Source organism: Panthera leo, chromosome B3, assembly GCF_018350215.1.
Source record: "Panthera leo isolate Ple1 chromosome B3, P.leo_Ple1_pat1.1, whole genome shotgun sequence".
Taxonomy (NCBI): Eukaryota; Metazoa; Chordata; class Mammalia; order Carnivora; family Felidae; genus Panthera; species Panthera leo.
The window spans coordinates 85,416,004-86,380,574 of record NC_056684.1 but is presented as its reverse complement, the minus strand read 5'-3'; the positions used below and the strand labels follow the sequence as shown (position 1 = coordinate 86,380,574).

General features: G+C 37.4%; 5 protein-coding genes, 2 long non-coding RNA genes and 1 other non-coding gene across 19 annotated transcripts; 5 read left to right on the top strand and 3 right to left on the bottom strand.

Annotated features, from left to right (window-relative positions):
* The first annotated feature begins 7,995 nt into the window (after nucleotides 1-7,995).
* LOC122222479 lies at nucleotides 7,996-17,262 on the top strand. 2 transcript variants are annotated; one of them, XR_006203780.1, is made up of 4 exons: nucleotides 7,996-8,084; nucleotides 11,076-11,126; nucleotides 15,512-15,640; nucleotides 17,036-17,262. It is a non-coding gene; the product is annotated as an uncharacterized LOC122222479 (long non-coding RNA). The 2 variants fall into 2 exon arrangements; XR_006203781.1 differs by lacking the exon at nucleotides 11,076-11,126 and having other exon boundaries at nucleotides 8,008-8,084.
* Nucleotides 12,329-333,254, bottom strand: MIPOL1 (mirror-image polydactyly 1). Of its 8 annotated transcripts, XR_006203777.1 has the most exons (15): nucleotides 318,155-318,373; nucleotides 269,233-269,370; nucleotides 268,570-268,648; nucleotides 250,189-250,408; nucleotides 248,646-248,781; nucleotides 247,233-247,338; nucleotides 228,794-228,923; nucleotides 215,891-215,924; nucleotides 215,461-215,631; nucleotides 174,104-174,211; nucleotides 123,021-123,115; nucleotides 54,445-54,675; nucleotides 13,458-13,563; nucleotides 12,674-12,767; nucleotides 12,329-12,394 (listed from the first exon to the last, which is right to left on the bottom strand). XR_006203777.1 is itself a non-coding variant. In XM_042943012.1 (14 exons), exons 3-13 carry the CDS (start codon nucleotides 268,586-268,588, stop codon nucleotides 13,497-13,499), a joined length of 1,317 nt encoding a protein of 438 aa, XP_042798946.1. In that variant the 5' UTR covers nucleotides 268,589-268,648; nucleotides 269,233-269,370; nucleotides 318,155-318,373; the 3' UTR covers nucleotides 12,544-12,767; nucleotides 13,458-13,496. The 8 variants fall into 8 exon arrangements, 6 of the variants coding, with proteins under 6 accessions (XP_042798946.1, XP_042798945.1, XP_042798942.1 ...); XM_042943012.1 differs by lacking the exon at nucleotides 12,329-12,394 and having other exon boundaries at nucleotides 12,544-12,767; XR_006203778.1 differs by lacking the exons at nucleotides 12,329-12,394; nucleotides 12,674-12,767 and adding an exon at nucleotides 21,149-21,324 and having other exon boundaries at nucleotides 13,504-13,563; nucleotides 318,155-318,375.
* LOC122222477 (40S ribosomal protein S24-like) lies at nucleotides 179,528-180,067 on the top strand. 2 transcript variants are annotated; one of them, XM_042943015.1, is made up of 2 exons: nucleotides 179,528-179,954; nucleotides 179,995-180,067. In XM_042943015.1, exons 1-2 carry the CDS (start codon nucleotides 179,563-179,565, stop codon nucleotides 179,999-180,001), a joined length of 399 nt encoding a protein of 132 aa, XP_042798949.1. In that variant the 5' UTR covers nucleotides 179,528-179,562; the 3' UTR covers nucleotides 180,002-180,067. The 2 variants fall into 2 exon arrangements, with proteins under 2 accessions (XP_042798949.1, XP_042798948.1); XM_042943014.1 differs by having other exon boundaries at nucleotides 179,992-180,016.
* Nucleotides 261,035-261,182, bottom strand: LOC122223335. The gene has a single exon (XR_006204212.1). It is a non-coding gene; the product is annotated as a small nucleolar RNA SNORA62/SNORA6 family (small nucleolar RNA).
* Nucleotides 333,255-334,510: 1,256 nt separating the features above from the next.
* SLC25A21 (solute carrier family 25 member 21) lies at nucleotides 334,511-820,472 on the top strand. Its single transcript, XM_042943202.1, has 10 exons — nucleotides 334,511-334,580; nucleotides 628,230-628,278; nucleotides 687,893-687,976; nucleotides 763,315-763,381; nucleotides 770,137-770,196; nucleotides 773,998-774,105; nucleotides 786,330-786,494; nucleotides 814,796-814,977; nucleotides 815,864-815,916; nucleotides 819,233-820,472. The coding sequence occupies exons 1-10, from the start codon at nucleotides 334,511-334,513 to the stop codon at nucleotides 819,292-819,294; spliced, it is 900 nt and encodes a 299-aa protein (XP_042799136.1). The 3' UTR covers nucleotides 819,295-820,472.
* LOC122222473 lies at nucleotides 590,074-612,102 on the top strand. Of its 2 annotated transcripts, XR_006203774.1 has the most exons (4): nucleotides 590,075-590,115; nucleotides 592,184-592,207; nucleotides 607,743-607,801; nucleotides 612,064-612,102. It is a non-coding gene; the product is annotated as an uncharacterized LOC122222473 (long non-coding RNA). The 2 variants fall into 2 exon arrangements; XR_006203775.1 differs by lacking the exon at nucleotides 592,184-592,207 and having other exon boundaries at nucleotides 590,074-590,115.
* Nucleotides 820,473-821,806: 1,334 nt separating the features above from the next.
* On the bottom strand, nucleotides 821,807-837,476 carry PAX9 (paired box 9). 2 transcript variants are annotated; one of them, XM_042943006.1, is made up of 5 exons: nucleotides 837,299-837,476; nucleotides 835,905-836,531; nucleotides 832,754-832,896; nucleotides 823,388-823,610; nucleotides 821,807-823,186 (listed from the first exon to the last, which is right to left on the bottom strand). In XM_042943006.1, exons 1-5 carry the CDS (start codon nucleotides 837,300-837,302, stop codon nucleotides 823,173-823,175), a joined length of 1,011 nt encoding a protein of 336 aa, XP_042798940.1. In that variant the 5' UTR covers nucleotides 837,303-837,476; the 3' UTR covers nucleotides 821,807-823,172. The 2 variants fall into 2 exon arrangements, with proteins under 2 accessions (XP_042798940.1, XP_042798939.1); XM_042943005.1 differs by having other exon boundaries at nucleotides 821,807-823,610.
* A 74,531-nt stretch (nucleotides 837,477-912,007) lies between these two features.
* On the top strand, nucleotides 912,008-916,498 carry NKX2-8 (NK2 homeobox 8). The gene is made up of 3 exons (XM_042940626.1): nucleotides 912,008-912,050; nucleotides 914,842-915,103; nucleotides 915,768-916,498. Exons 2-3 carry the CDS (start codon nucleotides 914,947-914,949, stop codon nucleotides 916,331-916,333), a joined length of 723 nt encoding a protein of 240 aa, XP_042796560.1. The 5' UTR covers nucleotides 912,008-912,050; nucleotides 914,842-914,946; the 3' UTR covers nucleotides 916,334-916,498.
* Nucleotides 916,499-964,571: the final 48,073 nt, after the last annotated feature.

The following is a 964,571-nucleotide window of genomic DNA, read 5'->3' as shown; positions in this document are numbered from 1 at the left end:
TGGACAATCTCTGACCTGGAGAAGCTGCATTGTAATGGGAGATAGTACAGGAATACTATACAGGAATACTAATAACTGCCCTAATACAGATGAAGACAGAGCTATGAGGCATATAGAAGAGAGATTAACTGTGGCTTGGTGGTGAGGTTAGGGTGGGGAATTAGGGAAAGCTTCATGTCGGGGGTGGCACATAAGTATTCTTGAAGGATGAATTGGATTTAAACACACTAAGGTGGATTTGACTGAGTAGAGGCTTAAAAATGGTAAATGAATTCAATAATGAAAATATAGGGTAGGAACTGAAATGGAGAGTAGGCTTGGAGCACAGGTCAAAGGTATTAGTATGAAAGAAAGTCAATTCTATTAATTTTCTTGCCATCCATATGAAAACAAAATAATGTGCCCGAGTTTCCAGGTATGATTTGGTCAATTGGTTGTTTTTTTTTTAAATCTAATATGGAACCAGAAAACTTTCCTAAAAAATCTAAAAAACAAACAACCCAAACAAAACAGTACATATACGGTTCATTCTTTGATTCTTGAAATAATAAAACCACTGTTTGTCTTACCGCAACTGAAAGACAATAATATCTGCAACATTTAAAATTTCAGTCTGCGATATAGCTGTACTTCCTGAACAGCTGTTGCATTTTTTATAAACACAGAAATGAAATGATTATTTTGATATGACTGAAGTTTTAATTGAAACTGCTGATTTCAAAGGTGTTTCTTTGCTTCTATTTGACAAACAAGATTAGGTATTAACTTAAATGAAAAGATGTCTTCATGTCACCTAAATGAAAGTATACAACTGTGCTTTATAATATGACTGCAGTTGAAGAAAATAAGATGCAAAAAGCAAATCTAATTTTGTAACATGAAAAGATTGTGACGTAAAACATCAGAAATCAGTGTGTATGTTCAAGTGGATAGTAATTCTTCAAAGTAATTCTTCAAATTCTGAGACATTTTATGTCAAATTACATATCATTATTCAAACTGTATTTAAATTTTCTCAGCCAGAATCATCTTCAGAAGTGGTTGATGAGTGGGAGAAAAATTGAGTCTTCTCTCGTCTATTCACCTGCTTTTTGTTTCAAACAGTATGCTTAGAAACAAACTGAAGCTTAGAGACTTAAAATCAAAACTTGTCTTTAGCAAGCCGACGTGTACACAATCTATATGGGTCTGAGAAACATTCTTTGTGACATTATCAGGAGGATCTCCCTAGGCAACAAAAACTGTTGGCCTGGAAGAAAAGGGCCACATGAGACAAAGTATACTTGACCGGTATGTTTAGTAATACTCACCTTTCCAAATGTTACATAAGTTTGTTTCCTTTATTGTAGGCAAAGTTCCTAAGTTTTAATACAGGTATGCATGTTGGAGTTTCTGTTATAGGAGGTATGATTTTTGAAATGTAAGTCATTTCTTAATTTCAGCTTTCTTAGATGCACCTTGGTTTATTTATTTTTCACACATATTAGGAAGGTTACTTTTGGGGGAACAGCTGGACTCCACAGGCATGAGCATCTTACTTCTTAAAGACACAGAAATCATATAGTTTTTAATTATAAAACCAGAAATGTTGATGGGGGCTATTTTCTCAGTCTTGCTTTACATCAAGCCAGTGTTAAAAGTTCGTTAGCTAGAGCTTAACAACACAATGGCTGAAGGAATGGAGTTACCACACAAGTGTTTAAATTCCACGCCGGATCCCTAGCTACAACGGAGAAGAAAGTTCAAACAACAAAAACAGAGTTGCAAGGTCTGAACTTGTGTGTCACGAATACCTCTTACTCATCACCAGGCAGCTCTTATTCAGGGCAACCAGGCCCTCCCAAGCAACATGGTTAATTGAATAAGGATTCTAAACCTTTTGGCTGCAGATAAACCAAAGTGGCACATGGCTCATAACTCAAACATTTCATTTTAAGCAGCTGTTAGTTTTCTTGCCCAGGCTAATTTGGATTATTCAATCATTTTCTTTTCTTTAATGAAAAACTGCTTGTAGTTACTGGTGGGGACAAAGAGCTGCAATTATGGATCTTGGAAAGTAAATTTATTATCTACTCATTTTAATCATGTATACAAGTGATACTAAATTTGGAACTAAATTCAGAAAATTTTATTAGTAGTGCAATTATATCTGTGTGTGTGTGTGTGTGTGTGTGTGTGTGTGTGTGGGTGTGTATGTGTACACATTTAATAACATTCAGTCCTGACTACTGTTTCCTGCTATGATGAACCTGGAACCTCTCTCAGTAAGCAACTAAAAATGCTGGATAGAAAACGACAGATATCTTCGCAAATCCATCAGTGTATTGGCTAGTTGGTGAGGAATACACAGAGGCCTAAACCTAAGGAAAACTGGGAACCCTCAATGGTAAGCAGTTTTTACTTTGAAAGCATTTGCCCTATGATGGGGGTGAATTTGAGCTTTGGTTTTCATGTATTTCTTAGTGGCACAGGGGATAGGGGACAAAGTCCAGGGTCCACTCAAGGAAAAAATCTTAAACTTGGGCTATGAATGGAGAATAAAAAAATATCTCCCTCTATGAACACTTTTTAAGATTCCACATAGGAGTGAGACCATACAGTATTTGTCTTTGTCTGTCTTATTTCACTTAGCATAATGCCCTCAAGTTTCATCCACGTTGTTGCAATGACAGCATTTCCTTTTTTATGACTGAATAATATTCCATTGTGTATATAGACCACAGCTTCTTTATCTATTTGTCTGTTGGTGGACACTTAGGTTGTTTCTATGTCTTAGCTATTGTAAATAATGGTTCTAGAAACATGAGGGTGCAGACATCCTTTTGAGTTAGTGTTTTCATGTATTCTGGACATATTTCCAGAAGTGGAATTGCTGGATCATATGGTAATTCTATTTTTAAATTTTTGAGGATCTTCCATACTGTTTTCCATAGTGGCTGTGCCAGTTTATAATCCGAACAATATACAAGGGTTCCCTCACCAGCATTTATTTATTATCTTTTTTGATGATGGCCACTTTAACAGGTATGAAGTGATATCCCTGTGTGGTTTTGATCTGCTTCTACCTAATGCCTAGTAATGTTGAGTATCTTTTCATATACCTGTTGGCCCTTTATATATCTTCTTTGGAAAAAATGCCTAATTAGGTCTTTTGTTCATTTTTAATTGGACTGTTTTTATGCTAATGAGTTATATGTTTTGGATATTAATCCCTTATCAGATATACGGTTGCAAATATTTTTTCCCATTCTGCAGGTTGTCTTTTCACTTTGTCAATGGTTTTGTTTGTTGTGCAGCTTTTTAGTTTGATGTAATCCCACTTATTTATTTTTGATTTTGTTGCTTGTGTTTTAGGTGTCATATCCAAAAAACCAATGCCAAGACCCATGTCAAGGAGCTTTGTTCCTATGTTTTCTTCTAAGAGTTTCATGGTTTCAGGTGTTATATTTAAGCCTTTAATTGATTTCAAGCTAATTTTTGTGAGTGGTGCCGGACAGGGTCTAGTTTCATTTTTTTTTTTTTTTTTTTACATGTGAATATCCAGTTTTCCCAGCACCATTATTTATTTATTTTGTTTACTTATTTATTTTGAGAGAGAGTGGGAGGAGGGGCAGAAAGACAGGAGAGAGAATTCCAAGCAGGCTCCGTGCTGTCAGTGCAAAGCCCAACATGGGGCTAAAAACCATGAATCATGAAGTCATGACCTGAGCCAAAATCAAGAGTTAGATGCTTCACTGACTTAACTATCCAAGTACCCCCCACCCCCAGCACCATTATTGAACAAACTGTCTTTTCTCGAGTATTCTTGGCTCCCTTGTCAAATATTAGTTGATAAACTCAATTCTCTTCCATTGGTCTGTTTGTCTCTTTTTCTGCTAGTACCGTTCTCAGCTTTATAGTATAGCTTGAAATCAGAAGTGTGATGCCTCCTACTTTGTTCTCTCAGAATTGCTTTGGCTATTTGAGGTCTTTTGTGTCCCATTTAAATTTTAGGATTGTTTTCTATACTTCTGTGAAAAATGCCACTGGAACCTTGATAGGGATTGCATTGAATCTGTGGATTACTTTTGGTAGTAGGGACATTTTAGCAATATTAATTCCTCCAATCCATAAACATGGGAACTGTCATGAATTTTATAACCATAAGCTAGCCCTCATGTGGGTTTTCAACCCAAATTATCATCATTTAAGTGGTCCAGTAAAATTCCAATTAAGTTTCTAAAGTGCTCTAAAGCCTGTATGTGTTCCCAGGTGATTAACAGAAGCAAATGTGAAGCCTTTATGGAGGAACCGACCTTCAACCCAGGCCCTGAAAAGTCCCACGGAGGATAATTCTAAGAAATATAGGCTCATATTCATGAATCACCAAACATCCAAAGAAATATGGCAGCAAAAATGTAGCTAGTGGAAAATACCGCAAAATTGGAGCAGTGAATACTTCAGATATTAAAATGATCAGAAATCAAATACCGAATAAGCATGTTTAAAATGTGTAAGATAAAAAGGAATTGAAAATATGAGGTAGGAACAAGGGACCATAAAAATGACCAACTGGATTTGGGGAATGATCAGAATATAACCTTCAGAAATGAAAAAATGTAATAACAGAAATGAAAAACTCACTGACATTTTGCTTCCAGAAGAGAGTGGTTTGTGGCAGACCAATGTCCCTGCTAAGAATAAGAAAAGTTGGAAAACTTACAAAAAGTAAGCTGGATAACTTACTAAAAGTATCAGAGAGGGGCTGAAACAAAGAAGAGGGGGACTAAGATTCTAGAGAGGAAAGAACAGAGAGGTAAACTCTGCAGCCGCTCTCCCCTGGAGGTCTTTGCTGGTTTTGGGTGAAGGTGAGAGAGTGATAATCTGGGCTTTGTCCTGGAAGAAGACTGCTGCTAGAGACAGAGAAAATAGCTTTCAGCAATCTGGCAAGGCTGTAGTGACAGACCTGGAGAGCCAAAGGGCCTGAAACACACACCTAGTTTTCCCTTCAAAATACTTGGCAAATTCTGAGCTGTGCTAAGTTGAGGTTAAAAAAGCTCAGATGAGACTATCTCAATGGGCCCCAGTGAAGCTATCACTTGTACCGTTGAAAGCTTGAGTGAGCTAGGCCATCAGAGGAGAGGCAAACCAGAGAAAACTGAGCCTTACTCAGAATGTACCTTACTCAGGTACAACTCAGCATAGTACCTGACTGGATTAAGGTGATTAGCTTCCACGCAATCTTCCCAATAGAGGAAAGGTTAAGCCCTCTCTGGAGGAAGACAGAATCTTCCAGAGGGTCAGGATGTCTTGCATTTAGTCAACCATTAATTAATAGGCATGCCAAGAGACAGGACCATGCATCTAGAAAGCAAAAAACAAAAACAGACCATGGATGATTCAGAAAGTGGAGTTAGTAGACATGTACACATAGTCTTTTAAGTAACTATGACTAGTATATTCAAGAAAACAGAAGCAAAGGGGGAGACAATATATTTGGAAAGGTGAGTATTTTACCAGAGAATTGGAATGTACAAAAAAAAAAATCAAGAGGAAACTGTAGAATTGAAAAGTACAGAATCTGAAATTAAGACCTGAATAGACAGCTTTAACATCAGTAGACAGGATTAGTGAAATAAAAGGCAATTTTGAAGATTCAAAACTAATGTACATAAAGGAAAAAAAAAAAGGAAAATACAGGACAGGGTGACAGCAATATGGGAAAACACAGTGAATAAATATAAAATATATATAATTGGAATTTTAGAAGGAGGAGAAAGAGATATTGACCAAAGTTTCCTAAAGATGGCAAAAAATATCAAGTTTGAGATTTAATAAGATGGATGAAATCAAGCAAGAAATATACAAAGACCACATCTAGGCACAAAACTGTCAAAAACAAAGAAAAAGATAAAAACAAGAAACAATCAGAGAAAACAGAGACTTTACCTCCAGGAGAAAAACATTAAGACCGACAGGTAATTTCTCAACAGGGAAGAAGGCAGTTAGACATCAAGAGGATGATATTTTAAAACAGTTATAGAAGGACTTATACTTTTGGGCATGATGGAGTAACCAGGACATTTACCCTCTGACTTAAAAAAAAAAAAAGAACAAAAAAACTCATCAACCAACAGCAACAACAGCAAACAACAGTGAAAATCCATGGATCAATGTTTTTGGACTTTGGACAACAGGCAGCCCAGCACAGTGATCCCTGAGGGAAGGGAAGCGTATGAAGTGAGCTTGAGGATTGACCCAGCTTACTATCTGGAGAAGTTAGAGAGCAGAGAGCAGGAAAGGGTAACGAAACAGCCTGGCAGCCTCCCTGAGTCAAGAACACAGAGGTGAGAATATGGTTAGAGTTTGCAGGTCAGACTACTGAAGAAGAGAGATTCTGCATGTAGTGAGGAGTGCTCCACAGGGAGAGCACAAGAGAGCAGTGGACTCTGCAGAACTGCAGTGCATTCCCGGACTCTTCCTCTGAGTGTTGACCAGCATGTGTGACAGTAAACTACTGAGTGAGGGTAAAAATTACCAAAAAAAAAAAAAAAAAAAAAAAGGAGTTGGCAAGATAATAATCAAAATTCATACAAAGCTGTGATCAGTCAAGGTAGAGAAACCCCATTGTACATAAGTAGTGTATTCAGAGAGGTATTGCCTAAACTGGGGGGTGGGGTGGGGGAGGGGTGGGGTGGATCAGCCTGACATTAAAGGTTCTCTGATCCTGCCTAATAAGCTCAAAAGAGCATTATAATGAGGATCTAACTGTTTCCAAGTAGTGTAACTGTATCTCCAAAGTTCCAAAAGCATTAATGAAAAACAAAAATACCCAACACTCAACAAATTAAAATTCACAATGACTGGCATCTAAAAAAAAAGTCAGCAGGCATGCAAAGCAGGAAAATGCAACTCGTGATAAGAAAACAACAACAACAACAAAAAACAAAGAGACCTGGAAATAGAATAGATAATAGAATTAACAGATAAGGACATTAAAATAGTCCTTATAACTATATTTTGTGTATTCCAGAAGATAACATAAGGCATAAATAAATTTAGGAGAGAGATAAAAGAAATTAAAATACCCAACTTTAACTTTTAGAGATGAAAAATACGCCTGCAAAGAATAATGCTCTGCATGGAATTATGAACACATTAGATACTGCAAAAGAAAAGATTAATAAATTTGAAAATAAAGTAATGGAAACTAAAATAAAGCACACAGGAAAAACAGTCTGGAAAAAGGAATTAAATGAAACATGAATGAGCTGTAGGACAGCTTAAAACAGTCTAAAATATGTAAAGTAATAGTTCCAGAGGGAGGGGAAAAAGATCTGGGGGATAGAAAACTATTAGAAAAATAATGGTTGAAATTTTAAAATTTATTTATTTAAATTCAAGTTAGTTAAAATACAGTGTAGTGTTGGTGTCAGGAGTAGAACCCCGTGACTCATCACTTCCACGTGACGCCCAGCGCTCATCCCAAGTGCCCTCCTTAATGCCCATCACTCATTTAGCCCATCTCCCCACCCACCTCCCCTCTAGCAACCCTCAGTTTGTTCTAAGAGTCTCTAATGGTTTGTCTCCCTCTCCGTTTTTATCTTATTTTTCCTTCCTTTCCCCTATGTTCATCTGTAATGGTTGAAATTAAAAAAAAATTCATAGATTACAAACCTATAGTCCAAGAAATTCAACAAACCATGAGCACAGAAACATGCAGAAATCTATATCATAATAAATCCTAATCTCGTTGGTTGAAACAAATGACAAAGAGAAAAATCTTTAAAGCAGCCATAGGACGTTTTTATATAGAGAACAAAAATTAAAATGAGAGCAGGGACAAAGCAAGCCAGACAATAAAGCAACATCTTGAAAATACTGAAAAAAAAAATTATCCGAAAATACTATATCCAGCAAAAAAGCCTTTTTCCACAAAATAAAGGCAAAGAAAAGAAAAGAATCCAGACATTTTCAGGCATACAAAAGTTGGAAGAATTCGTCACTCACTGCCCTGCTTTACTATAAATGATAAATGCTTCAGGAAGAAGGAATATGGTGATGGGTGGAAACCTGGATCTACACAAAGAAGAGCACTGGAAATGGTAAATACGTGGGTAAATATAAAATAGTGGTGTTCTTACTTTTAAAAATCTCCTTAAAAACTGTTATTTAAAGCAAAAAATAATAACAATGTTATTATTGTGTGCATATATAGAAGTACAACGTATGGTAACAATATCACAAAGACCAGACACAGTAACTCAACAATTTTTATCAACAGTGATGTGACACTTTAGACATGACAAGTTTATAGAATCTTTGTCCCAAAGATTCCTTACATTTTTTTATGTTTTATTTATTTTTGAGGGAGAGAGAGAGAGAGAGAGAGCGAGCGCAGGTGAGGGACAGAGAGAGGGAGGCACAGAATTCGAAGACAGGCTCACACTCTGAGCTATCAGCACGGAGCCTGATGCGGGGCTCAAACTCAACAAACCGCGAGATCATGACCGGAGCCAAAGTTGGTCGCTTAACCAACTGAGCTACCCAAGCGCCACTGCCCCCAAAATTTTTATTGGCCACCACACCCTGGTTCTCTTCTAGCCATATACTTTAAGCTTTAAATTCTAAGTTCACTGCAGGTGATAGAGTATTTGGTAGCGTATTTACATTACCTTACCTTGATTGAATGAACAGAACAGAAGCAGTATTTTTAGATTTCAGCTATTGGTTACAGCAAAATTCCACATACGAATTCCAAAGTTAGTAGAGGTGCTTTGCAGTGGACTTGAATCAGTCTACTGTTTTTTCATGAAGAGACGTGATCTCCTTTTCTAGGTTCTTTCTAACTGTATTTACCAAAAGTAATGTTTCTCTTTAATATTTATTGCTATGATTTTATTTTGTATCTAAATAGTTATTAAAGGTTCCTAAGGTATCTAAAAAAATTTGTTCATACCAACTCTTGTCGTTTTCTTAATTAAGTAATCTCTATGCCCAACGTGGGGCTCGAGCTCATGACCAGATCAACAGTCACATGCTCCACCCACTGAGCCAGCCAGGTGCCCCTCAACTTTTATCTTCATTAAACTTGTCAAACACAGTTTGATGGTGAACTTAATCTGTTTTCTTACTGTAGTATATTTTATAGGCATATCCAGTGCAGTGTCTTCAGGATTGTATCATTATAAATTTGATTAAGATCAATGTCTCAGAATTGCATTGAAATGTGTAGGATTTGCAGTAGGGGATTTTATGTGAATAAAAAGTAAATATATATTTTAGATATTTGAGTTTGTGCATTAAAATGCACCTTTATTGGGCGCCTGGGTAGCTCAGTTGGTTGAAAGTCTGACTTTGGCTAGGTCATGCTCTTGTAGTTCGTGAGTTTGAGCCCTGCATCGGGCTTTGTGCTGACAGCTCAGAGCCTGGAGCCTGCTTCGGATTTGGTATCCCCTTCTCTCTCTGCCCCCACCCCACTCACGCTCTGTCTCTTTCTCAAAAATAAATAAAACTTTTTAAAAAATTCACCTTTGTTAATAACCAGATAGTCAAGAAACTGGTGACTTCAAAAGTACCAGTGTATTCCAAAACTTTTTAGATGACAATAAAATTAAAAATAAGTATATTAAAGTTTTTGCAAAGAAATATCAACAGTATAGAGTATTTTGATGATTCTCAAAAATACACATTCATCACTGTCCAATTCTATCTATGAAATCCTACATTAAAATAATAACTCTAACCTCTATAAATTAAAGTACTTAAAAAAAGAACAGAAAAACCTTTCAATAGAGGTTATTCTAGTAAACGGATTACAGAAAGTTTGGTAACTTGAGAAACTATTCTGGAACGTATGCTACTGGTTCAAATGTGCAAGCTCCAACTTAACAAATGTTTAAAATATTTGAGTTTTTAAAACAGTGCCAAAACAAACCACATCTTTTCTAGAGATGACATATTTAGCTAAGCATGAGCAATATAAATCTTTCAACCATTCCATGTATTTGTTTAAAAGCCTCAGAAACCACGTGCATTTCTAATAAAACATGAACAAAATGCTGAAGTCACTGGAGCCTAACAGTGGACTTATAAATCACATTTTTAAAAAGGCAAATGTATTTGTGTGTTGTCTGCTCTAAGTATCCAGATATACACATGTATATAGACATGAATAGGTTAATAGATAGGTTAGTTGTAAATAACAGTTATCAATAACAAAATGATGTTTGGGAAAAATCCGGGTTCCACACAAACCTTACTTATGTGAGGAGATAAAATGTGTAAGTCATGTGTAAAATGTTTTATCATTGTAATGACTCATTAATCATGAGTATTTGAAAAGAGAAACTTCAAAAATAACCATAATCTTTAAAAATGCTACATATAAAAATGCTTTTCTATGCAACTATATCTAATATTCAAACTATAAGTTTTGAATATTCTAACATTTTTTGAAATAAATTCTGTCAGTAAATGACTGACAAGATTCTTCAGTTTATTTGAAATAAGGATAGATACAGAGGATCAGCTTTCTCATTGAAAAGGGAAAATGTTTTATTAGATATCATATTTTGAGTATTTTAAATTATTTTAACATAATGGCTTATTTATAAAAGTAGAATTAAAGTTTCTCATATATTAATAATTAACTAATAACTTTGCTATAACTGCTTATCCCTTGCTTATAACCAATAACCTTGCTTATAACTTGCTTATAACCAGTTCCACTTCTAATAGTTGCTGTAGGAGATAAAGTAAGCCTTGAAGTTCAGACCACCATTCAATAAAACTACACTGTCAGGTTTTGGCATCAGGCACAAAGCAACTCAAGGTTATTTATTATTAACAATGAATTGTCACAGTATTCCCAATGAGTGTAGCCTAAGGCAAAGCATGCTGCTACTGTAACACTGTAGAGAGATAGTAAAAATGTGATGCTATTTAAACATGTTCACATTATTGTACTTCACTAAAAGAAATGCATACAATCTCAATTGTTGGTGAATTCATATGTATTGGTAGAAAAGAAATGGCATAATAATAAAAATTGCAAGAGTTAAAATCTTCAGTTTTTTTTTTTTTTTTCCTTACAGAAAGGTTTAGAGAACTACTGCTACATGGAGTTTAGTCCTAAGACCTCAGCGGTAAGTCCTCGCCAGTCCCTGGCAAATTCCTAGGATTCTGACTCTACTTCTTCAATTGTACAATGTAATAATAATAACAACAGCACTAAAACCATCATCATCATATTACTGAGTATTTAGAGAACCGATCTCAGAAGCTAGGTAACTCCTTCGTATGAACAAAAGTGAAGACGGTTTGAAACATTGTTGGTGGACTTTTTTAAGTATAAGAAATCAATTAATGATAATATTTGGCTGAAATACTTAGCATTTGTAATTTTGTAGACAACTCATTTTCAAGGGGATGTGGTATTTTGGCGGAGGTTACCTACACTGATAATAGTAAATGTTAGAATTGTTTTATAAATTTAACTTTATACTATCAGATTCTTTCAAAGTTCTGGATATTGATTACAGGAATTGGTTGCTCTAATCTAATCATTTCAGTACACAAAGAGATGTTTGGAAGCTGTAAAATGTCTTCATGCTTACTGTGTGTTTTATAAAACCCCAAGCAAAATAACTCAGGGAAGATTTGTCTGTACTTTAGGACTAACCTGAAAATTCAGGTTTACTTGTGGTTTACTTGAAGAGGTTTCAGGAATGGACTATTTTGTGACAAGAACTGTTCCTCTTTACTTACCTGCATGATTTGCAAGGCACTATTCCTTCACATAGGGGCTCCCACATGTTCCATGACAGCCCAGAGGGGAGACTCCATGCACGACCACATTATTTCAAATTTCTCTATTTATATAGTCACTGGCCTATGAAAGGCTATAATCTCTTTGGGACTGTAGAAGAAATCCAGTTAGCTTATTTACTAGCCCTTGTTGCTCCTTATTTTCTAATTCTAATAGTTTAAAAAAATAATTAAAAGCAGGTGACATGAGTAAATTCTAAATTTGAACTTAATGGAATGGTTCTAATGGCCAGGGAGTTTAAAAAATTCCATGAGAAGGAAATCGAGTTTGTTAACATTATGATTCTTTTGTGGCCCTATGATAAAGCTCCTTATGTTTTCCTGCAAGAGTAAAAAAAAAAAAAAAAATCACATGAATAATCTCCACTAGTGTATCCAAAGCATGGTGCAATAAACTATTCTGTTCTTGTCCTGAAAATAAGCAATGGTAGAGAATCTACCTCGGTCTTAAAGCTAAATTAAAATATTGTATGGACTTGGAAAAATTTTCACTTTCCCACAAAATTCTCACGAATTCAATCTCTACTTGCCTATTTCATCCTGTTGCGGCCACAGTCATCTTCTATTGGCCTCTCATCTATTCAATCTAAAAAAAAAAGAAGGTATTTTTTTCTGTAGCCAAATACATAAATCTTGGTTTTATTCATAATTTCATATGACTAGAAGTGATTGTTATGCTTTACTATTTCAATTTTTTAAATAAAAGGAAAAGCAGGTAATCAAGCCAAACTGCCAGTTTTCTTTTTTCCACATCCTTATATTTTTACATTACAATTTTACTGTATATCGTATCTTGGATTCCCCTCCTTCACAACAAAAATTCAAATGATAATCTAAATAAAGATAATCAAAAAGAATACTTAACGTTTTTGATGGCCTCTTGCCTTTGAGAGTCATGCTGGCACATGCTAATTTTCAAGCCAGAGGTGTCCCAGCCTATTAGACAGACTTGGCAATTTCTACAGTTTAAATAGAGTTTAGATCATTATTCAGACACAACATTAAAAACATCGACAATATGAATCCATAAGTACACATGAACAATATCCTCTTTTTTATTGAAAACAGTTTGTATTATTTGTAGTGAAACAAAAATCATTCCTTGATTAATGTAATTTTAATGTACCAAACTATTGGAACAAATTATACATTTAATTCTTGGTATTTATATTTAATATTCTTTAATATTAACAAAGCTCATGTGTATGCATTGGAGGAAGACTATACATTCTCATGTCTGGGCTGCTCTCATCAGTTAAGAAATAAACTCTATATTGAAAAATGCACGTATTTGAAGTTCTGACCTAACACAATGGATTAAGGTTTAGACAATATTTACTTTGCTGCATTTTGATTCAGAAAGGGCCGTATGTGAAGATATGACCTATAATGGCCTCTCAGTAAAAAGATTTATATCAAATAGAGTGATATAAAATAGTTACAAAATAAGCTACAACTTTATAGCTACTCATTGGTAAAAGTCTGTAGTTAATACATTTGGATAAATAAGTCAGCAGCAAAGTGGTTAAACATTTGTGATCTGATTTTATCTCAGCTTGGAATGTGGTTGGAGTGTCCCACTTCTAACAACTGTTTGCTAAGTTAAGGCTTTAGTGTTTACACAGTGTTGAATGAAGCAGCCTGGTCACCAGATGTGATTGCTTCCCCAGACTGTCGTTTTTTTTCAGTCAGATCACTGTCCTCATGGTCCCTGTTCCAACCTTCTTCCTCAGGACGTCCACCAGCCTTTCCAGCCTAGGTTGGGGGCAGGTGGGGGAGGGGGAAAAAAAGGATACAAAAAGTACAATTATTGTCAGGAATGTTTTGGCTGAAAAAGAACAGTATTTGCCTGTGACCAAGCAGTCTTGGTAGTCGTGTTAAGAGACAAAGCATTACTGTCAGCAAGAGACACTGGTGCAGAGTGCCACGTATCTGAGGTTAAAAAAAAACAGTAACAACACAAACTTTAACCCACATCTTCAGATTATGTCAGTTTTAGACGCTACATGAAAAAATATAACATACTCATTTCACTACATTTACCTGCTTGCATGAAGGCTGTGAATGAATCATTTATTATGCAATGTGAAGATGGCACATTAAATGCAGAGCAGTTCCAAACTGATTTTTACCTAAGAAGTACATATTTTAATTCAGAAATACTATCAACCTCACACCTGTTACTTAGGTAAATAAGTAACACATTATTATGTTGTACAATTCATATGCATTAAATTTCTTCCTTTTTCAAAGAGTCAGCTGATGAAAATAATTAGGAATTAGGTAGCTAGCTGGAAAAAACTCATGCTTTAGTGGCATGAAAATAATTTAAGTATACACAAATGGTTTGATGCTAATAAAACCAGACTTTTGGTACTACATTTAAAAAGAAGTTTCTATTCTGAGTAATGTAAATAGGCTAGCAACGACTCTATAGTTTCTAATCAAGGATATGTGATTTTTTTTAGTTGATTAAAAACTCACCACTTAAAGTCAAAAGTTTAAAAATGGTTTTTAAAAATAAGTTTAAAAATAGTTAAAAATACGTTTGAAAATAAAGTCAAAAGTTCAAAAGTCTATTCTGTAGTGTTCTTAGGCTACTCTACGGGAGGGAGATCACATTCATGTGGATCAGTGAGATTTTGCTTGAGAAGAGATGATGGAATCAGACCATTAATTTTTCTCCTGTTACGTTTTTTTACTGAAAGCATAAAACCTCAACAAAAAATCATGTTTGATGTTACACACACAGAAATCTTCCAGTTTTCATATATACACAATCTTCTTCCTCAAAGACTGGTGAGCGACATAGTCTAGTCTGCTCCAGCTTGCCTCATTTATATGGATCCATGCATGAGGGTCCTTTGCAAATAAACATAGCACAGAGCTAGACCCTAAAGGAATGAGGGTATTCTTAGTGTCACATACTCTGGTTTACATGCAACACTGAAAGTTAGCTCAAGTTTATTGGATGATTGTGCATATATGGAGTTCTGTTAACAGAAAACAAGAATATGATGATTTATATAGGATTACATAAATTCTTTAAGACAAAGTTTCACTAACCTAATTTTGGAGAAGGGGCAAGAAAAATGTCAGGATGAAATTTTAAATGTATTGTTAAAGTATGATAGTAACCTCAATTAACTTAAAAAATGACTCCAGTGGAAACATTGACAGGCCATTAATAGCATTTTTTGGCATATATTGTAAAAAAGGCAGATAATATTACTTTCATGTTGGTTAGTTATATCCTTCCCCTACAATCTGATTTACACTACCATTAAAAAAATTCCTCATAATGGAAAAGTTGTACTCTGTATAGTTATCATTATTACTATGAATTCAGAATCAATGGCATTCCAAATTACTGAGATGAATTTGTGTTGTGCCTCTTTTGACTTTTCCTTTGCTAATAGGCTCATCTTACTTTAGTTTCCTTTTTATAGATTAGGACATATTTCCATTTAGAACTCTTATGCCTTGCTAAGGTAAGAGGTTAGGAGGAAATACTTAAATATCACATCTTGCACTGCCCTTTACTATGTTTCAACAATTACTAGATCAACCACATTCTCAGTTTATCCAGGTTGAATGATTTATGAAAATTTGATCTCAGAAATGAGAAAAATGTCAATGACTTCGTTCTGTAAAAGCGTACTGACTTCTGAAACACAATGAAGCACCTATTCCTTCTTGTAAGGAATGGAATTCACCTGCCAGACGTGGACCGTGCCAACAGGAAGGTAGCTGCATACGTCTGTCGAAGCACCTTGTGGATTCGCCTGCAGGCTATTCTTTACTGTCCAAATCAACAATATCCTTTCAAAAAGTATGTAGCTTATTAAATTAGGTTCCAACTGCTTCAGATGTTACTCAACAGTAGTTTCCCAAGGGCTTCATGAAATAGGAAAAGGGTTAGAGCTAGGATTAGGAGTTCTCCATTAGGAGAACTCCATTAGGAGTTCTTCAAATATGAAGAAACTGAAGCACAGACAAGTAAACCCTTATACAAGGACTGTAGTAAAACAGTAACAAATCTGGGCCTGGTTTCCTTGTTCTTAGTTCAAAGTTACTTCCACTAGGGCTTGGTTACTAGAGAGCGACAGATTTCAGATTTAATGGATTATTTAGCTTCATGAAAAATTTTCCTTAAGTTCTTAGTTAAGTTAAATTGGGAAAGTATTTGTGGGTATATTTCACCTGCGATTTTAGTAACACATTAACAAAGTAAATCGATGACATTGCACGTAATTAGGAAATAATAGTTACAAACTACTGTTTACTATAGTAAATTTGAAAAATATACTTACAGATATATTTTAGACAGAAATCTTATTTTTTCAATTAACATGATTTTTATATTTTCTATGTATTTAGATAACATGTATATACTACAATGGAATACATAATTTTCCAACATAGTTATTTACCAATTTTCCTAATCAGTTTACTTTTATTTTTCACTTTTTAAAAAAGTTTATTTATTTTTGAGAGAGAGAGAGAGAGACAGAGCACGAGCGGGGGAGGAGCAGAGAGAGAGGGAGACACAGAATCCAAAATAGGCTCCAGGCTCTGAGCTGTCAGCACAGAGCCTGACGTGGGGCTGGAAATCACAAACCGTGAGATCATGACCTGAGCCAAAACCATATGCTCAACCGACTGAGCCACCCAGACGCCTCTATTTTTCACTCTTAATGAATATTATGAGATATGTTAAACAGTAAATAATTCTTAATAAACACTGATTATGTGCTATGAATTATGAGAAGCAAATTATGCACGTATTTAATTTTCATGATAACCATAGAGTAGACATTATCATTGGTTGACAAAACCAAAACATATAGAGGGTAATTTGATCACAGCCCTATTGCTAGTGAGTTTGGAGCTAGGATGTGATGGTAAGTCTAATTACCACCCCCCTGATCTCTCTGGTATACTATACTGCTCCCAAAAGTACTACCAACTTTTAAGGCATATTTCTGAGTTTTCGTGGGCTTGAATTACTCTCACTCCCTTCTGAGTTTCAGACTCACCTACCCAACTGCCTTTAAGACATCTCCTTTTGCTTTTTCTACAGGCATATGACACTTAGCATATCTAAAGCAAAATTGACTTTGCCTCCATGCATGTTTCAGTATTTATGTTGATTAATGTCATTCATTAAGTTGAAAAAATTTAGGAAAACTTGGTACATTTTATTTATTTAGTTTTCTCATTTCAGCTTGGACCTGTGAAAACTTTGTGAAGAAACCACTAATGGTGACAGTGGGAAGCAGTGAGTGGGTTTTAACACATCGAGTAACACCATTTGCATTATGGAAAGATTATAGTGGCAAAGATGTAGGAATGGGATGGAGACAGGTTAGCCTATAGGTAGGAAGTCCAGATAGCTCCTGATTAAAATAATCTTTGTGAGCACAATAACATGAATGTGTTTAAGGCCATATAACTGTACACTGTAAAATGGTTAAGATGGTAAACTTTGTTATGAAGATTTACTATAATAAAAAAACAATATCCTAATGAGACTTAAAGACTTGAACTAAAACTACAGCAGTGCAGACGGAAAGAAGGGGACAAGTTTGAAAGATATCTAGGTATAGGATCCCAAGGACTTAGTGACTTCTGAGGGCAGGATGGGGAGAGATGGGGTGGGCAAGAAGGATGACTACTGGGTGTCTGATTTTGGTGACTAGATGGATAGTGATATACTAACCAAGACAGTGCAGAGGAAGAACAGAAGAATTTATTGGGGAGCATGTGTGTGTGAAGATGAGTTCAGCTTGGTACACATGAATTTGAGGTGTTGGTGGGACATATAAGTGGGATGTTAAGTAGATACTTGGATATAAGAGTTTGTCTTAAAGAGAGAATTCTAGGTTTATGATATAGATTTCAGTTCATCAATAAGCATTTGTTTGGTAATTCCTATGTACCAGGTGCTGTTCTAGGCATTGATTATTCAAAAAGCAGGACATGGTCCCAGCTTATAAGGAACAGTAGGGTGGGGAAATAGATCTTTATATGGATAACTTCAACAACAAGTTACTGATAAATGCTGTAATAAAAGGATATGCAGATATTAAGCAGAACCTAGTTTGGGTAGAGGAGGAGAGGAAAGGCATATAAAGTCTTCCTGGGATTTTGCCTGAGTTAAGTATTGAAGGATAAGAAGGAAATAGTCATCTTAAGAAGGGAGGGGATGGAGAGGGGCAGGATGGGCATTTCAGACAAAGGAAATAATATCTGTGAAGGCACAGAGGCATGAAAAGCATGATATGTGTCAAGTGCTATTGATAGCATTTATTTTCTCAGGATCACAAAGTTAGAGGTGGAGAATGGTAGAAAGTGAGTCTGAAGAGTTGGGTCATGACTAGGTTGCTCTAGGTTGTAACTAAAGCCACAGGAGTAGATGGAAATGCTTAGAAAGAGAAATTAAGAAGAAGAAGAGATGTGGGAATAGGATAGAAATCCAAAGAAAACAAATAAAGTAAAGAGACTGGCAAAAGAATTTGAGGATATAGGGATGTAAAAGATGGATCAAGACTAGGTGCTGTCACAGAATTCAGAGAAGAGCAGTTCAAGAAGGCAGCTATCAACAGTTTAAGTACTTAAACAATATCAAAGTGAGAAGTGCCCATGTGATTTGGCAATTGGGAAATGACCATCTTCTCAGTGCAGTTTTAATGGCATGATGGAAGTAGGAGGAAGCCTGAGAGGAATGTGAAAATTGAAGGCTAAGTACAGGCTGTTTTATAAGAGCTTGGCTAGAAAGTAAAGAGGATTATAGTTATAGGGGAATGTATGGCTGAAGAAGTTTTTTAAGAAACTGATGGCATGTGAATATATTTGTGAACTACGGGAGAGAAGACTAGAGGAAGACACAAAGGTATAAGGCAGGAAGATGATACCTTTTTAAGTAGGGTCTAGATGACGGGATCATAAGCATGATTTACAGCATTATCTTAAAAAATATATACAATTTTTCCTTGGAGATTAAGGGGAAAGAGGTAGGAAGAATACAGCTGTGGATAATTTAGGCATGGAGGATGTTAATTGACAGAACTTATGTCCGCTATAGGAGACAAAGTTCTCTGATGAAAACATAGGGTACAGAAAAAGGCTAGAGGAAAATGCTGAATGTTTAATGTGACAAGGAAGGGAGGTGCCTTGGAATATGCAAAAGAAATATTAGGTGAGACTGATGATCCAGCTATAGCTAGAGACTGCAAATTTGTAGAGATACTGATCATCACAGTAGTATGACTTCTAGTTTTCACATCAGGTCTATCCTTTGGGGATAGATATGGGGAGGGAAAATAATAAAAGTAATTGAGAGTTTATGACTTATAGTATAAGACAAAGGTACAAGAAGGCTGTGTCCTTGAGAAAAAGTGATTAAACCTAGAATTCAGATTGGGTAGGGAAGAAAGCAAGTCTAAAAGGGCTGTCAGTTCAGAAAAAGAATGAAAGGAGCAAGAGACTGGATGTCTTAATTTGTGGTGAAGCTAAAAAGCAAGAGTAGTTGGGAGTAAGGCTGTGGTTATTGTTGGAGAGGCAAGTGTGATCTTAGGATTTCATATTTAGAGAAGTTCTGCCAACATCTATTGTAGTTGAAGTGGATAAGAGGTAAAAGTCATTAGCATTCAAGGGACAAAGGAACAGACACATTACTGACATTGACACTGAAGTTTCTTAGTATGAATGCAGGAGTTGGGGTAGATAGAAAGGAAGACATTGAATCAGATGCCTGAAATACATTTAAAGGAAACGGCACTGATCAGGAGATCAGTAGATATCACTGAAAAGATGAGACAGAGAGTGAGAAAGCTGGATGTTGTAAATCTCAAAGGAGCGAGTGTTTTTACATTGATGTAGAAGGTATGAAAGAAGCAAAGCGGAACGAGAAGAACTCTCCTTCCTGGTATATGGGTACAGGAAAAAGGCTGCTGTCCTAGTATATGGGTATGGGGAAGAGACTGGGCTGCTAGGAAACAAGTGTCCTTGGTAAGTTTGTTTCAGGTAGAATGTGTGTGTGAAACATTCAGCGTAGAAGTTGTGGATAGATGCAAGGTAGTAACAATGGAAAGAAGGTGCCACAAAGCAGACTGAAAAGAGCTGAGATCAGGGGAATAAAGAGAAGGAGAGAAAGATGGGGAAGGAGGAAGCACAGAGCTGTATGAAAGTGAATAGCCAATGGATTAGCCAATGGATAGAGTGCACCCATTCTCCCATGCATAAATTGTAATCAATGTGGTAAGAAGTTCTTGCTCCATTTTAGCCACAAAATGTAACTGAAAAGGTACACAGATGCCTATAAAAATGGGCATATCCACATATACTTGTGAATAGAGACACGGCCATATAAATATGAACACACATATATGCTCACAAAAAGAACACATAAGAAATAAGTAAATACCACATGAGGAAAGAATGAAGCTGAGAAAAGAAGAAAGACTATTTACATTTGAAACAAAATGAAGAAAGAGTTTGTAAGTGAAAAAGTGAGTGTAGGAGTAGATGGGAGAGTGGGTTGAAAAGTCATGGTGAAGAAGGTGGAAACAAGAATTGGTAGAAAGTGAAAAGAATGGGGAACCAAATAATAATTACATGGCCAAAAATTATTCCTTGTATTATTATTATTATTTTTTTTTTTGAGAGAGTGCGAGCAGGGGAGGGGCAGAGAGAGAGAGGGAGAAAGAGAACACTAAGCAGCCTCCACGCCCAGCACAGAGCCCCACATAGGGCTCCAACCCACAACAGTGAGACCATGATTTGAGCTGAAATCAAGAGTCAGATCCTCGGCCAAGTGAACTATCCAGGCGCCCCTATTCCTTATTTCAACATACTTCCTTGGATCTCCCACTCATCCCTGTAGACATACCTTTTAAATCATTACCTTACTTGATTTCTCATATGAGGTGTTATCAAAATGTTAAGAAAGCAGTCTTTACTGGTTTTTATTGTTTACACTTCCAGTCTTCAAATGGCTGGTACATTCAAGTTAGTAGACTGCTCACCATTATTGGTACTCTTTGCGGATATTCTCTGGTATGTCTAGTGTCTTTAAAAATATTGGCCCCTATATAATAGTCCAGTTTAATCATTATAAAGAAACATGGGCCTGATACCTTCATTGATTTAGACTTTTACTTCTCTTTCAATGCTGCCATGTTTCACTACTGACAACCTTAAAACGCTAGCCTGCTTTGACTATCAGGCCAAGCCAAGTCTGTTCTATTTCATATATGATTAATATTTCTTTTCCATTTATTGCTGCACAATAAACCACCCGAAACGTAGTGGCTTAAAAAGGCAGCTATTTACTCACGTCCATTCGGGCTTGGGGCAGTCAGGCGGTTCTGCTAGCCTTGCCCGTGTTCACTCATTCAGCTGCAGTCAGTTGGGGCGGGGTGGTCATGTGCCTGACAGGTATGCTGACTTCTGCTGGGACTCTTTCTTTCTGTGGTATCTCATTCTCAACCAGATGAGCCCAGACTTATTTACCTGGTGAACACATCAGCAAGAGGGTAATACTGAACTCAGGAAGGTCTCTTGAGGCCTTGCTTAAAAGTTGTACAACATCACTTGGTTAAAGGGAGTCACAGGACAGCCCAGATTCGAAGGGCAGGGAAATAAATTCCACATTTTGACAGGCACAGTTGCAAAAAAAAAAATCATGGCCATTTTTATTCCATAATATTGATATTAAAAGCAAGATTTTACCTTTATCTAAGCTAGATTTCAGTTTGGTAAATTTGGCCCATTTTTCCAGCAAATTAGTATCTTTTGGCATCTAGAGTTTATCACTTCTTGTAGTTACGATAAACTCACCTTGTATGTTTTTAACTTAGGTAATCGAAATATGTTGAACAAAAAAAGTACTGAGAAAAACTCTTACAGACATTCCTATTCAATTAGCTATGAATTACCAGAACTGTGCAATCCCTTCTTGATCTTGTCCACAAAGGTATTTTGAGATAGTCTGCCAAATGACTGTTAAAATCAAGATATATTAGAGTTCTTCCTCCTTACCTACCAGTTATAGAGGTTAATTTCTGAGTTGCAGCTAGACTTGCAAGACCAAGTATGGGTAACTGGGAACAGCCTGGCTGCCAGAGATAATCAGTCCTTAGTGGCTACATCAGTGAGTAGGTCTGCAACTAACATAACTGGACTGGCTGTAGGGTGCCATCTAAAAGCACTCAACTATTTCAATTAGAGTACCTAAAGAGCTTAATTTGGGCTTTTACAAATATCCAGATAGGTCTAATCTGATCGTCTGTGGCATGGAAACAAGAGTTTCTGGGCTGTGATGGTATTTGGTAAATATGATGAATTTGTAGACCATTGCTTGCTTAAGTTGATATCATGCCTGGTATGGTTCACAGCACATAGCATTTACTCTATTTTTAAATTTAATTTTAAGGGTTGGTCTACCTGTGTTTCAACATTCAAGATATATTTACTGAAACGCTTCACTGGAAAGTCCACGAGTCATTCTTTATTAAAAGCAAATAATAAATTCCAAAATATTACCAACTTAACAATACTATGATGGTATTATGCATTTTGCCTTACCGAAAAAGATATCATTTTTTAAATGGATATGGACTTACAAATGTATCTTGTTTTTTTAATAAAATTTAAAGCCTAATACATTTTTATATTCTTGTTAGCAAACTCAGTGTTAATAATAAATTGTGGCTAATCTGGAAATGGGCATAATTTACTTATCTGGAACAGGACATTGTAATATTAATAGCAAAAATAAGATTTCCAATGTAATTATACTAGAGATAATGAGGAAAAAATTGATACTGGCAAGAATACAGAAAGTCAATCACCAGGCCAATTTACTGAAGGAAAGAAGATATAGGACAATTGTTTACTATATAAATCCATAAAAAATATTTTGAAAAGAACTTCACAAATATTTCATTATAAGTAGATAATAAACAGGAATTCTAGATGAGCACCACTTTTAAGATTTTTATAATAAAGCAGATTTAAAAGGTATTTGTTAATTTCTTAGAAAAATATTACCAAAGCAAATGTCTAGGGAAACTTTTAAAAAGTCTTGACAAAGGACTGTGTTACAAATCTTAGCCTGGTTAACATGTCAGTGATAAATTTACATGGATATAATAATTAGTATCAAGCATTTGTCTCCCGTTAATCCTTGTAAAATATTTGAGATTATGTAGATACCAAAGAGTGCATTTAAAAAGACCCTCTTACTACCTCCTTGGTTTGCTGTGTTGAGGTCTCTCCAATACTTTATGATTGCCATGAGATTTAAGAATTCCCACAAGTACTGAAATGTTGGTAAACCTACAGTCTTCATAGGCTGAAGCAAAGCACATGCCTAGGTTTTGTTTAGATACATTCAGTTGAAAAGGCTGCATTCAGCAAAAGTGGTGCATTCTCAGCCCTAGTTTTGACCTAAAAATAACTTTCAAATCAGTAATGTAAATTAAGTATAATAGTTTTCACAACCTCTACTATCCCTAACACAAGATGATACTCAGGAAATAAAAGTTTACAAGGGCACCTGGGTAGCTCAGTTGGTGGGGTGTCCGACTTTGGCTCAGGTCATGATCTCATGGTTCGTGGCTTTGAGCCCCACGTTGGGCTCTGTGCTGACAGCTCGGAGCCTGGAGCCTGCTTTAGATTCTTTGTCTTCCTCTCTCTCTGTCCCTCCCCCGCTCACGCTGTCTCCCTCTCTCTCAAAAAATGAATAAATATTAAAAAAAATTTTTTTTTAAGTTTACAAAATTATTATGGTTTTCATAATGATTTTGGGTCATGCCTTCCCTACACCTCTTACAAAGTAGTCCAAGTAACCTTTGTTCTGTTTGGGACAATCATGGGGCAGCACTGTGAGAGTGGTCAAGTTTGTCTTTATTTCTCAAAGAGCCTAAAATAATTTGGTAGTGATAACTGCTGAAACAGAATTCCACCAGTAATAAAGACATCTAGAGAGAGAGAAAACCACAACCAAAAACCAAAAGTTAAAACCGATGCTGCGCAGAAGTTGATCCAATGGTACTTCTCTTGCTTCCCATTAAGAGTCTAATCCTCTCGCATTCTCCTCCCTTTGATTCTTAACACTGGCTTAAAAAAAATGTTTTCTGAGAACAATGTTATATGATTGATAAAAAGGCTACTAAGAGTTTCTGCATTCTATTATGAAACAAAGCATAACCTAAATCTGTTTATTTCTGATACTGAAATTTTAAGTATCAATTGATAGGTATGAAAATAGATATATCTTGCAGATTGCATTATCTCTTAAATGAAACCAGGAATGTGACTATCATCTCTGTCTGCATATAAAATTGTCCCTATTTGTTGTCAACTCATATTTTTGGCTGCATCTACACTATTAAAAGAAAAATAAGAAAAACAACAAATTGGGTACATACAGTCAACAATATTTAGTTTTAATGCATTATGACTAACCATTTACTAATTAGCTTGTTGATTTCTAGCATAAATTTCATGTCAAATCCAATTCAATCATTTCCCCAAAACCATTTTGCGGTATAAAAAAATATTTCAAGTAACTATAATAAAGGGTAAAATAATATGGATAGATTAATTTAGCTCCTCTGATGTCATTATATGAAGCATTATCACTTAGAAGATATCATTATCTTTAAAGAATTATCATTCCTTCAGAAATTAAGCAGTAAACTTGGATTTATCTCTGAGATTAAATAGAACTTAAAAAAATCCTAGTACATGCACACTCAACTCTGCTTAGATTAGATACACACATTCCTTATTCAATGTGTAGACAAGCACTGAAAACTTAACTCTATTTTATTTTTTTAAGCGTATTTATTTTGAGAGAGAGAGTGAGCGAGAGGTGTGTGTGTGTGTGTGTGTGAGTGTGGGGGAGGGAGGAGAGAGAGAGAGACAGAGAGAGAGAGATAGAGAGAGAATCCTAAGCAGGCTCCATACTGCCAGTACAGAGCCTGATGCGGGGCTTGAACCCAGGAACTGTGAGATCATGACCCGAGCCAAGATCAAGAGTCAGATGCTCAACAGACTGAGCCACCCAGGAGCCAACTTGCCTTTATTTTAAATGTAGACTAACATTTGCCACCTTCCATGTAACGTTGAAAAATCAGGCTTGTCAATCAATCATAATGTCATTAGTATCAATTTACGTGACTAGTAAAAATAAAAGTTAAACATTTAATAATCAAAATTTAATGTAAAACTTGGCATTCTTTACATTTATTTCATCTCATTTTACAATTAGAACATGGAAAAAGAGTAAAGCTGTATTTCCTTTGTTACTGTATCTCTAAGGTAATTTTATTTCAAGTTTTGGATTTTAAAATAATAACTTTGGTATCATTTTACCCAGAGATTAAGATTTTGTAAATCTTCGTAAATGTTTTTTGTAAATGTTAGTAAATTAGATGTCTACATAGTCTGGTGGATTCCAATTAGTCTATGGCAGCACTAGAAAAGGACTTATAGAAGATAATAGAGTTATTTTGCTTAAGCCCCTAATTTAACATCAGAAAGTGATTGAGATCATAGGATGAATTAAGATCAAGTGACAATTTTATTGGACTCTCACTTTGTCTATGAAAGGATATTCAAATCATATGTAAGTTTCCCAAGAAAACTCAACACCAGTAAAAGGCCCATGAAGCTCCATGAGAGCAAGTACAATGTGTATTTTGTTCATAAAGTAACTGGTACTTGGTAACTAGCATAACAGGCTCTCAAACATCAACAGGATATTATTTAGTTGTTTCTGAATAGATATTATACACACATGCACACACACACAGGGAATAAAGAGTAAAGGAATTTCATTTACATTCTCGATTCTAAAAAATAGATTTAAATTTTGATGATGACCCTTAAAAGGAGGTTTCAAAAATAAAGAAAGCAAGTTACTCCATGTGAAGATCTGTAGTAGTTTGTTTACTTATATATTTAAATATTTTTTTTTAACATTTATTTATTTCTGAGAGACAGAGCATGAGCGGGGGAGGGGCAGAGAGAGGGGGAGACACAGAATCCAAAGCAGGCTCCAGGCTCTGAGCTGTCAGCACAGACCCCAGCGCAGGGCTCAAACTCATGAGCAGTGAGAACATGACCTGAGCTAAAGTCGGACACTTAACTGACTGAGCCACCTGGGCGCCCCTGAAGTAAACAGTTTATTTAGTCAAGGGCCCTTCCAGAAGAAGATTATATAATAAGCAGTTATCTGAATAGATTCTTGTCATTTTGTTATTTTTTTTAGTTTATTTATTTATTTTTAGAGAGAGAGAGAGAGAGAGAGAGAGAGAGAGAGAGAGAGAGAGTATGAGAGTGCCAGTGAGGTAGGGACAGAGAGACAAAGAGAAAGAGAATCCCAAGCAGGCTCCGCATTCAGTGCAGAGGCCCACACAGGGCTCGATCCCTCGACCTTGAGATCATGACCTAGGCTAAGCTGGTATCAAGAATTGGTTGCTCAACTGAGTTACCCATGGACCCCAAGATTCCTCTCTTTTAAATGGAGGGAGTTTGGGAGCTTGGTGGGAAAGATCTTAAATGAAACTTCACCCTAAGTGAGAACTAAGTTAAGGTTATCCTTTTTGCTTCAGGAGGGATTTAGTTAATGTGATAACATTAATGAATTACTGATTCTGAAAATTTGTCTCTTCTTTTTGATTTCATAACTTGCAAGGAGAAAAAAATGAAGCACACAAAGGAATGAAGTTGCCATGGATGTGGATTACTGATAAGCAGGCACATGACAAAATATGGGAAAGACAAGCTGATAACAGGGTCAACTATTTAAATTATTTCATTTAAAACTCTTGATTTCTAAGAACTGAACCAGGGTATGATACTGGTATATTCAAAAAGGATGCAGATTTGTGGGAAGATTCCTCCTCCTTTTCTTATTCTGGTTTTTGTGTTCTGCCCCTGCTTCCCAGCTTTTAGGACAATCCATATGAACACTTGCTTAAATTACATCTGAAAGCATATAGAAATCCTTTATTTCTTTTAGACTAAAATGGATTCTTTGTTGGTTGTATCACTGTCCTATTTAACATATTAGTTTCAGTATTTTCAGAGTGTCTTTTGTTGAAAATTAAGACTAATAAGTCATTGCTTTCTAAGTGTTTTTGAAACTGTTCAATTATATTGTCAAAGTTTTTTTTCCTATGGCGAACTGATCCTTGGTTTCAAGATAAGGATATAGTAAATAGAAGTTTGAAGTTTAATCGCATTCATGATATTATGAAACTGCTAGGTAGTCACTGCTTATTTCTGGCAGTTTAAAACTATATGTTATCAGACTCAGATATTGTATATGGAGTCCTAAATTCTTTATATAAATAAAAGAAATTAATCTTTCTAAAACATAAATATTTAGCAAAGTAATATAGCCATGAAAAGGCAGAGTTCTTTGAAAAGTTTGACACATAATAGTCATAGAACATACATTATTATTATTTTCTTAAATTTTTAAATGTTTATTTATTTTTGAGAGCGAGATAGAGTGCAAACGGGGAGGGGCAGAGAGAGGAGACATAGAATCCAAAGCAGGTTCTAGGCTCTGAGCTATCAGTTGGATGTGGGACTTGAACTCATGAACTCATGAACCACGAGATAATGACCTGAGCTACTGAACTACCCAGGCGCCCGTAGAACATACATTATTTAATTAAAATTGCCATTAAACAACATATAAAAGGGAAGATGCTATAAAGATTAATACTACATATGTAAAAGAAGTTTGTATTTTCATCTCAAAAACAGTGTCTATTCCAAATATATATATATAGAGAGAGATATCTATGTATTTATATATCTATATCTATAGATACATATATTCTTTATAGATAAAGAATTCTGGAGGCATAGAAAGATGAGCATTTCTGACTGAGTTTCATTTCTTTCTGATTTTTATATGCCACTTGTAAATGTAATTTCCATTCTTTAATATCCATTCACTTCACAGTTAATACTTTTCAAGCACCATAAAAGACTTGAAATTAAATCACATACATCTTTCTTATATGTGTTAAAGTGTTAGTATTAGGGATTAATGGGCTTTATTCTCAGTATCTAGATTATTCATTGGTAGTATGTTAGTGACATAGGGACACAGCTGACAGGACATTAGCAAACTGCTTCAGGGACTGAGTTACAAAGGTCTTAAATGTGAATTATACTTATGTTCTAATTTATTTACAGTGAGTAATCACCAAGATAGATTTTTCATATGATTTCCTTTAGATTTACAGTATTTGCACTGTTAACAATACATAGATTTTTGTATTCTAGAAACTACCATACATTTGGCAGCAAAGATAATAAATAAGGACTTATAATTATGATTAACTAAGTACCCGAGAGCCACTTGTAAAGCCAATGAAAACTATTCTTCTATCTTAATTGGAGAGCAATTCTCATCTGACTGTGAAGAAAAGAGCCTCAAACCTGCCTTCTGATAAAATCCTAAAGGTTTTTCAGATATTCTATAAGGCATGATACATGAATTATAATTTGTTATTTTTCCTCAGTTTAGTTTAGGTTTGGACAATATGGTAGTGTTTACATCTTCTGGTATGTATTTTGTTACCTAAATTTGGTAGAAATATTTCTTTGAATAAATAACCTAGATGATAGGAATGAATTACTGCTGTAAATCTTTGCTAATAGCTATCCTCATCATGTGCCTTTTTAAATAAAATAATTCTAAAAATTCTTTCTATATGCTGCTCTCAGCTGCTTATATCTGGACTTTTAAGTATTCACCCACCAGCCTGCTTCAGATAATTCAGATATCACCAATGATATCACCTCAGGAAATAATCTGCTGTTTGCCCAGTAGAGGAGTTACCTATTGCCTTTTGAAGAATGACGCCTCAAACCACAGCCTTGACATTTGGCCTCTCTTTGAATGGCTTGAGATACAGCTCTTCAGAATAATCTTTATCATTCAGAATAACTTTGGACATTCTGACTTTTAGCACTAAACTCCACAGAAAGAGTTTAATTACCTGGGAAATAGAGTTATATAATCTAAATAGCTATCATTCCAAAGACATTCTCATGGGTATTTCTATTATTCCTTGAGAAGAATCCTTAGAAGCCTTCCCTTCTTTTGCTCTTCAGTTTCTGGAAGCCAATTTTGATGAGTTTTATATCTGCCATCTGACAGTAGTGTTCTCAAACTCAACTTAATATTTTTTCTCATAAGTTTATAAGTTAGGGTTATACAAAAAGAAAATGAAATTAGTTCTTAGCATTGAACTAAAAGACATCCTATTGATGGCACTGTGTTGTTCCTATCTCTTAGGCAGAAAATCTTAAAATACCGACTACTTCTTTACCCTTCACATCTCTTTAGTCACCAGATCACAGTTTTTCTCTATAGTGTTTCTGATATGAATGAATCTTTTTCTCCTATTCTCATTGCTACCAGCCTATACCAGCACATCAGTTGTCTGTTATTATATTATTACCATTGCTCCTTAACTGGTACTCTGACTTCTAAAACCATACTGCTTCAATTAATCTTCCCCAGTGCTAAGTGAGCCTGATATTCCTAAAATGCTATTTCTTTCAAGTGACCTTTGCTGCTTTCAAAACTCCACGTTAGTTTCTTATTCCCTAACCCCTGAAATCTGCCTTTGCATAGTAATTCAACTCACCTCGCCTATCCGATATAATCCCACAGGATGGGGCATTCCTGCCAGGCTGACTTCTAAACTATCTCCTCTTATATAATACATTCACAGGTGTACCTTTGCTTCATTTGTGCTGTTTCTCCTCTTCTACACTCTCTTTCTTCTCTACTTATTCATACGCCACCCATTCTAGAGGCCAAGTTCAATTTCCTTGAGGCCTTCCCTCTCCCTGTACTACCTGCCCTGAACAATTAATAGGTTATTTAGTTCCATTCTATACTATAAAATAATTTAAAAAAACAAGGCAATATATACATATATATATTTTTAAATATATTACTAGCATTATATACAGATACAAGATGTCATATACTCTTGAACCCCACAATGCCGCTTCCAGGAATTTGTGCCTAAAGTTTTTAGCTAGAAGTGTGTTCACTGCAACAGTATTTGGAAACAAGCAAACAACAATGCCCTAAACTTCTTATGGGCAAGAGCCTTATGGCATACTGTTTATTTATTCCATCAAATTTAAAAGAGTGCTAAGTACATGATACACTGGTGTGTGTGTGTGTGTGTGTGTGTGTGTGTGTGTGTGTGAGTTTTTACAGTCTTTCTCTGTATCTTGTAATAAAAGTAACAAATGAAAATAAAATCCAAATTTGTCCCCCCCCCCCCATTTATACCTAAAATCCTGTATCTTTTCAAGAAGAGAGAATATATCTTTAATTCCAGGTACTATGTAGTCAGACCATGGAATTTTTCTATTCGTGCTTACAATGAAATAAATGGAGAGGTGAAAAGGTATTGCCAGCTGTAAAGCAACAGTTGAAAAGAGTTCATCTTACTCATAATTGTTACCTTTTTGCCAAAAAATTTTCATAGGCAGTGTGCTTCTAATGCTATATACATACACCCAAAGTCTTAAATCATTTATATTAACCTGTCACAAGTGCTGGTCCACTATTTTGACATGCTTACTGAGAACAGTAGATGACTTACTATCCTCAAAACAAGCTATTAACTCCTGTCTAAACTTTCTCAATCTGAACTACTGTAAGGCAGCTCTTTGATGGGACACACACTCTGCCTTTTATGGCTTCACATCATTCTGCTCTATTATGTGCCAGTGTCTTTGACAGCTATGAAAAAAGCCGTTATTAAAAAAGGCTAGAAAGTTTGAAAAAATTGGCTCGGTTCTTGTACCATAAGTAATACATTCAAGTTAAATTCCTGCTATCACTGTATATACTTTTAATATACAGCTTTTACAAGTTAGGTCATTCTTTTTTTTAAATTTTTTTTTTAATGTTTTTATTTATTTTTGAGACAGAGCGAGACAGAGCATGAATGGGGGAGGGTCAGAGAGAGAGGGAGACACAGAATCTGAAGCAGGCTCCAGGCTCTGAGCTGTCAGCACAGAGCCCGACGCGGGGCTCGAACTCACAGACGGCGAGATCATGACCTGAGCTGAAGTCGGACGCTTAACCGACTGAGCCACCCAGGAGCCCCAAAGTTAGGTCATTCTTACAACAGAAAGTATTTATGGTAATGTATTTTATAATTAGAGGACAAGATGAAACGTTATCTATCCACTATGAAACACTCAGCACCATATTTCTCTTTTTTCCACATACCCGAAGAGATTTAAAATCTGCAGTTCTTCAGATGGCACTTCTATAGTCTAATTGTTTTTCTAATTAATTAAAACCTTTTCTAGCAATTCTAAGTATTTTTTAACTCATAATTCCACTTCCAGGAATCTGTGTCCCACGCAGTAATTGCAGATATGTGCAAATATTTAGCTGCAAATCTGTCCACTGCAGCAGTATTTTAAAGCAACTCAACAGTAACAGTAATGGGTTAAATAAATTATGATACAATCATACAATAGATTTAAAGCCATTTTAACTACATAGTAAAAGATTATAATGACATAAAGTTATTCATCATATATTAAGTGAATTAGATTATAAAATTGTATGTGATATACGAAAACATTTTGTAAGAATGCCAAGTTGCCTGGTGATATTTAAAAGGCAAAATGTTTTTATGATCTGAAGAGAAACCAGAGTGCTTAGTGATATTTAAAATTTTTTCAGGAATTAATGTAAATTGTTTCAGTAATTTGAAAAACATATTCGTGATTAAAAAGCGTTTTTAAAATATTTGGCCTATCAAAACAATGTTAATTAATACATCTCTTGGTAAAGATGAACACATGTACATAACTACTAAAGTGAACAAGAGGGCATTTAAAAGACAGAAATATAACCTCTTTCTCTCTCTTCCCATTCTCACTAATTTTTTGCTGAACTCTCCCCAGATGTAGGAATTCCATGAGACTGACAGAGAACTTAAAAGTTCTATGTGGCTGTAAAGTATTTATATTCAGTATGTATATTATTCAAGTTTTATCATTGTATTTCTCATAGCAAGAAATTGCCCAGAAAAATAAATTAAGGGGACATATGCTATACAAACATGGAAGAATTATTTATTCTGTTGTTTTTTTAACATCATACATCAAGGCTATACAACTTTAAGTATTCACAATATTTAAAACAATGATTTGAATTGAAAGAGACAGATTTCCTTACACAGTAAAGGCTCTCTCAGGTACTTTCCTTTCATCTCCCACACACAAATGAAGCCAATCCAGCACCTAAGCATTCAAGCTTTCTATTGTGTTTTGATCCTGTTTGTTCTATCTATGCAGGATATTTACTTTGGAAGGGGAGATTTATGGCTGAAGAACATGACTAAATAGCTTATTTGTGAAGATAAACCAACCTGAATTAGTATTAAGGTATAAAAACCCATTGGGCTGCCAATTAATAAAAACAACCTTTTGTTTAGAAGAAAAAAAAAAGAACACAAAGATCACGTTTATAAATATTTCTAGGGGCGCCTGGCTGGCTGAGTTGGTTGGGCAGCTGACTTCAGCTCAGGTCACGATCTCACGGGTCCGTGAGTTCGAGCCTGGTGTCAGGCTCTGGGTTGACAGCTCGGAGCCTGGAGCCAGCTTCAGTTCTGTGTCTCCTTCTCTCTCTGCACCTCCCCTACTCACACACTGTCTCTCTCTCTCTCTCCCTCTCTCTCAGAAATAAACATTAAAAAAAATTTATAAATATTTCTAGTACTTTTTCTAGTCAGATAATAAGTAATAATAATAAAAAAACCTCAAATAAGCAACTCAAGAGAAGGCAAGCTGCCTTAGTTATCAGATGATACCACAATTTAACAAACCTGACACTGTCAGTAAAACAAACCAAAACATAACTTTTCTCTTGAAAAATATAATGTAAGCAAAGTCTGAAATGGGGAAAAATGTTTACAGTACATTTAATAAAAAGCTGATTTATTTACTATCTTAAGAGGTCTTAAAAATCAATAAATAATACAATACAAAAATGGGAAAAGTCTAAAACAGGCAGTTCAAATAAAAATATATTGTAAATAAAAATATAAAAAGCTGCTTAACTTTATTCATCATCAAAGTACACATTGAAATGAGATGTAATTTTTCATCTTTCAGATTGGAAGATTAAAAACCTTAATAATACAAAATAGTAGTGAAAATTGTGGAATCAGCATTCTTATAAATTATGAGTTGTTGATTTAACTTTTTAAAAGAACAATTTGGCAATACTTAGAATTAAAATGGCACACTTTCTTGAAACTTAAGTTTTTCATTTTTTAGGAATTTTGTTAAAATTGAAAAACTATATAAATATGTTTAAAGAAGGCTGCTCATTTGTAACATTGTTTGTTAACAGATTTAAACAAACAAACAAACAAACAAATAAGCAAACCCAGATTCTCTTCTCACAGAATTTGCACTCTAGTTGGTAAAAGATGTATACATAGAGCAATTTTTTAAAGATTAAAATTGTAATTTTATAATGTTTTGCACTGGCCAAAAATTAACCATCAGTGCTTATATATTTGAAAGTATGTAAGGAAGTGAGAATGTTTTAGAGACTATGATTTCATAGTTATTTTTTTTAGCACTGAAACTATACAAATTTGACTTCATTTTCTTGCATACATCAGTATAGGTTTTTATTTATGACAGGCAAAATGCTTTGCTTAAAACAGTGATCACATTCACAGGAATTGTGAGGAAAAAAGTCTTTAGGGAGAAGGTCAAAACAGCTTGTATTTGGGCTTCAATGAAAACCTGATGCTCTAAAAATAGTTTTAATTGTTTCTAGTTTGTCCTCTCCTTTAGTGGCCCATCCCTCAAAAGCTGGCTGGAGCCTGTAATAAAAGGACATCTTTTCCAAATAAAACCACAAATCCCTCTTTCAAAAAATCTTTTAATGTGTGGTATTTGATTTTTTTCTTTTTATTTAACCCAACTAATAGGTGGTTATGCATCTCGCTAAACATGGAACTTAACTGACTTATGAAAGTCTGGAAAAAAACGTTATAATGAAATAAAGTTTTGGAGAAAATGTTGAAATATAAAAAGTTCCCCTATGAAAAGTTCCTCAAAATAAACTCAGACTAATCCATTAAGTTATTATATCTACTGGTATTATAAAGCAGCATATATGCAACACTACCCTGACCAGAGCCTTGGCATAAATATTAGTTTGGAGAGGCTAATATTCAATAAAGTTATCAAAATTCCTACTTAAAGTAGTTCTCATTCTTTTGTGATTCCTTTGTCCCTAAAACTTAAACAGCTTTTGATGTGCCATAATCTCTTAGACATACTGTGGTAAAGAAACCATATGAATATCGTCTACTTTTTCCCGTTGATGCTCCCCACTACTGAGAGACAGTCAATATACCATCAATGAGGAGTGGGTGAGATCTTTCCCCTTAATTTCAATGAATGACTGGTATCATAGGCATAACAATAGTGTAAAATTTTCACCAGGCATCCTTATTGTTAATTTACCAAGTCCAACTACCTTTTTATGGAAAAGGAGGCTGTTAATCCTTTAATGTACAATTCCAAAATTCATAAAGCTCTTAAAAGCCAAAATACTTTTATAAGTTTTCTGCAAACTCAGGTAGCAGGAAAACCTGATCGAGAGTGACAATTCATATACTTCACTGCAGAAATATTCATGTGTTTGCTTACATTGTGCATCTCTAGAACAGTTGGTGTTACATATACATCATATTGCCTTTATGATTTTTGAGAAATTCTCAATTCCGAAACACACATATTCCCAAGGGCTTTAAATGACGGATGTGGATCCAATTAGGTACTGTGTTATTTCTTTAGTAGGTGAATATTGTACATATACGATAGCATATTTGATATTTCCCAATCATATTTTAGGGAAGAGGTTGAATCTTCAATTTGATACCATTTTCTATGGCACATTCTTCTAACTGGTAATCAAGACTCCTAGAAACATAACCCACAGAGTTAACAGAATATGCATACTTTTTTTACAAGTATAAAACCTTCCCTGATTGACCCGAGTTTTCCTAGTGTCCCTCCAGTACCATACATTTTTCCTATTATAATTAATGTTTACTTGTCAATATTCTTTTCTAGATTGTAAACTCAGTGATAGCAGGTGCTGCTGTCTTTAATCTTATTTACCAGTGATTTCCACTGGGTAGATACCCAGTGTCTACCTCAATGCTTGATGAGCAGTACATACTTGATTGAAATGACATTTGAACTGCAGAACAGAAGAAATACAGTTTCAAAACATTTTCTAAGTACCTTCAGACAACTCAAGGTACATAGAAAAGTGCAGGCACTACTCTCATTCATTATTTCAAACCCTTTTTAGTCTTCTATTACCAAAAATATTTTGTCCATTCACTAACATTTCTTATGTGGTAATAATCATGCTTATTATTATCTGAACTTATTTTTGGTACTCTTTCATGTTAATTATTACGTTTAATTTACACATAAGCTTCCGTGTTTAAACACGTATTTGCTAACTTATTTTTTTGCTGAATTTCCATTGGCTATTGAATTTTTAAACTATGCTTATCATCATTAATAGCATCAATACAGATTTGAAGTGCCAATAAAACTGCTACAGTTCAACATACATTCAAATAATATTGACTGGTTTGCTACATTTACCACAGCTGAGCGCTTCCCCCGAGCCTTGGCCCATTATTTTATTCTTCTCACTTTTACTAGTAGGGCTGGCTTAAATCTTGACTCAGATTCTCTGTATTCATATTCATCTAAAAGAAGTAAAACACTAATTCCTCCTTCCTTGTTTCTTACATTAGCTAGCTGCACTTAGAGTTTTAAAACTGAAATTTGTAAGTGGGAAGCTATCCAGAACTGAGAGCACCACAGACGGATCCTACTGACTACCCTGTTCATGATCTATTAGTTTCTGAATATGCATGATTCTTGGTACTTAATTTTGGCTCAGGCTTTGGTTTCTTTAGAAGTTTTGACCCCATCATGACCTTTGGTTTCTTTAGACAGGATCTTGTAGATTTTCAGAGGATTGTGATGGTATCCTAAGGTCAGATTGTGGTTGTGCATTTTCCCACAACTGTCACTGCTCATGAAGTAATATGATTAACTGGATGTCTTACAGGCCACCCATTTTCAGCTACTTAAGACCCTATAAAAGTAACTTAACTTTTAAAAAACTTTGTGAGAGGCAGCTTCTGACATGACTCCCAATGATCCCTGCCTCCTGGTATTCACACCACTGTGTAATCCCCTCCCCAGTAGTGTGGACTGGACCTACTGACTTGCTTTTAATGAACAGAATATGGCGAAAATGATGGGATATTACTTCAGTGACTAGGTAACAAAAAGTCTGTGAGTTCCATTCAGCTAACTTACTCTCTTTCCCTCTCGTCCCCTTGCTTGTTCATTTGGATAAAGCTGCCTGCTATGTAGTGAGATGCTATATGGAGAGGCCCACATAGCAAGGAACCAAAGGCCTTGATGTCTTGAGTGTGAGAGGAACTGACACCATAGTCTAGTAGTTTAAAAGTTTGTGAGAACTTAATCCTGACAATAGCCATATGAGTCATCCAGAAAGTAGATCTTTATCAGTCAGGCCTTAAGATGATGCAGCCTTGTGAGAGACCCAGAGTCAGAGGACCCAGCAAAGCTGCACTGAGATTCCTGACCCACAGAAACTGTGAAATAACTGTTTTAAGCCACTAAGTTTTGGGGTAATTTGTTACCAGCAACAGATAACTAATATAAATCTCAAAAGCAAAACATTTTTTGTTCTGAATCAAAATGTAACATAAAATTATGGTTTCCAATTATATACCTGTCTGGTTAATGTGTATCCATTATATCTTTTAATATGATACAAGTTCATTATTAGCAGGAAATGCATATAGCAAAGATTTCTGGCACAAAAATACTGATACATACATGTGAATGACAGAATTTTAAAACCTAAACTAATTCTTGGCAAGATGGTTCAATGCAAACTTTCAGATAAAAATGATCTATTCTACTGGAAGGAAAAATATACTAATTCATGTTCTTGGATCATGCCTGGTATTGTAGACATCAAACACATCACAGGATGGTGTATCTGGCCTCATATAGCTTAATGGTATGATTATCATAAAAGAGAACATGAGAGGTTATCCTCTTTTCATTAGAATTTTTAATAATATAACTAATATAAATCTCAAATATTTAGTCAAATGGACATACTAACAATTTGAAGTTCTGTTATAACTGTTAAATCCTTCTTTGAGAAATAAAGTTATCAATATAAATATCTACTTGGTGTCTCACATACTACTCAAATTAAACTTGTTAAAAATGTCTTTCCACTTCAACTCTGTTCTTCCTCTAGTTTTTCCAATTCTAGTAAATAGTATTTCCATCTATCAGGTTGCTCAAGACAAAAATTTGGGAGTTTTCCTTGACACCCTGCATCCCATCCAGAAAGTCTACTGCCTACAGGGCATGTAGCTCTCAAGTCCCTCTTCTCTCTATCTCCAAGGACACTCCTCTGGTCCAAGTCACTACAATTTCTCATTCTTTCCTAATGAGTCTCCTTACTTATACACCTGTCCTATTACAGATTATCCTTCACACAGCAGCCTTTCAATCTTGTAAAAATGCAAATGAGAACATGTCCCCTGATTATAATCTATCAAGTTTAAAAATGGAAACTGCTTGGAAAAGAAAGTTTAAAAATGGAAACTAACAGAAAAAACCTTAACAAGGGTGCCAACGTTCTTTAAGATCTGACTCTACATACTACTCTATCCTCCTTTTATGGTCCAAGCTATCATCCGGCTGCAAAGATCTTCCTTCAGTGTATCAAAGGTGCCAAGTTCTTTGCTTTGCTTCCACATGGAAGGTTTTCCCCTGGCCAGTGTCCATTTATACTTTTGGTCCCAGCTTCTTCCTCTAACAGTGTCACTGTGTGACACATAGTAATTGTTTAAAAAATATTTGTTGAATAAATACCTGAATAAAATTGTTCAAGATCCTGATGTTATAATTATAATTGGGAAAATATTTAAATCATGGCCTTTCATCCATTAGGAATGTTCTCCTCTTTCACCTTTTTTATTTAGAATGAAACACATTAGATTTTGAGATCTGAAAAAAGTTTAATATTTATATTTGGCATGGCTATCATAACTCATCTATTTACCTCCTCAACCAACCCAACCATAAAGGTTTATATCTAGGTTTTCACTTTATAATAACTAATTAGGACCTCTACATCAATTAAATCAATGATAAATACAAACAACTGCTAGTAGTCAAAGGGCTACTTCTGAATGTGATAAAATCTATCAGGAAAACAGTACCAAAGCTATGTTTGATCATGGAAGTACAATCTTAAGACTTGATCAAATTTCACTGAGTAATGAAACATTACATTAAGCAGGAATTATTTAAAAATGAGCAAGATGACATGACTGCTACATAAATTCTTCAATGCTTTCATCTTATTCCCTTCTACACACACTTACCTAGTCAACATAGATTTTCTTGTATTTAAATTGTTGCTTAAATGTTATTTAAAAATTTTTTATTTGAAGTTTTTAATGCAGAGGCACCTGGGTGGCTCAGTCAGTTGAGCGTCCGACTTTGGCTCTGGTCACAATCTCATGCCTCGCGGGTTGGAGCCCCGCATTGGGCTCTGTGCTGCCAGCTCAGAGCCTGGAGCCTGCTTCGATTCTGTCTCCCTCTCTCTCTGCCCACCCCCTTATCATGCATGAACTCTCTCTCTCTCTCAAGAATAAACATTAAAAAAAAAAGTATTTAATGCATTTTTGCTATCATAATATGATACAGAAAATGTATGAAGCCAATATAAAATTCAATTACTAAGGATAAAAATTTTATTAACAGGTCTCAGTTTCAGTCTCTAAATAAGAAATATGATTCATATTTATTAATTTGTTCAAAGATACCACTAACATGTAGCTCTTCAGAGTAATTAAAATGTATTCTTATGATATAAACATTTTTATTGTTTTACTACCCACTGGATTTATTATTCAAAAAATTATGAGCAACACTATGATCAATTTATACCTAACAATAAATGTTGTATTCTATGAAAAACAAATGTTTTCAGAGTCAATATAATCACAACATACCTTTCTTGGACTCAAGTGTTCATTTACAGTTTGCTTATAATTGCTTCATAGAGATAGGAGTTTGTATATTACAAAAGGTTTTATTGATTTATTAGTTACAGAATATACTAAGCATACTCAGAAAACTGGAAAAGCTAGCTCTCTGGCTAATATCATATAACAGCAAGTTGTAGAATACTTCAGAGCAAAATCAGAGTGTTGGCACAGGAAAGATAAAAGGTAGAAGCTGGACTAGCAAAGATTAATGTTTATTAAGTCAGCCAACATAAGCACATCAGGTCTTAGAGTTATATGCTTTGCTCATGATGAGAAAAATATTTACTTAATTTTTTTTTAACGTTTATTTATTTTTGAGACAGAGAGAGACAGAGCATGAACGGGGGAGGGGCAGAGAGAGAGGGAGACACAGAATCGGAAGCAGGCTCCAGGCTCTGAGCCATCAGCCCAGAGCCTGACGTGGGGCTCGAACTCATGGACCGTGAGATCGTGACCTGAGCTGAAGTCGCTTAACCGACTGAGCCACCCAGGCGCCCCTTTACTTAATTTTTAAAAACATACAGTTTCTATAACAAACTATTAAATTTCCTTTTTTGAAAAATGTTCTCTTATTTGAAAATATGTAAAGAAACCATTAACATTTATTTAATATGCTCGAACACACACTTTTTCCAGGAAATGATTTTTTTCTTTCAATAATTTATATCCTAATTTAACTCATTCAGGTAATTTATTTCACTTTATATGTGTTGGGGGGGTGGTTAACAAATGAAGTATTTTAAAATGTATTTTTGAAAGGGGCGCCTGGGTGGCTCAGTCAGTTAAGTGTCTGACTTCCTCACAGGTCATGATCTTAGGGTTTGTGAGTTTGAGCCCCATGTGGGGCTCTGTGCTGACAGCTCAGAGCCTGGAGCTTGCTTCAGATTCTGTGTCTCCCCTTCTCTCTGCCCCTCCCCCACTCATGCTCTGTGTCTCTTCCTCAAAAATGAACATTAAAAAATGTATTTTTGAGAAAATAAATGTCCTTTGAACAATATAAAGTGTGTTAAAATTGATGAGTAAAAAAGGTGTGCAAAACTATATAACAAAATTCTCTAAAGCATCATTTTTTCCTTTTGTAATTTAAAAATTCATAGGAGATCATGTAGTCAAAGGTGGTAATGTCTGTTCTGACTTCCATTTTTGAAGTAAAAGCATAAAATTATTATTAAACATTTTTTGCTCATTGTTATTTTATTTTGGCTTTTACTTTTTTTTTTTAAAATTTTTTTTTTCCAACATTTTTTATTTATTTTTGGGACAGAGAGAGACAGAGCATGAACGGGGGAGGGGCAGAGAGAGAGGGAGACACAGAATCGGAAACAGGCTCCAGGCTCCGAGCCATCAGCCCAGAGCCTGACGCGGGGCTCGAACTCACGGACCGCGAGATCGTGACCTGGCTGAAGTCGGACGCTTAACCGACTGCGCCACCCAGGCGCCCCTATTTTGGCTTTTAAGATGGATTACTTTGATAACTTGTGACTGGATATGAATGAGCAAGGTGGAGGTTAAGCAAAAATCAGCATAGCATGTTCACAACTCAATATCTTAGGTGGTTAATCATTCAGTTGAACACAGCTGGTCAACATGTTGTTTTTTACTATATTTTTCTTTCTCACTTGTAAATTGTTTAATTTCCACCATTAATGGACCTCTAAATACTCAGAGGACGCAGAAAGTACATTGATGCTGAAACACAAATTAATGTGGATATAATGAGAAATCTGTAAGATTTATCTATTCTCTTCGCCAGCTCTTGAAATTGTGTTCTCATATCACCTTATTTAGTAGCTGTTACTAAAAAAAAAAAAGGACAAGAAATATTGGAATAATTAAACTTAATTAATCTTTAGCTGTATTGAAGTAAAGACCAAAATATCTATAATGTGCTATTTGTGGATATATTCCAGCAAACAGAGGCTAAGAGGCTAAGAAACTCTATTACTTCCTTTTTAAAAGTAAAATGTTAAAAAAAATAAATAAAAGTAAAATGTTACGAATTCCAAATATAATCTCACAAGCAGTTATTTAATGTTACTAAATTTTAATTTACTTTTTAATATGTATTTATAGTGTCTAAACCAAACAATACACCACAAAAAAACTTAATAAATTATGTTTTTTCTTATATGGTTGAAGTAAGTCAAATACCATGTGGTGTTACATATTATGAATATTAAAGATTGCACTTAAATAAAATTATAAATCAATGCAAATTAACTTCTTTTTCTTCTATCAACCAAAAGGGATGCTCACAATTCTACCTAGAGAATGTCTATTACTACCAAAGGGATTCAAGAGTCAAGAAAGGCTAGGAAACACTGCTGTAACACTGCTGAGGTTTTTCATCATTTTAAACCCAGAAAAGTTTCAATTAATGATGGAGGAAGCGAGTCACTGATTTTCATACTGCCAAGTGAAACACAGCAAGCTAGAATAACTGGTTAGTTTTATTAAGGCATCTTATTAAGATGGCTTATTAAGCTACTCACTATTGTTTTCACAGGGCTTTAGACTGATACTAAACTTTAAAATGTAGGATTCTTTCCTTCCTAACTTTCATAAAAGTCATATATAATTAGCACTGAATGAAATTTTCTAATGTCAACATTTCAAATTTTGATTAACAGGGAATACAAATCAACCTTATTCAAGTTTTAATTCAAAAGACTGGCAACATCCTTTGGGAGTCTAGTAGAGATAATATTCAATGCACCTTCAAACTTCAGACTAAGCCAGGGGCCTACAAAGTAAAAGTAATATTCAACTTATTAAGCTAGCATCGTCACAGTAATTTTCTCTACCCGCTTTATGTCTGATTCATAAAAACCATACATTCTCAAATTGAAATCAACATTTAGGGTCTAGAATGTAATCCGGACCACCTTACTGTTGATAGGTATGATGACTGATCTACACAGACGATCGAAATGAAGACAAAGTTAACGGTTGACAGAGGTGGTATGGGTAATGACCATGATGTAAAAAACATAAAGTCAGACAGTGGTAGACACTCTGGAGAGTGCACAATTAAAAATGTGGTGAAATTCCCAAGGGTGGAAGAGCCATAGTTGTTCAGCTCCACGATACAACTGTCATTTCTGAACATGAAACACCAGTCAGCAGAAATCACACAAGCTAAGGTAACTTAGTAGGTTTTCATTATTATTTTTTTGAATAAGGGTAAACCAGGAGTGTTTTCTTTTTTTCCTCCAGCAGTGTCTTTTTCATCTTTTATAGAGTATTCAGGGCTAGAACTAGGGTGAGATGAGGGAGGCACTCAATTCAGGTGAAAAATTTAAGGGAGTATTAAAAAAAACCCTCAGTCATCAAGGTAAATAATATTTCAATCAGTATTTAAAAAAATCAAAGTTAACATAAAAATTTTATTATAAACAAAATACCAAAATTTAAATGAAGAAATGATTAGTACCTACTATAATATGGATAAAATTCCTAAGGCAAAACAACTTTATATTGTAGTGAATTTCTTTAAATGATGAGTTTTGATAAAAGGTTGAATGGTTTAGGTCTATCTGCTATCACTTACATAAGCATGGAATATTTGAGTAAGAGAAATTTCTAAAGTGAATTTCAATACAAATCCCTAAATATTGTTTGAAGAAGGTACCTGACATCCTAAATCCCCATGTTTAAGCTTTTCCTGATTTTTAAGGTCTCCTTCGCATATGCTAAGTAAGTTTCCCCAAACTAGACTGCCTGATTCTAGTGCTAAAGTAGCTACTTTTAACTCTTTGTATGACTGATGGATGGCCTTTGCTTGAATTAATCAGCCTGGGGGTTATAAGGTGATGACTTTCTAACATTTTATCTACATTTATGGACTGTCATTCTTTTGTAAAAAAAGAACTTCTTCAGGGGCACCTGGGTGGCTCAGTCAGTCTGACTTCAGCTCAGGTCATGATCTCACGGTTTGTGGGTTCAAGCCCCACATGGGGCTCTGTGCTGACAGCTCAGAGCCTAGAGCCTGCTTTGGATTCTGTGTCTCCCTCTCCCTCTGCACCTCACCCGCTCATGCTCTGTTTCTGTCTCTCAAAAATAAATAAACATTAAAAAAAAAAACCTTCTCCCTTTTCATCTTCCATCTTTTTTTATGTGTATCTATAGACTTTAAAATGTGAAAAATATTCAGGGGCACCTGGGTGGTTCAGTTGGTTAAGTGTCCGACTTTGGCTCAGGTCATGATCTTACAGTTCATGAGTTTGAGCCCCATGTCAAGCTCTGTGATGACAGCTCAGAGCCTGGAGCCTGCTTCAGATTCTGTGTATCCCTTTCTCTCTCCTTCCTCTCTCTCTCTCGATCAAAAATAAACATTAAAAGACATTTTTTTAAAAATGTGAAAAATATTCTGTAATCAAATACAGTTTTCTCCTGATGCATAAATTGTGCCAAATTTGGTCAGTGGAAACCTTTCCAATCTACCTCCAAAGGTTAACAACTTTCATTAGTTTCTGGTTTATCCTTCCTATTCCTTTTATTCCTATTTTTCACACAAAAGGTAGAATATTATAAGTACTTGATTTTTTTCAGTTAGTAATATGCCCTGAAATCACTCAGTAGCAGTTTATAGACATCTTCCTTTCTCTCTCTCTACAGCTGCATTGTATTCCACTATGTAACTATGTCATAGTTTATTCAACTACTCTATCTGGATTACTTCTGTTTGCTGTTAGAAAGAATCCTGTAATCCCTATGTTGTTTCATATTCATAGAGATATATATTCAGGATAGATTCTGAGAAGCAATTTTCCTTAGTCAAAGAGTAAGTGCATATGTAATTTTGTTAGACATTATCAAATTCTCCTTCACAGGGTTTTTACCATTTTGCATTCTACCCAGTAATGTATGAGAATGCATAGAATCCTTTTTACTTCCAGTTTCTAAGATCTATGTGAAGAATCTCTTCTTCCAAAGTTACATGGTATTTACTTTCTGTCTCTGAGGCTAAAATTTATTATTTTTCTCACTATTTCCAGTTCCAAAAAGGTGATTATAACTTTTTATTTGAAATGCGTAATGAGTAGAAGATATTTTTCAGTCAATGGCTTACATTTATAGAGTGCATTATACTTTTCAAAATACTTTTATGCACATGCATCATATTTGATCCTCACAGCCACATTTGGAAGTGTATCAGTTCTACCTTCCAGATGGGGATTCTGAGAAGGAACACAATTTAATGACTTCTACATACCCAGTTAATGACAACCAAGGGTCCTGTTAGTTCACTGATACTTCTGCAAGATACTAAGGTGCCTCCCCTCTAACTTTCAATTCTAGTGCTTTCATTTATTATATGTTAGTGTCACTTATTAGATAAAAATATTAGGCATAGAGAGTTACTAATTATATTTATTTCACAAGTAGTAGAAATATGAAAGCTATTAATGAGTTATTTAAATTCATATGTTAAGCTTATTTTGGATAATAAAGCTTAAATTTTATAAACTATAAAGGGTTAACCAAATCTAAGAATGCAATTTATTCTAAAAAATATACCATCTTTTAATTCAGAGTAAGATTCACTTATGGAAGCATAAGTAACCAGTTAGAATATAATGAATTACCTTTTAATATATAAGCAATTATTAGGAATTTGTAAAATCTTAGAAAATCAGACACAAAGTAGCAAAAGTGTAATTTTAGACAACATCAAAGTTCAAAGGCTTCCTTTGTACTAAAAATGTCTCTTTGCATTCTCTGAAAAGGGTGGGAAAAAAGTTCTATTTCAAGTATAAAATATTTTGGCCTAAATTTTTAATTAGATCGATTCATCCTTGAGAATGGTAATATATGTTTATCCTATCAAGTGAGCTTCAAGAAAATATTACAGGATGACATTAACAGACATTATAAATTGAAAATCCTCAAACAGAAGCAATGAAATCAGTAAGTGTAAATATAAACCCTGATTTTGGTCTCTTTTTCACAATGTAAACTCTTTTCCATGAACACAATCTGTATGTTAAAGATGTCATTTATTTTTGAAGTTGAAAAATAACAAAAAGACTTTAGACCCACATATAAAAGGTACTCTTTTTATCCTTTTCTGAGACATTGACCTGTATACTCATTTAAAAATGAACACCACATCTTTACGTTATTAAATCTTTGTTTTGATCTATTAGTATTCACCAAAGTGCCATTTTATAAAACCTCACACTGAATAGACAAGGCTGGAGGTGACCATCTGCAGCTTTAGAGTCTGCGTTTGAATTGATGAAAAGAGCTTTGTGTTTTCATTGCCAAGTTTGATTCTTCCAGTCATTAGGCATTCCCCTCAGATCGCATCAATGAAGCCGTGCTCTCTTACACCCATGTGTTAAATTCTCTTCTCCTCATGGTTTCCTTTGCCAGCTCTACTCAAGAATGACTATTGGGTCTTAGCCACATTCTTCTCACAGCTGTGTTAAAAAAGAGCATCAGAAAGTCTTCCTAAAACCCATATGTGTATCTGGTCAGTTCTCTGTCTTAGGGTCACCTCACATTGTGGTGTGATTATACAGAGATTCATTCTTGTTCTTGAACTGTGCTACTCCACCACTCTGGGAAAGATTAGGCCCTCCAGTCAGTAGGGGAGAACTTCTTGGAAGACTGATGTGAAATATACACAGCTCAGAAGGCAAATTAAGGAAGAAGGCATTTCAAGATTTTAAATATTTATATATATTTTCACCATTGTGTAGCTTGTGAAATGGCAAATGGTAACATAAAGAGAAATAATTAATATATGCTTTCATATGCCTTTAGGATGCTGTTGTGTGCAGCAAAAGAAAACATCAAATGATGATGATGTTCCAAGGACTATTAGTCTGAATGGTATAAATGCCCAAGCAATTAAAAAAAAATAAAATTCTTAAGTTTAGTAAGTTCCAAAATACTGCTGTTCACTATGTAATTTTTGGAGCTTTATTTTTCACTTTTAGTCTTTTTGCAGAAACATCTGAAAAATAATCTATAGTAGTATAACTATTATTTTCTTATACTCAGGTTAAGAACAACAGAAAAAAACTGTTTGTTGAGTTGCCCAAGAATATATAACAATATGAAGAAGAAAGATCACTTCAGCTACTACTACATATTGTATTGTTACAGAATGATTTTTTTCTTTTTAACTATAAATGATCAAGAATGAAGTTTATGTATGGACAATGTTTGTGACTTTACCACTAGTTAAAGCTACACTGAAATAAGCAAGAGATTCTTTTATTCTATATTTTTCGAGGGCCAAGGTGCACATGTGCAAATTCCTGACTTATTGGGGAGAAATAACTAAACATGGAATGGTAGAATCCAAGTGAAATCAGTATTTCTACTTGTTTTCGGGTTCAATTTAGTCTTATGTAATTATATTTTGGGAATAAAACCTATACCTAGTAAGGAAGTATACATCAGATTTTAGGTGGGTATACTAAGGATTTATTAAAAGAAAATCAGACCTTGATTTATGTAACAATGTAGACTTTTCTATACTAACAGAGAGATATATCATATTAAATTTTCTATGTGTTTAAGAAAAAAAAGAAGAATAGGGAAAGCAAAGGACAAAGTTGTGAATGAGCTGGCAAGTATAATGAGGTTGAGCAACACCCAAGCAGGAATGATGAAAACTTCTTAAAATTTCATTTTTACAACAGCTTCCCTTTTCCTTTTTTACTACAAAATTATTCTAAAGTACACTAGTGGTTAGTATTATTAAGTAAGAAAGTTAAAATCACCTTACATATCTTATTTTTATCAGTTCTAAAACTATTCTCAGGTAAGATGGATGGATGACTTCTGCTGTCTTCACAGAAGTACCTGGGAGCTGTGTAGCTTGTCAAGGGTTAAACAGTAAGAAGGCTTTAACTGGGGCTAAGAACAGAACCAAGGAAAAGGATACTTGTCAGATCATATGGCCACTCTAAGGAAATTACATTTCATATAAACGTGTGAAAATCACATTTGAATGCTTCTGAGGCATAAGAACTCCTGTTTTGTTTTGTTTTTTAGTCTGTCAAGTTCTAGTTAAAAAGTATATGATTTTCATCATTAAGTGGATCCTATAATTTCCCTAAAATGACAGTAACTTTATTTCTGACTTTTAATTACTATAACATTGGATTAATGAAAAACAACAAAAATTACTGCATTTTATTTAGTCTTAAACGGAAACAGCATGGATCTCTCTCATATTTTACTCCTTTGTTCTTCTTCTCTCATTTTTTTTCCATTGTACTCATCTGAAACATGTTTTATCTACCTTAGTAGGCAGAAATGTGTATTAGCCCAACTCTAGATCACCTATTTGAAGACAGGTTCTGAAATGAAGAAGCAGATGAAATATAAGCAGTCACGTTGTAATTTTACTTTTTTAGTCCCTACTCTCAATCTCTTTATGATTCATTCCATAAAGTTAACTCTACAAGGGAATTTATCAGGGAAAGTGAAGATTCTTAGATTTAGAGAATTTCTTTTCTTTAGCCTCCACCCTTTAATTTACACTTCATTAGAATTTTTCAAGTTCTGGGTTAGGCTTCAATTTTAATAATCCTACATTAATCCTTCCCTGGTAGAGAGGAATGCCATAGACAATTAACACTATGTTTCTTTTTCATGTCAAAGTGAGACATTCTCTAAAGATAAAGGTGTAAGCCCAACTCTAATTTTTATAAAAAATATAATTACATATCTATCAAACTTGGTATCTCTGTGTGTGTATATATACATAAGTAGCTCTAAAGAAATTTACTTTATGTACGTGTAATCAATGGATGAGAAAGGTGATCCATTATACGAATGTATGATAAAATAAAACTTTTTATAAAATACATACTTATTTGATAGTGTATAAGGTTTGTCTTTCATAAGTTAAATATATATTTAATTTAAAAATGTGTTATCATTTACTGAAATCCAGAATATTAAACTCTTAAAAAGCATAAAAATGACAATACCTAATTGGATTTAGATTCAGAAGGTGCTCCCAGAGCTGATTGGGAAGTTTATCTGCACATAGATTATCACAAATAAATTGACTTATTATTTGCTGAAGTATACGTATCATATCTCACAGAGCTTTTAAATCTCAAACACAAAATACATTTTGAAGAGCAATCTTCAGAAGTTTTAAATCCTCCCATTTATTGATAATAGTCAAAATCAACTTTCAACCTTATATTAAATAATTTGCTGATTTAAACCTTATGCTGAGTTGAGAATTTATGAGACTTATTCTTTGATTCAATCAACAAGTATTTACAGTGTTCAGACATGTGTACTATTGCCTTGCAACTTACAGTCCAACTGAGAATTTATTAAAAAAAGAAAACATCACAGGTATAGTTGGCAAGAAGCAGAGTAATTTTAATGAAAACAATACAACTGTATTAATCTATGTAAAGACATATTACCACAATTAGTTTTTATTGTGATTAAAATCAAAATCTGGAGCCAGCAACAAAACTGAAAAATTTAGTGATGTATTTTGATGAAAATCATAGGCTTCTTAAAAAAAATAAGAATACAGGCTTTTTTTTTGCTTTTTTTTCCCCCTTTAAGCCAAGAAACTGTAGAAATGCTCTGTTCCCCTTCCCAGCACTCAGAGTCATCTACCCTGTTTTATAATTCAACCTGCAAACAGATTAAGCAGCTGAGTTTGTGGAAAGTATGTTTGCTCTACGCTAAGAACCCTTGTGTGACACTATGGCGACTCCCCTGACACCTCGAAGAGAACTACAGACAGTTCTTACCCATCAGCAGGGAAACCGGGCTGAGAATTCACAATTTCTTTGTAACCTCAACTTCTTCACAGAAATCAGTATTTGACCAAGAGGCAGGAAAGACTTTTTGTTAGCTTACATGTTCTTCTTCTTCTTTTTTTCTGTCAATACCACTCAAAAGCTTAGGATGCCCTATATTTCAAAAGGAAATGTTTTATGCTGATCTTTTATACTTTAATTATGCAATTGGAAACTAGAACACATGTAAATAGTAAGTACTTGTTTTTTTTTAAGTATGGAAAGAAAGAAAATTTTAAACAGTGACATTTTTTCTTGAAAACACATTTAAAAGTTTACAACTTTTGTCCTACATCTGTTTGTCTGATCTATTTCTTATATAGTTACAGTTTATGAGGGATTTCAATCATATCAGTGTAAATCTGGTCCATAGTAAAGATGATATGTGATAAAAGTTACTTCACTGTAAAATCTAGAAGCTTCTGAGATCTTCTACCCTTATAAGCCTGGTTGTAAATACTTTTAAGTAATTATGTGTAGCTTAGGTATGTTAAGTATAGTCAAATATGTTTTTAAAATCCTTTGGAAAACTCCTGTGCTAGGCCACAAGAACCATATCTATAGACAGAAAGACAGATGGGAAATAAAATATAGCATAAAGAATAATAGAGTCTTAAATCTCTAATGATGATAAAAACATCACTTAATGGACTGGTGTGTCAGTTTTCTCTTTAATAAATGAGGATTATGAGTGGTCCTTGGCAGAATCATTAAGAGAAGCTTTTCTTACAAAGTTCCTGTGGTGGTAACCTGCTCTTAGTTCTCTCCTACTTCCACACAGCTCACCAAAATAAGTGTATCCAGGATTAGCCAAAGAGCAACTTAAAAGCTAAATGATAATGTGCTCTTCTTCCACAATCATACACATTTTTAAAAAAGAAGTACCTGAAGACAGTAATGCTTAACCCAAGGGAATGGAAACTTTAGGCTTTATGACACCTGGGCCAAGAAGTTTTTTGTTTTTTATTTAAGATTTTATTTTTGGGTAATCCCTACAACCAACGTGGGGCTCAAACTCATGACCCCAAGATCACGAGCTGCATGGTTTCTGAGTCTGCCAGGCGCCCCCCCCCCCCCAAGAAGCTCTTGGACAATAATGTCTGATATTCACTATACTTTTCCCTATCAGTGTTTCTGCCTACAAATATTGGCTAGTTTCTAGATGGTAATTCTGTACCGCTTTCTTCTTCAGGAATATTCCTATAGGTCAAAAAAATTAAGAAATTCTTTTGACTCTAAAAGAAAATATAAATTTAAAATTCTACAATTATTAGAAATAGTATATAGTCTCTCTCCACTATTACTGAAGATTTCAGGTCTTTTAAATGTAATTAAACTTGATGGAAGTTGGTGGTTAGGACAAGGGCTAAAAGGGCTAAAAGCTGATCACTAGAAAGTCCCATATCCTGACTTTGAGAAGAGTGCTAAGAGTGGCAGTGCCAGTGAGGGAGGCAGTCAGGACTCACTGCAAAGCTCACACTTTTCCAGGAAACTCTTCTACTAGCACTGGGTACTGGGTTGGTTGAAAACTTTTTTTATCTAGGGCTTAAAGTAGATGAGTGCACATTTGAAATTTTCCTGTGTATTCCCGATCTGAACTGCTTTTACTTTATTCTGTCATCTCATCAACCTATTAAATTGTTCTGGTTCATTTATTCAGAAGTGTTTACAGAGTACCAACTTTATATCAGGCATCTGATGAATATGTGGAAGGAAAGTGGATACAAAGATGAAGAGAATAGCGTCCATGTCTTGGGAATGCTCGATGGTGGGTAATTTTGCAGGGAGTCAGGTAGACAGGAAAAATATAAACAAAGCAGTTATAACACCCAGATGATTAAGACCTCTAACAAAGGTATGGACTAAGTACTATGAAAACAATAAGGGGCACCTGGGTGGCTCAGTCAGTTAAACACCCAACTCTGGATTTTGGCTTAGGTCATGATCTCATGGTTGGGGAGTTCAAGCCCCGCATCAGGCTCTGTGCTGACAGTGTGGAGGTTGCTTTGGATTCTCTGTCTCCCTCTCTCTCTGACCCTCCCTGCTCTCTCTCTTTCTCTCTCTCTCAAAATAAACAAATAACATAAACTTAAAAAAATAAAAAGATAAAGAAACATCACAGAGGTAACTTAAATTAACATCTGACTAAAGAGTAACAAAAATTTGACCAGGTACTAGAAGGGAGGAATATGCTTTAAGAAGAAGAAATAACATGTGCAAAGATATTGTGGTTGGGGTCGTGGGAGGAAATGATACCAGAAAAATGTGATAGGCCTCATATGCCATGCTAAGTTGTTTATGCAATAGTGTGCAGGGGATGAAAGGACCCTAAACATTTTAAATAGGGAAGTAATATAACCTGATTTAAGTTTTAGAAAAATTAACTCTGATGGCAGTGAGGAAGGTAAACTTGCGAGCTAGAGGCAGGTAAACTAGTTTCATGATTATTTCAATAGTCAAGATGAGGGATGATGAGGGCCTGAAGTTATGCAAGTAACAAGTTAGCATGGAATAGAGGGTATCAGGTGATTCTTAGGTAGGAAACAAAATAGAGATTGACAGCAAAGTGGATGTGAAAAGTAAGAAACAGTGAAGGAATCAGGACAGTGCTGAAATTGCTGAAGACCATTAGTGAGACAGGAAATACAGGAGAATGGAGAGGGCTTTATTTTCAAGGGAGGAATTTTTAACAAAAATACTATGGCAACACACAAAAGAGAGTGATTTAACTTTCTAGAAAGTTGAAGAAGACTTTGTAGAGAAGAGATACTTGAACTAGTTGTGTTATTTTGATAAGCATGATTATACTAATAATTTATAGAATGTTTATAATAATAAAGTAACTGGCACTGAACTAGGTATTTTAGGTGGTATCCAGGTTATTACTCATATCAAACCTGCCTGTGAAGGCAGTATTACCATTTGAATTTTTCATCTGAGGAACTTTTGCTTCCAGGGGTTATGCAATTTGCCCCAAATCTCACAGGTAATAAGTAGGAAAGCAGGGATTGAAATATAGGTCTGTCTGACTTGACTACAAAGGCTGCCTCTATCCTCTATGCTGTACTGAATCTTCCTGGATGAGTAAGTTTTTCATGGGGGAAAAGGGTAAAAGGTGACAAGCAGAGGAACCCATGTATATAAAGGTATTTAGTCTTGAAAGACAGAGCCCTTCTGAAGAATGAGATATTGCAGTGTGGAGTGAAATGGCAAAAGAAGGAGAAACTATGCAACATGCATTATTCTAAAGGCATTACGTGTTTATCTCATCTAATTCTTACCACATTATGAGGTGGCAGTATTATTATCCATATATTATGATCTACATCAGCACAAATTTTTAAAATAAAATGTCCAGGTTCACATACCTACACATTTTGAATCCAGATCCTGAGCTTTTAAACCACTATGCTATATTACCAAAGATATAGGAGTATCTTATTGTTTAGGATGATTATATATTAGTTTTATAATAAAAATATAATTAGAAATGGGCCATTGAATTTTTTAGTTAGGAAATTACTGGTAATCTTAAAAAGAACAATTTCAGCATAAAAGTTAGCCAGTGTATTGAGTAGCACAACAGTGAATAGGAATTGAAAAATACGATAGTGAACATAGATCAGTCATTCAAGAAATTTGGTTGTGAAAGAAAAGGGGAAATGTGGATCTTTTTAGTTTACATTGTAATTACTACCTAGAACACTGACATATTTACAAAGGACCTTCAAAAATAATTACTAGTAACAGTAATTTCAGATTATATGGAGAATATTAATACCATCTAACAAAGTCTTATAAGTTGGCTTCCTGGGAGGTTATCCTTTTAAACGCAATTACATAGGTTGATGCCCACATTAACTGTAATGAAGATATACTGCCCAATGGAGGGAAATTAAAAATAAAATACAGTAGGTTGAATATGAACAGGAAAGCCTCGTAATATTTTATCTAAGTCTTACTGCTGGAAATCAGAATAAAAGATTTAACATTTACATCGAAATTTAACATTTAAATTACATAACTCTTTCATTTAAACTCTATCCACTGGTATCATTCCATTAAAACCTTTTGATCTGTCTGTTGTTAAATATGACGAATAGGACAATATAGTAATTTTTCAAAAGGTTAAACCTGTTCAACTTAAAGCATTATCTGAGATGATGTTATTTCTACTTCTTGGTATACAAAGTTTTTTTTTTTTCACAAAATAATAATAATAGTTGAGGAGATGTAAAAAATAAGAGGTTGATGAAGTTTCCAAAGATTTTATAGAAATCTAATTGGTCTCTGGGAAACCGTGTTTAAGGGAATTTTAATCATGAATACAAATTAAAGATTATATGTAAAGAAAACTTTGAAATTTGTAATTATTTGTAGACTTTAAGAGCTAAATTAGATTCTGACTGTCAAAAGTTATTGATTTGTAATTTACAATGAAATGAGATCTACTTATGTATCTTAGTGTTTTCAGAATGTTAATGTACATTGTGACTAACTGGGTAACAGTTTCTGACTGAACATAAACCTAATCTTTAAACCTACAAAAAATATAATACTTACCATAAATCACAAATTTCAAGATAACCTGATTATAAAGATTTTAATAAGCATGAATAACTCCTAATCTGTTTTAAAAATTGGTCTTAACTACAGATTTACCTGACTTTGGGTTACTATTCAAAGCATAATTTCCAGGATGTTGGGGAAATTTTTGAGATGACTTACTTTCAAATAAGAAGTGTAAGAAGAAAATTTGAAGTTAGCACTACTTCATACTGTGAGACTGAAAAAAATAATTAAGGAAAAAGGTATGTCTTAGAAATTAAAGACAAGTGTTGTAATGACATAATGCTATTAACAATACTTAAAGATGGGCTCAGTTAAAATGACAAGTTCTATTACATTAAAGCTGTCTTAGGAAATTCTGCTACAATGTTCAAGTCCCATAAATTAACAAGTGATTTCTTTGTATGATATATGTTAACATTTTGCTAGCTATCATAAGGCTGACTTGTTTTGTAGCTTTATTTAAATTTTAATAAAAATGCAAAGATCATCAGAAATAAACAAATGTAATTATGCACTGTGAAAAGCTGTATTGAATACTTCAGAAGGACAAAACGTGAAAATTAATTCCACTGTAACTATTCTATGTGCCTAGAGGTCTCAGATTACAAAGTCACTCACAGATGATCTCAACTCAAGCAGGATTATCACGAAGCTAAAGAAGTAAAGTTGATTACGTGACTACCTCTTCCCCTTGCCAATAACTTTACTTATTACCTATGAGAGGAGTTTCTCATGTATGGCCTTCATGAACTGATGAAGACCAGTTATTAAGTACAGGTGGTTTGCCCTAAATAGTGGCCATGATTTTCAAGTAAATGACCCCAAATATGGATATGATAGGCAATCTAAAAAATAACAAAATTCATTCGTCTCAATCTCCTTTGTCTGAAACCACCAACAGTATGAATAATAAGTACTATATTATTTTAGTTGTCAAAAGAAAGTGTTCTGGTTTTGTTTTGTTCCAGGCTTTTGAAATAATGCAAGATCATTTTACTTACTTCTGAACTTTGTCATTGGCCGCTTGGGAGGCCTCCATGGCATGCTGAAGCTCTAATTCCATGTTTGCTCGATCTGTCAGAGCTTGCTGCAGTTGGATAGCCAGTTCCTCATTCTGCTGTTGAGTGATGGAAACAATGTTTTCTCTATTTTTTAAAGCTTCTTCATAAGTACCAAGGGTATGGTTAAACTGATCCTTCAGACTTTCTTCTTGGGATAAAGATTTATGTAAGCTGAGAAAAATATAAAAATAAATAATTTCAACATAAACATGCAGTCTTACTGACCAATAATCTACTTAACAAAAATCTCCAGTTAGATATACCCATTTCTAAAAGTCAATTGAGACATACTTAAAAGGGTAAATAAAAATAATTTTTATATCACAATATTACCCTTGATAATTATTATATTTCTCTGCTTCTAGGCTGAAAGCTACCCAGACAAATGATTATTGATGTTACCAGAGCATACAAGAAGATGCTGCAAGATGTTAATTTAATTACATCAGTGTAAATATTACATTCAATTTTCTTTAAAAGGAATAGCAGAGAATTAGAAAATAAAGCACCTCTAGGTAAATAAAAGAATATAATAAGCTGACTTCAAAGAAGTGAGAAGTAAGAGAATGGGCATCAGTTTAGTAGATCCAGGGTTTCTTCTGCTGAGCACTTAACGAGAATGAATGAGGTTTGTACAAATACTGATCAGCCCATACACAGATAGAAATGAAGTTAAAATCATTAGTCTGACTGCACAAAAATAATATGTATTCAGATATACTTTCTTTTTGTTAATGAATCTCATGCCAAATATATCCACTCATTAAGTCATACAGAGAAATAGCATATAAATTAAGACTAAATGAATGCAGAAGAAAATGCAGACAAATAGAACCCTAAAATGCTAAAGGTCAAATCTTTGATATGTCATTACACCTACCACCTGAGGTTATTTTGAAATGGCACCAAGCACCTCACTCAATTAAATAAAGACATTTTGAAAATATAAATATTTAATAAGGGAAATTTAAAATCCACACAGGAGATGTTCTTTTTTTATTAAATAAAATCATTTCAGTATATGCATACAAAAGAAATGTCGATGGGAGACTTGAAGTAAAACAACCTAACTATATAATACAGATTGATGATGTGAAAAAAAGTAATATAAATCTTAAAGCTTCAAAAAGCTAGTCAGGGAACTTTAGCACTGGCCAAATATCTAGTCTGATACTTTATTTAAAACTGTTCAAACTAAAGTAATTATAAATTTCTTCTTTTGTTTAAGTAACCTATAAATCTCTCCAGTGTGCTCACTTTGTAGGTGTCACATAGAAATAAGGACATACAACAGGGACAGTTAGCATACCGAAATAAATTATCTCAAGATTCAACTTAGTTCCTAAGAAGAAAGACTGCTATTAAACTGTGGCCAATTGATTACTACATAAAAATAAGAATGGTGTTTAGTGCCGTATTTGTAGAGTGCAAAGAAGTATCTTTATGATTCTCACACCTTGTTATTTATCTAACCCTGATTTCAATTCTCAGTTCTTTCTACCAATCCATATTCCTGTCTCTTGCCTATTTCCCTATTCTTTCTATGTTCTTTCACACTTTGATTCCTCTTATTCCATGCTCCAGTTTCCTTCAATCCACCCTCTTTGTCTACTTAAGAGATCCAAGAAAGACAGAAACTACAAACAAAATCAAAACCTTTAAGAAGACAAGTTTATTTATGTTCTTTACATTTAAAAGATTATAACTTACATTTTAATTGTGAATTATATTTTAAATTACATAAAGTGCACAAATCTAAAGTATTCAGCTTGACAAAATGTAAAGAACAAAATATATAACAAACCCAGAAGATTCTCCCGTATTCCCTCCCAGTTAATTCCCCTCTCCCAAAGTAATCACTTACCAACATCTATTAAGATTAGTATTGCCTGCTTTTGAACTGTTTGTTTGACTTATTTTACTTAATAAGGCTTATGAGATTTGTCCTATTGTTGCATGCACTTCATTGTTTTTACTGCTATGAAGTATTGTTGTATAATGGAAACCAATAAATTTCATATATTGAAGAAAAAAAGTACTGTTGTATAAATAGAAAACAATATATTTAATAATTTCACTATTATGTTGCTATTAATATTTTTTTATTTTTGATTAAAAAATTTTTTAAAGTTTTTCATTTTATTTATTTAGAGATGGAAAGAGAGAGAGGGAGAGAGACAGAGAATCCCAAGCAGGCTCCGCACTGGCAGCGTGGAGCCCAATGTGGGGCTGGAACTCACAAACCACTGTTAGATTATGACCTGAGACAAAACCAAGAGTCTGATGCTCAACCAGCTGAAGACACCCAGGCACCCCAAAGTTTTTAAAATTAAAAAAAAAAAAAATTTTTTTAATTTGAGAGAGAGCATGAGCAGAGGAGAGGGGCAAAGGAGGAGAGAGAAAGAATCCCAAGCAGGCTCAACGCTCCGCACAGAGGCCAACATGGGGCTCAATCCCACAACTCTGGGATCATAACCTGAGCTGAAACCAAGAGTTGGACGCTCAACTGACTGAGCCACCCAAGGCACCCAAGGCACCCTGCTATTATAATATTCTTGTACATTACCTTTTGAAGGACCTAAGCACCCAAACCCCACTTTCTTGAGATATAATTGACATAAGTACTCATTTCTGAAGTAGAATTGCTCCATAGGGTGTATGTATGCTCAGATTTAGTACATGATGCATAGAGTGCATAGAGTTTCCCCAAATGGTTCAACCAATTTACACTCCCACCAGCAATGTATGGGAGTTCTAATTGCTCTATATTCTCCCTTAGAGTAGGATTGCTAGTCTTCTTCACTATAGCCATTCTAGTAGGGGTACAGTGCAATTTCATTCTCTTCATACTGTCTTTTGATGAATGTAAGTTCTTAATTTGAATAAAGCCCAATTAATCATTGTTTATTTAATGGATGTGTGCTTTTTGCCCTTTTTAAAAAAACTGTAGCCTAACCATTCCTATATATTTCACATACATGGTCTCATTTAAAATTCACAGTGAGCAGCTTCGTTTGAAAATTCTGCATTTGTCTATGATGTCCATGACACTACTCAGTATACTCTAGCCAATTAAATATTAAGAATCAATGTTTCAGGGGGACGTGGCTCAGTGAGTTAAGTGTCCGACTCTTGATTTCAGCTCAGGTCATGATCTGACTGTGAGAGGGAGCTCCATGCTGAAAGCACGGGGTCTGCTTGGGATTCCCCTCTCTCCCCTTCTCTCTGCCCTCCCCTACTCACACTCTTTCTCTCACTCAAGTAAATAAACATAAGGAAAAAAATCAATGATTTTTAAAAATTTCATCTTTATTAAAATCTTGGTATCCTGACTTAATTCTCTAATCATTTATCACTTACTAGTCTTCTATCATTTAATTTTTTTTTTTCAAATTTACATCTCATTTTTCTATTGGATGGACCTATGACTGGGATCCTTTACTCTCAAGTTCAACAAGCTACTCATCATTCAAAATGCCTCGGAGACCTTTAAATTCCCATCAAGACTTTCTCAAACAGAAGCAACCACTGGAGTGATCTTTTAAAACAATAAATCAGGGGCGCCTGGGTGGCTCAGTCGGTTAAGCGTCGGACTTCGGCTCAGGTCATGATCTCTCGGTTCGTGAGTTCAAGCCCTGCGTTGGGCTCTGTGCTGACAACTCAGAGCCTGGAGCCTGTTTCAGATTCTGTGTCTCCTTCTCTCTCTCTGACCCTCCCCCGTTCATGCTCTGTCTCTGTCTCAAAAATAAATAAACGTTAAAAAAAATTTTAAAAAAACCCAATAAATCAGATGATGTTTAAAATCCTGCAGTGGCATCTCATTGCACTCAATAAATCTCTCAAAATAAAACAACAAATTGCCTATTTAAACTCACTAAACCTCACAACAACTTATGAGAGAAGTCCTATCAATATTAGATTTTTATAGAGAAAGAAATTGAAACAATCAGAGGGAAGTAATTTAATTATCTCACACATTAAACAGAATCAGAATCTGAACCCACAGTCTTCCTCCCTGAGCTGAAATACTCCTCCCCACAGGCCACGGAGCCACAAAGTCTTGTATCATCTGTTCTCTCTTCCTCCTCATCTTTTAGTCTGACATTCTGTTTTTCAGGTATATCAAGCTTTTTCCTGTTTGAAGATTTGTTTGTGATGCTGTCTCCTCTCTCTGACAAACTTCCTTTTTCATTTGGTCTCAGCATGAATACTGCTTTCTCAGATAAACCTTTCATGATTCCCCAATCTAAATTTTGGTGTTCCTTCTTCGTTATTCTGTTTCAGTGACCTTACTCTTTATCTTCTTAGAACTTTGAATAATTTGTAATTTTTTTTCAGTTTCATCTTATGATCTACTTCCTAATTCCAACATATTAATACTCTATTTATAAAGGGCAATTTTTAAAAATGGGAACACAGGTGTTAAGAACATGGATAAATCAAGATGCTTGTATTCCTAAGGAAATTTTTTTATAGGAATAAAGATGAAATAGAGGGGAAAGATTCCCAGAATATATAAATCTATACCATTGAAGCATATTTTTGTTTTAGTGCTGGTTTTTCCCTCACAGTGCTTTTCCCTAGTGCCACATTGTTTAGCTTTCTTCATAGAATCAAATCACACTTAATCTCTTTTCAATGTTATTGATTTTCAGATGCATTCTCAGCATGGCAGTAGCATTACAATTTTTTGGTCTTAAATGATGTTGTATTGGAAAATATTTTAAGCCATAGTAGAATAAATTATAAAACAATGGCAGAAGAGCCATTAAATCACTCTCAGAAATTCCAAGGCATGTGGCTTACACAATTCTGATTGACAAAGAACGGGAACTATTTCTGTTTATCATGAGTTTTAATGAGGTAATATCATACACCAAGTTTCAATTCACTCTTCCAGTTTTCAAGTTATGTAATTCTTTAATTTTTGTAATTTGTATAGAATGTGAGAGGTCTTCTTTTTCCTTATATATGATTTCTTTTTTTTTCCTTTCTATCATTTATTTATTTTTTATAATTTACATCCAAGTTAACTCCCACATGGTGCAACAATGATTTCAGGAGTAGATTCCATAAGCCCCTTACCCATTTAGCCCATTCCCCCTCCACAACCCTCTGTTTCTTCTCCATTTAAGACTCTCTTATGTTTTGTCCCCCTCTCTGTTTTTATATTATTTTTGCTTCCCTTCCCTTCCCTTAGGTTCATCTGTTTTGTCTCTTAAATTCCTCATATGAGTGAAACATATATTTGTCTTTCTCTGACTAATTTTGCTTAGCATGATACCTTCCAGTTCCATCCATGTAGTTGCAAATGGTAGGATTTCATTCTTTTTGATTGCCAAGTAATACTCCATTGTAGATTTATACCACATCTTCTTTATCCATTCATCCATTCATCCACCTGGGTGGCTCAGTCAGTTAAGTGTCAGACTTTGGCTCAGGTCATGATCTCACAGTTCATGGGTTTGAGCCCCCTGTCAGGCTCTGTGCTGACAGCTCAGAGCCTGGAGCTTGCTTCAGATTCTGACTGCCTCCCTCTCTGCCCCTCCCCCACTTGTGCTCTGCATACTTATGAAAAATAAACATTAAAAAAATTTAATACATTCATCCATTCATCCATTGATGGACATTTCAGCTCTTCCCATACTTGGCTATCGTCAACAGCACTGCTATAAACATTGGGGTGCAGGTGCCCCTTTGATACAGCACACCTGTATCGCTCAGATAAATACCTAGTAGTGCAATTGCTGGGTCGTAGGGCAGTTCTATTTTTAATTTCTTGAGGAACCTCCATACTGTTTTCCAGAGTGGCTGTACCAGTTTGCCTTCCCACCAGCAGTGCAAAAGAGATCCTCTTTCTCTGCATCCTCGCCAACATCTGTTGTTGCCTGAGTTGTTAATGTTAGCCATTCTAACAGGTGTGAGGTGGTATCTCATTGTGGTTTGGATTTGTATTTCCCTGATGATGAGTGATGTTGAGCATTTTTTAATGTGTCTATTCGCCATCTGGATGTCTTCTTTGGAGAAGTGACTGTTCATGTCTTTTGCCCATTTCTTCAATGGATTATGTGTTTTTTGGATGTTGAGTTTAGAAAGTGAGATTTTGAAAATATTTACTTAGTAATCTTTCATACTATAATTCTAATCCATGTCAAATGATACCATACATGGTCTCCTGTGCTGTTCACTGCACTGAGTCCAATAGGGAGGGGGAGTCCAATAGTCCAAGGGGAGAATATACGTTTCCATGGGCATAGTACTAGTAAGTAGCATGTAACAGATTTCCTTTCTGGAGTGGTTTCTGTCTCAGTTTCAATGTCTCCTGGTCTATTCCTGAAGTCTGCGGTTCTGTTTTCCTAGTCCCCGACTCTCTGTACTGCCTCAGCTTAAAACATCTTGGAATTATCAAGTTTATGACCCACTTCTACATTCTGCTTGCAGATATTTATGTTCTCCTCAGCTTATCTGCTTACCTGCTTGTTGAACTCTTTTTCTCCCAACTGTAATGTCATACATGGATTCAGCTTATTCTTACAACTAGTACTTTTCCATTTATATCGAGTGTTGATGCTATTTTTCCCTGCTTCCTCTCTTGTCTCCATGATTAGGTATTACTTACGTCCTTGAGTCACTTTACTCATCATCCTATGGTATGCACTTACTCTTCTGGTTTCATTTGTTTACAGTAATTGCTCAATCAATCAAGTGTTCTATATATGTTACTTTAATTGAATCAGTATTTTCAAATTAAAAATTTAGAGGTGAGGGGGCACCTGGGTGGCTCAGTTGGTTAAGCGTCTGACTTCAGCTCAGGTCATGATCTCACGGTTCATGAGTTTGAGCCCTGCATCAGGCTCTGTGCTGACAGCTCAGAGCCTGGAGCCTGCTTCAGATTCTGTGTCTCCCTCTCTCTCTGCCCCTCCCTGCTCATGTTCTCTCTCTCAACAATAAATAAAACATTAAAAAATAAATTAAAAAAAAATTTAGAGGTGAGATACCACAGTATAAACCAACAGTTTCATAAAGAGAAGTAACTTTGTCCCCCAGGACATTCTGCAACATCTGGAGGCATTTTTGGTTGTCATAACTTGAGAAGGGGGGTACTACTGGCATTTCATGGGTAGAGGCCAGAGATGCTGCTAAACATCCCCCACTGCAGAGACAGAACCTACAATAAAGAATTATCCAATCTTATGTGTCAAAAATGCCAAACTTGGTGTACATGCAAAGATGTTGGGTTTGGACTCTGAAGAAGTATATTCAAATTTCAGTCCTGTCATTTGACCTCAGGAAAATAGTTTACCCCTTAGGAAAATAGTTTACCCCTTTGTATGACCTTAGGAAAATAGTTTACCCCTTTGAGTATTAATTTTATCAACTCAAGAACAATGAGAAAAATCTCATGGAGTTCACAGGAGAACAAAATGTGGAGATCTAGCTATGTGAAAATATCTAGCACAATACCTGGCAAAGAATGGGTATTCATCCATGTATACTTTTTAAAATAAATTATTCATTTATAATTAACTTTATATAAAATCTTGTAATACCCAGACCTTTTATAAATACTTTAAAAAACAACTGCCTGTTTCTACAGGTTTTTCAGGAATTGGGGGAAGTAAACTAGTTTTCCTAACCTTTATCACTTACTGATAACATTCTTAAATCATTCTGGGAAAAAAAAAAGGCAGGTTTGGCTTGTTTTACTGAATTAAAATAAATAAAGATAAAGCAAGTATGAAAGGCAGAAGTATGTGCTACCTTGTCTTAAGTCTACATTTTCGGAGAGGATAGTGACTATGTTTACTTCCTGGTTTACTACATCAATTACTTTGATCTTAATTTCTGACCTATGTGATTTGCCTTCTCTCTGAAGAACTTCTTTTAACATTTCCTGCAAAACAGGTGTTCTGGTGACAAATTCCCTCAGTTTTTGTTTATCTGACAAAGTCTTTATTTCTCCTTTAATTTTGAAGGATAACTTCATGGAATATAGAATTCTGGGCTGATGTCCCAAGTTTTAGTCTGACATTCAAGGTGCTCCAAAATTCTGTTCTACTTTTCTTTTCAGGCTTCTTCCTACCTACTCTATCAAAATTTTTTATTCTAGTCAAATGGAAATGCAAACTCTTCTTTGAAAATGCCTTCATACTTTTCATTTTGGATTACTGCTCGTGCTATTGGCCTTTACTTGGAATGCTCTGTTTCTGTCCCTCCACATGTCCTATCACTACACTTCAAGATCTAGACAACTTGCAACAACTGTCACAAAGTCACACTTCATACCCTCCTTGTCTAAGGAGACACTTCTTCCTCTAAGTTCCCATACCCTCTCCATATCCTTTATATTATATTCATCATATTCATCACTTTCTACTATCCTTTATAGCCATTGTATCCTGTTTTATCTTTCCTACTAGATTATAATATTATTTAAAGAAGGAACCATGTTTTACTCTTCTTTGCTTCCTTCTAGGGTCTAACATCGTGGCTACTCTTCAGGACGCAGACAAAAACTTATTTATTGAACATTGTTGTTTAAATGCTCTATTTGAGGGGCACCTGGGTGGCTCAGTCAGTTAAGTGTCAGACTTTGGCTCAGGTCATGATCTCACAGTTCATGGGTTTGAGCCCCCTGTCAGGCTCTGTGCTGACAGCTCAGAGCCTGGAGCTTGCTTCAGATTCTGACTGCCTCTCTCTCTGCCCCTCCCCCACTTGTGCTCTGCATACTTATGAAAAATAAACATTAAAAAAATTTAAAAATAAATAAACAAATGCTCTCTATTTGAACAAGTGGCTTCCAGTATTATAGAAGGATTACATCAATTTTATTTCACTTCCTTTTCTCCTTATCTTAATATACAGCCCCATATGCTCCATAATTTACCTTTACCCACACTTCACTCCATCACCTTTTTTGGGGAATATTTTAAAGATAAACCTTCTGTTTTGAGATCATTGTAGATGCACATGCAGTTGCAAGACATAGTACAGACAAATTTGGTGTCCTTTGTCCACTTTCCTGTGATGGTAACATTTTATAAAATTATAGTATAAAAGCACCACCAAGATATTGACATTGTTATAGTTCAGATAAAAAACAGTTATATCACCATAAGGATGCCTCATGTTTTCCCATCACTCCTTCCCCTCCTTAAGCCCCCAAAACCATTAATCTGTTCCCCAACCCCATAATGTCGTTTCAAGAACATTTTATAAATGAAAAGGTTGCTTTTGGGATTTTCTTTTTTTCATTCAGCATAATTCTCTAGGGATTCATCCAGGTTGCTGCATGTATCAATAATTTGTATGTTTTTTTTTTTTTTTTTTGAGAAGATGGTACATTGCTTCTAAGTTGCCATTTTTGTGTGTGTAGAGTTGTTAACAGTAATCCCTTATTTTTATATCTGTAAAGTCTATAGTACTATTCTCTGTTCCATTTCTGATATTGGTAAAGTGTTTTCTTTCTCTTCTTATCGTTATAATTTTCTTCCTTCTGCCTGCTTTTTTTTTTTTTTTTTTTGTTTTTGTTCTCTTTCTGGATTCTTCAGGTAGGAGCTTAGATTGTTGATTTGATATACTTCCAGTTTTCTTTATGTATTCATTTTAGTGTTATAGATTTACTTTAAGAACTGTTTTAGCTGTGTCCCACAAATTTTGGTATGTTGTATTTTTATTTTCAATCACTTCCATGTAGTTTATACAACTTCCCTTGAGACTTCTTCTTTGACTCATGGGTTATTTAGAAATGTGTGGTTTAGTTTTCAAGTGTTTGGAGATTTGTCTGTTATCTTTCTGTTACTAATATTTGTTCTGATTCTTTTGTGGTCGAAGAGCATGCACTATATGATTTCAGTTCTTTTAAGTTAATTGAGGTTTATTTTATGACTTAGAATATTATCTATCTTGGTATGTATTTTGTGGGCATTTATAAAAATAAAAAACACCAATCCTGCTATTGTGTGGGATGTCTAAAACTGTTGATTAGATCCTGGTAGTTGATGGTCATGTTGAATTCTATATCACTGGATTTTCTTCTGTCTAGTGAGAGAAAGGTGTCAAAATCTCTAATTGTAATTGTGGATTTGTCCATTTCTCTTTTTAGTTCTATCATTTTTTGCTTAATATACTTTTATTTCTCTTGTTTGGTGCAAACACAGTTAAAATTGTTATGCCTTTTTTGTGGACTCCTTTTTAAAAAACTTTTTTTTTAACATGTATTTATTTTTGAGACAGAGAGACAGAGCATGAACGGGGGAGGGTCAGAGAGAGAGGGAGACACTGAATCTGAAACAGGCTCCAGGCTCTGAGCTGTCAGCACAGAGCCTGACGCGGGGCTCGAACTCATGGACCACAAGATCATGACCTGAGCCGAAGTCAGACACTTAACTGACTGAGCCACCCAGGCGCCCCCATGGACTCCTTTTTTTATGATTTAATGCCCCTCTCTGGTAAGTTTTCTTGCTTTAAGGTTTACTTTATAAGATACTAGTATAGCCATTCTTGCTTGTCTTTGATTCATGTTTCTATGGTTTATCTTCTGTTCCCTTGTTTAATAATTTTATTTGCTGTGTTTCTTGTAGCCTGTATGGAATTGGGCCATAATTTTTAATCCACTTTGTCAATCTCTGTTGTTATATTTAGACCATTAACATTTAAGTTGGGGCTTAAGCCTGCCATTTTATTTTGTTTGTTGTCCCTGAGGTTTTATTGTTGTTCTTTGTTTTTTCTATTTTCTTTTTTCAATTTCCCTGTAGGTTACTTGAACATATTTTGAAATTTCATTTTTATAGATCTAGAATGTTTTTTTTTTTTTTTTGAGAGAGAGGGAGAGAGAGAGTGCACATGTGTAAGGGGGGGGGGGGCGGCAGGGGCAGAAGGAGAAGAGAGAGAAACTCCATGCTAAGCATGGAGCCTGATGAGGGGCTCAATCCCCTGACCCTGGGATCATGACCTGAACTGAAATCCAGAGTTGGATGCTTAACCGACTAAGTCACTCAGGCACCCTACAATGTCTTTTAGTGCATCTCTAGGTATAACATTATATGTACATAAGTTACTGTGGTCTATTGATGTTATTATTTTATCAGCTCCACTTTACCTCTGTTTACATTCCTCTACCCTCCCTTATTTATAATTATTTTAAATATATCCTCTACATACATATAGAACGAAATCAGAGAGGGTTATAGGTTTTCCTTCAACCATCAAACATAACTTAAAAACTCAAAGAGCCTATTATATTTCTCCATATTTGCTCAGTGTTCTTCTTTCTTTCCCGACATTCCAAAGTTTGTTTTTCTATCATGTTTTTTTCTTTTGAGCTAACTTCCATTAGCCATTTTTGTAGGATAGATCTCATGACAAAGTCTCTTAGTTTTCCTTCTTCTGAGAATATCTTGATTTCTGCCTTTATTCTTGAACTATATTTCACTGGGTCTATAATTTTGCCTTGACAGTTTTTTTCTTCCAGTCCTTGAAAAATATTGTGCCACTTTTTTCTGGCCTCTATAGTTTCTGATTAGAAGCCTGTTGTAATGTGAATGGTATTTCCCCTTAGGCAAGGTGTTCTTCTCCAGCTGCTTTCAACGTTCTGTCTTTCTCTTTAGTTTCCAGAAGTTTAATTATGGTGTGTCTTAGTGTATATTTATTTGAGTTTCTCTGTTTAAAGTTCTCTCAACTTCTTGTAAGTTTATGTCTCTTGCCACATTTGGACAATGTTCAGCCATTTTTTCTTTGTGTAAGTTTTCAGCTCTATTCTTGCTCTTTTCTCCTTCCATGACTCCAATAACACAAATGCTTGGTCTTGTATTATAGTTTGTAAGTCCCTGAGATTCTCATCATTTTTTTTCTCTCCAGTCTATGTCTCTGTTCTTCAGACTGAATCATTTTTATTGTTCTTTCAGTTCACTGATTATTTTCTGTCCTCTTAATTCTGCTCTTGAGCCCATACTTGGGCTTTACATTTCAGTTACTGTCTTCCTCAGTTTCAAAATTTTCATGTGGAAAACAAATACAATTTTCATTTGTTTCTTCATTACATTTTCTATTTCTTCCATCTTCTCAGAAGCACAATTCTCCTTTTCATTAAATTTAGAGGTATACTTGTTTCATTTCACTTCCAATCATGGCTGCTTTCCATAGTTTTAGTGATGATCATAACAATGTATTTATATGTCATACGGTAAAGTTTAAGATGTGTTTTGTTGCCCATTTTCTGTATGGGGTATATAAATATGAGGGGTTTTGTGAGCATAGTTCTGTACTATTTTGCTTCTCAGGTCACCAAATTCATGAAGCATATAATCCACTCTTAGATAATCAGGAACTGATCTTACTGCATCAATTTCAAGTGCTGTGGGATATTCAATAATTAAATGTTTTAAAGAAATTTTCAAGTTTTATTGAGAAATAACTGACATACATCACTGCATGAATTTAAGGTATACAGCATGATGGGTTGCTTTATATATATTGTGAAATGATTACCACAGTAGGTTCAACTAACCTCCATCCTCTCATATGGATACAATACAAAGAAAAGAAAGAAAGGAATAAAAGACAAAAAATTTCTCCTTATGATGAGAACTCTTAGGATTTACTCTCTTAACAGCTTTACTTTATATCCTACAGCAGTGTTAGCTATAGTCATTGTGTTGTACATTATATCACTAGTACTTACTTGTAATTGGAAGTTTGTGCTATTTGACCATTGACGATCTTCCTCCAACTCCCCCTCCTTTACCCTTTGCTTCTGGTAACCACAAATCTGATCTCGTTTTCTAAGTGTTTTTTTGTTTGTTTGTTTGTTTGTTTTTTAAGATTCTCCACACTTAATTCAGATCACACAGTTTTTGTTTTTCTCTCTCTGACCTTTTTTATTTAGCATAATGCCTTTTAGGTCCAACCAAGTTGTCATTAATAGTAAGATTTCCTTGCTTTTTTTTTTTAATGGCTGAGTAATATTCCATTATGCACAGAAGTGCACGCATGCACACACACACACACACACACACACACACACACCTTTTTTTATCTATTGATCCATCAGTGGACACTTAGGTGTTTTCATGTCTTGACTATTACAAATAATGCTGCTATGAACATGGGGGTGCATGTATCTTTTCAAGTTAATGTTTTCATTTCCCTTGGATATATTTCTAGGAGTGAAATTGCTGTATCATATGGTACTTTTCTTTTTAATTTTTTGAGGAACCTCCATACTGTTTTCCATAGTAGCTGTTCTAATTTATAATCCCACTAGCAGTGCACAAGGGTTCTCTTTTCTCCACATCCACACTAGCATTTGTTATCTCTTGTCTCTTTGATGATGCCCATTCTAACAAGCCTGAGGTGGTATCTCACTGTGGTTTTAATTTGCATTTCCCTAATGACTAGCGATGTTGAGCATCTTTTTATGTACCTGTTGGCCTTTTATTTATGCTTCATTAGAGGATCTATTCAGATCCTCTGACCATTTTTAAATTGGATTTTTTCCCCCTCTATCCAGTTGTATGAGCTCTTTATATATTTTGGATATTAACCCCTCATCAGATAGATGGTTGCAAATTTTTTTTCCTATTCCACAGGTTGCCTTTTCACTTTTTTGACTCTTTTGCTGTGCAGAAGCTTTTTCATTTCATGTAGTCCACCTTGTTTTTTTTACTTTGTTGCTTGTCCTTTAGGTGTCATATCCAAAAAATTACTAGCAAGGCTCATGTGAAGGAGTTTGTTCCTATGTTTTCTTTTAGGAGTTTCCTGATTTCAGGTCTTTCATTTAAGTCTTTAATCCATTTCAAGGTAATTTTTGTGAGTGGTGTAAGGGTATAATTTCATACTTTTACATTTGAATATATCTGATTATCACAGCATCATTTATTAAAGAGGCTATTGTTTCTCCATTGAGTATTCTTGGGTCTCTTGTCAAGTATTAGTTGACTGATTTTTGGGTTTATTTCTGGGCTCTTGATTCTGTTTTACTGGCCTATTTGTATGTTTTTATGCCAGCACCATACTATTTTGATGACTACAGCTTTATAGTATAGCTTGAAATCAGGAAGTGTGATACTTCCTGTTTTGTTCTTTCTTAGGATTTCTTTGGCTATTCAGGGTCTTTTGTAGTTCCATATACATTTTGGGAGTGTTTTTTCCTACTTCTGTTAAAAAAAAAAGTCATTGCAATTTTGATAGAAAATGCATTGAAGATGCTTTTGGTAGTACTAACCAAAATGTTTTTTGGTAATATTGACATTTTAACAATATTAATTCTTCCAATCCATGGAAATGGAGTATCTTCCCATTTATTTGTGTCTTCTTTGATTTTTTTTTTATCTGTGTCTTATTGTTTTCACCATAGATATCTTTCACCTCCTAGGTTAATTTATCTCTCAGTATTTTATTGTTTTTTATGCTATTGATAATGGGATTGACTTTTAACTGTCTTTTTCAGAAATTTTTGTTGTTATTGTATAGAAATGCTACTGAATTTTGTATGTTATTTTGCACCTTACCACTTTACTGAATTCATTGATTAGATACGATTTTTTGGTTGAGTCTTTAGGATTTCCTATATATAAAATCATGCAAATAGAGATAATTTCACTTCTTCCTTTCCAATTCTGATACTTTTTCTTTTCTTTTTTTTTTCTTTTTGCTTGATAGTTCTAGCTAGGACTTCAAGTACTATGTTGAATAGAGGTGGTGAGAGCGGACACCCTTGTCATTCTCCTAATTATAGAGAAAAAGCTTTCATCTTTCACCATTGAGTACGATGTTAGCTATTGGCTTGTCAAATATGACCTTTACTACACTGATATGTATCCCTTCTATGCTTTATTTGTTACAAGTTTTTATCATGAATAGATATTGAATTTCATCAAATGTTTTTTCTGTGTTTACTGAGATGATCATCTGATTCTTTTCTTTCATTCTATTAATGTGATGTATCACAGTAATTGATTTGTGTATGTTGAACCATCTGTGCATCCCAAGGATAAATCCCAGTTAATCATGGTAAACAATCCTTTTAATGTACTGTTTAATTTGGCTTGCTAGAATTTTATTGAGAAATTTTGCATCTATATTCATTAGGGATATTATGTCTGTAGTTTTCTAAGTAGTGTCTTTTTTTGATTTTGGTATCAGGATAATGCTGGCCTCATAAAATGATTTTGGAAATGTTCCCTCCTCTTCAAATTTTTGGAAGAACTTTAAGTGAAACTTTAAGAACTTTAAGTAAATTCTTTAAGTGTTTGGTAAAATTGACCAGTGAAGCCATCTTGTCTTGAGGTTTTCTTTGTTGTGAGATTTTTATTTACTGATTCAAATTCATTGCTAGTAATTAGTCTGTTCAGATTTTCTATTTCTTCCTGATTCAGTCATTCTGACTTGTACATTTCTAAGAATTTTTTCCATCTTCTCTAGGTTGTACAGTTTATTGGTGTACAGGTGTTCACGGTTGTTTCTTCTCATTTCTTGGATCTGTGGTATCTGTTGTGGTGTCTCCTTTTTCATTTATAATTTTGTTGATTTGGGCCCTTTCTCTGTTTTCCTTGGAGTCTAACTAAGGGTTTGCCAATTTTGTTTATCTTTTCAAAGAACCAACTCTTAGTTTGGTTAATATTTTCTATTGGTTTTCTGTTCTCTCTTTCACTTATTTCTGGTGTAATTTTTATTATTTCCTTTCTTCTGCTAACTTTGGGCTCACTTTGTTCTTTTTTTTCTAGTTCCTCAAGGCATTGAGTTAGGTTGTTTATTTGGGATCTTTCTTGTTTCTTAATGTAGGTGTTTATTGCTATGAACCTCCTTCTTATAAGGGTTATTGCTACATCCCATTAGGTTCTGGTATATTGTGGTTTCATTTTTGTTTGTCTCAAGAAACTCTTTTACCTTTCCCTTATTTTCTCCTTTTCTTTTTCATTGGTTGTTCAGGAGAGTGTTGTGTAATTTTCAAGTGTTGGTGAATTTTCCAGTTTTCCTTCTATTATTGATTTCTATTTTCATACCATTCAATCTTCTTTTTTTTTTTAACTTGTTTCATTTTTTATTTTTTTTAAATTTACATCCAAATTAGTTAGCATATAGTACAACAATGATTTCAGGAGTAGATTCCTTACTGCCCCTTACCCATTTAGCCCATCCCCCCTCCCACAACCCCTCCAGCAAACCTCAGTTTGTTCTCCATATTTATGAATCTCTTCTGTTTTGTCCCCCTCCCTGTTTTTATATTATTTTTGTTTCCCTTCCCTTATGTTCATCTGTTTTATCTCTTAAAGTCCTCATATGAGTGAAGTCATATGATTTTTATCTTTGTCTGACTGACTAATTTCACTTAGCATAATACCCTCCAGTTCCATCCAAGTAGTTGCAAACGGCAAGATTTCATTCTTTTTGATTGCTGAGTAATACCCCATCATATATATATATATATATATATATATATATATATATATATACACACACACATATATACCACATATATACCATATATACTACATATATACCACATATATATACATATATACCACCATATATATATATACATATATATATATATATATATGTATATGTATATATACACACATATATACCACATTTTCTTTATCTATTCATCCATCAATGGACATATGGGCTCTTTCCAGACTTTGGCTATTGTTGATAGTGCTGCTATAAACATGGGGTTGCATGTGTCCCTTTGAAACAGCACACCTGTATCCCTTGGATAAATGCCTAGTAGTGCAATTGCTGGGTTGTAGGGTAGTTATATTTTTAGTTTTTTGAGGAACCTCTATACTATTTTCCAGAGTGGCTGTACCAGCTTGCATTCCCACCATTCAGTATTCTTGAATTCGAAGTTTTTAAGACTTATTTTGTTGCCTAACATATGGTCTCTCTTTAAAAAATGCTCCATGTATGCCTGAGAAGAATGTGTATTTTGTTGTTGTTGGATAGAAGATTCTATATATGTATGTTAGGTCCATTTGGTCTATAGTGCTGTTTAAATCTGCTGTTTCCTTATTGCTTCTCTGTCTGCATGATCTATTCATTGTTCGGAGTAGGGTATTAAATCCACCAACTATTATTGTATTGTTTATTTCCCCTTTTAGCTCTGTTAGTTTTTGCTTTGTATATTTAGGTACTCTGATGTGGGGACATAAACATTTACAATTGTTATAAATTCTTGATATATTGACCCCGATACATTATATCATAACCTTCTTTGTCTCCTTTTATCATTTTTAGTTTAAAGTATATTTTGTTTGATGTCAGTATAGCTATCCCTGCTTTCCTTTTGATGACCATTTACTTGAAATGTCTTTTTACATCTCCTTACTCTCAGTCTGTGTGTCTTTAAGGCTAAAATGAGTCTCCTGTAGGCAGCACATTGTTGGATCTTGTTTTTTTAACCCATTCAGCCATTCTATGTTTTTTTTTTAGCCATCTTTCAGAAAAACTAATCTCATCTTTTCATTTTTAACATATACTAAGTCATTATTTACAAATTAGCTCCTTTTTTCCCATTTAAAAAATTTTACTTTTTGTAATGACATGGATGGAGCCAGAGAATATTATGCTAAGTGAAGTAAGTCAGACAGGGAAAGACAAATACCATGTGACTTCACTCATATGTGGATTTTAAGAAATAAAACAAACATGCAAAGGGAAAACAGAGAGAGAGAGAGAAAGAGGGGCAAACCAAGAAACAAACTCTTAACTATAGAGAACAAACTTTTGGTGGGGGGGGAGGGGCAGGTGGGGAAGAGGATGGGCTAAATAGGTTATGGGGATTAAGGAGTGCCCTTGTGAAGAGCACTGGGTATTGTATGGGAGTGTTGAATCACTATATTGTACATCTGAAATTAGTATTACACTGTATGTTAACTAACTGGAATCTATATCTTTTGATTGGATAATTTAATCTATTTATGCTTAAAGTAATTTTGACAGGTAAAGACTTACAACTGCCATTTTGTTAATTGTTTTCTGGTTGTTTAGTAGATCCATTGCTCTTTGTTTCTTATCCTGCTATATTTTATTTGTGTTTTGATGTCTTCTGGTATTAGTATGCTTTGACTTTGTTGTATTCATATGATTCTTTTCTTTCATTTTATTAATGTGATGTATCAAGATGTTTCCTTGTGGTTACCATGAGGCTTACATAAATATCTTAAACTTACAACATTCTCTTATAAACTGATAATAGCTTAACTTCAACAGAATTTGTAATCTTTACACTTTACTTCTTCTCACCCACATTTTAGGTTACTGCTGTTACAACGTACACATTTTTAATACTATGTAACCAACAACAGATTCTTGTATTTATGATTATTTATGCTTTTTTTAACAACTTTTAAACTAGAATTGTAAGTCATGTACCACTATTAACATATTGCAGCATCTAACTATATGTTTATCATTACCAGTGATATTTATGCTACCTTTTTATGTTTTTATGATGTTAATTAGCATTCTTTTATTTTCAGTCAAAGAACGACCTTTTGCATTTCTCGTAAGGCAAGTCATGAACTTTGGTAATGAACTCCCTTGTTTTTTGTTTGGGAAAGTCTTTATCCTCTTTTGTTTCTGAAAGACAGTGTGTGGAATTCTTTTCAATTCACAGTATAGAATTTTTGGTTGACAGCTATTTTCTTTTAATATTTTGAATATGTCATCCTCTCCTCTCCTGGTTAGAGAAGTTTCTGTTGCAAAATCCATTGACAGTCTTATCGGGGTTCCCTTGTATGTAATTTCTCTCTTGCTGTTTTTAAAATCATTTCTTTGTATTTGACTTTCAACACTTTAATTATCATGTGTCTCAATATTGTTCAATTTGGGTTCAACCTAGTTGGGATCCTTTGGGCCTCATGGATCTAGATGTCCATTTATCTCCCCCAGGTTCAGGAAGGTTTCAGCTATTATTGCTTTAAATATAATTTCTGTCTCTTTTTCTTCTTCTCAATTTCCCATAATGTGAATATTTTTTCCTTTTCATTGTGTCCCATGATTCCCATAGGCTTTCTTCATTCTTTTTTTTTTTTTTTTAGTTCCTCTGACTGGGTAATTTCTAACATCCTAACCTGTAGGTATTCGTTATGATCGAATGTACTTGTGAAACTCTTTATTGAATTCTTTGTATTTTTCAACTCCTTCTTCCTTTTTCCCTTTTACCCCTCCCCTCTCCCCTTCCAACCTTTCATTTCCTCTCCTCTCCTCTCCTTTCCTTCATGGTTGCTATTTCCTTGTAAAATTCTTGCTCTGTTCATGCATTGTTTTCCTAGACTCATTTAGTTTTCTGTGTTTTCTTATAGTTAGTTAAACTTCTTTAAGAAGATTATTCTGAACTTTTATTGGAAGTTCATAATCTCCATTTCTTTAGGATCAGTTATGGAGCTTAATTAGTTTCCTTTGGTGGTGTCGTATTTACCTGGTTTTTTGTTTTGTTTTGTTTTGTTTTTTTTGTGATCCTCAATTCCTTATATTGGTTTCTGCTCATTTGAGTAGTGGGCTCCTCATCCAGATTTTACAGGTTTGCTGTGGCAGAAACCTTTCTTTATCTGCTAAGTTTGGGTTTCTGTTGTGAGTCTGTTGGTAATGTTTTGGGCATATGAGGTCTGCTATTGTTATCTATTTTTAGGCTACTATTTGAGCTTTGAGGATGGGAATGGGGGGTGGTTTTACAACTGGCTGAGACCAGTTGGATACAACTGCTGGTTTGGTTCCCTACCCAAGTGAGGCTGTTTGATCGGCTCCATGGTTGTCTGATTTCACTAGTCAGGCTTACCAGATGGTTGGGACTGGTTACTACATTTAGTAGCAGATGAGACTATGGATTAGCTCACCTGCATGGTCAAGGCCACAGCCCAGAGCCCAGGGCCGATACAACTCATTGTTTGGGGATCTTAATCAGGCTTGCATGTGCACTGAATTCCCTGGTCAGGTGAGGCTACTAGTTTTGCTCTGCAGATGGGGGAGCCATGGGCTGTGCTTTCTGTTCAAGTGCCACTGTATGCAGGACTCTGGAATGGCTGTGAAGTTTCCTATTTCCTCCGGTTATGTTCATGGGTCAAACAGGCTGAAGGCTGTATTCAGCAGGGGTACAACTTAGATTCCTTGCCTAGGTGCAGCAGTAGAGAGAACTTTAAAACTGGCAAAGCTCTCTATTTGTTGTCTTAACTCAAGCTGACCTGCGTTCCAAGTTCCCGCCACACAGGGCCACTAGCTTCGCTCGGTACTACTGGCTCTGTCTGCTCTTCTCTTAGCTTGAGCACTGCTGGGCTGCACTACTTTCAGGTGTTTTGGCCAGCGCTTCTGGTCATGGGGCTGGAAGACACTCTCCATAGTAGTACTATGTCTTAGCCCATCTGCTCGGGCAGGAGGGGTAGGGGCTGCTCCAGGTTACTCTCAGTTCCCAAATTGGGTCTTCAGTTGGGAGGGACCAGGAGCTGCCCTCATTATTGGCTATGAATTAATACCCCTGCCTATGTATACCAAGAGAAGTCTCTATCCCCAGTAGTGGCTTTGCTTTGGGGATGATCAGCTCTGTCCATTGCTTCTCAGCTCAAGTGCTGTTGGGCTACACAGCTTCTATAAGTTGTTGCCAGCCCTTCTGGTCTGATGGGGCTGAAAGGCATTCTCCACAGTGGGTGGGTCTGTGACTTAGAATTCTGCTTGGGTGTGGGCAATCTGGGCTCTAGGGCTGGCATAACTCCCTACTTGAGGGTCTGAATCAGGCAGATCTGCACCCCACTGAGTTCTCTGGTCAGAGTGTGCCTCTGGCTTGGTTTTGCAAATGAGCCAAGCCACTGGTTAGGATTACTATTTGGGCACTGTGGATAAGAACTCACTCTGCCAAGATCTGTGTGTTGGCTATTACAAACTCTTCTACTCAGAAGTCTACTCTTCTCTGTTACTTAGATTCCCAGTGGCTGTGCCCCAAAACTCCCCTGTAATTCCTGTGGTGTGAGATTAAAGTAGGGGCTCCTACAAAGTGGCCTATGATGCTGGGGAAGACTTGTTTTTCCAGGTTTTCTTTTCTCTGCATGGTGCTGTGCTTCCTGGAGAAGGGGCAATGCAGTCAATGCACAGCCACTTCTACTCTCCTAATGCAGTCTGTCTTGGTCTCTGAGGTGCAAGTGGGTGCTTCAGCCTCACCCCTGTGTTCTAGGATTCTCTCAGTGGTGTTTTATTCTTTTTAAGAATTTTTAAACATTTTATTTATTTTTGAGAGACAGAGAGAGACAGAGCATGAGCAGGGGAGGGACAGAGAGAGGAGGAGACACAGAACCTGAAGCAGGCTCTAGGCTCTGAGCTGTCAGCACAGACTCGATGCGGGGCTTGAACCCACAAACTGTGAGATCATGACCTGAGCTGAAGTTGGAGGCTTAACTGACTGAGCCACCCAGGTGCCCCAGTGGTGTTTTATTCTTGAATAAATATTAGCTGTTCATCTTGTGAAGAAGAGTAAAGTAAGAAATGACCTATGTTGCCATCTTGGTGACATCACTCAATTAAATGTTTTTCTTTTTTTAATGGATCTTTAGAGTTAGTAGAATGATTGTTACATTTCTTTAATAGTCAATAAATTATATTTAGTGGCCACCAGTTTGTATCATAAAATGCAGCACACAAGGTTTAATAAATATCAATAAATATGTTGATCACATCCATTAAATTCTTAAAAATTTAAGTTCAGAATTAACTTAGTTTATAATAAGGAAATTATTTTTGCCTCTAAAATAACTTTAATAAGTTATTTTAGTAAATGAAACCAACTGAGACAATAAGGTAGCAAGTCAGTGGAATCACCTCACTGATTTACAAATTAAATCCCCTCAACCACATTCTTAATTGTACTGAATACTTCTCTATAACTGTATGTCATTCAGAATTAAAGCCTATTATACTGGAGCATATGCTGATTTCTTCAAAAATAAGCAAGGTGAGTCAACTATTATTTGCTTGAAAGAGCCTTAGCAAATTAATTGATAGCTGGAAAATCCCAAAATATCTGGAGAATAAACAACATACTTCTAAATAACACATGTGTCGAAGATGAAGTCTCAAGAGACTGTGAAAAATATTTTGAACTAAATGGAAATGGAAACATAACTTATCAAAACTTGTGGGACACAGCAAAAACAGCAGAAAATTGATAGCACTGAATATATATGTATCAGAAACGAAGATTTAAAATCAGTAACATAAGGTTCTACCTTAGGAAATTAGACAAAGAAGAGTAATGTAAACCTAAAAGAAGCAGAAGAAAAGAAATGTAATTTAGAGCAGAAATGAATGAAATTAAAAACAGGGAATCAAAAGAGAAAAATCACCCAAATGAAAAGCTGATTCTTTGACAACATCAATGTATTAGTTTCCTAAGGCTGCCAAAACAAATTACCACAAATTGCTAGCTTAAGAAGACCAATTTATTCTCAAATTCTGGAGGCCAGACATTTGAAATCAAGGTGTCAGCAGGAGCATACTTTCCCCAGAGGCTCTACAGGAAATTTCTTCCCTTGCTTATTCCAGTGTGTGGTGACTGTCAATATTCCTTTGCTTATGGCTGCATCACTCCAATCTCTTCACAAGGCTTTCTCTGTGTGTCCTCAAAACTTCCTCTGCCACACTCTGATAAGCAGACATGTGATTGCATTTAGGACCATCCTGATAATCCAGAATAAGCTTCCCTTTTCAAGTTCCTTAGCTTGATCACATCTTTTTTTTTTTGCCCTGTAAGGTAACATTCAAAAATTCCAGTGACTTAATACATCTTTTGGGGGGTCCATTTTTGGCCTACTGCAATCAATAAAATCAATAAACCTCTAACCATGCTAACCAAGGAAATAAAAAGAGGATAAGCACAAGTTACTAATATCAGAAATCAAAGAGAGGTCATCACTGCTAACCTCAAGGACATTAAAAGGATAATAAAGAATGTTATGAACAACTCTATGTCCATAAATTTAATAACTAAGTGAAATGGACCAAGTTCTTATAAGATACAAACTACCAGAACTCACATAACGAGAAATCTGAATAAGTAATAATCTGAATAAGTCTTCATCTATTAAAGAAACTGAATCAATAATCAAAATATTAAAAAAAAAAAAAAAAAAGAAAGAAAGGACCACACCAAGATTGCTTTGTCAAACATTTAAGGAAGAAATGATACCAATTCTGTACAATGTCTTCCAAAGGCAGAAGCTGAGGAAACACTTCCTAGCTCAATCTATGAGGTCATCATTACTCTAATACCAAAACCAGATATAAACAGCATATGAAAGGAGAAATTACAGACTAATATCTCTCATAAATATAGATGAAAAAATCTTTAACAAAATATTAGCAAATCAAACCTGAAAAATAGATAAAGAATTATGAACTACAACCAAGTGGGGTTTACTCCAGGTATGCAAGACTGGTTCAATATTCAAAATCAGTTAATGGAATCTACCACAAAACAGTCTAAAAAAGAAAAATCATTTGATCATATCAATAAATGCAGAAGCATCATCTGACTAAATCTAAATTCATGATAAAAAGTCTCAGTAAACTAGGAATAGAGAATATACTTCCCAACTTGATATAGAATATGTACAGGGAAGCAAAAATAATATAAAAATAGGGAGGGGGACAAACATAAGAGACTCTTAAATATGGAGAACAAACAGAGGGTTACTGGAGGGGTTGTGGGGGGGGATGGGCTAAATGGGTAAGGGGCACTAAGGAATCTACTCCTGAAATCATTGTTGCACTATATGCTAACTAATTTGGATGTAAAAAAAAAAAAAAAAAAAGAACACGTACAAAAAACCTACAGCTAACATCATACTTAATGGTGAGAAATTAGATGCTTTCTCCCAAAGATCAAGACCAGGCAAAGATTTCTCCTCTCATCACTTGTATTCAACACAATACTGAAAGTCCTTATTGCAAATGCAATAAGACGAGAAAAGGAAATAAAAGGTACAAGGATTAAGAAATAAGAAATAAAACTATCTTTGTTCAGAGATGACATGACATCTATGTAAAAAGTCACAAAGACTTAACAAAAACAAAACAAACCAAAATAACCATGAAACTCCTGGAACTAAAAAGCAAGGGTGTAGGATACAGGTTAATTTAACGTCAACTGCTTTCCTACATAGCAGCAGTGAGCAACTGTAATTTTAAAATAAAACACAATACCAATCTTCCCCCAGTGAAATATTTAGGTATAAATCTAACAACATATGTACAGGATTTATATGAGGAAAATTCTGATGAAAGAAATCAAAGAAAGTCTAAATAAATGGAGAGATACTCCATGTGCATGGATAAAAAGATTATTGTTAAGATATCAATTCTTACCAACTTAATCTATAGATTCAATGAAATTCTATTCAAAACCCTCTGCATTATTTTGTAGATAATGATAAGCTGATTCTAAAGTTTATATGGAAAGACAAAAGATCCAGAACAGCTAAGTCAATATAGGACGACAAAGTTAGAGGACTGACTGTTCCCAACTTCAAGACTTACTATGCAGTTATAGCAATTAAGAAAGAATTTATTGGTGAAAGAACAGACAAACAAATCAGTGGAAGAGAACCCTGAAATAGATCCACACAAACATAGTCAAGTGATCTTTGACAAAGGAGCAAAGGCAATTTAATGGACAAGGGACAGCCTTTCCCGCCTCCGCCCCAACACCCCCCCCCCCCCCCCGCCAACAAATGGTACTGGAACTGGATGCCCATGTGAAAAAAAAGTGAATCTAGACAAAGAACAGACACCTTTCAAAGAAATTAACAAAAAATTGGTTTACAGGCCAAAAAGTAAAATACAAAACCGTGTAACTTCTAGAAGATAACAGAAAAACCTGAGTTGACCTTCAGTTTGGTAATGAGAGTTTAGATACAACATCAAAACTATAATCCATGAGAAAAGTAGATTTAGATCTTATTAAAATTAAAAACTTATGTGCTGCAAGACACACTGTTAAGAGAATGAAAAGATAATCCACAGACTGAGTGAAAATCTTTGGTAACACATTATCTGATAAAGGGCTAGCATGCAAAATATACAAAGAAAACTTAAAACTCAGCAATAAAAAAACAGACTACTCAATTAAAAAATGGACAAAAGATGTGAATAGCTATGTCACCAAAGAAGAAATACAGAAGGTAAATAAACATAAAAAGATGCTCAACATCCTATGTCATCAGGGATTTGCAAATTTAAACAACGAGATACAACTATACATACATTGGAATGGTTAAATAAAAAAATGTAATGATACCAAATGGTGATATGGATATAGAGCAACAGGAACTCTCATTTATTGCTGGTGGAAATGCAAAATTACACCTGCACTTTGAAAGATAATTTGGCAATTTCTTACAAAGTTAAACATAATCTCACCATATGATCCAGTGATTGTGCTCCTAAGTATTTGCCCTAGAGGACTGAAAACCTATGCCTATGCAAAAATCTGCACGTGAATGTTTATAGCTATATACGTAATTTCCACACAATATAAGCAACCAAGATGTCTTTAAATAGGTGAATATATAAACAAACTGTGGTACATCCATATAATAGAATATTATTTATTTCTAAAAAATGAGCTATCAAGCCATAAAAAGATTGGAGGAACTTTAAATGTGTCTTACTTAGTAACAGAATCCAGTCTGAAAGAAGCCAATCTGGAAGGCTAACTGATTCCAACTAAATGACATTGTAGAAAAGGCAAAAGTACAGAGGCAGTAAAAAGATCAGTAGTTGTCAAGCGTTCAGGGGGAGGTAGAAAGGGGTGAAGAGATAAAGCACTTGCGTTTTTATAAGTGCTGTGAAACTATTCTGTATGCTATTGTTACAGTAAATACATGATTTCTGCATTTTTCAAAAGACACAGAACTGTACAACACAAAAAGTGAAACTTAATGTAAACTATGGACTTTAGGTAGTAATAATGTATCAATATAGTGTCATTAATTATAACCTATGTGCTACACCAATACAAGATGTTAATTATGGGGAAACTGTATGTGTGTGTGTGTGTGTGTGTGTGTAAGGAGGTATATGGGAACTTTATTTGCTCAATTTTATCATAAATCTAAACTGTTCTAATAAATAAAGTCTATTAATTATCCCCCCCAACACTCAACACACACACACACACACACACACACACACACACACACACACACACACGCAGAGTACACACACCAAGAATAAGAATGAAGAATGGCTGAAATTGGTTCAGTAGAAATCAAAAGTGACATAAGATATACAAAGAAACAAGAGCACACATATCCAGCAATGGAAGAGTATCCAAATCAGACCTAATCACACCTGAATTCGGTTATGTCTGTGATAATTTATAAGCGATAAAATTGAAGCACCTCCACAGGAGGGTTTATCAGGTAGGGTAAACCCTACCTATGCTCAGGTATCTTTATATTTATGTAGCTGCTACATAACAACCTGTTAAAAATGGTATAGAAGAAATCTCTGCACAATGTTAAAGGTGGGATTCAATCATCTCTGGATATAAGTGATCTCACAATGTTGAGGCCTAGTTAAATGCCAGATATTATTGTCATCCTGATTCTACTGAGATGTGGTACCCCATCTCAGATCAGTCAAAAAGGAAGAGTTAATTATCTATGTAAGGATCAGTTCTGGAGAAAAACATTTTTGAGGACCTCAGCACACACTCTAACCAGTTTCTTAATAAATGGCTGAGAAGTTTCCCCATGTATAGAAAATTATGTGTCAAACCAAATGCATGAATAAATGATTATACAAAATATGTAAAAATGTCAGAAAAACCCCACAACTGTTCTTACATGGGATAAATATTTTTCAATTGTATTAATGGTCCTAATTAACTCCCTTAAAAAAGTTAGCCAAGGCCTATTAAACATATAGTTTTATTTCACATTCTATAATAGAGCTCAGGATAAGGACTGATCCTAATTTCAGATATGAGGGATAAATTCATTTCATGAGACTATTGCAAATGCACACTGCTTAATACACAGCTGCTGCTGAACAGCTATTTGGTTAGCTGAATTACTGAATGTAGGGTTTTGTCAGTACATGTATATCAGAAGCATGTGTTCTGTTTTACTTGGAATTGGGAGGAGGCTGCATTGGGACTACTCAGGCACTGCTTCCCTTCCTCACATAAATAAATGACTACTGGATGCTGGGTGCTCTGCTAGAACTAGGGCAGTGACTAAACACACCTTTCAAATTATTATACACACTGTAAAGGATGGGATGCGACATTTGAGGTGAAGTTTAAAGATAAGAGTAGGTATTAATCAGAAGAAGGGTGGAGAAGAATTTCAGGTGCAGGGAAGAATGTGCACACAGGCCTTATAACAGAAAGGATGGCTGAGGAGCTGGACGAAGCCGAGTTATGCTAGCATGAATGTTCTGAGACCAGTGAAAAAGTGGTTGGGACCAGATCACACTGGGCCTTTTTGGTCTTTGCCTTAAGGAAAATGAGAAGTTACTGAAGGATTTTAAAGAGAGGGCAACAAGATTTGCCTTTTAAAAAAAAACTGCTCTAGTTAGGGGGTGTTTTGTGTATCTCTATTACGTGATGTGACAAACAGCCTTCAACTGGTAAGATTCACCTTGCTCCTTCTCCAAGTGGGATAGCTCTGGAGTTTCAAGAAAACATGGAACTACATAGTAAGACTCAAATCTAGGAAATACAATAAGGTTTAGAAACTCTCCTTTTATTAACTTGGGCCGGATAGATTACTTATAAAGATTTTTTTGTTTTGTTTTCTACTAAGAGATTCTAACTCAGTAAGTTCTAAAAATATTCATGTGGTCTAAAAGATGGGATTTCTTGGAGCGCCTGGGTGGCTCATTCGGTTGAGTATCTGACTCTTGATTTCAGCTCAGGTCATAGGATCTAGCCCCGCATAGGGCTCTGCATTGAGCAAGAAGCCTGCTTAAGACTCTCTCTCTCTCTTTCTCTCTCCCACCCTCTCTCCCTCTCCTCTGCTTGCACTCTTTCTCTCAAATTAAAAAAAATATATATAAACGTGAATTAGTTATATATATATATATATACACACACACACACACACACATATACATGATAGGATTTCTTTGGACCTAGTTTGGAATCATGCCATTTAGAATTAAATGATCTGTGCTTGCTGTCTGCACTTTCTTAACTTCTATTTAGTGTTCTGTAATCTGCTTGGTCAACACTGCTTCAATAATCTTGTTGTTAAATGTAAAAGACACTTTTTATAATTAAAAAAATTTTTTTTTAATTTGAGGGAGAGAGAGAGCAAGTGGGGGAGAGGGGCAGGGAGAGAGAGAGGGAGAGACAGAGAGAGAGACAGAGACAGAGAATCTCAAGCAGGCTCCACACTCAGCACAGAGCTCAATCCTACGATCCTGGGATCACGACCTGAATTGAAATCAAGAGTCAGACATTCAGTCAATTGAGGCACCCAGGTGCCCCTAAAAGACACTTTTCAACCTTTATCTTATTTGACCTATCTGAAGCCAGTTCTTTCTGGAAATGTTTTCCATGAAAATACAGTTCTGGTTTCTGCTTCAACAAAGTATTTCTTTATGCTTCTCAATGTCCTTTGGGGGCTTCTTTTCCTCTACCCAACATTTAACTGTTGGAGTCTTCTCTCCCTACTCTACCCAATCTTTATGATTTCAACCCACTCCCATAAGCTTCACTTAATCATCTATATAGTTAATGGCTCCTCACTCTCAAGTATTTCTTTATGGCTTAGATTTCTATCCTGAGAATCAGCTCTACATAACCTCTTAGTATAGACACTCCCACTGGACCATCTTACAAATATAAAATTTATAATCTCATGTTATGCCCTCTCCAAATCAGCCCTTTCTCTTCCTCCCTCCTCACTGGGTACCACTAGTGTTCAAGTACAAATCCTATGCTCCCATGCATCATCCTTGATATCTGTCTCTCACCCTAAGATCTAATCAATCTTTTTGGTTTAAACTTAAAATCTCCCTTACATCTTTCTACTTCTTTCTAGTCCCATTACCATTATCTTAATTAAGACTGCCTGCTATTATTCTTTTAAGTGGATTACTGAAATAGTCTTTTAACTTATTCCTTGCCCTAAGTGAGTTTTCTAAAGCACAAAGATGACTGTATCACTACCTGAATTAAATCTCTTCAATGACAACCTCATTGCTCCTAAGCATAAAGTTCAAATTCCTTAAATATCATTCACAAAGCTCTTCGTGGCTCTCTTTCCAGCTCATTTCTCATTATCCACCTATTTATCTCTATACTGTAGCCAGGATGAACAAACTTCACATCCTCTAGGAACAGTGACCCTATCTATCCTCCTTTACTTAACTAGCTCCATTCACCCTGTAGATCTCAGCTTGAAATGACTTTCTCCAAGAAATCTGACTTGTCTAGATTAGCTGATCCTCTCATGTGCTCCCACCGTATTCAGACCTTCCAACCGGATAGATGTTAAGCAATTGTTCTTGTTTCACAATTCGATCTCTAGTGCCTCGAAAAGGCTTTAATAAATATTTGTGGAATTGATTAATTACTGGTTCCTTAGTCCTGCTTCATGTGGCTCTTAAGTTTTTTTTTGTGTTTTAATGGCCAACTAGAACCTTTGTGATTGGTGTGTGCCCTGCAGAATATAAGCTATGGATATCTAGTACTGGTCTGTGGTTAAACAATGATGGCTTACAGGTTGACTGCTTTGTGAACACTAAGAGTAAGAAAAAGCCTAAGGTTTAAAAAGGAAATGAAGGAAAGAAAAACAAGCCAAAATAACTTCAATGAGTTATTCTGTTCTAAGGGGGGATTTTAAATTGACTGTCATTAGCATAGCATCAATGTGGATTTCAGCAGCTTTCCTGGAATACTAAGAACAAGTGCGACTGGAGGCCCCCTTGGTGGCTGAGTGGACATTTGTTTGTAGTGAAATAATCCTTGAAAGGAGTCATTCATTCAATAAGTACTTATTGAGCAACTATGTAGAGAGAGTCAAGGACACAGTAGATGCTTGGGGATACAACACTAACCAAAGAGGACAATGATGTCTGAGCTTACAGAGGTTTTGCTCACCATTTTCTCTTTAGTGCCTAAAAGAAGTGCTTAATAAATATCTGTGAGTGAATCAATGAATGAATGAATGTTTCTTAAGGCCTGCTTCTAATCTGAACATTAGACCTGCCATCCACAGACATGGCAGGTCTGTGGATGAGGAAGGAGGGCTGTGGCACCATTCTCCTGTGGGTAACCTCTAGTTCTCTCCTATTTTAGTTCTCTGATTTTAAAATCATTTTACCATAATTTAGTGTAATCAACAATAAATGTTAGCTTGTGAAATTCAAAGCAATTCTCTTTATAGTAATAGAGTTATAAGACATAATCTTTTATCATAATAAATATATTGATGATTCTGGCTATGGTTAATTATAGAAAAATTTATTCACACATAGCAGGATGATTCCTTAATTTTAGCAAATTATACCTGAGGTTCTATACACTTTATTTGAAAGGAAATCAATTTGTTATTTACTTTGTCATATGTTTGAACAGTTTCTCCGTACAATATGTGAAAGTTGAAAACCTGAATAAAATCAGCCCAAGCTTCTATCAGACTGCCTTATCTACATGTTTTAGGGATTATAAAGATAAAAGTAAGGTTGTTTCTTCAGGAGCTAAAGTACTCAGTGAAGCCTTCATTCAGGTTTCTTCAAAAGGGAATATTTGATTTATCAGCAGTCTGATAACTCTAAAACATGCCTTATATCACATTTATAGGCATCAGAATTCTTTTTTAAGAAGTGTAGCTAGTAATCAGGATAAATGTCATTTACTTTTATTTTGGTCTCCAGGGAATATTGTTTACTTTGTTTTAAAATTTATGTGAGTCATTTTGGTTATATGCCTTTTTTAATTAGCTTGAAGGAAGCAATCACTGGGGAGAAAGCGGATATCAATTCTGATCCGATATTGATAGCTACTGTGCTGTAAACTGTGTGTCCTTTCTAATTAAATGTAAACATGTTCAGTTCTAAAGTCCAGCAGCAATGACAACAGTCACTAGGAAAGATTGCCTAAGTACTGCTCAACTGATTTGCCTGGCCTTTATTTCTTTCATAGTTGTGCTTGTGCAATCATTGCTGGGGTGAATGCTGGTTGTAACCGACTTTTTTTAGGTCATCTTCAGAGGAAAGATTTGACAGGAATGTAGAGTGCTCTGTAATACCTAAAGTTACTTATTAACTATGTCCTTCTGATAACTAATCAATGGCATTGCAGAGAGTCAAATTTGTTGCACTAAACTGCCCCCCTGCCCAAAGCCAAGTCTTGGTAAATATTTAATGGCAGTAAAGGTGTTTTGCTAGTTATCCAACTGATATGTTAAAGGACTCTTAAAAGCAACTTTATCTTGCCTTCCTTTCCATAAATAATTTGCTCAGCAATATAGTGTGTAGGTGTAAAAGCATTTGGATTTCATTTTATTGAATATCTTTTAGAAAAAGTCCAAATGTGAATTAGTATTTAAAAATGCTCATTTTAATCAGTACTGTGTCACTTAAACATAATAGGGAAAACCAAACCACCACCAAACTTCTCTCCTTGGTAAAATGCCAAGTCGAAGCAGAAAACAACCCAGTCCCTTTCATTTTACTGAACACTATACCAGACTTGTCCAAAACCCGTTGTACAGCTGCTGTCACAAGGAAATGTTATAAAGTTTCTATTGTTAGAGAGTTGCCACATGCTCTGTAAAAATCAGAAGACAGGGATTTTGCTTTTTATTCAACACAGTAAAGGTTGGGGTTTTTCCATCTCTACCTTTATAATTATCTATGGAGTTTTAGGCCCTTGTTTTACCTACTGTAACTCCTGGCTAGACAGAAAAAAATGACAGCTTCATTTTTTAAATAAGAAAATTCTTCAGACTTAAGTTTCATTAGAATACTTGACAATTAGGATCTTTCTAGAAATGAGGCTCATTTATTTAAATTTATACTTAATTAAATTTCACTTATTGCAGGTAACATGTTTCTTTATTATTCTAGCATGTATTTCAGTCTAGAAATTTAGTACTAAGGACTGACTTATGAAGTATGTATTTTAATAGCCCAGCTGTAGAAAAGCACAAATTATTTTTCTAAGTATCAAATAAGAGCCAGTGACTTAAAGCACTGTACTGAATTAATGATCCTTCATGATGCATTCTACATCAAAAGGGTTAAAACTGAAAAAGAAAACAAAAGTGAGAATAAAAAGGTTAAAGTGAGGTTTTCAGAACGAAAAAGTATTACAAATGTGCCAGACTTGAGGTGGAAACACTGGATTTTGCAATATTGGGATGATCTGTTTATTTTACTTTGTGGTGGTCTGAAAGGAATGTTTATATATATTTTGCCTGACAGAGCTGGTGTATGGAAAAAGAAATAGTCTCCTACTATCAGTGACATATGAAGTCAATTTTTAAGATATTACTTGGTCTAGTTGGTATGAAGGCAAGGTTTCTAAATTTTCCCTAAAATCCTGTCTCAGAGTTAGTTAATAATATGGTGTACACTTTCAGAGAAAAAGGTATCATGTTCCAATTGCAAAAGTTTTATTTTGTGCATTGCTGACTTCAATATATCAAAGTTTGGAAGGTTGGCATAGAATATGTATGTTTTTAAATTAGTATTTTTTCCTTTATGTTTTGAAGACATGTTTACATTGATTTTTATCTTTGAAATGTTGTGACATAATATTTCCCTACTTCTCAAATTTTGGCCAGGGATCCAGGTCAGATCAGAAATAGGGACAGGCCAGCAGGTACATGTCTGGGGGCTCAATTCAAAACGGTCACAAAAATCTCACTGGAATAATTTAAAATATGGTGTTAGTTAACTCAGTGCACAGGTAACCAGTTACTCATGCAAATGGAAAAATATAAATTGCATGTACTACTGTTGAAATATAGTACCTCAACTGAAAATTTAAGACACTCCCCCCACCCCCCACCCCCGCACCCCAGCTCTGATAAACAATTGCATATTATAATATACAAAGACAAACTGCATCAACTTAACTGTATTTTACCAGAGAGCTAACTTCTGAAATCAAACAATATGTGGTATCATGCCATAGATGATTTAGTTCTAAACCATTTAATATGTTTCTTCAGAAACTGTCTAGTTTGGGAAAGTTGCAAAAGACAAAGAAGGTGCTATATGGGAGTGCACAACAGAGGCACCAAACCCAGATCAAGTGAGGGATGGGGGCAGGGGAGCTTCTTGAAGACATAGTGTGTAAGCTGAGTCTTGAAGGAGTAGGAGTTGCTCAATCAAACAAGGATAAATGAAGGGTGTTCCAGTTAAAGAAGGTCGTGTGGAAAGAAGGTTCACATGGAAGTATGAGAAAAGCTTTGCTGAAAATATTTAACTAATTATGGGCTTGCAAATATGGCTAGTCCTAAATAGAAGCCTTCAGACTTTGTAAAGTGGGTTAGGGAGAGGAGCTTATCTTAAGAGGGAGAGTGTGTTCTCCTACTTCCAAGTATGTTCTGACACTGAGAGAATGAGTGGTGCTCTGACTGCCTGGAACCCACAGTGTGAAAACTCTTGGGTCTGGTTGAGGACATGCTCATTTTTACTGTCATCATTGACTCATTCAACAAATATTTACAGAACACCTACTTTGTGTGAGACACTGTTCAAGGCATTAGGGAAAGAAAACTGAATGAAATGGACCAAGATCCCTACGCCTGTGAAACTTTGACAAAATGAAGTTTATCTAGCTTTAGCAAAAACCTCTGGAGACCTCATCTGCAGCTCTAGTCCAAGAGGCTCTTTCTCTCACTTATTTTCCATCCTATTCTCTATATCAAGGCTCCCAGGCACCAATTCTTTGGTTTTTGTTTTTTATTTATTTTTAATATAATTTATTGTCAAATTGGTTTCCATACAACACCCAGTGCTCATTCCAACAAGTGCCGTCCTCCTTGCCCATCACCCACTTTCCCCTCTCCCCCACCTCCCATCTACCCTTAGATTGTTCTCAGTCCTTAAGAGTCTCATATGGTTTGCCTCCCTCCCTCTCTGTAACTTTTTTTCCCCCCTTCCCCTCCCCCATGGTCTTCTGTTACGTTTCTTAAGATCCACATATGAGTGAAAATATATGGTATCTGTCTTTCCCTGCCTGGCTTATTTCACTTAGCATAATACCCTCCAGTTGCTTATTTCACTTAGCGTTAATACCCTCCAGTTCCATCCATGTTGCTGCAAATGGCCAGATTTCATTCTTTCTCATTGCCAAGTAGTATTCTATTGTATATATAAACCACATCTTTATCCGTTCGTCAGTTGATAAACATTTAGGCTCTTTCCATAATTTGGCTACTGTTGAAAGTGTTGCTATAAACATTGGGATACATGTGCCCCTATGCATCAGCACTCCTGTATCCCTTGGGTAAATTCCTAGCAGTGCTATTGCTGGGTCATAGGGTACTTCTATTTTTAATTTTTTGAGGAACCTCCACACTGTTTTCCAGAGTGGCTGCACCAGTTTGCATTCCCACCAGCAGTGCAAGAGGGTTCCTGTTTCTCCACATCCTTGCCAGCAACTATAGTCTCCTGATTTGTTTTTTATAATTAATACTTTATTTCAAATTTTGTATTTTCATGATGAGTCCTTTTTTTTAATATTATATTTAACTCTGGACTAAATCTGCCAACAAAGTATATATTGCTGTAAATATGTTCTCTGAAACAGTAAATATAAATTTGAATATAAAGCAAATATCAAAAAGAATCTTAATTACAATTTTTGAGAATGAGTCAGTTGTAAAAGCAATTCCTTAAAGGTAGCCTGCAAAGTGAATTTTCATAAATCTATGTTTATTTTTCAAAAGATCTGATATTCTTATGAGAAAAAAACATTAGGATAAACTGAAATATTCTGATATCAAGAAAAGGTCTGAAATCATAAATACTAGATTTTGTAGTACTTCAATATCTCTATCTACATTCTGGTGATCACTGCTTAGAAGAGGTTTACTTTGGGGAGTGACAAATATAACTGCTAGATCTCTTTGAAGCAAGTAAATCATCAAAACAAACACACCAACCCATCCAACAAACTAACAGCTAAATGATATAGCCGGGAAATTTTTATTGTCCTCATAGCCCAATATTTAGCTAGCTCTGGATTGAAACAGTGGATTAGGGCAGGATGACACTGCTGCTGAGCCTACTGTAAGAAAGGATGTTAAGCTCCTTTCCAATAAGCACAACTGTATTTCCTTTTTCTGAAATAGTCATAGCTGCAACATGCTTGTTTTTCATTTAATAAGTTCTTATTATGGTTATGTATAGAACTTATCCATAATACAAGTACAAACATGGCTCCAACTATAATTTGTTCTTCACTCGGGGAATATGGGCAAATATCACTTACCTATATTTATTTAGGTCGGGGATGAAGCATCTGATCTGTTCACTACTCAAGAAGACATTTGCTAATTGAAAAATAGTTTCAAGTAGGAAAAAATGTGGAAAAAAAAAGACTGATGTGGATGGGTAAAGAACTGAAAGCTGGTGTTCAGTTTATCTTATTCTGTTTGTTCTGCTATGGGCATAATGAACTCACAAATAAGAAGTTACCAATACTAATATCTTGTAGAAGAAACCTATATTTTCACCTACATAATATTAATGAGACAAGGTTTCTGCAATACTGTTGTCAGCATATGTTTTTGTTATTTATTGAAATACACTGCAAAACAGAATATAATGACACATAATTAATTTATTTTAATGAAAATGACATATAAGTGGAATAAATCCAATTTGATAAACATGAATTAATCAAATTTGAGCTATTAAGGAGATCATTGCTATCACAATGAAATGCATTAAAAAATCTAATAACATAAAATAAGACAATTTCTAAAAGTGCAAGAATTTAAAAAGTATCTGTCTACGCCATACCAAATGCACTACCAGCCATAGTGTTGTAAAATGAATAAGAACATCCCTGCCCTCAGGAAATTCAGAGTGCAGTTGAGAAGACAGATAATTATAATACAGGGGGGAGGCTAATTTGGCTGGTGAATGGAAGTTAAGGGTGGCAGTTGGTTATTTAGCAGAAAACAATTCCGGAAAAGAAAGCATGGGTCAGCATAAGCAAAAGCATAGTCATGAGAAAAAGAATAGCCTGTGGTGTCTGGTGGATGAGGGCTCAAGTAAGTTACAGGGAAAGGGCAAAAGATGAAGCGGAAGAGACAGTTCTGGGGTAGATCATGAAAAGCCTTAAAAACCACGACGTTCTCTGAGGCGCCTGGGTGACTCAGTTAAGTGTCTGACTTCGGCTCAGGTCATGAGCTCACAGTTCGTGAGTTTGAGCCCTGTGTTGGGCTCTGTGCTGACAGCTCAGAGCCTGGAGCCTGCTTCTGACTCTGTGTGTGTGTCTCTCTCTGCCCCTAACCCACTCGTATTCTGTCTCTGTCTCTCTCAAAAATAATAAATAAACATTAAAAAAAAAAAAAAAAAGAATTTAATTACTAAATTTGTAGAAAAAATTCTACAAAAGTACAGTGATTTATGGCAAAATATAGGGGTTTGTTTTAAGTCACAATTTAACAGAACAATAATTTTCTGAATTATCTTCTATTTTCACTGTGATTTGAATATCACTAAGTACAGTGTGGCCACTTAGGTTTAAATGAACTGTAAATAAAAATTGTATAAAGCTAAAATAGAATTGGGGCACCTGGGTGGCTCAGTCGGTTGAGTGTCCGAGTTTGGCTCAGGTCATGATCTCACAGTTCGTGGGTTTGAGCCCTGCGTCGGGCTCTGTGCTGACAGCTCAGAGCCTGGAGCCTGCTTTGGATTCTGTCTCTCTGTCTCTCTGCCCTTCCCCCGCTTGCACTCTGTTTCTCTCTCAAAGATAAGTAAACATTAAAACAATGTTTTAAAAACTGTGCCACATTCTCTTGTGGAAATGAGGACTATTACTGAAAGGTTTGAAGAAAAGAAGTGGCAGTCAGGAGCAGAGAATGGGTCTGAGAGAATAAAACTGGTTGTAAAGCAGTTACTTAAGAGGCTACTTCAGTAGCTCAATTGAGAAAAGAATGAGGATTTGAATAAGGTGTTGGTAATAACGACAGAAAAAAGTAAACAGATTCGAGAAACATTAAGACGTGAAATAGATGGAATTTGTTGACTCAGGCATTCAGAAGAAAGCACAGTTTTTTTGTAACAAGTTGCTGCCTTCAGTTTTAGACATTCTGAGTTGAGGTGCCCATGAAATAACCCCTGGAAATGTCCAGCAGATAGTTTTCATATATGAATTGGAACTAAAGAGAAAGGCCTGGGTTGTATAATAGCATTTGGGAGTCAGTGGTGTATAGGGTGGGAGGTAAAATCAGAAAAATAAATGAAGGGAGTCCAGAAAAAAAACAAAAAAACCCAAAAAATCCTTCTCGAATAATTATCATAAAAAATGAAAAAACTGCCAAAAGACAGTTACAATAAAATCACAGTAAGACTTTTTTTCTAAAGGAGATGCTGTCTTTTTTCTAATATTCAAAAAAAAATTTTAATGGTTTTATTTTATTTTTGAGAGAGAGCAAGAGAGAGAGAGAGAGAGTGAGCATGAGTGGAGAGGGGCAGAGAGAGAGAGAGAGAGAGAGACAGAGAGAGAGAGACAGAATCAGAAGCAGGATCCAGGCTCTGAGCTGTCAGCACAGAGCCTGACGTGGGCCTCAAACTCACTAGCTGTGAGATCATGACCTGAGCCGAAGTTGGACGCTTAGCTGACTGAGCCACCCAGGTGCCCCTCTTTTCTAATATTCTAAATGAAATAATGAATCGAAAATATTTATCTGCTACTTCCCATGTGCTCGATATTGAGAAAATAAGAGAAGTGTTAAGACTTACTCCCCAGTTAACACTTGACAATATTTTTCACATGGATTTATATACAGATGCTTCTTCCACAAAGCTCTCATATTATAACACAGAACTCTTACATTTTCATCTGTTTTTATCTTAGGACACTTTCTGTTATCGCTCGTCAGCAACAGGCTCATGAGCAGTGATTGAGAAGTGAAAAGAGCCTGGGGTTTGTGGTCAAAGGACCGGTGCTCTTCCATTTACCATGTGTATGACTTCAGGCAAATTATTTAACTGAATTTTACATTCCTCAATTGTAAGAGAGATAATATTGCTTACTTCGCAGAGTTATGAGGATCAACTTAGATTATAATTATGAAAGAACTCTGCCAAAAGTAAAGCTTTATGTAAGTATTAGCTAACACCATCACTACTCCTTCCGTGGTGGATCACCTAGACAGCATGGGAAGTGAGGGGTGGGAGGTCCACGTCAAGGCTGGGAAAGACAACTGGCTCCAGAGAAGGCCAAACTTGGATAGCACCCAAAAATCTATAATTGAGTAGGAATAAGGTTCTGGAGCTACAAACAGAGCTCAAGTCAGAGAGCACGCAGAGTCATAAAGAGAGGCAGCAGACAGTAAATAGGGTTCCATGGATCAGCAGATAATCGTACTGGGGCAATGTATGACCTAATGTGGAAATAAATGTCTTCTGTTATTTATTCTAGGTCATGGCTAACTAGATCTGTTTTGCAGACTTTGAAAACTGGCTGTTAAAAACCTCTCTGGTTAAAAACAGTAGGATCCTTTAAGTCACACATACATGAAAAAAAAAATCTGAGATTCTGGCCTCAGTAACAACTCTTGAATTTGGGGGGGAGAGGAAAAGAAAGTGATGGCATTACTGAGTAATAGTTTTCACCAATGAATAATTCTGGCTAAATGGTGTGGAAAATATCAATAATTAAGAGATAATATTGCATATGCAAAAAATACTGGATTTGGTTAGAACACAATTCTAATTCCATCCTTGTCACTAACAAGCCATGTTACCTTAGCTAATCCTGTGTTAACTATTTTAGGAATGATTCCAAATCTGTAGATAATAATAAAAATGATGCCTATTGTTTTGTCTATTGCTTTGAAAAGTTACAGGCACTCATTTGGCCACTTTATATATATTATATCTAATCTGAATAATGATCATGAAAGATAGTTATCATTTCCATTTAAAATGAGAAAATGGAGGCTAAAGACGTTAAGTAATTTAACCAAGAAGGTAAACGGTTGAGTCAGGATTCTAATCACAACATATCTTCTTCCAAAAATTATGTCATTTTTGTTTTATAAAATATGATTTTCTCAGGACTTTTTCAGCCTTAAAATTTTATAAGACCAATGTTTTATCAAGTACAATGAGTACGAGTACACATTCCAAATTCTGTTATTGAGTATATCAAAGATCAGTTATGGGATCCTAAGAAAAACACTAAGCCTCTTCCTGTTTCACTTTTAAAACCAGCTTTAGGAAGACAGTAATTCATACTATTAATTATCTCACAAGAGGTGAGAAATAAAAAGTGGTTATGGCCTTGATATGGAAAGATACAAAGAATATGGATAGTATTATAATTGCCTGTCATATGTCTAAGAAAGCTTTTGAAACTTCTTAAAATTAGAAAAAAATAATAGTTTTAATGCTCTATGTATGACTTCATAATAAAGATTATCAGATGGAAACTGAAGGAAATTTCTTCCACTGGTCAATAAAATGCATACAGTAACATCACTCATTTTCCAATCCATTACTGTTGCTTCTTAATACCACTGCCTGGTTTCTTCTGAAAGGCAATTCCTTAGAAGGTCGTTTAACCCAAAATACCTTTGGAATAAAGCTTAAGTAAGAAAGAATGAACATCCTGCTATTTGACATTAATCACATTAACTCAGAGTACCTAACAGACAGCTACGACATTACTCCTAACTGGAAGACACTGAAATTAAAGCACAGGGCTTTAAAGTTACTGGGAGTTGCACAACTGAAACACTGTACATCAACTTGATAATATGCCCCTAAGTTATTGTTCATGGACAGTGCCATTCCTCTGCTTAATCAAGAGTTAAAGCATGTGCGGTAATTCCTTATTTTCACAATATTCTTTCTGACAATAAAGATAACAACTATGAGAACAGTTTTTAGCTCGCTAAACCTGATATACTGGTTTTGTTAATAAAAAATTCATGACAATTAATGAAATGGATCTATTAAGACAGTCCCCCAAAGTAGTACAGCTGCCCCACCTACAAATGAACTTCTCATGACCTATATTATTCAGAAAGAACTGTAGTAACTTGCTCTAAAAACTGTTACATACAAAAGGCTCAAACCCCAATCAAAGCATTACTCAGAAGCTGGCAAGATAATTCAAGGGAAGAATGCTTGATATGGCCACCTTTAATCAAGTTTTCATTTGCTGTTCATATTCATAAGACTATTTTTGTAATTCATGCTTTTCTAGTATATTAAATTTTAATAAGTACAAATCTGCATTTAAAAATCATTTTAAGATATTAATAACATCTGGCTGAGTTCCAGATTTCATACTTTGTAAATCCAAACGCACTGAAAGAGAGACTATTGAGGAGCCGTATCTCTTTCTTTTCATCTCAAGTCCTCAGTGGTCAAGTGCTAGGCAAAGAGAATGGACAAAAGAACTTTAAGCCTCATAATGATCTGCTTGATATGCTTTGACAAATACAACCCAGCAGAACAAGTATTTTATACAGTTTTCTCTTTAAAAATAATATTTTGCTTTAACTAAGTTATGCTTTGATATTTAAATCTATTGGATGTCAATTCTTTTTCTAACATACACACACACACACACACATACACACACACATATATATATATATACACACACATATATATATACATGTACACAAAAATATTATTTCATTAAACCTATACCTATCAAGGGAGATAATTCTATTTCCATATATAAAAATCAGTGTCTACACAGCAAAACTCATTGTTCAAAAATGACAGACCTGAAAAAAAGGTGAGTGAATGTGTTACCTATGATGAGGATATGGAAAGCTTTTACGTCTTTCCTATACCAACAAACCTCACCATATTTAAATCTATCTTTAAATAAGGAATTATAAAATTATTAAAATAAATCTGAAATATACACAAACAGAAGAAAAAGTGGCTTCTAAGACACTTATCAGGCTATCACAGTAACACTTCACAAATGTTAGTTGAGCACCTACACCATACATAGGATACTGGAGATAAGGTATATAGAGATAAGTAAGATACTGTCAAAAAGCTTATGTTTGGTAAGAGGGGACACTGGTGAACAAGTAAGGAGAATGACTCTCTATAAGTGCTGTGACAGAGTGAAGGATACAACGGAAATGTGTATAAAGCAGCTAATAGTACCCTGGGGAAGCGCTGTTAAGAATAATTCCATAGAAAATATCCATCTTGATGACTAATTACGTCATGCAGACTTTAGAAATAAAATTTTTCAGAGTAATTTAAGTAGAACAAATCAGTATTCCTATTTTAAAAACTGTTAACTTGGGTGTCTGAATGGCTCAGCTGGTTAAGCAACCATTTCTTGATTTCAGCTCAGGTCATGATCTCATCGGCTGGTGAGTTTGAGCCCCATGTCAGGCTCTGTGCTGTCAGCGTAGAGTCTGTTGGGATTCTCTCTCTCCCCCTCTCCCACTTGTGCTTTCTCTCTCTCTCTCTCTCTCTCTCAAAACAAACAAATAAATAAAAAAATAAGATAAACTTCAAAAACTAATTTTATAACTCAATTAACTTTATAGATACAGCTGTACATCCATTTTATGAATCCATTTTACATATTGGGTATGAAGCTTCTTAATAAATTCAGGTATTGTAAAAAATTTACATTCAAGTCATATATGTAAAAAGTATTCAAATGTCTATAGATTAAATAATACATGTATGTTTTGATTTTTTTAAAATTTTTTTTATATTTATCTATTTTTTAGAGAGAGACAGACAGACAGACAGCGAGTGGGTCAGGGGCAGAGAGAGAGGGAGACACAGAATCCAAAGCAGGCTCCAGGCTTTGAGCTGTCAGCACAGAGCCCGACGCAGGGCTCAAACTCACGAGCTGTGAGATCATGACCCGAGCCAAAGTCAGATGCTCAACCAACTGAGCCACCCAGGCACCCCCATGTATGTTTTGATTTTTTATTTTATTTTTTTTAACGTTTATTTATTATTGAGAGACAGAGAGACACAGAGTGTGAGCAGGGAAGGGGGAGACACAGAATCTGAAGTAGGCTCCAGGCTCCGAGCTGTCAGCACAGAGCCCAACGAGGGGCTCAAACTCACAAACTGCGAGATCACGACCTGAGCCAAAGTCGGTCGCTTAACCAACTGAGCCACCCAGGTGCCTCTGTATGTTTTGATTTTTAAAGGAGTTGGATTATGGATGATATTTTCTTTTTTGTTTTATTCCATTATTATTATTATTATTATTATTATTATTATTATTATTATTATTGCTATTGGAAGAGACGTTTATTCTACCCTGTAAGCACCTCTCTTATTTTTAAATAAAAGACATTTCAAAAGCAACAGACTCTTTCTGTACCTGTAGAAATAGAGTTAATTTAATGGTGTAGAGAATATGAATTACCTCTCCAAGTCATTAGTCTATTCATGACAACTAAAACATACATATGTTACAACATGCATTTACCACCCATAATTCCTAGGATCACAGGAAACTAAAAGCATCACAATTTAAAAAGAAATAAACACATGAAAGGGAAGAGAAGAGAGGTGGGGATGGAGGCAGTGATTACCCTCAATGAGAAATTTTTTATTTCAGAAGACAGAAAGTGATGAGTATATCAACAGATGAAATAGGCAGAAAGAAAAGCATCCCAGAATATACTACACAGGAACTCTAGAAAAGGAGGTGCTCCTTTGCTTCTGAGCAAACAGGCTACTTCTATGAAGCAGGGCAGGAGTGAGAAATGGAGCCTTTAAACAGGAGGGCTAACTGGAACTCTCTATATGAGACCCTGCCTCTGAGCACACAGGGCTGGCACATTGATGTTTACCAATAAGCACATAGCCTACCATCTTTTCTCTATAGAAATTTACTGAACTTCTTAAAAACAAAAAACAAATAAAAAACCCCAATGAACTCCCTGGAGAAAGCTAACTGGGATATGCACTCCCAAGTCAAATATTCCTCCTTTTCTCGCTTGTAGAATTACTTATTCACTAGGTTAAAATTAAAGTGAATCCTAGCAGTTTATGTTCCCTCTTCTATTCCACATAGTATTCTCCAGCACAATTCCTGTACAAGGGACATATAGACCTACTTACACAACAGCTAATGAAGTCCATACCAGACATTCAGACATCTTTTTTTAACTATGAAAAGACATATGATGAGAACCACAAGACGAAAGAAAAAGAACAAGGTAAATAATCAGAAAACTTGATTCCTCCAAGGAAATAGTTTAGAAAATATAACTAAGGGAAAAAGTTAATATAGAGAGAAATGAAGAGACATTATGTTGATAATACAAGGTCAGAATTCTGAGAAAAAGGAACAAAAATGAGAAAACATTTTTAGAGAATACAAATACTATTGGCTAAATTAAAAGTTAACAGAAGGACTTGACTGCACAACAATGTGAATATACCTAATGTCACTGAACTACACACTTAAAAATGGTTACAGTGGTAAATTTTGTTATACATTTTACCACAATAAAAAAGAATGACTACGTGTAGCCTTCCATGCAACTTGTTAAATGGTACAGTATTTCCAAGAAAAGGTCCTCTTGGCCAACAGCTATGGTGAAAACTTCGTATCTACAGACAACTTACATGTATTTTTATTCTTGGAAATGGAAAGCTACTTAGAAGCAACAACAAGAAAGTAGACTTATACAAATAAGTGTTTCAAATCTATTTTACCAAACAAACCAACAAACAAAAAACAAAAGAAGTTGAGAAAATTTCTAAAGCGTGTAATAGAAAGTTAAAGATTTAGACAATACAGAGAAAACTATGAAAGAATCAGTCTGGGAGGTAAAGCAGTTAGTAGTTAGAAAACTAGAAAGAGACATCAGAAAAAAATGAACAAAAAAAAAGGAGAGAAAACTATTAAATAATCTTAAGGAGCATTTCTCAGATATGACAGACAAGAATCTTATGATTGAAATCATCTATAAGTACAGAGTGTGATAAATTAATGAAGATCCACTCTCAAACACCTCCTCATGAGATTTGAGAACACCAAGGTGAAAAAAGTTTAATATCTTCCCTAAGAAAAAGTCTACAAAGTAACACTAATTTGATTCCTTCTGGGATCAGTTACTTAGGGAGCATAAAAAGAGAAGAGTAATATTTGAAAGTTCTCTGAAGGGATGTAATTTTCGAATTTAGATTCTATATTCAGAAAACTCCTCTACCATCTATATTTTGTTTGGAAGTTAGTTGAAGAGGGGAATAAAGCAAGAAAGGAGACCTTTAATCCCAGAAATAGTGAAACCACCCTAGCGGAGCAGTGGAGAGAAATCTTGGGACAACAGTGCGCAGCAGTCCAGAAAGCAACCAACAATGTCGATTACAGCAGGAGGGACAACAGGGCTCTGGTGAAAAGGAGAAATACATAAAACAGAAAGTAAGAGTGACAAGACAGAGAAAGCTGAAATAATAAAGTACAAGATCCAAGAAAAAGAAAGGTAATTAGAAATTTCAGACAAGATAAAACAACTGTACAAGAAAGTCATGGCTCAAGCAAGAAAGAAACACAAAATATGGTATGATTTTAAGTACTTGATGGAGTAAAAAAAAAAAAATCCTTTTGTCTTGATCCAAAGAACATTCTTGTCCTTTGGCACAGGTGCTGACAAATTCAATCCAAAGGAAAGGAACTGTAATTTTTGAATACCACATGGCCAACATAGTCTACTTCAAATAGGAAAAATTTTAAATCTTAACAGTAATCTGTACATAGAGCAGTGAAGAATTTCATTACTATGGACAGGTGGAAAAAAAAACAACAAAATTCAAATTCTTTACCTTCATTCAACTTGTTGAATACTTTTTAAGACAAGAGGGACAAGAAGAGTTCTTTACAGATCTATATACTTACTATTTCAATGTTTTCTGGAAGTGTATATTATGTCAGTGTTTATACTGATAAACATAGCTATTTAAAATATAATCCGTATGCATTATTTGAATATTTTGACAATTTTGTGAATTATCTCTGCCAAAGATTTCTTGTTTTTTTATTTAATTGTTAATATCAGCTGCAGAACCCGTTGATAGATTTAAAAGAAAATGGAATAGGGCTATTGATCTTAGAAATGACGCAGACATGGCCAAAATTTCAGCAACCTGTCTGATCAAGTACTGATGTATGGAATGTGAAAAACACTCCTCAGGTGACAGTAGGAAGAATGAAATCTTATGCTTTCCCTTTTTTGTTGGCATAAACCAGAAATTATTGTAAGGTAGTCTTTGAGAATGTCTGTGGAGTCATATATGAGAAAATTTTGAAGACTTATATAAAAATATATACCTAAAGAACTTAAACTTGAAGATATAAAGGAACATGTCTGTCATGGAATTTGAGCAAATATTGATGAATGCAAAAACCACAATTGATCTTCATGCATATGAAAGAGTCAGCAGACTACTAATTCTGAAACTGAGATCCTGTTGTTCTTTTGGTATAGTTAACAGTATATAGGAAGACTTTCAATTTCCTAAGTTCCTTTTCGGAACATTTTTTCCCCTTGGGCTCTCTTGCTTGACCCCACCCCACTGATTTTAAAAGGCAACAGCATTGCAAACAATATTAACTTCCTTGTAAAGATTTTTAAGACTCTTCAATATTTAAGAAATGCAGGAACTATTAAAACGTTGAAAGCTGCTAATGATTTTGCTAGTCGTTATTAATAAGTATTTATTGGCAAATCTAAGAACATTTAAGAAAGAAAGTCAGGGGCGCCTGGGTGGCTCAGTCAGTTAAGCCTCCGACTGTGGCTCAGGTCATGATATCATGGCTCGTAGGTTCGAACCCTGCATCGGGTTCAGTGGTGACAGCTCAGAGCCTGGAGCCTGCTTTGGATTCTGTGTGACTCCTTGCCCCTCCCCCACCTGCACTATGTCTTTCCCTCTCTCTCTCAAAAATAAATAAACATTAAAAAATTTTTTTAAAAAGTCAATATAGTTTATAGTCAAGTAAAAAGAATTTTGCCAATATTATGCCTTATTTATAATAACATCAATCAAAAGAAAAATAATTTCCTGCAAGTGACATTATGGGCCCACTGTAAATAAACTACTACAACCTAGAGCTTAGATCAGTTTTGAACTAAGCAGCATATACAGGACACCTTGATTCACATTCTTGTTTCAGAATACATGTGTCTTTTGCAATGATACTTCTCCAGTCTTGTATCAGCCCACACTGGCTATTGCTACTAATGATATAGTGCAGAGGCTTTGCCTCTTAAAAGGAAGATTAGTAAGTACTGAAGAAGTATAAGGGACTGTTAGAACCTCAGTGGGGCTTTTCTTCTGGTGCGTTATTGAAGTAATATCACAAAACATAGCTTTTAGGACAAGCATTTTGTTTTCTGTTGATCAGACTTTCCTGTTTTGTTTTTAAATCAAGAGCATATCTAGTTTGCAGCTCTGCAAAGGAGGTATTCTATAAAACAGTCTACTATTTAAAAAAAATCTTTTTTTAAATGTTTATTTATTTTTGAGAGGCATAGTGAGATAGAGCATGAGGGAGGGAGGGAAGAGAGAGATGGAGACAGAATCTGAGGCAGGCTCCAGGCTCTGAGCTGTCAGCACAGAGCCCTACACGGGGCTCGAACCCACGAACCATGAGATCATGACCTGAGCTGAAATTGGACGCTTAACTGACTGAGCCACCCAGGCGCCCCAAACAGTTTACTATTTTAAGAATTGTTTTATAAAATCAGCCATCAGGAGTCTTGACCTATGTCTCCAATCTTGTATGCTCAACGGTCACCTTACCTCTTTACTTTATCCACCAACATTAATCACTATCTACTCACATATTGAAGATAGATAGGCACCAGTATCCTCTAACTTCTTTCAGCAAAATAAAGTCACATTACATCTATGTTAATAAAAAAGGGGGGCTCACTGGAATTAAATATTAGGATAAATGAATATGTCATGTTGACTCTAGCTGCCAGTGGGAGCAAAATGCAAATTAGTGCATCAACAAATGGTAATGAATTATCCACAGGCATGTATGATTGTTCTGCCTCTTGTTACTCTATTTAAGTTTAACATGTTCTTATTCTTGCAGTTTCTAATATATACAAATGCAATGACACAAAGAAATATCTGTAAAACTATTATGCATTTGAGTGCCAGGTGAGCATATCTAGGAAGCTATGACTGGAAAGTTACCTGGAGTGACCCAGTGCAACAGGGGAACTAGAATCCTTCTAATTAGATTCTATCTTTTTGACATGAAAACAAAGAATTTGTATAGCCTTCTAAAAGTGACACAAGCATCTCTCAATGAGGATAAAATCAGAAAACCGAAGAACTAGAGTCTAATCATTTACTTATCATACAAATAATTATTTAGCACTTACTATAAGCTAGAGAGTGTATTAGGTGGTGGAAAAAAATTCAAATAAGACAAAGTCCCTGTTAAGATAATTTTTGTGAATGATGTGAGGTAAGAGTTAAAGCAAATTTTTTTTTTACACATAGCTACCCAGTTTTTCTATCACTGCTTGTTAAATAGGTTTTACTTTTCCACATGAATCCCCTGGTCTTCATTGTTGAAAATAAATAGGTCAGGTACATGTGAGACTCTATTCTAATTCAATGATCTACATGGTATTTCCATCCTTTCACAATACTAGTATCTTGGTATTTGTGACTTTATACACTGTACCTTGAAATCAGGTAGTAATTTTCCTCCAAATGTCTCTCTTGTAAAACTGCATGGCAATTCTAAATCAATTGATTTTTTTTTTTTTTGGTAAATTTTAGAATTAGCTTGTCAATGTCTATAATAATAAGTGATGTAATTTTTATTAAGATAATGTTAAATGTACACATCAATTTGGAAATAATGATTACCTTAGCAATATTTAAGACTCAGAAAAGTCTTCCCATTAATGAACACTGTGTGTTTCTCCCATTTACTTAGGTCTTGCATAATTATTTTCAGCAATCTTTTGTAGTTTTCAGGGAAAGTGTTAAAATCATCCTCAAATTTTTTGTACTTTTGGATGTGTAAAAGAAACTGAATTTTTAATTTCATTTTCCAATTGTCCATTGCTAATAGATAAAAATACAATTGATTTTAGCGTAAAAACCTGAATCCAGTTATTCTAGTAGCCTTTTTGAAGATTCCTTAGGATTAGCTATACATACAATTACATTGACTGTGAATTCAGGCAGCTCTATTTGTTTTTAGTTTTTAATGGTTATGACTTCTTGTAAGAAGTTGAACTGAAGTGGCAGTTGGACATCCTTGCCTCGTTCCTGAACTTACATAGAAAGCATTGAATCTTTATCATTAAATATGTAAGCTGTATATTTGCTCCCAGATGTTCTTTATCAGTCAGATTGAACTGAATAGGTTTTGAATTTTTATTATGTATTTTTTCTGTACCCATTAGGATGGTCATTTCTTCTCTTTTATGTTGTTAACAGGGTAAATTACATTGATCTTTAAATATTAAACCAAACTTGCATTGCCACTTGATCAAAAGGCAGTATGCTTTTTATATATTCTTGGATTAGATTTCCTAGTTTTGGCTGAGGATTTTTTGAGTATGTTCCTGAAGGATGTTTCCATGTAGTTTTTGTTTCTTGTAATGCTTGCAGCTGCTTTTTATACTAACATAAAATTAACCTTATCAACTAAGTTAGAAAGTATTCTCTCTTCCTCTATTTTCTAAAGAAACTGTGTTACAAGTGTTATTGTCTCCCTTAAATGGCTGATAAAATTCACATGAAGACACCTGGGTCTGGAGTTTCTTTGACTAATGTTTTAAATTACGAACTCAATTTCTTTAATAGATAGATATAGGGCTGTTCAAAGTTTCCATTTCTTTCTTTCTTTCTTTTTTTTTTTTTTTGGTCAGGTATGGGTTTATTTCTAGACTCTCAATTCTATTTCATTTATCTAAATGTCTACCCTTGGGCTACTACCACACAGTTTTGATTAATGTAGCTTTGTAGTGAGTTTGATACTAGGAAGTGATTCTGCCTACTTTGTTCTTTTTCAAGACTGTTTTTGCTATTCTGGGTCCCTTGCAATTCCATATGCAATCCCACCAAGACAGCCGTGATTCTGATAGGAATTATGCTGAATCTGTAAATTAATCTGGGGAGTCTTGCCATCTTATCAATATAACCTTCTGATCCATGACCATGGGATGTTTTTCCATTTATTTTGATTTTCTGTAATTTTTTTAACAATGTTTTATAGTTTTCAAAATGTAAGTTTTGCACTTATTTTAAAAAAGTATTCCTAAGTATTTTACTCTTTTTGATATTATTATAAATGCTGTTTACTTCATTTCATTTTTGGAATGCTCACTGCAATATACAATTAATTTCTGCATATTGATTTTGTAATCTGTAGCTTTACCAAACTTATTTGTTCCAACAGTTTTTTAGTAAATTTTACATACATGGATTTGCTACATACATGAACATGTCACCTGTGAAGATAATTTTACTTCTTCTTTTACAATCTAGAAGCCTTCTACTCTAGTTTCTGCTACAACTTCTAGTACAATGTTAAATAGAAGTGGTGAGACTGAACATCCTTGTCTTGTTTGAGATCTCAGTGGCAAAACAGCTTTTCATCATTAAGTATGAAGTTACCTGTGGGTTTTTTATAGATGCTCTTTTCTAGGTTGAGAATATTCCCTTCTATATTCCTAGTTCATTGATTTTTTTGTTTGTTCTTTTTAAATAATGAAGAGTTTTGGATATTAAATGCTTTTTTAAGATGATCATGGGTTTTGTTTTTTATTCATTTTATATTATTTTGTTTACATTTATTTTTATATTAATGTGTTTGTGTATACAATGGTTAATTTATATGTTAATCTGGCAGGGCCATGGGGCTCAGATATTTGCTTAAACATTATTCCAGTTGTTTCTGTGAGGGTGATTTTTGGATGAGATTAACATTTACATTGGTGGACTGTGAATAAAGCAGAATGCTTTGCATAATGTGGATGGGCCTCACTCAATCAGTTGAAGGCCTTAATAGAACAAGACTGCCTTCCTTGAAACCACAAAGAATTCTGGCACCAGACTGCCTCTGGAACCAAACCACAACACTGGCTCTTCTCTGGGTCTCCATGCTAGCCTAAAGGCCTTCAAATTTGAACTTCAGCATCTTCCCTGGTCTCCAGACTGTGGGTTCATGCAGAACATTTTGGACTTGCCAGACCCCATAATCACATGAGCTGATTGCTTTTATTAAATCTCTCTCTCTAAATATATCTATATCTAATTGATGTCTATGTCTATATATCTCTATCTCCATCCATCCATCCATCCATCCATCCATCCATCCATCCATCCTGTTGGTTCTGTTTCTCTCAGGAAAGGGGTGCTGTGGTAACAAATACCTAAAATGTGGATATGGCTGTGGAACTTGGGAAAGGGTAGAGGCTGAAAGAGTTCTGAGGTAAATATTAGAAAAAGCCTATGTTGCCTTGAAGAGACCACTGGTAGAAATATGGATGTTAAAGGTAACTCTGGTGAGTAGCAGATGGAAATGAGGAACATGTCTAGAAATTGGAGAAAAGGTATCCTTGTTTTAAAGTGCTAAACAACTTGGATGAACTGTGTTCTAGTGTTTGGCGGAAAGCAGAAATTGTAAGTGATTAACTTGGATATTTAATGGGAGAGATTTCTAATCAACAAAGTATTGAAGGTGTGGCCTGGTTTGTCCCTGCTCCTTACAGTAAAATGTGAGGAGAGAAAGATAAAATTAAAGGAATTGTTAAGCAAAAAGGAAGTGGAACCTGAAGATTTGGAAAATTCTCAGACTATCCATATTGCAAAAACTGAGAAAGTGTGTTCTAGAGAGAACAATAAGATGGGACAGCAACTCCAAAAAGAGATTATGTGTGGCCCATGGATCTAATCAGTCATCTTTATGGAAGCTTGGAATAGACATGGGCCAGGAGAAACACTGCCAGTTTGGACTAAAGGGGACAGAGATAGGACAAAATGAAGGAAGTCTGTTGGACTTCTTGAGATCTAGAAGATGAGGCAATAGACATCTCTGTCCTGCTGCACACATGTGTCATCCTTGAAGAAAGAGAAGAATGACCCATAAGGTGGTCAGAGATCCTCAGGGTGGCTACCCCAGCACAGACCCAGTGGGCAAGGTGGTCTCCTCCTTGGTTTCAGGGGGTCAGGCTGTCCCCCTGGCCTTGGGGCAAAGCTGCTGTCCAGGGATATGGGGGCAATATTGCTACCTACGGCCAGTGTGTGACTGCTAACCTCATAGGCCTGGAAGGTGAGGCTGCTATCTCACTGGGCCCAGAGGACAGAGCAATGAGCCAAAGAGGATTATTCTAGAGCCTTAAAATCTAATGAATTCTTCCTGGATAGGTTTTGGACTTGACTGGGAACTGCGACCCCTTTTTTTCTTTCTGATTTCTTCTTTTTTGGAATGGAAATGTCTATCCTATGTCTGTCCTAGCCTTGTATTTTGGAAGCAGATAACTTGTCTGGTTTCACAGTTTTACAGTTGGAGGAGAATTCTGCCTCAGAATGAATCATACCTGAAATTTTACCCACACTTGATTTAGATGAGATTTAGGACTTGGGAGTGGATGCAATAGTGGGCTAAGACTTTTGGGCTTGTGGCTTTGTGATGAATGTATTTTGCATGTGAGGAGGACGTTAATTTTGGAGTGTTCTGGACTGGATTGTGTGCCCTTCAACCCAATTCACACATTGAAGCCCTGATACCCAGTACCTCAGAATGTACTGTTTTTGGAGATAGGGCATTTAATGAAGTAATTAGCTTAAACTGAGGATATTACGGTGGGCCCTAATCCAGCCTGACTGATGACTATAAGAAGAGATTAGATATATGGAGAGAGACATCAGGGATGTGTGTGCACAGAGGAAAGACCGTGTGGGAACACAGAAAGAAGGTGGCCATCTGCAAGTCAAGGAGAGAGACCTCAGGAGAAACCAGACCTGATGACACCTTGATCTTGAACTTCTAGTCTCCAAAACTGAGGAAATAAATTTCTGCTATTTGGGGCGCCTAGGTGGCTCAAGTGGTTAAGCGTCCGACTCTTGGTTTTGGCTCAGGTCATGATCTTACGGTTTTGGGAGTCTGAGCCCTGCATCAGGCTCTGTTCTGGCAGAGCGGAGCTCGCTTGGGATTCTTTCTCTCTCCCTTTTCTCTGTCCTTCCCCCACTTGTGCAGTTTCTGTCTCTCCTAATAAATAAATAAACTTAAAAAAATTGCCTGTTGTTTAAGCTACCTGGTCTAAGGCACTTTGTTGTGGCAGTCCTAGCAAACTGATAAAGCGTATTCTATTTCTTGATCTTCAGATGTTAATTAAGCCTACTTTGCAATCTTGGGATAAATCTTGCTTGGTCATGGTAAATAATTCTTTTTATATGTTACTGGGTTAAGTTTGCTAGCATTCTGGTTGTTTGTTTTTTTTATCTTTTTTTTTTAGAATAAACATACCATAAAATATACTACTAGTGACACACAATGTTACACAACTGTCATCAGCATTTAGTTTCAAAATATTTTAATCATCCCCAAAGGAAACCCTGTATCCATTAAGCAGTCACTTCCCATTCCTCATGATCTCCAGTCCCTGGAAACCACTAACCTGCTTTCTATTTATGTATTTGCTGATCCTGGATATTTCACAGAAAAAAAAAAATCATGCAAAATGCACCTTTGCCCCTGGCTTCTTTCATTTAGCATGTTCATCCATGCTGTAGCATGTATCAGTATGTCATTCCTTTTTATGGCTGAATAATATTCCATTATATGGATATACCACTTCTGTTTATTCATTAGTTGGTGGACATTTTAGTTGTTTCCAATTTTTGGCTATTGTTAGCAATTCTGTTGTGAACATTACTATGCAAGTTTTTGTTTGCATACCTGTTTTGAACTCTTTTGTGTATATACCCAGGAATGGAACTGCTGGGTGATATGCTAATTTCCAAGCTCTATATCTGTAAAGAATACAGAATCAATCTTAAATTCATGAGAGCAAATTCCTGCAACCTTCTCTCAATTCCATTACATAACGCACTATGCTCATTACAACGTTTTCACTTTTGCTTATACTGTTCTTTGCTTGTACTGTTCTTCCAGACTACAATGTCCTCTTCCTCCTCCTCTCTTTCTATCAGAATCTCATTTGTTCATATTTCAATTTCCAAGCATTCCATAAAACTTTGTCTATTTCAGTCTATAATAATTTTTCCCTTCTGTGATTTTCTATGGCAATGTCAAGTTAATTTTATTTAACAGCATGTAATTTTTTAGGCTTATTTTGAGTATATTCTTTTCTTTCTACTTAATTCTAATATTTTTGACTGTATCAACTGCATCTTATCCTCTGTTACTTTATTCTCCATAGGAGACTGCACACTCCGTAGTATATAGTAGGCTCTTAATAAATTCATATTAAATTAAAAATGGCTATTTGGTTAATGATTACTTCTAACACAGTTAATGTTATTTTACTGATTGTGCTAGAGCAGTGATAAAATAATATAATACTACAACATGCAAATAAAAATAAATATGTGGATAAAATTACTTTCAGGCACAGTATTTACTTTCTGTAGTCTGACATATGATATAATGCTAGAGCTTAAAGGTTGCAAAAAAATTCAGAGGTAGTCTATTTATAAATCCAGACATTGACTGCGGTTGTAATTTGTATAGTTTGGTTGAACACAGACAAAGACTGTTAAACTCCAAAGCAGGTCAAATTCTTTCACCGTTTTAACATGTCTTTAACGTGGTCTTAGAGGTGTGTTTAATGTGACAAACATATCAAGTATATCCAAATCAGGAAAATAATGCTGAAGTACCAGTTTAGCCTCAGCAGTCTTTTTGAGACAGGCAGGGTGGGGGAAGCTGTCTAGTAGATAAGTAAAAGGCCCAAGTATTAGATGAGTTAGGTAATATTTAACTTGTGTTACTGGCCCTGATGTGACCTAGGGTAAGTTAGTTCATAGCTCTGGGTTTCAGTTTCCTGATCTGTAAAAAGGGATAACACCTCACAAGGATGTTGAAGGAATTAAGGAAGATAATGAATGTACCAAACTCTAAGATAAAAGAACAGAAGAATAGCTTTAAAATTACATCCTTATTATTTTCTTGGGGAGATTTTATATTAGAAAACATTGGGAGAAATGGTATATTTTGAGTGTGAAGTCTGAAAAATATGTTTTTAATAATGTATAATAAGAATGAAAGTATTAATTTTTTAATTCTCAATAGTTTTCTGACCACTAAAATGTTCCTGTGTAAAGAAACAACTCCTGAAACTAAACTGTTAATAAAAACAGAGCCAAATCTAAGTTCAAGCACATCCTTTTGACTAAATATATATGTATATATTTAATGTTTATTTATTTTTGAGAGAGAGAGAGAGCGAGCAGGGGAGAGGGCAAAGAGAGAGTGAGACACAGAACCTGAAGCAGGTTCCAAGCTGATAGCCTTAGACACGGGCTCGAACTCACAAACTACGAGATCATGACCTGAGCCAAAGTCAGATGTTTAACTGAGCCACCTGGCGCCCCGTAACTAAATTTTTTTTTAAAGTATCCTACAACAAGAAAAAAATAATTCCAGTGAAAACTTGTCCCTAAAGAAAGATCAAACAATTCCATATTGCAGTCTCAATATGGTATTTTGAGTCAAAAATACTTTAAAAAAAAAAAAAAAGGAAATGTATTAAGAGAATCTCAAAGAAAAGTGAATGACAACTCAATATAAACTCAGCACAGAGATTATAATAACAATTGTTCACATTTATTAAATACCTAAGCCTATACCCAGCAACTGTACAAAGCATTTGGCATGCATTATTTCATTTTATTTTTCTCAAAAATAATATGAGGCAGGTAATATTACAATCCTGATTTTACAGGTCAGGAAATTGAGGCTCAGACAGGTTAATTACCTGTCAAAGGTCACTTAGCTAAGAAGTCAGAATCTATACCATTTGTCTTACTATTATGTCAGCTCTGAATTAAAACATTGTGTCGTACCAAACAAAATAAATGCAAAATAAAATTTTATAAATAAAACGATAAAGATCCAACTAAATCAGATTTAGAAATAAATGAAGTTTTCTTCATATGAATTATAATTGAAGTCTGTTTGTCACCTTTTCATCATATTACTAATTACAAAGCAAAAAGAAATAGCTATTAAGAATCATGTCAGGACACAAAGGACTAACACTTGACTCCTTCGTTTCACTTTAGTTTTCAGGTAACAGAGTAGAAAAATTAGATAAATGGTTATTTCAATTCTGAATATATACAACAAAACCAAACAAATTCAAAAAAAGTAAAATCAAACAAAATCAGGAAACTTACATAGCTCAATTATGAGCCAATGATGCTGTAGTGTGTCCAACTGTCTGGAACAAAACCTCAATTCTCACATTTTTCCGTACAACTGATGTTTCAGAAAATTTTCATTTTTTACGATTTAGAATATCTGACCTAGCTTGCTAGCACAACTGAACTTTCCACGGATGAAAGTAAATTAAAATATTTCAGATCAATAATGTCTAATAAAACTGAACTAAAAAATAATCCCTAGGCTTTTGAATTTCTTGATGGTTTCATGTAGTAACTGATTATTGTTTACTTCTGATCTAATGAGAACTAAATGGGAAATGACTGGAACTATATTAAGGAAATATATTAACAGAATACTGATAGTCATAAAACCCTTATAAGTTAAAAGGAACAAGATATACTGCAAAATATTTAAAACATAACAACTAAGCAGAATAGTAAATTAAACCCTAATAAAGGCAGATGTTTCATAAATATCCTGGGTTTGGAACTGTAAAAGGAACAAAATATTTTCATATTGACCTATGTCCATAAAAAAACGTTTGTTTGGAATTATGGAAAATAATATTCAAGTAACCCTATTTTGACTTCTGTAAACTTTTAGAACATCAATTTAAACTTTGGGGAACAACTACTTCATGATTCAGAGTGAAAACTCTAGCTACTTCGTATATAATTGAGACTGGAATATTTACACATTTAAATGCCTAACTGCAGGTAAACATTTGTCCTTTTGGGAGAGGCCCAGGTGGAAGGGCCTCATGGCAAAATGACAACCTTAAGTCCCGGATATCTGAGTGTACTGCCAGTGCCACACAGTCTTAAAAATACTGCTGGATCATCATCATCCTCAGTCAATATTTACTAAGCTCTTTATGACAGCAGGAGCATTAGAAAGTTTATAGAAATCAAGAGTAGCTCAAAGACCTCAGTTTGTTGTACCTCGTTCTATATGTTAGCATCATTATTTTTTTTTTTATGGTTAATGAATCACAATGTTTCTGAAGAAAGGTCTTCAATTATTAGGCATTACTTCCATTTGCCAAATATTTTAAACTAGTGTAGATTTGATAAAACTTCAATGCATTACTAACACATATGTCATGTATAGAAAGAGAAAAATATTTTTAATTCAAATATGCTAAATTAAACCTAATTGTACCCAGTGAAGTCTCTTGAAATATGAGGGGATTCTCTCTTTTCATGGTCATTTCTGGCCATAGCTAATGTTCATAGGATTGGATTTTTTTTTTTTTTAAAGGTGCCCTTTTCCTCACTAATCTGTCATGGGCCCCTGCTGCTACCAAGTGGCAGAAGAATGTTTAGGTTAATACTTCTTTTCAAGCTGGTACTTTCCTTTAATATTTTATTTTTTTAAAAGTGCTTGGATTTTTGCCACATAAAGTACTTGAAAATACTTTAAAATTTTTGGCAAACTTAAAATATAAGTGAACTTATCACTTACAGAAACATATTTCATACAGAAACATATTTCATAATGTAAGGCAAATCTACTTTGAATTTTCGTTCTCTCATACATCTTATCTTTTTGTAAAGCACAACACTAATAACATCTACTACAGAAAATGAACTTCATTGTCACACACAATAGGTGTGACACAAAATAGGTGTTACATCTTATCTTTTTGTAAAGCACAACACTAATAACATCTACTACAGAAAATGAACTTCATTGTCACACACAATAGGTGTGACACAAAATAGGTGTTACACATCTATTTTTATATAAAAGTAATGCATACTCACAAAAACCTCAAACACTTTATGAAGGTATGAAATGCAGTCTAAAATTTCCTCTTGGGGCACCTGGGTGCCTCAGGCAGGTAAGCGTCCAGCTTTGGCTCAGGACACAGTCTCGTGGTTCACAAGTTTGAGCCCCATGGGGCTCTGTGCTGACAGCTCAGAGCCTAGAGCCTGCTTCAGGGATTCTGTGTCTCCCTCTCTCTCTGCCCCTCCCCCGCTCATTTTGTCTCTGTCTCTGTCTCTCTATCAAAAATAAATCAAACATTATTTTTTTAAAATTTCTTCTTCTCTCACCAGGTAATTAATTTGTTACACCTAGTCTCATTTCCCAGATAACCTGCTAAGTTTCTGATGTATTACAATGTTTAAGCATATATTCATACATTCAGAGAACTTCTATTGATCATTAAAAGTATGCTAAGAACTGATTCAAGTATAAGATGCAGTGATATGGAAACAAAATCCTTGTCCTTGCAGAATTTAATTTCAGAAGATAGTCCACAAATACAGGCTAGTGTCATGTGGGGTTGTCTAGTATGAAGAAAAGTAAAGGAGGGTAACAGTGGTGCAGATAGTGGATAAGCTATTTTAGATGGTCAGGTACATTTAAACAGAAAAGTGAACAGAGTGAAGGAGGGGACTCATCACAGTGAGAGGGCAGAGGAGAAAAAAAAGTCAAGGCCCTGAGATGGCAGTGTTCTTAGAAGGTCTGTGATAATAAGGGAACTAGTGTAGCTAGAGTAAAGCAAGAGTAGAAACATGTTAATGAATGAGGTTAGAGAAGCAGCCCGGGGCCGGTGCATACGTAATGTGTACACACACTCCTTTTATAAATAAGATCACAACACACATCTGCGACACAAACTTACATGCCTGTACGACTGAGGCAGATGATTTAAATGCATGAAGTAGGCTGGATGGGGAAATGTGGTGAAACAGAGAGTGCATGCTCCTTTCAGAGAAAGTAGCTTCTACTTAGCCCCAGCTGACTGTTGAAAAACACACAGGTGTGACTGTTGATTCTGTCAACTTGTTAGGCTACGGTACCCAGATACCTGTTCAAATATCAGTCTAGATGTTGCTGTAAAGGTATTTATTAGATATGATTATTATGTAGATCAATAGACTTTGAGGAAAGCAGATTACTCTTCATAATATGAGGGGTGATGGTCATCCAATCAGTTGAAGGCTTTAAGAAAAAGAATGAGATCCCCAAGGAAGAAGGAATTCTGCATTTTTGGACTCATGACAGCAATATCAACTCTTCCCTAGTTCTCCAGCCAGCTGGCTTACCTGGCAGATTTTAGACTGGCCACCCCTCCCCTCCCATAAATGCATATCAATTCTTTAAGATAAATCTCTCTCCATGTACACATGCAGTTTATTGGTTCTGTTGCTCTAGAGAACCCTAATACACGCACCACGCCATAATCCTAAGGGTCCCATGTTGGTAGATTTTCCAGTTTTTATTTTGACAATTGATATTTTTAAATAATATGCTCATTAAAAAAAAACATCCATAGGAAAAATTCTAATTGATTTTTTCACTATAAGAAACAATACTGCAATGAACATCATATATGACATTGATATATGGTAAAAATATTGAGTTAATTCTAAATTTCTAAAAAAGTAATATTCACATAAGTGTTTTCTAATAACGGTTTTCAAATTTGAACACTGTTGCCTGGGAAAAAATAAACTTGGTGGAAGATGGCATACTCTCTTATATGGAGACCCTGTTGTGTCCCACACCTCTGCAAATGACTAACCAAGATGTTGGACTAGATCCATACTATTTCCAATCATTTCATTCAGCATTGAGCTCTTACTGTATGCACTGCACTCAGTTCTACTCTGCAGAAGAAACGTCTCATCTGAAGAAACTTTCAATCTAGTGTTAAATTTCATTGTTTATTCATCTGTTTGGCAAATATTTACTGAAGGCCTGGTGTATATAAAGAATAGAAGCCCTGGTGGAAGAATTAAGAGAAATACCCACACAACTATTACATAGGTAAGCATGAGGTATATATTGTGACACAGCCACTATGAAGAACCATGGTAGTTCACTTCAGGTAGAATGAGATCATTTCTGGTTGAAAGATAAGAAAAAGATTAATTGAACAGTTAATCAAAGCACTGGAGTGGGAAATTGTGGGGTGTGTCCAAGAAATTGTGAGCAGTTCCTTTTGGGAGTGCAAATAATAGTCAATTCAGTATTAACAAATATTTGTCGAGTTCCTACTATGTGTGAGGCAGTGTACTGACACGGGTGACACTGATGTGAATGAAATCAGCAGGCAAGAAGATGACTGGCGACATGTTAATTCAGAAATACCGGTGGCAGTCGGGGTGCCTGGTGGCTCAGTCAACTTCAGGTCAGGTCATGATCTTGCAATTAGTGAGTTCCAACTGCGTCAGGCTCTGTGCTGACAGCTCAGAACCTGGAGCCTGCTTCAGATTCTGTGTCCCTCTTTCTTTCTGCCTCTCCCCTGCTTGTGCTCTGTCTCTCACAAACAAGGGTTCATGAATGTTACACTAAAAAGCTTGGAATTTATTGTTTAGGTAATGTGGTATTATTAAATAGTGCTAATGTCTGAGTGAGAGGTTGAAAATAATGTTTCAGGAATCTTAAGAGGGGTAAGGAATGGAAACAAGAAGATGAAGTGCAAGAGAAGCCTGGCCATGAATTTATAGAAGTCTGATCTAAGGTAGGAGCTATGGGAAATGAGAAGTCAAAAGTAACAAACACTGCAAGGAAAACTGTAGCAAAATTTGGCTACTGATTAAATTTGTGCAAAAGGACAAATGGAAGATTACCTACGCATGAGCCAAATGGCACCTGTGGAACTATAATAATGGTGATTCTGTGCCAAGATCAAGGGAAACACTACTTCTTTTATCTAACAAAACATGAAATTAAAACTTTCTCAAGCTAATAGAAATAATGTTAATAGATGGAAAACATTAAGACCTAGAATTGGAAAGTCCATTTTAACACTGGGCCTTGCTAACAACAATGATTAAATGGCAAAATATTTTGTTAAATGCTCTTAGGAGGCCGGGTCATTTGATAGAAAAACTACGAATAGTAGAATTACAGGGAATTTTAGTTTTGCTTTTTAACTTACTGTTAGATGTTAGAAGGCGGCCCAGCAAACAGTGAGAACTGACAATGCAAAAAATATCCTTTTGGGTACAAAGTCATGGAAGACATAAAATATTACAGTAGAAATGGCTTTTCACTAATTTAATAGTTACATTTGAATAAAGCAAAACTTTTCAAGTAATTTTATAAATATTACTATTATTTCCTTGCACAGTGGTTTACATTTCTCAAAAAATATCCAAACATATTATCTCATGATTTTCCTAATAAGCAGGTCAGATATCTCTGTTTACAGGTGAAGTAACTGACATTCAGAAGTAACTTATTAAATGTCACATTCTATAAGTTGAGAAAAGGAAGAAAAGAATCCTTAATAACTATATTCTAAATCATTGGACATATAGAAAATGCAAACCTTAAGGTCTCTTGTTTTTCAAACTTTGTTTTAATTTTTTTTGTTTTGCATTCCAGAGCCACCGACAAATATAATGGTGGTTTGAATAGTAAAGGTGAAGTCAGCTGTGCAATAAAAAGGCCTTGAAAATAGGTGCAACTTATTGATACAAGAAGACAGTTACTATTTCTAAACATCACTAAACATAAAATTTAATCTACGTCACATGAAAGAGTGACAAATTTCACAAAATGTTAGAACTACAAAAAGCCCCTAGTGTCAAAGTTAAACTGAAATCTAGAAAGGTTAGAGCTTGCCTATGTTAAAAAAAAAAAATTCTGATTAATGGCAAAGATGGAAGAATTCAGGTCTCCTTTTGTTCTTTTTTTATTACTGCTTTAGCAGTATGGTACAATTAACACAACTCCACGGATAGTTACTTCTTGTAGAAAATACATATGTGACAAAATTTTTTATGTCATTGGGCAGTTCGTTGATTAGAACACTGAACAAATGAGGTCAGGATCAACCCCCTCTTGATGAGGGATTTACTTTAAGAACAATGTTGCTTCCTGGCTAGAACTTCCATGCCATAATCACTGCTGACTGTCTTATCAATGCATATAGTTCCAACTGGGAGAACAACAGTTCAAAACCGTTGTTTTGAACCAAAACCACCACTAAAAGACAAAACAAAATAAAAACCCAGATCCTAGTGACAGTCATGTCTCTGTTATGGATAGCATATACACGGACAAAAAAATGTTGCTAAGTAAAAGATTCATAACTAAATAAAATTTAGGAAAGGGATGTAGAAAAAATTAAGAATTTCACTCTCTTTTTGAAGATATTTTATATGGGCTCTGTATTATAGCTCATACGACTTTGAAATGTATATTATGAACCAGTAAGCAGGGCTCAGGTTTAGTCTAGTTTTCAGTATGTCAAACATGTAACCATTCTATTAAAAATGATTTCTAGGAGTGCCTGGGTGGCTCAGGCGGTTAAGCGTCCGACTTCGGCTCTGGTCATGATCTCGCAGTTTGTGGGTTCGAGCCCCTCGTGCTGTCAACACAGAGCCTGGAGCCTGCTTCGGATTGTCTTTCTCTGTCTCTCTCTGTCTCTCTGTCTCTCTCTCTCTCTCCCTCTCTCTCAAAAATAAATAAACATTTAAAAAGTTAAAAAAATAAAATAAAAATAAAAATGATTTCTATGATTAAGAAAGTACTAGTACAGTCCTAGGAAACATACTACCGTAAAATATGAAGCATTCTATTCAGTACTTTTAGCCTAAAATGTGAAATTTACCAGGTTCCGTAAGGCATCATAACTTCCCACACAGAAATCACACAAAACATAATAAAAACCTAAGACATAAACTGCTGTTGTTATAAGTAAGTATATTAAATCCTGGTTTAATGGCACCAAACAACAGGATCTAGTTCTTGTTCACACACTTGAATTTACATTTTACAGCAAAAGGAAATATAGGGAAGCACTATAAAATTAGCAACCATTCAAACTTAGGCATTCTCTCCATTAGAAAGAGTTTGTTATTATTATGCCTCCTGAACTCAGGAATGCAGCACTACAGGTTTACAATACAGGAAAAAATACAAATCTAACCCTTGCAAGTTTGAGATCATTCCCTGATGAAACTGTTCAGACTGAAACTAATGAAGCTCTTGCAAATGAATTTAGCATTCAGCACAGCAATGAGGAGGTACTGATACTTTACTAATAACACGTTGGTAATAACTGAGATTTATTTTAAATCTTCCTCTTGCTATTCCTCTCTTGTTATGCCTTCTGGTTTAATGCGAAAGAGCCGTCAGTTATAATGGTTAAGTTTAGGATGGGTACATCTACCTCACTGCCCCTGTCTCTAACTCTGCCAAAGGAAATGAAAGGCCAACATTTCTCTTCTTAGTACTCAAAATCTTCTGAAGCTCCAAGGAAACAAACAGAATAGAGAAACTCAGAAAAATACTTTTTTCATTTTCCTACTCCATACAGAGAAATGGAAAGGTTATAGTAACAGTAGCTCTTAGTGTACATAACCCAGAAAAAGAAAATTATTTTGGAAAATAATTTAAAAAGAAGAAGGTCAGTATCACTAATTGGCAGAATTAAAGGCATGGTAGAATGAAAGTCATCAGCATATTTTAATCTGTCCTTGAAACTAATAACTGATCACACATCCTCCCCTGCTTCGGTTATTGGAAAGGTGAGAGCCAGACTTATTCTTTAGGCTTATTCTTCTCCTGTTTCATGGTATATACATGCAAGCTGTACGCTGACTTGCTCCTAACTCCAGCTTACTGTCCTATTCCTATATTGTCCTTAGTTATTTTTCCTTTTAAGTTTAAAATTTTTTTTTAATGTATGTTTATTTTTCAGAGAGAGAAAGAGAGAGACAGAAAGAGACAGAGCATGAGCAGGGGAGGGGCAGAGAGAGGGAGACACAGAATCCGAAGCAGGCTCCAGGCTCTGAGCTGTCAGCACAGAGCCTAACATGGGACTTGACCCCACGAACTGTGAGATCATGACTGAGTTGAAGTCGGATGCTTAACCAACTGAGCCACCCAGGCGCCCCTATTTTTTCTTAATTACTGGTAAATTACTTTGTTTGACATGACAATATACATATATGTATAAATAAGTGTAAAATTGACTTGAATAACTGAAAATGTGTTTTTTCTTAAGCTTTGTTAAGCAAAATTTATTATCTATGAGTTCACACACACACACACACACACACACACACACACACACACACTACAGAATTAGTCTTGGTTATCTTCACATAAAAGTAGAACTTTTTCCTGTCCTCTGTAACATAGGAAAGTAAGAAGAAAAACTCCCAATATTTCTATGAATTAGTTGTGTTTCACGTATGGATTTGTAACCACCATCTATTCAGGTCAGTAAGAAATATTGTTTACTTTCGTTTGAATCGATTAAATCAGAATGTGAGCTTCCAGGAAATTTCAGCTTTGTTCTTTTTGGTAATTGCCTCTCTCCTCCCAGAGTTTTATATCCCAGGGATTTTACCCCCATACTATTTAAAATAAATATCTGTACATCTTCACAGAACATTCTTCGTACATTTTAAAAACAACTGTGGCAAGATAACATCATCCATATCCAGAACTTTTTCACCATTCCAAACAGAAACTCTGTACCCATTAAATCATAACTCCCCACTCTCTCCTCTTCCAGCCCCTGGGAGCTCCCTATTCCTTCCTTCTCTCAGCCCCTGGTAACTCTATTCTACTTTCTGTCTCTATGAATTTGCCTATTCTAGATACCTCACAGAAGTGGAATCATATCATATTTATCTTTTCTCTCTGGCTTATTCCCCTTAGCATAATGCTTTTAAGGTTCACTCATGTTGCAGCTTGCATCAGAATGTCATTTCTTTTTTATGGCTGAATAATATTCCATTGTACGTATACAACACATTTTTTTAATTCATTTATCTGTAGATGGGCACTTGAGTTGTTTTCACTTTTTGACTAATTTGAACAATACAGTACAAACAGTGGCGTGTATCTGAGTCCTTGCTTTCAGTTCTTTTAGGGTATATCCTATGTGTAGAATTGCTGGATCATGTAGGAATTCCATGTCTAACTTTTTGAGGACCTGCCAAACTGTTTTCCACAGCAGATGTATCATTTTACATCCCCATCAACAATGCACAAAAGTTCTCTATACCTTTTTGTTTTGATAGAAATATGGATCTTCCTAAAGGGTGCAACTTTCCTCATAGACACCACGCATTCTCCTGTGCATCACACACTGCATGGTTCATCCTTCTATACATACAGCTGTTTATTTCAACATGTAGCTTTTATCTACTTATTTTTAGGTCATTTTCCATTATGGCACTTACAGTGAGTACCTCAACATATGCCAATATTTTCAGAGACAATATCCAAATGGGTATTTAAGTACGTTAGTTTCATAAATCCTTGACTTCTTTATATCTAGTGACCCCTACCTTTCTCAGTTTCAACTATCTACTACTAAGGCAATACTTTTAAATATTGTCAATGCTGAGAATGAGTGCAATCTCTGAGATCTTAAAGAGCAATGTTCCACTTTCTGACTACAATCTCTGATCCTTTTAGCTCCTGAATTTTCTTATTCCCACTACTTTTGCTTTTTGATCTCAAGATGTATGGTTTCTGGATTTCTCCTTTTTCTCTTGGTATACTCTTAATTTTATTTCCTGCCCTATTTAGCTCAGACTATCATTCATCATTTCAACACCTTTTTGCTAGTTTACTTTCAACCACTCTCCTCTTCATCATGTTAATCCTGCATATTTGTAATCCTGAATCATTCCAATTCTTTGCCTTCTTTGCTTCTTGTGTTTACAAGAACCACTGAATGTGTGAAGTTACACAACTGTACAAACCAGAACTCATACAAATCTATAGCATCTATCCCCAGCTGACTCTTCAGGATTGCTTGTCTTGTTCTTTTTGCCCTTATTCAGTTCTCTTTCCCATTCTCTTCAGTAGCTGCTCTGTTATTCCTTCCAAAACTTCCTGTCCTCCGTCACTTTAGAAGCTCACGGTGACCCTTACTTTGCAGAAAAAAATGAAGCCTATTAATTGCAAACTGAGTTTCATTTGTATTCCACAGCTATTCTTATCTCCTTCACTCCTGTCTGTGACCATCTTCCTGTTCAAGGTAAACTCTTTTACAGATTCTAATTTCCATCTCTTCCTATTTCTTTAGGAATCCTGTTCCCTGACAATCTCTCTCTTGGCTCCTTCCAATTAGTCATAAACAGGCTCAAATATCTGCCATTTTTCAAAAACAAAAAACATAAGTCCTTAACCTATCTTCCTTTCTTCTCAACTATCATTAACATCTTTCTTATTCAGGCTTCTTCAAGGACCATTCTATTGTCCAAATTACTACTTTACCTCTAATCACTCTTCAATTCACAGCTAACTGACTTCTACATCTAATGCTTTATTAAAACCACTTCTGTGGAGGTTACTAATGACAACATAATTTCAAACAAAAAGCTAAGAGCTATACATACTTAAAACAAGTGTATGAGGTAGGTACTAGAATTCTAATTTCACAAAAAAGGAAATGGTCTTGGAGAAGTTCATTTATATAAGTCATAAAGGCAGGGCTCTCTAAGTGCAAATCCCAGGAGCTTCACCATACTACCAGTATTTTTTTTTTTTAAGTAGCAGTAAGAGGGGTATATGTGAAGAATATCTTTGAGCCAACAACTGTTAACTCGAAGAGTTGTTCAACTCTGTTACAATCATGTAGATTAAAAAGTCTTTGAAAAACAAATAGTTTAGCTTTACAATTTTCAAAAATCTCTCAGTAATCTTCTGCAATTCAATAGAAAGAAGGAGGAGCATTAAGAACTGGCATCAGGTTCATTTTTGAAGAAGAAATGTCAGTTCATGTAAGAATATCATATGCCTCTCAGAATTTTTGGACACTGTCATTTTATCAATAAACACCCGCTGTTCTATCTCACAAGGATGGCAGGAAAAGGTTCCATAAAAACTCTCCCTTATCAATAGAGTGAAGCTACTTCATACCACACTGCGGTATCCAAGGTCTGGGCACAAATCATACGATACTTTAAGTCCTAGTAGAGGGTTTAATATATGCCTCTATTATTCCACCAAGAAGAGACCCTGATGTAACGCAGCTATCTGAAATGTGCATGCAAAGCAGCATCCCTCAAACTTGGATACATGTGGGAATTTCTAGGGACCTTAAAACACACTGATAGCCTAGTCCTACACCGAGACTCCAATGTAATTGGCCTGGGAGGAGATGGGGATTAGGGCTTTTAGAAGCTCTTCAGGTGATTTTAATGCACAGCTACAGTGGAGAATCCACTGGTGTAAAGTATGGAGGAAAGACTGTCATATCCACTCTATAGTTTAAAAAAAAAAAAAAAAAGGGTGGGTTGCTGAGATGTCTTTATCCATTATCAGGTTTCTGCTTATCTACATGACCACACATAGACACTGCTTCTAACTGCAGGCAAATGACTTCCCAGTCATCAATCAATTTACTTAATATTTTTTTAAGTTTATTTATTTATTTTGAGAGAGGGAGACAGAGGTAGAGAGAGAGGGAGATAGAATCCCAAGCAGGCTCTGCACTGTCAGCATGGAGCCTGATGCGGGGCTCAAACTCACCAACTATTGAGATCATGACCAGAGCCAAAATCAAGAGTCAGACACTTCACCACCAGGTGCCCCAAACATACTTAATATTTGATAACTGCATTAATTCCTAAGGCTGCTGTAACATTGTAGCACAAACTGGGAGACTTAAAACAGAAATTTATTGTCTCAGAGTTCTGGAAGCTACAGCTCCAAAATCAACATGTCAGTTGGACTATCCTCTCTTTGATGGAATAGGTGAGAATCCTCCCAGGCCTCCTCTAGATTTTGGTATTTGCTGACAATCTTTGGGATTACTTGACTTGTGGATGCCAGGCAAAAGGCTGTCTTCTCTTGGTGTCTCTGGACAGCCTTCCTGTATGTGTGCGTCTCTATGTCCAAATTTCTACTTGTTATGAAAACATCAGTCATATTTGGTTAGAGCCCATGCTAATGACCTAATTTTACTTGGTTACCTCTTTATATAGAGAATTTGCACCCATAGAAGCCACTGATATTTTCACATCACATTTCAGTGTTTGCAGTTATCCCCAAAATATCATTTACAGTCATCACTACTTTGAAATTATGGTTGTTAATAGACTTGGTGTTAGACCTAGTTATTTAATGTATTAATAACGATGTGTGAATATAGTAATATGACATACTTGCATAACTATTTCAGTAAAACTGATTTTGATTTAATTGCATTTTATGCACTTAACCACATTGTTCTGAGAGGAGGCAAAAAACTAAAAGAAAATCTTTCAAATACCCACAGCCCAAGTTAGTGAATTCTTACGTTTTAGACTTCAGATTCTTTTTAATCTTATCAAGTATCAGAGAACATATAGAACATTGTACATCATTTTTCAAAACTTTTTTTGTTTTTACAATGATCCTTTGTGAAAAAATCTACAGATATTTTACAGATAACCCAACAATCTTATTTCTCTCTCGCACAACACAAAACTGAAACCAAAGTATCACAAAACAATATTTACTTTAACTACAGGAAATGCACTCTGACATCTTCTATTCTATTTCTTTTCATTAAAAAATGCCAGTGTGACCTACTGAGTTAATTTCACAACTACTCTTGGAGCATAAATTAGTGTTAAAAATCCTTCAGTGGCATTCCTTTAGAAACTTCTCATATTATATTATAATTGGTGAAAGGCTGTTATTACTGCTATTCATGTACTATTTTAAAAATATGTATCATTTTAGAGGTGGCATTTAGATGAGCAAATAGTTCAATAGTTAACTAGACTCCATTCAGACAACTGGTTATAAGTTATGTAAATTTTATAAATCTGATGGGAATCTAAGCTTAAATTTTACCAAATGCAGGAAAGAAAAAAAAGGTAAAATAAAGAATATTTTGTGCCTGAATCATTTTAAAATTACAAAAATATTTTAACTGAATAATGTTTAATTTCCTTGAGGTATTTCTTCACTCACTGTAAAACTGGGTAGAAACATTTCCCAAACCAACATTTCTTTATGCCCAGGTTAAAAAGAATTTTACCTGTAGTAAACACGAAGTGTTTCTATTTCTTCCTCTAGTCTTTTGTACTGTTGAATTGCAGTTTCTCTGGCTTCTTGCATAGCTAACAACTTTGCCTGTAAGTAATTAATATTTTAAGAAATTTAATATTGGTTTTGGTATGTTAAAATATATATTATAGTATAAACAGGAACCTTAAATTTCTGGTAGTTTTATAATCTATCAGTATTTTTAGTAGTGTTTCATAATTTCCCACAAAATAATCAAATTATATTAATAAAAGACATATTGAAGACAAGAACATATTAAATTTATCAACTTTGCTCATTACTAAACTTCAACCTTATTCATCTGTATCATCAGATATATGCCCTTCTGCAATGTTTAACTTTATACACAGAACTCAGAATGTGGAACATGGGTTCAGAGCAATATCAAGAATAAGATAAGCACAATGGGTGTTTCGCATACAAACTTAATGTGGCTCCACTGCCTGATCACACTGGATTTTCTTTTAACTTTATTAATAGTAAAACCCAGAAAATGCTAAATATGTTAAGCCATCTTTGATATTTAATGTGAAAAAAATACACAAGACTACAACCTGATTCTTACAGATATGACTTAACCTTTGCAATTCCTTTTCGGCAGGGAAAAAAAAATCTCTAAAGGGAGAATGGCAACAATCTTGAGTGTTAGTGGTATTTTATTCAAGGGATGTTATTGTTCCGCTCTGCCTATAGTATTTAAATTTTAAAGGGTCTGTAATCAGTTTTTCGAGAGTTCAAACTTGTAATTTTAAAAGAATTGCCAACTTCCAACCACCTTTCCCATTGGGTTTCAGGTATAGCCCAAAAGAGTTTTCATCAGAACTTTTAAAATAGGGTGCTAGTATTCAGATTTCAGTTTTGTTTATTCACAGCTTAATTTGCATGAAAATACTGTCTTTCACTTTCAACGATGTTATCACATACCTTGCACACACTAATGGCAATAATTAAAAAGTACTTGAGTTTGGAGGCAGAAGTTCACTAATTTTGTTGAACTCATATAATTTCTCTGGGATTATTTTCTTCCATAAGAATGAAGTCATAAGACAAACTGTGAAATCCTGACCAGAGGAAAAGTAGTGTCATGTAAGTGAACACTGGACAATGCCACTTTTCTATTTAAATAACAGAATAATAAAAACATGTAGCAGTTCAGGTCTCTGTATATAATTTAGGAATTAAATTAATTGATTTGTTCTCTATCTGGGTTAGCAAATCTAACAGAGTTACTTCTTAATTAAATTTAAGATATTTGAGTGCTTGCCTTAACATGTCACATTCTAGAATTATAGATAAAACATTCTCAAAAATTATTAAAAAGCATTTAAAAATAGGTGGCTGGTTCTTTATGCCAATAATTGACAGCATTGCCAATTTTCAGTAAATTATAAAACGTGACTGAAATGCTAACATGAAAGGCACAGATACCCATCGTGACTAAATGGTTAGTCAAAAAGAATTACACAAAAAAGGACATATCACATTCAATTTACAAAATGTCAAACATCCTGTTGGATGTATTTAAGGAATATCAAATACTGGACAGGTAATAGAGAATTTGCTAAATAAATATGTTACAATGACAAATACCTTAGATGACTGTTCTGATTTTTTTTTTTTTTACCTGGTACTTCTGCTGAAAAAAAACGAAACAAAACAAAACAAAGAAAAACAAATCCAAAACCCCTCTGAAACCAAAAAACAAAACCAACAATGCTCTAGAAGGAAAAAGCCAAAATGAAGATTTCTGCCTAAGAAATTTCTGCAAAAATAGGAACATGAAAATTTTACTTAAATTCCCGTGCTTCTAGTAATATTTATTTTTTCACTTCTCTTTTCACATTTAGTTGGCTATCAAGATTTGGTGTTGCTTCATAGCAAATCCACTGAATTTATTAATTCCAAATGTCTAATCTTATGTCTAGGCCCTGGTGACTATGTTCAAAGCTATTTTTAAACTTTCTGGCTTTACAACCACCTTTTTCTATTTTATCAGATATATGTTCATCTGGCTAGCATTTCCTTTTTAGAAAAATACCCTTACCCTTTGCCACAGTGATCTTGTTCAGTCCTGGTGGCTAGAATGAACTTCGTTCCCCACTACCTCAGGTATGTATCATACAGGTTATTCAAACACAGTATTCCATCCCACCAGCCCCAGAAGAAAACTGAATCTTGATGACATCACTGGTACTCCTGGATCCCCTGTGCAAACAGTTCCAGATCCATTCCATTTCTTGGACTCCCTGGGTAAATAAATCTTTTTTTGGCTTAGGCTAGCTTGAGTTGGATTTATGTTATATGTAAGAAAACCTAACTAATTTAAATGTACTGTTTACTTCTACTTTATTTCCTAGTTTCACTATTAATGTCATATAATTCCATCACATTACAGGTCAATAACAAACTTCATGTCAAAACCATTAAGGAAATTAGTGAACAAGATATTTTTCCTGTTCCTCAGGCATCATATTTCCCATATTTCTTACAGTTTAATAAAAATTGCATGCATTCGTTTATGTGTGTATTCATATAAAAACATATGCATTAAAAAAACTAATGAAATTCAAAAAGTACAAGAAAATATTCAATGTAAAGTAAATCTTTGTCCCATCTCCAACACTCAGTACTACAAATCCCCTCCTGAGATTAGTAGTCACCTGTTTGTTGTATACACTTCCAGAAATTATATGTGAATATATAAGCAGACATGTATATTTACAACTATGTGTGTAAATATATGTATATTATACATACATATTTATATATGTATAAATATATGTATAAGTAAACCTATTTACAATATTGATGGGATTGTTTATACACTGTTACAAACTTTGTTTTAAATTTAAAAAATATTTTGCTATTTTGCTTCCTATGTAAAAACAAATCTTTTACCCCAACCCATATATTGCACTTACTAGTTACATTCCTTCCTTCCCTTCCAGCCACCCCCCCCCCCACCCCCGGTCGCCTCAAGTGAAACATTTCAATGAATTTGGGCTCATCATTTTCAAGGATATTTTATACTTTCACTATATGGTTATGTACTTTATAGATAATGTATCTTCAAGAAACAGAATATTCCCATTACTCTAAAATGTTCCCTTGTGTACCAATATAGTCAATGCTCTCCTTTTACGCCCAGTCCCTGGCAAGCACTTATGATTCTTAGCCCTGTAGTTTTGCCTTTTCTAGAATGTCACATAAACAGAATCATATAGTAGGCAGCTTTTTGAATTCGGCTTCTTTCACTTAATGCTTTTGAGCTTTTGAGCATTACACATACCAATAGTTCATCCCTTTATATCACTGAGTATGGATGTACCATAATCTGTATATCCATTCACCAGTTGATGGACATTTGGGTTGTTTCCAGTTTGGAGCAATTATTAATAAAGCTGCTATAAACATTAGCATATAGTCATTTTGTGCAACTATACCTTCATTTCTCTTAGGTAAGTACCAAGGAATGGAAATGCTGGGTCTTATGGTAAATGTGTATAATGTGTTTATATACTTTATATAAAATTATATACATTGTAAAGAAACTGCCAAACTTGCTGCCTAAATCGATGTAACTTTAAAGCATCTGTGTTTAACTATAATAGCAATGCCATTTGTTGAATGCCTACTATAGATTAGGGCATTGTATCAAATGCTTGAAATCTATGGTCTATCCCCACAATCCACCTATGAGATAACTCCTATTATCCCTGGTGATAAAACTGAAGTTCATGAATATTAAGCAACTTGCAAAACTATAATATTCTGGTATATACATTATGTAAATACATGTAAACACTTAACATATATGTTTACACATACACATATATCTGCTAAGTCAATCTATATTCTCAAGAACATATGACAGATGACAAAAAGTAAGAATTTGAAAAATAATACCAACGTGTAGGTTCACAAGCACTTGGTAATTTCGTTTTTTAAAGATTTTATTTACATTTTTTGAGAGAGAGAGTGTGAACAGGGGAGGGGCAGAGAGAGAAGAACAGACAAATTCCAAAAAGGCTCCACACCGTCAGTGCGGAGCCTGATATGCTAACTGTGAGATCATGAACTGAGCCGAAATCAAGAGCTGGATGCTTAACTGAATGAATCACCCCAGTGCCCCAGGGTTGGTTAATTTCCGTGTGTCATAGACACACTTGCAGGGAAAAGGACAGCAGAGATGTACTATATACTCTTGAGCATGCTGCCTTTTTAAATATCACTCAAGCCTTTCCACATATAATTGCTCTTTTTGTTCTTTATTCTAATTCCTCCAAAACGACACCTAAGTTTTTCTTAAACTTCCACCCAAGTCCTGCTCAAGGTAAAAATGCAGGAAACTTGATGCTATACTTCTGATCATTATGTGCATCATTTGCATTGAGTTTTGATCCATACAATGTTTGGATCAAGTGTATAAGACAAGGAGTCTTGTAACTGGGAGTCATGTGTGTATTTAGTTTTGGTAATGGGACCAACTGCAAGTCAAGACTATTATTTAGTCTTTAGCTGGATCTTTTGCTTCTCAAACTGTTTCTGGTTCATCTCTCCCTAATACTAGTAACATTCTGCTGTTTACTCCACCAAAATTTACCTATACAAACATCTGTCTTGACTAAAATATGGTCTCCTAAATCCACTAATTTTACCATTATAACAAAAAGTATTTTTTTTTTAATTTTTTTTTAACGTTTATTTATTTTTGAGACAGAGAGAGACAGAGCATGAACGGGGGAGGAGCAGAGAGAGAGGGAGACACAGAATCGGAAGCAGGCTCCAGGCTCTGGGCCATCAGCCCAGAGCCCGATGCGGGGCTCGAACTCACGGACCGTGAGATCGTGACCTGAGCTGAAGTCGGACGCTTAACCGACTGTGCCACCCAGGCGCCCCAAAAAGTATTTTTAAGCATATATCATCACAATTATATTTTTTAAACTCTCTAAACAAATTTTATAAACTGATCACCAAATTTCATTGAATCTAATATGCTACTGATTTTATTCTTTTATTTTCCCCCTTTATTTTATTTTAGAGAGAGAGAGAACGTGTGCATGAGGGTGAAAAAGGGGCAGAGGGAGATAGACAGAATCTGATAGGGGGTTCAGTCTCACGATGGTGAGATCATGACCTGAGCTGAAGTCAAGAGTATGCTTAACCAACTGGGTCACCCTGGCACCCCTAAGATGCTGATTTTAAAACACCCTAATTTTATGCAGAAAAATCATGCCAATAATACTTACAAGACACCATGTATTGTAACAAGCATACAGCAATGTTTAAATGTGAAATTATTTTTTAAAATGTTTTATTTTTTTTTGAGTAGGTTCTATGCCCAACGTGGGGCTTGAACTCATGACCCTGAGATCAAGTCCCTGAAGATCAAGAGTTTGATGCTCTACTGACTGAGCCAGCCAGGCGTCCCAAAATGTGAAATGATTTTTTTTAAATGTTAATTTATTTTTGAGAGATAGAGACAGACAGAGCATAAGTTGGGGAGGAGCAGAGAGAGACAGAGACACAGAATCCAAAGCAAGCTCCAGGCTCTGAGCTGTCAGCGCAGGGCCAGATGCAGGGCTCGAACTCACAAACCATGAGATCATAACCTGAGTCAAAGTCAGAAGCTTAACAACTGAGCCACCCAGGCGCCCCAATGTGAAATGATTTTCAACCTAATATATTTCCTTCCTCTAAAACAATAAAATTATCTCCTGAGAAATAGCAAAATATCTTTTTCTGGACAGTGGCACGTGTTTTAAGTTTTTTCGCATCTCCTCACTCCATTCACACACAATAGCCATACCTTGTCTATCATGAGTAGAATTCTCTATCAAATAAAAAGAACTGCAACATTCTTGATTCTTTCTTTTGTTTTCTGTATAGGAAAACTTGAAATTTTCATTGAAATCGCCAATGGTGTACTCCAGAATTCATACGTCCTCCATCTACCTTTGATACTTATTCCCAACATGTAAAGGGTATTGCTTAAAGCACGTGTGAGAAGCAGCTGAACTAATTCTAGGTGGAATCAAATCATCATCTGATAATAGTTATCGATAATAATAAAAGTTTACAAAATGATCAGTGTGTGTTTTACATCTTTAGTCTTCTCACTATACCTTTTTCTTGGACCATTATATTTTTTTCATTCATTTCCAGTTTTATTGAGACATAATTGACATATAACATTGTATTAGTTTTAGGTGCACAACATAATGATTTGATGTATGCATATACTGCATATATTGTAAAATGATTACCACAATAAACTTAGTTATCATCCATCAGCTCATATAGTTACACATTTTTTTTCTTGTGATGGGAACTTTTAAGATTTACTCTCTTAGCAACTTAAAATTTTTTAATGTTTATTTGTTTTTGAGAGAGAGAAATAGAGAGTGAGAGACAGAGCACAAGTGGGGGAGGAGAAGAAGGAGGAAGAGAGAGAGAGAGAGAGAGAGAGAGAGAGAGAGAGAGAATCTGAAGCAGGCTCCAGGTTCTGAGTTGTCAGCACACACCGCGATGCGGAGCTTGAACTCACAAACTGTGAGATCATGACCTGAGCAGAAGTCAGACTCTTAACTGACTGAGCCACTCAGGCATCCCTCGTAACAACATTTAAATATGATACAGTACTATTAACTTTAGTTACCATGCTGTACATTACATTGCCAGAATTTATTTACCTTAAGTGAGTGAAAAACAAGTTGGTTAACCAATGTTAGGGTTAGTCTTATAATTAAATGGCTCATTCTATAACTACGTTTTGAGCAATGCCATCTAAATAGAACAACGATTTATACTGTTATCATATTAGAAATGAACTGGATTGTTTTCTTGGAGTCTTATCTAGTACCTTAAAATGACAGACAAAGAAAAGACTACAGTATCCCCATAACTGAACACTATTTGTATGGATATTGTGGAGAAACCACTTTTATCTTACTTCAAAATCTTGTTATGTTTTGTTTGAATGTGTTTTTAATAGTAACAGTCTGATATAGTTAAGCCTTCCTTTGGTAACTCCAAGACCATTAATGGTAACCTGTTTTTATCAGAGAACAGAGGCATTTGATCTTATGTGTGATACCTGCTAAATAAAGAAAGATACGGTACAAATTAAATCACAGAACCAAATAATTTTAGACCTGAAAAGGATCTTACTTTACAGGTGATAACATTTTTGTTAACATATGTTTAGGGAAACATTTGGAAATTGTCCAAGGTTTCATAGTTGGTGAGAAGGAAAGTTGGAACCAGAATAAAGTATCCAGAAAATGTTGCTTATTCTACCATTCAAGACTACATTTCAATATGGCATAATTTAATATGTATGTTAATTGTTTTAATAGAATTTTTTATAATCATAGATATATAAACTGTGTTACAGTATTAAACACATTTGTAAGGAATCTAATTAGCTATGTTCAAATAACACATCAAATTAGAAAACTGCTTAACAATAGGACTATAGCCATCCTAGTATTTGACTTTTTAAACCTCAGAAGCAGGGTAAGAACCTGTTAAAGAAAAATAACTAAAAACCTTGCAAAAAAGTATCTAAAAAAAAAAAAAGCTACTATCAAAAGGCTAAAAATGATTGGATTTCAATTATACCTCCCCTTCATAGGAAAACGGATTTCTCACCACGTATATTACCATAGTGCAATGCTCTTTAAAGACTATTCCAATGAGGTAATATTATGTCCCTATGAAATGCCTTTCAGACCAAGGATGATCAGTTTCCAGACTCAAAAGCAGTCATATCTGCACTGTCTAGTGATGTATGCTCTGACATGAGGAAGGGAAGAAAACAGTTTGTAATGGAAGCAGAAGTCAAAAACATTCATAGGCAGACAATGATCCATGAGCAGTGAGCTGAGTCTGCGAAACAGAGAAGGGAGGTAAAGAGAAGTATGCCAGAAACAGAGTGCAGCACAGCGACTAAGAGTAAAACTGGGTTTGGCTACCAGCAAGCAGTTCTATGACTCTGAATTAGGGCCTCTGATAAAGGTAAAATGGTAAAATGGTGGTAATAATACCCATCTCACATGACTATTAGATAACGATAAAATGAGATAATTTACCATACGATAGAGCCATATCAAAGTGAACAAGTATGTAAGCTGTACAATAGACACTATTGAACTTTAGGTATAAAATTATTGGGGAAATAACTGAAGTCAATACGAAATAGCACTGTACCAAGTAATAGGTCAATAAGGTGAGAAGGATTGGGCTTTAAGTACAAGTTCAAGTCATGTGGTAGTCTGCAGTATGATCATTAAAGTCCAGATATTAAATATTTTAGACTTGTAGGCCATATAGTCTCGCTTGCAACTACTCAGCTGTTTTTGTAGTGTGAAAGCAGCCATAGACAATATATAAATGAACAGGCAACACTGTGTTCCAATAAAACTTTATCTACAGAAACAGTCAGCCGGTTTAGAGGTCATAGTTTGCTGATTATGGATCTAGTGTCAGAGAGTACAGGTTTACATAGAGCCTACAATATCTATTGTTCTATATAAGCTTTTGGTTAATGTTGTTAGATACCTGAAAAAGTGAAGAATCTGTCTAGAATGAACAAGTTTCTGAAGGCAATGAAACAAAGCATTTGAAATTCACAGTTCAACAGGTTCTTCAGGGCATATAATAATAGGAGGAAAAAAGAAGTTAATAGTGGTTCATGGCAACCATGTGCTTGCACAGTAACACTGCAGTATGGCAGGAAATCACCTTGTCTGGGAGGCATCATTTCACTTATTACATAGAAAGCAAAGCAAACAAATAAAAAACCTTGTAGCTTTGAATTGTATTTTGCTTGATGTTAATATAATTTCTAAAGCATTCTTTTTATTAGCTTTTGTATGGCATATCTTTTTATAGCTTGTTAACTTCAATGTTTTTTATATGCCTAGGTTTAGAAGTGACTATTGTAAACAGCATATATTTTTTTTTCCAGTCTAACAATCTTCATCTTTTAACTGGAACATTTGATCCTTTTACATTTAATGTCACCATCAATAAATTAGGGTTTCAATATGTAATCCTATGATGTTTTTTTTGTCCTGTTACTTCTCTTACTTTTTTGTATCACCTTTCCTTGCTATCTTTTGGATTGATTCTTTTATTACCATCCCATTTCCCCCTCTTTAATTTCAATGTTATACCGTCCTTTACATTCTTTGAATGGCTATCCCAGGAACTACAAGATAAAAGTTTGACTTATCAAAAACCTAATTTAATACTTCTTGACAATGAGAGGACCTAAATCCCTTTACCTCTATTTATTCCTCCTAATTTATTTGTTACTGTTTATTCTTAATGTATTCTAATTTATCTAGATTTAAACTTCAAACAACATAATTAACTTTTTGTTTTGAGTCAATGTGCATTTAAATTTGTGACTTTTCTTTTGTGTTTTATTCTTTCCTCGTTGGAAGGTTCCTTATGGAATCATGTTCCTCTGTCTAAACAACAGCTCTTAAAGTTTACTATAAAGCAAATGACCCACTCAATTTTTTAGTTGTCTGAAAATGTGTTCATTTCATGTTCTTTGAAGATATTCATGTTGAGTATATGATTCTAAATTAGCAACTATTTTCTTTCAGCACATTGAAAGCATTATTCCAATGTCTCCTGACTTCCACTGCTCTGTTGAGAAGTCATCTGTGTCACTGTTGCTCATTTAAAAGTAATCTTTTTGGCTACTATTATGAATGTGTCTTTGATGTTAGAATTCTTCTATTTCATTATGATGTGACTAGGTATGTATTTCTTATCTTGCTGTCAAAGAATATCTTTCATCAGTTTTACAAAAATCTCAGTCATTTTCTGTTCTAACACTGCTTTTCCAGGATTGTCTGTATTCTCTCCTTTTGGGAATCCATTTAAATGTTTGTTGGACTACCTTACTCTATATTTCTTAATTTTTGTTTTGTCTACTGGTCTTGTATTATGGGTAATTTTTCAGATGTATTCCAATTCATATGTCTTCCAGCTCCCTAATTCTTTCTTTGGCTGTATATATAATCTGACAATTACCTAGAGTGTCTTACTTAAAAAAATTATTTTTGAACTTGCACGTGATTCTTTTTCAGACTTGCATGGTTATTTTCTAGAAAACGCTCTTGGTTTTATTCATGGTTGTGATTCATACTCTAGTTATAAACTTCACTGAAGCATTATGAACAAAATATTCTATATTCTTTAGAAGACTTTGTTCAGTGAGTTTGTGTGTTTGTGAGGGTGTGTGTATGTGTTCTTTTTTGGTTCTGTCTGTTGTGACTGTCATTTGTGATGTTTTTCTTCCTCATGTACTTGATTGATCTTTGGTTGTGAGTTCATGTTTTCTTGGTAATAACTTATGGGATCTTCCTGGACTAAATTAGGGATGCCTTCCTCTGAATAGGACTTGTGCCTGTTTCATCAGGGATCCATGACAGACAATTCCTAGGTAAAGTTCAAGAAGCCTACAATAATGCCAGAGTTTCTGGCTCAGCTCTTTAGCTTGCTGATGGTCTAGAAATTGGGATCCCAACTGAAGATGAAAGTACCTCCATAGATGTTTGCCCTGGTATAGCTGTAGACCATCTGTTTGCTTACTATTGGAGAGGGGTTTGTCTCTGGTTCTACTCTCAATTTTTTGTGAAGTAAAGTCTTTTAAAGGTTTCCTTTATTTTTGTGAGTCTAGCAATGCATTAAAGTATCTTTTCCAGGACCTGCTAGGTTAACAGCAAAAGAGTCCCCACAGTATCTTCTTGCCACACTGCAGGAAGGAGAAGTGTATATTGAAATTTTAACACATATTGTACCATCAAAAATGGACCAATATGTTTTTATAATTTAATGTTTAGAATTCTTACATTTGGTATATTACTGGATTTATTTACTTTGTAATATTCCTCGCCTGCTTTTAAGCAGAAATGATTCAAAGAAGGCTTCAGGTTGCATTTGCAAGCCCCTCTCTGAAAAGAGCCCACTGAAGGGCTATCTACTCTAAAATACAAATACATGAAAAATAAAAACAAAATTTGGATATAGTCATCCTAACAATATTTTTCACTTTTAACATTGTTTTATGGGAGTACTAAAGATGTAAAGATTGTCTACATAAAAATTTTGATCAGATGGTTAAGAGCATCATGAAATAAACTTCCAATATCATCATTTTTAGCTCTGTAATTTGTGTGATATTATTATTGTTTCTTTGAATTCTTGTCTTTTTTTAAAGATTTTATTTTTAAGAAATCTCTACACCAAATGTGGGACTCAAACCCACAATCCCAAGATCAAGAGCTGCATGCATCACTAACTGAGAGAGCCAGGTGCCCCATGGCTTCCTGTCTTACAATAACAGTTTCCTTTGCTCTACAATAATATCATGTAAGAAATAAAACTACTGGGGCACCTGGGTGGCTCAGTTGGTTAAGCAACCGACTCTTGGTTTCAGCTCAGGTCATGATCTCATGGTTCGTGAGTTTCAGCCCGTGTCAGGCTCTGCGCTCACAGTGGGAAGCCTGCTTGGGATTCTGTCTTCCTCTCTCTCAGTCCTTCCCCCGCTTGCTCTCTCTCTCAAAAATAAATCAATAAACACTAAAAAATTTTAAAACTATTTAGGGATGCCTAAATTGCTCAGGCAGTTAAGCATCAGACTTCAGCTCAGGTAATCTCACGGTTCCTGAGTTTGAACCCCACGTGGGACTGTCTGCTGTAAGCAGAGCCTCCTTCAGATCCTTTGTCCCCACCTCCCCCCACCCCTCTCTGTCCCCAGTTCTTCTCCTGCTCCTGCATGCAAGTGCCCTCTCTCTCTCTCAAAACTAAATATATTCTTTAAAAAAGAATTAAAACCATTTAAAACAATTAAAAAAATTTTTTTTAAATCTTTATTTATTTTTGAGAGAGAGAGAGAGAGAGAGAGAGAGAGAGAGAGAGCGCGCAGGCAGGGAAGGGGCAGAGAGAGAAGGAGACAGAATCCAAAGCAGGCTCTAAGTTCTGAGCTGTCAGCACAGAGCCCAATGCGGGGCTCGAACTGATGAACCACGAGATCATGACCTGAGCTGAAGTTGGACACTTAACCGACTGAGCCACCCAGGTGCCCCTAAAACAATTTAATGGTCAGAATCACTACAGCAGTTAGCACAGTTCAGTTGAGTGATAAAGTGACTGTGTCCTAAACTTGTCATGTGTCTGATTGCCAATACTGCCACATATTCTAATTTAACATATAGTTATAGGTGTTTATAGTCTAACTTTTTTAAAGGGGGAAAGCATAGATAAGTAATTATCTAACTGACAAAATGTTGACAAATAGAAATTGAGACATTCTCCGTAACTGCCTTTAACAATGTGAATCCTTTAGGAAAAAAAAAAAACCCTCTTGGCTTTTAAAATTATAAATAAAAGTTAGTGGTAGAAGCAGAATTTGAACTCAGAACTCTTGACTACCAGTTCAGCAAATAATCCTAAGTCTGTGCATTAACTACTTTGCCAACCTCTTCAACTTGAAACATGCCATTATATCCTATTGTGATGACTCCAGAAATGACACAGTTTACTCCAATTATTAGCTCTTTTTCCATTCACTATCATTTATTGGGAAAACTTCTTTGTATTTTTATTTTTAGTGTATGATAGAATTTACTTTTTAAGACAAATCATTTAACACATTTGTCTGGAACTATTTCTTTGTCCATGGATTCAGACTGTGGAGGCTTTATCTTTTCTGTTGAATGAACTCTATCTCAGAAGATATTACCTTGAACTAAGATTTGTTGCTAGTTAGATCCATTGAGATGTCTGGTCTCTGAGACTTGTTGACTACACCTCTGAAAGTTATTTATACTAATACATGTGAAACCATTGATCACTTCACTGGCTTCACTAATAATCTCTCCACCATTTAATGAGATTTGCCTCTTTTAACATTTAGAAAACAGGTTAATCATGTCATATTTATCATCTAGAGAGAATCCCTATTAAATTATTGAATTTCTGTCTACCACACTACTTATTTCTGAGATCATTTCCTCAGGAAAAAAATTACATGCAAGAAAACACTTAAAGCATCAGCTGGAATGTGAGTTTCCCCAAAAAGTTCATTCTCCTTTCTCATGGCATGATACATTCCTTTCACTAAGCTTGCTTTCTCTTGTACTACCTAAGAACATGAGCACACAGAGAAAATTAAATTCTTATTTAAACCAAAGAAGCAAACATTTCCCAAAATGACAATATTCTCCTCCTTTCCACTTGAGTCGTAAACATTTCTCTACATGCCAGTGCCCTCCTGTTTAGTTAGAATTTTAGTCAGTAGTATTTTGTTTATTTGTTCAGGATCATGTATTTTTTTTTTTTTTTTACATCTATAATACACTTCATCACCTGAACACCTGCTGAACTAAACTTGTCTTGCCAGCAAAAAATTTTGAAATTATGCAATCTGCAATTCAGTCCATGGCAAGCACTTGGGTAGAATTTCTATACCTTTCAACATACCTAACAACAATTAAAGAACTGCCTGCATAGAAATATTGCCAACTGAGAAGTGAAGCAAGATTAATCAAGTGAATTTGACTAACATTTTAGCTAAGGACTTTTCAGATACTCCCATTAAATAAGTGCCATAATCACTGTCTATCAAATTAACTTTGACATTAATCTAAAATTTTATGGATGTATTAAAAGGAAATTGGTATGATTATATGATCTTTAATTAATAAAAATAAATTTTTCATTCATCAAGTTTTCCTATATAGGCTACAAAGGAAATGTAAAAGACTATGGAAAGGTCATGATAACTGGAAAACAAACATATTCTTGAAGAAAGGAACACATTTTAATAAGGTGTATTTTAAATGGAAATTTTTATAGGACACAAACATATTTAAACATGTCAGAATCACTACAGCAGTTAGCACAGTTCAGTTGAGTGATAAAGTGACTGTGTCCTAAACTTGTCATGTGTCTGATTGCCAATACTGCCACATATTCTAATTTAACATACAGTTATAGGTGTTTATAGTCTAACTTTTTTAAAGGGGGAAAGCATAGATAAGTAATTATCTAACTGACAAAATGCTGACAAATAGAAATTGAGACATTCTCCATAACTGCCTTTAACAATGTGAATCCTTTAACAATGTAAATGTTCATATATAACTAGCAAAAGTTGTAACTATAAAAAACATAAATATAAAACTTTATAACCAAGGCTACATGAAAGATATTTTTACTGAAATAGTTCATAACTAAATAAGAGTACTAAAAGAAATCAAATAGAAGAAATGTCAATTTATAAATCTCTAATCTGTGAGACCATTTTACTAAGGTTTCTATGACTAGCCCAGTAAATTTCCTGTTCATTTATTATAAAAATCAATAAGAAATAATTGAAGCTACCTGAATTAAAGAAAAATTTTTAAAAAGACCAAAATACAGTTTAAAGAAAAACAGACTAAGAAAGATTTCATATATAAAGGTTTTCTTAAATACCGTAAGTTGACATACAGACATTAAGAAAAACAACTATAAGTTTTTAGGTTTTTTTTTCCCAGGTTTTAGATTTCAACCAAAGGAAGAAAAACTGCTAAGCCAAAGGAAGAAGGAGTGACTTAATTTCTGGTAACCAATATATGTAATAATAATTAAAACAAAATATCTGTGTATGAATGTGGAATTATTTAGGAGTTGTGTCTAAGCATGTGAAAAGCATAAGAAAAGAGAATTCCCTGTTTCCTTTTGGATGCTGCAGACAACAGCAACACAGCCTAGGGCACACTGCTGCGGATTTTAACTGTTGTATGGAACTACTCAAAATGCTTTTGATCCATTTTATCTTGCAAGTTAGCAAAGAAATGTTGCAATAAGAAACACCAACAAAGATCTGAAAAAGTTAAGCTCTGGATTACCATATTGTGTTCTCCTGCCATTCAATGCTTCATACAAAGGCAGTGGTGTTCAAAGTAAGAAAAAAAGTGGAGGGAGAAAGAAAAAAGAGAAACTGGTCTCAGAAAGTGCAAAGCACAAAGTAAATAATATTCTTCTACATCCCTTCTTTTTCACAGATTGGATGTTAAAAGAGTTGCAGCAATTAGGCTTTTGTTAATTACCAGCTGTTGAAACAGATGTGTTGACTATCCTTATTAGTCAACAGCTGGGTGAGGAGAACAATTGATGCTCCCTAAAACCAACAGCCAGCTGCTCTGCAGTAATTATCTCCAATTAATAATACAGGTGATAAAGGCAAAAAGCTCCTATCCCTCTGTTTCAATCTCTTTGGCAGTTTCAATAACTATGGCTTTATCATTACACAGTAATAGAGAATACATTTATTACAACAAGTAAGGTTGTATATTAGAGTTGCATTAACTCTATGCTAGTTTCCATTATGCAATTTCTGAAAAAGGAACCAGAGAAGTACTAAAAGTAGAAGCAGACATTCTGTAGGCTTTTATTTATCATATTTCAAATGTCACTGCCAACTTACTTCTCTAGTACTAACAATAATAGCTAAGCACTTAAGTTCTTTGAAAAAGAGAAGCATAACTAAAATCTGTTCTTTTTGATTTCCAGGTGTTTTCGCTGATCATGTTTTATATTCAGTTCACTGAAGCAATATATTTCCTCTCGGTATGCCTAAATATCAGTGTCTTGTTTCCTAGCTTACATTTCCTAGGTGACTGGTAGAAGCAATTTTACCAAACCCAAAAAGAATTTCATAGCAGTAAATATTATTTTATGTATACAAAGATATCAGCAAAGTAAACAAGCAGGAAAACAAAAAATAAAACCACATTTTATTTTAGACAGCATTTTCTGATACATAATATTCAAGTTCCTAATTACAATGATGTTAAAAAAGAAATATCACAATGGAGCGTAATAATAAAACAGCAATAATTACATGTATAAAAATTGCTTTTGCTATTTTCTATTGTTATATGTTCATATTAAAATTTCACTTAAAAGAAATGTAAAACAAGGATTTAAACAAGCCAGGCATCCATCTCTGTGCGACAAAAGAGGTATCTACAAGAATTTACAACCATATCTATTCACTAATTAGAGAACACTTAAAGACACTGCCTTTCTGAAAACAAGGATTAGAGCTGGATGAATACACCCCTTTCACAAACCTTCCTCATGTCTCTGTTGGGTCATCATAAGCAGCTTGTTCTCCCAGCATTGAATAGAAAAGCCTACCGATTATCAGTTCTGAACGCCTCAGTTAGGCATCAGGACAATTAATAGGGACAGAAACTTTAAACAACATGTAAATAAATCATTTCACCAAAAGAGGTTGTAATAAAAAAAATAATTAACAAAAGCAAACTTTCTAAATCAATATTGTTTAGATTGTCTCTTGGGCACTATGCTCTCTGAAATGAAAAATCGAAAGCTAGAAAACTACCACAATCTATGAAATTATGTCTCCCAAAATAGGAAATTTCAACATTTATGTAATTACAAACAAGAGAGATAAGCAGATTACCAAAAAAGTTATGCATTTCTATGAAACCAACTTCCCATGAGAATCTGTAACATTTAAAATTCTATAATTTCTAAGGAATCTCCTGATACACAGAAGCTAGCAAAATATGTAAACAGAGGAACAAACTATTAGCTTTTATGTTTGAAAATTTATATTAGGCCATAGAGTTTATTCTGTGATTTCTTAATTCTAAGAGGAGACCTAATTTCTCAGCATAGTAGCAATAAAAGCAAATCACTTCTACCCTGATATTGGAACAGTCCTTTCCCTGAGCACTACTCGGGAATACTAGAAAGTCACACACAAAAAATGGAATAGCAGCTGATCATGCTTTTCTCTTCAATGTGGAAAGGAAAAGGTGTGGTTACCATCTAGCAAGCCCATCCTGTTTTGTTAACCATGCAAAGCAGCCATGGCTACTACTGAAGCAAGGGGTCTGTCCTCTCACTATAGCTTAGGTGACCTTTCAACAGTGGATGCTTGAGATATCTCATTTTCACACCAATTTCAAAACATTTCAGTTTAAGAGTTTTACTGTATAATTTGGTTACCTGGGATGAACACTTGCATTTTCTCATCAATTAACCTATATTCAACATGCCTGTCCTACTTTGCTCACTGGCAGACTCCTTAACTTCCTCTCTGTTAAGTCTTTCACATCTTCCCCCAAAGACCATTCTTTTTCCTATGCTTCACTTCACCTTGTTTATGTATCTATAGCATTCATCTAATTACATTTGTATTTTTTTGTATATTTATTTCCCCAGTAGATGATAACTTTCTTTTCCTTTTTGTATTCTCCTTTTGTATTCTTATATAGTATATAAGGTTTCATTAAACATTTTCAGTGAATAAATATAAATGTTAAAAAATAACAGATGTCTGTGGTTATTGTGGAAAAAGTAAATTTTTATAAGTATCTGTATAGTTCATATCATACAAATATTATTTATTTAATCTAGGTTGACTCACCATGTATATCCATGAATAGGAAAATCTATCTTTTTAACCAAAATAATCCACTTGGCTTTACTGATTCTCATATTCAAGACACTAATTCCAATTTATATCACCTCATAATTGGGGCGCCTGGGTGGCTCAGTTGGTTAAGTATCTGACTTCAACTCAAGTCATGACCTCCAGGTCCAGGAGTTCAAGCCCCGCATCAGGCTCTCAAGCCCTGCATCAAGCTCTGTGCTGACAGCTCAGAGCCTGGAGCCTGCTTCGAATTCTGTTTCTGCCCCTATCCCACTCACACGCCGTCTTTCTCTCTCTCAAATATAAACATTCAAAAAATTAAAAAAAAAAGAGACCATCTGTGGTTATTGTTTTAAAAGTAAATTTTTATTAGTATTTATGTAGGTCGTATTATACAAATATGTTATTTAATCTAGGTTGACTCACCATGTATATCCATGAATAGGAAAATCTATCCTTTTAAATCAAAATAATCAACTTGGATTTACTGATTCTCATATTCAGGGACACTAAATCAAATTTATATCACCTCATAATTGATATACCTAATAGATAAAGGAAGAACTTTAAAAGCCAAAATAAGATTCTTTTAAACCTACATGTTTCTTACCTACCATTTCTACAGTTTACTTGGAATAGTTTAAAACTGTAGTGTCATGCCATATTTTTTATTTTTCTTGTTATTTGTAACATACTTTGAGAATCCTTCCTCAAAACATCACAATTAAAATTATCTAATCACTGCTTTAAAATTATTTATGAATTAGGGGCGCCTGGGTGGCTCAGCTGGTTAAGCATCTGACTTGGGCTCAGCTCATGATCTCACTGTTCACGAGTTCAAGCTCCACGTCAGGCTCTGTGCTGACAGCTCAGAGCCTGGAGTCTGCTTCAGATTCTGTCCCTGTCTCTCTGCCCCTTCACCTCCCCCCCTCTTAAATATAAAATAAAACATAAAAAAATTTTTTTTAAGTTCTTTATAAATTTTAAGGTATACTGAATTCCACTGATTCTTATGCCTGGTATTTCCCTCTTTTGAGATCTGTTTTACTTTTTTTGGGCTATAATAATTCTTCAAGTAATCTCCCAGAATGTATAAATAGGTACTTTCTCAGCTACACTTGTGAAAAAGCAAAGGTCTTTGTTTTGCCCTCTTGTATAAATGTTATTTTGGCTAGATACAGGGTCTTTAAATTGCAGTATTTTCCTGGAAGATTTATAAACATAGTTGCATTATACTACCTTCCAGTACTGCAATGAGAAATTTAATGCCAGTATGATGCTCTTTCCTTTTCAAATAATCAACTTTATACTAGAAAAGGTGCAATGTTTTCTCTTTATCATTAGATTATTTTACCTAGAAATGTCTATGTATTTAATATATGTGTGTGTGTGTGTATATATATATATGTGTGTGTGTGTGTGTGTGTGTGTGTGTGTGTGTGTATATTTACATATGTAAACATGTAGTTTTAGAAATTTATTCCCTCCAGTCCTTGTTATATTATTTTTATTTTGGTAACTTGAGTTTTTTTCCAGTTCAAGTTAGTTTTTTTTTAAATTTTTTCTTTGAAGGTGGTTTCTCTTTCACCTACTCCTTTCACTTCTACAGTTACTCTTGTTTTCACATACTAAGTTTTCTTTGTCTATCATTTCACTCCATTTCTTTGTATTTTTGCTTAGTGTTTCTCTCTTTATTTTTCCCAGATCACTAGATGTTTGTCCTGACCACTGTTATTCAAATCACCTTCTATGTATTTTTTAAATGTTGGTCTATTTTGATCACCCTTTCAAAACATCTCCTTGACTCTTCATAAGAAGTCTTATTTCAATCAAAATATTTTCTACTTGCAATAAAATAGCCTCAATTGGACCCAGTTGTATGGTAGAATGTGGCCTTTGAAAGCAACCAAACTCTCTGAGTTACACAAGGAGTCTCAAACCTGTTCATATCAGTTGGTATGGATTCCTTTAGCACATTTAAAAACTGGCATATTTGGATAGTGGTGATAAGCAAGAGCGAGTAATAAGTAGTTTCTTCATTGGGCAGATCTGCATTTTTCTCTTAGAGCACATCATTAACTGGACAGAGAGATCTTCTCAAGATAAGAGGACCTACTAGAGCTCAGGTAGTCAGGGCAAAAACAGCCTTTATCTCATCATTTCTTTCCCTATTATTCATTCAAACTTTTCAAAGCTGTATTTGTTTTCTTTTTATACAAGTGGCATATAGTCCTCCTTCTAAATCATAATATTGACTCTATAGGGAGTTAGTATCGGTTCTGCAGTGTTTGCTGTCCTCATCAGTGTATACCAAGTATAATCTTTGTTTCACTTTCAATAGCCCACTCTACTTTTACATCAGTTTCCCATGGCTCACCACCCATTTTGTGAAACTCCTCCCTGGACGTAATAAAGTTCCAGTTTTCGACAATGAGTACAGAAGTTGGGGGAAAGCACAAATTCATATAATAGTCCAAAAACAGGGCTGAAGCAACACTGGTTTTAGTATCTGATGGATATAGCATAGATGACTTGCCTCCTGAAGTTGCTAGTTTTTCCCCTGCCCACTAATGTTAGCAACCATGATTTGTGCTTCACAATCATGTACTATCCAACACTGCATTACTCATAGTACAGTGACAAGTTCAACATAAGTACGTGGTCACTGTTCAAGTTATCAGTTCATCTTTGACTTTTTCTGTGCGTTAACAGTTGCGCTTTGAATCAACATGATGCTAGCTTAATGTTTAGCATTGTAAATATTATGACCATGCTTTCTAAAGGTTCAGATAATGAAAATGAGAATGATGACAATACCAATGCCAGAATGACCCACACATCACCAAAAATGAGGGCTTAATGGAAGGACACATACAACTTGATTAGGGAGATAAATAATCAAAACAGAACATATTGCAAAATATGGAGAGAAGAATTTGGGGTTGGGAATGCGAGAGAGGAGATATGAAAGTACATATAGAAACTGAATCTCCCAACTCTCAATGAAATAAAAAAGTGTTTCCAAATCAACCAAAAGAGTATGTATGTATGTATGTATGTATGCATTTTTATCTCCCAAAATTACATCAATAATAGTAGCTGTTGAATTATCCTGGGTTTACCACACAGAACACATTACTGTATTGTTTCCTTGACTGTTCTATGAAACTGAGTATATTTATACATCTTGTCTCACAGGTTGTAAATAAAATGTCTTATGGAAAAACACAAAAGAAAATTTTCTGTTTATTTTTTATTTTTATTTTAGAGAGAGCGAGAGAGAGAGCATGATAGAGTGGGCATGCACGTTCACAAGCGGGGGAGAGGCAGAGGGAGAGAGAGAATCTTAAGCAGGTTTCATACTCAGTGCAGAGCCCGATGTGGGGCTCAATCCCACAACCCTGGGATTATAACCTGAGCTGAAATCAAGAGTTGGATGCTCAACACAGGTGCCCAAGAAATTTATGATAGGAGATATACTGGCCCCTTACATTGTAAAGCCGATTCTGTTAGCATTTAATAGCAATCATGCTTTCTAATAAATGATGTGAGCACTTAGTATAAGTGCTATAATAAGTGTATAATAATAGTATAAGTACTATTATAAGTGTATAATAAATGATGTGAGCACTTAGTAACATTCATACCTCTAACATTCATGTATATCAAGTGATATGCCAAATTACAGCAGCGAAAATCATTCCCTGTATCTTTTAGGTACTTGGATTTGTAAAATGGGTTTACAAATTGTCTTCTTGATTTTATTGAGAGTTTAAATTGTAGAAAATATAAAATAGATTGTTGATATCTTGTCCAAATGTAAACTAGATTTTTCTCAGTTTTAGCTGGATATTGGACAGTGCAAATGTAAATTTGTATAGTTTTACACTTGATCTTAGCCAAAAGGCCGAGAAGCGATGTAAATTTGTACAGTTTTCATTTAATCTACAAACTTGTTATCAAAAAGAAAAAAAAAAAGAAGGGATCTCACCTGCTAAATATCCTACACACCTTACATACAACACTTCTAGAAAGGAGTGTGATTTGCTTACCAATGATATTGAGGCTTTTATAATGAAAGTGTTCACTTTTAAAGGTTTCTCAAAACATGCAAAATTATTTAATGAGATTTTTTACTTCATAGAAATGGAGGTAGAGGCCCCTTTAGATATGTGTCAATGATGGCTACCATTGTTGCTGGCCATAGAAAAGATATCAAAATGTTGGCCTGTCATAAAATTATATTTTCAAAGCACAGGACAACAAGAATGTCCTTCTTTAATTTGGAAACACATTGAGGATAAGAAATTTATATGCTTTTCTATAAAATTTAATGATCTCTGAAAAAGCCATTCTAGGAAGAATGCACAACCTGAATTGTTTGGTGTTATGTGTCCATTATGACAAATATGCCCACAGACAAAGAAAAACAATAGGGGAGGAAATAAGACTATGCTAGAACTAAAAAACAGTCACCAGAACAAAGCAATATATTTGTTTCCTAGGGCTGCTGGAACAAATTATCACAGATTGGGCGGCTTAACACAATAAGAATTTGTTGTCTCACAGTTCTGGAAGCCAGAAATCCAAAATCAAGGTGTCAGCAGGGTGAGTTCCTTCTGGAGACTCTGAGAGAGAATCTGTTTCATTCCTTTCTCCTGGTTTCTGCTGGTTGCCAGCAATCTTTGGCATTCTTTGGCTTACATATACATCACTCCAGTCTCTGCCTCTGTCATGACATGGTTTTCTTTCTGGTGTTTTTTGAGCCTGTGTCCAAATTTTCCTCTTCTTACAGGGTCACCAGTCATTGGATTCGGGTCCACCTTCATGCAGTATGGCCTCATTTTAACTTGATTACATTTGTGAAGATCTGTATTCCATATAAAGTCATGTTCGTAGGCACCAGACATTGGGACTTAAGCATACCTTTCTAGAGGGACACAATTCTACCTCCTACCAGCAGACAAGTTAAACAGGATTTACTCAATTTCGTTAGTAAACTATAACTTATTTGCAATCCAATTTTGGCATCACAAGTTGAAATTACTTTGGTGTTCAACTGATCATGAAAAATTTTTCATTAAAGTTCAATACCCATTTGTGATAAAAACTCTACAGAATGTCTTCATGATAAAGGGTATCTACAAAAAATTTTATCTAATAACATACTTAAAGGTGAAAGACTGAATGCTTTCCCCTAAGATTGAGAACAAAGCAATGATGTCTGCCTTCACTACTTTTATTCAGCATAATGCTGTAAGTCCCAGCCAGCACAAAAAAGAAAGGGAAAGAAAAGGCATACACATGTGAAAGGAAGTAGTAAAAATGTCCTTATTTGTAGATGACATTAAATAATTAAGTGTAAATCTAAAAAAAAAAAAAAAACAACCACAAAACATGTACAGGATCTGTATGCTCAAAATTACAAAGGTAATTAAAGAAATAAAAAAAGACAAAAATGGAGATATATACTGTGTTCATGGATTTTAAGATTCAACACAGTAAATATGTCACTTCTCCTTAAATTGATCTATATACAAGTCAATTCCTATCAAAATTTAAGCAGGATTTTTTTTTTGTAAATGTAGACAAGTTGATTTAAAAATTTATAAAAGGCAATGAAAGTAGAATAGCTAAAATATTTTTGAAAAATAAGAGCTGGAGTAATCACAGTCTAAAAATGATGAGGAGATACATACACAGGTTAAGAGAAGAAATAAGGTAGAACTCAAACTTTACATTGGGCTGTGTTAATTTTGGCCGATGTCAGAGAAATTACTGTCTGTGCTCTCTTCCAGGATTTTTATGGTTTTAGGTCTCATTAGCCTAAGTGCATTTTGAGTTTATTTTTGTGTGTGGTGTAAGAAAGTGGTACAGTCCATTCTTTTGCATGTAGCTGTCCAGTTCTTCCAACACCATTTGTTGAAGAGAGTCTTTTTCCCATCGCATATTCTTTCCTGCTTTGTAGAAGATTAAGTGACCATATAATTGTGGGTTTATTTCTGGGCTTTCTATTCTGTTCCATTGATCTATGTGTCTATTTTTATGCCAGTACCATATTGTTTTGGTTACTACAGATTTGTAATATAACTTGAAGACTGAAATTGTGATTCCACTAGTTTTGTTTTTCTTTTTCAAGATCGCTTTGGCTATTCCAAATCTTTTGTGGTTCCATACAAATTTTAGGATTGTTTGTTCTAGTTCTGTGAAAAATGCTATTGGATTTCTGACAGGGATTGCATTAAATCTGTTTGTGTTGTCTTTGATTTCTAATTTTCAGAGTACATGTCTTTCACCAAGTTGGTTAAGTTTATTCCTAGGTATTTAATTATTTTTGGTGAAATTGTAAATGGGATTGTTTTCTTAATTTCTCTTTCTGTTGCTTCATTATTTGTATGCAGGAATGCAACAGATTCCTGTACATTGATTGTGTATCCTGATACTTTACTGGATTTATTTATCTATTCTAATAGTTTTTTGGTGGAGTCTTTAGGGTTTTCTATAAATAGTATCATGTTATCTGTAAATAGTGAGAGTTTTACTTCTTTCTTACCAGTTTGGATGCCTTTTTTTTTTTTTTTCTCTCACCTGACTGCTGGGGCGAAAACTTCCAATAGTATGTTTAATAAAAGTGGTAAGAGCAGACATCCTTGTCTTGTTCCATACTTTAGGGGGAACAGCTCTTAGTTTTTCACCATGTTAGCTGTGGGTTTTTCATAGAAAGCCTTTATTATGTTGAGGTATGTTCCCCTTAAACCTACTTTGTTGAGTGTTTTTATCATGAATGGATGTTGTACCGTGAAATGATTCTGCCACCTCTGTTAAAATGATCATATGGTTTTTATCCTTTCTTTTACTGATGTGATGTATCACACTGATTGATTTGCAAATATTCAATCCTGAGAATAAATCTTAGTTGATAATAGTGAATGATTTTTCTTAATGTATTGTTGGATTTAGTTTTCTAATACTTTGTTGAGGAATTTTGCATCTATGCAAAAAATTGGCCTATAGTTCTTTTTTTTTTTTTGTGGTGTATTTATCTGATTTTAGAGTAAGAATGATTCGGAAATTTTCCTTCCTCTTCTATTTTTTTGAAAAGTTTGAGAAGAATAGGTACTAACTCTTCTTTAAATATTTGGTAGAATTCACCTGTGAAGCCACCTGGTCTCGGACTTTTGTTTGTTGGGGTTTTGGTTACTGACTCAATTTCATTGTTGATAATTGGTCTGTTCGAATTTTCTCTTTCTTTCTGTTTCAGTTTTGGTAGATCGTAAGTTTCTAGAAATACATACATTTCTTCTAGGTTGTCCAATTTTTTGGCATATAATTTTTCATAATATTTTCTTATAATCCTTTGTATGTTTGTGGTGTCAGTTGTTATTTTTCCTCTTTAATTTGTGATTTTATTTGCATCCTCTTTCTCCCTCTCTCTCTTTTTTGGATGTGTATGGCTAGAGGTTTATCAATTTTGTTGATCTTTTCAAAGAACCAGAACCTGGTTTCATTGATCTGTTCTACTGTGTTCTTTTTTAAAATTTCTGCTTTGATCTTTATTATTTCCTTCCTTCTGCTATTTTTGGGTTTTGTTTGATCTTTTTCTAGCTCCTTTAGGTGTAAGGTTAAGTTGTTCATATGAAATTTTCTTGCTTCTTGAGGTAGGCCTGTATTGCTATACACTTCCCTCTTAGAACTGCTTTTGCTGCATCCTAAAGATTTTGGATTGTTTGGTTTTATTTTTCATTTGTCTTCATGCATTCTTTTATTTCCTCTTTGATTTTTTGGCTGACTTACTCAGTGTTTAGTAGCATGTTCTTTAACCTCCATGGATATGTGCCCTTTCCAGATTTTTTCTTGTGGTTGATCTCTAATTTCATTGCATTGTGGTTATAACTTCAATCTTTTTGAAATTATTGAGACTTGTTTTGTGACTTAATGTGTGATCTTTCTAAAGAATGTATATTCTACTGTTTTAGGATGGAATGTTCTGAATATATGTATTAAATCTATCTGGTCCAGTGTGTTATTCAAAGCCACTATTTCCTTGTTGATTTTCTGTTGAGATGATCTGCCCATTGATGTAAGTGGGGATGTTAAAGTCCCTTATCATTATTGTATTACTATAGATTAGTTCCTTTATGTATGTTGTGAACTGCTTTATGTACTTTATGTAGTATGTACCCATATTAGGTGCATAGATACTTAAAATGTTGTCTTGTTGGATTGTCCCCTTAATGATTATACAGTATCTTTCTTTGTCTTTAAATTTTGTCTGATATAATATTGCTACCCTGGCTTTCTTTTCACATCAATTTGCATGATAACTGTTTCTCCTTTCCCTCACTTTCAATGTTTATGTGTCTTTAGGTCTGAAGTGAGTCTCTTGTAGGTAGTATATAGATGTGGCTTTTTTTTTTTAATCCATTCCAGTCACCCTATGTCTTTTTATTGGAGCATTTAGTCTATTTACATTCAAATTAATTATTGATAGGTATGTATTTATTGTCATTTTGTTATTTGTTTTGTGTTTGTTTTTGTGGATCATACTTTACTTCCTTCTATTTTGTGAGTCCCTTGGCTGGTTTTTACAGAGATACTTATTTTTATTGGTTTTGAGCTTCCTACCTTTCTTATTCTTATTTGTGGTCTTTCCTTTCTGCTCACAGAGTTCCCTTTAACTTTTCTTGTACGGTTGCTTTGGTGGTCATGAAATCCTCCAACTTTTGTTTGTCTGGGAAAATCCTTCTCTTTCCTTCTATTCTGAATGATAGTCTGGCTGGATAGAGTATTCTTGGCTGCAGATTTTTTTCCCTTCAGCACTTTGAATATATATGCCACTCCAGTTTGGCCTGCAAAGTTTCTGTTGAAAAAGCTGCTGATAGCCTTATGGGGTTACCCCTGAATGTAAATGTTTTCTTTTCTCCTCCTGCTTTTAAAATTCTTTAACACTGCTTTTTGTAATTTTAATTACTATGTGTCTTGGTGTGGACCTCCTTGATTTTTTTGGGAGATCTTTTTCTCCTGGATCTGAATTTCTATTTCCTTCTCCAAATTTGGGCGGTTTTCAGCTATTACTACTTCAAATAAATTTTCTGTCTCCTTTTCTCTCTCTTCTTCTGGAATCCATATAATGCTAATGTCATATTTTCCTCTCACCTGCTCTGCTTACTTACTTTCCATTACTCTGTCCTGCAGGTCACTGATTCATTCTTCTGCTTCTTCTAGCCTGTTATTTATTCCATCTAGTATATTTTAATTTCAATTATCATATTTGTCATCTCTGGTTCCTTTTTATCTCTGTGTTAAGGGTCTCACTGATGTCGTCCATTCTTTTCTCAAGTCCAGTGAATATGTTTATGATCATTACTCTAAATTCTCTATCAGGCATATCTCCATTAGGTATCTTGCTGTGATTTTGTCTTTTTTTTACATTGGGACATATTTCTCTGTCTCCTCACTTTGCCTAACACTCTGTGTCTGTTTCTGTGTGTGTTAGGCAAGTCAGTTATGTCTCTTGCTCTTCAACATCGTGGGAAGGGTGTGCACTTTTAGCAAGGTGGTGCTTGTCCTCTTCCTTAGGGGATGTACAGCTGCTATGGAGACTGCATGCAGGCAAGAGGTGTTTTAACAAGGTGTGTGCATCCTCCATGAGAGGTAACCAGTTGTTACAGGGACTGAGGCCCAACAAAGCCTGCAGTTGGGAGATGCAGTGTTGGCAAAGTTTGCGCTGATCTTCTAGGGGACAGGACCCACGGCAACAGGACTGAAGCAGGCCCACTGAAGGGAGTGGGGTACGATGTTAGCAAGTTATATAGTGCCAGTGCTGAGCTGGTTCTCAGAGGTGGTGTCTGTTTTTGTTGGAGGGGGAGGAAATGGCACCTGCCAGATTAGTTCTTGGAGAAGTTCCTTGTGAACTCTTAGATTAGTAAATAACTCTCCCTCCTATATGTCCCAGGCATTTTTCAAACTGCTGCTTCTATGCTGTATTTCCCAGGGCTATTTATTGTGCTCTTTAAGGGCAGGAATGCAGCTTCCTACTGTCCTTGGGGCTCTCCCAGAGCTCAGCCAAAGATTTTTAAGTTCCAGGCTTTAAGTTCCACTGGTTGTAAGAACTCACAAAATTCGGTCCCTCTGATTTTCAAAGCCAAATGCTAGGGGACTTGTCTTCTCCATGCAGGTTTCCCTGTATGATAGCTGTTTCTCAACCCTTCTCTGTGTATGGCTCACTCCCTCCCTCAGGGAGCAATATCTGAGTGGTCTGGCTGCCCACCATGTCTCTGCCCTTCCTATCATCTTCCATGTGGCCTCTTCTACATATTTAGTTGTGGAGTTTGTTCTGCCAGGGTTTGGGTCATTTTCTATGGTATTTACACTGATGTGAGTGTTATCTTGTTGTATCTATGGGACAAGGTGAGTTTAGGGTCCTCCTATTCCACCATCTTCCTTTGAAGTCCAGTCTTCCTCCGTGCAGACATCCTCGGGAGCTTGGAGATCAGCAGGTGCTGGGTGGTACCATATGGGTTCTCCAGTAAATTATTTTAGGTTTTTTTTTTTTTTTAAGTTTACTGAAGCTTGCTTTATGGCCTAACATGTAATTTATTTTAGTAAAATTCCATGTGTATTTCAAAAGAATGTTGAGTGCAAGGTTCTCTCTGGGCATCTCCTTCTGTGTGTGAGTAATGTTCCAATCTTCTATACCCTTTCTGATTTTGATTTGTTTGTATTATCAATTATTGAGAAGGATGTGTGAAAATCTACCACATGATTATGAATTCATCAATTTTTCCTTTCTGCTCCATCAATTTTCACTCTATGTATTCTGGAGCTACTACTGGGTGCATACAGATTTAGTATTGCTATATTTTCCTGATGTTTATCAGTGTTAGATATCCTTTATTTTTAGTAATGCTCCCTGAGTTAAAGTCTACTTTGTTTGCTATGAATATAAATATCTCATCTTCTTAAAGAGACAAACAGACTCTTAAATATAGAGAACAAACTGGTGGTTACCAGAGGGGAGGTGGGGGGTGGGGAGATAGGTGAAATAGGTGATAGGAATTAAGAGCACACTTACTGCAATGAGCGCTGAGTAATGTAGAGTTGCTGAATCACGATATTGTATATCTAGAACTAAGGTAACACTGTACATTAACTATACTGGTATTGAAAAATAAGAAAGCATTAAAATATCTTTTTTTTTTAAACATCTGCATAGGGTTTCTTTTTCATCCTTTACTTTCAACATTTGTGCCATTATAATTTAAGGTGTATTCTTGTAAGCAGTACATAGTTGGTTTAATTTATTATATAGTCTGGCAATTTTTGCTTTTTAATTGGAACATTTAGTTATTTTGATTAAACAGATTATCATTATCTTTCCAAATACGTTTGCTATTTTATTCTTGGTTTCTATCTGACCAATTTTTTTATGTTCCCTTTTCTCTCCTTTACTTTCCTCTTTTGGATTATTCAATATATTGTATTATACCACTAACCTTCTCTATTAGTTCTTAAGTGTGTGCATGTGTGTGTGTGTGTGTGTGTGTGTGTGTATTAACATCTTTTTCATAATTTTCTTAGAAATTCTAACTTGTTTTCCTGACTTTTAACTAATATGAATACTTAATTTTATCACTTCTCCAATAATGCTTAAAACATATGAAGTCCATTACATACTTCCAGGCATTAGGGTTATTTTTTGCCATGCATTCTAATCATACATACATTTTAATCTCAAAATATTATCATTATTGTTTTGAAACGGCTACATTCGGTCAAAATTTTAATATTTGCCAATACATTTATTCTTCTGGTTGTTCTTCATTGCTTCCTACATTTCTGTGTTTATGTTTACTATCACTTTCCATTTGCCTAAAGAACTGTGTTTACTATTTCTTTGCATGCACATATGCAAGTGACTAATTCTGTTTTTATTTGTCTGCAAAGTGTAGAATTCTGCATTGGCAATTTCTTTTTCCTCAGAGCTTTTCTTTTTAAGTTTATTTATTTATTTTGAGAGAGAGTGGGGGAGGGGCAGAGAGAAGGAGAGAATTCCAAGCAGGCTCCATCCTGGAAGTACAGAGCCTGATGCAGGGCTTGAACCCACAAATGGTGAGATCATGATCTCAACTGAAACCAAGAGTTGGACGCTTAACTGACCGAGCCACCCAGGTGCTCCTTTCCCCAGAGCTTTAACAATGTCATTGTACTCTCCTGGCTTCCATTTTTTCTATTGAAAATGCAGTTGTCAGTTTTATTGTTGCTCTTTGAAACACCTTTTGTCCTCAGCTTGCTTTTAAGATTTTTCTCCTTGTCTCTGCAGATCATCACTTTTATTATGTTGTGTTTATGTGAGATTTTGTTTATCCTGTTTGAAGTTCTTATAGCTTTCTGAATTTGCGGTTTGAAAGTCTTCCATCAGTTTTGGAAAAATCTTGGCTGTTGTATCTTTAACTATTACTTCTGTCCCATTGTCTTCCTCATCTCCTTGAGGGACTCCAATTACACATCTATTGGACTATTTACATTCCATCTGTCTTCTTAGTAATTTTTTTCCACCTCCCAAGTGACTTTTTATTTCATGTTTCAATTTGAACTCTAAACCTACTATCTAGTTTACCAGTCATATCATCTGCTGCTAAACCCACTTAAGTTTGTAATTTCGGATACTGTGTTCTTCAGCTCTGAGATTTCCATTTGATTCTTTATATTTATAGACCCCCTTTTTTTTTTGAGTGAAATGCTTAATCTGCTTTTGCCTTTCTCCTTCATTTCCACTACCTTTTTGAATATTTTAATCATAGCTATTATAAAAACCTTGCCCATTCAACTCTAACATTTGGATTAACTGAGTTGGTTTATATAATGTATGTTTTTCTTGGTTTTGGTAATTTGGTCTTTTCTTTTTGTGTGCCTAATAATTTTCAACTAAATGCTTACCATTGTATGTAAAATAATGGCAGAGATTCCACATATTTATTCTGGTGGTTCAGCCTTACCGATGCCAGGCAAATGGAGCAGGGGCTAATCACTTTAACTTAACCAAGAACTGTGCACCGTAGATATCAGTTTGTAGACTCTGGTTCTCATAAAACAGCTGTAAAGTCCATCATGCTTTTCAGAGACTTTTTTAGTATATGTGCTGCCGAAATGAGCACTTCAGAAACTTTTTAATTATGTTTTTAATCTCCTAACCTGTGCAGCCCCAGGTGTCCTAAAGGAACTACTGGATGTATGCTTGATACCCCTCTTTTCAACAGCACCACAAAAAATCTGCTGGTTTTCCTGCATCCAATATTTTAGTTCAAGATTCAGGAAATCTGCCAAATACGTATTGAGAATCATGGCCTTATAACTAGGGAAGTGCAAAGTGTGCTTGAGTCACATACACACATTATTTTCATTAAAGAATTAAAATTTTCCATAACCACATAACTATACATGAATTATGCTGAAACTTAGGTCACAGACATATACCACTATCTAAAGACAATTGCCACCAAGACAAAATCAACACACCCAATAGAAATCCTGTATCAAGTTTCATGATTTCAGTTATGCAATTTGAGAATTTCTGGAAACAAATGTACTAACAGTACTGAGTATCTTTTTTCCCTTTTACTTCCTCATCAGTAATCACAGAAAAGAATGAAAATAGAAGACTTTTTAAAAAGTAATTCTTTTTCTCACTAGTTTCATCTGACCAAACAGTTCTTCTGATCTATGTTAAACTATACACAATACAATATACAAATCCTTGTACAAATATTTTAGTTATTTGTCATTGAACTTATGTCACTTAAAATAATTTTACTGCTTTTCTGTTTAACACACTTTACTTTTACTTTACTGTTTAACACACTTTTTCCTAAATGCTTTTATATTTTAAAAATTCCATTATTACAGCTATGTTCCCTCAAGTTTCCATTATCGTCCAACTGATATATATATATTATTATTATTATTATTATAATTCCTTTTGATACTGTCTGAAGCTGAGAATTATCCACCTAGATGGATACCCATATCAGAATGATTCAGTTTCTGAGTGGAATATCATTTTTTACAGCTTTTATGTAATAAAATTAATTGACTTTATCCTTTAATAAAATAATAGGTATATAGTCAATTGCTTCAATCTACAAAGTGAGATAATTATCATTTTTATGTCAAAACCACTGAGATGCTGGTATTAAGACACTGACATATGTGTAGTCATCATAGGGTGTGATATAAATATACTATGTACACTTAAAGTTGATAAAAATGAATTACCGCTCTATGTTGCTAAATACCTAACATGGTGATTTGTACTAAGCACTTAAGATCTTGACCCAGTGATTCTGTGATTTACCAACTATCTAAACTATCTGAAGAATTAACACTTCCTAAATAAAATAAAATCTAGAATAGCGTTTTTTAGCCTGGGGCACATTGATGGGCTTGGGGGAGAGGGGAAATAAACTCCTTGAAATTTCTGTGTATGTGTGTTTTCCTAGGGAGAACATTCACAGTTGGCACTGGCTTCTCCAAAGGGTTTAATTACACAAAAAGGTTAACAGTTAATATGACTAGTTATATGGAGAAATAAAAAGTAACAATCTCCTATCAAAAAACTAAATTATTCCTTTTACATATCAAACAGGCTTGGCATTAACTATAATCTCATGGAAATGCCTTGCTATTATACTTAAAAATTTGTAAAAAAAAAAAAAAGAATTCATCACAGGATAGGATACACGTCATCTGGCTTCTATCTACTGTAAGAAATAAGAAGTCTGAAAACAAACAAAAAAACTAAAACAAATCTTTAAAAATTAAATTTCATTAAACTAAACTACCATAGCTAGAAGTATCTCAATTTTGGGAATAAAGTTTATATAATGCATAAGTGTCTTTTGAATATTATGAAATAGTAGGAAATGCACAAAATAATTATTCAAAAAGCACATGTCTATAAATTGGAAACACTGACCCGTAAGCAAAGATAGGTAAGTTGAAACATCAATCCGCACTGAAATCATTAACGACGATATAAACTAACCTAAAGTGAAAATCACATTTGTAGATTTATGAAAAATGTTTTAAAAAATAAACACTATGAAGCAAAAATGCAAATATAAACAGAAAAATGGAGACATACTTACTAGAGGATAATAAAGTAACAAATAATATAATAATTATGTTAGGGTTACATTCATTTCTTTCCAAAAAGGTATTCAAATTTTCATTTTTTCATTAGCTTCAAATTATGAATGAAAATACATTTGTACAAAGCTGAAAAACCAGCTTTTTCCAATTAGTGAACAGCAACAACAAAAATACCCCATCTATGCAAATAAATAGCTGTTATAATCTATAGATAATATAAATCATGCATTATCTTCTGCACACATGTAAGTAGATGAAGAGATAAAATGTATGAGATAAGAGAAGTAAATGCTTGCAAAAGAAAACCAAAGTACACGGTTTAGTTCTTCCACATATTATAAAAAAACTCAGCCACCATGAAGGCCTGTGCCATTCTTAGGCCACTTTCAGGCAGATTCTGAAAAGCTGGAAAGTAAACACAGGTGTTTTAAAACTAGAGCTGCTGTCACGGACAACCACAAACACCCTTAACTCTGATGTTGCAACGCCTCTTTCCCGCCCTGTGTTTTTTAAAGTAATGCCCAAAAAGAAAATGTCAAATGTTTCACCTTTCAACACCTCAAAATAAGTAAGAGCTTAAAGTACTGTTTCACAAATATCTAGCAAACAGATTATTTTTTCACTACTTTTAAGTGTAACCAATTAAATATTAATTACATAAAATAGAAAGTAGAATTTCTTAAAAAATTAGCACCACCCCAAACTTTACAACCCCTCTTTTACCATGTTTTTGTAGCAGTTTCTGAGATAAAAATCTGTGTTTGACCACATTTAGATAGTTCTCTTACATAAGTTTTACAGAAAGTATCTGATCTGTTCCCATAAGGTTTAAAACACAAATCAGAAATGAATAAACATCTTTTTTTTTTTTTTTTTTTACAAAAGTAGATAAGTACCTTTGGTTACCATCCAAGAAGATTTAGACTTAGAAAAATTCAAAGCTTGAAAATATGTAATTTACCCTTAGAAAACTGTGTGCTAATGGATACTTAAAGAGTAGAAATCATTTACCAAGAAAAAAAGAAAGCAAAATAATTTCCAAACTGCAACAGACCTGGACTTATATTAAAAAATGGAAAACATTTTCTAATACTAAAATATCATTGAGTCCCTACGATTGTATAATATTGTCCCCCAAAGCAAGGATAACATTCATTAATAATTGATGAGCTACCACCTAACTAGTGAATACAAAAACCAAAGTGAATGAATTATTTACATTTTATCACAGTCATCAAGAAACAGGTGCTGTTAAAAGAATGGCCAAGCATCTATCAGTTCCCAAATCAATCTTGGAGGTTATTTTGGGAGGTTTAGTCCTATCCTCAGAATTCTACATATAATTCCTTTGTACAATTGATATAAGAACTATTTGATAAAAGTCATACTTTCATATTTGATTATTCATAATAAGACACCAGTATACTTTCCCATTGCTCTAAGTTTTTTGTAAAGAAAAATATCTGCTTTTAATAAGCAGAAAATGATGAAACAAAATTAATAGGAGTAAAAATTAAGAGTAAATGTCATTTTTATATTAGTATCTACACTTTTCAAAAATTTCTTCAGATATTTTAGAATTTTCTCTTGTATTACCTTTTCTCAAAATGGAAAGACCTGATTTCAGGGCTGCATGATATTTGGCTAATCGGGGGCAATCAACTGTAAATGAGAGAAAAGCAAATAAACTTTTCCATCTTGTTCAGATCCACCCATGCACTGCTTCATCTCACATGTGAAGGACATTATATAGCATTAAGAGACAAAATAATAACATTAAGTTGTGACATACACCAACGGAGTAAGGAAATTTAGAATTAAGTTTGACAGTTCTTAACTGAGTTCACTGTACTTTGGTATTACCACATGTACATGATACCTACAGGCACAAAGGAGCAAGGAAAGGGCAGTGTGTCAGCCTTAGAAGTTAATTTCCTTGCTTTTGTTGGTTTATATTACCATCTAATATTACGTAAACAATCCGTTTCTAGGCAATTTATTTTTTCCTCTGCCATGATGAACTGAGCTCATTTGGACACTAAATATCTTTCAACATATACAAATCTAGTTTAATAGCAACAGCAACAAAAGCTCATAAAAGAATGCCATTTAAACATAAAATTTACAAAAATATATAATATTTGTTTAACTGGAAAAAACACTATTACTTATATTTTACAGCCTTTAAAATGTGCAGGTAATTGGCACAAAAGAATTTATTAATAAACAAATGGTTTACCTCAGAATACTCAGGTTTTATTAGTAACCCTTACTTGGCCTTTCTAAAAGTAAATACCTGAAAACTTATGGATCTAGATAAAAATCAACATAAATGACTGACACAAGTTAGATTCCAGAAAATATTCAGAATAAGTGAATTTCTGAAAAGGCATATCAGCGTTCAAAGCTCTTCATCATATAATGGGGCAAAAATATAGTGGACAAATGTACTTTTTGATCACTGCGATCATAAGTTAATTTCATTGTCCTCTTATTCTAGTAAAAACAGTCATTCTAGTATTTAAAATATATGTAATAAATTCAATTTTTAAAATGGGCGCTCTTAGGACAGCAATGTTTAAATGTCTTCAGAATAAAATGCACAAAAATTATTCTGAACTTAAAATAGCAAGTATCAAAAGGAAGTGAAGACTGAACTAAATAATCATAAGCTACAGATAATACTGGAAACAGGATACTGGATTATATTGGAAACACTTCCATGATATATGTGAAAACATGGTATATGATTTTGTGAAATTAAAGAAGTAGAAATACAAAATAATATAAATATCATGTGGATACAATTATGGTTATGCAAGATCTAAAGTTTACATTTTCTAAAGAAAGGGTTACAAGTTATCAAAACTCCTAAACTGTACAGAGTTTTTTTCAAGACTATGAAATATATTCTAAAATATACATTTAATAAGACTGTAAGATAATAAAAATATTGGTGAAATGCCTTTCATATTGCATTTTAAATACTAAGCAATAAATCATAGGATCTTTTAAAATGTGTCTATGAGTCACTAGGCAAGAGTGATTTTTCAAGATGCTTTTTTTTTTGTTTCAGTTAAAATTAAAATCCATGCTGTTTAATCCTTGGAGTCAATTTGTAATTAAGGGGATTTGATGAGAGACCAGGCGCTGAATTAATGATAAAATTTAATATCTGTTTTAATGCATCAACATAACAGAAAAACTAACCAACACTGAACAACACAATAAACTCATTTTGGTACAGAAGGCAAACTACAGCTATGTTAATTTGTGAGTAATTCATTTTCTTTAATAAAGTATACATGCTCAAGGTCGGTAGATGCATTACTAAAAACTATGTGTCTAGGAAAAAACTCATGTCAAATATGTTTCTAGAAAAAAGATTTGCTTGGTACAGGAAACTAGATTGTTAAAATAGTTAATTTTATTGAGAATTTTGTGTAATCTCTAATGAAAGATTTAACTGCTTTCCATCATCATGTCTCATATCAGAAACATTTTTACTTAGTAACCAAAGTAAATCAACTATATTTGATAATCTAAAGTTTGTTTTTTAAATATAAATTTTTTATTTTGAAAGAACATGTAATTTTTAAAAAATCCATCAAAACAAATTTCAGAGCATTTTAAATAAATATCTGGATTTTGACCTATATTTTTCAGTTTTAGTACACAATTCAATTCACAAGACAATGTATTATGTCCAAATTATTTCAAACTACTTTAAGTTACAAACTTGTGTAGAATCTGGTTACTGAAAACACTAAAAATGAAAGAGAAAAATTTCATTTGCCAGCATTCATTCTTTTTTAATTTTTTTTTTTTTATTTTTTAATGTTTATTTTTGAGAGGGAGAGACAGAGTGCAAGCAGGGGAGGGGCAGAGAGAGAGGAAGACACAGAATCTGAAGCAGCTCCAGGCTCTGAGCTGTCAGCACGGGGCCAGACAGAGGGCTTGTACCCACAAACCATGAGATCATGAGCTGAGCCGAAGTCAGATACTCAACCGACTGAGCTACCCAGGCGCCCCGGCCAGCATTCTTTATGTAGCTTCATCTAACTTACCCTTAAAATCCAAGTAAGAACTTTAAAAAGACATAAAACTGATAATGCTACCAAAATACTAATATCAAGCCAGTGAAAACTGGACAGAACTAAAATTAAAAGCACCATTGGTAGGAAACAAACCTTATTTTCAGAAACAAAAATCCAAACATATTACTTTCACAAACAAATTGGGAAATATTTTGTCGCTAATTTGCTTTCAAACACCAAGTCTATGTCAGCAAGTTTTCAAATCCAGGGTAAGATTTTCCAATTCAGAGTGCTTTGGGTATGGCCCAGATTTATTATTCAGTTAATATTCTTTTAATAATTCTAATACATGCCTTTGTCAAGAACCATTAACCTGTACTCATTACCTAACAAACTGTCAAGAGGACCCTTATTGCTTTTAAAGGTACCCTGGGAGGCTCAGTCGTGCTTCGTGGGTTCAAGCCCCATGTCAGGCTCTGTGCTCAGAGCCTAGAGCCTGGAGCCTGCTCCAGATTCTGTATCTCTCTCTCTCTCTCTCTCTCTCTCTCTCTCTCTGCCCCTCATCTGCTCACACTCTGTCTCTGTCTCTCAAAATAAATAAATGTTAAAAAAACCTAAGAATAAAGGTGCCCTGGGTACTGTTTCCAACAATGTATCATACATATCTGCTCTTCTGTGTCTTGGCCACTGTAATACCAAAACTCAATAGGTTAGGAAAAAAAGGGTGGAGATGATGAGGTGAGAGCAGAAGGCAAAGGGGAAAGTGGAACTTAAGGTACTGTTCATGTGACAGAGATAGGAAGGGCCTGGAGGAAATCCTGGAGGACCAGTGAGCTTCTCACATATTCAGTTTATTTTCAAATCAGTGCTCATTTCGATATTAAAACATTTAATTCTACCACCCAAATACCTCTCCAGTTTGGTGACAAGAGGATTGTAGCCAAACTGAAGACAGGATGAGTAGATATTAGCTGGGCAAAGGAGGAAGGGCAATAGGTGATGTAGGGCATTTCAATCAGAGGAAATACTAGGTCCAAAGACAAGGTGATACAAAGACTTGAAAAGGGTTCCAAGATCTATCTAAAGCCAGCTCACGTAATGATAAATCTGCCAAAGATTCAGTCTCCTACTGAAAGCTTATGTCTTCATTCAAGTATTCATTTTGATTATTATTTTTTTTTGGCATTTTACAAAATGTATAAGACAGGAAAGCATGCAATGTAATTTTGTATTTCTATAATTATATATGAAAATAAAATCTCACATTCCTAAAATAATAGTATGAAATTCAAAATTAGAAAAACACTGGCATTCAATGTTGAGAGCAATTAAATGTAAGAATTCACAAGTACTGCATTTGTGGTTTGCCGCTGATAATCTCCACAGAAGTTTCCCACAGAAATTCAGTATTCCTTCCATGTAAGAGGTTATGGATCACAGTGGTTTTATCTGAACAGCATCAATTTTTATTGTGTCTTGATGGACTTGATGAACTTACACAGGCTTTGATGATTTGGCTATACCTGGTGCTGTAAATCCACAGAACCACCCTTCAGCGTAACTGTTTTCTTTCAGAGAGCCTGTAATGAATGCTGTCATAGCAATTCTCCATTTAGTATGCAAAGACTGTAAACCTGGTCTAGCTGACAGTCTTGTGTGTTGTAAGGAAAGGCACTCTCGCAAGTAAAACTGTACTGTGTGGAAAACAAAGTCTGGCATTGGAACGGAATGCTGTTAGGAACCAGTGCAGAATTTCTCTCCACTTCCTTTGCTCAGAATTTTGTGTATTTTAATACTTTGGCTCTAACTTTTGATCTTATTTGATTTTTCTGTAGCATTTGACACTGTGAGCCATTCCCTTCATGACTCTACCCTGAATTCTATCATAACACAACCTCTTGGTCATCTTATCTTTCTACTTCTTCTCTACTTTCTACTATCTCCTCTGTGAATCACTTATTTTTGTGCACCAAGAGTAAAATGCTGGAAATCACTATTGTTCCATTTATTTCACTTCTAAATGTGACTTCTGAGTATTCCCATACATTTCAATAATCTGAACTACAACATGTACAAGATCTGGCATCATTCTCTCCCTTCTCTAACTAATTTCCTGCCACTGTATTTCTCACTATGTGTCATGTATGCATGAAGTGACATATTGGTAAGTTACTCTACTTTTATTCAAAATGCAATCATAACAATATAGAGGAAAAAAGAAGGCCGGGAATCACTGGCTTCCAATGGTACATGACCCTTCCTATTCAATTTAAACTTGTCAAGGCCACACTTTAAAAAAGAAATTTATGCTATTCATTAAGCTAGTAATATTGGCATCAAATTGTCACAGCCGAAACAATCTTAAAAAAGAAAAACAAAGTGGGAATTTGAATAATTTTTAAAATCAAGAAAACAATGACAAATCAAATCCAAGAGTTTATTCAAGGAATTGTTCAATATCAAGAACTCAATAAAATTTATTATATGCACTGATAAAAACTTGAAAAAACATTCTAGAAAGAAACTACTTAAATATGAAATAATAGTATTTACTAAAACCCAATAGTAGGGATGATGCTAATACCTTAGGATCCAGAAAGTTACATTTTTTTTAATGTTTATTTATTTTTGAGAGACAGAGAGAGTGCAAGATGGGGTGGGGGGGGAGGGGAAGGGCAGAGAGAGAGGGAGACACAGAATCTGAAGCAGGCTCCAGGCTCCAAGCTGTCAGCACACAGCCTGATGCGGGGCTCCAATTCAGAAACCGTGAGATCATGACCTGAGCTGAAGTCCAAAGCTTAACCAACTGAGCCACCCAGTTTTTGTCAAACTCTGATCTTCTACCTAAGTCTAAGAAACCACTGATCTGTTCTCCATCATAATGATTTTGTCACTTTGGGACTGTTATATAATTGAGATCACATAGATATAATCCTTTGCTATTGGCTTTTCCCATTCAGCATAATGAGAACCATCAAAGGCACTGCAGGTATCAATAAGTTGCTCTTTTTTATTGCTGAGTCATAGTTGATTGCATGGATGTTGATCCACTGACCCTCTAATGGATATCTAGCTTTCTTTCTAGTTTTGGGCAATAACAAAAAAAGCTGCTACGAACATTTCTGTACAAGATTTTTGTGAACATAAACTTTCATTTCTCTGGGTAAGACTGAGGAGTGCAATAGTTGGGTTACATGTTAAATGTGGCAAACTATCCCAGAGTGGCTGTATAATTTTATATTGCCACCAGTAGTATATAAGAGATTCAGTTTCTGCACATCTTGTCAACATCTGTGTGTGTGTGTGTGTGTGTGTGTGTGTTTCTTGTTTTTTGGGTTTGTTTTTTGTTTTTTGGTTTTTTTTGAGAGAGAGAGTGTGAGTGGGTAAAGAAAGGGGCAAGGGAGAGAAAGAATCTTAAGTAGGTTCCACACTCAGCACAGAGCCTGATGCGGGGTTCAATTCCACAACCCTGGGATCATGACCTGAACTGAAATCAAGAGTTGGATGCTCAACAGACTGAGTTACCTGGGCACCCCTGTATTTTTCATTTAGCCATTCTATAGATGTGACATGGTATTTCATTGTGGTTTTAATGGATGCATAAAATTTAAAAGAGAAATTCAATTTTAAAAAGTTTTAAAAATAATAACATTAAAGTGCAAGGTTTTGGGGTCCTTGTCAAATATTCTGTCAAATATTTTAACCCTGAAAATGAGTCTAGGAATTTGAATTTAAATGTTCATTCTGTTATTCAAGTACTCTACTTCTAGAAATCTATCTTGAAGAAATACCATACAGTCTTTAAAATTTTAACTTACATGTATCCTTTCTCAGGAAACTACTAGAAAGTGTGCTCCATCAAAATGAAAAAGTCAAGCAAGAAAAAAATGAGATACAGGAAACAGGTGATCTAACATAGGAGAAATTAAAGGTAGCCACAGAATGACACTGGAGGTAGGTTCCAAGGCTAGTAATGTCTTATATAGAATAATCAGTTCAGATCCTCAAACAAAAAAAATAGTTTTAGGTCACCTGAAATATTTGAAGGTATTAACAAGATATTTTTATTTAGTAGAGAGGGTACAGAAAGATGTACTAGTGACAGATGTACATTATACAAACAAAAAAATCCAGACCATAATTCTGAGGAAGACGTAATACTGAAAAAGAAAGGAAATGTGGCTTTATAAGAACTGTGAAGAGTGAAATATTTTTATCCTACTTGCAGGCTAACAAATTAGCCTGCCAGTTTCATGCATACTGGCAGAAGACAAGAATTCTGCATTACAAAGAACTTTACTCAGACACAGCACAAACAGCATAAGCTTCCTGTTTGTATTGAGGGTCTCTGCCCTGCGACTCCCATGGGGGCAATGTGGAGGGGAACAGTTATATACTACACACACAGCGGGACTGCATTACAGCTAAGGAACTCCAAACTTAGGGAAGCCAAATCTTTTATAATATGCTGCTAGCAAACCTGCCTGACCTTTGCTTCCGAGGGAGACATTGTTTTTTTTACATTGGACGGTAAACAAATCTGCCCTCTGCTACAGAGGGAGACACTATCTCTATCTTCCAAGGCTGTTTGCTAAGCAAATATTCTCTAGAACATATTTCAGAACAAAGGTCAATTGTGCCTCTGCTCACAGACATGTAGAAATACAAAAAAACCCATGGGAGAACTGTCACCCAGTTGATTTAGAGGGTCACAACCAGCACTAATCTAAGAGAAAGCTAAATCTTCATCTTTATAGTAGGAAGTCAATTAATAATAATAAAAAATGAAAACTAGTATAAGATATTCATTTAGAAATTTACAAATAGAGTGCAAATACAGAAGGAACAGCTGAAAGAGTTGAGAGTGATTTTTTCTGCGGAGCAGAAATCAGGAGAGATAAGGAGGCTGACTGTTATTTTTTTTATTAGAACCCTTATAGAATCAATTGGCTTTTAAAATGATTTGCATTACTAAAACTAAAAATTTGAAAAAATAATCAAAATTTGTTTGCTAAGCTACAGTTAAATATTAAAATACACAAATTTTAAAATACACAGCATACTAAAATATACAAAAATATTTTTCACAGTGCTGTTCATAAAATGCAAAGCTACGAAAAACCTAAACATTTAATACTAAGGGAAGAGTTAGTTATGGTGCATCTGTACATTGCAAATTACGTCATACATTAAGGTGATATTTATAGAGTAAGTGTACTGGAGAATGCTTATGAAGTGTTAAGTAGGGAAAGCTGGATACTAAATTGCATGTGTAGTACTAATTCACTTAAGAGATACTTATTCAATGGCTACTATATGTACTTGTAGGAGATCCAGCCAGAGCTGGTTTTCAGCTGCTATGCATAGATACAACCATACAAACTGTTAAGAGCTGGCATCTGTTACAGTTGGTCAGTATCTCTTACTTACTGTCAAATATTTTTAATATCATCAATAGATACAGAAGTGCATAAAGTAACCAAAAATCCTTGATCTCATGGAGCAGTTATTTCTACCAAGAAAACAGAATATGAAAATAATAAATAAGTAAATGTATACTTCCTTAGAAGATAAGTACTCTGGAGTAAAAACAGGGAAGAGGATTGAGAAAATGCTTGGGAAGACCTCAATGAAAGGTGGCATTTGAAGAGACTTGAAGGAGTTAAGAAAGTAAGTAATGTGAATATGTGGGGGTGGGGGAGGGGTGGGGCGAGTGATCCTTGGGAGTAGGAACAGAAAGTACAAAGACCTTCTGATACAAGGGTGCCTGGTATATTTGTGGAACAGCAAGAAAGGAATGTGACTAAGTGAAGGATGGTGACAAGGAGGAAACTGAGGTCCAGATCAAGAGGTCTTGTAGGTTTATCCTCAGGGTGAAATGGCAGCCACTGAAAGGTTCTTGGCAGAGGAGTAATATAATCTAATTTATATTTTAATAGGAATATCCTGGAGGCTGTGTTGAGAATAGAGGAGAGCAAGGATGGAAATAAGAAACCATTAGTAGGCTTTTGTACAAATCCAGGCAAGAGATGATGGAGGCCTGAAAGACAGTAGTAGCAGTGGAAGTGATGAGAAGTGACCGAATTCTTGACATGCATCAAAAGTAGAGCCACGAGAATTTGTTTACAGATGGAATGTGGAATGTAAGAAAGAGAAATCAAGCCTAACTCTAGGATTTTGTCTGCTTCTCTCTGCCCCTCCCCCAATCACGCTCTCTCTGTCTCTCTCTCAAAAATAAACATGAAAAAAATAAATAAATAAAATAAATGTTGATTTCAACTAGGACAGATTAAAACTGGTTTCTAATTTAAAAAACTTACTGATTATGTATTGAGTTCAATCATGTGCTAAATTCCAAGAGAAGAGCAACATGAAAAAGCTATGATCCCTTATGCTTAAGAAATTTTTGATTTAGAGATGACATGTAAACAACCAACTAATATTAGAGACAGAATTAAATAACAGTCATAACAAAAGTAAAGACCAGAGGAATTAAAAACATGACATGTTTAGGAAGTAGTGGGGGATGGTTGGGGTTTATCAAGACTACAAAGAGAAATGGTAAAAAAAAAAAAAAAGAAAGAAAGAAAGAAAAAGAAAGTAAAACACAAAGTAAAAGAATACAAAAACACTAATTCAAAGGGATACAAGCATATCTGTGTTTACTGCAGCATTATTTACAATAGCCAAACTATGGAAGCAGCCTAACTGACCACCAACAGATGAGTGGATAAAGATGTAGTGTGTACATATATATAATGGAACATTATTCAGCCATAAGAAAGAATATCTTGCCATTTGGAACAATACAGATGGAGTTATAGAGTATAATGCTATAAGTCAGTCTGAGAACGACAAATACCATATAATCTCACTCATAGTGGAATTTAAGAAACAAAAGAGCAAAAGAAACAAAAAAAAAAAAAAAAAGAGAAAGTGAGAGAGAGAGAGAGAGAGAGAGAGAGAAACCAAGAAACAATAGAGAGCTGATGGTTACCAGAGGGGAAGTAGGTAGAAAGATGGGTTAAATGGTGATGGGGATTAAGGAGTGCACTTGTTGTGATGAGCACAGGGCGATGTATGGAATTGTTGAATTGCCAATTATGGAAATGTTGACTATAACAATGTATGTTAACTAACTGGAATTAACATAAAAACTTTAAAAACTTAAAAAAAATAAAAAAGACAGAAAGGAAGAAAAAGAAAAGAGAAAGAAAGAAAAAGAAAGAAAGAAAAAAAGAAAGAAAGACGGAAAATAAAACACAGGCTAAAATCGTAGTGCAGAATCTTAAATTCCGCACTTCGGAGGTTTGGATTATATGCTATACGTAATAGAAAGCAACTGAAATTTTTTATTTGACCATTATTTTACTCTTGCCCTTGACAGTTACTTTTCTCTCTGTATATTTAAGGAACTATTCCCATTGCTGCTTTCTGGGTATTTAAGATATTATTCCATTATTACTATTGAGAAGTCAGTGAGTCTAAATGCCATTTCTTTGTTAAATATCTTTTTTTTTTTTTAATGTTTTGGCTGCTCTTTATTTTATTTTTTTTCTTTTAGAGAGAGAGAGAGAGAGTGCACAAGAGGGAGAGAGGGGCAAGGGACAGAGAGAGAGAGAGAGACAGACAGACAGACAGACACAATCTTAACCAAGCTCCACACTCAGTGCAGATCCCAATGCGGGGTTCAATTCCATGACTCTGGGATCACGACCTGAGCCAAAATCAAGGGCTGGTCGCTCAACTGACTGAGCCACCCAGGTGCCCCAAATAGGTCTTTTCTAATGGTTGTTTTTAAGAGCTTTAACTTTCATGTTCTGTAGTTTCTTCTAATTTATCATACTTAGAATTGATTTGGTATTCCTAGATCTGAGGCTTGTGTCACTTGACAATTCTGGGAGATACTCAGTCATGATTTCTTCGTATCTTGCCTTTCCCTGTTCCCTATATTATCTACTCTAGAATTCCAAATAGATTTTAGATCTTTTCACTCTATCTTTTGTGTCTTTTAACATTTTATATTTTTCTTTCTGGCTTCCATTTCCATACTTGGTTTAGATATATCTTCCAGTTCATTAACAGTTTCTTAACATGTGTTAAACCTATTTGCTGTTTAAGTTTTTTTTATTAATTTCTGTAAATTCAATCTCATTTGGCTTTCCAAATTCACTTGATCATTTTTAGCTATTTTCCTTGCTCTTATTTTTAAGCATCTCTTTTTAAAGATACTACTTAAACATTTATATTATATTCTGTGACTGATAATTAGAATACCTAAACTATTTGTTGTTTTAGTAAATGATTCTGCTGCCTTATGTTTTTACTAACTTTCATTAGAAGTGCCTTCTTCTCTTATGTGTTTTTTGATAGCTCTGGGTCTTTGAAATTTTATCTATAAGAAATATTAGAGGCTAATTGGAAGGTAATTTGCTTTGGTCTGTTGTCTATGGGTCCTGCCAGGGTAGGACTACTTCAGTTAAATCCTCAGCTTTTAGAGTTACACAGATAGCAAGAATTCAGGCAACCTGTGTGGTTCCAAAACCTGCCTTAAAGCTGGCCAAGGATGATGAATTCTGAGCAATTTCCTCTCCTCCACAGTCAAGAAAGTCAAATTCCTTTGTTACCTTATTTTGTATGAAGGGCTTGACTCTTGTTCACCTAAACACTAATGGTGTGGCCATTATGATACCAGCTTCAAGAGAGGGTATCTCATTACACTCTCTGGCTTAAACAGGCTCCAGGCTCTGCCTCTTGTTTGTCTTGCCCTTGAAACCATTAAAATGGAAAATTCACCAAGGTCTGACAAATGCTCTCAGAGTAAAAGACAACTTCAGGCAATCACTTACTTCTCATGTCCCCTGCTCTCATTTCTACTTTGTTTTAGGTCTTTGTAAATTCCTTATCTTCCTGTCTTTTCTATAATGTTGTTGTAAAATATACTTAAAATATACATTTTAGCCATCCTTTTTCATTGTTTTTATAAGGGTCATTCAAGGGTCATTGTTGAAAATGCAAGACAATGAAAGTTTTTGAGTAGTGAAGTGTCCCTTCTGTTTTAGAATGATGGCTAATGAAAGTAACAACTGGTTAGAGAGGTGAGAAACCAAGGACAGAAAAGTTAGGAGGGTACAGGCATACTTTGGAAATATTGTATTTGGAAATATTCTAGACACCTGCAACAAAGTGAATATTGCAATAGGGTGAGTCAAATGCATTTTTTAATTTCCCAGCACATATAAGCATTATGTTTTCACTATACTATAGTCTATTAAATGTGCAATAGCATTGTGTCTAAAAAAACACAATGTGTATCCCTCAATTAAAAAACACTTTATTGGTAAAAAACACTAACCATCATCTGATCTTAGTGAGTTGTAATCACTTATCACAGATTACCACAACAAATATAATTCTAATGAAAAAATCTGAAATATTGCACAAAAATTATCAAATGTGACACAGAGACAAAAAGTTGAAAAAAATGGCACCAAAAGACTTGCTTGGGATACAGAGGTGCCACAAACCTTCAATCTGAAGAAAATGTATTATCTGTAAAGTGCAATGAAATGAAGCACAATAAAATGAGATATACTTGTAATATTATTATCGAGATCATGAATTTGACATAGGGTAGGGGTAGGACAATAAAAATAGAAAGGAAAATAGGAGAGAAATCATTGTTGCAGAATTGACAGGACTGAATGTCTGACTGCTTTGTGGTGGATGACAGCCTAAAAGAATATGAAGGTTATGTCAATTACATTAACCTACGTGTCTAAGGAGTATGGTAGTATCATTAATTAATAGATGTTAATTGATCAATTTGGAAGTAAATAACGGAAAACTATTAAGTGATTTAAAATATGAGGTATATCTATTACCAGAAAAAGAAATCAGGGTATAGGTGCTTAATGTTCTCAAAGTAGCTCATTGGCTAAGGGGCTCAATAATGTTAATGGCTAGCTTCTGGTGTTTTCTTCATGGCTATAAGATGGTTGATGTAGTTCCAGGCAGCAGTAAGTGTTTAAGGTAATAAGATGCCTGCTGTATCAGTCCTACATGAAGGAAACAAAAACTTTTCCAGAGACACTCCAACTTCTCTCTACCCTGTTGAATTCCTCTTATGTCATATTAGCAAAAAGAAAGGCTGAGAAAGTGTTTAACTTCTCCTGGTTCTATAGTAAAGACAAACAAAGGAGAATACGATTGGGAATAAATGTTAAGTCATACAGTCAATAGTGTTAGACTCAGGTCCTGACTTCTTTCTGGGGAGAGAAGACTTAGGGAGTCAAATTAGGGATTTGTTTTCAAACTTGTTGTGGTTAAGGAAACATTAAGATATCCAAGTGGAAGGGCAGATGAGATAGTCATTAAGATATAAATAACAGGTGATAGTGTAGGAATGGATGAAATTAGAAGAAACAAGTCTACAATAAAAGAAACTCCAAATGTTGGTGAGATAGTGGAGAAACAAATCAAATTCATTACTGATAGGAATGAAAAATAGTACAGCTACTCTGGAAGATAGTTTGGTAGTTTCTTCCAAAACTAAACATTCTTATCATACAACCCAGCAATTGAGTCCTTGGTATTTCTCCATATGAGCTGAAAATTTTATGTCCACAAAAAATTCTGCAAATGGATGTTTATAGAAACTTTCATACTTTATTTTCATTTCATATTCAAAGTTGCCAAATTCTGGAAGCAAGCAAGATGTCCTTCAGTAGATGAGTAGATAAATAAACTGTGGTACATCGAGAAAATGGAATACTAAACACTAAAAAGACATGAGCTATGAAGCCATCAAAAAATATAGAGAAAGTTTAAATGAATACATAATGTATGATTCCAACTAAATGACATTCTGGAAAAGGCAAAACTACGGAGACCATAAAAAGATTAATGGGTGGCAGATATTGGGAGGAGAGAAAAATAAATAGGTAGAACACAGAGGATTTCTAGAGTGAAACTCTTCTATATGATACTGCAGCAGTAGAGAGTAATGTACCTTTGTTAAAATCTGTAAAATGTACAGCACTAAGAGTGACCCTTAATGTAAACTGTGGACTGTGGGCAAAACTGATGTAGATTCATGAAGTGTAACAAATATACAAATATGGAGCTGGATGCTGAGGGCATTTACATGTGTGAAGGCAGGAGGTATGTGGGAACTCTGCACTCTCTGCTTAATTTTGCTGCCAATCTACAACTGCTCTAAAAAAAAAAATAAATGAATAAAGATTTTTTTTTTTAAGAATAATAAGGGACTTATCACACAACTTAGGAATAGGTAGAAAAAGAGGCACCAACTAAAGAACACCATTCAAAGAAGAAAAATGATATAGCAATAGAGAACCACAGGAAAGTATTTCAAAGGGCAGGACCAACAAAATTGAAGTGTGTTCTAGTTACACTGACTGGGATGCTGAGTAGAATAAAGAATAAGTTTCACAGGTTTAATCACCAGAGGTCATTTATAATCTAAGAAAGAATGGCTTTCAATGGAATTACAGTGGAGAAGTCCAATTGTAGGAAGTGAAAGACATATGATAAAGAAGGTAAATAAATAAAATGAAAGAGGAAAAGAAGGCAGTATACGTGAAATTTCTCAATAAGTTTGATGTCTGCATATTTATGGCTGATCTAAATTTATTTAAAAATATTAAATATCCAAAATTGTGTTCCTCAAGAAACCAATTTCCTCACATAAATGGATAAAATGTACTTTAAATGAGAAAATAAGCTTTTATTAAATTAACTATTATGCTATAGACTGGTATCAGTATAAATTTAGCCCTTCATCCCATACGTACCAGTGTGTTTTACTTGTTATTAGGGAAAACCGCAAACGCTATAAAATTAGGGGGAAATTCCATCTTAGCGAATTTAGCTGGTATAATCCCATGCTACTTTAAAAATAATGTATATGATCACCAAATAACGAATTTTATCCTCTACCACCAGAACTAATTTAGAAAGAATTCCCAGGTTATCAAAATAAACAAAGATTTATTATTTGAACAGCACTATAATATTAAAAAGTATTTCTTTGTATGATAATCAAGTATTTGCCTTAATCTACTGGAAAGTCCTATATAATGTATGACCATTAACTTGGATTTTTCCCAAACATATCACTAGGACTGTTTCCTTTATGAATTTCAGCATTACACAATTAAATAAACCATAAATTTTTCAGCTCTCATCCTAATCAAATTTACCTTTTACTGATATCAATAACAGTACTTTTTATAATAAAATACTAGAAATATTATTGACTGACTGAAGGTCCCTAGAGACAGTGACTCTTTTAAAAAATTTCTCCCTAAAGCTTATTTACATAGTAACTAAATATTGAATGAGTTAACAAACACAAAAATAATTGTAAGTGTGCCATAAAAGATAGGCATACTGCTGAGAAAATACACAAACAACTGATTCATTAGACAGCTTGATAATAAACTTATTATTCAGAACTTATATGGCAACTTGAAGATACAGAATGCAACACCCAAAGCACCAAAAACAGAACAAAATCCCTAGAAGGTAAGAATAATTTTAAAAAATGATTCAGAATAAAGCAGATATATAAAATAAATTCAAGGTTTCTCATGAGAAAATTGGCATAAAATAACTAAAAAAAGGATTCAAACGTAGCTTTGTTTATATATTGTTTTATATAGTCCATAATTTATACAGATTTCTATTTTATAGGGGTTTTGTTTTGGGTTTAAATTTCCAGGGGTTTTTTGTTCTATATCTTACCTTCTAATTTTAATAACCTTTTAGAAATGTACATTTCTTTTTCTCCAAGATAGCAGGTGCCATTTAATTCAATTTATTTTTTATATATTTATTTATTTTTTATATGAAATTTATTGTCAAATTGGTTTCTCTACAACACCCAGTGCTCATCCCAACAGATGCCCTCCTCAATTTAACATAAATACACAACAAAAAATCCAGAAGAAGGACTATGGTATTATTATGTACTTAACAGACTAGAATTTTAATTTTAGGTCTGTTTTACATAAGAATAGCCATATCATATATGGCACATGAAGTCTGTCCCCTGATGCTGATAATAAAGTGGCATATATAATGTAAGCTGCCTTTAAAACAATCCTTCTTTTGATTTGCAAGTATACACTGGAAAAAATGATTATACTAAATTTTACTCAAATAATTTTAAATTCCTTGGGGTAATTAAAAAATGATCAAGAATCTAAATTTCTTTTCTTTCCCCCTTATTGCTCTAGTCTATCTATGAATTTGAGAGAAAAGAGGAGAAAGTGCATTAAACAATGACAACAAAGTTATCATAGGCTCCTAATTACTCACTGAGAATTTCAAAATGAAGCTAAACACATTTGCAGAAAAATCTGACTTCAACCAAACTTCACACTTTTTGACAGACTAAAATATTTTCCACTTCAAAATGTCACCATTTTTCTAATTTTGGTAGATAATCCTGGCTTAGTGAGTTATCCTGCTAATGCTGTAATACTCTCCTGCAAACTGTAGCAAAAAGAGAATTTAAGAAAACAAAGTACAATTTTCTTGATAGCATATTTTTTCTTACTGCACAATCATGACAATGATGAATCTTTTCTGTTTCCTATAGATGTGGTTTTGTTTTTATTTTTAAGCAGTTAATGAGAATGTAAGCACCTTGAGGGCAGGAACTACTACTGTGTCATAGATAGGTACTATGCTAGGAATTGGGACAAAGATGAAAAAGGAGAATGGAAAGTCATAAGTACAATAAGAAAAAAATATATAATTAGTAGAATAAAAATGATGTTGGATCTATTTTCATGATTATTGGATCTATACTAAAACGAAACAGAACCTCTTATCATGAAATGTACACTTGTTTCAAGTTCTGGTACACTATCTTCTTCCCTTTTTTTTTTTTTTTTTTTGTAATAAGTAACATTTTAAGTACTATTTCAATTCCCAAATATATTCACATACCCTTCAGGGAGAGTCACTTCTGTGAGTTAATAATATTACAAGATTAGTGTAATAAATATTGATGTGAAGAAAAGGCTCATGGTTTAATTTTTTTTCTTTTATAGTGTGGCCACTTTTTATTAACTACAAAAGGTAAAAATATATTGTAAAATCAGAAACAGAATGAACCCAAAGTACTAATATACCACCACTCAAAATTCAGAAAATATGTTGTTTTCATGTACACATAACACGAAATAAAATAATACCATAACAGAAGGGTGCTGTATCTGTGTTTAAAGAAGGGGTTGTTGGCAAACACCACAGCTCACTTCTGCGGAAATGTACACAACTGATATATGCAGCACAGAAAGCTGGCACCAAGGGCTTACAACCTTAATTTGCCTGTAAGAAGGAACAGAGATTTACCTTCAGAGCACGTTCTTGATTGTTTTCAGCAGTCAGATGTCTCATGTTGTTTGCTGAAGTCTGGTTCTGCTCTTTCAGATGATGAAGCTCCTGCTCTAGCCGTTTGCACTGCCACAAGGGAAGAATCCCATTAAGTAAAGGAGTTATAGCATTTTTTTTTCAAACAAGCCATATGAATTAATGTAAATAATACCACTGCATTCACTAAAAGACAAGGTATCTTTCGCAACAAGAATAGTAAGTTAAAAGTAATGATGAATAAGAACAAAATAATATTGTTTATAGTACTCTGGCAATTCAATTGCAATTATCTTTTATTAATCTAAATATTACCATGAGTTAGAAAAATACTTTGTGCTTTCATAAAATTAAGATCAAACTACATTTAAAATTATTTTCTTCATTGATCAAATGGTTTTTATTAGGTATCTCTTGGCTGAATAAAAACATCTAAAAGTCACATGGGGTTCTAAGTAAACCTCAATATGGTATTCTGTGATGAATTTTTATTAAATTTTTTAAAATAGCAATTATAAAATATGTATTAAGAGGTTTTCCAGATTTTTAGAAATATCTAAGGAAACAATTGTGTAAGGAAGAAAGTAGTAACTATAGTGCTATAGGTTTGGAAACAACTAAGGAAACAAATGTTTTTCATTTCTATTTTGGCTAAACCTTATTTTTAAGTAAAACAAGTGATAACAAACATGAAATGACATTCTGCCCTCAGGAGATATATAAGAATATAAGTAAAAAAAATAACTTATAAATAAAAGCATAAATGGGCATCTATGTTAAAAAATAATTGAACTATGACATTTGAATACAAGATCTTCATATAAATATATCGAACATTTTACACAATAATTATAAAGTGATGTGCTGTAATTCAGGACCATATCAAGATACATGGGGGGATTATCTAAAGGAATAAAGTACTAAAGCCATCTTTCAGGAAAAAAGTTAAAAAATCACTCCTTAATTTATCTATTTGTAAGTTAGAATATTTAAGGGATGCCTGGCTGGCTCAGTTGGATAGAACATGGGACTCCTGGTTGTGATTTTGAGCCCCACGCTGGAAGTAGACATTACTAAAAAATTAAACTTAAAAAAATTAGGATATTTAAGTAACAACCAGTAAGTAAATACCTATACAAAGTTAATTCTAGATTAGTTGACAAGTAGCTAGTTGTCCTAATGAATTAAAAATCATTATTACAAAATAATCAAGATACAGGCATAATCCAGTTTGGCATCTAACACTGATTTTTTTGCCTCTGACCTCTATAATATTTAGTCCATATCAGTATTTCTCAAGCCTTAGTAATATACAAGTCTTTTTATATTTTTTATTTTTTTAAGTTTGTGTATTCATTCTGAGAGCGTGCATGCACACATGTGCACGTGAGCAGGAGAGGGGCAGAGAGAGGAAGAGATTTACAAGCAGGTTCCATGCTATCAGTGCAGAGAGCAGGGCTTTGATCCCATGAACTGTGAGATCATGACCCTAACCAAAATCGAGAGTTGTGATGCTTAACCGACTGAGCCACCCAGGCGCAAATCCTTTTAAAAGAAATGTCATACCAAACTGCTGATATTGACTTAAATTATAGAATGATGTTTTACAATACAACACTGAATATACATGACTCATGCATATATAATACAACTATAAAACCAAAATATATTTATAAATGAAGTAAAATAATAATCACAAAATCAAGATTTTTAAAATATTAATTTAATTTACCAGATAAAGTTTTGTTGAAATTAAGTTCTGCAAATATAGTGCTGACTACATTATAGTCAAATATAATATAGTGGCAGATCATTTCATGTTGCCATGAATATTCCAACATGTGCTGTGTGACAACTTGAATCACTTATCACGTTTTTAGGGGTGCCTGGGTGGCTCAGTCAGTTAAGCATCCAACTCTTGATTTCGGCTCATCTCATGATCTCATGGTTCATGGGATCAAGCCCCACTTTGGGCTCTGTGTGACAGCATGGAGCCTGCTTGAGATTCTCTCTCTCTCTCTCTCTGCTCCTACCCCACTCACTCCTCTCTCAAAATAAATAAATAAGATTTTAAAAAATTACTTACCACATTTTAAAAATGATTTGAGTGAAACCTTTGTGACATTACATCATTTGGCCTTCATTTGGAAGGGACACATGATTTACACATGATTTATATCTGTCCCATTTTGCCTGTAACAATTCAAATATTTGCTCATAAATGCAACCAAAACATAAATGCGTTTTGTGAAGACACAAATCATGAGGCATGAAAACGAGTAAGACGTAGCAGTGAGCATCACAATCCAGCAGAAGTATTCTTTACTAGAATTAACCTCTACATTTTCAATTGATTTTAATACAAAATTATTACATATTAAGTACTTAAACGGAATGACTATGACTTACGAGGTTACAAATGTGGGGGAGATAATTTTGGCTATGGGATAAAAGAATGTCTCATGGAGCTGATGACATCTGAGTTGGGCTTATTCGGGGAACATGATTTTATAAGTTGAATGAAGAAAAAGAGGAAGAACACAGGAGGAAAGGTAGAAATGTCAAGGGTCTGCTTGAAGAAAGTGAGAAATCATGGTCACAAGTTGACCACCTATTTAAGTAAGGAAGTAAGTAGGAAATCAGAAATAACCCAGGGATAGAGACTTCTTTCCTACTTACATAATACACAAAATATGAAACACTGTAGTCAAACAGAGAAGTATAACTTAAGAACAATAAAGCTACTGTTGACCTGAGGGCATTTATTCACATTGCATACTTGGGCTCAGTTTCCATGGCCATGAAGTACAAGAGGGATAGAAGATAAGGCCCAGGGACCACTCAAACTAGCAAGTGTCCTAAAGGACTACAGTTTCAAGTTGTTTAGTGATCCTCCCTACTTTAATGAACAAAAAGAAAGAAGACAAATGCTAGAGAAAATGGATGTTGCTAGATCAAGTATTACATAACATCTTCCATGGTTTTAGAGTTTCATTTTGAACTAACATAATTAAAAATAATACTTTCCCTGATCATATTCTGCCAAATATTAATATTCTTAAAGGTTCTAATGAATAAACAGACTTAGGAGGTTTCTTACATCTTTTAAACTTAAAAAACATTTTTTTAAACTCAAAATGGATAAAGGACCTGAATGTGAGACAGGAAACCATCAAAACCCTAGAGGAGAAAGCAGGAAAAGACCTCTCTGACCTCAGCCGTAGCAATCTCTTACTCGACACATCCCCAAAGGCAAGGGAATTAAAAGCAAAAATGAATTACTGGGATCTTATGAAGATAAAAAGCTTCTGCACAGCAAAGGAAAACAACCAACAAAACTAAAAGGCAACCAACGGAATGGGAAAAGATATTTGCAAATGACATATCGGACAAAGGGCTAGTATCCAAAATCTATAAAGAGCTCACCAAACTCCACACCCGAAAAACAAATAACCCAGTGAAGAAATGGGCAGAAAACATGAATAGACACTTCTCTAAAGAAGACATCCGGATGGCCAACAGGCACATGAAAAGATGCTCAACGTCGCTCCTCATCAGGGAAATACAAATCAAAACCACACTCAGATATCACCTCACGCCAGTCAGAGTGGCCAAAATGAACAAATCAGGAGACTATAGATGCTGGAAAGGATGTGGAGAAACAGGAACCCTCTTGCACTGTTGGTGGGAATGCAAATTGGTGCAGCCGCTCTGGAAAGCAGTGTGGAGGTTCCTCAGAAAATTAAAAATAGACCTACCCTATGACCCAGCAATAGCACTGCTAGGAATTTATCCAAGGGATACAGGAGTACTGATGCATAGGGGCACTTGTACCCCAATGTTTACAGCAGCACTCTCAACAATAGCCAAATTATGGAAAGAGCCTAAATGTCCATCAACTGATGAATGGATAAAGAAATTGTGGTTTATATACACAATGGAATACTACGTGGCAATGAGAAAGAATGAAATATGGCCTTTTGTAGCAACGTGGATGGAACTGGAGAGTGTGATGCTAAGTGAAATAAGCCATACAGAGAAAGACAGATACCATATGTTTTCACTCTTATGTGGATCCTGAGAAACTTAACAGAAACCCATGGGGGAGGGGAAGGAAAAAAAAAAAAAAAGAGGTTACAGTGGGAGAGAGCCAAAGCATAAGAGACTGTTAAAAACTGAGAACAAACTGAGGGTTGATGGGGGGTGGGAGGGAGGGGAGGGTGGGGGATGGGTATTGAGGAGGGCACCTTTTGGGATGAGCACTGGGTGTTGTACAGAAACCAATTTGACAATAAATTTCATATATTGGGAAAAAAAAACTTAAAAAACATTTTTTTAATTGAACTTAAGTAAATGCTATCTGTATACTGTTACAGTGCCCTTGGGAACTAGGGCTCACATCAAATGAGACGAAAATAAAGACGAAAGATAAAATACGTAAAAAATCTTTTAGTTCAGAAATTGAACTGAAGCATCAGTATGAGGATACAAAGAGTTTTACCTTTAAAAAATATGTGTTTGTGTATTTCCTAGTTCTGCCCATTGAAAAAGATAGAAATAACAGGAAATCCGGTAGCAATGAGTACTTTTAGCACCTACCCTATGAGTTTCAAGTACCATTTCCTACTAAAAATATAGGACTCCATGGATATACGGCTGACTCCAGGTCTGGGACAAGAAATATACAATATGATCCAAGAACACGTGTTCTTAGCAGAAGTTTTGTATTAATCAGGACTAAGAAATTATCAAAGAGACTCAGAAAACACTCAGTAGAAAACTTGAAAAGCTCTCCTGTAGCTAAAGATGAGACAATATGATCACCAATAGGGATAGTAAGTGAAATATATTGTAACACACAGAATATGTTTAAATTATTAAATTTATAATTATAATAAAATTTTTAAAAAAACTAATTAGCACTGTGGGGGAATTTATAAGCCAAGAATTTATCTACCCTTTCTTATATAAACTTTACCACTGGGTAGTCAAAGAATAGATAAGAAAATGGCTATGGAAGCATCCAAGCTAATAAAAAAAAAAGGAGTATTAGAATATCACAATTTTGAAGTCATTAATAAACTAAGAGATACTAATATACTGAGATCATTTAATAGACCACTGAGACCTGTTAATAACTCACGTAGTTCTTTCACAAACCAACATGTATTCCCAGATAAAACACAAAACTACCTGTAAAGCAGTCTTGGTAACAAACAGTAATCTAAATCTGATCAAGCCTATAGATACTTAAAGAGAAGAGAGGAATACATTAAATGACACTGCAGAGGTGCAATCAATAAACTGGGAAACTACAAGAAAACGGACTCAATGTGTTTAAAAAATAAACTCCAAGGACAAAAAGAGATAGAAAGGGAATCTATAAATTAAAAATAGTGTTGCTCTTTTCCTCCCTGGCTGCCTAAAGCTCGACCGCCATCATGAATGACACAGTAACTATCCGGACCAGGAAGTTCATGACCAACCGACTACTTCAGCGGAAACAGATGGTCATCGATGTTCTTCACCCTGGAAAGGCAACAGTACCTAAGACAGAAATTCGGGAAAAACTAGCCAAAATGTACAAGACCACACCAGATGTCATCTTTGTATTTGGATCCAGAACCCATTTTGGAGGTGGCAAGACAACTGGCTTTGGCATGATTTATGATTCCTTGGATTATGCAAAGAAAAATGAACCCAAACATAGACTTGCACGACATGGCCTGTATGAGAAGAAAAAGACGTCGAGAAAACAGCGAAAGGAACGCAAGAACCGAATGAAGAAAGTCAGGGGAACTGCAAAAGCTAATGTTGGTGCTGGCAAAAAGAAATGAAGTGTCTAGCAGTGAGCTGGAGATTGGACAAAAGAAGGAGTAAAGATGCTTCAGGGACTATCTGGCGATTGTGCAGATTTTTCATGAGAGGATTAATAAACTAAGAACTTTTATGTGAAAAAAAAAGTGTTAAGAGTCAATTCAGTCATTTGCAATGTGTAATTCTTATTAAATACAGATTCAAACAAAGAAGAAGTTATGATATTTATGGAATGACTGGAATTTGAAAACTGATCAGATGCTTCACAATACTCTTTGTTAATATTTTTGTTGTGATAATGATACTGTGGTTATAAGCAACAGTTCATATCTTTTAGAAATACACAATGTAAGGGGCGCCTGGGTGGTTCAGTTGGTTAAGAATCCAACTTTCAGTTTCAGCTCAGGTCATGATCTCACGGTTCAGATCAGGTCATGATCTTCACGAACTCAGGTCATGAGTTTGAGCTCTGTGGAGGGCTCTGGGAGAGCCTGCTGGGGATCCTCTCTCTCCCTCTCTCTCCGCCCCTCTCCTCATTCACTCTCTCTTTCTCTCAAAATGAATACACTTAAAAAAAAAAAAAAGAAATACACAATAAAAGTTACAGATAAAAAGGATATTATATCTGGTATTTCCTTCAAAATAACATGAGAAAGAATAAATGAGAGGGGGATAGAGATAAAAAAAGATGGACAGCTGTAGAATGGTAAAAATATCTCAGGGGCTCAGAGATTCTGTGGTCTGTAGGTTCACTGATAAGAAAAAAAGGATTAAAATTTTCTCTATAAACAAACAATTCTACAGTGCGAGTGAACTAAACATATAAAATATAAAAATTGTTATAAAAACATAAAAAATATAAAATTTATAAAAATTATCATAAAATGATTTGGCCCATTTTTAATACAAGATCTGTTTTCAGCAGTAATTTCCTTTTACTTGCTGTTGTAAATAATGAAGAATTATATCAAGCAGATAATACATTGTTTTACACTGTTTTACTCTATGTGCTCTTTCCGAAAGATTAATATGCCTTAAGTTTTTAACAAAAAGTTTTCTAATATTGTATAAGTTTTTAACAGCTCCCGTTTCTCCTGTACAATCTGCTTTCAGTCACGGACCATTGTGACTGCATACAATCAAACGTCACTCCACTTGGATTCTATACAATTCTTTCCTTTGCAGACAAAAAATAACAACAGACTCTTCCAGTCAAAACAGACACTACACTTTGGTGTCAATGTGAATTATGTACTTTGAACTGCAGATGTTTGGAAGCACTTAGGACTATATAAATAAGTTTTTATTCTTCTTAATTTAGAACAATCTTTAAAAATCACTTCATTTTAGATTTCAAAACAGTAACTAGAATGCTTTTGTTACATTGCAATAACTTGGAATAAAGAGTTTTCAAATTCAAAGTGTAACTTGTTTCTTTAAAGCCTCGGAAAAATATCAATAACAGTTTAAATCAATATTTATACGATGCTCAGAGGTATTAAGTTTAAAAATACCAAAGATTAAAAAAGAAAAACAATAATTACGTGAATGAGACTCTAAAGCCACATGTACTATAGCTGATATGTGTGTATATACACACATGCACACACACATAAAACATATTTAAAAACATATATTCAGTAAATATTCACTGAGCCTCCATTAGACAAGATACAAGCACCCACCAGGCAACATGCCACACAATGACATATTTCTACAAATTTGTACATATATATCTTAATTACATATATTCATTTCAAAAATACCATAAGAAAGTAAATAACTAGGGATTTAGTAACAAACACAGTAATTTTTAGTCCTTTTAAACTATTGAGTTATTTAAAAAAAGATTAAAGAAACATTTTATTTTTTCTTAATGTTTATTTTTGAGAGAGAGACAGAGACAGAGTGTGAGCAAGGGAGGAGCAGAGAGAGAAGGACACACGGAATCTGAAGCAGGCTCCAGGACCCCGAGCTGTCAGCACAGAGCCTGACATGGGGTTTGAACTCACAAACTGCGAGATCATGACCTGAGCCAAAGTTGGATACTTACTGAGTGAGCCACCCAGACACTCCAAGAAACATTTTAAACAACAAAGTAAAAGGATTAGTAAAGATGACAATTATTTTAAAGGTATCCACATGTATGCAGGAATTTATTTAGTATGCTGTTATTAAAATATTATTTTTGCAATACCATTTAAGTTTATTATGTGAGTTGCGTTCATAAAAAGTTTTTCATCTGAAAAATCATAGTTTGCATCTCTATTTCAGAATAAAGGTTAATATACATACTATTAATCAACTCTTACAATGTACATATATTTTCATTTTCCTTGGCTAAATACCTAGAAATGGAATTGTTACGTCACAGAGTAGATATTGTTCCACTACATAAGAAACTGCCAAGCAGTTTTCAAAACTGGTTGTACCATCTTCTCCTCCCATTAGCAGTGGATCAGAATTTTGGTTGCTGACAACCTCACCAATAATTGTTGTGTCTGTCTTTTAAATTTCAGATGCCATAGTTCATGTGGTGTAGTATCACATTTAAATTTGTGTTTCCCTGTTCACAAATTATAATCTCTCCATGTGTTCATTGGACTTTTGTGAATTTTCTGCCCATTTTTAGGGGAGACTGTTTATCTTCTTATGATCGATTTGTGGGAATTATTTAAACATACTTAATATTTAAGTCTTGTGTCAGATACATGAACTGCAAATATTTTCTCCCATACTCTGGCTTATCTTTTCATTTTCTTAAAGTTGGCCTTTGATGATAGCCTTAATGTTGTTAAAGGCACATTTATCAATTTTTGCATTATGGTTAGAGCTATTTCTGTCCTTTCTGAAATGCTTCCCTCACTCAGTGTAATAAAGATATTTTCCTCAAGTTTTAGCTTTCTTGCTTAGGTCTACAATCCTCCTTGACTTTAATTTTGATTACAGCATGAAGAGTCAAGACTCCTTTTAGTTCCGTACTGATACCCAGCTGTTGCACCACTATTTGCTGTCTTATCTTTCCTCAATGGACTAAACTGATGTCCTGGTCTAAAATCAAGTGAGTCCCACAAGCAAAAGAATGAACTTAGACAACTTGCTTAAGACATACAGAAAAATTAATTTAAAACTGATCACAAAACTAACTGTAAAAGTCAAAACCATAAAAATCTTAGGAGAAAACACCTTAGGAGTAATTTATCTTAGGATAAAAAATTTAGGAGTAAATCTTAGTGACACTATATTAAGCATAACCTTCTAAGCCTTCAAGTGACAAAAAGTATAAAATGAACTTCACAATAAAAAAAACTTTTGTGCCCCATATGATATCGTTAAGAACGTGAAAAAATTTACAAATAATATATGTGATAAATAGTTTGTAAGTATGATATATAAAAAAACTCTTACAACTCAGTAACACAAAGAATAATCACATAAATAATGGGCAAAGGATCAGAATAGAAACATTTCTCTAAAGAACATATACAATGTCTAATAAACACAAAAACAGACAAGACAACATCATTAGTCATTAGGGAAAAACAAATCAAAGCCACAATGACAGTGACCTCTGCAAAAGGGTGTAGGATGACGCTCCAGGCCCAAGTTCCCCAGTGGAAATAAAAAGTAAGCAACATATGAACCAAGCTTTGTGGGAATTCTAGAAACCAGTTAAGGATCAGCAGCAACCAAATGAACCCTCAGCCAAGAAAAAGACACTCTCAAATCAGTAGGAGATTTTGTGGCATTTTTACTTGCTCCTCCTGGACTGTCCCCCGGGGCACATCACAGAGATGTCAGTTGCAAGCAGGCTGTCCAATTCCCAGTTCCTTCTTTGGATAAGACAAAAAAGTGGGACTTTTTTTCCAACATTCTGGCTTGTCTACAGGTGGTCCAAGGGACTTGTTTCCGCCTTGTCTGATTGTGGAGTACTGATGGGAAGAATGGCATAGTTTGGGTATCAGGCTGGAAGTTGCTGAAACCAACAGTGGATACCGTGATGAATGAGTACTATAGAAGAAATGTAGAGCTTTAGGTGTCTGCAGTCAAGAAATTATTAGCAGAAGACTACAACAGATATCCAAGGACCTGCAAAGAAGCAAGTATGAGACTCTAAGGGAAATTAGGACATTTAGAGCAGCCAAGTAAAGGGAAGAACTGGGAAAAAGGCATACATAGGCGCAGGGAAGATGCATGTCTAGAAAAGGCCCAAGAAGAACTTGAGCCATCACACTACTCTCATTAGTCAAAGTCTCCTGTATAGAGTCAGTCCATAAAGACTGGGAGATGTGGATATTTGTTCAAATGCCCAATTTCCAACAATAAAAAAAATGAGAAGGCATACAAAGAAAGAGGGAATCATGGCCTATTTGAAGGAACAAAGTGAATCAAACTTACTGAATAGAGACTTTAAATGGCTGTCTTAAGTATGCTCAATGAGGTAGAGGAGAACATGAACATAAAATTAATATCAGGACAGCAATCTATGAATAAAATAAGGATATCAACAAATTAACACAATTATTAAAAGAAAACAGACAACCTAGAACTGAAAAACACAATATCTACACTGAAAAATTCATTAGAGGGGTTCAACAGCAGACTCAAACAAGCAGAACTATCAGTAAATTTAAAGTTAATTTGATATTACTGAGTCTGAGGAGCAAAAAATAAAATAAAGTAAGATAAGACAAGATAAGATGATAAAATAAAATAAAATAAAATAAAATAAAATAAAATAAAATAAAATAAAGTGAATAGAGTCAAAGGGATTTACAGTCCCATCAAGTGGACTTATTAGGGGATTCAAAGAAAGTGAAGAGGGAGAGAAAGGGGGCAAAGAGTTCATTTGAAAAAATAATGGCTGAAAATTTCCCAAATTTGAGAAAATATAGGATATAAAAATACCAGAAACTCAACTCCAAGTAGGATAAATCTAGAGAGACTCATACTAAGATACATTATAATCAAGCCATTGAAAGTCAAAAACAAAGAGAATCTTGGAAGCATCAAGAGAAAAAGAACTTTTTTATGCAGAAGGGACCCTTAATAAAATTACTAGCAGATTTCTCAGGAGAAACCTTGCAGGCCAGAAAGCAGTGGGATGCGCAGACTGCTGAATGGAAAAAAAGCCCAATTCTGTGTCAAATAAGAACTCTATATCCAGCAAAAACGTCCTTCAAAGATGAGGACAACATTAAGACATTCTCAGATAAACAAAAACTGAGGGAGTTCCTTAACATTAAACCTGCCCTAACAAGAAATGCTAAAAGGAGTCCTTCAAGATGAAATGAAAGGACACTAGACAGTAAATAAAAAGCCACATGAAATTATAAAGTTCTCCACTAAAGGTAAATATATGGACAAATATAAACATTAGTATTATTGTAATTTTTGGTTTATAAACCTACTATTTATTCTTGTATAGAATTTAAAGACAAAAGCATAGAAATAATTATAAATCTATGTTAATGAGTGTATGATATGTAAAAATATAATTTGTGACAACATAAATTGGGGAGGCAGAGATGTAAAAGAGTATAATTTTTATGTGATTGAAGTTATCAGTTTAAAATAAATTGCTATAAGTTTTAGGATATTTTATGCAATCCCATGGCAAACCACAAAAATATCTACAGAATTATACACAAAAGGAAATGAGAAGGGAATGAAAGCACATCACTATAGAAATATCAACTGAAAACAAAGGAAGGCACTAGGGAGGAAGCACAGATTGAAGAAACTGCAAATCACATAGAGAACAATGAACAAAAGATCAACAGGAAGTCCTTCTCTATCAGTAATTACTTTAAATGTAACTGTATTAAATTCTTCAAAGGACAGAATGGATTAAACAACAACAACAAAAAAACCCCAACAGGATGTATGGTCTGCTATAGACTCAATTTAAATCTAAGGACACGCAATGGCTTAAACTGAAAAGATGGAAAAAGATATTTCATGCAAACAGTAGCCAAAAAAAGAACAGGAGTTGCTATTAATAGTATCCGGCAAATAGACTTTAAGTCAAAAGCTGTTACAAAGAAGGACACTTTATAATGATATATAAGGGTCAATTCACCAATCACCAATAAAACATGACATATACAGTTTTTACGTATGCTGATTTCAAAACTTATACAAAGCTACAATAATCGGAAGAGTGTAGTACTGGCATAAAGACAGACAAGTAAACCATGGAACAGAATAGAAAGCTCAGGAATATAAACTCTTGTAAATATGGTCAAATAATTTCTTATAAGGGTTACGACCATTCGGTGGAGGAAAGGACAGTGTTTTCAAGAAATGGTATTGGGAAGATTAGTTTTCCACATGCAAAATAATAAAGTTGAACACTTACTTTATAGCATATACAAAAATTAACGCAAAATGCCTCAAATATCTAAATAATGTATGAGCTAAAATTATACAACTCTTAGCCAAAAAGAGAAGGGAAAAGCTTCATGACATTGGTTTGGCAATGATTTCCTGGATATGACACCAAAAACACAGGCAACAAAAGACAAAATAGATAAACTCGACTACATCAAAATTCAAAACGTTTGTACATCAAAGAACACAATCAAAAGAATGAAAAGGCACCACATAGAACAGATGAAAATATTAGTAAATCATATATCTAATAAATGGTTAATATATAGAATATATAAAGAACTCCTATAACACAAAAACAAAAAAAATACATCTTACTAATAAATAGGCAAAGAATATGAGTAGACATTTTTCCAAAGAAGACATACAGATGGCCAATAAATATATGTAAAGGTGTCTACCCTCAGTAATCATTACAAATACCACAATAATACACTATCTCACACTCATTATAATAGCTATTATAAAATAAACAGAAAATAACAGGTGTTGCTGAGGATATGGAGAAATTTGAAGACTTGTGTACTGCTCCTGAGTATATAAAACGGCATAGCCATTGTGGATAACAGTGTTGCGGTTCCTCAAAAAAGTAAAAACAGAATAATCACACAATGCAGCAATTCCACTTCTGGGTATATACTTAGAAGCGCTGAAAGCTGGATCTCAGAATGTTTCTTCACCCATGTTCCTAGCAGCATTTTTCGCTATAACCACAGGTAGAGGTAACCCAAATATCCACTGATTGATGAGTAAACACAATGTGGTATATATACACAATGGAATATTATTTAGCCTTAAAATGGAAGGAAATTCTGACACACTGTACATTGGTGACATTATGCTAAGTGAAATAAACCAGTAACAAAAAAGACAGAATGGTAGCTCACCAAAATGTGAGACATTGTTACCATATGATCTAAAAATTCTATTGCCAGGTATACACCCAAAAGAAAAAGCAAATATATATCCACACTAAATTTGTAAATGGATGTTCACGGTATCATTATTCACAATAAACACAAAATAGAAACAACTCAAATGTCCATGAACTGATCAATGGTTAAACAAAATGTGGTATATCCATACAAATATTATTTGGCAATTTAAAAAGTATAATTTGGCAAAAAAAAAATACTAATACATGTTACCACATGGACGAACTTTAAATGCATTATGTAAAGTGAAAGAGGCTAGTCACACAAAAAACACATATTGTATGATTCCCCTATATAAAAGAATAGGCAAATCTATAGGGACAGATAGCAGATTACTGGTTGCCTAGGGCTAGGGGAGGGGTATGGGGGGGGGGGGGGAGAATAGGGATGACTGACCATGTGTACAGGGTTTCTTTTGGGATTAAAATATTCTAAAATTGCGGGAATACACAACTCTTTAAATACAATAAAAAATACTGAATCATACACTAAATGTGTGAATAGCATGAACATCTCAATAAAGCTATTAAAAATGCAAAAAAAATGATTATATAGGAGTAGTTCTATTTCTGGGCTGTCTACACTGTCCCACTGATTTGTATATGCACAAGACATATTATTGTAGTTTTTGAATAATAACTACAAAACTTCAAGACTTATTTGAATAATAAGTCTTGAAATCAGGTAGTACGAATGCTTCAAATTCCTATTTTTACAATACTTTTTTGAGTACTCTAGGTCATTTATATTTCCATGAAATTTTCAAAATTGGGTTGTCAATTTTTCTAAAAGTCTTTTTAAAAAATTTTTTTTAATGTTTATTTTTTAGACTGAGAGAGACAGAGTGTGAGTGTGGGAGGGGCAGAGAGAGAGGAAGACACAGAAACTAAAGCAGGCTCCAGGCTGAGCTGTCAGCACAGAGCCTGACACAAGGGCTCAAACTCACAAACCACGAGATCATGATTTGAGCCGAAGTCATACGCTTAACCGACTGAGCCACCCAGGCACCCCTAAAAGTTTTATAACCTAGATGAAATGGAAAAATCTGGAAAAACACAACTTAGTAAAACTTACACAAGAAATTGAAATAGTGAATAACTAATTTTGGTAAATTGTTTCTCAACTTATTTGTCCATATAAGTCATCAAATTCATTACCATGAAATTCTCCATAATACTGTTGTTACCCTTTCATAAATGTAGAATTTGTACTTATATCCTTCCATTCATTCTTGATACTACAAATCTGAGTTTTCTTTTTCAGTTTTTTTAAGTTTTTATTTAAATTCCAGTTAGTTAACTAACATAGAGTGTAATATTAGTTTCAGATCTACAATTTAGTGATTTAATACTTCCATACAACACCTGGTGATCATCACAAGTGCACTCGTTAATCCCCATCACCTATTTAATCCATCCCCCCATCCGCTTCCCCTTTAGTAATATTCAGTTTGTTTTCTACAGTTAAGAGTCTGTTTCTTGGTTTGCCTCTCTTTTCCCTATGCTCAGTTGTTTGTTAAACTCCACATATGAGCAAAATCATATCGCATTTGTCTTTCTCTGACACATTTCCTTGCTCACTGTTACTAGGGCGTATACATTTGATTAATCTTCAGAAAAAAGTCACTTTGGCTTTCTTTTCTCTGTTGTTTTTCTTTCATATTTCTTTTACATTTATTTTATTTTTGCTCTTTATACTTTTAGTTACTTTGTGTTTATTTAGTTTGCTTATCTTTTTAATCTTTAAGATGGAAACTTAAATCACTGTGGATGTTTCTTCTTCTTAACATAAATATTTAAAGCTATATAATTTCTCTGGAAGACTGCTTTAGCTACATCTCGCAAATTTTGATATGTATTATCTCATAAATTTGTAGTATTTTTCTAATTCACTTTTCTCTACTTACACTGACTCTTGGATTTTTTTCTTAAAGGGTACTATTCAATTTCTAAATATTTAGATATTCTAGATCTTGTTATACTGGAGTTCAATTCTCTGATCTTTCACTTTTCTGTAAAATAGTTCTGCTACATTTTTTTTACATGGTTTTACTTGATTTTTGAAGGATATTTTCACTATATATATACTTCTGGGTTGACAGTTTTTGGTTTTGTCTTTTCATTTCACTCCTTTAAAGGTTATGGCCATTGTCTCCTTACTCTCATTATTTCTGGTAAGAAGTCAGCCATCATTCGCAGGAATGTTCCATGTATGTATCAGTGCCCATCCTTGAGGCTGCTTTCAAGATTTTCTCTTTTAAATTGGTTTTCATCAGTTTGATTCTGATGAGCCTAGGTAAAATTTTCTTTGTATTTATTTTTCTTGGTGTCCACTGAGCTTCTTGATCTAGAAGACTGTTTTTACCAAATTTGAAAAATCTTCAGAAATTCTTTTTTCAAATATTTATTCTGACTCACTTTTTCTCTCTTCTTTAGGGATTTCTGTGGCACACTTGTTAGACTGATTGATGTTGTCCCACAGATCATCAAGGTTGTGTTCTTTTACTTTCATTTTTTTCTCTTACTTCAGGTTGGGTAATTCCTACTGATCTGTCTTCACGTTCACTAATCTTTTATTGTACAGTCTCTGAACTGGTCAGTTTGTTCACTGAATTTTTCACTTCAGATGTTGCAATTTTAGTTTTACAATTAGGTTCTTCCTAGACTTGGTTTCCTTGCTGATATTTCCCATCAGTTCACTCATTAGGATCATCTTTCCTTTCAGTCTTTGAAGAAATATAATATGGATACTTTAAACACTTTGCAATTTCTAACATATTAATGTCTTGAGATTTGTTTCTATCGACTACATTTTCTCTAGAATGTGCCTCACATTTTCCTGATTCTAGGATTTCCTGCTTCTAGTTGTACACTACATATTGTGGATGGTCCATGGTAAGATACCTAACATATGCACAGTTACCACTCATTTAATACCATCTGCAAATTTCAGGTAATACTTAGACTTAATACTTAGATCAAATACTTAGACTTAAATTTCTTTCTTTACTGTAGCAAGACCACTCTTGTGTTTGGTTGGGCTCTATCTTCCTGAGTCAGGAAGGGTGACTTTAGACATAATGCCAGGGGAATCATGGAGTTCACTCTGTGCATTCTTGTGTAACCTGTTGTTCCTACATTTTTTTCCAATTGTTTTTTGAAGCATGGCAAGATTGGTAATAATTATACTGGCAAGAAGCTTCTATCATTTTTCAAGAGAACAAAAGCAATTTTTCCTATTGAGAGAAAAGTTGTTGCAATACAGAAACTGAATGGTAAATTTCATTTGTTTCAAGCTGACTTAACACTCTTCCAATTTCCTATAACTTTCAATATATCTTTTCTAGTATCTGTAAATCTGAATTCCTAGAATAGTTAGTAGGAAATGGAATTATGTAGACAAATTCCTAAACACTTCCTTAGCAGTGAAATTTTCCTCCAGGTTATACCACAATATGCTAGTGATAATAATTACTAAATTTGAGAAAATTAAAAGTAAATTAGTAAGTCTTTAATTATATAACATCTAACAAATTGCTAGAAATTGCTAACCTACTAAATGTAGTTAGTCTGAAAAAGAGTTAGTAAAGACTGCTAACTTACCAAATGTAGTTAGTCTACCAAAGAAGAGAGTTATTAAATCACCATTTTCAGATTTTATTTAGAACACATTTAGAAATGATTCCTATGATTTGAGCTGGTAATAGGAACCAAAGGAGTTTAAAAAAATTCAATATATTGCAGATGTTTGTTCCATTTTAGCCCTTTAAATGTAACTAACACTTCCCTGAACACAAAAGAAGGCCAGCACTAACTTACCACTTGGCCACTCAACACACCCCTCTGTGATCTCTCTTTCCTAGCATTCGCAGCTAATTCTCTGGCTATGTATTATGGCGCCTTGATCTGGGAGTAAAAAAAGGGAAGGGTAGGATGATAAATCCAAGGAAGTAATTTAAGCAGGTTACCAAAAAAATGAAGTAGGGCCCAAAATAAAAGATAAAAGCCACCATAGTTCCTTGATTTCAGTAGTAGTTACTGTTCTGGAGAGAGGAAATCTTTTCACCATGCCCACATCTTCTCAGAATCTCAATCCACTAGGGCCTAACAAGAAGAAAATGGCAATCTAAACACAAAATGTTATTAATATCTGATATCTAATGTATAACTTAAGTTGAATTAGAAATATGTTTGTATAAAATTTAAGAATACTTGGTTGGTAGTTTCCAGATGATCAGGATGGTGACCTAAAATCTTAAATAGATTTGAGATCATATAATTTTATTAGTTTAATTAAAAGTTGCAATTCATTAAGAACACTTCATCTTCAGGGGCACCTGGGTGGCTCAGTCAGTTAAGTGTTCAATTTCGGCTCAGGTCATGATCCCGTGGTTCATGAGTTTGAGGCCTGCATCTGGCTCTGTGCTGACAGGTCAGAGTCTGGAGCCTGCTGGCTATAGAGAAATGACTATGCCCCTCCCACATTTGTACTCTATTACTTTCTCACTCAAAAGTAAATAAAACGTTGGGGTACCTGGGTGGCTCAGTTGGTTAAGCATCCGACTTCTACTTAGGTCATGATTTCATGGTTCGTGGGTTTGAGCCCTATGTTGGGCTCTATGCTGACAGCTTAGAACCTGTAGCCTGTTTGGATTCTTTGTCTCCCTCTCTCTGCCCCTCCCCTGCTCGTGCTTTGTCTCTCTCTCTCAAAGATGAATAAACATTAAAAAAATTTTTTTAATAAAATGTTAAAACTTTTTTAAATAAAATTAAAAAAACACTTCCTCTTCAATTTCAATATTTCTATAACTGTCCTAAATTTTTGCTTTGATATTAATTATTTCGGAAAAGTATTGTATTGCTGTAGTTTAAAATGAATAACTGGGAAGTAATTAAAATCTATATTTTATAACTAATTAATATAATTATAAAATTACTACATAAAAGAAGTCTGATCTAAGCTTAGTTTCTTTAATCTCTTCAGTTCTATAGAGACATTTATTTCTATGATGATGACTTTACTTCTCTAGCTAATGCCACAGCTAGGATATGGTATTTTGATCCTTTTTGTACAGTTATAACCTTGTAATGCAGAACCCTGTAGTTAGCTAATAGTCAGGAAAACAAAATTCGGTAAATAATACCATTGTAATGAGTTGGTTCTTAAGTAAACTTCAATGGATTTTCTCAAAATCCATAAACAAACAACAGTATAACCTAAATGTTAAGTTGGCAGTTATTGCACAAAAGGACAGAGATGCGTCTTATACTATTGTAAATCACAAAGTAGAGATCAGGAAATAGTAGTCACTGGATGATAGCCATATTTTAATAGTTTATTAAGCTCTTTTTCAGTTATTGCGTTCCTAGAATTACAGATGCCTCTTCTTGGCTTGCAAACTTTTGTTTGTTTGCTATTATAAATGTTGTAATCTCACTAGAGCTGTCAGTTACTTACGGGTTCATTCTTAATATTCTTATAAAATGTGTTGCTCAAACATTTTAAAATCCTAACAGAAGCCACTCCAATTTCCAAGATTAAAATAGGAGAAAAATTTAAAAAAAGTATGACAAATAAAAGTATCAACAAGTTTAATATTCTTTGAAAGATAAGGCTTTAATTACCTTGAATATGTAAATATGATAACAAGCGTTCTTCATAGGAAACCAGTAAACACTTGTGGACTGATTTATTGAATATTGTCACAAAAGCTTTGGAAACTTGGGACAATTCTCAGGACACTTCCTCGTTGTTCAATGAAGTCTATAATTTATACCTTTTTTTTTTTTTTAATTCCTTAACGTTCTTGTAATTGTTTTAATGACATGTATTTGTAAGGTCAAGAACATTACCCAAATGCAGTGATTAACTGGAGAACAATCTCAGTGAAGAATGGTCTACTATATTCAGTTCACTCAGATCAATGAAAACTCTAATTTTCTGTTGGCTTAGCTCTTTCTCTTATCTACCCTCCTTATACTTTCGTCATCTGTGGCCTTTGGAGGTATCTTTTCATTACCAGGATACTTCTATACAATCTTAAACTTAATCCCTTTATTTTTTCAGCTCAATATAAAAACCACCTTACTTCCAGTGATGTGTCTCTGTGAACCCTCTTTAGTAGAGTGTATTCCTTCTTTCACATACTATTACTTCAGAGGTAGGAAGAAGGGATTTGCATTTTTCTGCTTCTTAACTGTCATTTCCAGGTCACTAATCCACTAAACAATCCTTTCAATTTTTGAAGTTTCTGTTATCCAATTGGAGTGTGTGATCCAAGGGGCTAGTGCTGGTCTGAAACCGATAGTGCCATGAAGGCAGTACTAAAATTCAGAGGAGGCAATTAAACATTTTATAGAAATCCACAGAGCAAATGTGTGGCTGTTTGAACCCAATAACAAAAAAAGTATGGTTGAATTTTCCATGTCTATTTGCTTTTTCATTTTTTGGTACTTAATTTTTATTAGTTATAAAAAGTGATAACACATTGGAAAATATTTTTTTTTTAAATTGGTCCTTCACCACAGATAGTTTGAGAAGGACTAATTTACATGACTTGCTTTCTCAACTGCACCACTGTGATCTGACAACCAAGGTTACTTTCCCACATTTTAAAAGAAACTATCTTGTCAATATTTTAGAGAAAAGCAAGGGTCACCCACATAAAACTCTTACCTCACAATTTCTTGACTCATTTGTTCTAATAATATTTATTTTCAAACAATACCCAAAGCAGTATCTGGTTCTTAGTTCTCTTTAATCTTTAACTCTGAAACTCTACTCTTGGATCAAAAACTTCTATTCTACTTTCTTACTGAAACTGCTCTTTACTGTTGTTACTGGAATAAACACTTTATCTGGATGTGGATTTGCCCTCCCTGAATGCAATGCTTAGGCAAAAACAACCATCTGTCAACTTACAGAATGCCATGTGTACCATCACAGTATTCTACATAGCCTTGTTCTGATCATTTCACAGCAAATCAGCAAAAGAAGTGTGACAATATTGTGGGTCTACGCTTATGGAATTCACTGACCTTACCATGTTCCCCAACTTCTTGACATAGTTGGCTTGATAAAACACGAATGGATTTTTGTACACTTGGTTGTAATGTCAGTTAGGTGGCAATATCTTGTGGAGCTAGGGCGAGGTTCTCCATGACAGTGTGCATGCTCTAAATCAGGGTATTATACATACTGGCCTTTTCATCCATAGCCAGTATTCATGGGTCAGAGAATTAAGAGGTAAAATGAGAATGGCCTCATTCACTTACTTCTAGTGATCTACCAGCAAAATTTTTGCTTCCCGTCTCTGCAAACAGAGGTTCTGATAATACAGAGTTCTTAGCTCCAAAGGGAGAAAAACTTCCACCTAGAGACATAACAGAAATTCCAGTAAACTGGAAGTTTACCTGGCTAGCTCAGTCGATAGAGCATGAGACTCTTAAACTGGAAGTTGAAACTGCCACCTGTTTGCTTGGGGCTCCTCATGCCTCTGAATCAGTATGTAAGGAAAGGGGTTACTGTACTGGCTGGGTAAGTGATACTGACTACCAAGGGGAAACTGGGTTGCTACTATACAATGGTGGTAAGGAAGAATATATATCAAATACAGAGATCCCTTAGGGAGATCTTATATTAATCTTATTATATTCATCTATACCTATTGCTATTGAATACATTCTAAAAAGATGAGGGTGAAGTAAAGATATAGTCAGATAAATGAGAACTGAATTCAACAACAATAGATGTATATCAGAAAAGAGAAAGGGAGAAAGGAAGAAAGGAGGAGGGAGGGAGGAAGAGAAAAAATGAGAACGAAGAAAATGCTAAAACAAATTCAAGTTAAGGAAAATACGACAAAATGAAATAAATGAAACAGATGAAACTTTGAGATTCTTACAATTTAACTATGTGGTGTGTTTATTATAGTCCCAAGGTTATGAAAAGTACCACAGATTAAAAAACTAAAAATTGTTAAGATGTCAATCCCCCTACCTGCTAAAGATCTAAAGATTCAACATAATCTAATCATGATCCCACCAGGATTTTTATGGAAACTGATTATCTGACTTTAATATTTATAGGAAAAAGCAAAGAGTCTATAATAACTAAAATAAGCTTTAAAAAGTACATTGAAAAGGCTTCCAATGCCTGATATCAAAAGATACATCCATCAATGCATTGTGGAATTTACATAAGGATAGACAAATAGATCTTTATAATAGTATAGCATGCCCATAAACAAACACATACTTATATGGTCAATTAACTTTCAAAAATTGGCACCAAGGCTATGACGGGGGGAAAAAAAAACCCACCTTTTCAACAAATAGTGTCAGAACAACTGAATAGTAACTGGTTAAGGAAATAAACCACAATCTTTATCTTACACCATATACAATAGTTAATTCAAAGTATCACAGATTAAAAGTAAAAACTAGGGGTGCCTGGGTGGCTCAGTTGGTTAAGTGTCTGACTTCGGCTCAGGTCACGATCTCACAGTTCGTGAGTTTGAGCCTCGCATCAGGCTCTCTGCTGTTGGCGCAGAGCCTGGAACCTGCTTCAGATTCTGTGTCTCCCTCTCTCTCTGCCAATTCCCGACTCGTGCTCTGTCTCTCTTCCTCTCTCAAAAATAAATATTAAGGGGCGCCTGGGTGGCTCAGTCGGTTAAGCGTCCGACTTCGGCTCAGGTCACAATCTCACGGTCCGTGAGTTCGAGCCCCGCGACGGGCTCTGTGCTGACAGCCTGGAGCCTGTTTCAGATTCTGTGTCTCCCTCTCTCTGACCCTCCCCCGTTCATGCTCTGTCTCTCTCTGTCTCAAAAATAAATAAACGTTAAAAAAATTTAAAAAAAAAAAAATAATAAATATTAAAAAAATATTTTTAAAGCAAAAATTAAAATAATAAAACTTACAGATGAAAACATAAGACAGTATCTTTGCAAACTTGGGATAAGGTAAGATTTCTTAGACAAGATACATTTAAAAATTAATACATTATTTTTATGGTTTCAGGTTTCACATTTAGGTCTTTAATCCATTTTGAATTATGTTTCCTGAGGCAAAGGAAACAAAAGCAAAGATACACTATTGGGTCTATATCAAGATAAAAAGCTTCTGTACAGAGAAGGGACCAATCAACAAAACTAAAAGGTCATCTACAGTATGGAAGAGGATATTTACAAATGACATATCCAAAAAAGGGCTGGTATCCAAAAAATATAAGGAACTTATATAACTCAGCACTCCAAAACAAATAATCCAATTAAAAAATGGGCAGAAGACATGAACAGACATTTCTCCAAAGATATCCAGACACATAAATTCATCATCACTTATCATCATGGAAATGTAAATCAAAATTGCAACGAGATATCACCTCACATCTGTCAGAACGGCTAAAACCAACAACACAAGAAACAAGAGGTGTTGGGGGAGGATGTGGAAAAAACGGAACACTCGTACACTGTTGGTCGGCATGCACACTGGTGTAGGCCCCCCCTGGAAAACAGTATGCAGTTTCCTCCAAAAGTTAAAAATAAAACTACTCTATGATCCAGTAATCACACTAGTGGATTTTTACCCAAAGAATACAAAAACAGTAATTCAGAGGCATACATACACCTTTACATTTACAGCAGTATTATTTACAAAAGCTGAAAGATATGAAAGCAGCCCAAGTGTCCATCGATTGATGAATGGACAAAGAAGAGGTGGTATCCACAACAGAATATTATTCAGCCATAAAAGGAATGGGATCTTGCCATTTGCAATGACGTGAATGGATCCAGGGTATAAGGCTAAGCGAAATAAGTCAGTCTGAGAAAGACAAATACCTTTTGATTTCATTCACATGTGGAATTTAAGAAACAACACAGATGAGCAAAGGGGGGACAAAAAAAGAAACCAAAAACACAGACTCTTAACTATACAGAACAAACTGATAATTACCAGAGGAAAGGCAGCTGGGGGATGGGTTAAATAGGTGATCGGGATTAAGGAGTACACTTGTTATGATGAGCACTGGGTGATATATGGAATCGTTAAGTTACTATATTGTACACCTGAAACTAATATAACACTGTGTGTTAACTGGAATTAAAACAAAAACAAAATAAAAAATTGATATATTAGACTTCATTAAAATTTAAAATTGTTGCCTATCAAAATATAGAATTAAGAAAATGAATACACAAGATACAGAATGAGAAACATTAAACAATTTTTTTTTGATATTTATTTTTGAAGGAGAGAGAGAGAGACAGAGCATGAGGGAGAGGGGCAGACAGAGAGGGAGACACAGAATCCAAAGCAGGCTCCAGGCTCTGAGCTGTCAGCACAGAGCCCTACGTGGGGCTCGAACCCATAAACCATGAGATCATGACCTGAGCTGAAGTTGGAGCCTTAATGGACCGAGCCACCCAGGCGCCCTGAGGAACTATTTTTAATACATATATCTGACAACAGATTTTATCTACAATATGTAAAGAACTCCTACAAATCAATAATAAAAAGTAAAATCACCCAATTAAAAGATAGGCAAAAGAGCTAAACAGATGTTCAAAAAGATATATAAATAGCTAAGAAACACATGAAAAAGTGTTCAGTATCATTAGTCACTGGGAGATGTAAATTAAAACCAAAATGATATACCACTATACACCTACTATAATAGCTACAATTAGAAATACTGACAACAACGGGGCGCCTGGGTGGCTCAGTCGGTTAAGCGGCCAACTTCGGCTCAGGTCATGATCTCACAGTCTATGAGTTCGAGCCCCGCGTCGGGCTCTGTGCTGACAGCTCAGAGTCTGGAGCCTGTTTCAGATTCTGTGTCTCCCTCTCCTGCCCTCCCCCGTTCATGCTCTGTCTCTCTCTGTCTCAAAAATAAATAAACGTTAAAAAAAAAAATTTAAAAGAAATACTGACAACACCTGTTGGTGAGCATGTGGAGCAATCAAAACTTCCATAAATTGTGTTGAGAGTGTGAATTGATTCAGCAACTTTGGTGAACAATTTGCTTAATTTCTTTTGAAAATAAATACCAAGCTTACAACCCAGCAGTTCTACTCTTATTTTAAAAAGAGAGTAATAGCATGTGTCCACAAAAAGACTTGCACAAGAATTCTCACAGTAGTCTTTACCATACTAGACAAACTGACAAATCCAAACGTCCATCAACAGGAGAATGAATACAAAGTGAAATACAGAATATTATACAGTGGAATATTACTTACAAAAAAGGAGCGAACTACTGATACAGAGAACAACATGGATAACTATCACAAAATTAATGCTGTCACTGTATAACTGTACTTGTATGAAGTTCTAGAACAAACAGAATAAATCTTGCTTAAAAATGTCAGAAAAGTTGTTTCAGTGAAGCTGAAGAAGGGATGATCGGTAGGGAAGGGAAATAAATGAGGATACTTTCTTGGGTTATGGAAATGTTATACGTATTTGTCAAAACTCATCAAATTGCAGATTTAATATTTACGTTATTTCTGTGTGTTGTTTTATATAAAATCAAAATTGTGAACAAATAAAAAGTAAACGTTAACAGTGGAAAAATTTTCAAATTTTCAATGATCACTATACCAAAACAACACACTCACAAAAATCTATAATACACTTATATTTATAGATATATTTATTGAATGTTTCCAGAAAAATTACAATTTAAAAGTGTATTTTATTATATATTTAACCTTCTTATAAGAACACTAGTTTTTTACAATAGGATAATATTAATAAGAATTAATATATAAATGTACATTTTTTTCAAGAGATTATAATACTGAAATAGGCTACGAGTAACAATTAAAACCATTTTCCCCTGAATTTTTCAAGGTATTGACATTAAATATTTAAATTAATTCTACGAAGTGGTTTGGGAATCTGATCTTGTGTGATCTCAGAGCTTAGTATTATGACAGATGAGTCAAGTAGCAATTAATCAAACAAACCTGTATGCAAATGTACAAGCACAGCCAGAGTCATTTCCAAAAGAAATATGAAAACCTGCTTTGATACAGTATGTTGACAATGCAAGTTTTAAAGTGTCCAAAAGTAAGTAAGTAAGTAAGTAAATAAATAAATAAATAAAGGTCCTAACACTTTGGACTAAACAGACAAATACTTTCTTGTGAATGATATATTCAGATCTTTACATTCCTCCTTCAATATCTGTGTGAGCACAGGAGATAAGCTATTTGATCCCATTTACTTTTGTTTTTGAAGATAAAATTTAGCATAAATATAATCCACTAAAATGTTAACGGAAAAAATTCGTTACGAAATCAGAGATGTATTAAAAAAACAAAACTGTACCAATTTGAATTTTTGTGCCCAAATGACAGTTCATGAAACCATCAAGTGGTTGTCTAAAGATGCTACTATAAAACTGTGGTTCTCTTTAAAAAGTCAGATGTTTAGAATAAAGAGTCTTCGATGACAAAAAGTTTATAAGACAGGTCCCCCAATACTTAGGAACATACACTAATTACCAAATGTTTCATAATGAGTTAATGGCTTAAATTCACACTATGTGGAATCTTGCTACTAGAGGAGCACTGCCTGTTCAGGGAAATCAGGAAGGGTTTACTATTACGCTAAATAACAATATATTGGAAAAATGTCATTATGTACTTAATACAGTCTGTTATATTTTAAAAAGTGTTAGTCATAATGGTAATGAAAATTAACTTTCTGGGAAATAACTTGTTTTTGATCTCTTAAGATGGCAAAGTTATAGTAGAGCTCTAGGAGTAATATGCTGATGCATAATCATCATTCTAACCAAATGACCTACAGGAATTAATACAAAGAAAGAATAACGAAACTCTTACACTACTTAAAAAAAAAAATGAAAATCTTAAAATAAAAATCAGCACTTAGAGCAAGATACAAAAGAATGAGATAAAAGATACATTTCTTACCTGCAGAAGAATAGAACACACAAATAAATGTTAACATCTTAGATACATTTTGATCCCATACACATGACTTTCTAGAGGAAAGTAAAACTAATTAATGATGTAAAAATATCATTATCAGTGATTTAGTAGGGGGTGGGAACATGGATTAACTAGAAAGAGCATGAGGGAACTTCCTGGGGTGACAATAATGTCCTCCTAGATCTTTTCTGTGGTGGTAGTTACACAGCCGTACACATTTGTCAAAAGTTAGAGAATGTACACTTAATGATTGTATACTTTAGTGTATGTAAGTTTTAAATCAAAAGGAAAAACCTGTAAAAATGTTGAAGAATTTAGGGTCCTATGTACTTATGCCTGGATCTACCTGAAATGCATCAACTAAGTGAGATGAATCGATGAACAGAGGGAAGGATGAATAAATGTAGAAACAAATGTAATAAATTACTTTTAGGAAAATATTAACAATGGATTCCAACTGGTTGGTGAATAGATGTTTGCGGTTAAGGTTCTTATGACTTTGCAATATGTTAGAAATATTTCCTAATAAAATGCTGGCAAAAGTTTAAAGTACAAATGAAAAAGGCTATGACACTACGATACTTAAGTAGAATTTAAAGTAATAAATATAAAAAAGATAACAACATGAATGGAGCTAAAGAATATTATAGATGGAATCATGGTTACCAGAGGGGAGATGGGCCGGGGGATGGGTGAAATAGGTGACTGGGATTAGAGGAATGTACTTGTGATGAGCACTGGGTGATGTATAGAATTGCTGAATCATACTATTGTACACCTGAAACTAATATAACACTGTATGTTAACTTACTAGGATTAAAATAAAAAACTTAAAAAAGATAACAATACACATTTCATAGGAATAGTGAGATACAGTTATCCTAAAAATTTAAGTACATCACCACGTGGCTTTAAAAGAACTAAGACAAAAGGTGACAGAATTAAAAAGAGAGATATTCGGGGCGCCTGGGTGGCGCAGTCGGTTAAGCGTCCGACTTCAGCCAGGTCACGATCTCGCGGTCCGTGAGTTCGAGCCCCGCGTCAGGCTCTGGGCCGATGGCTCGGAGCCTGGAGCCTGTTTCCGATTCTGTGTCTCCCTCTCTCTCTGCCCCTCCCCCGTTCATGCTCTGTCTCTCTCTGTCCCAAAAATAAATAAAAAACGTTGAAAAAAAAAAAAAAAAAAGAGAGATATTCAACCTAATTGTTTGGTAGTTTCTTTTATTTTTATTATTTTTTCAACTTTTTTAAAAAGTAGGCTCCATGTCCAACGTGAGGCTTGAACTCATGACCCCAAGATTAAGTGTCTCATACTTTACCGAATGAGCTAGCCAGACACCCCATCATTTGATAGTTTAAACATGTCTCTCAGAAACTGATAAAACAAGCAACAATAAATCTATAAACATAAAATTCAAATACATGAATAATCTACTTTGCTTAAATAACATATAGATGTATGCTGAACATACATTCAGCAACTGCAAAATACACAATATTTTAAATAGTACATATCTAACAAATAGGGACTGTTTTAAGGTATCAACAAGTTTCTAAAGACTGAATCATATAGATTGTTTTCCCACCATGTAATTAAATTCCAACTCAATGACAGAAAGATAATCTCAAATTTCCTCATGTTTAAGTATTAAGCAACACATTTCTAAATGATTCACAAGTGAAGGAAGAAATCACACTTAGAAATTAAAAACAGGGGCACCTGGGTGGCTCAGTCAGTTAAGTGTCCAACTTCGGCTGAGGTCATGATCTCACAGTTCATAGGTTTGAGTCCTGCATCGGGCTCTGTGCTGACAGCTCGGAGCTTGGAGTCTGCTTCGGATTCTGTGTCTTTCTCTCTCTTTGCCCTTTCCCCACTCATGCTCTGTCTGTCTTCTCTCCCCCCACCCCCTCCCCCCGCCACCAAAATAAATACACATTAAAAAAAACCAAAAAATAATAAAAAGAAACTAAAAACATATTTTGAGGTATATAGTAATGAGATACAACTTATCAAAATTTGTGTGATACAACTAAAGCAGTACCTGAAGAAAAATTAATAGTTTTCATTGAAAAGACCAAGGAGACTCAAAATTGCTAAAATAACAATCTTCCTTTAATTGATCTTTAGAGTCTATGCAATTCCCATCAAAATAATAGCAGATTTTTTTTTTTAATGGAAAATGACAAGCTGAACAAAGGACACAGAATAACTAAGGAAAAACTGAAGAACAACAACACTGGATCCTTACACCATCACAAATCAAGACACAATATAATGCTACAGGAATTAAGACATAGTATAGTATTAGTGCAGGGACAGAAAATTGCACCAACAGAACACAGTCCAGAAAGAAACCCACACATACCCCTATAGCTCACTGGGGATGGGAGGGCAGTACACGATCTTTTTAATACATAATGTTGGGGCCAGTCAACTGGTTTTCCATATAAAGAAAACGATCTACCTTGACCATATGAAAATTAATTTGAAACAGATCAAGACCTAAATGTGAAAGCTAAAATAATTAAGCTCCTAAAAGAAAGCATTACAGAGTGTGTTCATTATTGTGGGAATAATAAGGGTTTCTTTCCTTTAAAAAAAATTTTTTTTAATGTTTATTTATTTTTGAGAGAGACAGGAGACAAAGTGCAAGCTGGGGAAGTGCAGAGAGAGAGGGAGACACAGAATCCGAAGCAGACTCCAGGCTTTGAGCTGTCAGCACAGAGCCAGATGCGGGGCTTGAACTCATGGACCATGAGATCATGACCCAAGCTGAAGTCGGACGCCCAACTGACTGAGCCACCCAGGTGCCCCACAAGGGTTTCTTAAATAGAACACAAAATGCATTAACCATAAGAAGAAAAAATGATAAATTTGACTTCCTTAAAATTAAGAACTTTCGTTATCAAAAGACATCAATAAGAATAAAAATGCAAGGCAAAGACTATATAAGTATCTGTACCCAATTTATACAAATCAGTAAGAAAAAAACAGACAACCAAATTTAATACTGGGCAAAAGCCTGGAACAGACACTTCATAAGGGAGGATATCAAAATGGCCACTAATTATAGGAAAAGGTATTCAACATCATTAGTCATTAGAGAAATACAAATTAAAGCCTCAATGCAATAAGACCACATATCCATCAAAATGATAGAAATTAAAATGAATAAAGATACCAAGTGTTGACCCTCACAACTGGAAGCCACTTCCTTACGCTGCTGGTGTAAACTGGTACAACTCTGGGAAAACATTTGGAATTAATTACTAAAGCTAAACCTATGCCAGGCATTCTCCTGTGTATATGCTATATATGAACCACAGGGAATAAATTCTAACATTGACCAAAAAATATGTACAAGAACATCCATAGTATTTCATTCATAATAGGTCAAGATTAGAAACAACCTGTATTCCTATCAACTGGTGCATATGTAAATAAGAGTATAACCATACAATGGAACATCACTGTAAAGAAAAAGATACACTGTTGATAACTATAACAATACAGATCAACACACAAGAATAACATTGGGTGAAGGAAGTCAGACACAAAAGAGTACACAGCATGATTGCTTTCATATTAAGTTTAAAAACATGCAAAATGACCTATGCTGTTAGAAGAAAGAATAGTGATTACTCTTGACAAGAAATTCTGACAGAAAAGACATATGAAGGCATCTCTGGAATGTTGAAATGTTCTTTTAAATATATACAAAACAATATTACATTTCATTGTATTTGGTTTTTCAAATTGTTTTCTTTTTTGTGATGACCACTTTTAAGATTTACTGTTAGCAACTTTCAAATATGCCCATTATTATTAACTATAGTCACCATGTTGTAGATTACATTCCCATGATTTCATTATTCTATAATTGGAAATTTGTACCTTTGACTCCCTCATTTCTCTCCCTCCACTCCCCGCTTGTGGCAAACACGATTCTATTCTCCTCAGCTATGAGCTTAATTATCATCGTTGTTTTTTAATTCCACATAAAAGTGAGATCATATGGTATTTGTCATTCTCTGACTTATTTCACTTAGCATAATACCCTCAAGTCCATGTTGTGGCAAATGGTAAAGATTTCATTCTGTTTTTTTTTTTTTTTAACAGCTGACTAGTATTCCATTGTGTATATACATATGTATGTGTATATATACACACCATATTTTCTTTACCCATTCATCCACATGGATACTTGTGTCTGTATCTTAGGTATTGAAAATAATGCTGCAATGAACATGGAGATGCGTATTTATCTTCCTGAATTAGTGTTTTCATTTTCTTTGAATAAATACCCAGAAGTGGCACTGATGATCATACGGTAGTTCTATTTTTATTTTTTGAGGAACCTCCAAACTATTTTCCATAGTGGCTGCTATGGAAATTTACAATTCCCACCAATTTACATTCCCACCAATAGCACACAGGGTTCCTTTCTCCACATCTTTGCCAACACTTGTTATCTCTTGTGTTTCAGATAACGGCCATTTTAGCAGATGTGAAGTGATATCTCATTGGATTTCATTTGTATTTCCCTGCTGTTTAGTAATGTTGAGCATCTTTTCATGTACCTGTTGGTCATCTCTGTATCTTCTTTGGAAAAATGTCTATCAGATTCCCTGCTCATTTTTTAACTGAATTGGGTTTTCTGCTATTGAGTTGTAGGAGTTCTTTACACATTTTGGATACTAACCCTTTATCAGATACACGATTTGCAAACATTTGCTCCCATTCAGTAGGCTGCCTTTTCCTTTTCGTTGATGACTTTTTTTTTTTTTTAAGTTTATTTATTTGTTATTTTGAGAGACAGAGAGACAGAGACAGAGAGAGAGAGGCAGAGACAGAAAATCTCAGGCAGGCTCCACACTGTCAGTGCAGACCCTGATGTGGGTCTCAAACTCAAAAAACGTGAGATCATGACGTGAGCTGAAACCAAGAGCCAGCCACCCAACTGACTGAGCCACCCAGGTGGCCCTGTTGATGCTTTTATTTTCTGCAGAAGCTTTTCAGTTTAACATAGTTCCACTCATTTATTTTTGCTTTTGTCACCAAATCTAAAAACTCATCACCAATACCAGTGTCAAGGAGCTTACACCCTCTATTTTCTTCTAGGAATTTCATGGTTTCAGGTCTTACATGAAAGGCTTTAATCCATTTTGAGTTAGTTTTTATGTATGGCATGTGACAGTAGTTCAGGTTCATTCCTTACAATGTGGCTGTCCAGTTTTCCCAACACTATTTATCAAAGACACTGTCTTTTCTGCACTGTATTTTCTTGGCTCCTTTAATTGAACACATACGTGTGGGTTTATTTATGGGTTCTCTATTCTACTGAGATTGATCCATCTTGATCTATGTGTCTGTTTTTATGCCAATACCACACTGTTTGGATAACTGTAGCTTGTAAGATAGTTTGAAATCAGGGGCTACAAATGTTCTATATCTTGATCTGAGTGATGCTTTCATGAGTATATACATATGTAAAAAAAATCAAATCTTTCACTTAAGATTTGCACACTTTACTGTGTTATACCTCCATTAAAAAAATTTTTAAATACAAGCTTTAACTTCCATAGTGTTCATATCTATTCCTTTCTGATTTTTGTTTAAACCCTCATTACCTCTTGCATGAATTATTAAAATAGATTCACAACTGTCTCCTTAGCCTTAGACTTTTAAACCTCAGGTCCACACTGCTTAGAGAATAAAGTCCAAATTCCTTAGCATTTTATTCACCATTTCTATTTATAATTTTTTCTAAGAAGGCAATTTGGAAGTATATACTATTTTAAAATGTTTATAGTCTCTAATCCAGTATTTCCATTTCTAGGACTTTCCCTACGGAAATAAACATAGATACACATAGAATTTAGCTACAAAAATGTTCACAGTATCAAAAAAATAGAAAAAAAAATAAACACCCTCTCAAACAGCAGATGAGTTTGACAAATCTTAATATATCCACATTATAAAATTATAAGACTATCTGACAAAATATAAAATTAAAGTGAAAAATCTGGTTAACTCGTATGTACTGATATAATATGGACTGAAAAAAAAGACAATCTGTATATGATTATTTCTAAGAAATGACTTTACAAGCAAATTTTACCTTCTTGTTTATGCTTTCCAAAATTACCTATAGTTGGAAAAAGTTTGTAAAAATTTTATAATAAGAACTAAGAAAAGTTATTAGAATAGAACAAATATAAATAAGATATCTTAGCAAGATTGACTGGAAAAAAACATGCACAGGCAAATAATTATAGGATAAGACAGGGAAGAAAATTAACAAACTGACAGGGGAAAAAATTAATAAAAATTTTACAGTCACTATAATAAAGAATGTTAAACATATTTCTTACTCTTCCTGAAAAGTAAAACTCTAAATGTTATGATTTATTTCCTTTTCAAGTATGAACTTTTTATCAAACTTCTAATAACTTACAAATCATTATTTTGCTTCTATTATATGTTAGGCACTGTGCCAATCATTAGGGATACAAAGTGACAGTAACACCAACAATGGAGAGGTTAAGAAACTAGGCTATCCTTTCCTCTGTTAATATGGAAGGTTAACTTTGATGGTTATTATCAATGGCCAAGATTTTGGTTTTTCACTTCAAGTGGATTTGTTAGTTTAGGCTACACTCCCTAATCTCAGTCTGCTTTCCACAGTGACTTCAGTTTACATAGAATATCATGGGAAGAATTCATAACCAGGCGAGGAATGTACTAATGTGGACTCCTAGACTATGTGATACAATAGAAGAATTCTAATTTCTAAATTATTTATACCTTTTCTTCAAATGTATTCCCTCTCTTTTACTGCTTCTGGATCTGTCTTGCTGAATGTGTGTTAAAATATCCCAACATCTAGTTCTTTCCCCCCTCAAATCCATAAAAAAATTACAGAGAAAAATATCTGAAATATATTGACTCCACTAATTGCAATACCTTCAAAATCTTTATTTCAAGGCTCTTTTTCTCTTGACTACCACTCATTACAGCACTCCAAGATGAACAAAGAACTCCAATACATGCACGGAGCAGATTTTTACTGTCCAGGATCCTGCCCACTGTGACTCTTTAGTTTCCTCTTTAAGGGGCAGTCTGTAGGCCATCACTGTAATGACTTCCTGGTCCCTCACCCATCACAACCCCAAGCCAGGTTAAAATATCTACAATACCACACTGCATTCGAGATGTGAATATTGCTATAAGAAATCATGCAACTTCCCTGACAGGTTTCACTTCAAATTCATTATCTAATTCTTAAATGGACATTCTGCTCTGCCTGGCATCCTACGTTTCTAAAGTTATGTTCATTCACACACAAACCAAGACAACTGTTTCAAACTATCCTGAAAAGTAAAACTCTAAATGTTATGATTTATTTCCTTTTCAAGTACGAACTTTTTATCAAACTTCTAATACCTTACAAACCTTTATAAATCTTCAGCACCATCTTTTGACCCATCACATTGAGAATCTAAATGAACTTTAGGATACCTCACTCCCTAAATTTATTAACTTGCAAGGATATGCATCCATCTGAGTTCTTGTATTCCTGTTACAATGGAAGCAGTTTCCCTCTTGCTAGCAAAAAACAACTCTTTCACTTATATTCTAGATCCTATCCCCTCTCAATCTACTTATCTACTCCAGAACTTTCCTACTACAGTTATCTTTTTTCTCTCTTAAAATCACTTTTTCTTTCCTGGTTCATTTCCATCAACATATCAATTACATGCCCTAAAAAAGAAAAACCTTTCCATGAACTGTAAGCTCCCTCTCCATCTATTGCCAATTTCTCTACCTCCATTACAGGGGTAAGAAGCTGTATGCATTCACTGTCTTCACTTTCTCACTTTCCATTCTTTCCTCATACTACTCCAATGTGGCCTCTGTCCTGGACCAAACTCTTGTCAAAGCCCTCAACATCTTCCATGTGATCAAATTTACAAGTAACTGTTCCATTTTCCCTTTGCTCAACCTCTCAACACCATTTAAGGGAATTAATCACTCTCACTTTTTGCAAACACTTTCTTGCCTCCTCTGACACCACATTCTCTTCTGTTTCCTTCAACCTCATTGGCCATCCTTCCCAATATCCTATGTGGTCCCCTTCTACTTTGTCCAACTGCTAAACATTGGCACACCACCAAGCTTTTTCTCAATGATCTTTCCTCAGTTTCATCTAGTCCTAAGCTTTAATTATTGCTGATGGTTGCAATAATCAAATACCTGCTCAATATTTCCAGGTGAGAGTCATCTCAAATATATCTCCTCCAAGACAATGTAACTTCCTTCCCCAAATATATTGACCTCCTCCCAAAACCCATCACAATAAATGGGGCAAATATCTACATAGTCTTTGAGCCCCAAATATTGGAGTCAGGCTTAAATCTTCTTGCTCTCTTATGCCCAAAACCAATCTGGCATCAAGTCCTATTCACTGTACTATGAGATATTTCCCAAATATGCCCACCTCTACACTCTACACTCTCTAAATCTACACTTGTCTCTCTGAGCCCTCATTGGTGTCATCTTTTGCATGGACTACTGCAATAGCTTTTCTCTTTCAAAACTGCATTTAGATCCAATCTGTCCTCCTTACCATGGCCTATAAGACCATACAGATTTGTCTGCTGCCTATCTCTTCTAACACATCACTTGCTACTATCTTCCTTGCTCATTGTACTTCAATCACATTTAAGTTTGGTATTTTTATATCAGTGTCTTAAACACACTAAACTTGTTCCTTCTCTCAGGGCACTGCCTTTCCATGGTTCTTTGCATGGCTAGATCCTCCTCCTCTTTCAAGTCTTAGTTCAACTATTCACATTGACAAAGAGGCTGCCTTCATCACCCTATTTAAGCAACAGCCCCACTACCAATTGCAGTCACTCCCAACTACTTTTTTACTTTCAGTAAATTACTACCTGAAAATACATTATTCATTAGTTTGTTCACTATCTAAATATTTCCATATTAAAATACAAGTTCTGTAAGAGTAAGAACCTTCTATTTGGAACTAAGTTCCCAACACACGGCCCATAATAGGTGCGCAATAAAATGTAAATGAGTGAATATTTCATTAAATTCTTTTAGTTCTGTGTAGTTTGAAGTTGATTTAAAATAGCTCAGCTCACCAGTTCATTAATTCAACAAACAAATATTAAGTGCCTATACTGTCCTAAGGATAAAACTGTGACAGACACATATAAAGAAAAATAGTTCCTACTTCATGCTAGTAGGAAAGACAGTGTAATGCAGTGTGACAACTACTTTTAACAGAATATAAAGTGAAATGTGGACAAAAAGAAGATATTTATCATTTTGTTTCATGTAAAAGATTTTTATGGAAGAGATATTTAAATTAGGCTTGAAGTAGTGGTCTACTTCAAAAGATAAGTGAGCAACAAGTGGAGAGAAAGCATCTTCCAGTGAGAGGGGAAACATGTGTAAAGGCAAAAAGAGTCACAAAGAAACAGACCAATTATACCTTCTGTACACTGTTCAGCTGTCTTAATTTCCATTAATACTACCAGACTGGATTCAAGTCTTCCTCTTATTTGGTTTATTTTTCATTCTGCTGGAGTTGTAGCTTAATGCTTAGGATAGCACAAAGGCTATAAAGAAGGAACCTGACTAGTAAAATGTTAAGCTGAGTTTCTTTAATTACCCTGATGATTATCCCTTGGTTCTTCCATAGTTTTTGTGTTTGTCAATTTGGGACCTGAAAGATTTCAGGATCTATACTTTTCATTATAACATTTGATAAAAATGAAGTAACTAAATGATGAAAAAAAAAGTGCTAAATTTATGTTAAAGGAAGCACAAAAATGTTTTAGAAATACTTTCATCAAAAACAACAAAAGTGCACAAATTAAAAGGGTTTTATTGACTGTTGATATTTGTAATGACTCATTTCCAAAAATAGTGGTTAGTTAGGATTATCTGCATGGTGTTCAGGTAATAGAAATTTATGATCACTAAGTCAGCCTAAAAATTTTTACCTCGCAAGCTCCTTTTCACATAGTTCATGAACTAATCTTGATCAAGCCTGGCAATACAAAGTCCGATTCTTATCAGGAAGTGAGAATAAAATGAGTTCAAGATCCATTAACATATTATCCACTATGCCTGGAGTTGATTCCAAACACCCATGTCCATATAGGATTTACCACTTTTCTTCCTTCATCCTTGCTATGTTCCAAGTCTTTATGACAAGTCTTCTTCTTTGGTGTTTTGAATATATTTTATCAATGCCTCTGGTCCATTTGGCTAAAGCGTGTATCCCAACCCCCATACCCATCCCTAATTTATTCAGCTCTCAGGATTGGGCCCCTCACCTCTGCACCAGGTATCAGTTGGGGTCCAATCAATAAAAATCTCTACAATATTATCCTACCAACTATAAGTATCAATGAAGCCTAGGCTGCTAGGCCTTGTCCATATCCACACCTGTCCCTGGAAATCAAAACTAGCCAAAAGTAGCCTAATTTAGCTAGAAGTCCTAGTAATGGCCTGTTAATTTTATGTGAAAACTTGACTAGGCCACCAGGTCCAGATATTTGATTAGTCATTACTTCTGGGTGTGTCTGTGAGCAAAACAGACTGCCCTCCACAATGTGAGTGGGGCTCTTCATCCAACCCATTTCGAAGTCTGAATAGAATAAAAGGTAGAGTAAGAGAGAATTCCTTCTAATTGTCTTTAAACTAGGATATTGGTCTTCTCTTGCTTTTAGACTTGGACTTGGACTAGAACTTACATCATTGGTTCTCCTGGTTCTCAGGCCTTCAGACTCAGACTGGAACTACACCACTGGTTCTCCTGGGTATCTAGCTTGCTGACTGAAAATCTTGAACTTCTCAACCTCCACAATCGCCTAAGCCAATAATTCCTTATAGTAAATTTCTTTATATATATCCTGTTGGTTCTGTTTTTCTGGGGAACCCAAACTAATACAAATGGTTATTTGAATTACTGTAGCTTGTAATAAGGCCAGGCCTCAAAGTTACCGAACTGCCAATCCTGGCCAGTTCTATTCCTCTGTTACTTATTGGTGTTTGGCCTGGATCCAACTGTGCCTCAAGACTGGCCTGTATAATTTTGGACATAAATGGTCATATAGATACTCAAAAATATTTGAGTCAAATACTTGCAGCCAATAGGAGTACCAATAGCAAGACATTAAGAGGAAATGAATAACAAGCTAAAATGAAAATTAGTCATACATAAGATTCCTTAATTTAGTGAGTAGCTTAACTAGATAGGTTCTAGAGATGTAGGAAATTTAAGATTCTAGAAAAGCTAGTGAAGAATTGGAAGTTTCTTGCTTTATCCCTTAATTCCAGGTATTTCAGTAATTTAAATAAACCATATGAGCATTAATGGACCAAAAAATTATTAGAAAGAATGAAAGACTGTTTGGTAAGTCAATTCCTTAATCAAACAAATGCTAATTTTAAAAATTTTAATTCATCCTATAAAAGATCTTAAGGCTCTCAGTTTTCAGCTTGAGATAGAAAAGTTGTGGGAAAAGAATTTGAGTAAATAAGAATATTAGGACTCATCTGAAAAAGATAAGATTTTAATAAGGCCAGTTCAAGTAAATAAATGATTTTAAGTTGATTTGAAAAACAAAGTTAAGTTAAACTGTATCAAAATCAAGAAATTCTCACTAAATCTGAAGGTCTCCAATAGCTACATAGAATGGGACTAAGGTAATCCTGGGACTTCAGAGAAGATATTGTATAATCAGAAAACAGTTGATGCTAAATAACAACTCTAAAATTAAGGTCTAATTTTGGTGGAATTCTTTCCAAAAACTCAAAATCTCAGTCTAATCATAGGGAAAACATCAGGCAAACCTAAATTCAGAGACATTCCACAAAGTATCTGGCTAGTATTCTCAAAACTGTCAAGGTCTTTAAAAAAAAAAAAAAAGGAATAATAAGCTGTTATAGACCAGAGGAGACTGGAGAGACGTGACAACTAAATGCAATGTGGTATCCTGGATTGAATCTTGGAACAGAAGGGCTTTAATGAAAACCTGATAAAGTCTGAATAATGTCTGGGGTTCATAGTAATCTACCAATGTGGGTTTCTTAATTTTGATAAACTTACCACAGTAATGAGCAATGGCAAAAGCAGGGCAAAACCAAAACTGGTGAAAGATATATGGGAACTCTATACTGTAATATCTTTTTTAATTAAAAAATTTTTTTTTAAAATTTATTTTGAGGGAGGGAGAGAGGGAGAGGGAGAGGGAAGAAGCAGAGGAGGGGCAGAGAGAGGAGGAGAGGGAGAATCCCAAGCAGGCTCCACACTGTCAGTGTGTCAGAGCCAGACACGGGGCTCAAACTCACAAGCCGTGAAATCATGACCCGAGCTGAAATCAAGAGTTGAATACTTAACCACCTGAGCCACCCAGGTGCACCCTTATACTGCGCTAACCTAGAAACATTCCTACAAATTTAAAACTATGCCAAAATAAAAAGTTTATTTTAAAAAATTAAGGAAAAAAGTTTCCATTCAGAACTAGAATAGTAGTTCAAAAGTTCATTTTTATAATGATTATGACATAAAAACTAAAATGAATACTATTTGGGCCAGAAAGCCTGAAAACTATGCAAATTAAAAGAATTTAAAAAAAAACAAGTCGTTCTTCATAAAACGTAATAAATACATGCAGTAGACAAATAATATATTGCAATGATGGATAATATATATTTATAAATAAAGAACATATTGGTAAATATTGCCAAAGGTTGATTTATCTTTATGTATCATGAAGGAATGGTTGGCAGTCCACATTTAATTATGCTCTATGTGTATGTTTTTAGTTAAGAAAATAAATGATAAAAAAATCAAATGTTTGAATTCACGCTATAATTGTTTCTAAGCACTATAAACAGTTTTGGCTTCTCTCAACAATCTTGAATGATTCAAGATTGCATACAGTTGGTAGGACACAAAATGGTAAAAACAGTTGCTCATTTAAAAAGTTTAAGGACTTTTTCCAAATCTAATGTGAAGGTAAATGTCAGGTCTCTACATCTACATAGAATGAAATCCTTTGTGACTGAACAATGTGCCAGCCCCAAACAGGAAAAGCCAGATTAAATTTAAAAACCCAGCTTAAAGACATGAGAAGGCTGCTGCTACAACAATGAGTTGACTGGCTAAGATTCTGAAAAAGGACTGGCTAAGATTCTGAAAAAGGGCGATTTGAAGATCTGCAGTCATTTTTTGCCCTGAGTTTTAAAGATTCCAGACCTGGGCAAGGGGCTGGGAAGTCAGGCTCTGATTACAAAGAGGGCTTCTGTTGGAGGACAGAGAATTCATCTAAGCTTTTGGTAGTTGTGCAGGGCAGAAGTGACAAAATTGGAGATTTGAGACTTGTTTCTACCTCAAATCATTTGATAAATCCCAAATCTGTACAGGGCTTGAAATTAAAAAGTTAAGGCTCTAAAACCTCTGAAAACCATAATGGAGTTTTCCACAGTCTCACAATGTGAAGAGATAAATACTAGAATATGTGATTTACCAAGAGTAGGGTCCACTGAATACTCGGCTCTGTTTCGGAAACCTCACCAAAAGCACAGAGCTGAACCACAAGTAGATCAAGACTTATCAAAACTTCTACCTAGCCTCCATGGAAGATAGTAAAGCATTTTAGATAATGATAGAAATTAATTGATAGGAAACATTTTATGAAGTAGGAGACAAAAGGGCCAATTGATTAAGTGATAACCTTAAGCAAGCAAGAAAAGATGAGAACTAGAACCTATAGAAATAGGTTATCCTGAAACAGGGGTATGTACTAAGAAATAAAAGGCAGAGTATATGGGAACAAATGCAGGTAGGCTGGTGGATGAAATGGTGGAGACAAGCAGAAGTTCCTTTTTATATTGGAAAGGTGAGGTTGGATATCTGAGGAGAAAGAAAGGAGATAAAAAAGTCCTTTACAGTGGAGAGTGAATGGACCAACAAAAGGCAAGAAAAATGCGAGGCAACACCAAGGGCCTACTTAAAGATAAAGGTCATGAATTTAAGGATTAAGGCAAATCTGTGTGACATTCTCCTGCCATATAAAACTATGACAGTGTAGAACAGGGAGAAAGTTAAATTTTTTAAGGCTTAGGCTTTGTTTGGTGAGGACAATGAACCAAAGGAACTGAGGTTATCTTATAAGCAAATTGGTGATAATTAGGTGAGCCGTGGAATCTAAGCTAGATGAACTGGGAAGTGGGAACATGAGAGGCTTGAAGGACAGGAGAATAAGTGGTCAAGTCAACAGAAACAGGTGCCAGTGGAGCTGAAAATTTGCTAGAGTCAGGGTTGTAGAGTAAGGGAGCTGGACAGATAGTAAGTGGTGGTCAGTATGACAGAAATAGAGCAGAATACATGATGAAGAGAGGAGACAAATCCAAGAAGATGAGAGGCCAGAACAGCGAAAGGATCATCTGCAAAGACATTTAAATCACCAAGAATTAAGACAGGAGTGGGCTGAAGAAAAAGACATTGAAATAGATCCTAAGACATTCAAGAAATGAGGGAAGCAACACAGGCATGTGTAAATTACTGCAACAGGAGTGCCTACTGGGTGGTACAATCTGATGCATGAGTTTCAAAGCTAGAGGTGTTTAGAGATGAAAAAGGAACAGTGAACACTAATGGGGAACAAGCCTCCAAGCACACTGGTATAACTGCTGTGGGAGGGAATACAATCACTACTGGAGAGGACTGCAGTAGAAGCAGTATCCTCAGGGAGGTAATCAGGTTTCGTTAGAGCAGGAAGGTATAAGTCATGTTCAGAAAAGAATACACTAATAATTTGATTCATTTATCAATGTTTACTAAAAGGCACTGAATTAGGCACTGGGAATAAAACAGTAATAAAGACATAATCTCAGCCCTCACAAAACTGCGACTCAAGTAAGAAGTCTCATATAAAAGTGATTACATTAAAGAATATAACTAAATTCTTTTTTTTTTTTGGAATATAACTAAAATTTTGTGGCAATCTTATTAAGAAATGTGGATGCATGTACTTGGAGAATGGTGGAACAAAATTTGTGAATATTTTAACATATCTAATCATCACGGTACTAATTATGTGCTAAAAAATAATTTGAATTAAGAATATGTGGGGAAATGTTGCTTTTTAATGGTAAAGAGGGAGGGGAAAATGCTTTTACAGATATATGCAGTTACCTGAGACAAAGCAGCATCCCGTTCTTCTATCACTGCATTCATTTCTTCTGCTGTTATTCTCTTTTTACATTCCTTGGTCTTGTAGATTCTATCCACAATTACAGCTCCATTCTTCTGAATAGCTATCCCTGTGTCTGCATTGTTTATTCTGTTCAGTAATTCCTGTAATGTCTACCAACACCATTATATGTTAGTCAGACATGAAGTTTTAATATATTTTATTTAATATAGGGTTTTAATTAATAGGCACATGTGAATTGTAAATTGACTGAGTGAAGTTATTGAATTTTCATATTGCAGCAAAGATGTACATTATTAGTGTGTCAATTCTTCTTTTTCCCACATCTTAGTTCTTGAAACCCACTCAATTGAACTTAAGCCTCTAAGATATAAGACTGACATCAAGAAATCTCCTCAGAGAATGGCTTACCATGTCATTTTCTTCAGGGTTAATATTTTCTAGCCTAGAAAAAAGGGACACAGAAAGCCTGATCAGTAGCATTTCCTTAGTGCAGCAAAATGAGTTCGCTTTTTAAATCTTTAGAACCTCAAGTAATTTCATTCCACTAGTCTTTAGAGTCAACCATGACACTGAACATATTAAAGTGCCACCTGCTCGACTCCATCTTTCAATAATGCTCCATATCTTCTGCGCTGACTTCAGACTGTTAAGTTATTAATGTTTACTGCTATATATGACTACAAGGATCAATTGTTCATATGTGCTTAGATGAGGAAAGTTCCCTAGTGATAGAAGCACTACTTCTCATCATTATATTTATTCCTGGACTTTCAATTCTTACCAAAAATTGTATTTCCTCTGTTTTTTGGACTTCCTCACAAATAAAGCAAGGCAAGTATTTTTATTGCAAAGTTTAACTATGTTCCCCAAAAAGCAAAGACAAATAATTGCCACTAAATTTGACCTGAAAATCTCTTGTGCTACCTATTTGTTGAAACAAATATATAGAAAGGCTGACCAAAACTGGACCACAGTTTTAGATGACTAATGTTATTTTCTCTTTTTCATTACATATATAGAATTACTGAATTTAAAGACTAAGAAAGTAAATTGGTTCCTCTCATAAATGTGTTTTGTATTAGAAGAGTCACAGTGCTTCCTGAAATGTTTTTTGATGTTAATAAACTGAACAAATGCAGAAAAGGCAAAGAAAGAAGCTCTAAATGACATGTTTTAGAAAATGTCTATAATATAATTTAGGCAACCATTAAATTGGGTAAATTAACGAAAATTGGTAATAAGTATTAGTAAAATGATGTAGATTTTAGAAATGGCTCCATTATTTTAAAATTGCATTAAAAAGTTTAGATATAGAAGTTCCTGTTTTTGCATATCCTCCCTCCCCTATTTCTGGGCTCCTATGATTTAACATTTACCACCAAAGAAAAGCATACTTGGAAAAGATAATACAGAAACTTAACAAATTTATTACAAAATTGTCCCAAACTTCAGAGTTCAATGAAACTGCTACATTCATGGAGAGATATTTAGAACATTGCATTTTTTACAGGAAAAAAATAAACATATATCAAAAAACTATTTCTACACACATTTAAATAGTATAAGTTAAAAGGATGGTATGGTATAGTAATTTTGAAATATATATAGTTAATGGGTCTCAAAGGAGTAATGTCCACTTGGATTCACATTTCAGTAAAGACAAATACTTTCACCTTTTATTTTTTTTCTCCCAAAATAACTCAACAGTTTTCAAATATCCTGCTTCATAAAAGCTGGTTCTACATAAACTCTGAAGACAATAATCTTTTTTTACTCAATTAAAGAACATAGTAAAAAGTTTAAGGTAACAAAATTCTTACACTTTTTTATGATCATGTAAAAGTATCAGAAAGGCATTTAACCATCAGTTATTGGTTGGCTAAGTATCATTTTTAAGGAAACCATATGTAGTGAGAAACATTTACCTTAATATTGTTCTTTTTAGATGAAATCAGGCTAAGTGCTATTTATGGCAGTTTTCAAAGAAGATTCAACTTAAATCCTTATAAATTTCCTAATTAATTTATTAAACTCAATAATTTAAAATGTGAAAAGATACGTGAAAATTAAACATTTATATTACTAGATTACTGGAAGCTCTTACAAAAAACCAAAATTTAGATCCCAAGGTTATAAATACCCTTCTTTTGTTCCAAAGAACTACATATGATTAGGAAGAAAACAACAGTGTAGGCAGGTTACCTAACTTGTATGTTCAAAATAATTAACGCAACAAAGTGTATGGAATGTCTATGTGATACCTGTAAGCGTTTTTTTTCAGGCACTGAAAATTATTACTTTAAAGAGAGACAAATGAAGAGTCTGAATGTTTTAAATTAACATCTTTCTAGAGAATACAGTTAAGGTAGTTGTATTTAGTCAAATATTAAATTTCCTTGTTAATTAAAATTTTTAAAAAATAAAATTTTCTGATCAAAGCCTATACCAAGTCCTTTCCACATTAATTTAGCATTACAACTATAAATGATGCATGTGACTGCCCTTAGAAGTACATAATGTATAGTGATTTATCATTTTGCTGATGAGCGAATCTGAATCATGTTTTGGTTTAAGTGTGCCAGGTCTGACACGCAGGGCATGAGGCTTAGTCAACCACTTAGCATTTATTTGGATCTCAATTTTGCTTTATTATTATCCTTTAATTATCCTCAATTTTGCTCTATGATTATCCTTTGTAAGTACAGTGATAAACGGTCACTAAAGAGACCACTAAGAGAGAAAACTAAAACTTTAACAAAAATGAGCAAAGGGTTAATTTGTGATTTGAAAAATTACATACAGACAAGTAACTTTCAATATAAACATGAGGCTGGAAAGTGAAAAGGCTAATATTTATATTTCTCTGTTTGTATTTCTTTAAAAGTTTCAGGAAGTACTTGTCACAGATATCAAAGATTAACTACATCAAAATTTAATCTCAACTAGATTACTTACAGCAGAGATCTGCAAACTTTCTGTAAAGAGTCATATGGTATTTTAGACTTCGCTGCATGTTCTGTGCTGCAGCTACTAAATGCTACCTATGTAGACAAAGCATCCAAAGATAATATGTAAATGAACAGGTGTGGCTGTGCTCCAATAAAACTTTATTTACAAAACCAACTGAAAGGATGGATGTGCACCATAGGTCCTTACTTTGCTCATCCCTGATGTAGAGCACTGAAAAATGAGACCAGACCTTTGATGTTAAAACTGTAAGTGCCAACTATGACATATTTTTCTCAGCTGGATCATTCAATATCCATTTGAAAACTAACCACCAAAAAGAATGGATTTCAGAAAATAAAATTCAGTCTCATATCACTTACTGTATTACTTAAGAAAACATAAATATTAGACTACCTTTTAGAAAACTACTAAAATTACCTTTTAGAAAAAAGAAGACAATTTGAAACAGGTAAACCAGGCTTTCTATTTTCTATATAAAATTACCTGTCAGAGGTTTAAGGTTTACTAGCAGTATATATAACATATAAAGCTTTACTGGTTTAATAAAGACGGAAAGTAATAGTTGATTTTATATAAAATACAGCTGACAAACTATAAATTATTTATCATTAACAGGAGATTTACAATTATACAAAAGAATCTCAACCTTTTGGAAACTAAATTATGCTTACAACAGTCTAACTAGACATAATCATGATAATTAGTAAGAATTTTGCTGAAGTAAATGTCCATGGGCTCAAGTTTCAATTGATTTCCTATACAGTGCATATTCTGACTGACACCCTTGCACTCTAAGTAAAAAGACCCCTACATGAAATGTCACATTTCTTGATTTATCCCTAGATCAGTCAATATCATGTCTTCTGAACCTATAGTCATTCACCTTGTTCAGTGGGAAGCAGCTAAACTTTAACCTCAAATGATAAAAAGAACTAGTGATCAGCTAATCAAAAACCTCGGAATTTGTTTTTATTCTCTCTCATTTTTACACAGGGCTACCTTAATATGTTAAAAAAAAAAAAATACCCTGAAGAGACTGAACACAATATCATGATCTCAAAAGTTGGAATATACATACACAAACATGTCTATATTAGTATGTAAATTTTAGTCATTTTAACTTGAATCCTTTTTACTTTTTTCCTAGTTTTGGATAAAAGTGAAAAAGAAAAAAACACTGAAGATTCAGGGCAGGGGAAAGCAGAAGTGGCAGAATATAAGCCAAGACAGACATCACAGAAAGATAGAAGTAGATCAAAACTGGCAAAGATGAAAGAGAAAAGACAAGGAATTTGAAGACTACAGGAAGCAAGAAATAAGGAGTTAAAACAAAAAGAGATGTGAAATAATGTATATTATTTCAACCTATAACTCACTGCCTCCAAATATGCCTTTCAGTCAAGCAAAGATCAATTATAAATTGATTCTACCTTAATAAGGATTCCATCTAAAATGCACAATTGAGGGGTGCCTGGGTGGCTCAATCAGTTGAGCATCTGTCCTCAGCTCAGGTCATGATCTCACAGCTCATGAGTTCACCCTGCATCAGGCTCTGTGCTGACAGCTCAGAGCCTGGAGCCTGCTTCTGGGTCCCCCTATCTCTCTGCCCCTTTCTGTCTCTTAATCTCTTCCTCCTCTCTCAAAAATAAATAAACATTAAAAAATAAAATAAAATAAATAAAAGGCACGTTTTAAAGTTCAGAACTACAGGGGCGCCTGGGTGGCTCAGTCGGTTGAGCGTCCGACTTCAGCTCAGGTCACGATCTCACGGTTCGTGAGTTCGAGCCCCGCGTCGGGCTCTGGGCTGATGGCTCAGAGCCTGGAGCCTGCTTCCGATTCTGTGTCTCCCTCTCTCTCTGCCCCTCCCCCATTCATGCTCTGTCTCTCTCTGTCTCAAAAATAAATAAACATTAAAAAAAAAATTTTTTTTAAGTTCAGAACTACAGCCCTCAATTGAGTAGAAAGGAACAGCCACAGTGACACTTAAAACTATGCTGACATACTATTCTTTTGTTGTTGTACTTCCTTCTTATGTATGATTTTTCTTGGACTATGATACTATAGGAGCTGACTACAAACTGTGCCTAAGAACCAACAATTATTCATACCAATTAATATTTTAAGTATTTATGAAGTTATTTATTTAATGTCTATCTTCTCAACTAAACTAGAACCTTAATGCTGTGTTCTGAGCAACCTGACACATAGTACATATTCAATAAATATTTACTGAATGGACTAAATAATTAAAAGAAAAGGCTTGGGATTGAGTGTTTTACTTTTTGCCTTCTAATACAAATGCTACAAAGAATAAAATGAAAAAGTCTCTGCCTCAAAGAATCCTAATTTCAATGTATTATAATAAAAATATATATACAAATTAAAGTAGACAATGAAAGGTAAAAAAAAAAAAATAGGGAAGAAAAATAGGCTCAATTAAGATCCATAAATTAAAGAGAGAAAATGAACAAAACTAAAAGACCAAATTAACAGAGGCTCTGAGGAAGAAGTTTTGATTTGGATATGTGGGCAGATGTTTGTGCCACTGGTCAGGGCAGGGGATTAAGGGAGAATAAGGTTTTAAAAATGAATAAAGTTCCATTTGAGATGTGCTAAGTTTGAGTTGCCTGTGTAAATCTGAGATAGACAAGTCCTACAATGTGTAACTGACTTTGACTCTTTGGGCAAGTCATCAACCAGTCAGAATTTTTTCACCTATAAAGCACAAATGTCACCTACCTTGAGGAATTGTGACGTTGTATATAAAAAACTGATTTGTTACCTTTGGGGTATGATTTTCATTTTTGAAAAAAAACAAAATCTATTTAGAAGCAAATTTCATCAATAAAATTGGTAATTAACCTACATAATAAGATCTACAGTTATGAATTACAAGTAAATACAGCACTGTGCAGCAGTTGATAAGCTGAATGAAATAGTACTTGCAAATCCCCAAAGAGTTCTGAAGTTATTATAAGAGTATTACTGAAATAAGAAAGGTATCTACTTTGAAAAGTTGTGTGTAAAAACATTTGGTCCTGCAAGTGTTTTTATAGATATAAACAAACTGATTTTAAAAGGCAAATGGAAAAACAAAGGTACTAGAATAGCCAAAAAACAATTCTGTAATAAAAGAGCAAAATTAGAAGGTTAATATTATCTGATTTCAGACACTATAAAGATTCAATAATAAAGACTACGTGATATTGGCAAAGGGATAGATTGCTTAAATCAATGGAAGAGAAAATAAAGTCCAGAAATTAACCCACACTAATAGAGTAAACTGAGTTTTTGACAAAGTGCCAAGAAAATTTCAGAGAAATGATGGCATTTTCAACAAATGGTGCTGGAAAAATGAATGTCCATACGCCAAAAAAAAAAAAAACCCAAAAAACAACAACAAAAAAACCCTAAACACCTCCACAAGTACCACATCTCTCACACAAAAATTAACTTAAAATAAATCACAGATCTAAATGTAAAACATGAAATTTATAGCTTCTAGAAGAAAACAAAGGATCTCAAAAAAGCTGTGTGACCTTATATAGGGCAATGAGTTTTATGTTCAATACCAAAAGTACAATCCATGAAAGGAAAAACAAAAATCAATAAATTGAATTTCATCACAATTTAAAAATTATGTTTTGCTAAATACAACATTAAGATAACAAAGAAACATTCACTGCTGATGGGAATGTAAAATGGTATAACACAGCCACCCTGGAAGAGAGCTTGGAAGTTTCTTCTAAAGTTAACAAAGATTTAACATCTGCTCCAGCAATTACATTACTAGGTTTGACCAACTAGTTTGAAAGCATATGTCCACGCAAAACCTGTATGCAAATGCTAAAAGCAATGTAATTCAAAATTGCCAGTAATTAGAAAAAAAAATCACCAGGATGTAAGAGGATCCTAGCATAGTATGCAGACTATGAAAAAAAGCCTGACTATCTTACATAACCTCACCTAAGGGTGTAGAGGGGAAAAAAGAAGAGCCAACCCAAGTAACTTGGTACTTTGACTGAAACCTGTCAGATTAAAGGCTAAAGGAACTATACATAAACAGTGCCCTCTGGTAGGTAAAGTTGTTTCTCATAGGGGTATGGGTTAATGATACTGAAAGAGTTACAACATATACAGGGGTAGAACAAATAAGGAAATGGAGAGTGGAGGATGGAAACCAGGTTTCCTATTGTTGGAGAGGAAATTACACATAAGAAAAAGGAGAAAGCCAGAGTGAACTATGTGGTACTGGATTAGAATAAGAGAAGTCAGTATGAATTCAGATTTAGCTTAATAAAGATACAGATGGATACATAAATAATTTCAGATATGTGTATATATATCAGTTAGTATACATATATATCCTAGCTCTTTCTGTTTACTGGGCCTAGAAGTAGTCAGACCCAATAACAATGAGCACACCCAGCATCCAGATCTTGGTTTCTAATACCATTTTCCAATAAAAGGAATAAGGCCCCTCGGAAGAATGGCTAATTCTAGGGATGGGGCACATCCCTATACATCTCTAGAAGACATAACCGAGAGGCATCTTGAGGTGCCAGAGATTAGGAAAAGTGTTTAAAAATCAAAAGGATGGGGACATGTCAAAGGGATATAGAGGCCAACTGGAAGAGTTGCCAATGGCCAAGCTGGAATACTTTAAACAACACAGTATTAGATTATAACCCAAAGTATTAAAGAAGTATCAATGAGTCTATACTAACATAAACAAATAGATGAGGGGGAAGAGATAAATCTCCTGTACTGAAAAATTACAAATAATTTATGTAGATAGTATCCCTAAAGAAAGTAGAGCTCAATTAACCTCTCAGCCCACATCTCTTATAACCACCTGAGTATGGGCCACACTTCAGTAATCTGCTTCAAAGAATATGAAAGAAGAATGTTGGTAAGTAACTTTACAGTGGAGAAACACGGCAAACACTACCTATACTAGGTGATCAAGATTAACATAACTGGTGTTAAGTCATGTTGATAGCATAATTTTGAAATAATATGATGAGAATGGCACTTCAGTCTTGTACTCTTTGTCCCCCCAAAAGACAATACTTTAGTCTAATCATGAGAAAAAATTCAAAAAACCCAAACTGAGTAACATTCTATAAAATGCCTGAACAATAGTCCTGAAAACTGTCAAATCATCAAAAACAAAACAAGGGAAGTCTGAGGAAATGTGATTAGAGTAGGCAAAGGAGTCATACCAACTAAATGTATATGGGATCTTGGATATGGGAACTTGGAACATAAAAAGGACATGAGAAAAATTAGTAAAATCTAAATAAAGTGTGGAGTTTAGTTAATAATTATGTAACAATGTTGCTTTCTCCCCTGTGACATATGTACCATAATAATGTAAGCTGTTAACAATAAAGGAAACTGGATGATGGTTAATGGAAACTCCCTGTACTATCTTTGCAACTTTTCTATAAATCTAAAAAGTATTCTGGGGGCACCTGGGTGGCTCAGTTGGTTAAGCATCCAACTTCAGCTCAGGTCACGATCAAATGGTTTTGGAGTTCAAGCCCCGTATCAGCCTCTGTGCTGACAGCTCCGAGCCTGGAGCCTGCTTCGGATTCTATCTCCCTCTCTCAGCCCCTCTCCCACTTGCACACTGTCTTTCTGTGTCTCTCAAAAATAAATAAACATTGAGAAAAATTTTTTTAAAAAGTACTCTAAAATAAGAGGTCTGTTGGGATAAGATAAAAAAGAAGATCAGTCAAGTTAGTGTAGTAAAATCTGAACAGACATCTGTTTATTCCATCATACAACCACATGACAGAAAAAAAAATTAATCAAACAGTAAAGAAAGTAGGACATCACATAGTAATTTTTTAAGATTTTATTTTAAAGTTTATTTATTTTCAGAGACAGAAAGAGAGAGAATCCCAAGCAGGCTCCATACTGTCAGTGCAGAGCCCATCGTGTGGCTCAATCTCATGAACCATGAGATCATGACCTGAGCTGAAATCAAGAGTCAGATGCTTAACAGACAGAACCACCCAGGGACTATCACAAAGTAATTTTTTAAAGCAGGGTAGAGAAATGATGATTTTGGTCAAATAGACCTAACTTTTCCTTTTACACATAAAAACAGGTATGGAGAAAAGGAGTGAGCTCACCAAATCCTGAGACTTCCACTAATACACAACTTGGAAATAACCTAAAAGACCAATGAGTTGATTAGACAGCCCAGAGAAAAGTAAAATCCTTCCTGAATAGAAGCCTGTGTTACTGAAGAATCTTTACAAAGGAAGCAAGAAGCACAAGGGCTGCCACTTTCTACTACACTGGTAGAACAAATAAAAGCTTCAAAGTAATACTCCATGGAATCAGGATTTACACAAAACCAGGCAGAATGAACCCTTGGTATACTGCAACACACCAAACGAAATCCCATAAGCAGAGAACAGAACCTCCAATAAAAGGGTATACATCCCCAGGGAGATCTTCCCAATCTCTATTCCGCCTACCACGTTGCCAGAGGGCTATATAGACAGGTGGCCAAAAAGCAGTACCTTGCCAAGAAACTGCAGCTCTGAGGAGAAGACAAATAGATTTCAAACAATGTGAAATGTTTATGAAGGAAAATTCACTTGCACTATATCAGAACACAGAAAAGTTCTTGACAATGTATGCATGAGCAAGATGAAGAGAAATGACATGGCAATTCTAAATATACACTACAAATACATAAGAAAAAAAGGATCATAACAGGCACCAGGGTAACTCAGGTGGCTTAGTGTCTAACTCTTGATCTCTGCTCACGTCATGATCTCACGGTTCATGAGATCGAGCTCTACACAGAGAGTGTGGAGCCTGCTTGGGATTCTTTCCCTCCCTCTCTCTCTCTCTCTCTGCCCCACCCCCACTCATACTCTCTCTCAAAACGAATAAATGAAATTAAAAAAGATCATAATATAAAAAATAACATAAACCAAGAGAAAGAAAATCTTCCTGCCAATGGTTGGTATTTTATTATTTATTTATTTTTAAATGTTTATTTTGATAGGTGGGGAGGGGCAGAAGGAGAGGGAGACAAAAATCTCAAGCAGGCTCCAGGCTCAGCACAGAGTCTGACATAAGGCTTGATCCCATGACCATGAGATCAAGACCTGAGCCAAAATCAAGAGTGGGATGCTTAACCAACAGAGCCACCAGGAACCTCCAATGGTTGGTATTTTAAAAGAACATAAGAACATGAATTCGATAAAATAAAGTTCATGGAGAAAATGCCAAAACATAAAGTGAATGAAAAGGGAAGTTGAAAACTTAAGGAAACGTACTGAGAACCATAACCAAACAAATAAGTAAAAATTTAATAAATGAACTATAAAACACAGGGATAGGAATAGTGACAATTGGAACTACTAATATAAAGAAAAATTGTGAGATTATCACAGTGAATACAGAGAAAAAAAGAGGGATACAAATAATTATTGAACAGATAATACATAAAGACAAAAATGCCCCATTACAAGAATAACTATAGTCTCTAAAACAACCTAACAAATAGAATACAAAATTCACAAATCTAAAATTTCCATGAACTAAAAGAAGAATCAAATAGTTCCTAGAGAGGCATGCTGTGGGTCTCCAAAATGTTATTAAAGAACAATCAACACAAACATCATGATTAAGTTCTACTTCAAGAACAAAGAATCCTTTAGGTATCCAGGCAGGAAAAAACAACAAACAAACAAAACAAAAACACAAGCCAAAAGTAAGTGAGGAAAAAAAACCTGTGACCTGACTTCTTTTTAGACAAACTAGTGTCACAAGATGGACTTTTTTACATTGCATAGAGTCAAAAAAAAAAAAAAAAAAAATTAACCCAATAATTTTATTCAGAACCAATTTGAATATAAGGGTAACACAAAGCCAGTCTGAAGCATACTGAATCTAAGAATAAAGTACTTATTAGCCCTTCCTCAAAAAACTGACAGTGAAATTCAGTTACCAAGGAATTCCCCAAAATAAAGAAATCAGGTGTAAAAACATCATGTATGACAAAAGTTGTAGTAATGATTATTCAATACTTTTAAATACAAAATCAAAATTAAATAAAAGGAAATTTGGCTACCAAATCTAATACAGCTTTCATAAATATTTTAAAACTAGAATTTATAAAGACAAAGTAAAAAAGAGTTTAAAACTTATTTCATAGCTGAAAGTCAAAGGATATTGTTTAATCACTGCATGTTTCAAAAAATTGAAAAGAAGAATTGATGCTTCCAATACCTTAATGTTTTTCAGTCTCTTTTCTTACATTCCGAAGGATCTTTGGGGAATTAATATATCTTATTGTAAGAAAACTTTGGGGCACCTGGGTGGCTCAGTTGGTTAAGCAACTGACTTCAGCTCAGGTCATAATCTCTCAGTTCATGAGTTCGAGCCCCATATCAGGCTCTGTGCTGACAGCTTGGAGCTTGGAGCCTGGAGCCTGTTTCAGATTCTGTGTCTCCCTCTCTCTCTGCCTCTCTCCCGCTCAGGCTCTATCTGTCTCTCTCTCTCAAAAATAAATAAACATTTTTTAAAAAATTAAAAAAAAAAAAGAAAACTTTGCATGAAGTTCAAAAATTTCTTTAGTTTCACTTCAATTGATTATTACTCCTAAATTCAAGTAACACATAGCACGAGCTATGAGTCAGGTACTTCTCAATATTTACTAAATCATTTAGTTCTTATAACAACTTATACAAAGTAGGCAATATTTACCCATTTTGTTGACAAAAAAACTGAGTCCAGAGACTCTGAGTAATTTGTCCACTGCTGTACAGCTAGGAAGTAAAAAAGCCATGATTCAAATACAAATGCCTGGATCTGGAATCTGTGCTGTTAACCTTTACATTATATTGTCTCTCAAATAAAATAGTAATGTAAAGAATGATTTGATTTTTATCAAATTAATACTACGTATACATCCATTTAACTACCAACCACTCATTCTTGTAGATGATAGTGTTTAACTATATAAGTAAAGAGAAATGTTTGGGATAATGCTTCTCTATTAATAAAAAATAGCTATTTGGGAGTAGGCAGTGGGGAATTCAGATGATTTTTTTTTTTTTTTTGGTTTATGTCTATTATTCAATGAGTTTAATGTCTTTTAAGGAGTGTCTATCAGTCTTCAAAAAAAAAAATGAAGCGATTAATCTGAACAAAACACAAACCACATTACCTAATCACAACTTGAACACTGTCATGTTAATTATTTAATGACTTTTTGTCTCCCTAATGAACAATGTTTTAATTAGTACTTTACTGTAATCCTCCATGGAGTCTAGCACAGTGTTGGGCAGAGCAAACACTCAATAAGTATATTGATGGATCATCATAAAATATTACATTACTACATTGTACCTATCTTACAAGTAACATATTTCTAGATACTCTAGGGCCTTTACCTACTTCTGACTCTTTAAAGTAGCATCATTTATATTATCAGGGAGCTTGAAGAAAAACAGAATCTTAAGTTCCACTCCAGACTTACTGAATGAGAATGAGCATTTTAACAAGATTTCCCAAGTGACTGAAGTCACATTAAAATTGGAAAATTACTTATTTCTAGAACATTGTTTATCTAAGTGTGGTCCATTATTTACCTATGTCAGAGTCACCTGGTGCTTGTTAAAAATGTAGATTCTCAGGAGCACCTGGGTGGCTCAATGGGTTAAGCATCCAACTCTTGATTTCAGCTCAGGTCATGATCTCACATCAAGATTTATGAGTTTGAGCCCTGCAAAGGGCTCTTTCCTGACAAGGCAGAGCCTGCTTGGGCTTCTCTGTCTCTCTCTCTCTCCCTCTTTCAGTCTCTCTCTCTCTCTCTCTCATAAAAATAAATAAATAAATACTGGAAAAAAGTGTAAATTCTCAGGCTCCACCTTATTTCAGGTGTCATTAAAGTTTATGACACACCTAATAAAGTCAAAATTAGTAAAGAATAGGAATGAGCATATTAAGCAGAGAGCAGTGAAAAAACCCACACATTTGAAATAAATCAAGAAAGCGATAATAAGAGAGGGAAGAGGCATCACAAAGGAAGATCCAGTAAGGATATCAACAATAGACTATGAAAGTAAAGAAAGTAATTGTACAGAGTACATTCTTCTTCTCTCTTTTTTTTTTTTTTTGGTGACTATTATTCCTGACATGCAAACTACTACACAGCATGTCAAAAGTTTCAGAAAGACTGTGGGGATATTGAATTTACTAGTGTACCATATAAGAATCAGTAACTTTCTGAGTATGTACTACCACAAAATGCATGCATTTTATAAATGCTCCAAAAGTCACAAATAGTTTCAAATGTATACATACACTTTTAGAGACATTTCCATATGCTTCACTCGTGCAATTGCTTCATCTCTCTCCTCATTGGCTAACTGCAGTCGAGACATAATAGCTTCATCACGTTCCCTCTGTGCAAAATACACTTCTTCAACCAGAGCTACCAAAATATATAATCCATAATTAATTAGAGAAAATAAAAAATGCCACTTTTAGCAAAAGTAAAAAGCAAAATTAATTTTATTTTACTAATTAAGTCAATTAATCACTTGAAAAGCCATTATTTTTAAAAGCTACTGCAAAATTGAGATATATTTCCTACCTGTAGAAACACAAATTAAAGAGGTCAAACAATAACAAATACTGGGAGCTTGTGAAATAAAGGTAACTCACACGTATACTGCAGACAGGTGTACATATTTCTACAGCCATCTGAAGAGCAATTTGGCAATATTTATTACAGTTTAAGATTTGCCTAGCCTATAACCTGGAACTCTTCTTTTTGGTATGCAGCCTAGAGAAATTCTTGCACATGAGCACAAGAAAACATATATTAAAATGCTTATTGTAGCATTATGTTATACCAAAAACTTAGAAATAACCCAAATGTCCAATAACAGGAGCAGGGATAAATAAATTACTAAAATGGAATATGATACAACATTTAAAATCAATTAGCTATGGACATAGAGACACATTTCAAAAATAAAATTGTGGCAAAAATTGCGAGGTGCAAGGCAAAACAACTCTATTATTTATGGACAAACACAATTAGTAAAAATATTAAAACAAGCATGGAAATGATAATCAACAAATTCAGGATAATACTTATCTCAGTAGCACAGTGGAAGAAAAGCAAAGAAAATGGGACCAAGGAAAAGCAAACAGGGGCAGGGCTGTGCTCTTTAGCACTGCATATCTCCAGGGAGCACCATTTATATAGATTATAATACAAATAGCATCATCTAGATTTGTGCAGCACTATATAGGAAGCTTTGATGTTACCTGAAATTGTCATTTCTCAAGCATAATTTCTACCTGAAATCTTATTTAACTTTTAAAATATCACTGCAATGTTAGACAAAAAGGGGCTTAAATACCTAGGTCACTAAACCAAATTTTATTTACACTGTCAAATCACAAAATAAACTTAGAAAAGAGGTTTGAAATATTCTTTTAGTTCACAAAGCATTTGGTTTTTGCTAACATTTGTTATAGATTAATGCATAATCAAGAATTATTTTTGTATTATTTAAATTATAAGTGGTAGAAAAGAAACAAACCCTGAGAATAAGTCACCTATACCTTTTCCATAATAGAATATAAAATGGAACATATAATGGCAAAGCTAAAGTCAAAACTATGTCCAAGAAGGTGATCCTATGGGAAGAGAAATACATTCATCCATCCATTCATTCACTCACTCACATTCATTTAATCTTTCATCAAATATTATCAAATTCCTGTGACAGTCATCCATCCAATTTTAAGTAATATGACTAATGGTCTAAGAGTTATTACCATTCTGGAGATGTATACATTCTATTACAGAAAGACAGACAGTAGAGAGAAAAAAGGCCCAAAAATAAATAGATTTAGAGAGATAAACAGATGGTAGTAAAGGCTTTGAAGGAAAATAAGGGTGTGTGAGAGAGAAAAAGAGTGATTTGGCAGATGGGAAAAGAATAAACTAATTTAGAAAGGGTGGCCAGAAAAGAGCTTTTCAAATAAATGACATTTCAGCACATGCAAATAAAAGAATAGAAGCTATATATGTATATATTTGAAAGCAGACTAAGCAGAAGAAAAAGTAACACAAAGGCCCTGAAAGTACTACAGTAACGGCATCAAGGACAATGTACCCGGAACACAGTGAGAGACAGTGAGAGTTCTGAAAGATCACACTGGGCCTTGTAATCCATTGCAAGGATTTCAGATATCATCTAAACTGTGATGGTAGCCACTGGAGTGTTCTGACCAGGGAAATGACAGCATCACATTTCTGGTTTCTAGGTGAGAAATAGTCTGGACATGGGCAAGTGTAGATGCAGAGACCAGTTAGGAGAATACAGGAATAGCCGAAGCAAGAATTCACACGAATAACCCATGTAAAAGGTCCATTCCCTGAAAGTTTAAGCTGCCTAGAAGTAAATATATGTGCCATCCTAGAGTTTAGATATTACACTAAAGGATCTCTAGAATGGGAACAATTTGATCATATCTGTGCATGATTTATTGATTAATGAGAGAAAGAGGGCATGGGGTGGGGGGGGGGGGGAGAGAGAGAGAGAATCCTAAGCAGGCTCCATGCTCAGCATGGAACCCAAGGCAGGGCTGATCCCAAGACCCTGGGACCATGACCTGAGCTGAAATCAAGAGTTGGACATTCAACTGAATGAACCACCCAGGGCTCCAGATCTGTACTTTAGAAGGAAACTCCTACTAATAAGCATACAAAGGAAGACGCAGGGGTCAGTGGAAAGTTGCAGTTTGGATTGCATGTGTCCCCTGACCCAATCTTACATTATGTGTAACAGTCCAGATAGGAAATAATGAAATCTTGAACTACAGCATTCTTAATAAAATTAAAAAGAAAATGGATTCAATTCATAACAAAAAGGGTAAAATAATAGAACCAAAGAATTAAAGCATGTACTGAATAAATTTTAGAGAACAGAAAAATAGAGAACAGGTGACCTCACTAAAGCCATCTCTCAATCTATCAGTAGTATGAGCTTAAAACCTTATGATAAACAGGTTACTCTTCTCACTACTGCTACACAGGTTTCAAAGCAAAGAAGTTCTCAGCCTGGCATTCAAGGAAAACCAGAGTATAATTCTGGCTTATCTTCCCAGCATCACCTACCACCATTTCCCTCTAGGACAATATTATATAAAATACAGGTTGTGAAACATGTTTTTAAGTTATGTATCATTTTAATGTATATTACAAAAACAGAGCTGGCACATTAGACCTATAATTTCTCCTAGTGGCATTTAATTTCACGTCTAATTAAATTTTGAATTTCTCTAAGTTACCCAAACACACTGTTGAGCCAGATGCCATAGAAAAGTAACTTTCTGGGGCACCTGGGTGGCTCAGTAGGTTAAGTGTCCGACTTCAGCTCAGGTCATGATCTCTCGGTCTGTGAGTTCGAGCCCCACATCAGGCTCTGTGCTGACAGCTCAGAGTCTGGAGCCTGCTTCGGATCCTATGTCTCCCCCTCTTGCCCCACCTCTGCTCGTGCTCGGTCACCCTTTGTCTTTCAAAAATTGAATAAATGAAACAAAAATTAAAAAAAAAGAAAAGTAACTTTCTATTATTTCATTTAAAGTTCAAAAACACAAAAGAATGACCTAGTTATTAAACTTAGGCTAATGATTACCTTTTGGAGGGCACCTGGGTGGCTCAGTCGGTTAAGCATTCAACTTGGGCTTGGGTCATGATCTCACGGTCCCTGAGTTCGAGCCCCATGTCAGGCTCTGTGCTAACAGCTCAGAACCTGGAGACTACTTCGGATTCTGTGTCTCCCTCTCTCTGCCCCTCCCCTGGTCACACTCTGTCTTCCTCTCTCTCTCAGAAATAAATGATTACCTTTTGGAGGTAGTACTGAAAGGGAAGATGAGGAACACTTCTGGAATACTGGTAATACTTGATTTCTTGATCTGGGTGCTGGTTTTACAGTTTGTTCATACTTTCTGAGATTCATAAAACTGTGGAGTTACTGGTGAGCTTTTATGTTTAGATGTTAAAACTAAATAAGAAAGATTACATTAAAAATAATATATTTATCAGGGTACCTGGGTGGCTCAGTTGGTCAAGCATCCAAGTCTCTTGATTTCAACTCAAGTCACGGTCTCACGGTTCATGAGTTCAAGCCCTGTGTCGAGCTCTGCACTGACAGCGTGGGACCTACTTAGGATTCTCTCTCTTCTCCTACCCTGCTCATGCTTTCTCCCTCAAAATAAATAAACTTAAATAATTTTTTTTTATTTAAAATAAAATTTTTTTAAATGTTTATTTATTTTTGACAGAGAGAGAGACAGAGAGACAGAGAGACAGAGCAGGAGTGGGAGAGGGGCAGAGTAGAGGGAGACACAGAATCTGAAGCAGGCTCCAGGCTCCAAGCTGTCAGCACAGAGCCCAAACACGGCGCTCGAACTCACGACCGCAAGATCACGACCTGAGCCAAAGTCGGACGCTCAACCAACCGAGCCACCAAGGCACCCCTTAAATAAATTTTTTAAATAATGTATTTATCTAGTTAAAATGTTGAGCTGATTTAAAGAAAACTATTAAGAGTAGAAAAAAGTTAGCATGTATGATAAAATTTCTGGGAGTATATGTTAAGATTAAATTTTAAGCAACAGAGACTTGTGCTTCCACTTAAAACAACTTTTTAAAGTGGACAAAACATATGGGGTGACAGCTTTCAAGGCTACAAGGAAAAAAACAAACAGTAACCTGAGGCGGGGGTGGGGGAGAATGAGTTGAGCCCTATGATTGGCCCAGCTTAATACACTGAAACTATTTCCAGAAGATAGTACAGGAAGGGAAGAATCTAGGAGGAGCCCAGCTGACTCCACAATTTGAGAGGCAGAGATAGAGTGTGGGGAAACCAAAGCAGCTGGAATTCACAGGAGAGCCTATTAGAGAAAAAAACAGCTGCAAAGAAAGAAAATTTTGGAGAACTGCAGGTCTTCCTCAAAAAGTCAGTTGAGTACTGGGTGCACATTTGTGAGTAAACCACTCCCCGCAGGGGAAAGAACAACCTGAGAGGATTAGAGACAATAGTGCCCTAGGCTACATAAAGCCAGAACAGGGCTTGTTGTTCTCACCGGCCAGACTGGAAAACCTCAAGATTCATGAGGTACTGGAAAGAGTACTCAGAAGGGTCTTGCTTCAGTAGTGGGGATTAATGAACTACAGACTAAATTCTGCTCTGGTAACATCTAGCCTATCTTTAAAACATGACCCAAAAGGAGAGATGTGTTTCCGGAAAATGTAAGTAATATGTCAGAACAAGGCTCAAAAATATTTTATAAGAATACAAAAATAGCTTCCAAAATGGTGAAATTTATCATTACCAAGGCATGCGAACAAGGACCAAAATTAGGACTCATAATGATAAAAAATTAACTGAAACTGACCAATATTTTTGTCAACCAACTGGTACATAACCCCGTTTTATGTGTGTTTAAAGATACCTTGTTCAACATATACGTTGATTTAGTAACACTGAATTAATGGTCAAAAGCACTGTAACTCTTGCCTGAACAAAACTTATCTAACACACATATTATCACAGCCTTCTTATATTCAGGGAACACTACACTGTATTTCAGGACTACGCTTAGGGGCTGTTTGAAACAATGAAATCACCAATAAAAGGCACAAAAATGAAGTAAATCTGACACTAAATAAGCTGCAAAAATAACACTTATTTAGAATATAAGAGTTGAAATAAGAAGGTAGAGTGTGGCCTTAAGATGATTATATTGCTTTTCTTTTTTTAGTTTGTTATTTTAGTAATTTTTATTAATTTTTTTAAAGGTAAAACAACCTTTCATTCCACAAGATGAATGTAAACCCTAAAACTATAAACGTTCTGGAAAAAAACTTCTGTGAGTTTAGGTAGGTAAAGCTTTCTTAACTATAATACCAAAACATAATCTATTCTTAAAAACTGATAAATTGGACTTCAATCTAATTCAATTAAAAATCTCTGCTCTTCAAAAGACACTGATGAGAAAATTAAAAGACAAGTCACAGATGGAAGAAAATAATTGCAAAGCATATATCTGATAAAAGACTTGCATCCAGAAATAATTTTTAAAACTCTCAAACCTCAATAATAAGGAAAAAATCCAATTTAAAAAATGTACAAACGACTTAGAAACTGTATGAAAGCAGACATACTGATGATAGATAAGAACAAAAAAAGTTGCTGAAGACTTTTATAGTCATTAGAGAAATGCAAATTAAAACTATGAGATAACCACCGCATACCTATTACAAAGGCAGAAATGAAAGTATGATTAAAGATACTGGGAAGAGGAGAGAGCAACTGGAATCCTCATTCACTGCTGGTGGGAATGTAGGACAGTGCAATCACAGTTCGTTGGTTTTTTAAAAAGTTAAACATACACCTGCCATAATACTCAGCTATTCCACTCACAGGTACTAATCCAAGAGAAATTAAAGCCTATGTCCATACAAAGACTTACACATAATATTCATGGCATCTTTATTTATAATAGCCCCAAACTAGAAGCAACACAAATTTCTATCAGTAGATGAACAGATGAACAAACTACATCACAAATTGTGGTAGAACAACTGGATATCCACTTGCATAAAATCAAATGCTGTTAATTGACAGATAAGGTCAATAAATTCTTGTTATGACAAATAATCCAGTGAAGAAATGGGCAAAATACATGAATAGATGCTTCTCCAAAGAAGACATCCAGATGGTAACAGACACATGAAAAAATGCTCAACATCATTCATCATCAGGGAAATACAAGTCAAAACCACAAAGAGATACCACCTCACACCTGTCAGAATGGCTAACATTAACAACTCAGGCAACAACAGACGTTGGCAAGGATGCGGACGGAGAAAGAGGATCTCTTTTGCACTGCTAGTGGGAATGCAAAGTGGTGCAGCCACTCTGGAAAACAGTATGGAGGTTCCTCAAAAAAATTAAAAATAGAACTATCCTACAACCCAGCAATTGCACTACTAGGTATTTATCCAAGGGATACAGGTGTGCTGTTTCGAAGGGACACATGCACCCCAATGTTTATAGCAGCACTATCAACAATAGCCAAAGTATGGAAAGAGCCCAAATATCCATCAATGGATGAATGGATAAAGAAGATGTGGGGCGCCTGGGTGGCTCAGTCGGTTAAGCGGCCGACTTCGGCTCAGGTCACGATCTCGCAGTACGTGAGTTCGAGCCCCGCGTCGGGCTCTGGGCTGATGGCTCAGAGCCTGGAGTCTGCTTCCGATTCTGTGTCTCCCTCTCTCTCTGCCCCTCCCCCGTTCATGCTCTGTCTCTCTCTGTCTCAAAAATAATAAAATAAACATTAAAAAAAAAATTAAAAAAAAAAAAGAAGATGTGGTGTGTGTGTGTGTGTGTGTGTGTGTGTGTGTGTATGTGTGTGCATCTTGCCATTTGCAACTACGTGGATGGAACTACAGGGTAGTATGCTAAGTGAAATTAGTGTCAGAACAAGAAAAATATCATATAACTTCACTCATATGAGGACTTTAAGACACAGAACAGATAAACACAAGGGAAGGGAAGCAAAAATAATACAAAAACAGGGAGGAAGACAAAACACAAGAGACTCTTAAATATGGAGAACAAACAGAAGGTTTCGAGAGGGGTTGTGGGAGGGGGGATGGGCTAAATGGGTAAGGGGCATTAAGGAATCTACCCCTGAAACCATTGTTGCAATATATGCTAACTTGGATGTAAACTAAAAAAATAAAATAAAATAAAATAAAATAAAATAAAATAAAATAAAATAAAATAAAATAAAATAAAATAAAATAAAATAAAATAAATAAAATAAAATAAAAGTAAAGTAAAAAATAAAATAAAATAAAATAAAATAAAATAAAATAAAATAAAAAATAAATTCTTGTTATGAACATAGCTTTTGGAAGAACCAGTACTTTTCAGCACAATTTTCATAGTTTTTTTTTTTTCCTTTTAAAGGTAATATCATGAGTGCTATGTGGCTTTCTATGTAGTATACTATTCTGCTACCCTGTATCAGAATCAAAAAGGGATGAAAAAAACTTCTGCCCATAATGTAGTATACAATAATGAGTTTTTACTTCCCCCTTGTAATTGTATGTAATTTCCTTCCAGGAAGGATACTCACAACAGCCTACAGAAAGCAACATGGTATACTAGGAAGAATATGGGTTTTGATTCAGATCCAATGTGTTAACACAGTAACGTTAAGCAACCTATTTTTGTATATTTCTTACATTATTTTAGTCACAATACAGGTGCATAAAATGGACATGATGCCACCATTTATGGTTGTTAGGGAAATATTAAGTGAGACAATATATGAAAGCTCTTGGCCAAATAAAATAGATACTCAATAAACACTGGTTCCATGCCATCCCTACCATTACCACCTTCAATCCATAGACTCACAATGTGGCTCCATTTCTAGACATATTTAAAATATGATTTTAATTAATTTGGACCAATTATATAATGTATGTATATGTGTGTGTGTGTGTGTATACACACACACACAAATATATACGTATATGTATATATTTTTGGTGGCATTCAAATGTTATGAGACTGAAAGAAAAATTGTTTAGAATCCATACTATATTGTATACTGCACACTATAATGACGTAATAGTCTGTATAAAATATTACAACAGTCTAAGATATTTTTAAACATTTACATTAAAACACTTTCTTAATTTCACTCCTGTTTACAGCAGCATTATTTACAAACAGCCAAGATGTGGAAGCAACCCAAGTGTCCACTGATAGATGAATGGATACAAAGATGTGGTATACATACACGATGGAATATTATTCAGCCATGAAAAGAATGAAATTTTGCCATTTGCAACAACATGGATTGACCTAGAGGGTATTAGGCTAAGTGAAATAAGTCAGAAAAACAAATGTCATATGATTTCACTTACATGTAGAATCTAAAAACAAAACAAAATTTAAAAAACCAACCAACCAACCAACAACAGAACATTAATATAGAGAAAAAATTGGTGGTTGCCAGAGGAGAAAATGGGATAGGCAAAATGAGTGAAGGGGAGTGGGAGACAGAGGCTTCCTGTTATGGAATGAATAAATCATAAGAATGAAGGTACGTCATAGAGAATGTAGTCAATGGTATGTAACAGTGTTATATGGTGATAGATGGTAGTTATACTTGTGGTGAACATAACATAATATGTAGAGGTGGTGAATCACTATGTTGTTCACCTGAAACTAATGTTAATGTGTGTCAACTATACTTCAATGACAAAAGAAATTTTTAAACACTTCTAATTTGCAGGTCAGATAGGATGGACAAAATGATGCTACATAGTGATCTAAGTACAGATAAACATGTGTGTCATACCCTGAAATATTCTGACATATCAAAAGGTTAAAATACTAATTACTAAACTTTAAATGTCAATAGGCTTCCTATTATTTCTGTAAAATGTGATGAGATCCTTATAAAGTGACATTTAATGTAAGCTGTGTTCTACTTTATGTACAAAAATAATGAAAAAGGTAAGACTAGCAAAGTCAAGGACTTTAATAGTAAGTATAAGTACAGTTATCTCTATGCTTAAATGTTTTACACTAAGCACTTATTTGGTCCTGTGTTGATCAAGAGAAAACACTTTTCTTTCCCTCTATAATGCTATCAACTCTAAAGATATAAATAATGTGCATATTTAAAACAGATTGCCTTTTGAATATTCTAAGGTTAAGTTTGAAAGTGTCATAAAACACACACACACACACACACACACACACACACACACACACACACAGAAAATCTGATTACACATTTTGTAAATGCTAAGTTTTTCTAAAATTAATTTTTAAACATTAGGTTATATGTGAAATTTGATTATGAAAAACCTGATTCTTTCTAGAATTCAGTACTTTTAAAGGATCAATATGCAACTCTCAAACATTTTTAGTAAAGAAAACTTAATTGTAAACACTGAGCTTTTCCAAGGTAGATGACTATTACAAAGTTCACTAGAAAATCAATATAGCATTTTAGTTGGAATTTGCTCATTAAACACCCACAGCTCTAATGCAAATTATGATGGAATGAATAAAGCAAATACGCATGCTTCTTTCTTTTTATTAAATGTAAAATCTACTGTTAATTGCATCTCGTATGTCATACAAACTTTTCTCCTTAACTATTAAATAGAAGCTTTAACAAAAGTCATTAGAGATTCTCTTTCTTTGACTTGAATAAATTTCAATATTTGTTCAGTAAAGGTTCACAGCAGTTAAATTACATTAACAAATATTATTAGCTACTATGTAAGCCAACCAAGTAAAATACTTATATTGTAGGTAAAACAAATCATTGGGTGTTTACAATAATATTTGGATATCTCCATTTTTAAACATGGTTATCAAATATCCTATAATTCTTAGACAAATTCAAGAAAGATTCAGAGAGGATCACCCCCCCCTCAACACCAAATACTCAAATTTGTTTAGTAAGCTAATTGTTTTCTAATATGGGCAAGAGTAAATATGAAGAAGCTGAACCATACTAAGTATGAGTTTATTGAGTCAAGACAGAGTACATATTTTCTTAGTAGAACCCAAGTCTATTGACAAACCCATATTCTACACATCTCATACTACTTTTAAAACACAATAGAAGTGAGACAGTATGTTGGAAAACATGCTAGTTTAAACACTGGATCATGATTCTCTAAATAACATAATTTGGAGAATAGACATTTACCAAGAAAAAGAATCCATTTGTTAATATCCTCAAGGTAGTTATATAAATAGAAAAGGCTGAACTAAAGAGAGGGAAGAAGAAATCATCAGGACTTGAAACATGTAAAATAATCAATGATTGCAATTCATGTTCCAAAATTCTAAGCAATAAATATAGATAACAGTTTTATAAAAGACAGGTCTTTATTATATTTAAAAGAATTTCAGATTGTCTGCATATCTACTGTTATTGCTTTACTTGTTAAGTGGATTCCTTATAAATATGATAGTGTTTTATGAAGCCACCACATTGTAGAACCATAAACATTACTATGTCTTTTAATCTCCTTAAAAATTGTGATTTCTCTCTCTTTGTATAAATTGGTTATTGGAAATTTAAATGTAGATGGTAAACCCCTATACCAATAGAAAATTAACCAACCTATTCCAAGTAGTTTGATCATCTAGTCTTCCTTTTACAGGTCAGACTATTAAGTTTTTCCAGAACTATATATGAATGTTTAACATTTTATATGATTATTTCATAAATATAATTAAAATACAGGTTCATTGTAAAAATACAGACAGAAATATTTTCCATAGTCTTATAACTTTTTGTGTGTGTATACTCAAACAGAATATGTTCCTATATTCTTAAGTATTCTTTAAAAATATGAAATAGTACATGGGATTTTATCATTTGGAGATGCCGTATTTGACAGAACTAAGATGCTCCTAGTATTAGATTTTACAGTGCTCCCAATTATTCACCATATAAATAGTACTGTAATGAACATCTTTGTACATAAATCTCTATGTATATACATAGCTAATTACTGAGCAAAATTCCTAGAAGTATGGTTACTACATTAAAAATCAGCTTCTTAAGCTCTTAATGTTTTAAAATTTTCTTCTGTAAAGTTGCTAATACATTTATACTTATCAACAGTATAGCAACTGCTAAAGATTAATTTTAAAAATCACACAAATAGTGAGTTTTAGTAGCAAAACTATAAAATAAGGATTTTTTTTGAAAACTCTGAATTATTATATACATGTATTTAGTACAGAAAACTCAGAGTATACAAGAACACTTTCTAAGAATATGCTATTTACATTAAAACACTGAATACAGAACTAAAATTGTTAATGTGAAAGAGATAAGCTTATCCCAGAAGTATTAAAACCAGTATCAATTATTTTATGCACTTTTAAAGTACAATTTTAAGAGGTACTTAACTTACTTTCTGCATAGAATGTCTACTTTAAATTTTAATAAATGCCAATATGAAAATTCTATAAAATATAACTGCTATCTAAAGTTTTTCCAAGATCATTTGCTCTTCAAAATTAATTAAACATATGGAAAAAGTCTTAAGAATCATTTTCCGAAAATTTTTTATTTTTGTTTTATTTTTTAAAAATTTTATTTATTTTTGAGAGAGACAGACACAGAGACAGAGACAATGTGAGTGGGGGAGGGACAAGGAGAGATGGAGACACAGAATCTGAAGCAGGCTCCAGGCTCTGAGCTGTGAGCACAGAGTCTGATGCAGGGCTCGAACTCATGAACCATAAGATCATGACCTGAGCAAAGTTGGATGCTTAGCCAACTGAGCCCCCCAGGTGTCCCTGTTATTGTTGTTTTAAATAACTAATTATGACATGTCCTCAAATACTTGACACCATGCTAAATTTCATAGTGCAGCACACTTAATTAAATATTTCAATTGTTGATTATTATTATGCATAACAGTTTCTCTGTTTACTCAATATTTATTTTGTTGGTTTGTTTGTTTTTTTCCAGAAAAACTGAAACTTTCCTAGGGAGAGAGCTTACAAAATTGGCCACACTCCACCCTCAAACATTATTTTACTTGGCACTCATAATTAATCCTGATTCACACTCACAGGATTCTGCAGCCAAAGACAATAATATAATCAACATTCTACCTATCGATATTTCTAACTGCTATATTTCACAGAGATGGGCCTTTTTGTTTTTATCTGAAACTTGAAATCCTTTTTCCTTTCAAATTAAAAGATCATATAGATATAAACATATAATGTTGTATTGTAATACTGTGAATGCATTTCAGTGTTAGATTAAAGGCTATCACATTTTAGTAATGACCACTGTCTATACAGAGTAGTATTCTAACATGTATTACTTTTTAAAAGTAAATATATTATTTTCTATTCTTCTGATATATAGAACTCACTCTTGTTCTTAATCATTAGATGGTCAATATCATCTGAGATATGGTATACAGTATTAAATACTCTTTTGAAGAGAACAATGTAAATATTTTCTATTACACAACAATTCGTATTTTTTCATGTTTATTAGTTGTGGTGTCTTAATGTATTTGCTGTAATGGTAGTTACAGATCTATACTTTGAACATTTACATGTTAACCTGAATAGAAGACTTAAGTTGTAAGTTTCAGGGATTCTATGTTCTGAACTTTAGGCAATCACAATTAAAGTCCTCTCCTTCCTACCAAAAACAAATGAAAATTCCGTGTAATAAGAGCTTGACAATATATGTATCTTTTTTATTTATAAAATATCAGTCTAAATTTGGGTGCAGAGAAAAGAATCTATGTGTAAAGCAAAAAAGCAGATTAAATGCTTGCAGATTCAGTACAGCAAGCTAAGTAATGAATTATATGTAAAATGTAACTAAGATGGATGGATGGATGGATGGAGGGATGGATGGATGGATAGATTTATAAACACAAGACTTAGGAACTAAGGAGTTCTTTTGGCTAAAACCCAATATTGGCCTTATTTCAGTTTAATTGGAAGAGGATCTCAAATTCATCTTCTCCATGAGATATCAGGAACCTGGATTTCTCTTTGTACCAAAGGTTAATAAGAAATGTGTCTGCAAAAGTCAAACAGCATTAAATACCAAAAACTGATTATTATTCTACAGGAGTTGTTCTGTCATTCATAATCTCTCCATGCTCCAACCTTCCACAGCTAATCTTTAATGGATGACATGCAAGAAAGAAAAATAACTAACATATAAAGCAGAGACTCTCAAGTGAGCGTTTAAGAAATTAAAAGAAATAAGGCTTTTAAAGAAATGTATTTTAAACAAAACAATGTAGAAAATGAAATATTTTTATGTGTAAAATTTAAACATTATCTGTATACTGCAAGCATAATACAGGAATAAAAATGAAGAGATATTACACTCTACATAATGCCCACTGAGGCTATTTGGGAAAACAGGTTTAATTGAACAAGTTATTTTTTTAAATGTAACTACATCATGGACCTAAGAGTATATTAATGTTTGCAACAGGCCATATAATATTACATCTCACTGTCAAACTCAATTTAGGTAAAACAAATTTTGAAGTGTTTGTGGTTTCATCATTTTATTTAGTTGAGAAGAAATACTTAACTAAAAAATAGAGAGTCAATGTTTCTGCTACACTTCTCTAAAATATCCCCTACTATTTAAAGGTCATATATGTCAATAATGTTCAAATAATCTTATCCACATGTACAATTTAATGAGTTAAAACACAGTAAGAAGTCTTAAATAGCTCCTATGAGATAAATTTTTTTGCAGTGGTAACACATATGGAATGAGCTAGTCATTTCAGCTTTTGCAAAATTAAGACCTACTTACTATGTATTTTTCCTTTATTTTCTTTAATGAAAAGATTTAAAAAATATTTTCTTATTTCCAAGCTACCTAAATACAGTTAAATCTTAAAATCAAAGGAAAATTGAAAACTGTGGGATAAATGAACTAATAAAAACCCTCATAAATTATTTTTAAAAAAGAAATGAATATCAATCCCTTGTGAAACAAAAGCATATATAAATACTTACGGGATAGTTTACTTATATTACAAGTACACTTTGAATATACCCTCTATTAAATCAAGGAATCTTGAGAAAACAAGATGATAATGTCCTCATCTTATCTACTGAGTGCTTTTTATGGGTTAAGCACTTCATACACATTATCTCACTTAAATATCACAGCAACCTATAAAATAAGTTTTAATCAAAGCTTAGTGAGTCTGTCACTTATACATGTTAAGTGGCAAAAAGATTAGAATAAAGGTCTGATTCCAAACTCTGAACATTTAACCCCTACTATAGTGTATTATGAGTGAAAAGTGAATACAGTCAAAAAGAAATGTTTGAAATCCCAAATCTGTCTTCTTCGCTGGTGTATATTCAGTGCCTAAAACAATCCTAGCACACAATGGCCCTTCAATAAATACTTCTTGGTTAAATTTTAAAAGAGTTAGCTTAGCTCCTATAAAGTGCCAAATAAAAACAGTATTGGTGGTGATGTCAAAAAAGAAGGGGAAGACAAGAGAGTCAACCATTTGAGATTTTATCACAATAGAGGACACAACGGGGTTTCAAAATTGCATGAAATCACGTCAGTTTGAATGACAGTATTTGTAGTATATAAAAACCAACAGGGAAGTAAAGGAAATAAGCTTGATATTATTTTAACAGTCTACATAAAGGTTTATTATTGGTACACATTAGGTTAAAGCCCATATCTTTTGTATCCCAATTCTTTTATTTTGGATTCACATTTAAGTAAGATGTATTTTTAATTAAAACCTAAACAGAACAAAAGTCTCTTTATGACTTCTGATATTATCAAAGATTTAAGAATTGTATAGAGATAAAATAATAAATATTACTATTAGCTACAACTTACTGAGTACCAGTTATATATTAGGTGCTTTTGTACATTATCTATAATCCCTAAAATAATCTGGTAAATTAGTTAATATTCACATTTTACACAGCAGAAAGTAAACCTGGAGAAGCTCATAAATAACTTGCCCAAAGGCACACAGTTGGTGTTAATAAGTATCAAAGCTCTGATCTGCACCTGGGTCAGTCTGATTCTACGGCTTTTGGTCTTCCCATTATTTCAATGTGCCTCACAGAGAACTGGGCACCTTTGTTTCATGTGGTTTTTTGACTGTACCAGACTCTCATTCTTATATTTAATCAGGTGGGAAGACAAAATAGACTAATACATATGTAAGTTATACAACACACAAAGACACGCAAATAAATAAGGAGAAAATCTGAAACAAAAATGGCTTAGGTAAAATGGCAAATTTGACCACAGCCGTCATATAAATTTCATAAAACTGGTTCACGTGGTCGTTATGTACCAAACATATCACAGGAATTATTTGAAGATCAGAAAGTAACTATTAAAAAAAATCACTTCCTTAGTGATCAGTAATACTAATATCTAATCATATGAGTACAAATACTAAATCTAATTCACGATCATTGTATAAAACTTGAAAAGGCAGAAAACCATTAATTGAAACATTAATATATCCATTAATAATACAAATAAATTTGCCTCGTTTCATATAATGTACATGTACACATATATTTAACAAAATTATATTATAAATGCAGTTTCCCCCCTACTTTTCACTTAACATTAAATCATGAAGATTTTCTCATATCACCAAATATTTAGCAACGGTTTTCAGTTATCATATAATGTCTCATAGCATACGCATACCTTAACCATTCTCTTATTGTCTGATTGATGTTAGTTCTCTGGCAGTTATAACTAACACTAGTATGGATATCCTTAATATAAATCTTTATATCATACACTATAAGGAAATGGCTATTTCCTTAGAGTACTTCATATTTTAACTAACATTTGAAAAATCTATAAACATATATTTTTATATCTTATTTGCAATTTTCAATGTTTACTTGAGATGTTTTTGCATGTATTTCTTTTAATGTGGAATATCTTGATTTTTTTTAAACAATTATACTTTGCTTAAGTACACTATAATACATAAGTGTGTCATAGTTATAATATACTTTACCAAATACACTTTTTATTTTGAATATAAAAATGAGCCATGACAGAAACAAACATCAATACTGGTGTGGACTTTTTTTGCTGTTGTTATGTGGATTATTTGTCCTTTCACATGACACTAAAGAACACATTTATCACATGTAATCATATTCCTATAATGTTCCTCTTTATCTATTAAGGTACTGACACAGTTTTTGTTATTGTGTTTTGCTTTTTGACTGCACCTGATACCAGTTGGGTAGAAAATAAGCTACTAAAGACCATACGTATGAGAAAATATGAAAAAAATAATAAGTCTATCAAGAGTTAATGAATTTCTTATAGTTTCAAGCCAATGGATTTCTTAAGCAATTCAGTGTTTTTTTTTAATTTTGACATATCACAATGATGACTCTCTCTAATATCATAAGTAAAATATCTTTAATCTTTTTTAATAAGATAGAACTGAAACATTAAAAAGATACACACTGAAAATTTATACTTTAAAAAAATTTCAGAGGATTTTCATTTTGTGTCATTTTTATAACTAAGTGATTGGATGTATCTCTTTTAACTAGATTGCACTGCTATTTTCATCAATTTAGGAGGCTGTAAAAATACTAAACATCTCAAATATTTAACATTTACTAAAATAATATTGTATAATTAATGAGAAATATTTGATTAACAAGAATCATAAAGCAATCAAATTCTTTCCATTGTATGCATGCATGATTTGTACTATTTAGTCAAAGGGAAGCCTTAAGTATATACAAATAAGTAAATATTTGAAGTATATGATTAGCTATATCATACAAAAGTTTTAAGAGTAGATAATATTGCTTAATGAGATTTCGCCTCCAAGATATAAGTGATCAATGCAAACATATTAATTTATGCTTTTCAGTAAATCAAAATGCCCTAAATCTTATCAAATTACTCCTGCAAGACACATGCAAAGTTATACAACACCTTTAAACAAATGTACTTATAATATCTTCCTAGTAATTAGCATATATATGATTATAAAAAGGCAATAAACTTCCAAATTGTTCTAAATTATTTGAATTATTCATTATTAACATATGGTTATTTTTCCTTAAAATATATTAGTCCCACATTTCTCTATTAAAAAAGAAAAAACATTCATGGTAGTTTAACAGTACAGAAAAACAACCATCTATTATTTTAGTTGGAGTATTTATTTATGGTAATTTTGGTTATATATTCATAGTGATGTTCAGTTCTATTTTGTATAATAACATTTTAAAGACAGGCTATACCTATGAATGTCTCTGACCTAAAAAACCAGAATTCTCTCATATATGCAACCAGGTTAACATAGCCTCAAACTAATCACAAAATAATTTCTTAAAATCATTCTAATTGATATAAAAATGTTAAATAAGTAATCTCTAAAATGCCTCTGCAGGTTAATTTCTATTATACTATGAAATTTCTCTCCTTAACATAAAACAGTGTGAGCAGAAGAGTCACAAACTATTGAGAATCATCTGAACTTATCTGTAACATATCACAAATATATTTAAAAATTTTTTCCTTACAAAGACCTGTGAGTAAAGATAGACTCCAAAACATATTTAAGGCAGTCATTTATAATCTTAAACTCTGGCAACCTTTCATTTTAATCTTCTCAGTGAAAACATTATCTCCATCATCATCCACATGACCAGATGAAAATTTATTAATTGCACAAAACAGATTTTTGAATCAAATGTAGGTTTCCATTGGCAATGAATATATGACTATCCTCACACAAAAGAGAAGTATTTCCTCTCAAGGAGCTAAAACAATAAGTGGTATTTGAACTGCTGGTTGAAAGGTAGAGGCACTGGTAATCATTATTTCCCCTTGTTTGTTCAGGCCCTTCCAACAAAACAAACAACCTTTTTGTGATTGGATTGACATGGTGTTAACAATGCATTTAATGCCCAAATCAGTATGAATACAGGTAAAGCTCTCACTAATACCAGTACCAGGATGTTAAAGCCACCTATTTTCTATGCAGCCAAAAAAAAAAAAAAAAGAACCTCCCCTCCTTTGGCAAATAAGCTAGTATGCTAGTATTCACTGAGCCACATCATATAATAACTCTCTTAATACTCGTCTACTATACCTGCTGTCTTCTCAGCAATATGAGCTTCTGTTGCTTTCTCCTGGAGTTCCAGCCTAAGCTTTAGTTTTCTATGTTCCTTATCTTCTTTAGTCAGTTTTTCTTGAAGCTAAAACACATTGAAAGAAACATAGTTTCTTATTCGACAAATTTCTTACAGAAATATAATTAATCCCAAAGTAAAAGTTATTTTTTCTAAACCCTTACTTATTACATTTAACTGCCTAAATACATAAGTCCAAGCGGGGTGGGGGTGGGGGGAAGAAATCCCACAATGTTTAACATTTTAAGCTATTTTTAAAGTAATAATTAATTACCTATAACGATAGAGAAATTATAGAAACATTTTGATATACACTTGTGTATTTATAGGCAAATGAAATTAAAGAGGGAATAACACAATTATTAAAAATACTGCAAAAAGCAATCTAATCTGTTCTTTTGTCTTAAAGCAAAAGACTTGGAAGGCACTACCCTAATAAAAAAACAACAGCTTTACAGCTTCTCTTAGTAATTCTAATACTTTGAAACAAAATTAATTAAGATAATAATCTTAATATGTGAAACAAATCTCCTTTGAGAATGCTATCCCATCATACTCCATTTAAATCGGCACTGGCACCTGATTTATAACTGGCATGTAATAAATAATTACTAAATGAAAATACTGAACATATCTCCTACTTTCATACAGAACCCCTCAATTGTTTGTCATTTGTGTTGTTTTCCATCAGATATGATCAACATTTCTAACAGCATGCTTCAGTTTGATTAGGTCAAAAACTAGAATATGAAAATCAGAAAAGTATGTAGAGGTATGCAGAGGTTAAAAAACAGAAGGTATAGAAAACGAACATTATTTAATAACATTATTAAATGTGCAAAGAAATGTAACTAGAAAGAGTCAGTAAGGATAAAACACATGACATGACAAACTGGACTGGACAAAATGTACCAGTATATAACACAAGGAATGTGACAGTATTGCCAAAATTTAATCACATATATTATTGAGGTGAAATACAGGGCACAGATACTAAGAAAAAAAAGTTAAGTAACATGAAATCATTCATTATATTTCTCACTTTCTGTAATACTGAAGTAAACTTTTACTACCGTTAAAACTTGAATGAATTTTTTTTTTTTTTAAGGTACCTACTCAGGGTACTATAGATTTATGAAAAAAGAAGTGATATCACAGGCCAGCAAGGCAGGAAAGTAAAGAAATTGCTTTTGATAGCCAATCTCTCAATACAATCATACTCTGATGGTATGGTATGGTATAGCAACAACATAAAGCTACCATGAAAGGCTAAAAGTACATGATGAAACTGAATTATGATGGGCAACAAAGCAAACTTATAAGGTCAACAGCTAAAAGCACACTGTACAATTATCAGACTTTCTATATTGTACCTTTTTATTGCTTGCTCTGAGAATGTCCAATTCTTTTAGAAGAAATGCTATTGTCTTCTCTTTATCTAAGTCTGAAGTAACTTGACAAGGGATCGTACACTCACAATGCAAATCATGATCTCTATGTTCCATAATGCTGTAAGAAAAAAAACTATTGAACTATGTACATATATGATTTCTACCATGCGGAATCTATAATTTTACACTTCAAATGAGGGAAACCAATTTAATGTTAACAATAATATATAAAGTTACTTAGTTTTAAATTTCTCTTGTTATATACTGTTAAGAAAATACATGGATGGAAAAGAATGAATATATCAACGTCACAGAGTCGTTAATCTATCAACTGAGGGAACTAAATCTGTGGAAAGCATTTAGTCATTTCTATAGAAATTCATTGTTAAGTATACGTAAAGAATTCAGATTTTAGGGGATGTGAATAATTCAATTTATATTTTTGGTCAGGACTCTAGATACATATCTCACTTTTCTGAAAATGGAAAGAATCATACTTTTTTCAGTGTGGTTGACAGAATATATTTTTGTTATTAAACTCAAAACAAAACTGAAAATCTAGTCCTGTAACATTTAATGGTAAATAATTTTTTTGACATTTTGTGTGCTATTTGAGGACAGTATCGACTTGCCAGCAGGTAGTAAAAAGGATGGGAAAGAGATGGACTATTTTTTGAAGGCATTATATTAAACTTGTAAGCACAGGTAAACTTTAGAGTCTCTAAGAAGCAATTAAGCAGGGGGATCTGGGACAGTCAGTGCAGTTCTACCTACCATGTATACCTTCTGTTGCAATTATATTAAGATATTTCATACTCTGGCTTTAGACCAGTCTCTACTATTTATTTTTCCCACATGGTTATAAAATGTTTACCACCTCTTCATTCATCCCTAACCCTATGCCCCTATGCAGTAATTCTGCAGTATTTTCAAAATATATGACTAATTATGGAAGTACTTTAATCCCATAGAGGTAAAAGTCACAGGAGTCACAAATTCAAATCCCATCATGGGATAAGTAGGTAAGGTGAATGGTAAAAGCTGTAGAATGGAAAATAATAAAGAAGGCAAATGGGAAAGTACAAGGCCCTTCTAAAAGTAATTAAATTCCTTTAAACAAAAAATCACGCTAATCAAAGCCAAAACACATCTTTGGGCTTATTTTGTCTTACAGTTGCCATTTTTTGGCTCTGATGAATAATTTCCCATTTATGTCAACTTAACAGTTATTTCCAGATCCAAAATGAAAGGTCACAGAAAATAATATTCAACAAGAAGGAATAAAATCTCATGGCCTTCATTTAAACTCACCTTATGCTTTTTCACTTAACAATCTACATCCATTCTATCAACATAATGAAAACAGTAGAAAACTCTGGTAGCCCAAATTCTAATAAATTCATGATATGTCCAATGTAGCTGAGGCCAAAAAGAAAAAAGGGAGAGACGAATGGGGCAGGGAGGGAGGGAGGAAGAAAGAGTTCTCTCAATCGTACTTTCTAAATCTAAGGCTGCCAGCACTCACTTGGATTTTTCAATAGTGCAGTCAGCTGTCTCATCACCTGGATAAGGAAAATTCCTTGATCTCTGCCCTGGCAGTTCTGTGTCCTCATAGGTGGCTTCATTAACCAATTCACTGGATTTCTGATGCATGTTTTCCTTAGAATTCACAGTTGGTTGCTCATCTGGCTCTGTACTTTTATTTCTCCCTGTAGTCTCTTGTTCAAGGTAACTATGGGCTATCTCTGTATTTAAAACAAAACAAAAACAAATGATACATGAAATACCATAGCTACATATTAAATCGTTGAAATGAATATTTTTGTAGAAATAGGTGCTCTCATAGCTTTAAACATGTACTTACTAGTCTTACTCCTATTGTAATCAGGAACGTACAGCGGTTTTTCCACATCTGGTGGGGGCATTTAGGGCAGTGGTTTACAACCTTCACTTCAGGTTGAAATAACCTGAGGAGTTTCTAGAAATCCTTAGCCCAGACCACATCTTGTATTAATTAAATCAAAATCTGTCAGAGTGTCCAAATGACTTCAGCATCCAACCAAAACTGAGAAACACAGATTTAGGGGCACTGTTTTCTAGATTTCTTTTCTAGATTTTAAAAAATAGCATGCGATACGCAAATGACTATAGGGAAGTGATACTGTGCATGCAACTCTGGTATCCAACTGCCTGGGCTAGAATTCCAGCTTTGCCTAGTGCATAACTTTCATCAGGTTACATAACCCATCAAAGCCTAAGTTTCTTGTTTGTAAAATGAGAACATAAGAGCACTTTTACTTGAGTTACTTTAAGGACTGACTGATGCAAAGTACTTGGCCTAGTGTTCAGCACATTGGTAAACATTAGCTATTATTTTTGTAATCATTATCATAATATTAAAATTAATACAATGTAAGAAAAATTATTTTTAACTTCCATCTTATCAGATATATATTATACATTAGAAAATCTGGGGCGCCTGGGTGGCTCGGTCGGTTAAGCATCCGACTTCGGCTCAGGTCATGATCTCACGGTCCGTGAGTTCAAGCCCCGCGTCGGGCTCTGTGCTGACCGCTCAGAGCCTGGAGCCTGTTTCAGATTCTGTGTCTCCCTCTCTCTCTGCCCCTCCCCTGTTCATGCTCTGTCTCTCTCTGTCTCAAAAATAAATAAACGTTAAAATAAAAAAAAAAAAGAAAATCTGTTTTGTAATGCCTGGCTATCTCATAAAAATTATCTTAAGCTGTAACTAGTATATAACAGCTATTTCAAAGGAATAGTGTATCTGATACTATGGTGAAATTTTTGGAAGAAAATGACACACATGCAACTACATAAAACAAACTCTTCTACTGGCAAATCAGACCAACAGGCACAAATACTGATTGTAACAAATACTTTATTATTTCCAGTATCAATAACTCTTGAACTTTAAAAAGCAAGTGAATATCACCTGCTTGTTGATGATGCCTTTTCCAACCTGCCAAACTTAAAATCCTTTTAAGCAGAAAAGCAGAGGAGAGTAGTTTTAGAATAAATAACAAAATAGGGGTACTTATAAATAAGCTACTTCTCACAAAGTATTCATTTCTTAAGGAGAAATTCTTTGCTTGTGGATATGCTGAAACTAGGTTTAGCCAGTCATAAACCCTAAGTCCTGGGCATTATCTTGTTGGTAGCTGAAGCTAAATCATAAATCACTTGTTTTTAGTAAAATTACTCTCAATTTCACTTTGACGAAACAAATAGGGAGACTATGTCATCATAATTATATGCTGTAAGATATCTATGAAACATTAAACAGTAGAACATTATACTGTTTTTATTTAAACTTTAACAATTCTAGGTATCTGAAAATTATCCTGTTGGTTTTTGACATTTCAAAACACTTACATGGTTTGCTTCAGATGTTCATCAGGCTACTTTTCTAGGAGAAGCTGGTGTTAGTAGAATGGAACCCTCAAAATCTGAATTAAGGAATTTTATAAATGGACATTAAAAAATACAACTGCGGGGCGCCTGGGTGGCTCAGTCGTTTAAGCATCCGACTTCGGCTCAGGTCACGATTTCACGGTATGTGAGTTTGAGACCCGCGTCGGGCTCTGTGCTGACTGTTCAGAGCCTGGAGCCTGTTTCAGATTCTGTGTCTCCCTCTCTCTCTGACCCTCCCCCGTTCATGCTCTGTCTCTCTCTGTCTCAAAAATAAATAAATGTTAAAAAAAAAATTAAAAAAAAAATACAACTGTATCTATAAACCATGCTTTCTAACACTAACACGTAATTTTAAAAGTACAGCTAACACTTGAACACATGGGTTTGAACTGTGCAGGTCCACTTATCTGTGAATTTTTTTCTTTTATAACTACAATAGAGTAATGTAAATGTATTTTCTCTTATGATTTGCTTAATAACATTTTCTTTTCTCTAGCTTATTTTATGGTTAAGAATACAGTATTAATACATACAACATACAATACACGTGTTAATTGACTATAGTACTGGTACTATAGTACTGGTCAACAGTAGGCTATTAAGTAGTTACGTTTTGGGGGAGTCAAAGTTATACAGGAATTTGAATGCAGGGGGTTGGATCTCCTAACACCCAGATTGTTCAAGGATCAACTTTTACTAAAATGAAAGAGAATTATGGTTTTCCATCATCTACATTACCATTACCTTACCACTATGTACAACTCATCCCATATTTTTACTTCTGTATTTCTGGGTTTAGTTTAGCATCTTTCTTCTCCCAGTTTCTAATTTCTAACCTCCTAGTGTTTACTTTACCTCATCCCTGGTATGTATACTTTCTATCTGCTTACTATATTTATAGCTCTTTTTCTTACTTCAGGTTACTTAATGTCAAGTTTTGTGTTCTGCTGAATTCTTGGCAAATCAGCACCTTTTCACCAGGGAATGTACTATCTTCTCCAAACTCAGAGCTTCCCAATAAAAGGACTCTATGCAGATCCCTCCTGGATTATAGTAATTATAATCTCTTATAGTATAATTAAAATAAACTCAGCAAGTTCTAATATACTTCTGGAATTTAATTCTAAATGTTTAATATTTTTGAAGAACCCTGTACTGTGTGATTTGGCTCTGATTAATTAAAGATGTTTCTAATCTTGCTCTGTACTAGAAGCTTTTAAACTCCTAACTGTAACTGTTTACCAGGATTTGGAGTCTGCTCTGTAAATCAAACTATCCATACATATTCTGCCAGTGAAAATTTAATTTTACTTTGGAGTAAACAAGGCTGACTTATAAAATTTTCCTTTTGTCTGCCTATTTTTTTTCCATTATAGCAAATGTTGTTTAAATCTTCTCTCAATGCTTTTCTATTCTGCCATATTACATTATCCTAAATCAGAATTCAACTTCTGTATAGGAAGTTTGACCCTTCTAATTAATCTATTTATTAACTAATTAATGGAAACCTCCAATATGATATGTTATATGAAAGTACTAGGAAAACAAAGGAGTGGGAAACAGACTCTCCCCTGAAGGACTCTAGTATAGTGAGGAGGCAAACTGATCTGATGATTTGAATACAACGTAGAAATGGCTATACTCGGGTCATAGAGACCAAACATAAAACATACTAGACATACTGATGCTCAACTAGAAGACTCTGGGAAGATTTCACAAAGGCATCTGTTCCAACAAAAGACAAGTAGGAATGTGCAAAGCAATCAACTACCAAACGGTTTGAGTTAGATGATGTAATGAAAAAGTTGACAGACTCTAAGAATAAAGTAACAGGAAGAACAAGCATGGGTACAGAGGAGAAGGAATGGCTTTAGGAAAAACACAGACATTTCTTGTATATCTTTCTTGAAATGACAAGATGTTATAGTCAGGGAGTAAAAATTTCTAAAATGAGTGATATGTAAGACAAAGTCCAAGATGTGGTTCATCTGGGAATGGGTAAATGAAATAGACTGAAGGTACATGTAGAGGAAGAAATCAAGGAATCAAGGTACTGAAAGTGTTATCTATTAAAACAATGAAATCATTCAGAAAAATGGCAAGCAATGGAAAGGAGAAATGAGAGCCAAGACTTCACTGACCGCATCAACATGCTGAAGAAAACAGAGACAAATGAGAGAGCTGAGAGGAATTGATTGTAGATAAGTCATTTCTTTTTATTTTTTTACTTTGAAATAATTTCAATCTAATAAAAAAGCTACAAAAAATAGTACTGAGTTCCTATGTACTGAGTCAAGGCACCCAGATTCTCCAAATGTTAACATTTTACCACATTTGCTTTATTGTTCTCTTCATTCTCTCTGTATCTACCTACCTATGTAATTTTTTCCATAACATTTGAGAGTAAGTTGCAGGCATTATGTACTTTGACTTTTCAAGTCAAATTTAAGATACTGCTCTATCATATTGCATTTTGTCAAGTTTGATTTACCTTTTTTAAGGCCCAACTTAAGTTCAATTTCTGAGTTAGTACCATCTCCAACCAAGAGAAGATGATAGCACTTAGTGACTCTAACTCAGTCTTCAATTATTCTCCCTACACTCTCAAGCCCAAAAGAAAGACCATTACTTTTTAAAAATATTTTTATTTATTTATTTTTTTGAAAGAGAGAGAGCACGAATGGGGGAAGGGCAGAGAGACAGGGAGAGAGTAGATCTGAAGCAGACTCTGCAATGACAACAGACAGCCCGATGTGGGGCTCAAACTCACAAACCATGAGATCATGACCTGAGCTAAAGTCAGATGCTTAACCAACTGAGCCACCAAGCTACCCCAAGAAAGACCATTATGAAGTGATAATGGGGTGAAGCCACTAAAAGCTCCAGCTAAGCTGTCTGGATTGCCCCATCACTTGAAAAAGCACTGCATACAGAAGTATAAATATATGTCAATACAATGCAACAAAAAGGGAAGTTACAGGTCTGTTTTGCACACCAGTCAATTGGAAAGATAAGATATATATTTAAAAGAAAAAAACCCTATTCACTTCTAAATATCTCTAGACAGATGAAAGTTTAAAACTAAAACTATTCTATTAATTCCTCTCTCATATGGTTTAAAATGGAAACTCTATAACCTTTTTTAGTAATCTGCTTCAGTGTTTAATCAATGTCATTATTAACTATTCCATCATTATGACCAACAAAATTATTACTATTTAAATATATTTCTCCATATGGACTTAGACAATAAATTATCAATGTCTTCTTCATAATTCATAAGACTCTGAAGTCCAACTTTCTTTCCTAAGAGTTAAACAACAGGGAATTTTTATAACTACTATCAATTCCTTTACTTATTTATTTGCTCTTCTGTGAGGACTGTATTATTGGACATAAGAATTTGACCACTTCAAACCAAATATATTTCCCAGTTTTTGCTATTACTATCTTATGCTATCTATCACTACCATATTAGCTTATCCTGTGACCATTTCCAAGTAATTTTACAGAGGAAAACTACTAGTTATTTCTCAAATTGCTATTGCTAGAGACAGTTTACTCATCTGGGCAAAATGGGTGGATTTTGAAAAGATTTTGGGGGGGATTTTAATACTTAATACATGTACCTAGGCTACCTGCAATATATGCTTTGAAGACCCTCTGTCTCTCTAGTAACTTTCATGCTGCTTCCAATGGATCATTTTCATGATCTAACAAAGTCTCTATTTCTGGAAGTACCAGTATGGTCAGCTATCTTAATGCTAGCATTGCTATTAAATTCTCAATTCCTTAGTCTAGAAAATTTATTGTATTATACCATTTCCTACCCTAGGAAAGAAAGCCTTAGGATCCCCTTAGGGTTCAATTGTCCAGACAATTATACATTAGTTAATATAGAATACACTCAGTTAAATTGATGCTACCCAAGAAATCATGACTCATGGCCAAAAATAACTGTTATTTCACAACTACTACACAGAAGTGAGGAGGTGGCTAGAATCAAATAGGGATTCTTAAAGGCTGGGAAATTCTGTTCTGTCTGGCTTTGTAAATAGTTTGTGACAACTGGTATCTGTGTAAACGGATTTGATGGTCCCCTGGGGGGGTCAATACTGTTTACAGAGCTGTTTCTTCGGAGTGGCTGAGCTAGAATTGTCTCTAGGGATCCTACTGGGGTTACTCAGAATAGCAACATCACAGCTACCTGAGAGCTCAGGGGCAGAAAAGAGAAAGGGCAATAGAAATACCATAGGCAAGTACATTCAAATAAATGGATCCTCTGCACCTTCAGATGCAGGTGATATTTAGGGGCATTTGTATCTAAAATGAACCATAAAGGAGGCAATTTATTAATGTTCTTTCTGATGCTTGCTAACACAATGGTCATCACTTCTTTAAACTTTTTTTTTTTTTGGAAGAGAAAGGTTATTATTTATGCTATAGTATCTAATTTTATAAATATAAAAAACCCAAAAACTTCATGTTTATAGCTTCTTTCTTTTTTATATTATCTATTAACACACTATGTAAGAACATCAAAATGATAGGACACTTTTTTGCTACTAAATAAGACTGCAAATTTGATGTAATTACAATAGTAGTCCCATATTTTAAACCAAGATGTCTTTTTTCAATGGTAAGGATTTTTCTAAGTGAATATTAGTTTCAACATAATCAGAGCAACAGTAGCAGTTAGTGGCCCCAAATAACTTCTACCAATTTCTTAAGTAAGTTAAAATGTAGGTTATCTACGTGTGTGTACAAATACTATTTATCTCCTTTACTAAATAATTGTTTTTTATGCGGGGGAGGGTTAATTTTCCACATAGATGCATACATTGGCCTACCCCCACAACCCCTGCCAAATATAAAAGAAAAAGACATCAGAAACTTATGCCATTTCATAGTGGTCTCACCCACTATAAGTACATACAAGATAAAAGTTTAGAACTTCCAAGCAGAACACTGGTGAATTTAGATTTCCTAGCAAAACCACAGTGCATGGGCCAAACTGCAGGGTTTGAATTCTGACTCCACCACATGGCTGTATGACCTTTAGCAAATTACTTAACCTCTCTCATCAATTTCCCTACCAATAAAAGTACATAATAACAGTACCTATCTCAAAAGGTTGTTATGAGGATTAAATTATTTAAGTTATATAACCTCTTGGAAAAGTGTCAGCACAGAATACATACTCACTAAATGTTAGCTATTATTATCTGCAAAACTCTGCTTTGCTAAAAACAAAAGATTTTTTTAAAGCAAAAATATTTTTAAATTAAAATATAAAAAGAATAAATCAAATATAATAAAAATTTATTACAATATACAAAGACATGGACATAAAAACAAATACAATGCCTCATTCAATGAGAAACATACAATAAAAAGGAAATACTTAATGAGGTTAAAGCTTACAGTTAACACATAATGGTTTAATAAAGCATGTAGAGGATTATAAAACGAACAAGTTACACAAGTAATATGACTTCAAAATTTAGAAATCCTGACACTAGCAAAAGATCCCACAGAAAGAAAATTTAATAGTATATTTCTTTAAATTCAGTCTCATAGTAAGAAAATTGCCTGTTTCTGCAACACAATTTGAGCACTCACTATATTGGCACAATATTAAATATAATCAAGACCACAGCTAGCAGATCACAGGCACTTATCCTTCAGATATTCTAATTTAGCAGTCACAAGAAATTAAGTAACTTTTGGATCTCTAGCTAAAAAAATACAAACTTTTCACTTGGATACTGGATACTCTCTCAGGGAGGTTTCAATATATTTTGGCTTTAACAGCAGTAAGAAGAAAAAAGAAAGAACTATAACTTTCATTTTCATTGCTATGCATACACACTGCCCACATTTCAAGTGCTCAAAGCCACACACAGCCAGTGGCTACCATGTTGGAAAGCACAGATATAAAGCCTTATGCAGTTCTAATAAGGTGTTTTATATATAATGAGAAGTCAAAAACATTGAGGGCAGAGTCAGGATGTAGCTGTAAGATATTGAAATAAGATTTTACAAAGGTTTATAAAGTTGGAAAATCATGAAACCTGTCAATATCACATAATTTATTCATTTGCACATGAAGGTTCAACATTCAAATGAAACTATATCTTTTACATTCCTATACATGGCTGTGTATCTAGATAAACATACCAAAAAGAAGTGGTGAGGTTATTTCATCTTTGATTAAGACAATCTAATGACTTAGAGTACCATATTTCAAATTACCCAGTGGCTAGCCATGAAAATTATTTTACTGGTATTTTGTTATTTATTTTATTACAAAAAAGGTATTTAAGGTGGTGGTACTACACCAAATTTTTAAAAGTGTTTGTTTCATCAAGTCTGCATAGTCATGAGCACATCAATATTCATTCTCCTGGGGAAGAGATGAGATTTCTGTGTGAGAACTAACTTCTATCATAATGTTTCAGATTCTAAATTTTAACATCCTTCACTGTATGAAGACCATGAACACAGTACAATAGTGTAATCTCCTAAAGCTTAGGCTACCTAATTAACTTATGAACATATCACATAAATTAAAGCTCTGTAAAACTTGTATCATCCTATTTAAACCATTACAAATATTATCTAGGTTGAAATAATTGTGAAAAGTATCCTAAAATTTTATTAACATAAGAGCAATCTTTATTCCTTTTTTCCTTCAGTGATATGAATTATTTTGGCTACCTACTATGCATTTCTAACCTCTTCAGCCTTTCTCAATTTGTGGTATAAGAATAATTTATATAAAGTAATTAAAATATGAATGAACTAGGTAAGTCTTATATTTCCACAATCGCAAGTAAAACAGGTTTCATAATTATTTTTTGTTTGTTAAATATGAACACATACCGACTGTCCATGAATTCAGCAATTTCATCAATCACGTATGGACGCTAACTTTTCCAGTAAGAAATATAAAGAGAAAAAACCAGATTTTCTTTATATGTGCCTTTTATTTTATTTAGGAGCATTTTTAGATTTGAAAAACAAAACAGAAGAATCACCAGTCAGACACTAAGTGGAAATCACTGAAACACAATGTTAGTTCTAATGGATGGATGATTGTGTTTGGTCTTTTGAAACTTTGAAGTATAGGTAAGTCTTGATCACACAAATTAATAAATCCTAAAGCTGGAGTTAACAATAACCATTACACCCAAATTCTGCAGCTTAGCCCAGCCAATTTTTCAAAAGGTCAGGTTGTGAACTGGAGAAGATCAGGGAGGTCCACCGCATAGCTTTGTTGCCAGGCATCTCTCGTCTGGATTGTTGCAGGCATTTATTAGTATTCGTCAGCAGACTCAACAGAGCAAACAAGAAATTCAAGCACGAATAATAAAATGAAATGCTGCTATATAACCCTTTGTCATTCAGCAAATATGGGACTTTTTAGCTACATTGTTCCTAAACCTGGGTTACTACTTTAATTTTTCTCCACAGTGCTGACTGAATGAGTATGCATGTGTGTTAAATGCAGAGCTCCCCTAACAACTGCAGGACTGCCATTTAATCTGTTGGTAGATGGACCATTTCCTGTGGGAACCCTAGCTATGATTTCCAGATCCACCAAATAAATCTCAGATTAAGATTCCAAATGAAACCTGCCTTTGGCAGATAAAAAATGTCAAGATGGATATAAACAGTAAAATTATAAATTATCTAGGTGTTGCATGACAAACCAATGTTCAATTTTTTTTGTTGACATGTGCCCAGATATCAAAACTATATGAGACATTCATCAAATGTCACACTTTCATAATATTGGAGGCATCATTAAAACTGTTTGACTAAGGACCTCAAAGTGTTTAAGCAGTAGCTCAAAAGTATATTTGTGCAAAGTAGAAGAATAAATTTACATATCAGCAGCAGCTCATAAGGGATGGGTAAATATTCTGTTTATCTCTCATTGTAATTCAGGTTACTTTAAATACAAGGTTTTAGGAAATCATTATACTCTATATGGTATCATTACATAACTTCCTATGCAAATGATGTATGTTTTATTCAAATTTACCATTTGTTTCTCCAGGAAAGAAAACAAAAGCATAAAAGGAAAAGGTAGGAACTCCCCATTTCATTAATCAACCATGACTACTATACTAGTGCCTTGTTAGTTATATGTAGTATCGTCAGCCCGTATTTGAGTTAACATTTGTAACTTTTTAAAAAAGTATTAAATACCTGACACCAAAAAAAAAAAAAAAAGCCTGAGAAAAGTAAATTTGTTTTTCTTTTTTATAATGTGTTCATTTCAAAGGACTCTGGGGAGGGGAAGAGACTTAAAAAAAAAAAAAAAAAAAAAAAAAAGGTAATAAAAGACCAATACAGAACATCTTAGAGAGCAAACAGCCTGTTAAAAATGCAGAGGAAGTCTCTACCGCATTCTCAGGAGATCAAGTATTGTCTTTTTAAGGAAAATTTTTGTTTTGTCTTTGGTCTTCTTACCTGGAAATGCAGCCTTGTCCTGGCCCTAATCTCTATACTAGTTGACTATAATATTGGACACTGAAGATTTCTAAAAGGAAACAATCAGATTTGCCAAACTGAAATCGTTACTTTTTAACTATAAACTCTTAAAAGCAAGTGTGTAAATAGGAATTCATTCCAATTATAAATTCTGTACAATTAATCTGTGGAAAGAATCCAGAATACTCTATACTCCAATTCCAAATGCCTGAAGCCTGAAAGATTATGTATTTATCTGTCTTTCCTATCATATTTCTTCTAATACATGCTGTTGCTTCAAGGAAACTAATTAATAAAACCTACCTATCCTGATCTGATCAATACTAATCTGAAAATTTTGAAAAGAGAGGGGGAAATTTTTAAAATATTGATTAAAGAAAGAAGAGTATATTGTGCTTAGTGTTTTTCTTTCTTTTTTAAGTTACTTTTTATTTTTTTATACCTGTAGTAAGAATTACTATCAAACTCCACTCACTGGGCCAGAGACCCTTGTGGTGTTAGACTTGCCCCTCATGTAGCACCCTACCTACACTTTCGAGTTCACTGATTAGCCAGCAGCCTCAACTTCAATATCTAACAATGTGCATGTGCTTAGTTTTTATTATATTTCTATACTAAATGCTTAAAATCAATAAGCATTACTATGTTTTGGAATACATCAAATTACCTTAGGTACAGCCAGTGAAACTATTTTAAAAAGGAAAATTTAATTTTAATTTAAAAAATGTAATTAGCAAAAACTAATATATTCAGTATCTATTTTACCAACATGAACTAATCACTTTTAACTCTTTACTCACTAGTAGCATCCTGATTTTGAAGTACTAAAAAGTGCCATATGTGAAGACTAGACTCACTCCAAAATTAAAAATAAAAGTCAAAAAGGGTTTTTAAAAATAATTACTTTTAATTTACATCTTATCAGCACAGTTTTACTATTTGGCAAGGAATTACTGAATTTATCCAAAAGCTACAGATTACAGTATTTTAAATTCAGTCAATATTTTTAATTCAGTCATTTGGACTATGAAATTTCAAAATTTTGTAGCCTGACTTGTTCTGTTTGCTTCTTCATATTCTCTGAGAAAAAACAAAAACACAAAAGACAAAAACACAAAGAAAAACTGCATCTGAAACTACTCCCCTAAAGATAATTATGTCCTACATGTTAGGCTGTTCTTAGTAACACACACACACACACACACACACACACACACACACACACACGGTTGGGAGTATTCAGTTACCACCCCCCAAAGTTTTATTCAATTATCAGATATATTGATAACCAAAATCAGTGAGTAAATGTGGTCACATCAGTGCTACTCTACAAACAGCCAGTCAACCTCGACCACTGTGTAAATCACCATAATTTGGGTCTATGTAACAACGAATATTGATTCCGATCTCCAAAATCAACAAAATGCCAATGCACACTGAGGACTGTACAGGAATCATACTAAAGGTGACAAATTAGCCACCATGGAGACCACAATTGTTATCTTAAATAGGATAAGATGAAATCCTAATTTCTTTTTAGTTTTTTTTTTTACATTTATTCATTTTTGAGAGACAGCGCGAGCTGGTGAGGGGCAAAGAGAGAGGGAGAAACAGAATCTGAAGCAGGCTCCAGGTTCTGAGCTGTCAGCACAGAGCCCAATGCAGGGCTCGAACCCACGAACTGTGAGATCATGACCTAAGCTGAAGTCAAATGCTTAACCAACTGTCATCCAGGTGCCCCTGAAATCCTAATTTTTAAAAAACTTGAAGATTCAATGATACCATATTGAGATTTTTGTTGTAAACATGTGTTCCAGAAAGTGCTCTAGCATGAAAGGGCCATAACCAGAAATCAATGAGGAATTTTATCAAACACCTCAGAATCTTAAGGATAGAGAATTTAGAACAAAGCAAAAAACTTTTGAAAACTTCAGGTATTTTTTTTCTATTTCAAAAAACCATATTCATATTTTCATGGCCACAAGTAAATATGATAGAGCTTGCATATAAAAAGAGGTGGATTTCCTTAAGTCAAAGAAACAGTCACAAGTTGTTCAAAGAGAGGATCATACCAATAGTACAGAAATGGGAGAAGTAAACGTATTAAAAAAAGAAATTTACCATTTGTTGTGCTTATTCTTCATAGTAATTATCATTTTATAAAATAAAGGACCAAAGGTATAGTGAGAATTCCACATGAAGAATATAGCCTGAACTGATTTAAAACACTTGAATGAATGAATGAATGAATGAATGAATGAATAAATAAGGCAAGACTCCTATTATCTTGCAAACTTTTCCCCTTATTCAGAATTTATGGGTGGGTTCGACAATTGTAGCAAATGTTCCACTATAGTAGGGGATGTTGACAGTGGGAAAGGTTGTGTGTTTGGGGGGGGGCAGGGGGTTGAGTAGGGGGGTATCATGAGAACTCTGCACTTTCTTCTGTTTTGTTATGAATGTAAAATTTCTCTACAAAATAAAGTCTATTTAAATATTGCCAAAAAATAAAGTAAAAAAATACAATTTATGGCATAAGTTGACACATGTGAATTATTCATATTAGAAACAATGAATCTCAAAGTATAGTTCATAAACTTTATAACCAGTTAGAAAACTTAAGTTGCCCTTATAAACATATTTTTTGCATTCCATTTTTCAACTGAGGCCAATAATAGTTAACAGAATCATTCATATCAAACTTAAAAAATAAAGACACAGAGTCCCATTTATTTTAATAGTTATTTAATATAAAAGAAATTTATGTTTTTATGAAAGAATATAACCTCAATCATTCTTTTAGAGTTTTTAGCATTTCCTCTGTAAATGAATCAATCCTTGTTGACCAGCTGCCAGTAGTCCTAAAACCACTCTCTCAAATATTCTAGAGGGTCCTGTGTGAGAAGCAACCAGCACTCTACTAAGTTAAGTTAGGTCCTATAGAGATGAACAGTAAACTTAATCAGACCTAGGACCCCTATTTATGGCATATGAAAAAATAAAAAATGCACTTGTAAATTCACACTTGCCAAAAGGAAAAGAAAAATTCATTGTGTGGTACCACTAGTCTGAATTTTATTGCAATTGGGATTTCAATACAGATAAAATTATATTTTATCTTAAATGAATATTAATGACTTTATATTGTATCCTAACAAATATAAGCATACTAAATACAAGCTGTACTACTTGGAAAAAATCAAGTTTCTAATGGTATTGTGAACAGTATATTTGAAGACAGTATTTTTATAAAACTAATAACCATTTCAAATACTATTATGTATGTTTCTTAATAGTTTTGACACTTTTTTATAGACCTGCCTTTCACAGCTGGGTAGAATAACAATGACAACACCACCATTTATTTAGGCCCTGTAAAATATGTTAACTATTTTTTTTTTTTTAAGTATCTGTAAAAACCACACTAGTGAAAATAATTGCCCTGGTATGGGAAATACATATTACATAAACTCATTTCTTTTTCAGGTGTTGTAGTAGGGCTTTTACATACACAATCTCTAATCTCCAAAACAGTCCTAAGGGAATTATCTCGCTATTCCATATACAAGAAAACTCAGGCTTAAAATTATGAAATTTGTCCCCAAGTCCAGGTAGGTAGTAAGTGGAAGATTAAAAACGTGAAAACCAGGTCTATCTAACCCCCCAAAGTGTGTTCTTTGTACTTTAACATTTTATTGAAATGATTAAATGCAATGGTTCTCCAGTAAAATTTACCTTCCACTATGAAACAAACAAAACCAAATTACAATGCATTTTAGGGAAAATATAACATTACTTAATAGAAGTCAATTATTAATTAAAGTTCAAGTCCTGTAATTTAACAGGGAATGATTAATTAACTAGATTTCAAAACACTGAATTTCAAGCAGTGTCTAATAATGCCTAGGGAATCTTTTTTTTTTTTTTTTTTTTTTTTTTTACTACCAGCTATGTTGCTGGTAGAAATGGATGTCCATTATATGCAACTTAACATTTCCTTCTGCGTTGCTTTCAAAAGAAAGTTTATGAAAATGATACGAGATTCTACAATCATATTTTAGTCATAATGATCAGACATTTAAAAGCATGCTAGACCTTTTTCTATAGCGTTTCTATCGATGTCTCCCCTTATAAAATGCTTGCAAATCACGTAATAGTTTTAGATGTAATTTAATTACAGAACAACAGATGGACAAAAGGTGAAAAGAATACATGCTTTGTGAAATGACAAAGATAGATGAAGCAATAATAAAAGAGACTGATGGTGGCACACAGGTCCCAAATACCAACTAGATATACACAGTATTCTGACTCTATAAGAAACTAACAAACCATAGACAAGTTACCTTTTCCTAGGTTTTAGTTATTTATTTTTGCTTAGCAGAAAAACCAGCAGAATCATGGTTATAAAAGATAATTGCTAGTCTACTTCTAAAACAAAGAGGATAGTTGCTTTCACTTAAATTCACAAGATAAGGTTTTTAAAAAAATTTACTAATTTCCCATAAACTGCAATATCAAGGGACCCAAAACAGTTCTAGCAGTGGTTTTTCATCTCAAGTTTTAAATGCATACAATGATTTAGAATCAGGTTCACTCTGTAAGCTTAAAATAGTTTAAAAACACATGAGTCTTATTTAAATTGAGATAATATGTAAGTGAAAATAACTACTCTGTATAAAATACATATTAAATATAATTCCCTAAAATAGTAAACCTAAAAATCATATTGAAGAAACTCATAAAATTGAATGGTTTTTGTCTGAAGCTTCTTCAAACTGCATGATTCTTACCATTTCTAACCTTCAATTGGTAAGAAATATTTAAAATATAGACTTAATATTTAATTTGGGTAAGCACAGTAACCTTTTTTAACCTTTCTTAGGGAACACTGACCCCTAAAGGTTCTAAATTTGAATAAGTTTCACAATATTCTGAATTTAAATGGCATTCAGACGTCACTTTACTTACATTATTGTAGGTATATAAGTTTATGGCACATATGTTTGTTCATAAATATGTAAACTATTTTCAGTGGACTATTGTGCACTATAAATAAACAACTAAACCATGTTTCAGCTAACTTAATAAAAGGCACCAAATTTAATAAGAAATATCCAGAAATGTATCAAACTCTTCCAAAAAATTACTCACCAGAGACTTCTAACCCGCATGTCTTTTTTCTTACATAGATAAGTAAATAGTTAGTAAATGCTAAAAAGGGCTAAGCAACCAATCACATAGCAACTCATTCTGGGGGGGCCTGACCGTACATACATCCTTTGATTATAACACTGCATTTTTTTTTCTGAAAAAGCAGAAAAAAGAAAAGCCCTAAAAAACAAAATTTCACAAAAGGGCAAGACATCATTTACTTCTTAAGAAGCCAGAAGATGTTATAAATGTTCACCTGGCAACACTTTCATTCACTCACACTTAAAATTTCATTCATTTAGAGTTGTGTTTGTAACTACTCAAACCTGGAAATATTTTGTAGATACCTTCACTCATCCTACCTACCCCCTATAGCTTTACATTTTCTAAACTGTCAATAATAACAAAACCAAAAAAAGTAAGTTGTTACATCTGTTAAATTTATATACCTCATCAACTCTAACTTCAAATATTTCAGCAATGTTTCTACGATAAATCTAGGAAAAGGCTTAGACACTTCAGCACTCCTTATAATAAAATTTGTAAGGTGACACAAAGGCATGTGTGTGTAATACAAGTTTTTATGTAGTTCAATTTCTTAAAAAAATAAGTAAAATAATGTATAAAATAACTAATTACCCACCCAGACTATGAACACTACTGTAAGACAGAGCTTTGAAGCAATTAGTGCTTTACGATAAATCCTGTGAACCCTGATATCAAGGCAATGACCATGTGAGATTTTACTGTTTAAACATATCACTTATCACAAAAATCAAAAGATATTACATTGATCTATTTAACTTTATTTCTTAAGTAATGTTTCATTAACAGGCCCTTTATATAAAGGAATGTCTTTCCTATTTCCGATGTAAAAAAAAAAAAAAGCCCGTAAAAATGCAAATTTTCTTAATGATGTTTCAGTCACGTCTATTGTAGTCTGTGCCTTCTGCAAACTCTTTATGCATCTATGTCTTTAGTCCTAAAACCTTCCTTTCTTTAAGTGTCCTAGAGCTTCAGCAGCTCCCTTCCTGAACTTCTTTCCTGGTTATTCTACACTTATGAGAAGTATTTCCTCCACAGCCTCTAGATCTTTAGATATTTTAAAAATAATTCCTTTGGCTCCTTAGAGATCCTTTCGTGTATAATTTGAACAACATGACTTCCACAGCAATGTGACCTCTGAATAGGGAACATAAGTAACAGGGGCATCATTATTTACTTCCTCTTTTCTTATTATTGCACATAAATTGAGTAAAACTGCTTTGAGCTCTTGAAAAGAAGAATGTTTCTTGTTTATCATAAATGAATAAAAACAACTACAACAAATTAGTTCCCAGCTTCACACCAGTACAATCTTATCACAAACTTGAATATAAAGAGAATGGACCAAAATGAAGTGTCACAAAACCCATTCACTAAAACTATAAACTTTCCCCAAAATGGCCTTTATCCTTTTGAAAAAGGTGATAGTATGGTCAATATATGGTAAAAGAAGAACCCGGTTGAGGTAGAGGGCACCAAAAAAGGGAGAGAAGTGTGCAATATTTTGGGAATAATCTCATTTTTTTTAACTACACAATTTAGAGGAAATAAAAAATAATGTACATACAGACTTAAGCCTTCAACAATATGCAACACTATATTCAGAATGATTCGTTTCTCAGGGATTTCAGATTTGCAACATTTTACTATAAGATAATTCAATTAAAAACCTAATATTTTTTAAACTTCTCTCTTTATGGCTGTCTGTATTTTGCTCTATAGACAGATGTCCCCTGCCTGCCTGTCCACCTACCTACCTACGTGTCTGCCTGCCTATCTATCGTCTCTCTGTGTTTTTCAGGCTATCTCTCAGTCTGTGTCCCTTTTTAACTGTGTTTCTGTCTCTGACTGTTCTCTTCCTTTGCCTGTGGATCTTTTTCTCTCTCCCTGTCTCGAATTCTGTTTTCATGTCTCTCTCTGTCTCTGCCTGGGAATGTCTTTCTCTGTATCCATCTGCACATCTATACATGTCTCTGTTTCTTTATCTCTGGCACTCTCTGACCCCATCTCTCTGCAGGTGTCTTTTTCTGAGTGCATCTTTTGGTGTGGACCTGTCTCCTTTACCTGTATGTGCCTTGGTGTGTTTCTCTATATTCATGTGTCTCTCTCCACAAATATGTCTCTCTATGTATATATTTTCTATCTCTCTTTCACTGTGTGTTTTTGTGTGTGTGTCTGTGTATGTCTATGCCTCTATCTCCTTCAGTGTGTCTCTCTTTACCCTGTCTCTCTCACTGTATGTCTCTGTCTCTTTCTCACTGCTGGTCTCTGGTATCTTCCTCTGTGCATCTATGTGTGTAGGTCTCTTTTTGTGTGTATCCTACACACGTGTGTCTTTCTCTGTGTATGTGCTTCCAACATGCGTGTCTGTGCCTCCCTCTCTGAGTTCAGTATCTCCCTCCCTGTGTCTGTGTCTCTCTTTGTTTGTGTTTCTTTCTCTGAGTGTGGCTCTCAGTATGCATCTCTCCCAGTCATTCTCTCAATCTCCTCTCTTGATCACTTTGTGCATATGTTTCTTCCTCTCTCCCTGCTGTTTTCTTCCTTCTCTCTCAGTATCTCCTCCTCCATGTGTTTCTCTTTTTCTGTGTGTCTTTCTTTGTGTCTCTTTTGCAGGATGTGGGTCTCATTGTGAGTGCCTCCTTCTTTGTATGTGTGCGCGTGCATGTGTGCTTGTCTGCCTCCGTCTAATATAATGGTTAGAACAAACACACTTCATTCAGTGCCTTGAACTAGCACAACACCTGGGGTTTGGTATTAATACCTTAAAAGTCCTTACCTTTTGACCAGTCCTCCATTTGTACTTCTATTCTTGTTTGCTCTGGCAATGTCTCTGGTTTTTGCTCCAAGATTTGAAGCTAAAATAAAGCCAACTCTAGATAAATAAACTTAAAACAATATATCGGAACACACCTAAACCTTACCTTTGTTTAACAGAGAATTTACAGGATAAATGGTTTTCTAAAACATTTATAATGGGACTATTAAGTGTATATTTCAACAGGTGAAATTAAATCTTTTTTTCTAAGAAAAAGGTCCTTTCTTTCACACTTACATTTTAGTAAATACAGTTCAGGTTAAGCTTCTAGACATTCTTGCTCCTTTGGTTAGAAAATCATTTAATTTATTTAACTTAAGACTTTTCTAATTCCATCAATTTAAGAAAAATAAAATTTTTACTCTATTTGTCATAAACTTTACACCAAAAATTTCAAATGTATTAGTTTAAATTTACAATGTGTATTTTCATATAAAACATTTTATACTTATAAAAGTAATTTAAGAATACTATTCAATTTTTTTTAAAACATAGACTATCATTAACTTGAACAATTGATATTTGTGTCTTGCATTTGTTTTTACAGTAAACATGACAAAAGCTACGCATGTTTTTTTTTTTTGTTTTTTGGCATGCTTTTAAGGAGAATAAAATTAGATTTACCTCACAGCTAGAATTCTGCGTTCTTTAAAAAGTCCTCAAATAAAGCTGTCGTAAGCTTCTCCTTTTCCAATTTTCTCTAAATATGTTGATCTGGAGTTGGCAATCTTTTTCTAAGTTCCTCATTTACTTTTGGATTAGCTGAAAATATAGGAAGTTATTAATATCAAAGAAATATGTCCCAGTCAATGAAGCCATTTCCCTACATATTGCCCAAAAAGGTTAATAATAATTGCAGTCTTTTAATAAGAGATTCATATAGCAAGACATGTAGAAAATACAGTCTTTAATAACCTCTGGAGTATTTTAAAACATGTCTTACAGGCCTTAATGTGCTTAGTAATATACTATTTAAAACCATAATTTTATCCCTCTGCAATATACAGTCACTCTTCCTCATCATTTACCCAGCTAATGAATGCCAGCAATTAGTAAAATGTAATCCCATTGCACAATCATTTTAATGCTTTTAGCACTCAGAAAAGTAAACACCAAATTAATACTGCTCAAGCCATATCAGATCCTAGTTGGAAGCAAGCAATTATAGTTCAGCTCCTCAGGTGTAATTAAATGATTGAAATGATTTAGTTCCATAAATGCAAGTTAATTCATAAGCAAGCAACAAATATACTGGGAGTAATTACAAGAAACATTGACAGTCTAAGCAGGGCTAATTCTTTTATGAGCCTGATATAGTAAAATGCTGCCCTCTCCTGGGCATGTAAGCGAATATCTCACAGCCAAAAACAAAACAAAACAAAACAAAAAAAAACCCACCTACCCAAAACCTAACTTTTAAAAACCTACTAGAAAAAATAGTAATATCCAATATATCAATTTGATTTCATTCCTTATACAAAAAAATTAACTTATAACTTATACTGTGATCATTTCTACACACTCTGGTCATTCATGCTTTTTCTAATCAAGCTCTGAGTCCCAAAACATACTAGGCAATTTCTATACATCTAATGAAACAAAATCATTCACATATAACACTGACACACTACAAGTGAAACTTCTAGTACCTGTCTGGACTGCCAGGCCACTGCCTATATTCTCTCATCATTAAACCCTAAGTGAACTGTTACAGATAGTAACTAAATCATGCTTTTTTATGTACTTTTTTATGTACTAGAATTTGCATGAAAAATAATCTCTGAAAAAATATAAAACAAAATACTGTATTATTATAACTGTACGTGATGGTCTATAGCTGTTTTTAATGAACTTCAATAATAAAAATAAAATGGTGTAATATCATTATAAACACATTTGAAAACATAAAAAGTAACAAGTGATACAAAGTAAAATGCATTCTGATTTTACTTAATACCATTCCCAACTTTTTACTTCCTTAGGCTAAAATTCAGAACAAATTGACTTGTATACTACTCAGATGGTTCTTAACTAAACTTCTCACACTATCTATAAGAAGCTTATTTGTTATACATTTAAGTTATACTATAATCAATAAATCTGTGTTAACACATATGTATTTGAATCACTAAACCCAATGAGAATCATCCCTTTGACTACCTATAAAATTAAATTGAGATTCTCAAATATTCTCAAATATTACCAATAGCACAACAAATGCTTAATTCTCCAACAAGTGCAAACAATACTCGCAGTGGATAATGTTTAACACTACCAATATTTTGTGGAGGGAGGAAACATTATTGCTCTTCTGATATGCTTTCAAACGCATTAAAATAACCAAATTCTAAGTCATATCCTAACTATAAAAATAGAATAAACCAAAATATTAAAAAGTCTTGCCACTAAGTTTAAAATGTACAGCACATTTGCTTTGCCCTTGATGTCACAGTCTTATTTTTCAATTCATATCTTGTACACTGTAAGTTAATTGCTTTTGGAAAGTACTTATTATTCATGTAAAAATTAATGTGCCAATGTGTTTAAATCCTCTTAAATGACCATTCATGCATCTCTCTTCTTTAAGTACCAATGAAATCTGTCAAAAGACATCAATGCAAAATGGTCTTAAAGAAAGTTCTAATAGAGATTTTTTTTTTCTGCTAACACAAGATTTTCATATTCACCAACTTTACTTAAATTCCATTAATTTTTTAAGCTACTTTTAATAAATTCACCAAGTAAAATTTTTAGGCCCCATAGTCTGTCATTTGTGTTCCAGCTGACATTATGAATATTAATAACAGTGTTATCCTGATTAAATAGGCTTCATATGAAATCCCTGTGAATCCTATAGCTCAGACATCTCATTTTTCCAACTCTTTATGAATTTGGATTCAGACATTAAACTGGAAAAATCTTAAAAAACAGATTTAATGGCACATTTGCATATTGTCAAGCAAAAATTAGATGTTCTAATGATTCAAATAATTACAACTTATATATCTACATATTGTAAAAGGAAAAGATTTCTGTAAACATGCAACATATTTTATTTTTCTATTAATTTTAGGACAAAGGAGAAGACTAATAAAATACCAACTCCTTTCCTTACACTCACCTTAAGATTTGACATCAAGAACTTGTTTCAATCAAAAATTATATATTCATGTTAAAACTAGTTGGATGATTTATATAGACATCTTATCATGTCTAACTTATCATATCACAGACGAAATATAAGTTAATTGCTTTATTGTTAATAATGTTTACCAGGTTCAAGTAGCAAAATAAAAACAATTCCCAACTAACGTGTTTATGAGTTGTGCTGGAAAAATTACCCAGGTTAAAAAAGACAAAAAAAAAAAAAAAAAAAAAAGTCTTTAATATAACAGACAGAACACACCACATTAGCATCTGTTAAATTAAGATCTTCTCTATCACAGATTCCCAACCTTATTCCTTCAAGTTGTTTTTACTCTCAAAGGAAGTGGTCTTATTATGTAAAAAAAATAAAAAATAAATAATAATTAAGGAAACTGCATACCCCCTTTTCTCTCTAGGTAGATGGGAATCTGCATTCTTCTGCCAAAATTTCCTACCTTTACCCTATCAAAAAAACAAAGAATGAAAAAATTTAAATAAACATCTCTATCATCTGAAATGTGACTTGACTCTCCTTGTTTACTCAGCAGTAAAACACCTCATGAACCAAAATTTGCTTTTTGACCAATCTAAAATTTCTAATCTGCCTAAAAATTTATAAGTGACTCTGACATCTCTCCTTTAAAATTAAAACAATGCCTTTTAGGTAAAGAGGCATTTTATTTAAAAATGGGTTTCACCAATGTAACAATACCCAGGATTTTTAAAAATTTATTTTAAATAGGAGATGCCCTGAGGGCGTCTGGGTGGCTCAGTGGTTAAGCATCCAACTTCAGCTCAAGTCATGACCTCACAGTTTGTGGGTTGGAGCTCTGCATCAGGCTCTGTGCTGACAGTTCAGAGCCTGAAGCCTGCTTTGGATTCTGTGTCTCCCTCTCTCTCTGCCCCTCCCCAGATCATGCTCTGTCTTTGTCTCAAACAAAAATAAAACATTAAAAAAAAAAAAAAAAAAGACCCATTCTCAGGGTGATTTGTTAAATAGGAGATACCCTTCTTATCTTCCTCTGCAAAAGCCTTATTATAGCAATGGTTCTTGATGGACTTTAGTTAATGGCACTTTTTTCATAATACATCTTTAATTTAATCACAATTTTTGTAAATTGAATTCAATAGTGTCAAACCAGGAATCCTTTGTAATACTGCCTCATTCATATCCAACCGTAACCAAAAAACTCCAAATTTTATATTTCTTAGTGGAGAAATGTTGCTAATTTCTGCATTGAAAAGATTTTATTAAAAGGCTAATGGAGAGCACTGTATTTTGGAGAGTCAAATATTTTATCACATAACTCAATATATACCATATATGCATATGTTGCACTGATGGATTTTCTTCTTATTAGACCAAAGTCTCTCAAACATTCACAGTTCCTGGCACATTCTTTTCCAAAAAGAATTCCTTTCACTCACTGTGCCTCATGTCACAGCCCACTCCCTACAAAGCTCTAGATAATCCAAGGTCTTCAGAGCCAGGAAAAGCAAGAAGAGGTTTCAGGAGAAAGGATAAGGGATAAAAGAGGCCCCACTCCATAGCTATCAAAACTTACAATGCACATACTATTTCATCCCTCAGTTCTACTACCAGAAGTATTTAGAAAAATATGTAAAATGTATTTTTATGTACAAAGACACTCACTGAAGCAGTATTTGCAAGAGAAAATACGCTCTAGTCATACTTGATTTCTTTCTGTTCCTTGAACTCACCAAGGTTATTTTTGCCTCAGAGCTTTTATACTTGCTTGTCCTTCTGCCTAGAAGTCTTTTTTTCTAAAGCTCGAAACAATTTTCTTCATCATTCAGACTTTCTTTTCGCTCTTTCTTTCTTTCTTTCTTTCTTTCCTTCTTCTGGCCATCCTACCTGAAGTAGGATAGTACCTATGCTTCTGCCTTCGTGAAATTTCTTAATTTGTTTAGGTTTTATTTCATTGTTTTTGATAGATCTCAGCCAACTTACAAGTCTATGTAAATTACATGCAAGCAGGGCTGTGGATCTTATCCTTCATCTATATTCTTAGAAGGTATTTGGCATATAGTAACTACTCAGTATATATTTAATAGAAAGGAGGATGGATGGATAGATGGATCAATGACTAGCAGAAATACAGACTTAACATAAATGTTCATCAACAGAAAACTGAGAATATGAAGTGTACAACCATAAAGCAAATCCGTATGGTTTATACTATAAATGCATACATGTGTGTGGAAGATTCTTTCAACAAGCATTTGTTAAGCACTTACATATTATATGTCAGACACTGTTCTAGGAGATAGGCAGTGGTGAATAAGATAAATAAATTTCCTCCTCAGAATATGTCTTTGGCCAAAACAATGCAAGTACAAAACATAAAAGTAAAAACAGAAGAAATGTAAAACTATACTTACATATGCATACATGCTTGAATAGGCAAAGCAAGAATACTCAGGAAACTATTACCAGTGGTTACTGTGAAAAAAGGACCTAAGAGTTGAGGTGGGGATATGGAGGAATGAGAGAAAGAAGTATTTTTTTTAATGTTTTTATTTTATTTTTGAGACAGAGAGAGACAGAGCATGAGCGGGGAAGGAGCCTCTAGAGAGAGAGAGAGAGACCCAGATCCAAAGCAGGTTCCAGGCTCCAAGCTGTCAGTACAGAGCCCGATACGGGGCTCAAACCCACAAACCGTGAGATCATGACCTGAGCCGAAGTCGGATGCTTAACTGACTGAGCCACTCAGGCGTGCTGAGAAAGAAGTATTTTTATTTCATTTTATATCTGCATAACTTGATGTTTTAACCATGTGCATGTACAATTTTTAACTTAATAAATATTTATTAATAATCTTAGAACTGAACAGGAAATTTTGAAGGAAACCATATTACACCTGAGAGATATAAAGTGAATAAAAGGGACATAATCTTTATGATTCCCTTGAAACTTTGAAAAAAAAAATTATTGTTGCCTAATTACTCTTTTATAATTATGCTTTATTATGGTTGTTTGCTTGCTTGCTTGGTTTAAGTACAGTGAAAATTTAAATTAATATATGGTAGGAATTTTTTGGAAAAGTTTAAAATAAATAAGTTTCTTAAGAATTATGCAAATATTTCTTAAAACAATCACATTTCTTTGTTCAGTTAGGGACTATTTATTTATAAAAGTCACAGTGTTCAGGATTTTGAAGTTTGTAATAAAAAAATTTATTAAAGGGTTTATAATAAAAATAAGTTTTTCTATATTATGACTACCGTATGTTTGTCACACATAGTTCTCATGTTATATATTTAGTAATCAAGAAATTACTAATCAAAAAGGTAAATTACTCATCACTGAAGGTCAAGGAAGGACATCAAATTAAGAGGAAATAAATATTTGGTGTTTAAAATAAACGGCTTTCATGTTTTCAAAACTTGAAGGGTAAAACAATATACCACTTGGAACACTGTGACTGTTTTTAGTGCCAGTTACAAATGACACTTTGAAAATGGAAATCGCATTGCATAGCCTTCTGATAAATTTTTAAAAACCAAAACTTTAAAACTAGTATTATTTTCAGAGAGCTAATGAGATACAGGATTTTCTAAAATATCCTGAAACGTTTTGCCCTAGGCCAAACTAAACTAAATCACTTAATCTAGCACAGGACAGAATATAAAAACAAAGTCAGCTTATAGAATAGTTTCTCTAGGGAACAAACAGCCTGTTTTCATAAGATTCATGTGGGTGCCAAGTTCTGATGCAATTACCTACTCCTTTACACAAAGGCTTGCATTTCCACACAACCAATTGAAGTTCTTGGCATATCAAAGGTAAAAAAGTATTAGAGCAAGTTAAATCAATCTATAATGACAACTGGTATGAGCAGCCACTTGAAATCAAATGAAATAACAGCTATTAGAAGCTGTCTTGCTAAAATAAAGTACAAATAACCACATAAGGTCTTAATTAATTATCAGGAATCAAAATGCTAACAGATTTTTATCAAAAAGCTATTTAATAATTCTCTGTAGTTTATAGTTACTGAGACATTAACAAATAGAAGCTGAGAATCAACATATTCCAAAAACAAGTTATACTTTCCCTCCTGTTTTGAACACTTAATAGCAATGCATACATTGTATAATACAATGTTTATGCCATTTGCTAACATTACAGTACCTAATCATTCTCAATGGGCAGTGCTGCCTGCAAACTATGCATTTCACTTTTTAAACTGTAATGTTAAAGACAACTTCTAGGTTGCAAAATATAATTACTAGAACAAAATCTTTAAACAGCAAAATAAATGTTAGGCTCTAATTTCTTGTTCAATATCTAGGAAATCACAGCTGTCAGTCTCCTTTAACTGAAGAACTACAAAAGCTCATGTAATTTCTTAAGTCATTCTTAATAAATATTTTCATTAGCGAAAAGTATGTAATAAGAATATGGTCCTAAAATAGATATTCCATAGTTAACAATAAAAATACAGTATGAAAAGAAAAATATAAGCCACCCTATATATAGTAATTTCCTTCCATAAACACTTTGATTCTTCTTGCATTTAAAATTACGATTTCAACCATAAATTATATGTAAATATTCCATTATCTCTTTTCTTCATCATACTATATAGTTTCTTAGGATCAGTACATGTTCACTAAAAATTTTTCAGAAAATACATTTAAAAAACATTCCTAAATGGCAAATCAACTGAGTTAAAGATATTTATAAAAAAAATAATAGTAATACAATTATACAGTGTTTTAAAGTATTAAATACATTAAACAATGTGGGCTTTTAATTTTTTAAAGACATTTTTCAAAAGACACTGATGATCTTCCATTTTAAAACATAGGACTTTACTTCTTTCAAGAAAATTGCAGCTCTATGATGTGGCTGTGCTCAAAATGGCTGTATAAATAATTTGACATTTTACACTACTAATTGTGTAAGAAAACCTTTTATAAACTATGAAGAAAAAGAGAAAACAAAAACTGCCATAAATATCTAAGGTATTACAAAACAGCAATCAAACATTATAAGCCTCCTGGTTGAGGTATGTAATACAAACTAATATGTATCATCCTGTGGAGGGAATAGGGATGGGTAGAGATTGGAGGGCTAGGGGAGCCGAATTCATAAAGGCTGGCAGAATAAGATGAAACAAGATTAACTAACATGAACCACAAAGGACAATTGTTGAAGCTCTGTTATGTGTACATACAGGTTCATATTGTTTCGCTACTCTTGTACATTTAGGATTTTCCATAATAGATAGTTTAAAACACACAGTGTAAAATTAAAGGACATATACAGCATTATTTACTTGCTAGCAAAACCCATTAAATAATCGTTCACAGGACCAGCAATGAGTGTTCCATGTTCTATAAGAATGTTATTAAAACCCCATCAATCTCATGCCTGATATATATATACACGTATCATGCAACAAATACTGCATGCACATCTTTCACAGATACATAGGCACACACCTCACATGGATTTATACTGCATGTTATCTGAAGAAAAGCTTACAAATTTCATCTTAGCATACAGGAACTGAAAAGAAAATAATATCAGCTGATAATATATATTAAATGCTAAAATAGATAATATATTAAAATGCTTTGGAATTACTCCCTGACCTTAACCTAACAACTTCCTGAAGCTAAGACAATATGTTACCAATGACCTAGTGCATATGGGAAACAGGGTAGGTACACTCTGTCACCTTTAGCAAACATTTTCCTCACCAAGCTAATTACAGGCCATCTGCTACACCCTGAAGCAACATCCTAGTAAGTTACTGCTACTGACTTGCAATGTAAGTAACCAAGTTTATGATATGCTGTAGTCATAACTATATAAATTTGAAATATTCTCTAATTTTATTTACAGAACATTTATTTCTATTCCTGAGGATTTTTCCCATTTGTAGAACAGTCATATCTTTGAAAAGGCATAGTGATCTTAAATGAGGATGACTTACATAGAAGAATCATAAGCAGAAATAGTGATCATGACTATAACACCATGTCTCAAAATTTCAACACTTGTCACCTTTTAATACATGTTAAGTCTATGGTTGAACCAACAAATTAGGTAAATTTTATACTTCATCACACTGTTTACAATAAAATTATTTTACTAAGTAATAACTTCGTATCAGTGAAAGAAATAAGTATATCTGTAATCGAAGGTGAAATGACAGTCACAGGTCAGGTCCTACACCCAATTTAATTCTTTTTTTTAAATTAAATTAAATTAAATTAAATTTAATTTAATTTAATTTGAGAGAGAGAGAGAGAGAGAGAAAGAGAGAGAGACAAACCCCAACCAGGCTCCACACTCAACACAGAGCCTCATGCGGGGCTTGATCCCACAGCCCTGGGATCATGACCTGAGCGGAAATCAAGAGTCAGACTCTAAATGACTGAGCCACCCAGGCTCCCCCAGTTTAATTCTTTTTTGATTCTTTATTTTGAGGAACTGCAAACTCAAATTCATTCTGATTGAAATAATTAAACATTTGCTGGAATACCTCCTGATAGCTACTATTCCAAACTTTAAAATACTGACTAAAATATTTTTAAATAAATATTTTAAAACACAGATAAATCTCAAAAGAAAGGTAAACATTCACCTGTCAAAATCAAACCATAACAGAGTGGGACTTGAAGCCAAGCAGTCCATGAAAATGTTGAGAGCAAATTGAGTTAGTAGAGGTTCAACTACACTTTCACCATCCTTAAATAGCAATCAGATAATTTCCAACCACCTGTTCAATATCTTAGCCAGACACAAGGCACCTGCCAAATTAGGTGAAAAAGTTAACTACCCAAGATCAAAACCAAAAGCCTTTAACCGTGGCGGGACAAGGAATCCAAATCTGCACTTAAACCAAGCAACTAACATAAAACTGTTTAACAACCTGATAACCTGTATTCCAGCCAGAAGTTTAAAAGGGAAAAAAAAGGTCATGTGCTAGATTCCTTTACAAGATAAAATCTTCTGAAAATAAGCTCACAGCCATTCAAAACTATAAAATATATGAAATAATCTGTTGTAAAAAAAGATACTATAGACATACAAAAAAGAGGTGGGGGTTCACACTTGAATTAGAGAAAACTAAGCAATCTGAAATCAATCATCAAAATAGGTATGATTTTTAAATTGCCAGATAAAGCAATGTAACTATTAAAGAAGATCAGGCAGTTACTAAATAAGCATGGATAGATACAAAAAATGGCCTAGCAGAAATCACAGAAATGAGAAATATGTTCACTGAACTTGAAATGACAGATGAAGTGAAAACTAGAAAACACTGGAAGTGAAAATTGATGATTTGGAGACAAGGGAGAAGAAATTCCCTGGAATGCAGCACAGAGTAACAGAGTTGGAAATATGAGAAAGAAGAATCAGAGAAGATAAAAGTTCTAACATATGTCCAATAAAGGTTAGAGAAGGGGCGAACAGAAAAGAGAAAGGAAAAGCAAAATAATTATACTCTGATTAGTACAGAGAATGTGTCCCCGGAAAAGAAAACTTGAATGAGATTTACACAGTGTCAACATTTCTTAATTCCTATAGAGATGCATTTCCAGCATCATATTTTGGCAATGATCCTTCATTTTCATCAAATTCCTGAAATTATGGCACACCTATATTGTTTTGTTAGGTACAAATCAGAGTGATGCATTTAATACCCTTCATAATATGAAGAGATGTTTAATAATGCTAAGCCTGCTGATCTTTTTCTTGTTTCCTCAACGTTTACATGAAGGCACAGGGAATCACCAATATAATTGCTGTTAATATCAGCATGACACTATTTCTCCATTTTTTATTTTATTTTTTTATTGTTTATTGGGGTGGGGGGGAGGGGAAGACAGAGAATCCTAAGTAGGCTCTGCGCTGACAGCACAGAGCCTGATGCAGGGCTCGAACTCACAAACTGTGAGAACATGACCTGAGTTGAAGTTGGACACTTAAACCAACTGAGCCACCCAGGCACCCCTCCATTTTTTATAGTCCAGTATTATTACTTACACATCTCCTATTACTATTTGGTCAAAACTGTTTGCTAAAAATCAAAACAAATGGCAGAATGCAATGCCACACTTAAACGCTGAGTGCATATAGTACAAACTGCAGTCTTCTCACTGGCCAAGAGCATATGATATCACTCAGAGCATAGAAAAAAATATGGATTAGCAATGTTCTAAAAGTATTTCTTTATACTTTACCCACCTTTACATTCTTTCTCAGGAAGCTGGCAGAGAATGTGCTCTACCAAAACAAGGGAGTAAAGCATGAAAGAAGTAGACCCGGTTTTAGAAAACAGAGGTCCTATCTAAGGAGAGAGGTAAAAAGAATACCTAAGATGATGATGAGGGAAATCATGGAATAACAGCTATACACCAGACATTGAGGGAAATCATTCAAACCTGACGGCATTAAGAAAACTTCAGGAGCGTGTGGGTGGCTCAGTTAAGCATCTGACTTCAGCTCAGGTCATGATCTCGTGGTTTGTGGGTTTGAGCCCTGTGTCAGCCTCTGTGCTGACAGCTCAGAGCCTGGAGCCTGCTTCAGATTCTGTGTCTCCCTCTCTCTCTGACCCTTCCCCACTCGCACTCTGTCTCTTTCCCTCTCTCAAAAACAAATAAAACGTTTAAAAAAAAAAGAACTTGACTGTACAAGTGCCTATTAAAAAAAAAAAGAAAGAAAGAAAGAAAGAAAACTCCAGGCATCTGAGAAGTGATTCAAAAACTAAGACAGTTTGGGGTTCAATCAATAAAAATACACAAAAACTAAGCAACAAAACAAATACAACAGCAAAAAGCTGTGCAAGGGAGGGGGAAGGGAAAATAAAATATAGATGTATTAGTTATGATTAGCACCTACATGACCATAATAATGTAAATACTATATATTTTTCTAAATAATTGCAATATAACTATGTAAGAAGGTTGAAAAACAAAGTGAAGGTGTACCAGGGGCAGACATATCAACAGAGACCTACCTCCTTGTAGGAGTTACCTGGATTGGTTCTCCCAACTTTTACTCTTCCTTTCCATTTGGAAGACGTAAACAGCTAAAAATTACATTTTCCAGTCTCTTTGCAGCTCGTAGTCCAAATGTAAACAAAGGTTTTACCAAGTAGATGTAGTACTCCAGCAAGATATGGGAAGAAAGTAAGGCAGAGGACACCTGTTTGCTTTCAGCATGTAAAGTCAGACATGGATGTTTCTGGTGGCAGGGACTGGTCTAATGTCTAGTGTGAGACCCCTGGTATGACAGCCAGTTGTGGTGGCAGCAGCATCAGCTTTCTGACCTCTAGATTCCAACAGTAATATAATGATGCTGAATCATGGTCTACAGATAATCTCTAACTTCTGTTCCAGTATTTGGAATAATTTTATAAACTCTAATTCCCTATATAAGGCCCTTTCTGCTTGGAATACTTAGGGTGTGTGTGTGTGTGTGTGTGTGTGCGCGTGTGTGTGTGTGTGTGTGTGTGTGTGTGTGCGCGCGCGCGTGCCTGTGTGTGTGTGTGTGTGTGTGTGTGTGCGCGCGTGCCTTTCTGTCCTATAACGTGACTGATGACATTCTGCCTATCTTTGATAGCTTCAGGAAGTAATGAAATCTGCAATAAGACTGAGGTAAGGGGGATCCAGAAGCAGCAATATAAGCATGTTATATAGAAATATGAAAGTAGAGGGATATATCATTTGCATTATATAAAGTTGCATCCACTGTTTAAGTACACATTTGGTGAGTTTTGACAACTGTCTGCAATAGTATAACAAAAAAATACCATTATAAAGTTGCCTCATGCCCCTTTGCAATAAATCTACCCCACTCCCCAATCCCAGGCAACCACTGATCTGTGTTCCTTTACTATATAAATTAGATGCTACTTCCAGAGTTTTGTATAAATGGGCTTATACAATGTATACTTGAAAAGTCCAGCTTCTAGCCAAAAACCTATGTGTGATTTTGCAAACCCAACCACAGGCAATTACAAAGCCTTCATCTGGCAGGCCTCCCAGGAAGAAGTTGCTTTCCCTACACCAGACATTGCACAACCATTGCACTGCAGTCTCTGAAGAGAGTTGTAGTCAAGAACTCAGCCCACCTGGCTGGCCAGGCTCTTAGGCACATCTGTATTACTAGCTATGCAGGGGTCTCTTCATCTGGAAGATCTTCATCAGGAGATCTCCTTAAATGGTGGGGGAAGGAGGATACTTTTCTTCCACTTTGACTCAGTGAATAGTACTTTTCCACTCCTAATCCCTCCCTCTCTCCCTCCTCTCTGTACTCTACTCTTACCCCATGAAGCCCCCATTGCTCAACCTGGGTCCATAAAAGTACAGAAGCTTTTTGTTTGGGGCTCCCTAGGCTGTGAGATGACCCCCACGTCTGTGCTGATCCACCCCACCCTCAAATGGGTGCATTGTTCCATGGGAAAAGATGGGCCAGTGGGAAGTTAGTGCTTTCCCCATTTAGTCTCTTGCTATATACCACCACATAAAGTGATTAAAGGCTTGACAATTAATTTTGTTTTGGCTTACCTTTTTTAACTGCTAGTGACACCTAGCCAGTCAGCTTTCTCCAGCTCAGCTGAGCCCCTGCCAATACTCTTTTGTATCTGAAATTTCACTTAACGTAATTGAGATTCATGTTGTATAAAACACTAGTTTGTTTCTTTTGCTCAGTAATATTCCTTTTTATTGTGTGAATACACTGCAATTTGTTTATCCATTCACCTATTAATGGATATTTGGGTTGTTTCTAATTGTTGCCTATTATGAATAAAACAGTAATAAGTGTGGTAGGACAAAACTTTTTGCAGCCACAGGTTCCCAGTTGTCTTGAATAAATATCCAGAGTCGAACTGCTGGATCATACTAACTTTGTAAGAAACAGCCAAATTGTTTCCTGAGGTGGTTGTACCATTTTACACATCCACCAGCCGTGGGTGAGAGTTCCAGATGCTCCACATTCTAAAACTTGGTATGGACACTCTTTTTATAAGTATAAGTATAAATATAAATATAAATATAAATATAAATATGTAAATTTACACACACACACACACACACACGTATCTTTTACTGTTCACTGTAGCTGGTATGGTACAAACTGGAAAAGACAAAACAGACGTGTTTTGCCTTACCAGTTTTTTTTTAATATAACTGACATATATAATTATATTAGTTTCAGGTGTACAACAATGATTAGATATTTGTATATATCATGAAATGATCACAATGCCTAGTTAACATACAACAAACACAGTTGTAAAATTTTTTTTGTTGTGATGAGAACTTCTAAGATCTCTCTTCACAACTTTCAAATATAAACACAGTATTGTTAACCATATTCACCATGCTGTTACTTCCATGACTTACTTTAGTCTTAATTTTAATCATTTCTTGTGTATGCAGTAATATCCTATGATTTTTAATTTGAATAACCTGTTTAATGATGATATGCATCATTTCAAATGCGTATTGGCCATTCATACAACTTCTTGTGTGAAGTGTCTGTTGAACTCTTTTGCCCATTTTTTCTTAATGAGTTACTTGTTCTAATTACTAAGTGGTAAGAGTTCTATTTTTTTTAACGTTCATTTATTTATTTTGAGAGAGATTATGTGCACATACATGCACACGCAGGAGAGGGAAAAAGAATGAGAAAGAGAGAGGGAGAGAGAGAATTCCAAGCAGGCGCCACACTGTCAGTGCAAAGCCCGACACAGGGCTTGATTCCACGCATGACCTGAGCCAAAATCAAGAGTTGGATGCTCAACCAAATGAGCCACCCAGGTGCCCCAGTGGTTAAGAGTTCTTAATATATTATGAAAACAAGTCCTCTGCCAGATATAAGCATTGTAAATATTTTCTTCCAGTCTGTGGCTTGCCTGTTCATTTTAGTTAATGGTGTCATCTGGGAAAATATTTTTATTTTAATAAAGTCCAATTTATCATCTTTTTCTTTTAGCTTAATATTTTTGTGTTCTAAGAAATATTACCAACTCTAAGGCCACAACTATTTTCTTTTATGTTTTCTCCTATAAGTTTAATAGTTTTAGGTTTTACATTTAGATCAATGATTGATTTCAAATTTTGTATATAGTCATAAGGCAAAAACCAAAGTTCACTTTTTCCCATTATTCCAGCACCATCTGAAAAGATTATCTTTTCTCCATTGAGTTACCTTGGCACCTGTTGGAAAATCAGTTGGCTATGTATGTGGGGGTCTGTATTTGGGCTCTTTTTGTATTCCATGTCTATCCTTTCACTAATACCAAATCGCCTTTATTACATCAGTTTTGCAGTAAGTCTTGAAATTAGGAGGTATCATCCTACAACTTTGTTATTCTTTTAAAATATTGCTTGGCTAAGCCCTGGGCATTTTCATATAAATACTGGAATTGGCTTGTAAATTTCTTTTTAAAGAGCATGCCAGAATTTCTGACGGAGATAAATGAATTAAGAAGAAATTAAAAGTTTAACCATCTAATTCATAAATATGGCACACCTCTTAATTTACTTATGTCTTCTTTAATTTCTATCAGCAATGGTTTATGGTTTTTGGTTTTTGGTGTAAAGGTCTTACACATATTTAATAAAGTTTACCCCAAGTATTTAATGCCTTTAGATGCTTTGTAAATGTAATTTTTTTAAGTTTATTCATTTTGAAAGAGCAAGCACACACAAGTGAGCACGTGCACAAGAGAGAATGGGGGAGGGGGACAGAGAGAGAGAATCCCAACCAGGCCCCATGCTGACAGCATGGGGTCTGACATGGGGCTTGAACTCACAGACCATAAGATCATGACCTGAACCGAAATCAAGAGCTGGACCCTTAACCGTCTGAGCTACCGAGGCAACCCTAAATGTAATTGTTTTATCTCACTTTTTCAATTTTCTTTGCTATATACAGAAATACAATTGATATTTGTATTGGACTTTGAAACTTACAACCTCACTAAATTCACTTATAAACTCCGCTCATTTTATTATAGAGGCTTCAGGATTTGCTACATATATAATTATGTTGTTTGCTAATAAAGACATTTTTGGGGGCACCTGGGTGGCTCAATTGGTTAAGCATCTGACTTCAGTTCAGGTCATGATTTCACAGTTTGTGCGTTCAAGTCCCACATCGGACTCCGTGCGGACAGCTCAGAGCCTGACACCTGCTTTGGAGTCTGTGTCTCCCTTTCTCTCTCTGCCCTTCCCCAACTTGTGCATGCATGTGCGCTCTCTCTCAAAAAAAAAATTAAAAAAAAAAAAGACATTTTTTTCTTCCCCGTACACATGCTTTTATTTCTGTAAAGCCAAGTAATTAACACAGTGTGATACTGGTGCAAGGATACAGGAATAATTCAGTGGAATAAAGAGTACACAAATAGACCCTCACCACACACATACTCACACACACACACAGATACATATACCTAATTTATGGCAAACAATCCACAGCGATGGAAAAAGCTAATCTTTTCAATAAATGATGCAGGATCAACTGGGTATCCACACAGAAAAAATTACCCTCAATCCCTACTTTGTACTATACCAAAAAATTAATCTGAGCTAGATCACAGATCTAAACATAGAATCTAAAGCAATCAAGCTTCTAAAAGAAAACAAGGAAGAATATCTAACTGACCTTGGGATGGACAAAGATTTCTTAAAAAGTATACATAAAACACTAATTATACATTTTAATGAAGTCTAATTTGTCAATCACTAAAATTTTTCTCTTCATCAAAAAATGCCATTAAGAGGGTCACCTGGGTGATTCAGTTAGTTAAGCAACCAACTCTTGATTTCAGCTCAGGTCCTGTTCTCACAGTTCATGGGATCAAGCCTGGAGTCGGGCTCTGTACTGACAGTGGGGAGCCTGCTTGGGATGCTCTCTCTCCCTCTCTCTGCCCCTCCCCACTTATGCTCCCTCTCCCTCTCGCTCTCTCAAATTAAATATATATATATATATATATATATATATATATTTTTTTTTTTTTTTTTTTTTTTTAAATGCCCTTAAGAGAATGAAAAGACAAGCAACAGACTGGGAGAAGAAATATACAACATGTTTAAGGATAACAGACTTTTGGGGTGCCAGTGGCTCAGTCAGTTAAGCTTCCAACTTCGGCTCAGGTCATGATCTCACAGTGAGTTTGAGCCCCACATCTGACTCTGTGCTGACAGCTCAGAGCCTGAAGCCTGCTTCAGATTCTTTATCTCCCTCTCTCTGCCCCTCCCCTGCTCACACTCTGTCTCTCTCTCTCAAAAAATAAACATTAAAAAAAAAAAAAAGATACCTGAATTTGAAGAAGGCCCTCAGCCAAAATAATCAATAAAAGACTCACAAAGTATTGTCTCCCAGGCTATGCCTTTAGGTCCAAGAGTCTAGAACATTAGGACCTCAGTGCTCAAATTATTTTAGAAGGATCTTCAATGCTGACACATAAAGGAAGACAGGAGCCTTAGGCGTAAACTGATTATTACACCTCAGCAGACTCTCAGGAGATGACTAGAGATTGGAAAACTGCCCCTTGCAAGTGTTAAATACAGACCTTTTAAAGACTGCAGCTATCTTGTTATTGGTATTGGTAGAAACTGCATCTATCATCGAAGGTCATCAAATAATCCTGAAGCAAGAAATAACCATCATGTTCCAGATGCTGTCAAAGAATCATTCAAATAAGGAGAAGGCCACTCAGGAGAACTTACTTACTGATAACAGAAATATCCTATGCAAGAGTGTATTCCAGAGGTAAGTTCAGGAGGAGTTCATTACATTCACATACAGGCCTACTCCCCTTTTCTGAGGCCACTGACATAAATGCCCTCTCAGAACTTCCCAGTTTGGATTGCTGTATAATGTGAACCCTAAGATCCTCAGCCAAAGCAAAATGTACCATTCGTTTTAACAATACGAGTTCCCTAACTGTAATGGAGTGCTAACGCTAGCCTGCAAGAGCCATTTTTCTCTATCCAACTCCTACTATACCACCTATGCTTCAGGTATAGTAGGAGTATTACACAGCAAAAAAAAAAAAAAAAAAAAAGCAACAAATAAGGGGTTTTTGTTTTTTGGGTTTTTTTCCTCCAGAGAGTCAATCCCTTACCATTACTAGCATACCATTGGCTATTTGACAGCTGCAATGTTTCTGAAAATAAGGCACATACAGCCTGCAGACAGTAAAACCGTGGTAGAAGGTAGTAAAGGAAATCTGCAAAATGGGTCTCTGGGGAAAGATCTAGATATTCACAAAATCTTGGGTCATTCCAGTACAGTATGGCAAAAAGGCCCTGGATGATTGGGCAATAAAAAATGATCCTTTATGGAATATCCAGTTATAGAAATCCCTATGAGAACTTTATCAAAAAAATGAAAGTGCTAGTTCAGAGGGGGGCTGGAATGCAGAGATAAATGCCCTAGACCTCTAGAACTAGCATCCTGAATTCATCAAATGAATGAGCAATGGATCACACGAGCAAAACTGTATTAAAAATCTGTAGGAGGAATGACAGCAAAATGGCAGACTAGAAAGCTCCAAGCTCTCATTACCCTAAAGGAATATTTTAAAAAAACAAGCAGGAACTGTCAGAACCAACTCTGTTGAAACTCTGGGAAACAATCAGAAGTTAATAGTGACCAAGCAAACACCCAATCAAGAAAAAGCCATGTTCAAAATGGCAGGAGAATTTTGTGGTGTTTTCTTACTGTTCCCTCATCCATTCTCTAGTGCAACGGTGGTCTTGTTCTTGAAACAGTAGCAGCTTGGTTCCCAGCTTCTTCATTCTTCTAAAGGATAGCAGAAAAGACCTGATATGCAAATTATTGTACATATCTGTTCTATCCTGTCTGGGGGATACTTGAAAGACTGATGCAAAGCATCTGGCTCTGTATCACCTAACTTGGAATGCAGGTGGGTAAAGGGGCAAACATTGCTTGTAAAAGCTGTAAGGCAACTGACACCCTGGGTAAGAAGAGTGGAGACATCAAATAGACAATCTAAAGCCTGGAAGAGAAACTGGGGGAGAGTCTGGGAAATTAAGACATAGAAAGCAGCCCTAGTATATAGGGGAATTTAGAAAGCTACTTGCAAGTTCAGAAAATACCTAAGAAGACTTTAAGCTTTCATTTCAGGCTAGTCATAGGCTCAGAGCAAGCCTAGCTAAGGGCTAAAGGAGTGCTTAAGAAAGAGGCAATCTGTAAAGACTGGAAGTGCTCCTGGCATTCAAGGAAACTCTGTAAAAATATTAGCTGAACATGAGCCAAAGGGACAGAGACATCAGTGATCACACACAACAAAGAATAATCTGCAAATATAATCTGGAAAAGTCTCAAAACTGACTACCACAGCCTTCAATAGTTAAGAAAAAAAAAGACAAGGGACTTGAATATATATTTCTTCAAATAAAATATACAAAGAGCTAACAAACACATGAAAAAAAAGATCAGCATTACTAGTCATTAGTAAAATCCCAATCAAAACCACTCACTTCACACCCAATAGGATGGCTATTATCAAACAACTAAAGGTACCCAGTGTTGACAAGAATGTAGAGGAACTGAAACTTGTGTGCATTGCTGGCAGGAATGTAAAAATAATGCAGGTACTGTAGAAAATGGCTTGGCAGTTCCTCAAAGAGCTAAACATAGGATTACCTATGGGCCAGCAATTCCACGGCTAGGTATATACCCAAAAGAATCAACAGCAGGGACTCAAACACTGATACCTGTAAGTGAATGTTCATAGTAGCATTATTCACAATAGCCAAAAAGTGTAAACACACCCAGTGTCTATTGACAGATGATGAATAGTAAATAAAAGGTGTTATATACATACAGTGGAGTATCATTCAACTTAAAAAGAAGGAAATTCTGACACATGGTACAACATGAAGACATTATGCTAAATAAAATAAGCCAGACACAAAAGGACAAATACTCTATGATTCCACTTATATGAGGTACCTGGAACAGGCAAATTCATAGAGACAGCAAAGAGAATAGAAGTTACCAGGGTTTGGGAAAGGAGAGAATGGGGAGCTATTATTTAATGGGTACAGAGTTTCTATCTGGGGTAATTAAATGTTCTGGAAATAGAGAGCAGCAATGGTTATATAACACTGTGAATGTAGTTAATACCATTGAACTGTACACCTGCAAATGGCTAAAATGTTAAATTTTATGTTATGTATATTTTACCACACACACATACCCACTCCATCGAATGGATTTTATCTGTGATTAATGAACAATCTTCTAGATTAGAACATGTGCACTCACACACATAGTCAGTATGAATGGCTTGAAAATGGCCTTTGACCTATCGTTCCCAAATTAGGTGCCAAGGTATCTCCAAACACTACAACAAACACAGAGGGGTCCCATGCATATTTTAAATTTTCACAGGAAATAGCAACATCCATTAAATATCATGTGAACTTATTTATTGGTTCAAGGGAGTTGATTGTTAGAATATTAGATGTCTACATTCTTTTCAATGACTTCATATCTTTGCATTGCTGGGATAAAAAGCAAATACCATGCAAAAATTAATGTGGACGAACAGAAGGGGGCAGAAGGGGGCAGCTTAGAAGCACATGAAAATATTACTAAGACACTAAGGGGATCATGAAAAATGTTAAGGGAACTTCTGCTTTAAAAATTTAAGTAGGGAAGCCTGGTTGGCTCAGTCGGTAGAGCATGTAACTTGATCTCAGGGTTACGGGTTCAAGCCCCACATTGAGCATAGAGCCTACTTAGAAAAAAAAAAAAAACAAGCAGCAAGTGGACCATATTAGACCCCTACCACTACTACAGGGACCTAACAAATGATTAGTGACTAGAATTGACACCTACTGTACTCTAGGCTTTGCTCGTACTTTAATAAAAGCAATTGACAAGAATTCAATTAAAGGAGCAGAGAATAACTTATCAGCTTCAACCACCTGGGTATGTTTCCTATGATTGTTACCTATTTATAAAAATGGGCAAGGAATTAAAATATCATTACCCTCAAAGTAATGATCTCATTAAAAATTGGAATGGGCAATTAAAACATCTGTTACTTAAATGATAGAAGATAAGGACATCAAGGGCTGGTTAACTTGACTGGGGCACAATATTTTAAAATTAAATATGAGAGGAAGTAAGAGGGGACTCCACTGGAAAAGTTTCTAGGAACTAGAACGGCAGTTAGGGGATGGACATGATGCACTTCACAGTTTTATCTTCCCCACCTCACAAATTTTTCTTTCATCCTGCCCGACCCAGATGTGCTCAGAACAGGATAACAGTGCCAACAGAGGGAGATATTGCTGCACTAGACACGTTATCCATAACATACAATTTGTACCTTTTCTTAAGGAAACTTTGGAGTGGCTCATGACTTCACCGCATATAGCTAAATTAAGATTAACCAGAAGTACTACTTCATTACCAAGCAAGAGTGCCTATAATTCTTGATTTGTCAAATTGTATAAAATTTTCCTGGGAACACCTGGGAACAAACAAAAGCAAAGGTCTCAGCAAGTCTGCTGTAACTGCCTGCTGTATGGACAGGCAGCGTGACCAAATCACAGCATTCCACTGGGGTAGGAAAAATACAGGTTAAAAAAAATATAAGCGGAAACAAACAGTGGTCAATCATAAGGTAGGGAAATGGGCTATGACACAAAAAAGGATGCCACTATTCTTTTGCCACAAGAACTTCTCAGAGCAAGAAAATAAGAATGACTAAGGTTGGGAGAAAACAGCTGATCCATTGCCTCTAGCATGCAAAAACTGAACAAATGCTGATGTGAAGGGATTTAAAGAGAACATATCAAGGAAAATCCTCTTAATGACACATCTAAATGGCAGTAAATTAGAATTGTCTGTCATTTGAGTCATATTTTTGTTGGTTATCTTTATCACGATGATTGTTTTGTAGTGCTTAACAAAGATTCTACCTGTGATTCAGGTGGGATAAACTCTAATAGGTGGCAGACATTTGGTGTGTTATATTGCCACCAATCAACATCACTCCCTCCTGAGAAAATTACTGGGGTATGAGGACAAAAATATCACTTGCTGCTTACTCACTGTGTAAAAAGTCTGCTGCTTTGCTCTTTTTGTTAGAAAAGGCATGAATACAAATGGAACAGCATTCATGGAATAAGAATGGTCCCTAAAAGAGTGAATATGATGTAATATAGTGGCTTTATATAACATGAATAGATTCACTCCTGGAATTCAGGAAAGGGCTATTATAGCAAACCTGTTTCTTATGCAGACTAAATAAACTTCATCTGAAAGTGAAATACACCTAATTGACTACTTCTTGGGGCACAAAATACATTTGGATGTGTACATTATATTTAAATTACACTCAGGCCACAGGTACTCAATGCCAACAGGATTTGTGGTAGCTCTGTCAACACTGGCCCCAATAATCAAGGAGCAACAACAGAGCCCTAGGGATGGACTCAGATTATTGAACCAAGCCCAGATGGTGTTCCCAGAAGCATTTCATCAGGAAGAAATACACTTGTTATAGCAAATAGAAACACTAGATGGTGCTATCTTCTGGAAGACGGGTCAAGACTGGCAGTCCATTTAGAAAGATGAATCTAGGGTCACCTGGATGACTCAGTCGGTTGAGCCTCAGACTTCAGCTCAGGTTATCATCTCGCAGTTCATGAGTTCGAGCTCTGTGCTGAGGCAGTGCAGACCCTGCTTGGGATTCTCTCTCCCTCCCTCTCCCTCGCTCTCTCTCCTCTCTCTGCCCCTCCTCCACTCGTGTTTTTCTTCTCATTCTCTTTCTCTCTCTCTCTCAAAAAAAAAAAAAAAAAAAAAGATGAATCTATTCAAGAGTGGACTGGATGCCTCACTAAGCTAGTATAACAGTATATACCTCCACTACACTGGAGAAGACCTACTCGTACCTTTACTCAAGAAGGACTATTGAATATTTTAATCACCATGGCAGCTGTAGTTTCAAACTGGCCATAAGACTTTAATCTTTCTGCCATAGTGGTATGATGTAAAAATGGGATTATAGTTTCATTAAAAGAATTAAACAAAAATCAAACTTATTTGGTCTCCAGGAAAAAAAAAATGGGGGAGGCTAAAGGAAATACTCTAAAAGATGATATTAGACAGGAATGCTAGAAACTATCTAAAGGTCACTCTATAAGTAAGTGGTTACAGACTATATAGTATAATAATATTAACAGCAGGACTATGGCCAATATTTTCCGACTGCCTATTATATACTAGGTGAGATTCAGATGAGGCCAGAATTCGGACTAAAAAGACATGAACAGACATTTCTCCAAAAAAGACATCCAGATGGTTACAGACACATGAAAAAATGCTCAACATCGCTCATCATCAGGGAACTACAAATCAAAACCACAATGAGATACCACCTCACACCTGTGAGAATGGCTAACATTAACAACTCAGGCAACAACAGTTGTTAGCAAGGATGTGGAAAAGGAGGATCTCTTTTGCATTGCTGGTGGGAATGCAAACTGGTGCAGGCACTCTGGAAAAGAGTACGGAGGTTCTTCAAAAAATTAAAAATAGAACTACCCTACAACCCAGCAATTGCACTACTAGGTATTTATCCAAGGGATACAGGTGTGCTGTTTCAAAGGGGCACATGCATCCCAATGTTTATAGCAGTGCTATTGACAATAGCCAAGTATGGAAAGAGCCCAAATGTCCACCGACGATGAATGGATAAAGAAGATGTGGTGTATATATATGTGTGTGTGTGTACATACATATATATACGTATATATGTATGTATGTGTATACATGTATGTATGTGTATACATGTATGTATGTATGTGTATATATACATTCATACATGTATGTATATATGTATGTACACACACACACACACACACACACACACACACACACACACACACACACTGGAGTATTACCAGGCAGTCAAAAAGAATGAAATCTTGCCATTTACAACGATGTGGATGGAACCAAAGGGTATTATGCTAAGCGAAATTAGACAGAGAAAGACAAGTATCATATGACTTCACTCATATGAGGACTTTAAGATACAAAACAGATGACCATAAGGGAAGGGAAGCAAAAATAATATAAAAACAGGGAAGGGGACAAAACATAAAAGACTCTTAAATACAGAAAACAGAGGGTTAGTGGAAGGGTTGTGGGAGGGGGGATGGGCTAAATGGGTAAGGGGCATTAAGGAATCTACTCTTGAAATCATTGTTGCACTATATACTAGCTAATTTGGACGTAAATTTAAAAAAAATTTAATTAATTAATTAAAAAAAAAACAAAACAAGAAAAAGGGCACTTAAGAAATTTTCATCACAAGCCAGGTCTTTCAAAGGTCTGCAACTCAAATTCACATCAACTGGGTGGTCCAAAAAATGTCAAGCATTCAATTTAGTTTCAAATGGACCTGGAATGGTAGGCCCTTTGGCACCTGGCACAAGTAAAAGCAAATCTTCTCTGGAGAAAGGTATCTTCATTCAAGGAATCCCAGTCTCACCAAAAAAAAAAAAAAAAAAAAATCTTTTAAAATACAGTAAGTAGCAAGCACACAGTGAAAAATACGCATAGAAAGAAGTAGTGAACCAAAAGGAAGAATCACAAGGGAAAAAAGGGATTGCACAGACAAGCCACAAATATTTCAGCCTTTGGGGCTGTTATCAGCAACAAATAACAAAACCATTCAAATTACATTAAAAAAAAATAAGAACAGGTTTCAAATATATGCAGAGAATATGAAGCAGTAAAAAGTGAACTGGAATTAACATATATGAAATGGAAATAAATGAAGATACTATACATAAAACATAACAACTGAAATGTAAATTTTCCTGTGGTAACTTCCAGTAATGGCAACAGAGTGAAGTGCTTAAACGAACCTTCCTACAGATAATAATTATGAAATCTAGACAAAATTAAGGCAATGGAAAGCATCCCAACATAGAAAAAGACACGAATTTCTTCTTGAAAAATTGGAACTTCAAGAAGAAAATTCTCCAATTCCCACAATTCTATCAACAGAATATTGATCACAGCTGGCTTGAGATGGCAAAGAACAGAGTTCAGAACCAGAAGAATTGCTGGAAATATAAGGGTAAGACTCTGGATATAAGAGAATCAGAGTAAGTAAAATGCAAAATCTGAGTATATAAATACAGCCCAAATCTCTGGTGGACCACAAAACTGGACATACTCAGGAGAAAATCCAGTGCGTTCACCAACAAGAAAATAAAGCCCACAGCAGAAGCACAGTCTACCCTTGAAAAACAGAGCTGAAACAGGTGAGATTTATGACTCTGCTGCTTTATTAACTGAATGTTTCCCAAACAAGTAAGGGCAGCAGAGAGCTGGGGTCTGAGGTTGAGGAGGTAGAGTCCAATATATGGCAGAGTAGTAGAAAATTAAGGGGAAGATCTCCAGAAACAAGGAAGATACAAAAACTGTAGGCATCCAAATCTGATTATAAGTGCTACCCAAATCCTTGGCTGATCATCAGCAGGCATACCAGAGAATGAGGCTATCAAAAAAGCAGCATGTGAAAGATTAAAAATTGAGCAGATAGCAGCTAATGCAATGTTGGAAAGCCAAGGTTTATGATCTGTGTTTGTACAAGTTAACTGTCTCTTAAGAAACAACAAGAATGATAACCTTCAAAAGAATAAAACAGAATTTTTAGACATGCAAAGTAACAGTACCCCAAGGCATATGAAAACTACAAACCTATAGATCGAGGAAGCTCAAAAAACTCCAAGCATTTAGAAATGACACAAAAAGCATGATCCATAAAGGGGGAAAAAAATGATAAAATGGCCCTTACCAAAATTTACAATTTATGCTCTGTTGAAGAACTGCCAAGATTATTAAAAGACAAGTTACAGACTGGGAAAAAAATATGTGCAAATTACATATCTGACAAAGGACTTGTACGCAGAATATATACATAACTATCAAAACTCAACAATAAAAATGGGACTTGAATATGGACTTGAATAGACACTTGTCTAAAGAGGATATAGGTACAGCAGATAAGCATATGAGTCATTAGCGAAACACTAATTAAAACCATGATAACTACTATACACACTTGAAAGACTGAAATAAAAAAAAAGTACTGACAATATCAAATGTTGATAAGGATGAGGAACAACTAGAATTCTCACACACTGCAAGTGGAAATGCAAAAACAGTACGGTCACTCTGGGAAATGGTTTGGCAGTGTCTTACGAAGTTAAACATACACTTAATACCTGACCCAGCAATCTCATTGCTGGGTATTTACCCTAAACATGAAAACTCACGTCCACACAAAAATCTACAGCCAAACACTCAAAAACAACTACATCAGCCTTAACACATGAATGGATAAGCAAACTGCTATACACATATACATACATGCATACATACATACACACAGTGAATGGCACACTGCTCAGTAATAAAAAAGAACAAGGTTGATCCCAACAACTTGTTGAATATCAAACACATTAAGCTGAGTGAAAGCAGTCAGCTTCAAACAACTGAACACTTATGATTCCACTTATATAACCTTGGAATGACATGACTGTAGTGATGTCAGAGCTTGACAAGGAGAGTGAGTGGGAGGAACACGTAACTATAAAAAATTAGAGCACCTGGGTGACTCAGTTGTAAGCGTCCCACTCTTGATTTTGGCTCAGACATGATCTCCCAGTTTGTGGGTTCTATCCCCATGTTGGGCTCTGTGCTCAGAGTGCGGAACCTGTTTGGGATTTCCGCTCGCTCACTCGCTCTCTCTCTCACTCTGCCCCGCCCTGGTGTTCACATGTGCACTCTAAATAAATAAATAACTTAAAAAAAAAAAAAAAAAGCACGAGGGTGTTTTTTGTGGTGATAGAATTACTCTGTATTCTGATTATAGAGGTGGTTACATGAATCTTTACATGTGTTAAAATTCAAAAACTGTACACCAAAATTCATAGCAGCATTGTTCACAATAGCCAAAACATGGAGCAATCCTACTGCCCATCAAGAGATGGATGAATAAACAAAATGTGGCAAGCAGATACAACAGAATATTACTCAGTCTTAAAAAGGAATGAAATTTTGATAGATGCTACAACAGGAATAAACCTTAAAAATATTATGCTAAGGGAAATTAAGCCAGACACTAAAAGACAAATATTGTATGATTTCACTTAGATGAGGCCAGAATTTGGCCTAAAGTAGAACAGTTGTTGCCCAGGGCTGAGAGGAAAAAGGGTGAGGAGTTATTGTTTAATGGGTACAAAGTTTCTGTTTAGAATAAATAAAAAATTACAGAGATGGACAGCGGTAATGATGCACAACAATGTGAATGTAGTGAATTTAGTTAATGCCACTAAATTGTACACTTAAAAAATGGTTAACAAAAAAATGTTATGTACACTTTACCACAATGAAAAAATTTCATAGGAATATACACCAAATGAGAAAGAAATCAATCTACATAATTCAATATGTAAAATTAAAAAGAAATTATCAGAACGTATTTTTAAAAATCCATCTACATGTTTACAACAGACTCATCTAAAATGAAAAAATTCAGAAAAGTTGAACAAAAAAGGGTGTAAAACGATGCCATGCAAATAATAAGCAAAAGGCATTAAGTTATAGGAATATGAGCAAAATGGATTTTAACACAGAGAGAGGGTCACTTCATAAGGATAAAAGTTTCAATTCACAAAGAAAATACAAAAATTTTAAATACATACAAGCCTAGTAACATAGGGTTTACATAAATATAGCAGAAACCAACAAAACCATGAAAAGAAAATGGATAATCCACAATGATGGAACAAGACAAAAAACTCAGTAATACAGAAGAATTATACAATGTTATTAACAAACTTGACCTAACAAATCTGAACATAAATTAATGTTCTATCCAAATATCCAAAACATACACTCTTTTTAAGCACATGCAATATTAGAATACTGACCATATTCCGGGACACAAACCCAATAGAATCAAATTTCAAAGAATTAAAACTTGATGGAACATCTTCTCTAACTACAAAGTAAACTCAGAAATTGAGAACAAAAAGAAAATCTTCATATGTGCAGAAATTAAAATTCCTATATATTCAGAAATTAAATAAGGTTCCCATATGCTTAGAAATTAATAACTCAAGTCACTGAAAAAATCTTGATGACAATAAGAAAAATATATATATATATATAAATGTTTATTCATTTTTGGAGAGGCAGGGAAGGGGCAGAGAGTCACTCAAAGTCACTGAAAAAATCTTGATGACAATAAGAAAATATATATATATAAACATTTATATATATACGTTTATTCATTTTTAGAGGCAGGGGAGGGGCAGAGAGAGAGACACAGAATCTGAAGCAGGCTCCAGACTCTGAGCTGTCAGCACAAAGCCCAACGTGGGCTTGAACTCATGAACCATGAGATCATGACCTGAGCTGAAGCTGGACACTTAACCAACTTAGCCACCCAGGCACCCCGACGAGAAAATATTTGGAACTCTCAACAACAAATTCCACAAAGCAAAACTTGTGAGATGCAGCTAAAGTACTGCTTGGAGGCAAATTTATATCCCTAAATACATATATTAGAGGAGACTGAAAATTAATGAGCTAAGCATTCATCATAAGAAATCAGAACTAAAAGCAAAATAGGTCCAAAGAGCATAGAAGGATAAAAATCTTAAAAGAAGTTAATACAACAAGAAAATAAACACATCACTGAATTAACAAAGCCAAAAGCTGGTTCTTTGAAAAGCCTGAAAAACTGACAAACTCTGGGAAAACTGATCAAGAAGAAAAGAGAAAATATACAAACAATATCAAGTATAATAAGAGAATATAATATAATTAACATCTTTACAGCAGATATTTGAAAATGGAGATGTAACATAAACAGTCCCAGGGGAAAAAAAATAACTTATCAAAACTAATTTAATACATATAGAAAACTTGAAAAATATTCCTGGGGAGTAGAATACTCCAGAAATTATTATTATTCCAATGTTATTTGGAATTCTTCTAACTTTACCTTAAAATCTCCAGAGAGTAAAAACATAGCAAAATCTTCAGGAAGATAACAAAAATCTTGATACCAAACCCATATAAGAATAGCATAAGAAATAAGCAAATCTCATTAATGAACACAGATGTAAAAATCATAAAATATTAGCAAGCAGAAACCAGCATTATAAAAAAAGGTAGTAATGTATTGTGACTAAGTTGTGTTACCTCATCACAGATTTATTCAATAGTTGAAAAGAAATGCATCCATTACTCTAACATTAAAAAAGAAAATCAAAAGATAGGTAAAAAAATTTATAGAGATGAAGCATCTGATAAAATTCAACACACATTTCTTACAAAACTCTTCGCATTCTAAAAATATAATCCGGCAACAGGTATCTTAAACCTAACAACAAACAAGAAAAATCCTCTAAGAATGGCAAAACATTAAAATCCATTCCCTTGATACTGGAACAAATCAAGAATCTTGGCTATTCACTCTTCTTTCAACCTAAACTTGAGGTCTTTGCATAAGCATTACAACAATGCAAAACCCCTAGGAAGAAAATAATACAACTTTACTGAGAGATATAAAAGAAAACTTAAATAAAAGGAAATATTTACTGTGATCATGAATTGGAAACCTTAAAATTATAAAATTGTTCAAACTGCATGTAGGTAAGCCATTTAGGACTCGGGGGCAGAGTTAGAAAGTACTGTAATCAAGGAGGGCCACTAAAATATCATTGGAATAAATTAGACGTATGATGTCAATTAACTAAGGTTTCTATATGTCACTCTTTACCTAACCAAAAATTTAAAACGTTCTTCAACAGTATCTACTACACGTGCAGTTACACTAAGTTAAAATTCAATAAACAATCCATGGCACTTCTCTGGCAACTTAAATTATTATCTAATTTTGAAACTTACAAACGTGCTTTCCATGAAACTGTTGGTTCAGAAGCAAAAACAAAAGCTACAAAAGCTGAAAAATTTTTTGCAAAATTTTTTTCAGAAATGTTTTCCTCAACTAGTGATGGAAAATTAATATTTTAATCAGTATCTGCATAATAATTTTAAGATAATAAAATCCATTTCTTCCTATGCCCACTAAATAAAGATCTGACCAATATTTACAGGTTTAAAAAGGCTCTTCACTTGTCTTTGTCCAGCCCTACCTCCATGGAAGCACGTCACAGCATATTTTAATTATTTACTTATCTGTCCCTCCCAATTAAGCAATCTGATTGAAAGGTTTAAAATTCTCATTGTTGGGCCTGACTTATAACACTCAAGAAATGTGTGCTGCATTACTAAAATATAATTTTATAGATTTTTAGCTCTAAGAGAAGTTAATCAACCAAGGTTATAATCTCACAACTAATAAGCAGCAAACTAGTCATTTACTTATTTGTTTGGCAAGTATTTATTATTTTAGGTGCCAGATTCCAGGACTAAAACCTAGACCTTCTGATTCCTTCCTGTTCTTTTTATATAAAAGTAGAGAAAAAAATCTTTTAATTTTTCTAGTAATAAAATTTCTCTCATAGAATTACAGCAGAGGAGAAACTCCTATTAGAGAGGAACTCACTACTGAACGAACATTGCCTGTTTTGCACAGCTGGAGGAAGACAATCCCTTACTAATTAAACATGAAGAGGCCACACAAACTAGGAAAAATTTTCTAACTTTAGGCTAAAAAAAATTCAAAAAATCATAAAATCTAGAATAACAGAAAGATAAAAATAATTACAGTAACTCAAAAGCAAGACTGAAAAAGCCACGTTATTTGCTCAACTGTATATCTGGGGTTTTTAATAAAGTATTAGTTTTATTTTCTTCTATCTAAATATCTTCTGTATCTTATTAACACTTTTTATTTGGATGGCCTCTAAATAATAATCAGCTAAAACAATCATACAAAGCTATAGCAAGACAGTAATATTAAGAGAAATTTAAAATTCCTAAGCACGTTAAGTAAAAATAACTTTCAGGACGTTTGGCAGTTTTAAGCAAAAATTGCTTGGAGTTATTTCTCAATTATAACTTTCAAAATGTGAAACTCATATATTTGTAATCGCACTGTTAAATAATAACATCTTTTATACAGAACGTACAGAAACCCAAGCATTTTCTGCCCAAATAACAAGTGCAAAATCAATTTTTTTTCCACAGCTTTCTCACTCACACCTAATTTGATGGTAATTTGTTTAGCAATTCACCTTTTACTGAGTGTTGTAAATCATTCACCCTAAGTTTTCACAGGAGGAACACTTTTTACAAGTGGTATTTCCATTAGCTTATGTAGATTTCATATAAGTTATACAATTATGATCACAGATACAACTAGTATAAACTGGTTTGGGGACAAACACAAGTGACTGTTGGTAGGTATATAAATCAACTGAACTAGTAGGAGTAAAAGCATCTATAAGAGATCAATGTACTAACCTAATCATTGCACATACTATAGGCATCACTCCATTTGTTTATATCAAAAAAAATGCAGAAGTTTAGTTATGCAGGCAAGCCATTAAATGGAAGCCATTTAAGGTAATTTTAACTGCATATTAAAGATTTTTAATATTTTTGGCCATTAGGGTACCAACAAAGTATAAGGATAGACCAATAGAAACTTAGCAATTCTATCAAAAAAATCAAATGTACACATTCCCCACCGATGACTGGAAAATAACACTTCTATATGTAAGGGCTAAAATTATATTTTACCTTTAGTTATACAGCAAATAGACCAATTATTTTACTGTATTAATATATGGGTCACTTAAGTTTAACCTTAGTATTACCTCCTCAGATACATGACCTTGTTTGCTATAGAGCAATAACTAGTATACAGCCCCATCTAGTGGAGAAATAGACAAACATTTCCAAAGCTTGTTTTCAGTCCTCCCAATGAATTTCACAGTAAACCAAACAAAACTAAATTTTAAAAAGGCCAGCTTTTCACTCATACTGTGTAATTACATTTTACCTAATCAATACTCTAACAACAAGCATTTTCTATTTGTTCAGTGATATTTTTGAATATTTAAGATTTCCTCAACATCTTCTAACAAATGTTTTCATATGAACAAGATTAACAGTTGATTTTGCAAAGGAAAAACTTAGTATTCATACTGTTCCTTTAAAGAGGATAAAAGATACAAAAGTCATTCTATAAGTATGAAGTGACATTCTGCAAGCAAATGTCAGTGTAAAACTCTCTTCAAAGTTCCTATGGTCATGATTTCAAACAGGTAGGGAGATAAAAACAAAACATAACCAGGGTTTGTAAACACTTTGCTGACCTTTCCCCAATGATAAATAACAAAGATGAATTTTTGTATTTTTAAAAAATTTGATGAAATACATTAATATTACGGCAGACTTTGAATTGACTATCAACATTTTCCCCTTTAACAACTCTTCTTAAATACATACATTTTTAAAATACAAAAACATTCTAATCATTGATGTACGTACATTTCAAATCAAATTTAATTACTTTTGAATCATGATACAAAACATAAGGCACCAACAGAAAGAGGTATAAAATCAGTAGTAACATTAAAAGATTTTTCCTCTTAATACTTATTTCCACATCTCTGCTTAAACTCATTGCAGCATTTAAGTGCATTCCTCTATACGCTGCTGATTTAATTAAAATTAGGGTCAATTAATTAATTCATATGAATAACAGTTATACATTAATCTTTTAACAATGTAAAGGTTTAATACTGTAATAATTCATATCTCTAGTGCCTGTTGAGCACAGTACTGAGCGGAGGAGTATATACATTTTAAATGAATAATCCAGTGTAAATACTTTTAATGAGATTGTCATCTTATTTTGAAAACTTTAACAAAATTTCCAACTTTCTATCTTTTCTTCATTGGTGAAGGTGCGTATTTTATTGAATCAAATTCTTTTAAATTTTTCTTCCTTTTCAATATCATGACAGATACAAAGTTTATGCACTTTACTTACTTTGATAAAATGGTTTTTAAAATTATTAGTTCAAACCTACAACCTGACCTGAGGGGAGTCGTTGAAGATACTATCAACATTTGGGAGGGAATCCACTTGCTAAACAAGAATCTTAACCCCTAGGTATCCCAACACAAAGTTTTCTGCTATCCTTGGTGAGTATCGAATAGTCAAAGTTACCAGTTTATCAAAATTATCCTCTTCCCCTGACTCTATGGACTGTTTATTCTATGTATTAGGACAAGAAATGAAACGGTTTCCTTCTCAGTTAAAAACTAGAAAGTGAGAGGGAATATGGACCTAAGGCCCCCAAGGTCAATCAAAAACTTCATGTCATCCACATTTTACTCATCTTGAAAGAAGATTAGGGAAGAGGATTAGAGCCCTGGGTGAAGAGCAGACACTGGTGATGCTGAAAGACTAGGTTACAGAAAATTTGCATGGCTCTTACTTCATTGCATTAGGACAAGTCCTGTCTCTCCCATCAATAAAAGATCAGCAGCAAAAATCAAAGGTGCAAGTGCCATGGGGTAATGTCAAGGTAGGGCAAAAATCCTACTTCATACAGAAAAGAGATGAGATCTTAGTCCATCTGGGCTGCTTTAACAAAAATACCATTGGAGTTGGCTCACAGACCACAGAAATTTATTTGTCACAGTTTTAGAGGCTGAAAGTCTGAGATCAGGCTGAGAATTGAGTTCTGGTGAGAGTCCTCTTTCCGGCTGAAGACTGCCAACTTCTTACTGTATTCTTGCATGGCAGAGAGCAGAGAGGGGAAGCAAACTCCTCAAGCAAACTCCTCTTAGAAAGACACTAACCCCATGCAATGAGGGTAGAGCCCGCATGACATTACTGTATTCTAATTACTTCTTACACTTCCCACCAATACATCATACTGTGGTTGGGGTTTCAATATATGAATGGGGGCGGGGAGATACAAACATTCAGTTCATAACAAGATGTAACCATTATTTACTATTCTACCTTCTCCAAAACCCAGACTTGTTGGACTAAAATCATAGCAACTCCTACTTCCAAAAGTGCAGGAAAACTGCATTTCTTACTCTTCTTTACATCCAGTTTTTGTGACAGATTTGCAGCCAAAAGAGTGTAAGCACAAGTATAAAGTGATATAAGCAAGTTTCTAGACTCACCCTTAAAGGCATTCTATGAGATCCTCTAGCCCTCTCTTCCCCTCCTGCAACAACCTTGAAAACCTTATTTGAGATGGTGGCATCACAAGATAGAAGGAACATGGACCTCTAAGCCAAACTCTGTATGAGTGAGAAATAACTTGTGTTGTATTAAGTCATGATATGGGGGTTATTGGCGCAACATAGACTCTCTTAACCTAATACGCAACTTAACAGAATCCCAGCCTCCTACCTCCAATTCTGACCAGAGAAGTTCCCTGGTGCAGTAACAACAAATGTCAACAGGGATTCTGTGGTGCCTAAAAGTCTAAGACAAAGCTCACCCCACTCCCTCTTCTGAATATATACACACACATAGTCTTTTACAATACACATTGACACACATTTCATTTTTTTAGACCCTGTATATGTTTCAGTTCAGTTCCATCACCATTTCCAAACCCCAGATAAGAGATGGCAGACAGTGACTGTGTACTGGTTTAATAACTACAGCCGACACTTGAACAATGCAGGTTTAAACATATGCAGAATTTTTTATAAGTACAGTACAGTACTATGGATGTATTTTCTCTTCCCTATGATTTAAGATTTTATTTTTAAAGTAACCTCTACTCCCAACGTGGGTCTCGAAAGGATAACTTTGAGATCAACAGTTGCATGCCCTATTGACTAAGTCAGCCAGGTGACCCCTTTATGATTTTCTGTCAGCACAGAACCTGATGCGGGGCTCAAACTCATGAACCGCGAGATGGATGTCCTGAGCCGAAGTTGGGCACTTAACCTACTGAGCCACCCAGGCGCCCCAATGGAAGGATTTAAACACTTTCAAAACAGAGTTCCCTTTCACTTAGTGACTTCCTGTAACTAGTTCAGGGCTGATCACTGTGGAATCATAAATTGAATACTGTATTTGGATACAGGTGCTGCCACTTATCAACTCTGTATGTAGCCTTTGGCAAATCATTTCATTTTTCTGTTCTAGGGAATTGAGAAAATAAGTAGTCACTAAAAGTTTAGATTTCACAAGCTAGTAAAATCATAGGATTTTATTTTATAAGTGACTTAAAAAAATAGAAGCAACTACCTTTAATAATCGTAAAAAGAAGAACATTTTAGCAGAACATACCTTCAAAAAAGACAACCCTTTAAAAGGAGTAAGTTTAACTTTGTGAAAAAGCCAGGAAGATTCTGGGAAGATTGTGGTGGAAGCAGCACAGTTTTTGAATCTTCCCAAATATCTTTATAAAAAACCAGGGGAACCAGGATAGCAAAATGAAACCATAAAAAAGTATCTACCACAAAACTAGGTAAACACCAACATACAACACCAACGTTTAAAAGACCTGCATGATATCCAGCATCTGTGCAGACAGGAGGAGAGGGAGCAAAGTGGTATCTGAGAGTCATGAGAATCCCTACAGGCAGCAAGTATGCTCTTGGCAAGCAAATAGGAATGCAAAATGTCTGAAGTGAAGGAGCTGAAGCAATCAAAATCTTATGAACTGTCAAAACATTTGGACAAAGTTTCTTATACACTGGGGAGAAACTAAAAACAAAGTCTAAATTTGTAGGGAAGAGACAATATGGACAAAGTAAAAATAAAGTCCAGGGAAAAGCTGGGGAAGGGTAGGTGGTGCAGCCAAAAGATGTTAAAAAGTTACTGGCCATTCTTTAAATCTTCTCAAAAACAACAGGAAACATTTTTCTAACTAATTACTTATGTTTAAAACTTTTGACAACTCATTTAGAAGATTTCAAAGGGCTTAAAAATCATTACATTCTGGTATAAACAGAATGGTTACGATTAATCCATAACCATTCGAAGTCAGAGCTGATCCAATATTAATGTCAAATGATGCCTGCAAATTCTTGACCTGCTAAATTCACTGATGATGGGGGGTGGGGGGGTGGGGAACACTGAGACACAAATTCCAGACACTGCCCAAACTATCATATCCCTTGGAAAAAAGTCCAAAATATACTAACACAAAAGTAAAAAAGGGGGAAAAAATCACCCCTTATATTTGCCACCAAAATATACTCTTAAAATCTTAGTGTGTTCCCTTTGTCATTTTTGTTTTATATTTAATTTTTTCACAATAACATATCATAAACATTTTTCTTCAAAACACTCCAATAACAATTGACTTTAATATTGTACTTAATGAGGGTGCCTGGGTGGCTCAGTCGGTTACACATCTGACTTGGATTCAGTTCAGGTCATGATCTCACAGTTCATGAGTTCAAGCCCCACATCAGGTTCTGCACTGACAGTGCATGCTTAGGATTCTCTCTTTCTCCTATTCTCTCTGCTCCCCGTCCCCCACCCCCCCACTTCTCTCTCTCTCTCTCTCTCTCTCAAAATAAAGAAACTTAAAAAGTACTCTTAAAAAAATATTCCACTGGACGGCAAAGCATCATTTTCTGTTAAGAAAAGCACTAGAAGGAGCATGTTTGTGGCAGCTTTTTAAAATCTCATTAAATATGGGAATGTTAAATACTAGTCTAAATTTTTATCCACTAAAATGCAAATAATACAATCTTTGGCTTTTCATAAAGTAATTCCTAAAATTAAGAACACATTTTAGATGAAAAACTATTTCAAAAAACTTTAGTGAAGAAATATTTAATTTCTCTAATACATAAGGTATATTTGCATGTAAACCAAACATGAGCTTTCAGAACCAACCAATTAGTAATCATATGACAAAATATTTTAATTGAGATTTTAATCTAAAATGGCTAGCAAAAATATAGGCATTTTAAAGATGTATACATAGATTTTACTTTAAACTAAGATGGAAATTAATCACCTGCATGAAATAAAAATAGTAGAAATGAGCCACTGAAATCCTAAACCGAGTTTACCAGTAAAGAATCATAAAGAAACTCACAGTGAGTTTTTGTATGTGAACTTCCTAAATTACTGTTCACCTACCCAAATGAATTAGAATAATCTTGCCCACTGTGCCAGCTCATGCCACTGAATAAAATGTACTACTTGGGAAATCATATGCTATATCACACAGTATCTGCAGCTCCCATGCTGGTAATAAGCTCTCTGACATAAATTAAGGGAATGGCTTTGATTTACATTCAATTTAAAAGATAATAAAAGTATTACAGTAATAATTAATATCCAGACATGCTACTTAAAAAAGAAATATGTCATACTTCAAAAATAGTTCATTAAAAAGAACAAATTTAAACGTTTAATTTTTTTAGCTTATATGTATATGGTTGGGACTTACTACAAAACAGCATTTTAACACCTGAATGCAAACAGCACCTGTAAAAAATTACCATTCAAGTTCCATCCAAGAAGTAGAGTAATAATGCAAAAATTTTTCTAATTAATGTGATTAACACTTATATCCTTGTATCTTAACATAAAATTATATGATAATGGATCATACTTGATAAGACTACTTCCTAAGATCAAAACAGTATCTAAAATAAAAATACACAAATAATGAAATGGACACAGTAGGGGAGGAAAAACTTTACCTCCATCTTCTTAGGGTTCCTGGCTGGACCTGAATAGTAAATTCACAAAGACTGGTTAACAGGAGAAAAGTAGGTAAGTTCATTTAATTTAAGTTTTATGTGATCTGGGAACCTTCACAAGGCAATGAAGACCTAAAGAAAAAGTTAAGCCTAGAAAGTCACAGAAAAATGTGACAGGACAAAAAAGGTACAAGCCAAGGAGTAAAATGGGGGAAACTTAGCAATGCCTGTTCATCTGGATTCCCCTTGGTATCCCCCTAGCTTTGGAGATAAAGATGTTCTTTTCCTCCAGGTATAGGAAGAGCACCCCTCACATGAGGGTCTTATGACCTGCTTCAGAGGAGAAGGGAGATGCACTTATCTGTTTCTCAAAATCTTTCAGATTAAAATATTCAATAAGCCAAAGTGCCATATTTTGGAGTTGCTTATTCTGAACCACACCAACACAAGATGAAAATATCTTACAAATTACCCTTTCCTAACTATTTATTTTTAGGATAATAGAGCACATGGCCGGGGGGGGGGGGGGGGGGGGGGGGACTTGCAAATACTAATCAAAAGAAAGTAGGAGTGGCTACATTAATTTCAAACAAAGTAAAACAAGAAAGACTACATTAGTCTTACTAAGTCTTGTCTTACTAAGTACATTAAAGGGTTTAATTCACTAACAAGACAAAAACAATCCTAAATATGTAAGCACTTCACAACAGTGTCAACATACCCAAGGTAATAACTGATGAAAGGAGCAACAAACAAATCCATAATTATAGTTGGAAACTTCACTACGTCTCTCTCAATAATCAGAAGAATAAAAACTCAGAAAATCAGCAATGTAGAAGACTCAGTATTATCAACAAACTTGACCTAATTGGTATTTATAGAAAACTCCCAACATGACAGAATATACAATCCTTTCAAGTACATGGCACATTTATCAAAAAAGAGCCTATCTTGGTCCATTAAAAGAAACAAAACAAAACAAAACAAAACCCTCAACACATAAGAATTGAGACTATACAGGGGCACCTGTGTGGCTCATTCAGTTAAGCATCCAACTTCGGCTCAGGTCACAATCTCATGGTTTGTGAGTTTGAGCCCCGCATCGGGCTCTGTGCTGACAGCTTAGAGCCTGGAGCCTGCGTGGGATTCTGTTTCCCTCTCTCTCTGCCCCTCCCCTGCTCCCACACTGTCTTTCTCTCTCTCAAAAATAAGTAAACATTAAAAGAAATTTTTTAAAGGATTGAAACCATACAAATTATGTTATTTTACCACAACAGAAATAAACTTGAAATCAATAATAGAAAGATATCTCAAAAATTCCCCAATACTTCTAAATAACTCACGGTTCAAAAAAGGAAGAAGGGAAATTTCAAAATATTCTCAACTATATAAAAATGGAAACATAAGATATCAAAATTTGTGGGATGTAGCTAGATTAGTGCTTGGAGGGAAACTTATAGTACTAAACACATATATTAAAAAGGGAGGAAGAAAAACAAATTTTTTAAAGAGAGGAAGACCTCTTATTAATACTTTAGCTTCCACCTTTAAAAAAAATACAAAATTAAGGGCGCCTGGCTGGCTCAGTTGGTTGAGTGACTTTGGCTCAGGTCATGATCTCGTGGTTTGTGAGTTCGAGCTCTGCATCAGGCTCTGTGCTGACAGCTCAGAGCCTGGAGTCCACTTCAGACCCTGTGTCTCCCTCTCTCTGCTCCTCCCCTGATCTCCCTCTCTCTCTGTCCCTGTCTCTCTCAAATATAAACACTAAAAAAAATTTTTTTAATACAAAATTAAGAAAAAATTAAACTCAAAGAAAGCAGCTGGAAGGAAATGGTAAAGATCAAAAATCAATGAAATTGAAAATGTATAATCAACATATAAAATCTATGAAACCGGGACACCTGGGTGGCTCAGTCTAAGTGTGCGACTCTTGATTTCAGCTCAGGTCATGATCTGGAGGATTGTGGGATTGATCCCATGTCAGGCTCTGCTTGGAAATCCCTTTCTCTCTGCCCCTCCCTCACTGACACATGCATTCTCTCTCTCTCTCTCTCTCTCTCTCTCTCTCAAAATAAATAAATAAACATTGTAAAAAAAAGAAAAAGAAAATCAATGAAACCAAAAGCTAGTTCTGTATAAAAAAAAAAAAAAAATCAAAGAAATTGGTAAGCTTCTAGCTAGACTGGCCAAGATAAAAATAAAGGAGATATAAATTGCCAGTATCAGGAAGAAGAGAAGTGATCCCATAGGGATGAAAAAGATAAAAAGGGACTATTACAAAGAACTTCATATCTATAAATTTGACAAACTCCTTGAAAGACACAACCTGCCAGAGCTAATGCAGTAAGAATAGATAGCCAGAATAGTCCTATTTCTATTAAAGAAACCGAATTCATAGTTTGAAGAAACCTTCCAACAGAGAAAACTCCAGACTCAGAGGTTATACATCTCTGAAACCCCCTTTCTCTCCTGAAAACCTCCTTCCTGAGGAGGCTCCTCTTGAATCTGGACCATATGTTCTCTAGGCCAGCTATATAGCTGTCCCTCCTAGAACATCATTTCACTGTTCTCCTGGGTTAGATTTATGGTTTCCTACATTCCAGGCCTTTCTTTCACTTCTTTATTTTGCTTGAGCCTAACTTCTGATGCTTTCCAGGCATGAAAGTATCTTTGTTCTACTCCCATACTTCATTGTTAAGTAGCCACAATTCTGGTCAAGAAGACTGCTGTTGGTACACTCAGTTCTTTTTTCTATTTTGGTTTTCTCTCTGGAAACCTTCAAGATTTCTTTAATTTTTTTTTTCATTCTTGATGCTGTGAAATTTCACAAATGTGTGCCACAGAGGCAGATTTTGTTTTGTTTTAAATGTTGAACATTCTTAGAAACAGAAACAGAATGTTATATGATTTTTAATGAAGGCTGTTTTGGTTAGGGTGATAGAATATAGGGTAACATTTCACTGTAATATTTTTATATATGTTGCTTGCAAGAGTTTGTAACAAGCATGTATTATTTTTATAAAAGCTATGCCATTAAAAAATAACAAGAAAGTCGCACAGTATCAATTAAAACTTTAGATATTCAAACTCTGATTCCATAATTCTACTCTATAAATCTATGTTCTAGCAAGGGGTGCAAATATATATATACAAGAATGTATATAGCAGTGCTGTTTATACCATTAAAAAACTGGAAACAGCACAAATGTCTAGTGGTTAGTGTTGGTACTATATCTATAGTATATATCTATGGTATATATATATATGGTATATGGTATATATCTATGGTACTTATATACTATAAACATTATTATGCATATAAAAACATCTATGGTACTTATATACTATAAACATTATTATGCATATAAAAACACTGACACAGATGTATAAAATATTACTAAATGAAAAAGAGTATTGTAAAATAATAAAGCATTACCATTGTTACATTAAAATAAAAAAGCAAACAAACCAAACCATGTGTTTGGGTATATATACACATATAAGGAAAAGCATAAAAGTCTGAAAAGATGCATCCCAGGACGCAATGCTTCTACAAAAGAATGGTAAAGGATATATAATTTCCACAATAACTGAAAATGGAATAATATAAAATATGAATGGATTTAATGATCACCAAATGCTCCAAATGTAAGACAAAGATGTCTTATTGGATTTTTAAAAATCCAATTCTATGCCCACATTAACCAAAAGAAGGCTGAAATAGGTATATCAAAATTCAAAAGAGATCACAGACAAGAGAAGACTAAGGAAACATAACTAAATGCAACATGGGATCTGGATTGGGTCCTAGAACAACAACAATAACAACAAAATTAATGGAAAAACAGGTGATATTTGGATAAAGTGTATAGTTTTGTGAATATTATAATATTAATTTCTTGGTTTTGATCATTGTACTATGATTACACATTGTATTAACATTAGAAGTAGGGTGAAGAATTTTTACAGGAACTCTGTAGTATTTTTCTAACTTTTTAGTGAATCTAAAATTATTTCAAAATTAACAGCTTTTAAAAATAGCAGACTAGACTTGGGACGCCTGGGTGGCTCAGTCGACTAAGCCTCCTCCGACTTCAGCTCAAGTCACGATCTCACAGTTTGTGAGTTCGAACCCCCTGTTGGGCTCTCTGTCAGCGCAGAGCCCACTTGGGATCCTCTGTCCCACCCCCTCTGCCCTCCCCCTGCTTATACTCTCTCTCTCAAAAATAAATAAACATTAGGGGCACCTGGGTGAGCTAGTTAGTTAAGCGTCTGACTCGGGCTCAGGTCATGATCTCATGGTTAGTGAGCTGGAGCTCCAAGTGAGGCTCTGTGCTGATAGCTCAGAGCCTGAAGCCTGCTTCGGATTCTGTGTCTCCCTCTCTCTTTCTGCCTCTCCCCCGCTTGCACTCTATCTCTCTCTCAAAAATAAACATTAAAAAAAAGCACTTTAAAAAAATAGATAAACATTAAAACATTTTTAAAACTCAGAGTAGACTTTAAAACAAAAGGCATTACTAGAGATAAAAAGGAACACTTCTTACTGGGGAGAAAAAGCTTCAATTCATAAGAAGATAGACTACTTATAAAGTTGTATGTTTCTGATAACATGACCTGAAAAATAAATAAATCAAAAATTGATAGAACTACTAGGGAGAAATAAATCTATGATTACACACAGAGATTTAATACACTGTAAATTCTCAGTATTTATCAATCAAGCGAGCACGTGCGTGCTCGCACACACCCACACCCCACAACCAAGCCACACACACAAATCAGTAAGGAAAGAGATTTTAAAAACAGCATTAAGAAACTTCATCTAACAGACACAATAAAGCATGGCACCAACCACAGAATTCACATCTGTTCCTCTCTCACATACACTCATATTTACTCAGCATTAAAAAATATATATATATATATATATATATACAAAGCAAGTACTCGCACATTAATATTTTGATGGTAGTTACAGGGGTGTTAACTTTTTAATTATTCATTGAACTGTCCACATTATTTTATATCCTTGTCTTTACATGTATTACATTTCACAATAAAGTTTTTAAAAAGTTAACTTATCTATTAGATGTCATTTTTTTCCCCAGTTTTTTAAAACTTGTTCCACAGCAGCAAAATTCTCAAGACAAAATTATGAAGGAGGGGAAGTTGGTATACTTCGACAGAATATAAAACAAGATTCAGGATTAAGGGTTCCAGCAAAATAATCCCTGTTGTACTCTAGTAGCTTCCAAAATTTATAAATCCAGGAATACTACAGGCAAGTCTCAAAATAGCATTTATTTACAATCAAATCACCATAATGCAAAACTACAGATAAACAAGAGTAAACAACATGAGTATACGCATCCCAAACAGTAAAATATCTAAATTAAAAATACCTTCAATACAGAGAATAACTGAATCAGAGGTGCACATGTCAACTGCCAAAAGGAGATTTACAGTAAATCCGTCTCATCAATTAGCCACTTTAATGAAACCCTCAACCAAAGTATTAATTCTCAACTTTCAAAGTAATATCTCCTTATGTTGCCTGTCTTGAAATCAAATATACAGCAATTAAGTTATAACCAAAACAAATACAGAATAGTTAAATGATTATTTTGCTTTTCAAAAAGTAAAAATAACATATTCTCAAATATGTTTAAAATGATAAAAATAGACTGAAGCTATGTTCACAAAACTCTAGGATGAACTATTTCTTTTTAAAAAGTTTCTTTTTATTAAAAATTAAAAATTGGGGGTGCCTGAATGGCTCAGTTGTTTAAGCATCCAACTCTTGCTTTCAGTTCAAGTCATGATCTGGCAGTTTGTAGGTTTAAGCCCCATGTCGGGCTCTCCACTGCTGGCTGGCAGCGCCTACTTGGGATCCTAGCTCTCTGCCCCTCCCCTGCTCACATTCTCTCTCTTTCTTTCTTTCTCTCTCCCTCTCTAAGTATAAATAAATAAACTTCAGGGGGGAAAAAAAAAAACCTTTAAAAAAAATTAAAAATTGGGGCACCTGGATGACCTAGTCAGTTAACTGTCCAACTTCAGCTCAGGTCATGATCTTGTGGTTGGTGAGTTTGAGCTCCACATCGGGCTCTGCACTGACAGTGCTGAGCCGTTTTGGGATTCTCTCTCTCCCTCTCCCTGACTTGCTCGTGTTCTCTCTCAAAATAAATAAACTTTTACAATAAATTAAATATTACTACGAGTAGTTTATTACTTAACTGTTGCTGCTACACAAATTACTCCAGAACTTAGCAGGTCAAAACAACACACATTTGTTATCTTAGTTCCTGAGGAATCTACTACTGCTTAGATAGGTCCTGGGGTTCAGGGTCTCTAACAAGGTGGTAATCAAGGCATCAGGCAGGGCTACAATCATTTTAAGGTTTCACTGGGACAAGATTTTCCAACTTGACTCAGTGGCTGTTGGCAGGATTCACTTCCTAGGGGTTACTGAACTGAGAACTTCAATTCTCTGTGGGCTATTGGCCAAAGGCTCTCCTCAATTCCTTGACAAGGGGATCTTTCTAAGGTCAGTTCATGAGATAGCAGATGGCTACATCAAAGTGAGCAAGCAAGAAAGCTACAGCAAAAAGGAGGTAATAGTCTACTATAACATAATCTCGTAAGTGACAGCCCAGCACTTTTGACATAGTCTATCAGAAGTGAGCCTTTTAGTAGTCTACCTCAAGGGAAAAGGATTACACAAGAGTGTGAATACCAGGGTTATCTCAGAAGGCTGGCTCTTACAAGTAGCATAACAGAAAAGGAAACCGAACTAAAAGTCAGGAAAACTAGATTCTAGTAACTATGTGGCTAACTACAATGTCTCAGTATTTTTATTGAGAAAAAATGAGGCCTAAATGACCTCTAGGGTAATTTAAATTCTAAATTCTGTGCTTCTCTACGAAGTCTTTTGAAAAGAGTTACCAAGGATTAGAGATATTTGGTCAAAATGCCTCATTTTATAAAAACCAAATTCCAGGAAAGGTTAACGTAGACAGGTAGTAAGCCACACTTATTCTGCTCTTATACCCAGTGCTTTTGCATAATGGCACATTGCTTTTACAGTCAATGTCCTAAAACAGCCCTATCCCCTCTTTATAATAGTATCAAAATCCAAGATATTGAATGGAAGTTGAGAGTAATAATACACTAACAAGAGCAGCAAAAACTGATTAATGTATTGAGAATAATAATAAAGTACTAACAAGAGCAGCAAAAATTGATGTTGTGAATTTATCTTTTTCTTTCACCAACCCTAAAACAATCTCTCTAGGTGGCATGTGAGATGAAAATGAACTATCCTCTGCCCATCCCCAGTCACATGTATCTAGACATTTTAGTAATAAGTCTGCTGGACGGGAAGTATAAAAGCAACAAATAATAAATTGCAGCAGAGAAATACAGTCACTTTAAACAAAGAAAACACGATTAAATATAACCTAAATGAAGCATCTAAAAATTGAAACTGCAACCAGAAAAGGCAAGGTTTGTCCCCACTGGAATCCTAGAAAATACAGAGTCCCAGAGGTCGACAATGACAATATGATGCAGGCAATGTCCAGGAAAGTAGGTACTCTAGGAAGCTAATGACAACATCTGGGTCCAGATGTCCATGGTCCAGCACCATTAAACATTTGCATTACATAAACACCCTATTTGTTCCTATATGAGATCCACTTTATACCCTTTACCAACCCTAATATTTGTAATGACTCCAACTCTGATGCAAGAAGTACAGTTAAAACAATGCATATAAGTACAAATATTTTGTGTGGCAATTATGAAGCAGTAAGGTATTTGCACTAGTCAAAATATGTGTGAATGTGTGTGTAAAAACACATGTATATAATTGCAGAAATGGATCCAAAATTTCTATGTAAGAAAGGAGTAAGGACAGCAGTGGTTGGTGGTGGAAGCTAGGTCTAGTGGCTTATCTTAAATCTTAATATTTTATCTTATCCCATAATAATCAAGTAAGAATGACCAAAACTCAGTTATCTATCTCAAAGAAAAGATCAAGTTGATGAGAATACCCCTAACTCTCTCATTGGTTTTAGCATATTATCTAACTACATTCATAAATTCACTTCTATAAACCACCTAAAATAAGAGAAATTGTTAGCTAAAAATGTTAACATAGATTGAAAGAATAGTCAAAAAAGTTTTTTTTGATATTTTCCAAAGTTTTTTGATATTTTTTGGTACTGAGTGAAAAGCAGGGGGCCCAAAGTAAGAGAAGATGAACTGGACAGTCCAATGTGGCATTTAAAGAAGAGAGGACCTCTATCATGGGCAGGGATGGAATAGCTGAGTTTCATGGCCCAAACCATTGGTTATTACTTTCCATATTATGAGAATATTCAATCAGGCAGATAAAAATTTTAATCATGCCATCCCATGATGGAATGGCTCAAAAGACAGTATCTGAAAGTACTGCAAAAAAGTATTTTATGCTTTTTGTACTTTTTTTCCTCAAAGTGTCCAGAACTGTTTGGATATTCATCCCTTTCTTAGCATTTTATGCACTATCAGAAAAGGGGTTGTATCTCCTGTCTTTTCTCACCTCTTACCTCTCTTTTGTTTCTCAGTTATAAAGGGCTGGGAAAAAGTAGGAGCATTAAGAACAGTTTAGGGAAGCCTGAAACAGCTATCTAATTAGCCCTGAGGTAAAACTGGAAAGAAGCAAAGAAAATATACTTAGAGATTTAAAATTTAACTCCAAAACACTATAGCACATGCTGCTTAATACTATTATTTAACCTCAAAACACTACAGCACACAATACTTAATACTGTTAGTTTTCAGGGTTTTTTTTTTTTTTCAATGTAGCCCCTCTCAATAATTTCACCACCACCAATGGGCTAAAGATTGAACTGTCATTTTGAACAGTCATTTTCCAACATAGTAGGTTGGCAGTCTATGAAACAAGAATCAAAGAATGGGGGGAGGAAGAGAGGGAAGGAAGGCAAGCTAGCAAGCAGGCAGGCAAAAAAGGAAGAAAAAACAAAAAGAAGGAAAGAAAACAAGGAAGAAAATAAAACTGTATATTGTATATGGACTGAAGCTGTATATTGTATATGGACTGCAAAGCCTAAAACGCAAGCAGTCATAGCTTTATATGGTAGTGCTTTAAATGAATCTTTACAGGGATGCCTGGGTGGCTCAGTAGGTTAAGCGGCTGACTTCGGCTCAGGTCATGATCTCACCGTTCGTGAGTTCGAGCCCCACGTTGGGCTCTGTGCTGACACCTTGGAACCTGGAGCCTGCTTCTGTTTCTGTGTCTCCCTCTCTCTCTGCCCCTCCCCTGCTCATGCTCTGTCTCCCTCGGTCTCAAAAATAAGTAAAACATTAAGAAAAAAAATTTTAAATGAATCTTTACAATGCAAGGACTGCCTACATTTACTACTTGGCCCCTAACAAAAAAAATTTGATGACCCTCGCAATAGAGGATATCCAAATGGCCGATAACATATGAAGAGGTGTTAAGTATTACTAGTCATTAAGGAAATTACGGACAAACACCAATGTGATATCACTACACACCCACCAGAATGGCTAAAGACAACACTAAGTGTCGCGAGCATTTGGAGGAGCCAGAATTCTCAAACAATGCCAAATAGGAGTGCTGAAACAACTAATTCGAACAACTTTTTTGGTAATATACACAAGAAATACATACCTGCATACCCTATATATAGACATTTCACCAACAGGTACGTGTATATCTAACAGAAATGTATACATAGGTTCACCAAAATACAGCTGACCCTTGAATAATGCAAGGGTTGGAAGCACCAACCCTACACAGTCAAATATACAAGTTTAACTTTTGACTCCCTAAGAATTTAATTACTAATAGCCCACTGTTGACTGGAAGCCTAATCGATAACATAGTCTATTAACACACATTTGGTGCATGTATTATATACTATGTTCTTTTTTAAAAAATTTTTTATCATTTATTCATTTTTGAAAGGCAGAGAGAGAGCACGCGAATGGGGGAGGGGCAGAGAGAGAGGGAGACACAGAAACAGAAGCAGGCTCCAGGTTCCGAGGTGTCATCACAGAGCCCGACGCGAGGCTCAAACTCACGGACCGGACCGCGAGATCATGACCTGAGCTGAAGTCGGACGCTTAACCTACTGAGCCACCCAGGCGCCGCTATATACTATATTCTTACACTAAAGCTAGAGAAAACATTAAGAAAATCATAAGGAAGAGAATATACGTTTACAGTAGTATACTATATTTATAAAAAAAAAAAAAAAATCCACGCATGGGTGGACCCCTGCAGTCTAAACACATGTTGTTCAAGGGTCAACTCTACTTGCAAAAATGTTCATAATAGCCAAAAACTGGATGGAACACTATACAGCATAAGAACTGCTACATAATTTGTGTAAATCTCACAAATACAATATTGAGCAAAAGTGAGACTCAAAGGACTATTTACTGCATGATTCCATTTATATAAAGCCAATTAACAAGTAAATTCATAGATGACTTTAGAAATCGACATAATGGTTACCTCTGGAACCGAATCACACAAAGTGGAGTTTCTAAGATTCAAGTAATGTCCTTTCTTGATCTAGGTACTAGACACATGGATATGTACGCTCTGTACACTTTTGATTTATGCGGTTTTCTCTATGTGTATTATACCTTAAAAATTAACACACTAAAAAGATTTTTATAAAATCTATTCCTTTAAAGGACTGTCCACCCTTTCATTTTTCTGACTTATCATCATTACTTCTCACCAATGAGATCTCTTAATTCCTGTAATATAGAAGTCAACTTAGTTATTTTTCTTGGTATACTATTGCACAGGATACCCAAATGATTATGCACCTGTCATTTTCGGTTAGTACCACACTAGGTGCCAAGGTGAAACTCTGAAAAGCCAATAACTTATGATAGTATGTTAAAGTTACCGGGAGGGTGGGGGAGCCTTGAAAAGTGGTTTTGTTTGGTCCTTTGTTTTGGTTTACCTTTGTCTATCTCCACAGTGATTTAATCTGCATAAAATGTTCAAAGAAGCTTTTCAAAAACTCTGCTCTTGTGGAAAGCTTTTTTTTCTTTCTTTCTTTCTTTCTACCATCCTGCTGCTACCTTGTGTTTAGTTACTTCCATTCATGGAGCTTAAAATACTTCACAAATACTGTTGGGTGGTGTCACCTTCCAGAAAAATTTGGGCTCAGGCACACTGTGAACCTAAAAATTTCTAACAGTACCTTTCTACAGCTCCGCTCCCAGTGCCTAAAGAAGCACCGTCTTCTATGCTAAAACTTGTAAGTGCGAGAACTGAAATCCACAAAGATTAAGTCACTCTCAAGGACACAGAGTCATAGGCTGAGCCAGGACCTGAACTCTCCAACTAACAGCCACTTAAGGGAAAAACAAACAAAAATCTACACCCTTGAATAAATGCTCAGCTGTTGAACTTCTGTAATAAGAAACAGGAGGGTGCCGAAACTATGCCCAGAAAGAGGACCTGAGGACCCCACGACGCTGACCTTCGCGTGAGCCCTATCACTGCCGGCCATAGGGGGTCAACATTCACTGGGTGCAGACTCCGCGCCGCCCCTTCTGCTCCAAGGAGGCTGCGGCCGGAAATTCCAGGGCTGGATCTAAGCCCACCCCCTCCTTTTCGCCGGTCGCCCGAACCTCCCAGCCTACCTGTTTACCTGAGATGCGCCTGGCACTGCCTGGCGAGCCGACTCTGGGCGCTCGCCCTGAGTTTCAGAGGCCCGACGCGTGGCCACCACATCAGCCAATCGACGCTCGCTCGAGAGCCTCTCGACCCTGAGGCCCGCCCGCCCGCCTGGGAAGGTGCGCGCGCCCGCAAACGACCGGGCGGGGCCCGATGGGGGAGGAAGCCAGACGCACGCCGCGCGCCGGGGCCACGGGGAACCAAGGCGGAACGGGCGCCCGGCGGGAGCTTGCGGCGCGCACTGGGCATGCGCAAACCGCGGTGCTAAAACCACGGGGCGGGGCTTCTGGAGGACTGTGCCAGCTTGGGAAGTATTTGTAAGAGTTTAGAGAAGAAGACGGATTTAGTAGTCTCCGGTGACTGCGCCAGCTGAACGCTACGGTGTCCACTCCGAGACTACGAGCGCGTTCTATTAGAGCAAAATATTGCCCCGACAAAACCTAATCGGGCTAGAGGAGGAAACCTTGTGGTTAAAAACGTGTCTTGTGGCCTCAACTTTAGCCTTGCACTGTCCAAGAAGTTGGAGGAATTGCGGTTTTCTGGTTGGTTTGTGTGTGGTTTGGGATGAGAGGACACCGGGAGGGGGGCATATTGTGAAGTGATGGTTGAATGAAAAGAGCTGAAGTTGGACTCCAGTTGGGTGAGCAAAAAGCAATACCTAGCTCCTGACCAGGGAATATTTACAAACTAAAACTTGAGGGTGGTAAACTTTTTGACTGAAGTACTAGAACGAGATCTGGATGCTTATATTCAACTAATGGATTCTTTAAGTCTCAGTGTTGAACCTTCCAGAATTAAAGAATTAAGTCCTCAATTCATGTACTTCTGTGTTTCAACAAGAAAGGACTGACATTGTTAAATAACTGCTAGTAATTCAGATGTTTTCTTGTTCCCCATATCAGTATTGCTTTTATAAATGTCACCTTAACTCCTTCAGATACCAAATATTTATTGAGTACATACTATGTGCCTGGAACTCTTCTGGGTGTTTGATAAGCAATAGTAATGGTTTTTTACACCACATCCCCCAGAGAACTGGCATAATAGGAAGTGTGGACAGTTTCCCAACACTTTATTAAGTGCAAAAAAGGGGAGTGAAAAAATAAGACATAAAAAATGGGATATAAGTTGGTTGAAACAAAATAGGTTATAATATTCATAAGCTATTGGCTATTTTATTGTAATGAATGGACAGTGTCTGAAGATGTTTGTTACAGATTCAGCTTTGAAATACATTTTTCTTTACTTCAGTCAAGGTCTGAAATAGATATTTATTGACACAGTACCATCAAATATATGAGACAAATATAGAGGAAATAGAGAAGTAGTATAGTTTGTTAGAGTAGGTGGGAAGGGCATTCCAATCAAGAATGACTTCTGAAAAGGTTTAAGGCCACCCCAAATTATGTGTAAAAGAAAGAAGAGAAAGTTGCTTTTCCTAGCTAAGAAATAACAAGAAACAAGGGGGGAGAGTGACCACAACATTGAGAAAATTCAAAACAAATAATGGGTTTATAAGTTAAATTTAGAGAAAGTGATTATACTATTTTTCTTTGGGTAAAGGTATATTAACCCTAGTTTTTAAAAGCTCATCTGGCTGCTAAAAGTCTAGGGTAAAGAGAAAACCCCATGTTTTCTTTCCCTTTGGTAAGTTGTTTTTTCTTCCAAAAAAACAGTGATACCAAACATTAGGTCTTTCTCCCTAGTCCTTCCTCTAACTTACTCAAGGTAACTTTTTAATGTTCTTTTCCTGAATTTTTCAGATCTCAATAGCTATTTTTTTCCCAAACCTCTTCACACCACTGTTGCTCATATACACATTTCTTTATTCTCTATCCTGCTAACAGTTGCCAGTCTATAAGAAATGAAAGAGACCAATTACAGCGTTCTTTCCTGTTCTCAAGCTAATTATCAAAGATCATCACTTTTAAAAGTTGGGCTTTTGCAGAAATCTCAATAAGGATGAGAGGGAAAAGAAAATGAACTCCCCTATTTTTTTACCGGAAGCAAAAGAATGTCAGATCATGAATGCTCTCAACTCCACAAATATCTTAAGCCTCCTACAATGTGCCAGGCACTGCAATCAGTTCTGGAAATAGAGTAATTAATAAAAACTATGTATACAAGTACATGAGAATGCCATGTGCATTTAGGCAGGGTAATCTAGAGAAATAGAAACAAGATTTCACATATATATAAATTAATTGTATTTCGATACACTAAGGATTACCAATCTGAAAAGGAAATTAAAATCTCATTTACTATATCATCAAAAAGGATAAAATACTTAGCAATAAACTGAGGAGGTGAAAGACTTGTACACTGAAAACTATAAAATATTGCTAAGAGAAAATACAAACGGAAAGACATCGTCCTTGTGAATTGGAAGACAATATTGTTAAAATGTACATAGTACCCAAAGTGATCTACAGATTCAGTGCAATCCTGATCAAGATCCCAAGGCATCTTTTGCATAAATACAGAAAGAAAATTGTAAAATTCATATGGAACCACAAAACACCCTGAATAGTCAAAGCAAGCTTGAGAAAGAACAAAGTGGAGGCCATACAATTCCTGATTTCAAAACATTCTACCCACCATAATAACCAAGCGGCATTTTCATGCCTCTTGATAATGTCTTCCCTCTGTGCATGTCTGCCTCGGTGTCCAAATTTCCCCATTTTTATAAGGATATAATCACACTGTATTAAGATCACCTAATGACCTCACTATAATTTGATTATTATGCAAAGACCCTCTTTCCAAATAAGGTCTTATTCTGAGGTGCTGTAGATTAGACTTTACTTCTTTTTGGAGGGACACAATTCAACACATAACACCACCTTGAGAAACATGAAAATGAAAATATGACATTCCAAAAGTAATGGAATGCAGTGAAAGCAGTGCTAAGAGAGAAATTCATAGCTGTAGATGATTATATTTAAAAAGAAGACCTCTCAAAACAAAAACTTAACTTTATACTGTAAGGAAGTAGAAGAAGAGCAAGCTAAACCTAAACCTGCAGAAGGAAGGAAATAATAAAGATTACAAGTGAGACAAATGAATACTTAAAAATTCTAATAACTTCAACTAGATTGGTGAAGAAAAGAGTAAAGATGTAAATAAATTAGAAGTGAAAGTGGTGCCATTACTACTGACCTTAGATAAATTAAAATAATTATAAGAGAATATTATGAACATTTGTATGCCAACAAATAATGTAGATTAAATGCACACATTCCTGAAACACACATTATCAAAACTTACTCTAGAAGAAATAGAAAGATCTCAACAGACCTATAACAAAGAGACTGAATCAGTAATTAAAATAAAAACAAATCCAAGACTAAATGGCTTTGCTGGGCAATTCTACACATAAAGAAGAATTAACAGTTTTACTCAAAAAAAGAAGAAGAGGAGTAAATGCTTCCTGATATACTCCATGAAATCAGCTTTACCCTTATGCCCTTATACCCTTATACTAATGCCATCACAAGAAAACTACAGACCAGTATCCCCAACCAGTCCCCCTTATGATGCAAAAATTCTCAACGATTACTAGCAAGCCAGACTCAAAATCACATTAAAAGGATTTATCCCAGAAATACAAGGGTGGTTCAATATAACTCAATCTATATAACACATCATATTAATATAACAAAGGAAAAATGCCCACATGATCATCTCAATAAATTATAGAAAAAGCACTTGACAAAATTCAACTTCCTTTTATGATAAAATACTCAGAAAAATAGGAATTGAAGGGAACTTCCTTAACATGATAAAAAATCATGAAAAATCCACATGTAACATTCAATGATAATGACTGAAAGCTTTTCCCCTAAGGTCAAGAACAAGACAAGGATGCCTAATATTATCACTGCCATTCACATTGTACTGGAAATCCTAGAGACAGCAATTATGAAAGAAAAAGAAAGGCATCCAAATTGGAAGGGAAGAAGTAAAATTATCCCTATTTGCAAATGACATGATTCTACATAGACAAAATACCAACCCACAAAAAAATTAATACATGAATTCATCAGAGTTGGAAGACACAAGATCAATAGACAAAAATCAATTGTTTCTATACACCAGCAATAAATAATCCAAAAAGGAAATAAAATACTTTACTACAGAACCCGAAAGAATAAAATATGAGTGATAAATTTAGCCAAAGAGTTTGTGAAAGACTTGTACACTAAAAGCTACAAAACAATGCTGAAAGAAATTAAAGACGTAAGTGGAAAGGTGTTCTATGATCACAGATTAAAAGATGGCACAACTGAATTGCACTACTCTACAGATTCAGTCCAAAGTGATCTACAGATTCAGTCCAATCCCTACAGAAATCCTAATGGCCTTTCTTGAATAAATTGATAAACTAATCCTCAAGTTCATAGAAAATTGCAAGGGGCCCCAAATAGTCAAGACACTATTGAAAAAGGAAAGATGCATGTATGTGTTCTGATTTCAAAACTTACTACAAAGCTACACTAACCAAAATAGTAAGGTACAAACATAAGGCTAGGTATATAGATCAATGGAAAGAATACAGAGCCCAAGAAACCCAAATATCTATGGCCAATTGATTTTTGACAAGGATACCAAGACCATTCAATGGGGGAAACATAGTCTCTTCAACAGATGGTGCTGAGATATCTGGATACCCATAAGCAAAAGAATGAATCTGGATGCCAACTTCCCTCCATATGCAGGCATACCTCATTTTGTTGCACTTTGCTTTATTGCATTTCATAGTGTGTTTTTTACCAATTGAAGGTTTGTGGCAACTCTACATCAAGTAAGTATATCAGCGCCATTTTTCCAGCAGCATTTACTCATTTTGTGTCTCTGTCACATTTTGGTAATTCTTGCAATATTTCAAACATTTTCATTATTTGTTGTGGAGATCTGTGATCAGTAATCTTTGTTGTTACTATTGGGGGCACCATGAACCATACCCATATAAGACAACAAACTTAATTGATAAATGTTATTGGTGTTATCTGACTAGTCTACTGACGAGCCATTCTTCCATCTCTAGCCCTCTTGCTAGGCCTATCTATTTCTTGAGACACAACAGTGTTGAAATTACAACCAATTAATAATTCTACAAGATCCTCTAAGTGTTCAAGTAAAAGGAAGAGCCCTATACCTCTCACTTTTTTTTCCATTTTTAAAAACATTATGCTTTATTATCTTTTTTAATGTTTATTCATTTTTTCGAGAGAGAGACACAGTGCAAGTGGGGGATGGGCAGAGAAAGAGGGAGACACAGAATCCAAAGCAGGCTCTAGACTCTAAGCTGTAAGCACAGAGCCCAATGCAGAGCTTGAACTCACAACCTGCAAGATCATGACCTGAGCCAAAGTCAGATGCTTAATCAAATGAGACTCTCAGGTGCCCCAAAGCACTTCTGGCAGCAGTGGGATCTCACCTAATTCAAAAGCTAGAAATGATTAAGCTGAGTGAGGAAGGCTTATTGAAAAGCCAACAGAAGCTGAAAGGTAGGTGTTAGTGCCAAATGGCCAAGTTGTGAATGCAAAAGAAAAGCTCTTGAAAGAAATTAAAAGTTCTACTCCAGTGAGCGCAAGAACAAGAAAGCAAAGCAGTCTTACTGCTCTTAGGGAGAAAATTTTAGTGGTCTGCATAGATCAACCAGACACAACATTCCCTTAAGCCAAAGCCTAATCCAGAACAAGGCCCTAACTCTCTTCATTTCTTTGAAGGCTGAGAAAGATGAGGAAGCTGCCAAAGAAGAGCTTGAGGTATAAAAAAAGAAGCCATCTGCAGAACACAATAGTGCAAGGTGAAGCAGCCAGATATCTGGAAGATCTAGATAATTAATGAAGGTGGATACACCAAACAACAGATTTTCAGTGTGGACGAAAAAGCCTTTTATTGGAAAAAGATGGCATCTAGGATTTTCATAGATAGGGAGAAGGCAATACCTGGCTTCAAAAGCTTCAAAGAATAGGCTAACTCTCTTATAAGAGTCTAATGCATCTGGTGACTTTAAGTTGAAGCCAATGCTCATTTATCATTCTAAAGTTCCTAGGGCCCTTAAGAACTATGCTAAATCTACTCTGCCTGTGCTTTATAAAGGTAACAACAAAGTCTGGATGATAACAATCTGTTTATAACATGGTTTACTGAATATTTTAAGCCCACTGTTGAGACCTACTACTCAGAAAAAAGAATTCCTTTCAACATATCACTGCTCATTGACAAAGCACCTGATCACCTAAGAGCTCTGATGGAGATGTGTGATGAGATTAATGTTGTTTTCAGGCCTAACACAACATCCATTCTGCAGCCCATGGATCAAGGAGTATTTTTGACTTTCAAGTCTTATTATTTAAGAAATACGTTTTGTAAGGCTATAGCAGCCATAGAAAGTGATTCCTTTGATGGATCCAGGAAAAACAAATTGAAAACCTTCTGGAAAGGATTCACCATTCTAGATGTCATTAATAATATTTGTGACTCATGGGAAGAAATTGAAATATCAACGTTAACAGGAGCTTGGAAGAATTTGATTCCAACTCTCAATGATGACTTTCAAGGATTTAAGACCTCAGTGGTGGAAACAGCCACAGAAGTGGTGGAAATAGCAAGAAAAATGAATTACAAGTGGAGCCTAAAGATATGACTGACTTGCTTTGATCTCATAATCAAACTTTAACAGGTGAGTTACTTCTTAGGCACGAAAAAAAAGTGGGTTCTTGAGATGGAATCTACTCCTAATGAAGATGCTGTGAGGATTGTTGAAATGAAAACAAAGGATTTAGAATATGACATAAACTTTAGTTGATAAAGCAGTGGCAGGATTTGAGACAATTGAAACTCCAATCTTGAAATATCTATTGTGGGTAAAATGCTATTAAAGAACATCGCATGCTACAGAAATATGATTTATGAAAGGAAGAGTCAATGGATGTGGCAAAGGTCTTATTTTAAGAAATTGTCACAGCCATTCAACTTCAGCAACCACCACCCTTATCAATCAGCAGCATCAACTTTGAGGCAGGACCCTCCCCCAAAAAAAAGGTTATGACCCGCTAAAAGTGCACATGATACCATTTTTAGAAATAAAATATTTTTTTTCAACGTTTTTTATTTATTTTTGGGACAGAGAGAGACAGAGCATGAACGGGGGAGGGGCAGAGAGAGAGGGAGACACAGAATCGGAAACAGGCTCCAGGCTCCGAGCCATCAGCCCAGAGCCTGATGCGGGGCTCGTACTCACGGACCGCGAGATCGTGACCTGGCTGAAGTCGGACGCTTAACCGACTGCGCCACCCAGGCGCCCCAAGAAATAAAATATTTTTAAGTGAAATTATGTACATTGGTTTTTTTAGACATAATGCTATTGCACACTTAACAGACTACAGTGTAATGTAAATGTAACTTTTATATACACTGGGTAACCAAAAAATTCATTTGAGTCTATTGTGACATTTGATTTACTGCATGGTCTGGAAGTGAATGCACATGTGATATCTCAGTGGTATGCTTGCACAAAAATTAACTCAGAATTAACCAACAACATAAATAAATAGTTAAAACTATAATACTATTATGAGAAAATTTAGGATTAAATCTTTATTACCTTGAGTTTGGCAGTGAATTCTTTGACACCAAAAACATAAGCAACAAAAGAACAAATAGATAAGTTGGATTTCACCAAAATTAAAAACTTTTGGGCATCAAAGAATATTATCAAGAATGTAAAGACAACTTACAGAGTCAGAGAAACATGGGCAAATCATGAATCTAAGAGTTTAATATACAGAATACAGTAAAACCTTGGTTTGTGAGCATAATTCATTCCAGAAACATGCTTGTAATCCAAAGCACTTGTATATCAAAATGAATTTCCCCATAAGAAATAATGGAAACTCAGATGATTGACTCCACAACCTAAAATATTCATTTAAAAATGATTATAATACTGTAATATACAAAATAATAAAGAAACTATAAAATAAGAAAAATAAACAAATTAACCTGCACTTACCTTTGAAAACCTTCGTGGCTGGTGTGAGGGAGACAAGAGAGAGGAGGGTTATTGTGTAGGACAAACTTTCCAACTTTCACTAACACTAACAGAATCACTACTCTCTATTGGCTCCATGGAATATTTTCCTGCATGGGGGCCATTGTACATGCTCGCATGTATGTTGACTACAGTACAGTATTAATAAACTCTTGTCGGGGCACCTGGGCGGCATCTGATGTCAGCTCAGGTCATGATCTCATGGTTTGTAAGTTCAAGCCCATGTTAGGCTCTGTGCTGACAGCTCAGAGCCTGGAGTGTGCTTTGGATTCTGTGTCTCCCTCTCTCTCTGCCCCTCCCTCACTTGCCGTCTGTCTGTCTCTCTCTGTCTCTTGAAAATAAATAAAATGTTAAAAAATTAAAAAAAAACCTCTTGTCAAATACTGTATTTAATGGAACTGGCAATAAGGCAGCAGAGGAAAGTGTCTATATCTGCAGGCAGCCTGACCTAGAATGAAGCAAAGCATTCCTGAGCTTTCTCTTACATGGAAAAGCAAAGGACTGTCCATAGGTGCTGTGAAGTGGCAAAAAATACACTAGTGCCAGTTGTAGGCACCTTCCAATGTTCTGAAAAATCACTGATTTCTGCCAAACATAGTGGCTTGAGACCAAGCATCTGAGCATGAGAGATGATCACCCATAATCCCGCAGTGAGAGAGACACAAAGAACTATTGGCTCAGTTTTGATCATGTGACATTTGGCATCACATACTACTCATATTGCAAGACATTGCTTGTTTATCAAGTTAAAATTTATTGAACATGTTTGCTCATCTTGCAGAACACTCACAGGTTACTCAAAATCTGAGGTTTTACTGTTTAAAAAGAACTCTTACAACTCAATAACAAAGATAGTCCAATAAAAAAATAATCAGTGGACTTGAATAGATATTTCTCCAAAGAAGATATACAAATGGCTAACAAGCATGTGAAAAGATAGCCAACTTCATTGGCCACTGAGGAAATGCAAATTAAAGCCACAATGTGATACCACCTCCTCATGCAGACTAGGATGGCTATAATAAAAATAAATAAATAAATAAATAAAACTAAAGGAAAATATGTTTTGGGAGGAATGTGGAGAAGTAGGAAGACTTGCACATTTCTTTGGATATGTAAAATAGTATAGCCCCTGTGGAAAATAGTTGGTAGTTGCAATAATCCCATTCCTATATATATACTCAAGGAAAATGAAAAATATATGGCCACACAAAAATTTGTACACAAATGTTTACAGCAGCATTATTCTTAATAGCCTAAAGGTGGAAACAATCCAACAATCCATCAATAAATGAGTGAATAAACAAATTGTGGAACATAAAACGGAATTATTACTCAACTGTAAAAATGAATAAAGTACTGATACATCCTACAAAGTGGGTGTATTTCTTTTTTTTTAATTTTTTTAATGTTTATTTATTTTTGAGAGAGAGAGACAGAGTATGAGGAGGACAGGGGCAGAGAGAGAGGGAGACACAGAATCCAAAGCAGGCTGCAGGCTCTGAGCTGTCAGCACAGAGCTCAATGACCGGCAACCAGCGGTGAGTATTTCTAAAACATGATACTAAGTGAAAGAATTTAAGCATGAAAGGTTACATATTGTATAATTCCTTTTATATGCAATATTCAGAATTAGGTAAGTCCATAGAGACAGTAAGTATATTAGCAGTTGCCAGGAGATCGGAGAAGGATAAAAGAGGAGTGATTACTCAAAGGGTATGAGATATTCTTCTGGGTCAAATGTGAGTCATTAACTAAATTAATATTTATTAAATGCCTACTATGTTCTAGACAGTATTTCAGTCACTCTTGCATGGACTTGACATTCAAAAAGAGGTAAAGACTAGGAATAAACAACTAAATACAGAATATATGTAGGTGTTGAAAATGTAATGGAGAAAAGTCAGGCTACATAAAGAGTGAAAAAGTTGAGGACAAGTTCAATTTTAGCCATGTAAAGTTATCTGTTAAAGTAGCTTTTGTGGAGATGCCTAAAGGAAGTGAAGAAGCAAGTCATGGGAAGGTCTAGGAAAAGAACATTCCTGGCACAGGGAAAAGCAAATGCAAAAAAAATGGGAGCATGCTTGAAAGTGTTCAAAGGAATACCAAGAAAATCAGTGTGATGAGAATAGGGTGAAAGAGAAGGGTGTTAGGAAATGAGTCTGGAGAGGTAGCGAGAGCCATATTGGACATCTTTTGGGCTTATGGCTAGGACTTTAGATTCTATTCCAAGGATGACAGAAGGCCACTAGATGGCTTAGAACAGGTAATATCTGAACTATGCTTTAAAAAGATGACTCTAGCCACTGTAACCACAGTATTGAATTCAGTTTATAAGAAATGTCACATCCATAAGTGCCTAGATTACCAATTCTGAGAGCAGGAAATGTCTGGCTTTCCCACCCAACTCTTCCACTAAGTAGTTTGGTGACATAGGTGAGGTCCTCAATCTCTTCCCACCTCAGTTTCCTAAACTGTCAAATAAGGAAGTGATTAAAGTCTCTTCCAGGTCTATTATTCTATGATTCTAGAAAGTTAATATAGGCTTCAGTATCATATGAGCTCTTTTACTTAAACTAGTGATTCTCTCACTTAAGGGTACTTTTGCCCTGCAGAGAACATTTAGGAATGTCTGGAGACATTTCTGTTTGTCACGATTTGGGATGGAGTTGCTACCAGCAGCTAATGGGTAGAGGGTAGGGATGCTGTTAAATATCTTGCATTGCACAGGACAGCCTCCCACAACACAGAATTATCTGGCCCAAAATGTTAATGGTGCCATTGTTGAGAAACCCTGACTTAATAAACAGAAAATTCATACCTTTCATACATAGGCAATTTGTGACACTGAAGTTGTGCTTTTCTAATTTGTTTGCCAAAGTCTAGGATACCACAAGCTATTTACTGTGAATAATTTCACATTTCGATTTTTTTTTATGTATAGAAAAGTTGAAATTAAAATTAGAACATAAAAACAACACAGCTAGTGATTCAGAGAGAGGCCTCCTAAATTATATATACTTAGGTTCAAAGAATACCTCAAATACTCAGTGTGATTTCAGGCAAGTTACTTAATCTGTATGCCAGTGTAAGATGAGGATAAGAATATCTGTCACAGAAATATTGTGAACAAGATAATGGGTTACAAAATGCTCAGCCCATTGCCTGGCATAAGCATTAAATGAAGATTGTCATTATTACAATTTGCTAGGCAGGCTGAATATGGCAGGTGAGTTGCAGGTTCTCTCCACTTTTCCAGAATCTTCCAGATTTCCCCCTCCCCAATTCTCTTTTAATTTGTTTTGTTTTTTATTTTTAGGTTTATTTATTTGAGCAAGAAAGCACCGGAGAGAGGGGCAGAGAGAGAGGGGGGAGAGAGAGAATCCCAAGTAGGCTTGTCAGTGGAGAGCCTGAGCAGGGCTTGAACTCACGAACCATAAGATCATGACCTGAGCCGAAGTAAGACACTTAACTGAGTGTCTAATCTTCCATGAACCAAGATTTTAGACATCTACTCTACCAACCTTTTTAGAATTGAGTCTAAAATTAGTTTTGATTGAAGGCCGGGGAAGCTCTCCTAGGAGCAAAATGCATAGATTTCTGCACGTTGACCACACAGAAGTCTTAACTTCTAGATTCTGAGCGATGTCCCAAATAACAGAACTCTGATATATATATGACCTCTAAGTATTATTCCTGTCATATCACAATAAAATATTTTAAAAAGTTTCCCAAGTAATTATTTTGTTCACACTGTCCAGTAAAGTCCCTTGGAATTTAGAAATGTTCTGTTAGATAATGGGAAAATCTAATGTACCAGAACCTAAGATCTGTCCTAAATAATAACATGATGCCTCGGTATTTGTAAGTTATAAGCCATTAAGAGCTTAGAGCAATGACAGACCCACAAATTTTAAAGCATGAGTCTTTCACTTGTAAATAGCATTTCTTCAATACTTCTAATACTTCTGTATAAGAATATTATGGAATAATGGGTCTTTTTGAATAGTTCAAGAGTTATAATCTCTCCCAACTTTCTACCCTATTCCATGGATGGACTTGGGAGTACTCTATTACATGGATGTATGCCAAATTCTGCATTTGTGGGTCTGTGTTTTGACACCTAAATAAAAGAGTCTATGGGCCTACAGAGGCTATGTATCTCTTAGTAAATGGTATTTTGAGATGTGGGTCCAGTCATAGTTGGAATACCATGGGGTTATACTGTATTTTCTAGTGACACACTAATGAAGTTAACTTTAAGTTTGAGGAAAACAATTTTTTTCAAAATGTGCAAATACTGTCATTTTAAAATATAGCTCTTCGATGAATGGATAAAGAAATTGTGGTTTATACACACAATGGAATACTACGTGGCAATGAGAAAGAATGAAATATTGCCTTTTGTAGCAATGTGGATGGAACTGGAGAGTGTTATGCTAAGTGAAATAAGTCATAGAAAGACAGGTACCATATGTTTTCACTCTTATGTGGATCTTGAGAAACTTAACAGAAGACCATAGGGGAGAGGAAGGAAAAAAAAACCAAACAGGTTAGAGAGAGAGGGAGCCAAAACATAAGAGACTCTTAAAAACTGAGAACAAACTGAGAGTTGATGGGGGGTGGGAGGGAGGGGAGGGTGGGTGATGGGTATTGAGGAGGCCACCTGTTGGAATGAGCATTGGGTGTTGTATGCAAACCAATTTGACAGTAAATTTCATATTTAAAAAATAAATAAATAAATACAAATAAAATATAGCTCTTTATTCCTAAACTTTTCCCCAAAGTAGTAAACAATGCTGTTTATTTTCCAATATATTCTCCCCTCCTTCCATAATGTTTTTTTTCCCCCCTAGACTCATTGCCACACAGCAAAACACTATTTTTCCCAACCTCACTCGTACCTAGGTATACTCCATGTGGCCAAGTTCTGACCAATGAGATCTGTATAATTTCCAGGTCTTTTTTTATGCTTCTTGTCTTTCTCTTCTTTCTGCTGGCCGGAACCTTATTCATGGCTTACATGAGGGAAAATAAATTTCTATCTTATTTAAGCCACTATTGTTTTGGTCTTGAACAGTAGCTGATCCAATGGCCCAATACAAAAACTTTATTCCAACAAGACACTGAAGACATTATTAGATATTTATGTTCAGTGAGTATTTTAGGGTACCTGGCAGTTAAGTTTCTAGCCATTCTAATTATGTAGTTCTCAACCAAATAATCATTTTAAAATAATTTAATTTAAACAATCATTTAAAAATATAAGCTTGACACTTTAGCAGTTTTGCTCTGATATCAGGGCAAATAATAATAGAAAGAGTAATCTATCTAATGAGAGAAAGGAAATCTGAAACAGTAGGTCAAGTAAAATTTCCTTCCCCCCCCCCCCACCCCCCCTCAGTGCTAAACCTCCCAGAATTCCAATATTAGCTACAGGCAAATTTGGCTGCAGGTAAGAGATACATCCTATAATCAGAGCTCTTAGCACAGTGGGTATTTGTTGACTATAGATTAACACTGGCTGAGTCCCAGCTTCAGAATATTCTTATACCCAGATCTTATCTCCTCAACTATTCTAGAGGTGTAGGACCATAAATCAGATGTGATGGCAGGCTTTGCTTATTTTACTCAAAAAAATCTGCTCTAGCCCAAAGAGGTTAATAATTGGTAGTAATTTTCTAACAGAGTATTTGGAACTATGTCTAGGAGGGTCTTCTCACTGAATCCATACAGGTGTTAAGAGACTGAGGTCTTAGTGAGACCATAAACCTGCACCTACCTCCTCTGGATAAGATATTCAGAGATTAAGGACCTCATGGAATTGGTGAAGGCTATCTTTACACTGACCCCCCCAAAAAAAGGCTATCTTTAAATCTTGATCTGGGAGTATCAAGGAGTATCTAAGGAAGGCAAAAGTTTTACTTATATTGCAATATGGTAGTATCTCCTCCATTAGATTATATGCTCCACTAGGAATTTTAACTGTTACATTGCCAGTATGTAGGAAAGTGCTGATACTTAGTTAAGCTTTCAGTGAATGAATCTAGAATTTTGTTCAGTGTGTGCCTTGGGGTTTAATAGTTGTGACATTATTTTTAACTTAAAAAAATTCTCCACTTATATATATGAAGAAATAAATTAATTTGGGGGCATTTAATTAGTTTGGTTTTCTGTGTGACAGAATGTAGTTTGGCCTGCGGCTAATATTGAAATCTACAATCCTGTTGCTATTAGAAGAGGGAATTCTGGAATCAAATCCCAGAGACATTATTAACTTGTGGTGTGATCCTGGGAAACTCAGGGTCCTCACTGGACGATGAGGGAAATATTTCCTATGAGCTCTGAAATTCTGATTTTAGTGCTTAGTATAATAACAGGTTCTCAATATTTGTTGAATACATGATTCTATATTGCACTTAATACTTCATATTTAGTTTGTAAAAGACTGAAACATTGCTCAAAAGCTTTTACCTAAATAGCAAACATTTCTGAAAACTATCTCATGGCAAACATTTCAAACTTGGTTATTTTAATCAAACATTTGACCAAATATGAGAAAATTTATTTTTGCGTATCTGATCCACAAGCAGCAAACTCCCCGATTCCTTACTTTCAACAGTTTTGCCAGTCAGATACCATTATTACCAGCTTTTAATAGCTCTGCCTCAGAAATAAAAACAAAACATGAAACTAATTATTGTATTTTGCATAGTTAAGTGGAAATCATATACAATAAGGTTTTAATCATATTATATTGCTGATACTCCACTGTTCTTGGCTTTTTCATAATTGGCAATTTCATATGGTTCAAAGTGAATATATTTAGCATTAAATAGTGTGTTTAAGAACTAATATGACAATAGGGGCTCCAAATCCTCTCCACATACCTTTTACTGGTATCCTACCTGTTAGAGGTGCAGCAGGTATTTTTCTGAAATTTCATTATATTGTGTCTCTTCTACATAGTATTTGTAACTTGTGGTTTAAAAACAGTATAGGGGCACCTGGGTGGCTCAGTCGGTTAAGCGGCCGACTTCGGCTCAGGTCACGATCTCGCGGTCCGTGAGTTCGAGCCCCGCGTGGGTCTCTGGGCTGATGGCTCAGGGCCTGGAGCCTGCTTCCGATTCTGTGTCTCCCTCTCTCTCTGCCCCTCTCCCGTTCATGCTTTGTCTCTCTCTGTCTCAAAAATAAATAAAACGTTAAAAAAAATTTAAAAACAGTATAAATTAGCATTTATGTTTTGCCAAATATCCTAAAAGGGCTAGTGTGAACAATTAAGTGTTTTATAGAGAGAATATACTGATAGTTCCTTAATGTTCCTTGATCATTTAGGTTCGTGGTTCACAAACTTTAACGCTCGTAAGAAATCACTGGAGAACTTACTAAAACTCAGGTTTCTGAGCCCTTTACCCAGGGATTCTGATTCAGTAGATATGGGTGGGGCCGTGAATTTGCCTTTCTTGCAAACTCTCACATCGTGCTTCTGTTCCTGGATGCTAAGTTCATACTTTGAGAATCACTGACCTAGGGTACCTATGACACTTCTCTGTAGTAATGCCTCTTCTTTATTTTGGTTTTTCAGTAAATAAAACTCAGGTTGATGAGTTGTGATAAATTCCCTTAAGCCAAAACCATTTCTTTGTGAAGTACTACATTAACCTAATTGCAAGGTAACTGCAAATGGGATTTGCTTTCTCGTTTCTACTGCCCACAATTTCAGGACAACTAACTCCAAAGAATTTATCCACCTGTCCGTTCTTTAGGACCTCCCAGTGCGCCTGCTTGCCGGGAGGGCAAGGGTCGCCCCAGCCCGGGCCGCTAGGCCGAAGACGCTTCTTTACTTGCGTTATCAGAGGCAGCACGTCCAGCTTGACAAACCGCAGGCGGCTCCCGATAGGGAAGCGCGTGGGCGCCAATCTAAGAGACCAAACCCGCCTCACCGCGGCAGCCAGCCCGACCCCATCCACGAGTCTTTTCTCCCCCGAGGTCCTTCTCGGAGCCCAGGAAGCCTCGCAGCGCCGAGAGAGCGCCCCTGAAAGGGTGCAGCGGGCAGGTTCGGACCCGCGGCACATCACGCGGCGGCGAGTGTGCGCCCTGAGCCTCCACCTCCGAGCAGTCGCCGGATTGCAGCCTCACTCGGCGCAAGGAACTGCCCAGCCCCGGCTCTCTCGATCGGGAGAAGCTGTGCAGGTCGGTAGCGAGGCCGGCGAGCTCGCCCACTCATCTCGGCCCACTCCGTCGTCCTGGGCTTTCGAAGATGTCCGCCAAGCCCGAGGTCGGCTTCGTGAAAGAGGCTTCTCGCCAGATCCTGGCCGGTGGTTCCGCTGGTAAGGCCGCCCCGCTAGGGGCCAGTCGCTTTTCCTTTAGCGTGTCGGAAAACTTTTCTCAATCCTGGCGTCCGAAGTTTCCCGTCTAAATGCAGCGCTCCAGGCGCAGCGCCTGAGCCCGCCGAGGGCCAGAGCAAAGGAAGCCGGGAGCCGGCGGTGGGAGGCCGGTGCCCCAGGTCAAGTCGCCGCCGCGCCGCGCCGCCGCTCTAGGCTGCCCCGCCTTCTGTGCCCTCAGCCTGAAATGCAAGCTAGGCAGCCCCAAGGCCTGCAACTTGGAGGAGGCCTTGATTCCTAGCTGGTTATTTGACTTGAAGCGATCCAGCTTGCGTCAGCCTTAGTTCTGCTATCATTTGCAGCCTCTTGCTTCTGGGCTAACTCAGATCTTACATAACTCCTGCCTCCATCATTAGAGTGTGTACCTCAGCACTCCACAGGTCTTCTTAGTGCAGAGTGCTTGCTGGGGGCTATTCGTGCCTTAAATAGGCATATTAAAATTAAATGCATATGTTAACACACATAAACACCTTTGATATAAGGGGTTCACGATTTATGGAGAGTTACGTTGTGGGAAAAAAACTAGAAAAAATTTGTTGTAACTAATCATGGAAATAATTACTAAGTGTGGCTAGAGAAAATAAGAACCCATGAGCTTATGTTGTGTGGATGTGTTTTAAAGATACTTTAAAATATAAATCATGAGTTGATTGAAAATTTAAGTTTTCATAGCTGTGACACATTTTTATTTTAAATTTATAAAGTAATTTATAAATTACTACAATTCACTCAGCACCATAAAACATTTTTGTAAGTGTAGATATTCTCTTAAGACGTTATACTATGGTAACTCTAGTAAATCATATGGAGAGAGTGACTAGATGTCTAATGTTTAACGTCAACTAGGAAAATTTATTCTCAAATACACTTGGACTTTTTATAAAGGCCTATTACAAATTATGACTAGTTATCATTATGTCGTGAACTATTTGCATCTCAGGAGTACCACAAGCAACCACATGTATCAATCATGGTCTGTACAGTTTATAAGGATGATATTTCATTAATATGACCATCAAGGCATGCATCTCTTATATGTGATTATGCTTTGTCCATCCATAATTATGATGTCAGTGGCCACACTGTCTGCTTTTTTAGTTGTTTCCCAGAAGTGACGATGAATTTTCACCAATTTAGTCACCGGGTCAAATTCCACAATATCCCAGACTGCCAGCTCTCCCTGACTGGGTTGATTTCAGAGTCCATGACCCTGATCAAAGAAAACTTAGCTGTCCGAATGGGAGAGTAAGGAACATTGGTGAACATCCTAATCTCTAATTAATGATTCAGAAGCATCTCTGTATTGGCTTAGATGATCATACTAGATCTTAGACACAGCTAAACTCAAGGGTCAAACTGTAACCTACTTACATGTTTTTGTTGGTTGATAAATATTTGGCACAAATGTGTGATTCCATCATATTCTTATAGTTGTAACTAATATGAATGAAAATTAGTATATGTGTAAGGTAAATTAAACATAGTGTGGTTGATTTATAGATTTAGTACTATGGAATCACTGATAAATGTTGAAAGTAATGTACACTTTCATCATAGTAAAAGGAGATCGTGTTTTCTACTTAGGCAATGATATTTTCATAAAACTTTATATTTACTGGTTTTTAATAAATGCAGATTAATCATATTACATATACTAGGTAAAGGGCCAAAGGGAAATTAATATACAAGAGATATGGAATTTTAATAAATGTAGAAAATGCGTTTGAATCTCTAGCGCTAAAGTTCTCATTACTGATAATGTCATCAAATGCGGCACCTCTGTGTGTGTATTATATGACCTTTTGAGGGTAAAGGTTAAAAATACATTTTGGCCTTCTTAAGGGGGAAAAAAGCTGGGGAAGTTTATTGCAGAAATACCAGGGAATCTCTTGGAATTCAAGGTCTGGATGCCTTCCTGGAAGAGACTGGAATCAGGAGCTAGAGCACTGAGGAGAATTCAGGAAGTCATCCTTTACCTTTCCTCACGTTGTCAAATGGTTAAACATTTCCAAGGCAGCAGGTTCGTGGCGAAGAGTAGGGTCACCAGTAATACTAATACAGCTGCTAGGATGGCTTGCCATATTTCCACAGATTTGCCTGGTAAGGAGTAAACATGCCCAAACGGGTTCAGATAGCTAATTACTTAGACAGGAAAAGGAAGTGATATGGTGGTGTCAGTTCCCTTATTCCATGGGCAACACCAAACTGAAGATGCCAGTTGGTAGATGGTATGAGCAGCGGGTCACTCTACTGTCGAGGAGGTGCCTCAGAACCACAGCCAAGTAGTTTTATTGACTTACACTGAAGGCTGCAGCTTCCCCCAAGTGGGAATGAGGTGGAAAGTCTTGAGTTCAACTGAAACTAGGGAGATACATGAGAAATGGACTCATGGTAGTCTTTCCTAAGATAACAGGAGAAACAGCTTCTCTGCTCTTCCTCACCAGGCTGCTTATCTTCCCTTAGACCAGAAGAAATCATCGGGCGTTCTGCCAAGACTCGAATCAGTCTGTGGCCTAGCCGTGTCCACAGGTTATGTGGAGATGCTCAAGGTTGTCAGTGTGCCATACTGTGGAGGTATTTCCCTGTGCTCTTGTGGTACCTTCAGACTTTTTTATTAAAAAATTTTTTTCTTAATGTTTATTTATTTTTGAGAGAGAGAAAGACAGAGCGTGTGAGGGAGAGGGGCAGAGAGAGGGGGAGAGACAGAATCTGAAGCAGGATCCAGGCTCTGAGCTGTCAGCACAGAGCCTGACGTGAGGCTTGAACTCAACAAATTGCGAGATCATGACTTGAGCCAAAATTGGACACTTAACTGAGTGAGCCACCCATGGGCCCCTATCAATCTTTTTTTTCTTACAATTGTACTGCTATTTTCTGCTCTGCCATCCACATGACAGAATGTGGTTCCTAACAGCTCTTGAATTTACATTCTCTTCACTTTTATAGAGATAGTGAGAGACTAACTTGCTTTCTTTTTTTTTTTTTTTTTTCCGTTTCTCATGTAAAATCCTGGGGGAAAGACTCAAGATGACCCAGTTTTGGATAAGGGCCCACCTCTGCACCAATAAATGGTAGCCTGTGCCCATGTGGATGGGTGGGGCCACAGTGGGCATGGGGATTTCGGGGGAGATTTATTTTCCAGAGAAGTTAGACACATTATGAAATAGGCAATAGATGTTTTTCATAACAAAATATGTCTGTCTTATATTAAAAGATGGTTTGTGATACTTGCATTTCAAAAACCAAAGAGATTGATACACTTACACTTGCTTGGACACTATACATCTAAAGATTGGGCTCAAGCTTGTAGCTATAGCTAATATGTAAAAGTATTGTTACCAATGGCAACTTTGTTTTATGTGATGAAAGCTATGCCCAGGACAAGTCAGTATGTACTGAAGTTTTACAGAGGAGGCTTCTAGTCTGTATTTTCAGCTTCAAGTAATTGCATAAGTTTCACGTGAAAGAATAGAAGCCAATGATGAGAACTTAAGGAAAATCAGCAAGGCCAAACACTGCAGAGGTGGTAAGGATGAGAGTGAGAAGAGGCCATTGGATTAGACCCTTGGTGCTCAAAGGGTGAGCCGTGGACGAGCAGCAGCAGAGACATGGTAGCACCTGGAAGCTTGTTAAAAATGTAGGGTCTCAGACCTCACTCCAGACCTGCCATATCAGAATCTGTATTATAGGAAGGACCTCAAGTCATTTGTTTGCACTTTCCAGTTTTAGATGCCCTGCATTAAAAGACTTTTGAGGAAAAGAGATTTTATAGAGGGGAATCAGATTTCAGAGGGTTACAAGTTAAAACATTCTTGGTTTTCACTGCTGACCAGAGAGAGAAGAATGAATTCTGTAAGCCTTATTATGTGCCCCCAGTTTAGCTGTCAGGCTTATTTACCACTCCTCTCCTACACATGCCTTTCAGTTTCTGCTAAATACTTGAATGTTACCTGTACCTTTCCACCTTTATTCCCAATTCCTGGAATGTCTTCCTCTTATTTTCTCTAGCTATTGAAATTCTACCCATTTTCCAAGGCCTAGCTCGAAAACTGTTTTCTGAAGGAATGTTGTCCAGATGGCCTCTACAGCCTCATGCAGCTCAACACTCTCATTAACATGTGAATAGTGCAAATAATAACTAACATTTCTTGAGTAAATACTAAAGGCTAGACCCAGTTCTAGCTTTAAATGGATCAACGTGTTTAATCCTCACCACAACTTCAGGATAAAGAAACTGACCTACAGAGGGCCTAGTTAATTTGCCTATGGTTGCTCAAGCATGCAACCATTTCTGTAGGAAATCAGGATAGGAGAGGCACCAGAAAAATATCATTTACATTATCAGACATTTTTAGAATTTGGAGAGATCGAATCAAGTCTACTATCCCTTATTGTCTTTATATCTCTTTAATTTATATCCCTTAAAAGAGTTCTTGTATCTACAAATACCATTCTTGTAGTCTTTCTGCTAAATGATAGGTTGTTCTCTCTAAACAATTTCATGTGTATGGGCACAAGATTAGCTTTTAGCTAAAAGAAATTCCCAGTCCATTCAGGGCCTGTATGTGAAGTTGGGCAGGTTGTACACTGAAAAAAAGGGCTCTGGCCATTGGAGCAAGTGAGAGCCGAAATCTAGCCCATGCTGATTCATAATCCATGTATCCTAGAGTAGAGATGCATCCACCTGGGGGAGAAGGGACATCTTTTTCTATTACTACCAAATGTCAGGTAGCAAACCTGACAGCAACACTGACAGAATTCCCCCAAGCTTGCTAGAGTTCCCAAGGTATCTGGGCCTCAGTATTAGACATCATTCCCTTGTCTGCTCACCATCAGGGCTCCAGGAAGTTTCCCTTCTATGCACATGTCTTCCTTGGGGCCAGGAACTCAACTTTATCTCAGACCCTCCCATTCTCCTTAACTATCAGTTTGGATTCTTCCATGTGTTTCCAAAGCTCATGGGGTTCTTACTTCACATGAAATGTAGAAGCCTTTTAGGCTCACTCAGATGGTAATTCTCCCCAAGTTCCCACTGGACTTTTTGCCTCTAACATCAGAATTTTCCAGGGTTTTGGCAAGTCCTCTTGGATTCCTGAGAGACCTTGCTCTCCCAGAGCTTGTCAGGCTCCTTCCTGAGAGAGAGCATGCCTAGGCCCTGCCCACTGAATTATTTTGCACATCTCTAGGACCCTCCTCCTCCTACCTCCCAGAATCTTATATTCTCAGAAGTCTGCAAGTGCTACTCAGAGAACTTCCTAGAGAATTTCCCCTTCTTATATTATTTACATGGTCTCCATGCATGCAGGACACTGATTTCTTCCCAGAATTTCCAGGCTCCTCACCAGCCCCACCCTAGTTCCTTGTATCTTGTAGGCACACCCCCATCACATCTCCAATCACAATTTTTATTTTGTGTGTCTTCCTGGAGATATTTTGGTGAAATTATTTAGTCAAACTATCCTGGAAACAGGTTTTCCAAATTTGTACTAGACACAGTTCAAGTACTTTGTGCAGTTTCTCATTAATCACCTTCAAGGGGTCAAATGACAAGGTGAAAGGAGAAACCTTTTTTAGGGGGAAGGAACCCTAGGATTCATGGATAGGTCTCTGGGAAATTAGCTATTGAGAGTATATATAAAATGTGCATTATACTGAGGGGAGAGAGTCAAGGCTTTCAACCTAAAAGGTAATTAAAATGGTATTGGATAATTTGAAATGTATTTTTTTTTAACTCCTGGTCTTGTATATCATACATATATATATATATAATATATATATGTATTCATTTTCACAAGAATTCTACTTTTGCTTGCTTTAACCCATAATAGTTAAAATACAGTTAAAAGAAGTGCCTTAATAGGCAGTATGTGTACTAGTCCTCTGGATTTTAATTTGGACTAAGTAATAAAAGGGTCGATGCACCGGGGGGTAATCAAGGTTAAAATTTTTATCAAGGAAAATTCTTGCACCCATTAGAATGGGTGCAAAGGAGGCACACATGTGATTTGGATAAATGGCACCTTTGGAACTTCAGGATTTGGGAAACTGCAATTGTTTGATAATAAATAGCAGGTTGTAGTGAAACAGGTGAGCCTTTATGACACATCAGAGGGAGGCTGGAACCCATTATCGGTAATTAGGGAGGAAAAATCCCCCTTATTTCAACCACATAGGAGGAAACAACTCTACTGTTCAAATTAATTATAAAATACCTTTAAGGGATGCATTTTAATGAAAATGTAGTCTTATCTCTCTTAAAGGAAATCTAATTCTCAAAAATACGCATTTAAGAACAAAATATGAACTGCATAACCACATTTCAAAAGATTCCCTGGTTTCCTTCACTGAAAGACCTTTTAAAAAATTTTTTAATGTTTTTATTTATTTTTGAGAGAGAGAGAGAGAGAGAGAGGGAGGGAGGGAGAGGGAGAAAGTGTGAGCTGGGGAGACACAGAATCTGAAGCAGGCTCCAAGCCATCAGCGCAAAGCCTGATGCAGGGCTGGAACTCACACACTGTGAGATCATGACCTGGGCTGAAGTTGGACGCTTAATTGATTGAGCCACCCAGGTGCCCCGATGAAAATGTAGTCTTATCTCTCTTAAAGAAAATCTAGTTCTCAAAAATATGCATTTAAGAACAAAATATAAATCTCATAACCACATTTCAAAGGATTTCTTAGTTTCCCTCACTGAAAGGCGTTTTTTAATTTTTTAAAATGTTTTTATTTATTTTTGAGAGAGAGAGAGAGAGCTCGCGTGAGCTGGGGAGGGGCAGAGAGAGAGGGAGACACAGAATCCGAAGCAGGCTCCAGGCTCTGAGCTGTCAGCACAGAGCTTGTTGCAGGGCTCGAACCCATGAACCGTGAATCCGTGACCTGAGCCAAAGTCAGATGCTTAATTCACTGAGCCACCCAGGCATCCCTGAAAGACATTTTAAAAACGCATGTATAACATGTGGGTACGTGATTCAATTGACGTAAAAATGTGAATCAATATTTGTACAACATCTTAGGAACACTTTGTTAAACCAGCCCTTCCTTGTCTCCCTTGCCCACGCACTGCCCACCCCTCCCAGTCTTGACTGCAACATCTCAGAGCACTGAGAACCTGGTGTTTTAGGTAAAGCATAGTAGATGCTTGGAAATGTTTGTTGACTATACTAATGAATAAATATTAGAAGCATAAGCCACAAAATATATTATTAGGGTCCAACTCTGAAGAGAGAAGTATGCTGGGGTTCAAGCCATCAAACAACCAATATTTGCAACAGAACTTTCTTTTCTTTCAACAATATTTTCTTTCATTGTAATCATTTAGTAAATGAAATGAAAAAATTGTCTTCAGGTCTGAAGTGTCTGCCACCTTCTGAGGAAGAGGTCCATGATAATTTTTAAAATTTATGTATTATCTTGGGGCGCTTGGGTGGCTCAGTCAGTTGAGCATCCAGCTTCAGCTTAGATCATGATCTCACGGTTTGTGAGTTTGAGCCCTGCGTCGGGCTCTGTGCTGACAGCTCAGAGCCTGGAGCCTGTTTCAGGTTCTGTGTCTCTCTCTCTCTCTGCTCCTCCCCTGCTCGTGCTCTGTCTCTCTCTCTCAAAAATAAATACACATTAAAATTTATGTATTATCTTTTGTTCCAGGACCCCAAAATGAAAAGAGATTCACAGATCATTTTCAAACATCTTTATGATTTAAGTAGATGGTATCTTAAAATGGCAATAAATGAAACTAGGTTAAGGGACTTCTATGGGATTCTTAACTGTTCTAGATTTTAACTGTTTTTTCTTATTAATTTATTTTTCTTTTGGTTTTAAACTATTCTGTTTGTGTCAGTTATTTCCATACTTTGACGTGATCAAGGTTTATGCCATTCTAAATATTCTATTAGATCTCTATCTTTTGATCCCTTGTATCGCTTTGCTGGGACTGTCTGAACAATGTACCACGAAGTAGATGGCTTAAAATTCCAGGAATTTATTGTCTCACAGTACTGGAGGTTAGAAGTCTGAAACAAAGTATGGGCAGGGCTGGTTTCTTCTGGAGGCAGCAAGGGAGAATTTGGTCCATGCCTCTCTCCTAGCTTCTGGTAGTTGCTACCAATCTTTGTGTTCTTTGGCTGTTATCACATGGCTTTCTCTTCCTATCTGTCTCTGTGTCTGTCCAAATTTCCATCTTTTTATAAGGGTATCATTAGATTAGGGCCCACTCCAATCCAGTATGACCTCACCTTAACTTGATTACATTTGTAAAGACCTATTTCTAAATAAAGTCACATACCAGAGTTTAGGACTTGAACGTATCTTTTTTTTTGGGGGGGGGGAGACGCAATTTAACCTACAACAGGCATTTGATTGTATTTTTCTCTTCATGTTGTAATTCTCAAGTTAGTGTTACTTATCTCAAGCCATGGTCCTATGTTTCTCTTCCTTTCATTGTCAACCTTTGTGGAAAGTTCTTCACTTGGTTTCCAACCTACTATAATTGGCATATCTGTCTTTCCCTTTCTGCCCAAACTGTTAACTACTGCTTTTCATTCCTAATTTTACCTATTCTTTGTAAAACTTCACATCTCTGACCAATTTTTCTCTTTAAAGTTGTCTCTGCTATTGACTGTTATCTTCTTACTCATATCCAATCACTTCTTTACTGTTTCCTTTGCTGATTCCTCTTTTTTCCTTTCCTCAAAAATTGGCATTCTCTGCTCCACACACTCTGAGCTCCCCAAGCAAGCCCATCTGCTCTCTGGCTTCAGTATTATCCATTTGCAGGTAACTCCCTGATATTTCCATCTTCTCTGTGTCCTGCAGACTCAGATTTCTAACTTATACAGTAAAAATATCATGGGATCAAGAGTTATGTGAACTCTTAGTGATTTTCAAAGGTAATGTTTTAGAGGTAAATTTTGAAACTAATATTAGACCATCAAATACCATTTTCTCTTTGTTGTATTGTTGTACTCACCCTTATTTTGAGTTGTCTTTCTCATTCGTTCTTTTTGTTAACTTAGCGGGTTACAACTGACCTTTTCTGGGTGTTTGTTTGGGTTATATGGATCTTTCCTAATTAGTCGATAATTAAGATCAGACAAACAGGAAACAGTAAGATAAATCTTAAGTGCTCACATGTATTGAATGATTACTATGTATAAAGCACCTTACTTTGCTTAAATGATTGATATTAATTTGTAATATCTTGAGGATGAGGAAAGTGAAGCTCAGAGAAATTAAAAACTTGTTCAAGGTGAGTGATGGAACATGAACTCAGACTCTGTTTTCTTTGCTTTCAAAGTTTGTATTCCTACCCGCTACCTCACCCTGCCTCATGGGGTACAAAATGAGAAACCAGGTTAGCAGCCCCATACAGAGTATTGTCTCCATAAGACCTTTTTTCCTTCAGGCTGTGTTAAATATTGTAGCTGCTCAAGGAACTTGTGCACTGATGAATAATCAGGATCTGCCTCTGGTGCAACCTGGCTCTTCCTTGTTTTTGCCAGATCTTTAAATGTCAGCCATAGTACAAGTATAAAATTTTCCACTTTACCCATCAGAGGACTTTGTCAGCATTGACAGGGCTACCTCTTTTGTGTCATTCCCTGTAGGCGATTGATTAGGAACGAGTTGAGCCCCAATCCTTGGGTAATTGTTAATTAAAACCTGTACAACTAGGTAAGACACCAGAATGACTCACTGAAGAAAGAGCAACCTCAGAACAGACTGAATGAGCCTGGCTGTGAAAGAGGAGGGAATTGAAGTTGCATAAAATAGGTTTGTTTTGAGTTTTTCCTTTTGCAATAATTTGGTAGCTGTAGGTGAGATGCAGGGTGAATTTAGTTGATTGTCTATAAAAACTAGAATGGACTATTCTAGGGGGAAATACAACTTTGGAAAAATTATAATGAAATATATGTTTCAATAGAATTGAATGGCACCTAAAAAAAATGAACCCCAAAATGTTTTACATTATGTGAGAGAGAGAGAAGGAGAAGTGCCAATGAGCTAATATTTCTTGAAAAATTATCATAATTATTAATAAATAACAATAATAAATAATTATTTATGAGTCATAAAATGTGCCAAAATCAGATTAATACAGTTATGGAAAATATTATTTTTGTTCTTGTTGATGTGGCCGTTGTTGTTGTTCTTCTTCTTCTTGTTTGGAGAATGATTGTGGAGATAAAATACTTTGGAATAAATTATAGGCACCTTTCCAGAGACTCAACAATGAGCAGAGTTATTTTGGAACTTCTTTCTAGTGCAATGCATTTGGTTGACTACTGTATCACAGTGGACAGTCACATCTGAATAGAACTCCATTCTGTCCTTGTGCAGACCTATAGATGGCACTGTCTTCCTATAATTTTGGTGATTTACTTAAAAATAAAAAAAGAAGGAAAAGCTTTCTGCAGACAAAGTTAGATGTAGAAGTGTGTTAACTTCTAAGTAGATTCCACCATTATAAAACATTTGGAACATGTGCCTGGCATAGATCATAGAGAATTATGCATTTGAAAAATGTGGAGGACTGTACTTTGGAATTAATTTTTTCATTTAATTATGATTCTTAACTATGTATGGAAAAGCAAGGTTATGTATGTGAATAAGAGGGATGGACAATTATTTTTATTGCTATAATATTTATTTCCTCTGTTGTTGTCTTGCTTTTGAATTTAGAGTTTTGGATCAAACAAAAATTGTTGATAAGCTTAGCATAATGTAACATTCATTGCTTGTAGGTCTTGGAGATTACCTTGTGGGAATGAACCTCCTAGATTCCATAGTTTTGTTTCTCTAAATTCTCAGGGTTAGAGTGTGTATTATACTAATTGTAAATTATAAGCTGCTGTGAGCAAGATCTAGAGTGCCAAATGCATAGTTCTTTTTATTTATCTATCTGGGGCAGCCACTCAAAATGCCATTTCTTGGCATTTCTTGGCTTTAATGTAAGAAAGTGAGGGATATGTAAAAGAATGCATTTCTTAGACAGAAGTTCCAAACAGAACTTTTTTTTTCTTTTAGGTACATAGATTCTGTGTAGAATTAATGGAAATTCCAGAAGTCCTTGCCACTGTAAATGAGCTTCTAACCACAAGATGGCAGTGTAACTTGACCATGTATTTTAAAACAAAAAAATGATGAGTAAATTAAACATGTTATTTCTTTCTCTCTTAATGAGAAATGTATATAGCTATGAAATTTTAGGAAAATTATAAAGAAGGTGAATATTGAAAATACTTAGTGTAAGAAATACTAAAGACTCTTTAGTGATTTATTTTGAGTAGTGGGGGCTTTTTTAGTTGACCTAAGAAAACATTTATTTCATATTCTTTTAAGTTGGAAGTAGAAATGTGATCATATCAAAATTGGAAAGCATATCAGCAACTTTCTTTTACAGAGCAATATAGTCTCATGTTTGCCTGATCAAGCATCAAGGAAGGACAAGACCTTTTGTTTCCTTCATGTTTTTGTAGAGATCTGCATTAGCGTATACCTTCTATGGTTTTGAGCATACATGTGCTGGGGATTAGAAGGTAACAGAGAAGCAAAGAAGGGAAGGGAAGAAAGAAAAGTAGAGACACTGGTTCCTAAGTTATATGGAAAGAAAGCAGTGTTGATGATGTCTATGTGACCCTGCCAGATTTATATATTCTATAGTTTAAAAATGTATCATCTGTCCATTCAGTAGGTGTTTTTAAATAGGCACTATCCAGTATTATTTGTGTTTGTTTTCATTGCTTACATACTATCTTCTGTTTTACTCTACATGGATGCCTTTCACAATTACCTTAGATTTTTTGTGTGTGATTAATTTAAAAGATTATACTGGATTTATTTCTTGTTTTTTAAGTCTGGCAAAGAGTGTGCCCCTGGGAATGCAAGCTGGTGCAGCCACTCTGGAAAACAGTATGGAGGTTCTTCAAAAAACTAACAATAGAACTACCCTACAACCCAGCAATTGCACTACTAGGTATTTATCCAAGGGATACAGGTGTGCTGTTTCGAAGGGACACATGCACCCCAATGTTTATGGCAGCACTATCAACAATAGCCAAATTATGGAAAGAGCCCAAATGTCCATTGATGGATGAATGGATAAAGAAGATGTGGTATATATATACAATGGAGTATTACTCAGCAATCAAAAGGAGTGAAATCTTACCATTTGCAACTATGTGGATGGAACTGGAGGGTATTAAGCTAAGTGAAATTAGTCAGAGAAAGACAAATATCATATGACTTCACTCATATGAGGACTTTAAGAGATAAAACAAGTGAACATAAGGGAAGGGAAACAAAAATAATATAAAAACAGGGATGGGACAAAACATAAGAGACTCATAAATATGGAGAACAAACAGAGGGTTATTGGAGGGGTTGTGGGAGAGGGGATGGGCTAAATGGGTAAGGGGCACTAAGGAATCTACTCCTGAAATCATTATTGCACTATATGCTAACTAATTTGGATGTAAATTTAAAAAATAAAATCAAAAAAATAAATATGTGATTTGGACTTAAAAAAAAAAAGAAAAACATGTAATGTTGACTAATAAAAACAGGTTGAATAGTGAAAAAAATAAGTGTGCCCCTTTTAGGTAGAGACCAACTCTTATTTATTTTGTATCTCCAGGCCTTGCACAGTGCTTAGAAGATAATATCCACTCAATACATCTATTTTTATTCAAATTACATTCACCACAAAGCAGTACAATTCTTTTGAGACTTATTTTGCTTGTGTGCCCCTGTCTGACCAGCCATAAATATAGCAAAGATAAAGAAAATGTCTTCTATTTTAGAAACCAAGTGCTGGGGTCCCTGGGTGGCTCAGTTGGTTAAGTGTCCAACTTCAGTGCAAATCATGATCTCATGGTTCATGGGGTCGAGCCCCGCATCCAGCTCTGTGCTGACAGCTCGGAGCCTGGAGCCTGCTTTGGATTCTGTGTCTCCATCTTTCTCTGCCCCTCCCCTGCTCGTGCTCTCTCTCACTCTCTCAAAAATAAACATTAAAAAAATTAAAAAAAAAAGAAACTAAGTACTTTGAACTCATTCGTAGCATCTTATTTTGCTGATAGTTGAGGGAATGTAGGAGTGATAGTTTCTCAGAGCTGTACTGAAAATAAAACTTTGATTTTTTGACCAAAGGTATATTTAAATGCTAAACAGTGTGAGTTGCTATAATGGAATACAGTGAAACCTTGGATTGCAAATAACGTGTTTGTACAATATTCATTTCTAATGAATTTTACCTTGATGAACAAAGTATTGCAATATGAATAATACATGATGCTGAGTGTCGCATGATCAAAACTGAGCCAATGGTTCTTCTCTTTCTCTGTCTCTCTCGCTTGCTGCAGAATTATGAGTGATTGTCTCTCATGCTTGGATGCTCGGTCTCAGGCCACTATGTTTGGCAAAAGTCAGTGATTTTTCAGAATGTTGGAAAGTGCCCACAACTGGCACTAGTGTACTTTTTGTCACTTGAAATCACCTACCGACAGTCCTTTGCTTTTCCATCCAAGAGTAAGCTTAGGAATGCTTTGCTTCATTCTAGGTCAGGCTGCCTGCAGATATAGACCCTTTCCTCTGCTGCCTTATTGCCAGTTACATTAAATACAGTATCTGACAAGAATTTATTAATACTGTGCTGTAGTCAACATCCTTGTGAGCATGTACAATGGCTCCCATGCAGAAAAAGATTCAACTGAGCCAAGAGACAGCAGTGATTCTATTGTCCTACACAATAACTCTCCTCTCTCTTGTCTCCCTCACCAATCATGAAAGTTTTCAAAGGTAAGTGCAGGTTAATTTGTTTATTGTTCTTTATATTTTGTATTTTCTTTATTATTTTATATTATATTACACAATTGTAATCATTTATATATGAACATTTTTGGGTTGTAAAGCAAAGCATCTGAGTTTCTATTATTTCTTATGGGGAAATTTGCTCTTATATACAAGTGCTTTGGATTCCAAACATGTTTCCAGAACAAATTATGCTTGCAAACCAAGGTTTTACTCTATTTGACATGTAATCAATACAAGATGCACAGTTCTGCTTATGAGCAACTCTACACAGAAATATTTTATATTGTAAATTCAAAAAGGAAGTCTATCGCTTTTCATTATTCACATGTTAGAAATGGATGGCAAACTTTTTGTAGATAAGTTAAAATTAAAAAAATATATGAAAACATTGATCTACCTCATTTTTGTTCTCTATTGACAAAGAAAGAAAATGGGGCACCATTTTCAATAGTGCACTTTACCTTATGGAAAGAGTCGAGATAATAAGGGAAGTGGTCTCCTGTGGGGATTCTGATGCTTTACTGCCTGGCATTAGATCCCAACTTTGATACTCACTAGGTGTGTTACTTTAGGAAGGCAATTTAACATTTTGTACTTTATACTTATAAAATAGGGATACATTGCTATCTACTTCATAAAGTTGTTAGAAGGGTCAGATGGGTTGATACATGTGAAGGCTTATCATTGTGCCTAGAATTTACTAAGTACTCAGTAAATATTAGTTACTAACATAAAGGGAAAATATAAAAGTATTTAGACATATTCTAGGAATTTAAAGAAATCTTCATAGATGAGTGACATACTATATGAATATATGCTAACTATAATTCTGTTCTACAATTTATAATGTAAACTGTATGTTTCTGTTTACCTTCTAGAAACCTAACCTTATTTTTGCTTAACTGTTTGTTGGTGGTAGAGTTTTGTTTTGTTCTCAAACCTGGATATCATTAACTTAATCTTATTTTTCAACAGAAATTTTTAATATTTTTATTTCCAAAATGGAGTCATTAGGTTTCATTTTCAATATTCCATAGTGGGCCTACAGGGATGATTTTCAGTTTATATCCCAGTGGACACCCTATCAAATAACTTGGGTTATTCCCTTCCCTCAAGACCTACTTTTTTTTTTTTTTTAGAGAAGGGCATTAATACTTTTGTAGGTATTTTATTATATTTCTCATTCATAATAACTTTGGGGATCTTAAAATCGCAAAGTACCATTTGGAGCAAATTGTTTCAAGTATTATTAATCAATACAGATAATAAAGACCTTTTCTTTAATGTGGTTATTTCCGTATCCCGTGCCAGTGAGAAAGAGACTGACCACCTGATCGACAACTAAAGGTTTATAGATTAAGAAGCGTTAGTCGTTTTCCCAGGAATTGCAAGCAGAATTATTACCCAAGTTTGTAATTAACCATCTCTCCTTTTCTCATTAGTTTCTGAATTTTTTCTATGTCTCAGCCCCAATGTTCAGCATGCTCACTGAGGGGGCTGTCCAGGGCTTCCCACCAAAGCACCCCATGACTTTCTGACTCTCATCAATAGCTTCCTAATCTGACTTTTGAAAACCCTGATTTTGTTCTAGAAAAATTTTATTATTGTAGCTAACCTGATAAATTTAATTAGTTGTACTTTATTGTGTGGGATAGGCCTCAAACTGTGCCTTTTCCCCAGAAAAAAGTTTAAGTTATGATAGGCCAATCAGGAAAAAGGTTTTGAGCCACCTACAAAATAAACTGGCTTTGTCTGCTTCATTGCCCCAAATGTTGGAGAAAGCCCAACAGGTATCTTTTGTGGAATCCCAAGTATCGAATCCTTGCTGTTAATGGTTATGGAATTATTAGTCAAATGCCTTCTACTCTTTTCATCCTGGTTTCTTCCAAATAAACACACACACGCGCGCACACACACACACACACACACACACACACACGAAAATACTTTCCAGCTGGGCTTTAAGCAGCTATCCTATTATTTATATCCTGACATTATTATTATGTTTCTGTGTATACAATCTTCTATTAAAAATATTTTTAAATTAATTCTTCCTAGTGTCCATGAATTCATTCAGAAAGCTTTTCTTAAGTGTCTTGTATATAGCAGGCCCTGTGATAACAGGTATGTGTGGCTGATCTGATTTTAACCATGAGGAATGTTCAGCACAGAAAGGGTGGGAATACTTAACTGAGTCTGTTTGCCAGAAGGCGGGTGCTTAGTTCACCAAGCTTCACTAAAATTTGATATTTTGCTTTCGCAAGCTGGTTAGAAGCATTGCGTTAAAATACTGCCAAATTTTGTCTTTTTTTTGTCCAAACTTTTTTAACTTGAAAAAGGAATTTCAGTGTGTAAAAATTTCCATTATAAGGCCACCTGTAAACTTAAAACAGTCAAACTGTTTTTTCAGCTGCCTTCAGCTCTGTTTCTCAACTGACTAACACTGACAGATAAAGATGGCTTTCCCCTGAGAAGGATTGTTTTGTTTGTGGTTATTCTGTCACTACCAGGAGGGACAGCTCCCCTGATCTGTAGGGAATGCAGAGATGCAGTTTACAGACAGAATCATATGCTGACTAGCAACTAGAAAATAATAGTCAAATAATGATTTCATTGTTCCTTCCTGTGTCCATGACAACTAAGAGGTATGCAGCTAGACCAGGACACTGCCTGGGAATGTTCTTTTCCTCAAATGCTACTAGTTTGAGAAAGTTAACAATTTATTCTGACAATCAGGCTAAGAAGAGAAAGGACATTTCCCAGTGTCTTGCTAATTTTAATGTTTTTATATCCCTGAAGCTAATCCTTCTGTCACTTCTATTCACTAGCCCTCTGACTTGCCTTTTTAAAAAAAATTGTCTTATGGCCCAGTTTCCACCATGATGGTAGTCAGTGATGAAGAGTTCCTTCTCTGGAGTTGGACAGAGTTGTCTTTGAGTTCTCTCTCAGCCAACTAACAGTGGTAGGACCTGGGGAGAGTTTCTTAATCTTTCAAATCTTCATGTCCTTATTCGTAAAGTAGGAATTAGTAACAGAATCTTTCTTCATAACATTGCTGTGAATTAAATGAGATAATGCACATAAAGTGCTTAGCTGGCTGCTGGGCACAAGTAAGCACTCCCTAAATTGACGGTTAGTTGTGTTGTTAGCAATCTCCTGTACGAGACTGTAAACTTCCAAAGCAATGGGTCTCAGTCTTGACTGACCTGGGTAACTTTAAAAGACCCTGATACCAGAGCCACACTCCATATCAACTAAATCAGCATCTTGGGGTGTTGGGCCCGGGGCTTGGCATTTTTAAAGCGTTTCAGCTGATTCCTGTATGCAGCCAAGGTTGACAAGCACTGTCCCTAAAGGTGGGGCTTGTATTATTATTAAAACACTGAGACAAAAATGTATGAAAAGCTCACCAATGTGGATATTTTGAAAAATATAAGTCAGTATAATCTAGAAAAAAATAAAAAGTGACCATAGTACCTTGCATATTTTAAGTATTTTGAGTAAAAGTGAATAGGGAATAGCCAAGTTAAGTATTTTTCAAGGGGCTGCTTTTTATTCCCATCATAGAGAGAAAATCTACATAGAAAGAAATGGAAAATTATAAAATATGTAGGAACCCAAAGTTTGAATGTGAGCAAGTTATACAAGTGGAAAGTACAATAAAACAAAATTATTTTTATGCTTTAGTGGTTCTTTTTGGAAAAAAAATGGAGATAATTGACAATCATAAAGACAAGTCTGTGCAAAGATCAGTATAATTCAAACACATCCTACTTAGTTCATATCTGTGTTTGTTTGAATTTGAAGGAAAGTATCAATGGCAGCACAAGAATACATGCTTTCATATTGCTTATGTTGAATCAGCATCTTTAGCCATTCATTATAGTATTAAACCTTTTGGAATGGGAAAGCAAAGATCCAGGAAAAGCTCAATTGATTAACTATATAAAAAAAAAACTTGAGTTTCTTCCTGGTAATTCAGAAGACATTAATTATTAAGTTTTCAAGGTCTTATAAAGTTAAAAAACAATGAAAGCACAAGACTTAACTTTTCCACAGGGATTTCTTAGCCCCAGTTCTTTATTTCCAGTATGAATTTCTCTATATTCCAACATATCACATTATTTTGGTAAGCAAATTATTTTAATTTTAAACTTCTTCAAAAGAGTGTTTTAAAATAATTACTTCATCTCACATTCAGTATCTTTCTCTGTGTCTACAAATTTAACCTATGTATGTTGTTGATAATCATCATCATAATCACGCTTGTTTACTACTGCTGGTTTTCTAGATACTTTTGTATGTATGTTCTCTTTCAGTTCTCACAGTACCTCAGGGAGGACGCAGTTCAAGAATTAGCCTCATTTTCTACGTGGGAAAACTGAGGCAGTTTATTAGTAGGCAGTTTCAGTGGAACCAGGGCAAAGATCTTGTTTTCTAGTCAGATATTCCTTTCACTAACTTATTCATGCATTTATCAAGCATTATCAAGCTGCAGATATGTGTCAGATGGAGTTGTAGGCCAATGGGCATCCAAGATGAGTAAGGCACACTTGTTGCCTTTAAAAGAGTTGTGTACACAGTGTCATGAATGCGTTTTGAAATTCTTAGCCTGTGTCTACCAGGACACAGAATCCGTGACCTGAAATTGCCACGGCCAAAGCTGTCAAGTCTTCCAAGACATAGGCAGGAAGAAGAAAAGAACTGAGGTAGTTCAGAAACCCATAACGACCATTTTCTAGTTATGTTTTGTGACAGCCTACTAGATGCAAGATCAGCCTAGACTCTCATATCCCTTGTAGCTGAATTTTCTGGTGATTTCTGCCACATTACAGAATGTTATATTGTTTTTCTAACAATGTATTATTCAGTGATGCTTCAGTTTGTTTTTCTTCAGCTTTTCAATGGATAATGTTCATTTTAGTTTTGGCAGAAACTTGGGAAGATGAAGCATTTTGGTTTATTTTTAATGCTAATTCATCTCAAGTAGTTAGCTGGTAGTACTGATCCTGTTGTAGAATTTAAAATATTCACACTTACTAGACACAAATTAAATTTTGCAGTAAGCTATAGAGTTTAAGTTTAATTAAACTCTCTTCAAAATACATTCTTTTTTTTTTCTAATTGTAAAGTCCTGGAGTAAAGATATTGCTTTAACTGTGTTTTGTAATTAGCCATATTCATGTTACTTCAAAGCATAAAGCAGGAGTCAATTAAATGGATAGAACTATTTTCGTTCTTGTTGAGGATTCATACTTGCCCTAAAGGAAGGAAAGTTCAGAACAAATATTATTAAGCTTTTCAGTTACTGAGTGGAAATATTTTATGTTTTGAAAATTTTCCTTGAATATTTTGCAAAGATAAAAAATATTATAAAGAGGTAAAGGAATAGCATTTAATGTTGAAAAGTTAAAATGTAAGTATTGTTAAGCAGCAAATAAATATATCTCTTACTCTTATGTGAAACTATTTTAAGTTAATGTCAATAAAGTTTAAATTAGTTCAGACTTTTCTTATTAGAATAAATGTTTCCTTTTAAAATGCATGATAATCATAATCAAGACAAAATTTGTCCTGTTATTTATTTTCAAAATGATTGTACATGTTTAGCAGACTTTTGATTTAAATCCCCAGTGATATATTGGAGACAGATGTTTAGATGACCTCATGTTTAAAGTAATGTTATATTTGGACACAAGATTAAATTTTCCTTAAAATCTTTCCTTATAAGTTGAACGTGTGGTAGTATACAAAAACTAATCAATGATTTGCAGTGGATTAATGCAATTCCTGTATTTTAAATAAAAATTTCTATTTTTTTATGGAGTTCCACATAGTACAAAAGAGCTGATTATGAAACAGCTGTTTACAAATGAAAATATTGTTTTTGGCTGGCCAGCTAAATGGGAAACAGATTTGAAAAGTTCCATGAATTTGAATGCAAATTTACCATATCATTTATACTGAACCAAAGAACGTTGGTAAAAGACTGCAACATAGTTTACCAAAAAAATTCAGTTGAAGACTGTTGTGGAGGATATAATATAAACGATTTAAAATAGTTTTTCCTTTTTCAAAAAGTAATTTTCCTCATGAAAATCAATATAATACGTAGTTAGTATATTGGCAAGGTTTTTAAGGAACTCATAGAGAATATTTGACATTTCAATGAAGAGAAATTAGCAGATGGGGCAATTAGAAACGTGTAGTTAATTGAGTAGAGTAAAATAGATAAAAGATAAGAGATATTATCCAAAGATAGTAAATTAATGTATGTGACAGATGTGTTTAAGGTAGAGCTATATAGCTATTAGCATATTGACATTTTCATCAGCATCTAGAATGTTTTACTGGATATTACATTGCTATGGAAATTATAGATCAACTGAATTTTTCAATTTTATCCAGTTGTTCTGGCATTAGGCAGATATGTAAATTCACAAGTCAATGTTTTCTTTCTTTCTTTTTCTTTTTTTTTTTTAAAGTAAGCTCTGTGCCCAACAGGCTTGAACTCATGACTCCAAGATCAAGAGTCGCATGCTCTGTGAACTAAGTCAGCCAGGTGTCCCTGCTATGGAAATTGTAATTTAAAAAATGTGGTCTGCAAGGAAAACCTATATGTTTTTTGTCAAATTTTAAACAGTTATTAAGAATTATTTATTTGGGAGATCAGTTTCCATAACAATAAATAAGACATAAAGGCTTTATCTTACGAATTTTGAGTATGACTCTGAATGCCAAAGTACATAATTTACTTGATGTGGTAGATCATGAGTTAAAACTTCTAGGAGCACTATTGTCGTTTCTTTTTCTTTATCTCTTCTATTGTCTTTTTCCTTGTCTCAGTGTTTTGAAGGTGGGATTATATTTCTTCAGTAGATTTTTTAAAAATCACCTGGGGAATAAATGCCTTTGGGCGGTGAGATATTATATCTGGTTCTGTTACTTTAGTAGAGTAACTGATAACTCCCTAAGAGGTTGATGATCAATCAAGAGAGAAGCAAGTGGAATATGTGCAAAATATTTTAAGAAACAAGTTTTGGGGCAAAACAAAGACAAAAGGAATCTAGCAATCCAAGCAACATAAATAAAAGTTTTTAAAAATGGAATACTGGGGCACCTGGGTGGCTCAGTCGGTTAAGCGGCCGACTTCGGCTCAGGTCCTGATCTCGCGGTCCGTGAGTTCGAGCCCCGCGTCAGGCTCTGTGCTGACAGCTCAGAGCCTGGAGCCTGTTTCAGATTCTGTGTCTCCCTCTCTCTGACCCTCCCCCGTTCATGCTCTCTCTCTCTCTCTCTCAAGAATAAATAAACGTTAAAAAAAGTTTAAAAAAAAATGGAATGCTATTTTATTGACATTGATGAGTGTGTCCTTAATGGATGACACACCTCTAGCATGCTTGAATTGTTTTATACATTTTCTGTTGAGTGTCAATTGCTAAGGAAGCCCTGTAAAACTAATTTATTGACATACAGATATGCTAAATGGTAATAGACTCTAACTTTTGCAGAAGCGTTGATGCCTTTTGGCTACTTTAATGATATATCATTCACTTTAGAGAATAACAGAGATAATTGCCAGATTAATTCCTAGATAAAGCAGACTACATAGTAGTGATGGCTTACACTATATGATCTCATTCTTTTTTTTTTTTTTTTTTTTTTTTTTTTGGCGTTACTCGAGATCCTATAATGTAGTGATGTATAAAAATCAGACATCTGGCACAAATGAAGATGCATTTGGGAGCCACTAAAGGAGGTTTTCTTATGTACTTATTTGCTTATATTTCAGCCTAATATATTCACATACTTGACATCAGCAATAAGAAAGTTTTAAAGAAAATCAGCTGATGTTTATGCTTCCAACAGGGAACTAAAATTGGGATTTTTGCATATGGGCAAAATTAAATTTTGGAAAGAAATGTAATTGACACAAATGAATAAATAGTAATACGTAAACATGAATGTAACATTTTAATATTCTAGTTTTAAAAAATCAGCGCCATACTGATTTTGTCAGATGCGTATTGCCATGTATCTGCCATTACAGAATCATACAAAATAGTTTCACTCCTTGAAAATCCCTGGTGTTCTATATATTCATTCCCACCCCTACAACTTCTGACGATCATGGCCTTTTTTTGCTGTTTTTCTTTTTTCAGAATGTTATGTAGTTGGAATCATATAGTATGTAGCCTTTTCAGACTGGCTTCTTTCACTAAGCAACATGCATTTAAGGCTCCCATGTCTTTTCTTGGCTGAATAACATTCCATTGTATGGGATATATCACAACTTGTTTATTGATTTATCTATTGAACGACATCTTGCTTACTTTCAAGTTTTGACAATTATGAGTAAAGCTGCTATAAACATTTGTGTGTAGAGTTTTGTGTGGATATAAGTTTTCAGCTCATTGGGTTAATACCTAGGAGTGTGATTGCTGGGTCATTGAAATATTTTTAAGTAAACTTAATTATAACAATGTCTCTGGTTGATAGGAATATCCACACCTTTAGATAATAGCAAGAGAGACAAATTTCATTTCCTGGATTCATACAGTTGAATTCTGGATAAATAAATAGACACTTTTTGATTCCTCCTGCATAGTATACTTAGGCATGAAAGGCTGTTCAAATTCTTGCTTTTTGCTGTTTGTTTTTGTTGAGATTTCAAGGTGAGATAAACATAATTTGATAAGAGCATTACAATTAATACTTGAGAATGGGTCATCTTTAAATTTTTTTTAATGTTTATTTATTTTTGAGAGAGACAGAGCATGAGTGGGGGAGGGACAGAGAGAGAGAGGGAGACACAGAATCCTAAGCAGGTTCCAGGATCTGAGCTGTCAGCACAGAGCCCGACACGGGGCTTGAACCCATGAGCTGTGAGATCATGACCTGAACTGAAGTTGGACACTTAACCTAATGAGCCACACAGGCGCCCTGAGGATGGCTTAAATACTTTTTGATGTCGTCTTAAAAACAGTGGAGAACATAGCGCATAGTAAGATGACTACTACAATATAGACAGAAGATTGGAGTGTCTCACTAGGTTACTGAAGGCTTATTTCCTTTTTTTTTAATGTTTTTATTTATTTTTGAGAGAGACAGAGCATGAGTGGAGAAGGGGCAGAGGGAGAGGGAGACACAGAATCTGAAGCAGGCTTCAGGCTCCGAGCTATCTGTACAGAGCTCGATGTGGGGCTCGAACCCATGAAATGTGAGATCATGACCTGACCTGAAGTCGGAAGTTCAACTGACTGAACCACCCAGGTGCCCCAAGATTTATTTCTAAGTTAATTATAATGGAATTCAGTTCTGTGCTAGGTTTCATTCAAAACCTTTGCTTAGATGTTCATCTTTCCACTCCTATAAACAATGAAGGGATTTTTAAGCTAAGACAGATAACACAAATATTCAAGATAGACTAGTCATTAAGGTATCACAACTATATAAATGATAATAATAGTAATTATCATAATGCTTAACATTTAGTGAACACTTACGACATATAGGTATTTTTTAAGATTAGAGCAAAACCAGGTTTTGTGGAACCTGTCAACAACTTTATTTTACAAATAAGGAAATCGAAGAAGAGGGAGAGAAGTCAAGTAACTCTTGTTCATGTTGTGAGTGGCAAACTCTTGGTTTCAATTCCAGAGACTTCACTCAAAATCACAAAACTCCACTATTTCACCTGTTAAACTGAATATTAAATTGTGTACAGGAAGAGTTAAGTATACTTTTTGAATCAATGAAGAGGGTGCCATGGGATTCAAACTTAGAGAAGACTTATAAGTGGGGTGAAGGAGATCCATTAAAAATGATGAGTAAATTTGTTGAGGGACAGAAAGGTAAGACTCATGGATGAAACATAGAATATTAAACTTGATTATGAATCTCTCAAGAGAATCGTGTCTTTAGATTTTTTTTTTCCTGGAGTATTCCGTTTTCGAGTTCAGAATATGAAATCTAACCTGAAGAGTCAGAATATTGTAGTGGGAAATGTACTGAATGTCAGCATGCCTGATTTTTGGTAATAATTTTGCCATTGCAGATGTCAGGAAAATTATTTTATCCAAGGATTCTCATAAATCTAGAATTAATATTTGAAGACTTTAAAACTTGAAAAATTTTTTTTCACATAAACTAAAGCTGTGTTTGGTATAAAAAGGACCCATCACGGGGTAAAAAATTATTTCATCTTCCTAATATTTTCTAGTACTACCCATGAAACATCACCCCTCAAATTTCCCAAGCACAAAACATTGAGTTACTCGGATCCTTATTCCGTTCTATGTACCTCTCACTGAAACTGTCACTGATTTCTCAGGTCTACCTCCTTCTCTCTATTTTTGACCACCTCTGTTTTGGTTTTGTAAAGTTTCTTGACTAGATGACTTCAATAATTATTTAGCTTCTGGGTCAAGTTTTTCAGTCCTTTCTTTAATAAACATTGATTGCATTGCATATCTAGCAGGTGCCAGGTGCTAAGTGTGGACATGAGAAGACAACATGGAATAAAGTGGGTCCTGGGCCTGGAGGATCCCACCAGTACTGAGAGACCCAAAAGAGTGAGCCAGAACATTATTACTGAGGAAGTAAATAATTGTGTTGGGTATTGAAGGGTGAGTAGGAATTTTCTGAGTCAGCAGGACATTCTAAGCAGAGGAGGTAGCACTTGCAGTGACTTGGAAGCATGAAAGCTTATGATCACCTCGTGGAAGGATGAGTTTAGTGTGATTGAAGTTTTGGGGTTTAGAGGAGGAGGAATACACAGGGAATGGTGAGAGATGAAGTTATAGAAATGAATTGGGGCATGTGTTGTGGTTCTTTTATGCTTTTTTGTATTTGTCCTATAGGCAGTAGGAGGCTGTGAAAGGTATTTAAAGATGAGGGGTCACGGGGGGCAGTGCCATGTGCAGATTCTACTGAGGAAAATAAATTGGTGGTGATGCAGAGGTTGAATTCCCCTAAGGTGCCTGTTTGGAAGGTTGTTGCTATTATTCAGAGGAGGGAGGATGAACATTTAGGGCAGTGGCTGTGGGAAAGAGAAGGAGGTCTGGATCTGAGGAAGAATCATTGGATTTAGTGGTATATTGGATTTGGAAAGTTGAGTAAGAAAGAGCCTCACAGTTGGAGACTGGGTGAAGATGATGTCTGATGCCATTAAACATGGTGGGGAATATCAAAGAGGGCCTGAGGAATCATGACCTATATTTTATGTATGTGATATTTGAATTATTCAGTAGGAGGTTGGAATCTAGGATGGGTGTCCATGAAGGTTTGAGAGTCATCAGCATATTTGTCAGTGAGTCTTAACCTTGTCTGTGTGTTGGAATGGGGTGTGTGTATCATGGTCACCCGAGGGGATTTAAAAAAGTACATCCCTATATGAGATACTTAAACCTTTCCCTCTTCACATCCTCCACAGCCCTGTTAAGAATCATAGCTATCAGAGAAGCCAGAAGGGCAGAAGAAGAGTAATTCAGAACCCTGAAGAACACCAGGGTAAGTGGAGGAGGAGAAGGAAGGAGAGATGGAGGTGGAGAAAGTGGAGGAGGAGAAGGAGGAAGAGGAGGAGGAGGAAGAGGAGGAGGAAGCAGCAGGTGCATCAGAATGTGAAAACTGAGTCACCAGAGAGGTGGAAAGAGAACCAGAAAGAGTATCCTGAAAGCTAAAGTAAAGAACATTTCAAATAAATCAGTAGTGTCATATGCTCTTCCAATCCATCCATCAGATGCCTGAAAAATATTTCTTTTGCATTTCACGCCATATGCATCTGTCACCCACAAGTTAAAATTTCTTGGCCTGGTGTTTAAAACTTCCACTTTTAAGTTGTACTTCCTATCTATGCTGTCCTTTTCCAACTTACCTATGAGTATAGTGGGTTGGAAGACGACCAGACTGTCTGGCTTTGAATCTCACCTCATCCACTTATTAATAAGTGTCAAGTTCTACTTAACCATGGCTTAGTATCTTGTGTTTGGGATTAATAAAAGAATCAAACTCATAGGGATGCTGTGAAGGTTACATGAGTTAATGTGAGTAATATGTCTGACTCAGCTATTTTCATGTGTTGAAACTAAGAACATTGGTAATACAGTATTGCCCTAAGTTCTCTTAGTATGTTAGCATTTCAATAGCAACCTAATATCCTTAATATCTCCATCATTCAAGGTGGGTAAGAGAATATAAGGGCTATTCTGGAGTAAAGAAATTATTCTGCCTCCTAAGAAAATCACAGAAGTGTCAGTTGTAGGTATCGATACCTACAATCAGGATGAATGATGCTGGTCTTACTAAGCTTAAATGGAGACTCCAGACAAACAAAAATGAGTTTTTTTGGGGGGTGGAAACTGCCTGAGACTTTGGGAACCACTGATCTAACCTAATCTCTCAGTATGGTCCTTTGCTTCTGGTTAAACATGCTAGTTCTTCCTAATCACAGGACTTTTCTACTCATTCTCCTGTATCTCTTCTTGATGTTATTCTTACCTGAAATAGCTTTGCAATAGGCTATCAACCTAAGTCCCAACCTAGGCAGTGGTTTTCACCCTTGGTTGCACATTAGAGTCATCTGGAGAATAATAATAATAAAAAATTCCATGGCTAGGTCACACTGAAGACTAATTAAATCAGAATCTCTGGAAATGGAACCGAAGTATCAGTGCTTTTCAAAACTGCCTGGGTGATTTTACGGAGCAGCCAAGGTTAAGACCATTGCACTAATCTAGTTAACCTATGCTTGGAGAGTCTCTTTGATTAAAGTAACATAAAGCACTTTAGCACTTTAATCTTAGTATGAATTACATTATTCTACACTTGCTGATATGTTGCTTAGGGGGGAAAAAGGTCATTTTTATGTCACTGTGGCCAGAATACTTCTCTCGTGGCACTAGCCAGTGCTGGAAGTACTATGCATCTATGAGGCACTCTACATATGTCTGCTGGCTGACAACTGCATTGGTTAGTACCAAACAGTCAGACATAAAACATCTTGTTTACATGCACCAATGGGCTTGGACTAATGCCACACCAGAATGTTCGCAAAAGGACCTCAAAAGATGAAATGTCACCACAACATGTGTCTGACTCAATGACATGCCTTAGTGTTACATTAAACAAATCCCTTTTTGTTGCTTCTTTCATTGAAACCCATGAAGATTCTGAGGTTAGTCTGTGTGACTTTCTGTTGAGGAGGGGGAGTTTTACTTCTTTACATTAAAAAAAAAATTAAGTGTAATGTATGCATAGAAAAATACACAGATTTTAAGTATAGAGCTTGACGAATTATTCAAAGTATACAAACTTTGTAGCCACTGACCCAGTCAAGAAATAGAATATTACTAGTAACCCAGAAGCCCCCCTTGTTCCTCCCTGCAATCATTCATTATCTTCTGCCTCCCCTCCAGCAATAGAGTATTCAGCTTTTTTCTTTTAGTGGCCAGATCCGCCCAAACTTCTTTTTCAATGAGGTGTATTTTGCTTGCCCATTAGGAGGAACCTTTTACAATCTGGCCAAAGCCAGCAGCCCTTTTCTATGGTTATTTTCCCCATCTGTTTAGCATTCACATCCACATTGTATTGTTGCCTCATCTAATCAAGCCAGGGAATGTCTCAAGAGTATGTGTTCCATAAACGACTTAATTTTCATTTCACTCACTTCCAGGGGCTTAATGAGAAACCACCAAATCTTCTTTGGCTAAAAGTCTCTCTCAGGGCCCATGTTTCTCAAAAGAGCCACACCATGCACATGAGCTGATGTCAATTTTTAAAAACGATTTCCTCTAATTTATAAAATTTAGATCAGAGTTCCTATCATATTTGCAGTTGTAGTAATGCACTTTATTATTTATTTTCCTTTAGGTTTATGCTCTAAACATCATACCATGTTGCATATGCTTGTTGTAAGTAGAAGAGTTAAAAATAATAAGAGAATAGATCCAATTTGCATGTTAATGCAGAGCAAATATGTCTCGCTGCCATCCCAAGGATATGTCATGATATCTCCCTGGACTCAAACTGGCCATTGTTTTCTCTTACTGGGACAATCTGTTACAGAATGGATCTAGGCTGCCTTACTAGGAGGACTCAGCTTTATTTTCACTCTTGGTCTTTCTCATAGGATGCTATGGATACTGAATCCTTGTTTTAAAAAAAAGTCTTTTAAAAGTTTTTGATAATGCCAAAGACATTGGTCTTGGGAGAAATTGTTAAAATAATTCTCAAATGTATTTGGAGACTTTAATTAAGGCAAGTAATATAGATTCCATAATTATATTTATGACAACTTTGAACCCCTATAATAAATTAGAAAAAAAACTCTAAACCTATTTTGAGAACTCTAGGCACACTTTGGAATATTGATTGTCTGCCTTGTGAGTAGATTGTTCTGAGCACTCTTATTTAAAATGTACTCAATACCATGTTTCTATATCCATTATAGAATATGGGACCGGGGGAAATGCACAGCTTTCCTCTATCCAGGATCAATCTTTTTATTATCTGGAGGGCTTATTATGGTTTTTGAAAAGTGCAGGATTGCTGTTAGTGTAAAATGTACTTTGTGGTCACTTAGGAACAATCTCAAAAGGAACAGTGGATAAGTTTGGGTCATTATTGAAGGGGGAGATCATGTTTTCCATTCTCTCACCCCAACTGAGTTCTAATCCAAACAAATCGAACTGCATAAGATAATGCCTGCCAATAGAAAGGTCAGGATGATAGCATCTCCAAACTTGATGCTGATCAGCCACTGTGCATAATACAGTGCTAGTTCTTAGTTTCTTTAGGTTGTAAAGCCAAGAAAGTGATATTTATGGGACTGTGAAGTATAGCTGTCATTATATGAGTGTAATGAAGTCAGTGTTGGATGAAAAACCAGGAATTTCCCTAAATAGAAGCAGTGGTTATGGCAGTGGCTCTCTAGTCTTTATCTCTTCCCTTCTACAGCAGCACTTGCGGGTAGATCGTTTTGCACGGATGGAAATATTCTTTATCTGTGCTGCCCAGTGTAGTAGCTACTAGGCACATGTGGGTGCTGAGTGCTTCAAATGTGGCCAGTGGAATTGAGGAAATTAATTTTTAATTTTATTTAATCATAACTAATTTAAATTTAAATAGCCACATGTGGCTGGTAACTACTGTACTGGACAGCACCATTTAGATTATGCATTTGTGTAAACGAGGAAGTTTTCAAAATGTAGAGTAATGAACCATATTGACTTGCATGTTTACGTTGGAGAGGTGGATTCTTTTGTATTCGCACATCAAAATAACATAATTTGACCTAATTCATGCTTCACTTTAAGAGATAAAATTCTTGCTTAGCAACATATTTTGGGGGACGGGGCTTAAAGCAACAGATACTTATTGCCTCATAGTTCTGGAGGCTAGGAGTCCAAAGTCAATGTGGCAACAGAGTTGGTTCCTCCTAGAGGCACTGAGGGAGAATCTGTTCTGTGCCTCTCTCTCCCATTTATTGATGGTGATGGTAATGCTAGGCATTACTTGGCTTAAACAACATAATATTTGAAAACCACTATAATGTGGGCATTTCTTAAAGAAGAATGCCTGTTGACCTGAAAGTAAGGAGATGCAGAATGGGCATTTCTGTTTTTTAGGAATGGGTGTATTTAGCGCACAATACACAAGAAAACTAGCTTCTGACTATTAAATATACATTATAACATAACTTTTCTCTTGGTAAGTTTACTTCTTGAATTCTAAAGTCCCTTCTCGTAGAATCCCATTCTCATTGTTCTTTGGCTGATAGCAAAATATTTGGCTTCTCCTACGCCTTAACAATTAAAAAAATTTTTTTATGTTTATTTTTGAGAGAGAGAGAGAGTGCACACACATAAGTGGGGGAGGGGCAGAGAGAGACACACACACAGAATCTGAAGCAGGCTCCAGGCTCTATGCTGTCAGCACAGAGCCCGACGCGGGACTCAAACTCATGAACTGTGAGATCATGACCTGAGCCAAAGTCAGACACCCAGGTGCCCCTCCGTAAAAATTTTAATACCGTCTTCTTCTTAGCCAACTTCATATGGCCTTTACCAAGTGTCAATATATCCCATATTTACCAAAATAACTCTACTACCATTCAAAACTAGAATAAGAAATTATGTTGGATTTAGTCTGCTTCCAGCTTCCTGACCAGACTTCTAGTTTTGAGTTTTTCATATGCCAGTGTGTGTTGAGACAAGACAATTGAATGTAACAGTCAACTAGAGAACTGGTGTCTGTACTCTTAGAAGATTACTTTGCATTTGATCAATGAAATTATTTCATTTTAGGATTTATACAGGTAAAAAAAGTACAATCTGAGACCCATTCTGACTATGTACCAACAGTTGGGAATTGCCACACACTCTTTCAAGCTTTCATCATTGAGGGGGAAGAAAAGCACTAGAAGTCAATGACAAGGATCCAACTACAGAGGAGGTAAAAACAGAGAGTGCTAGAACTACATTGTGCAGCATTAAAGTTCAAGTCAAAGAAATTTGTTTTGGCCAAATGATAGGTTTCCATGTATGTATCCACAGAGATATCTATGTACAGAGGCAACTGATGATGAGTGGAAATTTGTGGTGGTTGTAGTGACACATTCCTGGATTAGAATTCTGGTTCTGCCACTCATAGCTATGTGACTTCAGGCAAATTTCCAAAGCCAATTGGGCCTCAGTTTCTTCATTTGAAAAACTAGGGTAAAAATGCTCCCTTTGTAGGGTGAATAGGATAATTTTTTTATCTGGGACTAGTTCTTTGTTATAGTATAATTAACATACAGTGTTATAATAGTTTCAAGTGTGCAGTATAATGATTCAACAATTCTATACATCACTGTGCTCATCACAACAGGTATACTCTCAATCCCCTTCACCTGTTTCACCCATTCCCCACCCCCACTTCCTCTTTGGCAACCGCCAGTTTATTCTCTGTATTTAAGAGTTGGATTTTTTTTTGTCTCTTTTTTTTGTTGTTCACTTGTTTTATTTCTTAAATTCCACATATGAATGAAATAAATTAGGATAATGTTTATCATGTGCATGGGACTTGGTTGGCACTCAATAAATGGTAGTTATTATTAGTCCTGCCAAACTAGGGCTGTATTATAATAAGTGCTACATCTGTCACTTTCTTGTTTTTCCTTTTTGTTTTACCTTACAGGAACCTAGTGTTCTCCAGGATGGGCAAGGAATATCCTTTTAATATTAGTGTTGTAAAAACATGTGTTTCAGTAGTTTCTAGTAGACCCTGCCTATTTTCTTTCAAATCAGATCAATTCCATGGTCTCTCTCCCAAACACAAAACTTTAGCAAAAATATAATTAATTCATTTTCAGCAAAACCTTTTTCTGGGAATTCTATTAAGGAAAATAATTGATTTTCTTTGTAAGGAGGACTAAAATATCCTTGTAAGTTCCTTGAGGGTAGGAAGGTGATCATATTCTGAATGTTTCTTTGTCTTCTGTATCTAGCAGCCACCTTGTAAATGCTTGATTAATTGGATCTGACTGACATGTTTATATAAACTTTTTGCTGTAATTGAACTGGTAAATTTGTGAAAATCAATGTGGTAACAAATAGCCTCTTATTTTTACGTTGCATTGCATGTGTTGTATAATTTTGCCAAAAATATAAAATTATATACATGTACATTCTTTTTTTTCTACAAATTCTTTTTAATGTATCAGTAACTTGGAATTTTAAATGTATAGATACACTGGTAGTCTGGTATCATCAGCAGAAAGTGAAGGACAAATACTATATGTATAATTAAATTAATTTCAGAAATTAGTTTCCTCCCTTATTTTCGGTATATAATGATAAGGGCATTGATATTGGTCAGATTCCAATTCAGTGGCTCTGGTAAAGCACCAGTGCTGTCAAGCCTTGACTGATGGTTTTGTAATGGTGTCTTATTGATCCAGTGTTAGTGAACTGCCATGTTTGTGACAGCACAACTAATGCGTATTCGAGACCTTATTAATGACAAAGCTATTCAGCTCCTGATTGTGGTATGCATAGTGCATGTGCAAGGAAGAAAGCTATCAGCCAGGCCACAGTGGAACAATATCTTGACTTTAATTAAAATAAAAATGTATGGGCAAAGAACTTGAATAGATATTTTTCTAAAGAAGACATACAGATGGCCAAAGTGGACATTAGTGGATGAATGGATAAAGAAGATGTGAGATATCTATACATACATACATACACACACATTATATTATTCAGCCATAAAAAATAATGAAATGTTGCCATTTGCAACAACATGGATGGACCGAAAGGGTATTGTGCTAAGTGAAATAAGTCAGAGAAAGACAAATACCATATGATTTCACTTATATGGGGAATCTATAAAACAAAACAAACAAACAAACTAAAACAGAAACAGATTCATAGATACAGGAAACAAGACTCTTGGTTACTAGAGTGGGGAAGAGGTGGGGGACAGGATAAATAGTTGAAGGGGATTGAGAGTTACAACTTCCAGTTATAAAATAAGTCATGGGGACATGAAAAGATGCTCAGTATCACTGATCATCAGAAAAACAAATCAAAACTATGATGAGATTATCACCTCACACCTGTCAGAATCAACAATAGAAGGAACAACAGGTGTTGGCAAGGATGTGGAGAAAGGGGAACACTGTTTCACTGTTGGTGGAAATGCAAACTGGTGCAGCTACTCTGGAAAAGCCACTCTGGAATGGAAGTTCCTCAAAAAGTTAAAAATAGAACTACCCTATTAGCCAGCAATTGCACTACTAGGTATTTACCCAAAGAATACAAAAATACTAAATCAAAGGGATACATGCACTCTGATGTTTATAGAAGCATCATCTACAATAGCCAAATTATAGAAACAGTGCAAGTGTCCATTGATTGATGAATGGATAAAGAAGATATGGTATATATACACAGTGGGACATTATTCAGCCATAAAAAGAATGAAATCTTGCCATTTACAATGACATGGAGGGAGCTAGAGAGTATATGGCTAAGTGAAATAAGTCAGAGAAAGACAAATACCATATGATTTCACTCATGTGGAATTTAAGAAACAAGACAAATGAGCAAAGGGGAAAAGAAGAGAGAGACGCAAACCAAGAAACAGACTCTTAACTATAGACAACAAACTGATGATTACCAAAGGGGAGGTGGGTGGGAGGATGGGTTAAATAGATGATGGGGATTAAGGAATGCACTTGTTGTGATGAGCACAAGGTGATGTATGGAAGTATTAAGTTACTATATTGTACACCTGAAACTAATATTACACTGTATGTTAACTAACTGGAATTAAAATAAAAACCTTTAAAAACATAAAAAATAAATAAAAGCACGTTCTATGAAAAATGGTATTATATAGTTGAATAAAGCAGAATTTATTCTCTTTGAAGCAAAAAAAAAACAACCACACAATAAAGTCATGTGGATGTAATGTACAACATAGGGAATATAGTCAATATATTGTAATTTTTATGTGACAGTTGGTAAACTAGGCTTATGGGGATCATTTTGTGATGCATAAAAGTATTGAATCACTATGAATAATCCCTGAAATTAACAGGGTATTGTAAGTCAATTATACCTCAGTAAAAATTTTAAAAAATAAATGTAGACAGTATTTTTATTGTAAGTTGTATGTAGGATAACTGATTCAATTTCTTTGCTGGCTATGGGTCTGTTCAAATTTTCTGTTTCTTCCTGTTTGAGTTTTGGAAGTATGTGTGTGCTTAGGAATTTGTCTATTTCTTCCAGGTTGTCCAGTTTGTTGGCATATAATTTTTCATAGTATTCCCTGATAATTGCTTGTATTTCTGAGGGATTGGTTGTAATAATTCCATTTTCATTCATGATTTTACCTATTTTGGTCCTCTCCCTTTTCTTTTTGAGAAGCCTGGCTAGAGGTTTATTAATTTTGTTTATTTTTTCAAAAAACCAACTCTTGGTTTCATTGATCTGCTCTACTGTTTTTTTAGATTCTATATTGTTTATTTCTGTCCTGATCTTTATTATTTCTCTTCTTCTGGTGGGTTTGGGGTATCTTTGCTGTTTTGCTTCTATTTCCTTTAGGTGTGCTGTTAGATTTTGTATTTGGGATTTTTCTTGTTTCTTGAGATAGGCCTGGATTGCAGTGTATTTTCCTCTCAGGACTGCCTTCGCTGCATCCCAAAGCATTTGGATTGTTGTTTTCATTTTCATTTGTTTCCATATATTGTTTAATTTCTTCTCCAATTGTCTGATTGACCCATTCATTCTTTACTAGGGTGTTCTTTAACCTCCATGCTTTTGGAGGTTTTCCAGACTTTTTCCTGTGGTTGATTTCAAGTGTCATAGCATTGTGGTCTGAAAGTATGCATGGTATGATCTCAATTCTTTTATACTTATGAAGGGCTGTTTTATGACCCAGTATGTGATCTATCTTGGAGAATGTTCCATGTGCACTGGAGAAGAAAGTATATTCTGTTGCTTTGGGATGCAGAGTTCTAAATATATCTATCAAGTCCATCTGATACAATGTATCATTCAGGGCCCTTGTTTCTTTATTGATTCTGTGTCTAGATGATCTATCCATTGCTTTAAGTGGGGTATTAGGTCCCCTGCAATTACCACATTCTTATCAATAAGGTTGCTTATGCCTGTGATTAATTGTTTTATATATTTGGGGGCTTCCGTATTTGGTGCATAGACATTTGTAATTGTTAGCTCTTCCTGATGGATAGGCTCTATAATTATTATATAATGCCCTTCTTCATCTCTTATTATAGCCTTTAATTTAAAGTCTAGTTTGTCTGATATAAGCATGGCTACTCTAGCTTTCTTTGGACTTCCAGTAGCATGATAGATAGTTCTCCATCCCCTCACTTTCAATCTGAAGGTGTCCTCAGGTCTAAAATGGGTCTCTTGTAGACAGCAAATAGATGTGTATTGTTTTTTGTTTTTTGGGTTTTTTTTTTGTTTGTTTTTTTTAATCCATTCTGATACCCTGTGTCTTTTGGTTGGAGCATTTAGTCGATTTACATTCAGTATCATTATTGAAAGATACAGGTTTAGAGTCACTGTGATGTCTGTAGGTTTCATGCTTGTAGTGATGTCTCTGGTACTTTGTGGTCCTTGCAACATTTCACTCACAAAGTCCCCCTTAGGGTCTCTTGTAGGGCTGGTTTAGTGGTGATGAAATCCTTCAATTTTTGTTTGTTTGGGAAAACCTTTATCTCTCCTTCTATTCTGAGTGACAGAGTTGCTGGATAAGGGATTCTGGGCTGCATATTTTTTTCTGTTCATCTCATTGAAGATTTCCTGCCATTCCTTTCTGGCCTGCCAAGTTTCAGTAGTTGGGTCTGCTACTACCATCATGTATCTATCTTTGTAAGTTAGGGCCTGTTTATCCCTAGGTGCTTTCAGAATTCTCTCTTTATCCTTGTATTTTTCCAGTTTCACTATGACATGTTGTGCAGAAGATCGATTCAAGTTACATCTGAAGGGAGTTCTCTGTGCCTCTTGGATTTCAGTGCCTGTTTCCTTCCCCAGATCAGGGAAGTTCTCAGCTATGATTTGTTCAAGTACACCTTCAGCCCCTTTCTCTCTCTTCTTCTTCTTCTGGAATTCCTATGATATGGATATTGTTCTGCTTGATTGCTTCACCTAGTTCTCTAATTCTCCACTGATACTTCTGGATTTTTTTTTTAATCTCTCTTTTCCTCAGCTTCCTATTTTTCCATAATTTTATCTTCTAATTCACCTATTCTCTCCTCTGCCTCTTCAATCTATGCTATGGCTGCCTCCATTTTATTTTGTAACTCATTTATAGCATTTTTTTAGTTCCTCATGACTATTTTTTAGTCCCTTGATCTCTGTAGCAATAGATTCTCTGCTGTCCTCTATGCTTTTTTCAAGCCAGTGATTAATTTTATGACTATTATTCTAAATTCTTGTTCTGTTATATTGCTTAAATCGGTTTTGATCAATTCGTTAGCTGTCGCTACTTCCTGGAGTTTATTTTGAGGAGAATTCTTCTGTTTGGTCATTTTGGGTAGTCCCTGAGGTAGCTCCAAACTGCAGGGCACTTCCCCTGTGCTGTCCGGAGAAACTTGTGTTGGTGGGTGGGGCCACAGTCAGACCTGATGGCTGCCCCCAGGCGCTGCTGGGGCCACAGTCAGACTGGTGTGTACCTATCTTCCCCTCTCCCAGGGGCAGGACTCACTGTGGAGTGGTGTGGCCCCTGTCTGGGCTGCTCGCACACTGCCAGGCTTGTGGTGCTGCTTCGATGGGATCTGGCCAAGGGCATATTAGGGTGGATCCGCGAAGGTGCACAGGGGCAGGAAGGGCAGGTTAGCTAGCTTTGCCATTGGTGGTCCCCTGTGGGAGGGGCCCTGCAGCACCAGGAGGGAGGCAGGCCCATTGGAGGAGTGGATCCACAGAAGCACAGCATTGGGCATTTGTAGGGTGCAAGCACCTTAGGTGAGGGGAACTGGTTCCCTTTGGAATTTTGGCTGGGGGATGGGAGAGGGAAATGGTGCTTGCCAGCGCCTTTGTTCCCCCTCCGAGCTCTGTTGTTCCAGGACTCAATAGCTCTCCCTCCCAGCGTTCTCTCTCCCTCCCCTCTCTTCGAGAGCAGAGCTGTTGACTTTTAAAATTCCAGATGTTAAGTCCCGCTGGCTGTTAGAACTCACACAGTCCATACCCTCCGTTTTTGTGAGCCAGACCTCAGGGGCTCTGCCTTGCCTGGTGGACTGCCCCTCCACCACCCTGGCTCCCTCCTGCCAGTCCCTGTAGCACACACTGCTTCTCTGCCCTTCCTACCCTCTTCCATGGGCCCCTTGTCTACGCTTGGCTCTTGAGAGTCCGTTCTGCTAGTCTTCTGGCGGTTTTCTGGGTTATTTAGGCTGATGTGGGTGGAATCTAAGTGATCAGCAGGACGAGGTGAGCCCAGCATCCTCCCATGCTTCCATCTTTTCTCTCTTCCCAGTTGTATGTAGGATAAAAAGAGATATGATGAAAGACTTTGGGACCATATCCTTAAATAGTATCCAGATTTTTTAAGATTGTGATATCATGTGTCATACATTGGAAAACATAATTGTGCCTAATTTATATGAACAAATTGTTCCTATAACAATTGTTATATGTTAAATTGTTAGGTACTTTCAGTTTCTTTTGACACTTACTCAATTTAGGGAGACATTGCCACAATATTTGGGCAGTTGATTCCTTCCCATGGTGCTAGACCATAAACATATAATGATGTTTAATGGGTCCATAGACTTGGAGTCTTTTGAAAGAGAAAGGAAAGGGATTTCTGAACACCAGGATCTTCCATTGAGGACTGCCTGCTCCTAGTCCATTTTTATTCAAATAGAACAACAATAATCATAACTCATAAAGTAAATATTAAGTGCTTTCTAGTTGTCAGAAAGTGCTAGATGGTTACACCTTCTGGATCTAATTATTGTTTGTAAAGTAATAGCATTTGGGTAACTGATTTTCTGCTTCTTAACCTAATCATAATTGTTTTGTTTTTTTTTTTAATAATTGCTTTCTACCATCAACTGGAATGCAGGAGTTACCCCTACTTATCCCTCCACCAAGTAACACAATTAAAAAAAAAAAATCTAACCCATTGTAAAAACAAGGAAGCCAGAGAATGTCATGTTTATTGCAATCCTTTTTTTCTCTTTGTCCTCTCTAGACTTATATTTCAATTCCACATCATAGATTTAGTGCTAGAATGAAATGTAGAGATCATCTAGTTCATTGCCTTGTTTTACGGTGGTCTTAGTAGATCAAATGGTTTTCAGAAAAACTTCTAGCTAGTGGCAGACCAGGAGTTTGTAAATTACAGATTCTAGAATTTTAGAGAATCTTTTCTAAGCAGTTAAGTTGACCTAAGTATCACTCTGTTCTGTATATGACTCTCCAGTATATATGCATTTGCAGTCCTCGTATTAGTAGAGTCCTTCCTTGGAGAAGTAAAATGTTAATTTCCCAATTTTACATATATGGAAACTGACACTCTAAGAAGATGTGATTGGTTCAAAGGTCACACAGCCTTTTCGTAGCATAACCAGAACTAGAGCTTTGGTGGCCTGGCTTTTACCTAGTGCAGAGCTTTCTGTTGATAGCCATCCATTCAGATCCCATTCACACTTTACCCTGTATTTGCACAGAGGTAACATCTGTAACCAAAAGTGGTCTTACTGATACTTTCAACCTTGGAAATCAAACCCTTCAGTTCAAGAAAGGAATCATTACAGCCCAGCCATATGTTTAGGTATATATTTTTTATCTTTGCTATAGGTAACAATAATATATTGGGAAAACCTATTAGTGTTGTATGTGCCCTGTAATATAACTGTAAGCATTAGGCAAAGGTGATATGAAATTTAAAATTCTGTTATTATCCAATGTCCTAAGTCAATGCCCCCTGAAGGAAAAATAAAATGAGAAGGAAGAACCTTAAAGAGGATAGCAATTTTTCTTTCTTTTAAAACCTATACAACTTAATTTGAGGAATTTGGAAAATATAGAAAAGCATAATGAGGAAAATTAAAATCACTCATAGTTATTTGGATACATTTCCTACATTTCCTTCTAGTCTTTAGTTTATGTGTTTATATATAGGAATCTCATGATACATTTTATAAAATTTCATGTTTAAATTATAGTATAAGGATATTTATCATTTTATGAGTATAAACACCACCTTTTAATAAAAGTATTCCAAAATTTATTTACTGAATCCCCTGTTGTTGGATATATCGTTCTTTCCAGTTTTTCACTATTTACAACACATCGTTTATTTAACTAGGAAATTTTGAGACCCTAGTTAGAGGGAGTGTGTGGTGGGGCACATGGCATTAAGTGGCATATTGATTTGTAGCGTTTTTATTTTTTATTTTTAAAAGTTGCTCCATAACAAGGAAAATAACATTTTTTGCTTTCTGTAGACCTGGACATTCTTACCTTGTCAGTTATACGTGCTTGTTTTCATTGTTGATGATTGAAATTGAGGAATGGGAAGGACATTTACTGTAAAGCAGGCTCACTCAGCCTGGCTCCATTTTTTTTTTTGTTTTTTTAAATGTTTATTGATTTTTGAGAGAGAGAGAGAGAGAGAGAGAGACAGAGTGTGAGGGGGTGGTGGGGAGGAGCAGAGAGAGAGGGAGACACAGAATCAGAAGCAGGCTTCAGGCTCTGAGTTGTCAGCACAGAGCCCAATGCAGGGCTCAAACTTGGCAACAGCGAGATCATGACCTGAGCAGAAGTCGGACTTCTAACTGACTGAGCCTCTCAGGCGTCCCAGCCTGGCTTCATTTTAGTGTCACTCCTTTTTATCTCCTTCCCCTGAGCCCCCCAGATTAAATTAGTCCAAGATGTCACTTTAGGGGACTTTGCAACAATCTTGAAGTCTTCTCTTTTTCCAAGTGGAGAAGTTTTTCAGGTACTAAAATGCCTTAGAAAACAACCAGTTGATATTTTTAACATTCTTCTTACTCATTACATTATAGAAGTAATTTCTCATTATCTGTGAATATAGGCCCTAAGGATTCATAGGGCACATGTTTTACACCACAGTTATTCTCTAGGGAAGCAAGTGTCTGTTTGACATTGAATTTTATTTTATTTTATTTTATTTTATTTTATTTTATTTTATTTTATTATTTTTTTGACATTGAATTTTAAATACTGAAGACCTAATGGCAAATTGTCATCTGGTATATGGGCCTATATATACAAGGATTCAAACTGTTTTATAAAAAGAACAATTTTTGAGCAATTTTGAGGTTATTGATAATTTTGATTTATGGTATTTTGAAAAATAAGTTCTCTGTCAGTGGGAGAGAAGAAAGTCAATATAATATTTGGACTGCTGTTGGTATTCAGGGCAAAGAGAAGGAGGCTGCAGCCCATCTTATAGTGAAATCTTCCCTGATCCTCAAATGGAGTTACATTTCCTTCTGTCTGGAATCTGAACTTTGTTTAGGATTTCAGTGTTGTGTTCATCACAGTATATAGTATTATTTCTTTGCGTGTGTCCATTCTAAGCTTCTACATGAGGCTACTGTGCACACAGTCTGCAGTGTGAGTTACGCTCCTCGAGATGGGCAGTGTGTCTCCATCTGCGTCGCCCGCAATACAATCAGCGCCTTGACAGAAGGAGTTGAGTTACTGCCATTTTTGTATGCCCTGTACGTAGCATAGAACTAGTTCACGGTAGCTGTTCATTACTTTCTTTTGAATGAATAAAGGAAAGAATGAGCTACTGTCCAGCCACATTCCTCTCTACTCCCTAGACTATATTCAGGTAGTTGGTTGCCCAAGTTAAGAATTTAGTTATGAAAATTCACTTGCACAAGCACTAGTGGGTAGATTCATAACAGATTAAACAAATGTGCTGGAAAAAAATTTAAAGAGCTGTTCTTAATCTAACACAGCATTTCCCCAAAATGTGTGTTATAGAACACTAGTCCTGCAAGATGCACTTATTTAAATAAATTTGGGAAACACACTACAAAATTTGGTGTACTACATCCCCCCCCACCCCCCCCCCCACCCCCCCATTGAGGATTGACCATGTAAATCAGCATTTTAAAGGTTCGGAGAAATCAAGCAGTTCCCTGTTCTTTATATAACTTGAGTTTTCCAAACTTATGTGACCACATCCCCTTTTTAATTTTCCATCCATCTTTCTGTCTACCTACCAACCTGTCTTTATTTTTAAAAGTGAGCCATATAGTTTGAGATTTAACAGCTTGGGCTTTGGAACCAGATATGCCTGGGTGGAGTGTTGGTTCTGCCATTTACTTGTTACCTTCAGCAAATCAGTTTGTAAAGCTTCAGTTTCTTCACCTGTAAATTGATGTAATGATAATGTCTACCTTAAAGGGTTATTGTGAGGATTAAATTATCTGATATATAAAAAGTGTGGGCACACTGCCTGGTACATGCCATATGTTCAATGTTAGCTCTTACTAGTTTTGTTTACTATTTGCTATATATCTTGGAAAACCGTGACCCATAAATAGGTGTTTGAAGGGGAGTTCTTAGGATTATCTGGCCCCAATTTAGTCTTATTTAATTATTTCATTGATTAATAATTGATGACTTCTTGGGGTGACTGGGTGGCTCAGTGGGTTAAGTGTCTGACTTGGGCTTAGGGCATGATCTCATGGTTTGTGAGTTCGAGCCCCACATTGGGCTCTGTGCTGACAGCTCAGAGCCTGGAGCCTGCTTCAGATTCTGTGTACCCCCCCCCCCCCGCCCCTCCCCTCCTCATGCTCTCTCTCGCTCTCAAAAATAAACATTAAAAATTTTTTTAAAATTAAAAAATGTATAATAATCACTTCTTAAGCCAGGTAATTGTTCCTTCCACTGTGTTTCTGTAGTACTTTTTTCACCTCATATATTTATTATTGTCATCATATTCTCTTATTTATGTTTCTTTTCTATTTCTGTTGGGAAGATTTGAAGGTCTTGATGAAATGTAAGATACATTTAAATGGATGACAACGATGATAAGGGGTCTAGAATCCATTTCTAATGGGAGTGTTTAGTCTGGAAAATAAAACATAATGAAGGATTGTACTATGAAACTTAGATTAGATTTGCATGTAACTCTAGAATGCATAATTTAGATCTGTTGGTAAGAGTTACAAAGTAGTTTAATGTAAGGGTTATAAACAATTAGAGGAATTCAACAAGAAAAAAAGAATTATTCCCTGTCACAAGAGACATTCTCAGAAATGTCAGGAAGGAGTTAGGGGCCTATTAGGACAAGGCATCATCTTAATTTTTCTGGAGATCATCAAGATGGTTAAGTTCCTCAAGAAAGAAAAATGTTCTCATGACAAGAAAAAGAAACTTCTCATAGAAGAAAAAAAAATCTAACTATTTGAAATTGTGGATGTTAATTAACTAACCTTATTGTGGTAATCATTTCACAGTACGTACATCTATCAAATCGTTATGATGTACACCTTGAACTAATACAGTGTTACTTGTCAGCTATATTGCAGTAAAACTAGGGGGAAAAGAAGAAAAAAAGGCAATATAGAGCATGAGAGAGACTACTGCCTGTACAGACCTGAATTTACTTCTGCCTCTGGACTTTGGGAGACACTTGATGAAGGACATGACTTTCCAGCTGGCTCTTGAAAGAAAGAAAGATTGGAGTATGAGATGAGATGAAGTCTAAGGAAGGGAGTCAGTTTCTCCAGCATGAATTTTCCACTCATGGTATTTAGTAAGGTCAGCACTTTTTAGTTAATACACGTTACATGCTGGTATCCATACATTGCTAAATTTTTACATGTTTCTCTCGCTCTTTTTATACTTCCCTCCTCTTATTTGGCATTTACATGCTATTTTATTCCCACCCAATAAGTCAGTGAGATTAAGAATACTTTTTATTTAAAAATTTTTTTAAAAAAATATTCATTTTTGAGAGTGAGAGAGACAGAACATGAGCAGGGGAGGGACAGAGAGAGAGAGGGGGAGACACAGAATCTGAAGCAGGCTTCAGGCTCTGAGCTGTCAGCACAGGGCCCAACAGGGGGGCTCGAACTCACGGACTGCAAGATCATGACCTGAGCTGAAGTTGGATGCTTAACCGACTGAGCCACCCAGGTGCTCCAGTGAGATTAAGAATATTAACTGCGCTGATGTTCACACAACTTACTTCACGGTAAAAGTCACACCCCTTCACGTAATCGGTCAAAAGAAAGGACCAAATAACTGAAGACGTGATCACTCCAATACGATATCCTGAAAAACCAGGGGTGCTTTTTTTCGATAATTTTAGCAAGCTATATCTAGGAGCTTGTCAAAAATGTTCTTGAGGGGTGCCTGGGTGGCTCAGTCGGTTAAGCGGCCGACTTCGGCTCAGGTCATGATCTCGCGGTCCGTGAGTTCGAGCCCCACGTTGGGCTCTGTGCTGACAGCTCAGAGCCTGGAGCCTGTTTCAGATTCTGTGTCTCCCTCTCTCTGACCCTCCCCTGTTCATGCTCTGTCTCTCCCTGTCTCAAAAATAAATAAAACGTTAAAAAAAATTAAAAAAAATGTTCTTGAATTCTGACAAAGTTTAAAAGTCACCTTTAAAGGGTGCATGGTCATCCTCAGTATGCCTTTTGGGTGTTTCCTGAAGTCATGATGGTTAAAAGGCCTTGGCCATGACCCTCTTTGCAAAGAGAAGTGTGTATTCGGAGACTTTATTAGCTTCAGAGTATCCCGCCCTCATTTAGCAAGTAACCTCAGTTCTTTAACACCTACCACAGCACTTTCAATTTTCCGTTTAGAGGAGGAGTTAAGAGAACGATGAGGCTGGCAGCGCTTATACCAGTTAGAATGTTTTCACTCTTCAAGGTGCAGAATATGTATTTTTTCTACTGACTTATACGTGGAAAAACTTCTGTGTAGTGTTCTATTATTGCAGGGCCTGCCAATGGGAATGTTGCCGCTTACTGACACCAAAAGCAACCACTAGGTAAAACAGCCTAGCTCTGAATGTTTTCCCTTGACATTTTTTTCCCCTACAATTGAGCCAACATGCCTGGTAATGAGGCTTGAGGAATGGTAGACACATAGTGTGCAGCACCTATGCAAGGGACCAAGGGGAAGTCTTCAGATATGGTGCTCCTTGTGTGACATCAAGTAGCCTCACCTATGTCCACCTATGTGTTGCAATTTGGCAGCTGTGCTTGGTGTCCTTTGTTTCTAACTCTGGCTAAAAAATAGAGAACTTAAAATCAGCATTGTTTTCTCAGAGAACTAAAGGCAGTATGGATGAACATCAAATAAGTCCTCTTTGGTCATTTAAACACATCTGTCACTTTTTGCTTTTTGTAATGCATTTTATCATAGATTTTTTAAGATGTTCTTTCAGATGACATTAAATGCATGTAAAATATATGCTTCTCATTAAAAGGTCTAAAGCCCAACTTGAATAAACTTGGAGGTGGTAGGTGAAGAGAGAATTTGGTCCAGTAACTTAAAAAGTTGTTTTACTATTTATTTTTGAGAGAGAGAGAGAGAGACAGAGAGACAGAGAGCACACAAGTTGGGGAGGGGCAGAGGGAGAGGGAGACACAGAATCTGAAGCAGGCTCCACGCTCCGAGCTTCAGCACAGACCCCAACGTGGGATTCGAACCCACAAACTGTGAGATCACGACCTGAGCGAAAGTCGGTTGCTTAACCTACTGAGCCACCCAGGTGCCCCAGTCCAGTAACTTTCATACAAAAATTTCTGGTTATAAGAGGAAAGGGAAACTTCTTTTGAGTCTGGTTCATTTCATAGTCAGTTTACTTAAAAAACTTTCTTGAAGTTTTGACTTACTGAATTTAGAAGGTATAAAAACATCATACATGTTATTATATTTTTGTGGTTAAGTTTTATTTTTTTGTGTGGTTAAGTTTTAATATAATTCTTGTAGCTTATGTGAAGTGTGTTCTTCATTTGATAGATTCACAAAAATGTTTCTTATTTCCTATTTCTAATGTCTGAATACTGAATCTCCTACCACTCATGTTGTTAGAGCATTGGTCCATTACAACTCCTTCAATAAAAGTGAGCATGTCCTCTTTTCCCCCCCTGGGTCAATGGCCCTTCTTAAATTTGAACCCCGCCTTTAAGGATGTGAGAGTTTTGTGTATCAGCTAGGGCAGTGGAGCTGTTTTGTCAATGAGTAACCTGTCCAACAGCTAACATGGTGGTAGCTTCCCTTATTTCTTCTAGGCTTCTCTTATAGATCTCAAGATAGTTGAGGGAGAAAAGGTGTTTTGCTAAACAGGGTGAAAATGCATATGGTAGAACCTCAGATTCTCTCAAGCTGATTCTGAATTATTGTTTTGGATCTGACAAATGGTTTCAGTAGTAGTGATCTATTCAGTATGGAATGAGAAATTCAAAATTAGCATTTTTGTTCTTTTGGAAAAGACCTATTGCTCAAGAAATTGGTGATAAATTGGTCCTTTAATATTTATTTTAGCTAAATATATTTTTACTGTTGCCAATTAAGATTGTATTGCATTTCATACTACATGGGTTTTGACCCTTAATTCCTATAAATGTAATACCTAAATAATTCCCTCAACTTTCCCATTCTACTTCTCACCTTCCACCCACTTACTTTTGTAGAGCCCCCCTATTTGCCACAATGGTCTCCTCTTTTTTTGATAAATTCTTCTTTCAAGAAGGAGCTAAGACTAGGAAAATCAAATAATTAGACTGATAAAGTGGAGTTTTTAATATTAATCTGGGACAACAGGCGTCAACCAGAACTATCCAGGAACTTATTGTCACCCTACTGGAGAACAATGCACAATAAAATCCTTATAGTTGATAACACACTATAAATTTACCTCTTAGTGAGCTGTATGAATTTTAATAGAGCTCAAAGCTTTAAGTTAAAGAAAACATTCTAGTGGGGGATTTCCAGGTATCAGTTACTAGGTAAGGAAACTATTAGAGTCAGAGTCAGAGAATGAGAGCCCTAAAATTAAATTCAGTGAAAATTAAAATTCAGTGAAAATTCAGTGAATTCTCTGCCTACATTTAAGGTGAGCCTTAGTAGTTGTCTCAATGCTTAAATGTCTTCAAAATAAGAAAAATAAGTTGGACTAGTGTCAGTAATAGAATGAATAAGTTAGTTGTGTATTTTACCTTTTTGGAAGGGGAGAATCTACAAACACAATAGTAGTCATTTTGTTGGTGAAAATATTTGTTTATTTAATAAAGCATATATACAATCTTTAGTGGTTGGACCTTTCTTCCAGAATGACAAACTGAGAAGTTATGTGTTTGGTATATTTCATGTGTCCAGTAGCTACTTTTGCTTTGTTATCCTATATTTTTATCTTGAGATTGTTCCTTGTATTTCAGCATTTAAGAAGGAGATGGCAGTATTGAGCCTCAGCTCGGACTGGATACTATTTGAAGTAGCTTAACATTTTTCATAAAGAAGTATCATGTTAGCTAAATTCAGTTTCATCTCTTGGGATTTTATTTTCTACCCTCGCTTCCCTTTGTAATCCCATATGGAGAATGAAAGAGTGCTCTAATATATGTTATATTAGATCTGTCAGACAAAGATACTATTAAATTACTTATACTCCTTTCTGCACATCTAAGAATGCCAATTTATGGGACACATAGAAACAACCTTCTTCTAAAATAAAATGAGGACCAGCTCTAAAATACAATAGTGTGTTTACGATATGCCTGTTTTCCTAAGGCTTTGGCAGAAAGAATTAACTTGACGTTTCCAGAGCACAAAATACCTCACTGAGCCACATCTTATGGGAAATAAGCTGCTCTCTGGGAATACATTTTTTACCATTTCTCTTTTTTCAGGCAGTAGGCTACTGCTAAGAAAATGACTTTTTCTAGGGCTGATGCCCTGAAAAAAAGTTTAGATGATGGGAGGAATTGTTTACTTAGTCTCCATTCACATCCACTGTGTTGCCCGCATTCCAAGTTTCAAAAGGGATGATTCATATACCTTTTAGGTCTATGTTGAAAAACAAAATGAATAACAGTGCCCTTTTTCAATATCGAAAGCAATTTAACACTACATTTTTTAGGTTATAACCCATGAGAAAGATAGAATGCTACCACGTAATGTTGTAGTAAGTTGTTTTTAAAAGAATAAGCCAAGATTAGCAAACTAGGCTGCCATGTCAAAGGATCCAAAACAGCAGTTGGAATGGCACCCAATATTACAAGTTATATTTTGAAAAGCCATCCTGCCATGCTTAAAATATGTAAAAGCAATATTTTAACACGTGAGATTATGTGGTTTCTTTGAAATCTGGGCAATTACATCACATGCAAAAGATGTGTAATTGTTTAGTTTGATTGTCATTGATAGTGGGATTTTCTTTTGTACCTTAATTTTTATATGTTTAAAATTATTGTTGAAATGTTATGTGACGAATAATTTATGGATTTAACTAAGCCAGCAAGCCTATTTGGTTTCCATTATATGTGAAGGACCCAACAACAACATCTTCATTTCATATTGTTCCGATAAATTTAATGACATTATTTTTTTTTTGAACCAAAAGGAAATTTCTTCTCAGCTGGATTCTTTCACTGTAGGTTTTAATCGCAAACTTTGAAAATGAGAACATAGCTATTATTTTTTATTAAAAGGATATGTTCTGGTTAGTTTGGAGAGGTCTGACTAGTAAGGGCTTCCAATAGCATGCCTAAGGACTTAAAATGTAATGGTGAAGTTAGAGAATGTAACATATGACTTTAGTACCACTGTAATCTTGTGTGTGGTGAGATGCATACATGGTGAATGTATAGGCATGGTAAGGTAGTTCTTACTACTCACAAAACTCCAATTAAAAGTAGGCTCTAATTGGGGTGCCTGGGTGCCTCAGGCAGTTAAGTGTCCAACTTCAGCTCAGGTCATGATCTCCCAGTTTGTGACTTCCAGCCCCGCGTCGGGCTCTGTTCTGACAGCTCAGAGCCTGGAACCTCCTTCAGATTCTGTGTCTCCCTCTCTCTCTGCCCCTCCCCCACTTGTGCTCGCTCTCTGTCTCTGTCTCTCTCTCTCTCTCTCTCCCCCTCTCTTTCAAAAATAAACATTTAGAAAAAAGAAGAGTTAAAGTTTAGCTACTCTGGGTAGGACATAGGTCTGTGCATTCAGTACTAGGCTCATCCTGTGAAGTGGGTAGAAGTGGGAGGTTGTATGTTATCTGTCATGATACTTTGAAACAAAGTGTCTTATACATAATATGTGCTCACTTACTGTTTGCTGACTGGTTTAAGTTTTATGACTACCCCTGTTCAGATAATTACAACTTAAAAAATTTTTTTTGATGTTTATTTATTTTTGAGAGAGAGAGAGAGAATGAGCAGGGTAAGGGCAGAGAGAGAGGGAGACATAGAATCCAAAACAGGCTCCAAACTCTGAATTGTCAGCACAGAGTCCAACCGGGGTTGAACTCATAAGCCACGAGATCATGACCTGAGCTGAAGTCAGACACAACCGACATAGCCATGTAGGTACCCCCCAACTTTTTTTTTTTATAGTTCATCCTTTAAAAGTCTTTTTGAACTTTCTTATCATTGTGTTAGATTGTTCTGAACAACTTCTAGTTTACATAAATAAATCTTTAATGTAAAGTTATTTAGCATGTTTTTTTACATTTATTTTTCTATTCCTCACTCTACATGGATTTCTAGGAGGTACGACTAGTGTTAGGAAAATGCTGTGCACTTGAACTGTTAGTGTTTCTACATAAAGTTAATAAGCCTTGGGGAGAGCCTTTTGAGTACTTTGGAGTTAGGGAGTAATGAGATTAAAAAATTAGCAAGTTTTTTCTCCCTTTCTTACCAGTCATTCCTGTGTCTTTCACAGAGGGGCAAGCTTTATATACTTTTGCTTCGAGATGTGTAATCCTTGATGGTTATAGAAAAAAAAATCCCTCTTGATGTGTATTCAGTCAAATGTTCATCCACCTTCTACAAACTAGTGATGCAGAGGAGGAGAACTGAAAACGGCTGTATCCTGTTTTCAATACTCCGTAGCATCAGTTTTTGGCAAACTTCAGTAGGGCCTTGGTGGGTCTACCTTCCTAGACTTGTGTTCATTATGGTGTGCTAAGAACCACCTCTTTTAGCCAGGCTTGACAGGACATAGCCCAAGGGAGAAGACTCCATAGTTCTAGGACACTTGGTCTTGAAGAAACTCTCCTTGATTGAGTAGTCAAGGTATATGTATTAGCCAAAGACTTGATGATATGCTGATATCTGGCCATCCCGCATTTGGAGCAGGGTACTATTCTGGATAGAAATGTCATTATTTAATCTCTTTGGAGGCAGAACAATTGTTATCTTCAGCTGAAGTGCCCAGTGTGTCCGGATACATACCCAAAAGAACTCACATGATACAATTTTACCAGAATACCATAGAAACTTGATTTGAATATAAAAGGGAAGCATCAAGATTCATCTTTTCTGGAAAACAAAAATGAAACAAATATTCCCCCCAATAAAATGACATTAAGTTGTTCTACACTTCCTCACAGCTACTTTCTTCCATATGCTGCTAATTAGAATGAGGCTTTATGATACATTGATGATGTGAAGTTAAACAGATAATTCATTAACTCTTAAAAATAGCATGTTTTGGGGCGCCTGGGTGGCTCAGTCGGTTAAGCGTCCGACTTCGGCTCAGGTCACAATCTCACTGTTCGTGGGTTCGAGCCCCGCGTCGGGCTCTGTGCTGACTGCTCAGAGCCTGGAGCCTGTTTCAGATTCTGTGTCTCCCTCTCTCTCTGCCCCTCCCCCGTTCATGCTCTGTCTCTCTCTGTCTCAAAAATAAATAAACGTTAAAAAAAATTTTTTAAAAATTAGCATGTTTTATTAGAACAACCTCAGAGGACCATCAAAGAAAATGCTGTAAGTATTGCACACCAACAAATAATAGTGTCTAGTGAAATTATTGTGTTTTAAATTTTTTTTTATTTTTTTACTTTCTAAGTTTCTGATATACTTGGTCTGTTTTGAAAACAAACACATTTAATTATTTCCATCTCTTAACTATGTCTAGTGAGTCCAGTTTTTAGTTGTTGTACAAATAAATTGGTCCTCATTGCATTTCTTTCTTTCAAACATCATTTCAAATTAGGGCTTAATGTGGTTTGAACATTTCGCCAGAATAGTCATCCTACTTTTGTCTGAGGGTGGTTGATTACATCTATCTTTTTAGCTTATAAATGCCAATATAATTAGAAGAATGCAATCTCAACCCTGAGACCATTTGTCATCACACATTGATTGTAACTGTATGTTCTATTTTGATATTGTAGGAGGAAAAGCAACAATTAAAAGTCTAAAGAAAATGAAGATATGCTAAACATTTTTATTACATCATTGTTTTTAACCAACTTTTCCCTACCACTTTTAATGTTTAATTACCTGTATTATTAAAGTATATATAAATACTATTTCATGTTGGACTCAAAACTAGCTTTCAAATATCTTAGTAGCAAATATACAAACAGGTATAAAATATACAGAATGGAGGAGAATTTAGCATTATTATTTCAAAGTGTAAGTTTTAATAATTCACAGTGTATGATATTCTCCCAATAACTAGAGAAAAGACTCTGAGGAAATAAGGCAATATCAATGATAAAATAAAATGTAAGTGGGTTGTGCCTACATATATGCAGTGTAATGTGTCTGTGCTTGCCCCATTTGTGTACGCAATCTTTGTAATCCACTCCAGTACTCTGTATTTTATTGCCATGAGGATGGAATTAAAGAGTGAAGAGACCAAAAATTAGTGATCAGTTATACCCCAAATCCATCCCTCTAAATGAAATGGCAAGGTAGAGATGTTTGTGTGATAGGAAAAAAAAGGTGTATTTTTAAGCTTCATATACTTGGAAACTAGTAGACAGCCATAGCTAACATGAGTATGGTGAATGATTTCAACCTTCTGATGAAATTTCTTTTGGCCTGTTGAAATCTGACCTATCCGAAGTGTCTGTGGAAACCCTCAGAATCACTCTATGAATCTTTCTTAGTGGATTTGACACTTTAAGAACTGAGCTGAGGATTTTAACCCTCATAACATCAAGGCAGAAGCACTTTTTGGGTGTTGTCTCTTTGAATCTATCTATATTACTGTTTCCATTTTTTAATCATTGATAAAGTAAAGGAGCTTATGTTAATTAGAATATAATCTAAGCTGCTATAATAAAAAGACCCTAAAATACACTAACTCCAAAAAGAAGGAGGGCAAACCAGAGTGTCTGTTCCATAAGATCAAGGAATAGGTTATTTCTATTTTCCTCTGGTTTCCCTACAGTGTGGTCCCCATCTACATAGTAAAATCTGGATTATCACCACTGTATGCTCATTTCAGCCTGAACTGGTGGTGGAGTGGTCTAAGTCGGGAGGGGAAGCAACTTCCTTAATAAAGAAATGACCTGAAATTCCTTACATCACTTCCTTTCGCTGAAACTTAGTCATATGGCCATGCCTATTTGCAGAAGATTCTGGGAAGTATAGTTGGGGATGAGCAATTATGTGTCCAGCTAAAAGTAAGTGGTAATGGTGGGGTGTTCTATTACCAAAAGGAAGAAAGAGGAGAATGAACACTGGGAGGACAATTATTGGTCTCTGCCAAAGTAGTCTCTGACAGTTTTGATCTCTAATTCAGATTTATGATTTTCCTTATTTCTTCTCCCCTTTTCTCTTCTTTCTCTTTCTTTAGTTTTACTCTTCTTTGCTTATTGCCTCCTCTCTCTTATTGTGTACTTATAGTCATGGCAATGCTAATATTCAGTCTAAATACCCAGTGTTCACAGTGGCCTATGCCTTACAGAGGAGCCTGTGGTCTTTCTTTGGGCCTGCAAACTATAGGTTAACTTTTTTATTCTGTGAAATATATTGCCCCCATCACTTTTAATCCTTTTTGGAACAAGGTAAAATATAATTAAAGGAGTTGGAGAGGAAGGGAAGCAGAGAGAGAGAGAGAAAGAGAGAAAGAGGAAGAAGGAGAGAGAAAGAGGGGAGAATAAAGAAAGGAAGGAAAGATATAGAAACATGTTAAATGAAAGAATAAACAAATTTTTTTTTTCTATCTCAGTATTTGTCCTCAAATTTGTTTCAAATTTCCAGCTCATCCAACATTCAGGTTTTCCATTAGAAAAATCTTTCCTGAATGCAAAATAGTAGCAATTTGCTTTGTAAATTCAACTTAGTATTATCTCAAACTGCCTCATAATAACAGACTTAATGTTGTTTTATTTTGGATTTCATCTTTGAATAGATTGTAATTCGTTTCTTTAAGGGATGTTTTACAGAGAATTATTATGTACAAGAGAAAATGTTCAGGTGGCAACCTATACTTTCAACATAATTTGGCTGTCTTTGAGGAGAGTGAACTGATACAGATAAGAGATCGGACATTCATTAAAATAAAATTATTCTTCCTAATAGACTCTAAAATTTGACTTCTTTGGCTTTTCTTTCTTTTTTTACATTATTTATTTATTTTGAGAGAAAGAGAGACCGTGTGCACACGTGCAAGTGGGAGAGGGGCAGAGAGGGAGAGAGAGACTCCCAAGCAGCTTCCATGCTCTGCGTGGCACCCAACATGGGGCTTGATCTCACAATGGTGAGATCATGACCTAAGCCAAAATTAAGAGTTGGATGCTTAAGCAACTGAGCTAGCCAGGCACCCCCGCCTTGACATTTCAAACCAGAAATGAGTGATAGTTAAGAGAAAAGGTGTTCTCTAAGAAAGGCCTCCAGTAGCCAGAATCTAGAATCACTTAGAGATGGCCATCATTTTGTTTCTTCTCAATCTTTCTCTTAAACTCTTTTCTAGACCTTCAGACAGTTCACTATCAGTTTTTAAAAACCAACATCTGCTTTATTTATTGTCTTTGTCATGCACATGGAGTCATAGAAAGGACCTTAGAGATTCTAAAGCTTCATGGTTTGCAGTCTGAATTGGGGAGAGTAGACAGGAAAGTGATTGATGAAGCTTAGGTTTTCTACCCTCTTTTCCACCAGAAAGCAGGTTCACTCTTATCATTTTAACAGGTAGGGTTCATTAGTAAGATTTGTTGGCAAAAAGCGTTCTTATCCTAACAAAAGTTTAGAAGCCTTCCGTTGAACCTAGCTTCCTTAATTTGTAGATGAAAATACTAAGGCTTGCTGAGAAGTGATTTTTCAAAGATATCAAGGCAGAGCCCTCACCCCTGGGCTGGATATCTCACCACTACTCTGTGCACTAGCTCCAAAGCATTCTTATATCAAAAATTTGTCATTGTTATTAAAAAAAATGAGTTGTTTTCTTTTTTGGAATTATATAGTGAGGTTTGGCAAAAAAATGGAAAACCAAGTTCCTCCAGCAGTTTATAGTCTCTTCAAAAATTAAGTCATATGTACAGGTGTTAGTTCAAACAAGCTGTTGCTCCATTGTGAATATTATATTATCAATTATTATATTGATAATATTATATATCAATACCAATTACTGATAAACAGTTGTCTGGGAGTGAAATATTTTCATTGCCATGGATTTAACTGACAATGATTGAGCACAATATGGTGGGGCCCCTTATATAACTGAATAATGGTGCCCAGAGCTTGTGTGGATGGAGTTGACCCCGGCTCAGCACAGAAGCTGGCCTGGAGAGAAATGGGTTACGAGTGACACCTTCATCTTCTGTACTGAGCTCTTCACTCCAAGCAAGTTCTGCCTTCCTTGTATCTTTATCATAACTTGTTTGTGTACATGCTGTGCTTTTGATTCCAAGAAATAAAAAATGATGATTCTGGCATGCTTAGAAGAGCCTGTGTATTTCAAGTGGATGTGCTTAATACTCCAGAATCACATCATACTCACCTGTTCCCTGTAAGCCTATTAGGTAATTTTGGTAAATGTGAAAGTTGCCTTCATCCTGCTATTTAGTATCTTATTTTACATTTAATAATGAAGCAAATTCTCTGGAGACTAGTTTTCTGGCTAACTAATGCCTTTGCGAACCAATATAACCTCTTAACATAAAACATAAGTAATAGAAGTTCAGAGGAAATGAGCTCTTGGATTCCCTAGAGCATGGTTAGAAAGTCTGATGTAGTGTTCACAAGCTATTGTTTTACAGGAGTTCTACAATTTTTTTTTCCACAAGTATGAAAACGTTCTTCGTGGAAAGCACAGGTCAACTTAAAGTCAGAAGTTCTGGTTCTTGGAATACTATGATGTTATAAAGAATACTCAAAATATTTTCATAACATTATAATCGTTTACTTTCATTGTATACATTTAAGCTGTTTTGGTTTTAGACATTCAGTGTAAATAGTTTTCACACCTCTATGAGAAATCTGACAAAATATGATTTATGTTTCTGTTTTTATTTTCTTTCTCAAAGACTTCAGATCATCTATAAAAAAAGGATTCGTCAACTATATGGCATTTTCATAATGCAAACAAGTTGTGAACTGAAGGTATAATCCTTACCATTATTTCCCATTCTGAGAGATGCCTCAGGAACGACAACAAAACCCAGGCCTGTGACAGCCAAGTGACTTGCTTATTCTTGGGCAGTTAATTAGAGGTAGAGCTAAGGCTGGCACATAGGTCCTCTGACTGTATGACATCATCTACTTTCACAACTGCTCTTTATGACAGATGAAGATAAAAAGATTTTGGAAAAAGCCAGAATTGCATTTATGTATTTTGGCTTTGTATTTCACATTCTAATGACTAACAGATCAAGATATTATGGCAATGCAACAAAGCTGACACTTACGTTTTTATAAACCAAGAGGTTTATTCCTCCCACCCTCCCTCCCTCCCTCCATTCCTTTCTTCCTCCTTGTCTTCCGCCTTTGTTTCCTTTCATGGTCCTTTTTTGTGTTTGATGAGAGGTTTATTGCTTAATTGAAGTGGAGTTCATTGTTATGGTGATGTTTTTCCCCAAGGCAAGATAGACTCATCCCCACCAAGATCTCTTTGTCTCATTCTGAAGCATTTCTTCAGTTCCCCAGTCACATGATATATTTACATCACATGATATACCTACAAAGCTGTGAATTTCATAGGAATCAACAGACTGAAATTTCTTGATTTATAGAGGAGGAAACCAAGACCCAAACTCCGCTTTTGCATATAGGGAAAATTTTTAAGAAAAAAATTTAATGCAATAAACATACTTAGATTTCTTCCCTTCATTTCTTTTTTTTTTCTTTACGTTTTAATTTATTTATTTAGACAGAGACAGAACATGAGCGGGGAGGGGCAGAGAGAAAGGGAGACACAGAATCCAAATCAGGCTCCAGGCTCTGAGCTATCAGCACAGAACCTGACACTGGGCTTGAACCCATGAACCGCGAGATCATGACCTGAGCCGAAGTTGGATGCTTAACTGACTGAGCCACCCAGGCACCCCTCTTCCCTATTTTCAACCAAAGAGATGAAGACATTTCGTGAGATGATAAACTAAAGAGGACTAAAGGAAGTGATGGACTGATATAATGGCCGATATGTCAGAAATTTGTGTGAGGGAGTGAATGGATGGAAAGTAGGGAACAAAAAGTGAGAACTGAGGAAAGATACAAAAAGATAAGGATATAATACTTTTGCCCATTTTAGATGTTCTTCCTTCTCCCCTTTTTATGAATTTTCATACCAAAAAGCCAGAATACAAAGAGATTCACACACACACACACACACACACACACACACACACACACACACACACAGATACACCCCATGATAGAGCTTACACCTTTTAAATCTCAATATATAGGTGATTTTCTTGAATTTCAACTCATTGCTATAACAGCAATATCTCAATATTTTGAGATATCTCAATATCTCTTTTTCTTTTGTAAAATGAATCCATTGCTTTTTTTTCCTGATGTTACTTAGCAGTACTAGCCTTCTAAACTTCCTTTTTAATAACAAAACAGTTTATTCTTTTTATTCTGCTTATTTTTCTTGCTTATGTGGAAATAATGAGTCAACCATAAAGTGGATATTATATAATGAAATTAGCAAAGCTTTCTTTTCAAATTTCTTGACATAGTTTCTGGTTCAGTAATGATGGTTAAGAATGGCTCAATGATGTGTTTGTATTCTATCTGACACCAAGGTTTCTATCACAAATGTTTGTTCTCTAAGAATGAAAAAGGCATTATGAATCCATTAACAAAGTAAATCATCCACCTTCAGGTGCTGCACATGATGGGAGCCCAGCATTTGGTAGTTCCCTATGTAGCTATCAGACATTTGTAATATTTCAAAATATCTTACATCTATATTTTCTGCATAATGCCACAGTATTGTCATCTTGGGAGGCAGAAAGAGAGCAAAAATTAACACTCTCATTTTATAAATAAATTCATGGTTAACAAGGCTTCAGAGCCTCACCCCTGCTGTAGAGTAGGGCCTTTCTAACAGGTTGACCATATAATTTATTGCCCAAGCTTGGACACTATTGACAATGACAAGGGATAGTGTTAGTAATTACACTGGGACAATAGGTATGAATTTGGACTGCCCCTGGGAAACTAAGACCTGTTGGTTTCCTGTTGGTCACTTTTACTAGGATCCACAACTGCTTCTCACATATTCCCATTTCTCTGTGGTTCTCAGACTTCCCCTTTTATTCTTGCTAAGTATATATGAATACATATAATAGTAGTAGGAGAGGGAATGACTTCGTATGAATCCTGGAAATCTCACTCAGTAGTTGTGAGCTCTTGGGCACACGTCAGGAACTTTAACCTCTCTGCTTCAGTTTCTTTCTTAGTAAAATGGGGATGATAATAATAATACTTACATTATAGGGATGTTATATGTATTGAATGAGTAAAATTCTTGGAATAGTGTCTAGCACTTAATAGGCACTATATGTACTTGATAAATAAAAATATGAATATTGACCCTGATAACTACTTTTTAAAAGGAAAAGTTAAAAGCTATTTATCTAAGAACATTCTTTTCATTTCCAGAGCACATTTCCTGAATCAATTCTTGCATTGTCTACTTTTTGATATACTTTGAATATCTGTGTCTGAGATTACTAATGATGTGCTGGTGCTATTGAGTGACAATGATCTTATTGTTGTTTTAGTATTTGGCACTATTAACATCTACATGGTAAAAGAGCATTAGCAAGCTAATTCCATCTTGGAGCATTTAACCACCACTCTTTTTAATATTCCTCCAGCCTTCCCATTGACAACAATGCCACAGCTAGAGGAGGTAAAAGAGCAGGAAATCCTAAAGAACTGGGCAAAATCCAAGAAGAAAAAGCCACACATGTATTACAATTTTTTATACTTTAAAAACAAAGTAAATTTCTAGTCCTAATTGCTATAATTCATACATATAATAAAGTTATATTGTTTTCCAGTAATTTAATATTAAAACAATTTTTTTAAGTTTATTTATTTTGAGAGAGACAGAGATAGCACAAGTGGAGGAGGGACAGAGAGAGAGGGAGGGAGAGAGAATCCCAAGTAGGCTCTGCACTGTCAGTAGCTGGGAGGGAATGGCTCAAACCCACAAAACCCACAAAACTGCGAGATCATGACCTGAGCCAAAACCAAGAGTCGGACACTTAACTGACTGAGCCACCCAGGCGTACCCCCCCAATAATTTAATATTTAAACAGTACATTAAAATTTTTCAATTTTTATATCTGTTATCTCAACTGATACATTATTATGTTTGTGAAACAGATATTTTCATTGTCCTTATTTTACAAATGAGGAAACCAAAATGTGAGGAAATTCAGATTTAACACAGTCAATAAAGTCAAAAGTCAAAAGTCAAATACTATTGATGATAAAGAAGAAAATAAAAATCAGTCATAGGTCATTTCATTACTCAGATATAAGCACTGTTAACATTTTAGCACATTGTCTTCTTTTGCTATTTCTATACATATGTGGATGTTTGTATAAAATTTAAATGCATAATTTAACATAATTAAATGCATTTCTGTATTCTGCTTTTTAAAATTATTCTAATGTAAAATCCATTGCATAACTATCAAGTTTATTAGGCCATTCTCCTATTATTGAACATTTACTTTTTTCAAATTTGTATCCATTAAAAATAACATTATGATAAATGTCTTTGTACATGAATAGCTTACATTTACCTAGCTATTACATTTTAATAGGTACCCGAGTGTTTTAAAGCATACCCCCTGGCATCTCTTGTGATAAACGATTTTTATTAGTAACATTGGCCAAAAATCAGAGTATATTCTGCAGCAATTAAACAGGGAACAATCTGATTTACAAAGGGAATGAGTTTATGTCCTTGGCCTCATCAACTCTGTTCCCACAGAGTCAGACAAGCCAACTTAGAAGAAATAAGAAAGGAGAAAAATAAAAACAAAAATATACAGTGTAAGTTTTGGAAGTTTTAGAGGTTGAAAAAAAGAGGTATATCTGTGTTGGGAGAAATTACTGATATCAAAGTATATCTGGTCAACTAATAATTCTGCTTTGTATAAAAATTCTCACACCTGTTTAGTCTATGCATTTTTACATGGGATGAACACATTACTTTGTAATATACAATAAAAGCCTTTCACAAGGAAAGTGTATTTGTGAAATAATCATATTAGATTGTTTTATTTAATTTCTTAGTTTATAATGGCTAATTAGATTGGCTAGCAGTGAAAGCAGAACAAATGGGCCAGGTAATATGGAGAATTATACTAATAGCTAGTATTTATTGAACTCTGTGTTTCAGGCACTGTTTTAAGTTTACATGTAATGTCTATAATATAAATTGTGTTTTGCAACCACCCTGTCATGTAAGTACTTTACTTTCCTCATTCGATTCATGTAGAAACGGAGGTGAAGTAAATTGCTCAAAGTCAGATGGGCTGACTACAGAGTCCATTCCCTTGACACATGTATTATACTGTCTACAATGTACAGTTATACTTTACTTATTTGGGCTCCAAAGGGAATACACGGATAGAGTCAACAGGGAGTGGAGAAGAAGGCCCCCAATCTGAGTGGTGTTGGGTGGAAAGGTGATCTGCTTGTTTTAACTTGCCCTGTCTCCAGTACCTAGAATGAATAATGAATCAATAAATGGCATTTCCACCTCAATCTTAAGTAAGAGATATCCAATTCGAGAGACATCTATTAAGCATCTACTCTGGGTTGGGCTCTGGGAAGACAAAAAGGAGTAAGATATAACCCTAAACTCAAGAAATGCATAGTCTAAGAGGAAAATAGACATGAAAAATATGATTATATTACAGTGTGATTTGACGAAGAAGGATACGGAAGACACCAAAGAAGAGAGAAACCTTAAGAGAGGATATGACATTTGAACTGGGATGAATAAAGGTCGCCAGGGAAGCAAGGGCATAGGGCTTCCTGTATTCTTTTGGGTATAACAAAGCCTGTACCTATGGAAGTTGGACCATCACCCACTGTTTATTTTTAATCTAATTTGGAAAGAATGCAAGGCTGTGTTTGGAGCTAGTCACACCTAGGTTCTTATCAGCTATGTAATTTAGGCCAATTAATCTCTCAGAGCTTTGGGTTCTGAATATGGAAAACTATGCTTATCTCAATGGGAAGGTTAAAGAAGAAACATATAAGTTCCTATAACAGAGCCTGTCATTGATGCCTGCAAACAGTAATTATTAACATCCTGATTATGTGGTTAAAAGAATGTAAGAAGCGCCTTAGAACAAAGACTTTCTCACCTAAGGTAAAGGCAAAGAAAGCCTGGCAAGGTCTACCAAATGAGTGAGGAATAATAAGGAGAGAGAACTATCCTTCTGGAGTTCAAATTCCATTTGTAACTGTTAAACTGAGACAGCTAAGAATAAAAGCCTTAACAAGACTCAAGAGGATTCTTGGGACAACAAATGACTGTTACAACGGAATATTTTGATGTGTTAAGTGTAAATTAGTCAGAAGCATATGGATTAAATTTCCTTTCAGCAATGCACGGGTTTAAACATTAAGGGGAAAGAGATGTGAGAACAGGGCCCTACCGGGTTAGGAAGTCTCTGATGTTTGCCCAGGAGTGTTTTAGGTAGACTCACAGAGAAAGGCTGAGAAATGCTCCCTGAGGAAGGTAAGGAGTAGAAGGAGCAGGGAAAGGATATCATACCACCCTCAGCCCCAGCTTTGGTGAAGTCCAAGTTATTACAAATCAATGTGGCCTCAACGCCAAAGGTTTAAAAAACAGTGTAAGTCCTATTAGAAGTTTAGGTATAGTCATCAGCCCAAAAAGTGAAGAATTCATTCTTCACCTGAATGAAAAAATTTAGAACTCTTCCTGTTTAGGAGATAATATCCTGGGAAACCAAACTTCTTTTGCTGGAAAAATTGACTTGTAAGGAAATCATGGTTGTCTTCTTTCATTTTATAGACAAGAGACTTGAGGCCCAGGTTTGTGAAATGACCTGCTTACCATTCTCCAGTGAGTTTGTGACAGAGCTGGGACTGGACACCAGGCCATCTAATGTCACCCTCAAGGAAATTCCTTGACTTGGTTAAGGCCACACCCTGAGTAAAGTGGGCACTGACAGGATTTCAGCTAAGGCCACACATTTCCTATGACTGCAAGCTGCTGCCTTAAAATTAATTAGGCATTCTTGTTACAAAGGTAGCATGTGTTTATGTTAAATTATGACCGTATGAAAGGATATTAAATGAAAGCTAAGACATCTTATCCCTGCTCCTGTCCACACAACCCTGCCACCACTCCAACCAGAATCCTTCTATTTCCATTCCCTGGAAGTAAATACTGTGAACATTTTTTGGTGTTTACTTCCAGAAATTGCAAAAGTTCTTATTTAGAAAAGAACTCAAACTTACAAATAAATTATAAGAATTTTAGAAAGAACTTTTACCTAAATTCACTGCTGACATTTTTCCCCATTTGCTTTATCATTTGTTCTCTATTGTTAACTGTCTACCTATTTATCAGCCCATCTGTTTATCCATCCATCCATCCATCCATCCATCCATCCATTGATAATAGTTTTGTTTGAACCAGTTGAGACTAAACTGTAGACATTGTGGCTTTTATTTTCTGTCTTAGTCCATTCGGGCTTCTGCTATGGACGGGATGTCTTTTAAACAATGAAATTTAATTCTCATAATTCTAGAAGCTGGGAAGTTCTGGATCAAAATACCGGTAGATTCAGTGCCTGGTGAGGGCTTGGTTCAGGGTTCATAGATGGCTGTCTTGCTCCTCACTCTGTCCTCACAAGGTGGGAGGGTTGAGGTAGCTCTCTGGGATCCTTTATAAGAGTACTAATCCTATTCATGAGAGCTCCACCCTCATGACCAAATTGTCTCTTAAAGGCCCCACCTCCTAATACCCTCACAAAGGGCATTACGATTTAACATATGAATTTGGGGAGGACATAATCATTCATTCTATAACAATTTCTAAATATTTGGGTATGTATTTCCTAGGGATGTGCATAAGCATAATGCGGTCATCAGTTTTTATAAAACTTCAATAAATTTGTCACTGATCCAATCTGTTTATAAGATTAATCCAAAAATGTACTTCATAGAATTTTTTTCCCCTTTAATATCAGGTCTAGTTTAGGATCATGTATTGCACTTTCTTGTTACGTCTCACTGGTCCCTGTTGATCAGGACCCTGGAACAATTCTTCAACTATTCCTCAGTATTTATAGCACTGACATTTTTGAAGAATTTAAAAGAATGTTTCTCATTTTGAGTTGGCCTGATGTTTCTTCATGATTAGCTACTGGCTGTACCTGCTTGGGTGGAATACTACATAAGTGATGTTGTGTTCTTCTAGAATATCACAACTAGAGGCTCACATGTTCACAATGTCTCACTTGAGATACTAATTTTCAATGGTGGGTAAAGGTGTTGTTCATAGGTATCTTTTTTATTCATGTCCTTTCTTCAATATGTTTTTGCTGAATAACATAATTATTTCAATTCAATAATATTTATTGTGTATGTATGTGGCAAACACTGTTGTAGACCCTGGGGATAAATCAGTGATCCAAACAGAAAATTTCTGCTCTGATAGAGCTTGTATTCCATCTTGGACATATGTTTCCATATGTAGAACTATTTCATTTATTAAAAAAACTGGACTCTAGTTTGTTGTACTTAGTACGACAAAAAAACTAGTACTCTACTTTGTTGTACTTAGGTACCATAGTTCATTCAAGCAGTTGCCACTGATGATATTTAGCTTGTTTCCACTTTTTTTTTTTTTTTTTTTTTGCTATTACCAACATGCTGCAGGAAGCACCTTACAATATAGTATATTTACCTGGATGTGTGTGTGTGTGTGTGTGTGTGTGTGTGAATGAATGTATGTCTGTGTATAGATGTGGATGTGGTTGTATGTGATTGTGTTTGTGTGTATGTGTGCAGTTTGTGTAAGTATGTGTGTTTGTGTACAAACTCATTTATCGTAGGATAATTCGCTAAAGGAGAATTCATGGATCAAACAAATTTGGTTTATATATTCTGATAAATGCTATCATTTTAGTCTAATTTTTGTTCTCAGTACAGTGCTTCTGTCTCCCCATTCTTGCCAAACTGAAAACTATTTAGGTTTCCATCTTTTCCATACTAACTGGCATTATCTTAGCTGAATGATAATGAAGAGTCCAATTTTGGGGGCACCTGGGTGGCCCAGTCAGGTATGCATCTGACTCTTGATTTCAGCTCAGGTCATGATATCACGGTTCATAAGTTCTAGCCCCATATTGCGCTCTGCGCTGACAGTGCAGAGTCTGCTAAGGATTCTCTTTCTCTCTCTCTCTTTCTGCCTCTCCCTTGCTTTCTCTCTCTCTCAAAAATAAATGAATAAACTTAAAAAAAAAAGAGTCCAGTTTTTGTCAAGTCTGGTGTGTAAAGTGCCTGTTTGTGTTTGATTGCTGCAGTAGTACTAGTCTCTAGGAGACCCACTTGGGGGAACAGAGAGACTGATTGCAGAGCTGCTATTTGTGTCTTTGGAAAAATTGCCCAATTCTTTTTCTCCCTTCCAACTTTTTTGACATAATTGACAAATAAAAACTGTATGTATTTAAGATGTCCAGCATCATGTTTTGATATATGAATATCTTATGAAATGGTTACCGCAATCAAGCTAATTAACATAGGCACACCTTGCATAATTACCTTTTTTGGTGTCAGAGCACTTAAGATCTACACTCTTAGCAAATTTTAAGTACACAATAACAATGATACTAACTACTCCATGTGGTATATCAGATCTCCAGAACTTGTTTATTCTGCATATCTGAAGCTTTGTACCCTTTGACCAACATTTCCCCATTTTCCCCATCCCCTGGTAACCACCATTCTACTCTCTGCTTTTAGGAGTTTGATTATTTTGGATACCACATGAGAGGACATGCAATATTTGTCTTTCTTTACCTGGTTTATTTTACTTAACATAATGTCCTCCGTGTACACACGCGCACACACACACACACACACACACATACATACACACACACACACACACACACCCCACATTTTCTTTATTTCATTCATCCATTATCTACATAGGTTGTTTCCATATCTTGGAATACATAATGCTCAATGAACGTGGAAGTACGGTTATCTCTTTGAGATACTGATTTCATTTCCTTTGGATATTTACCCAGAAGTGAGATTGCTGGATCATATACTAGTTCTATTTGTAATTATTTGAGGAACCACCATCCTGCTTTCTATAGTGGCAGGACTATTTTACATTCCCACCAACAGTATGGAAGGGTTCCAATTTCACCACAGCCTTGCCAACACTTGTTATTTTTGGGTTTAGCTTTTTAATAATGGCCATCCTAATGGATGTGAAGTGGTATCTTACATTGTGGTTTTGATTTTCATTTCCCCAGTGATTAGTGATGTTGAATACCTCTGCATATACCTGTATGTCTTCTTTTGAGAAACATCTATTCAGGTTTTTTGCCCATTTTAAAATTAGGTTATTCATTTTCTTGCTACTGAGTTAATTGAATTCCTTATATATTTTGGATATTAACCCCTTATAAGATAGTTTGCAAATATTTTCTCCCATTCTGTGGGTAATCTCTTCACTCAATTGATAGTTTTCTTGGCTGTGCAGAAGTTTTTTAGTTTAATATAGTCCCATTTGTCTATTTTTGCTTTTGTTTCTGTGCTTTGGGGTTCATATTAAAAAAATCAGTGTCCAGACCGATGTCAAGAAGGATTTCTCCTGTATTTTCTTCTAGTGGGTTTACATTTCAGCTCTAACATTTAAGTCTTCAGTCCATTTTGTGTTGATTTTTGTATGTGATGTGAGATAAGTGTCTGACTTCATCCTTCTGTATGTGGCTGTCCACTTTTCTGAACACAATTTATTGAAGAGGCTGTCCTTTCTCCTTTGTGTGTTCTTGACACTTTTGTCAAAGATCATGTGACTATAAATGTGTAGATTTATTTCTAGGCTCTGTATTTTGTTCCATTGGTGTACATGTCTGTTTTTATACCAGTGCCATACTGTTTTAAAAACTGCAGCTTTGTAGTATATTTTAAAATCAGGCAGTGTAATGCCTCCAGCTTTGTACTTTTGCTCAAAATTGCTTTGGCTTCTCGGGGTCTTTTTTGGCCCCATATGAATTTTAGGATTGATTTTTCTATTTCTTTAAAAAATGCCATTGGAAATTTGACAGGAATTACATTGAATATGTGGATTGCCTTGGATTGTATGGACACTTTAATGCCTAATTCTCAATTAAAGTCTGTTTTGGAAAGAAATTTTTAAAATGTAAATTCTACACTTGACCACATTGCTGTGATGTAGGAATGTTATCTAGGACCTAGAAACATTTTAGTAGGAAGCTAATGAAATAGTATAATTATAGATAAATAACTGAAAAATGTACATTTAGACACAACTCTGTTATGCTATTTGCTATCTGTTATGAAGAATGGGTTAGGATAGTCTCCAAAATAGTTCATGTATCACTCAAAGATTTCTGAGATATATGATAAACTAGAGAGAAAATATTTGTTCATGGCAGATGATCTTAGAATTATTTGAAATGTTTAGCTAGATGGTCTGAACTCTCTTGAAGATTATTACTGAGGGTTTTTGGTAGGAGGTGGTTGGGAAGAAAAATTTTCTTCCACCTTGGAAAAAAACTTCAGATTATATGGTTTGTTTATTGAAGAAACCATTAATTTTTCCATCTACTTGTTATCCCATTCACCTCCCCCATTCCCCTTTCCCTGTAACTCCTCCCCCCTCCATTTCATCCTCCAAAAAGGAGGAGTGGATATTTTGAAAAGGAAGCCTCTTTCTTACACGCAATGAATTTTGCCCACAATGGGCTAATTGCCAAAGCAGTTGGCCACCTGTGGGAGTAATTAGTTACTTGTCACTCGTTCTGAGGTTAGTCAGTCGCAGTTGCAATTTATTATACACACAGTTTTGCATCCACAAATAACCATGGCTGTTGAAACCACCCATAGAGAAAGAAAAGGCTGGGCAGAAACTTTAAAAGGTGGCATATTATTTTACATTTATGAATAAGCATGGGTAACATTCAGCTCTATTCATTTTATCCTAATTCAGAGATACGGGAATTAGGAGTCCTGTAGAAAAAGTATGCCAAAGTTTTCCTACTTTGGGGAGTGGGCCGGAGATAAGATCATGTTATCTTTATAATTTTACTGGATAAGTTAAAAAAAAAAGATTCTTGATGGGTTATATTAATGTTTTAGTCTTCTATAATACAGATGTGTATAATTGAAAATGAATCACTTTATATTTAAGGTAATCATAGCAAGAACTTTGTTCTCATGGGCAAGTAGCAATATAATAGCAGCCATTTGGTTAACTATTCTGTGGTTAAACATGGTTACACTGTTTATGATTATATCCATGGAAGGTATTCTCCATTCTACTAATTAAGTTTGATATATTTATCAATGACTACTGTTATTAGTCATGAATGTCAGGAAGTAAAGAGCATGTAAAAAGATGAGCAAAAGAGAATTCAGATACTTAGCGTGTGTGTGTGTGTGTGTGTGTGTGTGTGTGTGTGTGTGTTTGTATTAGGAGCAAAGGGGTAAAAACTAGCACATATATATATATATATATACTATACATATATATGTATAGTATACTATACATATATATGTATAGTATATATATGCATATACATATATATATATGTATATATATATCAGGATTCTCTTGCATACAAGAAAAACAATCTTACTCAAGTTGCCTTAAACAATGAAGGGTATTTATGAGTTATTGAATTGAGAGCGCTTTAAAATCAGGTGGGATAAATATGAGACTTTTCCTAGTGGCTCAATACTATCACGAGGGACTCATATACTTTACATTTCTCTGCTCTCCTTTCCACAGTGCCTGCTTTATCCTGAGACTGATTCTTAACATGGCTGACACAGAGACGAGCCATTTTTACTACATGTGCTAAGCAAATATCTCCTTGTGTGTCATTAACCCAAACTGAGTCATGTACTCATCCCTAAAGAAGTCACTGTGGCTAAGGAGACACCATCCACTAATTGGCTTAAAGGCCAAGAGCTGACTCCTCAAGACAACCCTACAAAAACAGCCTGTGTGGGAAATCTGAGACCTAGGTAGGGAGAAGCATGGAGATGGATGCTAGCAATAGCAACTGTCCAGTACAGCAAATAACAGTAATTCAAGTGCTATAATAAGGTAGAGACACAGTAGGGATGCCTGAGTGGCTCAGTTGGTTAAGTGTCTGACTTCATCTCAGGTCTTGATCTCACAGTTGATGCGATCAAGCCCCATACTGACAGTGCAGAGCCTGCTTGGGATTCTCTCTCTCTCTCTCTCTGCCCCTCCCCAGCTCACATGTGCTCTCTCTCTCTCTCTCTTTCTCTCTCAAAATAAATAAATAAACTTAAAAAAAAGGTAGAGACACAGTACTTAGTACCATATAGGATGGCTATGGGTTGATGCTATTACTGCAGTGGTTGTAAGTGCCATCAATGTTCATGTTCCTGGGATGCTAAAAAACAGAAACATATTTGAAGGGCTTTGTGGCTTACCATGTCACTAAGGAGGTTTGTGGCCACCCACTTTATCAGTTAACCTGTGAAGGCTTTACTCTACTTTCAGTCTGTGACCTTTGCTTACAGAGAAAAAAACCTCAAAGATCTTCAGTGGGAAATCTGAAGGGAGAAAATATGTATAAATTTGATCCTTGTTACATACAGTTGATCAACTGTTGATCCTTGTTATTTGCAGATTTAGTATTTGTGAATTTGTCTTCTTGCTAAAATTGATTTGTAACCTCAAAATCAATACTCATGGTGCTTTCATGGTATTCACGGATATGTGCAGAGTGGTGAAAAATTTGAGTCATCTGAAGCCCTGAGATCCACTGAGGTCGAACAAGATGATGCTCTGCCTTTGTGTTTCAGCTCTCATACTGTAAGGAAGTGTCCCTTTCATGGTCTATTTAGTGTATATTTTCCACATTTTTGTGCTTTTTTGTTGGTGATTTCATTGTTAATGGCCCCCAAGCATAGTGCTGAAGTGCTGTCCAGTGTTACTAAATGCAAGAAGGCTGTCATATGCCCTATGAGAAAATACATGTGTTAGATAAGCTTCGTTTGGCATGAGTTATAATGTTGTTGGTGGTGAGTTCAGTATTAATAAATCAACGATATATATTAAATATGATGTCTGTAAACAGAAATAGCCTGTAAAATAGGTTATATATTGACTGGTTGATGAAAAGTTTGTGACCAGAGGCTTGCAGGAACTTAACCTTGTATTTCCTCTAGGAGCAGTGGGTTTAGTATTCACTCATTCAGTTTTCATAGTGAATTTATGGAATATAATTACATAACTACTGCAAATAATAAGAATAAACTATATATCTGCAGCTGCATTGAAGCAAATGAAGAAAAGATTAGCTTGGTCCAGATCCAGGCAGGGATTTAACCACAGAGTTCTAGTATGTAAAGGGATAAGTACTTTCTATATTCCTGTTAGTTAAAAGGAAAGAATTCAGAGTTTTTAAATCCATTTGGGGAGCCATACCCAATCTATCTGCAAACTACATTTCTCTCCATCTGGACCCTTCCAGCTATGTCCTCTCTGCCATCTCAGAAATGATAGGCAACGACTTCTAGGTTTCAACTGAATATAGCTTCAGCCGCATAGGATGTAATGAAAAATAATGCATGATGAAATCCACTGAAAGACCACGTTTGTTACTTTCCTCTCTACCTATTGCCCCCAAACCAAATGTAGCAAAACTTTGAGCTGCAACAGGACATCATAAGAATTGAGATGGGTAGTGTGGGGAGGTGTTCTTCTGCATCTAGGGCTCTGCTTGCATCATTCCATTTGATTTTTGTTTCGCTGGGACTGGGGCTGGGTTGCCAGCAGCAAGTATGCTGACTGAAAACTGTCACAACAGCGATCTTTACAATCCGGGAGTTGAGTTTGACTGGAACATATGTCTTCAATTTTGATAGCTCAGCTTCCCAGATGCCCTAAAGGAGAATATTGCCTGAGAAGGAGCTTTTCATGTAAGAATAATTTGTGTTAAGTAGCTCAGTGATCTGTTTGTTAGGTTAGAGCTGACAGTTTGTTTATATTTCTAAAGGGGTATGATGAATGGGGGAGAAGTTGATGCTAATTAGCCTAAATTGTTCCTAAGAATGTAGAGGGCTTTGCCAGTTTCATTGTTTCTGTTTCTTTGCACATTTTAAATAATTGAATGGAGCTCAGACCATTCATCATAATTTCAGGCAAGATAGAAATAAATGAATTTAGCACGGGTCTGCATGTGTGATGGAAGATGTCACTTTAAAGGGCAATTAAACAAGACATCAACTTGGGGCTAATGCAGACTATTCTAATCTATTTGCATAAAAATATCAAACATGAACGTTTTCATTTATTCCATTAATTATCTCTGTCATCATAGGAGGATAATAGCACTTCTTTTTGAAATCCCATCTATCTCTATTAAAGTAATGCTGTAGTATAAAATTTGGGTTTGTGCTTTCTAGACAAAAGATCTGTGTCCATACTCTTTAAGAAAGTTCCCTCCCCTCCGTCTGATGTCATCAAATGTCTCTAAGAAACCTGTCTGAGAATGGGCTCAAGTGCCTGGCCAGCTAATGAAAAAGGCAGCAGAGAAACATTTTTGAAAGTTGGAAATCATATAATGGTGCGCATTCCACAGCAAGAGCTAGTGTACCAGTGAGGGCATATTTTAGTTATTTCTCTAGAGTTCTCACATACTTATTTCTCATATATGCTGAGTTACATAGTGATATGATACTAAGCCTACGATGTAACTTCCTATCCGAGTTGATCCAGCATTTCCTCTAGGTAATAAAGTTAACATAAATGGATTATTTTATAAGAACGTAGGAAAATATATATGTTTTGTTAGCACACATATTTTGACAGATAAAATAAGAAAAATGAAACTAAATTTAGAAAGTCTATGATTTTTTTCCAACCTTTTAATCCTCATTGCAGGCCATTCTTTTTTAATTTATGCACATAAAATACCACAGGAAGAGATGGTATAAATTTGTGGACTGTGGAGAATGAGTGAACATTTTTGAATCAGGATCTTTAAAAGGGGTGAAATTTGAGTATGATTAAGTTAGGAAAAAGCCTCGCTTACGGCGGAAGTCGGAGACTCTGTATACATTATGGGCATGTCATGGCTTTTAAAAAGTTATGTTAGACTTCTATACAAATTGTGAAGGAATTTGTATAACCCCAAACAAAATTCTGTGTGGTTCTGAACTTTTCTAAAGAGAGAGAAATCATGCTGGTTAGTATTCCAATCAGGAGCAAACCTTACCGTCGGGTGGGCTGGTTGCTTACACTGCCTGGGTGTTTTCTTGGTCACTAGTTTTCTCGGAAGGAAATGATCCTATGGCTTATGCTTGCCACATTTGTACATATATGCGCTATAATTGGCATTTATTAAGGAGACCTTCAGTTTGATGGATGACTGTCAGAGCCGAGCCTGCTGGCTTTGAAGAGGGTTGACTTTGCTCAAGTTTTGTTACATTAGCTCATTAGAACTCTGCACAACTTCAACCCGTTCTTTGTTTACTTTCTTATAATTAAGATTTTTGAACAATCGAATTTCAGAGACTTGACAGGGCCCATTCCCAACTTGGAGACTTTGCCTGACAGAAAAGTTTGCAACAGAAAAAATATTCACAATAGAACCCGTGAGTATTAAAAATAAGATTTTTGTACTCTCTCTAGTTAGCTGCCCAGTTAATTAATTGCTTTTAAACATTAAAGGGTTTAATTATCTTTACCTTTTATATCATTAGCTGCATTTTTCCTAAGCTTTTTTTTAAAAAGTGAATTCTATAAAAAACAACAGCTATAGAAATATTTTCAAGTCAAGGTATTTAAAATTTGGACCTCGTATGTATTATACTTGAGCAACAATGTAAGTAAATAATTAAGAAAATGACAGACCATCTGAATCTATAGATACATATTCAAAAGAAAAAATGCATTAATAAGTACATTTAAACATTCAATTGTGAATAATCAGAAATCCTAATTGTATTGTTAATTTTGTAATAAGGAAATCTCCAAAGCTGTGGTGACCCATTTGAAGTGAAGACTGATATTTCACTTTCTCTTTTGAAACCCCAAAAAAAGTGCACATGAGAATGCTGAAAATGAGGATCCAGTATGCGTTGGTGAGACGAACTGTATTTCCTATTTAGCGCAGTGTGCCTCTCCCACTACCTAAAGGGGCACAGAATGTTGATGTTGTGTTTGATGTGTGTGTCTTTTGAAATATTCTTAGTTGCTATCCACAAAAACTAAATGTTTGAAGGGAAAGGATGTGCTTTTATAGAAAGCAAATATGGTTGCAGAGTGTCTGCACTAAGATTACAGACTCACTCATGGTTGTCTCTTTTCGGACTTGTCCTAACTAGTTGATGACTTGATTATCTGTGAGGTCTATTTACCAAAGATGGTAGCTTGATGAGTAGATGCGTTCATGACGTCATCCCAATATCTAAATGAATAGGAAAGGGAAATAAAGAATGAATGATGAGGGAAAAATAAACAGTGTCTGTTTATGAAAATGAATGCTGTACAGGGTCATAATTTATAGGCAATGGACTAAGTAATGAGTTCTTACAGCAATTTTATGGGGAGTGCTACTGTAGAACGGTACTAGATCGCTTGACTTGCCTTCGCAGAGTGGGGAAAGGGAAAATGAAACTCAGTTGTTTCAGGTCACAGATAATTCAACTTTCCTTATTCTCTAAAAGGAACTTGAGTTAGCAGAACAATATTTAGACTTCTTTGCCAATGAAGACAGCCTTTTAAGTTTAGTGATGAAGTTGATTCATTCGTATTTCATTCAGATGATGGAAAATACAACTAATTGGCTCCTTATTTGGTCCATGATGCTCAGTTAATGTATTCAAAGTTATTACTAGATTAAAAAAAATGAATTCACAGGTCAAAACTTCTTTTATTGTGGAGGAAACTGGCAGTCATCAAAAGGGCCATTAAAAAACAGTTTAATGAAGAAATATGTGACTGTTTAAGAAAAGCGTCTAGTCTAAACTTAGCAGGAGGGCCATGGATGCTTTTTTCTACTAAGCTGCAACAGTATAAGAAAATAATCTTGCATCTTTTAGGCTTCTGCATAAATTTTCATTTCAGAAAACCATTACTTTAGTTGCACAAATAAAATATAATTGTGCTCAGAAAGCCCGAAGCTAAAATAAAGTCTTCCTACTAATTTTATATTAAAATGTATGAAATGGTGTCTTTTTTATTTTTAATTGATGCATTAGTGTTAACTAAAGATTTAATTTTAAGCTCTTTTCCATTTCAACCTAAGAACAATGGCCAGCGCTTTTTGATCGTGTCCTATGTAACAAGCCTTGTTCTAAATACTCTACGTGTATTAACTTATGTAATCATCACAACCCCATGTTGTGGGTACTATGATTATCTTCACTTTAAAGGTTGTAAAACTGAGGTATAGAGAGAATAAGTCATTTGGCCAGAGTCATGCAGCTAGTAAATGGTAGGTTGGGGATTTAAGCATAGGCATTCTGACTCCAGATTCAAAGCAAGCAACCGTTCTGTAATGCAGGATTTGGTTTGGTTAAGTACTTGAGGATCTATACACAAACATCTAAATGCACCAAATTTATTATTCAAAAGACTTTTTTGAACAGCATTCCAAAGACTATTTCATTATGTTTAGAAGCTTTTACTAGAAGGAATATTATGTTAACATACCTATACACATAGAAATAGTTTTTTTTCCCCTTAACTTTCATATCCGAGTGCATGACTAACAAAAGGTTTATAGACTAACAGTGTGGTCAAGTTATACCATGTGTGGTTGTCACATTTTGGGAGGAACAGTATTTGACCTGTGGCCTACTTAAAACAGTTGTAATATTGAACCATATTATAACAGAGTTCTGTTTTGTTTTAAAAATACAATGATTATTTTTAAAAGGAGATAAAGGAACAACCATAGAAAAATACCTAGTTTCCAAGAAGTAGTTTCTATAAAAATTTGCCAAGTTTTCAGAAGTAAATGTTTTAAAGTCTGTTTAACAAAATACAGCAATATCTAGGTTCAATGAAAGAGGCTGGTTTTTATCACTAGACTGGAGTAATGAATTCTGGGATAATCTAAGCTGATTAACCTTTAAAAATTTTGGGTTTTTTTGGTAATGTTAAAGACAGAGACATTGCAAAGTTGAATGAATTATAGCTCACAAACCTCCCTGAAGATAATGCAGATGCATAAAATGCCATACATATTTTTGGGAAGGTTTCAAACTCCTAGACAAAGGGATTTTGAATGTCCAGACATCTTTGAAGTATCTAGCAGAATATGATAACCATATAGGAAATACTCTGATGAGAAGAGTGCACAAAGATAAAATCATCTTTTTAATCTTTTATGTGAAGAAATTTAAGCAGTAGATCTACTTTTTGTGATTTTTTTATTCACTAAAAATTGAGTGAATATGTACGATGCATTGAGGATACAGGACTGAGGAAGACAGACAACCCTTGAATGAACTAACATTCTACTGACAGAGACAGGAGTAAACCGGCAAATAATATAAAATCAGATATCATAAGAGTTATGAAGAAACTAAAGCTGAGTAAGGGGATAGAAAGTGATGTCTTTGGGGACATGGAGTGGTGTCTATTTTAAATAGAGTGGTTAGGGAAAACTTTGTGATGCTGACATTTGATCAAAAATCTAGATAATATTGAGCAACAGTGGTATTTCTAGTATATTTGTCATTTTGGATAAATAAATTTTTAACGTTCCCCCCCTCTCTAGACAAAATTATTTTTTTAAAGTTTATTTATTTATTTTGGAGGGGGTGAGGGGCAGAGAGAGAGAGAGAAGGAGAGAGAGAGGATCCCAAGTGGGCTCCGCATTGTCATCGCAGAGCCTGATGTCGGGCTCGAACTCACAAACCATGAGATCATGACCTGAGCCGAAACCAAGAGTTGGACACTTAACTGACTGAGCCACCCAGGAGCCCCTAGACAAAAATTATTTTTAATAATGATCATGCAATGCAAAGGATACAATGATGGCCAGAAAAAGACACAATGAAAAAACGTCACTCAATTTCATGTATTATCATCCTAGTAACAAAATTAATCTAAAAAATAAACATTACTGTACCAAAAAAAGGGTAAAAAGTAATGGATTAGTATTTTTAATTACATCATTTTTTTTATAAAAAAGGAAAAATAATATCCCTACATAGTGCAGTTTGCACGATGTTTCACCATTTTAAATCCTTTTTTTGGGGGGGCAGCTTTATTGAAATGCATGTACCACACAATTCACCTAATTAAGCTGTATAATCCAATGGGTTGTAGTATACATATAGAGTTGTGCAATTATCATCACAGTCAATTTTAGAACATTTCATCACCTCAAAAGAGAAACCCCATATTCTTCCCCTGGTCTTAGGAAACCACTAATTCACCTTCTGGGTCTAAGGAATTGCTGATTTTGGACATTTCATATAAATGAAATCATGTATATGATCTCATTTATGATCAGCTTCTCTCACTTAGCATCATGTTCTTAATGTTTTTCCATGTTGCAGCATATATCATTACTTCTTTTTATTGCCAAATATAATTGCATTGTATGGATACACCATATTTTATTTATCCATTCATCACTTGATGAACATTTGGGTTGTTTCCATAGTTTTGCTATTAGGAATAATGCCGTTATGAACATTCATGTACAACTTTTTATATGAGCATATGTTTATATTTTGGTGGGTATATACCTAGGAGTATGCTTACGCCATATGGCAACTCCATGTTAAAATCTTTTGAGGAACTGCCAGACTGTTGTCCAGAGTGTCTGCATCATTTACATCCCAATCAGCAAAGTATAAGCCTTCTAATTTGCCCATGTTCTTGCCAACACTTGTTACTATCTAACAGTTTGATTCTGTTCATCCTGGTGGGTGTGAAGTGGTAGTTTATTGTGATTTTGATTTGTATTTCCTTGATAGCTAATGGCGTTGAGCATATTTCATTTTCTTATTGGCCATTTTCATGTTTCTTTGCCCATTTTTAATTGCCTTATTTGTCATTTTATTATTGAGTTGTAAGAATTCTTTATATATTCCAGATACAAATCTATTATCAGACATATGATTTGCAAATATTTTCTCACATTCTGTGTGTTGTCTTTTCATTTTCTTGATGGTGCCATTTGAAGCACAAAAATGTTTTTAAGAAGCCTGATATCTGTTTTTCTTTGGTTGTTTGTGCTACTGGTGTCATATTTCACAAATTATGGCCTAATCCAAGGTCACAAAGATTTACACCCATGTTTTTTTTTTTTAATTTGTTTTTGTTTTTGTTTTTGTTTTTGTTTTCTAAAACTATTATAGTTATACCTCTTTCATGGGTCTTTGGTCCATTTTGAGTTGATTTGAAATGAGGGTCCAATCTCACGCATTTGTGTGTGGATATCCAGGTGCCCTAGTGCCATTTGTTGAAAAGACTTTTTCCCCCATTTAATTATTTTGGCATTTTTATTGAAAATTAATTCATTGTAATTATGAATGTTTATTTCTGGACTCTCAACTGTATTCCACTGACATATGTCACTGTCCTTATGCCAGTACCACACTGTCTTGATTACCGTATCTTTGCAGTACATTTTGAAATTAAGAAATATGAATCACTGTTTTAAATCTTTTTTTGTAAGCTTGTTTGTTTGTTTGTTTGTTTATTTATAGAGGTAATCTCTACACCCAATGTGGGGCTCAAACTTATGACCTCAATCCCGAGACCAAGAATCACATTCTCTTCCATGTGCCTGAGCCAACCAGGCACCCCTTATGTTTTAAATCTTAAATAAAAATCAAAATTCCAAGAAGCCATATAAATTGACAGAATTGAAGCAAGTCAAGTTCAGTTTCTTCATCTTCACAATTACTGTGCTACCAAAATTTATTTTAAATCTATTGTTTAAACTCAGGAATATGTGGTAACACAGAAGTTGGAAACACAAACTACCCAAAATAAACTATAACCAGTCTCTAGTTATAACTGTTCTGTATCTCTTAGGAATTTTCTCTTGAGATGAGTTCAAATATCTATGTTTGTGTCTCTTGGGGGCCACCTATGTACTTGAAAGATCTCTATATTAATTTCCATGTAGAATACAGTATTTATTAAGGGACAAGTAACAAAATATTTTTAGAGAGGAACAATATTGTATCACTAACTTTGTTTAAACTTTCTGGTGCATGGTAATAAGTAAAAAGTAGACAGAGTTTTAGATGCTTTTACTATTGTTTTAAAACACTCAAAAATTGGGGGAGAGTGGAAAGTGGGTGATGGGCATTGAGGAGGGCACTTGTTGGGATGAGCACTGGGTGTGTATGGAAGCCAATTTGACAATAAATTATATTCAAAAAATAAAATAAAATAATAAAGTACTCAAAATTGCCCACATACAGTGCAGACTGTTCCTACCAGCCCATCTTTGAAATGCCAATGAGGAGGAGCATATCATTCTGTGATCTAGAGGAAGAGGGAACAGAAGTGGTAAACCCTTGCATAAGTTTGAGATTTTTAATGAACTGAAAGAAAGCCATTATTGTAGCTACAATGTAGAGGTGGGGGGGTGAGTGGTAGGACATGGTGTTGGAGAGACTGGCAGGCAGGCGCTATAGCTAGGGCCACCATATGATTTTTGGTCTAAATTGTAGCACTTCTGAGAGTGAAAGAGGCCACTGTTGATTGCATAATACACTTAATGGGACTGTCCCAGGAGAATTAGGATGACTAGTCACCCTACTTAAAGGATATGGTATACAGTTGTGTTTTAACTACACATAGAATCCAACTCAAGGGCAGCTATTATGAGGGCTAGAAAGTCTTTAATGCAAGTAAGCAATAATCTGACCTTACACCATTAGAGTATTATGAATTAGGAGGACTGAACAGTGTGTATAATGAGTGGTTTAGATAATGCTTATCAAACTTTAACATGCATAAGACTCATGCAGAAGCCTTGTTAAAACACATGGCTGGCCCCACTCCCCCAAATTATGATTGAATGGGCTCTGTGTTTCTCTTTATTATTATTGTTGTTGTTGTTGTTATTTTATTTTAGAGCACAAGTTGGGGCAGAAGGGCAGAGGGAGAGAGAGAGAAAATCTTATTTATTTATTTATTTATTAAAATTTTTTAAAAATGTTTTTACTTATTTTTGAAAGAGAGAGACAGAGCATGAGTGAGGGAGGGGCAGAAAGAGGGGGAAACACAGGATCTCAAGCAGGCTCCAGGCTCTTGAGTTGTTAGCACAGAGCCCAGCACAGGGCTTGAACTCACAAACCATGAGATCATGACCTAAGCTGAAGTCGTACACTTACCCGACTGAACCACCCAGGCACCCCATGAGAGAGAGAAAATCTTAAGCAGGCTCTATGCTCAGCTTGGAGCCTGACACAGGGCTCGATCCTACAACCCTGTGATCATGACCTGAGCCGAAATCAAGAGCCAGACATTCAACCGACTGAACCACACAGGCCCCCAAATCGGTTCTGATTTCTAACAAGCTCCCAGGTATTGCTGAAACCACCAGTCTGTGGGGACCAGACTTTGAATAGCACTGGTTTAGACATTAGGGAATGGACTGTGGAGTCAGACAGACTTGGTTTGAATTTCAACTTTCTTGGTTATAAGCTAGGTGGCCTTGGAAAGTTACTCTTTCCACAGCTCTTTCCGTCATCTGGTAAAATGTGATTATAATAATCCTTGCCTTATATAAATGTTGTGAAGAGTAAATGGGATAAAGCACTTGGCATTGTTTCAGGCATTATTGTAAGCACTTAGGATGTGTTATTTTTGTTGTTATTATAGTTAGGAAGAAGAAGAATCATGGTGGATTATATTCATTAAAGGAAACTATGAACAAGTTTTAGATTCTGCATTGTAAATCAACCCTAGAACTACTTGCTACAACTACATGCCCTAGAACAGTGTTCACTGCCTGGCACATACCAGGCTCTTAATACTTGTTGACTGGGGTGCCTGGGTGGCTAAGCATCTAGGTGGTTAGTTAAGCATCTGACTTTGGGTCAGGTCATGATCTCATGGTTCATGAATTCGAGCCCCTCATTGGGCTCTGTGCTGACAGCTTGGAGCCTGCTTCAGATTCTGTGTCTTCCTCTCCCTCTGCCTCTTCCTGCTCACGCTCTCTCTCTCTCTCTAAAAAATAAATAAACATAAAAAAATAACTTGTTGACTGAATAAACAAATTTGTGAATTCACTTAATAGTACTATGTGGACTGAAGTAATTGATTCCCATTACAATACACCTCTTTTACTCTCAGAGCATACCTTATCTGCTGATGTTCAGCACAGACAGGAGCATAAGATCTTGTCTCTCAGCTGCAAACAATTTGATATATTAAGCCAGTTAGGATACATTTAAACTTGAAATTGGTGAGACAGTTACATTGGGAGTTTCTTGGTGTTTAGGTATACAGTGAACTTTAGATTTAATATATTGACATCAAATAGCAGTAGAGTAGTTGTAGAATTATACCCTTAAAAAAGTAATTTTATTCGGATGGCCGTGCTGAATTATAGCTGTGTTAAACACAAAGTTACCAAATGCCCTTTATTCATTATCATGGAAGAAATACTACAAAAAATAACAACTCTCATTTCTATAGGAAAAATAATAGACCAAACCACTATAAAGAGAGGCCAAAAGAATGAGACCTGCTAATATGAGATCTGAATGGTTTCTGTTTTGTCCAGTGGCTGTGTGATACCTACACCATAAACTAGGTACTTGAGGGTGGGTGGAGAAAGGAAGAAGGAAGGGAGCTCACTTTTTAAAATATCTGTTATGGGTGGGGCTCCTGGGTGGCCCAATAAGTTAAGCTTCCCACTCTTGATTTTGGTACAGGTCATGTTCCCAGGGTCATGGGATCAGGCTCCTTACCAGACATTGATTCTGCTTAAGATTCTCCCTCTCTCTCTTTCTCACTCTCTCTCCCTCTTCCTTCTACCCCTCCGCCCTCATGTTCAAGTTCTCTCTCTCTCAAAATAAATAAATAAATAAATAAATAAATAAATAAATAAATAAAAAAAATATCTATTATGGGCTAGATACTTCACCATGTGCTAGGAAATTTACGTGCTCTACTTCATTGCTCAGAGCCATCATATGTGATAGGTTATCATCACTCTCCTTTCATTTCTGATGATTAAAGCTTTAAGGAGACAAGGGATAAATAGATGGGGAGCCAAGTTTCTTCTCTAGGTGTCCCTACAAAGACCACTCTTTTTTTGACTACAACCTTTGGGAAGGGCATTTATATAGAAAGCCACTGTATGATTTTCCAGCAGTGTGGCAGAGTTCTTACACTATCAGTTTCCTAGTTTATTAGTAATGACAACTTAGGTACTAAAGAGATTCTAGTGTAGTAATTGAATACAGTTATTCTTGCTGAGTTTATCCAGTGTTGGTCTAATCTATTCCACAACTTTCTCTTCTATGCAGCACCTTAGTTTATAATTTCCACTGCTAGGATTTGAAGCATCAGTAGTTGAGGGGCAGAATTAAAGAGAACACTGAAAATGTTTTAATTCCTAATTGTTACTATATTTTATCACCCTAAGCAATACAGAGAAATAAAACTGCTAAGTTAATAATGATTTTTGGTTTAATAATGTAGCTCTATATTAGTAGGCCTTAAGCATAACTAAGACAATGGGATGATCATATTCTGATGGACGGTGGCAAGGAGCAGAACATTGTAAGTGGACTGAGTACTGGTCCTGAGGTGCAAACACTGTGGGTGTTTGGATGCCTTTTGTTTGTATCATGTCTTGTGATTCAACTTTGCCACAACTGAGTTATTTTCCACACTGTATCATTAACATTGCATCTTATGTCATGTACAACTGTGACAGGTGGCTACATCTAATGTTATATCTAACATCAGAAAAATATAACCAAGAGTTAGTGAGAGTTAACATGAGCTTTTTTTTTAAACTGTTCTGACTATCTTACGTGTCATTGTAATGTTTGTATAAACCCACAATTTTTCTCATGTTCTCCAAGTTGAATAAGTTCACAAAAGCACTTTACCGGCAACACAATCAGAGTTTAAGTATATCATTGATGGTAGCTATCCTTACAATTAGATTCAGGGGTCAAGGAGAATAGATAGAGTTAGTAAATAACCATTTAACAGCTCAATTTATTTATTCTACCCATGACTTTTAGATTAGCCAAAGGCAAGTCTGTCTTTTGGCCCTGGCCAAGCTTAGTTGACCCTGCTACCACCCTGTTAACTAGGCAGAATTTGAGAAAAGTGGTGCCTATAAATTCTATAAGATGTCTTGATTATGGGGCATCCAGAATCTTAATTGCCATCTAGGATGGCTCATATTTCCTCTGTGGTAAATGATAACTATACAGCAGATCACATGGCCTGTTTTCCTGGTGAAGGAAGAAATACATTAATATGTTCATTGGTTCAGTGGGTATTTATTAAAAACCTCCCCAAAGGGGAAGGAAAAAAAAAAAAAAGAGGTTAGAGTGGGAGAGAGCCAAAGCATAGGAGACTGTTAAAAACTGAGAACAAACTGAGGGTTGATGGGGGGTGGGAGGGAGGGGAGGGTGGGTGATGGGTATTGAGGAGGGCACCTTTTGGGATGAGCACTGGGTGTTGTATGGAAACCAATTTGACAATAAATTTCATATATTGAAAAAAAAAAAGAAAAACCTCCCCAGTACCAGGTGCTGAGTAGTAGTGAATAAGACATGGTCCCTGCCCTCATGGAGCTGACAGTATAGTGGAGGAGACACTGTACACGATTACAACAGTATGTGAGGAGCTGTGCACTAGAATTTAGGTGTTTTACAAGCTTAGCTATGACCTTGATCTAATTTAGAGTAAAGAAAGATGACCCTAAGAAAGTGACATTTGGATTAGAGGTAGGCAGTGAGAACAGCATATTCCAGCTAAAAGCATGGCAGGTTCTGAAGGACTAACAGCTACTTAGTGTGACTAAATGGGAGTGAAACCTCAGCAGTGAAGTAGGCATAGGCTAGATAGTGAGAATCTTTTAAGTTAAGCTGTTTAGACTTGGTTAATAAGGGTGATGAGAAATTAAGCTATAGTGTTGTGATCAGGTTTATGTTTTATGAGTATCTCTTCAAGAAAGATTACTCTGAGGGCTGTGTGGATGGTAAATGGGTTGAATAGGAGTAAGATCAGTGGCAAAGAGACTGGTTAGAGGGCTGTTTCAGCAGTTTGTCAGATATGATGATGATTTGGGGGGACAGTAGAGTTGGAGATAAATGGTTATTAAAGTGATATTGAGGAGGCCGATTGACAACACTGGGTCACTAATTAGAAGAGACAGAAAACTTAAAGAGATCCTTCAATTAATGATTTGGGTTCCATTGGGTAGACACTTAAGCAACATAGGGGAAACATTTAGGTAGGGAGATAGCGAAGGACATGAGTTCACTTGTGAAAAGGATGCATTGGAGGGCTTATGAGATATCAAGCAGGCTGTTGTTTATCAGACAATTATATCAACAAGTCCAAACAGCCCCAGAACTGGACTGGACAGAAAGATGGGAGGGTGACCAGTGCATGGATGCTATATGAAGTTTGCAAGTCAGTATAGTTACTTGAAGTGCATAGAATGAAAAAAACAGAGGGCTTATTACTGATCCCCAGAGAAGTATTGACATTGAAAGGATCTTTTTCAAAGTGATGATTTAAAGATAATATTAGGTGAAAGCATCTTAAAAATGTTTTTAAGGAAAAGAGGAAGGCATGTGAGCCTGAGAGTTTCCTTTCTTTTTCAGAACTGACTTGTGATTTCCTTCCACCTCAAGTGAAGTCATACACATTCCAAATCAGAGTCTCTTTTGTTGTGGTTAAATTGATTCTTGAACACAAACCATTCTAAAACATGCAATGAAAAAAAATGGAGAATAAAGGAAAACCAAAGCATCAAATTATCCATGGCTAAAACTTTTTGAATTTAGCGCATAATCAAAGCAACCATAAAAGGCAGTGTTGCCAACATTCAGTGATGGCCAAAGAAGGACTTTACTTCTTTTCCCCCTTTTTACCACTGATTTCCAATATCTTAACATTTTTAAAATCCTTTAGAGATTCAGATCTCTTTGTATTATCTCTCCCATCGTGATCTCACAGGTGTGTGGCAAAAACCAAGAATAATGGCTCCCAACTTGTTCTTTAACTGCTTGTAAAAGACCTTTGACTAAATGGCAAAGCCACTCTTCTTTTTTATGTGGACAAATCCATGTCCACAAAACCTTGATTTTTGGTATGATTACAGTGGAACTCTTCCTTCTTTTTAAACACATGGTGGACCTATTCCTTATCCTGATATATCATCCAACTTTGTTTCTGTTTTCCCCTCTGGGGAAGATAATGTGGTTTACATTCTTTTAGAAGTCTTGGACACCAAGAATGTTGAGGTCAGCCCAACTGGGGAAGTGAAGGAAAGAATGTCAGTTAACCCAGTGGTGAAACCTCAGGAGTGTGCTTTGTAAAGGCCATTTTCTCCCTGTTTTTCTTTTTACCCCTTTGTATATTAACCACAAATAACCACCAGCCTTTAAATCAGCTTCACAAGAAGCCACCAACAAATGTTTAAAGCATCTCAACAAGGTTTTCAAGAAAGTCCTGAATAAAATTGTGTTTGTATGATGACCAGTATATTAGCTTTCTTTTTTTACCCACTATTCCCTGTTGATGCAAAAATTTACTGAAATTTCAAATTTTAAGAAATCAGGAAATGTAGCGGAAGCAATGGTGTTGTTTTTCTAAAGTAACTTAACTTTAAATGAAACAAATGAATGCTTAGTCAGATAGAAAGATCAAGGAATGAGAGACTTCCATGCCCTCCAAAGTAATTGGACATTAGTGTATTTCAGGGGCAACTCTCACTAAGTATAGAGAAATATCTATTTTTAAAAATCTAGAAAACATTTAAAAAATTTCTTTGGATTTAAGTCCTTATGCAATTTGGGAAGAAGGGAAACAAAAGCCCAATGCAGAAGACTAGCATTGATGATGTGGATGTTGTTCCCAGCAGATTTTAGTGGCTTTTTTTTTCAGTAAACACATGGGGACTTACTCAACATTATATTAATGATCTTATTTGGATTTGGGCAAAGCACACAAGTATACTCACATATGTGAAAGTCCTTTCTTTTCCTTTAGGAGATATTTTTAAGGCTATCCAACAAAGATTGTAAATAACATGTAATTAACTAGCATAGGATGGTATGAGAAAGAATGATGCAGAATTCTGAGTATTTTTATAGAGGGATCTGCTCCTTAGACACCTGGCCTTTCTTTTGAGGCATATTCCATGCACTATGTCACTTGTTCTAAAATTCCTTTGTTATTCATGCCTTAGAGATTTTCATGAGTTCACAGATTGTGCCTGGGTGTGTAAGTTAGTGTGAAGATAGTTAAGTAAAGGAGTAGACAAAGGGAAAGCAAAGTAATTCACTTGAAATCCAGAGACCTTTACAATGCTGAAAAGTAAGTAAAAGCAGATGTTGCAAAGTTTAGAAAATCGAGACATTATTTTCCTGTTTCCATGAATTTTTTCTAAACACATTATAAATAAGCTTTGAAGTAATACAAAGTCCTCTGTTTGTTTTGCTGATAGCATCTTTTGTGAAAAACTTTATCAACGCTTGTTTAAGTTATAGACTAAATGATATCTCAGTTGGTGAAAGAACTGACTGTATCTGCTGGCAAATACAATGCTACAATGCTGAAATTATTTACAGTGTCTGAGTCACTTAGATATCTATTTGATCTTTGGGGTTTAATGTTTACCAGCTCAAATATTTTATACTATGAGAATTCAAACATGGAACCCCAATATTTCATTATTCACATATTTTAAATTTAATCTTATATTTTATGAAGACTTGATGTTCCTCTACAATGGAGAGAATTTGGTTTGTTAATCTTTGGAATTATTCTGAAAAGAGTAGCCTGCAAATTTGAAAATAAGGCTATCTATGCTACTTTCTTCCCTTCCCCCCATCCTCTAATGCAGACTCCTATTAAACTTCTAAAAGTCTTACAATGTGGTCTCTAGATATTAAGGCTATTTCAAATGAACAGTCATTCTTCAGATTTGCTTCTAAAACTTAATATCTAAAAAAGCCCAGGGGAGAGTTCATTGTCAGAGCAAGGTGTTTGCTAGCTCAGGGAAGCTCTAGGACAGGTGCCCATCCTCACATGCTCCCACTGGCTCTCATCATTTGGAGTCACTGAATGTCTTCCAGCTGTTAGAGAATGTCCCAGGCTCAAAACTGCATCCCTGCTGAGGATATTTTCAGGGTCTAAGCCAATTCTAGAAATGATTGGCTGCTAAAATATGGAACGAGGGAAATCAGTTCCTATCAACAACATAAACCATCATCTGTCTGTTATTACATTCATTCAGCTGGGTCACATATGACTCAATAATCAAATTACCACCCTATATATCTTAAATCTGCATGTTCATTTGACCACCATGTGGACATGGGAAAACAGAGATAATCTAGCTGTCTTCTCTTTATTTTATTTCTTTTAAATATGTCTTTTTTTCTGCATCTATAAGTAAAATGCTTATAAAAATTTGAAATTTATATAATATAGAAAGATGTATTGTTATGAGCAGTTTTGTATGTATCAATTACTTCTTAATCATTAATGTGATTTTCTGTTGTTAATACTGTACTAATACAACTGCGGCCTTTTAAAATTAATTTCAGTGAAAAATTAGCTGGATCTATCAAAAAAAATCTTCAAAGGTAGATAAAATTTAAGTGAGGAAAATAAAGCAATCTTTTTTGTTATTTATTTTTCAACTTCTTTCAAGAAGCATTTGAAACAGCTTACAATAAAAACTAGGGCAAAGGAAAAATACAACTAAGAACTATTTATAAAGTGTAAATGAGAAAAAGAAAGGGGAATAATTCAGAGAAGAGGGGAAATGTTAAAATCAAGGCATGCTAGTGGTAGAAAGTTATACCATTTGATATAAAACACTGCACAAATTTGCAAAGTGGTCTTCCCAGTTCTTACTGGGAGTCAAAAACAAAAACAAAACCAAACAAACACCAAAACCCAATTCTTTTAAGAAGAATTTGCATAGGAAACCTTCATCTATTGTCAAAATGTGTCCTTCAAGGTGCTTGTGCAGTTAACAATGCCTGCGGCTTTCAGGCAGGGAAAGTGGCCACACAAATTTGTGTTTCCAGGACCTAGTGTCATGCTGTCCAGTGGAAGGCCCCAAACAATAAATGATTAAGGCAGTGAATGAAGGCATGAGTGACACAGTTCTTATTAGTAGTTTATTTATAATACATACGTAATTGCTTCATTGCCCATTAACTTCAAGGGCATAATGTTCAGTTCATTCACTTTTTAAAAACAAATATTATTGAGTGCCTAGTGGCACAGTTTTAGGTGTTATAAATATTAAAGTGTGTAAGACAGTTTGTGTCCTCATAGAGCTTATAATCTAGTGGGGCAGATAAGCAGAAAAAACAGCTATAATGTGGAAAATCAAACAGGCAAGTTCATGGTACTGTGAGAACCCATAGGAAGAGTAGCTAACACAAAGAAATGGGAGAGTTGCGATCATTTAGGGGGAAGCAGCTCTGTAGAGTGTGTACAGAGAGACACGTTGTGGCGTGTAGCTTCCTTGTGATTGATCTGGCCTAAACTAGGGATAATACTTGGGCTCTGACCTGATCCTTTGACTATCTGATGTTTCAGGCAGGATTTGAACCATTAGCAGAATGGTTAGAGGTCTTTTAATTCTTGAAAATTGAAGTTACTAGCAAGTATCTGAGGAAGAAATATTCTGAGCTTTAGACTGAAGGAAAGATCCACGCCAAGCATGAGGTAATATAAATCTGATGTATCAATCTGGTCCCAGCTGGACATGGCACATTGAAAAGGCAAAACTGAAGAGAGATTAATGGAAGAATGATTGACCAAATTGTGCAGATTTAAGGAACCAATAAGAGAGAGTGCTCATCCAGGACCAGGCAGCAATAGGAAAACCATTATCATCCCTGGCAGTAGCTGAAGCAGGAAGAGAAGGCTGCCTTATAGGAGCTGTGGCCTTAACTAGTGGAAAACAGAAGCCATGCCTGATGAGGAGAGAGCTGGGAAAATAAATACTCAACCCTCTCTCCTCTTGCCCATGAATTCTTGGAGGTACCTCCCATTGGTTGAACCCAACTGGAAGCCAGAAGGCAAAAGGGAATATTACAGTTGATGCGGTCCTTAAAAATCAGCCTCCTGGGAAGAAAGCCAGATAGAAAAGGTGGAGAAGAGTGGATCTAGAGAGACAAATGAAGAATATCTAGCATAGCGTTCCATCAGTGGAAGGCTGTCCAATTTCATTTAATAAAGGACGTAAGTTATGTGTTATGAAATATAGATAACATTGGTTTCAATTCTAGGAAAGAGACAACCTTTATTGTAGGAAAACACAGGGTTGGTTTTTGTTTTGTTTTGCTTGGTTTGGTTTTTGTCATATTTGAGGTGTTTTATTGTTGGCAGTGCTACAGAAAGGGTTAAAGATTTATCCATTTGTATTAAGTGGTGTCTATGAAGTAATATTTCTTTCTTCTGTCTTTATTTTCTAAAATAAGGTACTGTCTGATTTGGATAGAGATGAACTGGGGAGATAAGAAGACTGATTCTAGAAAGACTTAAAGATGGATTTCTGGGCCGCTTTCTGGGGATTTTGTATCTCCGGTGCACAAGGAGATTTGTTTTTTGATCTAGAAGAAAGTCAGGAGATGAGTTGAACACTACAGATGTGCTCTAAGAAGTCTAAAGAAGGGCGGCTGGTGGCTCAGTCGGTTGAGTGTCTGACTTCGGCTCAGGTCATAAACTCATGGTTTGTGAGTTTGAGCCCTGTGTCGGGCTTGTGCTGAAAGCTTAGCGCCTGGAGCCTGCTTTGGATTCTGTGTCTCCTTCTCTCTCTGCCTCTTCCCTGCTCGCACTCTGTCTCTGTCTCACTCAAAAATAAATAAAACATTAAAAAAATTTTTTTAAGTCTAAAGAAATGATTAAGTTCTGTGGTCAACCAAAGAGTAATGGGATCCCAGGAGTCCACCCTGGGTTATGCCCAAATAAAACAGGTCAGCACTTTATCTTCAACTGATGCTGAGTGTGTAGGGGCAGAGCATGTAACCTGGACATTAAGAGAGGCTGTTGGCTTCAGGAATGATGCTAGGAGACAACATGAATAGCAAGGACAGGCAGGACCAGGTGAATCTAGGAATCAAGCTCAAGAGTGATATCTTGTCCCACTAATGGGTCAAATAAATGTATGTAGTTTTTATTATTGTTGTTATTTTTTGGCATTTAAAGGTGTTGAATCTGGTGGTGACTGATACCTACAAATGCAAGTGTGGGTGAAAGGACTACTTTCTAAGCAGTTTTTTTAAGCTTGCGAGACAGTTTCCTGATTTCTTGTTTTAAGTGATGTTTTCAGAATTGATTCTTCTTATGACTCTTTCTCTTTGGTTTGTAGCCCAGCTTGTCTCCTAGTTTTGACCTGGTGTGGGGCTATTGATAGTGGTACCATTTCCAAACTTCTTCACTAATTTGAAGCTGCCTTTGGACAGCCTGAGAATATCTGGGAAGCAGAGCATGGGGCCTGGATGAAGAGTGCTCTCTAAATTTTGGTTTTATTTGAGAAAAATGAGAATGAAAATACTACACTTCAAAGATTTCAAGGTATATTTTCACCCACACTCTAACATCTCTGAAATCAGAATGTATTTTAACAATTGCTGTAGCCTTACCAATAACTAGCAGCATTTTTCTTCTTTAGTGGCACATTAAAAACAGTGGTGCATTTGATGGCCAGTGGCCTCTTAGAGCAGTTAAAAAATTGAACCTTGAAATGACATTTGTAAATATAATTTGGGTATTTCTCTATCTCAAGAAATTATAACCCAAGAAAGCTGAAAACTAGTTAATTACCAGTTAATGTAGTGATAATTTTGTAATTATTGCCAAATACAGTGAACTAAAAAACATTCTGAAGCTGCATTCTGCCTTAGAGTTTTTTCCATTTACAAAGTCTTTAATGGATAGGGGAATTGAATAATGGCTGCATATGACCCAGGCATTTACCTTCTTGCCTATAAAGTAATTGAAAAGGAATTGCCTACATAGAGTTTATACAAGAAGAGGAATTGGAAATTGATAACTTATAACTGTTTATTTGAAAAATAGTATCTGATGGACACATGTTGTCTGGCCAGTGACACTGATATATTCTGAAGTAGGATTAATTTAGCATATTTTTTATTTTTATCAATACCATGTAAACATCTTTGCTTTTACTCTGTACTTGCCAAGAAACCTTCTGAATTAGCTTTCTGGGGGATTTATGCCCTTGAAGATCTATTGGATGTTTTATAAATGGGTAATCACTTTGGAATGTGGCTTAATATGAGCACAACAGACAAATATCCTAGCCTCTTTCTTCTTTACTGTTTGTATGGTCACTGTACTTTAGCTTGTCTTATAAAATTATTTCAAAATTCTACTTTCATAGAAACTCTTGATATTTCAGAGCCTTTTTTTGGAAGAGGCCTTCCCCTGGAAAGACTGATGTGACAGCTTGTCCAGTGAGGAAGGCAGCCCAGGATTAAGAGGTGAATCTGATAAGGGTAGCTTACCTCTTTCCTCTACACCCTATCTTTACTGGCAAGCACTGTTTCAACCAAAGCTCTTCTTGAGACCAGTGTATGTGGTGATTTCACAAGTATCTTAATCATTTCCAGCCTTGCTTATAAATTGTTTTATAATAAACACTCTTTGTACCTCATTATGCACTACACCAGGAACATGGTGTGCAGTTCTGGTCAGCAGTCCTCAATGAAGACATGATTAAAGTGAAAGGTTCTAGGGGCATGGTTGGTTCAGTTGGTTGAGTGTCCGACTCTTGATTTCAGCTCAAGTCATGATCCCAGGGTTATGGGATTGAGCCTGCGTCAGGCTCCTCACTGAGCCTGGAGTCTGCTTAAGATTATCTCTTTCTCTCTCCCACTGCTCTTCTCCCCGACTTGCACTCTCTAGATGGATAGATAGATAGATAGATAGACAGACAGACAGATAAAGTGAGAGGGTCCAGAGAAAGTTAGCTAATATGGGCAAAAGAATATATTTCTACATTGATTCATTGACTTAAATTGGTGTATTCACTAATTAAATATTTTTATGAGTGTAGCATAAAGAGAAAAGGGCTCTAATTATAAAGGAAGGAGGCTGTAAAAGGAGATATGGTTAACATCTATAAAACTGTGAAAGCTATGCTCTCTTACTTATTGAATCCTGGTATACTAGAACTCACAGCATTCTCAGAAGCTTAAAAGAGGTCTACAATGAATAGAAACTTGTGGAATGCATTATCCAGGATGTGGTGCAGATTGAAAATATAAATAGATTTATTAAAAGTTTACATAAGTTCACCAGTAATGGGTTAGGGAAATGATAACATTTGGGGGCATGTTCACAACTCTTGAAGGAGATCAGACATACTCTTCCATCAAATGTGCCTCGGTATGCCCATCAAAGAAGGATTATTGTGGTGAATGGGTCGTGAGCAGGATATATATTGGAGTCTGGTTAGGCAGATAAGACAAGCGCCAAAATGTGGAAAAAACTGGACTCGCCAAATTATCCAAGTTCAAAGCCATGTAAATAAAATAACTGCCTGTGAATTCCTGGGGCATTGGTGATGGGATGCTTCTTAAAGAGTGTACTTTGTATTTGAAGCATCTGATCTTTGTTATCAGAGGAGCAAACAATAAGGTGCATATGTTGGACACAATCAGAATTAGGGGTCATGTAACCTTTCTGTTTCATAGACCACCATGTTGCTTGTGTCAAATTGTTTTTGTGCAGAGAACCATGGTTTTGTCTGCAATTAATGCATAATAAATGAGACCCAGCCATATATATATAAAAAAAGAAATAAAAGTTTCCTTTAAGCTATATCCTTTTAAAATGTTCCTGGAAGAGGGCCTCTATTCTTTTATTTAAAACAAAACTGGAAATGTGGTAGAAATATTTTTGTAGTAATTTTTTTTTTACAAATAAGTTTTATTGGCATTCTTTGTTGTCTCTCCCAGTATGAATTAGTTCCTTACATGATTTACTTCTGTTTTCAACGAAGAAGGCTGAAACTAATTTAAATTAAAATAGCCTGCAGTTCTATTAGGATGCATGTGGTACTGTTTCTCACCTTCTATCTTCACTGATGATAATAATATATTTTTTCTTTCACAAATTTTCTGGCATGTTTTAAAAGGACATCTCCACATGTGTTCATAAGCACATATTTGTACACACACAAGGGACAGAGGCACTCACAAATTGTGAGGGCATAATCTTTTATTGCCACAGATTCTCTATAATGCATCACAACCAAGTAATGCTCTCAGCATTTTATCTAATGAGGTGGTGGATACAGATGGGTGCTCTTGAAAACCATGTCCCTGATTCTGAAAAAGAATCAATTAATATGATTGTATTTGTAAGTATCGTAAGTAGTAATAAGAGACGTACCTTAAGGTTTTTTGGGGGGGGGGGGGTTTGTTGTTTTTTTAAAGAAGACTTGAATTGTTGTATTTAGTTCCTAATGGTTTGGAAGTCTCAAGAATTATAAGAAAATGTAAGATTATGCTTCCAGATGTTTTTCTGCCATAAAATTTCTTCATGGCCTTCTTATGTCTTTTATTCTTAGGTCTTTTACATGGGATGTACATTTTAGGTGTCAATAAAAAGTCAATGCCTATGCAATACATTTTTTCAGTTGAGGACCACCTTTTTGTAACTAAACAGGCAAATAAATTACACTGAATATGAACATCTGGAAGCACTTTTTCCAGGCAAGTTGCTAAATTGGTTTAAATCAATTAACACAATTAAGTTACATTTAAATTTTGATACTAAATGATTTCAGTATAGCTATATGATGCAGTCATACAAAATGTAGTAATATGAAAGAATGCTCTCAAAACTGAGAGAGCAGAATATACAGTTGACCTTTGAACAACACAGGTTTGAACTACTCAGATCCACTTATGTCTGAATTTTTTTGATAAATATAGTACAGTACTGTAAATGTATTTTCTCTTCTTTATGATTTTCTTAATAACATTTTCTTTTTCCTAGCTTACTTTACTGTAAGAACATAGTACAGGGGTACCTGGGTGGCTCAGTTGGTTGAGTGACTCTTGATTTCGGCTCAGATCATGATCTCACGGTTTTGGGAGTTCGAGCCCTGCATCAAGCTCTGTGCTAGCAGCTTGGAGTCTGCTTGGGATTCATTCTCTCTCTCTCTCTCTCTCTCTCTCTCTCTCTCTCTTTCTTCCTCTTCCTCTGCCCCTCCCCAACTTGCACTATCTCTGTCCCTGTCAAAATAAATAAATAAACTTAAGAGAGAAAATAGTACATAATACATATACAAAATATCTGCTAATTGACTGTTCATGTTATTGGTGAGGTTTTCCAATCAACAGTGGGCTATTAGTAGTTAAGATTTGAGAAATAAAAAGTTATACATGGATTTTTGACTGTATGCGAGGGTTGACACTTCTATTCCTTGTGTTGTTCAAGGCTCAACTCTATAACACTTTCTAAAACATTCATTTAATGAAAATCTACTGCAAGTAAATCATACCTTAATTTCTTATAGTGCTTTTTTAGTTTAAGAAACACTTTACTACACATTATTTCATTTGGCCCACAGAGAACTCTGTGAATTATCTCTCCTACATTATAAACAAAGAAAGCAGTTTCTTTTAAAAAAATTTTTTTAACGTTTATTTATGAGACAGAGAGAGACAGAGCATGAACGGGGGAGGGGCAGAGAGAGAGGGAGACACAGAATCGGAAGCAGGCTACAGGCTCTGAGCTGTCAGCCCAGAGCCCGACGCGGGGCTCGAACTCACGGACTGCGAGATCGTGACCTGAGCTGAAGTCGGACGCTTAACCGACTGAGCCACCCAGGCGCCCCAAGAAAGCATTTTCAAAGAAAGCATGACCAAAAAAATGTCTCCCCTTCCTTACGCTTCTCTCCTCTATTCCAATTACCACACGGCTATCAGAGTGACCTTTCTCCTGTGGAAAATCCTTTGAGGACTCCCCATTGCCGGTATGTTCATGTCTACAATGTGGTGACTTATGAGCCCTTTATACTCCTGTGCCTACCCATGTTCAAACTCAGGGGCTGGAGATTTCTTCTGTAAGGCACCAAATAGCAAATATTTTAAATTTATATGCCAAAACTACTTAACTATTGCTATAGCATGCAAGCAGTTATAGGTGATATTTAAACAAATGAGAATGACTGTGTTCCACTAGGACTTTATTTTCAAAAACAGGTGGTCAGCCAGATTTGGCCTGCATGTCAGTTTGCCAACCACTAGTTATATATAGTCTTTTAGAATGTGGGAAGAAACTGTCAGAAGTCCTATTCATATATTTTTAATCCCATCCTTCTTTAATTTTAATTATATTTAACTATATTTCATATCATTTATAATTATATTCACTATGCTTTACATGTATTCCGAGCACATACTTAGTTTAATTTTTTACTGATAGGATTTGTATTTGATAAAGTTGAGAGATTAACTCTCTGCTCCACCAACCCACACCCAAGCTTCTGGTAATTCTCTAGACATACCAGACTGTTTCCTGCTTCTGTGCCTTTGTTCATGCTTTCCTTTCATGTATTTAGCACTCCTTTTGCTTGTTATTCCTTCTTCCATCTCAGACCTTCCTCTCTCAGATTGCTTTCCTCAGATTGTATGTCCTTTTGAAATTTTTTTAGTTAGGGTCTACTGGAAGAAAAATCTCTTTCTTTGCCTCAAAACATCTTTATAACAAAGATACTTTGGCTGGGTATAGAATTCTAGGCTGCCATTTTTCTCTCAGCACATTGAAATTGTAATTCCACTGTCTTTTGGCTTTCATTGTTGTTTTTGTCAGCTGTCAAACTGCTGCTATGCAAGTAATCTGTCCTTTTTTTTCCTCTAGCTTTTTTCATTTGTCTTTGGTGTAATGCAGTTTTACTATACTGTTTCTTTATGTGCATTTCATTTTATTTGCCTGCTGAAGATTCATTGTGATTTATGAATTTGTTTTGGTGTCTTTTTTCAGTTCTAAAAAAATGTTAGTCATTACTTCAGATTTTGTCCCTGTTCCTGCCTCATTATTTTTCTCCTCTTCTCCTCGAACTCTAATTAAACATAGTTAGCCTTCATTCTTCAGCTTATATATTCTAACCTCTCTTCTATATTTCCATATTTCTCCACTATGCTGCATTATGAATAATTTCTTCTTCCCTATTTTCTAGTGTACTAGTTTTACCCTCATCTATGTCTAGATTGATGTTGAATCCATTCATTGAGGTTATCTTTTAGCCTTTCTATTTGGAAATAACTTCAAACATTTAGAACTTATGGATAAGTTGCAAAAATAAAAACAGTACAAAGAATACTTGTATACTCTTTGCCCAGATATACCTATTACCAAAATTGCACTCCATCTGCTTTATCATTTGTGCTCTCTCCCTTTCTATGTATAACTTTATATACTTACATAAATTGTATGTAGTAATTTATATATATGTGTGTGTGTGTGTAGTATATATACATATACATATACATATACATATACATATATTACACACACACACACACACACACACACACATATATATTTGTATATATGTAAATAACTTTTTTCTGAAGATTTTGTGGGTAAATGATGTACATCATGGTCCTTTACCCCTGAGTACTTTAGTGTTTATTTCTGAAGAATAAGGTTATCTTCATGTAATTACAGGAAAGTTATCAATTTCAATAAATTTTTATGGGATGAATTTAAATCTAACAATTAGAAAGTATTGGTACTGTGCTTTTATCTAATATCCTGCCAAATTCAATTTTTCTGTTGACTCAGTAATGTCTTTTATAGCATTTTTTTCTCCTCCAGTACAGTATCTACATTTAGTTGTCATGTCTCATAAAACTCTTTTAATCTGGAACACTTCTATAGTTTTCTTTGTTTATTTATTACCTATACATCCTGGAAGACCATAGCCTTCATACTCGACTTTTAAAATTAGAATATTCCTAACTTGGGGTCTGATGTTTCCTCATGATTAGATCCAACTTACACATTCTTGGCAGAATTCTGCATCAATGATGCTGTTTCCTTCTTAGAGTATCACATCTGGAGGTGGTGATATTAATTTTGATCAATCAATTTATCCAATTTCTCTTCTGTTTAATTACTTTTTTTTCTTCTCTTGCAACTAACAAGCAAGTTTATGGAGTAACACTTTAAGTCATACAAATTTCTTTCTCCTGGGAGGGGGAAATGGGGAATTTGTCAGTTGGTATAAAGTTTCAGTTACTTAAGATGAGTAAGTTCTAAAGATCCGCTGTACCACATCGTGCCTACAGCTAACAATATTGTATTGTAAACTTAAAATTTTGTGAAGAGGGTAAATCTCATGTTAAGTGTTTTTGCCTCAATAAAAAATATTCTATGTATATAGAAGATAACAAAATCAGGTAAAATAGGTTAACTGTACATGCAAAAACAAATAGACAAAGACAATAAACTCAAATATCCTGCTTCTCATAAAATTGTCCCCCTAGATTTGTCATTCAGTGATGATTCCTGTCTGCTCTAATCTTTACTATAATTGTTGCAAAAACTATTTGTTTAAAATTAATTTCATTTTTCAATTTCAGAAGATCTATTTGATTCCGTTTCAAATTTGCTAAGGGTACATTTTGATATTTTCCTTTTCCTTTTAAATTTTATCCCATTTTTTTCTTTATTTCTTTAAATATGCTAAGAATAACTGTTTTATAATATATGTCTAATGATTTGATATCTTAAGCCTTTGAAGATCTTCTGCATTTCACTGTTTCTGCTGGTTCTTGCTTCATGGTACCTTTTTTCCAGTGATGTGAATTTGGTCTTCAGATTCACTCAAAGGCCATTTATAGTTACAGTTTCTCAGGGACTATTCCTGCTAATCTGCTCAGAAAATGACACATTTTCTTACAGTCCTCTGGGGTGGGTAGAGGACAGGATAGAGTGAGTTTACTTTTAGATCACCCTTTCTCTGAGTCTGTTGCCCTTTGGAGAAAGAGTTTAATGTAGGAATCTTTTCAATTTGTCTTCCCACCTTATAGGACCTGAGCTTTAATTTTGTTTTCTCTCACCCTGAGAAGTCTACAAATGAAAACTCAAAGTTACCTAACAGACAGATGTCCTGGAACAAAAACAATTGCAGAGCCCTGCTCACCTCCCTAAGCTACTGCTTCACTTAGATTTTAGCCTCGTTGTTCCATAATTTCTTCTCAGCTTTTTAATGTTTTTAAGATGTTTTTGTACATTATCCAGTATTGTTGTTTGCATTGAGAAGAGTAGTCTGAATAACCTGGGCTTCCATATTCCCGCATGCTGTAATCTCTACATTTAGTGTTTTTCTCTACCTGCTCTGTCTCTCAAATACCCACTTAGCTTTCATATCTCAGTTCAAGTGTCACCTCCTCTATGAAGACTTTCCTGAACAAATCCCTCCCCCAAGGTACAATAGGTTATTCTCTTTTTCTAGTTTTCCCCAGTAAATATATTGTTTGTTACATGGTTGGCTTGTTTTGTGTTTCTGTCTCTCTCTTCCAAAAAGACCATAAGTTCCTGGAGAGTAGATACCATACCTTACTCATTTTTTGTATCCTTAGGACCCAGTATTATGGATGGTATGTAATAGGCCCATAACAGATGTTTGTCAGATGAAAGAATGAAAACAGATCCAACTTTCCAATGGACTGTACTCTTTGAGAGCTGATGTGTCTTATTTGCCTTTGTGTTTTCAGTGCTTAGTGCAGTGGCTGCCATGTGGTAGTAGTCTAATAACTATTTGTTCTTGATGGAACTTTTTTGTCAACATGGAATTGAGCTAGGCTAAGGGACAGAGTGACTAGTGCAGTATATAGGTCAGGGGACACACCAGATTAATTCACAGAATGGGGTGTTGGTGATGGTAGTAGCAATGGTGGTAGAATTACTGTGAGTCCTGAAGGGATGCTCTCTGGTTTGCCTAGCCAAACAGAAGCAAATTTGGAATTTGGGGGATTTATCATTCACAGCTGTTCAAAGACATAGGCTAGAAAGGAGGATCCAGATAAAAGGAATAATTGAACCAGCTGCAGCATTAGAAAAGGTATATGGTAACACTCAGTGGTAAAATTGGAGGTGTTTCAGGAAAGGTCTTCTTTAGTTTGCATTCTGGTCATAAGATTTGATTGTTGTGTGGGACCGTTGTGTACTTTGAGCAATACTTACGCTGCTCTTTAGGGCAAATGAACTTCTTTTGGGTTAGCTATTACAACGAGGACTAAATCTTTTGGACAGAGGTTTTACTTCCACCAGGTAGGCTTTTAAGACTTCAGAATTTGGCTGCTTCTTGCTTTACTCACCTGACTTCCCCTTTTCAATAAGTGCCAATCAAGTTGAAGTGTCCCCAAATTCACAGTAATTGCTGCTCTTGGGTCTCCCTCCAAAACACGTCCCCCAATTTGTGCTTTTGTTGTAACGTTTCAGGTTGTAATGATTCCAGTATGCCTTTTGCTGTGTCTACTCAGGGTTCAAGGCCCAACTACAATTCCACCTCTGCTAAGATATCTTCTCTATTACTCTAGGCCATTGACCAAACTCCATAGATTATCTGAACCCTCAACATTGTGCATTTAATTATATTCAATTTTGGCATGCTCCTTAATTATTTTCTAAGGGTTACTTCTCTGTCCCAGTATTGACTGTTGGCTTCCTAAAGACTATTGTGTTCACCCTGGTGGGCCATTGATCTAGTTGTGGTACTGGTTATACACTTAAGAAATACTTGTCGACTTGCTGAGTCTAGACAGAGAGCATCCCCACACCTCATAAATCATCCTTTTCCAAATGTGATAAAATCTCAGAGAATTCTAGAAGTTGGATTAAATTAGGGTCCTTTTGTTTTGTTTTGTAATCTTTGTTTTATACACGTATGAGAGGAGATCATGTGGTTTGCCCAACTTCAGGCATTTAGAGATTTAAGTCTGGGAGTGGCCCAGCCAGAAATACAATCTAAGCATGATGGCTGCAGTTTAGGATTTATTCTTCTCATGACTCTTCTGCAAGAACACAGGCACAGCATCATTTACCCTATACTAGGTAATGTACCATGGGGATGTGGTGTTGGTTTCCTTTCCTGACTTCCAATGCCTATAGAATTTGGTTTAAATCAACACATTGGTGTAAGTTATACCAATTGGATTTGTTTAATCCATATGTAGTTAAAACTAAAGAATCACCAAAACAAAGTATTTCATTACTTCTGTTCTGTTTATAGGTTCTTTTCAGTGTTTTATTTAGACTGTCACAGCTACTCTGTACATAGGAAAGCCTATCAGTGGATTATTGTACATCGGGTTTCTACAGGGGGGCCATGCTGTTCGGACCATTTTCCCATGGAAAGGTCTGCCAGCCCTTGCAGTGCCCTGGTGCTTTAAGTCTTCTTTTGGAGGTGGCCTTCCCTTAGGCGGTCATTCTGAAGAGCCTTTCAAGAACCTGAAATGTTGCCATTGGAGCGTTTCCCAGAAGGAAATTGAACCACAATTTTTTGAAGTGCAGAGAACTCTCTACCAGGAGTATGTCATGTGTCTAGACATATTCTGATGTGTTTTTCATTACAATAATGCAATAACATGGGCTACACCAAATGCTAGGCTAAATTCATGAAGACTGTTTTCTTGTCCATGTCTTTCACTACATTCAGTGACAAGGACACTCAGAACTATGAGCTACCTGTGTGTAGCATCTGCTGTGTTTTCTTTTCCTTCTAATCTCTTTATACTTAATTTTTTCTTTCCATATTTTATTTTTGTTCTCGCTTTTCTGAGTAGAAAAATAGCTGTTTATCAATTCTACTATATTTCTCAGCTGATTAGAGAGAAAAAAAAATCCCGAGCTGACTAATAGAGAGCCAGGGAATTACAAATAAATCAGCAGTTACATAAGGGAGGGAATGAAATTTAACTAAGGAAATTGGGATCTCTGCTGCCATGAAGAAAATAAATGAGACAATGTAGAATCATTATAAGAAGACTGGGTGGTCTACAAGAAAGAGGGCAGATTGTACAAACTGACATTTGAGGAATCAGCCCAAATGTTGTTGCTTGGGACGGGTGCTGTTCATTGGTGTCATAGCAAAATGTGCTTTATTTGTGGAACAGTTGAGGAGCCCTGGCAGACAGGAGAGACTCTGAAATATAGGAGGGCTTAACCTCCTTGTCTCTGAGGTGTGCTTCCTATTTAGAATGGAAAGTTCAGGGGCCCTTACCATTAGAAGCTCCCTGGAATCCCAGCTGGACTGTCTTTGTTCCAGCAGGGATCAGAGCACACCTGCAGAGAAGAGGGCTTTCTCTTTCCAGCCGCCTGCATTCACTTCCTTGAGTGTACCGTGGTTCCAAGGATGGCCACCACCCACTACCAGCTTCAGTGAGAAGCTACAGTAAGAAGTAATGGCTCTAGTAGGCAAAACTCCTGCATTAGGCTGCTCTTTGTGGTTTTGTTTTCTGGTACCATTGTCTTAACCCACTGAACTTCCTGGTTTCTGGGCTCTCTCCTGCTTTCACCTCCAGAATCCTTTGCTTTTCCTCACCTTGTCTAACTTGCTGAATTCTACTCTCTGTTTTTACTTCTGACCACAAGTAATCATGTTTGCCCATGTAATTGTTTCCTGTTTTCTAAATGTTGGGGAACTTGAAGCCTGTCTTCCAAGGCTGCAAACTGGTGGGTCGTGGGCCAAATCTGACCTGCAGCTATGTTTTGCTTGCCACATCTAGGGTTTATTTACATTGTGTGTGTGCTTTTAACTGAATCAATTGCTAATATTTTAAAAATTGGAAGATTTCACATTAAAGTCTGGATTTCTGATGTCCCGTGAAAAATTGAGATTTGGCAACCAATGCCTGGAACAGTGTTATCAGTCTCTCTTTTTAGTTCTTTGTAGTTTGCACCATGTCCTATTTTTTCTCATGGTTATTATTTTTAAAAATATGTAGTAGAGTTAAGAGAGAAATGAAGTATTACTTTTATCCCAGTATTTGTAAATGTTTTCCTAACAAGATATCCTTCAGTCCCATTAGCTGCCTGATCCCCTTCAAAGCACTTCAGTTTATAACTAATACTTAGACCTCGCTGGTATGGCTCTTGCTAGGTGTTGCCCAAATTTGGATCCAGACTGTTTCTTGGTGCTCCTCTAGTTTTTATACCCACTCCACCAATGTCCTCTCCTGGCCATCTCAGACTAGCTAATGGCCATAGCTTGGGATGGCAGTATTAGAAGATGGCATTTCAGATGCCGGATTGCATCTACACAGGACCATATTTGTACTTGTCTATTCTATGAAGAATTCCATTATAGAAGATGATGCTTGCAGGTGTGCCTTTGTGGTCATTTTCTCCCAGTAGTGAACACAAAAAAATCTATTCCTCACGTTTTGTTTTTTCGCTTGTTTGCTTGCTTGTTTGTTTCAGTTAATCTCTCCCAAATGGAATTATCGCTATTTTTAAAAGTACAGTTCTACTTTATATAACTCCATGTGTTATCTGGAGGCCCACTCTAGAAACAACATGCTTTTTCTCAGAAGGAGAGGGAGAATAATCTGAGGATATATGTCACAGTAAGATATTAACATATTAACATAACATTAAAAGTAACATATTAAAATGTGCTATCTCATGATAATTAACCAATGCATAGTAGTTGATAGTACAGACTCTGGAGCCAGACTCTTTGGATTCATGTTCTTACTCTTTCACTGTCTAGTTGAATGTAACCACAGACAAGTTACTGAAACTTTGGACTCGTGTTTCTTCATCTATAAAATGCTGATAGTGACATTTAATACTTCATGCAGTTGGTATAAGGGTTAAAGCTGTTATTTATAAAGTGCCTGCCACTTAGTGAATACTCTGTAAATGTTGGCTATTACTGCTGTTTCAGTGTCTCCTATGTGGTAGGCTCTTGTGTTAGATACACAGATAAATAAGACATGATTCTTACCCTGAAGAAATTCATGAATTAACATATGAGAAGATAATTATAATAGTATGAGCATAACCGCAGATGCAGTCAAGTTAGAATAGTGACCAGGGTGGAAGGGGCTCTTATCTGGAGAGATAATGGAAAGCTTCAAGGAAATGTTTAACCTTTTTTGAGAGAAGACTGCTTGAGACAATAATTTGAAGGAGAGGTAAGGGGTCACCGCTAGTTCAGGTACCACTCACATTTATCTGATCCAAGAGTGTAAGACCAAGCAAGACTCTCAGGAGCAGAACAACTGGTGCCAGTTTGTACATTTCTCTGAGTGGAAAAGCATTGGTCTCCCAGAATAATTATCAGCTTCAGTAGAACTTGACTGCAAATGTGACAGGCCCTGAAAAGACCTTGCTGTGGCCTTTAAGCCCTAGTGTCCCCAAATCCAGTCAGGACTTCAGATATTGTTACTGTGTATATCAAAGCAACATCCATCTAGACCTGATAATGTTCTTTCCTACTGGTGACAGTGGAATCCATGTACCCTAAAACCAGAAGAGGCCTTAGATATCATCTGGTTTCCATCATCTGGTTTAATCCCTTCATTTTATAGCTGAGAACATTAAAATTCATGGGGGAAAAGTAACATTTATAAAGTTATTGACTATCATATCTGACAGGCCTGGACCCAAAGAAATATTGAGAAGCCTTTATGATTTCATATTATTTCATAGAAGTGATATAAAACAAAGATTGCCACTAAAGGTCTACTTTAACAAAGCATACATAAGTTAGTCAAATGACTTGTATCTTCATGAACTTAAAGTCTACCAAAAAGTTAGAATCACCCTTATGGTAGTTGAGATGTAAGGACTTTCTTTGTTAGGTAGTATAGATTTATGTTTTTCATCATTAAATTTCTAGCATTTAATAAATATTTGCAGAGTTGATTTTAAAAGATTTGATTGAATTGTTTGAATATTTTAGTAAGTATGGAGAATAATGTGCCATTGATATGCTTCACTCATTCTCCAAATTATTTAATAAAATTTTGAAAGTTTTGGTTGAATAGACTGTAATTCCACTGTGATTTGAGTCTGGGAAAGCTCTGGCTATAGGATCTCAGGAACACATTCCAAATTCAAATTGCACGGATATGATCATTGCTGCATGGGTAGAAAGCTGTTCATTTGCCAAACATAAAAATGCAGACCATTCCAGGCACTATGAGGTTTGGCTAAAGGTTGTCTGATTATCTGAGCTCTCAATGTTAATTGGTTAAGATGTTAGTGTTCTAGGTCATAACATTCATCTGTTGTTAAAATGAAAATATGCTCAAAATACTGAAGGCAGCATCCACAGACAAGACAGAGCTAAAAATCCAGGAATAAAATATTGTACCAAGGGAAAGCTTTTATTTATTTTTTTAATGTTTATTTTTGAGAGAGATTGAGAGAGAGAGAGAGGATGAGAATGAGAATGAGTGGGGAAAGGGCAGAGAGAAAGGGAGACACAGAATCTGAAGCAGGCTCCAGGCTCTGAGCTGTCAGCCCAGAGCCTGACACAGGGCTCAAACCCACGGAACCCTGAGATCATGATCTGAACCAAAGTCAAAGGTCAACCAACTGAGCCACCCAGGTGCCCCAGGAAAGCTTTTAGTTGAATGTAAACTCAAGTTAGCATAATAAAATGAAAAGTGACAACAGTGTAATTCATCAGTAGAGAAAAAAGGAGAATAAGATTGGGTTTACTTCTAATTGTACATAAGTATTCACTAGAATGAATTAATGCTATAAGCCTTTTATTTTTAAATAATTGCTATATTATTGTTGCTAAATGTTGTTGATTTAAACTGGAAGAAGTTCACAAGATTTTCAGATCCAGTAACTTTTTGGTTGAGGATATGAAAAGGGGCTAGAAAAAACAAAGGAAATTGCACAGTTCACCATTTATAACTATATTTGTTCTTTTTATAGCTGAACTTGCTAAAATTTTCCTAACTTAAATTTATCATAAAATTGATTGGCCAGAGGAAAAATATACTATATAGAAGACAAGGAACTCAGGACCCACCTGGAATACCACTTTACGTTCCAACTGTCATTGTATCACAGATGAAAGCAAAACAAAATTGTTTCCAAAAAAATGAGCTGGGGTGAGGAATGTCAAGACTGCAAAAGCTAAAAATAGTTAGGGAAAGGCTGTGAGTAAAGAAAGGTTATTGTAGCCATGTACACATATTTGAAAGTTCTAAACCCAAATAGGAGAGAGTGATACTGCATTACTTTAACTATCATGGTAAAAATTTAGAGGAAGACTTACATTAAATTTCAAGTAAAAAATAAGAAATTGACATCTACAATGACATTTGACTTTCTCTTGAGATGTGGTTTACCAGAAATCCAATTCTCAGTGTGTGGAAATTTATTTAACTTTAAGCTTCCAGGGAAGGACAATGAGAAGATTTTAAAAGTGTTTCAAGTCTTTATGGACCCAGGATTAAAATCATTACCATGTCCAGATAAAGATTTTTAGAAGTTTATATGGGGGAGAGAGAAGCCTGATGGTCTGGAAAGGTGTGATGGTTATAGATGAACGCTTGCCCCTTGTATGTAAAAATAAATAATCCCTTAGTGCTGACCTGGTTACAGACTCCAAGTCTGTAGTTGGAGGTCAGTGCACAGCAGGGTGGCCAGAATGTAAGGAAGAAAACTGCAGCAGGTCCATCGTGTGTGAACCTGACGGGAAAGGGTATGAGTCATTTCACAGACTTTAGAGAATGTGTAAATTATGAAAGGGTGTGTGTGTGTGTCATTTTATGGGTGTACAGATTGAGTATACTATTTTATAGAATTTATAATACTTGTGAAGTTTCACAGTGTCTTCTCTTAGGCCATTACCTAATCTTTTAAAGATTGGAGTGAGATAGGAATCTTTGCCTCTGGTCTACAACTCTGGATGTCATTCACATGTCTGGTGCATTGATGGGGATGTTTGAAAGGCGAGGCTCAGCTAGGAATGTCACCTGGAGATCCTTCCTAACCTTTGACTGTCCAGCAGAAAGGTCTCAGAGTAGTTAGATTTCCACGTATGGCAGATCAGATCTACTAGAAAGAATGTTTCAAAAGGGCCAGGTGGAAGCTTCAAGTCTTCAAAGTTTTAAGAATTTACAGAATTCTACTGTATTCTTTGGTCAAGCAAGCCACTAAAGGCAGTCCAGATTCAAAGGGAAGGAAACAAGATTTCAGTGGAATGAGCAGTGAATAACTTCTGGCTACATATAACCTACTTCAGGTTGCCCTCTGTCACAAAGTGTTTACAGTCCTATATTACTACTAAGTGCAAAATATAGTTTTCTCCTTCTCAGTTCTCCCAAACTCTAATCTCATTATGGCATCTTCCTAATGTGTAATACTCATCTACTATCGACTGAATGTTTGTGTCTTCCCGGAGTTCATATGTTGAAATCCTAACCCCAATGTGACGGTATTAGGAGGTGGAGCCTTTGGGAGGTAATTAGGTCATGAGGGTGGAGCCCTCATGAATGGGATTAGTGCCTTTATAAGAAGAGACACTAGAGAACGTGTGTCCTCTCTTTCTGCTCTCTGCCATGTGATGACAGAGAGAAGATGGCCATCTCTGCAAACCATGAAGTGGGTTCTCACCAGAACCAGATCTGTCAGCATCTTGATCTTGGACTTCCTACCCTCCAAAGTTGTGAGAAATAAATGTTTGCTATCTAAGCCACCCAGTCTTTGGTAATTTGTTGTAACAGCCTGAACCAAGACATCATCTAAATCAGGTCCAGATGCTAATGAGTTCCCTGGGTGTGATCTCTCAGGTCTAGTATTCTCTAGCAATGTTCCTTTTGATCTGAAGGTCTGTAAATCAGAAACAAGTTTATCCATCACCCAGTTCCCGCCCCCCCGCCATACACTTAACATACAGTGGTGAAAAGGTGTAAGATGTCTACAGTATACATTTCCATTCCCAAAGGGGTAAAACAGGAGGCACATAGCTATGAAAGTTTTATAGCAATTTGGCTTTCTAACTGGGAAGACATCACTAATTCCTTGATTAGGGCTCAGTCCTTCTCCCTGGAAATGATTTTCTCTGACTCTTGATATCGTCCTCTGTGCCCCCCTCCTTTTAAATTTTCTTCACATTCTGAGTCATTCTTCCATTTCCTTTCTATGTTTGCAAAGGAATAACCTTCCTAGTCTGATTCCTGCTAGTTGAAGTTTAGGAATAAAATTTCTCTTTTCCTTTTCAATTGTCTTTGTGTCTTTTAGTCAAAACTAATACAATTTCTTTTAAAAATGTGTGGGCTTCCTGTGTATCAAATTATAATCTACTTAATTCGACAAAACCCACATCTACGTTTTATTCCAAAGACATGTCCTTCTCAACCTAGAGCTGAATGACTGGGTACTGTGGAATAATAACTTTAAAATGCTTACAAGCCCATTTTTCAGTTGAAAGATCTATGAGCCACACCCTTAAGATTCTTGAAGTCTTGGTTATCTATCAGAGAAGATCTATGATTCTTAGACACTCTGCTAGGGATACCCTTAAATGTTTTTGAGTGACATCGTCTCTCTGAGATCATGCTTTACTTGTAGGGCTTTGATCTTTGATCTGTCTGTTTCTAAGTGGATACTATTTTGTTGGGAGAGAGTAGAGATGATAAACAGTTTTATTTAAACATAGAAAGTCCTAGATCTTTTTTTCCCCTCTAAATTCTGGTAAAAAACTGAACAGTGCTTTTTTTAAGTTTATCTCTCTTCTATTTTCCAAATTTCTGAAGGCCTAAACTTGTCAAGCTTTCTGCCACTATATAAGAGCTCCCCTTTTCCCAAACTCCATTAGCATTTTCCTTATTGCCCTTCAAGTCCTCACCAACAATCTCCCAACTGCTAGTGTCTACTAGTCTCCTTGAGGTTCTTCCAGCTTCTGCTCACTACCTAGTCCTAAAACCAACGTCTCATGTTTTAGATTTTTGTTACTGTAGAGCTCTACTTCCAGGTGTACAAATCTGTTCCAGTTATCTCTTGATGCATAACAAGCTATCCAAAACTTAGTGGCATAAAACAAAAAACATTTTATTATATTTCATGATTTTGTAGGTCAGGACTTTGGGCAGGGCTTGGATGGGTGATTCTGTCGCTGCATGTGGCATCAACCAAGGTCACTCAGTTGATTTGAGAGATGAGATGGTTTTAGAGATCCAAGATATGTTGCTCAAATGTCTGCTGACTTGGTAAGGATGACTGGAGGTTAGGTTCCATTGCAACTGTCAACTAGAACTGTCTTATAAGGACAGCTCAGGTCTCCCCAAAAGAGCATTCTAAGGGGACCAGATGGAAGTTGCAAGGCTTATTATGATCTAGGTTTTGAAGGCCCAAAATGTTACTTCCACTTTGTTCTATTGCTTAGGCAAGTCCCTAAAGCCAGCCCATATCAAACAAAGGGAATTAGATTTCACGTTTCAATGGAAAGAATAACAAAGAATTTGTGGTCATCTTTAATCTACCACACTTATCATTCTAAGGTGACCTTTTTAAAAAAAAAGGATCATCATCAATTTGTGGATTTAAATCTATTTGATGTGCTTCAGTCCACTGCAGGTATTATTTTTTAATTGATCCTCAAATTTTCTTTCCTTTGGCTAATATGAGCCTCCTCAAGTTGACTTTAGACCTGACCCTAACAGCATTTGATCGCTTCCTTGTTATGTAGTATGGCAAAATGTTTCAGGCTTCCTTTTGCACATTTTTTCCATGATGCTAATCCACTCTAGGATTAGGCCATTTATTCAAGAAGCCCCAGTATCTTTTAGTGGGAAATAGTATTTTAAGACCACCAAAAGGATTGTGAAAACAATTAAGGAAATTATTTTTGCACATGCTTTCCCCATTTCCTTTCCCCATTTCCTTCATTTAAAAAAAATAGTTGTTCTGTATCTATATTGTCAAAGCGTATAGCCATTACATACATTTTAACCTTCCCTTTTAACTCTTATTTGATCATAGTTCTAAAATTAAATATAAAGATATTTAACGATACAAATATTTCACTGTATAATTTTAATGCCACTAGAGGAGGCGAGTTCAGGAGTCTCCTTTGTTGCCATCTTGAACCAGAATTCCCAGAAGTGTTTTATTAAGTGTTTATGTTTATTAATGATTTTACTGATTGGTTTTGGAAATTTGAATAACAAATTGTTTCTGATGAATACTTAATTTGAAACAGCACAAAAAACAAGCATGGAAAAATAAAAACATTTTGTAAAGAAGCAAGATATTTAACATTTAAAAGGGAAATTCTAAAACATTAGTTTCAAAATCTGTGTGTCATAATCCCTGTGCCCTTCCCCTGAAGAATCAGAGTCAGGGGGGTAGAGTGGGTAGATCCTGTTAGACTCTTTAGGTTTAAAACATTCTTCAGGTGATTTGGATGCTTTGCCATGTTTGAAACCACAGGCCCAAAGTTCATAATATCAATCTTCAATAATTGATAACTCCCATCTCTGTATCAAGTAATATAATTAAAACCACATTTCTTTAATTCTTCATTTAAATGCTTTAAAAGCCCCATACTTTAGTGTTGGGAATTCAGTTTTTATCATAGTAAGTGAAATTTATTAAGTATGTAACTTGACTTTTCGGATGTAAAGACAATCATTTTATGTTTAAATAATTCAAACAGTGGTTTTAACCTGAGTGAAATATGAAGTGATTGATGTAAAACAAACCTCCTCTTCACCTTGCATTTCACAGGGTGTGCCGGGTACCCTTTGGATCCATTGTCCACTTTCCTGCAACCTGTAACTCAGGGGCTGGTTTCTGTACCGCTCAGTGGGCTCCTTAGTTCTCTGGCTTCCAGTTCAGTTGAAGCACTGGAAGGCCCTGGTGGGAGATCAGGCAGGTGGAAGCAGAATGAAGTCAGAATGTTTCCCTTCTGGCTTGGTCGCAGTAGATTGTGCTCATTGGACAAAGACCACAGTTCCTATACTCTCAGGGTCTTGGCCTTCCCCTACCCTCTTAGGTTCAACGGTGGACTCGGCTCTACTTATCACAGAGTACTGAAGCATTTCCTTAAACCCTGCCCTTAGTCCCTTTATTAAACTCTTTCTCAAATTGGTCAGTTTTCACTTACCATCTGTTTCTTACCTATCCTGACCGAACCACAGCTCATCATGGCACAGGAGTTCAGGCCAGGTGAATTAACTTCCTCTTAAAGGAAAGGCCTTTTGTAAATGTTGGGCCATTTCTAGTACTGTCCTGTAGCTGGGAAATGAGTTCTTCCTTCTCCTTCCACTGAAGCGAGTGCATTTACCCATCGTATTTCCTATTTGTTGTTCCCGGAACCAGCCATGCTATTCCAAGCCTGCACATCATCACGTATTCCTGCTGCCCCATCATCATCAGGTAGTCTTTTATAGTAGATATTTTGAGATTAAGAATTGAGATTAAAATGTTTTTTCAAAAAGCTATTTTAAAGAATAATTACAGAGGGCCTTGATTCATAGAATGAGAATAAAGAGGTGAATGATAAAGTTCCTTTCCTCATGAAGCTTACATGCTACTTGGAGGTATATTAAAAAGGTAAACACACACAAAAAAGTGATTCAGATAGTGCTAAATTCAATGAAAAAAAGATGAAATAGGGAAATTTACAGATAGTAACTGGGGTTTAGGGGACAGTTATTTTAGATGGAGAAGCCTAACAGGTAGATATTCTGTGCTATTGTCTGAAATAAGATCAATATTCTTAACATACCTGGTACCTAAGTAGCAGACCTGATTTTTGTTTGGAAAACTAAGCTTCTGATTTGCCTTATGCCCAGAGGCTGGGCTGCTCAAACTTCTTACTGGTAGAAGTTGCAGGTTAATATTTTTGTGGGAAGCTACCTTGGATCTGGGGACTACTTGATTACCACTTCAGGTTTGCAGTTTTGAGTACTAGCAAGGAAGAAGTGACTTCGGCTTGGAAAATGTGGAGGACGAGCCAGATTTGCCATCTACTTCTACCTAAATGAATTAATTCTGATAAAGCTGCCTGCTTGTGCTTCCGAGACTCAGGACAACCATTAGAATATATGGTACTGTTTTGCTCTCTTAGAAAAAGGTGCCTCTCAAGGGTGATAAATCAGAAGATTCCAAGGCACTTCTGCACTTAGCAGAAGGAAAGCTGGCTTTCAGCTGCCACTTGCTTTCTTTGTTATGAATCTTTGTGCAGCTCAACTCTGTGTTACATCCTCAGTTAATTACATGGAGCTACTTACCATATACCTGAGTATACATTAAAGATGCTTAATTTACTAGGAGAAGCAGTGTTTCTAGAGGATATTATTTTTGAAAAACTTTATTTAAGGTGCACTTTGTTTTTCTACCGTTCTTATGTATTTTTGCACTAATATTATAAATGATTTTGAATACGCTTCACACTACAGGCAAAGTAATCCTGCCTAATAGCTCTTGGACTATTTATTTCGTATGGCAGCCAATCCATGTTTCTGTTATACAGTTATAAAAATTATATTAATGTAATGTTTTAAGCTTTATGAAAAGAATTATATCATATAGTATGTTTTACACAGATGTAATTAGATCATAGATTTAATTAGAGCAAAGTCAATCTACTGTAATCAATCTAGATGTATTACAATCTAGAGCTGTGCTGTCCAATATAGTAGCCACTAGCCACTTGTGGTTATTGAGCTGTTGCTCATGCAAATTGAGCTGTGCTGTAAGAGTAAAATAAACAGGATTTTAAAGACTTTATACAAAAAAAGAATATAAAATATCTCCTTAATAATTTTCACTTATGAAATGATAGTATTTTGGATATATTGTATTAAATGTGATATGTTATTAAAATGCATTTCCATGCTTTTTTTTATTATTATGGCTACTAGAAAATTACAAATGACATATATGACTCACGGTTGTAATTCATTATATATCTATTGCAGAACATTGGTCTAAAGTGTGTACCTTTTAATTATTATTTTAATAATTCTTGGATCCTCTGTGAACTGTGATGGCTCTCAATCTTTTCTCATTTGTGATTTTTTTTTTTTCCCTTGGCAAGATTTACTGACTTGATTTATTCAGTTACTTTGTGTTGAAACACTCTGACACCTGGCAGGTTATGGTAATAGTTCTTAATCATGGTTGCTTTATAATCTTGTATGGAGATCAAAAATGAACAAAGATTGGGGTGTCTAGGTGGCTCAGTTGGTTAAGCGGCCGACTTCAGCTCAGGTCATGATCTCACAATCTGTGGGTTTGAGCCCTGCATTGGGCTCTATGCTGACAGCTCAGAGCCTGGAGCCTGCTTCGGATTCTGTGTCTCCCTCTCTCTCTTGCCCTCCCCTGCTTGCTCTCTGTGTGTCTCTCTCTCAAAAATAATAAACATTAAAAAAAATAAAATAAATAAACAAAGATTATCTTAAACCACCCCTGCAATTTCTGATTCACAAGGTTTTCAGGTGGGTAAGAGGAGGAGTGGTCCAATTCTTTCTTTCTTTCTTTCTTTCTTTCTTTCTTCCTTCCTTCCTTCCTTCCTTCCTTCCTTCCTCCCTCCCTCCTTCCCTCCCTCCCTCCCTCCCTCCATTCCTTCCTTCCTTCCCTCCCTCCCTCGCTTCTTTCTTTCTTTCTTTCTTTCTTTCTTTCTTTCTTTCTTTCAGCTTAGGTCAGTACCTTTGCATTTACTAATACCAGAGTGAAGTTTTGGATCTTTCTGTGAAGATTTATAATTAGGTAACTGTCAGCTGTCAGATATCATAGGCAGGTAACCAATGACATCTCTATGGTGACAGACAAACTTTGCATTTTTGAGTCTGTTGAATAATGTAGATCTTTTTAGGTGGTTCCATCTTCTCATTGGAATGTAGAGGTACACTTTTTACTGCAAAAGCAGGAGGTAAAGAAATTTAGTACTGCCTCATCCCCTCCCCAGATCCCGTAGCTTTCCTTAGGTAATAACTTGATTGAGACACATGACCCAGTGTATGATGACAGTAGTTTCCTACCTATGTGTTATTAGAAAGTGGTGGCTAACGTATGAAAAATGACACGGCCACTGGGAGAAATATGTATTTGTATGGACTGCGTTAATCTTGCAAAATCTAAATGTGTTACTGTTTCTCATGAGTTCTCAGGAGACAGCATTTTTCCTGAAGGTTTTCCTTGGCTTCCTTTCAGATATTATGTTGAGGGAGGAATGGAAGTAGTGGTCATTTTTCAGAAGAGCCTAAATAGATACACAAACATTGTAAACAATGGAAGAACTTTGCGGATGGACATGGAAAAAAGTTTTTAATGAGTAATTTTCTGTCTAAAATATAAAAAGAGTCCTCATTCTTTGGGCAATTATAGTGAGTTCACATTAATTTTAAAATTTGCTTTTTTTTTTCTTCCTAAAAATATGGCCAAACCTAACACACGCACACACACACACACACACACACACACACACATAATACCTTGGAAATGATGTGAAATCCAACACCTACAATTCTGTGCTATTAATACAGTTTTACTCTTTTCTCTAATAAGCCTGATAAAGATAACTTGAAACCTGGCATTGAATGGGTGATGGTACGTTGAAAACCATATCTACTTTGCATGAAATTCAAGAAAGGTTTTGCTTTCTGTCACCACATATGGATATTGATAAAGCACTTTTGTTTTCTAAGAGAAAAACAAATCAAAAGCACAAAATTGCTTTTGATTTTTAATCAGTGGTAACTTCTTTACTGCCCCATTTCAAAGCTCTGCTGGTACTGATTTAATAGTTCTTGTTATGTTACATATTTTCTGTTTTTCTGGAATGATTGAACTGTTTGATAAATAATTACTTAGCAGTCATTCGTTTTTGCATTACCATCTGGGATTAGTGAGACCAGAGCCTCCTGCTTTGCCTCTTAGCAAAGTTCTAGCAATGGACCATAGTCTGCTCTTTGCTAACATTGCCACTTTAGGTCATGTTTTTCTTATTGCTCCCATCCTTCTGACTTTGTTCTGGTTTCACAGAAGTTGATTAGTATCAGTTATCCTGAGTTAGGGCACAAAATGTACACTTCAAAACATGCCTCGGTTGCCTGAATTAAGTGTCTTATTTGCATGTTTCAAGGGTCTGGACTTGACAGCCAGGCTTCATTTCCTCTAGCCTGCAGTGTACTCATCTCACGTGAATTGATTTCAAGATTGGTTTAGAGTTAATACAATCCCACCAGTGTGCATTTCTTTAGTCTCAATGCCTTTCCAAATCCTTTGACTCATTCTGACTTTTAGAAGTTATTGAAGTCTTGGAAGGAAGACTCTGGTTAAATTATTTCATAGTTCCTGTACGAGAGATTTCTTTGTGATTAGTGCAACTCAGTAGTTGCTTAGAGGCTTTTGAACTGTAATGTCTTAAAACAAACTATAATAAGGCCAAATGTTCCGGATACCCCTGTCCTCTTTGGCTCCTATTTAAGACAGACCCAGGGAATATTCGGGGGAATAGGAACCAGGGGTGTTGCAGGGGGCAGAAGTAGTTCAACATTTGCAGCTGCCTTCAACAGGCCAATACACTTTCAGTTGTTTTCTTGTTTCTGCTGGGATGTGAGAATCCCCTATCCTGTACAATCTGATGATAGAACTTCTAATTAGTGGGATGGGGGTAAGAGGAGTAAATGCAGATAATAATTACGAATATGTAGAGACTTTAAGAAATCAAAATAATATCTACTTCCTGGAAACTTGATCAGAGAATGCCCTGCAACAGGTTTTACTTTACAAGCTGTTTGCACTTTGATATCAATTTCAAAGTATCTCTAACAGATATTTCAGGATTTGCCATTATTATTAAAACGATTGTATGGAGGAATATCTAACAAGGTTTTCAAATCCTTTTCTGTTCCAAATGCATGCATATTGAGAGAGAGTCCAGTTCAGTTAAAAATGCCATTTTGAAGCTATTTTACCCTCCTCTTTCTCTAACTACCAGCATCCTGCAAAGCAGTCACATCCCTCTTTGGAGTAAAAGGTGGATAGGGCCAGTATATGCCCTAGTCTCTATGATTGAGGAAGAACAAACCTGGTTAATGTGACTAGACAGGCAATTATGCTCTAGCCTTCCTGGTCATAGCACCAGATCTGGGAAAAACGGACAGCTTCTCTTGAGAGGTAGTATAGTATGATGAGGAGCAAGGACTCTGGAGCCAGTCTGCTTTGTTAGAGCTCTGCTACCTACTAGCTGTGACTTTTTTTGCAAATTACTCAACATTATCAAAATATTTTTGCTGCCTCTTTTGCAAAATGAGGATTATAATATACCTAACTAACAGGGTTGTTGTGGGGATTAAACAAGTTAATTTGTGTAAAGAGCTTGGAACAGGTCCTGGCACAAAATAATCCCTCGAAAAGGTAATAATTATTGTTGTTTTTAGATATTGAAATGAGAAGCATTGGTAATTAAGTATCAGCATAACCATCTTTAACATACTTCCAAGTACTAGTGGACAGTGTAATCCCTATAACTCCTCCATCATCCAGAGGGGGAAGATCATTTCACAGATCTAGAAGGGAGGAATTGTGACTCTTTGAAAACTCCGAGTGAGTCAATCACAGAGCCAGATAGAGAACCCAGGTTTCCTAATTCCCAGTCAGGTGCTGGACCATGATCAGGATGAATGATGTTGAACAATGGCTTTGCTGTTCAGAGTCTGACCTTCCAGGTCCAAATGGAGACTCCAAAACAAACAAACACGAGTTCTTGTTTTTGTTACCCTGGGGTGGAAACTGCTTGAGACTTTGGGGAATTAAACTCATTACTTTGAGTCTCTGAATGTCTTGGGGTTTCTTCAAACTGAGTTCCTGTCATTATTTTGTGGTTCTCGATGAAACCTACTCTTTTCGCTTTCCAATTCTGAAATATTAGTGAAGTTTTTCCCGGCAGTTTGTCTTTTCATTCAACTGTACGTGTTCTCACAGGCTCCCTTAAATGATGAAAAGTAATCATTAAAAAAATAATTACAATAATATTACAGAACCCATTAATTCTATGACGATTCCCAGAGATCTCTCCTTCATAACTGTAGTAATTTTAAATGCACCTATGTTACACCACGTACGTTCATGTTCCCTAGGAAGTCCCAGTATAGAGATTTGATTATTTAGTTTCTCTTCTTTAGATAACTGCATACACAGAAATGTTTGTGAATTTTAGAACCATGTAACTTCAGATTTGAAAGGGGTCTTTGGAGGTCTCACACACAAGTGGTTTTTAAGCTGTGCTCCACTGAATTCTTGGCACTTTAGAATCAGCATGTTCTGGGGCAAAGGGAGTAGGGAACAAGAGTGTCTCCCTTTTTTATTTCCCCAAACATTTAAAAATATTTTCTATATTGGTCATCTCCATAATATTTACTTTAAAGAAATAAAAGTTTTTTCAGTTAGAATAATGTTTGGGAAATGTTGATCTAGACCAGTTTTCTCATTTTGCCCAGTAGACAACAAATGGTAAGTAAACACCTTAATCTTTAGATTTTGGGATTTTGCCACAAATTAAAAAACCAGAAAAGTTAGAGATCATGTCTTAGTTTAAGTCAAGACAGGTTTACGAGAACATAAATATTCATTCATATTCATAATCGTAATCATTCAGTATTCATTATGCAGTTTTATGTTTTACCTTTCTTTCTTTACAAGTCTGAAGTCTTTCTAGGTTTTTAGTGCTTCATGACTGTACCCTACTTTAAGAAAGCCCAATATTGTACATAGGCACTCAAGTTTCTAAAACTAAGAACAATGATTAGTCACTTTATACAAAACCAGTGTTCCTATAAATGATGAGGCATAGGTTCCAATGGGATTTCTAAAATCTGCTTACTTGTAATCTTTAATAATCTCCTTTATGTTATCTATCAAAGTATGTATGCCTGTATTGAAATTTCTGTGAATAGGTAAGTGTATCTTTAGTTTAAACATTTATTTATTTTTGAGACAGAGAGAGACAGAGCATGAACAGAGGAGGGGCAGAGAGAGAGGCAGACACAGAATCTGAAACAGGCTCCAGGCTCTGAGCTGTCAGCACAGAGCCAGACGCGGGGCTCGAACTCACGGACTGTGAGATCATGACCTGAGCCGATGTCGGACGCTTAACCGACCAAGCCACCCAGGCGCCCCTCTTTAGTTTAAAATAATAACCTACTATTGGTTTTCCAAAAGAAACATACTTAAATTTGCATTTAAATAAGAAAGCAAACATTTTCTATTTTTGTTTTCACTTTTTTTTAAATATTGGGAAACTACAATTACAAGGTTATAAAAAAGAAAAGCCAAACACTCTATTAAATTTTTTTAATGTTTATTTTTAATTTTTACTTTTTTGGTGGGGGGAGAGGATGAGCGGGGGAGGGGCAGAGAGAGGGCAAGACACAGACTCTGAAGTAGGTTCCAGGCTCTGAGCTGTCAGCACAGAGCCCAAAGCGGGGCTCGAACCCACAGACTGTGGGATCATGACCTGAGCCAAAGTCGGACGCTTAACCGACTGAGCCACCTAGGTGCCCTGAAAAGCCAAACACTTTGTTTAAAATATAATTAATAATAAAATGAGAAAAATTGCCTTTAACCCTTGGCTGATGTTTCTTTATATATTTTTATTCACACCTCTATCTACCAAGTGTCTGCTATGTGCTATACTTTGTTTTTAGCACTGGTGATGTAATGGAAAGCAAGGCATGGTTCCTGTCCTCAAAAAGCTTGTATTGTGGAAAAGGAGACAGGCAAATGAATAAGCAATTACGATAAAGGGTGATAAGTACTGTAGTCTGGGTGTAAGAACAGGGAATTTTCAGAACACATAGGAGGGGCAATGTGTTTTCTATGTAAGGGGTAGAAACTAGCCAGGGAAAACTTCCTGGAAACGAGACCTCAAAGGCAAGTACCAAAGGCAGTTGGGAAGGAGTTTAAGAGGATCAAAAATTCATGTTAGGTAGAACAAATGACAGTGAGGGGTGAGGGGGGCACACAGGGAATTGCAGGTAACTCTGAATGATTGGCGCTCATACTGGAATGTAGGGGGAGTGGAAAGAGGTTTATCTTGAAGTGTCTCTTACGCCATGCTAAAGAGTTAGGCCTTATCCTGGAAAATTCTTTAAGAATTTAGGCAGAAAAGATTTACTTCGATTTGTGGTTTTACAGGATCATTGGCCAGGATATGGAGAATGAATTAGGGGAAGGTACAACTGGATAGTTGCATAAGGTGAGAGGGGTGTGGAGTTGGTCTGAACCAAGGTGAAGAGTAGAGAGGGAGAGAAGTGGATGTGTTTAAGTAATATTAAGAAGGAGGAAACAACCAGACTTAAGTTGTATTTATGGTTAAAAGTGGGGAGGGTTGGAGAATGTCTGCAGTGTCCTAACTTCGTCTGTGGGTGGCTAGTTCATCAGTTTCCTGGAATAAGGAATTAGAAAGGGAGCAGGATTTGAAAGATGGAGTGATGCCATCAGCCCTGAATGTATTGGATTTGGATTTCCATTGGTTAAGCAAGTGGAGATGTCTTGTAAGAAGTGTAATATATGAGTCTGGAGTGCTGGCAAAGTATCGGATCTGATGGTACAGAGTTGGTATTCTCTGGCATGTTAGGAGGAAATTGAATCTGTAAAGGGAAACAAAAGGGACGAGTAGCCTGGTTCTGTGGACCCATTGTTATAGAAGACAAATTCACACATGCCTTGGTTTGGAAACTTCTCAAGCCTATGGGAAAAACTTTTATAAATTTTTTTTTTTTAAGTTCACTGAAGAAATTAGTATGTTAATGAATCTTGTCGTGTAAATAATGCTATTAACATAACAATTAAGGGGCACCTGGGTGGCTCAATCCGTTAAGCGTCCCACTTAAGCTCAGATGGTTTGTGGTTTGTGAGTTGGAGCCCCGCATTGTGTGCTGTGCTGACAGCTCGGAGCCTGGAGCCTGCTTCAGATTCTGTGTCTCCCTTTCTCTCTGCCCCTCCCCCCGCTCACAATCTGTGTCTCTCTCTCTCTCAAAAATAAGCAAACATTAAAAAAAATTAAAAATAAAATAAAATAACAATTAATATGCCCCTAATTTATCTTTTTAAGAAAAATTTTAGAAATTCAATTTTCTTAAATTATATCTAAACATTATTTCTGTAAGGAGTTAGAAAATGTACCTGGAATCCAAGCTACATTGTTGTGTTCTATTTTAAAAAAGAAACTTCAAAAAAAATGAGAGTCTAAGAAATTCCTTTAAAGACATCTTTGGGAAATGGTAAAATTAAGTTTATTTTTATTTCATTTGTAAGGTTCTCTACCTAGAAGAAATTGGAGGGCATTTTGGAAGCAAGCTTTATGATATCAAGCGTAAGAATTTTTTTCCCTCAACATAACTTAATATTTTTGCTGTTCTTGGAAATCGGAACAGACAGTTTGCTATGTCCCAAACTCAGCTTCCAGCTAGCCATGTGGCAGCTGAAACAAAAAATTTCACGTTCTGCACTCTATTTGCTCGCCAGCTTTAAAAACATATCAACAAACTGTGAGTATCAAATTCACATGTCTGTTTTTCTATGGCAAGTAAAGGTTACCCTTTAATGTATTAAGGGGGAGAGATCACGGAGGAAAAAAGTTACAAGGGAAGCACTTTCCCTAGCAGAAATTGCATAAATCACAGCTTCTCTGCTTGATGTGGTGAGAAAAATGAGGATTGATTCACTGAAGTTTTCCTGACCTCCTTACACTCATTTACCTCTAGTTAATCTAGTTTAAAGATAGAATAATATTTACAATCTGTAGATTTAATTTGGATTAGGAAGGCTTTCCTCGTTTTGGTGGGGGTATTATTGAGAGAATTGAGATTCTTAGTCACATAAGCAAAAATGTATCCAAGTTGTCACCTGCTAAATTCTGCATGATGTTAAAAAGCCCACAAAACTGATGTTCAGTGTGTTGTCTTAATTTTTATTTCGTTGTATATTTAAACCCACTGCTGGGCTTGACTGTCATGGGTTCTGCTAAAGTTTTATTACTGAATTTGAAACTGGAAGCACTTTTCTCTTTTATATATTTAGTTTAATTTCAGAAAATTCTGTAACTAGCAATTGCTGCTCCCACTTGACAGAAATAGATCAGATCTGTGTGGTGGTGATAACTCACGTCCTAACACTCACAAACTGATTATTTTAGCATTTTATCTTATTTTATTTTTTAAAAAATTTTTTACTGTTTATTTTTGAGAGAGAGACACACAGAATGTGAACAGGGAGCGGCAGAGAGAGAGACACAGACTCCAAAGCGGGTTCCAGGCTCTGAGCTGTCAGCACAGAGCCCAACACGGAGTTCGAAACCCCTGGACCGAACCGTGAAATCATGACCTGAGCCTGATGTTGGACGCTTAACCGACTGGGCCACCCGGGCACCCCTATTTTAGTATTTTAGACACATGGATTGGTTTCTTAGGAATAGCTAGTTATAGACCTGGACTGACCATATTTTCAATTTGCAAATATTAAAATAATGAATAAATTTTGAACCCCTTCTTGGCCAGAGATACTGAGTTACTGAAAAGTTTAAAGCAAAGGCCCTTCCTTCAGGAATTTACAAACTAATTAAGAAGCAAAAATAAATATGTAAGATCCATGAACTAAAATTTCCCCACAAAGGCAGTGTTTCCAAGAGCTGCTTTTTAAGCCTTTTGCTCTTTTTTTTTTTCATTCTCTATCCTTTTCCTCCCTCAGACCTGTAAATATAAGAAAAAGTACATTTCCATCTCTGAACTTCTGCATAATCTAACCCATGTTTATATCCATCTAAGTTCTGGACTTTTCCCTTTGAATGTCCCACACAACCTTGAACTCAAAATATTAGAATGAATTTATCTTTCCCAGCTCTACTTTCACTTCCTGATCCATTGTCTATTTACCTAGTTGCTTAAGCCTTAAATATGGGAAACTACTTGACTCTCTGCATATATTCAATTAGTCAGTGAGTACTTCGAATTCTATTTCCTCTGTCTCTATCACTTTCCTTCTGGTCTGTCCACTTCCCCCAGTCTCTTTATCTACCATCTGAGCCTAAGTCGTTATCCCCCTTCCTTTGGGTTACTTTGCTCACCTTTTAATTGGTCTTCCTATCTCTGGTCATCTTTCAATTCATTCTGCACAGTCAAAAGTAAATTTAATCATGTCATTCAATTGCTGTTCAAGTGCCTTTAATAAGTCTCAAGATATAATTTAAGCTTCTTACCTAGCATAAAAGGTCCTTCTCACTAGCTTCACCGGCCCCCACCATGCCAGGCATATACAATTACTCATAGTTCTTTGACCTCATCATGTAACAAACTATTGTACATCCACCAAAATCCACCTCAAGCACTAGTTCCTCCAAGAGGTTTTGTTGAACTTTGCTCCTTGTCTGATTTGCGTGGCCTTTGCTGGGGTTTCAAAAACCTATCAGACTTTACTGTAATCTTTAAGTTACCTATCTATCTTTATAAAGACACCTTAGATTAGATAGATTAGATCATTGAGGGCTGGGACCTAGCCTTTAGTGTTTGTATATTACAGTGTCTAGAATAGTACCTGACACAAGGAAGAGGCCCAATAAGTCTTTCTCAGATAGGCACTGGATCTATACACTGGAATACTACTCAGCCAAAAAAAAAACCAAACATACTAATGATACATTCAACAACGTGAATAAATCTCCAAATAATTATGTGAGTAAAAGAAACCAGACCAAAAAAAAAAAGCACATACTAAATGACTCCACTTATGTAAACTTCTAAAAAATGCAAATTGATCTATCATGACAGAAAGCAGATTAGTGATTGCCTAGGGAAAGGCAGAAATGGGAGAGAAGGATAACTAGGGGGGACGAAGACACTTCTGGGGTTGATGACTATGTTCATTAGTACCTTGAATTGTGCTGATGGTTTCACTGGTGTATACAAATGTCAAAAGTTATCAAGTTGTACATTTTTAAATATACAGTTTATTGCATGTCCATTATACCTTAGTTAAAAATAGTGCCAATAAGGAGGAATGAATGCATCACTGAATGCCTTTAAACTATACTGGGACATGCTGTTGGAGACTCAGGCAAAGAGGCAAGATCATATCTACTAATAACCATGTGCTTTGATGGTGGCATTTCACAGGGTTCTTGGGCTGATGGTTCCCATCCCCTACCTTACCATCACTGTACCTCCCTGATGACTACTTAGCAACTATCCCCTGCTTCTAAGGCAGTGTCAGATTCAACTGTTTGGGGTATTGGAAATAACTAAAACTTTGGATCATGGGATTATGGATTATATTCTAGAAGAAGCAAGGAGGGGCTTAAGGAAGGGCATACCCCTTGTCCCCGTGGTGGTGGAAGAGGTAAGGGAGGTGTATGAATGACATTAATGCTAGGAGACCCAGACCACTTTGGGGGCACAGGACCCCTGGCATCTGTGAATCTTGAGACAGGGGAATCTTTGTATTAAGGAAAATGGGAAGGCAGATATTCTACTAGTCTCTAAGAAAAGTTCCCCAAACAATTAAATCAAGTTCACGCTATAGTCTGTAAGACCAGAATTAAATGCAACGCAATTTTAGGGCCAAGGAAACTATTCTATACCCTCCCCTCCTGCAACATTCTTCTCACTTTCTGAATATTTTCTAAAATCTTCTCTGAGGACATTCTTTTATTTCATAATAGGAAATAAGACTAGTAAAATTCTCAAAAGAGTGAATACATTTGTAATAATTAAGTTCAGTTAAAGGATAAATGACATTACATGTTGCTGTTTTCATGTGGAGATGTTAAAAATTAAGAAGACACATAATACCGGTTTGAGAAAGGAGAGTTCTCTCACATACACTGAATGCTGTGAAGACACTTTTCAGATGTTATAATTTTGCCAGTTTTATTATTATTTATTTTTTTGTACTGAAAGATAGAGGGTGGATACCCTATGTCATGTCAGAAATCTTGAGTTCAGTGGATGGGCCTAATATACTTAGATAACAAAAGACAGGGAATGGTTATTGTGGTATGCTTAGCTATCACAGACCACAGAGCATGACAGCCAAAAAAAGCAATCTCAGACTTCAGTTAGGTAGCCATATTTCTTGATTTTTCTCCATGTAATGTAGTGAACACTGAACTGACAACTCTAGAAAAGCACAAAAAGTAATTGATTATAAGACCATTCCATACTCACAAGGAGCTTTAAGCTTAAATAAAGACAAGGAGATATATGCAAATGAAATAAGAAGAGAATAGATGCAAAAGAATCATAGGAAAAATATAAACATCTGCAAAATGTAGAAACATCTTCCTAAGTGATTTCTCCTGTCAGTGTGCAAACAGGATTGTTGAAGTGATTTGGTTGAGCAGAGCCATATGGGGTTAGTTTGGGAGATGATTCCTGGCAGCATTCTGAAGGAGGAGGGACAAGATTTGACATATATGATCTGTGAAGACTTTTGGGCTGGGGGAATGTAGTTAGGAGCAAGAGACTCTAAAATTCTCTTGAAATGTGAAATATGACAAGAATCAGATACTGCTGAAATGTAAGCTAGAAATGTGTCAGGAGGATAGGATCAGAGCACAAGCAAGAAAAAAAAAAGGGAAAGAAATCATCAAAATCACCACTGGAGTCTAGTGAAAAAAAATTATTAAGTAATAGGCCAAAGAAAAAGATGAATACAAGCATGAAAAAAGGGAGGAAAAAAAAAAGAGATGGAACTCTAGTCTTAGTTAATAAGTTATTAAGCAATGGCTGCTTTCATAAGGAAGCAATGCTGGTGATTTTAGGCTTTCCTTATGTAGAGGATTCAGGTAAAACTCAGAATCAAGTTAACTGATCATTAGTAGAAGATCATGGTGATGGTTCATTGTAAGAATAACCAGAATTCAGAAATCCTGTCAAAAAAGGGGACCAAGAAGGGAATGTGTGCCAGGCTAATGAGCAAAATGACTCATCTGTTAGTAAAATACTTGAAAATTTTTAATTAATTTTGTTTCACCAAGAACTCTGAAGCAAAGTTCCCCACAGCCCCCCATTCAACACTCAGCTCCCTGCCCCATTTCATCCTCTTCCCAACCCACTGCCTTCCCTTCTGCTTTGAGATTGTCTTTGGCTTCCAATCTGTTATGATGCATGTACCAGGGCACATTGTAAAATAATTTGATGTTCATTTATGGAGAGAGAAAACATTTTCTAAATCTTCTTTCCAGGCCACCTGTAAACCAGTGACAGGGCTAGCTAAGTAAACAGGAAAGCCAGCATCCTCTGCTTCAGAAACCAAACACTCACACAAGGACTGATTCTCTGGTAGGTGGGTCAGTCATGTCTGAACATCTGCTTTTCTTAGCCTTTTCTCTCCTTTCCCCTCCCTTGATGTATAAAGTCCTTTCTTTATTCATGTGAGAAAATGTCCCCTTTATTAATAATGGAATTGCAGCAGATTTGGATGACTTGAGCTTTAAAATTTTGTAAAGTATGGGGAAGGGGTAGAAATAGAAACCAACTAGTTTCATTGATTAAAGGTCATGCCAAAGAATAAAGAGATCGATATTTTGGAAACTTTTTTAAACTAAGAAAATATTTTTTTTAATTTTTTTAATGTTTATTTTTGAGAGAGAGAGAGAGAGAGAGAGAGAGAGTGGGGGAGGGGCAGAGAGAGAAGGAGACACAGAATCTGAAGCAGACTCCAGGCTCTGAGCTGTCAGCACAGAGCCCAATGCGGGGCTCAAACCCAAGAACCGTGAGATCATGACCTGAGCCGAAGTCGGACACTTAACCGACTGAGCCACCCAGGCGCCCCAAGAAAATATTTTTTAAAAGAAAAAACTATAAGAAAATATTTCATCTTGTTGGTAACTGTTGGATATGTATGATAAAGGAGTTAACAGAGCAGGTGTATTTTAAAACTACCTGCAGCAATCAGAAAGGAAGGTGGAAATCCACAAATTGCATGGGAAGAGTTGACTTGAATCTCTGCCTTTCACTCCCTATTCCTGATCTGCAGTTACTTTTTGATTATAGCACAGCCTTGGCAGAAGAATCCAACTTGCTAAAAGTGTTCAAAAAAAAAAATCTCTGGCATTTCCTGTTGGTTGGAAGCTGTTTGGCTTTCTGCATTACTATTTAGTGTTATCATTGGCCAAGTACCTTTGCTGGGTAGGAAAATACTGGTGCAAATTTTACTGGCGAGGTGGGAGTAAAAGCCATAAAAATTCTCAATTTCCCTTTTAAAAACTTAACTCATTTGTCCAAGAGGAATGAATACAGAAGGACAAGAGATTTTAAACTTCCCGTACATCTGGGTACAGCAGTGTATTTTGACTCCAAGCACAATAAAACAACCTTACTTGCTGGTGGTATATGACATAATGACCCAAATATGTTTTTAAAAAATCATTTATTGCTGTACATAAACAGCGAAGTTAGCGCAAGGGATGATAAAATAACACGGGTAATTCTTCCTTTAGCTGGGAACCATTGGCGGCCCATTAGGATTCCAGATGTAGCTGTGTGTGCTTTTCCATTTGTTTTCCAATGTCTAGTGCTTATGCCCTTGGTACCTTGACGGTGCTTGTCAGGCATGTTGGCTTTTCAGCTTGAGGTCTTCCTTGGAGAAACACAGTGATCGGGCTCTGGGCTATAAAGCACACTATTGTCTTGGGCCCAGTTTGTTGAGAATATAAGACCCAGGGCAGCCTCCTGCCAAAGGTCAAATACCAGCTTGACCGAAGTTCCTCAAGTCAACACTGGACCTCCCCAGACAAGAGACACTTCAACTCTTCCTGAAGAAAAAGTGTTTTTATATTTTTATCACTCTATAATAATGGTGATTGTTATAGTACAAATAAGCTGAAATACATTTTGATAACGTATTTATTAGAGTTACTCTCATGAAAAATAGCTCACATAGCCAGAAGCTAATAGATGAATTAAATATATTTTTTCCAACGTTTTGGGCATTTAAAAAAGAAGCAATCTCTCTGTCCAAAAAACAGCCTAATAAGCAGTAGTGGAGGGTAGAGTTGTAAAACTGTATAGATAGAATCATTGTATTTTAGACAGAAAAAGAAAGCAGCTAAAAATAGAACCATAGCTAATTTAGCGAACTCCCTGACTGCCAAAAATGCATGTCTGAAATCAGGTGGGTGTTTCTTTATGAGTCACTTAACCAAATGTAAAATTTATAGCCCAGTCTTATACAGACTCTAGCAAAGATTCAGAGCATCAGTTTATTACAGGGCTACTATTAAGGATGCTTAAAATTCCCCAGCTTTACACTCCTCACCCCAGGGTTCTAGCCTTAGCTAGTTATGATTGGGTCTGGCCCAAATGCTCCTATTAGACAGGGATTTAAGTATTCAACAATACAGTTAGACCCTTTCTGTTGAGCTGAATGCTCTTCCTCCTGGGGAGCTCAGCTCACCCCTCCTGTGTCCAACAACAGCAACTTCCCTTTGCTTCTTACCACTTTTCACCTGTGCCCTGGCTTAGCCAATTGAGGGAAATAATGCTTAAAGAAAACAAAATAAATAGCAGATGGCTGAGTGTACTCTGGGATGAATAAATTACAGCTGCAAAGGGGAAAAGTGAGTTGGTGGATGCACACTGCTGTATTTGTCGCTGACATACAGGATGCTCAGCACGCTGACCTCAACATGTACCAGGCCCACCACCATTAATCACTCCACATAATCTAAGCCAGAAATTTAAGGAGCCCAAGGGATTGGTGACTCCTTGGAGTGGAAGCCGAGAAAGCTAACGAGAGACAAAATACAAAGTGTAAAAGTGGCTCCAGATAAGATGGCAGTGGTTTCTCAGTGCCCAAGAAACTCAAGCGATTTTGGATAGACTTTATTTCGTGTGGGTTCAGATGTAGTGCAAGTGCAATCATCTGAAGAGCTACATGCATTATGGTAGGTTCATGCTCTTTAATAAATAAGATAATTATCCTCCCTGCCTCCCCATGATATCACAGTGCTATTCGGGAAGCTTTTCTAAATGGAACATGGGGTTCAGCCTTTTACAAATCAAACGGTTTATCAAATTCATCATCAAAATAAACCATGAAGTACCGGTAACACCAAGCTTCTTTGACAAATTTGGGATTTAAATGTAATTTTTATTAATCAAGAAAAAGTTTTTTCATTTGAAAAGTTTGACACTCTCCCAATCTTTATCTATCCATCCATGGTACCTTCTACTCAGTCAGGCTACATCTTTTACAGGTATATTTCTAGACTGAGAGAGTAAAAATATATCTATATCCAACAATATCCTCTGAATAGTTTCATCAAGAAAGAGTACAAAAATACAAGGGGGTTAGAAAACAAAAGGAGATAATAAATGTAGTTTCTTATAGATCCACTGACTAATTTTCTATTTGGTGTACCCAGTTTCTTTTAGGTCCTGGTGTGTTGAATGTCAAGTGGATAGACTTCATTTCAGTTATTACACATCCGTTCTTTCTCCTTGTTGCTTAGTTGAGTTTTCCTCACAGCATCTTTTATGTGTTTCCTCAGAAAATACATTAAGATGAACACTTTAGGGTACAAGTAACCTAAATTTCCATCAATGGATGAATGGACAAAAAAAATGTAGTATATACATACAATGGTATATTATTCAGCCTTTAAAAAGGAAGAAAACCCTGTCACATGCTACAGCATAGATGAATCTTGAGGTTGTTTTGCTAAGTAAAATAGCCAGTCACAAAAAGACAAATACTGTATGATTCCACTTACATAAGATATTCACAGTAGTCTAATTCACAGAAACAGAAAGTACGAGTTGCCAATGGCTGAATGAAGGGTTCAAAGGCCATTGTGTAATGGCCATAGAGCACCAGTTTTATAAGATGGAAAATTTCTGGAGATCCATGGCACAATAATGTGAATATACTTAACATTGTTGAACTGATTACTTAAAAATGGTTGATATGAGCATCTGGGTGGCTCAGTTGGTTGGGCATCCGACTTTGGCTCAGGTCATGATCTCATGGTTTGTGGGTTCCAGCCCCACATCAGGCTCTGTGCTGACAGCTCAGAGCCTGGAGCCTGCTTCGGATTCTGTGTCTCCCCCTCTCTCTGCCCCTCCCCTGCTCATGCTCTGTCTCTCTCTGTCTCTCAATAATAAATAAACTTTAAAAAAATGGTTAAGATGGGGGGCACCTGGGTCGCTCAATTGGTTAAGCACCCGACCATTGGTTTAGGCTCAGGTCATCTCGTGGTTCGTGGGATTGGGCCCTGCATCAGGCTCTGTGCTGACAGTGCAGAGCCTATTTGGGATTCCCTCTCTCCCTTTCTCTCTACAACCCCCCTGCTCTCTCTCTCTCTCCCAAAATAAATAAATAAACTTAAAAAAATGGTTGAGATGGTAATCTCACCTTGTGTAATTTTTTAAAAAAAGACAAAGACATTGGTTATATTCTCCTTTACCCTTTTACTCTTGATTAGAACATTCCACTGGTTGGTGTATGCTGGAATTTGGTAACTATTTAAGTTCTCTCAATAGGCAGTATGTAGACTGATTTTTTAAAGTAAACATTATGAAAAATTCTAAGTACTCACTGAATGAAAAAGTATAATAAACCACGTATATCCATTACCAGTTACAGTTTTATAACAGTTACGATTACAATGAAATGACAAATACAGTTATAAATTTGCCAATTTTGTTTCACCTATTTCTCCACCTTTTGGGGGGTGTATTTTAAAACACTGAACAGATTCATTTTTAATTATAGACTTAGCACTTGTTTCAGAAACTCAGAATGCATTGTTTAAAGATCTTGTCACATAAAAATAATATTTGTGATTGACATGCAATGTTTTCTATAGTACCTTAATATCTTCAAATATAAAATTCAAATATATATACAGGGAAGATTATTGGTGGGGGGCACCTGGGTGGCTCAGTCAGTTAAGTGTCTGACTTTGGCTCAGGTCGTGATCTCATGGCTTGTGAGTTTGAGCCCCGCATTGGGCTCTGTGTTGACAACTCGGAGCCTGAGCCTGCTTCTGATTCTGTCTCCCTATCTCTCTGCTCCTCTCCTGTTCACGCTCTGTCTCTCCCTCTCTCTCAAAAATAAATAAACATTTTTTTAAAAAAAGGAAAGATTATGGGGAATGTCTGATTAGAGGATTAGGAATGTTGAATGGGAATGATTAAAGCCTTATGACTGATTTGGTAATACTTAGGAAGTGCTAAACAGTAAAGAAATAAAATGTTTAATTTTAGGGATTGGGAACTCTTTAAAGAGAACATCTTTATCTCTTCTGGATACAATGTGAGATTAAAACTTTTGAAAAATGTGGTTGTTTTACTGCTAACGCCTGGAGAAGAAGAAAGGGCTAGTCTAGGCTTATCTACAGACCTTGTGGCCTTGGATGAGTTGCTTAATCTTTCAAGGACTTAATCCCCTTATATATGAAATAATGGCTTTGGAAAGGATAGTTGCTAAGGTCCTTTCCAATTCAAGAATTCTATGATTTGAGAGTTGGAGTGAATATATTACTACAAAAGATTTCCGTAGATTGAAATCATGGCTGAATTAACTATAGTAAAGGCCCTACCTTTTGATATGGTTGCCATTATTCACAGATTATGAAAGTTGAGATATCCTCTCACATTTTAGCAAACATCATGTGAAGAAGTACTTCTGATACAAAACAATGTGTAATTTTGTATGGAACGGTTGCCAAGATGTCTTTGTAAGGTCTTCTATTAAAGTTTTATGGAAATTGACATGATATACAGTATTTTATATTTAATATTCATTTTTGTGTTCTAAATTTTAAAACAAAATGAAAAAATATGTATAATGAAATAATTTGAACTAAAGAGTTGATTGGTTACTTTGAACCAAGTCCTTTTAAAAAAAAGGAATTTCATCATTACAAAATTTAGGAGGAAAAGGAAAAATGTGTGGGAAATATGCTTCTAAATGGTTGGCTGCAAGGGTGTAAAACTATGATTGTATGAAACTGTTCATCTTAAGTACAAATGTTCTTCAGAGTGGTCTGTGTATTCCATCTATCTGATCTCACCTTGTCACCTTGTCTCTATATAAAGTGTCATTCCTTTAATATGCATGTGCAAAAAGGTTTGCTACCTTGGAAGGCTCTGGGTGGTCGGAACATGGCTCTGCATTAGAGTTTTGATAACACAGAAGAAGGTGAAGGAGGAGCAAAGAATGCCAATCTTTCAAAAATCTATTTCCTTTCAACAGCATCCTGCTCATCCTTAGGGTAAAGATAAATGGTTGAGGAAAGAAAGGAAGTAGCAAAGTACTATTTGGGGTGGATTATGACAAACAACTCCCTAATTGAGTAAATTCTTAAAAGCACAGTTGGATCAAGGTTCAAATCTCTAGTTACTCATGCTGAAATGTTGGATGGTTGATTCTGACTATCTTTGGCCCCCGGTGCCAAATTTTGCTGCTGGGATTTAGAGACTGTTGACCAAACAAAAAATCCAGGACCTTGACCTATATTCAACTTGACCAACTAGGAGTTTCTGTGGTTGTAGGAACACTTATCAAAAAATATACACTGAAGGTATGAGGTCATCAATCTGTCACATCAGTCACCATGGGTGTCCATTTTCTGCCTTCTTGGTATGCCCTTTATGAAGCTGAGCACTAGGTCAGAAACATAATCTTCTAAGACCAACAAATCCATCACTGGTGCTAACTTCTTAGATTCTACTCGATTTATCCCTGGAATTTTGTCAAGAAGAAGAGGAAAATCGTAATATCTTAGGAGACCAATCCAGAAAAAATAGAAAAAAAAAGTAAATACAGGGCAAGACTTTTTCAGTGTGGATCTAGAAAACATTTGTTCTCAAGATGGAACTCATGAAGATATGACAAAAAAAGGATTATTCAAGGGGTGACATCCCAGGTGGAGGAATATCAGGAGTAACAGAGCTAGAGACAGATCGGGGACTCAAGAGGAGTATTTGAGAGTAAGATTGATTTTCAGAGAGGGAGTTTCTCCTTTGAGCATAGAGATTACATCTGGAAGTACCGCTCTGACTCTACTGATGGAAACATGTCTACAGAGAACTGAATAGTTTGACCTTGCACTTTGACTCAGCAATTAAAGATGCATTGTTTAAGTGACTCTAACTATGCTCTATTTTCTTTATAAATTCGACTTAATGACATTTGCCTATTCACTAAGATTTATGAAGTAACAACAGTAGGCTTTGTGTTTCTTGAAAGGAAAACACTGACTATGCAAAGTGGTGGGATTGTTCCTCTGTGTTACCCTCCTCAGATTGCAGACAGCTAAGAATGTAGACTGGCTTCTTGTGCCCTATCATTTTTGAAGATCTCAGTTAGTAGAATTTACATTAACTGTCTGAAAGGGAAAAATTAAACCTTTCTTTTAAATATTGCTTTTCACTGAGTTCCTCTCTAGTCCTTAGGCAAATTGTACACTGTTGATCTAGTTCCACAACACAGTTTCTGAATGGAAACCCCAGACGTGATATATTCTTCTATTTAAGGAATATTGACCCCAAAGAAGGATCATAATATGGAAACATTTTGGAGAAATAACACATGTAACTGTTGTTTCTCTTATTCTGATGTGCTGGCAAGCACTAGTTAGAATAATTGGCAAGGACTAGCAAGAAATTCTGTTTAGACTTAGGAAAACTACAAAACTATCCCACTGGAAAGGTAAATATGTCATGTCTTGCAGCCAGCAATAATAATTATAACAATAACAACTGAGACTTTTCCCTGGGCTTTACACCATCTAAGTAATTTTCTTTAAAATATTAATTTTCTGATGCAACCTTTTCCTTCTTCTCCTCTCTCCCTCTTTTTGTTGGGAACCAAATTCGACATACCTAAGTGAATTAAAATGCTCTAAAAATGCTATTTATTGAAAAAAATGTTATTCTATATTTTAAATAGTTGTGTTAGGAGATATTTTAATGTTATTGTTTATTCATGTATTTAAGTATCCTTCCAATAATATAATGGAGACAGCCTTGAAAATTAACAGTGGCCAAGACTTTCAGTCTTTGTTCTCTTCAAGAACTTAACATCTTGTGTCAGATAATAGTTTTAATTTTTTTAACCACTTAAAAATAATTACTGAGGTATCATTAAAAAAAAACAAAACACCAACCACCTACCATTGATTTGTCCTTTGTTATCATAGGCATGCTAAAGAAATAAAGTACTCATATAAGAGCAGAATAGCATAAATGATGATGATAGAAGAATGAAAAGCAAAAGTCTACAGACAAGAAATGAAATTTGAAGTTTCATAAGTAATTTCAGTTGCTCAGAATAGTGTTAAACATAGAAACCTCTTCCTCAAGAATGGCCCTTTACTATGATTCTTCATTGTAAGTTTTTTTCCTTCTCAACCACTATTAGTTTGACAATGTTGCATTAAAGAGATAAAAAGATTGGGGCACCTGGGTGGCTCAGTCGGTTAAGCATCTGACTCTTGATTTCAACTCAGGTCATGATCTCATGGTTCGTGAGATCAAGCCCCATGTTGGGCCTTGTGCTGATAGCATAGAGTCTGCTTGGGATTCTCTGTCTCCTCTCTCTCTCTCTGTCAAAAGGAATAAAGAAACATTTAAAAATATATCAAAATATTTACACTATTAAAACATTTCAAAAAGATAAGAAGATTTGGGTTACTCCTCATAAGAGAATCTCTATACAAAAAAAAGGTCTTTAAAGTTATTTAGGATTTGGGATATAATATACCACTTCAGTAAAACTTGAAAAAATTAGTGTTTTAAAGGGAAAATATTAAAACATTTTCTCAGGACAGATACTAAAGGTTATTACTATAATGTAATTATGTATTGTGTAATTATGTCTTGTAAGATTTAATCAATTGGCATTTGAAAAGGTTTATAGGTAAAGTTTTTAGAAGATTACGTTTCTGGAATTTTTTATACAGTGGAATTTCTGATGCTACAGTAAATTAAAAAGTTGGATGATTTTCATGTGATATCCTATTTCACTAATACAGAACAACCTTGAACCACACTAGAGCAATAATTACTTAACCTAAATCAGAGACCAAGCCAGGCCAAACAGCTGTTTTCATTTTGTTAGGAGATCCATTTGATTTACTCTTTTAGTCAGCTTTCATTACTGTAGAAGACAAAACTTCACTTGAGTTTTTAACCCTGAATTCTCTGCCTTGTTTGCTGCCTGCTATAAAATTGCATGGTTGAGCTGTCACGGCCGCTGAACACGCTCCGGAGCTACCGTAGTACCGTGGGAGGCTCCACTTGAGCTTAGGAAAAGAGAAGCTTCACAAAAAGAGATAAAAACCTAGGTCCTTCCTATTGCCCTGAAAGAAAGAAAGAAAGAAAGAAAGAAAGAAAGAAAGAAAGAAAGAAAGAAAGAAAGAAAGAAAGAGAAAGAGAGAAAGAGAGAGAGAGAAAGAAAGAAAAGTAAGAGAGAAAGAAAGAAAGAAAGAAAGAATGAAAGAAAGAAAGAGAGAAAGAGAGAGAGAGAGAGAAAGAAAGAGAGAAAGAGAGAAAGAGAGAGAGAGAGAGAAAGAAAGAGAGAAAGAGAGAGAGAGAAAGAAAGAAAGAAAGAAAAGTGAGAAAGAAAGAAAGAAAGAAAGAAAGAAAGAAAGAAAGAACGAACAGAACGAAGCCAGTTGTCATTATTCTGATTACAAGAAAAGCCTTCTGGATTGAATACCTGATTTGAGTTCCTGTAGTAGCAGGAACTATCGTCTAACAGTTGTTACCAACTATGTCATAGCTCAACCATCTTGGCGGCTAGAGAAAGTAATGTCAGAGATGCAGAGATAGGAAATTTGAATTCAGATAGCAGTTACTGGTATCTACATACAGATGTATTAGGTATTAAGTCATTACCCCTAAAATTTATCTCGTCTGCTATAGTATGCCCTCTTTTAAATTGTGAAGCCAGTTTTTCTAGAATTTCTAGAAGAAATGAGGATGCACCAGTATTTTTGTGGTTTGTATCATGGCTTTTGTAATTCATAAACATGTTGTCCCCACTCTCTCCAGTGAAAATACGGTGAAACAATATTGGGAACTTGTGAGTTCATGGAAAAGATAGCTAAACCATTTCTTGAGATTGCTGTCACTTGGGGTGGGGGGGAAATCCTTGGAATTGTTGGTGCTAATTAAATCTATTTTTTCCTTCCCTCAAAGCAGTCTGTGTCTACTCCTTAGACAAACAGAACCTGGCAAGACAACAGGTTCTCTGTGGCTACACAGATTGGCATAAGTAGATTCAACCACACAAAGACAACTCTTAACATGGTCAAGAGTCATGAACTCTTTAACATATTTCTGTCATGTTACAGATCTACATGTCTTATCCACATCTCTTCCAAATTTTTATAGATTTCCCTGAAAAACAGTTTCATGGTCAAATACATTTTGTAAATACTTTCTTTCTTTTTTTTTTTTTTTTGTAAATACTTTCTTAGAACATCACAATACATGATAGCATGTTGTAGCATGAGAATTCCAGCAGAAAGTATATCTTTTAAATGTAGTTTATTTCATGGGCTGCTAGTTGGCTCATTAGGTCAAGCATCTGACTCTTGATTTCAGCTCAGGTCATGATCTCATGGTTTGTGGGTTCAGACCCCACATCAGGCTCTGTGCTGACAGTGGGGAGTCTGTTTGGGATTCTCTCTCTCCCTCCCTCTGCCCCTTCTCTCTCTCTCAAAATAAAAAAAATAAAGAAATAAAATAAATGTAGTTTATTTCATTATTTCCCAAACTTATTTGGATATGAAACACTTCTTTTTTCACATGACACCATAATATCTCACATAATAGTTTTACTTGGGATGCTAATTTGGGTTGGGGAATATCCTATATAGATATTATCTAATTATTTCCTCAAATACGCAAAAATATGTGGAATTTAAAGTTGGTGGGAACAAGGAGCTCCTTTTGGTGCCTTTTTTTTAAAATAACAAAATAATTTGGAGGCTTTTCTAGCTGAGAAAGACACTTGGGAGATTACCAGTTTGGCCAAGGCTCTTCATAAACACCTTTATTAAAGGGTAATCATTTTGACAAAACTCAGGGACCTACAGTGATGCTCACTTTTTGTAGCCAACTCATAATACTTTTGAGGAAGAATCTTATTGAAAATAATGAGCACCCAGGTGCTCAGTCAGTTGAGTGTCTGACTCTTGATTTCAGCTCAGGTCATGATCCCATGGACCTGGGGTGGAGCCCTTGTGTCAGACTCCACACTAAGAGTGGAGCATGCTTTTAAGATTCTCTCCCACTCTCCCTCTGTCCCTACCCCTGCTTGTGCACTCTCTCTCTCTCTCATGAATGAATGAAAATAATTGAGAGCTAATGATATGCAGAAAAACAAAGATTATTTCCTGTGATGCTACAAAATTTTTACAAAGAGCCATAGATCGCACCTTGCATGTTTGCAATTCGCAAAGACGGAAAGCTAGTTGAAGATTACTTCTTTACTTAGGAAGTCTAGTCTTTAGGAAGATGACTGGTATCCTCTGGGTCTTTTGTTACCTTAGACATAGTGGATTATGTCTGAGCTAGCTCCAGACCCCCATGGTGAAGTGTAAAGGACCAAGTGTGATAGGGATTTTTTCCTTTGCTGTGTGTTCTGGTATTTACCACATGGTTTTGTCCATACCAGTTTCAATTTATGTATTAGTCTCTATCTCAGCTCTTTTTTCTCTCTTTTTTCTTCCTCTCCTCCCCTTCCCTCTGCTCCCTCGCCTCTCCTCCTTCCCTCCCCTCTTCTTTCTTTTCTTTCTTTTTTCTTTTCTTTCTTTCTTTCTTTCTCTTTCTTTCTTTCTCTCTCTCTCTTTCTCTCTTTCTCTCTTTCTTTCTCTCTTTCTCTTTCTCTCTTTCTCTCTTTCTCTCTTTCTCTCTCTCTCTCTCTCTCTCTTTCTCTTTCTCTCTTTCTCTCTTTCTTTCTTTCTTTCTTTCTTTCTTTCTCCCTCCCCTTACTTTCTTCCTTCCTTCCTTTCTTTGTTTCTTTGTTTTTTCTTTTTTCTTTCTTTCTTCTTTCTTTCTTTCTTTCTTTCTTTCTCCCTCCCTTTTCTTCCTTCCTTCCTTTCTCTTTGTTTCTTTCTTTTTTTCTTTCTTTCTTTCTTTCTTTCTTTCTTTCTTTCTTTCTTTCTTTCTCCCTCCTCCCTCTTCCTTCCTTCCTTCCTTCCTTCCTTCCTTTCTTCTTTTTTCTTAAGAAGTTTGATCAGGAGTTGCTAAAAGCTTCATCTGCAACAAACATATCAAGGAAGCCTAGGGCTGAAAATCTTGATCTGAAGTTCACCCTTTTCACAGTCAATTTAATAAAATACGATTGACATTTGCAAAGAAGTCTGTCCTACAAGATGGAGAAGGAAGCCACATGAGACAAAGACTCCTTTTTTTGAAGAAATATGAGCTATAATCTTTTCTGGCAGAGTTGTATATGTGTTTATTATTCTCTATTTAAACTAATATAAGTTGTTTTCCTCTTGGTGTTGAAACAAATATTTCAGATTTGCAGATGGCTGAATCTGAACAAAAAATAATTGCTGTTGTAGTAATTGCATTAACTAACAGCAGAGCATTAGCAATGCACCTGATGGCAAACATCAGGCCATTACTGCCATCATCACCATCAATATCCACATGCCAATAATAATAATAATAATAATAATAATAATAATGTCTATATATTGTGTAGCTTTCCACAGTTTCAAACTTACTCTTGTTTATGTTATCTCATGCTTCTCAAAACAACCTTAAGACTTAGATAAGGGTGAAACTATTATTCTGTCTAAGAAATGAGCAAAGAGAGATTCAGAAAGGTTCAGTGACTTGCCCAGTGTCACCAAGTTCATGACTGGTAATGCTGAGATTCAAGCTAGAATTTTGGAATTTTTCTAAAATATTGTAGTTCATTGTAGTTTTCATTAAATATTTTGTCTACCTTAATTTAAAAAAACCTGATTCTACTTTTAAGCCTGTATGGTATAAAAAAATCCTGTAAATTTGACCATGTTGATTTCAAATATAATTATATAGTCAGTGCAGTTTTTTCCAGTTATTTGCAAACTAAATAACTGCTTGTTAGTTGAAAGATTTAAATTTAGAAATGCAAAGTATTTTCTGAAATTTATGCTTCCTCATGAAGCACAATAAAAACTTTGTTATCCCCATTTCTGAAATTACATAAGGAAATTAATTGCAGTCACAGAATGACAAAAGATTATGTCAAGTATTTCAATTTCTAATCTCTTGCTTTGTTGTTTAGGTAACTTTGCTTTTCCTGCTTAGATCAAATGCAGATGAGCTGAAAAAGAAAAGATGCTAACAGACATATGCATTATAAGTAACAAAGCTGTTGGTTTAAAAAGCAACATTCTTTTCTTCTTCTAATAATCCTTAAAATCCAGTAGATTTATCTTCATCCCAAAGGGGATATGTATTGACTCACCTTACTATATATATGTACATAGTTATATACTATAAATATACTTATATATACATATTTAAAATTATAGATAATATTTTTTAAATTGAAGTATAGTTGACAGACGATGTTACACTAGTTTCAGGTATACAATATAGTGATTTCTCAAATTTACCCGTTAAACTGTGCTCATCATGAGTGTAGCTACCACTGTCACTACCCAATGCTATTACAATACCATTGACTATATTCCCTATGCTGTACGTTTCTTGCCTGCGACTTGTTCATTTCATATCTGGAAGCCTATATTTCCCCCTTCCCTTCACTCATTCTGTCCGTCTCTACAACCCCTTTAGCAATAATCAGTTTTCTGAATTTATAGGTCTAATTGTACTTTCTGTTTATTCATTTGTTTTGTTTCTTAGATTCCACATAGAAGTGAAATCATGGTATTTGTCTTTGACTTATTTCACTTAATATAATACCTCTAGGTCCATCCATGTTGCCACAAATGGCAAGATCTCATCCTTTTTTATGATTGAATAACATTCCACATTGTGTGTGTTTGTGTGCACATGCACCACGCATGTGTGCACATGAGCATATACCACATCTCCTTTAGGAGATTTTATGATATGCAACCCATCATTTAGGGTTGCTTTTTATATCTTGACTATTACAAGTAATGTTGCAGTTTAAAAGGGTGCATCTATCTTTTTGAATTAGTGTTTCCGTTTTCTTTGGATAAATACTTATAAATGAAATTACTAGATCACATGTAGTTCTATTTTAAATTTTTTGAGGAACCACGATACTGTTTCGCAGAGTGACTGCACTAATTTACATTCCTAACAATAGTGTACAAGGGTTCCCTTTTTCCACATCCTCTCCAACACTTGTTATTTGTGTTTTTGATTCTAACAATTCTGACAGGTGTAAGATGGTATCTCATTGCAGTTTGATTTGCATTTCTTTGACAATTAGTGATGTTGAGCATTTGTTCATGTGTGTTTGCCACCTGTGTGTCTTTGAAAAAAATGTCTATTCAAGTCCTCTTCCCATTTTGTAATTGGATTATTTGTGGGGTTTTGGTGTTGAATTATATAAGTTCTTTATATATTTTATATATTAACCCCTTGTTATGTATATCATTTGCAAAAATTTTCTTCCATTTAGCAGGTTGTCTTTTCATTTTGTTGAATGGTTTCCTTTACTGTGCAAAAGTTGTTCATTTCGGTGTAGTCCCAATAGTTTAATTTTATTTTTGTTTCCCTTGCCTGAGGAGACATATCTAGAAAAAGGCTGCTACAGCCAATGTCAAAGAAATTACTGCCTATGTCTTCTAGGAGTTTTATCGTTCCACATGAGAGAGCCACCTTACTTTTTGTCTAGAGGATTATGCAGACTTCATGTGGAGAAGCCATGGTGCTAAAAGTTGAATTAGTTATGCAACTTGCTAGCTTTGGTCTATAAAGAAGATACTAGTGACTCATTATATTAGTGAGGTGTGGTCTTTAAAATGTGTGTCTAGTCATTGGTTTCACAGAACCATGTCCACACGGCCCTCAACTGACCCTGCTTGGAACCAATGGCACACCCATGAGACGGCTGACAAGGATTAAGATGTGATTTTTGTCCTATGAACAAGAGGTCTAGGGTATGTTCAGCATCGATATAAAACAAATGACTCAGTTATAACACAAAAGCACAGGAGAATAGGACTGCCCTACTGAGGTCAGATTTCCATTAGCAATGCTAAGCATTGGAATGAAACAATGGATTTAGTCCCGTTAGGCAAAGTCTTGCTTACTCACTTTGCCCAAATTAGCACATTTTTTGTCCTCAGTGATCTGGATAATTACTTCATTTCACTGCTGTCCTCTGTTTGTAGAGGCCTGGCCTTACCCAGGAGTCAACATGGCCTGAATCGCACTTTGTCAACCTAATTCAATTCAGCAAATACGTTTAAGAAACACCAAGTATATGTTAATTATCGTGCTGTGTTTTGAAATTCAAAGGTGAAGAAAACATGGCCCCTATCTCTCAGGAGCTCAGTCTGTCTTATTGTTAAGTGCTGTATCAGTGATGGGGGTTGGCGAGGAGGCAGGAAGACAGTGTTCTGTGAGAGTACACATAAGAGAATTGTTACTCAGAAGTCAAGGAAGTACTGTTTGAAGTAAGTATAAGCAGAAGTAAAGAGTATTTGGAAAGGCATTCTGGAATTTCAGCATTCATTATTTACATTTGAAATTGTAAATGCCAAATAAGTAGAGAATTAAAGCCCTTGCATACAAAGGGAAAGGTAGTTTTAGAGAAAAGTTAACTCACTGATGAATCAATAGATGGAGAAAAGAGAATCCATTGGTTTTAATTTTTTTTGCCATTGCTAAGGTAAGTTAGTGCTTCTTCTAACAGAGGAAGTAACTATGAACTCTTGACCAAAGGTGCAAGGAAATTGGATCTTTTTAAACATTGATTTCTTTTTTTTAAGGTCCCTCCTGAACTTTAGAGATGGAGCACCAATTTAAAACAAACACACCATTCTTAAACATGGGTGCCCAATTGTGCCCTTAAGGCTTTTTCTTCCATTTAAAAGTTCAGTCTGAAATTTCTTGGCAGCACAAAAAAGTCCCTACATAATAATCCACACTAAGGAAAAGGTTGACTTTTGGAACACTTTTGGAATGAAGATTGACAGTGAGATCCCTTTCAGAAAACCAGCTGCAGCAAAGATTGTTAGAGAATGTCACTCAGGTTTTCACCAGATGAGTAAAACTGTCCTTGAGGTGTGTTCAGCCTGTTGGTAGTAGCAGTAATCAGAAGCAATGTTACAGAGTTAGGGTGGTGGCCTGGAGAAGTGATAACTAGAAGAGAAAAAGGACCTTAAGGGGAATTACGTTAAATTGATAATCATGCCTGTATTAAGTGTTCCATTAAGGTTATCTTCTAAAACCTTTTTCAGTATAATAATCATATGCTATTGTTTTTATATTTAGAGGGAATTATTGACTAATAAAAGTACTTTCTTGGGGTGGCTTGTATAGAAGAAATGACTTGTCCCAATCCATTCATTTTCTCATTCCTTTACAGATGACATTTGTTTTCAGAATGTTTGGTCATAGTCAAAGTTTGTTCCCTGAGATCATAAAACTCAGTAAAGGCAAGTATCTCAGATTCCAGATTTCATTAATTCATGATTAGAGTAATGTTTTAGGAGGATTAACTGGAACTCTGTGCATAGACCAAAGATCTGGGGAAAACTCAAAGCAAGAAGTTTAGACAGAATGAAATAGTAGCAATCCAGGGTAGAGGAGATGAATCCTGGTACTAGGATGATGGTAAGAGAAAAAAAAAAAAACGTTAAAAATAAGAGAAACACAAAAGTAATGATGGACAAGATGAAGTAACAATTTGAACATGAGTGGAATAAGTGAACATAGAGCAGAGTTGGGGTACTGGTCACAGAAGCAACTGAGTGAAAAAGTTAAAAAGTAAAACAATTTGAAGACAAAAGGTAGAAAGATGAAGTGTTGGTTTAGGACAACTGGTACACAATTGGGAAGAGATTAAGGAGAGGCAGAGAGAGAGAGAGAGGCAGAGATCTATCTTACATATTGATAATAACAATAAAAGAGACGTTTGCTAAACTCAGGTGATGGTGTCTTATATGGGATTGACCCTCAGAAACAATCTGGTTTGGAATATTCAACTTCCTTCCCTGTCCCTAATGTTCTCACTATTTTATTTCAATAAACACTTGGTTCAACTTGAACATAGTATGACTTTTTTTTATAAGGAACATTTAAAACATCATGTTGGATTTTTAATAATGGAAATATGCAAGAGTCAATCTCCTAATGTGATAAGTGTTGGCATAATATGTGTAATATTCTTGTTAAAATATGTTTTTATGTAATTAACCATGCTTTACATCCTGTTGTTACTATTATTAATGATTATTTTAAGTGAGACCTGCACCATACAGAAAATAATGGTGATCTCTCAAAATTCTTTCACAATATCAATGGATTTTATAGGATTTTTCTTTTTCTCTCTTTTTTTTTTTTGAGTAATAAAGGCATATGAAGCTCTGTAAGAGAATAAATTCCCTATGAGCCATCTATTTTACAGAGGTTTGTTTTAAAAATAGCGCCCCACACCTTTGTCATACAACTTTATCTTTTTAAAGTGCTCTATTCCACGTAGAAATCTTATCTCCAAGAAGGCATTAGCCCAGCTTATTACTTTATGCTTCTGATACACTCTGCTGGGTTTGTTAGAATCCCTTGAGAATGTTCTTCTGGGGAGAAAATCTCCTTTGGATGTCCTTTTTCAGTCCCTGATATTTCTGGACCTTCCCTCTTCTGTATCAGGCATAAATGTTACTGGATAAAATTAATAAAAGCAAAACAAAACAAAAACAAATTATATTGTAGGTTCTTTTTCCTGGAACTTATTTGGTATCAAACTTTCCTTCCTCCTCCTCCTTCCGGCCCCACCAATTTGCAAGTTGTCCCAGCCTAACTCAAGCAGGGATTTAAAATCTGTTAGAGAGCTCAGCCTGTTGATTTACAGAGTTGAAGTCTGCACAGAGGAATCATCTGTAATGGGATTCTTTGCTCCCTGGAGAGACATTACATAGCAGAGCTGTAAATTGCTAAAGAAATAGAGGAGGAGGAGGAGGGATGGGGAGTGTGCTCAGTAAAAATAAGATATACTATTGATCAGAGCAGCTGTCTTTTAAGTTTTTATTTTTCACCATAAAATTAAATGGAAAAAAGAAAGTGGATATTTAAGAAATTGAGTGTACTATATTTGTTGTCCCATTAACTTAGTATAAGATAGATTTGTTTGGTTTACCAGTTGTCTCTAAGTGAATTCTTTATTTTTTTCTCAGGGATTTATTTTTAAGGCATTAGTTTCTTTAAGTCTATGCAACAGTGTGTTTGAATCTAATTTGCAGACAGGACTCATCACAATCAGTGCTTTGCCCTCTGCATTATTCCTGAATCAAACTGCAATACTGGCTTGATCAGAGTAGAGTAATGTGCAAGGTATAGGTAGTAATATAAAGTTCTAAGTGAAAATGTCCCAAATATATTGCCAGTGCAATGAGACTAGCCAACAGAGAAATAGATGACCTCAGGAAATGTCTGGCTTAACAAATGTATATCTTTAAATTGGAAATCTAATTATTTGCCTTAGATTTGTACTGCTGGGAACCTAATGCAAGACCATGTTAAATAAACTTATTATTTCCGTTTTTCATTTAACCTGTGGGTTATAGTATGACCAATCTGTTTTATATCCTCAATCAACAGATGATTGTATTTGGTAATAATTTATCAAGAATAAAAATCTGTTTTTGAAACTAATCACCTCATGTTAGGTCTGCCCTTTTTCAAAACCACCATCTGATATTCATTTTGTCTGCAAGACAAACATACTGATGAAAATGCATATACCACAGGATACAGCCAGTGGAATGAAGCATTTCCACTCTTTGTATATATTTAGAACATTTTCTGTTTTCCCAACAGATGGACCAAATTTTAGTATTAAAGAAAAAAAATCAATTTTACATAGTACAAACAAATTGAACAAGTCCACTGTATAGTTCTAATTACTCAGTAACAGAATGTCCAGTGGAATTTGGGGGTCAAATCAGGTCATATCTAAACTGATTTTTTCTTAAAAAAGTGACCTTTTTCATATTTACTAGGTTTTCTTTTCCAGATTATTGGATGAATTTCTAAACGGAAAATATTGAGTTTCATGTATTTTCCAAGTCTTTTAAAAACCTTTCAATTTCAGGACTTTTCTTTATATACAAGTATCCTGAATTTTTTTTTTGTTTTTCTCTTAGTCCAGGAACCTTACTATGTAAAATTTACCAGAGTGACACATGGATTATAAGCCTCATTTTTTTTCTATTATTATTTAGGGCAAATAACTCTGCTCCTGCTCCATAAACTAGCTACATTGCCAGATAAAAGTCAGTCACAGTTTTGGTGCTAGTTCCTTTGGAAAATTTCCAAACTACATTATTTTTAAAAAATTAACTTCATAAAATGTATTAGAATGTATACATATTTACATGTATTTTTTCCTATATATTCATCTTATTTAAAAACTATACTTATTTCATCTCATGTTTTAGACAGTATTGCATATCTTTATTAATGAGAGTTGGGGCTACAGATTTATTTCAAAAAAAATTTTTTATGTTTATTTATTTTTGAGAGAGAGAGAGAGAGAGAGAGAGAGAGTGAGTGCAAGCCGAGGAGGGGCAGAGAGAGGGAGACACAGAATCTGAAACAGGCTTCAGGCTCTGAGCTGTCAGCACAGAGCCAGATGCGGGGCTTGAACTCATGAACTGTGAGATCATGACCTAAGCCCAGGTCTGACACTTAACCAAATGAGCTACCCAGGTGCCCTGCTACAGATTTGTTTATTAGAAAATTGTCTCGGAGTGCCTGGTGGTTCAGTTGGTTGAGCATCCACTTGTGCTCAGGTCATGATTTCATGGTTTGTGAGTTCGAGCCGCACATCAGGATCATTGGTGTCAGCACGGAGCCCACTTCAGATCCTCTGTCTCCCTCTCACTCTGCCCCTCCTCCACTCACACTTTCTGTCAAAAATAAATAGACATTAAAAAAATTAAAGAGAAGAAAAGAAGATAGTCTCTAGTATTTTCTCCTCTTACTCCATTTGAATTATAATTCGAGTATTTCACTCTTTGTTTAAGTTTTCTAGGGCTCTCCAATATGTATAGGACAAGAAGAGCTTCCTTAGTCCTTCAGCATCTGGTTGTATCCATTTTTCCTGCCTCATGCCCCCATCCAGCCTCAAAGGCCCTTTCCTTGTTTCCCTCCTTAGGCCCCAAATATACAGTCTTTGGGAATTTGACATCCTTTTACATGCTTTTGTCCAGCTTCACCAATTGTCCTCTTGACCTGGAATGACCTTCCTCATTTCCTTTCCTTGCACATTCCCTTAAGTTCAGGACTTAATGTTATATTCTGAGAGGTCTTCCTGACTTTGCAGGAATGACTCACAGCTCCCACTACCAATGCCTCTATTATGGGTATGTTGCATAGAACTTCCAGAATGTTAAGAAGACAGAAGACAAGTAAACAACCAATTTAAACTTGTGTCCAGTAATATAAAGGAAATTAGTAAGGCAAAATGAGAAAGATAAGAGTAGGTTACTTAATGGTTAAGGAAGGACTTTCTGAAAAAGTGACATTTAAGCTGAGACTGAAAATATAAGAAGGAGCCAGCTGTATAAAACGTGGAAGGAAAATGTTTCAGGCAGGGAGGGACATAGAAAAATCCAATATGAAGAAGAAATTGATGAAGAAGAGATTGGTGTATTTGAGAAACTGAGAAGAGGCCACTTGGCTCAAGTATATTAATCGAGGGACAGTGGCATGTAATAAGATTGGAGAGCTGAGTGGGGGCCAGATCAGGTCAGTCTGTACCGTCGAAGGCTTTTAAGCAAAGGAATATCTTGAATATATTACCTATGCTCATGATGCTGTTTGGAGAATAGATTGGAGGGAACCTCCAGGAAACCTCAAGGAAACCAGTAAGGAGGCTATTGCACAGGTCTGGACAAGAGATAACTTTCAAGTGGTTGATTCTGGGATAAACTCACAGCTATCTTCAGAGTAGTTACTAAAGGTCGTATTTCTTTTCTTTTCTTTTCTTTTCTTTTCTTTTCTTTTCTTTTCTTTTCTTTTCTCTTCTTTTTCTTTTCTTTTTAAGTTTATTTATTTATTTTGAGAGAGAGAGAGAGAGAGAGAGAGAGAGAGAGAGAGAGACACCATGTGGGGGAGGGAGGAAAGGGCAGAGAGAGGAGAGAGAGAGAATCCCAAGCAGGCTTTGTGCTGTCAGCACAGAGCCCAATGCGGGGCTCAAACTCACAAACTGTGAGATCATGACCTGAGCTGAAATCAAGAGTCAGACATTTAACCAACTGAGCCACACAGGTGCCCCTAAAGGTTGAATTCTTAAACAGTTCTGTTGAAACCTAAATGAGAAAATATTTGACAATAATATTATTATTGCTGTTACAATAATAATGCCATTGGCTGGAGAGGTAATCAGTGATGAGATAAAGCAGGTTGTGTAGGCTGAGGAAAAGAGAGTAGATTTTTCTTTTTTCTTTTTTTTTTTTTGTTTTTTTAATTTACATTCAAGTTAGTTAGCAGTCATTATTGCACTGTAATGATTTCAGGAGTAGGTTCCCGTGATTCATCCCCTAGGTATAACACCCAGTGCTCATCTCAACAAGTGTCTTCCTTAATGTCCCTTGCCCACTTAGCCCATCCCCCCACCCAGAACCCCTCCAGGAACCCCTTATTTTGTTCTCTATATTTAAGAGTCTCATGTTTGTTGAGAGTCGATTTTTCTAAGTGCAAAATGATACTATGAGGGTTTTAGGCATGAAGTGACATGATCCAAATTGTGTTTTCAAAAGGGATCTAATCCATAAAAAGGATTAGAAAAGACAACAAATAAATAGGAAGCTATTGACAAAATCAGGTGAAACTGATGGAGATGAAAATAGGTTAATGGAAGTGGAACAATGATGAGTGCTGCACAGATTTGAAACATGTTTAGGACTGGATTGGAGGTGGAGAATACAAAAAAAGGAAGATGTCCTGGTTTCTTGAATGAGCAAATGATAGATGTGTCACTTAGTAAGATAGGGGACAGTGTTGGGGAAAAGATCAGTAGTCAAATGTTGGAGACATTAAATTTGAGATATTTGTGCTTAAATATTTTAAGTAGACAACTAAACATATGGATCAAAAGTACATATGCATGTATGTGTTTGTAAGTAAAAGAAAGAGCATACTATAAATATTATTCCGTCATTTGTTCTTTTTCATTAAAAACAAGTTATGGGAATTCTTCCATATCTGTAATATAGGTTTACTTGATTATTTTTTAAAATTGCATGATAGTATAGCTATACCATAATTTAATCAATAATTTCATACATGTTCATTATTATGTATATCACTACATAGTTTTACAAGTATTTCTGTAGGATAGATTTTAAAAAGTGGAATTGCTGCATCAAAAGGTATGTACATTTTGAATTGAGATAGAAATTGCCACCCTTGAAAGGAACTGCACCATTAACCATATATTAGCATGTCAATTTCCCTAACATTGGATTCGAACAATTTATATTATGCTTTTCAGTCTGAAAGGGGAATTGTTATCTTGGTGTTATTTTACTTTACCTTCTCCTGATCCGTGATGTTGAGCATGTTTTCGTATGTTTATTAGCCATTCCATTTGCTTTTTTTATGTGAAAAATACACAAAAGGATTGTAGAAATGGAAAAGCAAAATAACATTCAGATATGTAAGAGAAAGAAAATGAGAAATTAAAAAATGAAAAAAGAAAAGGAAAGAAGGTAGACAGCAAGAAAAAAATAAAGGAAAGAAATGGAGGCCTAATTATTACTTATCTCTTTGTTTGCTATTGGATGAGCTATGAGATTGTGGAGAGTGGTTGGAGTGAGGGTTAAATAATTTACAAAAACTAACAGTTATGCTTTTGCTTGTATAAGTTATACATTAACAAAATATTAAAGGTAGTTCTTGGAAGGTATTTTAGAAATCAATGTTTAATGTCTGGTTTTGTTACCTATATATTAAAAGACTTGAAAAACTTGCAAATGCTCAAGAAGCCATGATAGTTAAAATGGAGAAGGTTAACAAGAAGCCTCATGAAGAGTTCTTTCCCTTGGAGCAGCCCAATGTACTTCACAGAGAGGCTATACTTTGCGGGCTGCTACAGCAGTCATAGCAGACCCAGTAAGAGGTTGACCACAGCCATGTGTATCCTGTTCTATTAATAAAGGAAATGTCAACTAGGACACTGGGGATTAGACACAACTAATTTTCTAGAATGCCGTTGAGTTGATCTTTATCTGTAAAGCCAACACAGACATATGAATAGTTAAAATGAGCTGTTTGCCTCTCAGATTTCAGTGGGATAAAGCCTGGTTTTTTATTTCACACCCACAGAATAGCAGCTCTGAATGTCAAGAAGTCTTTAAAAATCATATTTGTTAAAGCTGTTATTTTCAAATACAACTCAAATTATTAGAGTTCCTGGAGTATATATATTTTTAATTAAAAAGCAATTTAACTTTTGTTTAGCTAGACTCTGAGCTCCACATTCCACCACTTCCCTCCTCAAGAAGTCTGATACTGTGCTCTCAGAGTTGCAAGTTCACAGTGGTTGGACCAAGTTGGCATGTCCCCAAAGCACACTGGCCTTCTTGAAACTATTTATGATCAAATCAGTTTTGTCATTCTGACAGTAGGAACGACAAGCCAAACACAGCTCAGCACTGTAGATTCTTTGTGGTGACCCTTCTAACTTCAAGAGCTGTTGTTTTACACTGAATGTCCTAAGTGGTTGGTCTACTATGAAAATTGAGTCCTTCAAGCCAAATGACTATTACTAAAATTGGGAAAGTTGGCTACCACACATGTGCAGATGCTATTCTAAAAATGTCACATGTATTAAATGGTAGGATCATGAAACCAGAGTCAGAATTTGACTAAAATTTATCAAAATTCCAAAAAATACTAAACTTATTTCTATTAACGCTGTGAAACTGAGGTTAACTTTTCTGTGATAATTAAGAGTTATTTACTGCTTTGTGCATGTACAGTTTATACTATTTGTGGGCATATTAGTACCTAGACATATAATTTAGCTTTTGATTTCCTAATCATCTCATTTTAAGGGTGGTCGAGGTAGAGCTGCAGTGTTAAACTTCTCATATATAGTAGCTTCATTTCAAGTGTGAGGAAACATGTGAATTATATGTAAAAAGTACACATTTGAAGCATCAAGATAACATAAGAAAAGTTTGATAGCAGTGGCTTTCAAAATTTATCCCTAAATATCACAACTATCTTCTCACTATATAGACTACACAGCATGCTGTCTTCTAACCTCAGCGATTTTATACGATAACAGACTTTTGGATTTAGTATCCTTGATCTCACTTTCCGTGCATGGTCCCAAAATCCTGACAGGTACTAATTTGTCATTTTACTGAAGCATGGCTTTGAAGTGCTTGTATGGCATGGGAGCAAATCACTTTAGTCAGGGAGTGTGCCCATCTGATTACCCTGCAACAGCTTTTCAGGGCAACTTGATTGTTCCAGTCAGGTCATCACTATATTATACCTCCTGTGAACGGTAAAAATTGGGTTTATTTGTGAAAATGGTATGGAGAAAGACCTAAGAGCTAAGCAGTGAGTATGATATGAAGTGAGAGTGCAAAAGCCTATGAAAAATGATCTTTTTTTTTTTTTTTACCAGGATTCAGGTATAGGAACCGAGCCTATCCTATGCCTCAAAGAGAAATAAGAAATGGTTTGTAAATCTGTGCTGGGAATGCTCTGGCCAATGTAAATTTCCTTATCAAGTAAGAAATTTTTAGCAAAATTGAAAAGGCCATGGGATCTTCCTCCCTCATTTTTGAGAATAAGTGGGTTTCTACTCCCAAGCGCTCGCAACAGTATTTGGCACTGTATTTAACCATACAAGTATTGGCTGCTATGATGATTGTGATGATAATAATGACAATGATTTGACCCTGGATGAAACTGTGATTTGACAGAAAGCTAAGGACCGCTACAGGCATTTTCACACACCAAATATCAAGGGTCTCCTGTGTCATCTTCCAGTTAACACAAGTATGTAAAAGTAGAATGTTTGATGTAATTCTTTTTGTTTTCTTTAAGGATTTTATTTTTTAAGTAATCTGTACACCCAATGTGGGGTTTGAATTCACAGCCCCAAGATCAAGAGTCAAATGCTCTGCTGACTGAGCCAGCCAGGCACTCCTGTTTGACATAATTTTTTTTATCAATTTATTCCCATCATTGCTTATTCCTATAAAGTTCTCATCATCTAAACAGACAAATATCTCTATTGCCTTTTAAATTATCTAAGTTAGAGTCACAGAGAAAAATGTGTACAATTATGAGTAACTGCATATGGGTATTTAAACCATATGAATTTAGAATTTAGACACACTTAAAAAGAGCATTTTAAATATTTTAAAATATTTTAGAGTTTGGATATTTCTTTAGGTTCTATCTGGAAAACCTCTCTTCTCTCTCACACGTCTGGCGGGTTCCTTCTCTGACCCTGAAGACCAAGTCCTAGTCCTGTTTCTCCCCAAAGCCTCCCCGGCTCCCTCAGACCCTTATATCCCCTCCTCTTCCCTGCTGCAGCCATTGTACCACCAGCCTGCCTTGTTGTGGCAATTACACATACACCCAAGGTTATAATAATATGCATTTCTCTTTTACTGCTAGACTGCAAGCCTATTGAGGAAGAAAGTAGGTCTTCAGTAAATCATGCAAATGAATCTCAAAGCATTGTACATATGACAATAGGAGATAAGAGAGACCTAATATTTCAAACAATGCAGATGCCAGGCAATAGCCATATCAGAAAGAAAATGTTTCTTTTCCCCCTTCAAAAAGGATTTTAAGTTGATAGCACACAACTACAGTGGGGGAAAATTATTTCTGTAGTATGTTTATTGAGTATCTACTGCATTTCAGGTACTGTGCCATTAGCTTTCATGTGGTTCACTTGATTAAATCCTCACAATAATACCTATTAGATATGTACTTGAATTTTCTCAATTTTCAGATAAGGAAATTCAGGGTAAGGGAGGCAGTATGTTTCAAGTCACAGGTAATAAATGGCAGAGTAAAATTGGAACCAGATGTTATGATTCTAAGTCGAGTTTTCTCCTACCATTCTATTCAAACCAAGTTTTTAATTCTTATTCCACCTAGACTAGACAATTATTTGAGCTCTAGAGACAGTTTTCACACTATGTTAAATTTCTTAAGTTGTTAAAGCCTACAAAGCTATGATATATTTCTTGAGTCCTGTCTCTCCTCATGATCTATAACATGGATTTATGGTTGATTTTGCCTGTCCTATCCTGTCTTTTAAACAGTAATGCCTGAACTAGTTGGACCACTGAGAGGTAACATCAGGACATCAATCTATCAGTAACGTTAATTGAACATTCTATGGCGAGGCTGTTGTTTTTGCTGGGGTGAAAAAAAAGTTGTTTAGTGGGCAACAAATGAGTCAGAGGATTTTCAATACATTTAGACACTAATCCAGAGATGTCACCAATTATGGTAAGATAACATTTAGGGACAAATGGAAGCCTCCTTTTTTCTCTTTTCCAGATCTTTCTGCATGAACATTATTCTTACAAAACCAAACTAAGTTGTTTATTCCTCACTATCCCTTAGTTCCAAGGAAGAGCATTAAGCCTGCCATTGAGGTAAGTGAATATATTGGCTCTGAGCAGCCAATGGTGAGAGATAAAGGAAAAGAAAAGAGAGAAACAAGAGCAGGTATGGGAGGAAAGGAAAGAACTAAGAGAAGGCTTATGTTTGCCCTGCTGTGCTCATGCTTTCCTGGGCCCTGGATTCCTGCTGCATGTTTTATCTCCATTCACTTCCTTCTGCAAAGAATTACTCTCTTGGACTAAGATTGTCTTCCATTTCAATTTGTTGTTTACTGGATTTCTTTGGTCACACAAAACAGATGTTGTATTAGAAGCAGTGAAATATATTTGTAGGCTTTTCATATAAAATTATTTTGTGTTGTAAACAATCCTTTACCTAACTACACCATAAAATAATTGAGGCATAAAACTTTGAGGGAAAAAAATTTAAAGAAAAAGAATAGCATTTAATCAAAGCATCTCTCCCTTCTTTACATCATCTTCTAATTGATGATAAGCTGTATCTCTTTGTAAAGCCCCTGCATTACACCAGGTGGTTAAAATTATGGGATGTTGCTCTAGTAGGTGGATTGGATGGGTGTGGTAAGTTGTCATAAGATGAAGTTAAAAATCAGTGGCAGGGAGAGAGTGGTTCAGGTCTAGGAATATCCTGAACTTACTTCCTCCTATGCACATACCAAATGTACAGCTCCATATGAATTGGTTCCCTTTGGAAAAGACCTGAAAACTAGCTAAAGAGCTTTTCTACAACAAAGGATAAAAGAACTACATTGAGACGGGAAGTAGAGGCAGAGAGGGGATTTCACCAAAAATCCCACCTCCAGCATGGCGACCCACAATCTGGAGGGATCTCACAAATATGGAGATTCTCCCTGAAGACTGAGAAGTTTGTACCCCACATCAGATACCCCAGCCTTTGGGGTTTGGGGGACTTATTTCTCTCACTGATAAAAAGTTCAAAAGTAATGGTCATAAATATGCTTGTTGAACTTAGGAGAAGAATGGATGAAACGATGAGAACTTCAACAAAGAGATAGAATATATAGAAAATATAAGATAGTACCAAACAGGGGCACCTTGGTGGCTCAGTTGGTTAAGCATCTGACTCTTGATTTTGGCTCAGGTCATGATCTCACCATCATGAGATTGAGGCCCATGTTGGACTCTGCACTGGACCTGCTTAAAATTCTCTCTCTCTCCCTCTCCCTCTCCCTTTGCCCCTCCCCCCACTCATGCACGCATGTGTGTGCTCTCTCTCTCTCTTAAAAAAAGGATACTACCAAACAGAAGTCACTAAACTGAAGAATACAATAACTCCACTGAAAAACACTCTAGAAGTGTTCAATAGCAGACGGGATGGAGCAGAACAATGGACCAGCATCCTGATCCAAACAGAAAAACAAAAAGAAAAGAAATTTTAAAAAGCGAATATAGCTAACAGGACATCAAGTGTTTTAGGGGTCTGAGAAAGAGAAGAGAGAAAGAAAGAGAAAAAGGCAGAAAACTTACTTGAAGAAATAATGGCTGCAAACTTCCAAGAAGTCAGGATGGAAACAGACATCTACATCCAGGAAGCTTAGAAAGTCTCAAATAAGATAAACCAAAGAGATCTACACCAAAATACATTATAATTAAAATGTCAAAAGTTAAAGGGTAAGTATTTAAAAGCAGCAAGAGAAAACAACTTGTTACATATAAGGGAACTTCCATAAGACTTTCAGCTGATTTTTCAGTCAGATCTTTGCAAGTCAGAAAGGAGTGGCAGGACATGAAAAGTGCTAAAATGAAAAAACTTCCAACCAGGAATACTCTAAGCAAGGCAATCATTCATAATTTAAGGAGATATAAACACTTTTCCAGATTAGCAAAAGCTGAGAGTTTATCACCAATAAACCACCCTTACAATAAATGTTAAAAGGGACTTCTTTAAGCTGAAAAGAGAAGGCACTAACTAGCAATAAGAAAACATGAAAATAAAAATCTCACTGGAAGAGGCAAACATATAGGAAAGGTAGTGGATTAGTCACTATAAAACAGGTATTGAGATTAGAAAAACAAAATTAGTGAAATTAACCATAACAATAATAATAAGTTAAAGGATATATAAAACAAAATAAAATGTAAAATATAACACCAAAACATAAAACATGGGTAGGGAAGTTGGGATAAAAATGTAGTCATTAGAAAGTGCTCAAACTTTAGTTGCTATCAACATGAAATAAACTACTATGTAAACAGATTATTATATGTGTATCTTATGGTAATCATAATATTAAAACCTATAGTAGATGGAATTAAGAAAGGAATCTAAACATAACACTAAGGAAAGTCATCAAACCACAAGGGAGGAGAGCAAGAGAAGAAAGCACAGAGAGGAACTACAAAAACTATAAAAACAGCCAGAAAATAATTAACAAAATGCCAGTAAGTACACACCTATTGATTATTACTTTAAATGTAAATGGACTAAATTCTCCAACCAAAAGACATAGAGTGGCTGAATGGATTAAAAGAAGAAGAAGAAGGAGAAGGAGAAGGAGAAGGAGAAGAAGAGGAGGAAGAGGAAGAGGAAGAACAAGAACAAGAAGAAGAAGAAGAAGAAGAAGAAGAAGAAGAAGAAGACGACCCATCTATATGCTGCCTACAAGAGACTCACTTCAGATCTAAGGACACACAAAGACTGAAAATGAAGGGATAGAAGAAGAAATTACATTCAAATGGAAATGAAAAGCTGGTGTATCTGTACTTAGACAAAATAAACTTTAAAACAAAGACTAAACAAAAGACAAAAAAGAGAATTATATAATGATAAAGGAGTCAATCCAACAAGAAGATATAATATTTGTAAATATTTATGTGCCTCCAATAAAGGACCTAACTATATAATGCAAATTAACAGCAATATAATAATAGTAGTGGACTTCAATATTTCACATACACCAATGGATAGACCATCAAGACAGATAGTCAATAAAGAATTCTTGGCCTTAAATGACACATTAGGCCAGATGGACTTAATAGATACATACAGAACATTCCATTCAAAAGTAGCAGACTATACATCCTCTTAAGTGTACAAGGAACATTCTTCAGGATAGATCACATGTTAGGCCACAAAACAAATCTCAGTAAACTTTATAAGATTGAAATCATACCAGTCATCTTTTCCAACAACAATGGCATGACATTAGAATTCAATTACAGTAAACTGAACAAGTCACAAATACATGGAGATTGAACAACATGCTACTGACAAACCAGTGGGTCAATAAGATATCAAAGGGGAAATCAGAAAATACCTTGAGACAAATAAAAATTGAAATATAACATTCCAAAATTTATAGAATGCAGCAAAAGCAGCTTTAAGGGGGAAGACAGCAATGCAGTCTTACCTCAAGAAACAAGAAAACTATCAAATAAATAATTTAACTTTAGACCTAAAGGAACTAAAAAAAGAAGAACAAAGCCCAAAGTTAGTAGCAGGAAAGAAATAATAAAGATCAAAGTGCACATAAACAAAACAGAGACAAAAAAAAAAAACAGTGGAAATGATCAATGAAGTTAAAAGCTAGTTCTTTGAAAATATATATAAAAAATAGACAAACCTTTAACTAAACTCACCAGGAAAAAAAAAAGAGAGAGAGGGTTCAAATAAATAAAATCAGAAATTAAAAAGGAGACATTATAACTGATAACCACAGAAATACAAAGGATCATGAGACCAGTATGAACAATTATATGCCATCAAGTTGAACAACCTAAGAATAAAGGATAAATTTCTAGAAGGATATAATCTTCCAAGACTGAATGATCAAAAAACAGCAAATCTAAATAGACTAAGTGCTAGAAAGTAGATTGAATCAATAAAAAACCTCCCAACAAACAAAAGTCTAGGACCAGATGGCTTCACTGATGAACTCAAAGATTTAACACCTGTCCTTCTCAAACTCTTCCAAACCCCCCCCCAAAACAAAAACAAAACAAAACAAAAACTGAAGAGAAAGGAACACTTCCAAATGCATTTTATGAGGCCAGCATTACCCTGGTTACCAAATCCAGGTAAGAACACCACAAAACAAGAAAATTATGGACCAATATCCTTGATGAACATAGATGTAAAAGTCCGCAACAAGATATAAGCAAACTGAGTTCAATAATACATTAAAAAGATTATATACCATGATCAAATAGGATTTATTCCAGGGCAATGTAGTATACCACATTAACAAAATGAAAAACAAAAATCATATGATCATCTCAAAATATGCAGAAAAAAGTTTTGACAAAATTCAACATTTATGATAAAAGTTTTCTGTAGGTGGGTATAGAGAGAAACTACCTTATAAAGGCCATATATGAGAAACAAGAGAAGGATGGCCACTCCTACCACTTTTATTCGATATAGTATTGGAAGTCCTATCCATAGCAATTAGAAAAAAAGGGGGGGGATGAAAAGCATCCCAATTGGAAAGGAAGTAAAACTGTCACTATTTGCACATGACATTATCCTGTATAGAGAAAACCCTAAAGACTCCACACACACAAAACTGTTAGAACTCATAAATTCAGTAAAATAGCAGGATACTAAATCAATATAGAGAAATCTGTTGCATTTTTATACAGTAATAATGGGCTATCAGAAAGAGAAATTAAGAAAGAAATCCATTTACAATTGCATCAAAAAGAATAAAATATTTGGGAATAAATTTAACCAAGGAGGTGAAAGACCTGTACACTAAAAATTATAAGACATTAATGAAATAAGTTGAAGAAGACGCAAGTAATTGGGAAAATATTCCATGCCTATGGACTGGAAGAATTAATATTGTTAAAATGTTCATACTACCCAAGGCAATCTGCAGGTTCACTGCAATTCCTGTCAAAATCCCAGTGGTATTTTTCACAGAACTAGAGCAAAGGATATTAAAATTAGTATGGAACCACAAAAGACACTCAGCCAAAGCAATCTTGAGAAAGAACAAAGTCTGAAGTATCACACTTTATATTACTACAAAGCTATGTTAATTAAAACACTGTAGTATTGGCATAAAACCAGACATACAGAAATATGGAACAGAATAGAGAGTTCAAAAATAAACCCCCACACATAGGGTCATTGGATTACAGCAAAGGAGCTAAGAATATACAATGGGAACAGGATAGTCTCTTCAATAAACAGTGTTGGGAAAACTGGACAGCAACATGCAAAACAATGAAACTAGACCACTATCTTACACTATACACAAAAATTAACTCAAAATAGATTAAAGACTTGAATGTAAGGTCTTGAAAACATAAAACTCTGGAAGACATAGGCGTTAAGCTCCTTGATGTTGGTCTTGGCATTGAATTTTTAGATTCAACTCAAAAACAAAGGTAACAAAGCAAAAATAAATAGTGGGACTACATAAAACTAAAAACTTACAAGTCTGCATAGCAAAGGAAACTATCAACAAAATGAAAAGGCAACAGGGACACCTGGCTGGCTCAGTTGGTAGAGCATGTGACTCGATCTTGGGGATGTGAGTTTGAGCCCATGTTGGGTAATGTGATTACTTAAAAATAAATTCTTAAAAAAAAAAAAAAAGGAAAAAGCAACCTAATAAATAGATTTTGCAAGTGATATATCTGAAAAGGGGTAATATACAAAGTATATAAAGAACTTTACAACTCAGTACCAAAACCCCCAAATAATCCAATTAAAAAATGAACAAAAGACCTGAATAGACATTTTTCCAAAGAAGACATACAGATGGCAGACACATGAAAAAATGCTCATCATCACTAATTATCAGGGAAATGCAAATCAAAACTACATTTAGATATCACCTTACACCTGCTAGAATGACTAGGATCAAAAAGACAAGAAATAACAGGCATTGAGGAGGATGTGGAAAAAGAGAACCCTCATACAATGTCAGTGGGAATGTAAATTGGTTCTTCAACTATGGGAAATAGTATGGAGGTTTCTCAAAAAATTAAGAATAGAACTACTTATAATCCAGCACTTGTACATCTGAGTATCTATCCAAAGAAAATGAGGACACTAATTCAAAAAGATATATGCACCCCATGTTTATTGTAGTTTTATTTACAAGATATGGAAACAACCTAACTGTTCATGGATGAATGGATAAAGAATTTGTGATATATATGTATCTGTGTGTGTGTGTGTGTGTGTGTGTGTGTGTGTGTGTGTGTGTGTGTGTAGAGAGAGAGAGAGAGAGAGAGAGAGAAAGGAATGAATAGTAATAATAAATAGTAATGAGTAATAGTGAGTAGTGAGTAATACATATATATATAATAGAATACTACTTAGCCATAAAAAAGAAGGAAATCTTGCTATTTGCAACAATGTGGATGGACATTGAGGGTATTATGCTAAGTGAAATAAGTCAGATAAGTCAGAGAAAGACAATACCACATGATTTCACTTATATGTGGAATCTAAAAAAAACCACACAAATGAGCAAACAAAACTCATAGATACAGAGAGCAGATTGGCAGTTATCAGAGGGAAAGGGGGTTGGGGGTAAGCCAAAATGGTTAATGTGAGTTGTATGGTGATGGGTGGTAATTAGACTTATTGTGGTGATTGCTTTGTAGTCTATACGTAAATTGGATTATGTGGTATACCTGAAACTAATAAAATGTTATATTCCAATTTTACCTCAATAGTAAAAAAAATCAATGGCAGAGGAAGTTCCTTTCTACTGATGTGGTTTCAGTAGCTGAGATTATGTGAGCTTTGGGCATCACATCCTCCATTCCAATGGCTGGACACCTCCCCTCTTAACCTCCTTTGTCAGGTTTTTGTAGGGTCAGAGCAGCATCAAGACTAACCTGTAAATTTTTAAAACAAATCTGGATAAAGAAAGTTAAGGCAAATACGAAGAATTTGGTTCAGCAACTTAGCAGAATTAACTCTTGTTTTGGAGCAAAGAATGCATGCAGTGATACTTGGAACAATGAGAAAGGCGCCTGGCCAACCAGATCCATGGTATCTTCCAACAGTCAGTTTTAGGCTGTCTGAAACTCTGGACAGTCCTTTTAGCCTGATGGTTTACTTGAGGGTGGTTCGTGACAAATTAAAATAATCAGAAGTAAATGCAGAATCTTTGAGTTGGTAAAGGTTTTATTTTATTTTTTTTTTTTTAATTTTTTTTTTTCAACGTTTTTTATTTATTTTTGGGACAGAGAGAGACAGAGCATGAACGGGGGAGGGGCAGAGAGAGAGGGAGACACAGAATCGGAAACAGGCTCCAGGCTCCGAGCCATCAGCCCAGAGCCTGACGCGGGGCTCGAACTCACGGACCGCGAGATCGTGACCTGGCTGAAGTCGGACGCTTAACCGGCTGCGCCACCCAGGCGCCCCTTATTTTATTTTTAAGATGGTAAAAGTTTTAAATTGAATTTGGAATATTTTTAAATGTGCCTCATATTTCTTTTGTTGAAAAGATGAGTGATTATATATATATGAATTAACTGTCAATAATTTATTCCCTTAAAGCATGCCAGTAAAATCAAGATAGAAGAACTTTTTTTTTAACTGAGAAATAGATTTCTTGGGCAAGTTCTGCTGAGTGGCCTGAAGTTCTGGCTTTTAATGCCAAAATAGGTTCCAGGCCATCAGAGGTAGCTTTTAGCCAAGGTTTTTGCATGAGTAGTTTCTGGCAGTAGTGCATGTAGTCTGGCCAAGGTAACGTAATGGCCAGTTCTTTGAATAATAATGTGTCATCTCATAAGAGAGTCCCTCTACAACAGATAATTCATACTGTCAATTTGGCAACTAACCTCATTATTTCTCAGTAAGTTTTTCTTTGTCTCTATTAATCTATCTTCCTAATCTCCAAATCACTCTCTGGTGTCTTCACATGGGGAAGTGATAAAGTTACTTGGCCTTAGTTGCCACTGTAGAAAAAAAATATGTTAAAAAATTGATTGGTTTCAGGATTATGCCTTTTCTTTGTTTCAGGAGATTGTAAGGGCTCCAATTTGGGTAGGGTGAATAGTAACCTTAACAAGTATTACTGGAAGAAATGGCAAATTAAAAAGTACTTAATTCAGAGTTCCCTTTCATGAGTAATACTATATTCATTATTTTCTGGGATTCTAAATCTCCATCACTTGTAAGATATGATACCAATTTAGCATAGCCCATTTTTTAAAAGGCGGACGACCATGAAATATATATATCCTTTGTAAAATAATCCCAATTTTAGAAACATTAAAATGTGGCAGAAAATAGGAAGTAGCAGAATTAAGGAAATAATTTTATCTGGCATTTGTCTGAGATTCTGGAGCAGTGTTTTAGGAAATTAAGGTTGATAAACTTGAAGAATATGGAATTTTGCAGGCCTTCTTGTTTTTCCCAGCTAGTAAAACAAATCGTTGAATAGCTGTGCTAGAGGATCCCTTCTTATGAGTCCTAGTTTTGCATGATTTTAGTAAACCTTTCACAGGGACCTTATTTTAGCAAGTTGTTTAATAAATACATGAATCTGTATGCTGTTATACACATACAAAATATTTTAAGATTGGGGTATATTAGTTGGAGGTAAAGAGAAAAATAGGGCTATTATACTTCAAGATAAAATGCTGAAATGAGATTTTTATTGAACATAAAAAATACTGTAAAAAGTTTATAGGGCGCCTGGGTGGCTCAGTAAGTTAAGCATCTAAATCTTGATTTTGGCTGAGGCTTTGATCCCAGGGTCGTGGGATCGAGCCCTGCTTTGGAGCCTGCATGGGATTCTCTCTCTCCCTCCACCTCTCATGTGCACTCTCTCTCTCTCTTTCTCAAAATAAACTTTAAAGAAACACTATATAAAGTTTCAAAAAGGAGGCCAAAGACTGCTCTTTATCATGAATGAGACGGCAATGGAAAAAGTCCACACTTCCCAAATGTGGTACTATGCATTTTTCAGATGTTTGAATATAATTATGTTTGTTTGACATTGTATTTCATGTGATGGTGTTTATTATTTTTTTAATTAAATATCTTTAGAATAGTTGGTGGTCTGAAGCCAAGAAGGCAATAAAGCTATCATTGCCTAGCAAATTTTTTTAGAAAACTGCATTGTGATTTACTCAACAAGTGGATAATTGGCTTTGTTTTTTTTTCTTAAAGAGAAAATATTCTAGGGATACAATGATCATATGCTTTGTTTTATATAGGTCAGTTACATTCGATCTGTGTTTTATGCTATAGTTCTTTTCATTTTGTGTGTAATATGCTTTAATTCCACATGCAGTGATTTTGTATGTATAGCTTTAAAAAACCTTAACTTTGAGTTACATCATATGTATATATGTGTATGCATGAAAAGTATACAATGTATTGATTCATAAGGGAATGTAAACTGCAAAATATACATAAAACAAATCTAATCCATAAGTGCAGTATTTAAAAACTAAAATGTATGATAACTAGGTAAGTGAACTCAATTCTTAACAGATGCAGTATTATGTTTCATAGCTTGTAACAAACCTTGTTTTTTTAAACTTTTGTGTATCATTATACTATCCAATCATGGCTATTTAATAAAGCATAATGAATGGATATTGACATAGTTCTTAGAGAATAAATAAGAGAAACCAAACAAGATACCACATTGGCTACAGATGGGAACTAAGAACCAAAAGCAATAAGTTAATTTTGAAGAGCTGGCTGAGCTTCCTGTGGAAGTCAGTCAAATGAGATTGAACCTGAAGACTTGCTTCTCTGACCTTTGCTGCTTCCAGAAATCATGGTGTGTGTGTGTGTGTGTGTGTGTGTGTGTGTGTGTGTGTGTGTGTGTGTACATGTACACAGGAGGTGCAGATATATGGACAGCTACTTAGATGGAATAATTTGGAAGGTAACATTCTGGAGAGCAGTATATACCTTAGTGGATTTAGTGATTATGGAAAATATGTGTCACCCGGAGCTCTGCCTCCCATTGAATGATTGAGACCCAGGGCAGGACTTCTAAGAGTTGGGTATGGATCATAATGAGGTCTCTGGCTTTGCCCCTGTTCTTATTCCTCTTTTTAGAAGGAGGGCATAAAAGGTGTTTTAAAATTAGGAAGCAATATGGTGTAATACTTAGGAGATTGGACCTTGGAATCAAGATTTGAATCCTGGCTCTGCCCGCGCCAGTTTCTCCACAGCAGGTGCCTCTAATGAGCTATTTAGTGGGCTCTAAAGGGTGGGAGGGAGGACATGACCTCCTAGGGACTCTGCAGCTGGTCTGTCTTCTGGAAGAGCCCACAGCAGGCTAATGGCTGCTCATGCCAGAGGCAAGAGGTGGTCAGAGAACGGCTGAAACAATTCTGGATTTTGTTTTTCTCAAAGGTGTTTACCTGATCATTAGCCGTTTGGTGGCACAGAAAATGTTCAATCCATCCATCTTCCTGTCTAGTGGCTTTTTCAGTTACTCTGTGAATTACACATTTTCACTGACTTAACACATAGCATTGGCCCAGGTGTCCTCAAATGCAGCACCAAAATGAAATATATGTGTTGACTCTGCAGCCATTTTCATTTCTGTCTGAGACAGGTTTCAGGTCAGTAGATAAAACACTCCTGACATCTTTAATACCCTTTATAGGGCCTTTTATAAATAATAGTTGTCAGTTGATAGTTTTTTCCCCAAACATTGATGACATTTCAAAATAGAATTTGGTGGGTGGTTGCAGGTTGTTTCTGGAAAATAAAGACAAGCTATTTACTTGTTTTAGCATCAAATGCCTCTTTCATTATTTTGCCATTTTAAAAATGTTGTCTTAATGCCCCACAGAACACCTGGCACCAATGAGCTAATCATAGTCAAAGAAAACATTGATTCTAGGAGTGGTTTGCAACAATACTCTTTACTGCCATGCTTACAGAAGGAAAGACTTTTAACGCTTAAATTGGGTGGATTCTCAGAGTGGTTGGCCTTGTGTGGAGGGGCACACAAAGCTAAGAAACACGTGGCCTGGGTGTTAGGACAGCGAGGAGAGCTACAACATTTGAAGGGAGTGTTTTATTAAAATTATACACTAAGTTGGGGCACCCGAGTGGCTCAGTCAGTTGGACATCCGACTCTTGATTTTGGCTCAGGTTGTGATCCCAGGATCGTGGGATCATGCACCATGATCCCCTCTGCAATGAAAGTAGAGCCTGCTTAAATTTTTCTCTCTCTCCCTCTGGTCCTCTCCTCCACTCATGCTCTCTCTCTCTCTAAAAAAAATTAAATTAAAATTAAAAAATTAAAAAAATATATACACTAAGTACATATTTTAATTGTACAGTTTGAAGAATTTCTACCAACTGCATATGCCTACCTGACTAGTGCTCAGAGCAAGAAACAGGCATTACAAGAACCCCAGAAATCCCTCTTGTAACTCCATCTAATTATTAAACCTCCTAGGAAACCACTCTCCTAACTTGGAACATCACAGATTACTTCTTACTGTGTTTGAACTTTTAGATGCAGTCACAGAGTATGTGCACTTTTGAATCTGGCTTCTTTGCTCAACACTGTTTCTGTGAAATTCACCCATTTTGTGCAGTTGTGATTTGTTCATGGTAACTGCTGTCTAGTGTTGAGTGACGATACTACCATTTATGTTGATGAGTATTTGGTAACTCCCAGTTTTTACTAATTACAAATGTTACTGCTACAAATATTCTTATAAATGTCTCTTGGTGAACATATGGACATTTCCATCAGGTGTATAATGATGAGAGGGAATTACTAAGAATAAAAATGTTCCACTTTAGTAGATACTGCCAGTTTTTCATCATATCTGTTACATTTTAAAAATGCAAGTAATCACTGAAGCTGTGTTGCTACACCATGGTTTCTGAACTATAGACTTAATGGAAAGACTGCACAGGATCATGGACCAGCCCTTATCTCTAATAAGGACACACAGTTGTATATAACCATACACTATATTTCCTAACACTGTTACATGCAGTTTTCAGTTATTTTACCTGAGTGCTATTGCATTTTTACTAACTGCTCTTAGTTGTTTTTTTTTTTTTTTTCCTTGCTTTTTAATCATCTTTGGAGCCTCAGCACCAATCGCTGTGCTGTAGATATTCCTGTCAATCCCATTTTACAGTTGAAGTACAGAGAAGTAATTCGCTCAGAGGTATATAATAGGAAGTAGACCTGGGCTTAATCCTGAAGACCCGCCTTCTATGCAGAGAAAGCTCATAGGATTGGTAGAGCCCTTAATAATTCCACAGAAGACAAAGCATTTAGGAAGTTTACATTAAAATATCTTAGATGAATTTTCTACATTGAAACATTTATGAATGCCAAATTCGTACTGACCTCATAGTGAGCATAGTAGAGAGACATGGTTAAGAATAAAGGTCTTAGAACTGAAATGTCTTCTTTTAAATCCCCAACATCCATCCAGAGAATCTAGTTCTCTGCAGAAAGCACATCAGACGCTGTACTTTCCTTATGAGGGCCTTTTTGATGGCGTCTTACACTGAGCTTATTGCTTCTGTGTCCTTCTGCTTGGTTGGGAATTCACTGAGGAGCCAATGCCATGTCATTTATAATCCCTTATGGCATCTAGTACAAAGCCTTGATGATAAATATCAAAAGTATTTAAGGAATAATGAAATACTTATATTTTATGTCATTTACTGTTTATACCACATCTACTTTCCAAAGAACCAGAAACAACTTGCAAGGAAAAAAATGTAAAATATGGTATTTACATGTTTTGGGGCAATTGACATAAACAGATCACAACATTTAGGCAATGACTTTGAGTAAAATTTTTTGCAGTTTAATGCAAACTGGAAAAAGCTTTGAGTAAAATTATCTCTATTTTCTGAGAAAAAATAAATACATATCTTGGGTTTGTTTATTTATTTATATGTCTGCCTTCTCCTCTAGACAGTGCAGCTCTTTGTGAGTAGGGAATGAGTCCTACTCAAATTTGTATCCCTGGAGCCAATTGCATGCTTAACATGTGAGCACATGAATGAATGAATGAAAGAACCAAAGGAAAAAAAAGAGGAAGGAAGGAAGAGAGAATACCTTTCTGGGAGTTATCATGAAAACAACTCTTAGAATGACTTGTACATATGTGCCATAGCAAGGTAAGCAGAATATAGATCACAAAAGTGCAGACCAGAGTTGACCTACTTGGCTTAGAATCCTGACTTCTTTACTTGCTAGATGTAGGCCTTTGAGCAAATTGCTTAATTTCTCTGGGTATCAATCTCTTCATCTAAATAAATTAATAATACCTACTGCCTCTTAAGGATTATGTGAAATAGTACATTTAAAGGGTTGACATTTAATAAGCATTTGACAAATATTAGTAATTCATTCATTTAGCACTTTTTTTTTTTGAGAGGGGGTGGTGGGGCGGGGAGAGACTGAAAATCTTAAGCAGACTCCATCCCACACCCCTGGGATCATGACTTGAGCTGAAATTGAGTCAGACACTCAACCGACTGAGCCACCCAGGCATCCCAGTGCCTTTTTTTTTTAAATTCAGGGGCTACAACATGACAGGCACTATTCTAAAATTGCTAAATGCTAGAGCTACAGAATTTAGCAAAACAAAGTCCCTAGTATTATGGATCTTGTGTTCTAGTGGAGTATAGAGACAAAAAACAAATAGCCATATAAAGTGGTAAGTGCTATGAAAAAATAAAGTAAAAAGACGGGAGGAATCATGGTGATGAGGCTGCTCCTTTACATAGCATGGTCAAAGAAAGTCTCGCAGGTTAGGTACCTCTGAAAGAGACTGGAAGGAAGGTGGGTGTGGAGTATGGATGTCCAGGAGAAGAGAGCCCTGGGTGGAGAAGCAGTGAGTATAAAGGCCCTGCAGCATGGAATATTTTGGATGTAATCGTGGACAGAAAGGAGACCAGCGTGAGAGAGGGACAGAGGGAAGTTGAGAGGCTGGAGCCAGAGTGGGATCTAGATCATGGCCTTGTGAGCACTTCCATGGGAAGCCATTGGAGGATTTGGGGCAGGGGTGTAATGGAACCTGATTTGTCATTATAAAGGATCATTCTGGCTGCTATGTGAAGAAGAAATGGTAGCAGGGTGTGAGATGTAACAGGGAGAACAATTAGGAGGCTATTGAAATAGGCAAGATAAGAGTTGGTGGCTTTGACTAGGATAGTATCAGTGGAGATGGGAAGAAGAGATTAAAATTGGTATACATACAAAAGTAGACTTGATTCGGTTTACTATTCAACTGGATGAAGCTGAGAGAGAAAGAGGTGTGAGGGTAAACTCCAAGATTTTTAGCCCAAGGAACTATGTCAACCGGAATTGTCATTAAGATGGAAAAGATGAAGAAGATTTGCTCTGGGTGGTGAGGGTGGGTAGAAAGTTATCAAAGATTCTGACTTGAATATAAGGTTCTTTTATTCATTCACTGTTTATTGCTCGCCTACTGTGTAGCAAACACTGTTCTAGACTCTTGGGATAAATCAGTGGAGAAAAATGACAAAAATCTCTGTCCTTTAGAAGTTTAAATGGGGGAGGACAATGAATAAATAATACATAAGTATTATAAATACATAAGTAAACTGGCTGTTACTGCCTCACTCCCCCTGTGAGCTCAATAATCTGCTTCTAAGGACCACAGCCTTTTCAGTTGTCTCAGATAATATAGTTTGCATCTTTTTTCTCAGCCCCATTCAGATGAAATAAATAGACTCTTTGTCATACAGTTCACACCAACTATCTCTAGACGGTATTTATATCTGAATTCTCCATAATAAAATACACATGTGCATACTTATTCAGACTTAGTGTTGCCTAGATATTTACAGAGGTATGGTGGTCTAGTTTAGGGGCACCAGCTCCTCTATGCTTAAGTTGTTTCAAGTGGATAATTTATTCCAGAATCATCTTGTCGTAATTTTTCTACCTCATATTTGTATTTCTCTGCCCAAACTCAAAATCTGTCTAGGTTCTTGTTCACCTCAGTACACATTGGTTCAGTATTTTCCAGTGTATTCCATATTACTCTAGGTCCAAGAGACCGTGAAGAAAGTGTTCTGTGATCAAAGAAGAAAAGCTACATGTATACACCCAACTTGGAAATTTACATTGTACATGGCCATTTTTAAGGTTCTGAGAAGTCTCACAGTAAAAACATGTTTAAAGCTGTTCTCTCAGTATGTCCAAGACCTGCTTTACCATAAAATAGAAATTTGCCAACATTCTATGGAACTAGTGTTTTAGAACTCATGCTCAGTGTAAATGCTGGGTGAACCAACAGCATCTTAGGCAAGAAATCCAGATAAATGTGGTCCAGTGTCAAAGATGGTTTTGTTTGAGTGAACTTAGGCAAGGTAGTGAATCTCTCTGTTCCTCTCTGTTTCTCATTTGTAAAATAGGGATCATAACAGGGTCTCTGAAGGTTGCTTTAGGCTTCACTCAGTGTTTCTTCATGTGTAAAGCATGAATAAAAGCACTTTATACAAGTTTAAATAATATAGTTTTAAATCTTACTTTGTATCTTTAATCAAGCATTTAATTTCCACCTCATGCATATTCTAAAGTGATATCTATTCTTGATACATATGGTAATTTATTGCCAAGTTAAGTTTCCTCTCACCAATGGTTTAATTTATACTTGTTACCATAGTTCAGTGTAAATGATTTCCTCCAAATGGAAGCCACCCTCCATTTGGCCTCCCCTCCTCTCTTCCCTCTTATTCTTTTGGCAGCTCATGGAGAAAGTCTGCCTCTCCTCTGGTACGTAGCTCTGCAAGGGCACGATCATGTCTTCAGTGCCTGGCACGTAGCAGAGGTTCAGTTAATATTGAGCTGAGTCCTAAATTGTTCAATTTCTAAGAATTACATCATCCTGTTTTCAATTTTGGTACCCACAAAATTGGGGAAGGAGCACTCATTCCTTCATCTTGAGTGTGTTTATCATCAGGGTTCCCACAACATAATCCTTCACTGACTTTGCTTTGGTTCTAGTTCTGAGAACAAATTGTCCTGTGGTTCAGGGCACCGACTACTTTCCTACTGGGATTTGGGCTGTTTCTTCCCTCTCATTCCTTCCTTGTCCCATAGCGAAGTCAATCACTAATCAGTAGAAGTAGGAACGACTCCAAGGTTTCCTTCTTTCTCCTTTCTTTTGAGTTAATTGCTCTTCATTTTGAACATCTTTATTTTACTTCATTTTGTATACTCCGTCTCTACTTGTGACCACATTTCTGTTTGAAGACACTTTGAGGAGACATACCCCATGGCCTTGTCCCTTCACCTGTAGGTCTTAAGAATATTCTAACTGCCTGCCTGACTGATTTCTGAGACCACCCATCCTCTTCATCCTACTGTTTTCCCCTTTATTCCTTCAACTAATAGTTTGGGTTTCATTGCTTATAAGTTCTCTATAACACCTTTTACTCATATAGGCAGCAACCTATGGGAACTTGAGAGGAAACCTTCAGACAGTATAAAGGAAAACAAAGATGTATCATAGCCAAATGTGACTAATAAACAACTTCTATTTGCTGCTCACAACAATGTGTTATTATCTCTGTTTTGCAGATGAAGACACAGAGTCACAAACAGTTTAGGTAATTTACCCAAGCTAGAAAGTAGAGAATCCAGGCTTTGAAACCTGAACATCTGGCTCAAGAGGTGCCTTTTCAAACACTGTATTATAGTATTACCAAATGCAGTAGGAAATCTTTAATATCTGATGCCGAGCATCTGTGAGGATCTGATCAAGGCTGGTTAGCAGGACTTCAATACTATGATCAAGTGAAGCATGGAGAACTAAGGTGATGAAGATTCGGTGGGCCAGGAGATGGCAGTTAGCTGAGCAAGAATTCAAGATACAAAGATTTCTGGTGTTAATGAAGACATTAACCAAGAGAAGACACAGGGGTGAGATAGACTGTGAGGGCGGGAAGAGTGGAAACCAGCTAGGATAATGACAGAGTAGTTGGAGAGGCAGTGTGTAGAATGGTTAAGAACTTTGGAGACCTGGGTTTGAAACAAATGTCTGCTAATTTGACCTGACTTTGTATGTGCCTACAGTAACGCTCAAAATGCAGTAGTCGGCTGTTCCAACATCTTAATAGGTTGTTGACTCTATAGCATATACTGCTTTTTTAAAAGATTTTCCCAAGTATTTAGAGTCTCTATACAGTTTTCTGATAAACTCAGCAAGTTTAGAATAGGATCATCAGATAATAAAGCATCTTAGTTCCCAATAAGGAGAAAAGAACTTCAGCACAATTTGCAATGGCTGGCATGGACCCTACAAAAAAATTAAGTGTTTCTGTAAATATTCCTATTGCAGACAATTGTAAATAGTCTAAAATCTGATACTTTAAGATTTAATGCAATAAATAGGAATTTTTAAATAAACCGTATATATGGTTCTGGTTTACATTTAGACTTAGAGGGTTTTGTTTTGTGTTTGTTTTTTTCTCAAAGAGCCCTAAGAGTCCTCGCCATATCTAGACCTCTGTGATAATAAATTACTTGGATAAAGAGGAAAACCAGAAGCAGGTTTCAAAATTTACACTGGACTTACGATGTAGGAGCCATCATTTCACCCCTACTTGTTGTTTCAAATTATAAAAATGAAATGGACTTAAAGGAAAACTTGTTATATAATATCAAAATTGGATTAAGAGCAGGAACAGTTAGATGGTTACCTAGGATGCCAAAACTTTACACCCAAGGTTACCTCTATGGATGAGTTGCTTGGGTGGGACCACAAGAGGTATACCACAATAGTATTAGGACTTCCAATGACAGTGGGTCCTGTTACCTGTAGGCCTTCTGCTGTACAAATGGGGATTTGGTGGTCCTTCTCCCCTAGTGCTTCATTTACATCAGCGAGAGGCAAATATTTAAACATCAGTGTGGGGGTGCATAGCTGGCCCAGTGAGTAGAGCATGCAACTCTTGATCTTGAGGTTGTGAGTTCAAGCCCCACACTGGGTGTAGAGCTTACTTAATTAAAAAAGAAAAAAAGACTAAACAACATCAGTTTGAAGGGACCAAATTATTAATGTAGGGATTTGGGAAATCCAATGTTTTGGTCAGACCTGTGTACCACCTAAGGGAATATATTAAATGGATAAATGTTAATCTATTAATTTGATATTGAAAAAATCCAAAATCTAACCACTTGGCTCTTTATGATGATCTAGGAGAGGCTCAGACAAGGAGATAGGATGAATAGTCAAGAGACTTAGGTTCCAGTCCAGAGCTTATCCCTAAAGAACTCTGGGGACTTGGGCTGGTCATGTGAATATTCTATCAACTGCATTTTTCATTTCAGTCTTTATCTTACCTATAATGCCTTAACAAATCCTAATGACAGGAGCACCAAGCAAATGTGTTGTTTCGGAAAATCATGAAAAGACAGACACTCAGGAAGAATATATGATAATGTCATAAAAACTCACAGCCTTGACTAAAGCAGATGTTTTTTCATGAGACCAAAGCATTTTATTGTTGAAAGGGATCTCAGAGAATATGCAGGGTCCAGCGTGCTTAGTACACTGAGGCCTAGAGAGGTTGCTAAAGGCCACAGAGCTCTGCCCTTATATTTAAAATTGCCAAATGTTTGGAAAACACCTTCTCAAAAAAACAAAAAACAAAAAACACCTAGAATTTCAAATGGGAGAAGAAGGAGGGAATTTTAGTCCTTTCCCTGAAGTAGCCCTTTAGTTGTTTCCATCCCCCTTTTTTTCACTATGAAATGACGAAATGCATTTATGAGTTTTGTTGCCTAAATTTTGCATTGGTGTTTATTTCAAATGAAACTTCAAAAATCTCAACTATAATTCTTACTACATTTTTTTCTCCAATGAATTTGTCTCAAAAAACTACCCTACTTCTTAAATTTTTTTTTCTTTATTTTTGAGAGGCAGAGAGACAGAGCACAAGTGGGGGAGGGGCAGAGAGAGAGGGAGACAGAATCTGAAGCAGGCTCCAGGCTCTGAGCTGTCAGCATAGAGCCCGATGCGGGGCCCGAACCCACGAACTGTGAGATCATGACCTGAGCCGAAGTCGGACGCTCAACCGACTGAGCCACCCAGGTGCTCCCAAACCACCCTACTTCTTAAACATAATGTATTATTATAGAAAAAGGAAACTTCAAAACTGAATAGAAAACTAGCTTGAGTCAATAAACTTAATTTTAAAACCATATCAAAGGCTAGGGAGGTCAAGGTGAAACTGACTCCCACTCCTTGATCACAGCCAAGTTTGATGCCCAAAGGAGTTAATTTTAGGGGAAAAGCAGCAGAATGTTCTCTTAGTGTCCTCCCAACATATACCAAGCTAGGATTAGATATGCAAGGAATATACCAGAAGATACCAGTGCCAGCCTCAAGGGGGAGTCACCTGAGGAATGGCACAGGACCCTGCATTTAAAATGCTTTGTTGGAACTGCGGACTGAGCCCCTGACCTATCACGGCACCCAAACCCCAAAGAGCCAAAGTAATATTGAAAAGAAAAACAAAGTGGGAGGCATCACAATCCCAGACTTTAGCCTCTACTACAAAGCTGTAATCATCAAGACAGTATGGTATTGGCACAAAAATAGACACATAGACTAATGGAATAGAATGGAGACTCCAGAACTAGACCCACAAAAGTATGACCAACTCATCTTTGACAAAGCAGGAAAGAATATCCAATGGAAAAAAGTCTGTAACAAATGTTCCTGGGAGAACTGGACAGCAATATGCAGAAGAATGAAACTAGACCACTTTCTTACACCATTCACAAAAATAAACACAAAAATGGATGAAGGACCTGAATGTGAGACAGGAAACCATCAAAACCCTAGAGGAGAAAGCAGGAAAACACCTCTCTGACCTCAGCCACAGCAATTTCTTACTTGACACATTTCCAAAGGCAAGGGAATTAAAAGCAAAAATGAACTATTGGGACCTCATGAAGATAAAAAGCTTCTGCACTGCAAAGGAAACAATCAACAAAACTAAAAGGCAACCAACAGAATGGGAAAAGATATTTGCAAATGACATCGGATAAAGGGCTAGTATCCAAAATCTATAAAGAGCTCACCAAACTCCACACCCGAAAAACAAATAATCCAGTGAAGAAATGGGCAGAAGACATGAATAGACACTTCTCTAAAAAAGAATCCAGATGGCCAACAGGCACATGAAAAGATGCTCAGTGTCACTCCATCAAAACCACACCGAGATACCACCTTATGCCGGTCAGAGTGGCTAAAATGAACAAATCAGGAGACTATAGATGCTGGCGAGGATGTGGAGAAACAGGAACCCTCTTGCACTGTTGGTGGGAATGCAAACTGGTGCAGCTGCTCTGGAAAACAGTGTGGAGGTTCTTCAAAAAATTAAAAATAGAAGTACCCTATGACCCAGCAATAGCACTGCTAGGAATTTACCCAAGGGATACAGGAGTGCTGATGCATAGGGGCACTTGTACCCCAATGTTTATAGCAGCACTTTCAACAAGAGCCAAATTATGGAAAGAGCCTAAATGTCCATTAACTGACGAATGGATAAAGAAGATGTGGTTTATATATACAATGGAATACTAGTTGGCAATGAGAAAGAATGAAATCTGGCCATTTGTAGCAACGTGGATGGAACTAGAGAGTGTTATGCTAAGTGAAATAAGTCAGGCAGGGAAAGACACATATTTTTTCACTCATATGTGGATCCTGAGAAACTCAACAGAAGACAGGGGGGAGGGGAAGGGGGAAAAAAAGTTACAGAGAGGGAAGGAGGAAAACCATAAGAGACTCTTAAATACTGAGAATAAACTGAGGGTTGATGGGGGTGGGAGGGAGGGGAAAGTGGGTGATGGGCATTGAGGAGGGCACCTGTTGGGATGAGCACTGGATGTTGTATGGAAACCAATTCGACAATAATTTATATATAAATAAATAAATTTAAAATAAATAAATAAAATTAAATAAATTTATATATAAAATAAATAAATAAAATTCTTAGTTGGGGTAATTAATGCTCTGCTATCCCAGGCTTAAAATTCTTAATGATTTTTGAACAGAGGGCTCCACGTTTTTATTTTTTACTCGAATTATATAGCTGGTCCTAGAAAATGCCTGTGATAGAAAATGGGGGAGGAGCCAGGAGAGGTAGAATAGCTGTGTCAGATCCGTATACAAGTCTAACCCTGAGTGAAAGAGAGAGGAGGGGAAGGTGGGATGCAAGTGTCCTATACTGCAGTGCAATTGAAGGGATGCTCAGCAAGGCCATCACAGGATGCAGTCCTTACCAAACTGGTAAAGTCAGAGGAGCTCTGCATCTCCCCAGAACCTGGCTGCCTCTGCATTGCTGCTGGCTCAGTCATTGGCTGGGAGCAGCTATGGGAGGCATGCTCTCTGCACCAAGTGGAGTTTAGAGCAGCAACTGGGGCCCTAGGTCATTTATATTCCCTGTAGTTAGAGGTCAGCAAGATGCAATCTCATGACTCCGCATAACATTCCCTGTACCTCTACCTCTGTCTGAGGACTCTGGAAATTCAAAATTAACACCAGTATCTGCACTATTTTCCTACTGCTGCCATAACAAATTACCACAAACTTGGTGGTTTAAAACAACACACATTATTTTTCTTATAGGCCTGTAGATCAGAAGTCCAACATGGGTCTCACTAGGCCAAACTCAAGGTGTGAGGAAGGCTGTCTTCCTTTCTGCTAGCTCTAGGGAAGAATGTGTTTCTTTGTCTTTTTCCAAAACTTCTGGGTGCCTCCTGCAGTCCTTAACTCATGGCCTCATTCTTCCATCTTTAGAGGCAACAACGTTGCATCTCTCTGAGCTGTTATTCTGTAGCAGGACTTCCTCTGACCACAGGGGGGAAACTGATTTTAAGAATCCGTGTGATTAGCTTGGGCCCACCTGGATGACCCAGGCTACTATCTCCGTCCCAAGGTCTTACATTTAATTATGTCTGTAAAACTATCTTTCGTCATGTAAAGAAATATATTCACAGACTTCAAGGGTTAGGATGGGACATCTTAGGGAGCTATTATTTGGCCTACCATTCTATTTTTCCCTTTAAACTAGTTTTTCTTGACAAATTTCTCTTTCCCTCTTTCTTCCTGCCTTCCTTCTTTCCATCCTTCCTTCCTTCCTTCAAGGGGTGTTTTGATTTTGTGGCCAGTTAGGTAGTGAAAAGGGGGTCACTTTGTGGCCCCCTTTTCACAAAGGGGGCCTCTTTGTGAATGAATGACTGCAGCACTCTGTTTCACCTCAAGCAAATAGTAGGGCTCTTAAAGGAAAAAATTACAAATCCATTAATTGCTCAAGTATATAGTGTGTTTATATACTTTCATTCTAAAGTAGTTCTCAGCCCTGGATTTATATTAGAATCACCTGGAGGGTGTTGTAAAGTTGATTCCCAAGCATACCACATACAAATTAAATTAGGATCTCTGGCTTTAAAAGCTTCTAGGGGCACCTGGGTGGCTCAGTTGGATAAGTGTTTGGCTTTGGCCCAGGTTGTTATCTCGTGGTTCCTGAGTTCGAGCCCCGTGTCAAGCTCTGTGCTGACAGCTCAGAGCCTGGATCCTGCTTCCGATTCTGTGTCTCCCTCTCTCTTTCTGCTCCTCTCCTGCTCATACCGTGTCTCTCTGTCTCCAAAACTAAATAAACATTAAAAAATTTTTTTTAAATAAAAAAAAGCTTCTAGGTAATTACAGTATATAGCCAGGGTTATAATGTTTTACAATCCTTGACCTGGATGACATATTTTTAACTTAGGCAATGACAAGTGAAGAGCTTTTTTTAAAAAATTTTTTTAGGTTTATTTATTTATTTTGAGAGACAGAGAGAGAGAGAAAGAGAGAGAGAGAGAGAGAGAGAGAGAGAGAGTGTGTGTGTGTGTGTGTGTGTGTGCATGAGTTGGGAGGGGCAGAGATAGAGGGATAGAGAACTCCAAGAGCCTGATGCAGTGCTTGAACTCACAAACTGTGAGATCATGACCTGAACCAAGATCAAGAGTGAGATGCTTAACCGACTGAGCCACCCAGGTGCTCTAACATTAGACTTTTCCATAGTAGGTGGTGACTTTGATTTATAAGATCTTAATAGAGTGATGAAAAGCAAAGTTTCATTTATCAGAGGCATTAATATTCTAGGCCTTAGAACCAAAATAACTAGCAAGCCAATCCGCTATTAAAAATGCACAAATAGGGGCGCCTGGGTGGCTCAGTCGGTTAAGTGGCCAACTTCGGCTCAGGTCATGATCTCGCGGTCCGTGGGCTCGAGCCCCACGTCGGGCTCTGTGCTGATAGCTCAGAGCCTGAAGCCTGTTTCAGATTCTGTGTCTCCCTCTCTCTGACCCTCCCCCATTCATGCTCTGTCTCTCTCTGTCTCAAAAATAAATAAACGTTAAAAAAATTTAAAAAAAAATAAAAAAAAATAAAAATGCACAAATAGAAAAATAACTGACAAATGGAAAACATATATATATGTGTATATATATATATATATATATATATATATACACATATGTGTATATATATATATATATATATATATATATCATACACATAAACAATTATAATTAAGAGCTGTGGGATATTTACCTTTCCTAGTGTTAAATTTGTATTATCCTAAAATTTTCCAGACAGTATTACTTAAAACTTGATAAAATAGCACCTTCAACACGCTGGGAAGAATAATGAGACATCATAAAAGTAATCTCCAAAGAAGATTCCAGTCAGGCATGCAAGAGTATCCTTTCAGAACAACTTGAGGAGCCATTTGACCCAGCATCAGGGAAAACAGAAAGAACTTCAGTCATTTGCTTATTTAACTATTTTTTAAAGACATAATTAGTTCTATTGAATTATTGCAGTTGAGGAAGGATGGAAATATGAGAACTGGTGCAAAGTAGGAGGGGAAATAAAAGCAGTGGTAACTCAACTTGAAAATCTCAAAAGCCAAACAATGTTGAAAACATAGACCACGTTGGTTTAATGTCTTGTTTCCTTTTGTTTACTGCTGACCACCGAACAGGAAGTTCATGGGCCTGCAGATGGAAGAAGCATTGGTAGGTTCAACGTACCAGACTTTCACTGATCCTGGTGCTGCCGAAGGTCAGCTGAGGGCAGATCTAGACAGATGGGTGATAACGCTGGTCTCTATGTTTGTTCTCAGATGATAGGTTCACCCCAGGCTTCCACTCTGCCTACTGTGAAATGGATTTAGTCCCTCTCTAGAGTGTGTAAAGCTACTCAGAGAAAAAACAGCGGGAATGAGTCAAACTGCAGACAGAATAGTGAGACTTATTTGTCCTCTCCAGTGAATGGTCACATGAAGAAACAAAATCCATTTTTCTGAGCATACACTTCACAAGCTTCCAAGTCCCTATACAAGAACCAGTGAAAGGGAAATGTCTGATTACTTTATTCTCCCCATTCTGGCAAAGAAATTGGTTTGTCTCCTTTCTCTACCTTTTGTTCTTGCCCTCCTCTCCTGACAGCACAGAATGCAGAATCTTTGGGACCACTTTTAAGATAGAATGCATTTTGTTAAGACTTCTTTGCAAACTGTGAAGCAGATAACATAACATGGGTTTAGGAATGACATCGTCCCCACTCTCAGGTTTAATTCGTTAATCAGTCATCACTCAGGGTATACCTGAGATAAATCAGTTGTTAGAAAGTGAAGTGTTTTTTGTGGTTTTGTTTGTTTGTTTGTTTGTTTTGTAGAGAACTCGTCATCTCTGAGGTTACTAATATTATGCATGGTTCCTTCCTCACTATGTGTAAGCAAAAGAAAGTTCTTCTCCTTACCAACACAATGCAGAATGTCTCATCTCTTTCCAGCAAATGGAATGGTCTCCTTGCAGACTGATTTTGTTGTTGCTGCAATTCTCATGGAGTGTAGTCATTTTCTGGGTTTATGATAAACTTAGGTGAAAGCTTGTCAAGTGGCCGCAATTTGGGGGATTGATGAGGTGTTCCTTTACCTCCTTATAAATTCACCCAGAAGTACACAAGTTTTCCAGGGGTCTTTTTCCATGCAGAGGACTGTATTAGTCCCACATTAGCTAACAGTTAAGATAACAATAATGATAAAATTTATTGTCTGGAAATGAAAATATCAATCTCTCATACCCAATTTGTCTGTTGCGCTTTGGCTTAACCTCAATCACAATTGAGTTAATCAGGAGTGACCTCATAGGGTCACTAACTCTAAAATTAATTCTGGTTTTAATGATATATGCCTCTAATTTATACCTAAAAAGTGTGGACCACCTGTGTTGTTGACTGGTTGTGATCATCTCGAGACCTAAGGGATTTGTATCAGGAGAAAATCCAGACATACAGGATATATGTTTCTTTAAAGTGATGCTCTAAAAATTATTTTCTCGATTGAATCTGTTATTCATTTTTTTTATTTTGTAAAGCCATAAAACTCGTGGCTTTGAAATGATTGAATATATGTTTGTGATTTGTTTTCACTAGCCTCTTTTTCTTATTCCCCTTCTCCAATGACACCATTCATGTAGTATAACCACAAGTTTTACAAAGCACAGTTTGTAGACGGGGCTACATTTGGCACTAGGCTGTAGCTTACAGCCATACAATTTTATAGAAAATAGCAGTATTAATTAGATATATACTCGTGAGCTAGAAGTAAATGTTTATGATTATTGTTTGAAGCCAAACAGGAAAATGTAAAAGCAATAATAAATATGTTCTCTCTCATTCCAATATACCAACTTAGGCAAATTTTTGGCTGGAAAAGCATAAGTGAGTAATTAGATAATTGCTGCCTTGATTGAGCTTAATAGGAAACATTTCAATTAGGCTAAAACTACACAGAAAGGAAGTGGGTTTTTTACAAAGGGAAACATTCCTTGTCATGCAACTGTCAGCTTGTGCCCACACTAAGAGATGGGATTAAGTGGATCTCTGCAAAGGAAACAAAAAAGAAATGATTGCAGTAATTAGACCTATACTTAAACATTGTGTCTTCTGATAGAATTTCTTGATGATTCTAGCCTCGATAACACAGCCCCTATAAATGTCCTGCCTGTAACAAATTACTGCCTTAAATCTGTGGCAAAACAAGTTCCTGGAAAAAAAAAAAGTTATGATTTTCTCATACTACAAAAACTAACATTCTAGAATTGCAGGTCTCTTCATGAAGCCACCTGCATGCTAGCAAATAATCAGAAAAGCCATTTGGGGCTAGTTTGCATGGTTAATAGTTTCTCCCTAGCATACCTTGAGTGTATGTATCCAGTTGCTGACTCAGAGCTTAAGCCAGATGTAAAAATGTTCCTTTCTAAGAATAAGTGTCCAAGGAACAGTCCTATTCTTAATATCCTGGGAGTTGAGGTAGTGATATGACCCCTTTGACCTGTCAACATAGGGGTTTTATCATTGGAAGGACACATGGTTCCACCTACAGGTGGTTAAATTCATGGGAATGATGTAACATAGATGCCATTTCATGGCCCCCAGCAAGTTGCAAATTGCCCAGCCTAAGGCCTCACACATAAAGACATTTAATAAATCATCAACGTTGTCTTAATATTGCTTTATGTGGAAAGAGAATAGCTGGAGCTCTTGCAAAGTGAGAAGTGGAGAAGCCACTGATAGGACACCACACTACTCTACCGCCTTTGTAGAAATGTGAGATGTCACCCAAATCTTGTAAGGATCTTGTCAAGATACCCATTTAAGGTATGCTAAGGCCAGTGAAGGCAGTGATGCTACTGAAACAGCCCAAAAAGCAGTTGATTCCTTCTGTCTCTCTTGAGTGGGCATCCTTCTCTCTCAGTGTCTCTGCTCTACAGTGTGAACAGCCCAAGTTAAGAGACAGCAGCTTTGGAGAGAGGCCATTAACTTCCTTGTATGGTGTTGTGGTTAAGAGCATTGTGTAGTGGTTAAGACAGTGGACCTTAGAATCAGGTAAGCCTGGTTTTAATTTTGGGCTGTGTTACTAGCTATGTGATGATCTCTGGCAAGTTACTTAACTTTTTCAAACCTCAGTTTCTTCATCTGTAAAATGGGAATGGTAACATTACCTCCCTCCTGGTGTTGTTGTGAGACATGAGTGATGGTAAGACCTTAGCACAATTAAGCATACAAAAATTCTTGCCCTTATTATTACTAGAGGACAGGAGTTTTCATAATAGGGCACAGGACTTAAGAAGTGCTTTTGCAAAATCAGTGATGTCAAGGGTTTGCTTCTTTATTTCCCTCTCTAACTGGCCTCCAAAGTTCAAAAGTTTTGAAGAGGTCTTGTCTGCTTCAGTCTGCCAGAACGTGCAGCTAGTGGGAAGCTTGAGGAGCCAAACCTGAGATGAACTGAAACCTTGCATTAAGGGGTCCCCATTAACAGCCTTCCCACCTCTGGTCAGTGTTATTAGCAGCCGGACAGATGGACGATCTCTCATCGTGGTCAGCGGCTTTGTACAGAAAACAGCATTCCCCGCTCACACCCAGGTGACACAATCGGATGTATGATGTTCTTTCAGTGCTAGTGACTAAAAATGCTGCATTTGACTATTTACATTATTAGGACTTTAACATAAAACAGGCTTCAGTTGTTGTTAACTTTTTAGAGGCCATTTGAAAGGAGAACTGGAAGCTGTTGAATAGAATGATTTGCACTGATTTATTTCCCAGCACATGGGGGTAGGAACTCCCAAGCCTAAGACCACAAAGTTAAAGAGCTTGGGAGATGGCTGGTTTTAGATTCTTAAAATTAGATTGACTTTGTAGATTGTATAGTAGGCTTGGTAGTGAAAGCTTCTTTGGGAGATAAATTTATAAGCATTTCATGCACCCCATGTAGAATTATTTCTATTTCTTTTTTCAGTCTCCTTAAAACCAACCATGGTAGGTTAAATGAGAAAGAATTTCAGACTCTCATTTAGTGGGTAAAACCTTAGTTTGTTTTTCTGTCTTTGGGGCAGTGGCCGACTAGATGAGGAAGCGGAAGAAGACCCACCAATCAATCAGTTCCTTGGAGAAAATGAGATGGTGCTTGTGGGGTCTGGGAAGGCTTATGTAGGTTGATAGGCCTTGGCTTTCCGTGAAGAGCTGATAGAGATTTCTACATCCCTTTCCCCCATCTGTGCTCAGACTATGACCAGTTTTCCTGTAAGGAAATGCCAACCTGGAATCTCAGGTGGCAGACCCCAATATTGTGGCAAGACTCAGGTGTTGTGTGTGCCTGAAGGACGGAGAAATGCTGTGCTTTTCTATCATACTCTTTTTTATGTGCTTCTCCATTCAGAAATGTGGCCTTTCTCTAGGAAACCCTTTTTACTGAGAGTTCTACTTTATGACAGCAGCTTGACTTGCTGCCAGAGAAGCTGGAAATGAAGGAAGTTTAAGATAAATATCAATGGTGATTTTTTTTTCTTGGTCACTCTCTGTGTCTTTTTTTATTTTTAACAGAAAAGTCATATGCTCATATCCTAACTTGTCCCAATAGAGGGTCAATTACAACCAGTTGGCTATAAATCCAATCCAAGAAAAACACCGAGAGAAGGAACTGTAGCAATAGATACTGAGGGTCCATAGAATCACTATAAATGTCAAGAACGTGTCAGTTGTGAACTCAGGGCCTTTAAGCGATATTTTAGGACCCAGCCCCCAATGAATAAAAATTAGCCAGGCATTTTTGTATGGTTAGGTTTTATTTTTCTTTTTCAGGAAATCTTTTAAAGTTAAAGTCATGTTAAAATTTCATAAAAAGCATGATTAAAAGTTCATTAGCAGGCTATGATAATCAAATTAAAAAGTAGGTTTGGTTAAGTCCTTTCCCACCCAAGGTTCTAAGACCCTGATATGTCCACTATTGAATACCTAAGCAGTTTTTAACATTCTCACCCCTCCCTCCAATATCTAAAGAAGAAACAGTATATGTTAAGAGAGGAATATTCAGAAAGTAAATGGAGATAATAATAATTACCTTCCAGAAATCAAAAAGAACTTTGGAGGTGCCAGCCCTTGGGGAAGCTTTTTGACATCTACACCTTGGCCATTGTATATCTAAACAGTTTTGAACACCAAAAAAGTTAAGAGGACTTGATGTGCTAAAGAGAACAAAGGTTCTGTATTACAGCAATAGTTGCTCACTTCCTGGGGGAGAGCAAATGGCAAAGCAAGCATTTTTTGGCCCTTCATCCAGGTGAGAAATGAAATCTAATTTCTTCATCCTGCATATATGTACAATGTGAAATATGATCATTTAGAAACAAGAGCAGTAAAGACTCCTTGCCACATGGTAGTAATTTCTTTCAAAAAATTTGATTTTTGCATTCTATGAGATGTTTGTCTTCTATCTACTAAGCTTTTTGAAGACATTCTGGCAATGTGTTAGAATTCTAGGTTTTCGTCCTGTTATTACCAAACTATGTGATATTTAACAAGTAATTAAACCTCTGTAGGCCTTGGTTCCTAATCTATAAATCAAGGCTGTTTAATTAAAGGTTTGGATGACCATTTCCAGCTCTTACATTCCAGAATCTATGAACCACATTATCCATTAAGCCTCAACCTTGGCAGTGAATCAGAATCAGCTAGGGAGCTTTAAAAATTACAGATACCTTGGCCCCATCCCACAGAGGTTCCAATTCAGTATATCCAATTCCACTCAGCTTCTGAGTGGAGCTTTTAAAAGTTTTCTCAAAGTAGATGTACAACCAGAGGTGAGATTGCAATAAACAGTTAACTCCTCGCTGGGCACTTCTGTGTTTCTTGATAGAGGAGCCTGATCTAATCAGTTGAATGTGGTAGAATATATTTTATGAAACCTTACCATTTTGGCTTCTGTATCCTGGGTGCCAGGCCTCTGAAAGCCCCATTCTTTCATGCTGCCACAGTACAAACCTGTAAGCATTCAGTATATAAACTTACCAGTCTGATAAATGGTAGAAGGGTGTACCTGCCAACTGTGACCTGTGAATGCTGTAACCTATGGAAGAAGCATATTCTATTTTATCTAGCTCATGAAATCATTGTAAGTGTCGAGATCCCTTGATAGGAAGGACTAATTAGGGGATAAAAAAGTATCACACATTTTTACATTTAATCCTTGCAACCATATAGGCACCAAGGCTTCATTTTATAGATCAGGAAAATAAGGCTCAAGGAGGCTTACCTCTCTTCCCTGAAACTACACAGATAATAGGTAGACAGGTATGTCTGACTTCAAAGCCTGTGATCTCCCCCACAAGGCCATATTACCACAGGGAATGGAAGAAGGACCATTTTGCACAAGCAAAGCTTTTGAGGTGCTCCTATGTTCATCCTTACACAGGTCTATCTAGTTGGAGGGCTAGCTATAGTATCCCCAGGCTCCATTCCATAATTCGAGAGCCCTTTCACTTGAAACTTTAGGAAAATACTGAAAAAGAATACCTGGGAATGGTCAAGCCCATATGGAAGAACCATGGTAAAGACACAATAAGACCAGCTCTCTTAAAACTCAACTGGAAGTAGCATAAATTGGTACTATCTTTCTGAAAAGTAATTTGGCAGTATATATCAGGAATCTTAATTACGTTCACATCCTTTGACCTAAGACATCTAATTCTAGGAAGCTGTTCTAAGGAATAATTATTGGTGTGGACTAATACTGAAAAAAAATCATATTCTTTAGAACATTATGTATAATAGAAAAAAGGGAAAAATCTAAATATTTACTGAAGGTGAATAGTTCACTATACTTAAGTACATCCATATGATGAAATATTGTAGAGCATCAAAAATAATGCTTATGAAGAGATTTTAATGAGGTGTGGAAATATTAATGCTATTATATGAAAAAAGATACAAAACTATATGGTATGATCTCAACTATAAAAATAAAGGATGTAAGCATTAAAAACTCTAAAATGTTAACAGTAGTTATCTCCAAGAAGTAGGGTTATAAATAAAGGTCATTTTCTTTATACTTTTACGCATTTAAATTTTTTTCTAAAATGATCATGAATTATTTTAATAAGTGGGAAACATTAAAATGTACTTGTGAAAAAAAATGAATCATAGAGTTTGGTCAGGAAAAGAAGACTGGACAGAAATAAATTAGGAATAGTAGACCAGAGACCTCAGTTCTAAATAATCTAAGCAAGCCTACCGAATGCCATTTACTTTGGTAGGAATCCATCTTCTCTGGGCTGTGTTTTCTTCATGTTTCAGATTAGGGGTCAGGATCAAAGGAATGTTAATGACCATTTTATCTTTAAGATTAAAAAAAAGATTTATTCTTATCATAACCTTGCTATAAAGAGTCCATATTTCCTGATTAGAACAAAATAGAAGTGTTACCCAATAATTTCTGTACTCAGTTTTTTTTTTTGCTTTGAAAGAGTAACTGGACTGTAGCAGAGGTTCCCACGGTGTTTCAAGGGTATTAATAATTTTGGTATATAGGGAAAGATCAATACAGATAAGCATATAGACACATAAAGTATGGCTGATTAGATACTCTGAATGGCTCCATTACTTAGTACAACTAAATCTGGATAAATTAGAAGCCTAACTTTCACAGCATTCTGGGAACTGCAAGAAACTAAGTCTTTAAGGGACTCTTTAAGGGCAAAAACAAAGAAATAAAGAAACAAAGAACACCCAAACAAACAGTACAAAACAAAAAAAACCCAGAAACAGTAAGACAGAGAATACCCCACCCTTCAAATAGTCCCTCCCCCAAGCACCTGAAAACTAAAATTAGAAAGGAGAGTGGGATGCCTGGGTGGCTCAGTGGGTTAAACATCTGACTCTTGGTTTCCTCCCAGGTCATGATCTCATGGGTTCATGAGATTGAGCCCCACATCCGGCTTTGAGATGACCGTGTGGAGCCTGCTTGGGATTCAATCTCTCTCCCCGTCTCTCTCTGCCCCTCCCCTGCTCACGCTCTCTACCCTCCCCCCACCTCAAAATAAATTTTAGAAAAAAATTTAAAAAAATTAAAAAGAGAGGGGAACAGTAAATGATGGAATCGGGAGACTTAGACTGAGGCTTGCTGTAACATCAGATTGGTAACCTAAAATTTCTGTATTAACCAGGATCATCTGTAGGAGAGTCCACATGATGTCACACTGGTTGTGCCTTAGGCTCCTGGTAGAAACAAACCCAAATCCTCTTTATAGGAAAGCAGCCTCATTGTAACCCTTTGGGATTCCCACAGATAAAGTCCAATTAAGTATGAGTTCATAAGGATCAGCCAAGCAGCCAAGTTGGTGGAAGCCCAGGAAGGTCAGGACATTGGGTACATATAGGGGGATTGTGCAATAAGTGAATGGACTGAGGAAATGGGAATAAAATTTCTCACTGCTGGAGATGGATATTACTAATATGAAAAGGGAGAATACAGAATGTACCCTGTGGCACTGGATTAGAATTGCAGATATTGGTGTGAATGCATGACTTCCAATAGATAGATAAATAGGTAGATAGGTAGGTAGGTAGGTAGGTAGGTAGATAGATAGGTAGATAGATACAGAAATAAATATAAAAGTACAAATGTATATAACCAGACTTCTATGTATGTATACACATGCATGTATTTTGTTGCTCTGTCCACTTGAGAATACCTGAGAGATCTCAGTAGTAAAGAGCATCCATAATACTGAGATCATGATTTCTAAATGCCATTTTCCACTGAAAAGAACCAGGGCTACTTGGAGAAACGGCTGGTTTTGGGTTTGGGGCAAGGATAGTATAGATAAGCTTGGATGTCTTATACCAAAAAGTAAGGACATATTCAAAGAATCATGAGGGCATGTGAAAAGGACATATAAAACAGTTTGAAGGGGCTCTTACTGGCCAAATACAGGACACTTTGAGCACTAAATAATACTAATGGCTTATATTACATTGAATAAAATAGGAATCCAGAATTTTCACTGCATAAAAAATAGATTTATAAGTAATTAAATAGACATAAGAGAGTTTTTATGTAGAATGCTATTAAATGTAGCAGAAGTAATATAACTGGAAAATTATAGCTGTTGTTACACTAATAATTAACTCAAGAAACATCAATATATATTAACAGTTGACATCATGTGCCTCCTGATATATTGCCCTGAGGTAACAACATGATAGTTTTAGAATCTGAATCTTATTATGAAGCATCATAAAAACCCTAATTGAGATGCATTCTACAAAACCACTGACCTATAATCTTAAAAAATGATGATATCATGGAGGTCAAGAAAGGACTGAAGAATTATTTGAGATTGAAGGACACTGAAGAGATGTAATATTTAAGTACATTGTGTGATTTTTGATTGTATGCTTTGCTATAAAGTACATAATTAGAAACTCTTGGAATCTTTGGGTGAAGGGTTTGAGGAAATTCTTTGTATTATTCTGGCAATTTCTCTCTAAGTTTGGATTTACTTCCAAATAAAACACTTTTTAAAATGTTGCACAATTTTAGAAATTCACCAAATAAGGAATGAGAGTCAGTAAAAACAAACAAACAAACAAAGACTTAAAACTACAAAGATTTTAGATATTTGAATTATAAGATTCAAAAATGTAAAATACTGTTATACAGTGTTTAAAGAAAGAAAAGATGGAATTTAAGAAGTACACAAGGAACAAGAGACTTTTAAAAACTACTATTCAGGTTAGAAAAATAACTGGTAAAAATGAAAAAAAATGTTGATGTTAAAAATCCAGTGTACAAACCAAACAGAAGATCAAAACATTGAAAAGAATATAGTGAACTGGAAGAAAGAGCTAAAGAAATGATCAGAATGTGGCTCAAAGAGACAAAGACAATCGAAAGTAGAATTGAGAAGTTAGGAGACATTGAAAATGCAATGCAAAGGTCCACTGTACATCTAATAGGATGTCCAGATGATATTCTAAGGAGAATGGAGGAGCAGCAACATTAAAAAAGATAACTGATGTTTAAAACAGATGAAATATATAATAACACAAGCAAAGGTAGCGCTACCATGTGCCATTTTTTTCTCTTTAAATAGACACTTTATGATATCCACAAGCTATAAAATCCCAGAGCTACTGTTAGACATGTAAATACAGACACTGTTCCAAGCTTCTGCAACTGCAGCCTGGTTTTGAGGCCAGCAACCTCAGTGTCTGCCTTCCTGTCTGTCTGGGTAACAGCCCAATCCTGCTGGGCATGCACTGCCACCATTTCTGTCCTCATTTCCAGTAGTGTCCTTTCATTCAATGAATACAGTTCCTTCACTCTGCTCTTTTCTAGACTGAACTCTAATTTGGTATATCTGTTCAGACTTTGATCACTTCATCCATTACTTGTTTTAATTGATGTAGTTCGAGGTTTATTTTTTCATTTTCTGTTCTGAGGGCTGAAAATGTACTTTTCTCCAAAATAATATCTTTTTTCACATTAGCAATCAGAGACATTATTTGCTGAATGTTCTCCTGCCGTATCTTGTGATCATATCCTTGTAAATGATACCCAAGTTTGCATCCATGATCTTGAAAAATGCAGAGACAAGCAGAAATTTTTTAAAAGCCTGTATATAGACATACTATAGAACACTAAAGACAAAGAGAAGATAATATGGTAATTCTGTTTTTAATTTCTTGAGGACCTCCATAGTGTTTTCCACAGTGACTGTATCAGGTCGCATTCCTACTAACAATGCATTATCATATGATCCAGTAATCACACTACTGTGTATTTACCCCCAAAATATGAAAATACTAATTCGAAAGGACATATGCACCCCATGTTTATTGAAGCATTACTTCGCACTCACACTCTCTCTGTCTCTCTCTCAAAAATAAACATTTAAAAAAAAGCACTCTTGCATGTCAAATGAAGAGAAAAATAGCTTTCTTTTTAAAAAACATTATAGATACTAAAGTCTATAAATATTTACTCTGACATTAAAGGCCAAATGTTTATTTTGGAGCATTATTCAGCCATACTTTATCACACTTTATGATGGTTTTTAGCCATTCCTTTGGCCTATTTTGAAAAAAAAAAAATCAGAGGCAACTAGTGTCTTTAATATAGATTTGGAAAAGCAAAGCAGCATAAACAAATGTCTTCCCTTAAAGAAGGAGAATATTACTTAGTAATGTATATCTGCATTAGCCAATGTAAAAAAAATCTACTTAAAATGTACTAGAATCTCTGATAGTTAAAAATTCTATTCATACACTTTTGTGTTTATTTATTTTTATTCCTTGTTTCATTGGAGCAAGCCCAACAGGATGAAAATGAAGTTATTATGTTGTGATATATGAGTAATATTTTACTATTTTTGTACATTTGAGTCAGTTAATTAAGGAGTGTCCACACTCCTGTGTCCATCACTAAGAATTATACTATGAATAATACACAATGAATAATTTGAATTATTAAATGAGTCACACTTTCTGTGACACTATATTTTAAAACAACTTCCTCATGGCATACATTCTTTCAAAAGGAGTTTAAAAGATTCTAAAATCAGTTATAAAGTTCAGTTTGGTGCTGAACTTTTACTGTTGCCTGTAAGCAAGCCCTAAGATGATATAATGTTGGAGGTAACAGACATTCTCTGTTTTACAAACACTTTCCAGAATATTTGACGATATATGGTCACTACGTCCATACTATAAAGGGTGTATAATCATAGGGATGGCCGATAGAAAACTTGCAGAGTGTTGTTTGCATGACACCAAAACCATCATTCAGTTCAGTAAAAATGCAAGAAGTTCAGTTAATAAATCAACCTGTTGGGTATTGAGTAGAGCAAATATTCAGTTCAGTGTCTTTTTAAAATAGGTGTTTGTCATTGTATATACCCAGCTTATGCCTTAGTTAGTAAAGAGAAGACAAAGAACACACCCTCTTCTTCTGTAATTGACTCATCCTACAAGCCAGAAAAAAAAAAAGTCAGTTACCTTAGGGCTGCTGTGTACATAACTACTATTAGGTTAAAGCACTGAGCACTGGACTAGGTCTAGAATTACACTCAGAGGAGACACTGTCCCTGCATTCCAGGGTTAATTTTTAAAAAACTTTTTTTTAATCTTTATTTATTTTTGGGAGAGAGACAGAGTGTTCATGGGAGGAGCAGAGAGAGAGGGAAACACAGAATCTGAAGCAGGCTCCAGGCCCTGAGCTGTCAGCAGACAGAGCCCGACGCAGGGCTTGAACTCACAAACTGTGAGATCATGACCTGAGCCAAATTCAGATGGTCAACCAACTGGGCCACTGGGGCACCCATGGGATTAATTTCTTTTTAAGGGAAATCTCATTGTTTAATTGGGAAAGAATTAGCTTCCAAGAAGCAGGTTAGGAATTTATGTTTCCTTTAATTTGAGTCTTTATGGCCTTAGAATTTGCTGGATTATAGGTCTGCAGATCCTTTGCCCTTCTCTGTACAGAAAGTAAAAAATGAAGATGTTAGGACCATATTTAATTTACACACCAAAAATTTTAAAGTGGGTTTTGAGGGTCTGGATTTTTCTCCATCATCTGTTATTTTTTTGACCAATTAAAAGACTGTTTATCATTAGACAGTATGAGCAGGTTTTTAAAAATACTATTTCAGCTAGTAGTTTGGATTACCCCACATTTCTCTACATTAATTTTAACTGAAATTTTGGTTGACTTGTTTTCCAGTATAGTAATATAATCTCTGAGGGAAGAAACAAACCCCATATTCTGCTTTGTTTGAGTACCTGAAAGAACCAGGCACTTGGTAGATATTTGGGTTTTGCAAGTCCCAGCATCGTGACACCTGAACCGTTACGGTATATTGTTGTCTTGTGGCAAACTATCTTGTAAAGGTTCAGACCAGCTGCTTTATAGTAGTGACTATAGAAAGTTATCAGACAATGCAGTGATCCTCACAGTATGCCTGATTTACACGCAATGAATGGCCTAGTGAATGGAAAGGACATTCACTTCCAATCCAGTTGAGAATAAGTCTAAATAGGAAATGATGTACAGTATGCAACATGCAATCTTCCAAGGCAAATAATTACAGTATTCAAGAGCATACTAAAAGTGTGTAGGTATTCTGTTTTAAAATTTTACATTAGATTAGATTTTATACACTACTTTGCGGTATGAGTATCATCATGAAATAGAATTTATTTACAGACTTGTTTCTTTATATATATGTGTATACACTTATTATTTTTATACAGAGAAGTATTAGCCATCAAAACTGCCATCTTAGGATTGTTGCAGCTGTTCTGCTGCCCAGAAAATCTTTGTTATACTTTTAGAACCAGTTTGAGTCACAGAAGAAAACAAATATATAGCATGTAGTTACTCATACAGTAACTTTATAATCATATCTTGATTTTAGCCAAGTGATATCCTGTTTGATCATGGTATTGCCCATGGTTGCCTCCAAATGACATTTGAATGTTTACAAAATTCAAAATAATTCTCCAAAGAAAAACTTCCTGACCACTGAGGAGAGTATAAAAGAAAGGGAGAAGAAAAGAAAAAAAAAAACAAAACTCTGAGGGCATATCCAAAAGAATTCCTTGAGTGCCAAGTGCCAAAGAGAATGCTAATGATACGCATTTGTCTTAAGAGTACAACTTCGAAGGAGGCAAAATATGTTTCAATTTTGAAAATTAAGTGATATCTTTATATTTTAAGCAACATCTTCTCTCTTTGGGACTGCTGTGTGGTAAGGATAATAGTGTACAATAACTGTGCTATATAGTTGATAGGATCTAAGAAAACAAATTTTATTAGAAGGCACTGCTTGCATTATAACATAGAGAAAGTTACGTTGTAACATTTTTCTTCAAATGCTGCCTTGCTGTAAGAAAGGAGAGATAGCAAAACAACGGTTTGCGGGAGAGAGTTTGGGAGGAGATAGTGGCCGCTATTACAGAGCTCAAGCTCCCCACCAGTGTTTGTGTATCATTTTTAGGGAGAATCTATATTATTTCTGGTGGTGGTATTGCAGACATTTTCATTAAGGTGTTTCCTGAAAATTGTTTTTTTTATTTGTTGAAACACTTGAGCATTTACCGTGTGCCAGCAGGTCTGCAAAGCAAAGAAAGTAAGATCGAGCCCTCCGTCTCTGATCAATAAAAAATGTCGCATTCATATCAGGAAAAGGAAGTGCTCATTTAAAAAATGAGCCAAATCTCTTCCTTCCAAATTACAAAACTCAAACCAAAACGTTGAGGATATATTGGGCAATGGATCACTAGACCAGAAAAATAAACTAAAGAAGGAAGATGGAACAAATAATTGATGTTAGAAAAAAAACAGTACCTTGAAAGCGAATTCCTAAGTAGAGACGTGTAATGTGTTTAAGAGGAAATACAGGTCATGTACACATTTTGTCTTCTATGTACACAAAGGGAAAACTTATTATCTGAAAAGTTGTGAGTAAAATTTACTCCCAAGTACATGTATTCTGGCTCAGAAAATGACTGGAGAGGCCATGATGACGTTTAGCTAGTGGGAGATGGGACCGAGGACTTGCATCCAGCAGGGAGGCCAGAATGGATAACTAGGGCTTTTCATGCAAGGCTCTCAGAGCAAGAGGATCAACTCACAGAGGGTGGCAAGTGGCAGCAAAGTAAGGGGAGAATAGGTGAGGTGCAAATCCGGAATGAAACTTGGTTCCTCCTGAGACCAAGAGTCTGCAGGCCCACCTGGTGTCTGCAGAGTGACTCAGCAATTTCCAAGAGCCTTAGCTTGAATCAGCCATACCCTGGGGGCGAGGGCCTCCTGGAGCTTGGTGTAGCAGGATTGGTGAGATGCAAATTCCCTCACCTTATCCTGACCCCACATTGCACAGGCCCTTTGCATTTGAATTTTTTTTTCATCTACAGGCCATGGCTTGTTCTTAAGGAACCGCTGATTATTTAATTTCAGTGATGCCTAAAATATGGGCTATACAAAATCAAATGAGATTCTCTGCAACAACAGAGAGGAGTCTGAGAAGTGACTGTGTAGCTGTGAAGATATTTGACTTAGTTTAGGGTTTGCCCACCCAAATCACTCAAGTCCTTGGGAGGCATTCTGACCACTCCTCGCCCCAAACTGATCTCCACTTTTATATGTTCTCATATGACATGTACACATGAGGGGACCCCCACCACTTGTTGGGGACCTGCCTACAATCATTTCATGGGTTCACTGCATGTTCTTTCTCTCCTATGCTGCATGATTGGTGGTCTGCTGTGCACTGTGCAGATGTTCTCCTGTGCTGTTTCATGATTATTTTTCAAGTGGCCTCTTAGTCGAGGGATGGCAGGTCAGCACATGGAAACATCTGCTCTTACCATTTTTCTAAGCAAACAGCAGATGGCATTGCTGCTGTCCTTTTGATCTGGAGCAAAAATTCCCATGACTGAGGTGTTGGTTTACATTGATGCTGCCTGGCAAGGGACTGCCTGAGGGTTTGCCTCCCCCAACAGTAGCACTGCTTACAGATGTTTTCTCTGCAACTCACATTTTTAGTTTGTTTCTTCCTGTGACTCTACTTCTGCAGGGTGTCTTGAACTTTGATTCTTCCTCCTGTGACTATTGCTTGATTGTTCACTGTTATCAGCCACGGTCCCCGATTTCCTCCCAGTTTTCACCTGTTGGGATTCTAATAGTGTTGCCAAATAGGAGATCGTAGAACTGTTGGACCGTTTCATCTCAGGATCTGGACACCAGATATGTATGCCACATGAACTAAACAAGTTTATCGGAGAATAGTTGGACCGCCGAGCTTTTTCTAGGTGCTTCTGTAGCCAAACAAAACCATCCTAAAATTACATTTTAACAGTTGGATTTGTGAAACTATCATGTATGTGTTAAGTTTGTACTCATTGAACAACTGTTATCTTTATAAACAGTGCAAATATACAAAGGAAATTTCGTCACCTTTGTTTTCTAAAAGGACTGTTAGTATGTGGCAAGACAAAAAAAAATCTTCCTTACATTTTTCCCTGATTTATATTGGATTTCTAATATACATATTTCATTGTAATGTAACCTTTGGTCATCTGCTGTGCCTCCTCATTCTCTAGCATCTTTCTTTGGCAGGTGATTCTTGTCTGATGTCATCAGTCAAGTTCTTTATGTATGTTTTTACTTCTTCTGCCTAGTCTTATATGTCCTGTCAGGAGTTCCAGGAAGCTTAAATCTCCTCATCTGTAAAATGGGATGATTATTTTCCTTATAGGATTGTCATGAGGATTAAATGAGATAATATGTGTCCCAGAAGTGCTTTTGAAATGGCAGTCATCATCTGTCATCACCATCATCAATCATCATCATCATCATCATCATCATCATCATCATCATCAAAGAGTCAGAGGACCCAGTTTGATCATTTCCTTGCTGAAATGTTGGGTGCTATTCGTATTTCTTTCTTACTGTAGGTCCAAGCTTGGTTGCCTTTCATTATACTACTTGATTCCTTGTTTCATATATTTAAACTCTGCATCTCTGCATTAGTTATTTTATATCCCTAGAGAACTACATACTGAGGTATAGTTCTTGGAACTTTTTTTTTTGTTTTACTTGGTATAAATATTATAGCTTATTGGCTCAAAAAGCCCCACCTTCACACTTGTCACTTTAACATGGTATGGTAATTACCACATTTAAAGATTTATTTTCATCTTTGCCTTTGGTTATTGGCAAAACAAACAAACAAAGAAACAAACAGAAAACCCAAATTGTTATAAACTCTCACAAAGAGACTGAAATACATTGAAGCATGCTGCAGAGAGTCCCAGGCCTCTCCATATATCCCCCGTCCTGCCCACTCTCTTGTCAGAGTCCCACCCCATCTGATCTGCACAGCCTGTAATGGGACAAAATGGCAGACATGAATAACTGCACGCTGTGTTGCTTTTGTGTATCAGGTGGCCAGGCTATGGTAGCTCCACTGAAAAGTTTAATGCAGCTACTGATGTCTGTTTACTTTCTTGCATAATTCGACTTCAGAATGGCCCAATTTTTTAGGGTATGTAATTTTTCATAGCAAAGTATTTGGAGGCTCAGGAAATAGAAGCTTTCAGAATATTCAGCAGCCACTGAATGTGAGTAGAAAAAAAGAAACAATACGTGTGCCTTCTGTTTGGTTTGTTCTGGCACCACAGTTTAGGACTTATAATTTGTCCCAAAGTTGCTGAAGCAAGAATCATGATAAAAGAATTCTGCTTTCCTTTATACCCCTCAGTGCAAAACAAAAACAAAAACAAAAACCCAAAACTATTTGTAGGAAAAAAACATGGTTTTGTACATGGGCAGGAACAATATAAATTGAAAACTTACAGATAAGGATTAGCTCTATCACTCATCTCTTTTAAAAGTTTATATGAATATTCCAGTCAAAACCATCAGGGTATCTCCCTTGAAATGTTATCTGTACGATTTCCAAGTAGACCGCAGGACTCTGTAAACTGTCTTGGAATGTCTTCAGAAGGCTCCATCATTGATCAGGTAACAGAGTAAAATGGAAGAGGGAAAGACAGAGGTGTGAAAGAAACTATTCAGGCTTTGTCTTCTTTACATGTGCCTTCTGTTTTTTAAGACAGGTTTTCAAAAGTAGAAGAGTTACCAAAATGAAGGTCTTGGTACATGCCACTCTTTCAGAATTGTATTACCAAATAAAAAGGGAGGAGTAGAGGGGATATTTAAGAGAAAGTGTGACTCATGTTTCTAACAAGAAAAGGCAGTCACCACCTTTGTATGGAAACAATGCAGGAGCACGTCTGTTAACGTCTAAGTCATTCTAGAAGTTGGCATTACCAAGTCAGTAAACTTTAAATACTGGTGATTCGTTTACGTAACACTGGAAAAACAAATCTCCTTCTATCTTTCAGACAAATATTTCTGGTGAGCCCATCCCAGTGTCCTTTTATTTCGCTTCCACTCAACTCCTTTGGAGTTTGTCAAATCCTCTTATTAAAATGCTGCTATTCCACCGCCCCCCCCCCCCCCCATATGTAGCCTAAGGTATAAAGCAGCCTCAAAGAAAGTCTTACCCATTCTTAGCTTTTTTTCTTAATTCAGCACCACGTTTGACTTCATCCTTGCAAATTTGGACTTGAAAATTTGATTTGCCATACTTCCTTCTTCGGTCCTAGTTAGGCTCCTGATCTTTATTCTCTAAGTGTGTTCCCTTGCCCCATTTCCTTTCCTCTTTCCCCGCGAGCTCTCAGTTTATTTCTCCATTTACTTTGTTTCTTTGATCTTTAAAACTTACTTTGCAATCCAATTGGATCTGTTTAACTGTATGTTTTAATTTATCATACTTTAATTCTCCTAATGAAAACTTTTCTTCTTATTAGTTACAGGATATTTTCTGAATCAGTGAATCAGTCACTTTTCAACTCTAGGAGATGGACTCCGAGATTGGCCCTCACCTCTCTCCTGAACCCACATCTGTCTTCCTCATCCTCTATTGAATATCCATATATCAGTATCCCTCCAGTGCTATAAACTCATCATGTCCCTGTGTTTCATAATGGAACCACTCAGTCATCCTACCCGGCAAATTTGTTTTTTTCTTCACCTTATCCCTCTTCCTCTTGTCCCACGTTCAAGTGGTCACCGTATCCCATTACATTGGCCTCAGGATGTTTCTTACATCAGTTTGCTCAGTTCCATGTTCGTGTCACTGCACACAGCACCTCCTCTTGTCCTCCACCGTTCCTGACTTATAACTCATCTCCCTGCCATTACCATCACCACCACTACATGTACCAGCCTCAGCTTCCCTGCCTCCTGCCATGTCCACATGACTGCCAGAACTTTCTTCTTCAAGTGTGGCTCCAGCTGTTGTTTATTTCTGCCCCAAGTCTTTCAGTGCTTCTCTATAGTCTCAGAATAAATTTGACTCCTTTTTTGATGGTTAAGATCTTCCACATTGTAGCCCTGTTTATTCTCCCATCCTTTCCTCCATGCCTTCCCTACTCACATACTCCAGGCTTTTTGGATTTCTCTGAACTTGCTCTGCCCTTAAGTTTCTTTCTATTGCATTTTCTTCATGTCTCTTTTGCTTTGGACTCTTTAAATCTGCCTCCCCAGTTTCTGCCTGCCAAGATACAGGTCGTTCTTCAAGGCCTACTCAAATACCACCTCTCTGTAAAGCCATCCTTGATTCTGCTATGTTGCCTCCTCTGCCTGCTGGCCAGTCTTCACTTTACGTATTTCTCTTTTCTAGTCTATCAGCCTTTACCTACCCTTATAGCTTATTATGTTTCTTTCTTTCTCTTTGGCTAGAATTTTAGATCCATAAGGGACCCATGGGTATCCTTCCATGAGGAAGCACCCTTTACCTTATTCTTATGTTCTCCGTGAGGACCAGAATAATGCCTTATACATGCTTGGTACTTCATATATACATATATGTGTGTGTGTGTGTATATATATATATATATATATAATGTCCAGTATCCCCACTTATTTGTTTTCTTTTTTAAACACAATATTCACAGCCCATGTTTCTTAATTTTTGCAATACATCAAGACTCAGGACTTTCCTTTCCCAACCAGGACTTGCACTTTGAGGAAGAAAGTGGGACAGAATCCCTCAAAAGGGATTGTATTGTCACATATAGATTAATGGAGAAAGGCTAAAAGAACTGGTAAGGTTCATTTCAGTTTGCCTTACCTGGTGAGCTTACATAGTTACCTCAAGTTTAAATATCTTGAAGAACTTTATTTGCTTAAATATTTGTCTCCTCTGTAAAGATATCTTCAAGTACTTATGGGCAGGGACTGATCAAATATATTCAATGTGTGAATGTTGAAAGTACAAGTGAATATATATAGTCCAAATAAATGTAAACAAGCTGGAAATTTTAGCATAATTTCTTTTAAATCTCTCCAAAGAGTGGTATATTAGTAATATGCCTAACCCATTGTAATCTGTTACCTTTACTTTTAGTTCAATACAAGGATACTTACATGAAAATATTAAGTTGAGCCATATGAAACTGCTAATCTTGGGACATTTTAACAAAAACAGCAATTTCACATGGTTCAATCTACATAGACATGGAGTGGCATCTGTCTTGAATCTCTAGAACATAATGTGAGTGCTTAGGATCTACATACATCTGGTACTTTCTTTCCCCTAAACTGATTTGTTATTTCACTTTTGACTCAGCCTATGGAAATAAAGCACTAATTAGTAATGCTATAGTAATGCTTTAGTCATCACTAGTAATTGTTGGCTTAATTCTCTGATAGTTATTGGTTCATATTAGTGCATAATTAGTTGGTTTATTATACTAGTAATTAAAATATAAAATTAATTGGGCATTTCCTTTACTTTGAAGTTGGCCTAAAGGTATATACATGCCATGTCATGATCTTGACTCAGTAACTTTTATGCTTGTTACCAGTGAATTATGCTCTTAGACTCACCCATGTATTCATGATTCCATCAGCAAATGTTTCTTGAACACCTACTCTGGGCATACCACTTGAACAACAGAGGGCTTCCAGCCTCAAGGAGAGAAGATGTGAAAGGTGTTTGGCATATAGTCTTTGCTCAACTGACAGTCATCATGATAATCATTATTATGGTGATGGTTACAATCCCACTGAGTTAGCTGCATTTTAAGAATTTCTCTCCAAAATAAAAAAAAAAAAATCACTGATGCATCTTTTCTTTTTTCCTTCTGAGATTTTCGTGACTAAGAACAGTGATAGCAATCCAAAGGAGATGGCTTCATTAGGTAAATGTTCAATTGTGTGACTTTATAGGAATTTATGTGGACCTTTGCTCAAGGTAGTCAGAGACAATAGAAACCGGAGCCTGGCCCCACTTTCTGCTTTTCCTCTGTCCTGAGCCTCTAAAGTACCTGAGAAGCATTTCACCTGTGATAACATGGCTCAAAACCTGTACCACCCAAATTGTCCTGCTTTCATCCTCCTCTGTTGCCTGCTTAGAATGGAAGAATCGAAGTATAAAAGTGAGAGTCTAGGACTTCCCTGGTCCCTAATACTCAGCTTAATTTGTGATAATAAAAACCAGAGTGTGAATTAAGGCCCCAAGTGTCAAGTGATTCACTGTGGTACAGTCCCTCATTTCACAAAGGCCTTCTGCAGCCCACATTGGGAACCAGATCATAAGATAGGGTAGTAAGAGCTGCACACACCTCTTCCCACTCCCAGAGAAGCAGCTCAACACATAGGCTTCTATTAGCAAGGGCCTGGAACATCAACCTTGTGCATCAAAGACCACATAATTATTTACGTAATTAATTTGTCTGTTTTACACCAAAGAATCATATTGCCCAAAGTTTGGAACTGTTATGAAAATTATTCAACAGAGGAAAAGGCTGAGTTTTCAGATTTACTCTTATTTCCGACAGTACTTTTTTCTGAAACCATCCTTTGATTTTTATGTGTCTGCCACTTCATAATTAAAACAAAATCCAGTCTGAATGAACTCTACAGGGCTTTGTTCTTATTAGACTTATTAATTCTGCTTTATTGAGAAGACTTGACCCCCTGGCTGCCTTATCTAGGGACTGGGCTATATTTCACTGTACTTCCTTTGATATATGTACAGTAAAATACCAGACCCTAAAATAAAATCCCTTGCTGAGTTTCTTCTCCCTGGGAAAGAATACACTTTATGGCCAGATGGAATGGCATCATGTCTCACTGTTGGGGTAGCACAGAAAAGACAACATCGCTGAACACTTTCCATTCTCATATGGTGGAGGCTCCTTAGTTTTGTCAGGTGCTGTAACTTGGACCCAACACTGAGCTGCAGCTCAGGAGACAAAACAGTTGGAAAACTTGGGGAAAGGCTCTAAGGGTCAGTGAAATTTACTGTGGGCAGCTGCTGCTTCAAAGCCACTCTCTGTGCAGAAGCCTATTAAGAAGTAGTAGGTTACGTTCCTGCCGTTTCCCCCAGCATGATGGATGATGCTCTGAAAAGAGAAAAGACTTCCTGTTCCATGGAGGTGGTTTTCCTCTAGGCTGCCTCACCGTGTTTCTCAGGCGCTCTCCGTTCCGTTTCTAACCATTGAATTCACTGCTCCACTACATTTAATAATAACCTAGGTTTGTCAGGAATGACTGACTGTGTCTCACCAGTGACTGCTTGTCAATCAGCAGGACCTCCCACCTCAGACCAGGGGCTTAGCTGTGCTGTCAGTGCCGGAGAAGGGCTGTGAGGGAAGAGAGTCAGGTTGCATGTGGACGAACAGCAGAAGAAGTGGCTTCAAAGTTTGCTTGACCTTTTTTGCCTTCAGAAACATTTTCACTTTACCTCATGTTAAGAAATTATTCCTCCCTGGCCTTCTCTCAGGCCCTCGTGCTTGCCAAGCTCCCTCCTGCTACAGAGCTTTTGTATACACTCTTCCCTCAGCTGTGTATGCTCTTCCCTCCTTGTTTTGTCTTCTTAGCTGCTTACTCATTTTTGGGGAAGCCCTCCTCACCTTCTGGCTTAGGTCAAAGCTGCCAACTCGAAGTGCTCATAGGACAGTGTCCCTTCCCTGATAGCATTTGTTTGAGTGACCAATTGATGGATGCCTTTCTCATGCTTAACATAACGAAGGACTATGTCACACACACACACACACACACACACACACACACACACACACACACCATTGCACAAATGCCTGTCCTCCCCACCCCAACCGCAAGGTCCTAAAGGGCAGGGACAATGGCTGTCAGTCCTCATATTTGTATTTCCAGTGCCCATCTCTCAATGCCTATTTGTTGCTGCTGGATACAGTAGATATTTAATTTATATATCATTAGGAAAGCAGAAATTTGTTATTATATCCTTTCCAAAGGCATAAATAGACACACAGCGTTCATAGTGTGAGTTGCCTTTTAAGAGCAAAGCTAGTTACCTACTTCTGGTAACATATGGCAACTACTCCCTTTGTGTGTGGGAGAGGTTGTTCATAATTAATGGATATTTAAAATCTCAGCATTTTCAGATCAAATGAGTATACGTATTTCAAATAACCCTATGAAACAATGGCTACCATGCACTAATGTGTATTTAAGACACTCATTTGGTGTTGTGTAGAGATGACTAACATAGACAAGATCCCTGCCTCTGGATGCTTGTCATCCTGAGGGAACATCAAACAAAAACCAGAGAAGAAAATGTTCACTTGTGGGAATGTGGGAGAATCACAAAAGAGAGAAAAGTCTAATTCTGTCCATTTCAGAGGAGGGTCAGATCTGTGGAATCATGAAGGACAAAAATGTAACTGACCCTCAGTTAGTGGTGATTTATACAGATCTGTAGCCCATAAATCTTATGATTTCATTCTAAAATTAACCCACTCTTCAAAAGGAAGAAAAATCACTATTTCTTACAAGATTTAGGAGTGACAGTAGGTACATTTTATTTACTTGTGTTTAGATGGAACTAAGGAATTAAATATTTAGGGAAATAAAAGTTCACACTGAAGTTTCCTCTTGTTGCCAAATTAAGAGATTTTTCCTTCCCTGTGAAATCCCTGCAAGGGCTCCTGAAGGAGATGCCAGGAGAGGAGGAACTCAGGGATAAAGCTCTGGTCCTGCCAATCCTCCAGCCAGAAGGGCTCCAAGTTGAAACTTTTGTTTTAGAATTTCAGAATCTTATTAGAGGGAAGAGTTCTGATGCTCTGATTTGCTAACTTTTTTTAAACTGCAGAGTTCAAGAAGTCATTTTCTTGCTCAGGGAAGATGACAATAGTTGGTTTGAATGTCGGAGGAGTAGAACATTAGTAAGCTGGAGTGTGAGTATGGTGTGTATACAAGAAGAGAAACAGTAACACATTCTATAAGGAAAGCAAGGAATTGATAAGATCTTGACACTGATCTGTTGATCAACTGGGACATTAGGCCAGGCGGTGCTCATTCCACTCCAGGACATACAAGGGCTCTTCTTCACAGAAGACTCTTAAACAAGTTCTTTAATCAATTCAGGAATTTCCACTAATTTGTTTTCACATTGCTTGGCGATCCATTCTCTGTAGTGGAAATAGTGAGCAGTTGTTGGAATGTCTGTGAAGTTCTGTGAAGTCATAGGTCACTGTGTTGATGGGCAACCTCCTCCCTCTTCTTTGTTGGACACTTTCTTGAAATGTTTCTTTGGAGTAGCAGATGAAGCAGAAGAGCAGAGGGAAGAGAGAAGCCACCTTAAAAATGGTGTTTGAGGGGCGCCTGTGTGGCTCAGTGGGTTAAGCGACGATTCTTGGTTTCATGGTTCATGAGATCAAGCTCTTGTGTTAGCATGGAGCCTGCTTGGGATTCTCTCTCCCCACGCCGTACCCCCCCTCCCCCGCTCATGCATGCACACAGATACACTCTCTCTCCCTCAAAATAAAAAGATAGACATTTTAAAAAATGGTGATTTGGCTGTTCCTCATGATTGTGACATCTCCGAGCCATCCACTTTCTTATGTTCTATGTATTTCTTTTTTTTTTAATGTTTATTTATTTTTGAGAGAGAGAGAGACAGAATGTGAGCAGGGGATGGCAAAGAGAGGGAGACACAGAATCTGAAACAGGCTCCAGGCTCTGAGCTGTCAGTACAGAGCCTGACGCAGGGCTCAAACCCACGAACGGGGAGATCATGACCAGAGCTGAAGTCGGACGCTTAACTGACTGAGCTACCGAGGCGCCCCAGTTCTATGTATTTCTTATCCCAAGCCAAAAGTATATTTACAGATATTTTCAGATGGTTAGGGCTCTCTATAGATTGTGATTTTTTATTTTTAAATACTATATGAAAATATTATATTTTCACTTATTAAAATATATTTTCATAAGAATATAAACATTATCTGTCATAATTTAATGGGATTATATCAGAGTGACGGAGTAGAGAATAAACCCAGAAGGAAAATGTTTATGGTCTAGTGCACTCTAAAAAATACTGGGCTTGATCCAGAATACTCTACTTTTATTTCTGATAGAGATAGATAGGAATGCTATGGTTCTTATTTGGAAAGTATATCTATATATAGTTTGTGTGTATTTATATACCAAAACCAAAATGAAATTATTTAAACATTGGAATGTTAGAGATCGTAAGAATACTCTGTAAATATCAAATGAAGATACACTAATCTAGTTGAGAGGAAATTTATTTTAAAAAAGAATATAGCTTAAGATTTCAAATTTAGTAAAGTGGAAAAGTTGGACAATAACTGTGCAATTGCGAATTTGTTGTTTTTGTGGAAAGTCGTGGCGATTGAGATACGAAGTATGATGTCCTTTGATTTAAAGCATAATTCTATTCCATAGGGCAGGATCACAAGGGAGCATTTTCAGTTTACTTTCAAGTTGATCAATTCTGAGCGTTCCAAAAGGGAAGCAAAGCAAACAAATATTTGCAAAAAGAATCAAATCAAATGCCAATACACCTGCTGGCATTGATCCATATCCTGTGAAGGTAACCATAGGCATTTAAAATTGAACCTGTCTCTGTCTCTCAAAAGTGAATGAATGTTAAAAAATTTAAAAAACATTGAACCTGGAGTAAATAAATGGAAGACAAAGTCAGAGCTCAACCAAAATCATTCATTCCTTTGAGTAACTTAGAAAAGCCTTTTCTCAAGTTACAGAACATCCACATGGATAGAAAAAAATCAAACTAAACTAATGAGACAAATAGGAACTAAACTGATGAGACAGATATAAGAAAATCATTACCCTTCCTATCCCAAGCAAGTTTGAAATTCTGATATAATAAAGCTGAATAGATCTGTTCATGTTGAATGTTCGTCTTGAAACATGTAATTAAATTATAGTTCTGGGTGAGCACCTTGAGTGGGGTTACGTGATGATACTGCAGGCACTGATTCTACTTTTATTTACATTCCCTTTTTCTTAAGACCTCAGAGTATTGTTTGAGTGTTGACAAGGCACCAATAATATTTCTTTGTCCTTTTACTGCACCTCTCACGAGAGGATCTTTAAGAGCTTAACTCACATTAGTGTGTTATACCCAGGATTATTCTTCCTGTTTTATAACTGAGGCAACTGCTTCCCATGGATATAAGTGACTTGTTCAAAGGCTGCAAACCAAGTCTCTAATGTGGCTACAAAACCGCTCCTGATTCCAGCCTGTCCCACCCTCAAGATTAACACTTGAAGGAGGTATTCTGCAATGGCTCTCACCCAGAGAATGGTCATGTGGACCCCATTAAATTAAGAATTTGTGAACATACATGAAGGATCCACTTTGTAGACTCCATACAGGAAGGGTTTTCTGAGCAAACGAAGTAATACAAATATGGAGAACTTGCTGCAGAGAAGAGTTGCCAAGCATTTCATTTGCATTGGCTTATACCCAATATGCTGATTGCAAACAAGCTATTGATTCACAAATTAGGACGCATATACTTAGACACATTTTATTGGTATTTGGTTTGAGTCCATGGTAATTAGTATTTATGAGAACGTAATAAAACTATATTCATTTAAAAATATATTTACCCATTTTGGTTTTTCATGAACTTAGACTAGGAAATTATATATGTGTGTGAGAAGCTTTGAAAAATGAAAGCTACTGAGTAGCCTTTGCAAACACAGCAAAAGTGCAATTTCAAAAAGAGGCTTCGAGGGAGAGATGGAGAAGAGTATTGTGGAATTTGGAATGCAGCAAACCTACTAGACAGGAGAAGCCATTATGCACCGAGCCTTTTGAATGTCACTCCACTTCAGTTAGCTACTTTTTTCACAGAGAAAACAATGATGTTCCATCTATGGTCCCTTTGAGTTGTGCCCTGTAACCAGGGGTCACCGGATGCTCCTGGCACTCTGTGAGCAGGCTTGTGAAGTTGGAACAAGCTGGCCTGGCTTGCAGTGAGGGTGGATGCACTTCTCTGCATGAACCTTTGGCAGCTCATTTTGCAGGCAGGGTTAAAGGTTGTAGCAGCCTCGTTTTCCATTAACAAGGCGTCAAAGCATGCCTTCGACCAAGGGGATGCAGAATACAGGTAGAATGGCCTGGGTGATCATACACATTGATTCAGCTGTCTCTTTTTCTCACAATCCCATACATGGTCTCCTATATCTTTGTGTTGAAGGCAGATAGAGAGCTATTATGGTTGCTGCATGAATAATCTATTATTTTAAAATGTAAATTTTCCCATTACTCTGTCAGCCGTAAATACCTTCTTCACTAACATGCTGTTTAGAATCACTGTAATCTGGGGAGGGCCATTTTAGATCCTCTGTTCACATGATCTAAACAGCATTTTCATGACTTTGGGGAATAAAACAGGAAAAAGGGGGAAATTTTTAAAATAGAATAAGCTTAATGGCTTTTTCACTTATAGTTTCTTTAACCACTTTAATATACTATGAGGGGATATGTACTAACCTTTGATGGAAAAGGGGGCCTATTTTGTAACCAAAAGAAAGTGGAAAATATTTCTGGAACATTTTGACTTTCTTTCAACCTCTTAAATAACTCAAAAAAAAAAAAGAGTATGGAATAATAAAATAAAAACTTGAAGACTGCCAACTCAGATCTCACAATAATTTTTCTGCCAAAAACTAAAATTACTGCTATTCGTATTAATAGTTCTACGCCGCTACAAAAAAGAAAATTTCTGGCTCAGTCAAAACAACACATCTGTTACCTCTACCCCAAATTCTAGAATCAAGGAAAGCAGTAAAATTATAAATTATTTAAAGTGAATTTGATTGTGTTGGGTACCTCTAACTCCTAAAAAGAGCCTACTGTCCTTAGAGGCAAGAGAAGCTGGATGGGTACATGTCATTCTGTTATCTTTCATTCAAGTGGGGAGTAATTTCTAGATTCCTTTCCGGATAAAACATGCACTGTTACTACTTTTTTGGTTATTTTCCAGGTATTTCAGCTACTGATTTAAACTTGATGTTACTTGATTGTGTTTTAAAAACATTATGCTAAGGCATGGCATGGAGCCTACTAGGCAGAAACAAGGATATTGACACTAATAAACAATTTGTGTGTGAGAAAAAATAACTTTGCAAGCAAGCTAGCGAAAGGATGAGTGGTAGGAGCGAGTAGAGACAGCAACCCACCTTGAGAGCTACTGCAATTCTCCAGGCAAAAGATAAGGAGGGGTGCCTTGGGTGGCTCAGTCCATTAAGTGTCCGGCTTCGGCTCAGGCCATGATCTCACAGCTCCTGTGTTCGAACCCCACACGGGTTCTGTGCTGACACCTCAGAGCCTGGAGCCTGCTTCCAATTCTGTGTCTCCCTTTCTCTCTGCCCCTCCCCTGCTCGTGCTCTGTCTCTCTCTGTCTCTCAAAAATAAATAAATGCTAAAAAAATTTAAAAAGAAAGATGAGATCTGAGACTGGGACTGTGGAGATGGAGTTGAAATATTTCTAAGATATGGCGTCATTTGTATGCTGGCCTGAGGCTCTAATTCTCCTTCTATCATTGTTTCTATGTGAAATTATGTTGTGAGACATACAGGAATGAGGGAACATGTCTGTCCTGGAAATAGCCCCTACAGCTGCCTTGGCATCTGGCCTATTCAAGGAGTTTAGAGTAGGGGTTCAGGAAATACTCATCTCTTTAACTCTAGGGAGGTGATGTGCCTGTCCACTTCTGGTATAGCATTCATGTGCAGAGGGCATTCATAAGGCACTGTTTTGTTACTCTGGAAGGACTCCTGTTTCCTGGGCTCTTCCCCTACATAGGCTGTAGCTTTGGGTGTCAACTGGAGAGCTGTCGTCTACTCCTCACCAGCAATGGAGCACGGATGGGAGGAAGGAGTATGGCCTGTGAGCTTGCAGGACAAGAGTAAGGGTCAGCACCAGGCCCAGAGCCAAAGTGACTCTCTTAGAACCATCCCGTCTTAAAAGATCTTCCAGACCTTGTAGAGCAGCGTTTCCGAAGTGTGGCCCTTCGACTTCCTTTATCAGAAACACCGGGGGGAAGCCTTGCTAAAGCTATATAGCTCCCCAGGTTTTACCCCAGACCTTCAGCATCATATTCTCTGGGGGTGGGTTTTTACAGACTCACTCAGGTACTCCTGCACATGAAAGTTTAAGAACCATCATCTTAAACCTCCTCACCTTAACAGATTGTGATTAGTTTAAAAACTAGTACAGTGATGACAACGTTATTGCTGTCAGAAGTCCATATGAGCAATTAGGTGTTGTGTTCTATACTGTGTGTGAACCTTTCTCTTTTCTGATTACTGGCAAAAGGCAGGAGTTACATATAATCAGAGTGGCTCTATGCTCGGGTAGCTTGGAGAGTGGAATCACCACTGGTGTTTAGATAGGTGTTCCCATGGACTTTCTTGCTTATTTTGGCCGTAACTGTGTTTGGTGCTGCTGAGCAGGACTGTGCATATAACTACAGCCCACGGCTTTGCATTTCTCACTCTAGAGGGATTTGCTGTAAAGGTACAGGCCAGGAAAGAAACCAGAGAATAATGGTGAGGCCATCTTCAGGGAGACAGGGTCATGGAAGGGAGGGATGGAAAGGACTCAGGTGCCAGGTTGTGGCAAGAAGGATAACGTGCAAAAAAGCAAAGGGATGGTAAGAGAATGGTATCAGCACAGAGCCTGTATTATAAGATAGGAAATTTGTACCAAAAAAGGCACTCCTGAGAAATAGAAATAATTATTTTTATGATTTGAAAAACATGGGAATTTTTCTAGTATTATCTCTACTTACCCTCTTCTCCTCATCACTAGCCCCAAACATAAAAATCTAGTTCTGTTTTATGAAAGCAAATTTTCTCAACCCTGGTTTGTTCTCCACTGTCATACTATATATTCCAGAGAGCTTTCTCATTCACAAACACTTGTCTGTGTGTGGTTAAGTGGTCAAATTACTGAAAGGTAAAAGGTGTAATTAGATTGGAATAGGATTCACAAGACTATCAGTGGGAATGACATAAATCGGCCAGTGGAAATAGATTATGGTCATGGAAACACCTAGCATATTTTGGATTAAATGGCTAGTTTCCAACTTTTTCTTCTAAGTTAAAACAAAATAGAAAAGGCACACCTATGGACCTCTCCACCTTGGGCTTTTGTGGGTTTCACACCCACCTCATCTCAAATGATGCTTAGACAGTCCTGAAGAGAAACAGGGAGAATATTATTAACCTAATTAGAGAGATGGGAAACCTAGCAGCCAGAGAAGTTAAGTGATCTGCTGGACATTTTATGATCAGCAAGTGGTAGAAGGAGAATTCCAGCTCATTTCTCCTGGCTCTGAGGTCAATGATCTTTTCTCCAGTGTGCTGCCTTTTCTCTTGCCTTACCATTCCAGGAGAAGGTAGATGCTCAGACTGCTTCTGGGTCACTGATTATATTATTACAGTTAGGTACTGGAACATCCATCCTGTATTGGTCTGTTTAGTGACACTTGGCAGAAGAATTGTGGTCTAAATTATGGAATCTTGATTCAGAATGTTCAAACAAAGATCTAAAGATGAAAATGAGCAAAAAATTGGGTTGCCCTTCCTTTTTTTCTATAGGTGTTTCGGGTCAGTTGGTGGCATATGCCTTTTATTCTCCATCTCTTTGGCTTTGTGGAGAGTTTACTTTACTAGTGTTACCCTGGGAAACACAGGCAATGACTGGGCATGCCCGGGTTTGGAGACCTTATTTTCTCAGGTTATAAAAGCAGGTGAAGCATCACCTCCTCCACTTGTAGTCAGTGGGGGATTATAGAGGATTAGACTATTTAAAGACAGTTCTTGAGGTTTGTTTTTAGAAACAGTGGAGAGGAGAATGTCCTGATTTGAGTGAGTAGGGTCCAGTACAAAGAGGCTGGAATCTGGCAGTTAAGGCAGTCAACTCTACTGGCCTTCACTCCATCATAGATTCCTGGTGGAGGGAGGAAGGGAGAAGAGTGGGCAGTGGTTGGAAGAGGAAGTGTTGGGCCAGCTGCCCTCAGTCAGGGTACCATGGAAAAGTGGGGCGCATTTGTGATGGCAGCAACACCCACTGAAAGCAAAATGAAGCCTTGAATCCATGGCACACACCCTGGCCTCCCTCGTAGGACATTCTCAGTTGATAGAGCAACTACAAGAAGCACATGATAGTGTTCCCTTCAGTCCATGTTTGTGTACTGTAGAATCATTTATTTACCGGGCAGTTAAAAGGCCAAGAGTCTGTGGAGTCAATATGCACAGTTTAGCAAGACGGTTTAAACAAACAGGCCCGAAGAAGAGTGCCAATGTAACAAGAAGTGGGCTGCAGAAGTTTGGGAGCATGGTCTTGTTGCTAGGGGCTTCCTTCATGTGGTTTGGCTCTGTCCACTCTGTTCTGATTCATCTGCACGGTCGTCTCATAAGCTCTTGAAAACCAAGTGGCCTCACTCAGCGTCCTCTTTCCTCTGGCTCCGTTGCATATGTATGTATATATCTACACACGTGCACATGTGAATCTGAGTGTTTCAGAGGAGGAAAGTGCCAGTCTCCCATACCTGGGAAAAGCCTCAATACCTAATGACAAGGCTAGCTCCCCAAAGGCACAGTCAATGATAACTCTTAAGATCTCTGTGATGTCAGGAAGCTTGCCTCTGAACTATGGCTTGGTGTTTATGGCGTAAAGGGCCGTAATAAAACATATACCTGAAGGAAGACTTCAAGAGAGTCCAATCTTTGAGATTCCTAAAAGAACACTTTCTTAAGTGATTTTGAAATCATGAAATTTTGTTCATACTTGCTTTTCTGCCCTCATGTGAAATAAATGTGTGCACTGATTATGACATAAAATACAAAATTGTTGTTGAATCTGTAGTTGTGTTTCCGTGTAGTTGTCTGTCTTAGAGAGCTGGGCATGGTTACTTGTTTGTTCCATATGGCACCCAGGCAGTTAGGCAATATGAGGTGATGGAGGCAGCGATAGGTGTTTTAATAGTTTGGCTGTCTGGGCAAACACATCTGGAAATGGCCTGGTTGAATTATCCTCAGTAGCTGTTTATGTGTATAATAAAGGCCTAATAGCTGAGTAGAAAATGAGCTTTATTTTTTTTATTTTAAAAAAATTTTTAATGTTTTATTATTTATTTTTGAGAGACAGAGACAGAATGCGAGCAGGGGAGGGACAGAGAGAGAGGGAGACACAAGGTCTTGAGACACCTCTCTTGAGCCAAAGTCGGATGCTTAACTGACTGAGCCACCCAGGTGCCCTGAAAATGAGCTTTAAAAAGTAATTTGTATTAAAAACTGAGAACAAACTGAGGGTTGATGGGGGGTGGGAGGGAGTGGAGGGTAGGTAATGGGCATTGAAGAGGGCATCTTTTGGGATGAGCACTGGGTGTTGTATGGAAACCAATTTGACAATAAATTTCATATATTAAAACGTAAAAAATTAAATTAAATAAATAAAAAAGTAATTTCTGAAGATATTCTTCCTTTGCTCTCTCCTACTGTGTAACCCAGGTACATGGTACCTGGTACCTGATGAACCCATGTTCAGGTTCATCAACACTCTATTTTATCACTTCTAATGGAAAGATTAGACTTTTGCTTACAGTTACCCAGAATATATATGTGTGTATATGTGTGTGTGTGTGTGTGTGTGTGTGTGTGTGTATACATATATATAATATATAAGTACATATATATAAATGAAACATAAACAAACTTCAATATAAATGAATATCATTGTAAGAACAAGTTCTGTGTAATAAAACTACTTTCATGACCTCGTCAGAAACCGATGCTAATGCTAATTGTTGAGGTAAGCATAATGAATATGTTGAAAGAGAAATCATTTGGCAGGCACATTTTTTTCTCATCAGAGGTATTGGTGTTTTAATGTGATATTTATACTGGCAGTTGCATTTGAAATCCTAATCAAAGTTAAATTTTGTTCAGGCAATGTGATTGGCTTCTCAGATTTGGGGATTTTATGTCATTTTAGTTGTGGTTGATGGAAGATTCTTTCTATTGGTGCTTCTCTGGGGATAGGGTACTGTCAGGACATAGAAGTGGGAGGCAGGGAGGATGGATAGATTGCCTGTGGTACCCCATCCCACACCCAGCCAATTTATGTTATAGATCAGGAGATTAAAACTCAGAGAGGTAGATTCCTTTATCTAAGGTTATGTAGCATGTTAGTAAGCAAACCAGGATAGGAACTCAGGGTTCTAGCCCAAGGTCAGCCAGTTTTTCCTCTGGCATCAGCTTTGAACACTTCCCGTAGGCATCCTGGTAAATGCTAAGGAAGGTACCTCTTGCTTCCCAGGGTCTCTTCAAGCTTGCCCCTTCCTTGAGTCTCTGGATCTTTGCCAGCAGTAGAGGTCCCAGGGATGAGAAGGAAACAGGAGGTAAGATAAGAAAGTGGGGGAGGGAAATGATGACCATGGAAGAGTGTCCTATGTCTTTAAAGTAACGAGATAGACTTTCATTTGTGACCTACAGAGGCTCTCTGATGATCATTTCAAAGGCAAGGGTCAGAAATACTTTGAGCAGCAGACAGCATCATTTAAATATGTATTCAGCCTTTCACTGTGGTGCTTTTGAAATACAATACAAATTTGGGTGAACAACTCTTATTTCTGGTTGGTTGTGTGCATCAGAGATATGAACTTGAGGATGCTTAAGAATTGTGGCCTTTTGTTTTTGGTATTATTTACACATGCTGCTTTTGTGACCATGGCCAAGCCACATAGTACAATATATAAATGAGGATATATGTTCTGTCATTCTAAAAAATAATTGTTGGATGATAAGGCATTGAACACAAAAATTTCACAAAACCCAATTTCAGGTTTTTTTCTTTTCATTCAGCTTTTATGGGTATCCCTTGATTAGTGAATTACTTCCAATGAGACCTTTAAAGGAACTCAGAAGTATTGGTAAAAATGCTTTTTTCATATATCTAAAAACTAATGGAATTCCTCTCAAGTTACATGAAGTAGAAATGTGATAAATATTCTATTTGTTAAAAGAGCAAATGAATGAATGCAGGAATGAGTGAGGGAATGAGGGAGATCTAGGGAGTTAAAAGTGGCTGACTAAATTAACAGAGATTGGGCTGCTTTGGAAAAAAAAAGCATTTGGCAACATTAGCCTGATGTTATTTGGTAGACACAGTAAGGTACAGTATGCATTACTGACCTCATTAAGTTCCAAATAAAACTCTATACTTTACACCATTTCTACAAGAGGTTTTATTAGATTTCTTTAACCGGTGTCATATTTTTTGGCCAGGGCATTTTTAACCAGCTTCACATAAATAAAGTTCTATTTTGTCACCATGTCATAGTAAAATAAACTGCTTGTACTATGCATCCCTGCCAAAGCCAGAGCAGACGGGGGAAGGATATAAATGTGTCAGTATTCAGGGAGAGAAAACACATAAATGCACATGGCGACTCTCTTAACTCTGAGGCTCAGCATGATACTAATTCATTTGGGTGACATTTAGAAAGCTACTCCCAACATAAATAACGTATATATGGTGGGGGGTATCTCTGACAGACACAAAGTTGAAAAAAAAATGGCCTGAAAGAACGCACATCAGATTTTACAGGTGCTCAGAACGTTAATGTACAGTGATGGATGACCTTTTCACTGAAGGTTGACATAATGTTGAATGGAATGTTTTGTTTATATCTGGTACCAAGTTTATTGACCAGCACCAAAGGGTAGAAACGAGATGGGATTTGAACAGTCTGTACTTTTTTTTTTTTTTTTTTTTTTTGGTGTGGAAACTGTTTTCTATGTCCCACCCCTTTACAGGCAACAGTTCTTAAGTTGTTTCACAGATATCATTCCACAAGATGGATTACTCTTTAAAAAAAAAAAAGAAAAGAATCTTAAGCCTAAGTATTCATTACCAGAGGTACAATTTTTGATGGGTAAAGGTGAAAAATTAAGCAGAAGAGGATTTTTTTAACCACATTTATCACACATCTTTAATCTTGGTTTGTTATCTCTACTGTGTCTACACTTAAAATTCCCATGATTAATGGTGAGATGCTGCTGAGAATGCCTGTAGATAAAATCACAAAATCCAGAAATATAAGAGACTAACAAGACTATCAGAGACAAACAGGCTATCTAAATGACAACATAGGCTTGTCCCCACAGTGCCCTTTCCAGATTTACAATGAAAAATAGGAAAAACTTTTAGCATCAGTCCAAGTGATAATTTCCTTTCATCTTTAAGTAGGAAATTATCACAATACAAAAGTAATCCCTTTGGGAAAATTTTCCAGGTAGTTAGCATAAATTACTTATTTCATAATGTCAGCCATTATACCTAGTTATTATAACCTCTTGAGCAATGCTGTACATTCTTTCTTGTTACACCTTACAAGTTAATTTTACCATGTCCATCTTTAGTCACTTTTTGTTCACTCATTTGTTCATTCTTTCATTTATTCATGCATTCAATAAGTATTTTTTGAATGCCTACACTGTGCCGAGTTTTGAGGAAGATACAAAGATATGTCAGACAAGGAACTTTCAAATGGCTTAAAAAGTAGTGGAGGAGATAAAACAGGTGAAGAAATGCCACAAGTATAAGGTAGAATATGAACCATATCCTTAGAAAGTTAAAGATAACATTGGGAGGTGCAGATGCAGAAAGGATCATTAGTTGTTGCTGGAGGGCTCTCAAAAAACTTCCCAGAAGTGTCAGTATTTGAAGCTGATCTTAAAGAATGCCCAGGACTTGTACCTCCAGAGAACAGGATGAAGTAGAGGGAAGCCATTGCAAGCATAAGGAAAATGAAGGAAGGCACCGAGGAAGGGCAAGGGGGAGAAGTGAAGAAATTGGAAAATGATGGAAACATAAGTTGGGGCCAGAGCAATAAGGACCTTGAGGGGCCAAGCTGAAGAATTCAGGCCTTCTTCCCTAGTCAGTAGGGAGGAATTTAAAGTCTGTAGCAGAAACACACTTGATCAGAACTGTGCTAAGGAAGAACTCTCTAGGAGGGGGTGGAGAATAAAGAGACCAAAGGTGCAGTTGGGAAGCCTTGCTAAGAGAGGAGAGAACTCCTGTAAAAGAACATGGAGAAAGAGGGAGCCAGTGAGTAGAAACATGAGACAGAAGTCAGATCAGAGGTTGTGAGACATTTTTTATTGGGGATGATGCAGCAAGATTGACCTTCACATTTCCACTGAGTGAGTGGGAGAGTCAGTTAAAAATGGGAGCAGGTTTAGCAGGGATGGCATGATAATTTCAGTTCTGGACACCAGTATGATAGTCTGGTTCTACAGAATCGTTTTATACACATCTTTGAATCCCTAATTTCTAACAAAGCATGGATGCTGAATAAAGTTGGAATATTATTTAACAAATTACTGCAAGTAAAGATGTTCAGTAGGCAGTTGGAAAATCAAGCAATGCACAATTTATTTTCTCTCTTCCCAGTATCTGCTACAGAGTAGATACTTACACATGCATTAAATATCTAATAACTTTTAATTCTTAACCATATGAATGATTAAAATGCTTAAGTGGTAAATAAATATTTCTTAATAAATCCCTCTATTGTGACAATTTCCAAAATGATAGATTTATACCTTCTATTCTCAACCAATACTGAACACAGTATTTGAATTATGAGGTCTTTTTTCTTTTTAATTTTTTTAATGTTTATTTATTTTTGAGAGAGAGAGAGAACATGATCAGGAGAGGGGCAGAGAGAGAGGGAGACACAGAATCTGAAGCAGGCTCCAGGCTCTGAGCTGTTAGCATGGAGCCCAACGTGGGTCTTGAACCCTTGAACCGTGAGAGAGCATAACCTAAGCTGAAGTTGGACACCCAGGTGCCCCGAATTATATGGTCTTATGCTGAAAAAATTTTATGCCAAAAATCTTTGTACCAAAATTAGTTTCTACTAGTACAGAACACTAACATTTAGTTATTTGTTTGCCATATAAAACAAAGAAAATTATCTAAAAGTTTTCTGTTAGTTTTGCCATCTATTGAATATTTTCATTAGGCACATATTCACATTTTCAGTTTGGAGCTAACCACTTACAAACTTTTATATCCCATTGTGTTCTATTTTGACTTTTCCTTTGTATTCCATATTTCTGACTTTATATGTGCTTTAATGTTTGTGACTCAATTTTTTTAGCTGTTTACACCATATGCATGTTATAAACAATTGGAGCTTCGGGTTACAACATAGAAATATTAATACAATCTTTGTTACTTAGTCCAGCCTGATATTTACACAAGGTAGCCCAAAAGTATCCTGCTGTATTTATATGAAATTCAAAAGATGATTAAGAAACATCTTAAAGGTCAAACACATTGCTGATTAGTAGTAGCCTATAGTATATCTTATTATAATTAACCAAATATTTTCTGACATTCAACTCCTGACAACCAAGGGCAGTGTTTGGACATGGACCATAATACAGGAAACTGACACTTCAAAACCAAATAGGTAGAGGCAGAGATAGAATAGCAAAATGATAAAAATCAAATTCCACAACACCACTGAAGGATCTAGAGAACACTGGGTAGCCACAGCTTGATGATAGATGAGTAACCAGATCTAAATGTTCTGTAAATAGTTATTTGAGAGAAGTTTTTTTTTTTGAAAATCCTGTTCTTCATACTTGAGACATAGCAATTTGGAGACTGAGTCCAAACTATAGAAGGTGTAGTCTTTTTGCCCAAGGCCATGCACTTGTGGACTGGATAAAAATGGGATTCATTTGTGTTGTATTTTTGGAATTTATCTTTTTGGAATTAATTGTTATGATGTTATGGAATCAGTGTTTTGTTTTGTTTTGTTCTACCCTTAACTATTGTAGCATAGAATTTTCAAGAATTGTCAGTTTGAACTCCACATACCTGGAAAATGGTAGGACTTTGTGAGGTCTAAACTTCATTAGTCTATGGTTTCTAACCCTGATGTCACTTCTGCTTACTTCAGATGAAAATCCCACCACTTATTTAGTGAACATTTTCATGTGATAATATAATAGTAACATTAAGAAAGAATTCCAACTTTAAGAAGCTTATCTACAGAAATGATAGTCATAGAGACATGTGAATATAGGAATTTTTAAGAACATCAAATAATAGACCTCCCTCCCTGCCAAATTGATACTCTGTTTCCTGCTTCAATAGCTGTACTGACAAGAACTTGAAAGGAAGAAGACAATAGTTCATTTCATTGTGGCCCTTCTTTTATTATTCTTTTATTGGTCCAAGTTTACCCTGCATTCATTGTACCTGCAGTAAGACTACCTAAAGTATGGGCAAAAATGAAACCATGCAGGTTCCCCAGCCTGCAGTGTATATAATCAGTGAAGCATTTTGTGGGGTTCTAAAATGCAGTCTTAGGTGATGAGATCTGAATAACTCAAAAGCCCATAACAGACGTTCTGAATTGATTCTATTTTCGCGTGTAATTGTGCTAGATATGTACAGTGGCAGGTTGAACTTGATCTCTCGGCCATGTACTGCATTTGTAGGAAGTGTCAGTCTCCACGGTAGGGAAAAACAGGCTAACCCATGGAACTGAGTGTGTTTGGTGTGCCTGGGTTTCATTTATTTCTTCCTTCCTTCCTTCCTACCTTCCTTCCTTCCTTCCTTCCTTCCTTCCTTCCTTCCTTCACTGATTTCTTCTCCCATTTATCCATTCACTCATTCATAAAAAGGCTCCCAGAATTTATTATGTTAGGAGTCAAAAGATGACTTATTCTTGTCTACTGGACACACATAAATGAATGTGATACAATGTGAGTTTTTTCTATAATAGAATTAGTATGAGAAAAATGTTAAGGGGAATGGAGAGAGAAAATGCCCTTAGGGTAGGCTTACCGACAGACTTTACGCTGTACATCAATGATTCCCAAATGTTGTTCCCTAAACCCATGCCTATCCAAATGGAGTCTTCACTGGTTTGTGTCAACTAAGAAAAATAGAGAATACATCTTTATAAAATTAATTCCAGTCAGTCTAAATAACTGTCATTTTTAAGATTCTGTCCTTTCTATGCCTGTGCTATTAAAAGTTCCCTTTCTTTCTTTAAATAATTGTGAGAGTAGATGGTGGTAATTTTAAAAATTTCCTTGTTTGACAATAAAAAGTTTGCAACTCTGTGTTCATCTTGTAGATTAAAAAAATTTACTCACCTGTGAAATTGGGTAGTTTGGAAACCATGTGGACGATATTTGAGGTGGGCCTTTCCTTTGTTTTACATGCTTTCCAAATCTTGGCAACAGTTAGAAACTACTAAATCAGGCAGCTTTTTTTCCCAAAAGGTGAGACAATCTGAAAATCTAATTAGGTTTAAAGAATGGAAAGTACCGTCACAAAGAGTGTCATCATTGAACAGGCTTTTCGGCATACATTCCTTTACTCGTCCGTTTTGTCAACACATGGTGCTCAACCATGTTTTACCATGAAATTGTCCCTGGTTCAATATCAGAGACAGGAAATTTTCGAGCATGGACCAATTCCAGCCTCAGTGAGATATATTTCTGTAATAAGTGATTTGTTTGTGCACCTATCATAATCATAAAAAACTCCAAATTCATCTGGCTCATTAGTAAAGAACCATTGACCTGGTGAGGTTTCCTAACATCTAACACTGATTTGAAAAGCCAAGAGTTTTCCTCACTGTGATCTACACCCTTGATAGAACTCTGGAGATGTAAGCAGTTGGTTACAAGTCTTACATTGAGGGCTCTGGTGTATGTGGGTAGTAAATGCCCAAACAGAAAGGTTAGGCCCCACAGCACCACTTCCACTGGGTCCTAGGCATATCCAGTACAGACTGGGATTAAGAGCAATAAGTATATCCTGAATGGGATAATTTTACTCTGGATTGGTACCAACATGCCCATTCTTATCCAGTCACAAGGCAGAGTATTTTAAAACAATATGAGCATGTACAGTAATATTAAAAAAAAAAACATATTTAGCTGTTTTTATACAAGCACACATAGTTTATTTGTACAAATCTCAGACTCATTCCTTCCAAGAGACTGGCCTTGTCTCTATTTCTGGACAGAAAACAGTAGCACGAAGTTGGCATTGTTTTGCTTTTTCTTGCTATTTAAATAAAACCCACAGCTGAACTGGATAGTTTTACAATGGCTAAATTTTAAGTAGAACTAGCCTGTTTTCTTAGTGTACCATGTTTTGCCTAAAATTTAGAACTACAAAATATTGTAAGGGGGAATGGAATTTAAAAGGTAGTAATTTACAGTTAGTTTAAGTTTCAAGAAACAATTTTTCATTCAAACATGGCCTTTTAGGATATTTTAGATATCTAATAAACTTTTCCCTTCGTTTCGAATTTGAGGAAAGTGAGGCTTACAGAAGGTAAGTGATTTTTTTCAAGAAGGTATAACCAGATCTAGACTATATGATCTTATTAGTAGCAATTGAATTTTTTCATATTACTACATTTTAATTGTTTGTTGATACTTTTGCAAAACAATTCTTTGCAAAAAAATTTTTCTTACACAAATATTTAGACAAAATAAATGACTGTTTAATGGACAGCTCTGTGGATATAAGGAAAGTCCTATTTCTTTTATTTGCTTCAGTGACATAGCTAGAGCAATTGATAAGGTCTATATGTTAGTGAACAGTTTGGCATTTGAGATGCAGACAGATGCAATGACTCAGAGACAGTGCCATGGAAAAAGCAGTAGAAAAGATATAACTAATCAGCAGTTCCCAAATTCCCTAAGTTATTTTTATATGTTCTCACTCTACTTTAAATTTATTATATTGATTAAACCGATTTCTGAACACAATTATTGATTGCTTAAAAATAGGCTGTTTGTCTTGGTAACAATTAGCTTTTTTTACTAATGGCAAGAGATAAATCAAATTATTGCTCTTTTTGTGTAATTTGAAAAGAGAAGGGAATATTTCATGGTGTGCAACGTTGTCATCAAAACATTGTCTCTGAGGCAGATAGAGAAGGCTTCCTATGTAGGGTGTGATAGATGGGGTTGACTTCAGATTGCCTCCTTTTCCTTTCTGGACATTTAAGGGGCAGAAAAATGCTTACAGTGTGGTTTCAACAACCATAGTTGAGGAAATCTTAAGTTTAGGTTATGGAACCTTTTGTTTGGGCTCCTAGAGAGCTGTTATGGTGGGGAGCGTGGAATGTTCATTCCTTGCTGCCTGGTTGGAATATCTTTGCATCCTGTATGGCAGCAGTAAAGGGAGTCAGGCTTTGATTCCTGGAATTCCAGGTTTTTCCAGAAAATGAGAGAGAGGCAAGGGGTCCATTGGCCTGTTTCTTCAGGTAAAAATTTACAAAACAAATAAATTTTATTATCCCCTGCAATGAGAATGTGAATTGGAGTTTCGTTTGTGAGGTACATTGTTTCTGACCTTAAGTAAAGTAATTGATTAGTCTAACAGCAGAAAGTTACTCAGTGTTTCCTACATTGCCCTTGAATTAGAATGCAAACTCCCTGTTGGCCAGGGGCAGTGTCTATTTGTTCACTATTTGCATCCCCCAAAACATAACAGGATCTGTGCGTTAGTCCACTAGGGTGACAGTAACAAAATACCATAGACTTGGTGGATTAAACAACAGAAATGTATTTTTTACAGTTCTAGAGGCCAGAAGTCCAAGATCAAGTCCACAGGTGGTTTTTGGTGACACCTCTCTCTCTTCCCTGTTTATAGACAGCTGTCTTCTCACTGTGACCTCACATGACCTTTGGAGAGACAGAAAACTATGACAGAAAACCTTAACTACCTCCTTAAAGGCCCTATCTCCAAATAGAGTCACATTGGGGGTTATGTCTTTAACATGTGAATTTTGGGGGACACAGTTCAGTCTATAACAAGCTAATAAATTTTATTGGGTGAACGACTGAATAATAAATGGTGTTATTCAGTAATAACACAAAGGTGAAGGGTGATACATGATTTTATAAGGTATCTTGCATCAAATTTAGTTTCCCCAGATGTGTTCTATGGGATACTAGTGTCTCAAAATGCTCTGTAAGAACAGGATTGATATGGTTTAAATAGGTTTGGAGAATTCTCCATACTACATCTATTTCTTGGAAAGTGAGATTATCCATTAGCATATTAAAGTTTCTGAGATGTACTACAGAAAAGTGTTTAACTGTATTTAACCCCAAAATTTCTCCCCCATATTGGATGTAAAACCTTCCCTCAGTTTTTTTGTTTTTTTTTTTTGGTTTGGTTTTTTTTGTTTGTTTTTAAGAAACCTACTGCTCTCAGGGCACCTGGGCGGCTCAGTCAATTGAGTGTCTGGCTCTTGATTTTGGCCCGGGTCACAATCCCATGGTTCTGGGGACCAAGCCCCATGTTGGGCTCTGTGCTGACAGTGTGGAACCTACTTGAGATTCTCCCTCTCCCTCTGTCTCTGTCCCTCCCCAATGCATGTGTGTGCGTGTGTACTCTCTCTCTCTTTCTCTTTCTCTCACTCAAAATAAATAAATAAACATTAAAAAAAAAAAAAAAAGAAATCTATTGCTGTCTGTTTGCCCACTTTGGAAAATACTTCAACCCATGTCAAAGGGTAGTGTTGTTGAGGTTGGTGGAGTAAATCTCTAGTTTATTCTGTTTTCCATTTAGCATCTCAACTCAGCTCAGACTCTCAGAACACAGGAATCTAGAAATGAGCATTAATGTATAAATTTAAACTTGGTGTCATGGCAATAAGAATAAAAAGTAGGGGGTTCCGGAAGATGGCGGCGTAGGAGGACGCGGGGCTCACAGCGCGTCCTGCCGATCACTTAGATTCCACCTACACCTGCCTAAAGAACCCAGAAAACCGCCAGAGGATTAGCAGAAGGGAGTCTCCGGAGTCAAGCGCAGACTAGAGGCCCACGGAAGAGGGTAGGAAGGGCGGCGAGGCGGTGCGCGCTCCACGGACTGGCGGGAGGGAGCCGGGGCGGAGGGGCGGCTCGCCGGCCAAGCAGAGCCCCCGAGTCTGGCTGGCAAAAGCGGAGGGGCCGGACGGACTGTGTTCCGACAGCAAGCGCGACTTAGCGTCTGGGAGGTCATAAGTTAACAGCTCTGCTCGGAAAGCGGGAAGGCTGGAGGACAAAGGGAGGGAGAGCTGCTGAGCCCCCGGACGGCAGAGCTCAGCTTGGCGGGGAACAAAGGCGCCAGCGCCATCTCCCCCGCCCATCCTCCAGCCAAAATCCCAAAGGGAACCAGTTCCTGCCAGGGAACTTGCTCGCTCCGCGCAAACACCCAACTCTGTGCTTCTGCGGAGCCAAACCTCCGGCAGCGGATCTGACTCCCTCCCGCTGCCACAGGGCTCCTCCTGAAGTGGATCACCTAAGGAGAAGCGAGCTAAGCCTGCCCCTCCACCCCCCGTGCACCTTGCCTACCCACCCCAGCTAATACGCCAGATCCCCAGCAACACAAGCCTGGCAGTGTGCAAGTAGCCCAGACGGGACACGCCACCCCACAGTGAATCCCACCCCTAGGAGAGGGGAAGAGAAGGCACACACCAGTCTGAGTGTGGCCCCAGCAGTGGGCTGGGGGCAGACATCGGGTCGGACTGCGGCCCCGCCCACTAACTCCAGTTATACACCACAGCACAGGGGAAGTGCACTGCAGGTCCTCACCACGCCAGGGACTCTCCAAAATGACCAAACGGAAGAATTCCCCTCAGAAGAATCTCCAGGAAATAACAACAGCTAATGAACTGATCAAAAAGGATTTAAATAATATAACAGAAAGTGAATTTAGAATAATAGTCATAAAATTAATCGCTGGGCTTGAAAACAGTATACAGGACAGCAGAGAATCTCTTGCCACAAAGATCGAGGGACTAAGGAACAGTCACGAGGAGTTGAAAAACGCTTTAAACGAAATGCAAAACAAAATGGAATCCACGATGGCTCGGCTTGAAGAGGCAGAGGAGAGAATAGGTGAACTAGAAGATAAAGTTATGGAGAAAGAGGAAGCTGAAAGAAAGAGAGATAAAAAAATCCAGGAGTATGAGGGGAAAATTAGAGAACTAAGTGATACACTAAAAAAAAATAATATACGCATAATTGGTATCCCAGAGGAGGAAGAGAGAGGGAAGGGTGCTGAAGGGGTACTTGAACAAATTATAGCTGAGAACTTCCCTGAACTGGGGAAGGAAAAAGGCATTGAAATCCAAGAGGCACAGAGAACTCCCTTCAGACGTAACTTGAAGCGATCTTCTGCACGACATATCATAGTGAAACTGGCAAAATACAAGGATAAAGAGAAAATTCTGAAAGCAGCAAGGGATAAACGTGCCCTCACATATAAAGGGAGACCTATAAGACTCGTGACTGATCTCTCCTTTGAAACTTGGCAGGCCAGAAAGGCTTGGCACGATATCTACAGTGTGCTAAACAGAAAAAATATGCAGCCGAGAATCCTTTATCCAGCAAGTCTGTCATTTAGAATAGAAGGAGAGATAAAGGTCTTCCCAAACAAACAAAAACTGAAGGAATTCGTCACCACGAAACCAGCCCTACAGGAGATCCTAAGGGGGATCCTGTGAGACAAAGTACCAGAGACATCACTACAAGCATAAAACATACAGACATCACAATGACTCTAAACCCATATCTTTCTATAATAACACTGAATGTAAATGGATTAAATGCGCCAACTAAAAGACATAGGGTATCAGAATGGATAAAAAAACAAGACCCATCTATTTGCTGTCTACAAGAGACTCATTTTAGATCTGAGGACACCCTTAGATTGAGAGTGAGGGGATGGAGAACTATTTATCATGCTCCTGGAAGCCAAAAGAAAGCTGGAGTAGCCATACTTATATCAGACAAACTAGACTTTAAATTAAAGGCTATAACAAGAGATGAAGAAGGGCATTATATAATAATCACAGGGTCTATCCACCAGGAAGAGCTAACTATTATAAATGTCTATGCGCCAAATACCCGAGCCCCCAGATATATAAAACAATTACTCATAAACATAAGCAACCTTATTGATAAGAATGTGGTCATTGCAGGGGACTTTAACACCCCACTTACAGAAATGGATAGATCATCTAGACACACAGTCAATAAAGAAACAAGGGCCCTGAATGATACATTGGATCAGATGGACTTGACAGATATATTTAGAACTCTGCATCCCAAAGCAACAGAATATACTTTCTTCTCGAGTGCACATGGAACATTCTCCAAGATAGATCATATACTGGGTCACAAAACAGCCCTTCATAAGTTTACAAGAATTGAAATTATACCATGCATACTTTCAGACCACAATGCTATGAAGCTTGAAATCAACCACAGGAAAAAGTCTGGAAAACCTCCAAAAGCATGGAGGTTAAAGAACACCCTACTAACGAATGAGTGGGTCAACCAGGCAATTAGAGAAGAAATTAAAATATATATGGAAACAAACGAAAATGAAAATACAACAATCCAAACGCTTTGGGATGCAGCGAAGGCAGTCCTGAGAGGAAAATACATTGCAATCCAGGCCTATCTCAAGAAACAAGAAAAATCCCAAATACAAAATCTAACAGCACACCTAAAGGAAATAGAAGCAGAACAGCAAAGGCAGCCTAAACCCAGCAGAAGAAGAGAAATAATAAAGATCAGAGCAGAAATAAACAATATAGAATCTAAAAAAACTGTAGAGCAGATCAACGAAACCAAGAGTTGGTTTTTTGAAAAAATAAACAAAATTGACAAACCTCTAGCCAGGCTTCTCAAAAAGAAAAGGGAGATGACCCAAATAGATAAAATCATGAATGAAAATGGAATGATTACAACCAATCCCTCAGAGATACAAACAATTATCAGGGAATACTATGAAAAATTATATGCCAGCAAATTGGACAACCTGGAAGAAATGGACAAATTTCTAAACACCCACACTCTTCCAAAACTCAATCAGGAGGAAATAGAAAGCTTGAACAGACCCATAACCAGCGAAGAAATTGAATCGGTTATCAAAAATCTCCCAACAAATAAGAGTCCAGGACCAGATGGCTTCCCAGGGGAGTTCTACCAGACATTTAAAGCAGAGATAATACCTATCCTTCTCAAGCTATTCCAAGAAATAGAAAGGGAAGGAAAACTTCCAGACTCATTCTATGAAGCCAGTATTACTTTGATTCCTAAACCAGACAGAGACCCAGTAAAAAAAGAGAACTACAGGCCAATATCCCTGATGAATATGGATGCAAAAATTCTTAATAAGATACTAGCAAATCGAATTCAACAGCATATAAAAAGAATTATTCACCATGATCAAGTGGGATTCATTCCTGGGATGCAGGGCTGGTTCAACATTCGCAAATCGATCAACGTGATACATCACATTAACAAAAAAAAAGAGAAGAACCATATGATCCTGTCAATCGATGCAGAAAAGGCCTTTGACAAAATCCAGCACCCTTTCTTAATAAAAACCCTTGAGAAAGTCGGGATAGAAGGAACATACTTAAAGATCATAAAGGCCATTTATGAAAAGCCCACAGCTAACATCATCCTCAACGGGGAAAAACTGAGAGCTTTTTCCCTGAGATCAGGAACACGACAGGGATGCCCACTGTCACCGCTGCTGTTTAATATAGTGCTGGAAGTTCTAGCATCAGCAATCAGACAACAAAAGGAAATCAAAGGCATCAAAATTGGCAAAGATGAAGTCAAGCTTTCGCTTTTTGCAGATGACATGATATTATACATGGAAAATCCGATAGACTCCACCAAAAGTCTGCTAGAACTGATACATGAATTCAGCAAAGTTGCAGGATACAAAATCAATGTGCAGAAATCAGTTGCGTTCTTATACACTAACAATGAAGCAACAGAAAGACAAATGAAGAAACTGATCCCATTCACAATTGCACCAAGAAGCATAAAATACCTAGGAATAAATCTAACCAAAGATGTAAAAGATCTGTATGCTGAAAACTATAGAAAGCTTATGCAGGTAATTGAAGAAGATATAAAGAAATGGAAAGACATTCCCTGCTCATGGACTGGAAGAATAAATATTGTCAAAATGTCAATACTACCCAAAGCTATCTACACATTCAATGTAATCCCAATCAAAATTGCACCAACATTCTTCTCGAAACTAGAACAAGCAATCCTAAAATTCATATGGAACCACAAAAGGCCCCGAATAGCCAAAGTAATTTTGAAGAAGAAGACCAAAGCAGGAGGCATCACAATCCCAGACTTTAGCCTCTACTACAAAGCTGTCATCATCAAGACAGCATGGTATTGGCATAAAAACAGACACATAGACCAATGGAATAGAATAGAAACCCCAGAACTAGACCCACAAACGTATGGCCAACTCATCTTTGACAAAGCAGGAAAGAACATCCAATGGAAAAAAGACAGTCTCTTTAACAAATGGTGCTGGGAGAACTGGACAGCAACATGCAGAAGGTTGAAACTAGACCACTTTCTCACACCATTCACAAAAATAAACTCAAAATGGATAAAGGACCTGAATGTGAGACAGGAAACCATCAAAACCTTAGAGGAGAAAGCAGGAAAAGACCTCTCTGACCTCAGCCGTAGCAATCTCTTACTCGGCACATCCCCAAAGGCAAGGGAATTAAAAGCAAAAGTGAATTACTGGGACCTTATGAAGATAAAAAGCTTCTGCACAGCAAAGGAAACAACCAACAAAACTAAAAGGCAACCAACGGAATGGGAAAAGGTATTTGCAAATGACACATCGGACAAAGGGCTAGTATCCAAAATCTATAAAGAGCTCATCAAACTCCACACCCGAAAAACAAATAACCCAGTGAAGAAATGGGCAGAAAACACGAATAGACGCTTCTCTGAAGAAGACATCCGGATGGCCAACAGGCACATGAAAAGATGTTCAACGTCGCTCCTTATCAGGGAAATACAAATCAAAACCACACTCAGATACCACCTCACGCCAGTCAGAGTGGCCAAAATGAAGAAATCAGGAGACTATAGATGCTGGAGAGGATGTGGAGAAACGGGAACCCTCTTGCACTGTTGGTGGGAATGCAAATTGGTGCAGCCACTCTGGAAAGCAGTGTGGAGGTTCCTCAGAAAATTAAAAATAGACCTACCCTATGACCCAGCAATAGCACTGCTAGGAATTTATCCAAGGGATACAGGAGTACTGATGCATAGGGGCACCTGTACCCCAATGTTTATAGCGGCACTCTCAACAATAGCCAAATTATGGAAAGAGCCTAAATGTCCATCAACTGATGAATGGATAAAGAAATTGTGGTTTATATACACAATGGAATACTACGTGGCAATGAGAAAAAATGAAATATGGCCTTTTGTAGCAACATGGATGGAACTGGAGAGTGTGATGCTAAGTGAAATAAGCCATACAGAGAAAGACAGATACCATATGGTTTCACTCTTACGTGGATCCTGAGAAACATAACAGAAACCCATGGGGGAGGGGAAGGAAAAAAAAAAAAAAAAAAAAAAAGAGGTTAGAGTGGGAGAGAGCCAAAGCATTAGAGACTGTTAAAAACTGAGAACAAACTGAGGGTTGATGGGGGGTGGGGGGGAGGGCAGGGTGGGTGATGGGTATTGAGGAGGGCACCTTTTGGGATGAGCACTGGGTGTTGTATGGAAACCAATTTGACAGTAAATTTCATATATTAAAAAAAAAAAAAAAAAGAATAAAAAGTAAAACTTGTTTTGTTAAGGAAAAAAGTTGATCCTATAGATTATGGAAATGAGGGATGGTAGAGGGGAAAGGAAAAGAGGTGACAAATTACTGAGAAAATACTGGAGCTCATGTGAAAGATGACTTAACTTTTATTGTTCTTTAAAGACAAGTTTAAAACTTGTTTTAAATTGGTTTGGTATACAAAATTGTTTACTTTTCTTTCTAATTCACTTATTGCATGATGCAAATTTAAAAATCTTCCTTGAAATATATACATATAATTTTAACAGTACCTAAAAGGCATGTCATGGGGTAAGTGTCCACCACCAGAATCAAGAGAGTGAAGACAATTGCATAGATGATTGTAGGTCAAGGTTAAAGTTTCTTATATGAAATCTCAAAAGATAACAAAAGGGTTTTGAAACTGAAAGTAGAGTATGTTTGATCGCAGTGACTGAGACAAGTTCCTGTCTCTTTCCTGACCTGATATTCTTATGGAAAGAAAGTTGGATTGATGGACACTGGCCTCTGATAGAATCTATGGCTAATTATGGGCTTAACCAGAATTCATTGCTTTATATATCTGAGCCTCAGCTTCCTTGTTGGTAAAATGTGGGGGTTTGGATGAGACGATTTGTCAGTTCTGAACCAGTTTTCACATTCTGAGATTTTATCCTTTAGATCAAGTGTTGTATATACATATATAATGCAAACCACGTATGTAAGGTCAGAATTTCAAGTAGCCATATTAAAAAAATAGAAAGGAAAAAATGAAATTGATTACAATGCTTTATATTTAATGTAATTAATTCAAAATATTAACTTATCAACATATCAATTAAAAATACTAATACGAAACTTATATTCTGTTTTAATATCAAGTTTTTTATATTGGTTTTTATTTTATACCCACAGCATGTCTCAGTTCAGACTAGCTATATTTCAAGAGCTCAGTTGCTATATCTGGCTAGTGGTGGCCATATCTGGCTGCACAGCTTTGGACCTACAGCATTAGAACAGCAAACTTTTGAGGTACTGGGTGGCTCAGCCAGTTAAGCATCCAACTCTTGTTTTTGGTTCAGGTCATGATCTCACAGTTCATGATCTCCCAGTTGTGAAATCAAGCCCTGAGTTGCGCTCAGCACGAAGTGCGGAGCCTGCTTGGGATTCTCTCTCGCCCTCTCTCTCAAAATAAATAAATAAACTTAAAAAAAAAGAAAAGAAGAGTAAACTTTTCATCGCTGTTACATGCCTTGGAGTAACTTTACTTTGCCTTTCAGTGTTGGTTATTAAATTATGCTCTGCTAGATGTCTCGTTCCTCCTATTAGTTTCAAGCAGGTTTTTATGATTTTTTATTAGTTTTTTCCTACCTCTTTTTGTCTTATTGCTTCAGAACAGTTTTCTTTGAGTGCAGATTTAGCAGTTATGCCAAACTACCTGTGATGGCTTTGTAACTTATCCTTGCTAAGAATGACACTTGTATTTTAATTTAGCATCTGAACTCACACTACCATGTGTATCTAAGGAAAGTATATAAATCTATACAACAGATAACTTTAAAAATTTATTGTTTTTTGACTTGTAGCATCCAATTAGGATAGCAAATATTAAAAATTGGAGCCTTTGACATTATATATGTATTCTGCACACCTAGATATGATATACATGAGGCAGTACTTATGACTGTGTACATAATTGAATGTGTGCATGATACAGATTTGAGGTCATATTTGCACACCTCAGAACTGGGATTTCTAGACCAATGTGTCCAAACTTCCAGCAGGGTTAGAGCTCCTTCTTATTAATACTATATATTTTTCTGTGCTCTTGTAAAATATTCATACTTTTTAGTAATGATGGTCCCTTCTTAGAGGAAAACTAAATATCTAGTTACTAACCCAACATTCCCTGAGTAGCTTTCACTATTTATTTCCACTACATATTATTTAAAAAAGAGTAATGCCTAAAATGTGTTTTGGGTGCAATACTCCTCTAAGTTTTAAAAACAGTCCCTTCTAACAGGAAAAATGAATATCAGGTTACTAACTCAATAAAACCTGAGATGCTTTTGCTAATATATGTTCAGATATATTTCATTTAAAATGAAGTACCCCCTAAAATGTGTTTTCAGTGTCACATTTGAGAGGGAAAATATGTGCAGGTGACCAAAACTCTGGATTTAGTGGCACAAAAGTAAATCAGACCTAAAATACCATCAGATGTGTGTGCGTCTGTATATGAGAGAGACCGTTCTGGAACAGTCTGTCTCATGCATTTCAGAGCAGACATGGTAAATCATCGTAAGCTGAGGACCACCACTGTGTTTGTGGAGCAAAAACCTAGCCTTTCTTTGCTGGATAATAAATGATTGCAGGGCTGGAAAGGAGTCATATGTTTCAGACTGGCCAAAGACAAACTATCTTTGAATCCAGTCTTCTTAATTCACCTGTACACATCCCACATTATTACTCAGGTGCTAAGCAGAAGTGCTTTTTGTCTTCAAGGCTGAAAGACCCTTTAGTTTAAATTATGAACCTTCTCTGGTTTTCTCTGAGAAAGTAAAATAAATGCTGTAGTGGTTACTAGTTGTAAAAAGTTGTTAAAATACACAAGTTCTGCCCCATTTCCAGTGAAATGCTGTGACTTAAGAATGCCTGTTTATTGTTACTTGGTGTGCAGCTGAGCTGTGCAGGTAGATGTAATTGGATTCTCTTTCTCATTCCTTTATGCATTTCATTATCACTTCTGGGCTGTTTCAAAAGGTGAGAGTTGAAACAGTCTAAGACTAAAGTACTAAGTAACTTTTAGAAATTTTTATGGAGCATGTGGGATGGTGTGAAGAGGGTTGGAAGGTATGGAATAATTAAGTTGTCAGCATTAAAAAATGTGTGTGTGTGTGTGTGTGTGTGTGTGTAACAAAAGATAAATAGTTTTTAGAATGGGGTTTTAACAAGACAGACTGAAAAAAGTTGCAATATTCTGCCAAATAAACACATATAAAATATTAAAACATGGTCTGAGCACAGGTTGGTTTGTGTTAATAGCTCATTTCCATTATCTGTCAAGTTAGATTTCATGCTCAGGCCATGACACGCTGACAGCCTAGAGGTATTAAGATTACAGGGGTGGCCATCTTTCATTAGGCTGCTGGGCTGGACAGTTGTTGAGCAAAACCAACTGTTACTTGGATTTTAATTAATTAAACATTTGAGAACTGTGACAACACATGTGAAATAATGATTTATGGAAGAAAAATTTCACCTATTCAGATTTTAACAGGTCTTTTTCATAATGCTGATTATATCAGGCAGGCAGATGCATGTGTAAAATAGAAGTTTAAAGGGGCACATGTTGGGGTGCCTGGGTGCCTCAGTCCGTTGAGCGTCCGACTTCGGCTCATGTCATGCTCTCACAGTTCGTGAGTTCGAGCCCTGAGTGTGGCTCTGTGCTGATAGCCCAGAGCCTGGAGCCTACTTCAGATTCTGTGTCTCCCTCTCTCTCTGCCCCTCCCCTGCTCAAGCTCTCCCTCTCTCTCTCTCTCTCTCTCTCTCTCAAAAATAAATACTTAAAAATTATTTGTTGTTTTAATTTGTAATATTTATTTATATTTTTTAGCTATTTATTTATTTATTTATGTATTTATGTAATATGTAATTTATTGTCAAATTGGTTTCCATACAACATCCAGTGCTCATCCCAACAAGTGCCCTCCTCAATGCCCATCACCCACTTTCCCCTCTCCCCCAACCCCCATCAACCCTCATTTGTTCTCAGTATTTAAGAGTCTCTTATGGTTTGCCTCCTTTCCTCTCTGTAACTTTTTTCCCCCTTCCCCTCCCCGCTGGTCTTCTGTTGAGTTTCTCAGGATCCACATATGAGTGAAAACATATGGTATCTGTCTTTCTCTGCCTGACTTATTTCATTTAGCATAATACTTTCCAGTTCCATCCACGTTGCTACAAATGGCCAGATTTCATTCTTTCTCATTGCCAAATAGTATTCCATTGTATATATAAACCACATCTTTATCCATTCGTCAGTTAATGGACACTTAGGCTCTTTCCATAATTTGGCTATTGTTGAAAGTGCTGCTATAAACATTGGGGTACATGTGCCCCTCTGCATCAGCACTCTTGTATCCCTTGGATAAATTCCTAGCAGTGCTATTGCTGGGTCATAGGGTAGATCTATTTTTAATTTTTTGAGGAACCTCCACACTGTTTTCCAGAGCAGCTGCACCAGTTTGCATTCCCACCGACAGTGCAAGAGGGTTCCTGTTTCTCCACATCCTCACCAGCATCTACAGTCTCCTGATTTGTTCACTTTAGCCACTCTGACTGGCGTGAGGTGGTATCTCAATGTGGTTTTGATTTGTGTTTCCCTGATTAGGAGTGATGTTGAGCATCTTTTCATGTGCCTGTTGGCCATCTGGATTCTTCTTTAGAGAAGTGTCTATTCATGCCTTCTGCCCATTTCTTCACTGGATTATTTGTTTTTCAGGTGTGGAGTTTGGTGAGTTCTTTATAGATTTTGGATACCAGCCCTTTATCCGATATGTCATTTGCAAATATCTTTTCCCATTCCGTTGGTTGCCTTTTAGTTTTGTTGATTGTTTCCTTTACAGTGCAGAGCTTAAAAAAAAAAATTAAAGGGGCACATGTTAATGTCACCAAAAGACTTAAAAACTCAAATGCTCAGATTTGCTGGGATTATTATTGCTGTTATTTACCTATGTGGTTATATATTGATTAGTATTAATAATTGATAAAATGTGAATTTATTTATGGCACACTTAATTAAACTTAATGAATTACATTTAAAGTAACCACACATACTTTCTTCCTCCTACAGTAATAATGGCTAGTGGCTTGTAAATACAGATATTATTTAGAAGCAAGAGGACTTGATCCTTGAATGCACCTATAGTTTGTGACATCATAGACACCATTGAAAGCTGTGTATTAACTGTGTATTTTAATAATGAACCTTTTACTATATTAGCACAGTGTGAAAATAAAGATTTGCATTTGTTGACTTATTTCACACATTATTATTATTTTTAATTGATGACACCATTCTGCTTGTTTCTTGTTCCGAATATAATATTATTTTTATATTCACAGCATCCTGGAGGTATTCACTAATTTATCTGATGCCTTTATCTTGTACTAACAGAAGCATGAACATCATTCACATCATAGATACCTCATAGACCTAGAGAGTATGTTGCTAGCTTGCATATAATCATATGTTCAACTCATATTCTAGATTTTGAATGTTGAAATTTGTTTTTTTTTTCAACTTTTTCCTTATTGAATAATATTAGGTATGATTTTTATTGTGACAAAATCCACACAGCATAAAATTTTCCATCTTACCCATATTTAGTTGTAAAGTTCAGTGGCATTACGTACATTCACATTATTGTACAACCATCACCACTGTCCATCTCCAGAACTCTTTTCATTTTATAAAACTGCAATACTGTACCCAGGAAACAATCACTCTCTATTTCCCTTCCTCCCAGGCCTTTGCAACCACCATTCTACTTTCTGTGTCTATGAATTTGATCACTCTGGGTACCTTATATAGGCAGAATTGTACAGTATATGTCCTTTTGTGAGTGGCTTGTCTCATGTAGCATCATGACCTTAAGACTCATCTGTGTTGTAGCATATGTCATAATCTCCTTCCTTTTTAAGGCTGAAGAGTATTTCATTGTATGTGGATACCATTTTGGCTTATCTATTCATTTGCTGACGAACACTTGAGTTGCTTCCTGTCTTGCAGTCCCTGCTTTCAGTTCTTTTGGGTAGATGCCCAGAAGTGGATTTGCTGGATCATATCACTGAAACTTGTTTCAAGCAGGCTAAAAGTGAGAGCTATCTCTTGGGTATGTGGTATCATTCACGTATCTACCTCCTTTTGTAGCAATACTCCCAGGTTCAATGTCTTACTTTATTCACAAAAGGAAAAGAACTTTCCCCATTATGCAGTAGTTTTGAAATCATAATAGGAGCACTTTAAAAGGAAAATGAGCAATTACCCCTGCTTACCCTCACAGGTAGTCCTGAAGAACTAAAAAGAGTAATCTGGATCAGAGGAGATAAGGTTTTTTGTTTGGTTTAGTTTTAATTTTTGGCTTTGGTTGTCCTGAGAAGGTTGACTGGTAAGAATCCTAGAGAAATGACTCTGGAGAAACAAATGTAATCTGCATGTTCTTAGCAGCTCTATCAGGGACATTATGAAAGGGAAAAAATGAGGATAAAGGGTAATATATTTTAGTTTGAAAATTAGAACTGATTCACACAACAAAAGCTGCAGTAGGATGAATCAGCCGCTTGCAGTGGACCTAGTTTTAGGGCAGTCTCTCTTGGTTTTGTGTTTTGTTGTTTTGACTTTTGAAGTAATGCTCATGGCCCTTGAAAAATGACAGGAGGAGTGGCTGGGTGGCTCAGTCGGTTGAGCGTCCGACTCTTGATGTCAACTCAGGTCATGATCCCAGAGTCATGGGACTGAACCCCACCTTGGGCTCTGTGCTGAGCGTGGAGCCTGCTTGGGATTTGATTCTCTCTCTGTCTCTCTCTCCCTCTCCCTCTGCCCCTCTCCTCTGCTTGCTTGCTCTCCCTTTCTCTCTCTCTCCATCTCTAAAATTTTTTTTTAATTAATTGATTAATTAATTAATTAATTAAAAAAGGAATATGACAGGAGATGGAATGGACTGGGACTAAGAGAAGAAGGTGTAATTTTATCATTGCTAGTGAGGCCACAGGTAAATTCTGTGAGCTCAGAAATACTCTACAAATGTACGGTGGTTTTCTTGTGTATTATATGGGGCAGTGGTGGTCACTTGTTCATGCCTGTGACCCATCAGGCCACTTGGAGGCCCACCCTCCTGACAGATCTCTTTCTCTTCAGGTCGTATAGCTTGGGCTGGACAGGAGATCCTGTCACCTTCTCTTCAGGCCGTATAGCTTGGGCTGGACAAGAGATCCTGTCACCATCTGCCGTGTGTCCTCATACACAGTTTGCTCTTCTCTCATCATGATTTCTCAAGTCCTAACTATCTCTCAAATCACAGTTACTTCCTTCGGGAAGCCTTCCTTGACACCTTCATCCCGAATCCACATCTTGAGCTGAAGGCATTTTCCTCCTGAACACTCAAAACTGAGTGCACTGTGGTTCTGGATTTCTTCTGCTACTTATCCACATGTTTCCCCCTCCTGCTCATGTGGGGCTCTTGCTCTGGTTCGTCCTTGTCCTCGTCCCACAGCACACTGGGCTAGGGTTCTACTTGTGGACAGGGTTCAGGACATGATTCTGAGATTTTGCCAGCCGGGGACAGAACCCTAACCCTCTGGTCACTTTTCAGCAGGGTTGCCTGAGAAAGTAGAGGTGGACACTGTGGCTGTGTGATGCAATTGGAGTGGGATTAGGGCAGAAGTTGTATTTATCTGAATTTGGGGTTTCAGAGTGAATTGGGTGACCTTTGAAGGAAGCCAGTGAACTAGGATCCATCAGTTTCTTTTTCCCCCTTTTATTGCTTCTCTTATAAATTTAGTAGTGATGATTTCATATTTAATATAAAAGTCTGTTACTGTGTATTTTCTCTATCAATTAATCAAGCTTATTACCAAAAGGTTTCTAAACAGTTTAAAAAAAATTTTTTTTTAATGTGTATTCATTTTTGAGAGACAGAGACAGAGTGTGAGCGGGGGAGGGGCAGAGAGAGAGGAAGATACAGAATCTGAAACAGGCTCCAGGCTCTGAGCTGTCAGCACAGAGCCCGACACGGGGCTGGAACCCACGGACTTCGAGATCATGACCTGTGCTGAAGTCGGACGCTTAACCCACTGAGCCACCCAGGCGCCCCTTCTAGCCAGCTTTTTAAACAAAAGATACTTGCTAAACAGAAAACAGAATCAGGAAGTCTAGGATACAAGTCCTGTTCTTGTTTCTACATCTTGAGAAACGGTTCTGACTTGATTTGGCAGTGCTCTCAGGTTAGGTACTATGGAGCTGCATGGAACCAAAGGGAACCGTACTGCTGGGTTATCTGGCAGTTCTCCACAGCTTCATGAAAGCCAAAGTTACAAGGAACATTTGATCTCATTCCTACATTGCAGCACAACAGGGACCTAGAAGGACAGAAACAGCCCTCTAATGGGGTGATCCTTTGGAATAGTTCATTCATGTACTCAGCATTAAGTTTCTCAATGTCTAAAATACGATATGAAACAAACCAAATTATATTAGCTAAAATGTCTGTTTTTAAAGAAGCGCATCAGTAAAGTATAGAGGATAAGCCTTAGGCACATGATTAGGTATGAGACATCAAATTAATACAATAGGATGAAAACAGATTATGCTCCCTGATTAAAGATGGGAAAAAGGTTATTGAGGGAAAAGAATGTATATTTGAACCTCTCTCATCATGTATTGGTTAAATATTAAACCAGCTATCTAAAACAATGCAGCTGCTTGATTAAGAAAAGCAGACCTAGAGTAAATAATGGAGTACTTGCATTTTAGTAACCCATTTCAGTATTTAGTTATGGGCGACCTGACTCCTAATTTATCACAAGATAAGTTTTGGTTTGACCTTGGTATAATTTGACCCTTCGGTGTCTCCATCATAAAAAAATTACTAACCATTCCAGGAATACCAAGAAATAAGGGTATAGATGTAGTCTTTGTGACACTTATAGAGACAATGAACTAAAATACATTTACCAATGTAGAATATTAAAAGAAAACCTTTTATTTAAGAAATCATAGACTCGCACAATTGGGAGAGACCTTAGAGGTCACTTGGAGACCTAACTGATGAATGACTCTCTTTGGAAAGTAGTAGTAATTCCGCCTTTGCTTGATCACTTCGAATCGGGGACTCATTCCTTCTAAGGTAGAAGCTGTCCAACAGAGCCACACCTTTCCCCAGTCCCAAAAGATAAGGGAGGCAAGGCTCAAATTTAAATTTGCCTTTCTACTAAAAAATGTTATGCAGAACAAACCACCATAACTCTGCACATAATACTGACATTTGAAAATTCCAAATTTAATATTAAGAGGTACGTGTGATAGTTTTTGGTGACTTTTATCCCAAATACAGACAGAACTTAACAAATAGCCTGTCACTTGATTTCACAAAGATTCTTTGCTTGACGGAGAATAGGCGAGTGTGACCAGGTTTGGCAGAACATATCAAGGGAAAAGAAAACTACACAATCTTTGTTTTTACTATATCATATTTTTCACCACAGCTGGCCTTGCTCCTCTCCACCACCCCTCCCTCTCCAGACTTTCTTTTTGTCCTGGCAGAAAATTACGATCAGAGCATTTGGCTGCAGACTTAGGATGAATTACCCCAGATACTTTTCATTTATCTTGTTTTCAGATGTGTGTGATCGAAAGCATAGATTAGAATAATTAAAATGCTTTTCCCCCCCAACGTGTCTCTGAGACCCAAGGTACACCACTCTCCTACGACCTTCTCCACTAGGTGCCAGCACAGCTCTTCCCCCTGCGTTTGCTCATTTCTGGAGATGGTTATTTCAGCTAGTTCTCCAGCCTCAGCAACATGGACTTTGCATGTTTGGTGTAGTTGTGTTTGTTGGTTTGGTTTGGTAATTTTGACTAAATTTGACCAAAAATATTCTCATTCGACTGGCTTTCTATTGCTAAGAATTTCCGTCTCAAAAATGACTCAAGTTACAATGAATTTAAGTCGTTATGAAAGCAAGATCTTTAATAGTTAGTCCAGATTTTTGCTTAGAAGCCCAGTGTTAACTCTGAAAGACTGAATAACAGTCAAAATAACTAAAAATTAAACAACCGTGTAATATAAATAAATGTAAAGTGCGTTGGCATATTTCTAAAGAATAAGAACAAAATTTTAGATGTTTACCAGTTTTGTTATTCACCAATTAGTTTTTCAACCGATATGGTTATTTCTCATTCAGTTTTGTAAATGTGATTTGATGTATCATTTGTTTTGGTTCATTTGATTATGTTTAAAATTTATCTGAAAATACTATTATACATTTCAAAATGAATACCGCCACATTTGCACAGTCTTTAACCTGCTGTAGCTTTCTGTGTATATAACAATCCCCTAAAATTACGTATTTAAGTACTTCATTTTTGACCTACTCTCACAGTTTTCATTACTTTTAAATTTACTTCTTAAAATAAAACTTAATTTTTAAAAATAATTAGCAGTTAATATTTTTAATACTAATGAGGAATAACATGTAAAATTATTTTGTGAACAAAAACATAGCTATATTTAATTTCATATATCCTAAGCTTTATGAGAAAACGTAGTAAAAATATTCCATGCCATGGCTAAATATATACCACAAGTCTTCTACCTAGAAAATACCATCAAAATCCATATTGATGTGATGAAAAGTATTGATTTAAATGGTGGGAACATATGATTCAAGATTTATACCAAAATTCTATGAATTTCAAATTTATTTGATATCCTTATCTTAATAATATAAGTTAAAGCTACAGTCAGTACTGTTATTGCTGTCATTCCTACTTTTTAAAATGTAGTCAGAATATTCTCGTACAGTTTTGGGCAGCATAGTATTTGAAAATGATGAAAGCCATAAAATGTTGACTGCCTAAACTGTATATTTAGGCTAATGAGCTAGCTTGATTTCCAGAAACGTGAGATGATTTTTTCCCTCTGTTTTATGATGTTTTATAGGATAGGATCACTGTTCTTACCGTTCACACACACGGTAGAAAAGACCACTGTGTGCTTCCAGAATTTGGTTTGATCCTACTGAGTGTCCCTACTTTGAGCAAAGCAGGGATTATTCAAATTTCAGTAACTTTTATGGGCCTATGTAGTATAATACATACTGCATAATTCTATTATTTCCACTCTTTTAATCTGTAGAAGTATTTTTGTGTTAAGAAAAAAAGAAAAAGGAAAGCCATGAAGTGCTGTTTAATCTGAAACAGAGGTTTTTAAGTTCAGTCTCAGAAGCGAGATCAAATGACCTATCCAGTCATTCTGTATCTGTAATTCCTTCACAGTACTTTTCTCGAGTTTCTCAGATCAGCCCAAATCCTGGTTGGGATACTGTATTCTGTACTTTGTCCATTTTCAGTATCAGACAGTCATAGTATGGTCAGGCTTCTATCCAACTTCAAAGATGGTCATCTGTAAGTTTGAAATTCTTTGTTACTGTGAAGTTCAACAAAAAGATTTCAGTGTTGAATTCAACCCAGACCACAGAATGATTAAATTCATTGTTTTTGATATGTTGCATGGGAAGATATTATGTAATTGAGTTGCTTGCAACTTTGAAATTTATTTTCTTAAAAGAAAGATCAGGCTATTAACTATATATGGCAATTAAAGAAAAGTGCACTCAGTGTCCTGGCAACATATCACTTTTTTCTGTGTTTGATGTAGGCGTCCGTAAAAGGACACCACTCATGCCTTTATAGTTAAAATGCTGTCGTTTCCACCATAAACTCCTATTTTTAGGAGTTTTGGTTTATAACTCAACCTTTTTAAAAAAATCCTCACCTACACTCAGATTAATAAATTTCCTTTCTCAGTCTGAGAGAAAATTTTACTAAAATTTTGAAATCAACATAGTTCATTCCTTTAAATTAGGAAGAAACCAAATGAAAAAAATGCCAGTGGTTTCAAATATATTTTTGTTCTTTTTCAACTCCAAACTAGGTTAGCTGTGTGGGAAAATAACATTTTAATGTTTTCATTCAAAGGTACTGCTGATAGTGTTTGAAGTTGACCGAATTTAAGCATAATTATGAAACTTTTGCAATAAACATTTTAGAGTACACATTTTAAAATTTCATGTTAAATTTTCTTTCTATAAAACTCTGTGGGAGAGTAGATGTGTACATTGCTGGGGTGATTTTTAAAGTCAACTTCAGCACACGGTGAAGAGCTAATGATGGCACAGATCTCTTTTAGGAAAGTCTTAAGTGAAAAAGGACCCCGCATGTAAAAAAGAAATGCAAAATAATCAGACTTCCTTCTTTCTTACAGTTCACGTTAGTGACTAAAATTGCCCATGTTTTCTACTCATTCATTTAAGATTTTGCTCCCTAAGTGTTGCTAATGATGCCTGTTGTTCAGTGTTTCCCGTGTCTTTTGAATTCTTTTTTTTCCCTTTTGTGAGATTAATAAAACTTAAATAGAACTGCGTATGTACAACTTACTTACACATGTGTGTAAACATTGAATGTTTTCCCCTTAAAGAATTCATTGATCTTTTTAAATACAAAATACACTTTAAAAAAAAAAAAAAAAACCTTTTTCTTCACATCAGGGACAGTAAGAGGCACATTGTTGGAAGAAGGTGTGAGAAAGGAGAGGGACAGGGATTTGGGAGACTTGACCGAGCTCCAGGTAACCTGGAGGTGCTGTGTCAGAAAGCTTTAGGTGGACAACAAGAAAGTTATGGGTATGAGAAAGAGGGACATAAGTCATGTTTACTTGACAGAACCTTTTAACAAAAGCGCTGTCCTAACAAGCAGTGCTCATGAATATATTCTTTTCAATCATATTGCGGACAAATTCCTCACTGAAGGAACTACGCATGATAAAGAACTATTTACATTTTCTCCCTCTGGTTCCAACTTCTTGGATTAGGGAAAAAACAAGATGTCCCCCCTCTTCTTTTAAATAGAGAAACAGTGCTTTCTTGTGTTTTTCCATAAATGAGTCTGACCACAAATTTAGGTTTACTAAAAATTGTTACAAATTATCTGGGAAACACAGAATTTTGCAACAGAACCTCCCTTGTAAGCAAAATCTGTTGTATGAAATCCCAGCTGTACACCAGAGATGTGTTTGAGAGTACTCCATTGATTACAGATTCATCATTTAAGTAGTAAATCCTGTTAATGTATCTAAATATGATTAGATTTCCAAAATTTTGGTTTACATAAAACTTTTTAGAAGCATGAGCTGAAAGTAGTGAATAACTGTTATCTAAAGCATGAGAGAGTTAAATCGGAATATATTACAGGTTGTTCTATTTCAACGATGCAATCAGAAAAATAGATTTCTGATGTGTCTTTTATAAATTTGTATTTTATTCATCATACGAGTGATACCTAATAGACACATCCCAACTTGACCATCGTTCGTCAGGTTTTTGTTTAGGTTATGAGATTAACTGATTACTAAGGAACACAAATTTCTTCATGGTTGATCCTGTTTGGTCATTAAAATGAGTAAAATCACCGGATGTGATCTTGGTGATCAAGTTGAATTGCCTGTGCAGTCATCCCATTGATTGTTTGGCAATCGTTTGTTATTATGTATTGAGAAAAATCAATCAGGCAGAAGAAAGCCTATTTGATCCCATAGATAGACAAAGGCTTACTGGAATGCTGACTGAGAAGAGAGTAACACAGAGGTGCCAAGGATCCTAACCCTGCTGTTCCTCTAACACTGTCCAGAGCTTGATAGTCTCTAACAGTACTTCGTCCTAACACACAAACAAGGTGGTCTTTCCCTTGTGAAGAGCATCTGGCATCAAGAAAACCCACCTCAGAGTCCTTGATCAGTAGACTTAGTCAAAGACCTGGGCACCATCCACCCTGGGCCATAGGGACTTAATTTGTTGGCCAAGTTAAGTCAAAGTCTAGATGTTATTGGGAGAAGGCTTCTCTCAGAAAGATTAAAAAAAAAAGGTGCAATAGTGGGATGTAGTTGTATGTAACTAACAACATGTTTTCAGTGGGTATGTTTGAGAGAGTAATCTAAATCAGGAATACTAATGGAGACCTCATCATACCATTTTCCTGAGCACTCAAAAGAAAAAGAAGCAAAACATTATATTTACTCCCAAAATAATAATAAATGATAATAATAGAGTGTTCTTTCCAGAAAATTCTGAAATAATAGATGGCTTTTAAAATCAGACATATTTAGCTAACCTGTAATTTTTTGTTATATACTTTCATTTCTTTATTTCTCAGCTATCCATTAGAAATTCATTCATCAAAAAACAACAACAGAAAAACTTTTCCTCTGCGCCATGAGTTTAGTTTTTGAGCATTTTCTATTCTTTCTTACCTTATGGCCTTTGCATTTGCCATGCTCTCTGCCTGCATTGCTTTGTTGGCTCCTCGCATGGCTAGTTCTTTCTTCATTTGATAGAGTATCTTATGTATAATAGCCTGTCCTCTCTCTGCCCTGTTATTCTATCCTATCATTTTTGTTAGTTCCCTTCACAATCCAAAATTATGTTGACATGGTTTTCTTTCATGGTCCTACTCTCCACCACTGTATTTCCTTCATCTTGAACGATGCCACATACTTAGTAGATGTAGAAAGAGTCAAATGATTGAGTGCTGTCCTTTAAAATTTATGCATCACAATTGACAGTGGGCAACCTACCTCCAAAGGAAACCCTTATCACTCTCCATTCTGCTACCCCAACAAATCTGTTCCAGTCATTGGTTGTTTAGTGTTGTTAAGCAAATGTGTTTTTGTTTTTCCTTTTGCTTTGTGTAGGCATTCTTAACTTAGCCTGGTATCCTTTGGAAGGAAAAGGTCAGTCAGTAAACACCTGTCCACTCTGGATTAACGTAAGTGAGCACAACACTTCTGAGGGCTCCTCATTGGCCATATTCTTTCTAGGAGCCCAAGACAATGTGGCACAATGTGGGACAATGTGTCTCTAGCATCATTCCAGTTTAGATAGACAGAAGTTTCTACAATGTGACTAGGGTTTTGTTCAGTGACAGGCATTCAATCAATCAGCAAAAGAAAACTTAGCAGTGCGTTGAACAGAAGTAAATATTTAGCAAACTCTCCTGCTTTATTATTTTTTTTCCTTTGACTCTTGATCTGAAATGTAACATTTATCTGTCCTTGTACCATAGGAAGAGTTCTGGCTACGTCCTGTACCTTCAGTTACACTATTATAAGTGAACCTTGAGCAGCATGAATATACATGCAACAGGGTGAAGAGAAAATGTTGTGCTCTGGTTATGCCCTGTATAAGTGTATATTAGGATTCTAAATGAAAATCAAAGTTTGTAATTCTTCTAGGATATCAAATTGGGAAATTATATAATTTTCTTCTGGATAATCTAAAAGGAGAAAGAGGAAAAATAAAATTCATTTTAAAACCATCATATTGAAATCAAAAAAACTCCAGTATGTATATAACTATATAATTGTTCTTGGTATTCCTGTGGGTTGAAGAACAATGAAAATAGATCTTGTCTTACAATTCACATATGTTTTGAACAGATCTGTGGGTGAAATCCTTAGGAAAAGATTCCCAGAGAACTGTTGGGTGATCTCCATTCATTCCGAGAAGTTCTGGTCTGTGGTTTAGTTATCACTTTACGTTGTCAACACTTCTATCACAAATCAGTTACCAAACATGGAAAAATTGTCAGTGGCTTTGAAAGCTAATGCAGAGTGGTAGTAATCATTTAAAGGGCTTATCTATCTGCCTTGAGCAACACAGAAACTGAGAAAAGGCAAACAGTACAAAAGGTGGCCCTGGTACGGGAAATGGAGAGGGGCTGTGGGGGGGGGGGGGGTTGCTCATGAAAAGCATTCCAGTCTGTTTGGGTGCTTCACAAATCCTAATGAGATAATAGCTCATCCAGTCAAGCCCATTCCTTACTTTCAGGAAGTGCCACACAGGTAAATGAAGAAATTATTTGAAGAGGGATCACGATGGGTGTGGACTGTTTGTGATTCAGCTTGGAAGAAATGCAGATGTTTCTTTAGCCTGACTAGGATTGATTTTCCCTGATGGGGTTTTCTCAACCTCTGTGATTGCAGGCCTGTGGTTTGCAACACTGATAGTACTCATAGATAAAAAAATCAGAACCAGTAGCTGAAGGAAATGTGAAATACTTACCCTGGAGTGACTATCCCATTATTTAGAAACAAATTGTTTCTTCCTTGACATCTAAACCATGCAGAATTTCTACTCTTTAAACTTTTAGGATTCTTTAAGGTGGTTTTTGAGTATCCAAATATATTTGTCTTTAAAAAAAAATTCAAAATGGTGTTATTTTACAGACACTCTGAAATTTAAAATTGAGAAGATGAAAAATCTGTAACCATACATATTTTTTCGTTAGAATCTCAGAATTAGATATAAAAAACGTTTATCATGAGAGTGCGTGAGGGTACTCCCCCTCCAGGTTTCTTTACTAGATTTGCAAACAGTGTTTTATTCTGTTTCAAATTTTATTCTGTTTCCTGGCAGTGAGGAAAACTTAGTTAAACCATCTAACCAATCAGACGTTAAACAATGATGATGGAATAATGTGGATCTATTTATTCCACTAAAAAATGAAGGTGAATGTAGATATTCAATGGCTCCCATATAAACCTGTTTGCTCCTAAAAACATAAGTTAGTTCTCAGAGCTAACCTAGAAAGAGAATTATAGTGTGCACAGTAATGTCACCTTTCACATAGTCCAGGTAAGAGAACCCTTTTTAAATAGTTTCCATATTAAAATCAGGGTCGGGGGACCTCTCAAGTCAAGCTCTGAGTCAGCTCTGCCTGGCCACAGCTTGCTCCATGCCAGAATAAGTTAAAATGGAAAGATATGAGGGATAGAGAAATTTAATTATGATTCAAAATTATCCTGTTGGGAGATTCCTGGGAAACATTACAAAGCTTAGCCAGAACAGTGTTCTGGATATTGTATGGACAATTAGAAAATCTACACCAGTTCATAGGTTTAGGATCTGAATAGTCATTTGGAGGTGGCAGTGGTAAAATAAGGAATTAAGACTGGATTGAGAACATTCTGGAATCTTTTGAATTATCTTCCCCATTTAGAATGTGCTGATAGAATTACTGAGAGCCCTGGTGACAGCCCTCAAGAGAAGGAGGAGGAACCACAAGGTTTTAGCTGCTAGGTCTTGTTGCTTGCTTGCTTTTGCAGGGTGTGGTGCTGGGCAGACTGTTGGGAGTATCTTGTGGAATGCAAGTCATAAATGTGAAGAAGCAAGGCTACTAAAATGGAAATAGTACATAGAAAACATAGTAGGTGCTTAACAAATCTTAATAAATATATCTTGAACAAGGTGTTGGAAATAAAAGATAACTAGGCATATAAAAAGTTCCAAAATCTCAGCTGAGGAGTGAGTGAGTGAGTGAGTGTGTGTGTGTGTGTGTGTGTGTGTGTAAAATCTAATTAGAAAGATTGAGGATTTTAACAAGTATATTTTAACTATACTATAACTATATATTTAACTATACTATACTTAACTATATATTTAAACTAAAAGCAGTAAGTTCTACCACCTTCTTTTCACCCTGTAAGTCCTGGAGAATTGGAAGTTAAGTGGAAATGGCATAGGAACTAGGATCATTAATTTCAGTCAGTGGTTGGTAGTTGGTGATTTATAGCTTTAATATAAAGGAAGAGTTAATTCCCAAGGGATGACATACTTTAAAATTTTTTTATCTCCCAAGATAAAATACATACAGATTTGGTGTAAGAAGAATTTGAGTCTAAGAATTTTAAGACTCTGGAATGTATTGTTCAGAAAGTTGTGTAACTAACTAGAATTTGTGGGCTTTCTTTTGCTTAGATTCTTTAATTATAGAGAGATTCACCTGCCTAAAGAGATTTATTTACCTTTCAACAGAAGTATGTGAGGTCTGCTGGATTATAATCGGATAGTAAAAAGCATTTGCTTTGCCTGAGAGTCAGACAGCAGTTCTCTACCCAAGTCCTAAAAGATCAACAATAATGTAATTTCCACTTGTCAAATGAATAAACCTATTTTTTAAACAATTTTGGTTTAACCAAATACAGATTTTAAAAACATTATTTTAGAACTTAAAAATCGAGTTAAAGTTTGGTATTTTTCTAACTAATCTTTCTCCTTTATCCGCTCTCCCTGAATGCTGGCTTGTAGTTAAAAGCATATCCTGAAGGCTTGCTTTCAACTTTCAGCCACACTTAGCATCAGAGAATCTTCTGGTGCTGGATTATTAGAATCCAAAAATCTCCTCACCCATCCTTACCACTCATTCCCTCTTTCGGTAACCAAAAGAATTATTCTGAGTAAGGTGAAAAGAAAAAGGAAACCCCACTCTGCTCTCCTTTATCTTCTTATCTATAGTGCTGATGCAGAAAGAGAAAGCTGTACTGTGATATTGCTATCTGTTCCCTAATCAGGAAGATTTCCACCTAGGACTCAAAGGAATGGACTGAACAGTTTCCTGATTCCTCTTGCTGAGCTTAGAGATAGTTCTAATATGGTGGCAGGTGGAGGTCTTAATAGTTTAGCTTCTCAGAGACACCTGGGTGGCTCAGTTGGTTGAGCATCAGACTCTTGATTTTTGGCTTAGCTCATGATCTCATGGTTCGTGAGGTCCAGCCCTGCATAAAGCTCTGCTCTGCACTGACAGTGTGAAGCCTGCTTGGGATTCTCTGTCTCCCTATCGCTCCCTATCTGCTTTAACCTTGAGTATGTTAGCAAGAACATCACGTGAGAAATTATCTTCTTCAAAGGCCTGGGTATTTTATAACAGAACATTTGAACAAAACCACGCAAAGTTTTGAGAAGAGACAGAGGGATTTCATTACAGTTGACCTCTCAAGATTGACCAGTGGTTCTGCTGTTGAAGAAGACATGCATCGAATATCCTGGTGTGGAAATGTCTTTGCTTTGGCACTGGAGAGTTGATGGTATAATCTTCAATGAGGGCATGACTCCCACCAATTAGGAGTTTCTCTCTGAAAGCTGCGAATCAGATGAAGACTCATTTTTAGAATCCAAGAGTGCTCAAACCAGATGGGGCTCATGGTCGCCTTCCTGACTTTATAGACACAAACTAGACATCTTGTAAGTTCTGCCCTGTGTGAGAAACCATTTTTCAGTCATGCAGCTAATTCCAGTTTTAATTTTAGTTTCTAATTAGATCTAATTAGGGGTGTATCCTGATGTTCATTATTCAACTCATGCTGTTTTCATCTTGGGATTTAAACTTCCATTAGAATAGCTACAGTAGGCTTTCACTTTAAAGTGCTTTTATTTAATGCTACCAAACAACAATACCTAATATTTATTTAATGCTTTTTTTTAAAAGCTCAAAGTATTTAATGTGCTTTTACTTATTTAATCCTTATAATATCCTGTGAGGAATATTAGAAGTAAGCCTTATTATCTCCATTTTATAGGTAAAGAAATGGAGTCACAAAGTAGTCAGGGAGCTTGTGAATGTTCTATGAGTTCCAAGTGCACTCATGATGATTTTTCAGTTTTCCTGCCTTCCCTTCTCAGGGGACCTTGTTGCCTTGCTATATACTATAAATACATTATACAGAGTATAGTTTTACTATTCTCAGGCCCATCAAGTTTAATGGGGTAGCCTGGCATGGTTCCTAGAGAAGGATCATGTACGTGATAAATATTACTTTATAAGATGGTGTATTTTGGCTTGAATATGGTTTACAGTTTAAAAAAGGTGCAACAGAAGGGAGCAAGGGAGCATGTCTCATTTTATTTATTTTTTCTCTAGCACCTAATGTGGTGCCTGGCACATAGTAGGCACTCAATAAATATTTGTTAAACAAATGAAAACACCTCATTAAAAAGTAGCACAATAAAGAACAGAAGACTATTAAGACGAATAAAAGGAAGTACTACTTCACTCAGCAGGAAGTGCTTAAATAGGACAACCTACCTCCACCATAAATCCCTTGGTTCTTGTTGAGGATCAACCATTGATCTGGGTTGAATGCAGCTCCAACCAAGTGTTCTGACTTATGGAGTTATTGATCTTTAGAGCTGAAAGAGCCATTTGAAATCATTTAAACCTTCTGCTTAAAAAAAATTTTTTTAATAGAGGAGGAAATGAAGATCGTATTTCACTGAACCTTTAGGAGTCACAAATTGCCACACAGACAAATTTACTTTTAAATTGCTTCATTGAATTATCTAGGAGGCACATGTTTTTTCTTATTTGCATGGAAGAATTTGCAAGACTGAAGTGCGGAAAGTTTAAAGAGAGAATTATCAGCATAACCCCCCAAAATCAAATTTCATGATTATTTTATGGCAAATGGACACCAGTGTCAGAATCATCTCTTTGAAAACATCATGCCCCTTGTATTACAAAATGTCTCTAGCTCAAAATGCATGATTAAATTCTCAGAAATCCTTGGAAATTAATTTCACTTTATTTTAATTTGGCATTACCATTGATGAAAGGACTCAGAGCAAAATTCTTAGAGACATTTTAGTTGCCCATCCCTTATATCCAGTCAGTTAACAAATTCTGTCAATTCTAATACCATGTCTTTTGTATTTACCTGAATTACTGAATTAGACTCCTACAGGCTCCTCTCTGCTTTCTATCCCTCCTTTAATCAATTTTCCATACTTTTGCTTCCTAACATGTAACCCCAAACGTTTCTCTTTTGCTTAAAATCTTTTAATGGTTCTCCATTGTCTACACAATAAAGTACGTCCTTCCCAGAGCCTCCCATCTTCTGGCTTCTGCCCATCATACCAACCTCACATTTTGCTCTTCAGAATATGAAGCATTTGTCATTCTGATCTATTTATGTTTCCTGAACTCTCGTTTTCTCTCTCACCTCTACACCTTTGCAAAGGCTTTTCCTTCTGCTGGGACATCCCTGCTCTCCACTCTGTCTGGCAAGCTGTCTCATCCTCTCTAAGGTGACCACTTCTGAGAAGTGGTCTCATTTGCCTCTAATTTGAGTTGCATATTCCTCCTCAGAAAAACAATTTCCTACTTACAGTTGGAAGTGGTATTTAGGATTTTTTCATTACATAAATGAAAATATCATGGCTTTCAATAATCCGTTTATTCTTTCAAGGAATATTTATTGAGGGCCTAATGTTTGTCAGGCAAATAGGAGAAGCAGGAAATTAATTCAAGGTGTACTGAACTAACCAGTAGAAAAGCAAATGAGGACATTGGAGCCCAGAGAAGAGGTGTCAAAATTAGATGGACCGGTTAGGGGAAATTTCGCTAGAAGAGGTGATTTTTTTAGCCTAATTTTGAAAAATGAATAGGAGTTAAGTAGTTGAAAAAGCAGAAGGATGGGGTCTCATAAGCAGAACACAGAGCATTTGGGAAAGCCAGTACTGAGGTACCTTACTCCCTCAGAGAGCTACAAGAGGTTTGGTGTATGTCGATGGACACATGAGGAGGAATATGGTGGGGGATGAGACTTGAGAGGTAAGAGGTTGCTAGATCATGAAGGCCCTTGTGTATTAGATTGAGGAGGTTAAATTTCATTGTAACAGTTATGGAGAGCCATTGGAGGATTTAGGGAGAAAGATGAGAAGCTTGAATTTGGTGTGAAAATGTTGTTATGGTAGTGGTGTGGAGGGTAGATATGGGGTTGGGTTGTAGATGGTAGAGTGCGGGTTTGAAGGGGTTTAGATGGTCTGAAGGAAGGAATACTAGTTGTGTAATTTAAACAAAAAGTTCAAATCTGATACAAGGCAGTGGCAATGTGGATGAGGAGGAACTGATAGAATCGAGTGATATTAAGACAGACTGTAAAGAATTCGGGGATTGGTTGGATAAGGGGACTGAATGAAAGTTCAGAGTTTAGGGGCGCCTGGGTGGCTCAGTCGGTTGGGCGGCTGACTTCGGCTCAGGTCATGATCTCGTGGTCCCTGAGTTCGAGCCCTGCGTCGGGCTCTGTGCCGACCGATCAGAGCCTGGAGCCTGTTTCAGATTCTGTGTCTCCCTCTCTCTGACCCTCCCCCATTCATGCTCTGTCTCTCTCTGTCTCAAAAATAAATAAACGTTAAAAAAAAATTTGAAAAAAAAAAAAAGAAAGTTCAGAGTTTAATGCAGCTCAGTTTTCTAATTTTAACAACTTGTGGAATAGTGACATTAGTTAGGTTCTTACCTTATTTTATTCTGAAGTCTCACTAGTTTTTAAAACATTCAGTAATAGAAGAATGTTAAATATTATTCTGAAAGCTCACTAATGCTGATTTTGTTTGGTGTTCTTTAGCTGGCCAGAATTAATGGCTTAAAACAACAACTTATTAACATGTCTTCTTTTCCTGGGGATTGATAGCTAAGCAAGGCAATTCTCACTTGGAGCGCACCAAAATGCAGTTGAGACTAGTGCCATCAGAAGACTTCTTAACTCACATGTCTGGTGCCAGACCATAATAACTGGTTGACATTTCTCTCTCAAGAGTCCTCTTCACATGACTGTGTTGGGTTTCCTCACAGCATGGCATTCTCAGGGTGGTTGGACTTCTTCCGTGGTGGTTGGCTTCCCCCAGAGTGAGTGTTCCAAGAGACCAGGTGGAAGCTACAAGTCTTCTTACAACCTAATCTTGGAAGTCAAAAGATATCACTTCCTGTTGATTAAAGCACTTATAGAGCAGCTTAGATTCAAGAGCATGAAAGAATAGACTGTAGCTCTCAAAGGAGGAATGATTGCACATAGAGAGGAGGAAAGACTTGATATTACAACCTCTTGTCATAGTTCCTTTTAAGTGAATCAAGGTGAGTTTCTCAAAAAATTTCTTCCCATATCTTAATGATAAAATAATTATAGAACCACTTTGAATGTAAAACCATTGGATGTTGTTTCCCAACATCCAATATTTACATGATGTTTATTCTATTTAATATTATAGCCAAGTCCGTTACTTCTAACTCATACGATTCCTATCAACTTTTCATTATCATACATATGAAATCTTCTTTTATCCAATATTCTCTAATTGGAAACAGACTTATTTTTTAAGAAGAAAAAAATAATTGCAGTGTTTACTTTTCCCATTCTTCTCCAAGTCAGGGATAGCCAATGAACTAAAGCAATGAAAAACACATTAAAAAATATTATTAACCCAAGTAAAATATATCCATAAAAGGCCCTGTTAAAAATTACTTAAGATGGGAATCTAATTCTCTGCCTTTTTGTTGGGAACCAAAGTCCTATGAACTATGAGTGGACCATTCCAGTACTCATTTAACAAATATTCATTACAGACTACTATGTCCCAGGCATCATGCAGATAGTTTATTCTTTTCCAGGAACCTCAGTATATGCTTTCTTGTTTAGAGCAGATTTTTTTTTCAATTTATTTTTTGTAGTGGCCTTACAATGGTGTTAGGTACTAAATTACTATCACTTCGGACATCCTATAAAACATGACAATATTAATGTAGCTATTCCTTATTTGTCAATAGAGTCATGTGAGATTATTTTATGTGACTTGAAGTTTTCAAAGAATGCTCAAAAATAACAAATGCAAGAGTTCCATTTTCTATGTGTAGTCACTCCTAACAAGCCTGCCATTATGCAGAATGAGGGAATTTTCTTTACTTCCCTTTAAGTGCTGTTGATATTTATAGTGTTAGTTTTTCCTACAAATAAACTTTTTGAACAACTAGGCAAACTGTTCGCATTTCTCCAGAATGATTCTTAGCCAGGAAAATGGGGTACCTCTAGGAAGAGGATTTTCTTTGCAGGGATTTTCTCCTGATTGAATAACCAGATGGAGAGTCACGGATTTGAAAATGTTTAGCTGAGCATTTCGGCATTCTCTACTGGGTTCCACAGTAGGATGCCAAATAAAAATCACAATCTAAGCTGTTATGAATTAATGAGAGTCTGCAATACACATACCTAGTCATTGTAACCCAGACCTAAATGTGCACGCATTTTGGGTAAATACGTCTGAGGATCAACGTAGATCCATAATGTACAACACTAACCTCCCATTAGTTAACCATGGTAAAGGTTGGAAAAGTGCTTCCATTATTTAAAAAACAAAAACAAAAACAACACTCTACTTCGAAACTTAATCCTGCCATAAAAATTGATTGAAATCTGGCAAAAAACAAAATAGTAATCAAATTAACTACATTTTATTTAAAAGCAAAACTATCACGTTTAATGTTTCTGGCATTATTCTGTAGGTAAATTAGTCTTCTTTGGAGTACCTGTTTATTTTTTACACATGACTATTATAAATTCTTCTGTTGCAACTATTGCCAGGACTTATGAATGATTCTTAGTTGTTTTAAAGATAAGGGTATCAACTGGATGTTGTCATAATGAGCCTGACTATATCAGGAGGGAAAACCTCTCCCTGGGAAAGATTAGATGCCTTAGGAAGTCAGCACTAATGCTTCTGGGCCTCTAAGGTGTCATTAAGAAATCACTGTTGTGGGGCCCTAGCTTCCCTTGCCTCAATTTATATGCTAGGTACCAAGAATACCTAATGAAGTCTGGCTTACATACAGTAAAAGGAATAGAAAGATCTCTTTTTCCAAGTAGTTGTTCATACTTGACTGCAGAGGCCATTAGCTGTTGGTGCTGTGATTATAGACACCACAGAGCAGATACTTCATTATTCATATTTTGGGGGACATGTATAAAGCTGGATTCTAGTCAGTGGTCAGTTGTTATTTTCCATGCTTGGATTAGACAAGGACACTGTGGATATAATGAATTTGCTTTAAAAGATGAAGTTTTCTCACACAAACTACATACTGTACAAACCATATACTGAGCTGACTGTCCATATTAGTACAGCTGCCTATTTCCTGTTGAAGTAGATTCTGGTATCCGAATCTATATTAAGAAAATAGGGACACAATCAAAAATCTCACATGCATACTGTTGCTACAGACTTCCATGGGAAATGCCTAGCCCTGCTGCAGATCTGTCAAAATTCTCATCTGCCTGGAAAACAAAATAGGAGAGAAGCCCCTCTGTCCATTCACTTTTAGTCTTTAAAACTCCAAACATAAATGTGACTCTTGGAAGAAAGAATAAGTGGCAACAACAGGTTCAGGCTATCTCTGTATTGAAATAGCTAAAGATTTATTGAAAATGTTCAGTTTTGTTCAAATGTCTAAGGTATCTTTTTATAAATTCAATAATTTGACTTATTTTCATCATCAGTGGCATCAATACAACCTAGGAAATACTTCTAAAGTGCCAAATTGAAGAAATGAGACGTGTTCTACAAGGGCTTGGTTATTATAGCTTTTCAGTGATAGAGAATTACTACGTAAATGCACTCTTTAGTTTTAAAGCAGAGAAAGCAGAGAAGATAGTTTGTACAATTCATTCTTTTGGTTGGGGGTGGGAGTGGGGTGGGCAGTGTATAATGGTTAGGAATGTATTCCAAAGTATTTGTGGCACCTAAGTGGCTCAGTCTGTTGAGCGTCCAACTTCAGCTCAGGTCATGATCTCACGGTTTGTGGGCTTGGGCCCGCGTCGGCCTCTGTGTTGACAGCTCAGAGCCTGGAGCCTGCTTCAGATGCTGTGTCTCCCTCTCTCTCTCTCTGCCCCTTACTGGCTCTCTCTCTCTCTCTCTCTCTCTCTGTCTCTCTCTCTCTCTCTCTCTCTCAAAAATAAATGAGCATTAAAATTTTTTTGAAAAAAGAATGTTTTCCAAAATATTTAATCTGCAAGTGCCAATGTAGTTAAATACTCAAACTTCTTTAGGTGCCAGTGTTCTAAGTAATGATCTCTTCCAAATCCACTGGGCTGGTTTTCACCCAGGTGCTGTTTCACATACTCATTTTAGTGAGTTTCATTACCCATGGTTCCCTGCCCTCTCTACTTGTTCTTTTATCTGACCTCTTAGTTTTATTTGGCATCTTAAGGAAATGCACTCTTCTTGTCTTAGATAGTTCTGAAAAGTTCCCTCCTAGTGTCCCACCCACTTCTACTGATTTATCTTTCTTCTTTTTCCAAGGGTCTTCTTCCTCTGCTCTCCCTCAAATGTCTTTGTTTAAATTAATCACCATTTTCTCCCTTTTACCATTAATGCTTTTTTTGTGTTAGCTAAGAAATTGTTGCCTACCCCAAGGTCAAATTTTGATATGTTGCGTTTTCATTATCATTCAGTTAAAAATACTTTTGAATTTCTGTTATGATTTCTTCTTTGTGACATGAGTATTTTTGAATTGTGTTCTTTAATTTTCAGATAGTTAGGGATTTTCCAAATATCTATTTATTATTGATTTTTAATTTAATTTAGTTTTATTCAGAGGCCATACTTTCTCGGATTTCAATTTTATTGAATTTATTAAAACTAATATTGTGACCCCGAATATGGTCTATTTTGGTAAATGTTTCATGTGTACTTGAAAGAATATGTATCCTGCAGTTGTTGAGTGGAGGGTTTTATAGATGTCTGTGTGGTCATATTGATGATCTTCAACTCTTCCATATACTTGCTTATTTTCTGTCTTCAACTAAGTATATATGTGAGTTTGTATATTTCTATTTCCAGTTCTGTCTATAATTATTGATATAGTTGGATTAAGGATGACTCTTCTGATTTTCTCTGTATTCTGCTTTTATTTGTTCTTTATCTCTCTATTCTTGCATTCTTTCAGATTGAGTATTTTTTACTATTTTATTTTATCATCATTATTACTTCATTAACTATACATCTTTGTTTTATTTCTTATAGCTTTATTCAGCTTCAACTGATATAAAAAACTGCACATATTTAATGTATACAATTTGATGAGCCTGAACATATGCATACACCCATGATACCATCACTACAGTCAGGGTAAACAACTCCAGAAGTCTCCTTGTGTTCGTGTGTGCATGTGTGTGTGTGTGTGTGTGTGTGTGCGTGAAGAACACTTAACATGAAATCTATACTCAACAAATTTCTAAGTGCACAATACCACACTGGTAACTATAGGTACTATGTTGTATAGCAGATCTCTAGAACTTACTTATCTAGCGTAACTGAAACTTTACATCCACTGAACAACTCCCCATTTCTCCCTGCCCCTATTCCCTGGCAACCTCCAGTCTATTTTCTGCTTCTGTAAATTTGACCATTTTAGATACCTCATATAAGTGAATCTTGCAGTATTTGTTCTATGACTGACTTATTTCAGTTAGCATAATGTCTTCCAGGTCCACATGTTCTCAGAAATGGTAAGATTTCCTTCTTTTTTTTTTTTAATTTTTTTTAACGTTTATTTATTTTTGAGACAGAGACAGAGCATGAACGGGGGAGGGGCAGAGAGAGAGGGAGACACACAATCGGAAGCAGGCTCCAGGCTCTGAGCCATCAGCCCAGAGCCCGACGCGGGGCTCGAACTCCCGGACCGTGAGATCGTGACCTGAGCTGAAGTCGGACGCTTAACCGACTGAGCCACCCAGGCGCCCCAGATTTCCTTCTTTTTTAAGTCTGAATAATATTCCATTGTATGTATATACCACACTTTATTTATTCATTTGTCTTTTGATGGACATTTGGGTTGTTTTCATATCTTGGCTATTGTGAATAGTGGTGCAATGAATATGGGCATGCAGATTATCTCTTCAAGATCCTGATTTCAATTTGGGGGGGGCGGGGCACATACTCAGAAGTGAGATTGGTGAATTATATGGTAGTTCTATTTTAAATGTTATGAAGAACCTCCATACTGTTTTCCATAGCTGCTACACCATTTTACATTCCTACCAACAGTGTACCAGAGATCCAGTTTCTCCACAACCTCACCAACATTTGTTATCTTTTGTTCTGGTTTGATTTGGTTTGATAAGTAGCCATCCTAACAGATGGGAGATGGTATCTCACTGTGAATTTAAATTGCATTGCCCTGACAATGATGTTGAGCACTTTTTTATATACCTGTTGGCCATTTTTATGTCTTTTTTCAAGAAATGTCTATCCAAAGTCCTTCAGATATTTTCCAGTCAGGTTATTGTTTTGTTTTTGTTTTTGTTTTTTTGTTTTTTGTTTATTTTGTATTTTCTTTTGGTTTTGTTTTTGCTATTGAATTATAAGAGTTCCATATATATATTTGAAAATTAACCCCCTATCAGATGTGTGGTTTACAGATATTTTCTCCCATTCTTAGGTTGCCTTTTCACTGTGCTGATGGCTTCTTTTGATGTCCAGAAGCTTTTTAATTTGATGTCATCCCGGTTGCCTAGTTTTGCTTTTGCTATCTGTACTTTCAGTGTCATATCCATGAAATCATTGCCAAGAACAATGTCATGAGGCTTTCTTATTTTGTTCTAGAAATTTTATGGTTTCAAGTCTTATATTTAACTCTTTAATCCATTTTGAGTTGATTTTTGTATATGGTATAAGGTAAGTATTCCATTTCATTCCTTTGCATTTTGATATTCAGTTTTACAAACACCATTTGTTGTAAAGACTATCTTTCTCCATTGTGTATTCTTGGCATCCTTGTTCAAGATTAGACGCATGGGTTTATTTATACATTGAATAATAACAGCATTGAATCTGTAGATTGCTTTGAGCAGTATAAACATTTTAACAATATTGAGTGTTCCAATTCATGAAGATGGGATGTCTTCCCACTTATTTATTTCTTCTTTAATTTCTTTTATCAATCCAAAGCCAGACCAAGACAGTACAATAACAACAACAAAAAACCCTCATCCAATATTCTTTATGAAAATAAATGCAAAATTTTTTGACAAAATACTAGCAAACCAAATTTAACAATACATTAAAAGCATCATATACCATGATCAAGAAAGATTTATCTCTGGGATGCACAAATGGTTCAATATATGCAAATCAGTAAATGTGATATACCTCTTTAACAAGATGAAGAATAAAAATCATACAATTATTTCAATAGATGCAGAAAAAGCATTTGACAAAATTCAGTATGTTTTCTGGATAAAAATGCTGAACAAACATTCAGATGGAATGTCCCTCAACATAATGCAGGTCATATATGATGAGCTCATAGTTAACATCATACTGAATGGTAAAAAACTGAAAACTTTTCTTCAAAATCAGGAACAAGATAAGGATGTTTACTCTTACCACTTCTAATCCACACAGTACTAGAAGTTCTAGATAGAGCAATTAGGCAAGAAAAAGAAATAAACAGCATCCAAATCTGAAGGGATGAAGTAAATTATCTGTGTTTGCAGTTGACATAATCTTATACATAGCAAACCCTAAAAACCTTACCAAAGAATTGTTAGCACTAACAGATAAATTCAGGAAAGCTGCAGGATTCAAAATCAACATATAAAAATCAGTTACATTTCTAAACACTAACAATGAATTATCTGAAAGGAAATTAAGAAATGAATCCCATTTACAATAACATCAAAAAGAATAAAATACTTAGGACTAAACTTAACCAAGGAGGTGGAAGGCTTGCACACTGAAAACTGTAAAATATTGATGAAAGAATCAAAGGAGACACAGATAAATCCAAAGGCATCTTGTAATCATGAAGTTGCTTTATTTTTAAGTTCTTGCTTAAGAGTTCACGACATGGTTTTTTTTTTTTACATGTTTTTTAATTTAGTCTGCCTTAACTAATGTACCACATTCCATATTATGTAAGGACCTCACCACAGAATGTTTTTATTTTTGGCATCCATTCCTTTGTGCTACTACTGTCATGATCCTTACTTCTACATATGTTATAAACTTTACGTTGTACTATTTTGTGCTTGAAGCAATCTATTGTTAAGTAAAATTTCAAAATAAGAAAAATTCTTTTATATTTACTCACACATTTATCACTTCTGATGTTCTTCATTTACTTGTGTAGATATAAATTTCCATCTGCTATGATTTTCCTTTTGCCTGTAGGACTTTAATATTTCTTATCATATACATGGGGATGCAGGCAATGAGTGCTCTCAAATTTTCTGTGGAAAATCTTTGTTTTGCTTTTTAAAAAACATTTTTCTCTAGAAATGGAAATCTAGGCTGTCATTTCTTTTCTATCAGTACTTTAAAGATATTTGTCTATTGCTTTTGGCTTAAAATTTCTGGTAAGAATTCTATCATCGTTTTCATCTTTGTTCTTCTGCATGTATGTCTTTGGGGAGAGTTGCATTTAAGATTTTCTCTTTTTTGTTATTTATTTATTTACTTTGAGAGAGAGAGAGAGAGAGCCAGTGTGAGCAAGAGAGGGGCAGAGAGAGTGAGAGAGAAAATCCCAAGCAGCTGGACATGAGGCTCAATCTCATGAGTCATGAGATCATGACCTGAACCCAAAGAGTCAGACACTTAACTGAGCCATCCAGGCACCCCTGAGATTTTCTCTTTGTCATTCCTTTGTAGCAATTTGGATATAATTTGTCTTTCAGTGGTTTTCATTTTCTTTATTCTGCTTGATTTTTTGTGCTTATTAAATACATGATTTATAGTTTTTCTTTAAACCCTTGGCCATATTTATTATAGCTGCTTTAAAGTCTTTGTCTGCTAATTTCATTATCTCTCATTTCTGAATCTGTTTCTGTGGACCAATTTTTCTCCTGGATGTGGGTCATGTTTTGCAGCATCTTTCTTATTTTTCATTGGATGCTGGACATTGTAAATGCTACATTATTGAATGATTGTATTTCACTAATGTATAGAGTTGTTGTTTAAAAAAGTGATTTTAGTTTGTTTTTCAGGCAGTTACGTTACTCATGGATCATATTCATTGTTTTGAAGCTTGTTTTTAAGTTTTTAAGGATGGATTTAGAGTGTCTCTTATTCTGAAGCTAGTTGAGTCCTGCTAAAAGTTGTAACCCATCTGTAGTCTTCACTGAATGCTCCATATTTTCAATGACATCTCTCTAGTCTGGCTATTTAAAATAACACATAAAAAGATGTTCAGCATCACTAATCATCAGGGAACTGCAAATCAAAACCACAATGAAATATCACCTTACATCTTTCAGAATGGATAGAATCAAACAGACAAGAAATAACAAGTGTTGGCAAGAATGTGGAGAAAAGGGAATTCTCATGCACTGTTGGTAGGAACGTAAACTGGTGCAGCCACTGTGGAACACAGCGTGGAGCTTCCTCAAAAAATTAAAAATAGAAATGCCATATGATCCACTAATTCAATTATTGGGTATCTACCCAAAGAAAACGAAAACACTAATTCAAAAAGGTATAAGCACTCCTCTGCTTATTGTAGCATTATTTGCAATAACCAATATATGGAAGCAACTCAGTGTTCATCGACAGATGAACAGATAAAGAAGAGTATTACTCAACCATAAAAAGAATAAGATCTTGCCATTTGTGACAACATGGTTGGACATAGAAGGTATTATGCTAAATGAAATAAGTCAAACAGAGAAAAATACCATATGAATTCTCTTATATATGGAATCTAAAAAATAAAACAGATTAATTAGCACACAAGCCAAAAGAGCAGAAACAGACCCATAAATACAGAGAACAAACTGGTGATTACCAGGACAGGGGGGATTGGGTAAAATGGGTGACGGGGAGTGAGAAGTACAGGATTCCAGTTATGGAGTGAATAAGTCATAGGATGAAAGGTACAGCATAGAGAATATAGGCAATGGTATTATGATAGTATTGTATGTTGACAGATGGTAGCTACACTTGTGGTAAGCATAACATAGTGTATAGAGTTGTTGAATCACTATGTTGTACTTCTAAAACTAAAGTAACATTGTATGCCAGTTACAATTCAATTAAAAATAAATAAAAGAAGATAGAATAGAATAGAACAAAATAAAATGAAATACATCTCCCAGCCCTATGTGAATTCTGAGAATGTTAGCTCCAGTTCCCCTATAAGTTCTATGCCTGGTCTTGTAGGATTTTATTATACATAAGTGCATCCTACAGTTTGTCAAAGAACCAAGAGGATCCCCATGAAGATTTCTGGAGCTCCTTCTCTGCATAACTGATTTCCTCTCCAGCATTTTGTCTTCCAAATTAGAGCTGCTTTGGCCTTCCTAAACTCTAATCTTTGTCTCCTCAATTTGATGAGATGAGTGTACCTTGGTTGGATTGTTCTTTCCTGGTTGGGGTCTAAAAATTGTTTCCAAGAGGATTGCAGGGGTAATCATAAGGATAACTTCATTTGTTTCCTTTCTTTTAGGGAAAAACATCCTGCACTGCTGGTTGTCCATTTTTTGAAAGCAACTGTTCCATATTTTATCCAGTTTTCTAGTTTTTTTTGGTGGGAGGGCAAGTTCAGTTGTTTATAGTGGGAGATGAAATCATGGCCAGAAATGGAAGTTTCCATACTATAATTTTTAAAGTTTATTTATTTACTTTGAGAGAGAATGATAATGACAGGGGGAGGGACAGAGAGAGGGGGGAACAGAGGATCTGAAGCTGACTCTGTACTGACAGCAGAGAGCCTGACGCAGGGCTCAAACTCATGAATCACGAGATCATGACCTGAGCCAAAGTCAGATGCTTAACTGACTGAGCCACCCAGGTGCCCCCATAGTATAATTTTTAAAGTGACTTTTAATCAAAGTATAGCATACATTATATGCAGAGAAAAATGCTGAAATCTAAAATGTTCAGCCTAACAAAATGTACACGTGAGCACACCTATCTAATCCAATATCCAGAACATAATGAGCACCCAGAAGTCCCCTTTTGTTCCCTTCAAGTTATTACTTCCTCCCTAGTAAGGGTAACCACTATCCCAAAATCTACTATCCTAATTTAGTTTTGCCTTCTGAGCATCATTGAAATGGTATCATATAATAAGTACTCTTTTGAAGCTGTCTTCTTTAATTCAATATTATATTCATCCATTTTGTATTATGTGGCTATAGCTCATTTTCATTGCAGTATAGTATTACAGTGTAAATACATTTATTCATTCTACTTCTAAGTCTGGTTTGAGGATATTACACTTCTGAACATTCTTACACATATCTTTCGGTAATTATGTATACCTCTTTCTATTGGGTGTAGTCTTAGAATGGAACATCCTCAGTGACACTTGGTAATTTATGTGTGTTTTCATTTTAGCTATTAGGATAGATAAATTGTGAAATTGCTTTGTGGGTTTAATTCCAATGAATTGGAGAACTTTTTCATATGTTTGCTTGTGTGAAATGATGGCTAAGTCTTCTGCCCTTAATTTCCCCCTGACTTTTCCTGATTGATTTGTAAGAGTCATTTACATGTTCAGAATGGGAGTCATTTGTCAACATACATATTTCAAATATCTTCTCCCACTCTTTGGCTTTCCCTTTCACTCTCTTAATTGGTCTTTTCATAAAATTTTGTAAAAACTTAATGCAGCCTAATTTATCATTTTTTTCCTTTATGTAGCACTTTCTGTCACCTGTCTTTGTCTACCCCAAGTTTCTGAAGATTGTCTTCTAAGGTTTTTTTTTAAGTTTTATTATCTTACTTTTGATGTTTAGATGTACAATCCATCTGGACTTGATTTTTGTATATAGTGTAGTATTAGTCAAGATTCATTTTGTGTGTCGGGGAGGGGGGGTATCCAATTGTCCCCATACCATTTATTGAAAAGACTTTCCTTTTCCTACTGTTCTTCAGTGACACATTAGTTATAAATAATGTGATCTTATATGCATGAATTTATTTGTGGATCTTTGAATTCTGTTCCATTGAGTCTAGTTCATTATTTTTACGCCAACATCACATTGTCTTTATTACTATAGCTATATGATACATCTTGATATGTAATAGTGTAAGTCCTCTACATTCCTTATTGCAATTGCCTCAGCTATGCTTGGCTTTTGCATTTCCATGTAAATTTTGCATTTTCATGGCAAGAATTAGCTTGTCAATTTCAATAAACATAGTGTAATTTTTTTCTATTATAATTTCATTGAAGGTAAAGGACTGTATTTGCTTTTGTATCTGTAGGACCCTGTATGTTCCTTACATGTAGATAATGCTCAGTATATGTTCTCAGAATGAACAAATGAAGTACACTTAAATGAAAAAATTTTGGTTCTACTATTTTCTTCGTTGAGTATAATCCAGGATATGACTGGCTGAACTTCATATAGAAACAAGGTCAGTTTACTCTCAGTGTGAGGCAAAGTTCATTGGGCCACAGTTTCTAGCTTGTGTCTTAGACGAAGACATTGCTAAACAACTTTAAAGGAGGACTCAATTTTTAAGAATTCATTAGACCTAGGGGCGCCTGGGTGGCTCAGTCGGTTAAGCGGCTGACTTCGGCTCAGGTCATGATCTCGCGGTCCGTGAGTTCGAGCCCCACATTGGGCTCTGTGCTGACAGCTCGGAGCCTGGAGCCCGTTCCAGATTCTGTGTTTCCCTCTCTCTCTGACCCTCCCCCATTCATGCTCTGTCTCTCTCTGTCTCAAAAATAAATAAACGTTTAAAAAAAAAAAAAGAATTCATTAGACCTAAAAATCCATAAGTTGTTTTATGGAACATTTGAAAGCAAACATATTCATTTTCCCATATGACTGATTGTAAGTCCTGAATTAATAATTATCAGTAAAAGTTGTTTTCCTAGTACATGGGTAATATGTGACCAATATTTATTGAACAAAAAAGAAATGATGAGTAAATTAACTTTGGTTAATTTTAAATTTCTTTTGGATTAAGTGTCATAACATAATTGCTAGTGCTCCTCCTTTTCTATTTTTGTAACTTTACTGTAATTATCTATGAAACCCAAAGTGCAAGAATGGACTAAAATAATTAAAAGTGGCATTTGTCCCACAGACACTTAAAGGAAGTATGATGGAAAATCACTGCATGAGAATGGCCCAGGTTTTGGTGTTTTTTTGTTTTTGTTTTTGTTGTTGTTGTTGTAGTTGATTTTTTTTAAACACTTGGTACCTTCTCAACATGTGGAATTTCTCTAATAATATTTATATGAGTTTGTTTAGAGATTCTGTTAGGGTAGCTATCCTGATGATAAGGAATATTTAACTTGCCAATAATTTCAGAATGATGTAAATATAAACATAGTTAAAATGATTTGAATTTATATTTAAAATTTTTATTGAGTTATAATTGATGGATAACATTGTATTAGTTTCAGTTGTATAACGTAGTCATTCAGTATTTTATGCACTGTAATGATCACCACAATAAGGCCAGTTCATCCATCACCAAACAAAGTTACAAAACATTTTTTTGTTGTGATGAGAACTTTTAAGATTTACTCTTTTGGTAGCTTTCAAATATGCAATACAATATTACTGACTACAGTCACCATGTTGTACATTATATCCTTATCACCTATTTATTTTATGATTGGAAGTTTGTACCTCTTGATCCCTATCACCCCTTTTACCCACCTCACAATCCCCCTTCTCCTTGGCAATCACCATTCTGTTCTCTGTATCTATTTTGTTTTGTTTTGTTTTTTTATATTGCACATATAAGTAAGGTATTTGTTTTCCTCTGACTTAATTGACTTAGTGTAATACCCTCAAGTTCCATCCATGTTGTCACAGATGGAAATATTTCATTTCTTTTTTTTAAGTAGTATCCCATTATATATATTACTATATATAATTACTATAGTATATAATTTATATATGGGATATAATAATATACAGTAATATATATTACTATATATATGATACATTGCTATATGGACTATATTATTATATTTAGATTACTATAATTACTATATATACTATATAGTATATATATATTATAATATATATATATTATATATAATTACTCTAGTAATTACATATAGCATATAGTGTATATATAGTATAGTATAATAAATATTTAGTATATACTTTGTATATATTCTTTATCCATTCATCCACTAAAGAATACTTAGGTTGTTTCCTTATCTTGGCTATTATAAATAATGCTGTGGGGCACCTGGGTGGCTCAGTCACTTAGCATGTGACAGGTCATGGTCTCACAGTTCGTGAGTTTAAGCCCTCCATCAGGCTCTGTACTGACGACTTGGAGCCTGGAGCCTGCTTTGGATTCTTTGTCTCCCTCTCTCTCTGCTCCTCCCCTGCTCATGCGCTCTCTCTCTCTCTCTCTCTCTCTCTCTCTCTCTCTCTCTCTCTCTCAAAATAAATAAACATTAAAAAATTTTTGTAAATAAATAATACTGCAATGAACATAAGAGTGCATATGTCTTTTTGAATTAGTGTTTTTATTTTCTTTGATAAACACCAAAAAGAATTACTGGATCATATGTAGTTGTATTTTTAATTTTTTTAGTAACTGTCATAGTGTTTTCCATACTGGATGTACCATTTTATATTCCCACCAACAGTGCATAGAATGCCCCCTTTTCTCCACATCCCTGCCAACACTCATTATTTCTCTCTTTTTTTAAGGTTTTATTTTTAAGTGATCTTCTACACCCAACGTGGGGCTCAAACCTACAACCTCAAGATCAAGAGTTGCATACTCTACCAATTGAGCCACTCAGGTGCCCCAACACTTGTTATTTCTTATCTTTGTGTTAAAAGCCATAGTGATATCTCATTGTCATTTTGATTTGCATTTCTCTAATAATTAGTGAGTGATGTTGAGCATCATTCCATATGCCTGTTGGCCATCTGGATGTCTTCTTTTGGAAAATTGTCTATTCGGATTCTTTGTCCCCCCCCCTTTTTTAAAATCAGAATGATTTTTTTTTTGCAACTAAATTGTATGAGTTCTTCATATATTTTGGACATTAGCCCCTTGTCAGATGTATGATCTACAATTTTTTTTCCTATTTGTAGGTTGATTTTTCATTTTGTTGATAGTCTCTTTTGCTGTGCAGAAGCTTTTTAGTTTGATGTAGTCCTACTTACTTATTTTTGCTTTTGTTACCTTTGCTTTTGGAGTCAGAAACCATTTTCGTGACCAAAGTCAAGGAGCTTATCATCTGTATTTTCTCGTAGTAGGTTTTATGGTTTCAGGTCTTAACATTCAAGTTTTTAATCCATTCTGAGTTAATTTTTGTTAGTGGTGTAAGACAGTAGCCTTGTTTCATTCTTTTGCATATGACTGTCCAGATTTCCCAACACTATTTATTAAAGAGACTGTCCTTTCCCTATTGTATATTCTAGTGTCCTTTACTATAAATTAATTGACCATGTATGTGTGGATTTACTTTTGGGCTCTACATTCTGTTTCATTGGTCATTATGTCTGTCCTTATGCCAATATCATACTGTTGTAATTATTATAACTATGTAACATATTTTGAAATCAGGATGTGTGATGCCTCCAGCTTTGTTCTTGTTTCTAAAGATTGCTTTAGCAATTCTGGGTCTTTTGTGGTTCCATACAAATTTTAGGATTGTTTGTTCTATTTCTGTGAAAAATGCCTTTGGGATTCTGATAGGGATTGCATTGAATCCGTGGCTTACATTGGGTAGTATGGATATTTTAACAATATTAATTCTTTCAATCCATGAGCATGGGATATATTTCCGTTTATCTGCGTGTCCAGTTTCTTAAATTATTTTCTTATAGTTTTCAGTGTACTGATCTTTTACCTACTTGGTTAAATCTGTTCTTAAGTATTTCATTATTTATATATAATTGTAAATGGGATTATTTTCTCAATTTCCTTTTCTGATAGTTCATTATTAGTGTATAAGATGTATAAAAATTATGTAACCTGCAACTTTACTGAATTTGTTTATTAGTTCTAACAGTTTCTTGGTAGAGTGTTAAAGGTTTTCTCTCTATATAATTATGTCATCTGGAAATAGTGACAGTTTTACTTCTCCCTTTCTAATTAGGATGCCTTTTATTTTTTTCTTTCCAAGTTTCTCTGGGTGGGACTTCCAATACTATGTTGAATGAAAATGGTGAGTGGGCATCTTTGTCTTGTTCCTGATCTCAGAAGAAAAGCTTCCAGCTTTTCGCTGTGGCATATGATGTTAGCTGTGGGCTTGTCATATATGACCTTTATTATGTTGAGGCATGTTCCTCTCTGCCTACTTTGTTGAGAGTTTTTATCATAAATGGATGTTGAATTTTGTCAAATACTTTTTTCTGCATCTATTGAGATGATCATATGACTTGTATCCTTCATTTTGTTAATGTGATGTATCATGTCAGTTGATTGGCAGATGTTGAATCATCCTGTATCCCTGGAATAAGTTCCACTTGATTACAGCGTATGGTCCTTTTAACGTATAGTTGAATTCAGTTTGCTAGTATTTGCTTGAGGAGTTTTGGATCTATGTTCATCAGGGACATAGTCTGTGATTTTGTGTGTGTGTATATGATGTCTTTGTCTGGTTTTGGTATCAGGGTAATGCTGACCATGTAATATTTGCTTTATATATGTAGGTGCTTGTATGTTGGGTGCATATATATTTACAAATGTTATATCTTGTTGGATTGACCCCTTTATCATTATGTAATGTGTTTCTTTGTCTTTTACTTAGAGTCTTTGTTTTAAAGTCTCTTTTTTTCTGATATAAGTATAGATACACAAGCTTTGTTTTGGTTTCTGTTTACATGTAATATCTTTTTCCGTCTCTACAATTTCAGCCTATGTGCATCTTTACATCTCAGGTGAGTGTCTTATAAGCAGCATATAGATGAGTCTTGTTTTTGTTTTGTTTTGTTTTGTTTTATCCATTCAGACACTCTGTCTTTTGATTGGACAAGTTAGTTCATTTACATTTAAAGTAATTATTGATAGATATGTACTTATTGCCATTTTGTTAATTGTTTTCTGGCTGTTTTATAGTTCCTCTCTGTTGCTTTCTTATTCTCTTGCTCTTTTTCCTCATGATTTGATGACTTTCTTTAGTGTTATGCATCGATTCCTTTCTTACTATCTTTTGTATATCCACTGGAAGTTTTTGCTTTTTGGTTACCACTAGAATCACATATAATGGCCTATATATATAACAGCCTATTTTAAGTTGATAGCAACTTAAGTTTGAACACATTCTAAAACTCTACATTTTAACCACACCCTGCTACAATTTGTTTTTGGTACTACACTTTACATCTTTTCATTTTGTCTATCTCCCACTGGCTTTCATGAGGAGAATGCAAGGTCAGGGCATGCCTGCCTGCTTTCACACAGTGGCTGGAAGGCACAGGGCCAGGGCATGCCCACCCATGCTGTCAAGGGAGAAGGAGAAGGCAAAAATGGCACCTACCAGCACCTCTATTCCCCAAAGAGAGTTCCAACAGTCCCCTGCCCTCCAGAAGTCACTATAATATAGCAAATGAATCTTTTCCTATAGTCTAGGCACTTTTCAAACTGATGCTTTTGTGCTGGCCCCTTGGGTGCATGAGTCTGCATACAAACCCTTTAAGAGAGTATCTCCACTCCATTTGGGACCCTCCATTTCCTTTGGGTCCCCTGTACATGAGCCCCATTGGTTTTCAAAGTCAGATGTTTTGGAGGCTCATCTTTCTGTTGCAGATTTCAAGTGCTGGAGTACCTGATGTGGGTCATGAACCCCTCATTCCTCAGGGAGAAGCTCTGTATTTGTGAGATCTCTCCCAATTGTGTGTCGCTGTATCAAGGGTGAGATTTTTGGCAAGACCACATCTCTGCTTCTCATATCCATGTCAGTGTGGCTCTTTACTATTTGTAATGAAAGAGCTGTGCACCTAGTTTTCACATCTTCTTCAGTGGGAACTATTTCATACGTCACTGGAGATTTAGCGTCTGTGGGAAGAGGTGAGTTCAGGATCTTCCGTGCCACCATCCTGGATCACCACCCCCCCCTCCCATATTTTAAAAAATTATATCATATTCCTGCCACCTGCGTGTGAACATAAAATTTCAAATGGAGCCTGCTTTATAATTCTAAATTTTCCATGGATATTAAACTGTAATTGATACCAGGAATTATTTTACCTGGATCAATAGTTTTTTTGATGGATGTATCTCTGTAGTAGGATAGATATATTGTCTAGAGAACATTTGCCCTACCACAAAGGTAACTAGAACTAGGGGCACCTGGGTGGCTCAGTCAGTTAAGCATCCGACTTCGACTCAGGTCGTGGACTCGCACTTCGTGAGTTCAAGCCGTGTGTCAGGCTCTGTGACACACTCAGAGCCTGGAGCCTGGTTCAGATTCTCCCTCGCTCTCTGTTCCTCCCATGCTCACGCTGTCTGTCTCTCAAAAATAAATCACGATTAAAAAAAACTTTTAACGTAACTAGAAATATGAAGTTCTTAAAATTAACAGTCTCTGGAAGAAATATTAACTGGTTTACTTCTCAAGACAGCAAAACTTCTAAACTTGCTTCTTCAACTACATTTTGTGTGTTTGTGTTTATTTGACTGATTTCCAGAGCTGAAATTAGCAATCAGAAAAGTTTGCAGAACTGACAAAACAAAATATCTTCAGGACATCTTTACAAAATAACAGCTTTTATGGTAGTGTAATTTTGTTTACAGAGAATGAAATTCATTGGCAAGATCTTTACTTTCATTCATCACTATTCTTTGTCTTTTGTCTTTAAATATGTGATATAATAATTTGGTCTGTGGTCTTTAGCAAGGAAACATTTGATTGCAAATCGAGTGTATGTATATGATTCAATCAAAACTTATACTATCTGTTCTTTGGCCTCCTGTGTAATTACCAAAAATTCAGTCCTTGGTATTTCAAGTCTTTGAGTATCCATACCCAAAGACTTGAAATATCCATAAACATACACACACACACACACACACACACACACACACATCACACGTATGTATGTGTGTGTATTGTGTGTATATATTTATATTTATATTTATTTCACACACACCACACACACGTATGTATGTGTGTGTATTGTGTGTATAAATTTATATTTATATTTAATTTATTTCTCCCATTCCACGCTAGGAATACCAAGGAGGAATTTTAGAATTTCAGTAGATACAGGAATTGCTGGGACTTAGGAAATGCCATTATGAAATCCTGACCCCAGAGTAATATATTATTTCAATGTCAGTTTGATATATCTCTTAGCAAGTATTCATACAAAAGTTAAAATATACTTAGAATTCATTCAGTACTTCTAAAACTGGATTAGGAGTTTTTACTAAAAAAGATGGCTCAATAAATATATTATGTTTAAGCATGGATAAAGAAATCTAATGAAGATATAATCTAATAAGCAATTCACTAATTTTTAACATGGAAATAGCTGTTTAAATCTCACTCCAAAGCACTTTAAAGTAAGATATTATACCTAATGGCAAAGTGGATTTAGTAAATAGTTTTGGTTTAAGATTTAGAGAAGACTGGCATCTGAGGTTATAAAACTGATCATGTATCTTCTTTTCTTCTTGAGATAATTATTTCTAGGAGCAATAGGAAGACCATGAACTCTGTTTTGGTGTCTATGGTTGGACTCTATCTCTTTTTAATGTCTTTTTTTCTCTGTTTAGTTACTATCTAGAAGTTCTGACTGATCACATAAAACCTTTTTCACAGAGGAGGGTAGTTAAAAAAGAGAGAGAGAAAGAAAAATTTATGTGTCTTACACTTAAAAGGATCTTTTGGCTTTTCCCTTTACAGCTTCTTTTTCTTCCCCACCATTTGGTGGGGTTTTTTTGTATGTGTGTGTGAATGTTTTTCATTAGTTATTTTAAAGGTAATAAAGATGTGTGACAAAGTTATAGCTTCTGCATTTTTTTCTACTTTTACAGTTGTGTTGGTTTCTGATCATCTACAATGAGAAAGTATGAAATTTATTTATATTAAATTGAAGGTTATTTCTAAAAATGGCTCTAGATTTACACAATTATTGTGGACAATATTTCCCTGCCCTTGGTGAAATCCTCTCTTTAAACTCCTCTGTGTTGGGCTTTCTCATCCTGCAATTCTGAAAACAATTCTGATTCAAGTCCAGCCAATTCCCTAGGTCCAGATCGGGAGTCTGTAGTAAATTTTGTTTTTCAGGAAGGATTTAAATCAACTTGAGGATGATAGCTTTTCAGTAAGTTATTTAGGAAACTGGGGATGTTTGAGAAATAGTTGCTTATCATGTTGAGCTTGGCATTTTGGAGGAAAACCATGGCATCCCACAATCATCCCTTGATCTCTGTAAAGACATGTGATTCTAGGGTGGGTGACCCATGAGTCTGACTAAGTGTAGCAAGGCTGTTTGTGGACATCTGGAGCTCAAAGTATGTCTAACATCTGCTATACTGATGTTAAGATTTTTTGCAACTTTTTTAGCTCAATCTTTATAGTAAATCTTATACACTAAGGAAGCTGGCCTAACCTAAGGAACTTATGGGGCTTTGCATTTTATATTCCTTTTTAGAGAGTGTACTTCTGCATCACAGTCACATAAGGAGCCTTTGTCTCTTCCCCAAAGTCTAGTGCCTTGAACAATGCAGATTGTTCATACACACAAGTGATGCTAAATCACACATCTCAGACCCTGAAAACACTTATAATCATGAAATGGCAAAAAGCAATAAGATTGTGATGCCAGTTTCAGTTTTTCAGATGAGAACATTTAATTTGCTTTTAGTCAGGTTGTTACTGAAAATGAAATCTTCATTTTCCAAAACTTCACCTTTGTCTGTAAATATTTTTAATCTTTTCTACTAATGGTACAATACAAGGTACCTCTTGGCTTTTATATAATTAGCATTATTTTTGCCAGGAACTTAATTATTTTCTTTATAAATAATATTTCACTAATGTTTGACTAGGGACTAGTCAAACCATAATGCCATTAGTTTGCCTCTATAGTTTATGTCTTATTTATATAGCTCTGAATCCAAGAACTGAAGCATCTTTCAGTGCTTTATTGCTACATTTCTTTATTTACTATATTCAACATTACTAAGTTGCCTTCTGTGCGCTATGCATTGTGATAGATGCTAAGGACCAAAATGTGAATAATACATAGATTCTGTTTTTTGAGGAGCTTACATTTTGGTGGGAAAAGGAATACATATGTACAAAATTATTGTAAGAAACAGGATATAAATAACAAATTGTGGAAAAGAGGCTTCTCTCTGTTTAGAGTTGCCCAAGTGGCATTCAAAAGGCAGATAGGAATGTGGGGCATTCTGACCCTTGGTGTCCAGAAGGCCAGGGTCAAACAAGATATGCAGTTACTTTTCTAGGGTCAGAAAACAGGAGATACACCAAGGGAGGGGGTTGAATATTGGAGATGAAGTCCTGGACAAAAGATGGGGTTTAGGTGAATCTTTTCTTATGAGTAGTGGGCAATCAATGAGGCAGTGGAACATCAATATCAGATATGCAAGAAGAGTGAAGAGAAGCTTGAAGCAGAAAAAGCCATAGTGGAGGATATTGTTCAAGTCCACTCAGAAATAAGGAAGGCCTGACATTTGATAAAGACAGTAGAAACAGAGAAAGGAAGAGATTTAAGAGAAATCAAGGTGTGAGAAATCCCACGATTTAGAGGGCTTCTAGGTTGAAAGTGAAGCTTCTGATTTGCATTATTGTGTGTAGGATGGATGGGGGGAGCCAAAGGAGGAGGAGGTTGGTGGTGGGGCTGGGAAGAGAGATGAGAGATTCTGTTCTGGTCAGATTGAGATTTAGATGCTCAAGAGACATTCAGGTGGAACTGTCCAGGAGATCATTTAAAAGCTGGCTCTGAGCCATAGAGAGATCAAATCTAGATAATAGATCTGGAACTCAACAGTTCTTAGGTAGTAGTTATAAGCTAATTACCTTAATTTTGTCAGAGTATGTGCCCACATTTTCAAAATTAATTGAACTGAGTTTATGTCATTTAAACAAAATTCACAATTTATGCCATTATGGCCTACAATCAAACAGCATCTCTTTATGTGTTTTAGTGGAACCCACCAACATATTCACATTATCCACAGTTGTTAAATAGTGAATTTAAATTAAACCTCAATGAAAACTATGTTGGAAATACATTGTGTGTTGTTTGTTTTGTGCTAGAACACTATGAGTAGCTTTGAACTATATATGTGTAAGAAAGAATGAGAAATACTTCTATTTATTTTCCCTGATGGTGGGGTTTATAATACATTAATTTATGAGAAGATAAAGGACAAACAGCTTGAATGAGAAGTGATCTCATGAGACAACATCTGAGCTCTTTTTCATGTCATTTTATGATCCCCAGGATGCTAGTAGCATTGTCAGAGGCCACTTGTATTGACAATAGTCCAGAGTCTTAAATCTCTGTTTTTTAGTTGGTGAAATTTTCTCATATTGCTGAGAATCCAGGAAATGCTATAATCAATTTTTTTTAATCTAAAAGCCACCTTTTATTTCTTTGTTTTCTCAAATCTTACCAAAGTTTTTTAACATTTCTTTTTTATTTCTATAGTCTTTCCACAGATATCCTTATGGACCCACTTCTTACCCGAGAAGTAATGTAGGCAGTAATGTCCTTTGAGCGTATGACTCTCAACTTGATTCTGACAAATTATTTAGAGATGCTGATTAGTTTACACAGGGGCCATGACCTTCAGGAGTTTTGCTGATTTGTCTGGTGGTTACCAGTCATTTTTCAAGGTCAACAAGCAGTGAGAAGGTCAACAGTGCTAAGAGAAGCCATCATATAGTGTGTAACTTGGTTTGAGATAGAATGTTGACCTCTTGTCATTAAAGAGGACATGGGGCAGATCACAGCCAAGGCTGATGCCTAAAAAGTGTGATGATACTTCTAGGGTGTCACAGCAGGAATCTCAATAGCTGTTCAATTAAAGTCAGATGTTCCGGAGGAGAGGGGACGTGGCATGCATTACAATAAGCTGAAGGGCATGATCCTTTCACTTTGGAGGGATAGAGAGTCTTACTCTGATGGCCATGTGGTTCTTAATTAGAAGAGTTTGTTTTCTGACAAGACGAACAATATTAGTTTCTAGCTCCATAGCAAAATGCTCATGGTGGATTTTGTGTGATTATCTTATCTTTGGTTATAGAATTGTCTCTAGCATCTCCTCATCCAATCTTCTCCACCCCTTTTTGCTGTACTCCTGCTGTAATTAAGTTTTGAGAGAGAAGAGAGAGTGTGGGAGTTTGCCCTTGTTAAAGACAGGTTAATTCTAGACATGGCTTTACATGTTGACATTTCCCAGTTAGCTCACAGCTCATAGTAGAATTCTGTTGAAACTGTGCCATGATATACTGCCAGCAAGTGGGAGTGGTGAAAAATACTAGGAAGGCTAGTGACGGCTAAAATAACACAAAATAGTACTGCTGTCATCACCTGTTTCGGCAACACAGCCCTTACCAACAGTGCAGCAAGGAGACCCCTACATATTTGATAGTATATTAAGGAAGAATAGTTAGCTTGCATCATTCTGATCATTTTTAGAGTGAAAAAATAGTTTTTTTTAAAAGAGAAACTAAATAATTTTATATTAAACAAGCTGGCCACTGGATGGTTTACCTACCCCCTTTATTTATTTTTATTTAAAATGTTTTGTCTCTATTATCCCTTTCAGTTTGAAATCAACTTTCAGTTTCTTTCCTTCAGGGAGAAGACAATCAGTCCTTTAAAGTGCTTGCTTTGTGTAATAGCCAAATTTTAGGGAAATATAAATTAAAACCACTTGCTGTGATTAAATTTGAAACTAACAAATACTTCCATGCATGCAACATAACCATTTTTTTTCCTGACATGATTATTTGGTGCAAGATACCCTATTTGTAAAATGTTTGCATTTGGCTCATCATAAAAGGTGTTTTCTTTTTTTTTCTCTGAAAAATACCAATTAGCCCTGATTATGTGTTGTCACTCACTTTATGTTCTTTTTCCAATGCAAAGAAAAAATAAACAAAACACAGAAGTTGGTCTTAAATATCAAAGATCAAACAAGATGAAGAAAAAAACCCCTTACCCTATGGACTCTTGGAAATTAAAATATAAAAGTCTCCTGAAATAGCCCTGCTTTATGTAATGTTGCTGTGAAACACAGGCAAAAGCCTGTTTATATTAATCATCCTTTTCTGTAGCTTCCATTGGCAATCAACTGCTGCATTTCAGCTGTAAGAGCTTACCTTACCAATGTTTTCTGTCACTGGGTAGTACTGGAAAATGTTTTCACAGGCCTCAAATATACCAGATGGAGACTATACTGTCTCCCAAACACTGACAAATCATTTATTAATTTTCGTCACGGTGATTAAAACCAGTCAAGTATAAGGGAATCTGGAAGCAAATTAAACACGTATTTATTCTAAGCTGGAAATTTCCTTAAAGTCTTTCTGATTTGCAGAAAGTTTATGTTCATTTATTCTTGTTCACCTTCTGCCAATGTCAGTGTATTTAGCATTTAGCTTTCAGGTGGAAGATCTGCCTTACAAGAGTTGCTTAGAAGAGTTGCTTATTAAGGGAAACCCTTACATAACTACAACTGTCCCATATTACTGTGACTTCTTATTACATGACCTAGCAATATTCTGCATAATCATATATTGTAAAAACCTAATATTTCTTGGAGTGTGTCTGTCCTTCTTAGAATATCCCTCAAGCTTTACTGTGATAATTCAGAATGTTCTGACCTATCTGATTCTGAATTTCCATGTCTATCAAAGACACACCCACATGGTACTTTCCATTCATTCATACTTAACTTAGTACCTAAGAAAATTAATACTTAGCATTTGCTGTGATTGATTTACTCTGATTACAATTAAATGATCTATAAAAGGTTCTTTTGACAACATACGATTTACGATAGACTAAGGAATCACTTCACTCAGACTTTTTACCCCCTATTTTTCTACCACTAATAATGAAAAGGATTATAAACATCTACTCAAACAACTCGTTCTTATCCTTCCTAAGTCAGTTCAGACATCACTACTTCTACCTCTACTGTAAGGTGTTTATTCTTCCCAAGATACGTTTTGGATTTTAACTATGTAAACAATATAGAAGCTTATATAGTAGTTTTTGTGTTAGGAATTTCTCTCTCTCTTTTTTTTATGTATCATTTTCTGGTCCTTAAACCCATATTGTATAGGTCAAAAGTTTTTTGAAATTGGAAGGAAAGAAATGACTTAAAATAACAAAAACTTAAAGTTTCTCCATTACTTAAAATTACATTATTACTTAAAGTTACATTATTAATATTATCTCTTAATAGAATGAACAGATTTTCTCAGCCATTGGCAGGTGGAAAGGCAACCCAGTGGGTGGCTGCTGGGGAGAGAAGGGAGAAATGTTGCCTTGAGGCCTCCTTCTACCCAGGGATTTATTCTTTCACCAAAGATACTATATGATAAAATCAATTTTTAATAAATAAGTCTTGTTCTGAAAGTCCACACAATCCAGTGTGGGTGGAAGAGAATTAGGAGGTAGATTGGTGAATACAACATTAGAATTCACTGTGATACATTACAAGAGAGCTAAGATGTGCACCTAACTTAACGAGGATAGTCCAAGGAGGACTCCTGCCTAAGAAGGATTACCTTTAGCCAAGCAGAGGCTTAAAATCTTTGCAAATTAACATGTAGGCAAACGTTTACCCACAAAAAAGTTTATGCATTAGACATTAATTTGTGTTTGTATATTAATTTTAAAATAATCTATAGATTTATCTTCAATTTTAGACTACATCAATTCAATGTATTCATTGAATTCAATTTCTAGAAATGGGAGTTTTGAGTGAGACTCATTTTTAATGAGACTGTATATTCAGTAATGCTTTCAGTCAGATTCTAAGGCCTTAACTGCCATAATCAACTAGGATTTTATTAGTGCCTGCTGCCTGTAGAGAGGCACCAAGTGCAGCAGAATGTGGGGCAAGATCTTGGACTCAAGTTAGATGAACTTGAGCCTGGTCAGGCTCTGACGCTTACTAGCCATGACCTCCAGCATGGTTTTTAGTACATCCCCATCCCTCGTACAACCTTATGGTTGTGAGGAGCAAATGTATGCAAACTGCTTGGCATGGTTACTGGTACATAACATTTGTGCAATAAATTTTAACTATTTGTTGAATGAATGAGTAAACATTGTTGTTATAAATTCTTAACAGAGTTAGTGAAATAGGTCTAATCCTTTCTACAAATTGGTTCTTGTGGTAAAACTGAACTTTCTTGGCAATGGATAGGTAGTTTATCAGTTTTTAATTCCCAGGATATATTTTTTATTTAAGATAGATAATAAGTCATGTAGTATACCACATAGAGAAGACACATTTTATAAATATGGATTTAAGACAGTAAGTAGCTATAATAAGCACACAGTAAAGAAATACTCAGTGAGATACATAGAGATATAGACCTAGCTAGCTAGCTAGCTAGCTATCTGTAATGATTTTTTAGGAAGGTAACTGTAGCTCAGGATAGCAAAGTGGTTAAGAGCACAGACTAATTGGGTTTCGTTAAAACAGCCATTTTTATCATGTCTCACAATTCTGCAGGTTGCTTGGACACACATGGGTAGTTCTGCTGGCCTTGATTGGAGTCTTTCATGCAGTTACAATCAAATGGTGGCTGCAGTGGCAGAGATGACTCCCTCACATGGCTGGCTGTTGGCGTAGGCTCTTGGGCAAGACTGGAGAGTCTCTGTTCTCCTTCATATGGCCTCTCCATCTGGCTTAGACTATTCAGCACATGGCAGCTGGATGTCCAAAATAAGTGTGCCAGCTGAGAAAATACCAGTGTGAAAGTGGCTTATTAAGCCTCTGCTTACATAACACATGCTAATGTCTCAGTGTCCAAAATCAGTCATGGGGTGAGCTTGGAGTCAATGGGAAAAGGCATTCCACCAGGACCGGAATGCTGGGAGGTATAGTTGATTGGTGACCACCAAAGTAATAGGGCACAACAGGGTTGGATCCCAACTCTGCCTCTTAATAGTTGTGGGGGCTTGGGAAGTTATTTCTCTTCCCTGTGCCTCAATCTTCTCATTAATAAAGTGGGGAAAATTTGGTATTCTCTTCAGAGTGCTGCTGTGAATACTTTTGTCAGCAATGAGTTAATGAATGAATTAATACACAAAATATGTGCAACAGCTTTGATATATAAAAGCACTGAAAGTAAGCTAGTTTTAATAGTGGTGATGATAGTAATAGTTGTAGTAAGAGTAATAGAATTATTATTAGTAGAAGCAGCAATAAAAGTAAAAAAAGAAATATCATTTTAGGAATAGAGTACAGCTTCACGACAACTGCTGATTTAGTTTCACAAGAGCTTTTAAAATCTCTAGTATGTTGATTTTTAGAAAGCTAACAGGTTGGGTTTGGTTTCCCTTTGATCATATTGAAAACTAATAAAATTTTCCTCACAGTTCAGGGGCTAGAAAACACACACTGAAAGATACATACAATTCATTTAGAGAAGCAAATCAGAATTTACAAAATACAATAAAAGGATCTTTGATTTAAGGAATTAAAGAGCTCTTCCCGGTTCAGTTAAGAGTTTTACAGATCATTAACTACTTGACAGGTCTGTTCAATAAAGAAATGACTATAATTCCAAAATAAGCCACTAATGAGTTTTTAACACCTCCAAGGTACTTCTTAGGAAAGTACCACAAATAGAGGCTAAGAAATAATTAATATTTTTAGAGATATACCCCCTGGGATCAAAAACATCTACTCAATCACCCCAGGCGATAATCTCCAAATTATTTCTCAATTCCCAATCAACTTCTAAGTATCTTTAATCCCTTTCTCTCCATCCCCGTCACCACTTCCCAATTTCATGGACTAATCTTTTTTTCATCCCTATTAATGTAAATCTTCTAACTGGGCTCATGAATTTGGTCTCTCTGCATTGTAGTTCTGCTGCCAATGTTCTCTTTCTGAAAACAAAGATGAGATCTTGTCACTACCCCACCATCTCTCATCTTCCAACACTTTGAGACTTCTTATTTCATACCTGTAAGGTCCAAACTGCTTAGCAGGATGGTGAAAGCTCTATTTTGATACTTAGTAAATGCTTAATAAGAGGCTGTTAAATTAAAGAATGTCCCAACTTGGGGTCTATCATAATCTATTTATGGAGAAGTGCCTGTCAGGTTCTTGAAATAGGAATGACCCTAAGGTCCCTAGACTTACACTTGGATTGCCTGCTAGCTTTTATGAATATTTAAAGTGAAATAAGTAGTATCTCAGTTAATCTACTAGCTACGCTTCCTCAAATAAGAGCATTTGACAGTCTGATACACCTGAATAATTAAGAGTGGTACTTATATACCTTTACCATGTGTGATCACAAGTTCTGTATAGGAGCAATGGCACCCTCCATTAAGGCTATGATTTGCATAGTAAAAACTTGATAAAGCAAACTTGAATTCGCTGGAATGGTATCATTGTTTGTATTTAGCTAGGAGAGTTTGTGTTATGCTTCCACTTTAAAAAATCAGTGTATTTTCTTGTTTTGTGATGTGATTAATTGTTAGTAGCTTATTTGATGGCTTGCCAAATGTAGTAAGGGCACTGGACATTTGTTTGCTAATCTGTTTACAGGAGAGAGAAACCTTGTGGAGTTTTTTTGATGACTGTGTTCTTATTAACTTCTTTTAAAACATGCTTAACTCATATAGTCTCTGTCACCAGTAATTTTTCTTTTTTGCAGTAGAGTTCACTCTGTTTTCTCTGAAATTGTGTCCTGAATGAAAAAACCCGAATTTAGAATAACACTGTTCATATGCCAGTGCCTCCTAAAAATGGGGGGTTGGGTGGTGAGAAATTGCCAAATACTGTGGGGTGCCATGGAGCACTGAGACTGTGAGCTTGGGTTTTTTTTATTTAAAAGACAAGTGCAGATTAATATGGCTTGCTACAATAGGCAGGGATGAATAGAAGACTGATATAAAAACAGAAGAATCATGTCAGGGTGTTGGTATTCTTTGGGGTTTTGTCCTAGTCCCTCTTCTTACTTTCAGACTCACCCTGAAGAGTGTTATCCCCTCCCATTGTTTCCATGGCCACCCACATGTGCATGGCTCACAAATGTGTATCATCCCACTTGGATGCCTAGCAGCCCCTCACCTTCAACATGTCCCTAACTGAACTTGTCATTCTCCTCAGAGCTGCTCTTCAGTGAATGGTTCCATCGTCCATCATCCTCAGGTCTCATATATCTCTCCCTCCACCTCTCTTATTCCTAACATCCAATCCATCCTTTTCTCCACTTCCCAAGTGTCCCTCAAGTGCCGTGCCTTTATTTCTACCCTTTTAGATATTACATCTGTTGTCTGGATGATCCAATAGCCTCTTCCCTGGCACCCTTGCCTCAACCATTATCCCAACCCTAATCCATCCTTTCTGTTGTAGCCTGATGCCAAAAAGCAAATAAATTGATTATGTGAGTTACTCCCCCTCTTAAATCTTTTCATTGGCTTCTCATGTTCCCTGAGATAAATTTAATGTTCCCTAACTTAGCTGAAGATCCTCCAGTGTCTGGCTATATCCTATGTAACTCTCCATCCCTATTTCACAGCACCCTCACTCCATGCTCCATCCTGCACTATCTAGAATGGTAACTGCTATACACATATGGCTATTTACATTTAAATTAATTAAAAGGAAACAAAAACAAAATATCATTTCTTCAGTCATAATAGCCACATTTTGTATGCTCAGTAGCCACACATGAGGCTAGTGGCTGCCATGTGGGATAGCACGGATTATAAAATGTTTCCGTAATTGCAGAAAGTTTTATTGGAGAGCCTTGTGTTGAAATCCTTTCATTTCCCAGAGCTTTGCCTTCTTCTCTCATTTATACTCTTTTTTATCCTTTGCCTGGAATGATTTCTAATTATTCTTTCCTCCCATCAATGCCTTGTGATTCCCCACCATCATTTTTTAATAGACTTTATTTTTTTAGAGTGTACATGAGGAAAAGATACAGAGGATTCCCATATACCTTCCGCTCCTATACACACACACAACACCTCCCATTATCAACATCCCCCACCAGAGCAGTACTTTTGTTAGAATGGATGAACCTACATTGATGCATCATTATCACCTAAAGTCCATAGTTTATATTAGGGTTCACTCTTGGTGATGTACATTCTATGATTTGTAACAAATGTATAATGACATGTATCTATTGTTATAGTATCATAAGGAGTACTTTCACTGCCCTAAAAGTTCTCTGTGACCTACCATCATTTTTTACATATCACTCAACTTCTCTAAAATTCACTCTTCATCTGCTAACAAATCAAGTCCAAATTAGACTGCAAAGCTTTCTCGTATCTCCCTCCTCTGAAGTCCTATGAAATTACAGAGTTGAATATAAAGTAACCAGGACTTTTTAAACTGGAGAATAAATCAGAATTTATTCACAGTGTTGAATATTGAATAGTAGCTTATTTCAAGGCACTGCCTTAATCAAAATATTTTTTTGGATACCCACTCTTGGAATTCTCTTCAGAAATAATTTGTCTTTTATAAAATGATTTCATTAATATGTGGTGACATTTCTTTAGGTATCAGTCTCTGTATTCACTATTCTTGGTTCTATCTGATACTCAGTTCTTTCCAGAAATTGAATCTGTCTTCAAAATTACAACTTTAGGTGTTTAAAAGTTATATACAACAAGGGAATCCCATAGAATCCAAAAAAGTTTTTAAACCTTGGCAATACCTTTTTCATGTTTATAGGCAGTGAAGGTGACAGCTTTGAAAAGGATCACACTCACTCATGTTGGTTAGTTCTGATATGTTTGTTTAGAAACAAATAAACCAAAACCTATAGGCTATGGTATCATTCCTTCTCAGATGTTTACAGGTAACTTGATGATTACCTGGTACGTTGCATTGTAAAGTTGAATCTATTTTCAAATTTTAATTAACGTTTTTTTGTTTATGTATTGTACCTCAAAGTACTTGATAAAAACTCCTTGAAAGTAGACTCTTAATCATTTTTAATGTTTTCCATGGCACCTCAATTACTGCCAACAATAGTTAATAAATAATTAATACTTTGCAGTTTCCACAGCGTACCTAGAAATATGATCCCCTATTTCCTTACACAGTCCTGTAAAGTAGGCATTTTTCCTATAATCCCCAACCTCTAGTCAAAAGAAAGTGGAGGTTGGGGCATGGAGTGTGCCATTCTGGGCCTATATGAAGTAAGCTAACAGGCAGAAACAGGAGCTATCTGATCACTTTGGGATTTATAGAGGATACAGTGGCTTTTCCTTTATCCATGCTGGTGATGCATTTTTAAGGGGCCAATGTAGGCCCTTAACAGCCATTTTCCTACTGCTGATACAGGGTACTGACCTACCAGAACCCATACCTTTCATTCACTCATCCATGCTTTGTAACCATGTTGGCCATCAACAAACAGTGCAACTTCACTGATTTTTCAGTAGTATGTGCTCAATTTTTTTTTGTTTTGATTTAAATATAAATCTTAACAGGATTCTCTCAGAGGCTGGGTTTTGGGGGTATTTTTTTCTTAGATATTTCTGGGACTTTTCAATATGTGGAATGAACATGTATTGCTCTTAAAATTAGAAAACTGATGGGGCGCCTGGGTGGCTCAGTCGGTTGAGCATCCAACTTCGGTTCAGGTCACGATCTTGCGGTTTGTGAGTTCGAGCCCCACGTCGGGCTCTGTGCTGACAGCTCAGAGCCTGGAGCCTGCTTTAGATTCTGTCTCTCTGTCTCTGTCTCTCTCTCTCTGCCCCTCCCCCACTCATACTCTGTCTCTCTCTCCTTCAAAAATAAACATTTAAACAAATTTTAAAAATAATAAAATTAGAAAAACTGAGCGCCTGCATAGCTCAGTTGGTTGAGCATCTGACTCTTGATTTCAGCTCATGGTCATGATCCCAGGGTAGTGGGATCGAACCCCGTGTCAGGCTCCATGCTGAGCATGGAGCCTGCTTCTGATTCTCTTTCTCTCTGCCCGTCTTCCCCACTCACGTGCACTGTCTCTCTTTCTAAAATAAAAAATTGAAATAAAATTAGAAAACCTTATTTTTTTACTTGAGTCATTTAGATTTTAATAGCATCTTAAAAACAAGAATAGTTAAAAAATTTTTGAGAAGTCAAATAGTGGACACTGTAGGAGTATTGTTCATTTCTCTCAAATCATAGCAGAGTAAGTATTGCATTTCACTTCTCACATGTTAACTTTTATAATCTGATTATCTACCTCTACCTCTTTATAACAAATGACTTTATTTTCAGTGTGAGAAAAGACTTGCTACTTTACGATGGAAACTCCAGGTGACTTCTATATATCCCAGGTAACTCCGCATTTACTGTGTTCTTCTTCCACATCACTCACTCTTTCCTAAGTCACACCCTGAACATTCCTCCCGTTTTTTTAAATTCATATATAATTTGAGACATATCCATTTCTCAGGTTTGGCGACAGTTCAGGACCAAGGGACAAGGTCACAGAGATTATAGACTGTTGAATGTGTGACAAGGCGGCTCATAAAGAATCTGGTCAGATGTCCTTCATTTGCCTGTAATTAACTACAGCTGCTTTTTATGTTGCGAGCTGATCTTTGATCTGCTTTCCCCTTCAGACCTCTGTGCACAAGGTAGTTAAAAACAAACTAGGAGGCCAATTTTAAAGACAAAAAAAAAAAAAAAGAAAAGAAAATCCCTTCGGGGTAATCAAGTGACAGTTGAAGCAGCCATAAGCTGTTAGCTTTATTCATTAGAGAACTTTAAACATGTCAAGAAATAGAATAATGTCCCTGCTATTAGATCAGCCTCAACAATGAAGATTACAACAGCCTTGGGACGCATGAGTGGGCAAACTTTTTGTGAAAACAAGTTTATTGAGGAGCATTGTACTATAGTGGCACAGAATCTAGCTTACACAGTTTCATAGCAAGAATATTGGTTCAATATGCATCGAGAAAGTTGGCCCTCTAGGAGTGGCAGATTTACAGTGCAACCTTGCTCTAACCCAAATGGCCCCTGCAATTAGGTTAAGAAAAACTTCCTACAGGTTCTACCGCTCGAGTGGATGGCCTCTGTTACACCACATCGCTCTTGCCGAAACATTTACAATAGTGCATGATCCAGCATAAATTTTAGTTTGGTAATAACCATGTAAATCTTGAAATCTTTCACAGGTTTATGTAATTGATATGGTCTTCTTCTGAATCAAAATTCTAATGTCAATATCAACAATCTTAAAAATAGAGCATTCGTTAGAGCAAATAATCTTGGACTAGAGTTTAAGAACTGTATCGAAAGAGGGTCAATTCTAATCATATCTAAGTGGATTCCCTGGTATCATTTTTTTCTTCTTTATCGTAATCTGTAGCAGCCTACTCATTATTTGGGGGCTCTTAATAACATGAAAGAATATTTGATTTAAAAGGGAGTACATCCAGAACTTCCCAAACCTTAAATTTTCACCATGCATTTTCAATTTTCAAAGTGGCTCTTCCTCCTAGTAAGTTCCAGAGAAAAGTCAGCCTTATGATATCTCTTGTCACCTACAAAAATTAAGAGAAACAGACACCTTCCTATATTTCATATTTTTCTTATTCTTAAAAGTGACATTTTTGCTCAGGTCAAAATTAGGAGGCTCTTTCAGTTGCTGATTCATGTCAAGTTCTTCCAAATGATATGTTAGCAATCCATTTATTCCTTTATACCTAATTGATTTGTACAAGCTTAAATTATGAGTGAGGGTCATGACTTTCCATTGGATAAACTTATGGCTTTTCCCCAATCACATCACTTACCTCTTTTTTGGATCTTGTAATCATGTTGTGTGCCTTGCCCTTCAATATTCCTTTTAGAGGATGTTCTTTCAATGAATAAGAATTTGCTAATCTGAAGAGCCGTATGTGTGGAGAATATACTTTGTCCTTTAATACCTGAATGTTTATTCTAAATATTCCATGTTTGAGGTTTGAAAGAACTTTCTAAGAAGAAAAAGAAGGGGAGGTGACACCTTATTTTATATATTTTCAAAACAGAATGATTATACTCAGTTAATCATATATGATTTAGACTTCATATCTATAGGCTAGAGACACTTATGTGGCCAAACAAGGGAAGCAGGAGGGCCAGATTCAACAATGGGATACAGGGGGCACATGTCCCTGTACTCAGCTCTGGCTAGTTGTTGTCTTGCAGAAAGGTGACTCAGGGATGCGAGATATTTCAGTTTTTCAGGTAACCTGAAATCTGATTTTTTTTATGTGAAAATTCCTGATTTCTAAATGTTGACAACCAACTCATTCTTGAAAGAACACTGTGTGAACTGAACAAAACACATCTGTAGACTATTTTCTGGAGGTAGTGCCTCAATCTTCTTTTCAATGCTTATTGCTTGGGCAAGCTATGACATGGTTTTCAAAAAGTAGATAGAAGATTTTGAGTTCCTTGTGGATGATACTGTGTAATCAGAAGTGTGCACACAAACTGATAAAAAGAAATAATGGCATCAAGGTTAGGAATAGCAAATGCTTATATAGTGATGACTTATAGTCTTTCACGCTCTAATGGATCCTCAGAACACGCAGTAAGGCCAATAGGACCATTATTTTTATTCCCATCTTATAGAGGAGGAAATTGAAGCTCGATGAGTCCTTATTTCAAGGACACAGAATCTTTAGAGAAATTGTTGAAAGTCATGGATTTCTCTTGTCATAAAAATGAACACTAAAAAAGAAAAATTTAGCATGTAATTTCTAGGAATTCGTGGACACCTTCCTCTTTCCAAAGTTCAACCACAGGTTAAGAACCCCTGGAATAAGTGATCTGTGAAACTTGATACAGAGCTCAAACAGAGATTTTCAGAGGTGTGTGTGTGTGTGTATGTGTGTGTGTGTGTGTGTGTGTGTGTGTGTGTGTGTGTTTCTACTACATGCTTCCCTCCTTAGAGAAAGGCACAGTTGAGACAGCAGCCAATAGAGTAGAGCCTTCCCAGGCTGAAAAGCCATCTGCAATTCCATCCCTGCCCCCCCGTCCCCACTAGAATGACTAGATTCTGAGATGAGGCTGGAACTGGGGAGGATGCCATCAGTAGTACAGCCGGAACCTTCACCATCATGGTCTCTAGAACACTTCTCAGGGTTATCTGAGAAGTTTCAGAGTTACAAATAGTGATAGCAGCAAGAAGAGTAACCACTGTTTATCCCATGATTATACTATGTCAGACACTGTGCTGAGTGCTGAAGTCAGTACAGTTTGTGCCTCCATCACACAGATAAGAAATTGCTAAACCAAGATTATCATTCAGACTCTGCATCCAACACTGTTAACCACTCTAATTCTGCCTTTCCTTCTGGAATGAGCATATGGAGGAGATGGACGTGCAGGGGAGGATCCTTTATTCCATAATTATTCTTAAGATACATGATAGTATGAAAATTCCTGAAAGGTCCATTGATTTTCCTTCTAAGACACAATGTTGTTGGTTTTCTTTTTTCAGGTAGTATGGCTTTTTAAAAAAATACTGGGCATTTAAGAAGGTAAAGGAAAACCCAATTGTACCCAGTTTAGTGGAAATTTCATATGTATCAGTCGTTGCTAAACCCCTGTTATGCTGCCTAAATCAGTGATAATCTGTGTATCTTCCATGTCTTTTAAAGGCCAGACAGACCAAATTTATCTACAACCCAACTAAGTGTGCAGTATTTCCAAATACTTCAGGAAATAATACATTGCGGATTTTATTTCTTCACTTTTCGCACATGGTATTATATGTGTCATGTAAAATGTGATACTTGCCAAATTAAAATGAGCATATGCCAAACACGAACAGCTTACACAAGATACAGAGTGTAAAACTTTTTATTTATGTGGAAAACCCCAGTAATCAAGAGTATATCCCCTTAACAGAAGTGCATAACTTGTAATGAGTTATGCAAACTGGTTGTTAAATGAATAATCTTGGAGTTCATGGAATTTGAAGAATTTTTTTAAATGTTTATTTATTTATGAGAGAGAGAGAGAGAGAGGAGGAGCACAAAGAGAGGAAGAGAGAATCCCAGGCAGGCCTCATGCTGTCAGTGCAGAGCCTAACGTAGGGCTTGATCTCACCAACCTGTGATATCATGACCTGAGCCAAAATCCAGTCAGTCGCTTAACCGACTGAGCCCAGGCACCCTCAAAGAATGTTTTTTAGGCACACAGTGTACGGAAGGCTAATTTGCTATATGGATGATACTTGAAATAGAAGTGTAAGCTTCAAGTGAACATCCAAAATGGAGAACTTGAATTTTTAAAATATTTCAATGTTATTTAAGTGACAAGAAATATAAATAGTAAAATAAATTTTCTTGGGAGTTATTTCTACTTAAAATTTTTTGTTTAGGTTTAAAAGCAGGATTTTATATTAGAAATCCAGTCTAAGCACAGCAAACTGTCATCATTTGTTAAATACAGTTCCCCACTAGCTGGTATTTTATGGTTTCTTAAAGCCAGGCAAGATTCTGAAAGAACATAATTGCTTTGTCTTAGAATTAAATGTATTTTATAAAATTCTATTTACTTTAATTTTTTTAACCTTTATTTATTTTTGAGACAGAGAGAGATAGAGCATGAACGGGGCAGGGGCAGAGAGAGAGGGAGACACAGAATCGGAAGCAGGCTCCAGGCTCTGAGCCATCAGCCCAGAGCCCGACGCGGGGCTGGAACTCACGGACCACGAGATCATGACCTGAGCTGAAGTCGGACGCTTAACCGATTGAGCCACCCAGGTGCCCCTCTATTTACTTTAAAGTACACAATTCATGCATTGTGTTTATGTTTATGAAATTAGCTTTCACTGTCCATCTCATCCGCTAACCTTTTCTGGTAATAGTTTACCATAATTCAGGTTCCCTCAAAATATATCATTTTATTGCCTTTATCCCCTAATGGTTGAATTACTGATCCTGTGTAATTATACCACTACTTTGAAAGTTTGTCAGCTTTCACTTCATGATTTTTTTGTTTAACTTCTGCTGCTACTCCTCTGGATCATGTAAAAGATTATCCTACTCTCAGGGCACCTGGGTGGCTCAGTCAGTTAAGTGTCTGACTTTGGCTAAAGTCATGATCTCACAGTTCGTGGGTTCAAGCCCCACATCAGGTTCTGTACTGACAGCTCACAGCCTGGAGCCTGCTTCAGATTCTGTGTCTCCCTTTCTCTCTGCCCCTCCCCTGCTTGTGCTCTGTCTCTCAAAAATAAATAAACATTAAAAAAAATTTAAAGATTGTCTAGATTTTTTTTCTAGGGGAAAAAGTGTGGGATGTATCTTAAGCTTATCACGGATTTATTTCTAAATCTTGCAAATTAACATGTTTCCTTTCCTGTCACTGTTTCCTCTTATCCCTCCTTTCTGCCCTACTGGTCCATGCCTCCTAAGTTCTCCTTTGGATTTTCATCTCATGACCTAATGCCTCAGGGTTTTTTCCCCCCCATGAGGCAGCGTTTGCACACAGCTGTTCTGTAATGTATAGCATATATTGGCTTGAGAATGGAAATTTCACTTCTGTAAAGTGGTTTGGGATATACTTTTGTGCAAGATGCTATGCCAAACTGAACTGTGGATTGTAACATGCAGCCAGTTACCTCTGTTTGCCCCTCCAGGAAGCAGTGTACAGTTTTAATAATCATGATGCCCTATTGCAATGGCTTCCAGAGTTATTATGTAAACCTTTCAAGCACGGATTATGTCTTCCCTATTTCTCCACACCTTCCCTGATACAATAAATACTTTATAAATGACAAGTTTAGGTGAGCCAGGGCCTTATCCACAAGTTAACATAACATCTCATGCAGTATATATATATTTAAAACTTGAGCCATTTCATTTCCTTTCCAAGTTTGCTGATCTCACAGGAATATAGAATAACCAAACTATAAACTAAGAGCTCCTAGTAGGAAAGTGTTTTTTGAGATGAAGTGCAATTAATTAGTCCCAGTACCACTGTCATTGGATGGTTAGCAGTATGGAAAGGGAGTCAGTTAATTAGGATTAAAATTTAATTATTTGTAGAAGGAAGCAACAAGAGTATTGTTTAAATATTTCAAACCCAGTCTTATCTGTCAAATTACAAAGAAAAAGATGTTACAAAAAGATTTAAAACTCTGAAATTCTGTTTTCCATAACCCTTCATCCAGAGGTAAACATGTGACTAAAGCCTGACCAATCGGATGTCCACAACCTCTTGCCCACAGTGATTGGACTAGGGATTCACAGGTGACCACTGTGAGGCCAATCAAAGCCCTGCCAGGAATTTTTCTGTTATTGGAGAAGTGTCTGCTTGCCTCTTGCATCTTAAAGATTACTGGGTAGGAACAGGGGGATCTCCCAGGCAGATACCTCTCTGTGTTAGGAAATCTCTGTAGCAAGAGTGAATAAAGACAAGCAGAGACAAGCAGTTGAGAGAAAGGGAGATACAGTCTTGGAGCCAAGTATCCCTGCCATTTCCGTCATTTCAATTATAAGCCAACAAATTCCCCTTTTGTATTTAAACTGATTTGTGTTGAATTTTGTCTCAAACAACCAAAGGAGCCTTGACAAATTATTTTTGTTGGAATTGAGTACCTGCACGAATAAGATAAGCATTGTTTCTCTCACACAAATTCTTCCAGCTTTTCACTGGTAAGGTAAAACAGAAAACATGGAATATGTGTTCATTCTAGAAAACACTATTAGCACCATCAAAACACCGAAAGATCCTTTCGGGGGTATCTTTCAAGCCGTGTGAAACAAATAATGAATAAATTAAACTCTGCAATGGAAGAAACGGTATTGTTTCGTTTTCTAGACAATGGCATTTTAGACTCTTTGCTCATTTTGATAATTGTATTATGGTCCAACTTGAGCCATATTTTCCACATCAAGTTTAAATATCTTTTTCTTGATTCAGTTTTCAATTACTGGTGCTCCAAAACCCATTACAAAGCAAGAGAAGCCTTAGGCATAGCTTAGTGAACCCCGTAAACTTCATAGCCCTGGTCTTGATGGCATGCTTCATGATGTCACTCTTCTTTTTCTTTTTTCACTTTTCTTTTACAAATTCTCTATTTTATTTTATTTTTATTTTATCTTTTAAATATTTACTTTTGAGAGAGATAGAGAGTGGGGGAGGGGCAGAGAGAGAAAGGGACAGAGGATCCTAACTGGGCTCTGCCCTGCCAGCAGAGAGCCCAATGTGGGGCTCAAACCCATGAACCACGAGATCACGACCTGAGCCGAAGTCAGATGCTCAACTGACTGAGCTACCCAGGCACCCCTGTCACTCTTCTTTTTGAGAAAAAGCAGAATTCTCTTTCCTCCTTGGTGGTAGGTTGAATTTAATTCAGAAAAGTTACCATTTGTGAATTCATAATGTAGTTGACAACTGTGTGATTACATTACCTGATTTGGCATTTGCATGTGTTAGGCCTAAACTAACTGATAAAGCCTAACTGCTGTATCAAAGAGACCTAACAATACAGTGTCTTAAAGAATGAAAAGTATATTTCTCTTTCATGTAAAGTCCTGATGGCAATAGCTTAGTTTAGTATCAAATCTCTGCTCCCCATAATTACTCTGGGACACAGGTCCCTTCCAGTGGTTACTCCACCATCCTCTAAGGCCCTGTCTTGTCACCTATCTATAACGTATAACTTGAGTCACTACCGCACTGAAGCTCCAGTTAGTGGGAAGGGGAAATTAGTTCTTAAATTAGGTGGATTCATAGTCTTAGTCTCTGTGATTCTCACCTTACATGGGTGAGAACTTACTCATGTGGTCACACACAAGAGGTGCTAGAAAATGCCGTCTTTCTGAGGTATCATGGCCATGGATGAAAGACAGAATGGATTTTGGAGGAGCTCCAGTATTGTTCCCAGGCTTATAAGTGCCATTTTAGTTTCTGCCATTGTTCCAGATGTCTCCTGTAATACTTTTGTGTATAAGAGGGAAATGAAGAAATTGATCCTTATAGATAAATCAAAGTCTTACATGAAGAAATTAGAGTTATAATATAAACATTGCTCTTCCCTTTTTATTTATTCAAAAATTGCCTGAATTGGTACAGCCACTGTGGAGAAAAGTATGGAGGTGCTTCAAAAAAGTAAAAATACAAAATACTACATGATCCAATAATTCCACGATTGAGTATCTAAAGAAAACAAAAACACTAATTTGAAAAGATATAGGCACCCCTATGTTTACTGCAGCATTATTTACAATAGCCAAGGTATAGAAGCAACTTGTGTCAATATGATATGATTTCACTTATATGTGAAATCTTAAAAAAAATGAACAAACAAACAAAAAACAGTATCCAACCTATAAATACAGAGAACAAGCTAATGGTTGTTAGAGGGGAGGGGGATGGGAGGTTGGGCAAAATGAGTGAAGGGGAGTGGGAGATACAGGCTTCTGGTGATGGAATGAATAAGTCATGGGAAGAAAAGGCACATCATAGGGAATTTAGTCAGTGATATTCTAATAGTGTTGTGTGGGGACAGATGGTAATTACACTTGTGGTGAACACAGCATAATGTATAAATTGTTGAATCACTGTGTTGTACACCTGAAACTAATGTAACATACATGTAAGCTATACTTAAAAAAATTATCTGGTAGCTAAATCTAGTCTTTGAGTGAATGTCAAAGCCATGCCTTTCCTATGAGGTCAACAGAGTCTAAAGTATGAAAAATAGTTAATATTAATTTAGTTTTTTATGGATGGACAAGGCCCTTCACAATATTATATTTATTCATCTATGTTTTCAGACTTTGTAGGCACCTTGTAGAATTCCAGGGTAGATTGTTATATTATTATTTATTTATTATCTAGATAATGTTTCTATGAGTAGTAGCACATTCAGTGCTATTATAACTAAATGTTTGTGATAATGAAATTTATCTGCCTTTGTGTTTATGTAGTATCTTATACTTTAGTACCCAAATACTGTTTCTTGTTGGTATTTAATTTACATGAAGTATAATCAGTTTCATTTTTGCAAGTTTTTCATGTGGACATAAATATTAGTTTAATCTATATTTAGTAGAAATCTTGTGTGATTAAACTGTGTGAACGCCACATAGCAGTGAGAGGAGTCTCTAAAACTAAGTCAACCTTCTTTTTTTTCCCCCACAAGCCAAACCTTGATAAAGAATGTGGTATATGGAATTTACTTAAAGTGTAGGTACAGTAAGCTGACTCAGTAAGCTGGAGTTCATGGGAGCATGGCATAAAGTCTGATATTAAATACGTGTTTAAAAATAAGAGTTTCTGTAGCTATGGTACTACTAGGTCATTCAGCAATTATACAATTAAGAACAAACACCTAAAGGCAAGTTTTTAAGGCAGTGTGATTTATTAAATGCAGGAAACTTGGCTATATATTAATTAAAGCAATGATGGCAAGTATTTTAAGTCACAAGTCTTTTACTCCATCAAGATGAATAATAGATTGCAAGAAATAATACCAATTAGAACAAGAAGAAAAGCATTGTAACTTCATCCTGCTCTTTCTTTGGTGGCAATTGTTGTTTGTGACTTATAGATAAGAAAGAACTAGCCTCTTGTGAACTAAAATTCTGAATTCTTCTCTTAGCAAGAGGTTATGGATTTGCCTGAGGACTTCTTCCTATTTCTAGACGTCTGTCTGATGACTAAGGGCAAAGCTGGCATTGTAGCCACCTTTATTCTCCTCTTTTTAAAGTGCTCATATCCTTGGAAAAGAGCAGAGAAAGGAAGCTGTTTTCTGAGAGATGGAAGCCTTGCTGTCATTACTAAATCTGTGTGTGTGAAGCCTAGAAACATCTGCATGACAGTGTGGCAGATCATACCGACATGATGCCACTGAACGTAAAGTTGGGAAGGGAGGCATGCCGTCTTGCTTGGAAAAGCCAGCTTCACTACGTGACTGGGGGGTAAGCAGGGAAGGACTGGGTTCTGTTCCTGACTCTTGGGACAAATGGAGAGCTCCTTCTTTCTAGGTAATTCAAAAAAAAGGAGAAACAAAAACCAATATTATAAGTGAGAAAGAAGTCCTGAGGCAGAGCAGGATATTTTTGTCTTTCTAGTTGTTTGAGAAGCAGTAAGACAACAGAGTCACCAGAATGGGGCAAGTGTTCTGTAGAATGGAACTCGACAGGCTGCCCTTCCCCTAAGCCACAGAGTCCTAACCCCTTTCAGCTGCCCTTCTGCATTTCCATACACTTCCAATGTTGAAATGCTGGTCAGCTTGAACTTTTTTTTTACTTTAGATAAACAAAATACAGGCAAACTTCCTCTGAATACACACACACACACACACACACACACACACACACGCGTGTGTGTGTGTATGCATTTATATATATGTATCTGTATGCATTTATTATACATATATGTAGATATATCATATATATAATAAAACAAGTGATACCTCTATTTCTCTCTCTTTTATTCACATTTCCTTCTCCTTAAAGACACTTCTGAAAGTATTTTCCTGTCTGCCAACTTAATCCACAGCTTATTTCCCCCTGGTGTTTCTCTTTGCATTACCAATCGTGTTAAGGACCACCTAGAGCAATTAGCTTTCCATAAAAGATCAACGTATCTGAAAATTGATCCACTAACCCAAATGCACTTGGAGCTTGCTTGAAGTCTAATATAGAGTTAAGTATAACGAAAAGGAAAAGGATAATTTCCTTTGAGTTAAAATACAAAACAATAATTTTTAAAGATGTTACATTGAGCTGAAATGGAGTTTAAAAAGTTATTATAAAAACTTTGTTTATAAGTGAGATTTTCATTAGTTTCATAATTTTTCATAATCTTTCTTTGCATACAAAGGGTGATTTAAAAAAACTCACTTGTTTTTAAACTCTGCCTCAACTTTTCTTCATCCTTTGTATATGCTGAATCTACTATGATTTCTGGATCATAATATGTACATATACTATACCTCTAAAATATATTTTTCTAAATTCTTAACTCAGATAATAAACTCTATATGAACAAGGGATATGCACTAAGAAAAGTGTTGTACTTCATTTAGATATGTGCTAACAGCCTTGCTTGTGTTAGTTTCTCTAGAAAGATACATGCTAACAGTAAACTTCAAAATATTCACTTCAAGATTTTTCAAGAAAGGCTGTGGCTTGCCCAAAAGCATAACTTTTAACAGCATCTTTCAAACCTGCCAAATCACATTGCCTATTTGTCCAATTCAGTGTGCATAATATTAATTTACTGTGCCACAAAGGTAGTATGCCTTAACTGTTATTAGGGGAAAGCATAATATATTTGATTTCCCTTTATGAGTCTCACATTGCTTATAATTCAGTAGGGCTACCACATTTTCTGGGCAGGCTATCAAATAGGATGTTGTAATGATTTGCTTGACTAGTAGAGTAGATGAAAAAATATCAGTTCTGTCTGTAGCTGTTCTATTTTTGAATTTCAAGTTTGCACAGTTTGAAACCATTTATTCCTCTGTGGTTCTTTTTAAAAAAATAAAAAGACTCATTTATATTTTCAAGAGTTAAACACATTATACAAAATCATTTAGGGTAATGGTTAAAACAGGGTTAGAAATTGAGAGAACAAAAGAGAAGTCTTAGATTTAAGTTGAAAATGCTAAGGAAGGGACTGTAGAACAATGCAAAGAGTTTTGGTTTGATAAAAGGAAAACAGATTTTGCTTATAACTGATATCTTGGGGATCTGACTGCCTCAATTCTTTGTCTGCATTGCTATTCCTTTGTAGTTCACAGAGATGTTGAAATGTTTTCTGCTTCATAAAATGTTACTTGCCAAAATTATCTTTGGAATAATCCAGTTCTACTTAGGGATAGGTGTGGACTCGGAACCTACCAGCAGACTCCCTGTTTAAAGCATTATCATTGATTCCTTGAATGACTGACTGAGTTCTCATTCTGTACACTAAATTCTTAAAACTTTATCTTCTATATATCACTAAAAAGGAATCTTATCATTGTAGATTTTATATAATGGGATTTCTTTTTTCAGCAAATATTTACTGAGCAACTTCTAGGTGTCAGGCATGTTTTAGGTACTTAGTGCATATCAGTGGACAATACAGATAAAGATCTCTGCCCTGGTGAAGCTTATATTCTACTGGAGGAGACAGATATAAAACAATAAATATAATAAGTAATTAATGTACTCTGTTAGAAATTGATACGGCCTATAGAAAAAGAAACAGACCAGCATGAAGAGTTTTATTAGTGCTGGGGTAAGGAGGGGCAGGCTTCTCTGTTAGAGTGGTCAGGGTTACTCATTGACCACGTGAAGGTAGTTGGCCAAGTAGAGACTGGGGGAAGAGCATTCCAGGCAGAGGGGATGGAAAGTGCAAAGACCGAAAGCTGAAGTAGTCCTTGCAAGTTTGGGAAATAGTGAAGAGGTCAGTGTAGCCGAGTGGAAAAAGTGAGGGAGAGAGTAGAAAGAAAATTGGTGAGAGAAGGAATGCAGGCCAGGATTGCATATGGCTTTTCTCTGGGAGACATGGGGAACCATTGCTAACCAGAGGAATGGCATGAAATAACTTCCACTTTAAAAGGATCATTCAGACTCCTGGGTGAAAACAGATGGAAGGGGTCAAAGGTGGATGGAGGGAGACCTGTTAATGAGGTGTTGCAGTTAATCAGCTGAGAAATGATGATCATGACTTGGACCAGAGTAGGCGCAGTAGAGGAAGTGAGAGAAGGTAGAAGTCTGGATATATTTTGAAGTAGAGCCAATGGGATTTCCTGATAGGTTGGAATAGGATTTTGAGAGAAAGAGGAGTCCACAGTGAGTCTAAGGTTGAGCAGATTGGTTTTGCTTTGTGTTTTGTTTTGTTTTGTTTTGTTTTGTTTTGTTTTGTTTTAGTAGGGGTGGGAAGGAAGAGGGTCCAGAGTCTAGTTTTAGGCATGTGAATTTTAAGAGGTCTGTTAGATATTGAAGCACAGATGCCAAATAGGCAATCAGATACTTAAGTCTAGATTTGAAAGAGAAGTCTAGACTCAAAATGTAAATTGACAAGTTGTTAGCACATAGATGGTGATTAAAACCATGGGTTGGAGTGAGATCGCCAAGGGAGTGAGTGTAGATAGAGAACTTCTTGAATGATTTTCATGTATTTGATGCTGTTTACTCAGTGGACCAATAAAGGCAATACTCCCTCTTCGGAAAGAACTGTGGTTTGTATTTGACTACGCATTTTCACAAGTCCAGGAGATGCCCTTCACATAGACTATAATATCTGGAGCTGAATACTACAATGGCTGGTAGGGGGTAGGGGAGAAGTATAAAAAGACCGTTACATATTTCTGTACATTGCTAGGCATAGTTTGGTATGATAAATGCTATTCTTGATATATGTAATAGAATTGTAATGTAACGTAATTGATAATGTTAAATATTTTATAACTGGTATATATAATGGAATCATAGAGAAAGATAACAGTGACTTGACTTGGTGATAAGATGGTGGAGTAAATTTAGAATACTCTGTTCTCTGATGTTTCTTAGAACAGATTAATGTATAAAAACATTGTTTATAGTTAAAATTAAGACCTTTAACTGAAAGATCACTCAACACTGCCTTTAATGATCTCTGTTTGAATCTACTTTCAGGGACCCAGTTTGTCTTCCACATTCTCCCATCCCGTTGCTAAAAAGGTTACTGAAGCCCATTGCAACACTGTTCATGAGTGAGAGCAGAGGTGGGCCAGGAAGGAAAGCACAGGGATGCATTCTAGGTTTCTGTACTTTTGGATTCCATTAGGAGTCAGTAGGGGTCAAATATGTCCTGTGGTCATCAGTCCATCAATGTAGCAGGACACTTTCCAATGTCTCTTTTCTGTGGCCCAGGATGTAAAGGGATAGGGGGAAAAAAAGATCTTTTGCTTTATGTTGTAAGCATTTAAATCTCTAGAATGAAAAAGAACAATCCCATCCTTTCTGGAAAGTGATGCCTTCTATGTGATTTTTCTACTTCCAGCTCTCAGGAAAAAGGCTATCGTTGAGATGAGGTATCTGTTGGTGGTCGTGGGCAAGTAGGTGAGAATTGTAGACACTGCCTGCTGGAAATACATACATTGATAAATATATATATATATATATATATATATATATATATATATATATATATTTATATGTAATTTTTTAAGTGTCTCTACCTTACAGAAGTCAGATTTGTGACCAAGGACAAGTAATTTGAAATATAAAGCACACTCAAACTACAGAAGAATTACAATTTTACTTTAAACTTGTTAAATATGTGTCTGTATTTTCTGTCATTTGTTTTATAAGAACCATGATATAGTTCCTTGAAGACAGTTGTCAATTTGGGATAAAAGTAAAGGTTTATGCAAGACTAGAATTGATACAGAAATTAAATAGCAATATTTTGCATTGTAAATAGCAGCACTAAATCCCTGGGCCTGAAACAGTTTTATGCAGATTGCTATTCTCTCTCAATGTCTTCCCTCTACCTGGAAAGCCCTTCTCAATGTGTCGTACCTGTGCCCACCTTTGAAATCCTTCAGCCTTTTAGGCACCCTTGATGGTGCTTCAGGCTTTGTCCCTAGGACCTAGCACAGCACCTAGCATGTACACAGCCCTCAAGAATTATTTGTCAATCAATTAGGTGCTGATTGGTTGCCTTCTTTACATAGCTGAACATCTGAGCATGTGATGAACAATATTGCAATTTTGTATTCAAGTACTTAATGTACTTTATTTCATATAATTTTTACCAACATTTCTTGTCCTTACTTGCTTATTTGTATAATACTCAAACTAATGACATAAATGTAGAATAAATAGCTGTCAGTTCAGTTTATCTTGAGAATTACCTGAGATAATGGCAGAGGCAGTAACCCTAATCAGCTTTAATTTATTTATTCAACAAATTTTTATAGAGCTTGCTGAGTGCCAGCCATTATGCAAAGTGATGGGATGCAAAGGTGAATAAGGCAGGTGGAGTCTCTGTCCCCCTGGAGCTTTCAGGCAAGAAAACACAGTTGCAGTGCCATGTAATAACACAAGTTCAAGGTACTGTGGGAGCACAACAAAGGGCACGCATATCAGTTAGATTCAGATTCAGGTACAATGGCAGAAAACCCAAATAACAGTAGTTTAAAAGAAATGGACACTTCTCTCCAACATGGATGCCTGGAGGTAGATAGATCAGATCTCCATGATTTAGAGACTGCCTCTGTCCTGTTGCTGTGTTGTGTGCCCAAAGTCACCTCATTGTCCAAGATACCTGCTCCAACCCTAGGTTCACATCCCATCAGTAGGAAGGAGGAAAAGGGAGGAAAGGAACAGCCTCCCTATTTTTAGAAGTCTTCTCAGAAGCTCAAGTATTCAAGTGCGCAAACCACTTTCACTTATACCCCATTGGCCAGAACTTGCTCACATGGTAATGCCTACCAGCAAGAGAGGCTGGAAAATGCAATATTTATTCTGGGCAGCCAGGAAGAAGAAGGAGGGGATGAATATTAGGGGACAACTAACAGTCTTTGCCCGAGGATTTCTGGTAAGATGGTTGCCCAAATTGAGATCTGAAGGGAAGTAGGATTCTTGGAAGAAGTCTGTGTGTGTGTGTGTGTGTGTGTGTGTGTGTGTGTGTGTGTGTGTCTTTACAGGACATTTCAGAGAAAAAGGAAAGGCCCAGAGAATTGAACACTGAGAAGAAACTGTTCTTTTACCAATCATGATTAAATCACTGTATGATAGTGTCTGTACTCTTCTTAGGAAAAGATGTGGGCTCAAGTTAAATCTGACGAAGAGGATGGGGTACATGTTCAGTACAGTTTTGTGGTTAAATAGGCCAAGAGTCCTATTCAGAAAAAAAAATGGAGGCTGGGAGACGGTTTACAACAAGGTCATGTTAGTCCTTTTCCAGCAATACTGGCTCAGGTGAAATCATGTATGTAAGCCAGTTGAAAGAAGGGAGCAGTTAGGGGAAACCCCAAGGTAAGGTTCAGGGGCTAGCCCATACCTTTCTGTGCTCATGACTGGGTCACATTACCAGTTTCATTTGAATCATACAGAAATGGTCATGGTCACTGAAGTGACATGGATCTGTAAGAACAATGAAAACATTTACAATATGATAAATTCACAATATCAACCTGCTTTGGGATTTCTTAATTTTCATAAATTCTGGCCTTATAAAATTAGTCTTTTATCTAATTTAAATAAATCTAATAGCAATTCTTGCTAGCTTGTTACTGTGATAAATAAGCAATTGCCTCAAAAATAACAAATGAAATATCTTGAACTTCCTTATATATAGCATGTTATTTGGAAAATGTACTTTTTAAACATGTTTTTATACATTTTTTACTGTATTTTGGTTAAGTTTTGATTATGCTTTTTATCCACAAAATGAATAAAAGATGCAGATAGTCCAATACATTTAAAAATAAACCTATCTTGAAGATATTTTATCTCTAAAGTGTCTATTTTTCTGGTTTGAAGATCAAGCACATAATTTAATTTGAAAAACAACCAGAAAGAGTTATAAGGAAAGCTCTCATCTAAATCTATAATTATGTAGGTTCTCACTTCTTTTTCATATTCCTTCTCAAATATCATGAAGTTATAACCTTTTTTTTCCAAGGAAATTGGTTCCATGGTTGATAGTTAGCAATACCATTTTTGTATTATGCATTGGTAGAGGAGATTGAACCTTTTTATTTTGTGTTCATCTGTGGCTGGTGAGTTTAATAAATGCTAAGTTGTGAGAGCAAAACTTCTAGGTCTCATTTGTTTTCAGACTCGTGTGTCTTGAGTTGGCAATTTCAAAGTCATCTTCTTGCCTATGTTAAACTTTGAATTTTATGAGAAAAGAGAAATCATTAAATCTGTGTCCTCTAACCCATTATTTAGATAATGACTTCATCCTAGATAATAGAATTGCCAAATAGTACACAGTACAGTTCAGTTTCCAGGGGTCACATCTAGGCCTATGACAACATGATTCATCTTGTTCTACTTTTATGGTTATTTCCATCAATAATTATCAGAATCTCACAGCCCCTAGCTATCCAGTAGAGGACAACAACCCAACAACCAGCCATTCCTACCCTGAGTCAATCTGGATTTAACTCTGAACTCTGATTGAAAACCAAAACTTCCATATCATTGCCAACATATCTGTCCTTTCTGCTTATGATGCATTTTGCTGCTTACTTGAATTCTTCAAGATTACTTGTTTTGATTAAAGATGACAATGAATGAACAACCAAGAGATTCTGGACAAATTACATTTGATAATTTAAGTCCTACTTTCCTATTGGCCAAGTTACAGTTTAGTAGGTAGCTGTATAGATGGGCATTACAGGTACATGAGACATTGGGCCATCTATGCTCTGATGAGAGATCATGCTTTTACTGGTAACCAAAGGGTAGCAGTTGGAGCCTCAGTGCTCATGTTTGTATGTGAATGTGTGATTGGGAACAGTGGGAGGATTAGTAGACATATTATTAGATTGTTGGGAGAGCGTGTTAACAGAGGCTAATATCTCACTTCTTAAAATCTCTCAATATGGGCCACCTGGGTGGCTCAGTCAGTTGAGCATCTGACTCTTGATCTCAGCTGAGGTCTTGATCTCAGGGTCGTGAGTTCAAGCGCTGTGTTGGGCTCCACTCTGGACATGAAGCCTACTTTATTTTTTTTTTTTCAACGTTTTTAATTTATTTTTGGGACAGAGAGAGACAGAGCATGAACGGGGGAGGGGCAGAGAGAGAGGGAGACACAGAATCGGAAACAGGCTCCAGGCTCCGAGCCATCAGCCCAGAGCCTGACGCGGGGCTCGAACTCACGGACCGCGAGATCGTGACCTGGCTGAAGTCGGACGCTTAACCGACTGCGCCACCCAGGCGCCCCGAAGCCTGCTTTAAAAATAAAATAAAATAGGCGTGCCTGGGTGGCTCAGTCAGTTAAGCGTCCAACTCTTGATTTTGGTTCAGGTCATGCATGATCTCACTGTTTGTGAGTTTGAGCTCCACTGCAGGCTCTGTCCTCACAGAGCACAGCCTACTTGGAATTCTTTCTCCCTCTCTTTCTGCCCCTCCCCTGCTCACGCTCCTGCACTCTTTCTGTCTGTCTGTCTCTTTCTCTCAAAATTAAAATAAAATAAAATAAAATCCCTCAGAATGTCTTCAATGAACATGGATACATTAAGAAATAAGAAAAAACAACCAAAGAGCTATTTTTTTAGAATATCTTTCACTGGCATTTTATGGCCTGTGGGATGAATTACAAGTGCCTGAACATGAATCTGACCCTGACCTATACACTTACAGCCTCATCTCTTGCCATGTCCTGCCTTCAACCCTCAGCTACTGCAATGCTTATCTTGTTCTTTCCTCTTTCCTTCTTTTTGTATGCAGTGTCTCCTCCATGCCTGATGCTCATTCTGTCCTCTTTCGGCCTCGAATCCCTTTCCACCTCTCACCCAACTCCAGGCTGGATCAGGAGCCTCTCTCTGCTGTGTTCCCATAAACTCTGACCATTGCACCTCCTCCCGTGCGTTATTGTTTGTTCTTGTGTGTCCATTCCCTTCACTAGACTCTATCCTCAATGCCAGACACATAAAAGACAACCAATGTAAGCTTGTTGGATAAAATGAATGTTTCAGTGCATACTAGAGGTTGGAAAAGAATTTTAAGTAACCAGAAAACTATAGCAATCTAAGGTAGTTACCTACTTACTACCAGAAATGCCCATTAGCAAACAGGAAACGAGGAAAATTTTGCAAATAGGTATAGATAAATGTGAATAGATTCTATGAATTCTGTTACTGGTTTTAATAAGTTGTTGGGATTGTTAGTTCCTGTGGTAAATTTTTTGAGAAATATATCAACTAGTGCTATTTGGTGTTTAACATGTTGCTTCTTTTCTAATGCCACGTTAGCGGGAGAAACTGTGTCCTTGCTTTGCTAAACTGATTCTGAGTATCTTACTACCTTATGCTCATGAGATGCACATAAGTGCACTTAATAGAAGCTTCTTGCTTGGTAAGAACTATATTTTGTACGTCTCAGTTTCCAGGGTAAATCCTATTTATGAAATTAGAGCTTTATCGTTTTCTAGCTAATGTAATAACATTTAAGTTAGAATTATAAGTAAAACATATAGTACCTTAAAGGTACGATAGACCATTTAACTTTTCCCTTTACAGGTAAGGGACTGATGTCCCCAGGGGTAAATTTTCATTCCCTGAAGGCACCAGGATGAGAACTCTGGTCACCTGATTCTTACTTCAAGGTGAATGTGAATTTTAAAGCAAGAGGAAATGTACTGAGACTTTCCTGGTTGCAAGTAAGAAACCCACCCGTGCAATCCTGAGTAACAGATCTTATTCTGAAGTTAAAACAGTGCCCAGTGGCTTTACTATTGTGCCTAGCAATTCTGTTGCCTCTGCTGTCCTACATCGTTCTCCTCCCATCTCTAGGCAATGGGACTGATTGGGTCAGTGATTTGGTTACCAACCACTAAAGAGCATTCCTGCTGGGAAACCTGTGGCACAGGCATTAATATTGGATCCTGTTAGTTTCAGCCAAAGGAAGACAGTTGTTTTGGGTCAATACATAAGAACTTTGGGCTAACTGGACTTTACCAGTATGGGGAGTAAGAGACATTTGTATATATAAATATGGAATGGGGAAGGTGAACTAAAGCACAGCTAAGCTCAAATTGAGTTAGTTTGCAAATGGAAAGAGTGGTAAGTGGTCTGTGTTTAAGAAACTACCCACAAATAATATGGCTTTTGGGCAAATCAACCAACACTGTCAACCTCTGTTTGCTTATATTCAAGTAAAGATGAAGATAATACATACTCACCTTGCTTAGTAGTTTTGCATACCTGTGATACTGTGTGTTAAATGACCATCGCTGCCGTCATTATTTTTACTACCGCTAGTACATAATACTATTTTTACTGCTACTATTGTTACATGCCAGTAGTTTGTAATTGAGCAGTCTTCTCTGCTCAGTTAGACAACAGGAGGGCTTTACAATGGATTTGCAAGAACGTATAGAAATTCTAAGTGTGCAATTGTTAAGATCATGGGCTTTTTATGAGGTTACTGCATATTTCTTAGCTGTAAGATCTTAGACAAGTTGTTAACGTTGTGTGCTTCAATGATCTCATCTGTAAAATGGGAATAATTATACCTGCTACCCAGCAAGCTCTTGTGAAGATTAAATGAGATAAACTAGGCACTGCTTAGAATACTGTCTAGCATGCAAAGAACACTTAATATATATTCTCTATTAAGCTATTAATGTATTAAATATGCATTGGATCCTTGTACCTACCCAGGGAGATAAACGACATCATTATCTTTATTTCATGCACACTGAGATTGAGGCTATGATTTGTCATGTTAGTGAGTGGCAGAAGTGCTGAAACCAAGCTTCTCTCCCTTCTTTCCTTCTTTTCTTTCCTCCTTTCCTTTGACATATATTTATTTATTGGACTGGAATGGTACACAATAGTTCCTGCCTAGATGATTGGAATTTTGGACATCTGATTCCTTTTGCATTTTCTTTCCCCTACAGCCCCACCTCCATGCTTGTGCCAGAGCACTCATACTTTTGTCTTTTGCTACTAGTCTCTGACTACGAGCTGTCATTTCCAAAGCCCCGAGTTTTATTTGAATCTTCATACTTGAGAAATCAATGGGGTCAAGGAAACAAGAACCAGTGTTTACATAAGTGTTTATTGGACTTTTCTTTATCGTCTTTCAGGTCTTGTAGAAATTTGCCTGATGCACCCCCTCGACGTGGTGAAAACCAGGTAAGGTTCTGCATGAACAAGCTTTATTGACTTTGGCTGATATCCAAATTAAGATGTCAGAACACTAAATGCTAGAACTTGTCCTAGGCCAGTAGCTTCTCCCAATAATGGCATTTATATTTACTTCTTAAGGAAAATGCTATCTGACAGATAAAATGTGAATAGGGAAAAGCATTTTTGGAAAGAGGTCATCAGAAGGTATATGATATTTTACTGACTTCACATGACAACCATTAGGTATGATTTGTGGCTAAGCTGGTAAGCGGGATAAATTTATCAAAGTGATGTAAAAACTGAAATTCAGTGAATTATGACAGCAGACTTTCATTAGGCATTGCATATAACAGATTGCTACTTAATAGTCAGCATTTTGATGTGAGACTTCAAAATTTCGGGGCGCCTGGGTGGCTTAGTCGGTTAAACGTCCGATTTCGGCTCAGGTCATGATCTCGCAGTCTGTGAGTTCAAGCCCCACGTCGGGCTCTGTGCTGACAGCTCAGAGCCTGGAGCCTGTTTCGGATTCTGTGTCTCCCTCTCTCTCTGACCCTCCCCCGTTCATGCTCTGTCTCTCTCTGTCTCAAAAATAAATAAATGTTTAAAAAAAAAAGACAAAATTTCAAGTAAACTTCTTAAATAGTGCTTAAAGTGGCAACCGTTTGCCAATGCAAAATGCCATATTTCTAGGAAAATGCATTTGCTCTTAAAGGAAGATGCAAATCAGGGCAATGTAATAGTTCTATTTACCATTTGAAAAAAGTGAAAAAAATTCATCTGGGTTTTACTATGATCTAGAGCATTTTTAAAAATAAATCTGTGGCTGAATTACTGAGCTCTCTATTTTTTAAATTAGAAGCTGTTAGAGTTTAGTGAAAGTTTCCATTTATTTGCATTGTGTCAAACCTAAGAGCAGCGTACCTACGTTGGAGCTCAATAGCAAACAGTGCCTTGCAACCAATGGTGGTTGAACAGACCCTCACTGCCGAAGTTAGAAAATACTTGAAGAGTCAGGCTGATCATTGAATGGACATGTTGCTTAATTTCCCTAAAGAGGCAGCAGAATCTTAAGCTGCCTACTGAAAGCAAGGCTGTGACATGCAAATAATATTGCATTTCTAAATGAGAGAAGATGAGAATTTGGCCCTGTCTTAGCTTGAGCAGCTATAACAAAATACTCATAGACTGGATGGCTAAAGCAACAGACATTTATTATAATTCTGGGGCTGGAAAGTCCAAGATCAAAGTGCCAGTCCATTTGGTTCTTGGTAAGAGCCCTCTTCCTGACTTGTAAACAGCCACCTCCTTGTTGTGTCTTCACTTGAGGGAGAGAGGCAGCTCTGATATCTTTCCCTCTACTTATCAGAGCACTAACCCCATTATCAGCACTCCACCGAGTCTAATATCATGACATCACCTAAACCTAACTACCTCCCCAAAGGCCCCATTTCCAAATAACATCACACTGGGGTTAGGGGTCCAATATATGAATCTGGGGGGACACAAACATTCAGTCCATTACAGCCTCAAGTCACCAAACCCAAACAGAGAAAGAAAACCACAATTACATTCAAATGTAAAATTGCATGCACTCCCTGGCCCATCTTTTTACAGTGTTCAGAAACAGAAAGCAAAACTCACTGGCATTTCCTTCTTAGACTGCATGCCAACCTTTGAAAAGCCAAAATATTGTTTCTAGCCTCACTGAGGAATAAACTGGTTTTTTTAAGGTTAATTTCCTAAATTGGTGACATGTTCGAATGAGCACAGAGGAGAAATAAGAATGATTTAAATAAGACATGATATTGAAATTATGCTCACTCATTCAGTCACACAATCATTCATTCATTTACTTATTAAGTATCTAGTGCCTGTGGGTTCCAGGTGAGCTCTGTCCTAAAGATCTCACAGTCTGATGAGTTAGTAGGAATTTCATCACAGTAAGTTTCAAAAATTGTATTATTTCATGGTACTGGGTTCGAATAGAATACTTCTTGAAATGGATGTGCCAAGTAACTGGGGCTTTACATCTTTTTTGTTACATGGATATTTTGAAAATAGCATTCATTGATTGGAATCAGTCACATGCTGTTGTCTAACTTCAGAGGGGAGGGAAAATATAATTCATCCAGGTGCCCTGAAGAAGAAGGGAATTTGATATGGGATGATATTTGACCTGTATAGCAATAAAAAGTATATTGAATAAAGACACAATCATAGAGTAAACTGAAAGTCCAAAATAACGTGCAACTGACTTTGCAACAGAAGTAGAATATGCAAAGATTGGCAGCCTATCTCACTGGGTACTAACACAGAAGTGACAGGGAATAGATAGGACAGACTAAATGCTGAAATCACTTCACCATTATATTGTACAGGAGATGACTACATTTCTAAATAAGATAAACTGTAAACTGTAAGAGATAACATATGAAACCATGCAGCATTGGTAATTTTAACATGTCACCTTCCTTAATGACATCAGGGGCACTGGATTCTAAATTGTTGTAGGCATTGTCAACGTGGGAGATGACATACACCATGCCAAACCTCACTTCCTTCAGAGTGCTTTTGTGGGCTGTTTTTGCCTATCCTTGGATAATATTACTTAAAAGGTAGTACTCTGAATTAACCTGAGTATGGAAATGGCTCATTTTCAATAATATCTCATGTGCAGAAGTATAGCAAACTAAATTTTTACTTCTTGGAGTTTAGCCTTTTCTTTTTGGATTCTATTTCTGTCTAATTCTTTTCATTGTGGAATGAAAACGCATTTCCAAACTCATCCTTTACAGAGATTTTTTTTCTTTTTCTTTTCCTTTTTTTAACTTTGTAAATGATCAATTCTGTTACCCCAGGCTGAGAGCCAAAGGAGATGGTGGTATTACCTGAGCCCAAGGGCCAGGGTTACCTGGTGAAGCTGGAACCATAGTAGATCTGTCTAGTTGTAGCTGGAACCCCAGCCATTGCCAGGTTCACTACCTGAGGCAGACAGACAGAGAGAAAAATCCTCTACTTTCTCATTTCTCCCCAGTCTTCAGTCTCCCACCAGTGCTTCTATTTGCTAAACCGTGGAAGCCTAGGAAACCCAGCCTAGCAGAAGGCAGTCTTTTTGCATAATAAAGCAGGACAGAACAAGGGAACAAGAAAATGGGTCTGAAAACAAACAGAACCAGGACAGAGAAGCCATCATTCTAGTGAGATTTGGAGAAAGAGATGCCGTAAGTGTGCATTTTCCTTTTTTTTTTAATTGAGATGTAATTGATATAATATTATGTTAGTGTTGGGTATATAACATAATAATTCGATATTTGTATATATTGCAAAATGATCACCACAATAAGTCTAGTTAACATCCAACACCATACATAGCTACAAATTTGTTTTCTTGTGCTGAGAACTTTTAAGATCTACTCTCTTAGCAACTTTCGAATATGCAATACAGCACTATTAACTGTAGTCACCATGATATACGTTACGTCCCCAGGATTCATTTATTTTATAACTGGAAGTTTGTACTTTTTGACCCCCTTTACCCGTTTCACTCACCCCCTACCCCCAGGTTCTGGCAACCACCAATCTGTTCTTTTTACTTATAAATTTCATTTTTTCTCTTTTTTTTCTTTTTCTTTTCTTTTTTTAGATTTCACGTGTAAGTGAGATCATACGGTAGTTGTTTTTCTCTGACTTATTTCACTTAGCACGATGCCCTCAAGATCCATCCACATTGTCACAAGTGGCAGGATTTCCTTCTTTTTTATGACTGAATAATACTGTTGTATATAGTGTATTCAATTTCTTTACCCATTCATCCATTGATGGGCACTTACGTTTCAAGCATGCATTTTTAATTTTGTAAGAACTCACTCTGCATTTTAAAAGATGATTAGAGGGGCGCCTGGGTGGCTCAGTCAGCTGAGCGTCCGACTTCAGCCCAGGTCATGATCTCGCAGTCCGTGGGTTCGAGCCCCACATCGGGCTCTGTGCTGACAGCTCGGAGCCCGGAGCCTGTTTCAGATTCTGTGTCTCCCTGTCTCTCTGACCCTCCCCTGTTCATGCTCTCTCTCTGTCTCAAAAATAAATAAGCATTAAAAAAAATTTTTTAAAAAAGATGATTTGAAGTTATAATTAATAATTTTTTTTATGAAGGGATTTTAGGCACTGTGGCACCTGGCTTAATATAAGAACTAGTGTATCTGCTTCATAGAAGTATAGCTCCAGGGATAGACCCATGTTGGCATAAGCTAGCCACATGGCAACTGCCTTGCTGTAAGTGTCCCACCTTATGTTAGCTGAGGAGACTTGACTGAGATGCTATTATACACATGACACTTAGGTAGAATCAAGGTCTCTTTTGAGATTCTTCCTAGAGATAGGCCTATACATTATTTTATGGTTCTTTTAAAGTTATATGCAAAGAACTTTGTATACAATTGTGGGTTAACCTTCTGGTTAAGAACACATAACTATAAATGACAAAAGACTCTATGTCCTTGTATAATTAGAAAGACCAAAGTTAGTTTCTAGCTTTGTATTCTCCCAAGGATTTAAATAAATAAACAAAAACAATAAAATAATCATATCTCTCTCATATTGTCTCTCATTCTCTGTCTCTCTTCCTCTCTGTCTCCCTTCAACTCTCCGTTTCCTGCATAGGATTCATTTGGGGGTAGGGTGCTTCTCTCACTTGGCACCAGATGGCCCTAGCAGCTTCAAGCTTACGTGGGCCTTGGTGTTTGTGTATACAAACACCAGAGGATAACCTGGCAGTTAAGGACTCTGGCTCTAGAGTTAGGCAGCATGGGTTCAAATCCTGCTTCTTCACTTACTATCTGTGTAACATCAGGTAAGTTACTAAACTTCCCTGTGCCTAAGTTTCCTAAGCTTTAAATAGGAACAATAATGGTATGTACATTATTGTGAGAAATGAATGGGGATATACATATTTATGGTATTTATATATGCATATGTGTTTATATGAATATATATATATGTATATAGTGCACGCGCGTGCGCACACACACGCACACACACACACATATACATGGCATTTAATACTGTGTCAGCAAAGGAAAAGGGACTACAAAGACAAATGGAGTTTGTAAGGTAGTCAGGGAAATACGAGGGAAAATAAAAAGTGTGGGAGAGGGGAAATGTTTAATATGGAATCAGGCGGTTTCAAGTTTCCAAGCCGGAAGACTTGTGTTATATGAGCACTACATTTAAATCTTTTCTCAGAGGGGTGTTTGCAAGTAGATAGTCCTTCTGGGTCTGAGGGCAGGAGAGCATCAGTTTCATCTATGCGTTCCTGTTGACATCATTCCACATATCATTTTAGGGCTATGTGCTGACATTATTTAGGACTGTGTGCCACAGCAAGCATCGTGCCTGGCCTCCAGGAGCTGTGCTGTTGTCATTAAAAGACATAAAATTTCATAAAAGAGGTGGGAAGTAAGAATCTGTTTAAATAAAAGAGGAGATATTACTTGATAGGATGGTGAGCAGAAACATATCAGGCTTGTAGTGCAGCTCCAGAGACTGGATTAGGGAAGAGTGAGGTGAGAGGGTTTCCAACAGGTGTGCCAAAATGAAAGCGGGGTGGGCTGAACCCACAGGGGACTGAAGGTCCTCAGAGAGCATGTGTGACAAGCTTCGAGATAGAAAGCAAAATGCTGGACTTCATCTAGGACAGCACTGGCTAATCAAAATAAAATTCCTGACACACATATGATTTTAAGTTTTCTAATAGCCACATTTTAAAAAGTAAAAGGAAACAGGTAAAATTAAGTTTAACAGTGTATCTGGTTTAACCTCATGTATCCAAAAACATTGTCATAGCAATGTGTTTATCAATTTAAAAATTTAATGAGATATTTTACAGTCTTTGTTTGAAAATAATTTGCCCAAGGTTCTACATGTCCTTTTTTTTTTAAGTTTATTTATGTGTTTTGAGGGAGACAGCCCAGGCAGGGGAGGGGCAGAGAGAGAGGGAAACAGAGAATCCCAAGCAGGCTCTGTGCTGTCAGCGTGGAGCCCGATGCGGGGCTCAAACCCACAGGTTCATGGTCATGACCTGAGCCAAAACCAAGAGTCAAGACGCTTAACCGACTGAGCCACCCAGGCGCCCTTACATTCCATTTTTAAATACTTAACCCTTGAAATCTGGTGCATATTTTAACACTTAGGGCACATCTAAATACTGACTAGTCAGTCTCATTTCAAATGCTGTGTAGCCACACATGGCTAGTGATTACTGGATTAGATAGCATGGGTCTGGAATGCAATGGGAAAGAAATTCTTTAAGGGGAAAGAGAAGTGGTCCAGTGGTTCCTCAGTAAGAAGAATACTGTTGCTTAGAATGCGTTGACAGTTGCAATTAAGCAGGGTCCTCAGTGGAAGGGAATTTTACTGCATATGCATTTGAAGGTTTGTACCTGTGTGAAGAAAGTGGCAATCAGAAGCTTCAAAGATTTACCCATATCGCAGTCCAAGGGGATTTTAGCTTAATATACCTTTCACACTTTTATTCCCTGGAAGGGAAATGGTTCCTTGTGCTTCAGGAAGAGAGCATTACTAAGGTGTTCATTCTGTTTCGCCCCCAGTCATTTTTAATCACTTTTGTTTCATTTTTGAATGTGGCATAAATCAGGTACAAACTAAATAAATTACTGATCCTGTAAAAACTGATCTTTTAAAACTGCGTCCTGTCAAAAAGCTGCAAGGCACATTTTCTGGTGGGTGCTAGGGAAGGCAAGAAGGGGAGAGGCGTTTCCACATCTCATTACAGACATACAGTTACAGGCTGCTGGTGAGTGGATCGGCCGGTACATACCTTGGCTTCCATCCTTCCTCCCATCAGGACTTAACTTGCACTGAAAAGTCTTATCATACTTCTCTCAAAACATATTAATCACTGTGTGAATTCTAAAGACTCACATGGGTTGAAAACTTGGCATCCATACATTGTTATATGTGCTTATGGGGCTTTTACTCAAGTTGTTGAGATTGATTTACACTCTGTTGGTGGCTCCCATACCCCAGACCTGCTGAAGCCAAAACTCTAGGGGTGGGACGTACCAATATATTTAACACCCTCTTAGGTGAATCTTAAGCAGGGAGCCCAGACTAGTCACTGGGTCAACCTTTGGGAAATGTTGCTGAATACCCTTATAGGCAGTTCTGTAAAAAGTTTTCATGTAAAGAGTTCCTTCCCCCCACCCCTCTGTGCATGTGTGGATGTGTGTTAAACATCTCATTTACCTGTGGTTCTCCTTGGTTTCATTTATGTAAACTGCTTTTGTTCGTAATGAATAAAAGTGGAAGGACAGAAGTTCCCTGCAGAGCTCATTCTGTGGTTTGTGAGAATGATATGGGAAAGTATTATCTACAGCCAGAAAAAAACATCTATTGTCCTACTGAGTGAGGTTACAGAAGCAAAAATCAATGCCAGAGGATGGGAGAGGAATGAGCGTTGGTTGTCACAGAGAGAAGGTAAATGGCTGTGATGGGTAAAAATGATTTAGAGGTGTTAGCCTGCCACAAACTTTATTAAAAAGAGAAATCTGAGGACTGCTGTGGAGACAGGCTACTTTGTGGGGAGCCCAGAAGAGAGTGAGGAGCAAAGAGCTGGGGTGCATCCACAGCCTCCCTTTATGGCAGTAGAGAGGGAACAGCCATGAACTTGAAAATGAACACTTAATTTAAGAGACTGGAGTGGGGACATTGAGCAGCATTGGGGCCCACAGAACAGCAGGGAGGAAACAAGGAACGAAGAATGTTTTCCCCCAGTAGATCCTTTAAAAAAGAAAGAAGAAGAAGAAGAAGAAAAGAATCCTTTCAAAATGGGAATAGAGCAGCAGGGAAAGTTAGGCTGGAGTAGAGAGGGGAGGCAGTAGAGTCTATAGGATTCAATAAAAGTAACAGAGCCGCTGAGAGGGTTATTTCCATATGTTAACGATTTGTCCGTGGTATAAAACATTAAGATCACATTCAGGGTTAGACCATGGTTATGCCTGATTTCTCATCATCCGTAGAAATTCGGGGCTAGACCACTGTCATGGCTTATTTCTAACCATGGAGAGAATGTGTCTGAAGTAAAGCAAGCAAGGAGTAGAAGCACATTTTTATAGACTATGTTTTTATTGGGACTTTGTCACTGTAGCTAAATCAATCAATGGCAACATATAATGGTATGAAATGGTCACAGTATCCCCAAATACCTGTGAATATAACTCCACTTTCCCTTTTGCAGTTGCATGACCACATTAGGGTTTCTTGCATGTGTTTTACTTAACTGCAGTGTCTTTTTGTAGTTATCGAAAGCAAGGAAGGACTAGGTGGTGACCACGCTGCAACTCTGTGTTGATTGTCATGCTTTTCCCTGCAGTCATCACTAAAGATTTATTTATTAGCGTAATCAAATCAGAACAGTGCACAAGATGGATAATATAGGTGAAAATTGACTATGCTCATTGTTACCTCGTAGGATTGCTGTGAATGCATAAGTGAATCCATGTATGCTTTAAAATGCCATTTGCTCCCACCTAAGTACTTTATTACAGATCAAATGTGTCATTGCCAATGAGCACATGACAAACTTTAAAGGGTCCCACATTTGTATAGTGATTTAATTAAAAAGACGTGTAGAATCTAAGCATGACCTTAAAACTAGAAAAAATAATCCTATTTTGTGCCCTGTTTAGAATGCAGCATGTCTATATTCTAGATTGGTGTGCCCTTCTGGAGAAAGGCAGAGAGTTTAGAGATATTAGGCCGTGACCCAGTGAAGAGATTTCTTTAATATTATTGCTGGCATATTTACGTGGACAATGGTCCTGCCTCTCTTTGGGATAACAAGTGTTGTATCAGAATTGTGGAAAACCCACAAGGGTTGATAGTAGAAGGTCTTCCCCTCCCTCACATCATTTGGTGGTCCTTCCATTGGACATAAAGCCAGGCCCTAGGCTGGGTTGGTTACGATAGTTTCCTTACCCAGAGTACTTGGTGCATGTCAGTCTTTGCTGCTACTAAGTAGCTTTAATCTTTTCTCCAGTGGCCCAAGGATGAGGAGGAGATAGAATGTGAGACACCTAAAGACCTGTTGCTCTGAGACATTGGGAGGAAACTTGGTCCCAAAGATCTTAGGCAGAATATTCTTGCTACCATCTGCTAAAATTATTTTTCAGATTCATTAATAAGGAGAAAATCCTTTTAAAAAATCCAGTCAGTTTCTCCCACATAAAATAACAAAACTCTCAATTTTGTTAAATCAACTGTAACTCACTTTATAATCTTGAACTCTTAATTCTGATTTTTTTCTTTTTTCGTTTCTTTTTTATTTGTAAACAGAATTCTTTTTTTAAATCACTCCCTAGAGGAGCATGCTATTTTTATGACTCACAATGTGGAACCTCTGTAAAGTGTTTAATCTTTCCTTCGTTTGTGTTTTTGTCTAAATTTTTAAAATAAAGATTTGGTGTTTGTTTAAAGTACAGTAGCTATTATTCTCCAACTAATTAAATGGGCTTAGAAGATTCTCCCTTAGGCAATAACATAACATGTGTTCCGTTTTGATACCTCTCTCTTCCTCCTGCTTAACTGCAAAAGCTTCTCCTTCTGTGTGATCCCAGCCTGAAGGATGAGAAGGAAAAGAGCCTATACATTCTTCATGCCTGTCAGTGGGCTTCTCCAGACATCTTTTTTTTTTAAGCTGAAAGGTAAATAACTCTTAAATGGCTTTCTTATCTTTGTCATGGGAAAGTGAATTACTTCTAAAATGAGCATCAGCATGAAAACTATTTCCTCTGTTTCTCCCCACCCCCCACCCCAGGCCCCATCCAGAGTTTTATCCAATTGTTTGTAAATTTTCAACAGCTTCATGAATCTACTTATTTAGCCAATGACCATCACATGTTTCCCTATAATGACGTATTTTGTCTTAACTGTGACTTAAATTCCAATTTTGGGCTGTTAGTCTGTAGTAAGACTATAATATATGAGAAGGAAATAAACTGATTTTGGATTATTTTGAGTTAAAAACAAATGGGATGTTTTTCTAAGCATTTTTATACAATCATAAAGTTTGCTCAGATAATCTTCTATTTTAAGTACACATTTTGAGGGGGTAGAGAATTTGGAACTCCTATCATGTCTATTTTCAGTGGCTATTCAAGGCTTTTTGAGATAAGGCCTTGCTCTAAATTCAAGAAGTAAAGCAAAAGTTCGAAATGTTTGCTTTTTATTTGGCTCTCATACTTATTTTTTTATTTGGCTATCATACTTATTTTTTTATTTTTACTATTTTTTTTTAAATATAATTTATTGTCAAGTTACCTAACATACAGTGTATACAGTGTGCTCTCGGTTTTGGGTGTAGATTTCCATGATTATTTTAAATGATTTTTAGCTGAGCTCTAAGTAGTCTGCCACCAGTGAAAATAAAATCGTCTTATCAAGGGTGTTTCTTCTCATCTGCATCTATTAAAAAGAACAGGTCCTGGGGCACCTAGGTGGCTCAATCGGTTAAGCGTTTGACTTTGGCTCAGGTCATGATCTTGCAGTTTGTGAGTTCAAGCCCCATGTCGGGCTCTGTGCTGACAGCTCAGAGCCTGGAGCCTGCTTCGGATTCTGTGTCTCCCTCTCTCTCTGCCCTCTGCTCACTCTCTCTCTCTCTCTCAAAAATTAATAAATATTTTAAAAATATTTTTTAAAAAGAGCAGGTGCTTATCTCAAAAGGACTGGAATATTCCCTACATGACATGTACAATGGGGGAAGCTCTTCCTGTAGCGTGAGAAAACTTGAAAGTGTTGAGAAAGAAGCTGCTTGAGAAGTGAAAGCTCTAACTGTGAGCTGAACCTTAGAACCTCAAGCCATGCCCATGGGAAAGCTGCTTTTGAGTTGAGCATACAGTGGGAATCAAGCCTAATGAAATCTAAATTGTTGGGATTGTAGCACAGCTGAAAACTACGGTTATGGATATTCTAGAAGATTGTTTTTCCTTTTTGTGAAGCAAGAATAAAAATCATAAATTTCCTTACACAAACATAAATTCAAGACTGATAATGTAGTAAGTATCTTACCTGAGAGCCTTGACCAAAAATTGGTAAAATTGTTTAACATTCCTGGAAAATCGATTCATTCTCAAAATATTCTTGTTGGGATGGTTAAAATAGCCTGTACTGCTTTTGCTTTGCAGTTAGGGCACAGCTGAGATTTAGTTTTGACATAATGAAGAAGTTTGCAAGATGATAAATAGAGCCGTATATTCTCTGGATGCAGCATTGAATACTCTGCGCCAAGTTCCTTCAGAATAAAATTTTCCCATTTGGGGGTGATTGAATATTTTCTCCAGTAAAATTTTTTTGTGTACTTAAAAGGTTACATACTTTCCTTTTGTAGCAAAAACCATTGAAAAGTAAACTGAATATCCTCAATTTGAGGTAATCAAAATCTATCTGGGATATCCATTTCTCTTTTTTATGTAAAGATGCAACACATCATGGTACAAGTCTCATTTGCAGATCTAATTCAATGCTGCTAAATATTCAAAGGAAAACAGGCTTTAGAATGTAAGTTATCTATCTGTGCCCTTTTAAATTCTGAAAAGTAAATATATGTAAGAAGAAAGTACTGATTTTCTTTCTTTAGATGTTCTATAGTGGGAGCTGGTTGCAATTCTGACCCATTTTCATTCTGAAAGGACAGGCTAGCAGAGATGATCCCTTTTTGTGCACAGGCTTTCCAGGCTTTGTGGACACTGTCAAGGGAGAATGTAGTAACACATATCAACTCAGAGAAGATAAAGACAGGAGACCGGTGTTCCAGTTCAATGCTGTTGGCCCCAGATGAGTGAGTCAATGAAACTGCTATGGGTCTTGATTTCTTACCTGGAAATTAAGGGTATACCTCAAAGAGATCACAAGGCTTCTTCCAATAAGATGTTTTATGTTTTCAAAGGCATGTTGTCAGTGCTTAAAAATGTGATTTTAGGAGGCTCCCGGGTGGCTCAGTTAAGCGTCCGACTTCGGCTCAGGTCATGATCTCATGGTTTGTGAGCTCAAGCCTCATGGCAGGCTCTGTGCTGACAGCTCTGAGTCTGGAGCCTGCTTCAGATTCTGTGTCTCCTTCTGTCTCTGCCCCTTCCTTGCTCTCTCTCTCTCTCTCTCAAAAGTAAATAAACATTAAAAATGTTAATATGATCATAGTACATATCCAGCAGTGGGATTTCTCTACTCCTTGAACATGCCAAGCTCTCTTCCTGTCTCAGGACCTGTGTACCTGATATCCCTTCTTCCTGGAATAACTAGCTTCTCTTCAACCTTCATCCCTAGGTTCAGCTGTCATCTTAGAATCTTCCCTGGCTGCCTCATCTAGCATGGCCTCTGGTGTTTCTCTATTTCTCATTACCCTATTTATCTTTGCACTAGTCTTATGTTGCAACTAGTCATCAATTTGATTTGCTTGTGTACTCATTAACTGTTTGTTCACCTCTACTGGAATGTAGGCTTCTAAAAGCAAAGCACCTTCTTTCTCTGTTCACTGATCCATGTATACAATGTCTGGAACAGCGTTGGCATAAAGTAGGTGCTCAATAAATACTTAGTGAATGATTATAGTTTAAGAGTTGACACTACATATATATTTTTTAAATTTTGTGTTTGGAAAAATAAAACAAACAAAAACACTAAGACTGACTTTTGAGCCAGACTACACACAAGAGCAGTTCACATACTTTATGGAATTCACATATTTCTTTGGCTACATAATCTGGGCATTTTATATAGCCTAAGCTGTTCTTTCTTCAATGCTTAACTTGTGGTTTATTGTTTTCTGCCACAGAGAATTAGAAATTATATTCATATATTCATTCAGTGCCAGTGAATTTTCCAGGACCTCTGTACCAGCTGCTCCTTTAGTAATCCTGCCATGGAGAAGTTGTCATCTGGATTCAGGATAGTTGAACCTCTCTCAGTCCTGTCCATTCTCCTCTGCCAAAGCTTAACCAATCTTTCTTCCAGTCCAGCACATGGATGATCCCCACCACTAGGCTAGAAATAGAACTCACTCTCCTGGGTGACCTGTGGATTGGTGGGCATGATGCTGGTGACAGGTGGGTTGCATGAAGACAGCCTGGACACTCCTTAAGGAAATGTTTTTAGTGCATACAACCTTATTTTTACCTACACAACTTAATGAGGCTAGTTTGCAGGAGAAGGAGAGAGGGGCGGGCATTGGTGTGTGTGTGTGTGTGTGTGTGTGTGAGTGTGTGCGTTTAATGAATAATGCCAGTTGGAGTAAGCAGAGCCTGTTGAATTCCTCAAGGTAGCTCTTTTGGTTAGTTCACTAATTGGCCTCTTAATGAAATAAAAGGCATAGAAATCTCTTTCTTATCAAGATTTATTATGGATCTTAAGCTTTATCTCTTTCAGAGACAAGCAGGATTAATAGAATAGTAGAGTCAAGTAGGGCTCTGACTTCTTTTCAAAACAAAAATAATGCATGGCTTACAAAAGTAATATTTTCTAGTCTCTTCTGGAAGAAAGAGATTTTATTAAGAAGATGTTCATTTCTGCTTCTGAAGCAATGATTTTGGGATAATTTTTGGATTTTTGCTCATGTTTAGTCCTAAAGAATTTCAAATTAGCATTTGTATTTCCTTGTTATATACTGAAAACTTAAGTAGATTATTTCTTTGATTTCCTTTTGATTATTTATTGATTTCCTGTACTAAAAAAGGGAAACTATTAAGTTTAACTTAAAAAGAAAAAGAAATGACCCTGAGATTTATCCTCAGGTTAAAGAATCAGTATAAAGAACGCTTCCTGTACATTTTGATTTCCCAGAGTGTGAGAAAACTGTCCCTGTTCAGATGCTTGCCAAGTTCTGAGAGAACATTTAAGAGTGTTTTTTGGGTAGCACAGGGAGATAGTCAGGGTCTTGTATGCGGGTGTTCCAGGTTTCAAACTGTAACAAGGGAATGGAAGAAAAGAGAGAAGCATTCCCAAATCAAACATAACTCTCAGGAAATGAGCCAGAACACCTGTGAGAGGTCGGGGGTCAGAAAATACAAATGCAGGGTTCGATATTTTGATCACATTACACAAAAGAAAATGGTCATTGATAGTGGACAGAAGAAAATCTGGAATTTTGTGGAGAAGTTAGGAACTAAGGGTTCTATCATTCTAAAACTCCTTTCTCCCATGACTCTATGATGTTTCAGAAAATATTTTGTGAATTGACACTGAAACTTTCCGGTGGTCTCTTGTTGCTTAAGCATCACATTGAGGAGTTATTTATCTCTTTTCTCTTAACTCCCAGAGGTTCACTTCTGGGAACCTTCTAAGCTGGATTCTTTGGCCAGTTCTTACAAGGCTCGGGAGGGGGGGTGGTGTCCAGCAGTCAGAGATGGAGAGACATCACAGCCCTGAATCACAGCAGTTCACTTCTGTGGAGAGAAAAGCGGTTTGCAAATGTTACTTCATGGGACCTCCTAGGGAAAAGAGGGTGTTTTTTCCATCTCATTTCCCTGTTCCAAATTCTCTGAAATGTGCTTGATTTTTGCCAGGTGTCAAATTATAACCCTCCTTGTCAACCACAAATGACTAATGATCAGCCTAATGACTATGCAAAGTTTGAAACTCACATTTACATCTTAACTTACTGGCTACATTGTGTTTTCATAAATTGTGAAAAAAAATTTCCTGAAAAAGCCAATAAAAACAAAGTTTTAGAGTCTTAATTGCAATGCTCACTTGCAGTTGTTGACCCCGTAGGTGCTCGAGGAGAAACAAAATGGGAGCTGTGGCCAGCCCATCTTCAGGCCCGCTCCGGCCAGCCGAGCAAATGACGCCAGTGCCCCTCTCCTGGGGAGAGTTAAGTGATGTCAGCACCGTTGGGCAGAGCAATATTTGACCCTTAAATGGCTTCATATACAAGCAGCTGTTTTCCTCTTTCCTCCATTCCCTGAAGGAAGCTGGAGGGCTGAAATATCTGATACTCTTTTTTTTTTATCCCCCTAGATAAAATATATTTAATCGAATGATGACCACTTTGCTCACTGGCCATTTGCTGTTAAGCAGTTATGCTCAAAAAGCCTGCGCATAATTTTCTTTTCATTATAATATGTGTAAAAAGGAGCAAGGTCTCAGCGAGTTTTCTCCATATTTACGCCGGGCCCCCAATGTGTGCCTTGAGAGCTCATAAAAACAAATCTGCCTCTCAGCCGGGCAGTCGGTAATGGGATCTGGAGCCTCTGTCTGCAAGGTCACCTGTTTAAATAGAGACTCCCGTGGTGCTGCCTGAAAGGTGTTTCCATCTGAGGGCCTCTGGCTAGCTCAGTGTCTTTAGGAAGTGAGCTTCCAGTGCTGGTGCAGCGTTGGCTGTCCAGAAGAGTCTCCCTATTATTGCTCATCTCCACTACAGCTAATGATAAGAAATCTGGAGACCCAGCCCCAGGCAGATCCAGACTCCAAGCATAAGACAAAGCACGCTTTAGACTTCAAATACAAAGAATTTCCTTCCAAAATTAAAATAGAACGGTATTCCATTTGGCTATTGGAGTGCACTATAGAGTTATCAAACAGTGGTACATTCAGCAAGATCCCGTGGAAACATGAGGGCTGTAAAAATCATCGTGTGAAAAGATGCCAGGAGTTGTTCATAGGAATTAAATGTCCTTTTGCACCGGCAGCAAGCTTTCTTGGACAGCACAGTGGACAAGCCTACTCCAAATTATACACACACGTAGAAGTAAGCCAAATATTTGTGACTCTCATTTGTTCTTTCCATCTGAGTTCATATTTTCTGTGTGCCCAGCTTTTAATCTCCATAGATCCGTCCCCTTCCTGTCCCTCTACCTCACAATTAACCCCAATTCCTGCCTCCTTCAGATTCTAGCTGAATTCACTCAATGAACATCTCTGTGTGCCCACCTCTGTGGTATCAGCAATGTGCCAGGGTTTGGGGATCCCGGGGATTCCACATGTCGTTCACTCTCTATGCCCATCTAGCACAGCCCTACCTAGCTGCAGATCTCTTCAGAGCGGTGCCAGTGCCCCTCTCGTCGCTGGCCTCTCCCAATTGAAGGAGGGGGGTGGTACCTTGGTTTTGACATTTCAGCAAAGTTGTCCCCGCCAGTGCCCACTACCAGAATTAGCAATCTCCAAAATCTGCCCCACCCCCATTTCCTACAAACCATGTCTGAACAACCAGGACTCAAGCCTTCACTTGAGATCCAGATCAGGACTGGCCTGACTGCTTTAGAATCAAAGAATGAAGTCAGGGTAGAAACAATATACAGAAGGACAGCTCAAGAGAGGGAGAGCAAACAAAGACGGCAGTTCCTGGTTAGGGTCATAAAGCTCCTACTTCCTTTACAGACCAACAATAAACAGAGTCAGTCACCAATCAGTAAACATTCCTCACCACACGAGGGAAGATTTGTGTTCAAAGACAGCAGATTGGATGGAGATTTCCCCACCCTGCCTTTTCCTTCCCCCAACTTAATAGGGATCCTAAAGAAACAGCTTTCTTTGTAAGGTTAGCCAGGGGTTCTCAACGTTGGCTCTGTTGACGCTTTGGGTTGGTTAATTCCTTGTTGTGGGGGGTCTCTCCTAAGCATTATAGAATGTTTAGTAGCCAATAGCCTCTATTCACAAGATGCCAGGAGCATCTTCCTCCCAGTGTGACAACCCAAAATGTCTTCAGACATCACCCAATATTCTTTGGGGGACAAAATCAGTCTCCACTCCCGTTGAGAACCACTGGGTTAAACAAAAGAGCAAATCCATTGGTCTCATGTCTAATAGACATAAATATTGATATGTCACATGTAATGTCACATATACCAGTGTCATATGCAAATCTCACATATACCAGTGAGACACCAGAGACATAGTACTGTGTTCAGGGAGCTGCTGCGCAGATGGCGAGATCTGTGATTCTCAAACTTCTGTATGTGTCAGAATCACCTGGAGGGCTGGTTAAAACACAGATGGCTAGGCCTCACCCCAGAGTTCCTGATTCGGCCAGTCTGGCTGTGAGCCAATAATTGACATTTCTGACAAGGTGATGCTGATTCCTGCAGTGGTTCCTGAAAACCGCTGGGCTGGACTTTTCTGGATTGGCACTTGACCTACCAGTGGTGAGGTAATCACAGATGAGGAAGCTGTATTGTTTTAAGCCTTCTCTGTGTCTGTATCTTCCTCTTCATCACCCACTGCCCAGTGTCATTTGGCCTCTTTTTCCCAGGACCTCCTTGAGGGCGTGTCCTCCTTTGTTCTCCTTGGAAAATGTTCCAAACTTTTCCCAACTACTTGGCACCACTAGAATTTTCTGTCTGGCGTTTGCTCCTCGGGTTCATTTCCTGCTCCTGAATTAACTCATGCCTAAATGTCAGGAAATACTAATGGGCACCCAACTTCTGGGTGCTTGTTAATCCTCCTCAGGTTTCACAAAGCAAACTACCAAACTGTGGCATACCGAAGAGGTGGCTTGCTCAGCAGGGAAGAACATATTTGATCACTGACATTGTTCATAGTTGCCGGGGCATGGTGATAATAAAAATTATGTCAAAGCTTATTATTTTTAAAAAGTTCTGTACGGACAATGCACCCCCCTATTGTCTGCACCTTGGGCAAACTGCTACCATTACTCCCCCGTGGTAGTTTCCAGAGATGGCAGAATTTCCCCTCCTTGCACCATGCCCAAGAAAAGACATCAATTATTCTCCTACATTGCAGTTTTCTGTACAATGTAGGTGTCTTAGGAAGTGCTTAACTGAATTCTGTGACCATCTGTGGCTCCACTTTGTGGATGAGGTTAAGTCCAGGTTCCTTTGCACCAATGTAAGAAGTCTTTCTCAGAGGACCCCAACCTACCTTTTTCAGAATCTGCTGTATCTGCTGACTTTGATGCAAATACATTCTATCTGTGCCAGATTATTATTTCCCAAACATGACCTGTAACTACGCCTAATAGTGATAATAGTAATAAAAATTGTTAACAACTATCTTATCAACATTTACTGTGTGTTGTGTATAATTCTTGACCATGCTGTCTGTTTTAATCTTTCAAAATTCCACAATAGAAACACTATTATCCCCATTTTACAGATAAAGAACTTGGAACTTAGGGCAAGAAAGGAGTTAAGGAGTGAGCCAGGATTTGAACCCAGGCAGTCTGACTCTTCACATGGGACCTGTCTGGATTGGTACTTGACCTACCAGTAGAGGGTTAGCTATAGATGAGAAAGCTAAATTGTGTTAACCCTGATTTCTTCCATCTTTAATTTTATGTGTTAGGCACTGTAGACACTATTTATATTTGTAATGATTACTCTCCCCCAGCTTCTCATTGGCGGGACTCTCTTTCAAGACTCAACTCAAACATAACTTCTTCTGTGAATACTTTTCTACATCTGTAGATGGAAAGACACTGGATGAAATTGTGCATGTGTGTGTGCAAGCATGTGCATGCGTCACACGCATGTGTGTGTCTATAATGTGTATGATATGTGTTTCAAATAATAATATCGTTAGATTTTTATAGTCTTCTCTGTCAAAACATGAGATCATCTCACATTTGTATTTGTACTCAGAGCATATAGCACGATGCCTGGTACCAAAGAGATATTATCTAAGTGTTAACTGAAAGAATAAGTAAATAAAGGACTAATATATCCCAACTTTAAATATTGCTTTAAACATACACAGGCCACATCAGTCTACCAGTTGTCAAACCTGAGTTGAAATGAACACTTCAACATATACTTCTGGTTTCTATAATTTAAAAGATTTTCACCCTACCTACTTTTGTAAAAAAAAAAAAAAAAAAAAGAAAGAAAGAAAAGACAATATATGGACTGTGCTCTCTAATCCAAGTGGAACAAAAGCACTAGATGCATAATACAGCAGTGTTTGTTGGAGGGTCTCAGAGGACACCTAAGGCCTCTGAAAAATAGGGTGTTGGCTGATGAAAGTCCCAGGGATCAGACCATTAAAAAGCTGTGGCATTTGTCACTGGTCCAGCAGAACCAAGGGTAGCCACGCTGGAGGAACCGCAGCCATCAGAGTGCATTTCCCCCTATAACCAATAATTCAGTGGAGTAAGCGTGTGTTTGCATGTCCGATGAGTGAAGGAGGGGCTTCTTGGGAGCAAGATGGCACTTCTGTGCTGAGAAGGCTTCAATCTGCTGTGAAGTGCTTTATTTGAGGGTGCCTGGGTGGTTCATTTGGTTAAGCATCCAACTTCGACTTGGGCTCAGATCACGTTCTCACAGTTCGGCTCAGGTCATGATCTCACAGTTTGTGAGTTTGAGCCCCGCATCTGACTCTGCAAGGTCGGCGCACAGAGACTGCTTCGAATCCTCTCTCTCTCTCTCTCTCAAAATAAATAAACATTAAAAAATGCTTTATTGGAGTACAACATTGACTCAGACAGCTTTGCAGATTTTGCAACTTTAGCATTGTCCTTGGGAGATTTTAATGGAAGCAGAACCCTGCCAAAACATTTATCTGGACTGTGATTTGTATCTTATCATTATAGTTTTCAAAGGAATAATTTAATTATATGATTTCCCCTTGAACAATTGTTGTTTTGGTTGTAGTGCCAAATTCTTTTGTAATATTCTATTTTATTTTGGCTACCAAGACGATCTTACCGTATAAGTACTTTGCTGCACTCCCGGTTTCACAATAAGAATGTCACAATTTATTATCAGGGATATATGTTCTAACAGATTTACAATTTTCCTTTTTCGGTGCATGGAGGCAATTTGATCCTATTTCATGTTTATGATATTCATTATGTTTAAATTCAGTATGTTTGGTTTCCATGTAAAATTTTAGCAGTGTTTCCTGTATGGTTTTTTAATATATATATTTAAAGCTGAGTATGGTTAGCTGTGTGTTTGTCTTGGAAATATTAGAGCGACAATTTTCTTATCCAGAATTTCATGTATTATGCTAACACATAATGGTATACTCCTAAAGAATACTGTGATCATACTGTAAACACACAAACCAAAAAGCCATAGGAATTTGTAAGTTTCTGTGAAGGTATGCTTCCATTTGTGTAAGTTCTTATACTCTTGTGAAAATTACATTTTTCATGTAATATATGAATTTTTAGCCCTCTAAGTGAGTCCAGTTCAGCTACATAATGCTAGGAACTCTAATTGTACTTTCAGCTGTTATAGCTACATAATGCACAGGAATTACATTGACATTTTAATATGCTGTCACTTTAAGATACACCATGAAGTGTGAACAGAGCACAGGGCACTTGAAGCAGGTGTGTCTAATTGTTAGGGGTAGGTTTTTTTGTTTCTTTTTTTTCCTTTTTTTTCTGAAATACCAATGGTATAGTTAAGAAAAGGTGTAGAATCTAGAAAGAGTGTTTCAAAGCTGATGCAGACTAACCAGGTTCACTTTTGCTAGCTGGTAGAAACAGATTGGACTTCATCATTGTTTTTATTGTTGTTCTGGGCCGTAGGTGATTTTGGTTGGTAGGTCCTTCCTTCTCCTGCAGTGCGTGAAAGGATACATAGCATGCTCATTTGGATAGCAGTGACTGTGTTTCCAATACTTTTTGGCTTTGACTTAAGGTCTGCAACTGCAAAAATAATCATGTTTTGAGGGAGGTAGATCCATTTTATTATCTAAAAAATATGTAACTGTTTTCACTAACTCTTCCAAATGTTTAATATGCTTGGTATCCTTCCAGAGTACCGGGTTCATTATTTGGGAATTAGGAAAACCTCCTTAAAGTAGCTGATCTATCCCAGGAAAAGACTTTGTTTTTGGACGTGGTCACCAGCTTGGCAAGCAGGCAAGCAAACGAGTATATATAAAGCAACCCTTCGTAAGGTTTCGGGGATTAACAACTCAGAGAAGACTCTTAGCTGCTTATTTGGAGAACACACGTTAAAATGTAAGTCTCTTTTTTTTTTTTATAGGAAACACAACATTTTGAATACAAGATATTGTGCCATTGAGAGTAATAATTTCCATAGTTTTTCTAGTCCCTATTTTTTTTCTAGTTTGTCAGTTTATTTTATAATCAGCCACGTTCAACTGATTGATTCTCCTGACACCCAGGTACAGCATTTTGTTACCCAGAAAGTTATACTTTTCGTAAAAAATAGCCTTCCTTATCCCAAGCTAACAGGTGTCCCTGCTCCTTAAAAAGACATGGTTTAGAGCTATCGAATATTCCAAGGTAACTTTCCTTTCTGCATTCTAAAATTTTTGCTGCTTGACTATAGAAACTCATGGGTATCAACTTGTTAGTCAGGATCTAGTTAAGGTAAAAGGAATTCTGATCAAGTTTGTTCAGAATTGTCTCCAGCTGTGCGGGTTTCCGTCCTTGGTTGAACAGAAGCTGACCAAACTCTCCCTTAATTGCTTGCCTCTTTTTCTTCAGCCACTGAAATTAGGTGTGATTGGGCCGTAACAAATCATGTGACACATATGGCTCCCAGGTTATCTTACATACTTTATTTTGTGCATAGAAAAGACTAAGTTTAATAAACTATTAATGACTCCAACATCTGTTAGCTTGTTCACAATCAGAATATTTTCCTTTAAATAGAGACACCAAGCAATCCCTGCACAGAGCATATGCATATTGTATCTCTTATTTGAAGAGGAATGTAGAATGCCATAATCTTTAATCACTGTTTCCACCACTAACATTTTTAGTAGGGGGAAAGGATAGGTAGAAAACAGGATTCTCTGACACCTGCCATGGTCCCTGTATTATGCATTAAGTCTGAATTTCTAGTAGTGAATGAAGGAGTCCCATGGAGTATAATCAAGACCAAAATATTGCTTCCTAAATAGATGCAGAATCCCTGCTCTCTTTTTTGGCTGAATGGTGCTAAAATCCATTCAGAGATGCTGGTAGGCTTTTGTGCCCTATACTATAGCTCTATTAGATGCCTGGAGAGTGCAGGTCATATGGAGAAAATAATATGTTATAACAAAGCAATGCACTATCAGTCAATTTTCCAGGATGGTTAGGAGGTACCATGGTGAACATCATTTCTGAAGGATTGGGAGGAAAAAGGTGGTCAAATCTGAGTTCTGACTGAGTAGCTCTCTGTGATTATAAGCTTTTTTCTTAACAGGGACTGCAGGCAGCACTTTTCTTTCAAATTTTTCTACTGCTTTCTGGAGCCAGCAAGCTAACGTGTGGAAAGAATTTCAGTTTTTGAGCAAGACAGGCCTGGGTTTGAATCTTGACTGTATGACTTAGTAACAGCGTGACTTGACCAATTACTTAACTCATCCATATTTTTCTAATCTGTAAAATAGAGGTCGTGATACCCAACTAATGGGACAGTTGTATTAACTATCATATACGTAAAATGCCATGATATTTCTGGCAAGGAGTCAGCCCTTGGTAGCAATCACTAATTCTTTGCAAATATGGGTTGGTGTGATTAGAAGCACTCATGAATATCTTGTTTTCTTTCTGAGCCACAGAGTCAGGATAACGTCTGTTTGGATTAAGTTTAGGCCTCTTTCCCATCTTTGGGGCTCTCAGGATAAAGCCCACAGTCTTCAGCTCTCACAGGGCTGTCACACCTGGCCCCCTGCATGCTTTATCTTCCTCCTCTTCTATCATTCTTCCTCCTGAACTCTGTGCCGCAAACACCACTCTCTTGTTTCCTTCTGCCTTTGCCCATGCTGGTTCTTCTGTCTGGAATAGTCTCTCTCCACCTCATTCCTTCTCCTCTTCCCCTGGGCTAACACCTTATCCTTTAGGTATTTGTTTATCCATCACTTCCCCTGGAAGGCCTTCTCCCCTTCCTATGTTAGGGTCAGGTACCCACCTGCTACTGTGCACCATCCACTAACTTTCCCTGATCACAGCACTTCTTGCATAAAGTATTGCTAATTACCTGTTTACTTACCTGTACCCATACGAGACTGAAACTTCTGTGGCTATAAGAGCCATTTGTCATTCACTTGACCCCCAAAGACTGGCACATAGCTAGAGAACAATAAAGATTCGGACTAATTAATTGGTAGTTTAATTAAACAGTGAAGTAACAAGTAACTGAAAGTAAGTAAAATAAGTTCAACTTTTTAAAAAGTCTAAGCCTTTGATTCTAAAGTATTAACTGAACATGATAATAGATCCTAACATGTCTGGCATGCATTTTAGCGGGAAATAAGCTCTGGATAACTGACTTTCAAGATCCACCAGAGATAAAGATTCTCTCAAAAGGTAGCATAGCCCAAAGCTTTGGAAATGCCATTTCTACCTTATTTTACTTTGCATCACTTAGAGTTATTAAATGAGTTTTTGAATATGATAGGCAATCCAGAGACTTTATTTCACTGGACTTATATGAAAAGAACCAAGTTCTTACTTCTCGTTTTAGAATGGTATTTGGTAGGGGGCGCCTGGGTGGCTCAGTCGGTTAAGTGTCTGACTTCGGCTCAGGTCATGATCTCACGGTCCATGAATTTGACCCCCATGTCGGGCTCTGTGCTGACAGCTCAGAGCCTGGAGCTTGCTTCAGATTCTGTGTTTCCCTCTCTCTCTGCTCCTTCCCCACTCCCACTTCTCTCTCTCTCCCTCACTCACTCACTCAAAAATAAATAAACATTTAAAAAGTAAAAAAAAAAAAAAAAGGAATGGTATTGGTAAAATAATTTATGTCAACTGGACTGATTATTTTGAATTATTCTCAGACTAGTAGTGATAGTTTTTGCTTATAATGAAAGGTAAATATATAAGCCCTTTTCATCACTATTTCCTTAATATCCAATTTCTTGAATCAAGGTGTCACATTTGAATTACACATTTCAAAAATGTGTAATTCATCCCCCCGCTGTCCAAAAGAGCCATGCTTTAAAAATGAAAGGATTCATTATGTCAGTGTCTCATGAATGTATTTCGCATGGTCCTCTCCATATCAAATGAAAGGGGAACAAATACATATGAGCAGATGAAGACAGGGAAGGAATGAGAACTATCTGGGGATGTACCTGAGTAGTCCAAAGCAAACTCAAATTCTCATACTTGATCTTTGAAATTTATTTTATTTTATTTTATTTTTATTATTTTTTTAAAAAATTGTTTTAATCTTAATTACATGTCATGCTATATCAATTTTTGTATTTATCCCAAATCTTAGAATAAATTAGAAGCTCCAAGATTATTCACCATGTTAATTTTACAACTTTGAAAATCCCCTGCCTTTCTTAGTTGGAAAAGCACAAAATTAAGAGAATATTCTAGGCCTGAACTAACAGTGAGAGAGACAAAAAGTCAGAATTCGATCAGATTACAAAGAGGCCCCTCAAAACCCAAACTTAAACAGAAACCAGAGTGGATTTGAGCACATGAGATTCCAGACAGCCTGATTCAACTCAATTTCACAACTGTTTATTGGTCTCTTAATATGTGAAAATGAAATGAGATTTCACTTGAACCAACCATACCCTGATCAACCATTAAGGAAGTCATTACCAAAATAAGAAATGTAATTTGAAATATATCACTGATTTCTTGAGCAAAGGACTGATATTGATTCCATTCACAGGTATCTTTTATAAGAAAGAGAAATCTGTTGACTATTTGGAAATAAGAATGGCTTTACTGCATTTCTACCAAGAGTAGATGAGACCCTGTTCTGGGCCAAGTTCTGCTTTGGGGAATTGCATTCCATAAACCTAAATACTGCTAGGAGTTCCCTGGAGACTCTGCATCCTCCCTCTCGTTCTGTCCCCGATGCAGAGTGCTGCTGACAGCTGTTGGACAGCCAAGGCAATTCACCTCCAGAGTTGCATAATTTGGAAAGTGCTTTGGGATCCATTTGGTTGAAAGGTTGTTAATTATGATGATTTATGACAGTGGAAACGAATCTGGGCCTTGACAGTATGGTGAATATACTTAATGCCTAATTCCTTTGCTTGTCCCACTGGAAAGTCCCTAAATACAGGGGAAAAAATTCTAATCTTATTGTGCCTTATGAATAGGGTCCACAGTTGTGTAAAACAGAATATTATTGACCCTTTGAGGTGAGGTGATAACTTAAAAAGGGGAACATCTGGGAGTTGATGGGTAGTATTTAGCAATACTATGTGATTATTTCAATTCATGGTGTATTTGTCCACCTAGTTTTCTCTACCTAGTCATCAAATTAGACACCCTGACTATTCCCTCTCTCTTACTGCACATAGCCAATGATCATCATACCCTTTTGTGTCTGCCTTGGAAATGTCTCTTAAATCTGTTTTCCTGCCCCCCACTGCCCTTGCCCTAATTCAGCCTTTATCACCAATTCCCAAGGGCCTGCCTTCCATTCTTGGTCCCTATTCAAACCTAAGTGTCTACTGCTCCCAGCGTTATCTTCCTGAAACAATAAATGAAACAAAGCAAAAATGTAGGTGTTTCACTCACCTCCATGTCTGAAAATATCCTATAAAAATCATCTAACCTCCTTTGCAAAGCCACAGACAGGTCTTCTTTTGGCTCCAGTCTTTTCCACCTCACAGAAGTTTACCCCTGCGTACCCTCTGCTACCACCACAGTGACCTTCTCACCTTTTCTTCAAACATCCCATGCTCTTCTCAAATTCTGTGAGCCTTTGAACAGAGAAATCCACCTCCTGGAGGGTCCTCTCTTACCTTCTTTGCCTGGCAAACATCTACTCATCTTTCAATGCTTTTGAAATGTCACTTCCTATGCCCAGTTCTCCCAGGCAGAGTCAGGTAATAGTGGCATTTATCACAATGTGTGACGTTCTTCTGTTTTCATATCTATTTCGCCTACTAGATTTTAATTTACAAAGATAGGGACTAAGTCCTATTCATTTTAGTCTTTTCAGTAGACAAAGTAGGTACCAATAAATGAACAAATGAATGCTAGGGCCAATAACTACCAAATAACCTGGGTTTAGGTTGCAGACATTGTAAAAAATGTAGTAATCTACTGATGGCTGGATGTTTTGATGGAATTATCAGATTCACCTAAAAAAATTCTAAACATCAATGTATTCATCCATGCATCTATTCATTCATTCACTTCCTAATGTTAGGGTATACAAATCTAAATTCCTTAACCAAAATTCTTGTGCACTGTTGGTAGGAATGGTAAAATGGTAAAGCCACTATGGAAAACAGTATGGGGCTCCTCAAAAAAATAAAAAAAGAACTACCATATGATCTACCAATCCCTTTTATATATTCAAAAGAATTGAAATCAGGATCTCAAAGAGATATCAGCACTCCCATGTTCATTGCAACACTATTCGCAATAGCCAAGATACGGAAACAACCCAAATGACCACAAACAGATGAATGGATAAATAAAATGTGTTTTACATATATATGTATGTATATACATACATACATATATATAAATAATATAAATATGTTTTACATATATATGTATGTATATATACATGCATGTATATGTATATATACATACATATATATAAATAATATAAATATTTATATTATATATTACATATACTACAACTATATATACAATATAATATATTATATGTAATATATAAATAAATATGTTATATGTAATATATAATATAAACATATATATAATATATATTATATATAATATAAACATATTAATATATGTATTTATATTATATTATTTATTATTATTTATATTATATAAGATATATAAATTACTATTTATATTATGTAACATATAAGTACAAATTTAGTAATATAAATAATATAAATAATATTACATATAATATAAATATAAAAAGAAGGCAATCCTGCCATTTACTACAACATGGATGAACCTGAACGATATGCTAAGTGAAATAAGCCAGTCACAAAAGAATAAATACTGCATGATTCCATTTATAGGAAGTATCTAAAATAGCTAAAACCATCAAATTCATAGAAGCAGAGACTATAATAGTGGTTGCCAAGGGCTAGGGGCTGGAAGAAATGGGAGTTTTTGTTCAATGGACATAAAGCTTCCGTTATCAATGGACGTAAAGCTCTAGATAAATTAGAGCTGGAGAGCTGCTATATAACATTGTGCCTATAGTTAACAGTATGGTATTGTGCATTTCAAAAATTGTTAAGTGGGTAAATTTCAGATTTGGTGTTCTTACCTAAAAACAAAAACAAAAGGACACAAGGAAACTCTAGAAAGTGTTGAGATTTGTCTGTTACTTTGCTTGTGCTGATGGTGTCATGGGTTTTACATATGTCCAAACTCATCAAATTGTACACATTAAATATATACAGCTCTTTGTATATCAATTATACCTCAATAAAATTGTTTTTTAAAAAGCTCCTGAAGACAGGTGTTCCAAAATTCAGCAATTCTTATATTTTATAATATGGTGCACCATGTGTATGACAAACACCCCAGTAGGGTCTGGAACAGCGTTCCATAATCAAATGTAATACTTCTGCAACTAAGCACATGCACATTCACACTAAACGTAATGAAAACTACAGATAACTTCATTCTTTTCAGGGAAGACTTTGCCATCAAATGAGTTTGCCACAAACTTAGGGGAAAATCGTGGTTTGGGGATGTTTCGAGCATTTGGATTTGGGAACTGCGGAAAGGGATTAGGGCCTGTAAATGCATTAGCCTATTTGTTTATTGTTAATCTCTCTCCCTACAATGTAAACTCACTGGAGCCACAGACTTTCTCCTGCTCACTCCTGTATCGCTAGCATTAGAACTGCGTCTGACATTTAGGATGTACTCAATAACCTTTGTTGAGTGAGCGAATGGATGGATAGATGGATACATGAATTAAACAAAAGGTTGGCTTGCTGTGGAGATAATCTGAATAACAGAGACTATTACGTGTTTCTAAGCATTATTTTTTTTCATAGACTCTAAGTTCTTATGGGTCAGGGTACTTTGTTTTGATCATGTTGTGCTCTCTGATGCTTTGTATAGAGTTAGTGCTGTCTGCATAAAAGGAATTATAAATTCCTTTCACAACTAGAAAGTAGTAGTTTGCATTTTTTGAGAAAATTTAAATTCCTTCTAGAACATTGCAAAGCAGAGTAATGTGGTTTAAGGGTTTAAAAGTAAACACGATCAGTCACTCTTCACTGGAGCCCTGGGTATAAAGGAGCAAATAAATATTCTAATCACCATGTTTTAGAAATATATTGCCTTATACTCCAGTTTACTATCCATGTCCCGTGCTGAACTATAAACTTTTATTTCCCTCAAACAAACCCCCAAACATTTATCACATTAAAAATGAATCATCTGTTATGCTCCAACCATAAACTGAATAATAAACAGAGGCAGGAATTATGATCTCTGGAAAACTGGAGAAGCGCCGGCGTGTGATCACAATATTCCGCCCCATAAATCTTCAAATCCATATTTACATTGAATTCCCAGACTTGCCTGTCAAGAGAATGTCTAAAATCGCAGCTAATTGTTTTACAAGAATAAGTGAAAACCTTATTTACTGAAAGAGGAGTTGGAGGCAAATAAGATAATTTGGCCACCAATTGGATTATATTCTTCTATTGAGGTTTTATTTAAAATAATTCAGTGTGAGGCTCTTTTAAATGCGGAAAAGTTCTCCGCATTCCTGAAAATCCCAGTGCCTCATATATGGCTTGGCACCTTTTAGACTTCTGCTGTGTGCAAGCTAGAACATTTTAGACTATGGTTTGACTTATGGCATATCTGAGTCCATGTAGTAGGTAACTGGAATATAATCTCTACTATATTTTAAAATGAATCTCAAGGATATAAGGTGTGTATCTCTGCTCATGAAAGTAGCGTTTGATCTTTGCATTTTTCTATGTGGTTTTTTCATACATTCTGACAATGATACATAGTTTTTTTCAGAAAGCCATCCATCTCTGTGTTGCTACTCAAAGCAATCAAGGATGGGCATATTTTAAAATTAATAAAAACAAATCCATGCTTGATTCTCTGGGAGATGTAGATTTTTCCAGGGTCAGTTTTAGTTACATTGTTAGCCTGCCTTACATGCATATGCCCCTAGGAAGGTGGAGAAGGTACTTTGCAGGCTGGCTTTCTGCAATGTTACGTGATTGCAATAGGTCAAATCTGACATGGCGTTGAAAGAAAGTTCCTTTGGCAGATAATGAATGAAATGCAGCACAAAGCATGCCATCACCTAATAAAAACATCAGCTTGTGAGAAATGTTTACTGCCCTTTTCAAAAACTTCCCCTTGGATTTGGGCATATGGAATATTACATTTCATGTGCAACTCTGGCTTCCCATGCAGCCTTTGAGTACTTGCTGTGTCCCAGCTAAAGAGGAGATTCTGTAAGGAAACTATTAGCCGTTGGCCAGTCTCACAGGCTCATGATTCAAAATGACCAGCATTCATTAAACTTTATTACTGAGCTGCATGAAGTTTCTTTGGATTAGGAGGCGGCATGACCCTGTGTCCAGATTTTTGAATGGTGCTGAAGCTTTTCATTAACCTGGAAGCCTTCTATTTACATGGTTCACAGCCTGGTCTCAGCTCACTTGGAGGTAACAAAGGGTGTCGGGACAGAAGGGCAGTGGGGGTCCTGCTCCTGTAAGGCTTCCATCTGACTCTGATCAGGTCAATGTTTTAACTCTTGCCTCATTAGGTAAAATAAAATGGAAATGATTGAGTACTCAGGGATCATATTTCAGATTTGGCTTTGTGTCTTCCAAACACCTTCTCTGGGCAACACAGTTTAACGTGATTTGTTTGCTGGTTCATGCCTTGTACGCTGCTGGCATTGCTGGTACCCACCTGTACCCAGCTTCTAGCGAGGGTGCATGGAAGGGAACAGTGAGACATGCTGTGCCCGCATACTATCTGGAGCAGGAGCAAGTCTCCTGGGCAGAAAACTTGTCAGAAGGAAGAAAACACTTTTATTTCTCTACTGGAAGGGGAGTTATAAATGGGAGATGTGTTCCTAAGGCGGGAAAAGAAAATGAACGCTGGGTGAATTGTTACTAATCTGTTTAATGCTGGGTCGGCATGCTAATAAAGGAGATGCTTTTGAAATAACTAGACTTCTTTAGTAAATGTAAAGCATCAAAATCTGTAGTCTTGCCCACCTGTAATGAGATAAACTGACATTGTATGTCTCCTGATGTGACACATGAAAAGGTAACAACATCTCCTATGTGGTATTTTTATCAAAAGTGTTCATGTTTAACCTAAAAAAACTGTAAGGAACCTCAATCAGTCAAATTCAAATTGTGGGACATTCTACAAACAACTGTGTCTGTGTACTTCAAAGAGGTCAAGTGTCTTGAAAGAACAAATCAAAATTCAGGGAACTCTCTTAGATTAAGGGATACTGAAGAGATGTGACAATTGAGTATAATATGTGGTAGTGTTTGCAACAGACAAATGACAAGGAATGTTATTGTAACAGTTAGAGAAATATGAATGTGAGCTGAACAGTAGATAATATTATGTTACTGATGCTAAATTTTGTGAGTGAATTGATGGCACTTTGTTAAGAATGCCTTTGTTCTTAGGAGATATTCTGAAATATTTAGGAATGAAGTGCCATTATGTCTTCAACTTAGTATCAAGTGACTCAGCAAAATAGCAATGTTTTGTATCTGTTGACATACACACACACACACACACACACACACACAGAGTGAGGGGGGAGGAAAAACGTGTGGCAAGATGTTAAAAACTGATGACTCTAGATGAGTTCTACAAATGAGATTTATAATTATTTACCTTGTTGTACTGTTTTAATAACTAAATAAAAATTGCATAGGCAAAGTGAAGAGCACACTGATTAGCAATGAATGTTCTCTGTTGCTGCTGTTACTCGGGGTAACAGTAAAGTCGAGAGCCTCGCCTTCCCAAGGGCAGCCATGGAGTTTCCATCCTGGAATAGCCTAGCTGATTAGGCTTCTCACCCTGAATTGACAGCTATCGTGAATGTCATTCCTTGATGTATGAATTTTTTTAACCAAGGATTTCTTTATAATATTATCCAGGATCCAACCCGTATAGTTTCAAACATGTCCCCTAACAATGTCTTTCCTCATAATATCCAGGGCTGGCTCCCAGGGAATAATGGACCCAGGTGCCTTAGTCTCCTAGCCCCACATCTTCCTCCCTCCCCTAGCCCAGGTTTCTGTTTCTGCAGCATCAGGATGGGAGGGCTGTGTGGATGCACCCCTTGAGAAGCCATGCTTTTCTACCCTGTTTTCAAAGCTTACCTACTTTATTCTTTTCCTGTTTATACCAAGGATTGTGATTTTGCTCCTCATTTTATGCCACCTTACCACAGATGCTTCTTTCTCCTTTTTTGGTGCCAATCTAAATATAATAGTGAGTCCTCTTTCCCAAATAAGTCAGGAGGATAGTCCTATCTGTGACCTAAGCTCTTTCTGTCTTCTGATTTCTCTATTCCTTGTCTGTGCCTCCCATCCTTTGACAGTCACTTCTGTGAAGTATGTAGAATGGCTACCAGAACTCCACCTCTCCATCCAGCTTCCAGGCAAAAAGAGCATGCTTCCCAGCTGAGTCAGTCACATGAAAGTAGTCTCCTGGGAGACTCACCTAATAATTTCTGCCAGCACCTCACCAAGCAGCACGGAAAGTTGACAAATGTAGTCTTTCCCCTGAGCGCTTTGTTGCTCCAAATGTATCAGGGAATTTATTAGGAAGAAGAGGAGAGAGAACACCAGCTAACAACATACAGTGTTGTATATCTTTGGCTGATACATTCGAATCTATAAACTCTGGTATGAGGGGGAATGCATTAAAAAAATAGGACATGTCTCCTATGCCACCTAATCCCCTACGAGCTTACAGTTTATTTAAGGAGGCAAATGTTTGGGAATATTAGAAGAAATTTGGTGCTAATCTAAATGGAACTCAGAGAAAAAAACAGAATTTAAGTCTTCAGGCAAGGTGTTGGGCCTTGCATAAGATTTAGATGAGCGATATGGTAAGAGAATTTTCTAGAGAAGAAAGAGCACAGGTAAACCCTGGGGGAAGAAATGAGCAAGTAGTCAGGGGTCAGGGCCTTGGCCTCACCTGGACAGAGGAAATGGTTTGAATAAAAGGAAAGGAAACTAAAAACACAGGTAGAATGAGGATGGATTATAGAGGATATTGAACCCAAGACCCCTGTGTTTTGTCCTGATGGACTAGGCAATAGGGAGCCATTGTAGGTTCTTGAGCACTGTATTAATTAGGTGAACAGGGTATTTTAGGAAGACTGCTAGTTGCAAATAAAAGTAAAGAGGTTGGAGTTAGTAAATGAGTACAGTTGTGAGTTAATATAAACATGTGTCAAGAAATCAGAGGAAATGGGGGTGCCTGGGTGGCTCAGTCGGTTGAGCATCCGACTTCGGCTCAGGTCATGATCTCGCGGTCTGTGGGTTCAAGCCCCGCATCGGTCTCTGTGCTGACAGCTCAGAGCCTGGAGCCTGTTTCAGATTCTGTGTCTCCCTCTTTCTCTGACCCTCCCCTGTTCATGCTCTCTCTGTCTCAAAAATAAATAAATGTTAAAAAAAATTAAAAAAAAAAAGAAATCAGAGGAAATGGAGAGGAAAAGACAATGCTGAAAGATGTTTGAAAGGAAAATTGAGGGAGTACGATGTTTAGGGAATGAAAGGAAAAGAAATGAATATAGGCCGATTCTGAGGTTTCTGGCCCGGAGACTAGTGGAGCCTTTGGCCAAAGGGGATACTTGTGAATTCTGGAAGACTTTGAGGAAGGACTGTACAGAGTGGATAGAAGAGATATAACAAAAGTCACTAAGTAATTCTTATAGAATTGAAAGCCCCAAAATTATTTCTACCAAGTTAATTGAGACCTGAACTATGCTTTATGTCCATCCATTGGTATTTTCCAGTTAGAACATACCCAGCAGTTTGGGTATTGGTTTCATTTTGTTTTGTTTGTAAAAAGGATAATGTCTTCATAGAAAGGGATAGCTGATTTTTTTTGAAGGTTTTATGTACTAAATATAGTAGAGAAACTAAGGACATGTTGATACTTTGATTGTACTCAAGAAATTCAAGGCTTACTATATTAATTCTTAGAAAAAGAGAAAAGAAAATCTCATTTAATCAAAGGTCCTAAAAGGAAAATAATGAACAATTAGTGCCATAATAATAATAAATTAAAAGATAAAATAATAAACATTTAATTTAGTGGCATACATAATTTTATTTCATCCTCCAGTACTCTTATTCTTAGGCTTAGAGCAGGTAAGTGCTGTGCTCGGCTATGCAGCTGCATGGTGGAACCAGCATTCACTACCAATGTAAAAACTGCCGCTCTTTCATCTTCTTAGTTCTTCCTCCCTTCTCTCTGGCTCATCAGATACCAGATCTATTGAAAAACTATTCATCTCTCATTTTTGGAAATCACAGCTTATTTTTTTTAATTTTTTTTTTCAATATTTTTGAGAGACAGAGACAGAGCATGAATGGGGGAGGGGCAGAGAGAGAGGGAGACAGAATCTGAAGCAAGCTCCAGGCTCTGAGCTGTCAGCACAGAGCCCAACACGGGGCTCGAACTCACAGACAGTGAGATCATGACAAGTGCCGAAGTCGGACACTTAACCGACTGAGCCTTCCAGGCACCCCGGAAGTCACAGCTTATTGAAACTTAGAAAGACTTTGAGAATCTCATGTATCACATAATTCTATTTTGTAATAGTAAGTGGGAAAACTGTTGGAGAGCAGCATTGGGTTGTTTAGAGCCTAATCTAAGGAAATTGATGTTATCAAACCATTTGAAGGACAATACTTTTCAAGAAAGTTTATATGAATCAAGTCTGTCCAAAACAAACTGATTCTTCTGTTCTCGTTAGTGAAGCTAGTAAGGAATTTGCTCAGGTTACCCACTTGGAGAACTATTTTTTTCTTTAATGATGTGGAGAACACAAATATTTGTTAGATAAAAGATAATTCCCAGAAGGGATAGCATAACAGTTATTTTGCTTCAGAAATTGAAAAGATAAACACAAACAAATATATTTGTGGTTGAAATAAACTCTTCCTTTTGTTATCCATCAGAGAAGTTTCTTACCTCTAATCACAGAAGATTGACTCTCATAGATTTTCCCCAGTGAGTTCTTGGATAAGAGTTTTTCTTTAAAAACTCTTGTTTTAATTTTTGGCGACAAATTCAGTTCTACTCTGACTTGTCACAGGGAAGCCTAATAGAGGATGTTCTTGTGGAGTTAATTCTGTGAACCTCAGCATCCCTCTGGAGGGTCAGCTCTGTGGTGCTGCTGTGGGCAGTTGGGGCTTGAGTCATCTCTTGCCCCTCAAGTCACAGTTCATTTGAACCATCTCCCAGAAGTGAACTAGAGTCTCTGAATCTCCAGAATATGTTTCTTTTGCATTGGAGCTTTTGGTCCCAGTTATTTTTGTCATCGTTTGACTGGATTCAGGGGCAGACAGGGAATTTTTTTCAAAAGCCAGATTAACTTTTCAGAGTGAAAGGGTGTCACTTAGTGTTACAGTGTGGCCTTTTACGAAATTGAACCATAGGAAAGTTAACTTAGTTCCCTTTCGCCAGTTCCCTTAAGCTGTGGAAATGATTTACCCACCAAAATAGTCATTATGTAAATAAAACGGGTTCTTTGCATTCCCGGTTCTGTGCCCCTGGGAAAAATGCCCATCAATAGTAAATACCCACTGAATATTTATTATATCCCCCCCTCCCCCATATACCCAAACGCAAATCCTATCTGTTTCTGAAATTTGGCTTGAAAGATGAGTTAATGTGTTAAGACTGTGGGGATTTATAATAAAATTTGTCAATATAATTTGAATGAGAGTCTCTTCTGGTTGACTGTAAATGCACTTTAATTAAGATTTAATAACCTTCATATGGGAAATGGAAAATTATTATAAGTGATCTTGGATAAACTCCAGTGACTCTTTTAAAGGAAACATCAAATAAAAATATTGTAAATATATTTTATATAGTAATTATGTAGATTAAAGAACTTCATTCAGCTGAATGCTTTTTGGCAGATTATAGAATACACACTCCATGGCAAGTGAGAGGTTGAAAGAGGTACTAACCTGTAATAACTTGAACTCTCCATTAAGAGACTAGTAGATGTACTGGTATAATGTACTAAAGGTAACCAACTAAAATTGCTTATTAAAAGAGAAAGGTGTGTTTCTTCTGGAAGCTACTACTACTAACAAATAAATAAGACTTCCCACTCAACTCTAGAGATAAGAATCACTGCTTCATGCTACCATGAACAGGAATGCTGGCTAATATGCCAAATAATATCTCCCTGATCCTGTAGCCTAGAATACCAAAGTAATGTAAATTGCTTCTAACAGTGATCTTTTCCCATCTTACAGCATCCCTGAAGTTTACTTTTTCCTATCCCTAAAATTGATTTTCAGCAGACTAGACCATTTTTCTGTGGTGTCAGGCTTATGATATCACATCCTGTTCTTTGTACCCCACCTACTTTACCTCAAGTAGGCTCGAGTTTGGCAGGAAGAGACCACACACTCATGCTCTGTGCATCTGTAGTACGGTCCTGATTTATTTAGCAAAAGCTACACGGTCTTAGTAGAAGCTAGGTGGCCACCCAGAGGAGGTGTAGGTGCAGGCAGTATGTCCCATTGTGGCTTCGTGAAGAGCCCAGAGACCCCAAGAGGGCTGTGCAGGTACCAATACCGGTGTTTGAGAAGGTACTGTATGCTGTGCTATAGCTCTTTCATAATTTGCTTTTATTTCACTCTTCCAGAAGAAGGTAAGAAATCTTTACAAGCATCAGGACTCCTTGACTTTCCATCTGAACTCTATGTCAGCACACCCAAGTTCTCACCCAGGAGGAAAAAGCAGAGTGAGAGCCCTGGCAGCCCACGTCTCACCAAAGTGAGAGCACTTTGCCCACCTCTGGCTATCTCCATTTCTTCACAGTCCACCTCTTGACTCTGCCTTACTTCTTTCCATTCCTAAACTACTAGTTTAGTTTAAGGACCGTGACCATAAAACCACCAGCCTACATCATCCTTCCATGGGGAAAGCTGTGGCACACCTCAATCTATAATCTCTTGCATTGACTCTGGGATGATGACTTGGTTCCCAGTGCTCATTGCTAATGCAGACCTGGGGCCCATCCCCAGGCCCTGTTGCCCTGAGACTGGGTGCTGGAGATAACAATGGACACTGGGTCACAGGACTGAAGCGCTCATTCACCAGAAGAACCAAAGGGACAAGACAGCAACAAGTCACATTTTGAGATCATGGTAGCAGAAAGCCTTCCAGTGTGACATGGTCAAGCTTTAGCTATATTGGTGAGTCATGGGAGTGTAGTGGGGACAGAGGCCACTGCAGCCGAGAAAACCAAGGAACTGCAAAGTCAGGGGGTTGTCTACTGCTGCCCCTCTCTGACCCCAGACTAGGTCAGCCCAAGGTCTCCCTAAACTTGCTTGCCTGTACTCACCAGCCCTGTCCACATCTGCATCTCACATCTCCTCATCTTCTCCTTCTACCCCTTTGCATGAATTTCTGTGATACTCCTCACAAGCCTCCAGAGGAGGCTGCTGCTTTTCCTCTTCTCTTTTCACACAAGAGACCGGCATGTTCCTTACCTGCCTTGGCCACTGTTTCTGACCCCCACTCCACAGCTTTCTCTTTCATCCCTTGGCCATTTACCAACTGCCCAGACATGACCCCACAACCCTCCAGCACTCTAGAGCCTGCACCTGATGGCATTATCAGCCTTTCAACCTCAGTGTGACCAACCATTTAACCTCTTGTCCCTATGGTTCCTGCACCAGCCCCAGCCTTTGTCCCCATGCAGGGTGGCTGACTTTAAACTCACCTCCCTGATGTCAGATATGAATTTCCCTCTTTTCTTGCTTCTTCACTATGCCCCTCTCCTGTGTGTGCTCCTGTTCCTCATCCCTTTCAGAACCACTGCCCTTCAACTCCTCCTCCTCCTAGTCCTCCACTTTTGTTTCTTCTCCTAGTTCTCCTAACTTTGCTTGGCTCTCGGTCTGGATGCCCGCCACCAGTCATTTCAGCCACGCGCAAGCCTGGCTCCGTGTCCCACTACAACTTGGCAGTACTTCTAATGAATTCCTTCCTGAGTCCCTGCTTCACTCCCCGCAGCAATCCCCGTGGGCTCCCTTGTGCCGCACAAGCCTCCTGTCACACCCCTTCCCATCATTTTCTGCAGGCAAACTTGCCTCCCTTTTCTTCTGAGGAAACCAGGGACCCCAGACATGATTCTCTTCCCAACTCTCCTACCCTGGCTTAAACCCGCATTGTTTCTCTTGCCTTTCTTTATTCCTGTTGCTAAAGAGGAAGTATCTGGTCTCTTTTCTGCCATCAGATCCTCCTGATTCTACTCCTCTAGAAATCACTCTCTCCCTTCTTTCCTTTGCTTCCTTGGTTTTCTCCTCCAACCTAATTTTTCTAATTACAAATATGCTCATCTCCCGCATCCTTTAAAAAAAAAACCTTCCTAGTAGTTCCTCTTGTTTATTGTCCTCTCCTTAACTACCTAGCTTTTTAAAAAACATTTTAATGTTTATTTATTTTTGAAAGAGAGAGAGAGAGACAGAGAGACAGAGAGCGTGAGCAGAAGAAGGGGAAGAGAGAGAGGGAGACACAGAATCTGAAGCAGGCCCCAGGCTCTGAGCTGTCAGCATAGAGCCTGATGCGGGGCTTGAACCCATGAATCGTGAGATCATGACCTGAGCCGAAATCAGATAAACTCACTGAGCCACCCAGGTGCCCCTTAACTACCTAGCTTTTTGATGAAGAATACTGTTACTGTCTGCATCCATTTTCTCTGCCACCTGCTCTTTCTTTGCCCAGGTGCAGTGATGCCCACCTCCACCATTCTACTGAAACAGCCTCTCAAACAGGGGCTCATATAGTACTTTAGTCTAGCAGAGCTCAGACACTAGATCCCTCCATCTTCTTTACATAATGCTTCCATGTAAGCACTCAACACATCTGTGTTTAAGAGTCGTATATTCTATTAGTCTGAGAATATATATGAAATGCAATTGCATTATGGGCCCAAATCTAAAGCCTTGAATCTGGCAAATAAGAATGTGAATTTATAGAAACATTTCCTAATGTACACAGGACAATATTTTGAACAGAGGTGCCTTGCTGTATCATAAAACCAAATTGCGCTTTCCCATAATATTCATGGTCTGAACCAAGCTAGGTTGTAGTAAATACCAAGGGATATCCTAACCATTCTGCATTTCTTCTTCTGCTGCTTACTGGCAAGGTACAGAAGTAGCTGGTCTCACTTTGGCAACAATTGGTCCATTCATTAACATCAGCTTTTTCACAAAAGCACTTCTAATTTATACTAAACGCTCCTAAATTATAACTTCATCTATAACAGGAACCACATATTCTGTTTATCTGTTAGATTTTCTTTGCTCCAAGCATCGTGCCATGGAATCAGGATATGGTCAAATGTAGAGGCTGATTATTTGCCAATAGTAGCAGAGTATTCACCCTGTGATGATATTTGGTCAGACTCTGGAGGGGACACAAAGGTAAGTTAAGATGAACTCCCTGCTCTCAGGGAGCTCACAGTCAAGTAGGAGAAACATGGCCTGGAGACCACAATTGGAGGGAGACAGACAATGGTAAGTGTCATTCAGTGGGGCTCCTTTCTAGCCGCCAGCAGGAGAGCCCCCTCAGAAGATCATCTTCTGAGAATGAGGTTTGAGCAAAGGCCAACAGATGTGATGTCTCTGAACATACCTGTTATTTAAGAAAAGCTCTCTTGAGAAAAGGATATTTTTATCTGAAAAAATCAGAAATCTCTCTGAACACATCCTTCAGCAAATGCTAAGCCACTAAAGTCTTATTTAGAAGACTTTTATTTAGAAGGACCTTGTGAGTTTGTCAAAAATGAATTGTGTCATTTGTGTTTTCTGGAGAGCGCCTTTTCTGTAGGCTAAATATTTTTGTTAAGGCATTCCTACCTCTTGGCATTGTGTCCATTTAGAGGCTTTATGACCAAAGAAAGGTTTCTGCAGGGGAGGCAGGGGCCCTATGGAGATAAAATGCCTTGTGTTTCCCTGCAGGAGGTCTAGCTCCCACAGACTAGTTTAATAGCCATCCATGCACTGAGAAGATCTTATCTTGTGTCCTATTGGTTCAGGGTCACTTGTTGGCTCACATTATATTGAAATGTGGGCAGAGAGAGGGAGTAATTTGTTAATGTCATGTACGATGAACTTGGTTAGAAAGGGAAGTATACCCGCTTTATAATAACACAAGTGTTTCCTTGCTAATCCCTTGGCAGGTTCATTATCTGTGCAGCCCCAGGCAATGGTTAGCCTATCATGAAAGTGAAATTTAACCCTCAGCATGAAATTAATCCTCAAAGACTTATGTCTGCTCAGTCTAGAAATAATACATTCTAAGTGATTGTATAATCCCCGACTCTTTCTTTATGCATAGGTGTTAAATTGTAATCAAGATGTTACAGAGCATGCTAGGAAACTGATTTTTGTTTACTTGAGAAAACTGGACAAATCTATAAGAATAGAATAACCGATTTCCTAGCTTAAGGTTGTAGATGTAAACCTGATCTGGTGGGTTACCATTTGCTGGTGATCGTACTCATGTTTGCACTGCATTTTACCTGATCTCTCTCTCTATATATATATGATATGGATAAAGATTTTTTTTTTTAAATATCACTTGGCAAGGAGGCTGTTTCCTTCAGCTCCTTGACATTTGACATGGAAAAACTGGGAAACGCTTTGAGAATGCCAAATGGGTGTAAATGGCTCCTTGTAGAGTCAGGAAACCTTTAACAAGGGTTTAAGAGTAAAAGGAAGTGGGGCTGTGTCCCTTTTCCTGTTTCACAAGTCAGGGCTTTATTCTTAGCCTTTTCATGAATCTTTCTTTCCAAGGTGTATGGGCAGTTAGAGGGAGAGAAGGAAGAAGAGGTTAGGATTGAGAAGGGGTGGAAGGAAGCCAATATTTACTGAGAAATATATGTACCAAGAGTTTTATACACATTGTCTTATTTAATCCTCACTTCAAATGGCAAGGTAGGTATCACTTTTCCAGATAAAGAAACAGAAAGGTTTAAATTTCCTGTCCCTAATTCACACAGTGGATCACTGCCATAGGCAGGATTTGAACCCAGGGCCTTCTCTACCTATGTGTATCCTTACCTTGCCAAACCCCTTATCAGATTTGTGTTCCAGATTTTGGTTCTCTCATGCCTGGCCTAATTTAACATCCTTTTTCACTACTGCTTCCTGTCAGTCGACATTGCCTGTCACTCTCCTGTGGGAGGAAATGAAATTGGTCTGGCACAATTTTCCCTTCACAAAGCCAAGTTCAGTGGAAGCCAATGCCCTTTCCTAAGTAGATTCAAATCATCTATTGAATAATTTACTTTCACGTCTGCCTGTTGTTCAACTACTTACTTCTTTTTGACTTTATATGTATCTTTTTTCCTAACTTCTAGAATATCCCTCCTAAGCTTTCGAAAATCATGTTTAGTCCTTAGGAAAAGGTTTTATCAGCCCTTACTGATGTACACATATTTCCTTTTAAAACCCTCTAACAAGGCTCTTTTCTGTGCTGGTTTAGCTTCCCATCCACCCATGAAAATACTCTGTTCACTGCCCCAGAACTGTCCTTCCTGGCATCACAGTTTTACTGCTTCAAATAAGTTTTCTCCATTTAACTGCATCTATTCTCCAATCCATCAACCCAATTTGTATATCCTATCTCCTTTAAGCATTTATTTATTTTCTCTGTGTGTGTGTATAAAATTTATTTTAATAGTACTGTATATTTACTTTGAATTCCCTTCTTGTTGACTCTGATTTTTAAACTTCCTTGTATGTCATATTTTTTAGTATCCTTATGCCTGCCTGGGATAGTTTGCTGTAGGATTTTTAGATGACTTGAAAGTTAACTTTAATGGTCTTATCTGGAAGTTTTACATTTTAGTGAAATACTAGTATTTCCCTCATTTTAAGCAAAGTGAAATTATTCAAACTCTGGTAAACAATGAACATTTATGTTAATAAAGTCAAAGTAGATTCCGATAAAGTGTTCTATGTTTAATAGCACAAAAAAGGGTCCCATCCGCTCTGTTTTCTGAGATTTATTTAGTTACTGTACAGTACCACAAGACATTCCTTTGAAGTGATGATTTTCACGAGGGTAGAAACATTTATAGTGTTTACAAAAATAATCTTAAAAAGGCATAAAGCTCCAAACAGGCAGTAAAAAATTGTTGCAAAGTAGATTCTTTTGAGTACCCAAGAATGCCTTCCTGTTGTCATTGTTTATAATTTTGTTTGTTTTAATTACTTCCCAATTGTCAGCTCACAGAAAAGTGTGAAAAGGTGCAATGATCACACTTTAGATTAATTAATACAGAATATTATAGAAAATTGTTTTAACTCTTGAAAATCCCTCTACAACTATAAAAGTGCAAATGAGATTGTCCCTGCTGTTTTAGCCAGGGCTGTGAAGCTCAAAGCAATAGGGTATTTATAAGAAAATTCCAGACATAGCAGTGCTGCCATGATCCATATGACCCAAACTTTCCAGTTTTTGTCTTTTGTCCTGTCTAAGGAAAAACAAAAGGACATACCATGTAAGTTAGAAGGTCTCAAATCATTGTTATGACTCATTGTAATGAAGATATGTGTATTATTTTATAGAGTCATTAAGTTGATTTGGAAGAAAAAAGCACTTTTTAATTTTCATTACACTCTGGTGATTTTCAGGTCACTATCTCTCTATAAACACTCCAACCTCTCTACAACACTGTCCTGAGAAACTGGCTGTTTCTGTTTTCCAGTAAGAGATTAGATTTTTTTTTAAGACTATAATGGAGCGCCTGAGTGGCTCAGTCGGTTCAACATCCAACTCTTGATTTCGGCTCAGGTCTTGATCTCACGGTTCGTGGGTCTGAGCCCCACATCAGGCTCTATGCTGACAGTGCTGAGCCTGCTTGGGATTCTCTCTCCCTCTCTCCCTGCCCCTTCTCCCACTTGTGCTCACTCTCTCTTTTTAAAAAATAAATAAATAAACTTAAAAATAAAGACTATATTGACAATCCCTTATGTTCGGCTGATTCTATGTAATTGCTAGTTTTATCAAACTAGCAAAGACACAGGCATGGAAATGACTTCAGCCTATCTGTGTATTGATCTTTCTCAAATTTTATACTTGGAAAAGATCACACTGATTTTTTCAGCTGCAACTCAAATAGCTTGAAGGAAAAGAACATTGTGTATTTAAGAGTCTTTTCAAAGTTCCTAATTTGGTTTGGAATTTAATCCAGTAGATTCCATTTTGGATTTCTCAGAAAACATTTTTGTCAGCCTTACAGGCACTGTGGCTTCATTCTAAGCTGATGCATCTTATGAAAGATTGTTCAAGGGACACCAAAGAGATATTTTCACCTTTGATCAATTCAAAACTGGCATAATAAGGTTATCTTGTGATGAAATTTATTTTATTTTAAACCTACATAAACAATTGAAATAATGAGAGACTATACAATAAGTGATACCAAGCTTATAAGAGGGGAACTGAGTTTGAAATTCAGGATAGTTTTCTAACTCTTGTACCTACTCTGTGTACTAGAGATGTTTCCCCACAAATGCTACATATATCAAAATGAAACTGTATGCCAAAAAAAAATATTGTATTAGCTTTAGATCTTAGCTTTTAAGCCTGAACTTTCCGATCAAAATATAATGGAAGTGGGACACCTGGGTGGCTCAGTCAGTTAAGCATCTGACTTCAGCTCAAGTCATGATCTCGTGGTTCATGAGTTCAAGCCCCACATCGGGCTCTATGCTGACAGCTCACAGAGCCTGGAGCCTGCTTCAGATTCTGTGTCTCCCTCTCTCTCTGCCCCTTCCCCACTAGTCTCTCTCTCAAAAATAAGTAAAACATTAAAAAAATTAAAAAATAGAATGGAAGACATAAACATAATTTGAAATTTGCTCTTACCCACATATTAGAAAGAAAAAGGACATGCTTGCTATAATACATCTTCTGGGATGCAACAGATAAAGTGTAGTCCTAGAAAAACAATGAAGTTATATTTAATGGCACAATGTTTTACATTTCTTTAGCTCTAAATTTAAATCTAAATTAACTAAAATAAAATAAATTCATTTCCTCAGTTGCACTAAGCATATTTCAACTGCTCCCTAGCCACATGTGACTAGTGATTTCCATTTTGGACAGTGCAAATTTAAGCCTTTGTGGAATTTACTCAAACTATAGTGTAATTTTAATGGCCATTTTTTAGGTAGTTCCTATTTAGAAGAAACATGATAAAATAAAGATAATCTACTTTGATATGTCCACTAGAAACCAGCATAAATAAAATGCTTTTGTGCTGAACTGATTTCTAAGTGCACTTTTCCCCCTTATTTTAGTTATGCATGTGTGTGTGCTGGAAGGTTTGGGGGGTGGGGGTGCTGTGACTATATGATCAATCTATGACTTTAGAAAACAGATAGCCATCTCCCATTTTGAATCCCATCACGAAGTCCTACTTAATCTAAGCTTCTGCATATATCCCAATCATGAAATTGATGATGAGGGATATTGAAGAGTAGATAGTGTGGGTTTCCTATGGTATATGGCATGGTAATAACATTCCTTAGCAATATATTAAGTTGGAAAAATAACTATCCTACAATATTAACCTTCTTTCAGTTTATATAAAACATTCAACTTTAAGAAGAGTGAAAGAATATATTTTCTTCCATTTTGTCTTCTCCCAGGAGAGGAATGAGAGTACTTTCTAGTTCCTCTTTTCCTGAAATGGGAAAAAGGATAAAACTGTTACAATATACTTACTCATATAGTAGGATACAATTTTGGAAAAAAAATCCTTAAAATGGAATGTTTGGATTCTGTACGTGGATATTCACAACATCTTTATAATGCTTTAAGTTAGGCACTTTATCAAAACTGCTTGTGTAAGGCACTTTTCACATTGAGTGGAAGTGTTGAGATGTTTGGTATATAATAATTTCTGATTACATTGTGTGCTTATGTAGCATCTTTTGCCGGATACTAATGGCAATAAAAAGAATGTGAATGATACCTCCCCCCCAAAAAAAAAAGTCAAAGAGAAAATTGATTAGTTCTTTGGATGCGAATATTGTATGACATACCCATGGCATATCCAGGTTGGTACAAAGATGTTTCTCCCCCTAAAAAATAACATGGCAAAAGCACTAATCTGTGATTATTTCTACTTTTTGTCCTATTTTGTTTTTATGAACATTTCCATTTTGAAATCTAAAGACTCGAATTCTAAATGGTATAGTAGGAACACACGCTGTTCACAATACACAATCCTGTAGAAAGCAATAATGTGCTCTTTCAGTTCTAAGGTAATCCACTGGGTGGGGGGGAATACAATAGCAGATGGTGGCAATTATATAGTTGAATAGGAGTGGGGAAAAAAAGGGGATATTTTACCAGAAGATTTGAAGATGTATTATTTGTAGATGTGTTTTGAGATACCTGAAAACTTCCTCTTTCTCCGCAAGTTGCCATTACTTACAGGCTCAAAGGGGTGGGCTTGAGGCCATGCTTGCACAATAACTCCATCCCGTGGACATGGCTAAGACAGCCAGTGGTAGACAGCTGACGCCTTCAAGAATTTTAACTAGGATATGGTTTTGCAGTGAGAGAACCAACAGGAAAGAGGTAGTTCTCTCAAATTAGGACAATTTGAAGAGGGTTTATAAATGGATTCACAACAAAAGTGTGGGCAGGGTATAAAGAAATTACATGGAAGAGTTCAGGATCCTGAGGCTACCAGCAGCAGGAGGTAAAGCTGTCACTACCTCTAAGCTCAAAGGCATGCCTGAAGGGAAAGGTTACCCAAATTTGAAAGATGAAAGTCGTGAAGAGAGGGCTTCTTGAGCGGGGCAGTGAACTTCTGTTGACAGAGACAAGGCTGAAGAAACCTCACAGGAAGGAACCAGACAAATAAATATCCCAAATTCATCTTCCTCCCTTCCTCCTGTCACCTGTCAGGGCTTCTCATTGACCAAATCCAACTGGAAGGCAGAGAACATAGGGTTTATTTGATGTAATCAATTCAGATCACCTCTCAGGTCAACAAACAGGGTGGAAAAGGATGGGGAGTGTGTTTGGAGGAGCAAATGAAAGGTATTTGGCTCACATAGTGGCAGAAAGGAGTTACTGGTGGGCACTAGGTTTGTGTCGTATTACACTATGGCTGGGTAGCTATATCAAAGTCAGTGCATCTGTAGGGGAGCAGGAAGCATGAATAACCAGAAAGAACTGGTCTACAGAGAGAGGCAAAGACATAGTACAGTGTTGGTCCTTGGCTCAGTTAAGGCAAATCTAGGTACAATAACAAATAAACCCCTAAATGTCAGTATTTATCCCAATAAAGTATACTGATACAATAGTTCAATGTGAGTATTACCAAATGGTAGAAGGTGTTCCTCAGTGTGTGATACAGGGATACAGTCTCCTTCCATCTTGTGACTATACACCCACTAAAGCTTTGGAGTCCTCTGCTTGCTTCTTGCAGGTGATGCAGATTTGATATCATGTGTAACTAGTGTTGATATAAAATGTATCTTGCAAAGTACATTGCAGGTGAAACAGGAGAGAGAATGAAGAAACCCCACTCATTATTTAAAAATCTCAATCTGGAAGTGACACATCGCTTCACTTGGATTCCACTAAAAAAGAACTAGTCACATGATCTACACCTGGATGTACTGGGGGCTGGGGATGTACTTACTATCTGACTGTGTAGGCATTTCTCCAAATCAACTTCACACAATGAAAAAAGGAGCAGGAGATTTTAGTGTACTGCTTATCGCTTCTGCCACAGTCCCTGATGGATTCCCCTGTTCCAGTCCCAGTTCCCAGGAGACCTCATTATACTTCCTTGTCACACATGGTCTCTGTAATAACCACTTCCTCCCTCATGTGAGTTACCTTGAGACATGGCAGCCCCTAGCAACCAAAGCCCTTGGCGAAGCCATGTTCATTTAGGATAGTTATTGCAACATAATAAGAAAGTCATCTGTTTATACCTTTAAATTTCTAGAATGTTTAAACTTGAGATTTTTAAGAAAATTGTCTTTATCTTATTTCTATCTAAAAGTGTAATGTCTTCACTTGTGTATTTGTTTACCTGTGGGAAATTTTTGTCTTCAGTCATACAAACGTTCAGACATTGTACAGCTTTGTAATTCTCTTGATAGTTAGCCGAAACTGAATCTGACACAAGTAATATTACTAAAAATATGTACACGCTTGAACCAGTCTTCATTTTGCAAAAAGTTCTCTTGGCATCACATTTAAAGTTGTGAATATACTGACTTCACCATTGAAAATACTCATTTCTCCCCTTCCTTTATTCCAAAAGTTGTCTACATTCAAGGGAATGAAAAAAAAAGCAGGAATACCTGCCAACTATTCTATAAATTATATCAAGATTTTTTTAATAGACATTTCAAAGTATGGAATTGCAGCTGTCTTGTGATTTCTGCCAGAATTTGACCTAACACACATGAGTAAGAGTAGGCTTAGCAGTTCCAAAAGTATTTGTACTGGGAAGTAGAACCCTTTGCAGTGGTCCTTTCTCTTTCTTTCTGTCTTCTTTGCTTCCTTGCTTCTTTCCTTTCCTTTCCTTTCCTTTCCTTCCCTTTCCCTTTCCCTTTCCCTTTCCCTTTCCCTTTCCCTCTCCCTCTCCCTCTCCCTCTCCCTCTCCCTCTCCCTTTCCCTTTCCCTTTCTTTTCCTTTCTATAGTCCTTTCTCTTCTCTCCCCCAAAAGGTATAGTACAGTACCATCAGAGCCAACAGAAAACCACAGTGATTTGGTCAGAATTCTGAAAAATATAGGTTTTTTTAAAGGGATATTTTCCTCAAATTTTCAAACTAAACATGCATTTATGAGAATCTAAATAACAGACACCACATAGTTCATAATGCAAAAATGGAAAATGTACCAAAAAATAAAAAAGGGCATTTTGGGGGGAAGAAACAAACAGAAACCACAAAACAAATAAGGGAACAGAATGAAGAAGGAATAATTATGGCTGGCATCAGCTGTGCTTTGTGTCATCCTCATCTTCCTTGTCATCAGTTATAAATTAGTTCTTGTTCAGCTTCCAGGAGTGACAGGACTCTCTATTAAATGCACAGAGTAGAAGGATCCCGAAGGGATAGGAGCACATGGCAGCAAGGCTGTCTTCCCATGAGTGGGACAGACTGTACCTGCCTGAGCTGCTCCACTGGGCCTGACCACTGAGCCTAGGAAAGAGGAAAATGGAGGCTGCCTGCCCCCTTCCCTCCTCTCAGGACAGCCCATTCTCAGGGAAAGTTCAAACTCAGCCAGAGGCCACTTATCTCAGAACCTCAACTCTGGCACAGAGCTGAGAAACAAACCACTTACGGAAAATGGTCTCTGAACAGCCAAAATAGATGTTACAAAGGCCAGGCACTGGTGCTCATGAACTTGACTCATAGTATGACCCCTGCAGCCCTCACTAAGAGCCATGACCAAGCTGGGTTATCTCATCCTTCATTCACTGCTAGTCCTGGGTGGTGAGTTAAAGGTCACAGGAGGAATGCAGGAGAGAAAAGGAGGTGGAGGAGATGGAAGCAGGAAGAGTGTCATCTTAGGGGCAGACACAGTGATGTGCAAGCAATGATTGCTCATCGCGTAGCAATAAGGGACAGAACAAAACCATACAGAGAAAACAAAGAACCAGAAATGCACTGTGAGGTCATTAGTGTAGGGACTGGCCTGCTCAAGCCTGGGAAGGCCTGAGCAGATCCCAGTGTAACAGCACAGAAGGATAATTCCCATTCAGAAGGCCCCCTCTGACACCAGGCGCTGTGAACATGCTACGGGAGGTTTCCTGAGTGCTATTCAAGGATGCAAGCAAGAATACGACAAATCTGGGAAGACTTACCCATTTTATGTTTTAATGCTACAGGTTTGTCTCCTATTAGAATGCAAACTTCTGTGACAGGGTCAGTGTCTGAGTTAACCAGTCTTAACATGTAAGTGTCCAGTACAGAGCAGGCGCTCAATAAACGTTAGGTGGCTTGAATTCTTGTTGTAAATTTCACCGTTCCAGAACACTTTTTGCTCTTCTATACTCAATGATAAGGTTTTACTTGTGGAGAAAAGAGCTAAAAGCCCCAATGTTTAAATTTAATCTTCATACTTAGAATTCATGATAACAAATGCAAGTGAGTAAAGTTTTATTGGACACAACCAGAACTCACCCTAGAAAAAGTTTGCACTTGATCTTAGCCAAAAGGCTGAGAAGCAATAACCCTAGCAAAAGTTTGAAGAAGGTTTAACTCTTAATGTGTTCAGTGTAGATTCCCCACTTAGGTCTCATTTGAAATGAATGCCTTGTGTTTAGTCTTTAACATTTTAAGGAACCTACATTAGCCAAGATACCCAATTAATCTGGATCTTAATTCATAGAGAGCTAGGGTGTTTTTTTTAAGATAATTGTTTTAAAATTCAAAGTTACATTTATGCAAAAGCTGCTAGTTGGAATAAGATCATCATTATATGAAATTAAATGACTGGATCTGTCTTGAAGTGCTTTGTTACCCACCAAACTATCCACCTGTAATTTGGCCAAAAACATTAGTTGTCTTTTATTAAATATTTGGTTAATTGGTGAAACACCGTTTCCTGTACAAGTTCTGTGGCCAACTTAGGCCTGCTCTTGGGTGGGAATAATTTAGGCATCTCTTCTGCTGCCAGTGCTCTAAGTGATTTTTAATTATTTTTAACATGTTATTTGATGGTAATTATGAAACCACACCCTTCCACTGGGGCTCTCTTGAGCATGGGTTCGTGTCATAATGGAATTTTCAATGGAATATAGTTGAGCAAAAGAGAGAGAGCTAGAGAGAGATGAGAGAGGGTGGGGCTTAGGTGGAGAGAGATAGGAGAAGTTACAGAGTTAGTTGATATTGACCTTGACAGTGTTCTCCAGGCAGACAATAAGCTGTTAATCACTTGGGGGGAAAAAACTCATAGAATAGATGCTAAATAAGTATAGAAAGATTTTTTTTTTTTTGGTCCAGAATATATCAATCGAGCTGTCTACAATGAGAGACCTGAAAGGAATCACATGATGTCTTGTTCTTCAAATAAGACTCCATCTGAATTCTTCCACAAAGATGTCTATCCCACCTCCCCCATGAGAGATCTCTCTCCACCCACAGTCTATACTCCTGACAATGAGGGATCAAATCACATTACCACAATCAGTTCATCTCTGAAACTGTTCTGGCTCTCCCTAAAACAGTTCATTCAGCGCTGAGTTTTTAATAGTTTTAGAGATAAACCTCAAAGTCAGTTGGGTGGCATGCAAGTAACTATTCCCTTTTTAACAAATGAAAAAAGCTTGAGTTTAGGGAACTAATTTTACCAGGCATTCTCTGAACTAGAGACAAAAATTTTCAAAACCAGTGAGAGATTTCAGGGAAACCTATTCCCTCTAGTCTGGTGCCTTTCTACCTCCAAGCTGATACTTTTTCTTTTACCCTTTTTCAAGTGATTTTTTACCCTACAAATGTAAGGAACCGTGAAACTGAGGAGCACCCTCAAATGAGATCACATATACAAAAATGCTCTCGGGGCGCCTGGGTGGCTCAGTCAGTTAGGCATCCGACTTCTGCTCAGGTTGTGATCTCACCGTTCGTGGCCTCGAGCCCCATGTCAGGCTCTGTGCTGACAGCTCAGAGTCTGGATCCTGCTTCAGACTCTGTGTCTCCTTCTCTTTTTCTGTCCCTCCCCCACTCACGCTGTGTCTCTTCTATCTGTCTCTCAAAAATAAACATTAAGAAAAATTTTTAAAAAACAATAAAATAAAAAAGTAATAAAAATGCTCTCAAAGTTGAAAGTGATTTACAAGTAAGCAGTATGATTACCACTTTTTTTTTGTCATTCTGGGGTCCTATCCACCTATAAAATGCTTTTGAAAACTCTGTCCTCATTTGGAACCAATAACAACTGATCCAAATCTTTGTAACATATGAGGTCAATCTTGGTATAAAGTTAAAACTTCCCTTGAAATTTTCCTCAACTGTGATAAGCATAAGCATGTTTTCTTCTTTACTAGCCAAGTTTATTATCTCCATTCCCCAAATTTCTTTCTAGCATAAGCATTTATGCTTATGAATACAAAGAAACCACCCACTCTCTTAATTGTTCTTTCTTTGACATTATTGAAAGACATCCTTCCTTATCAGTGCTAAATAAACCATAAAATAGGCACATTTGATCAGTTAAAATTAAATGGAATGGCATATTAGGTCTCTAGGGACTTTATATTCTCTGACATTCTCCCTCCCTGGGACCCCTGGCTTATGGTCTCTAGTGCATAATTAAGTTTATGTGAAGTGGCTCAGTTCCCAGGACAAGTAGGTTCTGGTAGATTTGACTGCTTTTGAATTCTCTGTCCTGGAAATCTTTTACCGTGGCTAGACACCAAGAACTTCCATCTCATCGTAAGCAACGAGCTGAGGTTCAACAGGTGAGAATGACGTCATGTGGTCCTCTGTCACCAGGCAGTAGGTGCTATGTGATGGACATTAGGAAAACCTGTCTACCCAAGGAGGTAGGTGGGGAGGCTTGGTGAAAGAAAGAACATAGCTAACTTTTTTTGGAGGGAGGAATCTATTTTTTTCAAACTATAATTATTTGAGGAATATGGAAAAACAATGATACTTATCAAGACTGGTAATTTTAGTATTTGATTGCTGAAGCTGATGTATCCCTCTCTACTCTCATTACCTTGTTAATGGGTTATTTTCCAACCTGTGATCCATCCTTCCCTCACTTCCCAAGTGTGATTTGATTTCATGCTAATTAACCACTGTAATGGCCAACCTACATCAGTGCACTTGGGAAAATGTAGGTAGGTGCATCTGGTCATTTGTTGACACTAAATGTGAAGTTTAATTGAATATATGCATACACACACATATGTATCTTCAAAGAGTGACAGCACTATATTATGATGTTATAAGCATAATTTTATAATATGACATGTATTTTACAAAGCAAAATACTGAAAGTCATGCTAGTCAGGCATTTGTTTAATTAAGACCAGTTTATGCTTGGAGCATTTTAATTATACAGCTAGGTCAATTAGCCTGTTTTATTGCTTGTGGTTTTACATTATTAGAGTTAAGCTGTAATCTCTAATGATCATTTGTCTCTGACTTGTTAACCAGCATATTGTCATGAAAATAAATTTCAGAATTATATTGTCAGTGTTCTTAGTTATTATCCCATAAGTAATATAAACAACTGGAAGAACATGTGCCAGATGGTAGAATCAACTGTCTTATCATGATTCCATTTTACAATGTCAAATTTTGCACGGATTCTAAATGCTAGGAAGACCATATGTCTTACAATTGTGTAAGATGCATAAAACTAGATCTATTTCATCACACTAATCAGGGACACATAGGTACATGTTTACTGTAACAAAACTTGTGGTTGGCAAAATGATGAAACCTTTATAGGATATTTAAGTGTGTGATTCAAGTGTGAATTGAAAAATGTACAGTCACAGAACATCAGACTTTAAATCTCCCTGGCTTGTGAAAGGAGACTGCAATTAGATGTGTCTAGGATCACAGGAAATTACTTAAAGTATAATCAGGCTATCTGGGTTGATCTGATATTTCAGAGAGATAATATTTTTGAGGCTCTGTTCAAAAGCATGTTCAAAATTACATGGCACAGAAGATTTCTCTTGCTTTTGTGGCCTTGCCAAGATGTGTTACCTTATCTGTAGTAATTATCGAGGCCTGACTGAGCACTCCAGGTTACATATTTCTTCAAATTATAAACTGTTTTATAATAACATAGAGAAATTTATTGGTGTCCTTTACAGTATCATAAACACTAAGCCAAAGCATAGCCCTGCCCACCTACACCTACTAAAGACATTCAGCCTTTAAACAGGCAAAGGACATCTTAATTTTTACCAGGCATTTGTCTTTATTTCTTTTCTAAGGAGACTTTCTCAGAGCAATGACTGTGCAACATTCAGGAAAAATATCTTTCTTTTCCCTGAATTTTTAGAATAATTTGATAAGCAGCCAAATATGTAAGGGTACAGCTTTTGAACTTCGGTCGGTGGTCACTGCTCAGACAGAGCCAAACCCATGACCCTTGTGGATTTGTTAGCATTATTTTAGGGTGCTAATTGATGCCAGGCCTAGGTTGTGAACCCAGCAAGCAAAGGCAGTGCTTTAAATTGCAGGCGAACTTAGTTCCCAGAATCTTTAACACTTGTAGTCTGCCTTATTTTATAACTAACTACTAACATCTTGCCCTCCCTCCACTTGTTTGTTCTGTTCTAGAGGACAGGATCTGTGGCTTATTCATCTCTGTGTCTCTCATGCAGATGGGGATCTCAGGAAATGTTGAGGCAGAAATCTGTGTTTGGAACTGTAAACCACACCCTTCCGAACTGATTAAAGGACTCTTGAGCTCATCATTGCCAAGACAGTGCTATGAGGATTATTGTTATATTTAATCTAAAGTAAAACAGAATACCCATAGCTAACATTTTTTCGAGAAATGTTCAAAGAAAACTTTTCTCCCCAGCACTTGTTAAAGAAAACTGATGGAATCGTCTCTCAAATCAGTAGCCTCATCTCCCCACCATCTGATGTGGTCTTTCTGCAGGGATGACAAATGCAGAGACCCCATTCCCCTCCAGTTCAGTGCTTAGTCTTCTGTGGAAACTGGATATTTCTTTTCTTGGGGCAGCCTCAGTGGAAGGTGATTTTTCAGAGTACAGGAAACAAATATACATGGTGGCAGTTTTTCTAAAGATGTGCTTCCTGGGGCCCTTTTCCCAAGGTTTGTAAGGTAGGTGTGTACACGTATACTTCAAAGCCTCAGACATGTCTTTGCATGTTCGGTGTGACTTTGGCCATGTTCAACCAACCAGTGAGAAAGCAAACATACTTCATAGGAGAAACATCTTATTTCTGTAAGATAGGCTAATTACAGTGAATTAAAATCTTTATTTAATCTTCCTACAGTTATCCTCTTAATGTGTTCTGTAATTGCAAACCTTTAGTCTTTTAATCTCTGGTTCGTTAGTGGGTTTCTTAAGTGTTTATTAAGAAGCATGTGTAACATTCTGGTAATTACTAATAATCTTTGTTCATAGCACATTTGCAAAGATCTTGGCAGCGAGTTTCTTTAGATTCATCACCACTTATTATCAGTGTACAATTTTTATTAGCAGTCTCCCACCTCTATAAAATATGGAATTGGGGCTTTACACAAAATGAAATGTGTCTTCTTTCTTATGGCTAACAAACTCAGGTATAACTCTGTGTGTCACTGTCCCTTCAAAATCAAAGAGTCCTCTAATGTCTGCTCTCCCCATTATACTGCTGAGGAGAAAGGCAAAGAAGGATTAAACTACAAACCTCACTAGTTTTCACTGCTTATTGGTGGCTACACTCAATAAATTGTAACTGGTAGCTCCTGCTCTGTGGCTCAGTTCCCCAAAGGTCCTCACTTTTGACACTAAGTTGTCATTTTTACGTAACCTACAGCATAATGGTAGCATACATACAATTAATTCCACTCAGGAAAAATGTGCCACCCTGGGCTATCTTTGGTGGCGCAGGTACCCTGCATCCCCACTGGGAACAAGACAAACCTTTCTACCTCCTCTTGGATAGCTGAAATCTTTTTAAAGGGACAAGATCTGAGAGACAACATCTCACATTCAAAGCTACACTAAGGATAAATGGTGTGAATGCTTTTCTGAGAGTGGAGTTGAAGGGAGGAAGGTAGGAGAGAGCACAAGAATTCTATTGAACTGCAAAATCACCTGGAGATGATGCAAGAGCTAAACTTCACCTTCTGACAGCTTTGCTTGGGATTAATAGCAGTACCAAAGGGATGGCTTGGAATGGCTTCCACCCCCTCCCAAATCTCCATCAGCTCCCTATCCTAAAGCACTACAAATAATCGCAAGATCGAACTAAAAAGCAGAGTGTATGCTATGCAAATATAGCTTCAGGACAAATGTCATCATCTGCCCCAGTCTGACTCTTTGCAACTCAACTTCCAGCCTTCATATAAATGCACTCTAAATTATATATACACGTACATATATACATATACGTGTGTCTGTATGTGTGTGTCCTGAAGCCTCCACACCCCAGTATAGATACCATCAGGCATCAGTATTTTTTTAAGATGATAGATAGAAAATTAATTCGCAGATGAAGGCACTGCATAGATTTGAGATTTTGAGATTTTCAAACAATCTGATCCTACAGCCTTTAAGGGAGCAAAGCCATTTTATTTCTCACAGACATATCTTTTTTATGGCCACAAGTTAAGAAGAGCTCAGACAAGCCGAGTGCCTAAACTGGCATTTCTCACTGTGCTAAGAATCAACAACAGGCTAGTTTGAAATTTGGTATCACTGGCTAAGCACACAACTAAGCCAGTGGGAAATCCTGCAGTAATGGTTCTCCAGTTTAGAGAAAAATAAATATTTTAGTGAGTGAGAACATTCTCCAGCTTTTAAAAATATGTTGTACATTTGTTTTCGAATGTTGAGCCGCCCTTCCTTGAGCTGGTGGTTACCACAGAAACCCACTTCATGTTTATGGCATGGTCGATGACAGGGCTGTTCCCTCCATTTGTAGGACTATGAAGTACTGTGCTCCCTGGCACCACAGCAGATAGGATTGCTGGCTCCTGGACAATGAGGCATACGTAGGGTTTGCGCCACATGCCTTTCTGTGTGTTTCATCCTGACTGGATGTTAGGCACTGAATACTTCTCAAGTGTTCCTCCACTGTCCAATTTGCCAGTTTGGCAGCAAGTTTTCATTCTAATAAGAGAAGTTTCTCAGATGGAGATTCCAGATGTGTCCAGGCTGCTTTTATTAGGACAATGGAAAGGTCCAATCTTTTCTTCTAAATACAATCAAGGGTAGTGTGGCTTGGCCTTTGTAATTTTACAGAGTTGTATTATGTAACTGGAAAATTGTCTCCCCGGGCATAGAGAGAATTTGTTAGAACAGAATGCAGTTTGGAATAATGCTGACGTAAAGTTTCAATCCAAGAGAGCAACCTTTTAAGTTGCTGAAACACAGTAAAGGGGAAGAAGGAAGTTGCTGTTTTACATGATTGACCAAAATGCACTATAATTGTATCAACTTGAAACAGATTCCTTAGAAGAACTGATAACTCTGTGATCCGAATAAGTCATGTGTAGTAGAACTAAATACTGCATGCACTTTCTCTGCAAAGTGTAGACACGCCATATTTGAGATGTGCAGCAAAAGAGACAGCCGTGCTTGCCTGTTTAATGGGACTCCAGCTCCTTTAGCATAATAAAGAATGGCGGTGGCTTTACTGAGGAATTAGTATTTACCATACCTGCTCATCCTTTTGCACTGCCTTACAACACTCCTTGTAGACCCTTCTCGTGTAATGTTACTTTGATGTCACCACTCCTGTTTGTAATTAACACAGCGTCACTCATCAGTCAGCTTCTAAGTGGAACACTCCTTACAGATTCCACTAACTGTTCTTGTTGCCTGTTCTAAAGTGGGTGGGGAAAATTTAATCACAGATATTTAGCCCAAAGATAGCCTTCCCATTTTCCCTCTTCTCTCCAATGTCTCTACATAGTGCTATTTTCTGTCAGCTACAGTCCACCTAGACTGTAGCTAGACAGGAGATCACCTCCAAAAAGAGTAGTAGTATTTATTCAATGCCAGTAAAACTCCTTTGCTGACATTGGATATCCCAAAATACTGTTATTACTTGCATATTGTAATCATATGTTTGCACAGCTCCTTCACCTAAGTATAAGCTTCTAAAGGGAAGGATTGTGTCTTATTTCTGTATAATGCCCCAAATAGTGGAATACTAATACATGCGAAGTGTTCAAAAACTCTAATTAACTGCATGAATGGCAGATTAGAAATATTATCTATGAAGAAATATTATCTATTCAGATTCTATGAAAAGGAAGAAGTTACAGCTAGCAAGTAAAGTGCCTAGATTTCCAAGAGCAAAGTTAGATAACTAGTTAATTATGAAATAGCAGCACTCTGGATTCATCTTGGTATAAGCTGACAGAAGATCTTCTTCGATGTTACCCAAGCACACAGACATCGTAGACAAAGCTAATGTCTCTAACTCCAGCAGTGAAAGAGGGGCTAAGGTCATTAATATGCACTTGCTTTGGTCCCTCTGCTGACTCATTTATAGTCCCTTCTAGAACTGGGGTCACATAACTGTGAGATGGCCATGCAGAGTTAACTGAAGTACTCAGCTGAGGAGCAGGAAGAGGTCAAATGGTCTATATTAGGCTTTGACTTTATCTCATAAATTTCCTCCCCCAACACACTCAGGTCGCCACCCACCCTGAGCAACTGAATGCCCCAGCAGAGTCCTGTACCACCTGTCCTGAAGGAAATGTGGAAGGTTGCCATGGTGGGGGATCTCTTCCTTCACTTCTCTTAAAAGGACAACTTTCCCTCACTGGCCTTTGTTTCATTTCCCCACCTGGAATGCTTTCTCATGCTTACTCTTTTTGCCTCTGAATCCTATAGGACCAGCTCAAATCCCTTCTCCTTCCTGAAATCCTTCCTGCCCTCTGCAGAAAGCTGTACTTTCTCCCTCTGATGAACACCTGGGCAGTTTGGTGCAGATGCTATTTGACATTATGGATATTTTTCTTTATCTTATAAGTCATTTTTCTCCTTCATTTATTTATTATGCCCTTTACAGTGAGGATAATGCCCTGAGTTTTTATAAAACTTGTAGATCTTATTTCATATGACAATTATTTTATTTTTTTTTTTTCAACTTTTTTTTTTTTTTTTTTTTTTTTTATTTTTGGGACAGAGAGAGACAGAGCATGAACGGGGGAGGGGCAGAGAGAGAGGGAGACACAGAATCGGAAACAGGCTCCAGGCTCCGAGCCATCAGCCCAGAGCCTGACGCGGGGCTCGAACTCACGGACCGCGAGATCGTGACCTGGCTGAAGTCGGACGCTTAACCGACTGCGCCACCCAGGCGCCCCATATGACAATTATTTTAAAAAATACTTGGTAATTTGGGGGGGAAAGCATCTAGAAGGGAATTTCATAGAGGTAAATGAATTTAATGAAAATTATTACAGGTAGTATGAGAAAATCTATGAACATGTAATACTATTATAATATATAAAACTATTCTAAATTATTTTCTTTAAAGAACAGTTAGAGAAGAAAAGTGGCTTTCCCAACTAGGACATAAGAAAATGTTTCATACTCAGCCATGAATATAGGTTACAAATATGCAAATGGAGAGATGGAGATTCTTTTTCACACTAGAATCAGCATCGTGTTTTGGAAATCACTCTCTATGTTATTTGTATTTGTAGTATAAACAAATTTTATGCAAAGTTATTTGTTGTGTAAGTGTACATATATTTTTCTTATTGTACTATTTTGTGTTTAGGTTTAATTCATTTGTATCCAGAGTACCAAGTTATCTCATCTATGTGCAGTAGTCCAGAAATATCAAACATGGTCCACCTATGTGACCATCAAATCATGTTCTTGATTATAGACAGAACCACTTACTGAACATTCTGGGTCAGTGGTTATGCACACACCAAATGTACCTCTAGACCCAGAATAGTTTAAATGAGTTGGCTGTATTGATCCATGAGCTTCTGACGAGCTCAATACAATTCAAATTTTAGAGATATAATTCTTGTCTAAAAACGAACCTTCTTGGGGTGCCTGGATGGCTCAGTCAGCTGAGCGTCCGACTCTTGATTTTGGCTCAGGTCGTGATCCCAAGGTCATGGGATCGCATGAAACCTGCTTAAGATTCTCTCCCTTGCTCACACACACATTCTCTCTCTCTCAAAAAAAATTTTTGTTTAAATTAAGAATTAAAAAATTTAACCTTCTAAAAATGATCACGTTAATAGAGGTGTAAATTTGACAAACAAAACCATCATGAATATTAAGGACATTGTTGAATTTTGGCAATAGTAGAATATTGCTTTATGGGTTGAAGAGGACCAAGAAGGAGTCATGTCGAATGTATCATAAAACACACACACACATACACATTTATTTAAAGAGAAAAAGGATTACTCAACAAGCTTACCCCTTTCTTCACATTTCTGTTGCCTCCATTCATATTCTGGCATTATTATCTTCACCTAGATTATCCTATTGCCTTCATGGTTGTTCTGCCCTCCATACTGCCATTCCAATCCACCCAATCAGGCAGTAAATATTTCTGTAGGTATTTGTATGTGGTCTGCTGGGAGAACTCTACTGGACTACTCAACTTCCTCCATCTCAGAATGGCTACCCTCCCGCATGATTATATTCAGCAACTCTCCGCTCTCCAAATCAAATGTAATCTAGCCTCACTTTCCAGTCTTATAATAGATTCATTCCTTTCCTATGCCCAGCTGTTTCAATCAAAGTGAAATATTCACTCTTTTCTGTGATATATGTATCCGTTTTCAGCCTAATTCCCTGTGGCCTAGAGCCATAAAATACATTATTCTTAGAGGTAGGATCATAAATCCAACAATCTCAAAAAAGTATCTCAAAGTAGACAATATAAGATGTGTTTTTGAAAAGTTCTTTTAAAATTTTTTGATAAAATTATGGAAGGAAGAGCAGAAAGGCCTTAACTAAGAATTGGGACAAGGAAGGTAAACACCAGGTGAGAGCAGACTAAAGAAACTCAAAAATGGAGAACTGGGGTATAGAGAAATGAGAGTACTTGTCATAAATCTCTTTAAAAACAAACCCCAGAGTAGCATACAAAATAAATAAGTTAAGACCCTGACACTGGGAAACTTCCATAGGTTGAAGGTTAGAGTCCTGAGATGCATGATCATAACCGAAAAGAAGAAAAAACCAGAATTTAGCTTTCTAAAATGGAATACATTTTTATCGAGCACCAACTATATACAGACCATATATGAAGGGTTCAGGTAGCCTGAAAGTAAAGACTAACTCTGCTCCATCATGAAGTAGAATTAGAGATTGTAAACTGTATCACAATACAAATTCATTCTCTTCCCCTAAGCACAGGTTCCTGTCTGCCAGAATGAATTTCAAATTCACAATCAGGATCCAAGTTAGGCCATATTAGCAGCTCTGTATTTAAACTTTTTATTAAATTACCATCAAGGGGGTACTAATTAAGATAAGAAATACAGCTACTTATTTATTTCATATGCACCTTCAGATTTCTGAATTATACATTAAACAATCTATGACATCTGTGTATGCTTTTCACAAAAGAAAAAGGCATAAATGCCTCAGGGTGCATCTGCCTGGCTAAGAAACAGATGAAAAAAAACTCTATAGTTTCTATTAAAATACAGAGAAATAGAATTTTAAAGGCTACAAAAATAAGGTATGGATTATATGAGGCAAATAAATCAATAAAATCGATAGCAAAAACCAGAATATTTTAGATTAACCTGAAAAGGCTGAGTTTCCTAAGACTTTGAAAAATGAGGGAAGTCATTTGGCAATTCCTTAACTTCGATTTTTTGTTTGATTTTGTTTCTAGGTTCCAGATTCAGAGATGTGCAACTGATCCAAACAGTTATAAAAGCTTGGGAGACAGTTTTCGAACAATTTTCCGAATAGAAGGGTAAGTACAGTTCTTCATGTATGGACTTTATGTTGATATAGACATTTAACATATTACTACATGTTTTTTTCATTTTTAATGTTTCATTTTCCTAGTGTTATTAGGGGAAAATATTTAAAAGGGTGCCTTCCCACATTTTTTTTAGTTTTTCCTGATAATACAATTGAAAACTAAATATGTATACCATAAGAACTACCACAAAAATGATATTAATATTCAATTTGCTGACTAGAAGACAATTTCTATTTTGTGCCATTAAGATTTTTTTCAAATTCTCATAACAGCACCTATCTAAATGTAATAGTTCTTTATTTTGATTCTTGAATATAGTGCCCAAATGTGTTCCTTATTTGCATTGCAGCTTATGAATATTCAATCAAAACAGAACTGTGTCAAAAGTTGATGTGTCACATTTGTTATTCTGTCTACTAGACGATCAGATAAAGAGTATTTTTTTTACATAGATGCCTGGGTGGCTCAGTCGGTTTAGCGTCTGACTCTTGATTTCATCTCAGGTCATGATCTCACAGTTTGAGGGTTCAAGCCCCGTGTTGGACTCTGCATTGACAGTGTGGAGCCTGCTTGAGCTTCTCTCTCTCTCTCAATATCTCCCTCTCTCTCTCTCTCTCTCTTTGCCCCTCTCCTGCTTCCTCTCTCTCTCTCACAAAAGAAATAAGTAAACTTTAAAAAAAGAATCTAATAGATGAAAAATAAATTGTCTATAAGCATTCTTTTGATTCTAACTGGGATTGAGCATGCTTTTATACCATTAAATGTCATTTCTTTTATGAATTGCTTATTTATATTCTTGTCCATTTCTCTTAAGTTAGAGTTTTTATTGATTGGTAGGAGCTCCGTATATATTATAGGTACTAATTCTTTAACAATGACATAGATTGCAAATATTTTCCCCAGCTTGTCATTTGTCTTAGAGCTACAATGTCTTACACATTTCAGAACTTTGCGATTTTTGAAGATTGTGGTTTTGTGATTATATCTATCTTGTTCTTTGTGATATCTGACCCTATTGTCACATTAGAAAAAAGGATATTTTAGCCCCAAGATTATAAACATTTTCTTCTGGTATGTTTGACATTTAAGTCATTAATCCGTCTGAGAATTGTTTTTTTAATGTGCTGTGTGGCATATAGAAATTAAATTTTATTTTCAAATGGCTAGTCAATTGTCCAAACACCACGTGTTGAAAAATCCATCTGTTACTCCCTCGTTGGAAATGCTATCTTTTTTGTGTATTAAATGTCCACGTATACATCATCTAAATTTTCTATTCTCTTTCTCCATTTCTTATTCTGTTTCATCAGTTTATCTATCTCTCTGCCAGCATTATACTGTTTTAATTATTTTCATTTTGGAGTATTTGGTTAATATATAAAAATATGCCCTGCAGTATAAAGTCTAAACTTATCATGGTACAGAGCCCTTCCTAGTATGGCCCTAGCATAGCCTAGTATGGCCCTCCTTTTCTCTAGGCTCATTCCCCATTCACAGATCTGCTCTAAAAACAGCCAGCCTGCTCACATTCTCATAGCTTTGCATGCTAGTCTTTATCTTATTCCTGCAGGACCAACCCCCTCATCCACACAAGAAACTATCCTCCTCATTCAAGAGTGCCCTCACATTTCTCCCCCTCTGACCATCTTTTCTCTACCACACGCTTTCTTTACCAATCACTCTTATATGCTATACAAAATATAGCATGCACCTGTCTAATTTATTATGGCTGTTTTCTGTCTATCTCCTTTCTCTCGCCCTAAGGGCAATTTCTCATTTAGCTGTGCCTGTGTTTAGCACTGAGTAAAGATAGTAAGTGCATGTTAAATGAATAAATGTCATCAGATCAAAATCGTAATGATGCAAAATGAAACAGAGATGATAATTCTTGCTATTGACTACCCCTTCTGAAGTTATGATAAGATCTCGATACCTGATTAAATATCTTTAGAAGATCTAGTGACAAAGAAGCAGCAAATTCTTGCTATTATTACTGTGGTGATGTGGTACCTAAGTGCTGCGCGTTGGTAATATACGTGCATTTATGACAGTTGGGATCAAACTCATGCTCAGTTTACCCAAAATATACATAAAGTTAAACAAATCATAGTGTATTATATAGTCAATAGCAGTGTTCCTTCCCAGTTAAAGAGTAGTAGCAGCATTGCCAAGTTCTGTAAGCTGTAACAGATATCTCTGAATTAGATGTGGGAGTTCCTTAGCCAGGCTCTTTATTTCATGTGTGTTAGGAAGAATTTGATGTTTCTGCTTTGATATCAAGTAATACAACAAACATACAGCATGTGTGGTCCTTGCATAGTAAAATTGGCCTTTTCCTAGACTGTATGTATAATTGTTTCTAGAGCAAATTGACATACTTTCTGTAATGCCTTTAGATCTAGGCATGTTATTAGCCAAAAGCCAGAGACCTCTCGTCTTAGAGATGTGAATATTTGTTAAAACACAAAAGAAAAAGCTGCCTGTTATTTTTGATACAGAGCAAGAACATTTCATAGAGTTAAGTTAAAAAAAGAAAAGAAAACCTTTTAATGCATGTTGTGTTGATTTTTTTTTCCTAGTGAAAGCAGTTCCTTTTGATTTTCTTATTTAGCTTTTAGAGTACACTCTGCTTTCAAAGATGTTTTTCTCACTCAGGTGCCTACAGCCCCATTCGGTCTGTGGCTGTAGAGATACAACACAAGTCAATTTGACTATTAGCATAGGTAAGACAGTTCATCTCTCCTGGTTTTTCCTATATCCTCCAAGTTAAAGGTTTTGAAAGGTATTCCTTTTCTGTTGTTTAAGAACATTAAAGTCTGATAATATACTTGATGTCTGCACAGATCTCCCATTTTCCTCTCTGCTGTAAGAAAGTGAAGTGATACTCATCACCATTCTTAGAGATGAAGCTCCCTATTTCTCTGCCCAGAATTCATGTTTCCAAGAGACATTGGCTCAAATACATGGGTCCAAATCCCTTTACCATTTCTAAGATTCTTTTAAGAACTAAAAACATAGATATATTGTACTTTAATGAAACACATGGTTTTTCAACCCAGCTTTGCCCAAAAAAAGGCCTTCCAAATTCTGGGCAAGAACTTCTTAGTTTTAGCTAATGGAGAAGAAAGAACTCACGGGGAAGAACTTTGTCACTGTTGAGAGTACCTCCATCGTCACCATGATTCTTCTTCTTTTTAAGGTTTGGCAAAAATAAACTCATAGGTCCATCTCCTGAAATAGTGAGCCCAGAAGACATAGTTAGCCTAGCTGATGAGGCGCCTTTAAAACCAATTAGTTTTGTTTTATAAATTCTCCTGGCAAACAGCAGCTGGTGTCTCCATTTACCGTGTGTTCTTGCATCACATCTTACTTCCTTCTGCTTCAGGGTATATCTCCTGAAAGCTTTTCTAGTCTCTTTTGTACCTGTCATTCCTTTAAAGAAAGTGATTGAGATGCACACAGATGGGCGAGAGGATTATAAATTATGCTAATGTAAAACCAGGACTGCCTGTCTCTCCCTCTTCCTCTTCTGTAAGCTCCTAGTGGCCATTCTTCCTGAAATAAAGAGGAAAAAGAATTAAACAGAACTTAAGATATCCTGGTGACATAGGTAAAGAAAGACGTGAAACTGATATTTGTTTCTTCAGTGTAACAGACACGATGCTAGGGACTTTTCAAACCTTATATTGAACACAGCACTATTCTCAACACAAGACAGCATTATGTCTGTATTTTGTATGAGGTGCCTGAAGATCAGAGAAGTTAAATAACTTGCCCAAAGTCACACAGATACTAGCAGCATGTCATGGTTTTTCCATTGTCTTACATCACCTTTTACTAAACATAAATTTTGTTATTTATTAAATGAAAAGAAGGCAATGTGAAATGAGTGGCTATAAACCCCTAATTTTTAAGTAACTCTTCTACAACTTTCAGTATTCCTACCCCCAAAATCACGTAGCAATTTAAAGCAGCTTTTCTCTCTTCCTTCAGGTAAAGTACAAAAACTCTGAGAGACCATATATGCTCAGTGAACTGAATCTTGTCAGTTCAGAGACAGCACCACAAACCTCTGATAACTCAAGACTCTTAATCCAGTTATTGTCCCATCCCTCACAGACGGCTCCATATCTGATAAGTTCATGGTTTCCCGTCGGCTCTCATCCTGCATGTTCCTCAGTTTTCTTCTGAGAAAAATTCATGCACGTTGGTTTGCCCAAGGCAAATAACTAGGAAACAACTAGGTCGGATTAAACTTAGTTTCAAATGAGAAACATGTTGATTGCTGGTGCCTTCAGAAATATGGTATTCTTCAGAAAGTATTACTGTAGAAAATATGTGGTTGCGTTTGGGGGGTATTTGAACTGTGTTTTGCTTCACGATTTGTTTTCTGTAACCGCTGATGCTGCCCCAAGTATCATCTTACAATCAGACCACTTGGTGATTATAATATTTTCTAGTTAAATGACATTTAAGGCCTCGTTTTATGAGCTCCAGCATAATTGGCTAATTTGGTAAACTCCAGATGTGTGAGATAATGTGCCACTCGTTTAAGGGCCTTTCAGACGGCATAAATGGCACAGCCCCAGGAGGTATAATCACTCCCTCTTGTTTTCATTAAGGGGAATGAGTGGCTTGTGACACAAAGGAAGGGGGACGTCTGCAATTCAACATCAACAACAACCTGGCAAGATTTGGACATTTCCTTTTTACAGGTGGACTAACTCCAAGATCTTTACCTTAATTTGGTGTCTTAGTGGGTCTACTTTTTAAAACATGATTTGCCTAATGTACCACAACCAGGTGATTTTCAAACACCATCTCTAAACAGAAAAGTTTACCCCTAGAGAAAACCTCTTGGGTAGCCCCTGGAAACCCCCTCACTGTCACATGGAAGTGTGGGAAAGTGTTGGACTTGAAGAGACAATGGAGGCTAACTCTTCGCAGGAATCACAGTTATTGGAGCAGTCAACATCCTCACCACCTAAGCCACATTCCAACTTCACAAGGCCCCGTAGTTGCTGCTGCTTTTTCTCTCTCCCCTCTACCCCACTTCTCATCCAACAGAAACCAGCTCATCTACCCAGTATTGCCAAGCCAGACTGGAGTGGGTGGTTCTTAACATCACTATTCCCTGGATCCTGAGGCTGTTTCCTCTTATCTGAGGGTCTTATATGTAGACCCAGGAGTTCACATTACAAGTGAGTCACGGGTCACTGTATACTCACTGCTACTTAACCAGTGCAGAGTTTTCACTCACATGAATAATTGCAGACTGTTTCCCAGGCCCCTAAGCGCATAATCTGCAGTGCAAATCAATTGTGAGTAGATCATTGGGTATTGACTGAGTTTGCAAGCCTGGTGTACCATAGTGAGTTCATTCTTTGGTGGGTACCAGATGTGCACTGTGCCTTCTGTGTGAGTTTCCTGGTGTCTCGAGTACCTTCTCTGCTCCTTTCTGTCTTACCGAAGAGACCCTTCCTAGTACCCAGAGGACCTCCACTGAATGCTCCCTTGTTTTTCAGCTTTCAGCTTTCCCTTGTCTCAGCTTTACGGAGATATAATTGACATATAACATTGTGAAGGTTAAGGTGTAATATGTGATGAGTCGATATATACGTGTGCATTGCATAATGATTACCACGATAGGGAGAGTTAACACATCCATCACCTCACATAATTACCATTCTTGTGTGTTTGGTGAGAACATTTATGATCTACTCTCTTAGCAACTTTCAAGTATGCAGTGCAGTATTATTAACTGTAGTCACCAATGCTGTCCATTGGTTCCCTGTTCCCTTGTTTTTCTGTGGTGATAAGGAGGAAAGCAGACAATCCCAGCTGCTCTTGCTTCCACACTACAGGATTCTGCCCTGACCTGCCTGGGCTTCTTAATGATGGCACAACAAGTGTCTTCCATCTAGCGAGGTAGGGAGGTGGGGGGAGAATAAGAAAAGAAATAACACAGTAGGTGAGAGTTTGGAGAATAAACTATAGCAAATCTTTCTGGCAGGTTTTACAAATGACCCAGTACCCAGGTCCTGATTATGGCACCCAGTAGATGGAAGCCATTTTCTTCTTCCAAATCTTCCCCAGTTTTGGAATGAGAAAAAAGAGATGATCTCGATTCAGGCATGGACCTATTCTGATTATTCCTGCATTATCTGTGTTCCTTTTAAAAATGGCTTATCAGTGCTTCCGTATGTTATACTCATAAAATTTTAGTCATAAAATGTACATTGCTCAGAACTTTAAACTCTTATTATTTAGCAATTCAAGGTTGAAAATGAAAGGATGTAGGGTAAAGAGAAAATATTACAGAAGAATATGTTGCAAAACACAGAAAGTTGAGCCACTGGTACCTTATGGGGCATTTCTGTTTTACCAGATTATTTTACACCACTGTGAAGGCAGATAGTTGCTGGTTTGAGCTGTATTTGTCTTTACAATCAGGGAGAGGATAATGAATTTCCAGAGTGCTCACATAGCAGCATCCCTGGGCTTCCATGTCCCAGAGCTCCGTCAGAGGCCTTTTGTTCTGCCCACAGGGTGACCTTTAGAATGGTTTCAGCTTCTAGATTTCCCTCCTGTCATCACCATAGATTGCTAGCTGACAGTCACACTCCAACTCCCCCAGCCGCTTGCTAACAGTGCTTTCAGACTTACTGCCTGGCCTTTGGCAAGGATTTAAGTGTTGCCAAAGAATAAGTGAAAACGTTTGCAGTGATGTCAGCTCGTCAGCAAGGCCTGATTAAGAGACCAAACACAGCCTCTCCCAGCTCACGGTGCTGACAAGAAGGAAAAGGAGGACCAGTTGTTTGGGTGGAAGTAGCTGTCTTTCGGGAACATTCACGTCTCAATCCAGAGCCTGAGCAGATATTCCCCATGTTTTATAGAGTGTTAATGGGAGATGAGGGGATTCTATAGTCAATGGGAGATGTCCAAATGGAAATCTTTTCAAACCTTTATTTTAACTTCCTCTGATGATTTCTGATGAACTAGATGCATAGTCACCTTGGGAGAAAATGTCTTTACCAAAACCATAATCCTTTTTCTAGTGGTTGTTAAACTGAACATTTTCAGATGAGAATAAGAAAGAAAATCTCCTAAAACTTCTACCTTTGTCTGATTCTCTTATTATAGGAAATAACTTAGGCATAACTTGACATGACAAGGTTAAAGGAGTTAATATTTTATCATCCTCATTGATTTCAGCTAGTGTCTCTGATATCATAGAATTACATCTTTCTGTCTTCTATTAGGAAGTCTTCTCCCCTGGTCATATGAAAATTTGATCTCATTTTATTTTCCTTGGAAAGAAAAGGTTATATGGATTTTTAATATTTTAGAACACTGTTAAGAAGTTAAAAAATATTGATACATACAGACATGCCCGCATACATGTATTTAAACTAAGTTGAATTGCGTATAGTTTAGATTGCTACATTTTCTCTGTAAGTTCCGTGACTCGGATACCACTGGAGAGTGTATGTTATTTTTTTTTTTTTTATTATTCTTTATAATACATTTTTTTTTTAATATATGAAATTTACTGTCAAATTGGTTTCCATACAACACCCAGTGCTCATCCCAAAAGGTGCCCTCCTCAATACCCATCACCCACCCTGTCCTCCCTCCCACCCTGCCCTCCCTCCCACCCCCCATCAACCCTCAGTTTGTTCTCAGTTTTTAACAGTCTCTAATGCTTTGGCTTGGAGAGTGTATGTTAATTACGTTAAGTTTCTGTTCAGTTCCTGCTTGGGAATCTGTTTCGTCACCCAATTGCAATGCTCTTGTCGCTAGTTCGTGAAGTTTTTGTCTAGTCTCATGACTTGAGCTTTACCTTTCCTCCCAGTATTTCAGATGGTTTGAAACTGGAGGAAAGGAAAAGGTTCAGACACTCTTGCTATAGCAGTGATTATATTCAAAACCATTGTTACCATTTGACCCTTTACTGTTCGTGAAATGTGTCCACATGTCTTACCTCATTTGTTGCTCACAAGAACAAGGCAACAGGCAGGTGGGGAGTATGGTCTCTAGTTTTCTGGTAGGGAAACTGATAAGAATGATAAGGGACTTGCCCAGCATCCCATAGCTGCTGTTTGTTGGGGTGAGCTTTCATCCAAGATCTTCTGCATCCTGTATCATGCTCCCTATTCTGTCAATAACTTAATAGTGGTATTAGTAATAGCAGAAGCTACACCTCAGATTTATGCTGTCCCCATTATGGGTTCAAAACATTGTCACATATCTCATATCACTTTGCTGAATAGCGCCCAGAGGGGTGGGAAGTAGGAGAAGGTAGTATCTGCTATGGTTGATTACATTCTGCAAACCAGCAAACTTCAGCAGAAAGGAGGTTAGTGAGAGTCCCAGAATAATAGATTGGTTCCTAAGATCAGCACTCAAAGAAAACAAAGGTGTGCTTTTTCTTTAAATCACATCTTGAACAAATGCAATTGGACTGAAAATGTATTCTGAAGTGTGCCACCATCATCCCATGAGACCAAGATAGAGGTCCATAATCCTTTGGACAGAGCCCTGTTCAAAAGGAACTTAACTGAGATGTGCTTTAAGTGTAAAACACGTACCAGATTTTGAAAACTTTGTGTGTAAAAGGAATGTAAAGAATTTGTGTATAAAAAAGAATGCAAAAGAATTACATGTGGAAATGATGTTTTGGATATGTTAAATAAATGTACCATCAAAATTAAAAAAAAAAAAAAAACACACGGCATGAACTTAGTTATTTGACTTGTTAGTACCTTTGCCTAACTCAACTTGAATATTGGATAATAACCAGGAAAACCTCATGAAACCTGAGATAAGGCATTTAATCAAAGTTTCTTGGATGAATTATCAGATGGGGTGAAAATCACCTATGACTGCTATATATGTCAAAATATGTGGTCACCAAAATCTAAAGGAATATGACCAGCCATATTCAGTGGCCTTGTTCTCCTGCTGATAAACACTGTTCATAATGCTCTTTGGCAACAGTGAACTTGTAGGGAAACAAAGCCCTGGGTACCAGGAATTCTAATGTAGACACAGTCTCAGTGGCAACAAAAAAGGAGATAAAGTGTGAGATGAGTTTTGGAAACTACTAAGGAGAGTTTGTAATTTTCTGTTAGATGAATTAGTTCTTAGATTGCTTTGCATGAAGCTTTTCCTAAATTAGAAGAATCAAGAACCAAAATGAGAAAAAGGACATGGTCTGGTGTCCTTACCATTTTGTATCCTAACAGTTTTCAGTGAATAGGTCAACATGCATTTCAAAACTCAAATACTAAAATTCCCAGAAGTTGGCACTATTTATAAAGGGACCAAAATTAAAAGAATATTTCAATGTAATCCATTCAGCAACAGGACATATCAATTACTAGAGATCTGGCTTCATGTGTGAAAAAATATATGTGTTAGATTCCAAAAATATTTCTTGACCACTTGTTCACTCCTTAATTCACATGGTCTGACTTCTGTCTACACCTGTATTTTCAAACTGCTCTCTCAGAAGTCACCATAGGACTCCTGTCCTTTTCTGTGGGATCTAAGACACGGATGATTGTAAGATGTGCTATCATTTTATGTACCGCTCTAAAGAGAAAATGCTGACAACTAAACTCCTTGGAGTGAATTGATGATGGATAGCGGTGTTGAGTGAGAAGGAGAAATTTTGAATGACTTTCTAGTCTTTCGTGTGAATGCCGATAGCCAAATTATGTCACCTGCACATTCATAAATCTTTGTTGATTTCCTGTTGATCCATGTGATAGGGTGCCACTAAGATGGCCCTACTGATCCCTGCCCCCTTGTATTTATGTCCTTGTATAATCCCCTCCTTTTAAGCAGAGATTAGGTTTATTGACTCTCTTGTAATGAAGAGAAAAAGGCAGAAATTATGAAATGTCACTTTTGAGATTAGTATATAAAAAACTGGCTTGCATCTAGTTAGACACTTCTTATTCTTCTTGCTCTTGTGGTTTCTTACATTTTTATTGCTTTGAAGTAAGCTCCACTATGGAGGAGCCCGTGTGGCAAGGAATTTAAGGTAGCTCGGGCCAATAACCAATGAGAAATTGAAGGCCTCTGTTTAACGACAACTTGGAACTGAATCCTACCCACAACCACCTGTGGGAACCAGACAAGACCTCAGGCCCAACTGATAGTTTGACTACAGTCCCATGAGAGACCTTGAGTCAGGGACACATACCTAAGCCATGCCTAGGTGCCTGATCCACAGAAATTGTGTGATGATAAAAAAAAATACACAAACAAATCTGAAACCCTCAACGTGGTATTTATTTGGGACTCTCCATATCTGCTTTGAGTCTTCCAGCTTTGTCTTACCTAGTGTCATCACAAGCCTCTGTGTTCAAGCCCTTCTGGACCAATTATAACTCCTAAAACAATTTTCTGTGCTTTTCCTCATACACGTTCATCAGCCCAGAATGGCATTTTTTTCTTTTGTCCAGCTCTGGTAATTCTGGTCATCTATAAGTGCCCAGCTGGTATGCTACCTTTTCTTTAATGCCTTCTCTCATTATCCAAAATGGGAATAATTTTCTCTACCTGCTCTCTTATGGCACCTTCTTCAGAGTGTAAGAGACCTAGATTAGAACCCCACATGTGAATTTGGGAACCTTGGCAAATTACTTAATGTCATTGTACTTCTGTTTCTTTATTTGTTGCATGGAATACTAGTATCTACTATGTTGCCAGCACTTAGTTTAATAGATGATGTTTAAGTATGCACACAATAATTTTTAACTGATTTCATTACAATTAATTTATATTGTAGCTAATTATTTAAACTATTCACAGTTATTTAAATGTGTAGAGCTCTGATGAAATCTCTTTGGGGCTTCTAAAGTGTATCATACAATTCTTTGTATGTAATCATCATCCAATTTATGTTTGCTGAGTTTAATTGAATGATTTCTAGTTTCATATTAGTTGGATTTGGGCATTTAGTTTTTGGATTCAGGGGATTCCCTATTGACAGGTGTTGCCAGGTGGTGGCATTGCCAAGTTTTGTTAGGGAAATGGGAAGGGCTGATGAAGATCCAAGCAAAGGCCAACAACCTACCCACCTTGCTTAGAATGTGTTCTATCTTCACTGTTGTACTTATAACACTTACCTGCCTAGGGTTTAATAAACACAGTGAGCCAGTACAGTATAAATATAAACCAAATATTCTGGTCAATAAAAAGATGAGTTAAAGTAAAAGCAAAAGAATATTTACAACAGAATTAGAGGCAAATCAAGAGTTAGACTCTTGGAATGCCTGGGTGGCTCGGTTGATTAAGTGTCCGGCTTAGGTCATGATCTCACAGTTCATGAGTTCAAGCCCCACATCGGGCTCTGTGCTGACAGCTCAGAGCCTGGAGCCTGCTTCAGATTCTGTGTCTCCCTCTCTCTCTGCCCCTTCCCCTGCTCACACTCTGTCCTCTCTCAAAAATAAACATTAAGCAAAAATTTTAAAAAAAGAGTTAGACTCTTAAAAGACTATGCAAACTAACTTTTGGTTCTTGCAACCACAGAATAGTTTGTACCAGAACAAGCCTTCTGCTGAAAACAACTGCAAACATTGGACAAAGTACACAAAACTGCTTTTGAAGGCATTAGAGAGTCATCAAAGCAGGCAGAACTTGCAAGGCGCTACAAGATCGGAGGGAAGAAAGCCCACCTCAGTGAACTCTACATTTACTCAGTCTTTTTCCATTCTTTGCTAAGCCTTGTGGGAAGGCTGGGGAAGGGAGTTAAGACCAAGTCTTATTTGAGGCCAAAGTTGGAGATTGGTGTTCAGAGCTATCGTATGGCTGGGACATGAGAAGCAAAAATCCCACAGAAAAGAGAAACTAGAGAGAAGTGAACTTTGGGTTTATACGCAACTTCCCCTTGAGGCATTTGCCAACTCCTAAACTGCAAGTGAACAGGAAAAAACTCCAACAAACTCAGCCAAACAACCAAACAAACAACCAAACAAACAAAGTCCCAGAAGCCGAGAGACTATGGAGAGGAACAGAGAGTTCAGCAGTCCCATGATGCTGGGGAGACAAAGGTTCGAGTTCAAGCCCAGCCAGGTGAAGAGTTCTGGTAAACACAACAGGTTTTTAGTTGAGACTTAGAATGTCCACTCCCAACAGTAAGGGCCCTGTCCTAGGAATAAGGCAAAATATAAATACATTGTTTCTTTTTTTTTTTAAGTTTATTTATTTTGAGAGAGAGGAAGAGAGAACACAAGCAAGGGAGGGGCAGAAAGAGAGGGAAAGAGAGCCCCAAGTGGGCTCTGCACTGTCAGGGAGGAGCCCGATGCAGGGCTCGATCCCACCAACCAGAAGATCATGACCTGAGCTGAAATCAAGAGTCAGACGCTTAACCAACTGAGCCACTCAGATGCCCCTAATTACATTGTTTCTAACAAAGCCTAAGTCCAAGCCTCAGCTAGATGAAGATGGTCCACTATATTCCATCCGTTTGCTAGGAAAACATTTATTCAAATACCAGCATCCAGAGGCTCTTTGATTTTTTTTTATTCACAATGTCCTACATTCAATTAAAACAATCACAGGGTCTAGGGGGAAAAAGACCAAAGAACCAAATATCAGGAGAAACAGAAACAATAAGTGACTCAAATTTTGGAATTATCAGACAGTGACTTTTTAATTTTTGATTTTTACTGTGGCAACATTTCCATAACATAAAATTTACCATTTAATCATGGTTAAATATACAGTTCAGTGGCATTAAGGACTTACACTTTGTTATGAAACCATGACCACCATCCATCTCCAGAATGTTTTCATCTTCCCACATTGCACTATATTATCATTGAACAGTTACTCCCTACTTCTCCCCTGCCCCACAGCCCCTGGAAGCCATCACTCTACTTTCTGTATATATGAATTTGACCACTGTAAGTACTTCACATAAAGGGAATCACGCAGTACTTGTCGTTTTGCAACTGGCTTATTTCACCTGGCATAATGTCTTCAAGGTTCATCCATGTTGCAGCATGTGTCCAAATTTCCTTCCTTTTTTTTCATGTCTATTTATTTTTCGGAGAGAGGCGGAGACAGAGTGCAAGCAGGGAGGGGCAGAGAGAGAGGGAGACACAGAATCTGAAGCAGCCTCCAGGGTCTGAGTTTGAACTCATGGATTGTAAGATCATGACCTGAGCCGAAGTCAGATGTTCAACTGACTGAGCCAACCAGGTGCCCCCAACTTTCCTTCCTTTTAAAGGCTGAATAATATTCCATTGTATGTATATACCATACTGTGTTTATCCGTCATGTGTCAGTGGGTAGTTGGGTTGTTTGCTCCCTTTGATTATTGTGAACAATGGCTACTATTAACAGTGGACAAATATTTCTTCAAAACCCTGCTTTCAATTTTTTTGAGTATATTTTCAGAAATGGAATTTCTGGATCATATGGTAATTCTATGTTTAACCAACAGGAGCTTTTAAAAGTATATATAATAAGTACGTTTGAAAAAGTAAAAGAGGGGCACTAGGGTGGCTCAGTCGGTTAAGTGTCTGACTTTGGCTCAGGTCATGATCTCACAGTTCATGAGTTCCAGCCCCACATCAGGCTCTGTGCTGATGGCTCAGAGCCTGGAACCTGCTTCAGATTCTGTGTGTGTGTGTTTCTCTCTCCGCCCCTTCCCTGCTTGCACTCTGTCTCTGTCTCTCTCAGAAATAAACATTAAAAAAATTTTTTTAAGAAAAAGTAAAAGAAAAGATGGGGAATTCCACCAGAGATATGAAATCTGTTTTTTTAAAGACTTAAATGGAAATCTTGAAAAATTCTGTAACTGAAAATCAGAATTAAGTAAGTGAGTTTTCAACCCACATATTACATTGTCAGCATGTAATTCATTAATTATTTTATAAATTCTAAATACGATGGAACATGTTTCATCCTACTGGCATTCAGTAGTAGTCACTCCATATTGTACTTAGCTGATTGAATAAGTATGGAAATAATAATAATAACATTTTTGCAGGGGAATCATACATTTTTTAATTCATTTTAAGCAAATAAAATAATCATAATTTACCAGGGGCTAGGCACTTTGCTAAGTGCCTTATATACACTAACTCAGTTATGTTCTCACAACAACCTGTGGGGGAGGAGCCATCATTCTTCCCATTTTACTGATGCATCAACCAAAGTCAAAAAGTTCATGTAACTTGTCTGATGTTTCATGGGTTGTTGGAATTTGAACCCATGTGCTCTACATTGCTTTACAAGAAATACTTTTTTTTAAGACACATAAATTGTTCTGTTTTGGCTGACTGGCTAGTTGCAAATTTCTGACAATAAATAGAAAGTTGAGAAACCAATTGCTTGGTGACATCTGCCAGGGCACTAAACTCTTCTTGTAATGTGACCTATACATTTATTCAGATGTTCCTTCTGGACAATTGGATATTACTGGATATATTTTGGCATAGGCTCTGTTATGTATGTTTGACATATTGGAAACAATACCGTGATGAACAGAATGTCCCGTCTTTCTCCTTGAACTCCAAATTGCTCAAGGCCACAAGATACAAAACATGGGTTTAAAGTTGACAGTCTCCATTTCCTCCTTTCATGTTTGTGGATCTCATTTTCAGGATGCTGACATTTTACTTTTTCTACATCCCTGTCTTCATTTCTTCCCTTACCTCATCATTTGTCTTAACTGTTTAATCTTTTTGCTACACCTCCTCAGAGCATGATGGCTTTTGATGGCAGATCTCTTCTCCAGTGATGGGACATTCCTTGGGAAATCCATTTCTTTCAGCCTTGGCAAGGAAGATCATACATTTATTATATAGAACAAAGGGAGTATTCATCAGGACCTCAAGATTCCCAATATATTTGCCTTCAGCTCTCTTTTCCTCAAACTCTTTGTTCTTCCAGGTTACATTTCTAAGTGCCCCGCATCCTATTTTAATCTCTTATTTTGGACCCTTCAATATAAAAGACCCTTTCATTCTTTCTTTGCTTGTTTGTTTCCTTTCTTTCTAGAAAAAAAAAAAAAGAGCTACTCATTTCAGCCAGAATTAAAGTGAACAAAATTAAAAGAACAGCCTCTTTTGTGATAGTGGACAATCACTTTATTAAGTATCTCTTAAATGCTCTGTGGTTTTGGACCCGGTTCCCTAAAGTTTATATAGCTTTTTGATATAGGAGATGAAGGGCAAACAATATTATTCTAGCTAAGAACAGATTTCTGTATATTTTCTATATTTATGCTGTTTCTTTACCAACCTTGAAAGAACGCTTGTAGCCCAGCAAGCAAATAGTATTTAGTGACTGCCCATATATGCACAGCCCTCTGTTAAGCAACACGGAGAGTACATTTAAAAGACACAGCGCTGGCCTTCTAAAAGCTTAATTCTGCAATGAAATAACTCTATGAGCAAAAATAGTTGTTTCAGTCACATGGTTCTATTAAATGCCTTTGTGGAAAAATCCTTTGAAAAGCAACTGCAAAATTGGTGGAGATTCCACCAGAAAATAGATTTACATTTTCCAATCCTCCATATCTCTTCGCATCTCTTGTATAACCATTCTCAATCACAGGGAAACAAACTGCGAAAGGTATGAAGGCACTTTCCAGACAGAAGTAAACTGTCCCCATAGGAAATAAAAATCTTCAAAGTGTCCCTTTCACTGAGCTTGTTTCTTTTTCTATGACAAATAGACACATCAGACATAAAATTTAATTGAGACACACTAAAGTAAGGGTCTGGCTTACCTGGATAGGGGAGATCACAGCATTCCATTAAGGAGACAGCAAGGCGCTAACAATGCACTGATGACTTTATATCACAGTATACTGAACTTCTAATCAACATCATCTCTTTGGACTATCATTTATTTAGGATTTCTGCAGCCTCCTGTTAAACTCTGCATGATTCTGTTTTACATTTCTCTTCCTGTGTGTTTGTTTTAATTTAAAGAGCCAGTATGCATATTGACAATTCTTTGACAGCAAAGGTAAAACCACCGGGAGTGTATCTGTTTATTGAGGACTGACAGCTTTATAGCTAACATAAAAATAATCTAATGTTTATTGGGGCAAATGTTTAGACTGAGGATTAAGTGAAACTAGTGAATAGAGAAAACCTTTCATCCTATTCAGACTTTTCAAATAAGGTTTGGGATCAACTACATAAAAACTTTTTGGGTTGATTTCTTTAACGCTCTTCTCTTAATTTGTGCCACTGCTCACTCCCTTCTACTTTGCTACCCCGAATTATGTTTTATGACAGGGGTTTTGAAGTAAGTAAAACCTTGAAGAGGAAGATGCTACTGTTCAGAGATTCATTGCTATAGAATTTACCTGGGCCATGCAAACTTTCTAGATAACAGTGAAGCAAAATTTAAACCACATTGCTTATCATATAAACTGTCTTTTCTAGTGTCCTATAATTCACATGTAACAAGAGCTTTTAAATTTTTTTGGTCTTGCTTTTTTGTTGCTGTTGTTATTTTTCATCGCTGTTGGTAGGGAAGAGGAACAAACTGCTATAAACTGTTTTAAAACTAGTTTTAAACCGTTAAGTTGTTTTTCAGTTTCACCTGTAGCTAAGTATCAACAGCATTAGTTTTGTCTATTTTAAGTGAGACATTCGAAAGGCTTCAAAAAATAAGCTATTTTTTCTATACGTGGAAAAATATTACCTGCTTGGAAATAATCTGTTAGATTAAAAATAGTTCATCAAATTATTGTTAGACTAACAATACCTGACATTATTTCTTAAACTTGATATTAGCTATGATTACCACTAATACCTCTTTTCCTACATCTTTCCTCCAACAAATAAAGAAGAATTTTATGCTCATCTAACTCATCCTAGCAACATTAAGGTCGTTATTGTTTCTCCTCTCTTTACCGCACTTCCCCACCCCCACCCTGTCCTGATCCTATTTTATGTTGAGTAAAATAAATGGGAGAAAAAAATTAGGCACCTTGTTAAAGGTTCCTTGCTAAGGAGTGGCTGCGCAGCGAGAAATGGAAACCAGGTTTACTGGCTGAGTACAGCACCCTGAGGCAGTTATATAAAAAGTACTCTAGCTCTTTCCCTTTGAAAAAGTGGTGTATCTCCTGGAAAAAATGATATGTGAACATTCAAATAACTCAGTTTTCAGTGTCATCACTGGAACTAAATGTCCCTGTGGATACAGGTGTTTTTGTGCAAGTGTGCTGCATATCATACATGCAAACAGACTAAAGAAATGCCGGGATGTCACAATCTTGCAGCGGCTGCGAATCTTATACCAAGTCTGTATCTAAAGCTAATTAGCATGTCATCAGCAGGCGGGAGTGAGCTATTCAAGGGTCAAGATCCTGTCATAGCCATCTTGATATCCCTGGGACCTGACAGTACTTGAATCTTAGCATTCAACAAATCTTTGTTGAACTCAGCTAAACTAGATTAAAATTTTTAACTGTTTAAAAATGGACTTGGTCCTTTTTTTTTTTTAAAGAAAATAACATCCTATTTATTTATCAAGTGAAACACATAATTTATTCCTCAATAGAGTTAATTTATTCTTAATTCCTCCCTGCATTATGTCCACCGTGGTGATGATTGCCTACATTTTAAAGTGTTATAATGTCTTACCTTGAAGATATTGCTAGTAAATTGGCAGTTTTTGTGTCTGGAATTTTTGTCTTGTTCCTAGGGCATCAACTTATTAGCTCTTCCTGAGAGCTAACTTAGAGGCTGTGCACCCTTCTTCTGATTTACATGGTGCTAACACTTGAAAGGAGGAAAATCATCTCCTCCCTGTTTTTTTTTAAAGGTCTGTTTGTTTGTTTTTTTTTTAAGTTTATTTGTTTACTTAGAGAGAGAGAATGAGCAGGGGAGGAACAGAGGCAGAGGGAGAGAGAGAGAATCCCAAGCAGGCTCCGCACTGTCAGCACAGAGCCAGATGCCGGGCTCAAACCCCCCAACCGTGAGATTATGACCTGAGCCGAAGTCAGATGCTTAACTGACTGAGCCACCGAGGTGCCCCAAGCATCTCCTCCCTTGATCAGACACCACTGTTATCCTTTATTACACTTCCTGTGACTCTAATACCCCAGAGCAACCCCTTGGCATTTAGACTACTCTTGTTCTGAGGGTACTATGTACAAGCTGTGTTGCATATGCTGAGTTCTGCTCTTCTCCCCATGCCCTCCAGGCCAGTCTGCACGAACTGCCTACTAGTTTTCAGACACAGTTTATGGTACTGCCATGGTTCTCTGACTTAACTTTGTGAGTTTGCCTCCTGGTTGCTCCTCTGGGTTGCGGACAGGAATCTCAGAGTGGCAAACAGTTGGCTTCTACCTGTTGTCCCGAGAAGGGCTTCATTCGGGCATGTGAGTCACACTGCACAAACACTTCATGCGTCTACACTGTCAGTCTCAGATCTACACCAGCCCCGGTTTTACAAATAAACTCTTTTCAGTCTTCAGTTTTCTCCGACTAGAAATCTAGAGGTTACAAGTAAACTCTTATAAATCCATCCTTCTTTTAAAACCAAAACCAAACACCTCTAATAACATGGTAAGTGTAAGTGATTCACATTTCATTTTAGACTTTCTTTGAGATTCCTGGACCTTTGTTAGGATCTGTCAGGTGAACAGAATTGTGGTACCGGTATCCTGCACTCTTACCCCAAGAAGCTGGACACAGAACTTGACCTAAGGAATCACGTAACACAACAGAACTCTGCCCCAAGCAAAATTTTGCTCAGAACGGAATCGGTTTACATGTAACTTAAATTGACCAAACTGATCACTTATTTATGATTCTTGGGACTTCCTAACATAGTTAAAATCATTTTCTAAGCTATATACCATCAGCAGCATTTTAAAATCGTGTTCTAATTTTGTTTGTTCCCTCAAAGCCCCGATAACAAAAAGCAATTTGAATAGATTATTTTTTGTTGTATCTCTAGAGTGATTATAATAAGCTACAGTCATATAGGGTGGCCTGGGAATTCCCTCATTTTCCTCTTGATTCATCAAGTCATAATAAATAAAGTTTTCACCAGAAAGTCTAGTGGCCTCCAACAATATGAGTGTGGTGTATGGTAAAAACAAATGCAGTAAATCCATAGATTCATGCTGCAAGTAAAATTTGGATTATTTGAAATTTATGAGATTTTTATATTGTTGATTTTTTACTTAATTTTATACAGAGAGCCATTGACATAAATTTTTAATTTTTATTACTTGGACAAGAGTCTTATTTTACTAGGATGTCTATATACAATTAAACTTTTAAATCACTGCATAATCATATTTTCTAATCAGTCTGACACTAGCATATTACATATTGGTATTGTTGTTAAAAGACTCATTGCAATTCATGTTATTAAAACTTTATTAAAAGTAAGGGTTATTTTTTTTTCTTTTTTCTTCTTTTGTGGAAATAAAAACTCTCCTGGAGAGAAATGAAAAAGTGCATATCACTAACTAGGAAACAACTTCCTACTCGTTTCTACTCCCTTGTTAATGCTCCGCGCACCTGCCCCGATTGTATGTATTCATTGCCCGTGTCGTATTTTATCTACACTAGCCTCGGCCACGGATTTTTTTTTTACTCATTTGCCTTGATGCTTGCTGATTGACATTTTCATCTCTGTTAACTATTTATTTTCCTTTGAGGTTACATCATAGTCGCTTTCCAAGTCTGTATTTTTTTCATAGCCCAATAAAATAAATGTGTTTCATGAACTTCTTTGATTTGCTTCTTCTTGCCAAGTTTTTTTCTGCTTCTTTACTGATCCCCACAATGAGGATTTTACTCTGGTTCTCTTGAAGGTGTGTGTGAGTTGATGACGTTCCATTGCATAAATAAAACCAAGCCAAAACTTGCCATTCAAAAGATAAAGCCAGAAGAGAATAAAGACCATGTGTCAATACAGAGAAAAAAACTGACTACAGCTATTTTACCCTGCTCGGTATTTATAGTTATTTCTATGGAAACTGCACGCGGATTTCTGAGGGTTGAATTTGACCCTGGGGATGTACACAAGTAACTCTGAAAACATTTGGTCCATTAACTTTGGGTTCATCATATACTTATGTGCTTCTCCTTAACTTCTAACTGCAAATTAACATGGCGTGTGATGTGTGAGACCATTGTGGTATTCGTGCAGAAGGATTTTTGTGTGTCTTCTGGAGTCGGAGAGGGAGACAGATGTTAAAGTGGGATGGGCAGAGGTTTCTTCTTCAAGATGACTGTGAGGTACAGAATAGCTTGTTAGCCTCCTGGCCGCTTGGAAATGTGAGCCCAAGGTTCTTTACTTACTCTGTTTATTCAGATTTTCCTGTCAGTGACTTTGCCTATCTGTCTCTTCTATCGCCATTTCCTCCCACACTCGACCTCTGTTTTCCCTCAGAGTATAGCTGATTAGGAAATTTCAAATTATGGATAAATTCTCCTTTTGCATTCCCCACACAGTATAGAGAAGTAATCACAGTGTCTTTGCCTACATATTGTCTGTTTATATCCAGACCTTTCAGTTTTGTTTGAGATGAACACGCGATCATATGTGTATGCTTTAAGATAATATTTTTACTTTGCTCAGACTTTGAAAAAAAAGTAAATAAAGCCAGCATGGGACCCTATTTCAGAGGGTAAGGTCACAACAAAAAGGCAAATAAGAACCGGAAAGAGGAGTTTCAGGAAGAAAGAACTGGTGACGACTGCCTTTAAGATGCCAGGTGGGGTGTAAAATGTGGTAGGAGCTGTGATAGTGGTGGAATAGTTTTTCCTTGGTAGAGGTCCTGAGGTTGTTGGGCAACTGAGGACTATTTCAGAATGCAGACCAAAAAGTTATCCTTCATATTGCTCTTAATATTATAATGACAGAAGAAATATTGCATTTAGAACATGGAAATAGTAAACATTTATGTACTGATGGATTAAACTTTAAAGTTTTTCACGGAGCACCTGTACAAATTAAGCTTTTGCTGTGTAAAGGTACCCACTTAATCTGTCCAGTTCTAGATCTTTTTCAGGGGATCGCTGGCTGAATGGTGTCCTCTGCCTGCCCTGTGGTTGCCTACACTTTGGACGTTTCACAGTTTATTAGCAATTCAAACACAGACCAATTCTTCTATTTATTTAATACTTGACCCCCATTCTGATGGAGGAGGGGTTTGTTCCAGCTCTTGACAGTGGGTTTTCAATTACCCATGTGGCCTGCCTCTCATTAATAGGAATAATTGGGAACCGGATATCCAGAATACAGATTCACAGCCATTGAAAAATTCTGCTAGAAACATGGATTTTACAGGCCTCTGTTAAAGTCTCTTCAAAAAGATCATGTTTTTCTGGAGACTGCAGCTATGAGACCTCAGATACACTCTTTCTCTCTCACACATATTTCTCTCTCCTAAAATGTAAAATATTACCCTGTTTTCTGCTTCTTTAGGACTAGCATGGGACTCATCACATGAGTCTCCATCATAATTTTTGGTCCTACAGTAATAGAGTTCTATGGGGGATAGTGGATGGTCCAATACTCCAGAGTATTGATGAGTACTTATTTAGTTACATTAATTTTTTTCTTACTGTCATTTAAAAAAACAACATGTAATCTCCTTCTGAAAGGTTTCATTGAAGTATAGTATCATACAGAAAGTACACATTAAGCATACGGTTTCAGTGAATTTTCACAACCTAGATACCCACGTATCCAGGACTCAGATAAAACACACATACACACACACACACACACACACACACACACACAAAACCCAGAATATTTTCAGCTCCCAGAAGCCTCCTGGTCCCTCCCTCCATTCCATATTGCACCCGGCCCCCAACAATGGTAAGGACCATCCTGATGTTGACTCTTTTTAATTTTCAAATATCACATCGTTTTCTCACCAGGTTTATTGGCTGATTTTTGCGGGAGAGCAAAGGGGGTGGTTAACCCCTATAGCTGACTTCTTTGCATTGTGGGATTTTCCTAGCTGTTAATTATTAACTTTTCCTTAAAATAAAACTTCCATTGTGTAAGGAGAAAAACTCCATGAGCACAGTACATGTGATATAAATCACTTTTATGTCTGTGAAACAGCTGAGTTTACATTTTTATTACATTGTTTGAAAAAGTATCTTTTCATCTGGAAAGAATCAGTTTAAAATGTGATTGTCAACACAACTAAACCAGTTTTCTGTTTAAAATGGCTGCTGGTGGAGAGAAGAACCATAATTAAGCCAGATTTTTCTCAATAGATATTAGTTACTAAATGCTAGAGGCTTTCACTGAGATTTGTAAAGAAATTTCTAGACTTTAAAGGCAGGTAAAGTATTTTTGTTTGGATGAAGGAAGTAAATAAGTAATGAACAAAAATTTTATTGTAAAAGTGCAGAATATTGCCCTGTGTAAGGTGATTTGTGGTATAGTTTTAAGTTACATTCAAAGTAATGTATGCATTTATGAAGTGTTGTCCATAGGAATACTTCAGTTTGAAAAGATGCTTACTTATTAATTAGCAACTTATAGTGTAATTTTCTCTCTAAAGATTTTTAGATTTAAATAATTCTGGGAGCATCTTTTTAGAAATATACTAAGGTTCAACTAGATTAATCATTCTAATATAGGCATAAACAGTAGTTTTAAAGACTGTAGTCATTTGCTTATGTTTGCTAATTTCTGGCTAATTATTTTGAAATTAAAAAAAAAGGAAAGACAAAACTTTTTATGGTATTTCTTGCTGCATTTAATTTTGAGCTCTGTTATTAAATAAAAACTGATATAACATGTTCCTTTTATTACTGAAATACTATCTTTGGAAGATGTAATACAGATTTTGACCATGCCCATCTCCTTTTTCCAGTACTGTGATGCTGTGATACATGTAGTTTTATAATAATCCAACCTTACCAAATTCCTGCTTTGAAAAGTTTATTTTTCAAAACGGAGGGCAATCATCACTGTGCAATTGTGTGTGCTGGCTAACCTTTCATCTCAAACCAGATTTCCCAAATCCCATTATTTTTTGGCTTTTCTAACAGAGGACTTATTTTAGCACCCTCAAAAGTGTTGCAGGCTTTCTGGAGAACAAAAATTCTCAATAATTCCTAATTGAGTGAACTATCTGTTTAAATATGAGCAGAACAGAAACCATTTTGAATATCTGGTATGAGCTCATGTGCAAAATACTTTTGGGGATTCCCAGTGCCCAAACCCATAGGTTTTTGTTGTTGTTGATGTCATTTTTTGTGAGTTAAAACAATAAATTCAACATTTTACCTGGCAAGAGCAGATGTGAAGCAGAACTTCAAAGACAGAAGGAGAGAGATAGATAATTTACAGATTTAAACAGAATAATGCACCAGAACCTTTAAAAATTAGGTTTAGAAATAATTGAAATTTTTGCAAAGGTCTGAAACTTTGATGATGCTGATTTATTTTGGTTTGGACATTTCTTTTGAGCTAGTTAATAATTATTATTATGCTTATTACCTTAGAATTACCACTGTAAATATGCTTCTATCCTCAGATGCCACCACACCTCAGAAAGTTTAACTTTAACAAAAATGCTTCTAGATGCTAAGGCCAACATATACTCAACGCTACCCTATGAAGCCATGGATCTCATCTTTAAAGCTAGTAAACAGTACTTTGTACATGTATTTACTTTCTTTATCAACTATTTGATAGTTTCTTTGATGAAGACTGATAGAAATAAATTTTTTCATGAGGAACGGCGCTAGCAAAATCAAAGCATAATGACCGCAGATGGGCATCAAATTCTCAATGGTTTTCTGAAAAAAACATATTCCTTCTTCACTCCAGCTTTTGTTCTTTTTTGCCTGAAGACGCTTGCTCTACCCGCAAGCCCCCCGCCCCAAAACAACTGTGAAATACTTTAAGCAAAACCGATTATCAGTAGCAGAACTTTAATATCAAATGATTCTTACTGTTTATTTCACTGAATTTAACTATTTACGAGAGATTATCATAGTAATGCATTGTCAGTATTAATTCCAAATAAGTCAACTTCCTGTAAAGTTTTTTCTTATTTCTGTTATAAAGGTAATATTTGTATGTATTATACTTACCAGCTCATAACTGAAATTAAGTGGACATTAACAAATAAGTCAAATGTTAATGTATAATTGAAATAAAATCTAACAAGGAAACAATGACAACAAGGAAACATTAGGTAAATATCTTTTTCTGGGCTGTACATATTTTACTTGGTAAAATGAGTAAATGAGTAAAACCAAATCTACAAAAATCCTGTTCTCACCTGGAATTTATAATTTGACAAGTCCATTAAGCCATAAACCCTATGGTTGGAAAACTGATCTTTTCTAGGTAAGCAAAACAACTAAAGAGAAAGCAGTGACTTACTTTTCATGAGGGTCAAACCAGTGTGACAAGTTTAGTTCTCAGAGATATGAGGTCCTCTTAGGAAAGGAGAAGAAAGACAGATGACAGCAAAGCACGTACTTTCAATATTGATAGAATCCAAAGATTTCCATCACGATTTTAACCATATGCACAGACACATTCCTTAGTTGGTTGTGAAATTAAAAGGTGCAGTTTAAATGCTAAGTATTTTCTAGTATTACAAGAGACCAGTTGGAGCTTTTTTTGTTTTTCAACACATACAGATGTGGGATGCCTGTCTTCGGTTGCTGTGGTCATCCGGATTAAAGGGTGGTGTGGTGCTTGGGCTCAGGTGATCCAGAAAGGGGGTGGGCTACAGAAAGGTGGCGTCCCCCGCCGCCTACCTCCATGGCTCAGCCTTCCATAACTGCCGCTCTTTGTTGAGAACTGTTGGCAGTGGCAACAGTTTGCAGCTTCAGATAAGAACCTCGGTTCTCAGGTAATGCCCTCGATCAGAGCCCTGATGACAGACTGTGGAGTGCAAGTTTTTTCAGGTGCTGTGTTTGCTCAGTAATCCTTCAGTGCCAATCTCCTCCAAAGAGTGAGCGGGACCCATCGGTAATGGACATCAGCCATTAAGCTCGTAATATTTGTCATAGATCAGGTTACTGCTTTGTTACTCTCGAGTGATGAATGGATGCCGTTATGCTTTAAGAAAATAAAGCAATGCTGTAAATATGTTCAAACTTATGAAAGTGGCCACTTTATTTCTTCCATTTCTTGAAAAATAAGTGCAGAGTGCCCCAGAAATGCTAGTTTTTTTCCTTTCGAAGTACAGAGAGCAATGTGCTTTAAGTTAGTGTTTGCAATTGCTTAGGGTCCACATCAAACAAATTACTCTGAGTGTCTACACCGCGTGTCGCCTCAGTTTGATACAGCTAAGTTTACGCATTGCACAAGCATTCTGATTAAAACAGGCATGCTTGCAAAGAACTATTCAAAGAAACCATTTGTTCCTGCCTAAAAAAAAAAAAAATCCAAACAGGGAATTTAGGTGTTAAAAATAGCATGAGGCCAAAGCAATTCTTCATCCTAGCAGTTCCTATGTTAACTAGACATGTTTCTGCATCACAGGAAGAAGTAATAATTTTTTTTAACTTTTTGGTGTATTTCCGTAAGAAAACGTGTCTAGAAAATGATATTGTACTTAATACTATTTTGTACACAATATTTGCATCTGTTTTGTTAACACAATTGTACAATTATTTGGAACAGTATTAATTCAGTTTAGTATAAAATGGGCTGTGCTTTCACTCTTTTCAACTTTTCTATATTAATGTCAATTTCAGCATTTGTTTTTCTTAAAAAAAATTTCACAAAAGTTTGTTCTTTTTTGTTTAAAGTTTGTACTTTTTGAAAACACCCAGAAATTAAATTATAGAACTTGCATGCTGAGTATGTTTTAAAACCCTTTGAATTTGTATCTATTTTTTTAATAAATTTTTTAAAATGCCATTGGCCCCATTGTAAAGAAAGGAAAAACTTAACAGCGAAATTAATTTATATTATCTCAAAAGCCTGAGATAATGTAACAAATGAGGACCTGGCTAGGATTAGAATAAATGACTGCTCTCCTGCCCCACCATAGTTTTCATTAGCTTCTCAGGATATTCTGAGGAGCATATATTTGAAAGGCCATTTCCCTGACTCTGTGATAATGGCCTCTCTCCCCCTCTTCTTTCTGCTGCTTTTCCCAACTAATTCAAAACTCCTTCAAGTCGCTAAGAGCAGGTGCCTCATGTTCTGTATAATCTGATTCATAGGGGGCCACCAAGTAAACGTTAAAGAACATGACCTCAGTGGCTGCCCTGATACGATAACTTTAATTATCAAGGCTCTCAGTGTTGATTCTTCAACCCTCAGGCAAGAAAACTTATGGAGGACAGTAAGTCATTATTGCCATCAGCTCTTTGGGGGCTCCAGCATGGCCGAGAACATTTCCTATATGACGCTGGGGTCTGGGGTGCAGGGCAATATGCCCAACACTTTCAGAGTTTCCCCACCCCACCCCCCGTCTTTATGCTATTTTTTTTCCTTCTTTTCTAGATGGCCCTTAAGAAGAGTTTTAAAATACAGGGCCACCCAATAGACTAAAGGGAGCACAAATGGTACAGGACTTTGTGGTTCTAGAGAAAAGAATTAGAATGATCTCAGGACTGAGAGAAAGAGAACTTCACAGAGACGCTATTGAAGGGATTAAACTAAGAATTTAAGCTCTGCCTGCAGAATGATGTCCCTGGGAATTTAGACACAATTTAGGGATATTCTGGATTCATCTTGTGACAGTTCTCCTGATTAGTCTTCAAATAGAGCTCTTCTAAACAGCCTGTTCTGAATACCTGTCCTAATTGCAGGAATATTGCAGAGTATCATTTTTAGCGAGTTATACAGAAAAGCAAATAATCTCTGGGTTGCCCAGCATTTGCATTCAAGTATTCAAAACTAGGTATTTTTTAAATGCCAGCATTATCGACTGTATTTGAAGAACAATATAGATGCTTGAAACGTGCCAAACAGCAGGGGACAGGAATAATTTTTAACGAGTGCCTACCCTGGTTCTGGGTTCTTTATACACATTACATTATGTGATCTTCACAACAACCTTTGAGGTGGATTTTATTGTCCCCATTTTATAGGTGAAAACCAAGGTGCCCGAGGTCCCACAGCTAATAAATAAATCCAGGCATGTCTGATTCCAGAGCCCGTGCTCTTGCCTGTACACCAGGGTGCCTCCCAGGAATCAAACCCATGAGCAGGGTCTTAAATGACTAGAAATATCACAATTGTCCCCCCAAAATAATGTTCATTGATACCACATTTTTAGTTTCTATCAAAACGCTTCACTTATCAAAGCAAAATTTCAGTATCTGTTTCCAGCTCTTCTCAAGTCACATAATCTCTGTACATTAAGCACTTAATAAAAGACTTGTAAGATTCCCCCAACTTCACCATGGTGGGACTTTGTAATATAAACATGCATTAAAGAAATGAGAGCTCAAACATCCATTTTCCACAGGTGTTACCTGTGCATGTCCGTTCTTGCACCTTCATTATTCTTCTTGCAGGGTGACTACATCTGGCCCCTTGAAAGTGCTTTCATCGAAAGAATGCTTTAATATAGAACCTGAGCATGCAAAGACAACCAACTTCAAATTGAACATAAATTATACAGGATGCTGACACACTGATCTGTATGCCCTGCTTTTCATTTTGTAGTTTTAAGCCATTCAACAATGGTGATGCTGATAATAATTTGTATTCCAGTAGCATCATTTGATAAGAAGCTCACATAGCTTTAAGGCTATTGTCTCAATAATCCTCTCACCACCTCTCTGGGGTGGATAGGGAAAATACATATACATCTCCACTTTTCACATGCAGGAAGTCAACCACAGCAAGGTTACTTTCTAGAAGACTGGCAAAGGGATGTGTCAGACTATTAAATGCACGTTGATGAAACCACCAAACATATATTTGTGTGTTTGTTTGCTAGTTGGTTTTGTGCGATACGGTTTTGTTGCCAAATACAAGATCCGAATGGAATCAGAATTCCAGTAAATATGAAAGGATTCCTAGAGCACGTGGTTCACTCCCCTCCACTCACAAGCAACCTACTTTATGCCAGAGAGGAATGGTCAGGTCTGAAATGAATTTCCCTGGTCTGTTCCTGTGCAAGAATTGACCACGTATTATTGAGCCAGTTTTGTACTCCATGATGGTATAATACTCTTTGAGTCACTGTGTTGGTCCATCTTTCCCTGGCAACCACCCTATGCAGATCCTCTCAGGCCAAGGAATTAGTAGAATAATCGATTTCTGCTTTCATGTTTTCATGTAGGAATTGGAAAGTGTAAGGATAGACGACGTTCACAGAGCATCCAAGAATTTATTTTAGTTATCAGTTCCAGTGCTGTACCTCTTTACTCCCTGCATAAAACATGTTTAAGAAGCAAACTGCCAAATGTCTACTGTACACTAAGCATACGGAACCCTGGAACTCTGTTTCCTTGTCTGTAAAATGGAATCATGATAACTGCTTTGTGGGGTGAGATAGCAAGTGGCACATGGTTAAGTGCTCAATTACTGTTTCTATTCCCACCTCTCTTCCACCCTTGTGGAAGGAAGAGAGACAAAAAGCTCCTCCTATGCAGTGTGGCCCCTTCTGCTGCTTCCACTCTTATCTCTAGAAGTTGTCTGGTTAGCCTCAGCTTGTAGGTCCGTTTCTAAAAGGAAGGGATGGTCTTTTACCTGGGGACACCTAAGGTTACTAACTCAGTCCAGCTCTTTCAAACCCTGACATTATGGTTGGCTTTACAACTGATGGGAAAGGTGAGGGTAACTCCAGAAGTGACATTGTGGGGCTGAGGAGAATCTCAAGTCATTCTCACGTAGAACATTGCCACCATGAGCTAACTCTCAAGACCTCTCCAGCCCAGAGAATACAAACAACTCAGTCCAACATTCTGGTAGCACATGGGTCGTCCAGACTTCATGAGTGTGGAAGTTTCTATCAGAAACTTTTGAATTTCTTGCATAACACACCTGATTTAAAACATTATCTCTTGTGCTAATAATCATGGAGATCAAATATGTCTACTGAATGCTGTGCTGGAAAATGCCCCAAACCACAGCTTGGTTTAAACATTCCTTACGTCTGCCATGAAGAGCTCATCTATGGTGCCTGGGCTCCTCTGCTAAAGACCAGTAACTTTCATCAACGAAGTATCTGACAACCTGAGTAATCTTTTTTTTTTTTTTTCTGTGTAGTAAGTTTTGATGATGCAAGGAAACTTTTAACAACAAAAAAGTAAAAGGATGTCCAAGTTTTTAAATTTTCTTTCATATTTTCAGGAGCACCTGGGTGGCTCAGTCAGTTGAGTGTCTGACTTCGGCTCAGGTCATGATCTCACATTTCATGGGTTGGAGCCCCCCCTCCTCCCTCCTCAGGCTTTGCGCTGACAAAGCGGAGCCCGCTTCAGATCCTCTGTCTCCCTCTGTCTCCCTCCCCCTCCCCCACTCTGTCTCAAAAATAAACATTTAAAAATTTATTTTGTTTTAATTTTAAAAAAATTTTTTTTTTAATTTTTGAGAGAGAGAGAGATGAGTGCAAGCCGGGGAGGGGCAGAGAGAGAGGGAGACACAGAATCTGAAGCAGACTCCAGGCTCCAAGCTGTCAGCACAGAGCCCGGTGCGGGGCTCAAACTCATGAACTGTGAGATCGTGACCTGAGCCAAAGTCGAACGCTTAACCCACTGAGCCACCCATGCACCCCAAACATTTAAAAATTTTTAAAAAATAAATTTTCTTTCATATTTTGATTTTTTTAGTTTTTAAAAATTTGCTCATCCCAGAAACAACAAAACAAGTCTGGGATGTGTGTCTCAGTGACTGGTAAAGTCTCTGGGGTGGGAGGTGGGGAACAGAACCTAGAATGTAGTTCCTGATTTGCATTAAGTCACACTGACTCCTCCAGCCTAGGGCTAGTTCTGACTCCCTTGGGCTTCCATTCTAATGCTAAGGCTGTCTCCAGCTCCAGCTCCCACCACAGTTTGAAGGTGCCTTTGTTGAGTCTGGCCTTCCTCTGAACAGTTAGAACTCATTGTTCTAATTGCTCCCAATTAGAGAGTTGATGTGAGTGGGTGATTTGATCTCCCCATCCACCACCTCCTCCAAATTTAAGTTCATGCCCAATTTCACTTAAAATGATTGAGCACAATAGAGAATGTTTCACACACTGAAATATTTTGCATCATCCCAGAGTCAGTAAAGTTGTTACCTGATCACTTACTTTCTACCTGTGCAGCTGTTACCGGGCACAACTTGTATACTGCTTGGTCCCGGCGGACAGTTTTGATGTGGGGGAACCTGGGTGAGTCATGCTGCTATAGCTGCTGCCACCACACACTTTTGTGTCCATGCAAATGCTTATGACCAGTGACTCCTGTAACAGCATCCTTAGATGCAGGCGTCCTCCTTTACATGATGCCAAGATCCATCAGAAACCATGGGCATGCCCCCATTAGAAAATGCAGTGGAACTATGCAAAGCCCATAGCAATGCTGGTAGGTGTTATTAATGCTGCTGTTGTTGAGAGATTTAGGTGGCAGAGCGGAAATGTGACTAATGATTAGATGCCGTTGCATTAAAAGCAGTTTCCACGCAGGGCACCATCTGCTAGGAGAGAGCTTCTCTGAGGTGTTCAGGGTGGGCATTTTGATGATATACATCCTGGAAACATTGCTCATGGGTTTATTTCACTTACTAGAATTTGGTAGAACTCACTGCAGGTTTTCTGGGACGTGTGTTGAATATCTACATTGGTATCTGGTTTAGCCTCTAAGTTGGTGAAGGGAACAACTGTGCTGGTTTTAGTCTGGTTCGTGGCACACCATCCTGTGAAGAAGATAACACTGATGGTTTTGCTCCCTGCTCCATTGGTCATCCCATCTCCCAGGCTCTTTCCAACACCAGATCTTTTAATCCATCCTCACCAAATGCTGGTTCTTCCTTTGGAATGTTTCTCTGATTCTTTTCTGCCTTTCCATTCTTAAATGCTACCATCATAGCCACTTTAGCCAGGCTTTCTGCTTCCTGTACCCCTCTCTCTTCTTTTCTGTGTGTCTACTTGTCTGAACACCACTGTCATCACATCCTTCCTCTGCTCAGAAAGGTGTACAGTCTCCTCATTGCCTTCTGTGCCAATGCAGGATTGATACTAACTTATAGTACTAAGTACTTCTCGATTCTCTCAAGCAGGCTCTCCAACTGGGTCACCTTGATGTCCTCCAACTCATTCCTTTATTCATGTTTTTTTTTTCCTACCTTGAATACCCTTTTCCCTCATCTGTTTACTCAAGCCTACTCATACCTGAAAACCTAGATCAAGCCCCACCTTAACTGAGCTTTGCCAAATGATGTCTGCCCTTGCACACTTTCTGACTGTCCTGCATCATGATCAATGTTCAGAGAACAGGGATCTAAACTTAGGGTTCATAGACCTCGAGAGGTATGAAGCCAACAGACATTTTTTTGTGTGTCTACATGTGTTTTTCTGGGGGAGTCCATAGTCTTCATTAGATTCTCAAGAGAGTTCTTGGCAAGAGGGAGAAACATAAGGTTGGAGCCACTACTGTTGTTAGAAGGTATAGAAGACATGTTAGGGAGTGGCCACTGCCCTCAGTGCTGTTGGAGTTTTAATGAGAACCAAACTTGACCCGCTATGGAACAACTGAAGGGAGTTTTAATTAAGTGATTGATTGGGTACAGTTAAAGGCAGAGCTACAGGTTTGGAATCATTTGCAGTAACCCGGGAGAGGGGTCATGTGGGAAGCAGTGGGTACAGTGACTACCCAATATATATTAGTTCCTTCCCTTTCCATCTCCTTAGTTTAAGTGGTCATTCACTCATTCATTCACTCCATGAACAAGCCTGTTCTGGGTATACTAGACAGACAAGGTAGCTTACATTCTAGTGAAAGGAAAAGAAAATGAACACATAAATGCAAAAGACCATTTCAGACAGTGATAACTTGTATAAGAAAAAAAATAGACAGATGGATTAGGGAATGACCTTACTAAACTTAGTTATGATGATCAAGGGATATCTCTCTGAAAAGACTACATTTGAGCTGAATACTGAATGATGAGAAGCTAGCCCTGCAAAGAGCTGGGAGAAAGAACATTCTGGGTTGTAGGAACTGCAAGTGCAAAGGAAAAAAGTAGGAGTGAGTTCGGTGGGGTGGAGATGCACAGAAAGGGTCACAATCTTGAATCAGGATGTGTGCATTTGCTTCCTGAGGGAGCTGCTCTGAGACTCTCTTTCCACTTTGAATGCTTCCTATGCTGCCAAGGTACTCTTATTAAAATAATGAGAATGGGGCACCTGAGTGGCTCAGTCAGTTAACCATCCAACTCTTGATTTCAGCTCAGGTCATGATCTCACAGTTCGTGGGATTGAACCCTATGTTGGACTCTGTGCTAACAGCAAGGAGCCTGCTTGGAATTCTCTCTCTCTCTGTCTCTCTGCCCCTCCCCCACTCATATGTTCTCACACTCATGCTCTCTCTCAAGATAAATAAACATTAAAAAAAGTATGGGGCGCCTGGGTGGCTCAGTCGGTTAAGCATCCAACTTCGGCTCAGGTCATGATCTCGCGGTCCGTGTGTTCGAGCCCCGTGTCAGGCTCTGTGCTGACAGCTCAGAGCCTGGAGCCTGTTTCAGATTCTGTGTCTCCCTCTCTCTCTGACTCTCTCCCGTTCATGCTCTGTCTCTCTCTGTCTCAAAAATAAATAAACATTTAAAAAAGTAAAAAAAAAATTAATAAAATAAAATAAAGATAATAAATAATGTTCATGGAGCATATCAAATGTGTCAGACAGTGAGTTCTTTACACATAACAAACAGTTTAATAACATCACAGCAACCTCTGAGGTAGTATTATCTATTTTCTCCATTTACCAGATGGGAAAATAAGGCACAAAGAGATTAATGCTTTTTTTTTTTTAATTTTTTTTTCAACGTTTTTTATTTATTTTTGGGACAGAGAGAGACAGAGCATGAACGGGGGAGGGGCAGAGAGAGAGGGAGACACAGAATCTGAAACAGGCTCCAGGCTCCGAGCCATCAGCCCAGAGCCTGACGCGGGGCTCGAACTCACAGACCGCGAGATCGTGACCTGGCTGAAGTCGGACGCTTAACCGACTGCGCCACCCAGGCGCCCCGAGATTAAGTAATTCTTATGAGTCCCAGAGACAGTAAGTGATGAGCCATTTTTTTAATCCACGAAGTGGTGTTTGAAAATAAATCTGAATGTGTCACTCTTCTGCCTTAAATTCCTCAATGGCTCCCCAGGACTTTCAGAATTAGAATGTGAGCTATTTCATCATCTGTCCTTATCTCCCTCTCCAGCTTTGATTTCCCCCACACATACCCTGTACCCTGGCCACACTAGATCACTCACTGTCCCAGAACATGCCATGATCTCTCACATATCCCTTTATGTGTGATGTTTCCTCTGCCTAGAGAACTCTTTCTCCTTTTCTCACCTGACTGTTTCTACCATTTGGTCCAGATTCAGCTGAGGAGTTATCTGTTCCTCAACATTTCTTCACCAACCTTTCCATTCTATGGACACATCAGTCATTACATTCATCATCAATTAATGAATCTGCCCCTTGCCCAGACTGGGAATGGCTTAAAGGTGAACACTCTGTAAGATTTACATTTTTATTCAAGCTCTTCACATAACTACCAGACTCTCACTAAAACACTGTTGAATGAATGAATGAATGAATGAATGAATGGCAGTGAGGAACCTGCCATACTTTTGAGCACTTACTTCATGCCAGGAACTGAGTTAAGTTTTTTACATACTATTATGGACTGAATATTTGTGTCCCCCCACCCTAAATTCAGATGTTGAAGCCCTATGTTAACCCCCAATGTGATGTTATTTGAGATAGGTAGTCTTCAGGAAGGTAATTAAGGCTAAATGAGATCCTAAGGGTGGATGTTGGAAGATAATGACTATGAGTATCACACTTTCAGTGACACAAAGTAAGAGACAGCATAATGAATGTAGATTCTTCTCTCAGAAGGGAATAAAAAGATTGAAATCATTGGTAAGTAGAAGGGTTTGTGGAATGGAGGGCATATTTGGTTCCTAGTCCTGCTGTAACAAATTACCACAGACTGCATGGCTTAAAACAGCAGAAACGTATTCTCTCACAGTCTGAGAGCTGGAAGTTCAAAATCAAGGTGTCTGCAGAGGTGGTTCCTTCAGGAGGCTCTGAGGGAAAATCTGTTCAATGCCTGTCTCTTAGCTCCTGGTGGCTGCTGGCAATCCTTGGCATTCCTTGGCTTGTAGCAGCATAACCCGTCTCTGCCTCCATCTTCACATGACCTTCTCTTCTGCGTGTCTTCTCCTTTTCTGTCTTTTATAAGAACACTTGTCATTGGACTTAGGACCTACTCAAGTCTCAATATCCTTAAGTTAATTACATTGGCAAAGACCCTATTTCCAAATAAGTTCACATTCATAGGTACCAGGGATTAGGACTTTGACATATCTCTTTGGAACTACTGTTCAACCCAATACAGAGGTAAAATTTTGTGGGTTTTTTTTTAAGATAAGAGGTACTTAAGCTAGGTTTTATGTGAGAAAAGGGATAATTGGCAGATCAAAACCTTTAAGGAGGCATGAGCCAAAGATATCAGTAGAGAAATACACTCTAACGTGAGGGTTATCTCTAATTCTCTGAGACAAGATGTGTGAAAGTAAATAGATGTGAAGGTGGGGAGCTGGATGTTGACAGATATCCTCTGTGATAACCACTATTTACTCTGTGAAGTAGAAGGCCAGATTATCTGCTGGGAGTGAAGAGGAACTTGAGAAAAGTGGTGTGAAGGTAAGAAATAGCACCCGTGATAATAGAAAAGAGAAAAGACCAGGAACAACAGGATTGTTAGGAGTCACAGTGAGCCCCCATTTGGAACTGGGCACTGTATATTTGGGTGGCACCAATCATTAGGTCATGCCATAGAGTGATGCTGAAACCTTAGGATAGGAGCGGTTGATGGAAAGAAAACAGTTGGTGTAAGTTTTTAAGAATTGATGGATTGTGTGTGATTGCAAAAAATAAAGGAATATACTAAGAATAAGGAAAGAGGAGAATCCAAGAGAATTCCTAATAGACTGAGACAAGTGGGAGAGATGGAAGAAGCAGGTCCAGATGAGGTTGAAAGGCAGATATGATTGAACCAAGGCATTAAGAGGGGGTGAGGAAAGGACAGAAATATGGGTTGATGGCATTTAGTGTCTCATTCCAGGCTATGCAGTGCCCCACCTTGCAAACAGGATGCTAAATGGAGGTGGTGGTAGAGAATTTTGAAAGTAAGAAGTCAAGGAAATATTGGGCTAGGATGTCTGGGTGTAAATGGGGAGATTGTCGAATATGGTGGTTGGTATTGATGAGTGCAAAGCAAAATAACTTAAATCCTCACAATATGTGGGCTCCTGGTACAAAGGTCAATCACTGATCTGAGCAATGGGAGAGAGCAGCGTGAGTACCCCTCCGCTTGGCGATGGTCAAGAAAAAGTCCTTTATTGCTTGCTTGGTTATGGAATGTGAAAGGTTTTTTTCTCTTTCAGTGGGTTTTATACACATACAGTTTTCCAAACTTTGCTTTCAGTGTCTATGCTGGTGACTTCTGCCGTGGAGAACCCCTTGTTCAGCGTATTCAGCCCTCCCAGCAGCCCCATGCTGCACACCAGTATCTCTTTTTCCACAACCTGGGTTGGCTGTTTTTGACTTGTGAAGCGACTAGGATTTTTGTCAATTTGCAAAATTATATAAATTAGCAGGGAAAAGATCTTTTCTAGATGACTACACAGACTTCATATCCTTGGTTACTTTACATGTTCTTATGTGTAGCTCCTTGGGATAGATCTAAGTCTTCTGAGAACTAAAACATGGGACTCAGTTTCTACTCTTCCCCTTTTCTGCTGTTGGTTTCCTGAGTGGCAATCATTTTCCTTTCACTAAAGCTGACATTCTTCTTCTTACAAATCCTATGGGAATTAATGTCTACTCAAACAGTTCTTTGGCAAAGAGCAATGACAGAATGCACCATATGTAGCTCTTGAATGAGGGAGGTAAAATCTCATGGATGATAAGAATGAAGTATGTGATTAATGTTGTATATTCATCAACATTACAATGCTGCAGGAGTGATTAAAATAATTTTGGAGATCAGTACCGTTGGGATCAATTTTAAATTATTTTTTCATTCAAATATTTTACATAATGGTTATGTCTAAAATAGAAACATCAGCTTTTTCATTTAATGTATAACAATTTGTTTAAATAAAATGACAGGATTGATGACACAACTTACATTACTAAGGAGAGAAAGGTTTCTAAAATGAGTCGGTGTCCTCACAGGCCAACAGATAATCTGAGGTTCTTCCTGTAACTTTTTGTTTTTCATTTAAAAATGGTCTCTAAAAATGACTCAAATGCTGTTAATAAGATGGATATAGAGCCTTCTGTTCATTTTAGAAATTGGAGTCCAGAATATATTGTTATCAAAATCTATCTAGCAAACTATCAGTTCTTTTCCTCTTACTGGCATTACTGCAGTATTCTCAGGAAAACTACTGAGAAAAACATTTTATTTTTGTCTGCCTTTTAAATATTTTCTCCCAATGTCATATGGAATAATATCTGCTGACATGCAAGCCAAATCAATTGTAGAAACTAACAATATAAATTTTAAAAAAACCAAGAACACATAGTAAGTGACTCCCTATATCTGCTGAGACATTTGTTAGCTGAAATTTACAAAGTTCAGGTTCCTACTATGTATAGAACAGTTGCTCAACATTGAGAAAGCAACGAAATTCTCTTGGTTCAAGAACTTACAGTCTATTAGAGAATTATAATACCTACATAAATCACTACAATAAATGGCAAAAGGTGACATGTGCTTTTAGAAGAATACGACAAAAGCTCTTCTAGAAGTTCCTTCCACAGAGAAGAGAAGGAATTTGAGCTGATAGCTGGGCATTTCCATCACCTGCTCAGTGGGGGTAGACAAGACAACCACAAATATCCCTCAAATGGACCTTTAATATAACTCATGTGTATTCATTATTTAAAGCAACAATAACTACCATTGAACCTTCACTTTGACTCTATTTCCCCTCACTGTCATGTATGTATGTATTTATATATGTATGTACATATGTATGTATACATGACGCAGTAGTTAAAAGCATGTGCTTTGGACTCAGAGAGACCTAGTGGGGTAAGTGATTTAACTTTGTTAAGCCTCAGTGCTCTCATCTATTACCTACTAACAACCTCAAAACTCTACGCGTAGGATTATCATGAGGATTAAATGAAATTGCAGAGTGGCAGACATCAGGGAAGCGTTCAGTAAACGTTACTACTACATTTGTTCTTATTGTGCTTTTCAGTATGAGATTTTGAGCTCCTTTAGGATAGGGACCATTTATTTTTCTTCTTTTGTAACTTATTCAAACCCGAATTCTAGATTTTGAATAAATACTTACTAGATATATGTTGCTTTGACTTTTCAACTTCTGAACATATTCCCTCTGAGACTGGTGAAATTCCCTCTGAGACTGAGGATGAGCCAAGCACAGAGAATTTTTCCATCACATGTTCTATTCCTGACTTATCACATCTATGCCAGTTAAGCGTCTTTCCAAATGAACGTTAATTGATATGGCTCTTGGTGACATGGGCACCTTAGATGGTGAGACTTGTATCACAGCAGAGTCTGGGGGACTAACTCGTCACTCACAGCTGAGAAGACACAAACATTTCACATTGTTGTTTAGCCACCCAGTGACTGGTAGGAGATTTTTCCCCCCTCTCAAAATCTGTCATCATGTATCCAACCAGACAAAGTACTTTAAGTTTATTTTGAAAGAACATCAAATCCTCAAGAATGCTGGTAAATGTGAGATATTTTTCTTTAGCATAATAGTTCAACAATAGAGACCTTTAACCAACTTTTTTCTCCTGAGCAGTGTTTAGTGATCTCCCAAATTCTTAATTCATAATATCCATATATCCCATGCCAGTGCATAGTGACATCAAGAGAAATTGATGTGGGCGATTGATATCTTCATTTTAAAAAATATATTTTGCTTTTATTTTATTGTGCTTTGAATTGCAACAAAGGAAGATGTAGTTGGTGATTGTTACCATTCTCAACAGCCGCGCAGGTTCCTCACCCTAAATTATGTAACACTGAACTGCCAGAGAACTATGCAGGAGACCCTTGGTATTCACAGATTTAACACTCTAGGTTTTGAATATTTGCAATCGACCATGAAGGTTTGTGATGTGTTAATTGGCAGTTTTGCTGAGGTTCAAATTTGAATCACATGTACTTTGAAGCTAGCGTTACGGAATGATTGAGGAGCTAGTGGGTTAGCCTAGGCACACTCAGCATCCCTCTCCGATCAACTGTTTTTATTTCTTACTCCTGACCTAGGAAGTAATTCTTAGGGTGATCAAAAATTTGGTTTCTGTGAAAAAGAAAAATAGTCATTGTATGAAAAATAAGTTAAATCTTTCAAAAACATTTGCTTGCGGGCACCTGGGTAGCTCAGTTGGTTGAGTATCTGACTCTTGACTTTGGCTCTAGTCATGATCTCACAGTTCATGAGTTCAAGCCCCACATCAAGCTCTATGCTGACATAGTGAAGACTGCTCAGGATTCCCCCAACCCTGTCTCTCTCCACCCCGCCCCCCCCCCACCTCTGGTGCTCTCTCCCTCTCAAAATAAATAAATAAGCATTTTAAAAAATGAAAACATTTGCTTGGTTTCAGAAGCTAATATGTTTTGGGAATAAATACATGTGTCTCAAAAACAAACACAAGAACTATTTAAAAAGTGAGGAGCCTATGCATATATCTCCTTATTCACATATTTGGAGATTTTAAGATCTCAGGATTTATCCTCAGGATAAATATCAAGAATTTCTAAACATGTAGTTTAGAGGGTCTGGATGAGATTTTGAATTACTAAAAGATTCCCCTTGCTTTGATTCTGATACAGTTGAAATATGGCTGCTGAGTGCCAGGCTACAAGAGTTCTCTCTTTTCACTTCTTATGAAGGCTCTCAGTGGCATGAGTTGCTCCTTAAGGAGTCCACATGGCCTGTGAGCAGTCCCTTGTTGCCAAACTGTGGCCTTAAAGTGGCACATTCTGGCAATGTGAAATCTTAGGGTTTGGCAAGCCCTTCCATCATTTGGCCCTGAGGAAAATGGTACTCTGTGTGATACTGCTCGAGAGCTCAGACCTCTGGGCATCCGTAATCAGCACGTATCAGCCAGGGGTGAGGCCAGGGGGCCCTGACACCACACTGTGTGGGACAAAGTGTTCTCTGATACACTACAAACTAAGAAGACAGCGGTTGTTGTAAAGCTTACATGTATTCAATTTAAAGAGATATTCCTTGTTAATGTTTTGTGCTAAAATGTTCTTTTTAATAAAATGATGGTGGTGGTAGCTGGTAGGAACTTTTCATTTGATACGTCTTACTTGATGAAACTAAAAGTTGGCAACTTTATGGAAGTCCCCCCAAAGTTTTTGAAACTTTGCTTATCTGGGAACTGCAAATATATCCCGTTCTAAGGTTCTAAGTTTAGCAAGGGAGAAACTTGTCTAGAGAGCACAAGTTACTGCTCTCTATGAGGAAGAGACATAGTATGGCCTCTGGGCTTTTTGCACAAGTGCATCTGAGTCCTCCGGTCACACCTGAGACCAGCTCTTCTGTGGCAGTGTGCTTCATTGCCACTTGAGCTATTGGACCAGCTGTGTTTACATAGACTGAGCCATTCAAAGTAAGTGATCTTTGTTCTGATAACAACGGAGGGAGTTGTACTTTGCATTCAGAAGCCGCATCAGAAAAATCCATTTTTGGCTATTATCCAAAAATGAGAATTGCAAAAATATGATTGAATCAGTGATTTATTTTGTATCTTTTCTTTTTTTTTCCCTTTGGTTACAGGGTTTCTGTTTTTATAAGACTCACATGGTACTTAAAGAATGCTGAGATTTACAAATTAAGAGAAATATTAGGCAATAATTTTTAAAGCATATTAAAGATTTAAATATAGCAGTTAGGCTGAAGACCAGATGGGCTGTCAGATAACAAAACTTGATCTAACAAGAGATTATTCTTGAAAACTTACATCTTCACCTGTTGTTTATCACAGTGGAATGTTGACATATCAGTTACTATGCTGTGGAGTCAGAAGGTAGCACCTTAGATCTGATCCCCAGGAAGGGCTTTTAATTAGACCTTCTTGATAGAGAAGAGAAGTAGACTAGAATTAATGAGAGCATAAGGGGGACATCAGAATATAAGGTAAACAACATCTAAATAAGACAGATATGCAGAAAGTCACGATGGTTACAAGAGTAACAGAATATAGCCAACACATTTTTAAGACTGATTATACATATAACATAATTGCATATGGCAAAATGAAATACAGGCAGCCTCCAAATCTACCTACATTCCCAGCAAAGGTTACATAAGTAAGAAAGACATAAGTCAAATCTGATTTCCTCATAAAAACAGTTATAATAAGGGATTATATGCCTCACCAAGAGCATGATGCCTAACATTTTCTAGAAATCACCAGAAATCATAAATAATCAACAGCAAATGCTGTGTATACATAGTATAATGCTTTCTGAAATAGATATAAACCAAGAAGGCAGTCCTTCAGGTCCCGGTCTCAGAGACAAGCTCTGTCTAGACTGGAGCCCACTGGCTTAGATGGGGATGGATTCTAGACAGCTCCCTGAAGGCGTGTGAACGCTGCCTTCGGAGGTGCCCAAGTCTCTGACCTGACAGGAAATGTAGATTGTCCTTCAAACCAGACTCCAGGCCAGGCCCTGTGAGGATGTGACACTAAATTAAGATAGAAAACAATGGTCATCCTAGAAGTATAAAAGTAGGAAGTCTTTGTTAAACAAATGTAAAAATAGAAATGACACAACAATTTAAGTATTTCAGTGCCATTTGAGGTTTCCTATTCTGAGGGATGTCTTCAGTTTCCTTGTCATGGATTCTATCTTTGTAGCAAAAACACGGGTCTACATATTTTAAAAAGAATTTTAAGCAACTAAGAAAGCTAAAACCCTCATATACCCTTGGGAGAAGAAATATGTAAACATAGGCCATCGAAAGATAAATTGCCATCCTTGGTAAGCATTTGGATAATATGGAAATAATATAATGAGAGTAGACTCTCCCTGGAATTTGTAGAAATCTAGCTGTTTTGTGATCACTAGTATTTTATCTTAAAATCCTTTTCCAATGTTAAAAAAAAATTCTAAATTGAGAATGACCTTCAAAACTAATACCATTTTATTTTGTTAATATTTTTATTTGTTTATTTTGAGAGAGAGAGAGAACGAAAGCACATGTGTGAGGGGGGAGGGGCAGACAGAGAGGGGATAGAGAGAATTCCAAGCAGGCTCCTCACTGTCACTGCAGAGCCTGATGCAAGGCTCAAATCCACGAACCATGAGATCATGACCTGAGCTAAAATCAAGAGTCGGACGCTCAGCCAACTGAGCCATCCAGGCTCCCTAAAACTGATAACCATTTTAAAAGCAGTTATAGTTGAAGGGCTATTGAAAACTCCTTCAAAATGATACTAATAATGATAATAATAATAATAACAATAATAATAGTAAATAAAGAAGGCAGGAGGAAAACTTTTGGAGCAATGGGTGTATTCAAGGGATAGATTGTGATGATGGTTAGGTTCATGGATATGTACTTATTTCCAAACTCATCAAGTTGTATACATAATATGTACAGCTTACTGCATGTCAGTCATACCTCAATAAAGTGGTTCAAAAAAAGAAGAAAGAAAACTCCCTCAAAATCAAGCTCTTCCATTCGTGAGAATATCAAAGGGAGAGCACGTGTCTGCCCTGACAACTCCCAGAGGGAGAAAGAATTTGTAATTGTTGGAAAAATATGACAGAAATTCTAAAAAGAACCAAGCTAGGGGCTCCTGGGTGGCTCAGTCAGTTAAGTATCCAACTTCAGTTCAGGTCGTGATCTCATGGTTCGTTCATGGGTTCGAGCCCTATGTCAGGCTTCATGCTGACAGCTCTGAACCTGGAGCCTGCTTCAGATTCTGTGTCCCCCTCTCTCTCTGTCCCTTCCCCACCCACACTCTGTCTCTTTCTCTCTCAAAAATAAATAAACACTGAAAAAAAAAAGAACCAAGCTAGAAAACAAAGACAAAGAAACTTGAATTTTGTTATCTAGACTCTCACTATTCCATTTCCAAATAAATCTGTGTAACTGCAGACCTTTTAGTAACAACCTATCATCTGTGTTCCCCATCTCTTCAGCTGCAGCAATACCAGGTGAAATCACATCAAGTGACATCATAATGCTTTGTAAAGGAAGTATACAGTAGAGACAATCTAGTACGTGGAGTTTTAGCACCTTGAGTAATTGTTAACAGTAACTATTGCTTGTTGGGTATTTACTATTACCATTAGCATTACCATTGTGCTAGCCTTGTACATTCATTAATCATCTTATCTTCTAAATACCCCTAAAATACAACTTCTATTACTATCTCATTTTACAGACATGGAAGCTAAGATTTAGAACAGTTGAGTAACCTTCCCACTGTCACAGAATCTGGAGATAGCGGGACCCAGGTCTGTCGAAAGCAACTTCCGGTTAGCTTCAAGCAATTTCTGTGCTTTTGTCCTAACCAAATGGATTACAGATGTAGTATCAAAAACAAATTACTTGGTAGGTAAGCCCAAGTCATTGTCAGTTTACTGGTTTGGGTTTTCTGCTTGTGCTTTAAGGCTGTCAACACTAATAGAAAGTGACACAATTGCTTCTCTCTTGTTCATTTTGACACTGACACTGACATTTTGACAACACTGACACTGGTACATCTCTGTTGCTTCCTGGTTCTCCAAAGCCCATTGCAAATGCACAAAGCCATTAAACAAAGGCTGTTGCCAATAGGTGATTCCAGAGCCACCGAAATGTGAACAGCCAATTGGAATCCTAAAGATTCTTAGAGTAGGGATCCACAGGCAGCTACATGCCTTTCCACACGGCAAAATTCAGTGAAACAGTGCTATGGGAGTCAGCCCAGATGTGTGTCAGGATTACAACAGCCTCGTCAAAGCAGTATTTGCAGCACCAGATGTCCAGTAAAAAAGGGTTAAAACCTAAGATCCGAAGCCTGTTTTGCCACCTCCTCACAAAGTGCCCTGGTGAGACAATCCTCTGTGATTACCTCATTATTCATCACCTCCCAGCAGATACCAGTGGGCTTGATTTGCTGGGCTAGAAATCCTTTTGGGTGTCATGTGTCAGCTAAACAGGCTTAGTTACAATAGAGCCTGATTAGTTTTCGCCTTGGCCTCATAAGATGTGGCATATGTATTAGCATAATGGATTAGGAGGAAAAGAGCATTCACTACAAGAAGTGAGTAAGTGTAGTCCTGGGATTTATACGTTTGATCTTTGGTATATTTGACTCATTCCAACTTTTCAAGATTTGATGCCTCCTTTCTCCCCTAAAATAACTCGTTTCAGGTTCTCACTTTTTACTTTTATACTGATTTTGCCAGGGTACTGCACAAAATTTATGGACTTGATCTTCATAACCTCTCTCTAAGGCAAATCTTCATACCACAGTCTTTTCAACTCTTCAGAGGGGGTACTTATGGACACAGCCCTTAAGGGGTACACATGCAACCATTCTGTGAAGCCAGAACAAAATCAAAATAAAGAGTCAGGATTTTCTCTCAGTATATTCAGGGCCCACGTATGTGGAACGTTCCTCTGGCTAGATTACAATGTGGCAGCATTTCTACCTCCAACTCCATTCCATTTTTTAAAATCACTTCCTATATGAAAGCCATTATTTCTAAGCACTATGAGAGAGAGCAGACAGATCCTTTTTAATACCCCTAACCTAGGAGTATTAAGTCCACTAAAAATTAACAAGCATAGGAATTAGTAAATATAAAATAGAACAAAATTAGAAGGGTTAGAGTAAGACAGAAGAAAAAACTAACATTTGAGCATCTCCAACATGCCTGATATTAGGTCATAATTGTTTATATTATGTCATAATTGTTACAGTATAAGTGGTAGCCACATCGTTATGAACATAAATGTCATCACACAGTATCGGTGTGTTGGAGACATTGGCTCCCATTCGTAGATACCTACTGGCTGGCACATATTATGCTGAATGAATTATGTGTGTTGCCTTAGATAATCTCCATGCCAATAGGTCCCTTCTTAGAGATACAGAAATTCTGTCTCAGGATTATATAACTTGTCGAGAGAGTAAGTGACAAAGCCTAGAGTCAATCTGTGGTTGGTGGGACTTCAAGGCCTGATCTTTTCCACCATGCCACAGCGCCTCTTGAGCATTAAAATGGAGTCAGTATATGGAAGTGTTGGGAGAAACCAGGACAGGCAAAGGGAACAATGTAAGCAAAGTCCAAGAGGATAGAAAGCATGGGATATGTTCAGGGAATAGATCACAGCCCACTCTGGTTAGGAGCTTATGGAGAAAGACAGTGGGAGATAAAACTAGAAAGGAAGTTAGGCCAAGTCAGGTAAGTCATGGAACCCAGAATGAGAATGGGAACTTCCTTTGGTTACAATAGTTAGCCATCAGAGGCATTTGAACAAGAGAGCAATATGACTTGAACTATACTTTAGGAACATTAGTCTAGCAGGAATGTACAACTCAGACCACTATTTTGCCAGTCTTCTTTGATCACAACCCACAGTGAGAGATACATTTTTTTTTAAGTTTATTTATTTGAGAGGGTGGGGCGGGGGAAAGAGAATCCCAAGCAGACTCTGTGCTGCCAGCAAAGAACCTGACACAGAGCTTGAACCCATAAACTGTGAGATAATGACCTGAGTTGAAATCGAAAGTCAGATCCTTAATGGACTGAGCCTTCCAGGCACCCCAAGAGATACATTTTTCATTGTAACTTGGTACATGCAGATTTAAAACATACATTTCTTTATTTTTATTTTTTTAATGTTTATTTTTGAAAGAGAGAGAGATAGAGTGTGAGTGGTTGGGGGGGGAGCGGCGCAGAGAGAGAGGGACATGGAATCCGAAGCAGCTCCAGGCTCCAAGATGTCAGCACAGAGCCCGGCCTGGGGCTCGAACTCATGAAGTGTGATATCATGACCTAAGCCAAAGTCAGACAGACACTTAACTGACTGAGCCACCCAGGCGCCCCTAAAATGTACATTTCTAATTGAAACAAAATTTGTACAAGATAATACCTTTACTGTATGCAAATGCTCATGCTTTCTATTCTGTTCTGTTTGTGTTTTTGTTTTAATAGTCCTGATTGTAATTGATTTTCATAACTCTCTGATAGGTTGCAACCCACAGTAGGCAAAAGACTGGTTTAGACCATAGTTGGGAAAGGTGGGGAAAACAATTATATGCTACTGAAGTCAATACTAGAACTTGAGAAATGAAAAGAGAATGTAAGAAAGATATTCCAGATGGGAATGAGTTAGTAATTCCAGAGACCCCAAAGCTGACAACCATTAACAGAAGTTGGACAGATGGGTGGAGAAAATGGGTTCGTAGGGGAAGAGAGTTTGATTTTGGACACGCCAAGCTTCAGTTCTGAGAAGTATCAAACAGGCATTCAAGAGTAAGAACATGGATCCCAAGGTAGACTTTGGAGCCAGAGTATCATGTCCTGCCATCCATATAGAGGAGTAGTTGAAGTTGAAGAGACTAAATAATGTCCAAGTGAGAGAAGAGAAAGTCCAAGGACAGATGTTTTTGAACACATGTTTGGGGAGTAACAAACAAAAAGGATACACAGGAGGAGCCAGAAAAACAAAACAAAACAAACAAACAAACAAACAAAAACACAAAACAGTGCAGTGTCAGACAGGAAAACCAAAACGGTGCAGTGTCTAACCTTCTTCTCTTTTTTAAAAATTTTTCATCATTTCTAGTATAATCTCAGTTTTCCCAGGCCACAGCTGACTGGAAAGTGTTGGCTTCTACTCCATGGCCTCCATCAGCCACATCATTGGTACTTGTAGTTTTCCTTAAGACCTCTGTTCTAGTCGTCTTCTGCTGTTAACAAATTACCCCCCAAACATTGGAGACTAAAACAACCATGTTATTTCATTCACCCTTTTGTGGGCCAGGAAAATGAGAAGGGCTTGGACTGTTGCTTCCTTTTGGCTCCACATGGTCAGCTAAGAAAGACAGCTGAAGTTAGATGATCATTTCCAAAGTGGTCTCTTCACACACACATTTGGTGCCTCAGGGCTCGTTTGCATTAAGCTCTCTCCATACAGGAGGAGCTCATCCTCCAGGGCCTGGGCTTCTAAGAAAATGATGACCCCAAGGTAATCAGACTTCTTTTGTGGCAGCTCAGGGCTCCAAGAGCGAAATACAAAATACAGGAAATGGAAGCTTGCAGTTGCCTAAGGTCTGGGCCCAAAAACTGACCCAGTATTACTTCTACCCATTCTATTGGTCAAAATAGTCATAGAGCCCGTTCAGATTTAAAGAGAAGCAACACAGACTCTCCTGTTCAACTAGTTCCAGAAGTCTGCACAAAGGGTTTCCTATGTGCTCAAGAGCAAGATGGCTAGTTAATTTGTGGTTCACCACGTTCTTCCTCTGGGTTCAGGTACCCTGTGCAGAAGGGCTCCTGCAACACATGAAGCCACGTGGGGAGCCTTGTCACAGACCCTGCTAGGGGCCTGCCATCAACACAACACTTTAGGAACACTATCTTCCATGACTATAAAAGCTGTTTATGGTCACAGCCACACCTGCTGGTAAGTGCTTCATTTAGGGTCACTGCCTGAACTGTTGGAGCTCCAGGTCCATCAAAGCCATGCTGGTCTTGTGCCAGAGTATGTGTGTGTTACAGTGTAAGTTTACAATCCCTTTTGTTACATTATCTTGGTCTCCAATCAAAAGCAGCTTGTGCTTTAACGTCTCATGGAGATTATATATGAAAACCACTCTTCTTGGACCTATTTTTTTTCTCCATTGTTTCTGTTTTTAGCAGGAGTTCCCGGGACTCAGACCCTGTTTCTATGGCCAGAGGAACAATCTCGATGAAAGACAGCACTCTGACCCAGGGCTGAGGCATCGTTACTAGAACAAGTAAAGGTGCCTAGGTGGCTCCTCCCTTGGGATGCATTTTGTCCTGGGAGGGCTACCCAGTGTCTGGGGTAATGGATTTGACAGGACTGCTTTTTCTGGTCTTCTCACTGTGCCCTAATGTGTCTTGCTCCTATGTGAGTACCTCTTCAAATCAAGCAGGGACCCCACCCCAGCAGTGAACATCTGTTTCAAGCCCAACATCCCCACCCAAATACCTGAGGCAGTCCAGCAAGCATTTCTTCTCCAGCCCAAGCAGCTCAAGGTTCTTCCTGATCTCATCTCCAGTGGTAGAGTGACTAAAAGACACATAGCTCTCATTGAAAGCATTCATCACCTTTGCATTCATTAGTTGTTTTCTATTAGTGTAATATCCTCTCTCCCCAGTGGACTGTAAACTCCGTAAGGACAGGGCAAAACTCGTGTGATTCACCCCAGTATCTTCAGCACCACCCAAGCACAGCTTAGCAACACTCCATAAATATTTATCACATGAACAAAAGAGAGTGATTGAGTGAATGAGCAAATAAACAAATGAGTGTTCTCTCTGTCCTAATCCCTTCCAGAGAAAAACCTAAGTCTGGGCCTCTGTGGTACTATTCAATCCCATACCAGAATCAGTGTATCCATTTTTTTTTTTAGTTTTTTATTTATTTATTTTTGAGAAAGAGAGAGAGAGAGCCCGAGAGAGAGTGCAAGCAGGAGAGGAGGGCAGAGAGAGAGAGGGAGAGAGAGAGAATCTCAAGCGGGCTCTGTGCTGTCAGCGCAGAGCCTGACTTAGACCTCTGTCTCAAGAACTGTGAGATCATGACCTGAGCCTAAATTAAAAGTCAGATGCTCAGTGGACTGAGCCATGCAGGAGCCCTGAGTGTATCCATTTTTATTGGGTGTTTGGAAGTCTACATTGAATATAACTTAATTAGCATGTTTCACTTGTTTTACAATATTGCAGTGTTACTTTTTGAAATTCTGAGACCTAATCTCTTTGCTTTGCATGCTTTAATGCAGGTTCTTTGAACTATGGGAAGATAATCATGACCTGATGTTTACCTTCTCACAGTAGTCATAAACTCATGCCTCCACATAACTACCAGGGTCTATATAATTTAGGTAATGGGCCTATTTTTTTTTTTGCTAAATTATCTGAGTAAGTGTGTTGGATTCATTCTACAGCATATTCATCAGTTCTAAATTGTGCCACAGAGATGCGATAATACTAACGTTTATTGAGGGCTTACTATGCACCAGACACAGATGTAAGCTCTTTACAAACATTATCTCAATCTCCATACCAGATCAAAGGGACCAGCATAACATCCCATTTTACAAGTGAAGAATCTAAAGCTTAGAGAGATCCATGCCCAGGGTTACACAGCCACTAAGTGGCAGAGCCTGGATTTGAACTAGCATTCAATTCCAGATTTAAATACTTGATAACCACATGGTATAGAATTGATTACAGTGTATATTTTAAAATTCAGATAAATTCGCAATATTCAGGGAAGTCTCAACTCTATAAATACCCCCCATAAATCTGGCGTTACACATTTGGTTTCAAATTGTTGCTATCTATGTGACTCTGAATAAATCTCCCAGCTGCCTTGCCCAAGAGCCAGACCTGGCTTCCATTGAGGGGTAGGCCAGGCCAGCAATCTCAATGAAAGGCAGTACCAAGACCCAGAGCTGTCTCTCTCTTCTGCTGGCTCTGTTACTGAGCTGAGTTTTCTGATGTGAGAAAAAATGGAATTAAGAAAATCTACCTCGGGATTTTCAGAATTAGATGAAATAATATGTATAAAATAACTAACTCAGTGCTGGATATGTAACAAGCTCCCCAATATGGATTGGTATTGATGTGATGATCATTTTTGCTGTTGAGATTAAAGTCTTCTGAATACATGACAGGTCTATTCTGGATGACCACTAGAGGAGAGAGCACCTCAGTTCTGTAAGCAGCCTAACTAGAGGGGTGCCTCAGTAGCTTAGTCAGTTAAACATCTGGCTCTTGATCTCCATTCAGGTCATGATCTAACGGTTTGTGAGTTCAAACCCCATGGCAGGGTCTGTGCTGATGGCATAGAGCCTGCTTGGGATTCTCTGTCTCCCTCTCTCTCTGCCCTTCCTCTGTTTGTGCACGTGTTCTCTCTCTCTCTCACTCTCTCATTCTCAAAAATGAATAAATAAGCATTAAAAAAAGAAGTCTATCTAGAATTGGTGATATTGTCTTCACTAAGTTTACTGCTGCATGGTACCTTCTTACATATGCAAATATAGCAATTGAAATCTATAATCCCTCATGATTCCCTGTATTTTGAAAGATTGGACTTGATAAAAATGAGCATATTTGAACTATGCATTTTCTCCTCTCTTGTCTATAGCCCACTCTCAAGCATTAATGTAAACAGAAATCTGGCAGCAGGAGAGAAAAAAGAACAAAAATAAAATTCACCTCAAACATTGCCCATACAAGGTGAAAAACTCGACCTAATAACCAGAGTTAACTATGTTGTTGAAGTCACTCAATCTATTTTGCATCATTTTACATACGTTTGTAATTGATTTGATAATTTGATCAAACTTTTCTAAATGCCATACTGGTCCACATTTTTGTGTGTCGTTTTTTTATTATCCAGACCAACCCCATGTTAATTCTTAACTTGTTCCTATGCAAATGTATCTAAATGTCAGGAGAATAGTGATTCACAAACTGAGCTCTTAAATTGGCTCTTTTCCAGCTTGCTGTGTGGCCTCTGAGAAGTCAGTTAAGACTATTGGTTTGTTATTTTATATACAAAGTGCAGTTTATGATCCTCCATGAAAATTTGCCCAGATTAACTGACTTCCAGTGATTGTTGCAAATCATTTAAAACTGCTCTTTCTCAGGCTCTGCACCTTGGTTGCGTCAGCTTTAAAATGAGCCAACTCTGTAGAAAGTAGCAAATATTTTCCTGGTTTGCATCTTTTGGGAGAGAGGAGCATAGTTACGGCCCGTTCAAGGGAGTTGTCTGACATGAAGGCTACAGTGAGGAACACATCTGGCACAGAGCAGGACACTAATGCGATATGTGCTCAAGGAAAACAAAAACGGACGAGAGAGTAGCAAAGTCACACCCCCACAGGCTGGCCGTGCCAACCTAAGCAAGGGAAAAACGCTTCAAGGCTTCTGTTTGGATGCACAAACTGAATGGTGATGTAGCACATATAACCTTTCAGGAGATAATGGTGAGGGCCAGAGCTGAGCCCTGCAAGGCCTGAGATGAAAGGAAAGAAGAACATCTCTGTGGCTGTAATTAAAGAGATGCCTTTAAGCCTGGTCTAGACAACCAGTTGGTTTTCAAGGAACAGGCTTTGTAGTCTCTAAGAATCTGCCAGCAACTTTGGCAAGAATGAAAAAAAATAATGAGGCAGAAACCACGGGATACCCCTTTCCTTTTATTTTTCCTTGCTTTCCCCATTGCTCTTTCCCTTTCTTCTCTTCTCGTCTCTTGTGATCGATCGCCTTTCTTCCCTTCCTGTTTTCCTCTCTTTAGGAAGCAACCAGGCATTCTCATGAAGGGTATCCTCCTAAACAGAGTCGCTGGCATTCTAGGTCATCAGCAGATATGGAAATGAATGAGGGAGGTGAACACATTCTCAAAAATTAAGTACGAGATAGCTTTTTTGTTCTTGGACATCTCTGACTAAGCCATTCCCTTAAGCACAGAAAAGTCTTGGGTGCTTAGATAGACTCTGCGTGTGCCAGGGTGCTGCTGGACGTTCCTTCCCTGTGACAGGCAGGGCATGGTGCTTTGTTTTGTATTTCAGTTTTTCACTCCCACTATCTTTGAGAGGGCCTGTTGGTAGGGACCAAGCTTTTCCTTGCCTCCATAAGACGATGCCATCAACATGGCAGTAATGTCATAGTTATTTAGTCACGCCTGGTAAGATGTGATGTGGGTTGGCTTTGCCACGGCCTGTGATGATGAAGAACAAAGCAGTGCAAATGCTCTGTCACAGGGAAGGCGATTGCCCCTGCAATTGTAGTGTCTGCAAGTCATTGAGGGGCGGCCAGAGAACAGCCAGGTCCTCGCCTCACTCACCCAGAGAGAACACATGTGCGGGAAGACATACACTGAATCGCTTACTCAGAGGACGTGAGGAAAAAAAATTGCCCAGGGACTTAGCAGTTTACTTTCGTAACTGCTTTAGTCATTATCATCTGGAAATGAGAGTTCTGTGCTGTGAGGGGAAGTGGGCAATCTTTTTCTGCCCATATTAACTGAATTATTCTGTGATCCTGGTCTTGACTCTTTGGGGGCATGATTGTCTCTGTAGGACATAAGGGAGGTCTTTTCAGGCCAAGCAGCAGGGAGAGAACATGAGGGCTGTGAGGGCTCACCTGTAACCAAGGGATTGTCTCAGCAACACAAAACGTTTAGAGCCTGTCTGCAGAGTTTGTAAAATAGGGAGTTTGAGGACAAGGGTAAGCATTTCCGTGTCAGCCCAACAAAATGTCCCTCGAAGAACTTTGAAACAGAGATGATGTTTACAGGGAAAGGGTCTCCTGATTTTCTGAAATGGAAACTAGACACAACATTTAAGAATTTCCCCCAGATTGGGATGGCAACTTTGCTTTCACACAAAAGAGTCTGACAGTAAGAAGGGCGCCCACTCAGAAAAGCATATTCAGAAGAAAAAGAAAACATTTCTGAAGGGATGTGTAAGGCAGGCCTGCTGGGGCAGGTTTCCTCTGAAAGAACTCTTTGCAGGTTTTTGTTTTGTTTTGTTTAAATCCTGCAGGAGCTGCCCATCAGGGGCTAGTAGGTCGCTGATGAAATACCATGCCCCGAGTTCTGTCCTTGTGTGGACCATGCCTGGGACTCAGGGCACCATGTCAAAGCCCAATCCGAACATGAGATGGATAATGAAAATGCCAACTCATCTCCAGGTTGTTTGTCAGACCTCTGCTGAGCCTCCTTTTACATGGATAATGCACATCCCAAAAGCCAAACTGAATCCACCTTTGCCGAAGCTCAGTCTCTCCATGTAACTCCAGCTTGGTTGTTAGCCTGGATGCTTCTACTCAGGGCTCTCTCTTCAGGACCACTTGAAGTTCTAGCAAGACCAAAGAATTAGGTTCCCTCACTGGGTATCAGTATGTGACTAATGCTCCCACAGGAGATCTTCAGGTCCTTATAAGCCTTCAAGGGTATCTAAGATTGTTTCTCTTCTCAGCTGAAAATACAGAGCGGAGTTACTGCTGGTTTCCCTCCATCTGGGCTAACCAAACCCAAGTTGATGAACTTCATAGTACAAACCTAGAACCTCCTTCTTCTTTTGGCCTGGCTAACCCAGTAGAAAGGAAAACTGGTCTTTCTGCTTGAGCATTTTGTCTTCAACACAGAATCCTTTCCGGTATCTCCATACATGCCCAGAGACCTGACACAATTATCTGCTTTAGAGACACCTGAAATACAAACATCGGAAATACTCCGCCCCTCTCCCTGGGTCATGCCCTGTGCCTGGAGCAAGACTGCCGGGGCCAATTGCTCAGGTTCATCCTGACTGGACCTGCCTGACTGGGAGTGTAGTTTACACATACAAAGCTAACTGCTTCCACAATGGGCCACTTAAGGCCCTAACAGTAATGTGAAAAATCACTCAGATAATCATGTAGAGCCCCATATTTACTTCTTCAAAAATACTGTAAGAGAGGAATTGGGCACTGAGCTGAGGTTAGTCACCGGGCTGACCTTTCCTTCGTGAAAGGTCTTTGGTAAGGTTGGAGTCAGTAACATAAGAGCTCACTGTAGAATGGCTGTGGTGTGTGGGACCCCCAAGGCAGCCTGCATCCATTGTTGTGCTACTGAGAAAGGCAAAGCCTGTCATTACAGTATCCATCCCAACCACCTTGCAGTGGACACCCAGCCTTCTCCATGGGAGGAGGGTGGTGTGCCTTGTACTGTGTCTGGTGACAAATGCCTAGCCCAATTGCTTCACCACTGACAACTTTCAGAATGGTCAACAAGCTAGTTTGAAGGACGAGAACCTTTGGACTGCAAGATATTTTGCTTTTGCTCACAAAGCTGTAATTCTAACAAGTGCTAGTTGTGACTTTGGCGTCAAAATGCATATAGAATTAATAACAGTCTGCTTATGGAGGTCACGCCATCAAATTTTGACTATAGGTAAAGTCTAGAAACCATCTGCAGACCCATAAATGTTGAGACCAGTTTTGTTTTTTTTTTAATGCAGTACATTCATACTATGGAAAGCTGGACAGCCACACACAAAAAAAGCATGATGTAGATCTTTAAAGGCTAATATGAAATATGTCAAAATATATTAAGTTAAAAGTAAACTTATAGACCAATACATATAGTACAGTTCCTCTTATGTTTAAAAAAATTATCTGGATGTTCATATGTTTGATATGTATAGAAATTTTTGAAAATCTCCAGAAGAAAATGAATGGTCAAAGTGTGGGCCACAGTAAGTACAGAAATTGAGTGTGTTTAGAAATATTTATAGCAATTTGATATTCCACAAGTGTGTGATCTGTTGAACTTAAATTTTTTTTAATGGGTTGGTATTCTGCATGCCTTTGGTCCTTGTTTGTAATTGTTCTGGTAATTCATTTTTATGGTATTTTACAAAAGTATCAGTTCGTGAGGATTGAAAATAAGGAAAAATTATTCCTTTACTACAGAACATGTGAGAAGTACTATTCTAGGAACATAAGCAAAGAATCCTATAAACACTTTTGCTTCATATTTTCCATCCTTATGTATTGTTTGAATTTTTTACCTTGGATATGTGTTACTTTTATGATTAAACATTTGAAAATGTTTAAACTTGGTTGTAAGAAATTATACCAGGCTAATGGTTTTAGCTAGCATATCCTTCCTTGACCCATTTGTTCTAAAGCCTCAATCACAGCGCCTCTTGTGCCTTCCTCATGCTGAGAATAGCCCAAGCTTCAAAAATAAGCATTTCTTTGGGAGGAAGGCCAAAGGGTGCCAAGAGAAATGGGCAGGCAGTGACCAGTTGAGAAAGACTGCTCGTATCCTGCAAAAAAAGTTTTCCACATCCTTGAACGCAGCTGGAATAAGATCCTCTCTCACAGATGAGTGTACTAGGCTCATGTCTCATTAAAATCTCCTCACTGGATTACAGATCCCAAATCCTCTGGGGAGCCTTGTGAACCACGTAATGTTTCTCGCTTTGCATCTTCAATTATGCAACTTTGATTTAGCTGACAGATGTGAAGCAGTGTGCATAGCCAGGCAATCCCCTGGTGGCCACACATGTGCAGAGGGAAGCACAGAGCACCGTCTTCCAGCTCCATCTGGCACAAGCTTCCAATCACTCAGAACCTTTCTTCTCCATCCACCTTCCCTCGGCCCGCACCCTCCCCTCCTCCACCCAAGCCCTGGCAAGGATTGGATGGACACACCTACTTTTACTCTTCCCTTTGGAGGGACTCCCAAGGCAAATGGGAGTAGTGTGCCAATGTAAGAGACCACCTCTTTTATTATGGGATGGCACCACCCCAGCATTCCATCAAGCTTTTCAGTATAGTAATCAGGCCAAATTCTGGCTCTATCCCAAGCTATGACTGCCAGGACCATATAGAGGAACATCTGGCTGGATGGTTGGAAGCACTTGGCTCAGCTGTGCAGGAAATCCACTTTCAGTCCTGAATCCCAGGCTCTCATTTGCAGTCCTGGTAGAAATGCCAGTCCCCTACACAGAATCCGCTCAGCCTCGAGGAGGAGAGAGACAGCTCTGAGCTCATCACCAGCAACATCAGCTGGTGGCTCTGTAGAACAGACAAATGTTGCCAAGACCCATGTGGGATCAATGACCACCACCACAGGGCACTGACAGAGATGGAGGGGGAAGAACCACCATGTGTGCAAGTGTGCTTATGTGTGTGCACACATTAGTGGTTCATGGGAATGTTCTATGCAAAATGCCCACTTTGTGAATACTGTGTTGGTCTTTCACGGTGGGTGGTAATGCAGATTTTTCTTAGGTATCACATTGTTGTGATACCTTTCTTCAATGAATAAAGAACCTCTATACCTATGGCCGGATGAAAACCGTTTGGTGTCCAGTTTTTCTAAACTGTGGTCAAATAACAGATTTCCCCCCTTTCATTATTATTTAATATAAATGGGGGTATGATTTGGACCACAGTTGTCAAGGGTTAAGACTAAATGTAAATTAACAGTTCTGATTACTGAGTGTGTATTGTTTTCTTTTTTAAATTCCATTTCCTCACTCCTTAGTACACCTGAAAAACATATACTTATTCCTTCTTTGCCACACATTCTGTTATTGCTGGTAAAATTTTTTTTTCTATGAGAATTCCTGAATTCTGTAGCAAGGCATAAAAAGACAAGAGGGTGAAGTAATAATGTCTTTGATATTAAATTTGGTTTTTCCTTATAATAATCATTTTCTCCCTTTTTTTCCTCTTGGGCATTATCTTTCTCTCACTTTATATTATTCTGGAAATTATTTTAAATGCCTACAGTGTGTATGCTATGCGGTGTGGAGCTGTGGATAGACCACAAGCTTCAAGATCAGAGACAACTGGGCTTCAGTCCCATCCCAATTACTGCTTAACTATGTCGATATGGATAAGTTATATAGGCTCTAAGAGTCTTTGTTCCCACATCTGTAAATAAAGATGAAATAAGATTATGTATGTTAAGCAACCCTCATGAAATCTTCTTTCCCTCCCCTGTAATGTACTTGGAGCATATTTACCCCCACCCATCCCTTCCATCATAGCCTTAAAGAAGTAGAAGAGTCATAGGTTTACAGCAGCAGGTTGTATATAGTTGCATATGTGTTACACGTACACACAACAGAATAGTGTAAATGAAATAAAGCTAAATTGGCCTTGAGGCACACGAATAGAAGTATAACATTTAGAAGAAAAAGGCAGTGGTCTTGCTCTACTGTGCCCAAATCAGCACGTACTAAGTGTGGATTTGGTCCAGGGACTCCAAGGCCAAATGATGAGAGATTGAGGCCCTGTCATATGAAGAGCTGAGGTGTTTAACTTATAGAGGAGAGTCATCAGGGTGCTCAGTAACCATCTTCAAGTATTTTTCAGTTCCTTAAAGGGGACTGGAATTAGACTTATTCTGTACTTCCTGGTGTATTAGCTTGGTTCTCCAGAGAAACAGAAAGAATAGGATACATACATACACACATACATATCTAATAAAGAATGGGCTCATGGGATTAAGAAGGCTGGCAAATGCAAAATCTGCAGAGCCACTGTCTCACCTCAGGTCCAAAATCTGGAACCAGGAAGAACTGATGTTCCAATTCAAAGGCCATCAGACAGGAGAATTCTACTGGGGGAAGGTCACCCTTTAGTTCAATTCAGACCTGCAACTGATTGGACAATGCCCACAAACATTATGAAGGGTAATGTGCTTTACATGGTCTTCTGATTTAAATGTTGATATCATCCAAAAACATCCCCACAGCAACACCCCGAATAATGTTTAACCAAATTCATGTCCCAGTCAAGTTGACACATAAAATTAACCATCACACCTAGTGAGTAGAATCAAATGAAAGTCACCTGAAAACAGAACTAGGCTCAAGGCAGGAGGGTCTCTTTCTTCAGCGGCGAAGTTATCCAGTCAGAGGGGCACTCAGAAAGGATGTGGGCGGTCTCAGCATATAGGCGCCTGAGCAGAAGCAGGGTGATGTCATGGCAGGGACATTGTAAAGAGAAATCAAGCTTCAGAAGAGAGGACTAAGGACCTTAAATGGCCCTTCCTAGTCCAAAGATGTTGTGGATCTATAATTCTATATTTAATATAGGCTTTGCTTCTGGTTGGTCTTACCAAATGATTTGGTTTTAAATCTTCAATACAGTAAGCAACTACTATGCATTAAGTTCCCTGTAGGAAAAAGAATGAATCTGAAGTGCATGAACTAATTTTAAAATTAGTGTTTAGAACATCCCAAGAGACTACCTTGGAAATCATGGTTTCTCCATCCTCCTTATGTAAAGAACAAAGCTAAAGCTTATCAACTACTGCCTTGGATTCTCCCTTGTAATTTTTTCCTAAAGCTCTCCATTTCTAAATTTTCTTTCCCATTCCAATAGATTGTGCCTCTTTTAAACACAAGTCCTCGGCTCAGCACATATCTTTCCGATGAGGCCTTCTCTGGCTATCCAATCAGAATTAGTAGCCTCCTCCCATCCCTCATAACAACCAGTTGCCCTCTGCTTAAGTTTCTTTATAACTTTGCACTCTTTGGCATAATTTTTTATATTGTGGCAAAATAGACACAACATAAAATTCACCACTTTAACCATGTTTTAGTGTACCGTTCAGTGGCATTCAGTATATTCACATTGTTGTGCAATCATCTCCACCATCCGTCTCCGGAACTCTGTCCATGTTGCAAAAATGAAACTCCATACTCATTAAATACTAACTCCTCTTGCCCCCTCCCACAGCCCCTGACAGTCACCCTTCTACTTTCTGTCTCTATGAATTTTATTACTCTAAGTATCTCATATAAGTAGAATCATATAATATTTGTCCTTTTGCTCCTGATTTACTTCACTTAGCACAATAATGTCTTCAAGATTTATCCATGTTGTCACATGTGTCATAATTTCCTTCCTTTTTAAGACGGAATAACACTTCTTTGTGCATATGTACCACATTTTGTTTATCCATTTATCTGTTGATAGATATTTGGGTTATTTTCTCCTTTGGGCTATTTTGAATAATGCTGCTATGAACACTGGTGTACCAATATCTGCTTTCAATTCTTTGGGGTATATATCCAGAGGTGGAATTGCTAGATCATATAGCAGATCTATGTTTAGTTTTTTGAGGAGCTGCCATACTGTTTTCCATAGAAGCTGCATTATTTTACATTCCCATCAGCAGTGCACAAGGATTCCACCTACTCCACATCCTCCCTAATACTTGTTGTTTTGGCTTTGGGTTTTCTTTTTTAAGTTTATTCATTTATTTTTGAGAGAGAGCGAGATTGTGCACATGTGCATGAGTAGGGGAAGGGCAGAGACAGAGGGAGAGAGAGAATCCCAACCAGGCTCTATGCTGTCAGCACAGAGCCTCACATGGGGCTTGATCTCACAAACCATGAGATCATGACCTGAGCCGAGAGTCAGATACATCACCAACTGAGCCACCCAGGCGCCTCTAGGCTATTGGGTTTTTTTGATAATAACCATCCTCATAGGTGTGAAGTGTAGTTTCACTTCACACATTTTTAATTTGCATTTTTAATTTGCATTTCCCTAATGATGAGTAATACTGACCTGACATCATTTTATTCATTTATTTGATGCCTGTTCATTGTCTGGCTCCCCAAACAGGATATAGGCTCTGTGACTAGGGGAAATATGTCCGACCTGTTCATTGTCTTATCTCTAACGCAGAGAGCCATGACTGGCACATAGCAGACATCAATCACTTGTTGAATGAATGAATGAATGAATGAATTTACTGGAGAGAAAAATTCAAAGTCCAAATATGGAATCTGAATTAATCTTCAGGCATTCAATTTTTTTTTTTTTTTTTTTTTTGCCTGGGGTAATAAATAAATATAACCTTTCCACTACTTAGTGTTCTTGGAAAACGAGAGAAAAATATACTTGGGCCTTTCCTGCCTCATAGACAAACTACATAGATTCATAAAATACTGTGGCCCGGGGCGCCTGGGTGACTCAGTTGGTTGAGTGTCCAACTTCAGCTCAGGTCATGATCTCACTGTTTGTGAGTTCAAGTCCCGGGTCGGGCTCTGTGCTGACAGTTTGGATCCTGGAGCCTGCTTCAGATTCTGTGTCTCCCTTTCTGTCCACCCCTCCCCTGCTCATGTTCTGCCTCTCAAAAATAAAAATTAACAGAATATTTTTTTTAATATTGTGATTAAAAAAATTTTTAAAAAGGTGGGGGGCCTGGGTGGATCAGTCAGTTGAGTGTCCAACTTTGGCTTAGGTCGTCATCTCATAGTTCATGGGTTCAATCCCCGCATTGGGCTCTGTGCTGACAGCTCAGGGCCTGGGGCCTGCTTCAGATTCTTTGTGTCTCCATCTTCATCCTTCCCTCATTCACATTCTGCCTCTTTCTCTCAAAAATAAGTAAACATCAAAAACTTTTTTTAAATGAATTAATTAAGTAAAATAAAATATTGTAGCTGGATCATTCTAGCTTGCAGATGTAATAATTAACAAAATTGTAGCATGTTTGCTATTTCAATGTCCAAATTGCATGTATTGTTGGTAATTAGTACCAGACATATAATAGGTGCTCAATAAATACTTGCTGATAAATAAGTGAATGGTCCTGAAAATGGTAACTCATTGGTAACTAAAGATAAAGACTGTATGTGAGGGACTTGAAACTCCTTAGGACATAGCCCCAGAGAGTAGCGTTGGTGGGAAGTATAAACACCAAGATGAGTGGGTAATTCATAGGTCTTTTTTCTTCAAATAAGGAATCAATTTGGAAGCCAAATCTGTAACCACACTCCCCGTGCAATGTTGCTTCTCTAAACATCGATCACCTGCAGAACCCCGGAGAAGCACGAGTGCTTTTTTGGTTCATTCCATAGAGCAGAAGGAAAGTGTTTTCCTACATTCTGCAGCTCAAACAGCCGTAGGTGTGGTCCTGCTCTGCTTGCTTTAGAGCAGGGGCTGCTTCCTGCTGTACCTGTTCTGCAAAGTGCACGACTGTTAGCAGAATGAGAGAAAAGTACCCTCATTTAAATTCTGTTCTAGTGTTTAAACAGTGAAAGTGTGCTTTCTGCCAACCACGATTTCTGCTAGTCTTAATAGACAGAGGTGGAATGAAATATTAATTTCTTTTGAAAAGATGTGGGCAAGCTAATAATCTGTTTCTGTTGTGTCTCAGTGTTGTTCCTAAATAAACTGAGGAGCAAACCAAGAAGTAGCCTTCGGCCAAGCCGAGCAACCAGTGGGTATTGGGGGATGCGACCTGATATTCTATTCAGCAGTAACTGATTATAAGAATCTGTATAGCTTCCTGGTCTCAAAGGCCAGAGACGGTCATGTCAGAGGCATGGAGCACACTTGTAATTAGCAGTTTTTCACTGAAAAAAAAAAGCGAGTACACTAGACTAGAAAATGGAAGAAAGCGAGGACGATTTTATGAAATTTCTAGAGAATTACCCAATCAAATGGTACTGAGTACTCTGGCCTGGTTTCTAACAGATAGACATCTAGGTAAGAGCAGCCCTAAGTCATTAACCTGATAAAGAAGGTTTGGGGTTTTTTTTCCCCTGTTTTTCAATGCATAGTTCCTGGACCTTCTGCATGAGAATTAGTGGTAGTAATAAAAATGCATGTTATTGAACATCCACTCAGACCTACCAAATCCAAATGTCTGGAGGTAAGGCACCAGGATCCTGTTTTTTAGGAAGGGGGAAAATACCTCTCTCAAAATCCCCCTCAAGTTGCATTCGTTAGAATTAAGTTGCGTACTCACATCTCATGCAATTACAGGCTAGGAGAATAAGACCAGGTGATTCAATCAGTCGTGCCAGGGCTGGTGAAGAGTTCTACTTCCCTGAGCACATGACCTTAAGGGTGTGAACACTAGAATTAGGTTCTGACAGCATGGAGAATGATGGAGCCTATTGGGTAGGTAGAAATGAAGTTTGCAACCATGATTTAGTAGCTGAGGAGGCATAATAACTCACATGAAGCCTTGGTCTCTTCAGCTGCCATTTCCTAAATTCTGCTCACGTTCTGTAGATCAAGTGCCCAAAACTTTCCTCATTGATAGCCATTTTGGTAAAGTCTAGGCAGTTCCAAAGAAACCAGGAAGAATTGACATATGGTAGGAAAGTGAAAGAGATTGATCTTGGAATAGTTCAAAATACCAGATACAAGCTTCTATTCATAACACTGCCAGACTGAGTCAGTGGGAAGACAATGCATTTGTTCTTTAGTTCAACAAATATTTACTGAGCACCTATTATATGTCAGATCCTATATTTAGCCCCAGGGGTATGTAAGCAAATAAAATAAACAAAAGCCCCTGCCCTTTCCTCATGAAGCTTACATCCTAGTGAGAGCAACTGAGAATAAATAAAGCAAGCAGATAAACCATAAAGCATGTTTGAAGGGGATAGCTTTATCAAGAAAAAGAAAGCAGGCAGAAAGGATAGGCAGTGTTCAAGTGAAGTTGTTGTGATTCTAAAGAGAAGAGAAGTAAGATCAAGCTTCACTGAGAAGGTAATTTGGTACAGAATTTAAGAAGATGAGTAGTGAGCCATGGGGATATGTAGGGAAAGGATCCAGACAAGATGCATCAACTGCAAAGGCCCTGTGGTAGAAGTGTGCCTGATCCAAGGAACAAAGCAGGTCAGTGGGGCTGGAGGGGAGTGAATCAAGGATGAAGTGGAATGTATAATGCAGTATGGTAGAAGCAGATTGCCTGGGGCCTTTGAAGGGACTTTGGTTTTGCTCTGAGGGAGATGGAAGGACATTGGAAAGCTGGGAACAGAGGAGTGATGCGATCTACCTTCTATTTTAATAGGATTATTCTGTTACTGCTTTGAGAATAGAGTATAGGGAAACTAGTTGGGAGGCTATCATTATGGTTCGAGTGAGATATGATCAGGGCTTGCACCGGAAAAATAGAGATGAATAAGGGTAAGCAAGAACTCAAGTATAGGCTTTCAAAGTTTCTGACCTGAGTGACTGGAAAGAGTTGCTATTGTTGACTGATCTGGAGAATATTGTGGATGGAGCAAGTGTGTGAGGAAGAATCAGGAATTCATGTTGAATGTGCTAATTTTGACATCCCAGTTAGATATCCAAGTGGAGATGTTGAGCAGGTGACTAGATGAATGCAGATGTATGACTGTTATCTACATAGGGGTGATAATTAAATGAATAGGACTGGATGAAATCACCAGGAAGAGGTAGACAAGGTCCAGAAACTAAGTCCTAGGATTGTCTTCTGCATTGTTTTTGAAAATGTCTTGAGTTCTGTGTAACTTATCCAACTCTAGTTTCCTGGGACATTGATTGCAGGAGTTAGGAAAAAGTTAACTCTTAATGACTCACTGGCAATAATGTAATATGAAGGAAAATTTTTTCAAAGTTACTGGGAGACTGTGCACATCCATAAGTCCGTAAAGTACATATGGACTTTTACTTATTACATGCAGAAAGCTCAGTGACTATGCATTTAACTTGTGTTTTCATAAGTTAAATAAGAATTCGGGCACTTAAAAAACTGGTGTAAGTGGGTGGGCACCTGAATGGCTCAGTCGGTTAAGCGTCTGACTCTTGATTTTGGCTCAGGTTACGATCTCACGATTCGTGGGATTGAGCCCCATGTGGGGCTCTGCACTCATAGCACAGAGCCTGCTTGGGATTCTCTCTCTCCCTCCATGTCTCCCTGCCCCTCCCCCATGTGCGCATGCATGCACGCACGTACACACACACACACACACACACACACACACACACACTCTGTCTCTTTCTCTCCCTCAAAATAAATAAATAAATAAACAAAAAAACTGGTATAAGGGACTACACCAAAGGGGACTACGAACCCTGGCTCAGCTCTTCCCCCTCTTAAAAACCAGCATTTTAGTCTCTCCCAGAAACCAAGCAGAGACTGGGGCCTGCACAATAAAGACATAGTCACCAAAGGAGCCCCAGAGCAGAGGTAGAATGACATTTCCCAGTGGACTTCACTCTGGATCTCAACCTAAGAACATGGAGTCAAGCATAGTGCTCGGAAGCAGAGGAGTCAAGTAGACTTGGGTTCTTATCCCAACTCCTCCACTTACCAGCTGTTTGGCTAGTAGGAAAGTTGCTACTGTCTCTCTCTATGGCCTTGTCTATGAAATGGAAAGAGTAGAATCTATTTCATATAAAAATTGAATGAGATAATAATTATAAAGCATTTAGCATAATGATTGCTATTTTTGTTTCTAAAATTTCCCTCAGTAGTCTCAATTCCATTAGAATTCCAAGCTGTTATAATACTATTTCTTTGGAGCCTAGAGTATTGAAATGAAGATGTGTTCAATCAGATTGTAATTTGTAACCTACCAAATGCTCTGGTCCAAGGCTTTGTTCTCCAGGGTTGAGATTTATTGAGTTGCATTTAACTCCAATACCACTAGGGGGCACCTCAACAAATTAATTTTCGAGCCTACTGTAATAACTGGCAGCCATGAGTTAATGAATTTCTAAATGTGACTTATGCCCTGGGAGTAGCCTGCTCAGCGCACTTAGTGCACAACACCTTTGGTCTCAAACATGTATAAATTGATTGTAGCAGAATTCCACATCAGGGTGTGAATTCCTAAAGTACTGGGTCATATACTTAGGTAAGATTCTATTTGTGAAGGACATCTCTGAATTCTGAGGCTTTCTGCCCCAGCTGTGGTCATACATAGCCCTGCTCGGTCAAGCTCTTAAATCAGTCTACTTATTACAACCAGGTACCAACTCATTTTCATAAGCACTTGTAAAGAGAGCTGACATTAAAAAAAAAAAAAATCTCTATTCTGGCAGTAGTGCTTTGGAATTAATTTGCTCACCTTTTGTGCCAATGGATTTTTGTGCTGGGTAAGCAGCTAACACATGGTTGAGCCAAAATTCAAACCCACAGCGTGTGGCTCCAGAGCCCACACTCCTGCCCACTATGTCATATTGCTTTACTGACAGGTAGCATCAAATTAATGCTAAATGCCAGAGGGTGGTGATAAAGAGCAGGAGTGGCCATTGTCAAGCAATTTATAACCTGGATTAAATATGGTAATCATGTGAATAATGCATACTCTATTTATTTAAAAGTATACAAGCAATTCAGACTATTAATACGGATCATGTTTGGGTCTTGTCTGTGTACATAGATCTACATAAGTACATGTATATATATATATATATATATATATATATATATATATGTATAGATATATATATACTTAAGTATATATAGTTCTTATTTGGATATAGTTATATTCAATGTATGTTACCTGAGTGTTACTGTGTGCCAAGCACATGATGAAATATTAAAGGCAACATCTTGGTCATGCCTGGTCAACAACAGGCAATTGTCTACCATCTCAAAGACTTCTTGGAGAAAATTAAGGTCTTGGGGCACCTGGATGGCTCAGTCGGTTGGGTGTCCGACTTCAGCTCAGGTCATGATCTCACGGTTCGTGGGTTCGAGCCCCACATCCGGCCCTGTGCTGACCGCTCAGAGCCTGGAGCCTGCTTCAGATTCTGTGTCTCCATCTCTCTCTCTCCCCCTCCCCCACTCGTGCTCTGTCTCTCTGTCTCTCAAAAATAAATAAACATTTAAAAAAAATTTTTTTAAAGAAAATTGAGGTCTTAAGTGATTTGGGGACAATGGGACTACTGTATCAACAGTTGACTCTAGAATAATGTGTTTAGCCTAGTACATGGAATAGAGCATATTGAATGAATGAGTGAATGAATAAATGAATGATGGTTACTTCGTGAATGGGAAGGACGGAAATTAGAAACAGAGGAGGTAAAAGAAAAATGGGGTCGGTAAGAGGATGCGGGTAAGTAGGATGAAGCAAAGAATTCCCAAATTCCCTCAGAGGGCCGTGTTTAGCAGAGAGCTGGCTGGTGAGGAACTTTTGACTCCACAATTAGGACTTCTTTCCTGGCTTTCAGTCCCAGTCCAAGAAATAGTGTTGTTTCAGTTGGTTTTGGGGGTTTTGTCTGTCTGTCTGTTTATTTATTGTCCTTTTCTTCATAGTTGCCATCCACATGAGTGAAAGACTGCCCCTAAATGATTCTTACTTCCTAATGGAAGTGTGTTCCTCTTTTAAAGCCAGGTAATCTGCTGTCGCTGAAAATTAATACACTTTTTGCATAGTCGGTTCTAAGTAAGTCTCTTCACTTACAGGTTAATGGGGCGATTAACGCCACACTCTCCCCCTGTTATTTACTTCAGTCACATCTCAAATATCTTTTCTTTTTTTTTTTTCCTTAGCGTTTTCCATCAGGGTTCTGGTTCTTATATCATGCTAATGCCTTCCTTGGGCTGAGCTGTACAGCATGTTTAGTGCATCGAGCACCCAGCCAACTTTCCAGGGAATCGAGCCATAGACGTACCTCCTAAATGATACTGACAGCTAAGCTAATTTTCTGTATCTTAGAAAATCAAAGTTGTAGTTTATTTTAGACATATCAACAAAGTTTAATTGTCGTGGTAAAATCATACTAAAAGTTCAGTTAAAAACGGGTGTTCGGGAAAACTTTAAAGGATTCCTCCATACAGCATATAATGAAAGTGGCATGGTTTGGGGTAACAAATATATCCAAGGACCATATGCAGAAACTTAATTCAACTAATTCTCAGTAATGAAAACTAATAACTGTGTTGTTTGTGCCTGAAGACCTGATAGGAGTTGAAGCAGGGAAAACTTTTGTTGGTTTTCCACTACAATGTTAGCTAAAACCTTTGTCATGTTGCACTTCCTTGAAGTTCAGTTGCTGGTTTGAAAAGCAAGCTGTCCTTTTTTAAGCTGTTTTTCCTCTCCTTTAAAGGACCCATAGTTTTCCCCCCTCTCCTTTGCTACATTAAAATGGCCCCAAGATGCATGCAATTTTGTGAACTTCAGATTGCAGATTCTACATAATTCCAATAACAGAGCCGTGAAGCTCCACTCTTTCATTTGGAATCTGTGAACCACTGAGACTTGTGGAGTATAAATGACGTCAGAATATTGCCCTAAAGGTGTAGTGTCAGGGCCAGAATTCTGCCCTGGGATGTGCGACCCGTCAGGCAGTAGAAGACCCTCAGTCACAACGCAGAGCTGAGTGCCGCCCTCATTGTTTTAATTACAGGGCTACAGCATGTGGGTAAGAAACTTGGATTTGACAAGAGTAGAAGAAAGAGGATATTGTATGCCTTCAATCAGCTTTGTATTAGGAGATCCTTAAAGGGAAAATTATGTGAAAGAAAGGAGGAAGAAAACAAACTAGCAGGATCCCTATTTCAATGTAATTTGGAGAAAATGACTGATTTGGGTTGGTCATGCTGCCAGAACAGATGACTCAAGGCTTCCAAACAAGAAATGGAAATCAGGAGGATGCCTGAAGCCTGAAAGAAGAACAAATTGTGAAGATATGATTGACTGTAAAGCTTCAAAATCAACTGTACCAAAGATGAGCTTGGATCATTGCCCAGAACAGAACTGAATGGTGATGTTCATTTAAGTTCTGACTGTTGAAACAAAATAAAATGTAGTAATTGTGCTCTGTTAGGTACACAGACGTGTTAATGCTTTCCAATTTCCCCAACTGGGGATCTGGTGTCACTTTCCCTGTCGTTCCTATTTCATGCTTCACCGGTGACTATTATTGCTGCTCTGGACACTTGGTGAATGCCAGGTTTTTGGCAAAGAACTGGGATCCAGGTGAAAGCATCCTTCTCATGCCGCGTGTGAGTGTGCTGCAGGTGGCTTTGAAAATGGCTTTAGAGCTTGGAAATCATTTCCAATTGGCCTGTTCAGGCTTGGGTGATGTGCACCTCGATCCTGGCCTCCAGTGTTCTGGTTGCTGGACGTTGGTTATGAGTCTCAGCAATTTGGACCCCAAAGCACTTTGTCTCTGACAACCAGGAAACGCCTCCGTTTCTATGGGCAGCAGATTCATACATCAATCTTTTCCTCTCTTAGGCAGGAAGACATTTTATTCACGGTTTTCTTATACTCTTTTTTCTCAGTAATCTGTCACTTGGGTTTTAGGATAGCCTTTCTGAAGGACAACAGGACTTAACTCCCTCTAACGGTCAGTTTTGAAGCAGCTACATACCTCCATTTCTCCTTGGAAGCTACAAAGAAGAAAAGATCCCATGTTGTTTTTCCTAACACCAAAATCCTGCTTGCTAGCCTAGCAACTTCGGAAATTTCCCAGCCTGCCTGTAGGAACAATCCAAGTGCATGGTACAAATGACTTCCAAACAAACATTTTCTACATGCTAAATTAGAAAAAAAAAGAAAGAAAGAAAGAAAGAAAGAAAGAAAGAAAGAAAGAGAAAGAAAGAAACAGCAAAACCAACAAGGGGGTGACTCAAGGAAAAAAGGAGGAGCAGACAGAATATGTGATATTTCCACTCCTTTTTGGTTTCTTCACCTGAGTCAAATTTTGAGAGTGTTAAGCGCTGTCCTGTCTACCCACTATTTACCACAAAGTCTTCAGATTTCAGGCTGACTGAGCCAGTAACTTTTTTTCAGCCATCCAAACGGTCTAAAGATGTTGTCAGGTACAAGATGTTTAATTAAGGATCTGTCTAGTCTGTTTGGGCATCTAAAGTTTGGACCTTAAACAAGGTAACCTAAAATTAGACTCTACTAATGAGAGACAGCAGGAAGACTTCTTCAAGGGTGTGACTTGCCACAAATGAACCACCAAGAGGGGACACAAACTGGAACTCAAAGGAAATTCCACATCTCCTTGCTTCAAGCAATCAACATCTTTTCATTGATTGGTCTGCGACCTTGGAACCACCCAATATGCTAAATAGTTTCGCACTTCAAAAATGGGGGTGGGGGAAATGAGGGGTAAAATTATTTTGTGAGGTTTGGCACAAATCTGCATTTCAAATAAGCTATGTATGAGCTGTGTCTTTGAGAGAAGAACACGTGCAATTTAGTTTTGATCTTCGTTTTATAGATGTACATAAGTAATACAAGGCCTGTTTTGATTATACAATGAAAAACAAATGTGATCCAATATCGTAGTACTCTGTGTCTACTTATGTTTCTGAACAACAACTCTCATTAGTATATGAACCACCATTAATGGCTTTGGAGACCTGGAACCCCATCCTGATATTTGCTTATGAGCTTATTCCATGTGTGGCATGGGGTTCTCTCATAGGTAACCATCCTAATAGGATAGGGTTCTAATGTCTGATGGGCTCCTGAAAGAATTTAAAACCATTTCTCAAAATGGTTCTCACAGGCTCCTTCAAAATGCTTTGCGTAACATTCAACAACTACCTTCACTATGATTATGACTTAAGAAATACCATTTAAGACTTTTTTCAGATATGGGGGTGTCAAAGGCTATTTGCTAGTGGAGACCAAAAGTACATTGTATGTGTTCTTCTCAACGCTTTTAGCTGTAGGTTAACAGAAGATGTAGTTGAAAGCAGTTCAGATAGTAAAGATTTGTTTTTAATTTCACGTGACCAGAAATCTGGAGGCAGATGCCTAGGATTGGTTGATTCAACAGTCCAATAATGTCATTGAGGCCCAGGTCCTTTCCAACTTTGTGCTGGCTTCCTCAGTTTGTGGGCAATGATATCTCATTTGACTGCAGTACACAGGCATCTCATGCAGCTAGAATGACAAGGAGAGAAGAGGGACTTGTCTTTCCATGTGCCTTTTTTCCTTAGGCTGGAAATCCAAGACTTCCAGCATACATTTCCTCTCTTCCCACCACTGGTCTCATGGGCTAGCATTGGATCATATGTCCATGGATGTGACAGGATTCATTAGCAAGGGAATGGGACCACCGTGATTAGCTTGAAGAATTCTGCTTCACCCCTGGACTACAGAAGGGCTTTCTTGCCTGAGTGCGGAGGATGGTGAATACTTGCACCCCAAGGAACAGCAAGGGAATTCTGTTGGGTGAGCAACCACCAGTGCTCCCCACTGACTTTTTGGATAATAACAGTTTTACTTTAATACATAGTATTAATATTTCAATGTTTTCTCCTATTACTGAAGTATTGTCTTTCTCCCACACTGACAGAATCATCCTGGTATGCCTCTTATCCTGCGGGGAGAAACATTCGTCCTTGGGCCTACTTTTTTTTTTTTTTTTCTAAATCTGGTCCAACTAGCAGATGCTTCATCAACAACTCAAAAGCTTTTACAAAAAATGATCTTGTGCATTGCAGCCTAAATCAATCGGTTATGCAGGTAGTGATCCACATTACTTTAAAACAGAACTGAGTGGAAATGGGACTAAAAAACTGATTTTTCCTAAAATAAGACATTTTACAACAGAAATAACTTTTCAAAAATGTTTATAAAAACAAATTTACTTCAAGAAAAACTGCAATAGAGTGTAGCCCCATGGTCAAGGACATGGACTGTGAGGACAACGGAACTTGATTTGAGTCACTGTATGCTCTTTGGCAGTGATGTGACAGCAGGCATCCCCTGAAAAATGAAGAAAGTAACCAATCATACCTCCTTCAAAGGATTGTTACGAAAGTTGAGTGAGGTTAAAATATGCCCATATGCCTACATACATTTATTCTTAATAGAGTGGCTACTGCATAGTAAACTTTAGACGAATTTTGGCTGTTTTTACTTGTATCAATATCAACAAAAGTCCATAAACATACAAGTCAACGTTTTCCTACACAGGATGTGTAAAATCAAATTCACAACTTTTGGAAGTAACAACTTTGAGAAACAAAATGTGAGGGCTGCCATACAGTTCATACTGCTTTGTTATGGGAGGTCTTACATTGGTTCTTATGCCTCTTTCCAAAGAGTTCTCCAGTGGGCCTGATGTTGGTCAAAACTTAAAGCCAGAATAGTGGCTTTCCTACCTGTTCAGGAAAAAGGACTGCTATTGATGCTACATATACATTAGAATCTCAGTTTCCCTTCATCTGGGGAGAAGACTGGATGTGTCAGCCTGCTTCTTGAGAAGTAAGCCGGATAAAGCATGTTGCTATTGGTGGCACAAATCTCCTAACTTCCCTAGTTATTGTCTTGGTAAGCCACATGCTCTGTAGAGTGCAGCCAAAACTACATGAACACGGGAAAAAGTTGGCAGAGTGAATAGTACATGTGGGTATAAAGATTAGTTCTTTGGCAGAAAAAAAAGAAGTTTATCTCCTTCATAAAACATTACAATTCCTTTTTGTTTCTTAGAATCTGTATACCATACCTTACCTTAGGAAAACTTCCAGTAATTATCTAATCAAGTAAAAAAGTAGCTCATCAGCTTGAGCCCTTGCCTACCACATTCTCCTTTTCGAATTTTGGGTGTAACTCTTCTGATTGGCCCAAGTGCCAATCTTCACTGACAAAAAGGCTCTTCATGTGAGAGGGCATGCATGGTATGGAGATGCTGTAGCAGCCACTTTGGCTGTAGGGGTCATGAAACTTACTTTCTGGATCCAGGACTTTGGGTTATAAATAATAAACCCCACTCAAAATAATTTAGGTAAAAAAAAAAAAGGAATTTATTCTAAATGATACTGGGTATCTTAAAGAATGAAAAGCAAAGGGAAATGCCAGTATTCAATAAGGACTGAGATGTAACTAAGCATAAGGAAATGCTTGGAGCACCTGGGTGGCTCAGTCGGTTGAGCGTCCGACTCTTGATTTCAGCTCAGATCATGATCCCAGGGTCGTGAGATCAAACCCCACATCAGGCTCTGTGCTGACAGTGGAGCCAGCTTGGGATATTCTCTCTCTCTCGCTCTCTCTCTCTCTTTCTCTCTCTCTCTCTCTCCCCCACCCTTTCTCTCTCTTTCCCCCTCTTCCTCTCCCCCCCCCCTGAAAAAATAAAGCCAGTGTTTAAAAAAAAGAAAAAGAGCTGCTGGCGGCAGGGTCATACAGTACCAGATCTTCTGTTCTCCATCCTGCTTCCGTGCTTCCTTGAACAGTAGCTTCCTTCTTTTTTATCACTGCATATTGACCTCCTCCAAATGACAGAAAACATGAGTACCATCGACATGCTACCTTTGTATCTTGGAGTGTCAACCACACAGGGCGAGACTGACCTGTTCAGTTCTATTCCCAAATCCTGAAGAACTCTGCTAGGTCTAGCTTGGATCAGGGGGCAAAGAGATGGAATACCATTTGGATCCATTGGTGAGATGCCCAATCAATGGCTGCCTACAAGCAGTGTCATACTGTACTAATGTGTTGCTTCCAGTGTTTTAAAAAAATTGGGCGGGGCAGTTCTCAGCAGAAGAGGTGCCGGCCTGACTAATCCATAGATGTCCACTATTGCATGGATATACTGTGAAAACAATGCAAGGAAATAGATCTAAATTCCCATTTGCCAGCAAAAGATGGTCCTTAAGAATTTCCCATTAAAACTGTTCATTCGCTGTTAGAAAGTTTAGGATGGTGGGATGGCTGGAGGCGGTAGGGGTGGTGGAGGATGATTACACATGAAAGGAACTGAGCAGAGAGAAGGGAAGGAGGGCACATCAAGGAAGCATCGCCAACTTGAAGCAGAGGGCTCTGGACCTCCCAGCAGTTTTCGGATTAAATCCTTATGGTTCTCCCAGCTGCCTCTCTTCCCTCCTGCCTTACACCTCTTTTTAATATTTTCTCCCATCATTTTTAAAATGAAGACCTTCTGTGTTACTTATAAGATTTCTGTCCTCCTTCAGAGAAGCAGTGCTCTACTTTAGGCAAAAGTTTGAAGTAAGGCAGGGTTTTCTCTTCAGGAAAGCACTTTCCCATATCCTCCTGTTATTTTTCTTAGAACAACAAAATCTGAGGGTTGGAGTGGACCCGTCTTGAGGGTGAGCAAGTTCATCTGTTGCTGTGTATATCCCATCTCTGGCATCCATTACAAGTGGCCATCCAGACTGCTTGACCACATACAATGAAGGAGAACTCATCATTTTTCAGGAGAGACCATTCTATGTCCAGATAATTCTGACTATTAGGAGTACTTCCTTGTATTAAGCTCCTACTGGGCCAATAATTTGTCTTTTCTTGCTTCCACCTGTTGGTCCTAGTTCTACCACCTGGAAACAAACAGAAAAATCCGATCTCATTCCTGCATGCTCACCTTTCAAGAGATCATCACGTTCATTATGTTTCTCCCTATGATTGTTCTTCTCCAGGCTGAGCAAGTGTTCTTCCTATAACTGTTCTCTGTTCTATGGGTTTTCAAGTACCTCTGTTATTAACAGGAACACTCAGTTATGGAAGCATTACTTACTTCAAAGTTCTTAATTTTTCCCCCAAACCAGGCATAATCTTCCAGATATGGAAAACTCAGCACAGAAAGAACAGAACTAATGTCTTTCATTAGAAATATAGAACTTCGAATACTATGTGGCAATGAGAAAGAATGAAATATGGCCTTTTGTAGCAACGTGGATGGAATTGGAGAGTGTGATGCTAAGTGAAATAAGCCATACAGAGAAAGACAGATACCATATGGTTTCACTCTTATGTGGATCCTGAGAAGCTTAACAGAAACCCATGGGGGAGGGGAAGGAAAAAAAAAAAAAAAAGAGGTTAGAGTGGGAGGGAGCCAAAGCATAAGAGACTGTTAAAAACTGAGAACAAACTGAGGGTTGATGGAGGGTGGGAGGGAGGGGAGGGTGGGGGATGGGTATTGAGGAGGGCACCTTTTGGGATGAGCACTGTGTGTTGTATGGAAACCAATTTGACAATAAATTTCATATATTGGAAAAAAAAAAGAAATATAGAACTTCTGCTCAAGAAAATCACATTTACCTTCTAGGAAGACCAAAGCTATGCTTAGTCACTCTCATGCTGAAAATTATGTGATAATTAATATCTAATGAAATTTAAATGATAAAGAATGGTTAAATTTTAGAAGTGAATTTCAGGTGTCAGTAGTTGAAATTGGAATGGAAAGGAGGTAGGAGTATGAATTTCCATGGTTCTTCAAATCACATGTCTGCTTTATTTCCTATTCATAAATCTAACACTATCCATTAAGTCAAAAACAGAGGTTAGACAGAGCACCTGGGCAACTCATTTGAGCATCTGACTCTTAATTTTGGCTCAGGTCATGATATGGTTTGTGGGTTTGAGCCCAGCTTTGGGCTCTGTGCTGGAGGCATAGAACCTGCTTAGGATTCTCTCTCACACTCTCTCTCTGCCCCTCTCCTACTCATGCTCTCTCTCTCTCTTTCTCTCTAAAACAAATAAATAAACATTTTTTTTTTAAAAAACAGAGGGTAGAGAAGCCCATATCAGGGGATCATTTGATTCCTTTCTTCCTCTTTATGAAATCCATATGCTTAACAAACATTTGTGTCCTGGTTACATATACACATCACTCTGGGGGTAAGCACACTAATGCACACTCAGCCCTCAAGGAGCTATCAAGTTAGAAGCTGTAAAACAAGCCCTTTGCTTTCCTAATTGTAGTATGCTCTATAAGCCAGTGAATCAAGGAAGAGCAAGAGTTCACCACATTGGTTTGGGTGGCAAAGTGGATTAGGCTAAATAATTTCTTAACTTTCTTATTCCAGAAGCACAGCTAGAAGCAGAACCCAATGTAAGAATGTTGGGGTGAGGGATGCCTGGGTGGTTCAGTTGGTTAAGTGTCAGACTCTTGGTTTTCCTTTCAGGTCATGATCTCACGGTTTTGGGTATTTGAGCCCCAAGTGGGGCTCTGCACTGGCAGCACAGAGCCTGCTTGGGATTCTCTCTCTCTCCCTCTCTCTCTGCCCCTCCCCCACTTGCTCTGTCTCTGTGTCTCTCAAAGAAACTTAAAAAAAAAAAAAAAAGAGGGTCACCTGGGTGGCTCAGTAGGTTAAGCGTCCAACTGTGGCTCAGGTCATGATCTTGCAGTTTGTGAGTTCGAGCCCCGCGTCGGGCTCTGTGCTGACAGCTTGGAGCCTGGAGCCTGCTTCGGATTCTGTGTCTCGCTTTCTCTCTGCCCCTCCCCTGCTCACACTCTGTCTCCCTCTGTCTCAAAAATAAATAAAACATTTTTAAAAAATGAAAAAAAAGAGAGAGAGAGAAAGTTGCAGTGAAGCTTGAAGGGTCAGAGAAGCTCCAGACCCATGTTAAATGGACATCCTAAAATGCACACACTTGAGTCCTGCCCTTTTCTGTACTCACATATGGGTTCATCAAGAAGATTGATTATCAAGGCACCTGGGCGGCTCAGTCAGTTAAGCCTCCAACTTCACCTCAGGTCATGATTTTGTGGGTTCAAGTCTCACCTCTGGCTCTGCCCTGACAGCCTGGAGCCTGGAGCCTGCTTCAGATTCTGTGTCTCCCTCTCTCTCTGCCCCTCTGCCGCTCATGCTCTCTCTCTCTCTCTCTCTCTCTCTCTTTCTCTCTCTCTCTCTCTCTCTCTCTCAAAAATGAGTAAACATTAAAAGATATTTTTTAAAAAAGAAAGAAAACTGATTATCTCAGAAAAGAATGAGGAATATTCTATTTATGTATTTCAGGTTTAAGGTGAGTAAATGGCAGGGGTACCTGGCTGGCTCAGTTGGTAGGGCACCTGATTCTTGATCCTAGGGTCATGAGTTCAAGCCCCATGTTGGGCGGGAAGCCTACTTAAAAAGAAAACAGAAAACAGAAAAAAAAGAAATGAGTGTATGGCATATATAATTTTTTCCAGGCAGACAAAATTGAAAATTTTGGATCTTAAAATCTAATATGAAATAAGTGGTGACATTTTATGAACCTTATATTAAGCATATGGCACTCGTTCTTGGTTTTGTTTTTTTGTTTGTTTCTAAAAACATTTGAATATATGACAAGTCCCTCAGCATTGGCAACAACAGTGTCATCTCGGGTACTGTTAAGACTGCATGTCAGCAAGCAAGTTTGACATTTCTTCTGTCAGCAACATATGTCCCTGACCTTCTATCTCCATCAAGGAAGTTAAAAAATTATGACTAACTCAGGACAAGGCTGGGAGCCCAGATTCCATGGCCATAGAGCTTGTTAGTTCCTTTGTGTTAGTAAAGCTAAAATTAAGGATTTGTGTCCCTTGGTAGCTCAGGAATTTCTGGTCTAGTGGGCTCAGGTCTTAGGTATAGCTCTAACCTCATTTGGTAAAAAGGGAGAAAATGCACAACTGTTGACAGCTTGAAGCTACCTACCATACAACTGAGGGAAAAAATTCAAGATTGCTTACAGTGAGTAAGGTCAAGTTCATCTGTAAGGTACAACTCATTGTTGTGTTTAGCAATGTACCTAGGGATTCCAGTCTCAGTATCATTTATTCTTCTGAATTTCATAGTGCTAAAAAATTTAGAATTCATAATCTCTGCACTTCAGAATTAAAACAAGAGAGGACTTCATGATTGGGGTCCTACATTGAATAATTGGGAATACTTTAAGATTAGTTGTTTTGTCCATAAACAAAGGCAGAATTACCTGTTGCCTGGTTCCTTTACATAAAATCTTTTATTTCTCCAATAGGCTGTTCGGTTTTTACAAGGGAATTCTGCCACCCATCTTGGCTGAAACACCAAAAAGAGCAGTGAAGGTAAGCTCTGTATACCTTTCCACCAAGGGAAAATAGACTGCAGTAACACCTTCAGCCCTAAAACATCCCACAACAAACTATGGGACATTAATGTGAACTGAACATAAGATGGTAAAAATTTTAATGTGGAAATTATAACATAACTTTTATTATAATTAGGTGTGGTCACTCTCTCAAATATTGGTTTGTGGATTTTTTTTTTCAGGTAAAGGCACTCCCTTCTGATGAGGAAATTATACAAAAATTACAGTGGTGAATGAAATTCATGTAATTGAACCACAGCGGCCACAAAATAGCTTGGACATTTTTTCAAAGCAATTCATAAATTTTCCTTGGGAGCAATAATTATTAGAGAGAGAGGGAGAGGAGGGAAGAGTGGTAGAAAAACCTTTTTCCCTAAACCAGTTCCATTTTATGAACAGAGCAAACTAATAGAGTATATTTCTTTGTATATGATTCTCGTATAACACATTTATTTGGCATGCTAACTTCATTTCCTCCCCGCCTCCCAACCCCAGTCTCCTCTGTTAAAATTCTCTATTCTGGTTTTTACAAAATTATTACTTCCACTACGCCGATTTCCATTCTTTAACCACATAACTATGGAGGTTTATGTACTACTTACTGGTTCAGTATCTGGATGGGAACATGGAGATCTGGCAGGACCCCCAGGGTAGAAAGAACTAAATCTGATCAGTCTTTGATATATGTTCTCTCGGATAGAATTCCTGATCACAGTGACTCTGGCTGGCAGTGCCCCCTCTCCCAGACCAGTGACATCACCAAATACGGCTTTGTCTTTCCATAAGAAGGATAACATACACTTAGACCGAAAGACTTCCTTTCCAACTAATGACATAAAGCTTTTTTCACATACATTATTCAATATGTATTCCCAATATTCCTGAAAGGTAACAAGGGACAGTTTATATACTTTTACTCAGTAACGTAAGAGGGTAAGTTAACATTTAGGAGAAAATAACAGATATACAGACACCAAACTTTTACATTATGTCAAAATAGTAATTTAATAGGATTTAATTCGAGTCTAGAATTTAGAAAACAAAGCTTTAAAACATACTTCTCTATAAATTTATCCCCTTTGTTGCCGTACTTTTTGTGATCTTATATTATTACTTCAACACAAATTTCATTATAAGGATCTGAATCACAGTAAAGAATCTGGAAGAAGTTCACCAAAGTACACAAGAGGGCTGACTTGAATTATGAAATGGCTTCACTTGATAAAAGATTGCCCAAGTAAACAAACAGAGCGGAGTTCCTTTCAAAAGGAAAGTCACTTTGTCTCCATGGAATAATATATTCATTTGTTCAGTGTTTTACAGTATAAATGGAGTAAATTATACTTAAATTTTTTCCTGGAATATTTTTCCTTAAGACTGTATATTGGAGACAAATTTAATTTAAATTTGAAAGGGATTAAATTTTATCAGTGTTGAACAGTCTTTTATGTAAGAAAAAAAAAAGTTGAGCTTTACAAAACTGAGTTAGTCTCTACTTAAAAAAAAAAAAAAAAGCAATGCTCCTTGCCAGAACAATGGTTAACAGATGAACTTTTGGGCAACTGGATATGGTATATGTGTCCCAGACATCTTGTTTCAAGTCAATTTTACCTTAAAATTATTGAGACATATGGTAAGTGCATTGGCTTTTTAAGTATAACTTGGAGTTAAGTGTATCTTTGCCAGATGGATAGCACTAGTTTTTCAATACGATTCATGAAAACATTTGTTTTATAGATATTTATCTTAGAATTTGTGAGAAAAGTGATCATCTGATTGTAATGATTTCATACATCATAAACTGCTTCATTGTATATCATCAAAGTTCACTTCCGAAAAAATATGCACAGACCATATATATGTATATATATAAATATACCCACACATGCATGCACACATACATATGTATATGTACATATGGTCTGTGAATATATATGTATGTATGTATTCCTTGGTACTGAAACTTCAATTACAATCATTATTATAATCAGAAATAATGTTAAGTTTTCTGTACTTTATTCTTTGAAATGAGATTCATCATTAAAATAAGAAGACTCATCGATGCTAAATAAATCAAACTTCCCCCTTTCACAAATTAAGACAGAATTAGTATTGCAGTTAGCAGAAGGAAATAAAGACCTCGGAAAGATACCAACTGGTCCCTCGGACATGGGAAGCACCACATTCCAGGTTCCAGGGTCTGGTCTTGAGATTCACAAGTCTAGAAACACCGTTTTTCCATGAACAGACTCTCAAGGATTGCCTAATACTAACCAGACTCATGAAAGAATATAAATTGTGAAGGCTGTTCACCACGATCCCTATACCTGCCATGGTGTCTACACATACTGGATACTCAGTCAATGTTAGATGCACAAATGAAACATATATAGAGAGAAACAAAAAGTGTATTGATTTATAACAGGAGACATTCCTATCCTATTCCCCAAAATTCCCATGTCTACTATTCAGTCTCTGGAATACCAAGACTTCCATTTCCAGCCAAGATAGAGTAACAGAGACCAGATTTTACTCTCCTGCCTGAAACAGCAACAATAAAAATGAACAAAATATATGAAACCACAATTTTCAAGACACTGGACATCAGACAAGGAAGGACAGAGACACAGGAAACAAACGAGATGAGCTCTATGGTTTGCCCCAACTTACCGCCTTGAGAGGTTTGCCACACCTAGGTCATGCAGGGGAGATGTAAGGAGAGCCCAGTGTACTCCCTGGGATGAGAGACAGCTGATGGGCTGGAGAGGGCAAAGCAGCTAGAGTTCACAGGACAGAGTACCAGAAAAAGAGAGAGCTCCTATGACCTGCAGAGGGACCCTGTAGATACTCAGGTGAGAACCAATGAGTACATGCATGTAAGAAAACTAGCAAGGCTTGGGAAAGATGTACAGAGCATTAGGGGGAACAGTGCTTGGCAAGCACATAGGGCTGGGAATGGTACCTGTTTCCACCAGCCAAACTGAAGGGCCTCCAAATGCACAGGGCATTAAGAGGAGTACTCAGAAGGGGTTTGCCTCAATAGCGGGGAATAATCAGCCCTAGTCTGAGCACTGCTTAGGTAGTTAAAAGCAAGATCCAAGCGGATCAGACTGTTTGCATGTAATTGAACTGCATCCCTGAACAGAATACCTGGGAGGTCAGGTTAGTCATCAGACTGCTTAGTGAGCATGAGATAAAGCAAAGGGAAAAGTGCTGGAGGGCTGTGTCACCCAGGCAAATGGTACCAACCTCCCCTGCCAAACCACAACCTGACACTTCTCCGTAGACTGTATGGCTTGTGCCCCTCTCCCTAGGTGAGACTATCAACTTCTGATTCCAGTACATAGGTTATAAATGACATAATTCATTTGGATTCCAGATTTTATATTCAGAATTCCCAAAAACTTGATTGGATATGAATGTTTTCAAAACTCTTCATTCACACTTCAGTATGACTTTGGGGAGGTAACTTTATTACATGTTGACCCCCCTAATTGCATCCTTAGAGGGTAACCTCATATCTCACATGATAGGGTACTTTTATCACATCTATGCATTGATCAGTGTTGTGAATGAGAAATTACCGAGAAGTATCATGAAAGCCATAAAGCAGTAGTGTTGTATAGAGAGGAATTAAAATAATAGCTAATCTCCTAGTTCCTAAGAATACAGTTCTGGCATGATATCTTCTAATCTTTGAACATGGGAGACATTCAGTAAATATTTGTTGAATGAATGAATGTTTTTTTTAGTAAATATTGGTTTCAGACTGTAGTAATGACATTTACATAATTTTACTATTACTGAAACTTTGTTTTAAAAGATTTTAGCTTTTCCTTCCTTAAGATCCTGTATTATTTATTTGAAGCACTATCTGCTTATTAGAATATATGATAATATATTGTTCATTACTTTTGAATTCAGTACATTAACAATTCATCACTATGATCTATGGGGCTTCTTTATTCTCTGGAACCAGAATCATTTCATCCTAGCCATTCACTGAAAGTTTCCAGAAAAGTATGATGAGCACCAATCAGCTAATTAATAGTAGTTTGGTTTTTAAAAACAATTTTAGAGATGGGGAAATGAAGAGCCTAAAATTGCCCCAACACATAGACTTGGGATTCCCTGTGAGAATTGCTACAGTGACAGGCCAAGTCCAAATCCCCAGACTTCTCCCTTGAGATCCCAATATGGTCCTTAATCCTTCGTAATTACAGAAAATTGGAAAGAAAGAGAGAGAAAGAAAGAAAGAAAGAAAGAAAGAAAGAAAGAAAGAAAGGGAGGGAGGGAGGGAGGGAAGGGAAGGAAGGAAGAAAGACAAAAATCAAAACCACCTCCTCACAGCGGAAGGGAACCACGTAGTGAGGCCTCTTGTGAGGTCCATCCATCCCAGAACTTCCTTGAACCCAATGTTCAGTTTTTTCAAATGTGGGCCATGACACATGAGTCCTAAAATCAACTTAGTGGGTTACTAGATTTAATGGGTCATGACCAGAATTTTTTTTCATGAAACAGAATAGAAACATAGTGCATTACACATAGTGAAGGGGTAAACATTGTTTTATAGCAATATTTTGTTTCAGTTAATATAAGCGTATACTGCATTCGTGCGTGCACGTGCGTGTGTGTGTGTGTGTGTGTGCGTGTATGTGTGTTAGTGTTACATAAATACTTTTTACCTAGATTGTGGTCAGAAAAGTTTGAAATCTTCTGCATTGAGGAACTGTGGGCTTCTAGGGTCAGGGAAGGCAAGACCTCAACAGCAAGAAAACTCAAGGGCAGAGAATCCCAAACTGTCAACAATCACGGCTCAGCGATGAGTGAGCACGTATTGTGGTTGAGAGTATACACAGCCTTTGCAGTTATGGAGGGGAGTGTCAGTCCTTCCACTCACTAGCTGCAGGACATGTGTCTACAAAATGAGAATCATAGTTTAGTATACCCTGTTGCCTGATGGGTTTGTATGGGTTCGATGCAGTAGCACATGCAAAGGCCTTAGCATGTTTTCTGGACCACAGCTGGCTATCATGGGTGATACAAATAACTAAGGATACTAAGGATCTGTGGCTTCTTTATTAGTCAAAGTAAAGAAAGAGAATAAAAACTAGGATATTCTAAAAGTCCTCTTCATGCCAGGCATGTCATAAAACCTTACTTAAATTCTGTTATGTTATTTTTTTTAATTTTATTTATTTATTTTGAGGAAGAGAGAGAGAGAGAGAGAGAACAAGTGGGGGAGGGGCAAACAGCAGGAGAGACAGAATCCCAAGCAGGCTCTGAACTCACAAACCGCGAGATCATGACCTGAGTCGAGATCAAGAGTCAGATTCTTAACCAACTGCACCACCCAGTCGCCGCTTAAATTCTATTATTTAAGGAATACTCTAGAAGGTAAGTTTTGTGTTCTCCAAGGCTAGAAAGGTCAGGTGACTTGCCCATGCTTTCACAGCTAAGTAGCATAGGCAGGATTCAGTCCCAGGACTGCTCCCCTCAAACCCCACCAAGGTGACTGTCAAAGAATAGTGATGATAATGACCATTAAAAAATGAAGGAAAAAACTTATCTTTAAAGCCTAAGACAATAACTTTCCTTCCAAAAGTCTACATCCATAGTTGAGCTATAGAAGCATGACACAAGTCATTCCTAAGTCTTTAAAAGGATCAAAATCTATCCAGTGATAAAATGATTTTAGGTCTACCCAACGACTCACGGAGCCATGTTTATGGAACTACCTCCTTCTAACAACAGAGGATTATTTAACCCCCAATTCCACTTTTTTTCCTTCCCCCATTTTATTGGATTATAAAGTATAGAGTAGAAGACACTTGAGACCATGCCATTTCTGGGGTCTTAAAAATCAGACCCTAGCAGGACCTAAGATTGTGCCCTATCAGTGATATAGGCAGCTACCTAAAAGAGCACCCAGGAGCAAAACATCATGATCAAGCAGAGTCGTTGCCCAAAATGCAGAAGAGAGAAATGTATTGGGGAACATTGTATGAAGTCTGATTAGATTTGCCTCCATAGAAATTTATTTGCAGAGAAAATTCTATTACATGTTACCTAATGAAGGAATATACAAAATCTTCATCATCATCAAATTTTAAAGGAAGGAATAAACAGTGTTCTTTCTTTATTCACGTTGAAGACAGTCTTGCTTTAAGTCAGGATGGACAAGCTGACCTCGTTAGGTCTTTCTCTGTTTTACCAGGCGGTCTTCATCATCAGTGAGTGTTTAGACATTCCATGAAACAAGAGAGATACACAGCAATATAAATTCAAGTTAAAGATGAGAAGTGGATGTCTTTTACAAGTGGGCTAGAAAATTGGGCATTCACTGGGAAAGCAGTTCAGAGAGAAAACATAGGAGACCAGAGATTTCAGGTCTCTATGCCTATAATTTTGAATCACTGCCATCAAAAAGAAGTCTATTGATGTCTGGGGAAACTGAAAATGGTCATGGTAAATGGAAGCTGTATGCTTCATTTACTGCTATAAAGGATTCCATCAGCTCTTCTGTAGGTTATTATAGTTGCATTTGAAAATGCCAATGGTAAAGTAAGATTCAATAGTAACTACCCGAGACCAGATTAAAAACTATGTTCGATGGTTTATCATTTTCTAAAATGCTGGTTAATATAATGATTGACTAAAGAAATTTGAGTCAATTAAAGGGTTTGTTGCAGGAAATTGTTATAAATCTCTGGGTTTGGTTTTATTTCACAGTTTTTCACCTTCGAGCAGTACAAGAAATTGCTAGGATATGTGTCACTGTCACCAGCATTGGTAAGTGAGAGTATTTATTATACTTAAGTGTGTGAGTTATTTCATAAAGGAAAATCTGGAAACAAAAACCCTTTTGATTCCCCAAGCCCAGCTACTAAAATATGAATTCGAGTTATTCAATGTTCAGCTACTTGTTGAAAGCCATCTTCCTAATAACTCACAATTTGGCTATTTTATAGTTCCTGGTGATGAATTTATGACAACAATAATATGTGTGGAAGGACTCATATGAGATATGGTCAAGAATATAAAATAAAGAGTACATTTGTCAAAGATTCTGTTAAAGCCGAAACATGCATATGTTTACCTATATACTGGACGTATCTATTTGTGCAAAAGTCAGTATGCCTAAAACATTTCCTAACAGGTCACTTTTCCAGCTTTTGCTCAAGCTGTAGTAAATAAATATAGGACTTCAAGTCACCCTGTAGTCAGATGCAGAAGGGCCTTTTGTAGTTGAGAACAGTGATGTTACAATGACACATCTCAGTTGGGGTGCCTGGGTGGCTCAGTCGATTAAGCCTCCGACTCTGTTTCAACTCAGGTCATGATCTCATGGTTCGTGGGATCAAGCCCCAAGTTGGGCTGTGCTGACAGCATGGAGCCTGCTTGGGATTCTCTCTCTGCCCAACCCACCCCCACCCTCTCTTTCTCTCTCAAAATAAATAAATAAACTTAAAAAAAACAGTGACACATCTCAGCTATTACAAGAAAATCGTTTGGTGATTTGAACATTTCTCCATGCCACTCCTCTTCTTCTTGGTGACTTTGCTGCTTTTCACAAGACAGATTATATTGACCAAGTGGGTTTTACAAGTATGTGTGCAACAAGAGCCCAAGAGAGAGAAAATGCACTATTTTTTTCTCCCACCAAATCTGGAAAACAAAGCAAAACAACATATGCATTGGTCCTCTAACTGACAGTGTACCTTCCAGCCCCTGGAAAAGTCCCCCAGTTTATCTTCTCAAATGTACCTCAAAACTCAACCAGAGAGGCAGTGTTCTGAGCTTCAACTTTTCAGTTACTTAACTTGTAAAGGTTCACTTCAGAATATTTACTCTGCCAAATAAACTGTCCAAGAAGAAGTATCTGTTATTTTTAAAACCATACATGCCTCTTTTCTAGGAAGCTTCCTGTTAGGAGACTTTTTGTCCAGCCTCCTGCCTAGACAAGTTGGCTGTGAAGTAACCTTGAATGGAGGAAGTGGCAGAATGAGTCCTAATATTAGCTAAGATTTTTTTTAATGCCTTACTGTCGTCTCTTAATGTCACTCTGAACATTTAAAACATCTTGGTAAAGACAGGATTAAAAACTTCCTAGCAAAAGACAATAAAATGTGGTCTCCAGAGGGCCAGCTGGCTGTTCCAGTGTCGAGCATTGGTACCATGTGAGGGACGGCAGTTCTCTCCACTCTTGAGAATTAAAACAGAAAAGCATTTGGCCACTCGAGCTACTATAACTGAATGCATGCAAACTGTAGGCAGTTTTTCTCTTTCCTTGAACTCATTTATTCCAGCTTCTTTTTGATATAGCTAGACACTTAAACAGCCCTTAAATGTCCCCTGGTTCTCTCACATGAAAAGCCTAGGGGGCTGGGAACCCAACTATTACCACTGGTCTCTGGAATAATCTAAGTAACATGATCTGCTGATAGCTGATCAATTCTTTTGACAAGGGACTGCTGAACACTAGTCCTGACAGCAAATGTAGCTGAGTTTTATAGAAGAGCAAAAAAGTGAATTACTTGGAAGGTTGCATATAGTAAGTAATAAAAACCTGAACATCTGGATTTTAGCTTTCCTAGTCAGAAGAGTTTGGGACTAGTATTTGTGTGTGTGTGTGTGTGTGTGTGTGTGTGTGTGTCTCACACACACACACACACACACACGTTTTGGCTTCCATGATGAAAATCTGAGATAAATGAATAAAATATTTGGTCTGTTACCCTATACAAATATGTTTAAAACCGTAATGAAGGGGCATGAAAGGAAAACATTAATTATTCCCTCTCTCCTTGAATCTGTATGCTATCCCATTCTTCTTCTTCATTTTTATGTGCAACAGGAACAATGGCTTTTGTATAGCACTTTACAAAGGGCTTCGCACATTGTTTTGATCCTCGTAATTCCCTTATGAGTTAGGGAGATTAGATATCATTGTCCCCATTTTACAGATGAGAAAACCATGGCTTATGAAAGGTTCAGTGATTTAGACACAGAGCTGCCGCTAGCACATGTTACCTTTGTGTGAGTTGTGAAAAGGCGCCCTTTCTCCTGACTGATACCTCTCCAGAGGTCCAGCTTGGCAAGTGGGATATGCAGGCTGGATTTCAGATGCGCACACACACACACACACACACACACACACACACACCTTTTTCTGTGCACAAACTACTGTACATGGCAGCTGTGGTCATACATCCAATCAGTGGCACGACCAGGACCTAAACTCAGACCTCCTGGCTCTGGATGCTCCCTTGTTCTATCTTGCCTTTTCTTCCAAGGTTATGAAATATTCCTGTCTCTTTTCTCTTTTGGTCTCCTATTTGAAGAAATTAGAAACCCCTGGTAAGAGTTATGTGTTCTTTGCTCTTCATTGGCTTTTTTCTTCTTTTGGTTGTATATATTATTACCTCTTCTGGAATTAGAGCTTCAACGCTAAAGGATTTTTTTTTTCAGCATCTGTTTTGGAGATTTGAGGCTTTATTTCATTTTGTTTTTCTGGAGTGTGTGTGTGTGTGTGTGTGTGTGTGTGTGTGTGTGTGTTAATTGTTCTGGTTAACTTTTTAAAAATTTTTTTAAACATTTTATTTTTGAGAGAGACAAAACACGAGCGGGGGAGGGGCAGACAGAGAGGGAGACACAGAATCCGAAGCAGGCTCCAGGCTCTGAGCTGTCAGCACAGAGCCAGTTGCAGGGCTCGAATTCAGAGCCGTGAGATCATGACTTGAGCTGAAGTCGGATGTTCAATGGACTGAGCCACCCAGGTGACCCTGTTCTGGTTATTTTCGATACAGATTTTCTGAAAAACCCTTAAGCATTTTACTTTGAGGAAAATTCTAGAAAGTTGTTCTTTTTTAATTTCTTGCAGAAATTCTTAATTGAGAGCAAGTAAGAACCTGACATCATCCTTTGATGTTCTAGATTTTAACTGAGCCTTCAGAACAACCTAGCCATTTCTGATCTCAACTTTTATTCCTCAGCTTCTATGGCTAGAAGAATAGGGCGGTTGTCTGTTTTTTTAAATAGCGAAAGGATGAATAAAAATTTTTTGTTAATTATCTAGAATAGTGACTCTAACAACAGGGCTATACATTTAAATGTTTTCAGCTGCAGTGTTTGGTCACCTGAAACTCAGCTTTTTATAAACATTTTATTTTTGATTCTGCTCCTTGAATTTTTTTAGATGCTCAATAAGGATTTAAGTTAGCTGTTTTAAAAATGAAGCTCTCCTTTTACAGGCCAAACTCTCTTTTAATTGTTACATGTGCAGATGTTTTAGTATCCACCTTAAATCACTAAAAAAAGCCTTTCTTTTCATTAAGGAAAAAGTCGTTGTTGATGGGGCTTTGACATTTTATTTTGAATTGTTAGGATGTGGTTTGTGGCTTCTGTAATTTCTTCTTCATGAATTGTCAGCATCTAATCAAGAACTAAAGCTGTTTAGTAATGGTATATGGTGCATTTATGTAAGTTTCTTCCTTCTCAACATAACATTCAGCTGCAGAGTGTAACGAGTAGGATGTTTAACCTAGTACACATAACTTGTTTTAAAATATTGATTGATTTCATTTTTTATAGACATTTGCCATTGCTGGATTAGGATCTGGACTAACAGAAGCTATCGTGGTTAACCCTTTTGAGGTAGTAAAGGTTGGCTTGCAAGCGAATCGGAACAAATTTACAGAGGTAATCACTTAATGTTTTCCTATTGGTGAGGGAACATAAAAAATTGTTTTATATATAGTGGGTGTATATATATATATATATATATATATATATATATATATATATATATATATAATTATGAGCCAGCTCTTACTTGTTAAAGCTGTAGCAAATTATTGTTAAGGAAGTAGCGTAAGAAAAAGTCAAATTTCTTCCACAAGGAAAGTGTTAACAAAAATATACTAAAGTCTGATGGGCAAACACATGTTTACCTGTTTTCATTTTAGATTTGTAATGTAATCTATAGTGACTTATTTGGAAATGTTTTCCCTACTTTTGGCAAAACTTCTATTTCATATTATACTGGAAAAGATTGAAGCAAACATCACTGAGGTGAGAATATTGTGCCTTTTAAAAAAATTATGAAGTCATTTTTTAAAATTACCTCACTCCTTTCTCCACTCCACCCACCTCCTTCCCCCAAAGATTCTGATAATCTGTCAAGCTTGTCTTTTGGTTTAATTGGAATGAGCAAGTTACTAAACCTGTATAGACGTCACCCCTTGGACAATGATGGGTCCTGACATTTAATCACTGGTACATGATGTTCCATGAAGACAGCTTCCCTTGGTGTATGCTGCCTTCACTTCCTCCCAGTTGCCTAATAATTCCCTTAAAACCCCCAAGTCCAACTGTTCTTGTTTTATTCTTTTGGGTGCCAAGCACAAGGTAGGGAGAAAAGGAGATTGGCATTCCAGGTCCTTCCTCAGCATTTTAATTTAATTCCACAACTGGGTAGCATGTGGTATAAATTGCCTTGGAGTATCTGCTGACCTGAAGTTCTCTGTAGAATAGTTCCCCTGCCTACTACTTAAGCAGCTGCTAATGGGTGGAGACCCCCCTCACTCCCACCCTGCTTCCTGCCTGCTGATACTGCCTGAGAGCTCCCTGGCAACTTCCTAAGCAGGGGTGTGGGAAAGGAGAAGGGGGCCCAGCTCACCTGTAGCTGCCAAGACCCAAGGGGGGCAGGGTTGGGCTGCTTCAGCAGATGCTCTCCACTCAGATGAAGTCAATCCTAATTAAGCATGATTTTTTTTTTTAAGTTTCAAAAAGTTGCCTTAATTAAAGTGATATATAGAGCATTTTGGAAAAGATTGACAATTGTATTGCCCTGGTCTTTGTTTCTGTTTTGTTTTCTATTTCCTTGAATGAAGGAAAAAGGTGATAAGGAATAGGAAGAAAAGAGAAGAAACGCTTTTCCAATGCCCTATCGAAATGGAGCAGCCCCCATGAAATCTGTTCAAGGAAATTTTGATTTGTTAGACAAGCAGAATTACCAACTAGAAGAAAATTTTGGAGCTCCTCCCCTGGATGGCCTCATTTTAGTCATTGGGAAGTTTGTCAGGGCAGCAAGAGGGGGGCAAAGGAAAACAGGTATTCAACTACCGTCCTTTATCAAGGTAGCACGTAACCAGAGGGACGTAAATGGGACAGAGCACCAAGGAGCACTCATGGGAATGAAAATAATGAGTTATCACAGCACCTCTGCTCATGCCTAATGTTCTTTTTCTCTCCTCTGCCCTCAAGGAGGTTCTACACTGAGGCCAAGTAATAATTGCTAATGTGTTGCATGTGCTAAGGCCTTGCTAAAACATGGTAAACACCCTTCCAGCCTAACACAAGAATGCTGCATGTGAACGTGTTCCCAGTTCACTTAGAACAGTGTGGTGTGTATCAATTGTTTATGTGTATGCAGGCAGGCATTTTTTAAGTGGGGGAGAACAGACACCTGTTTGGGGTCATTTCCTTGCAGGATCTTCTGAACTAGATGCACTTTTAGATATTTGCTTAGACCAAACAAAAATTTTGGGTACCTTATAGCCTTCAACAAGTCAGAGGTGGTCACATATGTCAGCATTTATTTCCAGCAACTATCAGTAGCTGAACTGAGGTGGTGCTTTATAGACAATATTGATCAAATGGAAAAGTAGTTAGTAGTACATAGTCACCCAACATAAAGTAATGGAACTACACTTTCCGGAAAAAAAAAATCTGAGAGGAATAGATGACAAGAATAACAAATTTGGATCTAGTTATTTAAAAATAACTACTGGTCATTTTTGGCAAATGTAGCTATTTCCTATGTCTTTTGTCTGGGACCCACTAACTCTAAAGCCTTCCTCCATTGACTAGCACTTTCTTTTATCCAAAAAGGAGATACCCTTTTGTTAATCTGTGCCTGGGTTGACTTAATCCAGTTATCAGGTGTTCCCACTTCAGCATTTGTATGGTCAAGAATAATTATTGCTTTCTTCACTCTGAGACTTTTTTGGTTGTCAAGAAGTATGTGTGTTGGAGGTGGTGGGTAGGGTGGGGAAGAGAAAGGAAGGGAAAAAGGAATTAATTTAATGCTCAATGCATTTCAAGATTATACTCTTAAGAAAAAAATTTTTAGTCCAAGTGTGAAAGTAATGCATACAAAAACTATATATTTCTATCTGTAAGTATGTAAACATACTAAAAGTGATCTAGACTCCAGAGCAGTTCTGGCCAATAGAAATATAATTTAAGCCACATTTTCTAGTACCTATATTTAAAAAGATCAAAAGAAACATGACATTAATTTAATACTACACTTTATTTATTTTGATTTATTTAACTCAGTGCATCTAAAATATTGTCATTTCAACATGTGATCAGTGTAAAAATTATATGAGGTTATTTTACACTCCTTTTCATATTTGGTCTTGAAATTTCATGTGTATTTTATGCTTACAAGTAGATTTCAATTTGAACTAGGGCATTTCAAGTGTTCAATAGCCACGTATGGGTAGTGATTTCTTTATAGGACAGTGCAGTCCGTCATGCAAAGGAATTCATACAAACTTATAAATTATGATTACCTCTAGAAAGGAGGTCTAGAATAGGGGAGTGGAAGGTGAGAGTTTAAGGGAAGGGCTTTGTGTGGAATGTTTAACATGAGAATGTATTCAGCATTATCTGTGACCATTTAGTTTAAAAAGTAACACTTTCATTGTAGAAAATTTAGAAAATACAGAACAGTATAAAGAAAAGTATGTGATCCAAAAGAAGTGTTCTGTGGCTCTACCAGGACCAAGCCTCCCTTTAGGGAGAAGGTTCTCAGCTGATTTAGGTAGGAATGATTTGCTGGCTCATCTTAAGGCTCAATATTGCATAATTCAGATTCCATTGCTTCATTGACAGTAGCAGAAACCCTCATTTTCCCCTGCTCTATAATTTCTTTAAAAATTTTAAACCTTACATACAGACTATTGAAGAACATATATAAACAGAACTCTCTAGAACAGGAAAGCAATTGGTGAACTGGCAAAGCAGGCCCAGGGTTTGAGAGAGATGCACCCATCATGCTCTTTACCATTTCCTAACATTGTGGCCTTGAGAAAAGTTGCATGCCGAATGGTAAAGTGATGGCAACCAGTCCAACCATCTGACAGAGAGGCATCTCTGTGAAGTGGCTAGAAGCACAAGCTCTGGAGGACCGTCTCGGTTACTGACTATGTGACAAGTTCATGTTTCCCACTCTGACTATAGCCCAGTTTCCTGTTTTGTTAGAGAAGAATAATAGTAACAGCCACATTAAATGGTATAATCAGGGTTGAGATGTGTATGCAAAGCTGTCTATACAGTCTGTCATACAGTGATGATTAAATAAGTGTTAGCTGTTGTTATGTGTTTTTATGAGAACTTAAATGTGATAATATATGCAAAGATCTTAACACAGAACCTGGTACACGGTAGGCAGTCAACCAGTAACAACTATTTCAAGATGTAGGTTGATCTTATAAACGCTTAAGTTTGCATAAAGACATTTATCTTGAGCTAGTACCACAATTAATACTGGGCGGTCACAGGTGGCTCCAGTTGTGGGCACGTAAACAGCTTACTGAGCGATGGTTCGTTTTCTCCCTCAGCCCACCTTAGGCCATCCTCAGCTGCCAATAGGAATTCTTCATCAAGGCTTAAGGGCTGGCAGCCTAGTTTTGACAAGGTCTTCAAACGCAGATGCAGGTCTCCTATCATAAACAGTAGAAACCGGCTACCGGCTTGCTGTGTGTGAATAAGTAGCATATAGCAGCAGAAGTTAGAGATTGACACTAAAAACATGTGAAGGCACTTTGGAAAGAATTCCACCATGATCAAGATATTCTTCCTCTGGAATAGTTTCACAAAATTCTTGATCAAGCCTTCCTGATCATCTCACGTGGAGGTTGTGAACTATAAGCTCATTTTTGGCCTTTGCGGGTAATTATAGCTACCAGTTGTGGTAGAACGCTCAATGGAGGGGCTGCAGGCAGAATGGCCAAATGGCTTGACAACACCTTTAAGGAGAGCAGAACAGGCTCCTCAGAGGCTTATTTTGCAGGTAGATTAACGCTTGTTGTTCCGGCCAGTAGTGTCGGTCTCTCCGGCAGCCTGCCTGCCGTTCCTCCATGCTACCTTCATGTCGTAGATACGAACCACTGCAGATTCCTACACAGTAATTGTGGATTTTCCTATTTCGTCATCCAGAGGAGGTGAGTCAGCATGGTCCCTTAAAAATGAAAGTTTCCCAAGAAGTTGCTGTAGCTGAGAGAGGTTCCTGCAGCAGAAGACAGACTAGGGCAACAGTAGTCAACATTAATCTTAATGTAGTCTCAGCGTACAAAGAGCAAGGCCTAGAAAGAGGTGGTGGGAAGTAGGCAGATATCCCCGTTGGTCCTGTGGGGAGGGCAGAGCTGGTAAGGGGCCAGAATGGGGGGGCCCCTCTGGCTGGGGTCCAAAGGCAGCACTGGCTGAGAGAAGAGGCTGTGTTTGTTAGGTTCTTGGAGCCCCAACTGCAATTCCCATGAGAATTGCCAGGAATGGCAGGTGACTTGCTGGCTCCAGCTGCCTGGGTTCTCCCTTCTGTGGTCTAGGCTTGATTCTCTAGCCAGTCAAAAGTATGTTACCCATAAAATGCGCCTTCCCACTCAGTTTAGCCATAAACTATTCTAAAAATACAAAGAAATTGTGGTTCATTTGGTTCCCGATATTTCCCTCATATCCTTCCAGCTTCTGTGTAAAGTATTTCAATAGGTGTGCTTGTCTTGCCTCCACTTTTTAAATTACCACCATATCAGTCAAAGACTATAATCCCTGCCACACTTCCTCCAATTCCAATACCAGAATCTTGGCCAGCATCTTAAAATTCACAGTGAATAAAGGAAACCGGTCTCTAATTTAAATATGCTTGACCTTCTGTGGGGAGCAAAGTAATCACAGCTTTGTCATGCTCTGGTTTGGTTCAGTGGGTGTAAAAACATGTTCAAATAAAATCGGGATAGACCCAAATATCCCCCTGTCCTTCAAACTAAACCCAAGCAAAGTGTTGTTCTGGTTTGTAGTCTCTTTGGCTAAGGACAAGGCTTGCCTGAGGATTTCTCTATCGGAGATGGTTTGCATATCCAGTCTTGCCAGAAGTGTGACTTTACAGCTTGTTGTCCTTATAGGACCTTTCTCCTCTCTAACTGGGCGCATCGTTTTTTCATCTATAGATTTGTAAGAACTAGAAGTCCCCTATCAGTTGTGCTTTAGCCCAGTGGTGTTTGGTTGGCATGCTCTCTGCAAGCCTGGAAAATGTGAATTTCTCCCCAGGAGCAAAATCTTGTATGAATTGTTTCCCAGTTTTTCTCTCCACTTTGAAATCTACTTCAAAGTTATTATTTGGCTAACGGGTTATGTTTTCCTTCCCTTGAGGTCTATAGGATTTGCCTCTGATGTGTGGATGGGGCACAGGTTTTCCTCCTCATTTTTATCTACATTACATATGAACATAATCATTCTCACCCCCAAATATGAAACTAAGGCTTAAGTGAATTGCAAAAGCCTGTTTCCCCTCTACTTAGTCTTTAAAGATGTTCAACCCAAGAAAGGAATAATTAGTCTTCTACCTTTATGATATGATTATAACTTTAAGGCTCAAGGAACAGATAGCAAATGTGTCATTGATGGCAGAATCTTTAACAATAGGGATTTTTAAAAAATTAGTTCAGGGTTTGATTCTGGTTTTGGATAACACCACTAACTTTCTCCTGGGAGCTTAATAATCTAATAGAGACCAATTAGATCATATATGATATCACAAAGCTTAGTGATTATTTTCTCCATAGGCATTTAACAGATGGTTAAACTTAGTTGCATTATGTAGAGTCTATATAAAGTAAATAGAAGGACTGTATTTTGTGATTATCTCTTTCAAGAAAGAGGGAAGTTGAGTTAGAGAATGAGCGTGTGGCTCTGTTTACAGATAGTGTGAGAAGCCAGCTTCAAGGGCATGTCAACATTCATGATGATGTACTGAGTTAAGTTCAAATTTTTCCTGCATTACTGTGTGAAACGCTGCCTGGAAACTGCTCAGTACATAAATTATTTCTTTCCAGTCTGTGATTCTTGTGGGCAGAAAAGTGAATTATGTATATGAATCCATTCCTATAGTTATCTTTCAACAATACCTAAGGCAGCAGCCAAGTTGTCTCTCTATTATCATTTACAGAAAATAGACTTCAGTCTTCCATTCAGCCGTGCCAGGAACTCTAGATTTTTGCCTTCAGAATTGAGACTTTGAAGTAATGATAATAGCTACCATTTACAGAACATCTACTATATGCCAGATACTGTGTAAGATGCCTTACATGTTTTTTCCTTTATTTGATTTTTTGAACTTATATGATTTTGTAAATGGTAAAAGGATTACATTGGTTCTTTCCTACAAATCAAGTAACACAAACCTACAAAAAGAAAAATTAGGGGCATCTGGGTGACTCAGTTGGTTAAGTGTCCAACTCTTGATTTTGGCTTAGGTCATGATCTCACAGTTTGTGGGTTTGAGCCCTGCATCGGGCTCTGTGCTGACAGCATGGAGCATGCTTGGGATTCTGTCTCCCTCTCTATCTCTGCCACTACCCCCACCGTACCCACACACACGCATACATTCTCCCTCTCAAAAACAAACATTTAAGAAAGAAAAAATAGTTTGTAATTTCCACCAGCACTCTCCTCCAACCCCAGTGCTTTGGTAACTGCTATTCATTCTGCCACTTTTTTCTAATGCCCACACATATACACATTCTTGGTATTTCAAATTCTCCCATTACCTCTATAAGGTCGGTGGCTTTATCTCTATTGTATAGATAGGGAAAATAAACCCTAACGAAATCAGTAGCTCTAAGGAACTGAACAATAGCATAGAGTTCTCTTTCTAGTCAACCACACTGCTTTTATTGGGATAAAGAAATGCGGGTAATTATGAAACTTAAGGGAAAGTCTAAAGTGTTTCTGGAACCATGAAAAAACAAAGACTCTTTCTGTGTTGCCAGTCATTGAGTGGTCACCATTGTGGCCACAGCACAGTCACCTTCTTTCCTGCTCTGCCAACAGTGCAGTGTCAAGGCACAGTGTTAGCATCTCATCACCTGGAAAGCCCTGTGTTCCTCCAGGAGTGGTTATTGGGTGGCATGTTGGTATTGATGTAGCTTTGTGGCTTAGCATCTGGGAAAGTTTGTTTATGGCAAATTGTTATCCCCTCACAGATTATTTAAAAAATAGACCCATTCATCAAACATAAACTCTAGGTATAAACTGTAATTATATTCTGAGTGTCTTTTTGTCCATAATCTTGCTCTATTAAAATAAACTATAATGATGAATTAGTGAAGTATCTCAGCTAAAGAAATGTGTAAATGTGGAATTTTAGCCCAATTCATATTCTTTCACTTATATTTTGTCCTCAAAAAACAGGGAGGGATTTTTTTTTCTTTTTTCTTTTCAAATGTATCAAAATGCTTTGAGACTGTATTTGACCAATGAAAAACATAAGTGATCTTCTATCTCCTGAAGAACCAGGGTATTCTCCTACCTAAAAGCAGCAACTGAGTCTCTTCTTTTTTTAACAAAGCAGTATTTTTCTGAAGGGCCGGTTATGGACACTCACTCCATTGTGTAAAGGTCTCATCCGGTTTGCTTTCCAGCCATGTGATGAAATTCAATGCAACGCCCTATTCCATTGGCTCTAAAATACAGCAAAATTCACCTTGCCCTAGGAAGCAGGTAAAGGAACGCATGTGGAGCGTGCTAACTTTTGACATGATGTGCCTAGAGCTCTTCTCTGGCTTTAGGGATGGAGGAAATTCATTGACACACACCCCACGTCTATACCTATTGGCCGTACTCTGAGAGCTATTTACCCAGAGAACAATGCCTTCTGCCCTCGCTTCAGTCTGTGATCTCACAAGCTAGTCAGAGCCAGCTATGGGCAGTAGTTAGGTGGAAGAACTCCAGAAAAAATAGCTCAGGCTGCCATAAGTCATCTCAGTGATTTGTTGGTAATACTGGACTCTCAGTGAGTAAGGAATGTGTCCCGGAGTGATGCCTGGGAGTATTGTGTAGGTGAAGAAACTTCTCTTTAATTAAGCCTCTTAAGGACTTTTGAAACAGAAATTTGATTCCATATTTCATAACCATTGTGGAATATTCTCATGGGCAGATATAAAAAATTATCAGCGTATCTCTCCAAGTAAGAGAAAATCAAAGCAAAAATCACTTGTTTCTAGAATATGAACAAAAAGTACTGCACTAGACATTTAGCACAGCACGTGGCACCCACTAGGCACACAATAGGAATTTGTTGAATAAATGAATGCATGAAAGAACAGAGTTCCCAGAATTAGCAGTTGACAATAGCTGAAGTGAAACTGAAAGACTTTGAGTTACGTCAGAGGGAAATATTCTGACAGGTATCAGTGACCTGAAGATTTCTACAAAGCAGTGTGGAGAGCAGTGTGATATCACAGTATTAGCTACCTTCCTATCCACTTATTCTTCCCTGCTTGCGTTCTGGTGCAGTCAGTGAAAAGTACTTCTAGGAAGTTATAATGCAATTTGGCCCACAACTGGTAACTAAATACGAAAATTGCAGTGAATCTAAATGTTGGAAGGAAACTGAGCTGGTGGGTGACCTGCTGGGTTGGATAGTATTGGAATCATGCCAATCAGTCACCATTTTGTTTTGAAATGGAAGCCCAGTAATCAAATACGTTTAGTAAAATTCCTTGTGTTTACAGAGATCTAGTCAAAATGATTCTGTATTTTCCTATTTAAGCATCCCAGTGGAAGTCATGTTTTGCCTTTCTAATTAAATATTTGCTTACATGTGTGTGATACAATGTTGCTGAATGAAGCAAAAAGCACACTCCTACTTTTTATGGGAACAATCCTTAGTTTCCTCACCTGCAAAATAAGGAAAATATTACCCACTCCTCACATTACAAGGTTGAGAAAAGCAATCAGATATGTTAGGATGGCAAAACCAAGTACGGACTTGGGGTCTGAGAGGCTTTAGTTGAGCACTGGCACTATGTCTGTGATCTTGAGCAAGTAACTCAACCTTAGTTTCCCCATCGGTCAAATGGGAATAATGATAATACCTATCTCACGCACTTGTTGAGAGGATTAAATAACGTGATATATGTAAACTGCCAAATATCTATGTTAGTGGTTAACATCGATGAGCACTTACTTGTTCCAGGTACGTGGTAACACACATGAATATGCTCTCCAGGCTGTAGGCTGTGGCAGGTGGAGGCACAGCTGGTGACTTTTTCATTCCCAACCTTTGCTCCCATGTGACCTTGCTTCTGTAGCCCACAGACTTATCCAGTGGAGAATTCTTACCAACGATGTTAACTTTGAAGGATAGGGAAGAGGCCATTTTATAGGATCCACTGCTCTAGAGAGGAAAGTCCCTGGGGTGAGCAAGATCCCTGGACAAGATCTCCAGCCCAAAGGCTAGATTTTGTTAGGCCTCAGAGGAAGTAGACCTTTTCCTATTGCATTCTGGATGCATTTCCTGTGACAAATCACAAGGGTCCAGGGCTCTGGGAAAAGGAAAGGGCAGCCAGAAGGAAGGAAAAGGACGAGGCTAGTTATGCATGCCCTTCTTCTCTCTCAAATCAGCCTCTGTTTTTTTAGTATCATTGCCTCCAGCCAACAAAGAAATTACCTGTTGTTTCATTATTACAACTATTTTTATTGACAGCATAATTACCATTATTAACAGCTAATATGTAGTGAATGCTTATATAGGAAAAATGCATTGACTTATTTATTGTCATCACAGCAATGCGATGAGAAAGATGCTCTTCTATGATTCTATTTTTATTCTTATTTTACAGATGAGTAAAGTGAGGATAAATAAGAGCAGATAAAATCCTTGCCCAAGCTAGCAAGTGGAATTGCTGAGACTCAAACCTGGAGCTGTCTAGCTCCAACCCATTATTTCTATCTACTGTGCTACTCCCTGATTTACCTAATGATTCACAACTAGAGTTCAGATGCAACCAGGCACTGAAGTTCAAAATGTGCCCCCTGGCTGCCTTCCTCAGAGCAGGAGAGCAGAGCTTAGGTGGTTTGCCCAGCATTTCCAGAGTCTTTCCAACAGAAATGAATTTCTGCTCAACTTGTCCTCAAGTCTGTTTTGAAAACCAAAATAAATAATTTGTGTTGATAGACAGTGTGCCAGAACACAAATTAAAAAAGTCCCATTTTGTAGGACAGAGAGTGAACTTTAACCGTCTGAGAATTTTTGGTTTTCCTATATGAAATGTTTGCTTATTATTTTTAAGATGCATTCTCATGTGTTTTTTTTCATGTTGCAAAAAAGGGTTTCCTTAAGCTTAATACAATTTATTGTACGAAATGAAAAGATGAAGTCGAGTGTAGTATTGTAGTTAGGAGTTTTTAAAACATCAGCAAAACCTACGGGATTTACTATATAAACAAGCTCAATTAAGTATCTCATGCTAATTACATAGCTATAAATACAAGGTGGATGAAAAACCTTGATTGGGTTTGTTCTTCTCTGTTCTGATACAACCTTAATTGCACATGATAAGAAAACACTTAGAAAGCACATCAGACTGCCATGAACACTCCAGCGACCTGCTCCAGGTTATGCATGTTGGAGAAAAAAAAACAAATGTCACATCAGTGCTTGCCTCATGGGGGAAAAAAAATTAAATACTGAACATTTCCCCCTCTTTACTATTCATTCAAAATATAACAAGGAGCGGGGCGCCTGGGTGGCTCAGTCAGTTGAGCGTCCAACTTCAGCGCAGGTCATGATCTCACAGCTAGTGAGTTTGAGCCCTGTGTCGCGCTCTGTGCTGACAGCTCAGAGCCTGGAGCCTGCTTCAGATTCTGTGTCTCCCTCTCTCTCTGCCCCTCCCCTGCTCATGCGCGCTCTCTCTCTCTCTCTCTCTCTCTCTCTCAAAAATAAACATATATATATATATATATATATATATATATATATATATATATATATATATATATATATGGAGAGATACCCTTGGTACTGTACCTCCAAAAGGAAGCAATCATTCAACTTTTTTAAAAAAACCCACATGAACTGTTATTGTATTGTAATGAATTATAAACCTCAGGGCAAGCTACAGTGAGCTCTGTAGCATGTTCCAAAAGTAGCAATAGACTGGAATTCAGCAGTCAGGGTATTTTAGGGTCGGGTAATCTATCGGAAGAGTGGAAGGAAGTAAATTAAAGGTAACCCACTACTCCCAGCACCACTGACTCATCATTTATCACAGTGAATGATACACACTGATTGCGCATCCTCTTGAGGAAGTCTACAAACAACTGCAATTTATCCATGCCCGATTTCTAACCTGGTGCCACTTTAAACTATTGAGCCACTGGAGTCAAGATTAATTGTAACATTCACTTTAGAAAAACATAATTAGAAAAGTAAATATGCTGGATTCAAGAACCAAATATAAATTCCTTTTGGATTATGCACAGTTACGGATTACCAGTTTATCTGTATGGCTAATCCCCTCCATTACTTTGGATAATCCAGAATTGGATACAGCTATTTACATGTAGGTAGTGATGATAGGTATTACATGACCTTAGTTTCACTAATTCCAACAAAGATGTGGGTTTTTTGCTTTTTGGTTTTTGCCAGAAATCTTCCCTTTCAGACCTGTATGCATGCAATTTTGTTTACTTTTTGGGCTTCCTAATTTTAAAAGCATGGATCTAGGCATGATTATGCATGTTGGAGACAAAAATCGTCCCTAATAGTTTTGGCTTGAAGGGAAGCTAAAATGGTAATTTACTCTATTTCACGGTCTCAAAGATGATCTTTCTGGCTTTCCTCCTCTCTCCTACAGCAACCATCCACTATGAGTTATGCAAGACACATCATTAAGAAGGAAGGCTTGGGACTCCAGGGCCTCAACAAAGGATTTACAGCAACTTTGGGACGTCATGGGGTTTTCAACATGGTTTATTTTGGCTTCTACTACAACGTCAAAAACATTGTTCCTGTCAATAAGGTAACTATTTAATAGATTAAAATCCTGGAGAAAAATGTCATCAGTGATGACAGCTACATTTGGAGAGTGTTCGTCATGTCCTAGTCACTGTGCTAAACACTTATATCTAATTTGATCCTCGCAGTAGCCTTATTCCTGGGCTGTTGTTATTCTTATTTAGGAAACTGAGGCTTAGAAAACTCAGGGCGCCTGGGTGGCTCAGTTGGTTGGGCAACCACGGCTCAGGTCATGATCTCACGGTTTGTGAGTTCAAGCCCCTCATCAGGCTCTGTGCTGACAGCTCAGAGCCTGGAGCCTGCTTCACATTCTGTGTCTTCCTCGCTCTCTGCCCCTCCCCCACTCACATTCTGTCTCTCTCTCTCAAAAATAAACATTCAAAAAATTTTTAAAAAAGAAAAAGAAAAATCAAGTAAATTGTTAAGTAGTTAATAGCCAAGTAGAGACTTGAAACCAATTCTGACACCACAATTCTTCTTGAAGTATGCACCATTACATCTGAATGCTTCCCATTTATCACAAATGGGAACTTCTAGAAACTGTGTTATCATGTAATTTTTATCTCAGAAGCGTAACCTTCTCAAGAAAGTTGAAATTTTCATATTCTACATAAATTTTGAGCTCTGGGGAAAAATTATCAGCCTAAAATTTAAATTTTACATAGATACTCATTTTTAAATTCACCTACGTTAATTAGGGTAAGCAGTAAACCAACTCTTTAAGGATCATTCACTTTCATGCAAAATAATAATAATTATATATGTATATATATATATTTAATGATATATATATTTAATAAATATATATGTAATATATATATTTAATATATATATATTTAATGATAATTTACAGATGCTAGCAGCCTTTTAACTTCTACAAGATGAAAGTAGCACATGATGTGCTTTAAACCTAGCATCTTTTCAGCCATTACAGCACAATTTTCCCCCACCATTATATTGCTTGCTTGCTTGCATCAAAGATTGCAATCCTGGAAGCACCCGCTGGGGACACATTTTCCACATGCAGAAAATTTCCCACAGGGGTTCACTTTTTTATTTTGCTTAGTACAAAGTACAGATGGACTTTTATAAATCATAAAAATATTTCTAATGTTGCTACCACTAGACTCTTTAGTAAAGTTGATTATACCTACCTTTGCCCAGCTATTGCCCATATTCTAGGACAAGACTTAAGTAGCAGCTGAATCCAGGGGATGTTCCACATTAGCCATCCGTTGGTATTACCTCTTTCACTAGCCAAAGTTGTTCACCACATTTTATTGTATTTGGAAATCTTATTTATTTATTTATTTATTTATTTATTTATTTAGAAATTTTTCAGTGTTTATTTATTTTTGAGAGAGAAACACAGAGCATGAGCAGAGGAGGAGCAGAGAGAGAGGGAGACAGAATCCAGGCTCTGAGCTATCAGCACAGAGCCTGACACAGGGCTTGAACCCATGCACCACGAGATCATGACCTGAGTTCCAAAGTCAGACGCTTAACCAACTGAGCCACCCAGGCACCCCTGGAAACCTCATTTGTTGAGTAGAAGCTTATGTTTTGTTGGCCTGAAGTCTGTGATTGACCACAGTATATAAACACCCTTCCCCCATTGATTGACAATTCTGACTCCAGTGGTCCTCAGAGTCCTCCTTCTGTGAAGAAATCCAGAAATAGAATGCAATAAATACTTTGGTCTTGAATGATACAAGAGAGTTCAACTCTTAATACATTGAGGTTCTTTTTAGCAGGAATGGACTAAACAACTTGTGGTTCCTTGGACAAAATGAAAATATAGGACCCTTGTTCAAAAATTATTAAGAATTTCCAGACCAAATAGTAAGGCAGTGAAACCAGGCTCTTCTATGTGTAGGCCCTGGGTAACTGCACAAGACACAATCACATGAAGTTGACTCTGTTTTTTAGACTCTGAGATGAGTAATCCATACAACATGGGAGACATGTCCATCTCTTCAGCTATCCAAAGGCTTGAAACAGATAGAAATCACACACAATGAAATAAATTATATGATTATTATATATTTTATTACACATATTTGGGCATGTATTTTAATTAATATAGTATTATAAAATGAATTTGGTTATATTTAAGAAAGAATTCACGAAGATTTATATGTGGTCATATCTTAGTGCTTAAAATCCACAAGTGTGAATGTCACTCTAAAATTAATCAATGCACTTATGTTATTAAATATTATGCATTATATAAACACAGAACTTAAATACTCATTATTTAAAAATACAGCATGATATCTTGAAACTATGGAAAGCACTCATTTATCTTGCCAGTTTGCAGCGGTCAGATCATACCGGCTCTTATAGGCCACACTAGGGATTCTTCCCGTTATCTGAAGAGCATTAGGAAGCAAACCAAAGATTTTAAGTCGAGGAATTACCGAATCACGGTGGCTATCAAGTGGAGAATGCATGGAATGGAGGTGGTGAGGGAAATGCAGGGTATAACATGAAAATGATTTCAAAGTGAGATGCTGGGGCCTTGGACTGTGTTGTTCATGGTGGAGACAAGGAGAAATGGACATTTTTGAGAAATCTTCAGAAGGCAAAATCTAATGGAGTCCATGTATGCATGTTGAGAAAAGGGGTGGTGGAGAGAGATGATGCCTAAGTTTTTGGCTTAAGCAACTGAAAGGATGATGGTGCCATTTACTGAGAAAGAAAACCACTGAAAGAGAAGCAAGTTAATGGGAGAATATCATGGGCTCAGCCTGGAAACTGAATTTAACTACCCCCAGAACGAAAGTGCAGATGTTGAGTCGGAGATTGGATGTGGGTCCTGGAGCTGCAGAGGAGAGATCTGAGTTGGAGATACACACTTCGAAGTCGTCATAAACCTGGGCAAGTGTCCCTTTACTGGGTGAAAGATCTTGAGCCAATCACCTTGCTGCTCTGAGCTTCAGGTTTTTTATATTGTGTGTGTGGGTGGGTGTGTGTGTGTGTGTGTGTGTGTGTGTGTGTGTATTTTATTGTGTATTGAAAAGCTAAGATGGTTCTTTCTACCCGACATTATTTGGAAGATTAAGATAAGTGGTATGTGAAATTGTTTGTGAATTTTAAGGAGCATTGGAAAAGTTAGGTGTGGTGGTGCTGATGACAGCAATCAGGGAAGGAGAGAGGTGGTGAAGCGGGTGGTGGAAACAGCACGTAGAACCCCATGAAGAATGTTTCCCCAGGACTGTTCCTTTTGCACTTAAATGAACACTGCGGTCTTTTCTTGTCTAGAACAAAGTCATTGATTTTATGTGTTCTGTAATCTAAGCCTGATTCAAAACTGGAAAACCAGTATTCTTTAAATTTAAACCATAATAAATCAATCCTTTGTGAAGGGGAAGGTATGATAATCATTAAAACATGTTGAAGAACGTCATCAAGTTGTTAACCATGAGGAGGAGGTGGTGTTCCTTGAAGGCTTTATTCCATCTTTGCTGTGGGCTGTCTCTAGCCATACACTTTGGATGATTTGTTTACAGGATTATTATTTCAGTTGCCTTACCCAGCAATTGGTCATTCTGTTGTTCCGAGGGAATTTGAGATTTCACCAATCCTGACTGGCATGAAATAATTTGAGATTTTTCTTTAATGTATTTTTTTAAATCCATAAATTGTCTTACAGCGTTTTCCATTTTCAAAGTATTTTATTTTAAAAGAAACTGTTTATAATGATCTCTGGGGAGTGGAAACGAGAAGTGGTGTGTGTGTGTGTGTGATAGAGAGAAAGCAGCAGTGAAGGGAAGTACTTTTTTCTGTATACCATTCTGAGCTGTTGAAAGCCTCTGCAATAAGCATGTATTAATTTTATAATAAGAAACAAATCAGTGAAAAGTTCAATAGAGTCTCATAAAATAGAATAGCTAGTTAGCTTCTTCACATTTTATTCAACTCTAAGGCTGTGTATAGAGGTAAAATAAGATCTTTAAACAGCGAGCCTAGAGAACTCAGGTCACATATCCACCCCTGAAGTGTTTAACCCTTCAGACTGGTGACCTCTATTAGATTTATTTTTCAAGTTATCACAGATAACTGTCATTTTCAGATAAGTAACTGTCATTTTGAGATAAGAAAACCAAATGAGAAGTTATGGCCCAGGGCAGAAAGTTACTGAAGTAATTTATCTGAGGTTATACAGCAAGGGGGAGGGAGAGAACCAGAGACCGGAACTCTTTCCACTATACCATGCAATGCTTTAAGTCTACTTTTTTTTTTTAAAAAAAAACACTTATTTATTTTGGGGAGAGCACAACCAGGGGAGGGGCAGAGAGAGGGGGACAGAGGACCCAAAGCGGGCTCAACGGTGACTGCCTAATAGAAGTGAGCCCGATGTGGGGCTGGAACTCACGAACCACAAGATCATGACCTGAGCCGAAGTCAGACGCTCAACTGACTGAGCCACTCAGGTGCCCCATCTCTACCTTTTACCTTGTATTTTGTCATACATAAATTACAAGTAACAAATGATCACTGAGATTTAAATATGTGAAAGAGCTAGAATATCCAGATAATATAACCAAATTCCTCTTCTGTCACATTCAGTCCTGTAACCTGGTCCTCCCTTTTTATATCCTTAGTCTGTAATCTATAGAAACAAAGAATTATATAAGTCACAGCCTTGGAACAACTGGGCATTCGCAGTTTGAAAATGGTGCCCTGGGTTATAATATTTTAGATTTATTTTTAGGATCTAACTGTTCCTGTGGTGGGTAAGAATATACAATAGAGAAAAGACTTCTTTGGATATTAACTGACCATGGAATTCATTTAATGGAGGCATTCATTTACATCTTGCAGTAAATGGAATGGAATGTCAGTATAAAGAATTATCCCTTCTCTCCAGAAAGAGGCATCACTTCTCAAAGTAAAGCCCACTGGAAGCAGGTATTGATTAACTTAAATGCTGACATCTTTTTCAAATATCCATGGGAGTAAGCTTTCATTGCAAAAATAATTTCTTTCATCCCTACTGCAAGGTGGGGATGTTCAAGCATATTATTTGTGATGTTGACACAGAAATGAGAATCCTAAGATTAAAATATTATATCTCTTTAATAACTGTCCTCTAGTTTCATATTTACTGCTTTTCGAATGTTTCCATAAGTAAAATAATAATAATAATAGTGGAAATCACTGTCGAAAGCTCGTGGCTGTCAACAGTATTAAAATGTGCTTTCAGTTTGCATCCTAATTAAGCATGTTTGCAAGTTATTTTGCCAAAAACAATAGACCTTTTGTGTTGAATTTTGCCATGATATAAATTACATGTGTGGGTTAGAAATATTCTGGGAGAGAACAATTTTTCATATGTTCAATTTTTCTTACTTAATAAACCATTTAGACCTGTCCCTATGGTCATTTTACTACAGACAGCATTAAGTCAAACATATTTTATTTTCTCTTAAAGTAATATTTATAAAAGATTGCCTTTTGGAAATGCAAATGTTTTTCTTTTTCTTTTGATTTTTTAATGTTTTCTTTGTTTTGTAAATTCTGTAGAAAGTCTGAGGGTGGTGCCAGACGCACCTCAGTTTATCAGAAGAAATGTGGAAATGTGTTAGTTTCGTGATTTAAAGCTATATCCTTCCCTAAGGTGTGCGCTAAGCTAAATGAAAAATGCACCTTTGGGTTCAAGTGGAGAGCTTAGACAGAGCTGTTTGTATTTTGGAAAGAAGAATCTCAGTAGAATTAGATCATGGTAGGATTTAATTTATGGCCATTTATTTTTCTGATTCTCTCTTACTCCATCATTAGTCTTACCAATCATCCGGTAATGGGAAGGGCAAGAGCATTAAAGTTTCATTAAGAACAACTCTCCTTTCTGGTAACCACTGGGGTAAAACTACAAGTATATGTTATCTATAAAATTCCAGGATATGTGACAAGATTCTGTGGTAAAAAGCAGTATCTTTCATTGGCAGTTTTCACAGACTCCCTGGGGTATGTGTGCTGGGGAGAAGGAAGACATGGGGGAGGGCAGAGAGAAGGGGGCAAGGATTCAGACACTTTCTTAAATAAACTTTAAGTCAAAAATTTCCAGGCAGGCACCACCCAAGTGGATGGAAATGTGGTACAAGTAGCTTTAGGTTCTCAGTGGGTTCCTTCTGTTCATTCATTCCAAGAACGTTCATGGCACACATGTGATGTCCCGGGCGCCATCTTGCTAAGTGTCAGCGCTGACCCTGCCTTAGTAGGCTTCGCATTCTATGAGAGGAGACCGATAATAAAGACGTCATGGCACATGGAACTGGATAGTGATAGTCATGATGAGTGCCATGGAAGGCAACTATCAAGCTGTGGGAATTTAGAAACCAGGATCCCAATCTAGACCAATGGCAGGGCAGGGCAAGGAGATAGGAAAGGCCTTCCTTCAAAAACGATGTTTAGGCTGAGGCTCAAGGGTGAGGATTGGCCAAGATGAAGAGGATGAGCAGAGACCAGATATTTAGTCAGAGAGAAGAGGATATGTGACTGCCCTGAAGCAAAAAGAGGCTTGGGGAACCAGGGATAAGACGAAGAATGAGGATAAGCTGGTATATGGTGAACCCGAGGGGAATGGAGGCCATGCAGGCTGCAGAGGGCATCTGGCCCACAATGTTTTAGGTATGTAGAAATCACTTGACTCCTCTTACATGATTTAACTCAGGGTATATGTCGAACAAACATATTACATAAGTAGTACTAAATGGGCGTGGGAAAGCGTCATTTATAGAAGCAGTCCATAAGTAGAGTCTCATGAAATAAAGTTGGTTCCAAGCCTTTTTCTTGATCATATGCCTACCTCCATATCAAAGCATCTCAGTGTGTCCTTTCTCTGACCTCTCAACCTTTTAGAATTTTGTTTTGGAAACCTGGTTTGTTAGTTTTCCTTGGGGGTCAGCACCTTTATTGAGGTAAGGAATAAACAGAGCACACCAAAATGGAAAAATCTTACTGAGTTCCCAAGGAAATATATTAATATTTTCCTGCATTTCATACGATAATACTCAGCGATACAATTGACTCTTAGACTGTATTACCCACCCATGTCAATATTTAAAGAGAGGTATTTAAGGAGAGGATGTGTGTGTGTGTGTGTGTAGGTATATATATACATGTGTATGAAATAATCAAGTGATAACTGTTATGCTTAAACCCTAACCCATTTTGACATTGTATGTGTTTTATAATTTGAACTAAGTGGGTAAGACATTTAAAATTATTTTACATTTCACAACACTTTAAGGAAGAGCTAGCTCGGGGAAAAAAGGAATTTTCATGGCTATTTTCTGAATGGCTACATTTAGATGCTGAGCTTTTAACAAGACTTTGATTTCATTCCAAAGCCCAGAGCCCTGCAAGGATAGGATCTTGGGAATACTCTACATTCCTTAAAGAATGCTTATCAATTAAACCATCTCTTTTTAGTTAGTGACCTTCTGTGGAGTGAGGAGCTAGCATTTCCCCCAAATTATCTCACATAAAGAGAAAACAAACACTGTAATAGATTCTTCTGATAGCTGTGAAGTGGAAACAACTGTATTTTTTAATTAAGCTTTAATAGCAGGTATTTTCATTTCAGGGCAAAACAGCATGATACATGACATCAGGCAAACAATGCTTTTGTCAAAGTTTATAAACAAAACAACAGAAGAGAGCCAACGTTAGAGAAGATAAAAGATAGACTGCAAGCCGACTTGACTCTGAGTTGACGTGGTCCCACTGAAACTAACAATAACTAAAATGCAAATTTCTTCATAAAAAAAAAGATAAAAGGCAATTTGTTCTCACTCAGGCTGCCTCCTTGTTCAGTTACTAGGAGGCAACTACCGATTTCAGCTCCCCACATTATTTTCATGATGACCATTGCCAGCTGCGGGGCAGGCAGCGCTGAGCCACTGTTATTTGCCTTGCAGTTGCTACCAGGTGCTTAACCAGTGTGCCTCTGTACCGCCTTTGTAATTTGCTTCTGAGACCTTAGTTCTTTGCGTATGACGTCTGTAGGGAGGAGAAAGAAAACATTTATTAAACACCAAAGATGTGGCAGGCCTGGTGTACGTACAAAATGAATATGACATAGCACAGTCCTTTCATTTGAGAGGCTTTGCAGGACTCTTCCCAGAGAACGTCAGAGTTTGGTGCCCATCTCTGCTAAATCCGCCAAAGATTGAACCCAGGCCATCTGACACGAGAGTCCATACTTGTAATTGTTGTATCCAACTTCTTCAAAGGTATGGATAGGTGAGCCTTTGAGTTTTTTCTTCTTTGGAGGATGTCCACATTTCCTCAGCTCCTCGTCAAGTGACATGAGTTTTGGTCCTCTCTATGGTCTGTGTCCCCCACTATAGATGCATCAGGTTTATCAATGTCAGTGTCAAAACTGAACATAATACTACAGTTGTCAGAGGATCAGTTCAGAGTACAGTAGTCTCAACCCTTCCTGTGATCTGAACACATGTTGTTGTTTTTTTGTTTTGTTTTGTTTTTTCATTTAAGTTCAAGGTAGTTGGGGGCGCCTGGGTGGCTCAGTTGGTTAAGAGTCTTGACTTTGGCTCAGGTCGTGATCTCATGGTTTGTGAGTTTGAGCCCCATGTTGGGCTCTGTGCTGACAGCTCAGAGCCTGGAGCCTGCTTCAGATTCTGTCTCCCTTTTCTCTATTTGCCACTCCCCTGCCAGCACTCTGTCTCTCTCTCTCTCTCTCTCTCTCAAAAATAAACATTAAAAAAATAAATTGAAACTAGTTAACATACAGTGTAGTCTTGGCTTCAGGAGTAGAACCCAGTGATTCATCTCTTACATATGACACCCAGTGCTCATCCCAAGAAGTGCCCTCCTTAATACCCCTCAGCCCTTTAGCCCCTCCAGCAACCCTCAGTTTGTTCCCTGTATTTAAGAGCCCTTATGGTTTGCCTCCCTCTCTGTTTTTCCTCTTATTTTGCCTTCCCTTCCCCTATCTTCATCTGTTGTGTTTCTCATATTCCACATATGAGTGAAATCATATGAAAGCTGTCTTTCTCTGACGTATTTTGCCTAGCATAATACACTCTAGTTCTGTCCACATTGTTGCAAATGGGAAGATTTCATTCTTTTTCATCACCAAGTAGTGATGTGTGTGTGTGCGTGCACACGTGTGGGTGTGTACCACATCTTCTTAATGCAGCCAAAGATTGTACAGAAATAAATTCTTTTTTTTTTTAATTTTTTTTTTAACGTTTATTTATCTTTGAGACAGAGAGAGACAGAGCATGAACAGGGGAGGGGCAGAGAGAGAGGGAAACACAGAATCTGAAACAGGCTCCAGGCTCTGAGCTGTCAGCACAGAGCCCGACGCGGGGCTCGAACTCACGGACTGTGAGATCATGACCTGAGCCGAAGTCGGACGCTTAACTGACCAAGCCACCCAGGCACCCCCAGAAATAAATTCTTGAGAAATTTTTGTTGGGGTGGAAGGGACAGAGAATGGGTGTTGGTTTTGCATCAAGATGTTGATATGTATAAAACTATGGTCAGTTAAAATCCCCAGAGTATGTGAACTGCAGTCAAGTCAAGTCTCCCCTTGAACTTGTACAGTTTGTATTCACTGTGCTTAAAAGTAATCCTGTGGGTTCAGTCCAGTGCTTGTGATGATAAATTTTAATATTGAGGGCCTCATCTGTCATTCTAGCTTCCCCTCCCAACCTGTGTAATCAGCAGATCCAAGGGCAGGCCTTTCACATCTTGACCCAGGTTCATCCAGCCCCTCATCAGGCTGTCTTATGGACACATCTTTCACAGCTGAGGGATCTCCAGCTGTACTTTTCATCTCTCCTCCCTCCATTCAGTATCTTATTAATCAGGATAACATGGAAGACTTATTCAAGTAACTTTCTAAAATCAAAGTGTACAGGATGATTCAAAAGGAAATTAACTTTCAAAAATGTATTACTAGACCGGGTTGTCTGCAGTTTCTTCATGTGAGAATCCACATGAAATTCCTGTTTGTATCACCTCTTTTTTGGCAGCCTTGAGGAGATGGCGTCACAACTACCCCTTTAACGATTGATGGTGGTATGCCACAAAGGGGATAAAATGAATTAAAGTATAGAATGTGTGTTGTTAGCACAGACTGACCATTGTAAAATTATGGAAGTAACTGAGGGAGCCCATTAAAATTGGTTTTGACCACATGTTTGTATATAATCTAACTACTAATAGATTTATTAAAATGTTCCATTCTTTTTGAATCACGCTGCTATGGTCCTAACATTCTCCCCATCAATTTATTTACCTACTAGCGGGAAGAGAAAGCAGAGTAAGAGTTCTATCAAGAAGTAATTTGTGGGGCACCTGGGTGGCTCAGTTGGTTGAGTGTCCGACTTCGGCTCAGGTCATGATCTCGTGGTTCGTGAGTTCGAGCCTGCGTCCAGATCCTCTGTCCCCCTCTCTCTCTGCCCCTCCTCCACCTGTGCACTCACTCGCTCTCTCTCTCTAAAAAATAATTACTAAAAAAAAACACAGCAATTTGTGATACCCTGAAAATCATGTGACTCTTTGTAGGACCACTATATTGTCTTTAATTGTCTTAAAGCAATTTACAGCAACTTCTTTCAGTCACTTCTCAACTATAATTTTAATTTTTCAAATGGCAAACCTATTTTAGCAACTTTTGACAAGGAACAGTAAATCCAATCTAGCATCAACCAAGGCCCATCCTGAATGGAGAATGTTTCTCTAAGTGTGTTTATTAAAGACTATCTGGGGCGCCTGGGTGGCTCAGTCAGTTAAGCGGCCGACTTCAGCTCAGGTTACGATCTCGCGGTCCATGAGTTCAAGCCCCGCGTCGGGCTCTGGGCTGATGGCTCAGAGCCTGGAGCCTGCTTCCGATTCTGTGTCTCCCTCTCTCTCTGCCCCTCCCCCGTTCATGCTCTGTCTCTGTCTCAAAAATAAATAAAACGTTAAAAAAAAATTAAAAAAAAAAAAGACTAAGACACCTGGACTAAGTATCCAGGGTATACTGAATTCAAGTTAGGTCAAAGCTAGTCAGAGAGGATCTCAGATGCAGTGTGATGACAGAAGGAATGAGTGAACTGTGGGGAGCAAAGGAAATTTAATTTGGGCTGTCATGAGGTCGTAGGAAGATTCTAAGACTAGACTTTAAGGTGTATATTCATGCTGTTCGCCCATTGCTACACTCTGTTAAACCTTGCCTTATGGGTAGCAGCAGGCTTCCTGGCCAGTCTCCCTCACCACCCCTCGTCCTCACTAGCTAACAGATCTTGCTTCCCCCATCTTGCTTACCCCCTCCTTCTGGCATGTCTCTGTGTGGAATGTCTTCTTAAAGATGCCAGACCCTAATCACAAAGGCCTGTGAGATGGGCAAAGGTTCTGTTTATCAAGCTAGCAGCCAGCTGGCCAGTCATGAAGCAAAGCATCAAAGCCCATGCCAGGGAAGGTAAAAAGAGAGGCACATGCTTCTTTTGATCAAGACATTTTGCCTTTCTGCATATTAACTTCTTAAGTGCCATTGCCTTAAATTACTAATACTGTCCTTAGCTGTGGATATAATGTTTGGATTAGATGGTTAAGTTAGTCACAAATATGTAGTATGTTGATTGTTAACTATTTTGAGTCATATGATCTCATTTCCAATGACGTGGTAACTTTTGTTGAATTCTTAAAGGTTATGGAACATCATGACCACCAATGTTTTGGGATCACTTATTAGTGTTTCTTGTTAAGCTGTGGAGAGTCTATAAATAACATGTCCTGTCAGGGAAACTCATTGATCTTCCAAAAGAGGGACTGGAAAACACATCTCTTCAGCTCTGCACTGACACCAAATTGCAGTGTTATGGAAATTGCCAGAGTTCTACTAAGAGACCTGATATCAATTCCCAATTCTGGTACTTACTCATTAGCCATGTCTCTCTGGCAAGTTATACCTTTCCTCTGTCTCAGTTGTCTCATTTGAGAAGTGAAATGTTAACATCAGTCTTAAAATGTTTGCAGGGGAATTAAATCATTTTTTTAAACTATGAATATTGGATTTTGTATTGCTATCACAAATAAGGTCAATGCATGTAATACACATTAACATTTCAGGCTACTTAGCTCCAGTTTAAAGTACCATATTTTATAAGAAAAATTGGAACATACTTAGGAGAAAAGAATAAAACTCATCTGTAGATGGGGAAATAATGTATACTACTTACAAATAAATATTTCAAAGGAACTGTGTTTTTAAGCATGAGGAAGAAAAGGTTATTTCAATAACAGTTTTTAAATCATGATGAATTACATCAAGAATGGTGACAGTTGATTACCCTTGCAATTGAGCAAAAAATTAGAGTAAAATAGTTTAGGCTTATGCGTGAGGAATGTGGGTTAGGAACACAGGAAGTTTCCTGATTGATGACAGTTGGAACAAATTATAGAAGTAAGTTCGAAATTTTTAAAAACAAGATAGATTTTTCATCAACATTAATATCCATTTACATAATTAAGGTATGATCCATCCTAAATATTTTACTTGGGCTAAGTGACATATTTTTCCCTCAAGTTTTTTTTTTTAATTTTCATTATATTATGATAAAAACACTTAACGTGAGATCTACCCTCAACATATTTTTAAGTGCACAATACATTATTGTCGACTATGGGTATGATGTTGTAAAGCAGATCTCTAGAGCTTATTCATCTTGCTTAACTGAACTTGATTAGTGACTCCCCATTTCCCTGCCCCCAAGCCCTGGCAACCACCATTCCATTCTTTAATTCTACTAATTTGACTATTTTAGGTACCTCATATAAGTGGAATCATGAAGTAATTGTCTTTTCTGTGACTGGCTCACTTTACTTAACATGGTGTCCTCAACTTTCATCCATGTTGTCACATATCACAGTTTCCTTCATTTTAAAGGCAAATGGTATTTCATTGTATAAATATGCCACATTTTCTTTATCTGTTCTGTCAATGGATGTTTAGGTTGTTTCCATATCTTGGTTATTGTGAATAGTATGGCAATGAACATAAGAGTGCTAATATCACTTTGAGGTCCTCATTTCAATTCTTTTGGATAAATACCCAGAAGTGGGCTTGCTAGATCATATCATAGTTCTATTGTTAATTTTGGAGGAACTCTATACTGTTTTCCAGAGTGGCTACACCATTTAAAACCCCCCACCAACAGTGTATGAGGATTCCAATTTCTCCCCATCCTTGCTAACACGTACTTTTATTTTTTTGAAAATAATCATCCTGACAGATGTGAAATGATATCTTGTGGTTTTGATCTACATTTCCCAGATAATTAGTGACTGAGCATTTCTTTATATACCTATTGGCCATATGTATGTCTTCTTTGAAAGAATGTCTATGCAAGTCTTTTGCCCATTTTAAAATCAGGCTATTAGCTTTCTTGGTACTGAGTTATAAAAGTTCCTTATATAGTTTATATTTTATATATCAACCCCTTTATAGATACATGATTTGCAAATATTTTCTCCCATCCCGTAGGTTGCCTTTTTGCTCTTTCGTTTCCTTTGCTGTTCAGAAGCTTTTTAGTTTGACATGATCCCACTTGTCTGTCCTTACTTTTGTTGCCTGTGCTTTTGGTGTCAAATCATTGCTAACATCAATGTCATGAAGCTTTACTCATGTTTTCTTCTAGGAGTTGTATGGTTTCAGGTCCCATATTTAAGTCTTTAATTTGTGTGTGTGTGGGGGGGCATAATATGTAGTTTCAATTTCATTCATTTGCATGTGGATTTCCAGTTTTACCAGCACCACTTGTCGAAGACTGCTCTTTCCCCATTGTGTATTCTTGACACTCTTGTTGAAGATTAGCTGGTCATATATGCTTGGATTTATTTCTGGTCTCTCTGGTCTGTCCCACTGGACTATATGTCTGTCTGTATGCCTGTGCCATAATGTTTTGTACTATACCTTTATGATATGCTTTGAAATTAGGAATTATAATGCCTCCAGCTTTGTTCTTCTTTCTTAGGATGGACTTGGGTATACTCAGTTGTAGAATTTTTTCCTATTTCTATGAAAACTGCCATTGGAGTTTTATAGAGATTGCATTGAATCTTTAGATCACTTTCGGTATTGTGGAAATTTTAACAATATTAACTATTCTAATCCATGAACATGAAATGTCTTCATTTGTGTTGCCTTTAATTTTTTTGACGTTTTATAGTTTTCAGTATTTAAGACTTTCACCTCCTTAGTTGAGTTTATTCCTAAGTATTTTATTCATTTTATCCGATTGAAATGGGAATGTTTTCCTAATTTCTTTTTAGATAGTTTGTGTGTAGTGTATAGAAACATGAGTGATTTCTGTATGTTGATTTTGTATCCTGTAACTTTACTGAATTTCTTTATTCTAATTTTTTTATGGAATCTTTAGGTTTTTCCCTATATATAAGTCCATGTTGTTTGTAACAGGGACAGTTTTACTTTTGATTTGGATGTTTTTTGTTTATTTTTCTTGCCTAATTTCTCTGATTAGGACTTCATTACTATGTTGAATAGAAGTGATGAGAGCAGGCATCTTTGCCTTGTTACTAATCTTAAAGGAAAAGCTTTCAGTTTTTCAACAGTAAAGTGTGATATTAGCTGTGGGCTTTACATGTATGGAGTTTATTATGTTGAGGGATTTGCCTTATGTTCCTTACCTTCTGAGGGTGTTGATCATGAAAGCAGGTTGAATTTTGTCAAATGTGTTTTCTGCATCAATTGAGAATATCATGTTATTTTTTTATCCTTTATTCTGTTAATGTGCTGTATCACATTAATTGATTTTGGTGTGTTGAAAAATCTTTGCATTCCAGAGATAAATCCCAGTTTATCACAGTGTATGATCCTTTTAATGTGCTGTTGAATTCAATTTGCTAGTATTTTATTGAGGATTTTAAATCTGTGTTTATCGGGAATCTCGGCCTGTAGTTTTTTAATTTTTTTCCTTGTGGTATCTTTAGCTTTGATATAAGGGTTACGCTAGTATCACAAAATGAATTGGAAGTGTTCTTTACTTTTTGATTTTTTGAAAGAATTCGAGAAGCATTGGTATTAATTCTTTATAAGTTTGGTAGAAACAATGTGAAACCATCTGGTCCTGGGCTTTCCTTTGTCTTCAGGTTCTTGATTGCTGATTAAATCTCCATACTAGTTATAGGTTTGTTCATACTTTCTATTTCTTCATGATTTAGTCTTGGAAGGTTGTTTCTAGGAATATATCTACTACTTCTAGGTTGTCCAGTTTCTTGGCATATAATCATTCATAGTAGTCTTTCATCCTTTTTAGTTCTGTGATGTCCGTTATAATGTCTCTTTTTTCATTTCTGATTTTGATTCTTATTTATTTATTTTAATATGAAATTTACTGTCAAATTGGTTTCCATACAACACCCAGTACTCATCCCAACATGTGTCCTCCTCAATGCCCATCACCCACTTTCCCCTCCCTCCCACCCCCATCAGCCCTCAGTTTATTCTGTCTTTAAGAGTCTCTTATGGTTTGCCTCCCTCCCTCTCTTTTTTTTCCCCTTCCCCTCCCCCATGGTCTTCTGTCAAGTTTCTCAGATCCACATAAGAGTGAAAACATATGGTATCTGTCTTTCTCTGTATGGTTTAATTCACTTAGCATACTCTCCAGTTCCATCCATGTTGCTACAAAAGGCTATATTTCATTCTTTCTCATTGCCAAGTAGTATTCCATTGTATATATAAACCACAACTTCTTTATCCATTCATCAATTGATGGACATTTAGGCTCTTTCCGTAATTTGGCTATTGTTGAAAGTGCTGCTATAAACATTGGGGACAAGTGCCCCATGCATCACCACTCCTGTATCCCTTGAGTAAATTCCTAGCAGTGCTATTGCTAGGTCATAGGGTAGACCTATTTTTAATTTTTTGAGGAACCTCCACACTGTTTTCCAGAGCAGCTGCACCAGTTTGCATTCCCACCAACAGTGCAAGAAAGGTCCCGTTTCTCCACATCCTCTCCAGCATCTATAGTCTCCTAATTTGTACATTTTAGCCACTCTGACTGGCATGAGGTGATATCTCAGTGTGGTTTTGATTTGTATTTCCCTTATGAGGAGAGACAATGAGCATCTTTTCATGTGCCTGTTGACCATCTGGATGTCTTCTTTAGAGAAGTGTCTATTTATGTCTTCTGCCTATTTCTTCACTGGATTATTTGTTTTTCGGGTATGGAGTTTGGTGAGGTCTTTATAGATTTTGGATTCTAGCCCTTTGTCTGATATGTCATTTGCAAATATCTTTTCCCATTCTGTCAGTTGCCTTTTAGTTTTGTTGATTGTTTCTTTTGCAGTGCAGAAGCTTTTTATCTTCATGAAGTCCCAATAGTTCATTTTTGCTTTTAATTCCCTTGCCTTTGGAGATGTGTCAAGTAAGAAATTGCTGCGGCTGAGGTCAGAGAGGTTTTTTTCCCGCTTTCTCCTCTAGGGTTTTGATGGTTTCCTGTCTCACATTCATGTCCTTCATCCATTTTGAGTTTATTTTTGTGAATGGTGTAAGAAAGTGGTCTAGTTTCATTCTTCTGCATGTTGCTGTCCAGTTCTCCCAGCACCATTTGTTAAAGAGACTGTCTTTTTTCCATTGGATGCTCTTTCCTTCTTTGTCAAAGATTAGTTGGCCATACTTTTGTGGGTCCAATTCTGGAGTCTCTATTCTATTCCATTTGTCTATGTGTCTGTTTTTGTGCCAATACCATGCTGTCTTGATGATTACAGCTTTGTAGTAGAGGCTAAAGTCTGGGATTGTGATGTCTCCCACTTTGGTCTTCTTCTTCAACATTACTTTGGCTATTCAGGGTCTTTTGTGGTTCCATACAAATGTTAGGATTGCTTGTTCTAGCTTCGAGAAGAATGCTGGTACAATTTTGATTGGGATTGCATTGAATGTGTAGATTGCTTTGGGTAGTATTGACATTTTAACAATATTTATTCTTCCAATCCATGAGCATGGAATGTTTTTTCATTTCTTTGTATCTTCTTTAATTTCCGTCATAAGCTTTCTATAGTTTTCAGCATACGGATCTTTTACATCTTTTGGTTAGGTTTATTCCTAGGTATTTTATGCTTCTTGGTGCAATTGTGAATGGGATCAGTTTCTTTCTTTGTCTTTCTGTTGCTTCATTATTAGTGTATAAGAATGTAACTGATTTCTACACATTGATTTCGTATCCTGTGACTTTGCTGAATTCATGTATCAGTTCTAGCAGACTTTTGGTGGAGTCTGTCAGGATTTCCATGTATAATATCATGTCATCTAAAAAAAGTGAAAGCTTGACTTCATCTTTGCCAGTTTTGATGCCTTTGATTTCCTTTTGTTGTCTGATTGCTGATGCTAGCACTTCCAACACTATGTTAAACAACAGCGGTGAGAGTGGACATCCCTGTTGTGCTCCTGATCTCAGGGGGAAAGCTCTCAGTTTTTCCCCTTTGAGGATGATATTAGCTGTGGGCTTTTCATAAATGGCTTTTATGATGTTTAAGTATGTTCCTTCTATCCCTAATTTCTTGAGGGTTTTTATTAAATTTTGTCAAATGCTTTTTCTGCATAGATTGACAGGATCATATGGTTCCTATCTTTTCTTTTATTAATGTGATCTATCACATTGATTGATTTCTGAACATTGAACCAGCCCTGAAGCCCAGGAATGAATCCCACTTGATCCTGGTGAATAATTCTTTTTGTATGCTGTTGAATTCAATTTGCTAGTATCTTGTTGAGAATTTTTGCATTCATATTCATCAGAGATATTGGCCTATAGTTCCCTTTTTTTGCTGGGTTTCTGTCTGGTTTGGGAATCAAAGTAATGCTGGCTTCATAGAATGAGTCTGGAAGTTTTCCTTCCCTTTCTATTTTTTGGAATAGCTTGAGAAGGATAGGTATTATCTCTGCTTTAAATATCTGGTAGAATTCCCCAGGGAAGCCTTCTGGTCCTGGACTCTTATTTGTTGGGAGATTTTTGATAACTGACTCAATTTCTTTGCTGGTTATGGGTCTGTTCAAATTTTCTGTTTCTTCCTGTTTGAGTTTTGGAAGTGTGTGGGTGCTTAGGAATTTGTCCATTTCTTCCAGGTTGTCCAGTTTGTTGGCATATAATTTTTCATAGTATTCCCTGATAATTGCTTGTATTTGTGAGAGATTGGTTGTAATAATTCCATTTTCATTCATGATTTTATCTATTTGGGTCATCTCCCTTTTCTTTTTGAGAAGCCTGGCTAGAGGTTTATCAATTTTGTTTATTTTTCTCAAAAAAACAACTCTTGGTTTCATTGATCTGCTCTACAGGTTTTTTAGATTCTATATTGTTTATTTCTGTCCTGATCTTTATTATTTCTCTTCTTCTGCTGGGGTAGGGGTATCTTTGCTGTTCTGCTTCTATTTCCTTTAGGTGTGCTGTTAGATTTTGTATTTGGGATTTTTCTTGTTTCTTGAGATAGGCCTGGATTGCAATGTATTTTCCTCTCAGGACTGCCTTTGCTGCATCCCAAAACATTTGGATTGTTATGTTTTCATTTTCATTTGTTTCCATGTATTGTTTAATTTCTTCTCTAATTGCCTGGTTGACCCATTCATTCTCTAGTAGGGTGTTATTTAACTTCCATGCTTTTGGACGTTTTCCAGACTTTTTCCTGTGGTTGATTTCAAGTTTCATAGCATTGTGGTCTGAAAGTGTGCATGGTATGATCTCAATTCTTTTATACTTATGAAGGGCTGTTTTGTGACCCAGTATGTGATCTATCTTGGAGAATTTTCCATGTGCACTCGAGAAGCAAGTATATTCTGTTGCTTTGGGATGCAGAGTTCTAAATATATCTATCAAGTCCATCTGATACAATGTATCATTCAGGGCCCTTGTTTATTTATTGATTCTGTGTCTAGATGATCTATCCATTGTTGTAATTGGGGTATTAAAGTCACCTGCAATTACCACATTCTTATCAATAAGGTTGCTTATGTCTGTGATTAATTGTTTTATATATTTGGGGGCTCCTGTATTCGGTGCGTAGACATTTGTAATTGTTAGCTCTTCTTGATGGATAGACCCTGTAATTATTATATAATGCCCTTCTTCATCTCTTGTTACAACCTTTAATTTAAAGTCTAGTTTGTCTGATATAAGTATGGCTACTCCAGCTTTCATTTGACTTCCAGTAGCATGATAGATAGTTCTCCATCCCCTCACTTTCAATCTGAAGGTGTCCTCAGGTCTAAAATGAGTCTCTTGTAGACAGCAAATAGATGGGTCTTGTTTTTTTTTATCCATTCTGATACCCTGTGTCTTTTGGTTGGAGCATTTAGTCCATTTACATTCAGTGTTATTATTGAAAGATATGGGTTTAGAGTCACTGTGATGTCTGTAGGTTTCATGCTTGTAGTGATGTCTCTGGTACTTTGTGGTCCTTGTAACATTTTACTCACAAAATCCCCCTTAGCCTCTCTTGTAGGGATGATTTAGTGGTGATGAATTCCTTCAGTTTTTGTTTGTTTGGGAAAACCTTTATCTCTCATTCTATTCTGAATGACAGAGTTGCTGGATAAAGGATTCTGGGCTGCATATTTTTTTCTGTTCATCACATTGAAGATTTCCTGCCATTCCTTTCTGGCCTGCCAAGTTTCAGTAGATGGGTCTGCTAGTACCATCATGTGTCTATCTTTGTAAGTTGGGGCCTGTTTATCCCTAGGTGCTTTCAGAATTCTCTCTTCATCCTTGTATTTTTCCAGTTTCACTATGATATGTCATGCAGAAGATCGATTCAAGTTACATCTGAAGGGAGTTCTCTGTGCCTCTTGGATTTCAATGCCTGTTTCCTTCCCCAGATCAGGGAAGTTCTCAGCTATGATTTGTTCAAGTACACCTTCAGCCCCTTTCTTTCTCTCTTCTTCTTCTGGAATTCCTATGATACGGATATTGTTCTGCTTGATTGCTTCACCTAGTTCTCTAATTCTCCCCTCATACTCCTGGATTTTTTTATCTCTCTTTTCCTCAGCTTCCTCTTTTTCCATAATTTTATGTTCTAATTCACCTATTCTCTCCTCTGCCTCTTCAATACGTGCTATGGCCGCCTCCATTTTATTTTGCACCTCATTTATAGCATTTTTTTAGTTCCTCATGACTATTTTTTAGTCCCTTGATCTCTGTAGCAATAGATTCTCTGCTATCCTCAATGCTTTTTTAAAGCCCAGCAATTAATTTTATGACTATTATTCTAAATTCTTGTTCTATTGCGTAAATCAGTTTTGATCAATTCGTTAGCTGTCACTGCTTCCTGGAGTTTCTTTTGAGGAGAATTCTTCCGTTTGGTCATTTTGGGTAGTCCCCGAGGTAGCTCCAAACGGCAGGGCACTTCCCCTGTGCTGTAGGGAGAAACTTGTGTTGGTGGGCGGGGCCACAGTCAGACCCGATGGCTGCCCCCTGGCCACCACTGGGGCCACAGTCAGACTGGTGTGTACCTTATCTTCCCCTCTCCCAGGAGCAGGACTCACTGTGGTGTGGTGTGGCCCCTGTCTGGGCTGCTTGCACACTGCCAGGCTTGTGGTACTGCTTCGATGGGTCTGGCCAAGGGCATATTAGATGGGGTAGATCAACAAGGTGCACAGGGGTGGGAGAGGCAAGCTTAGCTCGCTTTGCCATCAGTGGCCCCCTGCAGGAGGGGCCCTGCAGCACCGGGAGGGAGGCAGGCCCATCGGAGGGATGGACCCAGAGAAGCACAGCGTTGGGCATTCGCACGGTGCTGGCAAGTTCGGTGATGGGAACTGGTTCCCTTTGGAATTTCAGCTAGGGGATGGGAGAGAGAAATGGCGCTTGCCAGCGCCTTTGTTCCCCCACCAAGCTCTGTCCTTCTGGGGCTCAAGAACTCTCCCTCCAGGTGTCCTCTTGCCCTCCCTGCAATCCGTGAGCAGAGCTGTTGACTTTTAAAATTCCAGATGTTAAGTCCCGCTGGCTGTCAGAACTCATGCAGTCCATCCCCTCCTCTTTTGCAAGCGAGAATTCCGGGGCTCTGCCTTGCCGGGCAGGCTGCCCCTCCGCCGCCCGGCTCCCTCCCGCCAGTCCGTGTAGCACTTACCGCCTCTCTGCCCTTCCTACCCTCTTCTGCGGGCCTCTTGGCTTGGCTTGGCTCCGGAGTGTCCGTTCTGCTAGTCTGCTGGTGGTTTTCTGGGTTATTTAGGCAGATGTGGGTGGAATCTAAGCAATCAGCAGGACGAGGTGAGCCCAGTGTCCTTCTACGCTGCCATCTTCTCAAAACATCAATTCTTCTCATTTTAACTTTATTAGTCTTGCTGAGGGTTTGCCACTTTTATCTTTTCAAAAAATGAACTCAATTTCATTTTTTTTCCTTTTTTTTTCTAGTTTCTATTTATCCCTGCTCTAATCGTTATTATTACTTTCCTTCTGCTAATTTTGGACTGAATTTTTTCTTCTTTTTTCTAGCTCCTTGAGCTGTAAAATTAGGTTGTTTATTTGAGATCTTTTTTTAATGTTTATTTATTTTGAGGGGGAGAGAGAGAGAGACAGAGACAGAACATGAGTGGGTTAGGGGCAGAGAGAGACAGAATCTGAAGCAGCTCCAGGCTCTGAGCTGTCAGCACAGAGCCCAAAGCGGGGTTCGAACTCACAAACTATGATATTAGGACCCGAGCCAAAGTTGGAAGCTCAACCGACTGAGCCACCCAGCACCCCTAGATTTTCTCTTTTAATGTAGATGTTTATCACTATGGAGTTACCTCTGAGTATTCTTTTACTACGTCCCGTAAGTTTTTCTTTTCCTTTTATCTATATTGTCTTTTCATTTATATTTGTCTCAAGTTATTTTCTACTTTCTTTTTTGACCCATTGGTTGTCTGATAGTATGTTGTTTCCTCAGGGTGAAGCAGGCAGCTGCCATCTTTGTCTGCTCTGTGCTGAGAAAGGGGAGGACTATGAAACCTCCATTTCAGTTCTCCCCCAGGTAGCTAAACCTGTCAGAACTCCACAACTTGCCGGAAAGATGCCAGTTTTGGGGGCCTCCCCAGAGAAGTTGGGATGTTGGACACAGAGATCAAGAAGTGACTAAGTTTTTAAGAGGCAGAGAAGCTAGGTACTTTCTCACAGGACTTTGAGAGTGAAAGCCCAAGAGTAACCTCCTTCTCCCTACAGAATATTTCCCCTGCACTTTGTTCACATCCCCACATTCTTATCACATTGTACTGTAATACTTGATAATTAATGCCCTCCCACCCCCTTTCTGGATCATTTACCTTCACACTCACCTCTAGCACCCAGTGTAGGACCAGGCATATATAGACATCCAGTAAAATGTTTGCTGGATGAATAAACAAAAAATGAATGATGGATAGAAACAATATGATATAATGCTTAAGAATATATGGTTGAGAATCAGAAGAACATGAGTTCAAATCCAGGCTCTACCTCTTGTAAGCAGTGTGATCTTGGACAACTGATTTAACTCTCTCAGTCTCGTGTCCTTATCTGTAAAATGGTGTTACATACCAATCCACAGGGTTCTTATGTTTTGTATATATTTTTTGAATATAAGATGGTATCTTGGGGGCACCTGTGTGGCTCAATCAGTTGAGTGTGTCCAACTCTTGCTCTCGTTTCAGGTCTTGATCTCAGGGTGATGAGTTCAAGCCCCATATTGGGCTCTATGCTGGGCATGGAGCCTACCTAAAAAAAAAAAAAAAAAAAATGGTGTCTAGCAATAAGTAACTATTAATTAATAGTACCATTATTTCTCATGAAAGTTATGAAAAATAATACAAGTATTATATCACATGTATGTTTCTATTTTTGCTATTAATTTAATTGTGATGTGTTATCATTATTGACAGAAATGCTTGAGTGATTCACTGATGGCCAGTACAGAATGACCTATTCAGATTATGTGACAGGTATCACTCATACCCAAAACCTCACAGTGGGCATTCTTGCTTTGGACTGAGTTGGGGGTAGGAGAGGTGGAAAGAGTTAATAGCATTGCCTTTAGCTCTGCAACCTTAAATAAAGCCCTGTTTCCACCAAAGAAAGCTTTACAGTCCTCCCCAGCACATCCAGAGCTTGTCGGAGCATCTCTTACCCAACCCAAAGATACAGAGAGATGAACCATAAACTTCCAGTTGACCAGTGGTTCTCAGACTTTAGTGTCCGGCAGAGTAATTGGGAGGACTCGTTTAAACAGATTGCTGAGCTCCATTGCCATCAGTAGGCCTGGGATAGGACCCCAATTTTTATTTCTAAGAAGTTCCCATGTAGTATTGATGATAATGGTTCAAGCACCATACTTTGAGAAACACTGAGTTCATAGAAATGGTTACGAGTAACCTGAGTCCAGGGCAGGAATGTGTGTAGAAATCTTTCCACTAAGGTGAATTGCCTGATAACCCCTGTGAAGATGAGGGCTTTCTTTTTTCGGCCCCAGTGTTTTCAACCCTGACCTCCCTCTTCTTACTTTATAAATTTATTGGTAGAGGAAATAGTTTCATGAAGTTTTTCTAAGCTTTTATGAGCCTGACAAAATCTATAGACACTCTTTCCAGAAAAACCCATCTACACATACACAGAAGCATTGCTTATAATTTCAAGTGGTGCTGGGACACCTCTCCCACCAGCCTAGCCACTGACTCTAAAGAGTATCAGTAGAAAAAAACATGCCGTAGGGGCACCTGGGTGGCTCAGTCACTTAGGCATCCAACTTCAGCTCAGGTCATGATCTTGCAGTTTGTGTGTTTGAGCCCCATGTGGGCCTCTGTGCTGACAGCTCAGAGCCTGGAGCCTGCTCTGGATTCTGTGTTTCCCTCTCATTCTGTCTCTCTCTCTCTCTCTCAAAAATAAACAAACATTAAAAAAAAAAAAAAGAAAAAGACAGGGTGCCTGTGTGGCTTAGCCGGTTAAGCATCCGGCTTTGGCTCAGGTCATGATCTCAACAGTTCGTGAGTTCAAGGCCCATGTCGGGCTCTGTGCTGACAGCACAGAGCCTGGAGCCTGCTTTGAATTCTGTGTTTCCCTCTGTCTCAGCTCCTCCCCGGCTTACCCTCTGTCTGTCTGTCTCTCTCTCTCTCTCTCAAAAATGAATAAACATTAAAAATTTAAAAAAAGAAAAATTATGACCTAACACAAAGCCTTGGTTCATATGGATGTAACAAAAATTCCCTTCTTATAATTAATCTTTCAGTTACCTCATTTTTAAAACAGGAATAATAATAATAATAGTTCTTACATCAAAGTTTTTGTGAAGATTAACTGATATAATACATGAAAGGGCATAGTTTAAAAACCAAAAACACTGAATATTACCTTTTTCTCTCTGTAGTCTTGCTACAATAATCCTCATTCTTCAGGCAAGTGGGTGCCTCTCCCTACTAAGAAAAGATCAGGAAGTATAAGAAAAAAGAGCCTAGGAGTAATGTTTCAAGACCTTACTCTATGCCCATCACATTCTTCCGCTAAGATCTGGTCACAGGCTGCCGTATCATGGTTCTCCCTGTGAGCCACTGAGCAATGGGATCTAGCAAGCCCAGGCTTAGCTCTGTGACATTAGAGTCTCAATTTATTTGCCCTGAAATACTTTTCTTTACAAATGCCCAATGCCCTGTCGTGTCCCCATGTTAGTGTCCCCATGTAAAGTTCTAGTAGAGGTTCGTTTCTAGGATAGAAGATGCTGAATCTTGAGAAGTAATGATTAAGGGCTAGACCTGATTCTCACTGCTTCTACAAAAATAACTGAACAAGTACCTCGATAAGCCAATCAGCAGACATTTGTTTAGTGCCTACTGTGTACACTGTGTAATAGGTGACCCAAAGAGAAGTAACACATGTCTCTAGGCGGTGCCAACTCACAAGCCAGCAGGGACGAGAGATATGTGCAAAAGTAAGCCAGACACAAAGTGAGCCTTAGCAAGGGCAATGATTGTGGTTCATTCAGGAGTTCAAGAGTACAGAAGAGGGAGAAATCAGTTTTGACAGGGATCCATTAAAGTGTCTTGGGCAAGGTGGGAATCAAGCTGAACTCTAAGGTGGAGTGTGACCACATTAGGTGACTGTAATGGAGAAGGACATTATAGGCTGTGTAAGCCATTTGAAGAAAAGAGTTAGAAAAGTGCTCGGCTTAACTTTGAACGATTATGATTTACCCAGGGTGACTATAGTATGGGAGTGGGGTGGAGGTGTAGAACTTGAGGCTGGAGAGAGAAGTTGGAAGCATATGGTAGGAAAGAAACCAAAGGCCAAGTGAGGAGCTTTGGCTTTACTCTCTGTTCAGTGGGGAAGGATTGAGGATCTTTGGGACCAGGAGCAGATCTGCTTTTCCAAATAAGAGAGCCTGGTGCCACTGTGAAGAATAGATGATAGAGAGCAAAAAGAAAACAAGACCTGGTAAGGTAACAGGAACCTAAGCCACAGCAGTGGGACACAGGGGACACAGGGGAGAGGTATGTTGAGTGGCTGCATTTTGAGAATGGGCGATGACATGTAGAAAAAAAAAAAAAAAAAGCAGAGGCAAGCTGAGAGGGTTCTTCTTGGCACACCCAAGTCCCAGGCGAGGTTGCTGCATAAAGCAGACCATGGGTTCCAAGGACGAAACTGGCAAAGGGCCCAGAGACCAGGTGGTGAGGAATACCTCTTGGCTGTCCCAAGAAGTCTTCTCCTTCCTTGAATGCCCAGAAGGGTAGCAACTGACCATCTGCTTTGCCTGCGTGGAATATCAAAATCACTGATTCCGGGACATGGGTCCTCAGCTTGGCAGCTTCAGAAGTCCTGGGGATCTTTTAAAATCATTTTCAGGCCCTTTCCCATGTGATTTTGATCCGGGAACCTGACATGGGGCCCAGGCATCCACGTTTTGCAATGCTCTCAGGTGATTCTGTTGCACATCTGTTTTGGGAAACCACTGTGGACCTTACAACTAGTCTGGAAAGTGTATAGCAACCCTGGGCTCAACACGTACTTGTGCTAATGAACACTGTGATAGGCTGAAGACTTTCGGTTTTGGCCTCCAGCAGTGACTTTTAGCACAGTGCCCTTCATCAAGTGCCGAACACCACCCCCGACCTCTAGTCCTCGGTGAACACATCAGGAGATGGGAGAGGCCGCATGCTTGACAGGGTCCTCCAAACGTCCCAAAAGGGCAGTGTTCGTACAAGCCATCATTTCCACCCTTGTCCTCAATTCAAAAAGGAGAGCTGATGGGGCGCCTGGGTGGCTCAGTCAGTTAAGTGGCTGACTTCGGCTCAGGTCATGATCTCGCGGTCCGTGAGTTCGAGCCCCGTGTCGGGCTCTGTGCTGACAGCTCGGAGCCTGGAGCCTGCTTTGGAGTCTGTGTCTCCCCCTCTCTCTGACCCTCCCCTGTTCATGCTCTGTCTCTCTCTGTCTCAAAAATAAATAAAAGTTAAAAAAAAAATTTAAAAAAAAAAAAAAGAGCTGGGCTGTGTCACAGGGATACCGTAAGAGAATCTTATTACAGGATGTTTTGAGACTCTACAAAACAGGCTACATAATAACACTGTCCATTTTCTGCCAGGCTTATCCAACGTTCATAGCACTTTTATTGCTATTATTGTTTTTATTTTTCAGGAAAATAATACAGTACAAAGGTAAGGCAGGTGTTAAACTTGTCCCTCTACACACTGGGCTCTGTGTGATTTGGTGACTTGTGCAAGGTCAGACAAACCAGAGCCAGGCCCGAACACCCCATCCTTCTGAGCCCCGGTTCTGCTTCTGGGCCATGATGGAGAAGGGTAACATAAAGGCATTTTTCTCTCCTTGTAAAAGAGAAAAAAATGGGGGGAGGGGGAATTATTTAAACACACCTCACTCATACTGCAATCACTGCATTGTTTTTCCTGTTGAAACACCCTGTTGGTTTTTAAATCCCTTTAAACCTACCCGGCACCTGTATGGCCCAGATCCAAGAATTATTACCGAACCCTTCACTTTTTATATTTAGCCACATAGGGGCTTCTGTGATGGTATCTGGCTCTTGGTTCTGTTGAAAATTTCAGAGCTTCCAAGAGTTTTCTTCTTCCAGAGAAGCTAGAAGCATGCAATGCTCAAACATGACTTTTTAAGTAAGTGGGGTATGTCCCTCCACTTATGTTCTCCTTCTGGGTAAAACAGCATCACGGCACTACCCTGTACTGTTCCTGTGTGAAGATACTCCCGAAATACTGACCAAATGAGAGGGCAGGAGAAAGATGGGGGGGGGGGGGTCTTCATGAGCTTCTGCATGGTTTGTGGGATGACCTCTCTTCAGGGCAAGAACTGAGGCTGAAAACATAATGAGAACTTCCCAGCAAATTCATTATAACAAAGCATAATGTGAGCTCACTGGGCACAAAAATAGGTTGAAGGAAAGTGACTCCCACATAAGACCTAATTAAATACTTTGATGTCAGAAAGCAGAGCAGGGAGGGTAGAAAATCAAATCCGACCAAAGTAGAGGACCTAAATTCAAATAGGAGAAATTTCTCTCCCTCTGTCTCCCTCTCCTCTCCTCTCTCTCTCTCTCTCTCTCTCTCTCTCTCTCTCTCTGTCTCTTCTCTTCTCTCTCCCCACCACCTTCTCTGTGCCTCTCTCTCTCCTTCTCTTCCTTTGCCACGAAGGAAGAATAAGACTCAGGAACAATAGGTTGTAAATTCTTCAGCCAATTAGTCCAGTGACTTACTACTGTTTATAATGCACAGAATGTCACAGGCTGTTTTGCAGCCTCCCCAAGTTGGTTTGTTAATAACAGGAAGCTAGCACTTCTCAGTACAGTGGATCAGCTACACGTGAAAATAAATGCAAAAAACCTGGAGGGGAATAGCAGCAGACCAAGAGTAGCCTTGATTTAATTTAACATTTGGGGGTCCACACACAAATGAGCATTTTAGTAGGCTTCATGGTGGAAGTTGCTGTCATTTGTAAAATATTCTGGCCAATTAGCTAATAGTGTGCTTGGATTTCTCCTGTTTTGATACAGTAATACTAAGTACATTGTGAAGCCCAATTATACAAATCATCCCCATATGCCATACCAGTCTTTCTTTATGAACTGTGTTTATAAATCCTGTGTGAGGAAATGTGTACTTCAGCAATTTAGACCATGTGTAAAAACATAGCCAATGGGATTGTCAAGAAAACAAGTTCCAGCCTAGGAAATCCTAATGTGTTCCGCTGGAATAACAGGAGGGTGCCGGGGAGTGCAATGCTCTGCTTAAATACATATTGCTTTATAGTGTTTAGCCAATTTAGGGGCTTCCGCTTCCCTTTCTGTTATTTTATTCTTCTTTTCTTTTAGGATCCAACCTTGGAGTTTTTGAGAAAATTTGGGATTGGTCTTCTCTCGGGCACAATAGCCTCAGTCATTAACATCCCTTTTGATGTTGCCAAAAGTAGGATTCAAGGGCCTCAGCCAGTTCCTGGAGAGATCAAGTACAGAACCTGTTTTAAAACAATGGCAACAGTCTACCAGGAAGAAGGGTAACATTCTTATTTTAATAAATGTGCAGGATTCACGTATTATTAAAGCTATATTGTGCTTCCATTTTGACGAGAGCCATTAAACCCTCCGAAATTGGGTGTGTGTTGGAAAAGCTCTAATGAATGACAAACTTTGTGAGATAACACAGTAAGGAAATGTTGGCAACGAGTTCTGACACCATCAAGAACCTCAGGCCACCGTCCTACAATCCGCTGTATGTTTGAGAATGCGAAGATGAGCCTTTTGCTTGTCAGTTTGCACAATATGCTCTAATACACCCTGCTAACGTGTGGGCAGGAGAGTGAGTGTCTTCCAACTGTAAATCTAATCAAAATGTCACCTCATTATATTCTCCTGGGGGAATTAAACACGAGAGTTCTGTGCAAGGGGTTTTCTTTCAAAAATGTGAAGTACAGGTTTTTTTCTGCTAGTGTTTTTGAGTCTTACATTTGTCTCTTCATACCTCTTCTCCCAGATCTTATTCTCAAGTAAGCAAGTAATATTTTATTTCGAAGCTATATCATATTTCCTTTTGTGCAGACTGAGTCTGTGGTCTTTTAAATTCGATTACAAAAGTCATTTTGTCCATGTACACAGCTGTCTTGAAAGTAAGACCTGTGTTCAGAGCAAAAGCCATCTCACTGATGAAAGTCCTATTTCTGGTGGAGATGATCAGCAGAGCTTGGGCCTTAAAGAATTGATTAACTCTTTCCCTTTGTCCAATTTGCTGCAGAAGACGCATAGCCAGATATTTTTTGGTCTGCGATATGTGTAACTTCAAATAAATGTTCTCGTAGATGCTGCGTCAGCAGCTCCATAAAGCTGAGGTACAACCCCATTTTCTTTTCAGAGTTATGAATGTTGCTCTTTCCCTTCCTGTTGTAGGATTTTAGCTTTGTACAAAGGCCTGCTTCCCAAGATTATGAGGCTTGGACCAGGTAATGATGTTTTTATTACTTATATCCTCCCTTCTTTATTGTTCTAGTGTCGCTTTTTTTTGTGTGTCTATCGGCAACACATTAAGTTTATCACACTGTGAAAGATGGAAATCTTGAGGATATAAAGTTGTCTAGGAGTATTCAAGACATTAAAGGTATCCATTAGAAATGTTTTCTTAAAAAAAAAATGTTTTCCACCTCTGTGTATAAGGTACTATTTAAGGCCTTGCTAGAGACTGATAGAAGCCAAAAAGCCCAGCTTAAGTCAATAGAAAAGGATCCACAGCCAGTTGAAGTTTGAGTGAGCACAGAGATGTACATACAGTGGCTTCTGGCTACAGGAAAGGATTCTCAGTGAGTGAGGGAGCAGCCCGATAAAACTTTCCTGGTGCCCCAGGTTCATTCTTGTTCCTGCCTCAGCTTCATTTCAAAAACAGAAAAGAGGGATAACTTGCCTCCACAAATGGCAAGAACCACTTGGCTTCGCAATCACCTGTGAGTTGTGAATACCGTCCAGGGAGCTGTGGCGCTGCGGCCTAGCACTCACCTTCTGGGCCTCTGTCAGCATGACGGTGGAGGCTCCTGGCTCAGGGCCTCACCTCAGGATGCCAGCCCACAAAATAAAGCCGGCTGCCATTCCCACAGGGAGAGTCAGCTGCCTCTATGTAAATAGATGAGAAAATAACTGCTGCAGACCCAACTGCCTGGGCAAATAGTCTTGGGTTATAAGCAACCTTCTGTATAAGGACAGAGGTATGCACCAGCCCACATATTTTTTTAACCAGGCCACACTCACCTGCTTAGGCATCCTAGTATTCTTTCCCAGAAGTGTCACCTGCTCCTCTCCTCTCTCCCTTTCCCATTCCTCCCTTTTAACAGCAATGTCCTCCTGCCCAACCACAGTCACACACAGGCATGTTGACCATCAAATCTCAGCCCAGTGAACCAGCATTTCTACCAATGTGAGGATAGAGAACAATGGTCTGTAAACTGAAGGCAGTGAACAGCTCACACTTTCACATATTTAAAAAAAATTTTCTTTTAATGCTTATTTCTTTTTAAGGGAGAGACAGAGTGTGAGCTGGGGAAGGGGCAGAGAGAGAGGGAGACACAGAGTCTGAAGCAGACTCCAGGCTCCGAGCTGTCAGCACAGAGCCCGACGCGGGGCTCGAACTCACCAACCGCGAGATCATGACCTGAGCCGCAGTCGGACGCTTAACCGACTGAGCCAGCCAGGCATCCCCACACTGACACGTATTTAGAAAACACTTCCACAATTCCCAATCCACCGATCCCAACCTGTCTAGTCATATAAGCATGGATTTTGCTCCACATTTGAGATTCGGACTTGCCTCCCGTTAGTCATTGGCTCGTGTGTAAAAACAAAGCCAATTGTAAAGAATCTTGGTGATTCTGTGCAACTCTGTCTGCACGTATGTGGTGTTTTCCCTTCACCGCACAGTAAAAACCTGCTGGTAGACCTAGTATTAGAGAAAATCATAGGAATGACCCTAACCCAGCTTTCTCAGGAGGCGATGGGCCTAAAAGGAGTGGTGATCAGGGAGAGTTTACCTAAAACAGTAATTGACTGGAACCTTAATCCCAAACTCTTAAATAATCTGACCCCAAGGTTTGTTAGAGACTTGCAAATGTTTGGTTGGCTTCTCAAATGTTTTTGCATGAGGTGTCCTGAGTTGATATGTGTTAAATACGATGAAATGGGTTGCTGTGAATGTACTATCCAGGCTAAACACAACTGTGAATGACTGGAAATCTCGTTCAAGGACCAGGCCCCCACTCACATCTAAGTCCTCCAAACATGCAAGCCCTAGCAACTTGAAAGGTAGAGAGAAAGGGGTGACATTTGACTTAAGGACAAGATTTTTTCAGAGAGAGTGAAAAATGAAAGAAAGGTAAATCTGCAACTTTTATCACTCGTAGTAGGGAAGCATCTCACCTTTTTTATAACAGCCTCAGCAGCCTCTGTGTGGCTAACAACCAGTTACCTCCCATGAAAAGAGAATTGTGAAGTCTGTGGGTCAAACTCCAGACATCACTAGGCTGAAAACTAACCCAATTCTGCATGTTCTTGTCTTATACTGAGAACAGTTAAGAAGAGTAAACACAGCAATTACATAGATATTAACAGCCCTGTGTTAGTGGGTCGTCTTTGTTTGCCAGAGTACCAAGAAGGCTACAGCAGCTGAGAGGGGTCTAATAGAGTATCTTCATGGGTTAAAAATGAAAATTACAGGCAGGTAATTATCTTTGGTATAAGGTTACACAAACATGTGTGGCCTGTAGATTAAAAAAACACACACTCACACACAGATGGCAGTGTGTACAAAATAACTAAGATCAAAATCAAGTTCTGGTTGTTTTCGTCAGAAGTCCATCTTCTATTCGTGCAGCCGAGTCTTCTTAAAGTTGTGCTCAGGGTATCTGTCCACATTTTTCACACAGACATGAGAGGATACATAGATTATATTCAAGAGCATGGAGATGTGCCATTTACGGCATCAGACAGAACACCAAATCATCCACATGCAAATGCCTCTCCTGATTTCTTGGTATTCTGCAACCTGGGTGCTTAGTTTTATCATAGTCTTGTTGACATATTACATAGCAAGCCTCTTTGAAGCAAGTTAGAGAACTCTTCTCTTTCAAGATGAATGGTGGTCTTATGGCACCCAAACCCCACTACCAAATTTTCAAGTGTGATACATTTATATGAGGTGGAGAAGAGGAAGAAAAACAAGAGGAGGATGAAAGCTAGCTATATTTTGTAATGCACATATTTTTAAATATTCAGAAGCTATTTTTCACATTGCAATCCAGTCTGAAGGCTGTAAGCGAAAGCTGGACTCATCTGTCAAGTACCCTCTTAGAGAGTTCCTTCTTGAATACAACTAGGACAATGTTAATTATGGACTGAAAAAGATAAATCCTTTGCCTACATATGAAAAATATGAAGGTTTGTTTGCAGGAAAGCCACATGCCCTTACATGACTAAATGTGTCTATATTTATTTACTTTTAAAAATTAAGAGTGCCTGAAAAAGAATCTGATGAGAAATGCTGAAAGTCACAGAAACTCATGGGGAAAAAATGTATTTGGAGACTCAAGATGGTCTTGATTTTGCTGTGAGAATTTTCCACAATAGTTTTACATCAGCGTATTAGAGCCCAAAGATTGGTGAGTCTAAGCAGCCCCTGCTTGATAGGCTAATGGGACTTCACAGATCCAGAAACCCAGTGGGGAAAAATGATGCTATTTTGCAGGATTTGAGATAAAAACCAGCTCTTTTCTTTTCTAGGTGGTGCAGTGATGCTGCTGGTTTATGAATACACCTATTCATGGCTTCAAGAGAACTGGTGATTACCTATGAAGTGTTGAAATAATGGATATTTGCTATACAGCACTGAGCTGATAATTGTAGAATTATAATTTACAATCTTATGTACAATTAAGGGGAAACAGTTTATTCATGAACTCTAGATTCATGAAAATCTATTTCGATACTCCAAAAATTATCTCTAGACAATTTGAGACAGTAGTTTTGGCCATATCCATAAATCTGTGAGAAGATAATATGAAGTAATGAGGTGTGTTAATCGAGCATAGAAATCAGATATAGTTCATAAAAGCAATATAAATTTCATGACCTGTATTCCTCTCACACTGATTCACAATGAAAATTCATTGTATTCATAATTACTTTTTTCCCCAAGATATCAAGAAATGCTTAAAGTCTTAAAAAAAAAATTAAGCCAAAATTTGAACAGTTCTTTTAAGGAATTCTTCCATAAATAATAACTAAAAGGCACAAGGAAAAGATTTTTAAAGTACACTAAAATGGCATTTTAAAAATATTGAATTTTATGTTAAAATTTAAATCCGTTGGTTTTCTTTAGAGTAATAATCTACATCACACCTCTACTTTCCCAAAGCTACTGGCACTGTTTTTTAAAGCAGTCATATTTTTAAATCATGATATGTGAAGTCTTTTAGGACAAATAGAAAACATGAAATTATGTTGAACTACTTTCCTTCACATAATTCCCTTTGAAAACAATTTTTGTTGCTGAAATAGTTTCATGTTAAATAACAATTTGGAACCACTCCTTGGGCCCATTTGTGCCGTGTTTGCATCCAAATATCTTTTTTCAGAACGCTTACCTATGCCATTCTTAAAAAGACTGTTTAAAGTACATTTCCAAATTATTAAAGTGACAGCTTCTGGTATGAAGTCATCTATCTGCAGTGTTAAAATGTGTATTATGAAGGGAAAAATGTTTCAAAATAGAAGTACGTTCTTGGCATTTCCAAAGATTCCTGTGCTAACATGCACTCCAAAAAAATAGCTCTTGGCACCGACAGAAACAAACTGGATTTTTTATTTGCCTCCTGAAATGATGCTACCTCAGTAGCTGACGTCAACAAAAATATCTGCACATTCTAGACGATACCTATTCTTTACTACTAAGGATTATTTCTACCATGAGGCTAGGTCACTGAAGCATTTTGAAAATAAAAAATAAAAGATAACATGGTAATTATTACTTTTTATTAATTTAGAGCATTTGAAGTATAAAAATAAAGGCTTTTTGACATACTGTATATACATACACAGCCTTCGGTTGTACATCCTTTCCAACGTGTTTTTTAATTTATATTTCAGCCCAATATTCAATAAGAGGGTCATTGAAAGTAGAAAGGAAAAAAAAAAAAAAAAACCAAGATGCGTCTGTCATACAACTGCATCCTATCCTTTGCAGGTAATGCTATTGCGGCCTGTGAGGGAGAGTACTGCCTGCATGGAGGCCATGAAATTGAACCTTTAACCTCTCCCTGTGAATGGGATAGGAAAGGACCTCTGAAGAGTGCATTTGCCAGTTTAAAAACAACACTTTTACCCCCTAAGAAACAAAGGAAATATGTCAACATTAGCCAATAATAACGTCTAAAAATTAAACAATCCCCATCCCATTTTCCTTCTCTTATTTTTAAAAGTAGCTTTAAATCATAACTTGCTTTGAATAGCAAGTTGTATTCTAGCTTTCTGTTGTCTTTAAGTTACTCCATGTGAATTCACTGTTGCTAAGAAAAGACCTGAGGGGAAGAAGAGAAGGAAAAAAAAAAAAAAATCTTGGTATCATTAATATTAGATTTTTTAAAAATACAAGAACCAGAAAAAATTATAAATAGAATAACAAGAGATTTCTTAATTTAGATAAATATTTCATTGTGTTTCATACAATTGAGTTTTTTAAAGACTCTTAATAGCCACCTAAAAATATCTGATAAAGGATAATTCTGTACCTTATGTCAGTTTTTCTGGATGGCAGGAGAGTCCCTGTACAGTATGGTTTTAAAGTCTTCACCAAAATATTGGACTGGTATCTTTGTTCCATTCGGTTTATAGTCTATTTTCTTACCAGACTGGGAACTCCAGATGTCAATAGGAGTTTTACAAGATCAAAGGAAGACTATGGCCCTGAGAGTTCATCTGCTCCTTCTGCTTATTCTTCTCCTGAAGTTATAATCCTCTGTTTGTAGCACTGAATTTCGGTTGCTTTAGAAATAAATGCAGTTCAAAGCCCTCTAAGATATCTGTAGTTGGAAAAAAAGCAGTTCTTTGAATGTAACTTGTGTGTCAGAAATCTGCTTACTGTTTATATGCTAGTGATCTGAAAACCTAGTTCCTCTAGCCATCTGAGTTTTTTAAATGAAGCCATGAAACCGATGTGACGGAACTGGGTTGCCATGTGGACTGTGCACAGCACAGAGAGGAAGAAACCTAGATCACCTAACCAAATGCATCTTTAACATCCATTATCTAGTGATGTGCCCTCTTAGTTATTGCACAGAATGCCAAAAAAAAAAAAAACAAAAAACCCAATATATTAATTTTCCAATAGATGAATTGTACCAATGTTTTTAAAACGTAGTTTCAAGCCTATATCCCAAGCAGGAAGAACTTTCTAAACAGAAAAGAAAAAATGTAGAATTATACCCAAGAAAAGCAATTGTTTTAAAACACGACACCACACACACACACACACACACACACCACAGCTCTACTATAACATTAAAGTGAAAACAGAATTGGTCTAGAAAGACTTACTGGCTAAACTAGGTCCTTTAACTGCAGAAATGAATAAAGGGAATTTTAAAAAATTAAATAGCATCTGTATTTCTAATACCACCACCAGTTTACCTACATGTGAAACATGCTTCTGTACAACAATGTAAACTTCACAGCAAGCCATTTTTACATTCACTAGAGCAGAATTTTCCACTTTCTTTAAATTACAACATAATTTTGGGCTGAGATTGCTGAACACACAGGTAAGCCAACAATAACAGTACAATTTAGTTTCACAGTGGTTTTCTTAACATAAAGTTCATTTTAAGTGTCTTTGCAAAGCATTTCACATTAAACTTAAGTTTCTAAGTGACTTCCTTTAAAGCCTTCTTATTCAGATATTTTCCACCCTCATGTCTTTATATGCTTGGCATGTGTGTTGTTTGTTTAGGATACAAAATGGGAGACTGGCTTGTTTAATCTGTTTTTGAGTCCTCTGCTGTAGAAAGAAAATGTCCTTCATAAGATGTTGAAGCCTTCACTGCACACACAAAATTTGGGGCAAGTCCAGGTCCAGGAGCCCACCACCAAACAGAGACAAAGACGTTGCCAGAAAGTCACCTTTACAAAAAGAGAGAAAAAAATAGATAGGGGTGGGAGGGAGGGGGGTATCCCATGGAATGAAAACACAAATGCACCATCCAGAGTCCGTATTTACAAACTAATAGAAAATATAAACATCATTGTATTTGGAACCGAGTAAAAACATCAGGAGGAGCTAAATTCAGATACGGCTTGTTATACGTATTTTCCAACAAAATAGGTTATCTCTTAAAAATAAACAAAGCATCACTCAAGTCAATTATTGATTAGTTTCCTAATGATGAATTTAAACTTACTTGGTTACCTTATTTGATTAGAGGGTGCAGCGTAACTTTTCTGTATGTGTTTTCCTTTATTGATTTTGCAAAATCTCAACAATTGCACGTTTCAAAAGTTCAGGTTGATTTAGAATAAATATACACATGTGGTTTTACCAAAGACTAGTTTTAAAAGTTCCTTAAGCCCTTTGAGGGGTGCAGGTTTCTTTGCTACGTTAAAACAGTGTGTGGGCAACACAAATGTCTCATTCAATCCTTAAGATTGCTTTTGTTTTCAAATCCTAAAGTCATGTCAGGTTTTCTGCAAGAGAGAAGTTATGGCAAGAAATATTTAAGTGTCATCGGCACAAAGGATGTGAGTCCTTAAAGCCAGCTTTGGGGGCAGGAGGGGTGGGATCCGAGACCAGGGGAGAGGGGGAGGGTGTGCTGAGGGGACACCCGGGTGAAGCTGCCGCGGACAGAATTTCCCATCAGAGTGCAGAAGCCGTGACAGAGTGACTACCTTCTCTGGCTGCCTGCATTCCCTTGAACGCCAGCGATGCGGGAATGTCACAGTTGTGGGGGGAAAGTGGGGTGCCGCTGGCATGTTGCCACCCATGTCCAGCCACATAACCGGAAGGAGCGGCGCTGTAGGTCATGTAAGGCGACACTTGGGCCGGGGTCGGATAAGGAGCCATGCTGGACGCTGACACAAAACTGCTTACAGCTGGTAGACCATTTGGTGCCTAAAAGTAGGAAGAGAGAAGAGGTGAAAATAATTACATTGTAGTAGTTGACATTTCACGGGTTTGCAGAAAGAGGCAGAATGTAAGTTCCTCGAGTAGAAGCAATATTCTGACTCTAATTTCTGATTTTTTTAGATCTGATCTTTATATTCTAAATGCATTCACAGTCTCGCTGCTTAAACATAAGGCCCAAAAAACAAGATATTATTCTTTCCACAAAGGCTTTGAGGAGGCTACAACAAGAAAATTCATAGTACTTGCTTTGCTATTTGGAATTATAGGAAGGAAATACAGGGTGAGGAAAGAATTAATGGTGATTAAATACTCTCAGAAGCCGTTCAGCTATCCGGATGCCTTTGTCAACCTTCCCCGTACTTGAGTTTTGTTTGGCTCTTTTGTTGAAGCATTTGTGAAGGGCCTGGTTGGCGTAGCTTTCATTTCCAGTCAAGAAGGGCACGGAGTGTAGGCTGTCACTCCAGACTCTCAAAATGAGCACAACCTTTGTTAAATAAAACATGGGCCGTATTTTAAAAGGTCATGTTGAAAATGCCTGTTGGACAAAGGACATGCAAAATCAGGCAGTTGTCTTATAAGAGTTCTTAAATGAAGATTGGGGATATTTTTTTCCAGAGCTATTTTATCAACAAGAAAACTGTCTATTGGAATATAAAAGAACTGTATATGTGTGGTTTTGAAATTGGAATATTGGTTTGCAAAGTTTTGGGGTCCTGTGATGAGTTTTTAAAAGCCACATGGATAACTCTCTTGAAAGGAATTTAAATGTAAAATCCTAGTTTGCAAGCAAAATGCAGCAGCCCAGGCAAGGAGCTCTGTCTAGAAACCAGTGTTCTCTTGGCATCCAATAAGTTACTGTTGGTATTGTTACTATTAACAACAATAAAAACACCCCAATTTCCTATCCTGATTCTGGCATGACCACTTGGTTTCTCAAGTAACTTATTTTTTTCCCCTTCAATTTCTACATTATTTAGAAATAAAGAGTAAACTTGTTTCCTGGCAGAGATGTGAATGAATTAATACATCAACATATTTCCTAATGAGAGTAAATGTATAATATAATTACTAGTAGTAAAACCGATTCAATCCTTAGAGGTAAGAAAAGAGCAGACTTGTGTTAGATACTTTTTCTAATTCAATTACAACATAGAAATTGTTTCCTAATTCATTTGATTGTTATTTTCACTTCCACATCTATGAGAATGCAATGGTGGGCTCTCAAAAATGATTTTCTCCATTTAGAGTAATACATGGAATAGAATAAACACATGGGTATGATTTAACACTGCTCATGGATTTCTGACAAGAATAAAAGTAGAGGGGTTAACCTTGTGTACTTGGTCTGTTAGAACACATAGATCCTGTTCTGTTTGTCAAAGTGCCTGTTCTTTGAAAATGAGGAAGGGGAAAGGAAACTAAGGTTTCTTGAATATGCCCTATGTTGCAGGCACCAAGAAATATCCAACATCGTTTATGGAATAACGAAGATTGGTGAATTGTAACTCATTATAAACTACTGGGTTTATAATAATGGCAAGATAATATATAATGATTACAACACAATATTACTTTCATTTAATTTGATTTCTTTTTTTTTATTTTATTTTTTTTTATTATTATTATTTTTTTTTTCTTTTTTAATATATGAAATTTACTGTCATCATTTAATTTGATTTCAATTGAAATTAAAATGTATTTCAAGGGTCCTATAGGATGGTGCTCTATTTTTAACAAAGAAATCATTGCACATCACTTTAAAATATAAATGAAATCCTTATCCTCTTTTTATACACAAGAATGTAGATTAAGGAATTTAGCCATTTACCCTGGGCCAATTGGCAAATCAATGGTCATGTGTTAAAAGAAGTTATCACCCCTGCCTGACACAGGATCCTCTGTAGCAAATCTTTTCCTGCTTTGCCAGGACATTTAAAGAACAAACACAATTTAATCTCAAACTAGAGCATCTTTTGATATAACATCTTGTAAAAGATTCTTTCTTCTTCTAGAACCCTATTTTCATTGTTAGACCCTCATTCTGTTTCTTAGCTTCTGAAAAAAACAAAACAAAAAAATTTCCCCCTTTCTGAGGATGGCTTATCAGAGAATGGTTCAAAGGAGACACACTCTAAGGCTGTCAGCAGTTGAGTATGAAGATAGCTATCAAATTGTAGAAGAAATCTAGCATTGCATAGAGATTATAGTTCCAATCATGTTCGTGTAGGATTTTCCCAATAACCCATGAGCAATTAGTTTTGAAAGGAATCATTCTGATCCAGTTATAGAAAGGTATTTGCATTTGTATTAGCCTCTTCCATTCTAGGTTAATTTTTTATCCTGTTTACCATGTCAAGATCATAAAATAAGGTTAAATTTACTTTTAAAACAGTGAAAACCTTTGCTCAACATTTTACAAGTACATAAGGCTAAACTACTTAATGGTATACATGACAGAAACAGTGCTCTAGTTAGCCAAAAAATGTGTTGATAAATTTTATTTTTCATGACAGCCAAATTTTTCCTACCCATTCTTTTTTCTTTGCATTTTTTCTGTCATCCAGAATTATAGTTATCTCTGAAACACTTGCTTCACCATCTTCCCTTTACATCCTTGCCCTTAGAGCCATTGCTCTGTGATGTGCCCCCTTTATTTGGGGGCTCTTCAGCTGTTCTCTTGCAATGTCTACCATCCCCTTAGGTAGACCCATTTCTTTTTGCCCAGAACCATCCCTCCTGAGACATCAGGCTGGAGTGGACTCTCATCTCAGATAATGCTCCTAGGATTTAGGGGAGGAAGAATACTGGATTTAGGCCTTTGCTACCTTCAGGTGCCTTACTTATTCTGTGACTACATTTGTTTGTTGGGCATAAAGTAAACACTACTAATTTGTTCCATATTTGTCCAATTTCTCATACTTAATAACACAAAAACAAATTTGGTGACTTAAGTATTTCAAAGTTTTCTAATATCCACAACATATTTAGTATCATTTTAGTGATGCAGTCCCTCTGTACTGCAGAAAGGATGAATAAGAAGGGAAGCTCAGGGAGGTTTGATCTCCTCGTCGTTAGAAAAAAAGTAAGAGGAGGCTAAAGTGAGAAAGTAGGTGATGGGCATTGAGGAGGGCACTTGTTGGGATGAGCACTGGGTGCTGCATGGAAACCAAGTTGTCAATAAATTATATTTAAAAAAATTTTTTAAAGTGTTTGCTTAAGAGAACAGAAGAAAAAAAATCTTTAAACAGTATAAAAATAGCTCTTTGCTTTCCCTCAGGTTAAATTATGACCCAGATTTGGGGTGAAAAAGTTTTGTCTCAACTTTCCTTCTCACTTGTAAAGTTCAGATTTAGAAATTTAGAAAAAGCAGCATAAACAAGATGAGATGACAAACACACTTTAAAATGTGCCTGCCACCTTCACTATTCATTCTAGTGACTCAATAAACACATCAATTTTCTCATATTAATTCTGAAATATGATGTTGGCAAAAGATATAAATCTCTACTGGGTAAAGTAATTGTTATTTATGAAGCAATCACTGAATGAGTAAAATTTTCCACCACAAAGGAAAACAACTACAGGTAGCATTGATGTTTGTTTATTCTTTCCAGTAAAAAAGTACATGACTTAAACTTCCCAAATCTGTTTAATGTTTTCAGTGAAGGGCATGTAATTAATCTGAAAAGCTAGTTAGGCTGAGTAGAGACTACCAAATGTACACCATAAATATAGTGGGAGCAAACATGCTAAATTACTCTATTTAATTGGATTGTAAATATGATTTATAAATCAACCAACATATGGAATCCCCAGAGAAGAGTAAACAAATTTTCCAAATGAAACCCCAGCAATGGGCATGTAATGGAAATCCCATTTTTGAAAATGACTTTACCTAAAGATTCCATAAATAAAACCTCAATCCATCAACTGCTTTTTTATGTGGATCTTCCATAAAAGCCATGAGAATCCTTTCCTCTAAAGAACTATACAAGGATCTCCCTGAAGCAAATGATCTTCTACCTAATTTTGACAATGAGATTTACTAATACAAAGTAAAATAGACCAAACAGCATACCCTAGAAAAAGTTGAATGTTTGTTGAATGTTTTTAGGGAAAAAAAAAAAAACAAAAACAGATTCTATCTCACTGGTATTAAAGAAAATAGTCTAGGGAAAAAAAAACATAAAATACAATGTCCAGTTAAGATTTGAATGAAAAAAATGAGTTTTCATTTTACTTGTTCTAAAATTTTAGAAACATAGATTTGCCATTTTTTAAAAACATGCTTTTAAATTAGTATATTGAGAAGCTATATTGGCAGAGAGCTAGACTATAAATAGTTTGAGAACAGGGCTTGCCTCAATCATCTCATATCCTCATAAAATGGGCCATATCATAGGTGTTTCATAACCATTTGTATACCTTAGTGCAGCCTTTTGATACTCTTGCTTTAAAAAAAAAAAAAAGTCACTTTTGATCACAGAACAAGCATTATACATTAAGTAAGCAAAATGAATAAAGCTGTTGAAAAAAGTAAATAAAAGTTCTAATCTAGCCATTTCATTATTTGATTTATGGTTGTTCCATTTATCCACACACCACCACCCCCACCCCCCAAAAATGGAAATGCATTAATATCCAAACGCTTTTGACCATGGCGGGAGGAGGGAGTGGGGGGAGGGTGGAGACTGGTATGACAACTGTCTGGCAATTAGAAGTGATAGACAGTAGTCTTCACATTCTGAGAATTGTCTACTCCACATTTTCTCCCTTGAAGAAAATGCAAACAGTAGCGCCCAATCCTCTACCCACAATCTTTCATCCACTCATCAGTTCTACCTGGTCCTCCTCTTATTATAAAATGAGTTTACTTTGGCTTTATAGTAAAGCAGATTTAGCCACAAATAGAGATGTGCTTCACCTAGAATTTCAGCCTCCATAACATAAGCAAGAAAAAGTTTCAGATCTGAAAATAAACAAGATTTTCTTGCTCTTCTTGGTGTAATCTTTGTTTGACTGTTGTTCTACTGTTCTTAATTCATTATGCAATGACCTAGTAAAACAAATCTGATAAAATGAAATGATGGTTGTAAATATGGTTTCAACATTCATCGAAAAAGATCTTAATTATGCTTAGTTATCACATTGCAGATCTAAATGTCTCTAGGTAATGGAAAGCTGCTACTTAAAATTTTTCCCTAAATTTTATATTTCCAAAATATTAAAATTAAGGTAGACATGAAAAAAATTTAAATTACTTTTTTTTTTTGTATTTTATATGACACATTTTACTGCTACATCATTAATCTTGTTTTAAGACACTAATAGTTAAAAGCTACCCAGGTTAAGGAATGTTTTCCATAATAGACAACATCATGAATTTCAAACACTTTCTACTGGCATTTGCCTACATTTTGATTCTCTGCAAAATTATAAATTACTTAACATAAAATTAACTTTATTTCATATGTTGAAAAATCCAGTGCAACTTCATTTATATTTTCATGAGAACAGTATGTCTACAAGGACAACCGGTGTTTAAAATAATGTACTAGAAAGTTATACTCAGGATTCTGAAATACTATATTTCTAATACAATATACAAATTAATGCTTCGTAAGAATTTCAGATTAATTTATATCTCCAAATCCAACCATTTTCACAGCTTGTTAACTCTTAACTTTTTAAGTTCAAGTATGTAAGGATTTTTCCTCATTCCTGACATCTCGATTTGTAGCTAACGTTATATTAATCTTGCTGTCTGAGTTAACCTACACTAACCAAAACTGAAGATACGCAAAGCTTATAAATCTAACATTCAGATTACTTCAGTTAGAGTACCAGATATACAACATATTTTTTTCTGAGAAAGTATGCCCAATTGTAGAAAATTTTTCAAGAACTATACAACTATTTATAAACTGTTTAAATAAAATGCATTAATTCACTAAGTACCATATAAAAGGGTAGATATATTCCAAAGCCCGCCCCCCTTGTTTTGCCATGCAACTGCATTCAGTAAAGGTTTTCTGTTTTAACAGAAGAGAACCAGCCATTAGGAACCAGAGAACATTGTTGCCATTCAGAATTAGAGGAGATTAAAGATTTCTAGCCCAATATTAAATGCAGGTGAAAAAAGCCAAAACAAATAAATATTCTTTTTTCTTCTATCCTCAAGGGTAGACAATAAGGACTTCTAAATGGGAATATAAAGTATTGACTTCATCTTAATGAGTAAGACAAGTTTGAGTACTCTAAATTAGTGGTTTAAAAACAAAAGATAGGTGTGTATATAGCTGAAATGTGCATAAGGTTCTAATTACTAGCGATCAGGCATCCTTTTTTGTAGTTTAAGCTGAAAATAGAAACTCTAGATTACGGTAATCACTAGTACCTACAATCAGTTGTCAATTCAGTCCCTTTAGTAATTTTACAGGTGTCTTCTGGGAAAAGACTATGCTCTAAATCCTAGGATTCTGAATTCTCAATGTCCTCCTTTATGTACTAAAATGAAACTTGAGTCATAGAATATTGCACTATTTAATAAAAATTATAAGTGCCCTGAAAGTATTATGTGCATAATTTTTGAGAATTTTTTGCCAAAAACTTTCAAATTTTGTTCATTACACAAATAGAAAAATGTTACCTGAGTTTACATTTTGGTTTTTAAAATACACTTATGCTGATAACATTTTGAAAAATAACTTAAAAATAAAGCTGCTCTTTGAATATTGGTGAGGGAAATGCATACACACACACACACACACACACACACACACACACACAACACACCTTACCATTGCTTTTTTATGAGCAAGTATTAGTATAGAATTTTACCCTCCAGGAAATCAATGTCCAAGTTCCAAAACTGTTCACAAAATGACACAGTCTAAATTTCTCTACCTACTTAGCACACCTTCATCATTAAGCACTATTTTGATCATTATAATAACCACTGATTTAATTGTACTTAGAAACTTCTGAAATTTTGAAATTTTACATCAACTGAATTATATTACCACATGATAATACAGAAGATTAGCATCCTGCAATTAAGAAGTTTCAAATTTAAGTTTGATATAAATGTCTTTTTCTTCTGGAAAAAAAAATTGAACTTGTTCTCTTAGGTACTTAGAACAATGCTTATTTAGCCACTTATGTCTTTAATTTACTTGCTTTTATAAATCTCATAATTCAGTAATAATCAGCGTATAAAATGTAATCAACTTTCATGTTCAGAATATACAGATTTTTTGAATCAGCTCTATTTTTATTTTAAAGTGGTCTGTTTGAAGTATGTGTGTAAATTAACCATTTCTAAATGAGTATAAACACTAGATCTATATAATTCAAGGGAGGAAAAAATGAAATCATCAAAGATTTTTGAATTAAGACATTGCTTTATATGTAAACTGGGTTTATCAAATATATGTGAGAATTAAAAACTATTTTTCAACTCTATACTTCACGATGTTATTCCAACAAATGATGACCTAATAAAAACTACTGAGCACCTATTAAACGCGAGCTACTATGCTGGATGCTTTAAATACACTCCTTCTATTGTTTGTAACAACACGCCTTGACACTTTTTGACTATGAACTCTCCAAACAAAGTATATGCTCACACATCCCCACCCCTCAAAATCGCTTGTTTTTAGAAGACCATCTCTAAACCGCCATGTATAACCACTGGTAACTTTTAATGGAGGTTTACTGTGCGCCTTACGATTGCATTATCTCATTGAATCTTCTCAACATCTCTTGAGGTTGGGACTATTATTTCCCCGTTTTACAGATGAAAAAATGGAGGCGCTAAAATTACTTGCTTAAGTGGCAGTGGTGCCAGAAGATCGGAGCTCCTAACCGCTGTACCTACCGCATCTTCTTTATGATAAGGAGCTTTTTAAAAAGAAAACGACAAACTTTCGTATAATTTCTCCATGACATTCTTTACAGTAGAAACAGATATGGGAAAGGGACTCTTTGCTATTTTCGAGGATCTTTGTCACGGGAGAACTAATACGTATATGAGTCTCTTTTAACAAAACAGGGAGAGAAAAGGAAGTGGAAATGGCGTTTGAGAAAATGAGAATTAGGATTTTTTTTTCTTCCCAAGTGAATAAAAGCAACAAGTTACATACCACATAAAACGCTGCTTTTTGACAGCTAAAACATTAGGAGTTTTAGGACTTCAAAATAATAAAACGAAAACTGGGTATTTGGGGGCTTCGGAACTGGAGTTTGGCGTTAAGAACCTTGCAAATCTACCCAGACCCGCTCAATGAAACCTTAAGCTGCTTTAAGGTCCGTGTTTGTTTGTTTGTTTGCTTGCTTGCTTTTCGGGGCTTTGAACTCCTGACTCCAACTTGGTGATGAGTTTAGACTCAAACCTCTAGGGCGTCAGTGGTGGTGGTTGCTTAATTTTTTCCGGGTGGGGGAGGAGGGCGGGAGAACACGAGTGTTTTAATTTTTCTTTTTGCAGAGTCGGGGGAGGGACAGAGGGAAAGAAAAATTAAACGGTCCACAGCCAGTCCGTATAATTTGAGGTTTTCTCACAAACCTCCCTTGGGAGATTACAACGTGACCCTTAATCTGGAAATGGTAACTTTATTAGGTTTATCTGGTTGCCCTCTCCAAACGATCACAGGGCAGGCTACGCCGGCGTGTTTGCAAGGAGCCGCCGTACGAGACACGCGCGAGCGTGGGGACCCCGCAGCCCACCAGCCCGCAGGCCCCGACCCCCGGCGTGCGCTTCGCGGGCGTTGCAGGCAGCCCGCGCCGGCGCCGCTCAGAGAACCCAGGCCGCTCTCCCGGCCCCTCGGAAGCGCCTTCCTTGGGTTACTATTCCCAGTGCGAGCAGCAGATTGGGCTTCGGGGGCCGCGCCTGCAGAGGCCAAACAGGCCTGGAGGCGCTTCCACCGCCCCGGGCCCTCGGGCCCGCGGCGGGGGGTCGTGGCTCAACTCCGCCCTGCAAGGTCCCGGCCTCCGTCCCGCCTCACCCAACCGTGACCGCCGGTCGGCCCGGGCTTGCCCTCGGTCGAGGCCCAGAAAGAACTGGGTCCTGCGTCGCCCAAACCCCCGCGGCCACCGCGGCCCACCCGGCGGGGCCCTCGCCTTCTCACCTGACCGTACTTGGCTTCCTGCTCCAGAGCTCCCTTCTCCAGCCCGTTCACCGCGTGGGGGGCGGCGGCGGCGAAGTTGTTACGGCCCAGGCTGCTCCACTCCTCCACCTTGGGGCTGTGGTAGGGGGAGCTGTCGCTCACTCCTGGGGAGGACGAGAAGGCGTCAAGCTGGGGCTCCAACCCGCGCACCCCGGCCTGAGACGCGGCCTGAAACCGCGACCCGCGAGCTCCAGGGCTCCGACCCCTGCCCTCGGCCTCCCGGGGGCGCTGGTCCCAGGCGCGGCCTCGCCGGTTTTCAGCCCAGGGCCCCGCGACGCTGACTCGCCTCAGAGTAGGCCTCTCCGAGCTCTTTCACCGAGGCCTGCGGGAAGGTTTCTTTTTCCCCCTTTTTCAAAAGCCTTTGATTTTCTCCTCCCCCCCGCCCTGCTCGCTCCCCCGAGGAATCGAATGGAAAGAACCTGGGAGTTTTCCCAAATTAGGGAAAGAACACGTGAAGCTGTTCATCCCAATCGTAACCCAGGGTTGACTCGGGATTGACGAAAGCTGGTCCTGGCGCAGACTGAAAAGGGAGAGAGGAGCGTCCTTGGCCTAACCGTCCTTGGCCTGTGCTCCTGCTCAGAGACATCTAGAAAAATGCTCACTGTGCTGTGGGGATCTAGTACTTAGGTGGATAGATAAGACAAAAGACCTGCAAAGTCCTTTGCAAGCAAATAACTACGTGATGGCCACAATGCACATGCAAAATACACATGCATAGTTTCTGTCTTGTGTGTGCCTAACTTATGTGTGACTACCCTTGATGCTCTATGTCTACACGTTAAATATGTGAGGTTATGTGCATATGACTCAGAAAATAAATATTACAATTACCCCTGTAAATGCCACCAGTGACAGTGGTAAGGTTATAGAGAGAGGGTGGGTTTTTTTTTTAATGAAATAAAAAGTTAAGAAAATGAAGGTAGAATTAAGTATTTTGAAAGGAGTAAAACCATCAGTTATCCTTTATGTTCTTAATAGAGAAACAAAGAAAATTATACACTGTAAAATGATTACCACAATACCTAAATGTGTGCCTATTAAACCACTGCCATCTTTGAATGGCCAACTGCAGTTTTAAAGAAGAGATATTTGAAGACTATGAGCAATGTGTTTTTGTCTTTGGGACCTATGGGTGGAGGACTGAAGTTTGATAAAGCCGCTACAACTTGATTTTAAATACTTCCATCTGACACAGTGCTTTGAAGGAGCAATCATTTTGTAGAAGTGATCACTTATAGAAATAATCATCTTATGTTCATGGATTTGTCAGAAAACATGTTTAAAGCTGGCCTCCAGAATCAACATCTAGAACGAACAGTTGCTCCTCTCCATATACTCCATTACTTTTCCAACTGATATTTGGTCTGATTGTAGGATCCCTGGGGAAGAACAGTTGTCTTTTCAAATCTGTCAGTCTTTTTTTTTTTTTTTTTTTTTTTTTTTTAACTATTCCTCCTCCTTTCCAAAGGATTAGATTGTGTTCCAGTTTGCACCAGGAAACCGTGTTTTGGTGCAGAACTGCCAGTCTCTCTTTGCCTTCCCAGACAAAAGGCAATCGGTGGGCACAAGCCTGAAGTTATCTTAAGAAATTGAGATCCCCCTGTGAGCCCCCATTTCTGCTGATCTCACACTTTCCCATGAACAGGAGCTTCCTTTAAATGTCACTGAGGTCAGTTTATCCTATAAATCAAGGGCAAACTCTCTCCAACTAAAGCTCCAACCAGCCCCGAATAAGACAAAACTGAGCTCCTTAAAGGATCTTGTAAATTGACAGTCAGAAAACAAGAATATGAGAAATCAGGGCTCTGCTTTAATTACTTAAAAAGATAATTGTGCCAATGTGGTGACAACAGAGAAAGACAGGAAATAATTAAATGAACTATTCCCCCCCCCCTTTCCTATTTTTCTTCCGTGCTTTTTAAACTTTTGGCCAACAAATTTAAAAGGTAGGCTCTTATCTCTGTATTATTTTAATTCTGCATCTAGGACATTTTGACTTTTTACCCCTACCAAGAAAGAAGCTAATGCTGGTTTTTCTTGTTGTTGTTGTATTGTTTTGTTTAACTATGAAGTAAAAGAAAACAAACTCTGGTCTGCAGAAGCCGACTGAGCTGGGGGGGGTGGGGGGAGCTCAGGGAATCCTTCTTACCAACCAGAAAAGACACTGGGGACACCACAAGGTCAAGGGTGAGAAAGGAAGAGAACAGCGGGGTGGCACCGCTGAAAACGTGCAAGTACTACATATCCACTGGCATTTCCCGGGACCAGGAGACACTAAAGAGAAGCCGCAGGCGTGGGGAAAGGGAGAAAGAAGAGAGGACAAGATGGAATCACCCCGCATTTTGTCTCCATCACAGCGGTGGTTGGTGCTACTTCCTAAGATACAAATAGTGAAGTCTGTTAAGGTAAAGGCCGGGGGGGGGGGGGGGGGGGGGGGGGCGCTTGGAAAAAAAGGGAGAGAGAGAAATAAAGCAGAAAATTAGTCCCAGAATGAGCAATGCAGTAACATGCAAGTTACTAGTAGTAACTTCGGGACCTCAGTTTCCGAGGAAAATGAAGTGAAGCATAAGAATGAAACCAATTAGGTGACATTTGAACTTCCTGCCTGAGCAAATTTGGCCTGATTGCCAGAATCCAAGAATACTGCAATTTCCACAGGGTGCCCAACTCCTCGCGGCCGCATCTGATCCCCAAACAAGCTGCCCGCAGCGGTGTCTGCAACCGGCAGCCCCACGCCCGCTCAGTCCTCCCGGGCTGAGCCCCCAGTCCAACCCGGGCCACGCTCTTCAAGTGAGCGAGCGGGTCTGAGGCAGCAGCGGCGAGAGAGGCGGGGGAGGGTGGAAAATGCGAACCATGTGTTGGGGATGGGGGGATGTTATGGGTCTGGTAGTTTGAGATGAGGCAGGAGACTGTGTGTGGCAAGGAAACGGAGGGCATGAATTTCAAGTTAATGAGATCAGGACACCCCCCTGGGAGGACTCCATAGTTTCGAAAGGAAAAAGCCTCAGGTGGTGGGATAGACGCGGGCTCGGAGGCCGCAGATACCGAGACACCAGCGAGGGTGTAGGGGAAGACTCTGCAACGTCCACACATCCGGCCCGTGAGCCCTTACCTTGGTCGGTGATGGAGCGAATGCCCAGGATATCGGTGACGGAATGGGAGGAGGGCCAGGTACGGGGCATGGCCACCGAGCCGGGGATGGCTGGCACCCCGGGCGGCGTGGGCACCTTAGCTGCGGCCGCCGTGATGGGGCTGGGGTACGAGTAGATGTGGTTATAGGGCAGAGCCGGCTGCGGCGCCGGCTGGTGCTGCTTGTAGGAGTCGTAATGACCCTGTTGAGCCAAGTTGCCGATCTTGTTGCGCAGGATGCGGCTGATGGAGCTCACCGAGGGCACGTTGTACTTGTCGCACACGCCGTCCGCCAGCAGGCGGTCCCGGATTTCCCAGGCAAAGATGCCAGGGTCCCTTTGCTTGTAGGTCCGGATGTGTTTCACCACGGTGGGGGTGGTAACTCGGGGTTTGCTGCCCCCAATGGCTCCTGGCAAGATCGAGCCTGTCTCGTTGTAGCGCGCCAGAATCTTGCTGACGCAGCCGTGCGAGACCCGTAGCTGGCGGCTGATGTCACACGGTCTGATGCCCAGTTGGGCCAGTTCCACGATACGAAGCCGGATGGCGTTGGGCAGCGGCCTCCCGTTCACGAATACTCCTCCCAGCTGGTTCACCTCCCCAAAGGCTGGCTCTGCAAAACGAACACACGGCGCGCGGGGACACGCACCGGGAGTTTGGGACAGCCGTTTACCACTCGGCCTCCGCCCGCATAAGAAGGCAGGGCGGATGCACCCACCCCGGACTAGGGACCTGGGCTTTTCCCAAACCCTATTGTCCCCGAGTCTCGCCCAGTGGCCCCAAACCACTAAGGTCGAGTGGGACCCCCCCCCCCCCATTCCGGTGGTGCCTGCGGCCACTACAAGCAAACAAAGTGGTGGGACACAGGGCCGCTCCTAGTGTTCAAAAGTCTCCGAAGCGGGCAAGGAGATCGGTCTTGACGCCTGCAACAGGCTCCTTCTCGCCTTCTCGGCGCTAAAGTCTTTGGGCCGCTACCCCTTGAGCCCCAGCGCCCCGCCTGGAGACCCGCGCGATTAGACAAGGTCTAGAAGAAACTACAGTTTGTTTGTTTTTTTTCCCCTCACGTTCTGAGTGTGTGAGTCTACGTGAAACAAAACTTGGTCCTCCACTAGGACTGCGGAGCTTGCTGATGCCACCGCTCCCTTCTTTTAAAATCAGAAAATGGCATCAACAGCAACCCAGTAGCCAGCGTTCAGACTGAACTGCTGTGCGCCCTGACCCTTAGCGTGTTCCTAACAACTTGTAGAAACACGAGCAAAGTCAATAAGAAGAGTGTGAGCGCTCAGTGGTGCGCGCCCTCGCTCTCCCTCCCTCCCTCTCTCACCCTGTGGTTCCCTCCCTCCCTTCCCGGCTCTGACAGCGTCCCCCGCCGCCACTCACCCATTGCTCCGAGCAGTACACCAACGGGGCCCCAGTTCCGCACTCCCAAAAAGTAACTTTTCGCACAGCCTCAGTGGCCCGGCTCGTCGCTGCCCCGGGCCGCCGGTGCCTCCGCTTCTTCCCGGGAGGAGGCGGCGAGAGTGCAAAAGGAAGGAGTAAAAGGAAGTCTGTGCCCCGATGAAAGAGGCTAGAGTTCTGCATTTCAATCTAAGCAGCAACGTGGGCTGGCCTGAGCTGGGCCGGGCGGCTCCGTCAATCACTCACCAGGGACACGCCCTCAAAGAGGAGGGTCCGAGGGCAAGCTGCGTGGTGATTGGTGCGGCCAGCTGAGCGACAGTGCAGTCCGGGAAAGTCCTTCCGCTGTCTCTTTCAAGCTTGCTCTGCACCTGGGTGACTAAATACAATGAAAATGGGAGTTTGACACCTTCCCAGGAGCAGCGCAAACAGACAACACAATCGGGCTGATAAAAATGCTGAATAAGCAAATGAAAGCGTTTGGTCTGAATTTGAGAGACTCGAAGGGAGAAGGGGTTGAAGAGACTTCTAGGAGGGGAGGAGGGACAGATGCCTCAGAATTGAAGTTAAAACTCCAGGTGGGAGGTGGGAGGCCACCATTACGAGGGGCAGTGGTTCTTAGAATTGCCCGTCATGCGGGCCTCCAGGGGCTGTCTGGAGAAGAACCTGTTACCGGCAGAGGCTACCTCACTCCAGCCTATGCCAGGTGGCGAGAGCACAGGTGTGAGATGGTAGGCCCCTCGGAAAGACCAGGAGGTTTAGGAGAGACCGAGCCGGAGATGGGGGCCACTGCGACCGCCAGGTGGAGACCCTTCTTCTGTCTCCGTGACTAGCCTCCTAACGCAGCCTCTGATGGGTTCATCCAGAAGCGCGGGGCCAAACCGTAGCCACACAGGCTCCAGTCCCTGGCCGTGCGCGGTGCGCCGAGAACTTACGCACAAGGGGTCGACGATTGCCTGTGCTAGGGGCACTCTCCTTGGAGCCCAGCACACCACAGAGCTCAGCCGCGATACCGGTCTGCTGGTACCTGATGCCAAGATCTGCTGGCATCCCCCCACCAGTGAAAGGTTTAATCAAAAAGACTCGGTCCCAAGAAAGTTGAACACTAAGACTGCGCATACAAGTAATCCCCCGGTCTTCTGTTTAGTTACCAGAGGCCCTGCGGGGCAGCCTACTTCTGAATTTTCACTTTCGATCACTCTAAGTCTAATCTAAAGAGTAAAGTACTCTTGTTGGCGGCCAAAGCTGATCACATTTTGAGTATGGGTTATGGGGAATGCTAGTCAAAATTAAAAGCTAGATGGGGAACATCTTTAATGAACTTGGGTGTTTGTACTGCTTCTGGTCGAGGATACTGCTACTGCTACTTGACAGTCAAAACGCTACTTCTCGTGCACACAGGACTCGTGTTGATCTTCCCACAATCCCAAGGGATGTGTGTGGCTCTGGTCAACAAACAGGGAAGCTGACTGGGCCCAGATTCCGGACCAGTAAGTGACCAGAAGCCAGAAAAGCGAATGATCATCTGTGCTTTTTGAAACGGAGAGCCATCTCCAGATCCTCATGCTTCTGTTGTTGGGGCCGCAGTCTAACTTCAAATTTACAGGTAAGGAAGACTTGGAAGATTAAAAAAAAAAAAAAAAGATGAATTCAAACACCCTTAATTCCTTATGCTTGATTCCTGTGAAAAGTCTCACAACCAGAAATACTTGAGCATGTCTGCCTTTTTTGTTTGTGTCAATTGTTTAAAATTTCTCGTGGGGCACCTGGGTGGCTCAGTCGGTTGAGCGTCCGACTTCAGCTGGCGTCACTGTCTCGAGGTCTGTGAGTTCGAGCCCCGCGTTGGGCTCTGGGCTGATGGCTCAGAGCCTGGAGCCTGCTTCCGATTCTGTGTCTCCCTCTCTCTCTGCCCCTCCCCCGTTCATGCTCTGTCTCTCTCTGTCTCAAAAATAAATAAACGTTAAAAAAAATAAAAAATAAATAAAAATAATAAATAAATAAATAAATAAATAAATAAAATTTCTCGCAATTTGACTTGATAGCGGTTTCACCTTCGTCTGACCCTCACTACCTGTTGCTTGGCACTGCCTGGTATTTTACTCCGCAGAGGTGCTTTGGGAATCCAAGATTTTTAATGCAGCAATTCCATCTCGGGGGTTGGGTGCAAAATAGTTGAGACTGAGGTATCAGAGAGGAGCTTAGGACTGAGGTTTGTGAGAAAGATTGAACATCCTGGGCTTCTGGGTCACGAAGCTCCCTGACCCCTCTCCCCCCCACCCCCACACACACAAACAGGCACAGTGACTAGCTCTACCTCTTGCTCAGACTCCACACCGCTCGTGCGCTCCCAGTGAGCGCCTCGCTGACTTGGCTGGTCTGCGGTGTCGGTAATGGGCTAGTCCACCTTCCAGCTGGCAAGACCCAGTGCCGGGATGTGGGTCTATGCGCTCTTAGAGGGTTATAGTGGTTCTACAGCACCAACCCAGAGTGATTCTGAGATTCTCATTGTTTAGAGCTCTGGCTAGGTGTACCTAACACACAAATCCCTCTCGTTCATCTCTAAACTCCTTCAGCTACCTCACATATCCTGCGCTTCCAAATAGGTCTGTCACTCTCTCTCTCCATTTCCACCTGTTGGGACTTGGCCGTGGCAGGGCATGATCATTGTGGCGCAGCCTCTGCTGGGGCTCCTCGGAGCGCGGCAGGCCCTCATCACGCCGGCGAGTTCGGGTGTTCCGTGCTCTCAGCCCAGGACATTCTGAAGAGCTGGCGAGCATCTTCGGTGTTTAGGGACAGTAAGAAGAACCTGCGGCAAACTGAGGCCCCAACTTCGGGGGCAAAAGGAATCAAAGCTTCAGGGGAGAGACAGAGGTGAAGGATCCTAGAGGAAGGGACTGATTTTAAATCCTCCTGGGGACGCACAATGAGTGCTGCGGTCAGGTAGCCGGCAAATCGAAGACCCCCAACGAAAGAGAGACGAGTGACCTGAAGAAGGGAAAGAGGGCTAGAGGGCGGGCCGGCAGGAGAGAGAGAAACATTAAGGGCCAGTAAGCCTCGACGGTGGTTCTAAAGATGAGGACTTTGAGAAAGAGCAAGGGGCAGATGGGGTCATTGCTCCCTGGTAACTGCCGGCTCTGGACCCAGAAGATTACACAGAGATCGGAAGAATATCTACTAAAAGAATTTCTACTAAGAGACCAAAACCAAAATACAACCAGTTAAGGGCTGCAGCTGATACAGGCCGGTGAAAAGCCAAAAGCCCTTCCAGGGTACTGTCGAGGCCTCCTCCGAGGGGCTATCCGTCCTCTGGGTAAATATTTACTCTGTGGGAGACTGGAAGCTAGCCGGGGAGGGTGGGAAGGAGAAGACTACACGCAGCGGGGAGAATCCCTATGCCCGGCACCGGCGGGGACAGACGTGTACACCCGCCAGAGGGGAGGGAGCCAGGGCCCCGGACTCCAGGGGCAGCTCGCGCCCCCCTCCCCAACCCCCCACCCCCGCTCCCCCGGGGCACGCGGCTGGGGGAACTTTAGCCCTTTAGCCCGCAGCGCGTCTCTTAGGCTGGACCTCTGCCCTACCACTTCGGGCCCAGGCCAGATGCTGTAAAGTCTTCATAAATCTGTCAGCGGTCCCAGTGCCGCGGACGGTAACCTGTGGTGCCCCCCTCTCGGCACAGGCCGGGTCTGAGGAGAGATGACGAGAAGGAACAGGAATCTGGCTCTATCCGAAGCCGCCCTCGAGCAGCCTGGTAGATGGCGCCCGCGGGGGCGACTGCCGCGGCGGGACCCCGGCGCTACAGGCTGCTGAGGAAGGGGAACTCTTCCCTCGCTCACCAACCCTGACCAACACCCTGGGCTGCTTCCCGGAGTCCGCGGGTCAGCTAGGGCTGCGGCTGGAGGATAGAATGAGAGATGGGCGTGTGTACGCGCAGGAGAGGGGTCCGGCTGTTCTCAGTGGCACTAGTGAAGAGCAGGGTTGACAGAGAAGAATATTAAGGGGCAGATGCCTCCGACCTGCCTTCCTCCTGGGGTCAGGAGCCAGGGCAGGCACAGCCGACCGTGCCCACTTCTCGCCCTACCCAGGGAGCTCCGAGGGATGGAGAGGAGGCAGAGTCTGAGCTCCAGGACGCGTTTCCAGAGCACAGTCACGTCTTCCAGCCTTGTGAGGAGGGAAGGAGGTAGAAACAAGATCTCGCCCCCGGTTCTCCCAAAGGAGCGCTCTTGCAGGGTAAGTAAAAGAGCGCGGCGGAGAGCGGAAAAAGAGGCCGGACTTCGGTCCTCGCCAAACTGCGCTGCTAACGCCTGGGCCACGGGTTCCAAGCCCGACCTGCCCACTGCCCTGTCCCGGCCACACGGGGTCAGCGGCAGCTCCTCCGCCCCCTCGACCTCCCCGCGACTGCTTGCGGCACGTGGCAGCCGGAAGCGCACCCCGTGCCTAAGGCGAGGGAGGGTCCACGCTGAGCTGCGGGCCAGGCGGGATCTGCGCTTGAAGCAGCGGGCGGAGTCGCCAGAGGTGGCCACAGCGGAAATTTCTGGGATGAAGGAGAGACAGACCGCCAGGGCCCTCAGCCCCAGCCGGGGACCCGGGTTGGGGTGTGGAGGTGCCCACACACTGACCTGCAGGCCTGGACTTAACCGGGCTGCGGACGCCGCGGGACGTACCAGCCCAAGTGGAGGTGGGGCGACAGGGGCGGGGGTGTGCGGCCCCCAGAAGGAGCCCAGAAGATTCTCCGAGAATCGCCAAAGCCTCCTTGCCGCCTCTCCGCCTTCCTGTCGTTGCTTACGATTCAAGACCCTTTCCCCGGAGGGTAGCAGCGTGCGGGGTCCGGCCAGAGCGCGGAAATCCCGCTGCGGGCGGTGCGACTGGCCCCCGGGGCTGCGAGCGCTCCTCACCCGCTTTCTCCTTCCAAGGGCAGGGGAGGGGCCTGTTGCCGCCTGAGACCCGCTTTTAATTCCCCGCCTGCCTGTTTCCGATCACCCGGGGTTGGTTTTTCTGTTTGTTCACTCCTTCTGTTACAATAAAAACAATCGACATTTCTTTTCAGTTTCCCCATATTAGCGTCACTCAGTAATTGTTCTCCACCCCACCCCCACCCCCCCGCAGCGTTGAAGGCGAACCGGATTGCTGGTACTCTCGCATTGGAAGGTTTCCGAGTATATAAGCAAATCTTCCCTAAAGACTTTAAAGTAAAAATAAATAACGGCCCGGGAAATTGCCATGACCCTAACATCACTTTCTGAACGCAAATTACACCCATTTTTCAGTTTTCAACAGCGGAATTGCTTTCAGAAGGACGGCTCGGAGCCCCATGTGATATGGTTACATTTGTTTATTAAATCCGCAAATGAAAGAGAACACATTGTGTGTGTGTGTGTGTGTGTGTGTGTGTGTGTGTGTGTGTGCGTGCGCGCGCGCGCGCGTGCAAAGACCAAAACTTGTGGCTGCGATCCCGCAAGTGCTATCAAGGATCGGATCCGGTTGGGGGCAGGGACAGGGAGGATCCCTTCTGGGAGGCCAGGCTGAGCCTCCTTGTCAGAGGGAGAGGGCACTTCGTCTCGCCTGGGTTTAAGCATCTGTAGGAGCCATACCAAGAGGAGGACACCGTCCGCAGTCACTCTACAGCCTTGAGCTGAAGCAGCTCAAGAGAGTGGCCGCTGCGTGTGGGAAAAGCTTTGCGGGGCTCTTAAAAGACCCTGCCCTCAGGGTCCCTGTAAGGGCAGGGGGGTTGCCTCCTTCCGAAGACCCGATTGGCCCAATGGCTGTCTGGAAAAGATAAATACGAACCAGGCCGCACGTCTAAGCCTTGGTTTGGGCTCTCGAGCAAATGCAAAGTCCTCCAGGTTCCCTCCCCATCTTGGTCCAGATTATGTTGAATTCAGCTTTCTTGTCAAGTTGGAGTTGCCTGCAGGCTTCAAGAAGCCGAAATCGACCTGTGGGCCAGTCTTGGAGCTAAGCACTGGCGTTCCTCCCATTTTCGGTGATGCAGAGAACAGGCTCGCTCACTTCGCGGTTCCCTCCGGGCGAGTGCTCACAACCGGGCAATGGAGAGAGTGGTGGAGCTGCCCAGCTCGGTGCGGTTGAGGCGCGGGATTTCCAACCTGTCTCCTTCTCTGGGCAAATTCCACCACCAGCTAGCCCTGCGCTGACCTTGAAAGCGGAGATTCTTGCTGCATAGTCCTCACCATCCCTCTGAAAACAGGAAGAAGGGTCGGGAGCAGAGTCAGGGTCGGAGTCACGGAAATTCTGCTGCAGTCCTTAAGTCCCTGGCTACCTCTCTCCCGGCCAAGTCACCTCTTCATAGCGCCACCTACAGGTGTCAGTTTTGATGATGCTCCCACAGTAATTTTTTGCAAAGATTGGGAAAGGCCTTTGAAAATCCACAGAACATCTATAGCCCGAAATTTTTAGTTTCCTCTTCCAATTCCTCCTTCACCCCCAATTCTCCACTGGGCTCCAAATCCCCATACCTTCCTCTACAACACTCCAAGGCAAACTCGAGCATTAGTCTTTTCATGATTCACCCAAAGCTCATCTTCCAAATACTGCAGGGCTCCATCCTCTTGCGATCCCCAGAGGCTATTCAGTGCCACGGTTCTGTGACTTGTCTCTGTTCTACAGCGGAAAACTGGAAACTGCCAAGAGGCTCCTCTAAAGGAAAGGGAGTGATGAGACCATGGTCCTCTGGCTCATCCTACCATTTGCTGAGGGCTTACAACACCCAAGCACCACAATAACCATACAAAGGAGATACTACCTTTCCAGTGTCATAAGAGATAAAACAGAGACTGACATTAAATAAAAGCCCACAAAACAGATTAAATGAGATCACACGATTCATGAAGCAGACGGGAGTGCAAACCCCACCATGCTCCCAGTGTCGTTGTTCTCCCTTTTTCCCTATTCTGCAGGCACAGCTCTTGCTGAAGCACAGAGAGAAGCCCCCTTACCGCAGGTGTCAGCATGGACATTGGACACTCCTCCTTCCCGCCTCTATCACTTAGGGGGAGAAACCCACCTAAGGACGCCAAGAACCTGCGGCAAAGAGGGCCTGTACCCTTGCTTTCTCACTGTATACAGACTCCACGACACTTCACGCCACCGCCGAAGAGGTCGGGACTGACCCGGTGAGGACAGGAAACCCGTTATCAGGCGCCGGCTGCGTGCACTGCCTTCTGCAGACTCAAGCTACTCCAGGGCCTGGGCACCGGACCACAGGTACTGTGGGTATCGGCAGCGTGCCCCGGGAGCGCCTCCGCTGAACTGCAGGAAGAGGAACACTAAGGAGGACAGAGAAGACTCCGGAATTAGCTGCTCTTCGCTGAGATCTGTTCCCGGATGCGTGAATCTGCCCTTCTGGTTCCCCAGGCGCTCTCAGAGTGTCAACCCCCCAGGCAGAGAAATCTACCTTTGTCTTCCTTGGGGATTCGTTGTGGTGTGTGCCTGTGGGTGTTTCTTTTTAAGAGCATTATAGTGGGGACAAACCAGGAGGAGTCGAGCCGCAATAAAATTAGAACCCGTAATTAACACAGCTAGCTGCACCCAAGTGCCTCCGAACTGTGCGTGGTAGCTAGCCAGTTAGCCAAGCTCTCTCCCAGGACTCCGGACTACAGTTACGCTTTTCTTGTTCTGGGTTGCATCTTGTAGCCCAGCTCAACTCTTAGTTATCCGGGATACAGAGAAGATATAAACCATCTCATTTTAAAAACTATAATGTTAAGAGAATTTCAGTGCACCCTGGGAGAGGTGGTAGCCAGGGAAAGAGAAGACCACAAAGTAAATAGAAGCAGGGGTCACTTTTACTGTATTGGGAAAATGCTCTCTAGCTGTGGCCCACGAGGAATTTGCTAGGTGATCTTTGAGTAGGGATTGGGTAGGGAAGGTGCTTTCCATTTGGGACTGAGGACCCGGGCTGTGAAATTCCAAGCTGGTGTTTTCCGGTTTCTGAGAGAAACTGCGATCCACACCAGAATCTGGCCGCTCCCGTCTTGGCTGGGGTCACCAAAGCCCTGCAGGCCAGGAGTCGTCTGACTGTATTCTTGCAGCAAGGGTCTGTATCCCAGCAATCTACAGCATCAGTAGAGCGGGACACACATCACTTGTCTTCTTCCTGGCTGGGTTCAGCCCTTCCTGAGACCGGAGAGTTTCAGGTAGGCCCCTCTGATGAAGGCTGTGGAACCAAGAGGCCCACTTGCTACATTCAGGATGCACTCTCTTCTCCTCCCTCTGCCAGCACAGCGGTCCTGTCAAGTCTAAAAACTCTGCCTGCCCCCCAGGACCAGTGAAAGAGACGACATCCCACCTTTTCCTCAGGGTCAGTCACATTTGAGTCGTGTCCGAGTCAGTGGGAACACAGACTGTCATCATTTCGCCATTGACACGACTGGAGGATACTTATGGAAAAAATTGCCAAGAGATCCAACAGTGTGGTTTTCAGTGAGAACATAGAGTCTAAAGAAGAGAAATGTAAAAAAAAGAAATAAATGTAACCTCTCAAAAGAGTCATTTTTCTAAGCCAAGAGAGACAAAACAGATACATCTTTATAGATTAAATTAATCTAAAAAATTTTTTTTCTTCCTGAGGAAAGAGGGAAAAAATGTCCTTTTCATGATTCATTTTTTTAAATTCAAATGAAATGGTTTCTAAATTAATACGAGTGACTCTAAATTCTTTTTCAGGAAAACCCACATAAGTGCTATCAGTTTTGTTCAGTACATGTATGTCCTTTGTGCAAATGTGAAAAAATAATTTTTAAAAGGTCTGTTGATGTTATATAGGAATTCGCACATGTAAAAGTTCCTCATATTTTAAAAGGTCTACAAAGATGCTTAAGTGCATATCTTAATAATGCAGATCAACTTTGGTAGAGCATTTAATAAAAATCTTTTTGGGGGACAGCATTTAACAAAACCATTATAATGAGTAAGGATCAGTATAGTAGAAACAAAAGAAAAAAGAAATTTCTTGAGGGGGAAACTTAGGAAAATAAGGAAGGGTTTTTTAGACAATACCAATGCTTTGTATTTTACCCCAATTTCTACAATTCTGTGTTATCGCAGTTCTTACATGTTAAGGTGTTGTTGTTGTTGTTGTTGTTGTTGTTGTTGTTGTTGTTGTTATGGTGCTGTATCCTATCCAGCCTGTAGATTTAATGGCTGTAGGGGGCAGAGAGAGAGTTTACAACAACCAGAGATTAGCACCAGAAATGCTGGGCCAGGGTTTTACGTATGATGTGGAGGCTACATACAACCGTGTGGCTGCCACTCTTGAAAGACTCCCAGGGCAGATAGAGGATTGGGAGAACAAGGCTGGTTCTGTTTCCTGCAGGATCAAAAGCCTACCCCATGACAGTGGCTGACCGGTGAGCCATTTCTTGTAAGGATAGAAAGCCAAGGTCACGGCAACAGGGGAGCTTTAAAAAGTCCCCTATCACCTTCCTGCAGGACCAGAGGTGTGAATCTGATGTTCTGGCAAGCTGACAATACAAATTCCCTAAGTAGTTTTTATTGCCTGAGCGATTCCTATGCAATTCCCTTTGGGATTGAATTCTGCCTAGCCACATGGTTCTGTTCTTGGAGGAACCTCTTTCAGTGGGGGGAGAAATAATGATCCCATTACTCAATGTAAAAAACCTTCAATAATGCCAGTTTAAGGCTAAAAATTTAAACCCCTGAAAGTCAGGAAATAGAAAAGTTAAAATTCTTTTAGTTGGGTTAAATCACCCTCTCTGCCTAGGCTGTATAATACATGGAACATTTACAAGCCTCCCCAGCATGGCCATTCCAGCAGCCAGGCAGTGCTGCTGCTGTGTTTAAAGGGAGAGCACTGTAGCACCACTTGACTGGGTAGATTTTCCATTTGCAGTTTGAATGCCTCACACCAGTAGATTTCAGTGGTTACTTGCAAGGTGAGAGTTATTGTACTGCTTGTACTGGTAAATGGGTTTAAACAGAGAAAGCAAAATTTACTTGTAGGTAACAAAAAGCCAACCCAAAACAAGATAGAGATGTGCTATAAATATTTGCATACCTCCCAAATCTTCCACATACTAAATTCAGAGAGTTTTGTCATTCAGAGTCAGTTTTATAAGCTCTTCAACTCTGGCATAAAATGAAATCCTCAAATGGTAACTGATGTGAGTAGATGTATTTTTCTCCTCACTTCCTTAACTTTTTGTTTTGGAACCAAATGCATGTATCTATTTATATGTTTCCCAAGAGGAGAATATACAGTAGAAAGACGTGTTGTTATTTAAGTTCTGTGCTGGAACTTCAGATGTCGCAAAGTTACATATGAATTCTTACTTCCAAAGTCTCCTCCAATGAGTGGAGGGGTAGACAGAAAGTTTGCATGAGTTTTCCTTTAGAAGCAGACTTGTTTATATTTTAACTGTGAGACAAAAATCTCCTTAAAACTTTCTGTTTCCCAAGTGTGCCCAGTACCAAAGGGAACCAAACAAACAAACAAACAACTAAATGCAGAAAGCAGAAGGTTAAATTTGTACAGTTGTGTGTAAGATGAACCACAGCTCCTGGCCACACATGCACATGATCCGTGTGTTTCATCATGGAACTGCTAAGTCACATGAAAGTGTTTGGGGATAAAGGTATTAGGTATAGTGGAGTCATTATTATGCCTATTAAAGCAAATTAGTCTCATTAGGGAAAATATACCCTTGAGGTATAATATATATTGAATTATATAGGAAGAATGAATAACATGCACTTGGATGATGCTACATAAAAGCTGCATTTTTTTTTCCCCTCATATGGGAAAGTTTCTTATGCCAGTAGAAATGATGCGGGCAAAGCTATGCAGTCTGTACATGTCATCTGTACAGAACTCAAGTCACAGTCTGGGATTTCACAACTCTACCACCCAGCCATCTACAAAACTTCAAAGATATTTGTAAGCACCCCCGCCACCCGCTGCCACTCTGAAGACATACTTCTCTTTATGTAGTTAAGTCTTAATGAATCAGATCACCCAGGAAAGCAAGTATGGGTGAAGTTTGAAGGAACAGATGGCATTGGAGAGCATCTAATAACCTGCACATCTCTAAACAGGGAAGAATATAAGAAAAAGAAGCATGTCCGTGACATGCTGCCATTTCACAACTTCTTGACATGAAAACTATTTTAAAAATCTACTCAGGTAATTTCCATGCCTTTCCTAGAGTATGGGGTAAGGGCGAGCTCCGAAAGGTGAATCCAAATGGATGCTTCTTTGGTAACCAAGCCTTTCTGGTAAACATGCTTAAATAGCGCTGAATGGAGATCATTCAGGTGAATGTGAATTAGTGAACATCTGTGTAGACTCTAAATGACCTTTTTTTGGTGAAGAATAGTTATTTTGAGAAGGAAGATGGAAGGAGAATGAAATATTTTTGTTGCTGATTAAAATAAAGACAATTTTCTCCTTTATACCATACCTTTAAGGCATCTAGGAAAAGCAAAATGAATGTTGGAATTAATAGCAGAAGGATTACAAACAGTATAAATTCATTGTTGTTGTTGCCACGTGCATATCACCAATACATTTATGTATGTATGTATCTCAATAAATTTTAATGAAACCAATTATAAGAACAATTTGCTATCTTATCTCTGTATATGTTCTCTCTTATAACTATGTGAACTTCTCCAAAATGTCAAAAGAATAAATCTAGATCCCTTGTTTCTAAAGTCTAATAAATATACTGTTCAGCCAATGAGCTGCTTCATAGGTCCACAAGCCCCTTCTCTATCCTTCCAGGAAGTCAGTGCTAAACTGGGGAAACACAGAATCTTTTAATGGATGTCATCACTGTGCCTAAAAACAGAGATGGATGGTGACCCGAATTATTGCAACTTGTACCCACCAACTAGGGAAAGCTCTAGACATCAGGAGAGTTTGCCCTTTAATTAGTACTGTGTCATATACTTCTCTCTTCCCTTAGCTCCATCTCGACCCCCTTTCTCTGATAGTACTTTTCCCTCTCAAATACACACAAAACACTCCCATACATGCTCTGGAAGAAAGCAGCATTTTACATAAGATTTTGCTTTTTTAAACCTTCTTTTCTATTTAAAATTTCATGAAATCCCTGAAACAGTTTAAGGCACACTAGGAAACTAAGCATAACATTACCAAGATGAGTTCCAGTGAGGTCACAAAGCAGTTAGCATTCTTTGTATTAGATTCCCAAACAACCATAACTGTATATATGCCTGGATCTATCTTGAAGCTTATATTTTAAACAATCAGTGAAAAGTATATATAGACCTTTACATGTTTGGGAGATATTAGCATGCAGCTAACTCAAGGTCGACCTCTGCCACCTGTGCTTGCTCACAAATCTATTTGCCCTAAAAGCAGCTAGACTGACCTTAGTTGTATGTATTCGGGGAGCATGGGGCTTTGTCACGGAGGACCTTGGGGAGATGAGAAGCTACTCAAAGTCATCAGTGTTTTGTTGCCAGTTCTTTCTCTGATCAGTGATTTAAGTCCATATATATACAGTTGTACCAGACACAATGTACAAGGTACAGTTGTACCAGAAACAATGATGATTTTTGACAGAGTTCAGGCTAGTTATCTCCTGGAGCTTTCTCAGGACCTCAGTTTGGCTTCTTTTCTGCAGTACAATTCTAAGTGATCTCAACTAGGGCAGCTGCGTTTTCTTTAAGCCTATGATTGGAGGTATGGAGGAGATGGGCTATTCATCTGACTCCTCAATAACTGTAAAAGCCAATTGAATATTTTAAACAATTTATTTCTCAGGTCACATGCCAAATGTGTGGTTATTTGCTTCTTAGGCTTCTTATGCATAGCTCAGGGAGCAAATACTCTTTAACGACTGTTAAAGATATCCTGCAAGATCTTCCAAAGAGAAACAACTCTCCATCCAAATTTGAACACAGATTATGTGCTAAAAATGGACGACTGGACCAAAAAATAGCTACTGTTAATCTCTTTTCTACAAGAATATTGATAGAAAAGAACAAAAAATGTGGATTTCACTGTTTTATTTGCAGGGATGAAGGTCAGAGTGTCAAATTGCAGAACTTGGGTTCTCAATAATGGGCCACTGTGTCTCTAACCTCCTCCATTTCTTTCCCCCACTTATAGGAAGGAACAAAATAAAATGTTTTGTGGAAGTTTATATTGAAATGAGGTCAGGTAAACTAATGACTGCTTGGTATTTTATGACAAGTTTTATAACCTTGGAGTTGCCATAACTTTCAAACGATCATCAATAAAGTTTTATTGCGAATGGGTCGCCATGTGTCTGAATGCTTTTGCACATAGTAAAGGTCTGCTGCCCCATTGGCTTAGCTCACCAGCCCCTTTTCACCCCAGTCATAAAGTCCTCTTCTCTTTATTGACGGGTGAAAAGTCCTCAAGTCTTCTCTTCCATTAGGTCGGCAATTCCGGGACTACAAGGAAATTATTTATTCATAACTGAATGATGTGTATAACTAACTTTGCAAGAATATGTAATGACTTTTAAAATAGATTTTAAACGGGATCTTAATAAAATAAATATTGGGGGAGTGTCTGACAATAGTGTACTCCAGAAACACGTGTTTGAATGCTAGTCTATGTATATCTGTTTACCGCCCCCCCCCCCCACGAGCGGCTATTGCATAATTAGGCGCTCAGGGACGGATAATGGTCTCAAAGATAAAACAAGTTACTTAAGACTCTTCTAGCTGACCAGAGGATCTTAACGATTTAGGAGACCTCACATTTCGTTCTACCCTGAATCGTCCCAAAGGAAGAAAGGAGGATTGGACCGGGCCTTTTGCTTGCCGGATTGCCCTCAAACACATTTCCAGAAATGCTCCCCAGAGCCGAACCATGAACTCTCAAGTGCCTAATTCATAAGCGTCAGCTCTCAGGTTCAGATTCAAGTCTGCATATGCAAGTACTTCCTCGTCTTCTGTCAAATATGTGGAAATGAAGCCGAGAATAATGTCCTGCGATTTGGATGAAGAGAGCTGTAACGAAAAATTGTACAAAAACGAAGCCTCTGCTGTCTGCGCCCTTCATACAGCTACTCTCCGTCAGGCGAGGGTTGTGACCTGGCGGGGAGATTGGCGGCAGAGCTGCCAGAGTAGCGGGAGGAGACCGAGAGGCAAAGACGAAACTTGGAAAACTGGACGCGCCCACTTGTCCCATTCCCCCGACCGGGAGCTAAAGAGCCTGCTCTGGTGTCCGGCAGGCCCCCAGAGGAAGGCCCTCGATTCCCGACTTTCCCGGGACCGACTTGTGCGAATCCTCCACCCCTAAGCATCCCCAATTTGCAAGGTTGCTCTAGGGGAAGGGATTGGTAAATATCGCCCTCTCTCGGACCTCCGGTAACTCTCCCCAGCGCGCTGAATCCGTTCCTTCTCAGGCTTGGTAAGCAGCACCCGCAGCAGTGCGGGACCTCCAGCCCGGTGCGAAGGTGCCCACTACGCGTCTCCTTCCCGCGGGCCGAGGCCTCCAGAGCCCCGGATCCGAAACCCGAGCGCTGAGCCCGATCTGCGGAGCTAAGAGTAAAGTCCACTTGTTTGCAGAGAGAGCGCTGCCACCCGCATGGTTTTTCCCCGGGCAATGCTCCCCGACCCCTGCTTGGCTTTGCCCGAGCGGCTGCCGCCGCAGCCGCGACCGCTGAGTTCTCCGTAGGCGGGAAACCCGCAGACCTTCTAGGACTTACGAACTGCCTATTCTGCATCCCTAAAGAGCTCAGACACAGGGTCTCTGTGACCCTGTGGTCACCGCGAGCAGGCTTAGGGTTCCCCACGGCAAAGGAGATGTGAGGGACCGGCTCCCAGCTCACCCCTCATCTCCTACCAGTCATCGGCCAAGGCCTGCCTAGGCGCTCCCGTTGAGGCACCAAGGGCATCCGTGGCCCAACAATTGGCGCCTGGGTCGACACGGCGGGAGACGGCCCAGGTCGAGGGCGCGTAGGTGCTGGGGCTCCGGCACGCCTCCTGCGCGCCCTGAGAGCCGCAACGTGGGGTTCCGAGGCCCGCGTCAGGCTCCCGGACCTCCACGCTCCGCGGCTCAGAGCACCCAGGAAACACTACTGCTGGGGTCCCGGCCAGGGCTCGGGCGGAGGCCACCGACTCGCTCTACCTGGCATTTGCGAAGCCAGAGTTCCGCTGGGGCAGACGGGCAGCCGGGGCGCAGCGACGGGCTGTGGCGCCACCTCCCGAGGAAACCTCGCAGGAAGTGCGGCTCCCAGGTGGCGCGTGCCGCGGCTCCTTCCGGGTAGCGCAAACGCCCCTGTCCGCACACGCGCGATTTTCCTTAATGCCCTGAAATACCTCCAGAAGTGCCTGTGGTAGCAATTGCTAAACCGATGGTTGCTGTCCTCCCCAAGTGATGAAAGGAAGGTCCTAGCTCCCCAGGATGATGTAAACACACACCACGCACGAACCAGGTCTCGGGTCTCCGTCTGGGGAAAGTGCAGGAGGTTCCAGCGTCCCCAGGTCCTGACAGTCTTCTATCACCTGCGAAGGGATCTCGGACCCTCCTCACGTCCACTACAGCCAGGTGCCCAAGACTCCAGCAATAAGTAGGAAGAGATGACTCAAGGTGGAGGGTATTGGAGTATCTCCCAAGGCAGACTTCAGGTTGCAGTGGGGTCAAGTCGTCTGGAAGGGATCCAGCTCTGCTCTCAGGATTCAGACTCTAACAGTGCCAGCCTGTCCGTGGTTACTGCCACTGTCTCCCCCGGGATGCACCCAGCCGCAGAAAGAATGCTTTTACTCTCTGTTTCTGCCATCAAGTTTAGAAATTTTTGAAAGTAACGTTTTTAAAAAGAAATTAAGTTAGAGGGTGGGAGCAAAAGATATAGAAACAAGTTTTCAGAGTTAGGTTTCTGATGTTAATTACAGTCGAACCCCCCCCCCCCTCCCCACACACCCCTGTACCTCTGAGTTCCTTTTTCTGGCTTTATTTTTGGACGTGGACTTCTTAGTGAGCACTATTCATTTGAGTCTAACAATAGCAGAGTAGTAGTAGGTAATTTCTCATTATACGACCCACCTTATTGAAATCAGCCAAGGACGGCTATGAAGGAAGACTGTTAAGGTGGAATGCAGGAGCTAGATCCACCCAGTCTAGATTATGTGTCTGGGGGTACAATGACAAAGAAAAAACACATGGCCTCATAGACAAGCTGGACCTTTTGGCCAATGCTAACAGTACTACTACTGATCTCAGCTTGGGATTCTCTCTAGGGATGGCTGTTTCCTCCTAAGAAAGGCAAATTTTCTTTTCCATTTTCAAGTGTTCTCAAACACTCTTTTGTAAGTCAAGAAGAGGAAGGCCACAAGACAAGTGGATTCTCCAGCCAAGCTGAAACCTAGCTTCAGAATTCATGAATCCAGGTGGCTGAGGACCTACCTCTTATTTGGATGACTCATGCAATATGGTGTGGTATTTATAGCTTCACTAAGATAGTAATACCAAAAGCAGGGAAATGCCCAGACAGAAAAAAAGATACCCATTAACAGTGGCAGGCAGCTGGTTCTTCACAAGGATATCCTGTTGTACCAGAGCAAACCCTGCACATGCTGGTATCCATTCCACAGGGCAGGGGTACCTGTCTGCTTATCTCCTGACTTTCCTCCCTTCCTTCTTTCCCAGCGCAAAGGATAATTCCTCTATTCACATGGTGTGAACTTCGATAGCCTACTAAAGATGTATCATGGGCCCACCCAAACAAAGACCTTCAGGAGACCCTCTCTGGACCCTATACCATGGAATTTGGAAAACCCCCAAAGACCAGCCAAGAGAAAAGGCCCTCCTTATAGGAGGCATGTTTTCCATCAGAGCCATTCTCCACAGGGAGCCAGAGGCTGGTGGATTTGGCTCCAGGCTTCACCCCTTAAACTTTCCCTGCCAGTCTTTTCAGAGGCCTTGCTTCCTGCCCCTAAATGGAAGCCACAAGCCACAAGCTCCTGCAAGGTCAATAAACACAATTTCCTTTTTTTGATAAGGCTGCTAGAATAAGGTAAGGCTTACATCTTACATTTGCATATTTTGCAGTTTTATAAAGCACTTTTATACGTATTTCATTTACTAGCCTTGATAAGCGTTGACAGTCCACCTATGGGGAATCTGAGGCATGGAGAAATAATGACTTTTAACCAAAGTGGAAGGAACCTGGAAGGTAGAAGAGTTGGTACAGCTATAGATTTGTATTCCAATAAGCATCTGACAGTTCTTTATGGCAGCCCTGGGGCCAAGATAGAGGAATGTGGCCTGGGTGATATAAGTGGTTGAATGGCTCATTTACTCCTTCATTCTTCAGACTAATCAGTTTTTCTTTTAAGCATATTCTGTGTCAGGAATTGGACTCGGCACCAGAGATACAAAGATAGATAAGCCACAGACCTTGCGTAACTCACAGTTGAATGAGCAAAGAGATGTGTAAAAATAACAATAGTAATAGTAAGGCAATAATATAGTGTTGTAAAGGAGTTAGACACAAAATGCTGTAGACATGCAAGAGGGCTCCAGAGGGTGGCCTTCAAGCTGATGAGAGCCTATGGGCATACTCTCATATTTGTGGAAAACATGACACTTAGAAAGGATAAGAAATTTGAAGGAAGGGCACAATCAATATACAGAAATACCTTACATAGACAGGAGTAATTGACCATAACTAATGCTAACAAATATATGGTAAGTATAAAATTCTACATTCAGATACAAAATAATTACATGAACATATGAAGTGACTGTCAGGGATCGCAGCATAGTTCAACTACATTTGATTGCAAGCTTAGCATAATGCTAAGGAATGTTTATGTTTGTAGCCTGTGCTAAAGAAGTAGAGTATCCAGCACAAGGGTGATTATTTTGCTCCACAGTGGTTGGAACACGTCTTGGTTGTGGTCTCCACCCGTTTAAGAGGGAGGTTGACAATAGGAGTATATGTACAAAGGGATGCTGCTGGAATGGTGAAAGACCCTAAGCCAAGTCTAGTACAGACTGATGGAACTGAGATTGCTGAGGAAGACCAGAAGACTCAGGAAGGACAGCATAGCTGTTTTCAAATACCTGAAAACCTCTCATATATAAAACTGTTGAACTTATTCTGTCAAAAGAGCACAGCCAAGGTTTTCTCAGTTTGTAATCCAGAGGTTGATGGAGCAAGCCATCCTCCATGAGCTCAACTGTCCTTTCCTGGTAGATGCTCCATGAATACAGGGACCACGTCTGTTTTGTTCAGACAGACTCGTAACCCCAGTGCTGTGCTCATAGAAGGCAGTCAATAAAGTTTTGTTGTAGGAATGGATAAATGAGTTATCCGTGTGGCTCCAAAGGGCAGGGCTGAGGCTCAAGGGCAAACATGTAATAAAGTTGGATGACAAATGAAGTCAATTAATTTGCCTATTAATTAGGAGCATCAGTAAAGATGCATGATACACATTTTTAATTTCAACCATTGCTCACCTACATTTTACTATTCTCTGTGTCCTTGAGGTTATTTGTCTCCTGTGTGTCTATGGTGGAAATACTTACAATAACTTTTGTTAGTAATGCAGTGTGTTACTATGTATCTCTTTCCAACTCTGTATTCAGTGACATCACCTTGGTAGCTTTAAATTTGCTATGCTGAAGTATTTATGTCACAGACCTCAGAAATTGCTCTAAACAGAGCTATTTCATTCCCCCAGAGAGTCGGTTATTTAACATTGACTGATGCCAGTGTGCGGATATCTAGGCCTGACAGTGTAAGCATGGAACCTGAAGGGCCTAAGGAGAGATGAAGTGAAAAGTATTTCTAAAATGTGGTTTAAAAAGTATGGTTCTGGGGGCAGCTGAGCAGCTCAGACAGTTGAGTGTCTGACTTTGGTTCAGGTCATGATCTCATAGTTTGTGACTTCAAGCCCCATGTCAGGCTTTGTGATGATAGTGTAAAGCCTGCTTGGGATTCTCTCTCTCCCTCTCTCTCTGCCCCTCTCCCGCTAGTGCGTTTTCTCTGTCTCTGTCTCTCTCTCTCTCTCTCTCTCTCTCTCCCCACCCTCTCTCTTTTCTCTCTCAAAAATAAGTAAACTTTAAAAAAAATTTTAATAAAAGTAACAAGTATGGTTCTGGAGACAGGCTGCCCGATTTGAATCATGGTTTGTTCACTTACTGCCTATAAAAAAATTCTAATATATTGCCTCAGTATTTTGAGCTCCTACTCTTTGCTAGATTCCAGGCAGAGTAAAAGTTAAATTCAGGTAGTTTTAAAAACATTGGATAGTACACAAGATAGAAAAGACCCTCATGTGACAGTTTTTTTTTTTTTTTTTAATGCTGGTAGTTGTAAAATCTCTACTAAATTTTACATATTTTAGGAATATTTAGTGGCAAAAATTTAAGCTTCTGTACTGGAGTTGTGTATAACATAACTCCTTGATGACCACAATAGATGATCTTTCTGAAAGGGAAGGAAGAGCTATCTTCCTTCCTTTCAGATGATCTTTCTGAAAGGGAAGGAAGATGTGACCTTGCCATTTTATTTATCATTCATGAATGATCTCATTCATTCATTCATTCATTGCCCTATATGTAGAGCATAAGAGGGCAAAGACATGAATTTGACAGATGCCTGTTATCCAAGATCTTACAACACATGGGGAGAAAACCACGCAAGCAACTCATTACAATAATGCAATGATGAATGCAAACTTTTAGGAAAATCACCCAATGATTATCTTGAAGAGACTAACAATATGCTAAGTGAGAGGGTATAGGAAGACATGATTAATTCTGATAGGCCAATGTGAAAGGCCTCTGTACATTAATGTAAGGATGTTCTCAGGTTTAAGTATTCGTTGGTTATGGACAATTGTAACAGAATCTTATGGCTGTCCTTTTTTTAAAATTTTTTAAATTTTATTTAAATCTAAGTTAGTTAACATATAGTGTAATAATGATTTCAGGAGTATAATTTAGTGATTCATTACTTAACGTATAATACCCAGTGCTCATCCCAACAAGTGCCCTCCTTAATGCCCATTACCCATTTATCCCATTTCCTCACTCCCCTCCCCTCCAGCCACCCTCAGTTTGTTCTCTGTACTTAAGAGTCCTTTATGGTTTGCCTCCCTCTCTGTTTTTAACTTATTTTTCCTTCCCTTCCCCATGTTCTTCTGTTTTGTTTCTTAAATTCCACATATGAGTGAAATCATATGGTATTTATCTTTCTCTGATTGACTTATTTCAGTTAGTGTAATATACTCTAGTTCCATCCACACTGCAAATGGCAAGATGGTTCTTAAGGGAAAGGTGGATGCGTGGGAGAGGGGTGATTCTCGCGATTTGTTTTGTTTTGTGCTGCTTTACCGAAAAGAGAACTAAATTCAGCACAATGTAAGATAGTCTCTCTGTAAGTGATCCTGAAGTGCGTGGAGTTCATTGTAAACAGCTCTGGATTTAGGAGATTTAAGATTTAAGAGAGCTGGATTCAGGTCTGGTTTGTGTCACCAATTACTTTAGGAAGTCATTTTCCCTCTCTGTATCATCTATAAAATCTGGGGCTTAAATAAATGATCTATAAACTCCAGTGTCCTCAGATTATCCAGGGAGAAAGGGTAAAAGGAGATTATCATCAAGGGACTTTTTTATCTTGTGAAGTTAGTGGACTTGACTGCTCATGTTGAGAATAAAGGAAAAGATGTAGATGCTAGAGATCAGGATTACTGTCTGTACTATTGATGAACCATTCTGTCAGAATCTTTCCTGGATATAGTTGCAATAGTGTGACTTAAGACACACCTGAATCATGGTAAGACAAGTGAAGCTCTAAACGAACCTAAGGGTTAACTATTTCAACTAGGTCTTAACTCTTTGGAATGTGCATTACATTTGCAGAGGAGAGCTATGGTGTAGAAGTTATTCTCCAAAAGTGAGGATTTGGGAAACCTATTCAGTACTTTTCCCTTACTGTCACTCTTTCTCATATGGAACACCTATTTTCACTTAAATCTAAATTCTCTTAAGATGCTTTATTCATTCGCACCCGATCTTATCTCTTCCAACATGCCCACAACCCAGCACATGTCTCCTAGGACTTATTATGTGTTTCTGCTTCCAGCTATATAACTTTACTTACACAAATTCCCAGAAGACCAAACATTTGTATGGATAATATGAAAGATTATTGATTAATTTTACAATTTTTCCCCTGTCTTTTTCCTCCCCATGTGGAACTCTCATTCGTTTCAAAGAGTTATAAATACACTCTTGTTCTTTGTGTCTTTTGTGAATACTTGGGAAAGAGCTGTTTCAAAAAAGCATACCTTTAACATCCCTGGTGTTGGAAATGCTTAGGGGTCAGAGTCAAGTGTGGGTGCACATGTGCAACTCACATTGTAAGGCGAGAGGGGCCTCTTGCTAAGTCTCACATGCCATTCAGAACTAGTTATTTTCTCTGACAGAGGAAGCCTTAAGGTTTCCATCAGCTGTTTGTGAGCAATAGCACAAGAGATGTTAAAGTCCTTCTTAATTTGGGTGCATTGTTATGATCCAAAGAATGAATGTGCTATGTCTTAACCTTCATATTCATGCATCTCCCATGGTGAGGCCAAGAAATTAAAAACACAAGGTGTGCACGTGAAGTCTGAGTCTACCTAGACAAGGGTGAATTCCAGGAGACTCCCAGTGATGTGACTTCCCAGCCGGAATTACCCAGGTTACTTATCCATTCAGCCTTTCTATTTCCAAGAGTAAAATATTGATGGAGAGGAGGACCCATCATGGGTTGTTCATGGGTTTTCATGGGAAAAAGAGAGGAGGAAGGGATCCAAGATAAGGCAAAGGAAATAGAGACTAGAGTTCATAAAGTCAAGACTTGGGGAATTTTATTGTTACAAAAGTAATACATATGGTAGCAAATCAAATCAGAAAATAAAAACATACATTTAAAAATTGAAACTTATTCTTGCCAACAAGAGACACCACTGTCAGTTTTTAGTGAATATCCTTCCAGATCTCCTCCCTCTCTCTTTTTCTGTGTGTGTGTGTGTGTGTGTGTGTGTGTGTGTGTGTGTGTGTGTGTGAAATGAGATCATACTGTACTTGCTTTTTTTAGTCAACAATCTCTACCTTTCCATGTTAGGATGTTTTCAGTTTTTATCCCATGAATTAACTATACCAAATACAAATTCCCAGTGACCCCAACAGGTCCTTTACATGATCTACCCCAGGACCACTCTGGCATCTGGTTGTGTTCCTCAAGTCTCATTTTGAAGGTCGCATAGCTACAATAGACTGATTGAAGAGGCTAAGCCAGTGGTCCTTCAGGCTGTCGTACTTTCTGGTTGTTTTCTCTGCTGCTTAGCTTGTTCCTTGACCTCTTCCATCTGCTCGAAATTGGAAGTTTGACATTTGATTTGAAGGTTTAGAGTGGGAGACACCAAGTATCTGAAGAATTTGTGAAGATCAAGAAATTATTGTCATAAAAATGATGTGCAACAATACATCATGTGCCAAGAAACAGGAGAGAAAGAACACAGTAAAGAGATCATGGTAGCTTGAGCTGAAAGATTTTACTATGGTCCTGTGAGAGGACTCCTTTTGGGAGTTCCCGGAAATAATAGGGAGATACTGAGTGGGAGCTAAGTTCCCAAATGGGTAAATGAAGACGCAGAACGATTACATTTGGGCATAAATATAAATGTGATCTCAGTTATATCAACAGGCTGATGACATTTGGGTTATACCTGGAAAGATGTCCAAAATATATAACCATAAAGGTAATACATGCATGTAGTTTTAAAAAATCATACTGCATAGTGATATATAAAATAAAAAGTTGGGACATGTGGGTCCCATCTAAAATGGGCAAAAGTGTTTTATCCTTATCTTTTTGTATCTTTCCTCAGTTCTCACTTTTTGTTCCCTACTTTCCATCCATTCACTCCCTCACACAAATTTCTGACATATCGGCCATTATATCAGTCCATCACTTCCTTTAGTCCTCTTTAGTTTATCATCTCATGAAATGTCTTCATCTCTTTGGTTGAAAATAGGGAAGAGGGGTGCCTGGGTGGCTCAGTCAGTTAAGCATCCAACTTCGGCTCAGGTCATGATCTCACTTTGTGAGTTCAAGCCCCATGTCTGGCTCTGTGCTGACAGCTCAAAGCCTGGAGCCTGCTTCAGATTCTGTGTTTCCCTCTGCTCCTCTCCTGTTCATGCTCTGTCCCTCTCTCTCCTTCAAAAATAAATAAACACTTAAAAATAAATAATAAAATAAAAAATAAAATAAAATAAAATAAAATAAAATAAAATAAAATAACAGGTAAATTCTCACTTGTCCTGATCCCATTGTCCAACACTCTTCCCCACTAATAGTTTCAGCTTCTGCTTCTAACAATTATTGTAATTTTTAAATTCTGTTATTTCTGCTTCTATTTCTTAGTTTTATCAAATTCAGGCATTATACATTGGCCTCTAGGTAAAATATGTGAGGAATTTGGAAGTTGAATAGCTTCTCATTTCTCCTCCTGTTAAGCTTCTATTTTTTTTATTGTACTAGTATATATAATGATTACAACCTTTTTAAACCACAAGTTTCTCTTCTTTCCTCTGTCTATAGGTTGATTATAACAATTAAAAAACAGTGTGAAACATTTATAAAATTATTATTACATGAATATAAATCTTTCTAGAAAAGAAAAGTTAATCCTCAATCTTGAATATTTTGTCACTCAAACAATCTTCCACACACCCCTGTCTTAAAGGATTGCCTTTAATTTTCTTTTTCACTTCTGTAAACCTTCCTGGGTCATATTGGGGAATTGCACCTTCTTATATCTCATCTTCTTTCTTGGCTTACTTTTAGATTTTTCTGGATTACTTCAGAAGTAATTTTTTCTTATTAAATGTATGATTATTAAACTTACTGAATTCTTATGTGTTTGCAGGTGCCTTGTTTTTTAGCCCTTGCACTTGAAATTTGGCTAGGTACAGAAAACTAGGTTCAAAATAGTTACCCCTCAGATCCTTGAAGATGCTACCTTCTGGAGATCCATGACTCACACTGGTGAGTCTGCTGTCAGGCTTGAGTTCCTCAACCATTGCCAAAGTCAAGAGGGCTTTTCTCTGGGATGACAGTCTTCAGGGTTATCTAGTTCTGAGTGGCTTTGCCTTTTTTCCTGAGCTGCTGTGGGAATCCAGATTCATCTCAGACTTGGTGTGCTTTTCTTTGCCACCAACTCGTTCACCAGTAGTTTTCCTGGATATATTGTCTTTGTCCTTTGGAAGACAAAAGTTGCCCTCCAATTCATTCTATTTTCAGAGGAAGAGAGTTGGCCCCGCTCATCCCAGCTCTCCCAAATGCAATTCTTAAACATCCCAGACTAATTTGTAAATTGGGAACTAGAATCATCTGGAAGAATCCTCTGCAACAGTCAGCCTTTATCTCTGGAGTTTAGGCTCCTGCCATCTGTATAGTAACTTCTCCACTTACCGGATACCTTTTCTTTTCTTTTGATTAGAATCCTTCACATTTCCTGACTCACTGAAGACTCTTAGCCTTGTTTTCCACTACTATAATGGTTTGAATTTTAAAATTAAAACAGAGACAGGGTAGGTAGATGTGTGCAGAAATGCAAGACACATTGTTAACTGAAAAGTACAAAACATATGTACACAAGTACACATACAGAGAAATACTGGAATAATAGTGTGGCTACAATTTAATACTAGTTATCCTCAGTAGTAGGAATATGCTTACTTATGCTTACTAAAAATCGTTTACAATGAGCATGTTCTGCTTTTGTAATGATAAAAACAAGGTGCATGTGTGTTTGTGTATGTGTGTGTGTTTTAAAAAAAGAAACGATGCTTTGTCACATAGAGATATGGAGTAAGGGTATAAATCTACACAGGAATGGAAGTTTTAAGCTAGTCTGTGACTGCCCTCCTCCCTTACAGTGCAGTGCAATGCAAACTGCTTACATGCACACTAACTTTACATGAGCAACTCAGCAAAATTAATTCAAGAATGTGAAATATTTACTGAGCTCTAGTGTACAGTGTTAGGCAATGCAGTTTAAGAGGGCTGCTCCAGATGAGAGTAGACCTCAGGAGGGGACAGTAGCAAAAGGTCAGCTCTGAGTTAGATCTGTCCAACAACAAGGTCCGGTCTGCTTTATCCTAGAGGGTCCCCAAGAGACTGGGTAAGTTCTGGGCCTCCTTCCAGGTATTCTAGTCTCTGAGACTATAAATGTCATGTTACCCATTTAATCGGATTCCAAAAGGGCTTCTTGGCAGAAAAATATGGGAACTACTGTAGCAGATCAACTACAAAGACAAACCAGTTTATTGGTTCAGGCTTCAGAAGAAACACTAGATGAAACTAAAATTTGCTGTAAGAAAAATGTGATAAATCTAGTATTACTTAAAAGCTTCTAAAGCAATGGCGAATAATGATAATAATAAGTTGCATACCTCTTCCACGTGTGCAACTTCTGCCCTGGGACTTCAAAGAAAGCTCTTCGAGTCCAGAGGGAGATGCACAGCTCTGCTGAGGAGATATTTATGGGGCTGTTATGGTGCCTAGGATGTTCCTATTATACTCACCATTCGGACCTCCAGATTTCCAGAAACACAGAAAACAAAAGACTTGAGGCATTTTAAGAGGGGGAGTGCTTTTTCTTACAACACAAATGATGAGAGACTGTTACTGTTGTTGTCTTGTACCTTCAGGTTTTCAGAGGAGTCGGTGATTCCTAACATTACAAGAAAGAAAGAAGGCTGGAGTGGAAGTAACTACCACTGACATCCACCAGGCTGATAGACCACAGATGCAGCTATGGCTCCAGATATAGGTGGGTGATGTGGGGAAGCTGTGCATGTAAGGCGAACTTTTTCACTCTGTGACAATTTCAAGACCAAAAGCTATTTTGAAATTATCTTGTTGCAAGTTGCTTCATTTCTCCACACTTCCACACAACTAATAATAATAGGATGGTTCTTCATAGTTTTTTTTAAAATTAATTTATTTATTTTGAGAGAGAGAGAGAGAGAGAGAGAGAGAGAGAGAGAGAGAGAAAGTGTAGGTGTGAGGAGGGGGGAGCAGAGAAAGAGAGGGAGAGAGAGAATCCCAAGCAGGCACTGCACTATTCCCACAGAGCCCAATGAGGGGCTAAATCTCACAAACCATGAGATCACAACCCGAGCTGAAATCAAGAGTCGGACGCTTAACAGACTGAGCCACCCAGGTGTCCCTTTAGTTCTTTTCGATGACTATCTAAGTCTTAGATTCTCAAACTGTAATGACCGTATAAGTCAGCTAGCATTCTTGGTAACATGTAGATTCTGATTCAGTAAGTCTGGGGTGGATCAGACCTCCTGCAGCTCTAACAAGCTCCCAAGTGATGTCAATACTATTGGTCTGAGAAGTACACTTTGAGTTGTGACAGTTTAAGACATGTCAAGTTACACACTACTCTATTTCGGTAGCCAGTCTGCCCTAGGTAAGCATGCCTAGTTTATATCACCAAACTTAAAAATCTGCCTTACTGATTTAGATCTACTGAGGCTGAAGACACCAAATCATTTGTGGAAGAATTCGAGTACCTTTACTTCCCCTGGCCCACTTAACGTAGAGCCTGCTTTGGATTCTGTGTCTCCTTCACTCTCTGCCCCTCCCCTGCTTACGCTCTCTCTCTCAAAAATAAATAAACACTAAAAAAATTATTTTGTAATAAATAAATAAACTTAAAAAAATATATGGCTGTAAGATGTGTCTATATATGCATGTGTTTGTTCATTTCACGCTCTTGTGTTACATAATTATCCTTTTGTTTATTTAGTATTTTATTTTTTTAAGTTCTTATATAAATTTCAGTTAGTTAATATACAGTGTAATATTAGTTTCAGATGTACAAAATAGTGATTCAACATGTCCCTACAACACTGAGTGCTCATCACACAAAGTGCACCCCTTAATCCCCATCACCTATTGAAACTTTCCCCCAATCCACATCCCCTAGTATTTTATTTTATAGCAGTCCAAGACATTAAGTCATTTCAATTCAACATAAGCCAAAAAGCATGGGACATTTCTTATAAAATAATGTTGCTATTATCATACATAACAAAAATTATCCTTAGCATCATCCAAAACTCAGGAAATAATTCAAATTTCCATGATTATCTCAAAAATGTCTGTGACAGGTGACTGTTTAATCCAAAGTCTATACATAATTTTGTTGTTATAAATCTCAAGTATCTTTTAATACTCTTTCTTCTTAATGTGAAGAAATCATGTCAATTGTCTAGTATTCTACATTGCAGTATTTTTTTAATCTATCAGATTTAGAATAAGGGCACCTATCCACTTATCTTAAGAGAAATCCTTTGAAGCACACAGAACTTGTACTAGCCCGTTCTTATTGATAGAAAAACAGGGTTACAAAGACTTTGACTGATGTGCCTAAGAAGACCTGAAACAGAATCTTCATGTCTTAATTTCTCATCTAGTAATTTTTCTACTAAACATTTTTGATTGTTTTTATGTTAAAGGGTATGGTGGGATGTTGTAAATATATGTGGTTTCAAAAAGTCAGCTTACCTGTTTCATTTTGCAAATAATTTGTTAACAGACTTGACTATAAGTTCCAAGAGGACAAGGTCAGGTCTGTCTTATTCACCATAGTATTCCTAGGGCGTGGCTGAGCCAGGCACAGTTTAATGCCCAAAGACTGTAGAATAAAAGAATGAATGGATGAACATGTGTTGTGTTTTACCAAAGTGTGACAATGCCTTAAGTTTGAATAGTGCCTCACCCTTTATAAATCTCTTGTTTTTTAGTCTCTCATTTGATCATGAAACAACCACATAAGATCAATACTGCAGTCCCTATTTAACATGTAAAGAAATGAGATGGAAAGCATTACTCAAGCATGCATCAGGCATAAATAAAAGTGAGGCTAGATTCCAGGGTGTTTTCATTCCATCAGCTCTTTACACAACTTTTCAAAAAGTTTATTTATTTTTAGTAATCTCTACACCCAATGTGTGGCTCAACCTCACAACCCTGAGATCAAGAGTCACGTGCTCTTCTGACTAAACCAGCCAGGTGCCCCTCTTCAGGCAATTTCACCCTCTCAGATAAGGCAGACATGTGTGATACTTTACAACTGGCAAAGCCTCTTAGCTCCCTTGGTCTCTTCAGCAACCATCAAAGGTAGGAGTGATTGTCTCAGATTTATAGATGAGGAAACTAAACCCAAGCCACATGATTACCAAAAGAAAACTCTAACTTGATCCCCAGATTTTCTGACTTCAAATACAGTTTGGTTTCTACAACACAACCAGTTATACTCCTTCCCTGCCTGTCCCCTGCCTTATTCCTCTGTCAGACACAAATCCTTCATCCTTCCCTCCTCCCCAAGTGCCTTTCTATTCATACTTCTTTGAATAGCCCTGGTGTCTTATGGACATGTGATATGTTATATCTGCCTCCCATTCACATCACACTGACCAATTTCCTGTCATTGCCCTATTCCCTCCCTTGATGCAGAAGCAGTGTTTTCTCCTTAATATCCCTAATTCTATCTCCTCTTACTAGATGATACTGACTGATTATGCATGTAACGGGTCAGTATTTTGGATGCCTCTTATTTCTAACAAGAATCTAGAACTGAATGAACCAGAGTTTTGCTATCATCTGGCATTAAGAATTATGCGTCTAAGATGAGAAGCTTTTTGAAAGGCTGATATAAAATGATTTATATTTCCAAAACCAAATAGGAAAAAAAAAACACCCCTCAGCATTAGCAAATGGTTGGAGAAGCAGCAGTTGCTTAGATGTTAACAGGATGGTGAAAATCTGGCCGTTTGGAGAATACATTCATCACTTTGGGCATATACTCACACACACACATACCCACTCCTTTTATTTTTCTTTACAATAGAACAACTATTCACCAGCCATTTAAAACTTTTTTTCCCTGGGGTTTACTTTTAAGAGATTCTTTTTAAAGAGGTTGGATACTTGTGCTTCTCCAATCTGATCTTGAACTCAGGTCTCAGTGATATGAGAATATAAGATTTGGGGTACCTACCCCCACTACACCTTTGGAAAATTACTTTGAAACATTTGGAAGGCTTGCATTGGGAGGAGGTTTGAGGGGTGGGAGCAGTTTTATTATGCACGTTCGTTTATGGGTTGTGGCCAGATATTTTCAATGTGCTATTATTCTAGTTTTATGGAGTTCTTGGACCCTGTGGATATAAACATCTGGGAGTAAATGGTTGAGTGAGAGCTATATGCTATTCTGCGTGGGAAGAAATACATTTGTGTTGCATTTAAAATTTAATGAATTATTCACAAGGGAAGTGATAACTTAATAAGTAGACTATACATAAGTGAAATAAGAGAGATTTTTTTTGAAAAACCTTCCTACTGGCTGTATACAAATGTTTTATTTGCATTTTATCTACATGCACATGATCAAATTGTACAGATTCTTGTCTTCATGACCGGCTGTGTCTATCTAGCACTGGAGCGTTGGTAAAGGAGACTGATATGGGAATGAAGGAAAGATTCTGCCACTAAGTCTCCGCCACTAGGTTTGGGCTGAGAGAAGACATGAAATTGGATTTCATGGTATTCACTTTATGTGGGGAGAAAATCAATAGGTCTATGATGCATTTCTGTTTTGAAAGTCCTTTTCATCCTATTCTTTCTCAGACATTAGTACTATAATCAAAGACCTCTAAAAATGTTCTTTTAGCATTAACTCCTTTTCGTTCTCTACCCATACTTTCTCCATTTCCTTCTCTATCTTTTTTCCTTCTGTTTCCACACTCTCTGTGGGAAAGTGATACATCTCAGCATGTAAAGACCCCAAGGACAGTGTCCCGTGACACTGCTGAGCTCCACATATTCCACCACTGTGAGTTCCAGCTCTGACAGCCTGTCTCATTTCTGTGATAATTCTGAGTTGAATATGGGCAATGATCCCTTTTCTGCAGGTGGGAGAATTCCTCTGGTCACAACATTACCAGCTTCCCGAGGACCAGTATTCTTTGTGTTTGTACTTTCCCTGGGACAGGCTTTCTAGGAGCCCGTGAGGATGGGGCTGGAAGAAAGAGTTCTCTCTCTAGGGACTGCAGCTCTACTAGGGAGCTATCATCATCTAATAGATCCCAGGACAACAGCAGCTCAGATACTTATGGGAGAATTGAGACTGGGTTATAACCAGCTTTGGTATTTCTCTTTACATTAAAATTGATCCAAGTTGAGGAAAGCAAGGGATGATAGAAAAGGAAAACAAACAAACAAAAACAAAAAATGCAGGAGCAAAGAGGAGAAAGAAAAGGATGTTGAGAACACGTGTGCGTGTTCAAAACCCTAATGGGATTGGGTGAGAGCCATTGAGTACCTGGTCCACTGCAGTTGTAAAGTCTGCTTTCACCATCAGGAGTGGGGTTTGGCATCTGGAAGTGATTTTGTTCTGTGATTACCTTTGGACTACAATGCTTGTTGGTTCTTTACTAACAAGCAAGCACAGACCCAGAGCAAGTCTTTCATGCTAACAAGCAAACAAGCCATCAGGCTGCAGATTTCAAAACCAGAGGCAGGAGGCGGATATGAAGTGGGTCGAAATTCTGTGGCTTCTCAGAGAAAAAAAAAAGTTGAGAGAGAAAGGGGGAAAAAGTGCCTTTGTCCTCCTTAGCCCCTTCTCAAAACACATGGAAAAATCAACAATTATTTCATAGATCATATGTCCACTCATATATTTTAAACTTTTGGAATGCAACTAACACTGCCTGAGGCAAGCAGTAAAAGACACTCAACTCTGCTCCACTACAGAATATAACATTGGTGAGCAAAGTGTCTGTGGGTCACCTTCCCTCTGAAACACTTGTGGCCTCCAGCCCCAGGGAGAGGATCTGAGACCATATTCTCTTTCCCTACACAGATTCCCTCAGAGCACACCCATTCAAACACAGGCAAAGACTGAAGAGGTGAAATGTGAAAGATCAACTTCACTTCTCCCAATCTATAACATTTCATTCCCCGCCAACTTCTGTAATAACCTGTTCTGAGATGCCTTATTTTGATGGAAGCCAACTACCCACATCAGTTCTCCAAAGATTATGATTATAATTTCCAAACATTGCCGTAAAAAAACTGTCCATGAGTTTTTAGCATTGACCAGTTTCTATGGATCCTAAGGGGAAATAAGCCAGGCTGTAGAAGCAGGTTTGAAAGAAAATACATTAGATTAGTGAAAAGCAATGGAACAATAATGGTAATGATAATGATAAGCGCCAAAATGTCTTTAGTACTTGTAATGTGCCAGGACAGTGCTAGATCTTTATATATGTAACCTTCCTAATTTAATCCCACCCAAAACTCAGTGGCATGAATAATTCTATTATTACCCCCAGTTTATGGAGGAAGATGAGGAAATGGAGTGTTAGGGAAGGTGTTTGCCCAAAATCACACAGCCAATGAAAGGTAGAACCAGAACTCAAACCCAAGGACCACAGGAGAATGTTGGGAAAATATGCTGGATTTATGTTTTAGGCTCACTCTCCTCAGCAAACCACAGTATAAGTCAACTTTCCTCAGGAGCAGCATATGGTGTTTGCTCATGGTGCATGTGTGTAACTTACATCAGTGTTCAACTTTTGTAGGAAGGTGGTTGATAGGGGACAATTATGTGTATGCCTCAGCTTATTAAGTGAGCCAGAGTTACGTCCAGAGGGATATGACCATTGCATCACTGTCCTGAATTTCAAGCCTGGATTAAAACTTCCAAGGATTTCCACCTCCTAGCATTCAAGCCCTATGGATTGCCTTCTCCTTGAGTGTGGGATGGACTTAGTGACTTACTTCTCATAAATAAACTAAGGCATAAGTGATGGGATGTCACTACTGAGATTAGGTTGCAAAAAGACTCACTCTCACCAGGGTGCTCTGAAGGAAGCCAGCTGCCATGTTGTGAGCTGCCCTTTGGAGAGACACACTTGGCAAAGAAGTGATGTTTATGGCCAACAGCCAGCAAGGACTTGAGGCCTGCCAACAGCCAGGAAAATCCGCTTGGAAGTGGATCCTCCCCCAGTCGAGCCTTGAGATGACAGCAGCCTTATGAGAGACCTAAAATTGGGGGCGCCCAGCTAAGCTGTGCCCAGATTCCTGACAATCAGAGATGAAGATAAACACTGTTCATTGTTTCAGATCACTAAGTTTTGGCATAGATTTTGTACACAGAATCGATAAGTAGTATGCTTACTAAGGGTGAAGAGAGGAGATCATGGCTTGTCCTCTATGAGAAACTGTCGGGGGCGCTTACAGAAAGCCTGGTTCAAGGAGTGGGGGAAAATGTTTTCTTCAGGCTGTTTCTTGTCACTGGAATGCCAGCCTAGCTGGAGCCAGGTTGCAGTGCAAGGAGCAGTCCACTCTATCCTTGCTTGCCAGTGCATTTCTCTGCTCTTTCCCAGTGTGCTTGTTATGTTGTGATTGATTATGTTGATTGGCCCAGAGGAAAGTCAAAGTGAATTTGTTTATTTATTTTGAGAGAGAGAGAGAGAGAGAGAGAGAAAGGAAATGAGAATGAGTGGGGGAGGGGCAGAGAGAGAGAGAGAGAGAGAGAGGGGGAGGGAGAGAGAGAATCCCAAGCAAGCTCCATGCTGTTATCACAGAGCCTGACTCAGGGCTTGATCTCACAAACCACGAGATCATGACCTGAGCTAAAATCAGGAGTCAGATGCTTAACCGACTGAGCCACCCATGCACCCCAAAAGTGAATTTAAACTAGGTTTGTGCCTCTTGAAAAAAGAACCAAGACTACGGCAGAGGCATTCATTTAGCAAATAGTGAAAAGCAAAAGAGGCCTTCATCCTGCCCCATCTTGTCCTCAGGTGGTTCACCTGTCTGGTGGTGGACACAGCCCATAATATGTGAATGGGAGTCATCCATAGGGAAGGCTGGCAGCCACCTGACTGCATGACACAGTTACCTCAAAACAACAATGCAGTCTGCCAACCAAAGAGTATTGAAATTATTAGAATATTTTTAATATTTATCTATTTTATTTATTTATTTATTTATTTATTTATTTATTTATTTTAATCTTAAGTGTACTCTTTAATCCCCATCACCTATTTAAACCATCCTCCCTCCCCACTTCGCCTCTGATAACCCTCACTTTGTTCTCTGTAGTTAGGAGTCTGTTTCTTGGTTTGTCTCTTTTTTTTTCCTTTGCTCATTTGTTTTGTTTCTTCAATTCCACATGAGTGAAATTGTTTGATGTTTGTCTTTCTCTGACTTATTTTGCTTAGCATTATACTCTCTAACTCCATTAATTTCTCTGCAAGTTGCAAGATTTCATTCTTTTTATGGCTGAATAGTATTCCAATGTATATATACATATTACATCTTTATCCATTTATTTGTCAATGGACGCTTGGGCAGCTTTGATGGTTTGGCTATTGTAAATAATGCTGCAGTAAATGTAGGGGTGCATATATCTTTTTGAATTAATGTTTTCATATTCTTTGGGTTAATATCCAGTGGAATTACTGGATCATGTGGTAATTCCATTTTTAATTTTTTAGGAACCTCCATACTGTTTTTCAAACTGCACTGGTTTTCATTCCCACCAAGCAGCGTACAAGCGTTCCTTTTTCTCCACATCCTCACCAACACCTGTTGTTTCTCATGCTGTTGAGTTTAGCCATCCTGACAGGTGTGAGCTGATATCTCATTGTAGTTTTGATTTGTATTTCCCGATGATGAATGACATTGAGCATCTTTTTGTGTGTCTGTTGGCCATCTGGATGTCTTCTTTGGAGAAATGTCTATTCGTGAAGGAATTAAAATCTTTATTCGGTCTCTCAAGGTAACATCCAAATGGGGAGTCGATTCTTACCGTATAGCAGAACATCTTTAAAATCACCTCTCACAGTTTCAGCCGCTCTCCAAATCCTCCTCACTGCTCCTCCTAATTGCCTCTCAAATCCAATTAAGGATACTTTCAAGTGTAACATTATACTCTGCTGTCCCTTCCCCCTCTTTCCTGTTCCTTTTCAATGCACCTCATCTCACCCAGGTGTCACACACTGGCAGGCATGGACCACACCAGCCTGTAGGTTATTTGTTCTTTGATCCCACAATAATCAAGACATTTTGTACCGAAATCCCAATCTGGGGTTTGACTTGAAGAGTGGTTAGGTCAGGCCACAGGGGGCTGTATTCCAGCAACAGTTGGCTAGGCAGAGCTGAGTTCAAGACTTCACCTCCCTTTGCTTTTGTTCTTGCTTTTGCTTTATAGGCCCCAACTCTGCTGCTTCTGCACAGTCCCTTCCACCACTGCATCCCACCCTGCCCCTGCAAGCGTCCCACCTGATGACTCCTGTTCTAACTTCACACCTAGCTCCCCACACTGATCCCAAGAGGCAAAAGAAAAGAGCCTGCCGAGTGGACAACACCAAGACTGTCTTTAGGGAGGGAAAGAGGCAGAGAACCCACACAGTATAAAATTGTTTGTCGCTGTTACATGTACACTTGCACATTTTCATAAATGCCATGAAGGAAAAGTATAGATTCTTGTTCTGTTTCTGCAAACATCATGACTGTGGTGGCAAAGCCTCTGTCCTTAACCAACAGGCTACACAGCCTTAGTGGATGGTGTTCTGGTGGCCTGGGCTGAGGACAGAGGCTGAAGGACACTTAGGGTCTGCCGTGTCCAGGCCAACACTATATGGGGCCCTGAGAGCTGCCCCAGGAGCCTGGAAGAGAGCTGTCCGAGAATATTTGCTCTGTGGAGTGTCATGGCTCTGCTCTGTTTTTAGAAGGAAACCAGGAACGAGCTGATGGGTTTGCTCTGGCAGCAAGATGGGGAGCTTGCTTAGGAAAGGAAGACTAAGGTTTATTATGATTGGGTAAAGCCCTTAATTGCCACTTTGGATGGAGCTTAGTTTTAAAATTCATATTCTGCAGCCAAAGGCCCCCTCCTTACACAGAAGTACTGCAGCTAATTAGTGGCTGGGCATCTTGTAAGAAATGGCTATTTACTTTATTTTTAGTAAAAGCGTCTTGGAATTTTCCTGACTACTGACTTCTTTCAGTCCCCTTGGCCGCCAGAGGATGTTAACAGGAATGAAAAGAGTTGAACTTTACTCATGGCCAGTTAGCCTTTTTCAGGGACCTGTTTCTTCTCTTTGGGGGAAAAAGCATGGCTTCTGGCCACAAATCTTCTGGCAGGTTTCACAAACTCTTCCAGTCTACCCTACCTGGTGGCCCAGCTGCTGTGGCAAGAGCCAAATCCCAATAGTGGGCCCCTGGTTCTACTCCAGAAATGGTGAACCTCGGAGCTTTCCCTCCTAGAGAACAGATGCCAAGAAGGGCATGAAGAGATATAATTGCTCTGTTAAGAGGGGCTGGGAGTATGGGAAAGGCTCTCAGGTATGTAGCTGCTGATTGGATATCTTCTCTTTGTACCTCCAGATTTACTCCCTACCCTCTTCCACCCTGCTCTGGACCCCCAGAACCTCACCTGTGTGGACCACATCAACATCCTTCCTGGCCCTCTGGTTTCCCTTTTGGTCCAGCCAATGTGGAACACCAGAAGGAGACTGATGTGTATGTGGTAAGTTATTATTCCCTGGCCACCGTCCCATGGGGTTGCAGGTCTTGTCAGGAGACTGTCTTCATACGGCTTGCTCCATTTAGATTCTAAAGGTCACATTATCCCCTCTTCCCTTTAGACTTGGGGCAGTAATGGAGCCCCATTATGATTAGCTCTGCAGTGGTATCCTAATTTGAGACCACCATCTGTTTCTTGCAAGAACCTTGACCAATACAGCTATCCTTTCTTGACCAGATCTTCAAGAATAAGCAAGCTGCCTTTCCTCTGGAGTAGAGAGGGGATCAGCCAGGATTGAGACCTAGTTTGCTGTTTGCAGAGACATGCCTGAGGGAAGGTACGGACCCTTCCTGTTCATTGGTGAAGCTGAGTAGGCCCAGATTCCTTTGCTGTAGCAGGACACACCTTCTGTGGACTCAGATGAGAGCCAGTCGGGGACTGGACAGATTTGTATGCAAAGGCTCCTTCCATGGTCTGAGCCCTAAGGCCTGTGCTAGTCCCTCTGGGTGAAGAGGATTTAGATATTACCCCAGGAAAGAGCTGCAGGCACATGTCCTTGTTGAATCTTCTCTGTGCTCTTCTGTCTTCATTAAGCAAGGGTGAAAATGTACATTTGTGTAGTCATTTTCCTCTTACTGGATTCTCAGCAGGGCTCCCATGTGCTCCCTAGTAAATCTTCAAAAAGCAAGTATCACCTATATGTGTCCTTCCTCCAGAAGTTGCCTCTCCACAATGGATAGGAAAGTTAGAAGGTAAAAGAGGGTAAAGTCTCAGACTTACACAAGGCCCTTTTCATCTTCTATCCTCTTCAATATCTTCCTGTCACTTGTCTAGTCTCTGGCAAGTTATGAGGCAACAGCAAAACATATGGATTCTCTAAGAACTGACCTGTGTGAGGGCGCCTGGGTGGCTCAGTCAGTTAAGCGTCTGACTTCTGCTCAAGTCATGATCTCATGGTCAGCGGGTTGGAACCCCATGTCGGGCTCTGTGCTGACAGCTCAGAGCCTGGAGCCTGCTTCAGATTCTGTGTCTCCCTTGCTCTCTGCCCTTCCCCACTCATGCTCTGTCTCTCTCTGTCTCTCTCAAAAATAAACATTAACAAAATTAAGAAAAAAAAAAAAACTGACCTGTGTGTTTAACCCATGTTCAATGTAGATTTTTTTCCAGGCCTGAAGGGTTTGGGCTCACTGGAAGGGAGAAGGCTCTGAAGGGTAATATGAGTAGACAGAACCACACTTAGAGAGCAGAGAGAAAGGATTTGCTTTGGCATTACATGCCTTCATCTTGCTTAAAGGACTAGATTTTGATATACTGTCCTCGTCTGGTAATATGTAGCCATTGTGCTTGCAAAGCTGTGACACATGGTCCTTATATTAGTTTCCTCCAAGGTTTCTCTCATGTTATACAGTAGTTCTTAGAGAGAAGCACAGAACACATACAAACACATGTACACACATACACACATGTGGCCTTTTCAAGATATTTGAACCTCTACTATGTATAGGAAATCCTTGTCTTCTCAGTTCAGCAAAGAGAACACGAAAGGACCCCAAAGAATCATGTACAGAGGACCTGAGATGAGGTTGGAGGTTCAGGGGCAAAATAAATAGAAACAGATGAGTTTAAAAATACAGGTTTCTCACACTCTCCCAGAAAATAGAAGAGGAAAAAATTCTAACTCATTTTGTGATACCTAAACTAGACAAGGGCATTACAAGACCACTACTGAGCAATAATCCTCATAAACATGTATGTCAAATCTTCAAGAAGATATTGTCAAATTGAATCCAGTAATATGTAAAAATTATAATACATCGGGGCTATCAATAAAATTATATTTATTTTGAGAGAGAGAGAATGAGCAAGGCAGAGGGAGAGAGAGAGAATCCCAAGCTGGACACAGGGCTTGAACTCACGAACTATGAGATCGTGACCTGAGCCAAAGTCAGAAACTTAACTGACTGAGCCACCCAGGCACCCCACAAGTGGTGCTTCCTAAAAGAACAGCTTGAATAATTAGATATCCACATGTAGGGGGAAAAAGGAACCTTACGTCATACACAAAAAATAATTTGAAATGGATCATAGCCCCGAATTTAAGAGCAAAAACTCTAAAGGACTTCATCAAAATTAATAACTTCATTTGAAAGACTCTATTAAGGAAAAAAAGGAAAACCACAAAGCTAGGAGAAAATGTTTTTTAAGACATATGTCTGTCTGATAAAGAACTTGTATTCTAAATACAAGAGCACTTATAAGTCAATAATAAAAAGGCAAACCACCCAAAAAAATGGAAAATAGTTTAATATAAATTTCATCAAAAGGAGATATGACTGGCAAACAAGTGTATGAAAAGGTACTCAACATCATTAATGTTTAGAGAAATGCAAATTAAAATTATAATAAGATTGACAATAGCAATCGTACACAAGAATGTGGTACAACTAGAAATCTCATCCCCTGCTGGTGTGAACACAAGTAGGGATAACCATTTTGAAAAGCAGTTTGGTAGATTTTGTACAGTTAAACGTCCACTCACCATACAATCCAACAATACTATGCCTGGGTATTTTCCTAAAAATACCTGTAGGCACATGTTTATAACAGCTTTATTCATAAAAGCCACAAATCAAATGTTCAACAGCTGAGTTGTTTAAGTAGGTAAACAAATTTTGGTATATCTACAAATGTGAATTCCATCCACAATCGTATTCTACTCAGCAATAAAAAGGAATGAACTAATGGGGTACCTGGGTGGCTCAGTTGATTAGGCATCAGACTTTGACTCAGGTCATGACCTCGCAGTTCATGGGTTCCAGCCCATATCGGGCTCTGTGCTGACAGCTTGGAGCCTGGAGCCTGCTTTGGATTCTGTGTCTCCCTCTCTCTCTGCCCTTCCCCTGCTCATGCTCTGTCTCTCTCTTTCTCTCTCTCTCAAGAATAAATACACATTAAAAATTTTTTTTAAAAAGAATGAACTGTTGATAGTTGCAACAACATAGGTAAGTTCTAAAAGCATCATGCTAAGTCAAACAAGGCAGACACAAAAGAATATGTACTGTATGGTTTCATTTATATGATATTCTAGAAAAGGCAATGCTATGTATTTGCTAGGGATTGGTGGGGTCAAGAAGAAGAGACTCATTGCAAAAGAGCAGGAGGAAAACTTTTTGGGGCAATAGAAATAGTCTGCATCTTGCATGATAGTTGCTCTGGCACTATACACATTGATCAAAACTCATCCAACTCTATACTTTAAAAGGGTAACTTTTATTATATATAAATTACTCCTTAATAAACCTAACTTTTAAAAAACAGTAAAATACAGGTTTCTGCTTGTTACTCAACTAAAATTTTGCCAAATTGGCCTGTCTTACAAATTAATGAAAAAAACTTCCAGTTCCTTTCACTTTCTTCAGCTCTGTGTTGGGAATCCAGTAAAATATTTTTTTAGGTCTTGTCTGATTTCTTGTTCCACTTCTTTCTCCAGCTCTAGTCTAAGCTGTAGCTTATGTCTCTTTCAAAGAGAAGGAAAGATGGTGGAGTTCTGCTCATTCACTTCGCTAGGCAGAACAATAACCTGTTAAATGGCCGAGAGATCCCACCCTCCCTCATGTTCCCATCTCTTAGAGAAATGAACCCCTGGGGTTTCACTGGTACATGTCATTATCTCAGCTCAAACCCATAGAGTGATGACTCTTTAAAGAGTGAAAGCATCATCTCACAAGGGTGCCTGGGTGGCTCAGTCAGTTAAGTGCCTGACTTCAGCTCGGGTCGTGATCTCATTCATAGTTTGTGGGTTCAAGCCCCGCATTGGGCTCTGTGCTGCCAGTTTGGAGCTTGGAGCCTGCTTCAGGTTCTGTCTCCCTCTCTCTCTGCCCCTCCCCTGCTCATGCTGTCTCTCTCAAGAATAAATAAACATTAAAGAAAGGGAGAAAGCAAGCAAGCAAGCATAATCTCATAGAGTGGGTAAAGTGGCACAGAGAAAAGAAAAGGGGCTTTGGAGAATTCCAGTTTTGGGTCTCTCACCTACTAATGTTACCTTTGAGTAATGCTTCAAACCTCCGGAGCCTTGTTTTTCTTTTTTGTGAAACAGGGAAATAATACCTGCCTTAAGAGGTGGCCTTAAAAATTAAATGAGACCTATATTAATAGGTCAAGAATCTAGCACATAGAATCTCTTGACCAACAATTATTTTTGTTGTTGTTGTTACTGTCATCACCATGATTAATTATTGAATTAAGCTTGATAAAAAGCGTGTTCTAAGAAGTGAAATGAAATGTATGGGTAGGCAAGGAAGAGGTAGAACTAGAGTTGAGATGGCGATTTTATTTATAACCAAGCCCTCTTCTAGGAAGAATTTAAGGCAAGTTATAAAACATATCCAAATAAAAGGATTAAAAATATACAATTTAAGGAGACTATGACAAGGAAACTGGCAGAAAAATACCAAGAAATGTATGTCCAAACATCTTAATAGTTACTATGGGTGAGTCACAAATTTGGCATTGACCTTTTTTGATAATTCACTGTAAAAAAGAAATACATTAAGCTTCAAGATTCACACTTTCCACCAGCTACCGATAAGCTAGGTCATGAGGAGAAGTACCTATTTTCCTTACTCTCAAGAGATGTCATAGAGTGGAAGCACCAGTTATGGAGTAGATGGTTTCTCAACCACAGCCCCCTCCCTCAATAAATTCAAAAGTGAGTCTTTTATAAAATACCTCAGCATAGGCCAAAGCACAGATCCACACTTCAATGAAAAGCAGGAGACTCACATGGTCTAGTATAATCCTAAGGTAAATTTTAAAAATACTTAGAGAATTGTCTGCCTGTCTTTTTAAGACAACTCCTACAAATGCATCTTGAAACTTTTGATAAGTGTTGCAGAGCAGGGAGCTCAAAATTGTAACGTCTAGCAAGAATCTGAGGGTGAATATTGTGAATTGTTATTTAAAGAAAAAGGTAATCACTAGCTAAGAGTAAAGATCCTTTGAAAATTAAGGAGTCTACCCAAAATTGTGGGAATGAAGACAAATTATGAGCAGGGTCAAAAACACTCCTAAGAAACAGTCCTGGGGCCTGCTCTGACACACAGGCATTGGGATCCAAAGTTCTAAGCTATAGCATAAGGCCATAATGATTTTTGCCTGGAAATTTTTCAAAGCAGATGTTAGCAATCACCCACCATGGGCACTGAAAAAAATCTCAATAAAATACACATAGCATTTCTAATTTTAAGCACTGTAGGTTCTGGTCAAACACTTCAAGATGAATTAGTTGCAAATCATATTCTCAGATAGTGAAATGATTTGACCAGTGGTAGAGAATTGTTGGATATAAGCCACACGAAACACAAAGCACATCTGCCAAGGATAATGAATTTGGTTTAGAGAAGTTGATCTTTCTTTCTGGTAACATTTAGATAACAGGGTCCAAATTTTTTTTTTTAAGACTGCTTCTAATATATGCTAGAAAAATCTCTGGAAGGAGCTGCTCTGGGTCATCTTGAGAGCTGCTCAATCCAAGAGGGCTACCTGGAGTGAGGAGACCCCAACAGAGAAGCAGACTTAGAAACAGGGAGCTGAAAGGAAGGTTGTAAGGCAGCTTCAGCCAGAGGAGATATCACCCAAGTCAAGATGTCCAGTGTTGATAGGTCTCCAAAAAATCAAGAAGCTCCATGCAAGAGAAACAATTAGCATTTGGAATCTGCCACACTCAGAGGGTACTAATGTCTCATTGCAACTATACCAATTGAAATGGATGCTGTTGTATGTTCCTCAGATCCTCCTTTTAGGACCAAGACATTCATTTCCCAGCTCACAGTTGAGTCCTCCCCCAGGAATTGCTCTTGGAAGAAGATTATGTCCTCTGCCTGGAGGCATCCTGAACCCAACTTCCTTTATTTATTTATTTTTTTAATGTTTGTTTATTTTTGAGAGTGGGGGAGGTTCAGAGAGAGACAGAGAGATGGAGGATCCAAAGTGGGCTCTGTGCTGACAGCAGAGAGGTCGATGTGGGGCTCAAACTCACAAACCACGAGATCATGACCTGAGCCAAAGTCAGATGCTTAACTGACTTAGCCACCCAGGTGCCCCAACCCAACTTCTTCGACAAGCAATGCCTGGACCCTGTGGTATACCTGAAGACCATCGCAGCTTCCGAACTCCCTGTGGGATTGCTGAGACCTCTGTGGCAACTACGTTGCAGTTTACCCGCTCTCTCTGCACAGGGACACAAAATTTGACACTGAATTTTGAAGGGTCTCTTGACCCCCTGAAGGTGAACTAAAGGTTAGGAACCTCTGTCTTACAGGGTAGGATGACAAAGTCCCGTGATACAATGGCCCTAACCAATTCTGCCAGCAAGTGGAAATTACTGGCAGAGTAGAAGTTATGTAAACCTCGAGAGAAGATGACCATGTTAGGGGTGTTTTTGTATATATTTACATATATATGAATTTTATCTCAATGATATATTTTATATAATATATATTTATATGTATGAATTTTATCTCAATAATATATTTATATAATATATAAAATACAAATATACAAAATATTTGTACAAAAATACAAATATAAATGTTTATATTTTATATATCATTGAGATAAATTCATATATATTATGAATATATTATAAATTCATACATATTATGAATGTATTATGTATTCATATTTGTGAATATTATATATTTATATTTTATATATCATTGAGATAAAATTAATATATGTTAGATTGTATACATATATATCTTTGAGATAAAATAACACAAGTTATATAACATAACATAAAAACAACCATTTTAAAGTGTACAATTCAGTGGCAGTTAGTCATGATATTGTACAACCATCACCTCTATCTAGTTACACAAAATTTTCATTACCCCAAAAGTAAACTCTGTATCCATTAAGTAGCCATTCCCTATTCCTTCTTTCTCTTCCCTTGGTAACTACTTACTCTGCTTTCTGTCTTTAAAGATACATCTAATCTGGATATTTCCTATAAATGGAATCACACTCGTCTAGTTTATTTCACATAGCATGTTTTTGAGGTTCATCTACACTGTATCATGTATCAGTATTTCATTCCTTTTTTTGTCTGACTAATTCTCTGTTATATGGATATACCACATTTGTTTATCCATTCATCAGTTGATGGACATTTGGGTTCCTTCCACCTCTTGGCTACTGTGAATAGTAATGCTATAAACATTTGTGTACAACTATTTGTTTTGAATACCTGTTTTAATTTCTTTGGGGTATACATCTAGTAGTGGGATTGCTGGATCATTTAGTGATTCTTTGTTTAACTTTTTGAGGAATCACTGAACTGTTTTTTCACAGTGACTGCACCATTTTACATCCTAACAGCAATGAACAAGTTTTCCAATTTCTCCACATCTTCACCAACATTGGTTATTTTCTATTTTTATTATGGTATCTCAGTGGGTTTTGATGTGAATTTTCCTAATAACAAGTGATATTGAGCACATTTGCATGTAGTTTTTGGGCATTTGTATATTGGGAAGGTTATGTCTATTCATGTCCTCTGTCCATTTTAATTTTTTTAACATAAACTCTATGCCCAAGATGGGGCTTGAACTCATGTCTCCAAAACCAAGAGTCACAAGAGTCACATGTTCTACCAACTGAGCCAGCCAGGTGCCCCTCCTCTGCCCATTTTTAAATTTGGTTGTTTGTCTTTTTGTTGTTGAACTGTAGGAATTCTTTATATATTCTGGATACTAGGCCTTTATCAGATATATAGTTTACAAATATTTTCCTCCCATGCTGTGTGTTGTCTTTTCACTGTCTTGATAGTGTCTTTTGATGCACAAAATTTTGACAAGGTTCAGTTTATCTTTTTCTTTACTTTTTTTTTTTTTTTTTGCTTCTGCTTATGGTGTCATATCTAACAACCCGTTACTAAATCCAAGGTCATGAAGATTTACCCTTATATTTTCTTCTAAGAGTTTTATAGTTTTAAGTCTTATATTTAGATCTTTGATTCATTTTGAGTTAGTTTTTTTATATATGATGTGAAGTAAGGATCTAACATCATTCTTTTGCATGTGGATAGTCAGTTCTCCCAACACCATTTGTTGAAGAGACAGGACCATGTCTACTTGAGGATGTAGCAGGATTAGATTTTGAGTATGACTGATATGTTCCTAGGCCAGAAGTTCCAAAATTTTTTTCTCAGAGTTTTCTCTCTCTCTCTCTCTCTCTCTCTCTCTCTCTCTCTATATATATATATATATGAATTTTTTTTCTTTTAGAGAGAGAATCTTAAGCAGGCTCCACACTCAGCATAGAGCCCGATGCAGGGCTCAATTCCATGAACCTGGAATCATGACCTGAGTCAAAATCAAGAGTCAGATGCTCAAGAGACTGAGCCACCGAGGCACCCCTACATTTTATCAGTTTGTGATGACCCAATATTTCAGTAATTTGTTTTCATGGTGCTCCTAGACCAAAAAGAAATTGTTAGTAGTTTCATGTGTTATAAGTAGATAAGGTCAAACAACTTAAGAAGTATTTATGCTCTAAAAACTTGGTGGCCATTTGGAAAAATATTACATATTAATTAAAAGAAAAGATAAAATTTTCATTTCATTCTTAAATAACCAACAATTGCTAAATATGTGTCACTGCACAATTTCTCAAACTCTGGATTTAGAAAGGACATTGCCATTCTCATTTCCGGGTCTATACTGTTGATGATGTCAGCAATAAAAATATAATGTGATCTAACATTGAAATTATAAATAATCCGGAGCTAGTAGTTCATATCATATCTGGTAGAGGTTGGGTATCCTTGTGTTTTCCTCAGAAGTTTAAAATAATCTGCAATGAGCTTGTGTGTTTGCTATAGGGTTCAGGTGACCCCACTACACAGTTTGGGAACCTAGATACGTGGAAAATAGATTTGAAAGCACAAGGCAAAACAGACATAGTCCCACTGCAGGAAACTCCAGGAGAGAAGGTCAGTTAAGAATGCCGAGGAGGCGCCTGACTGGCTCATTTGGTGGAGTGTCCAACTCTTGATCTCAGGGCCATGAGTTCGAACCCTACGTTGGGTGTAAAGATTATTGAATGAATGAATGAATGAATGAATGAATGAATGAATGAACGAACAAACAAACTAAAAAAAAGTATGCTGAGAACTCTGACAAATGGAATTTTACACAATCCTATGTGGAAAGATAAAGGGACGTTCACAAAGAACACAAAGGGAAGTTCAAAGTTTTCCCTAATAAGCCCAGACTTAAAAACAGTATGTATTGGGGCGCCTCGTGGCTCAGTCAGTTGAGCGTCCGACTTCGGCTCAGGTCATGATCTCACAGTCTGTGAGTTCGAGCCCCGCATCGGGCTCTGTGCCGACAGCTCAGAGCCTGGAGCCTGTTCAGATTCTGTGTCTCCCTCTCTCTCTGACCCTCCCCCGTTCATGCTCTGTCTCTCTGTGTCTCAAAAAACTAAATAAACATTAAAAAACAACAACAACAGTATGTATAGATGATGGAAATGTCAGCGCAGGCAGGAAGGGAGTCATAATATTAAGTATAAACATAAGAGGGTAGCACAGATATGTAATGGCAGAGCTAGAAAATTTCATGACCCAAGTGAAGCAAGACTGGGGAAAAAGTACTAAAGACAGGTAAAAGGGAATTTAAATTTTAGAGTAAGGAAATTGTTTTTGGAGCAAGAAAGATCAAGGCAGGAGTGGACCAAATATTTAGGCTGTTGTCATAATGTAATGTTGTTAAGGTCTAATGAGATCAGAGAAAAATATGAACTCTGATTGCTTCTGTCTCTCTCAACAAGGCAAACAATATTCACACTGAAACGATTCAACTTATAGTCGTAGGAAAGACTGGGCCAGTCAGGAGAGCCTGGATATGCTGCAAAACAACTCTAAAAAAGTCAGTAGCTTAAATAACAAAGGTTTGGTTTTCATTCATGTAAAGTCCTTTATAGATTCAATCAGTTTTTTAGGCAGCTATCCTTTGTATGTTGGCTCAATATTCCAGCTTACTTTGGTCTGGTGGCCCTGTGACATTAACACATACTTCCATGCAAGGGATGAGGGGCACGGAGAATCTCACACCCTCTTAAATGTTTCCACACAGAAGTGATCATCTTAATTTCCTCTCACATTTCATTTGCCAAAGCAAGTCACAGAGTCACTTGCTTATAGGGAATGGAAGGGGCAACACTCCTGAGCACATGGAAGGAGAGGGCTTGAAAGAGCAGTGAGCAGTATTAATGCCCATCATAAGCTGTCTCTACCTCCCTTCTCAATTCTGCTACAAACCTACATTTACCGACACTTGGAATAATTTTTTAGGTCATATACAGTGAACACATACAGTAAACAACGGGTTCTAATTCACCCCTTTACTTTTGAGTGGCAGAAACTATTCTGGAGCCTCTATTGTTTGTTTACTCCTCTACTCAGTCCTCCCTAGTCATTGTGGTCTAGGCGGGGAGAATGAAGGATGCCCCCTATACCACACCAGGGGGAAGAGGGAAGGACTCTGGAGTAGGGAAGGGATTAGGAGAGCTTAAAAGCAGAACATATGGCCAGCAGTAGAGAACAGGTTCTTGGAGACTGTATTATTTACTATTCTCTGCTCTCCGGGGATTTAAGGGTGTTGTGCCTTGGCTAAACAATGGAAACTGCCAATTTGCTAGGTTTCCCAGTAGCTACTTGACAGGTAAGCAGAAAAGCCAAAATTGCGGGCAGTCCCTTTAGAGTTACAACAAACACTAATAATCCTTTAAGATTAAGCACTGGAAGATCTTTTTAGAACTATGAACTAGTGAAGAACATTTGAAGCTCTGAAAATCTCTCTCCAATGCTTTATCCACTCCCTGATAAACTAGTGCCTAAAAAGCCTTGTGTAGTCCCCACTGTGTCTGACTTCATACCCTGCAGGAGCCTGGACCCTGGAATGGATTAGACTTTGAACGAGGCTATAGATCAAGTAAGGAGGGGGTCTTGAGTCTCCTTTTAGCAGTAACCCTGAAGGCCACTGAATATCCTCTAGGTATCCTAGAACTGGTCTCATGGAGTATTTGAGGTTACAATAGGCCACTCCCAACACTTTAATTTCTGGCATAAATTGTGAAATATGTCATTGCTGTTCTATCAACAACAGCAGCCCTGCTCAGGGTAAAAAAATCCCAATGGAACTGGAATGCTCTTGCCTTAAATGGAGATTTTGCCAGTGTTAAGAAAGATGCAAACCAGCAAAAGGCATTGTATCCACTTTTCCCTATGCTGTCTTCTATGTACAACCTACCAGTTAATAGACTAGAGGGATCAAAGTCTGGCCCTAGTTCTGAGCAAATTCAGAGCTGAGTTATAATTCCCAATCAAGGTGGAAAATGTGGCTTCTCTGCTGACTCAGCTGGTGAACTTCTACCCAGGGGCCCCATGTTTCTTTGGCAGCTCCACAGTAGTTCTTGTGTTGTCAGTGCAGTGGAGGTTTGGTGCACACATTTCCTGGATGTGGTACAAGTAAAGAGCCTGGGATTATTTTTATAAGCGTTGGTTCCATAAATTAGAACAGATAATCCTTCCTGGTGCCACTGTACAACTTAGAGAAGACACAGAGCAGAAAACCCTTTAGAAAAATTAGCTTCTTGGAGGGGGGAGCCAAGATGGCAGAACAGCATGGAAGTTTTTTCTGTGTCTCGCATCCATGAAATACAGCCAGATCAACACTAAACCATGCTACATACCTGGTAAACTGTACCTGGTAAACTGATTGGAGAATTAACACAACAATCTGCACAATCTGAACCACAGAATTCAGCAGGTATGTGGCACGGAAAAGTGAACTTGGGGGGAGAGAAGCCGGTGGCAGGCAGGGAGCCGCTTTTGCAGGCGGAGAGAGGACTGAGATATTGGGGGGGGCAAGGGGAGAATATGGGAAAAGCACCCCTCCCCAAAAGCAGCTGGAGAGAAAGTGGAAAATTGGAAACAGCCATAGGGACTGAACTAAAAAGGGAGAAAGGAGAAAGGAGAGGGTTTAAATTCCATTAAGACTGTAAACAAGGGGAGCGCAAGGGCTGCAACTCCGCAGCTCGATACCTGGAGGTGCTCTGGTGGGAAGGGCGAATCCCCAGGAACAGAGTGGGGTCCGGGACGTTCTCGGGCCACATGGGGAAAAGTGGTTCCACTGCTGTAAGGACATTTGGTAGAGACTGTTGAAGCCACCTGGTCCCAGCAGACCCCAGAAGGCGGCCACATTTGCTGGTGCTGGAACAAAGTCATTAAGGGTGAAGCCTGGTGCCACATGTGTTTTCTGATTTTCCATAATCCCTGAAACGCTGCTGCTCCACTATCTCGCAAACTTTTTCTGGGGCGGGCTGGCACCTGGCCGCAGTCTTGGGGCACTGGCAGCAGCAGGGTCCAGCAAGCGTTCCTGGGTGCAGCCGACATTCGGCCATTGCTCATTCTGTCACTGCTCAGTGAGACCCTCCCGCAGAGGGGTGGAGCGGGTCAAAGCCGCAGTCCTTCGGAAGTAAGGGGCCGGGGAAAACAGCCGCATCTGAGACAAAACTCAGAAGAGAGGTATTGCCTGGGGCCTGGTCACGGACAGTGAAGAAGCAGTGGACGATATCTGAAGACAGAGGACGGGTGCGCGATTGCTAATCTGGGAGAGCAGACTGGGTAGCTGGCTGCTGCCATTTTCCCCTGCTCCAGCGCATGCGCACATGCATTGACAAGCGCCGCAACACTCCACCCCAGTAGGCTAGCAGCGCCATCTAGTGGAGAGTGGAGCTGTTACACTGAGCCCCGCCCAAACGGGCCAACTTCGCTCTTCAAGAACACAAGTCTCACCGCCTACTTCGTTTATGGACTGTAAAGCACTACATATTCTGACTTCTAGGGGAAAATGAAGTAATTTCAGTCCTATTTCAATCTGTTAGCAGGTCCATCTATTCAATTTTCTTTCTTTTTTTTCTCTTTTTCACTTCTTTTCTTTTTCTTGAATACAGAAACAGAAAAATTCATTTTTATTTTCAATTTTTTTTTCAGGCATTTTTTTTTACATTTATTTATTTATTTTTGAGAGACAGAGAGAGACAGAGCACAAGAGGGGGATGGGCAGAGGGAGAAGGAAACACAGAATCCGAAGCAGGTTCCAGGCTCCGAGCTGTCAGCACAGAGCCCGACACGGGGCTTGAACTCAGAAACTGTGAGATCATGACCTGAGCCGAAGTCAGATGCTTAACCGACTGAGCCACCCAGGTGCCCCTCAATTTTTATTAAAAATATTTTTCTTTATTCTTTACTGTATTTTTTACTTTTGTGTAAAGTTTTTCAAATTCTATCTTCCATCATTTTATTTTAGTCTACTTCAGTGTATTCACCTTTTCAAATTTTCAAACGATTTCCTTTTTTTTCATTTTTCTTTTTTGTTTTTGTCGTTTCTTTTCTTTCTTGAATGCAGAAAGAGAAAAACTTCATTTTTACCTTCAATTTCTAATATAAATATTTTTCTTTAATTTTTTTACTGTATTTTTTGCTTTTATGTAAATTTTTTCAAATTCTATTTTACTTCCATCATTTTATTTTAGTCTACCACAGTGTATTCACTTTTTCAAATTTTCAAGCGATTTCTTTTTTTTCTTTCTTTTTTTTCCTTTTCTTTTTCTTGAATACAGAAAGAGAAAATTTTCATTTTTATTTTTAATTCTTATTAAATATATTTTTCTTTGATTTTTTCTATGACATTCTTTACTTTTGTGTAACTTTTCAAATTCTAATTTACTCCCATCATCTCATTTTAGTCTACTTCCGTGTATTCATTTTTTCAAATTCTCAAACAATTTCCCTTCCCCCCCTGCTTTTTTCTCTCATCAGTCAAACCACTTTCAACACCCAGACCAAAACACAACTAGAATCTAGTGTCATTAATTCGATTTTTCTGTGTGTATTTTTAATTTTTTAATTTTAATATATTTTTTAATTTTAATTTTTTTAATTTTAATTTTTCTACCTCATTAGTTCCTTTTCTCCCTTCAAAATGACAAAACGAAGGAATTCACCCCAAAAGAAAGAGCACGAAGAAACAACAGCCAAGGATTTAACAAACACAGATACAAGCAAGATGTCTGAACCAGAATTTAGAATCATGATAATAAGAATACTAGCTGGAGTCGAAAGTAGATTAGAATCCCTTTCATTCCTTTCTTCAGAGATAAAAGAAGTAAAAAATAGAATGAAATTAAAAATGCTATAACTGAGCTACAATCATGGATGGATGCAGCAACGGCAAGGATGGATGAGGCAGAACAGAGAATCAGCTATATAGAGGACAAACTTTAGAGAATAATGAAGCAGAAAAAAAGAGGAAGATGTAGGCAAAAGAGCACGATTTAAGAATTAGAGAAATCAGTGACTTATTAAAAAGGAACAACATCAGAATCATAGAGTTCCAGAAGAGGAAGAGAGAGAAATAGGGGTAGAAGGGTTATGTGAGCAAATCATAGCAGAAAACTTTCCTAACGTGGGGAAAGACACAAGTCAAAATCCAGGAAGCATAGAGGACCCCCATTAGATTCAACAAAAAACGACCATCAACAAGACATATAGTCATATTCACAAAATACTCAGGCAAGGAGAGAATCATGAAAGCAGCAAGGGAAAAAAAAGTCCATAACCTACAGGGAAGAGAGATCAGGTTTGCAGCAGACCTATCCACAGAAACTTAGCAGGCCAGAAAGGAGTGGCGGGATATATTCAGTGTGCTGAATCAGAAAAATATGCAGCCAAGAATTCTTTATCCAGCAAGGCTGTCATTCAAAATAGAAGGAGAGACAAAAAGTTTCCCAAACAAACAAAAATTAAAGGAGTTTGTGACCACTAAGCCAGCCCTGCAAGAAATTTTAAGGGGGACTCTCTGAGGGGAGGAAAGATGAAAGAAAAGAAAAGAAAAAAAAAAAAATATATATATATATATCTATCTATCTCAAAAGCAACAAAGACTAGAAAGGACCAGAGAACACCACCAGAAACTCCAACTCTACAAGCATCATAATGGCAATAAATTCATATCTTTCAGTACTCACTCTAAATGTCAATGGACTCCATGCTCCAATCAAAAGACATAGGGTGACAGAACGGATAAGAAAACAAGATCAATCTGTATGCTGTTTACAAGAGACCCACTTTAGACCTAAAGACACCTTCAGATTGAAAGTAAGGGGATAGAGAACCATCTATCATGCTAATGGTCAACGAAAGAAAGCTGGAGTAGCCATACTTATATCAGACAATCTAGACTTTAAAATAAAGACTGTATCAAGAGATGCGGAAGGGCATTATATCATAATCCAGGAGTTTATCCACTGAGAAGACCTAACAATTGTAAACATTAATGCGCCAAATGTGAGAGCACCCAACTATATAAATCAATTAATCACAAACATAAGGAAACTCATCAATAGTAATACCATAATAGGAGGAGACTTCAACACTCCATTTGCAGCAATGGACAGATCATCTAATCAAAAAATCAACAAGGAAACAATGGCTTTGAATGACACACTGGACCAGATGGACTTAACAGATAGATTCAGAACATTTCATCCAAAAGCAGCAGAATATACATTCTTCTCCAGTGCACATGGAACGTTCTCCAGAATAGACCATATACTGGGACACAAATCAGCCCTAAGTAAGTACAAAAAGATCGAGATCATACCATGCATATTTTCAGACCACAGCGCTATGAAACTCGAAATCAACCACAAGAAAAAATTTGGAAAGGTAACAAATACTTGGAGACTGAAAAACATCCTACTAAAGAATGAATGGGCAAACCAAGCAGTTAAAGAGGAAATTAAAAAGTATATGGAAGCCAATGAAAATGATTACACCACAACCCAAAACCTCTGGGACACAGCAAAGGGAGTCATAAGAGAAAAGTATATAGCAATCCACGCCTTCCTAAAGAAGGAAGAAAGAGGGGCGCCTGGGTGGCTCAGTCGGTTGAGCGTCCGACTTCGGCTCAGGTCACGATCTCGCGGTCCGTGAGTTCGAGCCCCGCGTCAGGCTCTGGGCTGATGGCTCAGAGCCTGGAGCCTGCTTCCGATTCTGTGTCTCCCTCTCTCTCTGCCCCTCCCCCGTTCATGCTCTGTCTCTCTCTGTCTCAAAAATAAATAAATGTTAAAAAAAATTAAAAAAAAAAAAAAGAAGGAAGAAAGATCTCAGATACACAACCTAACCTTATGCCTTAAGGAGCTGGAAAAAGAACAGCAAATAAAACCCAAACCCAGCAGAAGACAAGAAATAACAAAGATTAGAGCAGAAATTAATGTTATCAAAACCAAAAAAACAGTAGAACAGATCAATGAAGCCAGAAACTGGTTCTTTGAAAGAATTAACAAAATTGATAAACCTCTAGCCAGTTTGATCAAAAAAGAAAAAGGAAAGGGCCCAAATAAATAAAATCCAGAACGAAAGAGGAGAGATCACAACCAACACAGCAGAAATACAAACAATAATAAGAGAATATTATGAGCAAGTATATGCCAATAAAATGGGCAATCTGGAAGAAATGGACAAATTCCTAGAAACATATACACTACCAAAACTGAAACAGGAAGAAATAAAAAATTTGAACAGATCCATAACCAGTAAGGAAATTGAATTAGTAATCAAAAATCTGCCAAAACACAAGAGCCCAGGGCCAGATGGCTTTCCAGGGGAATTCTACCAAACATTTAAGGAAGAGTTAACACCTATTCTCTTGAAGCTGTTCCAAAAAACAGAAATGGAAGGAAAACTTCCAAACTCTTTCTAGGAAGCCAGCATTACCTTGATTCCAAAACCAGACAGAGACCCCACTAAAAAGGAGAACTATAGACCAATTTCCCTGATGAACATGGACGCAAAAACCCTCAACAAGATATTAGCCAACCGGATCCAACAATACATTGAAAAAACTACTCACCACGACCAAGTGGGATTTATACCTGGGATGCAGGGCTGGTTCAATATCCGCAAAAAAATTCACATGACTCATCACATCAGTAAAAGAAAGGACAAGAACCATATGATCCTCTCAATAGATGCAGAGAAAGCACTTGACAAAATACAGCATCTTTCTTCATAAAAACCCTCAGGAAAGTAGGGATAGAAGGAGCATACCTCGAAATCATAAAAGCCATATATGAACAACCCAACGCTAATATCATCCTTAATGGGGAAAAACTGAGAGCTTTCCTCCTAAGGTCAGGAAAAAGACAGGGATGTCCACTCTCAGCACTGTTATGCAACATAGTATTGGAAGTCTTGGCCTCTGCAATCAGACAACACAAAGACATAAAAGGCATCCAAATTGGCCAGGAGGAGGTCAAACTTTCACTCTTCACGGATGACATGATACTCTATATGGAAAACCCAAAAGATTCCACCAAAAAACCTGCTAGAATTGATTCATGAATTCAGCAAAGTTGCAGAATATAATATCAACACAGATTGGTTGCATTCCTATACACCAAAAATGAAGCGACAAAAAGAGAAATCAAGGAATCGATCCCATTTACAGTTGCACCAAAACCATAAAATCCTAGGAATAAATCTACCCAAAGAGGTAAAAAATCTATACACTGAAAACTATAGAAAGCTTATGAAAGGAATTGAAGAAGACACAAAAAAATGGGGAAAGTTTCCATGTTCCTGTATAGGAAGAACAAATATTGTTAAAATGTTGATATTACCCAAAGCAATCTACATATTCAATGCAATCCCTATCAAAATAATGCCAGCATTCATCACAGAGCTAGAACAAATAATCCTAAAACTTGTATGGAACCAGAAAAGACCCCGAATAGCCAAAGCAACCTTGAAAAAGAAAACCAAAACAGGGGCATCACAATCCCAGACTTCAAGCTGTACTACAAGGCTGTAATCATCAAGACAGTATGGTACTGGCACAAGAACAGACACTCAGATCAAAGGAACAGAATAGAGTCCAGAATGGGACAGAATGGATCCAGAAATGGACCCACAAACATATGGCCAACTAATCTTTGACAAAGCAGGAAAGAATATCCAACGGAATAAAGACAGTCTTTCCAGAAAGGGGTGCTGGGAAAACTGGACAGCGACATGCATAAGAATGAAACTGGACCAGTTTCTTACACCATATACAAAAATAAACTCGAAATGAATGAAAGACCTCAATGTACGACAGGAAGCCATCAAAATCCTCGAGGAGAAAGCAGGCAAAAACTTTCTCCTTGACCGCAGCAACTTTTTACTCAACACATCTCTGGAGGCAAGGGAAACAAAAGCAAAAATGAACTACTGGGACCTCATCAAAATAAAAAGCTTCTGCACAGCGAAGGAAACAATCAGCAAAACTAAAAGGCAACAAATGGAATGGGAGAAGATATTTGCAAATGACATATCAGATAAAGGGTTAGTATCCAAAATCTATAAAGAACTTATCAAACCCAACACCCAGAAAACAAATAATTCAATGAAGAAATGGGCAAAAGACATGAATAGACACTTCTCCAAAGAAAACATCCAGATGGCCAAGCGACACATGAAAAAATGCTCACTCATCATCATCATGAAAATACAAATCAAAACCACAATGAGATACCACCTTACACCTGTCAGAATGGCTAACATGAACAACTCAGGCAGCAACAGATATTGGCGAGGATGCGGAGAAAAAGGATCTCTTGCATTGTTGGTGGGAATACAAGCTGGTGCAGCCACTCTGGAAAACAGTATGGAGGTTCCTCCAAAACCTACGACCCAGCAATTGCACTACTAGGCATTTATGCACAGGATACAGGCGTGCTGTTTCGAAGGGACACATGCACCCCCATGTTTATAGCAGCACTATTAACAATAGCCAAAGTATGGAAAGAGCCCAAATGTCCATCGATGGATGAATGGATGAAGAAGATGTGGTATATATATGTATACAATGGAGTATTACTTGGCAATCAAAAAGAATGAAATCTTGCCATTGCAACTATGTGGATGGAACTGGTGGATATTATGCTAAGTGAAATTAGTCGGTCAAAGACAAAAATCATGTGACATCACTCATATGAGGACTTAAAACAGATGAACATAAGGGAAGGGGAAAAAATAATATAAAAACAGGGAGAGGGACAATACAGAAGAGACTCATAAATATGAAGAACAAACTGAGGGTTACAGAAGGGCTGTGGGAGGGGGGATGGGCTAAATGGGTAAGGGGCACTAAGGAATCTACTCCTGAAATCATTATTGCACTATATGCTAACTAATTTGGATATAAATTTAAAAAAATAAAAAATAAAACAACTTAAAAAAATTAGCTTCTTCCAAATAAATGATGTGGGCTTAACTTCCAACAGCCAAAAACCATAAACAGGAAGAGTTGGGAGAGAATTCTAGAATAAATGGTTGAATTGAACTGAATTGTACCAGAAGATGTATAAGATCAAGAATGGAAAGAAAGAGTAATATGTTGCAGAAAAAGTGTGCCTGAGATTGCAGGCATCTGCCAGGCTAGAGTCTCAAGCAAGCCAGCTTCTCATTTGGAGGACTTTGTATTAAATTCGTGCAGATTTCAAGCAGAGCTCTAGAGGGCAGCAAAGACGTGGTGTCTTTGATGAAGAAGGTCACATTAAGAAATACAGGTATCAATTTTCTTTTTCTTTTTCTTTTCTTTTCTTTCTTTCTTTCTTTTTTTTTTTTTTTTTTTTTTTTGCATACAGTGCCAATTTTTGTTTTGACTGATGTTTGGGTTAAAATAGTCTAGTTTATTATAGAAATGCAAAATTTTAGGGCTTAGATGTCTTGTAGTGTTGTCAAGTTAGTTCAGGCCTCTGCTTTACATATAAGGAATGGCCCCCAGGGGCTAGTGATTTTAGTAAGGTCATTTGGTTAGATAGTGTCATTTAAGACCCCATCCCACCCCCTCACATTCACACAAGGACATACTCACACACTTATTCGAGGTTCTAGAAAATTTTTTTCTATCCTGAAATCATCTGGGTATTATGGAGGCTTGAGTTCACACACTTAACTCATATCCTATGGGGGAATAAAAGGAGTGATTGGAATTCGTAAGTCTGAAGCTGGTGGTTTTTAAGTGCTGTAATTAAACTTGGACAGAGAGATTTCTCCAGAGTCAGATCAATTTAAATTTCCTCAGCCAATACTTCCAGGCTTTGGACTCTAGGTGGCAACATAGGACCTTTTGTTTGCTTTCGGGCAGCATCAGCAATCTGGACTGATCTTTCAGGAGGAAACCTGTTTATTTGGGTTCTTCTTGACCCTGGTGGACTAACAGCACTTTCTCTTAGCTAAACTAATGATCAGAACCTGGATGCTCACTTCTTAGAATTATTTTCACTATAATCCTCTGACAATAACTATTACTTAACAGGTCATACTCTGTTATGTCATATATTTGGCAGGGTCACATCTACAGAGGAGTGCATTTTTATTGATTTTTAAACTTCACAGCTTTCATACAGCTGCTGCCCCTCTTCACTGAGTCACCCCTGCCTCCTCCCCACTCTCCCCAGCCGACTCACAGTGTACAATTCTACCTACCCCCTTACTTTACCCTTGCACCCCCCCCCCAATATTTTATTTCAGTGGAATCAGCTTTAAATGGGCATAAAGGACAATTCTGAACAAAAATAGGACTCAGAGGATGGTCTGGTAAGTTGGGAAGGGAGAGGGTGACACTTCATGCATCTGATTTCTGAATCCATAGTATTTCTAGAGTGGGGCTTCTGAAGAAATGTTCTAAAAATCACGTGGGATGTTTGGACCATACTTGGGACCTATTGGGTCCCAGTCCCTGGGGGTGGGTCTGGGAATCTGTTAAGCTCCTAAAACTAGACAGCTGCAGATTTTCTTTTGATCGGATGGTAGTGCCATTTCAATCCCATCATAGCCTCTGGTATTCTGGCCTGGTGTCTGATTTCTACTACTGAACTCGGATCCTTAAATTTCATGAATAAAGACAGCCATCCATCTCCCAGTGCCTGCTTGTTCCTCCTTTTTCCCTAACAGTGACCTGACCCCATAGCACCTAAGTACACATGACTGGAAGGGCGATATGGAATGGAAAGGACTTGAACTTTGGAGTCATAGAGAACCATGATCAAATCTTATCTAGTGATTTAGCTTGCAGGGGCTTCAGTTTCATCAATTAACTACAATCACACCATTGAGAGTTGACTATATTATTATCATTGTTATTATTATTATTATCATTATTTGTCCCTTTTCCCTATTTAAAAATTTTAAAATATGATTTTACATTACATGATAGACAAATATATTCTCATTACAGAAACTCAAATGATATAGATGAGGTTAAAGTCCCCTTTTACCTTTTTAACCCAAAGTCCGTGCCAGATAGGATTGTGCTGAATACTGTTTTGAAATGTGCTCTGATGTCAGATTTTAGGAATCTTTCCATACTAGTACATTTAAATCCATTTCATTCTTTTGAACTGCTGTAGAACACAGTCTTTTTTCCAGAACTACAGATTCTCAAGAAATTGTACATACAGCTTTATATACTGTTTTTTCATTTCATATATGTGAATATTTCCCCATTTTGCTATAAATTCTGATGCTATACATCAGAAAACATGATTTTAATATTTCATAGTTATCCAGCATATATACTAAAATTAAATTAATAATTTATTTAATAATTCTGACTGTTGGATATTTAGGTTGCTTTCAATGTTTGATTATTGTTCCTTTTAAATAATTAATTCAGTGCCCCCTTACACTGCCCATTTCCATGGCTCCCTTATTTAGGGAATATAGATACATATATTATAACCAAGTAATTAAAGTCTTTGTAAAGTGTGTGATGGGGTCAAGGTCAATTTGTAGTTTCTGCCTTTACCTTAGGCACAAATTGCTCTATGAGAGAGAATGGGTGTTACCTTCTAACTTCTTAAACTTTTGTTGAAACTCCACTCTCCTCAGCCAAATAACTGAAGCAAATTGAAGGTATCTTTCCAGAACTGTTTACTTTGAGCAGGTGAGCATTTTCACAATTAGAAGGGAAGTTTGCAATCAGTTTCTTTAATGGAAAAAGGCACTCTTATAGAATTAATCCATGCCTGGCTCAGAGGAAGTAAGACTCTCTGAAATTGATTGGATTAAAGGGCTCCTTAAAATCAGAAATACTTGGGTACTCATCTGCTCTGCTGGGTGATTGACAGAGGTCTTCAAGCCATCATTCTTCATGGGAGGTACTTGGTGTAGAATTGTTGTGATTTCAGAGCCTCCTGGATTAGGATCAATTAAACCCATAAATAGAAATGAGTTGCCATTATTATCCCTAAAATGATACCCCAACACATTCACCTGGCCCACTCCTGCGTCATGCAGGAGTTATAAACAGACTTGTAGCACTTGGATGGGCACAGCTAAATGCAAATGCTGGGAGTAATAGTCATGGAAAGAATGTGCTGGGTTTTAAGTGAAACATGAACTTGACTATTTTGCCCCTTTAAAAATACAAAGGGAGCAGGAGACATAGCCTCTACCCTTGAGGACATGTTAATCAAATATTACTATACTACCAACAACATTAAAAGCTCTAAACTAGAAGGCTTTATAAGGGAAATAAAATGCAATAGTGACTAATGGCAGTTGCAGATTTAAAACAACACTGAGAAGGAAATGAATAGCATTACTCCACAAAAGTAGTCTGGATATTCCAAATATTCAGTGTTTCTCCTAGAATTACAATGCTCTTTGACTCAGAAAATTTAGATAATTTGGGGTTCAATTTATGTTGTACAATTTTCATTATTTAACATCTGCTATCTTTGGGAATGTGATTAGAAGGATTGTCCAATAGCTGAGAGGAAGCTGATCTCTCTCTCTCTTTCTGTTTCTTTGTCTCTCTCTCTCCCTTCCCCTCTGCCCCTTGACAGATTCATCCGGTCCAAGGAGAAAGAAAATTAGGATTCTGGATGTATACAGCACCATCTGTCATATGTGGCATATGTGATTTCTTAACACCTTCCATAATGCTGGGAACAGAGACTGCGGTCTCCATTTTACTGAGAGAAAGTAAGGCAGGAAAGAGTGAGTGAATGGTTTACTGGCCACCCAGCAGGACTGCAGCATAGCCAGGATTAGGGCACAGGGTTTCTGAATTCCAGAGTACTCCTCTTTGCTCTTTACCACTCTTACATTTTGGACCAAATGCTTGCACGCTTGCTTCCTGGTTAAAATAATTTATTTCACTTGCTTCTACCAGAAGCAAAAAGTTACCCTTTGGCCATCCCCTGGGTGGAACTTTGTTTTCAAGCACTCACTTCTAACTCCACAGGGCGATAAGACACTGGGTCTCCAGGGAATTTGTGCTGGGAACCCAAGGGTGAAAGGTCATCCCCCCTCACCAACTCCTGTTCTTCCTTTGGTGAGTTGTCAGGCAGCCTCTCAACCATTGATCAATCAACCCCGACCACAGCCTGACTTCCATTCGGCTATCACAAATTCTGACAAAACAGGCATCTTCCTCCCCTACGCAGCTGGCCTCTCTCATCACCTCCGCATTTTCTCTACCATTCTGTCCCTATCTTATCTTTCTCCTTTCAACTCCTTAAGTCTCGAAGCTGTATTGACTCTAACCTCAGGAATTAGTCACCACCCTCTGCTGACCTGTAGAAGTTTCCATGAATTCGCACTCAGCACCTCATCTAATGTGGTCAGATCACCTGTAAATGTGGGGTTTGTGCATATGAAATAAATAGTGGATGAATCAATAAATAAAGACCAGAGGCTTTGTTAGAGCTGGGAAGAAATGTGGAGGTCATCTGATTCAACCAATTCATTTTTACAAATGAAGAAACTTAAAAAGAGGTTAAGTGACTCTCTTGGGTTACACAATTACTAACATAAATAGTATTAACCAGATCTTCTGACACCCAAACTGCTTTTTCCCCCATGAAACCATCCAGCTTATACTTACTATAACTCTTATTCTATATTTGTCTAATTCCATTCATTTTTTTTTAATGTTAGAGATAACGGCATTTTTTTATTTAAGAATTTACCTATTATCTCTCAGCTTTATTCATTTTTGATAATAATGTATTACATCCCATACAGTATTTTAAAAACTTAAAATTATTTCCTAAATATCAAGGTAATACATGCTTAATGTGTAAAACTCAGAAGTAGTCTATAAAGAAAAAATTATTACCCAGTTTCGCCACTAAGACATAATTATTGTTAATGTTTTAATATATTTCCTTCTAGTTTTCATACACTTTTTACATTATTGAAATCATGCTGTTGGTAGAGTTTTATATTCTAGATTGTTTGTTTGCTTAACATATCATAAGCCTTTACTGTGTCATTATAAATTCTTTGTACACGTGATATAAATAGCTACTTATAATCCTATCATTTTATGGTAACACTGTCATCTTAACCATACCCCTAACTCTGGGTGCTTAGGTTACTTTCAACTTTTCATTTTTTTTTAAAAAATTTTTTTAATGTTTATTTTATTTATTTTTGAGAGACAGAGAGAGACAGCATGAGCGGGAGAGGGCAGAGAGAGAGAGAGAGGGAGACCCAGAATACGAAGCAGGCTCCAGGTTCGGAGCTGTCAGCACAGAGCCAGACGCAACCTGACGCGGGGCTCGAGCCCACGAGCTGTGAGCTCATGACCTGAGCCGAAGTCGGACACTCAACCGACTGAGCCACCCAGGCGCCCCTCAACTTTCCATTTTTTAAGGCAATGCTTCAATGACACTTATGCATATGTATTTCTGATCTTGGAAAAAAATCCCAGAAGTAAGTGAGTCAAAAGCTATGTATATTTTTAAGGTTGCTACCAGTTGCTATCCAGGTAGATGGTGCCAACTGACACACCTACCAACAGGCTTCAGAGTTCCCCTTTTAAGTATTTTTTCCACAAATAGTATCTCATTTTTATCATCAATTCAGGTTTGACTGGCCCATGGTTTAAAATAGCTGCCGAACACCAGTTCAAAATCAAAATTGCAAACCAGACTCACAGTCCCCTCTGCAACTGTGTTTCCTTAGATTGTTCATGCTCCATTTGGGTTAGCCCCATCCTCCCGATGTCACTGCAAAGGAAAGTTGGCAGCTCTTTTTATTTGCTTTCTGACTGTGTGTATTTTACTGTGCTAAATGTAGTTGAAAGCAATAGAAAGTGGACCATATGCTAGAAACCAGAGGTACAAGAGTTTCTAACCTCAAATCGGTCTCAGTATAGACCAGGAGATACACCTCCCAAAGCCAGGAGGAAGGACAGAGGGATTGCTGCTGCTGTACTGGATGTCTGCACAAGGTGTGTGGATGCCCAGACCAGACACACAGACGTCAGCCCCTGGAGGCAAGGGCAGCTTTTAAGGAGAAACAGCACTCAACCTGTTATCTTCAGGGGTGGGGAGTGTGCCAGACAGAAGACCCGAGATGACAACAGTCTATGCAGATGGAATGTACTGAAGCAAACTGCACTGTAGCAAACACTGTAGAGGTCAGCCTCTGATCTCCAGCCCCTTTAGACACTTGTCATCTTGGGACGGTTACTTAACTTCTCTGTAGTTCAGATTCCTCAACTATAAAAATATCACTAAAATAAACAACTTCAGAGGACTGTGAGGAATAATGGAGAAAACTCAGGCAAAGTGCTTAGAAAACATCTTGGTACATTGTAAGAGCTCCCAAGATGTCAGATACCATTGTAGTCATCATCATCACTGAAGCAGTGAGTTCCTACGAGGAAGTGGTGGCAGATGTGGGATTGGCAGGAGAAGGGTCAGTGCACGAAGGCCTTCTATAACATTCTGAGAAGGCTATACCTTACCCTGATATCCATCATTCCCTTTGAGATGTTTGCAGTTTTGGAGTTAACTGTCTCCAGGCAGGAGGATGAACCGATAATCTCCTCAGATTCCTTGCAGCTCTGAGACAGGATTCCCACCTGAGAGCAAACAAAGTCAGTTTTTATTCCAAGCACACAATCTTACAGAACACAACTGCTTCCATTTAGCTTTGTGCCAATAACCAAAGGAAGGTATCTTCCCTGCACTGGTTAACAGTCACCTAGTGGGAATAATTCTTTTAAAAAAAAATTTTTTTAACGCTTAATCATTTTTGAGAGATGGAGAGAGACAGAGCATAAGCAGGGGAAGAGGCAGAGAGAGAGGGAGACACAGGATCTGAAGCAGGCTCCAGGCTCTGAGCTGTCAGCACAGAGCCCTACATGGGGCTCAAACCCACGAACCGCAAGATCATGACCTGAGCTGAAGTTGGACACTTAACTGACTGAGCCACCCAGGTGCCCCAGGAATAATTCTTTTAATAATATCAAACTATTTAGTGACAGAATAAATTCTTAGGGATGGGAGAAGTGTATAAAGGACTCCCAGCCAAAAGAAAAAGATCTCGGGTATTATCACCTCTTGTGGGACTTGATTTTACTGGAAGGAAATGTGAAACAGGAAGGACTGATTTTGTCCAGTGAACAGAGTCTCTCTGCTCCCTTTCCCTCTTTTCCCTTGTAGCTTAAAACACTGCAGCATGGAGGGCAGTTGGACCACAGCAGCCCTTGCCTCCCATGTTGGGTTTGTTTCTTTTTCTTTTTCTTTTTTAATTTTTAAGTTTATTTATTTTGAGAAAGAGAGAGCACAAGCAGGGGAGGGGCAGAGAGAGAGGAAGAAAGAGAGTCCTAAGTGGGCTCCAGCATGGAGGGCTCAATCTCATGAGCCATGAGATCATGACCTAAGCCTAAATCCAGAGTCCGATGCTTAACTGACTGGGCCACTCAGGCGCCCCAAGCGGGGTTCATTTTTGACTACCACGTTGGTACTTGAAGTCATCCCAGGTACTGCTCCCCTGTCCCCTCACTCCTGTCTCTCTGCCTCAATCTGCCTGTGCCCAACTTCACACAACTCAGCTCCACTCAGCTTCTGTGAAGGCAAATATGTCTCTAGAGATGCATTGTTTTCTACACGGACAGACAGGCTGGAAGAAAGGAAATAACTGTCCCTCTGAGTGTGTACCAGTTGTCCTGGCACAAATATTACAGTGCCTCTTTTCCGTCTCCAAAGTGTCCTGTTTGGAGAGCAAGTTATACGCAAACTCTACAGTCACATGTGCATTAAACATTTATCCTATCAAGGCCAGGGACTGGGTCATTTTTTACTAGGCAATCTCCAGCACATGCCACGAATCTCCTGTACTCTCTGTAATTTAACCGTGGATAATAGTCCTGCCCCCCATAAAGGCTCTGGGAGCTGAACATCAGTTTTTACATCTGTAAAGTGGAGATAATAATACTTACCTTCTAGAACTGCAAAGAAAACAAAGGGACTACTGATGTTATATTCTGGGAAGTGTAAAACATTATATAGATGTCATGTTCCAGAACTTAACATGGCAATTGTCACATGGTAAGCATTCCATAGATGCTTGTTGGTTGAATGAATAGATGAATAAACTAGTAATGATGAATTAACAACCTTTAGTGGGGAAACGATTGATTCCCCTAAAATTGGAGCACTATACTTAGCAACCAAAACTGATTTGGAATCTTACCTTACAGCCAATCTATAGATAATATGGCAAAATGAACCTCTCCCGTAGGCTTGCTGTGATGACTAGAAAGAAAGTAATTGAGAAATATTAGGGCAAGTGGCAAATGAAGCTGAAACACAACTAAAGGTGACACAAGGAGACAGGTCCCTATAAGTTGGCCCTTACTGTCACTTCAGGGCTGGCAGGTGACAAGAGAGGGGCAGGATGTACCCTACCTGGTTTTCTGGTAAAGCTCATAACCTCTAGACAGTACTGAGCCAGGATGGTGATTCAAGTTGGATTTCTTGATTCTTGTTTAACTTGGGAGCATAACAAGGGAAGTGCATTGCTCATACCAGTGTGGAAACGCCACTGTGGGGTGCACTTTTATGACCTGACTGGTCCCTCACTAATAGGTACCATAAAATGCTAATTCGTCTTCTTTTCTGATTGGAAAGGGAAAGTTCGATTAGAAAACAAAGCATTGAACTGAATTTGTTTTCAGCCTGAGTGTTAGAATGTATGGTTCTGGAATCACAGAAGTCTGACTTCCACATCAGATTTGATTTTTCACAGTTAGAGCTAACAAAAAGGAGATCCTGACAAAGAGGTAGGAATCTCAACTAAATACCCCTAAATACCGATTCTGCATATGTCTCCTAACACTGGAACTGGCCCTGGCCCAGTTATTTGGCATTTTGTGGCATTTGAGCCCCACAGAAATTATAAAGGCTGTGGGATTTGTATTGAGTGATAGGATGTTGGATGTATACAAAGCCTCTTCTTTTAGAACCCAGTTTTTTAACTTTGAAAAATCAGTTTATCAATGACTGTTTCCCACTTATTTATGCTTATCAGCATGGTCCTCTCTGAATGTCAACGACTGGAGATTGGATGAGGTCTCAGAGCCCTTTGGGCACTGTTGGTACCACAAGGAGAGCAAGAGAAGAAGACCCTTTCCTCAACAAGCTTGCTGTCTAATTGGGCTGACAGGACACATCCGTGAGAAAATAAGTAGTGACATGAAGCAGAAATGACAACCATTCCACTGCTCTGAGAGCCTGAATGAGAAGTAGAGAAGTGACATGATAAAGCTGGAGAAGCAAAACCCTACCCAAACAAGCTGAGAGAAGGTGCAGTACTTTGAGGCCATGATGGTTGTGAATTCAGGCATGGGTTTTCAGTTCTTTCCTGCTTCATAAATATCATTAGACACCCCCTGTTGTGGGACAGGCCCCTAATGTGCTGCCTCATCTCAGTTCTGACAATATCATTTGTATTTTGGTCCTGCTCGTGAAAGTCTGTAACCACCTCCTGTGCCTGTGCTAGAACTCTAAGGGCTTGTTTTCTCACATCTGAATCACTGTGGTACCCTGAGTTCTCCTGCTGATCAGTTCAGGTTTCCAAGTTCTTACCCCAGCCACGTAGGCAATACATCATCCTAGGAACTGGAAGTCATGTAGCAGAAGTGTGACAAGACTAGCAGAACTGATGCAGCATAGAAAGCATTCCTAGACAGGTCTGCAAGTATGCGACACAGCCAAGGAAGTCACAGCATGCAGCCAAGAACACTGTGATACCCTCCAAAGATATACGGCAACGATACAAACTTTAGAGGCAGGAAAATTTGGATCCAAATCCTGGTTCTGCCATGTAGTAAAATGGGAATGTCATAAAACATAACTCCTAAAGTTATGAGGTCTGAATGAACTACCTTTTATAAAGTGTTTAGCTCTATGCTTGGCATATTGTAGCTTCTTTTCTGGAAGTGTGGGAAGAATTGCATAAAGGACACACTGACCCCTCAACTCAATGAAAAGCTTCAGAGAGAGATTTAATCCATCCGGGGAGACTCATCCACAATTAGTCTCACAGTAACAGCAATGAGGTCCTTGAAGAGAAGCATTAATATCCAGGAAAGATCATGAACTTTTGCTGGTCAAAAATAGTGGATGCACTGTTAACTGGCTCATCTCACTTAGAGAGAGTTCCCATCACATTGCTTTTCACATAATGGAAACTGAATAAATGTTTCTTGAAATTACTGTATCATAATATTATATATTAAATATCACATGAATTCTCAAATTTTCAAATAATATCATATTCTGTCTATAATGTTAAAACCATGCAGAATACAAATTACCCTTGGGGGAAGCATAATTCAGATGTTTCAGGATGCTTTCATGCTCCGAGACATTACTTTGCTTACTAGTTCTCACTAAGTGTAGTAGGTTGCATTTTGTCCTCCCAACAGATAGGTTTTAACCTTGGTACCTGTGAATGTGGCATTATTTGGAAATCGGGTCTTTGCAGATGTAATTGGTTAAGACGAAGTCATATGGGAGTAGGATAGGACCTAAATCTAATGACTAGTGTCCTTGTAAGAAGAAAAGAAGACACACAGAAAACAGACACAGAGAAAAGAAGTCCATGTGATGACAGAGACAGAGGCTGGGGTGTTGCGGCTGCAAGCCAGGGACACCGGGATTGCTGGCCACCACCAGGTGCTAGGAGGAGACAAGGAAAGATACTTTCCGAGAGCCTTCAGAGGGAGCATGGCCCTGCTGACATCTTGATTTCAGGACTCCAGCCTCCAGATCTTTGAGAAAATACATTTCTATTGTTTTAAGCCACCGAGGTGATGGCTTATGGCAGCTCCAGAAAATGAATACATCAGGATACACCTGAGTGGAAGTTTTGATGCCTACATTTTATGTTCTCACAAAAGTAGAAGTTATATTTTAATAGGAGAGATGTTCCTTAGTACAGTTAGAAGCACACTCATGTCATAATCCTATACATTAAAAAATAATGTTATTGAAAATTTATGTGTATATCAAATTGTAGCACCTAAAATCATATGCTAACTACCCTGAAAGTATTCACCATTAAACATTCATGTTCAGTGAAATCAGTGGTGAGGCAATTCATCATCTCTACATAGCAAATTTTCAGGAGTAAAAGTAGCAGAGTAGTGTGACTTCTTTTGTTACTTCTAAGACAGCCATGTTTACTTTAAAACTTTTGTTCTTTTCTTATTAAATTAGCAATTATGTGGACCTGCTAAAAGTAACAAAGTTAAGTACCATTTTGAACAAAATGCTGCTTTTCCCTGTAAGATAAAAACTTAGCATAAAACTCTAAGCATGAGAAAGTTCAGGTTGCCTTGTATTTACAGTCTTTATCAAGCAAATAATATTCATATTTTGAATTATGCAAATAAGCATTTACATGATAAATTGTAATTGCTCTCAGACAGCTGTTTATAATTGGGTAAATGAGACACACTTTTAAATTGTCTAAATACATACTTACCCATGTTTACATATTTATACACTACACTGTAACTATTCTGAATCAGCTGTTAGCAGCTATTGTGTCTTATACAGACCAAGCAAGGGAAGAGAACTTTTCGTAAAAACAGCAAAATCCCTTTTAACTTGCTAGAATGACCAAATCGTTGGCAATCCTTCTCATCTTCTCAAATAAGGGGTGACCTCTCTCAATATACCCCTTGCCCATGGTATTCCACACTGCTTCAAGCAGGAAATGATTTTATATCACTTTGGTTGGGTGGGAAATTAATCCTGATTCCTATTCTTATCTGACTAGATACACCTGTGACAAAGAAACATGTTCCTTCTAATGGAATGGTTTTATACTTCAAAGGTCCAATTATCTTATATTTGCCATTGTATTCTTTTTAAAAAATTATTTATTTAAATTCATATTGGTTTCAGGAGTAGAACCCAGTGATTCTTCTCTAACACATAACACCCAGTGCTCATCCCAACCAGTGCCCTCCTTAATGCCCGTCACCCATTTACCTCATCCTCCCACCCCCCTCCCCCCATTGCAACCCTCCGTTCCTTCTCTTATGAGTCTCTTATGGTTTCCCTCTCTCTCTGATTTCATCTTATTTTTCCTTCTCTTCCCCTATGTTCATTTGTTTTGTTTCTTAAATTCTACATATGAGTGAAATCATATGATATTTATCTTTCTCTGACTGACTTATTTCACTTAGCATAATACTCTCTAGTTCCTTCCTTTTACCAATGTATTCGTATGTCAATAAAAAAAATCAACAGGTATTTTCTTTTGAAAATACAGAAGAAATATAAAGCACCAGCACCTGTCCTGGAGAAGCAGCTAGAATTAGCATGTCTGAAATGTTCAGAAAGCAATCAAAAGGAAAAGCAGATGATGTTGACCACAAGAGCTAAGGGAACTTAGAAAACAAAAGAAGAGGTAGGATGCACGGTCTTGGGCAAGGCGGTCTGGGTTCTGAGGACTCTGGGAATAGCTCACCTCTCCCGGTAGAGTGAGGTCTGTCAGGCTGCTGTGAGGCAGGCCTGGATGAGCAATACAGGGCCTGTGGGATTGAACACACAACCCTCTTCCCACCAAATTCACATGCACCCTGCCCCCCTCCCCCACCTTCCCCCGGAAATCCAAGAGCCTGATGTGAGTGACACAGCCTTGCCATAACCATTCCCTCCTCTCATTTTTCCCAGTAGGCAAAGAATCCTCCTCTGATCCCCACCTTAAAAAAAAAATCTTCAAGCATTTCCCTTTAGTTTCTTAGAGCAGTCGATATTTGCCTTGTTCTGCTTTTCTCTAGGCAAATGCATTTGTTTCTAATTCGTCTGATTCTGTTCTTATACAGTGTTTTATATGTGCCAGAGAGAACTTATACAAGATGCTCTGGCTGAATTGAGAGGATTCAAATGCTACTTCAGGGATTCACACACTGGGAAGAATGAATCCGAAAGCATAGTGACTGGGGGAAAAAACACCTTGAAGCGGCTATAGAGTCACCAAGAAATGAAAACATTAGGGCTTGGGAGGCCGAGCCTCTATCCTTCCATTAAGTGCAGTGAGAGCCTCCGCACTGAGAGCAGAGATTTAGAGCCATAACAGCAAATAGGCCTGAGGCCAAAGCTCTGAATCTGGAGGGTCTGGGTTTAATGCAGCGGAGTTTAAGGAAATCTCTTCTGTAGGCAACTTTTTCCTAACTCTGTTCAGAAAAGAAAAGCTACTTCAGGGACTAGTACTGCAGGGCACAGGGAAGTAGAAAGAGGCCTAGATTAGGAAAATCTGGTCTTGAAGCCAAAGTGTGAGATGCTGGGCAAGTCACCCAAACTCTCTCTGTGCCTCAGTTTCTTCTGTGAATTGGATGAAGTTCAATTCAGCTCTGTGACTAACGACCCTAAACTTATTATAGTACAGCTCTCAGCTGCTCTGTGAATATAAAACTCAGCCTCTCCACCTCCCCAGGATAATTATCATAGCAACAATTGTCATGATAAACACCTATTAACTGTGGGCAAACACCATGCCATGCACTTCCTATAAAATATCTCAATAATCCTCACAACATCCATATGAATGATTATTTCTATTTTATAGGTGAGGACACTGTGGCTCCAAGAAATTACAAAAGTTGAACCAGGTCACCCAGGTTTTTCAGATAGTGAGACTTTGAACCCAGGTCTGGTTCTGTGTGTCTGCTCCCCCAAAGCTGGTGCATGTGGGATAGAAAAACCAGGTGCTCCTTCTAAACTCTGCTTTATGCTTGAGTAGATCAGCCTCAATGCTAGCTGAGTGCTTGTGGTTCATGAGTTACTCATATATTTATGGATTACAATTTTCTCAAAAATTTTGCCCCTTGAGGGACTTGCATGCCACTGATAATAAGACTGGGAGGGTGAGTAGCCTTGTGGTGGCTGGTGGAGGGGGTTTTATATTTGTGTAATTCAGTTGACTCTAGTTAGTATTCAGTCGACTCTAGTTAGTATTCAGTCATCATCTTTGGCAGCCTTCTAAATCTACTAGGAGTGTGGCTACTGGCCACAGAAGCCAGAGTGCAGACCTCCCGTCATGTAGGTTATATTTGGAGGAAGAAAATTGGCTGTGGATACAAATGTGGCATGGAATAGGAATAAGACAATTCCCCACCACCTTAGCTCCCTCCTGAGCAGGACTCCGGGTGGCTGGCCTGTCCCCGCCCCTTCTCTGGCTCCAGGTCTCTGTCTGTCTCCAGAATTGACTCAGATCACCTTGGGTGGTCGCTCCCATGGCCATTATGCACGTGCAGCTTTCTGCCTATTGACATTAGGGGATGTGCCCCCACCTTCCCTTTGTTTCATCCTCCATTTAAGACACATTTGTTCTCACTGGCTTTTAACTGGTTTTCAATCTATGTTCATTGCTAGGGTGAGTTATCTTCTTTAAAAAATGCAATTTACAACGGGTTTTCTATGCTGTCCAATTAGCATTGTTAAACTGTTTGGAAACAAATACAACTTAGAGCAGATGAAATCACACTCTGCTAGTCACTGAGATGCTGCTAAAAAGCAAATCACAAGAGGATTCCTAGAAATTAGCCTCAGTTCCCAACAAGGACTTTTAAAATGCTGTAGGCCTTCAAATCTTGGTTGGTATCTGAAGAAAACCACCCCTTCTCCTCCACAATTCCTGATGTGCTGCTCCAGAGGTGATCAAGACAACTCCCTTCCACCAGCCTTCCTCTTACCAACTTCCAGCTGGTAAACCATAGCTGGATAGAGATAGGCAATCACCAAGCTGAAACAGGCACTCACCCAGTTTCTCTTACCTACCTACCTCCCTTCACCCAATTGCTTTGACCTCCACTCATTGGGACACCTTGGATTCACTTAGACACACTAACAGGTTTTCTCCCCTCTGCTGCCTACCCCTTAGGGATGCTCCTCTAACCAGTCGGCTGATGCGAGAATCAAGATCCTACCAGGATTTGAATAATACGGTATCTCTAGGATTTGACTTCACTAGGATTTGAATAATAGAAAAATCTCGACAGTGGAAAATTGAGTGTGCATCATGAAAAGAGATTCTCTTATACTTTTCCTAATTGTTCCATAAAAGAAATGATCAAGATGATAATTCATGAAAACTGGGTGGTTTTTATTTTTCTTATAGAGGAAACTAAAAGGCTAAATTTACTAGAGATGACCTGCTAATCACATTGTCTAGCCTCCTGCATTCTTACATCTGAGCTGTCACAAAGTTCATCATTTAATAATCATTTTAATACATAAGAAATTGAATGTCTAACTTTAGGCACACATATTATTTCTTTGATTTTCCCCCTTGAAATTCATTTCACAGCCCAATCCTTTTGCTTAAGAGGAAAAGGTGGTTTTCTTTTTTTTTCTTATCAAGTAGTCAAGACCAAAGTAACTGAAATCCAATGTGTAGCCATCCAATTCTTTTCTCATGCTATCAGCCATCCAAACATACACTTAATCCCAGTGCCTAAGAAAAGAACTAAGTTTCAACTATAATCCAAAATAATGTGCACATCCTGATGCCACAGCCATCTAGAAATATATCAGTCTAGTTTTTATAAACCGTCTTGATTTGAGCAGCTGGTAATGAAAATGAGCAATGGACACATGCTGTGTCGGACACAGTCTTTATAGTTGGTTCGTGTGGACCATGGACAGAAGAAGGCTGAAAACAGATTTGGTGGAAACTGTAGGGGAGTGACCTGGGACTGGCTATAAATTAAACGAGAACTTGACAAGCAGGTGGGATAAAACAAAAATACAATGCAAGTTTTGTGATGCACTCTCTTAAATTCATCAAGTTCCTGTTACTGAGAAAAATGTTGTATTTTAAGGATAAGCGAACAACAGTTTAGCATAGATCTTGCTAAATAAAATAAACTTATTCGGTGGGAGAAATTTTTTTCTGTCACTTAATTAAAGGTCAAGACCAATTAAAAAATACAAACATATATTAAAGATGAATCTCTCATCTTGGGGATACTCAAACTATCATTTAAGAAGTCACCTAAAAAAACACAGCTTTATCATACATAATTGTGTTAAATACATAGCATACATATGTTAGTATCAGAATTTATTTAGATGAAGTCATTTCTTAGTTGTTTCCCAACTTGAATAAGTCTACTTTATGGGTTTTAAGACTTAGAGCAAGGCAAATAGAACAATAAATTTCTCAAGAAATCCTGAACACCCTTCTTCATATACTGTTGTTGAGATAAAACTAAACTTAAAATGCCTAGTGTTGAGCTTTGTCATTTATATATTTGTCTGATGGCTCCAGAGGTAGTTTCCATGGTAAGCTCCCTGTGCACAAGAAGCAGGGTGACTGGAATGTCTCTTTCCAATGAAGAACTTTTCACTGACAGTGATAAAGGCCAAAAACCTCCTTCACACAAATGATTGAAAAACAGAACACGAAGGACATTTTTATTTTGTTTTGTTTCTTTTGTGTGGTATGTGACTTCAGTGCAAATACCCATTTAATCAAGAATACAAAGACAGCCACCTTTGCTGGCTAAGGGATTTTCAGAGACTGCGGTAAATGTATAGCTTTTTTTTACTTGTGTGTGTGTGTGTGTGTGTGTGTGTGTGTGTGTGTGTGTAAATTCTTGCAGGTTGTCATTTCATGCTCTTGTTATACACTTTTGTTTCCTCTTGAGAAAAAGAGTTTTTCCGAAGAAACATTTAAAAGTAAACTAAATAGAATCTAGAAAAATTTGAATGCTTTAGAAGGTGAAGTTTACTTATTTTTTATCTTTTAATTTTCTTATTGAAAATATGATTGATATATAACATTGTATTCGCTTTTAGGCATACAACATAATGATTTGGTAATTGTGTATATTGCAAAATGATTATCAGAATCAGTTTAGTCAATGTCCATCACCACACATAGGTACAGACTTTTTTTTCTTGCGATGGGAACTTTTAAGATCTACTCTCTTAGCATATTACATTATATGTTAACTAACTAGAATTTAAATAAAAATTTGAAACAAAAAAAATCTGCTCCCTTAGCAACTATTAAAGTATATCGTACAGTATTGTTTATGATAGTCACCACGCTGTGCATTACATCCCGGGACTTATTTATCTTATAAATGGAAGCTATTGTAATTAATTTTTAAAAATATAAATACTTTGGGGAAGCATACAGAAGCCACTGTTGACTGGAAATTTCTGGTTCATGCATTTTTTTCTGAGTCAATGAGATCAAATTGAACCTGTCGCTCTAAGACAGCACAGATTTTTCTCTTTCACCTCTTACTCATTATTTTCTAACGCCTTCTATTACAACAGACTTTCTTTCTCCTTTTTACATCCTCTTCATTCCCGCACCAATTTCTTCTATTCTGGGGACATCACTGTCTATCTTCCTTCAAGTCTCTCCTTAAGCTTTGCTTCTCCTAGGTAATCCATCCTGACTCAGGATGCAACAACAAATGTGAGTATACACTGCAACATTCTCAAATGTATAAGATGTAAAGTGATATTTTATTACTACTGCTGTCATCATCACTCTAAGAAAATGGAATATCTGATTCTTTAGACCTATCAGACTGTGGTCCTTGTCTTCAACAGATATTAACAAATACTTCTCTAGACTAATAACTGGTTTAGTGTGTAAGTTGCTGTCAAATAAGACAGAAATAATATCTCACTTTAATAATATAACCCTTTTAAATCTCAAAGTAAAGGTATATAAAAAAGAGGCCTCGTTATAATGCTTGGGTACTTTAAGAAAAAATAACTAATTTGAAATGAAGTGCTGGTGGTTATAAGCAGGTACTGTAGGCAGGCCTATGTGAGGTACAGGGGCAAGTACCATAAAGTACGTTCCTAGGGTCAGTCTACCCTGTCAGTGTCTGTATGTGACACTAAATGTGACTCAGGGCCTGGATCTTCATTGTGTAAACATCAATAAGGATACTATGCTATATAAGCTATATATTAGTCAAGCAAAGGAGGATAAAGTGACATCTTAAAAAAAAAAAAAGAGCAGACAAAGATGAGAAGTTCGGCTCTGAACAACTCAGATTCGTCACCCTCCCCAAGGTGTGTTATTATTTCTATTCTGACAACTTACATTCCATGCTGTCACCGCTACCCTAATTATACCATCGTAAGTATAGAAAAGACCAGATATACCTAAGAAACTAGTTTAGATTTTTTTTTAAGTTATTTGCTGGCTCTTTAGGAAACACTAGATATTTAATTAAATACCCTTACTTTTTAATTCACTAAACCATGTAATTTCCTATATTTTTTCATTTTATACCTAAACAACTAGATAAACATAGTAGGAGAGAAAAACTTTTCTCCTAGAGATCAACAACAACAAAAATCCATACAAAACCAATATTTTAAGGAACTTAAGATGGGATCTTTCAACTCTTGTCATTTAACATTAAGCAATAAAATCCGAAGCCCATTTCAAAGATGCACTAAATACCCAGTCTGAAAGTCATTGCTGTTCCTTGTCCCATATGTATATATCATCAATACAACTAAGAATGAGTTGCAGTGAGGCCTGGACCACCACCTAGCAATTGATTATTAGCCATTAAAAGGGAAATGTTTACTTATTCATGGCAACTAGTTTTCAGAAGGAAAGGCAAAGGCCTCTGATTTTAAATGCTGCTTTTTCTTTCTATCCTAAGTCTGATCGAGATCATTCACTTCTTCCTGGAGGCATCAAAAGCCCATTTTTATTTCTCCTTTTGCTAGTTTTTAACCAGAATACTGATAAAAAGGGGACAGCAGTTGCTATGAGGCAAAGAAAAATGTCCTGGCAGTTGAGGGCCCTCCATCTATCAAGGGGAATTTGCAATGTTGCCTCTCTTCAATACTGTATAGATTTGCAGGATTTTGTGAAACACTTAACCAAAATGGAAGGATTTAAAAACGGAATGCAAGATATAGATGCAATCATTTTTAAAAATCAAGATACTTTAGTTTTATTTCAGAATTTTCAAGTCTTAAATTCTTAAGCACGCAGCAGTGATGATCATCTTGGATAATACTTTTGAAAGGGCGATTAGTGCAGACTGCTTAAATATATTCACTGTAGCGCAGACGCCTAACGATTAAAAACTCTTACGAGGATTGAGATGCACTACATCCAGTTACAGGGAAACAAATACTTATCTAATTAAATAATAATATTCACAAGCTATGTTGAGTTGCAAAATAAGTTCAAATGTCCAGAACACCAAACAATATTTTAAAATCTAGAAAGGTTATTCAGTTAGATGTTTACTTGTGAAACTAAGAATCTCTTATGAATTGAAGGCAATTTATATAAAGATTTCTAGTGTGTGTAAAACTTAATATCTTGCCTAGTTTTTCCAATTGACCCAATATCAAAATAATTTTCTCCTCCTGTGTCTTTGAGTTCATCTGATATGAAGAGGCAATAAAGAAAGTGCTTTCACTAATAATTCTGGCTGTTTACCTCCTTTCCCCCATTACTTCAGAAGGCACAGTTTACATGGAGCAGCCTCCTGGAGTCCCCAGGCTCTGGCTGTTGGAGATAATTTAGATAAAGTGCCAGAGCCCAGTTGAGAGGATGATTGGAGTAGGCTGCAGAGGCACTTATGGAGGAGGGAGGAAACCACAATGACACAGGAAAGTTGCAATGCTTTCTAGAACCAGGAGGTACAGAGTTTTCCCAGGATATTCAGAACACAGACTGGGACCCAGGAACACTGTTGCCAGGTCAGGGAAGGTAAGGTTAGAAGTAATATTTGGAGCTAATCCCAGAGCTAGATCCTTCTCAGAGCACCACTGCTAGTTGGGATTGGGGCGGGGGGCAGTATCTCCTCTTCGGGAGCCAAATACTAAGAGTAAAAGCAAATATTTGATGCTGAAGAGCTCTTAAGAATTGAAGAGTGCCATTTACTTATTTCTACGAGTCAGTGTGGGCTTAGGATGTTAAATAGATTAAAAGGCTAAGAGAGGTCAGTCACTCCAGGAAAGACTCTTCTTTTGCATCTCCTGACTTGGTTCTCTTTCCAAAATTGTTATCTACCTCATCCCCACTCTTATGGAAGGTCCTCTGGAAATTTGGAAGATGGCACCTCCTCTCCTAGAACATTCTGGAGAATGTGGAGTCAGAGTCCTGGGGATGAGTACCAGAACTGGAGGGAGGGGAGAGACCGAAGTTGCTGGTTAATACAACGAAGATGGTTTTAGAAAAATTCCAGAAAATGTGTAATAATAAAACTGGTAGAGTCCTTAAAGTTACCATATCTATTCTCCTCTGTTTCAGAAAAGAGGAAAACAAATTCAAAGAGGTTCAGTGTGATGAGGCGATTAGAGCTAGGTAGGGGCCAGATGGGCTACCAACTGACCCTGAGGCTAGAGTTCCTTCTCCCTGATACAGCCATGAAGTTCAGACCCCGGAATAGGAGTCTATCCTAATGCTTCCCCAGGACACTCTGTCAGTGCCCCCTTTCCACCTGTCTCAGGAAATGGGCTAGCAGAGGTTGCCAGGAATTAGGCTCTGGGTGGAGAGAAGCCAGGAAGCCCTAGGCCAATCTGTGACCCGCTCAATCTCTGGGCCGCTGGAGCTTAGGTGCTGGGGAGTGGTGGGCACCGAGTTTCCGGCTTCTGCCGCCCCCTGTCTTCTCTTGGCTCCCTCTGCCGCCCATCTCAAAGAGCACGGCCAAGTCATTCCAATTTAATCTTATTTAAAAAGACATAACTAATAAATCTATTGCCGGGGCGGCAGAGAGACGGCCAGCAGAGTCGATCGTGCTCCCAATCCCATTGAACCCCATTGAAAACCATGACAACACAGGACAAGCTCCGATTTATCCCGGCGTGCTAAAGAGCTTTGTGAGCAGGCGTCAATCACGCATTATTTCGGACTGAACAAATGCAAAATCTTGACTGGAACAAATGCTTCCAACAGGTCCGGGGCGTCGAGCTCCATTTCCCCTTTGTCCGAGGCCTAGCAGTTGGCCTGTATTGGGGTTGCCTCCGCCCGACCACCCAGTGCGCTGGACAGCCCGGGGCGCCTTGGGCACGCTTGACAGGGAGGCTGATGGGGCGGGTGCACCGGGTCAGCGAGCCTGGGCCACTGCACAGGAGCCAGGTCCGAGTTAAGCTCAGGTGGAGCTAGGATATCGGGTGCAGCCACCCAAGCGCCGGGCCCCTCACTAAAATTTAGCAACCAAACATCCAAACCACTGCTTCGGGGGAAAAGAAGCCTCTAAAAGTGTCCTCACTGAGCCCTAGACCGAAGCGGGGCCATGCGGGAGCCTTGGGCCAACAAAATGCGTCTACACCGGCAGGCTCCCAGCGCCTTCTAGCTTGATCATTTGCTTGGGTAGGTCTGTGGTAACTAGATCTCAGAGAAACCCCGAGCAGCGAGCAGCGTGTCTTTTCTGCCCACGAGCCCAGTCCTAATTCTCCCGATCCGTCCTTCATCGGACCAGGCTGGCCAGCTACCTTGGAGAGGAAACCCCAGGTCGGAAGCCTGCCCTGGGGCAGAGGCCACCGTCCCCGATACTGGGCCTGACGTTGGGGCCGAACAGCAGAGGCTCACAAGTGGCACCTGGGGGTCTGGCGAAGCCAAGGAGGCCTCATAGCCTTCGTGGGCCTCCCCGTGAAACCCCGCTGCCCGGGGTTCCTAGAGGGGGCCCGGACTGGGCTCTGAGGAGCGCAGCCACTGGGCCTGGGCCCAGGACCGGTAGCGGCCGTCGGGCCGGGCCAAGGAGGGTGGCACTTGGGACCAGAACAGCTTGATCGGATTCCGCCTCCGTTCTGCGGGTCTGGGGAAATCCGCGCGGAGCCGGAGCTCCTGCCAGCCATTCCCCAGCACACCTTGAGGTGGGGAACGTTTGGGGTGTGGTTCCTAGAGGCCTTCAAAATCCTCAGCCCAGGTGCCGACCGGACAAGGCCACTCGTTCTGTGCCCGCCTGAAATTTCTCGCCTCTGAATCCTTAGAGGGACCCAAACCAAAAAGAGAGCGCGCCCTAGTTTAACGCCGCCTTGTAAATCACTTCCCGGATAATTGCGGGAAACGAACACTCCAGCAAACAAGCTCGAGGAATAAAGCAAACAGGGAATAAATTCCTGGGTACTCATAAACCCACCCATGCCTCCCCCACCCTAGCCGGCGCTCCTGCGGGGCCAGGCCCCGTGTCAGCCAGGAGGAGGAGGAAGCCAGGGCTGGGACAGGCGGGTGGTGACCACCGCTCGCCACCCAAGATGTTATTCATTGGTAACAATCCCCATTATCTGTCCCCACTTTGGGCTAATCAGACAGAATCGCTAATGCCGAGAGCTGCTTCCTGCCGCCTCTGGGAGGTAATGGGGCGCCAAGGGGCGGGGGATGGGGCGGGGCGGGGGGCGGAGGTGGCACCTTCCGGGCTCGCGGGGTCTTTGGTCCAGCACTCATTCAGGTACTTAACACCCTGGAGACCCGGACCTCGGCTTTCAAAGCATCCCGGGTGGGAAGAGCTGTTTATATAAACAGGGATTCCGCTGTAAGCGCGCTAATATCCCAGCAGCCAGCGCATGGCGTGCACCTCTGGCGCCCACCCGTAGCAGCTACGTCCCGGCCGCCCCTCGGTTCCCAGCCTGCCCCGCCCCCCGCCTCCTTCCCCTCCTTGGCCATGGCCACCTCTGGACGCCTGAGCTTCACCGTGCGCAGCCTCCTGGATTTACCCGAACAGGACGCGCAGCACCTGCGGAGGCACGAGCCGGAGCTATGCGCTCCCCAACCCGGCCCCTGCGCCACCTGGTTGGAATCCGAGCGCGGCCACTACCCCTGTGAGTAAGCGGAGGACCACCGCGGGAGTGGGGAGAGGGGAGCAGAACCACGCTCCCGGCCCATGCGCCACTGGGAAGTCGAAACCAGTCTTGGAACCGGAGGCTCTGTCCTCCTCCAACCCCTATTCCATTCGTGCTCTAGTCAGCACACTTTGGGGGCAGATCCTTGCGCCTGACACTAACGCCCGAGATTTGGATTTCTGTTTCTAGAGGCCACAATATTTAAGAAACCGCCCTTAAATGTCTAACAACACGGCTACGTTCTCCAGGCCTCGGTCTGAGATGAGCAGCACTGGAGAACTTAGCTTTACAAGGTTCTGCAAACCTCAGTAAACTGGCGTGCAGTAGACCCGGCGGTGGCCTGGGTTGGTGCTCCAGCTTGCGGTAAATTCGTCCACTAGCGCAGCTACCGGTATGAACTTGTTTTAAGAGGTCCCTGGGGTGAGTTCCTTAGGGGGCGCGGTCTCAGGTTGTGGAATAAATGAGGTCACTGAATTCGGAGAGGTGGGTGTCCAGATGTGGGCCCAGGGAAGAAATGATCGCACCCCTAAAGCCGCTGGCGAGTGGGGGCGCCCTCCGGCCAGTGGCTCGGTGGGCGCGAGAAGCAGCCGGCGTTCGGAGGGGCCGGCGCCTCATCAGGCCGTGTCTCCTTTGCCGTCCCTAGCCTCGGACGAGAGCAGCCCAGAGACCAGCCCGCCCGACTCGTCGCAGCGGCCGTCCGCTCGGCCGGTGTCTCCTGGCTCAGACGCTGAAAAGAGAAAGAAGCGTCGGGTGCTGTTCTCCAAGGCGCAAACGCTGGAGTTGGAGCGGCGCTTCCGGCAGCAGCGCTACCTGTCGGCGCCCGAGCGCGAGCAGCTGGCGCGCCTGCTTCGCCTCACGCCCACACAGGTCAAAATCTGGTTCCAGAACCATCGCTACAAGCTGAAGCGCGCGCGCGCACCGGGCGCGCCGGGGGCGGCGGAGTCGCCTGACCTGGCAGCAGCTGCGGAGCTGCGCGCCGCACCCGGCCTGCTGCGCCGCGTGGTGGTCCCCGTGCTGGTGCGCGACGGTCAGCCGTGTGGCGGCAGCGGCGAGATGGGCACGGCCTCCGCCCAGGACAAGAGCGGCGCGTCCCCAGCCGCTGCCTGCCCTCTGCCGGGCTACGCCGCCTTCGGGCCCTGCTCGGCTCTTGGCCTCTTCCCCGCCTACCAGCACTTAGCGCCCCCAGCCCTGGTCTCCTGGAACTGGTGAGACCGTTGCGGGGGGGGCGGGCACTTGGGGCTACCCCGGACTTTGGAGTGGCTCTGCGGCCAAAGCGGGGCTGGAGGCCGAGATCCGCAAAGTACGCCCCCCACCCAGGGCCCATCTCTCTGCAGGTTCCACGTCCTACAGTGCAGGGGTCCCCTGCCCCGCCCTCCCCAGCCAATGCGCGGGGAACTTTCGCCAAGATTTCCCCCTCGCCTCTTGCCTCGACCGCCAGCCCCAGAGCTAGATTTTATTGCTTAAACCTTATTTGTATATTTTTAAATAGCTATTTGTATGGGAAGCAACTTATTTTGAAAGAAATAGAATATTTTTCCTCTTTGTGGTTCGAGAGTGAAATGTGTGTGGTTGGGTCCCTTGAGCACTGGCCGGGAACATAAGTGGAAGCTATGCTTCCAGACCCGAGTGCAGGGCGCCAGTATATTCCCCCTGTCCCAGGTTGGGTGGGAGGGCAGCTGCCAACGTCGACACAACTTTAGGAAGATCATTAGGGAGAAGGGTGGAAGGAGAGTGGAGGAGGGGGGGGGTGGTTGTGGAGCAGAGGAAACAGCTGGGATCCCTGTCTGTGGGAGGTTGCTCTGGGCCCAAAGTGACTTGGAGGCCCCTCTCTGGGCTCCCGAAGCTGCTGGCGTTTCGGACACCAAAAGCCCAACCCGGTTGGTTGGCCACGATAGGGCATACTGAGCTTCTCCATAAGGATTCTCTGGAGACGCGCCATCTGGGCTGGGGGCAGAGTGTACTGCTTTGGAGGAGCGCCGGCCTGGTTGCAAGATGTCCCTTTCTGGAGTGCGGCATCCCAAGACAGGGGCCCGAAGAGCACCCGAGCACCCGGAGACTTTATACACCCCAATTAAGCCTGCGAATGCCTCGCTTGGCATCTGTGACTTCCTGCCTCTTCTTAGCTCCATACCTGGCAGGAGTGGAATGGGGAGGAGGTGGGGCAATGAGGAAATCAAAGGGTGGTGGGGAATGACCCTCCTCAGGGCTGCCAGTTGAGGGAAGATCACTTTGGAGAGCCCTGGTGGGCCAACGTAGGTGTGTGATCTGCTGGTGAGTCTCGCTTCACCCGCACTCCCAATGCACACTAGGCTAGGAGATCTAGTGTTCCACCCTTCGGGTTTGCAACTGCCCTTCACCTCGGTATCCGGAGCGGCAGGGCCTCCCGTGCAAGTGGTTACTCTCGGGAAAGTGACGACCTGTCTCCCTGGCGCCCACTGCCGGGAGATGCGCTTGAGGAGAGCAGGTTCAGGCAGCAGATCCAGGGAAGGGAGCAAGGGCTCAATGAGGCCTGTGAGGAGTAGGCATTGGGCCCGTCCGAGACCCTGGTCCCCCCCAGGCGGAGGTAGGGTGACTGAGGCAGCGGTATCACCTGGGATTTTGGGGGGTGGGAAGAGAGTGAGAGAGGACTGAGGGGGAAGGGAGTGGGGTGTTTGGGTCTCAGCTGCTGGCCACCTTGCCTTCCATATGGATGCGGTTATCTACGAAGAATCTCGATCCTTAAACCTCCTTTTGTCTTGGGAACTGAAAAGGGCATTGTCAGGCCTGAAAAGGACCTAGACAAAATCCGCACTGTTTCGATTCAGGACTCTGTTTAATCAGTCCCTGGTGACAATGTCGTGGGTGTTAGAGAGGACAATAGTATCTTTTTAAACCTTTTTAAACCTTGTGGCCTTCAGGAAGACAAAGGGCTTGAATTTTATGGGCTTACAACTTCAATTAGAACAGTGCCAGTGTGCATGGGAGATTATCAAATTTGTATCATAAAACCTCTTTCTAATAAATGATTGCTGGGGAGGGAGCCTGGACATTGTAAGACATATATTGGAAACCACCCTGGGGGCTTCCCAGTTAGCCCTGGCAGAGCAGATGGGAAAGAAAAGGAGGAAAGGATTTCTGAAGACAGCCTGGGTTGGGACTTGCCCTGTGGTCAGCTGGCTGGGTGCTTGGCTCTTCCATGCCCTTCCTCCAGAAAGGGATGTTTTCTCCAAGAATAGAGGTAAAGATTTGTAGCTTTGTTTTCTGCTATTGGTGATAGCAAAAACCTGAATATTCTTCGAGAGAAAGTGAAAATTATCACCATTTGCCTTTTCTTTTCCTGGAGTTCCAGAGAAAGTAGGTCTTGGGGTGTGCAAAGTGGAGAGAGCCTGTTAAATATGAGATCTATACTGAGGGATCTGAATTATGGAGAGACCCTCTTCCCAGGAGGCTCTTTGGAAGAGCATGTCCTCAGCCAAATTCATCCAGAGGTCTAACCACTAAGAAAGAACTGCTTCCTAGTGAGGTGGTCAAAGCTGTAGCCAGATGCCCACCAGCTAGCCAACTGGTGTCCTGGGCAGGAGGAGGACAGAAATTTTATGTGACCTTAGCATCAGGAGCCTTCGTGTATAAACTCTTACCTGCTTCCTCTTGCTCCTTTTCCTTGAGGCCCTTTCCTTTAGAGAGGAAAAGCTGTAGGGGAGTTTAAAATGTATTCCTATCACTACTGACCCATTTTAGAGATTCAGGCTGTCATGTGTCGTCTGTTCACACCTGAGATAAGCTGAGAAAGGTAAATGTCAGTTTTTTGTGTGACCTAAAAGATCAGTTCTTCCAAGCTCTGATGAGAGAAGCTAAACCCAAGGCCTCTCTACAAGCAGCTGTGAGAACAGTTTTGATCTTCCTCCCTAGATGAGAGTGTTTCAAACCTGTCGTCCATCACCAACATCACAAGGCAGATTCACACTCTGTGTTGAAACTTACTGTCTTCCAGGCATTGTTCTAGGCACTTTCACCGTTGATCTCACAGAAACCTTATGTATTGTATATATTAATACCCCCATTTTGCAGATAGAAACTGAGGCTCAATGGTTGGGGGTAAGTGACTTGTCTAAAGCAGTTGTAAACTTCCTAAAATGTTACCATCATCCTTAGTTTAATTCCCATTTAGCCACCAGGCAAACTGCCTTTAAGGAGGACAATTGTGATCTTGATGTGACAATATATAAAGTACCCAACCATCTCAAACTAGTCTTTTTTTTTAATGTTTATTTATTTATTTGTGAAAGAGAGAGTGTGGGCAGGGGAGGGGCAGAGAGAAACGGAGACAGAATCCCAAGGAGGCTCTGCTCAGACTCAGGACTCTAACTCAAGAACCGTGAAATCATGACCTGAAGCTGAAATCAAGAGTCAGATACTTAACCAACCGAGCCACCCAGGTGCCCTCATCATAAATTAGTCTTATGGTTACCACGGGCCGTGCACAGAAGCTGTTGACATGACATCACGGTAGTTGCTAATGTTATTGATGTTTCCCGGACACCAGGCAATATTTTAAGTTCTTTTACTCAGTAAACTCATTCAGTTTTCACAACAACCCCATGAGATGGTACTGCTATTCCTACTTTACAGATGAGGAAACTAAAGGCCAAATAGGTTATAAGTAACCTGTCCAGGGTTACACAGCTAGTGAGTGACAAGAGAGGGTCTGAACGAGAGCATTCTAGTTTCAGATCCCACATGTTTCACTACGTGGCAGACCCATTTCCCATTCTTTATATTTTATTTCTCCCAGTGGGTAGTCCTCATTACCTTACAGATGCTTCTCTAAGAGACGTGTTCTTCAGCATCTTTCCGTGTCTGTTTTTGCCTTCCTCCCTCCCTCTCTCCTCATCTGCCAAACCTCCGGCTTTTGCACACAGCCTCTGTGTTTCCCCTGTGTTCGTTTGTATGCATTCTCGCCCAGCTGTCAGTGAAACACAGCTCTTGTTGCAGGTCACAATATTTTCCTGTGACTATCATTCCACCATTCTTCTTCCAGAAAAACATCTGCTGCTGCTGCTGCTTCCTTGAAACCAATTGTCCACTGAGTGTTTGGCAGAGTCACTGCTGACTCTGATAAGCTCCTCTAAGCTCTCCCAACCCCCAGGCCCAGACCTCTGTGGAGCTTTATGACTTTGGCTTTGCTAGCCCTTTCCCCAATCATCTTTCTCCCTTCTGGGTCTCCAGTGTTATCTTTATTATTAAATATCATCCTCTTCACATTTTCTCTCTTTTCTTCCACTGTAAACACTTTTCATCTCACTTAAGTGTCTTGTGGGTGGAGATTGCAATTTTCACTTCAATTTTCTTTTCTCATTGTTCAGAGGATCTTACATCTTAGCAAGTCTCTTATCTGACCAATTTAGCACTTTAGAATCTTAGATAATGTGCTACTGATGGGTAGAAGGAAGTTGTTTGAGCCTGGGTTAACCTATACCTTCCTTTCTAACAATGGTGTTTAGATGTTTGTTATTCTCTTGCCTCTTACACACACAATTAATTTGTCTCTTACACACACACACACACACACACACACACACACTTTACTACTTTAAAGCATTTTAGACTTAGGAATAAAATGTTCAGGCAAGATAATTATTGGCTTAGCATGGTTAAATAGTTTGTTAACCATGTTTATCTGTTCTGCATGTTTCAGTTAACCAGCCTAAGCAGGTTATCTGTGAACAGGAACAATAGTCAGAGGACTTTTTGAAATGCTGAGAAAGTACTCTCCCTCCCTCAGGGCATGATCATTTCTATGGATGTGATTGCATTGTTTACTCTTCAAAATCTGCATGAGAAATTTTATTGTTCTAGGTCACTCATCATTTTCCCAAATCACGATGTAGAAAAGGATTTACTAAATGGTTCCTTAATTATTTTTAGAATTCCAATTCTGCATCTGTTAACTCACCTTTAATCCCCCACTCCAGATTAATAACTAAAGGTATATGACATTCCTCTTTCTTCTTTGTACCCACCATTCATGCTCAATAACAAAACAAACAGCATTCTCTTCAATGCTGATCCATAGAGTGGTGATTTCACCAGGAAGAATCAATTAGACTATTAAATAGTCACACATGTACCCCCAAATTTCAAAAACACAGGGATTCTTATTTTTTCTAACCATGTCCAGTGGAAAATTTTTATTGTTTATCCAGAAAGGTAACATCGTATTTTAGAGGTAAAAGCACATTTTCTTTTCAATACCCTGCCCTATGGACCAATAAAAATCTCTAGGTCTTATTGAGGTCATGTAATTTCAAAAGATCCTGTAGTTTCAATATAGCTTCTGTGAGTAGTGTTATGGGAAGAACATTTGAGGGGACCTTGGTCATGCTTAATTTCCTTCTGCATTCTGACTGGGTGGTCTTTTATGAGTCAACAGGTTTTCAAATGGGTTTCCTAGCTAAAAGCTCTGAATTGGATGGTCCCTTTTCTCTCCTTCCAATACCAACTGCCCCCCACCCATTCCTTCTTTCCTAGGGGCTGGATAGCATACTTGGCAGAATTTACTAGGAGGGTAATGGAGGCTGTTTGCAAATTAAACTGGAGACAAAAGTGCAAAACAATCCATTAAAAGGGTCTTTGAATCTCTCACCTGAGATGTCTGTTACACCTTCCTCCTCCAGCTTTTTTGAAGGATAATGTGTTTAGCAATCAGCTCTTCCTCCTAAGGAAGTTATTGGCTTACATTTACATTACATCTTGGGAGGTAAATTCTCAACTAGAGGCAACCTGAATCATCATATGTCAGGGTCAGAATCTGTCAGAAAAGCATTAGTGCAATGACAAGAGCTTTTTTTACAATAAAATTGAAATACAGAGCAAGAAACACAGCATATCAGGAAATGACAAAAGAAACCTGGTGTGGGGAGTAAAGAAGTAACTGCCTTTCTGGGAAACTCTTTTTACTGCCTAATCACACTGATGGACTCAGTCAATGGTGCTCCTGATTCACTACAGGAAATGCTACATTTTTGAGCCAAAATGTAGAGATAGGGTAGAATTTTCTTATTTTCTGTATTTGTAGATGAAACATTATCTTAAGGTAATCATTTTATCCATTTTGGTGTATGGGGGCCAGAGGGGACTAACTGAATAAAATAGAGCTCCCAGAATTTTGTTGTCCGGGAAACATGACAAGAATGTTCTCTTTCTTCACCTAACTTGTCACTGATTGAGAGGAACATGAACGTGCCCTCAAATACGTTAGGTATGCCGACCAACTGAACAACCTAATTCCACGACTGTCCTGCTAACCTTTAAACTTTAAGTTTGTCAATATTTTATACATGCATGTGATACATATGTAAGTGGAGATGAAGCAGATTTGGGGAATGTTCAGTTCTTTTAATGAGAAAGAAAAACTCTAATTTATAACCTCACTTGTCAGACCTACTTAGAATGGATACTGGTTTTCTCACTCCAGAACTAACATATTTTCTTTGTAAGATAATATGAAAAATACAGAAATGTATAAATAAGCTATGATTTTAAATGTAGCTATTTTCATATGACACTTGAGTTCTTGTTAATACAATAGTGTAATGAGTAGGAGACTCAAGTAAGCTATTAAAAGTACAGGGGGAAAATCTCATTTGTGTCACTGCAGATTATAACCACAAAGAGAAATGATAGAGATGATATATGTTTGGAAAGAACAATTCCCCTTTATCCTTCAGTTCCTTCTTCTCTGCAGCCTCAGACTGTTCCCCCTATCAAGAGTCATGCATTGGGAATCACAGCCATTTCTGCCATTAGCAAGGTAAAAACCAGACTATGAAGCAGGACAAAAGGACTTGGACAGAAGAATCTGGCTGTTTGTTTCAAACTTGGCATGAGTTCAAACAGGGCAATAAGGTTTCCAGGGAAGCTGTAATTCACCAGCTTCCAGTCAGTCAAAGGCTTCAGAAAGCTCACTACCCAAAACCCATGTCTGTGAAGCCTTAGAAGGCAAAGGAATGATTTATTCTAAATTGATGTTAGAATGTTTAGTTGCCTTCAGGCCCTCTGAAAAGGCACCTTTGCAGACTATTTAACATGAGCTTTCTCCCATCATTGCCACTATGTGATGCCTCCACCAGCTAATCTGTAGACAGCAGAGGGAGGCTAAGAAACTTGTCTAAGCATAGGAATATAAGTGTGGGGATTTGGGATCCAAAGAAGGTTGATTACTCTAACTTCCTAGCAGCTAATACCTCCATAGTTCTGCACAAATGTGGTAATAGATCATCATTGCATGTAAGAAAGACCAGGGCCAAAATATTTACCCCCAAAATCCAAATTAATTCTCTTTAAGTTGACCCTTAATCCTATGAACATAGCTATCTATGGTCGCTTTAACAAGGTTCTACCTTCCCATAACCCCATGACTCTTCAGGACTTCCCTTCATTCTATTTCTAGGGGGTCTTCAGCAAGACTGCCTCACCTGCCACAACTCTCACACGCTAAAGCTTGGAATCTGCAGACCATCTCAAAGTCTATTGTGCTTCATCATCCAGCCATCATACTCCTGCCTTGGAACTTGGTTTTAGCCTGTGTTTTGCTGAGAAATGCCCTACACTACAAGTCTAGCTCTTTTTCTTTCTGCACATGACTCCAATTGTAGAACTCCTACCTTGTCTACAAATTTTTCCCTCACTAGTTGGAATACAAGTAAAGAATTCACCTAGGCCCATACTATCTAAAGCTGCAACTAAACTCAGAATTCCTTTACTCAGAAGGCAGTATGAAAGAGTGCAAAGAATGTGGACTTGGGAATTGATTGAGCTTTGATTTGGAAAGAAACAATTGAATGTTGGCTGTCATACTAACTGTGTGAAATTACTACTAGCTTTGTTCCCTTCAATCTTCATCTAGAGATAACACCATGTATCACATATGGTTAATATGAGTATTGAATGCATGGATAGTGTATGATAGTTGGCACTGAATAAATGTAGTCCTTATTCCGTTCTGCAGAATGCACTTAAGGCTTTTACATACATCCAGTGTAATGTTTGGTTTGTTTAGTTTATCATAGAAGTCAGCTTGGACTAAGTTTTATGAACATATAACCCCAAAACCTCAGTAGCTTAATTACAAACTATTGTTTCTTTTTTACGTTACATGTCCCTACAGCCCTTCACTGTTTTGTTTTCATTCAGACTTAGGCAAAAGGAATAATCCCCCATATAGGACATTTCAGAGGAGAAAGAGAACATGGCAGAATCATACAATGGCTGTTAAAGCTTCTGATGGAAAAGGGCATATATCATTTCTCACATTTAAATAACTATCAACAGGGAGAGAGGGACAATGGATATTTTTTAATAGTGAAACAATCTACCACATTTGTGATTCACACATGTCTAATTTATGACCAAACATTATATATGCTTACAATTATTATTTGTTATTATTTCTTTACATTTCCAGAAGAAGAAATATCACAGTGTGACATTTCATACTATAAAATATATGCTATACATACTATATGTTCTTTGCTATAGACTCCAGAAGAGGAGCTAGGTATTTTCCCGTTTGTTTGAAAACCCCAAACTGTAGGCTCTCGGTGACCTTTGGGAGAATGGTCAACACCCAACTTTACAGTCAAGTAGGAGGGCACCAGAACACACCATGAGCAATGATCATCAGGACTGAGAAAGGACACTGTGTTTACCTGCTCAATTTGAGGGCTATTTCCGTGGAGGCCACTCTTCTATGACTAATCTGTAGGTGATAAAAACCATTGCGAGGACTAATTGCATTCTCATTTACTTTATTCCTTATTATTCTAGAAAGTCTAGTTATAAAATAATATGGGTATTAGAGCAATGGAAGGACAAGCAACAGTAATTTGGAATGCCAGGAAATAAATTCATTGATCCAGTTTCCAGCTAAATCCACAGCATAGCCTTGTATATTACCTGACAGATAATCACACAACCACACAAAACCTGCTTTTAATTTAGGACCAAGATTTATTCAATCAGCTCTCAACTGATAAATACTTGTATAATTGTATTATATAATATAATTTTTACTGTTACATGCTGAAATGAACATTCTTATAGGTATGGTGCATCTGTATCAATATTTGCTAAGGATAAGTTCCTAAATATGGATTGCTGACTGAAGTGGTATGTACATCTTTAAGTCTTCTGATTCCAATCCATTGGTTCTCCCACCCTTCAGTATCCCCCAATCCTTTGATGCCCTCATTTTCCTCCTTACCCAACTCAAATTCCTCAACAAGCATTATCATTTGAACATATCCTCAACCTTCTGACCCCTCTCACTTCATTGTACTCAAGGCAAAATCTGTAACTCCTGTAGAATCCAACTCTCCATCTACTCTGCACCTGTGGTCATCACAATATGGCCAGAGAAGAACACAGAATCATATCGACTGGTCTCACTTTAAATTTATGGCCAATCAAAAAGAATGAAATCTTGCCATTTGAAGCAATGTGGATGGAACTAGAGTGTATTATGCTAAGAGAAATAAGTCAGGCAGAGAAATATATGATTTCACTCATGTGGAATTTGAGAAACACAACAGATGAACATAGGGGAAGGGAAGGAAAATAAGATAAAAAAGAGAGAGACAGGCAAACCATAAGAGACTCTTAAATACAGAGAACAAACTGAGGGTTGATGGAGGTGTGTTGGGTGAGGGGATGGGCTAAATGGGTGATGGGCATTAAAGAGGTCACTTGTTAAGATGAGCACTGGGTGTTGTATGGAAGTGATGAATCACTGGGTTCTACTCCTAAAACCACTGTATGTTAACTTGAAATTTAAAAAATTAATTTAAAACAAAACAAAACAAAAATAATAAATTTATGGCCACCAACTTCAAATGAGTCCTTAATGTTTCCAGGCCAGCATGCTAGATATCTCTAGACCAGTCATCCTCCCATTATCCTCCTTGCCTGTTTCATACTATTTTGTTTCTCATCAACTTCCCACCTCTCCCCCACCTCCCCCGCTCCCCAGTCTTAAACTCAGGTTCCTATTTCACCAAAACTGAAGTAACCAGAAGGGAGAGAATCCATAGAGTTCTACCACACAACACTGTCTTAACTGCTCTTATATTCTGTCTTCCCAACTGTTACCATAGATGAATGGTCTACCTCAAGGATATCACTCCAGCAATTTGCTCTCTTGCTTCTACATTATCATTTTCTCTCTACTGCATCATTCCCATCAGCATACAAACATACTGCTGTCTCTCCATTTTAAAAATAAAAGTATTTTCTCTTGACCCTTCCCTTGCCAACAAGTATCCCCTTTTAGCAAAACTCTTTAAATACTTGTCTGTATTCACAGTTGTCAATTTCTCTCCTTCCATTCTCTCTTGTTATTATCTTCATTGAGGTATAATTTACATACAATAAAATTCACCAATTTGTTGGGTTTTGAAAAATGTAAACATCATATAACAACCACCACAATAAGTTATAGAACATTTCCATCATCTGCAAAATGTTTCCACACACCTTTTATCCTGCCTTTTTTTTAATGATTCCATTTTATCTCCACTATTGGTTTACGAATTATACTTGTTTTGGTTTTTTCGATTAATGGTTGTTCTAGGGAGTCCAGTATACATCTTTAATATATCACAGTTTACTTTTGAAAAATATTATACCATATCACATATAATTTAAGAACCTTACAATGGTATATTTCCAAATTCCCCTCTTCCTTTGTACTGTCGTTCCCATATACTTTGCTTCTGTATGCCTGTAATACATTGTTGGTAGATTTGCTTTAAAGAATTATATTTTAAAGAATTTTTTAATAAGAAAACACTTCTGTATTTATGCACATATTTACCATTTCTGGCATTCTTCTTTCTCTGTGTACATCCAAGAATCCTTTATTATATCTTTCTGCATAGGGCTACTGGCAATAAACAATCCTAGCTTTTGTTGGCCTTAAATTTTTTTTTTCAAACAGAAGGTCTCACATAGTTATTACTGAACCAATCTAACAGTAAAGAAGCATAGAAACACGGAGAAAAATCATTTTCCCAATAAAATACATCTGACTGTTCAGATAGTGGTGATGTTTTCAGCTTGATATGATAAGACACTACTGATTATAATACAGATACAATATGTAGGCCATCTCATGTGCTATTCCTCAGAGACCCAGCTTGGTTCTTCTCCAGTGTTTCCTCTTGGAGTTGTACCTGATTTTGTTACCAGTTTTCATCCAAATCCATCCAAATTAGGGAATGGGATGATTCTGCTTTTGTTTCTTGGCCAAGAATTGCTCGATCCTGAAAGTCTTGTGAGAAAACCTGCTGAGGAACAGAGTCAACTGCATTCATCACAGTGGTAGAGTCAGGAAGTAAGAGCAGTCTTAGAATGTTTTTATTTCGCTTTTATTTTTGAAAAATATTTTCACTGGGCATAGGATTCTGGATTGACGTGATTTTGTTTCTTATAGCACTTCAAAGATACTGTGCTGTTGTCTTCTGGTGTGAAGTTGGCTGTCGTTCTTGTCTTGTTTCCCTGGGCTGCTTTAAAGATTTTTCCTGTTTTCACTGGATTTCAACAATTGATTATGATATACCTGAAAGCAGGTATATTTATTTTATGGTATATTTAATTTATGTTTATTCTGTTTGGGGTTTCTTTTTTTTTTTTTTTTAATTTTTTTTAATGTTTATTTTTGAGAGACAGAGAGAGACAGAGTGTGAGTGAGGGAGGGGCAGAGAGAGAAAGACAGAGAACCTGAAGAGGCTCCAGGCCCTGAGCCGTCAGCACAGAGCCCTATGCGGGGCTCGAACTCACAAGTGGCAAGATCATGACCTGAGCCAAAGTCGGACGCTCAACCGACTGAGCCACCCAGGCGCCCCTGTTTGGGGTTTCTTGATCTTTTTATGTCTATGGGTTTGTCACTTTCAAGAAATTTGGATTTTTTTCTGGTCATTATTTCTTCAGTTATATTTTATGTCCTCTTCTCTTCCCCAAGTCTCCTCTCCACTGGGACTCCAATTATACATATATTAGACACTTTTATTAGCCCCACAATTCATTGAGGTTGTGGGGTTTTTTTCCCTCTGTGCTTCAAGTTTACTTTCTTTTACAGTGTCTTAAAATTCACTTATCTTTCCAGTACTGTATTTTTTTTATTTCTAGAAATTATATTTGGTTTTTAAATATATATATATATATCTTGCATATCTCTCCTAATTAAGTTTACATTTCTCTTGACATCCTTGATCATGTTTATAAGATTTATAGTACTTGTTTTAAGGTCCTTATTTATGAATTCCATGATCCCTGTCATTTTTGGTTCTATTTCTATTGATTGTTTTTTAATCTGATTGTACATCAAATTTTACTGATTCTTTGAAGGGCTGGTAATTTTTTAAAAGTTTATTTATTTATTTTGAGAGAGAGAGAGAGCAGCAGAGGGGCAAAGAGAGGGAGAGAGAACCACAAGCGGGCTCTGCACTAAAAGTGCAACAGGTCTCAATTCCTCAAACTGTGAGATCATGACCTGAGCTGAAATCCAGAGTCAGACACTTAACTGACTGAGCCACCCAGGTGCCTCTGAAGGCCTGGTAATTTTTATTGGATGAAGAGTTGTGAATTTTGCTTTACTTATTACTGTACTGTATTGTATTCCATTAAAGATTGTTGAATTTTTTCTGGCATCCAATTAAGGTACTTGTGGATAATTTTGATCCTTTTGAAAAAGGTTTGATTTTAAGCTTTCTTAGAGTGGGTCCAGAACAGGCTTTATTCTGGACTAATTTAGTTCTATCACTAAGCCAAGACCCTTCTGAGGACTCCAACCAATGTATTGTGGGATCTCCTCATTTTGATTGGTGGGAACATGAATGCCTTCCAACACTATGCAATCTCCAGAAATTGTTCTGGCTCTTTTCCCTGGCCTTGGGGAGTTTCATTTAAGTGCAGATCAATATTAGCCAAAGACTCTAGAGGGTTCCTGTGGATATCTTCAGGGCTTTTCTCTGTGAAGCACCTCCTTTTCAGTATGTTGCCTTAAAAATCCTAGCTATCTTGATATCCCTGAATTTTGATCTTAATCTCTTCAATTCAGTAGGAGTGTTAGGCTCTTTGGGCTCCCCCTCCCTAGAGTATGACCTGAAAACTGGCTATGAACAATAAGCTGGGAGATCATAAAGCTCATCTCATCTCCCTTCTCTCAGTGACCAGAGTCCTGTGCTATCTTTTGTCCAATGTCTGAAAACCATTGTTTCATCTATTTTATCATGCATTTAGTTATTTGTAGTTGAAGGGTAATTCCTATTGCTGCTAATTCTTTCATAGTCAAAGGATATACTCTCCTTTAAACTTATTCTAATCAGCATTTGCTCCAGCATTCTGCTGACACTCTTTGCATCAAGGCCACTAATGATCTCCAAATTGTTAAATCTAATACTACCTATATGTAAGATGCACAAGGGCACCTGGGTGGCTCAGTCGGTTAAGCATCCGACATCAGCTCAGGTCATGATGTCCTGGTCTGTGAGTTTGAGCCCGCGTTGGGCTCTGTGCTGACAGCTCAAAGCCTGGAGCCTGTTTCTGATTCTGTGTCTACCACTCTCTCTGCCCCTCCCCCACTCACGCTCTGTCTCTCTCACTCTCAAAAATGAATAAATGTTAAAAAAAAATTTAAGATGCACAAAAGACCACTAAGTCCCCTCCAGAACTGATAAAACTATGATAGATGATGTAAGTAGGGTGGCATGTTAAGAGCACTGAATAAAACTATAGCACTTTAGGTCTAAAGAAAACTAGTCATGGATTCTCAAGACTTTCTTAGACAGCATGAAGCTCATCTAGGTGAAATACAACTTGTTTTAAAACATACCCAGGATTTGATTTTTATTCAGGAATGGTGAAGACAACAGAACAGGAGACAATTGCCATTGAAAAGGTGGTTTGTTACTCACTGTTTGAAGAGGAGAGAGATATTCCACACCACACAGGGCAACATGGGGAAGCACAGGGTCAGATAGGAGGCAGAAGGAGCGAGGGGAAATATGGGCAAAAGCCTTTATTTATGGTTTGTGTGAGAAGGAATGAGTAAGGCAGGGTAAACAGCTGATCAGGCATAGGGCTGCATAGTTTGAATTGTTTCAGTGGGCCCTAGTCTATAGGGGTGGTCCCTAGGTGTCCAGTACCTAGCCCTGGGGTAGTTAGGGCAAAGGAATATTGCCTCCTGGAATATAAAAGTGAGAAAGATGGGGTGGTTTTTGAGTACAGTCTCTGGATTTGTTAGTTTGCATACAATAGGTATGCATATGAAAGGCAAGTTGCTATCTTTAGGAATTAGCTAAACCTGGGAAGGGCAGTCCCTCCCCTGTCCACAAGGACCCAACATGTCAAAACATCATAAAATACATATCATAAGAAACATTAATACACAACAATAACAAATTGATCCACCCTACAAAGACTTATCTTCTTCAGGGAATGAGAGAGGGAAGACATAATGATTTCTAGAGACCCTGGTTCAGTCATAGGCCCAGAGGCAGGGCACCAGATTCATTGCAGTATATGGGCCACTGTCTTCTCTCAGCTGGGTTATTGCAGTCTCCTCCTTGCTTCTATTTTTACTTTTCTTCTCCACGCTATACTCCACTGATGTTTAATTGATACATGTCTGATCACATTGCTTATCTGCTTAACACCCTATAGTGGCTACTCGCTACATAGAATCACTCTCAAACTTCCTTACATGAAATATAATTTAGTCTCATTTCTTGCCATAAACCACTCTTCCCCCTCAATGCCCTACACTCACCAAATCTCCCCTCTCCACACATGGTATAGTCAGTTATACTGAACCTCCCCTAGTTCTTTAAAGACATCATACTCTTTTGGGGCACCTGGGTGGCTCAGTCAGTTGAGTGTCCACTTTGACCTAGGTCATGATCTCACAGTTCCCAAGCTTAAGCCCTGTGCCGGGCTCTGTGTTGACAGCTCAGAGCCTGGACAGGTTCCGGAAGATGGCGGCGTAGGAGGACGCGGGGCTTACAGCGCGTCCTGCCGATCACTTAGATTCCACCTACACCTGCCTAAAGAACCCAGAAAACCGCCAGAGGATTAGCAGAAGGGAGTCTCCGGAGTCAAGCGCAGACTAGAGGCCCACGGAAGAGGGTAGGAAGGGCGGCGAGGCGGTGCGCGCTCCACGGACTGGCGGGAGGGAGCCGGGGCGGAGGGGCGGCTCGCCGGCCAAGCAGAGCCCCCGAGTCTGGCTGGCAAAAGCGGAGGGGCCGGACAGACTGTGTTCCGACAGCAAGCGCGACTTAGCGTCTGGGAGGTCATAAGTTAACAGCTCTGCTCGGAAAGCGGGAAGGCTGGAGGACAAAGGGAGGGAGAGCTGCTGAGCCCCCGGACGGCAGAGCTCAGCTTGGCGGGGAACAAAGGCGCCAGCGCCATTTCCCCCGCCCATCCCCCAGCCAAAATCCCAAAGGGAACCAGTTCCTGCCAGAGAACTTGCTCGCTCCGCGCAAACACCCAACTCTGTGCTTCTGCGGAGCCAAACCTCCGGCAGCGGATCTGACTCCCTCCCGCTGCCACAGGGCTCCTCCTGAAGTGGATCACCTAAGGAGAAGCGAGCTAAGCCTGCCTCTCCAGCCCCCGTGCACCTTGCCTACCCACCCCAGATAATACGCCAGATCCCCAGCAACACAAGCCTGGCAGTGTGCAAGTAGCCCAGACGGGACACACCACCCCACAGTGAATCCCGCCCCTAGGAGAGGGGAAGAGAAGGCACACACCAGTCTGACTGTGGCCCCAGCAGTGGGCTGGGGGCAGACATCGGGTCGGACTGCGGCCCCGCCCACTAACTCCAGTTATACACCACAGCACAGGGGAAGTGCACTGCAGGTCCTCACCACGCCAGGGACTCTCCAAAATGACCAAACGGAAGAATTCCCCTCAGAAGAATCTCCAGGAAATAACAACAGCTAATGAACTGATCAAAAAGGATTTAAATAATATAACAGAAAGTGAATTTAGAATAATAGTCATAAAATTAATCGCTGGGCTTGAAAACAGTATACAGGACAGCAGAGAATCTCTTGCCACAAAGATCGAGGGACTAAGGAACAGTCACGAGGAGTTGAAAAACGCTTTAAACGAATTGCAAAACAAAATGGAATCCACGATGGCTCGGCTTGAAGAGGCAGAGGAGAGAATAGGTGAACTAGAAGATAAAGTTATGGAGAAAGAGGAAGCTGAAAGAAAGAGAGATAAAAAAATCCAGGAGTATGAGGGGAAAATTAGAGAACTAAGTGATACACTAAAAAAAAATAATATACGCATAATTGGTATCCCAGAGGAGGAAGAGAGAGGGAAGGGTGCTGAAGGGGTACTTGAACAAATTATAGCTGAGAACTTCCCTGAACTGGGGAAGGAAAAAGGCATTGAAATCCAAGAGGCACAGAGAACTCCCTTCAGACGTAACTTGAATCGATCTTCTGCACAACATATCATAGTGAAACTGGCAAAATACAAGGATAAAGAGAAAATTCTGAAAGCAGCAAGGGATAAACGTGCCCTCACATATAAAGGGAGACCTATAAGACTCGTGACTGATCTCTCCTTTGAAACTTGGCAGGCCAGAAAGGCTTGGCACGATATCTACAGTGTGCTAAACAGAAAAAATATGCAGCCGAGAATCCTTTATCCAGCAACTCTGTCATTCAGAATAGAAGGAGAGATAAAGGTCTTCCCAAACAAACAAAAACTGAAGGAATTTGTCACCACGAAACCAGCCCTACAAGAGATCCTAAGGGGGATCCTGTGAGACAAAGTACCAGAGACATCACTACAAGCATAAAACATACAGACATCACAATGACTCTAAACCCATATCTTTCTATAATAACACTGAATGTAAATGGATTAAATGCGCCAACTAAAAGACATAGGGTATCAGAATGGATAAAAAAACAAGACCCATCTATTTGCTGTCTACAAGAGACTCATTTTAGATCTGAGGACACCTTTAGATTGAGAGTGAGGGGATGGAGAACTATTTATCATGCTCCTGGAAGCCAAAAGAAAGCTGGAGTAGCCATACTTATATCAGACAAACTAGACTTTAAATTAAAGGCTGTAACAAGAGATGAAGAAGGGCATTATATAATAATCACAGGGTCTATCCACCAGGAAGAGCTAACTATTATAAATGTCTATGCGCCAAATACCCGAGCCCCCAGATATATAAAACAATTACTCATAAACATAAGCAACCTTATTGATAAGAATGTGGTCATTGCAGGGGACTTTAACACCCCACTTACAGAAATGGATAGATCATCTAGACACACAGTCAATAAAGAAACAAGGGCCCTGAATGATACATTGGATCAGATGGACTTGACAGATATATTTAGAACTCTGCATCCCAAAGCAACAGAATATACTTTCTTCTCCAGTGCACATGGAACATTCTCCAAGATAGATCATATACTGGGTCACAAAACAGCCCTTCATAAGTTTACAAGAATTGAAATTATACCATGCATACTTTCAGACCACAATGCTATGAAGCTTGAAATCAACCACAGGAAAAAGTCTGGAAAACCTCCAAAAGCATGGAGGTTAAAGAACACCCTACTAATGAATGAGTGGGTCAACCAGGCAATTAGAGAAGAAATTAAAACATATATGGAAACAAACGAAAATGAAAATACAACAATCCAAACACTTTGGGACGCAGCGAAGGCAGTCCTGAGAGGAAAATACATTGCAATCCAGGCCTATCTCAAGAAACAAGAAAAATCCCAAATACAAAATCTAACAGCACACCTAAAGGAAATAGAAGCAGAACAGCAAAGGCAGCCTAAACCCAGCAGAAGAAGAGAAATAATAAAGATCAGAGCAGAAATAAACAATATAGAATCTAAAAAAACTGTAGAGCAGATCAACGAAACCAAGAGTTTGTTTTTTGAAAAAATAAACAAAATTAACAAACCTCTAGCCAGGCTTCTCAAAAAGAAAAGGGAGATGACCCAAATAGATAAAATCATGAATGAAAATGGAATGATTACAACCAATCCCTCAGAGATACAAACAATTATCAGGGAATACTATGAAAAATTATATGCCAGCAAATTGGACAACCTGGAAGAAATGGACAAATTTCTAAACACCCACACTCTTCCAAAACTCAATCAGGAGGAAATAGAAAGCTTGAACAGACCCATAACCAGCGAAGAAATTGAATCGGTTATCAAAAATCTCCCAACAAATAAGAGTCCAGGACCAGATGGCTTCCCAGGGGAGTTCTACCAGACATTTAAAGCAGAGATAATACCTATCCTTCTCAAGCTATTCCAAGAAATAGAAAGGGAAGGAAAACTTCCAGACTCATTCTATGAAGCCAGTATTACTTTGATTCCTAAACCAGACAGAGACCCAGTAAAAAAAGAGAACTACAGGCCAATATCCCTGATGAATATGGATGCAAAAATTCTTAATAAGATACTAGCAAATCGAATTCAACAGCATATAAAAAGAATTATTCACCATGATCAAGTGGGATTCATTCCTGGGATGCAGGGCTGGTTCAACATTCGCAAATCGATCAACGTGATACATCACATTAACAAAAAAAAAGAGAAGAACCATATGATCCTGTCAATCGATGCAGAAAAGGCCTTTGACAAAATCCAGCACCCTTTCTTAATAAAAACCCTTGAGAAAGTCGGGATAGAAGGAACATACTTAAAGATCATAAAGGCCATTTATGAAAAGCCCACAGCTAACATCATCCTCAACGGGGAAAAACTGAGAGCTTTTTCCCTGAGATCAGGAACACGACAGGGATGCCCACTGTCACCGCTGCTGTTTAATATAGTGCTGGAAGTTCTAGCATCAGCAATCAGACAACAAAAGGAAATCAAAGGCATCAAAATTGGCAAAGATGAAGTCAAGCTTTCGCTTTTTGCAGATGACATGATATTATACATGGAAAATCCGATAGACTCCACCAAAAGTCTGCTAGAACTGATACATGAATTCAGCAAAGTTGCAGGATACAAAATCAATGTGCAGAAATCAGTTGCATTCTTATACACTAACAATGAAGCAACAGAAAGACAAATGAAGAAACTGATCCCATTCACAATTGCACCAAGAAGCATAAAATACCTAGGAATAAATCTAACCAAAGATGTAAAAGATCTGTATGCTGAAAACTATAGAAAGCTTATGCAGGTAATTGAAGAAGATATAAAGAAATGGAAAGACATTCCCTGCTCATGGATTGGAAGAATAAATATTGTCAAAATGTCAATACTACCCAAAGCTATCTACACATTCAATGCAATCCCAATCAAAATTGCACCAGCATTCTTCTCGAAACTAGAACAAGCAATCCTAAAATTCATATGGAACCACAAAAGGCCCCGAATAGCCAAAGTAATTTTGAAGAAGAAGACCAAAGCAGGAGGCATCACAATCCCAGACTTTAGCCTCTACTACAAAGCTGTCATCATCAAGACAGCATGGTATTGGCATAAAAACAGACACATAGACCAATGGAATAGAATAGAAACCCCAGAACTAGACCCACAAACGTATGGCCAACTCATCTTTGACAAAGCAGGAAAGAACATCCAATGGAAAAAAGACAGTCTCTTTAACAAATGGTGCTGGGAGAACTGGACAGCAACATGCAGAAGGTTGAAACTAGACCACTTTCTCACACCATTCACAAAAATAAACTCAAAATGGATAAAGGACCTGAATGTGAGACAGGAAACCATCAAAACCTTAGAGGAGAAAGCAGGAAAAGACCTCTCTGACCTCAGCCGTAGCAATCTCTTACTCGGCACATCCCCAAAGGCAAGGGAATTAAAAGCAAAAGTGAATTACTGGGACCTTATGAAGATAAAAAGCTTCTGCACAGCAAAGGAAACAACCAACAAAACTAAAAGGCAACCAACGGAATGGGAAAAGATATTTGCAAATGACACATCGGACAAAGGGCTAGTATCCAAAATCTATAAAGAGCTCATCAAACTCCACACCCGAAAAACAAATAACCCAGTGAAGAAATGGGCAGAAAACATGAATAGACACTTCTCTAAAGAAGACATCCGGATGGCCAACAGGCACATGAAAAGATGTTCAACGTCGCTCCTTATCAGGGAAATACAAATCAAAACCACACTCAGATACCACCTCACGCCAGTCAGAGTGGCCAAAATGAAGAAATCAGGAGACTATAGATGCTGGAGAGGATGTGGAGAAACAGGAACCCTCTTGCACTGTTGGTGGGAATGCAAATTGGTGCAGCCGCTCTGGAAAGCAGTGTGGAGGTTCCTCAGAAAATTAAAAATAGACCTACCCTATGACCCAGCAATAGCACTGCTAGGAATTTATCCAAGGGATACAGGAGTACTGATGCATAGGGCACCTGTACCCCAATGTTTATAGCGGCACTCTCAACAATAGCCAAATTATGGAAAGAGCCTAAATGTCCATCAACTGATGAATGGATAAAGAAATTGTGGTTTATATACACAATGGAATACTACGTGGCAATGAGAAAAAATGAAATATGGCCTTTTGTAGCAACATGGATGGAACTGGAGAGTGTGATGCTAAGTGAAATAAGCCATACAGAGAAAGACAGATACCATATGGTTTCACTCTTATGTGGATCCTGAGAAACATAACAGAAACCCATGGGGGAGGGGAAGGAAAGGAAAAAAAAAAAAAAAAAGAGGTTAGAGTGGGAGAGAGCCAAAGCATTAGAGACTGTTAAAAACTGAGAACAAACTGAGGGTTGATGGGGGGTGGGAGGGAGGGCAGGGTGGGTGATGGGTATTGAGGAGGGCACCTTTTGGGATGAGCACTGGGTGTTGTATGGAAACCAATTTGACAGTAAATTTCATATATTAAAAAATAAAAAAAATAAATAAATAAATAAAATAAATAAAAAAATAAAAATAAAAAAAAGACAGCTCAGAGCCTGGAGCCTGTTTCAGATTCTGTGTCTTCTTCTCTGTCACTCTCTCTGCCCCTCCCCAACTCATACTCTGTCTCTATCTCTCAAAAATAATAAATAAACATTAAAACATTTTTTAAAAAAAGACATCAAACTCTTTCTAGTTCTTCATGAGTATTCCCTCTTCAAAGGATCTTTCAGACCTTGATTCAACCATATCCTCCTCAGAGAGGTTTTTCCTGACTGTCCCCCAATCCAACTCAGCTTCAGGGGACCTCCTCAATCTTTGCACAGCACTCACTGCTTCCCCACCACGGCACAGTCTAACAACATTTCTATAATCGCCTATTTACTTCTCCCATCTTCCTTGAAGACAGGCACCACGTAAATTGTTCACCTCTGTATTATCAGCACCTAGTACAGTGGTTGGCACATGAGTCTTTTGAGAAATGTATGTACAATGTGTCTGAATGCACAAAGCAGCAGAGTTCTAAGACCAGGCCTAGGTAAACTGGGTTTGAGTGTCCCCAGGGGGGCCTCAGCAGAGACACTGGTTTGAGAAGTGCATCAAGCTTCTAACATTTTTTCCACTGGGATGAGTGGGGTTGGGCCTGGGTTGGAGAATTCATAAACCTTCATTCCTGGTCCTGAATTAGAACAAAACCAATCTCCAGGGGAACAAGCAAGAGGAGATATAGCATTTTCTTGGGAGATCTCTTCTCAGTAAGTTTACTTTGGGCCCTTTAGTTTTTAATGCCCAAACAAGTTGATATGCTTATCAGTAATAGTGCTGTGATTTTATACTGGTTTAAAATGAGGGGTGCCTGTGTGGCTGAGTTGGTTGAGCGACTGACTCTTGATTTTGGCTCAGGTCATGATCTCACGGTTCATGGGTTTGAGCCCCGACTCGGGCTCCAGGCTGACAGTGTGGAGCTTGCTTGGGATTCTGTCTCTCTTCTTTCTCTGCCCCTCCTGCACTCTTTCTCTCTCAAAATAAATAAATAAACTTAAAAAAAAGATGTAAAATGAGGACAGGGATGACTACACTTGACAAAAGAAGATGAGCTATAAGAAATCCAGTGTTAAGAAACAATAAAAATTCTAACACTTTATAAACTTTGGGATATCTCTCTTTAATTTCAACATTAGATAAAGGTGATGAATATTACATCTCCATTTTTCTGAAGCCATATTTCCCAGAAAAAGATAATTAAATTTATGAAAGATTTGAGAGTGAAATTTCCAAGGCTAAGGGAAACTTCCTATGGGAAGAGAAGTTACTCAAACACCTACAAAGGAAGAAGAGATGGGGAGGAGGGTGTGGAGGTGGTAAGTAGCTATAGTCAGTTTTGACTGAGGTCTGGACAAGAGGAACTGGCCTGAAATTGTAGCAAGATGTATTAGGTTAGGCCAGAAGGGAAAGTGTGGAATAAAGACCCAAATCACTCTCTCTCTCTGTTAACACACACACACACACACACACACACACACACACACACACACACTAGCAGATTGATTTATACCTAGTTTGTTTAAAAGAAGCTCTGATTCAGAAGAGAAGAGCATATGTCAGACCACTTTCCAAGGCACCTTCAAATATTAAATATCAGACTTTTTTTCTCCCTCTAGCGGTTCCTTTTGCAAAAGAAAGGGACCCTCTACAGCTGGACTGCTCGTTTGAACATATGTCAGCATTGTTTTTTCCACTTTAAGAGATGCTTTCAGAAACTGAAAAAAGAGTGAAAATAACTGATAACATCAACACCAATATCAGAAAAGCAACCATGCTGGTCTGTGGGTACTCTGTATAATGTGTTAGTAATAGATGGTGGGAATTGGGGAATAGGAAGGACCTAGGGTTTTTCTTTGTTATTATGTATTGTGAGCCAGGCTTTAGGAAAGATATATCTTACTGTAAATGTTTGCTGTTGAATCCACCAGCACCAACCAGAGCTAAGACTAATGGATTTCAAGATAAAGGCAGATTTAAGATTTAAATTAATTGAATGTAATTTAAGCAAGAAATTGCTAAAATTGAGAGCATTAGACTAGGGAAGCTCAGACAAGGATTTGTGCATTTTAGATAGTTGGCTTAGAAAACCAATTGGTAATGTCCTTTTCAAATCTAAGATTCCTGATGCAGGGGTGTGTGTGTGTGTGTCTGTATAGGGTACACTGTGTGTAAAATGCCAGCTGCAGCTACTTCCTACTCTGAGAATGCCCCTTCACCGTGCTGTGGCTTTCCATTCCACAAACTCTCCACCAACACGGCATCTGTAGCAACAAGAAGGGTTTTACGGCCTTTCCTGACCTTTTTGTTGCTGATGTTGTTAGAATGGGGAGGGGTGGGGAGGGGGGGAAAAGAGAAGTGTCCCAGCTGGGAGCACCCTCTGAGGAGGGGGCAAAGATCTCACCTAGAAAGTTCCACAATTCTCTGATTTGTGCCTCTATGATGTAGGAAGCACTTTAGCTGCAGATTGTCAGAATTGTACTATTTAACTATCTTTTGCCATTTTTTTCTTATAGTCTACCCTGTGCCTGCAGTTTTATTTTCAATGGTTATCCTAAGTTTTTCTGGACACTCCCTGAATCTCTTAGACCTGAATTTCTCTTTCTGGGCCTTGGCCTGTACTGCAATACTAATTTTCATGATTGGTTTCCTTTCTAGGCAAAATTGAGGTTTTGGATAAATGTATCCCCAAATGACAAATTGTATGGTTGTCATATATTTGTCTATCTGTAAGTCCTGTCATTAAAAACAAACAAACAACTAAAGCCATGAGTATTGTGCAAAAAGAAAAGAGTTAACAAGTTGTTTACAAGAAAGTGATAGCCAGTTGTATTTTCTGGCAGCAGAAAGGAAGGTGCATTGATTTTGGAATGAGGAAACTTGGGTTCAGATAGAGGGTCTGCTTTTCATTGACTTCGGGCTCTTAACAGCTCTGTAAAATTGAGAGTTAAATGTGGCTGGATATGGAAAGGCCCCCAGAAAGTCACCACCAATAAAGGGCAGGAGAATTTGCACTGAATAATTAGGAATTGGGGCAAAATTATGGTTTCAAAAATGCCTATACATTTTCTCTGTGCCCCCCAACACCCAACCAAATACTAAATATTAAAAATACAATACTAAATCTTGAAATACTAAATCTTAAATAAAGAAAAAGAAAGGAAAAATCCCAGGAATGTATGTGAATCTGATGTTGCTTTATTTAGGGCCTTTAGAATAGGTGATACTTTCTATAAAATAAATTTTTTCTAGAGCTGAAATGCAAAAAGACTGAATCATTTTTACGAAAAATCAAACTCGTCTTGGAAAGCACTTCATCCCCTCAGACAAGGCTCCCACCCCTCTGAAATCCTCCCATCCGCTGTGTGCTTCAACCCCTAGAGGGCAGCATGCCCTCAAAGAAACTCACGCAGGGCCCAATTAGAAGCCATTTAAATGGCCAATTATTTTCTTGAATTGTTTCTTAACAACCTTAAAAAAAAGACCTAAAAAAAAAACCTCATTAATAACACTAAAGAATGAAAGAGAGTATTAGCAATTTCTAATGACTACCATAGAAGTATGTTTTATTGATGCCATGACATAAAATTAAGAGAAACTGGTGAATCATCCTCACCTTTACTGAAGGAATTCTCAGGAAGAAGCACCTCTGGTTTCTCAGATGGGGCCGCTCCTTCTAAAGTGATTTCCTGTCATAACCTCTCCTCGAAGCCTCTCTTCAAAGCTCTGAGTGACGAGGCGAGGGTGAGGGATACCTGCTCTTCCTCACCCCATCCCCTACCTGCTCCGCTTGCTTTCCTTCTTGGCCCAGTAACATATGGGCACTTCATGTATCTGAGACCAGGGTCTTAGTCACCCTTCCTTGGTTTCCAGGATTAACTTTCACTTTCCCTCACTAACACCTATATCACTGCCTCATATGTAATGGAGAAGACACAGGCCCACAACACCTGGACCCCATTCCCCACCCTCCGTGATACAACAAAGCCCACTGCACACACCCCTCAGAGACTCCAAGGCCGACCTCACCCTGTTCTACCCCTGGGGCTTCATTCAGCCTCCTCAGCAACTGCCCTGTCTTCACAAGCCCTGGGTTGTAATCCAGGTTCAAACACTAATCAGGACCTTGTGCAGATTCGAATGTGCAAAATGAAGGCTGAAGCCAAACGACTTCACCTACCTTCTAGACAGAGAGGGATTACCAGTAGAGAACCTGGGAGAACAGGTAACACAATTTCTCCCGTTCATAGGAGCTAGCATCTATGCTAATTCTGATTTGACTTTGGGGTTTTTGGTGACTCTCCATCTTTTCTCAAACTGCATTGGTTTAGGCAGATAAAACTATTTGTATCTATGTATGTGATGTTGTTGAAACAGGACACTAGAGGATTTTTTTTTGTTTTTTTCTTAATGAAAAAAATCCCCCCAATATTAAAAGGTCATATCCATTAATTCAATCGAACATTATTTTCATAAGCAAATATGTTTGAAAAAATTAGCAAGTAAATGCATAAATAAATTACCTACATTGAAAGCTGTTACTGGCAGATATGATAACATGTTTCCTGTTAACTAGTTTACATTTCTTTTGAAGTGAATTTCTGGCTGACAGTGTTTATGTCACAGATGGTATCCTCACCTGCTTCATTAAGGCCTGTTTAGAATACAGTTCTAATGTAGGTTTTATTCCATGTAAAGCCACCTAGAGATAATTTTAAATGATCATATCGACTAACAAACACGTAATCAACAAGCTCTTAAAATTTTATTAAAATTCAAGTCTTTTACCATTAGCAAACCTGCTTCATTAACATATTAATAGATAATGTTCCTGCTCATAATTAGCGTGCATTTTCTTTGCATCATTGTAGTTGAAAGAATTCAGGTGGAGTTTGATAGAAAAGTTGGGTTTTTTTTTGTCTGTCAACAAAGCACCTGGGGGGAACAACCGAGGCTCCTGACCACCATTTCCATCTTAATCATTTGCTTCCTCCTACCCATAATTTTCTCTCCTTCAATCTCATCTCATCATTTATATTCCTCATATTCAGCCCACTATGGATTATAGACATGATAAACAATGAACTACAGGTAACTGGGTATGGATCTGGTCCACTCATTGAAGAATGAATCGCTACCTGCAAGAGAAATCCCAGGCACAAACACTATTTTCATCTAGAATTTGAGAGAAGTGGGAACATTAAACCTGAAAAGAAGCTCATCTCTTTCTTTAAAATAAAAAAAAATTGGGGGGCACCCTGGTGGCTCAGTCAGTTGAACATCCAACTGGTGATTTCAGCTCAGGTCATGATCTCACAGTTCGTGAGATCAAGCCCCATGTCAGGCTCTGTGCTGACATCTCAGAGCCTGCTTGGGATTCTCTCTCTCTCCCTCTCTCTCTACCTCTTCCCTGCTTGCATGAGCATGCTCTCTCTCTCTCAAAATAAATGAAATAAACTTAAAAAAATAAATATATTTCAAACCACTTATTTAAAATGTGTGTGTGTAGAACAGAGAATATAGCCCATGTCTGTGGTATCTTACAGAGAGGAATGATTCAGGGAGCCATCTAGGGCATTTTTGTTTTTGTTTTTAATGACACAAGATTAGATTAAGGCTATAATCGAGATCCCTAGAATAAGGCCACAGTGTTACTTTGAAATATTCTCACTTAAGTGATGTATTAGTTGTGATACATTAGCAACAAAGGATGGAATTAGTATTATCTCTTAAGGTCACAATCTCATCTTAAGATGGAAAATGATATTTATACCAGAAATAAATATTTATGCTACAAATAGCAATTATGCTCTCATATAGTCTAAACAAATGGTTAATTCTATTTACCAAAATGGTTCTGAAGCCACACCATTCTGTAACTTTAAAGCTTCTCTGTGATGCAAGGCAGAAACTACTCACACATTCTAGGCCTACTGGAACATCTTGTATGGGTCAGAGATTCATTTTACTTATCAGGAGTACACATTATAGTTCTGCTGCACTTTCAGTATCTTAGATCTTAGGAACATCCATCTGGTTATCCCACTCATTTTATCCAGGAGCAAATGCAGACCCAGAGAAGTTCATCAACTCTGTCTAGGTCTCTCGGCTTATTAGGGGCAGAATTGGGGATTAAACTTCAGGCCTTCAAGTTTATTTATTTATTTTGAAAGAAAGAGAGAGTGTCAGCAGTGGAGGGTCAGCGAGAGAGGGGAGGGAGAGAATCCCAAGCAGGCTATGCACAGCATGGGCAGTGTGGAGCCCCATGCAGGGCTTGAACCCATTAACTGTGAGATCATGACCTGAGCCAAAACCAAGAGTCAGACACTTAACCAGCTGAGCCACCCAGGCAACCTCTGATTTTTTTTTTAAACCACATCTCTTTCTTACCATTTTCTAGTCCTGATTTTCTCAATAAGAGAAAAAAAAATGACATCTACGGATTTTTAAAATGATATAATATGCTGGCTTTGAGGGGAGAGTTAGTTGAATGTAATCACAAAGAATGTTTTCATCACCCACCCAGGACACCACCTAGACAAAGGAGGATTCAAACATACTACTCAAGACTTAGCTGGGACCACCAGGAGAGGTGCTGCCCCTTTGCCTTTCAGTAGTGTGATCCTGAACTAGTATTTCTACACTGATGATTTAAACTTACAGGACTTAGTAAAGCACTGTCCACTAGAATTTTCTGATATGTTAGATATCTAAACTGTCCACTGTGGGAACCACTAGCCATATGGCTATTGAGCACTTAAAATTTGGTTAGTATAACTGTGGAACTGAATTTTAAATTTTATATCTTCTTAACTAATTTAAATTTAGATAGCCGCATATGGCTGGTGGCTATTGTATTGTATCGTATCGTATCGTATCGTATCGTATCGTATCGTATCGTATCGTATCGTATCGTATCGTATTAGCACAGATTTAGTATATCCCAGAGAAGAGTTAGATTCATATAATGTCAGTGAGCTAGAGACCCCTGGTGGAGGGGACTGTTATCTGCAGGACACCAACACAACTTAAAGAAAGGTAGGTGATTTTTTTCCCCTAAAATGCAGACATTTCAGGACTGTTCACATATTTTGATGCTAGGTGTCAAATTTTCTAGGTATTACAGGATGGAATAATGAGGAAATCAGGGATTTATTAAATCGATTGATGTTCACTGTAGTCATATCACGCTTCTGTTACTAGTTTATTGACAGGACACTTAGCAGGACAGTGAAAACTGGTTTAAAACACTGCATTGGATTGTCTGGCATGATTAATGAAATGTCCTAGGGCCCCAGGCAGCCAAAAAGCATTCATCAGGATGGATGGTGGTATCAAATTGTATTACATCAATTAAGACACGATATAGCTTGTAGGAAGTCTGCACCTAAATTCAAGATAATAGCTGTTTGATCACTTGACTAGAGAAGAAATGCCAATGGTCTTTCTACCCCCTTGCTGACCTACAACCACACACAGTTGCCCCCATAAAGCTAAGGTAAACTGGTGTCATTATATCAAGTTTAAAAGGGGAGATTTTATCTTTTCTCTCTCTTCAACTGTGCTTCTTAAAATGGAGCTTGCTGATATATTTGGTTAATTTCTGATCCTATTGCCTGCTATACTATTTGTTTTTCTCTTTAGCCATCAAAAGCCATAATTACCCAAACTATGGTCTTTATTACGTTCCCTGTCCAGGGAATTGAGGGCTCCCTCTCCTTTCTCTGGCTGTTCTTACTTCTCCTATATTCTGTCTTTGCTTGGTTTCAATCCCGACTCCTGCTTTCTTGACTGAAAACTCCCAAAGTACCAACGACAAAGACTGCTAGCTGACCCTTATAGTTGCCAAAATTAATAGAACCAACTTTGAGCTAGCATATTCTGAGCATTTTCAATGTGTAAACTTCTTAAAAACAATGCTCAGGGTATGCTAGCTGCTATTATTAGTATGTAAAAATCTTAAAGTCCTATGTAGCCAGGCCCATCACTAATGGCTTTCGAGTTTTCTAAATTATATAAGCAGTTCTCCTCCCACACCTCAAAGTTGTCCAAATACCTTCCTAAATACCTGCAGATAATTTGATTATATACCTGGAAAATCAATGATACTCTATTATAAATAATAAGAATTAATGAGAATAAATTGAGAAAGTAGCTAGGTATAAATTTTCAAAGAAAACATAGTAATAACTAAAACTGGAACTGAATTTTAAATTTTATTTAATCTTAACTAATTTAAATTTAGATAGCCACATGTGGCTGGTGGCTATTATGTTGGGCAGTGCAGATTTAGTATATGCCTTGGAAGAGTTACATTCAGATAATGTCAGTGAATTGGACCGTGAGTTTAAACATACTCAGGTATGACTTGAACAGGAAAGAACCTATAGAGAAAAATCATGACATTGTATTATAGTACATGAACAATGAAGGTTGATGGGGGTGGGGAAGGGGAAAGTGAGTGATGGGCATTGAGGAGGGCACCTATTGGGATGAGCACTGGATGTTGTAAGGAAACCAATTTGACAATTATATATAAAAATTAAAAAAAATAAAGTACATAAACAAGACATGAATCAATGTAAAGACATACTATGTTCTGGATGAGAAGATGACAATAGGATTTTCTTAGAGCTAAAAAAGTATATATGTGTATGTATATACACACACACACACATATTCATGTGGAAAATAAACACATTAGAATTGCCATGAAAGATTTTTAAAGTTGGTAAAATGTGTCCCAGACATAAAAATCTACTATAAAGCTGCTATGAACAAAACAATATGACAATGACACATAACTAGGATAGTCAGAGAACTCATTACAAAGTTCAGCCTTAGGGGCACTTTGGTGGCTCAGTCTGTTGAGCGTCAGATTTTGGCTCAGGTCATGATCTCACAGTTAGTGAGTTCAGGTCCTACGTCAGGGTTTGCACTAACAATGTGGAGCCTGCTTCAGATTCTGTCTCCTTGTCTGCATCCCCCCCTCCTCTCTCTCTCAAAAATAAATAAACATTAAATAAAAATTTAAAGAGAAAGTTCAGCCTTAGATCCAAGTTCATAAGTGTGTCATTTCAGTTCACTGAGAAAAGAATAGTTTAATGAATGATCTTGGCAAAACTCATCTCCCATATAGAAGAAAACGTGGTTAGATCTCCATCGCATACCCCACAAAAATTTTTAAATCTGCCTAGAGTTATCTTATTTAAAAAAATTTTTTTTAATGTTTATTATTTTTGAGAGACAGAGTGCAAGCAGGGGAGGGGCAGAGAGAGAGGAGACACAGAATTCAGAGCAGGCTCCAGACTCTGAGCTGTCAGCACAGAGCCGGCCGTGGGACTCGAACTCACAGACCATGAGATCACGACCTGAGCTGAAGTTGGCTGCTTAAATGGCTGAGCCACCCATGTGTCCCCGGAGTTATTTTATTCTCAATAAATCACTGGGAACCTCCAATTTCACTTAAAAAAATCTTTTTTTTTTTTTAATTTAGAGAGAGAGAGAGCGTGGGAGCAGGGGAGAGGGGCAGAAGGGGAGAGAGAGAGAGAAAGAGACAGAAAATCCCAAGCAGGTAACACCCCCAGCACGGAGCAGGATTTGGGGCTCAATTTCATGATGCTGGGACCACAACCTGAGCTGAATGCAAGAGTTGGTCACTCAACAGACTGAGCCATCCAGGCACCCCTCACTTTTTGATATAAAGATTGTATCAGTTAAAAGAGGCCAGAGGTATGGATATCCTCTGTAAAAAGTTTATAGTTGAAATCTCCATTTTCCTTTAAAAAAATATAAGATATATTTTATACCTTATTAAAAAAAGATATAAGCACCTGAAACTAATGTAGCACTGTGTTTCATTGTCTATTATACTCAAATTTTAAAAAGATATAAAATAGATACTAATATTCTCACTTTTTAGATGAAATATTAAATTGCCTTATTCTCAATAATTGGAGACCAAAAAATGACATTAGAGACCCATATTTTTAAAATTCTAGTACTCCAGGAATGCTTGGGTGGCTCAGTCAGTTGAGCATCTGACTTTGGCTCAGGTCATGATCTCATGATTTATGGGTTCAAGCCCCACGCCAGGCTTTGCACTGACAGCGTGGAGACTGCTTCGGATTCTCCGTCCCCCTCTCTCTGCCCCTTTCCCACTCACATGGGTGCTCTCTGTCAAAAATAATAAAAATTTAAAAATATTTCTAAAAAATTCCAGTACCCCATTATGCAGTATCTTACTGTTTTAAATTTTCCTCTTGTTCTGGTTTTAGCACTGAAAGTCTTGCATGCGGGGGAACCTGCAGTCCTGGGCAACTAGACAATTGGTTACCCTACAAAAGATCTTCTCTTTTACAACCTAAGACAAACCATAACAATAATAGGGCCAAAAAAAAAAACGGTGAAACTATCGAGCCATAACTTTGATGAGGACTCTGATGTGAAGAATCATTATCAGCTTGAAGAATTTCTAATACTTTTAATTATAGACAGTATTAGGTGATTTATTGAGTATGACTGACTCCCTGTGGAGAAAATTAGTAAAGTATATTCATGAAATTGCCATCCTAACTGACAGGAATATGTGACAAGATAAAAAAAACAAATAAATAATAGTTATTTATCAATAACCAAGTTTAATGAATTGTTTTGTTACTTTTCCTGTCCCTGTGCATGTTAGCTACTGCATTGCTAGAAGCCAGATAGCTAATTACCTACATGAGTGATAGATCAATCTGTGCCAAATCTCAAATCTTGAACTTAAAAAAATCATTTCCTTCTTTATTGCTTTTATTTACTTAATTTTTGGTCATCTATATTTACTTAGTATTTGTGTAAGTAAAAAATTATAATGAGTAGTTTGATTATTAAACAGTTGAAAGTTTTTCTACATTATCATAGACTTTGAACAAATTCCTTTTCCCTTTGAATAATCAAAATTTTTTTAATGTTTTTATTTATTTTTGAGAGAGAGAGAGAGAGAGAGAGAGACAGAGAGAGCACAAGCAGGGGAGGGGCAGAGAGAGAGAGAGGGAGACACAGAATCTGAAGCAGGCTCCAGGCTCCCACTTCTCAGCACAGAGCCCTGCACAGGGCTAGAACTCGTGAACCGTGAGATCATGACCTGAGCCAAAGTCCAATGTTTAACCGACTGAGCCACCCAGGTGCCCCGAATCATCAAATTTTAATCTAGCATTGCGCTGAAGCCCAGCAGTGGTGGAGTAGAAAGAGTCTGCACTTTGGAGTCAGACAGATTTACCTGGTTGTATGATCTTGTAGAAGTTACTTAGCCTTGCTGATTCCAGTTTCTCCCTCTATAAAATATGTATAATACCAACCATCTCAAAGAATTGTGTGAGAATCAAATATCATTGTAGATAAACCACCTGGCAAATGACAGATTCTCAGGAACTAAAAACAGTATATGCGACAATTAACTGTAAAACAAAATAGATGTTAACAGGCAGTTAGAAATACCACTGAACCAGGCAACAATATTTGGATTAAGATCAAACTTGTCACTTACTGGGGCACCTGAGTGGCTCATTTGGTTAAGCATCCAACTTTTGATTTCGACTCAGGTCATGATCTCAAGCTTTGTGAGATTGAGCCCCACATCAGGCTCCATGCTGACAGCATGGAGACTACTTGGGATTCTCTCTCCCTCTCTCGCCGCCCTCCCCCTGCTCGTGCTTTCTCTCAAAATGAAAAAATAAACATTAAAAAAAACTTGGGGGTGCTTGGGTGGCTCAGTGGATTAAGCATCTGACTTCAGCTCAGGTCATGATCTCACATTTCGTGGGTTCGAGCCCCACAACGGGCTCTGCTGACAGCTCAGAGCCTGGAGCCTGCTTCACATTCTGTCTCTGTTCTGTCTCTCTGCCCCTCCCCTGTTCGTGCTCACTCACGCTCTTTCTCTCTCTCTCAAATATAAAATAAAACATAAAAAATTTTAAAAAACTTGCCCCCTACTAACACTGAACTTTAAATATACCCTTAACTCTGATGTTCAGTTACCTCAACTGTAAAATGAGAATGATTTATCCCTGTGTAACTCAAAGGGTTTTGAAGCTAATTTTGTGCCACCTTTGAAACTCAAATGAGAATATTCCTCAGAGTGCACTGAAATTTGAAGTCCCAGCTCTAGGGCACCAGGGTGGCTCAGTTGGTTAAGCATCCAACTTTGGCTCAGGTCATGATCTTGTGGTCTGTGAGTTCAAGCCCTGTGTTGGGCTTTGTACTGACAGCTGGGAGCCTAGAGCCTGCTTCAAATTCTGTGTCTCCCTCTCTCTCTGCCCCTCCCACACTCACACTCTATTTCTCTCTCCTTCAAAAACAAATAAACATAAAAAAAATTTGAAGTCCCAAACCTTAGTTTTATAATTTTAAAGAAATATAAAGAAAAATGGAGACTTACAACAAGGGGTTTTATACCTAATTTCCTCCAACAGTTTAAGGTTGAAATGAATTTGCACTATGAGAGGACTCTTCAGCTTAAAAGTTATATTTGGGGTTGAATCACTTTGTGCAATGTTTTATACTTTTAACTTGCCTTGAGAACAGAACAATGAGAAAAGTATGCTTTATTTCCATGAATGAATGACAATAGTAAATGGACAAAATTGTGATATGATGCTTATTTCACAATATTTTTCTTCTGAAACTAGATGTATGTTGGCCTGTCTTTTTAAACAGCACAAACAATTTTTCCTGTAAAAGGCTGGTAGTAAATATTTTCAGCTTTATAAACTGTGTGGTCTCCCTGTCTACTATTCAACTGTGCTGTTGCACTGTAAAAGCAGACATAGACAAAAAATAGACTAATGGGTATAACCCTGTTCCAACAAAAGTTTGTTTATGAAAACAGGCAGCAGAGGTTGGCCTGTGGGCCATAGTTTTAAACCTCTCAGAGATTCATTGTTTGGCCATTTGGGCCCTCAAGACTGTTGAGTTAGAAGAATAAAGGTAACTAACTTAGGCTGTTAAAGCAAAAAAAACTGGAAGGAGTTGAAAATCATAGTAGCAGCTCATTGTTCCTTTTTTTTTTTTTTTTAGTTTATTTATTTGTTTAGAGAGAGAGCATGCATGCACACGTAAGCAGGGGAGGGGCAAAGAGAGAGGGAGAGAGAGAGAAACCCAACCAGCCTCTGTGCTCAGCTAAATTGCACAACCATGAGATCATGACCTGAACCGATATCAAGAGTTGGACATTCAACGGACTGAGCCACCCAGGCACCCCTCATCGTTCCTCTTTAAATTAAATCCAGCATTGGAGAGGATGTGAAGAAACGGGAACCCTCTTGCACTGTTGGCGGGAATGCAAACTGGTGCAGCCACTCTGGAAAACAGTGTGGAGGTTCCTCAAAAAATTAAAAATATACCTACCCTATGACTCAGCAGTAGCACTGCTAGGAATTTACCCAAGGGATACAGGAGCACTGATGCAGAGGGGCACTTGTACCCCAATGTTTATAGCAGCACTCTCAAAATAGCCAAATTGTGGAAAAAGCCTAAATGTCCATCAACTGATGAATGGATAAAGAAATTGTGGTTTATATACACAATGGAGTACTACGTGGCAATGAGAAAGAATGAAATATGGCCCTTTGTAGCAACGTGGATGGAACTGGAGAGTCTTATACTAAGTGAAATAAGCCATACAGAGAAAGACAGATACCATATGTTTTCACTGTTATATGGATCCTGAGAAACTTAACAGAAACCCATGGGGGAGGGGAAGGAAAAAAAAAGAATAAAAAGAGGTTAGAGTGGGAGAGAGCCAAAGCATAAGAGACTCTTAAAAACTGAGAACAAACTGAGGGTTGATAGGGAGTGGGAGGGAGGGGAGGGTAGGTGATGGGCATTGAAGAGGGCATCTTTTGGGATGAGCACTGGGTGTTGTATGGAAACTAATTTGACAATAAATTTCATATAATAAAAATTAATTAATTAATTAATTAAATCCAGCACTGAACATTTAGAACTACCAAAATGTGGCAAGATATCTACGTGTTCTTTAATTCTCCTTTACGTTCATGTCCACACATCAGCTATCCTACCATAAGTTTTGCCTCAGTTAGATATCCACGACCTCCAAGGTTGACCCTCATTTGGCTATTTTGTTCCTTCCCAGCCAAGATGTAGCTCCTAGTCACCAGCTCAGTTCCTTGTCCCTTAAATGGGTTCCTGGCAAGGCCAGTGCATAATTTTCAGGGTACAGTGAAAAATTAAAATGCCAGACACTTTGTTCCAACAGCAGGAATTCAGTGCCACTAAAGGCACTAAATATAAAACTAAACACTCTCACCATGTGATCCATCAATCAAGCTCCTCGGTGTTTACCCAAAGGAGTTGAAAACTCATGCCACAGAAAAACCTGCACATGGATGTTTAAAGCAGCTTTATTAGCAATTGCCAAAACTTGGAAACAATCAAGATGTCCTTTAGTAGGTGAATGGATAAATACACTGTGGTACATCCAGACAATGGAATATTATTCAGCACGAAAAATAAATAAATAACCATGAAAAGCCATGGAGGAAACTTAAATATATATTAGTGAAAGAAAGAAGCAATCTGAAAAGTCTACAAACTGTACAATTTCACTAAATGAAATAGTAGAAAAGGCAAAACTACAGAGATAATAAAAAGATTAGTTGGGTGCTCCTGGCTGGCAGTAGAGCTTGGGACTCTTGATCTTGGGGTCATGAGTTCGAAACCCACATTGGGGGCAGAGTTTACTTAAAAACACAAATAAATAAAAAATAAAAAGATGAGTGGTTACCAGAAGTTAGTGGGGAGAGAGGAGTGAATATAGGCATGAATATAGGCAGAGCATGGAGGATTTTTAGGGCAGTGACCCTGCTTTGTTTGATACTATAATGGTAGATACATGACATGATATATTTGTCCAAACCCATAGAATGCACAACATGAAGAGTGAACTCTAATTTAAACTATGGACTCTGGGTGACAAGGTTATGTCAGTGTAGTTTCATCACTTGTAACAAATGTACCCCTCTGGTGGGGGATATTGATAATGGGGAACCTATGCATGCATAGGGGCAGGGGATATAGGAAATCTCTGTACCTTTCCTTTAATTTTGCTGTGTACCTAAAACTGCTCTAAAAAGTAAAGTCTGTTTTTAAAAATGGGAAATGAGATTGTCTCCTTGACAAATTTTGCCCACCATGCTTCCTTGAATAGATTGTGACTACGTCTTACATTAGTTATTAATTCCTCACATTTCTTCCAAGAGTCCCTGGAAACTTTCAATGCTGAGATTTCACTATCTAGCACCCAAAAAGAGGCTTTCATTACCCTAAGCTCTGCTCTAATTGTCCAAGGAGATAGGTTCTCTCTTCTATCTTTTGTAATTCCTCTATCCAGGACATTTTTTCTCAGCTAATATTAGTACCAAGAAACCCTAAATATCCTTTAATGGTCAATTCTTCTGTCTGTTTGAAACTATTTCCTCTTTTTATTCAAGTCCCTGGGGCTTGATTGAAGTACACTAGTTTGTGCAGATTTTATAAGTTATTGTTTTATAAGTTACTAAATCTCATGTCTTATATTTCTCAGCACAGACTTAAAATCAGACTCTTTTACCTGAAAATTAAAATAAATTATAAAATGTTCTTTAAAAAAACCAATGGAGGGGTGCCTGGGTGGCTAAGTTGGTTAAGTGACCAGCTCTTGATTTCAGCTCAGGTCATGATCTCATGGTTGGTGAGTTCGAGCCCCACATTGGGCTCTGCACTGAGCATGGAGCCTGCTTAGGTTTCTCTCTCTCTCTCTCTCTCTCTCTCTCTCTCTCTCTCTCTCTCTGCCCCTCCCCTGTGGGTGCGCTTTCTCTCTTGCAAAATAAATAATAAGTAAACTTAAAAAAAATCCAATGGAAGGAGTGAAGAACTGATACATGATCCAACATGGACAAATCTCAAAAACATGATACTAAGTGAAAGAAGCCAAACACAAAGACCACATGTTGTATGATTCAACTCATAGGAAATGCCCAGAATAGGCAAATCTGTAGAGACTGAAAGTAGATTAGTGATTGATTAGGGCTGGGGGAAGGAATGGGGAGTGACTGCTAATGGACATGAGGTTTCTTTCCAAGCTTATGGAAATGTTCTGAAATTGGACAGCTGAACAATTCTGCAAATACACTAAAACCATTGAATTGCATATTCACAATGGAAATTTTTATGGTATGGAAATGACATCTCAATAAAGTGTTTAAAAATAAAATCAATGGATATGAGCCTCTGTTGGACATAAAAATCTAATTCTAGCTCTTCTCTTCTTAACCTCTCCTTTTCTCTTCCTTTTTGCCACTTTCTATTTTTATTCCTTCTAGAGTAGCCTTCTAAAGCTCATTCAAGAACATCACAAGTTTTCTTTCTAAAAATGCATTTAATACATGAAAATCTGAGTAGGGACAACTACTAAAGTATGAAGTTATGATTTGTTTTATGACATCCTCCCTCATTTCCATAAGTTGGAAAATTTGCCTAATAAATTATGAAAAGTTTATTTAAGTTTTTATGAAAATCTGCTTATTTTATGAAAAATATCAAGGCAGGAGTTGAGAAGAGAGGTGACCCCAGATAGGGCTGCTGCTATGATGTGAATGTTTGTGACCTCCCCAAATTCATATGTTGAAGCCTAATACCTAACATGATGATGTTTGGAGGTGGGGCCTTTGAGAGGTAATTAGGTCACGAGGGTGGAGCTCTCATGAGTGGGATTAGTGCCCTTATAACAAGAGTCCCAAGAAAACTTGCTTCTTCTCTCTCTGTTCTCTGCCACATTAGGATACACTGAGGAGATGGCTATCTGCAAACCAGGAAGCAGATCTCACCAGACACTGGATCTGTTGGCACCTTGATCTTGGACTCCCCAGCCTTCAGAACTGTGAGAAATGTTTGTTGTTTAAGCCACCCAGTATATGGTATGTTTGTTATAGTAGCTCCAAGCTGACAGCACCAGAGTCCCCCAGAGTTCACAGCACTGGGACAAAGTTGCTGCCAGTATCAAAACTTTGGCTACAGGGATGCCTGGGTGCCTCGGTAGTTAAGCATCTGACCTTGGCTCAGGTCGTGATCTCTTGGTTTATGGGTTCAAGCCCTGCATCGGGCTCTGTGCTGACAGCTCAGAGCCTGGAGCTTGCTTCAGGTTCTGTGTCTCCCTCTGTCTCTGCTGCTCCCCCACTCACACTCTGTCTCTCTCTCAAAAATAAATAAATAAATAAATAAATAAATAAATAAATAAACAAACATTAAAAAATATATTAAAAAAAAATCTTTGGTTACATAAACAGTCCCTAAACATATATTATTTGTCTGGTTGCAGGACCTGAACTAGAAAAAAGCAATAGAGAGAAGCTAAATATAAGTTAATACTAACAACTGCCATTATTGGCCATTGATAAGCACCAGGCACTGTGCTTGCTGAGTGCTTTACACACATTCAGCTAATCAACACAACAATCAATCTTATGGGCAATTATTATCTCTAAAATACAAATAGAAAAATTGAGACTCAGAGAAGTTAAATAACCTGCCCTAAGCCTCACAGCTAGTAAACTAATCTCCATATGTGTAATCAGACCTCTCATTCAGTGAAGAACCCCAGAAAAATTACTTCTACAGTCTAAATCCCAGAGAGTAGAGGGCACCCAAAGTTCCATTTTAGAACCCACTAGTTGTATGGTATAGCATTAAAACTAGAGTTATCATCAATGAAGTAGTTGTTTTCTTTACGTTTGCCTGTTGTGGTTCAGATTGCTGAGTCTCTTCCCCCAGAGAATGAAAATATACTTTAGAGCTTTAACTCATAACAAAGGGAAATATGTCATCTTACTACTTATTTTAAACCACCCCTGGAGTGCTATGATTTGCCCATCTTTGATCAAATGTTCTTCCCAAGCAGGCTGATTTTATGAATTTTCCGGAGCTGTGTTAAATGGCATCCCATTAGCATCAACATGAATGAGAAGCGAGGGGGTGGGCTCCTCACAAAAGCATGACCTCTTATTAGTTGCTATTCTGATACTTCATTTGTCAGCACTGATTTAATGGTGGGAAGAGAAGGCTCATAGGAGATTATGTAGAAAGACTATGCTACACTTTGTAGCCTTTCTCAAGCCATCAGAATAAAGAATTGACTGCTACTTACATCCATAATTATATGTGGCATTTTGGCTCTGTAATTAAATTCAAAATAAGTCACATGCAGCAATTTGTTAAATTTAAATAGTGTTACAAAAAATAAAAAAGATCACTGAATGATACTAGCTCTGAACTTAGAGATATGACTTGAGGAAAGACTCATTCACTCAAACTAGTAGGGATTATCGCTGCAAAAATAAACTCAGTAACACTTAATTCTGTGAATCTAGGATGTATTAGAATCTGTGCCATTGGTTGGGATTATACAATAAATAAGAAATTCAAAACTTTAAGTTCAAATAAGTAATGTTCATAGGCTGGTTTCAATTTGTTATCCAAATGTTCTTTAAGAAATACATGTAATATTTATTAAAATCTAGTAGGATTTTCCCAGTCCTTAAGAAGGACTGAGTTACAAAGAAGAGATTATTCAAATCAGTAGCAAGAACTAGGACAAATCAAAATAACTGTGTATAACAACAAAAACACTGGATGCTTGCTGAATATTTTTTGGTTGAAAAGCACTTTTATATAGGTACAGATATCCCAGGAGAGTCCAGAAAAGAAAACACTTGATTTGTGATCACTTTAAGCTGTTCTCTGTCAGTTGGAGGAAACAGGCAATGTGGGACAGGGAGAATTGGGTAGCCCAAAGCTAGACTTGCCCAACGGATATGATAGAGAGTGGGTGGGGGGGGGGGGGTTTGATAAGGGGATTTTTGCCAGTGTTGTCATAGACAGAACTTGAATGTCCAGAACCTGGATATTAGGCATGGATGATATAGCACACACAGTGTGCTGGTGTGGCTGGAAGTTTAAAAGGCTTCACTTCTCCAGTTGGGTGGAGTATCTTACTTTCAGCAAGCTAACAGGAAGGCATTAAACTTCTAGTGTGATGTGAAGGAGACAATGGGAAGCCATATCTATCTACCTGTATCTCTATCATGGGTATAAACTTTGCTCTGCTTGTTGGTTGCTTTAATAAATCAAAGTAAAGGCAAACTTGAACCAAGTCTAAGTTATTGTTCTTGCCTATCCTTGAAACTGAACCAAACATTATAGTTTTCTGAATATACTGTATTCATCCTCTATGGCCAAAACCAGGTTCCCAATAATCTGAATTATGAGTTATTCAGTCTGTTATGAATTTATATATATATATATATATATATATATATATATATGTGTGTGTGTGTGTGTGTGTGTGTGTATATATATATATATATATATATATATATATATATATATATGGCTATGGTTATAGGAAACCAAACTCCTTAGAAAAGTTGTAGGCTTTGTTTGGCCAAATTATATTTTCTGTGAATTTAAGTATCCCTTAAACCCATTTTACCCAATTGTTTACCTTAAAGATGTCACCATACATCTTACATATTTATATGGTGCTTTTATAATTTTCAAAGAATTTTACCACTATCTTTCACTTTTATTGTCACTATATTCTTTTCTTTTTCTTCCCATTGGCAGGTATTAGACATTGAATTTGAAGAGTTGCTGGCAAGGTTGCAGAGCAAAAATTCTCATATGCTACTGGTGGGAATCCAAGGAGGTACAGCCAAACAGTTTGGCAGTTTCTTATAAAGTTAGATATAAACCTATAATATGACCCAGCATGCAATCCCATGCCTAGAGAGGTAGCTAAGAAAAATGAATACTAATGACTGATTAGTGATTGTGTGATTAAACACAGAAATCGGTATTTACATGCTGCTGGGAGCTTTGTTCTTAATTGCATGCATGCACGCGCACGCACACACACACACACACACACACACACACCTGAAAACAACCCATATGTTCTTTAACTGGTGAAGTAATGAATAAACAAGCTATGGTACATCCATACAAAGGAATACTCCTCAGCAGTAAAAAGGTATGAACCACTGGTACATGTAACAAAATTGATAAATCTCAAACACATTATGCTAAGTAAAAGAAACCACACTCAAAAGGCTATATATTATGTGATTCCATTTATATGAAGTTCTGGAAAAGGTAAAATTATAGGGCCAGAAAATAGATCTGTGGTTGCCAGGGGCTAAGGGTAAGAAGAGTTGACTGCAAAAGAATGGCACAAGAGAATTTGAGAGATGACTAGACTGCCATGGTTTCCACAAAAATGACCCTGAAAGATAACCCCTTTAGTGGGTGTAGAGTGCTTGGGGGAACAAATCTGGGAGTCATTTCAGTGGTGTCTCCTCCCTCCAGTACTCCTGAAGACAATGGGCCCCAGCTGCTGCAGCGTAAGGGCTTTTCCTGTGCAAAAGGAAGGAAAGGAAAACTATTTTATTGAATTCCCACTGTGGTGCCTGAAGGAGCTATAAATAAGAAGTTTTACACACATCTCATTTTATCTTCATAACAGCTTATCATCCCCATTTTACACATAAGGAAACTGGGGCTCAAGTGATCCACTGAGAGTGAACTCAGGCACCTCTATGCTTAACTGACTCTCACCTTATTGAGCACAGACAATGGACTCACACACTTGTTATTAACCTTTCTTTCCTGTTACAGAGTCACAAAAATTTTCTATAACTAGAATATGGAACTACATCTATTCTGGAGGAAGGAGGGAGCACCCTTTTCTAATTTGTACAAAAGTGCTATCTGGGCAAATAGTGGACCTAGAGTCTTTTCACTGGCCCTGACTGACTGCCCTCCTGCTGGTAAATGATCACGATGCCTATCTCTACAGACCACCCTTATCCACCGGAGCCCATGTTCCTCTGGCCTCGGGGATGAGAATTTGGGCTGGTATATCTGGGGGAGGGAAAAATTCTCTAGAGTCTGAGGAGACAGGATGGGGAAGTCAGGAGGGCAGAAGCAGAGAACAAAAAAAAACCTAAGGAAGCTGAAGGATGAGGGCAACGAAGTATAACAGTGGAGCCACCAGGAAAGTCTAACTGCTTTGTCTTATGCAATCATTGGGTAAGCTTTCAGAGTTTGCTTACCCTAGAAAAACTAGTTCTCTGGTTAATCAATCTGTGTGAATCAACATCCAGACCGGAGTCGTAAAAGCTCATCCCCTATAAACTGAAATTGTATCCCAGTTTTTAACTCTAGGAGAAACGTGGGAGCCAAAATGGTTGATAAGGTTTGTGACTGAGTGTTTTGTCTGCCATGTCTGTACAAGTCGAAGTTGCTTTTCACTACAGTCTTCCAGGCAACACCATTGGGGTTCTACCAGTCTAGTCTCTACTGTGATGGACTAATTCCCTTGTCCCTGATGGAGTAGAACTGGTCTTGAAAGAAATGACAAAAGCTATGTTTAATTGAACTTCTATCCCAAAGCCTATAAAAAAGAGGGTTGTAGTCAATAATGCCATTCATCAAATATTTTCACACTTCTGGAGCATGTTAGGAATGTCCATCCTGGCCCCTTCATGGTTCAGTGAGGCCATGTGTCTATTTCTGGCCTATGAATTGTTGGCAGAAATGAAATGTGGCACTTTTAATGTCCTCTGGCATGGAAATGGGCTATGTTAGAGACTATGCCTGCTCTCACGGCCTGGATTTCCCAGTGGTCGCAGTGAGCAGAACACCCTGCTGAATCACAATGGACACGTTGTTTTAAGCCGTTGAGATTTTTTGTTGTTGTTACCACTGCATAATCTGTACTGACTGATCTAATAGCTTTTTGGTTTAAAAAAATTTTTTAATGTTTATTTATTATTTTGAAAGAGAGACAGAAACACAGAGAGACAGAGTGCAAGCAGGGGGAGGGGCAGAGAGAGAGGAAGACAGAATCCAAAGCAGGCTGCAGGCTCTGAGCTGTCAGCACAGAGCCTGACGTGGGGCTTGAACTCATGGACTGCAAGATCATGACCTGAGCTGAAGCCAGATGCTTACCCAACTGAGCCACCCAGGCACCCCTACAATACCTTTTTGGTTTTAAATAATGTTTGCTGGGTTTTATGTTTTGGTAGGCTAAGAATAGTGATTTATGACCTATATTTCTAGTTACCACTGTTCTGAGTTATATAGTAATATGATATAAAAATTTTCAAAACAAAAATATAGCACTGTGTTTGAAACTGTCTAAAAATAAATTGTCTAGGGGCACCTAGGTGGCTCCATTAGTTAAGCGTCCAACTCTTGATTTTGGCTCAATCATGATCTCACTGTTCATGAGTTCCAGACCCAAATGAGGCTCTGTGCTGACAGTGTGGAGCCTGCTTGGGGTTCTCTCCCTTTCTCTCTGTCCCTCCCCTGCCCACTCATGCCTGCACACGTGCTCTTTCTCTCTCTCAAAATAAAAAAACTTAAAAAAAAGTTAATTATCAAAATTAAATAAATTTTCTATAATTACCTTAATAAAATTCCATCAAAGTAGGAAGATATCCAAATTAAATACTTATCACAAAACCATCAGGCTAATTAAGCTTTTATATGTCTCTAATACAATGTTCCTTTAAGAAAAACTCAATAATAAACCTTTAATGTTGACGGAAACAAGTTTTAAATTTTATTAATTTGTATATTAACCATTACTTTATCACTTATGTTATCATCTGTCTGATGTGTTGGAAACATTTTGAAAAGCTAAAAGACAAAGGTTCGTAAATGTTCACAAAAGAAAAGAAAATATTAAAACCATTAGAACTGTAGGATTTTATTACCATCTTTTAAAAATATCATTAGCTTTTAGAATGTTATGTACTGTATGGAGCATGTAAGAGAATACATTCACAATGAAACACTTTTTCTTTAACTTTCAAACTTGCCAGCATGCACAATACTACTTTGAAGCTGTTCATTATCCTTAAAGAATACATGTTTATTTTTTACCTTATGTGTCCTTAAGTTAAGAACGGCATGAGAATAAGAATAGACAATAAGCATCTTAGACAATAAGAACCTATTTTAGTCAAATACTAAGACCCAAAGAAAAAGTCCTTAAATGTTTACTTCTGAGATTCCAAGAGCTATCTGGATCCTACTTTCCCCATACTTGCTGTGTTTCACTGATTCTAAGACACATTCTTAAAAATGTTTACATTTTACATCTTAACATTACTATTTTCCTCTAAATTCTGTAGACAATCACCCTATTATCATCAGATACTTAATTTTGTATATCTGGGAATAACATGGCTTATTTCTTCAAAGACAACTTAATTCTATCTAAATGCTTCTAGAATTTTTTATGTTTTATAATTAGCAAATATTTTGTATTTAGCAAAACCCCCAAAAATATAGTGGCTTAAAGATGCAATGACTTATTATTTGTCAGGGTTCCATGAGTGAGCTAGGCAGTTTCTCTGCTGGCTTCACGTGGCACCCTTGAACAACTGCATTTACTTGAACGATCAGCTGGGCTGAAAGATACACAGTGACCTAACTCACGTGTCTGGCAGTTGTTCCTGGCTGTCAGGTGTGGAGTCTACTTTCCTCCATGAGGCCTCTCATCCTCCATGTGGCTAGACTGGATTCTTTTTGTGGCAGTGTTCACTTCCACCACATTCTATTGGTCGCTACAACACCCACTCAGACTGAATGGGTGAGAAATTAGATTACAATTTTTGATGAGATATCCCCCCAAGAATTTGTGGCCATATTTACTCCCATCCACTATCTGGCCATAATTATTTACATTTCTCCAACATATATAAGACACTTAACTCCTTCTCAAGACCTCTAAAAGTTTGATACAACTATCAGATCTAATATTTTATTATCTGCATCTGATTCAGATATGAATAAGGCTTCTCCCATGTGCCAACCTATGATCTAAAAATCAGTGAACCAGGGGCACGTGGGTGGCTCAGTTGGTTAAGCATTCGACTTTGGCTCAGGTCATGATCTCATGGTTCATGAGTACAAGCCCCATGTAGGGATCTGTGCTGACAGCTCAGAGCCTGGATCCTGCTTCCAATTCTGTGTCTCCCCCTCTCTGCTCCTCCCTTGACCATGCTCTGCCTCTCTCTCTCTCTCTCTCAAAAATAAATGAGCATTAAAAAAATTTTTTTTAGAGATCAGTGAACCAAAGTAGGGGTCCAACACCTTTTTCTGTCAAGATCCCCATGGTAAATATTTTTGGCTTTGTGGGGCTGTTTAGTCTTTGAAGTTTTTTGGGGGGGAGGGGTTGTTTGTTTTTTAAAGATTTTATTCTCAAGTAATCTCTCCACCTGACATGGGGCTCAAGCTCACAACCCCAAGATCAGGAGTCCCATGGTCCACTGATTGAGCCAACCAGGTGCCCCTGTACAGTTTCTGTTATAACTATTTGATTCTTCAATTGTAATGTGAAAGCAGCTATAGAAAACATGTAAACAAATGAATGTGGCTGTGTTCCAATAAATCAGGTATTTACAAAAATAGGCCAAGGATTGGTTTTAACCTGTGGGTCATAGCTTGTGCCCTCCAAATTAGAGTATAAGAGACCCCACCGAGGAAAATCGAGGTGCCCCAGCCAACAGTTTGAACCAATTATCTGACATAAGAGTGAGATGATTTGTGACTTTTAGTCCAGCCAGCTCCTGCACTGATTTAACCGATGTGAAAACAGCAGAGGAATCTCCCAGCCAACCTACAAAATCATGAGAAATAATTTCTGTGTTTTAATCCACTTAGTTTTGGACATTTCATTATACAGCAGTAGTTAACTAAAAGAGAAATTGGTACCTGAAGTGGAGTACTAGTTTGGCATTTGGTTAAAAAGTAAATATATGCACATTTTTCTGGAGTGAAAAGCAGTAACTTTAATTAAATCCTTATGGGGATATAAGACCTATAAAAAGGATTAAGAACCTCTGTCTTGATATATCTCAAAGAACACTTTTAGGGTCAAGATATAGATTAAATATGGCCACACACTTTTTTTTTGCTCTAATTTTTTTTTTAATTTTTTTTTAACGTTTTATTTATTTTTGAGACAGAGAGAGACAGAGCATGAACGGGGGAGGGGCAGAGAGAGAGGGAGACACAGAATCGGAAGCAGGCTCCAGGCTCTGAGCCATCAGCCCAGAGCCCGACGCAGGGCTCGAACTCATGGACCGCGAGATCATGACCTGAGCCGAAGTCGGACGCTTAACCGACTGAGCTACCCAGGTGCCCCTTTTTTGCTCTAATTTTTAAAATTACATTAGTATCCTGAAACTCATCTATGGAGAACCTGAAGTTGAAAATCCCTAGCTCACATATTAGTATATTTTAATTAATTTTCAGTTAACCCTTTCCATCTGCAGACACAGTTCTTTATTTAGCTTATTAAAATCATTTTTCATTGTTGTATCTTTATTGTAATACAACAATTCATTGTTGCATTGCTTGTGTTTCAAGTGTTCATGATTTATCTTCGTAACACTAACCATCCATATATAGTCTCTCTATGCTCTGCCTTACATTATCACCAGCTTCTCGCTTGTCATTTTCATCTCTTTATCCTTTCCTTTGTAATTTTAGCAAGTTTCTCATATATTTCCTCCATATTACTAATTTGATTTCCTTTGGTGTCAGTTCAATTCTTTATTGACATATCACTTAAAAATAATGTGTGGATCTGTTTCATATTCCGATTACATAAGCCAAGTACTTGAAGAAATAATTATTGAGACAGTTGAGGAAATCTGAACATCATCCAGGTATTTGATCTACTAAGTATTATAAGTCTTATTCAGTGTGATGGTGGAATTGTGGTTACATTTTTGTTTTTTTTTTAAGAAGAAAGGGGGCTCTTGGGTGGCTCACTAGGTAAGCATCTGACTTCAGCTCAGGTCATTTTTGAGTTGAGGCTGGTGAGTTTAAGCCTCATCAGGCTCCCTGCTGTCAGTGCAGAGCCTGCTTCAGATCCTCTGTCTCCCTCTCTCTCTCTCTCTCTCTCTCTGCGCACCTCCCCCACTCAGATTCTCTCTCTCTCTCAAAAATAAATAAACATTAAAAAATAAAATAAAAAAGAAGAAAGAATGACTTCATGTGAAAGAGATACTTATTGAAGTATTTACAGGTGAAATTATATTGTCTTTAGGATTTGATTTAAAATATTTTAGTACAGGGTCCCCTGGGTGTCTCAGTTGGTTAAGTGTCCAACTCTTGATTTCAGCTCAGGTAACGATCTCATGGTTTGTGGGATCAAAGCCCCACATGAGGCTCTGCACTAATAACAAGGAGTCTGCTTAGGAGTCTCTCCCTCTCTCTCTGCTCCCTCCCCTGCTCGTACTCTCTCTCTCTCTCTCTCCTCTCTCAAAAATAAACTTTAAAAAATAAAACAAATTTAAAAAATGAAATAATTCACAAAATATTGGTAACTAAGTTGAATGATTAAATGGTGATTATTACATTGATCTCTCCACTATGTATCTATTTTAAACATCCCACAATATCAAGTATCAAAATTGCAAAAATAAGTCTGAACTTTATTGTTTTTAAATTTTTTTTAATGTTTATTTATTTTTGAGACAGAGAGAGACAGAGCATGAATGGGGGAGGGTCAGAGAGAGAGGGAGACACAGAATCTGAAACAGGCTCCAGGCTCTGAGCTGTCAGCACAGAGCCCGACGCGGGGATCGAACTCATGGACCGCGAGATCATGATCTGAGTTGTAGTCGGACGCTTAACCAACTGAGCCACCCAGGAGCCCCATAAACTTTATTTTTTTTTAATACAGATTTAATATATGAGATTTTACTGTTTGTTTTTCCTTAATCCACCCCACTTCCTTTCTATATTTCTTCCTGCCTCTCAATCAGCTTTCTTTCCATCTCAGTCTGCTATTTTATATTATCTTTTATGTCTTATTTTATAGAATAAGTTTAAGGATTTTTTTGAGAACACTAAGCAGATGTCCTGTTCTTGCCGAAAATCTATTTTAAAAGCCTGTTCTTCTTACCCATCTTGAAACTGTTTTCTCCATTTTTCCATTTTTTAGAATCTTTTCTTATCCCCAGTGTTCACTTTCTTTCTAATTATTGTCCTTAAAATAAAAAGGTACTATCAGGCCTGGTTTCCCCCGTAATCAGGGAAGGTATATTCTACTTGTTTCCTTCATTATCCCCAGGTTGTTGTTATATTTTCATTCCAGTCAAAGTCTAGTTAATACAAATTTTAGTAAACCAGAATTTTAGGACCCATGAGAAAGATATGCAAACACTGAAAAATCCAGGCAGAAGAACTTCTTCTCTATAGTATCTTTCCACTGTGTCTACTGAAGCTGCTATACTGGAAGCTAAACTTCTGTATCTAGAGTGCTAATATTCTATTTCCATTGGGCCAGTAATTCATGTTAAGTGCAAGTACTTAAGGGTCTCCTATCAACTACTGCCTGCTTCATGGGA

Coding starts and splice junctions, on each gene's coding strand:
- MIPOL1 (XM_042943011.1), bottom strand. Junction 228,924..247,232: donor TATTGCTGAGAAGACAGCAG/GTATAGTAGACG, acceptor ATATTTTGGTAG/CTCTGGTTGAAGAAGTGTAT. Junction 123,116..174,103: donor ATCAAGAACGTGCTCTGAAG/GTAAATCTCTGT, acceptor AATTACTTACAG/GCAAAGTTGTTAGCTATGCA.
- SLC25A21 (XM_042943202.1), top strand. CDS start 334,511: ATGTCCGCCAAGCCCGAGGTCGGCTTCGTGAAAGAGGCTTCTCGCCAG. Junction 628,279..687,892: donor CTCGACGTGGTGAAAACCAG/GTAAGGTTCTGC, acceptor TTTTGTTTCTAG/GTTCCAGATTCAGAGATGTG. Junction 786,495..814,795: donor ACATTGTTCCTGTCAATAAG/GTAACTATTTAA, acceptor CTTTTCTTTTAG/GATCCAACCTTGGAGTTTTT.
- LOC122222477 (XM_042943014.1), top strand. CDS start 179,563: ATGAATGACACAGTAACTATCCGGACCAGGAAGTTCATGACCAACCGA.
- NKX2-8 (XM_042940626.1), top strand. CDS start 914,947: ATGGCCACCTCTGGACGCCTGAGCTTCACCGTGCGCAGCCTCCTGGAT. Junction 915,104..915,767: donor CGAGCGCGGCCACTACCCCT/GTGAGTAAGCGG, acceptor TGCCGTCCCTAG/CCTCGGACGAGAGCAGCCCA.
- PAX9 (XM_042943005.1), bottom strand. Junction 832,897..835,904: donor TCGCTCCATCACCGACCAAG/GTAAGGGCTCAC, acceptor CGTCCTCCCCAG/GAGTGAGCGACAGCTCCCCC. Junction 823,611..832,753: donor AGGAAGCCAAGTACGGTCAG/GTGAGAAGGCGA, acceptor TCCTACTTTTAG/GCACCAAATGGTCTACCAGC.